General features: G+C 39.7%; 6 protein-coding genes, 3 long non-coding RNA genes and 1 pseudogene across 21 annotated transcripts; 5 read left to right on the plus strand and 5 right to left on the minus strand.

The window, feature by feature from the left end:
- The first annotated feature begins 8,294 nt into the window (after window positions 1-8,294).
- Window positions 8,295-22,929, plus strand: LOC125690098 (WD repeat and coiled-coil-containing protein-like). The gene is made up of 3 exons (XM_048938084.1): window positions 8,295-10,217; window positions 18,225-18,345; window positions 22,330-22,929. Exons 1-3 carry the CDS (start codon window positions 8,295-8,297, stop codon window positions 22,494-22,496), a joined length of 2,211 nt encoding a protein of 736 aa, XP_048794041.1. The 3' UTR covers window positions 22,497-22,929.
- Window positions 22,930-31,889: 8,960 nt separating this feature from the next.
- LOC125690097 (WD repeat and coiled-coil-containing protein) lies at window positions 31,890-39,363 on the plus strand. 3 transcript variants are annotated; one of them, XM_048938083.1, is made up of 6 exons: window positions 31,890-32,021; window positions 32,411-32,524; window positions 33,970-35,867; window positions 37,271-37,388; window positions 37,816-37,887; window positions 38,742-38,842. In XM_048938083.1, the coding sequence occupies exons 3-5, from the start codon at window positions 33,990-33,992 to the stop codon at window positions 37,836-37,838; spliced, it is 2,019 nt and encodes a 672-aa protein (XP_048794040.1). In that variant the 5' UTR covers window positions 31,890-32,021; window positions 32,411-32,524; window positions 33,970-33,989; the 3' UTR covers window positions 37,839-37,887; window positions 38,742-38,842. The 3 variants fall into 3 exon arrangements, with proteins under 3 accessions (XP_048794040.1, XP_048794039.1, XP_048794038.1); XM_048938082.1 differs by lacking the exon at window positions 37,816-37,887 and adding an exon at window positions 32,599-32,636 and having other exon boundaries at window positions 31,891-32,021; window positions 38,742-39,363; XM_048938081.1 differs by lacking the exon at window positions 37,816-37,887 and having other exon boundaries at window positions 31,891-32,021; window positions 38,742-39,363.
- Window positions 39,364-44,398: 5,035 nt separating this feature from the next.
- On the minus strand, window positions 44,399-78,292 carry MFSD2B (major facilitator superfamily domain containing 2B). Its single transcript, XM_048938092.1, has 14 exons — window positions 78,224-78,292; window positions 73,712-73,828; window positions 70,346-70,470; window positions 67,067-67,190; window positions 65,544-65,622; window positions 62,615-62,793; window positions 58,100-58,190; window positions 57,885-58,006; window positions 56,098-56,181; window positions 55,450-55,530; window positions 50,270-50,379; window positions 48,996-49,139; window positions 47,048-47,224; window positions 44,399-46,213 (listed from the first exon to the last, which is right to left on the minus strand). Exons 1-14 carry the CDS (start codon window positions 78,266-78,268, stop codon window positions 46,156-46,158), a joined length of 1,536 nt encoding a protein of 511 aa, XP_048794049.1. The 5' UTR covers window positions 78,269-78,292; the 3' UTR covers window positions 44,399-46,155.
- Window positions 78,293-80,390: 2,098 nt separating this feature from the next.
- Window positions 80,391-96,344, minus strand: UBXN2A (UBX domain protein 2A). The gene is made up of 7 exons (XM_048938101.1): window positions 96,158-96,344; window positions 93,676-93,728; window positions 92,563-92,698; window positions 91,633-91,742; window positions 89,995-90,135; window positions 84,509-84,673; window positions 80,391-82,677 (listed from the first exon to the last, which is right to left on the minus strand). The coding sequence occupies exons 1-7, from the start codon at window positions 96,329-96,331 to the stop codon at window positions 82,374-82,376; spliced, it is 1,083 nt and encodes a 360-aa protein (XP_048794058.1). The 5' UTR covers window positions 96,332-96,344; the 3' UTR covers window positions 80,391-82,373.
- On the plus strand, window positions 93,907-177,138 carry ATAD2B (ATPase family AAA domain containing 2B). Of its 6 annotated transcripts, none has more exons than XM_048938070.1 (30): window positions 93,907-95,898; window positions 101,367-104,407; window positions 118,356-118,510; window positions 120,597-120,643; window positions 121,679-121,832; window positions 124,064-124,166; window positions 124,667-124,775; window positions 126,119-126,235; window positions 126,806-126,881; window positions 128,727-128,825; window positions 129,597-129,708; window positions 130,521-130,636; window positions 131,399-131,573; window positions 132,362-132,450; window positions 133,491-133,650; window positions 134,567-134,657; window positions 140,348-140,659; window positions 143,791-143,923; window positions 145,746-145,932; window positions 146,581-146,766; window positions 147,633-147,768; window positions 148,107-148,303; window positions 150,753-150,912; window positions 154,833-154,955; window positions 157,984-158,121; window positions 168,312-169,004; window positions 170,666-170,793; window positions 171,856-171,984; window positions 173,799-173,854; window positions 173,997-177,138. In XM_048938070.1, the coding sequence occupies exons 2-29, from the start codon at window positions 104,252-104,254 to the stop codon at window positions 173,838-173,840; spliced, it is 4,323 nt and encodes a 1,440-aa protein (XP_048794027.1). In that variant the 5' UTR covers window positions 93,907-95,898; window positions 101,367-104,251; the 3' UTR covers window positions 173,841-173,854; window positions 173,997-177,138. The 6 variants fall into 6 exon arrangements, with proteins under 6 accessions (XP_048794027.1, XP_048794029.1, XP_048794026.1 ...); XM_048938072.1 differs by having other exon boundaries at window positions 168,312-168,461; window positions 168,564-169,004; window positions 173,799-177,138; XM_048938069.1 differs by having other exon boundaries at window positions 173,799-177,138.
- Window positions 177,139-184,708: 7,570 nt separating this feature from the next.
- Window positions 184,709-588,184, minus strand: KLHL29 (kelch like family member 29). Of its 5 annotated transcripts, XM_048938075.1 has the most exons (15): window positions 587,898-588,184; window positions 517,728-517,834; window positions 431,096-431,401; window positions 333,024-333,137; window positions 325,306-325,447; window positions 324,012-324,554; window positions 256,176-256,314; window positions 240,372-240,571; window positions 233,954-234,213; window positions 220,173-220,371; window positions 216,952-217,134; window positions 214,166-214,346; window positions 205,536-205,729; window positions 197,909-198,053; window positions 184,709-187,131 (listed from the first exon to the last, which is right to left on the minus strand). In XM_048938075.1, the coding sequence occupies exons 3-15, from the start codon at window positions 431,354-431,356 to the stop codon at window positions 186,948-186,950; spliced, it is 2,745 nt and encodes a 914-aa protein (XP_048794032.1). In that variant the 5' UTR covers window positions 431,357-431,401; window positions 517,728-517,834; window positions 587,898-588,184; the 3' UTR covers window positions 184,709-186,947. The 5 variants fall into 5 exon arrangements, with proteins under 5 accessions (XP_048794032.1, XP_048794033.1, XP_048794034.1 ...); XM_048938076.1 differs by lacking the exons at window positions 517,728-517,834; window positions 587,898-588,184 and adding an exon at window positions 483,706-483,725; XM_048938077.1 differs by lacking the exon at window positions 333,024-333,137 and having other exon boundaries at window positions 184,710-187,131; window positions 587,898-588,183.
- Window positions 249,071-252,759, minus strand: LOC125690114 (uncharacterized). Its single transcript, XR_007375504.1, has 2 exons — window positions 252,269-252,759; window positions 249,071-250,953 (listed from the first exon to the last, which is right to left on the minus strand). It is a non-coding gene; the product is annotated as an uncharacterized LOC125690114 (long non-coding RNA).
- LOC125690115 (uncharacterized) lies at window positions 499,155-621,869 on the plus strand. The gene is made up of 3 exons (XR_007375505.1): window positions 499,155-499,780; window positions 512,711-512,821; window positions 621,794-621,869. It is a non-coding gene; the product is annotated as an uncharacterized LOC125690115 (long non-coding RNA).
- A 154,281-nt stretch (window positions 621,870-776,150) lies between these two features.
- Window positions 776,151-783,267, plus strand: LOC125689869 (uncharacterized). 2 transcript variants are annotated; one of them, XR_007375438.1, is made up of 4 exons: window positions 776,151-776,384; window positions 779,953-780,252; window positions 780,788-780,830; window positions 782,790-783,267. It is a non-coding gene; the product is annotated as an uncharacterized LOC125689869 (long non-coding RNA). The 2 variants fall into 2 exon arrangements; XR_007375437.1 differs by lacking the exon at window positions 776,151-776,384 and having other exon boundaries at window positions 779,238-780,252.
- A 69,860-nt stretch (window positions 783,268-853,127) lies between these two features.
- Window positions 853,128-853,212, minus strand: LOC125690243 (U2 spliceosomal RNA; annotated as a pseudogene).
- Window positions 853,213-1,153,433: the final 300,221 nt, after the last annotated feature.

Here is a 1,153,433-nt window from a genome sequence, read left to right on the forward strand (position 1 = left end):
GAAGTCTCTCCTGAGCCTCCTCTGCTCCAGACTGAACAATTCCAGTTCCCTCAGCTGCTCCCCATAAGACTTGTGCTCCAGATCCCTCACAGCTTTGTTAGATGTACTTGAGGTAAATGGAAAACACTGTTTCCTGGTAAACTATTGTGTATGTGAACCTTACGGTTCCCACAGACTCAAAATAAATAGTTCTGTTTGCAGACCTGTCTGCTTTGAGTAAACAAAGGCCAGGTTGGATGGGGCCCTGGGCATCCTGCGCTGGTGGATGGCAGCCAGCCCATGGCAAAGCACTGGAACTTGATGGGCTTTAAGGTTCCTTCCAACGTCTGTCATTCTATGATTCTAAATATATGTTTTAAAATATTCGTTATCACAGATATTGAACAACAGACAGTGTTGTTGTTTCTCACCTTATTGTACTCACCAGTGATACTGAGGTCCTCAAAGATACTGGTATTAACAACTGCACAGCAGATGAAGACCTTCGAAGAGAAAGCTGAAGCAAGGAATGTCCCATATCTTCAGGAAAGCCTCTGAAATACAAGGGAAAATGGTTTAGGATTGGCAGAGGATTGGAGGAGAGGTAAAATAAACAACAGGGCCGAAAGGGAAAGTCTTTGAATGACCAAGAGAATGACTAAAACCAAGTTGGAGAAGTAGGAGATTAATGTTCTAAAGAACACTCTTTCAAAGCTACTGCATGACGCCCACCTCCTCCTCTGTTGGGAGCTCTGTGCCTCTCTAAAGTCCACTGGTTTCAGCTTTCAAGGCTCTGCAGAGCTCACCTTCTGTAGAGTTCGCATTCTCACGATGCATCTTTCTATCCTGGCAACAAAAACGGCAGCCTGGAAAAGCCTAGAAAAGCTCCTTCCCAGATATGATGATGGAACCATGTGACTCCAACTTCTAACCTTCCTCAGTGGTCACAAAGTGGTCATGATCATTGTGAGGTTTTTTTCAGAAACCCCAAATCTCAGAGTTTAACAGCAGAATATTTCATTTTCTTTGTCTTAAACCCCTGCAGCTTGTCTGTTAGAAACTGCATTTCCACTTCTTGGAAAACAGTCAGTTTTTAGAATTTCAGAGTGTTTTAGTTTCACCCATCGTTTACTTCATCATGTCTATATTGTAAAATCCCATTCTTCACTGTTTTTAAAATCTACAAAGGCTCTACAAATCATGGGTGATAGATTCCATATGTGCACAGAGGGCCAAAGCACTAAATTGCCCGTAAATGGAAAGCGTAAATCCTGCAAGTATACAAACTCATAGATGTCACAAACAAAAGAAACAAGCATCCTTGGAGAAGATCTCACGGTGCTTTCATGGCAGTCATGGTCTTGTCTTGATCTTCAAAGGCCGAGGTGAAGTCACCCTGGCTATGCGCAGGGAAGAGCTGCAGCTCATCAGGATTCACACCATTAAGGCTAGACACATTGGTTTCTAGAGCAATGAATTTGATGGTTTGTGCTTAGAAATGGAGGCAAATATTCCACAACTCAGGACCTAAGAGGGAGAAGAGATTAATGTAATTTACCACTTCCAAAAAATGTTGGGTTAAATGAATGACTGGAACTGAACTCACTCTTTCCCAAGCTTCTGTCTCCCCAGTAAAACACCCTGACATGGTAGAGCCAGTTCAGAAAAGGGTCCCCAGCATGGATAGGGCTGGAGGATGTAGAGGGGATGAGGATCTGGGGTTGTTCTGCATAAGACAAAGCTAGGGAAGGACCTCCACTGCTGTCTGCAGTTCCCTCATAGGGGTGGAGGTGCATAGCAGAAGGGTGAGAGGCAATGGACACAAGTCACAAGGGAAGTTCCAACACAAGGGAACTCTTCACAAGGTGAGTTACCATACAAAGCTTTGGGGAACCTGACCAAACCTTGGAAATAGCTGGTGCACCAAGCAGTTGCACCATATGGCCTCCCTTCCCTTCAACTGCTTTATGAGACTGTAATATTTTTCCCATAGAATGAGGAAGAGAAGGAAGAAGAGCAGTGGTAGTGAGGTGAACTGCACAGCGTTAATCTTAGGCTGAAGAAATGCAATTACAACTCACAGCTCTGGAACAGACTGAGTGCATCGCTAAATCACTTTGCTTATGTTTGCAATGCATAATACTCCAAACTGGCTAATATGCCTACTGGGCAATGTACAATGGTACGTGTAAAAAGTAGCGGGCATTTCACATGCCATATAAATCTGAAACAGCAGCATCCATCCGGCTGATTAGCACTATGTAGATTGTTGCATGGATGTGCTTCACTGCCTGCCATTTGGAAGCCAGCTTGCTGAACTGAAGTTCTACTCCAAATTGCTCTGTGCCACAGTGTTCCCCCTATATAATGAGGATGATAATTCTGCCTCGTCTGTTTAGATTGCAAACAGTTGAAGAGCAGAGGTCCTCTTTTATAATAAATAAATGTAACGGCTTGGGGCCCAAAGACTAAACCCAGGGTCATGCGGTGTGCTCTCACAGATAAAACTTCTCATATTAACAATATCACATGCAGACAGCTCAGGGGGATTAACATTTCTCTTTCATCCAATCTTTCATAACAAAAATAAAAAGGGATAAAAAGAAATGTAAGTCTGTCTTTCACGCTGAACAAAACAGAACTGGAATCCTATCTATAAACAGTACACCAATTATTCCAGCTCTGTCATTTCCTTGCCATGGAAGCTACAGAGGGATCACTCTGAGAATCATTGTATTTACAATGCAATACATTTACTGCTATCTCCCAGTAAAACTCTTTTCTCTATGGTTTTGGTATTTATTCTGCATTGTGGGGAAATGTCACTGGCTAGACGTGTTGGAAACAGTTCAAACAACAGGAGAAAACCAAGCAGACCGCAAATATTAGCTACAAGCTCCTGATTAGCCTTCTGATGATTCTGGAAAATACAACTGAGGAAAAGAAATTAACTGGCATTCTCAGTCCTCCAGATAAATGAATCAAGGGAGATGAATAATGGATTCAGAAAATTAAGGCTCTATTTGTTTTCCTTCATTCTGCATGTGAAATTACAACGCTGTTTAATGAGTTTCTAGAACCTCCAGACCAAAGTGATTTGAAGTTATAAAGAAAAGACCCGGAGGCAGAAAGGTAAACCCACCAGGTCTACCATAGACCTGTGTCCAAACAGCACAGATGGACAGCAGCAGGATGTTAGCACTCTTTAGTTATTATGCTTGTATTCGACAACACTCACTGACCTATTTGTCTGTATTGATGGGGAGAAACAGGGGAGTCCTAGGAAGAACTAGCAGGAACTTTTCTAGGGAAGGCCAAGCCAAAGGTGATTTGTTACAAGGGTTTCCAAATACAGCTGGGAGGCAGCTTTGTTCACATCCTTCTGAAAATGGGCTTTCATCATCCGTAAAGCAGAACACTTCTACCAGTGAAGGCAGCAGTGAAGCTGTTCACGTTACATTCCATCGGAAGCATCTTCATACGCATGCCATACTTGAAGCAGAATGAGATTCTGAGAGAGACCTGGTGATCCCCCTCAATCAATATTCTCAACCACTGCTTAACTGCTTGAACTGGAATCCATTTGACTCAGAAGCAGCCAATTTTGATACACTTTATTAAATTTGCTTCCTAGTGCACTTTTCAAAGCAGATGTTGCCAAGAGTTTGACTTGGTCTGCAGTGTCAATGAACCAGTTTTGATACAGGGTTATATCAGAGTCCTACTGTCCTGGGTACTGTCCTATGGTATACAACCATAAATTGCTTTCCCAGTACACATTCTAAGTGGCCTTTGCAAATTATCCATCTAGGACCAGTATATACCTTCTGTTTGCTTCATTGTGTGCAATGGAAAATATTAATAGATATTTCCTTAAGAATAAATAAATGTAATGCTTGTGAAAGAAGAAGACTGGCACTATTTGGAAGCTGAATGCCGACTTACAGATGGAAAGACCTATTAGATCATTCCTTCCCCCTCTTTGCCAAGACAGGAATGTTTTCTAAAGAACATTTCATACTCTTCTTCCTACTCTAATTTTAATAACATAAGTGCTGGAGTTTCTATCACTTTCCTTGAGATTCTATTCCACATAAACGTTGCTTAAGTTCAGAAATATTCATTTTTGAGAACACCTTGGAAAAACTTGTGGCTGCTTTGTACAGCAAGCACAAGAGGCTGGCATATACAGATAGTGGTGTGAGGCAGAGGGGCATTCAGCACTGGGCAAGGTGTGGGTAGGAAGCACGCAGCTCTAGAAAGAGCTGTCAGTGGGCTGATCATTGATAAGTTTGCTAGCTGTAACAGACATGCATGTAATGCCTACCTGGCATTCATCTGCCCATAACCACGTCCTATCTAAGTACATCAGCTGGACTGATAAAGCAAGAATCATTTGTCTGTTTTAGGTACCTTAGAGTGGAATCATGCCCTAAAAAGGTCAATTTCTCACTAATAATTTTTAAATGAGTCAGTAAGCAGAGGGTCAGACTTAGACAACCGTGCTGTTTATGCCAGTAGTTGTGTCAGAAAGGTGAGGCCCAGCTCATTTGCCCCATGGGAGCTTGGGTTCTATCTTCCTGTAGGCAGCTATATGTACATGCCTCAACTTCAGCATATTAATTTGGGAGATGAATCCCATCCCCACAATTAAAAGTGAGCTGAATCTCATTCTCTGTGATTGTGTTTGCACAACTACCCTCTACGTGCCTTCGTTCCTAATTCCTCACCTATTTTGCTTTAGCATTGTGAAAGGCAGAAAAAAGTTGAGCCCGACAGTCTGGGTAGGAGCAAGAATGAAGTGTCCTTCCAGAATGCTCTGGTTCTCCTCCCCCAGCCCCATGGACCAAAAGCTTCACCTTGAGACACAAGAAGCTGCGACATCCATGCCTGGATTCTCCTTAGTTGAATATAGCCTGCATAGAAAAGCTCAAGGCTTTACTTTAAATAATAATTTACATAATGTTTTGAAATTAAGGAGGCTTATGAACAGTTTGCTTGAACAAATTTATTTAAATAACAAAGAGCTCATTGGCTCTTTCCCACTTTACCTGGCACGTACCTTGCTAGCAAAAAAGAGCAGCTGAAATCCTATTTGGAGAGCAGTAACAGCACCCAGGCATAGCTCTGTCAGAAGGATGCTGATTTACATCGTGTGATCAGTGGATCTGCTCTGATGGATTACGTATTTTGTATCTTTATTAACTGCACATCATTTTCACATTCTGTTCCAGTCAGCTTGTGACAGATAGCTGTTTTTTAGAATCAGATCTCGAGGAAAAGAAATGTCAATGTGGAAAAATAAATACATTACTCAAGCTTCTTGAAAGTATTGAACTCAATGACACATCAACTTAAATTGGTGAAATCATGGTGGGTAGCTTTAAATAGAAATGTTTTTGAAGTAGAAATATCACAAAGCATTAGATATTTTATACGTTTGAGTTAAATTACTATTAGAAAAATTATTACTGTTATGTTTTCATTACATATTGAGCTGGATCTGTCTTCCTTTGAAGTCACCAGAAATATTAACATCAATTTAATTAACTCGAAGCAAGATTTAGCCCAGAAGGAGTTGTTTTATTATGAATAAAGGAGAAAATGAAGTCTGAAGTCTCAGCATTTCCAGCAAGGCACTGAACTCTGATCCACAGAGATACTTAGATACCTATCTTGCCCTAGACTGGAAATAGGCAAGGAAGTATATTTAAGAGCCTGCATCTCATTAGCTCTGATTCATATTGAATACAAAAAGTATTCAGAGTTTCCCAGGAGAGAGAGGTGAATAATGGATACAGCAGTGTGAGAACACAGCACCATAAAATCACAACTGTAAAAAGACTATCACAGCCTTTGCAACTATGAGGGCTGGTTTTGGTTTTCCAACACTCATTGTGAGCTATGGGAACTTAACCCTGCTCTTCAACAGCTCTGTGCTGTTAACATAACTGTTAATGAACTCACCATCAGTGGACTGCGTTCAGTCTTAGACTTTGTGTGGTACTTCCAACAACTACTGATGTAGACGCAAAGGTGCCACCAGCTGGAACACCTTAGTTAAAGCAAAGCTAATCAGAGGCACAGTTACATGAATAGGATCAGAATCTAGCTCAGTATCAGTGTAGAGACTGTGACTGCTCAATGAACGACTCAGATTACTAATAAATTACTCTTCTTGCTGCTTTCTTGAGTCTCAAAGGAGAACTAAAGTATTGCCAGGGCAGCTTTCAATTGCCAGACTTTATTTCATGCATTATATAGATCTATGCGTGCCAAGGTGACACAGGAATATTATTAAAATGTTTTACCCATTTCCAGAGAAATAGATGGATGGAATGAAAGGAATGTCCCCCTTACCAGTTGTATCTGAAATGGGAATGTGTCAAACAAAATCTCTTTCCTCTTTCATTCGCCTTCTGTCTCATCTGGAACTTGATTCGATCCAGAGGACACTATTTCAGTTCTGTCCCCGTGGTATCACTCCAGTTTTTTCCCTTTGTATATTTTACAAGTCTTCTGTTATTTAGAAAATTGTTTAATGATGAACTCTGAAATGTCATCGTATCTCAAATTACTTTCCTTGTGTGTTGCATTTGTGGAGGTACTCAATGATTCTCTTTGCACATTATTCTCTCCCAGTCAAAAACCCACAGAATGAACCAGGGGAGGAAATTTTCCTTGGGATCCTCAAATGCTATGCCAATGGAGCCCAGTGTTCAAACTCAATTGCTAGAGAACAAGCCTCGTGGTGTGCCCAAACCCTGCAGCTCTCAAGGAACACAAAGCCTTAGAAATTTACCAAAAGGCCAGAGCAAACTCTTCAAAGGTTCTGTGTCCCCATAGCCTGGCTCCTGCTGGCCTTATCTTGAATTCACTGTATTTGTGTTACAAAGGTTCTCTGTAGGCACAGATCTCTGAATTGCCTTTGCTGCAAATGAACAGTGTAACTCAGTGTCTCCTAAGCCCTTCTACTGATTGACTTCAGACTTTCCAGAAAAGTTCTAGTTCAGGATATAAAGATGTTCTATGGTAGGAAACAGGATTATTTTTACCTATTCCAGTCATCACTGCTGGCTTGTCCTCGATGAAGATAAAATATTCTGATTTTGAATGAAATGCTCATGAAATCATATACAAAATGAAATGGCTGTAAATGACAATACAGCATGATTACTGTACATAAATTTGGGAGTTCCCTAGTGGTACTCACCATCTTCAGTAACAACACTTTGAAAAAGGAAGTTACAACAAATTTTCCAGCAGCGATCCAACAAGAAATCTCCTTTTGATAGGTGGTATATAAAGATACCTAAAGTATATATATAAAGTATTATAAAATATATGAAGTATTTGTGGGCAATGTTGTTGGTAGGTGGATGGTTGGATTACATGATCTGAGAGGTCTTTTCCAACCTTAAGGATTCAGTGATTCTAGAGTTCAGCCAAAGATACAGAATGCATATAGTTGTCTTAAACCTTTGGCTGCAGTTATTACATCCATCAGCTGAAAACCTTCTTTGCCCAGGTATAATTTATTCACATTAGTCAAAATCAGTGTTTCTTTGCAGCTGCAAAATCTGATCCAGTAAAATGAACATTAAAATGAACATTAATCAGATGTCTTCTTCGAGAACATTTGTCTTTTTTTTTTTATTTCACCTTTCTTCATCTTCCTATAATTACTAGCAGAGCAGAATGTAATTTCTTTTTTCTATCTTCATTTCATAGCCACTGAGGTCTTAGATATCTGAAATGTACTGTCCACTGGAGATTGCAATCTGCTTTGTGTAGCTCTTGGATATATTTAAATCTTCTTTTACCCTTCAAAGGCTGGTTGAAAGAAGTGTTAGGTCATTATTTCAGGCGGTAGCTTAATGCTCAGGTTTAACAGTATATGATCTCTCTCCACTGTTCACCAAAGACCTTCATTCAGTGAAGGTCAAGGTATTAGAATGCTATTTTTAAAGATACACCCAGCAGTAAAGAGTTAAAAATAGACTCCTACAAAAACGTCCAGTAATTGGTTAAACCTTGTTAGGCATCACATGAAGATGATAACTCCTCCCAGGAAAAGACATAGCAAAAGCAGCTTTGACATGGATTTATACTTAGAAGAGCAGCTGCAGGCTTACTGGGAAGGAGTTCACAAGACAGACTCTTCAACAACTAGCAGAAAAGGAAAAAAACAAAGCTTCATTCCGCAAAGGAAAGGAAGGAAATAGAAGGCATTTTTTTCCTCATCATGATCTGCAAATGAATTCCATGGATTCTCGTCTTTGGAACAATCACCAGTAGACAGAGAGCCTAAAAATATGGAGCTGGGAAAGGCGAAACTGCTGAGAACCGGCCTCAATGCTTTATACCAAGCCATCCATCCTGTGCACGGAATTGCCTGGACAGATGGGAAGCAAGTGATACTGACTGCTTTATACTACCATAATGGAGAGCTGAAGTTTGGAGACTCAAGCGTTGTTGGTCAATTTGAACACGTGCATGGGCTTTACTGGGGCCCGTGTTGCTCTACAGAGACCCCAGCTCTGCTTGCTGTTCAGCATAAAAAGCACGTTAGCGTTTGGCGGCTGGGCCACAGCACTGCGGAGAAAAACAAACCCTTGATTTCTCAGACTTGTGAAATCGGTGAGCCGTTCCCATTGCTTTCCCAGGGCTGTGTGTGGCATCCAAAAAAGGAAGTCTTGGCTGTCCTTACAAAAAGAGATGCTTCAGTCTTGCACACTGTTCGAACGGACAATACCAGAGTTAAGGCAGATATCAAAAGCAGTGGGCTTATTCACTGTGCTTGCTGGACTAAGGATGGTAATCGCTTAGTAGTTGCTATAGGCAGCACCCTGCATTCCTATATATGGGATGATGCTCAAAAAACTCTAAATGCCTGCTCCTTTTGCCCAGTCTTTGATGTGGGAGGCTATATCTGTGCTATAGAAGCCACGCTGGATTTCCAAATTGCTGTAGCTACTGAGCTTCCTTTAGATAATATCTGTGGTTTGAACGCAGGCATTGCATTTGATATGCCATCTGGTGCTGAAACTAGTTCTTTAACCTCGCAGTCTACTACAGCACTTGGTGATGAAGAGTACTCCATGGACCTGCGAAGAAAGTCCACAGACTCTGACAGATCAGGCACTGTTGATTCAATAGCTTCTTCTTCATCAGGTCCTTTGGATTTAACCCACATCCTTGCAAATCACCGTCGGTCTGATCCCAGTCCTCTCATTACTCTGAAACGCAAAGATTCTGCAGCAATGAATGGTCAAGATTCTTCTTACCTGATTTTGGTGACTTTTGAAAGGAAGGTAACCACCACCAGAAAAGTCAACATCCCAGGCATTCTGGTTCCTGATATAATGGCTTTTGACCTCAGAGCTCAGATCGTGGCAGTAGCCTCTAATACTTCTAACATTGTTTTGGTGTATTCAGTAACCTCTTCCTGCATGCCCCATATTCAACAAATCCAGCTGGAAAAAAATGAAAGACCAAAAGGCTTATGCTTTTTGACAGATAAACTCCTATTGATATTAATTGGGAAGCAGAAATTCCCTGAGCCGAGTCTTATTCCATCTTCAAGTTCGGACAGGTATGTAATGCGCTTGATGATCAAAGAACTGATGCTGGAAGAAGATGCTTCAACGCTGCCAGACACGAAGCAGCATATGCTTTATAACTTTGTATCGTCTGTGAACATACCTGGAAAAAGAAAGTTCTTTGAAAACCTTGCCACAGAAGACCAACATCAAAGCAGAGACCTGTTAATACCAAGAAGTACAGTTATTCAATCTCCCAGCGGCAGGAGAAGACTCATCGAAGAAGTGAAGAGCCCTAGTTATGAGCAGAGCTCTTCATCAAGTGTTAGTGACTTGGATGAGAAAAAGCTCCCAGGTGACCCCTCTGTTGCCTTAGAAACTTTGGATGCTGAACCTATCAATCGTTCAATGGCTCTTCTTGGTTTTGGAACAGCTACCAGGCTTTCCAGCAGACCAGCTGCCCCTAAAGTGCAGTTCAATGTAATTGAAGAAACATCGAGTTCTCCTAAAAACAACAATTTGCCAGGTGAAAGAGGCATGAGTCACATATCTAGAAATTTAGAGAGACTCTGTGGCAGTTTCAATGACTTACAACTGAGTCTTTCTGAAATAACAGACTTTGCTAAAAACGGGAGAAGGGTGTCTTTAGCCTACCCAAGTTCACAAGAGCCACCGGTCATTCATATCACTTACCAGGTAAACTTTTCATCAATTTAAAAACACTGTGATGGGGCACTGATGTTTTACACTATCTTTTATTTGTATCACTTAAAAGCAAGAGGAGGCAGTTTGATTCTTGTCAACTCATGAGAAATGTAAACTGAGTTTGGCGTCAAGCTTAGTTTTAAATGGCATTAAGATTTATTCTTGAAACAGTAACTAAGGATGTTGTGAGTGACTTAGAGGATATTTCACACAGGAGGTCTGTGTCTTCTTTGCACAACTTCGTAGCAAGTCTTGCATAGTAGCTGATTTTGGGTGCAGCTATCGAATAAGAGAACAGTAATGCAGTTAATGATGTACAAAACATATTTATGTGCTAGCTTAGTGTAGAGATGAGCCTACAAGTAGCCATAATTAGACATCCCTGCTAGAAACCTGATCGATTCAAACCTAAGCTCAAATCCAAAATTTGAACGTAACTGGACTCTCATGAAGGCTGAAGCAAAGTAGTGAATCTCAATTTATGGACAATTCAGACGCAGATGATACAAAGTTGGCTTATTTCTACTTGTCTTACCGCTAGTCTTCACACAGCTGGACATAATCAATTTGCAAGTTTTATCACTTCAAATTTTCAGAAAAAAATCTGCCAGTATGTCATTATCATTTCATTAAATAAAGATATGAATGTCAAATCAAATTCCTGCCCCACCCTTGTTTTGGCACAATTCCTACTGGCTTCAATAAGAATTTCAACTTGGGAACATAGCAGTAATTTCTTGCTATAATTCTTAGCATTATTAGCAGTAATACTGATATTATACTGATAATAGTTTTGGTTGTGCTAATACTCATTGTGTTGCTGCTAAAACTGGGATTCCTTACAGGATGTTGATGCCAATTTCAAATGGATGCTTATCTATTACAAGATGAGCAAAAAAATTATGCCAAGTAATACATTTGTTTCACAGTGACGATGCCAAAGTACCTGTTTCTTGAACAGATTTGACTCACAGCTATACAGCCTCCTTTCACTTGGAAGGATAATACAGACATCTAAATATCCCTCCTTAAACACTCATTAAGGGAACCGTGACTCCATTCAAAAATATTCATTAGTTCTTAGCAATTGTTCATGTGGCATTTTAGCAGATTCTTGTATGCTAAGTAGACTGGATGAAAGCAAAGCTTTTGATCTGAATTAGCACCATAACTTTGATATATTATATGAATTCTGGTGAAAAAAACAAGATGCCTTTTGAAAGTAATTTAGGATTTTGTTTGCCAAGAAGCATGCTCTTCTGTTCTCCAGCATGTTCAAATTAATACTGTTTTCTTAATATAAGTCAATTTATTTATTTTACAAGCAGCTCAATCTCTTGGATTTGATAGGATTAACCTTTCCAAAGAAAAGTTCTGGTTGTGACACCTAACATTAATCTGAATTCACTGTGCACGTGTTGACTTACACATGCAGTAAGAAATAATTTTCCAGTTTATCTCTTTGGGAATAAGACAAAGATAATAAAGCCAGCACGCCTAAGATACTGCCAGACTAACTACATTTAGAAAAGCAGTCTCTTATTTCTCTAAGCAGGTTAATTTTGCATTGAGCCAGAAGAAAGCCCCTCTAGTACTACATTATAATGACTCAGAAAAAGTGCCACTTCATGGCTTTCCAAGACACATAGCTTTTCTGTTTGAGCCTCACTTATAATGCTTTGCATAGCTCCGCTTCTCTTCTGAAGTCTAACAGGATCACAAAATGATGCCAAAAGATAATGAAAAATAGACTGACGGCAAAAAGGTCTCCAGACAGAGAAGGAAATATTTGCTTCGTAGGCAGCTAATAATTTTTTTCAGAAAAAAGTTGTTTTGATTAGTTTGCATTGAGACATCTGAACCTTGATTCTCCTCCAGGAGTTGATTAGCGCTCCGGGAGCTCAGAGAGCAGCTGGGCTGTGGGTTCCAGCCAGGCACTGTTCACAGTGCAGAGAGTCAGGAAATAGCTTTATTGCCTTATAATATAAATATCAGCCAGTGGAAAACATTCTAAACTTCAGGAACACTGCAGTCCAGTCCATAATATGGCCATTATCTGTCAATTTTTGGTGCCAAGTCTGCGTCTTCTTAAGTGTTTGCATAATCCCCAGCACAGCAGAGGCCCAATCTTGATTGAGAAATCCTTTGTTCTATTAAGCATAATGATCGATACTACATAACCACATTTACACATTACAAATGTAAAAGTTTAAAACATTATGGAAAAAAAAAAAAAAGCAGCTGTAATTAACGGTCAGTTATGAACACTGCTGTGCAGAAGCAGTATTGACGTCCAGAAAGATTCCAGTTCTGCTTAGAAAACCCTAACATAAACCAGAATGTATGTTACTTAATAATTCATAATATCTGCTTACTAAATAGTCTTCAAAACCTTTGTTTATCCTGTTACTGCCAGCCTGCCCATAATTTCTCTGAAGTCACGTCCATGCAGCGCTACCAGAATTTATATGCTTTGTAGCTCACGGCCATAAAAGAAAAACATGATCACTCACACTTCGGAAATGTCACCGCACTATCACTTGTGTAATAGCATCCAGCCACCAGAGGTGATTTGATCATTCAACCCTGAAAAGCAAATATTATTGCTCTTTCATCACATACAGACTTGTGATTCAGGCTCGCGTGGGAGGGCAGACAGACAGATGCAATAAGAAGATACTATTTAACAAGAAAAAAAGAAGTGAGGGAATTTATTTCTGTTTCATTTTGCAAAAAAAAAAGATACTTTTCTTATCCATTTTCTCATCCATCTCCCAGAAAAGAAACAGCTGCAGAATATTTAAACTAGCCTCATTCAAAAGCTAATTACAGTGGAAATAAAGCCAATCTGGATTTGAAAATAATGGCATTGAGGCAAACCTCTCCAGAAGGAATCAGATTCTTTCTTATCTGAGGAGTATCGCAAAACTCCTACATTTTGCACACAAGCAGCACTGTGTCAAAAATCTGTATTGCTGAAAGCATGTATTTCATGATTAAACTGGAAATAAACTTCTTTTCAGCAATAGTCACCAGGATTTCCCTTTCTTAACCTTGGTCAACAATTGTATACAAATCAATTTGTCCTTTTCTGATATCTTTCTGTAATTCACTATAGGAAATTTTATTGACAAGGTCAGCTGTGAAATAAAAGTTTTTATGCAGAGCTGGGAGATGAATAGAAGGGGTCCAAACACATCCAACTAATTTTTTATTTTCTTTTTAATACAAATAAATAGAGTAAAGGAGGAGGACTGCACAATGGTGACAGGAAAGTGGGCAAAGACATAAGGAGAAACTTGAATGATCAGTTATAAGAAGAGCATGAACCTCCTGAAAAACCAAAGGACAATTTTGGCTTGAATTGAGCAATAAAAGAAAGTCATGAAAATGATGGAAGAGGAAGGTGTTCTGACTGCTCCCCAGAGTAAGAACTAATCTCGAAGTTTAGAAGGGAGAGATTTAGGAGGACCATAAAAGACCTGCAGTAGCCAAGACGAGGTGTGATTAATGCATGGACAACATTTTGAGCAAAGATTGGAGGATCTGTTAAGAACAAATTCTGATGACACTGCTGTGAAAGTGATCAATAGCAGACAAGCAGGGTCTGCACAGGAGATGTGACACTTTTTATTAGGCCAGATCATTTGGTTGGCAGATACATAGACGCAAAAGAGAAAGGAATATGTAATGTCAAAACTGTAGCCAAGTTTTTGTACTGAAAGAAAGTTAAGATTCAAGTTTTTTCTTTTTTTTTAAGAACAGCTCTGGAAGATCAGGATGCATGAGGGAATAAGGTGTATCTTAGATAACGAGGCACCAAAACATTAATTGTAGAACTATCAGCAGGGAGCCAAGAGCAGAGAAGTCCTAACGTTGTATCATCGGAAGAGCTGAAGTCCTTCTGTGTGCTATAAATGCAAACTGCACTGGGATTTAAGCACCCCTGAGCACCTCAAATCTCTTCTAAACATTTGACAGGCTTATACTTCTCTCACATTTTATAGGGTCGCAGTTGGAATGTCTCACTTAAGGGCTTGTGGGGATACTGAGAACTCCACCAAAATAAAATCAGGATCCGCCAAAAGCGGAACTCATGGAAAGGGAAGCAGCCCAGGCAGTCTGGACTGGTACCTGTAGCAATGCTGCACAAAGCTTCCAGACAGGCAGTGCCTTGAATATCAGAAATCACAATTCTTATTCCTCTTCAGTGCTCTTCCTCAGCCATTCAATTATCTTTCATTGTCTTCTTGGTCGGATCTCCCATGTTTATATGATTTGACAGCTGTCTTGCATCCCACACAATGAGTGCGGGGGCAAAGCAAGAGCGAGCTGACTAATAGGTACTAAGGCATCACAACTGAAGTTGCAATGAAACACAAACCAAAGAGCTGAAATCGAGGGTGTAAGAAAAAGAAAACAGAGTTCTAGGCAACTACAGCCCTTCTTCATCTAACAGTGCATAGATAGGACTGACTAACCTGATATTTCTCCTTTATAAAAGAACAGATTATGAACACAAAAGATATGAAGAACATTTAAAATATCTGTGGTTCAACACAGCACTCAAAATTGTGCCGTAGGGAAAATTATTGGTTTGACAGCAGAGAATTGGGATTAATAGAAGAAGTGAAAGATGGTTACCTGCTTTAGCAGGGGGTTTGGACTCTGATCTCTCGAGGTCTCTTCCAATCCCTATGATTCTGTGGTTCTGTAGTTAAAAATTGGCTGGGAACAGTATAGGACATGATTGTAGTATTATAAAAGAAAATGGAATAAATTTACTTTTGGATTTGCCTATGATCAATCTTCAGGCTAATTTAAAAGTTTCACAGAATCATAGAATAACCTGGGTTGAAAAGGACCACAATGATCATCTAGTTTCAACCCCCCTGCTACATGCAGGGTCACCAACCACTTTTGTGATAAGCCATTAGAATCTCTTTATGGCCTAATGTTGGTAGAATTTTCAATAGAGGATCAAGATATCACACCTATAATTTGATGTCCTTAACATCTAGAATAATAAAAATGGATTGAAATGAACTGGTTTGAAGTGCATAGTGGAAATACCAGTATTAAGAGCAAAAATTGATGCTGTAAACTGGATACTGTCTGGAAGCAGCTGAGAAAGAGAAAGGCTTGCACGTGTTGAGTGAATGCAAGACAAGAGTCCATCAGGAAGATGATAAGTTTATGAAAAGAATAAAGGCAGTTTTTTGATACACTGGGGAGGTACATACAGAAAGAAATGCAGTGTGAGGTTTCATCTGGAGTTTGCATTTCTAGACATCCATGCGCAAGAAAAACACATTCAAACTGCATGCAGTTACTAACCCAAGGTTAGTACAAAACATTTTTGGTTGGTAGTATCATGAAGGATATCACAGTTTCATCAGTCATTGAATTTAAGTTCACAAAGATGATCTTTGCATCCAGGTAATTGTAGGCTGTGAGTTAGAAAATAAAAGATACGTAGACAGAAGGCCCTGGGGGCAGAATTGGCTGGCTGCTCAGCAGGATGCAATCAAAGCTATAAAAGAAGGCTATTTATTATGCAGTCATAGAGTGTACAGCACCTAATCCAGGAACCTTTTTGGTTTTTTTTTTGGCCTTAATAAATTATTTTCTTCCCATATATATTTGTATTCCAAAACAAGAATTTTGAAAGACAGATTGGCAACACTGTGACCGGCTGGCTGCAGCCCAGAAGATCCTTTGTAGGCTATAAAAAATGATCGAGGGGCAGGCTGACACAGATGAAGGAAAGCAGTTGTTGAATTGATGGTTTGTTTCTGTTGGATTTTTGTTGAGGGAGGGTTGGACCTGAAAGACTACAGGAATTTGGCAACAGAAACTTTATCTGAAAGTATCCACTCGAGTATGTGGAAATATATTTGTTTATTCTGTGGTTAATGTGTGCTAAGTACACCAATAAACTTTGATTTAGAATGAAACAACCAACAGTAAGGGCTTTAAATATGAAATCTTCAAGTCCTTGTCTGCTTCTGCTGGAGATTAACAGCAGCACTGCAAAACAGATACATATTTTAGGAAGTGGACAATTAAATTGAGATTTGACCAGAAAATTGTTGTTGGGTTAAGGCATGAAAATGGCAAGTACTAAAGTGAGATTTCATTTGTGCTTCTAACTTTGTCACAAATTACCTGCATGACCTTGAGTAAATCTCTTAATCTTCTGGTGTAATGGTTTGATCTTCTATAAAAAGAGAATAAAAGCAGTTACACAGCTCTCAAGAAAGCACACGTGTGTGAACATACTCCTCAAAGAGAAATGCTATCATCGCTTAAAGCAAACGTTAAACAAAAGAAACTAACAAACAGAAGAGAGAAAAAGAAAAAATCTTGAGCAGAATTTGTCAGCAGACAAAAATAAAATGTAACTGTGATCACGTTTAACGTGATGAGCAGGAGCATGTGACAAAGACAGGAGAATCAATATGAAGGCCCCAAAGAGATGAAAGACAAGCACCTCTGAAATGTAAGCTTTGATGTCTGTACTTGAAAAACTGTAGAACCATAGGAAAGGATAAAAATGAAATACTGTGTGGTTTTGTGTATGCAAAAAAGTCTTCTATTTCTAAAGGCCATTAAAGTAACTTGCATGGTTAAGTAGAAATCATTCTAGAACAAAGTCATCCACATCCATTCAACTGCTTGCAAGTCAACAGAGGCACAGCTAGATTATTTTCTGATTACTTTTGAGCTGATGCATATCTAATGAAAAAAATCACTTGGGTACTTGTCTCAGTTGAAGCCCACCTCTTTTTATAATTCATTAATTGAGGTACAAGTCTGAATAAACGCTGGTATTTTATCCTGAGATTGGGAAAATGAAATAGTTGTTAGATATACTGATCCACTTTATGCAGCAATGAAAAGCTCTGTACCAATGAAATACCTGTACAGGCAAATAGCATCTTTGGAGTGCAAAAGCAATGCATGTGCTTGTGCTGAAAATCCAGTCCATTGAGTTTCAATTGTATTTAGGTTCGATAGAATGTAATGCCACATAATTTGAAGAGACCTAAAAACGACAAAGTTCTGTTATATTGGTGGAAAGTGTGGAGAGGAAAGATCCAAATGAAATTGGCAGAGCAAAAGTAGAGCAAGGTTGTTTAGAAGCAAATGGCTGACTCAAATATTTTTATAATGGCATTAAGTCACTGGAAAAGTTTTAATGTTAAGACTGACTTTCAAAAGATAGCAGGAAGTTGTAAATGCAAATATATATTCATCCCATACTAATATTAAGTCAGCTATTCTGTGGTCCTTGCACTTTGTAGTAATCTGAATGACAGAACATAATGTTGTCAATTCTCAAGACCAGATAAACTTCACAGATGCCACCTCAACTATGCCAGCTTTACCTTTAAAGTGTATTTTTTGTGAATGTTAGAGCAGCTTCCAGGGAAGTGAATCCATGTATTCTCTCTATTAAAAAACAAAAAAGCCATACAGTTTCCAAGCTAGATTGTTGTGACAGCTTTTCAAAGAGATTGTCTCCATGAAATTCTCTCCGTGCCAGAAATGGGGGATTTTACTGGGGTGGAATAGCTGAATGATGATTATAATGAACACCCACATGTAGCACTGATAGCGAGCAGAGCGCTGGCTTTGGCAGTGTAAGATCTAAGCTACTTTCTACTCGTTACCATATATTCCCTTTCACTGAACTGACCATTAAGGCAGAAGGGCCCAATGGACACAAGTATGCGTGGCCTAATACATTACATATCACAGACCAAGCAGTTTTGAGCTGCGTAAGCACAAAAAGCAAAAACCAAAGAGGCAAACGCTTCTTCACGTGGGACTATGAGGTTGTGGCATTGATAAACTGTAGCAATAACAGAGAAAAAAAAAAGCAAAATTATTCAAGAACTGAAAGGACTGTGAGTAGAGCAATGGTTAGAAGAACTCTGGTAAAATATCTAAGCCTTTAACGAGATCTTTTCTTTTGCATATATGTGTTTGAAGAAAAATTTTTCAAATGGAGCAATTACTGAAGAAACAAAAGATGTTCTCCTCTGTGATGGCAAGATCCATTTGAATTTAGTCCAGCAGCTGTTTGACCTGACCATTATTGAAATGAAACACGGTACGTTCTTTCTATTTCAAGTATCTGGTTTCAACTGAGATTTTTAGTGTAAATGAGGCATTTGTGGTAATTATCTCGTACTGTAGAAAATGGTGAGAGCTAAATTCACTTAAATGCTAAGTAATTGCAGAGCTACCCATTACCGGAGTGATATGTTGGATGCCTCTGCAGAGGAAGACTGAGAAAATAATCAGTCCGCTGCATTATATGGAAACAGAAATTCTTCCTTATGAGACCTTTTGGTATTCTGCCTTTTCTATCTGCACAACATGTCCCACACCTGACAATAAGGAATAGGCTGGGGGAAAATTCATTCTTGGAACGCAACAGATTTGTGTCGTGTAGCATTTGGGATTCTTTGACTCTAAGACAAACAGCAAAGCTCAGTGCTCTAATTTTCCCCCCACACATTTGCCACCACCACCGATTAACTTATAAATGCAGACACTACTAGGGGAAAGCCAGCCCCAGACTGGTCACTGAATTACCTTGTCCCTGTCTGTTCATGCATGCTGCTTTCTCAGCAATATACAGATTATTTTTCTTAGCCATTGCTCTATGATACTTCTAAAGGCTTTTCTCATCTCAGCCTAGACAGATCAAGATCTTGAGGTACAAAGTATTGGCTGTAATTACGATCTGCTTGCACTGTTTCCCCACGGAGAGATCCACAAGTAACTCACTGTCTTGGCCCTTAGCCCCTGCAGGCTGAGACCCGTCGGCTCAATCAGTACAGCCAGAACTGAATTTGACTCTTGGTGAAAGCAAAATGAAAAGGCCAGTAATAACACTCTGATTTTCCAAATGACTGGCATGTAATAGGCTAATTGATAAGAAGGCTACATACATACTACAGATCAGGAAAGTGCCTTTCACCTAGGCATACTGGGATATTTCAGTTTTTCCCTGGCTTTCTGAGAGTTGCTCCAGAATATAAGGATATGCAGCTTCTGTATTTTTGAAGGCAGTCTCTCTTAACACTGTACATACAGTGAAGGCCGATATGAAAAGACCAGGGCAGCCTGGTCTGGTGGTTGGCGACCTTGCACATAGCAGGGGCTTGAAACTGAATGATCATTGCGGTCCTTTTCAACCCAGGCCGTTCTATGATTCCATGATAAAAAACCTTCACTTGCTACAAAGGCCTGAATCTATTTTTCAGCAGGCTTCTGTGATAATGCAATGTAGATAATGCTATCTTTTGCAGGGCAAGAAGAATGTAATTTTTGGCTTGTATTTCCACTTCTTGATTTTGGAAGGAAATGCCCATAATGAAACCAGGTTTTCATGGCCCATTATTCAGTATGAAAATGATAAGTGATGGGATGGAGAATGCTTATTTTCAGCTCAATGAGACGACTGATTATTAAGTTAGTAGAACTCTACGATTTCCTGAGTTAGACCTCAGAACCCTAACGTGTTCCTCTGCCCCTCTGCCTCTTCACTGTGCTGCTTGGCGTTTCAGAAATCAGATCTGTTGCCAGCAGAAAGAAAGACTGAATCAAGAATCACTCTGAAACTCCCCATAATCCTGAAGAACTATCAGGTTCTGGGCAGAGGTTGTTATGTATCTCTTCATTCACTTACAATCAGTAGAGGTTTAAATTCCTAAACCTTTCCTTCGCCGCTATGCTTGAATATTAAATTTGGCGTTTAAAAATGTCACTCCCATTCTTTAACATTTTACAATTAAAAGAGATGTAATCAAGAGCGTGCTTATACTGCAGTGGCAGTCCTGCATTTTTTTAGCTATGAATATACACTTAAACTTGAATATATGGAAATAAAGAAGCTGATAACTGCAGACCAAATTTATACCCACGGCGAAGCTATTAAGATCATAACAGTTGTAAGAGCAATGAGCTTGGCCTCATCATGTGTACGTTAAGTCCAGAACTATAATATCATTACCTGTACTAAATATAACCTGCCACACAGAGCCCTGGTATTAGCACACTACATTAAAAGTCACTCTTTTCTGAAGCTTATCATGGTAAGAACCTGGCATAGCAAAAGGAAAATGTATTCAACATAAGATTTTCCTGCCTTCAATATATATATTATGTGGGTTATGCTTCAAAGCAAGTGTTAGCAATTACACAGTGAACTTCAAATGTTTCAACAGGTGAAAATAAAAAGTCCTAAGAGTACGAGAAAAAGAATATGCTTTATTAATTTGACCACCAATGTAATTACCAGTTTGGATGGCAGAATTTCCACTTCTAGGCCCATTGTTTTCAGAATCAGAAGACTGTCCAGAATAAGAAAGTATTAAGAGCAGAAGATTAAAGATTCGTGGTTTGGAATGACAATCTTCTTATGATGTAACAGGTGACATGACAACGTGGAATAGTGCAGCCTGGAAAGGTGCTCTCTTAATGGTATAAGGAGGAGAGATTTGCTTTCTCCAGTATAATGGTTTGTTATGACCAAAACTAAGCCTATATCCCCTACATTTTCTTATTCCACATTCTTTTTAAAAACAGTTTTATGTCCCCAAAATAAAAATCTGAACAGCAACTGTAACAAGGCTTTCTTTACCTCAAATCCCAGCCAATGGCAGCACCCAGCCACAACAGGATCATGCTCTCCAAGAGCAGCGTGTGACACCAAGGCTCCTGCAATGCTTACCAGCTGCTACAGTTTGTTTGCATTTTTTTCCTTTCCACAAAATGTCAAACTGAACAAAAGACAGAATTTTCTGTAACAGCTGCAGCATCCATCAGGAAACAGATGAATCATTAGAGAAAAAATAGTGCAGATCGCTTCATTTCCAAACTTACTTTCAAAGGAAGGTAAAATTGAAGGGTTACGTTTAATTTCTGTTCCTCTGCGATATAGAAAGTAAACCTGAATGATTTGGATGTCTTTTTCATGTAATCTTGTCTCTTTTTTTTTCAGCAAAAAAAAAAAAAAAACCCACACAAAACAAACACATGAAAAATATCATTTGAATTTTGTTCAGTCTCTTCTCTATGAAAAGTTCTGATTAATAATTAAAGAATGAAAAAATTTATAGTATCAATTCTGTAAATCATCGAGCTGTAACTTCCATTTGCTATATGAATTTGTAAGCATACTGCACAACCCTGGCTTAATGTAGGAGAAGAAAACCCCTATTTTCCTCTAGAATAAATACAGTGCAAACATTTTCTTTGCCAACTCCTAGAAGGAGTCCAGTGGGGGGCGACAAGGATGATAAAGGGCCTGGAGCATATCCTGTATGAGGAAAGGCTGGGAGGCCTGGATCTGAAGAGAAGATTGATCTGATCAGTGGTCATAAATATCTGAAGTGTGGGAGGCAACTGTTTGAGGCCAGGCTCTTTTCAGTGGTGTGTAGAAATGGCTAAAGACTTCAAATCCCTGCAATTCTGTGCTTCATTGTTTGGGTACAGCAGATGAGCAAATGGGAGAAGCAGGGGTGGATCAAAGTTGGCATGGAAAGGCTGTCTGAGGTTTCAGAAAATGGAGATACTCATTGTTTATCAGAACTGGCAAAGATATGTGTTTTTTTTCCACTTAAGTTCAATAGGGTTTGATACGAGAGTGGTGAGGTGCTGGAATAAGCTTCCCACAGAGGCTGTGGATGCCCCGTCCATCCCTGGAGGTGTTCAAGGCCAGGTTGGATGGGGCCCTGGGCAGCCTGGGCTGCTATGAAATGTGGAGGTTGGTGGCCCTGCGTGTGGCAGGGGGTTGGAGCTTCATGATCCTTGAGCTCCCTTCCAACCCTGGCCATTCTGTGATGCTGTGATAAGGTACAAAATGCCTTAAAACTTTCAAGAGCTTTCATTTTGCCTCCCTTTGCATTTATACAAAGGTGTGTTTAGCACGGACTGCCAGGTCTTAATGCCATGAAGGTAATGAGGCTTAGTGCAAAAGGAAGCCCACTCTGCTCATGTGCCAGATGACTGTTTTAAAGCATCACTGTGCAATTTATATAACCAGAGCAGTGCACTCATTTTCTTTTTTGCTTAACTTTTGTAGGCTCTTCTTGGATCGTGCTCACTGCAGACAAGGACGGCTTTGTGCCATTAATATTCAAAGCAAGACAGGACATCATCATAAGGGATGGAACTGACAGTTCAGAAGTCTGCGGCCGTCACTCCTACAAAAAGGGCAGTTTAATGCAGCCACCAAGCAGAGTGACATAAGAGCTCACCAAAAAACACCAATGACCCCCTTTTTTTTTTGCTGAAGCAATACAGAGATGTTCTGTGGCATCAGACACTGAATGACTAGAAAGTTGTCTTCACTACTTTCAATATATTTGGACTAAAGTCTGGGGCACGGTCACACAATAGCTGAGTCCTAGGGTTGACTGCACCCTCATGATGTCTTCAGAATGATCAGACCTAGAATGGAGTTTACCAGTGTTATTGTTATTAATAACGTTTTGTTATTAATGACTGCCAGTGGACTGGAGCAGTGACAAGACTCCAATTGTGGTCAGGATGTTCTGGGAGAAACAACAGTATGCTGAAAATCATGCAGTAAAAACCAGCCTAACCAATATGGGAGTACAGCCCACACAAAAGCTGGAGAAAGTGCTACTAACGAGCATTTATACTAAGGAAAACTGCAAAAAGAGAGGGGAAAGCACTTTTTGGCTCTATATGAAGTTCCTATGGGTCCCATGGAAACCTGCAACATTTTCAGAAATGCGTAATTCTAACGTGAAAATGTTCAGCTACAAATACAGCTGCATCACTGCGTCCTGTCACTGTCTCACACAGCATGGAGATTTATACATGCACACTGAAGAGAAAGGAAAAAAAAGAAACAACTTGTCAGGTAAATTAAAGATCAAAGACATTGAGTGTAAATGTCATTTGGCTAAATGCAGACATCTGTGCTGAACTTGCCATCCTGTATGATCAGACAAATAAAGGAAAACACCCCTATAGCAGATTATTCGTGTCCTACCATAGTTTCTAATACTGGTCATGGTGAGCCATCCCTATTAAATAAGTAATTAAGTGCCTGTTCCTTTCTAGTGGCTGCAAAGCAAGCTGGTGTGACTGCTCTGAATTCAGACATTTACATTTATTCAGATGAACCTCGCTCTGAGAACAGTTTCAATTCATTGAAATAAGTAATGTCCTTCTCATGCAAACGTCTTCCCAGAGACTGAGACATCATCATTCTAACAAGCCTTCAAGCTCAGGTGTGAGATGTAGCTGGGTGTATTTGTACTGCCAGATTTCTAACTCATGTAACGTATTTTGAAGAAGCAAAATATATTTGAACAACATCCTCGTGTCTCACAGCAGAATCTGGTGCTTAAAATATATAGGCCTGGGGCCAAGTAAACTTAAATTGTAATTAACTAGAAATGATGGAAGGATATATTTTATAAGAATATTTAGGCTAAACTAAGGGAAGAACTAAAGGAAATGTTTTTGGACAAGTATTGCCTTCTAAAGGGAATGGTGATAGCCCACAGGTTGGTCCACTTACACGAGGCTGTTGAAACACAAAATGTGTGTTATATGGCACAGATCCACACTATGAACATACAAAATTGAACAAAACCAGGGCTGAGCCTCCCAGGTTGGTTACACACCAACGCACTTCCATCTGTACTCCATAGTTTCTTTGAGTTTGTGATATGTATTATTCCAAAGGATTCCTTGTTGGAGGAATACTTGTGTTCCACCTTTTGTCAACTTCATGCCTTAGTGCCATCACGGCAACCAAGGGGGGAAATCTTAACTATTAAGATCAGGAAGTGTGTGCATCAAAGCTGCCTCCGAACGTATAATTATCACTAGACATTTCAATGTCAGCCTGCCACGCTACCATTTTAATTGTGTATGTGCTGCTTTTCTACGAAACGATCTGAATGTTGAGAACAGGAATGAAAAGAGCTTCTGTGCCAGAATGGCTATCAAAGTTTGGTTTGGTTCACTGGAGATAAAAGGAGGCCAACAAACTTTCAGATGACAGAACAATTAGTTTCAGGGCATAGCTGACTGTTAGGTTCAAAAACTCAATTCTGTGATGTTTAACAAACTTTTTTTTATTTGTTATAATTCGGGGACATTGTTTTCCCTTGCTGTATGATTCATGGACCAAAGTAGGAACCAGTCTGTCTGAAGGCATTATTGTTACTCAGCACAATTAGTCTAATTGCAAATGGGGACCCCAGTTCTCATTTGAGGACATTGAGAATTGCACAGGACGGCTTAGGAGAAGCGTTCTTTACAATCAATGACAAATTAATACATTAAAAAACAGCAACACCTTCCATGCTTCTGAACACACATCACGCACATCTAAATCAATTTGAAAATGTTTAAATCATATGCATGCAATTACAACTAAATGACTCCTAAGCGAAGAAATATTTGTTTACAGGTAATGATTTAGGGATCCAGTGCAGAAGTATTTTATATAGTGTCTATCACAGGGCTGTAAATTTAAAATTGAAAGTAATAAAAGCACTGGAGGAAGCGCAGAAGGGATTTATGCAAAGCAGAGGATAAATTTTCAGCTTTGGTTTGGATGGAGAACAGATGGAGAATCAGTGAAGTAGAGAGATAGAAGACTGTTCTATTAAGCACAAGCTGTACAGAAGATTTTTGCACAAACAATGCAAAAGGCATGTGGAAAGATAAAACGAGTCTGGGCTCAGCTGAGCAGACCGTAGGCTGTGAAAAGGAGAAAAACACAGATTGGGAAGCATTCACCTTCCTCCAGCAAGGCTATTTTATATCCGGTGGCCAAAACAGAAAAAAGGGAAGAGCTGTTTGGGTGACCTCTGCGTTGTGAAGGGACTGAACCCCTCTTCAGGCTCAGCAGAAAGCTCGGGCTCCTCCAGGAAAGCAATGAGGAGGAGGAATAGCTGTGCTGACTCCTGCCTAGAGTCACCCTGTGGGGAAGTCTCTTTCATAATTTAAACAAAGGAAAGCTAAGGAACCTTGGGACTTAAATTAGAAGCCAGAGCTTAACAGTTGCACTCAGTGTGTCACACTGGTGGCACTCGGAATGCTTCATGGTATACCAGCTCCTCCTTCCCTTGTGGGGAATAAAGAGCATACCAGAAAATTTGAAGTTCCATTTAAATTCCTCTGCATCTTTACCCGGCACATTTATACACAACCTGGTATATTTTAGGTGCTAGTATGTCATTACTTTCAAGTACAATCTGCTGCAAATTATAGCTGAAACTTACCTTACGCTCTCCATAACTTTGCTGTTAAACATGTGGCATCTGTTTCAGTCTTCCTGGTTCCTTCTGTTGCCGCCTCCTTGAGGGAGCTGCTAAGTGCAGGAGTGTTGTATGACAGGTGGCTGAGGTTTTTTCCCCCCTCTTTTGATTTTGAAAACAGTATAGTGAAAACAATGATAAACAATAGAAAAATGTCATGCGACAAAATGAAAGTCAGTTGCATGGCTGTTGGCCAACCTGTGGTGCTGACTTTGCACAGTGAAATATTTCCTTGGCATTCTTCATAACAACTGAAAAGTCAGCATTTACTGCAGGTGTATGAAGTGAAACCCTGCATGACCCTCAACCATTTGGTTCCCCTTCTTACTCTGCTATTACTAAAGACCTGGGTACCCTTGAATGAAGCTCCAGAATATTACTCTGTACTCATGCTAAAAATCTCAGTTATGAATTTCCTTTTAGCACACTTCCAGTCGGTTAGACAGCATAAATCAAGCCTAACTTCCTTTTCCCTATTTGTGATTTTTATCTGTTTTCCCAGCTTGGACAATGAACGTATACCCTGTCTTAACATGAAACTGCAAGCATCAGACCAGTATTCCTTAGGACAAGAGGAGGTGGCCTTAAATTGGGGCAGGTTCAGGTTGGGCATTAGGAAACATTTCTTCTCATAAAGAGCAGTGCTGCAGTGGCACAGCTGCCCAGGGAGGTGGTGGGGTCACAGCTCCAGAACTGTGGGGATGTGGCACTGAGGGACGTGGCCATGGTGGGCTGGGCTGGGGTTGGATTTCGGGATCTCAGAGGCCTTTTCCAACTGCAATGATTCTCTGATTCTCTGATTCTCTGATTCTTTAAGGTGTAGACCAGAAGTCCTCTCAATCCCAACACAGTACTCCCTATTCCTAAATAACATTTAATAGACAGTTTTACTAATTTGATCTTAAAAAACCCCCACCATACAGTCCTAGATTGCTAAAACGAAACAGCTCAATCCTTAAGGCTCATGTGACCTAACTTTAAAGCACATGAAGTCAGGTGAGTGAATCCCAGAAGTTATTCAGTATCTCACTTGAAGTTACGAACTTATTTCCCATTGTCCCACACAGCAGAAATGAACTTACGCATTAGCATTACCTATTATATATGTTTAGATATGTTAATTAGTGAATACAATTGCTTCAGCATTCTGCCAGATTGAGGCAGTTTCACCATCTCTGTTAAATGCAAACACACTTTGCGGAGGCTCAGCAGGTCCCTGCTGGTGCTGTTATCTAACAGAGGGCTGCCAGCTCCCCACTAATGGCATTTGGGTACCTCTCAGCTGAGTTTCCAGAGTGCTTGCTGCAGCTCAGCCTCTGTCTGCAGTGAGCCAGTGCTGTCCTTGAACTTTACCTTTCCTCCACTGTTATTTGACAAGAGTGTGTCAACGACCAGGTGTGATCAGATGTCTGGAGGCACGCGGTGCCGAAGCCCAGCACTGGCACAGGAAGAGTTCCTGCACAGGAGGTGACATTTGCACAGACCTGCCAGTTAAAACCATTAGGACTCGACAACCTCTGTCCTTTGGCAAGGATTCCTCCCACTTGTCAGCAGGCACCATGCTATCCTAGCAGACAAGGGACAAAAGCAGCACAGATACACAGTTATGGACACAAAATAGATCCATGCTGATCTGCACTGATACACCGTTATCTCAAAAGGCTTGGACCTGTAATCAACATAAAAGAAAACTGCAAGAGAGGGTGAGAGGGTGCCTGAAAAGCAGGATTAATCTACAACACAGCAGAGATGAAAACAGTGCTTTCACAGATCAGTGACACGCCTGACTTAAGCAAATATATTGCTGGTTCTGAAAAAGTCTGTCTACAAATACCCTTGGAAAGATTATTCCAAAGGAATGCTGTCATATTAAAAATCATTATGTAGAAATAATAGTTTTCACCAAATCAGTTATGAAACAGAATGTTTCTCATCAAAAGGCTCTCTCACTTTTTATAGCCCGTTGTTTTAGTTTTACATGTTATGACGGGACACAACAAACTGAGCCTAGTCAGGAGACACAGCTTCCTTCTGAGCGCTTGCACACAAAGCCACATGACAGTGGATGGAAGGTTTCCTACTCCATTCCTTCTGTCCTAAAGCAGAGCTTTTGACTATTCACTGTTTACGTGCTTTGCCTTTTGGCTGGACAGGGATGGGGATGTGGAGCAGAAGCTGCTGCAGAGACACGACTGGTAGCTACTGCTGCAGAGAAAGGCAGCAATTCCGTCTCACTTTGTCCCTGTCTTAATCTCCCCAAACTTTCGCTGATCCTCACTGTTCTTCTAAAGACTGGAGCCACATGGAACTCCCTCCAAGTCCTTTCACTACAGAGGGAAACATTCAATTTTGCCTGCAAATACAGTGAGCCCTTCTGGCTTCACGCCGCCAAAGTTACTCACATACACTCAGTGCACACAATGATCCCGTTCACACATCCCACAGCGATGTCTGCCTTCTTGTAACAGCATGATATTCATCCAGGTCTTAGTCATTTTCTGCAAAATTGCTCATCTTTTATTATCTTTATTACTAATCGCTTCCCAAAAGTAAGAAGAAACCCAAAGCATCTTTACTGTAATAGCAAAAAGCAGTTAAAATGCATGTACATTTTAATTACTGATCTTAGGCTTTTACCACATCTAGTTTAAGGGTCTAAATTACACAGCAGTGCCTCACTGAGCTTTCCATTAAGAAATAATGATGAGATCTTCTCGCTTATTCAGAGATGTCCATTGCCCGGATTAAGCAGACCTCATAAAATGTTATATTTATGAAGTTAACAGCAAGTATCTTCAAATTATTCAGTTCCCTTGCAATATTATGTTCCTTGTGTGAGGAAATATTCAATAAAAGCAGAGGAAGACTCTATGGAGCGCATAAATAATGATACTACAGCATGTCTCTTCGTTGCATCCATTTCATTTTCTTTCCCTGCCATTCTTTAACAGGTATTCATAATTCTTTCCCAGACTGTCCTACATTTTTATTAAAATTGTGTTTCAAACTAACTTGACAAGCAGATGCCAAAATGATGCTGCAAGGTAAGTTATGAGAACACAAATCCATTCTACTTCATAGAATCATAGAATGGCCTGGGTTGCAAAGGCCCACAGTGCTCATCCAGTTCCAACCCCCTGCTGTGTGCAGGTCACCAACCAGCAGACCAGGCTGCCCAGAGCCACATCCAGCCTGGCCTTGAATGCCTGCAGGGATGGGGCATCCACAGCCTCCTTGGGCAACCTGTTCCAGTGCCTCACCACCCACTGGGGGAAAAACTTCCTCCTAAGATCCAACCTAAACCTGCCCTGTCTCAGGGGAGGTTGCTCATTGCAGGAACTGCAGTTTTGTGAAACAGTTCAGTGTTCAAGGACAAACCTGACTCAATGCAAGAATATATATACTTTATAATGCATTGAATGAGCATGACCATAGGAAATTATGTCTACAATTTCAGCTTTTTTTTTTTTCAGCCCTGTGGAGAAGAACCTGGGGGTCCTGATAGATGAAAAACTTAATATGAGCCAACAGTGTGCTCTTGTGGCTCGGAGGGCAAATGGTATCCCGGGATCCATCAAAAGAGGGGTGGCCAGCAGGGACAGGGAGGTGATTGTCCCCCTCTACTCTGCTCTTGTGAGGCCCCATCTGGAGTACTGTGTCCAAGTGTGGAGCCCGCAGTACAAAAAAGACAGGGAGCTGTTGGAGAGGGTCCAGAGGAGAGCCACTAGGATGACTGGAGCACCTCCCCTATGAGGACAGGCTGAGGGAGCTGGGCTTGTTCAGCCTGGAGAAAAGAAGGCTGCGGGGTGACCTCAGTGCAGCCTATCAATACCTGAAGGGAGCCTACAGAGGGGAGGGGAATCAACTCTTTGAAAGGGTTGATACATGTAGGACGAGGGGAAATGGTTTTAAGTTGAGGGAGGGGAGATTTAGGTCGGACATCAGGGGGAAGTTCTTTACCCAGAGAGTGGTGAGGTGCTGGAACAGCTGCCCAGAGAGGTTGTGGATGCCCCGTCCTTGGAGGTGTTCAAGGCCAGGTTGGATGGGGCCCTGGGCAGCCTGGTTTAGCATTTAATGTGGAGGTTGGTGGCCCTGCATGTGGCAGGGGCGTTGGAGATTCATGATCCTTGAGGTCCCTTCCAACCCTGGCCATTCTGTGATTCTGTGATTTTTAAACACAATTTCTTTTACATAATTTCACTGTCCAACTTTCTATTTCACGTACAGCTCCTAAGGGTTTTGCATCCCTGAAGTAACAGAGGCAGCATACATGTCAGCAGTAAATGCCTTGAAGAATCTAGGGGGAAAATAGAAGAGAGAAAACAGATGTTTACTTGCATAAAGCCACTAATAAGCACAGTGACTACAGCTGTGTAACTAGCCATGCCTAGTGGCCACTGACCAAGCAGCCCATGGTCACTTTCATGCTGTTCTACAATACCAACAACCATCCTGTGGTTACACAAACCAGACATACCCTATTGGCCATAGAAATAGCCAATCTAGGAGTAATACTAACTACCCTCTTACCATCCAGGCTGATCAGTCATCTGATAGGCTGAGACAATTCTATTACAATCAAAAGATTACACAACTGGCCATATTTGACAGATTTACAAATGACTGCATGTGTTTGTAATGTTTGTGGCTTGTTTGTAGAACTTGGTTAAGATTTAAGTGTACATTTATGAGAAAATTCACACGATGAAAATAAGTTTTTAAAAATGCCTTATTGTATAATTCTAGGCAATGACAGTAGAGCCAGGAGCTGGATTCGATGATCCTTATGGGTCCCTCTGAAATTGGGATATTCTATGATTCTTTGAATGCAAAAATATCTTCCAAGGCATTTTGCAGCGTGGTCTTTCCTCCTGACACCTGATACATTCATACAGGAAGAGAAAAAAAATCAGGTCTTTTATAGGGGTATAACGGCACTGAGGAATTCAGCTCCTCTGCAGCAATCTGTCTGGTATAGCCCCCTGCTGGCCCAGCTCTGCCTTAAGCACGAGAGAACAGCGCAGCCCTTGGGTGCCGGGCACGATTTACAACACCATATGGCCACCCCAGCACTGAAACGAGTCCCCCAAAGTTTTCTTTCCTGCATTACCTTCAATCTTTCAAAGTCATAGGGCACATCATTAGTGCTATAGAAGGTGCACGTTTTGGTCACCCTTATTTATTTGTAACAAAAGGACAACAGGCTCTCTTGTTCTCTGCGCTGCAGTGATCCTGTGCCAATGCCAATGACTGATGTAATACAGTGTTGAGTGTTCCAGCACATACAGTCCTATAGAGAGAAGGCAGATGAACTGGAAAATTTCACTTTCTCACCAACCCAGAGGGAGGGTTGGTGAGAAAGAGGGAGCAGAAATTCTCAGTGCTGTTCAGTGCTTACATTTACACTTCATAGAATCATAGAATCAGAGAATGGCTTGTCAGAAGTTCCAACTCCCCTGCCACATGCAGGGCCACCAACCTCCATATCTAATACCAGCCCAGGCTGCTTAGTGCTCCATCCAACCTGGCCTTGAATAGCTCCAGGGATGGATGGGGCATCCACAGCCTCTCTGGGCAGCTGTTCCAGCACCTCACCACTCTCTCTGCGAAGAACTTCCCCCTGCCATGCAACCTAAAGCTTCCCTCCTAGAGCTAGAAGAGGAGCAGCAAATGCAATGATTGTCAATGCTGTCTCTCAGGCAAGGCTCAGCTCTGCTCACCTGAGAGTCGTAGCATATAACCAACATACATCTGAGAGCGGATGGGGGACATACGTGTGCACGGCGACTGTGAGAACATTTCTATGGGAAGTAGATGATTTTTCAGATTTCCAGTTGCACGCTGTTTTTGGATTGTTCTCTTTGCAGTGGCGAGCATTCTGCACCGTGTCTGCTGCTAACAAAGAAAAAGGAATGGAAAGATAATGAAAGTCACTTTCACTTTGAGATGAATTCTCAAAGTCCCACAGGATTAATTTATGGAGGATTAATTTATGGAGCAACACAGGAAAGCTGGCATCTGGCTCCACCGCTTTATTCTCTAAGCTAAAAGTAACCTCATATTCATAAATGACTGTCTCAAGCCTGAGGCTTTTGTTTATTTATTTATTGTTTTGCTGCACCTCACAACGCAGAGGTCCCGAAGCCGCTTTCTTCACTGAGTTTAAATGGAACCTCAGGAGCAAAACTCCCCCTTCAGGTCCGGGCGCCCGGAAGAAACCATGCGCGCCCCCCGCGGATTGGTGGAGCTCTGATGACGTCACACAGCCCGCCCCGCTGCCTGATGGTCGCTGTAGTCCTGACCCCCCTCCCCGTGGAGGCGCCGCCCGCTGCGTCACGGGGTCCGGGCGTGGCCGGCGGGAGCGCCGCGCGGGAGGGCGGGACCGGGCTGGGGGCAGAAGGCGCTCAGGACAGCGTGCTCCGCTGCTGGTGGCGCTTCACTGGAGTCGGTCTGAGCCGCCGGGCAGGTGAGGCTGCCGGCCGTGGCGAGCGGACCGCTGAGGGAGGCGGGGGAGATCGGTGCGGGCGGGCCCGAGCAGGGAGCGGCGGGGCGCTGGGACGCTCGGGCGGGCGGCACCCGGCGCGGAGCGAAGAGGTGCGGGCGGGCGGGCGGGCGCGTTTTGGCATTCTTTCTCGCCGAGGCTGCACAGCCCCGCCTTGCAGCCCAGCTGCGGTCCCCGCGGGTATCTTGGGCGACTGGAGGCTGCTGGGGTGTGAAGCGAGGGCCGGGTGGCTGCGGGGAGACCTGGCCTAATCGGCGTGCCAAGGGTTGTGCCCGTGTAGTGGGCTGAGGGGCGGGCTGTGGCACAGGGCTGTGTGAACGCGCCGGCCCTTGTGCCTGGTTTTATCTTCCCAGGTCTGCCGTGGGGAACGTGAAGCTTCTGTTGTGGCAGAAGAAGGCACCCAGATGTCCACAAAGCTCAGTGTCTCGCTGTATCCTGTGAGGGGAGTTATCACCTCCTTTCCCTAAGTAAGTACTGCCGTGCAGAGAGCTGTCGTTCAGGTTGCTTACAGTGATCGACTCATGCTTCGATGTTTCTGCAGTGATTGAGGCCGGTGGTTGGAGCTTAGAGGACAGCCAGGTGGGTGATGAGGTACATCCAACTCCTCCGAGTGCTCTGTTACTGTGAGGAAGCATCCAGCATACTTACAATCCTAGAATCATTAAGGGTGGAAAAGACTTGTCAGATCACCTAGTCCAACCATCCACCCACCACCAGACTTGTCCACTTGACCACTTAGACTTGTCCTTGACAGACATTCACTTAGTAGCTCTTCAGGATTATCGAATTCACGGAGCACCTTCTCTCCAAGGTAACCCGCTTCAGTGCTGAGCTGTCATTTTTTGTTTTAATTTTTCCTTCAGAGCTGACCTAAATCTCCTTTGTTAACACTAAGCTGATTATTACCTTGCACAGTGGACTTGGAGAAAATTGATAAGTGCTCTCTCACCAATGACCTGGTTTGTGTTTGCAAGTTTACTCTCACAGTTTTCTCCAAACTGAATGAACCCACTTTTTGTGTTTCTTTGGTCCTGGAGCTTACAAAACCTTTTCATTGTCATTGGACCATGAAGCTCAGAACTGGGCACAAAATGCCAGTGGAGAAATCACTTGCTCGTGGCTAATGGGGTAATTACCTCCCTGCTGTATGGCATCTCTCTTAAAGTTGTACTGACTTATTTTGCAGCGTTCTTACATTATTGAATTATTGTCTTTGTGATCTGTGTTGCTAGATGAGACTGCATTAGATGGTGTTGAAGCTAGTGAGTCATTCATTATCAAGTTATCACAGTACAGTCATGCCTCAGGTCGATGGTTGTGTCCCCATTTGTGTTCTAAGTTCTTCTAAATTCTTCGTTGTACATTTCCTCAGAAAAATCTGCTCTGATATTAACTTTCTTCAAAATTTCATTTGCTCTTTTAGGAAGGTTTTGGGAATAACCAGGCAAGTGCTTCTTGCTTACCCTCTTAATACAGGATCAGATTTATAAATAATACATTAATGCTCTGTTATACTTGTAAGGGATTACTTTATCTGATCACAAATGGTCAATGAAGCTGAGAATGAGGAGGCAATATTTTGAAAATTTGGAATGCTAGAAGTTGTTATGAAATATTCTGAGAAGCAGCGTCCTGTCAAATAGAATGAACAGACTGGTTTTGTGATGAAAGTGCAGCAGCCTAGGCCTATGTAGACATCACAACTTCTTTCTTTTAAAATTACATTTCACTATGAAGACATAATAATAATAATAAAAAAAAAAGTAGGGTTGTGGATTAAGTGTAGGTGAGTATTGTATACATTGCCTTGACTGAAAGGAAGAGTCCAGCACGGGGAGGGTCATAAGTTAAATATACATACAGATGTTTGCCTCAGTCCTCTACAATAATTTCAATTCTTTAATTTGTTTAGATGTCTCGTATCAAAAAGACATGGAGCTAGGAAAGGCAAAGCTGCTGAGAACGGGCCTTAATGCCTTACACCAAGCAATTCACCCTGTGCACGGGATTGCCTGGACTGATGGGAAACAGGTCATATTAACTTCTTTACATCTTCATAACGGAGAGCCAAAATTTGGTGACTCGAGCGTTGTTGGTCAGTTTGAACACGTCCATGGACTCTACTGGGGCCCAGGTCCCCCTGATGCCCCAGCACTGCTCGCTGTTCAACACAAAAAGCACATCACTGTTTGGCAGCTCTGCTTTAACGCTGCAGACAGAAATAAGCTCTTGGTTTCTCAGATCTGTGACATCAGTGAGCCGTTTCCAGTGCTCCCCCAAGGCTGCGTGTGGCATCCAAAGAAGGAGATCTTGGCCGTGCTGACGACGCGGGATGCCTCGGTCTTGCACTCCGTTCATCTCAACAACTGTAGAATTAAAGCCGATATTAAAGGCAGCGGTCTCATCCATTGTGCTTGTTGGACCAAGGAAGGCAATCGCTTAGTGGTCGGCGTAGGCAGTGCCCTTCATTCTTATATTTGGGATGACGCTCAGAAGACTCTGAGTGCTTGTACTTTTTGCCCAATCTTTGACGTGGGAGGCTACATCTGTGCTGTAGAAGCTACTTGGAATTTTCAAATTGCTGTTGCTACTGAGCTTCCTTTAGACAAGATCTGTGGCTTGAATGCCGGTGTGGCTTTTGAGGTTCCAGCCAGCATTGAAACTGAATCCTTTCCCTCGCAGTCCAGCTTATGTGGTGAGGAAGAATATTCCATGGACTTGGGGAAGAAGGTGCTGGATGCTGAGAAGCCCATGTCTGCAGTTACATCTCCCGTGGATCTGACCCACATACTCTCTAGCAAGCCGGGTGCTGATTCCAGTCCTCTGCTTCATCTGAGGCCCAAGGATTACCTAACGGGAAGCGGCCAAGATTCTTCACATCTCATTTTGGTGACTTTTGAAAAAAAGGTGACCTCTACCAAAAAAGTGAGCATCCCGGGCATTCTGGTTCCTGATATAATGGCTTTTGACCTCAAAACTCAAACCGTATCGGTCGCCTCCAATACCTGTAACATTATTTTAGTCTATTCGCTGACTTCGTCCAATTTACCAAATATTCAACAAATTCAGCTGGAGAAAAATGAAAAACCAAAGGGTTTGTGCTTCTTGACCAATAAATTGTTACTGATACTGGTTGGGAAACAGAAATTCACTGATCCTGCTTTTCTTCCGTCTTCAAGATCAGACAAATACATGATCAGGTTGATGATAAAGGAGCTGATATTTGAAGCGGCTCCTTCAACATCTGCATCAGTTAATGGGAGCTGTGCATCCGTCAGTGGGAGTTTGAATCTTTCAAACTTACCTCACGATGTCCCTACAGATGTTCACCCTCTTAGTCGTGGACTCTTGCTACCAGATCGCGCTGCCATCCAGTCCCCCACCAGCAGAAGAAAACTTATTGAGGAAATTAAGAGTCCTGGCTATGAACAGAGCTGCTTGTTGAACATGAGTGACCTCAAAGAAAAAAAGGTTTCCTTGAATTTTCCTCCAGCTGTTGAGTCTCTCAATGCTGAAGCACTTAATCAGTCTGCATCGCTGTCCACCACATCGCTGGCATTTTCTAACAAGCCAACGTCTCCAAAAAGACAGATAGAGACAGCTTCCAAAATACCAAATTCTTACAAAAATAACCTATTAAGTGAAAAGGAAGCAAGCTACTTTTCAAAAAATGTAGAAAAACTGTCTGGTAACTTTACTCAACTACAGCATCATGTCTGTGAATTAACTGAGCTGCTAAAATCGGGGAAGAGAAATCTTTCAATGTACCCTTCTTCTCAGGAACCCCCTTTTATTAACATCACCTATCAGGTAACTCTAGCACTGTAAGCTTGAATGACAGCATCTGTATATGGATATATGGTCTTTGTAAAGCACAGGATTAAAGCTACTGTTGGATTATACACAAGAAGGACAGGACATCATTGGTGTGAAGTTAAGCCTGGTGGGAGGAGGCCTGTGTAGGAGTGTTGTAGTTGGTAGGTACAGGCTGCTCAGGAGGGATGGGCAGGGAGTAACTATGGAACAGAGGGGTTGGGTTCTGTGGGGTTTGCAGATCACAGTGATGTGGTTGAGAGCCTCAGAGTGAGGGCCAAGGGACACCCAATGAACACAGCTGGTGTCCTCCTGGCTGAGTGGCCTGTAGTAGACTCCCACACTGACACTGATTAATTAATCTGTAAGAAGAGAAGAGAGATGTCTAGGTCAGCCATCCTTATCTCTGTAGGTGGCTTCAACTTGTCAGACATTAAATGGGAATATCACACAGGTCCAGGAGATTCCTAAATCACCTTGCTGATAACTTCCTGGTACAGGAACTGAATACGGATACTAAGAAAGGTGCCATCCTAGATTTGTTGCTTGTGAACAGAGAGGGTCTTATGGGAAGAGTGATTTTTGGTGGCCACCTTGACCATAGTGACATGAAGCATTCGAGTGATAGGGGGAAAACTGCCAGCAAAGCTTTGGCACTGCTTATGGGGAGAGCAGACCTCAGGCTGCTCAGGAAACCAGCTACCAGGGTCCCCTGGGAATCTAGTTTTGAAGGCATCGTGCTGGGAACTTTTTAGGTACCACCCTAAGAGCAGGCATTTACAGAATGTAGGAAGTCAAGCAGAGCAGAAGGCTGACTTGGCTGAGCAGGGATCTTCTTGGTATGGCCTCTAGAAATGAGGTTGTGCAGCATGGAAGGACTGCAGAGATGGTATTTACTGATGTAGGTAGAAAATCTGTGACAGCAGAAAGCTCACTTACAGTCAAAGCTGTCCAGTAATGCACAATTCTATGATACTACCTTGCAAATATTTAGCATATGCAAAATTGGTCCATTTCCAAGCTTCACTCTTGACATATCTCTCGTGGATGGGTGGCTGTGTGCATGGATGGCATGGAAGAGGAGTCAGGATTCACTTTGTTTCTGTCATTTTAAAAATTGCTTTGCTTTGCCCCGTGGGGGGATATGCTTTGCTGGCTTCTAAGGCTTAGAGCAGTGATGATCAGAGGTGAGACAGACAAGCACTGCTGATTTGTTGGCCTGTTCCTCGTCCTGGTTTGTGGACAGGAGTTCTTACCTGTTCATAAGATAAGGATCTGGGAGGGGGGGGGAGAGAACTTGGTGCTTTACAAACTTGTGATTCTGTTTGGATGGTTATTATCTTGATATTTCTGCTTAAAAATAGATTGCTGTATCTAATGAGTCTTTCTTGCACTTGCAGAAGCAGCTTTCCAGAAATGATGCAGATGAAAGGCGATCTGTTATTCTTTGTGAGGGTAAACTCCGTCTAAGTGTCGTCCAGCAGATCTTCAACATCTCTCTTGTAGAGATGCAGCACGGTACATTGTAATATAATTATCCAGTCATGTAAACACTTGAAACATGGGTAACATTTTCAGTGGGCAGTGGCAGTGTACATAATCTAATCTGGAGAAATAACCCCGAAGGTCCCACGTGCACAGTGATGTGCCTGTATACATGTCAGCTCTAAGTGGATTGCCTTTGGGATGCAACCTCTCACAACTGCATACATTCTCAGCACTGTATTGCAGCTGCTCACCACTGTTTGCTGTCTCCTCACTTGCAGCTATCCAAAGGACTTCAGGTTGCTGTACTTACCACTATGCAAGTCCTACTTTTCTGTAAACAGTTGTTAAAATGCTTGATGTTCCAATACACAGATAGAAGGGACAGGTCAATAACTGACGAATCTTTAAAAGGTTCTTTCTGCTGTCTTATTTTTGCTGAATGCTTGTCATACTGCAGGGTCCTGTAGTGACACACAGTGACTGCTGGTGCGACACAGCCCAGAGGGGTGCAATATACCTAGTGAGAAAGGTAGGCAGGTTTGTGAATCTGATCTGGTGTTAGGAGGTAAATGGGCACAGCAAGAACGCTAGTTTTGAATTCCTGAATTGGATTGATATTCAAGTTTTGTTCCCAAATGAGATATGAAGCCAAGATTGAAGGGCCGTATGCTTTTAAGCTGCAATCTTCTCCTGACCTTACTTGTGCCGTGGAGTTCCATGATGTAACTGTATGAACAGCTGGAAGTGGTTCCCTGAATTCCCCTGCGCCCCCATCTCTGTCTCATTACTTCATCGACTTAATGGATACAGCTATGACAGCTTCTGGAAGAACTGGTAAAAGTCAGTGCTTCTGACTTGGAAGTAATGATGATGTGAAGTCAAATAGCAAAATGGCCAGGTGCACGGGGTTGCATAATACAGCACAGTATTTCTTCCTCGTGTTTATTGGGATTAATTATATTGAATGTCTCAGAATTGTTCCTAATTTTTTAAAATTATATTTGTCATACAGTTTAATAAATGGCTGTTTTGTACAGTGCCTGCACAGCTCAGCCACTGTAGAGCAGCCTATGAACACCTAATTAAAACCAAGTCTGGATGGGCATGAATTCTATTCAGAATTGAATTCCTCTTCCACTTATTTAAGCGTGCATTTCTCACAGTCACATCTCGTGAGTGGGAAAGCTGCTCAGGAAGCTGAGTTCTGCACGGTTGCTATCAGTCCTCTGTTTCTGGGGTTATACAACCTGCATCTTCCCATCCCTTTTAGTGCTACAAAAGCTGTAAGCATACAGAAGCATTTAACTTTCCATTGGAGAGGAAGTAGGTTTTCAACATAGCTGAGAGGGCTGTTTACAAACGGGTGCTCCTCTGTCTCCACAGGTTCATCTTGGATCGTTCTCACAGCAGACGGCGACGGCTTCGTCCCGTTGACGTTTACATCCATGCAGGAGGTGGTTGTAAGAGATGCCAGCATGAAAGGCTACAGTGCCCGATCCTCCAAAACTTTAGACATCATCAGTTCCACAGAAGGGTGCAGACATGCTGCTTCTGAAAGCCTGGATATCACCAGCTCTTTGGAAGTCCTCCGAGACTGCTCCTCCAAGGCTTTGGATGGCAGCAGTCCTTCTGAGCAGCCCAGCAGTAAAATGTAACTTTGGACAGTGATTTCGTAGTGCCTGTCTTACCATAGGAGACTTTTGAACTTACAGTTTAGGACTGCAAACTCTAATGAAGGTCTGTCTCAAACCTCTTTTGGATTTCTATCATCTTTGTTCACCAATGCTGTAAGTTATTTATTTGGTCCTTGGAAACCTTAGCCTTTTTATTTTATTCTGAGATGTGTTTTTTAATATGCCTCTTGCAATGTATACCAGGTATTTGTATCAGTGATTGAAGATAGGAGGTCTTAAAGCAGCAGAGCTGAAGCTATGATTCTACTCTTTAATGTATTGGTGTTTTTAGATAATAGTAAACTTGCTTAATAAAGACATCTGTGAAAACACAGCATTTTTCTTCATTTTCTCACTTCTGCCAAATCCTGAAATATTGCCTTCTTATTCAGAAACAGGGAGATGCTGTGTGCAGCAGAATGCATCTGGTTCTGCCCAGGTGTCAGATGGTGCTGTAAGGTTCAGGTGTAGGGAGTTAAGCCAACGTAGGGTCATGTGAAGGTCCTTACTGCATGGAGGTGAGACCTTCTGTCCCTCCTGTGCCCATGTTTACTTGGCAGTGTGACTGTGGGGAAGTGACTGTCACGTGTGGAGGTGTGGGTGGTCAGTTGACCCAAACTGGCAGAAAATCAGAAGGGCAAAATTGAGGAAAGGCTCATGAGTTGAGAAAGACACAGTTTAAAAGGTTAGCAGCAAATTGCTGTGTGTGCAAGCAAAGCAGAACAAGGAGTTCATTCAGCACTTCCCATCAGCAGGCAGATCTCCAGCAGCTTTGGGGGCAAGCAGAGCATCATTCTGCATAATGGGTACGTGGGAAATGGAACTCTGTAATGCCAAATGTTTTCACCCCCCTTCATTCTTTTCCCCCAGCTTTTATTGTTGACTGTGGCATTGTGTGGAATGGAATGTCCCTTTGATGATCCAGCCTCCTTGCTGGGCAGAAAGTGGGAACAAAGGAAAGCCTTGATGCTGTGTGAATGCTGCTCAGCAACAGGTGAGGCACTGCTGTGTCAGCAGCTCTGCGTGGTCACAGATCCAAAGCACAACGCCACGTGGGCTGCCATAAAGAAAACTTACCTCCAGGGCAGCCAGACTTAGTCCATCTTCATTGGCAAAGTGGCATTAGCTGCTTTTGATTCATTTTACAACTTCCTAGCAAATACTTTCATTCTTTTCATTGATTTCTTTGTCTTAGTATTGAAAATTTCACTGTTTCCTTTGAAGAAATACTATTATATTAACAAAGTTGCCTTCAATATACAAATATATAAATATTAGCTTTTTATTGCCTATCTGTGTCTAAAGTGACAAAAGAGGATGCCCATCACCTGCTGCCCTGAGAGCCTCCAGTTTAAAGGCTGGAGTTGTAATGCCTTTGTAGTGAGAAACAGTGACATTTAGAGAACTGCACAGGTTTATGTAGCCTGGATTGCAGCACCAGAAAAACACAGTAATCCAACATTGCTACCCGTAAAATTAAAGCATGGTCACATTAAGCGGTTTATCGGGCTTTCAGTGACACTTAACTGTGAGAAGGAATCAAGTGATGAGATTATGGAATTGGAGCTGCTGCCTCTGCAATAATATAGTCTCTTTTATGTTGCCTATTTGGAAATTTAGCCACTGTCATAAATCATCTGCCTACAAAATATGATATTAAAGGTACAACAGAGCTAAAAGCTGCAAAGAGAATCCGACAAGTCAGCCTGCATTGGTGGAAATGCTGCAGCTGAGGCTGGTGGCAACGTGCAGATTCTTCTCAATGGCTCTGATGATGGATGAAGGGTGAGTTTGTTTTGGAAATGGAAATTCTTCCTCATGGACAGCAGCTCATTTGGGCAGGATAAGAAGAAAAGAAACTGGTCAGCCATTGTAAGCGTGGTGCTGTTACCAACATGACAAGCTGGTGGCCTGAATGGACACTAGAGTGAAAAGGTAATCTCTAAGTATAAAAAATCCTCTAGGTAAAAGAGATGATGAAGGAAATTCATCATACAGAGCTGTGAAGGAAATCCCATTGATCCCTTGCTGAAGGTAAGCGATTGCAGAGGCACCAGCAAAGTCAAACAGGCAGGGGATGGACGTGGGACTCCAAGGCATACCTCCTTCAGATGAACCTGAACGAGTGTCAGTCCCACAGGGTCCTCACCACCTGTAGCAGAATGCAGCAACACTGAAGAGAGAAAGCCAGAGAAGAACTTCATCAAGACCCAAATCTTCTGATTTAGAAAAGACACCTTTCCCTGCCATCCAACAGCACAGCTGCTCTCCAGCTGCGGTTAGAGACACTGCTCTGTAAGCACCTGTGATATTACTCAGGGACCCACCTTTCCTGCAGAGTGCTGTAGCTCCAGGGTCATCCTCCCTCAGCTGTCTGCTCGGCTCTCTGTTTCACCAATTTGTGTTTTCAAAGGCTGCGAGATGTCAGGTGCAAACCAGAAAAGTTTCCTCTTCCACCTCAAGGACTGAGATGTACTTCTCTGTCTTTTAAATGAAGCCTCACAGTGAGTTAGCATGTGTTTATGCAGCAGATTTGGTGCTTAATGATGTGAAAGCTATCTAATTTCATATCTTAAACCTATAACAGAAACTCATTATTATAACCACACTACTCAGCTTTCTTGCTAGTATCTGAACCACGGTCTTACAGAGAGTTAAGTTGGAAAAAAGAAGCACTCAGAGCAGTGCAAGGAACTTGTGATCTCAGAAAGAAATTACCAACAAGCAGAAACTCACTCACCTGTCAGTTGGGTGAATCCAGGTGACCTTTCCATCAATGAGGCAAGCAGCTTTCTGAAGGGAAAGCTTCTACTGTAACTCTTCAAGGCTGTTTTTCAATTTTTTAAGCAGTGATATGAAATTCATACAAGATATGTGACTGACTACAGTACACAGAAGAGCTACTGGCTGTGCCCTATTGCATGAGACTTGGAACATCCTTGCCTTCTTTTTGCTTGTTTTCAAAGAGTTTGCCAAAAAATATCAGGTCTTAGAGAACTCAGACTTCTCTCAAGGAAATTCCTCCTCTGAATCACAGAATTACAGAAGCACCAAGGTTGGAAAAGACCTACGAGATCATCCAGTCCAACCGTCCAGGAAGATGGATGGTTGGAAGAGATGAAGGAGATGACTGGTTTAGTTTAGGGCTTTTTTTCTGTGTCCCAGAAAGGCAAGTAGAAAAGAAGACGAACAAATTATATCTGGCAACAATCTGTGGACCCAAAAAAGCAGAGTTTAGCTCTGTCCACTTTTGAGGATTTTCCTTGAAATACAGAATGTGTAGAAATCAGAGGAGGCAGCAGGGATTGACTCCAGCAGTGATTATGCTGAGGAACAGAAGTGACATAAGGAATTAGTTCTCAAATCTGCAGAGCCTCTCTTGAAAACCTGGTGACCTGAAACCTAAGGAGGTGCCCAGGGACAGATGTCCAATGTCACCTATTGGAGCGGGGGACTCAGCATAAGAGATCTAATCCCCCTAAGATGCAACAGCCTGCAAGCCCAGGGGTAGACAGGACAGCACAAAACGGCTGGTGGCATTGCCAGCAGCAACTCTCCCCCACAGTGACAGGGAACAGCAACTTGTCTGCACACTCAGTTGCGACCTGTAGGGTGACCGACTGCCAGCAGCAATGCTCCAGCTGGAAGTTTTCAGCATTATTTTTGAGCAGAAACTACAAAGAAGATAAAACTAGACATGTGACAAGCTGTGTTACTGACTATAGCAGCAACCAGGCCAGCCTAGAAGATTTGGGTGGCCGTGAGCTCACATCACGCAAGGACAAGGAATCATGGAATCATGGAATCATGGAATTGTAGAATCATAGACTGGCCTGGGTTGCAGAGGCCCACAATGCTCATCCAGTTCCAACCCCCTGCTGTGTGCAGGTCACCAACCAGCAGCCCAGGCTGCCCAGAGCCACATCCAGCCTGGCCTTGAATGCCTGCAGGGATGGGGCATCCACAGCCTCCTTGGGCAACCTGTTCCAGTGCCTCACCACCCTCTGGGGGAAAAACTTCCTCCTAAGATCCAACCTAAACCTCCCCTGTCTCAGTTTAAAACCATCTCCCTTGTCCTATCACTATCCACCCTCGTAAACAGCTGTTCCCCTTCCTGTTCATACACTCCTTTCAAATATTGGAAGGCCATTGGGGTCTCCCTGTAGCCTTCTCTTCTCCAAGCTAAACAAGCCCAGTTCCCTTAACCTTTCCTCACAGGAGAGGTGCTCCAGCCCTCTGATCATCTCAGTGCCTCCTCTGGACCCGCTCCAAGAGCTCCATGTCCTTCCTGTACTGGGGGCCCCAGGCCTGGATGCAGTGCTGCAGATGGGGCCTCACAAGGGCCAAGTAGAGGTGGACAATCACCTCCCTGTCCCTGCTGGCCACCCCTTTTAATGCAGCCCAGAACACAGCTGGCCTTCTGGGCTGCAAGCACACTCTGCGGGCTGATGTCCAGCTTCTCGTCCTCCAGGACCCCCAAGTCCTTCTCCACGGGGCTTGGGATCTCCACAGATCAAGGAGATCTTCCCCCAGTTTGTATAAATACCTGGGAATGGGCATAGTCCACATTACAGAGGACTACCCAGGGACAGTTAATTCTCTTGTCCTTTTCTCCCTCTATTTGCATAAATCCATTTATTGGAACAGTTTGTATGCAGGTGGGCATTCTGTCCATCAGACCCCCAGCTAGCTTAATCCACTCTCCCACGTTCTTAAAATTTATTTGGGTATTACTTGAATGAGAGCCCTGGGGAGGGAGCCTGGCCCTTCTTATTGACGATCAGGAGAGGCAGAAGGTTTGTGTTCAATTGGCTCTTGTATGAATGGATGTCAATAAGAGAATCTGCTTCTTCCAGTCACATGTACTGAGCATGCATACGAAGTACACATTATTTAAAACTCACAAGAAAATGTACAAAGTTCATTTGTTTTATGGCACCAACAATAAGCTCTAAACAAAAGAAAATCACTAAAAAAAAGATAATTACAAAAAACCAGTTTATGATCAAACTGTACAGTTGATGGTCAATCAACCTAGCTTACCGTGCAAGAAATTAAATGGTGGTGCTACACAGTTTAGAGGCAATTCCACATCTGATCCAGCAATAGTATCTTAGGCCATATTCAAGTTTTTCTGATCAGCCAGGAGTTTCTGCAACCTCTTTATCACTGGACTAAGATTTTGGTTCAAGTATGCTGATGTGGAATCTTTACCTTGTAGCTACAGATTCATAACAGCTGAAAGCAAAACCTGTTAAAATTAATAGGCTTTACTGGGACTTCTGAATGCTTTTAAAGGAGACCATTCAGACAGACACAAATGTTACAGAATAAATCAAATCCCCCAGGTTGTTTTCTATGATGTTTAGGAGCTATGTATAATAGTACATCATCTACATCAAAATGAAGTATATCTTGTATTTCAAATTCGATTAGACTGAAAATTGAAAACAGACTTTGTTTTTTATTGTTGTAAACACATATGCCCCAGGCAATACAGATCTTGGTTTGTTCAGGAGCTGAAACCTGAAAAAAACCCCATCCCCAGATGTCAGTTCACTACAAGTCTTCAACATCATTCACTCTTAACCTACACACACTGAAAATACATCCTTAAAGACTCACTTGTGATTAAGCACTTTACCAAATTAGGACAGTTCATTAGCCCTTAGACTTGCCTGAAAAGCTTGAGGTTTCCATATTGAACTTCATGAGACACTCTGTGGATGCACTGGGTTTATTTCACAGAGTCTTTCCCAGTTTTCAGTCCTGGCACCATGATTTGCCTCCCCAGATGGCCCTGAGCAAACTCCTTATGATCACTGCCCCCAGTGACACCTCCCAGTATGGTGTGCTGCTTGTCCAAAGGCACTTCGAGTACAGAATTAAGGCACCCTCCCATATGTGCATAAGCAAAGAAAGTGAACTGTAAATTTGTGTCTTGTCTTGCACTGTGCTCATTTCTTCATGAGAACAAGCCTTCAGGTCTTGGGTTCATCGCCCTCCAATTTAGATATGTTCCTTCACAGTCCAGTCGTATTAGCCTGAATTGGAGGTGTCTGTTTTTCACTGACTCCTCCAGCCCCAAATGACTTGGCCTGAACTTAACTACCCCACAAAGCACCAGCCATCAGTTGCACCTTGTGTCAACAAAATGTGTTCAGCGAGTGAATCTAGTAGAAATGAGGTTTCTGATAATGTATCTAAAGCACGATGGGATCTCCAACTGATAAGGATCACCAGTCAGGTGTAGCCTCGTTATTCTAAACACTGTGTGCAAGCAGAGATTAGCAGCGATGCCATGGAATTTTGTATGGATGAAACTATACCAAATGAAAAACAGGTGGGAATTGCAATTGCTTAAAGGCCAAAGTTACATAAATTTGAATGGCACACTCTAATTTTTGGAAGAGACAACTGATTTGGGGTACCTCGAGCAGAGATGTTGTTTGTAAAATAAAACGCTCACACTCTGACAAAGATCAGTTCAAAGGTGTGTGAAACAAGGAACTCCAGTGTGAGAATGTTCTGTTTCAAATGAAATCTACAATGTTAAATTGCATCAAAGCCTCTTCCAGAATTACTCTTTGTGAGAAAATCTTCAAAACATGTCTACATCTGTGATTTGTTTCATTTCAAAACTAACAAAATCCTAAATGTTTATAGCACACATCAGGATTCCAAAGTGCTTCCTAAACACACCGGTGTGCAATTTATAGGCAGAGATTAGGTTCATAGGTTCAGAAACCACCCCAGCCTCTAAGGCTGATACATATCAGATGTTATAATTTGGGTAGTACACCAAATGTACATGCTTTTCCCTTGGCCTACAAGTTCATAGACCATTCTGCTGCAAAAAGATCACAGCTTTATGTTATCATTGAAAAACAAAGAAACAAAAAACCCCATATCTCCAGTAGCTTGCATTCCTGAATGATTGTAATGTCTCTTTTAGAACAGTGCATGAAATTATACCTACTTTTTGTCCCTCTTTTGATTTCATTACCGACTTTCAGAATCATTATTTATTCTTTCTGACAATATGGGAGCATGGACATGACCCAGAAGACTTTCACAGTTTGTGTGCGGGATGTGAGCTTAGGAAGTCTTTGTATTCAGAACTTTCAGACTGAGGTGTCCTCTTTGTGGTCATCCAGGTTCTCTGTGCTTTGATGGCTCCTTCTGTTAAAAGTAGGACAAATGATATGGCTTGGATTGTTAACTAGACAGGCCACAGCAGTGGTAGGCAGTCTCAAACAATTAATACAACTTAGAGCCACCACCAAGATGTGCTTGGTGTTATGGACAGTGACTGTCGTGCCTATGCTGAAGGGAGAGTGACATTTTAGGTAAGAAAATATTTTGAAATTGAATCTACCAGTCTTGTAGGATGGACTGATTTATGCATGCCCTCAGTATACGAGTTTTTCATTTAACAGAGATGGGTGATTCTGAGCTACACAAGATTTTCTCTATAGAGGAATAGAGAAGAAAGAAGAGGATGAAGGGTCAGAGACAAGGAAAAATGGAAAGAGTGCTCAAAGTTGTCCTTTCTTTTTCTTCCATGGTCTTTTCTGCCTGCTCCCCTAAATGATTTGGATGTTTCTTATACACCATAAACACCAAGAACGCTGTCAATAATCCTATTTTCTTCTATATATAAGGAAATTGCAACTATTCACATTTTCTTCAGCAATTTAACGTATCTAGAAGATTCTCCATGAGTGCACTGAAACACTGCAATAACAGTGCTCTGTGTGCCACCCCAAAGATCTAAAATACAGCAGCTGATATATATCTGGGAAATGTTCCACTGAACAGCCAGTACAATACTACAAAAATAAGGTACTGGAGCATGTAATGGTATCATTCAGTTAATAATTCAACTGATAGAATGTCATTCTGTTTTCTTCTGAGGAATATAAATGTATACACTGGTAGCTAGTAATTTCTCCCCAGTATGACTAAAAGCTGCTGTAGTGATGTCACTGCTATTTTTTGCTAGTTCAAACCTACCTTAACACTTCAAGTGCAAGCTTTGTTTCTTTCCGACTTTCTTCAGTGATTGGGTAGAAGAGGAGTATAAGTAAACCCACGAAGATGAGGACGGCAGGAACTGCTCCAATGAGGATTTTCAGAGTGAGGATCACGTCCTTGGATTGTCTGCATATTCCTGGCTTGTACCCAGTAAATCTAAACCAATGGAAATTACAGTGGTGTGCATATGTCCAAAACCTGTAGACATTTGCTCATCTGGAAGTCTCCTGCTTGAATCACTCCTTTCTGCCAATGCTCTTTAAGACTTCTCCTGTTTTAATGTCTTTCTTTTTTTTTTTTTTTTTTTTTTTTTTTTAATATCCCTCTTTTTCCTCTTCTTCCCTACATGTTTTGTATCTTGTTTTTCAGATCTCATCTTTCTGCCATTTCATATAGCTGCATTATTTCTGTATTTTCTCATTGTTGTACTGTAACATTTAACTGTTAAGAGGAGGCTGGAATCCCAAACAAGGTCTGACCTGTGCCTCCTATTAATATTCAGCAAAGTATTTAGCCTCAGCTTTAAAAAATGCAAATAATCCTACCAATTTCAGCAGCAATTCTTAACCTTAATTTAAACACATACTTAAGCAAGCTGTTCAACACAGACAAATTTACTCAAGTGCTGAGAGTTAGGTACACATTTACACTGTGTTGATACACAGCTCTCCTGCAGCCCCACAAGGGCTGATATACTCAAGTTCCCATTCCCAGTTTGCAGAATGAGTTTGCATTCCTCAGAATATTCACCAATGTTCTCCCACAAACATCTGCCTTGGCAAATTGTTGGGAGCTAACTGGAATGGAATAATGAAAGGGCTTATTGGTAAACAGCTAATTTGCTCGTTTTAAACTCTTCCCAAATAGTCAGTAAAAACTAGCAGGTCTGATTTCAGGGTCTTTTTTATTTTCTTTTTTTTCCTTTTAATTTTTTCTCCTTTTTTTGGGTGGGGGGGGGGGGGAGGTATTGTGGCATCCTTCACAAACTTTGTCAAAGTTTGTTACAGGCGCAGCAGTGAACAGCTCATGCAGTAAGCCTCACTCAGCCTTCCTTCTGTTATTTTGGCTTCTTGGTTTTCAAATGAGAGCAGCAATTGCAAACAGTTTAATCAAGGCTGGGTTCTGATATTCTGCTGCAAATAAACTGATCCCCTTAGCAGAAACAAAATTAGAGAAATGTAAACATATGGAGTAGGGTGGAGGTGCCTGGTGAATATTTGTTCAATTTGTTTTCAAGCACCTATCCAAAATACCTGCCTAATTGCACAGGCTTCTTCATCAAATTGCAGAGTGATTCCTAATTTCACACTTTCTTCCACACTTAATAATGTTGATCAAAACTTTTGTCAAAATAAAACAAGAAACTTTTACAAATGAGGGTGTTTGTTGTTAGGATTTAAATCTCCTAGGCCAAAAATGTTCAGCAAAGCATCGGCTGTTTCTTAGCAGTTTTGACTGCAGGCCTTGAAGCAAAATAGCCTGGTTACCAAAACCTGACAGCCAAAAGTTAAATAAAGATTCACACAATTTCACTTCTAAGGCAGGTGCTGGGAGGAGAAGACTCATTTTTTATAGACCAAAATCCCAGATACAATAGAGATTGCTCAGAAAAGGTATATTTCTCATGGTGACCTTCATCTGCTGAGCTTTCATATTCAGTTCTTTATTCATGTAAGCCACTACAATTAACAAAAATAATTTGAGAACTGTAATGTCTAAAGGAAAGTCAGGTCTTTCTGAACTGAAACTTGCTAGGGCAAGTGGCTGAATGCTCAGTGGCCTGGCCTATATGATAACAAGCCTGTCTTTAGTGGCCAGTCAACTGGAGCTGCTGGCACTTCCAGACTGCAAAAGGCAACTAACACAACAGGGTAAAGGCAGAGCACTACAGAGTAGATCCACTAAATGAAAACACGGTGTTACTTACTCCAGGCAAGCTGCAGAAATTCCTAGGCCGATTCCAGCTGACATCTTGGTAAAGAAAACATAAGAAGAATAGAAAATGGTTTCATGTCCTTTCCTGTGGGGATTCTGCAGGCGGAAGTTATCAACAACATCAGGCAGCATTGACCTACAGGTAAACAATACAAGAGTAAAACTCAAGCTGAACACTCTTCTCAAAGTCCAAACTTACTGAAAGACACTCAAACCTCCACTTTCTAAGAGCTGATTGATGTAATTAGTTATGCAGATGAGAGAATCCAGTTCGAAATGTCTTATTGCTGGACAAGAGAGCAAAAATCCTTATAAGAAATGCATAGTCACATGTTAGCAAGTATAAGAACAATAGAGAAACTATCAGACACTTGTTGGGAGGGGACAGAATTCTTTAGACTGACTAATTCCATCAAAAGTTGTGATATTAAAATAACTCTTGACAAGCTAACAAAATTTTCTGAAACCAATGGGGCTTATTGTCTCTTAAAAGAGAGAATCCTTCAAATAGAAGTATTGAATTTGGTGATCGGAAATAAGAATGAAAGCTGCACAGATGTTAACTGGAAATCGACATTTTTTCCAGTATATTTCATTATTTGCTGTTGGAATAAAAGGCTTATGACCTGTGCAGAAAGGCAGCACATATTGCATTACATTTCCACAGCCTCTTGGAGTTTCAGAGTTTTCAGGGAATTGTCCAGATGAAAAGTGCAAAACAGCTCTTAACAATGGTCTTGCTTTCTGGTCAACGTGACCTGAACAATAATTATTCCATGTGGAAAAGAAATCTCCCATTCTTCCCACGTATTTTCAGTCCTAGAACCAACAAATCTCAGTTTCTTTCATCCATATTGTTGTAGTATTTAATGCATAACATAGGATTGCTCAAGAGAGATACACTGCTTGACTTTCTTTGCTGCTTAATTGCTCAAGCATTAATTTGAGTACAACATCCAACTTCATCATTAATGTAGTTCTATTAGAAACCAAACCTAAGCATCTGATTTACTGTTATCACAACTTCAACACTACTTAGGCTATTGATTAATATGGATACTTTTAAGTGCAAAGAGCAGCTACAGTTACAATACAGGCATAATCCATTAACAACAGCATAATTACAGCCTTTATTATAAAAGCAAAAACAAATTACTGGAAGAGACTCTTGCCAAATTATGTCCCTTTCAGAGGCAAATTCTACCCAGTACACTTATACAAATAGACATACAACCCGTCTCCACCTCAAATGTAAAATTTTCCTACCATGGCAACAGCAGAGATGCTGCAATGCTCAGACCAGAGACAAAGGCCACGAAGTAAGCCAGGATCGGGTTTGGAATGGTCACTAGCATGACTGCAAAAGGAATCATCCACTGAGGAAGAAGAGAAACAGTACATATAAATCACAGTGTGCACTATTAAGTTTATGTAAATTGTTTCTTTCAAAGTAGAAGGTTGTCTTGTGAAATGACACATCATACGTAGCAAAGACTCGTGCTTCAGTATTATGGTGAAATGGCACAAGTCACTACGGTTACCCTCAAAACTGAACTAATTTGGGCTGCTCGGGATTTGTTTTCTGGCAGTACTTTAAACCACCAGATTTCTTTAACTTCAACTTGAGGCAGTGAGCTTACAGGATTGAAAATCCACTGTTTTAAATGCTGATGGAATGGACGCAGCCCAGCTGTCACATATCCGTCACATGTTCCATCTGCACTGCCTGTGAACCATGGGCACAGCACATGTAGAATCCAGAACCAGGAGCTTATCTACAGGGCTTTTTAATGATAGGGGATTAGTTTAATATAAAGTATTTCAATCTTCTATGGTCACAGCTAGGAAACTGAGGGTATGAGAAGAGCTTTCACAGGGAGCGATTCCCTTAAGCACTGCTATTTACAGTTCTGTTTGATAAGTGATTCTGGGAGTCCTGGAGTCTAATCCATTATGTTTATGTTTTAAATGCATTTCCCATCTAAAGCATTTTCTCCTAACCTAAGGAGGCAGAAAATAACCTTTCCTGACAGCATGTTTCCAGCACAGACAGCCCAGTGTTGTGGCAAAATCATTATTTCACCACAAGAGAGCACTCCAGCAATACAAGATTTTATGTTGCCTATAAGCAATTTTATGACAGGCTTATGCTCCACATGGGGCCCCACTCAGAAACCAAAGGACTTAAACAAAATTGCAGATCAATAATAATAATCATTGTAATTGTAATTTTCTATTGGCAGAGAAGAACAACCCATAAGACTGAGGCTGCAACACCCTAGAGTTTGACTCATGCAATGCTAGTGCAATCATGGGGGCACTATTCCTGATGCAATAAGCAGCTAATGTGTCTTCTTCCTTCCTCTCTGTGAAGCAAAAAATACTCTGCTACCCTGTTCCCTAGCCACAGTGCTGCACTGAATCATAAACAATATCCCACAGTTAACATGCATCTTCCATCCATTCATTGGCAGCACAATGGCAGGGGACCCTTCTGGGATATGGAAGGTGATGCTGACCTGTGTGACAGCACAAGATGAAGGGCAGAGCAGGAAAAACTGCAGTGAGGCTTCACACAAAAGCATGCTTCCATACTGAACAGTGCTGATAGAAGGCATTCAGCCAATGGTGTATGTTTGGTGAAGTGAAAGACCAGAGAAATTTGTGGACTTAATGTTTTGTTTTTTTTTTTTAAAGTCCTCCAAAACCCAGAGATCCAGGGTACTCAAAAAGTTAGTTAGACATCCCTCTGCTTAGTGAAGATTGTTGATGGGTTGAAGTTAGTACAGAAAATTCAGTCTAGTATGGCCCCTAGATTATTATCCATTATTACTTTTTCATGGAGGCAGTGATGAAGTTGCAATGAAGAATCAATCAAAAAAGACTTTAGGGCTTTGAGATCATAGAATGATAGAATCATAGAATCGCTCAGGTTGGAAAAGAGCTTAAAGATGATCGAATCCAACCACAACCCAACCATACTGCCCAACTCCAACAGCCCTCTGCTCAATCACGTCCCTGAGCACCACAAACAAACGGATTTTAAACACATCCAGGGATGTGACTCCACCACCTCCCTGGGCAGCCTATTGCAGTGCTTAACAGCCCTTTCTGTAAAGAAGTGTTTCCTGATATCCAACCTAAACTGACCCTGGCACAACTTGAGGCCATTTCCCCTCATCCTGTCACCAGTGAGAAGAGACCAGCCCCGCTCTGCTGCAAGCACCTTGCAGATACTGGAAGAGAGCAATCAGGTCTCCCCTCAGCCTCCTTTTCCCCAGGCTGAACAGCCCCAGTTCCTTCAGTCTCTCCTCACAGGGCACATTCTCCAAGCCCTTCACCAGCCTTGTTGCCCTTCTCTGGACCTGCTCCAACACCTCCATGTCCTTTCCGTACTGAGGTGCCCAATGAGATGATTGGCTAAGGGATCATGTAAGTACAAGCAATATTTCCCTCCACTCTTTCAGGTACAGGGAATGATACTGGAAGAAAAAGGCAGATCAGCTTATGAAGGCTGGTGTTGCTGGCAAAACGTTGGGTTTTTTTGATCATGAGATGGTCTACATGGCATCATAGTGGTTGGCACCTGATGGGTTGCACCTTTCTCAAAGACAGAAAGGGATTTTTGCTCAAGAGTTTGCAGGCATGAATGAAAGATTTAAGCTAGATTCGAAGGGGGAAAGGAAAATAATCAGGCTCACTGGTGATAAGCTATGGGACTCCTATCCCATAGCTAACAAGGGGACAGCATGTTAAAAGTTCCTTTATTTTCTTCCGTAAGGCACTAGGTTCATAGTAACACATATGAAATGTTTCTGCTCCAGTGTACTGCAGCTTGAAGAATAAGCAAAAAAAAAGCTAAAAGCTTTGGCTTGAATCAGAGCTATGGCAACACTGGTACAGATGAGACTTAGTGGGAAGAGCCTGCGACTGGTGGCTACGATGGATGGTTATAGGCTCTTCAGAAGTGACACGCAGGACACGTGTGGTAGGAGTAGCACTGTATGTAATTGGAGAGTTGGACTGCATGGAGCTCATGATGACACGACTGAGGGACTCTGTGTAAGGATTAAAGGGAGGATCTGGTTATGCGTTAGGAAAAGGTTCTTTGCCAGAGGAACACTGGAACAGGATTTCCAGGCAATGGTCACGGCCTCAAGCTGGCTGCAGTTCAAGAAGCATTTTGACAATGTTCTCAAACATGGGGTTTGAATTTTGGTTGGACCTCTGTTGAGCCAGGAGTTAGAGTCAATGAACCCTGTGGGTCACTTCCAACTTAGGATATTCTGTGATTCTGTGAAAAGCAAATGTTAGCTAAGATGGAAGGCAGATCTGTGAGGTTTATTGTTGAGCAAACTTAGAAAAGGGAAACACATCTGTGTGCATACACAGCATCTTCAAGAACCTTTAATACGCAAATAAAGAGAAAGAGAGGTCTTTTGTTAGACATCTTGCCAAAACCATGATTCTACAGTTGCCACATGCAAATTTTTTCATGAAAATTCTACCTCCAGCCACAAAGACTTACTGACTGTAAACTCAGTGTTTGTCCCTAACAGTTTGTCTAAATTTAACAAAGCGTATGGAAGCAGAAGCCAATAAACCGCAGTGCAACATTTCTAGTCTGTGCACCAATCTGGGCATGGGAAGGATCTTGTTTGGTTATGACCCTATACTTTAAGGAGATCTAGTCTTTGAACTTCTAGTCAGTACACAGATGACTGGTCATATGGGGAACAATTGAAAAGAGAACAATACCAGGAGTGGGAAGCCAAGATTCCTGTTGTCCATCTAGCTACCCTGCCTTCTATACTCCTTCAGAGTTTCTTCAATGCAGAACTGCTTTCACAGAAAAATGACTCCAGAGAAATTCTGATTCTTTTTTTTTTTTTGGAAACTTATTTTCAAATTACACCTTCACCCTGAAAGATGAGTAAGATTTTGGAGAAAAAAACTTTTCTCCTGTCTCCTTCCCTTCCAGGAGAACATTCCTGAGTGACAACACAGGAGCTCTGAATGATATGATTTTGTTTTACAGTGAGAGAGAACAGAGTAGTTGTACAGATCACACAGGGTGGTAGTATAGGAAGCTCCTGTGATGCACTGCCAGACATAAAATCCATCACTGAGCACTCAGAAAGCATTCACGATCCCTTGAGAAATATCTACAAGGTGGAAGGCTTTTTCCAGTCCAACCCTTGCTTAGATCACAACACAGTCAACCAATTCAACTGTAAAATTAAGTTAAACCATGTTTGCAGAGGTGCCAACAGGCTTTCCAGTTATGTTAAACTAAATTTATAAAGCCAAGTTGGTTGAAGAAAGCATTTTTCATAGCCAAATACATGGAGTTCTCCTAAGAAGGAAATCTTCATTCCCTGATCCACCCAATGGTCCAATACTGCTTTTGGCAATTATCTTTGCTCAAATGTTAAAAATAAATGAGGATGGGACTGAGATTCCAGATGTCTACTTCAAGACAAATTGCTATTCAGCGTATTTGGAATAGGAGTTTTAGAGTTACTTCTGATTCTCTGAAAGTCATTCTAACACACAGATTGTAATTGCATAAAATGATAACTACTCAACTATATTCGTTATTTGTCACCAGACCTAAACTTTTCAACTTTGTTCAGACCTGACATATAACTTCAGGCTGGATTTTCCAAGTCTTCACACTTTGTAGTACACAAAAGAGACAATTTCTTTTTTTCCTCTTTCATAAGTAATTGAAGGTAAACAGGGGAAAATGGGGAGTAACAGGCCTATACAATGGTCCATTGAGGATGATCACAGAAAATTGCTACTGTCTTCACTAAGTGAGGAATTTAAAATAAGCCATCAGAGATGAGGGCAGGCTCCCTGAGGTGGCTTTGTGGAGTTGTGTCAGAGAAAAACTAGGCTTCCTTTCTCAGGTGGGTCAGGTAATTTCCATTACTTCACTAATAACTGTCCATTCCCAGTCACAGGGATGTGGGCACCTGCTTCTGCTTAGGCTTCTAGAGTAGGATGTGGAATAGACCTCTGTTTCTTCCTTTGTGACTGAATTAAAAATGCAGCCAGCTGAGCATCATAGATAAAACTAGCCTTGTACAACAGATAACTTGAACAGGTAGCCTGTCAACTTGAGTCAAATGGATCTGAATTTATTAAACACCATTTGTGCTCACTTCTGGGAGCAGTGAAATGCAGAGCTTGTGCAGATTGTTAAAAATCATAATTATAAAAAATGTTGAGACCTCCTTAAGCATCTATTCATTTGTTAAAAGTTTCTCTCGAAAGCTTGGAATCTGTCTAAAATTTTGTGTAACAATTTTAAAACTTTAAAACTGAGCAAATTTCTTGTACCTTGAGGTCATAAGCACATGAAATAATTCCTGATATGGCTCCACTTGTCACAGTAAGTGAGCACAAGATCTTTTTCTTTCCTCCAAGGATTTGCTTACCGAAATCCCACATGCTGCACACTTCTTGCCAAATCGCTGCAGAAACTTCTGCCAGAAGGGAATGCTCACAACTGCTGATACCTACAATTAACAGATAAATACAGATAAAGAAAATCTGTGCCGTGCTTACTGCTACTTCATAGGCTTCACTGTCTTTGTCGGCTGCAGAGCTCACCAATCTCATTTTGTATAGTACACAATGGTCTGAAAAGCAGACAAACTTGCAGATTGCTCCCTCTCACTCTCCAAGTGGTTGGTCTGATTCATTCTTATATGTTACAAATGAAAATGATGCGAGAGGTTTTAACAAAGATAAATATCAAAATACAGTAGCAAACTTTTCCTAACGTAAGCCACTGCAGTTAAAGTTACACAATCACTAAAGCCCAAGCATACTGCAAATATTTGTATTTCGTCCTGGTGTCTTTTACCTCATGATTTGAACCTGACACATGATCATTTAGTTAAGCCCTATCCCACAGTACAGGAAGAAAGCTGAAGAGCAATATACACATATCTTAAAGTACACTTAGAGTACATACCCCAGCTCAGTCTATACAGAAAAGACTTCTTGTCTTTTAGAACGTTGTGCTAAAAAGCAGTGGGACTGAACTGGCAAATAAAAATATAAAACAAACCACAACTCACCAAGATGGTCACCACCAAATACTGGAAGTGATAGCGAAGATCAGCTGCATGAGTACAGAACAGGACAAAGTTGCCCTGCTCTAGCTGTTGAAGATATTTGGTGACCACCACCAAAAGAAGGAAGAGAAAAAAAAGATAAAAAGACATCACACTCTGTACTAGCCAAACATACCTGCGGACTGATTTATCAAATGTAGGATTTAGGAGTTCTGCAACAACTTAAGCAGTCACTCTCCTTTTGTCACTGGAGTAACACACCAACAATATTAGAGCAAGCAGGAGGAAAGCTATGATTCTAACAGAAAGCCAGATTCTAACAGCATAAACATGTCCAAACCAGGAACTGCCCCATGAGAGGATTCTCTCTAAAGACTCTGTTCCCTATGCTGCAACTTCCTTGAGTCATGGTCACAGTCACAGCTGCAGACCACTATAAAATTGTCCTTCCTTTTCCATAGCCCCTTCATTCTTTCACCAGAAGTTCTGATTCCATAATAAGTTACTCTTCAACTGAATTGCTCACGTGCCAACCTCCTGTAGTGAAGTAGCTGCTGTTTTTGTACACAACTTTGGCCAAGGAGCACAGCTTTGGGTTAGGTGAATGTTCACTGGATGGGAGCTGACTGAATGGATGCTGCATTTGTGCTGTACTCATACTGACTGAATGGATGCTGGCAGGACCTAGACCAAAGGGACTTCCATCTCCTTGTCTCTGTTTCTTTTGGTGCCTGCAACTCCCAGATGTTAGCAAAAATGCTTCTCCTATCATTTCTCACACTTGGGCCTCCAAGTAAAGGACAACCTTACTAACTATGCCCAAATTCATGCCAGCAGGAGACTTCAATGCTTCTTTGGCAAGCAGACTTTCCAAGGAACTTAGTAATTCACCATGACTGCTGGTGAACACAGCACTGGTGTCTCACATGCTCAGTTTTTATCCTCCCTCCTGATACACGCTGTGATGTGTGGTTCATATGACTAAGAGTCTATTGACAAAAACATGGATATTATGTGCTTTTCAAACTAAAGCCACTTCAACTTATAGGTAGTGTCAGGCTCACGTTAAAACTATGTATTTGTTGAGCTGAATACAGCTCATGTAACAAAAATGATCTTTAAAAGATCAGGGAGTAAAAGTTTCTTACCAAGTGGCTTCACATTTTTTCTACAGTTCCTCTCTGTGGAAGGACATACTGCATCATTTTGTGAAAGCCACATTCTACTGCAGGTCCTGATTTGAAAATCAGCTCTATCTAGCTCTGAAATAGCTAGGACTACCTGCCTCTGAACATCTTCTAACTCTAACCTAATGCCTTCCATCACAGAATTCTCTTCCAGAACCAGTTCAGCCACTGTCTGAGATCAGTCACCTACGCAAAGGAAAGAGGGCAATGGTTTAAAGAGGCACAGCAGAACAGACAGAAGAGCAAAAACACTCTCTAAGCAACTGAAACCACAGGAGACTGTAGATGGATAATACATAATGACCCAATCTGGGTCACTGGGACTAGTTCTTCACCTCTTATAAAAAAAAATAATAAAAACCCATCTTTCAATGGTCGGGACTTTGGTTTTCCTTCTTGTTTGAATGAACCATCTCCAGCAGCTTAGAATCCCAGACACCAAAAAAAGGCTCTGGTTCCCTGCTGATTTCTAGGGGAAGGTACCACCCCCTTGATCATCACCTCCAGACACAAGTCAAAGGTTATTTGCATTTTAGCTGCTTCAGACTCTCTCATGCTGGGACTGGAATGAGGCCAACATACAGCCTTAGAGACTGAAGTTACCTGAACTGCTGTTGAGATGAGAAGAAATGAAGCTGTAAGTTTCACGTATGGGCCGTGCTTCATGGTGAGTCCAAGCCCCTTGCAAAAAGGAATTGCTCTGTCTGAACTCAAGGCATAAGGATCTAAGAGGAATAGAACACTTAAATAACAATCTTTTCCAGAGACAACTATGAAATAATTATTAGCAAATCTAGGCATGTTTAAATGTATCTTACCATCTTTTTCCTTTACTCCAAGGAAAAGAATGATAATTCCAAGAAGATATATACCTCCTATAACCCCTGCTGCAATCATATAGACTTTTGCCTTTGAAAAGAAAAAAGGACATATTTGAAATGGTGACAGGAGAGTGACAAATCATTATGAACATTTCAGTCTTTCTTTCTGGTGAGTCATCTGCAAGTGAAGAAATGCTCGTCTAAATAGTGCCAACTGTCTATCCTTTAATTCTGTGAAGAACATTCACTTCTGCAATTTGTTTATAAACAACCTACTTAAGGATAAATCCAGGAGGGGGAGAAAAAGAAGGTGTGAACAAAGGGCAACTGTGCTGGCAACAGGAATATGAAAAAAAAGCTGATGTTGGGACCAGCTATAGACATACACAGTCATCTGTCAAAAGCACACAGCATTCATAGAATGATTCTGGGTTATTGCTTTTTATTTTATTTCAAATCTTGTTGACCTTCCTACACAGACCTGGAAGTGTCTTCATTCTGAGTGGGAAAGGCTTCTGAGCTGATGCAAACATAACTGTTACAGTTACTGCATTTCTACATAACAATAATAAAATCTTACTTTAGGCTTTAATAAATTTTAGAAAGCACATTTTAATGATGTTTTGAGAACACAGAAGCTTGCATGCTTGTTTTCCCAGTTAGGCAGTGAAATGTTCAAGCAAATTCAGAAATCTTTGCTTTCTATTAAGCCAGGTGAAAAAGCCCTCCAAGGATACCTCCCACACAAATCATGTTTATTGCTTCTGACTGTGATTATATCATCTCTTGAATAAAGCTTTACAATTTTATTTTGCCTTAGTTTTCTGTAATAATTTAGTTTTTATTATGAAAGATAAAATAAGTGCTGGTTTTAGAGCTTTTTGACAAAGATTACTTGGTACGAAAATTGAATTCTGAATGATCAGTACTATGTTGCAAAAGGCAGGATTGTGAATGTAGGAACACAATGGTAAATAGGCATGCAGTCACAAGAATGTACTCCCAAATATGAAGTCACTCAGTGTAGTGGCAAAGTCAGAGAGATGAACTACTTCAGTGTTTTAATTGGGCAATCTTCATGTGTTCATTTAGACAGCCTTCAAGATGACAACTTTCGTTAAGGTAGTTACATTTCAGAAAGGGACATGGTGAAATGAAGAACAGTGTTGTATTTCTTTATTTGGGATAAAGACATTCTGGATTGCAAAACTGTAACATAGTCACAGACTACATTTATACTGCTGGCTATGGTTTGCACAGACTGCAGACTACAGTAGTGCCAATACTTGAATTCATTTAAACAAGGTAAAAAACCCCAACAGTCTAGACAGGACAGAAGGGGCTAAAAAGGATAATCACAATGATTTGTTGTGAATTCTGTATTTCATATCTATTCATTTGTTAATTTGCTTGAAGTAATTGAGCTAAATGCTTTCTTTCCCAGGTCTTAGCTGTGTGTAACTCAAGCCTTACTCACCCAAACTACTAAGGATTTTCATGGTGGGCCAAATAAGATTCTCTGACCCTCAACAAAACTTGTTAGCCTATATCAATGTGTGATTTGCAGTAGGAAACATCTGCTCCTCTAAGCTGTGTATTTCATTTTGAAGTTCTATATAGAAACAACATCAGGAGAGCTTAGATGCAAAATAACCAGTTCTTTCATTTCCCTTTTTTAATAATGAGCAAAATAACCTCAGTCATTCATAAGGTCTGCCTTTAAAAGAGGTATGCTCTTGAGCAACTAGGCATCAGTCTGTGACAAAAAAGATTAGGGTCATTCTCCCAAATGGCTCTAAGAGAAATCATCAAGATTTCACCTCTTCTAAATAAAAATATATGTATATATATGTTCATAGACCCTATCCATTCCTTAACTTATAAATGATTGTCCACCACTCACACAGTCAAGATTCAGTGCCTCCAGTCAATCATCCAGTTGGGTGCACGCTCTGTTTGCACATCCCAGAATCACAGAATCACCAAGGTTGGAAAAGACCTTCAAGATCATCCAGTCCAACAATCCACCTATCACCAATAGTTCTCACTACACCATGTCCCTGATCACAAAATCCAAACATTCCTTGAACACCTCCAGGCTCGGTGACTCCACCACCTCCCTGGGCATCCATTGCAGTGCCTGACCACTCTTTCAGAGAAGTAGTATTTCCTAACGTCCAGCCTAAACCTCCCCTGGTGCAGCTTGAAGCCATTCCCTCTAGTTCTATCACCAGTTACACACGAGAAGAGGACGACCCCCAGCTCACTACAACGTCCCTTGAAGTAGTTATAGAGAGCAATGAGGTCTCCCCTGAGCCTCCTCTTCTCCAGACTGAACAATCCCAGCTCCTTCAGCTGCTCCTCATAAGGCCTGTGCTCCAGACCCCTCACGTCATGTAAATGAAAGGCAGGTGCCCTGTCGTGCCATGTAAAGCAGCTCTCTTGTGTGTGTTGGTGGTCAGGCATGCTCTCATAATACAATGAAACTGATGTCAGGTCATGCAAATGGCAAAAAATTGGGATTCTCACAAAACAGGGCAGTAGGGAGTGAGGGAGGTTGCCAAAGCACTTTGTTCACACTATGGCTTCTGCCCATACCTGAGGGTTTTTTGGGAAAAAGGGCAGCAGAAGACAAGGAGAGAACTGAGCCTTCCCCACAGAAAACAGCTGGACACCATATTCCAGACAAGTCTCAACTGTGGGACACTTCTCATCTATAAAACTTGAGAAGGTGACACATAGAACAGAGTGAAAATTTAAAAATATATATACATATATATAACAAAACCAACCAAACAACAACAACAAAAAAAACAACCAAAAAACTCACAAAAAAATGAACACTTGTCTGCATGTAAATAGGGAAGTGAAATGAGTAAAATAAAATAATTAAGCAAACATTCACATACTTTTTATCCTTTGATTAAGTAAGTTTGCAAAACAGTGCTTTAGGGTTGTGTTAAAGCTGTAGAAATGATGTTAAAAGGAGGTAACCAAGAACAGATTTGTTAGAAATGGTGGTATCTTTAATTAAATCGACCTGTACAGTTGGGGAAAAATAAAGATAGACAACCTTACATTCCTTCCTCTTCAGATCTGAAATAAATGCAGATCTGAAATGTTTGTCTGCCTGCTTCTGCATTGTTTCTCAGTGTTAGGAGCTAGTTGAATTAAAAGTATTACTTCTACCTACAAACTTTTACTAGTTCAGACTGAGATTTTTTCTCTTTCCAAAGAAAGAAAACGACTTGCATTGTGAAGCTTCTTCCTCTGTCTGCCTTTTATGTCCAAAAGCACAGGAAAGAACATGTGGTTCGAAAAAAAATAAATCAAAATCATATATATTTTTTTCCTTAAATACCACTTAGGAGATTTGAAAGTGGAAGTTGGTGATTATGGCATAGAGCAAATTCAGAGGAATCTGCTGTGCAATGAAATTCAGCTTGCTCTGCATCTCCTCAAGCTACTTGTCTCCACAATTCACAGATCTGTAATAGCACAGCAGTTTTCTACAGCAAGCCATTGTCCACTAGAAACTAAAAAGGAAGAAAGAATGATGTTCTGTGTCTTGTTAAAACATGCACTAGAAGTTACCTAATGAGCAGCTTCAAAAACATTTTAATCATCTATAAAATGGCACTGCCACTTAGAAAAGCAGCTTATATCTCCCCAGTCAGTTTCTCAGATAATTGATCTGAGAAGACGTCCAATGGTCTGTGCCAACAAAAAGAGAAGTAGGAGAGAGCAGTGTCTGAGATGGGGGGGGGATGCATGGGTTGGTCACCTTCCTGTGCTGGTGCCAAGGTATGCAAATTCAAGGTGTTTGTGGAATGTCTTTAGCTTGTGATTTTCCTGTTGCTGAAAAGCAGTAATAGTAGTGATTTAAATACAGTAAGCAGAGCACTGGCTGCAAATACTACATCCTGATTTTACAAATACATACATCCCGATTTGCAGCGTGCAGCTGAGATTAAACTGAGGTCAAAGAAGGCTTCTTCATGGAGAAGTGCTCCCACGTATTCCCTGTTACCAATCATTTACTATCAACTGTCTTTTGTACTTTCACAAGGATATGGATTCCAAGTAGGATTTACAGCTTCTTGCATGTACCAGCCATTAATCTTCACAGCAGATGCCTACTACTGCTTTGAAAAGCAGTTTTGCTGAACTGAAAAATTCTGTTACAGCCTCTTTTTCTTATTAAGTTTCTATTTTAAACTGTAGATCAGCCTCTAGTAAAACAAAGTGTAGGTACCTACCTTCTAGTTACTTCACAGGTCAGTATAATCAGTAAAGCTCCTCAGTATAATTCTGCTGTCACAATGAGAATGGGCTGCAAATACAACGGATGTGAAGCCTTGCTCTTCAACAAGGCAGTTGCCTCAGCTCCAGCACTGCTGGCTTCAAGGAAGTCATGTTCATGCTTATCCAGCTGGGTAATGTGATGTGGTCTTACAGGAAAAACACACTTCTCTCCCTAAGAGATTTTAGCATGCTCCCATAGACACTTACTTGATGAGACAAGGGGTCTGAAGGCTCGGGAAAGCCAGAAGTGCTGTTCAAGGAGAGGGTAGAGCTGGTAGTGTTTACTGGGGGGTTCAAAGTGCAGTGATGAGAGAGATGAGCGCTGGCCACAATTTGCCCCTGAAGTGCAGCTCCAACCAAGGTCCCAAGGACTTCCATTGTCATTCCTAAAGAAGGAAGCACAGATGTGTGCTGAGAATGAGAACCTGATTCCTCCACTGTTTACAAGCCTGCTCATGTATGTCACTGAAGAGCAACCTCATTAAAGCAATACCATTTTCTTTCACATGGATCAGACAGAAAAACAGTGCGAAGAACAGCAGAACTGGAAGGTCAGTAATAGAATAGTGTCAAGGAAAGAGAGTTTTATAACTGGTTTTCCGATCAGCTTCTAAAAGCTTCTATGGGAAGAGCTTTTTTTAAACACAGGCTATGTGATGAGTATGGCTGGGATTAAGAGCTGTAAGGGGATAACACAGAAACATTTCATCTCATGGACAAGAGCTGAACTACAAATCAAATACTGAGTGCCACTTTTTCAAAGCACAGCTAGGAGCCATAACATGAGATTTTTCATCTCAAGTTTGACAGTAACTTCATGAAACATTTTGCAAGCCACTTATCTGCTTAGATCTCTGGGCTTCTCTGATGGTAAAATGAAATGATACTTACCTCAGGCTTCTGTAGGAAATAATGTAGCTGTAAAGCTCCTGAAAACAGCAGATGCTGTTCTTAACAGCATCATAGGATCATACACTAAAACTCAGAAAATTCATTATAGGCAACAGAGATACAACTAACATGAAACTTATTTACTGAAAGTACTACTAGCTGAGAAGCAGATTTCAAAGTTCTTGCGTGCTCAGAATTTATAACAGAATTTGTAACACCTTAGACAGCAAAGCAGATCCTTCAGGAAGTAGGTTATATATATGTTGGAGTAGGTTTTAATATGCACAGAAATGTAAGTAGGATTTGTGTTAAAGCAACTTTGGAATCCAGTATTTCTGCGATATATTTACAAGAAGGAATAGGGGAAAATTTATGATAAACAATTCCGCTTGTCTCCAGTAGAGGGCAGTGCATCCTCTGATCCCAACCTCTCGTTTTTCTAACGCTTCGTATTATACAGCTGCTTTTCTTAAAGCAGTTGAAGAATGTCTGAACAAGAGACTGCGTCCAAAAATGTCTATGACCAAGAATTAATTCTTTATGAAACCCAAGTAGAGGTAAGAGAAGAGTGTTTAAGTAAGGCCTTGTAAAAAAAAGTTAAAAGGTTCGTATGTGGTGATAACCATTCCAAGAAAATTTGTCTACAAATACTACTTTAAAACACACAAAAACACCAACATTTGAGAAGTCAAAATTATGGCTCATTGCACCACTCTGCATTGTCTTAGGGCTGTACATCAGAAAGTTGAAACACTTTTCTGAACAGTAAAATGATGTTATAAATGTCTCTCAGCCATGGAGGTCAACAGCATTTATGAGCACGAATTTCACATGCCTGTGAGGCATTATATTGGAATAGCATGTAGGAAAACACATTTATTTGGATAACAGACTCTGAAGACATAAACTCGGACAGCAGAAAATACTAAGTATGTGGATTTAGTTAGAATTTCAGCCAGATGACTCAGGATACAGAGCCACTGCCAAAGAATAAAACACAACTGGAATCTCCTGCTGTTTAGGTCTATCCTCTGACTACTACCTGTGTGATGATAATGCTAACTACAACTATTCCATGTGGCTGGAGAAGGATGGTATTGCTCAAGGAATACTACGCTTAGAATTTCTGACATGAAATTTTAGGTCTTATGGCTGTATCACCAAGCCTCTGTGCTTTTGTTTTCAATATAATGAAGCAATTACGTTGTTTGTTAACAGGGTTCTCACCACGAAGAAAGAACAGATGCAACAAAAAAGGAAATCAGAAAGTGTTCTAAAGCAGCACTGCAGGACAGGCTGGGACAGAGAAAAAATCTTTCATGTGATGTTTCAGCTCCCTCTTCTCTTTACCTTGCTTAATGCTGGGAGACGTGAGAGACAGCAGTTACATAATAAAGAAGGCATGAGAACAGAGCTGAAGAGAACAGTAAGGGAAGAAGCTGTTCTTACACACAATTTATGGTCTACACAGGAAATCTTGAAAAGATTTTCCTCACACTTTCTTGATTTGATCAATTTGCTTCAAAGTAAAACCTTTGTCTGGTTTTGATTTTTTAAGAGCTGGAGATGTGGTCTGGAAACTGTCATTCTTTTAATGGACACAGTCTGAGTGCTGGTAATATTTCAATAAGACCTTTCTTCAAACTACCTGGAATGTGTTGAATGGATACAGATAAAATTAAAAAGAGAAATTTTAATTGGTGTGAACATACACACACATTTATTCCTTTTTTTTTCTTGGTGAGGTTGACTGCCTTGGTTCTATTTTGCAGAGACATTTTTCAGAGACTGGGAGGTTTCAGAGGAAGGGATTTTGAATTTACAGTGTGAAACACAGAAAGCCACAGAAATGTAAACTAAAAACAAATAAACAAAGAAATACTTTGAGGCTTTCTTTAATTAAACGTGGAAGGAGATCTGCCCTTTGTTTTTTACCTCCACAAACCATCCTTCAACAAAATAATTATTCCCTACCATGGCTTTGGGTAAGTTTAATTTGTCTTCTGGCTTTGCAATAAATTGAAAAGAGTTCATACCTGATCAGACAGTTTGAGACAGTAAAACATTGATGCCTCCTATTTAAATAGAAAAATTGTCATCTTTACAGGACAAAACATTTTTCATTGAAGTCTCAAGGAAAAGTCCAGTTCAGGGACACTGAATATCAGGAATTCCCTATAGCTGGCAAATGATTTTAAATAAAAGACAGCCCCACTTCTCATGAAGTAACTCATATCACACTCACGGTACGCTGTTGCAGAATCTCTCTCTTTCTGGTCTGTGCTGAGAAACATGGTGAGAGCAGAATATGGTACTTGGAATAACTAGGCAAGAAAAGAACATCACATAAAACATTTCAGAGTTGATGCTTTGTTTCACTGATATCCAGGAATACGGTTTAATGCAACACTGGGATTCCCCTATTTAGAATGCTGCATCTTTTAGCACAAAGAGCTGTCTTTTCTTCCTGGTTTGTAAAGTGTATATGAGGGAAAATAATCTCTGTCATAATACAAATAATAAATAACAAGCAAACAAGAGGCTTTACCTTTATGTTGTATTCCTCCAGTTTCCATGGGAAAAAGTCCTTTATAATCAGGCTATAAAGCATCTAGTTTTATTTGCAATAGGAGAATCACTTTTCTAGCTTGAGCTAACTAGCAGGAAACAGAGCCACGATGAAGACAATACAGCATTCCACCTTATTAAAGCCAAAAGACTGCATAATTTCCCAAATATTTCAATATCTCTTTCACTGTGTGATTCTTCAAATGCCTAGGAACTCCTTTTTCAAGCTATGATCGGGTGAAATTCAACCAAGTTTCACCCTGCTACATTGCAGTGCAGGTGCCTCACTACCAGCCTTAGCCTGCTGTGAGACACTGCATGGCACTGAAGATACCTTGTTTCACCTTGATATTTGCTACAAGGCAGAACCAGGTGATAAACTCCTGCATGTAGTGCATGGAATCATTGAAGGAGTTCTCTGGGACCTTCTAAAATAATGGCTTCTATGTACATACTGCAACATAGTGCAAAAATTCATGTGCTCAAGCACTTCTATCCAGGCATAAATATCATGATGATTTCAGCTTTGGGACTCTTTGCCTTTCACCTTGAGACAAAGCATCCAGAATTAGAGCCACAAAGCTGTTTGCCTCCTATTCTGCCCCTGACAACAGAAGTTACCAGAAGCTGGATGTCTAACTGCAATTTAGGAATCTAAATGTTTCTGTGGATTTATGCAAGACTGAACTGAGTTCTAAGGCCATCAGAGCAATTATCCAAAAAGGTGAGATGGTTTCTGATGCCATATTTCCCCAAGTGAGCTTCAGGGGAAGTATGCTCTCCTTTCTCCTTTCCTCTTTCTGGTCAGCCAGGTCTGGTGGTTGGTAACCCTGCACATAGCAGGAGGGTTGAAATTAGATGAGCACTGTGGTCCTTTTCAACTCAGGCCATTCTATGATTCTATGATCTTCTCAAACACCTTGGCACGAAATCCCTGCCTTAGCCTCAACTGCCAGAGAAAGTGACTAGAGGCAGTCTGGCTGAATTGCCAAGCCATTTGACAGAGAAAGCCTGGGCAGGAACTACTGACCAGCAGAGAGCTTGATGAAGAGACATCTGCCTGGGCCTTAAAAGATACTACAAGTTGAAATATAATGAAAAGGTTTGGTAACCTCAGTTTACTAAATTGGAATGCAACGAAACAGACAGGGGAAAAAAAAAAGTTACTGCTGAGAACACCATGACTTGTAACCTACTTACTGTGGTCAGTGCTTGAAAAATGCAGTAGAAAGTCAAGTACCACACAACCCTTCCTGATACAAAAGGAGGCAGGTACCACATGAAAAAGTAGGAGACAATTGTGAAGGGTGTACATGCCAGCATCCTGCAAAGAAAAGGAACACGTGCCAACAATCTCAACATCACGATGGCAAAGCATAGTATGTTTTCCTGCTAAGAGTTGATATTATGCAGTTTGTATTATGTGCTTTTCCAAAACACAATAAAGATGTGATTCTAAGCATTAAATGCACAAATTAATGTAAGATGTATGCAAATACCTCCACGAAATGGAATAAAATGTCAAATCTGAAGGAGAAATGCTATACTTCAATTGATATCCTATTCAGAATGCACACAATTGCCTTGCACATGCACTGCAAAAGCATAACTGCACTGCCATGCCTTAGCACATGCCTCAGACTACATCTTTGTTAAAAGACTCACTGAGAGCTAAGCCCTCTTGTCACATGTCATAACAAACTTCAGCAATGTTTACATGAGCTTACTTATTATGAAGGATTCCTTGCTCGAATTTTAACTCCTTCAGTTTTCCTCTGAACTTGGCCTCTTCACTGCTACTTCAAACAAATGCAAATATGTTGATGTACTTAAAAAAGCTGGAAACAGCATAAAAGACAACGGACAGCTCACGGTTATGGTCTGTATCTACCCTGGTATACAACAATTTGCTCCATTTTACTCAACAGTAAAATTCCTAGTCACTCGAAACACAAAAGGAGCATCATCTGGTGAGGAAAGGGGCCTGTTTTAAAAAACAGAACTGCAGAAACTTCAATTCCAGACACCTAACAGTAATTAAATACATTTGGTCTAAGGATTGTTTCAGGCAAACAACACTTCAAACTCAATAATATGGAAGAAGTTATCAAATGCTATTACTTCCTAAAAGTCCGATTTGCAGCAGCATCAGAGCTCTCCCACAGCCTTACAAACCACATATTAAACAACGTAATTAGATGACCAAAGTTCCAGTAAAAAATACCCAAACACACAAAAGAGAAAGCAGATTAATCCCTTCACAGCAGCGCTGCCGACATTTGGGGTCAGCTGATTATTTTGCAGTCATGAACTGAAACCGTGGCACACAAAAGAGCAACGTGTCAACAGTTCAGTAGAACAATGACTTTTCCACATTGCTCTGTGGGGACGGATGGCATCACTGGGTGCTGAACCTCCACAAGGAAAGTGCCAGGTTCTGCTATTCTCTGCCTCTCCAGTGCTCAGGTCACAGCTCGTTTCCAGCTGGTCAGCAATGGAAAACACAAAGAATGGTAAAATCCTCACACACGTCAGGGAATCCACCTTCTTCTATAATGGTGTGAGCTGTTCAGGCTGCTGTCCAGAGTCACCACAAGGACATTATTTTATGGTCCTTTTTTGTGCAGTTTCTCAGCAATACCCCTCATAGCAGTATTCTTCCCACATTTTCCTTCCCTCGTTAATTTCAGTTGGTTTCAGAGTCTCACTGAACTTGCTGATTTACTGCTGTTAACTCCTTTGACAAAATATTTGACCGGGTTTGTGTATTTTAAGTCAGTGTCTGCTCATGTGTTTTAAACACATTATATACAAGAGATCAGTGATGGCTGATGATTTCCTACCAGGTTAAGTACAGCATTAAACTATACTTCAACTTTTGCCCTCTTTACTAATGTCTGTGCTTTGTAGGCAAACTTTTCTGACTGAACCAACTCCATCACTTCACTCTGAACATTTAATAATATTTTTTAACTAGCAGGAGACACATTCTTTTCCTTCCATAAAAACAATCTGAATGCCAAAGCAGAAGAACCAAATTCTCATGAAAAGATTGCCATTACAAAGAAGACAAATAGGAAAAGTCCTTCTGGAAATAATCATAGAATCACAGAATCATAGAATGGCCTGGGTTGCAAAGGCCCACAATGCTCATCCAGTTCCAACCCCCTGCTGTGTGCAGGTCACCAACCAGCAGACCAGGCTGCCCAGAGCCACATCCAGCCTGGCCTTGAATGCCTGCAGGGATGGGGCATCCACAGCCTCCTTGGGCAACCTGTGCCAGTGCCTCACCACCCTCTGGGGGAAAAACTTCCTCCTAAGATCCAACCTAAACCTCCCCTGTCTCAGTTTAAAACCATCTCCCTTGTCCTATCACTATCCATCCTCGTAAACAGCCATTCCCCTTCCTGTTTATACGCTCCTTTCAAATACTGGAAGGCCAATGAGGTCAAATATGTGCCAATATTCACAATGAATGAGACAGAGCAGTGATTAAAGACTAAGTAGTTTTGCAAACTACTTAGTATCTCCTTGACTTCTAAAATAGAATTTGAAATTAACAAATGACTCTATGATTTCTAAATGTCCACTGTCGTGGATGAGCTTAGGTTCCTCTACCACAAACCCCTCATTTCCAATTTTTTGCTTCACACCTGTCAATTTCCTTCCCAGATGAGTACTGATTCTGCTAGTGCATGGACAGCACGTGGACCAGTGCAACTTGTTGTGCAGATTCTGCTGGACAATAGTAAGCCAGAATGCATACAAGGGATAAGCATGTCACGGTGAAACATCCCTTTGTCCCCTCACAAGTGCCGATCAAATCCTAGAGCACCTAATTCCTCTTTAAAAGTCATTGTGATTTTTTAGTTAGCTATTTTGATTATGGGACGTAAAAGGAGCAGAACCAGAATGACTGCTGTTAGGAAGAATGAGACAGTGTCAGACACTGCTAGCTGCTGGGCCCTTCAGTGCCATGGCGTCACATCTGCGCCACACGTATGCACATATCCTTTACTGATTTGGAAGGCCTAGCCAATTAAAGCTAAGGGAACTCCTGGAAAGCTGATGTGAGAAGTGATGGCAGGCTAGGACACAAGTAGAAACTTGCTCCAGCTTTTTGAAGGAGTGAAGCCAAACTAAATGGAATTTAGCCAGGGATGAAAATTCAGTCGCCAAGAAGGTTTTACACATGAGGTTCCACTTTTGTTAACAGTGCAGTGTCTTGGCTTTATCTGTTCGTTTCTCCAGTTGCAGAAAATCTTTTCGTTGTTTTCCATGGATGAACAAGTTGAAGGGAAATAGATGACATGAGAATTTCTCTTTTTGCTTTTATATATGTAGAAATAATACAATCACAGTTGTCTGGGAAACAGGCGAGGAAAAAAATAACTCAATGAGATGACTGTATGGTCTTAAAACACACATACACAAAATATTTATATATGTGTATAAATACATGTACAGATTTCTGCTTACCAAGGCATGAGCCGACCAATTTTTGTCCATCTACTTTTGCTGATAAAAAAGCCAGCAACGGGATCAGTAACAGCTCCTGAGGCTTTGCCAATAAACAGCACCAAAGAGGCATGAAATGGAGTAATCTGAAAATACAAACACAGGACTCTAAACACGAGCTATTGTTCCACAGTACAATGAAACAGCATAAAGCAACTTTCCAGAAAGAACCTTGGTGTTTTAAAGAGTAATGTTAGTTCATTTACAAAACGTGCCCGTTGCTGTCACAGAAATTCCTACTGGTTACCCTACTGGTTTCCCATAGCAAAAAACCCAAAACACTGAGACAAGGCACCATGTAAAATGGGATTACAGAGGAAAAACACAAGGAAGGTGAGATTATAGATGTGTTCAGAATGAGGAATATGAGTCAAACAGGAAACAGGAAACCAAAGACCTTGTTTTAGATATTAAATCTGACAGAGCATCTTTGTAACTTATCCCTCATACATTTCTAGATCACTACCTTGATCTGAAGCAGATATAAGCAGAGATAAATGTCTGCATGCATCTGGGCTTTTTCAACTCCTGAGACTACCAACAAGGTTGCCAACTGGTGGAGTGTGGCTTGGAAGAGGCTACAACACAGCAGATTCTATGCACTCAGCACTGAACTGCATAATGCACATCTGTTCAAAGTTACCAGCGCACATCCAACAAACCTCACTTGAAAACTTTTTATGCATTATATGTGAATAAAACAGCCAAGTTTGAAGTTTGACCATAATTAAGTGCATGTATAGAATTAGAATGCTCTAAGAACTTGCTGCAGGTATTTCCTCAGAAGTGACAAAAAGAAACAATCCTGAGTGACTTTGGTAAAGACAGATGTTATGCATTTCCATAACCCCACTTGTTAAATTTTAGTCCAGATTAGCTGGAATTGCAGGAATAGCCAATCTTCCTCACACTGCCAGCTCCAAGACACATAGCTCACCCTAGAAAGCTTAAGAACTAGGGAGGATTGAGACTGGTGTTCTAGCAGGTAACGGCAGTGGCACTCCAAGTATCCCATTGCTGCACTGTCTGATGCTGGGCTGGGTGCCACAGCAGCTTGCTGATGTCCAGCTCAGCTACTTGTGCCCTCTTATACCCAGGGTGTCCAAAAGAACAAAAGAGCAATGAGTCAGAAAGATACAGTGGTTGAAATACTGCACTGATAAAGGATATACAGCCAGAAAGTATCAAAGTAGGTGAATTTTTCATTTGTGCTTTGTTTAGATAAAGTGAATAGACAGAAAGGAAGTAGGTACTAAATAAACAGAGGTGGAAGAAAGCCTTGATGAAAATTGAAATCTCTCATATGGAGAGTTGAGTCTTACCACGGTGTCCTTGTTTTCATCCTCTCAAGGGTCTTATGCATCCCTTACCTGCATTTTCTTAGTCCCTAAACTTAAACATTCTGTCAGCACTAACATCAGCAGCTTCTCAGTGGTAACAGAGAACAAGGAAAAAACATGCTAAATTCACAGAATCACAGAATCCTTAGAGTTGGAAGGGACCGAAGTCCATTTAGTCAAACACCCCTGCAACACCACAGCTAGGACAGGTTGCCAGGCCCTGCTCCAGCATGGCCTTGAAAGTCTGAATGAAAGGGTTATCCATCACATCTCTGGGCAACCTGTTCTGGTGCCTCACCACCCTAACTATAAAAGAGCTTTTCCTTAAGTCCAACTTAGTTCTACCCTCTTTAAGCCTGAAGCCATTTCCCCTTGTTCTATTCATCCATCTCAAAAGAAATAAAGTCCAATATCCTAATATGTGAGGTTTTAGTGTTTTCTAGTAATTTAGCTCAAGGATTTCATGTGGTTTGCAGTTACAAACCTGTAGTTTATACAGATAATTTAGGAGGAACATGGAATTGAATTGGAAAAAAATGTAAGCTACAGAAAGTGAATACAAATGTAATTTTCTCAGAAGGGGGCCCAGATTACATATGAAGTTTTATGCACAGTCTCCCAGAAAGTAGGTAAGATTTAAATTCAGTTATTGCCTATAAAGTGACATATTTTCCCCTGGAAATACATGGAAAAAAAGACTTAGGAAGGTCTTGATCTAGTCTTGAAAAAGTTCTATGAAGAATTACTTCATAGAACAAACTAAACCATCAGGTTTTAATAATTCAGGCTCTTAATGAGGTAATAAAAGAATAATTACAAATGTTAAGCAAAATTATTGGTTTTCAGTAGAAGCTTGTTAACAGAAATAATTATGTTGTTTTTAGGTGGTATTCAGAGATTGGAGAATGGGACCCCAGCTTCCTGAACACTGTACACAAATACAAATAAACAAAAGTTTTCCCTAGCTTCTAGAATTTCCAGTTTCTGCAGAGGATGGGTAAATTCCAGTATTTATAAGCATGCTGGGAAAATCATATTAGTGTTTTTCTCACCCAGTTCCTGCTTCATCATCACCAATGACTTGTACTGCCATCCTTGATGTCAGTAAAAATCAAGAGAGGTCAGAGCTGTTTCCACCTCCTACTGCATCTCCAGGAAGTTACTTCTCCCACATTCAGCTGTCCTCAGACTCCACAGCATACACTTGACATCTCTGACACTGCTGTCCAAATCTGGCCCACTTTCCAAATCCTGTGAATTCAGCCTCAACCAGACATTTGAGATCTCAGTTTTTCATGCCTATCTCATTCTGTGGCCAATTGTACTGAGTAACTTACAGAATTTAGTTTTTCCTTTATAACCTCAGCTTCTGATATTAGACCTGTATAGGAAAACCATTAAGCATAAGCTTTGGCATTCATGCTGAAATCTACGACAGTTTAAGCCACAGCTTTCTCACAGCCCTTGCAATTTGGCCTCATATCCTCAAAAGACTTTTCTTTTACGCTATGAAACATCATATATCTCACCTAGTTACCACGGAGCCATACAAGACCATTCAAACCAATTAAAAAAATGCTTATAGAATCATTTTCTTTGCTTCCCTGCTGTCCCAGAATCTAGCTGGAGCAGCTGAAAGTCATATATGAATGGGATGACTCCTACTGCTTTGTTTCACCAGGTCTGCTTCTGCACAAACTGACAGCAGGAAACCTTCAGGAAGGATCACTCAGCTTTATTTACAAACAATAATTAATAATCATAAAAATGTTGGCCACTTCAAGGCAGAAAGAAAACTAGTGAAAATCAGAAGTGTTTCCAAAGAAGTTTATTCAGCTTCCAGTATGCTGAACAGCTAAAGGCAAGGCTAAGAAGAAAATTTAAAAGCATTATTGACTAATTTACCCTCCATAGTTCTAGGCACACTGTAAATGACATCAGAGCTGAGGTAAATCTACAGTTTGTAAGGGTCTCCTATGCTACTTACATGGGCTATATCCAGCAGGTAGATCTGCAGGAAGAAGGAAGCTGCGCTCCCTGCCACTTGATTCGGGGCACCTCCTATGGCATAGCATAACTTGCTGCAAACTGACATGCCGTGTTCCTGTGCAAGAACAAACAGAAACTGATGAGAAAACCAAGGTACACACATAAAAACTACAGAAATCCAAATGTTGAAGTCTGAGGCTAGCACCAAAATCATGTATTTGCTTCACAGGTATTCCATTAACAAAGCTGTGTGCCCTAAACCCCTACAATCATTGGAATGCTCATTCTTTTTTTGTTTGTTTGTTTGTTTTTAATAGTTTTGCTTCTTAATTCAGCATCTAAAAACAAACCACGGTTTTCCTACAATGCCATAGGTTTGCCTACCTGCTTCTCATAAGCTATTAAAAAGGAACCCGTTAACAAGCAAGAAGAACCAAAATGGATGTGGACCGGAGCGCTCAATTCAGATGTTAAAAACACCACGATCTTTCCTTTTTCTTTTTTCCTTTTAAAATAATTTCCTGTGTGAATCTTTCAGACCACGATAACTGGTATGTGTTTTCTTACCATAATCATTAGATGACATTCAAAGAGGTGGAAAATTTCTACAGTTAAAGGTAGACTGAATACATTCCAAAGATTCGTGTCCCAATCCTTCCTCAATTTGCCACAGGTTCCTGGTGAGGCTATTGCAGAAAAAACTTGACTCTGTATCATCTTTTTTTTTTTAACCATGAAAATTGACATAACAGAGAAACTGTGCTCCTTCAGCTGCATTTTGATGTGTTTGAAAAGTACCATATGCATCCAAGAATATTCTTTAATCAAACTGACCAATAAAGGTATGATAAAAGTTGAAAAGAAGGTTTGAAATTCTTAATTAAAAGACAAAATATGTACAGTCTAATAGAAATTCTAATGAAGAATGCCGTGCTTTCCACTAGTAAAAAAAATACCAGAAAGCTTTTAAAAACATCTCAGAATTAATTTAATTATGTAAAACTCAAAGTATCAGAAGACAGTGGCTCTATTAGTCCTGTATTCCCTTTGTAGGGACAGCGCATCCAACTCAAGTGTTGAGAAGTTTCACACATATTAAAGACTTCTGTCTTAAAGACTTCTGTCAAGAGAAACCAGGAGAGCAGCTGTGTTAATCTTGCCTCTGCTATGTCTCTGAACTGAATACACAAGCCCTCAATTCTTTCATTAGATCAAGATAATAATAGAGATATGGTAATGAGATCCCAAATGATGATAATATTCGGATGCATTGCCTCGATTCTGAATGCTATAAAATGTACTTAGCGCCATCACCTTCACTATATCATAGAGTTTTGATCAGTTTTAGACTTCCAGATGGAGCCTCTCATCATCTAATTGTTCTCCTTTGAACTGTTCTATCTGTGTGGGGGTGAGCAAGTGAGCACAGCGTCAGGACATTTCCCTTCTTCTGCATCTATAGAGAAAGAGCAAAAAGTCTCAGGCTAATCACAGCTCTCATTACTGGCTTAGTCACACGTACACCACTTCTGTTAGAGGTGGCATCCCATTATTGTGCCTAAGTCAAGCAAACAGTATTAGGGCACTACTGCAAATTGGTGACACCACAGCAGGGCTCACTTCTACTCCACATTGGTGATGGCAGCAGTGGAGCAGACTGACAGAATAGGGCCTGATGTGGAAGTGTGTATGAAGCAAAGGTGTGGACTTCAATTCCACACGTGTGGAAAAAATGACACCCACTGACATTAATCAATGCTTCCTGGATGTCTGGAGACCAAAGAGTGGATATCAGCTCAGCAAGACGGTGGGTGATGCATTTCCACTGGTGCAGATTGTTCATGGCTGGTGAAAATGCAAATGGTGGTGACTACATTGAAAAACAGTGTTTTGTAGCTGAGAATTTGATCTATCAAAATATGGTGCTCCTTGTATCTGTTGTCGTTTCCATGGAAATAAATAGGAGGCATTATTTTCGGAGCAACCTACACATGTCACAAAAGATCTACACATGAATCACACGGAGTGTGGAGGGAACTTGGTTCATTTTAAACTTGCTGCCCGGTCCCCCCTGCTGTAAATAATCAATCAGTTACTCAAACTCCTGTTTAAGTTTTACTGTAATCATTGTGTTTTCTGCCTCAATATTTTTGAGGCACTGGTAGGAATGAAAGCAAGTCTCTGCACCTGTGGAGTGAAACTGTCCCTTCTAACTTCTGGGACCAACAGTAAAAACTAGAAAAGCTGACAGGATCTGGGTGAGCGAGCCTCCCCAGCCTTCGTTGGGATTGCATGATGCCAGAAATTGTCTTGATAATCACAGATTCATTCAGGTTGGAAAAGACCTCAAACAGTCCAACCCCAACCCAGCCCACCGTGCCCACGTCCCTCAGTGCCACATCCCCACGGTTCTGGAACACCTCCAGGTTTGGTCATCCCACCACCTCCCTGGGCAGCTGTGCCACTGCATCATGCTCTTTTGGAGAAGAAATGTTTCCTAATACTCAACCTAACACTCCCCTGGTGCAGCTTAAGGTCCTTACCTCTCATCCCAAAGGATGAGAACGTTGAAATGGCACCTGTGCAGTGATAGCAACCAGCAGCCTGGCTGTGAGCAGCTGAGGGAGGTTTTTTCTGTTACTCTGATGACCAAAGTCCCTGCTGCATTGCTACCTCGAGCAGCAGAGACTGATTTCTGAGAAAGCTGGTGAAAGCTTTTCCACCTGTGTAAGTTTGTTTGTAAGCTTGAAGTACTCCAGAAAACAGAGAGCTGAATGTGTGAGCAGTAATCAAGGGGAAAAATACAAAGAGATTGTACTCGACATTCTGCTGTGAGAATGCAGCTGAATACAAATTACATAAACACCCAATTGCTTCTATGAGTTTTGGAAGGAAGGTGAGAGGGTGGGGTAGGAGGTAAGAGAAAGGAAAGTGATATTAAGATATGTTATTTTCTATTTTCAGATTAACTTGAAAATGTTGTACTTGTAGATGCTCCAGTCATATCCAAGTTCACTCTGTTTCAAGGTAAACCAAGACAGTGTAATAGGTGAGAAATTTGATATTGCTCTTTAAATAGAGTTAAATATATTGTTGCAGAATAAATAATGCACTGTAGCTCCTTTATTTTCAAGTCTTCTGTGAGTAAAACCAAATTCAGTGCTTTACATTTTCTGTTCCCCAACAGAATGGGAATTGAATAGCATAACAGTTCATCTTATTTACTTTAGGAAAAAAAGAAAGTCTTAACCACACTGAAAACACTTTGCAATGGCATGAAGATATTTCAGAAACATTACAGGCACAAAGGTCTGCTGCAGGCATTTGGTCCTAAGCTATTCTTTATCTGCTCTGTCCAGAACCAAGGCAACATGTAATTTAAGAGTAACGAGAAGAGAAGGCAAAACCTGGAAGCCCCAGATAAATGCAGCTTTATCTGAGAAACAGTGACAATGCAGCTAACGAGGAGAAGCTTTTGAGTCAGCTTTTTTTCTCAATGTAGTTGTAATAGTCAAAGCTGCTGTTCTGTGAGTGACCATACAAGGTCCTCTTAAAAGCAGGAGTGCCACTGTGACAGGTGGGATCCCTAATCTCTCATGTTAGCTGTCTTGAAGGCTCTCTTTGGTTCGTTAGAGACATCATAACCTGATCCAGTGCCTGATTTAGTGGCAACCCTACCTGTGGAAGGGGTTGGAAATGGACGATCTTCAAGGTCCCTTCCAGCCCAAAGCAGTCTGTGATCAGCCCATCCCTGAGCAGAGGAAATAGCAGGAATGGGGCTCAACTGCAGATGACTGGGAAGGGCACACCAAGGCTGGATGCAGCAGGAGGTTTCTGGGGTACTCTTCAAGCTGCCAGCAGCATAGAGCCAAGAGGCTGTGCGAGCCAAACTTGCTTTATCTTTGTTCAAAATGTTCCGATTTCTTCTGTGAACACCCCCCACACACACCTGCTTTGTAAACCCCTAAATTCACACCAGAACTGCACACGCCCCAAAGCATCCGATGTTGACGAGCCCCATGGTTTGGCTGTACCTCAGACTGTTACAAAGCATCCAGGTTTACCCAATGCCCCAAAGGCACACAGGCGGCTGCACGCACCCTTCCAGCGCTCCTCACTGCTGGCCCCAGAGCACCGGGGATGGATGGCAGCGCTGGAACCGCCTCACACCTGCAGCACCGATGGGGAGCGGCTGCCTGAGGAGCTCAGCGCCCTCACGGCTCTCTCCTGCTACAGACACGTGTGCCTAGACGGAAGGACAGCCGCAGGGCGTGAATGTGCTTTCTCCAGCTGCCAAATGGGACAGCAAGGGTTGTCTTCTATTCGAGGGAAAGCATCAGAGGTACATCGATCTCGATGACAGAGGAGAGATTGAAGAGCTGAAGAATTCAGCTCTCTCACAGCCCCTCCGACGCGCACACTCCCTTCTCGCCGAGGACGGAAAGCTGCAGACCACCTCTCGGCGCCTCGGGACCCGGCCGTCACCTACCCCCACTCGGGAGCCGCTTACCTTCTCCTCCTCCCGCTCCGGGCTGTCCCTCGCAGCCCCCGCCATGGTGCTGCGGACAGCACAGCCCCGTCCGACACCTGCGTGCCCGGGGCGGAAGGAAGGAGAGGGACAGCGCGGGCGATGCCCCCCCCTTCCCGCCCGCAGCGCTCGTGAGGAGCCGAAGGTGCTATCTCTGCTCTCCGCGCTCGGGGGGAGGCACTCCCCGCGAGGGCTGCGGGTACCTTTCCGGCCTGCCGTGCCCTCACACGCGCCCTCGCTCTGCCCCGAGAGGTGACACTGAGGCTTTATTCTACCCGAAGCCGCTGGACAGCGGGAGCGCCCGCGGCAAAGGGAGCCCGAACCCGAGCCCGCCCCGCCGCTCCCCTCAGAGCCCCGCGCCTGAGGAGCGGGCAGCAACTCCTCGGGCACGGAGCGCTCGGACCTGTTGCAAGACTACGAAGCACAACGGCTGCTGCCTTAATTTAGGCAGTACAAGTTCACCACCGACAGCACTTCCCTCAGCGAGCGAGTCCGTGGCAAGAAGTGCATTTTCAACGATGAGTTCTTTTCCTGTTTGTCAAAGATAGTTTAAACACAGCAACAAGCATCTCGTAAAGGCAGTGGCTAAGCTATGCGTGCAGCATTTCCCCTTCAGATAGAGCTGCTGCTGCGGTTCATTATCTGCTATGCTCACTCGGTGGTAATAAGGACCATCACAACCAGGTAGCAAAATTCTGAAAGAAGGAAGAATTTTAAAAAGTCATTCTATCACAACACTACAGTTGTTTTTAGCATAAAGTCGAAACCCAGGCTTTACTACAAGTTCATTGAATCATTAAGGTTGGAAAGACCAATGAGATCCAACCATCGGTCCGTTCCTGTGACCAGTGCAGTACAGTGGGATCATCAGCTCCCTGATCCTGCTAACTACACTATTTCTGCTACCGCTGATGCCGTTGGCCTTCTTCACCACCTGGGCACGCTGCTGGCTTACAGTCAGTTGTCTGTCGGTTAATACCTCCACATCCTTCTCCTTACAGCTTGCCAGCCACTCTGCTCCAAGCCCGTAGCGATGCATGGGGTTTTTGCAACCAAAATGCAGCATCCAGCACTTGGTCTTGCTGAACTCCATCCCATTGCACTCAGCTCATCAATCCAGCTAATAAATTACTAGGTTTCACTTAAAAGCATTTAGACCCCAAAGTGTCCTTAAGGGCTAAGGGTGGATGCTGAACTGCTCAGTGCATTATCCCAACATGGTATTTTTGGAACAAATTCTAAGCTAGATGCAAGTTGGAATATTTTTAACATCGGAATGCTTAGCTCAAACTCAACACATAGGTTCTTCTCTTTCGCTTCAGACATTATATCCAAAATACATGAAATCTTTGTTAGCTACATTTATGTACTTCTTCACAAAGGAAAAACTAGATAAAACATTTCCTCTCCCTGGCCAAAGCACAATAGGTGCCTACAGCACTGAGCAACAGATGAGCTGCCCGTAGTATCTGGACAGCCTCATCAGTCTTACAAATTGACCAAAACCAATTAGTTCTAAAACAGCTCTGTATTCACTCCAAGCATTTTCTCTCTGTTAGGAAGTGTTACCCAATCACAGTTTCTTGCTCTTTTTAATTTCCTGAAAGTACTTTCTAGTCTAATATAAAATGGTGCTGACTGCACTAATCCTGACTTCTGAGATACCTGCTCCCATTCTGTTCCCAGCACTGGCACAGGTTGCCCAAGGAGGCTGTGGATGCCCCATCCCTGGAGGCATTCAGGGCCAGGCTGGTTGTGGCTCTGGGCAGCCTGGTCTGCTGGTTGGTGACCCTGCACACAGCAGGGGGTTGGAACTGGATGACCAGCCCAGGCCATTCTATGATTCTGTAATTAAGATCATTCAATTTCTTGCAGCACTTCAGACTACAAACACACTGAAGTCTACCAAAGCTGGAAAGAGTTGGAAAGCACACTGTATAGCCAAGAGAGAATCAACCTACCTGATCTCTTAAAACACTGGTAGCAGGAATGAATCAATGTTGAAATATTAAGCTCCTTTCCAAAAACCAAATCTGACAACAAGCAAAACAACCTTACCTACCTAAACATTGTATTTTCTCCTTTTAAATTCCATTTTACATAAACACTTCATAATCTTTTCATTTAATTTCTGTTGTAAACACAGGAGTAGTGTACTGCTACTTTGAAGTTACACGAACCTTTTAGATAAGAATAACTGTGTTTTACAATCAAGCATGTGTATTTCTCTAATATTTGGTTTTACATTAAGACTAATCCAAAAGAACTGATAAATTAAAGCCACTGTTCAAGCTAAGGGTAGAATATATGCCTGCAAGTGACTTGTCTCTTCAGTTTTATCAAGGAATTTGTCTGGTTATTTTTTCCTACAGCTAGAGATTTCGCAGGCTTTTCATGTAATGGAAAAGAGAATGGAAGAGCAAACAAAACGCAATTGTATAATTTACTACACAAACCTGAATGATGCAGTAACACAGCAAGTTTATAGCACTGAAAGCAGTGCATACTGTATTGCATAGCTTTCAGATATTCACTTTTTGAATACATGGGAGTAGTTATTTGTGCAGTTGACTTCAATTTGACTGTCCTCAAATGTCCTCAGTGCTCCAGCACTGAGAAAGTTGCAAAGTTGCCCAAAGAGGCTGTGGAGTTTCCTTGGAGATCTCTAAGAGCCACCTGGATGTGGTGCTGGCACTCTGCTTTGAGTTCCCCTGGTTGGATCAGATGGACCCTCTGAGGTCCCTGCCAATCTCAGCCATCCTGCAACTCTGAGAGAGACTCTGGAACAAAACTGGCAGTTTTATGTTCCTGTAAATGAAATAAGTCCATCCTTAGCATGAAGTAACAGGACTTTTAGAAAGAATTAGTCATTTCAATTAAATAATTTTCTATTTAGAAGAACAGAGAAGCCCAAAATGATCTTTAACCACGCAAAAGAAGTTCAACTCTGACAACCACCCATTTGTGTAGGTAGCACAAACAAGTCAGCATTTATTGAAGGCCCCAAGAAAGTCTTTACCGAGAGACTCTAGGTCCATACACAAACCCGTATGTGATTTAACACAACCAGTACAAAATATATATATTTAGTCCTTAATGTTCTCCTTTAGCAAAACCTGGGATGGTTGGGTATAAATCTTACGCCAAAAGCACAAGGACAAAAAAAAAAAAGAAAAAAGATTTGGATGGAAACGGGGTGAAGGGGTAGAGGAGAAGCCTCAGTTTTCAAATACAGATTTTACATATCTTTGAAGTTTGCCTACATGCTGTTGACATCTCATCAGATGGCTAGCTCAGGACAGAGACAGATATGTAGTACAAAAACAGCTGTGTCCCTCTAAGCCACTACAGCCACATGGCAAACTACAGAAAAATGAAGTTTCTCTGTGACGAGGCTAAAAGCAGATCTGTATCCTAGTGAGCCAGGTAGTTTAACATCACCCTGTCTGTAAGATACCTGTAGCAGAACACAAGAGACAGAAAACACTTCAACCATTAGGAATAACAATTCCTTCAGAGCTTACTTTGAGGCACTTCATATCCAGTATGCACCAGGCTACCTAATTTCAATCTTCTCACACATGCACCTACCATCATGTGAAGACTTAATAGGACATTCACACTGCAGATATTGTGATGAAATAGTAATTAAATACTAATGATACTTACACTGATTTTCAAAATACTTAGAGGAGTTCAAATGTGAACTTCCCTGCAGCATCTATTGCCTGTTACTAAAACAAGAAGGGAAACTGGAGCAACTTATATTGAAGTATAAATTAAATCAATCAGTTCAGTTTCTCTTTAGTCCAAAGTGCAAAAATAAATATTGTTTTTCCCTAAAGTGTGTTACCAGTAGTAATTAAGTCTCAGAGTACCATTCCACCTAAGTATACTCATTAAAGAACATGCTAGCAAAGCCAAGGAAATCATAAGGATAACCCCTGCCGTACAGTTACCTCTGCTGCATTATTCAGCCAGGCTCTGATCACCAAAATTAGTTGAAAATATGTTTGTCACAGCAAATTACAGCACAGCACACACCTGCTCCCTAAGATCACACTAGGTAAGAATGATAGTGCATCCAGATATTGCTGGTTACGTTTGGTCTAGTTCTGCCTGTGTGCAGCTTTCAGTTAGCTATAAACTGATCTGAAGTTGTGCTTTTGATAGCGGTTTTTTGCTCATTCCTGAGCCGTCCATTAGGTGCAGCAGCAGTTTTACAGTCACTGTCAGGAGCTTTCAGCACTGAGAGTCTAAAAGGTTCAGTTGTTTTCTGAAGTCTCTGAACAACAACAGCATTTTGCAACTTTGCTTCCTGTAGTGTCAGCGTCTCATCTTGCAGTTCTCGAAAGGGCAGCGAAGTAGTCAGCATGAAGGGAACACCTCCCTCTGATCCTTGATACTTTGTTATGAAGTCTCTGACGTGGCTTATTCTGAGAAGAAAAAAAAGAAGACTCAGCATCAGTGTGCTCTAGCCTTAACACAGAACAGAACCACAACACACAAAGAACCACCTCAGGAACAGAATGAGACATAACAGCTGACGGCACAGAAATGGAGAAATAGGTGTCCTTCAGTGCTTGGTTCACTCGAGAGCAAGAAAATAAAAAGGATTCAAATGCTTCACCATGGCTCACGGACAGCTGTCACACAAATCTGCTATTTCTTAACCAGCTGGTGGAGCTCTACTTGATGTTTCCATAGCCAAGAGCCAGAACAAGGAAGCCTTTAGTATATGGTACATGCAGCAGAACCATAGAAGAAAAAGCAAAATTTGCAAAGATTTTTTGCAAAATTTGCCTGGATAGTTAATTAGGTCTTACAGTAGCCTCTGTCTCCCAAAATAGGAGCAGTAGTAAATTCAAGATGCCTGCTAAGATGCAAAGAATCTTTCAAGAGTAAGCAAGACACAGGTTCCCAAGGATTTTTTTTTCCCCTGTTGAAGTACAGTTGTAAATAATACTGTTTATCACAAAGAAAAAAACTCCTTAATATACTTAAACCTGTTAAACTTGGAATAACAAAGATAAAACCTTTATTTGGGAGCTCCTAATTAAAATAGCAATTGATCTTTCAGCAATACATCACAACAACATTTTGCATCATACCTTAGGCTGCTAAGAGTAATAAATCAGTACAAGTTAAGCACCTGAGCTCTTCTTCTGACCATTCATAATCTCAGCACGATCAGGATAGGAGTCAGTATAGGATAGGAGTAAGACCTCTGGAGACCATCCAGTCCAACCCCCTGCTAAAGCAGGTTCCCTACAGTAGGTAGCACAGGAAAGCATCCAGAAGGGCTTTTGAGTATCTCCAGAGAAGGAGACTCCAAAATCTCTCTGGGCAGCCTCTATTTACAGTTTATCTCGACAGCAGTCTGGGTAGTGTTAAAACCTATGATTACTTTAAAGTGATTGAGGGAGAAACACAGGCAAAGTAACCTTTGCATATGACATGACTGTGTGGTACTGTGACAGCAAGTTACAAATTGGAGAATGGTCCCTAAAGACAGCAGTTCCAAAACTTAATGTTAAGCCATTAATCCTACTTCCTCAAGGTTCCTTCATACATCTGCTGTGCTGACACCTTCTGACTTCATCCCCATTTATAAGCCTCTTTGGGAACTGGAAACTGTAGTAATTAAGAATTAAGCACACTAGATGCATTTTATTCCAACCATGCTGACAGGACAGACGTGCAGGTGAATAAGCTCGCCTGCTTAACTTTGGCCCTCCCTGCATGATCCTCTGGCTCAGCTCAAAGTCACATCCTCCACTTCCTTTTACATGCTGGAAGAAATACAAGTGGATTTTCTGAAACTCAACAGCTGCTGTCTGCTCAACAACTAGCAGGTTTTCCTTTTTGAGTAAGTGATTTGCTCCAGATGTAGTCATTCTGTAAGAGACTTGTCATCATAAAAGCCACATAAATCCACTTAACTGTTTCTTCCAGCAGTGAACAATTCATATACCTTAACTTCCACTAACCTAAAAACCTCCAAGTTTCCTCAATGGATTTTGATTTACACTCAGTTACGAGCTGACTGGTAACATCAGCTCATGTTTCTCTCACACTCCTCTTACTTATTTGCTAAAAAACAATGAATTTTCTCTAAAATAAATTCAAAAAGATACCCCAGATAGAGCCAAAGAGCAAAGCAACATTAAGTGAACGGGAGATGCAGATGAGTTACAGATATTGAACGTATCATACATACAGTTGTAGCACAAATAATTCAGATGCGAGCACAAATAACAGCATTACCTGTGTGAAACGTTGAATTTCTGAATTATCCTCTCCCCATCCGCTAACCAGATCTGGATGTTAGTGACTGGCTCCAAATCATTTAAGGGTACTACAGGAAGACGTCTTTTATCAGCAGCTGCTTGATGATCCTCTCTTCCTTTAGAGATTATCCTTGGAGTAGCACTGAAAAAAAAACAAAACAAACCCAAGTTAATACTTCCTGTAAGTTTGAACCCATGTCCAGATCTCTTTTTCTAGAGCTCTCTGCCCTGTGTCAAAGAGCAAAAAGGTTATGGGATTTGATATCATTAAAAAAACTAGAACAAAAACAAAAAAACAAACCAGAAAACTGTGCTAATAATTCCACATGGAAGTCTTCAACGTGCTGAAGAATTTGCTTGTCTGCAGTAAGCATTTTACAAGACAGGGAACTGACATGTCAAAGGATTAAAGCACACAAGAGAGATTCTTTGTGTATTTTTGTACTCTAATCACACAGGTGAAACTATAAGGGGCTTACGTTTGAATTTGCATACTCAATGTTAATTTTCAGTGCAATGTGATTACAGTAATTCAATTTAACTGAAAGCTGTTAGCCTTGATTTAGACTCCAGCGTCATTTCTTTCAGTTTAGAGACACTCTTTAGAGAAATTGATTTAATGTGGAAACCCAGGCTTGTGCATACACTTAGCTTTTGATTTGCAAAGCACTTTCAACAGCTCAACGTACCATAAGGGCAAAGAAAGATCCATAAAATAGCTTGACAGAGGGATTCAGTTAAGTGTATGGTCTTTGGAAAAAAAAATTACTGGCACAAATACTGGTTTTGAAACGTCTAGAGCTTAGGTTTCTTTGCTTTCAGGAGCAAGCTTGTTCAGTATGTACTGTTTAAGTCATCACTCAGGCCTGATCCAACGGGCACATCCTCAGCACATAAACATGAGCAGATGTCTGCTTGCAAAACAACAGCAATGATTTAAGGAGTTACCATTTCTTCTGAGCTCTGTAGTGGTTACTGACTACATGAGTGCTTCACAGGGATTTCAAAGCTCAACTCCACACACCAAAAAAATCACCTACTGTTTCTTGAGGGAGAACTCACTAAACAATAGAACAACAGATCTTAACAATACTGTTACAGACAAACAGCAGCCTTATGTTCTTGTATTGTGTTAGTTTAATCATAATGCAGGACAGCCACAGGTCATTTTTAATTAAAAACGAAGATATCTACTGATTTGATACATTCAAGCTAACAGTCTTCTCAATCTGAAGCATTTCAAGAATTCTCTACCACTCGTGTCCAGGTAAGTGTTCTCACTCCCAGACTATCAGCCAGTAGAGGCACTTTTGATTTCTTCCACTGAAACTTGACCAAAAAAAAATTAAAAAGTTAAGCGATCTCAAACGATAAGAGATACTCACTACAGATGAAGGCAATAAGCAGAAACCACGTGGGGTGCAAGAAATAGGAAGCAGTAACAATAGATTTCAAGATGTGCACCTGTACAACATTCTGGTTGCAGTCCAAGTGCAGGTGACTTACTATCATCCATCTGCCCCTACTGATGTACTTATCTCACACTCAGCTTCTCGTCATGCTTGAGCTCAACAACAATAACAATAAACCCTAGCTGCAGTCCAGATTTGGAAAAAGAACCAACCCTTAAGCACCAGCAAGATAAAGTTAAACAATCTTGGCAATGGAAGTAAAAACAAAAATAAAGTGCAAATCATACTTAAGTCCAGCAGTGATCAGCTTTCTCTGGCTGCTTGATAGTGCAGACCAGTTCAGGGCTTACTGACATGTAAGCAGCCACACATGAGCCAGCTGTCTCCAGTACAGCGGATGCTGGAGAGCCAACTCACTGTGCACTTCTGCCCAAGCTAAACCAGGCATATTTTAGTCTCATTAGCTACAGTTGTAGTTCACACAACTATCTTACATATACATAAACTTTGATGCTGTTCTCAAACCACCTCTTTCCTCTTTCCACATCTCAGGGCTCGTAGTAGCATTGGAGATGATTCTTTAATAGCAAACATACACAGAACTGAAGGCAACACATTAAACTAAGCTGCAAGAGAAAGAAGAACTCTACTCACCAAGTTCTAAAGCATTTCTACACTTAAATTTGTTCCTGTAAACTGACAGATAAAGCCATCTAGTGGTGGGAGCTCTGACCGAAGCCACAAACCAAAAACGTAAGTCTTCTATGAGTTTGACATCAAACCATCATCATTCCTTCTAACAGTTCATTCCTTTTACATCTTCCCCTGATAATCTTACAAAGATTGAAGAGATACAAAAGTCTCCAGGCAATTTTCCAAATATTGGGCTTTTTCTCTTTAAGTATTGTGCTTACCCAGACTAACAGGAAGAATCTTGAAGCACACTGTTTTACTCTAAGAATGTTATACAGCAAATCCATTTTGCTACAAGTGATTTCAGTCAACAGCACAGCTAAGGTCCTTTCTAAGGCTGTTTTTAAAATACCTTGTTAAACTTAACAGAGATTTTCAGCTGCAAATCTTGTGAGAGTCAAGCTATTAAGCGAACCTGAGTGGGGGTAAATAAACCTGAATATATCCATTTGTTATGCAGGTACCTGAGGTATATTGGAAAAGTCTTTGTTTCTCCTGTACAACATAAATGGAGAGGATCAAACTCATTTGGGTTGCATTAAAAATAAACAACAAATGAAAACAGTTCTAGCTCCTCTATTTCTTCCCCAAGCAAATTTTAATGAGGTGGTCAACAGACCAGTTTCTATTGAGACTCCATAATGCAGCCACTCATGTAATTCATTCACTTGGGAGCATCAGCAGAGAAATCTACAGAGATTATTATCAAGTTTAACTGATAAGCAAGTCATAAGCTAAGTAAATCATTCAGTCATTTGTTTCTCTTTTAGTTAAGCACATGAACGCAACTGTGTACAGGGAGTTCTACAGCTTCAACCTTGTTATGTTGTCCTTGTTTCAGCTGAGACAGAGTTAAATTTCTTCACAGAATCTGCTATGATGCTATGTTTTGGCTTTAGGAGAAAAACAATCTTGATAACACATCAATGTTTCATTTGTTCCTCATCAGTGGTTACACAGGGCCAAGGACGTTTCAGCTTCTCCTACTGTCCTGCCAAAGGGAGGTGAATGAGGGGACACACGGAGCTGGTAGGGGACAGAACCAGAACAGCTGATCCAAGAGATCAAAGGGCCAAAGGGATCTTTCATATCAGATGGCATCATTTAAAAAACAATAAAACTGTAAGAAGTTGGCTGGGGGGAGGGAGGGAGGGCTACTGCTTCTCAGGGACTGGCTGCACATAAGTTGGTGGGTGGTGAGCAGTTGTGTTGTGCATCACTTGTTCTGTAAGTGTGAACACTTGTGATTACCACTGATACCATTTCTCTCTTCCTTTTCTGTATTAGCAAATAAAAGAAATTGCAGGTTGAGATAAAAACCTTTTTTTCCTCCCAATTCTTTCCCCAGCTCATTGAGAGGAATGGGTAGTGAGCAAAAGACCACGTGGTTCCAAGCTGACTGCTGGGTTAAACCACAGCATGTCCATCTCAGACAGCATTATTACTATTCCCCCAAAAAGCTCTTCTGTTCCAAGAGTAGCATATGGATGCAATGGACATTTATTAACATCAGGAAGCGAGGACCAGTTTACAAAACACTCACGGCTCATGTTTCTACCACCAGCAAAAAATATTTAGTAGTCTTGAAAGAAAACATTCTGATACCGTAGCACTGAATAGAGCAGCAACAGCAGGAGGGCGCATTCTATCCTGTTCATACAGAACAAAATTGCTGAGCAAGTTGTGGGATGTCTCAGTGTGCAAAACCACTCAAGCGAAAGTCACAGAATAGCGCGCTTCCAGAACCTAACGCGCCTACTGGGAAGCCAGATCATTACTTGCTGTAGGCATGACAGAGCACGACAAGCAACTGAACAACCTGCCACTTAGCCCTGCTTAGCAGCAGAAACCCAGCATGCTGAAGATCTTTCTGCTTCCGCTATCTACATGCCTACTGGTAAATGAAATACGATTCAGTTCTTGACCTTTGCTCAGGATTTCAGTGCTACCAGAAGCGAGACTTGAGGCATTTCTCATCCACCTCTCAAGGGAAGTTCTCCCTATCGACCCTATCAACCCAAGCGTACAGCAATTGAATGAACAGCCTGTGCTACTGAAACAGATGAAACTGATCAAAGATGCTTGCTTCTCTAATGCATCCAGAAACCACTCACTCTTTGCCCCATCAGCCTTTTACTCTGTTACCCACCTCCTCCCCCAACCTCACCCAGCTGATGCTTTTCCTCAGCTTGAGCCTGAACAGCAAACCCTTTCCTCTGCATCAGAACAAGCTGTTCACTTCAGGCTTCAGCACAGCCTACAGGTCACCAAGCAGATCCACCACTGAAGGTTTCCTGTAGGTTCCTGGTCACTGTGTTTCATTCCCAAGGCTGAAATCTTCTTTTTCATGCATGCAAATCTTACATGACAGAAATACATGAAAGATGACTCAGCAGAAGTAAGCTAAAGTTGCAGAGATTTATACAGGTGAACTCCTGGCTTCCCTCTGTGCAAAGGATTTCCAAAATGCTGTATGGTCATAAACCACATCCAGTTTTTGTGCTGGTTGACTCTATCCACCCACACAGAATAAAGGAAAGAATGAGTGGGAAGTCAAACTGCAATGAACACATAGTTAAATGCTGAACATGTTCAGCAGAATACAAAATAGTCTTCTTCAGCTCCAACACTCAAATTCCCCTTTTTTCATAGAAAGTACTGTACATTAACTTTTAACAGCAAAGCTTTTTTATTAAGTCACAGAATAAAAGAAACTGGGAACAGTTCTTTGAGAAAGTACTGTTCACATGGAAATTTTGAGAAAAGAAAGTCATTAAACTCCTGGCTGTGTGAGCAGGACCCCAGCCAGCAGATTGTAGGAGCTGATAATCCCCCATACAGCATTCATTAGACACGCCTAAATACTGAACTCAGATTTGGCCCCTGATAAAAAACCAATAAAAGAAAAATATTGATAACCTGGGGGGGTTCCATGGAGAGCCACAGAGATGTGGCTGGGCTGCAGCATCTGCCTTGGGGGGAGAGGATGGAGAAGGTGGGCTTGTTCAGCCTGTGGGAGAAACTGTACCAGGGGCCTTCACAGCAACCTGCCAGTACCTACAGGAGGTTATCAGGCTCTACACAGAGGATATAAGTTGAAATAAGGTAAATTCAGATTGGGTATTAGGAAAAACTTTCTCCCTCATGAGGTCAGGTCACTGAACCAGGTTTCACAGCCTCCATCCTTGCAGAATTTCAAGGCCCAGCTGGATAAAGGCCTGAGGAATCTCATCTGTCCCCACACGTGAGCCTGGATTAGAGAACTCCAGAGGTAGCCTCCAATCTGAATTATATGATCCCTTACCATACATATACTTTCCTTCAGCTACTCAAGCACAGATTACGTCAAGTTACTCACCTTCCTAATCTGTAACCATGACCAGAAAAGGGATGAAATATTGGCTTTTTTGATGACAGATACAATTCATCTTTTTTGTCCTCCACTTTCACATCTACCTCTTCCTTCTCAAATACTTTCTGCAGCTCAAAAGGCAGCTCCCTTAAGAAAAAAAAGACATCAGAAAAAGAATTATTATACTGTCTCAGTATCCAAAAACACATTAATGATTAATACCAGCTGTGTTTACTCTTGTAAAGATCATGCTTTAATAATTTATTAATAATCGTACTAACTGCATGATATGCAAATAACTCCAAGTTCTTGAGCTGCAAATTAAATACAACTTGAACAATAAAATAAGACAATGTAATTCATTGAATGATACTGAAATTTACCCAGTAGTTACCACACCAAAGTACATGCAGAGGGTTTAATATTACTGCAGTGATACACAGCAAGTTCTTTTTTTTTTTTGTAACTCATGGGAATAAAAAGCCCCAAAAAAACATAGAAAACAATGATCAACTTTTAAGGAGAAAGACTGAGGTTAGAAACAACGTGTTTAATTAGTGGTAAACAGGAAACTCAGCTTTAAGAAATCAGCTTCCTAACAACTACAGTCTTTAGTGCAGTAACATCACTCAGCAGTGCTTTATTTGCCTTAAGCAGAACACAAGGCCTTTGTCTGGGTGGTGCTGAGTGCTAGCCTACCATCACCAGTTATGCAGGAACCATCTGGTAGTTACTTAGCACCTCCATAAGGATACAGAGAAAGGGAGGTGGTAAACTTTTGACTTCCACAAAGAAAGTAGAGGGCTCTCAACAACGCAATCTACTGCTATTAGAACCAATGCAGGTGACACGCATAAGGTAAAATGTAAAATCAGTAGTTTTTGATGGGCTTGTAAAGCACAGAAGAGATAAAAAATAGTATGTGAATTAATTACACCATTCATGAAAACGAGTTATAAAAGAATATGATGCAAAATTATTTTCTCCCTTTTATTTGTATGGGATGGGGAAACAAACTACAAGTGAAAGGTTCAAATTATACTGGTTTCTATGTTCAATCTGCTTTTTTAAAGTAAGACTGCATCAAACACTAGCAGAAATCATTCCAGCATGCTCAATTTCAGTAGTTGGATAAAAGTAAGATCACTACATACACACACAAGTGAGTGAAATAGTAAGTTGGTACAAGGGAAGATGACTGCAATTGAAGGCTGATTGAAGCTTCCCGGAATTACAATGCAGCAACTGCGCCCACCAAAGGCTTTTCATCAATAAGAGGAAAACAAAGACCAGCAAACCAGACGTGCTTAACCACTTGCACACAGACTGCCAGCAGAAGTACCATTTGAGCACTGGCTATTACTGGGCACGATGACTTCCTTTTTATTTCATTCTGTGTCTGCTGTGCCTCTTACCAACACTCACTTTTATCTACTCCATCAGCAACTGTACGACTGCTTTCAGTTGCAGTATGTGCAACTTGTGAATGTGAGAAATCATCGGCATGGCAGGAAATGACAGAGTCAGCAGACCGTACTCCTGCAGGGCTACTGGAGTGAAGCAATGCCAAAAATTTGGAGTATGAGCAAACTGTAATCCAAAGCACGTTAACTCAGGCAGATGAGGAACAAAAAGCTCCCTCACCCTTTTTTAACGGAGTCCAAGAACTGCTGATTTCCAACATCAGTGTAGCTTCTAAGTTCACCATCATTTACTGTAAACCCATTTTTCCAAAGTTTAATGATCACATCAACCTGTAGAGCAAGAACAATTTTCAATTTAACGCTGATTTAAAACTAGCTTTATATAACCAACCGGTACCTTTGATTTTGAACCATCCAGTGCATGGAATAAAAACACTAAAAGAAGATTCACTGTAATGTGTTTTGACCCTGTCTTGACAGGTAGACTGACAGCAAGGGGGAAGTGAGATTTCTAAGCATCAATCAGTTAGAAGTAAACCTCACTCTAGTCATTATGCTTTCTTTGGGCAAAAACAAGCAGAGGGGACAATCACCTCCCTCTCCCTGCTGGCCACCCTTTTTTTAATGCAGCCCAGAACACAGCTGGCCTTCCAGGCTGCAAGCACACTCTGCTGGCTTATGTCCAGCTTCTCCTCCACCAACCTTTGGGAGCAACAGAAATACATAAAAAGGACAGAACCTCTTACATACAAAGCCATGCTGAGCATCCCATTACCACCACAACTATATAAAAGAGAGTAAGTGAAAAAACCTGGATTATTTCTTCATAGAAAGGCTACAACTCTTACAAACTTCCCCTGAGATGGCAGTTGTCACTCCTTGCACTGAATCAGAAGCTCTCTCTCTCTAGCAATTAATCAGAAGTGCATGAGCTAAGTCCCAGAACAAGAGTTCTATAGCAGTTTTTGGGTAGCAGAATTATAGGTTTGGTTCAGCCAGAGATGGCAGACCGCTCCTACTGCTGTCTGACTTCCGCATACATCTTCCTACAGGCGTATTGGATAAGACTGCTGAACTTCTTACATTTGTTTTCTGGAGTATTCCTGGAGTGCTATTATGTTAAATTAGTATTTTTTTTTTCAACATCTACCTGGTTCTTGACTGTAGTTGGAGACACGCATATTGCACCAATCTTCTGAGCTTCTTCAAAAAGGTCATTGACAAAATAGTCATGGTTTTGTTCTGTACCATTCAAAATCTGGCCATCAGCTCTTGACTTACACATCCTGCAGAACAAATGCACAAATAACAAAGATGTTCCAGACAGCACAGAAGACAACAAGCAGTTACCCTAGAAGTTCAGTATTAAAATACATGCTCCCCTACACCAGCTTACTTGATTAAAAAGAGATGCATCAGCCACTTCTTTTCGTAGAACACTGCATACATAACAGCTATTTCTCTGTTAGACTCTGACCAATCACAATGCAGATATATGCAAGGTGAATGAACGATTATGTTGCAGTTTAGATTCTTTGCATAGTAAGAGGATTATGCAGGTTTTGGCAAACACTGCAGGAGTTATTTCCACTGGAGATTCAGATGTCTATTTTAAGTAATTCAGGAAAAAAAAAATGTAGCTCTTAAAAAAAAAAAAAAATCGAGTTTTATGAAGAACTCTGCAATAAATTCAAGGAGAGCAATGCTTACTTGAACAGTAATGAGCTACATTTGCATTAAAAGGAATTATTGTTTGCAGTGCCTCTATGCAACAGTAGGAATCCCTAAGGATTAATGTATTTAGGTAAAGAAAAACTCAGTGACATTAAGAAAGACTTCGGAAGCACGCTGTACCATACTGTGCCTACGTTTATTTTCTCAGAGAACAAAACAAACTTGGAGCATTATTTGAGGCAACAAGCTGCCTTTCCTTTATCTCACAAGCATATCTGGAAAACCGAACACCTCCATACTAAATGTCAAAGTACACAGTGAGTTAGCAAACTGCAACCCTGTCTTTCCATTTAAGTAAAATATTTATGCCACTTCTAGCATCCAGGAAACACTTTGGGTATTTGAGAAATCTTCAAGCAAAAATCTGTGGTTTTTTTTTTTTTTTTTTTTTAAACTTGGGTGTATGTGGAACAGAGGGTACAGCAGAAAAGACTGAAATCTGAAATTTAAGAGAAAGTTTAAAAAGTCCTGATAGGACAAACACTAATAGGAAGGAAAAAGAAAACAGCTCAGGGAGATGAGAACCTACCATTCTTCCTTCACAGTTTTGACATTGTCCATGTTTTCATCCTGGTGCTCCTCCTAATTAGGAAAAGAGACAGTTAACAAAACAAAACCCACACAGACAACAGCAGACCACACGCCTGGCACTCCTGCCTATTTCTGAAGCTGAAATAGTCTGTAAGTTTCTCCTGTGTCGAAAGGGAGTTTAACCAGAAATCTGAACCTTTCCCCTGTCCCCCAAATCCCCCCCCAGTCTCCAGATGGTTGTTTCTAATTCGATGACACGTGAACCAAACCTCGCTTTCAGACCTTTTAAATGAAAATTACTCTCACATAAATAAGTTCCACAATAATCATGTGAATTGCAAATACACATCCACAGCCACGCCAGCTGAGGAAAAGGAGATCACATTCCTTCTCTCATCAGCATGACTTAAAATCCCCTGATTCTCAGAAACGCTGTGAGGCAGTCACAGGAAAACTGCACTGCCACTGCAGGCACTCCGATGACCTTCACTTCAGCAGAGCACATTACCCAAAGGTGCAAGGTTTGTCAGGTTCCCCTTCCTACCATACCTTATTAGTGCAGCATTCAAAGAACTGCATAATGTGCATTATCATTTCTAGTCTATCACCCAGTTGGAAAGAAAATCCTGGATTCAGATGTACTAAATATACTACAGGATTAGTTTGCCAAGTCAGAGAATGCCATACCAATCTTCTGAGCTCTCTGAGGAGAACTTACAGAGAGTCACAAAAAGCTAGAGACCCCCCAAACCACCCTAAAACTAAACAAGCTTCCAGAAGGACATAAATTTTAAACAGCAACTGTTTAAGTATTTCTGGACACAGGTTACACAGATCACACTCTGCTCCTGGCAGGATTAGGACGAAGTCATCATATTGTGCACAGATACCAACATCAAACTAAGCAGCAATAGCCCATGTGCTCCTAGGAAAGATCATGTACAGCAAGACTGAAATAAATTTAAAATGCTCCAACCATCTAACTTAACAGAAGATGGAGATGTTAGGGAAAACAACATTCACTGAAATGATCAAAAAAAAACCAACCAACACATAAGCTTCCAGTTCAGTACTAATTCATGTTCTCCTGGGATGCTGATATTGACGTTCCTTCATCTCAAAACTCTGCAACACACTTTCTGCTGAAATGTAGGTAAGCCTTCAGAAAACACTCCTAACAACCACAAAGATTCACTCTGTGTTACTCTGAGAAAGTTCAGGCAGCCTTCAGATTATTTGCTTGCATATATGTTAGGTCAGAAAACTACTCTTAGAATACCTCTGACATGTCATATAAGATGTGGTATGGCCTTTTTCTTTTTTTTCCCCCTCACAAACAGAAAATTATAGATGGCCAAGCCTGTGCAGGTACATTGCAACCTCATGAGTGTATCTGACTGCTGCACTTGGAACTTTGCACCTGCCCTGCAAAACAGGAACTTTCTGTAACCAGCATAAGAAGATGCTTAATATTTTTATGTTCATCAGCTTCTCTCAAGTTAACTTTTAACACAACTAAGTAATTTTCCTGGATTAAATCTGTGTTTGCGTGTATCTTTTGCCCCCGAGCCACCTCTAAGTGCCTGCTTCTGTTGATTTCTCTGCGAGCTGTCAGCAGAGCTGCTGACACACGGCACAATGAGGGAGCTCAGAGGATTTCTGAGGCCTCCAGCCCCCACCAGCAGCATTCAGAACCGCTCAGCTGTGAAAGTCGCCGCTCCCACTGAAGCTCAACAGCCTTTAGAAGGTGTTGGGTTGCAATCAGAAGAAAGACACATGCTAACATATCACGGAAAGCACAACGCAGCGTGTTGGTGGTCACGAGCAAGGAGCCATTCGGGCACAGCGACCAGATGAGCCCGCGGTGCTGCAGGGGGAGCAGCTCCCTCCTGCCAACTTCTGACAGACGTCACCCACAGCGCTGGGAGTTTCGGTACGGCTTTTGTGACAAACGTATCGCAGGGCTGAGCTTCCAGCTGCCGAAATTAAACAAAATAAAGGGGAACGCGGGGCTGCCAGCCTCCCAGCGGCTCCCAGAGGAAAGCTCGCCGGCTAACTTCGGCAGAAGCACAACTTCTCCAGCCGCAAGCTGAGCGCGCTCTGCCAGCGCAGCGCCCAGAAATGACGGACGCGGCTGAGCGCACCGCAGCGCCCAGCGACGGGGAACAACTTACGGGAGAAAGCCGGGCACGGAGGGAGAGCGCCAAGCCGACGCGTCCAGGTAAACGCGGCTCCAAGACCTCCAGCCAGCAACGCGAGTCCGCGCATATCGAAAAGAAACGCGGAAAGCCTCCAGAGGCGCCTTCCCCTCCGCTGCCCCAAACCCCGACCCGCCCCAAGGGCAGCCCGCGCAGGGCTATATTTAGAGCTCCTGAGGTCACCCCGCGCTGAGGCGGGGCGACTAAGTTCAAGCACTGCTCGGAGCAGAGGGGCCACCGGCTCGGTAGGACCCGCTCCCCCGGCTCACCGCACCAACTCACCCGGCCTCGCAGCGCAGCACCGCCCGCGGCCTCCGCTCCGCACCAACTCCTCGGTGTCCCGCGCTCCACTGCGCATGCGCGGCCAGAGGCGGCCCGGGCACCCACGGCCGGACCGGGCCGGGCGGGGAGGAGAGCTGCGCCCCGCCCACAGGGAGGGCGGTGTCGGGGCGCCATGTTGGAAAGAGGGCGAGTGGAATTCACCTTCCTTCGCCTCGTTCCTAATTCGCTTTAATTAATAGGAAATCCATGAGTGAAGTGCGATCGATGATAATTCTATAAGCAAAGGTCACCCGGTATTTTCTTCACGTGTTGTGCAGTGTAACAAACAAAATGACATTTTTCAAAGCTATGACTGAAATGAGATGCTTAACCTCTGAGGCATGGACACCTGACCCCTGGCAGCTAAGTTTATTCCCCTTCATGCTGCTATACATTACATCACACCGAGCCACTTGAAGGCAATTGGCCTTCAGTTTGAGCTGGATGACATCTAACTGTGGCTCCTGCCTACAAATGTGCAGGGGAGAGTTGAGCATAGGGAGATCCGGGAGAGATCCGTACGAACACAAGGAACAACTTTACTTTGTGTGTGACAGAATTCTGGAACTGACTGCCCAGAGAGGTGGCGGAGTCTCCTGTGGAGACATTCAGGACTCCTGTGAATGCTTTCTTCTGTATCTGCTGTAGGGAATGTGCTTTAACAGGAGGGTGGACGAGGTGATGTCCAGAGGTCCCTCCCAACCCCTACGATTCTGTGATTCTGTTGAGTTTTATAGCTCTCACATATCATAGAATCATAGAATGGCCTGGGCTGAAAAAGGCCACAATGATCATCCAGTTTCAACCCCCCTCGTTGCCAACCAGCAGACCAGGCTGCCCAGAACCATATCCAGCCTGACCTTGAATGCCTCCAGGGATGGAGCATCCACAACCTCCTTGGGCATCACCAGCCTCTGTGTTAGAAAGGAGGAAGAAAAACTTCCTCCTAATATCTAACCTAAACCTCTTCTGTCTCAGTTCAAAACCATTCCTCCTTGTCCTATCACTATTCACCCTCGTAAACAGCCATTCTCCTTCTGTTTATATGCTCTCTTCAAGTACTGGAAGACCACAGTGGGGTCTCCCCGGAGACCTCATATACACATATACATCTTATCACTTTACACCTACCCGAGAGAAGGTTGTAAGAAGCTGGGGGGAGCTGTTTTTTCCTAGTTAGTGACAGGAGGAGAGGTTGCGGCCTCAGGATGTGCCAGCAGAGATTCAGGTTGGATATCAGGTAAAACTGCTTCTCCAAAGGAGTGGTGATGCAGTGGCACAGCTGCCCAGGGAGGTGGGGGGATTGCTGTCCCTGGAGGTGCTCAAGAAACGTGAGGATGTGGCGCTGAGGGACGTGGGCAGTGGGCATGGTGGGATGGGTTGAGGTTGGACTGGATGATCCTAGAGGTCCTTTCCAACCTTAATGATTCTATGGTTCTACTGAGTGAGTTTTATACCCCTCATATACATATACATATAGGGAACGTATCACAAGGCTTTCATATCACTGTTGAAGAAATGTAAGGAATTTACAAATTCTGCTTGGTAAAATGTCATAAAGTTGTTCTGCAGTGCTGAACGTATTCTACTTTCAATATCTTAAGTACATTTGCTCCATTTCATTGAACACACAAGCTTAATAATAAGTGCAAGACCTGCCTTGGGGCCCTTTCTGCAAAGATTGTATTAGACCCAAGGTAAGCACAGGAAAAGGCAAGATTAGACTTTACCTGGTGTAATGTTGCAGGCTTCTCAACTGCAATCAAGTATTGATTTAGAAGATTAGATCTATTACTGCAAATCAGAGTACAGCTAGAGACATGCTGACCTACTACAATAGGAATTGGTGTCCTAGTGAATTTAGTGGTTCTTTAATAGCTCTTCTAAGTGCAGCTGTTTTCCCTCAGGACTGAAACTTGACAAAGCATGAGAGCAAGAAAAATAAAGGGAAAATCCATCTTCAGCTCCAGTATTGCATAAAAAATCTTCTTTTCTTAAAAAGTGGATATTTTCAAGTTAGCATTGTTACAATCAAGCTTTTACTGAAATCCTTTTAGGCTACGCATTATATAAAGCTTATTCTCTGGCAAGAAGCAGTATACAAGATGAACAGAAGCAAATGGTCCTATTCTTACAGCGTGGTGAATAGAAGCAAACAGCCCGGACTGAGTTCACTGAAAAACACTGTAACTGGGTATTCATTAGATGAATACAACCATCTCATGCCCCTTTGTCAGGAGAGATCAGATGCACTGGTGTGGAAGACAGTAACAACCCCTGAACTTGTTTTATAATGTAGGAGTGAATCTCAATGATGACAAAATAAAGCACTGCTTCAGCTGTCACTACTCAGTTGTCAGGGTTGTAGAAGAACCACTGCACATGGTGTACCTAAAAACAATAAGAAATCTAACTGAAGGAATATTAAACCAAGGTTAACCCACGCCAGAGCAAAACAGCAACTTCCTATAATTAAACATCAACACATCAGCTATATTGATTGACCTTTGCTTGAGATAGCAGTTGTTGCCTGAAGCCTTTGGAGTAATATACACATATCCATAGAGCTGTAAGACTGAGAGGGAAAAGGGATTGTAAAATAGAACAGAGTGAGGTCACTCTGTGCTCGCAGTGCTGTTGACGTGACAGCACATTCCTCTGCGTGGTGTCCTTTTCCCTCGTGCTCCTTGCAGGGATGTTAAATGCTCCAGGCTGCCACAATGGCAGAAATAGCTTTGGGAGCTCATGTTGCTGGAAAGTTAGTGCAACGGGAAAGCGAGTCATCGTTTTATGGCACTGCGTGAATCAGCATTCATGAACAGGGTGTTTGCTACCCCCACGCAGTGAAGTATCCACACATGCAGCTGGGCCGTTGGAGTGTGAATCCACAGCAAAGTGAATACAGCTTCAATTTCAAAAATTCCATAGAATGGACAAAGCCATGAAAAAGTCAAGACAGCTTGAGCAACTGTTAGCACCAGATAACACACATTTGGAAATAACACATGACGTGAATTCTCAAAACAAAGGCACTTTCAAGTGAAATTAAGATATGGTAGCATAGTTTATAACATTGTTCTTGGATGCATAACGAGAAAACTTATTTTTGAAGCTAAGATTGTGTGTGAGGAGTAGGGAGATTTATGAGCAAATAGTGCTTCCAATAGACTCTCCATGTGACCTTAATCATGTTTATAATGCATTCATATACTCCTAATGCTTATCTGCAAATGTGTTAATAAATGCTTATTGTAAGCATTTTAGAACAGAGTCTGTTTTTTATGACAAAGCTATAGAAAAAGCTTTACTTTTAGCATACTAACAGTCTGGGGTACTACTTTCATATGATTAATGATCATAAACACCAAAGTGAGGTGATATGCCATTTTTCTCCAAGATGGAAGCAATTTTCAGCACAGTGAAAAACAGATCCTGCAGATTCCTGCCTTACAGTGTCGCCAGCCTTTTTAGTATCAGACCATCTACTGCATGTAACCTTAGCTCAACAGGAAGCATGTTATGGAAGCTGATTACTAGATGTGATGTGCAGCTAATTTTGAAATATCAGGAGGCAGTTCTTATCGCTCCTATTTAACGTCATGTAAGAAATCTGCTCTATGATACCATTTCGAGTTGCAGTTATGTAACCCACTGTAGTTTGGAAAGCAATATTCAGCTGAACATTAGAACTGAACATTCAAAGTTAGTTTCTAAAACATTATTATTAAGAATGGGTCACCTTGATATCACTGCAAAGCATGTGCAGTGTGGAGGGACTTACTTTATACGTTCAAGTGTAAGGTGGGACCAATCCAGGCTAGCAGACCCTCCTTGTTTGATGTTTCCCAGAGGCCTGTCTTCATAGTGGACAGTTCTCAAGAGAGAAGCCACTCCAACTCAGTTTCCTAAAATTCTTTCCAGAAAGGACATAGAGCACATGTACAAAAGCATAATCTCTTGTGAATCCCTTTATTTTGAGATTCAGCTGAAACCAGGATGAGTTGACAGCATGACAGAAAGAAGCACACAAGAGCTTATAAATAGAGTCCTGAAAAGACGATTTAATTTTCATTCTTTGGGATGTTACAGCTACTCAGAGATATTACAAAGTAATCTCTGATAAATTGCCTATGATGGAAGCAAATAGGATTTCACTGGAAAAAAGCCCTCTGGTCCTTACTGGGAAGAAGCTCTCTACAGAAGTTCTTAATAAATGGCGAAACACTTTTTCTTTTGTTATGATATGTTCCTGATTTCCTTGTAAAACAGGAACAGGTGATAACAAAATCTTCCATCTCCAAGTACTTCCCATGGCATTAAATATTACTTATGGAATAAACAAGGATTTCCATTCGTCTTTATCCTGGCTCATCTTTTAATGTCTTTTTATGTCACTGAGTCCCAGTAGGACTTAATTCCCCAAGTCTTGTTGAGCAAAAGGGATTCTTTTGCTCCAGCACTTCCTCATGGTCTTCCAGTTTCTCAGTGGTGTACCTGCCACAGCAGATGTCCTGGCCTCTTCTCAATATAAGTTTTGGTTATTTTCATCTTCTTTTCTAATAACAGGAGATAAAAGGGTGTTGAACTCTGCTGCAAGCTTCAGCACGTTATAAATTGGTTCAATTTGAAACACAGTCCTTCCCAATGGCATTTATTTTCAGAAGCATTTACCCATCTGTTTTCAAGACCAAACTACAAATCTTGAAATTGAATCTGAGAACGAACCCTACAAAAGTTTTATGTACTACTTTGTGGAGTATAACTGTTCCTTTCTGCCCCTTTTCTTTTTCATCTTTTCTCTTTCACTACTCAGGTTTTTTTTCACTTTTTTTCCTTTCTTTCTTTCTTTCTTTTTCTTTTTTTCCCAACAAAGCTCTCCCTATCAATAGAGGGTCAAAACAGGTTTTAACTCCATCATTAATTACACTAGACACAAATAACAAATAAGAAATGGAACAAATACATTTTTGAATTAGTGAAATTGCTATAAATTCACGTCTGCATCAATGTCTGCAGTACTTCATCTTTCATTGTTAAACGGTATAGAAATCTCTTTGTACGTGTAGTATAAAATATTAATCTGATGTTAATGTGTCATCTGTATAAGAAACAGAAAATCCAAACAAAACTGACAAGCAAATCTTGTTATTTACGATTTATTCATTTATAGTGTCCCTACTAAGGATGGCGATGGAGTGCACGTAGAAGCCAGAAAGCCACGAGATGACTGAGTCAGTTACTGGCCACGCCTTGTAAGAACAACAGGACAACAAAGAAACCTGAAAATAAAACCATCTGCCAAAAACCACGCAGGGAGGAAACGTCCAAAATGATGCATGTCTTTACATGTTCCCTACTATGCTAACATAATGAGAATAAAGCATTAGTGTTCAAAGCAGCGAGCAGGGATTTTTAACGACATCAATCCCTCCACAAGAGTAGTCCCTCTGGTGTCATAAAGAGCATGGCTCACAGGAATGAGATCAGAACATAGGAATAAAAGGACAAAGGAAAAAAAAGAAGGACACAACTATGGTCAAAATATTTGGTAAATATAAATTGCTTTCATGTTGTTGCCTTTCTGTTGCTTCAAGCAGATCTGGACAGGGACCCAGAAAATAATTTTGCTTGCATAATGACAAAGTTTATTTTACTTTTAAAAAGTCATCAGTGTTCATCAGAGGAGGGAGGAGTGCTGGTTTGAATCAGGCATGTTGCAAGCAGATGTTATGCAAACAGTCCTGCCAATGCATTGCAATCCTGAGTTATGACATTCACTGCATCTGCAGTTTGGGTCCTTTTTTGGGCCACAGCTTCATCTGTTGGTTTTCCCAAAATGGGGATGGTATTCTTGTGATGCACACAAAAACTTTAAGAAGATCAAAATACTATTTTTCATTTTCAGACCTGAAGAATTTGGACACCGTATCTGAATTACATGGCTGATCAGTAGCAAGGATGGAAATGGGAAAGCACATTTATCTATCATCATATGGTTGCAGGAATAGCTCTTTTAGGTAACACATTTCTGGCTTCTTTCCCACAACACTTTTGGTGAACTACAGCCTCTTGCCATTTCCTTCCATTCCTACAAGTTGTTTCCCAGTATCATTTTAAAAATCTGTCATGCGTTTTACATTAAAATACTCCTTTACCCTACAAGTGTTTGAAATGGCAACATCTTTCCATAACCTCAAAACAAATAAAGGAATAAATGAAGAATAGGCAATGTAACCAAACTAACTGCACTGAGCAGAACAACTGTGCTTTAGAAAGACTGCAGGTTCTTAAACAGGAGACGAAGTACTGTTGCTATTACAGATTAAAAGCTGTAAGCAGAGAATGTCAGATAATCAAAAGATCATCATTTCTACTTCTAGGATGCAGTACTTAGAAAAATGAAAAATTCTCTCTGTATACAGAGATAATTATTTTCTTGGAAATCTAAATGGCCCATTTCCTTATCATACATCCTAATGGAACTATTGTAAGTTTCACATTTTTAAGTATACACTCCACCGTGCTTTCAGACTTTAATCTTGAAAGGAAGTATGCGGGAGTGTGGATGTAAAGCAGAATAACAGTTTTTACATTTATTGTTCTCTATTTATATTGCAATTTCCATCTTTAAGCACTAAGAATACTGATAAAGCCTGTACGAGCCTAGCAGCCCCTGCCATGCCATCAGAAATCATATTACTATTTTTTGCCAAAGCAGCAGTGTAAGAGTAACAAACAGAGGCTGTAACTTCATCACTTTAAAGCTCCATGCTTCTATTACTGAATGCATCACATACAGCTCTGTGCTTCTGTTACTGACTACATCACATACAGCTCTGTGCTTCTGTTACTGAATTTGTTTTATTTTGTTATTTGTTTTACATGTGTTGTGATTAAGTTCAATGAAGGCCATCAGCTGGTGGCACAAGGACTTCTTGCTGCACATCAATATAGAAGGATCGTAGTTCATGAGCAGTTTGAGCAGCGCTGAGGCATCCGATGTAGCATAACAGATACCAGTTTTCGGCTCTCTGCAACGTGATTGTTGGATCTGCGATGAGAGCGAGAGGAGACAAGAGAAAAATCAGCTTTCCGACCGCTGAGCAATGGACATCGGACGCCGAGAGCACGCTGTGGGTGAGCCGCACGGCGGACAGCGCAAGGGCGCATCGCCGTCCGCCCGCCCGTCACAGGATTCCTTCGCAGCCGAACTCGGCAGGCTGTGAAATTCGTTCTCCACGCAGAGGGGCGGGTTCCTTATCCCCCGTCTGTGTGAGCCGTGTCACTGACCGATACGAAGTCCCACGGCTGAGCGGAGCTCCGCGGGCGCTCTCTGGGGCCGTCTCCTCCCAACCCCCCCCCGACCGTGGGCGGCCGTCCCTTCCTCGGCCCGGCCCCGAATCTCTACGATCCCTTGCCGTAATCGCCGAGGCGCCGGATCCCGCCGAGGCAGGCGCGACTGACAGAAGCCTCGACCCCTCGCCTCCAGAGCTCCGCCGCGGCCCTCAGCCTGACAGGACGGCTGCTCCGCAGCCCCCGCCCCGCAGCCGTTCTGCCTGCGCGGGCCGCTCCCGGCCTTTCCAACCCGCCGTCCCGCTCCCTGGGAATCCTACCGATCGCCTACCCCCGTGCCCCCGGCTCGCGCCAGGCCCATAGAGCGGCGCCGGCGCCGTGCTAGAACGTACACAGCGGGGGCCGCCTCGGCCCTACGCGCGGAGGCGGCGGCGCCGCAGCGCCCCCCTGCGGCAACAGCCGGGGTGGCGGCGCGGCGAGGAGAGAAAGGGAGAAGGGGCAGTAATGGCGGCCGGCTAGCGCGGGGCTGAGCCGAGGAGGCGGCGGCAGCGGCGGGAGGAGTCGGCGCGGTTCTGTCTTGTGGTTCTGCCCGGCGGAGCGGCGTCCCCGAAGGACTTCTCCTTCTTCCCCCTCCCCTTCCCCTCCCTTCCCGAGTCCTCGCCTGTCCGCCCTCCCTCCTCCCTCCGCGCCGGCGGCGGCGGCGGCGGCAGCAGCGGCGGCGGCGGCGGCGGCGGGGCCCCCCGCGACCCCCTCCCCGGGGCCATGGTGAACACCAGGAAGAGCTCCTTGCGCCCCCTGGGCAAAGCGGCGGCCGCGGCGGCCGGAGCCGGCAGCCATTTCATCTCGTCCCGGACCCGCTCTTCCAAAAGGGGCACCAAGGCAGATGCGGCCGGGCTGGAAGAGACGGCGGCGGCGCGGGTGAGGGCTGGCGGCGGGGAGCGGGCAGCGGACGACGTACGGAGAGTAGGGAATTGGGGGCGGGGGACCGCGACGGCGGCGGAGACGGCGGCAGGGCCTTGGCCGGTGAACCGCTGGGGACAGCGCCGCTGTCGCGGGGGGGGGGGGGCGGCTCCGAGACGGTGCCGGGCCGAGCGGAGGGACGGCGGGGCGTGCGGGGACGCGGCGCCGCGTGTGGGGGGGCAGGGAGGGGGGGACACACGTCGTGGGGAAGCCGCCGAGCGGGCGGCCCCTGACGGGGTCAGGGGGCGGCCGAGGACACGGGAGGCGAAGTTGCGGCGGGGCCGCGGCGCCGAGGCAGGGCCGGCACGGCGGGAGGGAGCCGCGCTGCGGGCCGAGCGCCCCCTGCGGCCGGGAGCGGCTCTGCGCCGCCGCCAGACAAAAGTTGGGAGCCGCGCCGGCCGCAACTTCGCGATCGTCCCTCCCTCCTCGCTTTTTTTTTTTTTTTTTTTTTTTTTTAATTCCTTCCCTAAATGACCTCAGTTCGTTTGAAGCGAGGGCTCGCAGAGGCTCGTGAGGTAAAACTCTGGCGTTTGGGGAAGCTGTCCTGTCGGTGGGACGCCCCGCTCACAGTGGGGCGGGGAGGACGCGGTTGTGTCGGGATTAAGTCGAATGCTTTCTCAACGTAACTGATAATACCTTTACTGTGGTCCGGTGGCGGATGAATTCCATAGACAGGTTCTAGCAGCTAACGTTTGGTTAACTAACTGGGAGAATTCCGAAGCCCCTTGGTTTTGCCTTGGTGTCTCCAAGCAGATCTGTTGACAGCGCTGTTCTTTTTATGACATACGAGGTTTTTTCCAGGTGCTTGAGGACTTAGGCTAACGGTTATAGCTCGCTTACCCACGTACCTATTTTCAGAGCTGTGTGTTGTGAGAGACTCATTAAATACAGAAGTGAAAATGGAGGGTCTGGTTGTTTCACGGTCGTGCACCAACTGACCGCGTCCTGCCCTGTGCTGAGGAAAACGTTAATCAGACAAACAGAAACCAGCAGCAGCCAGAGGCAGATGAGGAAGATGACAGCTGGAATCACTGGAAAGCCTTTTCCCCATATCTTTTGTTTGAAAATAATAAAATCACGGTCAGAGTCCTTATGAGAACTCTTTCCGTTCTCTTGTACTTCACGTTTCTCCTCTTCACACACCTTACTTGTTCTCAGTGGCCCTTACTCTGTGTGACTTCATTGGGCTCGTGGGGATGGAGGACGTGGCTGCACAGAGCCGTTCTGCTTGTTCTCATGTGCAGTTTCTGTTTATTTGTATCGTGGGTCTTGTGGTTTGCAAGGCAGTTTGGTGTAACTCTCACTGGCTTATGAAGCAGGGAGTTTGCAACTGCTAAGTAAATAGGTTGGGCTTCTTTCCTCTTCTTTTTCATCTACAAATGGCATTTTGTACTGCAAATTATTAAAATGTATACGCTGTGTGATTTTCATGCTCTAAAGAAAGGGGATTATTGATTTGATGACAATATTTTTTCATAAATGCATGACAGGGTGCACCCTATACTTCTATGGAGCATTTCTTCTGAAGTTAAGCAAACGTTTTGGCATGCTGACATGGGCTGGTTTTACTTCACATCAAATGTGATGTGTTTGAGGTAGATAACTTCTTAAAATTGATATACATTCACCAAAAATGAGCGAAAGCTACCAAGAATAAGTTTATTTTTTGTTTTTCCTTCTTCCCTTTGTAAATTCTGTTACATATGCACACACACATATATATATCCCATCATATTTTTGAGTGATCTCTGTCCAACAGTTTTTTATTCTTCAAATCTAAGCGTTTGTCAGTGCTACAGCGTGTTTCTGCGCTCCCGAATCTCCTTGAAATGATGCCAAAGGAGGATTTCAGTGAGTACAGCATGAGTAAGTGCAGCAGTAGGAAGACAAAGCCTTTGCTTTTTGGAAGTGACTGTCAGCAGACAGATAGGGAGGCTGTGTTTTGTGCTGGGGTTGTTTCTGTGCAGTTGCTGTGTATTTTTTCAAAGTTGACTGGAACAGTGTGTCCTTTTAAGATCTTTTAGTTGTAATGTCAGAAACTAGCTTTACTACGGCAGTTAATTGGGTTAATGGGCAGCTCAAGCTGGGAGCTCTGGCAGAGATGTCATGATGCTGATTTGCACCGTGACTTAATTTTCCTCCACAGAGGAGGTTTGGACTTGAATTCATAGTGAAATGCCCACTGGTGGCAGTCCTTGTAATTCCCTTTTGGAGTGTTTTTTAACAGATGATCTATTTGTTCCTTATTAGAGAAATTGAGTTAGTAATCTAATGGCATCCTGTGGAATGCCAATTAGACCAGGTACTGCAGCATTATAGATCTATTTCCTTTCTCCTTATTTCCTTGTGGTTTCTTCTTGTTTTTCTCTCCACACATGTACCAGGGTACTCGGAATCCCTCCTTTCCCAAGCCCTGGATAGAAGACGTGAGTTGGAATTTCTTCAGGTTCCATACCGTGTCAAACTGCTTATCAGTAGTGTGCATGTTTTTGGATCTTAACGTGGAAGCAACACGTATTTAGACTGTGATGGATTATTTCCTCAGAAAACCTTTATCGTATTCTCTATATTCCCTCTGTAGTATTTTCCCATCTCAGACAAAGCAATGACATCAGTATTTGAAAAGTAAACTGTTTTGAGTTCTGGGCAGTGATTGAGATGAACACGTGTGTCCACTGAGCAGCAGCAAGGTGAAAATTAACAGAATCCCTCACTAATTTAGGGATCAGGGAGCCAGGAAGTTTGTTCTCTGAAATGATGGCATAGGAATGCCATTGAGGAAGGCACAAAGAGGAAAAATTGGGCTATGTTTTCATCCCTGTTTCCATCCTTCATTTATGTAACAGTAAGTTAAGCTGTCCTTACATAAGTTGCTATTCTCTCTTTGTGTAAATGACATATTTGTTTTTCTTTCCAGTGTTATGGAATGTCTTATGGCTTGAGTAAAGCATTCTGACAAGAGAAATGCACCAAAGTCTTTCACAGTTTTCAGAAACAGAATCGTAAAGCAGTGCTTGTAAATTCAGGGAACTTAATTCCAACTGGGAAAGACTTGAGGATATTATGACCATAAGTGGTTACATTTAGTCTAGGCTTACTTATGTCTGGTGTTTTCAGATGTTGGGTTGTGATGATGCTGGCAATATTTATTTGGCAGTGGTAATGATTTTTCTCAACATACAAAACCAAAAAGTGCTCATTGAGAAAGGGGATTTCTTGAGAAATGAACACTTTGAAGCCACGTCAGTGTATTAGTTAGACACTGTAGAAATGTATACGAGATTAACTTAATTTAATTAGTCAAGAAAGCATTAGCAGTGCCTTAAGAGCTACTTGAGGGCTCTGTGTTAATTGTGACACGTGATCCCATCTAAAAGTAGCACTGCCAGCATCGTTCAGCTTGCTCAGTCGCAACATAGAGCTCTCCATTGTACTTAATTGCTAATAGGAACAAGCACAGGCTGGGGACTGACAGAAAGAGCTGCAGTGGTCAAGTATAAAGCTAAGCAGCATTTCTGTGCTCTGTAATGCCCATATATTTCTGTGTCTCTTCCTGTAATATCTCAGTCTGTAACAAAATATTTTATATATATTGTTTTGGAAAGTGTGATAACACAGCTTTCCTTGCACAAACCCGCTGCTTCACTCCTTAAAAACCTCTTTAATGGTCAGCTATTGCAAACATACAGAGTGAACTTTTAATATGTGTCATTATTTGTTTTAGAATTCTAGCTTTAAACGTAAGCCTTAGGGCTTCCCAAAAACAAAACTTTTCATTGTGAAAGAGCTTGATGCAGATGGCTCCTTTGCAGAGTATCTATCTGTGTTCTGGGTAGTCAGGAATGGACTTAGAATAAAACTCTTTGTAAAACTTGGGGTTTCCTTCATCCCTAGGGGAAATTGCTGTTGCTGACCCCCTGCATGTAGAGCTCTTCAGGGACAGAAGCTCCTCTTAAATACTTAGATTTTAAAATAAATTTGATTGTGTTATGGCTAAGAGTTTGCAGTTAATAGAATTGTGGAGGGGACTCAATACTTCTACAGCTCTCTGAATTATGTCCTGAGATGCAGTCAGTTGAAATTGCTGAGTATAACTTCAGTTTAAGGCAAGTTTCCAACTAAACTCATCTTAGCAGTGTGGTGAAACAGCAGTTGTTTGATTTTAGTGATCCCTTGCTCTTCTGGGATGTACCAGGAGAAAGTCAGTGATCTGTAATGGATCATACGGTCTGTTTCTTGCTAGTGTGATATTAACACACTGTGAGCAGCGGGGAAGTGAGTAATTGTCAGGAGTGATCTGTGTCCAAGTTTCTGTCCAAATTCTCTATAATCAGCATTTAAAAGTTCCGTGCTTCCGAATGGCTGCTCTGAGTGAAAGTTCTTCGTGTGTGTCCTGTCTGCGTTATCCAGGCAGTGTGAGCAAGTTCATGGCACCTCCCGAGGACACACAGTTTGTTTTAAGAGCAGTCATGCGTCATTCCAAACCATCTTTGCCATCCTAGTGTTAGAGGGCCTGACAAGGAAGCAATACAAGGACTATTGCAGCGGGTAAGGAACACTCAGAGTGGTGTTGATGTTCGGCTGCTCCCTCTGAATGTTGGGTTTGATCAAAAGTAATGTTGGCAGAAGCTGCTGCTCAGGTTGCTATCTCTCCTTTAAAACTTGAGGCAGGAAGCTTAACCAGTTGTCGGGAGAGATCCCATGACAGTTTTGCAAGAGTGGCGTACAGCCTGGGGTTATGTAGGATAATTAGCTCAGGTAATTACGTTGTGATCACCTACATTCCCCTGTAGTTTCACTTAGATGTGATAAAGTTTTGCGTATCCTGTCCTAAATTATCGAGCGTTCGCTATGTGTGGCAAAGTTTTCATTCTGTTCTAGTGGTGCTTTAAATGTTTTTACAGTTTGATGCAGAAAACCATTCTCAAACCAAAGCATTCTACAAGTAGAAATTGGTAGCATGAAGCTTTCATTGCTCTTGCATCGCTGCTGTGACGATTTAAATGATGCTGGTTGTTTATTGCATACTTGAGGTGTAATATATTACTTTGAATGGGGATAATATCACTCATAAACCCACTTACTGCAAAGGGAACTGTCTTGCCATCCTTCTTCATCCTGTAATTTTCTTTAGTTCTGTACTCTCCATAGAATCATCATGGAATAATAGAATGGTTGGGTTGGAAGTGACCTCAAGGATCATGAAGCTCCAATCCCCAGCCACATGCAGGGCCACCAACCTCCACATTTCATAGCAGCCCAGGCTGCCCAGGGCCCATCCAACCTGGCCTTGAACACCTCCAGGGATGGACGGGGCATCACAGCCTCTCTGGGCAGCTGTTCCAGCACCTCACCACTCTAATAATAAAGGACTTCCACTTCATATCCAACCTCAGTCTTCCCTCCCTCAACTTCAAACCATTTCCCCTTGTCCTGCTCCTGTCCTAATCTTCGTGCTTTGCTGCTTTTTCTCAACAATTTTTGTCTTAGTTTATTCATGAAATACTGCTTTCATTAGCTTTGTTGGCTTATTTTAACCATGACTTTTGCTTTAAATTGTTCAAGTGTTATTTTGCATTTATGCTTTCTTGGGTTCTGTTCCTAATAAGTTCAATTTCTTGTTAGGTAGACACGGAAACTCTTCTGACCCAGTTGTGAGATCAAGGTGTGATCTTCTGTCAGCCTTTTGGTTTTGAACTGAGAATGCCTGTGCTCTGACAGCTTCAGCTCCAGTTGCACTTGGATTGTGTGATGCAGCTTTAGTGCTCCTACCAGAAATACACAACTCTAGGTTGTCCAGAGCTTCTGAGCAGCTTTTGTAGCCTATCCTGAATTTTCATGTTTTTGTGTTTCTGGTTTCTGCCTCACTGCACTCAAAGCAGATACTTTGGTTTGGGCATTTCCCATAATTTGGAAGATGGGCTTTTTGCATTTCTCCAGCATCCAGTCCATTTCTTGAAATTAAATGAGCAAGTAATTAGAAAAAAAAGAAAACAAAACCCACCCAAAATGAAGAAGCTCTTCTCTCTGCCCACGTGGAGGAGCTTACACACATCAGCATTTGTAGCCATGTTTCTGCAACCCCTCATTTGAAATATTTAACAACTACTTTCTATTATTCCTCTGACGTTGCCTTTCAGGCCTTGAATGTTGTTTTCATCTTGATTTCCAACTTCAAGACGTGAATCTGAAGATTTCATAGTGCAATTTTGCAAAGTTTTAATTTGGTTTTACTTTTGAGATAGTGTCGTTAAGTGCACTGTAGGTTGAGCTCCACAAGCATCTTGACTCCCATGTACTTTTAAACCTAGCAGCATACCTTTTTGTTGCTATACCTTCACTTGCTATGGACACTTCCTTGCTCAGTTTAATGGCTTGATTACATGGCTGTGTCCAAACTTTGGGGGAAACCTCTGTCCTAAGGGAGATCTCCCTGTCCTGCTTGTTATCCTCATTCAGGTTCTTATCTTCCTTTATTTAGGCTTTATAGTATTCCAAAGCTTTTGAGGTAGGGTTGATTGGGGGGGGAGAGGAAAAAAAAAAGATGGATTTTTGAAGACTAAGAATTGGAGGGGAAAAATAAATAGTTTGAATGCTTTAGTTTTTTCCACATCTGAATTGTAAGCATTCAATAAATGTTTACATAAATATTTCTGCTTTTAAGGTGTTTGTTAATACCTAGAAACTCACGGAAGTGGTTCTGAGTAAAAATGCCTTGCTTTTAGTATTCTTTGCTGTTAAATTAGGCAGATAGATGGTATGTAAAACTTATGATGTGTTCTAGAAGAACTCCTGGATGAAGTGCAAACCCCAAAAACTACAGCAGACAGAGAGCTCAGCTCAATAGACTTGCTTATCTGAAGGTGCATGACTTCACGTGGTGCGAGCTGCTTGCTCTGCAGTTCCGAAAAGGAGCAGACTTGCCAGTATTAATGCTTGTCTGGCCATCTGATCAGCTGCATCAGGATCAGGTTGCTGGTCCAGCTGAAATCTAACCCACTTCTTCACGCTCCCTTTGCCCTGATTATCGGCTGGAAATTCCCAATTTCACACCTGTTTTGGGGAAGGCGCAAGAGGGAGGAGGGGGACGCGTTGTGGAGAGTTTGGAGAGGGGCAGTGGTGATGAGAGGGGGACAAACCTCAGCCCCCTTTGGCAGAGTGCTCTCCCTTATCAACCCGCAGGTAGCCCATGGATTGCAGGAGCTGCTGGGTGTTGGATCAAAAGCTCTTTTTCAAGGACTTTTCCTTTCAGGCCTCAGCCTGGGTGTGAGCAGGTCGGTGCTGCAGGAAGGGTGAATGTTTGCAAGCGTAAACAACCCAATAAACAAGCAGGCTTGCTTTCTGTTTTTACCCTATAAACTCTTTAAGCAAAAGCTTTCCCACTTCTTCAAGATCTTGGGTTGGAGAGTTCTAGGAAATAAAATAGAAATATATTGTAATCATGAAAGCAAATCTCATACACAAAGTGCTTCTTTCAGAAGAATGAGTTGGGAAGAAGTTGGTGGTATTCTTGATGGCTACTTCTAACTTAAGTGTCATCTACTGAAAACCAAATGCAGACACGGAATGTTCAAAGACAGTAGATCTGTCTAAGTTAATGTTTTAATCCACGTATTTTACCTTTGCAGGAACTGATACACAAGGGAGCAAGTGACTTGTCCAGAATCACAGGACAGGCTCTGTTTTGTTCTCAAATGTTTGAAATGAATTAATGTTACAGATTAAGTGCAGAAAAAGCAAGTTATTTGTTAACTGAACAGTTGCCTAAGGGCAAAGATGAGCGACTGGCTTAACTGATTTACACTGGGGCAATCATTGCATTGGATTTTTGTTGTCAGGAATACAGGTTTTAGTTTGGAAATGCAATTTTCTTTTTATGTAAGAGGAATAAAAAAAAAAAAAAAGCATTAAATACCCAGAGTGTGTATGCTTTTTAACGGGAAGCCCATTTCTACAGGAGAGAACTGATGCTAGATTTTCAGCAGGCATTTTTTTTGACATGTACTTTTAAAATAGTATTACAGATGATTGATATTCAGAGGCACCTGACAAGGTGTTTTTTTGTTTTTTTCAGAAGATACATTTCAGAGTATGTTAGGTGTAAGTGGGAGATCTGGTTTCAGTTTTGCCAGAGTTAATAAGAATAATTAAACTGAGAGATGCCCAAAGTCATTGTCGACTTAAAGAGTCAAGCAAGGAGGATGAAAAAAGACTGGATGTTGTGTTGAGGGACATGGTTTAGTGGGAGCTATTGGTAATAGGTGAATGTTGGACTGGATGATCTTTTAGGTCTTTTCCAACCTTGGTGATTCTATGATTCTATGAGGAGAATTTACTTGTAAATATCCAAAGCTAAGAAGGAGCTGAAGTTAGTAGACAGAAGTGAAAACCTGTAGCTAAAATGGATTTCTTAGTTATGCTCATTTCACTGTTTTTAATTAAGACAAGAGTGAACTTCAGAGTGGTTGTTCATCAGGGCAAAATGAGTAACGAGTTGTAATGGCTTGTGCATTTTTCAAAGTGCAGAGGAATGCTGTTAATCAGTTGAAGCCTGAGTGTTGGTTGGTCTTAATTTCATGTCTTAGACGTGGGAAGAAATGATAGAAAAGAGAAAAACGTACTTACAGGAGCTTGAAAGAATTGAGATGCTGGGTTTGTAACTCATGTCTGATTTGTGAAGCCACAGGAGCAATCATGGTAACTTTCTGGGTGTGGGAGAGTTAGTCAGAGGAAGGGTGTGACCTGCAAAAGGCATGGCAAGGAGAGCAAGTTTTACCATAATGGAAAGCTCAAATCAACCTGTCTGCATACCATTCATGTATTAATACAGTTGGACCTGTAGCAAACCGAATGCTTCTTTCTGAAATTGCAAGATGGGGTTGTGCTTTATTACTGTGTCATTGCTTCATCCAGGATGAGATGGCCTTGTGTCTGTGCACGTCGAGATGGCAGTGTTGGATAACTCATCCTGTGCCACTGAGACTTCTGGATTGTAATTATTTTTGGATATTCGGACCGGTAGAGGAGAGATGAGTCCTATAGATATTCTGCTGGCCAGGAGATTCAATTTATTTAAAAAACAAAGCCAAACCATCCAAACAAAACAACACCCAACCAAACAAAAACCAACCATCTAAAAAAGATCACCACCAAAAACACCCCCGAAACCAAATTTGTAGTCCTCTATATGATACCTTCAATGCGCTACAGGTAATCTTTGTGTTATAACTTGGTAATTAATCAGTGGTAGTGCTTTAGCCAACTGGTCCCTCTGATATCCCTAAAAGCAGCCTTTGTAGATGAGGAATTCCATGGCATGTACTCCAGTCTTGCTGAAAGGCTTCCATCAGTTGAGTCAGTTCTAAATAGAAAGGTTGAGAAGGAGAATTTAGTGTTATTCGCTGATGTCCAGTTTGTGGTCCTTCAGAACTTAAGAACTTATCTCTAAATATTGTATTGAAGGTTTCTGAGTATCATGTTACTATGTTGACATTTATGCATAGTGGTGATTTGGAAGAGCAGACTGAAGCAACAGTGTAATTCACAGATCTGCGCATTAGAGGATGAGAAATGTTTTTTCCATCATTTTCATGCAGAGGAAACATAAAAAGTATGCAGATGCAGTTGTTTATTACTTAATGATTTTGGGTTGATTTACTACGTTAATCATTACTGTCATTCAGGTGCTTTTGTGAAGTTATGTTCCAGAGTTTGCCACTACTTGTGCAAGGCTTGCTGTAGATTCTCACCTCAACAACTCATTTGAAATATTCTTTTGGCTGTCAAATTCAATTGTACTCTTGAATCCATAGATGGGCCAATACAAGGGAAGGGTCCTTCTGGGACCCTGAGTCCTTCCAATTATCGAATGGGGATCTGGAATCCTATTCAGTGGGGATCCAGAGTCCTTCCATTCAGTGAGCTCGTGAGGCCTTCAGCGCTGGAGCTCTTTGGAGACCTCCATAAAGGAGGAGGAGGAGCTGGACTCAGTGATCTTTATGGATCCCTTCCAACTCAGGATACTCTATGGCAGTGAACACTGTTTCTCCAGTGTAGACTGTAGGTGCTGTCGTCTTAACTTCAGTTACTTCTAAGCCCATCATAGTGAGATTGCTTTCCATATGAGGTGATATATTGGGTTCTGGATCACATCTGGACTTGTGTGTCTCTTGCTTGTTGTAGGTGAATAGAATTGTGCAGGTTTTTCTGATTATTTTTTCACCTCTCTCAGCACTGATGCTGTATGGTGTTGGTACACCTTCAGGCATAATTAAGATTTTCTGAGTTCTGATGGCAGCTCTGCTCTCAGCGTGTGAGCAGGCTTGCTTCAGTGCCAGTGTTTCGTTAGGAGCTTTGAATTCAGTGTGCTGGTTCCTACTTCTACAGTGGCACAATTAATTTCTTAATTTTTAGGTTTGATGCTTTTATCATACATTTTTTTTTCCCCAGTCCCTGAACATACAGTGTGTACCACTAAGTAATAAGTTCCTGGGTGAAACTGAAGTACTGTTTTTAATCATTAAAGACATAAATGATTTGAGACCCAGTTTCTTGAGAGAGCAAGTTGAGTGCAGTGGAGTCATTAAACCCCTTCTGCTATAAATGGGAGGAAACGATGGGAAGACTGCTCTCAGAAAGGCTTTTCGAATTAAGATTAGTTTATTTTCTTGTTCATGCACATCCATTTGGCTCATCACTTGAGAGAACTCTATCTCCGTGTTTTACTGTAGGTTGGTGAAAAGTCTGAATGTAGTCTTGGTAGGATTTGATTCCATGGGGCGTTGACTGGAAAAGGGAGTTTCTAGACTTATTAATACAGTTCAGTGTTGATTGATTTCTCACTGCTGTGGCTTTGTCATTACCTCAGTTAGGATATTTTGTATGTTTGTGTACTAACTGAGGTTAATATTTGGGCTTAACTGCCTTCTGGACTGGCTTTGTATTTGCGAAATGGTTCTCCCTTTGTCTGATAGTCGTAGAGATCTCAGCATTACTCAGTTGTGATGTGTTTTGTGAGGATTAGGACTCGGTAGCAAGCACAGACCCAAAGCAGCACCTTTTGTGCCCAGGTTGATGGCTGGTGTTGTGTTTTACCTGCTGGTTGGCTGCTCAGTGTGCGCGAAGCTGGGCAGTAGCTTGCAGTGCCACATTGCCTTTTCTCACTGAATAGCCTGGAGGAATGGCTGGGGAACAAGGAACACCAGCCAGGCTGGAGGCAGGAGACTGCAAGAAATGCAAACAAAGGTGCTGGTGGGAGACCTGGGAGGCGTTAAGATTTTTGCATGGGAAGGGGTAGAGATGGAGCGTAGGAAAATAGCTGTTATGAATTTCCCTGCTCACAAACCCTTCATGAAGCTTCATTACTTGTTTGTTCCTTTTTCTTAGCTTCATTTTCTTTTTCTGGCCTAGCTGGTTTGAAACTGGTTCTGTGGCTTCCCTTGAAGCTCTGCTTCCATTCTGCTCTGGTAATTGCACAGAGAAAGTTCCTACTGACACACATTTTAGCAATGCAGCACTTACGTAAGTCTGCAAATAAGCTTGTGTCTGGTTAATGGGTAAGAACAAATACATACAATATTCAAATGGAATCTATTCAGTTATCAGAACTGTGAAAAGCAACTCTTCTGTGGGTGCTGGGTGCCATGCAAAGCAGCTGGGTGGCAGGGCTTGTGGGGTGTCATTGTGTGAGGTGCAGGGGGGTTGTGCCTGGGAAAGGGAGCTCTTATCTCTTCTGTCACTTTGCCTGAGTCTGAGGGTTTGAGCCCAAATCCTATTTTGTGTAAACTTCTAATTGTAGTCTTCTAATAGAGATAATATAAGTATTTGAGTTAAATGGATGCACTTCCTGAAGAAGTGAAGCAATGAGGAAGAAGAGGACGTGTTTTTGTTCAGCTTTTTGTTGTATTTTGTTTTGTTGTGACAAGGGTTAAAGGATTTCCAAGATTGAATCATAATAGAAACATCCTGCTTTTCCACCAGCAGGTAAACAACTGCCATGATTAAAACAACTTAAAATGACATAGGAACATGGGTGGTTAGAATTTAATATCTTTTAATGAAATAATTCAGCTCTTTAAACAGTGGAGAAACTAATCCAGCTCAAGAAGAAAGCGAACTTGTGAGGCCTTAGTGAGCTGGTTTGGTTTCTGGGTGGGTCAGATAACATCAGGGCAAGACCAAAGGAGCTTGGCACGTTCACTGGTGCTGAGCTCCTTTGGGTCTGCTCTGTTACTGAGCAGCTCCCCTGCATCTGCTTTTCTGTAGGCTTTGCAGCTTTCTAAATGTGCTGTGATAGTTTTCTTCTGGTTGTGAGAAAGCATTTCTATTTTTTTTTTCTTCTTGAATACTTTCGTGATCTGAAATTTGAGTTACTTGTAGTACAGAATGGTTTGTTGTTGCAGTTAAGCTGGATGAATAAACTGGACTTCCACCATCATCTCCTTGCATATAATACTCAGAGGCTTGTTACTGTGTTGTAGTAGATCATGAGGTTTTTAACCAAGATTTGTGAGTGTATCTCTGAGTTAAGAATTTATGAAGCAGTGTGTCCTGGTGGCCAGGAAGGCCAGTGGTATCCTGGGGCACGTTAAACAGAGCATGGCCAGCGGGTCAAGGGAGGTGATCCTCCTGCTCTGCACCATCCTGGTGAGGCCACTTCAGAATACTGTGTGGACTGGGTCTGGTTCTGGGCTCCCCAGTTGAAAAAAGAGAGGGATTTCCTAGAAGGAGTCCTGTGAAGGGCCACAAAGATGATGGAGGGTCTGGAGCATCTCCTGTATGAGGAAAGGCGGAGTAACCTGGATCTGTTCAGCCTGGGGAAAAGAGGACCGAGGAGGGATCTGGTTAATGTTTATAAATATCTGAAGGGAGGTGGGAGGCAAATGGATGAGGCCAGGCTCTTCTCAATCATGTGCAGCAATAGGAAAAGGAGCTGTGGCCCAAGACTTGTACATAGGAAGTTCATACAAACAAACAAAAGAACTTCTTTATGGTGAGGGTGATGGAGCTCTGACGCACAGTTGCTCAGTGCGGTTGTGGAGTCTCTTTTTATGGAGGTATTCAGGACCCATCTGGATGCCTGCCTGTGCAATTTAGGATAGGTCATCTGCTTTAGTAGGAGGCCTTGCACTCGGTGACCGCCTGCCAAGCCTCTGCTGCAGGCTGGATGCCCCCACCAACTCAGGCTACCCAGGGCCTCATCCAGCCTGGCCTCAAAGGCCTCCAGGGATGGGGCACCCACAGCCTCTATGGGCACCCAGTGCCACGGCCTCACTGCCATCTGATTAAAGAATGAGTTCCTGCATTCTGTACATGTTATCTGGGTTTGTCTTGACTCAAGTACAACTCCTTGCACTTGACCTTGTTGAACCTCATTGGGTTCATCAAGTCCACTTTTCAAGCCTGTCCAGATCCCTCTGGATGACATCCAAGGAGATGATAATGTCACTGTTTCAGCATTTTAAATACAAAGATAATATCAGTAAGATGAATTCCTGCTCTGTTTCTAAGTGTATTAATTTTCCTTGGTCTTTTATTTCACTATTAATTCTTTTACTATACAGTAAGGGTAACTGTCATGTATAATATACAAAATACAGTGGGTAAGAGAACCGCAGTGCTTGTTCAGGGGAAAAAATATATATATCTATATAAATACAAAAGTTGATGGTTTCAGATTAAGTATTTTCATAGTTTCCAGAAACATTTTCATAGTAAATACTTTGTGCAAACCAGTTACTAAGAGTTTGATAGGGAAGTAAGTTTAACCCTCCAAACGTCTGGTTTAATTATCATTGGTAACGTCTGACTATTTCCATTAAAGTTACATTTTACAAAGCTTAATTTCTTTTCTTTTTTTAATAAGGATATATAAATGAGCCAATTAATGACACTTCTTCATTTTCAGAAAGATGAAGGTAGCGATGGTAGTTTGAGCGATAGCCACATATCTCCTCCTGCCAAACGTACCTCAAAACATGCGGATCCTGTGTGCAAAGACAAATCAAAATCACGCAGTACTGGGCAGCGAGAGGAATGGAGCATCTCAGCTGGACAGTCCAGGTAACTTGATACGAAGAGGAGTACAGAGTTTGTTCAATTCTTGCAGTATTCATAATGCACTTCGCTTATTTCTTCAATGAGCTGCAGCTTGAGGGTATTTTTGATGAGCTACCAACAAACAGGGAAGAGAGGCAGGAAATGACAATGGAAAGAAAGTCACCCTTCCCTATTTTTGGTTACAGGGACCTGAATAAATTACTTATTATCCAAAATAGAAGTAATTTGTTTCATTTTCTAACTCCTTACAGTTTTAAAAGCCAGTCTTTTGTTCCTAAGGTTCTTCACACAATTACATGTAATTATGAGATGTAGACTGTATGTTCCTGGAGAGTGAATTTTGGTTAATAGTGATCTTGTAGATGGGTATTTCATGTTTGTGTACAAATAGCAAATGTTCTTCTCTGCACTTTGTATATATGAATGACTAGATATGAATTCTATACACTTTGTATATATGAATGACTGTAATTCACTACAGAGCTGTCATCTGCTAGGGTGAGATATTTTGAAAAACTCTGTAAAGCTTAAATAGATCTGCTCTTTTTTTCTGTTTCTTTTTGCTTTTAAAACAGAGTTTTAAAATTGAGTTTATTTGAAATTCATGACTTTTTTTTTAGCAAGTATAGACTTGTACTGTATTTATTAGGAATGCTAGGAGAAAAAAATAATGCTGTTGGGAGAATTTAGATCACTGTGTCAGATGGAACTTAATCAGGTTACTGGTGCTCTTTTTCCTTAAGACAAAAAGCGCTGTGACTCCTCCATGCATCTGAGCTTTTGTTGGTTTTGTTTGGCTAAAATCTGGAGTGCTGTGCTTAATAATGATGTTGAGTCTTTCAGACTTCGCCAAGGTTTCGTTGCTGAGCCTTTAATTGTAATCAGGTTTCATTTCCTCAGTTCTGTTGTCTGAAAAACATCAAATATCTGTCCAGAAGAACATAATTGGGATCTTGAATGTGCATGAGATTTTTAAATGTGGCTTTCAAAAATTTGCAAAATGGTTGCAAAGCCTTGCAAAAACCCTTACTTTTCATGTATTTGGTAGGAAAATAATAGCTAAAGCCCACATTTTCTATTGAGTTGAATGGTTTGTAGTATGTTGAACTCTTGGACAAATTCAAACTCAGATTCCATTTATTATTTAGTTCTCCTCTTTTTATTTTTTTCCTATGAAATTCATTGTATCTTTTGAGTTTGAGAACAAGGTGTCCCTTCCTGTCCAGTACTGGTGTGCACTGTGCACTGCAGGTCACTCATCTTTAAGGTACTTGGTGCTTCTTAGGGTGGAAAAGATTAAAAATACATATTTTTTTCTATTCTGTGACTTGCTTTTAATAGCAATATTGACAGATTGCTTCTAACAGTCTGCTCACAGCTATGGAGTTCTTGTTCATTTCTATTCCACACTACTGTTCTTTCAGTAGCATTATGTCCAATGGTGACCAAATGTGAAGTTTTTTAAAGGTGAATGAACAATTGCTTAGGCAATAACGTTTCAGAAGAATTTGGACTATGTTGTTTTCTTAAGCTGTGGAATAGTAGAGGTTAATTTTCTGAAAAGTTAATTTAAAAGGTATTGATAGAGAACCTGAAATTACTTCCCTACCGATTGAAGTACTCCAGGCATAAAATAATCCTATTCAGTTCTTAATTTTATTAAATTTTCTTTTTGTGAGTGTGTGACTACAGAACAGCTTTCTTTGCGTCTCCTACTTTATTCCAAGTGCTTAAATGTTAATTGCTTTTCAAGAGCTATATCAAGATCCTGTTCTGAAGCAGAAAGGGAGAGTTAATAGTAGGACATGGCATGAGGGAATGTTGGAGGGATTAATCAGAGATATTTGGATAATTGGGAGGATTCACATAATTGGAATTTGGCAGTTTTGCCCTCATTCCGACGTTGGGCATGAAGCAGAATCTTCAGAGACAAAAAGTCTGCTCTTAGTTTCACAATGATTTTGAAGTCCTGGTTTATTGTGCAACGTTTTAAGTTTGTATTTAAGTTCTAAGGTTTTATTTTTGTTGTGTAACAGTTGCTTGGCTGAGGAATTCTGATGTTTGTTTGTCTACTGTAATTGTTTCCTAGGTTAACTTCTCCACCTGGTGCTACACTACCAAATGGACGTAGCTTATGTAAGTGCATTTCAGTGGACCCCGTAGTACCTACTTCTACATTTACCAGCTTTATGGCAATGACTTTCAGTTGCATATATTTGTTAATAACTTCACTGATTGCTTATGCTATTTCGATCTGAAATGTTACTGTTTTGGCTCAGTTTTCTTCTGTTAACATCTTGGATGCTCTCTATTGACATGGAGAGCATTCTCAGATGAAGTTCCATTTCTTTTCTCAATTCAGACTTCTTGGCCATGATCATGATGTTTACCTTAATTCCCAAATTTAGTATTGGGAACTAATTTTGGCCTTCCTCTCACAGTTAGTGTCTGTAATTTACTTACACTCTTTGAGAATTGGCCTTCTGTGGCTCTTAGCATTACTTTGTTATTGCTCTGGAGAGACCTGCCTTGTCTGCAGCTCCTTCTGCCTTGGTACAGCTTTCCTATATGATTCTCCTTTCCAGACTTGCCATCTCATCTCATACCTCAGTGAGAGCCACGTTGTCCTTTGTGTCCCCTTTTCATAAACTGTCTCATTTAATTCTACGTTGACTGTGTAAATGTTACTTCATGAAGCATTTTTGGTATTTTATTATTTATTAATTGTGGGGCCTGAGGGGTAATCAGGAGGGGGACCCCTTTTTTGTTTGATTCTGTACAGAGCAGTTGGTACAGACTTGTGAAATCAGCGTATTGTATCTGATGTCTTGATAATGTATTTGCAAGCCTAAGAATTGAAACCGGTGGCCAAGCGTGCATTTAGCATCAGTGTTGAATTAAAAATATCGAGTGGATATTTGAATATCAAATTTCAATCATAAAATAAGATCTATTTTGTAAGGAAACAAACTTAAGCCTGAAGAAATAGTTCAAAAAACAACTTTGATGGGAATTTTAAGTATATATTTCTTAAGCGAATGTAAGGATGCTCTTGTTATGCTCCATAATAGCTTCTGGTTTATTGTCCTTGTTAAGTATTCTGCTTACTAACTTTTGTTTGTGAAAATGTTCTTGACTGCATTTTAAAGTAGTAATACAAATTTCTCTTAGCTCTCAAAAGCCATCCCCTTCGAGGGGAAAAAAAGGGAGATGGGGACCATGCTTGCATAAACGGAGATATAGAAGTCAGAAAAAGTTGTCGGTCCAGGAAAAACAGATTTGAAACTTTGAATCAGAGTTTGTTGTTTGATCAGCTAGTCAACAGGTACGTGGGGATGCTTCAGTTGTATTCACAAAACGTCCTGATTTTTTATGAAGTTAGAAAACCTTGTCTTCCAGTGCCATCTTTGTGTTTTACTGTGCAAACCTATTAGCGTTGAGGCAAGCTGGGTTGTGGTTTGAGTTAAAGGCTGGGTCCCCTGCTGTAACTGCCAGTTTTACCCATGCACTAAATGCAAAGCTGCTTACTGGACTTCTGGTGAGGACTAAGCTCCTTTGTGTTTCCCCCTTGATAAAGCTGTGTGTGTTGGCAGTTACTGCAGGGTGGCTGACACGCTGTAAACCCACACCCTAGTTTGTCTCTTAGTAACCCATTCACGTAGTGATATCTGAATGTGATGTAAAGTAGTGATTGGCAACAATGCACGGAAAGCTTCCCAGATATTGCTTGTATGATTCTGATCATAAAATTATCAAGTTTGTAGCTTTCTTTTTTGTTGCTTTTGTTTTTGCTCTGTTATTTACCGTTTGTTAACAATTCACGTAGGGTGGGTGTCGCTTTTTGACATTTTCTGTGCAGACAAAGTAGGTCAGAGAGGGAAGCATGGTCTGGTCTGAGCATAGGAATGGGAGCCAGAAATACTGTTCTTGAACTGTTATTTCTGCGTGGCCCTGGGCAGACCACTTAATGTGTGTCAATTTTCCCACCTGTAAAATGGATTTCTATGGTCACATCTCTGAGTGTCTGCTTCCCAGAGCTTGAAAAATGATACGAAGATCGAATTGCCAAGTATCTTTATTGCTAAACATACTCTGTTAAATCTTTGATTCATTAAATTTTCTTTTCAATTTACTTAATAACTACTTCATATCACTTCACAAATTGATACTGATTTACATTTGCGTTTTTAGTAGCAGTTTGAATCTCCCTCTCCTCGTGGACAATAGGAAAAAGTCTACCATGAACACAGTAATTTGATAAGATTGTGGTACTGAAGTCTGTATATGAACTTTGACTGCAGTGCCTCCAATAATCAATCATTGGAGGTTTTTAAGAACAAGTTAAGCAGATGCCAGCAGTGATTTAAGTACTGGGCAGTTTGTTTCGGCCTGGAAGAATTTGTGGACTTTTCCAGGCCCCCAAGTCCTGCTTTCTTTGGTAATGAACCATAGCATGACTTTTCTTGAAGCAGTAAATATCACACATCACAGATGCTGTGGAAGAACTGTGTAAAATTGAGAGGGGCATTCTTAATGAAATCTTTACTTTACTGACATTTACTGACTTTACTGACAAGAAGTTCCATTGACTTCTTTCTGGACAGGTTTTCCCAATTCAGATTTACTTTTGAACAGCTTAAAACAAGTGAAAGTTTCTATCTTCTTACAGTTATTATGCAATGATAGTAGAATTCAAGAAGGAACTGACCATAATCTCTGCAGAAGGCAGTAACTAGGTGGTCAGAACAGCTAGCCAAATATTTGGGTTAGTTCCACTAATCACTTTGTTGTTTCCTTCCTTAGCAATAAAGCATCTTGGACAGGGTTGTAACTCATACCCTAGGACTGCTTTGCAATCTCTTTATAAATACTCCAGATAATGAAATGTATGAATAATACATTAATAATAATGATATAATACTCCAGATAATAATAACAATAAATACTCCAGATAATGAATGAAAATGTCGTCTAGTTAGATAGTAGATAAGAAGTGATAGAGTAATGAGCTCAAGTAATGAATGATGAAGTTCTAGGTGTTACTGATCTCATAGTTTTTAAATTGTTTCTTTCTTTTTGTCTTTTTGAGGCCAAGGTGGGAAGCTATAAAGTTTACAGTTGTGAGGCATTGACTGCTTCCCAGTCCCATAATCATGTGGATAAAAAGCAAAGCTTTTCCTAAGCAGTTTCAAATGTTGCATGCTACAACCTGTGCCAAGCACAAAAATACAGTCTAAAACATTACAGTTTAATTTGAACCTGGATCATCAGCATTTTTTCTTATGCATAATCTTTAGTTTATATTCTGTAGCTTCACCTTTCAGTTCTCTTTATTAAGGTAGTATTTTCCTTAATTGCTAGACTCAGAAAGCTACATTAAAAATTCCATATTTTAAGTCATTTGTATGTTTAGTCATCTTAGTGACCCTGGAATAACCGTAACAGACCATAATTAGATATGCTAAGCTATTGGACAGTAAAGAGTTCCATGTGTCTACTATTTTAAGACTATTCTTTTTTTCTTTTTATTTTTGCTAATTGTTGCATATATTTCAGTACTGCTGAAGCTGTCCTACAGGAAATGGATAATATTAACATCAGGAGAAACAGGCGCTCTGGGGAAGTAGAACGGCTGCGAATGTGGACGGATACAGAGTTTGTGAGTGCAGCATTTCTTATCTCTTGGATGAAAGCAATATAAAGGGAGAGCACGTTTGTTTTTTGTACCATCCGTGCACGAGCCAGTAGCTCTGTGGATCCTCATCAGAGGATGACGTTAGAAAACTGGCTGAACTCAAATTTGGAAGGAAATTGATGAAAGTGGTATGTATTTTGGCAGGGTGCAAAATCAGGTGTTCTTTATTGATGAATTGACTACTGTGACCATCTGATTTGCTCTGGTGCTTCTCTTTTGATTTGATACATGCTCTGGCAGTGTGAGAACAGAACTAAGGACTGTCATCTGTTTTGTTGCCTAAAACAGCCTCATACTGCTATTACCAATGTATTAGCCTGGATACTGAGAGGTTTCTTTTAACACCTATTGAATGAGAGTACTTTTGTAGTCTGAGGCCTAGAAATTATGTAGTGTTACTAAACTGTGCATTAACAGTGTGACATGGGATGGTACTGATGGGGTATGTGTTACTTTTATTCCAGGAGAACATGGATATGTATTCACGAGTGAAAAGAAGAAGGAAATCACTGAGGAGAAATAGCTATGGGATTCAGAACCACCATGAAGTGTCCACAGAAGGTGAAGAAGAAGGTATGGATTGTACAGGATTGTAAGGGTTTGTCTGAAATATTTACAAAACAATGCTCTTCTCAGTCTAAAATATTATGTGAAGTATTAAGTTGCAGAGAATAATTTGGTTTGGGATCTGGATTTGGATCTATTAAGCACCTAATGAAGTTTACACTGAAAAAAGTAAAAATTTAGGGATTGCTGCGAGTAGTTTTCTTTGAATAAAACCAATTCAAGTTTATCTGAAAGTAGTACAACAAAACTTGGTTTCTAAATATGTGTTTTCTGCTTTCCTTTACCTGTGTTTTCTGTATTGCTAAATAACTGAAACTTCTCTCATATTCCCTCTAACAATGCTCTGTGTGTATGAAACCAGCATTTGTTGTGTGTGCTGCAGAACTGTGCATGTATTGATTGACTCGCTATTTGTCTAATCATGGATGACTTCCCAGAAAGAATATATAAGTCAATTCTGCATCCTTCCTTTTGTGAAGGTATTAACTGAAGTCTCTAATTTTTTTTTCTATTTTTCTATAGTTTTCTAGTTTATTTCTAGTTTATTTTCTATAGTTTTCTATTTTCTGAATCTTAGAAGGCTTGTCAAGATCTGAAATTCTCCTTTTTAAAATGTTGCTTGAGAATGGCCATTGGTTTCAAAAAGTGCTGGAGAAAGAACGGATAATGGCCAACTTGAAGGCATTATCTGCAGCATGCTTGATTTCCTTAGGAAGTCAGGATCAAACTTGACTTTAGGGATGCATGCAGGGTACAGCATAGTGTCTTTTAATTTCAGACTGAAACTTTGCTGTAGGAGGTTTGGTCTGTGCCAGTCAGTAAGAATGCAGTCTTAATTCTGAGATCCAGGGACAGAAATACAGATCATATTAACAGATGGGTAACAGATGGATTAACGTTAGGTAATAACATTATGAAGTGGGCTCATTTGCTTTGTGTAAAACTTACAATGTGAATCTTATTGTTATTTTTCTGCTATATCAGATATTGATTTTCCCAGGCTACTGTGTGAAAAGAGAGAGAAGAGAAGCATTATTCTTAACTTGGGGGATAATTACTGAAGGAGAAAGATAGCAAGATAGCAGACATTTCCAGTACTTCACAACTAAAACTGATCTGATTATACTTCTGTCTGTTGCTTTTCCAGAACTGTCTGTGGAAAACTGGAAGAGGTTTTGAGAATAGGTTGTAGATTTATCTTGGTCTTCAAATTTCTAGTGACTTGCCAATTAGTTCTAATTAATAGAAGGGGAACAATTCTCAATGTCCATTAAATTGTTAATTTTTAGGGTGAGGATAATTCTGGTATTAAGAAGATGAGTTTTGAAATTTTTTCCCTTTCGAAACAGAGTCTCAGGAAGAAGATGGAGATATAGAAGCAGAAGAAGCTGAAGGAGAAGAAAATGACCGACCATATAATCTAAGACAGAGAAAAACTGTTGAAAGGTATCAGGCCCCTCCAATAGGTGAGGAACTGGACCCTGCTCATACAGTTCTGCTATATTTACTTCCAGGAAACACCGTGGGCCTGGGAAGGGAATTTGTATGGCTGCTCCTCATCACTGAAAGAGATCCCATGCAGTGCTTAGTGACTTCTGTACTTGCCTGTTCTTGTTCACTGTGTGTGTGAGATTACTCAGAACATCTGTAAAGTGAACTGTGGGGCATCTCTCGTGCTTGCTGCTGCATTGAACTTTGCACATACTGCCTTGCACTGGGCTCAGTGTTGGAAAGTAGTTGGCAAGAGATGAGCTCAGAAAGGAGCCTAATAAATAATTATGTAGAAAAATTGCTAATTGTTTTTTTTTTTTTTTTTTTTTTTTTTTTTTTTTGAGTGATAAGCCTAATTTATGGCTGGATAAATGCATAGCAGTGGTAACCATGCATTACCTCAGTGAGAAATTCTTAATTTGAGCTATTAGAGAAACCAGTGATAGAAATTGTTGCTAAACTCCAATTTTTGTAGCTCCATTTACTTTTTTTATTGTTATTTTTTTTTTAACTGATGTTACAAACCTGTCACTTCTCTCATTCAGTGCCAGCTCACCAAAAAAAGAGAGAAAATACACTGTTTGATATTCACAGATCTCCTGCAAGAAGAAGCCATATCAGGTAAGTGTCAGTCTTCTGGTACGCAGTTGTTTGCGTGGTACATTTCTATTACCTTCTGATTTTAAAAATGTTGTTTGTTTCATTCATGCATATGGATGGGTCTTGAATTGTGTATCAGGTTCAGATCCTTATCAGCATATAAGAATGCTGATTTCACAGCATTTCACAGTAGAAGCTTTCACAGTAGAATAGAATAGAATAGAATAGAATAGAAGCTATCACAGTAGAAGCTTTGTGATGAGGAATCTGGAAGCAGACTGGAAGTAAGTGTGCTGCAAGTACCAGGAAGGGATTTGTGCACTGCGCAGTAACTTTTTCTTTAAGGGTTTATATTTAGTATTTAATTCTAAAGCAGCAGTTAAAATAATGCCCTTCTGCTGTTCTACAAGATCTAAAAAAAAATGAGTAATTTCTTTCTTTTCATTCAAGTTGCAAGTAGTATTAGCAACTTAACACAATGTTAGCTGAAAATGATTTTTGACTTTATCTTTTGTGTCCAAGAAATCTGTAGTTTACCCAGCTCTCTTGCAAACAGCTGAAAGGCTCTTATTTAGCAAACTAGATTAGATTGTTGGTGTGATAATAATTTCAATCAAAACTTTAAGAAGTTCTGCTCAGTGGCAGAATCCTAATGTCCTGCAAGTTCCTTTGAAATATTAATTACCTTTTATCATTTAGGAGAGCGTTTCTATTGCATGTCATGCATATGCAGCATTTTACTGGATAATCTCTGAACTTCTACTTGCTAGCAAGATGCAGAGGGTTTGAAAGCAGATATCCTTGGAGGTTGATGGCCCTGCATGTGGCAGGGGGTTGGGGCTTCATGATCTTTGAGGTCCCTTCCAACCCTGGCCATTCTGTGATTCTGTGATCCCTTCTGTTTTAACATGCTTATTTTTCCACTACCATTTTATTTCTACTTCTCGGGATGTTTTACACTCTTGAAGAAGTTCTTTCCAATTGCATAGTGTTGTCTTTGATATGTTTTAAAATGCATTTAATTTTTGGTCCTTTACTTGTTTTGTTTTAGCAGAAAGCCTCTGATCAATGCATATCATGTTCTTTCAAATGATGCAGCTCACCGTATTCACTAAAGATGCAGGAGTTATTCTGTGAGCCAAACCTTGTTTGCTTGTGAAAAAAAGCTGCTTTTTTTCACACCAATTAAAAAAAAAAACAAAAAAAAAAAAACCAACAAGAAGGACCTCAAAAATTGGACACTTTCCTATACAGAGAATCTAGTAATGTACTGATGGTATTTTCTGAGAGTTTTCTGAAATACTGCAATACTGCCATAAGAAATGGGTCATACAGATGTTGAAAAGTGAATGACACACGAGTAGTTTGTACAAGTTCTGCTGTTCAGATGTAATCTCCTCTTTTATGAAGTTTTGCTGTAGGAGGTATGGAATTAAAAAAAAATATTCTGAGGGAAGCATCAAACTGAATAAGCAGATCTTGGTATTTCTGTTGTGTTACAGATGGATAAGGTGTTGGGAAACTTTTTTTCATAGCTATCTGGACATCAGCAACTTGAGGACTGGATACTTAATGACACTCACTGTTATTTATGTGAACTGGACCACATCTTATAAAAATTTGCTGTTCTAGTGATGTTCACGTTGATATTGGACATCCTTGAGACTGTAAATGATGATATCATCATCCCCTCCTCATGACTATTTTGATACTCAATACAACAAGAATTTGTGTGTGTCTGGTAAACCTGAGCAATACAGTTTGCCCTTTCAATGTGATTTTATTAAAAAATCAAAACATGCTGTTCCACTGTGAAAAGGACTGTGAAGAGGACAGAGTTTGATATTTATTTTGCCATTTGAATAGGAGAAAGAAGCATGCCATTCACAGCAGTGATACCACTTCCTCAGATGAAGAACGTTTTGAAAGAAGAAAATCTAAAAGCATGGCCAGAGCAAGAAATAGGTACCAAATCATCTTGGGTCTTTAGGAGGGTTTCATTTTTATTATGTAGCAGAAAATAAACCACTGCAAAGTGATAGTGCTGTGTTTGTGAGAGAGAGCTTTAGATGGATTACAAGACATAACTCATTTCAGCTGGTGGAATACTGAAGTAAGTGAAGCTTCTTTGTATACTGGATCAGGCGGATGAGAGTTATGGCTGATCTGTAAGATTATTATTATTTTTCTTAACTTTGACTTTTTCCTTGACTTTTTAAAACTAAATATTTTTTTAATGTTTTCCTTACTCTGATACGTTCTTTTAATACTTTTCTTACTATACTGAATTTATGCATTTCATCAGTGCCAGCAATTAATGTCTCATTTTTTTGCTCAGCATTTTTTTCTGTGTTTAATGGAAATATGTCCATTCTAGCTCTACAAACTGAAATACATATACAAGCATAACGCTATGGTTAAGGAACTCCTAAATACAGAAGAATAATTACCAAAATATTAGCTTTTATTACATTATCAAACGGGGAAAGTCATTGTCTTAGATGCTGTCAATTTTTAATGATGCTTAGGAGAATTAGTTATTTGTTCGTAAGTTCTTTTAACTCAACCTGATGAATTTTTTTTTCTTAATAACAGTTTTGAAATTTGATGAAAATTGGGTAGGCTGATGTCCATTTTAATTCAGTGGATGAAGCCATTCATTCTCTTGTCTTTGCTCATTCCTGCCAAATGATTGAAATAAAACAATATTTGCTTTTTCTTGCTGTGATTGAACAGGTGCCTGCCTTTAAACTTCAGAGCAGAAGATTTAGCTAGTGGAATCCTGCGAGAACGTGTGAAAGTTGGTGCAAGCTTGGCTGATGTTGACCCTATGATTGTTGATAAATCTGTAAGTTCAGTTAAAAGTTTTTTTTTCCTTCCACCAGTTCTGCATAAGTAGAATTCACCACAGCCTCTTATTGAAATTGAAGTGAATTAATTATAAACTTGGTTATCTTTTTTGTTTCAAGTCTTGTCTATTGCGCTAGGATTCACTTGCTCTTGGCTTCTAAGTTATCATCAGGCTGCATACGTAACATAAACGAGCTAAAATATCTGTTTCTCAATTACATTTCTTTGTTTGTAGCTGGTTTTTAATTACTGTAGTAGAGAAATGTGTGCTATCGTAAGCGGGGCAGAAAGAGGTGTAAGGAGCTGATGGTGGAGCTGACCATGGTCCTGTGCGAACTTCACGCATGGTGTGTGCGGATCTTCACTGTTATCTCTGGCAAGCCTGACTGAAGGGAGTGTAGTCCAGGAACCCTCGGTTTGGCTCAAGATAAAACCTGTTCAGGTGCAATGATGTGTGTTGCTCATGGTGTGTATTGTGAAGAATTTGCTGTATTATTAGCAGAACCAAACTGATGTTTAGAAGTACTGAAGTATGTTCATGGTATGATGTGCCTGAGCTTAAAATTGCTATGTATGTAGATATTCAGCCATCCTTGGCATACTTAATTTGCAAATCAGATAAACCTCCCTTCAGTCACTGATAATTGACTTGGTCGACTTTTTAAACTTAATTGAGCTGCAATTTTAGTACAGTATTTTTTAATGAATGTGTTGTTGTTTGCAGTTTTTCTTTGAATATGTTTTATAATTAGAGACTCTTCTATGAAAAGCTCTTGCTTATACATGCTTTGCTTTTTTTTTTTTTGTAAGGTTCGTTTTGATAGTATAGGGGGTTTGAGTCATCACATCCTTGCACTTAAGGAAATGGTAGTGTTTCCTCTTCTCTATCCAGAAATATTTGAAAAATTCAAAATTCAGCCACCAAGGTAGGTGTATTTGCTCTTTTTTTTTTTTTTTAAAGTTTGATTAAACTTGAAGTGTGCTTCAGTTGAAAACACATAGGAGATTGCTTCTTTCCTTCAAGTGTTTACAGTTAAAATACACTTACGTGTCTGCTACTCCACTTGTCTATCAGAATGTAATAAACAGGATGAAGAGTTAACAAGAATCTAATTTACTCTTTTTGTGGTAAAGTGAACTTTTTAGTGATTTGGTTGAAGAATTCAGATATTCTATTAAGGCAGCCTTAGTAGCTTGACTTTTTTTTGTTAATTTCAATCCTGTTGTCAAATGATTGACTAAATTAAGGTAAGTGCTGGTTTTCTTTTTTTTAATAGAAGTAATCACAGTAATGTTATGTTGTGATTTTAATGTCAATTAATAAGCCATTTTAGTGTGAGATTTAAATGGGTACACATAATCTAAGTAAGAGGAAAATTTTGAGATATTTGTGTTGTTTTGAAGGAGTAAATCTCTCCAAAGAAGTAACAGAAACTGTCTTGAAGCATTGCTAAAGAGTTAATATTTCAGGAGTTATTTAAGTAGAGTAAAACAATCCTTTTGAAGCTTATCTATGGAAGCATGAAACAAACATAGATTTTATGAAATCACATTGAATACATTAAGTAGTAATAATGGTACTTAAGTCTTTCTTCTCCAGGCTCCCTGTCTTCATTATAAAATTTGACTTGGAGTTTTTCAGGAGACGTAAAATAAGTTTGTGACTGTGTTGATCCATTTATCTTCAGGGGCTGTTTATTCTATGGTCCTCCTGGAACAGGTAAAACCTTGGTAGCTAGAGCTCTAGCTAATGAATGCAGTCAAGGAGACAAAAAGGTGGCTTTCTTTATGAGGAAAGGAGCAGACTGTCTCAGTAAGTGGGTTGGCGAATCTGAACGTCAGCTTCGACTCCTTTTTGATCAGGTTAGAAAAAAATACATCTTGTGTATATTCTGTGCTTTTTTGTTGTTGCTATATCTGCACTGTGTTCTAGGCAACCCAAATTACTTGTGAATGAAGTTAAATACTAAATAGCTTATATATTTAGATGAACTAATAAAGGAATGTACAAATGACAGCATTATTTTGCTTTGAGAACTGAGAGGAAGATGTCTCTAAACTTGTCCATTAATAAAATGGACAGAGCAGTTTGGGTAAAAATTGGAAAAAGGAAAAAAAAAATAAATGAAGAGACAGTGAGTGTGAAGTTGTCTGTCACGTTCAAGGTATGCTGCGTAGAGGAGGATGTGGGACTGCATCTGCTGTGTGTGCATTTTAGTACCCTCATTGGGCTCGGAAAATGATGGATGGAGTCTCTTATCAAGCAGTGAGACACAGTTGCACAAACAAGCTGTTTTCTGACAGATGCCTAAACAAATGGATTATGTGCAGATAAGATACTGTTCTCTGTAACTCAGTGTAAGGTGTCTCAGTTTATGAGCACTGTGCTGTCTTGAGTCTCTCAGACAGTAAAACTGATACACTGGTGCCATCTTGCTTGTTTAAAGGAGAATGCATCTGTTTCCTTTGAAACAGTATTGTTGAAAGTTGAGTTTTATTTTTAGACTGCCCCTTTTAACTAAGGTGTTGCAGTGTGTGTTATTTTAGCATGTTATTGCTTGGTAAGAAGAATAAACTATTTTTGATGTTGATGGAATAATTGTGAATTAATGGTGAATTGAGTTTTCTTTTTTTCTTTTCTTGCACACCAGGCATACTTGATGAGACCCTCTATAATCTTCTTTGATGAAATAGATGGTTTGGCTCCAGTTCGTTCTAGTAGACAAGATCAGATTCACAGGTATTATTTTTTAGTGTGCTATCAAGGAATATACATTATAGAGTAGAATATAATGATGTGGAGGAGATCTGCAAGTATCTTAGAGTTCAATTCCTCCACACAGGACCATGTTATTTTAGTAAATTCTAAAGCTTAATTTTATTGAGTTTTCAAGAAGGATTTTTACTTTTGCATAAGATCCATTACAGTAGAAAGGACAGATTGCTGAGGTTTTTTTGCTCCAGAAAATTACCTTTTGAGCTTTTCAGACAGACCGCAATTTGCTGTCAGTCAACTTGTAGTGGTGATGACCTGTCAGTTGAAGCATCAAGTAAGGACTGGTTGCTGGTTTTGTACTATACACAGGTTATCTGTTACCAACCTGATAGAATAATCAGCTGAAAACACATTCTGAGATTTTTTTTCAATTGCAGTGTTCTATGAATGAAGTGAACTCCTCTGTCCTTTTGATGACTGAGTGATGTGGAAGTTTATCTAGATTTACTTCCATATATTTTTTTTTTAAGCATATTTACTGCTAGATGTAATTTTTTCTGGTTGCCCTCAATCTCAGTTTTGCTGTGCCCATTAAGGCAGCATGGTTGTGTTTTTCATATTATAGTCATACCATGGCATACTGTATGCATGTCTCCCATGATTCAAATGAGGGGAAAAGGAAGGAGGTTTGGGGTCAGCAGGCTAGTTTATGGGCTTCATTTTGATGCGCCTTTCTTCTACTCAGTGCTACCCCACCACTTGCTCTAAATGGGATGATGCATACACTGTTAATGGAAGAGATCCCTTTGAGTCACAGCACATGACTAACTGAGCTCACATTCCCTAAAACGTTCTGTAAGGAAGGAAGTTTGAATTTGTTGTAGTGCCTACTGGAGTTGTAATGCTAAGAGTAATTCAGGTGATATCAAAAGAGTTCTTGGTTTGAAACTTGAAATAGTTGCATGGTTTTTCTTTGACTACGTACTTTTTGAAATTAAGAGTGAAAGAGCAAAAAATTATTACACTATTCCCTATATTTTTATTTATTTTGAAAACTCTTCTAGTTCTATAGTGTCTACTCTTCTTGCCCTCATGGATGGACTGGATAATAGAGGAGAGATAGTTGTTATTGGTGCTACAAATAGACTGGATTCTATAGATCCTGCACTCAGGAGACCTGGTCGTTTTGACAGGGAATTTCTTTTCAACTTGCCTGATCAAAAGGTAAAACTTGGAAAGTAATTTTTTCTTGAACTTAAAACATATGAATGTCTGACAGCCAACTCATAAAAAAGCAAATTGCATTTGTTCTTGGAAGTGTATTAAATTATGTGAAGACTTGTTTAGTAAAAACACATTGATAGTGTATATGAAGTTGTACTGAATTCCAAATCTTCAGAATATAGTTACAACAAAAATAAAGATAAACTGTTTGCATTAAACTGGATAGCTTAGCTAAAACCTGTGTTTTTGTATGAATTTATATAAGGAATGTCAAATTTTGGGACTTTGGAAGTTACAGTAAGAGAAAACATATTTATATATATACTACTGAAAGCACAAAAATTGTACACGTAAGCATAAAAGGTAATTTATTGATGACAGGAATATTTCAGCTCCTTGTTCTATATTTTTAAGAATTCAGCCTTAATATTGCATGAATTCATACTTACCTACATCCAAAACAAGTTTATTTTTAACTTGTTTGAATTCTTTGCAGTTCTGAAATGAAATACTTTTGCAATTCATGTGTGTATACTGTGCTACTCAGCAAAAAATTAATTGGTGAGGCATTTGGCAGTGGAGGCTGTGAATCACATATACAGCACTTAAGCATTCAATTATAAAGTTATGATAATTCTTACTAGAACATGAATTGTGATCAATTCACATGTAATGCTGGTATTGATAAAACAATTAAAATATGTAACTACTATAATAGAAAGATTACTGCTTCATATAAGAGTGTAAAGGAGGGGAAAACCTTTGTTCTCAAGAGGTCTTTGCATGGTAAGTTCTATTTTATGGACTTCAGGGACATGTCAAGGGAAAAGAAGTTGATATTTATTTGAAGAAATAATATATTCAAATCTTCTGACAAGGGTTTGTCTTGCTAACTTTATTTTCATCTTTAAATCAGGCACGAAAGCACATTTTACAAATTCATACCAGGGATTGGAACCCCAAACTGTCAGATCCTTTCTTAGGAGAACTAGCTGAAAAATGTGTTGGTGAGTGTTACCATGTTAGTACTTCAACTATAGATGCTTTCTCCTCTGTGTGAAACTTGGAAAATTTATTATATGCATCAGGATATTTATTGTTTTTACCTTTTTGAACTTTTGTACTTTCAACAATGTTATTTTTTGTGGTAAAACATGCTTCTGTCTTACTGAAATACAAAATCAGTAGCTAGTAGTTGTTTGGAGGTAAAATAATATCATTTTTCCTTTCTGCAACTTCCACTTGTCCTTTAATAGGATGCGTATCTACAAAAAGAAACAAATAGAAGTGGGAATTGGAATCATCAGGTAGATCTCCCATTAAAATAGAGTCCTACAGATGGGGTAGGGAAATGTTTCTTTTTTTTCTGTCTACATATGGACAAAAAAAAATCTGCACTTGTTTTTTCATTGCCCGGCATGTTCTCCTCTGACAGAAATCCCACAGACTGCTCAGCCTTTCTAAAGGTGATTTTTTTCTTTACAGATTGCTAGCATAGAACAAACCCAGAGTGTAGATGTAGGTGGGGGTGGAGGGAAAAAACACCACACCGTGAGAACGTTAAATATACCTTTGGAGCGCCCAAAGACCTGCTGTACTGAATGGAGGATGGTTGTTCAAGATAAACCTGCTGCTTAAAAGCTAATCAGAAATAAAACCCAATATTTTTATAGTGAATTTAACAGAGGAAGTGACCCTAAAACACACACCACAAATCTCTTCTCAACAATTTGTCATGCAAAGACGCATCCTCTGTCAGTCATCTGCTCGGAGAAGCACTGAAGTTCTCAGAAAAAGGACGGTCTCAAATATCTGTGCATTGGAACCCATCATCAGAGAAATAAGAACTTTAAATTGAACATCAGTCCATTCAGTCAGCTGCAGTACATCCGAATTATCCTCTTCATCCACAGGGACATCTATCATCGAAGCAGCATCCCTCCGCTTTTGATGCACAAAGACCTCAACATCTTCTGGTGAGGAGAAAACATAACTATCCAGCAAACTCCAATTTAAGCTTTGCCGGGTATAAGACAGCATGTGCCAAACCCATTTCATGTAAATTCTGCTTGATTTGTGCAAAGACGTGATGCTGCTTAGTGGGAGAGAGGGGAGTAGTTGATGTAAAACTCAAGTGTTTCTTTGAAAATTCACCATATTTTTGCATTGAGAACACAGTCGTGTTTTTTAGAACTTCAGACCATAAGGAAAGCTGTTGGTAGGTTTGATCAGAAGGCATTCTTCATTCTCAGTAAAACTTGTTCTGTGGAAAAGTCAGCGATTCAGAGGAAATGCCCTTTTCTGTTTTCCTTGGCTTTCCTTTTGTCCAGCTACTGTGCACTTGATTTTCTCAATTCTGTGTCTTGGAATATAAATGTTTTCACACATCCGAGATTAAAACCTTTTAACTTTACAAAGATCTTTTAAAACAGTTGAAGAGTGGTTTATCTTCTTCACCTTCAGTTTGCATCATCATTTCTGTAAGTGAAATCTGCAGCAACTAATATAAAGCAGGTATTCCAGATTCTTTGTGTACCTGCAAATTGAACTTATTGGCTCACTTCTCACACTGATAAGAATTATGTGCTGGTCTGTTTCCTCTTGTATACAGCCTTTTATTTTTATTTTTTTCCATTTTAAAACCTCCCCTTGTGTCCCTGAAAGCTTCCTACACCCAACAGGCTTTTTGCACAGCATGGTTTATACCTCTCTCCAATTCAGCAAGCTTGGCAACACTTACCTTACAAGCATGTGGATCCTAATGAAGAAACCTGCTGAAATACTACCAAAGCAAATGACTTTGGGGAAGCAGATATATGTGTGACTCACAACTTTGTAAGATCAGGGGTACAATTTTAACGATATTACAAGGGGAAGATTCCAGGCCTTAAAGACAAAAAAGTTATTTCTGAGGGCTGATTTTTGTCCCAGGTGTTTTGGATGCCTTTTAGGAGATTTTTGTGTATGTGAGAATTAAAGAACACACTTCACTGAATTGCCAAGCAAATGCAATGAGTGTGTGACAAGTAAAGCTGCTTGGGTAGAACATGGAATTACTCTGAAGACCACACAATGATGTCTTTCTACTACTGTCAAAAAGCACAAGTACCTAGTACCATTTTTGCCATGTAAGTGTGTACTGGAGATGGGTCACAGCAATCCCAAACTTTATAATCATTGCCTTTCTCTTGTGCTTGCTTTATTGTTCTGAACTATAACTTTCTGTGGGTAGAGAGGCTGTAACTCAGTCTTGTAGGAAACAGAAAATACTGGAAACACGAAGTGTGAATGCCTTCATCTTGCAGATGAATTTTTTTACAGTGTAAAGGGTGTTATTGAAATGATGTTAAGTAGAACTGTGAAGAGGTAAGCCATTGTACTCGAGGTGCTTGTTAAGCTTATTTTTGAAGGAACATTTTGTGACAAAATAGTATTTTAGTAGATCTTCCTGTCCTAATGTAATGTGGGAGAAGGAAGTTATGGCATTAATTTAAGCACTTCATACTTTTCACAAATATATGAAAAACACCAATATGTAGAAAACATTGCTTTTCACTTCTCTCACAGTGCTGAACTTTGACCAACTTACTTTTTTTCCATTGGAGGAGTTGTGCACTGCAGAAACTGGAAGAATCATAGAATTGTTTGAGTTGGAAGGGATCTTTAAGGGCCATCTAGTCAAACTCCCTGGCGCTGAACAGGGACACCTACACTAGATGATCTGCTCAGCCCTGTCCAGCCTTACCTTGGGTGTCTCCAGGAACGGGTCTTACACCTCTGGCCAACCAGTTTCAGTGCCTCACTGCCCTTTATTGTAAAAAGCAGTGGTTGAGATCATTAAGTTAGATGTTCAGCCTAGCTCAGGAGCAGTTTGTTGTAGATTTTGGGGGTGGATATTGGTCAGAGGATACTTTAAAGAGGACATAGTACCTGCAGTGTCTGCAGGGTAGGAGCAGTAAAATATGACTTGTAAGATTTCAGTGACCAAAATGCATTCTTTGGAAATCTGTTTTCTGAAAGCTGGACTTCAGAACTATTTAGCACAGTGTGGTGGTGATAGGCAGAGCAAAATGGGCTTCCTTGAGAAGATTACTTAGTTTTTTGATGCGTTGTGCCAGTGTATTTTGCCTGCCAAAGCGAACGTCCTTTGTGAATTCTTCAAAATGGAAATAAATGCACTGAGCCTTGATTCAATAGTGTCAATTTAGACAGAAATAAATTCAGATTATTTCATCTAGGTATGACTCATTTTATTTATTATTCCCTTTGACAGCATTTGACTCTTGTTTTTTTTCACATCTTAATCAGTGTGCGTTTATTTCTTAGAAACAAAAAAACCCTTCAATGATTCACAAGATATGGGTTTTTTTTTTTTCAATTTCCCTGTCGCTGAAATGGATGTACAGTGTACACAAGAGAATCCCTTAGAAAGAGACACCAATTACTACTCTTCAAATGTAATTGCTCCTGAGAAATGAAAAATAGAAATGGAGACTAATTGTGTATCTGATCACCTGAGAATGCAATTTTAGAAGTAGGCTACAGGCTATTATTTCCTAATTTTGCAGTTCCTTGGAGATGTGCAAGCGGTGATTAAAAAGACTGTTAGAAAGTGGTATTACAGCATTTATTAATAGAAAAAATTGAAAAGGACCGAGCTCCTGAGCTGCTGGATCTTCTGTGACGAAGATGCTGAACTAGTTTTTAAGGCCACTGGAGTTCTCTGTATCTCTTGTACGTCTTTGATTTAAGCTTCGCTTTAGTGACCCTGGACATGTTAAATTGAGAAAGCTTGTTGCATGAAAAGCAGACTAATTTAAATGGGAAAATGCTACCTCATGTTGAAAGAAGAAAGCAAAACTTGGATTAAAAAAAAACCTGTTTCTGTTTTTTTAGATGGACTTGTAGGTACTGTTTAATAAGTACATGTGTTTGACAAAGTGTGCCTGCATGGTTTTGATTTCGTGTTGGGGGTTGGTATAAATAAATAAACAGCCTTAACACTGAAAAGAATTACCTGCTGAGTAATATACATGGGCATATTTGAGCATATTTCAAACGTAACATGCATTTATTTCATTCTAAGGTAAGTTGTGAATGTGAATTGCTGGCTGCTGCTTAGGAAACAGTCTGTGTGTTCATGAAGTTTACGTAGTTAGTGACTAACTTTTCTGTGAACACAGCTTAGAAGCTGTATAACAAGTCTGATATTCATGGCATTCTTTCTTTGGTAGTTGGTTTTTTTGTTTCTTGAATTGTTTGAGAATTTGAGGTGGAGTTTTAAGTCTCAGCCAATGCAAGTTGTCTTTGTAGCTGGAAAGTTGGTATCTTGTATTATAAAACCTCAAATAATGTAACTGAAAGATAAGGGTGGAAAATTGTCTTTCCCCCTCATCTTATTGCTTCTTTATTCTTATTTCTTTATTTTTTCAACACTGTGTATAGAATCAACTTTGTTCCTTTTGCTGTATTGATTTCTGTGAAACTGTGCAATTCCATAGCACTGCAAGAACATTAGAGGATGGAGAGAAGCAAGGTAGCAGGCTTCAGCTTTGGGTCTTGGTACTGCCAAAAAAAAAATACAAAAACAGAGTAGAAAAAGTATGAATGGGAGGAGATGGGGGAGGGGGAAGCAAAACAGCCACAAGAATTTACATGGAGAGTTGATGAATGAGTTTCTGTAAACACTTGGTTGCAAAACCGTGAACTTAGGTGACAGTGCCTCTGTGCTATCTGTACTTTCCTACCTTTTCCTCTGGAGACTGTGCCCCATTGGAATAATATTTGAAGTTCTTTGAAAGATGGAGCTGTAGTGCTACAAAATACGGCAGCGTATTGATGTCTCTTGCTGAGAGATATGAGAAAATTTGTAATTTAACTCTGTAATTTGAAATGTAGCTCTGGGGAGAAACCCCAAGCCACTGGAACTGCAGAAAACACAGAGGTATTAAATCCCTGGGTATTTCATAATTATCAGATCTGTGGTTCTTAATAATGACGATTAAGCAATTATGCAAAGCCACCTGTAGGTACTTAGAAGCTGGGCTGAATGAAAATTGTAATGCTTTTTAGTAGCTTTTCTACTCTTTTATTGGTAACATTACAAAACTATAAGAAGTCTGAAACGTTTTCCTCAGTGGTAAAAGTTCACATTTTTCTAAGAATCTACAGTATGCCTTTTTAACCAGAGATTCCTTCTCTTCTTTATTCATTAACTTTTTTCTTCATGTAATAGTTAGATGCTCATCCCATATAACAAAACGACTTTGCTTTTAATAAATATATTCATGTAGAGATGTTAAGCAAACTAGAACAGCAACAAACAGAAAAACAGAAACCCCAGGGCTAGCCAGTTACAAATGGCAAGTATACTCGAGACAGCATTGAGAAAAAAAAGAGTGATGACAGACTGAAAACCATGAGCTGAAGATAAATGCTGTGTAGTGAAAACAGAGGTCATTTGAACCATAGCGTAGGATTCATTTCTGTCTGTATTTCAGTGTAACTGTACATAATTTGATATACAACACTGTCACTGGATTATAGCCTGGCATGTTTTGGCAGATGCTTTGTGGACCTCAACAACGAAGTATTACCAGTTGTTTTTAGCTGTAGGCATGCTTGAAATGTATGCAGCACAACAGTGCTATTTCATGCAAGGTTGTTTTGTTTTTCTCTCTTTTTTTTTGTACACCAGGGTACTGCGGGGCCGACATAAAAGCACTTTGCACTGAGGCTGCCTTGATTGCCCTGAGACGACGCTACCCCCAGATTTATGTGAGCAGTCAGAAGCTACAGCTTGATGTTTCGTCAGTAGTTCTCAGTGCACAGGATTTTTATCATGCAATGCAGAACATTGTGCCTGCTTCCCAACGTGCCGTGACGTCTTCAGGACACGCATTATCTCCTGTGATCAGACCACTGTTGGAACGTACCTTTGCTGACCTTCTTGAGGTTTTACACAAAGTGTTTCCTCACGCTGAGTTCAGCCAGAGTGACAAAAGTGAAGGTATGTGGGTTGTTAGTTGGCTTTCTTCGACTGCTAGCCTACAGCCTGATGTGTGTTTGGTTTAGTGTTATGTTCAAATGTGAATGCAGTTTGCTTGTCTGTTGCCTAATTTTTTTTTTTTTTGCAGATTTTAAGTTGCTGTGCCATTTAATGAACCTATGTGTAATGAACCTATGTAGACCAATATGCTGTAGGTTTCAGTGTCATCTGGAAAAACAAACAAACAAACAAAAACCCCACATCCCTAAGTGATTTACAGCTTAAATGAGAAATAATAGAACATAATCAGATGGTACAAAAACAAACAACAACTAAATAGAGTCTTTCTCAGCATGTTAGGACCTGGAATTGGTGCTCCTGCCTGAGTGTCAATTACCTGTCCTCAATTTTTGCTAGTTAGCGGGATAAAACAGGCTGCAAAGGAGTTTTATGGGGAGCTCAGAGCTCAGAAGTGGAGAGCGTAGGTTAGACAAGATCCCTGGGCCTGTGGGGTGGTCATCTCCTGGATAATGAGGAAGTCCTGATGATTTCCTCACCTTGAACTGCCTGATACACTTCTGATCCTGGAGCTGTTTCTGCCAGGTTAGCAAGTTGAGAACTATTAGCTGTTGTGTCGTTAGCTTTTTTTGCCAAATTAGTGAAGTCCAATGTGCTGAGGGGTCAGAAGTGTGTCAGAACTCTCCTGCAGTGGGAACAGTTACAAGTGTGTTAGTGAAGCAGAGAGTGAAAAGGAACGTGACTGACTGTTTTGACTGGCAGTGATTCAGTAGGTTCTGTGTTTTGTGTTCTTGGAGACGTACTTTAATAGTTAGCCTTGTCATTTCTTAAGTTAAATGTTGAAATTACTTTGGTTTTTGATGTCTTTGTATTCTGACATAATATTTTTTACTGTTCATACTTGGAAACGCCTTCATCCCCCTGGCTTTATAAACGCTACTTGTGGTTGTGTGTAATTAACTTGAAAATAGTCTAGTCATGAAGTAGATCTGTGACAGCTATGACTTCTTCTTCTTTCCTGTTCCAGAACACGCTTTCAGACTGCACCCCAGGCAGCTTAGGCTGATCATTGTGCTGGCTGCAGCAGATCCATAGACCAGTTTTTCCTCTGTCCCTTGAATTTCATGTACATGTCAGGCCCTTTGTTGAATCGTTTCATTGGCAAACTTGTTTAAAAACATATTTTTGTTGGGTTACTTTTCTGCTGACTGAAACAGCTGAAGATTTCAAGAGTGGAGATGGGCTGAGGTGGGGCCAGGGAGTGGTGGAGCTTTGGGAAGGGATGCTTGCAGTTGTGGTTAGAACGCATTATGTTCTCTTGAAACCAGAATGGTGTAAGAAATTTGTCTCCCTTCATACTTCTTACCTTTTGGTAATGCTCAGTTTGGATACTATTGTTATTAAAGAATTGAATTAAAAAACCCCTCTCTGTTATAAAGTTCTATTTGAGAATATTTAGTGCATGAGCGTAGGAGATACCCTGTGGGTATACATTTGGTATAGCAAAAATCTTGCATCTTGAGTTCTGCAGTGCTCCAAGAGTTAGGAGGTCTATGTTCAATTGGTTTGAAGTGAAGGACATGGTTTAGTGAGAACTATTGGCAATAGGTGGATGGTTGGACTGGATGATCTTGTAGGTCTTTTCCAACCTTGGTGTTTCTGTGATTCTGTGAAGGGCTTCTGTCTTTGCCCTGAGTTAGATATCCAGCAGCTTTTCCTAATACTTGTGGATATGGGCTTGTTCTTGGCACTGGACTGAGATTTGTAGGCCTTCATTATCTTCACTTTATGAGGCATGCTTGTCAAAAATGTGACTGCATTGCTATTTGCCAAGAGACTTGTCATGTCCTCATCAAATACTTTTGTTGTCTCAACACTTTTTCCTGGGACTGTATGTGTGGATGGATAGCTGTTAGGTGGCATCTCTGTCCTACACTGTCAGTGCTGCCTTTATTGGTTCAGGGTAGTAGTACATGTGCTGTGGTGGGTCAGATATTTGAGAATAACTCTTGTATCTCTTTATTTCGTGTCTTTTTTTCACAGCACTCCATTTTTCTAAATGGCTGTGGCCAACTTGGAGTGTTGGTCTCTGGTGATTACCCTGCAACAGCAGTGTGCAGCTGTGGCTGAGCTGCTCTCAAGCTTGCCCATCCATTAGAGTATTTTGTTGACCTCTGCACTTCTCTTGCTGACCATTTTCACCCTGTTCATGCAAACTGATTTTGCTGAGGGAGTGAAGATGGTTTTTTGAAGTTAACATGAAATAAATTCCTTTCCAAGGAGCAAATAAAGATCTCATAGCAGTTGATTTTCCATTATCTTATGGCAGCAGTCTATTCTTTATCCCGCTGTAGCCATGGTAGTTAATTTAGCAGAACCTAATTTTCAAAAGGGTCTTCTGTCAACTGGTTGTTTTGGTTTACTGCCATGCTTACATTTTTTGCAGTTTTTTTGTCCCCAGAGGCTGTCTTTAGAAGGTAATCAGTCTTTTAGCTTTTCGTTTCTGAAGGACTATGTAGAAATTACCTCATCATGTTGATGCATTAGCAAAGGAATTAAAATAGATTGAAGTACAGAATATGAACTCAGGATTAGCCGCATTGATTGTAGTAGTTTCATTTGTGGTGTTTGTTTTTTTGTTTGTTTGTTTTGGCAGATTGTCAGAGTGCGGGAAACAATTCCTTGTAAACACACATTGTCCACGTGGTGATGCAGAGAGTAATTTTGGAAGAAGTGTACCTGTAAAAGTTGGGTCACCAGTATGAAAGAAATAAATACAAAATTCTTTATAGTCTGAGGAATTAAAAATTTCATAACTTCATCCTTGAAAAATCTCTGACAGTAAAATAAAATTAAATGAAGCAATTCATAGCGAGTTAAACATTTTTTTGTTTGTGAGATTGTTCTGCTTGCTGGCTTGAAGAGTAAATTTGTAATTATTAGACTTCTGCAATATTTAATTTGCTTTTTTTTTTTGAAAGTATTTATTATTCAGCGTTCTTACATTTTGACAGTTATAATATTTTTTTTCTTACTCTTGAAAATAAGTGTTGTAATTGAAGAAAATTGTAATGCCTTTTCTTGTTTGTTGTGAGTATAAGTGATGAGACTAATTAATGTATTTCTTGGAACAGATGTACCAAGTCTAATATTAGATGATAGTGAAGATGAGAATGCTTCATCAATTTTTGAGACGAGCTGTCCCTCAGGATCACCAAAGAAACAGTCATCAGCTGCTATACATAAACCCTACCTTCATTTTACAATGTGAGTGTTTCTCTAACTGTCTCTAACCAGATGGATGAAATTATGGCACTCTTAGATCAGTAGAGGTAATAAAGGTGTGGTGGCAATGCTGTTCTGTGTGAGGAAAAATAAAACTGCACGGATTAGAGGTTTTAGATTGAAATGCTCTTAGGTAAGGCCACGTCCTGAACGCAGCAATCAGAAACAGCTTGGAACAGATGGATTTGTCTTAGAAGTAAGGATCTTAACAGCAATTCTCAATTGTAACAAGCAGTATTGATTTGAAATACCACACACTGGGAAAAGAGATATTGAGGAATATTTCCCTGGGCTGGAGCTGTGGGGTGACCTGAGAGCAGCCTTTCAGCTCCTAAAGAGGAGCTGCAGAAAAGAAAGGGACAGGCTTTTTAGCAGGGTCTGTGATGACAGAACAAGGGGAAATGGTTTCAAGCTCAGGAAGGGTAGGTTTAGGTTAAATGTGAGGAAAAAAATCGCTTACAGTAAAGGAGTGAGGCACTGCAACAGATTGCCAAGTGATGTGGTTGATGTCCCATCCCTGGAGGCTTTCAAGTCCAGGCTGTGTCAGGCTCTGGGCAGCCTCATCTAGCTGTGGTGTCCCTGTTCATTGCAGGGCAGTTGGACTAAATGGCCTTCAGAGGTCCCTTCCAACTCTAAGGATTCTATGATTCTGTGATTTTTGAGGGTTAAATTTAGAGGTTTACTTTGTAGGAAACATTACGATAACATTACAAAAGAGATTTGCTTTGTCTTGGTCTGAAGCACTGTTGAGCTTCAGCGTATGCAATTGTTTGGTTAAATGATAAAAATGTTTTGAGGTTTTTCAACATAGTTTTTCCTTGTTTTTCTTGGAAAGTTTTTGGGAAGTGGGAATTTGGAAAGATTGTGTGAAATTTGGCTGAATCCTTTCTGTTCAATTTGAATTGCCTACAGTAATTAAATGTAAAGTAACATTTCTTTGGTTTTTAGTTAGAACCGTTTTAGCCTATGTTCTGTAGGTTCTCTGGGGAGTTTGCTTAATAAAGAAAATGAGGTTAGGAGAACTGCTCAGTAGTAGTACTGTTCAGTAGAGCCATCTTGTGGAAAAATGCTAAATTTTTTTCTGCTAAAAAGTGATGCCAGGGCAGCATTTATGGAAATCTACACTTAAAAATAAGGATATAATTTAAATTCTCTGAGAAGCGTGTGGTCAAGTTTTTAATACTAAATTTAATTTAATACCAAATTTCTTACATGAACTCCCTCTTAGGATGTCTTCTATGTAGCAAGAATGAAAATAAGGTTTATCTTTGCAGTCTTTCTGCTCTCATAAAATAAACTTAGTAAAAGAGTAGAACATGAACGGTGATTTTTGTTAAATCCTATTTCTTAAATTACAACACACTACATTCTTCTTGGAAATCTTAGGTATTATTTTTGGAGGATGAGTTTATTAACTTGAAATTTCTGAGGTTACTGTAGAGATACATGAGTTTGATGTGACCAAATAGATATCTTGACTGAAAGTCCATTTATGTGAAAGCATGTTCATATGATTTATAAGTTTAACATGTGCACATTTTTGCAGATGAGTTTGAATAAAATTGTTGTGAAATTCAAGCAGTAGACAAGGCTTGAGTTACTTAGAGCTGAATTAGTGCTGAAGTATTTTACAGTTTGTTGAATCTTTTTAGGCAGTTGTAGGAAGTTGTCCATTACTTGGTCTTTTGGATTCTTAGCAAACAAAAGACCCAAAACAAATACCCAGGCTTGAAGCAGTGATTGAGGTTATATGTATTTCCATTGGTAAGGGTGGCATGTTCATTCTAACTGTTGTCTGTTACAGGTCAGCTTATCACCAGCCAACCTCTTACCGACCGAGATTACTGCTAACTGGAGAGAGGGGTTCGGGTCAGACTTCACACCTTGCTCCAGCACTATTGCACACTCTTGAAAAGTTCTCTGTACACAGGCTAGATCTGCCAGCACTTTATTCAGTCAGTGCCAAAACACCTGAAGAATCGTGTGCACAGGTGACATTTAAAATTCTCTTCTAATACGTAACTGATGTAATTCTGGAACGGATCTGTAGCATCTAAATAATGGCAGCTGAGTGGTGTGTTAGGTAAAAGCCAGGTTTTCATAGGCATATTTTAAATATAGATCTCTCTAGATGGATATTCAGATCTCTGTTGACTAATAAGAGTAATCATGTTTTTAACATGACTGCTCAGGCGCAAACCTTATCTCAAGTAAATTGAATCTGGGTTTTTGGTTCTGGATTTTCATTTTTGTTAGTTTATGTGTAAATTGTTGTGTTGTGGATTTATGCTCAATTACTTACTGTAAATGCTTAAGTGTGTGGTGAATTTTATGGTGTGTAAGGATAGCAAGCCAGTTTAATTTTCATATTGATAGTTCAATCTTGACAGGTTTTTAAAACATACATGACAAGAAGTATTTTTGTAGGGCCTACCACAAGGATGTAAAATAACTGAATGATACAGCTAACAATTGCAAACAGTTGCTTAGAAAGCCTTAATTATTAGATAATGTTAATTTACTGGAGGATTTGTATACCAAGTATTACCAACACAACTCATTTCCTAGTCTGCAAGAGTTTTGCTTCTCATGGGGGATAACAACGATTTTAGTTAAACATCATTGTTACTTTTAATTAGATCTTTCGTGAAGCTCGAAGAACAGTACCAAGTATTGTTTACATGCCTCAGATTGGTGATTGGTGGGAAGCTGTCAGTGAAACTGTGAGAGCTACTTTTCTAACCTTGCTGCAAGATATACCATCTTTCTCCCCTATATTTCTGCTGTCTACCTCTGAGTCCATGTATAGTGAATTGCCTGAAGAGGTAAGTTGATTGTGGGAGGGCAGTGTTATTATGGATGCATGTGCTATTCAACATGTTCTGATCACATGAAAACACTGTTTTGTGCTGTTTTTCAAACTTTACAGAAAATTACCAATTTTATTACAATGAGGGAGGTACTTCCACATTACTGACAATCAGAATCTCCACACTATATTGCTGAGGAGGCCAAGTTCTTGAACTATACTTGCTGTTTAGAAATGACATAGTTCCTTTAAAGTGTTGATGGATTCAACCCATCGTGGGCTTGTTCTCTGGTCTGCTGTTGAAGGCAGTGATGGAATTCCAGTAGCATGTATGGAGTAGAGTTGATTTTCTTCATAGTGGCTGGTATAATGTTGTGTTTTGCATTTAGGAGGGGAAGAGTGTTGAAAACTCTCCAACTTTTCAGCTATCAAGCAGGATAAGGGCGCAAAAGGAGCTGGGAGAGAGCAGGACCTCTGTAGCTGACCCAAACTGGACAAAGGGATGTTGTTCTATGCGCACTGCTGGCACATGTCCAGCTTTTCATCCACTAGGACCCCCAGGTCTTTCTCCACAGGGCCTTTTTCCTCCTGTCTGTAGACATACCTGGGATTGCCCCAATGCAGGCGCGACACCTTGCACTTGGCCTTGTTGAACCTCATTAGGTTCATGTGGGCCCGCTTCTTAAACCTGTCCAGGTCCCTCTGGATGGCATCCCTTCCTTCAGTGTACACAGATTTGTACACAGATTGTACACAGAGTTTCCTATCTTCTCTAATGTGATTAATTGTGGAAAAGTTTGTGACGAGCATTTTTGTATGGTTGCTAATTATGTCACTTTGAGTGGAGGCTCAGTTTTTACACAGCATTATTTTCTTTTGTAGGTGAAATGTATTTTCAGAATCCAATATGAAGAGGTTTTTTATATTCAGAAACCAAGTGAAGAAGACAGATTGCGATTTTTCAGAGGATTAATTCTTGATGAGGCTGCAATGCCCCCACCAAGAAGGAAACAGGCTGGTAAACTAAATTACAGTAAAGCCAATAATAATGTGATCTCAGTGTTCTGTTTTCTGACTCCTTTTCTGATGCTGATTTCTTTTCAGAAGGCACGAGTAACTGACAGCTAGTGTAGGTAATAGGTGGCAATGTTTCTGTACCCAGAAAGTTTATTTGGAGGAGGATTGGAGGAATTGCAGTTACTGGTTTTAGAAAATGGGGGGGACTGTGGGACTAAGAGTTCATTGATGGTTGGTTGGTGAGACCCATTAAATACGTAGTGAATTTGGAGGGGCATCATCATAAAATACGCTGCCGTTAATACTTCTGTTGTCTGACTTCTTGTTTTTTTTCCCTAGCTCTTCGTGCTATGGAAGTTCTTCCTCTTGCACTGCCGTCTCCTGCCCGTGAGCTGTCGGAAGCAGAAAAACAACGAATGGAGGACCAGGAAGAGAACACGTTGAGAGAGCTGCGGTTGTTTCTCAGGGATGTAACCAAGAGGCTGGCGACAGACAAGCGCTTTAACATCTTCAGCAAACCGGTGGATATTGAAGAGGTCTTGTTTCAGTGATGTGCAAACAATGAAGTTATTAGAAAAAGAGCATCAATTGAAAAAGGAAATGGAGAAGTGAATAATTAAAATGAATGTTTTAGCTGTAATCTTTCCTATCTAGGCTGTTAGTTTTAGCTGGCGAGATGGTCACAGCCACATCAATTGAGATGTAAGGAGTTTGAGAATGTTCTTTGTACCAGTAACCTGTAGGAAACTGTGCTTTCCTGTCAGTTTTCCAACTAAAAGTAGCATTTAAAAATGCCACTCCCATCCCTGCCAGTGCTTCTGAAATATTTGGAAACATAAATACTATTCTTTAATAAAAGCTTTTAGAGCATAATAGTCCTGTAGGCATGATAGTATTGGAAAAGCAATCTGTGTGTTCTGTAATGTAGCAAGCATTAATAGTATTGTTGAATAATTTCAGCAGTAATGCTTACAGATGCCATTAATTGCAGATGGTAGCACTTTATAAGGCATTTGCTGGATGATTATATAGTGTGCACACCTAACTGATCAGATGGCTCCATCTGCAAATCTATTTTCAGATGCTTGTATAAGAAAAGGATGTGGTTTAGCCTGACTTAAAAATCAAATGCTGCAAGTCTGGTAGTTAGGATTGTTTGTCTTTTGTTTCTCACGAAACATTTCCATTATCAGATACTACTAGTCAAATATGAGATCTTTGCAGTACAGCACTGTAGAAAATGAATTTGCATTGTAAATTTCACACGCCTAAATAGCGTATTTTTATTGTCTCACGCAGTCCTCTTAGTGGGAGCTTTCCTCAGTGTTGTGTAGCTGTTTTTGTTGGAAAGCTGTTTGAAAGACTGAGGAGCTCTTCAATAAGGCATTTCAGTGTGAGCATGGTCAAAGGAGTATTTTTATTATGAAACTGCTCAGGAGTTGTAGGGAATCCATCGTACTCATGGTAAAATTCTTTTTCCCCCAATGAATTTGCAGTTCAAATACACATGAATAAGTTTAGGGAGAAAAAAAAAACAAAAAAAAAAAAACCAAAACAGAATACCCACAAAACCACAGTCCTGGCTTTGTGGGTGGAGAAATTAAATAAAATTACATTAGCAGGATTTTTTTGCATGCCTTGTAATGTATGGCAGCACTAGAAATTGTCCCTTTTTGTCTCATGTCATCCTTTCAAGCATGGCTCTGTCCCATTGTAGAAGAGCTGTCTGATTTTCTGAAGAAGTGTTAAGCTTGTTCCACTCCTGCTTGCGTTGCAGAGGGCATAATGCTGCTGTGTGACAAATCAGAGATTTTCCTGACTAATACAACAGCAGTGTTTACAGTTTCCAGTGAAAGATTATTTCTGATGTGCTAATGAGAAGAAGAAGCTCATGACTTGGCGTTCCACTCAATGAACTAATCATCATGTTTCTATAGAGAGGCATAAGAAGAATTTTTGCCATTTGAATTTTTCAGCATAAATTTCGGTGTGCTTAGGGAGTTAGGCTACGTACTGCTGTCCACTGCACTAAAGCATTGAAGTTATTTTATGTTGTAATAGATTTTTGTATGAATATCTATAGATACTTCATTTAAAGAAACCTATTAAGTCTTAACAGAGCCACTGCAGCTTGATCTGGATATGTGTGTAACTGCTCACTATTTTGGCAGCTACCATCATACGTGGGTGATTTCAAAAGAAAAAAAGCAATGTTGTTTCTGAGGCTGCCAGTGTTTCTAATTGATTGCAACCTTAATTGCAGTGAGACATGCACCTATAGGATTTTTCTGCCTTGAAGTAAATAACAAATTAATAGTTTTTTTTTATGAACTTTGTTACAGCAGCTGTGCTGATACATTTGACTGTCAAGCTTGAGCCCCTTATGGTACCATTAATTATGTAAAATATTTTCAGTGTGCCCTAGTGGAAGCTGAATTTCCATTTGTGAGCTAAGCTTGTAGTAAGCTGTGAACTCTACAGAAGGGCAGTCTAAAGAGAAAGTATTATGTCAAAGTTACTGTCTTCGATCAATAGAACCTGACTTTTCTAAAAAATAAAATTGAGTGAAGGAACTAATTAATCATATATACTTACAAATTGGTAATTTGACTGTTTAGTTTAATGAGAAGTTTACTGAAAACTTGAACAACACAGTTTTCCTCATTTTTCTTTGGGTGAAGCTTCTTGTTTTCTCTTTCCAGCTCAAGATAATGTTATAACAGTCACAAAAAAAACCTAGAAATAAAAATGCATTTAGATAAAATGCCGTGCCTCAAAAACAACATCAGCTCCATTTTAGAGAAACTGAAGAAACTGGAAGTCCTGTTGAAACTTTGACTTTTAACATAGTTTTTCTTTTATTATTGAAACTGTTTAGTTATTGTGTTGGGGCTAAACATGTGGAATGAATAAGGCTACCAAGATATCAAACTAGCAGTGTTCAAATACAGTCTTTTGTCATTTTTGTGTGCTGTTTGATTGCAGGTTTCAGATTACCTTGAAGTTATCAAAGAGCCAATGGACCTGTCAACAGTAATAACCAAAATTGATAAACACAACTACTTAACAGCCAAGGATTTCCTAACAGATATTGATCTGATATGCAGCAATGCATTGGAGTACAATCCAGACAAAGATCCTGGAGGTAAGATCTGCTTCATCTTGGCTTTCCTAAATTGAAAGCGTGGTACTTAATCACATATTCAGTTACTATTCTAGTCTCTAAATAAGCTGCATGCTTTATTATAATTAAGACAAACAAGCAAATTTCCTAAGTGTCTGTGCTTTTAGTGTTCTAAGGCACTTGGAGCACTGGGGGACGTTACAAGAGCTACAGCACTTAGAGTTGTTCTCTAATAAATTAGGTTTTGTAGCTCCTTTTAAAATTCAATAGCTCATTTTCATTGAATTGACTTTGCATAAGCAACAAAAGCCAGTGTGATTTGGAGAGCTGCGGAGAGAATACTACACACAATCTGGCAGTGGTCTGCTTTTATTTTCTCATTGGCTTAAAATGTGAAATGCACCTACAGAAATTAAGAAATGTCTGTCTGGGGATGGAAATAAAGTGAGATAGATCATCAGGCAGAGAAGTTGCTGCAGCTGGTTAGGAGAGATTTAGAAGGTTTGGTCTCCACAGTGTCACACTGTGCTTTCAATTAAGGCAGAATTTGTGGAATGAAATGCATGGGAAACTGTTCATACTGAAAGGAAAGAGCATATTTTATACTCTTTGCAGGGGCCACCTTATTGTGAATATTGTTAAAAGAAAGCCTTTCATTTGGCAGCTTTCAGAATCATCAAGAAAACATTTAAAATGCAAAAGCAACATTCTTTTAATGTAGTTTTATTTTATATTTGTGATACCAGAAGTCTGACTCTGTCTGTAGACCAATGCATTTAAGTGTTTTATGAAATAATTTTACCAGGTTATAGCCTGATTACGTATATTTTTTAACTCAAGTTTTTGATGTTATTCTTTCCCATTCTCCTGTACTTCTGAGCTGTAAGCTGAATGCTGAGAGCACTAATCCTCTTGGGTGGTTATTTTGAAATGCATGTTGTAATTCTGAAATTGTTTTGCACGGTTTAGTTCCCGTAATGTCAGATCCTAGCTTTGCAAAGCCAGGGTCATGTGAGAAGAATTGCCTTGCATTTGTGTAGCTGTGAAGCCTCAAGTAGAGGGTTTTTCATGTTTCATGTGCCTTCTGAACGTAGTGCTAGTTCCTAGCTTTTGAAAAGAAACCTTTCTTTGATTTATGGATGCTTTTTGTATTACAGCTAAAAAAAAATAATACACTGGTAGAATTCAGCAAATGATTCAGTGTGTTCTTGGTAACACTGCTTAAGGACTTCTAATGTGTAATTATGAGATAATCAAAGCCTTGATGGGCATATGGGATTCTCTGAGTATCTCTGAAGAGTGCCTGCTCACGTAGTGAGGGCTGGGAGTGACACCTCCTGCATGTGACCGACATGTTTTTGACTTAATGATGGGCTTTGGGAAAAATTGGCATTAATTCACACCTTTTGTTCTCCTTTTTTAGGCCTTTTGGATCTGTGAGCTTGGTTGCTCAGTTCTGGGAAATATAGTCTGAAGAGGTTCTTGAAGTTGTAGAGCAGGTCTCTCTACCTCCAAAGAACAGATTTGGAGGTCAGGTCTTCTAGGAATCGTGACATGAATCTCAAGTTTGGTGTGGCAGAAACTTGAAATAGCAAAGGCAGCTTGGGCAGAATGTAGAGTCAGAACTTTTCATTGAGCTTAACCAAAGAGAAGAGCTTTAGGAAACACGCCTAGGGAGCCAAAATAGGAACATTTTAGTTTTTTCCTTATGTCAGGATTAAATGAGGAGAAATGGATCTGGCTGTTCCTAGGTTAAGTTTCCGATTGTAGCTTCTCAACTTTGAGAAGGCATTTGAAAGATAGTTCTGTCTTCTGCGTTGTCGCAGATTGATTATATATTGTTCTTCTGGCATGTAAGATGTCATGAGTTTTTGTATGAATACACTGCTGGAACAGTACATCATTTCTATTCTGAGTAGGCATTATATGTGTTCAAATCCATTAACTGATCATAAAGTTATAAAAAAATCCATTAACTGATTATTAAGCTGTAAACATTCATATTTTTAAAGCTGGGCTTATATCCTTCCTCTGTCTCATGCATGAATTTGCAAAAGTGTCATACTGTACCTGGTTCTGTTCTGTCATTCAGTTTGGAAAGGCAATTGGAGTAAACAGTTCATATACTGAATACAAAGGCTCAAAACTGGATTCTTTTTGTTCTTTTAAAATTTATTTTTCTATACAGTTGCAGATAGATCTCAACAAGAGAATCTTTCTTTTTCCCCTCCATTATTTGACCATTTTTTCCATTCTTCAGGAATGGGAACAACCTTTGTGTATTAGACAGATTAGTATTTGCATCTTCAAAACGTCTGTGGGAAAGTCTTGCCTATCACAGGATGTGAGAAAAGAAGTATTTCAGTCAAATGTTCCCTTCAAAAGATGCAAAATAGCATTTGCCATTTCAGTAAAATATTGGTGTAGACTTGGGAATCTGTGCCCCTGTATTGTTTGATAGAATACGGTTGGTGCTATGGTCATCTGTGGTAGTGTGATTCAACTTGTGTTTACATTCATGGTGCTTTTTGGTAGGTTTATATAAAAACCTATTGTGTGTTAAATGCAAGTAGGACATGTTGACGTGACTCTACAAACCTGGTTTTGGGGAAGGCTATTTCAACAGTAAGCTTCTAATCAATATCAAGAACCCAACTTAAACTCCATGTAGAGCTTTGATCACTATGGAGGCTTTTTTTCCCCCCTCCTTTTAGTAGGTTGTTTTGTATTTTATTTCCTGACTGACTTACACATCAACAAACTGCAGATGTTTATTTGTGATCACAAATCAAGATGCTCCACAAGTATATGTGTGTTAAAGAAAAGAAAAGGAATAAATCTGCTTTCCAGTCAATTAAAGCAGTAGTAGATTTCCTCAGAAAACATACTGAGGGCTTGATTGGGCTGGATGTTGGTATTATTTTTGACTCAGCTGCCCTCTCATCTGTAAAATATACTGTTTCTAGATTTATAAACCTTGTTTAATAAATGTTCATTGATACTCTTAATTGTTGTACTTAGTAATTATTAAAACAGATTAAATATGCTAATTATATAATACGTTGTAGAGATTAATGTTGGTGTTTGCTGTATAAGTACATCCATCAGCTGGAAAAAGCAATTCAGTGTGGATGAATTGACAAATTAAATATGTTTGTGCTAAAAGTAAATGGTGATTTCACTGAAAAGCAGCATTCTAGATGTCAGTTTCTCCACATATGGCTTAACTTGCTAAGTCAAAATTACTTCTCAAATACAGCGACAGCAATGGAAGAATTTCTTTTGTGTATTTCAAAGAGATTTTGGCCAGTTTTTCTGGAGCAGGTCAAAATGAGAAATAACTATTCGTTATCAACAGGAATCTGGTGAAGCATGAGATGGAATTTTATAGCATTTGTTGAAGAAAAATTAAACAATTAAAAAAAAAAAAAAAAAAAGAAAAAAAAAAAGTAAGGAATGTAGTCCTGATGTGCCGTACGAATTCAGAGGGTGTCCAGTACGATTTTGGTGACAATAGGTGGATGTTACCCCCTTAGGGAATGAATTTGTTCCTGGACAAGTCTCTTGTTACTTGGGGCACTCTTATTGCCCTCCATGATTCTGTGTAGATCTGCCTGGGGGAACTGGCGACACCTGCTGGTTCTCGTGAGTTTTGAAGAGCTGTGAGTTGATTTATGTTCATCTTTCATCTTTTGCCTTTGTTTAGAAAGTTACTATTGATTAAATTAACAGTTTGTACTTCTGAGAACTACTATATTTTTAACATTGCTGGGTTGGAATTTTTGAGCACGCTGTTATTGATCAGTGTACATTTTCATGTATTTCTGTTTTCCAGCTCCATCTATATCAGTGTTGTCATATACAGAACAAACTTACGTAGAAATGATAAGTCTTTTACTAATTGTGATTAAAATTAATAAGTGTTCTGTCTTGTTTTCTAGATAAAATAATAAGACATAGAGCTTGTACTTTGAAGGACACTGCTCATGCTATCATTGCTGCTGAACTGGATCCAGAATTTAATAAGATGTGTGAAGAAATCAAGGAAGCAAGAAGAAAAAGAGGTATGTTTAGCTTCATTTATCATAACAGAACATAAATAGGATAGAAGACAATTACAAATGCCCACATAAAAAATTAAATTTAAAATGGAAAATGGAGTGCGTGTCAGTCTCGGGCAGTACCTGGTAAAGGATGGCTGAGCTTGAAACTTGTCTACTTTTCCCAGCTGTGTGAGTTTATCTGATAAAACACTGTCCTTTGCAAAAGAGGAATGCAGTGCCTGTGGCTACAGAAAGCAGTGTTGAACGCAGTGAACAGGTAGATAGGCATTGGCACTGCTGTGCTAATTGAAGGTGTGGTGGCACCAGAGCTGCGTTCTAGAAATGCAATGCATTAACAATTAAGATTAGGGAGAATACCATTTAAAACACTGTATTTTCAGTTCAGCCTGGCATGTGTCCAAGTGTACTTTTGGTGATAATACATTGACTTTTTGGATTAGGAAATGTCCGTTAAATCCACCCTGAGGAGAGAAATGAGATTGACAGTCTAATAATCCAGAATCAGGAAATACAGCCCCCTCTGTTGGGGCACTGACATCATTTTTGTTCATATTAGTGCAGGTGTGTTCAGCTTGCAGTTTATAGACCCCCAAGTCTATGGACAGCTCTAACGTTGACCACAGTAGGTAACTGAAAACCCAGATGTGCTCTCAGAACGGCTTCATTTACAGGAGAAATTCTGTACCTCCATGATTTTTTTTTTTTTTTTTTTTTTTTCTGAAAATTGAGAAAGGTTGAAAACTTCTAAACTGTAATCTTAGGGGAAAAAAAAAAAAAAAAAGAAAAATCCAGCTTTTTTAATGCCTACTTGTTTCAGTAATTCTGGCTTTGCCTTCCAAAGCGTTTACTGCTTCAACTCCTGCTTTGGAAAAAAACAAAACCAACCAACCAAGAGATGAGAAAAACTTGCATTATTAGATTTCTAAATTGGCTATGACCACTCTTGTTTTTGCAGGTTTCTGAAATACTTTTGTCAGTAGGTTGAAGACCCTTTATTAATAAATTTCCTTGAACTAAGCAAGTGTCTATAGGCTTTCTCTTCAGCTTTCAGTGGATGCTGTTCCACTTATTTTCCAATTCAGTCGTGTATTTTTGTTTAATCCTGTTTGAGTTTCCAATGTGCATCTGAAATTGTAATTCACTGTGGTAGTAAATTTGAACTAATACTTTTCTATACTTTTCTGTTAAAAGGATGTTCACAATTCTGGCCTTAGTATCACACTGAGAGCTATGCTCAGTTAATTATCCACTGTGAGTTCCTCGTGATTGCTGAAGGTTATTTCTTCTGAGGTTAAAGTTAGCTGTATATAAGGCTCTGGTGTTACAGAGAGCAACTAGAGTTTGTAGTTGCTGCTTGCAGATTTCTCAAGAGCTAATCCACTAGCAGCTCAATTTTCATTTAAACCTGAAGAGGTAAAAGTAGTATTGCAGTCACAAATTGAGCTGGAGTGGTGAATGTGACCATCAGAAATCAACTTTGTCCACCTGGAAAAAAAAAACAAGTCCCAAAGTTGGTTAGATCTTGGCCAATGTTTTCTCAGCTACATTAGAAAGACTTCAATTTGAGATTTGGAAGGACTCAAATGAGCTGATCTGGTGAGGCTTCTGTAGATTCTCTGGCAGTTTTGTGAAGTGTTTTTGAACACATAGGACTTCGGAAGGCAAGTGGGACGTCTTGTAGACTTTTTAATCTTTGCCCAGTTGAAAAGCCATTGATTTTTCTGAATGTTGCATTTATTAGCTCTTAATTGGTTTCCAGGAACTACTGGAGATGAAGACTAAGGCTAAAAAACTCTATATCCATTTTCTTCACAATTATCTTGGCAAGCTGGTTAGCAATCTTATACAGCTTTAAAATGCAGGATATTTTCTCCCTCCCTTTTTTTTTTCCCCACAGTTCCAAACAAAATTATCTTTTCTACACTTCTGTCAGATCTGTTGATTTTATTTAGTACTGGGACTGGTGACAGATCTTACAGTACTACAGAGTGGCAGAATTAGCGTCTAGAAGTTTAAACTAGAATATCTTGTTCTTGTATTACAGAAATTTGTCTGTTGTTGGAAGCGTGTAAACCTAAGCTGGTAAATAAAAAATATATACAAGGTTATTTGGATTTGCAGCTTCTTGTTGAAACCAGCAGATAGCAAGGTAGAAACGATGAGTGCTTTGAGTAAATATATTTGATATGTAGTTTAAGATATTTGTAATGATTTCAGGATACTTGTGCTTAAAATGCGAACTGAGAGTTGCTTTGAGAATCTTTTTATTTTGGCTTCTGTCAGTCTTGGAGCTTCTTGCCTGCTCTCAGTCACTTTATTCTGGCTTCTCTTGGAGTCATGTTATGGCATTTAAGAACACTGTTACAGTGGATGAATAGCTAATTCTCATTCATAAATAGGAAACTTCATATATATATATTTTTCTTGAAAGTGTTTGTAACCAAATATGAATTTTAAAAATTTCATTAAAAATCCTGTAAAATAGTAGGAACTGTGAGATAAGCTTCTATTCCACAGAAAGCACAGCAGTCTTCCTGTTAAAAGCAGAGTCACATTTTTCTCCATCTAAGAGCTCCCGGTGGCTCTGCAGTGAATCCATTTTACATAACGTAGATCATGATGGCAGTGCAAGTTTCTGTTCGTATACTGTCTTTGAGAAGGCATACCATGCAGTTATGAATTGCCACTTGTTTCACATCGTCTGTTTAAAATTAGGAAAAATTGAAACTGTCAATAAGAATTTGTTTTATGGAGGAAATGTGGATAAGAGCCGTGCGGTCTTAGGAGACCTGAGTGTGAGAGAGTCATATATTTCTAGGCCATCAGAGCTGACAGTGTTAAGAACATGCAGCCAGTAAGTTATTCTGTTAGTAGAAAACAAATACTCTTGATTCTAATCTTTGTTTTGAACGTCCAACTAAATATTAATTCATGTGCTCTTATTGCATGGTATTCCAAGTTTCTTTTAAAATTCAAGCTTTTTGCAGCTTGGTGTATTTAAATAGGTATGGTTATCTTCTGTGTGCAGGCTTATCAGTAACAGCAGAACAAATAAATCCTCACGGTTCCACTGTACGCAAAACAGAAGCTAGAGTTGAAGAAACGTTTCGGAACAAACAGAAGCCCACGATGGCGGTTTGGCCCAACTCTGCAACTAAATGTGCATGTGAGTACCTTGGGTGATGATTGTGCAGAATTACAGGCACCTCTGATGGCAGACATTTCACTTGTCTGTGCTGCTGCTTACTGGGTTATTTCCAGAGGTAATACTGGGCGTGGAAATTTAAGAGATGCTCTGCTTCTCACTGTGTGAAATTTCTGCCCAAGAAACTGTAAAGAAGAGGGATTTCTGTTTTTGTAGTGAAGAATAATTGTTCTTGTAATGTATTTTATATATTTAATTTTAAAGAGCTATTATTACTACTCAGTAACCTCATTGCTTTTAACTATTGACTGAGTCTTTATGGTGTGTATATATTGACATTTTATAGACATTTATATTGACATTGTATAGATACGTACCTGCATGCTGCCTTATACTCTCACATACACTGGTCACTTCCTATTTGCAGTACATACTGATTTTTTGTTATGCTGAAAGTTTAAAAGTAGTTACAAATTCAGCTATTTTTCATTTATGGTACTTGGTTTTCAACCTGTTATTGAAGGATGTTAAGATACTCTTGATGCAGCCTACTGAATTAGTCCAATTAATTGGTCAAAGTCTCTAGAATTATGAAGAGTTGTGACTACTTAACTGTGGTGTAGGTAATTGGAGGCAGTGCTAATTACTTTCAAGAGGTGAGTTGATTAGAACAGGTAAATACACTACAGTAAATTTTGTTATAAACATGAAAATACTAAGAAATGGTGTGTATGAGAGAGATGCTGATTGTTGTGCCTGGCTTCCCTGCTGGAGGTGTGGAATCAGGAAAATTGCTGCTTAATAGGCAGACTGGGTTGGGAAAGGCACATTTTCACTGGCCTTTGTTCTTCTCTCGGATTGTTTGTTTTTTTTTCCTGGTGAGAGCATTTTCTTGGCATGGAGATAACTGTCCAGAGCTGAATTTTGTTTGTGTGAATGATAGCATTGATGTGAAATAGTTGAATTAATTACGTATGTATAGTTGTTTTTTTTTTCCTAGAGCTGTAATTTCTTCTGCTAAAAGAATTAAAATCAATCACACAGAGTTATGGCTCAACTAAACTGTTATATAAGAAATTGATGGTGTGGATCCGAGTTGTTTGGCAAAAAGGAGAGAGAGGATTCTCAGTGTTCTTAGCTTCCTATGAAACCCACAGTGGAGACTGTCACTCCTACTGATCTTTCCTGGCTCTGTATTGTATACAGCGGACAGCAGTGGTTACAGACTTTTAAGCTGGACATCTCTCAGGAAGAGAGATAGCAGCCATTACTGGTCAGTACTGTATATAAAGAAACTCTTCTGTCTGTTCTGTTACTCTATTGTGCGTTCAGTGGCACTTGTTTCGAGACTACAGCCATCAACTGAAGGAACTTGCTGGCTTTACTGTGTGTAAACAGAAAAAGAGCTAGTGTTAATGGACCTTTCCTGCTAGTATTTTGGTGCTTTAGATGGTTTAAAAAAACCCAGAACACTGGAGACTGTTGTTTAGGACTACCATCAAGTGAATATCTGCCTCTTTAGGATCAGACTGGGAAAGGTAGCTGATCCAGGAGTAGTGTCCTGCATCAAGTGGTCGAGAGGGAGAACCAGGAGCTGATGACCCAATCAGAAATGTGTAGAAGGGATTTGGGTGTTATATGGACACACTTTGATTGATGTGGTAAGTTCTGCAGAGACTGAAAAACTGAGAGAGGCAGTGCAGAAAAGGAACTGGAGGAAGGAGCTTGGAGTAAAGCGAGAGCAGAACTGGGCAGATGGTAAGGGAGCTCAAATAGCAGAAAATTACATGGCAGATTGTGATTGTATAAATGGAATAAAGTAGTTTAAATGATTTTAGAATAGAGATGATTTAGATGTGCAGAAGAATCTTTTCATGGTCAAGAACTAATATTTTTCAAAGACTAAACTACACTGCAGAAGCAGAGGAGCAAGGACAGTGATATATTTTAATTACATAGGAAGACTTTACTTGCCCATTAAAAATACTGAAAATCTTCTTTTTCCCCTCCTTTTTGAATTGAAGTTCATTTTTTTCCTTAGTGTTCTTTTTTGTTTGTTTTTGTGGGGGTGGGGGGCTGGTCTAGCATGCTGTTTCTTGTACATTTTTATTCTTTATTTGTAATCACTAATTGTGATATTGTTTTCTCAATGAAATTATTTTTTAGGAGCTTTGTTCACAGTATTTTAGAAAATGGCTTCAAAAGAGTCAATTCAGGTAAACTGTTCGAGAACTTTAAAGAAAATATTGTCAGGCATTTTCACTAGAAACACAGTGGTCTACAGATAGTGTAGCAGCCTTGCCAGGTTTAAATCTCTGTTTAATACACGGATAATACAGTAAAGAATCAGATCGTGTTGTTTTCTAGGCTTTACATATTTTTTAATGAAATGTTACTTAGATTTGTAGTTACCTATTGTTTTGTGATGTATTTAATTTTGCTAATTTATTTCACATTTTTTCCTATGATCAGCTCATGTGGGCTGTCAGGAATGTGGAACAAAACGTACAGTTAAATTTAATCTGCAACTTCATATCCCTTGTTGAGGTAACACCTACAGTAGATTCTGTATTACAATATAGATGAATTTCAGAAGTATTGCATTGCTAGAATTCATTTGGTAGAATTCTGCCAGAGTTGATTTAAAATATATCAGTACTGACTGCGTATCTGGGGAAAAATGCAAGTTCCCACACAGTGGGATGTAAGCCAAAAGCTTGGTGTAAGTAGTTGCAGGATCCAAGAATGACAGAATTGCTGTGCTTGGGAGGAACCTCTGGAGATCATCTGGCCCAACTCATCTGCTCAGAGCAGGTTGCTCAGCCTTGTATTCCATTCTGTTTTGAATATGTCAGAGAATGGAGGCTCCATGACATGCCTCTGCCACATTTTCTAGTGCTTGACCACCTTCACAGTACATTTTTTAACTACAAATGGAATTTCTTGTTTCTCAGTCAGTGCCCATTGCCTCTTAGGACTGGGCACAAATGAGGGGAGTCTGACTTTTCCGTTGTGTGTTATGTATGGAAGAAGAAACTACCAGCAGTGTGGAGTTTTGTGTTCTAAATTAATCATTGCTAAGTGATTTAGATAGGCTTTAGCACTCAAAGCAATATTATCTCTTTAATTGTTTTGATGCTGTATAGTAAAACTTCGTCCTACTACTGCATCTTGCCAGTAGATGGAGTATGTTGCCATGTTATTTTATTCTCTTAACGTTTCATATAAATAAACTGCATGGGGAAGTTTAGTTTTCCATTCTTACCATTTTTTTTGCAGTATTTAACAATAACGCACCACAGTGACAGACTACAGATTTTGCTTCCTTTCTAGAGGAGTGTCTTGCATGCAGAATGATAAGTACAATAGCTGGCCAATGTGAAAATGGCATTTGGAGCAAGAAGAAATCAGAATGTATTGTGTTACGTGAACTACGAGAGATGTTTGAGATCATATTTTGTAAAATGAATTTTAAGTAGACCCTAGGCTGAATTCTCCCAATAGTGGAAGTGAGCAGTGGTCTCTGTGGAAGGAATGGATGGGAGATGTCAGAATCACCCACAGATGATAAAGGGTTATTAACAGATGAAAACCCACAGAATTGTAGGGGTTGGAAGGGACCTCTAGAGATCATCGAGACCAACCCCCAGATAAGGAAAGAAAAAAACAGCTGCAGAAAACTTAGTCACTAATTAAATATTTTGTGCACTTCTGCCTGGTTTTTGCTGAATGGCAATCTGTGCTCCTATAAAGTAGAAATAAGTATTTTCATCTAGTTTTGTGTTTGTCTAAAATATTTTAAGAAAGGAGAAAAATCTTGTTTGTCCTCTTTCTCAGAAGCTGTTTCATTCTCGGTCATTCTGTCTACTTCTCACTGCTTTTGCCTCTGCTTTTGACCTCTGTGATACAGTGATGTCAGTGATCGCTGTACGTTGGGCATTTGTGTGAATGTATGCAGTTATGTCTTATCAGAGGACATGGCAGACCAGATGCTTTAAGGTTTTCATTATTTTAACAGTACTGTCTCAGTTACCACTGAATTTGGGTAGTGCAGAATAACAGCCACCAGATGTTAAATTCCTCACAGCAGCTGATGTCCTGTCAAAACCATGAATCCTTTACTTCCTTCTGGTTCCCATTCTCCTCCTGCTCACCTGCAAAGAGACTTGGATTGATTTTCACAATGCACCTAAGATGGAGGCAATCAATACGACTTGACAAGCGTGATTAAAAAAGCTTCTTTGGAATTTGAGAACATCTTATTCATAGAAACATAGAATGGCCTGGGTTGAAAAGGACCACAGTGACCATGTAGCTTCAACCCCCTGCTATGTGCAGGGTCACCAACCAGCAGACCAGGCTGCCCAGAGCCACATCCAGCCTGGCCTTGAATGCCTGCAGGGATGGGGCATCCACAGCCTCCTTGGGCAACCTGTTCCAGTGCCTCACCATCCTCTGGGGGAAAAACTTCCTCTGAACTTCTTTTACTCAGAGTTGAGACAACAGTCTCTTTATCATTTCTATCTTGGTAGTTTCAGAACGTGCATTTTGGCTGGGAGCAGTTGCATTTGTATCTGACGCTGGCTTCAACTGGGTTCTTTGAAAGGAAATTGCAAAGGAAGTTAGAGGAGTAAAAATACCTGATTTTAAAGAAAGCGCTATCTTAGCTGATTCTGAGTTGGTTAACAGTTGCTTTAAACCCATAGGCTTTGTAATTCCTCTAATTTAAAATCCCATTTACTGAATTTGTGGGTATTCTTATAAATCCTGGCTGCTAATTCTTCTTTGGAATCCCACCAGGCTTTTGGATGCAGTGGTACCTAGTGGCAAAGAAATTTTTTTATCACTGTTAAATATGCTGCCTCTTGAATTAATTCTCTTTGCCCTGAGAGAGGGCAAACAGTCCTGCAATTTACCTGAATCAGTGCTTTTCTTATATTCTCATGTAATTCATCTCCTTCTAACTCAGTAATCCAAGATGGCTCAGCCTCTCTTAAGAACAAGGTTTGCCTGAAAGCATTATCTTCCTTTTTTGCAAATGTGGTGAAAAGAGGTTTTTTGTAGAAAAAAATATTGTTGAGTTCTGAAATTTTAAACTGGTTTTACTGTAAGAGGGGTACAGATCAGTAATGCAATAGAAAAGTTTTCAGACTTTTTAGATATGTTACTCCTTCCTCCTGTTTGGAAACTTCAGCAGTGGTTGCTTTCTTTAGGATTTTATATAAATTTCTATACGCTTGTATTAAGGCTGTATATGCTTGTATGGGTTGTTGGTTTTCATTTTTTCACTTCCATTTTAAGCAATTTATTGTTTTTGTTTTACTTTGCCTCCTTGTCACAGAAACCAACCAGCAGCTGTGAACCTTTCAGATCTGTGATAGAAGAGAATGCCATAAACTGTCAAATGTCATTTTAATTAATGTAAAGTGGGAGCCTGTCCTCCACTTATGGATTTGCAGAATAACCTTGCATTTGTTCACAGCTCTATTGCAGCAGAGAAGATGTCATTCAGTAGTCCTTAAGAACCAGCTAAATGTACCAAAAATGTAAATAGCTGTAATAGTTGCTATTGTAAAAAAGCTACTCAGCAGAAGGAAAATGAGCAGAGCTAAAGAGGTGGAAAGTCTAAAACTGATCTCCACGGGTGATATTAATCTGATTGTCTCTTCTCTTCTGACTTCATTTTTCTTTTTAATCTTCCTGTGTGACTGTCTTGTCATGTACTTAGCTAACATAATTACTCTGATTTCATGTAAATTATATTTTTAGCTTGGTTTCTCAAGAAAATAATACCTATCCTCTCTGTCCATCTCTGTTCCGTAATAACTTCTGAATCATTTAGCCTGGTTCAGACAGATTTGACAGGAGTTGAGGTCTAAAAGATTGGATTCCTGCAGGTTTTGTGAAAATTGTTAGCTGAATAAATCTATGCATCTGCTGAAGGAAAAGGCTCTAGATTGAAAATGGTAGTTACTTGTTCTGCCTGGCCTTCTGAGCTGATCGATTAAAACATCATGTTGGCCAGACAGAGCGTGCACACCTGAGATGTAGTGTATCTTGCATACTACTCAGCTGGGGTTGCAGTGGAACGGAAGATACTGAGAGCAGTTTCTGGAGAAGTGCTGGTAAGAGCTTGAGTGTCAGATGGAATGGTAGGGATAGCATTTGCCTAGAGAGGGGGAATGCTGAGGATGCTGCAGCCAAGCTTGTTTTGTGACACGTATTTCCACTGCTTCTTGTGGAATTTGATTCCACTTTGTTGAGAAGTTTCCAGGTTCTTCAAGCATGTCTTCATTTAGCAGTTCATATGCTGTTGGTGGCCATATGTGGCATGTTGCTGCATGCAGGTTGTTTTTGTTTTTAAGTATTTGTGAGGTCCACGTCTTGAGCATCTTCATGTGTTTCATAGAAGTGAAGAAAATGATGTGGCTTTTAGGGGTTAGTTCTGCAGTCTCTTCAAGCTGGTCAAGCTGCAGATTTCTAGTGAATAAGTCTTATTTTTTGGTGGCTGCATGTCCCCACTCTGTCTTAAGTGAGCACCGTTGGATGGGAGCTAGAAATCTCAATTTGGGAACTGAAGATGTTTGGGAAAGAATTCTGACTTTCAGACAGATTAGTATCCTTATCTGTTTTACTGCAGGAACAGTAATACCAGCACAGATACAGTAGTAGGAGTAATATAGCTGGCTTTGGAGGAAGAAATGGCTTTGTCTGCTGGTGGAAGCTGGCACCTCATTTAGCGTTTTAAGCCATTGTGGAACAGTGCTCTGTTCTTTCTTGCTTATCTCTGTCTGCAGTTTGGGACTTTGTGACTTGAAACTCCAGAAACTTTGATGTGGGCTATTCCATGTCTATTGGTAAGGAACACAGAGCTTTTGGAAGCATCTAAATTACTGATATACGTATGTCTTCTGTACGCTGCATAAGAGAAAGCAAAATTACTGGTAATAACTGCTTTCTCAGGGTTTTGAGTTGATTTATACACAAGACATCAGAAGGAAACTTGGGATTTTGATTGCGGAAGAAAACCTTGACCTGTGCATTGAATCAAGTGGTTCTTGATACCACAGACACAAAACCTAGATCCACGGTGATCTTGCTTGCTAGGAGAGAATCATCTTTGGATTTGAATCCCCAGCAATTCTTTGTGTCTACTGTTTGATGGATGTGAATTTTCTCTTTTATTGATATTTACTCACATTTTTCTGGTGGACTTTAAAGCAGTCTGGAGACATACAAAGGTGCTACTTTTCTGCAGCGTAGAGAGAACTTGTTAGGCACCAGGGCTGTTACACTTACAGTAAGGTGACAGTAACTTCTGCATCTTTTGGAAATACTTGCCGATGGTTGGAAGAGCTTGGATTTGGTTTTTGCTATCACTTCAGTATTGAAGAGCTGTGTTCTGCTCTGGACAGAGTTAGTGTGCACCATGCATGATACAGATGCTTATTTCACCAGCTGTTGCCTTTACTTGGTGTATCTGCCATGAAAATTTGGAAGTGGAACCGGTCAGTCGATGAGGATTCAGGATTTCTGAAAGTCTGCTGTAGGTTTCATTTTACTTAACTTGTGCTGCTCCTGCAGAAAATGCAATCTGCCTTAAATGTAGGGATCTTTCAGCAGATTGTGTCAAGGTAGGAATAGAGGAATTGAGAAACCCCACTTACTGCTTTAAGAAAATGTAGGGTGAACTTGCATTCAGTGATTAATTACACTGTATTGCATTGTCCTTTAAGAAGCTCTCTGCATAAACTGCAGTTTAGCACAAATTAATGAGTGAGGAAGGGTAATTTTTTACATCAAATTCATACATAAGTGTAATGTATGGGACTTGTGGTCAAACATGTATTTAGTGTTACTAAAATTCTGCATGAGCTGGGCTAATGATTTACTAAAAAGTGAACCAGAAGGAAGCTAGAACTGATGTGAGGATCCCCTTGGCAAATCTATAGAGGTTATGTGAAGATTATAGAGAGAGGAGTTCTGCAATTCAGAAGGCGAGTGAATGTATTCATGTGTGAATAATTGGTATTATAATAGTTTGAGTTATAGAAACTCAGTTCTAAAAAGCAGGATTCCTCTGACAATAGTATTTCTACTGCCTCTGGCACAAATAGTGCCAAAAGACTGACTATCAATGATACATTTCAGATGAGTAGTTCTGAAAGAAGTAATTGAAAAGGTGTTAATGCATTAACTTGCAATTGTATATGCTCTGCTAATTTTTTTTTCTTAAAGTTAACTCCGAGTTTTTCTTCTGTAAATGATTACCCCATTCTGTTACTGAGAACTTCAATGTATTATGAACCGTACAGACTGCAAAATAAAAAGAATGTGATGCTGCTCTGGATGGTTAACAGTCCTGCAGAAGACGAACGTGAAAGCAGGGAAGAGGGAACTCCAGATTAAGTGCATTATTTAGTAGCAATCCATGAGCATTTGCTTTTTAGCTTTATATGAGTTTTACCCAATGCTAGCTTCCTATTTGCTTTTTGGACTGTAGGTTATCGGGTCCATGTCAGTCCTAGAATCGTTAAGGTTGGAAAATTGCTCTTAGATCATCTAGTTTAACATCTACACCCTTAGCAATGCGTTATTTTTTCCCCATAAATGTAAAGAGAATGTAGATAATGAAATCTAGTGCAGGTTTCCACCTGGTGCACTCCATGCTGTTCCCTCAGCCCTGTCACAGAGCAGAGCTCAGCGCTGCCTTTCTGCTCCCTCTGAGGAGCTGCAGCCACCATCAGGCCTCCCCTCAGCTCCTCTGCTCTGGGCTGAGCAAACCAAGGAGCCTCACCCGCTCCTCTTGCACTCCAGACCCTTCCCCATTTTCATAGCCCTTTTTAGGATATTCTCTAATAGTTTTACGTTCTTCTGTTGTGGTACCCAAAACTGTGCACGGTGCTGCAGGTGAGGCTGTACCAGAGAGCTGAGCGGGACGGTTCCTTCTCTCGCCCAGCTGGCAGTGCTGAGCCTGATGCTCTGTGACTTTCTGTCATTTCATTCTCCACACTTGTACCTGCATAGTGCTTGCATCTTAAAAGCAATTTAATAAACACTGATCTTTGTAACTCGGTGTGAAGCTGGCAGTTACAGGTCTAGGACTTAATACCCCATAAATCAAGGCAACCTACGAATAGCAGGAACGTTATGGAGGTGCTCAGCACGTCCCCATTTTGAAATGGAGAAGTTGTTAATCTGCTAAGTATTGGCTAGCATTTTCAGTTATCAACACTTGACTGCAACTTTGCAAAATAATGAACAGCTTACATTGTTGCCTTAATATGAATATAGGCATTTCCATTTTTCTCAGTCTTTTCCTTAGTCTTCTGAGCTGTGTCTTACTAGTGCTCTTGCAAAAGATAAAGTAAAAAAGTATGGATATGGAGTAATGGAAAAAGGATCATGTACCAGTGTTGCTTCAGGTTGAGTTGCATATAGTGAGAGAAAGATATCGATGATGATGCTGGATTAGTAAGTTCTTTTTAAGAGGCTGTTTTCTGTTCTTCATGCAGGCTCATTGCATAAATGCAAGTTTGTCAGGTCTTGCTGTAGAATGAGTTGCTAAAATAGTCTGGACTTGGAGAAAAAAAACAAACAAACAAAAAAAGACCTTTTAAAGCCACATTCTGTCAGTGCAGTGACCTTGTGTACAGAGCTGAGAGTGAACAGGAGGTGAAGGAGAGGATTGCTCCTTAGGTGACTTAATAACTGAAGATGTGTTTGAATTGACAATGGAGATAAATAGAAATGAGAAGTTCCAACGGGATGTAAGGCGAAATGCTGTTTTGGCACAACAATTGTGCGTCAGAAGAAGCAACATGGAGGTCATGTAGTCTGCATCTATGGAGTTTTTCAATACTTGACTAGATAAAGCCGTGAGCAACCTGATCTGCCCTCATAGCTAACCTTATTTTGAGCAGAAGTTTGATATAGAGGATTCCTGATGTACCCTTCAACATGAATTATCTATCAGTCCACAGGTTTTACTTCCATCTCTTTTGCTGTATAATGCATTCAAGTAGCTGGTGTTACAAAAAGGGGGCTGAGTTCTACATCATTGCTTAGCTGTTTTCTTTGAGTGATTTACCTGCAAATGAATATGTACTGTGTATAAAAGGCATTGAGTAGGATACAGCATATTCAAATGTACTAGTCTGTTTAATGGAAAGGACTTACATGTCTAAATTTTTTTTTTCCTTGCAATTCAGTTCGAATAAGGAGAAAGTCAAGACGGCGCTCACAGTGGGGCAAAGGCATTATCAAGAAGAGGAAAGTCAATAATTTAAAGAAAGATGAAGATGATGCAAAGTTTGCTGACGATGAAAATCATGGAGAGGACAGTAAATTGCTGGAAAATGGTGAGCTAGAAATCAGCACTGACTGCATTGAGGAGAATGGGGAGGAAATAGGAGATCTCTCTATGACAAATGATGAATCCTCTTGTGATATTATGGATATAGATGCAGAGCAGAGGCTTAACAATGGGACATCAGGAAAGGAAAACAACTTTGCATCTACGGAAGAAGAGAGCTCAAATGAATCTCTCTTAATAACTGAGAGAGTTACTCTGAATGCTGAAAAGGATTTAAGGAAAGACTCTACACTGAAAGGAGACTGTGTAAATGGAGAGACATCTGTACACAGTTTAGAGGGTATACCTGTTCCAGCATGCCATAATGGTAAAGTGGAATCAGTTGATGCTGCTTCAACCAATGACAACAGCACTGGATCTAGTGACAAGAAAAAATCTTCTGAAGATCAGCCAAAGGACAAAACAGAACCTTGCAGTGAGAACCAAGGAGATGATTTACTGAAAGCAGAGGTACCACACTGCAGCAATAATGGAAAAACACTACAGAGCACAGACCTTGAGACTAAAGATGCTGAACCAGATAAAGAAGGTATAGTTTATTCTCAGTGTCAATTTAGTGTCCATGTTAATGTATGTATTTTTAATTGTAACAACTTGAGTTACAATTCTTATTATATTTTATGATCTCCTGCCTAGTTATTTGAAACTTATGCTTATACGATTTAATTCTCCACGTAAATCAATTAAAAGTTCACTGTTGACTTGCTGTAACATTATCTTAAGCAAATAAGTTTATCTTCATACTTAAAGTATTCTGGTTTTTTTAATGCTTTATTGGAGGGAGGCATTGTAAGTATTGTGATAACATTATTTACATTACAATTCAAGATTTACAAACTGTTATCGATGAATATAAATAACTGTATGGTATGTTATGTATTTTGGTATAGATGATACATTCCTTGATATTTTTTGGTGGAATTTGTCATAAAAATTGTCATTTAAGTTAGATCAAAAACCACAGAAATATAGAATGTATTTAATCTTGAATGTCTCCTTTTAAAAAAAAGTGTGTGCTCATAATAAAAGTTAAAATAGTTTAAGTCAGCAAAAGCCAGAGACAGCATTGTTTATCTAATGGAGTAAATATCTGGATTGACAGTCAGTGCAGTGGTAGTGCCACAAAAAGATAAGAGAAAGGGAAGGGAAATCCTGGTGGTGCATAAAAGAAGGGACTGTGTCCTTTGAAGAGAAGAGACATAGTTTCCTCGGGGAAGATAAATAAAAGCCTTATGCATGATTGCCTTTTTAATTAGCTTTTCAGAATTATGTAAAAGAGTGAAATCTTTACTTCAAAAGTTAGCACTGAGATTTACAAAATAAATGAGCTTTAATGAGAGAGATGAATTATGAGAATATCACTGTATACACGTTGAAAATGTGTGTATACACATTTTCTCTAAGGATAAGGAGTGTAGCTGAGGAAAGCTCCTAAGGTTATCAGAAGAACAGAACGAAGTGTGTTAGGGCCATTAGACTTCTGAATTTAATATTGTGTTTTGAATACATTAAGGATGATTGTAAGTAAGGGGAGGTCCTTAGGCAAAAACAAACAAACAAACAAAAAAAAGAACAAAAACAGAATTTAAAATAGTTGTAGAGGAGAAAGACAGTGAATAAGTGTAGGGATAGAATCAAGAGATTAAAAATATTTTGTTCTCTGCAACAGGGCTGGACAGCAGCTTTAATACCGAGATAGGTGAAATGAGAAGTCATAGCAAAAGGTGAAGTTTTGGGCGTAGAGCAGATGTCAGAATTACTGTGATAAGAATTACTGTGATGATGAGAACAGGGAATGCTTTGAAAAGGAAAAGTGAGAATTTTGAATCTCTTAGGAAGATCTTGGGAGTTAGCTGGATATCTGAACTTCCTTTGGAAGTCACGTAATTGGATGTTAAGCAAAAACAATGCATAGGAGAGATTTCCAGTGACATTCAATATTCTGTTGGGACTTCAGAGTTCAGTTTTGAAGTTGATGTGTTTCCCGTGTGCCTTATGAACTGTGATTTTAGTTCTCATAAACCTTGAGAATTCTGTGAAGCTGATTAATATTGCACACTGGCAATGTCATGCTTTCCTGGTTCACACAATCCCAGCAAAATCAAGCGAAAGCTGAGACGAAAGCTGTTTATTTTGTGTAACTGACATGACTAATGGCTGTTTTTTTTTTCCCCCTCCCTTAAATTACAGGTATGTTAAAGAGTAAGAAAACTAGAAAAGTCACTGTGGAACAGTCAAAACTTGCAAGTCTGGAGCATGTCCCAGAGGAACCATCAGATCCATTACCCTCTGTAGTTGTTGACCATGACAGACTAAAGGTAATGGAACTGAAAAACAAATTGACTTGTAACATGAAAAATGTTTCCTTTCTCTGTTATAAAGTAAAATTTCCTTTTATTTTTGGTTACAAAGTAGGATTTTGGCACCTGTGACCTCTGACTTATTGATCAGTGTTTTTTGTTTGTTTTTGTTTTTGTTTTGGATGAAAAGTAAATAAAACTGCTGAGACCTTATTGTCCCATTATTACTACCTTTACAAATACAGTGATGACATGGCAGTCCATTATTTTAATTGTGGCTTTTGATGATACTCTTATGTGCTAATTGCATGTCAGTAATTGAGAAATTTCTGGGTGCCTGGTAATTAGGAGTTAACATATAATTTCCTGTCCCGTGGATGTATGCTTGGTGGAAAGGAATGTTAAGGAATTGGAAAGTAAATTGGAATTTGTGCTAATGTTTTGGGGCTACAGGTCAAACCTCTGCTAGTTAATTTTGTTTCACTTCTGTCTAAATTTAAGCAAAGTTGAAACATTTTGCCATCTTCTGTGGTAGAAACTAGCTTGACCTATGAAGAAATTTAGACTCCTTTGCTTTTTGCGTCATTTGTTTACCAGCAGTTTTTACACGTTTTCCCTACAGATGCTTTTTATTGTATCATTGTTTGACATTTGTGGAATTCCAGATGTGTTTCCATTTGGCACTTTCAAAATTTCATGTCAACACAAAAGTTCTTGAGTGTTCACCTATCAAGACACTTTTTATGGTTTGCTTTATTTATAAACAACAATAATAACAACCAAGATGCAATAGGATTAAGTATAATTCCAAGAAGAGCAAAGAATGCACTGGTTATGCTATGCATAAACACTGAGAAAAGCATGGCTGTAAATACAGAAGTAAGATAAACGCTGAGTTCTGTTGAATTAATATGGAAGCACTGGCCTTAATAATAGCCAGATTTGGTCCATTTTGCTTCTGTGTATCTCTGCAAAGTAGAGTTTCAGAAGCAGATTGCTCCAATTTGTCCTTAAGAGAAAGAAAAGCAAAAGAAGAAAAGATTATAAAAGTTCTTTAAACTTCACCCTTTGTTCCAACAGAAACTGCTTTATTTAGTGGTTAAGAAAAGTGACAACTTGACTGTTGACCAACTTGAGAGATTGTATTCACTCCTCAGCCAATGCATCTACAGGCATCGTAGAGACTATGACAAATCACAACTTATAGAGGTGATGTTACACAGTTTGTTTTATTTATTTGACTTCTGTGAGACTGGTTTTCCAAGAATAGTTAATCTATGACTTTATTGTTGTACAAGCACATAAGAGCTCTAAGCAGACATAGAGGAAGGTGTGTATTTATGAGCAGAAGAAAGTGTAGCATAGTAATTACTTAAACAGAGATTGTCTCTATTTATACTTCCCTCAGAAAAGGATTAAGAATTTAACCTAAAAGAACAGAGAAAAAGGAGGATGGAATGCAGCAGCATTTAGGTGCATTTGCTAGCAGAGTAAGAATGGAACAGAAACAGGAGCTTTCAGGTGGTCATCTTAGCTTTCAAAATGTTATTCCAACTAAGTAGCTTAATTTTCATTATTCTTGTGCAGCACTGATAAACAAGCTTGATTGTAGCTATTTTATATGGAAGTCTGTAAAAATAATGTTGGGAATGCTTTATGGGGAGAATCATAGAATGGTTTGGGTTGGAAGGGACCTTTAAAAATAATGTTATCCGACTTCCCTGTCCTGGACTGGGACACCATTCACTAGATTAGGTTTCCCTCCTAGTGAGTGAATGTATCAGTCCAAACATCCCTTTCCTTGTTCTTCACTGATTTGTATTATGTTATTCAACCTAGGTGAAAATACTTCATCTTCTGGCACCATAAGTTTAAACTGTGGGCAGATTTTTTTTTTATTAACCTTTATTTGTTTGATGGGAATAATTCAATTCCTGTGCCAGAAGTTTCCAAATTTAGCAGCACAAATAACATTGAAGTTATAGGCTATGGTTGCTTCTTGTGCCCCTGCTTGCATTTGTGTTATTAAGCCAAAAAAAAAGTATTTATCTTCATGCATTTTTGCAGTTTGCTGTTTGGGACTTTCCCACAAAACTGAAAGTATGCAAGCTTTTTCTGAATTGGAAAATAAACTCTTGATGGTCTTGGGAAAGTCCTGCACAGTGTGATGTAGGGCAGTTGCCTGCTCTGCTGACAGCATTTCCTTTTAAAGCGTTTTCATTTCAAAGGCCTTCTGTATACATCAGGAGTAAGTGGGTCATTTCACCACTGATGTAGACTGATCATAACTCTGGACATGCTTTCCCTCCAGCAACGTTGTTCTAACTGCTGAATAGTTCAGATCAACTTTGGGATTCAACTGTTAACCCTGCTGATAAAGAGAAAACAATTGCTAGTTTCTAATTGGAACCCTGGACCCCGAATACTTTTCTCCATGAATATTTTATTACAGAATCTGGAGAGGCCGTAGCATAGGGTATTGTCCTGCAAAATACTTTAAACCATTTTTATACTCTTCCTCTGCCACCTTCACCTGGAAGTGTGCTGGAGATCTGTGCCAAATATTATGTAGATTAAAAGGACATCTGTGCAGAAAATCTTCAGAGACAGATCCTTACTTTGATTCTCCAAACCATGCAGTTAGGTGTTTACAGTCAAGATACCAATAGCTCAGATGTGCAGTAAGACCTGGATTCATGCCGTGTGCTATCACCATGCTTTCTTAATAACACTTATCAAGTACCTTAATTATATACATGACTCTACTAGCCTTGGATCTTGTCATGGATTGTAATATTGGAGTGCTTTTCTGCATTAAGATCTTCCTAAGTAGTGTCCTCTTTTACCATCTTTTGCTAACAGATGAGAGCTAATAAACAGAAACATCTGTTTTCCTGTGAACTACTTGTTTGGATTTCAAGAAAAGAAAAAGTGATACCTCAGTGAATATGATGATGTAATATAACTTTATTTTTCTCACTCCCTGTATTTGTGTATAATTGAAGTTCTGTATTTTTTTGCAGGAGATGGAAAGAACAGTTCATGTGTTTGAAACATTCCTGTGAACTCGTCAAGATGGGTGGGTTTGTCCTCTCTTAAACTGCTCATGGGAGAGCAGTCCTCTGAGCCATTCAGTTTCCATTTGCACCAAGTATGTGCAGAGCCTTGGTCTTAAGTGCTCTCTCTTTTTCTTTCTGTTGAATTTGGTGCTATTGTCTCAGGTACCTGAAACCAACCAGCCTACAAGAACCAAACGGAACTTCAAATAGTTGTATCTGATATAAATAAAGAATACAATGCCACACCTTGGAGATTTTTGGTGCTACAGAAACTGTTCTCTCTTCTGCTCTTGTTCACTCTACATGCATTATCTCTGGTGAAACTTCAGGCAAAGTGGAGACCAACATACGTGAGAGAACTGAAAAGAGCAGATCTAAGTTGAATATTTTTAAACAGGCAACCTTTTTTATTTTTTTTTTTCCAATCTTTCTCTTCTCTGGGGCAATGGACAAAAAAAATCTGTTCTAAAGAAGGCAATGATGCATTGTGGTAGGAATCTTGAGTAACTGGATGTACAGTAATTTGAAGATGAGGCTCTCTAGAACTGCCTATTATGTGCCTTTTAGTCAATTGAGAAAGATAAGGCTAATCAATTGGTTTGGATTATAGCAAATGGCAATGTTAGAAAGCTCTCTTCAGAATGACGATCTGTAGATCGTATCTGTGTTCTCTTCATTGGATGGCAGCCAGTATTATGATTCTATAATGCCTGTCTTACTCTACAGAACTAAACTAAGACACGCTGAAAAAGCCACATACTTTACCAAAATGGTGAAATTTCCTTTTCATTGATACAGACTTGTTTTAGAAACAAGTTACACAGTGAAACTCCTCCGTGTTGCTAAAAGTGAAGCGTTTTCCCACCATTCCTTTGTTGTCCATCTGGAGTTTCTTTAAGAAAAGCCAGTTTAATACTGGCAGGTTTCTGTGTGTGTAATATAGCTTGGACTGTGCAGTGCAGGTAAGAAGATGTCGGTCAAAATCCTGGAGCCCAAGCTCACCTGAAAGTCAAACTTAAAGTAGGCTTCACGACTCAGTCAATGCAAAGCACTGTTAATGTCAGGAGACTGGAGGACAGCCTTTCAAATCGATCTGTTCGGACCACAGTTCTCCAGTCTGAATTGTGTAGTTCAAAATCTTTCCTCTCTGGAAACTGAAGAAAACAGTCTAGGCAGTTTCAAGAAAAAAGTTTTGTCACGAGCTCGGTATTAAGATGCTACCTGGGCTGATTTCTTTCAAATGTAAGTGGAAACTGTTGTAGAGAAGTTGGCTGGTGTTACTGTCTCTACCCATCCATCGTATCCCTACGTAGCTGCGGAAGTGTCTTTCCAGAAATATGCAACACAGTGTGATTAGTTTTTAATTAGAGAAAACAGTCTTGGACTACTGCAGAGATACTGAGCTACCTCAGCTTTTTGTATTTTAGTTACCAACAGTGTTTATTGAGGACTGTAATCACTCTGCTCCCATTTACAAGCTGAAGCTAAGGTACTTGTCTCCACCTCTATGGCTAACAGTAGTAAACCACTGCAGAGAAACAAACACGGGCCTTGGGCTACTGCAGTAATCCAAAGTGCTTTGTATATTATAATTCAACATAATTCTGTCTTGGAACTATTTCTCCCCTGAATGCCACTGTTTTTCTTTGTAGCTAATGGCAGAAAAAGGTTTTAGGTATTCTTGTACATCTAGTTACACCTAAATGCAACCCATGCAGAATCGCTGTATTTTTTAGGTGGGAAAGTGCGATTAAAAACAACAAAAAACAAGCAGAAAACACATTTTAGATGAGATTCTTTGATCTCAGATTTGTTTAGGGGATTTTTTTTCACGTTTTGTTTAGTATTTATTAGCGTCATACCTGTTTGAGATATTTTTGTGTCTGGTACATTAACAGCATTTTGTATTTTGATGGAAATTGTTACAAACTTTAAGATTTGATTAAATAAAATGTAGCAGATTTTTTGTAGCAAGTTTCTGATAAAAGGGTTTTTTGCAAGTCTCAGGTTCTTGCTGCAGAATTTTTTAAAAATATTTATTCCAGTTTCACTTACTCAAAGGAGTTTTTGTTCAAGTAACAGCAGCACTTGTGGAAGATAAAACTGCATACGTTTTTAAGACGATAATAAATTTATATGAATTAAAACAGTTGAGAAGTTTAGTCACCAGTGAGTGTAAAATGCAAGTTTAAGCTAATGCCTGGCATTAAAAATGGTTCTGAAAAGTCATGTTTCTAAAGGAAAATTTTTACTGTCAGTTGTTGATTGGGAAAAATCTTAAGAGGCGGCTCTGTGAATAGGGGAGCTGCCATGTTGTTTAGAGAAAAGTAGCTGATTTCAAATGTGGTAGTGGACAGCCTACATAAAATGATATACCCGCCTTCGTAGCCCAAATAACCACAGTTCAGTTTTGTTTTCCTTTACAGATGTCTGGTGGTTCTAGAGTTAAAGCAGCTGTTAATCTATCCATGTGGTCTAAACTTGTTTACTCTTTGTATGTTTTTATTTTTAATTTTTTTTTTTGTTTGTTTGTTTTTTGCCATATAGCACTGGCAAGAATTTGTACAAATTGACCTCTCTTCCTTGTTTCTTATTGTGAAAATTGCAAATAAACTCCTGTGTGAGTCCTGGGGTCAATGAAACGTGGCTACCCATGAGAGAGGAGGTGGGGCTGTACTGGAGATGGAGTTGCTCTTGGGTGGAGTTGATGGCTATGGAGTTGATTGTATTTGCAAGCTTGAATCTCACCTGTGATTAATTATTTTTTGTTTTGTGTCCTCTGTATTGTTACTTGATTTCCTCATATGCCAATGTATTTATAGGATTACTGGTTTTTGTAATATCCTGTCTTCCTTTTTTTTTGTTTGTTTGTTTTGGTGGGTTGGTGGGTCAGCTGTGGCTTATCCTTCAGGCTCCTGAATGGCAGGTCCTGCAGCTGATAGTCATTTATTTTATTTTTATTTTATTTTGTAATCACAACATAAGCTTGAATTTGGGCTTGTACTTGCATCTTTTGTATCCTGTACATTGGGTTATTTAGACATTGGGGAGTCCTGTTTGGTTTCATTAACGTGTGTCTACTTGGTGGATTAAGTAGACTTCCTTCATCAACTATGGTATATTTTGAATTCTATAGTTTTATTCAGAACTGTGTTCAAATTGATGTTTTGCAGTTTGACTTCATTTTACGTTAGTTTGAAGTAAGTTATTTAATTTTTTGAACTTCTGGAAATTTTGAACATTTTACTGTAATTTGTAATATAACTGCTGTGAAATACTTGAATAAAGATGACAAGAAAACACAGCTTTAAGTTCCTTCAAGAACGTTGTGTTTAAAAGCAATTCTGCCTCTTAGCTGGTTGCAGTCTTTTTGTACAGACTTCCCTGGTGGTTGCAGGTGACATGTTTTACTCTGGGATCTTGCTGTGTTGTTGTTTGCAGTGGTTTAATGTGTGACTCTTGCTTTTGGTGTTCGTCCATTAAAGTCCTGATTAATTTTGACTGAAGAAGGGAAATGAGCATTGTACGTTGCCAGGTGAATAATGTAATTATGAGTTCAAGCTCCGTGCTTAGGAAATGTTTCATGTTGAGCTGTGGGAAGACACCCAGGGCTGCTTGTGGTATGCAGGTCATACCAGAATTTCTAGTTAGAGGTCTTTAAGGAAACACTTTCTCATTCTTCCCTAAATACCATAGTTATCCTTACTTTTTATTTTATTTTATTTTATTTTTTTTAAGAAAAAGATCATTTATATTTAACAAAACTGTCAGAGGTTATGGAAATTCAGGATCAACCCACATCTCACTTGTGTTAGGTCTGCATTGGCAATTTTTCCAGAGCTAAGTGTTGGTAACTTGTGTAATGTGGCACAGAGCGTTGCACAGATCTGTAGGGCTTCTCGTTGGCTCTTCTTCCTCTCTGCTCCTCAAACTATAGGGTTCCTGGAAGATACCCTGTAAGTTAAGTAAAGAGGGTAGCAACTTTTTCCATGCCTGACTTGACTCTTAAATACTGCACTGTTAGATCTTACGTAGAATGTGGGGAAGCACTCATTGAACGAGGTGATTGGTTGTAGCCTGGCTCATTCCGTGTCAGCTTGGATAGGTTTGTTGGATCTAAAGGCCATGAGACTTGCTGCCCTACAGACACCCAACACTGTCCAGGGAATCTGCAGGCTCTGATCAGAGAATGCAGAGCTGAGGGCTTGCTCTTGTTCTGTTTTCATGAGTGGTGATGGCCACCTTAATGGAGGGAACAGTGGCAGGCCTAATTTCTGACAGTGGTGGTAAAGATGAGCATTCAAAAGAGACAAAACTGTGCTTTATTGGGGCGTTGGAAAAACATTTCTTGGAAAATTAGCGAGCTCTGGTGCTTCAGAAGCGTGAATTAGTGAGCAGTAGTTGAGTTTCATGTGCTGTTAATAAAGCCTTTGTGAAAACTGGAGCAGCACCCTTGTTTGTCCAATGTGTGCTGCTCAAGCCTGCTTGCTTCTCCTGTTGTTTTCTGCATTTATTTAATAATGCACGTTTTGACGTGCATTTTCCTATACTGCTCTAAATTTGAAGTGCTGCACATCTCCTTTTTCCTTTAAGCTGCTCAAATATTTTATTTAAATAAATTAGAAACGAGATTCTTTTGTTCTCTGTTTCAGGCAGGATTTTGTTTGGGACTTGCAGTATTTGGAGTTTTAAACTGGCGCTGCATGTGACTAAACACTGAAAGCCAAATCAGTAAACTTATGTACTGATTAATGAAGTTAAACACTTCATTTTTCTCCCCCTTTTATGCATCGCTTGCAGTCATGTAACTATTATGTAAAAATCAGGGATTATAAACTTTAACTTCAATTAATTCAGCCTCATTCAATTTCTAGGTGAGTAAATTTTTTTTTATAGAGTTATCATTTGCATAGGGAATATATTTCTGTTTAACCAAACGCCAGGAAACGTCTGCAACTACTGCTAAATTGCACATATTTTTGGGGTGCATTTGAGTTATGCTACATCGAGGCTCATTTTGATAGTGGAGAGTTACCATACTTTAAAAAAAATATGACAAGATGCTGAGATTTAAAATGGATTCACCACTTCCAGTGGAATCTTAGTGTAAACCTGGCCATCCTTATCAAGGTTTGCTAATGACTGGATGCTGATTTGGAATAAAGGTGCTTTCAGGGTTCACGTACAGGAGGTGCTCTTGGATTAGTCTGTGCTAGAAGGCTCCTCACGTTCAGTCTGCACTTGGGACATCAGTGCTGCAGCACTTAGGGTGTGGGCACGCTGCAGAAGTGGAGATGTTCATGTTGTGATGAGTTCCTTTCCTGTTTTGTGGTGTTCACTTCTGTCTTGTAGTAGTCAGGAATTTGTATGGCTGCTGAGAACGCTCACACCATTTGTCATCATGTTTTTTGTGGAGCTTTATTCACTGTGATGAAAAAGCCTTTCCATCAGTGTGAAATTTCATGTTTCCTATAACCTGGAGGTGTCTGGCTGTGCATGGCAGGAGGGGGAGTCTGTAGAAGACCAATAGCCTTCAGCTCTAGATTGGGATGAAGGAAATGCAAGGAAGTTTCAAAGGGGCTTCCTTTGAAATACCTTGTGAAGCACAGGCAAAAACGTAGAAGATCCTTGAAAATGTGTTGCATTTGAGTGTTGAGTGAATGAATTTGCTAAGGAACTGAGTTTTTCTGCTACAAAGAGGAGATAAACTAATGTTCCTTCATCTGTTCAGTACTGTTCAGTATCTCCTAAACCCCAGCTCTGTTTTTGTCACAGAGAGCTTGCTCACATTCTCATGCTGTGTTGGCTGTATCTTGTAGGATACCTACTGTGTGGAAGTTGGCTGGAAGAACACCGTACCTGATTTTGGAACAGGTTTTGTCCAGAGAGATGGTGGGTGCCCCATCTTTGGAGACATTCAGGGTCAGGTTGGATGGGGCTGTCAGCAAAATGACTGAGCTGTAGATGTTCCTGTTCACTGCAGGGGAGTTGGACTAGACGACCTTTAAGTGTTGTTTCCAAAGCACACAGTTCTGTGATTCTCTGTGACTGTATAAGAAGTTTAGATTGGGTGAAGGAAGTGTTACGTGTTCAATGTGATGGTTAGTATCAGCTGTTTTGTGGAGGCATCTTGAGTGCCAGGAATGTAAGCTTATAAGACTACATGTGCATGAAACACTCCGTATACAGTAGCTTTAAAATGAATGGTTAGCCTGTATACCAGGGCTGGAGTGCTTAGGAGTTGTTCTCTTAACTTCAGCGGATGGCAGAAAGCTTTAAGATAAAAAAAAGACCCCTTCACTTTCCTAAGATTCAGAAACAGCACCAAATCACAAACTGAGCATAAATTTTAACTGTTAAACCTCTTCAGTACTCGTGAATAAATGTTGGAAATGGATGCGACTCGTAGCTCTGACAGCCAACGGTGATGAGAGAAGTTCAGGTCCACTCACACAGTGCAGCGTCAGCAGAAAGCATTGGTGTGTTGAGTCTGATGCTCTGCTACAAACGATTCAGTGCCCAGTGTCTCCTAATTCCTGTTGGGCAAAACAAAGGCTTGGTTGAGTTTGTACCTCTGCCCTGTGCTTCGAGCTTTTCACTGAGAGGTTAAGCTCACTGCCAGAACCACGCCTTACTCCTCATTTGCTTTTATCTGGCTTCTACGTGCAGTTTGTCTTTGCTTTTTCTTCGAGATTAAATGAACTTTTCGTATCTATTTTCCCCCTCATTCCCAAAGATAATACTGCAGCATAGCTTTGGAGCCTCTCTGCCTTTTTGCAGAGCAGAATGAGCTCTTTATGGCTCTCGCTGCCTTTGCTCCAGCCTTTAAGTCATTTTTGCGACTCTTTTTGCAGCAGGTCAATTTTTCAGCATCTCCTGAAACACTTGTTCACAGTAGAAATGGATGTGATATTCCAGCATTGGTCCCACCAGTGCTATATTTAGAACTAAAATCACAGATCCCCACTCACCGATCCCCTCTTTACACTTCCAAAAATCAATGCAGTCCTTTTATACTTTGAAATTGGACTAGGAGCTCTTCTTGCTTGATTCTTGTCCAGCTTGCAGCTTCTCACGACGCTGGGCTCCAGCCTGAATGTCAGAATTCCTCACTCCCACCTCTCTGAGATTGTCTTCAGTTTTATGAAAGCAAGGTTTGCTTTAGTGGTCCCAGCTAGCCAGAGCAGCCACCAGAAGGATTTTGACTTGTTTGGTCCTTGTTCTCTTCTCTGCTTATCTATCTTTCCAAAGGCCCATGGCTTATTTCAACATCATCCTTTAAGAACTTGGAAGAAGAGGATCCTCACAGCTTTGGAAATACTGGAAATACTCAGACAATACCAAATGGGAAGTACTTGAGCAGAATAGATATTCCTCAATCTACCTATTCTTAACCTGCTGATTATTTTCTATCTGGATGCTGTACAGTGAGAGAGATGAAGTATTTTGTCACACGCTGTTGAGAATCTATTACTTTATCAATCAAATGTGTAATCCTGACGGAGAGTGAAATCAGGTTTGTGTGATACGGCCTGTTTTCTCTAAAATCATCGTGTTTATTCTTGCCTCTTTGATTTGTGATCAGTTTAGTCAGATACCATCTTTCCATTTTTTTGCTTGGGATTGATGTCAGGTGAGTGCCCTATAATTACTGAGTCCTTTAGCATGCTCCTTTGACAACTGTTGTATTTTCAGCACTCTTTGTGAAATACCCAGGTATTCCAAGTGTTATTAAAAATGACTGTCAGTAGGGCTAAGACATTTAAGGCTTTCCTGAAGTGGATTGGTTTAAGTTCCCTCCTGAATTTGAAAACTGTTACCTACTAGAGAAAGCCATTGGGCTACCTTTGCAGGTAGTATGCAGTCTGGAAATGGTATCTTAATCCCCATAGGATGTGTCTTTCTGAATGGGAAACAGAGCATGAGTCGTTCCATAACGCCCTCTGCCACATTTCTACTCCTCCTTTTCCCTGGCAAGGCTGTATGTGACATTTGTACGTTCCAACACATAAACAGGCAGCTTGCAGAAAGGCTGAGGATAAATTGAAGTAGGTAAAATTGAACTTGGTGTCAGCAAGTAATGGAACACTGTAATGGAACAATGCATTCATTGGACATGGAAGTAAATAACTTATTAAAAGACGATCTCTTTTAATGGAAACAGAATGGCTACAGAAATTCCAATGGGTCCTGAAGTCCAGGCTTGCTTTGCAAGAGCTGATTATTTTTACTTGCGTGGAGGGCCAATGTTTCTGGCAGAGCATAACGAGCATTATGTTCTAACGGCTTAAAACATTTGGTGCATCACCTTCAGATTCAGTTCACTGATCCTTCCTCTGATGCTGTCTGCCAGCGCGAGGCCATTGTATTACAAATGAGGGACTGCTTCGGTCAGGTTCCCAAAATTGTAGAGAAATTGGTACCTGTAAGAGCTATTATAAAACTATGCTTTTTATAGGGTGGGGAAAAGGGATGAGCTGAAGCTTTTGTCAGTGGTGACTTCTCTTTAGTCCCAAAAACGTGAGGAAGAGTCACTGACGCCATACAGCAGAGGAGGCGTGCGTATTGTCTGTGGAGCACAGCGTGGCTTTCAGCAGTCCTTGATCACAGGGTTGGATTGGAAGGGACGTGAAAGGCCATCCAGCCCCAACCCCTGCCGTGGGCTGGGTGCCCCCCATCAGCTCGGGCTGCCCAGGGCCCCTCCACAGCCTTGCGCACTTCCAGGAATAGGCACCACACTTCTCTAGGCAGCAGTGCCAGGGCACTGAGTAAAGGATTTCCACCTAACGTCTGACCTAAATTTCGCCTCATCACAGTTCCTGCTTCTGTATTAATTGCTCTGCTTACAAGCAGTATGCTGGAGTTTTCTGTCAAGCTCTTGAAAACCCAGGGTTATGAGCGCTGCTCTCCGGACAGGTCGAAAAGGAGTTTGATGTTGTTGCCAGGATGAATCTCACTGTGTGAGATGGGGGATCTGAGCTCTGAAGGGAAGGAGATTGTCAGTCAAAAAGAACAGATGATGAAATTAAAACCAGCAGGCAGCCTTTCAGACCTTTATTGTAGAGACTGCCACTAATGAAAAATTCAGAGGCAGATTTGACTTGATGACAGCTCTGGAGCTTTCTTCTCCCAGGTAGTAACTGAGCCAAAACATTTAATTCCGTGTGTAGAGCTGGTACTGATTTAAATGGAATTTTAGATGAAGAAAATTGGGATTTGTTACTGTGTAAGAAATCTGCTAGCTAAACAGGAAGTACTAAAAGCTTTCATCAGCAATGTTCAGTTGTGCCTCCAACAGATCAGCTTTTCAGAGGAAGAATGGTGTTTCTGCTCTGGTTGTCTGGCTTCAGGTGAGGGGAGATGGAAGCAGTATGCTGGAGATGCATCCCTTTGCCTCCCTCGAGGCCGTTCCTTCTCTGAGCAGTGCTGGTGCCTCACCTTCTGAGTAAAGGATGTTCCCCTCACATCTAACCTAAATGTCCCTTCTTTCAGTTTAAAGCCATTCCCCCTTCTGTCCTACCACTACCTGCCTGTGCACACAGTCACTCTTCCTGCTACTTAAAGCTCCCATCACGTACTGGAAGGCCTCTTGGCATTAATCCCACAGCTCTGGCCGTGGGTGCTCCACTCACACCTGGAGCAAGCTGGGGTGTAATGAGAGCACTAATGAGGCTGATCTGATTGCACTGGGCGAAGCTCAGCCTTAATGCCTTGCTGCAGTCTGTGGCCAGGTGGGTGACTGAGGCTGAACGAGTACAGCGTTTGCTGCTGGGTGAAACAGGAGAGGAGGGTACCCTGTGCAGCATCAGGAACAGGGATTTGCAGAAAGCAATGAATGTGCCTGCTCAGCGATGGCCCTCTTCGTGAAGCTGAACCAGGAACAGAAGAGTTTTTATTGTTATTGCCGAGCCGGAATTTCTTCCAGCTTTTAAGAAGAAAAATCTCTGAGCAAATCTATGCATGATTCTATTGGTGAACCCCTCAGCCAACTTCCCAGGGGGAACCAAAACAATTTCCAGGTACAAGCAAAGCAAACGGCCTGTGTCTTGTTCGCCCTACCAAGCGTTGCTGACTAGTGCTGAGTCAGACACCTTTGCACGTTGATGGTGGTCACCCACTGCTTCCAGTTGGTCTGGATCGTTGCAGCAGGGTTGGCTGATACAGAATTACATGGCTTTCAGTAATCCTCATGGGCTGTTCAACCTGAGCCACTAAACCCAGCCTGCAGTGTTTAAAAACTGCAGTCAAGCTCTTTAATACTTGTCTGGATACGCTCTGTAAGAACAAAAGACGACCTCAATGTACGTTAGCTCATTTCTGTTGATGTCTATAACAGATACTGCCTCCTAAGATCCAGACGCAATGTTCCACTGCCGAGGTATTTTGAGACGAGCTATATTTGGCTCATCTTTGTTCCCCATCCAGCTTTACAGCTACCAGATGTCGCCCTAATGAAACATCAAAGCCACACGTGGCTGTACCTAAGTGCTCCCTGGAAGCGGTGTCCGGCGGTGAATTGTAGAGCTCCTGCTCTGCGATGGGAAGGAATTCTGACGGTAGGGCACAGCGGCTTTCATCTTGCAGACATCCTAACTTCCATTACAAAAGCAAAGAGTGACTTAGTGGCATTTTAAGGTAAAGATTCAAGATCCTTTTTTTTCCTCCTAAATTATCATGAGCCCTTTTGGTCTTTGTTTAATAGTAAATTTAGGGGAATAGAGAGATGAAGAAGAAGCGGTCTTGATGAATAAAATCCAAAGTCCTTTTTCCAAAATGAGAATGGAAGTACTTGGGAAGTTGCTGAGCATTAAACATTGGCAGTGGATTTAGGGATTTGCAAGAGAAACTGTCTGGAATGAAAAGCTTTCATCCATGACTGGGATGGGAGTGGAAGTAATCATTAATGCAAAGGCATCTCTTGGTGACTCGTGACAAAATTAATCCAATCTGGATGCTGAATCTAGATCTATAAATATATTTATTATAATATAACAAGAACTTAACAGTAAACATAAACTATATACAATACCATTACAGATAACCCTGTTTTTAATATTATTCACAGAAATAGCCAGTTTTGTTCCAGTGTGAAAAATGAAGAAATAAGCTAAACTGGAAATGTCGAATGTGTTTGGGTCTTGCTGACAGGCAGCACCTCCTTTGGAGGCAGACGCACACCAACACTAAATTAGTCCTGCCCCAGGCAGTTAGAAACTTGTGCTCCAATCCTTAGGTTCACACTTGCACCCTGTTTGACATAAATACTTTAAATGACATACTAGTAGATAACTTTCTGTTGTGCTTATTATTATTATTTTTTTCTTTAAAGAATAAATAAAACAGCTGCATAACAAAGGCTGGAACCTCACTGTCAAAATGAGAGACTTGAGTCGCTGTAGAGCTCGACTCAGCTGACGTGAGCACTTTTTTCTTTAAATACTGCAAGATACAAATTTCTTTCTTTTATAAATGATTATTAATAAAATAAGATGATTAGCTAACCATCTGCATCGATTTCCCCGTAGCTGCAGGCAGTCTTCCCTCAGTATAAAAAGGCTAACGTATTTGGTATGAAATTCAACCAGATATTGACTGTAGGATCTCGCCCACACCCTGTAGAGGAACTCTTGCTTGAATTACCGGCATGGTGTTTGGCATTGGGTCTGCAAAGGCAAGAATGGGGACTTTTTTCCCTCTACTTGGGAAGAAATTGGACAGTCCTTAGCTTAGGGCTACTTTCTGTTTGTTAACCTTAAGAGTCTTTCCCCTGCCCCCTCTGGATCACCCAGTCCGTCTCCCATTTGATCCTTCTATGTATAAATTTATAAAGAATTTCCACATCACAATGCTCTCTGGATAGACAATATTTTAATATATATAAAAATATAACCCCTGTGCTGTGCATATACTTACAACTCTACATAGTAATCATTTAAAGTTTCTTATACTGGGCTTAAGTCTATGCATTTTTCTACCATGGGATTTCAACTTGTGTGTTTAAAATCTGTAAATAAGTATCAGGTAAGATTTCCACACTTATAAGGAAACTTTTTTTTTTCTTTAAAAAAAAAAAAAAAAAAAAAGAAGAAGAAATAAGAATCTTCATAGACTTTACATAAAAGGAAGAGATAGTGGCAGGTGTCCCAGAGTAAGGAATTTTGGTGGACAGCCGAAATCGAATGTGAAGCCACAACTGGAGGCAACTCCTCCTCTGCTTGTTGGAAATGTGGAAATCCCACGCTACGCTGGGTGGGTGTCAACGTGATCCCAATCTGCAGAACTGAGTGCAGTTCAATCCGGAGAACGCCTCTGAATTCCAAACCTTTTCCGTGTTGCATTACTGGGCACAGAAACATCTGCTCAGCAGCGGAACTGGGAGGAAAACAGCGGGAGCCCCAGCTCTGTGTGTGCCCACACAAACATCCCTGGGAGCAGAAATCCGCACAGCCCAACAGACCTCCTTTCTCTGTATTACGTGGAATTGTGTTACCAATGGCTCTTTTCCCCAGCCCCTGCCTCGTCCCTCTCTCGGGCTCTGCTCCAGAGAACTTCACGTTTCACCTGATGGAAGACTGACATCAAGGTAAGCCATTCGTCACACAAGATTTCTCTCAGTCATTGGTATTGAAAAGCATGTATTTGTTAAAAACAAATGCAGGAATCAAAGTGGTAAGGACACTTTGACCTTTCAAATAGATTGATGCCTAAAGTGTAATAGTAAAACTAATCTGCACGGTTATTTTAAGAATCAAGCTTGAGCTCTAGAAGTAAAATGCAGATTATTTTTTTTTTCCTCTCTTCCTCAGCTTAAAAAATATGTGAAATTCTATTGCACCTGGGTTGACCAAAAGCCGACGTCCAGAACAAGTGCCACTATAACATCTAGTGACACACTTGTATTCTTAAGTTACAATATCTTACATAGCACGGAGCTCTCTGCTCCTTGTTCACCAAAAGGTGAGGATGATTTTTCTACATTCAATGTAGACACTATTCAAGACTTTAGAGCAATATGTTCGCTGGCTGGCTTTGCTGCTTTTGTGATGAGTAGTAGCATTCTCTTTGCCTGCTTTCAACAGGAACAAGCAGTTCTCCGTCCGACTCCTCGCCCTGTCAGCCGCTCTGAATGTACTTCTTGATAACTACGCAGCCGTGTCGAAAAACAGGGCACGGCATGTTTGGGAGAAGTGTCCAGGTGTTTGTTTTAGGATCGTAGGCTTCCATGTTGCCCAGGGCAGGTCCCTCGCTGCTAACAATCCCTCCGGTGGCGTATATCTTTCCATCCAGAACCACAGCGCTGTAGTTGTTTAAAAGAAGAAAGTTGTGGTTAGTCATTGACCAAACGGGTGTTTTTACGCTTTGACAGCCCCAAGTGTTTCCGAACAAGGGGTAAACCAGGAATACATTTCTTATTTATGAAAAGCTGCGTGGGCATTTCTCTTCCCTTTCCCTCTTCTAAATAAATCCTTTTCACGTTCCTTCTAGGTGAGTAAGTGTCTGTACTTTGAACAACAGCAGTGAACTCTGTTGTGATAAGACAAAGGGAAGTGGTGTCAAGCTAAAAGAGGGGAGATTTAAGCTGTGTATAAGAAAATGATTTGGTGCAAGAAAGGTGGTGAGGCACTGGCCCTGCTGCCCAAAGAAGCTGTGGATGCCCGATCCTTGGAGATGTTCAAGATGGGCTCTGGGAGGCCTGAGCTGTTGTGGTGGGCAACCAGCCCACAGCAGGGGTTGGAGCTGGGTGGACTTTAAGGTCCTTTCCAATCCAAGCCATTCTGTGATGCCTAAAAGGCTGCTAAGATGGTGTGCAGATCGTAAACTGCCCCAGCTTTCAAACCCATGTCAAGGTGGAAGAAAAAGGGGGGGCATCGAAGCATGGTTCGTACAGTCAGAAAAAGAGGAAGGTGACAAATTCACTGCAGTGAAGAAGGGGGCCTTGATCTCGGAACCTGGAGAAGGGTGGTGAACCCTTAAGTCTTGGTAAATTTATGTCTCTTGGCTGTTTTTGGAACAGTGGGAAGAAGAAGAACGAAAAGTGACAAAGGCAAAAGCCAGAGTTCTTTAAGACTCGGGATGAACTGAGATTACAGCAGCACTGGAAAAAAAAATGTTTCGAAAGAATGCAAAAGTCTGATGTCCTTGTGAAAGGAGCAGAGCTGTAGGTTAAAAATAAACCCGCAGTGACAACAGTGAGGACTCAAATAAGCCTAGTCCCTGGATACCACCAGGAAATGGGAAATAATGAGAATCTTGTCAAAATAACTTAATCTGAAAGGAGGAGGAGGGTGAGAGAGGCTTGAAGTACTTGATTAGAGCCTATCCACAAATCAGCAGGGCCGGATGATACATAGCCCAGGGTCTTAAGGGAGTTTGCTAATGAACTTACTGAACCACTGGTAATTATTTTTGAAACGTCAGGGAGAAATTGGGAAGAACAAGGACTTGACGAAAACAAGTGTCATCCTGAAAGATGGCTCTGAAGAAGAACAAATCCATTTCCAGAAGAGGCAGAGCTGGAGCCAGCAGGGCTGTGCTGGGGCCTGGCATCCTTTGTGGCATGGAGGGAGTGCAGGCAGAGCTGCCCAGAAAATCCTGAATGAAACCACGTTTAGGACTAAGATATTTTTGGGGTGGGATGGAGGAAGACCCAGTGTCAGGAACGGGCTGCACTACAGCACAGTTTTGTTGCAGTGGTTCTGTAATGATGTGCTTTTCCGTCCTTGCATTGTTATTCCTCAACAAAAGCAGAAGAAAAAATTATTAAATGGATGAATTCAGCAACTTTGTTGGGTTAAGCATGAAAACCAAATGCATGTCTGAAAAAAAAACAAAATCATCCCTAAGATCTGGACGCAGAATCATAAATAAGGGGAAATGGTAAGAGAGAGCAAGCTGGGGCCTGGGGCATTTCATCAGTGCTGATGAATGGTGCCCATGAGGATCCCGAGCTGAATTGCAATTTACTGGTACAGGCAAACCAATGTCTCACACCAGCTCAGACGTCAAGCCCTGGCTGACTGTGACTTGCAGGAGCCTGTCTCGTACTTGCTGCCCTGTGCCCAAGGAAGCTGGAAGGGAGAACTTGGTCTGGATGGGGACAGAGATGGGCAGAGGGAGCTCTGAGCTCAGAGGCCTTTCCGGTTCCTGCAGCACCTCTTCCCTGGGCTCTCTGTGTCCCAGGTCATCCTCAGCCTGGATTCTTCATTTGGGGTGACAGCGAGTGGGCAAACACAGCTCTTATCCTCCGCCTGGGCCACAGCACTGCAACCAACGACTGCTGCCTGAGAACAGCAGTTGAACACGGCAGCCTCTGACGATGGTGCTGATGCTTTGGGGAAGAAATGGGTGCTGAACTCTACCCTCTGAAAGACTACGAGTTTTTAATGGTGATGAGAGTAGCTTCAGCCCCTTCCAAACACAATTCCCACAGCTAAGACTGGCATAGCACTTAGCATGTGAGCCAAGCCTGGGAGCTCCTCCTGCTACCAAGAAATAGGCAGTTCTGGAGAGTGCAGCCAATACTTACGTGCGCAGGGGATGTGGAGATATTCAGGCACCTCCAGGGCTAAAGCAGGAGGCAGGTACTTAAGGTCAATTAGAAACTGAGTCCTAGATTACCGCTACTTTCCAATATTATTAGGGCAATCACTGTTAATTTCTGGGACTTTAGGGGGCAGGAAACTCAAGTGGGCTTCAAAACCCTAAGGAAAGTGAGTGGAAAGGAGAATGCTCATTGCTCTCTCTTCATTACTGTGACAATATTTCTTTTCTCCCTTCTACCCCATCGGCTGTAAAACCATCATTACCGAGGCTGACGTACGAAGAAAGAAATAATTACAATAATTAGGATGCAAGTTTATTGCTCGGTGCCATTAATACTGAGAGATAAAATGATTATGGGTTGTCAGAACCTGGGCAGGAATGAAGCTCCGCACCACGTAACCTTGCTGTGGAAGACACAAACCCCCAGCAGCTCCAGAGCAGTGACCTCTCCAGCTAAAGAGCAGCCAGACCTGCTCCAGTCCAGCAGTGTGCCCTGGGTGAAGGTAATCGTCATTGGAATGGAGGTCGCTTTATCCATGCCTTCCAGGAAAATATATTTCAGCATTTTGCAAATTATAGCCCTCTTTTCTACTCCCCAGATAATTACCGCTGTAGAGCCTTCACCTATCGCCCTGCAGCCAACTCACCCAAGGTAGCAACTGCGACTGCCCAAACCATAAGGACAACAGAGGACCACACCATGACTGTCCCCTGACACAGCCACCTCTAGTCCAGCCTGTCTGCTGACCTCTGTGAAGCTGCGCACCGTGATCCTAAGAGCATCTGAGTGAGGCTGAGGTACCTGAAAGGATGGTGAGTGTCTCAGCTTAAGCAAACAAGTGGCAGAGATGATCTCTGTGACAGCTGGCCATTCAACAACTTGATGGGTAAAATGAATCATTGGCTTTGCTTTTTAAAAAGTATATTTGATCACATGGGATCACCAGCTTTGCTGTCTGCTCTGCCACTTGATGTCCCTGTGAACCCTCCCTGTATCACACTCCAGCATGGAGCCCTGGCTACAGAGCCAGTGGTGGAATGAGCTGCCATGGTTTGGTGGCACTGTTCCTCTGGAGGGTGTTGTGAGCCCTCTGCTTTTCATTAAAAGTCTCCTGATGGAGTTGCTGGGGATGTCCAACTCCTGGAGGTGTTCAAGGCCAAGATGGATGGGGCCCTGAGCAGCCTGATCTGATGAGGAGCAATCCTGCCATGAATTGGCTTTAAGGTCTGTTCTGTCCCAGTCCATTCTGTGATTCCACATCAGTGCCTCAGCTCTTGGCATTTGTGAGGTTGGATGCCTGGAAACTCCAGCTCCCACACATCTCTCTCGTAATATTGATGGCATTACAACAACACCAAGTGGAGGGAGTACCAGCGAAGTTTGTTCATTTTGTTTGTTATTGTTATTTTAAAATTTCCTGCTTAGTACGAAAGATCACATCAGCCTTATCAGGAACTCTTAGAAAAGAAAAGAAGAAAGAATCTTGTCTTGTCTGGAGTTGTGAAACAGATTTGAAGCAGCTGAATTAGCATGTTGTTTTGATTCACCAAGACTTAATATGTTCTGAGGCTGCAAACAAAGCTCCTTTCCTGCCTCACTTGTGCCTGTGTGCCCAAGGAGTCACTGATTTATTCAAAACAGATGCAAAAACGTTATTAAATATTATCAGATTTATCGATGGAGTTTTGCTTGGAAGACGGAGAAAAATCTCAGTGTTTATTAGTGGATGAATTTCTTTCCTGCCCTCAGTCTTCACAAAGGTCTAACGGAGGAGGGCAGCTCTTGCTTCGCAGTGGACTGTCCCATTGAGTGTTTGAGAGATGGAGGGTGGTGAATCGTTGTGCTCAGGGTGCTGAAGCGCTGTCATGAGCTCGTAGCTTTTTGTGGTCAGTCAGCAGCTGGGCTGTTATGCGCAAGAAGCTCGAGCTCGGGCTGCCAGAGGTGTCAGCTTTACAATGAGATGGATAAACGAGGGTCCAGATTAGTCATGGGCAATTAGAAGGCTATCATGCCACTTCTTGGAGCAGGATTATTAGTGTGAGTGTTTTGGCCAAACTCCAGTTAGACTCTCCCGTACTCCGTGAGCACTTTCCCCTGCTAATGATCCAAAACCATTGTGTGGCATTGTTACTTGTTGCTGAAAACCAGCAATGTTTTATTCCAAAGCCCGCTGCACATCAGTAATGGCTCAAGTGCTCTGTATGTATCAGTTACGCCTTAATGCACACAGAAATCCTTCGTGTCGCAAGCTGCTGCAGCCATCATTGCTATTAGCCTGGTGCTGCAGTTCCCATCAGCTGTCTGCCTCACGCAGTCCCAGCCACACATCTCCTTCAGACATGCTGCAAGATGTAGGTTTTCCCTTCTGGCCCAACTGCAAGCACTGCGTGCTGCGAGAGCGGCGCATCTGTGGCCTCGAGACGTGCGTGGCCATTAAGGAGCTGTGTAATAACATCACTGGGGAGCAGCTGCCCACACGAGCCGTGATCTGACCCAGCCAGCACCCCGGGTCACCGCAAACTTAGCGACAAGGAAATGAATCAGCCTGCAGCCAATGCCATACATCAGCAAGCACAGGAGCTACCGTGCTTCAAGAACAAGGGCTTATTTAGAAAGGAGAGGAAAAAAATAAAATACATCCACAAACGAACCCTGTTCTTGTTGTACTTTTCAGCCCCACTCTAAGTTTTATTAAAGATTTCCATTCGGCAGAACCAATCTAATAAATCTTGCTGGTTAACAGAGGAGGAGGAGGAAGAAAATGCTTTTCTGGTACCTACTGGGAATTGCTGGTACTAAATTAGCTGCTCTGGAATTATTGCTGGCACCACCACGCTGCCGCCGTTCCCCCGCGGAGGATCGCTGTAGCGCACTTCTGTGTGCACGCTGCCTGCATTCCAAGCAAGCAGGAGACGGAATTTTTAATGATACGCTGGCATACATTCTGTATTCTTTTCGCTTGTGGAAAAATAACCCCTTGAAGGGCACTGCAGGAAGGAACAGCCCTGACCCACACAGGGAGGCTGCCCAGCTCAGGCCCCCACGTACCCTTCAAGGTGCCCAGTCAAGACATGGGCCATGGCATTTTAGCACGCTTTGCCCGCTTGGCAGCATCCCTCAATGGGTTGATTCTAGGTCAACGCGAATTTCAGGTGTTCAAGAAACATGGAGACGTGGCACTGAGGGATATGGTTTTGTGAGCAACATTGGTGGTAGGTGGTTGGACTTGATGGTCTTAGTGCTCCTTTCCAATCTGAAAGATTCTTACCCACTTCCACAAGGCCAGGCTCAACCTGAAACTGGGTGCTCAGGAGAGGCGTGAGCTGGAGATTTGAGCTGTTTATTTTTAGTTTTTCATTAAGAGCAATTTAGCTGGATATTAAAACAGTTCCAATGGACCTCTCTGTTTTCACATGTGCTACGCAGGGAATACCACGTGCATTTATCTTCCCCGTTGTCTAAGCAATCCCACTTATCATGTAAAAGCAGTGCAGCTAAGAACAGAGGTGATACGGTCAAGATTTTCCCAGCAAATTTGGTGGTGTGTGATTCCTGTTGAGAGGAGATCAATAGCACACGGTTAATTTTTAAGTTGTTTATGTTGCTGCTTTTAAAGCGTGTTTTTGTGATCCTGGCTAATGAGAGGAATGAGGAATTTGTAGACTCAGAGACTGAGGTCTGGAGGGACGTCAGCGCGCAGTCACTCTCAGTTTGTGTATAAGGCCACAGACTTTTCCCCAGGCAGCCTCTCTGTTGGGAGCACATCTAATCTTCTCATACAAACACCGTGCTGGTGTGCTCGGCCCCGGCAGCTCGCTGTCTGATTGCTGGTAGTGTAGTGCCTTGCTGGAAGGCTCAGATGCATAATGTCACTTTCTGGCCCTTGTAACCCACTGTGCCTTCATCTGCTGAGACCGAAAACTCTTCCACTTGCTCCCAGTGATTGAGTCACCTCTCAGCTTTTCTTTTATAACTCCTTAAAATTCGTATAAAAATTCATATATTTTGTGTGAAGAGAGAAAGCTGGGAGGATCTTAGCAATGCTTATAAATGTCTAATGGATGGCAGTCAAGCAGATGAGCCAGGCTCTCTTCGGTGGTGCCCAGTGACAGAAGGGGCAATGGGCAAAGACTGCAACACAGGAAGCTCTATATGAACACGAAGATCTTCACTGTGAGGGTGGTAGAGCTTTGAACAGGCTGCCCAGAGAGGTGGTGGAATCTCCTTCTCTGGAGCAATTCAAACCCATTTGGATGCTTTACTGTGCAACCTTCTCTAGGGACTAGATGATCTCCAGAGGTCCCTTCCAGCCCCTACGGTTTGCAATACAGCACTGCTTCCTCTTCCCAACTTGTTCTCATTCCTCTGTTACAGCTCATATGCTACATCCAGTATCACACTGACTTTTATCCACAGCATTGCAGTGAGAGCTCACATTGTGCAGCTCTGAGCAGCCTCTGTTAGCTCCTCCTCCGTGGCTTTCTAAAGGGAGTTTGGGCAGGTGCAGCTGCAACTGTGCTTCTTAAATGCATTGCTTTGCATTTGCACCACCACTGCTAGCTTGAGACTGCCTAACTGGGACATGCAGATATTGCTAATTCTGTAGTATTTGTAACCCCACCAAATGTTACACCACCTGCAACCTTACCAGGGGAGTTTTTCTATTACCTGGATCGCTGGTAGAAATATTACCTAGCACTGAAGAAGATTTAATGCTTGTTGCTGATGGCCTTTCTCAATGATATCTTCTCATTAACAACTACATTTTGAGATCTGTCAGTGAAGCAGATTTAATCTCTCTAATGTGTGCCTTGTTAATTCCATGTAATACCAGCCAAATACCTGGGAGAAATCGCAGTATATTACAGCTCCACAGTTGTCTTGAGCAGCCAGGCGTGTTTTATTAAAAAACAAAACAAAGAACCCAACTCCCACCCCAAAACTGAAAGACAGAAGGTTTGCTTGACAAAGTCCCGTTTTCCAGGAAAACACATTGATTGCTGTTCATTTAATTATTAGTATCTAGTTATCTGCTGAAGAAATCCCAAATTAACCTCTCTGCTATTCATCCAAGGACCAACACCAGGCTAAATGCGAGACCACTTAGCCTGCTGTTGATTCTTTGCAAAATTAACTGCCACACTAAAAATCTGCCTTTCACCTTTTTCAAAACATGGGAAACACTTCGGCAGTGCCCTGATCCACCTGAATCCCCCTGAATTGTAAGAGCTGTTACAAATCAACAGCGGTGGTTCAAACAGCTTCTCTGCTAAGGCTGTAAAGGGGCCTGGGTGAACCACGACCAGCTTGCCTGCTTTGACTACTTAATTTCTGACCTTTTTCACTGTTGGTCCATTCACAGTATATGATGGAACCAAAGCTGCTTGCTTCTGTCCAAATGCAAGCACAAAATATCCGTCAGATCATTCAGTTTACACTTTGCTACTTCAGCAGTCTCATCTATGAAGTCGGCTCCGAAAATAATGTCTCCTATTTCATTATGTCAGCTCACGACATCAGAGGCTGCAGAGACATCAGAGGATGCTGGTGGAATGGCAGTAGAGGCTGAACCTTCCCACCAATATCCCATCACAATTTGTTGCCTTGTGACACATGGCAGCAGAGAGGCAGTTGGACAGAATGGTGCCTGACACGGAAGTGTGTATGAAGCAAAGCTGTGTCACTGATTCCTCCATGTGGGCAGAATGGCACCCACTTGTTGAACAGTTAAGGAGACCAAACACTGAATGTAGCACAGAGAGGTGGTGGTTGGTGCATTTCAGCAGTGGTGACAGCAACACAAAAGATAAGCCACATTCAGGACAGCCATGCACAGCTGTAACACCACGAAATGAAGAGTGTCTTAATCAGCTCATCCACATACATTGGTAGATGATGATCAGGATACTGTGTACAAAGCAGAATGTTGACCTCAGTGCGTTGAAAATGATCGTGGCAATGTTGGGATATTGCAAAGAGTGTGCCATGGGTGGGTCCCATGAATGCTTACACAGGAACAGAAAGAACTCTGTACGCAAGTTTGTTGGGACCTACTGACCCAATATGAGGGTGCAGGTGATGATTTCCTGAACATATCATTGCCAGTGATGAGATGTGGTGTCAACAGTATGAGCTGGAGTCGAAACAGTTCTTGGTGTGGCAGCATGAATTCCTCATCAAAGGAAAGGCTCCAGATGCAGCTCTCTGCAGGTAAAGTGATGTGCACTGTCTTCTGGGATATGAAAGGGGTGATCTTTCTGGATTTCCTGGAACCCAGACAAACCATCAACTCTGACTGTAACATTGTGACACTGACTAAGCTAAAGATTGGAACTTCCAAAGTCAGACCAGAGAAGAAGACAACCTTTCTCTTGCAACATGATAATGCCAGATCCTGTATCAGTTGGAAGACTGGGGAACACATTGCCACATTGCAAGTCTTGGCTGGACTGCCCTACCACACCCACCGTATAATCTGGATTTGGTGCTTTCTGACTTCTGTGTGTTTGGGCTGATCAAAGATGGACTGTGTGGGCAACATTTTCCTAGCAACAAAACCATCACAGCAGCTGTGGAACACTGATGCTGATTTTCATGAGTGTGGCATGCAGGCTCTTGTTCATCGCTTGTAAAAATGCACAGCTAATGTGGTGACTGTGTAGAAAAATAGCGTTTGGTAGCTGACAATTTGCTCTATCAAAAAGTGTTAGTGTGCTCTTTGTGTTTGCTGCAATTTCCATGTGGAAATAACTAGGAGGCATTACTTTTGGAGCGACCTACGTATTTAGAACTGACTAAAACGACACACTAAAAGTGCTTTGCTTTTTCTCCTCTTGGCTCTCAGCACCCCATTGATTCCCTCAGCTGCTTTTATCAGCAGCCTGTTTTTAACCTGTACTTCTTGTATTTGTTATTGCTAAGCTCCCATTTCCCCTATTTCCATGTATATTGATTTAGTTTGTTTTTGTTGCAGCTTTCATGTCTCCTTTTGATTTAATAATTTCAGAAATGATTTTTTTTTTTTGTTATTCAGGATGCATGCACTGAACTGCTTCTGTCAGTGGTGACTATTCCACTGTAAATGTAGGTTTCTGGTCCACCATGTTGACAGTTGCTTTAGGCTTTGGAACAAAAAGAAAATATTTAAAAATGTTGCAGTTACTTTTTATTGATGGGTGCCACCTTCTGCTTAAGCCAAGCCAGTCTATTGGGAACACCATTGTGGCACTGAAACAGCAGCTAATAGTCACTGGTTAACCCTCCTTGGTCAATCATGAGGTTTGCTTTCTGCTGGGTGCAGACAAAGCATTCCTCCATGTTAGAAATCTCTGGAAGTGGTCATGTGAGATGCTCAGCTCACATTCCCTGGCTGAAATCACCCGCAGTTAAGCAATTTCTCTCGTGGTGTGTTACAAACAGATGCCTAATTAACAGATATTTGCTATGTTTTACAGAATAGAGATGTTCAAAGAGCAGTGCATCTCTCTCTCTACTAAGATACAGGAATGGAACAAAAATGCGCAACGGTCCCTCATGTTACATTTTGCTCTCTAGGGCTATGATCCCAAAATCTTGTGACTATGGTTCTGAACTGTGGTGGTGATGCTATTAGCTATACTGTCTTTTATTTATGGTTTTCAGTCTTTGAAGAAAACAGACACTAAAGCAGAAGACTGAACCAAAGAGGTGTTTTCCAGCTGTAGGGCAGATGTTTGAAAAGCCCCTGCATTAAGGAGTGGGGCCCTGCAGCTGCCCTATGGCACCATCCACGCCCATGGAGGGGACACAACCCCTCCAACCATAGCTTTGCTCAGTGCCTTGAGATGCTGCTGCCATGGAAATAAATACCAAGCCCTCGCCAAGCACGTGATGGCTGCCAGCACGACATGGACAGCTCGGCCGGTAACTGCTCTGTGAGGGGCTGGCGTTGAGCACTGCCTGAGAGCTGCCAACCTCTGCTCTCTGTAATGGTAACGTAATACTTTTGAAAAGGCCTTTAAGTCCTGCCAGTGTCTGTGATGGGTGCCAAGTTTTATTTTCGTATGCCAGTTTGGGAAGTTTGTTAAACCTGTGACTGGGATCAGAGCAGTGAGCCCGAAAAGCAATCAAAGATACATAATAAATAATAATTAGTATCAGTGTGTGGTGCTTATTCAGTATTCTTTCCTTTCAGGTCTCTGTTGGCTAGTTAGCAAACAACCAATCCCACATGATGGCAGTCTAATATAGCGTGTACTGATCCTCCTCCACTTACGCATGGCAAACTGAGCAAATCAGGGTGACTGTGGTCTGCTACAGAAGCCCAAGGCATTTCCCTCCCTTGATCCATGGTGCCTGAATATGAGGAGATGCAAGAACCATAACAGGGTGCTGGAAGAGTACTTTGGAAAATGCTGCGTCCCTAAACACGAGGAAGAGGAAAATCCCCAGACGGTACTCACCTTTCCCCTTCACTATTAGGCAGTATTAGTTTATTTAGCAGCAGAAAATACTAAGGCACTGGTAATTCAATTTGAAGGGTTTTTCTCACCTGCAGAACTGCCTGGAGTGGTTCATGTTGGGACCTGCTTTAATATTGCCTTTCTCTGGGTCATAGATGGTGGTTGCTCGTGCATAAGCTCCTCCAAGAATAAAGATGAACCCATTGAGAGTGACTGCAGGAGCATATTTGTTATCTGTCAATGGAAAGCAACACTGAGATCAGTTTTAGGCTCAGGTTTGGAGACTGTTTTTTATTTATACATTCCCCTTATTTATAGATAAGTCACGTTTCTCTAAACCTCCAAGGCTAGGGAAAGAAAAATGAGGAAATCTTTCCTGCTTTTGTTCTTCTCTCTCAAAGTTCTCAAAGGCACTTTTAAAGTTCATCAGTCCTTCATTCCCCAGTACACACCTCCCTCTAAACTGGGAAAGTACAATTATCCTCTCGCAAAGCCTAACGGAATCACTGTGAAAGCACCACTCTTACATATGAAATTAAGATGTCAAGTTGTTTCAGAATTTTGAATTGCTGCAAATTTTAACCCAGATGCTTCCTAAGTAGCTAAGTACAGAAGAATCCCACAGTGCAGAGTCCCACTTAATAATATTCAAGAGTTGATTCTCCTCTGTATTCTACTTTAGCTCATGGGAAGGTCACCCACACAATCCAGAAGGCTTTCTGAGACCCAACTTTTTCTCCCCTTCTGTCTCATAAATTCACCTGCATTTCTCTGTTTAGATGTGAGAAATATCTCCAAACATTCCTGTATATTAGCAATGAACCGTGCGAAGCTGAGCTGTGAAATTAAGGAAGTGCCTTATCCTAAGCTCAATCAGAATTTCCAAGGATGCTTTAAACCTTCTGTGTTAGCGGAAGCATTATTACAAAAACTGGTAGAACTAAGCATAATTTATCAAATAAAATCCTTGTAATTTAATTAGTTGACTTGTCCCGTATGCTGCTATCACGCCATATGCACGTTATTAACCAGGAGCCAGTTGGGCTGAAATTTCTCATGATGGTGTCTGTCTTAATGCGATACAGTTTTTTTTCATCAGCATTTCAGTGAAACCAATCAGCAGCGTCTGGGAACAAAAGATGGGAGTACATTGCTTCATTTGAGTGAAAATATGTCTCACAATTAGTCCTCTAAAAATGCAGCCCTTCAGAGCAGGCATTTCCTAGACGATTGTCCTAGTGCTAGGGGACACATCCTTTGGTGTTCCTATACAAATTCTCTGTAAGTAGTTATAGAAAGCGTCTCCAAAACATGCAGGTAGGTGTATGCTCAGTAAAGGACAACTCTCTTGCATCACCAGTGGGGAATCAGCCGTAATGTCATGCTGCTGGTCAAGGATGGGGCATGCAGGACAACACACTGGAGGGGAGAGCTCCATCCTTACAGTGCTTTTACTTCACTGCTAACAGCCTCCATGTAGCATCCAAGGGCTCTGAGTGTTCCTCCCATGTCTGGGATCCTCTGTTCTCTTTTACAAACAACGAAAGGAGTGGGCTCAAATCAACCCTGCTGGCTTTACTTTTGGCATTTTCTTACCTCTTGCCCGGCTGGCATTGTAACCCTGAGGTACTTTTATAACCATCTGATTCCATTAAATATTTAACGAGAGATTTAATTTGACCGGAGTTAAGCAGAAATTGCTGGACGTGTCCAGAAGAGTGGTAATTTCCTTAACTGGGGGTTGAATTTACTAAACTGGAAGGAAAATAACAATGATTTTATGGTGTTCTTCTGTTCCAGCTTGGCTGTGGTGTTGTCTGGTTTGGTTTTGGGGGAGGTGTGGGCCTGCAGCGCAGACAAAACACGTTATGGGGTAAGCTGGGCTCCTATTACTCTCAGTATCTACAGGCATATGTCAAAAAACACAGATGCATTAGGAAAATGTCACTGATCCTTGGGAACAGATGGGAAGAAACTAATTCATCCAGAAAATAGAACAAGGAATATTCAGTTTCTTCTCAGTGCCACTAAGCCACTATAATTCATCAGAAAGACTTATCTGTCCTAACAACCCGTCTTGCATCCCTTTCCAAATCAGACTTGCATATGTGACATTTTTTCCAGCTAAGACACTCATCAGAAGTTCTCCATATTTAATTATCACATTCTCCTGGCTGTTTTTTTCCCCCTCCCACCAGCACTATTTTGCAGGAGAATAAAACCATCACATTAAAAAAAAAGAAAAAGAAAAAAAAAAGAGCTCAACTCCCAAATCTCACAGGGAAATTATTTGGGGCTCCCTCAAGGCAGAAGCAGCGACTTCTCAGGAGACTGAATCACTGACTGCACGTTCCTTTTTGTCAAAGTAAAAGAGGGAAACCCCCTTGGTTATTTTTATAGTGATTTTTTTTTTTTCTTTTCAAATAAGCAGACTGATACGCTTTTTCTTTCTTCTTTTGAGAGGCAAACGTGCCTGATTCTCATCAATTTTTCAAGACACTGTCTATCTGTTGTCTTTTTAGTACTTCTGGCTTTAGCTGCAATTTCATAAATTGGTATAAAGTGAGCCTGGGACTGAGACACAGAGACAGCTCTGCTGCTTCTTTCAAGAAGGGAGAAATCCACAGTGTCCTGATCCTGATGTAGATATGGCAGAAAGACACAAGAGACACCCCTCTAGGCATGAGTAGAGAGAAAACACTGTTTTACTTCTCTTTTGTTACCATGGAGGCCACAGGTTTAGACAGATACGGGGAGCTTGGAAACTACCAACTAAGCGTGGATGCCCACCTTCAGTCTGCAACCTTACTTCACCTCGCCGCCCTTCCTTTGTTGTCTTTGGTAACCTTGTGAAAGCACCCAGGAGTCTCCAGCTTTACAGACCATCCACTGATTGTCTGGAACCTTGTAATAATGCAAGGTGCTGGGGGACCCTAATTTAGCAAAAGCATGTTTTTGGTCAACGCTTTTGGGTGTCACGCCAGGTCCTACGGGACAGAGGACTGGGAATATGGGAACTGAGGCTTTGGAGATACAACCTCCTTTCCCTTCCAAAATTCAAATGCTGGGGCTGTCAGACACGGCAATCTACTTCAGGCTGGAAAACATTAAATGAGATTTGTCCAAGACAGCAAGCATTCTTGAGATTAAAAGGCAGAGTAAATGTAAAGGAAATAATAGATAAAAGATACTCTTCTCTCCAAGTGGATAATATCATAACATCATTCTCTTCTGCTGCTGCCGTAGGAAAACACGTAAGTATTTCTATTCTTCTCAAGACGGGTCATTGCAGGAAGGGGTATGCACTCAAAGACAATCCTTGAGCTGTAGGTGCACTTCACATGGGGTTTATAATTTAACCTGCCAGTGTGCTCAATTCGTAACAACAGCATGCTGTCTGTGATGTGTTTTGTGGCTCTCAGATCTCTTGGTACGTTATGTGGTCAATTACCATAGTTCTGCCTTCCCATCCACGATTGCTTAAAGATCTTTTGTTGCCTTCCAGTAAAGCACACCGTCAGAGACAAAAGTGGCATGAAAACAATGCTCCAAATAGAAACAGGTTATGAAACAAAACCAGCCAAACGTTTTTAGAAGGAGGAAGAAACGCCAGTGTGCCACCAGTCCTGACTCGGCTGCAACCAGAGGTGTCCCTGCAGGCACAGGAGGCTGCAGGAAGGACATCAATTCACATGGTGAAGCACACTGGAGAAAGGAGACTCGTTAACAGAAGCTAAATCTGCTTTTAATAGTATCTCTTCCCATCCCTGAAACTATGCAGACAAGCTCAAGAATGGCACAGCTGTGGATAAGACCGTGTCCCTCAGCAGCTGTGAGACTGCAGTCTGATCCTCCACACAGCTTGGGAGGCTGAGGTGCAGATATAGCAGCAAGGTCTTGGATGTCATCAGACTTTCTGGCATGGGGCTGTTATCATGGGGCAGGGATGTCTGCACTCTCTGGATTGAGGACACAGGAGACAGCAGGCTGAGGAATGTCCTGGTGGGCAAGTGTGCTCCAGGGGAGGGCCTGGTGGGCCTACCTTTGGGAACATGGGAATGATTCATTATGTATTTTAACAAAACTTAAGACATCAAAGAGAGCAATAGAAACGTGCAGATGCTGCTAACACTGTTTTCCATATATTTATTGCACTCTTAGCTCTGTGGTTGTCCCATTTCAGTTGAATAGTGAATAATATGGGGAAGAACTGGACACGTGGATTAGAAACCAGAAATGCTCGTAGATCTTTGTCCTGTGTGTTCCCATAGTTTTCAGTAGGTTTTAGAATTTAGTAGTGTCAATGAAGAAACACTCTTTTAAAAAAAATTCAGAAGCACTAATCAAAACTTGTAATTACACCGGTACAGATACAGACTGCTCAGAGTACCAGCAAAGCTGTATTTTAGCGCCTTGATATGAAGACACAACATGAACTAAGATGCAGTGATGAGATAATTAGGTTTACTTACAATCACTGGCTTCAGCATGCCTACTGCTATCTTCCTAAATAGGACCAAACTTAGGAAGCTGGGCAAGAAATGTATTTTTAGCAGTCAGCCAATGGTCTAGGTGCAGAAAGGCAGGCACTGCAAGGATGCAGCCTGGCTTCACTTGCTGTTGTAGGACTTTGGCTCAACAGCAACAAACTTCTAAGAGCTCCAAATGCAAGAAGAGGTGTTGGTGCACGACGGTTTACCAGAAATGTGCAGTGGGAAAGGCCTGGGATGCTCCACTATCTGAGTAACATTGACTTGTGGATTGTGTTTCTGAAGGAACATCTGCTGCCTCCACATACTGGGAGAACAGAAGTGGAGCAACCTCATGTCACCTCACAGCACATGTGGGCTACAAATAAATGGAAACTGGGGCTGGATTCAATGCTTATTCATAGGAGAAAGGCAGGCAGAAGAGGGCAAGGGCTAAGCTGAGTAGATGAGCTACGGGTCCCCACTCCGTACCTCTGAACAGACAAGATTTCAGTATCCAGCCTGCTTCACCTCTATTAATATTATCCTAAAATGACCCTTTCCCTTGCCACGGTTGATGCCAACACTGCCTTGGGTGTTGATCAGGTTCAATCACGTGCCATGCTGCATTCAGCTCGCTGACATTTGCAAAATACCACAGTGACTTGAGCAGGTAACACCAGCCTAAAGATCTCCAGACACCTCAGGTACTTTCAACACCTGCATCTACTGTTGCATATTTGAGCATGCTTGAGGTGTTTTTAAATAACCTGTTAAACCATTTGAAGTCAAAGAGGTTTCACTGATCTCTGGAGTGATCTTAAACCACACAACTCACTGTCAGATGTCTCAGGTTATTTAGCCCAGGGGGACACCTTAAGAATTCACAAACATGCACAAAAAAGCTTTGAGGATCTCGAGAGCACACCAGCAATCACACAGTTCACCTCATCTCCATTTTCTAAAAAGTACTCCAAGCCTCCCACTCCCTCTTTCTTTTAAGTAAAGGTTGCCTGCAGTGCACATGGAGTATCATGGAGTATCATGGAGTATCATTCAGCTCTTTGGGGATACTCTGCAAGCACAGGTGATACTCTGCTTCTTGTAGAGCTGGTGGAATAAAAATGTATTCCAATATTCCCAAAGCATTTTTAGAGAAGAAGAAGAATCATATCAGCTCACTTTTCCGGATATTCTCCACTGGTTCTCCACTTCTCCCACGTTTTACTTTATTTGCAAATAATCTGGCATTACACATTTCCCAACAGAGACACACAGCAACTCCACATTTCACCACATATTTTAAGCCTTCAACTTAACTAATTAATTTTATTTACATTGCGAAAACAAAAGCATTGTCTTCTAACTTCACTTTTGTGTATTTTTGTTAGGAAATGATAATACGCATCCGCTATATCGATTGGTGACAAACTCACCTCTGGATGGTTTGGATGATTTTTCCAAATACATGTGGTGTTGATGCCTGCTAGACAGTATAATGAGTCCAGGGAATGATTGCTTAGCTCTGTGGCTGGCACTTGTACTATCTTGGTACGGAAAAGGAACGCTTCTTTGCATAATGCATTCATTTTTGCAGTACGCTCTGAGAACTGGAAAACCTCATACTGTCAGTCAGTGGATTAAATGAACAGTGGCAGCTGTAGCTTTGTGATGGAAAAAGCCAGGCAATAGGTTTGTTTGCACTGCTGTATTACAGAAACATGACTTTTGCTGGTTAACGCCCTCCCGCTGGGCGCTTCATGCTGCATCATATGCATGTCATGTTATGTTAGGCTGGACACAAACAGCAGCAAGGGAGCTGGAAAGCAGTGCTGCCTTCACCAGGGAGGCTCCAGCTGTGGCCACACCAATGCCTCGTGATTTCTTTTACTAGGAAACACTGAGAAGAGAGTCATAATAATAGTAACAAGCTTGTTTTAGCTTTCTGAATGTGCCTAGGTGGCCTGAATGCCTCATAACTGTATACCGTGTCATTTATTACTTCCTACTCATACTTGGTCTACCAGGCTGAACATTCAGACCATGACTTGTTATTTGTCATGACAGGACAAGAGGGAATGGCCTCAAGTTGCATCAGGGGAGGTCTGAATTGGATAGTAGGAAGAATTTCTTCTCAGAAAGAATGGCTGGGTATTGGAACAGCTGCCCAGGGAGGTGGTGGAGTCACCATCCCTTGAGGTGTGAAAGGAAAGGGTCGACTTGGTACTTAAGGACGTGGCTTAGTGGGCAATATTGATGGTAAGTCAATGGTTCTAAGTTGATCTTAGAAGTCTTTCCCAACCTTAATGATTCTATGATTCCATGACATTTCAGCATGACTAAGAGGTTTGGGACACAAAAGCAGTCTCCAAGCAGCTTCTCTGCAATGACTGCATAAGTGCTGCTTCTTTAGGTGTTTGGGCACATCCAGATGGAAAGCTGCCCATAGCCACCCATCCAGCACAGAGCACATGCTCCTGATGGCTGTTACCTGCAGGAATGTCCTTGTGAGCCTGAATGCTAAACCTTGCTTCCAAAAGCAGCCTCAGCTCTTAGGGTGCAAGTTGGCACAGAAAGCAAATAAACTGCAATCTTTTAAGCATTTTGGAAGTTTGCACATCTGAAATTAGTTGGTGTAGTAGAAAAATTGACCCCTCATCTTGCCCTTCTTCTGTAGAGCATCTGGCTCTGTCCTGTAAAATGTTCAGAGAGCTCTAGGGCATCACATGCTGATAAACACAGTTTTAATAATCTACACGTCTTGGAGGATTCAGACTCTGGAGCCTCTATGCCTTTCATACCACTGCTATATCCCAGTTAAGAATGACTACCTCTTGCTACAGGACAGGAACAATTCGAACAGGCACGTGCGTAATAATCCAATAACTGAGCAGTGCTTTTTAAAGCATGGAGCAACACAAGATGCTAGAATAAAGTTTCACTGCACTTCACAGTTTTTGGGTCTAAAATTACTAGTTGTCCACACCTAATAACTGCTTTCCTTTCTCCTCTACTTTGAACTCATCACTTCTAGCTGATAACTAGCTGTATTAATGAGTGACAATTGCCTTCACTGAAGATCCAGATAATTGCCTCTCTGGTATAAAATGCATGCATTCCTGCCAATCTGCTACAAACACATCCCCCTCCCCACAACCCATTTGCTTTCTGCAAAGGCATTAAAATACCTGAAGCGCAGAGATTTCTGTCATAATACGGGTTTACTCTGACAACACGATTCCCTTACCGATCATTGGAGACTCTATAAAACTCCATGAATTAGTCTGAGGGATGTAGGACTGCAAGACCCCCGCAGCTCGGCCGGCTTCGTTCACCCCACCGAAGACATAGATCTTCCCACCGCAGACAGTAGCAGCAGCTGAGTGCACAGCTTTGGGCAGAGGAGCGATGGTCTCCCACTGGTTGGTGATGGTATCGTACCTACAACAACACCAGAGTGAGCTGCAATGATGCAGTGTCAGTTGAAGGCAGGATAGACAGGCAGAGAAAGCAGGCTGGAATAAAACAGAAAGGCAGCTTGACAAGCTGAAGAAAAGCAGAGGTGGAAATGTATTTTTTAACATCATACAAATTCAACGACTTGGTAAATAGTGTAATTAATGCCTTTTCTGAGCTTTTAAAACATTGATAAAAGCACAGAGAAAGCTAGTTCTATTTTCCGTTCATGCCTCTCAAACCTCATTTTAGTCCAAGTTAAAGAGACTCAGGACATCTTTGTTAAGATGTCTTCCTCTAATTAATTTCTATTAATGACTGTACAATGAGATTATTCTTGCAAATCAGTGCAGTGATATCCAATAGCAACAGCAGGCAGGCAACTGTTCATATACTTCAGTTGTTCAGCTCGTGGAACAGATCTCACCTGCGCTATAATGTGACACGATAGCTCTTTTTGCTCCAGTTAACTGACCAGCGGGGCACATTTTGTGCCAGAGTGAGTTGCCTCCATTTAATTTCCATTGTGCAAACCATGTGCTTCATTGCAGGATGCTGCAAATCTTAATGCTAGGATAAGATTTTACCAGCGTGTCTATATTTGACGTGAAGCAAACAGAAAGAGTGTGTATGAAAGTGCTAAATTAGTTTTAAGGTCATCATTATCTGATTTAATTAAGCCATTGACCATAAGGGATACGCAGTTAATAATCCATGGATAAAGATTCATTTTAGACAATGTCACAAGTACAGACGTCAATTTTTTTTCTTAAAGATAATGTGGCAGGGATCCAAATAGCTGCTCTAAAATGAGTCTTGGAGACAGTGGAAAATAATGTGATTCTTAGGCTTCAATATTTTCATGTAATGGCACATTCAGTCAACTAGGACTTGCCTGAGTAGCCATTACTCAAAATTGCGTACTGCAAAAACAGAAGCCCTCATCACCCATTTCAGGCTTTTGTTCTTAGTATTGGTAAAATGCAATAGGAGAACATTAAATGAATCCACGGCCACGAATCCGTCTCTAGAAAATGATGTAGTGACAGGGGAATTCTCCTGTTGTAACGTGTCCCTGAAATCCTCACTGTCCAAAGTTGGGAAAAGTACGAGTGGCAAAAGGGATGTGACTGGTGGAAACAGCACAAGCTAATGTTCTTAATGAAAATGCATTAATGAGTTTCCAAGTAATATCGCTGAAAGTAATTAACATACTCATAAATGAAGGAAAAGCAAGAGGGAGGCAAACTTTAACTGAAAAAAATGGGTAAAGTCCCTTATAATGAGCGTGGAGAACTGCATTTTACAATGCTGTAAATTAGTTACTGAGAAATTAAATTCATCTACAACAAAGTGATCAAAGGGCAGAAAAATAATGAGATTAAAGTACATGGTGCTAGGAACGTTCAAGAGGACAAACCCATATTGGGCTGATTTATAAAGTTTGGTACCAAAACAGAGACTACTGATGCGTGCTTGACTACACAAACAGCTCTTCCAGGGAAAGCACTGTGTGCTGCATCTCTTGCATTTGCCCAAAGCAAAATTGGCAGAATGTCACACTATATGAAGAGTTTCGTACACTGATTTTCGGTTACACTTCATCAACTCATCTACTGCAGTATTTTGGGTTTGGTAATTCAAAAATAATTTTTTGGTGTGTATGTATTAAAACTGGTTAAGAAATTGATTGAATTAGTTAGAAATTTGGCAGACCTCTGTTTTCAAGACAGGCACGTTACTGTTAATGATTTTCTGATCATTCCAATACATTTTCAGACAAATGAATATATATCCTTCGAATTTGCTGGAGGTTGGATGTAGTTGAGGCTCACATCTACAGCAATACTGGCAGAAGATTCAAACTGCAAAAACAACAGCTCCTTCTCATTATGGGGACTTCAGGCCTCCTACATCCCATTTTTCGCTCACTTTCACGGTTATGCTCTACAGTGACAGAATTCATCTTTCTGTGTCCTGCTCTTTCAACAGCCACCGGGAAACCAAAATTGACTGTTTTCAATTCATCTGCTGAAAGCCAAAGGCTGCAAGTCCATGGGACACGGGTGCAAGTGAGACAGCTTAACACAGCGCTCATCTTGAGTGCCCTTTGGTTTCAAAAGTCAGTGAACCATAAAGGTGGAAGACGATTCTCATCCAGCCAACACCACCACCCAACCTGGGTTTTACGCAGGCTGCTCAATGAAACAATGCCCTTAAGTGCCAAACTTATTCCTGCTGTTGAAAAAGAGAAGGAAGTGCCTTCATGGCTTCCTGATATCTAATTCCAGTCTGTTCCACTGGATTTCTCTGGTTCGTGACCTCCTGGCAAAACTGCAGACCTGATTTCTAGCCTTCATCTCCCACCCACCATTTTTTTTTCTGTTAGATTATAAAAATATCTGCTATCACTCTCTCCTTCATGTATGGAGTTGCAGAAGAGAATAAAGTCACCTCTTCACCTTCTATAGGACAAACTAAGTAGTGCAAGCTCTTTAAGTCTTCCACCACAAGGCAGATTTCTATCTTTCAAATCAACTCTCAATGTGTTTACACAGGGATTAGCACTGGATTAACTAAATTGGTTTAAAAATGAATAAAGTTTCATATTCACAACCTTTGTAAGAACTGGAAACAACTTCAAACACTTTGCCTCTCTGCCCTCTGCCCCTTCCATTCTCTGTTCCGCCTCCAGTGTTGCCGTCACTGGGGCTGGTGAGGCTCTTTGCCTCCTTGAATGCTGCTCAAAGGCCAGCAGGGAGGGAACTGATTTAAAAAATAATCACTTTGATCTCTTTCCATTAGTCAAGCTTTGCATTTGATTCCCTGTTTGAAGACATAAATGGAGACTTAATGTGAGCTGGCTTTGAGCCATGCCAAAGTTTTTCTTCCTTCTCCTCCAATGCTCCCTGTAGTCTCAATGTGTCCATTCCTGTCCTTGGCTAAGGGCCTACAAAGCCCATCCAATTTGCTCAACTTGAAACTTCAAGGACATTTCACTTCATGTTATGGACTCCTTATGTTTTGCAGTCCCTGCATGCTATGGACAGTGTTCTCTCACTTGACCCTTGTGCAGGCGTTATGCTCAATGTTTTATTTATACACCCTTGACACGGCAAATGATCTGAACCCAGCAAAAAATGCAGCCCAGGTGTGAGGAAAACACACTCAGAAATAACCTTGCTACTTTTCCAAAGTCTCCAAGCTCAGAGTTTCATCTGCAGGCTTGGATCCTCCTTTTGCTTCACTCTTTCGGTTTAGCACCTCCTCTCTTCTTCCCCTGTGGCCTTGATACTAACAGCAGAAAAGCCCTTCACTTCAGTCCACATGCTTCCTTGCTTAGTCGACTTCTGTTCTCTTCAGTATCTGAAAATAGCACCTTTTCCCCCAAGAGTCTCTTAATTTCTCTCCTAGGTTAAACAGTATCTTCATTTATTCCTTATAAAATCCTTCCACCATGGTCAGTAGCTTACAGACACGCACTCTCCAGTTTCTTATACATTATTTAATTCTGTTTGCAGGAAAGCTGCTATTCAAAATGAAGCTGTGCAGTGTCATATTGATCTGCTCTTCAGATGATTCACATGTTGTTTAAAACCGTACTAATGGTTTACTATTTTTTGCCTTTTTTATATTCTTTTGACTGTTCTGAGGAGCTTAAGAAACTATTCTTGCACAAGGCTATATATTTAATTTTCTTAAGACATCAATAAAACAGTGGGTTCTGAAGCAGTTTATAAAGCTTATAAGGCTTATTTTTTACGTTGAATTTTTTAGACTGTCTTCCAAGTATACACTGCCAGCTGAAGTAATCTCCCAGTTTTAGACAACCCTATTGTAAAAGTGCTGTCAGGTCAAGGGGATTCATCTTCTTCTGTCCTTCAAACAGATAATAACCACAAAGCACCCACATTTCCACACTTTTAGTCACATACGTTGTCTTGTCAGCATAAGCAGTCTTCTCGCCTCTCAAATTGCATATATTACAAGGCCCATCCATTATCTAAAATCCTACTTCGTGGATCCACTTCATTTCTCCGCCTCCCAACTCAAGTCATATCTCAGAAAGAGACAGAAAGTGTAATGCTCTCTAGCCTAATACCTAATGACTCGCTCCCTGTCACACAGAAATTTGCCACAGGGGCTTGATTGAGAACTGCGGTCACGCCGTTATTTTCCTAAACAGCCATTCCAAAAACATAACTCTCCCTGAATGTATACCATGTATATTCACAAGAATGGGCTCATAACTCAGCCAGCCTGGCAGGTGCATATTGTTTTGAGATGAGTAATAGAAGATTCCTACCTGTCTGTTTATGATAGTCGTGTAATACAGAACTTTACTGCCTCTTTACAGATCGATAAAGGGTAAAAAGTCTTAACTGTGTTGAAGTTGATGGGAAGACACCCACTGATTTAGGTGGCACCAGCATTCTTTGTTGAGGTTACACCCTTCAGCATCAATGACACAAGTGAGAGTACAGACAGAAGAGCTCAGGAGTTGGTGCCCTAAATCATTAGGAGTTCGATGGTCCCTGCTTGCTTTAATGCTTTCTAATGGTGCAGTAGATGTGTTCAGTGCAATCAGGTAATGGCATGTACAGTTTTACATATGAAGTGGAATAAAAGCATCCTTGTAATGTTTTAACCACTTAGGATGAAATATTCCAAAAATTCCCAGAAAACAGGTGGAGAGCAAGAAGAAAACTGGGAGAAAATATTTTTGCCATCTTCAGAGACCAGCTGTAGCAAGAAACTCCACAGACCACCTGCACGGGCTGCTAACTGGTGAAGTTGGGGTAAGTCACTGTGAACTAGAAATGTGCCCTCCACATTGCCACCGAAAACACTGAAATCTGGCCTGAGCTGGGTGCATCACACTTCAGCTGGAGGAATAAGAAGAAAGCAAAATGTTGCTGGTAAAGATAAGATGTATGTGCATGAAAGGAGGCGGTAGATGGCCCAGAGGATGTCCAGTGTGTTGCTCTTCTCACTGGTGGCACAGTCCAGGACTGTATTACTCACCAGGCCTGGCTAAATCCCCATAGCTCTGTTGAGGTGGATAACAGGACGACGATGCCCCATCTGGGATGAAAAACAACTAAAAAGAGGGTGCAGCCTTGAAATTTAACACTGAGGGACAAAACCTGCAAAGGTAAATGTAGTTTTTGGCATCACATAACTTGGAGCATGTGATCATGTCACTTTATTGTTATTTTAATATAGTGCTTTTGTAAGACCTGCTGGAATGACAGAGAGGTTCCCCTCCGGAGGGATGGAACAGGAACACAGAATATCCTATGCTGGAAGGGACCCATCAGGATCATTAAGTTCAACTCCTGGCTCCACATTGGTCTACTCAAAAATCTCAGTGTCCCATCCAAAACCCCAGCACAATAGTCAAAGAGGAATATTCAGCCCCCACATAAATATGAGGGAGGCCAGCTTCTTGTAGCTCTCACTGGGGGGAAAAAGAGAGGGCAAAGTCAAGAGCTGAGTATGAACTGAGCATACAACAACAGATAACTGAGCAATTACAGTGATGATGTTCTGTATTTCAATGCTTTGTTTTGTTTTTTGAAAGTACCAACCCCATGTTCAGATGGCGTCACTGCTGGCAAAGATGAATGCAGTGATTCCCACTCTTCAATTACTGAACGCTCAAAAAAATTGGCTGTCTGGTCCGAAAGGGGACTGCTTTTGTCTGAAAAGGCACGAGTTTGCTCAGTACAGCTATGAAGGTTATCTTTTTCTCACCTGCATTTCTACAGCAGACCCCTGAAACATCCTTTTCAAAACACACGGCTTCAGCAATGGCTTGTTTGCTTCTGTAATTCCCCACTGTCGTACAAAGAATAAGAAAGGAAACATCCAAAAAGCTCTCTCATTTCTTGGCATAACCCAAAAGAGGCCATGTTGTACTTTTTCCATGGCTGCATTTCACAAGTCACTTTATAGACAATAGCAGATTAATTATAACCACAGGCTTAGCAAATCCCCATGACAAGACATCCTTATTGTGGTAGAGACAGCGTGCACTGAAATGATAGGGAGGAAATCTACTACTTTCCTACATAAAAGTCTCTTGGTGGGGTGGTTGCAAGTGCAAGCTAGCAGGGCTGCTCTCACTGAGCTGTGCTGGGTATGCCAAGGGCCTGAGTGTGACTTTGCAGAGTGCAATGTCATTTGTGTAAAGGGCTTGGGTGACAGCGGCGATAGGGAAAGAGGGGGGGGCAACTTTGCTCCATCTGGGGTGTATTCAGCTGGCCAATGCTATGGATGCTTTATTAAAGCGAGGCCATGAGATTTAGAGCAGAGAAAGAAATGAGACTCTGGGAAAAATGAAAAGGAAGACTTTAATGAAGGACATTTATCAAGACATCTCTCTGCGGTAGCATTATTTAGATGTTGGTCTGTATCAAGAGATGGAATGGAAGACTGTTTATCTCTCCTGAGCTTGATTCTTCCCACATTCAAGACAACACTTCTTTTAGCTGAAGATTTCCCACCTTACATTACAAGACAAATGCCCTCAGAAATAAAAAAAAATCTTCATGAAACAGTGAGATTTTCTTCAAAGCAAGTCCCAAGGGCAGTGCCCACCTTAAACTCAGAGTAAAGAGTGAAGCAACACTCACGTGTTGCATTCACTGCTATTATTTGTTATTTATTATTCATTCTTTGCTGCCTGCATTTCCCTGGCTTGCTGAGAACATCACCAAAGTCAGCTGCCCATGCCTGCGCTGGGAGGGAATGTTACCTGCAGACCTTTTCCCTCAGTACACATCCTTTCCAGTGGCTATTCTGTCACATCCTTCTCTCCTTGACAAAACAGTGTTGGAACTGTGAAGACTGAGAAACACAAAACTAAGGGCATATGTGAACGTTGATCACTCAGCACCAGACAGACCTTCCTGGCCATGCATAAGACAGGTACCATCTGCTCTGTCTGCTTGCCTCATCCTCTACAATTTCCAGACCTGCAGCCAGTGTCTTACAGAGATGTTTTCCTTCTGTAGCCTTCAATAATTCCACAAACTGGCCTCTCTCAAGCACTGAACTATGCAGAAATCCTTTGGAAATAAAAAATTAAAAAATTAAAAAAAAAAAAAAGTAAGCATACTATTGTACCAAAACATAAAGAACAAAACTTTTGGACATTTCCTAATTTTCCAAGTGCTCGACAATGGAACAAGACAAAGCTTCTTTCTGGATAGGCTTTGGTATCCAGCATTTGTGATACATGCTAAAAAAAAATCCGAACACAAAATGCTCTGCCTCTGCATGAATGGAATATAAATGTTGCAACCTCCATAGAAATAAGAGATAAAGAGCACCTTTTATTCTACTGTTTTGAAAAATTCTCTCTTTTTTTTTTGCATACTCCTTTTTGGATTCTCTGTTAAGGCAACTTGTACCAGGAAGTGCCTACCTCAAAACATTGCTGAAGTATTCAAATGCAGCACTTAAAACTGACTAACAAACAGAAAGCTCATACTTTTGGCTGCCAGATTCAGTAAGAGAAAACCTTTCACAAAAATGTTTTCACCCATCTATTGTCACAGTGCACTTTTATGTATCTGGATAAGGCTAGGGATATATGAATCTTGGAGTGGAATATTCTTAAACTGCATTCAGTGGTTTCTATTTTTTAATGAGAACATTGATATGCACAGAAGTTATTACGCTTTTATTGAGTGTTGTGGTTGACACGATATTGGTTTTGGAACTCCACTCTGTAAAATCATTCTTTTGTGCTTCTGTTCCTTCCTTTTTTGAAGCTTCGCGTGAGAGTAGGAAATATCTGAATTCTTCTTGAAAAGAGAAGCCTCCATTTTTTACCATCTTTATCCAGCCTCTCTCGCCAGGAATTCAAACCTGTTTCCACTGCTTGTTTTACTCTAAGCTTAGCAAGTCCCAGGCCAAGAGCACCAAAGGCAGGGCCTTCCTTCCAGCCACATCAGAGCTGAAATGCTTTACCAGGAGGGTGCAGATGTGAAATTTACTTTGCTGTTGCCTTTTCTTAATTTAAAAAAAAAGAAAAGAAAAAAAAAAAAAAAAGAAGGATTTTTGAGGTCTGCTAAGACTTCCATCAGTACCAAATTCAGAGGACATTTATTAGTCTATCGAGTTCACTGTATAATCTGTGTGAAGTGTCCAAAGAAGCTTAATTCCTCCCTTCCCTCCCCTGAGCAAACCAACAAACAATCTGGCAGCTCTCATCTTTGGTTTCGAAACAATGGTTTCCACTGAAGCTTTAAAAGAAATCTAATCCTGCATATTTTCCTCCTTTCTTAGCAGTTGTGAAAGCTTATTTGAACGCGTACGACACGTTCGACACGTCCTTTAAAAGGAAAAGCAACCTCTAGCGCAGCGAGAAGTCAAAGCGCCAGCAAACCGCCACTCTTCTTTCTTTTTTACCTTTCCACATGGTCAACGTTGCCTGCCACGCCGACCCCTCCGATGGTATAAATCTTCCCGTCGTACACCAGACTGTTATGTCGACACCTGGGGACTGTCATCCGGGACACGAGGTTCCAGTTATCGAGCAAGGACATGTAACACCAGACGTCAGCCAGTGTGACACCCGACTCCATGCCGCCTGGCACCAACGTGTGGGTGAGGGGAAGAAAAAGGGGAGAAGTACATGAGCTCCTGGAACGGGAGCAGCTTGGCACACAGCAATCAAAGCCAGTTACAAAGTAAAAACTCTTCAAATGACATTTGACTAATTAAAATAAATCACCCTCAATACCGAGCATCTGTTCCGATGATGCATATCTGTGTCATTTATTCATGCGTCCCAAAGGCTTTTTTTTTTTCTTTTTTCATTAGATGACATGAAGAAATCAAGATGTCAGACTTCAAGGGACAAGTACGTAAGGGGATAGACCCTTTCCAATGTTCATAAATAACTTCCAGTCTATTAAATTACTGCAACACTTGCAAGAAGGTATTATGAGGCATAGCCTATCTGGGATGCAAGACACAGTCCAAAATGAAATCTAAGTGCTTCATACAGTGATGGATCAAAGCAGCATATACATGGGCAGAACAGATTCAGTGCTTGCACTGTAGGCTTAATGCCTGATTTTCAAGGACAAAATTCTTATTTATTTTCATTTGCTGATAAATGGAAGAACCAGCTGTACTGTTCCTTCAAATCAGTTTAAGATGCTCAAGTGAAATCACAGGATTATAGAATGGTTTGAGTTGAAAGGAACTTTAAAGACCTTTTAGTTACAACCCTCTGCCCTGGGCAGAGCAGCCACCTGCCAGCTCCCACCCAACTTGCCCTTGAAGGCCTCTGGGGACGGGGCATCCACAGCTTCTCTGGGAAGCCTTTGCCAGGGCCTCATTGCCCACGTAGTGAAGAGTTTCTTCCTTATCTCTAATCTGACTCTCCTCTCTTTTAGTTGAAAGCCATTATCCCTTGCCCTTTCGCTGCACTTCCTGACAAAGAGTTTCTCCCTGTCTTTTCTGTAGGCCCCTTAGGCACCGGAATGCCATGGTATAGCCGTAGAGCCTTCTCTTCTCCAGGCTGAGCAACCCAAACTCTCTCAACCTGTCTCCATAGCAGAGGTGTTCCAGTTCTCTCAACATCCTTATGGACCTCCTCTGGCCCCACTCCAACAGCTCCACATCCTTTCTGTGCTGAACACAGCACTGTAGGTGGGGCCTCACACACTTCTTTTGATGCAGTCCAGGATATGGCTGGCTTTCTGCATATGTATACTGGCAGTTTTTAAACTTCTCACAGTAGCTCCCAATGGAGCTACTTATTTCATGCCTCACTATTCCCATTTTGGAGAACAAGAAGGCAAAATGATTTATCTGAGACCACACTAGGAGTCTTCGGTGGAGCCAGGGAAAGAAACAAATCTCTCAGTTCTGTGGTTTAATGACAAACCCAGGCTTTCTCCTTGCTATTTCACTCTCAAAACCTACCATTGTGGAGTCCAGTGCTTCGAGCTTGCAGGAATTCAGTCCCTTTTCTATTGGTTTCCCTTATGTTTTTCCTATGTCTTATAAGTTTGAGCAAAGCAAAATATCCAGTGACACTGTGCTGGGTTTCCAGCCATGCAGGACTTCCAGCTCTCCTATTTTATCCATTGAGTACCACCAACTCATTCATCCAAATTCAAAGGAAAGAGCTGAAATGAGCTTTGAATTCAGGACTCGATGGCTTTTGCCAGCAGGTAAGGCACAATCTAAAATATCTTTACATATTGGAAAGTGCTCCAGCTAAGAATAACTACAAGTCAAAAGCCTCCATAGAAGGCTTTCGCTCTGGCACCAAAAAAGAGCATGGGCAGAAAATGCCAAACAAATAATTTCCTTTTTTTTTTTTTTTCCTTTTTTTTTTCCTTATTTCCTTAGGGCCTCTATGCAGTATTAATGGAATTTAACACCACAGGCAGCAATTTACTGCAGAAAATGTAGTGAGGTTACACCAGAAGGGAAAGGTAACAGCTGTAACTCTTATTGGTACTGCCTGGTGCATCTCTGCCTTCAGATCCCGCACACCTGCACCTCCCTGCCCCGACTCCTTCCTTCATCCCCAAACCTCCGCACTGCTGCCATCAGAGCAAGCTGTAGCCTGCTAGCAATTGCTTTTCGCCCTCCAGCCAAGCAGAGGTACCACAAGACTGCAAATAACCAGACACTGCAATGCTACAGGCACAGAGCAGACAGCTACTTTGGGAGTTAAAGCCTTTTAAGGAGCGTGGTCTCAGTTTCATTGAAACTAAGAAGATTATAGGGCTAGTGACTACTGTCAAAAGAGAGGTTTCAACAACAAGTACAAGAAATGAATGCCCCTGTAAGCAAATACTGTAAGTGTAGGTCACATATTCAGCAGTTCAGCCTGTCTGTCTCAAATTCCATAACCCACCATTTAGACTCAACTACAGCCAATATTTTAAATTGTGTTACTATGGCAGTGGAACCTCTTTGCATGCCTGATGGTTGTCAGGCCTATTTTTTTGATGTTGCGACAGCAAAATATTGCTCTTGACTGCTTCGAGAGCACGCTAGCGTGGCGGAGAAACGGAGAATGATAACAGCATGGAAATCCCCTTTCCCAGCCCCTCTCTCACTTGTCTTTTTTCATTTTATCCCCCAGGAACAACATATCCTCCTTTGCTTGTTCTGTCTGTGTTGTAAGGAGGAAGCTTTTCTCCCAGCCCCAGATGTTTGCTGCTCACCTGAAAGATAAATGTTGTCTCCAGCGCTGACCACGCTGAAGAACTCCCGATCATAGAAGGGCAGGCTGGCCAAAGGGTACCACTTGTTGTTTTGAGGATTTAAGCAAGTGACTGCTGTTAAAGCACGTTGGTTCATGCCAATCATCTGACGGCCCCCAACTAAGACTATCACCTCAGCTACACCTAGGATTCAAAAAGCAGAAGAGCATTGTAAGAAAGTGATACCTCTCTGCTAGGCAGGAGACTACAAAAAGCACTCAGCAATCAGAGCAGCTGTAACACATTGTGGATACACCTGTCTTTGTACAATCAAATCAGGAAGAGTGAGGAAAAATGGAAAACTTGCGGGGAGAGCGGGGGGTGAGCATGCTGGGGGTCACTGGGAAGGCAGCACATCATCTGGACAACATTCTAAAGGGGAAAGAAGTAAAAAAGTTCTTCTCATGTAAAGACGTCTGGTGACTTCAACAGTCTTTGGGTGAGACCCACACGTATCAAATCCTTGTTCTGCTGAAGGAAATGAGAATTTTCTCAAGGGCTGTGATATCACTGGAGCTTGACTGTTATTTAGACAAAATATATTGGGATTGAACCTATAGAAGGTTGTTCTTCCATAGCAGGTTTAGCCTATGGTTACTTTTCTTCATCCTGACTTTCTTTATCCACATATTTGCTTGGATAATTTTCAAGGGTCTTTTTTTCCTGCTTTTCCTGGAGAAACCTCATTTTCCATATGCAGGAAACTCTTCCTCAAGCCTCTAATGGGGGTCTTAATGGACCAAGTGTTAGGAAACAGGAGAAAAAGCTTCTGTTCCATTATTGTCATTAACTGAGATTTATCTGTGCTTGAACAGCTTCCCCAGGCCCATAGCACACAAGGTGTAGAGCAAGCCAAGTTCTCTGCTGGGGCAAATGGACAAAACTTTTGCAGGCCAAATCTCTACGTTTTTTCCTCCCACTTGAATCTCAGCCAGTAGTACATCAAATCTGATCCACAAGGTTCTCCAGAATCATTCATTGCAGTGGATTGCAACTGTGGGTCACAGTTTAACTCTGGGACATTTTCTGCCTCTAACCTCCAAGTGCCAAGTGCTGGGGATAATTTGGATTTAGTGCTAAGCAACAAGTGTTAAAATTGTAAGGCTCAGTGCAATCTGTTGCCAGGAAGGGCAGACCCAGAAGCTGGAGCACGAACTGGAAGGAAATGCCACTTCAGGAGCTCTGCTTGTGGCCAGAGCCATTGCTGTGATCTGTTACGGTGCCCAGCTCAGAGTCAAGTGCGTCCAGGTGCCCAGAAGTGAGGCTGTCAGCCAGAGAAATCAGGAGCTCCAGCACTGAGCAATGCTTCAGAGGAATGGATTATCACTGTTTTTCATTAGCTCTTTAAAATATATATATATTTGTCATTCAAACAAGGTTACTCTCTTACAAGTTATTAAGCCAAAGTGCGGTAGAGTTTTAAATAAATATTTTTCAGTAACAAGAGATCATTATTTTTGCAACATACCCGAAAAGCTAATCACCTGAGCACAACATAACTTGATTATAATCAATGACCTCGAGAGGGCATGTGGCATGCTGCAGTGAGTCCACAAAGGATGTTTAGAGATCCTTTGTGCCTACGTGAATGCCGTTGATATGCAAAATAACACGATTCTATATAATTAAGCTCTGACCTAAAAAACTATAATCACCCTCTCTTACCCTGCGAGAATCACTTTTCCCTCATCAACAAGCTTCTGGAAATGGTTCATATTACACCTACAATTTTATATACATAAAATAAGCACTTTTCAAAAATCCCTTCAAACATCACACCATTAGTCATCTTCAGTGAAAGACTTTTTAGGGTAGATTGTTATTGAAAGTCCTCTACACTTCATTCTTCTGAAAGGTGCCTTGATGAGAGCCTCCAGAAGCAGCAAATGATGCGGTTTGATATGCCATCTCAATGCCATTACACCTTGTCCTATCAAAGCAACCCTGCTAAAGAGTCTGTCCCCTTCCTTCCTGCAGACACCCTTCAGATGCCGACAGGCTGCTCTTAGGTCTCCCCACAGCCTTCTCTTCTCCAAGCTGAACAGCCCCAGCACTCTCAGTCTGTCCTTGCAGGGGAGGTGTCCCACCTTCTAACACTAACGTGACACAGTGCTGCCACACTTGTTTTTTTGTTTTTTTTTTTTAAATGTATATTTTTCCAAAAAGGAAAATTTGTGGGATTTTGAAAAGGGTTTTTTAAAAGGGAATTTATCCTGTGTATCCATTTGTTTTGGAGGCAGAATTGTCTGTACTAGTACTGCAGGACTGCAAGAATACATTTACATAGGGCTGTGAAAGTGAGGCTTAATTATGAATATTAATCAGCTGCTCCTTGCAAGAGGTTGAATGGCAAAGAAGCAAATGTTATTATTCATCTCTTCCTGCAGCCAGAGAAACTGAGGCACAGAGGGTTTGATGACAGGACAGTGACGGAACATCACATTGACCCTCACTGTCTCTGCCAAAGCTTGTAATTCCACCTGGGGTGGAAGGGACCTCAAACATCACCCAGTCCCAACCCCCTGCCATGGGCTGGGTTGCCAACCACTATATCAGGCATGAGCTCAGGCTGCCCAGGCCCATTCATGGCCTTGAGCACCTCCAGGGATGGAGCACCCCCTGCTCTCTGGGCAGCAGTGTCTTCTCAATGAAAAATCTCTCCCTGACATTTAACCTTAATCTCCTCTCTTTTAGTTTGAAACCTGTCCCCTTTGTCCTATCACTATCTACCTATGTAAAAAGTTCATTTCCCTACTGCTTATAAGCTCCCTTTTAAATCCAGTTTCAGGAATGTACACCTAAATTCCTAATGTTGGGCCACTGGGAGAGGCTCCTACATGGAATGGCCTGTGTTGAAAAGGACCACAATGACCACTTCAACCCCCCTGCTATGTGCAGGGTCACCAACCAGCAGACCAGGCTGCCCAGAGACACATCCAGCCTGGCCTTGAATGCCTCCAGGAATGGGGCATCCACAGCCTCCTTGGGCAACCTGATCCAATGCGTCACCACGCTCTTCCATGCTCAATCAAAGCGGAATTGCAAACAGAGCTTAACATTTTGCCAAATTCATGCTGGAAAGCGAGCAAAGGGAAGGAGCCAAGGTCTGTGCCCCAGCCCTGAGCATGCCCTGGTCTGTACCTGGATGCAAGCTGGTGCTGCTGAAGGAAGTTTTGTTTTACCTGCAGAGAGCCTGGGCCGGGTCCTCGGCGTCTGCATCTCCTGCCGGGCGTGCGGCAGCATGTGATAACGCTTGGCTTCGTTCACCAGATCCCGGCAGGCCTCCGAAGACTTTATCAGCTCCTCATTGTCAACAACGTTTAGCAGATAGCTGGGATGGATGAAGGGGAGACGCACCACCGCCAGCAGCTCCGCGGCGTACTGCAAAGGGGGAGAAAACAACAACACACTGCAGCCTTTGTTCAGCTGCTCGGCATCTCCGCCTCCATCTGTGCAAACTGTCCCTTGTCCCCCAACCTGCAGACATGCTACCCTTGGAGCTGTCCTGGGGATACGGATTTTGCACTGGTGCTTGGTGCTCAGGTAGGCCAGAGGTGATGCAGCCTTTGATGCTCTGTTATTAGGGCTGGATTTGGTCCCAGAGGGAATGAAAACAATCCTCAAAAGGTGGTAACGCGTGTTGTACAGCTGTACGAAGGGCTTTCAGAATAAAAGCTCATTCTGAACACATGCTGAATGTAACACCTTATGCACTGGAGACATGAGGTAAGCTTTCAGAATTAACCTTGAAATGCAGGAGTGATCGTTACAGCACAAATAAAAAAAGGAGAAAAAACAAACAAACAAAAAAGACTATGCTGGCATTGTGGATGTGAAACAAAAGCTGGCAAATAGTGTGGGTTTTAACTACCACTATGGAAGTTGATGAATAACACCATCTTTTAATTAGTAAGGTTTATTTGTTGGGGAAACAAATAACGCACTTCTAGATTTTGGAGAAGTTGGACTCCAGAGGGTGCTATACAAATACTGACAGTAAGTTGCATCTTCTAAATAAATACATTAAACCTTGGAGGGCAAAGGACGTCTGAGCAAATGAAGCTGTCTGTCACTGAACTGGCTTAAAGGAGAACAAACCCCCCATGAGAGAAAACTGCGATCGAAAAACCAAGAGCCCAAACACAGATTATTCTTTTTATATATGTGTTTCTACCATAAAGCACCACAGAATACAGTGAGAAGCTGAATGGGAAAATGTGGTCCTTGAGAAGAAATCCACACAAACAGGAGGCAAGCAACGGGAGCACAGCAAGAAAAGATAATCTCTTGCAATAGACAGGCATAAAAATTGTGGCCACCAAAGACCCCACATGGGACTGAGGTCAGGATGCAAACAAATATTCCTGAGGCTCATAGTCCTGAGAAATGCTGGGCACTGGCAGCATCTGCTGGCCTGCACATGCCTCTGCTCTTCCAGAAGCTCCTTGGCTCTGGCAGGTTTTTAAGCAGCAGGAGAGCCAAGGCACAGCAGGAGCAGGGACATGGAAGGGTCACTGGGAGATAGGAGAGCTGCAGCCAGCTAATGGGCTTCTCCTTAGGGCTGGGCAGGCAGGTGAGAACACAGCAATGACTAGGATTGCTTCCAGGGCTTCCCCTTTCCCAACTCTAATGGAAAAAGCAGGTTTCATTTGGGGAGAAAACAGGATTTTTCCTTCCAGTGGCAATGAATTCACACTGTTTTCCTGCCTGAGAGCCACGTCAGCCTGGTACAAGCTCAATTAGAGCCAGCACTTTACCACCTGCAGTGAGCTGAACCCTACCCAAGACAGCAGGGACGTGGCAGCAGGAAGACAACCAGGGTCACAGGCTGAACGAGGACAGCAATTTTACCTAGGGCACAATGGGTTTAGGTCTAGCTACCCTGATGCTGTTCAGTGCCAGAGAAGTGATGCAAAAGGAAAAATGACAGTGCTTCTCTTCTGAAACAAATCCCCAGTGACTGGTGACCGTGTGGCTCCATGCTGTACCTGCAGAATGGCACAGGACCACATGGCTGGAGCTGAGTAAGGCTTGGGATCACTCCATCAGCCCACGAACAAGGAAAAAAGAGGCACCTCTCTTTTCCCTTGCTGAAATCCATTTCTATAGAGCTTTCTTAGGAGGTGAACCGGCTGCTCCCCTTCCCCAGAGTGACAAATGTCAGGCACTTGGCTGCAGATACCATAATGCCCTTAAGCAGTAGCTCGTAGGAGAGGGAGCAGTGGACATATGGCAGTGGGTGGCAAAGCTCTGATTTCAGGAAGTGCTTTTTTTAAGAAGGTTGGGGGCGTTTAACCTTACAAGGGAGCCAAGACGAAACGTGGAATCGGGACACAGGAATAATGCGGATAGCAAGTACACAGGGATGAGCCAGACAAGCCCCGGCGGGGAGGTTAATCCCCATCACAGCCTGCTTAGGAAGCAGAAAGAGCTGCTAAAGGGCAGTTTAAATAAAGTTGTGAAATATATACACCCGTAGCAGAGCAAGCAACTTCCCTTGGCGCTGCAGCACGTGTGAGAGCAGGGCTGTACAAGGAGCAGCTGTACCACAAAGAAGGATAAAGCACGAGCATAGGTGTGCACTGAATTAGGATGAGGGGTCCAACAGGCACCAGGATGTCCCAGAGGTTGGTTTAAATTCGTATATCTGGAATTTAAACCAGAGCAGTGCTGGGCGATTCCTGGATGAGTCCCTTGCCCCCAGGTTGCCCACAATAAATGGGGCATCACTGCTGCATAAGCATGGTGAGCTCTTCCTCTTGCTCGCCCATCTCTCTTTAATTAGATAAGTGAGAAAATGTGATTCTGTTTCTCTCTTTCATTCCCCACCCTTTCTCTCCTTCTTTGTCTGAGCTCGTGGCTTATTTCGAAGGGGAATAATAATTAGAACATGTTGCTCCCTTTCCTCAGCTTGAAAGTTAATGCTACATATCAAAACCCATGTCACTTTTCACTCTTACTCTCCCCCCTGCACAACCAGCCAGGAAAAGCTCTGTATATGTGTGTGTGCACGCATGGCCACGCGCAGCCGCGATTCAGGCTCATCCCCAAAGGCATTAAGAGTACACATAATAACAGTGTTTTTTACCAAGGGATTTGAAGAGTACGTACCATTGCGTTGTCTTTAGAAGACAGGAGAGGCTTTTATCCACCAATGGCTTTTTGCACCAGCTCTTTTAAGCACTATAGTCAAGGGTGAATTTCATTTAGCCTCACTGATTTAAGAACATTCAAGTGATTTAGGCAATCAGCAGCCTTTTTCTTTTGGATTCTCCCTTACAAGGCTTCCTAGCTCTGTCAGCTATGATTGTATTAAATATCCTGCTACTATTATCCTTTTCATTTAAGACTAGAATAAGCACTGTAACGCATTTCAACCTTCTTACCATCTGTTATTTGCTCTCCATTTTTGTCTTTCCGTTGCTCCTTATACAGCTATGGAATGCCTATGGTAGCTCCTGATATTACTATTTTTCATTACAACAGCAGAAAACCTGCACAGCACACTTTGCCACATTCTGCAGACAACAACCTGCACTCCCTGGAGTTGCAATTTGTGCCTGCTTGTAACCCTGAGGATATTTTCTTCTCATACTGGGTTGCTGGACAAACTGAAATTGTTCTCAGATCTTTGTTTGGAATCACTTATGAGTGGTCTACAACCTGCCTTGCACACCACAGAGACCATCATTAAGGCTGGAAAAGACTACTATCAGCATCTAGCCTAGCCATCAACAAAACCCCACCATGCCCACTGACCACGTCCCTCAGTGCCACATCTCCATGGCTCTTGAACACCTCAGGGACGGTGACTCCACCATCTCTGTGGGCAGCCTGTGCCAACACCTCAGGTCCTATATAAGGAGATATAATTATGAAAGAACCTAATGAATATATTGTATAAAATGCTAAGGAAGATTCTGAGCACTTTCATGGCATGGCTTTTCAGCTGTTTTAAACCTTGGCGTATCTCACATTGGATCAAGGGAGCTGCTCAGGTTTTGCAGAACACCTAGTCAATAAATGCAGTGCTGAGCAGTGATGAAGCTGGACTCCTCTGTGGTCCTTTTATGGCCAGGGCAATCCTGCATAGGCTAGGGCACCACTACCACAGAAGCAAAGGCTTTTTGGAAAGTCACAGGGAACGTGGTAGAGCAGTGACTTTGGAGAGATGCTGTTTGGCCAAACTCAAGGCACCTATTGCACTGATGTCAATTTCAGGAGCTGAACTGAACGCAGGGTCTTTAACCAGACTGAAATCACAACTGTGTTTCATAAAAAAAGGGAGAGAAAAAGTTTAGAGATCATCTCATTTTTCCTTAATTACCTAAACATTTGGGGATGAGATCCAGATGGTGATGGGGTTTTGATGGGTTCGAGTGTACTCTCAGAAAGTATGCTGATGACACCTACCTAAATGGTACAGTTGACACAACAGAAGGAAGGAATGCCAACAAGAAAGATCAGGACAGGCTTGAAAAGTAGGCCCACATGAACCTAATGAAATTTAACAAGGCAACCCCAGATATCAGTACAGACTCAGAGAAGAACTCCTTGACAGCAGCCCTGCCAAGAAGGAGTCCTGATGGCCAAAAAGCTGGACATGAGCCAGCAGTGTGCTCTTGTAGCTTGGCAAGCCAACAGTATCCTGGGTTGCATCAACAGAGGAGTGGCAGCAGCAAGGACGTGATTGTCCCCCTCTCCTCTGCCCTTGTGAGGCCCCAGCTGGAGCACTGTGTCCAGGTCTTGGCCCCCAGTATAGGAAAAATGTGGAGCTGTTGGTGGGTCCAGAGGTGGGCCACAAAGATGTCAGAGGGCTGGAGCACCTCTCCTATGAAGAAAGGTTGAGGGAACTGGACTTGTTTAACCTAGAGAATAGAAGGCTCTGGGGGGGCTTCATTGTGGCTTTCCAGTACTTGAAGGGTGCTTACAAGCAGGAGAGGGACTGACTTTTTACGTGGCCTGATAGTGACAGGACAAGTAAGAACAGCTTTAAACTAAAAGAGGGGAGATTTAGGTTAGATTTTAGGAAGAAATTTTTCACTCAGAGTGTGGTGAAGAACTGGCACTGCTACCCAGAGAAGCTGGGTATTCTGTGATTCTGTGTGATTCTGTGGGTGCCCCATCCCTGGAGATGCCCAAGGCCAGGCTGGTTGGGGCCCTGGGCAGACTGGGCTGGTGGAGGGCAACCCACAGCAGGAGGTTGGGACTGGAAGATCTTTAAGGTCTCTCCAATGTAAGCCATTCTATCATTCTACGATCCAGCTTCAGAACTCCTAACTGGGTACATACATGCATGTACTTGACAGCTAGACATGTAAACTCATGTTATAATTAACAGTCATCAAATCAAATCACTTAATGCAGTCCTCAGAGCAATTGCAGCTGGCTGAATGCATCACACACCAGGGGAAGCAGAGTATCAATGTCCTGTTCTGGCCTAAAGCTGTGAGTTAGCAGCTCCTGGCAAAGGGACAGCATGCCTCAGAGCAGGCCTCAGAGCATGCTGCATTAACGTGTCTGCAACAAGATGCCAGCCTAAACTGGAGGATGATTAATTCGCCTGTCTGATGGGAATTTCTGCCCCCATTTGCCCTGGGCACTGTGCTCAGGTCACAGTCACACTATGAGGAAGCCTACATTATCTTGGGTCAGTGCTGACTGAGAGGGATATAAAATCAACACAATTCGCTATAGATTGAAATTGACCTTTTTCATTCTCACACCGAAGCAACTCCCATCTTGGCAGGCCGGCCAGACTTAACCAAACTGGACTACAAAACAACTGAAGACTGGTTTTATTCCAAGCTGGCAGTTTAAGTGGGGCCGTTTACTTTGGTAAACTTTTGTGGCATTCCTCCTGCTCATCATATAGGCATTACAAATGCTTGCAAGTGGGCTTTATTCTGCTACCTTGTAATTCTCAGTTAGACAACCCTCTTCAGTATCACATTAAAAATAATCTTTTTATTCTCAAATCTGTAATCCAGTACAATCCTCCCAGGTGTCCTCTGAAAGGACTTTCCATGTGCTCCTGCACAGGCTTGAGCTGCAACAATATGCAGTTAGTTTCAAAAGGAAATAAGTTTACTGCTACAGAGTCAAATTTCCTACTCCTTAAGTGTTACAGCAGAAAGCTCTCAAGATTTTTAACATTTTTGAAGCAATGCCCAGAGAGGTTAAAATAATGTTTCCCCTATGCCTTATAACTCGTCTGTCTCTCTTGCTTACTGTTCTTCCTACAAAGCTCCCTTTGTGCCATCTGCCCAAAGAAACATGTTTAAGCCAGAAATGGAAATACAGAAGTTTGATTACACATGTTAAGGTAGGGGTTTGCTCCAATAAACTGCTGTTTCAGCAGTTTGTGCTTAAACTGAGAGAGCTTTGAAACTTTAGAAAGTAGGAGCATATTCAATTCATCTGAGAGCAACTGAGGAGGTTTACGTCATCCCACAGGAGAATGGGTTCAGTGGGGACCTCTTTGAATGGAGAATGCCATCAGGGATGGTCCTGAATCACAGAATGGCTAGGGTTGAAAGAAACCTTAAAGACCATCTAGTTCCTACTCCCCACAGCTTAAGCAGCACCAGCTTCCTGCTGCATGAAACTTCTTCAGATTAGGAGAGGGCACTCTGATTGTAAAAATAAATGGCAAAACCCCCAGATATGTAGATGCCAACCTTTGGTTCCCACCCTGCAGTGGGGCATTGAGATGCTAGCAGAGTGGCTCCAGCCTGGAGGCCCAAGTGGTTTGCCCTTCCCAGAAATAGCCCTTCTAGATTGTATTTTCATGGCACATGGCTGTGTTATTTGGCAATTAGTGTTCTTGCTTTGATTCATCTAAGCCCCGGGTATTACAAAGGAACGCTCTGTTTCCAATAACCTCTTGCACAATCATACATCCAATTCCAGCCAAAGCTCTCTGGTCTGCTTGGTATTTATTCATCACCTGAATTGACTTCTTGGAATTGCAGTGTTTCCTTCAGATTAAACCAAAGGGTCTGCTAACATGGCAGCTGACAGCCTCATAATACACTGAGAGAACCACGCAGCCAACAACCTGGTTTGCAGTGCTGGGCTCACATGGTGACTCGGCAGGGGAATGCCACCTGCATAAATCTGATGCCTAGCAAGAAGAAAAGAGTAGCCCTTCTGTCTTCCTGAAATAAGGTTTCAATGTGACACCTTTGTGGCAGCACAGCTGACTTAATGCTGTAATGTCATCAGTGCTGCATAAAGGGAACTGCTGTCCTCTTTTCCAAAGTGTTTGCAAAGCAGCATACAGGCAGGCATTTCTAGCAGCAATACAATGAGTTTTTTTTTTCTAACACACAGACTTTAAAATCACAGAATTATAGAATGGCTTGGGTTGCAAGGGACCTCAAGGACTATCAAGTCCCAATTCCCATGCCACAGGCAGGGTTGCCATCACGTACATTAAATTGCCCAGGGCCTCGTCCAACCTGGCCTTAAACACCTCCAGGGATGGAGCAATCTGTTCCAGCACCTCACTGCATCAATGATAGAATAGAATATCCCAAGTTGGAAGGGACCCACAAGGATAATCAAGACAAACTCCTAGTTCTGCAAAGGACAGCCCAGAAATCAGATCATATATATATAAAGATAAATCATTAATCTATTACAGCTGGAATTTACCTGATAGTAAGGCTTAAAAAGCCCTCCATATTATCATCTCATTGACTGAACTCTGCCCAACAAACATTCTAAATTCCCCCAGAGGTCACTGCAATGGTAACTGGCATTTCCTACTCAAACACCAGCAGATGTATAGATGCAACCACAAAGGCATGCTGCCAACAATTCAGAGGCTGAAGCTTATAAGAAACTTCCCAAAATCCAATGAACTCCTGACACATACAGCTCTTCAACACACTGATGCAAACACTCACCTACAGTAATTCTCTGAAATACTTCTTGGCTATGGCACAAAACAATTTTCTTTCTGGAGGCTCTTAAGCAGAGCAAGGGAACACAGCTGAGCACCTGTGAGAAGCTTCTTGCAAATGGATGTCTTTGCAAGGTCACTGCTTTAGCGAGAGTTGAAAACTAGTTTGTAAACACACTGAAGATAAGTTGGGAAAGCCACAGAAATTAAGAGACTGAGAGGTCTGGGGCCAGGGAGCTCCTCAAACAAACTGGGCATGGTGGCAATGGGTTGACTGGAAGATCTTAGTGATCTTTTCCAACCTTAATGATTCTATGAATTTAAAATTGTTAGAAATAATTTAGTAGGCTTTCACTGACGGGTATCTCTCTAAAAAAAATTAATAGATTAATGCAGGAGGAACTTAATGAACTGCAAACTTCACCCACATATTCTTTGTGGATCTCTTCTGCTTTTTTATCCTGCTTCTTCCTCCCATGGATTGCTAAGTGCATGTTCCTACGCTGATTCTGCTCCTGCTGCTCCCTTTTCTTCTCCTTCTCTAAGCCTGTACAGGCTCTGAGTGTGTCTGACTGCCACCAGGAAAAGCTTCATTTAAATCTGAGCTCTTTGAGCAGCCTGTCCCTGTGAAATCACAGTGGTTACCGCTCATCCCTTGCGTTTTTCACTTTCAGAGAAATTGGAGCTTCTTGCACTTTCATTATGGCATCTTTTTGAATTCGTCTGCTCTTCCCACAAATGGATTTCAAAGCATTAGGGTAGTCTGGGCTTCTCAAAGGAGTCTAATTGAACTGTAATAGAGTGTTAGTGCCTAATTCACTTAGGCTCCCTTGGAAGCCGTGCCATTCATACTTATTCTAGCACTGCTCTCCTGAAGCTTAATGCTCTTAAGTACATTGATTGATCAATTAATTTCCTATTATGATCAACTTAAGCGATCTGTACATGCTGGCATTGTGTATCAGTGTTTGAATAGATCATTACCTCCTTGTCACCACAAAATCATGCTCATTCCCTCTCTGATTCCTCCTAGTCTTGGAGTGTGTTGGTCTTTTGCATAATGTTGGAGACTCTGTAAAATCTGCATGATGAATTATGCTGCCATCTTAACTGCAGACCAGAGACCTTCGATTTGCTCTCTCACAGTTACCCACCTGCTTCTCCTCCACAGTTTCTTGTTTCCTGTCAATTCTTTTTAATTGTTAAAATACAGCTCATTGGCATTCTTAACATTTTTGACAAATTCTCTTCTTCACTTTTCTTTATCCTCATTTCCACATAGAGTGCCTTCATGTGAGCATTGTGTTTGCTCAGACTGATTTGCATGGTCTCAACTTCATCCCCATGGTCCTACAGCTGTCACACCCTCATTGTACCCTCCCAGCCAACTCCTCTCCTTTGGACTTCAAACACTTACAGACATTTATCTCTCTCTAGCTGTCATTAGGCCAAGTCATGCATATTCACATCTTTTAATCTTTCTTTCTCACATCAATTCCTTCACTCTTTTAATCATTTGTGCTGCTCTTCTCTAAATTACCTCCAATTTGTCTACGCATCTCTGGTTCCCAGGCACCATGAAGATGCTGTTTAGACAAATCCGCCTCTGAGGACACAAGTTCATAGAAGGCTTTTTAATGCCTTTATGGCACAGACATTTCATTTTGCTGTTGGACATTGTGATTTTAAAAAGGGTTTAAAAGCAGGCACACAATTACATCCATGAAGAGTGCATCAAAAGGTGACTGCCAATGAGCGGAGCCTCTGCTCCGTCACTCACGGCTGCAGTAACTGCCACTCTTCCAGCCATAAACTACTCAGCTTGTTGAAATATTTGTCCTCTCCTCACATCTTGTCCTTCCTCAGGGGGAGAGGGAAGCTTCACGCAACTAGGCACTTTGTTTTCATAGGCTTTCTGTTATTAATAGGTATGTTGCTGTGTTTTTTATGTTGGAGAAAACGGACACAACTTTGGACTTGGAGCAGAAGGTGGGAAAGTTTCCCGTGAGCTTTGGTCTGTCTGTGCTGTGGGCAAACAGCAAATTGCAGCATATCCAGCACCATTACATCTTCCCATTCCACACTGATGCTGGGCACAACTGCAGCATTTCACACCTCTGCTGCTCATTAGCATTGGTGGACAATTACAGCTTGTTATCATAGGATCATAAAGGTTGGAAAAGATCTCTAAGATCATCCAGTCCAGCCATCAGCTCATCACCCATGCTCTTTCATAGAGTCATAAAGCTTGGAAAAGACCAGCATAATTATCTATTCCATCCCCAACCCACCCCAGATGCCCACTAACCATCTCCAGGTGCCACATCTCAACAGTTCTGGAACACCTCCAGAGATAGTGCCTCCCACACCTCCCTGGGCAGCAACCACTGCCTGATCATGGATCCTCCCAGCAGCACGTGCAGAAGACATTGCTTCCTTCCAGCTTATAGGACAATAAACAGGGGAATAAAGATGAAACAACCAGTCCAAGTCCACACAGACAGTGGGGGGATGCATTCAGGTTCAGGCTGTGCCCAAGGGCCCAGGGTGCCCAGCAGGAGTCTTTGCTGGTGTTTGGATGGCTCAGATCATATTGGTTTTTGGACAGTAAAGCCTCCATTACACTATACGTTTTTTTTGCATGAGTTTGCCACGGTTGCAATAAGCTTATCAAGGGGATAACCGCTAGGATGAACCCTACAATCTTGTCTACCAGTCAGTTAGAGGAGTAAATAGAAAAATAGTAAATTCAGCTTTTCCAGATGTGTCAGCTGGCTGCAGACTTTCCACACAGTGACAGGCAATCAGGAGGAATTCCTGCAACCAGTGCTCTGCTTCTGCTGGCACAGGAAATTACCCAAGTATTCAGGACTTCACATCACAGGCTGCTTCTTTTGGTGAGACTGATTAGACACGACTGCACTCCAAGCATCCCTAAAATAGCTCCATAAACGTTACCAGATGAGCCACCGTGCTGCTTTGATGCACTGGATACAGCTATTTACCAAATCTTAGCTTAACACTTATGTCATTATCTGCACTGATTCTCTGTTTCATGTAGCTGGATCAGCAACCTTTAAAGCACTGTTATTTTTTCTTTGTAACAAGTTTAAGGTGCTGTTTCTTTGCAATCCCACAGATGCTTTTCCTAACACTGTAAGACCTCATATGAGAACAATTTGCAAAATTAAAAGTCAGAATATAGCTTTTCAACTCATTTTGCAGATGAACTCTGATTCCTTCCCTACCACTGCCCTCCAACCTGATGGTGAAAGACTAACAAAAGCGAAAAGAATCTGATACCCAAAGAAGAGCTTTTAGGAAGGTACAGAATCAGAAGGATATGTAACTCAATGCCCTTCCATGAGAATGGGTGAGAAAATCTCCAGAGAGGTCCTTTCAAGAGGAACAGGACAGGCAGTGACACATATGTTGCTCTAACAGCGTAGCTCAAGGTGCTCTGGTGTGGGGAATGGCCATGTTAGCTTCACATAACGGGTTGAGATGTACCCTTAGGTGAAGGTTCACACTATGGTAGCCCATTTTCAATGTTTCACCACTCTTTTGGAGAAGACATTTTTCCTTATACCCAACCTGACACAACTTAAAACCTCTTGTCCTGCTGTTATCTGGGAGAAGAGGTCAAGCCACATTGTGCCACAAATTCCTTTCAGACAGTTGTAGATCAGGTCACTCGTGAACCCTCCCTCTTATCCTCTTCTCCAAAGGATAATTCCTCTTCTCTTCTGCTGGTGCCAGAAACCTGCCTTTGGGTGAATTGCTGTGCCCTAAAGAAGCTCTGAAAGAGGCACTTACATCACCTGACTCAGAGCCATTAAGAATAAAAACCTTCTAATGTGACAGCAGAGATTGGCCTGTCAGGTAAGGGCAGATGAGAAGTGTGAAGAAGGTGAAGGTCCTGGAAATCCAGGCCCCAGGAAACTTAATGACCAATGTCTTACCCAGGTGGGCTTTGGGCTGTTTCTGGCTAAAACTCTCCTACCCATAGGTCCCACCAGTCGGCTGCAGAAGCACAAACCCTATTGCTGCTTTGATGTCCCCACCTGCTATTTTCTGACCCTGAAGAGAGAAAGAAATAATTGAGCAAATCCATCTCACCAAACTGTGAATAAAGTCAATACATCCATGCACAGCTCTTGCAAGGAAGTCGAGCCTGCATCTGTTGTTTCCATGGTTGCTCAGACTGTAAAACTAATGGGAGCTGGGCACTTCCGGACATGGCGGCCCTTGCTGCACATCAAGTACAAATTTTCACTCATCATCTTTAGCTGAATTTATCTGATTATTTAGATCCTTCTTCTTTCCAACCCACCCTCAGAGCTATTTGTTTCTGAGTACTGAAAATGCAGTAGTCATTTTTGTAAAGATGGTATTTTTCATGGTAAGTATGAGCTCCCACTTTTAGAAAATAAGTACCTGTTTAACTAAGAGCTTTATCATAGATCACGCAGTGCACAGAGTTAAAAAAAAAAATAGAATCAACCAGGAACAACAGCCATCTGAAGAAACGAGCTTAGTGGTAGGATTGGACATGAAAATAGCTATCTGCATGGTATCTTTAGCATTAATTTATTCAAGACCCTCGTCTCTGGATAAATACAAATTAAAAATTAAAAGCCCTTGTAAAGTAATGCATGAAACCAAAGCACCGCAGAGAAATTTGGAGAAGCAAATAAAACTGCCAGCATAAGCTGCAAAGGCTTTGCAGGAGGTGAAAAGAAAAGAAGGAAACTTGGAATTTAAATACAAAAACAACACAGAAAACCAACCCAACCACAACATGAAAGCAAGAGAGGAGGAGATGGCGGTGGTGGAGAAACCACCACTTAAAAAATAAATTCGTAACATCACCGCAGCAGGGCGCAGGAGGAAATATTTTAACCATCAGTTTGGAAAACACAACCCAGACCACCTGATGAGTGACACCTTCTGTTTGCACCAGGCAAACTGTCTCCTGCTGCAGGGTTCTCGTGCTCCAGCCCCTGGGAATAATCCTTAAGTCTGCATTAGTTTCGGAGCTCAGAGCTGCATGGAGCTGACTGCTGTCATCAAATGTTAAGCAAGCTGTGAAATACTCCATAAAACCATGTTTTTCAATGCCAGCAAGAGCCAGAAAGTGGTTCATTTCAGTAAATAAATGATATTGTGTAGATGTTACAGGTAATAACAATATCAGGTAATACTAAAAGGCATCTCTGGCATGTGCATGAGGTGGCTGCAGACTGGCAGTTCCCCAGCACAAAATCTCGCTGAGCTATGTTACCTGCTCACACAGGACATGAAAGGTGGAGAAAAGCCCTTGCCAAGGTCAGTCAGCATCTCTGTCCTCAAGAAAGAGAGATCTGGGGTTCAGGCCACAACCCACCAAGACTGACTCTCAAGACCTTCAAGTTGGAGGCTTTTAATTATCACTACGGTAATCCTCTGGTCCCAAGGATAACCACAACCATCAAACAGTCACTGATTTTAGCATTAATCTGGAGACAGTGCTGGGTGAAGTAACATGCTTGGTTTCTTGAGTAGAGGGCAGACGGCACAGCAGAGATGGTTGAGCAAGGGCTAACTAATAAATATATAACACTCAGGGGGTTATCTATGTAGCCGACAGAAATTCAGAATCACTTGTTGTGTGCTGAAGCTACACGCATTCAAGATGTGCCATCAAAAGAAATACTGATTTTCTGATAGATTTTTATTTCCCACTGTTGCTAAAACGCATCCTCTTCATAAAGTAACATCTTCCACAACTCTAATCCTTCCTGATTTATCTACGACCAAGCTTGCAGCCAGCAGCTTGAAGCCCTAGCTTTGTACAATGCATGTCACAAATGAGATTTTGACTCTAAATGATCAGATATGGGGATCAGATTGTGAAATTACTTAGATTTTGTGCATAGCCTGCATTCCCTTTCTCTTTCTTTATCTGAATTGCCCATCCTATCTCCCTCTCATCCTCACATTCACGGTGATAGTTTCTATTTTAGAAGCATTTACGGGAATGGAGCGGAGTGAGGCTGCTGAGATTATTTTTACCTGAGCTCTGATTGCAGCGTCCTTCTTAATCCACTTTATCACTGTTTCATACACCAGCTCCTCTGCTTTGGTGTTCAGGCTGTCATTGGACATATAGGAAATGAAGTCGTCTTTTGAGATATTAAGGATCTCCTCTTGGTTTGCCACCTCTGGGAAAATCTGCAGGGCGTATGCTTTGGCCATGTTGTATAGTTCAGTGCACTGCATGGCTTCAGCCATGGCTAATATTCCTAAGCAGTTGCTAGCAGTCAGCTGTTTCTCTAAAAGGAACAAATAAAAGGCAAGTGAGAATTATTAAAAGCAAGATTCACATTTTTTCACTGAGCTCATGAAAAAATAAATGCCACGGACAGAACTCCAACGCTAATTAATTTCAGGGAGTTAATTAGAAGCAGCACCCTGTATTACTTCAGGACTGGGGCTTAATGTAGAAAATCAAAGTCTGTCTAACAACTGAACTGGCGACTGGGAGAGAAACATGCTTTCTGTGTCTGCTTTTTGTGCAAACCTTCATACACACTGGGAAAACCCACTGACATAATACTGTCTCGGGCTTCCCAAAGGACAGGAATCCAGCCAAGAGAGTCCTGCTATTCGTACCGCTTACAATGTTGCTTTAAGAAACAGCAAAGATGTAAACGGCAGTGCAGACACTTAAGAATAAATGCAAACAGCACTGAGGACATTTCTGAGGATGCTGCAGTCGCTTTATGATAATTTTTGCCCTGTTCAGCTACTAAGCTACTTCAAATAAAAAAAAAATATATCAAAAAATCCCCCCTCCCCTCCTTTTTTTCAAAGGAACTTTGTTGCTGCTGAATGTGATGACATCCCTTATGCAAAACACAGATTACACCAACGCCTTCTGTTAAATGTTGTGTAGTGAGTTTCAAAGAAAATCGTGCACAGAGCAGACAGCATTATCTCCTACCCGGAAAACAGAACTAACAGCACAGTGTGTAGCTTTGTGTTAAAGTGTGCTACACCACACATTTGACTGTACTTTTTTTCCCTTTCAGGAAAAACCCACCAACTTCAGAAATTCATAAGAGGAACTCGATTTTTTTCTCAGATTCTGTTAACCAAGCCACTACTGGTACATTCTTTAAGATGTAAGACAGAAAAAAAAAAAAAAAAAAATAGAGGGGGAGACAGACTTCAATAGAATCATAGAATCATAGACTGGCTGGGGTTGAAAAGGAGCACAGTGCTCATCCAGTTCCAACCCCCTGCTGTGTGCAGGTCGCCAACCAGCAGCCCAGGCTGCCCAGAGCCACATCCAGCCTGGCCTTGAATGCCTGCAGGGATGGGGCATCCACAGCCTCCTTGGGCAACCTGTTCCAGTGCCTCATCACCCAATAGACCACATCAGGACTGGTGGCAGACTTCTGTGCTGCTAGAAAAAAAAGTGCATCCCATTTGGGCAGTGTCATAGCTCAGAGCGTTATTTCAAAGCACTGGAGAGGAATGTCAGGTAGCCTCAAACCTCTTCAAGCACAACTCCCATCGCACTGCCTCCACTGAAAATGCTCAGTGATTTGTCCCTACACTCAGATTCTGCCTTCACCAGATGTAAAACCTGCATGCTATCTGTGCATGGCTTTTATTAAAATGGGATTACAACCCTTTTTTTTTTTAGCTTAAAGACACCCCCTTCTGTGTGTGGGCTGTTGGTTTTTTCTTCAATAAAATAAATTTTTTTTTTTAAATTATTTTCTTCTGCATCTCTAACTATCTTGAAAGAAGGCTATCTCATTTTGCATCATTTGATTGTGCTGACTGCAAGAAGCCCATTTCCTCAAGCACACCAGAACAGTGGCACTGCTTTCTGTCGGAAGATTTTGTCACTCAAAGCCTGCCCAGAGACAGGCTGCAAACTGACAGCTGAAGCACAAAGCTCCCAAAATTTCTGCTTTTCCAATTAAAAGAACCAAAAATCTCTTCAAAGGCTTTTGGTTCTGTCCGTTGGCAGCAGCTTCATGTATACATATGGCTATGGGTAAAATAATCACCTAACAGAGCCTCTCATCATTGCTTGGCAAACCTCCAAGTCAAAGACGAATCTGACACTGCCCCACCTCATCCTCATAAGGTTTATAATCAAGGAAATAATCAGGTTTGACTCATCGTGCGTTTACTAGCATACAGTGGAAAAGACCTGCAAGAATGAATCTTTCCCTTGAAGGGCCTAGCTCAGCCTCTGTCAGGACAGATTCCCATATCTTCCCCAGCTGAGCCTGAGGTATGGGACAGAAAAAGCAGAGCTCACAGCTGATTTCTTCTCATCTGGGTAAGTTTCTCTAATTCCTGTATTGTTGTGCTGATGCAGCCCTGGTACATGGGGTGTCCAAGCAGCTCCACGTTATTGTTGCAGAGATTCACACCTTCTTCCCTGAAACTGCTTGATGGCAGATCCCAAGAGGCAATTTATCTGATAGTATTTTGGATCTCCACTTCAGGATGAGCAGAATCATGCCCTACTAGTGCCTGCTACCCTTATCTGACTCTAAAGGAAGATTAAATGACTGCTTACCTACAAACTTCCATTACATAATACAGCCAATCCCAAGCAATCCCAGAGATGCATTCAATCAAAAGACAGCTATGGACCAGTTCTGCCCCATCTGCTGCTGAGCCATTTTCCTTTGCATGCTGACATGGTTACAGCGATCGCTGTTTTTGTCACAGTGACACTTGACTTGGAACAACACGTTTTTGTGGAATTTCACCTTGAGTTCGTTCAGAACACGACTACTGACACAGCATTCAAGGATGGTTTGTAACAGAAATGGCTTTATGGGCTTTAAGGATATCTGATGTAATCTAGAAGGTTCTCACCAGTTGGAGTCAGTGTTGGATATCATATTTGTCTCCATGTAATACTGCAGGTCAGCAACCAGTATTCCTCACTTGTGTTACGTGCAATTTTGGAATCATGTACTAAGTCAGCATGAGAAAAACAACCAGCAGACTGCTAAGATTGCACTTCTTGGATGGCAATGAAAGGAACAGCAGAGATAAAGTCCTCTAGAGTAGAGTCAGAAGAATTACTGAGTGAGACTGCAGTAATATCAGCATGGAAAATCAGTGGTTGGCACAAGATCCCTATGTGTGCATTTAGTATTTCACTTAGAGATGGTTTCTAGATGATGACTTCGATATCTTCAAATAGCACAAAACCTGCACTTCTCAGCATACACTGTGGTCACTCTGATAGGGATCTTATTTCTTTCTCAGTTGCCTATGTCACAAACACAAGCAAGACAGGGAAGATTTACGGATGCATTCACTGTCCCGAAGACTTCAGTTCTACAGTGAGAATGTTCCTTTTATCTCCTATCTCTAGAAAAGCTTGATGCTTTAGTTTCTCCATCACTGGCCAACGTGGTTCTTCATCTGGCTGAAAATTTTCCACCATGAATGAACAAAAATTACCTACAACACTTTCTTGAATTCATAAGAATTATAAAAGCCTATTCTACCATTGGGTGCTTGAGTACATTTACAGAGGTCACTGGTCCTTCATTAGGCTTTTCTCATTGCTCCCACTCATTCACTTTCTAAACTTTGTGCTTTTCTTCCAGGGCACTGAAGTCAGAGCTCCTGCTCTTTTCTCCATGAATCTAACAGGTTTCACCAATTTCTTTAGACTTGAAGGAAGTGAATTTGTAAAATTTCAGCAACAGGTAGAAATGCAAGCTCACAGTCTGTTCACTCCTGCAATGGGAGTCTCTGCATCGCAGCCCAAACTTGGTACTGATGGACCTTCTGAAATTCCCACTGGATCCTCCTGATTCGAGCCATGACTGTAATGGCAGCATCATTTCGTTGCAAAAGAAATATGAGAAGAAGAAAAGAAAAATCTCTCAAGTCTTAAGCCATATGGGTTGAGGAAATACCTACGATGTCCTGGCCAGTTTGCAAACATTTTGCCCAGCTATCATATGGCAACTGCATGAACTTGTCAGCATTGCTGCATCAGCTGAGAAACTGTTGTCACTTTGCATGGTCTAGACAAAAGCAGAGGAGACAGCATGTGTGAAGGAGAGAACATGGCTATAATTAGCCTAGTGAAGTTGGTTAATAAATCTCTGGTTGAAATGGAACAGTCTTCTGAGCACATTTGCAACAGGTTTCTACCAGAAAGTGAGAACAGATTCAAGGTGCCTCCGCCCAGAGCAACACTGCTGGAGATGCTCGAGCTGCCTAGACGTCATCCAAGAAGGATCCTCCTGGAGCCTCACCACTTAAAAAAGATGATACAAATTTCACCTGGGATGTTGTTATGCTGTGCACAACAGGCCAATTAATTTTTTCTTCTATTTAATTTCCACTTATCTTTCCACTTCTCTCACTGTTTAGACATGGTTATGTATGGGAGAGGATCACTTTGTAATGATGAATCTGCCAGAAACCCTAGAAAAAAACCCACCCTATTTTTACAATATTTCTGCTCTGCTGGGAGGAAGTAGAAGTGGCTGGGATGAAAAGCCATAGAGAAAGCAAAATGCTTTCTTTAATTTTTTTTTTTTACATGGCAAATGCTATACTATCTCTGCAGAGCAATTCAGCCACAGCTATAAATAAAAATAAGCAATTACACTCCATGAATTCTCCAAATGAGAATACAAAATTCCAGCGACTCCCCATATATCACTGAACTTATAACCAACTCTACTATTTCACACCATAACATGGTTCACTGAATTCAAATATTAAATATCGGAAAGGAGAAATCTCACATTGATTTAGTGAAATAAATGCATTTTGGTTTTGTGGTTGAAGCTTTAGAGACCGTGCAACTTAAACACATCTCTTCTTCCTAGAAAGGCCGTAAGGTCTAATAATGAAAAGTGGTGAAGAGGAGCTGGGGGAAAGCAATGCTACAGCCAGAGCCCTCACTCAAACTGCACAACCAACACAACGGAACTGCAAAGTACAGTTTTCATTTCGCCATTATCCACACATTTGGGAACGGATGTATAAATGTAACATAAAAAAAAGTGGGAAGAAGAAGGGAATACAATAGCACAGATTTTTTACTGAACGCCTGCAGTGGTGCCAGCCTGGTCACACCACTAATCTTGTCAGCAGGCCAGATTAGCAGTAAGAATTAACACCATAGACAACGGGACTCGTCTGAGGACTGTTTTTAAAAAATGACTGACATTTTCTTAACTTTCATCTTTCACATGCTGCAATTTGAAGTGTGTATTTTTAGCGAAAATTGACTAGGAAGAACCTATAGGGCATGTGGGCTGAAGACAAATTTGGAGTTCAAATAGAATGACATCTCCCATAGCAAGCCAAGGGTTGAGGGAGTGCAGAAATCAGACGTCAAAAAACATATATATTGGAACGTGGACATGGGAAGTAAGCAATGTAAGATCAAGATCACATTTTTTCTTGTGTTAAAAAGTTTGTGTTAATCAATAATTTATAAATGATTACTGTCCTGTTAAGTGAAATTATAGCCCTGTTATTAAGGGAGTGGCATGTGATACAGGAATTTGGACCAATGTGATTTTCAGTTGAGTTCCACCTCTGGTTCCTGTTCTGCCATGACAGAAATGGGGTTGGCTGGTTCCTGTATGGACCAGTAAAGCTCACTAAACTGATCTGGTAACACTGGACGGTTTTGAAACGGTCTGTACTGGAAGATACATGGAAATGCAAGAGCAGGATGACATGGTGCTGTGGATTAGAATAGGCTTCACATGGGACCGTTGGGAATGGACAGGGGGACTGGCATGAGATTACTCTGTACACTTTCACTGGGACAAACACTCCCCATGCACATAGGGCACACTAGTTACCAGAGTAACTTATTTGTAAGGATATGCACGCATCAGACCTTCTCTCTATACAAAAAAGCAAATCCTGCAAACATTCAACCTGCAGCAGTTCAATCAGACCTTGTTTATGAGAACACCGGAAAGATTTTCTCACAGGTGCAGGGAAACTGCAGATCCTGACTCCTCCCTGGGAATTCCCCTCCAACTTCAACATTGTTTGGCAGGTGCAATACCCAACATTTGCTGTCACAGTTATAAACAACTTGTGTATTATAGTCAGGTCTCCATATAGATATCAATATCTGTGAAACAAGATGTCACCGTGGCACCGATCATAAAACAAGATTCAATAGAAGAGTCTATCCAAGTTGTGAAAGCTATTGTCACTCATACAACAGGCTAGACTTCATTGGATTATCTTCTATAAGCCACTTTGTTGGCATTCAATCCCCAACCTAAATAAATCATGGCTGGTTTTGTTTGGTTTGGTTTTTTACTTTTTTTTTGTTTTGTTTTTAAATTACATTTAACTCTCCTAATTATTATGAGTTAAAAGGAAGTCTTACAAACCTTAAAGTGAGGTGAATCTTAAAACCTAAAAAACTAGATGAAATGATTCTTACCTAGAAATGAAACGCAGACTTTACAGAAAGTGTGAAACTGGAACTTGCTGGCAGCTTCCAGGAGAGTTTTTGCATTGGCTGAATCTATGATCAAAGAACCTGTATAAACAAACTCCAGGAGTAATTCCAGGACATCCGCAGTGAGGTTGGACATGGCCAATTCCAGCTTCTCCCCACTTCTGCTACTGTCTCTTGGTGACCTGGTAACAGCAGACAATGAAATTACGAACATTACGCCATCCCCATTTTGTTGGCATTTAGATTAGTGAGGGCTAGAAAATTGCTCTGCACCTCATTATATTTCTCCTTTTTTTGGTTTTTTTTTTTTTTTGTTTGGTTTTTTTTTGTTTGTTTTTTTGTTTCTTTTTTTTTTTTGTTTATGGAACCACGGAATATGAATTTTAAAATAACTGAACTTAAAACTTTAACTGGATCTGAAAGAGAAGAGTCTTAAAGCAAGTCTTACAAAAAATCTGTTTATTGCTACTCTGCATTTTCATGCAAAAACAGTTGCAAAAGAAAAGGAAAGGAAAGGAAAGAAAGAAAAACGAATGAGCCAACATTAATGAAAATGAGGAACAGGATTAGCTTTCAAAGGGAAACAATACATTTTAACATCTCGGTTAACATCTCATCTTCTGTGCATAATATAACTGTTAAGGAAAAAAGCCTCTCCAATTTCAAGAGAAAAGGTCATCTAGTTTTTCAGGAATCCAGTACTGAAATAATTTTAAATGTCATGTCCATTTAAAGATACATTTAAAGACCTTTTCATCAGAAATAACAATAATAAATATTAATTTCCACTTAGCTTGAACTTCTGCGTACGTTATATTGAAGTGCATATATGATAGATACGATAGGCATTAACAGATAGTCATATAAATCTACATGCTTATTCTAAAAATCTATTGTTCCCTTTAGGCACTAAAAAAAGGAAGCCCTTCATGGCAATTGCTTTGAAAACTGAATACAAGACAAGATAGACAGACAAAATGGTTAGAGCAAAGTGGGGGAAGGGGGGAAAACAACAACCAGCTCTGCCACAGGAAGCCAGCAGCCATCCTCTAGGAGTTTCATGACTGTGGCCTATGGTTTTTCCTGCATGAAGTGCTGAACAATTTGGGAAATCAAAGTATCTCCTGCATTTGAAGTGTGGATTAGTGCTTGTGAAATTATTGGACAAAAAGAAAATTATACTGAATTAAAGTAAGGGCCCAGTTCTTAATGCATGGTGGCTGATGTGTCTGCAACACTAAAGACAGGTTACACCTGAAAGACAAAAGTGATAATAAATTTTGTCACATCAAGGAGGGGAGGGGAAATCTGTTGGAGTAAGAAAATAAATTCTTTTAATGGTTAGGACCATCCAGCACCTTCTCAAAGAAACATGAACTTCTCCTAGTCACTGGACAGTCAACGTCTGCTCGCTCCAATTCTGCTGGAGTACTTGCAAAAGCCATTGCACAAACAACACAAAACCAGCATACAATTCTGCACGACTTACACGGACTGGCCAAAGCATCACTATTCACAGGCAATGCCAGCTTGAAGCATGAGCAAGTGCACTACCAACCTCCTGGATTCACAAAGCTGCCTAGAAAGGTGACGGTCAGACCTCAGCTACTGTACAGACCAAAAGTAAGTAGCATACTAGCTTCAGTTTTATTCCCTCATACAAAAATTATGAATTTGCCACCCCCAACTCCCCGCTCCATCCAATATACAGTTTTGGAAAATGCTTAAAACGTTCAGTGGATGCATTGTGACTGATCTTCCATGACTAGTACTGTTCGAGTCAAGCACACTGCTGTGGTTCATGCAATTCTTTACAGGATCAGAGCTTTAAAGATTTATTTTTTTTCTACTGACAGAACGTATACGGTGTCCATTATCACAATGGGACAGCAGCTAGCAGTACTTAATTCTGTATGCATCTCTAAGGTAATGAACAGCAGTTACTCCCACACACAAATGAAGAGACAAAGAAAAGAAAATTACTTGCCTATGACCACAGAGAAAGTTAGAGGCAAAGCAAAGAAGTAAATGCCATTTTTTAAATTCTAAATCATGAGTTGGTTAGATCCTACTCCACACAAGATGGTTAAGAATGCCCTAAGAACCGACCATGTTACCTGCGGCATCCTTACAGGCAGAAATGTGAGTGCTACCCTGAGTCCTTATGCTTTATCACACCACAGTATTCTTTCTGAACTGTTGCATATGAATTCAATTTTGCACTCATGGCAGAAAACCTCAGGTGTGAAAACAGAAGAGTCACCGTTTCCTGGATCCTCAAGAGGATGTCACAAAATATTATTTTTTCCTTCGCACGCTCAGACAGCAATAACATTTGCTGTATCTGATTTATCTCCAGTTGTGCACACATCCGCCGCTGCACCCTGGGCTATCAGGATGCCTCCTGGTACCAATGTAATTCTTGCTGAATTGCTTCCAGAAGTGCTTTGTACCTGACAGTGAGTTCACATTCAGGTGGGCTCGTTAATAAGGACATGGCTTAAAATTTAAGTGAGACTTGGAGGGATCCAGCAAGCGACAGAATCGGGCACTTGGCACTGCGGGAAGCCCCTCTGTAAGCAATTATTTATTTAATGCCACTAATTGCACCGTGCTGGCAATGGCTGTGTGAAGGACTATGTTTGACCCTGTGACAGCTGCCCAGGGAGCTGTGAGTTCTCTCCCAGAGCAGAGTTGAGGAGGAAAAGACGATGTGACACCCATGCTAGCATAGGCACGTACCGATGTGAGCAACAACTGCAAGCTGCTATTTTTCAGAATAATTAAGTAATAATCTCTTTTACTTTGTAATATACCAAGCAATAAACTGCTGCTGCTGCAATTGATTAAACGCCAAAGAAAAGCTAAGGTGTTTAATCAATCACGAGAGCCACTTACGGCAAATATAATACAAAGCTACAGAGATTATTGATATTGCACAATGAGTCAGAAACGGGGAAGAAAATTATCCCTATTCCTTCCTCAATGATGGCTGGCATGTGCTGTCCAAGCAGAGAGCACACCAGTGCATGGTCCTGCTGGACCAAATGTGAATCTGCTGGGAGCTGGTTGGGCACAGCGGCACAGGATGGAGAATGGGGTGGGAGTAGATTGAAGCAAGTTTTGATGGATCCAAAAGGGGAGAGTTTTTGAAAGAACAGAAGAAAATAGCGTGTGGAAACAGGCTGATGTGACTGATGTGGGAAATAGGTTCCAGAAATTTATCTTCTTAAACAATTTCAGTGAAGCAGGTTGTGGAATCCCTTCCCAAGCCTGCCTAGAGCTTGTGAAGCTTTCTGTATTCCTGGTTTTCATTTGTATTAGAACATCATAAAATCATTAATGTTTGGAAAGACCATTGAGATCATCTAGTCCAACCATCAACCCATCCATATCAGTATGCTTTCAACAGTTACACTTTATATATCTGAGATTTATCCTTAGTTACCGTGGAGGAACTGCAGTGAATGACTAAAGCTGCATTACAAGAACAGAATTTAGCCTTGTAATAACAAACACAGTTGACTGAGGAAAACATGTATGAAAGCAGTGATCCAAATATCTGATCTTGTCTCACATCAGGAGTTTTGTCAGTAGTATCAGTAGCAGCAAACAATTAGAAATGTCCCTCTTAGAAATGCCAGCCCTGAGAACATCATTGACTTCCTGCCCTACCTAAGAGTTGTGAAAAGCTATAGCCTTACTTGGTTCCTGCCCCCCAGGCAAAAACAGCATGCATTTTGGGGGTGAATAGCCCATCTGCTCAGTGCTTCCATCTCACTTGAAGTCAGGCAATGTACACTTATCGTCCACGGACATCACAGAACGTGGCACAAGCTGCTATTTGCCCTGCGAACTCTGAAGTTTAAATAGAATGATGTCATTTTATTGGCCTTGTAATCATTGCTCATATTATAAAGGTCACACATTTCATGCTGTGGCAGGAAATCAATAACTCTCCCAACAGCCTCTGGGGGAAAAAGTTGTGCTTCTGAAGAATAATATATAATAAACAATTTTAGTCCTATCTTTATCACTGCTGTAATCTTTGAGAACGGCGACAGTAAAAATCTGGCAAAGGCTGATATATAAACTCATTAAAATTAGGAAGTGATTTAGAACAGGACTTTTAAAAGATTAATCTTGGGCTAAACAGCAAAGAGGTTTGTTTAGGTCTACATTTAAACAAGCCACAAGAGCTCCTTAACAGCTTAATTTTATGGTAGCTGTTGGGGAATTCTTTCAGATTTACAAATCATGTATTTCCCCAGCAAGGTGACAGACTTGAGCAATGTGCAAGCAGAACTGAACTAACAGATAAGCAGGAAGCACATATATACTCTCAGTGGATAAGAGGGGGGTTACAGAAAAATATTTTGTATTGTCTGGAATAATTAGGCCTGACAAAATAAAGCCAAGGCTTTGAACACACTCTGGCTATCTATCCTTCAATTTAATTGCTTAAACTAAAGATGAAAGAGTCATCTTTATGCTTTTTAAAGCAGAAGGTGGCTCAAATTCTTTCAAAGAACAGAATAAAACCGATGTCCCTTTCTGTTAACTAACGTATACAAAAGAGCTACAGTGTCTAAATACTGATAGCAACATCAACAAAAAACAACCCTAAAACCTCACCTGCAAGACTACAGTGTATCTGACCAAAAGTATGAGTAGAGAACTTTACATTTTTGATATTTGTTTGTCCTTCAAAATCATTTCCATACATGTAATACAGAAAGACAAGAATCAGTGCTGGTGTTCTCAAGCTAAATAGGGATGCAAGTGAGTTTTTTTGCAGGTTGAGTTATAAATACATGTGTACGTATGCCTTCTCACTGCAGTATTTGTATCAACACATTCACTTTGTGTAGCTTCTGCGTGATTTGGTTCAAAACATTTAATAGTGAGATGCTTTGAGTTGCAAAGCTGAATTTAGAGCCTGGCTAAAGCAGCTGTGCAAGTGAAACATTGTGACAAATGGATGCGTTTGTCAACTTACGGTCAATGCTATCACCTCCGATTCGAGCTTCCCTCATGGGTTGGACATGCTGCCTTCAGCCAGATCCCAACATGACTGACTAACCATTTGGCTGCAGCCTCACTCCACTTTAGATGAAAAGCAAAGAGCTACCTTTCCCTGGTGCAGATGCCAGCCAACTCTCTGTTTACAAGCTACAGTCACAACGTCAAAACAAATTCTGGATGTTCAAAATGGAGCCATCTGCACAGGATAAACATGAAAAATGTGAAACGTTTTATGTAAATGTACGTTACTGACTAGGAACAGTTGGTTCAACTTCCTCCCAGACTGCCTCACTGGGAACAGGAGGCCTGACACAGTTTGTGACACCTATTTACATCGGAAGCCATATGACTCGCTGTGCTGTGGGCTCAAAGGTATGATGCACATGGTGCTGACATAAATGATTATCTTGTAAAATAAAGGCACTCTCAGAATTACCACTGCTGAAACTAAGAGCAGGTGGCACATGGGACTTGGTGAGTGCCTTTTGCTTTCTCCCTATCCACGGCCCATCAGCTTGCAGGAGCCTGCCACCATTACCTGCTGCTTCCTGCAGGAAATCATAGAATCATAGAATGGTTTGGGTTGGAAGGGACCTTTAAGATTATCTAATTCCAACCCCCTGCGGAAGGCAGGGCCACCTCCCTCTAGCCCAGGTTGCTCATAGCCCCATCCAGCCTGGCCACCAGTGCTTCCAGGGAGGGGGCACCCACAGCCTCGCTGGGCAACCTGTTCCCAAATCAGACTAGTTCTGGAGTTCCAATTGAAAAAACAATGGCATCTCTGACTATAATTATCATCACAGAATGGCTTAGATTGGAAGGGACCTTAAAGATCATCTAGTTCCAATCTCCAATTCTATTGCTTAGGATCTCATACAGCCCAGGAATCACAATAACCTCCACAAAAAGCACAAGGTTTAGCTCATAGCGCTCTACAGGATGGCCAGCATGCAGGCAGGAGCTCCAGCTCCATCCCAGTATATGCTTCTAAAGCACATATTTGGGGCTGATCTCTCCCTCCGTGGAGGGAGCAGTGTCCTGGCCTGGCAGCTGCCTGTGCGCTCCCAGAATCTGCCCCATCAGCATGACACCCTGATCTTGTTAGCTTCTTTTCATAACTGGCAACATCAATGCTTACCCTACATTAATTCTTTCTCCATTCCACTGGAGCAAAATATTTGTTACCAAGATAGGGGGGAAAAAAATCAAATTAAATTGTTTTGTTCCCTCTTCAGTGTTTTGGTCTACAGAAAACAGGAAATCCAAGATTTTTATGTAAGATGAAACATTTAAATGAAGGGAAGCTTCACCTTTTTATCTCGGTCAAATTATTTTGATTACTGAAAAAGGACTCCAGACTGGGACAGGCAGCTTCTCATGAGGCTTAAGAGTCTGTTAGCTATGTGCTCATTAAAAACTCCTGTTCAAGTCTATACAATTTAAACTGAGTATCTTGTTTACTGTGGAACACAAGCCTTATAGCATTGAAATTCCAGGCAAAGAGAGTGCTGTGTTGCTGCATCTTAACTGTCCACTACTTGACTTTTCATCGTCAGAGTTATTAAATGGTTCAAAACTCACATATCTATTTATCTTGGGAGATAAAACAAGAAATTTAGTTATATTCTACCCAACCTTCAACTACGAACAGAACAGACAAGCCACTCTACATGGAAAGTAGTATTTCATACTAAGGAGCTTGATTTATCCTAATTACGGGCTCAGGAAATATAAAAGCAGCATTGCACAAACAGACCCACATGCGTTCCCACAACACACACCCCAAGATGCATGTGCACACGGTGCACAGAGGTTATTTACTGTGCTGTTCAAGTTTATGCAGCTGCAAGGTAATCCATCACGTAAATGATGACAGGAAGGGACATTTATAGAGCAACATCATTGCAATATGTATGTCATAAGGCACTGAATGTTCTATTAAACAGGATTTTTAAAAAATAAATTACACCCCAGCATTGCTTCTCCCTTGGAATTATTTTATCAGCTCAGAATGTATTAACTTGCAAATCTCTGCCTTCGTTATACTACCTTGTACAGAAATACTATCTTTGAGCCTCAGCCTCTATCCATCTGTCTCATGAGAGAAGAAAACATATACTGTAATGGCGCTATTGTACGATTATGATAAAGAACTAGTAAAATCACAAGATTAAATAAATTACACTGTTTAAACACAGGCTTGCCAATTTGTCACGAAAATTTACCTGACCGACAAATCAATTTGCTCACTTTTTACTGTGATGTTGATACAAATAATGCTCCTCGTTCCAGGCAAACAAAATTTGGCAAGACTGGTTTAACTTATTAGGGTCAAATGCTGTCTGCTTGCACCTGCTCTATCAGAGGGAAATGAGGAAAATCAATGGCTGTGAGCTGGGGCACACAGCAGCCTTCCGCTAATTCACCATCCCACAAATGATCATTACAAACCAAGTCAAGCAATGGGATTATCAGCAAATGCTTTTGTTCACAAACAACGCGGCCAGAATAAAACAAAACTAACAAAAGAGCCACGTCTCATCTAGACCCTTAATGCTATTCAAAGAGGGAACGCAGCCTAATTGCCGGGTAAAGCCTGATTCTAAAGTAGAGGGATCAGTGGCAGGCTACAGTGTTGGGATCACAGTCTGAGGCAGAAATCTGCCTCCCTGCTGAGATTTAAGAAAGAAGATGACAAGTTTCAAGACGCTGGCTTAAGCAAGTGAATGAACAAGCAAACAGCAAGTGCCCTTGGAAGAACAGCATTCCATGACCTAGACTTCTGCTAGGGACTGAGAATGCACCGACTCTTGTAAGATGGAGAAGGGAAAAGCCAGGCCAATTCATTGCCAGCGCGGGCCTAACCTGCTTGAAAGTACTTCTGGCTGCCTAATTCAGCAAACGTGTGCCAAAGTGGTCCGAGCTACTGTTTCTGAAAGGTAAATAAAAGATGCAAACAGGTTTTTGTAGTTTACATGGGAAGATTTAAAACAAAATGACAGAATGAACATCTATTCTCATCTAGCTTAAAGCTCACCCCCTCAACCAACCCAAATCTGATTTGTTTTAATGATATTTATTACATCATCGAAAAACAGCTTAGCAGAGAGCTGGCATTATGCAGCTAATAAATCTGTTTCTTAGGAATGTGGTGAAATTTATACAAGTAATTATCTAGGTAAGTCTATCCAAGGCTTTCTCATCATTGCAATGTCTAGAGGGAGAACAATAATAAAATAATGATAACCACAGTATTATTATTTATTACTACTACAACAATTATGGTAGTGCCCAAAGATCCCAATCACCATTTCAGTAATTAGAACTCATTTTGTCATGCACCAGTTCTTTGTCACTCAGCTACAGGCTGTTCCTGTGGTGTACATGTAGAAGCAGTCTGTGCTTGAGGTATCAATAAAAGGTAATTGCATCACATCACATCACCTACAGCCATGGGATATGTGGAAAGGGAATGTTGCTCTTCCACTGCCAGTGCTGGCTGAAGAGATGGGGATTGTACTCTTTAGCTGGGTAACCAGTGACAGGATGAGAGGTAATGGCTTTAAGTTACACCAGGGGAGGTTCAGGTTGGATATTTGGAAACATTTCTGCTTGGAAAGAGTGATGATGCAGTGGCACAGCTGCCCAAGGAGGTGGTGGGGTCCCTGTCCCTGGAGGTGTCCAAGGAACGTGGAAGATGTGGCACCGAGGGACATGGTCAGTGGGCGTGGGGGGATGGGTTGACAGTTGGACTCAATGAGTTCAGAAGTCTTTTCCAACCTTAATGATTCTATGATTCAGACCCTGCCCATGTCCCTGCTGAGCTCTCAGCGCATCAAAGCCCAGTGCTGCACAAGCAAAAAGACAGGATCGGAATCTGACATGCTCATAACCTGGTCATATTCGTTCACATTCATTAATCCAATCCAGCAGTGGCTAATCCTTGATGATGTAAATAAAAGGAAATGAACTGCTGACCCCTGGCCCTCTGACGCTGGAGTCAGAGATTCGATTGCTCTTGTTTTCAGGTAAGGTATGCTTTTTGAAGGTACCCAAAATGACAGCTTTCAAGATCACAGTTCTACTTCCTGCACTATGGAAGTTCTTCTCCTTGTCTTTGATCTATTTAGCTTAAACTGGACCTTGTTAGATAACTGTCCACTTTCACTTCTAAATTTCAACACAGTCAAGCCTAACAGGGCTGCGAGATGTAAGTAAATACAAGTGGTTCACATGCACCAGCATCTTACGAGCGGTTGCATGACAACTGCATGGCTGTAGATGGGTCTAGCCCAAGTAAGAGAGCTGATTAGTCTGTCATTCCTTGAATAACATTCATAGGATTTGTCGTTGTGTCTGGAAATTACGTGAGTGAGGAGCCCACCCTACAGTAAACAGAGATGCTGTCAGTGTGGGGGAGGAGCGAGAGGTTAAGTGATTCTGCACAGTGCTTGGTGAGCTGCAGCCATTATGAGGCAGAAGCTTCATTTCTCTATGGTACTTCCAGGCTTGAAAAGGAGCCCTCTTGTCCTCCTCACTTGGGATTCGCTTCTGAGCAAGGCACATGGATCTGTCCCACCTGGCAGAGCCAGCATCCAGCCCAGACCCTTCACCCTCCACACCCAGGGCTGGAAACAGTTGGGCTGTAATTCCTTAGCACTGCTGAATATCTCTAAGCTGCAGCTCATTTACGTAGAAGCCCATACATTTTTGCTTGATGAAAACATGTTTTCCAAGGCCCAACAGCTGCAAAATTTGAAACCCAGCAGGCAGCTGTGACATGCGGGTGTAAGCGTGGCTCATGGAAAGGGGGGCACAGAATACAGAAGGCTCTCTCTCTCCCCTGCCAGGATTGCACAGTAATTATCAGTTCCTTGTTTAAGAGAAAATGTCGTCCATAGCATAATTCAAGCCAGCACCCAGGCAGTAAAAGGATGAAGAATATTTTATACTCCCATGCAACCTCCCATTCCTGTAGACTCCTTTAAATGATTTAGCAGAAACCACTGGTGCTCCGTCTACATACGCTATACCTCTCCCGGCATCTGACATAAGCATCATATTTTTAACTCCCTATTTCTCCATTTCCTAAGAAATGTTATAATTTGTTTCCACATTCATTCTGCTCTACGGTGGAGCTGAAGCGTGCAGATGTAGAAATGCTGCCTTCTCTTCTCCTGGAGCTAAAAGCAGGGTTCTTAATAAGCAGGAAAACATGAAGAGGTCACCAAGAGTAGATTTTTCTTTCATCTGCTATTTCTCATTTTGGGCTTTTTACAACGTAAACACAAACCAGACAGTCTGTTTTCCAGACACCTAAATGCTTTTGCAGTTTTGTCAGACTGCTTCAGATGGATAGCGGCAGGTTTCTCTGTCTTGCATCCAAATGCTGCCTCTCCTCACAATGGTGTAAAACGCAGAATGACATCTCTGTCTTCAGTGTAGGTGTGAAGTAAAAGGAATTTGGTCCTTTCACCTTAAATGCTTTATGCCTCCCGCCTTCCTGCTCTGCCTCCAAGTCCTGGGAGTACACACAGCCCTATTTTAGAAAAAAGAAATACTTGCAAAAAGAAGCAAGGTATTGTGGAAAAGCAATTTGGCCACGAACTCACTGGCTCTGCTCCTTAGGAAAAGGATGAACACAGCTTTGCCAGATCACACTGCATCAAAAATGTTTGCTTTATGACTGAAGCTCTTTGTGTATGTGACTTACTGCTCTGCACTAGTGGAATTAGGCAGTCAGTATGACTGCGAGATTAGAAAGCATCGTTAAAAGGATATCTTGAAAAGATAAAGCTTATGAGGCAGGAGCTGCGCATCTTTAGTAACTGACCACAGAGAAATAAAACTGAAGTCTGCTTACAAAAGCCAGCCTTTTGGCCAAGAAAAGGCTTTCAATGTCAAGTACTTCCTATTATTAATGTAATATTTGGTAGAGGTTCCAGCATTTTGGCTTGGATTAAGGGGAAGAAAACAGCAAATTGAAATGTTCCGGTCTAGCTCTCTTTGGAAATACTAGACATTCCATTTATCCAGCAGCCGTCCTTGTCTGTCCCAAACAAAGATGGAAAAAAATGACACATCCTCATAGGATTTTCCATTCCTTCCCTCCTCACAGAACCATGCATCTCCCATTCATTTCTTCTATTACAGGTAGAAAGACACAGAACTTATTCCTCTCCTCTCCCAAACCAAGGAGCTGTAACTACAGCAGTGGCTTAAATAAGAAAATCTGAAAGAGGGGCATACAGATACAGGCCCTTACTCTCTGATTTTTCTCTCTCTATATAAGCATATGTATATAGCATCCAGACAAACACTATTTCTGGAAGGAATAGCTCATGTGCTTTAGTCAACTGCGATTTAGGTGTCTAGAGTTGGCTGACTGGACTTTCTCTCTGGGCAATAAAAAATGAGCATTTCCAGAAGGTTATCTATTCTATGCTGTATCATAAGGTAGGATAAATTGCCTTCTGGACATTCCTGTCTTCCCTCATAACTGCAGAAGAAGGTCAGACAACCAGATCAAGCTGAACCCTTTAAGTGAGCAACGTAACACCCACCGTAAATTTGTGGTCTAATTAAATTACCTTGGCTCTTTCTCTATTAACAGTAAAGAAGGGTGGTCTCCTCCTTCATATCCTACCTTAGGTATCTATTTTACAGAAAGCTGACTCGTTTCTTGGAGAGTCCTGTCTCCCTTTCTGAAGGGAGCAGCAAGAAGAGAGATGGTGAGTACAGACCAATCCTACCTTAGGTACCAACTTCAGGCTTAAACATTGGTAGATTAACAGCAAGAAACAACTACTTCTAATTGCTCCTGACAAAACTCCTATCTGCCCACATATAGGTACCTGAACCATCAGATAAAGCTCCTTCTTAAAGCCTCCAGGATGCTTTTCTTGATTGTTTGTACTAGGAATTAGACCTTTGTTTTGGGAAGACTGAGTTCTTAAATACCCCAAACACAGGTGTTTGTTAATTAGAGGGCAAACAGACAAATTGGAAGCAACTGTGGTTGATGGTGCACTCAAAACACATAACATGGTATTTAGAGTCCAGATCTCCATTCCAGCTGCTATTTATCACCCATTTCCCCTAAAATCCCCTATTGCACTAGTATTGTCAGCGTCTTAAGAATCTGATTAACCACCTGATTATCTTACATACAGATGAAACACATCAACTTCTCTTTGTGCTCTATGGCTGAAGGAGAAAGCAGTAAGGCCACAAGTACTTAACCTCGTACCTATTATAAAATAGGCACAAACATTCACAAATATTCAGAAAAAGATTAAACTTAAAAAATGATTGTATGAAGAGAACTAACACTCCTCAAACTGTATAAAACTGTTCTTGACACTTGAAATTACTGCAATATATCCTGCTATAGAGCAGCCTTGAGCATGCACCCATCTTCACGTGCCCCCATGTTTCACCTCTGCTCTTTCCCTGCAGTGAAGTGCAGCAGACATCAGGAACATTTCACACCTGCTGTTCCTAATACCTAGGTTTTTTTAAAGATGACTTTGTACTGAAAAAGACTAAGAGTGTTTTATACGATCTGCTGTTGCTGGAAGGAAGAATATTGGGTCCTGGTTTAGGGTTGAGTGCTGTGCAACTCTTAGAGAGGACTGGTTAACCCATTTCCAACATTACAGTGCTCAGCACAGTGCTGAACTTAGACTGAGGACTGGCTCAAAAGGGCCACACCTGTCTGTTCCAAGATAAATCCTGTGGGAGAACAACTTTTCTGTATTAGGACCAGAATATGAGAAAGTAAGAGATCTCAAGGTGCATTCTCATTGTCAAATTTATTTCATAAATAATCAATAATTCTAGAGTTGTTTTGGTCAATCAAATCTAGTTCCCCACAAGGCACGCTGAAAACAATGCATTTTTTTCCCTACTAATACCACAACTCATCCTTGTCAAATAGTCTTGCTGTTGGGCATGTACCTCTCATTCTATTCTGCTTTTTGTCTATGTTTTGTTTTTTTTAAGGAGGGGATAATTGATCTTATTTGGTTTTGAACATTTCATTTTTATTCTTTTGAGACACCAATTGCTATTCTACTGTCAGATACCAAGTACAACACACAGCTGAATCGATGGCAGAACATGAGGTTAACAGTAACTAGCCCATGGCAAAGAACAGCTGAAGTAAATACTCTGAAAATGTATAATTTTTTTTTCCCTGCATCTTTATATGGATGCACAGAGCGTCTTCATGAATAGATCATCTTCCCACTGAAGTTTCTACTAATCTACTGGTGCCTCCAGTTGGAACGGCTCCAGAGTTTAACCCTAGTACTCACTGGCTGAAATGGCTTTTATGTTATATTTAACATAGAGAGATCTCATTTATTCTTCAAGAAAAAATGCCATTTCTTGTTTTGATTTCTATAATAATACAAAGAGTGCAATATAAATCACATTAAGCCATAAGTGCCATCTCAAAGGAGCTACTAATAAATATCGGGAGAGGATTCTAGACATGTTGCATTTATAAACATACTGACTCCACGAACTATAATGATTTTAGATTACTAAGGGCATGATCCTGAAAAGTACTGATCGTCTCTTTCAATGAAGGATTTCATTGACTTCATGGGGTTTCTAAAAGGACTAAGCTCTATACCACAAATATCCTCTAGAAAGCAAGTCTTCAGAAATTCCCCTCTGTACTCCTAAGTTTATTGTCTTGCAAAGACACATTTGATCAATTTACAGGTGAATATTTATTTTTCTCACCTGACATTTTTGCAAACTCAACTAGACACCAAGCTGGATTTTTCCCTATTCAAGCATGATCATCAGTAATAAAGGTATTTTTGCCTTGGATACACCTGTGCAACTCCATTAGCCTTCATCAAGGTTACATGTGTACAACTGAGATTATACTCGTACACAGAAGGTAATTGGGATGGAGAGACCTGACTATGGGCACAAATCGACCTCTGCAGTACTTATTGCTGATGATGATGTGAAAGAAAGCAAAAAAATGGCGAGGTTGGCAAATGGGCTAAACCTCTGGCTATTTTTTTCCTGCATCACGTGTGAGCTTTGTGTGAACAACTGACAAGCAAGAATGCTGAAATGTAGGATTTTGCTCTTATAGTCTCTTTTCAGAGAATTTAATTAATTTTTTGTTTGTTTGTTTTAAATGAGCGCATACCAAAACAGCTTTAGATGCGAACTATATCTCCATTTGGTAAGGAAATAATACAGCAGCAATGTTTCTCTAAAAATAGATGCTGCCTGGTGATTTATGCACACAAGCAGATGTCTTTGCAGGCAAATGCAGATGACAGTCTTTGGCCAGTCAGTTTTTATATTTCTCTAAGTTGATTATAAGAAGATCTTCATTCCCTCCAGACTCTACACCTTGTCACCCTAAAAGCATATTCTCCAGACTTTACTATTAAATGATAATGAGCAGACAGAGAGAAAGGACAGGAGAGATCTGTCTGTAGCTACAGCTAGCAATCATTAGATTTACAGAGGGGAAAAGACATGCTTCCTAGGCCAACATATTTTTTATGAATAATTGATAAGGCAGTCAGCACAGTTATATCATAGAAGTGTAATATATATCCATAATTATAAAACCAGCTTTGTGCAAAAGGACATGATACACTGAAAGGAGATACCAGCCAATATGCCATCCTGAAATAAAATACAGTCACTATTGTGTTAGTTGGCGAAATTTAAATACAGGATTTGAAGCAAGCAAAATGTTCTTTAATCCCATTTTTTAGCACAGTCCAGGCTCAGTCTGCTCAGGAAAATACTGCAAGGCAAAATCAGCAGCTGCATTAATTTGCTGATGATTGAGAGAAAAATGAAAGTTATCCTCGTGGTTTTTTTTCTCCCTACTTGCTACTCTAACTTACTAATAATACGAGAGCGCCAATTTATTCCTATGCAAGTATATGAAGCATACAAATTGAAAAATCAATGTAATGGAAAAAAAAGATTATCATGCACTGTTTAGAATCAATCAGCTAGAAACAGAGGGGGGAAAATGTGAAGGCGGAGACCTGATGTTTAGAAAATGTATGTATTGCACCTACCCAAAGCCAAGTGTTTGTGGCAAACAACTATGCTTTGTCTAATATGCAGACTGAGCTATATTTTGACCAGGAAAAAAAAAAGTCTTATTTCCAATCTTTTCTACAGAGAAATTCATCAGTTGTTTTTAATTCTCTCAAAAAATCCCTGGATAATAGAAATAACAATCCCTTTGCCCATAAAAGGCACGCAAAAGCATGTTAACAAAGATTTCAGGGTGAAGGGATCAAGCTCATCAAAATCCTCTATTAGCACGACGTCTCAGCATCGTTCCCCAGAATGCTGACAGCTCAGTGTAGCTTGAAGGATAAACTTCTGTCAGATGTGATGGAGTCCCTTGAAAGCATGGACAGCGATAGTGTTTAGTCGGAGCCTATCAGCAGATCAGCTACTGAATTGCTATTAGCAGATCAGTTTAATCTTAGATCTCTCAGTAGTGGAACACTCTCTTCGGCCAAAACAGGCCTCTACTGATCAGAAATAATTACACTGTACGAGTCAGATGTGTAACAAATGGATCTGAGTCTCAGTTTGGAAATACATTCAGAGGAAGTGGAAAGAATGGCTACTGGCTCTGTGACAGGAGATTCAATCTTCATAAACCTGCAAGAGAGGGGAGGAAAAAAAAGCGACACAAATGCGCCCTACAAAAGAACAGAGCAGATCACAGCTGGAAGGAAGGCAAACCTTTTAATCAGGTCCTTGAAATACAAGCTGCAGGAAGCTAGAACATTTTGGTGGACTTCAAACTCTTTGCCTTCAACAATAATTTTCAGGTCTGTAAACTCTTTCGCTCTGCGTTGCTGGTTCAACTCCTTCAACATTTCTGCAGAACAGAGAAGACAGACAGTGCCAGGGTTCCCATTAAGAGTTTTTTATTTTTACTTTTTACTTTTCAATTTTTTTTCTTTTTTTTTTTTTTTTTTTTTTTTTTTTTTTGTAAAGAAGTAGAGAAACAGGAAATAACTGATATTTTTGTTGGTAAGATTGGCTCAACACAGACAGTCAGAAGTTACAAGCGTAACATATTTAAAAATAAAAAAAAAAGGAAAAAGAAAAAGCAGGAACCAGTAGGTCTAAACAACGGAAACATATAGAGAAAAAAAAGCAAAAACAATCCTAAATTTGGGAAGGTTAAAATGAAAACAAAATATTTAAGCATCAGCAAATCAGAAACACAGAGAATGCAATATCACAGAAAAGTTAAAATAATTCGTTATAATAAAAATCAAGAGTTAATGAATTTCTATCCAAATGCAAATAAGCTTTGAACATACTAGAATAATATTAGTAAAAATATGGTATGATGTAATATGAACTGGATATGGGTCAAAATAATAAAACCACAAGACCTGCAAAAATAACTTAGCCTTAACATAGTAAAATTGTGTTAAGCCTCTCAGTTAACAGAGCAAAATAGTACTTATAAATAATACATAGATTAAATTGCATACACAATTAAATGAATTATCAATACATCTTGCAATATACCTCAGCTCTATAGATTACAATATATACATATCAGAATTAGTTTAAAAGCATCCTTATGATAAAAAATAACCTCACACAGAGAATAAATTACTGCCTTCTATAGTAATTCCCATTTTTTGCACTCCAAGGATTTTTACCATCGCAGCATTTTTATTTTTTAGCCTTCAATGGCTTCATTTACAGCAACAATCAACTTTCACACATCATGAAAGAATTGTAATGATTAAAATAACCTATGAAAGTGTTTCCATCCTGCAATAAAGCACCTACCTTGCTTGATGCCTCCTTTTATAAAGCCTAGTGGTACTAACGGAATGGAATGATAGCATGCCACATCTCCATGTGTGGATGTGAACTGCTGAGCAACCTACATGTTTTATAAACCAGTTGAACTTTTAAGGGTAAGCCTTCCCTCCAGTTCTGTGGGCCAAAGTGGCCATCAAGATGAATAATATACTTTTTACCTAGGCAATAGTCTGGCTGTTCAAAAGCCGGTGATCAAGATGATAAAAGAGCTGATTTTAAATACTAAAGAGTTTTGGTTTTATTTTGTTTGCAATAGGTCAAGGTTCTCATTTTCTCACTGTAACATCCTAAGCACATCCTTCTTCAGACAGATCTGTAAATCAACATTTCTTTACATGGAATCCAAAGTTAAAAGGAGCTGGCATGTGTTACTAGAATTAAGTTTAAAGCCACTGTGTCAGGTTTGGGCACTGTGCTGCCAAAGCATTGCCAAATGGCCTTATGAAATAGGGACCCAAATAATCTTTGTGCTCTCCTGTCCCCCAGTGAAACTCCTCAAGAGAGAAACACCAGCGGTTAAACAACACAAAACATACAAATGTAAACTGCTGTGTCAAAACAAATAGAAGTTCTCCTAAGCCCCAACATCTGTGGCGCACATTTTTCAGGCCTAAGTAAATAAATGTCACCTTGCACATTTATGTCTATTTAATGGAAACACAGTAGTGTCTGAAAGGCTAATTATTCTGTGCTGAAATGGGTCAGTGCTCTCCAGAGAGCAAGCAGATCATTAGAGAGGGCACGGAAGTAACAGCAGGTTGTGTCAGATCTATAATAGAGGAAAATAAACCACTCTGTCCTGTGGGTGCTATAGCAGGGGCTATTTTTAAGGGATTTATCTCAGCTGAAGCACAATGATGGAGGCCCCAGTGAAGGACCATGGATACTCTGGGTGTTTTACCTGATTTAGAGCCCAAGTAACTAACGCCTTTGGTTTCACAGGAATGGCATTATGTCTTTTCTCTGTTGCTGCCCTGCATTCAGCTGGGACAGAGTTGATTCTACCTCCTTAATGTCTGATACTGGGCTATGTTGAACTTTAGGAGAAAAACAGTGTTGGTATCACACCAACATTTCAGTCGCTGTGCTACCTGTTGGGTTAAACCCTGACAGCTGCATATTTTTTGGTGGATTGTAGAGGAAGTAAGTTTCTGTTCCTTTTCACGTACAAAAGACTCTTTTTCCTTGGCCCATGTTCCCACTTTCACTTGGAGTACCCATGTTTTCCTCTGGACCAACTTGCTACCATTTCACGCCTTAAAGAAAGTTACTTTCCCCTTTCAACTTTCCGACAGTCTCTCATATCCTCTACTTATTTTCACTTGTGTTTTGTCATTCCCTTTTCAAATTTGCCCACCTACTGTCCTCCACCCCCAACAGTGGCGTTTTTCCTATGTTCCCCTTCAAGCTCCTTCTCTTTAGTATCTGTGGCAGCCACTTACAATCTTCCCTGCAGAAGTCTTTCAAGACAAAGGCTACAACCAAGACTAAGTCACCCAAGTTCAAGATTGTATGTACACTTACACAAGAGGTCATTCTCCATCTCACCTCATTCCATTTTCTCCTTATAAAGCTGACGATCACTTACTTTTAGTGTTCAAAGACACAACTGCATAGCAACCACACAAATGGATCCTGTGCTCTGAGAGAGAAGATGAAATAGGGTTTACTTTCATTCTGACTGGGCTGGGTTTTTTTGGAGGGTGGGTTTAGGGTGAGCAGGTGGTACAGACCATCCTTAACATCAAGACTGTGGCCAAGATGGCTGAATAATGAGAGCCGAAGTTCAGCCTCTCAGTGATGGAAGCTCTCTGTGCTATCTGCTGTAAGTGTGCGAGCTGACTGGAACGTCTAAGCCCTCAGAAACCTCCCCAGGAAACAGACTCATTACTTGGACTTTGCTGAACACCCTTTAATTACATCCAGTCCTGCAGTTCCTGGTCCCAGTTTCTGTTTACGTACTTTCCACACTCCAGTGTGTTTTACGCCACATGCATTCATTAAAGGATGCAAAGCACAAAACACAGGTCTGGAACAGCTGTGCCATTTGGCTCATAAGAAAGAAATCAGAACAAGCTCTAATCAGAATTTGGAGCTCCGTTTTCCCATTTGGAGGAACTAATTCTTTCCTTTACCCCAGACTTGTCATGCTGCCCTCTACAGAGCTGACTACATACAGTCCCATGTTTTTTGCAGTTCAGTTTCTGAACCATACAGAGAAGAGGCAGGTGGAGAGGAGAAGGAAGTCAGGAGACTGCATTGATTCATCGATCTTCCTAGCCGAGGCCCCTTTGTATTGCTAAATAACTAGCAGGCATTAGTATTGGACACAAGGTTATATCAGAACGGGCCCTCATTCTCAGAGTGTTTGTAATGCTCACACTGTGCTTAGCCACGCATTAATGATTTATGAGGGCTCAGGATGAGCTGCAAAACAAATTTCTTCACCAGGTAATAATGCCTGCCGATGAGTTGTAAAAGGAGAAACAACACAGTGCAGTCCTGGCAGTGAAAAACGATCCCAACCATCTCATGCTGGTCTTTCTTCTGGGTTCCTCCTCATTTCCAGCTTTTTCTCCAAGACATGGAATTCCCTGAAAGACTCAGAAAGGGATATGCTGGCTATTTCCTATTGTTTATTCCCCTGGTCTATTTGTTCATACGGAGGTTTTACTGTTCATCTGCCTTTGTCTCATTTGATTTCTTTTTTTTAAAACAGATACAGATAAAAACGGAGTGTAATGACTGTTAGGGGTGTCAGTTGAGTGGGAACTCCTGTTCTCTCTTCCCAGAACATCACAGGAAATACCCACATGTCCATAATAAGGAAGGAATAGGAAAGAATCCTCCTTCCTCCTCCCGGCTTCATACAAGCTTTGGGACCTCAGAAACCAAGCCAGTCCTTTCTATCCATCACTGCTGATGCTCAATCATTCTCAAAGGCTAGCTGAATGTTTTCCTCATAAAGAAGTACATAATAGGCACCAGCATGTTATTCCATAATTATAAGAGGCATATTGCTGAAGGACCTGAAAGGGACTTGACCTGAAACCTGCAGCTGAACATCTCTGTGGAGCTTGAGAAAGGAAGCACTCGCTATATTGCCATTTCAGCCTTCATTTCATTGCCTGGGGGCACTTTAACATAATTATATTGAGAGTCCCAGAGACAATATGGGTCAGGAGGTACAAGTGACTTTCCTCACGTCACTAACGGAGAAGGAAGAGCTCAGATGCTTTGATTCCTGGTCCCCAGCTCCACCCACTGCACTACATTTTTTTCCTCTTAATTAATGGACAAATTACAACTGAAGAGCCCATAAGCCTTGGATCATATGTAGGACCAAGAACAACTGCGTAATTGTATAGATCAAGTAATGGGAACAGAAATGATATAATAAATCTTATTTTTTTTAATTACTTATGATCGGATGTAAAAAGGAAAAAGGAACTTATTCCCCAAGTTTATTTATTCAGTATTTCACGCACTTTGGAGACTGGATGCCCAGTCAAAGATTCTCTCCAATGCACACTGCTGTGGCACAGTGGAAGCTCTTGAGTTTCTTTCCACTTTTAATGAAAAAAAAATTTATTTCAGCTTAAATTCGGACAGATGAGGTTTAAAGGGGGGGACAGCAAGCAAGAGCTAAATTGTAAAGAACTCTGAAATATGGAAGAACATTTCTTACAAGTAGTGTTTATAAAAAGTTGTTGGGAAAAAAACAAACCTGTTATAAAACAGCAAATGGTAATTGGTGAAACATCGCTAATTATTCCTGAGAAGAACATGCAAGTGCTTACCCATGCTTTCATGATTGGTACAGAAAATGGGGGGGGGGAAGGGGGGGGGGGGGGGGGGGCAAGAAAAGTTACCTGAAAGAAAATCCAATTACTTTCTTGCCTTAACAACTAGGGAGATTAATTCCCAAGGTTATGTTATAAAGTTATAGCTATGAAAAAGCAGCATTTTAACCATTCAGTGCCAGCATTGCAAACACTTGCACATTCTGATAGATGGTGGTATTTTGAAAGCCACAAGAAATTGTGTGATGACACAAAATATCTAGCTGTCAAATGGGGGTTACGAGTCATGGGGAAGTGTGTACCACAGTGAACCTGCCTTACTGAATGCCACAAGAACTCATGATTCTCTAGTGATTTTCAAAAGTTTCTCTTTCTCCCCACTGCAACACCCAAAGCCTAATGCAGGCCAAAATTAGATGCTCCATTTACCTTTGCTATGTAGCTTGAAGCAGCTGCAGAGAGGCAGTAACCAAATGCCTTGTTGCATTGTCAGACCAGTCTGATAATGTTACACATTTGTACTTCGCTCTGCAGCAGCTGAGGCTGTTGTCTGCTCTACTGAGGCATCTTGACACTGCAAACTCAGCCACAAGTGATCAACATCCTTTTGAGACTCCAGCAATTATTGGGCACGGACGCAGTTGTTTCCTGGTTGACAAATATCCTATTGGTAAAATTATCCTCCATGCAGTGTAAAGACAAGCAAACATCTCTGGAGAAAAGCTTTTAAACTTGGGACTGAGAACAAGACATAGGTCTCTCATTTTATTACTATTATTTTTAATCTGAAAGGCAACAGAGAAAAAGGGGAATCATAGAATCATTAAGGTTGGAAAAGACCTCCAAGACCATCTAGTCCAATCATCTACCTATCGCAGTGTTGCCCACTAAACTATGTTCCTTAGGACCACGTTTACATGTTTCTTGAACACCTTCAGGGACAGTGACTCTACCACCTCTCTCTTGGCAGCCCGTTCCAGTGCCTGACCACTCTTTTGGAGAAGTTTATCCTAATATCCAACCTGAACCTCTCCTGAAGCCAGGTGGGAATCAAATGAAGATGTCTCAGATACCAGCCCATCATTTTGAGATTCCTTTCCTAAACCCTAAAGACTGTATTGTCTTCTCCCCTGGAATTACTAAGGGAGGTTAGATAACCTGAGAAGAACCGCTCATTGATTTTTTCACAGAAGGTGAGAAGTAACCTGTTACAGATAAATAGTTCCTCCTTTTTTTTCCAATCGAACTCAACTGCAATTGAACTCTGTCAAGGGCAGAAGGTGAGGTGGCACAACAAAGCTGACTCCCCTGCATAGGGTCATTTCTTAGATGGGGGGGGAGCTGATGAATGGGGAGCTCTTTCATCCTGCATTGTGATGAAGTGCAACGACAGAAAATGACTTGGCTCTGTCCTCCTCTCCCAGTCTCTGTTGATTATGGGTTTTTTTCTCAGGATGCCAGCCTCCTCCAAAGGCCCCCAAAAGCAATTGACCACTTGTGGCTCTCTCCTGAACATGATGTGTTCTGAAGCCCTTAAGGCAGATGAAATAATGAACTGGTAAGTGTTTAACATGGACAACAGGAGCACTACACCCCCGAGCAAAGGCTCAGTAAGACTGTGCCCTTCAGTCTCTGCATCCCAACTGCACTCCCTCTGAAGATAGGACGTAGGCTGATAATGAGGTATCCCTGCTGGTACAGCTACACCAATCCTGAAATAAGCCTACAAGAGTCGTCTTCTGATGAGTTTTGTTGGCACAGAAATGCAAGGCATGACTTTTTTCTACTCCAGAAACATCTATGGCAGCAGGACTTTATAGCACAGACCAACCTATCTGTATTTTACTGATACTATTGCACACCTCTGCTATGAAAGAAAACATGAACAGATGCTGGAGATTGGGAAAATATTTTAAATTCCATACTGAACAGCACATATGAGGCTGCATATGATAATTCTGCTCAAAGAATTGTTGGCAGTGAGGTGCCCTGCTGGGCTAAATAATTTTTCACTGTTCATGTTGACGAACTTTTCACACCTTATTGCAATGAAAAAGGGTCATCAAAGTCAGCTGCAATGTTTACTCACTTGAGGAAGATAACTACAACTCTATGTGTAAATGGAGCCGTTATAAATGTACTAGAAACTTAGGGAAGTCACAGCACCATGTTTTGAAAACAATTTTCAGGCTATTATCGTCACTAGAACTGACATTAGGAGGTGCCTCAAGGATGTCCTCACACATTACAGAGTTGATATTTTCAATGTTAGACTACAGAACTATTTCAACACATTTTCTGTTTATATTGAGTTGGATGACACCCCTAATTTCTCAAAGATGTACCTTAAATGCAACATTGGAGAGATTCTGATACCGGAGCTTGCACATAAAAATGACCAAAAAGAATAAGTTTGGGGTCTATAAAAAAATCTTAGCATTCTGATTTATAAGGTGAACACTTCTATGGTACCCATGCCCACTAATTTATAGTCGTATGGGGTTACAAGTGAAACACTGAGCATGTGTGACTGGCTTTGAAAATGAACTGCATTTACACTACATATCTGGATGCACAGGAAGAATGAGAAAAAAAAAATAAAAATGGAGACCATCAGATTTGTTTCCCAACACAGACTGTGATCCATGCAAGCAGAAGCAGCAAGACCAAATGATCCAGCACAAAAGCACCCACTGGCATGCTGAGATGAAGATGGAGCTTCCCGTAACAGGATCTGCTGTTTTTTTCAGGATTCACCTCTGATCAAATAGAAAGTTGGCTGCAGCCTGTTCTATATTGGCCTGTTCTATATTGGCCAAGGCAACAAACCCCAGAGGCTCCCAGCAAATTGCCAGCCTGGCCCCCTGTTCCGTATATAACATGCCACTATTTCAGTTAGCACTGTAACTTGATTTCCAGGCAGACAATAATTTTCTCTGGAGACAAAATAAGAGGGAGAGAGACAGACAGAAAGAGAATGAAAAAAAACCCCTGTGAGTGCTGGAAACACAGAATAGCCCAGATTCAAAGAGAAATTTAGTTCTGATTGTTTTATTTACCAGCAGACAGCCTTGAATATCAATACACGCTTAAGGGATAGCTAAAATATTTATTACTATGTGATTTGGGCTGGATTCAGTATTACCCTAATTGCTTGTAGCAGAAGACTAGCAGATAGCTTTTAGACCTTTTTGATCTCTTTATGTAGTGCAAGGCATTAGCTAAATGTTTCCTCATTTTGAAGGCTTTGAACAAGAAGCACCCATCTGTGAAACCAACAGCGTAATCAACGCCGCTGACATGTCAGCAGCAGTCAGGGGCTGACCAGTGCTGGTGGTGGAAGAAAAGCTGTGCATTGTGTGCTACCAGCAATCAGGGGTGTAGGAACAGCAGGCAGACACAAGGCTCCTTTCCCCAAATAAGAAAAGATGACGGCTTTCTGAAAATAAATCAGTGATGCACGCAGTACAAATTGCAAACATTAGTGAGCAGTAAGACAATAAACACAACTGTAAGGCACAGCACCTGACAATCAAGGATTTCAAAGCTCTTAACATACATTAATTAAATAGCATTTGTGACCTCTGCCCATCGCAAAGGCAGTGCTGCCTATTTCAACTGAGTAGGGCTTATTTTTTCTTACATATTTGTAATTAAGACAGTGCTTTGAAATACACCCATCTTCCCTGATCAGTGCCAAAACACTTATCCAGTATTTCACACTACAGCAGTATATAGATACCCAATGAAAGCAAATAATGAAAGCACAGACCTTCAGTACAGGGATCCCACCCTCTGAAGAGATTTTATACATCATCTAAAGATAATAAAGTAGAATTGGGCGTATGTTATGCACTGGGTTAAATGCATGTGACAGCACCTCTTGGTCTAGTGGGCATCTCATACATAGAGAAGTGCTCTTTTATACAGACTGCCTGCATAGTGACTCCCGGTGATTCATTGCACTATCAGAATAGACAGCTGTAATCAAATGATGCTAAATAAAAAAAAATGAAAACACTGCCAGGCCCTCCCTCAGGTACTCCGGAATGGAACAACTTTGCTCCACCGATCGGTTCTATGCTCTACAGCTTCAGCTTGTAGCAGTGCTGCACTCGTGGTCACCAAGGTTGTGATAATAATGGTTAAATACAGGGCTGCTCACTTACCTCATTAACAGAAATGGCAACAGGTTTGGAGACAGCAACATACAGATGTTTTTGTGCCCCATGAGCTGGGGCAGGATTGCAGAGATCTGAAGGCACAATACGTCGGAAGTGGAGGCAAAGGAAAGCTGCAGAAATGAGCAGCTCACAAAACAGCCCTCTGGTTTTTCTGTGTTGTTAGCTTTAGGAACATGGCACAATATGGTAAAAACCTCGTATTTGTCAGATTCTCTTCAAACATCTCCCTTCTTATCACCTTTCCAAATCTCTAGGTTATACTTGTCCTAAAGATGTGAAAGAGTTTAAAATTGATTATTATTTTTTTTTTTTAGCTTTTCTAAGCACTGTAAAGTTTTCCAAGTTTAACAGCGCTGTATGTTTTTAGGAAATGTTTTGTAAAATGTCCCCCTTGTTCCTGCTCAGCTCCTGTTTCCCCATAGCAAATTAAACCTAAGTTTTTAAGCAAACATTTTATAGAATCATAGAATTATAGAATGGCCTGTGTTGAAAAGGACCTCAAAGATCATCTGGTTTCAACCCCCCTTCCGCAGACAGGGTCACGAACCACTACACCAGGCTGCCCAGAGCCACATCCAGCCTTTTGAAAGCACTGCTGCTAACATTAGGTATTTTTACATAAATGCTATCAAAATCCCATTTTTGGTATCTGCGTGGAGAGTGAGTTGGTGCAGCACAGCACGACAATACGAGCTGTGACTGCCTGGTCGTGTTAGAAGCCACTGAACTGCAAATGTTGTTTATATTCAGAGAGGAACAAGTTATTGGGAGGCAGTGACGTAGCTGCCTCACCAAAGCCAGAATTGAAAAAAAAAAAAGCCACTTTTATAAAGTCTGGTTAAGATTAAAGGACAAAGATATATTTAATTAGCACTGAAATGTTAGGGTTCTCCAAGAATTAAACACGCTTCTAAACATTGTTTTGTGAGCTGAATGACTGTCATACGATGAAGATGGTTGATAAGACTTGGCGAAAACATTTCAGATGCAAACGAAAATAAAAGGACACCTCAGCAAACACAGCCAATAAGCCAGAGTCAAAATTTCAACAGTGAAGACAATATACAAATTTCACAATAATTTCATCATCCAAAAATATCACTAGGACCAACCCGCAAAGGCACCGAACCCGTGAAAGGATGACAACAGGCAATTTTGAATCTAGACAAGCATGAAAGAAGCATGTTTTTCTCCTTCTGGGTAGTTATGGAAACAGAGAGATGTAAAACCCCTCCTAACTGAACAAGGGCTTTTTTCCTCCCTGCTCCCATCCGTAACTGTACAGCTGTCACCACAAGCCATCCCGCTCCCTGCAGCCAGCGGGGAGGGAACAAAAGGGGCTGTGAAGCAGCTTCACTTCAAATGACAGCCTCACCAGGGCTCCCGCTTGCACTGCGAAGACAAAGTTGTAAAGTTTTACGGAAGAATTGAAGTGAATTTCTCTTCTAGAGGTCTTTGTGGAAATCAAAGATCTGTTTTAATTTCAGATACCAGCGGCTTCTTGTCGCTAACGACGGAAATACGTAGAGCCACGGCTCCCCAGTGGGAGAGTGCAGATGACAGGGGTCCTTAGGCACGTGCATATAAGAAGGGTAAAATATATAAAGCCAAACATCAACTATTTCCAGCTCTGAGTGTTGAAGACTCTGTGAAATGTTAAGAAATGCCGAGGGCTGATGTGGAAAGCTGAAACCACATCGATTAGGAGAGGAAACGCACTGCAGCTTTATGTAAACTGAAACTAATGGGGTTTAATTTAGATAGAAGATTCCGAATGGAAATGACTTGTCTGTCTTACCATGGAAATCACAAACACACCTATACAGGGGGCACAAAACATTGTTTTGGTGCACTCAAGCGGGAGTCCACTTAGTCCGCCAAGTCCACTTAGCCAAAGTCACAGCAGCATTCCTAGTGGTTCATTTGGTTGAAACGAGGATCTAATTTTGGTTACCAACATTTAAATGGAAATTGATGTTTGTCTCCAAGCTGTTTCACCGTGACATGCTGAAATGGAGCCTGTTAACCCAGAGGACAGAGCTGCCTCTGAGATCCTATTGAAGGGCGGATTCCTTATTGCAACCCAAACTAAAGCGATGAGACCTCCAAAAGAAAAATAAATAAGTGCTGTTTATGATCCATGGCTTTTCTGATTTCTATTTTGCGTTCTTCAGGAACAACGTTGGCGACTATTTACCTTGTCTTCAGCGATGTTCTGCCCTGTGACACAGAGCAGAACCTGGTGCCTCTGACTAGCGTGAGCGGCACGTCTGAACTGGTTTCAGGAGAGATAATTATTGTAATTTAGTTTATTATTTCCCATTCCTCTAGACCATTAATTTTCACATATCATATACATATTTATGAAAATTACCGTACTTTTAATTAACTATATGGTATTAGCAGTTTGTATATATAAATGAACAACCCCGGGAACAAACTCATTAAAAATCTAATGCTCAGCTTCAAAGGCTTCAGGATTTCACCACTCCGTGTACTTCCCTTCTCCCTGCTTGGCCAGCAGAAGGCAAACACATAGAAGAACAAATTCCTACCCATGTGAAAGCTGCTCCCTACTTTTCTCAGGAAATGCCAGTACTTTGACAGTTGGGTTTCTCTTCCTGTGTCTGTGTGAATCCTTCCATGGAGTAAACATTTCACGTTCTGTTTTCTTTTTCTTTTCAGCTTTTTTTTTTGTTGATATGTACATTTTATATTACTTAATGGTATGTTGTTGATAGGGACATTAAGACACTATTGTCACCTCTGATGTCTTTACGTTAATTTGTGAGCATTTTTCTAGGTCATTATTTTTAATTAATACAATAAATTCGTTTATTTGTATTCTAAATGTCAATCTGTTTTAATCCTAACACAAACACAAAACAATGACCTAGAAAATAAGATGTTATTCTGTTATTAAATAGCATCAATGTAATTAAGAGCCTGGTATTCTAAAATGAAAATAGTGTCTGCCCATTTTATGTTGTAATGAACTATCTAATCTACTTGCTACTAAAATTGTATTAAGCTGGATGACAAATATGTTCTCAGAAAAAAAAACAAACGAACACCACAACATTTCTCCAAATGAATTCTGAAATAAGTTGCTTGTTAATTAAGTGACTTCTGAAATTAGCATTATTTGGAAAAAATAACGGCGTCTTACATCCAAAAATACTTACAATGACCATTTATATCCATGAAGACACCATGGGTACTGTATCAGGCAGCTGCTGTTTATCAATAAGCAGAGGCTACTTTAACACCATTACATCTATGCAATAACTGGTGGAGCTACACTGATGTGAAGCCTGTGTGAACTGACAGTATTTACCAGTTCTAACCAACACACCAGTTCAACAGGGAAATTGTTTTGGTATATTTTACAGTACTCCACTGCTGAACTTTAAAATAAATACAGTTCTATAGATAGATGCTCTCAGTACTATAAAAGGAGCATTGTTTCTTGATTTCCTTACATGTTTTAATGTTAATTTTTGAGCCAGCTTAACGTCTTGGGTTTTGTTTAGTTCTCCTTTTTTCCCTTAAGTGTTACATCTTTATCCTTCAACTCCCTCTGTACTCTTGTGATTTTCTCCTAGCAGTATTTTTTAAAAGTAGCAATATATCACTGCAGAATGTGATTAAGATAATTTGGTGCATTTCTAAGGACATTAAATTGCTAGACTAAAGTGTAATTTGGGTAGGCTGCAACTTCTTAAAAAAAAATACATAATGCTCTAAGTGCAAAATAAAGCTGAAGATGAAGCAGCAGCTCTCGAGTCTTTATCTAGCAAGAATTCTAACAAATGAAAAAAACAAGATGTAGATGAAATTTTGCAAAATGTCAGAGTAACTTTTGAGCCTGGGACTTAAGAGCTCTTGATAATTTAACCTGCCTATAATTTGTCACAGTGAAAAACAATGATATGTCCTGAAATAATAGGGTCAACTCGCATTTGTCTGATCTAAGTAATGTCAAAGGTTAAAAAGATAAAGCTGGAAGGCAAGTACCTGTTCTGTAAAATGGCCATTCAGCACCTGATTGGAGCTGTAAATCTCTTGTTCTGCGGGGAATGACAACTCCATATAAAAATACAACATCTCTTTTTGTACAGGATTGTCTCAGTCATACAAACTGTGCATCATTTTAACACCAGACTTCAGTACTGGTTTAACTGGAAAGAGACAGAGTTCAGAACTGGAACTGGGAAGTCTAAGTATTCTATGGTTATGGTTGTTCCTCTGGAGCTCACGTACCCAGATGTAACCAAAACCAGTTCTTTTATACTTGTTAGCATTCAATCTATAAATGAGCGAAAAAACACAATTATGGAGTACTGAATAGAGCTTCTAGAAAGGAAACATTCAAGAAACGACTCAGTTTGGAAGCATTCAAAGTCAGGCTGGATGGGACTTCATGCAACCTGATCTAGAGGGAGGTGTCCCTGCCTATAGCAGGGGGTTGAAACTAGATGATCTTAAAGGTGCCTTCCAACCCAAATCATTCTGTGACTCTATTCTATGAACAATCATTTTCATGTTCTTTAGAAAGTAAGGAGAGAATAAAGCTGATGCATGCTCAGACACTGATGGTGCACCAACACAATGCCTTCCCTGTGCCAAAAAACAAAAGTAACAACTACCACCAATATATTGAATATTAGAAATCATTTTTTAATATGTGATAACTCAACTGGTCTAGATCCGTATAAAATCCACTGGGGAACAATGCTGGGCTTCCAATGGGATGTACCAAGCCATATCAAATGGAAGGCATGTTCTTAAGGGTAAAAAGTCGGGGTCAGGAGCATACAAAAAGTCTTGCAACATTAACTGGGCAAAGCAGGGTTGTTTTAGGGTTGGACTAGAGGCAGGAACTCGCCTGCAAATGCTCAAAGAAGTTGTTTAATAATATGAAAATCACATAGTACCTCACACTCACCAACTGAAAGTGATCCAGGAATGTTAATAGCTGCTATGTTGTAGTTAAATCCTCATATACCAGTCTAAGTAACTCGAAAATAATGGAATCATAAAGTAAAAAAAGTTACACAACTTCCAAAGTGACAGGTATGATGAGAAAAACCCTCTGGTACATTGGACCTTCCTCAAAGAGCCTTTTTCCTCCCATGAAAAGAGAATTGTAACTATGCAGCTGTGGCAGATGTCACCATATGAATATTTATATATCCAGAGGATATTTTGGTCTACCTCACCAGGCATTGTTAATATTTGAATAGATTAATCAAAGCATGGAGTTCACAAAGCAAACTGTCCCCTCACCTCCTCAAAGATGGATGCGGCTCCTATTCTGAATGATGTGATGGGTCCTGAAGTACTCAACCCCAGAGCTCATGACTGCACCCCCTGCTCAGGTATCTCTCCACCATAAATGGGAGTGCAGGATGGTGGGCTTCGAAAGGACCTACTAAGGGCTTTGAAAGGAACCAGGGCACAGAAGCACTCCCTTAAACTTGTGTTTAAGCTTGTAGATTGTCTCTTCCAGCCGTCCCAAGATCCTACTCCTGTAACCAGCCTGCACTCGTACATGAGACAACAAATCCCTCCTGACATGGTACAGCATGATACCATCAGCTTAAGTCTCCTTTAACTCAAGTTACTCTAAATCATATTTCTGGCATTCATGCAAAGAACTTCCCAAGCCATTGGTCAGGATGAGTTGGAGGAAAATGCAACAACATATTTTTAATGCATTTTTTTTTTCCTGAAGGTATAGAAAATTCAGTTTGCATGAACAGTGGGAACACAACAAAACTTTTTTAAACCAGGAATGAAGTAAAGTTTCTTTTTCAGAAACACGCTGTTATGTAGACATACATACGAACAGGCAATGACATTACTGTGGGAGGAATCTAAATGGCATTAAAGCTTCAAATTGCTTTTCATGCCTTAAAAAACAGCAAAGGAGAACAATGTACTGTACATGCCTATTCATTTCTACTAAATTGGAAAGTAACACAACTCTTGTCTTCATCACTTTCAAGCTGAAGCATTCATTTTGCATACCTATTTTCGGGTCTATAACTTCACACATAAGATACACATGCAGTGGCAAAATATACTATTAACTAAGTCTTATTTCCCTATTTTAATGGTATCATATGTGGATTGATGTTTTCAACGAGAAGAATCACAGCTGTCCTTGGGTGACTGAAAAATAACAGAGCTATCTTTATTAAAATCTTTGTTATTATTTTTTCTTAAAGGAGAAGTGGGGCATTCTTGGAAAATCTACTAAACATTTAAGAAAAATATCTGTGCCAGGTGCTTTTCCTCAAGGCTGGGAAGTGCTAGGAAGATCTTTGATGTGTCAGCTCTGACAGTTGTTTCTGTCCACCTCTAGCACTGCAGCAGACGGTTGAGGCTGAGATTGTTTTTTTTCTCAGCAGTCCCACTGGTACAAGACAGGACAGCGCTCCCCGAAATATCTCGTATTAAAATTAAATTGTGATAAACACTCTTGCATACTTTTACAGATTTTTGTCTGGAATTAAGAAAAAGGTACGTATTTTTGGCTGGAATTAATCAAATCCACATTCATCTGCATAAAAGGCATTTTGCCTTGACTGAGCTATCCAGCCTCCAATCCTCAGTCAGATGGGCACCTCCAGAGAGGGAGTCTTCTCCGTTCCTTAGACATCTGTTTCAGCACAGCTGGGTTTCCCCCAGGATTGTCCATCTCTCCCTATTAAGCACAAAGGAAGGCTAGCTGATTAGCTTTGATTAGCTGTCTGCAGCTTTAGACTCCTTTGATCCAGCTGTGTTGCCTCTCGCCCGTTGCAAGGCGAGGGAATTGCTGCGGGCAGCCCACTCCGCTCCTGGCGGATGGGGAGCACCAGCATGAAGGTCACCGTACATATGCTGGCAGCTGATTAGGACCAAAAGAGGTCCCCCGATCTGGGGAAAAGCAGCATATGACATTTTTCCCTACTTGAGAAGTCACTGGCAGGAACGAAGAGGCTTCTGAAGCTGTAAAATCTCTGCAAGTTATGAGGAAAAGCATGTGATCTGAATGTAAAGAGGAAAAGGGGAATTCAAATAGAAAGAGGAGGAAGTTTAGGGTTTACTTTTGACAATCAGGCTGTTGGTGCGGGCATAACTGAGATGGAAAACTGTGACAACACACAGGCTGGATGACTGCCTTTGAATAGTAGCTATAAACAGCTGGCCTAGTCCGCTTCAACTTTCATCACAGAATTGCCATTCAGAGCCTGGGAATATTTGCTATCCGAAGTCACATCGAAGAAATAGAGTAATGAATGGTTTGTATATCCACAGAGACTGAGGGAGCACGGTAGCATATTAAAGAGATGGGAAACAGAGCTAGATATGCACAGGAAGCAATTTATAAGTATTCAGAAAAGCTTGCTTGTAATCCGAACTACTTTATCAAAAAAGTAATATGAATGAGCGCTGAATGAACTTGAGACTTTATCTGTTTGTGTGTTCCACCACAGTGATGGTGGAACCACCATGCTCTGCCACTTGCTGCTGGCTGGGGTTCTTAGAATCACAGAATCACAGAATGGTTTGGGTTGAAAGGGACTTTAAAGCCCATCCAGTCCCAATCCCCATCTGTTGGCAAGGTTGCCACCTACCAGCTCAGGCTGCCCAGGGCCCATCCAATGGCCTTGAACACTTCCAGAGATGAGGCATCCATAAACTCTCCAAGCCCCCTGTGCCAGGTCCTCACCGCCCTCTGAGTAAACAACTTCTTCCTAACATCTAGCCTAAATCTCTGCTTGCTTAGTTTAAAATCACTCCCCCTTGTCCTATCACTATCAGACCGTGTAAAAAGGCCCTCTCCATCTCGTTTATACCCTCCCTTTAAATACATGAAAGGCAATGAGGACTCCCCAGAGCCTTCTCTTTGGAGCTGCGGTGCGTGTGCCCTCCATGCTGCGGTCAGCCTGCAGTCCTCAACGCGTGGCCATCAGATCCCAGCCAATGAGGACAGGCACAGAGCGATCTCTGCGGCCTCGTGTGACGGTAGTGCTCACAACGCTGACAAATTACGGCTTCACTCCAGTTCTGGAAGTCCAGCCGCGTCCTCTGCGGATTTTATCAACAAGCAATACGGCTCTGCTTTCCTTAGGAATACACACGTATCATTTTAAACACGAAGAGCAGCAGCCAGCCTGGGACTCAGCATTCTGGCTTTGCCCTGCCTCTCCCCGCTGACAAGGAGATGCTCCGGTGCTGCTCTGCCAGGACGTCATTTTCCTTCCACCCCGCAGCAGGCAGGAAGGCATTTGAAATCACAGCGCAACCCTGACAGGAGCTCCAAAGGCTTTCGTGGCCAGCAGAAAGAAAAGACAGAGAGGGAGTGAAAGGAAGACAGAGTGTGCGAGGATGGCGAAACTGAGCTGAATTAGAGTTAATTAAACAGGAGCTTTGACAATGTTTAAATAACAAGATTCTACACCTAGCCCTGGAATACCTGTATGAGCTGTCATTTAATTTAAAAGAGCACAATAGTGAAATGCCATTCTCCAGGCAGATCTTTTGCATCTTTCAGATATTGTATTAAAAATTTATTGTGAAGCAGAAGTTCAGATTTTTTTTCCCTGGTTTGATAATAGTCTTCTAAAACTTCATGTCCTAGCACTTGTTCTTGTGCTATCTGGAAGGGAAGCATCCTCAATAGGTACCAATAGGCAAAGCCCTAAATCTTGAAGTCCATCTCCCCAGCTAAGTGTTGGGGGGAACATCAGACTGATATGAAGATGAAAAAAGGAGAATCTTTTCCAGGTAAGATAAACCTTAACAGTAAAATGACCCTGCAAAAACAGGGGAAAAAAGCCCAACAACCACACTTACAAAGCATTAGATCGAAACTTAGTTAATAAATACTGTATTGCATGCTTTTAAAGAACAGTGCTAATCCTTAGCAGTGCTGCATTCAGCTTTTCATTTTCAATGTGCTTTATGAAGGATCTCATTTATTCTCCCATATCCGATTCAGTGATGGCTGCAGATCTCTTTTCAGACGCAAGCTTTCAAAAATGGTTTCTCAGCTTGAATTTATTTGAATTAGCATTTCTAATCGAAATCGAGATAATCAGAAATAAGTACCGTATTTTAAAATAAATGCTGATAAACAAATCCTTCATATTTGAACCTATTTGCTTGAAAATAGTGCATCTTGAATGGAATTTGGCTAACATTTTTTCAGCTATTCAGCATTAACATTTTGCTATATTCATTTTTGATTTAGGTATTTAATCTCATATTACTTACAAGCTACTCAAAAGCAAAAGCATGTAAAATGACCTAAGCTGTCAAACCAGTGCACAGGAGTTACATGGAAGGAAAGGACAGCAAGCTGATATTTAGCCCCTCAGTTGTTATCTTCACGTCATACAGTACTATTAAGAACAGTATTAGGTGCTCCTGATGATGACTTGCATTTGAATCTATTTTTGACAAAAATCTATGAGAATGAAGTAAGATCACCCAAGTAGCGCATACAATTTAGAAGAGGTGGCAATTAGAAGCTCCCCACTCTCAAAAAGCAGAAAACAACCCTGTTGAACGCTAGAACACTCTGAGGGGTGCCTCTCCGGATGTGAAATCAGAGGAAGAGAGCAGAGCTGTCAGAGATCCCAGTGGAGATACTGGAAATAGGATACGGGAGTTCTGCCCACACGTACAAGCGCTGGGGCAATCAGCAAGGTCAAGATTCAAGTTACCTGAGGATTCAAGTAGATGAAAACTTCAGGGCAACCCAGAAGGCATGTGCATCAGTACTGCCTCCAAAACTCCTTGGGCACCTCCCTGTCAAAGCTGCAGCTCACCTGACATCAACTACCCAGATCTTAGGATCCCAGCAAACATCGAACTCTGTCCTGGGTCCACTGGAGCCCAGCATGGAGGGAACCTTCTCTAAGGATGGTGAATAACTGATTTCTGGCTGAATGCTGATGCCTGGATGCTACTTTCAGAATCAGGACAGACTGAAATTATGTCACATCATTGCAAGCATTCAAGGCCAAGATGGATGGGGCTCTGGGCAGCCCAGTCTAGTGGCTGGCAACCAGATCATGGCACAGGGGCTGGTAATAGATGAGTTGTAAGGCCCCTTCCAATCCAAGCCATTCTGTGATTCCATGATTCTATGAAACTTGGACTTCTGTAGGTTGTTTTATTTATACATATATATTTTTAAGCACCAGCAAAAATCAACTAAATAAAGTGGATATACAGACTGTCTGACTATGATACAGTCCCCTTTCAGAATGCATTTAAGCACAGGGATAACCTACCCCTCCTCTTTGAGGCTGTCAAATGTTAAATAAATGATCGGCTGAAACACAGTGCTTTCAGTGGGAAAATGCAACATTGAACTCTTTCAGCAGTTCTCCCTCTCATGTGTACCTGAAAGAATTTCAGCATCGTGCTACAATATGACGGGGTTGCTGAGACACAACATTACCCACACTGTGAACTGTGGAGCTGAGCAAAAGGTGCCAGGAAATCAAATACTGAGATACAGGGCAAATGACACTTCCAAAGACAACAAGCAACTCTTTATTTCACTCTGGTGGAAAAAGCAGAAAGGGACAACACACACGGAAAAAAATACAGGAAATGAGAAAGGGTATTACTAGTTCCAGTACAAATTTCAAAAGCACAGGAAGAATCTTTCCTTTTCCTAAAAAAGTTCCCTTTTTAAGCAGTAACATTCATGGATTGTAACACGGGTCTAGATTTGCTTGTGTGTCTCTCTCTTGCAGAGAAACCTGTCCTTCCTAATTACTTTTAGAGCAGTGACAAAAACCTTGTTGATCTGACCAGACAAATTCTGACAAATGAAACATTCAGAAGTATAAGTATGAACATGCCAACTGCTGAGAGACAGGGATGATAATAGTGCTGTTGATAACAATAAAAGGGAAGGGGAAGGATGAGAACTTAATTTTTGGCCATGTTCCATTTAAAGCAACTACAAAAGACATCTAAAAGAGATGTCAGAGGCAGGGACTCTCTGACAAGACATCTAAGGGAAGATGTCAGAGAAGTAAAGGGCTGCTTACAGAGATGTCCCTATCTGGCTGAAGGGATACAGTCTTCCTTCTGGACCATCTCCCAGGAGACTGAACATGGGCAAAATGATAAGTGATTTTATTTTATTTTTTAGTCAAGAAGGCAAGATAATCTAAAGGATTTTTGATACGCAGTCTGTTTTTGTTGCAAAAAAAAATCATGCTTGGACACGTTTTGTCATCAGAAGCAACAACTGCCTACTTTTTTTCTTTTTTTTTTTTTTTTTTTTTTTTTTTTTTTGAGGGACATCATGCAGCCATCCAGTGGTTCACAGTGGGCAGATACTGTACATTCTATTTACATTTACATTTTAAATAAAAAGATCAGTTTCTATCTCTGCACATTGGGTCAGTAGATTAAACTTCAGGTACATGAAGTCCATTCTGCCAGTGATACACAACCAAGTCCTGTCCTGGGAGCCCTCCAGTCAAAAGCAATGGAAAGACCTTTCATGAAGCTTGCTGTATGGCAAGAAGCTCTCATCATCAAGGGACCCAGGAAAGGCAATGGAGATTAAGCCACTGGGTTACCAGTGATTTCTGGTTTTGCTCCTCAAATGCTTTGTAGTAATCGGTGCTTCTAAGCACATTCAACCAATATTTGTCCAAACCTCTGAGCATTTCTTTCTTCCATTTATTCTGGAGTCGGGTTTCTCCTGTTTGTCACTTCTCAGAATGCAGCTGATGCCTTGGAAAAACCCCAAGTTAAGCACTTTGTGCACAAGAGATGCTGGTGCAACAGCAAAGACTCAAATCAGCATTTGAGTGCAGACTGGACTGATAAGCATCAGTTACAGAAACAGCGTTGGTGACAAGGGAAGTACCTTCTGGAGGGTTAACAGTCAGTTAGGGAAATAGAGCTACATCTTATGCAGTACTAAATTTAGGGGAATTTCTTTAGCTATACAGAGCCTGTGTGTGTCCTTCATATACCTAGGAACTCTCTATTCTTTCAATGATTCCTGCAATGAGAGTTTTGCCCCAAACAAGTTTGGTAGAAAAGCCAAGGAATGTACCCATGCACTGTCCAATAGAGGTGTGACAGATCTCATCCCATCCAATTTGCTCCAACAGAGTATTTCATATAATACGTACATAACATGTACAACACACAATTATTTTTTTTTTCAAGTGGAAATCTGCCTTTATTTCCAAATGCCATCTATGAGTTAGAGACAATGTGTGTGCTCCTGCAACAGAGATGCTGCAACTGCCAATGCCATGTGGCAAACTGGGGAGTGACATAAGCCAAAGACATTTTTTTTCCCTCTTCTAAATGCAAATGCTACTGAAATAGTGACACTCAAATTCATCTGAGCAGCATAACTGAGAGAAAACCCCCAACATCTTCACTAACAATGTTTTACAGTAAATGAGTGATAAAAGATGCACTGCTTGGATTCTTGTCTTCACTAATAATTCCCAATATATACGAAGAGAATGAAACGTTTAAACTCGGGGATCGGGGATTAAAGGATATCCATGATGAATGAGCTGTAGAGCTGAAGAGAATTTGTTGTACATCCTGACCAATATAGCAGTGAAAGTAATCAATCCATTACCTCTCCACTGAGAGAAATGGCAGAGAGATAAGAGGATAATGAATGCCAGGCACAATACTGATAAGGAAGACACTTAAAATGACCAGCTAGAATATATTCCATAGTTAATAGTGCTGACAAAAACACTGACAAAGTAATAATTTATTCATCGAATAAGAGCCATTCCTGTGAAAATCAAGGTAGCATTTTAAATTAAAGCAACTATTGAAATCAGAGTAGCCTTATTAACTGGTAGCCATTAATGAAGCATTGTAGAAAAGAATACTTTTAAGGGCTCATTTTGCCATTAACATATGGGCTAAATTACAAAATCCTGTTACTTACAAATGCCGATATAATTTTTTCCTCCAATCCCTTCCGGCTTTTTCCTTAACCCTTGTCTTTAATGCAATAAAAATTCATCTGAAGCTTTGCATATTCACATGCAGAATGGATAATGCTTTTGCCCAGTGCTGACATGCCCCTTATCCCCCAATTTCTTAAGAGGCTGACCTAGATTTTGAGTCCCATACTAACATCAAATGCTGCCAAGGTTGATATTTAAATATATGTGGTGATGATTCAGAATGCAACACTTCATTCAGTAAGAAACCACACCCAGCAAAAATCTGCAGGTATTCAAAAACGTTGCCTTCTCTTTCTCTGTGCCTGTGGATTGTACAGCATGAACACACTGTGCAGCATGAAGTTTTGCAGATATATAAGGAAGAGAAACAGCTGTGGTGAGTGAAATAAAATCTGCATTTGCTCCACATGGCTAAGGTTATGACTAAAGAGCAGGCTGCTCCATCCCAATTTCCTTTGCAGATTTTATTACAGTATTACTTACATGCTTACACTGTCTGTAAGTCTGTTTGGAGTCATTATTCTCTTGCAAAGTGAACCTGTGGCCAAGTATACTAGTGTTCTTGGTACACAAGCAAGCTATCTAAGCACATAACCTTATGACCCCAAGGCCTATTATTAAAACTTCAAAACTTTTAGTTTCAGCCAGAATATCTTCCAATTATTCAAAGCATCTCTTTCTCATATTTCAGTCCCAGTGCCAGACAGAAATGGGTTTAGAGAGTTTATCACTTCCCACATAGAGTAATTTTCATCTTGTATATCCATGACAGACACAGAGCTGTACTGTCAGATTTGTTGTCCCATCTGAGACAAAATTAAAACATAACTTCCAGCATCTTGGTGATATTTTGAGAATTCTTTTTAAAAATTGAAGCGATTTTATGCATTCCTTATATTTCAGAAATTATCAGTGCTAAGAAATGTGCCTATCTCCTTCTTTACAATAAGGATAGTAAACGACTGTCATAAGCCTAAGAGCATTATGTAGCTCCTTAGCTAGAATGCATAAAACAGAGAAAACAGTGCCTATATTAACTGATTTCTTCGGTGGGCAGCACAGAAATGCTGAGGTGATGGGGAAAAAATGTCTGTACTGTGCATGCGGAGTATCTTCTGTTGCAAGTGAGCTCACACGGCGGATGGCTGCAAGACGGAGGAAAGAGCCTTCAGATCCCCCAGCTGCCTGCATTAACCCGCAGTCAGCGAGAGGAAAAAGAGGGCTCGCTCTGTACTTCTGAGCACAAAACAGACTCTTATTCAATTCCATCTGAGCTCACGCAGAGATAGTGACAGTTTTCTCAAAAGGGAACACGACTCTCCTTCTCAGCTCCTGAGCATCTGTAACGAGCTGCTCTAATCGCCTTAGAGTGGCTCAAAATAACTGGGCAAAGGAAAAGCTCCTGAAAAAATTGCTCAAGTAACCTCTGCATTTTACATTGAAACTAGGCTATTCTGTCATTTCTGTTCTCTGTTTTCCAGGTGCAATCCTGCCACATTCCCGTGGGGGGAGAGAGAGTTTGGTGAGACTTGGTAATTCTCTTGGGCTCCAATGTCTCGTACCTCATTGGTCTGTATGGTGGCAGAGCGTACAAAAACCTGAATGCCTGGGATTTGGGAAGCAATAGATGATACACTGTTCTCCCCTCCCTCTCTCCCTCCTTCCCTCCCTCCACTGACCTTTCCTTCCTGTTTGCCTTTTAATATTTCTTCAAGGATCCCAAATCCCTGTTGGAGGTCTTGCTCATTCTTCCAATGACCAGTAGTAGATTCTGCGGATCCTTTGGGGCGACTTTGTCAGGATGCTCTAAATTATGGGAATACTCCCCAGTGGTTCTGTGGAAACTGCAACCCAACTCCATGACGACCTCGGTAAGGAGATTCTGCCAGGAACCCATAGCGACTGTCCTCTTAATTAATATAGACACTTGAACTAAATTACCTCTTTGAGGATTACTTCAGCTCAGGAGAAATGAAATCATTTGTCTAAGTGAACATGGTCTTTTCTGGCAGTAAACATTTGCTTTGAACAATTGGCAAAAGCAATGTTTAAAACACTCAGTGCTCATGAATGCCAATCGAACTCACAATGGTTTCAAGCTTACAAAGCAAGACAAGGAATATGAGGAATAAATTAAATGAATAAAATTAAAATGTCAGCAGAGAAAGTAACTAATCTCCATCAAGTCTCTTATGTAATCCAGACCCTTTTGCTGCTGTTATTATTCAAAACCCTTAGGGAACTAAGGATCTAGGTCATCTGCAGGATAAAGAGTGTACTATCCAGGAATCAATATTCACAGTAGTAAATTAAATTATAGTCCACTCCATGCAAAGAGTTTTATTACTACTAGGGGTGTTGACAATTTAAACTCAACAGGAAAAATTAAATGTAAGCTATCAGATAACTTTTTCACTATGGCATCTCCTCGTATACCATGCTGCCACTTAAACCATCAATAATTCTTTAACATTCTGAGATATAAGATGCCGCACTTTTCCAGTAAGCGTATGACTATTGTAATGATAGGCTTAGATAAGCCACTGCGTCTGTTGAAAGGTCTGTTTCAATTAATAATGACCAAAGTAGATTGTCATTAACAGTAAAGAACAATCAGCACCACGGAGGAGGCATTTCAGCCAACCTACAACATGCTATTACCATTCTCGACGTGACTTTCAACTACAGCTGTGTGACAGTAAAATTTCTAATGCCTTGAATATCTAAGAGAAGTTGATTTACTGGTGTGCTAGGGAAACAACCCTGCAGCTGTATGAGAGTTGCCATTACATGCCGTGTCTTGGCACCTTTCTTCCAGATGTTTTTGGTGGTCAGTCACTATTTACCCACGACTAACTCTCCAATTTAAGACACTGTCCATCTGCAAAAGTCAAATCTTATGATGGTTTTCAACCTTATTAAAACTGATAGCGTATGTCTGGGAACTGAAAGCAATTGTGTAGCATTTATCTAAGCAGTCACATTTCTGTTTCTAAACCTCCCCAGAAAAAGCTTCTAATTTCATGGTACATTATGATTCTCATTCACTGCATTAACTGATGAGGAAGGCAGCCTGGTTTGATTGATTGCTTAAACTGGCAGAGCTCAGCTCGTCTGAACCACGAACCTGGGGTAACCGTGTGCTGCTCTGTGCTTGGGGGCTGGCACAGCCCTACAGCCCTCATTCAGCCACAGCAAAAGATGGTGATCAAGGCAAAAGATACGGTGCTTTCACCTTCCTTTCTAACAGCGCACTGTTTCCTTGGGTAGCACTGGCCAGGATTCTTTAGACTCTATTTCTCTTTGTAATCTGGTGAGAAAAATGATGAAACGTGAAGATCAAGGGGGAAAGGTGCTAAGGAAATGCGGCGCTATTCATGTATGAGAATCAGCTGGCTCCTTTTCTTGGATGTATATAATCCCCCACAAAAGCCTCTATAAAAACATGTAACAATGCTACTTTGGGAAACTTCAGAAATCTGAAATTCAGAAAACTGTGCAAGTAAAGCATTAAGAACAGAAGATAGGAGTGAGAGAAAGCATTTCTTCTTTGAGCTCAGCAGTCTTCCAAAGTCCAAGCACACCCCATCTCTCAAGTCACAGTTTGTCAGTTTATTACAGAACACCTGAGGCTCAGCTTACACAGAAAATTAGAAACTTTTCCCTAATTGTTTCCCGAGTGTACAGATGACAACACATAACTACAATTAATATATTCTTCTGCTTAACTTGGGAAGTGGAAGGTGCTGCTACGAATCAGAGCTCCTCTTGCCAAATGAATTGGCAGATGTCGCAGGCCCAGGAGAGGCTGAACCTTGTGATCCCAACGACAGCTGAGTTGTGATGCTTCAGCAGCATCAGGTGCCTCTGAGGAACATGAAAGCACCACACACCGCACACCAACATGTGAAAGGGGTTTGTTTGTATGTGCCACTCTGGCAGCGAGCGTATGGGAAAACATCAGGCCCGTCCTTCTAAGTGCACGTCGCCTAGGTAAGGGGACAGGACCTCCTGGGATTGCCACTTTGCCCTTGTAATGGTCCTCTGCCACCAACCAGAGCAGTGCTGGCATCCCAGGACCCACCCTGTCATAACAAAGAGCTGCAGTCCAGTGACTCTCCTTGCCGTAATTAAAGCGAAACAACAAAACTAATATTGGAAAACCATAGGAAGGAGGGAGCAGACGGACAGAAGTAGGAGATGGTGTTCACTTCTGACTGCTTCTCCTTAGATTGCAGCAATAAAAAAATGCTTTCTTTTCTGCTCCCACTGTAGATAGATGATAAAGCACCCTTTTTGTCACTGCAGTCTCCTGGTGACTGAGATCTGTTCTGGTTAGAGATGAACTGTCCCTTGATCACTGGGAAAAAAACACCAAAGCTGCTGCATCCCACAGCACTCGGCATTCACCTATTTGCTGAGAGTGATGCAAACAGTTGTAAAAATAAAAGGCTCCCACACATTAACCTAGCTGGCCCACAAAACACATTTAAGAGACCATTGTAAAGGACTGCTATTATGTTTGAGGGTCTAGCACAATGTGTTGTCACAAGACAACTGACGGACAAAGCTGAAGAGCAGCCAGAACTGCCCAGAATGAAAACCCTGCCTCTCTTTTATCCTCTCTTTATCAAGCCCAAATCACACTCCCTCCAGCTTCTCTCCAACCCTGTCTCTTCACACAGAGTTAACAAAAAATGCCTTGCAGCTGTTAATGAAAGCTTATAGCCTGCAATATACCATTGAGCTGCTCTGATTCTATCTAATACACATTTTATTATTTCAGGATTAATAACAAGAACAACTGACAACACTACAATATACTTACATGGCACCTTAATTTGAAGATTGCAAAGGATATTACAAAAGACTGAATAAGTATTAATATGTCTTTGTCCCTGTCTAGCAGAAAATACTGATACACACACAAACAAAATTCATCTGGGACCTGAACAAAGAATCCTTGACTCTGTGCAAGTAAGGACCACGTCCATAAACTTACTCCTATGCACAACTTTAATTAGACATCTGGATACAAGGCTGCACTGTGAGCAAGGTCTGCGCAACATGCTGGAGCTTAGCAATCTTAACAGTCAACCCTGGATGGCTACAGAGGGTTGGGTCCCATGGTAGAATGCACACTGCTGTGTTGTGCAGTACCAGGAGCTACAGGCAGGCTCATATTTGCCACAGTCCATCTGGTTTATGTTTTTTTTTTTTTTTTGTATATTTTATGTATTACAGAGTTAAAACTAATCCTGCATTCTGGCTTTACAGTTAAGAGTTAATGGCATGGCACTCATTATTCTGTTCTTCAGATCTTATCACAAAGGTCTGATTACTTATCAGTGCTGATGCCACATGAATTACATCAAGACGAAGAATTTACATGAAAATAAGTCATCAGCACTATGTGCTAAGTTTCATAAGACTTCACAGGAAATTATGAGCTTTCATTATGATTTGAAATTCCTCCTTTAAAATGTCTTTACAGGATTCTATAGGAGAGGTTAAAACCCTCTCCCTGTCTTCTCCCAATCCCTCACCACAAAAATTAAGCAAGGTTGCTATTATCTATAAAATTAGGCACCCAGGTTAGTTTACAAAATCATTTACACTTTCAAAATAATCTCAGAATTCTATAATCCAATCAAACTACAGTACTGTATAATTTTATAGGCCTTACCTTTAAGAGGTAACGCATAATTTTAAATGCATAAATACTTGCAAGCTAAAATACCCACTTTGAAAACACAGACTGCAGCACAGTAGTACCTATTTATATTGTAATATGGCTGAACTGCAGCTTCTTCTGGTGTGTAGTAAAGAGAAATGTAACTTACACTCAACATCTGAATGCAGTGTTGACATGATCCATTACCAGATCTGGACACATGCATACAAACGTAGCGCTTCATTATTTTTAGAATGAGTATCTTCAGCTCTAACAGCATCTACAGGAGATTTAAGTCCAGGTAATTTCTGAGAATTTGGAAACAGTCTCCCAGTATGATGAGACTTAAACACGTGTGCTTCACAGCCCACTTTCAGCGAGTGTTTAAAGTTATTGTTAATTGTGGCAACTCGTTGCTAACGCTTCCCATCAGCAGATCTCTCCAATTTCCAAAGGAAGGCAGTGCCACAAAGGACAGATTCCAGGCCCGTTGGCTGCTCTACAGGACACATTAAATACGTGCATAAATCATTGCAGGATTAAGGTCCAAGTCAGTTTGGAGTTAGTGACTGAAACAAAAAGCCGCCCTTTCCGCAGTAATCTAACACTAAGCTGATAGAAAATGAACCCCAAACCAGACAAACTACTTTTTGAAAAGATTCAGCTGCTGTAAACAGTTGTACCATAGTATGATGACTCCAAAATGCCCATAGAGAACGCTGCCAATTTCAAAATGCACCACCATAAGGACAGCGAACATCCGCTTTTCCAGTTCAAAGCCCTAAAGGGATGTCTTTTGTTGGTTTTTTTTTCCCCAAAAGCAATTAGAAATAACTAAAAAAAAAAAAAAAAGATTTGGTACAAAAATGCCTCCCACACAGCCATCTCCACAGAACTGCTAATGCGTTGCAACGCCTTCTGTGAGCGACTACGTACTTCAGCTTTTGCGTACCTACTGAGTTCAGCCATTTACATCCATTAATTTAAACCCATCTACAAATAAACATTTGAAAAAAAGTCAAGTAAAAACGTGACTTTATTTTATTTTTCAGCTTTGTGTTGCAAGCCTGGCTTTCTTTGCTCCTTCCTTGCCTTCTCCCAGAGAGAACCATTTCCCTCCCCTCAATTTCCAACGACAAGCCTTGTCGCTCTACTACTCCTACTCTGAACCTGGAGATAATAGGGTGAATTTGACAAAACCTGTGCAGGAAATGAACACACGTTCATTTATTAGGGAGTCTCACCGGGCACTATTAAACTCGTAATAAAAAAGTTATCGAGAGGAAGAGAACAAACCTACTGAATTAGACAACCAGCCACTGGTGACGTCTTCAGCTTCCTCGGTAATTCCCAACAGATGGCTAATGGACAGCACTGCTATGGGGGATATAGGAGTTAACACTTCAGGCTGAGAGGGAGAACAAATTATGATCCCACTGTACAACATTACTGGCTCAGGATTGCTGCCAAGGGGCTGCAAAGGTTAGGGACCAGTGCACTAATCTTATTGCATAATTATAATGCTACCTTTCAACCCATTTCGGGGAAATCCTGAAGCTCCACACAAAGTGCAGGTGACTACAGCAAGGCAGAGATAAGCAGGACTGACGTTGGGAGTCTCATTTCCCTAGCCTAGAGGTGATTACACAGGATAATTGGACATGTTTAGTGGAGGGGTATTTATCTCTGGGAAACTCTTGACATGGTACTTTGTATCTCACGTTTTCAATTTATGGGATAAGGATGTGAAATACTGAGCCTGGGTATCTGGGGAGATTTGGCGAATTTAAATAAACAAAATGTACTCTGGAAAGCAAGTTTGATAATAGTTTCCATATTCAATAATAAATTACTTTTCAAATGTTCACGCTTGTTATGATTAATGCTATTAGTTGTTAATTAGCTAAATAAATATGATTAACTGTGTGAATTTCTCAGCCTTCCTATCTGTTGCTTAGATAAACAGCAATATAGTGAATGCTTTATTACATACATAAAAATGTCTCATGTTATAATGCCTAAGTACATATTGATGCTACATTTCCTTGCTGTGATATATGCATTAAGTCCCAGGCCACTCTGAAAAGAAACTACAGATCTTAATAATTTATGTTCCAAGTTTTAGCCAGGATTATCAGTGGTAGCTTTTGAGCTTTTTCTTTTAGTAACATAATATATCATAGTAAAAATGCACAGACAAGCGATGTGTCAGTTTGATTTTTTCCACCTGATTCAGCAACCCAAAATTCAGACACAGCAGTTTAAGCAGAGTTGCACACTGAAGAATTTAAGTCTAAGCATTTAATCTGTTCTTTCCATAAATTTCTGCTGCTTGTGCTATTATAATGATGTTACCAGAGGAAGTTTATTTATATCACAGATTTTCAGCATCAGCACATTCAGAATACAACAGCAATCATTCATTCAATAGCTAACAGCAATGTAATAATATCATCACTAACACTCTAAATATCAAAAGAACATTTAGAGAAAAGACAACGTAAAATAAAGTCACTCTGAACAATCAGCATCACTGAATTCACTAGAACCAAGATGTAGCTTTTAAATGAATGTACGCCCAAGCCAGCACTCAAATAAATACCAATTATGCGCAGCTTATGCAGCAACAGGTTGCATATAATTAAACAATAATAAATAAGGGGATCTTTATGGGCCCATTAATAGGAGCATACACTCCAGAGAGCAGCATTTTAAGATCTTAAGCCTCATGCATCCCAAAACACCTAAAGAGATTTTGTTCACGAGCAAACTCCAGCAAGCATTGCTGTGAAGCAGCAGGGGCAAACTTGACACCGCTCCGTCTAGACTGCGCACAACGGGATCTCTGTATGTAGACACAGAATGCCAAGACCAATGGTGATGGATATAAACCAGCCTTTTTTTTTTTTTTGAGACCATGCACCATGACTTCTTTTCAAACAGGCTCAGATCTGCCATGAAAGCTGTTCTCCCCGCTGTTACTAATGTATATTGTAAAAAGCCACCGAGAACAGCTCTTGAAGGAGCCACTTGTCATTTTCTCCTCCCTCCCCTGCCTGCTTCCCCAGTATTTAGGTAATAATGGATCTGGTTGAACTGATAAAGCCCAAGAACGTACGGCAGAAGGTTAAAAAGGCTAGACCTGTAAAAGCACAGATAAAGACTCCCATTGAAAAAGCTGATAACAAAGCAATACTCTCAAAAGGTGGGAACTGTGAAGAGGTGGTCAGTCCTGCAGGTACCCAAGTTTTTTAGGGACAATTAAATTCTTTTCTCCTTAGTTTTGCCGCATGGGTGAATGTGTGGTGGGGTGGAAGTACAGCTTCTGTAAACGAAATGGTGAGCATAGAAGAGGGAAAAGCCCATGTAAGTCAGAATAAAGTTTGTTTTGAACAACTGAGCTTCTAAAAGATCCACCTAAGGCTTCTAAGGTAAAATATTAGGATAAATTTATTCTCCAAAAGAGTGGTTGAGCACTGCAATGGGCTGCCCAGGGAGGTGGTTGAGTCACCGTCTCTGGAGGTGTTCAAGAAACTGTGTAAATGTGGCACTAAGGAACATGGTTTAGTAGGCAACATTTGTGGTAGCTATGGGAAGACCTTAGAGCATTTGGAAAATGATGCTGGAGGAGGACATGGAGTAGGACATTGGTATGTTAGCTGCTCTATGGGCTATGGAGACAGCCACAAAGCACTGGCAGTGTAAGAGTAAGAAATGGAAGGAATAATGTAGTCTAAGATGCCAATTAATCAGTGCTGGTGAGCGTGAGCGTGCTAAACATGATGGAGGAGAATAGTCTAGATGGACTATGTTGTTTCAGTGCAGCTTATAGGCATTCCCTCACCAGTACAAGGAGCAGCATGGGAAAAGAAGGTGCTGGGTTGAAAAGGAAAGAGATGGTTTCCTAAGCAGTTATAATGTCTCAGGTCTGATGTCTGAGCACAGCAGCCTCTTCAGCAATAACAGTACTGACTTAAAATTGGTAGACAGAAAACGAGTAGACTTTTGAGAATTTATTTGAGTCCAGGTAAGAAGTATCTGAGGAAGAAGAAAAAATGAGGGCATCAAAGATACATATCAAGTTGGGTAATGCAGTGACAGTCTACAATTTTTCTAGTAGCTTCCTCACAAGGTCTGAGAGGAACAGGCATGGTCATGTCAAACCCAAGGTAAATGAAGCTCACATGTCCGAGATATGAAGAGGGATGGGAAAAGAGCTTTTCTTATAGAATGTCCTGGAAAATCCGAATTATGAAAAGGCAGAAATAGCTGCAAGATTTGGGTATACAACCAGGCTGTGAGGAACGAGACATGCATGTAGGACACAATGCCTGGGGAAGGAAGGAGAAATGAATTGTTGTTCACAGCAACCAAGTAAATGAGGTTGGTGAATCACTGATTTGAGTAAAAGGAGTTTGTGCTGAAGAGAAGACATCTGCAAAACACGTGCAGAGTCACAAGCTGAGGTTTCAGTACCACCCATCCAAGTTGGTGTAGATGACTACAGCTAGGGCAGCTCTCCATGGCTCTCCCTATTGGCCGTGGAGATTTAGTCAATGGAGCCTATGGGGTCAAACACACAATTCACATTTGAGGACCAGACAAATTGCTCCAGACTCCATTGATGCCCTAGCCTAGACCTCCACTGACTGGAAAAAGAACCCATAACAATTACCCCACAGGTCCACATCTACGATGTAGACTGCCTGAAGTAAGGTGAATGAGTCTTACCCCAGGAAACACGTCTGGAGCCAAAGGGAGATCCGAAAATCAATAGACTAGATACGTCTCTCAACATAGTTTTTCAATCTTGCTGCAAAGCGTAACTCTCTTCTTGGGGATCTGGGGAGCAAGTGTATAGTTATACATGGGTTCATTGCAGAGGGCAAAGACGATAATATACTTTCAGAATGTGTGGTTGAATACCAGACCATGCTGTGTCTACTTAAATAATATGGATAAATCAGCCCAGACAAGTCCAGGTATTTAAAACTATAAAACAAAATAAATAAATATAATTGTGAACAGAGAAAGCTAACTGCCTGGAAGGTACAGGCACAGTCACATTGAAAAATGCCACCTCATAAAGGCAGTAATCTCTCTCAGACAGATCTTCATTATAGCTAATCACTATTTTGCCAAAGGCACTTACGGCAACATATTTCTAGGGGAAGGAGCAGCAAGGAAATGGGGGAAAGGAAAAAATTTCTCAAGCCCCTGCCCTATAACCCCAAAATTGCAGCCCAATGTGAGAGTCAAATATTTCACTTCAGCTGGAAAATTCTAAGAAAGAGTTCAAATGGAATATTGTAGCAGGTGAAATTGAAAACGGGGCAGATAAGTGGTTGCAAGGCATATACTCCCCTCTGGCACTTTTTAATCAGGAATACAGGACTCTTAGGTGGAGGCAATATCAAATACTTACACTGGATTATATGGTCCAAGTAATAACCTTGCATTGGTAATAAATTAATTTTTTCCCCATAAAAGTTGGTTTCATTTTAACACAGATATCTCCGCTGAGGGGTATGGCTGGATATTTCCACATCAGCACACATGCTTAATGCAAAATGAACAGCTATGCTTCCCCCCTCCCACCTGATGCAGCAAAGATAGTCCAAGACAAAGCCTGGTTAATAAACCAGTTGTAAACAATCAGGGAAGACAGGCAATGCACTGGGCTGTGAATTGCCTTCATACAAACCAGGGGATTGCAAGGTAGATATGGAGTGAAAACCACCCTAGAAGCAAGATAAAACAGACAATAAAAAGATAGAGGACAGCAGACATACAGAAAGCACCAGAAATATAATTTCCTTTAAAAATAATTGCATCCAATTTATGCTCTTACCTTACAGTCCCAGCCCTACAGCAATCTAATCAGATGCATATGGTTTTATTCTCCAAGGTACACAAGAAACATGCAATAAAACCCCAATAAAACATGACTCGTGGTGACTCACTGCACATTTAAGAGAATATATCTATATTTGTTCTCCTCTTGCTCCACTTAGTGAAGATCTTTTGCAGCTTTGCAGTCTCTTTCCCCTTTTCCACCCTACATGTACATCTCTCCCCTTGGGGTTAAGGACATTTTTGAGTACTTGCTCCTGCCACCTTCTCTCTGATTTTGTGATGTTGGAGGCAAATCTTTTTCTTTTCAGCAAGAAAGTCTGGCTGGAGGACTTACTTAACTGCTGTTAAGTAACCAGCCTTTCTGAATCTTAATTATGCAAAGCTTCCTATGACCAGCTATTGATGACAGTGAAAATTCCCTTTGAATCTCCCCTAATTCAGTCTTAATCTGAGAGAACACACGTGCATTCAAGAGGGAATAACTGCATTTGCAAAACTTTCTGACTTTTGCTTTGCCAGTCTGAGCAGAACAGTTTCTTCAGTAGATAAAACCCCACGTTAATGTTCTCCAGCAGGAAACCTTGACAGAAATTTGGTGAATTTGATTTAGAAACAGAATTTGAATGTAGCTGGGGCAAGATTGATAATCTGAGGAATAAAGGCAATCATATGGTGGATTTACTCATCTGTGTATCCAGACTGTTTATTATATTCATGCACCAGTAGCAAATTTTGAGCCCTGAAATAAAAATTATACTATAAAAGATTGTTAAGATAAAATATGCAGATCAGGCTGCACTTCACAAATTGACTTATAGGTGTTCTCTGACTGCCATGCAGTTGTTCAACAAGTTTTGTCCCAGACCTATTCTAACATCCAGGACCTGGAATCAGCCCAAATAAATCCTAAGTCTGTAGGGACGTGACATTTTGACCTCATTTCCAGCTGATATATTTCAGAAGGCAATGGTTGAAACAACACCCAGTGAGTGTGCCAGTTCCCTACCTCCAAAAACTTCACCAGAAAAGTTTCACCTAATTTCAGCTGTTATGCCAACACATAAAAGAAAGGTCTCCTTTAGACCTGCTGCAGAATGCAAATCAAGTAAGGCGCTATAGATCACTACAGACGTTTTAACTCAGCCCTAGGACAAAATAGAAAGATGGGGCATTTGTGATCTTATACAAGACTCCAGACACCTTAACATTATGAATTATATAGGCATATCTCACTTTACATTAATTATAAAATATGTATAATTAAAGTAAATCTTGGCAGCCTCAAAACTGTCAGTCCTACAGGATCTAAGCCAGTCATCCTAGGAGCCTGTTTCATCTTCAGGCAATGATAACCTCAGCTTCTGTATCAAATCTTTCTTGAACACATACTAAGAACATCACCAAGAAGTTCAAATAGAAGAGCAGATAAACGATATCCAGACTCTTTGCAGATGTCCTGCCAGCCTGTTTTATGACACAGGGACTCGAGTAGACACACAGCCAGCACACAGCACAGCATGTACTGCTTGAATCGTTAGCGAAGTGAAATGGCTCTGCACCCAGAGCCATTTGGGGTAATCAGCAGAATTTGGATGTAAACACTCCTAAGCACAGTGAGGTCCCTGTTAGCAGAGGGATGGCCAACTGGCCGCAGAGAATGCTGCTTGTCATCAAGCATATAATGTCCCACACCTCTGAATTTCTTGCCTTGCTTGTCTTACAGCTCCAGAAGGTCCTTAGGCAATACCTGTGCAGTTTTCTCCTTTGCTTCTCCCATGAAGGATGCCATGTGGCTCCAGCTTCCTTATAACATTCTATAAAATATATTGTCCAAAGCTTGAAAGAGGGCATCAAAATTCAGGCCATCTCTCAGATGATTTAGTGGGATGACAGCATCTCATCTCCTTGACACATATGCAGAACAGTGCACCTTGAACAAAGATGTCCACAAGGAAACTGAGGCTGGGTGCCTCCCTAAGAGGTGGGAAATGTGAATGACATGGAGAAGCAAGCTGGTTCTGGGTTTCCTATTTGTTGGGCACTAATTCTATGCAAAAGGCTGTTCTTTCTTGCCATTCCCTCTTTACTCACTCACACATCAATTGAAAAAATGATGTGAATTGCTCTGAAAATAAGGTCTCCTATTTATTGGCATTGAAAATAAAACAAGAGCACAATGACACTATTTGATAGAGCAGATTCTCAGCTACAAAACACTATTTTTCAATATAGTCACCACCATTAGCTATGCATTTTCACTGGTGATGAACAAGAATCTGCCTGCTGTGCTTGTAAAAATCTGAACCAGTGGCGGTGACCCTTTGTTTCACAGTGCTATGGTTATTGCCCACAGAAAACACTGCCCATACAGTACAGCTTTCACTGTGCTCACATCCACTATTTGGTCTCCATAAATGTTCAGCAAGCATTAATGAATGTCAATGGGTGCTATTTTTTCCTCAAAGAGGAATTCAGTGACACAGTTTTGCTTCACACTCGCTTACATGTCAGATACCATACTGTCAGATTGCCCCTCTGCTGCCATCTGTCGCATGGCAATCGAATTTAATGGAATACTGGTGAGAAGGTTCAACTCCTACTGCCATGCCAACATCTACCTCCGATGTCACAGGCCAACAGAATAAAACAGGAGGCATTATTTTTGGAGCAGCCCCTGTAAATGATGGAGTTTGAGGATGCGATTCCAAGTTTCCCCAAGGAACCTAAGTCTTGAAGAGAGGTGAGATATTTTTTGATGTACTATTTTTTTTCATTCATTTTCCTATTATCTCTGCTATCCGTTGGCTGCCCCTTGTGATCCCTGCTCCCAAAACCCAGTTCATAATTGCCAGCTCCAGCCCTGAGCTCAGAGCCTGATGCTGGTGCATAGGTGTGCTGATGCCATGATGCCTAATCCTGTCTTGGGACAGGGGAAAAGGTGATGACTGGGAAACAGAAAGTAAAAGCAAGCAGAGTGGATTGCAGTGCCAGGGCTGGATGGCAGCAGTGAGGTTGTTAGGAAGCTGTACCAGCTTGAAGAGATTGCAGAAACGTCCCGGTAAAAGGGGTGGGAAGGCTCTGGGAATTCAGGGAACAAAAAGATAGGTGGATTGGTCTGCTTCAGTATCTAGACTGTACAGAAGAACTATAATTTCACTTCTGTATATTCAGTGGGTTTCTCAAGTTGTGCATTTTTACTCCGTCTCCCTGACACAGACCATTTGAGAGGTGAGGATTTTTTTTCTTTAGAAGAAAATGCTTTCTTTTAGAAAACAACCCTATTCATATGTCCTTTTAGGAATTTCACAGAATCACAGATTGGGTTGGAAGGGGCCTCAAGAGGTCACCAAGTCCAACCTCCTCTGCTAAAGCAGGTACCCTACAGTAGGTAGCACAGGTAGGCATCCAGATGGGCCTCGAATATCTCTACAGGAGACTCCACAACCACTCTGTGCAACATATTCCAGAGCTCCATCATCCTTACCATAAAGAAGTTCTTTCGTTTGTTTGTATGGAACTTCCTATGTACAAGTTTTGGACCATTGCTCTTGTCCCATTGCTACACACCACCGAGAAGAGCTTGGCCTCCCTCACCATTTGTCTTCCACCTCCCTTCAGATATTTATAAACAATCAGATCCCCTCCCTCAGTCTTCTTTTCCCCAGGCTGAACAGACCCAGGTTACTCAGCCCTTCCTCATATGGGAGATGTTCCAGGACCTCTATCATCTTTGTGGCCCTTTGCTGGACTCCTTCTAGGAGATCCCTGGTATTTTTGAACTGGGGAGCTCAGAGCAGGACACAGTACTCTACATGCAGCCTCACCAGGGCAGAGTAGAGTGGGACGATCACCTCTCTCGACCTGCTGGCCATGCTCTATGATACAAGTGACCTTCTGAGCCACAAGGGCACACTGCTGGCTCACGGCCAATCTGCTGTCTCCCAAGACCCCCAGGTCCTCCTCTGCAGAGATCTGCATTTCATTTGATATTCCATAATGTGAAGGAAATACAGTGCAGTACTGTTATATTTAACTCAGTATCATGTGAAGTTTGTTTTAAATATGCAAAATTTCTAACTTGTTTTTTTTTCTTCCATGCTATTTTATACACACGTGAGATTAAATCCACTGTAATCTCAACAGCAGCAACACCAAAAGAACCAGAGAAAAAGTTTTCCATAGTGAAAAACTCAACACGGCTTTGCTTGTGAGGCTCTCACAATACTCAATTCCTATGCAGGAAAATACAGAAGGACAAATGTTGCATTTTTTGCTCAATTCTGAATGGTAAAAGAAAGGCAAACACTGAATAATGAACAGAGAGCTCTCTGCAAAGCATGTTGCAGTAATGGGGCTGGAATTTCTGAGCAGTTCATAATTTAGTTCTCATGTTAAACAAAAGGAGAAAGCTGAGAGATAATGAAAGGGAAACCCCATGGGGCCAGCAGACATGGCAGGGACACAACTGGCCACTTTGTATTCCCACTGCCTTGGAGTAAAAGAAGGCTGAATGTATTGTTTTAAATTTCTGAGTAAATATTGGTACTTGTTGAGGTTAAACAACATGCTGGAGTAGAACCTGACAACTCTTTATTTATCCTTAGCCAGAGGACAGGGTAGGCAGTTACAGGGTGAGCATATTCTGACAACCTTTTTTAATCCAATCATGGAGAAACCAGCACAGGAATGGAAAGTAATTTATCAGGCAGGGTTGTTCAACTCATCCGTGTTCTGTACATAGAATTTTTTTAACATGAGGTTTTGCTATAAGAATATAAGCACATGATTACAACATAATAGACTAGCATCACTGGTCAGCAGAAACAGTGGTAACAAACCTCAGAAAAACAGTTCTCCTTGTCAGGAGAACAAGGAGTCATTTCACATTCAAGGCCACTCACACTTGTGCAAATTTCACACAAATGCAGCGTTATTCTGATGGGTAATTTGCAAAGACAGCTTACGTCATTTGGTCAGTGAAAACATGACATGCCACCTACTTAAAGACCCTAATCTTGTATAAACACGCATCCAGTGCAGAAATTCCACACGTGGAGTTGTACACATACTGAGACATTCAAGGTTTGATGTAGAACTCTGCTGTGACTGTTCTATGATCCGGACCATGGGACATAACTGTCCTGTGATCCATAATATGGGGGAGGAAAAGGGCACGTGCAGATGTAAAAGGCAGGAGAAACTGAAACCCTGTTGGCACCACAGCCTGGTAAATCAACATTTGGGACTGAAATCTAAATGAGAAGGTGTGATAGCATGTATTACGTTCACTCCAGAAGAGAAGAGCAGATCACTGAGACCAAGTGTTAGGATTCCAAGCTGTGTGACAGATACGCTCTGTGAACCTTAGCAAGTCACCAGAACTCTGGATCTTGGAATCTTCACCTGGAGGCTGGGGAGAGTGGGAGGGAGCCTGTTTCAGTAGTGAGCAAATTAAGGCCATATAGTGTCAGCCCTGTCAAACTGTATGTGATATCTAGAAATCTGATGGCCCATTCAATGGTAAAAAACATTTCTTCCTCATAGCTTTGAGAAGCTTCCCTAGCTGAGATTTCTCAGAGCCCTTGCAATTAATTGTATTTCATGCTTATTAGTCATGAAACCGAATGCCTCACTCGTTTACTCCCGTGTAAAATGCAAGTGGCAGCTCTGTTTGGCCACTGGACACTCATCCAAGAAAAATAAGCAAGTCTGTGAGCATACAAGGATGGTCTCCAGGAGGGGGAGTCCAATGGCTGCATTTGATAGTATTCAGGAAGACTGAGCTCTGACAGGAATAGCTGATCCTTCCTAATGATCCTGAGATGTTCCATGTTTTTACAGTGGAAGTGGTTCTATAAACCACTATTCATTAGGTATTTAATGAAATTTGAGAAAAAAATACTGAAACTATGTTACATGGGCTAATCAAATAAAAAAAATCATTGGCAAGACCCACTACTATCAAAATACTGTGGATATATTTGCTTCATATCCTTACAGAAGTTTTGGAAATCTCTCTCAGTGTAAGTTGAATTGAGTTTGGATGAAAGTGAACATGATGGAGTGATAATAACATAGAAGAACGTTGAGAAAAATCAACTAAATCCCTCCTACTCCCAGAAAACTTTACTTACCTCCTTTTCAGCTGCCTTGCATAAAACATAAACAAAGAGAAAATCCCATTATTCCTATCCTTCCTCCATATGGATTTCTTTCTACTTTGAAATTATGAAATATTAATAGGAGATTTCAAACGAAAACAATAAGCTCCAGAAGCTTAGTGGAGGTCCTGCAAGTGCTTTGTGCAGAATTTCTCCTACTTTTTTTTACAGATCAGATCAAGGCACTGTGCAAGATGTGGTGGCAAGGCAGTCAGCTCGGGGCACTGTTTCAGAATATCTCTTTTTACTTTCCTTTTTATTCATATTTGCAGCACAGGCTGACAAAAAAAAAAAGAATGCTTGTTTGAAGAAATAGTAGAAAAACCCTACATGTCCCTTAAGCATCTCAATTTCACAGGGACAAAAGGTAATCTGGTCACATCACATTGTGAAAAATGGGTCCATGGAATCAGTAGATAATTTTGCATAGGCAAGTGATCCTTTAGGTCTTTAGTCACCTGCTACATGCATTACTGTCAAGTTTACATATGTAATTGCTTTAAATTGTGCATACGTTTCTGCACACATCTGTTTCTGAAACTCATATCCATACATGTTTTGCTTCTTTCAGCTAAGCGCATAATAAAATGTTTGTGGCTGTAGTTTTTCTCTTTGCATTTCACACAATCACAGAACTACCTAGGTCTGGGAAAGACCTTTAAGATCATCAAGTCTTATCATTAACCTAACCTACTAAGTACCATCACTAAACCACGCCACAGCCACACATCTCTTAAATACCTCCAGGGATTAGGATTCAACCACTTCCCCGGACAGCCTGTTCCAATGCTTGACTACTCTCTTTGTGAAGAAATTCTTTCTAATGACCAATCTTAGTTTCCCCTGACACAACTTGAGACTGTTGCCTTGTGTTCTGTCACTTGGCAACTAGGAAAAAAGGCCAACCCCCTCTTTGCAATCTCCTTTCAGGTAGCTGTAGAGCTCTAGTCCCTTCACCTAAGTCACTGTTCTTCTCTGCAACCACCTGAGCAACTCAATATCATTTTGTAGTGAGAGGGCCAAATCTGAACACACTTGAGGCGCAGTCACACCAGTGCCATGTACACGTGGACAATCATTTTCCTAGTCCTGCTGTTCACACTATTCCTCATGCGTACCAGGTTGCCATTGGCCTTCTTGGCCACCTGGGCACTCTGCTGGCTCATGTTCAGCCAGCTGCTAACCTGCACTCCCACATCCTTTATCTACCAGGCAGCTTTCCAGCCACTCTTCTTCAAGCTGATATCACTGCTTTGGGTTGTTGTCCCAGGTACTGGATTAGCTTCACTGAATGTCATGCAATTGGCCTTGGCCCATCAATCTAGCCTATCCAGAACGCCCTGAAAAGCCTTCGTACCCTCCAGCAGACCCATCTAACTTGGCACTGCCTGCAAACTTACCAGGGGTGCACTCATCCGGATCACTGATAAAAATGCCAAACAAAACAATTAGAAGGAGAAGTAGAAGGAAGGAAGGAATCCAGTGTCACAGCCTTCCAAATGAATACAGAAAAAATGCTGCCACTTCTCTGCTACTGTGCTTCCGGAACATTCATGAGGTTGGTGGAATTTTCTTAACCCAACCCCTTCAGCAGGCATCTAGAACAGTGGTTTTGGATTTCTAAGAATCAGAAGGGATAAAACAGATGGCAGATACAGAAATTTCCTATTTTGCCATTTCCTGCAGCCACTGCATTACTAAAACAAACATTAATGTCAGTGTTGATCTGATACGCATCCATTTTTCTCTTAAGTCCTTAGCACTCAAGAGCAAACCTTTTGTGTGTTTTAAATGCTTTTAGGTTTGCCTTTTTGTACTGGAGCATCCTCAGACGGCTCAGCCTTCTCAAAAAGTCTTTGCAATTTTCCCAGTTGGAAATGTCTGCTTATTTTCGTGTAATGGCTGTGCTGAAAGCTTCTTGGATGGGGAAAGAAATCTGGTTGGACAGATGCACAGATTACAATTAGATATTCACAGAGTATGCTTTGACAGCAGAACTTTTTTTTTTTTTTTTTGTAAATTAAGGGAGAGGCTCTGCTTATGCTTTTCCTGTGCTCCCTTGAAAAATCAGTAATAAATGAAATTATTTTCTAATAATCTCTAATTGCTACAGAACTACCAATTAATTCACTTCTAAAACAGCAGTCTTAATCTATAGCCTAAGAAGGTTTCTTAATATTAACAGGGGAAAAATGCTCTTATGAAGCCTTTCATTTGTCTGATGTAAGGTGGACTGACACTAAAGAAAACTGGAGATGTTCTTCAGGGAAATTTTTAGAATTAAAATAAAGCAATAGCAAGTATTATTTTTCGGTTCAAGTGAAAAGTCAAGTTAACCACAGGAAGGGAAATAGCAGGAGCTGTCAGAAACTACAAATATTCTGAAGTTTAGGGATAATCCTCTAATGACCCTTGTAAGTATAAAGGTAGTAAAAAAAGAAACTTTAATACAAAACAAAAATGAGAGTTAACCCAGAGATTCAAAGGAACAGTCACTAAAGGGGTTCTGAATTTATAGTGAGAAATTCCAAGAGATGCCGGATCTTCCTCTCAGATGTAGAAAGATCTAAAGGTCTTTAAGGCTGTATGATAAAACCTCTTTGTGAAGATGAAAGAAGTATTCTTTATATTACATTTTGGTTTGTACATGCATCATCATGGGCCATGCTGTGAAGCTGAGAGCATTCTGAAACCCCACCACACTTTCAAATGACTGCTTCGAGTTTTAATGAACTGGGTGGACTTTCAAAATTTGTTTATTATCCATTTGCCTCAAATAGCTTGGGACTAACAAATCACAAGCCAAGCTTGCAGACTTTTTATCTATCACCAGCACTAGCCCAGGGGAAGCAAGAGAATGTCTTTGAACAAGGATTGATAAGATGTCTATTGACTGAGGATAAAGCCGAGCCATGCTGAGAAAGCAAAGCAGTTCATGGTGATTTTGTACAGCTAATGTCTGATTGGCGAGAAGGCGCTTCTGAAACGTTCTAAAATTAAATCTGTCTCAGTGGCATAGATGGATGCAAAACACTATTAAACACAAGACCCAGGCAAAGCAGTGTACCCCTATAATGTTTTCTATAAAAGAAAGCAGAGAGCAAATACACGAATGGCTGGCCTTAGGTCAAAATTATTCTGCCTACGAGCCCTGGATTTCTATGATAAGTAATGTAACAAGATTGAACTGGGATCACCAAGTTGTTTTCACTCAACATTTTTGCTCTAGAATACTCATGTACTCCAAAGCTACAAAGCTCTGACAACTAGAGTATTTACTTTATTGAATTTTCAATTTTCTGAACAGTGTTGCCATCTACATACTGGAATTTTATTTTCACTGGTGCTGGCAAGCAGGAAGAGGCCGGGTGTCATTTCTGTTTTCAGAATATGATTGGTACTAGAAGACAAAAGACAAACTGAAAGAATGTCGCAATCGGGAGATGCTCGGTAGCTGGAGCATATATAACTTCCTGACTGCAGGCTGTCAGTACCTCCTTAACTAAGAGAAAACTGAGTCTGACACAGACACGGAACAGACTTTAACTTCAGGAATGTCACATTTAAGATTGTAACTCATTTAACTCCTGGAAACAAAGAAAGCCCAAAGGAGCAAAGCCCTGGCAGTGGTCACTGAAAAAAGGTGCTGAGGACTAGAAGAGACATTTTACCAACTTTTCAAAGATAAGATAACGCATCAACAACTTGTTATGAAGTCTAATAAAGCGTTCAGGAAAAAATCAAATGATAAGTTATGATGCATGCAGGATTTCTCATAGAAAAATCCCTCCATCCTATTTTCTCCATCCTGCTTCCCCAATGATGGTGCCTCAGTACTGCCAGCAGCCCCAGAACTGGGGAAGGAGGAGAAGAGTAAGCATGGGGCACTGGAGTAAGCACAAGAGTAAGCACTGCAGGACATACTGCACTGGATGAGGCTACCAGGACTACTGGCCCCCTCAGCCCTGGGGATAAATCTTGCAATGTGTGTGACACTGACTCATGCATCCAGATTGGGTTCCACTACAGGGATTGTAAGAAGAATGAAAAACAGCCTCAGCCATTTGTCTGCTTTAAAAATGAAAAAATAAGACAAATGAGACAGGTAGGAGTAAGCAAGCCAAGTCAGTCCCCATTCCGGCCTTTTATTGCCAGGCTTATTGCCTTGGTATTTCATGAAATGCTTTTGAAAGTGGTGTACTTTAAAGTTTAGCAAAATAAAAATGCTAATCAATAGTCTCTCTATAGGAGCAACTACCTTATGCCAATTAAAGCGCCTTAGAGAAAAAGAGACTTCTAAAAACCAATTTTATATCTTACAGTGGGTTTCGGGTGGGAGAGGGACTGAAATCCAATTTCCCCTAAGGGAAGATTAGCGAAACACGATTTAACAGCAAGGTCTGCATGTAAAAGGATGCGGCTAATATGCCTGTCTAGCTGCCATGTTGTAAGCCAAGCTAGCGGCATTATAGAATCTATTAGGGCGTCACACACAAATGTTACGGTTTGATCAATTCCCACTGCTGGCACTGTTTTTTTTAGTTTTGAAAGCAGAAAAAAGAAAAAAAAATCCTTACACGAAATAACATGCCATTGCAATGTTAGACTGCCTGCTTCTGTTGCACTTAAAACTACCAAAGAGAAATGTTTGGAGAATTCTGGCTACTAAAAGGGATGAGAAAATCCATGATTTTATACGATATGAATAGTGCAATATATTTTGCAAGCACGGTGACAGTTTACTAGATCTCTCAAAAAATGAAGCCATGAGATAGTGTCTGTGACAAACAGCGTGCAACCAGTGCCACAACAAGGATGCAACAAATGAGGGCTGTATAAAAACTGGCTTGAAAAGAGAAGCAGAAAAGCTGGACGTGTGAAGTATATAAAATTGTGCACATACCAAAGTCTAAAAATAAAACAAGTTAAGTCTGCCATGCCTCCCTCTGGCGGTTACTTCACAAAAACGATGGCGGTCAGTCAACACTCATTTATTTAGCTTGGGCAAAGAGCCAGGATTTGAAGTGAAAGGTTCAGCTTCTCTACTGGCAGATGATATTATAGAGGATGTTGTCCATCTGATGCTGTCTGTATGGGGGCTGAAGGCACAGCACGCTGCTGTTCCTGGTCCTAATGTGTCAGAAGATTTGATGGAAAGCATACTAGAGATCCTGTGAAGCGCGGGGTCATAAGTAGAAATTGCAATAAAAAAGCTAAATCACTGTTATAGTGAGTATGGGAAAAAATAAAAAAAAATCTCCCCAACAAAGCATACCAAAAAACTACCACCATCACCAGAAAATCCAGCAACAACCATCAAACTCACAAAAACACTGAGAGGAAGACAGTGCATGTACTTAGAACTCACCAATAGGACTTTGTAAGCCTGGGTTCCCTGAGGGTACATCTACACCTGTAACCTCAACACTGATAGAATAGTCTTCTGCTCCAGAACTCAGCTGTCTCTTTGCTGAAATGCCATTCCCATGGTTTTGTTTTGGGCCAAATAACATTATCCCAAGAGGACAGGGACCTCTCTCAATAAGCTATTTACACACAGGCAGAGTCTCTGAGAGGTTAGCACAAAGGATGAGGGCTGTCCTGTGCCACCTAGGTCTCTGTACTAGGCAGTCATCTCAGATATATTTAGTTTATCAGCAGAGACACAGTCTGAGAGGTTTAATGCACCCAATACATCCAGATAGCGCCGAGTTCAGAACCAGATGTAGCAGATTCTCGTATGGGAGCACAGGATGTCTAACAAACTTGCACGCACGCCAGAAAACTGTGCCTATTTTGTGTTCTGGACAAAAGACCCAAGAAAAAGCCATTCTCAGCGTTTTCTTCTTCTAAGAACTTGATTTGCCAACAGAGAGCAAATGGGTCCTGGAGGGCAAGCTGTGCACGATTCAGAGCGTAGCCAAAGGGAAACTTTCAAAGAAGAGATTTTAAGTAGCTCTGTGACTAGTTGAAAGTTATGCTTTTCCCCACCTAATCTTAATTTTAAGGAACTGTTAAAAAATTTAGGTTGGACGGGACCTCTGAACTGTTCAAATAACTTCTAAGAGAAATACAGAAGCCCAAGCCTTGCATTTTGGAAGAAATACTTGAAATCAGACGTAACCATGAGGAACCTCTTCTCCTTTAACTATAAATAAAGTGAATGGGTAGACAAGGCAAGGCAGTGTGTAAGAAGCACCAGGCTAACAGCTCCGCATCCAAAAGCCAGATCCCTGTGCTAACCAGTTGCTAAAGTTTGCTCTACAATCAACAGAGCAGATGGCCAACCCTGTAGAAATGCCTCTTTCTCCACTGATGACAGATTGAGACTGGGTGCTGCGCTATTCAAGGGCTAGAAGTGTATGTGGAAAAGCAGGACCAGCACTTAGAAACACATTCAAGAACCTAATAATAATTTTCCCTGCTGTAGCTGAAGTGGTTGAAGTCTCATGTAACAGTATGGAGCCTGGCTCTGTAAATGCCGTTGACCAGGTAAGGCAGTTCAGGAAGGACACAGTCACTGATTTTGGTGACAAGCACTACTCTGGCTGCCAGAGCAGAAGGCACTCAGAAATCACAGCCTGCTTGGGGCAGTGACCTTTTACTTCTTCCTTTCTTATTCTAAATGTTATCTGTAAAGTACCTGTATGTAAATAAAAATAATGTAACAGTAATGCAATGGAATAGCTGTGCAAAGTGAACAAAGGTAATGCCAAGGCTGGGTGTAAATTTTCGGTAAAGGTTGTAATTCTGAAGGCCCCGATAGGGATCGTTATATTGAATGTGTCTGAGTGGCTTCATAAGAAAGCTCCTATAATGCTACGATTGACTTCAGACCCCGTTCCTTTCCTTACACTTGTTTGATTCTGTGTACAAGTCAGTGTTGCTCATTGGGTCTCTGAGCTTATGGAGGAAATGGAAAAACAATATCAATATCAGATTTAAAAGCCAACTGTTTGACCGTCATCCAGGCTTGCATCCAAAATATTGAAAAATTAAAAATATTTTTTAAAAAGTCTTCTCTAAGACAAACTCGGGCAGAGCTAACGAAAAGACAGTCTGACCAAATCGGAAGTATTTTACACATTCTGGAAACCAAGCTGATGAATCAAACTTGCAAAAGCCAACGAGCCTCAACGTGGCTTATTTCAGCTTCCAAGCAGACACATGCAGTCACATCTGACTTTGGAGAAACAACAAACCAGAGATTACCACTGTTTGCATATGGCAGTGCCTCGAGGATCAGACGCCCGCTGTGGGAACTGCTGTCAGGACATGCGGTAGGAAGGAGCCCTCTCCTCCCAGCATTTGTGATTTATTGGCCCAAACTTGCAGCAGATGCTGAGGTTGTGAATGCAGAGCACGATGCCTGTTCAGCACTGCCCATTTCAGGGTGTGGGTTATGCTCAGCAGCAAACTCAAAATGTAACGAATGAGATAAATGTAAAATGGGATGGCTGTTATCTATTAACACAAGGAATCTTATTTACATCCAAGCATTGTCTTTGAGATGGAAAGACTGAGCTCTGGATGCCAAGAGGTAATTCATGAAACCATACCTGGGTAGCTGGAGGAAGAGGGAGTCTGGGGGGGGTACAGTGATGGCCCTGTCACCTGCAGGTCCTCTGTGCTACAGCAAACCCAGGCTACCTTTGAGACGTGAGTGGTGTGATTGATATGGTGGAAGGAAGGGATGCCATTCAGAGGGACCTCAACAGGCTTGAAAGGTGGGTCTGGGTGAACCTGATGAGGTTCAACACAAAGTGCAAGGTTTCGCACTTGGGCAGAGGAATCCCAGGCATCCCTACAGACTGGAAGGAGCGGTCCTTGAGAGCAGCCCTGCAGAGAAGGACCTGGGGGTCCTGATGGATGAAAAGCTTAACATGAGCCAGCAGTGTGCTCTTGCTGCTTGGAAAGCAAATGGAATCCTGGGCTCCATCAGCAGAGGGGACACCAGCAGGGACAGGGAGGTGATTGTCCCCATCTACTCTGCTCTCGTGAGGCCCCACCTGCAGTACTGTGTCCAGGTCTGGAGCCCCCAGCACAAGAAAGACAGGGAGCTGTTGGACAGGGTGCAAAGGAGAGCCACAAAGATGACTGGGGGACTGGAGCACCTCCCCTACGAAGGCAGGCTGAGGGAGCTGGGCTTGTTCAGCCTGGAGAAAAGAAGGCTGTGGGGTGACCTCAGTGCAGCCTGGCAGTGCCTAAAGGGAGCCTACAAACAGGAGGGGAATCAACTCCTTGCAAGGGTAGATAACAGCAGGACAAGGGGAAATGGTTTGAAGTTGAGGGAGGGAAGATTTAGGTTGGATGTCAGGGGAAGTTCTTTACAGAGAGAGTGGTGAGGTGCTGGAACAGCTGCCCAGAGAGGCTGTGGATGCCCCGTCCATCTCTGGAGGTGTTCAAGGCCAGTTTGGATGGGGCCCTGGGCAGCCTGGGCTGCTATGAAACGTGGAGGTTGGTGGCCCTGCATATGGCAGGGGGTTGGAGCTTCATGATCCTTGAGGTCCCTTCCAACCCTGGCCATTCTGTGATTCTGTGATTCTGTAAGACCATTCTCTCTATTCCTTCTCTGTGCACATCATTTCACACCTAGTCTGTTCCATTTTTTTTCCTTTTATGTATCCTGTCTAATTGATTCTAAGCTTGGTCAGCTTCATAATTAATTTATGTGCATGAGATCAGCGCCATGATGCGCTCAGCTGGTATGCAGGAGAAGGGTTGGGAGGCAAGGGGAGCCTGCTGGCCACATGTGTTCCTGGGATAGGGACATGAGCCCAGGGCTGGAGGCTGGGGCACAACTGTGTGCCACCAGCCCATCTCTCGTGGATGTGTGCAGCAGGAGAATGAAGCAACACAGGAGTCTCTTTTCTTCCCCATTCTTTTCTCTTACCTTCTTTTGTTGTGTTTGTCTGAAGAACAGGAATAATCTTTCAATCTGTAGCTGAGCTTCCTCAGCTCGGCATTGTTCTCTTTGCCTGCAAGGATGTCTGGCATTACCTGAAAGGTGACTAAGCAAAGTGTTTTGCTTTTTAGCTCCTTTTTAGTAGTCCTCCAGCTTAAGCAAAAGGAATGCTTAGGCTCTTCAGTAAAGGGGTGATGTAAATGCCTGGGTGAAATTAAAGTACTGCAGATTATCAGAATGAAAAATATTATCTTTCAGGCTGTCCTTCCTTTTGCTTTACTCGCTGATCTCAGTAGAAGATTAGAGAAGGTTGAACGTCCTTTTCAAACTGCATCTGTGCTAAAGCTGTATCACTTCATTTTTAAGCTGTTCGTGGCATTTTCACTCTTAAAACTGCTACGAAGACTCAAATCAAACTAAGGGCAGCACATCTCAGGAAGTATGTAAGAACCACAGGGATATGGGATATGAAGGACCCTCATGCTACTCCAAAACACTCCAGACGACAGTTAATAAAAAACAACTGTCCAGCATTATCCAGGGCAGATGAGGCGTGCAGCTATAGGTGTGGTCACAGAGGATGTAAAAGCCTCTGATTCCTGATCACCCCAGGCTATTTTCACCAAGGAGTCCCACTGCAGCCAGATTCCTGTCCCCCTCTCCCCCTTTCCACATGGATGTGGCATTCTCCTCTTCCTATATTTAACCACAGCTGCCAGCAGCTGCTGTGCTTCCCCCAGGAGACAGTCAGCTGCGTGAATTCTAAGAAAAGTGTTACAAGCCCAACAGGTGCTGGACCTGGCCAACTCACATCTTCCAGTGCCAAATGGCTCCAGGGTGCAACTCTTTCTCTGCAGTACAGACACTTGCAGAGCTACTTTGATTTACAGTTCTCTTGAGCTGGCTTTATTTTAGATAGAAGCTCAACAGAACAAAACACGTTTTCCCAGGAAGCTGTGAAAACTTAAGCTGGAAGTGAAAACTGGTGATGCCCAGGAGTTTCCTTCCTCTCTTCCTTTGGCACATTGCAGCTTTCTTTCCCTACGAGTCATAAATTTCAGAGTGCACTAGGAAGTATTCTATGACTTCTGATATGTAATGACATGTCAGGCTGTCCTAAAAACTGGATGTTTCACGCGTGACTGAAGACTGGACACAATGACCCAAGAGGCCCCTTCTATCTAGCCTTGCATTTCTAAAACTCACAGCCATCCAAATAACAACTTTGTATTCTTGCAGCTTCACAGAATCACGGAACCATACAGTAACCCGAGTTGGAAGGCACCCACACAGGCCACCGAGTCCAACCCCTGGCTCCACACAGCAGCACCCCAAACCAAAACTGTGTGTGTGAGAACAGTGTCCAAATGCTCCCTGAGCCCGCTGCCCTTGGAAGCCTGCTCCAAGCCCACCACTCTCTGGTGAAAAACCTCTGAAAACTCTTCCTAATATCCATTCTGAAGCCAAAAGAAAAAAAAAAAAATTGTACATTCTTTGTTTCGTTCATTCTGTCTTGAATGGATGATGTTTCCCACAGTGCCACCACCTGCTCCTCCAGCTGATTAAAAGCACACACACTCAAGGCAATCATGGGGATGGTTCTATCAGCCATGTCCAGGGTCCACCACAGGAAAACAGTGGCTTTGAGTAGCTGCTATGACATGAGATGCTGATAAAGATCGTACAAGCCCTGTTAATATATGAGGGTCATCTGTATGGAGGTATGTGAAGCACACATGGGTCTGAAGAAACTGAAGTTGGCCAGGACAGAGGCAGATTGATAAGGGATTCCTGGAAGTCAAACTGGGGAAAAGGGATTTCAAGTGAGACTAAAATATTTTGTTATTACTCAACAAGTTAACAACAAAGAGTAGCCTCGGAAGGAGTACATCTGAACAACTGGGAGCAGGCTAGATTCTCAGTACAAATCAGTGAAGGTTCATTGCTTTTATTGCATTGCCGATGGTTTACACCAACTGAAGAGCTGCCCACTGTGCGTAATTTCTCTGGATCAGAGTGAAAAAGCCATTAGGTTACATGCTCTTTTAATTGCTAATGAAACTGCAATCAAGACTACTTCCAACCAGATTGTAAAATGATCTGGTTCCTGTTTAAAATCAACAAGGCACTAGGCTATCTTATCATACCACTGAGGAAAGGTTTAATAGCTCCGGTAGGTTAGTTACGATAGATATTCCAATGCCAGCGAAGATTTAATACAGGAGAAATGTATTTTATTTTGAGGTCCACCATAGTGTAGTAAGGTGATGTTATTGCACATGCTGACTGCAGCTCCTTCCGCATTGCTACAGATAGCTACTATACTTAAGTTGGACATTAATGCTAATTTACAGTGAAATGCTGGCTGAATTACATATCATCTCCCCATGAGACTGTAATGAACTCCCCATAATTAATGTTATTAATCATGGGCCTAGTGCAGGGGGCACATATCCTGCATTTCATGTCAAAGGTTCCTATTAATAAACATTTCCATTTTCCCAGTTGATGAGTGCTAACAGCCTGCCAGAACCCTTTCTGTCAGTCAAGCCTGTCTCAGCTTTACAACCCGTAATGTAGCTCAGCTCCATGCAGGTAGCTTTTCAATCAGATGTGGGGTGGTCAGCACTTTGCAGGAGCCATAGAGCAACCTGTGTGATGCATCAAAGCCGTGTTTGCACTGACACAATTCTACAATAAGTCTGCATGGGGTCAGTGGGACCGAGCAGTGGCCCCTCTATCCCCACGTGGTGAGACATGAAACACAACAGATCTGATTCAAACACTGGAGAAAAAGGAGCCTCAGAACTGAGGTTCTGCTTTGATTTTAACTCTTGCTGATACGTGTGGGTCTGTGCAGTAAGTCAGCAGCCCAAAGCTACCATATCATCATGGCTGCTTTCTTTTCTGAGATCCTGTTTTGCTGTAGCCAGCAGGTGACTTTTAAATTGCTAATAGCAGTTTCAAAAATCAAAGTCTTTCAACACCAGGAATGAAACAAACTCTGGATCCTTTTCCCACTGCTGCCTATAGCTTCATTCAGATGAGAATATAATTTTTTATGTGAAGTTTTTTGCACTTTTTCCTTCCTATTTTTTTTTAATAGTGATGTGATGTTAAACCATAGAATTGTACTTAATAGTTTTTTCTTCTATGGAAAATAATAGAAGCCTCTGCTGAAGATGGCTCTAAACTTCGTCTCTCTGACAACATCATAGTTTTATTGGTGTGTAATCTGTGGCTTTGGTCTGTTGTATCAATGCCTGTTTGAGGAGCCAGGAACCTATGGAATCCAGAGTGACTGTGCATACAAGACTGATAGAATCACAGAATCATAAAGCCATGAAGGTCAGAAAAGACCACTAAGATCACCAAGTCCAGCCATTGACCCATCCCCACCATGTCCCCTGACCACGTCCCTCGGTGCCACATCCCCACAGTTCTTGAACACCTCCAGGAATGGTGATCCCATCACCTCTCTGGGCAGCTCGTTTCCACTCTTACACAGCATTACCACTCTTACACAGAAGAAATGTTTCCTAATATCCAACCTGAACCTCCCCTGGGGCAACCTGAAGCCACTACTTCTCGTCTTACCACTGTTACCCAGGAGAGAAAGCAGACCTCCACCTCGCTACATCATCATTTCAGGTACAGGGAGTGATGAAGTCTCCCCAGAGCATGTATATAAATGGAGATAAACAGTTTGAGATAATTTTATCTTTTTTTAAAGCCACAGCTATTCTTCCAATATAATTCCTAGTCTGGCAGTCTGGACACAATTATACCTGTTTACAAGCGCTTTTATTTTTCTTATAATGAGAAGTTATGGTGGATTCACCATGACTGGAGGTGTTCAAAAACCATGGAAATGTGGCACTGAGGGACATGGTCTGTGGGCATGGTGAGAATGGGGTGGCAGTTGCACATGATGAACTTAGTAGCCTTTTCCTTACAGATTCTACCATTACATGATCCTTCCCACTGCACAAATACAATTAATTCAAAATTCCTAGAGGACAAATTCTAACATCCTTTTAAACATCCAGGTGCCAGTGATGGAAGAAGGGCATTTTTTCAATGCAGAGGCTGCAAAAGATCATCCAAGCTTTTACCTGAGCAGCAATAAAGCAAACAAACAGAATTCATTTCTGAGCCCTCTTTGTGTATGCTATCCATCTTCAAGACGCAATTTTTTTTCTGCAGCTGCACAAGGCTGTCTGGCTGCCCTTCCCAGACCGGGTTATAAATAAAGAGGGCCCCACTGCTGAAACAGGAGCGTGCTCATCTCATGCCTGCTCCATGTGAGGAATCTGCTGTGGCTTTTAGCTGGGATTTTGCTTTGGTGCTGACCTGGTAAGGCTGCAATGAAGTGAAGACCACAAAAACGCAGTCATTTTAGGCTGGGACTTTACTTTGGCATTGGATTCTGTCATGGTGTGTCTCAGTGGGCATGGTGGTGTTGGGTTGATGACTGGGCTAGATGGTATTAGAGGTCTTTTGCAACCTTGATGATTCTATTAAATGGCTGTGACTCAATGTGGGCAAGTTGAACCGGCTCTTTAAGGACACTGCTGACAAACTGCTGTCACCCTCTTGTAATGCAAGCCTCACTGTGCCTGCCCGTTGGTGCTCACCATCATGGTTTGCTTGTCTGTTTTTTGGGGGTACCTGCAGCATTTTGAACATTCAAACTGGTCGTTTTCTTTACTTTCTGTCACCCTTCCAAAAAGCCAAACAGAAGAATAATCTAAAATCTGTCACAATTTACACAGAGGTTTGTAATCCAGCCTACATCTCCCAAAATACCTCACTGAACTGAAAACCTGCTTATGAGAAAAAAAATCCAAATGTTGGCACGGGAAAGTGTGAGAAAAAGGAGGGAGAGAGGGAACTGTGTGCAGATAAGTCGTCTCTTAACAGTACAGCTGTCATTGCCTTTTTCTTCCCTACTTTATCCTGTCCTGTGGGCATGTGGGCTAATTAGCATGGCTCCTACAGGCCCACCACAGCATTACATAGGATTTATTACACACAACTCTTTGTTGAAAATTCTGCCTGCGAGGAAAGTCGCTGAATAAAAAAAAATAAATTAGCAAAGTCACAACTTTGAAAGTCTAACTTGTGCTCTACTAGGAGCTAGCACCAGCTGTACAAGTCAATGAGAATTAACCTTCTCCCCTACCCCCTGGATATCCAGTAAACTCAGATTTGATCCGGATGTTCTGATTTCCACGCAGCTAAAATGCAATCAAATGCTTGATTTTGGGGGATAGATTTGCTTAAATTGTATTAATTCACAGGGATAAACACAATTAGTAGAGCTCATTAGCTTGCAAAATATAATTTATTTTCTTGAATATACCCATTTCCTTGGATGAAGAGCTCCATTAGCTTTATTATATTTGCAAAGTTTATATAAAAACCCAAACCATGGCAACAAAGAGAAAATTGGTACTACACAGTCACAGCAGTCACTTTCCATGTTAAATAAGTTTGGCGTTTATTTGTATTTAAATGAGAATATCTACCACTATCAAGACCAGGATATGGGGCAAGTACTTATACAGAATATAATTAAAAGTAATTCAAGCAACAAATGTGGCCTGAAATTAAAACACCCCCTCCAAGTTCTTTAACTGAAAAATGACTCAGTGTTCTCCCTCAAAAACTCTGTTTATGATCACTTAATTATCATAACCAGCAATAGTAAAGGGACTCTTGCCATTTAGAGTCTCATAAGATGGGACTGCATTCAGGCACGTCTGGTTTGCTTAGCGCTGTGCTTTTTAATTTCACTGTAATATAAAGGCTAGAGAATGGAGAAAATGAATACATGGCAAAGTACCTGTCATTACTTGTATCATATCACCGAGGTATTCTATATGCACAATATGAAAGCGGTCGGTGCAATTTTCATACTGTTATCATTTTTGATATTATACTGTCTAAAAGCAGTGACACACAAAAGAAATGCTTTTATCATTTTCAATGTGGGAATGATACTAATTACATCATCTGTCATCATTATACAGCTAAACAAAACTTTTCTTTCGTAGAAAGCTGCCATTTAGCAAATTAACGGGTAATGACCCATAATATACAGAAGATTGAAATTTGGGAATTACATTCACATTAGTTTGTTTTCTGCTTTCCCCTCAATTTTATTCCCTGATACATCAAGAAAAAGAAGAGAGATGGAGAATTTCTCCAACTATCTAATTTGCCAATAGCCCTACTGTCCTTTTGGAAATTGGTGCAGGATCATCTCTGTCCATATCAATGTGCAGCTTAGTTCTACTTAATGATACAGACTGTCTGCCAAGCCAGAGCAAGCCAGATGTTAGTATATTGATGCACAAAAAGAAAAAAAAAAAAGCAGCTGGGGCTAAATTTTCAAAATTAGACATGAAACAATGAGCCCACATTTGCTTGCAAATGACGGATGGGTGCTTGGAAAGGAGGTACAAGAACATGTGTTACCTCCTGATCAGGTTGTGTAAGATGAGGCGACATAAGATGGTGGGATGGTGGGAACATAAGGTGAGGGTTCAGGTAGGGTGAGCAGCCCTTCAAGGTCCTTCCTGCTGGCTGAACGTTTGTGCAAAAGAACACTGCAATGAGCTGCACTGTGGGAAACATCTGAGTGCCACTATTTGAAACAGAGATCTGTGGGGATCACAAGAGGCATAAACCACCGAGGGTGGGGTGAAAAACCAGTGCTTTTAAGCAAGAAGTCTTAATTTTCTTTGCATCTGATCATGCTATGCTTCTCAGCATAAGAGCAAACATAAAGTGGTTGCTAGTGGGTGGATGATAATACAGATTTCAGGTGAGATGTACTCACCACCAAAACAATGTTGCCAATATATCTCAATTCAAGGAGGCACATTTTAGCCAGATCTTTGCTCAGATGAAATCATTGTGGACCAGTTGAGCTATTTCCTTTCATCATGCACAGGCTATGATGAGAGCATAATTAAAATTAAAGGGAACTGCCAGAGTGAATTAAGAATAAAAATAATGGCAATGACCAGTGAATTTGATATTAATTAGCCATGTCAGCAGACGTTTCAGTCATCAGAAGGTGCTTCAGATACTCAGTAAGAGTCATTGAGCATTTGGCCTTTAATTCCCATTGTCCACATCAGGGTGTTTAAGACTTCTTCTCTCTTGCCTGTAAGATGATTTCCTGACCTAAGTGAAATTCTGAACTGAATGTATCTGTAAAGTAAAGAGAAGTTCTCAGTTCCAATTTATCATTGTTAAAGTGGATTAAAGGATTTTTTATTAGTAACACTTAAAGCTCACTTGTTCATGTACCTGGAGACTTCTGCCAGAGAAAGCCTTCCCCAGCTGACAGCCTGGCCAAATCAAAAGCTGAAAATGAGCATGTGATGAGTGCATTACACAGGCTGATGATGACCGTGATGAGCTGGGGATTAGTGAGGAAACCTTTGAGAAAAGACCAAGAGCTGGTGGAAGCAGTTACATGGCATTCTTTTTTCTGAGTCGTCGCTGAGAAACCAAGCTCAAATATCTTGCGGGACACTGCGCTACTGCAAGTGATGTCTCCTGAATGAGATATGTAGCCTTCTCACCTCTTAAGCCTTCCCGTATGCTGTTATATATTGAACAGTGTAAGATGGCATGAGAAATTATGGGAGATAACAGTTTAAGTAGCATTTCAATGAACTAAATCAAAGCTGTTGGCAATATGTACCCAACTTAGCTTTAGCTATGCTAACAAAAAACAATGGCAGGTAAAACATAGGTTGTAGGATCTCCAGAAGTGGATTTCCACGGGTAGATGAGGAAAGTCAACTTGATCCCACAAGGACACTAGATTGTTCGCTTAGCTCACCTAGATCAACATGTTCTAGTATTAATGAAAGGCAAAGGTATTAATTTTAGAAAACTTTTAAACTAGTGTGTCACAATGCCTACTTAAAACAAAAGCAGTAACACACATGAGTACTTAGTGATGTTGTACTTCTGACAGTGAAACAGTGTTCACCCTGATGTGTCTGTCTTCTGAGGCTCTTGACCCTTGTGCTGAAACTGAGGATGGGCTCAGGTTTTGATACTTAAATTCATGCACAATCAGGTTTGTGAGGTGTAAAAGCTCCTGCATACGTGGAAATCAGGTCAATGCAGTCACCAGAGCTGAGCAGCCATGGGAGTAGGGTTCAGTAGCTGACAAACTGGCCTTGAGTGCTGTCCAACATGTTGTGAGACAGCCATAATGCCGAAAACCAGCCAGCACCCGTGGAAAAGCTGTGCCCTGCCAGAACTAAAGGAGTACTACAGGCTTAAGATAAATATGGCTCTAACTGTCCATGGTTAAGTGAATGAGTAACACTCTTACTTTCTAAATTCAAGGAAGTTAGGGAAGAAATCTCACCTAATAGACTCGATTGACAGTTAGGGCTCTTTAAAATAATACTTCAGTTTTTGAATATAAACAATGCTTCTTCCTCATTTACTAACCACATAGTAACATTTAATGGTATCATTGTGTATTTTCTTTATTACTGTGGTCTTTTTTTTTAATTTATTCTAAATTCTGTTGTGTATTTAAGATTTTAAGTAAGTCTTTTCGGTTTTCCTTGTGAGGTAGGTTTCCTTGAGCTCTTTTAGTTCTGAGTTCATGGCTGATAGACGGCTATGAACCTCACCAAACGCCATCTCATTTGTCATCCCTCCGTACTTAAAATATTAATTTCAGTGTCTTGGCATAATTCCAGACTATGTAATTATAATCTAGATCCAGACCGGGTAATTATAATTTATATGTTAAAACTACCTCTCATTTCATTTGCATGCAACTTGTCTGCCACTTTTCTGTCCTAAACACAAAGTGTGGTCGCAGCTCTGCCCTAATGATGGCTACATCTCATTGCCACATAAAGCCATCTTAAAAATCCAATGTCACTGTCAGCGAGTTCGCCATGATAGGAACCAACCCATGTCACTAACTTATTAAAATGGTAAGCTTTTGTTTTTCAAATAGGCTCTGTTTCTCAACTCTTAAAACATATTTTGGTCTTTAGAATACGTCTTCTAAATATATTTTGATGCTATTTTCAGACACTTACATGGATTTGTGTTGCATAAATAGTAACTAATGCCTTTACTTTCTTCAAACAATTTTCTAGATTTCCAGTTCTTCTTTACTTAAAAAAAAGTAGAAAAAAGAAGATTCAGTCTCAGAAAATACCCAATCTTACTGAAATATCAAATCTATCACTGCATCGTCCAAGAATCTGGGCAAAAATATATACTAAAATGACTTCTTGGCTTTGGTAAAATTCTTGATTAAGTTCACGCTTAAAGCCAAGTGGTGTTCTCAGCAAAACTTTATCACATTGCAAGTAAATTAAAGCACCTCTGACAGATAACACCTAGACTCACTTCACAATTTGCCTATGCGGCAGTTTTGACAGGAAAAAAAAAAAGTGAAATAGCGATGGCTTATCCAAAGGTGTTAGTGGCACTTCCAGGGAAGGGCTGTGGAACTGATTTAAGTTCTCAGAGAAGAAAATCTTGCTGGTGTAAGGCATTATCAGATTGTTCTTGCAATGTACGCCATTTCTCGTTACGAGTAGATTTGTCTGTCCTTGAATAGCTGATCCTTGGACAGGATGTCAAATTTGCTTTAACATTCTAGCAAGCAGAATACTTGTAGAACTGTATTATTCTGGAGCTGAAGGAATATGAGCTAGCTTTATGCAAATGAAAGAATATTCTTGGTATTGCTTATCTTCAGTGCTATATGTCGATGGATAAATAACTGCATGTGTCCGAAACTACAATCACTGAAGTGATTCATGCTGGAGGTACCTGCTCTCCACTTAGCTCAAGCTCTGAAATGCTCCTGCAACGTGCTTTTCTATGCGAATGCTCAATGTTGTTTCCAACTCAGAGCTCTAACTTCTACAGAAGTATAAAACAACCTTCGAAGAAGTGCACTGCTCGTAAAACAGCATAAAGCAGTTTGGCCATGATAGGAGTATATCTAGCAGAAAAACATCTAAACCCCAGAAAATTCAGCCATCTAGAAAATTCACATCTGTAACAAAGTCTGCACAGCATGCAGGAAAAGGAAAACAGTAGAATTTCCTATTTCCTAGGATACAGACAAGAGGAGGCTAGTGGCACTGCTCCTCCTTCTGTTTTCCACAGGATGGTGGTGTTTTGTTCCAAATGCTCCTTGTTTTAAAGAGTACCCTCAGCTTGGGAATGAAGAGAAACATTCAGCTCTTTACTCATGAGCAAAAGGTCATGCAGAGAACCTGGGCTTGATATTGGATTTGGATTTGCTACGAATCAGCCAAACTCAACAGGAGCGTCAGCCCATGATTCACTTCAGGCTTCTATTCTAGCCGATCTTGTGCTTTCACACCATCTTCCCTGTCATCACCCAAATACTTCAGAGTGCAGGCTGATGGACAAAACCATATTTTGTTTTCCTCTGAAACATCAGAGGAATCACAAAAAAAGCTTAATGTTCTCTTTAATCCTACGTTCTCCTTTTTTGATGTTGCAGTGTCACCAAGCAGATCTGTGCTAGGCAAACCCTCCAATTTCCATTTGAGCTCCTTTTGAAAAGAATAACTTAACAACACATCCTGTACCTTGTCTAGCCAAATGCATTAGACTTAACTGTGTGAATAAATATATATATATATATGCTTATATATATACACATATATTTGTGGATGCCCCATCTCTGGAGGCATTCAAGTCCAGGCTGGATGTGGCTCTGGGCAGCCTGGGATAGCAGAGCTTCTCATCTGCAATCTCAAGCCACAGAAGGGTAAGAAAGGTTGCTATTTCGAAGTGTTTGCAGTTTGCAAATCTACTCAGACTTTTTCTTAACCTAACATGAGACAGGATGATTTTTATTTAGAATGCAACAAGACAGAAATGATCCTTCATCCACAGTTCAGCTGCTGCTCTGCTGAGGACAGCCAATTACGAAGAAAATGCTTTTCTTGTAGGGAAACCAAAATCTATCTGCAATTTAATAAATTCACTTGTCTTGAGAGCTGTGGAGCCCACAGCATAGCCCATATGAAGAACATATAAGTGTATACACAAATGCACAGTCTGGCTCCTGGTGGACCCAGCTTCTTCTGTTTGGATGGAGCATAGAACCCATCACCTCTGCTGATTTTCTGTGGTAGTTGTAACTTGACTTTCCATTGTTTAATTAATGACAGCAAAAGAAGTAGAAATATCCACTGTGAGAAGGAGGAAATCTTAATGGGAAGCTTGAAGAAAGGCCAGACTTGTGGAGAAAAGTGAATATTCAGGAAATGTGGCTCTGACGTGGCTCCAGGTATATGAGGACAACATGAAAGGAAAAGGGGATGTGAGCCTGAAAGAAGAGATGAGAGTTGCATCCAAATGTGTGTCAGGAGTTGAACATCATAGAGGATCAAGGGAAGATGAGGCCAGAGAAACCAGAAAATGAACATAAGAGGTTACCAAGAGAGAACAGAAACTCCACAAGTGTTTTGGAAGGTTGTACAGCGAGTAACTTTCAGAACATCCAAATGCAGTTCCAGCTCTCAGCAAGTGCTTTTGGAACAGGATTTGAGTGGATGGGTGGATGGATGGATGGATGGATGGATGGATGGATGGATGGATGGATGGATGGGGAATGAGAGAAGGGGATCACTTTAATTATATCACGGATTATTTTGGTTCATTAACTGTTCGGTTAATACTCATAAAAAATTTCTGCTCATGTATTCTGCACTAAAATGGTGCCTAAAAAAATGCCTATATTTTGACACCTACTGGTCCTTGAGAAAATGCACTTTGAGTATAATGTTGTGCAAGGGAGAGAAACAGTAATTCAACAGAACTCAGCTATGCTTCCTCTCAGACCTACCTGGAATGCATTTAGTGGTCACTGTCAGGGACAAAACTGCATTTGTTAAGAAAGCATATTTTAAGCAAACCATGTATTAGAATTCTGGTGCAAAGAAACCATATGCAAAGTTTCAAGATGTCTTCAAATGTATTATTGTCTAATTACCTAAAGGTTTCTGCAATTGATGACACAGAATCACTTAACAGAATAAAACCACAATAGCTCTCTTCTTTCAAGAATAGATGAACAGAAGTTGCAAATTTAGTGTTTATTTTAAAAAAAAAGTATCAAAATAAGCATAATGCAACAGATGAATGTTAAGAGCCCTTTCAGACAGTTTAAATGCATTTTAGCAACCCTATACTTTTTTTTTTTTTTTAAATAATAATAACCCTTATATCAAATTGGCAGTGATGAGAGGCTCCTGCTCCAGCTGAAACATGGAAGTCTCATGTCACTCACATACTGAGAACTGTCAATCAAAAGAGAATTCAGTGACCTTTATGCTGTGCATTTAGCAAGGTAATGTTCTAGGACTATTACAAATCCTCTTTGGTTCTTCAGTGCACTAAATCGCTGTCTGTAATGACCTGACCAGCAGTGGCATTAAAAGACAGGGCAAAACGTACTGAAAATACTCCATCTGAAACACAAAAAGGTGGAATGCATTTCAGCCTCACTCAGCTGATGGTTTAGATACCCTCACCAACTTTGCAATTCTTTTTCTGATGTTGGGAAATTGTAATTAATCTTGAAAAAAAACCCTGAATTTAGAGACCCTGTTCAAGTAGTTTGTCTAGTTTTATTGCAGATGAACACTAAAACATGAGCCAGCAATATGCCCTTGTCACAAAGAAGGCTAACTATATCCTGGGCTGCATTAGGTCAAGTATTCAAGGCCAGTGGGTAAAAAGAATTGATCCTTCCTTCCTGGTCAGCACTGGTGAGACCACCAGTACTGTGTCCAGTTCAGAGCTCCCCAGTACAAGAGAGATATGGACTACCAGAGAGTGTCTTATGAAGGGCCATGAAAATGGTCACAGGGCCTGAAACATCTCTCCTTAATTTAGTCTGGAGAAGAGAAGGCTTTGGGGAGACCTCATTGTAGCACTCCAGTACTCGAGGGGAGCTTATAAATGGGAGGGAGACTGACTTTTTACATGGACAGATAGTGACAAGGGGGAATGACTTTAAAGTAAAAGAGGGGAGATTTAGGTTAGATGTTATGAAGAAATTTTTTACTTAGAGGGTGGTGAGGTGCTGGCACTGCTGCCCAGAGATGTGCATGCCCCATCCCTGGAAGTGTTCAAGGGCAGGTTGGATGGGGCTCTAGGCAGCCTGAGTTGATGCATGGCAACTGTACCCACGGCAGGGGAATTGCATCCTGATGATCTTAAGGGTTTCTTCAAACCTATGCTGTTCTATGATTCTATGAAATGCTAAGAGAGAGAAGCCTAGAGAGGAGATGGCTCATGGGTGACCTAAACAATGCAAGTAAATACCTGAAGGGAGGGTGCATAGAAGACACAAGATGTTCCCCTGAATGCTAGGAAACTCTTCCGTGCTGTGTAGGTCACAGAGCACTCACTGGGTACAGGTTGCTTAGAGAGGCTGTGGGGTCTCCTTGTTGGTGATCTCCAAAAGCTGTCTGGTCGTGGTGCTGGGCACCCTGCTCTGGGTGACTTTGAGGAGAGAGTTAGACCAGATGCACCCAGAGGCCCTTCTACCTCTGCCCTGCTATGACTGTGTGATTCTGTGAATAATCATTCACAGCAAATTGAGCCTACAAATGATCAGTAATGATTTGTATCTTGGTAATCTTCAGTCTACCCCAGAAAATTGAGACTGCCCTGAGGAAAACCCAGCTAGAAGCACCACGCTGACAGACTTCCATGATAACCTAACTGATCTACAAGAAATAAGACATAAAATGCACTATTATTTCTATCATAGACTTTTTTTGCCCACAACGACACGTATATATATATGTATACATATATACCTGTGCACAGATGTACGTTGTTCTGAAAGTAATGCCACCTGTATATTTCCACAGAGACTGTAACAGAGACAAAGAGCACAAACAGCACTAATGCACCACCCACCACCTCACAGTGCTAAAATCCATGTTTGGTCTCCATAAACATGCAGCAAGTGTCAATGAACGTCAACAGGTGGCATTTTTTCTGCATGGAGGAATTCAATTCCACACTTACGCCTCATATGCACTTCCATCTCAGACTCCATTTTGTCAGTCTGCTCCTCTGTTGCTGTTCCACTGAATAGAATATTGGTGGGAAGGTTCAACCTCTAGTGTCATACTACCAATATCTGCCTCTGATGTTGTGGGCCAACATAACAAAATAGGAGACATTAATTTTGGAGTAGGTCATGTAGTTTTATGTATTTAACTGTATCTAAGCTACCTATTTATCTATCTATATATATGGATACAAAAAGTAGGGCAGATTTTCCTAAGGTTACACAGACCGTGTATTCTACTGCAAAGCCAAGAACTGAAACCAGACTTTCTGAAGTACTTATCACAACGCATTCTCTAATTAATGTTATTAGAATTCCAAATGCTACTCTGCTATGCACACCCACAGAACTGCTGGACAAGCTGAAGTTCTTTTTGAAAATTCAACCTTTTGTGAAAAAACAGTTGATGGTTATTGACAAAATGTTGTCGTCTGCATTGTTACTATCCACTGTTAAGGAAAGCAAATATTGTCTGAGGACTAATGAGAATTCCAAAGCAATAAAGTCAAAGTGTGAAAAGTGCAATCAATAAGTCATGATGCAACAGTGTTCGTTTGTAGTTTTGTTATCATTTAGTTCATGATATTTAGTGATGCTTGAAAAGGAAGTGTTAAGAAATTAGTGTTACAAGAATTAACATTCCAGTTTTATTTTTGATACCGTTATGTTTCTACAGTCATTACAGTATGAATGCTAATTAGAATCTGATTTTGTTTCCCACCAGTTAAGGACTGAAAATAAAAAAAATTATAGAAGAAAAAATATTATGGAAACAAATATCAGTGTTACCCACGAATTAAAACTCTCAATGCCCATGGCTAATTTTACACTGCAGGAGAATGTACTGCAATAAAAACCTGTTCTCCTTTTTTTTTTTTGTTTTGTTTTGTTTTTGTTTTCTCTCATGCTTCAAGGTATACTGAATTTATGAAGAAAGTATCTTTTTGAACATATAATAGATCTTAGAGTTCAAGCTAGACCATTTATATCTTACATACAGCTGGGCTATCCACTAGGGGGTGAGGTTTGGATTTACTACAAGTCTTGGAAATAAAGAATCATACTGCCTCATGGAAAAGTCAAGGACTAAATCTCAGCTACTCGTTTCTGCAGAAGAACCAATCTCTTCTAGCCCTTTATCACACATTAATTTTCCCCCATGTTGACTCAACTGGACTGGCAGGCAGATAGATGCTGCTCTTTGTTACTTCACCATGACATGGGGTACCTTGTGTTGGAAGCTGAATGGACAGAGCTTTTCTCACTTTGCCCTGCAGGCATCTTGTGCAAGTGACAACTACTGCTGGCACATCATGCAGCCTTAAGTTACTGAACTTACGTTTGAAAAAATATTATGTTTGAATATTCTTTACAACTCTGTTTTCTAAAGAAAGCACATAAAATTTTGGCTATGTTAACTACAGTGGATCTTCACTAAGTATCTTCACAAAGGAATATCTTCAAAGAGGCAATTACAATCCAAGGCTGAGACATCTCAAAATCACTCTTAAATGCGTATAGTAAGAGATCCCATGCATTTCATGAGGCAGCTCTACACACTGTTAAAAGCAATAATTACTTTGAAACATTATTTATATCTCCAATAATGTGTCTGTTATATAAATCCACTAAATAAATGGACTGTGTAGCTAAACATTCATATTCAACATATTATAGAGGCAATAAAGAATCTCATTGTAGAATATCACCCATCCAGATGAAGAAGATGCTCTAATCCGTGCAAATATTTTCTTGCAAGTACTTTCAATGGAATTAGGTGAGAATTAGCTCTGACACAGTGAAGAGAATGGCAAATCTGTCCTGTATCATGGTTATTGGTATCAAAACACCCTATTTGCAGAGTCACAGAAATGACTCTCAGTCATGTGAGTGAGATCTCTTGACCTATTGCAAATAAGACACCATACTGGCCACGCCTTTAACTTTTGGCAACTTATTAATTTACTTTTATTTGGAAGCAACCAAATAAGAAACTTCATTCTGATTGAATACAGCATAATGTGGCCCCAACAAATACAATGCTGGGAAATAATACACAAAATTTTATATCAGTTCCCAGACAAAGTCTAAAAATACAAGGAATCCTATCATATGAACCAGAAAGTGCTGCTCTTTCACTTAAGGGATAGTTGGGTAATTATTCAAAACTGGACTGTCAAGTTAAAAAATAATACAGAGTATCTCAGGATAATGAGAAAGACCTCAGGGCCATTAGCAGTGGCTCATATTACATCAGTGGCCAAGACTCCCCAAGAAAGACAGAGAATATTTAAATGAAACTAGCAGAGAATTAGTTTGAACTTGTATATTTGAACAGCTCGGCACTTATAGTATCCATTTCTTATAGTATCCATTTCTTCCTGGAGAGAAAGCTGTCTATCATGTAAGGCTGTGAAATCAGTGGAGCTTTAGCGACTGAAATCCCTAAGGCAGAAATTTAAATAACAACAACAACAACAACAACAAAAGAAAATTGAGTCACCTTTAAATCTATAGAGTTTATACTAAAAATCTGATCCTAGCAGGGTTTCAAGCTGTAGTTAGACACCTAGGTGTCTTCCCTTTCCTGATTATCTCCATATCCTAAGACCATTCAAGAAGAAACCAAGTCTAACTTGTATCTTCTCTGACATTAGCTTTGGCAAGAATAATTATAGGCTTGGAATCAAGCCCTTTCACGACTTAGGAGGAGATGACTTTTACTTTTTAAACTAAGTCCTGTTTATGAGACGTTTATTTATATGTGCTCATTACTTTATGTTTGTTTTTTAACTTCTACCAGGAATTACTCAAAAGATGATGGTCATAAATCCCTGGGAAAACAGCTGTCTAGCCTGCAATTTATAAGCTAAAGCATGGCTAATAAGTCAGCACTTGTCATGGCTTAGAAATATTGCTTGCTTCAATATTCTTATGAGCTTCTCCTATGCGCAGAAGTTTCCAAACATAAGACCAGGGCTAGGTCTGATGTGCCCAACATATTCTTACAACTCTTCCTCACCTTAACGAACACCTCGTTGGCTGACTGCTGCCTCTTACACTGTCAAGCAAAGCTCCATTCCCCAAGTATTTGGACAATTAGACCACACTACGGTTTACAGCACTTTTAAGCAAGAATGCTGATTAAGACTTTGCAAATCAAATATTAAAAGACTGATTCAATATTTTACAACCTTTTTACTCAGACTCTGAACTGAAGTTTACTTCACCTGCTAGCCATAGATACGCTGAAGGTTAATTGATGTAGGAAGCGTAAATAGCAGCTAATGCTACTGGCCCAAAGTATGCGAGGCGTTTAAGACTGTTCCTCACCTCAAGTGTGCAGTCACTGACACGCTCATTTGTCTCACTAGGTTAGCGTCACTAGGCTCTAGATACGTGATGAAATTACCACAGTGAAAGTGGTTTAAGCTTATGTGTTTGTCCCTGTATTGTATATTTGCACGTCTCCGATGACACCAAGTAATCCTTTAAATTGTGCTAATTTGATCATGTATCCGAGTACCTAGTGCAGTAAATTGGGATAGGTGGCTAAGAAAAGCGGAGATGATGCCTTCAGAAGACAAATAGCTTCCACGGAGAAAAGAGACATCCAGCAGCTCATTCTACTGGGGCTGGAGTATAAATCTCTGCCCTTTCTCCTACAAAATCAAAGGTCTGAAACTTATAAACCTAAGCTGACAAATTGCTTTTGTGGATTTTGATTTCTTTTAAAGGGAAAGAATTAGCAAAACTCTTAAAAAGCAGCTGTTAGTGATTTTTTGATTACCTGCCTGCACTTGCACCACTTAAAGCCCATCTAGATCTTAAAGAGAAGAAAAATTCAGAAGATCATCACCTTGCAGGTGTTTGGGGCTCAAACTTACAACCTTACAACCTCACAAGCGGTCCAAATATTTCACTTGAGAAAAGTAATCCGAGCTTTTAACCTTAGCTCCTTTTCAAGAGACATTCGGTATGGGTTTGCACATACCAAAGTATAATTTAAGTAATGAGCAGGAAGAGTTATTGGAGTAATCATTTTTAATAGAGATTCCTTGTCTTTAATACAGAGCTACACAACAGAACTTAATAGCTTGTGGCAAGTAAATAATTTACCCACGGATTGGGTCTGAATACAAATGTATACATAAAATATCACAGACTTAATGAAGCCTTTGGGGTGGCTTTTTGGAAATCAATTTAATTGATTTTGGTGATAGGCCTGCATTTGTATTTTCGTAAGCTACATTTTACTTTACTGTCACATGTGACACAGTCATGGTTTTTTTTGGGGGGGGGGAAAAGGGGGAGCGGGCAGGGCAAACTCCACAAACGAAATTAGAAACTGAGTGCACAGAGAGTAATTTTTAAAGTGTCTAGGGTAAGACACTCGGAAATAACACTCCACCGTGACCCAACAACGTGCCTCATTTAGAAAGCACTTATCTGAAAAGGTCAACCTTTCAAGAATGCTCATGACAATTCACGTTTTTTTTTGTAGCATTTGAGCCCGATGAAGCTGGTAATGATGAGTTTTACCCTTACGCTGTACGCTTTGGGTTGCTCAGTGTCAGTCAATAGGTTTGCCTGCACTTGGTTTGGGCTCTTATTGGAGGGAGGAAGAAGGCAATGGCTGAAGAAGCCCAGCGATGTGTCTAACACACAATTGAGGCCAAGAGGACAGCGGTCTGACGTAAACACAGGCACTTTTAAAGGAGAGGGACGACGGCTGCCTAATGTGCCTCGAGACTGGGAGCACCAGCTTATGTGATGGACCTTGAAAGCTGCTTTTGTCTACAAAAGACACCCGCAGTTCGTCCTCGCCTTTCTAAAGCACCGCTTTTCGTCGTCATTAATTCATCAAAGCTATGCATTAAAGAAAAGCCATGGGACAGACGCCAGAGCTGGGCCAGCAGACCCGAGGAGAGCAGCGGGGAGGTCTATGCAGCTGCTATCCTGAGCCCACCTCCCTCCGTGCCCTCGCGCCCCGCAGGGCCGACTCGGCCCACCTTACCTTTGGGGTGCCAGGGGTCCGTGAACTCGTACTTCCCCACGCCGATTGTCCGCAGCATCTGCACCCCGTTCGTGTTGTCCGGCCCCGCCGCCGCGTTGGGGGGCATTGGGGCGGCCACCTGCCCATTGGTGGCGGGTGCGTTGCTGGGCAAAGCGGCGGAGGGCAGAGCTGGAGGCGGCGGCGGCAGCATGGGGCAGGCCAGGTGGCCGTTTCCCACCACCCCGGGGCTCGGGTGGGCTACCGGCCCCACGCCGCTCATGGAGGACATGCTGAGGGGCTGGCTGTTGGTGTACAAGGGCTGGCTCTGGAGGTTGACCACCATGTTGCTGAGGGGCTGGGAGGGCTGCGGCTGGAGCTGGTAGTGGGCCGGCATCAGTGGGAGCTGGGGAGTGACGTGCGGAGGGAGGGAAGGCGTGACGCCGATGACGGGGGCCTGGACGTTCGCGGCCGGGCTGAAGGTGGGCGGCTGCGTCATCCCGTAGGAGTGTGTGATGAGGGCGGGCTGGCTGCCGGCTGCCACCGTGGTGACCCAGGGAGCTGCACCTGTGGCACGAAGGAAGGTGGGCAATGGCGGTGGGCTGGCACCGGGGGACAGGTACAAAACTACCCCGGGCCTCCCGCTGTACCACCGCGTTTGCACAAGTCACCACCGAGCCACGCTCTTATCCTTCACAGAATCTAAAGTGGCTCAATACCTGGAGCTATTCCAATCCAGTAAGTGCATAAAATTGCTACAGTGATGTGAGTGCAATTGTTAAAATACTCATCAGGTGACATGCAGCGTGTTTACGGTTTTATGTGTTTTGTGCTTTATGCAGCTTAAGCACATGCTTCCAAGAAAATTAACCTCTTTCCCCACCGTGCTTTCGTGGCTCCCTGACAAACACTCTGTGTGTATAATAATGGTGCTCCAGCCACTACAAAGAGATTGTAATTAGGCGTCTGGCAAAGTAGCACAATGTATGATATATGTCTGGAAGCTGGAAATCATTTCAGGTAGTTCTGGACATAAAAGAGGTCTTAAAGTATTACAGAGTGCCTCTTCCTCCAGTGAAGGCAGAGAAGGAGGGGGAAAAAAAACACTTTAATGAACTTGCAGGCATCTTAATACGTTTATATTAGTCTCAGCATAGAAGAAACTTGAGGGGTCTTTACAATGAGAGAAAAACCCTGCTGAAGAATACAGAAAGGGCTCACAATGAAGTCTAATTTACAGAGGTAAATGGAGATAGTGCATTGAATTTGCTTTGAATGATTTTCCCTTGTAGAATTACAAATAAGATTACAAACATACCTGGGTTTTCATTCTCCCTCATCTGTTTAGATGGTGGCTCATCAGTGTCCCAAGGTGTAGACTGATTGATGGGTGTCTGTCCCCACCTAACGCTAGTTGCAAGTCCTTGAGGCTGATTTTCAGTCTTGGAAATGCAAGGTGTCTACCAAAGAGAGAAAGAAAATAGAGAATAAAAATGGTAAGAATATTTGGAATAATTACCATTCTGAATATCTACTAGCTTGTTTGTTTGTTACAGTCCAAGAGGATATTTTTAAGTCTATAAATATCATTTTACTCTAGGCTTACATGGCATGTCTATATGGATAAAAGAATGTATTTGTCAAAATTATTTCTGGAAATTCAACTGAGCCACCATTAAAAAAAAAAGATACAAAAACTACCATTTTCAGAAGTAAGGGTTTCTTTGGCCTTGAAAATAAATAAAAAAGATTTATGCTAATATCCATTCAGACAGCCATAGCTAACACAAAATGGGACAATCTTCTGTTTGCTCAGTCTCTTTCAAAAATGGTGAGTTTTGCTTAGCAGAAGGCAGGAAAAGAGCGACTTGTTTACAACTGTAGGACAAATTACTGTAGAACAGTAAAGAGAAGTCTTAGTATTTACTGTCTGTCAACCCCTAAAATTGAATGTCAATAAAAAAAAAAAAAAAGCAGCATAACAGCCATTGGCTGCTAAAGTGGCTGTGCTGGCAGTTCTTCAGAGATGTTAAAATAACTGTAAAGTAGGGGAAGGACTGGGGCTGACTAATCATCAAGGGAGATGTGATCTGAAAGAGATTTGTAGATAAAGAAACGATCACGTGGATTGAAATGCTCAGACAGAACTCCTGTGGTTTCAGGAGTTCTTCTCAAACAATCATGCCTTTGCTGAGAAAAAGTCTGTAGAAAACGAGGGGGCTCTAACAGGTCTCATTTATTTAACTTGGCAGTGTATTTCATTGCCAGAAGATTAAAAGTTTTTTTGTTTGTTTTTACTGGTGTCGGAACTTCTAAACCAAGAAAGCGGAACCAGCTGCCTATTCCTGAATGAGTATTGAGGCCATAAGCCATAAAGAATAGGAGACCGGTCTGAGTGATCGCTTGTTTGCCTTACATCTGGGAAGTAATTTAGACGGAGGTACAGAGGCTCCATAAACACCCTGGGTCATGCTATACCAATGAAATCTCTGTCAACACCACTGACTTTTTTCTCCCCGTCATCAGTACCTCAATCACTCCATGAAAAAAATTCATTAACAGACCCATTTCTGCCCTCTGCAAAATACTACAACGCCTTTCCCAAGTTCATCTGTCATTCCTCGCTCCTTTAAATCCCAGCTCCTCCCTTCTGCCCCTGCTCCAACTCTCCCTCCTTCATCCAGGTGCCTCCATCACCTTTTATCACTCATTCCTGTTGCCACCTGAGATTTGCTCTCCCTGGGCGATGGCAGTCAGGAGGCCTGGATGCTGATCTTGACGGCAGACAGAGGCTTTGCTGTGCTGCTGTCTTTGCTGCCAAAGGCCATGATGGAAATATATCCCCATAGAAATGCTGTATTTTGTTAAATGCAGACGGTCGTGGGAAACGTGGTTCTTAATATCTTTTTTCCTAAGGAATCCTGAAATGAGAATTTTATTATTGTGCCCAAATGAATACTTTTTCTTTCTTTTCTTTTGTAAGATGCATACATTTTCCATCTTTTTTAACATCTCCATTTTTTTTTTCCTACTCCACTGGTGCCAATGATGATGATATCCAGGTTTTAGATTCACGTTTCCTTCTGCCCCCAGCCTTTTTCTATCCTATTCTTAACTTTTCAAGCCTAGAACTTCTGCAGTTGAAGTAAAAATGACAATCAGCAAAGGCAAAAACAGAGAACGTGGATAAGCAAGAGCTTTAAGATTCATGGTGTTGTATTCAGTGGCAAAGAAAGGGCAGGAGGGGAAGAAATAAATCTCAATTTGAAATGCTTTCTGTTTATAAATTGTCCCTAGAAAAAGCTCAATCTGAATACCTTTAGTTTTTGCATAGTACAAAGTCTTTGACAGAGGAGGAAATAATACTGTTGGTGCTCTTCGTGCTTTACCAGTACAGTTGGCAGCATCGCTTTGGATGCAGCTGAACTGTTTAACGGGGGCTAAAGTGCTCTGCAATAGAACAAAGAAAAAAAGAAAAAACACCACCTCCATTCTCTGCCAAACCACTGTTATTTGTCTAAAGAAAAGCTTTGAAACAGTAAGTGCAATATTGAGAAATGGACATTTTTATGAACCAACGAAGGGCAGGGGAATTCAGAACTCCAACCATGCCCCATGTATGCCAGATTCCACATGCAGTATTTATGTGTTGCACTTCTTTGTTACAGGAACTGGGCCTTATAAGTGGGTCTGTCATACATTCTTGGTATTGTAAGGTGTGCAGAATCTTGTGTAACTTCTGTTACAAACTCATACTGCTTTAAAACACTGTCAGTATCAAATAAGACCTTAAATAATCCAGAATCGTTTATGGATATTTTCACTAAACATGCTTACAAATCCTGCTTTTTAGAGGCCCCTTGGACTTACAACCACAAACACAGCACATAGTTTTTAAACTGTACTCCTGAACTTGTTTGTATTGGCTCAGAAAGAGCTAGGCATCAGTTGGTAAGAAATCACAACGCACATTAACAAAGCACAGTTTAGAGAATAACAGAGGTAGAAATAGAAGCACAGCTTACCACATTTCTTTCTTTCATATACATACATATCTGGTCTCTGATCTAATTTCTTCATTATTTTTCTTAATACATAAAAGGTTACTTTACAAGTGCTCCATCTCTCTGATCCAATTGCAGCAATTACTAATTTGCATATTTGGAAAGAGAAACAATTTCCAGCATCATCAAACAGAGGAACTTTATGTCCATGCGCTCAGACACATGACAGCACTCTATTTGATGCTTTTAATGTACAACACAAATGACCAAAAAATGGCCTGTATTATGCCAGTCGTGCTGGGGGAAGAGATGTGTTCCATTAGTGATCTGCAGACTTCACAGAAACTAATTGTACTATGTTACACTTTTATCTTTAGCTTTCATGTCAGATGCTTGTTTGAATTAAACAAGAAACACATGAAAAAAAAAAAAAAAAGAAATGCATTACAAAATCTACTGGGCATACATTTTAAAATACTGCCAAATGTCTATTTACATGAATAGACAAGAAGGTTTCTGAAAGGTCTGGCGAAGCCTGGCTAGTCAACGGCAGCACTATTTCGTAGCCTGAACTTCAAGGCGGACTACAAAGATTACTAAATGAATTATCAGCATTTCTGCGCAGCCCTAACATATTCCATCTGTGCTCTTTGTCACGAGTAAAGTACCCTGAATCCAAATTTGAGGATTTCTTTCACTCCTTTGTTTGAAATGACCATTAAGAACAAACACAAATTTTCAGTGAAAGCCTGTGTTTCACCTCATGCCTGCCACTTTGAACTGCAGCAGTAACAATGACACATTTCTACAGCAGAGTTTTGAAGAACTGAGCTAGCTTATGTTTAAAGTTTTTCAACACTTTTCCACTTGACATTCAACTAAAACAGCAATTAGAAGTAGAATTTCTTGTGGTCACGCTCTGTTCTTCCAATTCTATCATAAAACCATAGAACAGTTTGTGTTGGAAGGGACCTTTAAGCTCAGGTAGTTCCAACCCCTGCTGTAGGCAGGGACACCTCCCTCCAGCCCAGGTTGCTCACAGCCTCATCCAGCCTAGCCTGGAATGCTTCCATGGAGGGGCATCCACAGCCTCTCTGGGCAAGATGTTCAGTGTCTCACCACCCTCACAGTAAAGAATTTCTCCCTAATATCCTCTCTAATCTACCCATTTCCCCTCATCCTGTCACTACCTGTCCTTATAAAAAGCCCCTCTCCTGCTTTCCTGTAGGCTCTCTTGGTACAGGTGACTTTAAAAAGCACAATTTTCTTGCTTTGTTTTCTAAAATTCACATTTTGACCTCATTCCTTTATCTCGCCCCACTTTAAGGCAACTTTTTTTGTCACCACACAGCTCTCCCTGAGTAAGATCCTCTCTGCTGACATCCCAGACAAGAGTTCTCCTTGAGATCTGCCATTAACGTTGTACAACAAGGTGACTAATGAAGGGGACACACATACAGCCAAATGCAAACAATTGGCTGAACAAATGTAAATAAAAATTCCATGCTCTTATGAAAGCAGATTTTTCCTATCCACTTGAGAACATAATTAATTTACCTGAGGTCAGCCCCTTTAAGTTACTAATCAACCCCTAAGCATTACAGTAGCATTTCAAAATAATTCAAAAGACTCTTCTCTACTGAAAAGGACATCCTGCATTAAAATCGTTGTGATGCTGTTCTGCATGGAGTAAAACATCCCACGTTTAAAAATGACAAACAGTACAGAACGCTGAATTGGTGCACAAATTTTCCAAGTGTACTGAAACCCTCATCAGAAGGATTTCATCTGAGTATTTATTATTCTCCACAAATCAGCCAATTCAGACTTCTGCAGTCAACATAAATACAAAAGCTGATGAGTAGCTTGGAGCCAAACCCAGTAAATACAGCAACACTTATGATCTGTTGTTCCAGCCATGTTCTACATCTTCCATTTGAGAGATTACGGCACAGAAGGTAAATGACTGCAACTGAGGCAATAATTGAAAAGTTTTATGATGGATAATAAGTCTTTCACCACACATCTTCTGTTCCCATCCAACAGAGATGATGAATTACTACCATGATCCCCATGAAGTTGAGCTTGGTATGAAGGGACATTAGGAGAGTCCCAGACAGGATATTCTTCTGTGACATTTGGCAAGGACAATGTGATTATTGTCATCTAGAGATGAAGAAGCCTTCAGGGCTGAGTTGAATTAGCCCAGAGAGGTGCAATCCAGAGATCTGTATTTCCCAAAGCTTGGGGAGCCCCAGCACACCATATGCACTCTGTTATCTGCTAGGCAGATTCACTGCATGCAATGGCTCCACAGACTTGTTGGTGAGTTTCAAAGGAAGGAAGCATGTGGTGTAAAGCCCTGCTCTCCTCATGGGGTGTTTGCAACAGTGCAGAACTCATCCTTCTGCTCACCTCTGGCTTAAACTTGACTGGTATATTACAGAGGCAATATTACATCCTTCGAAGACATACAAGAACAATATGAAGCTAGGATTAGCTGGACTCTCTGAAACAAAACTGTTATTCCGTATATCAAGCTTTATGCATAACAAACAACAACAAAAAATCCACCTTGGCAGTAGCAGTCTCCCAGTTTCAAGGATATTAACTGCAGTACAGATGTGCAGGCAAAACGGAGCAAGGTGGAACAATTTCAGAGTAACTTGAGACTAACAAAGACAAGTTGCCAGGTTGCTGAAATTTTTTTTTAGCTCTAACAGTCATAAACTATGGCCCATAGGCAACAGTAATTGGTGTACATCTGGTCCACTGAACCTTATTAAATTAAAACATTAAAAGCGTTCAGATTCATAGGGCTTTACACAACATCCACAAAAAAGTTCACAAGTTCACAGCAATCAGCTGGTGCTGAAGATTGGGAATTTGTGATCCAGTCTATTCTGCATCAGTTTACACGGTTAACATTAGTTGGTCAGTACGCATAGCCACAGCTACGTCTGCCATTGAGCCCAAATCCTTACAGAAGCTGTCTCCTTTGATGAAGTAAGACCTAAACTTTTACTGAGACCTTTACGTCAATGGAAACGTAAAACCTACCGCGCTCCTACCCGCGTTGCAGAGTGAATCAGCTGAATTAAAAACCAACCCAACAACAACCAAAAGGCTGATTAAGTCTTCCCCAGTCTCAACGACACAAAACACTTCCTGGGAGGTCTTTATAAACACATCTGAGCAATTTCCCCAAAGGCTTGTAAAACTCCTGACATATATCCTGTTACAGCTCAGAGTGCTAAGACCTATTCAAGCAGTTTCATGAGCAAAAAAGAACTAATCTGGATAGAGGGATCTTATTTATGGTTCCCAGCAACCAAAATTATTTTACTAAGGCCTTCATTTAAAGTGATGGATAAGAAGTAGCGATTCTCTGTTCCAATTATCCAAAAGAGATTGGGAATGGCAGCTTAATACTAAGATAATGTATCCAATATGCAACCCACTCTATTTTCTCTCCCCACTGAAAATAAAAAGACTAACACACACACACACATGCGTAGTAGCAAACACTCCCTTCCACAGATTCAGGTTTTATAGCCTGTCATGGACAAAAGCAACTTCAATTTAATGAGGGAATTCCTTTTAAAGTTGTTAGCTATGCCTCACTCTAACAAGTAATGACTGGTGACCTGGTTGGGTTTTAAACCTGAACGTGTCTGGTGCTCTAAAAAGCTCAGTGGCTTCTGCACCACAGTGTTTACGGTCTCATTTAGTAGTTTGTATTACTAAACTCCGTATGAAACAGGTACTCTCTATGTGCATGAGGCACACATGTACAAGTTAAACCACAGTGGGGTAGATCTCTGACTGGGGTATATTCCTATACTGCACTGGGAAGGATCACAGGCATAGTTTTGAGTTCAGCCCATGGCCAAAGTAGCTGTTAAGGATATACGCGCGGTTTTTAAAGATGCAGCAATATCCACCCAGTACAAGTCATGGGGCTGGGCGACAGAAAGAAAACTGTTGTGTTAAGAGAGGGATGTACTGTAATAGATAGAAAACCTAAGGGAAATGGACAGACCGGTAAGCAAGAGAAACTGAACAAGGTGTCCTGCAGTAAAACCTTATTCAAGAACCTGCTCATGGGTGGAGAGGAGAACTCATCTACCTTACAGTTCCCATTACCAGGCAATTCTACCATGACACAGCTTTGTTTTTCTCTTTTGAAAGCTAATGTGGGAGCGGTGAGAAGGAGGATAATAAAGTTAACTCATAGAAAAAATGTTGTTACCCTGCAGAGAAGACAAAAGAAATCTTAGCTTCCTTTCGAGCTGGAAGCATCATTCAGTATTGCCATCCTAACCAGCATCCAGCGAAGACCAAATGGGCAGTGCGAGCTATGGAGCACCCTCCAGGCAAGACACATCGCTTAGCAGCAGGGTGCTGGCTACATCGATTCCCTTCTTCAGAGGATTTAAACACAACCTCAACCTTGAGATTAATGACAAGTGCTTGAAGAAACATCCAAGTGCAGTCAGGTCCACGTCTCACACAGGCAGAACACTGATCCCAGCTCTGAGTAGGGCTTCTCACTGCAGTTTGCGAGCTGCTGAGGCAAGACGTACTGGCACATCCAGCATCTTCACCCTCCCCTCCCCCACACATCAACCACATAATTCCTGGACTAAGCATTTTTGCCATTTCATTCATGTTATGCTATGGTTACCTTCCTAAATAGGGCTGATGGCCAAATTCCAAAGCTCTAACAATGCAATGAAAGATAATTCCATGCCAGGTATGGGTCTGCTGCTGCTGTCTTGGTAATCCTCTTGCATGTGGGTTTGGGGAGGCAAGAGGATGGATAAGATTATCGAAAAGGAGGGAAAAAATGGGATAGAAGAAAGCTGTGAACTGACCATAATGCTATCTTTTTGGTGGCTGCAGTGCCCAGGACAACCATCGCTCTCCCACCAGTTAGGTGCCGGGAATGAATTTAAAGAAAAAGTGCTTCATAAATGGCAGTTGGCATTCTGTCTTGGCAAATCTCACCAGCAGAAGGTCAGGTACTCACCCAGCTGCCTTCGTTTCTCAGCGAGAACATCAGAGACCGGAGCTGAGGTATGGAACCGAGGTCCCGGCTGCGACACTTGCTGCTCCAGGACACCAAGGACATCAGCGCACGACACTGGGTTCGAGCACAGAAGCCCCACTTTAGCCTGAGCTGAACCTCCTCTGCTAACACGGTCGGCATGCAGATCAACCCCAAATCAGTGCGAAACTACAAACGTAAAAGCATCTCACAACGGAGAAAAAATGCGTGACATCAGGAACAATTCAGCAGCACGTACTACAGAGAACATGCACTACGCAACGCAAGGTCCTGCAGGGATCCTATGGCAGAGGCAGATAAATCCAGTTCATCATAAGTGCTTTTTGTCAGAGGGCAAAAGGAAACATGGGTAATAATGGAATAAGTGCTTGTCAGACCAGAATCCCAAGGGCGTACAAAGGATGTAACCCTTGTGTGCTAGCAGAGCTACTTGAGAATGACCTAATGGCAGATCGCTTGAAAACTAAACATTTATCTTGCATGCAAATGCTGGCCATTGATAGGGTCAGAAGTCACGCTCCTTGTGGTGTTTTTGTCCCAAATTTCCCATGCATTTCATTCTGTTATCTAAACAGGACTCTCAGTTTCTTTCTGGATCGGGGCCTAAAGCATTAGGAATAAAAAGAGGAATATTAAAAAAAAAAAACAAAAGCGATGTCACTTTGGGCTCCAATCCCTTCATCAAGATACTTCTATACAAGTCCCCTTTTGCTGCATTGGACGCTGACATTTTACATTCAAGCCCTGTGAATTCAGTGCTTCAATTGTAGTACACACTCCTTGGCAGGAAAGTGCATGTTCTCTGCCTACACAGCAGGCACATTAAGAAAAAACAAAACAAAACAAAAAAAGAAAACCCAGATAAGCCTGTGACTGTTGAACAGTGCTGCACGATATTACTGATTTATTAACTTGGCTTGATCAATAAGGCTATCATCAAGGGCACATTTAGTTTGCACATAAATTTCACTTTCTAACAAGCACTTCTGCGTGCTCACTTTGGTTTCCATAATCTGATCCAGGTCTCAGGAAGCCTTCTTTAAGGGAGAACAGAGAATTCTTTTTCTAAAAAAAGGATCAAAGTACACTCAGTTGTCTCTCAAACAAAAGGACAGTCAGTACTGTAGGAACAGCATGCTTACCTTTCCCAGCAAAAAGAAAAATAAGCTTATAGGTCCAAATTTATCGCTGCCATAAGTTCATCAACATCAATTGAGCTATTAAATGTGGCTGAATCTGGCTCATAGCAATTTAAAAACCTCAACTTTCTTTGAGAGTCTTCCATCAGTAAGATGCTAATTTAATGCATAATTTAAAATCCGCTGTCCTTTAACATTTTTACAGCGTTTGTAAATAATTTAGAAAGAACTAAAAATCCTTTTAGATTCATAAAGCTGCCCCCCTTTTTCTGCTACAAAACAACAAAGGCTTTCCAATCGAGAATATATTTATTCTCTAAATCTAAAAGTAAAAGCTGCAAGAAAGATGAGGAGAAACTGATTTACAAGATAAAACAATTAGCTCTGGGATATGTACATTAAGACTAATAAATTTCCCATCATGTTTTAAGGGAGTGGAGGAGGAATCTCAGATCTATTAGGTTTTATTCAAATTCTACTCAAACGTTCGATTAAAAGCATCTTATGAAGGTAAGTGATGCAGTCACTAAAATAAAGAAGTGACAAAGGGGATTAGAGAGCTGCATCTCTCAAAGACGATATACACTTGAATGGTCACACTTGAATAACCCATCCCTTCCCTACACACAAGATAACATCTACGATCTGCCCATTCCTGTAATTGCTTGGGTCTCGTTAAAAATATATTTCACAGTAAAAACGCTAACATAATATACTACATTTCCTTTTAATCCAACATCACATATCTCAATGGTTCTTATTAAAATCTTTCGTTCTGTGCAGGCAGATGAAAATGCATTTTAAGATTCAAACAAGTCTGTGCAAAAACAGCTCAAGCCCATCCATCTCCCAGTTGGTTCCTCAAGGAAGCTAAACATCCAGCAAGCTGCTCTGACCAGACGTGACTGGCAGGTCCTGGTTGGGGATAGGAGGCCTCGAGGTGCAGCCCTGCATACATTCAGCCTCAGCTCCACTACCACAAGAAGTTCAGTGCAAGATTAGGCAGCGGTCATATAATTTGATTTACAACAGAGCGCTAACATATGTTTCTTTTCTGGAAACACAGCCATCATTTTCCTCAATTTTTGTGGTTTGTAGGTTTGTTTCAAAGCATTTGTGCTCATTTACTTCCCACATCTCCATGCTACTAGAAGGAAGCTGTCCAGTTTTCCTTTTTCCCTTCAGCAGAACTGATTCGTAGACTAGCATGAATGCTTCAGCTGCCTCAGCCATCATCCTTCTAAAAGATTAATGGCAAACACATCACATACCAGGCTATAAATCTAGCAAATGGCTATTAGACATACTTTGCTGTCCACAGCCACACAATTTAAAGTAAAACAGATAATAGTATAGCTGTGGCTGCCATTACAAGAGACCTGCCACTTATTTTTTCCAGGCACTTCACTCTTATTTTTGGGGCGTGAATCAGATGCTCCATCAATATCACTGTGCTCATAGCAACTTGTGATGCTAAACAGTCCTTTGTCAATAAACATAAATGGATAAGCTTAGGTCCTACTTCAACTTTCTCTAACAATTAATAGTTTTACATTCCTGTATTATTTTCTCCTTGAAGATGAATTTTTTTTTCTAGGTGTCTGTTTTTGCTATTGGACTCAATACGAAGAGGAAATCCAGCAGTGGGGTTGGGCAATGGCCCTATGCTTCTCAAAATCCTCTGTATAATGTCTCTTCCAAAAAGTTTACATTTGTAAAAGCATAGAAACTCCCACTCTCTTTCCTCCCAGGAAGTTAACACATAATAAACCTCCTCTAAAAATAATCTCCTATTTCTCACAGAACTTCAGGGTTGCAGGGAGGAAGTGAAGGGTTATTGTGAGCCCTAAATAACGCAGGTTGGTTCTGTAAGCCGTGCAGGGACAGGCAAGCTAAAATTAAATGACCTTCAGTAGGGATACCTCACCTATAAGTGCAAGCCACAATCTGATCTTCCTAATTCTCCTCCTCCACTGTTGCGGGAGCTGCTCTTTCTGCTGGGATGGCTGCAGGGCAGGCAGTGCCCTTGAGACCCCTCAGGATGAATGTGCTGGGGAGACCTGCCCAGGGTCTTTGCAGATAATACCCCCTAAGAGGCAGCATGGCCTCTGCTGAACTCGCTGCTGCTTTCAGGAGAGGTAAAGGGAGTTTCAGCTGATGCTTCGTGCCAACTACCACCTCCAGGAGTCAGACAGAGCCTTGATTTGCTATAACAAAGCTTCACTTAGAACCCAAAGTTATAAATACCTAACAGTGCTGATCAAAATGGACAACTTTGGTTGCAAGCATCAATCAGAACGAGAGAGGAGCCAAAGCAGGACCAAAAAGCTCCTATTTAAAAAAAAAAAAAAAAAAAGAAAGAAAAAAAAGGAATCATTTCCATTCTAAAACAAATAAAAATCTCCTTTCCTATCCATAGACTGCGTCACATTAACTTCAGGTCCGGGCTTCAGGCAAGCACAGATTGTGCACCAAACTATCTGTAGCTTATTAGAACAAAACAGAACCTTGATTTTTATTTTTGTTTTATATTTGCTGGATTTGCATCAAATCCAAATGTGGATCACATGCTGAACTCATTCATACCGACTCATTGAAAAGGACCTTACACCCAACACCTACCCAACACCACTGCCTCAGATAGGGTCACAAATTAAGACCCTTTGAGTGGAGACACAATTACATAAATAGATGCATACATATGTTTATATGCTTCCTTCTAAAAAGAAGTTTCCTTCTTAAGGGAGTCCAAATTCCATGTACCAAAGGAGAAAAACGAGAGATAAAATCCAGCAAACCAGCTGAGGACCTGCTTTTCCAGTGCTGCATGTGATTAATTACGTGATTTATTTTCAATGACTGGCTCAATCAATCCCGATCAAATTAACAAAGACAATGATCAGAAATACCAGCGAAAACACAATACAAATGATTTGGTTCCAGGGGATCCAATCAAATGAAACAGGATTAAATTAACCAGTGATCGGATTAAGCAGAAGTTGCTGTATGAAGTCAGAAACGTATCCATACTGTGGGCCATTTGCTGTAAGGTTGACATTTCCAACCCTTCACAGAGCTCTCAACAGAGTTTAAATAAAGCTGTTTTTCCTAAACATTGCAAAGGTATTGCGGTAATTATTATTATCCATGTTATTATTATTATTATCCATGTTATTATTATCATTATTGTTTCACAATACCATGGTATCTTGGTCTCTGAAACAGTAGATGTTCTCTAGAGAAAGAATTCACCCACATACACACTCACTGAGCCAGCAGACTGCACCTGGAGGAGTCTGCAGTCTGTGCATGACACTGGGATCAAAAGGTGACAAAATATCAGGGTACAATAAAGAAGAGAGAAAAACCCATTGAATTCTTCAATGTTAGTAAAGCACAGAGACGAAAAAGCTTCTGTTCAGCAAGGAGCATTAATGAGGATTGCCAATGATGCAGCTGGAAATGTAGTTCTTACCTAACAAGTAAAAGTAAATGCAAGTATCGCAAAAAAAGTACTTCCATTTGCTAAGAACCAAAGCCTGAATCAGCCAACAAGGTCACAGAGCACTGCACACAGACCTGAAAATGCCTTCAGATCACCCTGGTCCAGCTGGACCCATTAGCAGACAGCTGCAGAGGGACTTTGTGTCCAAAATCAGGCAAGAGAAAGGCTGGGGACATCAGGAGCCAGCTTATTAGGAAGCAAACAGGAAACCGTAAATGCTGTGTGACTAAAACCAAATTAAATTCTTGCCTGTGTTTTTGTTTTTCACTAAGAGAATCCTTTAAAAGATAAACTGTTGGGATGTGGAGAGGTATCCTGTAAGGACTCTCAGTAAAGCCATTTCAGGATGCTAGCAGTCCTGCTGGTGGGCGCTGTGGTGGGAGATGTGACTTGCCACACTCGTGGCAATGCCCTTCACTCCACAGCCACCATGCTGTGTACTCTATGGGCTAAACAAAGTCACGATGTTTCTTCCAGCCTTCCATATCCCAACGTGGAAGGGACCCACAAGGAACACTGAATCCAGCTCCTGGCTCCACACAGCACCACCTAAACTCCAAACCATCTGACCAGCTCCCTTTCTTTGTGAGCTTGAAAAAGTATTCAGAGAAATATTCCTCCTCCTTTCCTTCCCACAACTTAATCTTTTATTTTCCATTGTCAACTAACATGGTGAGTATATTTTAAAGCATCCTCTCCTCCTAACCAAAAGACATCCCACGTTAAGGATGCATCATTTTTTCTTGTCCCCTTCTTCTCCTTCTGCTCCCTTAAAAACTGCCTCATTTGTATGTGCTGATTTTTTCTCATGTGCTGCCTTGCTTTTTTTTTTTCTTCCAGTCTCATTGCATCTTTTTTCACGAGTATTCCCAGTTTCATTTTCTTGCTTAATTTTCCCCATGTCTCTATCTCTCTCCTCACCCTTTCTATCACACTTCCTCCTAAGTAGAATGAGAACCCAATTATACTCCTGTTAGAACTGAACTTTCAAATCCATCATGTGCTAGTGGGCTCAAAATTAGGCAAATAAATTCCCTCAACCCTACAAATTAAATTGAGTCTTTGCATATGTTCTTTTAAGAGCACAAAGATGTCAAGTATTCACCCAGCTGTCACAAAATATGATGAGCAGGCACTTTGTATTCATACAGATTTTCTAAATCGTTTGTCAGATTTAACAGAAATGCTAATGGATCCAAAAGTAAATTCTAATCTATCCTAAATATCTGGTTATTATTTGTATTATAGTAGGACTCAGAATTGTCAGCTGAGGATCAGGGCACAGTCTCCATGCATTAGGCATTTTGCACACAAAGATCATCAGGATGATATGCAGGTGTTATTTTGCACTTCCTCAGTTTTTCTGTCGTTATTTCATAACCAACACCCTCCTCACAGGTGTACTCCACTTCATTTGAAAATAAAAGTACCATCAGCTTATGAGCATGATTACCCAATGTGTCTGGCTATTGAAAGCCAGGGTCTTAAATTTGCTACTGTCAACACCTTTCTCCCAGGTGTAAACTTTGAGGGGAAAAAAGTTATCATGAAGGTCAAGCTTTGCTTATGCTTTGTCAGTCAAAGCTTGTGATCAATGTGGGGCTGATCAGGACATCACACAGTGCATGTGCACCCACTCTGCAGGTCTGGTGCATCCCAAACACGTAGCATTCTCCATCCCAGCACTAAATGCCAGTACAATCTTATTGCACAGCGAGTCCAACACAGTCAGGGAACCTGTGATGTGATGAACATACCCTGGAGACTTGTTCTGTACATACTGTCGTGGCTGTTTGTCTAAAAACCTATTAGGGCACTGCTTAAAGCAAGAGGGCAGCAGATCCTGGCTGTCAGTGATAATCCACTGCCAAAATCAATAACGTTGGCAAGGTTGCTTCATGGATATTTACGATCAAAGAGCACATTTTCCAAGAATATATTGTCAGTTCCATTGTCTTGGCCCAATTTCAACTCCAGTAATTGCATTTCTGCCTGCCTAATGTGCTGCTCGGAGGAGACACGGGGGCCCTCACGTCCAGTCCCACACCATGCAGCACAAGTGGACGCAGCCTTCCCTGTAGATATTTTACGGAGCAGTTCCTACCCAAAAAGCTCTATGATTTGTAGAGCAGGGGAGGGTAAGGGATTGTTGTGGGTGTTATTTAAAACGTGACTTATTTGGCCCTGGAACAAGTCATCCTGAGGCAGTTTTTAATTTCCTTCTCTTTCATGAGCAAATCTGCACATTTAAATTATTTACTAAAGGTTGAGCTAGGTAAGGCAGTTTGTATTTTTTTTTTATTCCACTAATAAAAGTGAAATATCTCTAAAACGTGAATGTCTACAGCTTTTCAATACACAGCTTGAGGGAGTTCAAGCCCTTTCTGATCTAGCTGTGAGAGCAAACTCCAACAGCAAACTAAAAGTCTGCCTTCCTCGGTGGAATAAAACTCCTGTTTACAGCAGAACAGGGCATAAAATGGGAGGTTTTAAACTTGTGACATTTCCATGTCTGGAAAAGCTGTCACTTGCCCAGCACAGAGCCCTACCTTGAGCTGTAAGCCCATGGGCCTCAGTAGCATTAGCCCAACTGCAAGAGTACCACAGGGGGAAAACGGCATCACTAAAATACTTTAAAAACCTCCCCAAGTCTTTCTCACACTTCAGAAAACAGAAGTTTCCCCAGTGGTCAGGAACTCCTCTTTCCAGCTGTACGTGCTTGCAGGCTCACTTTTCAGAACCCTCCCAGCAGTGCCCAACTGGCTCCTGCCTGTTGGAAACCCTGGCTCACGGTATTTGGGGAGAGATCTGTGAATGCAAAGTGAGAGAAAGCACTGTTTGCTTTTTCTTTCTCTCTCTCTCTTTTTTTTTTAACAGCAGTTGGATATTTTTACCTCAGTTCTAAAGAGGGAGCAACTGCTGGAAGCTTCTCAGGCGTAGGAACTGTTAGAATCTCTCCTATAGGTATAGCTTTGTGAGCCACCCTGATGGCACTCCCTGCCTCCTCTCCACCTCCCAAAGGGACCATTTGGAATATATTCAAACAACTGCGTTTTTAATCACAAAGCGTGAAGCAGATTTTATATTGAAATGTGAAACGATTACCAAAGAAAACAGGGAAAAAAAAAAAAAAACCACAAAAAACCAACAAACCAACCAAACAGAAAAGTAGGCATATAAGGAAGAGTAATAAAGCGTGAGTGCATGAATGTATTCTGGAGCATTTACATATGTCAGGGGGAGTGGAAAGAAGGTGAGCGTAAGATGGGAAAATAAGAGCTGAGATGCAAAGTGACAGAAAAAAAAAAGCAGCAGCTGTGGCAGAAATAAGCAGCCAGGAAAGATGCTGCCTTGCAGATAAGCAAAGTCTCTGTGTACAACACGGGGAATTTTTAAATGCTCAGCTTTTACCTCCGAACATCAGTGGGGTTATTCTAACGAACTTGGTAAGATCTAGGGGCAGCCGTTAAGCGATGTAATACAGGCACCTCATTTAGGTGTCATGCCTACTGCTCTCCGTCAGCTGTTAGAAGCTGGAGACTGGCAGCCTGGATAACAAGTGGGCTAAATTACTCTTCGCTCTCCGGAAGGTAGGAGCCATTGTAAACTCTCTGACTGTGCCCCCATGTGCACTGCAGCAGAACCGGAGTGAAAAAGGGAAGGCAAAAAAATGACAAAGAACATCATCCAGCTATATTACAAGCAGAAGAAAGAAATTCAGGAAGTCTGTGAAGAGAATGATGACCTAAACCTAAGAAGACGAAATACTGGAAGTTAAATTATCTGTGCAGGAAATTTAATGTAGAGAGATTCAAAAGAAAATACGTTCTATGGAGCTGCATCCTGGTGCATATAAAGGGGAAAAAAATAATAAAAATAAATTAAAAAGGGAGAGCGTAGGAAAGAGACATTATTTTTGTTGTTGTTTTGGAGTATCTAGTTCCTAATTTAATCTTAATCCACTCTGACATTTATCCTCATGGATAATTCAGTATACAAATTTAGGGCAGAAAAAGAATTCATAACAATAATAAAATAAGAGCTGCTTGCAAGGGCAGTATCAACAAAAATTGCCCTTGGGTAAAAATAGTTTCTAGTGCTTTGTGTCCTGCTCAGCTTCAGGCAATATATCAAGATCCTAGGAACTACTTTTTTCCCCTTGTGCAATCATTTGTGGCTCTCATCCAGTCTCTGATTATGCTAATTGCATTTGATGGAATTTGTATGTACTCTCCTTCGCTCTCATCTCCTCTGAACATACACAAGATGCATTTTTAATTTTTAACTCTTCAAAAATATATAAATAAAGTAACTTTCTCCCCAAGGTTGCGTAGAAGTCAATCTTATTACTAGTTCTAAGCAGCAAATGAACAGCCTTTATCACTAGCCAAACAAATAACCCTTTCTACATTAATATGTTGCAACAAAGCTTTAGTTAGTGTGAGAGGAATGTCATAATGCACGAGTCTGCATAACACAGTCAGATCATGTCACCCCAACACAATTTAGTTTGCATTAAATTAAATCCACCATCCGAATTGTGACTTTAATAAAAAGATATAGCCAGGTTGGGCAGATCAAGAGCTGACATCATTTTGAGACAGACACTCAAAGAAAGAGCTGAGCTGTTGGAAAACCATTCCCAAGGGTTAGCAATAAAATCCAAGACATCAATTTCCGAATAGATGAACATGGTGGGATTTTTTTTTCTTTATTTCCTTTTAAAATTCTTCTTGACCATGTAAATTGACATCAAAACCCACTTGATTTTGGTTAGTCTAGTATTAGATGTGGAAGCTGGCAGCCCTGCCCACGGCAGGTGGTTGGAGCTTGACGATCCTTGAGGTCCCTTCCAACCCAAGCCATTCTGTGATTCTGTGATAAGACAAAATGACCAGAATGACCTCTACCCAGGTCTCCTGACTGTCATACAGCTGCCCAAAGGCAGTGGTGACTGCTTTATTTCATACTTGCTGGAGATTGTCCTAACCTCTATGTTATTCTTTAATTGTAGTAACTGATAGCTAAAGAGAAAAGTAATTGTGAACGTCATGGACTTGCTTCCCCGCCTAAACCAAAACTAGGCTAGCTTTTTGTTCTTTTTTTTGTGTAAGTGAATTTTAGTGCCCAACTGACAACAGCCCTCATCCTGTTGGGAGTAATCAGAAACAAAAGAGAACCCTTCCAAACACAACTGTGACAAGTGAAATAGTCTAGGAAGGTGTAAGTTGTAAATGCAGTGTGGAGGGACACAGCCAGGATCACTGTCCATTTGGAATGGGGACTGGAAGGGCCGTTGGTCACACAGGTCCTCTTCATAGGTCCATCTGATTCAACTTTGAAAGTTACAAGGAGAGTTTAGTATCTCAGCTTCCCTTTCTTTCAACACACGTGTACCCAAACACGTTGGTGTGACATCTAAATGGGAAAGCCAGTAGCCATTATCCTGTATTACTGCTGGCTATCTTAGAGCCTTCTTAACATTGCGTTAACTTTTTCCTAGTTTCTGAGTTGTTTGTGCAGGTTATTGATGTCCATGTTAGATCCGGAACACCTCCTGTGCACTAATTAGGATCCTATAAAGGCATCAGCCCTTTTAAGATAGGCTCTCTGAGCCATCTGCTAAGAGGGAGAGCTGCTCTGTGTGTGCTGGGGATGCTGCCACGTGAATCTATCTGCAGGTAACCTGGTTTTTCCTCCTGCACCCATTCTTCGTTCCCAGCCACGTGCAATGAAATGGCTGCAAACCACTCCTCTTCCAAGGGTGGTTGCATGTCACTGGTAAAATGTATGTCATTCATATGCAGAACATTTTAAAAGTAACTTTTAAAAAAAGAAAGAGGAAAAAAAGATTTTTCAAAGCCCTTGGCATCCTCAGAATACTCTTTAAGTGCTGCAGGAATTAAAAGACATAAACCATTCATAATAACAGAAACACTTCTATCCACCTCATGTCTGCTGCTACCTAAATTCTTTGTGATACTTCAGGCACAGTCATTTTATACATATAAATTTTAATTAAGAGAAAACTTGGCTGAATACTAGATAAAATTATTTGTTGTATAGTATATTTGAAAAGTAATGCATCATTCTAATAGATTATTCAGTGGATATTTGCAACCAGTTATAGAAGTGTCTAGGTAATGCAAAAAAAAAGAAAGATTAATCGAATAATTTATTTGATGGACAACGGCATTATTCATCAAATACATTATTCAGCTGATAGTATTCAAGCAGTACTAATTAAAAGCAGAAAAGCAATTGCCTTAAAGTACAACTCATTCAGATCCTAGTTTTGGCTCCATTAAGAAAATGGAAGAGATAGGAGGGCTGTGCAGGGAGTTTTCTCAACACAAGCTGTAGGTGGCCCAGACATTCTTTGCGTTAAAGCAGCCACATCGACCAAACGTCAGAGGGTTGTTTCATCAACCAAAAATATCTGTATGACAGTGTCAGATTTACACCTCTGACTGAACAACTTGCCCACACTGGGGCTGAGTTTGAACATCCTCAGCTGTAAAGGCATTTTAGCATGTGGAATAAATGAAACGTGCGTATGTAATTTGTAATCTGGAGGGAGGATCCGACTTCGTACGTTCTCCCAGAAACTCTCTTACCTGGGAGCTCCCAGATAGGAGAAAGAAGTAATCTGACATCTTTGCTCTTCTGTTTCCCAAGCACTTTGCAAACTCTCTTCTATCTCATGACTAATGCCCATCATTACCCAATAAAACGGTTTCCTTACCCTTACCATGTCTACGTCCTATCATGCTGCAGGACCACGTGTGTGAGCCCAAGAGCATTAAATAATGTTTCCACAAGCTATCCAGCCATCGAGCATGCACAAAACAGGCTGTGCAGCCTTTATCTTGTGCTTAAGCACCACGGGGACATTCTGGAGAAGCACCTGTGCTTCGCAAACATCAGCTGCTTCTGCTATGTTAGCACAAACAACTTCAGATTTTTTATTTAGCAAGCAGCAAGGAATTTATGAAGAACATTAGGCTTTAAGAGCAAAAGGCTGACAACAGATGAGTCCCATCCATTGAGGGAATAGGTAAAGACCATATCTTATGTAGCAAGTAATGACCTCCTAGCAGCATACAGGAGTGGAGAACTGCTCATTATCAGATGCTGTCCTATAGCTCACCCAGGCTCCCTCCCCACAGGCAGGAAAACCACCACCTGAATAAAGCCAGCTTCATAATCGTGGCAGAAGGCACATTTAAGCATAGGCTGCATATGACAAAGAATAAATACCATGCCAGGACTTTATAGGTATAATAAACATTTGTTACGTTCCTGTCGAATATCACATGGAAAAGGCAGTCATAACGGTTAGGAAATAAAGACCCTCTTAAAGTTTATTAGGGTTCTAAAAATATTTTTCTATTTAACCAAAATTTTTCTCCCTTATTTTGGGGGAGTTCCAGGATCATTTACGGGCAATACAGTTCAAAACAGTAAAAGAAGTTGGACCACACTGAGTAAGTATTAACTGGAACCATTTTGCTTGTTTAATTTACGTTACCATTTGCAGCGGGGCTTCTTTTACTGATTCAAGACACACGTTCTACTTTAATCCTCTGCTCCTTTCTGGAAGGAAGCAGATGAACGTGATGAAATGCAATGCAGATGATAAATTCATGCCACTTGAAAAGTGGCAAATGACATTTGCTGGTCTCTCGGTTCCCATTTCATGATTGATATAGAACTATAAACAAGAAAATAAGTACTGTTAAAAATCCTTCCATACAGTGGCAAGTAGGGTTTTAATGGTGGTTTGCCTGTGCTTATTAACAAGCCATGGCAGTTGCTGCACACTGATCAGTAACCGTGTAAGAGCTCAGCCTACTGTAGAAGTCCTGAGTCTATGTACTTTCAATTTTAGAGCATAACCATCATACGCTCCACAAACCAATGAAATTTCTAATAATACAAACCAATGATGTGTTAAATTGAGACACTTCTAGCTTGAATGCCAAAAACTTCACTATGATTTAAAGGATTTGTGCTTACCTTTCTCTATCAATTTACTGTTAATTTGCTACTATTGGAGCAATTTACCAAAAGAAAAAAAGAGGTAATATTTTATTTAATTTTTAATACCAATCTTGGTCATTTCAAATACATACTGGAATGTCATTTATCGCACAAAAAGCAATACGACAATTCAAGAGGAGCTGGAGATGGCATGAGAAAGAACTATTGAGAGGGAGCAGGCAAACTGAAATCACTTTGCAAAATATCTGAGTTTAGAAATAGGAGGCAATCCTCATTAGTCCTCTATGAAGAGGGATTAACAAAATTTTCCATCAGGAAATGTTTCCTTGTTTCAACTGTACTCAGCATTGCATGTTTTGTTCCTTAAGTACTGTGCAGCACTGCCACAGTCATGATTATCACTGTACGTAGGCTGACACATAAGCTGTACCAAGCAACATGAGAACGTCCTACAGACACATTAGCTTTTACTAAATATGCCTTCAAATCTGCTTCACCCCGACTCCTCGAGATGGCATCTAAGCATTTATTTATTACTCCATTTGCACTTTATACCCAAATCAGACATATAGCAACATTTTTTTTCAGCATCCTGTTCCCACTTTCAACTCAGATACAAAGACAAATTGTAATGACCTTGCATGAATCACACTGACGTCACTCAGGCTCGGCTGCAGAATAATTATGAAAGCACTTTTCGATCTCTGTCTCCAGGAGCTCTCTGTTAGTCCCTTAAAATCTTTGCTACATCTTTCTACTCTCCAGCAGGATTCTGGGGCAAATAGAAAGTCACAGCTTGAAAGAGAATAGAAACTGGTCAGTGAATGCAGGCACCTGTAATAAAGAGCATTTAAAATTGGCTTTGTGATTAAACTATTGCTTAGCCAGGTTAGATTTGGCTTTCAGCAAATCAAGATACACTGCAATCACTGTAATGCTTTTGCAGTAGTTACACTTCTAAACAATTTGAGAAATTTCGAGCTCTGTTGCTAGAGAGGAGCAGAGCATAGCTCAGGTCAGACTGATCCCTAGTACAAAGCTGCTGAAAAGCAGCAGCCTTATCAAGTACAGATCTGACCCTCAGATTTCAGGTACCAGGTTAGGAATTGATACGTTAATTGCCCTACATGAGGGCCGGGAGCAAAAGCAGCTGCAATAGCTAGATGTTAACTTTGTATTCCAGAGCAAAGAAGGAAAGATTCCTCTCCTTCAGTGCCTGCTACTGAGCTTCAGTTAGCTGAGTATCATCACGCTTAGGCCACCTTCTTCCATGCCAGATTCAATGCACAGCGGAGAGAAACGCTAACTGAAAATTTCAGAGCTCATTTGCAAACAGGAGGTGCTAAGCATCTACTTTGCCCTATGGAAATGGTATTTAACAGCCTGTCCTGGAACTTTGTTCATCCTGTCTATGCTTGGTCAGCATCCTTTGTTACCACTTGTGTCTGATACGTCTTGTCTTTCTGCTGTGCCCCTCTGAGAAGAGCCTCTTGTCTGTTCTGTACCCTCCCAATAGATAGCTGTACACAGCAGTAAGAGCTTTCCTTGAGCAAGTCTGAGCCAAACCCAGCTCCTTGAGCCTGTCCTCATATGCCATATGCTCTACCCACCTGAATAATTTAGCAGCCCTTCACCAGCCTTAGTCCGTGCATTCTGAACTATTCTGAGCACTGATCTCTGAGCAGAAAGAAAGCATCACTTCCCTGGACCAGTTGGCTGCAATCCTGCTAATGAATACAGTCAGTATGCAGCTTGCTTCCATTGCTTTAGGAGTGCACTTGTTGGGTAACATTCAATTTGTCCTCAAGATCTCTACTGCTACCATGACCTCTAAAAAATGCTCCTAAGAACCTGTCACAGGTAAGGCTTTATGCCATGATCACAGCCCTTAAAGACTGGTTGTCCAATCCATTTTCCACCCACCCTTGGTACAAGTATGCAGAATATACTTGAATTTGGAAGTACAACTCCTATTCGCATGCAAGGATAGTGCAGGACATGGTCACAAACCTTACTGCGATCCAAGGGAATGACTTCCACTGCTTTCTCATCTACAGAAACAGCATCTCATCATAGAAAACAGTGAGCATGGCACACTTTGCTCTTGGTAACTCCATGTTGATTGTTCTCAGTCATCTTTTCTGTTATATGCTCAGATGGGGTTTCTAGGAAGATTTACTTCACAACCTTCTCATAGACGTCTATCACTAAGGTGATAAGAGAACTGTTTCACAGTAAAGTTGGCTCAAGAGCTCATACAAATCCATGATCTCATGGACTTGTGTATGCCCAGGTGGCTAATTGACTTCTACATCACCCTTCTTCTATCATGAGTAGTACTTTAATCCCCCAGTCTTTGCAACTAGCAAAATTGCTTGAGAAGGAGGTAAATAGGTGAAAACACTTGGTCACTGGTCTTGACAGCTACAAAGATCCCAATGGGTTGGGAGAAACCTGAGCAGGAAAAAATGCATAACCACCTCTCAAAACCAGGTCATTTCTGGCTGTGAATTTCATGGATGGGTTGCATTTTAGGTGAAGTATCAGATCTTTCATGAATTTTAGATACTCGTTCCACAATTCCATTGAAAGCTCTTTCAAAAAGAGACATAATTCTGTTTGCTGCTGTACTTACACACATCTGTATTTATACACAAAAATGAACCTTGATCAAACTACGCTTCTTTACAGCAGATATTCCTTCTTGCTCAGTGACAAATTTGCAACTATCAAAGCATCCATTTCCTATCAGTTTCTGACTTTCATTTAACACAACATTTGAGCTTCCTGTATTGTATTTGCCAACTGCTGCATCTTTAGAAACATAAAGAAGCAGAGGAAAAGCCAAAAACAGTAAATTGCTGCACTCTCACTGTTCCTAAAATTCTTTTGTCTTTTTTTTCTTAACACCAAACAGTAACTTTCAGTACTTACAGAAAGGAAAGTGATGTTGATTGTCTATTGCCAACAATGATGTAAGAGGTTTAACGGCATGTTTTACCTGCAGCTAAATGCCAAGATTTTTCACAAATGAAAGCTGCAATTTTTCAGATGTTAATGTTTGCATTTTGACAGACATTGCTCCAGATGAAAGTTCAGTCACAGATGTATAAACTTCTAAATAGGTCTTGTTATGTTAGAAAACACAAAATTTGCCACGAAAGAAGCTCCTCTGTTGTAAAATTTATATCAGTGACAAAGCTGGGAAACAAACTTGTGGCTGCAGTGCCATCCAGCAATTCTTTCAGTTTTTTAAAAACGTAAAACTTCTTTTCATTTCCAAGGAACTTTTCATCCATCACAAACACCCAAAAATTTCAAAGTGACTTTGAAATAAGAACAGCCACATGTATCAAGAAAAAAAAAATCCTAACGTTCTTTGAAAGAGGAAAGAAAAGTCCTTATTTCCAATGTCTTTTTGTGTATTATCTTTTTTTCCCCCCCCTTACAGAAAGCTATCCAGGAACATGGGTGTCTTGCTCAGTGGTGATGCCTGTGATGTAGGAAGAGAGAGAAAACATGGAGCACTTACGCAGAAATAACCTGAGATATTTCTTTGAATGCCTTCCACTCCTTTCATCAAATATATTTCCCCCCATCCTCCCAGTGGACTGCCTTACAGCAGGTCTTGCTCACTGCACACACACACCCAGCTGCCCTGACATCCCTCTGCTCTTTTCATCCCACCTCTGTAGTCCAGCTGTGAAAATGAGAGCGGAAAGACTTGGACGTGTGTGTGGATGTCTGTTTGCTGTTATAATTTGTTTGAAAACAATGCTAAGCAACCAATTCCTGGATTAAACCACTTTGGGAACACTCCATGCCATGTGGACTCTGAGCACCTTGGCTCAGTGGGAAGCATCTTGGAGCAGGGAGCAGGCAGGAACACGGGGCTTAATGTGGCCTGCTTTGCTGGGCTCTGCTTGCAAGTGCTGAGATTTCCTTGAGCTCATCATCCTCCCACAGCCAACCTGACTGCATGAACTTCATCATAATATGACCTGGAGCTTATCTTGTTTCTTTTCTCACGGAGATGAGCAAACTTCAGATACAGCACAAGTTCACAAATAAGTTTAAGCTACCTTTGAAGTCGCCAGAACATAGTTTGGCCTAAAAGTTGATTACAGAGATAGCTACCACCAGCTCTGAACTAGGGAGGGACATGAACTGTTTTAGATAGTAATGACTTTAGATTGTAATTGTGGCACTGATGGACATGGTTAGTGATATGGTGGTGACGGATAGGTAGTTGGACTGGATAATCTTAGTGGTCTTTTCCAACCTAATGATTCTATAATTCTATGACTGCAAATACAAACTACTGATTCACTTTCTCCTACCCTGCTGCTCTGTTCCCTCCATCATAGCTTTTGTTATTTTGAAGACTTTTTGTACACTTTTAAGCATGTTCTGAACTCTACTTCTTCCCTACCTTTAGTTAACAGTGCCCACTGAATGCCCCATCTTGTCACAGAGAGTCACAAAGAACTGTAAGGGTTGGAAGGGACCTCAAGAGATTCTTGTGTCCAATGGCTCTGCTAAAGCAGGTACCTTACAGAAGATCGCACAGGTAGGCGTCCAGACGGGTCCTGAATATCTCCGTACTGCGGACTCTGCAACCTCCCTGGGCAATCTGTTCCAGTGCTCCAGCAGCCTTACAGTACAGAAGACCTTCTGCATGTTAGTAGGGAACTTCCTATGTTCAAGTGTTAGGCCATAGCTCCTTGTCCCATTGCTACGTACCACCGAGAAGAGCCTGGCCTCCCTCATCCATTTGCCTCCCACCTCCCTTCAGACATTTATGTAAACATTATTCAGATCCCCACATCCAGAACTGAGCATTTCTGGGTGGCATGGACCCTGGCTGTGCCCACTCATTGGGTATCTGCATTGGGCAGCATTCATTTACTGCAGGAGAACCACCACGATGGGGAGCATTTAGTGACCAGGTGGGTGTTTTTTCTACCACAGATGCTCAACTGCAGCATCATGGGAAACTTTCAAAATGTTAACTGCTGTTAAATTCTAGAAATGCTTTAAATAATATCTCCGTTTGTAGAAGTTCAGCTTTATTGGTGGGCTATGGAAACCTGATGGGTAGGCTTAAAGCTGTCTGAAGTCATAAAAAATAAAATAAAATCTTGAAACAAACACGTCTGTGGGTTCTCATTAGAGCCCTAACAAGTGAAAATCCCGTAGTGCGGGCACATCTGAGGTCAGGGAAGACACAAAGGAAATGCCCTGTGAGCACAGGGGCCATTCAGGCTCTTCAGAACAACCACGGTGCCGAAGAAGCTGAAAGAGTCTTATTTTAAGAAGCTGAAGACTTACTGCATTGAGCTTTACAATGTCCTCCTAAGCTGAAATGACAGAAGGGCAGATAGTTTATGCAGTGTGCAACTGAAGACTAATTCAATGCCCCAGATTCCTCGCTGGTGCCATTTCAGTGTCTTCAAGGGAGCTATTCTGCCAAAGGTACTGTGAGAATATTTTTATTTCGATAAAATGGCTACTTTGCTGGAATTAATTCCGACAGATGTTTTAGCAATTACAAAATCACTTAACTAATTATCTCAAATACCTTTTTGGCCATCTCCACTATGATAAACACCTGAAACAAAATTATACTCAGTAAACTGCAGTGGGATTACACAAAACCTTAGCTACGGGAGAGACAGGATGGAAGTTAGTGCTTGGCACTTAATGTCATCAGCATTATAATGATTTAGCTAGAGTATATATAATTTTGTTGCTGACCTTACATTATTATATAATTAAGGTAATTTAAGTAATTACTTGCTAAAAAGTCTAATTTTGTTCATCAACATAAAGACTCTCAAAGCACAGCAATATGAGGGAATTAGATTCCAATACAGCAATTTGGGGAGAATTAGAACAACCACTGAACAAGTGAAATAGGAGTAGGCAGTAAAATAGGAAAAGTTCCTGAAAACTGGCTGGTACTCCCTGTTCTGTCAGACATCCCCTCGAACTTCCCACTACTCTAAACATAGTAAGGATTTTCTGGTCACATTGAAAATACTCACTGCAAGATTTGTAACTGTAAACTTCAAATTAGGAAGCAAAGAAGCTAAAACTTTGTTTCAGTACAGACAAACAAAGCTCTTTCCTCAGAGGATGCTGTAATCACAGCAACTCTTCCATTTTTGCCTCTCTCCCCTTCAAAACAACATTATCCTACAAGACGCTAACAAATAAATTAACTCTTTAATTGAGTACACTGAGCATGCAACAACCTCAGTTATTTCAAGCCATAAGCTCATCCATAAAATCAGACATCATTCCTGCACAATAATGTAATTTTAAACCACAGGCTTTTTCCTCTGGAGACGTCTCATTACAAATGGTCGTATTAAACACTGATATATTTTGCAAACATATCAAGGAAGAGTTTGATGTGAAAAAAACATTACATTTGAGAAGCTGCAGAGAAGTTTTTCTGACCTGCCCATTTATTTGCGTTCAGATGCTGAAACAAAATTCTGATAACAGAAAATAATTTATCCAGGTTTAAACCTTGCCGGCTGTTGTTCCTGATGCTGTTTTGAACTGCTTTTATGACAGGAAAAAAATGCAGCTGCAATTAATCAATATTTTACTTAATTAATAACTAAGAAATTGCCTGAATATATTACTGAGTTAATTATTTGGCAGGCCTACGAAACGTGTTAATTAAAACTTTAAGTTACAAGAAGTCTACAGAAGTATTTAATAGAAGAAGCTACACGTGGAAAGGCTACTTTTGTACATCAAGCAGCTCTGCTATATTAACAATACAAACTTTCAAAGTGCTTTATCTGTAAAGTACAGATAGACTACAAAGCCCGAAGACGTTGATACATACAATCTATACGTTTTATTTGAGTGAAACAACTTTCAAGCACTCTCAAGAACGTGAGGCTGATGATTTTAAGGGACTACAATGATATTGTGCCAAACAGACCAAATGCAAGTTTTCAAAATGATATTTCAAAGGCATTAAAGAACCCTCTGTGAAGGGTGGAAAGAACTGCCTAGTTCAAACGCATCACTGCAAGCAGAGAACCTCAGCACTGACTGCATGTGTGCGAGAGAAAAAGCATAAGGAGTGTTCCAAAGTGCCTCCAAAGAACACAAAGGCATTCTGGAAACAAGTTATTGCCCAGACTTCACAAACTCAGGCAGAAAGGGATGAAAGAAATTCCTTCATGGGCATTTGCAGAGGTTTACTTGTTATTGCTGTTACTTCCATTTCAACATCAACATGCAGTTCTAACTTGAGTTCTGTTAAAAACTCGTGCATCAAACCCCGAAGAGCGAGACAATGTAAGCCAACTGAGGTAAGACCAAGTATTTCAAGGATTTAACTTGAACTTAAGATGCTTAATTTTCATCAAATTTTCTGTATCAAATTACTCTTTAAACAATCTGGAGATAAAGACATTGAGATTTGAAGTGAACACCTTTAGAGTTGCTTTGTCAAGTAATTGAATTAAAGTTTTCTTCCACTTACAAGGCTTTCTGTAATTTACTTTCTTCTGCTACCAAATGTTTTTAGCTTTGCTACATCAAAAAAGAGTCATATTTCCAAACAGACTCATCACTGGAACTAGCTTGATTATCTATGCTAATTAGCTGTGCTCAATCTTAGGATTTAATACCTTGTGTCTAAAAATGGACACTCTGCAATAAAAGTAAGTATGACTTGCATGGATGACAGTTTGCAAGAAAGCATTTGTTCCCAGGGAGTAATGGAACAAACATGGAGTTTTATTGCTTAGATTTTTGCCAGTATTTCTTCTGCAAAGAAAAAAAAAAAAAAAAGACTAGTGATTAACACCTTCTATTTCCTTTGTTTGTTTACTTTTGTCAGGTTTTCCTTGCAGACATGGTATGACACTTAACAGTATGGCACTAATTTGGCTATCGTATCCTCGAAACTGCATTGCACAAACAATTCAGTACAATTCAGTCCATAGCTTAGAGATCTTTTCCTTAGAGGGCTTCTTCAGAGGCTTCCTCAAACTGCTGCAGTTTTTGGCTCCAATCTCTAACATATTTTGTCTTTCACTTCCACCAACACTAAAAAGGGGAAGAGGAGGCTTCATCAATGCCTACTGCAACTCTGCAATGGGAAACATCTCTACCATAATGGACAAAGACATGATGGAACCAGCTGCTAGAAGATGTAAGAGTTTATATTCAGATGGAGAACAAAGGGAAGGTTTTGACATTAATCAAACTGCCAGGAAAAAACAGGATCCCCAGCCATGTCATTGGTCCATCAAAAAGAATGAGATCTCTTCCAGGATCACAGAGTGAAATCCTCTGTTATTTCAGCAGGTAATCATGCTCACCATTTCTGGCCTTAAGCTCTATGAATGTATGGAGGAAAAAAATCCCCTATAAGTTAGTCAGAGTAGTTTTGAAGAAATAAAACACTACAAAACAAAACAAGGCTACAGAGATATCAAATGATAAAGGGAAAGTAATGAACTGGAAATAGCAATGACTGGCTTGAGGAGAATTCATCTCCAAGTGCATTTAGAGAGGGTATGTGATGCAGCAGAGAGGAATGAACACCAGGAAGCATTTCTTATGTGCTGTGCAGGTAATGAAGCATTGCTACACGATGGTCAGAGATGCTGTGGGGTCTCCTTGGAGATGTCATTTGTGGCTGCATGATGGGTACCCTGCTCTGGGTGTCCCTGCTGGAGCATGGGTTGGACCAGATGGACCCAGAAGTCCCAGTGAACCTCAGCCATGTAGTGACTCTGAGATTCTGTGTAACAGCATGACTCATATAATCCCCCATGTATGAATGCCATCACCTGAGGAACACGCAAACCTCCCAGAATCTTTCTGAATGGCCCAGCCCTCTTACGCCTGGATGAAAAAGTGCTTTGAGAAACACAACCAGGTGGTATGGCTGCAGGTTTTATGTCAGCCCTCTACAAACACTTTCATTCAGGTAAATAATAGAAAGCATTAAAGATATCAATGAAAAAAACATCTGTTCAACCACATGCAGGCTAGGTTTTCAGTGTGATGGCATAAATGTGCTCATCTTTCTTCAGAATTGAGTCACATCTTGAGGAAGTGCAAAAATAAAATACAGTAAGCAGGATGAAATATTTTTCAGTCATGAAACATTTCCATTGCACCTTACTACCTGGGAATTCGCTGGATGAAATATGTCATTTCCAGGAGTAAAATAAAATAATATGACAAGATGAGAAAACGATTGTTGTAAAATATTTACTCCCATCCATGAGCACGTAAGCCTTCACTGTCCTTGGTGGGGATAAATTTGATATCAGGCAACACGAACAAAGGGTGCATCATACCCACCCGTGTGAGGAAGCCATCTTCATGACATATAGCTAGCATGTCTGCTGATGCTGATATTTTCAGCTAATTCTGTGTTCCTCAACTGATCTGCAGCTTGCTTATTTGGAGGTATTAGTATCCTCTCTGTGGCTTCCAGGCGATTTCCTGAAATTGTGTTTTTTATAATATTAGTGTGGTAAGACTGGCATGAAATAAAACCCTGACAAGCAATCAAAGAGGAAGTTATTTTCTAAAGGAGTTTCTCTGGAGAATCGGGTCAAAAGCCTACCTCTAGCCTTGAATACTTGGAAGACATGAAAGAAAGCTTTGTTTTAGAAGCTCAGATGTTGACACACAAAGTTGATAATTGTTTTCTCTTTTTTTCTGTTTATTGCTTTTGAAGAAATTCAGTTTGAGACCTGGGATGCATCAAAGAAAGTTGTGTATTTGGATGAGCTCTGTTTGATGGCAAGAGCTTCTCCTTATCAAGTCATCAAAACAGCCCGGAGTGAGAAGGTAGCAGAAGCCTTCTGGAACAGAGTAGCAAGCGTCACAGAGGACAATCACAGGGCAAGGAAACTCGACAGCTTTAACATTCCCTCTTTTTATGTGTGCACAATTAGGGAGCTAAATGTCACATGTGTATAGAGCAAAGACGTCTGATCCAAAACTCATCAAGTCAATATAAACATGTCCTTTGACCTCAAATGAGCTTTGCCTAAGCCCTCAAAGGCTCAAGCCCTAATGAGTTAGAGCTTTTCCAACACACATGGATAATCTTCCAGCTGGGGGTAGTGGAGGGCAGTTTCAAAAGCTTTCACGTTGGTTCTGATCCATCAGCGAAGATTTTTTTTAGTCAGACACTCAGAGGCAGCTTTTTCTGTTATCTCTAATGTAAGGGAAGTCTTTTGCAGGAATATCGATACAAACCAACCTATCAAATTTGCTGATGTAAAAACCTACGACAATGATGATGAGCTTCCCTGTTATAAAATTGTTTGCAGCTTTTGTTCTGATTCAGAAAAGACCTTATTCTGTACAGACATTTATTAAAACCTATGGACACTGACTATGGAGTGAAAAAGGACATGCTGTCTGCAACTTCACTGCCAGGGTATGGAATGACTGGGCTATTTTGTTTTTCTTCCTAGTCTTCTATATCTCAAAAATCAGGAACTACATTCCCCAAAACAACAACATCAGAACATCTGGCCCTGCATGTGGCAAGGGGGCTGAAGATTCATGATCCTTGAGGTCCCTTTCAACCCTGGCCATTCTGTGATTCTGTGATCTATTTTTGTTGCATTCAAACCTGAACTGGCTCAGCTTCCATCAGACAATCAACGTCAGGTTGACCCAGTCAACTTTAGGGGCATTTAATGAAAACACTGTTCCAGATATTTAGCCAATTCTTCAGTCACTACAGCCTTGTTCAAGGGAGAACTTGATAATAATAACAGACAAACAAATAATAAAAACAAACAAACAAAAGTAATACTTAGCTGGAAAATAAGGACTGGTGACTTTATAACTTTGGATTTGTCTGGCTAACACGTGTTGATTAAGCATGGCTGCCATGATCAGAGTTGCTCTGCTCACACTGCTGGAGTCCTATGGAACTGTGCCCCTTCCCTGCCTTCCTTGCTTTCACCCTCCCAGCTTCCCTTGGAGCAGACTTGCTGGAAAACTCACAGACAGATGAAGGAAGGTCAGGAATGCAGAAGATGAGCTATGGAACAAGAGGACAAGGATTCAGATGCCACTGAAGACATCCCTCTATCACTCCCTTTCTTTCTTTGCTTTGTTAAGTCTTAACCAGAACCCTTTTAACGCCAGTTTTCTATCTCCCCTCTCTGGTGAACCCGAGGGAATGCTGTGACAGGGGAGGTCCAGGTTGGATATCAGGAAAAGGTTCTTCACTGACAGGGTGGTTGGACAGTGGAACAGGCACCTCAGGGAAGTGGTCACAGCTGTCAATGTTTAAGAAACATCTGGACAACACTCTCAGTCATTTGGTCTGATTTTTGGATGGTTCGGTGTAGAACCAAAATTTGGACTCATTGATCCTTATGAGTCCCTTCCAACACACTTCTATGATTCTATGATACAATTCTATGGCTTCCAGACACCATTTTCCACAAGTTATTTGGGCTTGTACACTATTATATTGATTGTAAGGTCAGAGATGCTGCTTTATTACCTACTCCAATGCTTTGCATAACTGAATTACCAGACCTTTCCTGAAGTGTTTGAAGAGCATCTTTTTTAACAGTGCCTTATCACATTCCTTTCTGGTTTTAATCTATAAGATTCTATCCACAGAAATCTTCCCCAATTCTTGGCAGTTTCCCTCCCCCCCAAATAATGATGTCCACTACAGAAGTAATATATTTAATGTCAGCTCAAATTCAAACCAGATTCAGCTTTCAGGCTCAATATCTCTGAAATCTCTGCCTGACGGAGTGTTGAAGCCCGCTTTCCCTTGCATGAATTTTTGAGTTGGATTCTCAGCTCAGCCCTGGAGACAAAAGGAACTAACCCAAAGGTCCCTGAAAGCCTTTGTAGGCATGGCATCACAGAGTTTTGATGCTCACTCAAACTTCTTATGTTTATTTTCAAATTTTCACTTGTGAGAGATAATCTCCATTATCATGTTCTTTCCTGTACAATGCTTTTTAATGCATGTATTATTTATCTTAGGAAGGCCCTTTATGCTCTTGCATGAATTCCAATTGTTATGGCTCATTTTAATTTCCTTTAAGGCCACTGGCCATTTTTCTGTTGAAGTATAGCTGGTTCCACTTAATAAATGTTTTCTTTTGAGGATATATAAAGCTTCTGTGCCCCATCTTTGAAATTTCCAAGTAAACAGGACTACTCCATCTGTTATATTTCACAGAATCACAGAATTGTAGGGGTTGGAAGGGACCTCCAGAGATCATCGAGTCCAACCCCCCTGCCAAAGCAGGTTCCCTACAGTAGGTCGCACATTCTATATTTCATAGAACCCAATGAAAAATTAAAAGTTGATGGAGTCTAAAGCATGGGGAAGCTGTACTTAACCCTAGTTTGTACAAGAAACAAAAAGAGTTGGGGGTGTGTGTCTACAGAAAGCCAAGCTAATTAATTATCTACTTATGTTGCTTCTTCCCAGTTTTGATGCTTATCTGTAGTGGTGGTGAGGAATTTGATCTATCGTGTGGTCATAAGCTGGGCCAAGATAAATCCTGCTGTACCTAAAAACTTTCATCAGAGGCACAATTACAAATTACAGAATTGGAGTGCAAAGAAACACGCTTCTTAAATTCATCTCAAGTCAGCCTCAAAGGATGTGATGTCAGCGCTGCTTCTGAAGAATAGTACTGTCTCAACTGTAAACATCTTTCAAGCAAATGCTAATTGTTTAACTATACCAATAGTAATTTCAAGTGTTTTCTCACGTGTAATTCCTTTTTCTACAGTTTATTGTATCAAAACAGTTTCAACAGAGAGAACAGCCATTACTTTTTTATTTAACCAAAACCTTGTTTTCTTTCATTTATTTGTTGCTTCTAATCACAACACAATAAAGTCAAGTATTTGGTAAAAGGTTCTTCCTTTTATTGCGTGTAACATCATTAGGGGCTGTGTGATGTGGATTCCCATGTCTGAATAGAAATAATTAGAAAATACGATTCAAGTATTTTATATCCGTGAACGATGCTGGGATAAATTCTGCCTTTCTCTGCATGAGGTGAGGAAAATTAAATTGGATAAAGGGCTCAAAATTGATCTCAAAAGCTGCATCCCAACTAGTGCATGAACAGGGGACAAGAAAATGGAAGCTTGCAGGACATGGCAGAAGAGCAGTTGAGAGAGGGTCCCTGGCTGATGTGCCGAGGGGTGTATCTGTCATTGTGGCCGTCCTCCCAGCCAGAATTGCAGCAGGTATCTGCAAACAGCTCCCAGCCATTCATGCTGTGCCCTGCTGAGGTCTACAAGAGACAAACAACGCAAAGTCTGGTGGTTAGCACACAGTTAATACCACGATGCTATCTGGAGGCATGGACATTTTGGAAAGAACAGTAATTCATTTGGGCTTTCTTGGGTGCTGCAAGAAACAGGGATAGGGAGCTAAAAAGAGCAGTGGTATTTTACATACTTAGGGCTGTGCATTGGCAAAGATAAGGGTATTTCCTACGGACACTACGATCAATAGGGTCATGTTTGCTTAGTTCTTAGGGTACAAGTTAGATGAGTGGAGGCTCGAGTGTTTATAGCTATATACCTGACCGTGCAGGAAGATCTAGCCAGAAGGCAGATGCATTGCTGTGAAGCATCTATTCCAAATCTAAATGCGTGCAAGTCTGGAGTCCACGCTTATGATCCACACAGGTGAGCAAATCCACATTTGAAATATTATGTGCCCCAAACCAGATAAATGAATATATATTCTTTGTTCACCAAGAGAAGCCAAATTCAGTTCAGTGTGTTCTTTATAATCATTGAACACCACGGTAGTCTTCCACCAGAGTAGAACAAGAAAAAAAGTGTGTCATATCTCAAATCCCTGAGATTTGATCAGAAAGAAAAAGATCACAGAGGTACTGAGAGCAACTTAAGTGCCAGACTCAGGTAGCAAAGATCTCTCTGGGAGCCTTCAAAGCAACTGTTTCTCCCCAGTGAATTTGTAAGGAATTTATGCACTTACTTAAGATGGCTTTTTCACCAGGCAGCTGAAATTTAGGTGCAAATTAGGCACCTGCACTGCTACATCCTATAAACTGGTGACTGGCTTGAAACTGGGACTTGCAAGAGTTTGAATAAAACAGCCTGAAGGATGTACAGCATGCATGCATACAAAAATATACAGCCAGTGAATGCTGCTGCTATATACACCCACTATGAAAACAAAGCTGACACACAGTTTTGACAGCACAAATGCTCACAGTAGCCAGAAAGATGAACACTCAGACCGTGAGATGTGTTTTCAATAGCCACAATGCTATCTGATATTTGTTAATACCAGAGGAAAGAGAAGGATTTGAAGTTGGGGGCTCTATCCTGCTCTCTGCTGCTCAACCCCAGAACCGATTTCATAAGATATCCAAAGACCTGGAGTAGGAAGGGAGGACATCCCTCAAGGCCACCAAAATGTTCTCAGTCATAGGTTAAAAATGTGAAGTATTCAAAGTGTCTGAAGTTCCCCTCGATATTCTCCAGGCAATTTCCTAAATCAGCCTCAAATTTTACTCATTTTCATCTTTAAAACAAGCAGCACCACAAATGATTAAAAGAAACAACAACAACAAAAAATAAACACACGCCCAGATGGTAACTATTATCTGAGCCAGAAAATAGAGACAAATACATCCACTTAGGGCAAACTAACATATTGTATTATATCACTGTGACGTACTGTAATGAGATATGATTTACATTAAAAGTTGTGAATTAGAGATTTAACTTATGGCCTTTCTCCACAAATTACAACAACAAACAAGAGGATGGAAATAAGCTCTAATAACGGCATGCATCCCATCAACATTTGCAGGACTATTTCTAGAACAAAGCCATGGATAAAATATTCAAGAGTGCCGTTTCGTAGCATCACTCTAGAAATGTGAAGTTGAAATCCTGAATCCCGGCAGTCAGCAGAGATTTGATGGCACTCTTCCCAAGATTTGGGGCGTTGTAGGTGAGATTTTGACTGCAAAGCACTCTGGAACAGTTGGGCAGATGGTAAGACCATGGCTTATTATGTTAAATGCAACGATCTCACTTGTGCTCCTTCCATCTGTTTGCTCCATCCACCCTTTGTCACTACCTTGTAAGGTAACTGTTGTATGGGCTATCTGTTAACAACGCAGGCCGAAGCAGCCAGCACAAAAGAAGTCAGAGCTTTCTGCTTCTCTTTGTTAATGTACCCGAGCTAAACAAATAAACAACTTGTCAGGGATGAGTTTGCCACCTTCACTGTCTGTAGCAAACCGTACTTCTAATTGGATAAGGCTCTTGTCGCTGCATGCTGTCACCTGATTTACAACGTGGTGCACCTTTTAAGCACTGCAAATCCTCGAGCTGAGGCAGCTGCGTTGCCTGATGGATGCTACGCAAACATACATAAAAACAGCACATTTTTGTTCCCTCATTTATATAACAGCTTCCCACGAAGATCCTAGGACCGAAAGCTGCTCTGAGATGGAAGATGACACGGTAAGTGGATTCCGAAGATTTGAGGTTTCTTCTCCCTTAGTGACTTGCCAGAACAACGCTTATCTCTGTGCGTCAATATTCTCTAAATGCAAAAAAAGGGGTAATGTTTCCACTCCTGATAAATGTGCACTCAGCTTTATCCACACAGTGCTTTGGGAGCTCTGCAAGAACGTATAATCGCTACCTAATTTCCTGTTTAACTTGTCCAGAAGCAATCACTAAAGTCATGGAAGGCAACTTTTCTCTGCTGATTGTGTACCTGCCTGAATGCTCAAGACTGGGAGAAGAGGGAATTCCCACTTCCAAAGTTAAAATAACCCGATTCATAGAATCACAGAATAGTTTGAGTTGGAAGCAACAGTAGAAGGTATATGGTCCAACTCCCTTGCAACAAACAGGGACATTCCTTCCTGCTCAGTGGCAAAGGAAAGAAAAAAATGATTGAGACAGAACCGCTGTGCCTTCTGTGATTACTAATGCAGTGTTTCCTGCAGTACTTGAGACAGTCTTAATCTGGCTGCCTTGGGTACAAGCATGAAGCCTGGATCCTCACCCACACAATGAGCTGGAGCTGACATTTCCGCTGTACCTCCCCTTTTCTTCCAGGCTGCCATGATGAAGGCAGAGCAGCGGGCTGACTGGCATTATGGTCACAGCTCTGTTTACAGCACAGGCTGACCTTTCCTTACTGACTGAAGAAACATGAACGATAGATCTGTAAATGTTAGCTTCTTTTTAGGAATGCTATTGTCTAGCCATTAACCACAGGAAAGCAGGAGCTGAAGAAAATTAAGACAAAATGTAGCTGCTTATGCTTCCTTGGTTTTGGAAAAGATATTCAAGTAAATAAAGAGATTCTCAAATAAATAAGTTTATCTGAGAAAGGAAAACAAAATCCCACTCAGGATGTCTGTACAGGATACCCAGGGCTGTGTGACTGCATTGCTTGGGGAAACAGCTGAGCCAGATCACATTTTTTGAAACTTGTGGAATTATTCCTCACTGCCAAAGGAAATGATGGGAAACTACTATGAAACAGAGATAATAGCATTCTGAGAAGTATGCCAGTAATGAAATGTCAGAGCAAACAGCAACAGGAAGAATGAAAAGTCAAGGAGAGTCGCAATATAATGTCACCATGGCTCACGCAGCCACAAAGGAGAGAGGGAGTTTTGTGAAGCTCAGGGTCAGGCACCATAATGAGGTAGGAAGCAAAGCTACAGAAGTGACTCACAAGCAGGAGCTAATACTCTTCCATGAAAAATGGAACTTCTAATGAATTTCATAATGCTAAATATGTTTATAGCAATTACCCTACAGCCTCATTTCTCCCTCATTTGCAACCGCCTAATATGCTTTCAGTAACTGCAGCTCTCCTCGAATTAAAATAGTAAAATTAAGAAGGCAGAGATTTTTCTTGCTACTGTTTTTAGCATTTTGTTCCTTTTGAATGAAATGAATCATATTGTTTACTATGGTCTTTCATTTTGGTCCTCTGTCTTATGCTCCAGCTGGAAGTGAGTAGGATAACAAGCACTGTGCCCAGTTAAGACAGTATATTAACACTTGAAATGAGATGGAAAACGTGTCGGAAAGAACTGCCATGGGAATTGCTCCTTTGTTGTTATGCTCAGGGGGTCACATTAGTGCTCAGCAGAGTGACACAGCTCTGCTACTGCGCCACCCGCCTGCCCCGGGTTTGATGATTCTGACCATCCTATGGCAACTTTTCCTACCCGAAATTAAAGGGATGAAAACCACAAGGAAGTTAGCTCCCACGCAGCTTCAACTGTAAGCTTGAGCTGCCTCCAGAACCTATGCAGCATGGTTCTGAAGGGTAAGGACTGATGCACTGTGACTGCCAGCTACATGTGCACTGGTAATATCAATACCAAAGAGCTCAAGAAAAGCAAACAGAAAGCTAAGAGATGTGAAAAAGAAATAATAATGGCAACACAGTGTGAAAATATCAGATGTAACTGAGAAGGGCAAGCAAGCTTTAATGCATGCTAGCCTTGCTGATGCTGTATGAACACCTTGTCTGCTCTGTGCTGGTGCTGTTCCAGGGTCAACATATTCAGTGTCCTTTATAATCAAGTTGTCAGTATACAGTCTTGACGCTATACATTGATTTTCTGCCACAAAAACAGGAAGTTATCCCTTTGTATTCAGCAACGTGGCAGCACCTTAATATTTCTTAGACCACAATATTCAGTATCGCCATGCAGGCCAGGGCTTCTTGCTGGCCCCATGCACTATATCAGCAGACTTTAGTGTCTAGCTTCTTTACAAACATGTTGGCAAAGTAATGTAGCAATTTATTTGGGAGGAATGGGAAAGCTAGGAAGTTCCAGTCTGCAGCGGTAAACTAGTTACACAAACTTCTGTGAACTAAGAGGAAGAGGGCATGAAAATCCTCCTGAAATCCTCTTAAGGAAGATAAGAAAATGTTAGGACTTTAGAAAGAACTGTTCGTGGAATAAATGGATAACAACAATATTTAGCACTTAGATTGTTCCTTCTCTAAATTATTCAGAAACTTGACAAAAGAGATCAGACTGAGCCTGATAGCAGCAAAGAAAATTGAAATAAAGAATTATCTAACTTGACCAAAACAGCACATAACACAACTAAGAACATTTGTACTTGTCTCATTTCTTGGTATGAAGCATAATTTTGCCTTAGCAATTTCCCCATGTTCTTTAGCCCCCAGTACGGATAATATGAGGGCACTTCTACCCAAAATGCTGGCAAATGACAAGAAAAGTCCATAATATTTTTTGTAAATAAATTTAAAGGTTAGAAAGAGCAGACATAAAAAACCACAATCATCATAATTGCCAGGTGTTGTTCAGATAGTTCTTGTCACTACGTTAAGAAGTACAAGCAGACATCTTTGGCAGGACACGAGGACTAAGGACAAGCAGTGCCAAAGCTCTTTCCAGTACAGGATGGTGATCTGGTAAGACATGAGTACAGACTGCAAAGTGCTATCAGCAAACAGAATAAGCAGAAACCTGAATGGAATGTGGGATGTCCCATAGCATACAGATGGTGCCCACAAAGACAGCAGGGCTGCCCCTGGGGTACACAGGGCTCACTGAAATTCCCCTTTGAAAACAATCTACAACTCTGCCCAGGAACCCAATTCAGTGCTTAACTGTATCTGTCACCAGAACGATTTCCCCATGAGCTGTCTTAAAGCTCCAATTTCAGTATCATTTTCCAACTAGTGAGCTCCCTTTTCACATTTGTGCATGTGTATGATTTCTTTTCCTATCTACTTCCACTTCTATTTACAGAGTTTCATTGCATCAATACACCAGACAATTGACTGGCATCGGCCTCAGCTTAAAAACTGCCTCGGTTTTTGGAAACCCTTGGGGCAGAGATGGCACTGCATGCCATTCCCATCCAGTGAGATGTGAGGGGAGCAGATGCAGCATGGGTCAGCCTTGTCTGGAGCTCAACACAGTGCAGCCAACAGCAATAAGCACCCATGAAGAACCTGAAATTCCTTTCAGCAAAATATTTATCACACAAAGGTGGTTTTTTTCAAGTTCATTTGGTAGCTTGAATACTTATGATTTGCCTACACCATCTTTTTATGGACTGGGATGGCTCACAGTCTTTTCTAATAGCATCCTACAGGCATTTGGATACTCGTCATAGGTGGTTCATGTTTCCAAAACAGACAGGAAAACTTTGAGGGCAGTGAGATCCATCTGTTTGAACAAGATCCAGGCGAGCTGTTTCAAGTGATTACAAAGTATTTTAGTGGCAATTAGCAGCTGATTTTATTTGGCTTGCAGCTGAACTTCAAGATCTACTTTTTAAACAGGAAGGTTTCAGAGCATAAATTACAGAATTGTAGAATGGTTTGAATTGGAAGGTACCTTAAAGGGCAGGGACATCTTCTGCTAGATCAGGCTGCCCAAACTGCTTTGAACAGCTCTAAGGATGGCACATCCACAACTTCTTTGGGCAACCTGTCCGAGTGCCTCACCACCCTCATGGTGAAGAATTTCTTCCTAATATCTATACCTCTTCTCTTCTAGTTTAAAATCATTCCCCCTTTCCTATCCTATCACTACACTTCCTGATGAAGAGTTCCTCTCCAACTTTCCCACTGGTCCCTTTAGTTGCTGGAAGGCCATAGTGAGGTCTCCCTAGAGCTTTCTCTCCCGTTTAAATGAGCCCAGGTCCCTCAGCCTTTCTTCATAGGAGAGATGCTCCAGTCCTCCAACCATCTTTGCGAATCCTCCTCTGCACCTGCTCCAACAGCTCCACATCCTTATGCTGGAACCCCAGGCCTGGATGCAGTACTCCAGATGGAGCCTCACAAGGGCAGAGCAGAGGGTGACAATTCCCCCCCTCTCCCTGCTGCCATCCCTCAGTTGATGCAGCCCAGGCTGCAGTTGGCCTTCTGGGCTGCAAGTGCGCACACATGAAGAACACTGGAACAAAAGAAGATATATGAACTATTCTTATAGAATCACAGAATCGAAAAGACCTTCAAGATCATCAGGTCCAGCCATCACCTATCACCAATAGTACTCACTAAACCATGTCCCTCAATACAAAATCCAAATGTTCCTTGAACACCTCCAGGGTCGGTGACTCCACCACCTCCCTGGGCAGCCCATTCCAGTGCTTGACCACTCTTTCAGAAAAGCAGTATTAGGAAATTAGTCCAGCCTAAATCTCCCCTGGTGCAGCTTGAAGCCATTCCCTCTAGTTCTATCACCAGGGGCACAGTACTGGAGGTTTGGCCTCACCAGAGCTGAGTACAATCACTTCCCTGTTCCTGCTGGCAACACCTTTCCTGATGCAAGCCAGGATGCCATTGTTACAGAACAAGAAGACACACTGGCAGCATGTAGCCCTGAATTGCTGAGCCCCAGCATCAGGGATGCATGGTTCCCGGGGCTGCTCTGCTTGGAGCTCATCCCCAGGAGCCCTGGCACCCGTCCTCCCTCAGCACAGCTCTCATGCAGCTTTCTGGCCTAAGCTGTCGTTTTGATCACATTTCCATTAAGAATCACCGATTGTGAGTACCCACGCATGCTGAGCGCACATTAAAACCGCTTTTTAATGTCTCACTATAAAACTTGCTTTCAATATCAAACAAAACATTAAAGATCCATTATTTCCCCATACCAGCTAAAGACTTTTTAATGAGATTAATTACAAGAAAAGATGAACATATTTTCAGAAGCTCAGTTGAATAACACAATGCCTAATGTTTAGCAACTTTAAATAGCATCTATCAGATCTGATGTTACTTGAAAAACCTCTGAATATTTATGGCATTCCAGGTTGTTAACCTGGACATACTGTAAAGCTGCCAGAACTCACCTGCTACAGCACACTGTGCTTTTCAGAGCCCTATCGCTTTCATGCACCTTCAGGATAACAGTATGCACCTTGCATGGAAAACCATCCGATTGTGCAGAAATGTGTAAATAAAATAAATAAATTTGGGGCTAAAGCAGAAAATATAGGCATTAAGCTCGCTTGCTTTGCTCATGGGAGTCATTACAAAAACAGCCTTTTGAAATGGCTTCGTAGGACAGTGGCTCTGTCATGACGGTGACAACCCTGCACAAGAGCCCAAACAGTGGAAGAGAAGGGAAGAAAGAAATTATTAAATAACAAACTTCAAAAGTATGGCATGAAGGCAGCAAAGAACTGCTATTTATTAACTTGTTTTTTTAATTTTATTTCGAGCAGGGAGCAAAGAAACTAAGGAGAGCAAATGTGCTTCAGTCATTCGTTCGCTGGATTTCTTTAGGACAGCGAAGATGAGCTATCTCAATTCTTACCCCCGCGACCTTGTTTCTCACTAAAGGTTAATGTCTGGGAGAAGAAGAAAATTGACATGCTTCTATAAAAGCCTAAAGGGAAAAGACAAAGGGCAGCCTCAAGTGGAACTATTCCAGGTAGGCAAAGCTGCTGCACAGCACCGGTGATGGCACTGAGACTTTGCATGGCTGCTACTCTTATTATTAATACAATCTTTATTTGCATGAAAAGCTCTAATTTTACTACAGGTGCTAAATGAGAGGTAAAAGAGACTACTACTGCTGCTGAAAGACTGGGATAAACCAAACACCTGAGCACAGAGCTCCACGTAAAACAGCACGAGGCTCTGCCACACATTGTAGGGGAAAAAAAATCCACCGAGAGCAGCCTTCATATACATGCCAGAGTACCAAGAGACACAGCGAACAGGGCTGCTCCCTTCGAGGCACCCAGCTGCTGCTCTGAGCAGGGATTTGTGGGAGGAAGGCAAATCATATTGCTGAAATGCAGTAAGAAGATAGCAAATGCTGCTTTGGATTTATATGCAATCAAATGCACACCTGTTCCTGAATACGGAAGGAAAAGTGGGAGGACTGGCTTCAGCCCTTGTGACAGCCAGAAGCGTGGGACATTTTAAACAGATCTTTAGTTTTAACAAGAAAAAAAACAGTACTTTTCTCCCATAACCTCCCATTCTTAGTTGAGGTTTTCAAGCCAAATGAATAAAAAGCCACAAAAACAACAAACATCATGTTCTCTACTTTCCAGAACACACAGCACCACAAAACTCGTAATGAAATCACAAGAACTGGCAAACCTGAAGATATTCACAACATTATGAATTACATGATGTCTAAAAGATTTAAATCCCCAGGAGATGCATGCATTCCACAGGCTGAGGACGTCACGGTGACCTCGCTTTAAAAGAAAGGACAGTGCCAAGGTTGACAGGCCCCCAAATTAAAATCTAGTTGAGAAAATACATTTTTCAAATGTCCTCCTGATTCTGGAAAAATCTATCAGCCTGCCAAAGCAAAGGCTGCAAGATTATTAAAATGCCAACTACAATTTATGCCTGCGATAGCTAACTGACCACTCTCACTCCATACAGCTGCCCATGCTCCCGTACCCCACCGGATGCTCACTGAGTTCATGTCTTTACTCTTCACGGACTGTGACATCTGGGCAGTACCTATGACAACACCTTCCAGCTGCTTTCTTCTCCAAAAATTCATTGTAAAATTAAGGCGATCTGTATTTCTGACTATTTTAATCTACAGTCTTCATTAATTCCCTTCTGCCCTATTCTATGGAGTCACAAGAATGTCTGCGGAGATTTCTGCTTACTGCTGTAGGGTGGCATATATACATATGTAAGTCCAGCACGTCGTGTATTTTGTGCACAGTGTGGCTGATGTGGAAAGGGACAGATTAAGAGAAACCAACTTCAATATAGCTCTCTTGAGAGGCAGAAGACGCATGTCTTGCTGCAGCCTGGTCCAGGCGAGGATGCAAATCAAGCCCTTTCAGGATGCTCCAGCTCCAGCATGGCTGCAACTCACCTGGTGCAGACTTAAATATTTTAACTATTCATAAGGAAAGAGAATACAAAGGTTTCCAGGCTGTCCTGGCCAGGTAAGGCATTGCAGCCTGCATCAGTGCAGAGCAGAGCCCTGGGCTATCTATCAGGTTACGGGGTAGCCATGCACAGAAGCATCATCTCTCTCTGCCTCTGCCATGTTCTCCTTTCTCTCCCTCACTTTTCTTGGAAGGGCTAATGCTTCATTCTGCGTGCAATGGACTGCTTCACTCGACACCAAGCCTCATTCCCCCTTTAACTATTTATTCCCCCCTCCATTTTGCTGCTGCCATTTCGATCGGGAGAAACAAACTCACTGCCGTGTGGTCATCTATGAGCATTTAAAATGACAACAGTGATGATTTTTTCCAACGTGGCAGTCAGATGGATCAATTATCCACTGAGCCCTAATTTTAAACACATCAACGGTGCAAAGACGGCTCAGGATAGCAGGGTTTGTTTTGCAATCAGCTACCTCTGCATGACAGTCCTGTGGTGTCTTCTGAGCAGGGGGTGTGATGTGCAGGCATATGAATGAGCACAAAGACCCAGAGCCCTTGGGGGATGGTGGTGGGTCACCCATTTTAACAATGTCATATCCCTCAGAGAGAAGAATTCTTATGTATCTGAGTATGCTGCTTGTACATGAAGAACAGAGTCAGCAGGCAGAGAAGCGGGATGGTGAAATACGCTAGCAGCAACACAACGTGAGTGCTGCAGGTTTACAACAGCTCTCCTCTCCAGCCCCCTCAGATTGCTCTTTGCTTCTATACATGCCGTCCCTGCAAACACAGACACTCTTGTATTAAAATAAGCACGGTGCACATTCACTCTTATTGCTTTGTTCTGTTTTTAATGCTGCATGCTCACAGATAAATGGACCAGAAGGCAGGCTACTGCCACCGTACCTTATGATCCTGTGACACCACAGGGGTGTTGCTTGGCTTTTTTTCACAATACTCTCTTTTCACTGCAACAGCTACTCAAGCTTGTAAACCCTCGTTTTGCTCCCTCTGTGTACATTAGACAAAAATCCTCCATATACAGCTCAAACAGCAGAAAAGCACAGCAAGAGGGAGCCAGGCGGGAGAGAAGAAAGAAGTGAAGAGCACATGGTCAGTGTGACGTTGCTTTTGTTGATGCCCTACTCCAGTGAGTTTGGACACAATGAGTATGAAACAAGATGAGCAGCACCAGAGACCATTATACCACCTCCATCAGAAGAAACCCTGCCTTCACCAGAAAGATTCCTCGTAGGAAATCTTGCTGGGTGTTAGTCTGTTTTGTGCAAGGGGACCTCTCACCCACTGGAGAACGTGATGACAAAAGCATAATGGGAACAATAGGAAAAATAATTTGAAATGCAGGGGAGAGAGTGAGGAGAGACTTTCCTCAATTGTGAAAAGTTTGGTTTTGTTTTCCAGTTTTACTATAGGATGCGGTAGATGAATCTGGTGCTATTATTTATTGAGCAGTGTCCCATGTGCACGGCAGGGCTCTGCACACAAATGAGAGTGTCTGCTCCAAGCTGAGACACAAGCAGTTTGACATCTGAATACACCAGAGACAAGCTCTCTGTGAAGCGGTGTGGATATTTTCAGAGATCATTGCTGGAAGTCTTAAGGGAAACAGGGTGTTTGCTGGAAGAAGACATTTCATAGAGAGAGGCATTTCTCACTGAATACATAACGCAAAGGAGTTTCAACAATAAAGAGGGCATAATCGGGGAAATGCAAAATGTAAGTATGAAGCTATTAGGGGGGGAACTTAGGAAAGAAACTGTTGAAAGGAATTATGATCTGAACACAGAATTGCAGGAGAAATCAGAGAGGTCAGCATGATGAGACTGAGGCAGTAGCCAATGCTGACTGTGGAGCTTGATACAGATCTGCTGTCACCCACAAGCCAAGTGTTTCACAAGCTGACCATCACCCCAAGTCCCCTGTGCCAACAGCCTTGCAGGCTCTGCTATTCATGAAACTGTAATGACCATGGGTGAGATACAGCACAGGAACATGGATCCCACCAAGATCGCCAGTACAGTTTAGTAACCTCTTGCAATGCCAAAGACTCCTGGTCAGCTATTTAGGCTCATCCTATACTTAAGGAAAAGAACGTGCAGAATCACAGAATGGCCTGGGTTGAAAAGGACCACAATGATCCTCTAGTTCCAACCCCTTGCTATGTGCAGGGTCAGAAACCACCAGACCAGGCTGCCCAGAGCCACATCCAGCCTGGCCTTGAATGCCTCCAGGAATGGGGCATCCACAACCTCTTTGGGCAACCTGTTCCAGTGCATCACCACCCTCCGTGTGAAAAAGAGGTACAAGAGGTCAAACAGCAGCTCTGGGTGGTCTGCATAGCCCTGCTGCACTGTTTTGCAGAATTGTGGTTAGTTTGATGCCCGAGCCATTGGTAGAGCAATGAGTTTAACTGAACTCCCAACACTACATAAGCAGGAATGGAGAACTGTCTCATAAGTGATGGTAGAATGGGTGCTGATGGGATAGTATCACACATGTGAGATAGACAGGACAGTGTGCTGCTTCCTAGAGCTCTGCCACTGCAAAAGGAGGTTAGAGATAGCCACGTCTCAGTGTGCTTCAAAATGTGTGTGCAAGGATACATACACACTGTCATAGCCAGACCCCCCATGCTGCAAAATATCTCATTCCCAAATGGTAAACTGCAAAATGAGGAGACTCAGCACAACTGTGTTAAGCTATGGAACCTTCACCCCCAACTCAGAAATGCTGTGGGGGAGATGAAGCCATGACTCCTGGTGTTCACAGCAGGGTCAAGTTTGTTTATGAAAAGGGACCTGGCGCCGCCTTCTCCACAAGCAGCCACGTGTCCATGTGGTGTAGGGCAGGCCCTGTTGCTCACTGCCTTCTCCTGGGGCCTCCATCCATAGGGGACCCCCTGTTTACAGGATGCACCATCAACAAACGAACTCCTCAGCCCCATGAAACTGAAACTAAAGCACATGGAAGGAGCAGGGGAAATTCTGCTCTCAGCAATGGACTTCTTTGGAAATGAAAGCTGTCTTACCTCCTATTTGAATTTGGCTGGTATGTTTGCTAGCTGTAATGCATACAAATAAAAGGCTGGAGAAATGCAGCATGAACAATTAGCTCATCAGGCTGCAGTGGAATGGGTGTACTATTAAGTTATCTCAATTAGCAATTCGGCTCTGCCTGTGTGGTGTCCTCAGGCTCCCCCAGCTTACCTAATCATCTCCGAGGCTCCCAAGGCTTCAGCCATGGGCATGGGGCTTCAGGATGACCAGCTGCTTCTGTGCTACTTTTAAACAATCCATGATATCAAGAGTGAAAAACTTCACAGAGCAACCTCTAGTGATCAATCCACAGCAGTGATTTGTGCACTATAGGCTTGGCAAGGAATGGCTCTTGAGTGTAAAAAAGTGTGTGTTCATTCTTGTCTACATCTCAGCCTCAGAGGCTACACATCACAAAGGTTTATTTGGATGGGCTTTTCCCTCCTGGATGAAGAAATCTTGTACTGATACAGACAAATCCTAAATGTCGATAGGCAATTTCAAATGGATGGCCCACTTCAGAGTTAATACAGGGAACTGACAGGACATCCAGTATTTCTGAGTACTGGTGGGTGAGGGTATGCACACACACATAGATGGTGGAAACCTGACAACATGAATCACAGAATGGCCAGGGTTGGAAGGGACCTCAAGGATCATGAAGCTCCAACACCCTGCCACACGCAGGGCCACCAACCTCCACATTTAATGCTAGACCAGGTTGCCCAGGGCCCCATCCAATCTGACCTTGAACACCTCCAGGGATGGAGCATCCACAACCTCTCTGGGCAGCTGTTCCAGTACTTCACTACTCTCATAATAAAAAATTTCCCCCTGACATCCAACCTAAATCTCCCCTCCCTCAACTTCAAACCATTTCCCCTTGTCCTGCTGTCATCTACCCTTTCAAAGAGTTGATTCCCCTCCTGTTTGTAGGCTCTCTTTAGGTACTGAAAGGCTGCACTGAGGTCACCCTGCAGCCTTTTCTCCATGCTGAACAAGCCCAGCTCCCTCAGCCTGTCTTCGTAGGGGAGGTGCTCCAGTCCCCTGATCATCTTTGTGGCCCTCCTCTTTGAAGCTTTGAAGAAATACCATGGAAAAGAATAAATCGTTATTTAACAAAGAGAGAAGTTATCATGGTTCTTGTATCTTGTTATGTCAGGAAGACCTAAAAAACATTACAATCCAAGAGTGACTTTCCTCATCCTCCTGGTATAGGTGGGACTGGATGTGTGGAGGGAGGAGAAGAGGGAAGGAAGGGTTCTGGGTCACATGAGGAGCAGGGAATTTTTGTGTCTTTAAGAAGATGGGAACAACCCAGGCCCAACTGCTGTGTCTGGAGCTGAAAACAGCTACTAAGCTGAGTTCATTGTTTTCATACAGGGGTTTGGACTGGTACTGTCCAAGACCAGCAATGCAAAGTAAAAGGGGTAAAGAAGCGTAATTGAGCTGTACAGACTAGAGCTCTTGAGCTAAACATATCCATGTTGAAGAGGGGAAAGAAGAGGCAGGGTGTACACAGAGACGGATGGATAGAGCCAGAATCCAACCAGCATCCAACAGCAGTGGGATTTTCTCTGCACTCAAAAACAAAAGAAAAAGTCTGACCCCTAAAAACATGCACATCTGCTGACAAGAGAACAGTTCAGGCAAGACAGCTTTCTTAGGAGGTCATGCAAGAGGCAACTGTATGGGCTTTTTCATAGAAGAGAAGAATTTCACCAACAGCCAAATGCATCATTTCTTCTTCCTGGAATCCATTAAAATGAAAAAAATGGCAGAGCCAGTGAAGGGAACTGGGTGAACTGTGAGGTGTGGGACCTGTGACATGGATGGACTCCTGCAATGAAAAGCCTGTCCAAAATCCACAGCACCTCCTCCCTTTATCAAAATAAAATCACTGAAAAGGAAGACTTGCACAGCTGGTACAGCAGTGATAAATCAGATTTCTCCTCGACTGCCAGCTTCCTTTTTGCCAAAAAGTGTTTGTTTTTTAATACAGTTCGTTTTCAGACTCTCAATAGATATGGTCCAAAAAACTGAAATCATTGCCATGCTGCCAGTTCTAATAATCTTCTCTGTATCTCCTGTCCTGTGTCATTTTGTGTTTTCTGCTGAGCTTTAGCTCTTGGTATACTGCAACTAGTGAGAAATATGGCTTTCAACAGTGATTTCTAACTTCTTTGGTTGAGAAAAACCTGACCACTGAAGGTTCAAAACCCAGAAGGTAAACACCTGAGCTTCAATTTCAGGGTGTGTTTGCAGCAGCACAACAAGCTGTATCTTTGTCTTTAATCCTCTGTGTGTTAAAAGGCATTTTTCATCCTTTTAACAGTCTAAAATTTAGCAGACATACTCTAGAGGAATAGGGGCTCCTAGATTTCAGAAGGAACACTGAAGAAAGCAATGTCTGCTGATTTGTGAGAAGAATTAAGAGATGAATACTATACCAAATGGATGTAGTTTGAGGAGTTTTATACTTTTTCCCCTCTGAGACATTATTTTTACTGTAGTTGGATAGAATAACATCATAGAATCATGGTCTGTGTTGAAAAGGATCTCAAAGATCATTTAGTTTCAATCCCCTGCTATGTTGGCTGGGTCACCAACCTGCAGACCAGGCTGCCCAGAGCCACATCCAGCCTGGCCTTGAATGCCTGCAGGGATGGGGCATCCACAGCCTCTTTGGGCAACCTGTTCCAGTGCCTCACCACCCTCTGGGGGAAAAACTTCCTCCTAAGATCCAGCCTAAACCTCCTCTGTCTCAGTGTGAAACCATTCCCCCTTCAGGGGATATCCCCTATCAAGGATAATAGGAATATGGAGAGAAAATGACAACTTTAAGGTTAGTGACAACTCACATAACAGGGACAAGACTACCACTTTACAGATGTAATGTAAAACACTGACTTAAACGTTCTTAAAGAGCCCCTGGGGGCGAAGCCCCCAAATTTAGCACTGAAATATAGTAAGACATATTACAAGTAGATATAATGTATAATGTAAGTAGATATAATGTATAATATCAGTAGACATAATGAACAGCAAGGAAGGCCAGCAGTGCACAAAAACATACCTTAGGGATCAAGAACTAAACCTTGCGTGTGCGTACGTCACTTCCCAGCCTGACAAGAACCAACGCCAAGCTCTGATTTCAGCTGCGCAAATCCTGCTCCTGGCTTTTATTTAGCACCAAGGTCTCCGTACCTGGCAGTGACAGGAATAAACATACTGCAGCACAGGAGCAAAGCAATTCTCATGTTGTACCTCACTTCTGGGCTGTGCACACCTTCTTCCAACAGAAACTGGAAGCGGAGAAAGTTCCTTCAAGCCCCAGAAATGCTCTTGCAATCCCTCTCACTTCTCAGGCTTTTTTTGGGCTTGGGAAAACTTAGCTAAAGAGCTTGGCTGAATGAATACCTTCAAGCGTTTTCTGATCCTGCCACGGTGCTGCCTTCGCAGACCTCAAAATCCCTTCATGCATCATTTATAAATAATCCTCTCCATTGCAAAAGATGGCACGTATTGACTTGGTTCCAGGCGGGAGCCCGCTGCCCAGCTCCTGGCTCTCTGCACTGACCTGGCGGTTAACTTGGAGCTGCAGTTTGCCCGGAGCATCTTCCTCCACGCTCCATTTCATGCAGCGAGCACAGAAAGCCAGGAGCTTTTGCTTTGCTTTGCTCTTCTTTTTATTTTTTGTTTTTATTTTTTTTTTAAATTTTTTTTAATTTTTTTTTGTTTCTAGTGCATGGGGCGTGAAGAATCCCGCTTAGGATTTAGGTTCATGTGCCAGGCTGTATGTGAGTATATGCCCAAAAGCACCGCAAAGGGATATGCAAGCAAAAATGAGACTGGGAGGGACGTAAGAAGGAAGCGTTACTCCAAGAAGCTCCTTCCCAGAGCATCCACATGCCTGCTCTATGCCTTTGTTGCTGCCTCTGTAAGGACAGCACGCTACCTGACGTGCACTCTATTTACAAGGCAAACTTAGCAGGGCGTTAGAAGTCAACGCTGGAGGAGAGCAAACTAGAGAAGATCTGCTGCCTGGCTCTCAGTCTGCTCCTGGGTACCCTTAGTGCTTTCCTCCAGCACTGAGGTGGCACGGCGATTTCAAACTGCGGCCACCACTGTTAGCACAAGGAATTAAGCACATAAACAACATTAACTGTAATAGTGTTATAATGTACATAACTCCTTACTGGGGAATTGGAAATTTAAACTGATGCTTCCTTTCACAGCAGAGGTAGGAAGCGACGAGAACACGTTGGGTGGTGAAAGTGAGAAGGGAAAAGAACAGTTTTTCTCAGACACTTACTGCGGAATGCCTACAATATTGTACAATAATAAGCTGAAAATACAGACTTTATTTCCCTTCGGAATTCAAATGCTTGTACATCAACAGGGCATCTCTAATATCTAAGTAATAAGCATAGCTGCTCCATAAGGACACTACTGAAACTCAAATTCCCTCAATACAATTTCAGATTGAGAGTGTGAGCTAGGGGAAGGAGAACTTTATTACATTTCATAAGGTTCTCTTAAGCATTTTCTGAATTTAAAGCTAAAGCCACAGCCTCCAGTGAGTGAATGCAGTGAACTCTCCTCTTTTAAATCCTCATTTATTTATCTGAAACACTGTCACCAGACAACGCAAAAAGTGCTTTCATTATTTCTGCAGACCTTGATTGTAACATTGAAGAGTTCATGGAGGCTGGGAAGAGTGGCTGTGCCACACGTACTGGTAATGCAACTCTTAGGATGTTCTGATTTGTTTCCTTCCCACCAGCAAAGCTGATAGAAATGGTATGATTTCCCTTTTTTCTTGATAGCTGATTATACCAGGCACGCCTGGGCAAAAAGCATCTGTATGCCATTGGATGAGTCCAGGCACAGAGTAATCTGCTGGCCATTAGGTTGTAAGGTATGCTGTGACCTGCACTGGTGACACGAGCGCTTGCTCAATAGTAATTGAAGAGTTAATGTATTTGTTGTAATTGTCAAAGGGTGGGTGCAATATCTCTGTATCTTCTCAAAGTGTAAGATTAAATGAGTTAGGAGTTCAAGCAAACAAATGCCTAATCAAACAGCAGACACCCAGTGAGGATTCTCCAAATAAATACTATTGCATTTTGAACCACTGCCTCCAATCACTCAGAATCTCATATTTGTTTATGGAATCCCTGGTTCAAATGGCAGAACCTCCCAATCCACTTTGAAATGCTGAAGGGGTCACTCTGAATTATTGACTGAACTTGCATCAAACCATAAAAAAGACTTTGTAATGAAATAAATATTTACTGATCAGATTATCTACCTAGAGCAACAATCTTTGTTGGTAGGCTGCCATTTATTATGCTTTCAGTCAACCCCATGCCTTCTAATTAGCTGCATTTTCATCTTTTTATTCTTAATATAGAACCACATGTCACTGCAAGCTCTGGGAGCAAAGTGGGTGTGGGGATGAGGTGAGGGCTGACAGTGATGCCACCAAGCCCCTTGGCTCTATCTTCTCTCTGGGTGGAGGTCAGAGCCCTGCAGCTCCCACCTGGGGGTTTGCCAGCACCTAACAGCACAAACTGATGGAGGTCAGGGCCCTGTATTTAAAAGCATCTCACCAGAAATTCACTGCATCATTTTAGAGATGCAAAGGGAAAAATGACGGCTGTTGAGAGACTCCTTCTACCTGTGCGAGGATGCAAGTGTTATTATCCACACGTGGCAAGCTCAGGCTGTTAATTAGGAAAATGAATACGAAAAAAAGGTTTCATAAAGTGCATAGGTAAGGATCCGAGTGCTTCTAAAGTATAAAATGTGCTAAGACAAATGAGCCCTCGCAGGGTCTGAGGAGACGGAGTATCACAAACACGCAGTTGCGCTGACAAAACACACACATCTGCTCTGCCAGAACAATTAAGATGCCCATGTTCAGGAAACAGGGAATGGGACAAATGGCTGCTTGGCTGCAAATCTTCCCAGTCGCTGCTGGGAGGAAACACCTAACATTCAGCACTGGTACCGTAAAGGCAGGGGTCCATTGCATGTGCTTGGCTGAGTTGGAAGATGTAGGACAGATCATCTGAAAGTGTCAAAAGCCATAGATTTGCTTCTTGCCAACATAACTCACTGCTTGCACATCCACGATTAGTAGTTCCACAGAAATGTCCTGCTTTCCTAAATTTGAAGTCCAGGTATTTTAACACTGCCTTGCACAGATTCAGCAAGGCAGACTGAAGGCCACAGTTATGTCCTCACTCACTGCCACGTGCACAAAAATCCTACAAAATCATCAGCAGTTAATCTGTCCCATCAAATGTGACACAGTACACTGACAAAATTAGAAATGCAAGTTTGTTATTTTAATGAGTCACTGACATCTGCTGCTTATTCTTAGTTTTCAGCCATACTACCCCGTTCTGATATCACAGCTCATGTGATTTTTATTTGGTTACTGCTCTTAGCACTGGCTCAGTCCTGTATATTACTTTGACAGCATTTTTCCTCATTCATTATTTAATAATAACTTTTGCTTACAAAGCACATTTCAACACAACTAACTAAACTAAAAGCATGTCCTAATCCTTAATGAAGCCCAAATGCTTCTCCTGGGAGGCAGGTAAGTATCATCATCATTTTCTGGATGGGGAAGCAGATATTAAGTAATTTACCAAGGTCATGCAGCCTGTCAGTGGCACAGCTCGGAAAAAATGCTCTCAGGGGGCTCTGAGTATCAGTCCCCAAGTGTAAGTGACAACCTTCGTCAGCTCAGGCTGCTCTGAACCCAAAGCAGAGGCATGGTAGGAGAGCACAACTGCACAGTCAGCCATTGCAATATCCCCCATCACAGACCGTGCCAAGCAAGGCAGCAAAGGAAAAACAGAACGCGCAGACTTTGTCCCACTCTTGACAAGTTCAGAGCAAAGACCCCAAGAGGAAGGTCTTGTAGCAAGGCCATCTTGCTGGCCTCCACAGTTGGCCAGAGTGAATGTTTGGGGTCACTTAATACTGAAACAATGGCTGTGTCACGTCCTGCTTGGGAGCCGGAAAGGCCCCAGATATTAACAGCAGATTTTTTAAGTCCTTCATTTTTCAGTTTTTTTTCAACTCCATGTTTTTAACAGTGATGCTATTTAACACATGCCAGTATGAATAAGTTTATTCTTTCTTCTGATCTGCTCCTATAAAAGGCCCTTGTGTTACAGACTGCCTATAATTCATTAAGCCAAATTCCCTTCCATCTGGAGCTTATACAGTTGTTGAAAAGCTGTCACTATAACCTATTGTCATTGCAACTTTTTATGAACCAACCTACATTTTTATGTCAAAATTTATCTCAACAATTTTGCAGTACTTACTTTCAATTATTTCTATATCATCAGCCTTTAGGTAACGCAGCGTTCAAGATAATACACTGGGATAAACTCATCTCTCAGGCTCTGTTCATACTGAAAATAAATGCAGTTTTGTATTATGACAAGAGCTATACAGAACGAGACACAGTTTCATGTGTACATCCCAGTGGACACACAAACAAATGACATTTATTGATTCCAACCCCCAAAATGAAACAACCATAAATAAAGGCAATGGTCTACGTTGGAAAGAAAGAATGGCTATAAAAGGAGAATTCTTCCCAATTAAAAAAAAAAAATAAATGGCACTAGGCTTTCCTCATTTTGTTTTACAAGAGAAAGGCAGATTAGCATGGAAATTCAACATATTCCAAAGGGCAGACACATAACACAGTGCAGGGCTAACAGGGTCAAGGACCGAAAGCAGCTGCTTATTTTTTGTCTCTGCTTATGGATAGTCATATCTTCCTCCCAGCACCTCACCCTCTACCAGATCCACATAAAAACGGATGAAAAATCCAGCATTCAAGGAGTCAATACTCATTTTTGAACAACTTGGAAAGAAGCTGGAGCGCCTTGCAGTCTGAAACCCCAGCAATCGGGGCATGGCTCCAGTCCTAAAATACTGTAATAAAGCCCTTCAGATCACCTTTTCATGACCTTTTATAATGACTTTACAGCAGAGGATGGCACTGCCCATACTAGAGGGTTGTTCTGGCACGAGCTGCATAGATATGACCAAGACAAATTCTGTAGCAAAGAGAATGCCAGAACACTAACACACAAATTAGAAACAACACAGAAACATAGCTGATGGGTAGAGAAACAGGTTTTGGCAAGCCATTCTATCACAAAATTAGCCAAGGGTGTATCCGTGTTTGTAATACAGCTTTATATCAGCATCACACTGCTTTTTAAAACAACAAAAAATTGCAGCCTGAACTCACATAGTTGGATGAGTAAGATTTAAGTCCTGACTAAGCCTCTGAATTAAAATACTGCTTCAAAAGGGGAAAAAAGAACCACATTGTTTTTTGAAAGCTTGGTGTTGTTCAGCTAAAATAGTTTAAAACACGAGACTGGAAAAGGAAGTGTCAGTTTTGGAAGCTACAAAGATCAGCGCGTCTCCAATATGGTATATCTGGCAAACTGCTGCGTAGTAAAATACCGGGTGACACAGAACTGCTGATGCAGTTGGGCCAAAATTCACAATTCTTACTCATCGTGCTCTAAAGCAAAAGTCTGTCTAATTGAAATGAAGGAGAGAAGCAGAGCTGAGTAGGAGCAGTAGGGCTTGGCTCATGTACTATATATATATATATATATATATATGCTCTGCTGGTAGCTCGACTACAGACCATACAAGTAATTTAAGGTTTTATTTCTTCGGTAGAAGTATGCATGTTTGGGTGGGGAACAGGAACAGATGGAAGAAAAGCAATTGCTGTCAGGTTTCACGTTCGTAAGACCATCTTTATGAATACAGACACGGGCATCCTCTCCATGCACTGTTTTGTCTCATGGTACCTCCTGCATGCTGAGCTGTGGATTGAGATCTTGCCATGTAAAGCCCAACACTGATGAACAGCAGAAAGATGGTCTTGTGAATCTGTGCTAACGAGGACCATGTAAGTGAAATCTCTCTACCAAACCCTATAAATGGTGGAGGTCATTGAGGAAAAGTGAAGTTTCTTATATATACAGTGAAGTGCTCTCAGCATCTTTAGCTTGCCATGGGACTGGTTACGTGTTCAAAGGCCATGGACTTAATTGCCTTGGTTTTGGAGTGCTTTTAAATGCTGAATCTAGAGAAGTGATTTCAAGGACACATGCAGCCACAGATAATCTGCATGGGAGTACAGTGGCAATCAGGCAAATGCTGGCAGTGTGCATGCACACCTTAGGCCTCCTGATAGCTTCCCAGCTGGGCAGGCTCTCACAGTGTAGCCTAGATGTTGGCAGTGGAGATGCCACATGTGTGCTTGGCTTGTGCTATGAAAGGAGCAGCAGTAACAGAGGAAAAATACCTCGGTGATGCTGAAAGAACACCCTCCCTGTTTTTGGGATTGAATCGCTCTCAGTTCAGTCCTCAGAAGGCGCTATGCTTCCTCGCTCTTTCGCCATGTGGTAATCCAACTGAGAGCGTGCTCCAAGTGGCACAAAGCAGATTTTTCTCCTTCTGTCTTCACCTAGAGAAATCCCTAGCCAGGATATGCTGAGTTTTCTTACCTTCTTCTTGATATTATATAGCTTGCATGCTGTGGTCTTCTTTCAGGTCCCTTTTTAATAACTCACACTAACAACAAAACCAAGAGGATGCCGACGGGAAGAAGAGAAACAAACCGATTAGATCATCTATTTAATATCCTCCTGGTGAGCTCACTGGGTCTGAAATAGCAGTGTTTTATAACAGGTATAATCTGCATTTAATAGCTACAAACTGTGCTCCCAATCAGGGATAAATTCACAGTTCAATCTGGCACCATGGAAGGTGGATCTTATAGGGAGCACATGGACAGGAAGCCAGTACAAGGGAGGTAACAGCATGAGGATGTCTAATTGCTCTCTGTAAAAACAAGGGGTGAACTCAAAACAAAGTTTGCTATACAGCAAATGGCCACGAGCTGTCAGGGAGCACATTTAGAAGATTCATAACCAGCAGAAAAATAAAACGATGTAAGGGACTCCTTGTACAATGGTGAAGATAAAAACTCCACCTGCTTTCTTGGTAGAACTTCATAAATCTGTGGATCTACTTCAAATAACGTGATTCCATGCAATGTCATGAGTTCAGATTAAAGGAGCAGGTCCATGATCAAGGAAGCAACTAGACGGCTTAAATGCTTTTAAATGCCACAGGCACCTTGGCTTGGATGTAACACAGCAGCAGTAGGCATATTTAGGATTATTCCTCAAGACTTTTCCTGCTAACTCATCTCACCACAGAATTTTAGCATAGTTTAAAATAAAAAGACATCACAAAAATCTCCTTTTAATTAGGGTAACTGATGTTCTGTGACCACAAAACCCACAGGTTTCTAAAGGACATGCAGACCTTCTTAGAAGTATAACAGAAAAAAGAAATATTCAGCAAAGGAGCTACATCTGTCTCAAGGGAAGGCTCCTTCTGTTAATTTAACTTAAAAAAAAACCCCAAGATCAAGACCTTAAAGGGACACGAGGAAACCATCATCCATAGCCTTCTCAACGGAGAAACCTTATCTGCAAAAATCCATGACTAAGCTGCAATAACGGAAGGGGATCTTCAAAGGAGAGTAGAATAGAAAGATTGGATGTATTTGTTTGTTTATTTATTTACTTATTTTGCTTTAATGATGGGGAGATCAGAAACGGTGAGAATCCTTGCAAGGTCAGGAGCTACGGTGGGAGAATCTGTTGCTACCAACAGATAATTCTTCTCCTCTGGTGGTTAAGACAATCTATAGAAAGTGAAAGGTCTGCTATGAAATGGATATTTGCCTTTGGCAATGACTGAGTGGCTCCTCCGTGTGCCTTCTACAACTGCCAAGAAGATCTGCCGTCCTCACCATGATGACAGACCCTGAAAGACCACCTAAGTGCTGAAATGGAAGAGATGAGTTAGAGCAGCACTGTTCTAGCTACGTGTGATGGGTATACACTGAATTACGAATATTTTAAGAGGATACCAATTACAGGGCTTTTATCCCTTGTGTCCTCTCCTCAGTGGCTGTTGACTGGGTCCTCTGCCAGTGGGCTCTGTTGGTAAGACCAATATAAACAAGTTTTCTGGGAAGCAACAATTTAGCCTTTGCTCCAATGATCAAAATCTATTCTTGTCTTTCATTTGGCCAAGACTGCAGGATAAGCTATGATGAAACTGTTTGGGTGCCACCAAACCAGCATTCTCTGTCCTTTGTTGCCCCGAGTTTCAACTTCATTCTGTGCAATCCCTTACAATCCCCAATGCAAACAGACAGCTAAAATCTACTGCCACCGGACAAATGGATCATGAAGCACTGACTGTAGTGAGAACCCAGAAGGCAAACATTCTGCTTGAAAGTCTCTCATGATTAGGTATAACCCCACTTCATTCACATGCAAGGGAAAATATGCTATGGGATTTAATTAGGAGACAGGAATGGAGTGAAATCAGGAGGCTGGCAACAGCTAGCAACGTATTTCATGTAGTTTGAAGAGGCTGTTCCTTGTGATGTGTCTCCAGTGACTACCTCCTGCAGGAAAGCTGAGCTGTAGGAGCTGCTGTTTCCCTATGAAAACTTAAATAGCCCAGAATGAATGAACTCGCAGGATGGGATAGGATTTCTTTAAGGGGTTTCCAGTTGGAAAGGCTGCCCTGTAGAAATTTGTTTGAAATGGGAGCATACCCTACATTTTCAGGCGAGATGCCTTCTTTCTTTCTCTCTCAGAAGAAATTTTCCACAAGAATTGTCTAATAAACCTGATTAATCCTAATTTTTATTACTAATAAGGAGGTTATAAAAAGAAATGTCTTCCCACATAGACCCACGAGCTAACCATTCTCTTTCTCAGTTGAGCCTGAAACAGGTCTTCATCTTCCTATCACAAAGCCCATCAATTTGTCAGGTAGTTTCCACAGGCGTCTCGAGCATGTTGAAACTTGGTTAATTATTGCTGCTGAACAACTCTCCTCCCTTCTTGTGTTTGGATGAAGTTTGCCATTGTTTTTGCCCTACTGTTGTTTTCTCTGCTACGGATTTTGCTTGTGATGCCTGCTGGGGTGCTTCAAACATTGAAAACATTTTTTAAAATGCTGAAAAGAAACTAATAATCATAAATAAATAATTATTTAATTTCTCCAAGGAGTTGTCCAGTAAAGAGAGAGAAATTGCTGAAGTAGTTCAAATGTACGAAATAAGACAGGAGGAAGAAAAATAGTTTAGAGATTCTCCCTTCAGGCTTTCCTTCAGTGACCCATTGCAAGAAAACCAGAGAAAGAAAAAGGAGCAGACAAATCTGATTTTTCATTTATATGGTGATGCTGATCTACAAATGTCAAAATTTAAGCTTGTTGTATATGATAGAAAACAAACCAAACCCTGAGATCCTTTTTGGCTTTGCCTTTACAGCCTGTGTTTGTAGTCAAAGAACCAACAGGAAAATGCGACTGTGGATTTGAGGGGAAAATAAACCAGCCGAAAAGCTGAGATGCTGCCTCCAAAAGCCCTCTGGTATAAAGGCGACAGGAAACATACTTAATTATTATTTCAATTTATATAGTAATTAACACCTTTTGTTGTTGTTGTTGGTATATACGTTCAAAACACAGCATTATCACTTCAAACTCACAAAGAAGAAAAAGGAAAGCACCCCAGCAGTAAAAACAGTCTCTTGCTACAAGACTTTTACTGACCAGCATTCAGGTGGTCTGTTTACTTCCCTGCTTAAGGACAAGCAAAGAGAGGAACATGGGTTAAGCTGAGGAGGAATTAAAGAGTCCGTGACATGAAATTAAAGCATACTTCTCCTCAACAGCTGTAGGCTGTTATAATTTTTTAAAATTGTGCATTAAGTTTTGGTTAACATATCTTACATTCCATGTAATGTAGATTTTATGGCACTCAACTTCCAGTAACAAGGATTTTTTACCCTTTTAACAACTTGAGTTATGCTTGATATACATTAACAAGTACTTGTCATTCCAGTTTAATTTTTCCACATCAAGCCTCTGGTTTCTGATGCAACTGATAGCACAGAAGCACAGTAAAACTGAGGAGGGAAGACAAAACACAAACGAAACAGAACTATAACCAGATCTACAAAAGCTCAGCCAAAATGAGAATTTAATGGAATTTTTTGGGGGGGAATTACATTAGATTCTCCTACATGGGACTAAGGTTATACACAGATGTCCACAAGCAATTGAGTTCCTATAAAATGACAAGCAATAACCGAGCTGCTGTAACACATCATGTGTTTTCTCTTAGTGTGCCCCTGCAGAGAAGTAAAATGAGCTTAAGCCACATGTGTACAGTTGAGGTTTAAACTAACATGTTCTTCACTATCAGTGAGGCAGGTCATAAGGACACCCACAGTAAGCTAGGAAAACCACCTCCTGACATCACAGCAGGGATCCTGGCTCCACTGTGCTGCTCAGAATACCAGCAGTTTGAGCTTCCCAAGGGAGTAGGACCAGCTGAACAGAGAGCCTCTGCAGCACTGAACTGGGAAGCTTTGGTAAGGCATAACTCATTCATTTAAAAAAGCTCTCTTACCTGCAGTCTATATTTGCAAGCTCTTCATCTTAGAGGGCTGTGAATTTTTTATTTCACCACGCACGCACGGCATGAGGCATAAGGAAGGAGAGCGTCCCTAACAAGGAATCTAGTCACAGAAGGGATGGGGCCTGTTGTCTTCTCAGCTGGAGAGTGATGGCTAATGAAATTCAGTCCGAAGTAAACAAAATAAATGTGCCAAATAAATAAAAAATGCCTTTCCTAATTCAGCAGCTACTTTCTTATTTTACTCGAGTTTTCTCTGCTCCACATTGTTCTGATGACTTTTTCCATCTGCCTGGAGGGCCAGACCTCTCTGCTGAATTTAAACAAGGGTAGCAAAGTCTCCTCACCAGCTCTGGAGAGCACCTTTCATTTCACACATCTCTCTATGAGATGGTGGCTTATGGTTGGTGCTCTTTACCAGCTAAAGTACACAGGAAAGAATTTCAATGCAGCAGGTAGACTGTGGCCAACATCTAACTGAAATGTTCTACCCTGCTAAAGAATTCTGGTTGCTCTCCAAAAAACATCAACTCTCTTGCTCTAAATGCATGCTCTTAAACATGTACGGGGCTCTCTTTTATTCCTGCTATGAGTAATGAATTACATAACAACTAAATTAATATTTCATGCTTCCAGAAGGTTTGTCAAGAAATATAATAAAGTTGTTTACTATAAATCTGCAGTAGTTATCTACAGCTTACATTATGTTTATACAGTGTTTAAAAAATGATATTATTTAAAAATGATTGCCCTTAATTGCTACATCTTAAGAACACTGTAATCAAATTAATTCCAGTTTGATTCTTCAAGTGCCACGGAGATTTTTAACGTATTTTAAGTAGGTGCAATAAAAGAAAGCATACATGAGGATACTGATCAAGCAGTAGGATTATCTGGATAAGAACAATAACACACAAGGAAGAAAATAAGACAGGTGAAGTAGACAATAGCAGTCAACTGCTTTTTGCATCCCCTGAAAAGTGAATCAGCTGAAGCTGACGGTATAAAAACGAACACTTCTTCCATTGTTTGAACTCATTCTGCTGCACTTCCAGAATTCATGTAAAAGAATCCTTTGTAGCCTCAAGTTGGGAGAAAAATGTTCCCATTCATTGAAGTAAGTGATTTGTTGAATTACCGGGTTTTGCCCAACACAATCTGAATTTTCATTCACTACAGTGGGTGACAGTGATGCTACTGTAAAAAGAACACCCTCAGAACCCTTTTAAGGATCATTTAACTTACGCATATATGTGCCTTTAATAGACTGTGAGCATTCGTATGAGATGCAGAGGTGTTAAAGGAAGGCTTCTCCTTACTCTATTGCAATAACTCAGGCTCTCATGGTGTTCAGAGCTTACCCAAAGATGCAGGGTGAAATGGTGACTCCTATCAGGCCAAATGGGAATCCGGCCATCAGCTTCCTCCCACTGCTGAGATTTTACTCCTACAGCTAACAGGTGCTTTTTGTACTTGTTCAAACAAAAACCACCATGAAAATGATAATATACAAATGAAGTCCTAGAGTTTTCATCCCAACTCATTCCAAACATTAACTGATTTCTCTTGTATACTACACCTACCTGAGCACCTCCCTCTACAGCATTAAGCAAAGTGCCTCATATTTACAGACAGGTTGTACATCTCGAGGAAAACCCCTATAGGTCTTCTTCTACTCTGAGTGCAGAAGACAGTTTTGGGAGCTCACATCATTCGCTGCTGTTTTTTTTCTTGCACGTGGAATATTGTGCAATTATGTTGGCTGTTTATGCTAACAAATGCAAGCAAAAGAAATGCTCTGTAAGTGGAGTAGTGAGGGTCTTCACCTATCATATATCACTATCATTTTCCAGCTGCTGCCAGCAAGCTGATCCTCACTGATGAATTAAAAGAAAAGTCCTTTGGGGCTACCTTCAACTTTTAACTCATGCTTTTAACTCAATGTATGCAAGGAGGTCTGAGAAGACTCCCAGATGGATGAGGACTACAAATGTGCACTCAAATCTCATTCTTGCAGCACTAAATCCACACATGATGACCTTTAACTTTTCAGTAGCACTGAAGTGAAGGCGTACCATGGCTAAATAAATATGCAAGGCAAAAGTTCTCTGTGCATTTGCAGTAAACACCGTCTGCCCAATACTGCTTTTGCAAACACAGGATATCTTCTTTATCTTCTTGTTTGTTTTGCATTATATAAGATGAATCCAAACAAGCATATACCTTCCCAGAGGTTCATAAGATGCTATCTTTCCTATGCAAGCGCTTTTGCAAAAAGACCAGGCTGATTCCAGCACACACATGCTAATAATCACTGAGATTCTGGCAGAAACCAAAAGCTTGAGGGAGATTTTTGTTTCTAACATTGAAGTGCAAAATGCATTTTTGTAAACTAAAACACAATATGGGGGTGCAAGGACAGGAAAGTCTTCATTTAAGCACTGCTCCTTCTGCTAAATATTCATAGGGAAAAGAAAAAAAAATCCACAGTGAACTTGAATTAGACATCCCGGAACTAGTGGAAATGTGTGGTTTAAAAGCAAATGTATTTGTTCATAAATTTATTTTAATGTATTCCTGTACTGCTAGGAAATTAACGCTGTGTTCATCGTGCATAGCTGGGCTCATGCAGGTTGGCTTTGTTCAGTTGTGTTTAAGCTACGAGGATCTCTTTGAGATAGACCATGAGTGCCATAAAGCCAGGCTTCTTACTACAGCATGAGATTACAGAGGATCCCAAATGCAACTTTGGAATTAACAGTTAATTTTCTGTATCTTTTTATACTTGACCTTAAAATGCTTATATTCTTTCAGTTACCATGGCACTTTATGTAGATTACTTTACACAAACCACTCTTAATTGCAAATCATACTGTGTAGCAGGTCGTGAATCCAGAAATCATGTTGCCAATAAGCAAAGAAAAGAACACAGCCATCATCTAGCCATCACAGCCATCATCGTCTAGCAGGGAGCATCACAAGAAAGAGTACTTTGTAAGATGGCTGTTCCTTTGGAAAATGCCTGATGATGAGAAAGAATTTTAGGATCTTCATTGGGAATTACTACAAAGGAGTAATGCACAGGATGTAATAGCAGAATTCAAAAGTCTCTTTCAGAAGGAGAAAAAAAAAAAGCCCTCTAGATTAACTCCCCTCTCGTGAAAAGACTAAAATGTCTCTATACAAGCTCTGCAAAGTGTTTCTACAAATATTGGGGCAAATATTTACATCTCTAAAATTACTTCTCAGAGGATCCCAACTATTTCTACATTGTGTGCTGCGCTTAGGGTGATACGAGTTCAAACAAGTTGCAACCATTTGTATTTAAACACAGACTTTCCATAGGATTTCCATTGCTTGATGGTGTTTATATGAACACTGAGAAGTTTCATGCACCTATTCATTTGATGCTATAATTGATTTCTCTTCTAAGGCACCGTCTGAGCACAAAACTTTGTGTGAGTTGAGGAACCAGATCAGAATGAGCTATTTCTGCAAGGACTAGCAAGAAGAAAGGATATTAAATCACTGGATAAATACTTGAGGTGAAATTTGGGAAAATCAGAACTTGCTTTCCAAGACGCGTGCTTTACTTCCAGGGGATAGGACTGGCTTTTGATTTCAGTCAGCCCTGACAGAGCTAAAAGCACAGCTCTGAAATTGATCTGAACAACAACAACAAAAAAAGGATGAAAAGTTTTCCAACGCGACAACAAAAGCAATCCCAACCCAGCTGCAGCCTCGCTCTCCGAATTTATATTCAGGAGCAGCAGAAGCAAGTGAAACCCAAGCGGAGAGGAATGGTGTGACAGCGTGGTGGCACGGGCTGCCATCTGACTCCCAGCACCACCTTGACAGATGATTTTCCAGAGGCAGCTCTCTCTGAACTGGGGCAGTGAACAGCAGCCGCCTCATCAAAGCCTGCTCAGCTCGGCTCACTCCAAGCTGCTCTTCGACGGCAACAAATCGTTATGAACAAAAGACCCAACGGCACTACCAAGAAACAGCAAGTCCAGCACTTCTGTGCCTCCGTAACATCCTTTAGGTTTCAGCAGCACTGGTGAGATGGCACTTGCCAAAGTACTTCTGCTTAGTTTGCATTCTTTTTTCTTCCTTTCTCCCCCCCCTTTTTCTTACAGTTTTATGAACTCCAATAAAACATCCACATTTAATACATTTTTTGCACTCTCATAATGGATTACTGAAATATCTTTGCAACTTAACAGAATAACAGCTTTTGTTATTCTCTGTCAAATCCCAGGTTGCAGAGACTATTATTTCTCAGAAAGAGAGAAGGAGCAGGACCCGTTGAGAAAATAAGGTTATTAGTATTAGTTTACTGACTGTCTCAAAGGCTTCTTGTAATGCTTCCCTTGAAAAACTTCCTTCAGTGTGCTGAAGGTACCTCACACTTGCATGTATTTCTAATCCATTTGGAAAAGAAAAAAAAAAGATTCCCAAGGAAATCGATCTGGATTAAAACAATGTTGATTGAGAAAATATTGACCCGAAGGAAGACACAAAGTGAAATTCTTTGATCTTTTTTAAAGATAAATGCATAACTTTGAGTATTCTGAGGTGGCACTAACTGCTGATTTTGGAAATAAGACACTTGGACCTAAGGTAAGTTCATTTAGGCTGAGTTTAGGGTGTAAACTGATAGTGGAGAATTTCTAATAAAGGAAGATAAAGTGTCTCCAGTGCAGAATAAGCAATACACTAACAATCTCATCTTCTCCTTTAAATTCCTTTCTCTTCCCTTTTTAACAATAAAAAGCCACAGTTCAAACCGTGATCAATTTGCTTTTCTTCAGTCAGCGAGTCCCCAGAAGGATAAACAGAAATGTGAGTGACAAACAATATGAATCACCAAAAGATTCTTTTAATTAATATTAATAGAGGTAATTATTGACATTTAGCTGCCCACATCTCCTACCTCCGGACTCCCAGTGTGCAATTCCTGGCATGCAACCTCAGAGCAACTCCTCATGTCCCACATCCCATTCCCTACAGAGGGGACATCAGCTGGAGTTTCGTGCAGATCAGCAGTGAAAATACAATCTCCACAAGAAAATTCAGTTCACACGTCACTTCTTCCATGCTCGTTCATGACGAGCAACAACTCACCTCCCCAGGCACTCCTGTTGATTTCCAGACTGATTAATTCCGCTGATTAAAGGTGTCTCTAGCTGTGAGGGCTACCCCTTGGTGAAGGCGATGTAGTTGATATGTCATGCTAAAATATGGGTTTTTAAGGATGCAGAGCACCGCGCTGTCTCTTGGGGTTGTGGAGCCACGAAAGGACTGCATATTAGATCAAAAGGCAGCAATGTTTACGTTAAGGGATGTAGATTCTCCTGGCAATCTGAATTAAAAGCAAAGTGGCTGCTATCAAGACTATTAATGTTTAGACAATGGAAGGGTTTTTGTAATTCAGCCTCCTTACATACCTACGTGGGTAACTTTGATCTGAGAGCAGCTGGCAGTGAAAGGGGAGAGCCAGCGTGTAACCTGGTGTAAATGTGGAACGGACTCTCCTCACGTGCTCCTGGAAGCTCCATTCTGCTGTAAAGGATTGTTTTAATTTACACGGAAGAGCAGCAGTAAATCTTCATAAAATTAAAAACAATGCTTTATTAATAACAGGAACAAAAATGAAAGAGTTCAGTCGCTAGCAGCTATCCAGAATTACACAAGTAGCACCAAAATAATTAAAACTGCTTGGGTTTCAAAAATAATAAATACGTGTCATGACCCTAAGCAGCAAAACAACATTAAAATCCATTTGGTATGTAAATTCACTCAAATGATAACAAGTCGCATATCTCAAAAAAGAAAGGAAAAGAAAAAAAGGAGGAGAGAAAGAGGAAAATATTTACCACATAAATTATGAAAGGAAAATCAAAGAACGCAAAAAGCTCCGTTGTTTCTCTACTCATTATTTTGCTTTAATTTCATCTAACTTTGTGAAAAGCCCCATGGGCTAAGGGACATTAATTTCTTGCTTTTGCTGTTTTTCTAATTCCTAATGGAGAATTACAAAAGAATTTCAATCACATGAATTGGAATCATGGGAAGGAATGGGAAAGAAAATTGAAGAAAACTGCAGGATGCCCAGAAAGCTAAAAATAAATTAGTATATTCTAAATGCAGTTCTGAAAAGAGGAGAAATGCCCGTGTCACAACCACAATCCGAGCTGATTTCAGCACCAGCGAGACAGAGAGAAAATAATCTAGAGCAACTTAAAAGTAACAAATCTCTGGGACCAGATGGAAGTTATCCCTGGGTATTAGAGAAGATCAAGAAAGAAACTTTCGGGCTACTGGCAGGCATCATGGAAAGGCTGATAAGTTCCAGATGGAATACAGAAATCAGTAAATATGGCACCAGATTATGAAGTGATATGAAATAACATTTTAGTGTGAAATTAGCAATAAATACAGTTTGTAACACGGCAGCATATCACAATTTTGACATAATTTGACAAGTCGCAATATAAGACACAGTGTCAGAAGCTATCAAAGCAAAACAAAACAAATCTCCCAGGTGGTTTGCTGGAAGAAAAGAAGCTCTTTCGCTCAGCTTTTACACAGCAGCTCCTGATTTCCCCCCTTGCCAATGCTGGCAGCATATTAAAGTATTACTGCTTTTAATATGGCTGGGGTGCTGGTGCTGTGTCATATGGAAACCGCCTGCACCGGTGACCTTGTGCCCTCACTGGGTGAGATGGGTGATTCCCAGGAGGAGGTGGCAAAGCCAGAAGTGAAGAAAATTCTTCAAGGTCACAGAAGTGGTCCAACAAAAAGAACTGCTGTTTTCTCAGCTCAGCTCTAGGTATCACATTGCTGTCCCACATGTCACTGTCTACCGGTGCTTTCAACGACAGTCGCTAAATTTCTTCTTTTTCATGGATATCTCACTTCTGCTTGGCACTCTTTCCACCTTAGCAAGTTCTTGGAAGAAAGATGACATACTAAATAGTATTCCTGATTTTTTTTTCTCTCAAAAAATTAGCTAGTCCCAGAAATCTACTGATTTCCTTGTTTCCGGATGGCTCATCTCTCTTCCTCCACTCACCCATTGTATCCCGGTAGCACAAGGACACTGCTGCCATTTCTCCAGCCCTCAAGGACGAGCAGTTAACATGTGTGTTCTCTGTTCCCAGTAGAAAGAAAGCTGCATTGCTTAATTCATTGAAATCTACAACATAATTGCCTTGAAGTCAAGGGGAGGGGTATGAATTTAAAAGAACTGCAAGAACTAAGGTAAATGATCAAGACAGACAGCCATTTCACGCACACAGCCATTTCGTGTACTCCTCTGTTTGAAGCTGGGAAACTTTGGCTTGGATCCATCTTTTAAGCACTTAAGTGAGGTGCCTTAGGAATGGTGCTCCCAAAGGCCCTTCTGCAGTCAGTGGAGAGAGGAGCCAAACCTTCAGTGCATGTCCTCTACAGATGATATGGGACCATGCTAACTTTGGTGCTTCATGTGAGGGTCTGAAGTCAGACAGGATGTAGACGTGTCTCACTAGGTATACCCTGGAGTTCACACTCTAATGTGAGATGAGTGACAGATAACAGAAAGAGAAATAAAATGGAAGAAATTATTCACTACAATGATAACAATGGGCTATAGCTGTTTTATTCTGATTCTCTATTCTAGTCCATGATCAATTCCATATGTATATATATAAAAAAAAAAAAAAGAATTCTGGTGCTTTGTAGCAGAAAGAGGCACAATGAAGAAGGTTCAAAAAGTTTTCGTGGAGTGATGGATTGAAATATGTGCAAAGAAGTTTGACAGAAGTGTAAAGCAATTCTCTGAAGTCAGAAACAGATGTCAAAAATAAATGGAATTGAATTTGACCACTGGATGGATTTTGAAAACGCCCTGGAGTAATAGTGGAATTTGCCCTTAGAATGCCATGGCAGTGCTAGGGAAGAGTCAAACAGCAGGGTGACTGGGAGGCAGAGGGTTTAGGCACCGATGTCAGACACAACATAAAAGCTTAAAAAACAGTCTATCACAAAAAGACAAGCTCACAGTAATGCTACCGGCTGCCTTTAAAATGCAAGAAGAAATTCCGAGTTGAGGTTGTTATTTTTGCTTTGAAATCCGCTTGAATTCATACTTTTCAACTAAGTCATTTTTGGGGAGAAGAAGATAAGATGTAAACCCTAATGAAGTGAGATACATAGTGGGAACACTGATGAACACATCAACGTATGACCTCGTAGGTCCCTTCTAGCTCCTTTTTTAAATCAGCACAGCTGTATTAAACAACACTGCAATATCAAGATGCACTGACCAAACATTATCCTTTCCTCACACTACTAAGTTCTAACCTCATTTTCAGTCTGAAACTTATCTCCTTCTCCTCCCCTCGAATAATTTAAGTTAAGGTATGAGAGATAACAAAGCTACTTTCGGGATTAAGAAGAGAATCTATGAAGATTGCTCCAAGAAGATTAATTCACGTAGCTGAGGAAATAAACGGGGAAACAAAAATCTACTTAATTAAAAAAAATCTTCAATCTCACACCAGAACCACTGGCAAATAACACCATATGGGACAATCAACCTGATAAGCAGCACTGTGGATTGCATATGTATATATATATATATATAAAATATTATATTATATTTTTATATATATATAATATTTTTTTCAATGTAAAGAAATCATGACTGATCAAAAGGAAAATGCAAAGGTTGGGTTGTACCAACACCCGCTTTTCTCCTTCCATTGCAAATGTAGGGCAAGTTACACTTTAAATGTACACCTGCAGCAAGAAATATGTATTTAGTGGAAAATAAAATAAGAAGTAACCTCCCCAGCTACCAGGATGTTCTAAAAAAGCCCAATGTCCATGCTGAAAATCGCAGTTATGGCTCCAAGATCCACCACAGCTCCTTTCAAAGCTCTTTAGCTGTGGAGATAAGAAATCACACGCAGCCATCCCACACCGAGCTACTAAAACGTTTTAAGTTTGTACTCCATTAGAAGCACTGTAAGCACTGTGTAACAGCTAATGTATTACGCACTGATAATGTGCTCAGTGCCTCATGTCAGAGCACCATAAATATTTACTTAGCTACAACAGTCATTCTAAGCTTGGTTATGCTATGCAATATAAACGTTGCCTTTTCTCAATGTAATGTTTATTCTAGGGGAATATACATATTTTCCATGTGTTAAGCTTTAAGATTTTCTGCACACTTCTCAATTAATATGTTTTATTAATTGCAGTTTTCTCAGGAGCCTGCAAATCTGACAGTTGAGCATGCTTATTTATTTTCCTTCAATGACCTCTGTGTAAGACTTGCTTAGTTTTCCCTCTGTCAGTCACCCTGGGATCCATATTTCAAGCTGGATACTTTTTTCTTCTTATCTCTAGTTATTATTATTTGTTTGTTTGTATTACAGCAGCATCTTACAATCCCAGCTGGGGCCAGACACACCAGGAATACATAAGACAGAGTACCTGCCTCAGGAGAGAGTCTCTGGCTCAAAAAAAAAAAAAAGAAAAAAAATACAGAAAAAATGGAAGATAGAGAAGCAAAAGAGATGCAAAGATGTGTTGTGACTTACCTAATGTGACACATAGATAACAGCTGCCTGGACTCCATCCTATCTCATGCTGCATAATGAATCACAGGCAGTGGCAATAAAAATAATTCATTTTTTTTTTAATTGTTTTTCAGGTATACAAGAGAAAGAAACACAGTTTGGCTGTTCTATACTTCTAAGTCCTGCAAAATCAGCAAAAGAGAAGAGCCTTGGTATTACTAATCTGGACTCATTAACGAGCAGGAATAATCACAATGCATTGTGATAGCAGTCTTGGTGGTTACAGTCCATTATATTACATATCCTTATTACTATGACAATGTTAGGTCTTTTGTCTCCAAGAAATATGACTCACATCATCAGCCTTGGCCTGCATTACTCTCAGCTATGAGGTGGGATTTCTTTATTGCCTTCTGAAGCATCACAAAAAATATTTATTTGACTGAGTGCAAGAACAAAAGGGCAACTGGAATGAAGGCAAGAATAATTTTGTGTTGCCTAACCTATTAGGTGACAATGCAGGGAAGAATAAAAAAGAAGGACTTGAGATTAGTGCACTGCCAAGCTAACAACTGGAACAGATACTCAAAAACAAAATGGAAATAATTAAGAGATGCTGAACTGTATCCAATTCTGTTCCATACAGTTCTTTGCTGGAGCTGCCATTGCCTTCCAGCATAGGAGCACTAGAAATGGAGATTCTAACAGAACTAGCATGCTGCATGCCCTCATCTGGGGCCACAGTGCTGTGAGGCAGCTTGGACTTGGCACCTTCACAGTCGCTGCACGTTAGCTGATCTGCAGTGACAGGAAACATTGCCTGCTGGAAGCCACCAGCATTACAACTCAAGTCACTGCACATCATCCACGTTGTCCCATGCTACAACCATGTTGTCCCAGCAACGTCATCCAAGCAGGATGGTCCAGGATATTTTCTCTGGATCTGCTATTCTACTTTCTTAGTCAACTCTGTTTTAATGCAAGGTCTTGGCCTCTGTCTAAGGTGCTCCAGAGCCTCAGCCTTGCGTATCTGAAAAATTATGCCAAAGTGTTGAATGAAGACGGCAGCTCAGCTCAAGTGAAGGCATTCAAAATAATCTGTGGCCAGGACACTGTGGAGGGGAAACTTGCCCCACTCCAGGGTAGTGGAGGGCATCACTAGTCATCTCACAGTGTGCCCCACGTGAAAAGCAAACGTCTTTGACCTTGTCTTTACTGACAATGATGATACAAAAAATAATAAAATAACAATAAAATAACAAAACCCACTGTACTGCTTTATATAAACTTCCCAGCACCCTCATCTACGGAGAGTGATCTGTACAGCTGAGAAGAAAACAACACACCCATGGATTTGCTGACACAGGACCTCTGTGCTAAGAGCTCTGAAGACATACATGGGAATACAAATTATAACCATGTGGACTATGATTATATTTTTATTATACTAAAAAAAAACACATTATTTGCTTAGCTTCAAAATGCAGTGTGTTCCAGTATAACTGCAATTTCTTAATAGTTCTGAACAACCTGTCAGTTTTGTCAAACTTGCTTTTGCGATTCATTTAGCATCAGACAAGAGGAGAATTTTATTTTATACAAACTGTGAATTTTTAATGATCTTTTCTTCATACAGAAGCCAGAAGGGACCTTTTGAAATTACCCAACATGACCTCTTCCATAACAGAAGCCGCAGAACTTCCCTGAATTGATTATTGTTTGATCTATAGCATATCTTGTAAAGAAGCATCTAATCTTCATATAAAAATCAACAGTGATGGAGATTTAGTGCAAAAATCTCTTGGTATACTGACCTCTTGGTCAATTGCCCCCACTGTTGAGAACTGAGGCTTAATTTCTGAATTTATCTGCATTTGTCAAGCTTCAATTTCTCAACACTTTGTTTGGCAGACACATTACTTTTGTTTCACAAGGATAACATGCATATTGTTTATAATAAACAAGACAGGCAGAAAAAATGCATCTTCTTTCCAAAAGCAATGTCAACAACGATTAAAAATAAATATGTGCCAAATAGCTGACTCATTCACACCCCACAGTCGGAGCTGGTGCTACCAATTGCCTCCCTAATATTTAATGTCAAATGATCTGCTGCATCAAACTGAAGACACGGTTCTACTGCAGTTATTGTGCCTTTAAATCAGCTAACTTGGCACTGGTAGCAGCCTGGCCGTTACAAATCAGGCTGATGGAGAGGGGAGGAAGGGATCAGTTCTCTCAGACTAAAAGTGGATTTGGTGTAGTTGCAGAGCATTGCAGAGGAATAACCTGCTCCCTTGGAGGCTGGCTTCCTACAACCCTGCTTACACAAGGCTACAAAAGCCAGCTGAGAAGCTGGCTAATACTCAAGAATTTCATAGCAGTTATAGTATAGTTTTACCCAGAAACAGAGGGGAAATACCTCTGCCCTTTCTTTTTGTGCTACTCCTGCTATGGAAGACAAAGGTCCTTAGACCACCAACTAGGAGACCCGATCGTCCTCATGATGAATTTCATATGCATAAATACACCAATCCTGCAAGGGACCTCCTTGAGTGCATTTTCATGACCCTTGGAAAAATTCTTAATAGTTACCAAACTGGCATCTGAACAGAAGCATCTAAAACAATAATTAACAAGCCGCTGTTGAAAACAGACTTGTGACCCAGGCCAAATAGCTCTTTTGTCTGCTGCCCTGAAATGTTTGAAAATTAACTTTGCCTTTACACGTGCTTACCTCCAAGCAATAACTGCTCCCCTCTGTCCAGTCCACATTAATCCTCCCTCTACCGCTTTTATGCAATATATTTTTTGTTGTTGCTGTTGTTTTTTTCTTCCTTAGTTGGAATTCTGTTTTATTTTCCGAGATCAAAAGGTGAACTGGGAGGCTTTTTTACCTGCTGCAACCAGAGTTCACGTTTCTTTATTCCCCCAGAAACTCCCAATGAATCACTAACACCTGAAAACAAAGCCCGACCTGCATTCTCCCCCCAGCCTCAGGCAGCAGTGATTCATCAGCCGCGGCAGCAGACAGGCACAACTTTGAAGTCTGTACTTTATCAATGCAGAAAATGCCGTTTAAATATTTTGCTTTCAAACACACTTGCAAAGTTCAAGGCCACACAAACATGCTGCAAACAATCTGGAATGTTAAAGCAGTGTTTTACGAAAAGAAGTTATTTGCTGAAGCGATTTCAGTGCACTGTTAAGGTGCTGGATGGTTATTTCTCCTCATGGATGTGTTGGTTTATAGATCGCTCCCTCATTGTGAATCCTGCTGGATATCACAAGAATCCTATTTAAGCTTCTGGTAAGCAATTTGCTTGGTTTACTAAATTTTCCAGTCACACATCTATGCAAAAAGCTGCTTTGGCTTCCCATCCCAATTCCTCTTCCTGCTCGCTGTTTGCCTCTGCCACGTCTGCTTAGATCTGCACAGGCGCTGCCGTACGACTTGGCTGCCTCTCAAAGGTGACCTGCCATTCAACTTGCCAAATTCTGTCATCCATTTTACGCCACGTGAGCCAAATGCCCCAGCAGAAAAGCCACTGGGAGGCAGGGAGTGCCTGTGGTTTCCACCTCCCCTCTCTGCCAGTGCTGGCTGGGCCTTGCTATGGATGGCTGCCTCCTGCTGCAGCCTGCCCCGGGGTGCAGCGGGCTTGAGAGAGCGCCGTGGCAAAACTTCAAGACGTGGAAGTTGACTGCTTAAGTTTTCTCCTCATGTTGTGTGCTTCAGTGTTGACAGTTAACTTGCATTTAAAACAACCCTCTGCAACAGAGCTGTCAGCCTGATGTATTTCAGCCACACAGACCCTTTAAAATTCTTCCCTGGCTGAAGGGACATCAGTCAGCCAGGAGAGACCCTTACCTCTGGGTTAGGAGTCTGAGGGATACACAGAGCATAATCTTAATGTTTTATTTTTTTTTCCCAAGTGTTACCACGTAGGAAAACCCGAAAGCAAGAAAAATCAGGTCATAGTGTGCAAAGGATGGCTGTGCCCCTGGAAAAAGGGTAGGCCTATAGAAAGGCTCTGAACAGAGCCCACCACCTTCACCAAGTGTCAGTCACACAGTGAGGCTTCCAGGCTGCGTACAGCAGCTCCAAGCCTCTTAGGTTGGATATTAGGAAGAATTTCTTCTCAGGAAGAGTGATTAGGCATCGCAACAGACTGCCCAGGGAGGTGGGAGAGTCCCCGTCCCAGGAGGTGTTTAAGGAAAGGGCAGATGTAGTTCTTAGGGACATGGTTTAGTGGGCAGTATTGGTGCTCGGTGGATGGTTGGACTGGATGATCTTAGAGGTCTCTTCCAGCCTTAACGATCCTACGATTGATTCTATGATTCAGAGGTTCAGGTTTTAGTGAAGAGGGACACTTCAAGCCCTGCTACTGCACTTCCTATCTGGCAGTAATCTTCAGCCAGAGCTCACATACATAGCCAAGAAGCAAGACACTCAAAAAGAGCTCATGTTCTGAGAACGTAGCTCAGAAACAGTAAAAAGCGCTCAAGTGTTTTTCTCTGTGTACTGGAAAATATATCAACAACATCTACTACAAATCACACTGGCCTCATTAATAATTAAATATAGACTTTTCCTTCTCCAGTTTTACCTAGCTGTCATGAAAACAGTTTGATAAAGTAACCCTTTATGAATAATCAACAGCAACAACATTAACTCAGCGAGCCATAAATAAAAGAACGAAGTGAAGAATGCGGGGCTGTCTCTGACACACACACACACAAGACACTTGGGAGAGAAAAACTAAGACAAAACCAGGATATCGATATACATCTCCTGCTCTGTAAAAAACAACCGCATTACAAGAACGAGAATAAAATCTAGGAGAACAGGGGAAATACTTCCAGCTATCTTGCACACCAGAGCTTATCTTGTCCATATGTAACAGGTGGTCTCACACATATCATCAAGAGTCCTGCAACCTTTTGTGACGTCCCATCCCAACCACGTCAGCCAGCAGTTTAATACAAAACAGTACTGACAGATACTTGTAGGCATTTGCCAAACGCCAAGAGAGGCTCTTTGGAACAACTGATCTGCTTAGATAAGTATTCTGCTCTCATTACTGCTTCATGTTGTCTCACTGACACTTTCAGAAGATTAAGGAATAAAAATAAACAAACACCCCTGCACCCTCAGGAAAGCAAATTCTTGCATCATTGTTAAATTTGAAAAGAAAAAGCTCCACAGCAAATTGTTGAGGGTGCTTTCCGCTTGTTTGCTTTTGAACAGTCTTTTCTTCATCAAAAGGCAGGGTGATAATAACTGGGTCTGATTTTTAATATTTCTGATCCTTTGATATATCTCAGATGTGTATTTGATAGTTGACTGTAGAGTTGACATATCCTTATATCAAACTCTACCTGATGCCCTCTGAATTTGCCCTAACTGAAAACAATTCCCCTGGTTTTTCCTGCCACTGCTATGTTAATTTATCAAGCATATTTCTGATAGTAACAGAAAAATTCCAGATATGAAACACTATTTTATTCCCCATCCACCAATTATATTCCCGAGTACTGCTGCTATGCACAGTGCGGACTGTACAGCACAACAGGAGCTCTGCCAGCAAACTAAAATATTCATGAAACACAGGGCTGTGCTAGACTGTTAACATGACTTGCCTCTCATTTAGCACACCATCGGGCTGCACTGATGGTGATGGCACTGGTTCCAGATGACTCTTCCAGCCTCTGAGCATCATGAAGGCAAGAAAGCTGCAGTGCAGGGGCGGAAGCAGGCGGACATGTCTCCTCCTCTTGGTGCATGCAGACCCTCAGCCACCCATCCCCTCAGACACTATTACTCAGAATAACCAGTTCCCCATTACAAACACCAAGAAATACAATCAGGGGGTTGTGAACACACAGCGATTACATGGTATCAGCATTTTGAAGATTGCAGTGGCATAAACATGCATCAGCAGGAGGTGCTGGGGGAAAAGCAAATGTCTATACAAGCCACTTTCCGCTGCAAAAGTAATGGAGGAAAAATAAAGCAACTGAACTACTGGCTTTCCCAGTTGGCAGGTATTTTAGAATCTAAATGGCCCTGAAAACTTACTACAGTATAAAATTGCTGTAATTTCAAAGACTTCTAATTAAAAAGCTGTAACATTAACTTTTTGTCCTCTCCCAACCCCCCACTTCTCTTTCTTAAATATTTGCCACAAATGTACAATAAAAATGAAATAAAAAAATGTATCTAATCACTGAAGAAACTACATCAAGTGAGGATTTAGAAAAAGTTTAAAAAAAGCTAGAAATACAAACAGGTTTAGATTTACTCAAGACTATGGATATATGCAGCAACCTGAAGCCTTAATTTTCCATGAAATCCACTATGTAATTTCTTTTTTGCTCATTCCAGCTAGATTGCTATTCTGATTTGATCACAGGCACTGCATAAGAAAAACAGCCATTAGCTCATCCAGTTCATGCTGATAATGCAGGATTGTCCTCTAATATGGTTTCCGCAGCAATATCCCATCCAATTATGCAGTCAAGAGTAATAGGGCTTCCTCCACATCACTTAGCAATACAGTAAGGCTCATTATTAGCAGCTGTCCCCTTGGCTTAGTATGAAGCTGTATTCTTTTCAGTTTTTGTTTAACCTACACGTTAAAGTTTTCTCAGTCCTCAAAATCCCATCCCCAATTGGGGGGAATCTCTGATGCCCCTCCATGCAGGACAGTCGTACCCATGGGGGGTGGCCAGCAGACAGGACAAATGGGCACCTCACCTCACAGTTGCAAGACTCACTAATCCCGACAACCTGCTGACTTGCTGTATTTCTGCTGCCTTTGCAATTTAATACAAAATAAATTAATGGTGCTAGAGGTTCAGCTGCCTGCACTTTAGTGCCTAATGCTGATATAAATGCTTGAGGTAAGGAGGTAAGTCAGATGTCTGCACCAATCTGGATGATACGACACAGGTCCTACAGGAGACCTATGCCCACATGAAGTTGAAAGCGAAGACCTGGTGGAGTACCCCAGTGCATCTGTGATATCTGCTATAACTTCTGTTTAATGAAATCGAATCCCACTCTTTCAATCGGAAGCCTAATTTTTAATGAAAATCTCAGTGGAGTATCTGTTCAATACATGCTATAATAATATAGAGCTTAACTGAGACCTATGATATTACAGCACACAGTTGAGATTCGATGGACTTACAGGTGAGATGCTTATCATAGTTGTACACTGCTTCTTCTCACATGATTCATGGGGTTACTTTTCTGTTCACACTTAGTCAAAGACAGCTGAGTTGTGATAAACCTTCTGACAAGGCACAAATCCATGTATTAATGCAAGTGATATAAAAGCTCTCCAGCAACACCTCTATGTACACTGTGAAAGTCTTGCAGCTTTGGAAGAAGTTTGAGTAGCTTCTGCATGAACAGTGCCAATTCACATTCCTTACTGGTTTGTCAGCCTCAGTTCTTGAGTAATCCTTGTCTTTTCAGCATGAGAAACCATAGAAAACATCATGGGACGGTATTACCAGGATGAGGTACAGGCTGCTAAATATTTTCATCTAATGCTGCATTGAGATGGGAGGTTCTATACGTTAGCTACTAAATCCCAGATCCAAAATAATCAAAACACAGATTTAGTACCTAAAGAAAACAATATTCTCATCAGGCACTAATCTCAGTCTCATAACACAGAAAGCATCTGAAGTGGAATCCAAGAAATCCATTACAGTACAGGTCCTGCATGCATCTCAACAAGTCACCCTGGGGTCTCTCATACTGAGGGTCCCCCTTGGCTGGACAAATGCTGGAACCCAGACTGGGTGATCTCTTTGTCTGTCTGTCTTTTTCTTTACTCCTTGTTCTCCTCCTCCTCTCCTTTTTTTCCTCTTAAAGTTGTTAAGTAATGCAAGGCGTGTTTGCATTTCTCATAAAGTTGCATAGTTTAGCTGCACAGCTTAGATAGATATAATTGTAAGAGTGCCAATACTTTGAAGATAATTGTAGTACAGAGATTCTCATTAAAACTGATGATTGTGTTTGGACCTTGAGTGTCGTTTCACCTTAATCTAACTGGGGGGAATTGCAAATCTGCTCACTCCTCCCTCCCTTCATGAGTGGGATGTAACAAGGCTCCAGCCACTTGCTTGGAGAATTTTCCATTTAAGAAATACTTTCCACATCCCTCAACCATTTTATCTGCTGTAAGTGCTCCAGACAGAAATAATGCTAAAATGTTTGCATTAAGTGATTCTGTTACAAGTTTATTTGCTTGTTCTTTTTTTTTCCTATTGCACCACCATTTTATTACCTGACAGTCTGCTGTACGTGGGATACTTTGCCAGTCTGCATGTTCATCTCCTTCTGGTTGCCTCCTCTGCTAGCTGCTTTCACTGAGAGAGATGGAAGTATTAAGAGTTGCAAGAAACACTAAAAAAAGAGTCAGGACTTCATTTTTATGTTCTTCAAACTACAGATAGAAAGTCAGTGAGAAATTAGTGCCCAGTTAATTTCTTACACTGCTATTAATTAATTCATATCGTGGCAGCAGGATAGAGGGCTGAGTAATTCAGCAAGATTTAGACACTCAGGGCTGTCTGGATCTACGGCCCCATGTTGGATGGGGAGGTAGGAGGCAGCTTTCCATCCTCGCTCTTAGAATATTTAGCATTATTCAGAAGAGTTGAAATGCTATAAAGCAACACTTAACACATGTAGGAAATGTAAGTCTGAATCTGCTCAGTCTGAGGAAGCAGTTAAAGTAGGTCTTTCACAGTCAAGTCATTCGATACTGTGGTTATTCTATAAAATTAAAACATTTTTTTTTTTTGGACTGCTTCATCTGTGGCTTGCCTGGTGCACTGAGAACTTCTCTGCCTCTTGAAAGAGCAGTGTGGCTTATAGCTAGAGCAAAACGTTTCTCTCCAGAGCCTGGCACATTGTGGTGCCAGCTCTCTTACAAGCTCTTGTTATTCAGATCGAGATAAACCTGTCTCACAGGCTCACAGGTTCCCCAACGCATGCTGCTGTAATTGGATTTTTCACCTCCAAAAGACACGTGCATTCTGGATTTGCAAGCATCAGACAGAGTGACTTTAATATCAGACCAACTTGAGAGTGAAAGCATCACGAGTGTATTCTTGCAAGACTGGAAGGGTTATTCTGTTGTTTGCAAAATCAGAATCATGTTTACAAAGGAAACTGATCCATTAAAATTAAACAAACAATTACAGCAAGATCCTTTCTTAGCCATTCATAACATTATGAAATTATGTGTACCAATTTGACTGACTGAGAAAAAAACGCAGCCTTCAATTTTCTTCCTCTCATTTCACTGTCCATGGGATCTGAACCCCCACATTGCTCTGCAGTGCTAAGTCCTTACCCCAGGGCTATGTGTTTGGAGATTACACTTCTTCCTTCTCTTATTTTACTGAAAAATCATTACTCTGTTTTTATTGCTATTTTTTATTATTATTATTATTTTGTTCTTTTAGCAGCAGGGTTGCACCTGCTGGGCTTGCATTCCTTGTGTCAAACACAGGACACATCCTTTCCATCATCTTTGCACCTCTGCTAGTTCCCTTCTCTCTTAAATATGAGCAGAGCATCCACTGCCAGGCCTTGAAGGGAGGAAAACGCTTCTCCAGAGAGCGCACACCTGACCCCAGATCAGAAATGATGAACCTGCCACTTGGAATGCTCTATCCAAAAGCCTTTCCCCACGGTTTTTGACAGTTTCAAAATCTCCTGGTGTTACACTGTTGTGTTGGTGAGCTTTTGTTTGTTTGGTTTTTAAAAAGAGAGCTGCTGCTGCCTTTAAGCCTCTTAATTCAGGTTTTCTCATCTTCTTTTTTTTTTTCTTCCAGGCACACTGAGAATGTTGCTAGATACATTTTGGTAAAGGAATACTTGGTTTCCATATTCTGTGCTTAGCTGTAATCCAGGGAACAGCTATGGTACAGCAAACACATATTTAAGGTGTTGGAGATATCTGGAGCTGGCAAAGAGCAAGACATCTTTGGAGCATGTAGGTACCCCCAGGGGTAGGCAGCAGGGATTTTTAGGTTTGCAGCTCAGGATTTAGGTGTTTGAACTCTGCACCCCTCTTTCCCCTCTTGAGAGCACCCTCATTTTGGTTTGACTCAAAGTGACTTGGCTCCAAATGAATCAGAAAGGCCAGAAAAAAGATGTTTTCATACCTGGTGGTTACAAAGACTAATGTGAAATGCAACCTGATGATACTCCAAAACCTCAGAAGCCATAAGGGAAACTGAAGCAACCGCAGCTGTATCATGTTGTAAAATCTCATCATTTTAAGGACTGTATCATGACATCTGAATATCTGAGACTCTCAGCACCAGAAATCACTAATGAGAACGGGATGAAAAATATTATAAAATAGATAAGCAACATGCATCACAGAGAGATGCTTGAGTGTTTTAGAACTATATAAAGGTTATACTGTTATGAGACTACTTGGCGAAGTTTGGGCTTGAGAAATGTCAGACCAAACAAAAAGAGGTAATGAGGCAAAACTCAAAAGCTGAATTAAGCATAGTGAGCCCCAAACTAAACTACTTTTATGGATTCCTATGCCTTGTTCAGCAGCAGCTCAGCAACATCACTGAGTGCTTTTCCTGCAGCCCTAAGTGACATGACAGCAAGTAACATCTGTCATACACAGTTAGTTTGCACATCTCACTACTTTTGTGTCCAAGTCTTTCAGAGAGACCTATGTGGATTTACATAATGCTGGACACAAGGAATGGTACCCCTGGTGTCCCATCATCCTGAAATATTCAATCTGTTTAATCTGATCACAGTTATGTTAAAAGATGAGTGTAGTCTCAGCCACTGCTACTTAAATAAAATGAGTGATGCCATTAAAGGAAATATTTAAGAGCCAGAAGAGCAGGGAAAGACTCAGGTAGAAAGCAGTAATGTAAAAACAAAAATGGTGGAACCAGAGAAAGAAAACAAATGTGGGCATTTAGCAACACAACTCAGCTGAGGAGCTGGCATTTGCAGCAGACCTGCTAGAGAGCATGGCAAAATTGTAAGTAGGATTAACATAGCAAGCATCTTTCTCTAACCATTATTTTAGATCCAAACTGTAATGAAAACACAAGGTTTTTCCCCACACTTTCATGTAGTACATCATTCAATAATTTTTCACTAAAACACTGCTCCAATGCACACACAGAAAACGTTAGAAGAGACTAAAAATCAAGAGTTCTCATGGGAAAGAAAAAATTACTTATTTTCCCCCAGTTTCTGTAACTAAAAGACTGTACTTCAAATGAATTAGCTACATGTTTGTATTAATTACAAAACAAATCTTGAGACTGAAGTCCTACTTAATTCAAACCTTTCAAGAGGATATCAGAAGACTCAGCAGTACCTGGAAGATTGTACCCCTGTAGTCATTTTCAAACACAGCTTTTATCAAGTGTTCTAAGCTGGAAAGAACTCACAGGATCATTTGGGATGAATTCCCTTACAGATTTCCTGATATCATCTAACTTCACCATTCCAATTACTCCATATTGTACTGCCTGCAAGATTTAAATCTCCTACACTTCATGTAATTTTTGATGTGTCAGCAGCGAGGCAATCAACGCCAACCTTCCTTGAGCAAATGGAATAGACTGAAACACATTTTACGGTTCATTCTCCAGGCCTGGATAATTTTTATGGTTGTCCTTAAGACTTTCCTTAGTATTTCCCCATCTTCTTCAATAACGGACATTAGAACTGTGTATTTTGGCATCTACTATACTGAACAAACAGACTTCAACCAAAATACTCTCTACTTTTGCTTGTAATGTTTCTTTTTTATAGAACTGAAGTCTTCTCCAGCTGTTTTAATTATTCTGTTATACTAAGAGCTGATGTTGAGGTCATCATATAGAATATTCCGATGTCCTTTCCTCATGGCTTTACAAGTAAGTCCTGGTGTTTTAACTGGTTGCTGGCTTCAGAAGCCCACCCCATAGGAAGCAAAACAGAAGGTTGCAACCAAGCTTCAACTGCAGCAATTGAGCAGATTCGCTTCATGCAGAAATGAGAGACTGCTGTCTTTGTTTCCCTGGATTACGTCTAGTTGCCCAGATCACCCTTATTTATTTCAGCTGTGAATTTTACTAGCAAAGGTGATAAAGTACCATTTGATAACATTTGCTAGGATTTAAATCAATTTACCTTCACGCTGCCTAGTACAATTTGTACTTGCATTGCATTAGGAATTTTAAAACACGCCTAACTATGATTTTTAGTAAGCACAGCTTCACTGAGCCAATAAAACAGCTAAGTCTTAGGGAGAAAAGGTTTCCTAGATTCACCATCCAGGTTATAGTTTTGGAAGTTACTGCACAGAGTCAGAACTGCATAGAATACATTCCAAACATCTAATTTTGCTTTTTTTACTCATCCTGAAGATTGGGTAAACATCTGAATTTGCAATGGAACTTATGAGTAAAATACTGTGTACATTTGGACAAACAAGTCCAATCTGATCTTTACTGAAGCTAAGTCTTGAGCCACGTCTGGGCATAATCTGGTGAGCTGGCCAGACCCCAAACTATTCCAAGTGAAATTTGAAATTACAAAGGACCGCACCACTCAAGATCCTCCACTATCAGGTAATTGAGATGGAAAATGTTTACTTGCTTTCCTAATTATAGAGATTAGTATCTATGGTACATACAACGCCTCCTGAAAGCATTACTCACCATGGCAGCCATTAGGCTACAGATGCTGCAGAAAGCAGAGCAAGCTGTGCCTCTTTGTGGATGAGTTCCTTTTGCTGGTGCTCCAAAACCAACCTGGGTCTTGCTAATTTTTGTTGTTTCTTAGTTTGAAAACAGTGCCCATCTCCTCAATATATCTGTCTCAGAACTTCACTGCTCTTTGTGTTGATTTTCCAGCTTTCAGCTCTCTGAACACTCCATTCTTATACCTTTATATTCTTCCCACATAATTGAAAATGAGCAATTTGGTAAGAGATGGTAAACTGCTTTATTTGTATGGATTTATCTCAAAATCTGGAGGTTGAGTGCTGCGTCTGCCTCGAAAATAATTTTAAGGAACAGCAGACTCCAGTATGATAATGTCACTGACAATCCAGAACGAAATTTTCTGACTCTTCTGTTCAAGAGAAACAGAAAATACCTTGTTTATGACTAAGCTCTGTGTAATGGGCCAAGCGCTTCCTACCAGTGTCACAAATGAGAAAAATTTGCATTAATGAAGGATGGCAAAAAGAAAAGCAAACTAAAAAGAGGAAATAAATGTGAAACATTGGGCAAGGTTTCTGCCGTGTGAATGATTCAGTATAGGTAAGATGTGACTTCTTCCCTCAGCAGGTGGATAATAATACTTCTTGTTACAATATCAATAACCATTTGCAAAACATGTATTTTTTCACATTTAGATCTTTAAGTATTTACGTAGATTTGCTGACATGGATCGAGAAAATGATGCAGAATGTGAGCACTGGATTTTTTTCAGTATCACATATCCAAAAGTGATGTACAGAATCCTTCTGTAGCCAACAGTAAACCAAGCCAAAGGAGTGCTTCAACCCATGTATTTTAGGAGCAGAAAAATCATCTTTCACAGAGTGCTACTCCTCTCTATTGAATGAAATGAGAGGCTACAATCTGGCTTTAAATAGATCCCCAACATTTGGATGGCTAAAATATAAGGTGAATGCAAGCTTCAAAGATTCATCAGAACCTGTCAAGTGAAATGGCATCAGGCTCCAGGCTTCCATCAACTTTTTCTTATGCTTCATCTGCTAGACCTAGTCTGTGCCCAGGCGTGCAACATAGAGCCATCAGCTGCCCAAGACTGTTGGAGGTAAAAATACATGGATGAGAAGCAAAAAAAAAGTATATTATGCATGACAAATCTGTACAGTGGGCAGAAAATATAAACTATCCAAGAACAGGAAAGAGACAAAAGATGAGCTGGATCATTTATGTCTTGTTATTACATTTTTAGTGAATATGTATTTCAAGAATCCCAAAAATTCAGTGAGACAATTTGACTTCTGCTTGTTGTCGTGCATTAAGTTAAAAAGAGTTAAAAAGTCTTCTTTCTTTCCTTTCTCTATTTCTCTCTTTCCCCTCCCTCCCTTTCTCCCTCCCTCCCTTCCTCCTTCCCTTTCTGCCTTCCTCCCTCCCTTCCTGCCTTCCTCCCTCCCTTCTTTTCTCATTAAGAATACAGTTGAAAGAGCTGATGAAGCAGGAGAAAAGAACATTTTGTCAGGATCAGGAGAAGGAACATTTTGTCAGGATCAGGAGAGAGGATGCAGATGTGCAGAATGGCCCAATGAGCAGCAGAAAGATTGCTGTCTGCAGGAAGATTGCTTTTTGAGGGAAATGCTTGTTTAGTGGGTTGTGGGTTTTTTTTGCTACTACCACAAGATACAGCCCATGAGTTCAGCCTTTCAGATGACTGACATAGGTAGCCTCTTGGCCAGGACTTCAGGGCTTGTTCTTGATGACACTGTCAACTTCTCAGTTTGGTCAAGGACTGACAGGCTCAACATCAGCAGCAGTGAACAACAGAGCACTGCCTCTTTGCCACTGGGCTGACATCATTATATCTCTCCATATCACAGATCCATCTAAATCACAGAGCTGCAAACTTTCACTTTTAAAGATAATTTTCTTGAAGAATCTCCAGTTAGGTAAGCAAGTTAGGTTTCAAAGTCTATAACTGCACTTAGAACCTTTGGCAGACTAATATCTTCAACTTGTAACCACGGTCCTGTCCTATGTCAAGATGATACTTACTTCTTTCTCGAGTCAATTTGTGCAAGCACTGATGTTTATGTCAACTCAATCCTCCCTAGAGTCAAGCTCTCTCAAAGGACTTTCCTGGATGGAGCCCCAACAAACTGAATATCAGCAAGAACCGCAGCTCTGCCTAGGTGAGAATTTCAAAGGTGTCCATGTTCAGAGAGTTCATAAAAGTTGTTCAAGAAATCCAAGAGAATCAAAATAAACTAGGGCAACTAAGGGCAACTAAGATGATCAGGGGGCTGGAGCACCTCCCCTATGAGGACAGGCTGAGGGAGTTGGGCTTGTTCAGCCTGGAGAAGAGAAGGCTGCGGGGTGACCTCATTGCAGCCTATCAATACCTGAAGGGAACCTACAAACAGGAGGGGAGTAAGCTCTTCAAAAGGGCTGACAACAGCAGGACTAGGGGAAATGGTTTTAAGTTGAAGGAGGGAAGATTTAGGTTGAATGTTAGGGGGAAGTTCTTTACAAGGAGGGTGGTTAGGCCCTGGAACGGGCTGCCCAGGGAGGTTGTGGATGCCCCATCCTTGGACGTGTTTAAGGCCAGGTTGGACGGGGTCCTGGGCAACCTGATCTGAATGTGTATGTTTGGTGGCCCTGCCAGGCAGGGGGGTTGGAACTACATGATCCTTGAGGTCCCTTCCAACCCAGGTGATTCTGTGATTCTGTGTGAACTACATAACATTAGTCCTGTATCTCCAGCAGTTGGAAGGGGAAAAATACAGTGGGAATCATGAAGCTAAGAGCAGCTCAGAACTCCTCACGGCCAGTCCCCAGCTAGCTACCCTGAATCTTGTTCCAATATTATATTGAGTTTCATATGTCATTGATTTTTCATTCTCTTCATGAAACGCCAAACTTATAGTATTAAGTATGATTGAGGGAATTTTATTTTGTATTCAGAATACACTAAGCAGACAACACACCACTGTCTGTCTCAGCCCATTAACTTTATTAAAAAATGCAACAGAGCTGATTTCTGAAAAAGCAATTTATCAGCCTGCTACATAAATATGGTACCAGTTGAAAGTTATTTCATTTGAATCTAGGCGTTCTTTGGCCAAGATGTACCACCATGCTTTCTAAGCTTGTCAAGAACGATAAAAACACAGGTCAGGAGTCTATGATAGGTATAATTGTCTTACTCTCCCTTATCTCCCTTTTAAACAAAAAGTGTGAGCCTGTATTTCATTTCGATACAGAAGATAATTATTACTGTCACTGCCACATTCGTTTCTTGATCTTGATAACAAATGAATTAAACTTGGCATCTGACCAAATACCCTACAGTTACCCTGTCAGTGCCAATTCATGATACAATACGTTTTGCATAGATTGGCGTAGGGAAGGAACGACGGATCTATACTGCATAAAGTTCAGAATTTATTTAACATGGAAGACTTTTGTCCTTAATTACGTATGTGCTTCATCAGAGCAGCTATGTTTCCAGACTAATACAGAAATAAATTCTGATGGTAAGATTCCATAAAGATTAATGTTTACATCACCAAATCCAGAAATTAGGTTGACAAAACTTGCCATCGCACTGCTTTACTTCTGTACAGCTGAAGTTCAATAGATTTAAGTCTAACAGGTACGTCATAGATTTGAAAAAGCTGCCAGATTTCAAGAGCAGATGCATTGCTTTATGACCTGCTGTGGTCAGAAAAGCTAAAGCAGACAAAGACAGTAATAATGAAACCTCATTATTCAGAGTGCAAGTTAATTTGAGAGGGAATTCTCTCTTTACGCAGTTTTCTGCAAATTTGTTGAAAACGTTTAAAGTTTTTCTCCAAAGAATATGCAGCCTCACATATAAACTGCTTAGATAAGAGGTCATATCTAGGGCATCAATATTCTGTCCATTATATGACAAGATCTAGATTATGGAGCAACTGCATCTAAGCTTTTGGCAGTGCTAAACTTTGGAGGTAGCTGTAAAATTACTGACAATGCAGAACCAAATAAAGGTCTGTCTAAGAACTCCAATTCATAACTCGATGCCAAATTAGCATAAGTGAAATATGAGTATTTAATATGATAAAACATGAGCTGCAAGCATTTAGCTCATCCCAGGAAAAATGTGAAACCAGAAGGTATTTTAATGAAAAACTGGAAGCAAATATCACAGCCTAATGTTTAAAAGCCATAAGAGTTAATTTTAGTTTGAAAGGAAATCATTTTTCAAAGTTCTGTGCTCTGTTTAAAAACAGATTGAGTAAGTTTATTAAATTAACAGACTACTGCATTTATGAAATCCATAAGTCAGATCAATGGTGCACAGTCAGCTCTACAAAGTAATTGCTGGCCTCTCTCAAAATGGACAATCTGAAAACTTCAAGGTCTACTTTTTCCCTCCATTATTTATAATGAGGAAAACATGGTGCAATAGATTCTAATTCATAATGCCTTTTTAATGCTCTTATAGCACAACATTTGGACTCATTTCTAATCTCTGTGGGTGACAGGTTGCCATTATTGCATTTCCATTAATATGAATTATAGGTACAATATATTTTACCCAATATTATCCACCCCAGGACTAACATGATTCTACAACAAAAATCACATGGTCAGCATTTTTTTTCAGAAACAGTAAGTGCTAATAGCCATTGGAGATTAGCCTTGCTACAACCCTATGCATCTGAGCTGGTCCTTACAACTACACAATCACCAGCCTTAATTTACACTCACATTCATGGTTATTAAAATGTCAGTATCTATGTAGGTGCCTAGCTATGGCTTCCAAGCAGCGAGTCAAGGCTTGATGAGGACAGGATCACATGCCTTTTCTCCTCTTCCCAGCTGGAAATTACTCAGCCACTTATGGCAGGTATCGCAAGATGGATGGACAACTTGTGTGTGCCTCTGGTTACTGACCTGCATTTGAAGAACTCATTCTCGTGAATGACAACAGCTCTGAAGGACCAGGCAGACTCAAATACACTTCAGCCTCTTTCATTTTGATCACCAGCAGCTACCTGCCATGATTATCACCCCAATTCTTGGCAAGGGAAAAGTACATATACAGGTGTATATACATATGCTGTAAATCTCCCATGGAGGCAGAATATTGAGTTGTAAGAAGGCTTAATCTCACCTACTGTGACTATTCTCATGATTTATGGATAGAGATAGGGTTAGCAGAATAAAACACACTTTAATGTTATCAATAGCGCCAATAGAGCATAGCAGCTGTTTTAAGTCTTTCTTAAATGGTCACCAATGAACTACACACAGACCTTGCTGCACCAGAGCATAATGGCCAAGACACTCCTCTTTGATTTTCAGAACACACGTAGCAATAAAAATCTGTTAAATGGAATGAAGAACTTCCCAAATGCCAAGAATGACATGTTCCTTGCCCTTAAGAGCTCACATTCACAAATGTCAAGAAAACAATATGTGAAGAAAATAACCCACGAGCAAGTAAGTAGACGACAGGCAACAATGCTGAACAACACCATATGCATTTTTGTACACATACTCCAAAAGGGTATTTGGCAAAGTACGCTGCTAAATACAGAATGCAAAAGTACTCAGCCCATCCATAATCACGAGGATTAGTTTTGGCCAGCGTCATGGTAGTAAATAGATCTTTAGGAGAAATCCACGTACAAAGAGGGTAAGGGGCTTGCAAACAATCTCTGGAAGCACATGCCAGGCATAGAGGATAAACAAAACATTTATCAGAAAAGCAAACAAAAAGGTAATCAAAACTGGAGTCCTTGGGATAACAGATGGCAGGACTGGGGACACAAAAAGATACATGGGTGGAAGCTGAGCAGGGGTTTGTTTGAATGCTTCTGACATTTCTTTAAATGTCAGCTCATAATTATGATGTCTTCTCCGCCACCTTGTAGGTATATAGCCACTTCTAGCAGAGGCCTTCCAGCTCACACATAGCTGCACTTTAGCATTTTGAGCTATCCATCATGTTCCCACCTTTTATTCTGGTGAGAATGAACAAGCAAACACCGAACTCCCACTGAACACCTACTGCTTCAGTTTTAATTTCAAGGTTTCACTGCTGTTCAGTTAAATCTCTGGGTGCATTATACAGATTTATGTGGAGTGCTACACACTGAGCAACACCAGGAGATAAGTGGGAGAAAGGGCAATATTTAAAGAAGTTCAGAGAACCCTGCACATACAGTGTACTCTATAAACACTCCATCAGAGAAGGAAAAGTATGCTATAATCTTTTGCATAAGTTTACATGTGTAAAACCTATGTTAATACAAATCAATCCTTGTTCACTATTTGAACACACATCCTATTAATAATTCCATTAAGCTGCCACTTCAGTTCATTATTTTACCCATTTGCACTTCACTATATTCACTGTAAACATCTGCTGCTTTCCCTAAGAGGGTGAACAAGGCCATGCAATTGCATTGATGTTCTTTGCCATATCCTTGGCTTGCTGGTGAGTGGTACTGATATAAAGGGCATTTCATTCTCTCCTGCCCAGAGACAGAATACACTGCCTTCCAACGTAACCAGCTTCCATCCCACGACTTAACATCTAACATCCATCCCTGAATTCAAATTACCTAATTATCAGAGCTACTCAGCATGATTGTTCAATACTTACTAAGCAGAAACTTTGAAGAGGAAAGGAGGAAAAAAAGGAGGACTGACATGGAGAGCAAAAGATACCAAGCAATATATGTTTATATTTTGAAAGTAAAAGCTTGTAGAGAAAAAAAAAAAAGAAAAAAGAAAAGACCAAGAGAAAACAAAACAAACAAACAAACAAAAAACACCCAAACTCCACAACACTTTGATCATGTTAAAGATCCAGGGAGGCAACTGATAACATAATCACAATGCACAGCAGGGTCCTCAGCGAAGAATGGGTACATGACTCTTAAAAGGTTATTATAGCGAATTTAAGCAAACCAATTGCACAGAGACCAGAGAGCAGCTAAACAGAGGTTTTCAGGACTTCTATTCTGATCACTGAGTCTCACTCCAACTGGCTCAATTTGATCTAACAATCAAAAAGTCAAATGATATGAAAAAAGATATTTCCTCCAGAAAATTGAAAAAGGTGGAGTGGGAGCTTATTTAGATTTGCTTCCTGCAACTGCGTGCCTTTCTTTCTCTCCTTCTTTATTTCTCCAAGCAGTCTAGCTCTTGTAAAAGGCTTTCAGCAGCGGTACGCACATTTTCACACCACTCCGTCTCTGTACTTTTATTCTGTCCAGGAACAGTCACCTCCAAAGGAAAAGTGAACAGTCAGGGCACTAAACACAATGAAGCAGAAATACAAAGGGAAAAGGGATGAGAAACAGAAGCTCATTTTCAGCAGCACTGAACAACTACCTCGTGTTAATAGCGTTACGTTTGACTGAACCCAACAGGCAAAACACCCACTATTAACCCCTGAGCTGTACATCACACAGACTCGTAAACTGCTCTTCTACAAATCTATGGTAAATTTGGCAGATTTTATGGTTGACAGGATGAGGAAAACAAGTCACCAGAGCTATTCAAGAAATAACACCACAGGTGAGACACTCTGAGCTTTGTTTTGATAGCCTGTTGTGAGGGGAAGGCTACCACAGACAACATATGCTCATGGATTTCTATCCAAACTCCATCACATAAGGACCACTGGACATACCTTGTGATAAATGCTTTGGATAAAGTATTTGGCACTGAAAAGTCTATTATGTTGTCAGCACTGACTGAAAATCAAGGCCAAAACCACCCAGCATGGAGACACACACATTTTCAAGGCTAGGCTAGATGGAGCTTTCAGCAACCTGGTCTAGAGGAAGGTCTACCTCCCTATAGCAGGGGGATTGGAAGTAGATGATCTTAAAGATCCCTTCCAATCCAAATCATTCTATGATTAACTGTGCTACTACAGTGTTGTTTGTAAAGGTTGTAGCATGTGCAAGTTGGTATGTGTGATTTTACTCTGCTGGATGATCTAAAATCATAGAATCACAGACTCATAGAGTGGCTTGGGTAGGAAGGGACCTCAAGGATCATCGAGTTCCAACTGCCCTGCCACAGGCAGTGTTGCCAGCCACTAGATTAAGTACTAGATCAGATTGCCCAGGGTCGCATCCAACCTGGTCTTAAACACTTCCAGGGAGGAAAAGCAATACCTCAGACTTCTTTTCTTGCAGCACTACATGGGCGCATCATCAGTGCAGTTTGCAGCTTTCCACTCATGAAATAAGCCAACTGCTGTTAATAAATAGTATTTGGAAAAAATCAGAATGTGTAGATAACTGTACTTCCAGCAGCAGGAAATGGGAGATGAAAACTGGACAGGACAAAAGGATATAACCATACTCTTGGAATTTCCCCAGTCCTGGCAACTGTCACAGGTTTATTGGGCCTTCATTGGCAGAAAGCAGTATTATTTTCTATTCAATGCTGTGGTGAGAGAGAAAGAGAATAGACAGCCTAGTAAGTGAAAAATCAATTGTGCAGGTAGTGAGAGGCGTTTCTACTTCAACACTTAATGGATAACGTGGTCTTTCATACTAGCCGTACGCCAGCATCCATCCAGTATCTAACACAATCTCTTATTTTCAGACCCAAAAGAAAGCATAAAAATAATTCCCTGCCACCAGGAACATCTGCATAACATATTCTTCATTCTGATACGGGGACTATATTTACCAGCAGTAGGTGGCCGCTTTGTAAGCCCATGACAAAGATTTCTGCAAAATAGCTGCAACAGTTCCCTAGAAAATAACACTCCCAGCCTCCCTTAGACTATATACTTCAGGGATGGCTGATCTGAAATTAATGCCTCCTATTTCATGATGTTGGCCTACCATGTCAGAGGTGAATGTTGGTGATATGGCGGTAGAAGCTGAACCTTCCCACCAATATTCCATTAAATTCTGCTACCATGTGACAGATGGCAGCAGAGGGGCAATGTGATAAAATGGTGTCTGACACAGAAATGTGTATGAAGCAAAGGGGTGCCTGAATTCCTCCTGATGGAAAAAATAGCATCTGTTGACATTCATCAACATGTGCTGAACATTTATGAAGACCAAACTGTAGATGTGAGTGCAGTGAGGCACTGGGTGATGCATTTCAGCCAAGGTGACAGTGACATTGGTCACTCTACTAATGCAGATATGTATGAGTTTTGCATGCAGGCTCTTGTTTAGAGTTGGCAAAAATGCATAGCTAGTGGTGGTGCCTATGCTGAAAAACAGTGTCTTGTAGCTGAGAACTTTCTTTGTCAAACAGTATTATTGCGCTCTTTGTTTCTATGGAAATAAACAGGAGGCATTACTTTTGGTGCAACCTATGTATTAATAATGAGAGATTGGTTTCACCAACCATTCCAGTTGCTACGACAATTACAACAGGGACAAATCATACCATATTAATGCACAGCTACTAGCCTGATAAAAGAACAGATCAAGTAGAGATGTGACTGAATCCCTTATTGTCCAGATATAACTTAGTAAGTACAGGACAGTAGAGTCAAGTAAGCAGTCTCTTGTCTCCAACACAAAGCCTTCCCACTGACTAGAAAACTGAACAGGGCCAGGACCTGTTATATGGTTCTGAGGCCAAATGATATGGCATAGCCACACTCCCAGGATTATATACTTTTATCTTCCAAAATAGGGTGGCTATATCCAAACTGCTGATTGAGAATGGCTCCTGGCCCTTGCTAATCCCCAAACCATGCCTCAGTATCATTTATGACAGGCTGGCTGGCCCAGGCCAAAAGCACAGCAGAGCCTGTGCTAACAATTTAATGGTATAGATGGTCATGTTCCAGCTCTTGGACCCAAGGTCTGGCACTGCTTAATCATCTAGCACTGACCTTGCCAAATGCAGTTGCATTGTGAGCAGAGCTCACAGGAAAACAGACCCATAAAAAGGATTATCTGACCAAATAAAAAATCTGTATGCATTTTCATGATTCCTTTCCTTCTTTTTTTCTTCGCCCCAAGTTTTATTTTCCAATCAGTCTTATTTTCTCAGAGGTGCTGCATTTGTTAAGAAAGTAGAAGGTCAAAATAGTTGTGGTAAGCATCAAGCATGCCTCTTTTTTTACCAGTGCTTTGGTTAAAGCAGCCAGCAAGCTATGGTGCATCCAGCAACAACTGTGGGAAATGTCAGGAAAATTTAAATAAAACGTCTGATACAAAATGGTGGAGATGGAAAAAGACATCAAGAGTGAATTAGAAAAGTAAGAAAACGAAGGAAAGCATGGATTGGTCCACAAACTTTGCAGTATTGCTTAATGTCTGTATTTAATGTCCTACTTCAAAGAGGTGGCAAAAAGGCACAGTGTTCAACAGCAGTGCAGCAGGTGCTGCAGTTGCCCTACCTCATTTTTGAACCACCTTCTTAGTTCTGTATCAAAAGAGTGGCCCAAAGATTTTGCTGCAGAGCAAACCTGCTTCCTTGACAACAGATCACGAGGCCATATAAGAAAGACTGGCTTTTGCAGACTTACTTCCAGGGACAAGGTTACTGCTATGGCAGGTGCCACCAACCATAAATATTCATTCTCTGAAAGAAAGCTTTTTTAAGAGTCTAGACCATCTTTTCCCAAAGATTCTTCTCTACTTTTTGTTTGAAGGCTTCCCCTAGCAGAGAATAACTGGTCTTGCTGGAAGCTGATAACAATCACATCCCCCTCAGCCTCCTCTTTTCCAGTCTGAGTAAACCTAGCCCTTAGCCCTCTGCTCCTCTTCCATCACGGGCCTTGTTGGCCCATTTTACAGGACAATCACTCAACACAACATGAATAAAGTGGCTCATAGGAAACAGAGATGGAATGAAAAATGAAGCATTTTGTTCTGTTCTTTTACTCACGGTTATTTTACAAGCTTCCCCCTCCATGCCCGTAGGTTCACCTCAATTGAGGATGTCCCAAATTTGCAGAGCAGAGCGTGCTTTTGTTGTCCTGCACCTTTACAAAGCAAGCAGTGATGAAACAAAGGCAACTTACACAAAAACTCAGGGATTACCTACATAATATGAAGATGGAAATGAAGATAAATCTATTGAAAGGCTTGACCATTTTTGTCCTGAAACAGCTGTAAAATCCAGAGCCTAGGTGAATTCTAAAAACACTGAAACAATATTACCCTTCCCTGTTTCTGAGCTAAATGTTATTGTTAAGCAGGTCATATTTCTAGGTGAGCTGAGAAAACAAGATGATCAGCAACTTTGTATGTGGCAAAGAAAATATCTGTGCTTATAAAAATTGTATATATGTATATGTCTTAATCAAAGAAGCAGCACATCTGAGATAACTACATGTGTGCATAATGACCTTAAAAGCTATCAGTTCTACACATCAGACACTTTGGTCACAAGAAAACTGCCAAAAGAATTATTGCAAGCAGTGGAAAAAAGGTTTATCACATGGAGTTTAAAGCTTCATGAGCAAGAATGGGATTTAATACACAAATTTTCCTCCCTCATCCAACTTAAAGAACTTTGCAAAGATAAATGCTAGACCTTTAAAAGCAGGGATGATAAAGATAATTAATAGAAGCTTAGAAGCAGAATAATGTTGTGAATCTATGTGGAGTATAACTATTGCTTTGCTTTTGAGGAAAAGGAAGATAAATTATTCAGTCATACCCCATCCCAGCATGAGGTAGAAATTCGAAAGGAAACAAGCTGTTCAAAAACAAAACTCTGATGACTATGCCAAGATAGGAGTCAGGCTCAGAAGAGCTAAAATAAATTCAAGGATTTAGTATTTATCAGCTGAGGAGGATTCTGGGAACTGTTTTAAAGCAAACTAACATTACCTCTGCTTTGTGAAGTATGTTTAGTGATGGTTCAATTCTAGGACAGTGTCAGGATTGCATTATAGAATGCTTTTGCTTAGAAGGGACCTCTGCAGATAAAGTAGTCCAGTCCTCCTCAAAACGAGGTGATCTTTGATGCAATCAATGTGCTCCTTGTCTTGTCTAGCTGAACTTGCAGTGTATTTCCAAGAGTGGAGAACCTGTAGCTGCTCTTACCCATTGCTCCAGTTTTGGACCTGCACAGAGACTTTTTGTTCCCTTACGTGTAATCCACATTGTTCTGGGCACAATTTGTGCTCATTGCTCTTCTTCCTTTCACCAGGAACAATCTACTCTCGTGTCTCTATACTGCACCTTAGATAGGCTTAGGGAGTGGTCCTACCCTCCATGCCAATGAGTCTTGTCCATGCTCAATAGCATCAGCTCAGCTTCTCCCATGTCTTGAACTCTGGTGACTCTTCACTGCACTTGTTCCAGTAGGTCAGTGTCTGGCTTGCACATGGGAGCCCAAAACTGGACATGGCGCTTGAGAGGCAGTCACAAAATTGACAGAGTTTGAACTGGTGGCTGTTGTCTTGCTGGTATATTCCATTACTTAGTTGGCCTTCATTGCACTGCTAACTCATTTTAAACTTAGGGTAAAGAAGGACCTCCTTTTCTGCAAAGCTGCCTTCCACACATTTTCTGCTCAGCCTGTAAAGCTACATGGGAATATTTCATTCCAAGTACAACTCTTGTCTACAAATCTATCATAGAAGACCATCATCAGCTTGGATAGATATGATTTGCCCTTGTTCACTTGCATTCACCTTCTGGTCTTCTGTGTGGCTGGATGTCTAGAAAGGAGTGCTATACAATCTTCTAGGACACTGAGGTTGGGCTGACAAACTGATAGTTCCCTGGACTTCTCGCCCACTCTGAAGAACAATACGACCGTTTCCTTTTCTTATCCTCAGAAAATTCCCTCGTCACTATGGCTTCTAAAGGATGACTGTGAGTGGCTTCAAAATGGCATCAGTTCATCTGTCACTATTAGTATTCCTTGATGCATCCTGTCTGGTCCCACAGACTTGTGTATGCTCAGTTGACTTAAGTGGTCTGTAAGATCACTCCTCATCTTCTATCCCTGTCCTCAAGCCTGTCCTCTACTATGAGCAGTAATTCACTCCTCCAGATTCTGCCACCAGACAAAGGGACCTGAAAGAACCCTTGCCAGTAAAGACCATGGAAAAAGCAGCACAGACTGTCTTTGCTTCTTGTATTTCCATTTGGGACTTTACACACTGAGCAGTAAGCCCATATTTTCCTTTTGCTGCCAACGTATTTATAGGCACCCTTCTTGCTGTTCTTCATATCCCTTGCCAATTTTAATTCTTGCTGAGCTTTCATATTCCTAATTCTAAACCTGCACAGCAAAGCAGTGTTTCCAAATAATGCCTGAGTAGCCTCTCATCTCTCATGTAAAGAAAGGCCGAGAGAGCTGGAACTGTTAAGCCTCGAGTAGAGAAGATGGAACATCAAGAAGCAGTTCTGTACCATATGGGTGACAAAGCACTGGCACGGGTATCCCAGAGAGTTTGTGGGGTCTCCTCTTTGGAGATATTCAAAAGTCACCTGGATGTAGGCCTGGGTGAGCGGCTTCAGGAGGCCATGCTTGACCAGAAGACCTCCAGAGGTCCCCACTGACCTTAACCACTCTGTGATTCTAAGACTCTTCCTTCTCTCCTACACATTCACTGCTCATTTGGATTTCCCTGTTCAGGTGGGAGGGCCTCCAGTTGTGCTTGTTTGGCTCCCATGCACCAACTGAGCAATTACTGAGCCACTAGGAGGCTGAGCAACTAGATCGTTCTGGGGCAGTGTAGTATCTTGTACAACACAGCTGACTGTACAAAGATTGTCACTTCTTAAAAAGAAACAGGATTTGCAGGGAACACATGGTTAAAATATGCCTGGCATTGCTTTTTAGGGGCATTCCATTTGCTAGCTGACAAACGTACCTCGAAGCATTACTTCAGTGGTTTTGAACGCGTGGACTTTTTGTAACACACTGTGTTCTTTTGGGATGAAGGAATAACTTTAATTGTATAAAGTATTATCATATAAACAGTGTATAGTCTTAAACATTCAAATTATACAGTCAAAAAAGCTTCTCTTTCTTGACGTGTGTAACAACCTAGCAGTAGTAAATATTATTCACATACTTCTCAGCATTTTGTTTTAGGATTACCATAAAAAATCTGGGATCATAAACAGTAAGAAATAATGCTACAATATGAAGAATTTATTACTAGCTGTTATCCATTATTTATACAGTGGGTGCATATCACTTTACACACAAATACCACTTTACAGACAACATATTTTTCTCAACAGAACTTCTTCAGGCTTTGTTTTCCAAAGTGAATCAGTTTGGAGATGCTAAATTGTAGTGGGTTAACAGCAACATATATTTCAGCCTGACAGCAGCACAGAACAACAAAAACAGAAGAGGCAGATGGACTTTGGGGAGAATTCCAGAATAGTCAGTTCCTCTAAACCGAAGTAAAATATACATTTTGTTTGTTGAAAAGTGCCCATCTCATCCAAGTACAGTACTGCAGGTTAACCAACATATGGACATCTAGTGAGGCTCCAGATTCCAAGAGAAAATCCCCCAGAAGGACATGGTAACTTGTAAGCTTATCCTCCTTCTACCTGCTACTTTTCAAAGTAATGGTTGATTACAAATCTCCATCGGAGCTTCTTCTAGAAGGAGAAACTGGAGTTAGAAAAAAGGATGAGGAATTCCTTTTGTGGTTTCCCCTACAGTGCTCCGCAGGCACTGACAGTGAGCCAGTGCTTTGCCCACTCACAAGATAGTGAGTCACTGCACTTCCAGTTATGCAGCAGCTCTCTGCACCTTGTGTGTGCTGTTTGGATGGGATGGTGAGCAGCTCAGCCTTGCTGCCGTAATGTGATTCCTGGCCCTACTCTGACAGTGTGAAACAGCACAGGCTGCCTGCATTTCATGCCATCAAATCACAAGATCTTCATGGTCTTCTTAAAGGTCTGGGGACTCTTTACAAGAGGATTTTCGGGACTGTAGAAAGAGCAGTGGTGCTGCTTTAACATCAATTCAGAGTGATCAGAGCTTCCTTGTGTGCCCAGAGAGCATCAGCCTGTGTCCACTGTTTGCAGGTGTGACGTACAGCAGCACAAGGAGCCAGGGAGAGGAGGTTAACACACTGTTTATTGCTCCTAGGGCCAAACTGTGGTATCAAGCAGGAATTCAGGGAGAGATGAAGCTTTGCACAATTCTTTCCTTCCTTCTTTCCTTCTCTTTCTATTTCTTCCTTCCTTCCGATTCACTTCATCCACTTGCTTTGCAAGTGCGTTCTAAATTGAAGAGTCCAAATGAAACAATAATTTGAGGAAACAAATGCCACCATAAAAATATTATCTGTTTGGCAGTTTATTTTCCTTCTGAGATGCAATAAAATTATGTTTTAAAAAATGACCACTACTTTTATGTTACTGTTAACAAAAATTATGTTTTGGAGACATCCCACTCAACCTCCTCCAAAGCCTTTGCAAACAGTTTGCGTTTGGCTCCTTTGTACCAAACCTTTAATCTACTCATTCCCTCACTCAGTGATTTCCCTGACATTGCCCTCTCCATGCAATGCTGAAATCAGAAATTACTTAAAGAACCAGCTGTCTTGAAAATAATTTACAGGGCCTACCTGACTAAGTTAGCCACTGACAGCAAAAATAATAGGAAACTGCCAAATGACTCCTCATAAAATTCTTTTTTAGCTGTGTTTGACAGTGACAACAGCACTATGTTCCTAAATGACAGCAACCAACCTCAGGATTTGATGCATCTACAATGCAGACAGCCTGCCCTCCTTCAGAAGTAATGCTCCTTGGACAATAAAACCTTGTGTAATCAGCATCAGATCACAGGCAAGGAAACTCATGGGCAGGATTTTTTAGCCTAACAGGAGGCTATGACAAATTCTCCTGACTGGCAGATGTATTATATTCTGCTGGATTTTTAATGGATAATCTGCAATTAGTCTATACAAACAGAAAGTAAAGATGAGAAAAATAAGAAAAAGAACTCTAAATCATTTTGAGGAATCAAGCACGTAACTCCTGGCCAACACACATTTTGTTTATTGTTATTACTAATATTTATCTCTTTTAGAAGTTGAGGTATTTTCAATCAAAGTGCCAAAGCCTAGAAATACTCCTTCTTCTTTGTCCAAAGCCGTCATGGCTGTGACCTTGTAAGTTCTTGGCTACGTCAATTAGAGTTTCAAACATGCTGACTTTCATCTTTGAATGCAACTAGGACTAGAAACTGGCCAGACCTCTCAGCCCTTTCAACAGATGATAAACACACAGCAATTTAAAAACTCCAAGTAGCTTTCTATGACTTTACAGATTAATTAGTGTTCCAGGGCTTCCAAATCAATTTCAGTCAAGTATTCACAAGAGTTGACAAACTGAAATCACATTTTGTACCTTTCAATTTCTACACCATTCAAAAATATGTAAAAAATGCATATGAAAAGAAATACTGAAGTAGGATGATAAGAAGATGTGACAGACCATCAGCACAATTAAAGCCCTCTCTACAGCCAAAGAGTAAGATCATCTTTCTGTAGGTGTTTCAATACTGCCCAAAGTATCTCTTCAGCTTGTTGAAAGGGCATTGGTTCCTCTACATCAAGGCTTCAGTACATCAGTTTTGGAATCCACCACTGATCTCTCCAAGCTTTCTTGTCCCTTGGTGACACAGTTACCTCCTGGCACTTGTTCCACTGTCACATTAGTGGAACAGAAGTTAATTCTTGGGTTCCATCTACAGAATTGTAGTCAAGAAAAAGGACCCTTGCGAGTCAAAGACCGAATCTCTGTGTTTCTTTCTCTTCTTCCTGACAGAGGCCCTGTTCATCTTTCGAAAGCATTTGCCAAAATTATTCAGAGATACCAGCAGGATAGTACAGTAATTTCAGGGGGAGCACTCTGGCACTTTCACCCTGGCCAGGCTGGCACAACGGTGCACCACTACCACCAATGAACTTTGGGTGTTTGCCCTTCCTTGCCTGCAGACCCCTTGCAGGAGGCACAGTGTGGAAGCTGCATTCCAGGTCGATCGGACTTTCAACCTGAAGAACCAGGAGAATGTGATTTTGGTGCCAGGGAAGACCTGTCCTTGTTTTCTGTTACAGAACATTGTGTATTATATACTCATGGCACTGCTTTGATCTCCTACATCCAAGTAATACTCTGCATAATTACAGCTTCATGTAAAAGAGCCTCGCTTAGCATCACAGTAATTTGCCAAAAGAATCAGGTGGATCTGAAACGCAGCTTTTGCCATTGCTGCATTTGGTTTGCACTGCTGCTATCACGTCCAGATCAAAGAATTGACAGCTACTATCTCAAATGGTGACAAAAATATGCCAACTATCAATACAGTCCCTCAAGGGACGAGTAGAGTAGCTTTGCACAGAGAAGTTGGAACAGCAAATCCTACATACTTCATCGCTGCATGTTTTGACTGTTTTCTAGCAACTGTTGTATTCCAATATTTATAATCTCTCTCTTTATGCAAGCCTCTTATGTTTTATAATAAAAAGAGTACATAAATTTCAGTTACCATTGCAGAGCAAATTGTTGTATGTAATTAGTCATGTACAACATAAGGCGTAACTTGAAAAACAATTCATGTTTATTTTTCCTCTGCTTAATCAATATTTTAAATATTTGTGGAAGCCATACACCAGCTTAGCAAATCACCACCTCAGAATCGAGAGAAAGAGAACAGACGATATAAATTCTGCAACGTACAGCAAACTGGCTGCATATGACAGACTGCCATTGAGGGAACCGTGTAGCACTGAACGTTTTACTTTGTGCTGTTCCATTTCATTCCTTTTGACTGTGCATTCCTCAGCCAAACCGACTTGTTTTTCCATTAACATATATTTGTTTCCCTCCCCATGCATTTTTCCAATGCAATTTGCTTGCTATGATACACAGAGACAAAAGCAGTGGGGTGATTTTTCCCCTGCAATCCTTGCTTGGATTTCCAGAGAGGTGAACAAATGTTTTGCCATCTCTGTCTTCTCTCCCACATCCTAAGCGTGGCTAACCACAGTGGGATCACAACGACAGGAGCAACAACACACACACCTTAAATGCTATGGGAGTGATGAAGCCAGGATCACATCTCAGTTATGCTATTTAAAGACTTAAAACTATATAGTTATCTCTGAGCTTGGCTGGAGAAAATCTTATCAAAACCGAAGACTGGCATTTTTATAAGATTTGTCATAGGTTTAACCTTGAGAATAACAAATCATTAAGTGTTTGGGGGCTTAAGAATCAATTTGTGTTCCAAGCAAAGGGTTTTTAAAATTAAGGTTGGAAAAAAAAATAAAAATAGATCTTGCTTGGTACTGCACGGATTCTGTTGATGTATCAATCTTTTCAGGCATTTAAAAATAATATAGAGATGATAAAAGTAAATGTTCTATTACCAAAAAATCTCTTGGTAATAAAATTTCAAATTACAGCCCATGACAACACTTCTAAATTGAAGCTGTGATACAGGAGCTTTGATGGAGAAAATTGTACAAGTAACTCACAAAGTAATTCAGAAAAGCAACAAAGAATGAAGGTGCTGTTGAGATGAACAGAAAACATACTTGGAATGGCAGGCAGCATCCTTAAATGAATTTTAGAGTGTTTTGTTGCCAATATCTTAAGCAGTGCTGCAGTCTTATATGGATTTCTTTGATAGCTTCCTTCTACCAACAAATAACCTCGCTGCAAGAAAACAAACAACGCCTCACAAACACGGACAAATCCAAACCTGAGCTCCATCACCATACCTGACTGGGCTCAGGATATGAAGAACTGGTGTAAACGGAGCAGCTTCATGGCAGCACTCCCTCTTACTGACTACTTCAGGCTCGAGGAAGGATCTCCAATGAAGAAAGTGATCAGAACCTCCTACTGCCTCAGCTTCCCTGATGGTGTACTGGAAGTGAGGCATTAAATTATTTTTTATGCGTTGTAGAGATTTACATAGATTTTCTTACGTCTACTGGCAGCCTCCAATGGGTTACAAAGTACCACCATTATTTTGTTCAGCAAAAAATAAAGCTTAGGAAACTACAGGGTTAGGTGCTTTGTTTTTTTTTTTATTTTTTGTTTAAATAACTCAGACCAAACATCAGTAAGTACTTAAACGTGGCAGATCCACTAAGTGTGATTTGTACCAAAGCATCTGTGCTAAGAAGATTACAGGTACGCTTCGAGAACAAATTTCAAAGGTCTGCAAAGTATAATTAGTTCTAAAGTTCTCCTACACATTAATAATTAGTAATAAAATCCGTCCAAAGCCCTCCACAGAACGATGTTAAAAGCTCTTTGTGAAGCATAAAAACGCAGCCCGAGCCCAACCCCCTCATCACTGGCATTGTGTATCTTAAGCTTTCCACTGAAGATGGTCTCACCTCTCTCCAATAGTTGATTTGAGCAACTTTTCCTTTCCTTTCCAATGCTTTTTTCCATTCATATCTCATAATTCAGGGTAAAGCCTTTAACCTTACATACATTTCCATGATCATTTAAAGACCAAATGGTTCAGCCAGATTATGTAGTCTAGTGCTCCTTATACCTATTTATTGATAAATTCCGTGAGCAATTCCACCATCAGTATAGGCAATTTCACAGTCCAGCCAAGTACCAAGAGAGAAAACAAGGCTTTTTCTCCATTTTGCATTTGTCATTTTAGGATTCAGTATCAGGAGCTGAAGGACAGGAATATCACCAAAGCCTATCAATATGGACATCAGAAGACTGAGATCTTGTCAAAATGACTTCATTTCAGTCCTTGTCAAGATTATAACTCTACTTGATAACATGTAATGGAGAACAATGGCACGTGGATTCATTTTTAATAACTATTGACTTAGCACTGTGCAACGTTTTGGATTAAAGACTTTGCACTTCACAACAGTGTTCAATGAATTCAGAATTGGTAAACAGACTTTTTTTCTCAAAGATTAGCTGCCAATGGGAAATGAGACAAGAAATGGTATTAGGCTAAATGGTATTCAACTTTTCAAACAAGATTTGGAAGCAAATGTGCAAAGCACTGCTAAATTTGTGGATAAAAAAAATATTAAAGGAGTGGGAAGTATGAAGAATAAGGCTTTCATATGAAATGACAAGTTTTCATGCAACAAATGGCAAAGCTATGCATGTTGGAAAAGGAAGGCAGCCCATTCTCCCAACACGAGAAAGATGAGGAGCACATCCAGAGAAGGGCCATTAACATAATAGAAGGCTTGAGAATCTCTCCTGGGGAGAGAGGTTGAGGGAGCTGGGCTTATTCTGCTTGGAGAAGAGAAGGCTCTGGGGAGACCTCCTTGTAACCTTCCAGTACTTGAAGGGAGCGTATAAACAGGAGGAAGACTGACTTTTTACATGGACAGACAGTGATAGGACTAGGAGAAATGGTTTAAATATGGAAGAGGGGAGGTTTACATTTAGGCTGGAAATACTCAGAGATTGGTGGGGCACTGCCCAGAGAAGCTGTGAATGGCTCATCTCTGGAGGTGCTCAAGGCCAAGTTGGCTCTGGGAAGCTTCCTCTGGTGGGTGCCAACCCTGTTCCATATCAGAGGACTTGGGACTGTATGATTTTTAAGGTCCCTTCCAATCTAAGTTCTATGACTCTATGGTATGATTCTATGACCGTATTCCTATAAATGTATGACTGTATCATATGATTGAACCATATGACTGTCATATGAGCCTATGAACATATAACCATACTATGACTGTAATTCTATGATTCTGTGATGATTGTCTGATTCCATACCCACGAAAGCAGTTATTCTGGAAGCAGCACAAGGATCCAAAAGGAAAAATGCTATGTGTTTTCCTAGCATCTTGGCAAAAAAAGTCTGGAACAATTATCAGCTCTGTATACACGAGAACAGAGGAAGGGAGCACTTTTATCCCTGTACAAAGGAATGGTATGATGCTGAAATGTTGCATACGGTTTTAGTGTCCAGATTTTCAAAGGCAAATGAGGAATTGGATGGGATACAAAAAGAGACGCAGTCCTTGTGGAGGCTACTAAAACTGGTACGCTGCAGGAAACTAGAGGAACCAGTGACCAGGAATCTGAAGGCAGAATACATGATTTATAAAATAAATGAAACAAGCTTGTAACTGGGAGCATAATCAAATAGAAAGAACACAAAACAAAGGGTTAGCCTCCATTCATTGTGCTCTTCAAAGCAGATCAGGAAGATACAATAATGTCAAAACTGGTAAATGGATGAAGCAAAGAGGCCTTTCTGTCTTCAGCCTGGAGGCACATCACTGCCTTTATCCTTGGACTACTATAGAAAAAGAACAGTGTTCTCAATCTTCTTGCTCCAAAACACCATGATTACTTTATTTCACTCACCATGTCACCTCTTGTGTGGACACCAGCTCATTGTTGAGTCTAATGACAATTGCCATAACACTGAAGAAGATTTAGACTGCAGAAGGTTACAACTAGGCAATTTAATATCCCCTTTCTGATCACAAAATTAAACTAAGACGTTCAGTTTAAGTTGCCACTGGCCCTCCATGAGCTGTTACCTCATAAAAACACTCCCAAAATGGCTGCAGACAGTAGACTGTGAGCTCTCCATAGCTCAAGAAAACTTGGCACATTCCTGTTTTTAAATAAACCACGCAACTGCTTCACTCTTCTGACTTGCAATTTCCTCATTATACAGACCTAATTTTTTATGGTTAACCATCAGCTGGATTTCACAGGAGAAAAGCATTAGCTGGGGACACTGCTAACCACAAGTGTAAATCAGCTGTGTGTGAGGGAGAGAGACAGAGTCAGGAAGGGTGAACATGAGTATGTATGAGCACCTGATGTTTTTTTCTGACACCGTTCCACATCATTAGTTGGAAGCTTGCTATGCACTATACTCTTACATCTCTGTTGATCCTACCTATCTCCTTTCCCTTTCAAAGTTTTTTCTTTAGTATGTGCATTTTTGAATTTTTAGAACTGTGCAGCTGATTTTTGGCAGAAGAGGCTGGGGCAAAGACTGTAGGCATTTTTACACATTAATTTTATGGGAGATTACACAGCAGATTAACAGTTCTCTAAACAAAAAGTGTCCCATGCTACCTCCATTCTTGCCTGTTTATTGCTTTTGATCTATTCATACCAAAACATTCTTACTAATGAAAGTAATCACAAAATTGCCTAATAAGGTAATTTAGAAAACAGTTCACATTGAACATATGATCAAAAGGCATTTAACTTGCAGTTCCTGCCTCCTCTCCCCCAATAAACACATGGTTTACTGGCACTGCTGTGCTTCAAAACGGTTTTGAACATCTGGGAGAAGGGCTGATCAGCTTCACACAATAGTTGGACTCTATGCAGACCCAGGAACAAAGGTCATGATAAATAAAATGACTGCTTTGGCTCCAAAATTGCCCCAATCTTCTATAGACAAAGCACGATTGAAATGCATCTATCTGTGGATAGCATCTGGGGAACTCTGAATATGTTTTGATCTGAATCTGATGGGCTTCTTTCAAATGAAAATAATCTGAAGACACTGTGGAAAATTTTTAAAACCACAGACAACGTAAACTTTGGCCTAATACTCTCTTTTAGAGCATTGACCTTGTTTTTCTACAGTGTGAAAAAATAAAATCAATATAATAATGGTACTGCAGTAAAATTTCAGCTTGCTCTTGGCTTTAAATAACTTTATTGTCTCCTTTCCCCCTGTCTGTGTCTGCTGCATTTGGCACTAGCAGTTATTAAAATGAAACCAAGTTGAAAGAAAATTTAAATATCATAAAAAGAAAACCAGCAGTGCTTCTGGCTCACTTTGCTAACACTGTGGTCACCTTTACAATTTGCCAGGGTTTTGTATTCCCCAGCTGTTCTATTTGAATTTGCATGCATAAAGAAACCCCAACTTTCTACCAGAATAATAACTTGTACTTTGCAGATTTAAAAGTACTAATTTCTTATATATATTTTTTTTTAAAGAAAAAGTTGTTCCTTCCCCTGATTATATATTAGAACAAAAAAAAAAATCAATGGTTTACTAATGATTTCAATTATTTGGTCTAAAATTTCCTTCCTTTTTAGTGTGTGCTTTTGTATGAGTGAGTGAGCCTGGCTGTAACAGTCCTACTGTTGCACTATAATGTGCACCACTAACAAGGCTATGAAAACTTTATAGGAAAGTAACAATTAAAGAGAAGAAAACCCAACATTCAGCCAAAATTATGGCCTTTGCGCCTCTTCTGCTCCTTCAGCATGAAAACAATATCCACCTATTGTCAAACACAGCCCTGCCTTGGTGAAGAGAGAAGAAGCAAAAATGGGAACCAGGAAAAGCAATGGAAAGCCCAAATGTAGGCAGTGCTAGAAGAAAAATGGGAGTTTGCTCTGCTCAGCCCTGGGCCTCTCAGAAACAGGGAAACTCTAAGCCTTTGAGGAAGAACAATCTGCTTAAGTATGTGTTACACTGCAAACACAGATTTTGCAAAGGGACACACGATGTTCCACCTCTAATTTCCCCTCAAACACATCACGCTCAGAATAGAAAATACAGAGTCCTTACTTTGGTAGTCGAAGCTGGAGACGAGTTGGCCACCAGGCTCGTGATCACATCGCTGCTGACGGTGGTGCAAGTAGCTGTGGCTGGAGTGGGGAGCCGGGAGGGGACGATGGGCAGGGGCAGCAGCCCAGGGCGGTTGTTGCTGTTGGTGCTGGCAGCGCTGCTGCAGTTGGTGCTGCTGACGTGGTTGCCGTTGGAGCTCCAGTCCCGACGATCCCACCCGGCCCGATAATCTCGTTCAAACCGGCTGTGGTGCCGTGACATCTCGATGTAGGGCAACTTCTGCTCACGGGGAACTCGAGACCTTGCCTGAGGGAATGAAAAGAAAGGGATGTAAGGGATGAGGCCCCAGCATAGCGCTTGTAACCTGCAGTCCTCAGGGCAAATCCCTGCTGTACGTCCTCTGCATCAGAGGAGCGCTGCTTCATTCCCTTTCCTAGCTGAACATCAGGAGGAAGAGAGCGGTGGTGTTGTAAATGTTAATCAAGAACAGAAAAGAGAGATTTAGAACAGCTACAAGCATGTGGTGGAGAGACCCATGCCTCAGACCTGATGAAACACCATCTGCCTGAACTCTCCAGCAGAATAACAAGCAACAGCACACAAAGTGGAAGTTAGAAGAAAATCATTCAAATGTTTTGATAACAAGAAAATGTTTCCAACAGCTCCATCCTGTAGTTTTCTCAACACCCTTCAGATCTATGCTTTTTTTTTCTGCGCCTGATGTGTGACCAAGACTCACTCGTAAAGATCGGAGAGAAAAATCTACCTGTAAAGCTGCTCATTACCTCTCTGTTTTCAAAGTTGAGTATCAGTTTGTACTGTTCCCTCCCTTCCTTTTCACTAAACCTTCTCGCAGGAACACTTCACCCCAAGGACACCTGAGACAAGGCAAGCCAACATTTCCCATCTCCTCTTGTGCTTTTGGCTAGATTTAAAACACTTGATGTACTCAATCAGATGTACAATCAAATGACCAAATCACTTTGTGTGATCATCCTGCCCTTATCATTCCTTACCTCCTTGGTCTTTGTTATCCACAGATTTTATCAGCCAGAAACAAGACGTCTGCACGCAACACAGGGAGTTGAGACTCCCAACATCTAATCCTAGTTCTAATAATTATATCTTACACAGCCTACAGCACTTACTTAAGCCTCGTTGGTGAGGTTTCCTAACCTACAAAATGGGTGGCAATAATGTTATTTTCCCAGCAGAGGTCTGAGTAACCAAGAGTCTGCAGCATTTGAGATTGAAGAACAGTATAAATAAATGCTAAATATATTTATTCCCATAAATAAATAATGAGTATCTAGGTCACTGCAGCATCTGATTTATTTTATTTGCATCACACGATGCAATAAATTGTTTGTAATAATAACAACAGGTCAGCTGAAGCGATTTTGCTTTACAAATTCTTAAATACAAAAATAGACAGTAGAAATATCTGCTCATAATGGCTGAGGAGGGAAGCTGAAACAAAACTCACCCAGATACTTAAAAGATAACAAACTAATTCAGAGAGATATTATTTAGAAGTGATATAAAACAGTGTGCCCAACAATTTCAGTAGTTATTCACCTGATAGAGGAAAAAAAAGGGTAAACTAAACCAGCTGCTATGACTAAATACAGTGTATTAAAGGCTCACCTGGTTCACCAGAGAGATACTGGCTTGAGAGGAGGAAAATTCTTCCTGAGTTAAAAAATCAATACTATAAATGTGGTTAGAATAGAAACAAACAAAACCCCTACCACAATCACAATCCTCCAACAAAGATCTCACAATAACTTGCAATGGTTTCAAACTGGGACAGGGGAGGTTTAGGTTAGATATTAGGAGGAAGGGTGGTGAGGCACTGGAGCAGGTTGCCCAAGGAGGCTGTGGATGCCCCATCCCTGCAGGCATTCAAGGCCAGGCTGGATGTGGCTCTGAGCAGCCTGGGCTGCTGGTTGGTGACCCTGCACACAGCAGGGGGTTGGAACTGGATGAGCACTGTGGTCCTTTTCAACCCAGGCCATTCTGCGATTCTATGAAAGACTTCAAGGGACTAGGGCACATAGCTGATGGAGCAGGTGTGCAGGTGGTTTTTTCTTCTATACCTTCAGTAGCACGGAATGATACTGAGAGGATCCAAAAAAACAACAGATAGCTTAGAAGTTGGTGCAAACATAGGAATTATTTTTTTTTTTCTGACCACGGGGCAATTTACTTGACACCTGGCTTGATGGCTGCAGCTGGAAGCAGCCTGTCTCTGAGGAGTAAGAGGATCTTGGCCAAGGAACTGGCAGGACTCATTGAAAGGTCTTTAAACTAGGTATGAAGGGGGAAGGGGACAAAACGAGGCCTGCTGGGCTTGAGCGGGTCATTCCAGGGCTCGTACCAAACTTGATGGGCGAAAACGGTGGAGCACAAAGGGATGGACTGGGGCTGGGGTATGCTGGGGATGCTGCTGTTCTGGGGGATCCTAGATCCTCTGTAAGGGTGGTGAGATGGAAAGCCCAGCTGAAGTGCCTTTATACCAATGCACACAGCCTGGGAAATAAGCAGGATAAGCTGGAAACCGTGATGTGCTTGGAAAGTTATGACCTTGTTGCTATCACAGATGAGTGGGATGATTCCTGTAACTGGAATACCACCACTGGGGGGTATCGGCTTTTTAGAAGGGATAGAGAAGGTAGGAAGGTTGAGAGCCTGTGGGTCAGAATTAAGGATGGGTCTAACAAAGGCCAGCTGGTGATAGGGGTATACTACAGCCACCTGATCAAGGGGAAACTGTTGATGAGGCTTTCTTGTTTCAAATGCAGGAGGCTTCGTGCTCACAGGCTCTCATCCTGGTGGGGGTCTTCAACCATCCGGATATCTGTTGGAAAGACCACACGGCGAGCTGCAAGAGGTCCAGGAGGCTCCTGGAATGCACTGATGATAACTTTCTGGTCCAGGTATTGGACAGACTGACTGGAGGTGAAGCGTTGCTGAACCTGCTGCTCACCACTGCAGAGGAGATCATTAAAGGCATTAAGGTTGGAGGCAGCCTGGGTTGCAGTGACCATGCCCTGGTTGAGTTTGTGATCTCGAGGGATGTGGGCCTGGCAAAGAGTGGTGTCAAGACCCTGAACTTTGGAAGAGTGAACTTTAAGCTGTTCAATGGACTGTTGGCCAAGATCCCCTGGGATGCTGTCTTTAAAAACAAAGATGTTGAGGAGAGCTGGCTGCTCTTCAAGGGTGCCTTTCTAAGAGCACAAGAACTCTCTTTCCCTCTGAATAAGAAAGCAGGCAGAGGAGGTAGGGAACCGGCATGGATTGGCAAGGACCTGTTAGCCATTCTGAGGGCAAAGAAAGGTGCAAACAAGCTCTGTCAACAAGGGTGTGTCACTTAGAAAGAATACAGGGATGCCATTCGGATGTGCAGATGGGGATCAGGAAAGGCAAGGCACAGGCAGTACTGAATTTGGTAAGGGATGTAAAAAACAACAGGAAGACTTTCTACAGGTACATTGGCCAGAAGAGACAGGCCAGAGCAAGTGTACCTCCTTTGGTAAATGTAAAAGGAGAACTTGCTTCAACGGATGAAGAGAAGGCTGAGGTACTGAATGAGTTCTTTGCCTTGGTCTTCACTGGAGGCCAGGATTCCAGAACTTCTCACGTCCCTGAGCCCTGCATCCCTAAACCTCTAGGTGGGGATTGGGGTGGTAAATTCCCACACTGTAAGGGCAGAGCAGGTCTGAGACCGCCTCATGAGACTGAATGTGTACAAGTCTATGGGGCCGGATGGCGTGCATCCCAGGGTTCTGAAGGAGCTGGCTGAGGTGGTTGCTGAGCCGCTTTCCATCATATTTGAAAAGTCGTGGCTGACAGGTGAGGTCTCAGATGACTGGAGGAAGGGTCACGTCACTCCCGTTTACAAGAAAGGGAGCAAGGAGGACCTGGGGAACTACAGGCCAGTGAGTCTCACCTCTGTGCCTGGGAAGATCATGGAACAGATCCTCCTGGATGACATGCTTGATCACATGAGGAATGGGCGTGTGATCCGAGACAGCCAGCATGGCTTCACCAGAGGAAGGTGATGCTTGACCAATCTGGTGGCCTTCTATGATGGAGTGATGGCATCGGTGGACAAGGGAAAGGCAACTGATATCATTTACCTCCACTTGAGCAAGACCTCTGAGATGGTCCCCCTCCACATCCTTATCTCCAAATTGGAGGGATGTAGATTTGATGGGTGGACCACCCGATGGATAAGAAACTGGTTGAAAGGCCGCAGACAGAGGGTGGTGGTCAATGACTCCATGTCCAGGTAGAGGCTGGTAATGAGCGGCGTCCCCCAGGGGTCTGTCTTGGGACTGGTGTTCTTTGACATCTTCATCAATGACCACAGAATCGAGAGCACCCTCAGCAAGTTTGCTGACGACACCAAGCTGAGTGGTGTAGTCGACATGGTGGGAGGAATGGATGCCATTCAGAGGGACCTCAACAGGCTTGAAAGGTGGGTCTGGGTGAACCTGATGAGGTTCAACACAAAGTGCAAGGTTTTGCACTTGGGCAGAGGAATCCCAGGCATCCCTACAGACTGGAAGGAGCGGTCCTTGAGAGCAGCCCTGCAGAGAAGGACCTGGGGGTCCTGATGGATGAAAAGCTTAACGTGAGCCAGCAGTGCGCTCTTGCAGCTCGGAAAGCAAATGGTATTCTGGGCTCCATCAGAAGAGGGGACACCAGCAGGGACAGGGAGGTGATTGTCCCCATCTACTCTGCTCTTGTGAGGCCCCATCTGCAGTGCTGTGTCCAGGTCTGGAGCTCCCAGTACAAGAAAGACAGGGAGCTGTTGGAGAGGGTGCAAAGGAGAGCCACAAAGATGATCAGGGGACTGGAGCACCTCCCCTACAAAGACAGGCTGAGGGAGCTGGGCTTGTTCAGCCTGGAGAAAAGAAGGCTGCGGGGTGACCTCATTGCAGCCTGGCAGTACCTAAAAGGAGCCTACAAACAGGAGGGGAATCAACTCTTTGCAACGGTAGATAACAGCTGGACAAGGGGAAATGGTTTTAAATTAAGGGAGGGGAGATTTAGGTTGGATGTCAGGGGGAATTTCTTTACAGAGAGAGTGGTGAGGTGCTGGAACAGCTGCCCAGAGAGGCTGTGGATGCCCCATCCCTGGAGGTATTCAAGGCCAGGTTGGATGGAGCCCTGGGCAGCCTAATCTAGTATTAAATGGGGAGGTTGGTGGCCCTGCATGTGGCAGGGTAGCTGGAGATTCTTGAGTTCCCTTCCAACCCTGACCATTCTGTGATTCTGTGATAAGACTCTATGAATGGCCATTCTATGAATGGCTGTGGTCCTCTGAGCAGTGAGCACCTTTAGCACGTGGTGGAAACCACACAGTAGGGCTGTAGATGTTGACCACAAAACCAATACTCCACATACTGGTACTACTTGAAGACAGTGTCTTTAAAGGTGAAAAATTCTATCTGAAAACACCCTTTATTACTCCTTGCCTCTGGAAAAGTTTCTTCTTAAAACTGCACATTTTCCCCCTCTGTATGAAGCTATCTTTTTTGACGGTTTGGAAGGTGGCTGTCAACTGAATGCCCTTCTCCTTCTGAGCTTTAGGATCTCCATTAGCTGTGTTAGTGTACTCCTTGACAAGGCAATGAGAGAGAACCAAATCACATAGCCCCCACCCACCCACACACTTGAGTATATCTGACATTTAATTCAGCGGAGAGCAGCGCACACATGCACATAAGTCAATAGCTAGCAGTTTTTGCCACACGATCCAAGACACCATGCCCCCAGCAATTCTACTATCAGATGAGACTGACAGGCAATTACGTCAATAACAAGCAGGAAAAAAGCCGGTGACTAAGCCATGCATTAAGAAGTTTACTTAAAACCTACCAACCTCTTCACAAGCAAGTTCTCCTCTTTGTCCAGCTACTCTATTTTATTATGTTTCCAATAAAAAATAAAAGCGAGGGTTGAAAATGCACTGCATTAAATATACACTGCTTGCTTCAAGCGTGTCATTTTTGGCTGGGTGCAAAGATACTTGACAGCAAGAAGACATGCAGGAATACTGGAGGGGATAGCTATCTAATAAACGGGGATTCAACTGCCAGTGCTAGCTATTAATTGCTTCAAATTAGAAACAATATAAAATGTTCTCATAAATAGCTGCTGGGTGAGGTAAGAAATGGTTTGTGAACAGGCTGGCTTTTCTTTAAATGTATTTTCGGATCCAGTGTTTATGCTTTGTCTGGGCTATCTTTGTCAAGGATGATAATCATCATCATAATAACGCTTCAAACATCTTTAGTACTCGTAAGAAAAACTTTGCCAACAAACTGTGTTCTGAGCCAAGCCTAATCATCATATTCCTCTGCAGAGAAGTTGACACAGGACAGCACAGATCTTCTTGGGAAACAGCAGTGAAGGAGGCCAGCACAAACCAACACGAACAGCAAGGACAGCAGTTGCTAACCAAACACATACAAGTGTTTTCACCCCAACTCACTTGTTAGCAATTCCAAAATCCAAACCCTATGTCTGAGAATGTTGTCCCAATGCTCCTTGAGATCCAGCAGCTTGGGGCTGTGCTCACTGCCCTGTTCCATGCCCACCACTCTGTTGAAGAACCTTTTCCTGATAACACAGCCTGTCCCTCCCCTGATGCAGGTTCATACCCAGTTTTAGGGTAAAATTTTCCAGACATGGATTTCTTTAGGATTTTTCTTAAGAATAAACCGAAAACTCCACCACTCCACCACTTTTCCACTATGCACAACAAGGGCAGAAAGATCGTAATGCTTACAAATGCCAATATCAATACTTACAAATAATTCATTGATTTTCCCTGTTAAAAGAATGTTTTTCTCAACATTTCTATGCATGCACACATACTTTTCTAAGCCCCTCAAATAGTGTTAGATCCCTCTGAGCACCACACAAAGGAAGAGAAAGAAGGTTTTCACCTTGTTTCTCAGACTTGGGAAACATCCAGTACTGTCCACAGTGAATTTGCTACCCCAGCTAAGCCTTAGCTCTAAGTATAATCCATCAGCCTCTGTTTTGGAGCTGATTTTTCAGCTAGAATGAAACTTCCTGCCACCATGCCTAGAAGCTAGCTCTTGAGAAGATAAGCTAAATCTATCTCAGATATGTCCATCCTCCATCGGAGCCATAAAACCACAGTGTAGACAAACTGAGCAATATAAGTACGTAGGATATGTGTATCTCAGAATAGAAGTCCAAGAGGAGGGCTATTGCAGGCCGCCACTGCTGAAAATCACTCTGTACAGCTAATTCAGCTGACATGCCATCTTGTGAAGATGGTGAAGTCAATGAGACAGGCCTTCCCCCACACTCTACTAGGATGTAATCACCGGAGTAGCTGGGTGTCTTTAATCTTGACTAGAAAGGAAACGTGTGTTCCTGCTTGTCACATAGAATCAAAGGATTTCATTGTGCAGCCAAAAGGAACAAGATTTTTCTTGGAGGGGGAAAAAGCACCCTTGCCAGAGAAGGGGAAGAGAGAAAAACCCATAGCTGATACAGGATGAGCTGATAAATACAAAGCAAAAAGAGCGAACTGGCATTAAGGGAGAGCTGAATAAAAAGGTTGTACGCTACAGAAGAGAGACTGCGCAACCAGAGGAAAATAAAAATCCCATGAGATACCTAAAAGGAGATTTAGTGATGTGGCGAAGCAAACAAAATGCCTGCCTTGGTCCCTGAAGAGCACCGCAGCCATGGAGGCACTGCAAGAGCCATGCCAAGCACAGAGGACCTTCCTGGCTTCAGAGGAAGACTGTGCAAAGTTCTGTGCAGACTGACATGAGGACTGCACAGGAACCTGGCCTTTCTTCCATATTTAGAATCATAGAATCATAGAATCACCAAGGTTGGAAAAGACCTAAAAGATCACCCAGTCCAACCGTTCACCTATTCCCAATAGCTCCTACTAAACCATGTCCCTCAACACAACATCCAGTCTTTCCTTGAACACCCCCAGGGTCGGTGACTCCACCACCTCCCTGGGCAGTCCATTCCAGTGCCTGACCACCCTTTCTGAAAAGTAATACTTCCTCATGTCCAGCCTGAATCTCCCCTGCCGTAGCTTGAAACCATTTCCCCTGGTCCTATCACTAATGACACGAGAGAAGAGGCCGACCCCCCAGCTCACTACAGCCTCCCTTCAGGAAGTTATAGAGAGCAATAAGGTCTCCCCTGAGCCTCCTCTTCTCCAGGCTGAACATTCCCAGCTCCTTCAGCCTCTCCTCATATGGCCTGTGTTCCAGACCCCTCACCAGCTTTGTTGCCCTCCTTTGAACACGTTCCAGGGCCTCAATATCTTTCTTGCAGTGAGGGGCCCAAAACTGGACACATTTACTTTCACAGCTAGATGGGCTTGGCATGGTTGAATAGGCAAGAAAGGAAGGGAGTAATGCAACAATACTGACCACTCTTCTGAGGAACCTGACTCTCCTAGGTGTCCATCTTAGCCCTCCACAGCCAAAATACAATGCAGCAAGTGAGAGATGCCATAAAAAGCAACCACTTTAACCACTCCCTCTTGAGGAAAAGTGTATTTGGGAGCATCCTGGTTGGTGAAGACCAAGAGTTCTCGAAACTTCTCACATAAACAGCTTACTCAACAGTAGCATCTGAGACTTTTTTTTCTTGCAGAACGTGAGCATCTTTGGGTCTAAAATGTGGGCCACCAACATCTATGACTGCATCCAAGCTCCAAATTTACCTCAGACTTACCCCTTTGGCAATTAGGAAACCCTCCTGCCTTCTTAATTGAAAACCACCTCTGTGCTGGTATTCATTTTTCACCACATCTCTTCTGCTAGCTCATTTGTTCCTTGTTTCCACAGCTTCCACTCACATACACAGAGGCAAGAAAAAGACCAGAGGCATTTGAGATAGCAGCGTGCTAACTACAGGCCTCTTACCAGGTTCAAACAGATCACTGCTGCAGATTTATTAAACCTAAGTGATTAACATTTCATTTTATGCTCAGTACATTTAAACACAGCCCTTCTTCCCCCAAGCCCAAAGCACTCACTGTTCTGCAGGAAAAAAAAAAAAGAAAAAAAAAAAGCATTTCCTATTCATATTCCACTAAATGACAGTCCAGCTTGAGCCTCAGAGCAGCTTTTTCCCTGCTCTCCATGCTTATCTGGTCAAGGTCTCCTTAAAATGCCTGTCCTCACAGATATAAATACAAGGAAAAACAGGCTTTCAGCCAATCTGAAGCCAGAGAATCAGATTTCTTAGACTATTAGTCAATTACATTAAGTGATTTCAAAAATAAAGGTCAACCTTTTAATTTAAATTTTTCCCGGGTAAGCATCTGTTTCTAAATTTACCTTTTCTGTAATAACATTAAGAGAAATACGATCTGCAAGAGAAGTTGGGAGACAGCACAGTGGAAGTAGGTTCACAGCCATTAGGGAAATGGAAGAAAAGAGTTTGAAATGTTAAAATAAGCAGCTAAATAGTCTTCCATGTTTTCAGACTGGATGAACGGAAGCACGGGTAAAATGGGTTGTTAGGGAGCTTAAAAAGCAGTTAAGTGCATGCAAAGCGTAAGTATTTTATGAGATTCACACACAAAAAAAAAGATGAAGAAGAAGAGAGAGATTTGCTGTAATGAGATCTAGCACGAAGAACTGTAAGTGATACAGAAGATGTCTAAGTATCTAATCTCAAATGATTTCAGATAGACGCTGCAGGCGAAATGCTACTGGATGCAGTTTTATCAGTGCACACCAACACAACAACCCCTTCCCGAGGCAGCGGGACTAAGGATGTTCATTTATATCTACAGCACCAAAACCACATTGGAATGTGTGAGCGTTACCACAAATTCTGGATATCATTTAATTGCAAAGTCATACGTGCACATGCATTAAACACAAATGAATGCATCTTTAAAAAAAAATCTTCCAAATGAAGCAGTGGACATATTAACCAGTAATAAATTAGTAGACCTGGCAGCTACAGGAGCCAGTCCTCACTTCAGAAGCGTGACAAACAAAATGTTTAATTTGAGCTGCATTATTTATAACCTACAAAGACTTTCTTAGACATATACGGAATTATTGTTAGAAGTCTACATGGATCTGACTAATCCATTTTCACATTTTTTACTTAACCTCTTTTTTTCCATTTGGGTAACTTCATTGAAAGACTTCTTTGTTAGACTGAGGCAGTAGGAATCCAATCAAGAGATTCTGTAAAGCTGAACCACAAGCAGCTGTGTAGAAAGATAAGACCCAGAAATATTTGAGGGGCAAGGAAACAACTTTATTATCAAGCAAGGTCTACTTTTGTAAACCCCTGATTTAGTCTTGTAAACAGTTGTAAAGCTCTTGTAAAATCCGAGACAAGACAGAGACTTGAGCTGCCTTGCTACAATCAGATCTTTAAAAAAAGAAAAAGGAAGGAGAAGAAGAAAAAAAATCTTAACCCTGTAAGTGATAAAGGAGCATGAGATTTAGGAGATTATGTAGGGTTTTATATAGGATTGAATTTTCCCAAATATATGCTAGAGGAGGCCATGCTTTGGGACACATTAAAAGAAAATAATCAGAGCTGAAACACTGTCTTCCCAGGACAGAGTTCACTATGCAGAGCATGTATGTAAGTTCTTTCCTTCTCTGCCACAAAGCATTGCAGAAAAAGTTGCATGCTCTTGAGTATTTAAGATGAACATGGATAGTTTTACATACTTTGGATATGAAAAAAAGATAAACTTGACTACTCAGTTGAAAACAATCAGTGACACTGAGAGTGATACCCTACCTTAGTGGTTCGGTGTCTTTCTCCCAAGGATAGGAGAATACAGTCTTCCTAATGAAGAGGTATTAAGAAATCTGCATGTTTTATTATTAAGCTTCTGAGAAATTTCACATGGAAATGTATATAAGATAAATCATTTCCTATGCTTCATTCTTTGCTTTCCAATGCCAGCTCCTTCACAACAAGTGGAGTAGGTAACACACCCTGATGCAATTTACGGATCACCAGCATTGGCGGGATGAGAAAAATCTGCAGTTGTCCAGAGGCATCTGAGGTCCTGAGGTTCACACTTCTAGAACAGAAGATGAAGAACAAAGCCATCACAAACCCTTCAGTGTGTCAAATTTGGATGCACACAAAAAGGTGCAGGGTTTACAGCAGGCCCAAGGGTTACCTTCTGGGGAAGCCCCCTATCATTCAAACGTCTTGGACTATTTTCAGAGGCCTCGTTCCATATCCTCAGATACAGCTGCTGCCAATTATAAATTGATATAAAATGGTTTAGGGTATGTAGGTAACTTGAATATCCCTAACTCTATTCCTCTCTCTCTCAGTTTTCAGCTGTAAGCTCTCTCACTTGATCAGGTACACCCCCAGGGCTAAAAGCTCAGAGCACAACTCAACCCTTTCTATTCCCCAAAATCAATCGTAGCTGCCATTTGCGACAGCTTCTTGGGCTTTGCAGTGTCCTTCTGCAGCAACACAACTGGAATTCTGCATGGCAGTTTCCTAAATGAAAATCCACCAGAACTTTACACAAAGGCCCAATAACTTTCTCAGATGTCTCTATGGGGTCCTGGGTAGCTGTTGCTGCTTTGCTAAATAAAAACGGGCAGAGTGGGAAAAAAAACAACCATCATGTCCCTCCGTAACACTTCTGCTTACAAAACACTGCCCCAAACATTGACTCCCCTAATTAAATTATCTCATTAGCAAGAAAAGCAAACAAAAGAAAACCAAATGCCAAAAGCTGCTACGTTTACTGTCAGTTGGCGGGGAGTTGTGCAGGAAGGTTCACACAGTGAAGTTGGCAGCTGGGACTGAGAGTCCCTGCGCAGAGAATGGCTGGGCATGGCTGGGCATCACCAATTGACCACGCTTCAAAACTGAGAGGTAGGGGAAGGAGGCCAGGGACACGACTGGGTTTCTGCTGGGGAATTCCACCACCTCCTCAAAATGCATGGAGTGGCTGCCAGCACCTGACATACCTAATCTTGCTCAAGCCTTCATAGTTAATAAAGCAGAAATATAGAATAAGCTACCGTCAGTGTTGCCAAATGTCACCAATTAAATTTCACAAAATTTAATTAAGATCTGGGGTCTTTTGGGGCCGGTTTCAGAGAGGGGTGGACTAGGTCTTCAGATTACATTTGGACAAGGCAAGAGAAATTCCCTTTGATTTACTGCCATTCTCAATTTTCCAGCCTTTGGGGAAGGCTGATCAATCAGACACTATTATTAGAGGAGAAAGGCTCTTGCCAAGGAAAGGGTTAAATGCATCACATTTTACAGCAAAATCTCTCAGGATCACCTGTTTTCCTTCAAAACTTAAGTAACTGTATTTTTTCCCTCTTACAGAATATTTTTGGGCTGTCCCATCCGTGCCACTGTTCACACTTAAAAGCTTCAGCAAGCAACAGGAGAAACAATATATTTTCTCTTTCAGGACCGATGCCTTCTGACCATGCAGCGTTTTCTGACACATTCTGTTTATCACTCCCCCAAACGAAGACCACATGTACACTGCAGCATGCAACAGCCACTAAGCATCTGGTCTATAAAAAGAGCTTATTAGAAGCAAAATGCCTCCGAAACAAACAAGAAACATTAAATCCACTGAACGCAGACTAGCACAATCCATATCATCGTGCGTCTAAACTTCTTAGAGGTTTTAACATGATTTGCTCATATTGTTGTCTGAAGTGGGAGAGTGCAGTTGTCCTGATGCTGCAGTAAGGCTGTACATGAAGCCCGCACAAATGGGATGAACTACTGTTTTTCCAATTTCAAGTGCCCTAAACATGGGATGGTTGCTAACCTCCATGCATGTACCCCCAAAAGTTTCCTCACTCTTTATTTAAGGAGACAAATATATATATATTTTAGAGGTCTTGAAGGACTTAGTTTTTTCTTAGTTTTTTGACATTTTCTTGCCACATTTCTTGCAGACATTTGGTAGTTCGGTGACATGGGTACACCATCGACAGCAGTGAGTACCACAAACTCCTTACCCCTGAAATACTGGTCTTTTCTTCTAGCTCACCTGGCAGAGACTAGGGGATTTCCAATCTCTATGTTCTCTTCCTGTAGGGTGTCACAGAATGTAACCAGAGCCCATGTTATCTGTCTGTATGCCACCACAGCTCGTCACTTCTGCATGGCATAACCATGCTTCATAAAATGGATCGATTTCATTCTTGGTTGGTTCAACAGAAGAAGTATCACTTCTACCTTACGTACAATTTTTCTTTTGTTTTGAAAGGCAGACACTTTTGAGAATCAGAGGGACATTGCCACCATCCTAAGGAACTAATAGCACATCCAGCATCAAAGCCAACTTCCTCTCAGCTTGCTCCTGTGCCTCTTAAAAGCTATTCCTCTTATCACTTCTTCCACCACCTTTTCTTGCTTCTCGCTTAAAATTGTCACCAGCGAATCCTTGTTTTATCTTCCCAGCTGTTGGACGAGACTGTTTGTTGAATGCAGTAAATCAGCAACCTACCTTTTCTAGGTCAGAGGTCTGAAGCTTTTAATTAGCTGCTTTAGAACTAACACGATAAAATAAGAATCAGCTCATTTCTCAAAAGCACGAACTACTCACAAAATCCCTCTCAAGATGCATTAGGTGATGTAAAACCTTGAAAAATCACAGAGAGAAATCAAATCATGCTTGGTAAGCATCCGCGTACTTAAATATGGATTTAAGAATACCAAGAACCTAGTTTAGAACGTAACCGTAAAGCTCCCACTTGCAAGCACTGGCCAAAATGTTTGCATTTTATCCTGAGTAGCAATCATTCATTTCCGTTCAGCCAAAGCTGTCAAAAACTCTATATGCAGTCGTGTAGCGAGAATCTTATATACAAGCCAAATGCCTGTATAGCAAGCATCTGGCCTCACTTCTGTTCCATGAATTTGCCAAAGAATAAGTCCAGCCGATTTTTTTTGCTATTGTGGCTTTTATTTTTTTTTTCCTCTGCTGTGCCTCAGGTCGTTTTCCTTAAAATGAAATCATTAAAACAGGCAGAAAGAGCAGAGGAAGGAGGAGTAAGGAGAAGAGATGCAGCATCTGAATTATCTTCCAGTGGGACTAATTTTACTAAGCAGTTGTGCTCCTGCTACCAGTCAGTCACTGCACGAGAAACTAAAATAAACAAATAAATAATAACAATAATAATATAAACTTCATTTAGCAAAGAATATCGGCAGAGAAAGAAGGAAGAAGACATATGCTCTTCTACAAACTGGAAGCTCAGTTTACTCAAACGTCCTCGATAAGCAATATAAAACGTAGTAACAAAAAAGAATCACTTGCTGCTCCCTTATTTTGCATTCCTTTTACATCCGTACTTCTCCGAGGCAACAGATCAGAATGGCGCAGTGCCTTCCCCTCCGGCCAAGTGCAATAAACAGGCAGGTGTAATAGAAGGCTGCAGCGGCTCAGCTCTCCTCCCGAACAATTGATCTTCCAGGCCTACGGTGTAATTCAGGCTCGGCAGCTCCCCGCACATGCCTCATTCCTGATCGGTCAATTATTTCAAATCAGGCAGAATTAAAGTGTTATTTTTGTGAGGGGGGATGATATTCACCAGTGACCGAAGTGAAACTAATAAACTAATTTCCCTTCACTGCCTTGGGCAGAACAGAAAAATTCAAGTCTCTGAAAGACTGCAGCTGTTTCATCAGTCTGTTGCCCAAACCCGCTCGCAATTTTGCTATCTTCAAATTCAATTTTTGTTCACAGAACAATTTGGGGAATGAAACACAACACAAGGAAAGAGCAAAAAAGGGAACAGTGAGGGCCTGTGAGCGAGCGGAGCCTCCTGAGAGAGAGGAACAGCACGCTCCTCTGCTTTGCAACACAGCATATTCCTCCTGCCAGTAGCAGATTTATCCAGTAGATGTCAACACCAGCAAAAAATATGTGTAAAGCCAACCTTAACAGCACCAGCAGTCACTTCAATTTACAGAGGAGACTTTAATATTTGGAAGCATTGCATATTCTCTCCTGTCCCATTCCTGTATCTACTGGCACGGACGCGGCTTGGTCCAACCACATATGTGGAGCAAAATAATTTCTTTTCTTGCTTTTTGAATAATTTCATGCAGTTTGCTGGAAAATGGAAAAATTGCTAATGAGCATGTGATTGCTTTCAGATTAGATCTGAAGAAATTTTTCGGCAGAGGAGCAGGGAGAGGGTGTGCAAAATACCATTCGGTGCAAAGCGACCACAGCCAGCAAAATCGTCATCGTCACTAAAGACCATCTGAAGAGGTCTGCTCCCTTCTGACCTTTCACGGCGTGGTTAAGCAATGCAATAATTTCCTGGATTTTACTCTTTCCTCAAGAAGCTGCTCAGCCTACAGCAGTGACCTGAGATTCCCATGATGACCCCAGGTCGACGCATACTTCTTGTTCCTATGAGGTTTTTTTCTCATTCATAATACACCAAGGACTGTCTGCTGTAAGCCTTTCGGTGTTATTATCACTCAGAAGGCTGAATTTGCTGACAAGTTTGAACCATGCAAAAAACTGAGGCCGTCGCTTGTTGACACTTTTAAATCTACTATTAAGATCTGACTGTTTGAACAGCTTGTGTGCAGAATCAGAAGTACAGATTTCTGTTTCCTTTTTGTTTATTTTTAGATAAACCTTGTGTTTCTACTTTGCAATGTTTGCATTTGGCTGCTGAGCATGCAGTAATCGCATACATTATACGTACTGCTTAGAGACACTTTGCACTGCAGTTTCGTTGGACAGATGAAAAGGGAAGGGAACTAACAGATCATTTTCCTGATTGATTAATCTTTCCTCGCATTGCCGTCCTCCCGTAAACATCAGGAGGAAAACCAAAAGTATGTTGTGACATCTAGGAGCGAGACATTGGAGTAAATTATTTCATTACTGCTACAAAACTTACTCAGGAGTTTGTTTTCACAGATAGCTCAAACACAGCAAGGAAACCCAAATGAATACATTACCGAGACTTATCACTTCCAGCAGAATTATTCCTCACATGTAAACCTCACAGCTCTTCAGAGAAGCATATATCCTACGTAGCAGCAATAATGTAGGTGTAGCTTATCTAATCAGTTTGGCCAGAAATTCTGGATCTTTGAGAAAGTATAAAACAGTGGGCAAAAGCTAAGACCGTCAATTACCATAATTTAAGCAATTCTCAGGCATGGGAAGATCAGACAAAGGCAGTGCACTCTCAGTAAGTAATTGTAGTAGATGATGGCATGTGACAGAATAAAGTCACGGCTCTAAATACTGGGAAAAGACATCAAACACAAAATCTAACATCATGCAATGAGAAATAGCAGCAGCACGCTCTGTTTCTGGAACTGCATCCCATGCAACTGCTTTGCAGCTTTGGATGCAAAAACATCCTACCAAAGACAATGCTGCAAATAGTTTGAAGATCATGTGAATCTTATTAGGTATAACACAATTTCACAGCCCTGTTTGAGCAATTCTTTTAATTACTGTCAACATTTTCTCTGAATTCAGGTCTGAAAGAAATAGTGAGAGCTTTTGATTTGCTGTGACACCTTGATTGCTGTGTGGATGACGCACTGCTCTGTTCCTGTTAGTCTTACAAATTTATGGATTTTTAAGGCCAAAAAGCACAGGAGACCGTGACGATCATGATCATCCTGCTGTGACTCCATGAACAGCTCAGTCCCACAGCCCCATCCCACAGCCTGTGGATCTGACAGAACGCCATGTTAAGGGGCTAGAGGAAGTAAAACCTAACATTCTAATATATATATATGATATATCCAAAAAAACCTGAAAAGTTTACTCAGAATAAAACAAGAAACTCAATTATTACAACAAATTAACAAAGTCTTCTCATTGATACCTTTTTTTTTTCCCATTAGCTTACCAAAACTAGGGAGGCAGAAGGTCTCAGTGGAGAGGCCAGCGCCTCCTCCATGCTGCATCCATCTGGGTCACGGAATCATAGAATCATTCTGGTTTGAAAAAACCTCCCAGATCACCAGATCCAATCTCAGCCCATCCTCCCATGCCCCCTATGTCCCTCTGTGCCACATCTCCATGGTTCCTGAACACCTCCAGGGTCCCCAGCACCTCCCTAAACAGCTGTGCCACTTCATCATCACTCTTTCTGAGAACAATTTTTTCCTAATACCCGACCTGAGAAGCAATGGCACATTCACACGCAAGACAAAGAGAAGCAGCAGGCAAGCAGCACTGCAGAGGGACTCGCTCCATCTCTTGCAAGCCAGCTCTGAAGCACTTCTGGTTGGTAACAGAGCAGCTTTGGGATATGTGTTTTACATGTGGGACATCCAGTGAAAAGAGCACACTTATAACACATGCGGTCTTTCTACAGCCTAATCCCCCCAAATTCCTTTAAAGCAGTGATGGGTGATGGCCACTCGGCTCAGCCACACAACTCTCACAAATCCTATTCCAGGTTGGTGGCTGAATAATTTCTCCTTTCCCATTCATGGCACAGGATCAATCAGCCTTTGCTACATCCAATGGTCCTTCTGCAGGACACAGCTTAGCCCAGTGGCACCTCTGCGAAACAAATGTAAGAAAAGGCATAAATGCTGCCCAGCAGTGAGGAGCGAGGCAAAAAGGGTGAGGCAACAGTCCTGTGACAGTAAGGTCAGTGCAAAAGGAGGGCAGGAGGTGCTCCAGGAGTTCCCTGCAGCCCAGCAGAGGGCCATGCAGGAGCAGGCTGTTCCCTGCAGCCTGTGGTACCACATGGAGCAGATTTCCACGTGCAGACATGGAGGAGCCCACAGTGAAACAGTGGATTTGGTCTGAAGCAGGCACAGCCCATGGAAGGCCCACAATGAAGCAGGCTCATCCTGAAAAACAGCAGCCCGTGGGATGGACCCGTGTTGAAGACAAGGAAAAGAATGAGGAGATAGGAGTATTGGAGGAACTGTTACAGACTACCCATCAGTGTGTTATGAACTATGCTCTATGCATCATATCATTCAATTTTGTCTTCCCAATTTTAAATAGCTTTTACGCTGACGTAATTGTATGAGCTGCTTGGAACAGCCTTCATTGGTAGAGTGCTATACTTATTACTTTTCTAAATGAAGTACGTATCCACTGAATTTCCTTGATCTTCCAGGAAAGTAATAACATCCACTTAGAAAGGATTAGATCTACGCAAAGAAATAATGCCTGCCCATATCTAGACATCTTACTGTCCAGCTTTCAAATAATGGCCCTATTACACGTTTGATTGCCGTGGTCAGGCAAAACAAATAATTTCTTAAAAAGTTTATATATATATTTTTTGTTTTTAGCAGAAAAGTTCAACTTTGCCTACTTATTGAATCCTACGCTGTTCTGAAGGTTATTTTCAACAGTCCCAAAGACTGCCTTTCCTAAATTTTCAGAGATAGATTCTCAAGTGCATTTCACTCAAAATTATTAATACACAACGTTGTCAAATGTCCTTTCTTCTCCTGCTGTGGTCTTCATTCCCAAAGTTACAGTTCTGAGCAAAATTTTCCTACGCAAGGTTATCCAGTTCCTCCTATTTCAATACAGCGATAAGCATTTATGTGGCACTCTGTCTTCAAAGCACTTTACAAACATTAAATATTTAATGCTCATGGTATCCCTCTTACTCTCAACCCCATTTTACAGGTAGGGAAACAGACTCACAGGTTAAGTGATTTTGTTTCAAGTCACATCACAAGTTACTGACGGATGTGAGACCAGAATACGAGAGCTCAGATTTTCAGTTCTACTCTCAAAAGTAGACAAGCCTTGTTCTTTCACTTCATAATAATAATGAAAAAGTTTGCTCTTGTACAGGGAGAATTTCTCTTCAGAGGTTCTGAAGCCAAGGAGAAAGCAGCTCAAAAGAAAGACCAAAAAAACATGAAAAGCACCCCAAAACGATCCAGGGGGACACTTACCAGCTTTGTCAGCCATATCCTCACTTTGTAGTGTACTACAGGGAAAACCACAAACGTACAGCCTCACAAATGGCACTGTGTTTTTTCTCAGCCCTTATACAGACACACACACATATTTATATATACATACACTGCTCCAAATACAACGCCTCCTATTTATTTCCATGGAAACTACAACAGATACAAAGAGCACAAAAACATCTTTTGATAGAGCAAATTCTCAGCTATAAAACACTACTTTTCAACCCGGTCACCACCAGTAGCTGTGCATTTTCACCAGCGATGAACAAGAGCCTGCATGAGCCACTTAGGAAAATCTGCACCAGAGGTAACTCACAGTCATTGTCACCACTGCTGAAACGCACCACCTGCCACCTCAATGTGCTCACATCCACCATTTGGTCTCCAGAAACATTCAGAAAGTGTCAATGAATGTCAAGGGATGGAGGAATTCAAGGACAAATCTTTGCTAACATACACACTTCTGTGTCAGACTCCTTTTTGTTGGACTGCATCTCTGCTGCCATCTGTTGCACAACAACAACACGGAACGAAATACTGCTGGGAAGGTTCAACTTCTACTGCCATATCACCAACATCCACCTCTGAAGTCATAGGCCAACATAATGAAGTAGGATGCATTACTTTTGAACTTCAAAGCAGCCTTCCTATATATGCGTGTGTCTGTCTATATAAACAGACATACATACATATCTGTACATATATACATCATGCACATATATCTGTATATCTATCTACACGTATACAGATATGTATGTATGTATGTGTGTGTATATATACATTCTCAACCCCTACGTAATCCCAGAACAGAGACCTTCCAGCCAGAGAAGAATTTGCAATTTAAAAACTGAAGTACTTTTCAAAATGGCATCACTAAAGAGCTTTAGCATTTGATAAGAAGATTACAGTATATTCAATTGCACAGAGCAAAAGCCTTTTAAAATAAAGTACAGGAGTAGCGAAGCCAGGCATTTGCAACAAGATAACAAGAAGCTAATCGGCCAGTGGAAAAGGTGCGCCCTGCTGCAGAGAGTGCTCAGGAGCCAGTCAGATTTTGAAACTCAAATAATGAGTGTTTTTTTTTTAGCTTTAACATTTCTCATAATCCAAGTGGGAGGTCTAAACACTGGCTGTATGCAACATTAACTGTATCTCCCTTTAACAGGCTTCTATGGGAACAAATGCTCAGTGTCAGGCTGGTACTATACGTCCATTTAATTGAGCTGAGAAAACTCTCCTGCCCCCGAAGAAAGCTCATCTCTTCTCTCCATAAATGTGACTACAGAGCTGGCAGATAATATCTAGCTTTCACTCATTATTTATACAACCACCTAATTATCTCCCAGAGACTCCCCATTTTACAAAAGTTTCTTCCTGGAAATGTCATTTGTTGGCTGAACAGAAATGCAAACTCAACCCCAGATCTCATGACAGGGAGTGCCATACCCATGGACGCCGAGCACCAGAGCATCCCCTGCTGGGGAGCATGAAAGTGCCGTTCGCATGGGGATGGGCTCCTGGTGTCACTCTCAGGTCTAATGATTTCTCCTGGGAAATGCACATATTCAAGATAAACGGTACAAAACATGTACTTAAAGAGAAGCATGATATGGTTAGGAGACAAAGATAAACAAGTGTATCTGCAGACTGCCCAATTTCCTCCTCTGGGCCACTGGATTCTGTCTTACTGATTACACTGCTCCAAAATCGCCATACCCAAACATTGCTGATACCTATTTAATGCTGACAGATTCTTCCGAGGTCAAGGCCTGTCAAAATCTCTCCTCACTAGCTGATGGATTGAGGATGGAGTGAATATGGACCAGAACTAGAAATTCTCATGTAGGAAAGAGCAGAGCTTGAATTGAAACATACACAAAACTCCTCAACAGGAAATCACTTTTTTGCTAATATTTAGGTGCCCGGTGTCCTGCTGTTACATAAACCAAAGGGAACATTATTTGGGTATTTATCCCTGCGGAAGCATTGGAAACTCCCAGACGAAGCAACCACTTCCCAGATCCCATGGTGTCATGCCACGAGCCCCTCCAACACACGCAGATACACCAGGTTGAGCATTGAAGGGAGCTAATACAGCATGATTTATCCTGCTGAGGAATTTGGGTTGCAGCCTCACTTCCCTACGTAATTCAAGCATGAGGCATTAAAGCTGCTAGGGGGAGAGGTTTCCATGCCAGGAGCTGGGTGCCAATGCTCCCAGCATGGTTAAATTCAACACAACACTGAGTCTAGAGCTCTCTTTGTGATGGTACCATCACTTCCCTTAAAAAATTATTCCAACTTCAGACTAAAGGCAAGGAGTGGGTATAATCTTACTCTTTCTGGAGACCTCTTGTATGACTCTGGGCTAATCATTCAAGTTAAACTCAACAGAGCACCGGCGTTCACTGGAGATAGATAAGAAAAGCAACCAGGGGCACCTGCAGCTTAGCACCTTGCCCCCACCGTTCTGCAAGCCAAACCCCTGATCTCGGCCACAGCCCATGAAGGAGGGCACTGCTGTTTCTGCTGTCACCACTCTTTGGGACTCAGGTTAGCAAGCACGCACTCCTCAGGCACTCACATGCTCAGCAACTGCACGAAGTCCATGCTTCTGCTTTACTAGTCAGACTGAGGCCTTTTGCCATTTCATTTTTAAGATTATAGGATTTACACAGGTGCTGGTAAAATATTTTGTAGCGCTGCCATAAAACAGCAGAGTGAAGGCAACATACACATATTACAAAAGCTTTGTCATTATAATATGTAGCTTTTCTGTTATACATCACACTGACCAGCTAAAGTACAGGTTGCAGCTATGCCTACACAAGTCCTGTTGTGTCAGTAATGTGCATGAGGAAGGAAAAAGAAACAATAATTTCCTTGTGGAATTTAATACGCTTTAGCAAAATGGCCAGGATTATCATTGGAGGGGAGAGAGTCAAAGTCTACTGTTTTTTTAAAACGAGCAACACAGCCATGCAGTTGCGTCACAACGATGGAAATACCAAACAACACTGAATTAAAGGTCTTTTTAGGAGTGGGCAGAACACAGCTTGCTGTTGATGTCTGTTTTCTAATCTTGAAGCACTGGTTCTCTGAAACAGCCAAGAAAACTTGTCCATCTTACTCATTTGCCACACAGGCTATTTAGAGGACCTATCCTTCTGCCTTTCTAGTAGAACAAAATGGGCTCCTTGTCCTGGGTCTTGAGTGGTCTTTGGGTGGTAGTAATCACTTGAGAGCTCAGCAAAGGTGGCCCCAAGCTGTCTTGGAGGAGGACGAGGAGGGAGAAAGGGCAACAAGAGACTGCCTTCAGAAGTGGTTTGAAGCCAGGACTGCGGGGCATGCAAGAAGTCTCCTTACAGCCTTCCCCAGTTTTCTCCCTAATACATTGATCACGCTTTCCAGCAGCATCCTCATGTCCTCATGTCTCCCTTTTGGCTCATAGTTTTCTTCACTGCCCTCCCCTTCCACCATGTGACCCCGTTCCCATAAAAGCAAGAATTCATCCAGAACCTTCCCTTGTCTCCAAATAAGATTAATCCAAACAAGTGGCTTACAAAACTTCGTTCTGTTTACTTGGCTACTCTTCTGTTTCTGACCTTTCTTTTTTCCATCTTAAATTCCCTATGCGAAAGCATTATGTGAAAAAACAGTGAGCTGACGAACCAATAGCTTGGCAAGTTGACACCCTTAAAAAGAAGCTATTTCCACATGTAGAGGGGAGAAAACAGAGGTGAAGAAGGTGGGAATTCAGTGCTGATGACATGGAAGTGACAAACTTACAATCTTTGTACCTAAGGAAGTACCTGAGGTACAAAGATAAGCTTCTAAGTAAAGTTTTGACCAAAATACAGGGAAAAAATGGTAAATAAGGTGTTTAGCAGAAACCATGAAACCAAGCAACAGCTGTCTCTCTTACTTCTGTTATCCTCTCACACGAGACTTTGGTACAATTAATTTTACTAGCTTGGAAGGGAAGATTTCGGCAGCCAGCTGGAAAACCCACCAACTGACCAACCACTTCTGTTTGTGGTGGAGTTAAATCCCACAGCAAGGCTCGTCCCAGGAGCATCCCCGCCACATCCCACAGCCTGAGTGCAAAACCTCGGCCAAAACTAGCGATTGTGGTTTTGTAAGGAAAAACAAATTAAAAATAAACCCAAACCACCAGAAATTGCTTAAGGATGGCATGAATTTCTTCTCTCTCTGCACTGCCTCTGCGTATCACTGCTGGCAACGCAACAACGTATAAGCTCTGAATGCTGTTCTTAGTAGCTTAAGAGCTACAAGAGAGATTTGTGTTCTGCTCATTCATCCAAAATGTACTTTCCCAGAAAAAAAATAATAAATAAATAAAGTCTCCTCTTCCCAAAATAAACACAAGCTCCTCTTTCCCTTGCAGTTGTCTTTGAATTTCCACCATCGGAGTGACAGCGTTCTTGGAGGAGTGAAAGGAAGGAGCGTGTACTCAGGAGCCTTTTATTCCAGACACACTGAAATAGTTTTTTGCCAACTCATGGAGAGTTTGGAAAAGGAAGGCAAAGCCTCCCATTTGACTGAATTCAATGGGAAGGCAGTGCGGTGCGTGGAGCACCAGGGCAATTTGCTTTTGGCAGCCTATTTTGCTAAGTAGGTGGGCTGCATTCAGAGCCAATTAGAGGTTGACGTTTCCTTCCTTAGGTACAAAGCGCAGCAGCTCGGCTCGGGCTATTCTTCCCTCGCTGCGTCTGTGTTTACTGTGGCTGTTCATTTCTACTGTTGGCAAGGGGGATGTTTAATAAAGCAGGCCATTCTCTGGTTACAAACACGGTATATCATCGTTGGTGTATGTACACATATGGTATGAAGTAGAGCGCTGCTAAGAAGTCAAAGCAACTCCTGCCAGCAATTTTGATGGCAGTGCTGTAAAAAAGCATTGGGGCGCAATACAGTTCTCTATTTTCTGATACTGGAGGGAAAAGGGAGAGAATCATAGAGTGGCCTGAGTTGAAATGGACCTCAAAGTTTCAGCCCCCCCTGCCGTGGGCATGCTTGCCAATCATGCAACCATAACCAGGCTGCCCAAAGCCACATCCAGCCTGGCCTTGAATGCCTACAGGGATGGGGCATCCACAGCCTCTCTGGCAACCTGTTCCAGTGCGTCACCACCCTTTGCATGAAAAACTTCCTCCTAATATCTAACCTAAATCTCTCCATTCCCTCCTTCTTGCCATAGCCATCTGGAAAATTCCTCCAGCCATCTCAGAGGACTGACATCGTCTGCACGACGAGGGTCGACCATTACTGCACGACCATTGCAGAGTCTGCATGACCCTTGAGACCACTGCAGAAAACACACTGATTTCTGATCTGAAGTTAAAATGAGATTGTATGGGTAAGGAACAGCGAGCAACGTCCAGATTTCAAAATCCCCCTTCCCCAAGTCAAGATTTCTGCTTTGCTTTGGCTTGAGCAACTCCACAGAGGGCCAGAAAGGTGCCTGATTGAGATTTTTATTTCATGCAGTGCTAAGCTACAGGAATGTTCACACCTAGGGTCTGCTTTAGTCCTGTCTTTAATTAAGGTAGTTTATTTTTTTAAACATGTTACCTGAGACCTGCTGATGTTGCTTCAGGTCATGCAGCCATGCTTCAAACTGCTTTCTAATATACTTAATAGTGGCACAGTGTTACGTTCAGCTTATTACTGCTACACAAGCAGTAGGGTCATGGTATTCTCTGCAAAATACTTCTGTAATGGAGTGGATTAATTTAATGAATGCCATTTACTGCAGCAGAAGTGACAATGATTTGATGTTTTGTTACAATTAAGTCTCATTAGCCACTGATTTTTTTCTTAGCTGTATGACACCATAATAGATATAACACATACCAGATACAGAAGTTTTGAACTTCTTCCTAGTCATTTTTAATAAACATGAAGGAAGTGAGAATGGAAGTCTCAGCCACCAGCAACTAAAGGGCAGCCTTTATGAGGGATGTCACACACACCTTGCAAAAAACAGCAGCAAGACACAAAACTGAATGCAGCTTCTAGGAAGTAACTAGATGATGCTCGGCATTGAAGCTTCCAACCCAACAACAGGAAGGTTAACCCAGTGTGCCCAATATATATGGCTAAGACATAAAAAGGCTTTTGGAGAAGGCAGGCAAAGCTAGGCCTTGGCTCGTCAGTCTTAACAAGATTCTGGAGCTCCACCAAGACAGGAACATTGCCAACAAGTGAATGGCTTCCCTGCATCTCAACATGCTGCTGGGGTCAGCGCTCCCTGCCACGAGACTGAAGGAAAACTCTAAGCCTGTTTAAGTAACAAGCCCTTCTTTTTCAAGCAGTTTTTGTATAGTGAGGAATGAGCCCCACGCTGTTCTACTAATGCAAAGTCTTTTGTCCCTTGGAAACACAACAACTCATTTGCTTTTCACAAATCCTGAATAGTGGTATGCTGAACATTAGAAAAATAAAGACAAAATGCCCCAGTAAATAAAAAATGCATTGTCGAGTAAAAACAATATTGGTCAAACCAATGTCATTAGGCTCCAGGTTAAGTTTTCACAGTACAAGAAGTCAAAAGCCAAAATAATATTTTTGCGAACACAGCATTCCCCAGCATCACTGAGGACACAAGATCATGCTCAGCTGTACAATCTGCAGACACACCTTACTCAGCAAAGAAGTGAAGCTAACTAATTTAACTGACCAAGTGAATAGCTTTTAAAATCTGAATTGTGCAAAAGATGTAGAAATATATATATAAGCCTCCAGAAAGACTCATGAATTTAAAAGATTTTAACAGAAGAAATTGATTTAAGTAAAGACAAAAGATCATAAATATCCAAATCATAGAATTGCTCAGGTTAGAAAAGATCTTCAAGACCATCAAGTCCAACTGCAACCTAACCATACTGCCCTAACTCTAACAACCCTCTGCTAAATCATGTCCCTGAGCAGATACAAATGAACAATGCCTTAATGTTCAGCAGTGATAACTAATGATTAAACCTAACCTCATGATCTACTAGTGATATCTGCTGTATAGGAAAAATGTTAAAGAGAACAAAGCAGCTGGCCACACTTGAAGGCTTTCTTCTCCAGCTCTTCTCAGCGCATTCGTTAGGAGAGAGTCCACCCAAAAGCACTGGTGGATCCTGGTATGCAAACACCATTAACTGCAATGTGAAATGAGCCATACATGTGGATTCCTCATTCACTCTCGCCTATGTACAATCTTTGTCAGCTCTCCCATGCAGACGTAAACCTGAGCAGCAACATGCTAATAAATGGAATGCAAAATCTGTTGTTCCCTTCTATTGTAGAGTGAGGATAAAAATCACACTCCTGCTTCCTTATCCCATGCCAGAAGAGTTATAACCCTATGAAAATCACTTGAGCTAAAGATAAGCGGTGAGCTTCAACTTTATATTCATTTTTATCAAATCCTTGAAACTGCTTCATGGGGTTTATTTTAATAGGTATTTCTACTAACAATAATAACCCCCCTTATCTGTACTAAAGAAGAGAAAAAAAGCAGATTGCATCATAAATCTTAGTCATGCCAGGTAATAATCTTCAAAATCATCCTTTTAGCATGGATGGCACCTGTTAAGTTAAAGCACATTTTTCCTGACAGTTGAGGAATACAGTCTCACAGCAGATCCTGTGATGAAAATGGAAAGTATCCCAAAAACTGCACTGGCACTGCGGGACCATGAATTCCTTCTGGGCTTTCTGAAGCCCAGTTGTGAGCATTGCACCCAGTATCTGTAGCTAAAGAAAGGGGAATAAAATTGTCTAAGAGCTCACTGCATTTAACCCCAGCCCCTCACTGCGGGGCTTTGTCCCTGGGTGTTTCTAATCAGAGTTTCAAGTGTCCCTGCACTGTAATTCTGTTTATTAAAAGCAGAAGTGTTATGGCAATGCTTATGTCAAACCTGAGCTATGCAAGGGATTACATATTTGGACTCTCTTTATATAACACATACTGATAAACATCATTTATTTCACAACTGCCTCTGATATATGATACTCCATACAATGTATTTTTATATATGTTTAAAGCAGTTTTATTCCATGAGATGCACAGCTGATTGCAGTAGAGGCTGTGCTTTCCAAGATACATTATGGTCCGACCAAATTTATTTTTTAAAAGAAGAAAAAGTGTAAGTTATTACAACAGTGCAAACTATTATTGTCATAACAATGTAAAGCACCCATGGATTTAATACTACAAATGCCCTATTCGTCAAGATCTCATTTGGCAATAGTGTCATTTCACCGTATTTTATTATACAAACATTTCTCCAAGAGTGATACCATCTCATAGAAGAGGTGCAAAAACCAGGGCACTTTCACTCCAAAGCAGCTGAACTGTAGTTCTTTATCACATTCTTTGAAAATAAACACAGTTACTCCACTAGCATTTCAGTTTTCTTCCAAATATAGTAAAGATGCAAAACTTCCAATTCTAGACTATGAAATATAATACAAAAATTGAGTAAACTCTAAGCTTGGCTGGATGGAGAAGTTGAGGCAACAAGCAGCTGACCCAAAGTTCCAAACTATGGAACTAGGAGCAAAGAACAGAGCAAAAGGAAATGTTGGATGTGCTGACGTCCTGGTCTTTGTTCCAGCCCCTCCTCCATGCTTAGGTGCCTCTTAGAGGGTACCAGATTGAGGTAATTTGTAATTAATCCATTAGCACAACATAATAGCATCAAATTTGTCTGCAGTAGGTTGACACTGTACATGCATGTTAAAAGGTGGTATGTGACCTTTATATCAAAACTTAGGATATATTGGTAGTTTCCTGTGGACAGTGATACTCAGTGAGGTTATGGAGTAACCCAACCCCTTAGCAATTATCCATGGATGCTCAACTTCTGCTTCACCCTATGTACTAGATGAACAGTCTGGAAGCAGTTCTTTGGAGCAAGTACATGGTCCCCAACTTTCCACCTCCTAAGGTCTAATGTCTAAGAGGGAAGTCCAGCATCAATCAGTTGTAAATCAAACCAAACTCTTTGTCTCTATGACTTAAAATTTTCCAGGGATTCAAAAGTATTTCCAAACATCAGGGAGAAAAAAATCAATCAAGCTGTATTGACAATGAAGTGCATGTGAATATCTAAGCAATGTTTAAATTAAAAATAGCAGGAAAGCGTAAGCTCCTGGTCATCTTCTAAACCTGTACACATATATTTTTAAAAGCTGGGGCTTTAATAGGTGAGGTTCTTTCACTGTGTTCTTACATCCTTCCAGCCTTTGAAGCACTACTATGACGGATGTGTCACAGTGGCAGCATGCCACTCTCTCCTGCAGACTCCTCACATGATTGCAGCTCCCAATTCCCGTTCTCAGGGCCTTGCATCCTCTGCCCCAGCCTTCATCCCTCATCTTTCCCCTTTTGCCACTCACTGCTGTCCTGCACTGCCCTTCCCCACCACATCCTCCTGCAAATCTCTCTGCCATCAGCAAGCCTGGCATCGTTAATCTGCTGCTCAGTTATCGCATTTCAAGGCCAGATATACAAATCCACTTCCCTTTGTCCCTTTGGATCACTGTGATTCCATTTTATGGTCTCGATTCCTCTTTTCTGGTCCTTTGCTTATGGTCTGTTGTTTATTATTATTTGCCTATCTGGAAGTTAATCTTTCTGAAGCCGAGTCCTTGCTGCTGCCTTGCTCCATTCAGCGTGAGGCCCGGTGCTCTGTCAGCGCCTGATAAACCATTTGTCATTCAGGCAGCAGATAATGCGCTGCACACATGTCCATTTTAAACAGCGTATGCTGAAGTGTTGAGAATAAAACTGAAGGATTTATAAATAAATGTGGGGTGTTGTTTTTTTTTTCCTCCGTGAGAAATGCAGAAGGTGAAAGCTGCATGGCCAGACCAGATGTGGTATATTTAAACCTGCAGATCTTGTGATCTCAAAAAGTGCTTCGCAGACCCCGCGCTTCTATAGAAACCCAGGGAGACAGTGATAGGCCGAAAGGGAACAGTTTTGAACTAGAAGATATTTAGATTACATGTTAGGGGGAAATTTTTCAGTGAGAGAGAGGTGAGGTTCTGCACAGGCTGCCCAGAGAACCTGCGGATGCTCCATTCCTGGAGGTGCTTAAGGCCAGGTTGGATGCAGCCCTGGGCAGCCTGATCTGGAGCCTGCTGTAGTGAATGGCAACCCTGCCTGTGGCACGGTGGCTGGAAGAGCTCGGCAGAGAAGGACCTGGGGGTCCTGATGGACGAGAGACTGAACACGAGCCAGCAGTGCGCTCTGGCAGCTCGAAAGGCAAATGGGATCCTGGGCTCCATCACGAGAGGGGTGGTCAGCAGGGACAGGGAGGTGATTGTCCCTCTCTACTCGGCTCTTGTGAGGCCCCATCTGGAGTACTGTGTCCAGGTGTGGAGCCCCCAGTACAAGAAAGACATTGAGATTTTGGAAAGGGTCCAGAGGAGGGCGACTAAGATGATCAGGGGGCTGGAGCACCTCCCCTATCAGGACAGGCTGAGGGAGTTGGGCTTGTTCAGCCTGGAGAAGAGAAGGCTGCGGGGTGACCTCATTGCAGCCTATCAATACCTGAAGGGAACCTACACCCAGGAGGGGAGTAAACTCTTCAAAAGGGCTGACAACAGCAGGACTAGGGGAAATGGTTTTAAGTTGAAGGAGGGAAGATTTAGGTTGGATGTTAGGGGGAAGTTCTTTACTAGGAGAGTGGTTGGGCCCTGGAATGGGCTGCCCAGGGAGGTTGTGGATGCCCCGTCCTTGGAAGTGTTTAAGACCAGGTTGGACGGGGTCCTGGGCAACCTGATCTGAATGTGTATGTTTGGTGGCCCTACTAGGCAGGGGGGTTGGAACTACATGATCCTTGAGGTCCCTTCCAACCCGGGTGATTCTCTGTGATTCTGTGATTCTGTGAACTGGATGATCTTTGAGGTCCCTTCCAACTCAAGTCATTCTACAATTCCATGAATCCCCTTTTGAGTCCCCCAGCTGGTCAACAATACTTAAAAGGACATATCTGAATGTCAGTCTTCACTTCTCTTGGCTTTTTTTATATATGCTGTAAGCTAATCCTAGAATCCTAGGGTCATTTAGGTTGGAAGAGATCTCTAAGAATATCAAGTCCATCCATTAACCTAGCACTGCCAAGTTTTACCACCAAATCATGACCCTGAGCGCCACATTCATACACCACTTAGAAACCTCTGGGGTTGGCGACACAACTGCTTACCTGGGCAGCCTGTTGCAATGCTTTACAACCCTTTATGTGACAAAATTATTGCTGACTGCCAACCTAAACCTTCACTGACACAACTTGAGGCTATTTCCTCATGTCCTATCGCTAATGCTTCTCCTTATTTAAATGACTACTGGAGAGTCATTTAAAAAAATGATTTGGAAAGGACAAGCATTACGGACTGAGCAGAACTGTGACCATTTCTCCCTGTAAGTCCTGGCAGCAGGGAGATGATGGGGTAGCTTACTAAAGCACAGTAAATGGAAATTCCACTTTGCCACAAATAATTCAGTTGTTCTCTATATTCTTCAGATTTCACACTGCTTGTCATGTCATCATCTGAGGAATTATTTTTACCTTCACACTGTTTTACCTGCTGTCTCAGATGGACAATATTTATACGTTCACATCTCACAGTACAAGAGAGACTCCATAGAGTAAACCAAGAGCTCACTGCTTTAATTTCTGCTGTACAGGAGAATTATGGCTCCTCTTGAACATTTCTGAGGTGCCAACAAAGGCAGCTTTTCAGACCACTTATGGAAGAGCTTCCAGAGACATCAGAGTCCTGCTCCTGCCTCAACTGTCCCACGAGTCACTCCAGCTCACCTAGTCTTAAGATTAAACAACCACGAATAAACAAAAGCCCTGAACCCAAATCAGAGGTTACTAAAGCAAGTTTAAAAAAATAGGTCTAAAATGTGAGTTGTGACCTGAGTCACCTGATCTTCTAACAGCAGTGCTGGGATGGCTATGGGTAAATGCTGCCGTGAACTAGGATGTAGCCGGCCAAAAAACAGTTACTTCATTACTTCATTTTCAGAGATTTCAGCAGGTTCACTGTGAGCAGAGCTGCCCAACATCTCTAGGGGGAAAAAAAACCAAACCAACTGAGACCAGGTGGTATGAAGGTCTCCTTGATGTTATCAGCCACCTGCAGGAACCTTCTGCACACAACAGGATAGGGGGTCTGGAAAGAAGGGAGACCAGCAAAAACACAGAGGAAGCCAGCATGTTTTATTCTCTGCTAATAATCTCATTAAGCAAGATTTGGGATTTGATTAAAACAAGATATGAAGCAAATTCTTCATATTTTTAATAACTTTTTTTGCCTCTGATTTTTCCTTTTTTTGTTATGGTGATTACAAAAAAAAATGACAAGGAGGTCCAATGATGTTTCTGTACGCTATTACCTAAGAGAGTCAAACTGCAAATGTCTGAGACAGCTTTTTTTTTCAGCTAATACATTAGAACTGTATAGAAACAAATGTATTTGAAAGTAAACAAGTCCCCATACTGATTACATAAATATAGACTTCTTTGGATGTTCAGATTTCAAAACTGAAGTGGTTTGGACAGTGGGTTTTTGCTACCTAACATAGGCTATATTTATTTGGAAATTAAGGCCATCCATACACAAATGTGCAGAACCATTATGAAACTCATTTTTTTGAAGTCCAGTTTAATTACTTTGGTGACAACACTTGCATAACAGCTTTTAGCTTTACAACTAATTAAAAATGAAAAATTTAGCTTTTAGAAAGCTCTTTCCTTTAGGTAATTTGCATTTACAACATTCAGTCAAGGTTTCTAGTTTGGGTTAGCTATTACTTTCTGCCATTGAAGGTCTTTAAAGACATCTGCTTTAAACAAAGATACAGCCTTCCCCCAAAACATCCTTACATGCCTCTTCACAAGATCATTACATTATCCAGTTTTATGCCGTATCCATGACATTCCTGTATATTACTACATCATGTCAGGGACACACAGAGATTTCAATGGCCACTCTGGTGCCACATTTTTATGAGACTGAGAGCCAACTAATAAAGCAAACAAAGGAGCAAAAATACAATGTAGATCCCATTTTATCCTCCTTGAAGCTCTCGCAGGAAAACTGGAATACAAAAGCCAATTTGATTAATTTTCTTTGAAATCAGAAGAAAAAACTTCAGTAGTTCTCAAAGTGAACCTGATACAAACCTTTTTTTCATAGAAATTCTTCCACAAGAATAAACCTTTTTTTCCTAGCAAGTGTTATAGGAAATTGAGAAGCAGGAGGGTTAGATGTGGCCTGTGGAATCTGGATGAAGTTGTGCTTATAACAAGTCTACCTCTCTCTTTCCCTATCATACCAGTGAATTTCAACACCCCTTCCTTGCATGTATCAGAAATGAGTCCCAGTGCACTGTTAATTGTATATATTTTGTGTGACTGCTGTAGAGGTGATGCTGCTACATGCGATCTACTGAAAGCAATTTTTAGCTTTCTTCCCTTTGAAGTAATTTAACAGTGATTTCTGAGTTAGTACTTGTGAAACCTAGGGTAAGAGAGCAAAGCTGGGGAACAGGTCAAATGTATGCACATCCATTTTTAAATAGTTTTCCTATGTTCGCTGAGATGAAAACCCATGAAGCCTGGCTCATTTAGGAAAGTCACAGCGCTCCACAAAGTCTCCTTCCCACTGCAGACACAGCTGAAGCACTCGGGCTGTCTCAATGGAAATCTCAAACCTTATCAAGGTCAAGAGCTGCGAGGAAGGAGCCCGGTGATCTGCTCAGAAAGCTGCTACTGAGATTACTCTCCTGGATTGTCTGCCCCTCTCCCTTCTCTGTTGCATCAGCATATACATCTTTGCTTCCCATCTCCTTTGGGACTGTCAACCCCACTGTGCTCCCTGCACGCTATCTCTCACCTTTGATCAGCAATGTCAGCCCTCACCAGCACTGCACAACACTTCAACAGCACTCAGCTGTAGCCCATGATCCCTGTAAATATTCGCAGAACAGCTTGTAAAAGGAGAGAACAAAGCAAATCTCTCCCTCCTTTTAGAATATTTGGTGCCAGGTGCAGAATATGCAGCCACTCAGCAGGGCTGTGCACCAGCTCCTACGTTTCCCTCTGAATAACTGCTTTGCTGTGTGTTATCTCACAAGTTGAGTCTGAAACAGCAGGGGCCAACTGTGCCCTGGGGGGCACCCAAGGAGTGGAAGGGCAGTGCTGAGCTCTGCTCCCTGTGACAGTGACAGGGCCTGAGGGAATGGCATGGAGCTGTGTCAGGGGAGGCTTAGGTGGGGGTTACTTAAAGGTTCTGCACCAGAGGGTGGTGGGCACAGGCTGCCCAGGTCAGTGAGCACGGCACCAAGCTGCTGGAGCTCAGGGAGCATTTGGAAACACACTCTCAGCCATAGGATTTAGGTTTTGAATGGTCCTGTGTGGAGCCAGGAGTTGGATTCAGTGATCCTTGTGTGTCCCTTCCAACCTGGGATGGCCTGTGATTCTGTGCCAGCCTTCACCACTGCCTAACCCATCTTTTTCTATTTACACATTGGATACTTGGAGTGTGCAAGTACGTTGGTCTTTGTGTGCACACCACCTAAAATAAGGAGATCTCAGTCCACAATTCTGGCTTTGCTGATTTGCTGTAGGATTAAGGGAAGAAAATATGCACTAAATTATTCAACTTTCTGCTCGTAAAGAAGAATATTAAAGAAGAGCAGAGGCGTTCTCTTTCTCTGACTCTCTCACACAACACCGTTATCTTTTCCTCCAGACTTAGCATCCATTCCGGTGGTCAGTTTTGGTGGCCCAATTCACCCAGCAGCTGCTTGAATGTGGTCCTCTATGTCTTTTTCCCAAATCTAACTTCACACCCCTCTATGCCATTAGGCAAATGTCCTATTGCTCCTAAGGAGCCCCTGTGTGTCTATATGGATGGAGAGCGTGACCCACAGTTTCCAAAACTTGCTCCTCACAAAAGAATGGAAATAAATAGGGTCTGGAGAACTCCAGAGCAAACTGAGTGCAGTGCTTTGCTGTGCAGCTCTCCTCTAAGATACTCAGGAAGGGAAGACGTGGGGTGTGCCAGCATGAAGGATAAGCTTAGCTCTGGCTAAGAAGATGAAAAGTTGGTGTGACACACTTATTGCTATCTAGGAAATCAGCCTCGGAGCCCCCCTTGTATCTGTACTGGAATTCGATGGCAACTACGTGCTACTGGTTTCTGCAACAAAAGCTTATCTGTTCATAAAAATATACGTGTATTCATCTTTGTACTGGAGACCAATGGCAGAAAACTCACATAACATGATAGTTTTATCCCAACAACAGCTAAATCTTGACTTTTTTGAAGTTAAACAACTATCTTCTAAGGAAGAATAGATGTGAGCCATCCTATACCAGAGCACAGAGCAACCATTAGGAGCAACCATTAGGCATCATCCTACCTCCAAAATGCCTCAGGAAACTAGAATAAGGATTAAAGCCATACAACATTCAGAAGTACGACTATCTGCCATGTGTTAAACTCAGTTCCGTCACATTTGTTTATTCTGCTGAACTAAAACAAGCTCTCTACAATATGCTCCAAAAAAAAAAACCACAACAAACCACCACCACCAAAAAAAAAAACCAACCAACCCAACTTCCATCACTTCTGAGGCTCCCTACAGCTTATTTGGTGTCCCGCTACAAGGAGAACAACTGAAAGGCAGAAATAATTTATAGTACTGTTCAGTGATGAAAGTATCTAAGTGTTGTGTATTTCTTGTCTAAACAAAGATGGTACAGTTGTTATTTCTGAAATCAAGTTAAAAAAAAAAAAAAAGCAGAGCAGAAACTCATATGAATGGAAAGTCTGTTTCAGTAACAACACTGTTGCATCCAGAACAAACTCTCAGATTTACTAAACACAAATGACATCTCTTCTAAATACTCGGAGATATGCATGCACACAGGGGTCGCCAACAGTAGGCATGATTCTGTAACTACTTTATTAGCTGTTTTATTTCTGTAATTCACTCTGCTTGTAGCAAACTAGTCAGCTCCAACTCTATTCAGAGCGGTTTCACTTTCTACCTTCTCTGCAATGGCACAGCTCTGCTGTCAGTAGCATTTTTAGTATTTAATGTAACTGAAATGCCATAATACGTAAGAGAGTCCCAAACTGAAACAACAGCTGTAAAAAATTTCCTAAAGGAAACTAGGTAATTCTCCCTTAACCTGAAAAAGAATTTCTTCAGTGTGTGGAAAAATTGTTTAAGTCCAAACAAAGTATCTTCCATTGGGTCAATTTTTCTATTTTGCTCAAAATTTGGTTTTGAGGAATGTGTGGCAAGAGGAACTTTCAGTGATTACACCTCCTCTGGAGGCCAAAATACTGAGCAACGCTGCTTCAGTGTAGACATTTCTTTGCATCCCTTGCTAACTGAAGGAAATCTCTGTATTACATGCTAAATCACTGCTGTGGAGTGTGGAAACTGGACTTTCTCCAACTGCTTGAAGCGGTTTCAAAGAAAAGGAGAACCACTGCAATTCCTGATGCATGCAGCAGATGCCAGGTAGGAATTAAAAAAAAGACAACAGCATCTTTTTGCAGGACCTGCTGCAAGACTTCCATACATCAGGACTTAGATAAGATTGACGTACTGTCAAATCACTGACATGCCCTGTGACACCTATGATCTACAGTAATGGTTGATTAACTCAAAGTATTTTACATGCTAACGTCTCATAGACACAGATACTGCAGCACCCCTCTGGAGATACTTGAGTCCTATCCCACCTAGGAAGGCTGCATCCAGTCAGGTTTTGTGGATCTCCAAAGAAACTCCATAGCTCTGTGTTACCTGGTCAAGTGTTTGACCACTCAGATCCTCCTTCTTCCTCTTCTGGAAGATGACATTTGCCTTCTTTGTCTTGGTGGGCAATGAAAGTGAAACATAAATATGGTTCATACCACTCTTTGTTGCACGTCTTCAGTTGGTCACTGTGATAAATGGACTAAGACTAGACTTTTCTCCAACCGCTTGAAGCATTTTCAAAGAAAAGGAGAACCTATGAAAACACCAGCTTCTCTCTCCCAAGTGTGCTGAAATTCATTCCATTACATCCTTCTGTAGCAGTATGACAGTTCCTTCCTCAGTAATGTGCCAGCAGTGAGATCAACAAGACTTCTACAAAGACTCATTCTCTTCTTCAAAATCTGCCTCAAAATGGTCCAGCAACAGGATTTGGGGACGAAAGTAAAAGAAAATTGCAAGCACATGCCATAATCCAGGGAATGTTTTGTTAACTCTTACGTGCTCATGTTCTCTTCTCCTGGCCAAACTAGCATAGGCTAGAAGAACAGACACATGCTGTTGGTCTTCCTTTCTTCCTTTCTTTTAGTCAACAAACAGAAGAAAGGTATCCTGGCTGGTTCTGAGACAAGTACTAACTGGATCCATGCTACTTGCTGGAACAGCCCAGACAATGGTAATCCCAAAGCTACACATCTGTTGGGAAAAATGAGTGCTATGAGCAGACACCATGCCCAGAAGCATAACGTTGCTTGGGAGGTTATAGGACAGTGCTTAAGCTATGTCCTCACAATTCATTTTACTGTATAAATGTAGCCCCTCAGAAAAAGACATGGCTCTGGTGTACTTCCTAATGGAAATCATCCAAAATTAAGAACATTTTACTGGCTACTACTGTAGACAGTAACCTAGAACTAGAAAATTAATATAACAGGAACAGCTGAGACTGGCTGTACTACTCTCCAACACGTAGGGCTGATTCAGTTGCCTATATACGGGCATCTAACATTTGAGAAGAGAGGAGCCATGATATGTAAGCCATCTTCAGGGCACTGCCAAATAGGAGGGTAGACCTACAAAAGTGACCATAATCATCTGGCACAGCAAGGTGTAGGAACAGTGAGAGACCTTGAGGCATCTTAAATGGCACTGCATGCCTACACTGAGCCAACTAATTGGGACCTTACAACTCAGATTCAGAAACTGTATTCATGAATTTCAAAAAACCTCACGCTTATAATACTTATTGGGTTTCATTTTCCATGACTATGTGGGCTACAAACCAGTAATCCCAGCTCTCACCAATACATTTTGAGTACTGAGTCACAGGCACGCAGAGGAATGAACAACAGTGACAACAAGTACACCAAATATTGAGACTCAGTTAAGAATCCTGAGCTGGGGTTACCTCCAACGCATCCTGCTTAAGTGCACTGACTTAAGTTTAGCATTGCTCTATTCCCCTTTAATCTGTTTTCTGCAGATTGCCTTTTGAGCAACTGCCACAGGCTACCAGCAGGCCCAGCAGCCCACACTGCAACTATCTATGGTTAGTGATTTTTTCACACATTCCCTGCAGAAGCAAACATGATGGAAACCCATAATATGATTAACGTGTTATGCACTGGGTAAGTAATATTTATAAGCTTCTTGACCTCGCCTTAAAGGTAGTGTGCATCTACATTCAGAAAACATGGGTCTACTTCTCTGTTTCTGCATTTTTTAAGTCAAAACAATGTATGTGATCTAGTCGATAATGAGGGAGGAGTGAGAGGACAGAGGAGGAAAGAGGGCAGGTTGCAAAGTCAAGATAGAAGCTGCAGGACCCTGTGGAACTGCAGAGAAAAGATGATGCAGAACTGCACCTTGAAGGGCTTAGGGAGCAGCATGTCTCACCAGGATGTGATTCTGAAAGTGAGTTTCTGACAGAAAGGCTATGGCTTCTCCAGTAAAACACACACTAAATGCATCGCTCCCAAATTATAGTATTTGCTTCCCAGCTGGATAAAAAGACCCTTTTTTTTCTTTCTTTTTTTTTTTGCTACACTCCTGCCTAGAGATACATCTCCCTCCCCTTGTGCTTTCTTTTTAATGCAAACATTAGTTAAAATTATTGCAGTACAGACGAACAACTATTAATTAAAAGTGAGGAAAATTTATTGCATCAGACAGCACTGTTGTAACAGATCAAATATCGAGAAGGTTATGGAGCACAATGTGCTGTAATTAGCTGCTTAATGCCTCTTAGATCACAGCCCTCTGTGTTTCATAGGCATCATGGTGTTTTTGCACCCCGTCACAATCTGGTGGCTTGCCTGCATTTCAGCTATACCTATATCATAACACCATGGTTTGTAAAAGCACAGTCTCACAAAGAAGCTGTAAGAAAACACACCCCAGCTGATAAGGAAGCTGTTTTTTTTTCCCCCTTGTGCTCTTACATTTTGAGTTAGAAGGCATTAGCGGTGGGACTGATAGTTTCATTACCTTGGGTTTCTTAGCAGCGTTATCCACCCAGTACTGCTGAGAGCTAAGAAAGATTTGCTTTTAGCTCAAGTGACAGATGCTCCCAGTCCAAAAGCATGGGGCTCTGGAGTTGTAGCCCTACTGTTGTTGTGAATTTGCAAATAGCTCTGTGCGCAGGTAATGAGACCATGGATGTCACAGGTTGGTGAGATTCTTTATTATGTTGTTTCTGTAAAGGTACTGCAACATCTATCAAGTGGTTTTAAGCAGCTCCAGTGCCTGCAAATGTACAGGGCTGCTGGCACATGAAAACAGTCCTCTATTAGCAAAGGGCAGAAAGCACCTCACCATAAGGAAAGCTGCACTGCTCATTGAGATGTGTACAGAAGGAAAACTTGTTAATAATCCTCAAACTCCAAAGAACGTGCTGGACTAAACAAAAATAGCAAAAATAGCCAAATTAGGCATTTATTAATCAACCAAACAGGAATTCAAATGATGCAAGATTTCTGATTACATCTCATGTACAGAAGTAATAAGCCATCTGGAAAAAGTCAGTTTCTAAGATTAATAAAATTATCAATTCAGGTCATTAGCAGCAGTTATTTCTTTTAGATAGATATTAGCAACTGAACTGAGACCAAACTCATTACCCAAATGGTTGCTATCAGCCATGAAATGGCAACAGCCTATTGTTGATTCAATTCCGATTTGGGGCTAATGACTTGGGGGTAAAGAGTTATCAATCTCTCGATGAGTTCATTGAGCCATTCTTTGATGTTCCCGTATAGGAAAAAAATATCTTCTGTTTCTAACCAAAAAACAGTGGAAGACATTATCTGCAGCTGATTTGTTATCTGCCCTTTTCTCTCTGACTAATGCCAAGTGCCAGGAAACCGGGACCTTTCTCCAGCCTGTGTGCTCACATACTTACTGCAGTTACAACTCTGGAGCTCCTTTTCCAAGTGTAAAAGAATGTCAGCACGTATGCGAGGCAAGGAGTTATTAATTCTTCACAGCTTCAGCTCCGCTATTTTAAAGCTCACACCAGCTTCAAGTTTGGGCATGCTGATGGCAAATGAGAGTTACATTTCTAATTATCTTCTTCCTTACCAAAATAAATAAATTTTACAGATTCAGGGCTGTGTATGCACAAAAAAGATACTGCTATTAAGAGACAGGAAGGCTGTGCTAGAACACCCCTAGGCAAAAGAAACAATTCCGCTCTCATCCCCCTCTCCTCCTTCCAAAGACCTTCCCATTTATAGCCTGTCACTTACAGACACACTTCCAGCATTTAAAAATACTCCCCGTGTTTGTGGAACCATTTTCCAGAACAAAACGCTATCATTCATCAGGAGCAGAGCTGTTTGCAGTGTGAACAATTCGCTTTCGTTAAGTACCATATGGCTGCCCGTAGGAAAATGCCAACATGTTTCAACTCTACAGCTGGGCCACGGTTCCTTTATTCATCGTGCAGATGGTTGTAATTGACACCACTACTAAAACAGGTCTCAAGCACTTCTGTAGGATCATTAGAGTAATTAGTTATTAAATACAGTTACCATTTTTAGAAAGAAGGTTTTAAGGCTTGGCATGTAAAATGCAATATTTTGCTATAATGAAAGAGACAGGCTAAATGTTACGGGGAGGGGTAAAGCTTATGTGATCCTGTTTAGTATTTCATCTGAGAGGCTATGGAAATTGCTAGAGCAAAGCGAAGCACACAAAATTATTTGCTAAGGAAATCAGCTGAATCCAGGAGTATTCTCAAATAACCTCCTAGTGCAACCGCATACTAAAAGTTCTGCAGCCAACTACAAAAAAAGAAAAACAAATTCAAAATCCTGGGGGGAAAAAGTGAAACTCCACTCATAACCAAATTCCGAGGCGAAACGCAACCTTCAATGTGGGATGTCAGCATTTTTGTTAATTGTAGAAAAGATAACTATTGATCCTGCACTCTTGATGCTCTGATGCACATATTTCCAGGGGTAAATCTGAACACGTGGTTTATTTTACTGCAGTTGTAGGGTCAGATTAATTGACGTTGCTGCAGAGGTCCTGCTCAGCACTGTGACTTTTAGGTTAGAAACAGGTCACAACCTGGGCTCTGCTTCAAGACAGGATTGGCTAAAGCAGTTTTACCCATGGACCAGCACAACAAGGTTGGGCTTTGAATAGAATATACTGGTCTTATGGTAAAGCTCAGTGTGAAATGCTCATTTGCCTCCCTTAGAGTCACCAAGTCACATCTGAAAACGAAGAACTTCAGCAAGGAGACATCTGGCCTTAAAAAGCAGAATTATACAATGCTTCAGAACGCTAGTCTTAGAGATTAGAGCAGCCAGAACAAGCATTACATGATAGCAAAACTATCATAGCAAAGAAAACTCAGACTTTTCATTACAAGTTGAGTACTTCATATTCCAGACTCAAAACACTCGTTGCAGACATAAATCTGGTAAGGATTGCCATACGCAAAGCAGCGTTTTCCTTCATGACAGATGAAAATAATCTAGAATTGAGGTAGCCAACAGTAGCTTACAGGAGATACTGAAAAAGAATGGACAAACAGCGGTATAAACTCACACTGGATGGAATACAGTTAGAAGCTCTTTTCTGATTTCTAACCCAGAGGCAGGAATAAAGGGGTGCAGCTCCCCAGTGGCAGTTTTAAGCCAAAGAGTTGGTAAGTTGAGGACACGGCTGTAGGGTCTTGGAGACTTAGATGCTCTTCTTGGGTTGCACATTCCTTTGTATTTCACTACTCAGATCGTATTTGGTTAAAAGACATTATATACAGCTTTAATAATGAATATTAGAAAGCCTCTGTATAGCACAGCAGACATTAACGCCATTTACAAAGAAAAATAGGTGCCATTAAAGTGAAGTTATTTATCTCAGGTGGCTGCCGTTGTGTACTTACAGCTGAATCGGGTTTTACGACTCTTTGGATGAGCTATAGAGCACGGATCCCGAACACCAGGCTCAGGCTGATGGCAATTATCCCAGGAGCAGCAGCACTAACCCTAGGAATCTTGGCCAAATTTCAGCTCTGCTAATAGCATTCTGCCCACCTTCGTTCCCCACAGAGATTCAATTAGCTGCGGTGTTTCTGCGCTGCCGGCCCCATCGAGATGCGTGGGGCAGCCGCGTGCTGCTGCAGGGTCAGCCACACTGCTCCTCAAAGGATGCTCAGAGCTGCCCACCTGGTGCCACCTGTACAATTCACACAAGTTTTGAAGTATTTTCCAGGTGAACTTATGCATTTACTTAGCCAAAATTGCTAATTTCTTGTGTCTTAGTATAAACAGGGCTCTTAATAGCAGATTTTCAGCTCTGCATATTAAACTTGGTTAGCAAGTCTCAATTCCCCAAGCAGAAAATGATGGCAAGATTCTTAACGTAAACATGGATTTCTCACATGCAGGACTGGAACTCCCTAATCCAAGAAATAAGAGTTCTGGGTATTCTACTATTTACTTGGAAGCTATTATGTGTTTTTCAAAGTTTCCAGCAACTTTTTAAACAAATAAATCCTTTGAGCTCGCATCGTTATAATAATAATATTAAACAGAACACAGCTATCGAGGTGGGAGAATTCTAATATCAAAGCCAACATTTATTCCCTGAAATTGGGTTATGGAAATCAATACACCGCTGCTAAGGATGGGGTTATCATGTATTACCAACCGAATTAGGTGTCTGTGCAGCACTGCAGTTATGATGTTGAATGCAGCTCTTTGGAAATAGGAAAAGCGTAGAGAATTAGTAAAGCCAGCACTTGTGCCTCTGCTTTAAAACAGGAAATTAAATCAAAAGGTATTCACAAAGCAAAATATACAGAATACTTGCCTTGTAAATGAGAGACTTAAGAAATGCAATCTATCTTATCCCAAAGAAGTTAACCGGGGAGTTGATCACTGTCTGCCTATACAGACAGCTCTTTAATCTGTTGGAAAACGATTCAACAGCGAGAAGAAACTAAAATTAAAAGCAAGACAAAAATGGTCAAGGAGAATTAAGGACTGGTTGGTTTCATGTGGTAATTAACCGCTGGGAAATAAATATAAGGAAGGTGGGGATTTTTCATCACTCAGAATTTGTAAATCAGAGAAGTTAATGTCCAAAAAGATCTGCTATAGCTCAGACAGAAATTAAGGGTTTGAGGCAGAGATTACCAGGAAAGTACATTAGACTTTCTAATCATTACGAAGTTGATTAGGTTTGTGCTTTGGGATTTGGATCAGGCCCTCAAAAATAGATTGTGAGGTGTTTTTTTGTTACTGGGTTGACTGTTTTGGGGGTTGTTTTTGTGTGTGTGTTTGTCTTTGTTATTCCTATTGGGAAGTTAATGCAGAAACCCGCAAAACTGCAGGAACAAGACTCACCAGCAGTGACCTCTGAGCCCGACATTCCCAGGCTTTAAATCCTCAAAAGTTCACAAGAACTTCAACATCTCTGAGCTCTTTTAAACATACTTCTACCCTATTAGACAAAAGTAGCAAGGTGTGCTCACCTTTGCATCTTCAGGTTGTTGGGATATAATTGACAATTAGACCAGCTGCTGCTGGTTCCCGCAGAACAGTGCTCAAAGCAGGGAGGAGATTAGAAGGGGAAGGAAAAAGTCATGGCTTAAGCAAGAAAGGTAATACAGGAAATAATAGGGAAGGAGCCCACGTTTAGACTCTGGTTACCTGAAGATCAAGGCCTAGCAATCTGATGTTAATTTCGGTTCTGAGGTATAATTGACTTCCAGGAGATGCAGCCCCCTGACTGATGGATGGAGCGAACACGGTTTGCCACCAGCAGGGAAATGAAAGAGTTAACACAAAAAAGGCAACTTAAAAAAAAAAAGAGAGTACTATTATGGCCCCTTTATAATGTCAGAAGGAAGTTGTTAGGCTGTCATTCCACAGATGTTCATCCACACATATACAAGAACACAAACAAATCTCAGGGGATCCCTAACTTCATGTGTGGCATACATAAACGTTAAAATTCTTCAATCATCACACATTTCCCCTTCCTCCCGCTGCGATAACAACACAGGGAATAAAAGCACGCCGCTTCCAAAAAGAGGATTAATCAAGCACAGGAAAGAAACATCGCCTAACCTAAGATAAAGCCTATGGCAAAAGCCCTGCCACCCTGGAAATGAAGAGGAAAAGCTATGCTGGAACTACAGAGAAAAAATATCGTAGATCATTGAGTACGGCAATTATTTTTAAATACTACAGGTCTGCAGATTCACATCTGTTCTGCTGGATTTTTCTTTGTCTTTAAAAGAAGAGAGCAGCAACAATCTTACCATATAATTATCCTCCTTGCCTTCAACAAATGTTGATTTTTTTCTTTTTAAATTGCAGGTAAAAAGACAAAGCTCAGCCATTTGGGCAAAACAGCTCAGAATTAATTTCCTATTTTAACACACTAGCAAACAGTAACAAGCTTCTCTGCAAAACTTTCCACAGACTAACACCTCTTCGTCCTTACTGCAGGATCTCAGAAAGAAAATACTTCTGATTGTGTTGAGGACACAAGAGGCAGAACTATGGAGAATTTCTCATCTGAAAAACTGTGGGAGCAGATTTTGTATTACATATATAAGCTGTATCTCCAAATTCACCCATTTCATGAAGCAGTGTGGATGCTCGTGAGCGCTGATGGGTTGCTGGATGATCTTAGTGGTCTTTTCCAACCTTAATAAGAACCCTATGAGAGCAGACTGTCCTCAAATGACTTTGGATGTCCCGTAGCTATTTCTAGATAGCAGAAGATGCTCGCTTCAGTGAAAGGAAGGCTGCAGCTGGAAGAATTTCCCTGTAGCAAGGTTCAGAGCAAACACTATGAAAACATTTGGCTGGAAAATGAGAAATGCAATTTGGTGAAGACAAATTTCCACTGCCTGGGATCAAAAACTGCCCGAATCTCAAATCTGGTTCACGTACTCCTGCGTGTTGCTCTGACTCATTCTGAGCTGGGACAAATGCTGTCCTTGTAAGTTTATTTCAAATCCTGGAGCAGCTGAGGCTGGACAAAAAACTGGGTTTAGAAAGAATATTGGTGGCTGACCAAAATAAAACTGAATATAAGAAACAGAACCGAAGATGAAATATAAAACAACAATGAAAAAAAAAAAAAGGTTTCATTTTTATGAGAGAATGTTCAGTTTGGGGTTGGTTGCATTAAAACCAGAGATGCTCTGCAATAACTCCCTCCTCTTCACAGACACCCAGCAGTGAGAAAGAGCCTGCAGCCCCTATAAATGCTGACAAACTACACCCCATAGAAAGCAAAGGTCGGCAGAGGTTGGCTGGTGCTGCATGGCTCTGCTGGGGGGTGTGAGCCCTCCCCTCCCATCCAGCCCAGGGCAAGCACCACAGGCTGGTTTGGATGAATAGCACCCACAGCGCCTTTTTGTCAGTGATTTTACTCAACCCAGTGCTATCGGCTGTATCCTCACCCATTTCTTGAGGCGTGCTCTACGGCAGGGAAGTCAAATTTGTAACCTGCCTGCCTGCAGCAAGAGCTCTGCACACCGCGGCAGCAGGTAGGAAAGCTGAGCATCGCACCGAACCGAAACCTCAAACAAAAGCTAGAAAGGCCTGAAGAAACGTGGATGTGGGGTGGCAATATTGTGTCATTTTAGTCCAAGGGGAAGTAATAATCTTGCAGGCAGAGATGCTTGGCGTCATCAGGACTGGGGGAATTTTCCCGGGTACAGAGGAGCAAATCCTTTCATAGTGGCTCATGGTGTTGAGCAACAACAGTGTCTCTTTTCATGACTTGTGACTGGGGAAAAAAAAAAGACCTACTGGTCCATGTCAGGCCTCTGAAATCAGTGAAAAGGAATGCAAAGCCACCTGAAAAAGGGGATTAGAAGCTGCAGCACCTCTTTATTACCTAAAGCTTTTTGGAAGTCAGAATTGTAACTAATTAATGACTGCAAACAACTTTCCCTTTAATAAGAACGAGGAGCTAAAAAATAATGCTTAGAGATCTAAATTTTCACTTTAGGAAGGCCATTACTGAAAGTCAGCACAGCACAGACTGGAGGAAAACCTTCGCATGCTCTAATGGCTTGATGAGTCCTTTAACAAATGACCGAGTCTACCGTTCACTAGGAATTAAATCTTCCTCTTAATGTTTGCCTGCACCTGAAGCCGTGGAGATGAAATGGTGAGAAATGAAAAAGAAAAAAAAAAAGTAAAAAAAGACAGAAAAAAGAAAAGCCTGGGAAACATGAGTAAGAGAAAAATGACTGGAGAGGTTGCTGCTTTTAATTCCCTGCGATGTATTTATAGATGCTAAGGGTCACTGGTAGTCTCGCTAGTAAACAGCAGCAGCTGGCTGAAATTGTACCTCTAGAATTTCATTCATTTTATTGCTGACAAATAAACTCAGTGAATCAATGCCTGTACAGAAATATTAAAAATAATAATAATAATTCTGTTAAAAAAAAAATAAAAATGATCCATCTCTCAGAAACCGCAAAGGAAAAATGGAATTAGGAGCAGAGCTGACCCCATCTATGTCACCTGCACTTGGCTCCCCCAGGCTGTATCTGAAGACTGTCTGTGGTTTGTCTAAAGCAGTCACAAAAATGTATGATTTTGCACTTTCTTTTGCACATATTTTGTATGAGAATTAAACCACCCATGCTGCTGAGCATTACCTCCTTGCTTAGTCACCGGAATCTCCTTACAATCTGCACTTCTGACCTCCCCGTCTCACTTGAGCCCAAATTAGCAGCACGCCGTTATCTGATCGCTAATCTCACGTTTCATTACTTAATAGGTTTGTGTTCAGTGCTCACAGTGACACAGCCCCTTCTGGAGGCCTCCGTTCAACCTCTGGCGAGTGCAAAACCCCTGCACCACACACCTGAGGCATTAATACACAGGTGAACCACGAGGATCAATGCTGCTGTCATCGCATCCCATGGCTAAATCATGTAAAGATGGCTTAATAAATAAGGGATGCCTTCCTCTGGCATTGATGCTCCTGGGATTTTCTAAAGTGATATGCAGCTTAATGTGCTTTTTCAGATGTAGGAGAAAAAAACACCTCTACAATTTTCTTGGTAGAGCTCATCTTTCGTATGAGCGTGCACTTAAGACACATGTAACTAAAAAAATTAATTAAAGTAGTTATTTATTCGTCTTGAATTGATGAGAAGGCAAAGAAGGGTACAGGTGGCTGTATCCCTACGTGGGTACCCTTGGTGTGTGTCCAACACAGCCCAGGGAAATACAATCCAGGCGCTTGGCATCACCTAATGCCATCACAGACTTTCCTCTGGAAGCAGCCTCCTTGCACCGAATCTCAGCACCTATCCACAAGGTGCAGAGGCACAGCAGCACATCAGAACAGGTGCCCCAGCAGCTCTGGCCTCTGCGTCGCAGCAGCCACACACTGATTTTTAATTGTATACAAGTTAGCCTCTTGAAAAGCCTGGCATCATTTTCTAAGCTCCTAATTATTTTTAGGGTCTGGACTTTTTTTCTTGTTTTGCTTTCAACCTGCCCTTCCCAGAGTTATACCTTGAAATGTAACCTCAATTTCTGCCTGCCCAGGGAAGCAGGCACAAATAAATCATTGTTACACGTGCATAACCAGAGCTGTGCAGGGCAGACCTGTTGGCTTTGCACAACCCAATCACCCCTCCTTCCTCATTCCCACACAGTAAGAGCCCTGCAAAATCATGCCCCGGGCACGTGCAAATAGCAGAGGGCTTACAGGCTGTGCAGCTGTGTTGCAGCCAAAAGGTGACTGTTCCCTACTGCAGCACAACCTAACGGGCACAGAATCAGCGTCAAAGCGCAGATTATTCCCACACTCACAGGATTTGAGGCCACTAGACCTTGCTGGTATTGCTAAGCCATTCCTGAGCTGGCCTGAGGTCAGGGGCTGCATCATCCTCAGCTATCCTGGCAGTCACTGGCACGGAGCAAGGTCCAGCTGTGCACAGCTGTGTGCTTCCCAAGGCATCTTCAGCCCTAAAACTCCTCCTTAGGAAATAAGTACTGACACAGAGCAAGCGAGGAGCAATCCTTACTTGGCCCATCTACTGTGCTAGCTACTTTTTGACAACATGCCCCTGAAGTACCTACGTTAATAGAATTACCAGTCCTGCCTTCCTCCTGTCCTGCAGGAGAAGCCCCTGCTCAGAATGAGCACTGCAGGGCAGGAGGCTGCTTGCAGGCAATGCTGAATGCATGTTTTTAGTCACAGTGATCTGCTGAAGGCACAAACGCGCTGCACAGTGACTCAAATACACTTTATGGTATATGAGTGCCTGTGCTGGGGGTTCACTGCTGGTGCTCCCCCCATGAGGTGCTGAGCTTGATGACTTTATTTTATATTTATAGCTTGAATGAGGCACCAAAAAAAAAAAAAAAAGAAAATCTGGGATCCTGCTTATATATTCTCTCCCTGTGATGCAAGACAAAACCAGAGTTAGCACGTATCATGTTATGGTTTAAAATATAGCTGACTTAGCACAATGATTTCTCTGATAGCAATGGTCCTGTATAAGACAATGTATCACTTTGCAGAAAAAAAAAAAAAAAAAGTATTTTCCATTTTGTAATTGTATTATATTTGCAGTTCTTCCATATGCAGATTAATTATCATTTTTAACAAGTTAAAGCATGTGCTGGAAGCTCTCTGGTCTGAGCTTTCCCTCTGGAGAAACAGCAATCCCAGTCTCCAGTATGCTTTTCTTGGCTGTGCCTGAAAGGCTGTAATTCAGCCCTACTTTTCTTGACCTTTCTGCTTCTTTAACACTTCTGATATTTTCCTCTCCCTTGCCTTGCTTCCTTCCACTCTGCTCTTACAACATCCCTTTGGAGAGAGAAGATGAATTTGGGAGGAGGACAAAAGGGGACCAAGCACAGGTACCAGAGAGTGACCACAGCTCAAGAGTGGGCTTACGGACTTCCAAGTTACTACAGAGGGGACATAGGTAGCCACATAGATGGGGCATGTGATGGCTCATGCATATGCAACTCCTGCTCAGTGAACAAAGCACACAGGTGTGTGCTTCAGCTTATGGTAAGGAGGACTTGAGCTCAAGGACTCTCATTTTTTATTCCCTGCTGTGCCCTAACGTGTGCCCAAGGCAGGCATGGTGAGTGCTGACTTCTTGTGCTTGAAAGGGAGAAGGACAGAAGTACCGATGGCCACTTGTGGGGTGCTGCAAAGCTACCAGACTACATGGGATACACAGCCGGAAGACTACTGTTGGAAGATGACATTAATGGGAAGGCAACAAAGTCCAGAGTAGAGAAAATAAATGAGAAAAAATTAGGAGAAGGCAGGAGGGAGTTGAGCACGAAATTCAGCTGAGCAAAGCCCTCTCTGAAGTGGCTGGTGAGGTGAAGAGGACAGCGAATCCTCAAGAGGTTAACAGAGATGGCTCACGGGGTTGGACTGAGGAAGTCGATTTGTTAATAGAAGTAGCTACCAAGACCTTGAAAAGCAGGAAAACAGCGAGGGAATCTCTGATTTCTGCCTCATGGCTTCAGCTATAGGGCAGTAGGAAAGGAAAATGGATACCAGGGGGATCAGGATATCAGGGGAAAGTTCTTTACAGAGAGTGGTGAGGTGCTGGCACAGGCTGCCCAGAGAGGCTGTGGGAGCCCCATCCCTGGAGGTGTTCAAGGCCAGGTTGGATGGGGCCTTGGGCAGCCTGGTCTGGTATTAAATGGGGAGGTTGGCGGCCCTGCATGCAGCAGGGAGTTGGAGCTTGATACTTGAGGTCCCTTCAAACATAAGCCATTTTATGATGAAAAGGTGGTAAATCCAGGATGATTGCAAAGGGGAAGTCAGGTGAACTAGAAAGGAGAAGAACAGTAGGAGATGCAAGTGATGTTTATTACCAGACTATGCAGGAAAGAACTCCGTAGCACAGAATACAATCGCGATCAGAGAACAACTCTGGAAAGGAAGGTCTGAAAAATAACAGTGCTAAACAGTCAGGTTTGAGAAGCAGCCATTCTTGAAACAGACAACTTACTTGGCTTGAAGGTCAGGTCAAGGCCAAAGAGTAAAACCAGAATACAAGAGGGGAGAAATGGCACTCTGGAAACCAACAGAAAGCTGTGAGGGAAATTGATGCCCATCGGCAAAGTTATACAACAAAACTGAGAGAGAAGAGGAACCAAATGTGGTGCTGAGAAGGAGGAGAAAGGGGATGCAGAGAGAAAGGAGCAGAATGAGCTGCTGAACAGAAAAAGACCATGAGAGAGACAGATGCTCGCCGACATCTGCATGCAGCACAAACCTCAGCCTGTGCCAGAGAAATATTTCATTGTTCCGGAAGAGAGAATTTATTCTGGTACCTGGTATTATTTTCCTTCCCTTCTGAATAAAGAACAGAAGCACTTTTAAATAGGGTTTAAATGCAGTTATATAAAGATTAACGCTTTTACTACTAACTGGCCTTAAGCCAATGGAAAAACTACCAAAAAAAGTGAGATTATCTGATATTTGATAAGGATGTCAGAGATTGCCAAGTTATTAAAATGACTTTATGTCATTAAGTAATGATCCTTTCCAACTCAATGAAGAGCTGACACTAGATGAGGGCACTAATTAGCACTGCCTTCTCTGAAGTTACCTTAGGGAACTGGCTGTGGGTACACATACTGACCATGCTGCAGGTGCCCATACAAACCCAGCCAGGCTCCCACTTTTAGTAACTGCCCACCTGCAGCATCCATGCATTGTCCCAGAACTCAAAAGAAGAGAGCAGAACCCAAAGCAAATTGCTATGGCAGCAAATTCTGACTGCAAGTCTATGGGAGCAGGAGCGAAAATCCATCTTTCCTAGCTTCTGGGAAAATAAAAAAAGCTAAATATAGCAAAGGAAAAGAAAAAAAAACGAGGATGTGCATATGAGAATAGTGCAGAAAAATCTTGCCATAGAAACTTTTTTTCTTAGCAAGAATTTTTTTTTTTCCTTAATAATATATGTGATTTAGATGAAAAGGCCCTGGATATCCCTCTTCATCTGCTCAGCAAGCCCCAGCCTCTCCATACATACGCTCACCAAAAAGGAGAAGCGCGAAGTGCTTTGCCCACAGGGAGCAGGGCTAAAGCTCCAAGTCAGAACCCCTGGCTCCTGCATTGTGTTTCCCTGTCACACTGCTCTGCTCTGCTAGCAGCTGAGTATAATGCACTAAAATCCTAATCTCTAAAGCACTGTGTGCCAGTGCTTCGGAGATCAGCGTTTCAGTCGATTTTACTTTGCTGCTGCCACTGCACACAAGAGAGTGGCACAGCAGGGGAAAAGCAGCACAATATGCAGAGCTGGAGAGCCACGCTCAGCTAGGGAGGGTGGGGGGCAAGAGCATGGTAATGCAATATAAAAGGGAGAAAAAAGGATAAAAAAGGAAAAAAAGGGAAAAAGGACTGTCGTGCATGAATAGGAACATTGGGCCCTCTCCTTCCCAGAAACCCAAACAGCAGGATGTCTCCAGCCACAATAAATCCACTGTTTCCTGAGTGAGGATTTGAGTGACTTGCAAAATTCTCTATCTTTCCTTCAAAAGGGAAAGATAAGGAAATCTCCACGCAACCCTGCTGTGCATCTGAGTATCTGTGAATATTTTAAGATGAATTCCCTCCTGCCTCTACCATGTGCTTTAAAATTAAAACAAAATGATACTGCAGAGGCTGGAAGAGCTGCAATCCGACCTCTTACTATTTGAGTGCGTGCTACACCGGCCCCTGGAACAGATCTGACACAGCGCACAGAGGCATGAGCACTCATCTGACTGAGGAGAGCACTTGCAACTTCAAAGCATGATGATCACAGACAAACAAAAAAACTTCTCCCCCTAAAAAGAACTAAATGCTAAACCCAAACACTAACAGGATCAAAAATAACTGGGCGGTAATTTTCATAGCACAGAGTTCACTGAATGTCAACTATTGCTAACCGGCCGCAGCAAAGCTACATCACCAAGTCAGAAGAGCAGTATGATTTAAGGAAGCACTCTGACCCAACTACTTTGACAACATCTTAGTATGTTTGCTAAACTGGTCAACAAAATCTACTTCACGGTACCTGTGTCAGGCTCGAGCACCGTTACATAGGATTAGTGTTATATACTGATAATGCTCTTTGGAGTGAAAGCTGATTGAACTTTCCCCTTTAAGAGTGTTTAGACTCAAGTCTAGTGGTCTGCTGACCCACACATTGGGTTGGCTCACGCTTCTCCCATTACAGACACTCAGAGAGCATCTTGGTCTCCTGAGGCTCCTCTGTAAATTCCTCCTCATCTTCACTCACCTGTCATGTTGGGAGGGAGATGCTTACTCACCATCCTCACCCCAGAAGCCATTGATCTGGAAGTCACTGTGTACATTCTGTATTTTATCTGATGTCCCTTCTGAGTAACACTGTAGAAGGTGAGGCTCACATTACCTTTTATATTTGGGTGTTTTGACAGAAGTGCTCTTGCAGATTTAGTGGCTGTGGTTTAATACATTATTGCTCTGCCCTTCTACAAAGGTTACTACGCTCAGATCAACGGCTGCTGAATGGGACATGTCCCTGCCTTTATGGCTACAACATCTGAAAAACATTGCAGCAAGATGCATAAGAACCCATTTACCATTTGGGAGCTAAAATTTTCTGGGAGAAATTCTGTCTATAGAGCTCCTACCTCTCCTCAACCTCTGTACGTTGTTCCCATCCTTGCACATCATCATGCTGTCCCTTGGGTTGAGCTGCCAAAACCACCGGTGGGGTCATCCTGGAAAGCAGTGAACTGAGCCAGGTAGAAAAACCCTCCTCCACCTTCGCTGTATTGAAGGATTATTTTTAGCCCAGAACACTTGATAATCTGGTTCATGGCATGTCCCTCAAACTACAGCATCAGCACAACTGAAAAGGCAGTCTGCTTTGGCGGCAGGGAGAAGGAATACAACAGGAAAAAAAAAAAAAAGTGGATGTATTTAAGCATTGCTGCTGCCAGTGCTTTTGGATTGCAAAACTGTGGTTTGAGTAGTGCCTATGAACAGCTAAATAATCCACAATCACCGTCAAATAATACTCTAAATAATCCCATCCAGATTTCAGAAGTTTCCTTGCTGCACTGCATGGTTTTGAGATCACAGACAGCAAGAGCAAAACAAGATGACATTATAGGGAAAGAATTAGCCAGAAATCCAACACTGAAGGACACAGATTTACATTTGAAGGATTCTCACACATGGTATAAATGTCAGACCCTCCTCGCCCCCCCAAAACCACTGCAAAACAAAACAGAACACAAAAACTGAAAGAAGAAACGAAGTTAAAAGTAGAAACAGACCAAACCAAAAGTAAATAAAAATGTTTTACCTGACTCCCTTGGGCACTGAACGGCAAGCCTCATAGTAATGAGAGTGAGAAATGAAATTTTAAAATGAACGCAAGTGGGAGAAACTGCAGAGAAAATTGAGACAGAGTTTGAGTGTTATTTATCCCAGACAAAGTGCACACGCTCGGCTGTGAGCAACACACAGCATGGCAATGGCACCAGGATGGAGCTCTGACACAACTAATCTTCCTTCGCTATTCCCTTCTGTGCTTTTGAGGAGGAAAGGGAAGAGAAAGCAATTTAGCGTAGTGATGCAACTTGTTTACTTCTTCCTACCACTTGGCTCCACTGGCTGAAATGGATCCTGGGAGGTGCACAAGGGAAGGAAAGAGAAGGAACTACAGGAGAGGAAAGAAGACAAAACTGTAAGACAGACCTCCAAACTACGCCACTGCCACCTGGCTCATGCAAGCACTATCCCTGTGGCCAACAGCATGCCTGTTAAGTTATGCAGCTTACCAAAGACTTTGCTTGAACTAGTTGAACTCTGGCTCATCTTAGCTCAATGGAAATGCCCAAAGAGGCAGCTCAGATGGCAGATCTAATGGGGTACCACGTGCCCGGCCCAATTTACCACTGCAAAAAGCCAGTGCACTCCACTGCTGGGTCCCCAACCCCTTCTGCTGAGCAATATAGCTCAAGCACTCCATGATTTGGATTGCAGCATTCTCACCACTTGTGGCTGGGGAAACAAAGTGGGCAAGTGGGTCACACTACTGTCCCAGCTCAGATCTCCTGGACTGCATAGGAACAAGAGGAAGATAAAGGAGGGGAATATTTATTAACAAATACAGGCTCATTTCTCCTACCATTCTTAAAAGCTTCTTGTCTCTCATGACAATACAACCTATGCAGTATTACAAAGGCAGTGACAGTCTCTTGGGTTAAGAAAACAACAGAACAACAGAACATACCTAGTTGCTGACTTCTTCCCTCCTTATAACCCCTCATTAGAGTTGATACACCAACATTTACATGATAGAGCCCTTTTTATTAGAGGCAAACTGTTCTTAAAATACATTAACAACTGTCACCTACATGCTCAGTGGCTCTTTGTAGTTAGCCTAACACTTCAGAATGTGTTAAAATCACACATAAAAGTTACAGTAGTCTAACACTCAGGAACTAAGAGTCTTTTAAAGGTTTAATTCAACCACTAATGGATTTTCTCCCAAGTTAGGAAACAGGAAACATTTATATATCACTGATTTACTGCAGGTGTGGTAACTGAATTTGGACTTACACATACCAGCTGCAAGCAAATCAAGGAAAAGGCTCCATAAATCAGTTTAAGGCACTGTAGGCTTCATGGCGCTTGGACTGAGACAGAATTTCCCCACACAAGCACAGAAAACAAGTGGGAGTTTATAATTTCCTCTGTCACAGCTCATAACTTTTAAAGGTTAGAAATCAAAGCACCACTAGAATGGAATTTTATACATTTGAATGGGATGGACATAAGGCATCCCAGAAAATGATTTATATGGCATCCTTTCTTCACAGAATGAAAGAATGAAGACTGCAATGGTTATGACAAAGGGATTGACTAATTGCATTATTTGGTAACTTAGCTCTCCTGGAATTTCTCTGGATAGATCAAGATTTCTGACTTTCTCTTTGTTTTACAGGAACTGTTCTCCAACTATTCTGCTTTTTCAAACAAATCCGCAATACACGCTGTGTTTAGCCTTTTTTTTTTCCCCCAACAAGTTGCCCTGGCTCACAGTCAGACATTGTAAGACAAGAAGCCACAGTGACTTTATCCAAGAAATATGAGGTGGCAGAGATCCAGGACGCCCAGCACTCAAGGTGAAAGAACAGCATAGAGAAAGATTCTCAAATTAATTGTCAATTACAGAAGACTGCTGGAGTGAATACTAGATGTATGCATGGGATAATGTACCCAGGCTCCCGCACAACTGAGCAGTGAAGAGTGCAGAAGCAATTACTGTTTTTAAAAAGAATGAGATATCATCACTGGAAAAGGATATAAAAAGAAGGAGCACGTTTAAGTATCTCCACACCCCAAACAGATGACAGTCTTCTAGAAGAAGAAGAAGGGTCAAAGGACCTGACTGAAGGACCTACCTGCAAACGAGGGACAGGAAGTGAATGGCTCATTTTTTCCAGCGTATGGCAGGAGGCATAACGCACTAAGAAATCATGTCCTGTTTTGTGTAACAGCAAAGTCATCAGGTAGTAAAGACTTTGTCTCTGACACAGGTGGCTGACAAAGGGCCTGGGAGCGCTCCATGCTCAGCTGTCAGCATTCTCAGGAAATGTTGCACAAACTCTGGATTCCTCCTGAATAAACGCCAGTGAAACACTCCTTGGCTTGGGAGACTCAAGGATGACACAGCAAATTTGCTTTTTTGTTAGCATTCTCCACATACCTTCATCCCAGCTCCCACTGGCATGCCACAGGAGCATGGAAAGAGCTAGAGATTGAAGTCAGTGCAGCAGCTGCTCCTCCTAGCTCTTTGAATAGAGGGAAAACAGCTTCTGCCCAATGCATGGGGAGTGATATCATCAAGTTGGCAAGCCAAGAACAGAAGGGATACATCACAAAGGAAAGAGGAACAAGAGCTTCTCCTTGCAAAGCAAACAGTCATCCTTTTTTAGAGCAAAATCTCTGCGTAAAAAGCTCTCACGAAGTACCTCATGGGAGCTTCAGACCATTTTCAAGAGCTGGAAGAAAAACAGTCCTGGGGTTAAAGTGGTAACCCAGATCTGGAGAGACACACTTCAGTTCTTTGCTCTGCCAAGCATTCTTGCATGACCTTAGGCAAAAGCACTGAAGCTGCAGATAGTGGATACCTTGGCTTCAAAAGCAAAGCTGGCCTAAGAAGTTCTTGCCTTCCCTCCACCTGCCATGCGCTGCCTCCACACCTGCACGGCCCTGGCAGCCCGCAGGCACCGTGCTGTAAACCAACCTGCTGAGCAGAAAGATGTTAAAAGCAAGTTTTTTGTTGTGTTTCTCAGAGACAAGCGGATAATGCCTGCATTGGATCGCTTCAGCAATCCAATCTCAACCGGTCAGAACAGCAAAAGCAAAGGAGAAGAGAGGTGGCTGGAAAAGTCTGTGGCAGCACAAGGTCTTGATAAGCAGATGAAAAGAAGGCTGGAAAGCCAGGAACCTGCTCTAGCCAGCACTGCTGCTGAACACAACGTGCTGTGTGACAACCCACCTCACCACATCCTGGTCACCATCTCCCAGCTGGGGCCGGCAGCCATGCCCCAAGCCTGCTGCACAGATAAATGGGAGCACAGGCTCAAGGCGCCTCAGGTGACCGGGGCCATAGGGAGGCCAACAACGAAAAGCAGCAGCCAGTCTCATTTCAGTAAGCCCCGGTTTTCAAAGCTGACATGCAAATCTCTGCTTACCCTACATAATACGAACATTCTCCTACAAACCTCGGCTCCTGATTAACTCGGTGCTGCACTTGCCAGCACTAGCTGAATGAGCCTGTGAGCCCAATTAGCAGCAGATGCAGCGCTAACACTACTCACCTGCTGTGCTTACCAGCCCTCAGATCAGGAAGGGAAGGGAATATATCAAAGACTTGTGGAGGGAAGGAAGCTTAGAAAAGGGCTCAGAAAGGATGAGGGAAATAGATGTCTGCAACTGTTCCTCGGGCAAGGAAGCAGCGCCCTATACAAAAGGGAAAACATACGAGCCTAGGGAAAACACCGCTACAGATCATGAAAAACATTTACGGGGCTGATCCGGCACCCTGGCAACACGCCCCAGGAGCAGGGGACTCGAGGGCCTTCCAGCCTCGCCTGCATCCCCCAGAGCTTCTCTTCGCATGCACTGGCACAGCAGTAAAGGCACCTCGCTCATCCATCTTTTTCACGAGTTCTCCTTGACTTCTACTGCTTTTTTTTTCAGTGCTTTGACTAAGAAGAAAGGAGACTCTCGAGCTTCCAGCTGCAGCACCAGCACAGCCCTGACAGGTGCCGTTTCACCGAACTTTTGTGAGCTCCCAAATTCCACAGCTGCCTCTCAGTTTTACCTGAACATCTACACATATGAAACTGGGCGCTCACCCATCAAACCGCCTGCCAGCTTTTTCACTGCAACTGTCGGCGTGACTTTTACCAATAAGGAAAAAAGAAAACGGTGTGCCAATGCAGATTTTTAATCAGAGGAGCAAGGAACCTGCCTCTGGATGGAGGTCCTAAAATAGGCTTAAGGAGTGGATAGATGTGAATCCCTGGAGCTTTGGATTGGCGAGAAAACAGAAAAGGAGACTTAATGCTATGCTGCATTTAATACTATAATTTTTTTTTATGTTGCTATGTATGCTGGCTGTTTACATCTCATTCCAAGATGCCTAAATCTCTCCACGTGTTGGGCAAGGAGAATCTAGGCACACAAAATGGTGGCTGATTTCACAACCACGTTTTTAAACACCAACTTTCCTTGCACTAAAAGGAAGACCATTATTTTATTTTTAACAGTAGCAACCACATATTTGGTGAGCTCTTTTCTGTTGTCATTTTCAAAATCGTGACCATGGCTGTTAGTTACAGATATAATGGAAATGCTTCGGAAACATCACTTTCACGCAAAGCGTAGTCAAATAAGCGTTCTAGGATCCCAAGACCATTTCTACATAATTTCACAGGTGTCTGGATGTGAAACGTGGCCTCTAACAACTGCTTACCAGTCCCCACATGCAGCCCACAAATTACCCACTGGTTGACAGCGGTCTCAGTGGAGAAACATCACCCAGTCAGAGCCAACTGGATTGTGCAACACAGAAATGCTTTCTGGATTTTCTGACAGTAGTTTGCATTTGAAGACTTGTGGCCTCCAAAATATGTCACAAAAGGCCAACGTTTCCAAACAACGATCCTGACAGTAACACAATTAAATAGATGGTTTTGCTTCCTACAGACACGTTCCCTTATCTGTGAAATGGGAACGATGATGTGCTTTCAAAGAGTGGAAATTAATGTCTCTTTCACTGAGCTTTACATCTGTATTTGCCTTACGAGCGTTTACTCCTGAAATGTACAGGCTGACACAGAGAACTGCAAGAGAACTGCTGGCATGGCGCTGCACTCACAACTGTGTCTGAATTCCACCCTTGCAGGTCAGGTACACAGAGCAGAGAGAGAAACACAGATGCAAAAGACCTGCATACGAAGAGTGGAAAAGCTTTTTTTAGCTAGCGTGATTTCGGATAGGTTTTTAAAATGACTCTTCCAATCTAGCATTTCTAAGCGGAGGGACGATTGAAATCATGCAAGGATTCTAATCTCAACTGAAAATATAATATATATATATATATATATATATATATACTGAAAACAAAGGAGAAGAGCCAAAGTAGCAGCCTTCTCTTCAGCTCTCTGGAACACAAATCATACAGCAGTGCACTGTAGGTCAATCCCAGGTCTTCCAGGGAACCTTTGGTCATCTCCTGGATATCACAGGAATCTCAAGACCCAGAATACCCATGATGGCTCCTTCTCCTTCCCTACACATGCTGTATTTTGGTTTCTAGCCCTCGCATTCTCCCAGAGCATGTACATTTAGCAGCTCCTGGCATGCAGTGAGGGATACAGAGCAGACATTTACGGACATCTCCGGACTGCATCTGTCAGACAGCTGCTTGCCCTTGCACAGAACTGGATCTACACGGTGCCTTGTGATCTTACATTTCTTGACACACCTGTCATGTACCTGAGAAGTCAGTCATTTTTTTAAATCCTATCCACCAAGTACTATTTCATTTTTATGGCATGACAAGCTGCATAAGCATCTGTGAAGTGAATTCTCTCCAGTTGAGAGCAGTTATCATCACTGTACCACGCATCCATCCTAGACCATTAGTTTTAGCTGGAAGAGAAGGAGATGCAATTTCAAAGGACATAAGTAGGCTAGTAGTCCTTGGTAAGAGTCCCAGCCACCTCACTCCTTTTGGTCATTTTGTTTGACCCACCATCATGACTCTTTATCCAATACCATTTGCATTACTACAGGAAAAGTGTGGGTCTCAAGCATGACTACTGGAAAAAAGCAAAGTTCACACATCATGCGATATTCAAACTATATATTCTATAAAACATGGAATGTTTCAGGTTAAGTTCCATGAAAATCTCGCTCAGGAGAAGCAATCACAGTGGTCCAAAGCTGGCAGTGTGATGAAGAATTCTGTGTAAAAAGGAATTCGGGTCATGAAAGTCTGAGGAGGAAAATCTTATTTCCCAGGGTCTACCCTCTGCTGCTTTTAATTCAAAAGCACACAAGTGCTTTTGGTACACTCCTAAAAAGGTCTTTTCTATACTGATCCTCCCCTTCCCTCCCTTACTTCTTCAGAGTGTAAAGGTGCTGCCCTTATGACTGTCCAGCATGCCCCATGAATTAGTCTATTAGGTAGGTAGTGTCCTACCTAGCCAAACACACACATTCTGACCTCCCAAGTACAGCTGCAGCTTTGACAGATGAAAATCACAGCTCAAATCCCTCTTTTCATGAGTAAATACTGAGTGACTTTTCTTTTTCTTCTTTGTATTGCAGGGATTGTATTGCAGAGACGTTACACGTAACTAAAACCAATTCTGCTAGTCAACAAGAGGCAGTTCTCACTGTGTAACATCTCAAATGCTCATGGTTTCACTTCACTGGATCTAGAAGGTACAAACATGGATGACTGAAGCAGCCAAAGGAAAGGTCACAGCATCACCACGACACAGAATTGGAACAGAACAGCAGCAAGTTTCACTTAACAGCAAATTAAAGCCTGTTTGTGGTGAATCACACTTGCCTGTTCTTACCTCTAGGGACTACTGGGAGGATTGGGTTGTCAGGCGCTCTGAAAGCATGAAGTGTGATATTATTTGGCAAAATCAAAAGGTGTAAATAATATATGCATATTCCTCTACCTTCACAGAAAGAGTGAGTGTATTATTTAGTATAAATAAACAATACATGAAGTCAAGAGCACCCAAAATATATGGAAGAATATATCTGAGCTGCGACTTTGCATCAGCCATTTGGGATTTTAGACACAATTTGGGGTTTTTTGTTCTGGGAAAATAAAAGAGAATGAGCTCTAAAGAGAAATGAAACAACTGAAAGATTCATTTGCGCTTGGCTTGTTTTATTATTATTTTTAAATCAGAAGGGGGAAAAAAAAAGACACCATTACTGCACAGAAATGGAAGATTCACTTCAGATATTCACTGACAACTGTAAGGCTGCACTTCATAGCTTTCTTTCATGATCAGCTGTACAATAAGCACCCAGTGCTGGACTTCCACTGCAAACATCTCAGAACATCCAAGTACATGAGAACAGTCTGCACAGGGCATCACTGTGACAGTCCCGAAACGTCCTTCAGTGTTACCCAAAGAATGAGAAAGATTACTTGTTCTATGTTTAAAAAAAAAAAAAAAAGCAAAAAACGTGATGTGATATTACTTCAAATTAAAATGAAACAATTTTATTTTATGCTTTATACGCTCTCCAATCCCACTAAGTGTAATTATAGATATCCGTCTACTTACAAATCTCTCTGTATAAAGGAAAAAGGATAACAATTTTTAGCTGTCCAAATTACAAGAGACTGTAATATACAAAAGCAATAAACACAGGTTCTGCCAGCAATCAGATAACACTTATCGTAAACAATAGCTTCTGCGATTTATTTGAAACAGGTTCAGCTGCTACAACTTGAAATTTGGTTATTCTTGTTTTCGTGCTGGATTTCCAGCAGGTGGTGAGCACATGATAGAAGTGTTTAACCACAAGAGATTTCAAAAAGGAACCTGTATTTCATTGCATATAAAGCATAACAAAAATGTATTTCCTAAAATCACTTTTCTATCTCCCAGTGGTCTCAACGAGTTTGGAGTGGCTACTTCTACAACTTTCTCATTTTGCCTTCTCAGCTCTCCCAGCTTCATGCACAGCTTGATGCCACAAGCTGACCAGCATTCAGAAGTGACTCCAAACCTCACCCTTTCTGGGTGCAGGCTTTATTGTTATTGTTTGTTTTATGCAAATAAGATATGGTACAAGTCACTGAAGTAAGTGTTAACTCCAGGTATGTTAACTCCAAAAAAGATGGACCAAGTCTCTTGCTGCAGTCTGATTTACCATTGCTCTGGGAGCCATGGAAGAGCTCCTTAGGAGTCTTACCATGCATTGGATGCATTCAAGGCCAGGCTGGATGTGGCTCTGGGCAGCCTGGGCTGGTGGTTGGCGACCTTGCACATAGCAGGGGGGGTTGAAACTAGATGGTCCTCATGGTTTGTGGCCCTTTTCAACCCAGGCCATTCTATGATCCTTTGAACATCTTGCTTTGAGTGAATATCACGCTCGCCTTGCAAAAGGGCAGGCATGGATACTATGTCACAGAATAACAGTGATGCCAACATGTCTCTGGTTAACAAGATGGGAAAGTACCTGCAGTGAGGATGCAGACTTAGAACCTTAAAGGCTTGCTGGGACAGGGCAGTCCCTCCATGGATCCTGCCTCTCTAGAGAGAGAATGGATCCGCTTTTCTCCAGGCACATGGGTTCTCCTACCCCTCCTCACTTCCAGCATCCCCTTTGTGGCTTTCATTCCCCATCTCAGGGAGACCAGATCCAGCAGGTCCATCTGTCCTTTCCGTGAAGATGAGGAATGTTTTAACATTAACATCAGTGGTCAAGGATTCCACAGTGATGAAGCCACAAAAAGTGTACTGCATTCTAATGTTATCTCTCTCCCTCCAGGTATACATCACTTTGAGTTGTGAGATACTTAGGGCTTGTACTTTGTTTATTCTCCTAAAGCAGATTAGCAAGAAAATGGAAGGTTAACAGAACATTAAGGCTGAGAATTTAAATGAACTAGCTAGGAAAAACAAGGCTGTAATTCTCATAACCGCTCTACGTCAACCATCTTGCACGTATGCAGAATTCGATATCGTTGTAGAGGCTGAGAAATTTATGTTGCAGTATACCTGTAATATGACAGAGTTGCATTTACTGCAGGAACTTTTAATTTCCCAACGTCTACATTAAATTCCCAATATGGTTTTGCACTGTCTTCTGTTGGTGGTGGGGGTTTTTAAACACTCATTTCCCAGAATATTCTCAGAATAAATGAATGAAGAGGTGTTTGAATACTGAAATAAATGCAGACAACTTTCACCAATTTTTACATACAATCTGCAGACTAAATACATCAATCCATCTCACACCTATACCTTTAAAATCAATTACTGGAGTAACCATATTTAGTGTACAGAACCCAACAGCACACTTAATTGGAGCCCAGCACATTAGACATTTAGAGAAATCTTATGTACGTGTGACTAGAATCTCAACAGCAGATAGAGTTGCTACAAAAAGCTCACTTAGAACAAAAGATAGCGAATATTTGGAGTGGGAAAAGGGGCCTAGTGAGCCTCAATAGCCCCCACCCAGAATTTGCTGGTGCTGTGTTAGCCCTCCTCTGCACCCTTCCCCAAGCCCCTCCTCATAACAGTGACTGATACAGCTCCACCTGACAAGTTTTTTTCTGCTGCTGAGTTAATAAAAGCTCATTGCCAAGCACACAGCAGCAGCTGTCCCAGCCAAGCCACCCACGCCTGCTCGAGAAGCGATGCTTGGGCTGACCATAGCTTCAGTGTGCGATTTTCTCACGCAAGAACACAGCCTCTTTCTGTCTGATGCATCTAGAGAGGAATTTCTATTCTGATTAAACCTCTAGACCTTCCTGCAAATGGCCAGCAATACTCAGTTTGAAATACTATATTTCTTTTTTTTTTTTTTTTTTGTAGCAACAACAACAACAACAAAAGCAGGCTTTCTTCAGCAAGACATCAAACGCGGATGCACTTACTCAGTGCAGAGCATGTTTACCCTGATTTCTTTGAGCAAAGGGAAAAAAGCCCAGTCTGCTACTGGATTCAACAGGCTGAGCATGGGGCAGCACAGCCAGCCCGAGGCAGCAGTTCTATTCCTCTGTCTGCATGTGTTTCAGGGAAGGAAAGATGCACTGGAAGAGGGATTGAGGACAAACAAGACCTCAGCTGATGTAACAGCAGCCATCTTTATCGTTTTGTCTTTCCAAAACCAGGATAGAGGAACAAGCCTACTTAAAACTATTCGCTCGCCTGTAAGCTGCAAGCTCATCCAAACAGCGAGAAATAGATGACTGTCTCACCTCTACACCAGGAGAACATATTTCAGCAATGACACGGGCGTTTTTATTTTTGCAGCCACAAGACACAGAGCAGATCCCAAATGCCACTGAGGTTGCCACATCTGCTCACAGCTCAGCCCATGTTCAACAGAGGCTGACCCTGCGAACCATAGGCTGCAGCTCACTGCAGCAGGCACGCTGCACACTTTCCCAGATGAAAGTTTAGAAATCCCATAATAACCATAGAGAAAGTGGGTGCTGACGAACGGCAAACCTGGGTCACCTTCTCCTTGCCAAACAACACTGACACCTGGCCAGACTCCAGGAAAGCGCACAATTCCCAGCAGATGGCTACATCTACATTTAACTCTATGAGCTGCAAAAGAATTCCACTTCTGATTGCTTACGTATATTATGTGGTATGGACTGCTGTGTCCATTTTGTGATTCTGTCTGTTGGGATTTTTTCGGTTTTGTGGGTTGTTTTTTTGTTGGAAGGGGAAGAGAGGTATTGGCTTTTTTTTTTTTTTTTTCCCTTTATTTAATCTATTTCAAGGTAGCCAGCACAGTAAATGCTTAGCTTTCCCCCTGCAGCATTTATTTAGCTTTCAGTTACCTCAGACCAAAATTATTTCACCTGGTTTATATATTACAGTCGAGTACACTGCAGACAGAATTACTGCAACAGTACTATGTAAATCAAACCCACATGTTAAATAAAACAGTAACACACTGAAATGTGTATCTGTCCATAAGCATTCAGCTACTGGCGTCAATCCCGCATTTACCATGTGAATAGGAAGATTCCCTCAAAGCGACAGAATCTTAATTCTTCCTCCCCAGATTCAAACATATGCATTAAGGAAACACTTCAAACATCAATATCTTTTTCTCCTAAGGCACACTTCTTGTCTGTAATTAGTTTCCATTGGTCAAGTGGTTTTGCTTCCATGTATCAGGCTACAGTAATGTTTTAAGTGATGCTCTGTGATTCATCCCGCACCGTCTAATATAATATTTTTTTCCCCTTCACCCAGAATGAGAAGGAATGGAGAGAAAGAAGAAGGTAGGGGAAAAAAAAAAGAAAAAAAAAAATTGCCTGCAATCATATTGTTACACTGTGCACAGTTTATGGCTGGCACACATCCAGTTTGCAGTTGCGATAAGAAATGTGTAATCCTATTATACGGAGAGGAGTCAGAATGTACAAATAGGTCCTGGAAATAGGAACTTCTCCTGTAAGATTATTCTTTTTGCCATAATAGTTCTGCAAGTAGGTCTAGACAGTAGCTCTTCACTATTCTCCCCACTGCAAATGGAAAGCCAACCGGCAGAACAATGAACCACGCGTGAGCAGGGATTTTTGCACCAGACAAGAGGCAGTGCTGTACAGTCCCTTACAAGAGGAGCGTTAATTAGAATGATGGCTACAAGTCTCAGTACGTGAAGAGTGCATCGCGTTGTACGAAAAGATCCCAGCCTGCCCTAACGCTACCGCATTCTGTGAGGTTGTCAAATCCTGCGCTAAGCAGTTTTGAGGGGACGAGAACAGCCATGCTTCTCATGGCATTTTGTAGTGCTGTCTCTTTAATAAGACAACACAGAAACCATCTCCCAAGCGCAGAGCTATCAGGCTGCTGAAAAGCATGCTCTTGCACTGAAAGCATAAAACCAAACATCGCCTGCAATGTAAGTCAACTTTCCTGTGGAGTTTAATTCCTGTGTAATTCCGACGTGGTTATCTGTTTTTTTTCTCATTTCCTTCACATGATGACACTGCATGATAATGGGTTTGATGAAAAAAAAAAAAAAATTGGCTATGAATTCCCTGACTTCCCACATGTGTAATGCTTTTGACATCAGACTGGTTAAAATAAAGGACAGTGCTGCCTTCAAAGGCAGTTACTGTTTGCAAAGGGACCGTGAGATCCATGCCAGAAGTGGCTGCATTCCTATATGAACAAAGTCACCACTTCACCTTACTCCTGTCTGATCAAACCACCAAGTTCCTCGCAGTGGAGGGCTCTTGAAGTGCAAAGTATTAAGAAAAGGCACACAGAATAAACAATTGAAAAGCACTCACAAGCATGAAGGCAGGAATAAGGGACATGGTCATATGGTTGCACTGTACATACAAGCACCATAAATTATCTCAAGCAGCAGCGAGTATGCTAGTTAATTACAAACCCCATCAGAGTGTGGCTGGATTATTACTGGCGCTTGAATTGGCTGATTTGGTATATTTGCATATACCAAGCTAGATTGAGTATATTTGCATGAAACTGCAGTTACTCCTGTGAGTACAATGTAGGCATTCTCAATAACTACCAACAAACACATTTAGCATCCTGTCTCCCAACTTGCTGCAGCAGCAGAGAGTTTACAGGTAGGAAATTTAATTCTCTTCAGGGTACAAAAGGGAATCGGAGATGAGAAAAGAAAAAAAAAAGGCAAAATAAATAGTTCTATTACAATCAAGACAGTTTTACATTTATAGTTATACAAAGGCAGTGACTAAATGGTGTCCTAGGTCAGAGGAATACACGCACATTTCCATTAAGCTCAGGAGGAGGATGAGTGCAGACACCAGAATTTAAATATATTACTCGTAAATAACTAAGGTGTGTTGTTTTCTTAACCTTAAATAGCACTCTCCCATTAAGAGAGCTGAATTCTGGCTTTTCCCACTGCTGTGCAGTCCGAGCATCAGGCAGCACAGAGGCTGAGGGCAGCCCGCTCCAAGCAGGGGTCGGCTGAGATGATCTCCAAAGGTGCCTTCCAACCTCAGCGATTCTGTGAGCCTGGGATAATTAAATAATATTTATTTCTCACAAAGAGGTTGAATGTCACAAATTCTAAGTGTAAAATAACAGTGAGGCAATCAGATTAAAGAGATTCTGTTGAGTTAGAGTGGGCAGTAACACATGTACCGCAATCCAATTAGTGAAGAAGCTTTTCCACGTTGTTAAAGTGCCTCATGAACTGAACTACCTTCACCTGACCTGACAAGCAACGAATTATCTGCTGTAGCTGGACTCTTGCAGATTAATTAATAAAAAAATCAACAGAAGAAAGAGATGGAAGGGAACTGCACCAAAAAAAAACTGCATAATGTTCCTATTGATATGAACGTAGCACCTTGATGTGAACGCAGAAACTTGCAAAATCCTCCAGCAAGAGGAGAAAGATGAGTAATTCGAAGTATTGAAAGAAGTCAAAACCAATTGGAAATCTTGAGTCTTGCTAAAAATGACACAGATTCTCTACTTCATTTGTGAGTTTTAGGAGTTTGCTGCTTGTTTTTTTCCCCCTCACAACAAGGTAGCATTGTTTTTTTACCAAGAAACATGCAGCCATTTGTTAATCCACGTGTCACTTTAGGGATGGTTTTGGAAGATGGAGAAGACTGGCAGATGTGGGAAGGGCCAGTTGTCTACAACACAGAGCTGCTGCCTCCTGCCACTCAGCACTGGGTGCCCATTGTGTGAATGACCTGAGAATTTTGCTTGGAAGGAATGCAGTGGCACTACGACCTGGAAGAGTCTTTGACACCATACTCAAATGCCAAGCTGTCCTCTACATATTTATGCAACAGCAAACATCTCTGATGCACAGCCCTGGCACTGGCATGCAGCTAACGCTGTAATTAAAGTGCATGGTTTGCAGATAAGCAGGATCCTCTAGCTCTCTTTTACTTTCTCATTTCCATGAATGGAGGAGACCACCACTGTAGCCTTGAGAGATGTCATCTTGGTGGTGTTTTTACATAACAAAATGCATATGGACAAAAATAAATTAGTAGCTGGGGCTACAGCATACTACGCTCATGAGGTGAGATCTTTCCCCATTAACATCATCTTCTAACAAAGAGGCTGATAAATTGTTTAAAAATTCTGCTTGTAGTTTTCTTGCCAGCTTAGAAGGGACTCCTGGTACCTGCAACACTACTTAAGCTGTGTGGGAACAAATACTCCTCTGTACAATGCCATATGAAGACCACAGATCAATTCCCCAAGTTGCCCCAAGAGGTACTGGGTAAGCTGAGCCCAGCCAGCTCCTGCCTCCCAGAGAGATGCAAGCCAGGAACCGACTCCCCTTGGTAGTAGGAGCAGCTTCAAAGGAGGCTTTGGGATATTCTGCATCCCTGGTTTTCATCGTGCATCAAGAAATGGCAGAGAATGAGACATGTCTAAATGGAGACACGGCAATGTCCCTACAACTACAGCAGCTTGCACACCCTCCCCACGACAGTTAATTCCCATTCCTGGTATTGCTCACCTTTTCCCACAGCAAACGTGGCTGTTAACAACACAATACACCTTTTTCATTTATGTTTCAGAAGAAACAGTTTACTTAAATTTTAGTCTAAAGACAAGACTAGGGAAAAAAAAAATGTTTGCATAACCACAGGTCATTCAACAAGCTGCATTACACCAGGAAAGCCTGAAGAAAGGCAAAAAGCAATTACATACTCTGACACTGTGGGTGACTTTTTTCTCTTCTGCGATTTGCTTCGTGTCTTATCTCATATTCTGTAAGCACTTGTTACCGTGTTTTAACTGTATAGAATAGAAAGAGGAAGGGAATAATAAAAAAAAAAGCATAAAACAAATAAAAGTGCAGCAATAAATGCAGGGATAGGTAGGCAGTTACTGGTGGAGAGAAAAGAAAATTTGTACTCATCTACGAAGAAGGAACATACATGAGCTAGGAAAAGTTGGACGACCAAAAGAAAAGAAATTACAGTTAACAGATTTCTTTCAGATCACTTGTGACCTGAGCAATTCTAGTAGTAACAACTAACGTTATTCACTGTGGATATACTGGGAGAAAAAGATGATAAAACAAAGGCAGAGAAGCACAGAAAAAATATCTTCAGAAGGTACATTTTTCATGTTCTCATTCCACTCAGAAACAGCAGAAACATACGGTCTATTAAAGACTGTTTAAACAGCCAATTTTAAGAATTCAGTCGAAGAACTGAGTACAAAGAAATGCAGAGGGGGGGAACAGTGCAGCAGTTCTCCCTCCCCATCAGTCTACAAAACAAACACACCCCAAATAACAGATCAGTTGCATTCGTCCTATTGCAGTTTTCATAAGGCTTATTGTTTGGATTAATTTAATGAAAAGATGGTCCAGACGATTATTATCTCAGCAAGAGGAAATCTGTGTAGACAACTATAACAGACTGCTATAATCGATACATCTTATCTCTTAACTGAAGGCACATCTAAAGGAAGAGGATAAAATAACTCCATTTCGCTAACCATCAAAAAAGTTGGCATCTTCCAACCATGGCCGCAGGCTGTCCAGTCTGCCAACTTTTGGTAATCAATTCCCTTCTGTGAACATGTCCACTTGAGCTGGAAAATATACCATCAAAGTATGCTACAAGGACAGCTTAGTCATCACCTAGGTAATGGAGGTGGCATTATTTTACCACCAAGCATCAGGCTGCAGCTCATGCAGTCCGGGCTCCATTCCCAATACCGCCATAAATTCTATTGGGGAAACGTAGTGCTTGCCTCCATCTAAAAGGCCAATGTCATCCCCAGTTGGTAAGGATTATATAAATAGCTAAGTAGGATGAAATGAGAGGGTTTTAGGAAATATACAAAATAGCTCAGGGTTTGAAGTTCAGCTGACTATAGAGCTCTGCTCTCAAGCCAGAAGCAGCAAGACTTCTATGGAAACCTTCCTGAGAGCTACTTTTGGATTAGAAATATTCTTCAAGACTCTTTAGGAACATAAATCAGTGCTGCTGAACTGCACACTTCTATGGTATGGCACCAACTCTTTGAAAGGGCAGATAACAGCAGGACAAGGGGAAATGGTTTGAAGTTGAGGGAGGGAAGATTGAGGTTGGATGTCAGGGGGAAGTTCTTTACAGAGAGAGTGGTGAGGTGCTGGAACAGCTGCCCAGAGAGGCTGTGGATGCCCCGTCCCTAGAAGTGTTCAAGGCCAGGTTGGATGGGGCCTTGAGAAGCCTGGGCTGCTATGAAATGGGGAGGTTGGTGGCCCTGCATGTGGCAGGGGGTTGGAGCTTCATGATCCTTGAGGTCCTTTCCAACCCTGGCCATTCTGTGATTCTGTGAAGTCTGAACTGAATTTCATTGGCTGAGAACAAATATTTCCATGAGCAGACACTTCTAAATTAGGGTTTTTTGTTTTGTTCTTTTAAATTACATTTGTCCATACACTTTTTATTCTAATTCTACGCAGCCACAACTGAATGCTTTTTAGTATTGTGCAAGAATATAAACAGAATAACAAATCCAGACGCTGCCCAGCAGATGAATGTTTTTAATAGAAAAACAAAAACATCAGAAAAAAAGGTTAAGTGATTTGAGCAAGGTCAGAGAAGCAAGCCACTGGCAAAGCTACAAGTGAAGTCAAGCACATGTTCTCACCTGTGAATTTCAGAGTTCGAGGCTAATGACTTAGCCAAAAGACCTCCTTGTGTCTCTTAGGTATCTTCATATCTACATACACACTGCAGCCTCACAAATAAATAGATCTGCTAAACTGGAATTACAACACTCAGGTTCAATATCTGAGTGGAAAGCTGTTCCAGTAACTAGAAAACCAGCCACTGAAGGCGAAACGAGGCTCAGATCTATTCCTTTTCCAACAGCCTTTAAGGCACATCCCAAATTATGGCAAGTTAGGTATCCAGTCAGATTTCATCAGTCTGACTCAGTTGCATCTCTGAAATAGAGACAGCAATCCACTATCCATGGGTTAGATTTTACAGGAGGTGAAGACTAACGTACCAGTTTAATACGATTGCTCTGGAGGACAGCTACTCTGATTGTGGCCATATAAGGTAGAAGCAACACATATAAAAGCTAAAACAGAAACACAGTCCTTGTAGATTGGCATAGCCATCCTCTCTACTCACTTTCAGTTTAGAAGAACACAGAAGAGACACTATAAAGCAACAGAAGCAGCCATTGGTTGTCTTCACCTCCAGCCATCACCAGCACCAATTTCAAGTGCTTTCTGTACTTTCTACACACACACACCCCAGAGGCATTTGCTGTTAAGTAAGCATAAGCAATGGGAGAGCAGACATGCTCCTTCCTGAGCTCACCATTCATGCTGGCGAAGTTTCAGAGTTCTCCAGCCCAAACAAACTCTTCAACACGTTTTAATAAAAAACCATCCTCATAGCCAAGGATCTGCCCTGAGCCAGCAGTAATTAAAATTAATCATTCACAATTATTTTCATGGGCATGTTCAAAAAGAGACACGGGCAGCTTGCAGAATCCTCAAAGTTGACAGACCTTGAAATAGGCTGTGGTCAGGTACAGCACGTTCCTGGGTTTCAAGCAGTTAAAAACATGCTTTGCATATCTATTCACTGCCCTGCTCGCAGCATCTGCAGCGCTGACATTCAGAGGCACCTCATTTCTGCAGTCCAACACCTGAGCTGACATCAGTGTATCACTTCGGGGACTGATAAGAAAATAAATCTTTAAGTTAAAGATTACTATGTCCATAATGACAGAAAATTAGTGCTACCCAGCTGGGATTTATCATAGAATCATAGAATGGCCTGGATTGAAAAGGATCTCAGTGATCTAGTTCCAATCCCCTGCTATGTGCAGGTCACCAACCAGCAGACCAGGCTGCCCAGAGCCACATCCAGCCTGGCCTTGAATGCCTGCAGGGATGGGGCATCCACAGCCTCCTTGGGCAACCTGTTCCAGTGCCTCACCACCCTTTGGGTGAAAAACTTCCTCCTAAGATCCAGCCTAAACCTCCCTTGTCTCAGTTTAAAGCCATTCCCCCCTGTCCTCTCACTATCCGCCTTCATAAACAGTTGTTAGGGCCACACCAGCGTTAATATTTCTTATTCTGTTAATATTTGTTATTCTGCTTCTAAACTTGAGATTCTCCCCATTTTCTACACGCTTATATTAAGTGTTTAATCACCGTCTTCTTCCTTTTCAGCTTCACCAGTCACTACTTCTGCTATTTTGAGGGAGGTGAAGAGATTTCTAAAGCACACAGCATCCTGAAGGTTACCACTTTCCAAGCTTCAAAACTATTGAAGAAATTGCAGCAATAGAAGAATGAATAAAATTTGATGCAAGGGATTAAGACTGTCACCTTCTGGAAAACTACTTATTTATACAAGCAATTTTTAGGGACTAAGCATCTACTATTCGTGATAGCAGCCTTGATCAATTCCATCCCTTTGAAACTTATCGTAAAATGTAAGAGTGCACGTCTTACATATATATAAAATCAACATTTGCAGGCACTGTATAGGACCAAGATTGTAACCATTGCAGAGAGAAAGCAATCTCACACCTAACAGATTGCAGATCCCTAGGTATCAACCTGCACACCACTCCTTCCTTCCCATCAGCCGGAATATTGATTTTACAATACATACCGGGGGAAGGAAAAAAAAGATTGCAGAAGCTACACTGAAGGAGGAATATGATAATGGTATCGCTGGCCACCCACCACACATGTTCTGTAATTGGAACTCAACAATGGAATGGAAAGGAAGAGGTGATGGAGGATCCAACTTTTCACATTAATCAACTCTCAGCGTGATTTTTAGTTGTAAGACTTCAAAGAAACATATATTCCCTCTTTACTGAAGTAGACAAACACCTGATAAATATGTTTTCCTTTTTATCTTTATAATCTAGAGTGATTTTCTATACTGTGTGTAGGTAAGACGCTGTGCAGGAAACAGCTGTGCAGAGCACTGCCTGGGGAGGGAACAGTTACAAAGCACTTCAGAGATTCCAGGCAGGGTTCAGGAAACATCTCTTGAAGAAATGTAGCCAGGGAAGGGGAAGTAAGCAGTATAAAACAACTGCAGCACTCAAGTTCAGAAGTTTCCACTGCAGTCGCTAACACTGCAGTTAGTTTGAAGACATCACTCCAGATTTCTGTGTTTTTATCCAAGGCACCAACATTTTCCTCAGCTCTGGATTTACCTGCCTCCCACAGTTCCTTTCTGTTGGTCACCACAATTTTCAGTCCCAGCCTTTTCCTGTACCCCTCCTGCAAGCCAGCTTACCACTGAAAATGGCAATACAATGAATTTCAGGATGCTAAAATTCGGGGCTCCCCTCTCTTCAGCCTCTGCACCATGAACACTGCAGCTGCATCCAGGCTTATGGAGGTATAACTTCAGACCTGGGATGAACATTACCAGCGCCCACAGCAGCTCTCCCTCCATCCCCTCCTTCCACATCTATGAACATCTGCAGCTCAGAAGAGCAACCAGCATGCCAGCTGCCTTCTGCAGCCACTTCACCACGAAGCCTACTTCTGTCTTGCACAGCTTCTGTGATTTTTGCCCCCTTCAAAGTTTTGGAGGTAATTAGAAGAATGAGCTCAAAGGTGTGCACGGAGAAAAAGGCATGGAGGTCTCAGAAGGTGAGGGACAGAGTTCCGTTTTGCTACTTTAAACAATGTACAACTTTGCATTTTCGCTCCCATTTTAAGTACAAAAGCAGCATTCTTGCCAGAGCTGATACGGCCTTAGCATATAAGCAAGTCTGGGAGCACAGAAAGAACAACTCTCTTTTACTAGTCCAGTCACCAGAGGAAAATAGCTGACCTTTCAGACACAGAAGACTACAGAAATGGTATTTTTACAAAGTGGAGACCATTGGTCTAGGCATACATACACAAATCTACTTGTACATAAACACGTAAAACCTTCCTACCTTGCTTTAAAATCTGAGTCTTCTTGAAGCTTGCACTGCCAGTAACAAATGCAGCTGTTTTGGTTGGGGAAAGAAAAACACAGCTGAGAAAAATACTGTGGAAAGACATTAGCAGCAGAAGACAAAGTTTCCTATTACCTACTGTAATTATGGAGAAGTGTTATTTTTTATTCTGTCTCTGCCTAACTCCTCCATTCTTTTTCCATCAGCCTTAAAAAATGATTTTAGGATTTAAACCAAATAGGGTCATTTGAAGGGGGACTGCATGCTTCTGGCCAAAGCCTTCCCTGCTCCTCCCCAGGGGGAAAGAATAAACAAGCAGAAATCAAGCAGCAACAACAAAAGAGAAGTGGAGTTCTTCAGTTCTCCCTTTCCCCCTTCCCTAATGCTAATACAGTGCAGTTCTTTGCAGAGACTGTAAACACCCACACAACTTTCCAGGTGGGGAAAAATACACTGAGTACATAATTTCTTTAGTCTTTCTTTAGGAATTTCTTTAGTCTTTCTTCTTTCAGTGGCAAGATATAAGATCTGGACAAACATACGGAACCTTTGGCAGAAGGGAAAGAAGGTTTGGGGCACTGCAAGGCTCTGATGGCTGTGGTGTCTTTCCCTGTGTACCAACCAGTCTGCATAACCTAATAGCATTAGCTTACTAACATATATTAATAGGTATAAGGGGAGGGAGAGGGAGGGGCAAGAAAGCCACTGGAACGTATTCCACCTACGCTCCGTGCTACTCATGATAAACTCGGGTAGAAGGAAATCTTTTTTTCTCCTGGTTAGGATGTGGTGGAGGAAAGCATTTATTTACACATTTTTTCTGGAAATCATCATATAAAAAACCTAACAGTAATCACTGCATTTATCAATCCACGGCAAGAAAAGAGAAAGTGGGAAAGAGAAACCTAGTCGGGAAGTGCCACAACATCTTACAGCTGGTAGTTTCAGAGTGATAAATATAATGCTGGTCTCAGACTGCTAGAAGGATTTAGAGGTAGCTGTAAAACACCAAGTGCAGTTAACAGTTGGTGTTGGGTCTGGTGCTAGGATTAAAAAGCACTGCTAATCACAAGCAATGTAAAAAGATTAAGGGTTGCCAGTAAGGTTTTTAGGAGCATGTATGTGTAGAAATTCACTGTGGGATTAAAATTCCTCACGTTGGGGGAAAAAAAGAAAGAAAAAAAAGGAATTTAAAAAAGGGGTGATAGATCATAAATGCAGCAGCCAGTTTCACTTTCACTGTCCAGAACCCATTCCCAAGGATTAGAGATTTATGATTGGAAATGAAAAACGTATGCCATGGCTTACTGTGAAGGATCTTGGAGGGTTTTAGTGAGGAGAAGCAAGCATTTGTATTCTGAGACTTAGGAATTAACTACACTACTAAAACCTATTAAAACACTGGGCTTTGGGAAAGAGATTTTGCTTACCAAAAACCTGCATGAAGACAGTGGAGTCACAGCTTCTGAAAGGTACTGTAACACAAATCATGATGGCATCCAGTATCTGCATCCTTTCGGTAAGAAGAACAAAGTGACACCTTCATTTCCTGGCTCCCGGCTGTTTTAGATTTACCTGCGTGATCTATTTCTATTGCTACTTGTCAAGGACAAGTTAACCTCCCCATATAAAATATTCAAATTGGTGTAAGAGAACCCCCTGCCCCCAGAAGGATAAAGTAATAATAAAAAATCCAGCTTCCTAAAACCTCAACATAAGTATCTTTTAAAGCCTAGATTTGAATTTTGGATGGATTTTTTTTCTTAAACAAGGCACTTAAGGCAATGCATCACAAGGTGTGATTCCCTGCCTCGCCTGTGACACTGAGCTCCATCAGCAGCGATCACACAGTTCATTGCTGTCACCCTCAGCCACCACCACCCTGATCTGGAGGGCAGGTTGTACAGTGATGGACAGCCAGCAACTGCTTAGCATCGAGGCCAACTAAAATTTGCCTCCCTCCAGAAGTGTTGCAAATATATCCAAAGATTCAGAGCAAAATTCTATTTCAGCCACGTGATGAATGTTCTCTTAACAGGATACCCCATCCCTGATGGTGTATCAACACCAGGCTGGATGGCAGTCCTGCCCATGGCAGAGGGGTTGGGACTGGATAATGGCCAGAGAAGGGCAATGAAACTGGTGAGGGGTCTGGAGCACAAGTCTTACGAGGAGCAGTTGAGGGAGCTGGGATTGTTCAGTCTGGAGAAGAGGAGGCTCAGGGGAGACCTCATTGCACTCTACAACTTCCTGAAGGGAGGCTGTGATAAGGAGGTGTTTGGCCTCTTCTCTCAGGCAACGACCCGAGGGAATGGCAAGAAGTTATACCAGAGGAGGTTTAGGTTGGACATGAGGAAGAACTTTTTCTCTCAGAGTGGTCAGGCACTGGAATGGCTGCCCAGGGAGGTGGTGGAGTCGCCGTCCCTGACAGTGCTCAAAAGGCATCTGGATGAGCAGCTACAAGACATGGTTTGGTGCTTGTGGTAGAAAGGTGATGGGTGGATGGTTGGACTAGATGATCTTGTAGGTCCTTTCCAAATTTGTGTTTCTTTGACTCTATGAATCTTTAAGGTCCCTTCTAACCTAAGCCATTCTATGGCTCTTTCTCTATGGCAAATCTTTTTCTAGGCACCATGAGTTCAAATGCTGACTCACACCAACCTTCTTTCACACACTAATTTACCTTCAATAAATCTGAATGTTGCTGTTCAGGTGGCTAGGGAATAGCTTGGGATAAGACTGTTCCATCACATTCATCTCACACTCCTTTCAGCCACGTGCTCCTGGAGCATGTCTGGATTTTCAGAATCCATAAGATTCCACTTCCCTTCTGTTCCCCTCAAGAGAGTGTTTCTTCCAGATGCCTGTAGCAGAAGCAGAAATCACCATCTTGCAAGAGTTATAAAACACTCATATTAAATAATAGAGGTGAAAGCACTGTGTATGATTTCTGCAGAATTCTTTTCAGAAGAACAGACAAATTTATTCACTGCATTATGGAACAGTTTGAGAAAACAAGATCATACAATGTACAGTGCCTCTATTTAAATTGTTTCATTTCTATTCATGAGTGCACTGATTAGATACGCCGAAAATATCATCAGTAAGAAATAAATAATTCTGCCAAATTAATAGCTGTTGATTTCTTTTTACCTGAAAATGTAAGCGGCATCTCATTCACACTAGACAAAGCTGCTGTAATTTGGATACACGAGTCTTGTTGGTTCAAGTCTACACAGCACACCCAGACAGGTATTCATCTGTATTTCCTTAATAATAAACAACTTCTTTCAAAATGCCAAGCTGTTTAGTGAGTTAAGATTACCTAATACATGCTCTGCTTGGAGAGGTTTAGGAGTGGGTTGGTTTTTGTATCTGTTGTCTTCTCCAAACAGTAGGTTGAGAGAAACAAATTGCTCCAAATGCAGAACTTGGTGTAGAAACCAATGTTAGGGAATAGAGGCAAACTTGCTGTATGAGACAGAATTGATCTCAAGCTCACCAAATGCTCTTTATTTAATAACATCTTTCTGCCTCAGAAATAAACCAGCCAGAAGCAATCACGGCTAGCAACATTAGATAATGGGAGCTATTAACCAGCCCCAAAATGAGGGCTCTCCAGTACCTCAACTCCCTGTGTTTTTCAGGGGAAACATGGGAACGGATAGATATGTGTAAACGGAGCAGAAGGTATTATTTATCATGAGGATCACACTAATACTTTGCATGTTTAAAAAAAATATATATAAAGACACAGCTAACGTGCTTTAAAATAAAATACTGCAGAATGATGAATGCACTGTATCTGTTGAGCTCACAAACCTACGAGAAACGTTCCATGTTTTTGAGAAATTCATCTAGTTTGAACTGACAATGAATTATTCTTCTAGAAATCAAATGTAATTGCTTTAACATTTCAAAAAAAAATAAATCTAAATGCGCAGCCGAATACCTTCGGAGCACCCAGTTTGCAAAGCAGCCAAGTGATACACCTCCAAGAGCTCCTGTTAGCTCCTGCAGGCGAGACAGATCAAGGAAATGCTGAGTGGAGGTGCAATGTGACAGTTATTAGCAAAACAGGAGTAATTTGACAGAGAAAAAAAAAATCTGACAAAATCTCAGTTCTCAGCAACAGATTTTGAAAGCCTATTTGCACATAAATTGGAAGAAAACAATTCTTGCATTAGAAACTGATGAAGATGAAACAATGTATCCCAAATCCTAACGTATTTGAAATTATTTTCTTTGATTCAAAGCCGATAATCCTATAACAGGCAGTAACTAAATAGTAGCTTATCAGACTTGCTCTGCATGTTGAAGAGACTGCACAGCCAGATCCTGATTTGGGGCCACTCTAATATCAGAATAACTGGATTTACTGCTGTATTCACACCTTTGTTTTTGCCATCTGAAACGGCTGCAGCACGCAGTGCATTTGGCTGTGTTTTAAGCCTTAGCAGCATAAATATCCCCTTGTGTACCGTATACTTCACCACTTCTTGCTTCCCATAAATCAAGCCTAGAACCAATCATCTTTTTGTGTTAGACATTAATGGCAACTCCATTATTCAAATCCAGCCTGTGCAGCTTTGCCTTTCACGGGGACGTACAGCAGCTCACAAGCAGGCTTACAGCTGAGCAAGGAGCCATTCCGATCTGCTCGCGGTCTTCCTACACCTCTGTCGCCAGCAGAGATGAGGTGCCCTGCATCTTTCAATGTGTCGGTGCAAAAGGCTTTTTGAAAACTTCTATGAGGTGTAACAAAGTGAAATAATTGGGAAGGCATTTTGCACTCTTGCAGGAACTGCAGCTTTGTGTCACTGTAAACACTGTCTACATGTTTTAGCTCAATAACTCTGCTTACCTGTACGTGTTCTTCGCCGCATTACAATTAGACGCATAGGCAAAGAGACCTTTGGTGTCATTAAATTAAATTCCTCTACAAACACACAGAGATTTTATGGACTGTTGTCTTTTCTGCTTGCTGCTACATTTCCACGTCCAGTGCAGAACACAGTAACAGTTGCAGGTACCTTCCCCTGTTTACAGTACCCACCAAGAACGATTCCAAAACCAAATAAAACAACTCGGCTATGATTTAAGCAGCACAAACTGTTCTCCCATGGGGTTTCTTTTTTTTCTCTCCTCTTTCCCTCATCTCTCAGTTCAGGAGGATAGGGAACATGAAAACTAAATGGATTTATGCTTAAATAATTCATCTTTTCAGGCACATCAAACCAAGCACTAAAGTTCATCCACAGGGCTAGCAGCATTTAGCTGATTCCAGTGGTATTTTAAGCAGGATTCTGGAGAGCTAGTTGCAAAAGGTTGGGAGGAAATACTGAACAGCTGTGTTGCTGTGCAGTTCGGGACCACGTGCTGTAACCCTACCTAGTCTTGTTGAGGACATCTGATGGGGACGTGGCACCAGCTGTGCCCAACACCGCTGCGTTTCAGAGACCCGCTCCTGAACAAGAGATGCTTTGTGAGCAGGGTGAGCTTTGGCACATCCAGGGAAGCCTCAGAATTACAAACGCCGAGCATCGCTTTCCTGCCAAGTGGTAACAAAATATGTGGCAACATAAAGCGTCTTTAGGAGAGCTGCTCCCGTAGGGCACACATCCGAGCTCACTCACTTCAGCCTAGGAGCCAAGCTGCCTCAAAGTAAGGTTCTGTGGGGGTTGGAACTGAAGCCATGGTAGCAACTTGCCTCCTCTTCAAGCACAGGAGGAAAAACAGAAGGTTTCCTTTGTATATTTCCAAACATCCTTTGAAGGAATGATGATGGGTTTACTAATGCAGAAAATCAAGTGATATTCCTCTGTAACCTTTGCTACACTTGCTCTTGAAGTCATGTTTATTGTGCTAACTAAACTGTACCACATTCTTGCAGCTAAGGAGGAAAAAAATAAATCTGTTTTGCTTCTTGCTCTCTTTTTATTCTCTTAAAACCCAGATACTCTCCAATTCCTACTATTAACTGCTTGCTTTAACAACACAAGAGGCTGTCTCTCTGCACAAGAGGTGTCTCTCTGCTGCACATGGCTATCAACGTGCTAGAAGAGTCTGCAAAAAAGAGCGAGGAAAATCGGGCTTTCCCACAACTGAGATCTGTTCCTGTGATTTATACCCAGAACCTATTGTTGTCCAGACTAAATCAGACAAAGCAGTAAAGAAAAGTAATTAGATTTCAGGATGTAATGACATCTGACGAGAATTTCAGCAACGTTGCTTGGCCCGTGTGGGAAACAATTGGTCAAAGTGAAGAAAACATTTTGCCACATGGAAAACTTTAAGTGGGTTAGTAACCTGGTACTGTACCAGAGATGAATTTTTCCAGTCAGGTTTATATCTTCAAATTCACTGAAGTGGAGATTTATTGCAGCAAAGACAGAGAAAACCACTGGAGGAATGTGCTGGAAGTGGAGCGGGACAAAAGGAAAACAAACAAAGAAAATACAATATTCTTGGATTTGCAGTGGCTTAACTGAAATGCCTTTGTGTTTCTAGTCTAAATTAACATGGCTCATAATACTACTATCTAAGCCACAAAAAAACACAAGATTTGGTAAAATGTTATGTTTTGCAGAATATGTTTTGGGCAAATCTCATTAGAAATAGCTTGAAATACCTTTAAGAAGCATCGTCATGAAGACACGTTTATTTCTTGTGGTTTAATTTGAGACCTTCAGCAGAAAGCAATGTCACTGCAAGCAGTGATGGCTTCAAGCCACTGCTTATGCAGTGGAAGACCTCTTTAAATCAAGCATGTTTAAAAACGTCCTTGTTCTAACTTGGGTGTACTGGGCAGCCCATCACAAATTTATGTCCTCACGCTTTGTAGAGTAATGATGTTCATATACCCACAAAGCTGTCTGTGAACAACACAGACTCTTCCACTTGGCTAATCTTCCCACATAAAAGTTAAGTGCCTCATACTCCCTGTGTGTGAAAGCCACTCTAAACCAAAATGGACAACTTTTTCTGTCTGTAACATATGCATATGAACACATGCAGGATAAGAAAACATGCTTTAATTGATTCTGACCAACCACCATTAAAAAGCAACAGCAACAAAAACCTAAAAACACAAAGAACCACCAGACCATAGTCTACCATCATTAAAAAAAATAAAATAAAAAATGCTTACAGTAATGCCTATTGAATTGCAAGTCCTGACCTTGGGAGATCTGGAGAACAGCATTCGTTTCCTTCCTTCAAGAAGCAGACACTGTAACCCTTTTTTCAAAGTTTTGTACTGAAATTGTTCTTACCCCAGCCAAGCTGACAGCGTTGCTGTGGAGAAGCTTGCTTCCAGGGGAAGTGGAATGTAAAAACAAAGTTGCTTTGACCTTAACAATAATCCTGTTTGCATATTACAATATATTTTCCTACCATAACAAGGCAAAGTCCCTTGTGTTCCGGTCAGAAAAAGTCATCTTCCAGTAAAAGCACATTGTGATCAATAACATTTTCTTAATATATTATATTATCTCTCACTAAAACACTTTTTCATTTGGCATTTCAGGCTGCCTAGTAGGGGAAATTCATGACAAAACTCAAGATGGCAAATGAGATACTGCAAATTAATTCCATCTTTTCGTTCGTGAACATTTGACAAGCCTGTGTCGTCTGACTTCACCAGAAGCTTTCTCAGCTTTCAAATATACATGAAACAGAAGAATCTGCTCCACTACCATACACCAATCTTCACTTCAGCCTGCATAATTTTGTGTTGAAATATGCTGTAGATTAAACAGCAAACTTTGAGACCAGAATTGGTAGGGCTTAATTTAAATATTAGTTTAGGAAACAGACTCAGAAGTCCACAATAGCAATTGTGAAATTGTATTTTAAAGTTACAGCCCAGAGACTGACACAGTACAGGAATCCTCCACAGCTGAATCTGTTTTTGCTACTGAGCCATCTGCAATCTGGTCCTGAAAAAGACTATGCAATGAAAAAGCCAATTTGGTGCTGGCCAAGTTTGAAGAGAGCTGTGACATGATGGGCATTACAGGGAAGCAGAGGAAGTTCTTCACAGAGAGAGTGGTGAGGTGCTGGAACAGCTTCTCAGAGAGGCTGTGGATGCCCCATCCGTGGAGGTGTTCAAGGCCAGGTTGAATGGGGCTCTGGGCAGCGTGGTCTGGTACCAGATCTGGAGGTTGGTGGCCCTGCCTGCAGCAGGGGAGTTGGAAGGTGATGATCTCTGGGGTTCCTTCCAACCTAAGTCATTCTATGATTCTACAAAGTACTTCCCTACTTGTGGGTCTGAAATTGCTTTTGCTATGAGGAGTAGCAACTTTATTCCCCTCTCACAGTTTACATCCCGCAGGCTGAAGTGAAGACCCAGTGGCACAGCCAGGGGCAGAGCCCATGTTCCTGCTTTCCTAGATGCAACTGAATTAAGGAAAGTTGTCAGTGTTCAGCTTGGTCCAAAGAGGCATGATCCTTCAAAAAAGGCTTGGGTGCATGCAGGGTATTATCAGTAGGGTGGCTTAAACACAGCCGATCTCTGTAGGATTAGGTGCAGAATCACTGCCAGTACTAATATTTCAGCATAAGGAATAAAAGGCAGGTAAGTGATGAATATTCACGCTGTGGGAATGCTCTGTATATGAATTCTGTAACAGAAGCATGCAAAGGCTGTACCCATACACTGCAGAATTTACCAACTAATAGCCCAATTAAAGAAGTACTTCAGTATGTGCCTTGCTTTAAGCTCACGTTGTAGTCAGCTCTTGTTGACTAAACACATTCGATTTCGTTACGCCAAGATTCAAATTGAAAACAATATTTAAAAAAGTGAGGAAAAATGGATGGAAATGTAATTTACATCCACAAATCCCAACACCTCATTAGGTCTCAACCGTGTAAAGGGCCAAAAAACACATCTACCTAAGAAGTCATTCATCAGAGATCAACATCTTGTTTAATTGTGGAAGACGTGCAGGAGAGATGCATGGAACTCAGTTGCTGGAACAAATCCAAGAAGTACTTAGATACATTAGGGGAATCAACTCTTTGAAAGGGTTGATAACTGCAGGACAAGGGGAAATGGTTTGAAGTTGAGGGAGGGAAGCTTTAGGTTGGATGTCGGTGGAAGTTCTTTACAGAGAGAGTGGTGAGGTGCTGGAACAGCTGCCCAGAGAGGCTGTGGATGCCCCGTCCATCCCTGGAGGTGTTCAAGGCCAGGTTGGATGGGGCCCTGGGCAGCCTGGGCTGCTATGAAATGTGGAGGTTGGTGGCCCTGCATGTGGCAGGGGGTTGGAGCTTCATGATCCTTCAGGTCCCTTCCAACCCTGGCCAAACTAGGTGGGAAGAACGAAATAATCAAGATTTTGAAGGTGAGAAAAAAGTTTGGGATAATTTTTTTTTGTTTTGAAGCAAAATAATACAGAGAGTAAGCCTTCATGCAAATGAGCACTTACAAAATAGCCTTTCTAGGTGAGTAATTCCTTTCACGATTAATAAAATCTGCAATCTGAGCAACAATGTTCTGATGACTTCCTGCCATTCATAATTATCGCTCATCCTGGCACCAAAAACTCATTATTATTAGAGCTCACAAAAAAAAATATTTAACTACTTCTATGAAAAGACTTAATTTTTAAAAGAATCACAAGTTTTTAAGCTTTGTTTCTACTTCTAAGTCTTGAAAGTGAAAAAGGAGGGAGCCCTAGCAACCCTCACGTGTATCTCCTTCAGCTTCCAACAAGTGATGTGAATAAAAGCATCTAATTTATATGGTAACACAACACACTACAAAAGTATACTTTGGTTTAAAAGCAGCCTACTAAGAGTATGGAGTTAACATATCCCCATATAACTATGGGCGTGTGTTTTATACTATAAACATACATATTTTTGCCTTTTTTATAGCAGTTTTCTCCAAAGGAGCTAAAAGCATTTAACAGTTACTGTAGAACTAACAGCACTCTTGTGAATAAGAATATATAATCACTATTTTAATGGCATGGAAGCTTGGAGGCACAAAGGTGGATGTGGCAGAACAAAAACAATACCAAACTCTGAGCTCCGTGAGTAAATTCCAGCCTACCTGGCATGCATCATCTACAGGCGTAGAGGAACAGAGATATTTTTGTCAGTGCTTATAGAGATGTTAGCACTAACACTGCCTATGTCCCTCTCCATCCTGCACCCTGTCAGAGCAGCTAAATCAGAGCCACATTAGAAAGAATAAGTAAAAGTAAAAAAATAGAATAAAGAACAGATGCTAAATGGACTCAAAGAAACATACACGTTTCTATGTGTATGCCCTATGCACAGGTGCTTGACAAACATTATCTGAGCTCTTTATAAAGAGATCTCTCAGATCTCCCACTTTCAATGATGTGGTGGTCAACCAGTAAAGGGAGATGCAGCAGGCATGAGTTGCAATAAGGGAAAATCTAGTTAGATATGAGGAAGGAAAAATCAGTGAGTGCTTCACCAGTCAGCACAGTCTGCCCATGAAGGCTGCTGAGTCTCTATCCTCAGGGATACTCAGGACTCAACTGGACACAACCATAGCACTGAACAACCTGCTCCACTCTGTAGCTGGCCTGTTTTGAGCAGGAGGTTGACCAAAGTCCTCCCCTAACAAAGTTACTGTAGGAATATCATACAGATACAGATGAGGTTATTCCTAGGTTTCTTTGTTTCATCCCAAAGCTTATCAGAAATTCATACAAGAAGTATGACTCTGGACTTCCATGAGTAAAAACAACTACTTCATTCGGCTTGCTCTCTTCTGAAAACAGGGAATGGAACAGACTGCAATTGTTGCTTTAACCCACCGAAAGCTACAAAGAATGAAAAGCAAAACACAATCAAGGACCTAAACGTGTGTGGTCGTTAGAGGTCTTGGTTGAAGTTTACATACCTTCCTGACCCTCGTTCCTTGTAAGAAACACTCAGAAAACACTCAATCAAGTTGCTGTGCTGAGAGACCCGCTGCTGCTAAAATAACTGCATCATGGTAACAGCTCTCAACTTCTTCCTTTCATTTCAGATTCCTCTCTCTCCCCACACACACATTTTCATATGAGGTGCTGCATATGGTGAAAGCTGATTTAGTCTGAGCCAGGAACAACAGAGGTTAAATACTTCTCTAGTTAGAACACAGAGATTGCAACAGTACGTGATTGTCAAGCTGTATAGAGCTATACAGCCAACATGCATAAATACCTTCTACACTCTTCAGAAGAATAAGCAAGTTAAAATGTTTTAAGGGGGGCAGCTGAGCTAGGAACATCCTCAAATGGGTAAGATAGACAAGCATGCCACTCCTACGGGCAGCTCATTTCTAGAAACAAAGTGCACCCAAGAATCCAAGGCACTTTTGATCAGCTTCTCAACCCACAGCAGAAGCCTTGATGAGGTAGCCTGGACACAGAGGTCAGCTCATTTCCAACTACGTATGCCAACTACTTCTGATAATTAGCTCCAATAAAGAGAAGAGAGTTGTTGGTTGGGTAGTTTTGTCATTTTACCCTCCTGTCCCAAGTGGATCACAGACATGATACCAGAAATACCCACAGAAATACCATAATCTGATACAATAACAGTACAATAAGCTGATATTCAGCCTAAGACTATACTCAGCATTTTGTACTGATTTGAACTGTGCAATGCTGCAACATATCAAGCCAGATTTGCTAGATGTTCCCCACCACAGAAAGTGAATTAAACTGTCACTCATCACCATAAGACTTGCTCTAGTATAAGTACTTCTTCATCAGTTGGACAGTCTTGCTCTGAATTAAAAACAAAATGCTATGTTGCAAGTTAAAATCTTCATCCACTTTCCCATATGTTATTTTTTTCCTCTCTACTTTTCTCTTACCTATTTTCCACTCCGCTGTTTTCCCCCAGTTCAGTATGTTTAACCCTCTGTACTCCTCCTGCCTGCCTACTGCTTTCTTTTCTTGCCCTTCTCAGCAGATTTAAAGGAAGGAACTTGCTTTTGAGCTCCAGCCACCCTGGCTACACTGATAATTATGGTCTGAGCATCGAACTTCTGATGTCCTCCTGATCTTTTCTGTTGTCCATTTATAAATGAATGAGGCAGCAAAGCCTGCTGGAGTACAGCTCCCTTCTCCAAGGACCATCTGTTCAGTGTGTCAAGGCAAGGCTGGGGCAGAATCATTTGAGCTGGAAGGGGACCATAATAGGTCATCTAATCCAACTCCCCTGCAATGAACAAGGGCATCTCACAACATATACACCCCATGAAATGATAGGGAAAAATGACACTGTAACCATTGTGAGTGATACTAAAAAAAAAGTTATTTAGAGAACATTTGATTTTACTACAACTTCAAGACAATTACAGCTGTTGGTATATTCAGTTTTACAGCATTACAAACACATGCTGGAACAAAGAAGGAATATAAAATAAAAGCCTTATTCAAAATTCAGACTTGACTTCAAGTAACAATTTCATTTTTCTATTATTACATACACTATTTATGATATTGTATTGCTAGCACAGAGAAAGAGATTAAATAAACTTCCCTACACATACTTATACACACTCAAGCATACACACAATTTCCTGTTTTACCATGAACAAACTAATGATAGGAATTAAGAAGCATTTTTAAATTATCAAAGCTGCACTGAAATCTGTAAGCTAGTTGCTCAGGGAAATACACTTTATAAACAGTCTTCATGGGTGTACTACAAACCTATTGATGGGAAGAGGCTGCCAGAAAGGTTATGATCCAGATGTGCTGGGGATGCTGAGGTGCTCAGCAAGAAACATCGAGAGGGAACAGCAAGCAACACAACAACTGTTGTGTAGTGTGCAAGAAAGATTAAGCTGATTAAAATTAGAGAAGAAAAATAGAAAAGAGGACTTGGTGGTCTTGATGCAAATAGAAAGTGCACCACTCCTGGGCTGTGCCAGCAAGCCTGGGGGTGGTCCTACCCATCCATGTAACACTTGTGAGCTCTCCAGGATAGGTAGAGGGTATTGGTGGCTGGAGCACAAGGCATGAAGGAGGAAAGAGAGATCACACACACTATGGTTTCCAATTCCCAGTGGAACTCACGAGAGTGAGCCTATTCTTGAAAGTACGGAGAGATACAGGAAAAGAGCTACAATAATGAACATTCCAATGAGAGATGAGGAAAATACCCTTCATGATATCGTGAAACAGGAACAGGGGCCTGAAGAAGTGTTGGAATCTCCATTCTTGGAGATATTCAAAGCTGAAATGCGTGCAGCCCTAAGCAACCTGGGGGACGCTGCCCTGAGCAGGAGGTCAGACTGGATGATATCCAGAGGCACTTTTAAGCCTGAATTAACCAACAGTTCTAAATATCTAGTTGGCAGAAGCCAGAATGTGATCAAAGGATGCCAAGAGAGCTGTCATAAAGCATCAAGGGTCAGGCTTAGCTCTGCAAGGAGAAACACACAAAGAAGATTGGGAAAAGAAGCTAGGAAAGGAGTGATGATGAGTAAAGCAGCAGGCTGAAAGAGAAGGCAGCAACAGAGGATCAACACTGTAAGGAAGGACAAAAATAGACAACCCAAATCTGCATCCACCAAGTTACGCTTTCCCCTAGCAGCTGAAAGGTAAAAAGTCCTATGGGAGTTACTCAGTGATGAAGTCAGTATTTATGTTTCCTCTTTGATGTGCGTAATAGAACTGAGTAGGAGAGGAAATCAGTTCTCTCGTTTTTAGGAAAAACTAAGCAACCTTTAATCTGCTTCCTTTTTTTTTTTTTTTTATCTACACACACAGTTTTGCAAACTTCACTGGTATTTATAACGCGTTTATATAATAAAGAATGTTTCATTTGTAACACAAACATGTAAGTACATTTTGTAGCTTAAAACTCCAAGCAATCACAGCACTCAAAGTGGCTAACAGCCTTTTGCAGTTTTGTAGGATATAAACCTCTGAGCCTATGGAGACAAACTCCACTCCCTCTTGCAGCCACACAACCCAGTGTGGCTTGATCGGGTTTATAGCACTAGCATTCAGCCTTCTACATTCTTTTCCAGTGTAACACAGTTGCACATGCTCTGACAGGGATTTGCTGCAGTCACTGAATGCATAACCCAAACTCCGTTCATGTAAGACAGATAAAAGGAAAATTAAAATGCAAAAGGAAGAGATAACTGCACACTTACCCTATGATATCCAGAATGTGTATCAAAATCAGCCTCAGGTGTAATAGTCAGTAAACAGGACAGCAAATCCTTGCATTTAGCAGGAGGTTTCTGGGAAGCCAGATTACCTAGGAAGAGAAGAGGAGAATTACGTTAATACACAAAGATGAAGTCACCTAGGCTTTGTAGGAATAGCCTTTAAATGAGCTGGAGGAGAAGAAAGAAAAAAAACAGCTGCAGAATGGGAGATGGTACATGCCACCATGATCGGCATGGAGAATTTAATCCTCTGAAGGTGACAGAAATCTGCTATGAAGCATGGGGAGTTCGGTGCTGCTGGATTCTTAGGGTTTAGTAAAGAGCATCTAATACCCGTGATAACACAGTGTTAACCCTCTAATCAAGGACGTGGAGGAGAGCAGAAAGAGCACGATATTTTGCTTAATTAGTTGCTATCAAAGAGAGGACAAGTTCAAGCACTCCCAAGAATGAGGCAACACAAGATTATTTAAAAGTTTAATAGTGTTCTAAGTCTTTGGTAATGCAGGGTTTGCCCATGAAGTAAAAATAATCCCAAGAGATAAATTTAAAGAAATATATCTCATTTTAGTGCCCAGAATAAAATGACTACTCATTAAAGCAAAGCAGTTTTATACCTACGTTCTCCATCTCACATCTAATATATATGGGAGTAATCTCCATGACGGGAAGTGGATTGTAATCCTGCAAGAATGAAGTGCTGTCATTATCTGCAAATCAATAAACTATTTATTTATTTATTTTTAAGTCAGCATAACAGTCCCTATTGATTTCATGTTTTTAGCACTGGAGTTTCTGGCCCTATGAAGAAGATTCTTACAATGATGAGAGACACAGATGAATAAATGAGCTGAGACGAGCTAGTTCTAAGTTTCCGTTGTTCAAGGGAAGTTCACTGTAATCAGGGTTTCGTATCATCACAGAATGGCTTGGGTTGAAAAGGCCCACAGTGCTCATCCAGTTCCAACCCCCTGCTATGTGCAGGTCACCAACCAGCAGACCAGGCTGCCCAGAGCCACATCCAGCCTGGCCTTGAATGCCTGCAGGGATGGGGCATCCACAGCCTCCTTGGGCAACCTGTGCCAGTGCCTCACCACCCTCTGGGTGAACAACTTCCTCCTAAGATCTAACCTTAACCTCCTCTGTCTCAGTTTAAAACCACTTCAAAGAAACCAAAGTGTTTCTATTTCACAACCTCAGCTTAAGCTTATTTTGTTTTATACAAACATAATGTTTTGTGTAATTGCAACACTACATATTTTGCATTGTTAGAGCAATATACTTCACTTACCCTACCTGCAAGCTGTTGGAAGTTTATCACGCAAAACCTCTTGGAGGACACCTCCCTGACCTGCAAGTAAGTTATTACAGAGTATTTGCATGACTCTTGCTATGTTCAAATAGCCTGACCAAAAAAATAAAAGTAATAAACCATTTGCCTGTGAAAGTCCAAACCTGGCTGAACACTGAGGAGCTTATGGTTCAAAGGGATGGTGAAGGTGGCAAAGTAACAGGAAAAGAAGGACACCAAAGGGCGACACAACGCATCCAAGGTCATTTGAGTGTCTGTGAAGCCCTGAGTTCCATTGGGCCATGATAAATTCCTTCAGAAGAGTTTAATAGAACTGATAGATGCTTATATAATTCTGTAAATGAAGCATAAAGCAACTTTGGCTTGATGAGCTGATCAAATAGCTCGTGTTGTAACAAATGACCTGTAATACCTGTAATGAGAGCTGACTGCAGTTCATGATGTACCATTACAAAGAGAAGGAAAAAAGATAAAAGTTTGAAGTGGGGCCTGCTGACATCCCAAAAGAAATCTCTAAAAGCAAACAGACAAAATCATTTACAATTTTCAGTCCTCATTTCGTGCAGAAAAAGCAGATCCCTTCCCAAGCAGTAGCCAGCTGCAAGGTTAGTCTCTCAAAAATGCAAAGCATGATAACACAAGCAACAAGCACACGAAAGGACTGGGAAGGCACACAAAAAGAAGTGTCTAGACTACATTATCCTCATCATTCCTGTCTTCTCTGTCATACAGAGCTGCATTCTCCTCGTTAGCTGCTTTGTTTACAGGGTTAGACTCATTTTGGAGTTTAGGCTTTCCAAATAGTTGGTCTATTCATTTATATAATGCTGCTCAAACACATTGTTGAGACATTTTCAACGGAGTATTTCTGACTTTTGCGACACGCTTAAAGAATTCTGCTTGAACTGCCTGAAAAAGCTCCAACCAAAATAACAGCTTTTTTTTTTGCTTTTTTTTTTTGGTTTGGTTTGTTTTCCTGTTTTTCAGAAAGAGCACTGTTTTCATGGAGAAGTTTATGGAAAGGACAGAAAAAACTCAAGGGAGTAATTTCTCCTTTGCGTAGTGAATCACCACATCACAGTTATCCCATCCTCTTCAAGGGCAACACTGGGCCACAATAACGTGGAAGGTCTCCCAAGGGAAACATTCACTTCCCAAAGCCATCTCAGGACTTGTTCAAGAGCAAGCACTGACTATGCAGAACTGAAGAACCAAAAAAAACCCATAAAATAAAGTGGATTTGTGATAAGGAAGAGGACTAGTCTGATACACCAATGGCAGTTTTACATGAAGGAAATCTTTTTCTTTCCTACCTCAAAAGGGAAAGACATGAGGAACATCTACAAAGCGTGACTGTAGACTCTAGATGGCAGTGCCATAGGGAAAAGCGGAACAGACCTCACAGCTGGATACGGGATGTTTGAAGAAAGGCTCAGAAGGAAAATGGAGCAAGAAAGGGAATAATCCGTCACCATGAAAATGGTACACAAAGACAGGCTTAGGTTCAAAATCTGTTTCCTTACTCCTGGACACGCAGTCCCAAAGACGAGTCAAAATTATTACTTGGGACAACACAAAGAAAGGATTAATGGTCTTTACTGTTTAACATACATTATTTACTTTATTTACTAGGCTTTGGGTGCCTTCTCTACCCTGCTTTAGAAAAACCTGGCTGTTAATAGGACAGGATTTTGATCTTATCAAAACTTAACTGCAGTTCAAAGTGCGGGGCAGAGAGGAGAACACCTGTCAGTCAGCTCAGAACCACTAACATGAATACTGAAAGTAGAAGAGACAGACATACAGCAAGGAGCTTTAAACCAAGAGGTGTTCTCTTTTGTTTGCTAGCTTTGAAGATAAAGCCTCACTTCCCTGTATCAATATTTCATGAAGCTGAAGGCACCTTACAAAGGCCTACAGCAGCAGCCCAATTTATCCATTAGCAGCCTGATAACCTCGAAATGGACAAATCATAAATCCTATGCAGCACCTAAGCTTCTGAATTAAAATGACCAGAGGTAACCTGTTGGAAACCCCACATTTACTTCAGATACTCCATCATTGTAGCAACTTCCATGATGTCAGCAGCTCGTCCTTTGGGGTAGAACTACCAGGAGGCCACATAGTATATGAAACTGGTGTGAACTCACCTGCCCTGACAGAAGCTTCTTCATGAACAAATGTAACAATCAGAGATGCCTTAGGCTTAAAAGACCTAGGTAACGAAAAGCAAGCTTGGATCTTCTGTAGAAAGAAACTGTACCACTGGCCCCATCCTCTTGACTTTCCACCTGTTAGATGGCTGTAAGCGTTGATAAGATCCATCTCAACCTTCTGCTCTCCAAGCTGAACAGTCCCAGGGCTCTCAGCCTTTCCTCACAATGAAGATGCCCAGGCCCCCAAACTTTTTTTTGTGGCTTTCCACAAGACTCTTTCTTACCAGATCCTTTTCTTTCTTGAACTGAAGAGAACTGGACCCATTACTTCAGATGTGACCTCACCAGGGCGAAGTAGAGGGGGATGTGGCTGACCTTCTGGCTCATATCACTGGAGGCAGTTAAGGAAAGTCTGTCACTGTTTGGTTGGCCTGGCTTATTACCCAGTTGGTTGCAACGGTGCCATTTCGGACCCCACTCTCCAAGCCTTTCAGTTTAAATCCTGCCTCATCACACTTGAGCTTTAAGAAGTGAATTGTAAGTTTCCAAATGCCAAAGAGCCGTAAGGGACAGAATGACTTCGCATTATACCAAGTTAAAACAGTTTTCTTATGCAGCAAAACTGTCTTTTGGAGCTTTGCTGTTACAGATGCCCTATAAAGAAGGGCAATAGAGCAGACCAGCATATCAACCAAGAGCTGCATAAGGTGTGGGAAGTGTATAGATCTAAACAGCATCCTCATGATATAAAGCAAACAGCAACATTCGGCAACTCAATACTGTAATGAAAGGAAACTTGGAAAAATCAAATAGCCTTCCTGGGGCAAATAAGAGATCTGCCTTACTTTGTGCAGCATCTATAGAACTGGGAAAATAAGAAAGCAAGCAGGAGAGCATTAGCAAGCACTTGTCTACCATGATACAACTGCCATGAGCATGTCAAACAGCTTCCAAAATACAGGGAAAAGTAGAGTGAAAGACAAAAACTTCAGGGCAATGTTAATGGTTTTGAGTAACAACTGGCAAAATTAAGGGTTCAAGAAGAATGTTTTCCTTGCTGAAGCAGTAGGCTTTTTGGTGCAGAAAGACAAAAAGAAAATAGACGGAAGCTGGTCTCTAGGTTTGTTTTGCATTACGCAAAGCCCTGGAAAGTGCAGCCCAAGAACCCCACGGGTCTGATTCTGAGCTCCTCAATGCAAAGCACACAGCATCCATCTCAGCAGTGATGCCATGCACCACTTGCCTTCCACATCTTGCTCACAGCTGGAAAAGTATTTGGAAAGCAAGAAGGATAAAATGGATCCAGAGGAGGGCTACAAAGGCAATCAAAGGACTGGAGCACCTTTTGTTTGAAGAAAGGTTGAAGCAGTTGGCCTTGTTTAGCCTGGACAAGGGTCCAGGGAGACTTCACTGCATTGTTCCACTTCTTGAAGGGAGCTTACAAGCACGAGGGGGATCAACTTTTTAGTGATAGAACAAGGGGGAATGGCTTTAAACTATAAGAGGAGAGTTTTAGGTTAGATGTTAATAAGAAATCTTTTACTCAGAGGGTGGTGAGGTGCTGGCACAGGCTGTATGTGCCCCATCTCTGGAGGCATTCAAGGTTGGATGAGATCCTGGGAAGTCTGATTTGATGGTTTGCAACTCTGCCCATGGCAGAGGGATTGGAGCTAGATGGTCTTTAAGATTCCCTCCCACCTTAGCCATTGGATGATTCTATGAAAACCAAGGACACGGAGACTATTATTTTAGGTTAATTAATCACAAAAGGTTTCGTGCAAAAATCTTCTACAAAAGGCTGCCCCTGCAGACAAGCTACAGAACAACTGGGAAGCAGAAAGCGCTTTAAAAATGCCCTTTACGGGCTGCTCTGCCCTGCAAACATCCTCCCCCATGCCAAATGCTACAGCGTGGGGTGGCAGGCAATGAAAGGGAAAAAAACTGAGGGAAGAACAAGCGGAGCACGCTCTTTGCAAATTAGAAAGGAAAGCAAATCTGGGGAAGAAAATATATAAACACAAGGCAGGTTGAACAGTTTCGTAAGCAGTAAAAGGAGGGTTCTTATCAGCACTGTATCTGGCAAATCAAAAATCCCATTTAGCAATAATTTCATCTGGTAAGTACCTGCAGGCATGGAGTGAGGGATGGGCTGATGCACCCAATGCTCTCAGTGCTGCATTGGCTGGGGTTTACAAGGTGTGCTGTCCCATGTCTTTGGTGTATTTACCTGTTCCAGTTCTACCACTGAAAATCTCCAGAGTGCCTGCTGTTATAACATTGCCAGACACTGAGAAAATGATCTGCAAAGGGAACAACTAGAGGAGAAGCTAGGCAGGTTCTGCAACTGGGCATGGCTACAGGCTGCAACAGAAGCAAAAAGTAGTATTTATTTAGAGCTGAAACTGAAATATATATGTATTTTCAAAGCCCCACTTGACTTCATCATCCTTATAGGGAACGATGACAGCTCTGTACAGTGATGCTATTGTGTATGTTGACCCTAATCTGTTAGATAATAAAGAATATACAGAACTCTCTTTTTCCTACCAGCCAACTAAAACACTGAGAAGTCTGGAGACTGAAGATCTGCAAGCTGAGAGGATTCTGAGGGGCTTGGAAAAAGCCTGGCAATGCTGTCAGTCATCACTACTGCCTGAAAAAATGTATGCAACAGCCACCGAGTTGCACGCAAGAAGGATGACCAGAGCAGAGAATGCTACACATGTCTAATGTGCAAGTTACTTATATAAATATTTTAATGGCACCATCATTGGATTTACTGCCTAGCAGCTCTGGGCTCGAAATTATGATTCCTAAGACTACTTGCTATGTTTTCTTCCTCTTTCGTTTCTTGCAATTGCACTCAACTGTTTAAAAGAAGGCCAGGAACTACTAACATCTCATCATCAAAGATTTAGACAGACTGACAGTAACCCTGAGGTTATGCAGTGTAACACTTCTTCAAAAGTCTCCAAAACTAGAATGCTGACCTCTGCAAAGAGTTCAGATGGGTTAAGGGAAAGAGAACAATTTTAGCTCAGTGCCCCTCTTTTCCTTTACACTGACAAATTAACTCCTCCTATGACACTACGTAGCTTTTGAGAAAATATTTGTGCTTCAGGACTGACTGTTCAGTTTGAATTCCTGCATGGCTAATCACTTCTTTAAAAGGAAGTATGCATCAATAATATTCACGGGGAGCTTCATAAGAGCTTGGCAAACATTTCTGACAAAACAAAAAACCCAAACAGAAGGATTACTCATAAATGCTACATCAACAACTCTTTTGACAGGCATCTGGATTATGCTGCTCTTTAAAAAGGGAAAAACAAAGATGTCACTTCGAAGTTTAAATGGAAACAGTGAAATATGCTATTAAAAATATCAGATCATAAACAAAGTTATTTTTGCAAACTGAAATGAAATGAGCAATTACAGCAAAGTTTGCCAAGATACTTTACAGACATTCAATCATTTTTTTCAAAAATCCTTTAAAACTCCGCAAGATACACAAAGATTACAGTTCATTAACACTGACAAATCTATACACACGGATCATCAGACATCCAGCATCAGCAGCCTAGCACGTCCCATCTTTTTCTTCAGACGTCCTTGGGCTGATGCTCTAAGTTAAAGCCTATACATCAGCCCACCTGAACAAAGCTGCTAAAGAATCACAGAATTGCTCAGGTTGGAAAAGACCTTAAAGATTATCAAGTTCAACCACAACCCAACCATACCACCCTAACAACACTCTGCTCAATCATGTCCCTGAGCACCACAGCCAAATGGTTTTTGACCACATCCAGGGATGGTGACTCAACCACCTCCCTGGGCAGCCTATTGCAGTGCTTAACAACCCTTTCTGTAAAGAAGTGTTGCCTGATATCCAACCTAAACTGACCCTGGCACAACTTGAGGCTATTTCCCCTCATCCTGTCACCTGTCACCACTGAAATAAGACCAGCCCTGCTCTCACTGTAAGCACCTCTCAGATATTGGAAGAGAGCAATAAGGTCTCCTCTAAGTCTCGTTTTTCCCATAAAAACAGCCCCAGTTCCTTCAGTTGCCCAAGAAAATGTAGACAGACACTTTAGGAACCCATCTTCTAAGAATTCATTTCGCTATCCTTCTCCTGAGCCATGTTAAACATAGAATTACATTATCCAGGCAGCATTAATTTATGTGGTATTCTGTAGCAAGACTTACAAGAGGATGAATGATGATGCAAATAGGGATTTCTTACTCATTCTAAGTTTATTTAATTTTTATTCCCCAGGAAAAGCTCAAGGAAAGGTGCTGAGATGTGTAGAGTTCAAAAGAGATATGAAAAATATTCACATGTAAAGAAGACTGCTGAAAAGACCGCTTATTCAAATGAATGCTGAGTTCTAATGCATCTGCAATTGTAGTTCAAAATTGTTCACCTGAATAGTGAGTTTCTTTGAAGACAAATGCATACAGTCTTGTAAAAGAGGTACATTTCCTTTAAGTGAAGTCAGCTTCTTCATGACTCATTGAAGTCCACTGGCTTTGCTGGAGATTTGATGAAGGTAATAGGCAAGTACATCTGTTGAAAGGCTTTTTATTTCTTTATTGAAGTAAAAACTAGCAAAATACCTTTTTCTACAATGATTTGAAGGCACTAGAATTAAAAGGCTGGAAACTTTTAGGACAGTTTGACTAACATATCTTCCCAACTCCATTGCTTCGCTGAAGCAGCTGGAGGGACTATCGTTGAAAGCACTGAAGCATTTTAGGCTGAAAAGAACTCAGCTGCTTTGACAACATAAACGAACTTCCTGTGGTTGAAGACCTTCTCCAGATCCTTCTGAAAATAAATAAAACAACAGAGAACTTAGAACAAACCTATTGTTTTGCCACACGCAGATGTTCCAGTATTACTTGGGAATCAGGTAACAAAAGGAACAGTGGGTGGTGTGAACACAGACATGCCACGTGTGTTCTGTAGGGCTGGGGGAATGCTGGTAGATGGGAGAGGTCTTGGAGATCAGGACAGGAACAGGCAGGAGTGAGAGAGAGCCAGGACAGCAGCTCTAAGAAGAATGGCCAAAGAAAATTCTGTTTTCACATGAAACTTTGCAGACAACATAAATGCATTTGTTCACAGTGGACCAGTGACAGCAAGGAGGAGGGAAAAACCAAAAAACTCATTCTGTTAGATCTAATACTGCAAAATGGGAAGGGAACTCACAGTATCAAGAACAGCCTGTGCTCAAAAAAGCAAAGAAATTGTTTTGCTTATGAGATGAGTCAACCCTGCTATACCCCAAGAAAAAGCAACATCCTTATGCAATATTTAAGAGCAAAGTAGTCTGGAAGAGGAGGAAATATAGCGAGGGTGAAAATGCTGCTATGGTGTGGTACAGCCAGCAACATTCTGCATCTCCAGAAGGTTTTCAAAGCTTTTGAGTGTCTACTAGAGTAGTTACTGGGAGGACTGACAGGAATCACCAGCTCTGAGTCCCCAATTACAGACTCCATTTTCTCTGACTCACTTCAGAATGACAGTTTGATCTCAGAGCAGGGGAGCCCTATCCTCTTCACAGAGACCACCGCTCTATTTACTGACTAGATAACCCTAGCAGTCCCCTCTGTGGCCTTAGGCAGATCCTGTTGGAAATTACAATGCACAGGACTCAATTTCTTGCCTTGTTCAGAAGAAAAAAAACTCCAGTCACGATCACCAAATTTCTAGAGATGTCTTGGGGGCGTTGGTAAAAGGTTTACTGATTAATTATTCCTGCTGTCAAAATCCATTTTGTTTTTGTTTTCTATCACAAATTTTCTTGGCTTTCATTTCTACAATACAAATCTTGTTACATTTCTGTTCAACAGGCTGAAGAATCTTGCTTTCTTAAAAGTTTCCGACAGAAAAAACTTAATGAGTTCTTTCCTTCACTTTGATTAGGGTAATAAGATGACTGCAAGAAACCCCAGAGGCTTGAAGTCATGCTCTTCCACCCCAAACTGCCATCATACTCCTTGAGCTGCCAACAAGGCTCTGGGAGCATCTGCAGCAGGGTCAGATCCAAGTTTAGCACAGCCTCTCCTATAGGCATACACACAAGTTGCTGAAGAAGACATTCAAGCTTTGCCCTGCAAGACCACATTCCTCTGGTGTCAACTCACAATTGCAGCAATGACTCTTTCTGCTCCTCACCAACTTCAGAGAGAGCCTAGGACGACTACTTTAGAGTAAGACATGAACCTTAGAAGGCTGAAGCTGAGAAAGCTCAATTTCATCCTTCACATATGCCACGCCAAATTAATCAAAACTATGTTATTAAGTCAAATGTCTTGTAGAAGCCATAAATAACAAATCTTACCTTTATAATCTAAACATGCAAATACATTAAAAACACCTAATAGACATCAGGTTACCATGACAGGATTTATTTTCTATAAGCTTGTGTTGATTGGCACTAATTATATTTCTCTTGCTCAATCCTTTATCAGCAGTCCCATTTTATTACACCCTAAATCAATATTACGATGACAAGGCTCAAAAGCTCACACCTTTAAGGCATAGATTTTGACTGTTTTTCCAAAGCAATGAATCAGACTTCTAGAGCTGACCACCAGCAGCCCATTGGCACAGTGGAGCTCTCAAACCATTCTCTCCAACTGGTAATTACAACACTAAAAAAAGATCTGCAGCTTAATTTGTCATCCCCAAAGAAACAGCAAAACAAACAGACTGATTACAAAAGATCTGCCTTAGTGAAAGGGAAAAAAAAGCAAGACGACAGAAAAGGAAGTGTGGGAGGTGTGCAGGTTACTGTCAATCAAACTTTTGAGTCCTTGAGAATGATTAGAGAAAGAAGCAATTCCTTCACAGCAAGAATTTGTTCTCCTGATGTTAACTGTTGATTTTAGCATGTATGACTATCACGGAATTTATTCAACTAAGTGAGGCAATCGTGCTGTTCAAACTGAGCTCAGAGATTTAATTTAAGAATTAAGTTACATAAAAACATTGGGTTTAGATTTCTTACATACAGTGCTGGGAAACTTCCACCACCTGGCAGCCTGATAACTAAGTTTTCCTAAGAAAATTCCATAGACTCTGATGTTGGTATGCAAGGTGAGTGGAGGGAAACATTTCCCTAAAGAGTTCCTACCTTCCTGGTAATCATGTACTTCCAGTTGCAACTGGGACCACAGAGCGGTACGACCTCCAGCTCTTCCCAGCTAGCTTTATCAATGAGACTTCAAAGAATCACAGAATTATGTGAGCTGGAAAGAACTTTTAAATGCAGTCTAGTCCAACTCCCTTGCAATGAACAGGTGAGTTGACCCACAGCTAGACCAGAGCACTCAGAGCTCCATCCAGCCTGACTTGGAATGTCTTCAAGGAGAGGGCATCCAACATCTCTCAGGGAAACCTACTCTATTGCTTCACCACCCTTATTGTAAAAACCCACCACCACAAAAAAATAAAAAACAAATAAATAAATCCATACGATACAACAAACAACAAGAAAAAGCAACATCATCAACAAAAACCTTTCCTTGATACCCAGCCTAAATCTTCCTCATTTTAGCCTGCGACCCTTCCCCTTGTTCTACCACAACAGACCCTGCTAAAGAGTCTGTCCCCTTCTTACTCACAGCCCTCCAGCCCCCCTTCAGATACTGACAGGCCGCACTCAGGTCTCCCCAAAGCCTTCTCTTCTCCAGGCTGAACATCCCCAGATCTCTCAGTCTGTTCCTGTAGTGGAGGTGTTTCACCTCTTAGATCCTTTTTGTGGCCCTCCTCTGGACACCAACAGGTCCATGTCTATCTCATACTGAGGACTCCACATCTGGACACAGTACTCCAGATGAAGTCTCACCCACACAGAGTGGAGGGAAGAATAGACTTGGCAGACAGTATTCGTACAAGTACTTACTTGAGACACAGAGCAGGTCATTTCATGTCATTAAGTTACTAACATCCTCATGATGCTTTGAATCTAGAGACACAAATACTACACACGAAGAACTGCAGTGCTTCCCTTGAAACACCTATGTACAGCTCAAAGTAAACCATCCCTGACTTCACCAACTACACAGATAGAGAGCTTACTTTTCTGTTGCAAGGCAACACCAGCGTAGTCAGAAAGGTACTCATTTAAAAGAAAAAAATTAAATAGCACCCATGGAGAAGACTACTGTTATTTGCCTTACAGCCCCAGGCAGTGCCCTGCATCCTGTCATCAAACACTCTGAATAAGCCTATCGCATATCTGCTTTTCACACTGGCAGTATGCACAACAAACACGCTCCAGCTGAAGGGATTCTGCCATTTACTTCCATTGCGTCACCTTTAGACCTTGAGGGTGAAGACAGAATTAGTGCAAAAGTCCTCTCTTGAGCTCCAGGTCTCTGGTGATATGCTTTCTAGTGACAAGCTCTAAATTTCATCAGTATCTCTTTCAAATTCTTCCTCAGTGCTCTCGTAATCATAGAATCATACACTGGCTTGGGTTGAAAAGGACCACAATGATCACCTAGTTTCAACCCCCTGCTATGTGCAGGGTCACCAACCAGCAGACCAGGCTGCCCAGAGCCACATCCAGCCTGGCCCTGAATGCCTCCAGGGATGGGGCATCCACAGCCTCCTTGGGCAACCTGTTCCAGTGTGTCATCACCCTCTTTTATGACCATCATTTGCCATATGCAGAGTAAAAAAATTAAAATACCATCTGCCTTCATGCAACTGACCCATGCAACCATTGGTCCTAGGGCACTTCCACCTCCTTCAGGAGCCATCCAACTTCAACGCCACGCTACAGGAGCATGACACCAAGAAAAGGTCTAACACTGCCTCACTGTGGCACCTGCAATGGTTCATGTTCAGAGATATGCAAAGCCTGTGGAAGCTAATAATGCTTTACAACAGTCCAACACAAATCAATTGAAGATGTCTGTGCTGCAAAGAATTTCCAGTGTGCTGTCTTCAGGTGATCCACCAAAAGCAGAAATAATGTTACAGGTACTCACAGCTACAGAATCACAGAATCATTATGGTTGAAAAGATCAATAAAGATCACCTAGCCCAACCATCAACCCGTGCCTGTCAATGCTCTAGACAGTGTCACTCGATGCAACAGCCACTCTTTTCCTGAACACCTCCAGGGATGGCGACTCCACCACCTCCCCAGGCAGCCTGTTCCAATGAATCACCGCTGCTTCTGAGAATTTTTTCCTAATATATAACATGAACATCCTCTGTCATAATTTAAGGCCATTACCTACTGTTAGATTAGCGTTACCTGGGAGCAGAGACTGACACCCATCTCGCTCCAACCTCCTTTCAGGGAGATTCAGAGAGCAGTACCATCTCCCTGGACTCTCCTCTCCTACAGACTAAACAATTCCAGTTCCCTCAGCCATTCCTTGTAAGATTTGTGCTTCAGACCCAGCTTTGTCGCCCTCCTCCGGAAATGCAATTGCTCTCTGTTTAGCCAATTCTCCACTTCCTCCATTCCACTAAATTCTATTGGCTGCAGGGCTTGTAGCACATTAGTTACTACCTTCTGACTGGATTACTGCAACTGAGATCAAAGTGCAGGCCTGGTGTGATACCCAGAAGTTGCTTACGTTCACCATTTTTGCACAGAGGTCACAGTCTGGCATGAGGGCTTCACTGAGGTGCAGCTCATGTGAACACACATTCCAGACACTTCATCTGCTGCACAGCTGACTTTAGCAAAAAGTCAGCTTAGTCTTTAGCAAGTATCACATTGACAGAACAGAAAGCAATACACACCCTCACCTTCAGAGAAAAAAACATCTTGTCCCCATTTCCAGAATTGTGGCTGAAAAAGGCTATTCTAATCAAGACATCAGGGACAGTTCAGTATCTGCACTGAATCATTCTATGTTCTCAAGCTATGACTAATTCTAAATGGATCTCTGTTCAGCACTGAACCCATAACTGATCTGTTTCTTTGGATTTTTTTCTCCCAAACTACAATAGACAGCCCCAGAATTAATCTTCATGACTGCAAAGGTAACTTCTCACTATGAGAATAGTACGGCCATGGGTTATTAATGAGGGTCCTGATCAAGTGCACATTCAGTCCAAATGATTTGCTAAAAAGTTATCCTCCTATAGGCTATATAAATACATAATACATCTGCATTAACCTGTGTGACACTGAAGCAGCCTTTCCAGCAATCTGGCCTACTTTATCTCCAAAGTAGACTCTTATACTTCATTTGAGTGAGTGAGCACATATTTTAAATAATGATGAGAGACTCCAATTTTCACATTTTCATGGATGCAGTGTCAAATTTATTTGTAATAGGATCATCTATTATCTGTCAGTACTGAGAAAACTAGGTGAGAAAATAATGGTTAGTAGTACATTAAGGACTCTACCTGGAATGCTGATGAAAATTAGCACAAGGTAAATGGAGCTGCTGAAAACAAAAATGTTACAGATTGCTTAATGAAGCCTGCCTTGACTTATTTCTGATACGAGATCAAAAGTTGCTTGGCTGTGGGTTTGGGATTTTTTGTTTATTTGGTTCTGTTGTTCAGAAAAAGACAATCTCCTCCAACCACTCAGTTTAAAACACGGAATATTTCATCCACTGAAGCACTCTTGAAACAATAGCTCTGTTTATGACAAAACTTCCAACAGTGCCAGACAGAAAGGAGGAAATAGCGTTACCAATTTTCGAGAGGAGGACCTCAGAAGTTGTGAGCTTAACCCATTAGATGCTGACCTTGTGCCTTCCACATGGACACGTATGCTACTCTTTTTCCAGACGCAGAAAGGCTGACATAACCCTGTGCCCATTTTCCCCAGGATATAAACTGAGTTGAACAAAAGCCAGCTAAACTCACGGTCTTAAGGTTTTTTTTCCTTCTTAAAAAAAAATTCTTTTCTTTCTTGAAGGGGGAAACAAACAGCACGTAGACATATACTTGCATGTACCACTACAGGGCTCAATACAGCATCAGTACCCTCTAAACTAGACACAGTAAATTCCTGGTGGAAAAGATGTTACCTCTACATAACTCACTTGACATTTTATCCCTCCTGGATGCTCTGGAATAGCTGCCGCATGCTGACATGGGCTAAGGAACTGATTTGCTTCACCAGATACACTCAAAACCTTGTGCTAGCCAGAGGATATGAATGGAAAGAGGATAAGGTATCTGCCCAGGGAAGGATGCATCTTAGGCTGAAACTGCAAATTCTGCCAGTGGAACAGAATCTGAATTCAAGCAAGTAGTCTTTGGTTTGCCATATTAAATAGTTGGGGGGTGGGGAGGATGGGGGTGTGGGGAGGAATAATCTAAAGGAACTACATAATGAATGGTAATAAATGGAAACTTCACGCTTTAAAAATAATATTAAATGTTAATGGAATTTTGTTTGCTAATATTGGGTCCACTAAAATGACTCTTTGATTTATGGAAGAAATACTTTTAGTAGTTACAATTGAAATAGTTCTAGCTGCCCACTAAAACTCTTAACAAGACAGGAATTTACTTTCACCTCCTTCCTTAAGTAATAACCCAGTGAAAGTATTTTGCCTGTAAGAAAGTGTAATCAAATTCATACCAAGTATTATTAAAATAAGTATTTCTCAGTTTTGTAGGATAAATTAATTTCAGATTTCATTTAAAAATCATAATATTAAAACCTAGATTTAACACATGGGTTTAAACAAAAACTTAAACAATACATAATAATTTTTTACTCAAAACGTAAGGAGTAAGAGGATAAAACATCCCTGGATGTTTTCTTGCCATCAATTCAAGCACTCGTGAACATTTAAACATGTATAAAGCTTAAATATATACTCAAACATTTACAAGTGCTTGAGTGCTATTACACTTATCTTTTCCTTCTCGAAGCTTTCCCAAGAAGTCATATTTTTCAATATTGGCTGTACAGAATCACTTTATTATTATAATTATATTAATTATTATAATTTTTATTATATAAAAAAATATATAAATACTATATAAATAAATATAATTATTATTAAAAAACCGAGCAGCAGTTGCTCAGGGATTATTTTCCGTATTGGGATCAACTCACTGAAAGTAAGATCAAGAAAAGTTAATTGCTCAGTTACAAGCTGGAAACAGACAACCAAGTGGAAGAGAAACAGAAGCTAACTTGATTGCCTTAAAGGCATGGGCCATATAATAACCAGCTTAAGTCCCCAGAAGTACATACAACCATTTTTGAAAAAGCTTCATTACACTTAAACACAAACTTGTGGTGTCCATGCACATCTGCAATTCTCTTTGAAAAAATAAAACTGAAAAGCCCTAAGATTTGCACAGAGGTTATGGTGCAGACTGCAACCAAAACCAGACAGTATCCAGGATGTCCTTGGTATTAATATCATTAAAAGACCACTTCCACAGAGGCTCTTCTCTATCTGACCCAAAAGCTTACATGAAACTTCACTGATTATAGGCACAAAAGAACATCCATACTGTGGCATGCTGTCAGTTATAAGTAATCTAATTTAAACAATTTTAAAAGCTACAAAATTGCTTAAAGAATACGAAGTTTTAAAGCCTAGCAGTGTGCATAGATAAGAGCACATTATAAATAACAAAGAGTAGTATGGAATTAAGGTATTTAGTTGAAAGTTATTTGAATTATTACTAAGTGAAGAATATTATGGAAATGAATTAGATACGATACTGAACAAAAATAAATCAATTAGTTCCATGAGCAGTCTTTGTTTTAAATCCTACATAATTTAAATCCTGAAGTTTTCAGTCATTTAGATTTAAAGCATTTCACTGTGACATACTCCCAGAGTAAAGCCAGAAACATGTAGTAAATCACTTCTAAAAGAACTGAGTATGTCAGAACAGAGTGAGACTGGGAAGAAGGAAGACTTCAAGAAACAAACACGGCCAAGAAGGAAACATTGGACAGGACGTCAATGAGAAGCAGCTTCACGCTCGACAATACAGGAGCCCATTAATCAGTGGAGCAAGGGCTGCAAGGGAAGAGAGATGCTTCTGGATGACTTGGCAGTGGAGCACAAGTGGTCTGCGTCAAATCCTGGGGGTTAATCGCCCTCCCAGCAATGTGCCCTAGGAACAAAACCTGCTTCTGCTCAAGCGCACATGATGGCTGACAGGTGAGAGGAGGTATGCAGCTCTATTTTGAAGGTTTGCATGAACACTTAATGGGCTGGAAAACAAAAACCATTCACAGAGTTTTGAATTATTCAGTAATTTCTCTAATTATAAAGTGACTTGGAGCACTGCTATTGTTCCAGGCAGTCCTTTCCTATCAGGGCCCATTGTTCAAGAAGGCACACTCAAGCACTGAGAGCTCCGCACACCCAAGCAAGGTTCTCCCAAGTGTCACTTCTTCCCAACCATTTTTTCCTCCAGCAGGTAATACACACATTATCTACACTGACCTCTCCTTAATTTATAATACCTCCATGTCATAAACCAATTATCAGCATTTGACACAAGCAGCACTTGCTAGTTTGAAAAGCAATTAAAATTTAGGAGCTGTCTCTTGCAACAAAAAAGCATTCACAGAAGTAGCGTTACAGAAGAGCTGCGACATGCAAGCCATCATTCTAATTCTGCCTCTATCAATCAAGCTGGGTCTCGCTGAATAGCAAAGCTCAGGCAAGCAAACAGCAATGTTTATGAGGTGCAGCTGGTGGTACTTACGTTAACAGCAAAAGCAGCATCAGTTAAATTAACATTCTTCATTCTTTCATTGCTCATTATGGTTTGACAGACATACCCGCAGTCCACATAAATGACTTAGAGCAAGAGAGCTGTCTAGTATCCTGCCATGAAACAAGACCACCTAATGGGAGCAGCCAGTGTAATTAAAACTCTGGAAACCAAGATTTATACTAGTTGAGGATGCGGTGGTGGGTCTTACGACCTACTTTAAGCTATTAAAGGAATGGCAGAAACCTGCACCATCGCTCAAGCTGGTGAAAAGTAAAGGTCTGCTGTTTGCGATACTGTCCAATAAAAAGGTCTGCAGCGTTCTTTTGATGTAGGAAGTGTTTGCGTTGTTTCAGGTCTGGAGAAACGGGGAGAAGAAAGAGAAAGATATCACTTAAGTATTAACTAATCACCTTTCCCAGGAGAATGTTTTCCTTAAGTCTTGCTCGTTCAAGTTCACAAGGCTTTCTTTGATGGGGAAAAGCAGCAACTGGTTCTACTTAAAAATTTACAGCCACATTTAATCTCTTGGATCAAGAAAAGTTAATTTTGTCAAATGAAGGCCGTATTTCATGAAACTGTGTCAGAGATTAATAGACTACCAAAAACGGGGTGAAAACACATAAGCACTTTCAAGTACATCTAATGCCCCTCAATTAGACCTGACAAAGTAACAGAATGTGTTCACTTCATTCAAGTGCGTTAAGGAGGAATTAACATCATAAAATTGACATAAAACTACTAGAGAGCATCCAAAGGAGGGCTACAAAAATGGAGAAGGGCCTGGAGGGGAATCTGTATTATGAGGAGCAGCTCAGCCCAAAGCAGAGGAGCTGAGGGGAGGCCTCAGGCAGCTGCAGGGAGCAAAGAGGCAGCGCTGAACTCCATCTGGTGACAGACAGAGCCCAAGGGGACAGCATTGAGCTGTGGGTCAGGTGGCGGCTAAGAAAATTTGTACATACGTGTGCCTGGATATTGCCCCCCTCAGAATGGCTTTTAATCTAGGAACATTTATGTTAGCATCAAACAGTATCAATCAATTGGGCAAAATCAGAGCTGATTTTCTGGAGGGAAGCAGCACAGTGTAGGAAGGAGGAAGGAGGAAAGCAGATCCCATACATATGTCCACACTTACCTACAGAGAAGCATATCTGCTCATCCTCCCTGCGGAGACAGAGCTCAGCCCATACTCACATCTGAGCTTTGTTTAGGGAAAGCCCTTGGCCAAAACTATGCCCAGGACTGAATAATCTTTTAGGTCTTTTCCAACCTTGGTGATTCTATGATTCTAGGAGCACATTGAAATATCCCTAATGCACAGCTCCACACAAGCCTGTGATTTGGCTTTATTTAGCTTACCAACGTACAGGTAGCCATACAGAACTGCTCTAAATTTAAAAGCCCCAAACTTTATAGCATTTAAAGCAGTCTCAGTTATATGGACATTAAAGTAGACCTTAGAGGCAAGCATTGGCACACTCCTGACCAGTCCGGAGTTCAGCCCGTGCTGCTTTAACTGGCAAGTTTGAGTAGGGGAGGAGAGCTGGGGGGAAGGATAAAACAAACAAACAAAAAACCCACATCTGTATTGCTCAATTTCCTTTCAAATAGATGTATGAGTTAAATAACTGAGTTAATTAGCTCAGGGCATATCTACAACTGCACATCAGAGCTCTTCTACTTGCACCTCACCTTTGAGGAAAGGCTGAGAGAGCAGGTACTGTTCAGCCTAGAGAAGAGGGTGCTCATGGGGAAACCATAAACGTGTATAAATACATGATGGGAGCGTGCATTGAGGACAGATCCAGGTTCTAGCCAGGCAGAAATTGAAACTTCTGTGCTGTACAAGTGACAGAGCACTGGCACAGGTTGCCCAAAGCCTATGGGGTCTCCTCCTTGGTGACCTTCAAAATCCTCATGGACGTGGTGCTGGGTACCCTGCAGTGCCTCTGCTACAGGAAAGGGTTGGACCAGACAATCTCTCAAAGCTCTTTCCAACCTGACCACTCTGTTAAGGCTTTATCATTCTCACCTGCTCTTCCTGGTAACCTCAGCTGCTCCTCACTCACATGACTATTCTACAGCAACCAGCTTCCCAAAGCAAAGGGCTGAACAAAAACCTCTGAGGAACTAGTTAGCACTGGGCTTGTTTTCTTCACTGGTATTACCAAACAGCTGGGTACAGACCCCTGTTGCCTTGAGGGCGTCTATGCCACAACACTCCCACTTAGAGACCCCATGGGAGCATCCCAGGGGTGACAGCCTCTTGTATTCACACGAGACTGCCAATCAGCTTCCACATGAAACAAATACACAGCCTAACACACCAACGTCAGTTCCTCAGAAAGCTTACAACGTGCTGGGAAGTCTCTTGCAATGCTTGCTGGGGGGCTGCAAACCAAACCAGATTCAAGACCTTCACTCCCACACTCATTTCACTAAAATCCAAACATCAAGAACTTTGCTGAATGGTGACATATTTTTACTTGTGCCATAAGAGAGCTACAGGAAGGATTTGTTATTTCAAGTATCTACTTACGAACAACTTATCCAGAACGAAACAGTACTACTATACTGTATATTTATTCAGCCAGAACTGATATGCTTCCAAAAAATGTATTTACTTGGCACTGTTATGGAATATCTAGGTGCTATTCATTGTCCATGGGAAGACTAAGCAGAGCCAGGTATGCAGACTCTGGATAGTTCATTTTTCTGCATACGTTGACATTTCAGCCATCACGTGCAATACAACAACTTTGCTGTTACTCTTTGCGTCAGTTTGTAGCTTGATTCCTCTCAAATTCTGCCTCCCTGGTACCTTACAAGCTCATAAAGATACAACCACTGATGAGGTGTATTGTGTTTACCCATGATTGCACATAATGGCAGTACAGCTTCTGTGGGCGAAATTAAGATAACTCAAACCAATTGGTAGGGTTGGTGGTGGGGAAGAGGCAGAACACAGAACACTGAGCTGTTATGTCACCTCACCGTTTCCAGCACCTTAAGACCTACAGTTCACAAACATAAAACAACCTTTTCATTGATTTTAAGGAATGCTGGATTCAGCCTAAATAGCCCTTTTTTATCTGCTAAAATCTACTAGGAAGGACTATAGTAGCTGCTGTTTATATGGTTGATTTAATAACTCAGCTTCTACTGAAGCAATTAACTGTTTAAGGCTACAAGGTCCTCTATCAGGCTAGCATTATTTCTCCAAACAAAAATCCTCATTTTATACCTTCGTGGCATCCATACATATGCCTTCCATTCATTATGGAATTAAAATATTAATGTTGAACAGAGCTGGAAAATCTGCATATGAAACTTCTCCAGTTACTTAATTTTGCGACATGCAAGCCCAACAAAACACATTACAGCTTCTCACAGAGCAGAAGCACAGAACATGAATCAGCTATTCAAAGTGAACTCTTATAACCTAAGAGACAAAGCTTATATGCAAAGCAGCACACACCTTTTTTTTTTTTTTAAACCAGGTGCAAGCTTGTGAAAACGTGTTATCTTGTTGCTAATAGCGATCACCAACTGGGATTTGATAAAACGACAACTAGGCTTAGCCTACTTCAGAAAGGGACTCATTAAAAAACAGAAGAAAAGAAAAAGCACTCAATGTAACAAACAAGAGATTATCCCTTGCAGCAGTCTCCACCTGTGATTACAGGCTTTAGCAGTAATATGTAACACTGCCCATGATCCCAGGGAAAGCTGGAGATGCATGCCTATACATTTTTTTCCACTGTAATTCTATGTCACTTAAGTGAAGAAGGCTTTCAAATAATACTCACATTGCATTCAGAAGACATCCTTAAGATTTTTTTGTATATATTTTACACTGCAGATATTCAGTGATAGAGGGAGATCCGATTATAAGAAAGCCAAACAACCTGGCCAGTGGACTGAAGATTACAGATCAGCATGCCATACTGCATGACAGCAAGCCAGTATCATTTAGGACTTCCTATGCAGACAAAATTCCTTCCTGTAACAGCAGTGAAAGTTTCCCTACCGTGCACACAAATGAAGGAGAACAAGTTATTGTCTTTGTAGCTCTCAGAAATACACACTGCTTGTGTAAAAGGATAAACCACAACTAGGCAGGGGAAAGCATCTATTCTTGTGGCACTAACTAGAGAGGGATATCGTTTACAATTTAACAGCCTGGGCCAATGGTCTCTTCCTCATGATCTGTATGACAGAAGTGACCTCGGCATCCTATGAGAATTTTGAATCAGAAGAGTAAGGATAACGTGCAACGCAATCCAGCTGCTGTTCTACATACCCACCCATTTCTCACTTTATCCTCAGCAATAAACTGCAGACTTACGAGTGACAGGCAAACTGAGATACCAAGAACAGCACTTGGGTCAATAAACCAAACAACCTTACCACTGCAACAAACTGTATGCTAAATGATGTCTCAGAAAGAGTCTTCAGAGAAATTATCTGGGTACTGAAGCTCTTAGAAGACAGCTCTGCGAATGGATACATCAGGAGCAGCTGAAGATGCTACTACCCTCTGTCACTTGCAATCACCATCTGCCAAGTAGCAGTGCACTATGCAAGCCTCTCCTTGCCTGTGTTAGTCAAATCACTTCAATGACATCTCGGGCTGGGATGGCGTGGCTGGCTGATAGGACTGGATACCAGAGCACTCCTGCCTCCCCTTTTACCAACAGCACAGCATCATGCAGCTGGGGAAAGCATGGAGGAGTGGCAGTAACATTTTCCAAATGCAACAGCAATTTCCAAAATGAATGCTACTCTACCAGCTTCAATTATAGCTCTCTGGGATACTAGAAATCAGCAAGGTCAAAAGCTATACAAGTAACTAAGAAAACAGATTAATCTGTTCTCAAAATTCACAGCTTATGCCAAAGTCAAGGAGTGGGTTAAAAGATATAACTATATATAAGAATTCATCATATGCATGATGAACCAAGACAGGAAAATGGTTCTTCCTCCTTGCAGAAAGAGCAACATTAAATTAGGACTTGTAATGCTGAAAAACTGCAGAAGGACTGGGAGCCAATTAACAGCCAATTTCTCCGAGCTGCATTTCAAATGTGATATATGAAAATGACAATTATAGGATACTGCACACCAACAGACAACTGTGCTGATGAACTCGCAGCTTGCTACACACTGTGACAGTGTCCTCAGCCATGACATCTGCGTACATTGGAGAGGTCTGACAACCAGAGAAAAGAATGGAATTAGTACATGTGGTTGAAAATATTTATTTATAAAAATAAAGAAGATATATATGAACAAATATATATATTTATATATGTACAGAAATGCTACTAATGAAAAGTCAGGATGGCCTAAGACTGACAGAATCACTCTGGGGTTGCTTGTTGGTAGAATATTCATTCCACTAGTAAGATATCTACCCATAGATCAGATTAAAAGCCCGTCTACTGGAATGAAAATGTAGCTGAACTTATCCAGGATATTAAAGTGTGTAGTGCAGCTGACATCTGATCTGATCACTTTTCATGCAAAGCAAGAACAAAAAACAAACTTTAAAAAGACAAAACAGAAAATACCAAGAAAAATCCATGTCGGAGGACTAAGCACGATTACAGTGGCAATTTCAGATCAGTATCAATAAAGGATTTTATGGACTGTAAGATGCATATCCAACAATTCAGAACTGACATGTTACAGGCTACACACCAACCACTTCCCAGAATGGAAGATAATTTTAGAGACGCTGAAATCAGAGGTAGGGGATATTCTCTGTAAGAAAGAGAATATCACACATTCAACTGCTCACAGATATCTCCAGAGAAATAAGCATTCAATATTAGAAACACAGAATGAAAAGCAGTTTTTAAAATAAGAATTACGTAGTTAATGATACTAAACAGGTAACTTCTAAAAGAAGTCAAATCCTTTCTATAGGGGACCTGACCCAAAAAGCTGCTATGATCTACAATGACAAAGTAAATAAGAAGTGTCACCAGAAGAGCACAGCGGGAAGAAATCCACAAACTTTTGAGAGGTGCTAACCACGCCAACTCTATTTAAAAACAGGGGCTTTAGTTAAACACTTGTGGCTAAGCAGCTTACCATTTCACACCACAGACAATGGCAGGAAGGATACAATAACACCAGTTCCACTGAAAGCTGCCAGTGAAAACCAACTCAGAAAATGCTGAAACTCCAGGATAAAGACACGACCAATAAGAACAACAACCCAACCCAAATTCTTCCAGGCAAAGAAAAAACAGAGGGAAAAAAAAGGAAAAATGAAGTTACACTCAAAAAAAAAACCAAAAAACTGTAGCACATCAGAAGGACGGTGCTCTCCTGAGTCTTTTCTCCCTAACCATACAGGTAGGGTGCCCCCTTTGATACATCCTCGCTGAATCATAGAATCATCATAGAATGGTTTGGGCTGGAAGAGATCTCAAGGATAATCAAGTTCCATCCCTCATACCACAGGCAGAGTTGTCAACCACTAGATCAAGTACCAGATCAGATTGCCAGGGCCCCATCCAGCCTGTCCTTGAACACCTCCTCGACAACCTATTCCAGCACCTCACCAACTTCCCCCAATATCGAATCTAAATCTCCCTTCCTTCAGTTTAAAACCATTCCTCCTATCATTATCTATCCATGTAAAAAGTTGATTTCCCTCGTGTTTATAAATTCCTTTCAAACACTGGAGGGCTACAATGAGGTCTCCCTGCTGCTTTCTCATCTCCAGGCTGAACAAACCCAGTCCCTTCACACTGTCCTCATAGGAGAGGTGCTCCAGCCCTCTGATCATCTTCATGGCTTTCTCTGGGTCTTCTCCAAAAGTTCGACATCTTTCCTGTGCTAGGGGCCCCAGACTTGGATGCAGTACTCCAGCTGGCACCTCACAAGGGCAGAATAGAGGGAGACAATCCCCTCCCTCACCCTTCTAGCCACTCCTATTCTGATGTAGCCCTGGATACCATTGGCCTTTTGGGCTACAAGTGCACGCTGCCAGGACCCTGAAGTCCTTCTGAGAAGGGCCACTCTCAAGGAGTTCTCCCTATTTGCATACATATACGGGATTACCTTGACCCAAGTGCACTTTGCTTTGTTGAACCTCATCAGGTTCACAAGGGCCAACCTTTTGAGTTTATCAAGGTCTGTCTGGAAGGAATCCCTTCTTTCTGCAGTTTCAACCACATCGCTCAGCTTGGTGTCATCAGCAAACTTGCTGAGAGTGCACTCAACCCCATCATCTATGTCACTGATAAAGATATTAAAGAGTATGGGTCCCAAGACAGACCAGTGGGAGACACTGCTTGTTACCAGCCTCCACCTGAACATAGAGGGAAATGATTTTAAGTTGAAGGAGGGAAGATTTAGGTTGGATGTCAGGGGGAAGTTCTTTACAGAGAGAGTGGTGAGGTGCTGGAACAGCTGCCCAGAGAGGCTGTGGATGCCCTGTCCATCCCTGGAGGTGTTCAAGGCCAGGTTGGATGGAGCCCTGGGCAGCCTGATCTGTTATTAAATGTGGAGGTTGGTGGCCCTGCACGTGGAAGGGGGTTGGAGCTTCATGATCCTTGAGGTCCCTTCCAACCCTGGCCATTCTGTGATTCTGTGATAGAGCCACTAACCACAACATTCTAGCTGTGACTTTCCAAACAATTCCTTATTCACTTTATAGTCCACCTTTCAAATCCTTCTCTCTCCAATTCAGAGATAAGAACGTGATGGGGGACCACGTCAAAGGCCTTGCAAAAGTCCAGGCAGATGACTGAAACCTGCCTTAGTGTTATAAAATTGAGTAACATTAAAACCATCATCAGCATGTGTCCTGCACAGCTGAAATCAGTGGGAATTTGAACAAATTGTTTTAAAACAGTCAATAGTGGGAAAAGAAAATCCTCACAGTTGGCTTCATTAGAAAGGCACACTGACCTCACTGCGAAATGCATGAGGAACAGTCTACCACTGTATTAAATTAAACATGACAATTTTGAGGCATGCAGCTTCCTAATAAACATATCTTCTGAGTGCTACACTGTCTGAGTTATGAGTGCAAGTGTAAAGGTGACCAACTACAGATACAGGCAGCACACCTGGAGTCACATCAGGGACAGGCTGAGGTAATTCAGGCACTAGATTCAGAGCAGAGGAACTTCAGGCACGTGGGAGGTTTCTGTTCCCTTCTCCATGTGCTCTGTTGGTTCATTTAGATGAAGAATCATCTTCATGAGCTTGAGGAACACTTAAGACAGTTGTCTTCACAGGGCTGAGAGTGGTTCCTAACCATCCTTCTGGAACACATCAAAATATTAATCCTTAGCAAAAAAAAAAACAAACAGTAGACTGGTATCTCTGACTCTCACATTCCCACTGGAGGAAAAACCAAGAGAGTGTACTTTTTTACACTAACTTATTTTAGGCTGTTAACAACAGGGAAGACATACAGAGAATTCATCTGCTTCTAGAAAATTCAGTTCGTACTTAGCACAGATAGCAGACCAAGTTTAATAACATTCTCTTAAGACTGACACACACCTTAGCATTCTTAAAGGCTGCTCTACTTCTTACCACAACATCTTTGCCAAGGCATAATTTCATTCTGACATTAACGTAAGGATGCCCTTCTAAAACAACATGTTGGCTCATTTCCTAAGAAAAAGGAAGATGGCAAATCAGATGCATCTCTCATCATTAAGCCATACCCAGTGGTGAACTACAACAAAATCATAGAATTATTAAAGTTGGAACAGACCATTAAGACCATCCAGTCCAACCATCAGCCCATCACTACCCTGCCCACTGAACCACATCCCTTAGCATCACATCTACCCTTTTCTTGAAAGTCTCCAGGGACGGTGACCCCACCACTTCCCCAGGCAACCTGTGCCACTGCATTACCAGTTCCGAGAAGAAGTTCTTCCTACTATCCAATCTGAACCTCCCCTGGCACAACTTAAGGCCATTACCTCTTGCCCTACCTCTAGGACGATAAAACCATAGTGATGCATTAGAAGAACGTCAGCTGTATGAGCTATCGGTCCAGATATTTTAGGACAGAAGCCCAAGAGCAAAACAGTTTTTCTTTCTATATATTCCCCTCCCTCCTTCTTTCCCAGGATTCAAAAGACGACTTCAACAAACTGGATGGCTGGCACAGAACTTCAGCTAGGTGCATCTTGCACACGCACACAGCCAGCAGCTCACACAGAGCTGTGTTCACCAGTTATTATTCAGCAGCATCAGTGACAAGACTCCGTTTCCATCCAGTGATTACACGTTACTGTTGAAAAATATTTTCAAAAGGACAGGTAAAAGAGTAGACCCAGGTGCTGCCTGATAAAATGATTACTTATAAAATGGATCAAAAGTTGAAAAACAGTCATCTGTGACAATGCAATGGCGTGTTTCTACAATTTATACAAGCCCATCCAAAGATTTCCCTCTGAGCACCTCATTAAATCTAGGCTCAAAAGCTAGAATTGAGAGCATTTATACATTTTATCTGTGAATGCTGTCAGAAGCTGAAGATAAACTACTTCTTCCAGACAATTTAGATTTTATAATATTTGTTGGTTTCACCAAGGATGAAAGACTGTTGTTGTTTTAAATCATTACTTTGTACAATCTGGTTTGCATTCATTTACCACAGACATTTACAATCCCATCAGCATTGGGAATGAGGAAGCAAAGGTAACCCACAACTGGGTACTCATGTTGTGGCACGAGAGCTTGATTCTCCCATGCCCTTGTTTTTCCTGCATCCTTTCCTTTATGAGATCACTTGGATGCAGGTCTGGAGGCTTTGTTTCAAACTTTCTCATCCATCTGCCTTACTGAGATTAAACTTCAACCCAACCATCATCACCAATCAGTCCCATAATCCTGTATTTCTGAATGCTCCTGTTAGGTAGGCAAAAAAACACATGATCCATCCACCAAACTTAGCATCTTCTCCTACAAAAGAACACTTTTATAGGTCTTCAAGTCTTCCTCATCTACTGCTTGTGACCACTTCAGCCACAAATACAGAGGTCACTCAGGGAGTTCAGTGCTGACCTGCTGGTGCCTGAGGACAAGAAGAGTAAATACAAGCCATAGGGCACCAAAACTTTTTCCTTTCTGCCCCTCCAAAGGGAAAGAGGAGCAGGAGTGGAGCCTTCAAACTTCTCTGACAAAATCACTGCCATGATGCCAGTGTCAAATGACAATAATAGGAAAATAAAAGAGGGGAGTGGGAAGGAAAACACTTGGCTTCTCGCCTCTTATATCACACATTATGTTTCTCGAAAGAGTGATCATCCACAGGGGAACACCACTTCACAAGTACTCTGTCCTTGCTGCATTTGTTGAATACAGCTGCCAGAGAGAAATCAAAGTGTCAAAACACAGGACACAGAAGATAATATCTTCACTGTATTTATGAATGGCCTGAAAGCCGGGCTTGGGGCTAAATTCCCTGCAACTCAGCAGCCTACATAGGCTGGATTTAGGCCTGGATCAAGGAAACCTGATGTGAACCTGTCCTTTCAGGGTCACCTACAATACCTTCTCCACACAGCCACTTGCAAGTCTGCAGCCACCACTGTGTGTCCCTCTATGCCATTAGGCCACTTGGGAACCATGGAACAACATGAAAATGCCAGCACCTCTTCTGGCCTGGCTGCACCTTTCCTGCACCAGCAGTCACACCATCTCAGGAAAGAACTCCCCAGCCCCTGAAAAGTGATCCTGGCAATTCCTTAATTGCTAAAGAGCTCTTACCCATGAGCCAAAGTGTAACACTAGGTAGCAGTAGATAGTTTGTGATTAACTTAATCTGACCAGGTGCCACAGGGAGACTCACATAACCAAACCCTCATCTAGGCCAGTTCTTTACTGCTTTTGATATTTCCATGCTGAGGGTTGTAGTTTGTTTTCTGTTTTGGGTTGGATATGGTTCTCCACTGTTAGTTTTTTTTTGTGCGTGCTTGTGCTGTTCTGTTAGTTTGTGTTTTTTTGTTTATATTTACCATCTTGAATTTTTGTGTCCTTGCAGATCTCAGTATTATGAAGCACAGATACCTGGGTTGCATTTGTAGCCCTTTCCCAGCTTTCCAGTCCCTGCTAACCCCAAACTCTGCTAGTCTGCTGAAGAGCTATAGGCACTTGTCATGGATGACAGAAGCACTATGTTTAAGGGTTTGGAGAACATGCCCTACGAAGAGAGACCAAAGGAGCTGGGGCTGTTTTTATGGGAAAAAGGAGACTGAGGGGAGACCTTATTGCTCTCTTCCAATATCTGAAAGGTGCTTACAGCAAGAGCAGGGTTGGTCTCTTCTCACTGGTGACAGGACGAGGGGAAATGGCTTCAAATTGCACCAGGGTAAGTTTAGGTTGGTATCAGGAAACTTCTTTACAGAAAGGATTGTTAAGCACTGCAATAGGCCTCCCAGGGAGATGGTTCAGTCACCATCCCTGGATGTGGTCAAAAACCATTTGGATGTGGTACTCAGGGACATGATTTAGAGGAGGGTTGCTGGAGTTCAGGTACTATGGTTAGGTTGTGGTTGGACTCGATGATCTTTAAGGTCTTTTCCATCCTGAGTGATTCTACGAGTTCCCTCTCCAGTTTATTTCCAGTTTAGAAAATGTTCAAGCTCTAATATTCCCAAATTCACTTTTCTTGGATGGATATTTTTCTTTGGTAAAAACTATCTTATTGGTTTGCTCATACAGCCTGATGTGGAACTACACTGCATTTCAGATAGTTTTAATTAATAGCTTAGCTGAGCTACTTGATGTTTAATATTGTGAGAGGTGACTATTTTCCTTCTTTCATAGCTGTTGCTATGATATTTACAGTATATTTGAAGTAAGCCTCCAACAGCCTACTTCATATGACCTAAATATTATCTTTTCTGCTATAAAATTCCAGGAACTAGCTCACCAAAAATAGCCAGAGGAAAGAACAGTCTCCCCATTTCAAAAAAGAAAAAAAATAGTCCAGACACTAAACTACGAAGAGTCTGTGAGAGAGAGAGGGCTGAAAAATCTCTTGGAAAGAAAGAAGTTAACCCATGATTTTCTTCAGTGCAATGCATTTCAACTTGCTGCTCCATTCTGAAGTGAGCGTCCCCACCAAATATACCAACACAAACATATTTTAAATTAGTGCCATTTGTGATAGAAAGAGATCAGTAGTTGGTCAGACCTAAAAGAATGCTCATCTAAAACAATGCCAGAAATTATAGACCTCAAGAGCTCCAGGGATTTTGCTGTAACATACTGAGGTGTGAAAACCAATGACAAACAGGTGTAGAGGAAAATCATACACAGCAACCAAGCAGAATTGCTGCACATTTACCATTTCTGTTTCATTTCAAACTCCATGTCAGTCAGATGTGGTTTTCACAGACCCAGCAGGACCCAACTCAACAGCAGCAACAAGGAAATATCTAAAAAACACATACCTGATCAAAGTTAACCATCAAATCAAAGCCAGGATTCGCATTCGCAGGCCCACTCTTAGGGCTTTATGGTGGTTGGACTGACATCAATGAATAGGAACAGCCTCCTCCTCTCCTCCATATGTGCTTAGATTTTAGTTAGCATTCAACATAATCATTTTCATGTTGCAAGCATGTGGAACCAACCACTGCCATAGCTCCATCCACAATGGGCAGCTCCTGCTCTAAAAAGTCAGTCAAAGTAGCAGAAGTAAGGGAGGTGGAAGAGCCAGACCCTGCCAAAAAGATGGTAACAAGCACCATGTCCATGAAATACTTTTACTTTATATTCAGTTTCACCTTGATGCTTCTGAGGCAAGACAAGGGGGGAAAAATGACACAGCAAGAGGAATTAGGAAAAGTCTTTTAACACGTAACAAATGAGAGCCAACAAAGGTTATTGGGTGAGGAGAAGATGGGAGGTATCCTCCAGGAACAGATTCCACAGCATCACGCAGTCATGACTTTGCCCAGGGAGGTGGCTGAGTCACCGTCCTGGAGGTCTTCAATACAAGGGTGGATGCGGCACTGAGGGACATGGTTTTGTGGGCATGGTGGTGATGGGCTGTTGGCAGAATCACTCAGTGGTCTTTTCCAACCTTAATGATTCTATGATACACATCTACCTGCATCCTCCATAGCCTCCAGCTGGAATATCCATTGTTTTCATCAGCCCTTGCTAGGATAGTCCTCAAGGATGCTTATTCTTCCACATCCTACACCTCTCTGAAGCATGCAGTCAACCTCACACAGTTCTTAGTCCTCCTTCCAAAGGAATAGTAAGTTTCTGCAGCATCTTCACAAGTGCTTCCCCTGAGACATTCCTCAGGTAGGATTTAATGCCACACAACTCTTCCCACAATATCTTATGGAAGAGATTACAAATTTACCCATTTCACAGCTTCAGAAGCAGACAGACTGAAAAACTAAATGAATTATCATAGGTAACAATGGATTAAGTCTCATGAGCTCATGTCTCAGCTGCATGCTCATTCCATTAGAAGCAATGTCTTGTACAATATTAAAACCAGCCTCAGACAGAGATTTATGGCCCAGCCACTGGAGGTAGGCAAGGGCAAGACCCATACATTTATTGCTACTTAGTACTGTCCCTCAGTACTGTACACTTAGTACTGTACACTTAGTAGTGTACTGTATGGACACTACTCTTCTGGGGGGTCTTTGACACATTCAGTCTGCTGAAATAACATCACAAGATTATAGAAATGGCAGCAAATGCTACCTGAATTCTCTAAGAAGGGCTGACTATCACTCACTTCATGAGTGAAGCTGCAGCTTTATTTCTAACCCCACTCCCAAAAAACGTAGATTCAGTTGTTTAACAAACTGAGATGACAAGATAAAAAACACAAGAACAACTTCTGCCCAGCCATTCACTTTGGAAAGCAAAATTTCTTCTGTGTGCTAACCAACAAGCAAAACTGCCACTCTGCAAGAAGGCCTTGCTCAGTGAGTTTTTCAAGGATGCTTGCCAGAGAGAAAAACCCATTAAGTTCAAGTCACAGAATCACAGGGGTTGGAAGGATCCTCAAGAGATCATTGAGTCCAACACCCCAGTTAAAGCAAGCACCCTACAGTAGGTTGCACAGGTAGGCATCCAGGTAGGTCTTGAGTATCTCCATAGAAGGAGACTCCACAACCTCTCTGGGCAGCCTGTTCCAATGCTCAGTGCTCCCATCAATCACATCAGCACCCTGAAGGAGCTGCACGCATCAGATTCTCCACATCCAACTGCACTATTTTCCATCGAATGACTAGAGTCTGTTTCTCACACTTTCAAAGTTATTGCGTGTCCCCTGATGGTGGTATAAGCAACAGTTGTTAAGAAAATCTTTTAATGGAATGACAATTAGAAATCTCACGTTCACAGCGATGCAGTTTTATAAGCTTTCTTTCCTTGAATGAAGCTTTAATTACAAATATTTCTTGCCACCTATACAGATGTGGTTCTGCAACCTGTAGGTTACCATTCGAGTGAACTCAAATAAATCTGATCAATCACTACAACTGAATATTGGTAGTTTTGTAGAACTGCATGGAAGTGAGATAACAAAATTTTGCTCAGTAGTTAGTGTAAAAAAATCCTAATTAAAAACATAATTTTCCTTTAAAGATTGTATAAAAATCAGAGAATTTATTGTCAAAATACTGTAGAAATACATCAAGCACCACAGCTTGAGAAGGTTCATTCTTTTCAAGAAAAAAATGCAGGCTTTTAAAGCCTCTGTTTCTGCTTCCATTTTGACAAGTTGTGTGGGATTATTTCCTCAGTTCCCACAACAGTAAAATTATTTCAGGTTAAGAAAAAAAAAAAAAAACCACAAAACTTTGTGAAGTTTTAGCTGAAGAGAAAGTCCTCCAATATTCCCATTTTCACAGAAAAGCAAACACATTTTCTGAATAAATTCAAAATGGAATGCTACAAACTGAATAATGAGAGGGCAACAGGGAGAGAAATTGGCATTGAGAATAAATAAACCTAAAAGCAACAACTATATGTGTCTTTAAGGCTCTTGCCCCTTTGCTAGCTGTGTGCTGACCCTTCACACTGTTAACTACAGGCTCACCTTCTTTACCTACCTTGTCACCAAGCTCAGCTGAGATTTTCATTCTTTCCCAGTCCTGAAGTTGTGCCCTACTTAAAAACTACTTTGTTTTGCCCTAGAGATATCTGTATTTTAGTTCTCTGGATAATGACCACAGGGACTGGGCTGTGTTACGTGACCTCCATTTGCAGCTTAAAAAGTGCTTTGGGCTTGTTTAGTGTAGGCAAAGAAAATAAGAGAAGGAAGGGGCTTTATTTAATTGCTACTGTTATGTTTTCAAAATACTAATATTTAACTGGATGGTTGGCTTTCTTTATTATTTCTTTTTTGCTTCATGAAGGAGAATCCTTTAAGATAAAAACTGACCTAAATTCACAGAGATCTCGTTCCACAATCCTATAGTTTTAAGTTAATTTTGACAAACCTAATATTCTATTTAAAAGTATTTGCTTCTCTACTGTTTTCTTCCCCATACTCTAAGCACGCAGGTCTTTAAAATAAGCTCTTTAAAGATTTACTCTGTGCGAATGAGAAGGAAGGGGAAGAAGAGATGAGACGAGACACTGTAAAGAGGCCCTGTGATATTCCAGATTTATTATGCTTCGGTGCTTCGATCTCAAGTCTCCTCAGTTTACAAACAAAACACATTCTCCCACATTGCTCTCCTGCCAACCCTGAAATCCACTCCTGACTCATCCAGGGCTCGTTTCTCATTACCCATCAGTACCAGTAATAGTGGGTCCTCAGGCCAAGCCCATGCACAGGGACACCTGCACATTCCCAGAGTCCCCAGTACGTTTGCACAGCTGTCACTGAGGCAGAATTTGCCAAAGCAGCCGGCACTTCTGACTGCTGTGTTCTGCCAGCCCAGCATCCAGCCCCACTCCATCCACACTGCTGGCTCTGCAGAACCACAGAGAGCATTCATCAGGGGGAAAACAGCCCCTCAAAGAAAGGCTAGAAACAAACCTGCTGAGCAAGACGTCACCTTTTCACAGTTACTTCTCTGACAGCAAAATTATGGTAATGCTGTTTTCCTCTTTCCTAGAAACAAAATATATGTATATAGACTTCAGTTTATAAACAATTTAAGCATCTGGTTTCCGAATTATAGGCCAAGCAATTTTACCAAGGGCTCTTAATTTTTATACTGTGACTTAAAGATATGCTTATGCTACATTTTATACACACCACTTGGAGTTCACCAGCTACACATACGTTTTGTTGAGATTTAGCTATTTTAACAGCATTTCAGGTACAGTAAACCAAAATTTAACCTAAAAGTACTTGATTGGTCAGCAGGTAGAATATTGTTTAGACAGAAATAAACAACAGCCCACTCAACATCTTTTTTTTTAACCCCCAAAATAGTACTGCATTATGCATTAGAAAGGGATTTATCAAAATTACTGAGAATATCTATTTTGGTATCACTAAAAAACACCATTCATTTTGTACAGCTGCTCAAATAAAATGTCCTCAAAAGAATACAAAAAAAACTTACAATCACCACTTTCACAACACAATCCATCTATCTATATATGCCTTGCAGTAAAATAACTTAATTTCTCTGACCACTCAGATTGTTGATTAAGTCACAAGCAGAAAGGCCAAGTAACAGGTGTATGCTCATAGCTTGCAGGGAAAAACACAAGTCTTCAACTGCTGCAACAGAACGGCTGATGCTGTTCTCCTGGCCTCGATGCTGAAAAGGAGTTTGCGTTCCTCTGGGCCTTCATCAAGTTGCACAATTTCTGAAAAGAAAAGGTTTGGGAGAGACTAGGATTCGTCAGATGGAGTTCTCACTGCCTCCTGCCAAGGTCTGTGGGATTTTAGGCCAAGTCACCATCTCTCCGAATGCTCTAAATTAAAGTGATAGTCCTCTAACACCTCAATGATGAGTTAAAGTGCTCATATGCTTAGCAATGCCGACCTATAAATAAAAGCACAATAGAAGGTCCCATCCAAGCATTTCCCTCTCCACAAACGAACATCTTTAAGGCAAATCAGGTCAAGCATTTCTCCAAACATTAGGTTCTGTGTTTGCATTTTAAGAGATGTTGCTTTTTAGTCTCCGTGGTCAGGACGAGGAATGGAAATAACTAGCATGCCATCTCCTGAAACCAAAGGGCTGTAAGGAACAGGTCCATACGTTTAAGATACACGAGCCTGCCAAAAATCAGAATACATGCAAGTTACTGTATGTGGCTTCCTCATTAATTAAATTGATAGCATTTCTGGCAAATAGTCGAGAGCAAGGGAAAAAGTTGGATGCAGCGTTCCTATTAGGCTGTCACGCTGGCATGTAACAACATAATGTGGGAGCGTTTTCTTGAAGGCAAAACACTGATGTTAATTCACGCTGCAGACAGAGGCACAAGCTGGAGAAAGGATTTACGCACTCCCTCTCCTATTCCGTTCAAAACAGAAGCACTAGAAGCTGGTATTTTTCTTTTTTTATTTAAAATGAAGTGTCAGGCTGTTCCCAAGCACAGAGAGCGCAGAGCGCTGGGGAGGCTTTCTGGAAGCAAACAGCAGCCAGAGCTGAAAATTTCAGACTGAATCTGCAGTGACTGCTGCAGCAGCCCTACACCCAACATAACCACAAACCACACCAAAGCGGGTTTCTTTCAGCCCACCGAAGCAAGCCTGTGAAGGTTACAGCTGATGAAAAACTTCCAGCACAAGCCAACCCACAGCTGGTCCCCAAGGCTCAGCATGGAGGGTGGGATCCACCTCACCCAAATTCGGTGTCAGAGAACAAGCTGTAAGCACAGGCTGGCCAAGAGAAAAGCTAACCTCTGTCTAAGCTTAGTGCCTATGATATTCAAAACAGGCACGTTCAGAGGGCAGTCTATTTCTTCCTCCTGACTATGCAGGCACCCTGGGGCAAGGAGCTTAAACGTGGATGTTTGAAGTAAGGGGAGACGAATCCCACCCTCACAGCTATGAATGCAAGCTGTTTTTATTTTAAGAAAGGCTATCGATGCTAGAATGTGTTTGAGTCACCCTTGCAATGTGCTACGGCCACTGCTCAAATTCTTCCCTTTGAGGCTCCCAAAGGTGTTAGCAGACCTCCAACCTGCCCACGCTTCCCACCTGAAGGATTTATTACTACCTGATGCCCACAGCCCACTCTACCAGCACAAGCCTCCTGCAGCCAGGGCTGAACACCAGGAAGTGATGGTGGGTTTTGTTTTGCTTTTCCAGAAGTATTTTTATGTGAGATGTCAGCTACAAAACCATAAGAAACATTTATGTTCCACGGTTACCTGAGGCATCAGAACAAGGAAGCAGGAGCAGACTCTCACTGATATACAATTTTGAAGCACATTACTAACCACTGCTGATGCTTTTCTTCTAGCAGAGGTTTAATTTCTTTGCCATAGAGATGCACACTTTTGCCAGGCAGGTCCCTATAATTTAGGCTACAGTTTGCACAACTAGCAGTACACTCAGCTCCAGAAGAAAATATTAGCGAGACCCATCATCAGGATGACTAAGTGGATCTGCAAGACCTCATTCATGCATAAATCATGTACTACCAAAAAATGTATTCCATGTGCCTCTATTTCCCTAGGTGCAGTACCAAACTGGCTTGCTCAAAAAGCCCTAGTATTCCACACTGCCTCACTGCTGTGCAGGTTTTGGTTGAAGCGCGAGACAAGCAGGAGCTTAGCAGGGAGAGCTGTGGGGAGCAGGTATTGAATTTCAACCTAAGGATTGAAAGAAGTATAAAAATAGGAAGTAGGAAGTGTTCTTAGTGAGTGTTAGCACAGGACTAGCCTGAAAAACAGCTAAAAGCTATCCTGAAAAGCCCACACTGCTGCCTGCCTGGGCCTGGAGACTGTGCCTGAGCCAATTCTGCGCAGTATCACCAGTACCCATAGGGAGGATGCTCCTGTTTATATACTCTGTTTACCCACAACAAAAACCACCAGCAAGTCTGCCCTGCTCTTTGCCCCACCATACTTCATCCACACCAGCCAGCAGTTTGTTGCTGCAGACCCGAATCTTTCCAGGTATTTCCCATCAATACTTTTGGCTTCACACTCTGGTGGGAAGAGAGATGAGGGATAAAGCTATGCCTAAATGGCAGCTCACTGAGGAGGACCCTCCAGCCTGGATGGCTGTTACCATGTCGGAAGCCTGGTGGCAGGTGGAGCTGTCATTAATCACACCCCCGTGACAAGCTGCTACTCTCAATCTCACTTTCTGATCAGATTCAGCACCAATCAGGAGCTTGAAAGCACTGAAAGGCTGTTCAGCAGGGTTAAACACGCAGATGATATTTTCCTTAAGCTTTGTGACGTTTAGCAACAAACACCAAGACATATAAAGGGCCCAAACAACGCACTCCACCACCACCACGATAAATACAATACACATGGAATGGAAATACCGCATGGTTTTAGCCAGACTGCTTTCTACACCTATCACAGACACATGGACTTCTTAGATCAAAATGTCTTGTAGTTCTAAAGCTACAGAGTCAATAATCATCTTTCAAGACTGTATCACAAACAATACAGATGCATTCAGAGAATGTTTGCTTAAAAACACCTCAAAATATGCCATGTTCTTATACACGAAGGCAGCAACAAAAGATTTTTAGGTCAAGTTAATATAAGGAGATGTTTACCTGCTATTTCAAGGCAATTAGGTGCGTCAGGAATCGTGCTTAACACAATGAGCAAATACACTGTTAGCAAGTGAACTGTCAAAACGTGCTTATTTGCCTCCAGAGAAAGAGCATGCTAGCATTTGCTGTTCTAATGGAGGGCCACACTTTAATCAACCACATGTATGCATCGGGAAGAGCAGCCCTATTCAGCTTCCCTGTCAAAGATGGTTTGAAGAAACTCAGAGCATCAGATCAGCTTAAAGAATAGTTTGAGTAAAATGGAAATAAATAAATAAATAAATAAATAAAAATAAAAATAAAAATCAAGATATTTGGTTTTGGAAGGCCAATGCAACGTGTTCTCCAACAAAGTCACTCAAGGTGTGCCACTACTTGTGGAAACTGACTGCTTTCACTGGAACCACCTACATGTGCCAAAGGGCTGGGCAAAAGCCAAGCTTCCAGAAATTAATTAAGCAAATTGACTATGGAATTAGAAAGGCATAAGGGATAAGCGTAACTATACCACTGCTGTCAAAATCACTTTACAAGTAAGGCATAAATTCATAGAATGACTTAAGTTAGAAGGCATCTTAAATCCCATTCAGTTCCAACTTCAGCCATGAGCTGGGTATCACTCACCAGCTCAGGCTGTCCAGGGCCCTATCCAGCCTGGCCTTGAGCATCTCTATGTCTGGGGGCACCCACAGCTTCCCTGGGCAGCCAGTTCCAGCACCTCACCACCCTCTCACTCTCTTCAAATACTTCTTTGCAGCTTTTCTTTTTGTTACTGATTCGGAGCCCATCTCTGCTGCACACCAGAAGGAGCCTGACATTGAGGAAACGCTCACGTCTAAAGGACACTCATGCCGCTGCTCAGCCTCTGACACCCACACAACTCACACAGGAAGGGCAGAAAATTAGCAGCCTACATTTTTCTGATGATTAATTCCCCCAAGAAAGCACAGTTCAGCCACAGACAAGTTTCAGAACAGACACTGCCAAGGTTTAGGCTATTTATTATCTCTAATTTAACTGAAAAGACAGAAATTGAGTGACTTAAGATTCATTAACAGCTTCCTTATAAAATTTAATTTTGGCTACTTGCTTCTGTATAGGGAACATAAAGTAACGTAATTAAAGCAGATGATTGTGCTGATTGTAAAAGGCTGCCTGCTCAGTTTGCACTGATCACTGTCTCGAGCCACGCTAACAAGTTGAAAACCTCTGCAAGGTCTTGAATGACCGCTCTGCAGCTCTTCTTTCCAAGTAATTAAATTAAAGCCCTCCTCTGGTGTATTACTTCTTGAAGGGGTAAAAAGAAGAAGAAGAAAAAAAAAACGAAATGAAATACCCACACTGTAATGGCATGAGGAGTTCAGATCATTTGTCTGATCAGCTGGTTACTGGCAGCTAATGCAGAACGCCGAGGGCTACATTGGATATATTGAAATTGCCAGCACATTAAAGACAATGAAAATAGAAAAGTATGACTTCTCAACACAACAGCCACCCACCACTTGGTCTTCAAAGCACTTACTGGTCATGTCCTGCTGATTTTGCTCCTCATTTCAAGCTACCAATTTACATTTAGGTACTTCAGAGTCATAGAATCACATCCATTGGAAAAGATTTTCAGGAACACCAACAACCTGATCGTAGAATCACAGAGGTTGAAAAAGGCCTTTAAGATCCAATCATCAGCCCATCCACACCACATCCACTAAACCATGTTCCTCAGTACCACACACACAAATTTTAACACCTCCAAGGACAGTGACCCCACCATCTCACTGGGCAGCTGTGCCAGTGCATCACCACTGCTTCTGAAAAGGAATTTCTTTGTAATATCCAACCTGAACCTCCTCTGGTGCTGTGTGGTTGCACATCCTCAGCTACTACAGATGCATATTCACTGATGAAAGGTGAAGAGGACAAAGGGACAGCAAAACAAATGGAAGTGAGGCCAATTTACAAAAAGATGAACCACAGAAGCAGTGGGTAGGGAGGAAGACTCTGAAGGAAGAAAAGCATACAGCAACACAAAAATCAGACAGCAAGAGAGATACCAGCAAGGACATAAGCAGCTTTGGAAATTCAATTCAGCTGCAGATAAGTTGATTTTGCTTATTTTTATATATTTTAAAAACAGCTAATTATGGTCTCTGATCAAATGACCAGGGACCAGTGAATTTCTGAGAACCAGCCAGCTTGCTATTCATACAGATGCAGCAGTGAGCTGTGGCAGGACTATGTTATCCCAACCAGAGGAAATTCAGAGACCTGCAGTTAGGAAATGGCAGGAGAGAGATGGCCATTGAAGAAGAAGAGACTTGGGAATTCCACCTGCATATCACTGCAAACAGATGCTTTGAGCAAAAACTCAGCTTCATTTACAATGCTTGATTTTCCTTATGCTTTTGAGCAAATTTGCTATAGATCAGTGCTGAAGATATTGAAAAGGAACTCTGGACAGCAACAAAAATCCAGCAGGGACACTGATATTGCTGAAATGCCTGTGGGAGCTCATAAATCATTAAGATAGCGCAACAAACAGAAAACTAAAATGCTGCACCTTGATTTTTTGGACAAAGTTACTTAGGATCCACTATGAGCTGCATTTGGGATCATCTACATTGCAATGCTAATGCAGGTTTCCACCTGAAGTCTCTGAAATATTACAAGTTCCTTTCCACTTTGCATAGCTCCAATTAGTGTCTAATCAATAGGTTTATTTGCCTGCCGAGAAGTATGACCAACTTCTATTTTATGTGGGAAGCATTTTTAATGTGGCAGGCTCGAGCAGGTACTCCTTCTGAAAGGTAAAATTGTTCTTGGAAGCTTTCCATTAGGAGACAGCAGAAACTCCACCGCTAACACTTAATTAAGTGCTCTATTGCTTTGGGTTTGTTTTTAATTATTTTTCTTTGTAGATAAGTCATTAATAATTGAGTATCTGCTGGCCTGAGTCATGACACTGTAAATGTACTAAGAAGAATGTCTGCCTGAAAGCCAGTGGCAGCTGTCCATCCAAGCACCAGCAGAGCTACTACAGCAGTCTAGAAGGCATCTGTTCCCCCTAAACTGTAATTGTAAAAATTTGGGGGCAGGGGAAAAACTATTTGGAACACTGCTTGCACAGATGCTTGCACACTGAGAACAAACTCACCTCATCTCCAGCAACATACACTGCCTCAACTGTGTACTTACTTTTGCTTCTGTTCAACAATTGCCCACAACATGCAGAGATACACAAAAAAACCTGACACCCCCACACGTGCCATCTAAGAGTCAAACAGCCAGCAATACACACTACTGCTGCACAGACAGAAGAATATCTTTCTCATGTTGCAGCACCTTTCTTCATAGAATTGCTTGAGTTGGAAAGGACCCTTAAAAGCCATCAGGTCCAGCTCCCATGCAATGAACAGTAACACCCACAGCTCCATCAGGTGCTCAGAGACCCATCCAGGGTGACCTTGAATGTCCCCAGGCATGGGGTACTCACCACCTCTCTGGACAACTTACACCAGTGCTTCAGTACCCTGATCATAAACCACTTTTTCTTGCTGGCTTTAGATTAAAAAAAAAAAAAGAAAAAACAAACAAACAAACAAAAAAACAAAAAAAAAAACCTTCCTAATTAGGATTTAAGTACATATGCAAGAAAAACAGTTCTTTAACAATCTACTTCCAGACTGCAGTCTATGCAGAATTCGACACTCAGGCTGCAATCACAAAACAAGCGTGCAGCCAAAAAATGGTAACAGGCTCCTTTTGTGAGGGACAAAGTGCACAGTGGCTATGGCAGCTTTCAAAATTAATATTCTGCAAGCAAAACAGTCCTCCGCTCCAACAGAGGAAAAAATATTTTCATATCACCTTCTCTGGTCAGTCTTACTAAGCTGCTGACTCTAATGAGTTTAAATACCCTCCTGGAGACAGGCCTGCAGGTTTGGCTACGGCAGAGAGGAAGATGCTTCTTCCGTTACTTTTTTCTGACTGTATCATTTGACATGTCGGTACTCAAAATGCTATCTATTCAACACAGTATGCAGCTAATCTAATCTAAAGCGGCACTGCAAGCACTGCTGTGCGATGGAAGTGTTTAACAACACGGGCATGATTAGCCACATAGGTGGAGCTTTGCACACAATTGTTTTGGGAGAGAGATTTAATGCTGCCACAATGACAACATGGCCTCCCTCCTCACATCTATCTTATCAGCCCTCGACTTGGAGGCTTTAATCTTGCTGCAACTTCCCCCCCCTCCCCAAGTCCCTTGCTAAGGTGGAGACTCATCTTACACTAATTATGGCAATTTAATGAAGGGAAGAAATGAGAATGATTAATAAAAGTCATTGCTGTTTGTAACGTTTTCGGCAAGTCGAGTTGCACTGAAGGATGCTTAGACAACATTAAAAAGCTATGTAACATACACATGCTAAGGACAATAATATACTTTGATGCATAACTGAGATGAAATTTAAAAAAAATAAACAAACAACCTACAACTAAAATACCTCAACCAAACCAAAGAGTTTTGCAAATAAGCTTAATTAACCTGATCCAGGAACACTCCAGAAATAGGGACGAGTGAAAGACTGTCTTCAAAGAAGTCAAAAGATGAGGGTTGAGAAAGGAAGAAATGAAAAGGACTGCAAAGAGTAAGCGCAGTCCATCTGCCACCTCTTCAAGATGTGCCCACCACTGCCTGTTAGCTCTCTGCAAGTTCTCGAATTGCTCTTATAAAACAGTGCTGGAAATGCTGGTGGCATTTAGCTTAGTTCTCTTCAGACCAGCTAAGGCAATAATGTTCGTCAACCCAATACCACGTAACACCAGTGCTAAGCCTTTTGGCATAGCTGCTGTGAACGAAGCATTTCCAGAAGCAGGAGCAATTTTATGCCATGTGAATGCATGTGTATTTAAGGTCTGTCCCTAAGGTCCTCCCAGCCTCTGCCCTGCGGGCATACTAAATACACCAGCACCCAGATCTCAGTCGTCAGCAAACAGGTTGCACTTAAGTTCCGAAGACCCAAGTCTCTCAGCTGTTGTGAATAGTATTGTGCAGCAAACTGACTTAAAAATATTAAATAAAAGAGATTAAAAGTTCTCAAAGAGGATTTAAATGCAGGCAGCAAGTCAGCACTTCACTTCCTACAATCCCTTCCAAGAGAGATTAGGGGAGAAGGGCTCAATACCTTGGAAGTAAAATAGCTACAAAGAATGTTGATTTGCCTTCTTAGAACAGGGGTCCCTGAAGATAAGGAAGCACAGGTACTTATGTTTTAAAGCTGAATAAAGCGTTTAAGAGATATTGTCAACACAAGTATTAAAGAGATACTATCAACTTTAAATCTAGATTTTATGAGTAAATCTGGAAAACTTTGAAATAGAGCGATTTTTGGTCATTATTTTGTTGGCTGTAAGTAAATACGTGTAAAAAAATACATGTGAATATATATACATATATATGTAAACATAAATGAGTGTGTGTACACACACACAGAAGTCAGTCTTATCTTGAAGACATCAATGATACCAAGTCCTATACCAGAATGACATTACTGGGATTTGATTCTCAATTGTAAAAGTCTTTCCTCTGAATTTCCACAAAAACAAATCTCAACAATATCAATATTTACTACTTTATTTTTCTTGCTTATTAAAAAAAAACCAACACAGCAGTAAGATGCAGCCTATCCCATTACAGATTAATCGGGACATTTGTTTAAGATAGGCAACAACAGTAACTGCATCCAATGAAAACACTTACACATACTTGCAGACTTCTGCCAATCCACAGCCCCATGCTGTGCAAGCTGTGTGCGCTTTTATTGCTTCAAATCCTCCCCTGAGACATTTGTCACTCCAATGGCCCCGTTCACTATCCTTTTATGTTGACAGACCTATAGGAGTGCAGCTTTAGGACCTAAAGCATCCCTTAAATTTCTTCCATCTGTGCTCCTACAACAGCCCGGCGCCAGCTCTGCTTCCCCTATCCTGCAAACGGAGGCAACGGAATGGACTGCTTCCCTTGGTCTCACAACAAATAAAATAAAGTGGGAATTACGTGTTCCCTCTGCCACCAGACTAAGCCTGCAGCAAAGAAGTTCTAAGATACCTTAATCCTTCTGGCTGCCTTCCGTCATGCTGTGCCTCCTCCATGCTCACAGCTCTCCCGTATTACTCTGTAATGATGCCAGCTGGCCTCTCTTAGCCAGCCCTTTTTTTTTTTTTTTTTTTTTTTAAATATTATTATTAATAAAATAACCCTGAAATTAAAAAAAAAAAAAACAAAACCACAACACAGTACAACTGAATACAACTGAATATAATGTCTATCCATTCATGGGATCTTACCAAGTTGTGACTTACATAATTCTCTCCCAGGCTGGATGTGGCTCCAGGCAGCCTGGTTTGGTGGTTGGCAACCCTGCACATCGCAGGGGGGCTGAAACTAGATGATCATTGTGATCCTTTTCAACCCAGGCCATTCTATGATATTCTGTGATATGATGATAATTAATTGTAATTCAGAAAGGTATAGCGTATGAACAATTATTTAAGCATTTAAAAACAAAGTGGGTTGCTGGCTCTTTACAATGCTGATATATTTAGCACCCAAACCAAATCCTTTCACTGCTGTCTTTAAAACAAAGACATACATTTTCTAAGAGCAAGTTCCCATGTTGTAGCATTCCATCCCTCTGCAGGAAAAAGTCTGCTTGTGGCAGCAGAAAATGCAAGGACAGACGATTACAAAAGTGACATCACTGAATGGAAAAAGAGTTTCAGTTGCATACCCAATTGATGGCAATCCCCTTCTGCCACTGAATATGGATTATCAAATTAAAGAATGGAGCAGAGTGGAGTGGAATAGCTCTTTGAACATATTTTTAGGGGCTAAGCTAACATCACCAACATGAGCAAAGTAGTAACTGCTGGAGTAACTACTTATTCAGGCATCCTACCACTATGGGAAAGGTAAGGCTGTTTTTCCCTGCTTAGCAAAGACTTCTATTTATTTTGTGTTCAACAAGACATGATCATTTAGAAATAAAAACTTGTGGGAGAGGGTGGCAAGACAAGAACATGTCAGACATTCCTGCAGGCAAACTCACAGCAGCCAGCAAGCTTCAAGCCATTGCAGAAAAGTTCCAAACTGATATTCCTGGTATAGACATTGAGAGTATGACTTCAGAAGGCCAGCACTCTGATTGGTTCCACATGGTCCAACCACTTCTACGAAATGCGTTCGGTCTCGCTTTTGTTTTTAATTTACTCAGAATCAAGTACAAAATAATCCCAAGATAGGCACTAACATGCCTTAGTGAATGGCTTTTAGGAATCCGAACATAATGGCATCTATAAAAAAGACCCCAACATAAAGCTTCCTCCCAACTATTTCTCTCCCCAAAGTCTAAGTTTTCAATGACGGGCACAAAAAATAAAAGCTCAGCCAAGTCCAATTGTTGTCAAAAGGACAACAATGCACTGTATACCTTAGGAGTGCCTCACCACGCTCTACTTTTTAACTGAACAAAAATGGGTCACTTCAGTCACCTCAGATTTTACCATTTCTCTGCCCAGTTTTTATCTCAAGGACCTGAGCTCGGGTCTCCTTATGAGCTATATGAAGGCATTCAGTGTCAATTTTTGGATTTTCACTGTTGGCAGTACATCTGACAGCTCAGCACCAAAACATTCAGCCCCGCATAAGCGAAGATGCCTCACAAGCCTAGCTCAGCCGACCTGGCAATTAAACACAGTTAAGTGCTTACCATCAATCACAGCAAAATAAAAATGGAACCTTCTCTTACTCAGTAATATTAACCTTAACACAGCACTTGGCACTGCTGATAAACCTCGCAAAACAAATTATATTTCCAGATCCAGAGATCCACAGGGCCAAGCAAGCTACAGTTAGTAGTCAACCCAGGTGACTCCCTGTGACAATAAAAGGAAAATCCATCTCCATAGCCTTCAGTGAGTGCAGAGTGCCTTCAGACATAACATCATCTCGAGCTTGGTTAGGCACAAATGACTCTTCCAGAGAGTTATGACACCCCATCGCTCTTCATGCTCTAGCTACCCCAAGTTACTAACCAATCTGCTTCACCACAAGTTCTAAAATTAACTTGCATCGCTTCTAAAAACACTGGAAGTACTTCAGCATTTTAAATGGAGGCTGTAAAACCCTGAAAATAAAGAGTTCAGCATGAAAGATCGCTATTTGTAACCTTCCACACTTGCCAGTAGCGCACAGTTCTTGGAGCTCTGGAAATCAAGCATAAGCAATTCCTTCACTCTGGTTTTGCTTATATGTATATGCTGGCCATATTCCCCATAGAATCAGGACAGCTTGGGGATAAAAGTTTAGAACAAACTTATTAGAAGCACAGTGCAGAGTAGGTTAATAGTATACAGGAAAGCTTCAACTCTGCCAAGCCACTATAAAGGAATATACCTCTACACACAGACTTTGCTAACATCTGTGCCAAACACAGGAGAGAAAAATCAAGAGGTGCTCCACAAAGAGGATTGTGCTTTTCATCTCCCACCTCTGTGCAGCTAAGAGATACAACAGCGAGATGAAGAATTAACAGTTACACATAGGGGAAAGTGCTTCCTTAGCATCCAGGATGCTAGAAACATAAAGAAGCTTCTGCTACTTCACATCAGATTGTCTTTCCCATTGCGGTCTTTCCATGGCTAAAAGCCCCGGAGGCTTTTTGGCTCTCTGTCACTGTAGCTGACCTCCTTGTTTGACTTTTGCCTGGTGAAGCAAGAACAGATAAGAGTGACATGATTCATGTTTTACTGTAACCAAGAAACTTGTTGATAGTTTGAAGGACATGGCTACAAGACTGAAGCATAAACATCTGATCAAAGCACGGTCCCAAGAATTATTCTGTTTCTTTCCCACATCTCTTACTCACACAATTCAAGAGAAATCTCCTACGATATGGGGAAGAACTGCCTCCCATCCATGTCCAGGGGTTGAATGCATTTGCTAAAGCCATCCTCTTTGCCTCCTCCATGCACACACTGCAGCCACCTCTGTCACAGGGACTCAGTTTGCAACTGTGACACAAACCAGTGCCTCGTTCCTAGTATCAGCAGCACGGAAATGCTTCAGACACAGCCATTAGCTCTCCCAACAGCAACACAAGAATTTCTCCTCCAGTCAGTTTTCTCTAATGCTATTCACAGCAGAGGAGCTGGCAGGACTCATCCCAGCTTCATTTCGTACCTTCTGGGAAAGCTATGAGTAACAGCAGAGGCAGCTACAGCCTAAACAACAAGCTGATACAAAGCTGGCCAAGCTGCACCATCCCCTGCCAGCAGTGCAGGGCCCGGGGTCGGCTGCACACAGAGGTCTGTGATACCTCTGACACTGCCCAAAAATCAGACTTGAATCATGGAGTAACAGCGTCATGATGGCAGCAGACTTGCAGCTGTCCTCTCTCTTGTTCAGGCAGCTGTTTCTTCCCAGTCCTAAAGGAAAGCTGAAATTATGGCTCTGAATTTGGATCAAGTCAACAAGTGCTTACCAGTGGTCCGAACAATTTGTTTCCCTTTCTTTCCCCATTCTCCAATTTACCAGCAAGTACTGCAATAGAATCTAGTTACTTCTCACTAATGAGTGGGAGAACAATTGCTAAGACAAAAAAAATTTTGTTGTGTGCAAGTAAGCAAACAAATTAATGTACCATAAACCATGTTTTGTTCACTTATTTTGACAACTGTAGTTTGCTTTTAATTATGATACTTCCTAGCAGCCTAGTTTGCCTGTCTCTCTTGCAGAAGTACAGAACCCTTTCTCATTCTCCTATACATTTCCCCTGTACCTGTGTTGCTGGTTTTCCTTTCAAGCTGGATTTAAAAGAACATCCCTTGTGACACCACATCTGTTACTAACACAGTTCAGCATTTCACTCTGACTTAAATTGGATACTTAAGTCTTCCTACCTCCTCTGGGTTTGATCGATGTAAGGAGCTCCCTTATTTTCACCCTGTATTCCAGTACTGCTTAGAACACTGCTTAGCTTCTGAACTTGCCAGAGCTAGAGTAAGCCTGGCACATGCAGCCAGTGGTGGAAACATTCACGCACTCAGAGCTCTTTTATAGGCACATGACAGCCTTTTTTTTTTTCATTTGAATGGTCACATTTTTAAAGGATACAGTGTTGTATGTTGGTTGGTTTATCTATTTATTTATTAAAGTTTAAATGTAGAAAAAAAGAGAACAAGCAAACAGCTGGCTGCTTTAACATGCTTGCGCGAAGAGAGCAAGGATTCCTCTGATGCTCAAAGCAAAAAACCACCTTTGCCTTAGGTGAGATGTAGGCAACAGCCTCTGCTGACCATCCGCTGGCAGAAATGATGCATGCACTTTGCCCCAGCTATTTGCCTAACCAACAGGCGAACCCTCCCAATTCCTGGGCTTGATTCCCTCTCTGAGGGAATGAGAAAAGACAATGGGAAAAGACTTTGAGAAAAAACAATGGTCTAAATTCTGAAGCTACCAAACACAGGCATGATTTGGCACACACAGATTTGCTGAGTGTGTGAGATGCGGGTGCCAGGTGAAAGAAGTAGGTCATGTAAAGAAAAGCTGCCCTAGGACACCATACGGCCCCTCAGTCTATTTCTGAAGTGACAGTCAGAGCCAGCAGAGAATTATCGTTCCTAGAGCAAAAGCTGCAAAGAGACAAGAGGAAAAATGGGAAAGTATGGCCTCTTGATCATCAGGTCAGACAAGTCTCACCAGACACGGCTGGATTGGTTTTAGATGGAGAAAGGAAGGTGCCCATCTAGATTTCTTAGGAAGTAACCCGTTTCTCCAACAGGGTGAATACCTCTAAATGTTTCATGCCATAGCCACCATCCAAAGTTAAAGATCCATTGTACACCTGCAGTTAGTGACCGATGGGAAGAAATCCCATCAAGGCAAAAATTATGAGATAAAGGTGATTAAAACAATTAATGCATTAAAAAGGAATCTAAAAGGGAAGTATTTGGTAATGTAAAGCTCTGATTTTTCAGTGGCCCCGTGTGGAACCAATAATTGGATTCAATTTTCCTTATGGGTCCCTTCCAACTTGGGATACTCTGTGATTCTAGGCTGGAATCGTAGTCAACCTCTATGAGGGCACAACTGGCAGACAGACAATTTCCTAACCAGTTCCTCTATGGAAATACAACCAGGAAAAGTTTGACTAACCCAAGGTCCTGAGCAGCCAACAGTTTCACCAATGAGGTTACTTCATACAACCCTTTCAGTTACTAGTTCCAGCTTTCTTGAAAGTTTTCAGAATTTCATAAGCAACAGTGCAGCTTTTCTTTATGTGCAAGTCACATATTCCAAACACAAAGTTTCACTCTCTGTGATTACTTCCCTTTTCCCCATTAGTCAACTTCTTCCTTCTGCTGTGTGGAGGGAATATTTCCATTTGGTCCATCCATGGCTGCATCCCTCTATCAGCAGCAGGCAGCCGCAGGTGCGTGCTAAGCAAGGACTGTTGTAACGCTAACACAGCAGTACAGCAGCTACCTGGCAGCTGTCACAGCAGATTATCCTTCTTCTAATTCTCTTTTAAGCTCAAACAAGTAAAGCTCTATCGTTTCCTTCCTGCACATCCCACTTTTCTTCCTTGGAACATGTTTCCTTTCTGGAACATCAGGTTTCCCACACCATCCTAGCTTATACCATTCGTCTCTGCAGCAGCATTACCCATCAGTGCTCTGATCCTGGCCTGAGCCCCAGCTCTGTGATCTAAGGATATCCTCCTGATGAAGAGTTTCAGTCCCAACCCACAGCTCCAGCTTTCCTGTACTAAGGAAATCGACAGCTATTGAAATTTGACAGCTACTGGCTGTCAAATGATGCACCTGGGCATCAAGTGCCCCCAAAAAGCAAAAGGCTCTTTCTACCTTACCACCTTTTTTTTTTTTTTTTCCTCGAGCAAAAACAAAAGCAAAACCACCACAAAATCTCCTAGTATCTGCAGACAGTATAATCTAAGCCCCACAGAATCTGGCAGCAATAGGATGAGAGATATCTGCCTTGAAAGCATTCTGTAGACTATGGACCTACAGATAAGTCGACCAGCTCTATTCTTCTGCTGTGCCAATGCAGACACCAATGGTGATACCTTGTGGAACTTCATCAGAGGTAGGTTACCCATGTTCCTTCAGGTGAGCAAAGAATTGCCAGCTGCATCTACCCAGCTTTCCATGAGGCACTTTGTTTATGGAATGGAACAGTTACGAGCAGCTGTCTTAATCCAAATGGTTACTTTCAGCAAAGGGCAGCAGAGATAACTCAACCACTTAGCGCCTCGCAGCTCTGATCCATGCTGGCCTCCCATAATCACCGAACCAGAAACACACGTTCCCTTTTAGTGTGGTTGCTCTACCTTATTTACCAGTTACAAAACCTGAAACTCCAGCCTCCAAAGAGGCTGATAAAAGCCGCATCCAACTTTATTGTTGTTGTTTTTCCTCCCAGATTTGGTCACATCAACTCCAACTCCCCGGTGGTTTCAAGGCAAACCCCACAGCCACCACTGGCCTCCTCTTCCTTGCTCTCAAAACACATCTCAGCCTCCCAGTCACACCTTTGGCAAAGTGTCTCTGTCTGCTACAGCTCTGCTCCATTCTTTTTCTTCCCACTCCTCTGCACATCATGTTCCCCAGCACCCTGCCAAGGACTCTGAGGCTGTGGGCCATCATGGAGACACACCAAGACAGACTGAAGGGCTTCCAAAGGAGCTCATTGTTCCAGTGTCCAATATAGACTGAAACAACAATTATTTTACAAAGCAAAATGGCAAAATTCAAAAGCTGAAAGCTACAGGCATTGCTCTGGCATCACGACAGAAGATTTCTCAATCTTTTTTCTGGTGAAAGATTATTTCTTCTTTGAAGGAAAAAAAAAGTGGAGGGCCAGTCATAGTAGAAGAGTTTCATCTTAATGAGAACAAAATGAGTTCTCAGCAGTTGGGTGGACCCAATTTTATTGTCACTGTTACATCCTCCCAAAGCACGGTATGCCCTGACAAACTTCACCTCCCTACCGTAACCCATTAGATGAGAGCCATTAGATGGCCCCTGAGGGCAGGTCACCTTCAAGACGGCCCATGCACAAATAAACAGCATCACAGAATCAGAAGGTTGGAAAAGACGTCTAAGATCACCAAGTCCAACCGTCAGCCCATCACTATCATGTCCACTGTGTTCCTTGATACCATCTCCATGTTTCCTGAACACCTCCAGGAACAACAACTCCACCACCACCCCCCCCTTGGGCAGCCTGTTCCAGTACCCTAACACTCTTTCTGAGAAGTTATTATCTCTTTACCTCTTTTTTATCTCATTATCTCTTATCCTATAACTTCAAGTATCTACAGCTACTGCTGCATCACCTTTGCCTTAAAGAAAATAGTGCCGGCCTGCAGGACAGCAGACTGCTTGAGCCTAAAATGAAGTGTTATTATATGCAATATTTCTACCATAACCAGGAATTCATTTCAATTCATGATCTCAGTGTTTCAGGCAAATCCTTTCTCCTCTCTGCATCTCAGCTTTGTCATCTGCAAAACTTTGACAAGTCTGACACACATGAACAAAAGATACTGCAGAAATGCAGAAAGTAACTGAGCAGAATGAGAACATTGGGGCCAAGCAGACAATTGCCTCAGATTTCCCAAAGATGATTATTTATTCATTCTCACATTGTTTAAGGAGCACCAAGAAGCCTGAACTGTGATAAAGGCCCAACTGTTGCCAACTGAGTACTTTTCCTGAATCACACTTGATGCTGTCCTTAAAGCAGTCTGTCAGTTTCTGGAGTCATTTGATTATATACAAGTATTACTCCAAAGCAAACAAACAAGGAATGCGTTTCTATTTGATTGTTTCAGTTTTTATAAGCGGGGTTTTGTTGGAATTTTCAGCGTGAAGGAAATTCACAGCACTTACATTTGGACCTAATTTTCATGAAAATTAAATAAAAAAACACCAACCACCCAAATCCTTCCTACCCCCCTCCCCATCCCCAGCAATTAAGTTTCCACAAAGAGGTTGCTAGACAGCCAAGCTGGATATATTTCACAAATCAGTGGTATTTACCTTAAACCATCACAAACAAACCAAAGCGGAAGCTTGGCTGTAGTTGCTCAAACACCTGAGAAATGACAGCTAGGCACTGAAAATAACTGCTGGGTAGAGGCAGAAAAGACACCTCAAACACTGCCTAAGTTGCCAACAAAGGGGCATGATGTATGATATTTCGCACTGCTCATTCTTCCCATCCTCTTCATGTTCTGCTAATGGGAGTTTAAGGAAAAAAGTTCATTTCTAATCCTCAGAGCATTAAGGGAACAGCTCAACTTTAACAAATCACCATCTCCTACTAAAGTAGGACTTGGTAATGAAATGGAATATGGGTCTAATCCTATAGTTATAATACATATTAGAAATGAGTAACCTTTCACAAAAATCTATTCAGTAGCCTAGTTCTACACTGACATCAACAGAATTGGCTGACTCATTTCAGGGACAGCAAGCTTGACTTCTTCCAAGTATTTTAGCTGTATTAATACCAGCTCCGTTCTGGAAAGCTCATGGAAAAATCCTGAAACAATTGCTCACCGAGACAGGGAAAACAATACCAAAAAACCTTCACTGTGTTAGCTTGAGCAATAAAGCAGTTTTGAAGTGCTACTATCAAATCAATAGTATTGCTTCCTTGCTCTGTGTACTAGACACCCAAATCCAAGGGAAATACTGCAGGCTCAGAGAGGGCTCAGAGGACCATAACAACAATATTTCGGATGTGAAGACCCTTATTTGAAGGCAGACTGAAGACTGAATAGCAGACTTTAGAGACAAAATAAAAATGTAAAATCGTGACTAGCACAGAAGTCATAACTTCAGTTTCTCTCTTTTCGGTCTCCTAACAATAGGGAATTCAATAAAAGCTACAAGTTATAGAGCAGATAAAAATAAGATACTCTCAAAACGCCTAACCAGACTGCAGAGCTACTGGAAGCCAGAAGCGGCTGTCAAGGCCAAAAATGCAAGAATTTCCCTATAAACTACTGGAAACATACATATGGTTAAGATCATCCAGAGATTTGGAAGCCCATGATAAGAACTCTTGGTATGAGATCTTTAACTCCTATACCAATCCCTTAAGAAGATAGTGAGAGGCAGGGCTAATTACAACTGCCCTAATTAAAAGTGCCAGGTCCTGCACACTGGCCACAACAACCCCAGGCAAAGCCACAGTTCTGAGGCAGAGCAGCTGGAGGACTGCGTAGAGGAAACAGATCTGGGGCTGTTGGTCGATGCTCAGCTGAATGTGAGCCAGCAGAGCACCCAGGTGGCCAGGAAGGCCAATGGCATCTTCAGTTCTATCAGCATTGCCAGCAGGAGCAGGGAAGTGATCATCCCTCTATACTCAGCACTGGTGAGGATGCAGTTCAAGTACTGAGCTCAGTTTGGGGACCCTCACAAGAGGCTGTAGCAAGGTGAGAGCTGGCCTCTTATCTTGCATACTTAGCAACAGGACTAGAAGGAATGGCTTCAAATTGCACCAGGGGAGATTCGGGTTGGATGCTAGGAAAAATTTCTTCTCCCAAAGTGTTTAGGCTCTGGAACAGGCTGCCCAGGGATGTGGTTTTGTCAACAGCTCTAGAGGTGTTCAAAGAAATGTTTAGACTTTAAACTAAGGGACATGATTTAGTAGGGAAATATTGGTGATAGGTGGACAGTTGAACTGGATGATCCTGGAGGTCTTTTGCAGCCTCAGTGATTCTACTATTCTATGAATAGGTCATTTCTCATTTTATTAGTAACCTGGCCACAAGAACTGCTCTACGTCACTATCTGAAGAAGTGGGCCAGAAGTCTGACAGCTCCATAGATAGCCTGTTTCTAAGCTTCATTTAGTCATGAAAATTTATTTATTTGTTTCCAGGAAAATATTCAAACTATTCAATATTTCAAGTTTTGTGCCATATCCTCAAAACACGTCCAATTTTCCAGGCGTAGAATTTAAAAGCTGTCTCCTCAAATCACATTTTATTTCAGTTCTTTAAAATCCTTCAGATTTCTACATTATTTATGACAAGAAACAGTATATGCAATCAACACTACAAAGTTACTTTCACTGCAGATTGAGAAGTTATCAACCTTTCTGTGGCAATAACTTAAGGCAATAGCCTTAAGTTGCGCCAGGGAGGTTCAGGTTGCATATTAGGAAGAAATTATTCTCAAAAAGTGATGAGATATTGGAACAGGCTGCCCAGGCAGGTGCTGGAGTCACCATCCCTGGAGGTTTTCAAGGAAAGGCTAGATGTGGCACTGAGGGACATGGTCCAGAGTGGTCACACGCATGGGTTGATGGCTGGATTAAATGATATTAGTGGTCCTACAGACCTTAATGATTTTATGAAATACATTGATAGCTATTTTGTATCCAACCAGCAGCAGAAGCATCATCAGAACCAAGCCTTGGGAAAACTACATAATGGACGTGCTGAAATAAGGACTCATCATTCAAATACTAATGACGGATTAAAAACAACCTAGCAGAACACAATCAACAAATTCAATAATATCAAAGTCATGGCAAAAAGTTATCGAACTGATTTCTCTATAATGGGATTGCTCAGCTGGAAAGCATGTTCAAAGACTGTCTAGTCCAACTGCCTGACCACTTCAGAGCTAACCAAAAGTTAGGAGATATTACTGTGGGTGTCGTCCCAGCATCTCTCAAACACTGACAGGCATGAGTGCCAGTCACCTCTAGGAAGTCTGTTCCACTGTTTGACCGCACTCACAGTAAAGAGATTTTTCCTAATGTCCAGTCTTCCCCAGGCAGAACATCCCAAAAACGCAGTTAATCCCACTGATGGGTATTTGAGCCTCCTAACCAAGTTAAAATTTTTCTGACAGTCAAGTAGCCGCTTGTCCTCAGAATCTTTCTACCTTCAGTACTAGAACACAAAAAAGCATGATTTAGCACTTTAAGATGCAAAGTGGTTCCTTAGCCACTGCTGCAGTAATTTCAATGGCTCCTTCCAGAGCCTTTTTATAAACAACCTACTGGATGATGAAGTCTCCAGTGCGAGGAGTTTGTTGACCAAGGACAAGGACTCAGGAGCAGAAGCACCAAGAAGCATTACGCAAAGTTAAGACCTCACAAGCTGATGAGGGATAGGACTGTGGCTCTCCTATCACACACACCAGGCCCAACAGCCCTGAGGAGCTGCTGGCATGCCAGAGGGCAGGCTCCTTCACAGCAACACACTGCCTCAACAAAGGCACTTAGGTTACGCACTGATGGCCATCTGCAAGTTATTTTTAGTTAAGTAATTTGAAAAGAAATTCAGCTGGAGCAGACCAAAACAAGTTCTAGGGTTGGCCTATAAGCCCTCAGAGGCGAAAGAGCACAGGCTTTTTGGATCAGCTCCAGTCATCCCAATTCTTTCAGTTAGGCTCTACAGGCCTGCAAGCCATCAAAAAATAACGATGTGCTATAAATCAACCTTGATCTCCAGCAGTTAGCATTTATTACCTCCTTTTTGCTGCATGCTGGCTTGCATCATCCACAAAGCCTCGTTTTCTACCACTACAGGCTCTCAAAGGGACTCCTTTTCTGCACCTTCAGTGGGCTTCCCTGCCCACTAATGGATTGGACGAAGCTCAAAACAGCTAGATTCATTCCTATGTCAAAATTAAACCATGTGGATTTTCCTGTTTTGTTCAAAGCTGCATATCAAGGTATCCAAGTTTCTTCCCCTCCCTGGGGTCACATTGTGAACTCTGAATTTTGGTGGGCAGGCTGACTCAAAGTCCAAGAAAACAACATTGTTAACATTTTTTTGGCTTTAGTTTGGAGCTCAGAAAATGGAAAGACAGGCTTTCTCTGCTCAAAACTATTTTACAAGCAAGGCAGCTGGCTCCACTGCAACCATAGTGGAGTATTTTAACCCCCTGCTCCCTCCCTAGAGATGACCTAAATCCATGCTCAATACAAGACTGAGGAAAGCAGCAAGTTAGCTAAAGGTGACAAGTAGTTGTTTTTGAGAAGAAAGGCATCTACTATAGCACGTCAAAATATAGATTCAAATCCTCAGTAAACAGCATGTTTATAAGATTTCAGTCTGGTCTGGAGTATCTCTAGGCTAATTCTGTTAAAACTGCTATTGGCTACATGGTACTGTAACTGAGCAAATAACTTCCAGAACTTTGCCACAGCTCTATATGCCAAAATGAAAACACAGAGAAGTTAAATATGTTGTTGCACATACTTTGGAAGCCAAGGATTTCTGATACAATAGCTTTACAGCTAATAAGTTAGCACCAAGATACAAACAGCAGCCAGGTCAAATCCTTAAGTCACTCTGTAGGAAACCTAGATATGTGCTTGTTTTAGCTCAGAATTACACTGAGACCTCATATGGTCCTTGCTAATGAAATGAGAGGAAGCAGTAGTATCTATTCCCAGTGTAACAGCAGGGAAACCAGATTGCAAGGTTCTTCTGCTAATATGAGTTACTATAGTGTTGCGGGAGCTTTGCACTGTTGCAATAATTGCAAATTTAACAGGCTTCTTCATCCTTCTCACCTTCAAATCCTCTCTCTCAGAACAGCTTAGTGCTGCCATCTACTTTTTTTTTTTTTTTTTTTTTTTAAATCTTAACAGTTTTTTGGTGGCTTTTTTTCTTTTAATCCTAACAAAGTTCTTAGCAGACCAGCTCACCCACAACAAGAATGTCTTACGTCTCTACAGTTGGGTCCACAAATCTACACTTTGTCCACCTTGTTGCCAAAAGTAGGGGAAAAAATAAAGCCACTGCCATTAATTATATAATTTCTTTTACAATAGCTGGGGAATACTTTACAATACTGGTATTCAAAGCCAGGCTGGATGTGGCTCTGGGCAGCCTGGTCTAGTGACTGGCAACCCTGCCTGTGGCAGAGGGGTTAAAACTAGATGATTTTCAAGATCCTTTTCAATCCAGGCCATTCTATGATTCCATGAAATTAAGCTAGTAAATGCAAGGACCAAAAAAAATGGCAACTTAAGAATATTCCAGGACAGTTCTGGAAAGGAATTTTTTTTGGTTGAAAATGTTATTCAAAGTTTCAGCCTCAGAGGATTAGTAATTTTCTATTTTTTTTTTTTATTATTTTTTTTTAACAAGTCATTTATTTGCACAGATAGCAACATTGCTGGAAAAATAAATAAATTTCAAGGCTAAAGGATCTATCATCTGAATAAAGAGGCTAAAAGCATTCAGGCTATTTACTAGAAGCCTGCTGCTGATCAGGCAGGAGCTGGTCTTGATTAATTCTCCACCTCACTTTTTCATTGCACAAATTCATTTTTAGGATATGAGCACTTCTTTCAACATAACTCCCCAACAACCATTTTTGAGTGCCTTAACTAAGTTCTGGAGGGAGTAAAGATGCCTACAAACCACAGTGCTGTACCTTTCCATGGAACAAAAACGGCTAGGAATAGCAGGAGGCCACAGCACCTTCTGCCTCCTGCCCACACCATGCTGAAGGAATCAGTGAATGGCTGGGGATGGAGGAGATCTACAAGAGCATTTAGCTTCAATCCCTCTGCTTCAGGCAGGATTGCCACCCAGCAGATCAGGCTGCCCAGGACTCCATCCTTTTGCTTTGAATGCCTCCAGTCATGGGGCAGCCACAGCCTCTTCAAGCAACCAGCACCTCATCACCCTCCGAGAAAATAATTTCTTCCTAACATCAAACCTAAGCCTCCCCTCTTCTAGTTTTCCCTTGTTCTAACACTGTCAGACCCTCAGTTCCCCTCCTGCAAAAGAAGGTGCACCTATCCCTACCATGAGGATCTTCTCCACAGCTGGTGCTCTCCAGAGAATTACACTGCTGCCATTGCTTCCCTTCATTCTAACCAACACAGCCCTAACCTCTGCAAATCAGGGCCTTATCTCTGAAGAAAGCAAGCCCTTATATACACTTCAGCACAGTAGTGGTTGGCTGTGTCTAGATCCATATTTGCACTGCTCCAATAATATGCAGACTTCTGATAAGCACGATTTGGGAAACAAAAAAACTAAATAATCAAGATTTCACTGCAATCCATTTTCATTCTATCAGACACTCTGGCAAGCAATAGGTAGGCTCTGAATTATTCTTCTCCAAAAAAGTACCGAGGCATTGGATCCAGCTGCCCAGAGAGATGGTGGAGTCACAGTCCCTGGAGGTGATCAAGAACCATGGAGGTGTGGTACTTCAGTGGGGAAATGCTGGACTAGGCAATCCTAGTTGGACTAGGCAATCTTTGAAGCGTTTTAGAATCTCAGTGAGCCTGATTCCCACCCTTATCAAGACATAAACATAACAATGACTCCCAATCACAAGTCCCCAAGCTACGCTTGCCATCAGTGCTCAAATCTCCATGCAGAGGACTCGCAGCATGTCCCACACACATGCCATGAGGATCATGCACAGGGAGAAATATTTTTCCTACTGTCCTTCCTCAGCACAGCTACTCAGATCCTTGCCCAGGTTTGCAGTTTGGTCCCCCGTGCTCATATGACCCCAGGGCTCTGCTGAGGCTGCAGACAAGTCACGAGGGCTCTGGTGGAGTGAATACATTTGTCCACAGGGAACCAAAAGGAATTAAATCACATTATGCACGCTGTACCAGGCTGACGAAGGTCACAGATCTGAGCAGGGGCAGCCAAACCTTCAGCACAGATGTTAACTTTACAAGGAAGCACCCTGAAAAGGGATGAGACTATTTTCAGCAGCAGATTAATTTTTTTTGCTTTTTGCAGAGGTTTTATTTTATCACTGAAAATGGATGGGATAAGAGAAGAATAAAACCAAAATACAGTTTTTTAAAGTAAAACCTCATTTCTTGCTGTCACTCTTGCATTTTGCATACCATGCCTTAGCATTAACTGCTGCCAAATGCAAAACGTCAGGTCCATCTGGCAGATGTACACTTCCCTGGCTGCCAAGTGTTTCCTTATGATGCACGAGCTTTACTATTAAGTGCATTTGCAAATTCCAGCCTCCTAAATGAGCAGGGCTTCCAAACAGCAGCCTCTGCTCTGGAGAAGCCCTGCAAGAGGTTATTTGATGTACCTACACCCCAATCACCCCAAGTACCTGCTGCATTCGTTTGGTCCAGGGGTACAGGCATTGGTTTCCTGGTAACCAATAGCTACACCAGCTGTGGAAGAGCTTTACAGTCCCTTTTTCTTCAGATTATCCCTAAGTAAAACTAGGGATTACTTAGGAAGTCAAAGGGAAACCCAACTACCCAAGCTGACACTATTACTTATTTACATATAAATACAGCCAGAAAATAAGCATATGTATTTATATATAAACAAAAAAAAAGCTATCTGTACAATGTTTTATACACTGCTTTTACATCCAATATTTACTACTGCACTTATCACTTAAGAATTAACTTTCTCCCCAAGAAATTGGTGATAAAATGCCCTCTGGTGGGCGTGACTGCAGACCTCCACAGCAGCAACCACCTCCTAAATAGTTCAGAGACTTCAATATATTCATGGGGTTACTATTTTTAAATAGAGTGAGACAAAGCACATACTTGCTTTCCAGAAGAAACAGATACACCCCTGGCTGGAAAGCATATGTTATGCTGCTAAGTATCTAGCTGAAAAGAATTTCTGCTTTCTAATCCAAGTCAAAAATAAAAATAATAATAATAATAATAATAAATCCTATTTAAGCATTCCAGAATCACCGAAATTACTTCTCAATGTTCACTTTGCCTTTTTAGGATGCTTCCTCCTCTCCGAAGAGAAGGAGTTAGACAAAGCTGAAAAAGAAAGTTGCATTCTCTTTGCCTCAGCATAAAAGAATCTTCATAGATTGGAACAGAGGAAATAGGGAGAAGAGCAGCACTTTCATAGTCGAGAGTTGTTTGTCCTGTTGGAGCACAAGGCTCAGCTAGAAAGGAGGCCCTCATTGCACAGCAAACAAGTATCAGTCCTCATCTCAGAAGATTTTAGTGCCTCAACAGAGGAGGCAAGGACAGAAAAATCCTCAGAAATAAATTGAAATTACCAGATGTATTTCATCCTGAAGATGCTCTGTAATTATGGGTGGTGCTTTTACTAATCTGAAGTGAAATAAATCGAAAGAAGAGATCTGCAAGCTTAAGATACAGTGACTGAAGAGGTAACGCAGCAACCAAGGTTCAGACTGCCACCGCAGCTACTTTGAGGATATATATAAAGGAAAAGAAGCTCTTTGATAACAGCCAACGTGGAGAAGGAGAGCTATCAGGCAAGACTCAACTACATAAGCCTGACCACTGTAATGTGGCCATCAGAAGCCACTGTTACACACAGAAACAAAGCTGACTCCGTGTTTTTTATGGACTCTTTATTTATTTCCTCCTCCTTCCCAAAAAGAATGCTCCACGGTCACAGCTAAATAAGGATAAGCAGCATAAAACATTGCCATCTTATGAAGGAACATGGGAAAACCCCACTGCTTGCTCCAAGTTCCTTTGTGCTTGCATACCATATAGGATACAATGCTTTCTCTACTCACCCAGACAGTTCAGAATTTGATTCCTGCTTCCACAATCCAACTGGCAATTAATGGTTGTTTTATGTTGTTTTACAACATTATTTATCATATTTCTAAAATATACACATAAAAACTACAAATACATACATCACATATATGGGCCATATATGGGGTGTGAAGCACTTTGTTCTTTTTAGAGGCACTTCTAGGCAACAGCACTTAGCTTTGCAAATTGTTCTGAGGCACAAACAACGGTGAGATTTAATATTTACCCTTCTGCTTTCTAGACTCTAAAAGGTGAACAACAGTGACGAAAAAAACCTCATTTATCTGAAAATTGCCCTTTACAGCAGTAACACACCCCTGCTCTGTGCAGAGCTCCGTCCCTCTCTAGTGGCAGCCAGGTCACATCTCAGCAATAAGCCTGCTCCAGGCTCGGCTAACAGATCGTTTTTAGCTCAGACATCAGAAACTTTGTGTGTAAGATCCAAAGATCCCCTGTTTATTCTTCTTTGCCAACAGCCCACCAAGAGGTTCAGAGCTACATTTGCAATTGGCTTTGAAGACAGAAGCTGAGGGTTTCACAGACCAACGCTGTCACTTGGTGCTGTACTGTACTGATTTACGATCATCACTCTTGCAGACATTTCTAGACACTGTGTTGATTGCAGCTACAGTGAAGCTTATTTATTAGATGTAACAAGCCAAGTTACTGTATTTGTGCATGTGGTAGTTATACATGCATGATGTCTGTGCTTAGATTTTGCCTTAAGTTAAAACTAACAGATTTTCTAGACACAGATTAGTACTGACGTTTCTTGGATCTTATCCTAATAGTTAGTCTTTTTCTCAATAAGCTTTGCTGTTAAATTAGCAAGTACAGGTATAAGTTAAGCTATTTCTAACAATCCCTGACCCTCAGAACACATGTGCACATATATAATATCACACTTTATTATTAAGTAGTAAGTATTACATATTTTTAATACACAATACTTGCTACTATGCCTGTCAAGCACAGAGGAGAGAAAGCCACCATTTTTTCCCCCTTGTCTCTTTCAATTTTCCAATCAAGATAGCCCAAAGCTGCACAGCTCTGATTGCTTGTAAGTTTAACAGCAATCTTTACGTAGAAAAAAAAAATAGATTTTACTCTTTAAAAACAAAACAAGAAAAAAAAAAACAAACAAAACAAAACATCACCTCCATGCAACCAAAGACTCACTTTGCAAAGCAATGTCTAGACCATGGGAAAGCTTGTGATATGCAGTGTCATATCAGTGAGTACCTATAGGACATCTGGCCCCATTCACATTTTGCTGAAGGTGAGTAACTGCCTGATAAATGGTGTGGCCTGAAAATAGGAGGAAGAAAGATTTAACCAGGACTTTTACTTGCACCAGGAGCCTAAGCAAGGGTACCCAACACCCCAGTTAAACCACCACTTCAAGCAGCAGGTGCCTCTGTTGTATCCATCAGGAACCAGCCTCAGTCTCCCAGCTTCACCCAACTGGCTATTAGCCTTGGTCTCTGCCCAGTCTGCCTTCACCATGCCATCAGAAAACTGCCTGAACTACTTCAAGCAAAGCAGCCAGCACAGCACAGAGGTGGGTTTTTGCTTGTTTTACTTACATTATCCTTGCAATACAATACCTCAATAACTTAGCTGCTGCAGCCACAAGATTTGTCTAAGAACAGCTTTTAGAAGGCTTGAAGGATGCTGCTGTGAACTGTTCAAGTGTGATATTGAAACAGTGAGTTTAAGGAAAACTTGCTGCAATTTCTCTCTTAGTGAGAGTGCTCCTTCCCCTCTCCATACACAAACATGCTTTCAGAATATTCTATCTGAGACAAGGGAAAAAAACAAACCAAAATAAAGGGTGTAACAGCAGCAAGCGAACCACAATTCCCCTCTCTGCCTGTGACTGCTTTTCTGTATTGAAGCACAATTTTTTGAGCCTGCCCTGTATTTTACAGACTTCAGGCAAACCTTTTTGTTTCCTTCCTATGCCATTTCTGCGCTGTTTTTTTCCCCCCCTCCTACAAATAGCTCCAATATCAGCCACAACTTCCCGCTGCCCGTTTAGTTCAGAGAGAGATAAGGTTGTGATGCTGCAGAGCTACAACTGCCCACAAGTTTAATCATAAAATTACACATTTTTCTTCCAACTAAAAAATAAAATAAAAATCAAGAGAGAAGTGTACTAGAAAAAAATAAGCCTTACTTCAGGGATTTGATAATCTTAAAGAACTGGCAGAACATTTATCTAAGATTTTCAAGGTACCAGACTGTAACTTTATTGAACTCAACTGATTTGGGCCAAGGACAAGTTTGGCCCATTTTATAATACAAAACAGAGGAAAGAAGGAAGAAAGATGTAATGAAGTACCTGAAGTACCACACAAAGCAAAGAAACCAGAAAAACATGCCTGATCTGCTACTGCTCATTCCCTCTTTAGCAGCTGCTGTCATCCACAGAGATTTGCAGAGTCTTCTCTTGACCTCAGGATCTTCACAGTTGAATTTCACAAGCGATTTGTTCCTCAGGGTACAGAAGCACTGCACAACATCAGATACATATTGGAACATGTCAGCTCCACAAGTGTTAACTAGCTCAGGATTTGGTCCACAGTTCAGTGGCTCTTGTGACAATTCACACATCAAGATCAATCAGGAGGCTCCCCAGAAGGTCCCACAACAGCCACCTTCCAGCTCTTAAGTGCTACAGGCAGCTTTTAATCCAATCTCATTACGTTTGTTTACAGTCTTGAGGCTTAACAAAAAATCAAGAGGAGTGGCCATTACTCTCTGGGTAGTATAGAGCCATAATAAACCAAACTCTCATGGCTTCCAAGCCGTAGATAGGGCATTCAATCCAGCCCACTGAAAATCCAAACTAGTATCAGTGTAAGTGCAAGAAGAGTTAACTGACAAAAAGATCAAATCCAACTCATTTGTGTCTACGCAACATCGATTTCTATGAACTACATGTGTGTAACCAAGAGCAACATTTGATCTGAAGCCTAATACCTTGATGTCCAGCTATTATAAAACAGAAGCAAAAAAGTAAGTACAAACATTTGACTGATGTTGCCTGCAAGCTGGGCAGTGCAAAAAGGCTGTACCAGAAATCCATATTGACAGAATTCAAATGGGACATGGCAAGCCTTGCTATTAGAAGTAATTGTACAAATATTTGGAGGGTTTTGTTTTTGTTTACAAAAAAACATGACATGGGAGAAAAGCAATACAAAGCCACAGACCGAGAAATAAGTTACAACATGCAAATACATTCAAGCTTCTCCCAAGTTAATTCTCCTTGTAATTGACTATTGATCGGTACATGCAATGTTCAGAAACATGAAATATTGGGGCAGAGGGGAAAAAGAACTACATTTAGTACATGGTATTTTGTTTCAACCTATACTTCCCTCCTATGATGAATCATAAATATTATAATAAATAGGACAGTGCAGTATATATAACATTTTGCCTTGCACTGTATTAGCAATTCCATCAGAGATGACCTGGAAATGTTAACCACACACTTTCTTCACCTGAAGAAGCATTTTTCATAGCCTCTCATCACACTGTATCCTTGCTATATTTGGTATTTCTTGGCTCCCAACAGGGTACACGGAGAAGTACTCTTGGTATTATCTAGGTTTTTCAGATGTAATATATCAAGCTGTTTATGAAGTGGAGCAGGTCAGGGGGGAGCAGGAATAGTACTGGGCAGGTGTCTCTAAGTTAAGTAAATCATTTGAAAAAAGGAAGAGGTAAAAAAAAAAAATCTATGTTCCAAGATCTGTTTTCTGATTCTAAAATTTCAGGTATAACTGAGGACTGCGCACATCACCACTCTGAAGCAGAGAGACAGTAAGGCATCATCTCTCAGGCCTACTGCATCCAGCAAGGTGCAACAAACCCTTGAACTTTAAGGGATTTAAGGGGATTACATGAACTTCAGGGCAAAATTTCCTATAATCAGTGACTAGCCTGTAAGGAAGCAGAACACTCTACATCCATGATGGAGAATCTCCAATCTCCATATGGGCTTGGTTGCATCTATTCCTATTCCCTAGGGAAGAAGGGAGAAAGATGAATTAATTGCAGCTTTGAAATAGTCATCACTTGCATAAATATCTATTTTTCTTAATTGGAATCCTTAAAATAACCAGCATCATATAATCAGGAAGCAGCTTATTCCCATCCTCTAGAAATCACTGTCTATACCAGGGCCCCATGCTTCTTGCACAATTTTGGTGGAAGAAGTTCCTTTGATTCTTTTCCTTCTGTCCCTCACAACATCCTTTTGATATATCCCTTATATCCTCCAATACATCACATTAAAGAAGCCACTCAGAAAATAGCGGAAGACCAAAAAAACAAAAGCCATGAAACAACGAGAAAGAAGAACCAACTTTCACTGCTAATACCACTGCTACCTTCAATAGGCCAAGCAACAATGCCAAAATATTAAGGATATAGTTTAGAACATAAATATTTAAGTGAATTGGTTGAGACAAGTGATAGCTATTCTATTTTACTTACATATGTACTTTGCATTTTAGAATAAGGGGCAATGCATTGAAGTTCCATCCAGAGTTCACAACTTCTCCCCATCCCATTTCCAAATACCATGAAAGGGGAAGGAGTAAGCTCAATAAAATGCTGCTTAAGGTCATGGTTATTCTACAGCAATTTCATGTAGTTTCAAAAGCACTTTCCAGACATTTATATACCTGACAACATTTTGTAGCATGAAGTGTTCCAACTTGGCACTTTTTCCCACCACTCTTGGCAAGCAAGAGAATAAAATGGAGAGAAAATCAAAAAAAACCTGAAGTTTTTGAAAGACTCAATATGTTAGGAATCATTTAATGAATTCAGGTGCTCAACAAGCAACCAGTCAACAGAAATTTGCAAGACATATATACTTCAAAGCACAGGTAAACACAGCTGCATCCACTTTAAAGTTATTTCTTGTTGTATAATGACGAGAGAATGATCTTTCTGAACTCCTTGCCCTCTTTTGGTCAGTGGTTTACCTGTGGCTGGAAGAACCAGAGGCATTTAAATCCTTCTCTGTCCATTCATAAGGAGAAGAGCATGTTTGAGTCTCAGCCTGAGAAGAGAAACTTTTCTTCGAGCAGCCACGCTGTGCTGTGATCTGCAAACCCACCACTCAGCACTCACAGACCAAAAACCAAAATCCTCAAACAGACCTGACAAAGCTTATCTCAAAGCAGAATTATCTGATTTAAGTATTATTACTCTTCAGCACAGACTTGGACAAGTATCTGGAGTAAAAAGCTCTTAAATCACACTTCAAATCCTGGATTTCTGCTGTCCACGTTGTCATGCAAATCGTGGATTTGTTTTTGTGGGTTTATTCTGTTTCAAAAAAAGTCAAGGCAGATAAAGTGCTTCTTCTCAAGGTCCAAAAATATCAATAGACAGATGATTAAAGTCCGGCTCAACTGCTCAGGGCACATGCTGAGGCTGAGCCCTGCAGCAGCAGCAGTTCTGCCACTGACACTACGTGAATCTCAGAGACTCTTCTCATTGTATCTCAACTGCACACATAGGCCAAGAAAATTTCTACAACACGCAAGTCTGGCAGTTCCTAGTTAACAGCAACATTGCAAAGGAATCACATCAGTGGCAGCTTTTCTTGCAAACTGCTGCGCTGAATTAGTTCCAAAAGATGATCCTTAGAAATAATCTCTTTTTCTTTTTCCCCAATTAAATTTAATTTCACCTATATTTATGTTGAGTTTAACCCTGGAATACGAGATAAATTCAGGAATTGTGCATTTGCGTGTTCCAGTACACGTGTTCAGGTTCTATTTGAAGTCTCGGCACTTGATATCACTTTTGTACGTTTTGTTGCATGACAAGGAATTAATAAAAAGCAAAACAAAAGTACAATGAAAAAGCAACGTTGAATTCATGGTAAAAAGTCATTGTCTGTAGTTTGAGCAGACTGCTTCAGCGAATCAGTACGACTTCTATAAGCCAGCATAAGTTACCTGAAGTTTAAGGCTACCAAAAACCTATTGTGTTTTTCTGATATTAATGCCAACAACAGCAGAAATCCAAGTTCAGGCCATCTGAAAACCTAAGCATCACAGGTTAAAAAAAGAAAAAAGCAGCACACATAAGTTAAGGGAAACAGTCCCATGTTCCTGATATTCTAATCCAAGACATAAAATTATTTATGGAAGAGTGTGACTAGGAATTCAGTTACCATCATTTATCAGATGGTCAAGACAGCCCAGAGGTAACCGGCTGCATAACAACAGCACAGGGAAGGCTTCACAGGGCACCTCTGGTATAAATTCTCTTCAATCCCGTTTTAACCATAATAGGTAAACAGCGCATATTCAAAACCTGCAAAGCGTTGAGTTTTAAAAACCTGACAGAGAGGCGTTCCTGTAGAGATTTTTAATCTATTTCCTTCTAATCTCCTCCTAGCTGAGGAAGAGTTCTTTGTACTTTGGGCAACAAAAGGAACGTAGAAGTGACAGAAGCATGTCAAAGCTGTTTACATCTCACACAGCTCCATACGCTGCGCTGCTGCTGGCGGGGCACTGGCAGAAGGCCGTGCCCAGCCCTCATGCTGAGCCTCAGCTTCCTATGGGGAACTCCAGATGAGAGCAGCCAATGTAGAGGAGAGCTAAACCCCTTCCCTCCCTGTGCAGAAAGGGAGTTAAACAAAAAATATCAAGGCAACAAAGGGTTAACACCACGCTTTCAAGGACACTACAGTATACTAAGGCAAACTGAGTAGGTTACAAATCAGGTAAGTGTGAAACCTGTTGGTACGGTATTGCTGCTGGGGAGTGATGAGTGCTTAAGAAAGTTATTAGATACACAAATAAATCAGAAACTAATGGCACTGCATCATGTTTAAGGTTACTGGATCTACACACGGTAAGGTTGAATGTTTCCAAACCGAGCAACTGAAATGGGGAGGAAGGGGAAGAAAAAAAATAAAAGAAGAAAAAAAGAAAAAAGGCTGTAAGACCAAATAATTTGCCAAGCCATGCTGAGATTTTAGCCAGCTGAAAGCCTTGATTATGGCACAAAGAATTAATGATCTGAAAACAATGTAGACCTCTGTGGTACATTATGAAGCTGATGTTCTGCAAAGAGGAGCTTTGGGATCAGAGCTTCGGGTTCCTTGGCCCCCTGGCTCTGCAGCCCACAGCAGAAAATCCAAGTGGATCAGTGAAAGTTAATGGGCAGGGCACTGCAAGAGCCGTTGTAACGTACTCAATATGATGTTAACAAGGAATGCTAAAAAAATAAATGAAATTAAAAAAAATTAAAGATTAACACATAACAAAATAACTCAAAAAAATTAAAAAAAATACAACAAAAACCTAAAAACTGATTTTAAGATTAAAAAAAAAAAATAAATCTCACAATAGAGATTCAATGGATGGAGCAGAGGTTAAACAAGGCAGGGCAGATGGGAACCTCTCTCTACATCTACGTATCCAGGGATAGTTCTCCCACAAAGCCATGTGTGAACTTCCACCCCAATACAGAGGCTTTAGAAGGAAAGGAGGTTGAAGAAGGGAATAATAATAATAAAAAAAAAAGGACATATAAAAATATATTTTTCCGTGCTTCAAAAGAATTGGGTCCATTGGTTATCAAAGTAAATTAAAAACTCAGGCAAGCAAGAAGGCACGGACAAAAACAAATGAACACAGAGGAGCAGCAGAGGGATGGGTGCCAATGCCTGAGAATAGTTACGGGCCCGGACCAGGTCACAGATCGAGGAGTGCTGAACTGGAATGGCTCCAATGGGAACGATGGGCTGGGAGCAGAGAGAGGAGCAGTGCCGGCAGGGAGCGAGGTGAGCACAGCAAGCCTGGGGTAATGAATCCTCCTCACAAGCAGGCATTAGGAGTGATAGCACCAGGTATGGCTCGCAGCAAACCCCCAGAATCTCATCTCATTGCTGGCCAAGTTACTACCGGCTTGTACTTTCATTTAGAAGATTTCCAGTCCCCTCGCACGCTACATACTTTTTATTATTGTTTGAGGATTAAGAGCAGTAACCCTGACAGAACATGAACCCAGAAGAAGGATAAAGCAGAAGAGGAGGCTACTTTCGTATTTCAAGATTTCTGCCTCTAAAAAAGAACAGATGAACAAGAAAGGCTCCGCTCCTGCACACAGCCACTTTTTGTTTCAGCAAGACTTTGACAAAACCTAATTCGCTCGGCTCTGTATCTCGTCTATCGGGTACCTGAAGTATGACCATCACTCATTAGAAATGTAATTAAAAAAGTGACAAAACTGGATTTCCCCCTCCCCAGCATGCAGATGAAAACCAGTAACCCTGCCTCTATTTGTAACCATGACAACTATAGAATATTTTATTTCAGTAATATAATTCACACCGAACATTTGCTCATAGGTTTTGTTGTTAAGGGAAAGGTTGACACACTGTGCACACATTTCATAAGCTGCCAGAGACAACAAATACAGAGAAGTCGGGCAGTGCTCAGGATGGAGAACCCTGTATGCGTTGCAGCACTCATTTCAGACTCTCTGCAGGAAGCTAAACGAGCACAAACAAAAATTCATCCAAATTAAGCATTAATGACCACTTACTTGCAAGACAACTCGGTGTAACCGGATGTTGCTTGACTTTCATGTAAACAACAACGATGCTACCATGTTTTAGAAGAGGCAATAACTCAAAATCCTGAACTGTAATTTTTAATTAAAATATAGCACGCGTTATTCGCTTCCTATTAGGAAATACCGACACAGATGTTATGGGAAGAGATATCTATGTGAAATGAGGCAATGAAAGATGCAGCTTAGAGACGCTGGCTGAGTCTTATCCTGGATGGGTCACTAAATTATTTGCATAGCTCCCATATTTCGTCTTAAATCAAAGACAGCTTCCATAAATACACACAATGAAGACAAGTTATAGGAACAAAAAAACCCCTGTATGTTATTCAGAGATGATTAAACAACCTACTGAGCAGAACTAAAGTTTGACGCAGATAAATGCCGGCGTAAAATATGGTTGGACTTTGTTTCTCCTTCAAAAAAAAGGAGAAAAAGAAAAGGAAGACTCAAACCCATTAGCAGTTTAAATCAGAATATAACAATAACAGAAGGCACTGTTGCTTTGTTTTGGAGGAGAAGAAATCTGAAGGAATAACGCTTGCAGGAACACTATGCCTCCCCTCACTCGGATCATAACATCTACCAGGGAGGATTTAAAGTTTCAGCAGATTGCTAATTATAAGAGACAGTCTTATTATTCTGTAGTCACCTTAAAGCTGCAGGAGTTTGATTTTTAACTATCACAGAACTGACCTCGGAAGGATACCTCAACAGATGTGTAAATCACTGCAAGGTGCACACATGCCCTGCACACACACTGCCTCTGTTGTGGTATGGAAATAGATGGGAAAGAAAGTTTTCCCATTTATTAGAAACCCACGGTATGCAATATTCCATTAGAACAGATAAGGAGCCTGCAGCAAGCAGGCACGCCGTTTTGCCTCATTGATGGAAAAGTGATCAAATCCCCTTTAGTGCAGTTCCCAGAATGCTACCTTTTGCTAAACAATTTTCACTCACAACACACAAAAGGTGAGGCACCAACTCCAGCACCTGGGGGAACATGAATTTGGGGGGTGCTGGTGGGGTGATAAATCCATCTTTGTCATTATAGGAGTACATCCAGCTTTGTGAGTGAAGCATACAGGGGAAAAGAGAAAACCCCAGCCCGGGAGCAGCCCGTTTATGAAACATATGAGAGGCAGCACCCTTCAGCCCCACTGCTCCCTTCCTTTAGGCCTTTCTCAGCCCTCTTGGGGAGGTGAAAAGACCTGAACCCAACAACCTGGCACAGCCCCTCCACATCAAATAATGAACCCCTGTGAAGATACCCAGGGGGATGCAGCTCTGCTGATAGGAGCCAGGCAGCACTTGGGCTCAGCCACAAGTTACATATATGTATTAAAAAAGAAAATAATTAAAAAATAATAATAATTCGGAAAAATAAATAAATAAACGAACTGCATAATAGAAAACCCAGCAGCATCCAAACAAACCCTCACACCGGCGAGGAACGGCAAAGCACCGAGTGGCAGAAACGTGGAAGAAGCGCTTTTTTAAGGTATCTATTTCAGCAGGATTTCGGCGAGAAGTTCCTGCTACAAATCACGCGTAGGGATGGGGAGAGGGAGGAGGGAGGGAAATGGAAATAGATCCAGGCTCAGCGAGACGCGGTTGGGGACGGGATTGGGGACGGCCGGTGCCCCGGGGCCGCGCCGATCCGAAAGCGGCTGAGCTCGGGATGACCCCCGGGAAAGGAAGCGGCGCGGACGGGCGGCCCCGGAGGTAGGGGGCGGCAGGGGCAGGGCGGCCACGGCTCGGCGAGAAGCCAGAAGTTGTGGGTGAGCGGCTGGGCTTGCAGCGAGGAGCCCCTTTTTAATTTAAAAATAAATAAATAAATAAATAAATAAAGCAGAAATCGGGAGAGAAAAAAAATAATAATAATAAGAGTAATTAGAAAATAAAAGGACGGCAATCGCGATCCTAACGCTGACAGCCCCGCACGGCACCCCCCAGGCGGCAGGAGGCACGCAGGAAGTTTTTAATGCGGGCAGCGAGCGCAGGCGCAGGGCAGCCCGGCGCTGCGAGGAGCTCCGCGCCGCTTACCTCCCTCCGCGGGGCGCGGGCGGCCCTGGGCCGGCAGCGCGGGGCCTCAGGCGGCGGGGGGATGCGCGGAGGCGGCGGGCGGAGGTTTGCGCATCGCAGCCTCCGCGCCGCTAACGCAGAGCCCCGCGCGGCTGCGGGCGGCGGGAGCCGCGCTGGAGGCCGGGCAGAGAGGCGCGGCGCGGCGGAGGCGGCTGCTGCTGGTTGTGGTAGCGGTGTTGCTGCTGTTGCTGCTGCGAAGCCGCGACCATGCTCCCGTCTGGCCGCCTTCCCCTCACCTACTGCCCGCTTTAGCCGGGGAGGGAGGCGGCCTGGACGCCGGGGCGAGGGGCGGGCCGGGCCAATCGTGGCGGCGGCGGGAGGCGGTGGAGCCCGGCCCGGCTCCGCCTCCCCCCGGCCTCCCTGCCTCGCTCCTGCCTCCCCCGCGGGAGGCTGCCCCGGCCCCGGCGCCGTCGCCGCCGCCGCTGCCGCTGCCGCTGCCGCCTCGTCCTCTTCCCCATCCCCTGCCCCAACCCCGCGGGGCTGTGGGTGCGGAGCCCCGCGGCTCGGATCCTCCATCCTCCTTCCTTCCGTCCGTCCGTCCATCCCCGGCGAGGACGTTCATGCGGGAGAGCGTATTTCCTATAAGGTCATCAGTCTCCTATAGCTGTCTTCAAAAAGTAGCGTATAGTTGAAAAGAAATATTACCCCCGCTTTATTAAATCATCGCTCTCCGGGAGCATGATCCAAAGCCTCTTGAAGTCCACGGGAGCCTTTGAATAGGTCGGTGCGATTCTCTCCCGACAGCGCTTTTTCTTTTCTTCCCCCTTCTTGTTTTAAATATCCATCGCGCTTGGAGTCACTACAGATTTTACGGGTGGAAATCTGCATCTGGCTCTATTCTGTGTAATCTTGTATCTGGGTGCGTTGCTTTGTAGTGATCGCTCTGATGTGCACACAATGTGCATATGCTGTGGGTTTAAACACAGAGCACTTTGTCTTGGAGATTTCCTGTAAGCATATTTAAAGAAAAAAAAAAAAAAAAAAGCTCTGTCAAATCCTTTTCTCCTTATTTTTCCCATTGAAAAAAAAAATGCATCATGGGGACATATAGGCTGTAATGTGTTGAGAGTGAGACGGCTGTGCCAAATGATGGCCGAGGAAGGTGAGGGAAGGGATAGGAGCGCACAACCCACTGTTGTGCGGGGGGATTTGATGGAGAAGGGGCAGTGTGGAGAAAGTAGGGTGCAGCAGCAGAAGGGCAGCTTCGTCTCTTCTCTCCCCAACCTCACAAACCAATGACAGTATGTCATTGCAGGGGCCCGAAACGTTTCTAAGACCAACCATCGTTATTAGGAGTAGAATGCTTTTAGCAGAACGTGGCCTCGCTTTGAAGCAGGGAGGCTCTGTACCTTTTTGTCCTTAATCCACCGTGTATTAACATTGAAACTTCCAGTCCTGTACATCACGGCGGAGTGTGAGGGTCACAAGTTCAGAACTGTTGAAATCTGAATTATTTAGCAAGCACACACATGACATGCTCTTCTGACGTCTTTTTTTTTTTTTTTTCCCCCTTAGTTTTCCTCCTTCCCAACAAGGGAGTGTGTTATTTGCCCTGGCCCTCCGCTATTTGCCCAGCAAGCCCAGCTGACCCAGGGTCCAAGCGGGAGAAGTCTCAGTGGGTCTGCTGACCTACCCATCAGCATGTTGCTCTCCCGGTGGCATTTGGATGTTCTGGCAGCAAACGCTCCGAGACCGGAGAGAGCAGAAAGCAGAGATTCTTTGGAATCCTTAATTAGACACAGTGATTTTGGAGGGCTGGTTCCTCCAGTGCCTTGTACTCTCTTTGGTGACCTTGGGGTTAAGGATACCAACCGGCCCTGTTTATTTTTAATAAAATCTTACAGTTATATGAGACAGTTCTGGGTTTTATTTATTTTTAGCATAAGTGCTTCCATCTTATCTGCCTTGCAGGTTTATAGTAAGGATTTAGCTAATATTTGGACAGCACTTTTGAGCCATGAAGTTCTATAGGTCTATTATACTGACCATTTTCCAGGCTTGTCATTTTAGGAGTGTGCTTTTGTACCCTTTCACTTCAGGAAGATAGAGCTCACAACTTGACCTCAGTTTCCGCCTCAAATTTTATTAAATGCCTCATTTACAAATGCTGACATAGGGTCAGATTCTGATTTTGCTTCTAGGTATAAATTTCAACAAATTTCCTCATCCTCAGAGGCTTTATTCCTGATCTCAACCAATTTAACTCAGAATTCGAGCCACAATTGTCATGAAGAATAAGCATATAATTACATTAAATACAGTATTCTACATTCATTTTCTTGACTCAATTTTCTTATTTTAGCAACTTCATTAATTTCAGAAGAAAGTGCTTCATTTTATTCTTTTTTTTTCTTTTTTTAATTGTTATTTCATTCTTTTTCTATATTAGGGGCTCTGCAGAGAAGGGTGGGTGGAAGCAGTCTCCCCCACTGGTGGTTCATCACAGGGACACGATGGAATCCCATGTGCAAGGAGCTGTTTAAAATGAGGCTGATAGCTGGGGGTGGAAAAGTCCCCCTGCGTTCCGCATTGCTGAAAGAGATGAAATGATGAAATGAAAATTAGATTTACAGGAAAAAAAAAACACCAACAAAAACATCAAAAAAAAAAAACAACCTGCACAAAATAATCCACAAATGCTCTGTGGTATTGGTTTTACTTGGGTGGGCATTTTATTTTATTTTATTTTATTTTATTTTATTTTATTTTATTTTATTTTATTTTATTTTATTTTATTTTTTTTCCTTAATAGAATGAAATACAGAGTTGTACTTGACAGACTGAGGATTGTTTGTGAGAATCCTGATTTTGGATTAGGCAGGTGATAGCCTGCAAGACTTGGGCGGCTGGTTAAACTTCCTCCACTGAAAGAACAGATTTCCTCTTTTAGCAATAGATCATGACGTTACGAGGCATGTATTAGAATGAAATAATACAACCTCCCCCGACTTTGCTGATTGTATCAAAACTAATGGCATCTTGAATTGTCAGAGCATCAAGTCCATCTTCTGATAAAATATTAGGAGACACACAGATCTATTCATCTTATTGGAGATTTCATTTTAGTCTGCAAAATATTGGATGGCAATGCTATTAGATTAGCTGTGGGCACATTGCAGGAACCGACGTGGTAATCGGGCACTAGGATTTCACAAAGGGGTTCCCATAAACCTTTCCCACTTGCTTTATGGTAAACCTTGTCTGGATGTGCTTCAGGGAATGAAATTCTTGCTTATTTTAAAGGCTTTAAGATACAGTTTGTTATATTCTTACTAAAAATGTCTTGCTTTTTGATTCAGGTTCAGCCATTTCAAAGATAATTAAAATTCATCTCCAAAATTGTTTCATAAGATTTTCTTAAGTTGTATCCAAAGATGAATATCTGCTATCCAAACTTCAGCCACGAGATCTGACTCCTGCTTTCAGCTAATGAAGATCTCTTTAATTACAGGTTTACAGCTTGAATGGGAATGCCGATGGTTTAATCTGCTGCTGCCTGAAATGCTGGTAACGTGTATTTAGTACATTTCCAGGGAAGAGTTTAAGGGCTCTGAGAAAGGAAATGGAGATCAGGAAGATATTTTTATTTTACTTTTCCCATCGTGTATTTTTGTTTCTTTGCAGTGTAAGGACTATTAGCTGATGCTTCTAACATTCATTCATACACATCCGTTACAATTAGCCCTAACATTAAGCAGAAAAGTAATTCCCCAAAGAAAACAGGAAGTGACATTTAAAGCAATTTTTTAGGTGTACAGCTTGACTTAATTGCCAAAATATAAAGCTAAGATTGCAAAAACTGCTAAGAACTGCTAACCTGTGGAATTCAGTGAGAAACATCACTGACTTCTGTGGATGCACCATGTTTAATGAAACAATTCCTTCTCTTCGCTCTTCTGCTGTGTAACTCAAGCAGCTCTGGGATGGACCTGGGCCTGGTTGGGAAGGTTTTGTTGACTGCCCCTGTCCTAACCCACACACACCTCCACATCCTCTGTGAGGCAGCAGTCACAGCAGGCAACTCTTGCTTTGAATTAGTCTATCTTCAGAAATGATGTCCTTCTCTTTGGGCACTGTTCACAGCCCCAGTTTTGGATTCTTGTCTTCTCCGACTGAGGCAAAGTTGAGAAAAATATGTGATCCTCTCATGAATATTGGAGCATTCTTTTCAGATATTTCACACAAAATATTTTCTTAAGTGTACCTGATCTTCTCAGACATTCCACTTTTTCACCACAAACTATTTTCGGACATATGCTCAGAACTGATGAAATACAGATTTGTGTGGTTTTAGGTGTGTGAGCTGAAACTTCTTTGTCCCTGACTTGCCAAGGGAGTGTAAAGAGTCTGGTCCTGTAAGAGCAAGCAGTATATTGAGTTGATTTCTCTTAGACATGACAGAACCATTTGCTAAAACTTCCCCCAGAAGACTAAAGTGGGTTCTGCTAGAGCTATGATTTTGATTTCTGGTGGGCAGTAATAAAAGTTAAATCTATTTTACTATATTGGCAGAGTCTAGAGCTCTGTCTTGAATTATGTGAAAATCTCTATTGGTTGAGGGTAGCGGAGAAGTCAGGCTTTTGTTGGGACTTTTTGAAAGCTTATGAAGATTCTGTTTAACAACTTTATTTCCAAGTCACCTCTGGTCCCACTCAATCCCACAGAGAGGCATTTTCATTGCTGCTGAGCAGTTTCTTGAGTTTTGTTGAAATAACTCTTCTATGCTGGTTTATGAGCTGGGGCTGGAGGAGGAATTGGACTTTCAGGGTGATTTTGGAGTGAGGTGGGTTTGATTTGCTTGTCTAAAATGGTAAAAATATGTTCCCACCTATTCCTCGTAATTATATGGAGAAAACTAAAGCGCATGTCATTTTGAACTGAATGTCTGTATTAAATTAGTTTGACTCCTATTTTCTGCCATCTGTGGCATAACTAGAACAGAGAATGAGAACAAAAAAATATAAATGACTCAGCCGCATTTCCTTTAGGAGACACATCATGCCCCCCATTCTTGTCAAATAATTAATTTCAGTGTTGTGACACGCTGGGCATGGAGAAGAGATGCTGCCGTTCTGTCATTTAATAGAGGGATGCAAGTTTGGGCTGTAATAGTTTGATTAATCAGCCACGCATTGTTTTTCTGTATATTTAGATGGGCTCAGAACAATCTGAGCACAATGCTGAGATGTAATTCAACTTAATTAAATATGAGTTTTCCTGTAAATGTTAAGTACCTCATGAGACAGGCTGTGGAAAGAACCAGAACTAGGTTCACAGGAGGGAAATGAGGAGAAGTGGGGCCACTGAGGGCTTCCGTGAGATGAAATTGCCACCTGGGCTATTTGCCACTGACTCTGTCAGGGACCATGCACAGGCTGTGGAGCAAGATGGAGACAGCACTACATCCTTTTGCTTTTCTGCTATCCAGATGAGCAGTGCAGCTCCCTTCAGACACATAGAAACCTTGACAGAGAGAGGTCGATGATACCTAGAGCTTAACTGGGGTGGTTCTGAGATGGAGTTTGCACACATGCCTTGGGACCTGGATGCATTTCGAGGGCTCACATACCCGTAGATACCTATCTTTGAAGGGCTGATTTACTCCAAAGCTTATCTGTGAGGTAGGTGCAAGACAAACTCTGTCCTTTTGGTATCTGATGAGTGTCAGGGAGTTCATCATCACAACAACCTGCTCCAGCAGTAGTGAATTTCCTTCTATCTAGTTGATGCCTGGCAAAAGTCAGGTTGAACAAGGTGGTGGTGCTCCCATTTTTGTTTTGGTTCATGTTTTGCACAAAAACGCTTTTTTTTTTCTTTTTTAATGGATTCTTCTAGGAATCGGGTTTTGTCTAAAGGCCAAATGTTCTTATCACTGATTGAGGAAATGATACAGAATCAGGTTTACACATGGCACAGGTTAATGGTGAACAAATGGAAGAGTAATGAAGGAAGGGGCAAGTTATTTTTGCTGAGTGACCTGAATTGCTTAATGAAGAGGTCAAGATAATAAAAGTAAAAAGATGGAATATTAGCTAGGTGCAAGGCAAAGTAATAGAGACAAGAAGCTACACAGAGCAGGAGGCTCTCTGGAAAACAAGGACTTTGAGAGAGATTTAGGATTCTTTTTGGATAATGAAATCTCACTGAAGCTCTGTAGCTAAAAGGCCAATGAAATCCTGAGATGTAAAAAAGAGTAAAGCAAGGAGATAAGGGGATTTGATCCTGCCTGTGTGCATGACAGAGGTAACACCACTGTTAGCAACTGTGTCCGGTTCTGGCATTCTCAGTTCAAAAGCTGTGTGGAAGTATGAAGGTCAGTTCAAAGGAAAGGTATGAAAAAGGATTCAGAAAACAAGCATGACAACATGAGGTATAAGCAGCTCAACTTATCTAGCTCATCAGGGAAGAAGCTGAGAAGTGCCTTGGTCACTGCAGGTCTGTGGCCACCCCTGGGAAAGGTACCCAAGAGTGAGCAGCAAGTTTATTTTCCTGACAAGGGCATTATGGGATGCATGGCTGCGAGTTTAAGTTAGACAAATTCACCCTCTAAGAAATACAAAGAGCCCTAAATAATAAAACAGTTTCTCCTGTGAATACTGTCATAGGTGAGGATGTTTAAGAGAAAGTTTAATATGTATTCTGAAAAGCGTGCTTTCATCTGTTTGGTGGAAAAATCTGTGCATATCTTTCTGTGCATGTGTGAGTGGGAGCTTTGTGAGATGGGTGGTGGTTCCCATCTCTCCATCTGAGAATCTGCTGTCCCTCTGAGGCTCCGTCAACCAGCACGGCTACTGCTTCTCTCAACACCTCCCAACATCCTCCCTACTGCTTGTGCTTTCAAAGGAGAATAATTATTATCAAATAATCTTCAGACAGGTCCTGCAGTCTGTCAGGAAGGATTTATTTTTTCTCTCGGATGAAATTGGCCACATGTATCTCAGTTATTTGGGTGTTATTTCATTTTTTATACATTCCCTCGGAGCACTGGAGATGAACGGATGGCTGGAGATGAGTCCTTGGATGGCTGTTTGCCAGTGTTCTGCTCTGGTGCAACTCACCCCTCCCAACCCTGGGTACTGTATTTTGCTTTCCTGCTTCTAGTTGAACTATTTCCACTCACTGCATTGGTTGGGACTTCTATCTTGTGCCAGATTGGCAGGAATCTTGAAGGTTATAGAGCTTCCCCGGTACATACTGGCATCATCTGAATGTTTCTCATTTATTCCATTTGCTTTTCTGCAGAGGACATTGCTGAAAGGTTCATTTCCCCATATACACAAATCTACTCTTCTGAGGACTTAACTGCTGCTATTACATGTGGGGTTTTTAAAATAGGGATAAAACATGTTGCTTTGAGATATATAGGAGATCAGACTCTTAGTTCTGTTTTTAAATTCTGTGAAACTTGCTATAAATGGTTTGTGTAGTCAATAAGGATATGATTAACAATATTGTGATGAATATTCTGAACAAAATTGTGGCATTTAGAAATGCATAGGCTTTTGTATCCAAAAAGAGTGTTGCAAGAATCTATCTGCCTCTTTCACTGAGCAGTATAGAATTTCCCCTGGTAATTCCTGTGTGGAAAATAAATCTTACGGATGAGCTAATGAGAACATTTACAAACAAAAAATTGCAAACACGCAAATCTTGATTCATTTGTAATATTTCCTAGAGAATGTAATACATTCTTTTCTTGGTTATTTGAAGTAATCATTATCCAGGCTGATTTTCATAATGTTCTCTAGGACTAAGCAAAGCCCCGTAAGCATCGACTAAAATCCTAGTGCTGGGCAAGCTGTTTGAGGGCTTGGTTATGAATAACCCCATTCAGATTTAACCTTTGTGCAGCCACTGGGGTTAGTAAGCTGTGGTATGCACACAGCTCCACACGTGTAAATAGTGAGAAATGTTCCAGGGAAAGAGAATTCCTCAGTATTTAGGACAGAAATACATTAGCAAAGGGAGTGTTTTCCTGCCTGTCCCTTTTGAAGCTTTGTTTCACGGTAGCCAGAGGGAGAAAAAACACATTATATGAGTAAATTGGCTGGAGAATGTAACCAGGGCCCCAGTAAACACTAAGAATGAAAACCAATACGAATGTGTATTCAAGCAAGTATGCACAAAGGCGGTGTTTTTTGCGAGCGTTTTCTTGGATGAAAATGGTGTCCTGGAGCTGTAAATAACTGAGAAGATGTGGGGGTTTGGCTGAACTGCCTTGCACTTCGATTTTCAGTGAGGTTCCCTGATTTCCCCCATATGAACCCCTTCCCCTCTGCCCCACCTTCACTGATGTGGCTGCATTCGGTACTTAGCTCTCTGAATAGTTCAGCTGCAATCTGAGATCCCTGATGACCAACACCAATTTTCAAATGATCAGTCGCAGACTGTATGATTTTAGAATGATAGAGTTGGGATATTTTAAATTCTCTTCTGTCAAGCTATGATTAGGACATTAATTTGGGCCATATTAGTACATCTCCCCTGTGCTAATGGGAGGATAGACCCCCTTTCATGTTTAATCTAAAGAGGGATTAATGACTTGCGAGGTTGTCGCACATAGGGAAGTCTGCCACCAAAATAAATGATGAGCTCAGTGAGAGAAAATGTTTAGGCTGCACTCTCTAAAACTGGATTCTTTCCGTGCCGAAGGCAATGAAAGCCCTTAGGTGGTGGCTGTATAGATTTTTTCTCATCGCGGGCAAAAATATGAGGATTTTTTTTTATTTTATTATTATTTGTTAGCCCAAGGCTTCCTTCTTGAAGTTGCTGCTGATTGTTGATGTTGATTTCACGTTTCATAATCAGCCCAGTCATGTTCAAGAAGCAGAAGCCTGACCTCAGAGATGACATCGCCACTGGAGGAGGAGGAGAACGGCAGGATCACCCCTGGCTGCTGATGAAAGGAAAGGGCACCTTTCCTTGGAGTTTGCCAGCAACTTCTACTTGATGTGTGAGTTTAGTACTCCTGTGTAAGAAGAAGAGTAAAGTGCCTTTGAATAGGAACAGACTAGAAAAGTTGCCTAACACGCTTTTTCTTACTCTATTACTTTTAACCTGCTACTGCAAAATGCCTCCCACCTGTAACAAGTAATTTCATTTGGAAAGGCAAATAGAGGCTCATTAGCTGATGTGCTGCTACATACCAAGCGAGCAGGTTTTATGCCTAGGGACAAACTTTTGCAACCATTTTAAAATGAAACAGTGCAGTGCAGTACATCCCACAGCTTTTTCTGAGAGAATGAGGTGGATACCCTCTTTCCACTGCTTTAGAGCTAGTTTTCTTCATCCGAACACCCTTTGTATGTGATTACTGGGGAAGCTAATGTACTCGAGCTGGCCAGATTGCACATAAATAAGTTCATGTGAGAGTTCCCAAAAACTAATCATGCCTGTTGTATTCTCCATTATATTCACTGTGTATTGTGGCTGGACAGGGTCACCATGTCTTGGAGTTCTCTATCATGTTCCCTAAAGAAGAGGCTGTACTTTTCCTGAAAAGTGTATCTCTTTGTATTTTGTGCTGTGCCTAGGTACTATGGGAGATGTTAACTTTCCTTCTTTCTCTAAAAGATGGTTGTTATTAGTCTCACTGTTTCAGAGAGATTTTTTTAATATAGAACTGTCTTTTCACGTTTGTAATAATACGTGATTTTCTACAAGGACTGTGGCTTTTATATTGCTTAATGATTTTCAGAAATCACTTGTGAATGCCTGCCTTAATTTCAAGCAGCCTGTGCATGTAAAACCTAGGCACAGAGCCCTGCACTTCAATTGGTAACCACGGTCGGGGCTTCTAGCATCTTACAGCCTCAGGCCTGTGTTTATTGTAACAGAAAGTTTTCAGTGCTCAAATGATAGATCTGGAAGGAATTCAGGGGCTTAGAAATCATATCTGTGTATTTTAGAAATTGCCTTAAATTTAAGTTTTGATTTAGTAACACATAAGATATTCAAGTTACAATGTCTGCTCAGTCTGGGGAAAAAAAGAGTGAGAAGGATCTGATAAATAGAAATATCTAAAGGGAGCTGGGGGGCAAACACATGAGGCCAGGCTCTCCTCAGTGGTGCACTGTGATATAACAAGGAATAACGGCCTAAAAGTTAGACATAGGAAGATCCATAGTAAGGTGTGGAAGAACTTCTTTATGGTAAGGGTGATGAAACACTGGAACAGGTTGCCCAGAGAGGTTGCGATGTCTCCTCCTATGGAGACATTCAAGACCCATCTGGATGCTGACCAGTGCAACCTATTGTAGGGTATATCTGCTTTAGCAGGGGGGTATTGGACTTGATGATCTCTTGAGGTCCATTCCAAGCCCTGTGATTCTGCGATTCTGTGATTAGCTGAAATAACTGCAGTTTCCATTTCCAGCAGTTTTATGGTTACTCCAGGACCATGTCAGCACAGCAGATTTATGATTTGTGAACCAAGTACGAGCCTAGAGCACATCCGTCACTCGGTGCTGTTTGGAATACATTTTCTCCCAGTTGGAAAAACGAATTGTGGAGTGACTCTACTCACAGGTGTTGTCCTTTTGGCTTGAATGGAGAGTTTTGTATGGGAGCAGGTGTTCCCTGGCTGGAGCCCAAAGAGGAACCTCTGGGAAATCTGTATTTCATGTAGTAACAGGGCTGTAGGTTTGCAGACCCTCACTCAGCATTAAGAAATAAACATAACAACCTCTCGTATTCCTGGAAACTGTGTTTGGCTGCTCTGTCAAGCCTCGTGATTGGCAGGGCTTCCAGGCATCTGACAGCATCACCTCTGCACTGAGGGTCAACACAGGCAAGCAGCAGGTGCCAACTTCAAAACAGCCCGAGGGAGTTGTGCAATTTGTACTGTGCAGCTCCCTTCTACGGGACACTCAGAAAACAGAGTGCTCTGAATACCAAGACTTTGTGTGAGCTCAGAAAGGGCTTGGATGAATTCCTGAAGGAAAAATATCCACAGGGACACTGGTAGTGGCACGAGAAATGCCTTTGCTGTAATAAGCTGGGGTGAGGAAACCTCTACTAGCAAGGTTTCACCCCATAATCCCCCCATTTTATGATTTTCCCTAGATATCCTCCATGGACCCATTACAGGAAGGATGCAGGGCTCAATGGAACTTTGGTTTCAACTGAATTGCACGCAATGCTGTCCTAGTTGGATTCTGTTGGGGAAAATGTGACTGCATGTCCTCTCCACCAGCACCTCCCAGGGGCAGGCAGGAGACGAAGCAGATCTGTGCTGAAGATGTGTGGAACCCAGGCCCTGCAGGAGATTTCAAGGAGTCTGGAGCTGGCTGTGTTACCTGCAGCAATGCTTGACAGAAAAAAAAAGTTGCAGTTGTTTTTTTCTGGGTGAGGACTACCATCACCCCTAAACATATCTTAATAATTCATAGGATCATAAGATTGTTTGAGTTGGAAGGACACTTATAGGAGATCTAATGCAACTCCCTGCAATGAACAGGGACACCTACAGTACCATCAGGTCAGCTCAGAGTTCAGCCTGACCGTGTCTGCAGGGACAGAGCACCCATCACCTCTCTGGGCAACCTGTACCAGTGCTTCACCACCTGTATTGTAAAAAACTTCTTATATCCAATCTAAATCTCCCCTCTTTTAGTATGAAACCAGTTCCCCCATCTGATCGCAACAGATCCTGCTAAAGAGTCTGTTGGTAGGAAAGCTGGCCCCCAGAAAAGAGTCATTGATCTTCCAGATCACCTCTTGTTCCACCTTGTGGAAGAACTTTTCTATAGGTTTTGAAGTTTAAGAAACTGAGGTGGAATTCTTCCTATAGAACTCTGTCAAACTTTCTTCCAGAAAAACCATCAGGGCACACAGTAGTGAGTCTTCTCCTTGCTTTGAGGTTAATCCTTCACTGTGCTTTTTTTAACTGTGAATTTTTTCCCCTGCAGTTTATTTCCCTTTCTGTAGGAAACTCAGCATATGAATAACATGCTGAAACTAATGTGTAAAATGCAGCCAAGGACATGCTAGAATAACTGCTTTGAATGTGATTTGATCAGAGATATACAGTGATCTCAATTTAGAAGAACAACCTTAGCAAACTTGGCAGGGAGAAATAAATATATTCATCTGTTTTGATATTTATCCTATGTTAGAATCTTATTTCAATTCCCTTCTGCCCCTTGTAAGCTTCCTCCCTTGCACCTTCATTGCACAGTTCCCTGATAATTCCTTCCACATTCAAAAACTGGTCCAAAACTGGGAAGCCCAACTCACTATTGAACTGTGGGCTCACAATTTGAGGCCGAATCTGCAGGTCTTAATGGAGATAAATTTCATACTGACCCTGGTCTCTTTGATGGTACATGGCAAATGTCACCTGAGTTATTAACAGCAAAACAGAATAATGGGCTCCATTCAGTATTTGAGTAAACCTATACCAATGAATTGGAGGAGATTTCTTCCTAATCCCAGATGCTGATTAGTTTATATTCTGATCCATTCAGTTTGCTAACCTTTATGATTTTTATACTAGCTGCAATGACTGCAGAAGCTGTTATTCATCCTGTAAATGGCTAATCTTTTTAGAAATTTAAGATTAGAAATGTACATTAAGAATGTTGAATTTAAATGTAATCCTCTGTTCACTCACCAGAGCAGACTGTTTCAGGATATTTGTTATTACACTGAAAACATTTTCGTCTCTCTTGGAAATGGCATTTATATTTCGTATTCCTCTGCACCAATGACTGTTTTAAAGAGCAATATCTCATTAGGCACAAGGGATAAAAAACTAATCCTTGTGTCCTGGGGAGCTGGGACTGCTTCATGTCAGAAACCCTCTGCCAGAGGGTACTTCACAGAATCACAGTATGGCTGAGGCTGGTGAGGACCTCTGGAGCCATCTGATCTAACCCTACTTCAGCAGGGACACCCAAAGCATGGTGCCCAGCACAATATGCAGGTAGATTTTGGACATCTCGACGGAGGAGACCTCTCAACTTCTCTGGGCATCCTGTGCCAGTGCTCCCTCACCTGCACAGCACAGAAGTGCAACCTGTGATGTTCCAGTTAGAGTCCATTGTTTCCTGCCCTGGTACTGGGCACCACTGGAAAGAGCCTGGCTTTGTTTTCATCGCGTTCTCCCTTCAGGTATGGACAAGGATGAGACCCCCCTTGAGCCTCTTCATTTTTAGGCTGAAAGGTCCCAGCTCTCTGAGTCCTTTCTCATAGGAGAGGTACTCCTGTTCCTTTGCCATTTTGGGAGCTCTCTGCTGTACTTTTTGTATCTCTATGTTTTTTATAACTCACACTAGTGTTTTGGTAGACACCAACCAAAATATTTTCAAACCATTGCATTTCTGTGCAGAATATTCCAATAGATAGGGTAGATTTTGATCCACATTGTGCACGCATGGAGAGGAGAGTGAGGTCATCTGTAACACATGTTCAGTTACAGCTTTGCCAGGGAACCACACAGAATCATAGAATTATTTGAGACCCTTAAATGCCATCTAGTTCAACTCCCTGCAGCTCCATCAGGTGCTCAGAACCCCATCCAGCCTGATCTTGAGTGTCTTCAGGGAGAGGACTTCCACCATCCCTCTGGCAGCTGCCAGGCCTCCCTGGAACATTTTCTTCTCTAGACTGAACTGCTCCAGCTCTCCAGATGTGCTCCACAACAGCTCCATGTTTCTCCTGTACTGAGGACTCCACATCTGGATGCATTACTCCAGGTGAGGCCTCACCAGTGCAGAGTAGAGGGGCAGGATCACCTCCCTTGATCTGTTGGCTGTGGTTCTTTTGATGCAACCCAGGATATGATTGGCTTTCTGGGCTGCAAGGGCACACTGCTGGCTCATACCCAGCTTCCTATCTACCATTACCCTCAGGTCCTTTTTGGCGGGGCTGTTTTCTATCCTTTCATCTTTCAGCTTCTATTGGTACTGGGGCTTTCCACAACCCAGGTGCTTTCCAATTTGAGAAAGGGCTGTTGTGGGGTACCATGTCAAAGGCATATGATCCAGACAGATGACAGCAGCAGCTCTTCCCTTGTCCATTGTTGTGGTTAGACCATCATAAAAGGTCACTATGCTGGTGAGGTGGAACTTGCTCTTGCTGAAGCCATGCTGGTTGTCCCATACCAGCTTCGTTTCTTCCATGTGCCTTAGCATAGTTTCCAGAAGGATCTGCTATGTGATCATCTCCAGCACAGAGGTGAGGCTGACAGGTCAGTAGTTTCCTGCATCATCCTTTCTACCCTTCTTAAAAATGGATGTGACTTTGCCTTTTTTCCAGTCACCTGGCACTTCATCTGACCACTGTGAGTTTTCAAATATCATTGACAGTGGCACAGACTTTCCTCAGGTCCCTGATTTCTATGTGGTCTTCTGAGCACAGGCTGTATGGTGGCAATTGCAAGGAAAGGAACCATTTTTCTGCCACAAGCGTATGTAAGCACCATCAGTGTTGGCTGTGTGAGTGAGAATCACATAACTATAGAATCATTTCTGTTGGATAAGACCTTCAAGATCAAGTCCAGCTGTCAACATGACCTACTAAGTCCCATCGCTAAACCATGTCACTTAGTGCCACAAGAAGATGAAGAGGAGCAAAAATCTGCAAGTTCTCTTGGGGCAGATCTCCTTCACAATACAGACAAATGCCCTACACAAAGTTTCAGTGTTTTGCTGTATTCCTGGGGAAAAAAAATTAAAAGAATTGCTGAAGACACAGAACTATTATAAAATATTTTAAAACCCTAGAATCAATTAAAATGAATGTTTTACAAAATTAGAGACATCTGGATGTTTTCAAGATTTGTTTTATTTAATTCCAGAGTAACCAGAGGGAATAGTTTGGTACATTCAGTAGATAGTAACCAAATATAGAGTCACTACATCCAAAGAAAACCAGATGTAAGACCAACCAAAGTATGGCCTGATCCAAACTACCAGAGTAACCCAGCCTGCAATAGTTGTAGTGCTGCTTTCAATAAAAGATTTGGCTGCTGGGAAATTCTGTGAGGTGCAAGTATTTCTCTGAGTAGAAATAGTGGAAGGGCTTGAAAGTTACACAGGTATTGAAGCTTCAAAGTAAATAATTCATATCTAAGTCAAAGACGAAAAATTTGGTAACTGTAGCGGTACGTAAAGCTGCCGAAATATGTTTTAAATATATGCATCTATAAAGCTGCATATCTGGATTTCCAACCCAGCCTTCTGCATTCTAAGAAATTCCTCTCTTTCTCATGTGTGTTATCCCACCTTACGCTTTTCACAGAGCACTGGCTGACAGGTGGGCACTGGGGTCCTCTCTACGGCCACAGGCAATAGCAGCACTAATATCCAACCCCTCTTTTTGCAGGGCTCCAAAGTAACAGAAATGTGGAGCTGGAGGTCTGGTGGCTGACAGGTAAGTGGGCAGAAAGGATGTATGCATCTCAAAGAATTGTTTTAAAATAATTTCCTGGCTCTATTTGTAGTTTAGATTTTAAACTAATCAGAGATTTGCTGCTGATAACAGTTTTTGTTGGAAAAAATACTTTTTAGAATAAATGACAAAATGTCCACCTTTGTTAAAAACTTCTATTTTTTGCAGTTTTCAACGCTGACTTGCTTGGAAGAATTTCCAATCTCCCTTTCTCTCAGAACATTGCTATGATGAAGACTATAAAAATCGAAAGTATACACTAAAAGGCAGAGATTTTCTCTTCCTTTGGTATTTTTCATCTACTGCAATAGATGGTATACCTTGATTCCTTTGAAGTCAATGGGAGCCTTTTCATTGATTTAATGGCAGCCGGATCAGACCTTTAGTGAAAAGCAACATACAAAGGCACCGTGATAACTTCAGACTAGAAACAAATCCTTTTAGGCAGGGAGCACCTGATGGCAGCTGGGGCTTGGCCGAGGGATGCTGCTGCCTGGTGTCTCTCTATTTGTTTCCCATCTCAGTGCTGGGCTATATGAAACCGACCTTTTGCTGCCTAGACCCTGCCTGTTTGGGATGGAAGATAGAAAAGGCTATTTTTTAGAGCAACTTGAGAGCGAGTCTTGAAATGAAGTAGATGCAGCAGACCGGTAGGGTTACAGCAAGGGCTGCTGTGTGGGGAGAGGCTGCCTATAATTGAGAAAGCTTTACCACGTTTGATTCTGGGAAGGGTGTTCTTTCAATGTGGTATGTTTTGATAAGCGGTATGAGAATTTTTAAAGTCAATAACTTGGTTTATAAACTTCAGCTCAGCTGGACTTAATCCTGCAGCTAGCAAATCCATGGACCAAGTAGCCCAGCTGTGTCCTCATTTGTTAAGATCTTAAACCCAAGGAGACGTCTGGGATGCTGAATTTTATTTTATTTTTTTTCTTCCTTCACATTTATAAAAATCCTAATAAAGGCAGATAGGAATAAGATGTGCAGCAAACCCAGCTCTTTCAGCAGAGCAAAGAGAGAGAGGGAAGAGATACATTTAAATTAGCCTTGGACCGGCCCAAATTTGGGACCTATGTCTGTAAGCCTTATCTCTGCCTTGGGGAAAATACTTACAGCAATCAGGTTGATTCGAGGAAGCACATAAGCACATGCCTAAGGCTGCTTGTCTTCAGTATGTTTTCCTAAACAGAGGTACTTTACTGATTTGAAGCTTCTGCCATACCATCAAATTTTGTATAATGAGAGCCTCATTCTGTCACTCTTGAGCAAAAATGTTTGGGGATAAATCTTGGAGCTTGTATGGCTCCCTGTTAAATGAAACAGTGCAAATCTGGGCATGCACACAGCCTGTAACAGGGCAGGGGTTGCAATGAAGAAATCTTTCTCCTTGCAGGAGTGAAAAACAATCAATAATTTAAAATATTTTATATTGCTATCTATACTGTTAATGAATGTGATAGATTATTTTATACATGGTATTATTAAACAGAATATGCACTAAACACGAGAAAGATCATCCACAAAGGCATGTTTAAGAAAGTCATATGCAGTGCAGCCGTAACTTTTTAAAAAAGCCATCCATTATTTGTAACACCTTTTAAATCTGTTTATTGCTTTATATTTAGCAATTGCTGGTATTTCCTCTTCTCCTTCTGTTTCCAGCTGAGCTTGATTTTAATATGGCTTTTTTTTGTTTACTCCAGCACAGATGGTGAGATGTATAAGGAGGGCTTATATAGAGAGCCTAGTCTTCTGTGTGAAATCCATATGCATTTTGGCCACTGATTACAATGAGAGCAGAGGTAGTTCTGGCATAAGAGATTGCAGTGTTGGTTTGTTTTGCTTGTAAGAGGGAAACTGAATGCAGTTATTTATGATTACAGTGAACATAAATAAAACCAGAGCAGCTATTTCTCTTTTTTTTTCTCCTTCCCCCCCCCCCCAGGGGCTAGAGGCAATGAGTGTTCTTCACTGAATTTGGCTGCACATAAATTTTACTTCAATAGCAGAAAATATTTCCTCACACTGCATTCTAGGTAATCTGTTGAGATCACTCCTGGAGTTGGTCATTACACTTTTCCAAAGTGTTCGGTAATTCTGGGTCTCACAAAAAAAAAATAGATCTCAGACTGAAAAGTACTGAATAATTCCTGTGGCAGAATCTTTCTTCACATTGAGGAAGGACACCGCACACTTCTTTATGAACCTAGGATGAAAGCTGGCTCCTAGGCTGAACGGAAATTCCCACCCTCTCTATGGGATAACAGTTTGATGCCTAGAAGTTGCAAGTATGAGTCAGAGCACTACCAGCATAGAAGGACTGCAGAAGCTGTCTTCAAGCAGTTGCAGAAGCACCACAGTGATGACTCGGCCAATGTGCCTATGTTTGATTTAGGATTTCTGTTTGAAGCTCTAAAGATGAACCTGTGAACCTCCACAGTAGATAGGCAATTAACTATTTGCTAAATAAATATGCCTTCACCAAACTAGGACAATAATTGTTAAGCATTAACAGTTGCAGGTGTAGATGAAATTGTGTTGAGCTGAAGCTCTCTTCAAAGCAGGCTGGAATTAGATGATCTTTAAGATCCTTCCAACCCAAGCCACTCTATGACTGACATAAAATGCAGTCCCACTAACAGTATGCTGCTGAATGGGGCAACAGGAGTCAAGAAAAGCCTTGGTGGAAAGTACTTCGATCAACTTGCCCAAGAATCTCTTTTTGGCCAACTCAGCCAGCTTGGCCAAATGATCTTGGTTGATTGATTGAATAAAGTTAACAAGGTGCTCTTTGCTCATCTCTTCCACCTCATGCAAAGTATGGTGGGTTAGAGAGTGTCCACATGAAGGATGAGGCAAGCAGAGCTGCCTAGATAGGACTGCTGGAGGGTTGTGAATCAAGCTGCAGGTATCACCCAACTCAGCAGGGACAATGGTGTTGGAAGAGGACGTTTGAATTACACTGGAGGATTCTATTCAAGTCCCTGTAGAAATTATGTGCTGCTCCATGCTCTTCAAATCCCAGGCTTTGAACATGGAGCATAACTGTGGCTGGCTCTCCTAGAAATTATATTTTGTATGGTCTGTGTGTGGAGAATTGCTAACAACAAAATAATTTGAGGTGAGCGTTGGGGCCAACTGCTTTCTCAAATTTGGGTGCAGAAAGAGAGGGAGGGAGCAGAATGAATGTGTGTAGGGAGCCTTGGTCAGTGCAGTTAGCCATTTCAAACATCCCAATGAAAAAGCCAGTGGGTTTATTAAAGAGAAAGAGAAACAGAGATTACAGCACACTGTTGGTCAGATTATAGATATTTACTCAAGTAGGTCAAATTTTGTGACTTATCTACTTATCAGTGTCTCTCAAAAAATCAAGCATAGCTTTAGTAGTGACAGCATTTGTACTAATGCAAAAGTCACGAGAAGATCACTGGGTTTTATTTCACCATCTCACAGAAACGATCATCTCCACAAAACACTGCTGTCTCTACCAGTCCTCCCAGTATCTTGTTACCCCCTTCTCCATGCTGCCACAAGTGATACTCAGCTCCCTGGGGAACCTGTGCTGAAATCCATATTTGCACAGGAGCCCTCACACAAGGAGCTCATTGTAGGGCTGGGGTCTGGAGCCTCATTATATTTAAAAAATCCAAGGTGTTACGCTCTCAAATATCACCAGAATGAGACTCAGCTGTATTTCCCAGGATAAATGAGCACATTTGCTTTAATATTGCAGTGCTCACATTTAGATTTTCTTTCTGCAGTTTATTCACTTATTTTCTAATTCAGAAAATGCACTAATTTGCAGGTCTGCCTGTTACTAGCATGAATTAGGGTGCTTTTACTGTATAGTAAAATTAAAAACCACAGACTAGCAATAATATCTGTACTGCAAAACACCCTCCTTAATTAAGCAATAGGACATGAAAGGCTGTATATTTCTGAGTGATTATAGCACACCTCATGTTGTTTTATAAGGCATGAAATCTAATGCAGAGTGACCACCCGAGAATTGTAGTAATTGCCCTAAAAACACTGCCTGAAGTGCCTGGTTGCTATTGTTAAATGCAATCAAGAAGTAAAAATAAGGATTAGAGAGAGACCTGTGCATGGAAAAAGTGCTCTGAGATGCTGTTGCCCTCCATGATATCCTCTAATTCTAGACATGTATTGTGTAAAGTTTTAAGGAATGTAACTGAACGGTGAAAATGCAATTAAAGATTTGTAAACTCATTGTAAGCAGCACATTCTTGACATAAAACTGTTTAAGGGAATTAAAGCCCCATGTAGACAGGATCTCACATGCTTGCCTGGATTCTTCAGGTTTATTTTTAGCTCTTTACAGACCCCACTTGTTTTCAAGTTACCAGGATTTTTTTGTTATTATTATTTTTTTTTAATTGGCATTTAGTTAATCACTTCTACATAAACAATGATTAAATGGCCGTCACCTTAGAGACTGGCTGCAACATAAATCTTAAACTCAAATATAGGGTCTGTTACAGCCAACAAAACAATTAGCTCAATTTGTTCAGTCCATTAATACAAAAGATAAAACAAACACACACACACAAAAAAGATAAACATAGTAGGAAGAAGCATAAGCCACATTTTGCAAGCAGTTGTGTTCTCTCCTAACCAGAGAATTCTCGGGTTTTGCATGTTGAATGTGCTGAAGTACTCGGTAAGAAACCTGTTTAGCTGTGCTGTTCAGTTTGGTAAGGATACACGGAGTTGTGGTTGTTGTAGGGGTCTTTTTAACCAGTCTAGGCCTTGGGACAAACAGTTCATAGAATCATAGAATCATTCAGTCATGAAGATTGGGAGAGACTGCTGTGATCATCCAGTCCCACCATTGACCCACCACTAACCATACCCACTGAACCAGGTCCCTCAGTGCCACATCTTCACGTTTCTGAACATACCCAGGGATGGTGATTTTACCACCTCCCTGGGCAGCCTGTGCCACTGCCCAAATCACTCCTTCTAAGAAGAAATATTTCCTAATGATGCAGCTTGAAGCCATTTCCTCTCGTCCTATTGCAGTTACCTGGGAGCAGAGGCTGTTCCCCACCCCACCACAACCCCCTCTCTGGGAATTGTACAGAGCAGTGAGGTCTCCCCTGAGCTTCCTCTTCCCCACACTGAACCATCTTGGTTCCCTCAGCTGCTCCCTGTAACGTTGTGCTCTAGATGCTCCTTAGATCCGCTCCTCTTCTTTGGAAGCACTCCAGTGAGGAGCTCAAAACTGAACACAGTATTCGGGTTATTACAGCCTGCTACAGGCTGAGTGACAACATTTAATGCGTCCTAGTGGCATCCAGTGGTGATGCAGCCAAAGCTCAATACAGGTAAATACAATTATCCCCCATCTATTGTGGGCAAGACTGAGTTTATACAAAATGGGTAAGGATATCCATTTTTGATTTATATACTACACCACTGGAATGATACCATTCGTGTTTCTTCCAAGAACTCTGCACAATATGTCTGTGTAAATGAAGACTTTAAAAGAACCTTTTGTGAGAGAGCAGGAAAAAAGAGTGACAGACAGCCACAAATACTTTTGCTAAAAACATTCAACCCAACCTTTTTTACAATTATTTTCTATTTTTGCTTGAAATTTTCTTTACTTGAAAACTCTGTGGCAATTCCAGCTTCCACTGGACATTGAAATGCTGATAGAACTGCTCTATAACGGTGGGTTGTATAGCAAGCCTATACAATAGAATCCTGGTGCAATATCACAGTAGGTAGCTGGGGAATGTAATCGATTTCTGAGGGGAATGACCCTCCTCCTCAGGCATGCACTGCTGGGAAACTCCAACGAATCCAGCTCAGATCAGTTATGGTTCATTTCCTTCCTTAAGAGGAGGATGCTTAATCTCATCAAGAGCCAGGATGAAGGTATTTTTCCCCTATTGCTTTAAGCAGTGTGAGCACCTTTGTTGTGTTGTCACCTCTATTTACCTGTCACACTTTGCCTGTGTGCCTTTGTTAGGTGTATTCATGTAAAGTTGTAACTGCCTCTACCCGTATTGCATGTTTGCACGCTTAAAGAAGACAGCTGTGGTCTAACACTGGATGCCATCAGCTGAATGGGGAGGTTAGAACAGGTGAGGAAAAGAGGAATGATTCAATTTAAGAGAATCCTGGGTTTCTATTTGTATTGGCTGGGAGAGCTGTATTGCACTAGGAAAATGAAATCACTCATTAACAGATAACCTTATGAAGTGTACACAGCAGCTGTAAGATTATTTTGCTTTTTTTTTCCTCCCCATTTGAGTTTTTAAGAATTACAGGAGATGTGTGCAGATACAGTCCTGAAACTCTTCTGTGTATGCCTGTGTGCTGGATGAGGATCTAAGTAAAGTTAAGGGGCTATGCTTTTATTGTTTTATTTCTTGATCTCTCCACATCCTATAAAGTTCTTCCAAGGGGTAACACAAAACTGGACACGGTGCTCAGAAAAACATCATCTGAAGATGTGTTTTGAAATAGTTCCTATTTGAATTATAGGAAGCATTGCAAAATATCATAGCACCATCCACTTTCTTGCCTCATAAACACTCGTGATTTTATAGCAGTTATAGCACCGTTTCTCTTTAAATGAGAGGTACCTTTGTGAAGCCCTGCTCCTGATTTAGCAACGAGTTTATGCACCTTTCTATTTCATAAACATGACCTTCAGGTTTTGAATATTTCCCTTTAATAGGCAGAAAGGCTATCAAGTTTCCTTTTATAAACAATTAAAGGTATTTGCATTTCAGTAGGAAACTGTCAGAGCAGGATCTTTCCAAACTCTCTGCTTCTCATCCTTCTTTTGCAGCTTGCCTGTGTTGAATACCATGTTTATGATCCCGGGTCCGTTTCATTTCCCTTGTTTCATGCCATAGCCACCACAGCTTGTCTCCAGCTCTGCCTGTCTGTACCCTCTGCTCCTTTCACTGATATTTAAATCGTGTGAGACAGAAGCCGTTGTTGCTGTTGTTGTTTTTATTTAATAAAACCCAATTCAGTCAAAATCTTCACATTCAAAAGCAAAAAAAGCAACAGCAAAAAAACAAACAAAAAACAAACAAACAAAACCAAACAAAAAAACAACATTAAATCATCAAAAGGAACGACGTTTGGCTTCATTTAGCTGCGTTAGGAAAGCCTCGCGGTCCTGCGAAAATTACAAAACAAAAAATCGGTTGTTACGATGATTTTTATTTGAAACGTCCCTTCAGAGGGTTTTTCACGCTGTTATTTCAGCTGAAAGCGACGCGGGTGAAGCGCAGCTCGGAGCCGGGCGGGCTCCAGCTGCCAGTGCGGCTCTCGGCCACCAGAGGGAGACCGCCTCGCTCGCAGCTCCCCGCCTGTTCTTTATCACGAAAAACTTTTTCCCTGTATCCCATCTAAATCTCCCCTCTTTTAGTTTGAAACCGTTTCCCCTCGTCCTATCACCGTAGACCTTGCTATGGAGTCTGTCCCCTTCCTTCTCGCAGCCCCCCCCCCCCGTAGATACTGCCAGGCTGCTTTCAGGTCACCTCACAGCCGTCTCCATGCTGCACTGCCCCAGCTCTCAGCCTGTATTCATAGGAGAGATGTTTTATCCCTTACATCATTTTTTGTGGCCCTCCTCTGGATGCACTCCAGCAAATCCACGTCTCTTCTGTACTGTGGACTCCACATATGGATGCAGTTCTTCAGGTGAGGGGCAGGATCACCTCCCTCACCCTCCTGGCCATGCTGCTTTTGGAGCGGCCCAGGATATGGGATTTTCCTTCATGTCTGCCTCTCTCACCTGCCTTGTCCAGGATATGAAAGGACAATTATATCAGTCTCCTCCTTTCTCCCCTGAAAATCCCAGGTTCTTCCAAAACAAAATGTTATGCTGCACACACAGTTCATCTTAATAGCAAAGAGAAGATAAATGATACCTGAGGGGTGTTTGTCATGTCACTGATGGAACTAGTGGTGAGAGAGATGCACTAAGAAGCTACTTTGGCTACAGCAGAATTAAAATACGCACATTTCCCAGTGTTTAGAGGACTGTTTTCTGCACAGGGGAGCTGCTGGGGAGTGCTTAAAGAACCCAGTTGCAAGCAACTGCTAAAACTGCAGCTATACTTTAATTCAGTCTTTGAATGTCCCTTGATTCATGGGCCAGTTAATACATTTCTCTTCAGAATTAAAGCCAAGGACTGAGTTTTTTTTCCATTCCTGCATAGGAAAGTCCCAGCCCTGCACCTTCCCCATTGTGCTGAAACACCCAGGGTTGTAGAGAGCTTGACGGATGTCACTGTGCCACTCTTTGCCAATGATCTTTGTGCTATAAAACCAGGGCTTCATTTCCAAATGTTGCTATTGTCTGAATCTTCCTTTCTTTCTGCAGGTGGCCAACGCTCCCGTTTCTGGTTTTCTGTCTTCTCCATCCAGAGATGGCCTTGTGGGTATAGAGCCTGTGAAGCATTTTGGAAATGAATAGCATTATGCAAATTGTTGCTGCAGACAGAGCCAGACTACATGTTATAGATTCACACTGAACTCTCGCTGAGGTCAACTGCTACTTTTTCAAAATAATGGCTAATGGCATTAGGATGCTTTGGAGGGTCGGACAGGTATGCTGCATTTATTTGTATAAGATTTTGGAGACCAGAAGGTGAATTTTGGCATAACAAATTGTCAGCCACATCAACAGTGGCAGCTGAACCCTGTTCTGTGTGTCACAGAGAGTCTTCTTTGATTGCTATGAGTGATCTCTTTTTAGTGTGCTCTGTCCCTCCATCTGAGCTCAGTGCTGGGATGTGAAATGCTCATCTCTGGGTAAGAAGAGCCTTGGCCTCTTTGGGTGGAAAGGACACAGGCGTACTCGATTATGAAACTCAGCCTCTGCCATCATGTGGCAACAAAGCACCTGGAGGAATAAAGTTCTGAAACAAAGTAAAGTTAATAAAAGAAATGTTTGAGGTAGGGCGTACAAAAGGGTACAGGTTATACTAGTTAGAAGTGCCTGTAATCTTGTATCAGCACACTCAGAGGACAGGACTGGCTTTCATATTTCTTCTGCTGAAGTAATCAAAAAGTAGAACATCAGTCAGCCTCGTACAGAACGCAGTCTATCTTCAGTAGGATGGAAAACGTACTTGTATTCTAAAGGTGCTGTTCAGTAACTTCTCAAGCACTGGCATTTTTTAAACCAATGAAGGGAACACTATAGTTTGATAAATAAACCATATATAGTGCATCTGGCCTGATTCCTTCAAATCCTACCCCTTCCCTAAGTCATAATCTTTATTGACAGTCCAGATGCTAATTTCATCTGGATAGACAGAGCTGCCACAGAACACAGAAACTGTTCAGGGTGCAGGATCTGTAACAGTAAAGGCCAGGGTTGCGTTGGCCAGAGTTTCTGAAGCATGGATAGACATTGGGCTTGAATTTTCCAAAGCAATTAGTGCTTGCTAACCCAGCTCTAAAGCAGCTTATCAAAGGGCAGCTGCTGGATATTGCCTGCAACAGGCTGCTCAGCAGAAATATTCAAGTCAGCTTTAGGATGTGGTGGCCTGCAGGACACCTTGTGTGAGAGTGGAGAAGGTCTGCTTTTGCTGGATATATTGCCATTTACAGTAGTTGATACAGCTGATTACCATGGTTACCACACAGAAGTGTTATTATGTACCTTGTTTGTAATTTTGGTTGCGTGCTTAAAGAAAGGAAGGGGAAAAAAAAAAGCCAAACATATTTGAGAAGTGTAGTCTGTACTTAGCTCACAGGGGTCTCGTAAGGTTGAGTTAACTAATATTTCTGCCTCACTTTGAGATGTAAAAACTACTTATGTTTTATTATTGCTATATATACATTTTTTATTTGGACAAATCCTGCCAGGTTGGAGAAGTCACACTTCTTGAATAGCTCAACCTTTTAGGGCCATAGAGAGAATTTTATATTATGGGAAGACCTTTGCCTCTTGGGAAAAGAGAAGACAGACAATCCAGGAATTCAGGTGCTGAGGTGCACTTTAAAAAATATCAGTTAAATTCCTGGCTGTGTGAAATCCTTTCTGTTTTCAGTTACTTTATCTAACCAGAATTCGGCTTCTCCTGCAGTGAATAATGAAGAGTAATACTTTCCTTGGTCATCTGGTCTGCTTAGGCTGTAAATTGAGAGGTAGAGACTGTTCTCAACTGCCTGTTTATGTCTAAAACAAGAAGCTGGTCCTATCTGTGGCTGGTTTTTCCATGAATAACCATGTCAACCATGAACAATTTAAGGATAGCAACTGTTTTGCTTGATCTGCTTGGGTGTCTTCAGTGCACAGTCAAAAAGAAGAGCACGATTATACATTAGTTGCTGTTTTGGATATTAGCCTTACAAACGTTCATAATCAATGTACTGCAGTTTGGTTACAGTGTCATGGGAGCTATTTTCATAGAGTCATAGAATCAGTTGAGTTGGAAAGGAGCATTAAAGGCAACCTAGTTCAACTCCCCTGCAATGAGCAGGGACATCTACAGCTTGGACAGGTTGCTCAGAGCCCTGTCCAGCCTGACCTTGAATGTCTCCAGGGACAGGGCATCCACCACCTCTCTAGACAACTTGTGCCAGTACTTCTCTATTCTTATAGTAACAATTTTTTTCCTTATACTCCATTTTAATCTCCTGTTTCAGTTTGAAACCATTTCTCTCTATACTATCACAACAGACCATGCTAAAGTGTCTGACTCCTTCCTTCTTGTAGCCCCCCCTTTAGATACTGAAAAGGCCACCAACGGGTCACCTTGCAGGCTTCTCTTCTCCAGACTGAAGAGCCCCAGCTCTCAGCCTGTCCTTGTAGGAGAGGTGTTTCATCCCTTCCATGGTTTCTGTGGCCCTCCTCTGGACATGCTCCAACAGGTCCACATCTCCACTTGGCATCTTTAAATTTAGCAACCTGTTAACTGTGGTTGTAAATCTGATCATTTATTTAGGCTTACTGAAGTGCCATGAAGACAGGGAGGTCAATTCTTCTGACTTGAAATGCTGATATAGCAATAGTGGCGTCACTTTACACTTCAAAACTATAACTTGTCGTGAAGTGGAGAAGGGATATCTCAATTGTTCTGATTCATCTTGAAGTTGAGAATCAGGAGATTAATGAAAGCTTGAGAAGATGTGAATGGGAAGATAGGTAGAGACTTAAGCTTTTTTTCAATCCTTTTTGGGACAGGGTTATGTTAGAGGTCCACAACCCATTAGCCTATCTTGGAGCTGCCAGGCAGGATTGATATGAAACATCAGGAATATATTTTCTGTCTACATTCCAGGTGGCTTACTTATGCTGAGCGCTGAAAAAAGTAAGATACAGGCAGAATATGAGCCAGCAGCTCAGGGTGAAAATTTCAGGCACATGGAATAAATTTTAGAGCATATGAACACTGCCATACAGAGTGGCTAAAAATATTGCAGAAACCCAAGCTGAATGCTGGAGGCCTTTTCTTCTTTTTTCTTCTAAGCAAATCTCTGGTAAAAATAATTTCTGTGTCACTGGAGAGATTCTGCAGAATGTACTCTGTAGGCTAATGGGATTGATTAGTTGTATATGTTGTTTCCCAGAATGTTATAAAAATGCGTTTTTATTTGGTTTTGTTAAATTAGTCTGAAATAGGTGCTTCATGACTTTTCGGAATGCAACCTTTCCTCTACAAAGAGAAGGACAGATTCTTCAGCAGAATCTGCTGTGAAAGGACAAGGGGAAGTGGTTTCAAACTATAAGAGGGAGCTTTAGATTGGATATAAGGAAAAAGTTTTTTACACTAAGGATGGTGAAGCCATGGCACAGACTGGTGCCACAGGTGGTGGGTGCTCAGCACCCAGCATTGGGCTGGATGGGGCTCTGAGCACCTGATGGAGCTGTAGGTGTAGGAGTTGGACTGGATCGGCTTTGAGGGTCCCTTCCAATTCAGACAATTCTATGAGTCTATGATTCTCAACACTACATTTACCAGATCTTCAAAACAAACAAGATGAAAATTTCCACAGGATCCCTGTGAAAAGCACAAATGTATTATCCATGATGAAAAGTAATCTGAAAAAGAATTTTTTCTGCCCTTCTATTAGTAGGTGTAACATCATACACAGCATTCCTAGAAAGTATTTTTGCATAAGAAAAGGAGAGAGATGACTAATTAGGTCTAGGTGAAGAGTTATTTCAAAACATTTATCTTAGCACTGCATCACAGAAGAAATGTCCCCCCAGTTTTTATTTGTCAATAAACTAGACAACTAGATGAAAAGGAGTCACATGGACAGAGTGCAGATGGGCTGGCTACCTTTCCCTACTCACCTGCAATGAAATTTCTTTTCTTCTTTTCTCTCTGCTATTGATATATCTGTGTCTCAAGGAACAAGACTTTGTTTCAGTTGTTTAATGTCCAATTAATTGCACTTAAAGAGTTTCATGGACATGAGGCAGAGTATATACTGCGAGTCCTGTGAATGAAGACACCAGGAAAGTATTGCCTCTGTTTTAGTCCAGGCTATTTCACAGTAAGGGCCCTCTTCTAAACACTGAATTAGGCAGAGTCTTTCAAAACTTCATGGGTGATAGCCCTGGAAGTAGAAAGTCTTCATGTCTCACTGGGTATTGTCTGTGAGGAATGATTGAAGCCATCTACTCGCAATCCCACTAATCCCCTGCCATGTCTCCGAGACGGGGCATCAGAATTCCTCCAACGACTGTATCAAATGCTGTGCTCAAGTCCTGCACGAGGAGTTATTTTTCAGAGTTCCGATAAAGGGAAATGTAGGTTATTATGAGAAATGGATATAAATTTAATAACAAGGTCTGATATAAGCAGAAAGGCTTTTTACATTGTCTGTTCTACTAAGATTACGGACAGCCTCTATAATGTGATGTGCCAGCAAAGCAGAAAAATGTTTTATGCTATTACAGCCGGGTGCTGGGAGTGTGGATCTTCCCTTTTCGGTGATTCAAGTGCAGTGGAAAGAGAATTGTGTGCACATCACAGAAACAAGCAAACAAACATAAATTCAGTAGCTGAGGAAATGTTGGGAGTACTATGACTGTTTTCTCACAAAAGCTAGTAAAGTGTGTCAACGTGAACACTCCAAAAATCTGACTGTCCTTCTAGAGTTAATTCAGGAATGTCACTGAGTTAAATAGAAGGTGTTATAGGTATGCCATGACCTCTTAATATAGGGCTTGAACTGTTTGCTTCTTGATGCTTTGCAGCCATTTTAAGCCTTGAGGAAGTTATTCACAAGAGCAAGTGATGCTATTGATGGGTTCGTACAATATGGTATTTAGAGGAAAAACTACTGTTAAAGTAAGAGTGGATGGCATTCCTATTGTGAAAAAGCTGATTTACATTGAAGTCAGTAGCCACTGTGTTCCTGATTACTTCAGAGAATAGCTAGATGTAGCGCTTATGCTGAATATAGAATTAATTAGCAAAAGCTTTCAAGGTTATAAGACAGTGTTTCTGCTTTGAATTCAATGGATTCTACAGCAGAACACAGCTGGGTTAAATGCAGGAATAAATAAACCCCAAGAACATCACAAAAAAATGACGACCAGGTTTCAGGCAGAGAGATCAGCTGGGAGACACTTGACAAATGTGCAGAATTCTTCCCTTGCTCTTATAACGTGAATTGGTTTTTGTTACTATCTGAATGAAACAATGGCAGAATGTTGTGCAGTTCCATAACAAGGCAACAGACTAGCTCAAAAGAACATGAAGATAGCAAGGTGAAGTACCCACAAATTGGTGCTGAGAAATCTGTTTTTTCAATGGTTTATTTTTGATTATACCATATTCTTCTTCAGTAGGACCCATTTTTTTGGAGTGTGCAAGAATGGTCTCAGCTCTATGAATAGAAAAGGAATCTGGTCTGAAGATTTATCCTCTGTGTTCAGGATAAGGTTCACATCTCATTTCCTGAACATAAGTCAAGTTTCGTTTTGCACAGATTGTTTTTTACCCTGTGTCTGGAGAGGGGTGCTGATCACCATAGTATCTGAGTCCCGATGTGTGTTAACAAATTTACTCTTTGCGTGTCCCAGTGAGCACAGATACGCTATTAAGTACATAATCAAGACAAAGAGAAATGATTTACGTGACTCCATGAAGGAAGTTGGAAAATCCATGCAACAAAGTTATAAAAATTCCACCATGGCTGTGCTTACATCATCAAGTAGTCTGGCACTGCAGAAGGGGGATGCAACATTGTGTGGAGAGAGCTGAAGACCTGGCATCCATTCTAAATTTATTTTGGAAGCTTTACGTCAGACTGGGTCTACTCTCATCCAGGGAAAAGAACTCCCACTGGCAGCTGGAGCTCATCAGAGGTGCACCTGTAGCTGTGCATCCTTTGGTTTAATGTAGCCCCCAAAGAGTCCAGTTTGCCTGCATGGAAACCACTTGTGGTATGAGCCTACAGGTGAAGATTAGGAGATTTGCTTCCAGTGCACAAACATGATCAGAGATAAAGTACTGCTGCTGAAACACCCTCTGTTTCCTTCCACACTCAATCCCTCTACAGTATTTAAAGTGAATCTCAGGAGCCACTTCCTACAGCGGCTCTGGCATCACGTGTAAAACCAAGCAATTACTTGCAGATTATCGATACTGTCCTTGGCTCACTTTTCTTCTCTCATTTAAAATCTTCCTCTCAGTAACTCGCTGCCTCATCTGGCTTCAGCTATCTGCTTTGCATCAATGACTTACAAATCTACCTGTTCTCTCCTGACCTCCCTGACTCTGTCAAGTTGGGCAGCTTGTCGTGTTTCTCTCTGAAATTTCCCTCTGAAAGTCTTGCCCTCCATTTAAACTTCACATAGCAAAAACATCATAGCTCAATGAGCTGCTTGAAGTCATTATACCAGGAGCCCAGACAGCCATTAAATATAATAAAATTTTGCATATGTCTTAGGTTAGTTGTAGAAAGAAAAATGTTTCAGGTAATTGAGCTAATTTTTTATTGCGTATTTTATTTCAGTGTTGTATTAAATAAGTGTACTTCAGTAACAGTACTTGGAGAGTTATAAATGATAGAGGAAATTTTATCTGATATACTGTTTAGTTGAGCTTTTGAAATAAATTTCTCAGGCATCACAGAAGGCAAACATCCATTCTTATACTTGTGGCTCTCTCTGTCATGTTTGACATCATTGGCCACAAGCTACTTTTCCTTTTCTCAGGGAGGCCGTGAGCCCCAGGGTAATGAGCTTAAATGGTGTGAGACCTGTTTCAAGGCACAGCGGCAGCAGGCACTGATAGAAAACAGCAGTGCTGTCAGATCTCTTGCTGACACATTCCCACACAGATCCTCTCTCTGTAGCCATTCAGTATATGAAAGGAAGTAGGATTTAGGTATCTCCCAGTCTGGGTTGGCTAAATACTCATCCCACGTGATACAGGTTCCTCTTAGCCTAATCTGGTTGGTGAAATATCCTAAAGCCTCCACTGTATTTCAGTGCTGAACTTCATGTAGCTTCCACTCTTGAATCCCACATTACATTTATTCTGCTTCTGCAGGAGGTGCTCTCATTGATTACCAAAGGCCGAACTCTACAAAAAGTCCTTGAACCCACACCTATATTTCCACTCTGCTGATTCTCATGTAAGGAGGCTCATTGGGAATATAAATGTCAGTAAGCTCAGAAAGTGGCCCCCGTTGGGTGGTGGTGAACGCAAAAATGTTTTATTATTTTCTGCAATTCTGACCAATGTTGTACTGCAGAAAAAGCCTGCTCATACCTTTATGCCAGAGGGCAGGACCACCAAATGACTCAAAAACTGAATCCATAGAATCTCTTTGCTTCTATCTAAAAGTGAAGCAAGAAGTTCTAATACAAAGATCCTGTGTGAATAGAGTTGTTTTCCTGTAAGAAAATTATATAATAGCTTGAATGACCAGAAAGAGCATTTCTCTATATTGATAGGGTCTGCTTTGTGCAGCATGCAATAGGAAAATCCATCTGAGCTCTGTCTGAGACTGCACAAACATGGGGTTGCCCAGCATTTGAAATGCTGGAAAATCTTCTTACTATCTGTATTTCTCTTCTTATTATGTTTTATTAAAAGAGTTGTCTTATAAACCACTTGTTGCCTTTCCTATGGAGATCCAAAAAGAATGGTTGCGATGGGATGATGGTTGAACTAGATGACCTTAGTGGTCTTTCCAACCTTAATTATTCTATGCTTCCATGAAACCTGTCCCAAATGGCAACCAGCATCACAATACTTGGTTGTACCCCGGCATAAATCCTGTTTCTTATCTTCAGACCATTGGAACTGTATCAAACAGTGAGAAAGCAATCTGCCCTACCCATCACCTCAGAAGAGTTGGCTGTGAAAAACTGAGTTTTCACTCACTTTACACACTATCAGGGGTGTCATCTGGGGGTGATTTCTGCCATGAAAAATGTCAGGCTATATTCCCCAGTTTCTGGACAAGGCATCCCTATCCCCTCACAACGTGACAAATTAAAGCTGAAATTGAGATTTCACTTCACCTTGTGAAGAAGGACAGAACGTTGCTCTTCAGAAGTCCCCGAACCCATCCATATCTCAACCATTCTGGCCCATCCGTATCTCAGCATACTGCTTTCTGTCAATCCCACAGCTTCCCATCCTTCACCTCAGCAAGGGAATGTCGGCTTCAATTAGTAAGGAGAAGAGTGGAGAAATCTCTCTGATTTGGCAGAAGTCCCTCTTGATTGATTTCCCGATCACAAAAGATAACCAGCTGCCAAGCCTCGGGAACACTCCAAGTATGCTCTCACATAAGCAGACACCACAGATCTGACAGATGTTAGTCACACTGCTTAATGCTCCACTGGATATTACAGATGTGAGCATGGTATAAGAACCTGCAGAATGAGGAGGGGAGTATAAAAAAACCACACGAAATGACAATATCTCTCAAGAGATCATTTTCACACCTCCTTGTCTAGATTTTCAATACAGGTTATGTTGTATAATTAATAACATATCACCTTCGTTCCCATTTCAGTTCTAAGCATTACAGGCTGTCATGTGAAAACACAGGCATAGATTTTGTGCTGTGCCAGATTTCAGCTAGCAAAAGGTTATGGGAGAATGTTAGAGTCAGTTACAGAATTGTAATTCTTGATTATTAACCTATATCTGTGTGAATAGGTTAAATCAGCTCTATAGTGCTCTCTAACCTTTGCCTATTGGAGACATCTGAAGTGCTTTAAGATATTTGTAGAAAGGTGAAGGAAGGCAGCTTAAGGATGTATATGTTTGGGTTAGCAGAGAAGGCCCAGATAGAGGATGCGGATCTTTGCTGGCATCACATTTTGGAATTTATTTGAAGCTGCACACCACAATTAATATTTCTGCATCCTAGAGTCACAAGGAATAACATTTTTTCCCTGAAATCAGCCTTTTCCTTTCTCTGGTTGTACTTGCTGTGCTTCAAAATTTGTGTGAGCTATGAACCCTATCATGCAGGATGGTGCTTCAGCTCTTGTTTTCCAGCCATCTCCAATATCCTTTCCTTACAAGTTCAGAACAAGGGCTGTAACGGTGCAGCCAAAGTGTCTGGAAGTAAGGATGGCTGATGTTACATGCTCGAAAGATTAACAGGTCTGGGAACGTAAGTTCCAGTTTTATACCTTGGGGCTGAATGTATCCATAAATCTTTTTCCTCACATGGTTATTACAAAACACTGTGAAATCTCACTTTCAAATACGTTCTGTTATCTGTGTTACATAAGGCTCTGGAATAAAATCTGGAACAATTTAGCTTGCTTGATGTACAGAACAGTAAGCAGACACCGATTCAAAAGGAAAAGAAGAAAACAAGTGCCCTCGAGAAAAGTATGAATGAGCCTGAAAAGGACAAGTGAAACAGCAGAGACATTTATTTTGGCCTCTCCTACTGCTCTGAACAAAACAATTATGAGATAAGGGAGGCAAGAACAGGAGGAAATTCTTTCATTTTTCACATTGGAAGTCCAAAGGATCCAATGGTCTGTTTATGAAGAAGAATAAAAAAGATACATGGACTCATTGAAGGTGTTGTTACAAATATATAGGCCCATTTTGAAAGACCAGGACATTTTTTTGTTGGTGGGGAGGGGGACTATTTTTTTTTTTTTTTCTGTGCTTTTTTGTAGTTGTTACATAGAAATGCAGGTTAAAAGTTTTTTTGTTTGTTTGTGGTTACCTTGGTCAAGAGAGTAAAAACCAGCTAGAGTGTGTTGTTGCAACTAACACAGAGGACTAATGCTTTCACTTAGGGTTTGGAAATTTTATGAAGAAGAGGCAGATGGGAACCTGAATTAAATGGAGATTAAATAAGCAAATATAACATTGGCCAGCTTTTAAACAATGTTAAAAGCAACTGTTCCTTGTTCCCAATTTGAAGCTGTAAAAACCATCTCTGGAGGTGTTCAAGGCCAGGTTGGATGGGGCCCTGGGCAGCCTGGTCTGGTATGAAATGTGGAGGTTGGTGGCCCTGCCTGTGGCAGGGGGTTGGAGCTTCATGATCCTTGAGGTCCCTTCCAACCCTGGCCATTCTGTGATTCTGTGAAACCAGAATGAATTTGGCATTTGAATGAATGGCTGAAGTTCATGAGGAGGATTTATCACTTTTTTCTTTTTTTGTATTCTAGTCTGAAATGTTTGTTCTTTTGAAATGGTGCAGGGAAGCCCATCTTTGCCAGTTGAGAGATGATGTTCAAAAATTAAGGCACATAAAAAACAATAAAATTAATTAATGTGTATTTTTTTCAGAATGTTCCTTCTCTTCTATATATTAAAAAAACAAAACAAACAAAAAAACCCCACAAAATAATGTACTCCTATCTAGAAATGTGGTGTTTATTTTTTCACCAGTGTAGCAGTGACTGCAGTATCTTGTGAAAGAAAATCCAGGTTTAGAAATAACTGTAAGATCTCGTCAGTCCCTCACATCAAGAATATTTTTCTCACAGAATTATAGAAGTGAATGATGTGTATGCCAAAATAATAGTGCTATATTCCCCATGATAATCAGACATCAAAAACTGTTTAGGCCAGAAATCCCTCCAAGTCAAGCAGTAACAAATTAGGCAATTCCATAATCTTTTAAAATTATCATTGGTGTAATAACCCCTCTGGGGATTAACTAGAGTAGCAAAGCCTGTGATTAAGATTGCTCAATCCTTATCATTGTTGACTTTCATTTTCGTTGGTTTATAACTTTGCCAGACTGTAAAAATTTGGATTAAAACTTTCCCAGAACCTGACGTGTGTGCTTTTAGGTGAATATGCTAGGAAGCTTTCAGGAGAAATGAATCAGCACTTTTCAAAACTGGGTCAGGAAAAATATGTTTTTCTGTCAATATTAAAAATATATATATATCTTAGAGTGGCTTTATTAACAAGTTTTTGCCTGCTCTGTTTTTAACTGTTATTTCAGGCAAAGACTTGAAATTTGGCACATAGATTTTGTGTTTGTCAGGGAAGTGCTGTACTTGCAGACAGCTGCATTCATTTTGCCAGACTTCATCTCTTCATCTTTATGTGCTTTTTTTTTTTGCCTTTGGAGACTTATTTGAGCTCCTGAAGGTTTCAAAGCCACTGAGCACTCTGAGGAGCTGAGAAAGAAGAGCTGGGGACTGCACCAAAATGAATGGCTGAGGTGTGAAACACAGCAGGAGGAAAATGGACATGCAGTCACAGGCATGGGTTGATGGACTAGATGATCTTAGTGGTTTTTTCAACCTTAATGATTCTACGATTTTGTAATGTGGGCATAGTGGTTGGGGTCAGGAGCTCAGAAATGGGCCTGTGGTTTGAAGATGAAGAAGGAAAGTAGAAAAATACTTCTCGGATGTGGGTGAAATGTGGGGACAGTAGCCAAAATTAGTAGAGGAGAACTGAGGCCCATATTTGTACAGGGACAGTATGTAACTACATTTGTACTATCAAGACAGTCTTATGCCACTGCAGCATTGTAATTTATTTTATTACATTTGTTAGTGCTGGCTCTGTTACAGTTTTGGCCTGTGTCTGTGATCACAATCCCAGATGATACTTAGCATAAAGCCAATGTTAGCATTTATCAGGGATGCTTTGCAGGATGCAGTTTGGCTGTAGGCTCCCTGTTTTAAGGTGTAAAGAAGGATAACAGTTTTGAAACGAACCATCTAATTCCAATTGTCATTCCAATTGTCCAATTGCCTGTTGTCCCAATTGTCACATTGGGAAAACAACCATTTATCCCTAACATTCACACTCAAAGAATGGGAAGTAGTGGCTATTGTCAGCAGGTCTCTTATCTCCATCAGTAGTCCTCTCTACAGCAAGTCTAGTGGTTTCTGTCAGGCTGGTAGAGAAAACAGGATGCAATGAGATGCTATATTATTTTACAGTTCTTTCAAAAGCACAATTCTATAAATACTTCAGAAGTTACATATGATGAAAAAAAAACCCTAGAGCAAAAGAATATTTGGTTGCAGAAGGGAAGCAATGTGGCATGACAGAAGGAAAGAGGCTGTGAGTTGACAGACGGTTTGTTATGACTCTGACTCTCTGACCTCTCTAGTTAAAGTCAGAGCTCCCCCATGGCAGCAGAGTTAGGCCAATGTTCATATTTCTGCAAGCTGCAGGCCTGGGTAAAGAGCCCATTAGGGAAAGTCAGTAACTTGTTCTTTGCTCTGTGTCTCCCTTGAGAGTAGACCTGGGCCTGGACAGGCCCCTAGGCTGAACGCTTTTTGTCAGACCTTAATGCCATGGGATTAAAGGCTCCTGACATGGATTAGGTCATACCATGAGTGAATGAACAACAACTTTTTTTCAAGAAAAGGGTAGATGTCACATTGAGTGACATGATTTATTGGTATGGTGGTGATGAGTTGATGGTAGACTAGATGATCTTAGCAATTTTTCCAGCCTTAATGATTCTATGGCTCTATGATTCTGTGACTCTATATTTCTGTGGTTCTGTGATTCTGTGAAAATGGGTGACATGAACTGTTCCCAGTGAGGAAGAAAATAAGTTGGTGCTTGGATACTAACTGACTAATCCTCTTCCTCTGCAAGGTTATTTCTCACTCTTGACATAGATCTACAATTCGTTGGGTACATACATGTAAATAATATGGTGGGGAAATGACCCAAAGATTGCCAAGGGACTCCTGGCTCATGGTATTATTGAAATGCCAGCTGTGAAAAGCCACACTGAATTTAAAATTCTGTGAGCAGCTCATGTAAATCTTCATCTCATTTAAGGAGAACTAGCTTTGAGTCCCAGTAGGTGATGACACAAGAGATGAAACAAGGAGGCGGGAGCAACAGGAGCCTTGACCTTCCTTCTTGCAGTCGTGGGTGGAACTGAAAGTCTGGACAGCAAGTTGAACCTGTTCAAGAGGAGAAACATCTTCCTTTTGCATTTATAGGTGTTTGTGAGCTCAGCTAACATTCTTGTGAATAAGACCAAATAAGAAACATAAGAAAGTAAATCCCTTCATTTCCTGTGATGATTCTATGGAAGTTTCTTATTTCCAGCAAGGTGGAAGAACATCAGCACAATGCTGCTGGAGTTGCTTTGAGCAGATTGTACATCTAGATGAGTTTCACCTCTCAAAAAGCAGCAACAACGATCTAATTCTCATCTATTGTTTTACCTGTTTGGATTTTAATTATAAATGATTAAATCAGATATTGACTGGAAAATGCACGTGCGCAAGTGCATGCATGTGTGAGCACATCTGACCATCTTTTGTATCAAATTAGGAATCAAGAAACTTCTGTACTATTGACGATTTAAGTACAGAAGAATTTTTTCAAAATATAGCTGTGCACAGAAAGGACTACAGTGCCAAAAGTGACAGCAGAAGAATTAATGCTTTCTCCAGGCCCTTTTCCTCTTAGAAAAGATTGACAAAGTAATTTTCTTCTTGTACTTTAATAAAAGTGTATACATTGTGCACACCAATAAATCCTCACTGGGCCAATTACACATCATATGACTTATCTTGTCACAGCACTTAATATCCAAACAATAAATTAAAAGTTATTCTTTATGTGCAGATTTGCATATGAGGATGTTTTCCAGTCCCAAGACTCAATTGTCTTATGAACACACAAGAAAAAGAAACAAGCTGGCTAGGATTTGTGACTAATAAATCCTGATGGGACAAACTACATCTGTATGACTTACAGTAGTGCACTATATAAGTAACATTTGTTTAACATATTGAAATTATATTGACAGATGAAATACTGAACAAATACTTTCTTTTCACAAAAGCTACCCTGCACACATGCACAGGTATATTAACTATATATGTGCAGCACAATATATTTGATTTCTATTCATGCCACTTTGCAATGTAAAGAGACCTCACTATAAATGAGAATCTCACTTGTTTTTTGTTTCTAAGTGAGGAATTTAATGGTAGGTGACAATTTCGAAATGGATATGCCATAGGTGCCTACTGAGCTTTTGAAAAGCTTTGATTAGACCTGAATGTGTGGTTTCTAAGAATGCTTCTGGACTAAAGGTACAGGCATGGTTGTGGATTTTACTCATTGAGGGTTGTCAGCCTGGTTTGTCCTAAACTAGAATGTTTAATAGTGTGGAAGCAAAAAAGGGAAAGTTCATCTTTAATTCCACTGTCCTAAAGCACATTGATCCTCCCATTTTTTCATGCAGGGTAGCCCCTGAATCATTGGAGGAGCAGCCTGCCTGTGGACATACAAAGGTGATGATTAGGTCATAGTTCTGCACCTCCAGCAGGCTTGGGCAGTGCAAGTGCCTGAAGGGAAACAAACTGCAAAATAGTGGAGCTGAAATGGTTGTGCTTGAGGGAAATGAGGAAAAGATTGTGGCCTCTGAAACACAGTCAGTTTCTCATTCTGCTTCTGGGCTGTGAATCATTGTTCTTTCCCCTGCTCTGAACTCCTGGCAAAGCCACAGTTTAGCCCTTTGTGAGTCTATGAATAGCATTACCCACTTTGTTGCACTCTTCTTGGTCAGGATAGCTTGTCTGAAAATCAATAGATTGTTGGCTGTTTTTTCAGCATATGAGAGATATCATTACAAAAGTAGGTATGCTTTTGGTGTTGGAAAGCAACTAGATTTTGCTGAGGGACAGAAATTGCATAGCACCAAGAAGCCCCTAACCCCATATATCAATAAACAACCCATAAGGTAGGTCAGCGTAACTTAGGCTTCTTATTCTTGCCCCTTTAATTGATGTAGTCTACTAATTCAGGCTCAAGACATGCTTAAAGTTCTATTCCTTTAGATTGTAAGACATGTAAGATACATTCTTCTGCTTCTAAATCTTTTATTAGAAATATTGCTTGCACAGAAACTATATCAAGCCCTAAAAGTTTCAGTGCAAAAGGACTGAGAAATAATTAATTAAAATTAATTGCTATAGCCTGGGCTCTTAGCTGGCCAACATTTTGCTGTTTCAGTGAAATGGCTCACTAACTATGGGCTGGCCCTACAAGTGACTTATATGAGACTTCATGTTTCATGGAGCATGGACCAGTATTGATTGAACTGCATTTTTCCAGTGCCAGCAAAGAGAAGTCTGGCCAGCTAATTATTCTTGTTCTCTAGTGTAGGGTAAGGGAAACAATCATAGAACCATAGAATCATACAGTGGGTTAGCTTGCAGGGGACCTTAAAGCCATTTCTAGTTCCAACCCTCCTGCCATATAATGTGTTGCCAACCACCAGATCAGATTGCCCAGGATTGCATCCAACCTGGCCCTGAACACCTCCAGAGATGGGGCATGCACTCCTTCCCTTCCTGGACAGCTTGTTCCAGGGCCTCATCACCCTCTGAGTAAAAAATGTTTTCCTAACATCTAACATAAATCTTTCCTCTTTTACTTTAAAGCCATTCTCCCTTGCCCTGTCACTATTAGACTGTGTAAAATATTGGTCCCCCTTTTGCTTGTTATCTCCCACCAAGTACTGGAAGCCCACAGTAAGGTCTCATCAGAGTCTTCTCCAAGCTAAACAAGAATAGCTCCTTCAATCTTTTTCCATCGAAGAGGTGCCTCAGCCTTTTGATGATCTCTGTGGTCTTCCTCTGAACCCACTCCAACAGATGCATATCCCTCCTGTACTGCAGGCCACAGGTCTGCATGCAGTACTCCAGATGGGGCCTTTAAAAGGGCAGAGTAGAGGGAGATTATCAGTACCCTCTTCCTGTTGGCCTCTCCTCTGATGTTGCAGCCCAGGATACCACTGGCCTTACAGGCTCCAAGAGCGTACAGTGATGCTGGTGTCTAGAGAAGAAAATGAAAAAAATGAGTTTTTGCTTAATGTTCTGTTAAAAAACAGAAAAGGAATGGAAAAATGTTAATGGAAACCTCTCTTTTTTAAAAAGTTCTTTTAAATTTTGAGGGGTGGTGTTACTACTACCTGTCTTTAGAAAGAAAATCTTGCCTTTGGAGACCAGTATCACAAACCACTTTTGCTTGTCTGTATAGGGTGAGTAAATTATCTGGAGGATGTCATCGCAATTGGTTTGAGATGCTCTTCAGAAGAAATAGTCCTTCTGCAGAGTCTTGAGTAAGAAGCAAAGATGACTAGCCTTCTAGCTTTGGCATGTCCAGAAAAGTGTCTGATTTTACATTGGATGAATATCACCCAAGGCTTCAAGTCTGTACGGCTCAACTTAAGAGGAGCTATAAACAATATCATACAACAATAATCGGTGACAGATGATGCAGATGCTAATTTATGACATATTCGCTTTCAACACCTAATCCAGAACCATGAGTAGAATTAAGTGTGTTGCTTACACTGCTGTGTGTCAAATTCTTATTGCGCCATTGACTTCAACAAGCAGTCAGGACTTCACGGGCTGTTATGTGATGGTGAAATCTCATTCCATTGTACTTGACAAGGATAATGTATTTTTGTTTATCATGGGAACATTGTAGAATTTATGATGTCTTTTACTCTTCATTTTCTTGCTTTTAAGGTTAGATATTTTTAGCCAGGTTTTCTAAGGAAACAAAGCTCACGCAATCATACTGTCTATCAGCCCCTTCCTTATAACTTCCGAGCCTGGGGGGCAATTTCAGCTCTACTTGACAGAGGAGTAAAGGTTTCAAAGATATTACATTCCTACAAGTTCTGTGAAAATCAACGGCCTGGTAGATGAGAAAGTATATCAGTGCTCCAGCTGAAGTTGTGTCAAGGAAAGTTCAACCCTTACATATTCTGTTTGGCAATGGCCAACCGACCTGTTCCTGTGCAGCAGATGGTTAGCACTAAGCAGCAGTAACCACTACCCAGGCCATCTTTCACCCATCTGGAAGACAAGGAAATTGGGGAGAGGCAGTCTTGAAGTGGCTTTGAGAAGTCAAGAGGGATTTTATACCATTGGGAATGGGAATGAGTTAGAACCATAGATTCAAAAAATATCTCAAGGGAAGGATTTCAAAAGGATCATCAGCACAGCTCCTGGCTGCACACAGGACAACTCAAAATTCAAACCCAATATCTGAGAGGTTTGTTACGAGAGAGCAAAGCTCAGTACTGCCCCTCTGCACCTCGAGTGAGGAAGCTGTAGGCCACCAGGATGCCTTGCTCAATCTCCTCTTTTCCAAGCTGAGCAAACCAAGGGACCTCAGCTGCTCCTCTTTTGTCTTGCCCTCCAGACTGCACACCATCTTCATAGCCCTCCTTTGAATGTTCTCTAATAGTTTTATGTTCTTCTGATATTGCAGTGCCCAAAACTGCTCTCGGTACTAGTGGTGAGTGGAATAGTGGCAGTAATATGATTAAGAGCATGTGGAGGAACTATAGGTATTCTGATCCGATGGATTTTGGAAACTAGACATAGCAAAACTGCCTACTCACCAAATAACTTTCCCTCTTCCTTCTATGTTTTGATTTGTGTAGTTAAATGGAGACACAGTAAATCTCCCGATGACTTAAAAATGGGGGTAGGAAAGACAAACATGAAGACAGACTGATGCACAAAATTCTAACACCCATGTGTTGGTTAAAAACAAATGTTTTTTAAGAGTGCATTGTGAACAATAATCCAATAAAATGCAATTATCCAATGATCTACTGGTCTATCATCTTCTCATTAGCCAGAGATGGAATTAATTAGCAAATGATCCATACGGAAAACATTTCCCGTTAGGTTTTGCTTGTTCTTTAGCCTCCAGTAATGATCTTCAGTACGTTTTCTAACAGTGACACATTTGTATCAGAGGAACAGCAGCAGAGAACATGTTAAATTATTAGTCTGTTCCAGTGTCTAGTTTCCAAGTCATCATGATGAGGTACATCTGGGGAGGGTGCAACTAATCTTCTAATGAATAACTGTAACAACCAGACCTTTGGGGAGATTTCTTCTTAACCCCAAACAGTCAGCAGTATGCTTGCACCCTGCAGCAAGAGCACTTATGTCCATAATGAATCTATATTTCAGTCATTTGGCAACAGACGGTCTTATTAATAATATAAATGTAATAACTCAATGTTGGAATTAAAAAAAAAAAAGGAGAAGAAAATGTAGGAAAAAATACTGTTACTGCTCTATGAGCTGGGGGATGGAAATCTTGGAGGATGCAGATGCAACAAAAACACCGGTGTCTAATAAAATTGCTTTTATTAGCTTAATTTGCCACATATAGAGCAAATATTTAACTTGAATGAGGCATGAATTAGTAAAAAAATATGCACGGTACCATTTAAAGTGCTATACTTGGATAAAATAATGTATATCTTTTCATATGTAGTCCTTGAAGTCATACTACATACATCTTTAATTTCTTCAATTAAGAAAAAAAAAAAGAACAAATGGAGTTAGATTTTAATTATTCATAGTTCATTTGAGAGAAATCTTTGCAAATGAGAGGAAGGAGAATTGTGCTATCTATCACAATGAGAAAAAGGATAGATAGAAAATCCACTCCATGAACTATTTGACAATACGCAAGCTTCTGCCTTCATTAGGTACTGCAGCCTGATGTTTTAAAGAAAGATGCCTGCAGGAAGAGCTATTTGAGAGGCTGTATAATGAAAACTGCACTCCAATAAACTGCACTGCTCCAAGGGTGTTAGGAAGATGCTTGTGTACCAGGCATCAAAGTGCACTTTGATACAATCCCATTGGAGAGTGCATCTACAGAGAGTTTGAAGCTTATATATAAATATCAGAATATAAAGAACTGTGATAGTCAATCAGACCTATTGTCTATTCTGACATCTTTGTCTTTAAGAAGGGCCAAATGTAGGTGAGTGAGAAAACGTGCCGAGGATGTTAGATGGCAAGCATGAGCTAAAACATCCAAGTCCTTAAACAGTGGACTTTGTCTTAAATCTTGGAATATTTATTACTTAGATCGTGCTTTTTGCATTTTTGTTAAAAGACAGGATGTTTTTATTGTCAATAAGAAAGCAAGCCCCTCTTTGGGTTTTATTAGATCATTGATCTGAAGACTGCTTTGCTGCAGTGAGTTCCACAGCCTTACCATGTACTGGATAAAAAGTGATTACTTTTTATCAGCTTTGAATTGATTACCTTTCATTTTCATTGAATGTCTCCTTCACAAAGGAGAACAGAGCCAGCAATCTGCATTTTTGAAGAATTCATTATTTTATACATTTTATGTAGGCTTTCTGTGTCTTCTAATTTGCAAAGTCAACAATTTCAGTCTTTTCCTTCTGATTTTCTGTGAGTGACCCCCATGCTCTCACTGATTTCCAGCCTGTCTCTGAACATGTACTTTTTAATAACTTTTCTGAAATGACAGGTTCTGATTTGGGGACAATATTATAATGGCACATCATTATTTCGTATTCTAGCATTATGGTTTTCTTTTTCCTCCCTTTCCTTCTTTTTCTTCTTCTTTATCTTTTTCTTTTTCTTCTTCTTTTTCTTTTTCTTTCTTTTTCTTTTTCTTTTTCTTCTTCTTTTTCTTTTTCTTTTTCTTCTTCTTTTTCTTTTTCTTTTTCTTTTTCTTTCTCTTTTTCTTTTTCTTTTTCTTTTTCTTTTTCTTTTTCTTTTTCTTTTTCTTTTTCTTTTTCTTTTTCTTTTTCTTTTTCTTTTTCTTTTTCTTTTTCTTTTTCTTTTTCTTTTTCTTTTTTTTTTCTTTTTCTTCTTTTCCTTTTCCTTTTCCTTTTCCTTTTCCTTTTCCTTTTCCTTTTCCTTTTCCTTTTCCTTTTCCTTTTCCTTTTCCTTTTCCTTCTCTCTCTCTTTACTTTTTTTTAATAAATAATAAATAATAAATTGCATTTTCTTGTTTAATTGCAATTGCAGGCCTTCTAGTGTGATCACAGTTCTAACCAAGCTCTTTCCTAAAAGTTTAAAGCTCTGCATGCTATACATACAATAATTTGTAACAAATTCTTTTGGTTCGTGTGTGTTATTTTCCTTTTTTTTTTAAATACATTAATATATTTTATGTGAATTTTATTTGCCTTGGGGTTTATTAAGCTAAGATCTGTGTAGGTTAAATTTCTTTTAAAATCCATGCCATCAGTTATACATCATTTATGTTAATAATATGTTGTCATCTGTAGATTGAGTTGCTTCACTGTTCATCTTCCTGTTCCAGGTGTTAATAGGTGTGTTAAATAATGCCAGACACAATGTCAAATCTCAAGGCATCTGCTGTTAAATTTTTAACTTGGTCATTAATTTTTACTTTGTTTTTTTATTCTTCTTCTTTTTTTTTTATCTCTTAACCATTTCTTAATTCACACCGACACTTTGCCTCTGTATGACTTTTCAAATTCAGTAGTAAATGTTAGCAACCCTGTCAAAAACCTTATGCAATCAAAGGAATCTTTACTCCTTTACCTGCTAATTTATTGCCATACTCAAAGAATATTAATAAGGTAGTGAGACATGGTTTTGGTTTGCAAAAGTTAAGCTAATTAGACACTATCTTACCGTGATTTATATACATGTAATGATTATTTCAAACAATTTATCAAGTAAAAATATGTTTCCAGTATGTAAGTCTACCCTTTTTTAAAGTGCAATCACAATGCCTGCAATCTCACAACTGTAATAGAGGAGCTGCCCTGGAAGAGAGATCATGTATTTTGCTATCAGCTGAGCTACTTTATTCTTAAAATCCTTTGGAAGACTTAAACCATAACCTCCTTTGTCCAGAAAGTCAATCAGTACAAAGATAGAATGTGTGAAAAAAGGAGTTTACAACACTTGTTCCCAAAAAGCAAAGTGCTCCTGCTGTAAAGCTGAGGCCTTTGAGCAGAGCCCAGGATAATAAATTCTATTCCCAATGAGATAAATCCGATCATTTCTCTGATACGTCTTGTGCCTCAGCCACCTTAAGAAAGGGCTTTGCAGCATTGCCTGTGGGAGCGCACAGGAGTGAGAGCTGGTGTAAAATGCACACTTAGCACCCAACACCTCAAGCCGACAGTGTATAGCATTGCTGCCCTGCAGACTGCTGAGTTTGCTTACAAATTGCCTCGGAGAATTCGGAAAACAGCAGAGTGCTAATCAGTTTCCTTGGGAGAATATTTTATCCTCACCTACACTGAAATTTGGAAGCCAAGTTTAGCTTTTATGCCGCACATGGAATTCACCATCTGATGTGATGGAGCTCTGATCTCCTCTTTGGCTCAGATTTCTTCATAGGTTTGGCCTGCTGCTTTGCTCTTGGTCCTGGAGAGGCCAAAGAGCAAATATGTACCTGCTTTGTATGATATTTTCGAGGAATGTTTTAAGACGATCAGTTGGACTCAGATATTTGGTCTAATCAAAAATTTTTTTGTTGAATTACTTTTTAATCTTTCTTTCGGTACTTTAATTAATGTATATGGTGCCTAGAGCGGAGGAGGCCAGGCCCTTCCAATTAAATTGAAATTAATAGTAATAAAAAAATTACAGGAGAAGACAGGAAATAAATCAGAAGCATGAGTATCGAAATATATCACATTCTTCTTGGCATTCTCTTGACATATGTAGGAGTGCTAAGACCGTGCCCAATTTAAAATATATTCTGGAACTCTGTCAATTTTCTGCTAATGGAAAACTGCAGAACACCCCAACTCTGTAGTGGCCCCATGAGCACACTAGACTAGTTAATTATGACTTTCTCCAGCTGTGCTGGCCACTAGAAGGATGAATCTGCTGTGTTTTAAATTTGGCACATCGTGTTTATCTTCTTTGAGTTTTGCTTTGTTTCCCTGATGACGTTTTTTGGACACAAATTATGCTGTTTTCAATCTGGAGGGCACCCTCATGTGTCTGAGGAGAGCCTCTCTGACATGAGTGGATCATCTTATACCAAGAAGAACAACTATTACAAACATTTATTTGTCACACTGGATACTAAAATGCTATTGAAGCATCGGTTGTTTCTATTTTGAAGAGAGGAGGCTTGAAGTAAAGCAGTGGGACAAAAGATTGTGTAAAAATAGAAAACCTTCTGGTGGAGTGTGTGTGTCGCACTGCTCCCTTTTTCATAGACCTTTGCTTGCACAGACGTGCAAACACACAAATGATCATTCACAGCGTCATGAGCTACCAGCTATGGGGTGCTGGAAAGGGCTCTAACAAAAATTAGTAACATCACCAAAAAAAAAAAAAAAGAAAAGCCCAACATAAGGTTTGCTGAACAACATATTGTGAAAACTGCTTTTCTGGAATGTAAGTTTGAGTCCCAAGTAAAAAGAAATGTTCATTTTTAAATCAGTGCAAGAAAAGTTTTGAATATACTAAGTAAAATATGGCTCTGATAGCAGTTACAAAAATTGTAACTTTTAAAAAATATGTATTCACATCTTACTCTCTGAAATGATCACATAAATCTGTTTTTAGGAATATAAGTGCAGCTTGTTTTTCAGATCTTCAGAAAATATAATGCATTCAGAGAAGCATCTATGTGTTCCAAAATGGTAGTATAGATTTGAGTCCTGAAGACAGTGCTCTGTGGTGAGGAATTCAAACCTGAAATGACTCTCTCTGAAAGCAGTGCTCATCCATATTGCTTCAGTGAGCCCTGCACATGGAAGCTGGGAATGCCTGGAGCAGAGGGAGATGGAGTAGTAGATGTGTGCAGGTTCTCTGTGCTCTCACTCATATTGCAGCTATCAGTATTGGATTTTTCCAACTTTATCACAGATTGGGAAAATATTATGCTAAGATTAAAAAATGATTTCATACATTCTCTAGGCATTATGCCTCTAAATTTCTTCTTCTGTCTTTCTTACGCCCTCTTCAAAGGCCTCTTAAGCTCCTTTCCTGCTGTCTTAGCAATGCAAACATTAGATTTTCTGTCTCTGTAGCTCTTGTCATTTAGAGCATCCTTCCTATATCTCTTTGTCTTCTTGTTGCTTCATCTAATTGGAAAAACATATATTTCCTTTAGGCTCAGAAAAGCCTATTGTTCAGCCACCCAGGACAACTTAACAACCAGCCTGGACAAATGTAATTTAATTACTTCTTCCTCACTGGCTAAGGTGCTGACCTGCATTTAAAGATCTTGGGTGTTCTCCAACCTCATGCTGAAAAGAAAACTAGCTTCCACCTCAGTTTCTTTTAAGTGCTGCCTAACAGCAGGAAGAGAAAGGATGGCTTTGTTCAACCAACCATTTTCTCAGCTTCTGCCTCTGTCTTATTCACGAAGAGTCTCTCCTTAGCAAAATAATGACAGTGATGACTTATATCGCAAAAGAACCAGAAAGCTGCTTTTTTTTTAAAAAAATATTTTTATTAGTATTTTTTTTTTTCAGGAAGCATATTTTCTCACCTATGAACTCAGATTGATAGCTGGTTGAGTAACATCCATTCCTGAATTTAGAAACCACCTTTTTCTGTGGTTATCTCATCATTTTTAGACAGCTGGGAGGAACAATACTGCATGTCTTGTCCGTTATCTTCAAGAGAGGAAGATGACATTTTGAAAACAGGATTCTGATTACTGATGTTGATACATCCAGAATGGAAATTATACCTGAAAGAAAAAATAGCTTCCAGAGGTTTACCTTGGGTTCTGTGGAGGAGAAATGGCATTCCCTTTCAGTAATGTCCTCCTAGACTTAGTCAAGTCTTACGCTTCCTCTGTGTCACAGTTCATGCAGACAACTGTACTCAAATTAGCAGTGGTTACAGCTGTGGTGACTAGCTATCGTTTTATGATCAGAGCTGTCTGTACATTAAATGCATGGATCTGTTTCTTGGCCTGGGTTCATAGGTGTACTTAAAATCAGTGATTTAAAATCACTTTTCAAAATCAGTGACATTTCGACTTCCAAACGATTCTCTCTGTCTAGCTCTAGGCAATCAGAGAAAAGCACTCCGCAGCACTCCCTGCAGTCCCCACCTTTCACACCCTTGTGTTTGGGATCTGGACACGCTGTAGCCTCTGCCAGCCTCTGAGATGGGATTTCCTCTGTGATGGGGACATGGTGGGAGACGACCATGCAGTTGATGTACTGCCTGATCTGCCAGGCTCCTCATTTCACATACAAGTTTCACTGACTGCTGTAAAAGGGGGATTCTAACACCACGTTTTCAGTCTCACAGCTGTATGGGGAGGAAAAATCCATTAAAGTTTGTGATATGCTGATGTACTGTGGTTCTGGGAGCCACAGAAGTACCTAAGATAGACAGCTAATTGTTACAATTTTGGCAGCACATCCCTTGATGAGGCACACTGTGAGCTCTCTGAAAACTTTTTTTTTTTTTTTTTTAATAGATGATTTACTAAAGCTATTCAAAATATACAGCTTTATTGTTTGGTGTGTTCCAGAAGCCTAGAGGCCCAAATTGAGAGCGAAGCCCTGTTGCACATCATGCTGTCCAAAGTGATATTAAAAGTACACACACTTCCCTCATGGGTTAACTAAATAAGCTGAGAACTGAGCATGTTTTGTCACTGCAGTATTATTGACGAGCTGAGACTCAGAAATACGTATTCTAACTCTTCAGAACACAAAACAATACTCAGCTAAGACCTGAATCCATTGCCATGCCAGATCCATGGTCAGGCACAGAACTTTCCTCCCAGTACTGTTATTTTTTTCAAGTGCAAATAAATAAATGCTGAATTCCAGCTGCTCCCAGTTGTCGTCAAAACTATGCATAACTGAGTACTGTTTTTCACTGCATTTTACTGGTTCTTTTGCTTGCAGTGCCTGTGATGTGTGATGTGTTCAGAAGAGCCTGTAGTCATGCCTTGTTGACTTGTTGAAGTCTGCATAGCAAACTTAACAGAACTATGGACTCTTGGTATGGGAAGACTGTACTGATTCTCTAAAACAGGATAGTTTCCTCCATTATGTCCATTGGGGCAGAGTGTAGCTCATGCTGACTCCTAAACTGCCAGTTTTTTATTTGGAGGAGAGTGCTGGTTAGCTCTTGGCAAAAGTTGCCACACACTGTTCAAACCATTGAACAGAGCAGACATTTGAGTTCCAGGGCCTGTGCCCAGCACCATTTAATTCAGGTGCACAGATGTAGTACTAGAATTGAGTTTAAGTATCTCAAGTGGAGATTCTTTTTGTCCTTTGCATGAACCATCCTCAGCTGACTTCTGTTGGGTTTCTGTACTTTTGTTCAAGATAATGGCTGAAGGAGTCAATGCTGAAGTTCATCCATAATCTCCATGTGGCTTTCAAAAGACAACCCAGTTCTTAGGACAACAAACAAACAAACAAACAAACAAAGCACCTGACAAAAACAAACAGACAAACAAACAAAAACCCAACAACATAAAGAGGAAGAATATGAGATAATTTTAGACCTTCTGCACTATGGTTGCTTCAAGCAGTACAAGGTTGTAATGAAAAACTGTGCTCTCTTGCTCACACACAGGCACAGCTACATGCAGAGAAAGTATGTAACTGATATAACAAGAAATCTAGTGCTAGCTGGTGAAAAATGTCACATTTCATACCTTTCACATAATAGCCATCTTTTCTGAAACTGAAATACAACATCTAAATGTCAGCCTACTATAGCTATCATCAAATCCCTTTCTGATTTTTTTTTTTAACATGATATTGTTCACTATATTACATTTTTCATTTCCACTTGCTGAGATATCATGGCATTCGATTTTGTTCTGGCCAAGAGGCCAAGAAACTCAGTTCAGTGCCTGATGTTTCATTGGTCTGTGGATTTGCCACTGAGACACCATGATGCAGTAAGCGTCCCACCTTGCATGCAATAGGAACATATAACCCCCACTATGAACTCATTCTCCACCTGGTTTGGAGCCAGGAGAACAAATCTGTTCTCATGTTGTTGTCATCTGGCTCTGTAACCCAAAGCCTTAGTGCATCATCTATTTTTGCTTTTCTTTTTTTTTTAAACTTTGAAGTTTTTGTGTCAGGGGACATTCTTTAATATACTTCTTTCATAGCTGAAAGAAATGACTTCCTTATTTATTGTTAGGACAATGCATGTAGCTTTTTAATCTTGAAGTTTTTAGCTGTGACTGGTACCTTTATATATAAAGCAGCACAGCACTCCCCTCCTTTTACTTTTCTTAATGGAAAAGTAAATGCTTATTCTTTCCTTCTACCTGATGCATGCCTTAAAAATGCTATAAAGATATGAACCCGATGGAGTTTCTAAATTATAAAGCAGGAGTCCTTTTATATTACCGTGAACAACAACTGGAAATCTAGTTCTTTATAATAAGTTATTTATTCTCCATTTTGAGGTTTATCCACACCCCAGGAGGTGGCCATGTATATTTCACCAGGTGCTGCATCAAGATTGTTATGATACTCTCAAACCATATTAGATTGTATCCAGTGGAAAGAAATGAATTTGAGAGCAAGACTTACAGGCAGATGAAAAACGAAAATCTTTTCTCTTGTTGAATGCAAAATTTTCTATTAGGTTCATAGCTGTTATCAGCATCAGCCTCATGTAAATACATATTTATGATCTGGTATGCAGACTGGCAGTGTGTCTGGGAGAGCAAGCATCTATGTAGTGTACTATGGCCAGAAAATTTACAGAAGCATTCCAAGCCTTCTGAAAAGCATAACAATAAAGTTCAAAAGGGGCTGAGGTAGAGGGCAGGAGGAGGCATGGCAGAAGGATCACCATAAGACATCGTTATTTGCTTGCTGTATGGAAAAGTAAGCACACCTGTTTCTGATTCATGATAAGAAGTCAGGAGGGATGTAGGCATGGAAAAGCAAAAGTATATGATGATAAGGGGAGGGTGAGCAAGTGATGATGGAGGAAAAAAGTTCTAGATTGAGTGGTCCCAGATTTCCAGCAAATGCAATCCTGCTGTACCAAAACACTGCATTAAGAAAGAGAACGTATGTTATATGTAAATAGTTTCTAATGTATAAAAATTAAGGTTAATTCTTATTAAAGTTTCTGTGTATGGCTCACCGAGCTTATCTCACCAAACAACATGAACAATTAAAATCTTCAATGTCCTTTTCCTCTCCAACTTGGGAAATGCTTTTGTTCTCACCTCTGTCGACAAAGAACGGAGGCAGACATACAGAGAAGGTGCTGTTTCCTCCAAATGACTTCACATGGGCTTTCAAGAGGCTTTCTCACCTGGCGTGCCTCATCTGTGCACTTCTGTGAGGCCTAGGTTCTTTAGGTTCTTTTCTTCTCACTTTGTTGTCCTTTTTTTACATAGCCATACCATGACTTGACTTGCAGAAGAGAATAATTTCCCAGAAAAAGAAGTCTTTTTTTTTTTTTTTTTTTCCAAATAAAACTTTAGCCCCACTTAAAACTTAAAGTTTCCATCCAGAAACGACATAACAAAGTCTACTTCTGATCCTGCTGGGGCTGGACATATGCACAAAGAAATTTGCTGTAGTAGAAGTCTGGAAAGAATTACAGCCAAAGAGATTGCTGGGACCTTTCCATCCTCCCAGCAATACAGAAAGAGTTTTGCCTGTTTCTGCTCTTATAGATTGCTGCTTTTTGTACATAAATATATTCACATACATACAAAATATGAAATATATAATTGAATTTTGATTTAATTTGGTATGTGCAGATGGCTCTGTTTCACAACAGTTAAGTTCACAAAAATGATAATAGCAAAAGCCTTATGTCTCTGTCTTTTTGACAGAGTACAAGAACTGTTTTTTCTGGAAATAGTTTCCTTCAGCTGCCTACCTCTTTCTCAACAATTTGTTTTAACTGTACTGAGTTGGGGCAGATCTTAAAGTTAAGGATTTGAATTCAGGCACCTGTAGGCAGATGCCTTCAGATGCTAGGCCCTTATAATTAGTGTGGAGGTAATTAATGCAGTCAGTGCAGCTTACAGAGCCATCCAGTTGGCCAGCAGCTGGAAAAGTGATTCAGTTGCCCACAGTGTTGTCCAGTGACCTCTGAAACATCCTAGAGTACACCTACATTAGAAAGCCATGAAACTTCTTTGGGCCATTTGCCAGCCCTATAAGAACATCTCATATAGATCAGGTGAGAATATATATGTTTGCCAATATATTTGTTTCTTTGGCCTAATCGTAAGTGGACAGTGTCATCTAAGGTTGATGTGGAGTGCCATGTGGTCCTGTTTCCAGTTACCAGTCCTACTGTGTGAGGGTTCTGAGCAATTCGGATGAGGTCTATAGGGTTGCAAGGAGTTATCTGAGAAATTTCTGCTAAGGAACCTCCACTCCCCTCCACTCCATGAGTGTAGGCAGCCGTGCCTGTGCCTGACCATGTAATCAGTTGTTTCAGTTCCTGCCTCTGTTCAGGACCTACCTCATCACTGTGCTCTTGTCTAGCAATCTGATGTCTTGGCTAACTCTGCTTACCATCACTGGACCTCCTATGCTAATCTTGCTGAGGTACCATAGGGTACCATAGGGTTGCACCCCATGCTGTGGGCAGGGTTGCCAGCCACTAGATCAGACTACCCAGGCACTCATCAAGCCTGGCCTTGAGTGCCTCCAGGGATGGGGCATCCACAGCTTCTCTGGGCAGCCTGTTTCAGTGTCTCACAACTCTCTGAGTGAAGAATTTCTTCCTAATGTAATCCATTCCCCTTTGTCCTATCATTATCTACCTGTGAGTTTGGTTGTCTTGAAGCTGCAGCTGGAGGCATTAGATCCTAGGGCATCCCAAATGGGAAAGTAAATTAGTTTGGGGTGACTGACAGAGCCTACAGTGTCAAATGTCCAAGAGAAGCTGAAGTTATTCCATACAGTCTCTGAAGGTGGGCAGGGAAAATCAGATTTAGGGACAGACTGAAAGGTGGCAAACAACAGAAGCTTAGAAGCTCACTTTATAGGAAGAAAATTGAGTGAACACTTTGGAGAGGCCTTTTAAACTAATTACATTTTTTTTTTTCTTACAACAAATCTAGGAGATATGCTGAAACTTTACTTCAGCAGAATTAATTCTTTCTTTGGGTCAAATAATCTTTTTCTGCACTCATCTGAAATGTGCAAGATAATAAAATATAGGATTAATGTGTCTTAATGAAACTTCAGACATACATATTTATGCATGGTCTTTAGCATAATGATATACAAAAGAAAATTTCCAATGAAATTTAAAAAAAGTCAGCTAATCTTTGCATTGTTTTTCTTTCCATTTCTCTTTTCATTCCTCCTTCTTTTCTTCTGTAACTTGGGGCACTTATCCAGCAATTATTTAAGCCTCATGCCTACTAATGTCACTGGGGCTATTCATATGAATAAAATTAAACGAATACCTAAGTGCACTTCAAGATTGAGGTTTCTATAGCCAGAAACCCAAAATGCATGAACATTTATTTGAATTCTGAGCATCTGCTCTGCTTGGCCACAGTGTCACTGATAGTATTGTTGGAAAGAGATTTCATTTGCTGAAACACTTGAGGATAAGCAATATTACTTGAAGGGCTGAGAATCCATCTTGGTTTCTATGTCTGACCAGGTTTCCCAAATATCCCTTGGATAGCCATACACATGGAGGTTGCCTGGTTAAGAACAGTGAACATAGTTGTGCTTAAATCTTGGGGTGAGCATGTTTGAGTCAGTCATGTAGGTTTACCTCTCCATGCATTGTAGTTTGCCCAAATATCACTCCAAAAGAGATTGGTGGGAAGGTATAACGTACACCTAAGGGGTCATGATTGCAATCCCTATAGGAAAATGACAAGGTGATACAGTGGAAATTCCACCATTCTTCATATAGTCTGGAGCCCATCACTACTCTCTTCCTTTATCCTGCTAGGAATTCTGGAAACCTCCAAATTTCTGTTCAGTTACAGGTCCTAGAGATCTTGTGCTACTTTAAAGCCCTCTATGTTAGATCCTGCCGAAGGCTTTATAAACCCTTCTATGCCTTTCTGGATGCTAGAGAAGAAGCAGCCACAAAAATGGCCCACAGTGCAATGCACATAAAAGCACCAGAACCAAGAAGGATCACCAAAGAGCATAACACAGACACAATTTACAGATAAGTCTGTTTGGTAAAGCAACAAACAGAAGGAATGAAACAGAGAATAGGAAGTGAAGGTGGGCATTGTAATGAACAGTACAACGGACAGGTTAAAGTCAAGGCCTGGCAATTCCTCATTCTTCCTTTATGTGAAAGATCCACATGCAAAGAAAGATAATCATATAGAAAGATATCTGTCATTTACCAATGGTTATTTTTGTTGGCCTAATTAAATTTTTAAAAAGTTGAAGTCATCCAGCTAGGAAACAGTGTCAAGAGACATAAGTGCCCTTCAAATCCTGTGAGAAAAGAATTGCAAATAATATAGAACCTAAATCAGTTTTCCTCTTCTTGGGGGATAGTTTTCACAGAGATGACTTAGAGAATATTTGTCAGCAATAGACATGTTTGTAGGAGCCAGGGCTTATTTGCTGGCTATCAGGAATGAGCTTTGTGAATCACAACAGTCACTAAATTGTAAGGGTACTGTTCTTAGATTATGGGAAAAGCTGTCTCCTTTGCACTCTACAAGGTCATAAATCTGCAAAGGACAGTTCACGTCTAATATGACCTTCTTAACACAGACAGACCATAGTGTTACATTCAGCAACTTCTGCTTTTAGTCTACAACTTCACAGGTAAGTATAGTGGCCTCTTGTTAGTTTTAGACTGACCAGAGGTCCATAATCTGCCTGAGTCTGAGGAAGATCTATCCAGGAGAAACCAGGTACAGGTATGGATTAAAAGCATCTACTCCCCTTTACAGGAAGGAAATATTTAATCTGAGAGTTGTTCCAGTCAAGGGTTTCTATAGTATAAAGACATAGTTATAATTAATCTAGAGTCATGTATTGAATCTTATCACTTCATTTCAAGACCATGAATGGGCCTAAGTCTTTGCTTGGATTCCATTTATTTCAGTGTTAGATTGATGTTTTTGAGTATCAAATCTGCCTGAATTATTTCTGATGTAACCTAAGAAGAAAAGACTTCAGACAACAAGGGAAGAAAGGCAATGGTATGTAACAAGTAGCTAGAGTTTATCCACAAGAGGACATGCCTGTAAGGATGAGAACTGACCAGCTGAGCTTTAGGTAGGTGTGCAACTGGAACAGGTTGCCCAGAGAACTGGTGGAAGTCGTGTCCCTTGAGACATTCAAGGTCAGGCTGGGCAGAGCTCTCTGAGCACCTGTAGATGTCCCTGTTCGATGCAGGGGAGTTGGACTAGATGAGCTTTAAGGAACCCTTCCAACACAAATGGTTGTATGATTCTATGATAAGCCAGTGTAAATGGGAGCTAGAGCTATACCTTTAAGTTCAACTCAGTGCTACAGCAACAAAATTGGGTACAGAGCTTCTGCAGGTAAAAACTTTTAAGCCATAGGGCCAAATTCTGTTCAGTATACTCCTTTGGCTCCACATTTTTGATGTGGATGATAACTAATGCTACTGCTTCAGAGTTACAGTGCTGGAATTTAATCTAAATTGAATGCCTGACCAAAAGTCTATGTTTAGCGATATTATATATCTAACGTGGAATTTGTCTTGAAGTCTGGATCAATCTCTTTGACTGTGCAAAGTGTCATCCAAGAATGTTAGCAATTATGCATGAATTTCAGTTATTAGCACTTTAAAGTTAGTATAGGTTTTAAAAAAACAAGTATAGTTTTTCTACTTGCTCTCTATAGCTCATAGGCATCTCCTGATACATAAGCAAGTGTACCTTGAAGTTAATAACGATGAGGTAATCGTGACCTGAATCGCTAGGCTTCTCAGGTGAATGATTTAGCAGATTAGTCCAAGAGATAATTCTGAAAACCAGTGAAAGGTTTTTCAGGAATGTTGCTTTGCATTTTATCCAAAGCTCTTTTCACAAGGCAGGAAAGCACAGTGATAGACTCAACTGTGCTGTTACACTAAGGCTGTCAGGGTTTAAGCATCACTGTAATGTATCGTGAGGAACGCTGTGCTGCTTACACTGGAAACGTGTCAAAGCTCTTTCATTCAACCCTAACACCCCCCCTCCTCCTTTTTTTTTCTTCTCTAGAGCTGCAAAAGACAGGAGCATTTGTAAGCCATGAAGCATTAAAGACAAAACAAAAGCATTTTTATTACTGTAATTGAGAATTTGGAAGAGAGAGGTTAAATACTTGTATGTAATTGTATGGCAATTACCCTGTTTAGTCCAGCAACAGGCTTCTTTCAAACCCTGTCACTATACCGGTGTGGAAGAATCTCATTTGAACACTAATGAAAAACTTGTCATTTTGGATTTTAAACACAACAACACAATAATGCTTCTTATTTCCACTGCCTCATTTTTTCCATACATTTGAGATGATCAGAAAGATAAAGACAGGCCATGCACAGTGTGGCCTTATTAAATGAGACTGCCAGTAATGAATGGGACTCGGTGTTTCCAGTATTTACAAACAAGAAAGACATATGAGTTATTAGTATCTGATTGCTTACCTTACCTACATTGCTCCTATGTTCCTTGCTAGTGTTGTAAGCAGGATTTTAATTATCTTTAATGTATTTCTCCTCTGAAAGTCCAGGCAGTGTGAGGTGCTGTTATCCTGGTTGTTTAGATGTAGAAATGAAGTTCAGAAAGGATATGACTGGCCTGCTGAAGATATTGCCTCTAATTTAAACTGGTATGAATGAGATGCCCATGTTGCTCTAATTATCTGAGCAACTTGCCCAAGGTCGTGTGTAAACTCATCAGGGTGGTGAACTCCAGTCTGAGTCCCAAGAGAGTCCTTTAATGACTGATCTGATCCTTCCAGGTATCACTTAAACATACTCTGGTTTGTTTTCACTTTCTGCCCGAACAACACAGCCTTACTTACTCCCTTCTGTAGTACACCTATTTAGGAATACCTAATACAATCTATCCTTTCATCCCTTGCTTTTGCATGTGAAGAACATAGGGATGTCCATGCTACGTGGTTCCCCTGATGCCCTAATCTTGTGTGAACACCCTTCTCTCTTGTGCTGTGTGACATCCTCACTCTCTTGGCAGCTGCTATGAAGGACTCTGGGGTACTTTGCTGCCCGTACCTTGATGCAGGCTGCTGTCAGTCTCCTTTTATTTCTATTGGTTCAAATTGTTTTAATGTCTCGAGATCACGGTGTACATAGGATTTTCTGCTACCCATTTGAGTGGTTTAAACCTTTCCTGTGCCTGTGCTCACTTCTTTCTTGTTAGATAATGTTCTGCTTGATCCTGATGAGATAAACTGTGGTGTTCCATAGCACTCTGTGCTGGCTCCTACTGTCTTTAGTATTTATGTACTGGGATTCCACTTCCCTCTCTAATAAAAATTTGATATAACCTAAGTGCTCCTCCCAACTCAGAATGCAGTTAGGTCCTTTCTGTTTTTGCTATGCTAGCATATCCAAGTATGTCATCTTTACACCTCTTCAATATATGCTGGACATTCAAGGCTCCACATTTAAAACCTGGCTCAAGCTCAGTTTCCATAAAATGAAGATTATGCTAACTGATAAACAGACGAACTCCCAGCTTGCTGGTTATTTCTGCATTCTAATGCTGTCTGTTAATCACTTTAATGATAATACAATACCTCGCATTTTTATAATGTCTCGTATCCCCAAAGGATATTGAAGTACTTTGCAAATTCAATCTAATCTGTCTCTTTCCCCAGCGTTTAGCACCAGATTCCTATGGGGTAGAAAAAAGTGCCTGAGAACACAGAACAACATTACTAAGGAATTTTGGATAAAAACGGTATTTCAGCAAACAGAGTTGCAATGTACTCTTTGCTATCTTTTGATGAAATTGGGGTGCAAAGCAGGTAATATTTTATCAAGATTATTGCTGACAACGTGGGGTAAAAAAGAATATGGAGAAGCCTTGAAGGTGGAGAGGAGACATCAAGGCATAGCTGTAATCCTTAAGCAATGAGTGGCATCCTGTGAGGTGCCAAATATTGCCAGTTTTCTTAAGCGATGCTTGGTTACAGTAAGATGCAAACAATAGAATGATTCTGAATAATTAATTGGGACTTTTATTCTAAAGCAAACAATGAAAGTTGATTTTTGTTCAAATAGACTCCAATCCAGTAATTTCACTCTTTCCTTGGGGGAATGTAAACTGCTGTCATTATGTCTTCTTTTCTCTGTTCTTTTTCAGTGCCACACACTAACTCTACTCGGATTGTATGTGCCTAAACTCACTTCTGTCAATATGATGTATTTTTATAAAGAAAATTCTTATTTGAGAATTTGGGTGAGCAAAGATCTCGTATTCCCAGATGAATGATAAAAGCACAACATGGTTGGACTCAATTTCACACTGTGATTTACAAGCAGTTTCTTTACCATTGCTGTTCCTCAGAGCTCAAGTAAGTTGATTATTGCTGTTTAGCTCTTAATATCCATGGCTTTTTCCTACTGTATAAGGGACTAATGCATCAGTGAATGATGATCCAAACATTAGATTGTCATTTAATGTAGCTATAGTTATCTGACCAAGAAAGTATCAGCAAACAAGACAGATAATCACTAGTCATCTTAATTATTGTAATAGCACATCCAATATTCAGGAATAATCTAACTGCACTGTCCTGTATTTATTTTATTACTGACAATGGCACAGATCTTTAAAGCTTTGTGATTAATTAATGCTTTTACCAATAGCTTCAGTATGTCTTCTGCTGGGAAGAGAAGTTACGACACTGAGGTTTCAGTCACTTTAGCTTCTTGTGTATTTTCATTTGCCTTTTCCCTAGAAACTCCTTGGCAACATTTAGTAATTTGTAAAATGGACAATGAGAAATTCTAGTGTAGAAGCAAGAGGTGCCAAAGCTTCTCTCCCTCTCAACTAAGGTCTATGGTCCATGAGCATGTGGGTATGGTAAGCAGGTCACAAGTAGCCCTGGATCATCTATGCAATCATGGGACTATTTTAGACTGCACTTGAGATCTTTCATCTCCTCATTCAACTCCCTTTGCTCCAGGTGCAAAGATATCTTTTCATTTTCTTTCTTTCATCAGGTAACATAGCATGTAGTACGCAGGTCTGCTATGTACCCTACATCTCCAGTATTTTTAAGTGGAAATGGTCTAATTCAGCCTTTTCAGAAACGTGCTCCTTTAACATTCTCTGTTGGCTGCATATATTGGTAAATGTCATCAACACTGTTTTCTGACCTGGAAACCAGGTAGCACAGAACAGATCATGGTTACGCTATCAAACTCTGTAATAACCCAAAGTAAAATTACTATATACAAACAGCCTGCTAGCAGTTTTTCCTGGCTCATGCTAATGTTTCTAGTATGCCTTAGAATTATTTGAGCTTGTTAGTCCAAGCCAAAACCATGCCAAGAACTACTGTAACAATTGAATACTATAGATTTAGTAGCATAAGTAATTGTTGTAGACATAGTCATTAAGTACGTAAAGACAACGATCAAGATTTATTAGTATAAATCACTAAATTACCCTGAAAACAGTTTGTAACAAGGAACTAGGATCAGCATCATCTCCTCAGTATTGCCAAGGAGAAAAGGTACAGAAGACTGTGGGAAGTGTCAAGAGGCTTGTGGTCATTTCTCTTGCCATGCAAGAAAGAGTATGGGAAAATTAATTTCCTCTACAGAGTGAGCCAAACTGAAGGGACTGTCCATGAAGTTAATATTTAGAGAGGGGTTCATTCTTCAATGCTGGTTGATAGCTCCACAGGAGGAGAAAGTAAAGTATCAGTGCAGAACAGAAAATGGCACGCATTAGTTTGTAATTAATGACAAGTTAGATAGGTTAGCACATGGAAGTGTGGGAATGCTCATGGGAATTCTTCTATGGCTCTCTTAAAAATATAATCTAAATCTTTATGTATCCGAATTATGGTGGAGCAATTGTATTGGTTAAATCACCAAATTTACTATCACGTTGAATACTCATTATTGGCTATATTGAAAGCCAGGAATCTCAGTTAAAATTAATTCCCTGTGTACTTGGCCTTACGTGTAGCAAAAGACAAAGTCAAAAAAAAAAAGGGAAGAGAAAACATTTATTTCACAATTTTGCAGATGCACAGAGGGACTAATGTGGTTTCTCCAAGGTTGGGCTGAAAATCTGTGACAGAGTTGGAGAGAAACTCTCTCTCTCTCTCTGGGGACTAATTCAATCCCTTACGCATAAGAACATCCTTCTTTCCTACACTAACGATTGAATACCATAACCTGCATTTTCAGTGTCACATTAAGAAACACTGACCCAGTTAAGTGAAAAAAAGAGGTGCCTCAGAATGATGGAAGCTGAGCATTATCTTTGTCTTGATCAAGGACGAAATGTAAATCTTCACTGAAAGTGTGAATTCATAGCAACAAACGCTCACAGTGAGAAAAGCATTCAGGAGATAAATGGAATTTATCTGACAACGTAAGTTCAAACCAAAATCTAAAGTAACGCAGTGAACAATGTTTAACAAGATTTCAGTGACTCCTGGTGCCTTTATAATCTGCCTAGTCTTTTGAAAATGTTTCCTATATAAATGTTTATCCCAGCTGTCTAGTGAGATTCAGAGCTTTTCTTCTTGAGTGTCATGTTTGCTGACAGTCTGGGATTTACCTGCATTGGCAGTTCCTCTGGCATCAAAGGTGTGGTCACTGCTCCAAGCCATTGTCTTCAAGGGGTCATCCAGCTACTTCCCATGGAGACAGCCATGTCTTATCTCTTCATTCTGGGAGAGCTAAATCTTGATACCTGTGAGCAGTTGGTCAGTGCTCAGATTCAGGCTTGTTGCCCTGTGGAGTTGGTTTACACACTGGAATCTTGACCTATGGAGCAGGATTCTATTGCCTTGCAAGTGGTGTCTCATGCCATCTGAGATGCCCTACAGCACCTGCAGCTGCAGCACAGACTGGTAAATGTGATGCAATCTAAAAATAAGAATCATTCTTGCTTCTTAAATCCACAAATTAGAACTAACTCTTGACTGGATGGATCTATTTCTAAAATATATATTTGGTTCAGGCATGAGTTATTAGTTTGGGAACAGGACTTGCAGGTCAAAGTACTTTAGAATATCTTAAGTGGCATGTGAGACTAGATTATTGCAATCATCTGCTCTAGATTTGACAGTTCTTCAAGGGTAGAACTGATGCAAATGCAAGTTTTATTTTAGCACTACAAGTAGAAGGCTGCCATGTAAATGCAAAAATAATTCATCAGCATTTTAATTACATGCTTATGTGAAGAGAGACAGTGTTAAATATTAAGGATACCAAGGTAGACAGGAAGACTACATGTAAGTATCATTGTAAGGATTGAACATTAACTTCTAACAACTAAAGACTTTATGACAATGCCAAAAATGTAAAACCTGGAGAAAAAAATAAATTATAATGCTCACAAGAATTCACTGGAACAGGTTATCCCATCACAGCTGATAATCCTTCACCTGAAGGAAGTGATTCTGTATTGTAAGTGGAGACCTCTGACTAAGTCAAGAGAGCAGATCTATTCAAGATGGAGAGATTGTCCTTAGGCTTTAGAGAGAATTCACTCCTGTGTCTGAGCAATGATTAAGTTGAAACAATACATTTTCTGTGTTATGAAGTATAAATTGACTGGTATCTTCAAAAAGAGGTCATTGTTGCATTAATCACTCCTACCTTGACAAAGGTATTTACAGAGTTAATGTTTTCTGAATACTCCACCTGGTAAATTACTGCTCCTACACTCAGTTCAAACTCAATTTCATTCCTTCAAGGTTTCAGTAATCATATCGCTAGGCAATAGCTGAGCTGAAGTTTCCTTTGAATCTGAAATTGTATAATTGAACTTTTGAACTGAAGTCCACCCATCACTCTCTGCCACAATCCTTGGTGTCAGAGATATTTTTCTTTAGTTTGATGATACCTGATTACTAAATCCTTGTTGTTTTTTTATTTTGCCTTTACTTTTAATGCACCACACTGTATATTTATCTGTGACTTTTCCTCAATCAAAAAAATCTATTATCATTGGTACTACTCTTTGCATTTATAACCCACCTTTCACTGCAGGCTTTCTAAGCACTTCAGAAGCATTAAGCTCCATAAGAGGGCTATAATGAAGATAAACAATTTTAAGCTCTGGGGCAGAGACTGTAATTTTCCATATCTTACCAAAGCACAATGGAATGCTGAGGTGGTTGGCCTCTAGGCACAATTGCTACATAAAAAACAATAATATGCCAACATTTTACAGATGAGGAAACTGAGGTACTGAGACCCACCACAAATATTTACAAAATCTTAACCTTCAAAATCCTGAAGATTGAATATAATGCATATAAGGAGAAGTGTTATTTGATATGTATAGGTAAACATTTTTTAGTTCAGTAGCAGAGGGTGTTAAAAAGTGCCTTTATTTAGGTGAGTCATTATCCTACTTCAAAACATCTTTGCAATATTTTTGTTTCTGTTATTACATGTTTATTTTAATCCAATCGTGTCCCTTGCCCTTCATTAGAAAAATTAGAAAACCTTGGAAGTTGAATAATGTTTTTAATATGTACATTATATTAAAGGCCTAGCAACATCTCTTTCTTTGGTTTGCAGCTATCTTAGATGCTGCACATAAGAAGAAGTACTTTACCATGTAGATAAGCCAGATCAAGAGGTCTAGTTATACGGGCAGGCTCAGACCCTCAGGTTGGAAGCAGAGGGAAAGTTACCTGACACTGTCCAGTGCCAGCCTGATCTGGGTGATTATTCCCACAAACCAGTATTGGAGAAGCTTCCTCATTCTGCTTTGCAAATGCATTTAATTCTTAAGGTAGAAGAAAGAAACAGGTAATCCAGGCTGGATGTGGTTCTGAGCAGATTGGTCTGTTGTTGGTGACCCTGCGGGGTCACCCCCCACACAGCAGGGGGGTTGAAACTAGATGATCTTTGAGGTCCTTTGCAACCCTGGCCATTCTGTGATTATATGATTCTGTGATAATTGGGATTTTGGTGCAACTGTTTGGATATAGTCTTTGGGTAAGTTTACTAATAAATAATGGGTGCTTTTTCTTGGTTACAACAGTCTTTTGAGCTTGCTTATTTCAAAGACATTTCAAAAGAAATGTTCAAGATATCACATTTGTTTTTTTTTTCCTGGGCTATACCTGGGGTAGCACACTGCTCACAAAATTCCGCTAAAAGTGCTGATGCTTTCAGCTGCTTCTCACAGTGTTTTTTTACACTCTCTGAGTACTGTACATTCAAAAACTGTTCTTCACAACACAGAGCAATCATTAAAATACCTCATCAACAAAGATTTTACATATACATAAGGGGGCATGGTCATATTGAGCAGGTCACTTGTGAAGTTAAGGAAGCTATAACAATTACAGGACAGATAGACGACTGTGGAAGTGACCCCCTTATGTCTGTAATTGTATTCACAATGTTCTTAGCTGCAAATAGGCAGTAATGGAACATCAGGGCAAAGGAAGTCACAGGTCACTGCAAATGGGAAAAGCATACCCTAGAGTAGGAAATACATTCAAAGCCAACAGCAAAAGCACTGGCTCATCAACACCGTGCTGCAAATTAAGCTAATAATTTGAGCTGGTTTATTACGTGGGCCTACAGCTGTATTGACTGACTACCTATAGATGATACTATCATCCTAGACTATGCAGGGCTCAATGACAAAGGTGAATTTTAACTTCTGAGTTAATTATTAGCTTGACAGTGATGGTTCATAGAGTCAAGATGTCTTCCTTTTCTTCTTGAAATTTACTTGAGCCATATGGAAACTCTGGAAAAGTGTAATTGAAGAGAACCTCTGATGTTTTCTCATTTATGTCAGCTTTGAACTTTTTACAGGTGAACCTAAAATTGTTGTCTAGTTTTCTGCTGGCTTTGGGAAACTGCAGGTGATAAGATTTAACAAACAAGAAAGCAAACAAACCCTATATATAGGGAATGCAGCAAATCAGATTTCATTAGCTTTTTAGGCCTTGTATAATTTTTGGATACTGTGAAGTTCCATTATAGGTTCCTAATTTGGCTGCTAAATGCGTTCAACATGTCTCCCAGGGCTTTCTCTATGGTCAACAGAGATAAGGAGACTGCAGGCGAGACTGAATATATTTTCATTCTCTCCTGAGAAGACTTCCTGTGCTTTGGGTCTTTGTGCCTTTTGTTTCTATGTAGCGCAGTAAAAGACAAACCCTCTTCCACTTGAAGTTCTTACATCCTTCTCTAGGGGAATACTTAAAGCCAATGATCCAATGCAAACCATTTGTATGCTCACTGTGGGTGTGCAAATAAACTGGGGTGTCTAACTAATGGTTTTGAAATGGTCTTGGCTGTCTGTACAGAGCTCAGGCTTTGGGAGATATCGCTCTGTTGGTGCATCATTCTGACATTCCAACAGCTTAAAAAAAATTCCTTCTTTCCTGTCTCATTATTATTAAATAGCACACTTTGCTCCCTTGATCAGGGAATAGCCCTCTACATCTGACTCCCTCACCTTTCCGACTTCTGCGCTACTGAAGGGCAGAACGGCAAGTTAACCATCTGTATTGGGAATTTTTCTTGCAATTCATTGTGTCCATATTCTGCTCTTTTATGAATATAAATGCCGCAGAATATCTGGGTCAATGATATCTAAAGTTCTTTTTCTCGCATCTTTAATTGACTAAACTTAAAACAGAACCTTTTGTGAACTTCTTTGGGTTGTATTGACAGCAATTCCTTTTAAAGAAAATGTCAGGGATTCCTGTTTTCAGCTGTGAAATCACATATCTTACATGTTTCTTAAACCCCTTTACTGTAACGGGGCTTCAAGTGCACTCACACTGCTCAGTGCTTGAATGTTTGTCTCTGTACTTCATGTTTCTCCTTGTCTGTATTTTTTAACTTTTGTAAGAACAATTTCATACCCTCTGTCTCTCTGGTGCCATTTGAATTCATTTATAGACTGTTAGGATCTCACACAGATTTACAATACTAATTAATTAACTCTCACATTTCCCTTGGGTTGTAGGTAAAGATTATTATCCCCATCTTACAGGGGTCATCAGTACTCTCCTCTTATTTAACCTCGTGTAAATCAGCCATACCTCCACTAAAATCAATAGTATTATTCTGCAGTAGAATTGATAGAAGTCAGAGAGGAATCCAGTCCATGAAATGCATAGTCTGAGCTTAGCTACACTTAGATGTGCTTTTCTCTCCATGGGACTTTGAGGGATTAGGAGGAGTGAGAGTTCTGTGGGAAGATTGACTGGAGATGAGACCTACTGAAATCTGGTAGTGTCCATAGGTTTGGGGTCTGAATGACAGCCAGCTCCTGAGGCATTCCTGCTGAATAAAGGCACACCCACAGGCTTGCACAGGAGAGATACTCCAACCAACGCTCTGCATATAGCTTTGGCTCTTGCAAGCCTTCAAAAAGAGATGGGAGCTGGGTTAGAGTCCCACAGGCTGCATGTGGAGACACAAAAGCAAACGGGGAGAGGGATTTTCTGGAAACCTGGTCGCCTTCCAGAAGTCCAGTGCTGTGTGTGCAGACGAGATCTGAGTGTGATCAGCTGGTGCCTACCCACAGTGATGGTGTGATTCACTGCCAGTGCAAATACAGCTTTGAGAATAGACGCTATCCTTACAATTGATAACAGAGTACTTTGGCAGGCTCTGCATTGAGAAGAGGAGCACCTTCTCCTTGCCTGCAAGAAACAACAAGGTTGGCAAGGCCCCTTTCTGAAGGCTTTGTTAATTCAGGAACAGATTGGCCAGTACTTTTCAGATCTGAGCCTAGAATAACTTCTTCAAGGTCAGACTGAGCAGCTAGCAGAACAAGAAATACGTGCTGGCTCCTCTATGTCTGTTCTTACATTTGGATTCCTTCCCCAAGAATGTGTTTCACTTATTACACTTGATCTTGAAATGTGCATGGAGGTGGTTTTTCTTCATCTGTTCATGGCAACTGTATTTATGGTGGTTTCACAGGCACCTCTTGATCTGTCTGTCTCAGTGGAATTGTCTATCAGCACTTTTTATGAGCTTCTTGATTTAGAATATGTATTACGAACTTTGGGAGCACTCTCTGGACAATGACTTGTTTATGGTGCTCACGTCATTCTCAGTTCAGGGTGTTTATTAGCCCAAGTCTCCCTGTCACTATATTACTTTGGTATAATATAGATCTCTATCTTCTGGGCCTTTTGATTTTTCTAGCCTTGCAGGAGACATAGCAAGTCTACAAGTTTTAACAGTTTTGTCATTAAGATATTTCACACTTTTCTCCACTAAATCTGGCAAGTACAATAAAACAGTTCCTTCAATTTACATGCTGGACATGTATCTGGACACTTTATCTACTCCTTCTATTAAATTACTCTTGCTTTTGCCAGATTATATTGGTGCTATCTCCGACTCCTTGAAAGATAAGACTGGCAAATAAGATTAAAAATAAACACAATTATTTTTTAAAAGCCTTTTGTGCATACATAGTTTTTGAAATCTTTCTACAATTAAGCCCTCTTTATCCACAAATAATTCCATTTAGGGCATATTATCTTCACTGACCTTTGCTGAGGTCCCTTTTTGCAATTGGTGGTCCCAGAATACCAGGTTCTGTGTGAAGAAGGGAGAAAAGGCATGCGGTGAGTAGACAGAGGATGTATTTTTATCCCTATTTTCAGATAGAAAATAAAAAGGGGGATGTTCCCCACATTTCCTGGAGACTGGAGACGAGGAAGAATTAATTGTGTTCTCCTGAGTCCCAGTCTAGTACCCCAGCCATTACATTGTGCTTCCTCTGAAAAATGGTGTTTATGAAATCTCATCACTACTTGAGCCTCATTGGCCAGTCGAGCAATCATAGGACAGTGCTGCAGTGGGAAACGGGAGATAAGGCCTTTCATGGGCATTGTGCTTGCTACATCCTTGCTTTTGATAAGGTAGATGCTGTCAGTGGTTTTATTGATGTATGTAATTTGGAGGAATGGGGGACTCGAGTAAACCACCAGCACAAAGGAGAAAAGTGGTAAATAAAAGTAACAAAAATGAGGAAGGATGTAGGGATATTTTCTATTGCTTTCTGCTGATTGTAGTACCTTCCCCTTCAGCCTCTATCAGGAGCCTCGCTAGAGCTCTCCCTGTCACTGTGCCACTTGCATCCTGCTGCAGCAACATGATGCACTTAGAGATGCACAACGGTTTGCTGGTGAACCTCTGGCAAGGTCTGTAGCCCACTCAACAGTGACAGCAAAATTCAGCACAGCTCATTGCTTGAGCCCACAGCTGGGAAGCAGTGTGCAAGTTGAAGAGGCACAGAAAGGCTGGAGAGAGCTGGGGAAGAGGAGGGCCCTATTATACAGCCCACAGACCTTTTAAATGCAAGATTCTTGATGAAAATATTACCCTTCTCTCCGATATCTGTCTGCCTGTACAAACACTACAGTCCCAGGTGTCTCAATAACAATGTGCAATCTTCAGATACCAATTTGGTCAATTCCTTTTTGCCTACCTGCATGTCACTCACAGTTTGAACCATAGATTTTTTTTTTTTCAGTTTTATTCCATCTCAAGCTTCTTTATTCCATGGCAGCTATGCTCCAACCTGGAAAGAACTATCCATAAAAGTCCATATAATAATATCATATAGAACTAACATTAAATCAGTTATATGACAATCCTTTTTTTTTTTTTTTTTTTTTTTTTTTTTCCATTTTTGTTCTAACTGACTTTATTGTAGTTCATTAATTAACCAAATGCCTTATCATTGCTTGTCCACACACCCTGTGCGTGTCCTTGCAATCTTTTTTATTCCTTTCTTATGCAGAGATACATCTGACAATCCTTGACCTGCTGTTGCTTTGTGTCCCTGAGCTTCTGTGCTATCACAAAATGGCCTGGGTTGAAAAGGACCACAATGATCATCTAGTTTCAACCCCCCTGCTATGTGCAGGGTTGCCAACCACTAGACCAGGCTGCCCAGAGCCACATCCAGCCTGGCCTTGAATGCCATAAATATCTCTATGACCATTTCCTATTCAACAGTCCCAGTGTCTTTGCTTATCGCTTCCATTTCCATCTTTTTCAGAAGGCACTGGTACTCACTGACTTAATCTTGCCTTGCTTGCACCTCCTACATCTGTCCTTTGTATTTATGATTTCAGTGCACAGCATATGAGGTTTAGGGAAACACATTAGGGTAACACGAAGCCTAAGGGAGGGGTTACAGCAGGCATCATACTGAAAGTACTGTTGTATTGGGATAAAGCTGTTCTCAAGGCGGAAGGAACAATGGAGGCTCCTCAGGGACAGTGGCACTACTTTTTCCATGAGCATAGTTGGATCTCTAGGATATTCTGAGTATCCCATAGCTTTCAAGGATGCTTTAAGGTCGTTTCTGATTGCATCTTTTGTTACTGACTCCTCTTTTTTTTTAATTAACTCTCCAATGTCTGTATCTGCCTTACTGCTCCCACTTATGCATGCCAGTGAAGTTACTTTCTTGTAAGAAAAAAACCTCAGGCAAGCCTGGAAGGTAGGGAGGAGAGCTGTTATTCTCTAAAATTCAGAGGCTTAAATGATGACTCCTCTGTGTTGGCCAGAATATTTTTGGGCAGTACCCAACACCACAGTGTCATGGTCTGTCATTTCTGGCTTCTGCACTAAAAGGCTGTGTTTAATTGCATTTAACTTTCAGTAACAAAAACTGGCCAATGAATTCTGAAATAATCACCCTAGGCTCCCTTCAAAGCCAAAAGAGAAAGACGGGGCAAATCTTGCCTGCTTTACACCTTTTTCACCTTGGGATAAATCATGGTCTGGATGTTTCCCATCTTTTTCTATTGATAGATATAGATTTGTGACTTCTCGGGTGGTTATCATTTAGAAGTGTGTAATGGGCAAGATAAGTCCTGCTTTAGGACAGCAACAATAAGAACAAAAAAAGATGATGCTTTGTAGGGATTGGGATAAATGTTTTGAAACTAGAGAGAAAGACCCTCCAGGATAAATAGCACGTATCACTTCATAAAGCAAAACCCTCAAAAAACAACATAAATGCAGAATCAGTGGGGAACAGCTCAAATATTAGCAAGGTGTTTTACTGCAGAATCCAATTTACTGTCAGTGGTAATGGCTTGACGGCTCTCTGATCACCAGGGCCCTCCTAAGTGGTAAAAGGCATTGTTTTGGATAAATCATCCAGCTGATGAGGCAGCTGGGTGCATTATTAATGGCATGGTGGGCTATTAATGGTGTGCCCTGTGTGGTTCACAAAAAAAAAAAAGAAAAAAAGAAAAGATCAAATTACAGACTGTGATAACAGAACTCTTATGTAATTGAATTTTTTTAATGATATTTACAAAATATGGTAAAATCAAGAAAGGGTTTTACAATGTGTATTAAGCTGTCCGGTAGAAAGAATGGCACTGCTGAAGCTGTCCTTAAATTAGTTTCTATTTTGAAAAAAAAGCAAGCAAATTGACAAGACTGGAGGAAGTCAGGCTCCCAGGAGGGTGCTTGTAAGATTGGCTTGCTCCAGCACTCACAGCTTCTCTCACTGAGAGCAAGGAAAAGCTCATATCCAGTAAGAAAATGTTGGTCATTAGAAACATGTGTATTTCTTAGGAAAAGTATGTGAAACTTCAAAGCTGTATTCTTATTAGACAGAAGCCAAAGAAACTGCCTGGAAATAGAGAGCAGAAGGAAGAGGGAGTAACTAATGTTTCAAAAAGGAAAATGTAAGGGGAGATATGAGCACAGACAAAGCAAAATGGTGTTTATGATTCATTTCTTTGTCTAATCTTACTTCAGACTTTTCTAAGAGTTTTATTCTCTGTTTTACAGTAAGAGTAATAAAACCCACATATACTATTTATTCGGAGCGTTCAGGCTCGCTCTCCCAAGACCTGCTGACAAAGTTTGGCCACATCCTTGCTGTTCTTGGCCTCTGGAAATTCTTTCATCCCCTGAATAGGAAGGCTGCATGAAGAGCCTGGCTTGCATTCACTTCTGACCATGCCTCTGATTTGTTTGGAGAGCAGTAGCTGAGCATGCAAAGGACATGAAGAGCAACTGAACAACACTGACAGTGCATTGCACATCTGAGTTGCAAGAGATGTCTATAATGTTCCCATTGTTTGCTTTTTTCTGGAAAGGGAAATCCAGGTGGAGTGATTGTCTTTGCTGAAGTATTAAATTCAAATACATGCAATTGTTTGAGCAAGTCTTGGAATATCTGAAGTCCAAGACAGCTTTAGTGTTCACAAGAATGGCTCCCATAAAGCAGAAGGACATATGATGTCTTGGAATGGATGTTGTGTGCTAGACTTGGAGGAAAAAAATAAGGAAAACTCAAAATATGAGTGCATAAATGGCATGTGATTCATAATAATTTTTCCTCTCAAAGGATCAATCCACATGCCCTGAGATGAGAACTGCATGGATAAAAAATAATACTCTCTGTTCTCTTGACAAAAAACCTTAACAGAACCTGTTTCCTTCTGTTCCTGGGATGGTCAAGAGGAGAACTGAATGAAACTGTGGCAACAGACAATTATTCTACCACAGGTCTTAACGTTTATTTATTCCTTTGTTTGTTTGTTTTGTGAGGTCTAGAAGCATACCATCTAAAATTCACTTTTTACACCATCCTCACAACATATATGACTGCTGCAGTCTCTAAGCACTCTACTGATTTATTTTTTAAGGTGCAATCAAACCCTCCTCAGCAAAACTATCTGAGGAGATGCACAGCTGCATGTTGACACATGGCACTCCATACTTGACAAGCTGGGACTGCTTCAGTTCTCCCCAGTTTTGCCTAACGCCATCAGTCTGTTCCTCCTTGCTTGACGTCATAGATGGGCCAGAGGCTGAGCTGATGGTCTAGTGAGATATGCATACAGAAACCTCAGGAACTCCTCCCAACTCTACCACCCAATGATAATTTTGGTCTGTTCCAAATATTGCCAAACCTGCGAAGAATGAAAACTCAATTCATTAACTTCTGCAGTCATTTGCACTGCTGCATATTGAGCTCAGTATGGGTGGTAACTGCTATGTTTAGTCACTTTAATCAAAATTTCACAGACGTAAATGAGCACACATGGGAGAAACCTGGAGGGTGGAAAATTGAGCATGTGCACTGCATGTCGTAAAGCAGATTTAGTAATAATAATAAAAGAAGAAATGATCCACTTGTGTTGCAAGATTTGGTGGTTTATATATGTGCAGACGTTTAAGGATATAAATGTTAAACATCGTTGTTATTTAACAATGAATTCCAACAGGTTTAATAAAACATTTACTTGTCAGTTTATGACAAAAATTGCATTTAATAATGTGTGCTGTAAAGCCTTGCTTTTCAGGGCTATACATGTATTTTAGTGTTGTTGCATTTGGAAACCTTAGCACATACTTGCCCTTAAATTCACTGCACTGCCGGTCTGGCCTCTGTTGGCAGTGGGAACAAGTGTCTTTGTCATGTTTGAAGAAATCCTGGGAGAAGAAATCATGAGGAAGGCTCAGGACGAGTAGAAGTTCCCAACAAGATGCCTCAGATGAACCAGCAGGGCTCATTACTTTGCCTTTGCTTTGTGTTAGCACAGGTGCATAAGAAAATGCGTTCACTTTTAGCTACTTAGATACTTAGCTTTTAGATTCAATATGTAATAAAAACAAATCTGTTTTTCAGCTACCAGAATGAAAAAAGCATTTTTCATTGTCAAATGACAAATATTTTCCTATTGTAGCGTAACTCAAATATAATTCATCTACCTGCTCCTCCCCCCCCTCCCCCCCTTGTAATTCATCCTTTGCTTAGGTAAGCCAATGAGAAAATACAGGAAGATAAAAGTAGTGGTCTACAGAAGATTAGCTTTATGGTTAAGACATTGGAATGAGAATTAAGAAATTTGTCTTCACTTCTGGGCTCGGATGCCTTAGGCAAGTGAATTATTCTCTCTTTGTCTCAGTTTCCCGACCTCAGAATCCTCCTTTAATCACTCCTTGGATATCTTTTCTATTTAGGCCAAGGCCAGGATATTTCTCTTTACTACACTTCTGTACATTTAGGATTTTCAGTAGTCTTCTGGGTGCCATTCTAACATACTCAAAAATTTAATAATTGTGACAACAGTACTAGAGGATGAATTCTACCACAAATATTTGTTCAGGACTGCCCTTCAGGCTATTGTTCACTTGGCAAAAGAGCCACACTTCTGAAGGTAACTGGCAGTTCTTGAGTTTTGTTGATGTATTAGGGAAACTTATCACATGCTTCCAAAATGCATGGCTTAAAACTTTTTTAGACCATGTGCATACCATTTTTGGAGACTTGAGCTTTTGCTGGCCTCACAGAACTTTCAGCTCTGTACAGGCTGCAGTGGAGTCAGCTGGGCTCTGTAATGAGCACTACACCTGCTTAAAAGGATGAAGAAACGGTGTGATCTGACAGTTTTATTCTGGGAAGAGCTCCAAGAATGGATAGCATGACATTTTGGGATTTATTTTTCCTTTAACTCCCAAAGAGTATTAAGGAATAAAGACGACTGAGGAGAAAGGCTATATTTTATGTGCAGAATTCCCACCAACGAAAATAAGGCCCAGAACTTTTACCTCAAGACTTCAACGCTCTAAAATGATTTGACATTAGAATGGAAATAATATTTTTGGGTGGAAAAATCACCGAAAAACTGTTTCGATCTCATACTAACTGCAGTTTTGGGACAAAAAGAACTAACTTTTTAACTTTTCCATGCCTCATTGTCCTCTACAAAAATTTATTCAATAAAAATCTGAGTAATTTTTTGAATATGAAAAGAACCAAACGTGTTTTAATAAAGAATAAGTCTAGTCTTGAAACAAATGACAAGACTTCATTGACTTCAGTGAAATTGTAGAAAATCATAATAGAATTTCTCAAAAATGCCTAATTGTTGTATGCATGTTTTATGGTTAGAAATGAGGCTGCAGGAAGATCCTATATGAGATTAAAATGTCTTTATTGTAAAAACTTCTGAATTAATGTATAAAAATTGTGCCATCTTTAAAAATATTCCCACTAGATCCCCTTTGTCAAAGCAAACACAAGCTATCTGCCTCTGCTGCTCACGCTCACCTGTCTGTGGCCTTTCTATTAACATAGTTATTTCTCATACCATTTTGAATTGCCCCTTTGTGCCTGTCTTCTTTGTTTACTTGAGTTTTTCAAGTATCCTTATGCCATCTCCTATTATCATCCTGGTAGGAATGAAAGCTTCACATAAATACATCCCAAATAATTGCACTGCCTGATTTCAAATACTTTCTCATTAAAAGAAGAAAAAAAGTTTTATGCTTTCTGTAGTGACCTCCCTAAAAGTGATGATGTATTGGCTATATTTTCACTAACGCCATTCTCTTTCACGTCTATTTTCTGCCTTATCATTTCCCCCACATCCTTCCATCAGAATACAGCAATTTTTGCCTCCTGTTTAAATTCTGATTATAAACTTTTTTTTTTACATAGGAACCACTGTTTTATCATGCCTTTTAAATTATCTGGTACAGTTTTATTCTTGTCTGTAGCCAAGACTCAAGTACTGTGTAAAGAAGATATAGTTATTAAGATGGTTTGAACTTAAAAATAACATCTCTTGCAGTTAGGTAGGTGTCTATTTTGAGTGTATTTCAACTTTGTATTAGAATCAAATAGGTTATTATGTCTGAACTTACTGTGGGAACGTGGAAAAGACTCTAAAAACCTTTTATTTATAAGAACTTCAGTCTGATAGAAAATTTTATGTAATGATGGTCTTCTTGCAAGTGTTGGGCTGAGTCATCAGCACTCCCAGAATAGTTGTCATTAATTCTTTCCTCTCCAGGATTTCCATTCTTTAAATTCTAATTTGGAGAGCTTTTATTCTGTTCCACCCACCCACCTCTCTCAGATGATTTGATCACAGAGAAGTTGCCTAAATATAAATACTTAGTTCCATATAAAATGCTTGCTATATCAGTACTCACCTCCAGCTGGAAGAGCACACATCTGTGAATCTGATTTTGACAAACCCAAGTACCTCATGTGGCACTAGGCATCTGAGCAATTGAACCTTGATCTCAATGGCTTTATGAACAACTTGTGGCTGCAATCATGTTTGTGTAGTCTTAAGAAACATCAGTCTTCATACTCTTCTGGCAGAGTCTGCTATCTCTGTTAAAAAGTGAGGAGATAAAAATCTTATTTTCATAATTATTTTTCAAGAGCTGAGACATCTGCTCCCACCATTTCTGTTTCCTAAGGAGAAAACCTACTGACCTACTTGTGGCTTTCTTTGTACAGTCCCTTTCTTTTTGCAGTGCCAACACCAAACTTACATCCACCAATTACATATACACTGAAGCACTTACAAACACCTCACATCTCTTCTATTCCCCTAAACTTTTGATTTTAAAAGCATTATATCCTCTTAGCCATGTGTGTGAGAAGCTTCATCCTGTGCAGCTGTGATAGGCCCTATCACAAGCCAGTTGGTTCCAGCCACCTAGGGGAATTACCATAAGAGTTCTTAAGAAAGTTTGCTTATTCTCTATATGAGAATTCTGCCTTCTATCTCTAAAACAGGTGTGTGCTTTTTCCTTGTATCTTCAAAAACAAGTGTTTTACTTTCTCTGAAAACGTTTAGTCAGGGAACATTATTTCCTAAACACAAAAAGTTCAGCCCTTTTCTATTCCCTTTCTTTCTCTCCTAGTTTTGCAACATCTGCTTTTGCAAGACCTTGCTGTACAGTGAAATGCTTCCTTGTTAGCCTGCCTTATTTTTTGCCAAGTGATGTCCATAATGCCAGAAGAAGAAACCAGTGCTTTGATTAATTTAGATGGATGTTGGTTGGTTGTTCCTTTTTTTTTCTCCCCACGAATTTTGAATGTCAGCATGTAATGGAGGTGAAACAGAACTCAAGTCTTTTTGAGATGTTGGTTTTCTTCTCATATATCCTAATAACAGCTGTTATTTCTATAGCATCTATGAGTGATTGAGCTAGTAACTACTTTAGGAGCACTAAGCCTCTTAGAAATCAACTGGGATTATGTACTGTTTTATTTATAGGAAGCTTATGATAAAAATATAGGCAACTGAAAAGGAAATATGTGACAATTGTTGAAATCCTCTTTTATCATTTTTGGATTAAGGTTTTTCTTTTCCTCCTTTCTTAATAGCTGTTTCTTGGTTCTTGGTCAGCGTTGCTTCAGCATTTGATCCTCACAGGTGGAGTTTGAGAGGGTATTTGAGATTTAACCTTCAATCTAATTTGCTTACTATCCATTTCAAATCTATTTGATTCACAGACAGTTAGACATGTTGCATATAATGAATGGAAGCATATAATCTGTGGCATCTGCATGTAACCTGGATATCTGAAACCTTAAAAAAGATATGTTTTTTTTGGCTTGGGATTTATGTTCCTTATCACGGACTGTGTGATCTAAGCAACTGTCTCATAGTGTCCCTCTGAGGAAACTAGCAAAGTTCAACTATTTATAGACTGAAATAAAACACACCTTTGCTGGCTCTCATAAGCACAAGGGTAAGAACAAGTTTCATTATGAAATAGATTTAGTTAATATCTTCAACATAAGAAATATTCTTTTAGAGATCTATGTGCATTTCATTTGCATTATCAATATGGAGAAATTTCAGAGCTACAACTCTGTTCTTCTTTTTTTCTTTGGCTGTTTTTAATTGCTGACTTCCCCATGTTTTTGTTTTTGTTTTGTTTTGTTTTTTGCAATAATGAATGTGTGCTAAAAATGTGAAGTACAAAATCCCATGAATGACTCCCAAAATTCCTAGACTCATTATGTGAATTTTTTTAATTCTCTTTTGTGGAGAAGAATCTAGATAGAGCACCTGAGAAATCTGAACAGTGAAGCTTTGATTGCCTGGACTCAGTTTTCTATTAGTGAATTATTTGATAATTTGTAGCATTTCTAAGAGCTTTCAAGGTGGGTGTGAAATATTGACATTTTATTTAACCATCTTTTTGAACTAATTCGGTGTGATTTTATCTGGCTGTAAAAGCTGAAAGATACAAGACAGAAAGGAATTAGAACTAAGGTACTTTTTTTTAAAAAGCAGTTTAGTCACAGGATTTTCACATTCAAACAAAAATTTATTTATTCTGTACCCCAAATTTGGCAACACAGTGAAAGAAAAATAGTGCATCTCTGACCTGAGAGCTGGCTTGAAAGAAGACCCAGGAACCAGATTGCATTAGAGCAATATAATTGAGAGCTTACCAGCAGGGAGATACTGCTGGGAGCAGTTTGGTTGTGGCTGGGTTATGTTGCAACCACTAGACAGAGCGACCTTTTGTTACGGGTCTGCCTGACAATTTATAGCACTGAAATCAAAATGGGGTGCGGGAAGGGTGAGGAGACCAGCTTTTAAACTACTAGGCAGAAGATGCTTAGACTGCAGAAAGAATAATACGTTGGTACAAAATTCTCTGGGTTCAAACAGGAGGAGGTGACAGATACAAAAATGTGTAGGCGTGCACTGGTGGGTGCAAATCTGAATGTGCATGGCTGTGAGGTATTATCACTTTGAGCAAAGGGGCAATATTTTGTAGGCTTCAGTTCTTCTGGCACTTAATTCAATCTGAAATTGCCTTTTAGACACACTTTTTGCCTGAGAGTTGAAATTTCCAATTTATCCTGTTTAGTTTATGTAAATTATGAACATTACTTTTAAGACGCGTGCATTGATGTTTATGAGAGTGCCAAGATTTTTCTCTCATAAACCAGCCAAAAACGTCTTATATAAATTCTGTGCTGTAGATTGGCTATTACAATTGCAAGATCAAAATTATTCTTGGAGGTGAATGCTAACACAGCAGCCAAAGACCTTTTTCTGTTCTGTTCTTTTTTTTTTTCTTACCAATTATAATACTTAATAGAGGAAGTCAACATATTCCTACCACTGCAGAAAATAAATTACTGTAAAAATTCACAGCTTTGTTACGTTTAGGGACTTGAGCCTTAGTTGTGTTTTTTCTTTGAGCTTTTAAAACAAAACAAACCTCTCCAAAATCATACAATACCATGTAATTGTAAAATAAAGTCTGATCCTGCAGAACATTTCAAATGGAATTTATTTCATCTGATTTTAGCTGTCCAGTGAGTCATCTACAGTCAACAGAAACGAAGGTGGGTGATTCATCTCATATATAAGTGTCTAGGACAAACGAGATGGATTAGATTCAGGAGGTGCCCTGGGCTGTGTCTAATCTGTATAGGTTTCTCTCCAAGCGAAGACAGAAGATGGAGGAGGAAATTCCCAATTTTTACTGAAGACATGACTGTGGCTGGTACCTTCCCTGAGGCTGTAAAGAATTTGTGAGTCCCACAGTTTACGTACAGTTTCTGTTTCTTCATTATCTGTTGAGGTAATATAAAGAAAGTCCAAAATATTTTCCCAAAATATCCACTTGGAGGGGGCCAAATATCTACAGCTTAGACAATGTGCATAGAAGAGTCTAAATAATTGAAATTGAATGGCCAGGAGTTAAGTAAGCCTGTAGGAAAATACAAGTTCTGTGCCTGGAGTATAACCTTACTTTCAATATTTTCCCCCTCCTGTAATTGTGCTTTCCTTCATAGCTGCCACGTTGTAATTTGACAATCTCAGGACATTTTTAGATGAGTCTGGCTGTTGGATTGCAGAGGAGACTGCCAGAGCTTTGGTAATGAAACTGTATTAACCTCCTACCTATGCACATAGATTTACTACTACAAGACCTGGTACCTACGAGGATATTAACAGCTACACCTATCAGGCTATTAAAGCCTTCTTTGGTCTTACCTTCGTGACAGTATAGACAAAACAAGATTTACCTATACCTCAGCCTACTCAATCCTCATTCTTTCTCCTGATGAAAGTCATAAAGGCTTCAGCTTTTTTTTTTTTTTTTCTTTTCAAGAGAGAAGGTCTCAGCATGTTTCTACCTAGAGCTCTGAGAGTTCCTTCAAACTGCCATGAGCCTTTCACAACATATGTTTGTTAAAAAAAATTAAATAACCTTGGGAGATGTTTTTTTTCTTCATTCTTTTTTCCTTCAGGTAGGCACAGGGCTAAGCTTGCTTTGTGTCTATGCCATTGCAAAGCAGTTTGCACTTCATAAAATTAATAGTTAATGCAGATGCTAGTAGTAGGAGACTGCTTTTGCATACAGGACTTTCAAACAATGCATCCTGCTGAACACAGGCTTTAGTGATAGAGTGCTTGGATGGCCAGCTGTCTGTCAAATCTCTCTCTGTGGGCTGTAATAAGCTTGTTCTCTTCAGTGACAGGGCAGGGAAGTTGGTGTTATGCTCTGTATCTATGCTCAGTTCAATCTGCCGTGGGACAGTTTCTTAAATAGTTCCTTTTTCGAAGTCTCAAGCTGTGTTAGAAGGAGAGAAGTGTTTCTTAAAACCCTTGTGAAAACTGAAAAAGTTGCCATACTTTATTTATTTATTTATTTATTTATTTATTTATTTTCGTGAGGAGCTTAGAGCTGCAGCTTTACATAGTCTTTTTGCAGTTATTTTATTTTTATCTTTGGTCATGGCCCATTGGTCTGATTTCACTTGAACAGCCCAGTCAGTAAATAGAATAGTTGCAAAATTTGGCACTGAAATGTGGGTTGTAGTTTTTTTCCAGGGGATCTTGCTTTCAACAACTTGCCTGCAGTACAGTCATATGGGCTCTCCCTGTTACTAAGCTCAGGGGGGAAAAAGAATCAGGAGTGCTTGCTTTTATTTCAGAATTCAGGGGTTTTTTTCACATGAATTTAGCAGCAGTTCAAAGCAGCTGCCTTACATGGTGCACTGGTAAAACCCAGATGCGTTTTCAGCTTTGTTACAATTTGCTTTAGAAAGCAATTGAAAGGTATTTATAAATGCACACCTACTGTTATCAAAATGCATCCATAATCAGCACCCCAAGTAATCACTGAGTATGGAGAGCTAGTAGGAAAAAAGGCAAACCCGATGTAAACCTACTGAGATTTGTGTTTGTGTTCAGCCTCTCCCTTCTGACAGGAGCAGATGGGAAGCAGCAGCAGGCAGTAACCCTGATGCAGCAGCTCTCAACTACATGCTCTGCTCTTGAGCTAATATAGAAGGTGCTCTTATTGCCACCTGAGAATTCATCACACTGGCACACTTGCCAGTAAGCTGGCATTAAATTTGTTTTGCACTACTGGAGTTGCACAAAACGGTTTCAAGGGTCTGGACAGTCAAATCCTTCCACCTGTAATGATGATGGCCAGCACACGGAGAATCCAGCATAGGCAGGATGATGCTCTAGTAATCTCATTTTGGTAAACGTTCAGCATAGGAAGATGCTGCAATGTATATTCTGCTTGAGCATCAACCTCAACACTGTTTAGGAGAGGCATCTGGCAAGGTGCCCCATGGTGTATTTTATGATCAGCACTGTAATGGTACACAGTCTTTGCACCGATCAGACATTTTATACCAATGACCTTAGTAAACAACTGCTGTTCATATTGTGTCCCCCATAAATACATTTCTATAATTTTACCACAGAACTTCACACTTAAATGGTAAAACATTTTTTACAGTTAATCAGTGAATATAAACAACCAATGCAGTTTTGAGTACGTGTAATGAATACAAACCTGTCTCAAGTGAAAAAATCTCCCCACACCCCAAAATTTATTAATTCAAAACTCCAAAGATATAATAATCAAAATGCTAGTTCTGTTCCTAGCTGCCACATCCTCAAGTGCTTCTCTTGCTACATTTCCTCAATACGTTGCATAGACATGACAGAAAATTGATCTAGGCAACCATTTATTGATTTACCTTCTGGTATGAAAAATAGTATATTAACCTGAACTGAACTGGTTCTTCATTCCCTTCCTTCTTGCTCTTACATTCCACAGGGAGGAAAACTCTCTCTTGGGAAAAGAGATCCTTAAACTACCACAATACATGATTTATTTGTCGTTTTTTATTTTCATTTTCTACTGCATTTGTATGAGTGCCTAAGTGTGAACATTCTCCCTAATTTCTGAACACGCTTACCTAGCACAAAGTATGTATACAGAGCAGTTGCAATTTCAGAAAAGGTAAGACTGGATTAGAATCTTGTTCTGGTTTCAGCTGGAAAGGCCTTTAAGTGATTACAGTGTAGATGCAAAAGAAGCCATATAGAAGAGTAATGCCTTCTATGTGAAATGAGGATGTGATCTGAGACAACCAGCACAGCTTCACCAAGGACAGGTTGTGCCTGACCAATTAATGGTCTTCTTCAGTGGAGCGACAGCATTGGTGGACAAAGGAAGGACATCTGATGTTGTCTACCTGGATTTGTACAAGGCCTTTGATATGTATCCGTATGACATCCTTATCTCCAAATCAGAGAAATGTAGATCTGAAAGCTGGACTATTTAATGGATAAAGAGTTGGTTGCATGTGAGTTGTGGCTGTGGACAATTGCTCTATGTCCAGGTGAAGGCTGGTAGTGAACAGTGTCCTCCAAGTGCCCGTCTTGGGACTAGTGCTCTTCAATGTGTTTGTCAAAGACATAGACAGTGGGATTGAATGTTCCCTCAGCAAATTTGCTGATGTCACCAAGCTGAGTGGTGTATTTGACACAATAGATGGAGGGGATGTCATTCAAAGATACGTGGAAAGGCTTGAAAAATGGGTCCACATTAACAGAATGAGGTTCAACAAACCAAGTGCAAAGTTTTGCACAAACTGGGAGGGAATTTATTGACAACAGTCCTACAGAGAAGGGTTTGGGAGTCCTGGTGGAGCTAGGCATAAAGCCAGCCCAGAAGGCTGTCTACTTCCTGAGCTGCATCAACAGAGAAGTAGCAGCAGGGAGACAGAGATGGTTGCCCTTGTGAGGCCCCACATGGAGTTCTGCATCCAGACCTGAGGACCCAACAAAAGAAAGATGTAAAGCTGTTGAAGCAGGTCCACAGGAAGGCCATGTAAACGATCAGGGAGAAGAAAGGTTGAGGGAGAAGGGCTTATTTAGCCAGGAGAAGAGAAGGTGCCAGAGAGACCTCATTGAGATTGTCTAGTACTTGAAAGGAACTTGCAAGCAGGAGAGGGGCCAACTTTTTAAATAGTGGGAATGTCTTTAAGCTGGAAGAAGAGAAAATTAGGTTATATATTTAAAAGACATTCTGTTCTCAGAGGGTGATAAGGCAGTGGAACATGCCCAAAGAGGCTCTGGATGCCCCATCCCTGGAGGTGCTCAAGCCCAGTTTGGATGGGGCTCTGGGCAGCCTGACCTATTGATTGGCAACCCTGCAAGCAAGTAGATTTAGATGATCTTTAAGGCCTTTTCCAACCTAAGCCATTCTATGACACGGGAAATCACCAAGTGTATGCCACTTTATATCCTCATTGGAGAGATTTGTGCAAGATAAAGTACAGCACACAGTGATGTGCTTTCCTGCTCTGGACAGCATGAGCAGAAAGAGTTGCTTTTATCTGCTTTAATTGTCTAGAACCATTTCATTCTCAATTGGCCTTGGGTTTTTGAGAAAGAAAGCAGTTCAATGTTACCTATTTTTCCCGGAGCATAGGCAACTGCATTGTGCTCAAGCCCACCTCACCCTTTGGTACTCTGCTGCCAAGTATACAAGATATGACCTCCTCTCTGTGATTTGGTCTTAAGAGTAATGAGTTTCACAGGTATGAATCCATAATGGATAAATCTTCCTTCTTTATCACTAAGGATGCTTAAAATAAATAAGACTCTAAAAGGTAGAGGAAAACTAAAACTCACTCCTAATCTGAGGTAGACTCAGTCCCAAGGAAATAACTGTAGCTCTGCCTGATTCTACCTAAGGACAATATTGTCTAAGCTCTATGTATATTCCAAGCTGCTTCCAAATACAGAAAGAGAAAAAGAACACTTACCTGTCCTTTGAAGGAAATATTATTCTAAAATGTTAAAGGAACTCCATGAAACCAGGGGATTTGTAAATCTAGGTCAGTTTGTAACCACAAAATGTTAATTTTCTTAAAGTATTAGAAGTTTCTTACTATAATGATGATTCTCTACATAGAACGTAATATAGTTATGTATATTACAGTAATTATTATTAGCTATTATGATGTACGTAGCATTAGAATAACTTCCCTAAAGGGGAAGCTTGGAAGCAATGGATCTAGAAACAGAGGCATTGAGATGGCATATACCTCCCAAGAACATGAAGTAGGTCATTGACAGAGAGAGGAGAAGAAAGTCGTCCTCTCTCTGTTAGTGATACACTGGTGTAGTTTTCATTTACATTTACATAGTAAATGTAAAGAGACAAAAAAAGGTGGGATACATGCCTTCAGATCTGAGAGAACTGCTTTGGAAAGGTGAAAATTAATGCAGTAACTTTTTCAGGTGGTGAATGTATCTATTTTAGTTATCATCAAATGTATTTTAAGTTTAACAAAGCTCACATCGTATTTTATTTCCCTTTTACGTTCTGTTCACTAATTGTGTAAAGTATGTGATTTACTTTGGCAGCATTATTCAAACTTAATTTCAATGTTAAGAAGCAACCATAACTTGAAAGAAAATAGCTACACTGCTATGGGGATCCACATGGCAGCTCTGTTCTTAAAAAAACATTTTTATTTCATGAAGAAAATAAATTGTGTAGAAAGTTTTGGCTCCTGAAATCACATTTAAGATTAACTTTCAGCAGGCTTCTTAAAGGATTGAAGCAGCTACTTTGTCAAGGGATTTTAGATCTCTCTTTCTTTATACCCATCTTGTGATTCATCCCTATATATAACAGATGTTGTCTAGTCTTCAGGGGTGTATTCTCTTATATGTAGGGCTGAATCCTAAGAAAGAAATAAAAGTATTGAAAATATTGTTACATAGCAATAGCAAGTAGTCCCCAGTGGATCAATGTCTGCTATCTAGAATACACAGTAAAGAATATTTGTTGAAAGTACCATTTTGTATCAACAAGTGAGAGATAAGGAGTATTTACCCACATTATTTTTCATTTAATAAATTAATTGTTTACGTCATTTAGGAATCTTCCTCAGATTTCTAAAGACTGCTAAAGGATAGATCCTATCATAGCCTATTACAGACTCATATTTTGCAGAGTAGACATTAAAGGGAAGACCAAGACATGATTCGTGTCCGGACTTAGAATGGCATTTTAGTCTTTTATATCTTTGGTTCTTAAAATCAATGGAAAATCAGCAAACTTTCACTTTTTTTTTTTTTTGTGAATAAGGAGATCCTTGTGATTTCAGAAGGCCAGTTTTTTTCCAGCTATACTAAGGAATGCAGCTGGACACTGACGGCCAAAGGGAAGTCTAAGTTATGGAACCATCTACAATTTACCAGCACTGACTGCGCAAATCTCAGGTTCTTTGTTATACCCATTAGATTGACATCTTTAATGCAGGCATCACTTTAAATCTTTAATAACACAAAGGCATAGATCGCTTCCTTTATGAAGTCTACATTGACAATTTTTGGCAATGAGATCCTGGTAGCAGTGAATAGTTACTAATATTTCCCCTTCACTTCATTTTGTTGGGCTTTAAGGTGCAGGAAAATATTCTGGGGTGAATACCCATCTTGTTCCTCACAATATTAGATATGGGTAAGGAATGTGTTCAGCTGAATACAAATAAGCAATGTTCTTTAAATTGGAGGGCCACATTATTAACCCAGCAAGCAGCTAAAAACATACAGCCTTTACCTCACTCTCCCACCTCCTCTCAGTTGACTGGGGGAGAGAATAATTAAAAAAAAAAAAAAAGGTAGAACAAAGGTATTCATTAGGACAGAAAAGGAAGAGAGAAATAACAGTAATGTTAGTCATTACATACATATACATAGATATATATGCACAAAACTAGTGATGCAAAAAACAATTTCTTATGACTCTCTGAATAATGCCCAGCCAGACCCTGAGCAGCACTCCACATCCTGGCCTTCTACCGTCAGTTTTATAGTTTTTTTCATGTGATGCCATGTGGTATGGAGCATCCCTTCGGAAGGCTTAAGCCAGCTGTCCTAGTTCTGTCCTCTCCTAGCTCCTTGTTCTTCCCCAGCCACTTGCTATTAGGACAGTATGAGAAGCTCAAAAACTGAAATGTCCTTGGCTCTGCACAACACTGCTCGGCAACAACTAACACATTAGTATATTGTCATCACTGCTTTTCTCCTAAAGCCAAAACAGAGCATGATACCAGATGCTATGAGGAAAATCAGCCATGTCCCAGCTGAACCTAGGACAAGTTTAAGAAAATACGAAGTGTTGAATTAATGTATCTGTTTTAGAGTCAAATAGATTCGTATCATTTCACATCTAGGATCAAGTTTTACTTTAGAGCTGTTCCCATTCCATTTGACAGGGGATACCTTTCTGCTTTGTATCTGTTTGTAAGTTATAGTTGTTCTCATATTCTTTGGAGAACGGTGCCAATACAGAAATTGATCAAGCTCCAGTTTAGGTCAGAGTCTTATATCTGCAAAAGACCATAAAAATCACCTTTTGAGCTAGTCTATGCCCATCTCTCGTGATTTTCTACCTGACTGTTTCTGTGAACGGACAAAAAATCTATAGTAGTGCATACACGCTACATTACATGCACTTTCTTGATATAATTAGTTGAGTCTCCTTTGGCTTGAGAGAACTTTTTCCCTTGAACAAAATTGATTTTTTTAAGTTATCTGATTTGTATTTAATAGTGTATTCAAATCTCTTCCTCAGAATCCATAGACCATCCTGCCTGACCTACATCAGCAATGAATTTCTCAGAATACATTAATCAAATACAGTTTCCATAAATTTTGTGCATTTTCCTCCTTCATTAAAAAAACAAATGACATTTTTCCATTCAGCTGAAAGTCAGGTCCTCAATTTCTTTGTTAGTTTATAATCTGAAAGTGTAACATAATAGCATTATATGGGGAGCAGTTTGATATGCATGCACTGATGTGTACTTTTTATGTGTGTGTGCGTCATGACACCCATAGTGTCATAATTGGAACTGCAATCTAATTATGGTGGTAAAACAAACATTAAAGTGAAACCCATAGGTGTTCTCTTGCAGAACTGAAGGTCATTTGTATAACTTGGCAAAGAATCTGATATTCCAAAATCCGCATGGGATTCTCCACTGCCAGGATTTAGCAACCACAGGTTCCTGCTGACACTACAAAAAAATTCATTTGAAAGAAAAGTTAATGTTTTTACTTTTTTTCCAAAAATAACATGTATATTTTTTCCCTACTAGTACTCAAACAAAATGCATAGAACTCTGATTCTCAGCTGCTGCTGTCTGGAAACCCTGTGCCACTGTGTTCAAAAGACATGGGTTTGTATATACAATTTGGAAATCTGTCTCCTCAGTAATGGCAATTGCCACAAGGGTTGCAGAAAATCTTCCCTTGTAAACTTCTGTTTTTGTGGTCCCCATGGCATTCCCAAGTGCATCTGGGATTCCAGTAATTTGCATTTATCTGACCAGAACCTAGGAGTTATATCTAAGTTGGTTCTTTAATTTATCCATGATAAATATCCCCCTCCCTTGCCAGGAAAAGGCAGGGACCCTTCTGAGTGTGGAGGACAAGCAGGCATTTGGCAGAGATGAAGTGAACTGCTTTCTGGCATTGCTGGTACTTCTGCTGTTGTAGAAGAACCTAGAGAAAACATTTGAAAGGGATCAGCAAGTCTTTAGGAAACCTAAACTAGATGAACCTCATTGTCTGTGTCATCATCATTTAGTTTCTAGCATTTACTGATAAAATTTCAGCATATAAGATGCATTTCCATGCAAAGAGGAGCCAATTAGGGTAAAAAATCCATTTGTTGGCCTCACAAAAAAAAACAAACCAAACCAAACCAAAACAAAAGCTCTTTAGCATAGGAATATTTTTCCTGCCTTCTCAAGACCTTGTTCTTCTGATCCTCTCAAGTTGTTCCAGGAGCAAACATATCACTGTTTATCTCTGATGGATCAAGAATTTCCAGAGTCAGAATTTTACTGAAGCATGTCAAAAATAAGTGGCTGAAAGCAAGAAAACCTTTAGCCACTGTACGCATTCATATAAACCTCAGTACAAGCATTGTGAATTTCAGTAGCACTGTGTAATTTGTACTCTCGTGAACTGAATGTTGTGTAATTGGCCAAGCTGTGCTGGTTTTACAATTATCTGCACTGAAAGTGATATGGCCCTTTTGTGGAAGTAGCATGGAGAGATAATTTCAAGAGAAGTTGAAGACGGCTTTCCATTAGGTCCCAACATGTTCTTCAGAATGATTTAAAGGAAGGTACTACTTTTTAACTGAATGAGACATACAGAGAGGGAATTGCTTTCATTCTTCACCCTTGAAGTACAAAGAAGGCACCAAACTGCCTGTATCCAACTTGCACTTCTGTGAAAGGGGGCATAGAAAATGCCCTAGATCGTCTGCAGGGGAAAGCTAAGGCAAATAAATCTGACAACTTTATTCATTTAATATTCAAGTTAATTCAGCAGGTGTTGAATTCATTTGAATATATATAATGCAGTGCAGACACCTGCTGCAACTGCACCTTGCGTCCTTGGTACATGAGTGATTTCTCCCAGCGAGAGCCAAGAACATGCTTCCAAATCTGCTTTGAAGTAGCAGTACTATGAGGCTCCAATATGCAGGTATTATTTGTGGAGGAAATATCTTAACATATATAAAATGCTTTGATGAGTAAATGAGAAGCTTAGAGTATTCTCACTGTCACCTGCAGGGATGACATTTACATTCAGAAGTAATGGCTTTCCATTCCTTGCTGTGGGATGCACATGCAGGATTCAGGGTTAACTTAATGTACACCTGTCTGTGTCAGACCAGGTTTCCTAGCCTGGCTTCTCTTCTTGTTTTTATCTCTATTAGATGGCCCTGAAGAGAGCAGGTAACTCAGAGACATTATTTGTATTGCTTCTTTGTCATTTGTTCTTTCTGAGGTGGAGTTCTACCGCTTCTGTTTTATGTCTGAAACTGAAGTTGAGGGGAAACAGCCTGGCTGCCTGGGAATGTCTATTATCCATTAGATTAGGCAGTGCAGTCAGTTAGTACCGAGATGTGTAGTAGAATATACATTTTTAAGGCAGAACAACACCTCTCCTTGATGAATCTCCTAGAAAAGAAGAGTGATCCACAAAGCAAGATAAGACAAATATAGTTATTTAACTTGTCTGATACTGCAGAAAATACTCTTCCATAGTTGGTATTGAAGTTAGAGTAACAGAAAAATTTGATCGTAAGTGTAGGTTTTGTCTCAAAAAGGAAAATTCCAACTACATTGTAGCATCTAAACAGTTTTGCTCCCAGAGTGAAGTCTATGTGCCTTTAGAATCTTGAAGAAATCTTTTTCAAAAGAATTTTTAGTAAAGTTTTTTCAAGATCTCATTATTTACTGCATGTTCAGAACTCTGATATCTAAATCACATTAAAATGAAATTCTAATATACATGTCCAAGATAGTTATAGCCTGAGATAGAGAAGGCACATGTCTCTTGACATTGACATATAGGAAGGCTGGAAAATTAGCTGCCTGAGTTGCCTAATAGGATATTTAAATCATGATTCTGACATTTAAATTTGTTTGGAAATTTTATTCCTATTCAAAGCCAAGTTCAAATGTAATAACAGTAAACCACAGAAATCCCTTTTGTTCTTACATGAAATTCTCCAGCAGTAGAATACTGGGGTGGTGCGGATGTATTTTATTTTTGTTACTGCTGGTAAATTTACTTAGTGTTAGATAAAATACTTCTGTTACTAGTATTTATGGTTCAGACTATGGCTTTATATCTATTTCAGACATACACTGCATGGAAATATTCCACAATTATCGAAGTATTGCAGGCTATCATTTCTCCTATGATTCGCATCCAAGATATTTCAAGAAGCCATAGAGGAAGGGAGAAAAAATTACCTATAGGGTTTTTGGTTGTCAGATGTATATGAGAAAGATGTCTCTTGAAGTCCCTGTCACAAATTGGTAATAAGAGAGAAAATGGGGGAGAGATTCATTTTGCAGTTTTGATTCTTATGTAGGCAACTTTTCTGCCTAAATAGAAATGTCAGCTGACAGAGGATTGGAAGGACGAGAAACAAAACAGTAAAGAGCAGTTGAGGATATTGAGAAAAATACATCTCTCCATCTGATTTCTATTCTATCCTTCTTTCTTTCTCAGGTTAGAATAAGATGATGAGAAACTCATTCTTTGAAATCTGGGCCTTCTGCTGCATTGAAAAAAAAAGTGTAATGGGAGAAAAGATGGATAACAAAACTACTGAAAGATGTACTTTAATTTGGGTTATTCTTAGCACTCTAAAATAATGTGGGTTTTTTTTTTTTTTTTTCTTCTTATCCTTGAGGGATGGTGGCTTGTAGGATTAGTGTGTTCAACAAAGTATGACTGTACCAACCAATGGGACTGCAGAAAGACAAAATAGTTTTGTGTATTCATACAACTTTGCACACTTGGCCTCACTGTAATTCAGAAGTCAGAAGCAGCAGCTCTGATGAAGTGTGAACCATAGCTACTGGGGGTCTAATTAGAGCTGGGAGCAGACTGCAACTGGGCAACCATCATCTCATTTTTTTTCTCTTTGTGGATTTCCATTGTTTTTATTATTCATAATTGATAATATGGGTGAATCAAAGGTCTTGGTCAGAACAGAAATCCTACTGTGTCTAGCGCTGATTAGATATGTGTTTGTTTGTGTGTGTAGTCACATACACATATGGAAGCAGCCTCTGAGTGAAAGAACCTGGGTCTAAAAGACCCAGGAACAACCAAACAGTAGGGACCCAGGGAACTGACATGGGAGTAAATCATCAGGCACTGATTAACACACTTAGTTGTATCATGTTTGGTTGTTTGTATTGATATATCTACAACCAGATGGTGATGTTTAAACATTTGTTTGATATTTAAAAATGTTCCACAATGTTTTGCACAGACAAATGTTGATACCAATCATTCTGGGTGCATTCAGTAAACAGGGAGTCTATGGTGATCAACTTAGACTTTCACCACCTAACCGGTGAAATGGATTTTGATCATAATGTAAAGTTTTATTTTGATTCCTGGGCTGCCCAGATTGGGCTCCACAGGGATCAGGCTCACACTTGGACTGCTCCAATGTTTTATAGAGCTGGATTAGACCTGATGTCTAAGGTTGGAGATCATCCTAAGAGACTTACAAAGGTTTCCTCATTAAGGCTATGAAATATCAAGGGTTTAATACACTCCTTTCTATAGTACCCAAGTCCCTGGCTACTGCTCTAAGGACTAGCACTGGCTACGTGTGTGTGCAGTAGATACAGCCATGTCTGTTTCACAGACCAAACCAGATTTCTCTCCTGCACTGGATGGTGTCATCTTGGCACCACCTATACTTCGACATTACTAACTTCTTCTGTCCTCAAGAAGTAAAAAGAGGGAAGGTCGGAAGATATCTTTTCCTGGCTTGCCTTGGAGTATTACACTGGACAAGAGAGAGGTTGGTGCAAGTTGTTTCAATGGCCAAATCTGCATTGTCCCTTGTACAGAAATCAAAGCTGAATAAGTCACAGAAGATGAGCCTAGCAGATCATATACGGCTGAAGTGCCTGGATGACTGCTGTGAACTTGAGTATGGAAACCGTTGCAAAAAAGCAGGGACTGAAGAATGAATTAATACATAAAGTACATTGCTACAAGAAAGTATACTGTATCAGTATTGTATTCAGTAGATATTTATGTGTGTGTGTGTGTGTGTGTATAGCAATATACAGTGTTACATAAGGGAAAAATGTGCTGCAGAGAAAATGCATACCATGACTTATGTGCAGAAGAGTACACTGTAGCAGGAATAACAAAATCCTTATTCCAGCTATAGACTGTCAAACACTATTCCTGTTTTCCAGGGCAGAAGACGACTGGGTTAGCCTGCTGTATGCCAAATAATAATTTTGCACCATCATATTAAGCTATGCTTTATTGTTATTCTTCACTGAATTGTCACATGGGCAGTTGAATTTGAGTTCATTCGTTTTACATTTAGGACAGCTTTAACTAGGGATTTCTAAGGCTGTAGAACAGGAGGGAGAATGGGAGAATGATTTTTTTTTTATTTTTTTATTTTTTTTTTTCTCCAGTCTGATAGTGATAGGACAAGGGGGAATGGCTTTAAATTAGAACAGGAAATTTAGGTTTGAAGTTAAGTGGAAATACTTTACTCAGAGGATGGTAAGGCCCTGGCACAGCTGCCCAGAGAAGCTGTGGATGCCCCATCCCTGGAGGTGCTCAAGGCCAGGTTGGGTGGGCACTGGGCAGCCTGAGCTGGTGGGGGGCACCCAGCCCACAGCAATGGATTTGGAACTGGATGTTCTTTAAGATCTTCCAACCTAAGCCATTCTATGACCACATTATGAAATCTTTCATACGTTCTCACCTCTTACTGAGGATCTAATACTGAGGTCATGCTCACACTGTATTTGGAAATTATGCTACAGGCTGCTTAAAGCCGGACTGTTGCAGTGGACTTCCATGTGGCTCCCTGTAAGTGTTCTGTTACTGGTTTTTTTTTGGATGTATGATGGTTACAGAAATTTTCTGATGGCAATATGTTCTTCTGGAAGATGCACTTGAAATTTACTGACTTATCATGAAGCTTGGAGACTGTGAAACAAACAATGATATGGAGGGGACTTTCATGTGGGGTAGAGCCATGTTGTACCAGATACTGTATGTGCAGAATAAAGCTGTTGTTGCTACTCTGAAACAGGATTGATTTAAAAAAATAAAAAATAATAAAAAAAAATCAAATAACTATTCTGTCTCAAATAGGCTGTAATTTTGTTAAGAACAAATGCCAGAAAGTGAGCCTGGATTAACATTTGAAATATGTTATGTCCAGAGGATGGCTTAAGCATTCCTATTTTTGCTTTGGAAAGGAGCAAGAACATTCTCTCAGTCCATCCTCACTGACAGGATCACAACAGTTAGGGGGGCAATGAATAGGAAGGCTTAGTTGCTTATTAAATTGCTCCAGTTATGTCACAAGCACTTGTTTAAGCACAGCAGAAAGCTGAACTGAAGTCATTTAGGTGTCTTTGAAAACTTGTTTTTGTGGCTTGATGTTTAGGGCAGTCTTTCCTGGGGTGATTTAGCCTTCAGAGAGGAGAGAGATTTCAAATAGGCACAGATTTACAGTCTGCCATAGGTAGGCTGTTATCTCCTCACCTTATGATACAGTGCAGGGTACAAATTAGGAAATTTGTTACTAGTCAGCTATCAGCTTTGGATTTAAGCAGCATTAGGTCTCAGCTAACAATTCTTTGTGTCCACGTTCTGCAGAATTTGCAAAAATAGTGCTGTCAGCTGAAGACACAGGTAGGACTTAGTCTTCTATTTGCGTGTGCTGCTTACTTCTAGATGTCTGTTCATAAAATGCAGACGTGAAAAGTGTGTCAAAGTTACAGAAACAGATGGTCATTTCAGATGGGCAGAAAAAAGAGCTGCTCTACTCCCTTTGGGTGAATGTTAAAATTAGTAGTTCAGAAATGAGTGTGAACAGGAACAAGCAAATCCAACATCTCTCTGAGTTAGATATATTCATTCCTTGTTTAATTGAACACAGCGATTTATCTGCTTAGGAACTGGCAGCTTGAAACCATTTCCTTTTCTTTGAACATAGGATCATAGAATTGTTTGAGTTGGAAGGGATCCTAAAAGATCACCTGATCCAACTCCCCTGCCATGAGCAGGGACAACTACAGCTAGATCAGGCTACTCAGAGCTCTGTCCACCCTGTCCTTGGATGTGTCCAAGGACAGCTCATTCACCACCTCTTTGGCAACTTGTTTCACTGCTTCATTACCCATTTTGTAAAGACTATCTCCTTATATCCAATCTCAATGTCCCTTCCTTTAGTTTGAATCCATTTCCCTTGTCTTATTACAGAAAACTCTTCTGAAGAGTCTGTCCTCTTCCTCCTTACAGCCTTCCTTAGATACTGAAAAGCAACTCTCAGGTCTACCTGGAACCTTCTCTTCTCCAGACTAAAGATCCCCAGCACTCTGGATGTGCTCCAGCAGCTCCATGTGTCTCCTGTACTGAGGAATCCACATCTCAGTGCAGTACTCCAGGCCTGAGGCCTCACCAGCACAGATTAGAGGGGCAGGATCACTTCCCTTGCCCTCCTGGCCACTCTTCTTTAGATGCAGCCAGGATACGATTGGCTCTCTGGGCTGTGAGAGCACACTGCTGGCTCATGTCCAGCTTGCCATCTTGTTGTCATCTGCAACCTGGCTGAGGGTGCACTTGATTCCACTGTCAGTATAACTGATGAAGATGTTAAAGTCCCAGAACTGACCCCTGAGGGACACCATTTATCACTGTTCCCTATCTGGATGTAAAGCCATTGAATTCTGCTCACTGCTCACTGGGTATGGTCTTGCAACCAATTGCCTGTCTGCCAAACATTCCACCAGTCTTATATATCACCATATCTTTCTAATTTGGAGAGAAGGATGTTATGTTATGTCAGAGGCCTTACTGAAGTCCAGACTAATGACACCAGTGGCTCTTCGCTTCTCCACTGATGCAGTTACACAATGGTAGAAGTCTCCTAGATTAGTCAGGTGGGACCTGCCCTTGGTGAAGCCGTGCTGATTATCCCATATCATCTCCTTCTCTTCCATGTGTCTTACCATAGCTTCCATGAGGATCTGCTCCATGATCTTTCATGACAGACAGGTGAAGCAAAAAGCTGTCTCCTTGTCTGCTCCTACCAGCCTGTGTGTATTACTTACTAGGGGAGTACACCCTCGTGGACTTGTCTTTTCTGGTTTATGTACCTGTTGATGCCTTTCTTTTTAGAACCTCTTGCCAAGTTGTTTCATCTGGGCCATGATGCAGTCTAGCAGCATCTCTATACTACTCCCAGGATACCTATCCCTGCATCCACTGCCTCTGCAACTTCATGCTCACCGATTTGACCACCAGGTCCTTGTTCAGCCATGTTGATCTCTTGCCTTCCTTTCCTAACTTCCAACATCTAGGCATGGAGAGCACTTGTGCCCTAAGGAAAGCTTCCTAAAATATCTGTCAGCTCCGTTCCACTCCCTTATCCTTGAGGACATTTTCCCAGAATTTTTGTTGACTAACTCCCTGAACAGCTGGAATTTGGCTTTCCTGAAATTCTGCTTCCTGATTTTACTCTTTACCTGTTAGATATCCCTCAGGACTGAATTCCATCATTACATGTTCACTATAGCCCAGTCACTCACATTGGTGAGCAACAGATCCAGCATTGCATTCCTCCTTGTGGGACTGTCTATTACTTGGCTCAAGAAATTATTCTCAATACACTCCAGGAGCCTCCTGGATTGACTATAGCTTGCTATGCTACTTTTATACCTGCAACACTAAAAAAATCTCTATTTCTGTTAACTCTATCTTTGAAGAGCTATCTAATTTAGGGAAGATGAATGCAGTAATCTAGTCTCACATGCTATATAAGATACTGTCAAGTATTTTAACCTGCAAGTCCAGCTCCCAACCCAGCATTTCATGCATCACTTTTGTAATCTTAGCCTATGGACAACATATTTCATGAGGCTGGGCTTCAAAATCTAATAAATAAACAGTCTTTCTAATTATTCTCGTCTTGCTTTTTATTTTTTTATTTTTTAATTTTTTTTTAAATAATGATTGAGGTACTAGAAGAACGCTCACATCTTTTGTGGGCAGTAATCTAAAATGGTGTGAAGAACATTTTTCTAACAAATTAAATTCTCTTGCATCTCTACTAGGTATAAGCTGTTGACTGTGCTGTAAAGGTAAGATACTTGAATGGCTCTATGAAATCTCTTTTTAAACATATGAGCACCAAGCACCTGATTTAGCTCTTGCTGACATTGGTTTAAATTAGAAAGATCTCCGATAAAGTCATTAAAACTTATGATGTCTTGGGTTAAAACCTAAGATATAATGAAACTAGGCTAAAGGCAAAATAGAACAGATTTACATAATCCCAGATATAATTGTTCCACAGACTCTCCTAAGTCAAGAAATATGCTACCGTCTGAAGTTTTTCTATAGAAAAGTCCAACCTATACATTATCTTCAACGCATTTATTTTTTGAGAGCCATAGCCTTTCTCATTTTCTTTGACAAAGTGGAAAATCTCAAAGCCTAGATCAATCTATCTTAAAATAAGGACATCGAACCCAGCTCTAAACTCTTTCTCTTTTTTTAGGCCAAATAATCCTCCTTCTTCTCTAAGTACAATTTACTTATCTAGTTTTACATTCATTTATCCATCCATGCACTAATAAAACCCTCATCAGTGCAGAATTTCAGGACTCCATTGAACATTTCTACTAGTCTTTAGAAGATGAGAACTTTAGTAACCCCATTTACTGTAATTTCAGTGCTGTAACTGAACCACCTTCAGCTCTGTGTTTTCTACAGAAATCTGATCACATCTGGATAAGGGTAATTTAACAAGTACTTTCTCTCTCCTTTGCCTTCTCTACTTATCTGATGCTGTTAAACACTCAGCTTTGTTCTCTTGTCTTAGTACTTTGTGATTTTGTGACTGTAATGGCAATTCATGTTGTATTTCACCTTTTCCTATGGTGCATCTTTCTGAAGATGTGCATGTTTCTTGTTTTGATCTTTTGTAATGCCATGTAATTTAAGGGGAAAATGTGAAGCGAAGACCCGTCTTTAAACTTTCTCACTGGCAAATTTCTGCCCATCTGCTTGTAATACATGATTATGATGAGTGCCATTTTGTCTAGAACTGCTGTACCCAGTTTTTTTAAAACATATATGTTATCTACAGTAAGATAGTAGATATGGAAAAGGAGAAATGGATGTAGAGATTACATTAATTCTGAACTATTTTTTATTGTTACATAAAGCCACAGAAAGGAAACACAGTACTTTCTCATCAATATGAAAGATTTTTTTGCTTTCTTTGTAAGAAGTTAGAAACTCTGACCAACATTTTTGGAGATGTAGAGATGTCCAGAGGTGTAGCCAAGCGCTGATCTGTGTTTTTCTTCAACAACATCCCCTTACCTTTTTCAAAATATTAGTTGATTCCTGTCTGTATTTTTAATATACCAGATACCTCTCAAAATAAAGACCCAAGTGCTTAATTCATTACTGAAGAAATCATTGTAAAGATTAACCAAGCGAGTGCTTTTAGATGACCAAGAATGTATAAGCTGGATTCCAGCAGTTGCTCTGCAAGATTGTACTGTTGATCCTAAAAGTCTCTTCCTTTGGTGCTGTATCACATCTGTCAATCTGCCAGAATTCCTTGGACACCAAAGCATCCGTGGTTAGGCACCTGAATTATTTACAGAGTCTGCTCTGTATTGCCCTGTGGCAATTTCTCAAAGCCAGGATCAGATTCTAGGTTGTCTGAGGAGTTTTTAACATCATATTTCACAGAGGAAAATGTCTGCAGTTAGGGTAGAAAGCATGGTTCTTGATTCTTCAGCATGATGCTGCAAGCGAATTATATTGCTCTCTCTTGGATTTGCTGAATTTTTTTTTTCATAAATATGAGCTAATATAAAGGAGATCTAAATTCTCCCTTCAGACTGAAAAAAATACCAGACTACATGTATGCAGATCTGAGGGTAGAAGCTGGCTGTGATGTGCCTTCCTCTGCTGCTGAGTAGAAAGTGAAAGCAGCCACATGACTCACAACTTCAAGGCAGAGAGTCATCTGCTATGAACCGTATTTCCACTCGAACATCACACTACAGAACAACCTCTTAAATGGAAGGGAAATCCCTCTTCTGGCATGAATGGCCTCTGCAGTTTAGGCCCTTTATTTCTGTACCTTTCCCTGTAGGTTACAATATACGCAGGGCATGAAAGACATTTTGAAAACTGTCTACAACATGAGAAGCCATTTAGAGTTTGATCTCGAGGGCCTGGAGTCTTTTCCAGCTGAAAATTCTACTTGCTCTATGAGAAACAGTAAACTTGTGCCAATCTGCTCCTCAGCACGGCAAAGTGAAGGTCACTACTGCGTATATGCCCCTCCCCTGGGACAATCTGGATTTTGACTACCTGAAATACAATGAGTGTGAAGCTATCCAGTGCTGTGGGCACATATTACTTCTCATATACAAATTCTCCTGACGTGGATTTTGGTTGCCAATGATGTTCAAGAACAGCAGGTAAGTCCTTCAAATGCAACTCTTCCAGGAAAAGGACTCTTGAGGTATCACAGTTCATCTTGCCTTCCTACTTTATGCTGGGTACCAACTCTGCTGACTGAGAATAAAAGATGGCTTCTTTGTTTCTTGAGCACTGTCAGAAGCAAAGACAGCTCTGGAGGACAGATTATATAATAATGCAGTGCACTCAACTCTGCCTTAAAAGTTGTGTAGTCGCCTATACCTGTGTGGAAAGTGGCTCTGAAATTGTCCACTGGCCTGTGCATATCTGTGGAGAACTGGGCATTTTTCATACACAGCCTTCATGAAGTGGAGGAAAAGTGAAACGTAGAGGAGTGTCGGACTTCTTTTCATACACAGCATTAGTTTTGCAATTAATTGTGTAACTCTGCTGTCTTTAAAGCATGAGGAACTTCATAAACAAATGTATTGATGATGTATGAGTACTAATAGATTAATTCATGTTCTCTTTACTGTGCTGGCTATGCAAAGCTAGGATGGAAAAAAAAAAGTAATTACTTTTGCCACCATCTAAATACATAATCTCTGAATGCACTAGGAAAACTACTCATTGAAGAATAAAACAACATGTTTGCAGACTCCTTTTTTTACACTTCAATTTGTTCTTCCTGGCAGGTCACACCCAATTTTCTGGTGATTTGTTAAACCTGTCACTGCATACAAATCTGCTGCCATTGTACCCGAGCAGAGAGATTTTTGAAATACTTGACTGTAGACTTCATTCTGTCTGAATGGACAGAGATTGCATACTTTCCCCCCCCCACCCCCCCGTTTAATATATGCCATAAAGCCAAAACATAGGGAAGTAAAACTGTGGGGGAAAAAAAACCCTTGAGACTCCATCTCTTTTCTTTCCTAAACTATTTTTTAGCTTGTTTTTAATAGCATGACTCTATCATTGATTAAAGTAAATTAATGTACAGCCCTTACCTTGCAGAACAAAATACGTATCACTCATCCTTTTTTCTATTAATTCTTGCAGCCACTGGAATCTGGAGTCTATAACACCATACGTAGAAAAAAAAAAAAAGATCTATATTCATCTCTGTACATTACATTATGCTTTTCTGCATCGGTGGTATCCTAATACAGACAGGAAATCATTTGCATATATTCTCCTTTCCATTTAAGCACCATAAAACATCTCTGTAAATGTGTACAAACAAAGCTTCACAACTTCCTGGTGAGTGAGGGAAAGATGATTATCCTGAGTTCTCATGTAGGATAATGGAGGCTTTTCAAAGATATGAAGCTTGCTAAGTTCATGGGAGAGAGTCGTGTGGGAATGGGGATCAAAGGCAGATATTTGGTCTCTCTATGCCCTACGTTAAATACAAGACAACACCTCTGTCCAGAAGCAAGGCCATCAATAGATGCTCTGAGGATGGTATCAAAGTGAATATGAATCCTAGTTTATATTATGAATAATTATATGGCTAACATATTGGTCAGTATTTGTTTTAAAACCCACAACGTTATTACCAGCAAAAATTTTGCCAATGCAATAAGGATTTGTGGCCACTCTGTGTGGTTACATGGAGTGACTTTTGAGGTCATTGTCTTTAGGGTGTTCCTAAGTGCTTTCGACAGCACAGGTTGTACTCCTTTCTCATCTGCGTTGACATGACAAATCTGGGGAGGATTTCCTGCTGATATAAGTCAGAATAGCTCCAGTCAGAATAGATTCAATTGGGGGATGTCAAGGTGCACTGTGCTTGTACCATATTTTCAGTACATTTTCTTATTCCTTGTTTTCTTTCCAGATATCAACAACTGATGTCAGATTTCTAAATTCTTTTCAGAAAGCAGCTTCCTGTTTTTTCTTTGAGACTACTTTTAAATAAGGTTTACAGCCTGACTGAAAATTCATTTAAAAAAAAAAAGAGAAAAGAAAAAAAGGAGTGTGTTCTTTTAACAAGTTAGAGGACTAAGAGCCTCCAGAATAATACACAACTTATTAGTTTCTCTGATATAATTCACTAGACCAGCTGCTGCCCAAGGACATCTGCTAAGCTACAGAGTTGAACTAACTTCCATCATGCAAAAAAGAGCTTGGACTGTGCACTTTCCTCCAGTGACTGCAAAATGGTTACCAAGTGGGGGGGAATTGGCATATGTGATCTTTATCTTCTGTGCTGCTTGACTAGATACTGATAATTCAGCAATGTGACAGGCTATGGCTCAGGAGAACAGCACAGTCATCTTAGATTATATCTTTTAGCCTAAAACAAAACAAGAGAAAATATAAGAAACTGTGACAGAAGTGAAAATAAAATAAGTAAAAGCATAAATGATATCACTCACCTAAAATGAAAGGTTCTCATCTTTTCTCTGTATTTAATTTGTGAAGAATGAGATGAGGAATCTGGAACTGCCAAGTTATTTCAGGAAAGAAGTGGAAAAATGAATTGAGAAGTTCAGAAACTTTTTTACTGTAGTATAAAATGACATTTAGAAAAAAAAAAGCAACAACGAAAACCTCACTTTATGCAGTGCTGGAACTGGGATCAGAATGCTTTGATTAACCACTCTCAGGGTACCAGGGAGCCTTATAGGAACACTGTGTAGGGGAGTGCAAAAGCTACAGCAGTATTATTCTAGCTGGTAAATGTAACTTTGAAATGACATGCTGTTCTTCATAATACAAGGGTCATTCATTTGTACTGAATGATCATTGCAGAGGCAGGAGACAGCAGGTGGCAATGGGAAATAATCAACCCATTCCTTTAATCACTGGCTGCTGTGCATTAATTTTTGCATATATATATATATATATATATATATATATATGGAAGTATTCATCACACTATCTTCAGATATATATGCGTCTCTGTGTTCGTGCTTATTACTGTCATCTTGTGGAATCAGTCCCTTCGTGAAATAATTGAAGGTTTCAGGTATTTTTGCCAACTGACTGGCATTACAGGTGTTTTAGATGATATGCCTGGTTCACTCGGTTGTATAAACAGACAGAAGGTGAATCCTGGCATTACCCATGTGCTTTCACACTGTGGTTATGTGGGAAATAATGTCTCTAGCCACTTCTTACTATTCAGGGAATTAATAAACAACAGCAGTGGTACAAAGCAGAAGATTGGTCATGCATTTTTCAGTCCTTTAGAAATTCCCTAGCTGTGGGACAGCATGCCCTTTTGTTGACTCTCCTTCTGGGAACTTCCTTACGCTCAAAATTTCTCTGAGTAAGTTGTCTCCTTTTAACATCTGTATTCCTTGTTGGTTATTTCTTTCAAGTTGCTCATTGGAGTGTGAAGGAGAGAGTGTTGTTCTTCGGGTGGAAGTCTCTTCTATTTGGCTCCCTTACAGCACCTAAATCACACTCGTATCCAGAGATTCGTCTGGAAATTAGTGGGCTCATTTTCAGATCCAGATATTTAGGCCACGTTAGATTCAAAAAACCCAGGGAGAACTGGTATATGAGGGATCTGGGACTACAGTATTTGTTGCAGTGGAGCAAGGCACTAGAAACTGCCCCAAAAATAAATATGTTAGAGATGGTGAGATTGATACAGAGAAAACCAACTCATTGTTTCCCTTCTAGGCATGCTACAGGGTCTCAGGGCACATCTGAAGCCTGAAGCTGGTCCTATGACTCAATCTCTTGTAAAAAAGAATGATATAAAATTATAAGGCCAGGATGTCTCAGCAGTATTCTGCAGTAACACTGTTGTTGGTTCTGTTTTTCCCCTGTGGCCTGGATCTCCATCTAATGATCTTTATTGTTGGAGTTCACACTGTCAGTTGCTTTCATTCCTGCGCTTCTGACATATCCTTTCTTTAGCATGAAGTGGAGGTCATGAGTCCTAACACTAGCAAGGGTTATACTGTCTGATTATTACCAGAGGGGGGAATTCCTGCATGAATAGCAGTAAACCCATTAGCAGCAGTTAGGGTGGACAGTGACTTTAATGAGTTACACCACTGAGGGCAATAGCAGGAGGTCACCATGGTCACAGGTTATCTACAATAATATTTGCCTGAGGCATATATGCAGAACTCAATTTTTTTTTTTTCCCATGGCTTCCAATGATCCCAACACTGGAGAAGCCCTGTGGAGAAGCTTGTGATGTCTAATTTGGTAGAAAAGGCCAAAACATCTAAAAGGGTGAATGCTAGATTATGAATATACAGATTGACAAGAATATAACATAAATTCATATAATGGAAAGAATTTACTTTCTCTTTGATACTGTATAGCCATACACAGATTCAGTTTCCACCCTCCTTCTCCTTCTCTCTGAACCCCTGTAAAATCTGTTATGGTGCTTTTAAAAACAGTTATTATGTAAAATGAAAACAAAAAGTCACTTTCTGAAATAGTCTCAATGTTGAAAATAAATGTTAGTCTGGTGAAGTGTATAGCTATGTAGTTTCAGGTATAAATAGCAGTATCTTGTCTTAAAAATAAATGTAATAGAAATATTATCTTGTGATCCAAGAGAAACCAGGTGCAGGCATTTCCTATTATGTTTATCTATGATATCTGATCATTTTCTGAAATAACTGAAAATTTTTGTGATATCCATGACTGAAGCAGTCATTTCATGAAATGATGAATGTTTTAGATATTTTGTAAAATGTTTAGTTTACTCTGTGGCTACAACATACATGCAGATTTGTGGAGGAACGAAGGATGATCTAGGGTTTCAGTCACATGCTTAGTGCCTTTCTTCTCCCCATCCTCCCCAGCCTGCTATGGTGTCGGCAGCCAGGACTACTCTTGTGTTATACAGTGACTTTCTTTTGCTCCTTCCATACCAAGCCATTGAATGATCCTATATTTTGACATTCCTATGTATAACAACACTTGGATTTTAGTTTACTGTTAATGCTTTTTCATGGATCCCATGATATAAGGTAAATTTGTTCAATTTATCAAGAATTTTTTGCCACACTAAAGTTCTTTCACCTTAGCCTGGTTCTCATTCTGACACGCCCTCTATTGCAAACTACAACCAGATTATAGTAAGATTGAAATACTGACTTGGATGCATTGATTTTTGCATGAATTTGAAATACAAACTCAATGCCTTTCTAGTCCAAATAACAGAAGTCATGATTCTACTTAATGTACTGCAGAAAGGAAGGGGGAAACACAGTTGGCAGCATCTAGAATACTTAATGTATTCCAGGTAATCAATTTATGCTTCACTGGCTCTTTCCAGCCAGCTAATGAATGAAGGTGCCTGTTTGCAAACTTTTCTCTCAAGCTGATTAATTATCTCCACAAAATTTACTTTAGTCATGTAGTGACCATACGAGGTTAAACAAATCCCTAAACATTCAATGTACTTGCAGTCCATTAAAAAGGTATCTAATACCCATCCATCCATCCATCCATCCATCCATCCATCCATCCATCCATCCATATACTTCTAAATATATATACTAAACTGAGGAAAAAAAAAACAATGGTATGAAATAAGAAAAGATCAGTCATCTAGCAACTAATATTCTCTATGCATTGTTACATTGTATCTGACTCCTGATACATCTTAATTATCTGAAACCAGATACATATAGGTTGCTCTGAAATTGATGCCTCCTATTTATTTCCATGGAAACTACAAGAGATACAAAGAGCACAATAATACAGTTTGATGGAGCAAAGTCTCAGCTACAAAACACTATTTTTTCACATAGGCACAATTTGCTATGTATTTTCACCAGCAATGAATAACAGTCTGCATGCTGTGCTTGTAAAGATCTTCATGGCCTTCTGGAATGTGGCTTGTTTCTCGTGTCGATGTCACCACTGCTGAAATGCAGCACCCACCACCTCACGGTGCTAACATCCACTGTTTGGTCTCCATAAACATTCAGCAAGGGTCAATGAATGTTAATGGGTACCATTTTTTCCTCCTGGAGGGATTCAATGACACCTTTACTTCATATGCACTGCCATGACAGATGCCATTTTGTCAGGCTGCAACTCTGCTGCCATTTGTCACATGGCAACAGAATTTAACGCAATATTAGTGGGAAGGTTCAACCTCTGCTTCCATACTGCAAAAATCTATCTCTGACACTGTGGATCAACCTAATGAAATAGAATGCACTACTTTCAGAGCAGCCCTTGTGCGTAGTATTCTAGGTTAATAATTTCTGTTGATTTCACTGAGAGATGGAAAACCTAAGTAAATTTCTGGATGCAAAAATTTGGACCTTAAATTATTTTGAATAGGGACAATTTTCCTGGTGTTTGCTATAATGTGGAGTCTGGATCCATCTACTCATTGCAGGCTGTTAATACCTGGCTTGATGATCACCCTTGTCTCTTGTAAAGAGACATGGCTGCTGTAAAGTCTCAATTGTCTTGGAAAGAAGATTAAAGGCTGTAATCAAAGTGAAACATGCTTCCCAAAGCAAACAAACTAAAAACCCGAGCATATATTTTTTTTATATCCATTCATTTAAAATGAAATAAAAGAGATTACTGTTGATTTTGGCCAAAGGAGTCCATCGATGTTATTAGTAGCTATATTCTATCTATAGTTTATCTTTCTTGGTCATGATGCCTGAAGAAAATTTCGAGGACAAACTGTGGAAAAGGACTTGAGGTCCTAAAAAGCCTTGGGCATTTCTTTGAAGACTTCCACTGTCAGTTTGACTGCTAGGGTGGTGGTGGTTTTTTTTTTGTTTTTTTTTGCTATAGTTTTCTATATAGTTTTTTGTTTGTTTATTTGTTTTTTTGTTCTCGATTTTCTTTATTACATGCATCTCTTGAAGGCCTTTCTTATGTGAATTATTAGTTAAAGCTTCTGCACTTTTGAAGTCTGAAACAATCTTCCAGATAGCTTGTGTGAGCTTTAATGGATAGGGCTTAGTATAGCTTCAGAGGAAGAACACCTGAGTCTTGGTTTTTATTTGAATATAGTTGATGTAGACAAGAATACATCCCTTGTTTGGATCTGCACAGATGCTCACGCTGAACATACAAATATCACTGCAGTTTCAGGAATGTGATATAGTCCTATATTAATTTCTTTATCTTTTATGATATGAGAGGCTTGTACTTGGAAAGGATGGTTCCAAGAGGAGAACTATAGCTTCATTAAGAAGGCTGTTTGTACTAGTGTACTCAGATAAGATACACAGAGATGCAGGAAACATTCTTAGCTAAATAAAAATAGCCTGGGGGAAATGCTTGCATTCCTCTGTCTGCTAATACAAAGAGCTGACCTTAAATTAGGCAAGATACATCTGTTCTCCTTTCAGAACTCTTCATTGTATAGAAGTTCAGAGTCCTCCTATCTAAACTCCAGTGACTCTTTACAAACTCTACTAGATCACCTGCTATTATACTCAACTGAAAGGCTTTTGGGCTAATCTCACCAATCAGAGATTCAAACTGTTGTAGGCTACAGAAATATCCTAATGTGCCTTAACTGCATAGTCAAAAGTTTGAAAGGAAGAGTCTGCTCTGAATTATGATTTACTTAATCAACTAATGGCTAACACATTTGTCTAAAGAGGTAGTTAAATCTTGGCTCAAATCAATGACAAAAGTCACATGGCCAGCTTTCCTGGAAGAAGTTGATTCTTATTATAACATTATTGAAATGGTTTGGGGTAATTTATTTCTATGTTAACAAGTCTTACTTTGATGGCTTATGTATACATGATGGAAAGATGGCGACAGAGAATGTGATTCTTCATTTTCATATAGTTATTAAAAGTCACAGTTCCACACTGTGGTAATGGTAACTTTCCAGGCAGCTCAGGGAATGGAGTCAGGTATAAAATACACACTATGTGTTTTATGCAGCAATAAAAAAAATAATAATTTAAAATGCTTTAAGATTTGGAATATCTCTTCTAGATAATGATATGTTAATAGAAACTGCTACTGAGTACTCTCTCTTGGTAAAAGCTAAAGATGACATTCAGGCCTCACTGAAATTAACAATAATATTCTCAGTGACCAAAGATTTGCCCTAAGATTTTGTACTATGAGATTTTTAGATGCTCAACTCCACTCAATTTATGGCCTTCAGCCTTTGCCTTGAGCTGTCACTGTACTGTAAAATGGTATAATCTCTAAAACATAATTTTTGTCCCTTTTAAATGTGAGGAGTTTTTAATTTAAAGCAAAATATTTTCTTTTGAATTTGAAATAAAGGTCATTGATTTTTCTTCTGTTTGGCTTTGACAAAGAAAAATCAGTAACAAATGTTGTCTACCATTAACTACATGGAAGGGCTAGTTGACCTCAGCTGAGCCATTGATGAAAGAGAGGCTAATGGGAAAAAAAATTGATCTCTTCATAATTTGTCAAGTGAAATGTGGTTAGCTAAAAATCTCATTATCGACCCTGTTCTTGGGAATAATAAAAAAAATCTCTTAAGTCAATTTTATTAAGCTCTTCCTAGGTATAGCAGAAGTCTCAGTTGTCAGTCACTATATAACCCAATGTCGCTGGCATGGAGATGTCACACAAAGTGATTGGTGATGCTATTCTCAAGTTTCTTGCAAAGGAATAAGTAAATCAATTTTCTCAAAATAAAGAGATGTAATTTAATAGAGGGCATTAAGAATTGCTCTTCGAGAGAGGCCTGTGAATTAATTTGGGAACTCACATGTACTCTGGCCTCATTGGAAAGTACAATGGGCTTTTACTTTCTTTTTTTTGTCATAAAACATTTATCATAGGTCTCATTAAAAAACCCTATTAAATCGTGTTTCTGTGAGTTGTGGCTCTCATGCACTTGAGAAAAGTGTGAAATGTCTTTCCAATTGAAGGCTTTTTGGTTTATATGTATAATATTTTCTTGCCTGGGGAAACAAGTGATGTCTCTGTAGGGTGCCCAACTCAGTGTGGAAGCACGATCTCTGTTTAACTCTGGAGAGTGTGCCCTGGATATCAAAAGCAAAAGACAAAACTTCTGTTGCTTGAGTTAAAGGACTAAGCCTCCAGCTATAGCAAAAAATACTCTCCATGGATCAAATGGAAGCAAATAACAACTCATGGATGGGCAATTACATATGGAAAAAGGCAGAACAGGATGGTTGGAGGCCAAGTTCAAAGCTGGAACTCATGGAGACGTAGTGTAGCCCTACTGATATATATATATATATATTTTGCTATGTAATTAAAGTACAAACTTAAGTACTATACTTGGTTGTCCGTGCTGTTGTGTAGACCCTGGCCACCCATTTTTGTCTCAGATCATTTATTGATTTTGCTAACTAGATGGCCACAGTTCATTTTTTTCAGAACAGATATTTCCCTCATGGTATGAATTTTTCTGTTTTCTTTTGGAAAGTAAGATAATTTAGTGTCATGGAGATGGCCTGACTCTATCCAAAGACCTCCAGGACCTGTTTTAGTTTTGTGGAGTAAAAACATACACAGATTTTTAACACAAATACATTAAAGTATGATTCAAGGCTAGGAGTTCCATCAGATCTGGATTTTCATCTTACCTCAGCTGCATTCTGATCTTGGACAGATCATTCAACTCTATCAGTTGACTTCCTATGCAAAGTTTTGATAATTGAAACTAACATATTTTATAAGTGATATATATATACAGACTTATGAAATATATACATGCGAAATATATACGTACCTATGCATACTTACACAGAGCTGTGTGACCTTTGTAATATTACTTATTTCAATCTTATTCTCTGTTAAACAGAGATACACCACAGAGCAGTTCCAAACACCATTCACACGTACCTTGGATAAACGCCTCACAGGAAGTAATTCATTTTACAAGCTTAGTCTTTTATCCCTATCTTTGAAGAGGCCAACACATATTTTTTATTAGCTGGAAATATTTGGCAAAAGTTTCATTTGAACATACATGAATTTATGAACTGTTCAAGTTAGTAGCCTTAGAGATTTGATTTCTTTAATGTTGATCATTCGGTCATTATGCCGCATGGCCTTGTTTCTTGTTTTTATTTGTATAAATTAAGTTGGAAGTAATTGGAAGTTGTCACTGTGGTACAGGGAGTTTTGCAGTACTTACACTGTGGTGAATTATGTCCTATATGTATTTCACAATTTACACGTTACTCACATTCTGACAATATAATTTTAAGGAATATAAAAGAAGAAAATGCAACCTAAGTTAAATCAGTGATTATTCAAAAGAATTTTCATAAATACACCTTCCCCCCCCATACACCCCCCAGCATTGCTCTAATAAATGAGACGAAGTCATGAAAACTCCTTCAGAAGAGATAGTTAAGAGATAGTTTCACTTGTTCTATTCATAAAGTGTCCTCCAATATTCCCTGAGGGGAATGGTGAAGTTGCTTAAACTCTCTCAAATGTCAATAAAGGGGATCACACTTTTAAAACACAGCCTAGGGAAATACAATAGCACATAAATTCCTTTGGAAATTACTTGTCAGGTTCATTTGGAATGGTAAAAGCCAAAACATGCTTCCAGCTAATAATTATTTCAGAGTAGGAGAGATGTCTGAGCTCTGGGGAAAAACAAAAGATTTGAGTGCAAGTAGTGAATTTCTTCTCAAATGCCTTGTAAAATAGGAAATCTGTTATTCCAGCTTTTAAAATCTGCTGCAGTACTGGTCAAAATCACAGGGGAATTGTCGAATTTCTAGGATGCTGAATTAAATTCATAGTCTCGTTACAGTCAGCAATAGAAAAATTTCATTTTCCAATGGCAAAGTTTTATGCTGTCTTATCACACTGTTTTAGTGTCGTATCTAGTCTGTTTAAGTATTGTATCTATGCAAATCCTATTAAGAGCTAATGCTACATAATTACCAATATGTAAGACCTGGTGACCTGGTATTAAAAGCAAACAAATTAAATACACTTCTGATCTGTGAGTAACAAAAGCAGCTAAATGTTTCCTTAATGGGGACAGATTCTTTTTTGGGGTCTGGCAAATATCATGGACAGTCACAGAAATTCCACTGAGCTTTGGCCTGGATTTGGACAATTGGATTCATCAGTATAAGAACAGCTATAGCTTACCCTAACTTCTTTTTATAGGTGGACAGAAAGCAGCTTGTTTTAGGATGCACTTCATCTCATCCTAACATGGATGTTTGAAAGAGATTCAATGAATTGTGTCCCAAAACTACGCATTTGTCTCCATCGACTATAAATGGAGACCAGCTGAGATGGAGATGAATCCCCCTCACTCTGCGTGAAAAAGTCAGCATCTGCTGTTTATACAATCTGCTCTTTGCGTGAGTTATGGTATAGCCCAAGCAGCCTGAGACTCTTCCCTTCTCTTAGTGCTTGTACGAAGTGCCTTCTAGAGCTCCCACAGTGTATATAGGGCAAACTAGTGTAAATGGACAAATTTCTTCTGTCAAAATTGGCGACCTATGGTAAATAATGCTTGGATCACTCAGAAGTATTTGTGAACTTAAGTTCAGCTCAAAAAGAAAAGCAGTTTTTGAATAAGTAAAAATGTTTCAATACCTGCAGAAAGTTTTACTTTTCCATTTAGTAGTGACATTGTAGTTTGAAAACTAGCAAACATTGCTGTTTTAAATTTACTTTAAATATAAGTGTAAAGTGCAACCCCAAAACAGATGTTACATTTTACTAGAGATATCTTTTCTTTGGATTATTGTAAAACATCATGGTTTTTATAACATGACATTTTATATGTTTTTCATTTTGTTTTACTCCTGAAACAAGCAAACAAACAAAAAATTGGATCTTCTATTTCCTCTATGCACAGTAATCTGCGTTGGACCCTCGCAGGTTGCTTTTTCCAAAGTTCATGTGCTAGTAAAAGCCTATGATGTTTCCTGTATCTCTGCAATTCAGCACTCATGTGTCCCTTGCCTAGGGGCAGGTTTACATCAAAATTTCTTGAACTGCTGTATCAAGTAACTACAGCCACAAACGTCTTTTAACATTACTGTCCTCAGAAGGCTGATGTAGAGCTGGGGCAAACCTACAGAAGTCAATGAGTTATTTGAACTTGAACTTGTGAAGCAATATTGGGATATAAAGTATGGAAATTTGCAAATACCCACTTGGTTCAGGTGCAGACATTAAATAGCGGTGTATCCAGGACTGTTAACAAAGTCATAGGTTGGTAACTGTTATTCCTTTTCACTTAGTGACAGAACAATTTAGCTTTTTTTGCTACTTATGCCAGGGCCTCTCCCTGCTCACATTATTGGCAGGCAGGGGAGTCCTTTTATCCCAGGGTGAGGGTGGGATCTGATCTGTTTGCCTTCTGTTCAGCAGTGCTCTGTGGTGCATGCAACGACTCTAATGTATTCACTTAAGCAAACTTCCTAGAGAAAGCCATATATCCTTGAAGTCTTCTTTTTTGCTTTTCTTTTTCTTTCTGGAAATAGATTCATTCTCTGGTGGGTTGGGAACAGCCACTGACTGCATTCCTGTGTTGTTGAAAAATGACTGTCAGACGCGTTTGCCGACATCTAATCAAGGTAGAGATGAGGGATTTCTTAAAAACAATAATTCTGATGCATGCTAGGTTTCTTTGCTTGGTCAGTTGTCACCTCAGCTCTAAAGAATTTTAATTACCATAAGCTGTTACAAACATTCTCTTAGGGAAATATTGTTTTCTTGTATTTGAATTAATTTGGGTGAGTGCAGTTTACCTTCTCCTTGGAGTTTCTTATCTCATTATTTGAAGTGAGAACTATCCAAACTTTCTGAATTTGTGAGCAGATGCTACTGATGGGACTCCTCTGCGTGCCCATCATTGTCCTCCCTAGAATGACATGCACACACAGGTGGCTGTGGGCAACCAGACCTGCCTGTGGAGGCCGGATCCAGACTGAGGAGGGGGCTGCTGGGCAGCTTAAAAAGGGAGGAACCTCTGAATGCATTGTTATCATCAGTTCTAAACAAACTTGAGTAGCCTCAGGTTGCCTGAACCGTGTTGGGAATTTTGAAATGAATGTCTCAGTAAAAATAAAGTGTAATCTCCTGTTTGACTGGATTCCTACTGAAAACTTGGGTTTCATTTCCAATTTCTCTTTGGAATGTCTGAACATTTTAAAAGTTACTCCAGTTTGTATCAAATAGGAGTTATGTTTCTGGAGGTCATACATTCAGTTGTATCAGTGAAAAGCTAATGTCAGGGTATCATGATTTAAGAGTTTGGGTACTGCTCTTGTACTTCAAGCCATTTGGCAATAGCATTTACCTGGATCTTGAATGAATGAAATCTTGCCTGCTTGGGAACAACATTTTTCTTTCTAAACGCTTTTCTCTCTTCTACAGCTGTCTCAGATCAGAGCTGCAGATAGCTACCCTCAAAGGATGGTTTGCCAACAACTTCATGTGCTTTATCAGTGGAAGCTGCAATAGTTATTTGATTCTTTAGCCAGTGACAATAATGGACTGATTAATTTATCTTCTGTCACCGTCTATGTTACGCCTTCTATAATGCTCCTATTAGCGTGGTCAGTATTTTCATCTCAGGGGCCAGATGAATTTCTGATATTTATGACTGTTTACACTGCATGGCTATTTTTTCAGATTACTGCATTTTCAGTTTATTCACCTTCTCACACCTTCAAAGCTGTAAGCCATGTTCTATCAACCATAATACTTTTTATTCCTTGGAGTACATGCTCTGAATTTACAACAGTTTAATAGAGAAAAGTCTTTTGAGACATTAATTTTGTAATTCTGTTTATTCTACTTGAATTATGAGCCAAGTAATAAATCTCCATTATTTATCTGCACTGGTGGTTCCTAGCCAAGTGTGTATATTATTCTTTGAGGAAATTTTCTTCAACACTGTTCTTTTCAAGAGATATTCCAAGGTTTTTCCTTTCCCTCCTTTTAGGATTTATGTCATTCAAAAAGTTTTGTTCAAACTTTCAAGTCTACATATCCTTACAATGTCTTCAAAGTTTTCTGAGAGCCTTTTTTATATTCAAACAGCATATATCTTCTCAAGACTGATAGAAATCTCACCAGAGTTTTGGCTTTTCAACACCTGACCTTTCTGTAGGAGGGAAGAAGGCAATAAGCATTGGATCGCCAGTGGATAGTCACATATAACAACATATCTTAATTTAAATATTTAGGAGGTTATGTGGTTTTTGCATCAGTTTCCACCAACAAGATTAGGTGTGATCAGATGGCTAAAAGAATAATTTAACAGTCAAAGGGAAGAGCAGATGTGGGAGAGGACAGTTCAGGGGTAATTTGTTAAACGATTTCAAAACATCTGTTTTTCCTGAAATCTTCCGTGTAAGGTCTAAGCAAGTGTCTCTGATAACTTCTGAGAGCTACTGGAGTATCATGGAATCATAGAATGATGAGTTAAAGATTCATTCTGAAAGTGAAATGAATGTTTGCTGTGGAGATTCTCTTGGCTTGGGCTGTATGGGCTGTTTTCATTAATGACCTTGAAAAATGGACAAAGGAGTATAGCTGTAATATTTACAGACAGGAACAGACAATGCAAACCTGAATGGAGAACATAAACACTCAAGAAGAAAGATCTGAAATACTAAAAACAGTTAAAAAAATGTTAAAAATATTCAAACCCGTCTTGAAGGGCTGAGATAAAAATCTTGAAAAATAAATAGAAGTCAATGCAGTAAGGAGAGGTGCAGAACACTACCCTGAGAAATAACAAATTACATACATGTAAGAAAGAGAGCACTCTTGGCAAAGTAGAATTTAAACAGATGCCATTGAATCACTAAATGAATGTGAGAGAGGAATCCCGTGCTGTGAAAAGTAAACCACATACTGGGGTATATGGCAGAAGTGCTGTAAGTTTTCCTCCTTCTGCTTTACTCAGCACTCATAAAACCTTGTCCTGTTCCCAGTTTTGGGTGATGCACTGTAACAGATGGGCCAACTGGAGGGAGTCCAACAGAGATAGGGAAGATAATCCAGAGATGTAGAAAACATGACCTTTAAGGTGAGACTGCAAGAATTTGTTTTGCTTAGCCTGAAGATGAGAATACTAAGGATGTTATGGTAACCTTACTATGAAAGAGTGCCAAGGAAAGGAAAGGAATAATGGGTTCCCTGTGTCCACAGACTTGAGATGAAATAACAGCTTAGAATGCAATGTGGGTTATTTAGGTAAGACATTAGAGAAAAACATGTCACTGTAATGATATAACAAGTGTCTGTCTGAAATGATTTAGATGTAGCAAATCCTGACTTTGGGCCAGTGCTGGATAAGACAAAATTCTCAGCCAGGGACGTGTTCCTTTCTGGTAAAAATGTTACTGAAGCAAATGAGGCATGAAGCACCTTGCTGTCCCAGAAGTCACATACTGTGGAAATGAGACACAAAATAAAACGTGAGCTAAAAACATTGAAAAGCGCTGGACCAGTTCACTGTGAGGTTCCTTTCAATGCCCCCTTTTTCTGAGACGGTTAGAGCTTGTCTTTAAATAACTTTTTTGGGAGGGGTTTCAGAAATGGCTACCTAAAATAATATGAGGAACAACCACACAATGCACACATTTATGTTTTGGTTGCATCCCTCTCTTTTGAAGAAAAAGAGGGCCTGAAGTAGAGCATTAGTTTCTTCCCTCATCTTCGGTTCACATTGATTAGTCTCTTCTATGCATTCTAGAAGCTTTTATTTTGCTAACCAAACCAAGCTGTGATGACTAGATTCTGAGAATTCTGATATTTTTCTTTCTGGTGTAAAATCACAGGTATGTTGTTTCTAAGACTTGTATTTTTCAGAAATGGTAATGTAAGTCTTGGCCAAAACCCTGTGATTTGGCATAAAACTAAATATTGCTAATTTAAGCTGCAGAATGAGAAATATAATCCACTTAATTTTGTAAAGAAAGCTAATTTAGCAAGAAAAGTTTACAGAGAATGTCAACTAATGTTGTGTTACAGTTATTATGATGATATAAAACTTCTATACTGGTTAATTTTCTAAAGTTTTCTCTAAGAAAAATAATTTAATTGATCTGTATGGTTGTGTTGCAGGAGCGCATAAACCACAATAAATACAGCAAAGGTTGCATATATGAGGGCTACTTCTAAAGGAAAGCCTCCTATTTTGTTATGTTGGCCCATGCAATCACAGGCAGATGTTGGTGGTATGGCAGTAGACATTGAACCATTCCATCAGTATTCCATTACATTTTTTTGCCTTGCAACAGGTGGCAGCAGAGGGGCACTCTGACAGAATGGCAGCTGACATGGAAGTATACATGAAGCAAAGGTGTGTCGTTGAATTCCTCTGTCACTGGTCACCCCTTTGTTTTTCATGTCTCTTAGTGCAGTTTCCGTGAGAAACTCCTCCATATCTTGCTGAGAACAGAGATGAATTTTGTATCCTTTAGTTCCCTGTGTAGTCCCTTACTTGTTTTTCAAAATGGGGATTATATTTCCTTGTCTTCAGTCAGAGGGAACCTCACCAAACTGCTGCAATTTCTCAAATATAATGGACAGTGGCTTAGCAACATCATCCACCAGTTCCCTCAGGACCTGCAGATGCATCTCGTCAAGCCCCATCGTCCTACTAAGAGGATAATTAAGATAACATATTAATATAATAATTATTTTCCAATAATAGATTTGCATATGGACAAAATTTTACACAAACAGTGTAATAAAATTGCTGATAGAAATGCTAAGAAATCCAGAACTGGTTCTGAAAATGAACAAGAATCAGGCCAAGAAGTGGTGGAGTAATTGTGACTAATTAGCAAGTCAAACATTTTCTTTAAGTTCATGTTTCTTCTGCTTGCAAGTATCTCTCCATGGCCCTATCCCTTTCCTGTTGCCCCAGTCATGTCCTGGTTATATACAGTTCACATGAGAAAGAACTTGGTTCTATAGTCTTATAAATCAAATTGAATAAATTTTCCAATATTTTAATCAAATCACTAGTAATCTGTTTGTAGTCACTCATATTGGTTTAACACGGGTCTGTAACTCTTCATCTTGCTTCTACATCTGTTTCAGCAATTTAGGGAGAACATCATCTTGTACTGTATGTGAAAATCATTTCCTCTAATCAGAATGAACTCTCTATTAAGGAACATTTGTTTGAAGAAGGAAGGAAAAAAGCCATGGTGGCTATTAGGTTGTTTCATAGTGTATTGATGAGGAGTCTCTTTTTTCCATGGTCATACTCAGAAAAGCTCTCACACATCCTAGGAAGGCTCAGATTATACTCACTAAATTGCTCACTTTCTCACAGTTAACATCAGATCTTTTCTCCCTGCAGACTCCAGTAGCAGTATTTGTACAATTGAGAGTGGGTATCTCAGAAAACACCACTGGTCCTTTTACCTTCCCAATGGGTTCTCTGAAATGTGATGTTTCATGCCCTGTCCAAAACCCGTAAGCTATTAACTCCATTATATACTTGCTGCTTAGAAATTGAATTTTTGAGTGTTCTCACTGTGATGTACACTTTACTTTCATTAAGGTAGCAGGCTGAATGAACAAGTAAAATAGGCTTGTGCTAATGTGGGCTGTATAGAGTTAGCTTTAATTGAAAAAGCTGTCACAGTCGGAGTGGTTTATATTACATTTTCAGATGGAAAAATATCTCTTTTCTCAACTGTTTTGCAGCTGTAAGCAAGAAAAAACTGTCTATCTAACAGACAAGTGATTATTAACTCAATTTTATAGAACTTCTCTAATAAATAATGTATTTACAACTGGAAAATCTGAAGCCTTAACTTTTTTTCTTTCACTTTCCTATGTTGTTTTTTGAATGCTGTGGAGCGGTAGCACAAACAAGGCTGTAGCCTAGGCTCCAGTTTCTGACTCCTTCTGTGCTCTATATTCCTATCAGTACAAGCACGCCGTGCCAACTGCAAAACAGCAGAATTCATGATCCCCAAAACTATACACTGGTGCAAATCCTGAGGCTGCAAATTGAACAAAGAGAGGTAGCTGCTAACACTGCTGGCCTTAGATCAGATTCTTGTGCTAACTCTGACCCAGTAGACTTAAAGCCTATGAAAAGATATCCAAGTTTGGCTACACTGGTTAAAAAATTGAGACATTTTAATACAAAATAAATTTAAGATCAAGTTGTAATAACTTATGTAAGAAGAAAAATACTTGCAGGCACAATTCTGAATAATATGATCTCTTTTCCTGAAGAAGTTTGTTTATTTTATGCTCAGCCCATTTCCCATTTTCTCGTGCCAAGAATATAACGCAGACTCCAGTAGCTTGATGACTTCTCCTGAACAGCCATCTCAGGACACAGATGACTTTGAGCATCTCTGGAATTTTAGCATAGGAGTTAGCTGGATTTGTTAAAACATTCAGCAGCAAAACAGCTAACAGAACCCTCATTGAAATGGTGGTAGTTGGTCTCAGACTTAGAATCCCTTCCAAAAAAAAAAAAAAAAAAAAAAAAGGGAAATGTTAGGTCCTCAGACCTGTAATTTCAGGTGTTCATGTTTGTGATTGTCCCACATTTTACCTTCCCATATTTTCACAGCCATGGCAGTTATATAGTTTCATTGTTACACAAAACTAAGCCGAAACTCTTACATAGCGATGTATAGCAGAGCATGGCTAATTCTGTGGCTGTAACTTTGCAGAACATAACTCAGGCTGGGAACAGATGTGCTTTTCTCAGCCTAGCTCTGCTTATGAGGCGATTACTGTGCATCAGTGCTGACTTGCTCTTATTTCCTAGCAGAACTGATTGTGTGAGCGCTCCTTCTCTCATTTCAGTTACACCAAGTCATATTAGCTTAAGTAATGGGAATAGGTCATGGCTAACCCAGTTTATTTAGATCAAAAAAGGGTGAAGGAATCACAAGAACTGCCTTGCTGGAGACTAGCACAGGAAGAGGGGCAGAAGGAAGACAAGTCTATTTCCAGAGTGTGCATATACCTATGCCCTTTGAAAAATTTTACACGTGGTAATGGGAGAGGATACTATCTGCCTTTCTTGGATAGAAGACACTCTGTCTACAACATGAATAGTGAAGCTGCACTGCAACTTAATCCATGCCTGAAGCCTGGGGAAAGGCAAAGTGCATCTGTATTTCCAGTCACATGCTGTAGATGGTCACACTGCTGAGAAGTGAGCCATTTCATTTCAAGATTTGAAGGCTTCAAGCTAATTAACAAGATTACTGAAACTAATCTAATTGACACAATTGAGACACTGAAAAGCTGTATGTCGAAAGAGAAGAAAATTTTTAAACAGTGACTGACAAAAAATGGTTATTATAGCAACTGAACTGTATACTACGTATGAACAAAATGCTTACTCAAGCCAGAAAGCACATATAATATTAACAACATAGGGCTTTTCTAGATTCAAAATCCTAATCTCACTGTTAGAGTCAGGGTACCATCAGTAGTTCTCTGTAGTACAAATATACAGGAAAGTGTACTTAAATGTAGATATTTATTTGGTAAATGTGGCTAAATATGGTGAATAGAGAAAGGCTGCAAAGGATAAATTCTTCTTGAACTAGGGATCACTACTGAATACTGTATTTACACAATACACTTCCTGAAACTTGAGCAACTTAGACCAACAACACACGATCCATTTCATGGGCTGTTTTGGATAACAAGAGTAAGTAAAGTAATTCCAGACTACAGCTGTTTTTGGTTTTGTGGGTTGTTTTTTTTTTGTTTTTTTTTCCCAATGAGTAGTAAATTTGCTGAAAAGTGGTATTTATGAGGGATTGAAATAAATCATCTGACTATATAGAACTGGTTGATTACCTTTAGCTGAAAAGAATGGAGAAAGTTAAACCTGGTGAAATATTTATCTTATAGCTGTGGTGCAGCTGGGTACAAGGTCTGATATTATGTGCAAACCCAATTCACTTTAGACATGAATTCTCTGTCTGTCCTAGAACTCTTCATCTCACTGCATCGGTAAGAGAATAAACTGGTCTAAATCAGTGGGGAGAATTGAGACAAGGTCAACTGATCCACTAACCTCCTCCACCACAAAGTATTTGATTAATTGTAGCAGCATCTCTCCGGGTAGGAATTTCAGCCTGTCCTGTAGATTATTCCCATCAGCTATGACTATGCTCAGACCAGTCCCTATTCTCAAATGTGTTGATTAACATCCAGGGTGAGAATGAGGTCATTCTAGAGACTTGCTGAGGTGACTTGCTGAAGAGCTGATTACATTTTGCATTCAGTACAAAATACTTCTTTATGCAGAAATGGCCAAGCAGGACAGGATTTAATGTATGGTTAAGATGATTAGGTGGTATTTTCTATGGAGTTTAATGTAGACTGTAGGATGGGTGGCTGTAAGAGCTGGGTTTAAGAATAGAGAACTGGGAAATCTCTCTCTGAAAACGTAATTGCAAGGATCTTGCAATAGAGTCTCCTATCACTATCCAGGCAATGACTGTTAGAGAAGAATTTCCCCCTTATGAAGCAAATGTTATCCTGGGCTCCATCAGAAGAGGGGTGGCCAGCAGGGACAGGGAGGTGATTGTCCCTCTCTACTCTGCTCTTGTGTGGCCTCATCTGGAGTACTGTGTCCAGGTCTGGAGCCCCAGTACAAGAAAGACAGAGAGCTGTTGGAAATGGTCCAGAGGAGCCACAAAGATGATCAGGGGACTGGAGCACCTCCACTATGAAGACAGGCTGAGGGAGCTGGGCTTGTTCAGCCTGGAGAAAAGAAGGCTGCAGGGTGACCTCAGTGCAGCCTTTCAGTACCTAAGGGGAGCCTACAAACAGGAGGGAAATCAACTCTTTGAAAGGGTAGATAACTGCAGGACAAGGGGAAATGGTTTGAAGTTGAAGGAGGGAAGATTTAGGTTGGATGTCAGGGGGAAGTTCTTTACAGAGAGTGGTGACGTGCTGGAACAGCTGCCCAGAGAGGCTGTGGGTGCTCCGTCCCTGGAGGTATTCAAGGCCAGGTTGGATGGGACCCTGGGCAGCCTGATCTGTTATTAAATGTGGAGGTTGGTGGCCCTGCCTGTGGCAGGGGGTTGGAGCTTCATGATCCTTGAGGTCCTTTCCAACCCTGGCCATTCTTTCAGTGTCACTTTTTGTAAAGATTCCAAAGGTTAGGAGTATTTTTTAAATTCTGCCTGGGAGTGTCAAGGAATTGCATATTTATAAATGAAATAAATAGACAGTAAAAAATAGTTAAATAACTGTAGATAAGGTGTAGATTTTGGTGTTAGTCAAATGGATTTTCTTTCCTTCTGTTAACTTCATCTGCTTCCCAACAAATAAAGAAACAATTGCAAAATCCCCAATTAAATGAAATCCCAAATGCAGAAGTTTTTTGTTTTTTTTTTAATATGCCCTCGTTCCCCAACTCCCATTCCTGTTTCTGCAATTTGTGCTCTTGGTTGATAAATCCTCCATGCTATCAGAACTGTTCATTATCTGAGCTTCAGTAGAAGGAGCTCTTCATGCATATTATGGACATGTTATCATTACACTTTTTGTTCTTTTGTGTACAGTATCCTTCTTTCCACTAAAGAGTGAGTAGCCAAGTCCAACATTGGTCTTTCAGAAGATCAAAGGGGCTGCTGCCCACCTAACAACAGGCCAGACAGAATTGCTCCATTATGTCTGGACAGATATTCCCCAGGAAGTCTTCTATTCACAAGCCAGGTGTTCATAAACTTCTTATTCTTTTAGCCCCTGTGCCTTAACGTATCCCATATGAATAGTGGTAAGTGCAGCACTTGGGAAAATATTCTACAGGTGTGACCCATTCAGCTGTGATTTAGTTCTACTCATCCAGCATATTATATTTAATAATATAATACTGCATAGTACAATACAATTTTGATAATTGATATTCAGTTACATCTTAAGTAAGTTGAGACGAATGTGTTCTGTGGGATATATGAGAAAAGAGCAACTGAGGTTTATAGGTACCTTTCAAAAAATGGACAGGCTCAAACTAACTTCTGTGGTGATGTGGTTTATCCCCATGGGGCAGCTCAGCTCCACATTGCAGGACAATGGATTTGTGTTGCTTCCCCTCTACCTCACCCCATGAAGAAGATAAGCTCTTGTCCTAGAACAGTATAGGTCAGAACCAAAGTCAGATTTCCCTCAACATATTTATTTTCTCCTATGTTTGTTTATTACTCAGTTGTAACCAGGATGCTGCTGAATAGATAGTGAGAATGCATCTCATGGTTTATATAGAGTAATTAACTATGCTGCCCCATTATTACCTGCATACAGTACTCCTCCTACTGTTTGTTGTACTACAAGGAAGAATTGCTTTCTTGTTTGCTCTTCGTACTCCAGACTTAGACATATATCTGTGCCTGAAGTTATCTATGCATAGTTTCCTAGTTACATTTATGCCCATTAAAGCCAACGAGAACCTTCAACAATACTGAGTGTAATCTATAATCAGCATGTAAAGTTTGTTGTGTGTCCTGGGATCTTTGGATAAAAGGTTCTCTATATGCCTCATCATTATTAGTTTTTCTTGCATCATTTGTCAAGATAAATACATGGTTGTTGTTAAGCACAATGTACTGGAAACTTCTGACTTGCAAATTAATCAGAAAGATAGAACCATATAAAAACATTTTATGCATCTAGAATTTATGATTTAATTTCTGCTCTTGAGAAACAGTCAAGAAGGGAAGTAGCAGTACATATATACAAGTTAAAAGAACACGTGTAATGAATTAAAATTGTTGCATACAGTGAGACACCAGTTGTCACTATGGAGCAGTGACTATGATGGGGAATTAAATTAAACAAACACAACTAACAAAAAAGCTGCTATCATATTGATAAAAATAAAAGAACAGAGCCGTACAGAATGTGAAGACAGATTCAACCATAATAAATATTGTAGAAATCTAATTCTAGTGCTTTTCATGGGGCTGAGCATGTAATGTCTGCTCACGTGGAAAGATACCCTTGAGGAGGAAAACCAGGAGGATGTACTTTATGTTTATGTATTGAGTTGTCTATGTGGGTGAAAACTGAAGAAGTTACGAGATTGATTAAACTTAAATTGTGGTTGGGAATTATCCACAGATCAGAAAGAAAGGCTGATGATTCAGAGTCCTTCTGCTAGCAGATATGATATTTTACATAATTATTATACATTCCAATTTACTTGGATGTGTCATATTGTAATCTGTTACATTGTCATGCAATGCTATGCCATTTTCAGCAGGTCTGCATGAGATAGTGTGTAAAGAAATGTAAAGATATGAAATATCATTGTAGGGGATAGGACTTTAGGCTCTGTGAAATAAAGTGCTTTTTGCTTTCTATCATCTGTTTGCAATATTCTTCACTCTGTCTCCCTGTGAACAGAACCTGAATAATCTAAGCAGCTTTTTTTTCTTTCCTCAAGTCCTGCCCCTCTCATCTATCACAGAATTTCTCTGCCCTTTTGTTAGCCTTTGTTCCTGACCATAGAAGGTGACTACATTGGACAGCTTCTGTTCAGTTTAAGGCATGAGGAAAAGCTGCTCTTGGAGCCTAACAAGTGCTAGGCAAAAAAAGAAACTAAAAAGTGTCTCCTTGTATGATGCTAATCACTACCTTCATGTCTGATCTCTTCATGGCCATCTCTGCATCAAACAAAGAGCATATGCTGTCCCTGTGCAGAGGAATTTGCTCTGCCTTTTGGGTATGACTAAGATCCTAACACAAAGCAGAAGCAATTCTCTTGGGAAACCCTTAGAAGTTTTATGGGCAGAATGCAGAGCATATTGTATACAGCACAGCCTTTCTTATGTTGGGTAAGTTTGGGAACACTTACTGTCGGTTCTCATGGCTGAAAACTGGAATTAGCACACCAAGTCCACACAAACCCTGTGGGCCTGTACTTACCATTCACTGCTCAGTTTCTGCTGCTGCTTCCTTTCCTCTCAGTGCTTTAATTTTTCATAAATGTCCTTATTGCTGGGGTCAGTGGTGAGACTCATAATTATGCAGACTGTTTTTTAAACAAATGTTGGCCCTTAACTCTAAGCAATGCCCCTGAGGATTTGGGTTTGTCAATATAAATCATTAGAACTTGGTGGGGTTGAAAGTTCAGGAAATAGTCTGAAGATCTTTTGAGTGTGATTCTAAGAGAAGGTTTTTTCTTGCAAATTTTTACAAATAAGAAAAGATGAAAGTTAGCCAACAGATAAGCAATTGATTAGCATCCTTTCAAACAGGCTCACAGCATACCTTCCCAAAACCCCTCTCTGAGGCAGAGGCTCACTAGTTATCCTCATTAAGGTACTCTAGAGCTAAGCGTCTGTTGCACTGATTCATGGCGCAGTGTCTATGACCTTCTCCTACTACTCCTTGGCACCATATTTTCTACAAACAGAAGGTCACAGAAAAGGAGAAACTGTGGTGTTACACATCTTGTATGTGCGTGCTGTAGCCACGCATATGGTATTTGCATATAATTGAGTTGCAGAACCTAGAAGCTCACAGTTCTCTTTGTGAAGCTAGGAAACTCGTATGATGGGTATACAGTGCAGGGACTGTCCTACCAAAGAAAGCCTCTGCCATTGTTCTTCCATTCAGCACAGGGTGAGTGAAAAGGGAAGGATTAGCTAAGAGAATGACTGGATACAAAGATAAGATGTTGCTTACGCTTTCACTAGATCATTTTCTTTGCGTGTGCATTTTATCTCCTTGACTGATCCAAATAAATGATGTGGAAGCTCAACCACTCAAAATTATTTAGGCATCCTAGCAGGGGTTTTCCAGATCCATTTAATTTTTTTCAAAACTTCTATAAATTCAAAGGTGTCAGAATATACTTGTGATTATCTGGATATCTACAAACTTATGGCATGTATAATGAATCTTCCAAGGAATTGCTCTGGATTAAGTTTAATTTTTTGAAAGCAAAATGTTCACTGTAATCTAGCAATCCAGGCAGCTGCCTAGTGAATGGAGAGAATATTCTTTATAACACTTCTTGTCTTAAAATAACTGCCTTACAAGAGGAATAATGATCCTTCAGCAAAGATATAAGAAACTTTGATAACTAGTTTTAAGTTGACCCCTAATTATAAGGTGACTAGAATTAAGAGGGTGGTTTCACACAGAAGTAGCTTCCCATAATGCCTATTCAAAATTCTTCACCCTTGACACAGAGGAAGTCCTTATAGATGAAAATTGTATTTTAAAATCCATTCTTTATTTTTGCATAGACTGCTAGTGATGTAGGGGTAATGTGAACAAAATGGCAGTGGTAGCATTTGAATATGCTTTTTGCTGGCATGAGAGCAGCAAATGCACTTTTTTATAGCCAACCAAAGATACAGCAGCTGGTAGGAATAGAAACAGTTTATATTCCCTACATTAAAAAATATTCTCTTTAAAATGCTCCTGAAATAAAGGAAAGTTCTCACTGGCAGAATTCTAGTTAAAAGTCTATTCATCTTTTCTTAAGAGAAGTTTCTAAGATACAGCAGATGAACCACCATGCACAGGCGCGGGACTCTGAAGACTTCTATTCAGACATTCTTCTTTGTCTGTGTTGGGTTAGGCACAGCTTTGACTACAACTACTGCTGCTTATAGACCAAGTAATGAAAGTGGCAGGTACAAACTAGAAAGAGGAGGCAGTGCAAAAGATGTTTTGTTGCAGAAATGCCAGAAAAAAAAAATAAAATCCTAGAAATCGTTAATTAGCATTCAGGAATATATTCAAGAAGAGTTAACAGGTTTTCAGCTTCCTGAAGACGTAAAGCTCACCAAGTCTGGGAAATTCAAAATTAGTAAGAGATTTAAATACTGAAAAAAAAGTGCCCTTGCAGAATTCTGGAAACAAATCTAGAAATTGAATCAAACTTCAGGTTTGATTCTCAAACTAATTTTTTTTTTATCACATTTCTAGTGCAAACTTGCAGTACATGTAATTCCACATTGTTCTTCCCACTAAGTACCACAGTAGTACCAAATGGCTTCTTAAATATTTGACTTTCCTACTTCCCAGTTAATAAATTGGAGAGTCAGAAGCTATGAAGAGAACATTAACACTCTCAAGACCTCAAACCTATTCACTAATTTACAGTTGTCTTTCATTATTTCGTGCAAAAAAAAAATATCAAACGACAGTGTAGTACATTGTGTACAACAAAAGCTGTGTTCCACATGCAGGAAAAAAATGGTTGCAGGTTCCAAAAGTTTACATAATTTTCTTTCAATACTTTAAAATTCAAAATTACACAGGATAATGCATCAGTTCTGTGCCACACCGACTGAATTTCTAGTTCATGCAGCCTTAGAGAACATCAAGAAATAATGGAACGTAAGGTAGAGATAAACACAGTTCAGCCCTGATTTATTACCTCCTATTTTTAACCCAGTTTCTTAAGATATCGATGTTTATGTGATCATGCCATGTGTGTGTGTAAGTATTATATTGGGCTTACTGGCCAATTTCAACTGCATTTGTGCAGAAAGAAATTTCAAAGATATTAAAGATGAGCATAATCTCTTGTAACTTTGGACAGCTGAAAATGTAGATATGCACATTTGAACTCAGTGACCTGGGCTCCGTACATAAGCAGTGGAGAGAAATGGTCACTGTATAATCTATTTTAGACATTTATTTTAGGTTTCTATGGAATACCTAGTCCTTTCCATTGGCCATAAAGAGAAATGAGATTGATGATGAGCTCAGGAATGGATATATAGATCAAATTTAACCTTACCTTCCTGAAAAATTGATGTGAATAAGAAGATGATGCCTCTTCTGTAAGAAGGAGTGTAATATGGCATCAGCTCTTATCAGTCAGGAAAGCAGACATGAGGAAAACAGCTAGCTGGAGTTTGAGGAATCTACATGAAGGTGATACAGACATCTGAAAATACTGAAAAGTAAAAGTACATACACAGTCATTGGTTGTGTACAGTGCCGATTGCATGAATGTGGTAAAAATACTGAGGCTTTTACTGTGAGTAATTTAATGTGAGGAGTCTCTGATGTACAATAAGAGCTGAGCTTATGCTGCACTCCTTCAGCTAGTGGCACGTCATGGTTTAAAACTAAATGCTATTGTGGGGACTAAATGGATTTGAATATCAAAACAGTTTAATCAAAGAGAGACAGAATTTTCTGAATTGCATTTTCTTTAGAACTCATCAGACCAGTTCACTTTCTTGCAGTTCTGCTTATTTCTCATTCTCAGTCCTTGAGTATTAGGCTTCACTACCACTGATGATCTGTGGAATATCTGCGTGTGTTTTCAGTAGACCGTTAACTGTTAAGATAAAGTGAACGCTTCCATTATAATATCCTTGCTTGTGCCACTCCTGAAATGATCAAATCACAAATTAATGTTACAGACTTGGACTTTGCTCCAAGATATTATGTTGCAAAATCCAGAGAAGTAGGAGATTTTGTGGAAGAGAAATTGAGCTTTCCCTCTAATAAAAATGTCATGCAGTTGTTTATACAAATATGTAGGTAATGTGGTTTTACAGGAAATAGCCCTAGTAATACTTTTCCATTTTCTTCAGTCGTACCTGAAATATTTTTTCTCTAAGACTAAACCTCAGGACATTTTCACTCAAAAGCATATATTGCATGGTAGTAATAAGGGGGCATATGTGCTCAGTTAAACTCCGGCTTGCTGAAATCTAACAATGAAGTAACTCTTAGGAAGGTATTCATGAGAAGAATTGTTTTTGTTGGGATTGCCCCAAAATACAACCTTTTGCAGAAAGGCTAATATTATTTATTCATTATCTAGGCTATGATAATAAATAGGTGCTAGAGAAGTTTGCGGATAATCAGGGCTCATAGAATAACAAAATAACAGGGAGCAATCCTTAAGTGTTTCTAAGGTAAAACCAGATAAATTTCTGAAAAATATGTTTTTCTCTAGCTGTTTGAAGAAGTCATTTTGCTTAGGTGAGTGACAGCTGGGAGAAAGATTTGCATTCCCTGAATGTGCTTTATTTTCGTAGACCTGCATAGAACTGTTTTAAGCCAATGATTACAATCAAAGCTAATGACTTTTGGACTTTATGTGATTATCTGTAAGAGTCAAGAAGGAGATTTTACTCTGCTGCCAAGCTTTTACTTTTACTTTTTTCTTTCTTTCTTTTCTTTTTTTTTTCTTTTTTTTTTTTTTCCTTCAGAAGTATCAGAAATGAGCAGCAGCTGGATATTGAATAGGGCACTGATACAGTACAGAGAATTCTCACAGGTGTCTGAGTGGTTTATTTTCCCACATACTTACAGTTATATTTGTTTTAAAATGTGGTTGAGAAAGAACTTTCTCACAGATTATTTTGGAAGGGTCTTTTGTTTATTTTCTGTCAGCTGCAGATATATCTGTAGCTTCCACATAATCAGTTTTCTGCATGTGGACCTTGGATGTTTTGTGCTCCTCACTATTATATCTCTTTCAGAATTTTGAAATATTTGTTACAATTAAAAATGTTGGTTCCTGAGTTGTAATACAGTTTCCTTTGGTAGGCTTGAAGTTAGATCAGATAACGTAGTTCTTCAGCTTAGCTTTTATATCTGTAAAGTATAGGCTCTCCAGAATGACTGCCCATTGGGAGTGGATAAATTTCATCTTTGCTCAAAATTTAGCAGGGAACAGTGGTTAATCATATCTAGTGATCTATAGGAAAGCAACCAAACTCTTCAAAATTTTGCTATTAAAATAGACAGACTGAACTATACCAAATGTTGTAAATGAAGAAATTTCTTTTGACTTCAGAGAATGTTTGGCCAGGTCCCACATCTTAAACCACACAGTGCTATTGCATTATCTCAGTCTTCAAAATAGGTGAAATTGTTCCGTGATGCAATTTCTGTTCCTCATTGCAATTTCTGCTAGAGACTTAGGGTGAAAGAGAAAACCAATTAGGAAAACATACTCTGTGTCAGCTGAAGATCTTGTTCTTAATTTCTACTGCAGTTCACTATTTTGAAATTTGCTGATTCAGAAATCCAAAAAGGGTGTGCTATGTACCCCTCATAACGTGTTGGGCTCTTTCCTTCGGTAATCCATTTCATTCAATATATACTATATTCTTCAGATGCTCTTTGGTTTTTGACTGTGGATTTTGGTTTTTTAATTTTTCAATAAAAAGCTCTAGATTTTAACTACACATATCCAAAATATTACTGGAGTCATTTTCCATGTGAATAAATTATCGTTTCTCTCTCACTGAACATCAAATCAGAATTTATCTGCCTGTGCAGTTCTTTGCTCTTTGTTTCAGTGACCCTCTTTCACCTATCGTACTCACCATAATTATTTGACTTATCTGCCAGTGAGAACTCATCTTCTTTTTCTCAACCATAATTACTTCATTGAACATTAAAGTGAAAAGGCTGCTTTCCTCTTGTTGTTCATCTCTTCCAGATGTCAAGTTATTTACAAAGCCTTTGAATTAGTAATGTTGTGATGAGAACTTTGGCAAATTATATGTGAAAGAATTAGGCCCATTATAATCTTGAATTCTCATTTGTCCTGAAACATCTTTTTCTTCTCCATTTCCTAAGCATTGCAGTAGTGGTTTATTACTGTTTCAAAGTGCCTATGACATTCAGCTTAATGGTAGCAGGAGATGTGACCCAACCAATGATACATATTTCTGACAAGCTACTAGAATTTCAAGTGCAGTTTTTGTTGTTATTTTTTTAAAGGGATAATAAATAGCACAAAAACAGATGTAAATTCTATTACTTTTAACAGGACATAAGTATTTTATTTATTTCAACAATAAACAAAAGCAGATTACTTGAAAATACTTCTCATGAAGTCTCTGAAATTTATTCAGTTTAATCAGTTTTACAAATTTATCTTCACCAGGTAAAGTAGAGGCCCGAATTGTGGTCTTGTATCTGTTAATTGTGGATGCTCGTTGTTGTCAACTGAGCTGAAAAACTACTGAAAAGAAACAGTTTAAAGTTTATGGAACCGATTTAATCCACTTCAAGCATGAAGTAGACATATCTGTCCTCTCTCTGGCTGCTAAGGGAGAGAAGCTGACATCTCCAACATGAAGCAGATCTTGGGTGAGTCAAATTGGTCTCAGGAGCAGTTTCTCCATATTGACCTTAACAGGAGCCTAGGGTGAGAACTATCCCACTTACTCAAATCTGTTGTATGACTTTATCTAGGTGGGCTGAGGTTTAGCCTACACGTATGACACAGTATATGCTCTGACCTGGACACTTTCATGCTTCTGTTGCTGATTTATTAAAAGATGATTTTCTTAAATTATTTCTCCTCCTTCCCTCCCCTTTCTTCCCCCCAGTTATCTCCATATGCCTAATACGACCAAGTAGCTATAGGACCTACACTATAGAAATGGATCCTCTGACCTCTGTATTCCCAGCTGCTTATCATTAATGCCATGTTTTTCCTATTTTTCCTCATGGATAAATAACTGCTAAAATTTATTCCTTATTTACTATATGTCTTGAGTTATGACAAAGTTCCAGCAATTTTCCTTGGAGAACTTAATCAACTGATATGAATAGTCATATTCAGGGCATAAAAAATACTTGTTAAGTGTGTTGCACATTGCTTGGCGCGTTATGCAGTACTTTCTCCATTTTGGTCTGATCTTCAGAGGAACATGCTAAGCCATTGCCACTTTTTTAGATTTTCACAATTTTCTTTCCATCTGTCCCCCTACTGCTTTTACACTGAGTTATCCATTCTGTGATGCTCTTTGGAACAATGTTCCTCTGATGTTCCAATGTTCCATCACAGTCACAGCACACATTAGGATGTGTCGAACCAGCAGAAAAACATCAGGCAGCACAGATGCTGCATTTTCCTGATATGCCTGGAATGTTACACAGCAATGAGAGACTTGGAAAGTTCCTTCTATTTTTCAGGTTTCAGAACTAAAGCACATGGCCTTTTTTTTTTTGTTCATTTCTTTTCTTTTCCCTCTAGCAGCTAGCTGCATTATGCAATCATTTGTTTCAAGGAAATCAATTATTGCAATCAGCCTGGATTTTCTTTGTTCTGAGTGTGTATTTTTTTCGTGACAGGGGATTTAAACATATGTAAAGGGTGCCATGTCTTATAGCAGAACTAGGATGAATCAAATCACAATGCTTGTCATTGCAATTTAAACCTAAGTTTTCCATAACTTAATCCCAAACACAATATCGTCCTTTTTTTAACCATAAAGTACCGAGCAATGGCAATTTTGAAATGTCACTCATAAAACAGATAACTATTCTGCTGCAAAACCAGTATATCCTAAATCATTATATATATGTGTATATATATATACATACAATTTCCCCTGATTGAGACCTCCCTTAGTGCCATATTAATACAGGAAAGAGTCACATTGCCATGCTGAGCAGAACACAAAGTTCCACATATACATCTTTCCCTACTCAGCTATTTAACAATAAGCCTCAAATCCAGTCCTAAACCCTGAAAACAATTATTAGGATACACTGCTCTTTTTCAGTGGCTAACTTTTTTCATTAAATTCACATAATTTAATCTTGGAAGGACTGCAGTCAAGTGAAAAGATTTAACCTCTAAATAGTACTGATTTCATACATTATAATAAAAATTTAAGAGGAAATAGTAAGCTTTTATACCAGAAGTAGAAAATTGGCAGGCCTGTGGTATGGACTTGGAATTGGCACTTAGGATTTTTAATCTACAGCTCACGTCCTGTTTAATTTATATATCTGCAGTGTTTGACTGCCTTGCCACCACCAAGGGTCAGTAACATTATACCTATACTCAAAAATGGAAAAGAGAACATTCTCAACTTGCAGACTGATTGCTTTCATTAGGTTTAATTAGTTTCCTTAGCACTTATAAAGAGAACTGTAGCTAGTGTTTAACTGGTTGTGTGGCTTATACCAATAGTGTAAGAGAACTGTAAACGAAGAAGGTGCTGCAGCTGCTTAAAATGGAAATATTTAATTCCCTTGTGAAAATAGAATATGTTATATTCTGCCATCTTCCTATGAGACTCTAGGATGCTTAGGACTTTAAGACTAAAAAGATTAAGTGGTCAGGTGTTTTCAGGTGGAGTTTTGGTAAAGAAATAATTTATACCCTTTGAACATACAAGCTTTTATGACATATCTATGCCTGCTTATGCAATTATGGGACTTCTATATGTTTTCTTGAAATACCTGAGTCTGAAGTCCATGGTTTACATATCTAAAAATATACGTGAAGTGTGAGGATGAAGATATGTATATGGATAGACATGCACAGTGTCACAGAGACAGTATTATGACGAAGAATAATACTACAATCCCAAGGAATATGGGCCTGACAAAGAGCAGAGACAGGACCCTGAGCTTCAGGAAAACAGAACAGAGCTGGCAGCAATTTAAGGATATCTTTATATCAGAGCACATGAGCTCTCCATCTCCCAGTGTAAGAAATCAAGCAAAGGAAGCAGGAAACCAGCATAGCTGAGTAAGGATTTGCTGCTCAAACTGAGAGAAAAAAAAGGAGAGGTATGGGCAGTAGAAGCAGGGACAAGAGCCCTGGGAAAAACAGGGATGCCATCCGGATATGTGGAGATGGGATCAGGAAAGCCAAAGTGCAGGTGGATCTGAACGTGGTAAGGGATGTGAAAAATAACATGAAGGGATTCTACAGGTACACTGGTCAAAAGAGACAGGCAAAGGAGAGCGTACCCTTTCTGATAAATGAGAATGGAGAACTCACTTCAACAGTTATGGAAAGGGCTGAGGTACACAAGTTCTTTTATTCAGTCTTCACTGGCAGTCAAGCTTCCCACACCTTTCATGTCCCTGAACCCCTAGGCACGGGTTAGGGGATCAAAATCCTTTTCACTGTAAGAGGAGAACAAAGAGAGAAGGCCTTTTGAGACTGAAAGTATACAAGTTTATGGGTCTAGAAAACATACGCCCCTGGGGTCCTCAAGGAACTGGCTTGATGTGGCTATAGTATTTGAAGAGTCATGGCTGATGTCTCTGCTGACTGGAAAAAGGAAACACCACTCCCGTTTTTACAGAATGGAAGACTCAGAGAGAAGTTAAAGCCTGTGAGCTTCACATGTATGCCTGGGAAGATCATAGAGCAGATCCTCCTGGAATCTGTGTTAAGGCACATATGAAGTGACGATGTAATTTGAGACAGCCAGCAGGGCTTCACCAAGGGCAGACTGTCGTTGATCCATCTGGTGGCCTTCTACAATGGAATGACAGTATCAATGGATAAATGAAAGGCAACTAATGTCATCCATCTGAACATGTGCAAGGTGCTTGAAATAACCCCACAGCACATCTCTCTAAATTGGATTTGAAGACTGGACTATTTAGTGGATAAAGAGTTGTTTGGATGTAGGTTGCGGCTGTGGACTGTGACTCTATGTCCAGGTGGAGGCTGGTCATGAATAGTGTCCCCAGTGGTTTGTCTGGAAACTGAAACATGCATGCATCAGAAACAGTGTTGCAAGCAGGAGCAGAGAGGTGATTGTTCCCCTATATTCAGCACTCGTGAGGCCGCACCTTGAGTACTGTGTCCAGTTTTGGGCCCCTCACTGCAAGAAAGATATTGAGGCCCTGGAACGTGTTCAAAGAAGGGCAACAAAGCTGGTGAGGGGTCTGGAACACAGGCCATATGAGGAGAGGCTGAAGGAGCTGGGAATGTTCAGCCTGGAGAAGAGGAGGCTCAGGGGAGACCTTATTGCTCTCTATAACTTCCTGAAGGGAGGCTGTAGTGAGCTGGGGGTCGGCCTCTTCTCTCGTGTCATTAGTGATAGGACCAGGGGGAATGGTTTCAAGCTACGGCAGGGGAGATTCAGGCTGGACATGAGGAAGTATTACTTTTCAGAAAGGGTGGTCAGGCACTGGAATGGACTGCCCAGGGAGGTGGTGGAATCACCGACCCTGGGGGTGTTCAAGGAAAGACTGGATGTTGCGTTGAGGGACATGGTTTAGTAGGAGCTATTGGGAATAGGTGAACGGTTGGACTGGGTGATCTTTTAGGTCTTTTCCAACCTTAGTGATTCTATGATTCTATGATTCTATGGTGCTCTTCAACATCTTTGTCAATGATACAGACAGTGGGATCGAGTGTACCCTCACCAGGCTGAGTGGTGTTCAGGAAGGTGTTCAGGGCCAGTTTGAAGGGGGCCCTGGGCACCCTGATCTAGTGGATGGCATCCCTGCCCATGGCAGGGGGATTAGAGCCATTCTATGATTCTCTGATAATAAAAATAACTCTGAAGGTTAAAATCTTATAATGACAATTCAAAATTACGTTTCTTTATATTTCAAGGGAATATTGACTTTTTTTCCCCTTTCCTATTTTTCTAATGACACCAGAGAAAAAATAATTTTGAGTAGTCAGTGAAAAAATAGAGCCTTCGCAGGCATTTGAGAATGTATTTATTTATTTATTTATTTATTTATTTATTTATTTATTTATTTATTAAGGTCTTTTTGGCTGAATATGAGCTACAAAACATAATGGGGAATTAAGAAGTGAAAACTACCAGTCAGAGTGTACGTACCTTGAGTCCAGGGGAATACTGAGTGTGAAGTATTATTTTAAACCAGGTTGGCTAGCCTGGTGCTAAAACCTTTGAAAACATAAGCTATTATTCCTATCTTAGAGCTGGCCTCAGCTGCAGCTATTAATTTTGCACCAAGTCAGAAGTAACTTAAGCTTGCTATGATCTGATATTTTCTGAAATGTCTGAAATTATCCTGATGATTAAGAGAAAGGACTCTGAAGAGAAAGAAAAAAAAAAAAAAAGTACTTGCATCTGGTCTAGAGACCATCTTATACCTTTTAAATTATTTCTTTATGTCAGTATTAATTGTATTTTGGTGGAGACCTCTGTGGAATCTTCCACTACTGCTGTGTATGATTTACTTTTTTTACGTGTATGAAAATGGCACAGTTTGGTATAATTTTACAAACAAGAATTATAAACACAGGGAACAAGAACAGGTCATTTAATGCCAATTTAAGCTGCTCATTTAGGGAGATGAAAACATGGAATAGGTGCTATATCCATTAAAATCTTACGCTATTGTCTCAATCATTAAGGGAAAAAAAACCAAGATCGTTTATTTAGCTGCTTCCTTTGGGAGAAAAACAGATGTGGAATAAAATTTTTTAACACCTAAGTGAGGCAGCTTATGAATTTTGTCAAAGTTTGTTCAAAGTCCTCAAAATGAATGGAGTACATTTTCATCCAATTCACATAGTAACTCAGGCTCTGATTCAACATAGCTTTTAAAAATGCTGGTTCCTCATCTGTTTAAATTACATCTGTGCTATGCACTGTATTTCTGCAGTGTCTTTTTCCAGATTTTACTTCCCTTGTCATTTATACATATATAGAGAGAGACAAATTACCCGCTTTCTTTAAGCATGTTACAGTTTCTGTGAGAAAGTTTTGGTGTTGAAAAACCTTTTGCCATGTGATGGCAAAAGGCTGTGAGAGCATTAGAATTTTGTTGCCTTGCACTAACATCCTGTCTTACCCTTGTCTTGGAAGGATAGTCACTCATAGTGAGGGACTAACATCTAATATTGTATTCTAAGTCGAATTTTGTCTTGTTTACCAGGGTTGCAGATTATGTTAGCAAAGAGTGACATTTTTTTCACAGTAATTTTGTGACCTGCATGTTTCCATTAGGCACATAACACTGAAATACAGTAAAATGTCAGAAAGTCAACTTTATTCCTGTGGTCTTAATTTCAGAGACTGTGGTCATCTCAAAGATGCCAAATATACGCATATTTGTTTTTATTTTTAGCCTCCTTTCTACCTCTGCTTTTGAAACTGTAAATGATATATATATATATATATATTCTTTTCTTTTAAAGGAGAAAGAATGTAAATCTGAAAAATTCCCAAGGCATTAATAAAATCTCCCCCCACCCTCAAACATGCTTGACTGTAATAAAATATAACAAAAGCTGACCTTGCATAAAAAAAGAATATTTTCAAATTTTAATGTAATGAATCCCAGTCACGGCCAGTTACAGACTGGTCAGTTGTCACCTTGCTTCCAAGCTATGCTCTTCCAAGCGATCTGAGTGCAGTAACACATACCCTTAAATGTGGCTGTAATTGTCGCATAGCAATGGAGATGAGGAATTCAGATTTCAAACTCTTCCATCCATAAAACAAAGCCATGAATGTTTCATCCTAGCCTAGTGAAATATAACAAAGATGATAGTTATTCACTGTAGTCTCCATTTCCTCCAGACAAAGCTGGGGAAGAAGAGAAGCATTGGATGCCCATCCCTGGAAGTGTTCAAGGCCAGGTTAGATGTGGCCCTGGGCAGCCTGATCTAGTGCCTGATGTAGTGATTGGCAACCCTGCTCATGGCAGAGAGGCTGGAACTAGATGATCTTTGAGGTCCCTTCCAGCCCAAGCCATTGTATGATTTATGATTCTGTGATTCTGTGATTCTGTAAAGGATGTTTCACAGGGCTGACATTGAGGAAAGCATCAGACGCCTGCTGGAATGTGCGTGAAGGCAAAACCCTCTGCCAGTCACACAGGGCCAAGCAATCAAGCTACCCTGAACTATTTTTGAGGAAACAGAATATTATCCATTTATGAATTCCAGATGGGAAAGGACAGCTGTCACATTTATGACATCATTCTCCTTGACACTGGAAGAGAGAAAGGGAAAATTGAGGGTCACATGTAAAGTATGCCAACAATTACAACAGTGGGTAAAAAAATATAGGGAACTTGGGCAAAATGCTCTGCACAGTGGCTTCCACGAATAAAGTAAAATACATACTAAAGAGAATGAACAGTAACAGTAGGGTTAGTTTAGAAGCCAGTCTGCAATTTTTCTCTGTTATGCTTTAAGTACAGAAACAAAACGTCAGGAACTCTTGGGTTGTAGGCAGGTTTTATGCGACAAGAACTTTATTTTTGATGTCCAAGATAGTAAAAAGCCAGAAGGCAGCTTTGTTCCAAATCTATAAACTTCAAGAATTGTATCTAACCTTCTTTTATATTAATTTGTTTAAAATCTTGTGTGTGTGTGTGTGTGTGCGTCTTTTTTTTTTTTTTTTTTTTTTTTTTTTTTAATATTATATACCTAAAAAAAAGAGAACTGAAGGAAGGGAGACATTTTCACACAGGGATTATGAAAGCTCCTTCCCTCTTAATGGTAAGAGCTTAAAGAATTTAGACACAGAATTTGGTGCTGCAGTCATCTCCTATATTAAAAATAAAACAGGATTTTATGTGTCATCTTTATCCAAACCTAAAATATTCTGAAGATCATTGGCAAAGCAGAACATAGATTAATATTTCTTGCAGTTCAATTATGAGTACCATAAAATGTTCTAATTACCTGGGAAAGTCTCTGAATAGCAGAGAATTCTTGGATAACATGTCATTTTATAGTTGTATTTTAGTGTCTAATTCCCAAAGACAAGATTGGTGCAAGCAATGACTCAAAAGTAACCACATTCCCATTGAATAAGAAATGAAAAAAAGATAAAGTGAAGAGAAAACTTGGAGAAGATTACTCTGCAAATGAATTTTGAGTTTGTCACTAAACTTAAGTGAGTGGCAGAACTTTAGAGATAAAACAGTATATGAAGATATCATCTGCAGGAACTGAGAGATTGGTGGATGTCTCTTCTTGATCTACAGGTGTCAGAAATGAGGCCAAGAGCCTTCAGTGTTGAATTTTAAGGATTTCCCTTCTGCAGGCACAGATGAATGGTGTCTTGAAAATGCTGTACTGCAGGGAACCACCATCACAATTTCTGGCAAAATCTCCAAACTCTTTCTTTTGTGCCTTCTCAGGTCTTCCTGTTAACCTTTGTCTAGCTCTCTCCATAGCCCATTTGATACACTTTTTAAAGCAGAGGACTGCCTGCAATTTGATTTACTATCATCATGCTGCAAAAGTAGTCAGAAAGATGCTGTAATGATTTTGTCTTTCACCTTCAATTTATGACCACTCTAAACACTAACAAGATTTTCTGTTTTTTTTAACAAACATTTCAAAGAGTCAAACATTTCGGCCATTGCATTAAGAGCCCTGAAGAAAGGGCATCAATTTTTAGATGAACTCAGAGATAAACTACTGAAGAATTTATTGGAAAGCATGCAGAAGTGTTCTAAATAGCCTACAATATTATTTTAAAACAGAAGGCAGAACTTGTGTACTTCCACACTAACCTGTAAAGTCTATCAGTTCCATCTAAATAGTTAAGGAGAATTCCTTCAGCTGGAGCACATCCAGGTTGCATATCTCATTGTTTCTTACAAAGACCCTAATTCTATGCAGTCGTCACTCCCTCTTACAAACTCTGTAAAACTCTTGATGAAGCACCCTTGTCAGTCATTTTGCCATTCACCTCTCTGTACTATTCATACCACTAATGAACAAGGTAGCTCTATATTGAGGTTCTCACCAGTCAGTGCTTCTTGTTTTTCTCTTAAGTCTGGTAGTGACATGGCGCTAGGTGATGAGATCTCATCTCAAGGCTATGATGGATGTCTCCAGACATGACTTTGCTGAACTGCTTTTAATACATTATCAAGACTGTTGGTATCAGTGGTGCCCCAGCTTTGCTCAGCACATAGATACTGCCTTTTGGAAGTTAATTATGTCAGGCTCTTATCAAATTCTAGCACTGAAAATATGTTGACGAGTTAGTGTAATGTCACAAATCACCGAAGACAAGTCATTTTAATTAGTATCATGATATGTAAATACACTGACTGATATATCTGTGCTCTTGTCACATGAGACACCCAGAAAAGTACCAGAGCATTGGAGAGGGAAGGCCATTAATATAATCTGAAGAAATATTATTTCTTTCTTCTTAAGGAATGATTCCTATGGTACTTATATTATGATGTAATATATCCATGCTTCACAGTTCTGATGTCAGCCTTCTGAGACAGATTTCCCCTTTTTTTCTGCCACTTGTAATCAATGGAGGTGGCATGAGGGCAGCTACCACTGTTTCTGGCAGTTATCTAATTATCCTCTTTTTGCTGTGATGCTGTAGTCCTGCTGTATTAACCTGATTCTCCTATGTGTTCCTTTAGATGACTCAAGAACATCCGAGCTTGCCTATTTGTCTGATATGACCTTGTTACAGAGAGCATAGTTGAGTGTTACCTATTTTACACTTTACAGTATGTTTCTGAGACAAGGAGTGATTCAGAGATCTCTTGTTAAGACATAGATGAGAATGTCCATATTTAATGTAACTGACAAAAAGGAACGTTGCTATGCAATGTGTTCTTGAGCATCACTGACTTGCTTTTCTCTTTCGTCAAAGTACTGAGACTGACATTCTATGTCACTGCATGAACTCAAATTTTTTCAGGTGGACACCTATCTGTGATCTTTGTGATCTTCCTCTTTCAGGCTACGAAGGCAACAACTCATTTCATGGTCAAGATTTGCAGCTTATCTTCTCATCTCAGGAAAACATCTTCTGTAGCATTCTGTTCCAGGACATGTACACACTGCTTAGTCATATCCTGGGCCTTAGCTGGTAAGAAGATAAACCTTGAAAGATCAAGTTTCCACCATATGTAAATGCTAAAATTTTCCTCAGTTTTCCCTGTCCTTGTAAGTTTGTGCTTCAGTTACTGTTCCTGCCCATAGACAAGAGATAGGAGAATGGAATTTAGTGCCATTCTGTTCAGATTAAAGATGAAGCAAGGCTCTTCAACGACTCCCAGTGACAACAGATTCTTCTAGTTCTTCATGACTCTGCATAGACCAGGCTTCTAATGTTCCAGCTTATATTATCCTTACAATCTCTTCCAGATATAAGATATTTTCCTTTGAGAATCTGTCTTTTCTAGGATGTAAAATTTATGACAGACTGATACTTGTACCCTCCCAGGGGCACACTGAGTGAAAGAAAGGACGAATAGACCACGGGCCTTTCTAAAATACACTGAGACTTAAAACACATGCACACTGTTAAGTATATAAAAATTTTCTCTTGCTGAGTGCAAAAACTATTTACTGATAGACCTTTCTAGCAAATGATATTGAGTATTGAAGCAGGCTAAGTGGTTTATGGGTAAGCCCTGAAATCTAGGGCATACCTAGAAGTACCCTAGAGACTGCCTGCTACAGGAGGAAATTAATAAACATGAGAGATTTTGTACATGAAGGGCAGCTCCGCTTAGAGGACTCAGACCACATTATTTGGAAATTACCATGAAAAAATATTTTCATACAGGACCTGCTTTTTCCTTGGGCCATCTGCAATCCATCAGTTTCTTCTGAGATTAAACATATCCCCTTCAGATGACAGCTTCTGGGAGTAATTGACAGAGAATATAAACACAGTTCTGACTTGGCTTCTCAGAGCATCCTGGTTAAAGCATTCCTGTGAGGATGAGGGTGAGGATCTACCATTTCAGGTTATGACTTGCTGATGTTATGATCTTGGCACATTAGCTGCTAGCTAATTACATTCTTGTTGATTTGGTAGCAGGACCACGGTCACTTGAAAAGTATCAGGTTACTTGCCATTGTCTCCTGTTATGGTATTGCCAGAGGCAGAAGCTAACATCTTGGACATTCCATCTCTTTCCTTTTCCTCCATATTCTCAGAAATAATGTGTTATCATCTTTTGAAACACTTCATTTCTGAGGCAGAAGTCTACTTCATCCTCACCTGGCCCAGGTTGCCATTGCTGGTGTTCCCATAGTCCTACTTCAGCTTTATTGTACCTTTATCTTGCACAGTTTTCTAGTATTCCTGTAACTCATTAAGCAGCAAACTACTTCTGTTTCTGCAGATTTTAGGGAATGTTGCAAAAATTGCAATTACATATGACTGCTGTCTACACAGAGATAAGTACACAGGCATCCTCCTGAGAGAGGCTTTCTCTAGAGTAGTGCCATCAAATTACAAATGTGAAAGGCTATCAAAGTAAAACTGTGAAAGATCTTTGTTCTGTTTGTCCAGTGAAAATTCTGATGAGAAGCTCTGTGAATGAGGGAAATTTGGCTCTTGCTGAGAGGCTGATTTACAACTCTTCAGATAGGGATGCATCTGGGTGACATCTAGACTGAATGAGGGAGTTATTGGAAGGGCACCGTGAAGGCTGAGGGCCTCAAACATATTGTTCTCTGGTTGGAGAGAACACTCCCTCTCCTATTACCTTGACAGGCATTCCAAGGGATTGATAGTGTGAACAACAAAGGAGAAAACAAAAAAACGCAGCTTACATCAATCGGTGGTCCTTACAGACAGTTTTCTTTCTGTGACTGCTTTGTGGCTACCCTTAAGGTTGGCAGCAAGAGTTCCCTTGACAGCTACAGACCTGAAAAGAAAGACCAGCTCTGGATTGGCTGAAGCCTGATTGGAAGTTGTTTGATATGAGTAGAAATAAAAATTTCTACTCTCTGATTAAAGTGAATCCTGGACTTTGTGCCTCTTGATTTTCTTGTTATAAATTCCAGGTTGTTATCTGTTTAATTCTAGAAGATATTGTTTTCTTTGGTCTGGCCATTGTATCAAACTAAGCCTACATTCTTTGTATTTGTCTATTTTTAGGTCTGTAAATAAGTGCTGAGCAAAGAGTATGTAGTGAGAGGACCTTTTTATGATTTTTATAACATTTTCTATAGCAGAAGTTCTACGGCTAATGGGGTTTGGATCTTCCAGGGGTCTACATTCTATCTTTCGGGAGCCTTTGAACAAGTCTACAAAACAATGAGTCTTGTGCACTCCAGATTTCCCATATAGCTGTTTTGCAAGTTGTTGGAGTCAACACAAAGGTCACAGGCACCAAGTTAACGAAATACGTTTATCTTTACTTACATTTAAAGCAATGAGATAACAATGGTATAAAGGCTCTTATATTAACTTTTTAATAACTCTTTTTATTTTAGTTTTTGCTTTTGATTAACTGAAGGTAGATTGTGGAAGGCAGTGAGAATAAAGTCACAGTTCTCTTTTTTCATGTCTTTCTCATCTTTCTTTAGATTTTGCTGTGGACCAGTATCTTGCACTAATATAACATCTACAGGATCTACATCTCTATGTGCATAACTTGCTTACTGAAACAGTAAATTCTCCTTGAGGAGAAAATTTGTGTCACGTTTGCGTGGTCAATTGCTCTCAGTATTATTAGAATGAAAATGTCTTAGTCATGCAGGATATTTGTCATCACTGAAAAATGCACTGCCTTTTCATGTCATCATGCTCTTCCTAGCCATTTTGTCTAGAAATAAAAGGAAAAAAACCTACCAAATTATTGTATTCCAGCTCATTCATTCCTTAAGTTCTTCTCTTTTTTTTTTTTTTTTTTTTTTTTTTTTTTTTTTTTTTAGAAAGACAGGAAGAATTAATAAATAGGAAAAGCTCTCAGTGCAAGGTAGTAGGAAATCAATGACAGGAAGTATTTAAGTATTTGTGACACAAGGCATATAGCACTGTGAGAAATTCATCCTCAGAAGAACATTGCCATTCTGGTTGGACACATCTGGAAATCAAGGTTCAGAGAAGGATCCCTGTTGTCTAAGATCTCTGTGTCTGTGTCCTCCTCCCCACCAAATTCTTCCTTTGGCCTGGCTGTTGCACCCAAGTCCTCACTCAGACAGACAATGAGACACCGGAGGCATTGCTCAGGCCTCAAACTGGGTGCCCAAGGAACTGGTAGCAGTTATTATGAAATTATGAATCTGCCATTTTACTCCATAATGAGCTTCCCAAGACCCTTTTGAGCTCTCCTGCATGGCATCTGGCTGTATAGTAGGATCTTCCCTTGAGTGGGGATGACTTTCAAGTTTATATGTGCAGAAATCTTGATGTCAAGAGACACCTTGCAGATACCAATCTTCACTAATCTTACATTTTAGATTGATTGTGCACATATAATCCCCTATACTTAAATTGTTGACCAAGTCTGGGACTAGAAGTGAATTCAGTTGCACCTAGGTTCCTTACCTCTGTGGTTCAAGAAATTTAGAAAGAAAGGGGGTCCGCTGTGGACCTCATGGCTCAATGAAAGAGTCTTCCCAATGTGTGCATTTAACCCTGCTTTCTGTAGAGTAAATAATCATGTATACCTTGCTATCTAGGTCTTGTTAAGTCCTTGTCTTATTTGTGATTAAGCTTTGTTAAATCACTGTATCAAAGATATATTTCTGCTTCACTCTTACCAGTGAAGTGTATAGCTTTCATCTGTGACAGTCTGTCTGGGAAAGTACTTTATTCCTGTGGCTAGAATATTTCTGGTATTGTGCTCTAAAAGGCTCTGGTTTCTATCAGATCTAGATTAAATTGCTGTATTAAGTCTGCAGGTTCACCATCATACCTGCACCCTGCCATCATTTCTATGATGAATGCTATGTGGAGTATTAAAAAAAAAAGAAGACAAAAAGAAAAAGGAAAAGAAACAAACAAACAAAAAAAAAGACAAAAAACACTCAGAAACTTATAAAAATGTGCATTAGGTAGCATGGGCTGGGATGAGTTTGCTGGAGCTAGAATACAAAGATTTCTTGCCAGAAATATACAGTAAAAATGAGAGGAATATGAAACCTGGAAAGTCTTTTATTAACAAAGAGGGCATCTACTCCATTGATTGTTCATTTGTTTTACACTAAAGCAAGTCTAGTTAGACTTTATTAAGAAAAATATACAGAAGTTTATCTACAAGTGGAGTCAGGGTTACAATAAAGGCTGGATTCTGAGATTCTGTATCTCAGACTGAGACTGTTAGCCGGGTAATGTTTTGTTAAGAATGAGCTAGAATTTCTTTTTCTCTATAAATAATTTATATATTTAATGTGCATTTTTATTACTTACAGTCTCTTATTTCTAACTTGTACTATTACTACCCTTGGACATTTACCTTAAGCTTAAATACCTTAACTTTTATCTTAAACTTAAATCTCTCATATGTTTCACTGTGAAGCTTGTCTGGCAATGAAATGTGAACCACAGAGAAGGTGCCTTGCCCCCATAATGTTTGGGTAAGTATAATAAGCACGTATCCCCAAAAAAATCCTTAAAGCTGGTGCTGGTATTTAGCAGAGTGAGACTATCCCCCAAGGCAAAAAGATACATAGACTAAGATGAGGTACAAAACTTGAGGCTGAAGGTAGAAAGAATAGATCTATGAACTAAAGGTTAGATGTGAAGTCTAGGTGTTCAGAAAGCCAAACCCAATGAGTACAGGCTGCCGTACTGCACATTCCACTGTTTTTATCTATCCGATCACATAGGAGTCTGTTATCAGCTTTCTATCATGTATCTTTCATTCTGCACCTAGTGATTCGGTAATCACTTTATTTAAATGTGGAAACATTTGACACTCAAAGCTAACCATTGCTGACTTCCTCTATTCAGTTCATACACTAGACCATGCAATGTTGAATTCTGCATTTGAAAGTTTTTCAGCTAATTCTTTCTTCTCTGTAAGACACATTTTCTCTGGCTGATATATGTGAGATCCCAGTCTCTCTTGCTGAGTAGCCTGCTTAGTCATATATGTAACTAAGCAATTTTTCAGATAGTGTGAGTGCAGCTCAGCTAGCTATTAGTTGTAGAGCATTTAGATTGTAGCAAAGACAGCTAAACTTTTTCCTTTTCAAACCTGCATAGTGCTACCTCATTTTCACACAAGATTTAGCCATCCAAATCCACTGAAATATGATGGGATTAAGAAACATGATGTCTTCAGACTCTTTTGAAAATCCAGACCATAACTGTGTGATAAGCTTTGTATGACTGGGAATGTGGGTTTCAAAGATTTTTTTTTTTGTGCACTGTTATAAGTGGGCTTATCTTTCTTTCAAAGACACTGAGAACTGATTAGCCACACACAAAAGTTAATGCAACTCCTGGCCTATTATTATAAATATGATTATTATTCTAGTGCTTTATTCCACATCACATTGTTCTAACCACTGTATAAGCAGATACAAGAGACAGATCCCTCCCCAGACTGCTTATAACGTAAGTAGCTCTGTCTGTGCAAATATGAAAATGTGTTGCTTATGTATGAAGTTTACAAATGTAATTTAGTATATTGAAATGATTAACAATTTTTATAGAGCTACTGAGGAAATGTTTTGAACCGATATCTAGTCTCTCTATGAAGGAAAACTGAACCAAAACAAATTTGTATGCAGAATATTGGTTGACCCAATGTTATAAATATTGCAAACTTCTTCAATATGAATATACTGTACATAGAACGCTAGTTTTTTATCTGTGCTTCTCAGGCCAGTTATAACAAATGCATAAAATGTAAACATGATATAATTTGTTTAGGATGAATGGTGAAGATTTTATGTTCTATTAGTTTTTTAAAGCAATGCTTCTATTGAAGTTAATTTAGGTGGTGTCCTGTGATCCGTGTTAGGTGCCTGCAAGATGGAAAATGAGTGGATGTCCAGAATAACAGTGCAAGTCTTTGTATAAGACTGATGTTTTTCTGTTTTTGAACCACAGATGGAACAGAATGATTAATTACATCGCAATAATTCCTCAGGCATCAAATTATAAGACCGGACTAGTTTGAACTATATTAGTTACACCTGGAGCTAGATTCTGAAAGACCTCAATGTTTAGAGCAATTTCAATGCAGGCTTCACTTTCATATTTATTTCTTAACTCTTAGATTTCAGCATTGGCCATAACGCACGCTCAATTCTCTGGTTTCGTACAAGACTCTTTCCACACTATTGGAACATGGCTGAATTTTTGTAGTACTTTATTTCCCTGAACTGCAGGCCTTCCAAAGAGAGAGGCTGAGAGAAATACGGCTACACTGAGTGCATTAATGCAGAGTTAGGAAAAGGGAAATAGATGCTTCTCTTAATTTCTACTCAGTTCAAGAAAGACTTATTTATAGGAGCTCCACGATACTTGGCTTTATGCTATGCCAAAAGCTTTACAGACTCATTTAAAACCTCTACTAACCTACGTAATATCATTTTCATCCCATAAATGAAATACCAGATTTCATCACATACCTTCAGCTGAATGGGAGACAGATTTAGAAATTTAGATAACCAAATCCTACTTTCAGGAGATGGCTTCTCCTGAATACATAGAGTACTGCAGATGCACACAAGTGGGATGTAGATTAAATGAGTGATGAAAGAAAAACACTGACATAGGAAGCTATGCATAACATGGATTTAACATATACTTTGAAGGGCAAGGGAAAATTTTCTCTCTGAATAGCAAGTAAATGTTTTTAGCTTTGTTCTCAGTTTTCATCTATAAAATGTAAATTAAATATCTTCTGTATTTCAGATAGGTAGTCCAAGGAGAAGTGTTTTAATGTATGCATATAGATAGTCACACATTTATAGTAGGAGATTGGAACGGAAATGGGAAGTTTCCCATCACTGATACAGAATGAAGAGATAGGTTTGTGTGAGCTAGAGAAGTGTTCAAGATTGTATATGCCTAAAAGGTAGGAAAGCTGCAAAAGCTCTTGTGCCTTTAAGGTGTTGCTCACTAAATCTGCAGTTGAGTTTCTATAATGGGATAGAGACCATGTAGCTGTTGATTACTGATATAAAAACTGAGAGAGTTTCTGTTATTTGTAGCATCTTCCTTTTTTGTTACTTAGTAGGATGAGATGACCTTATTAGAATGTTCTGCGTAGTAAAAGAAAGAAAAAATCTCACTGAGGGAATTTCTTCCCTCACCACTTGCAGGATTTTGTATTTAGAGAGCCATGAAGATGATCAGAGGATTGGAGCACCTCCCCTATGAAGACAGGCTGAGGGAGCTGGGCTTGTTCAGCTTGGAGAAAAGAAGGCTGCAGGGTGACCTCAGTGCAGCCCGGCAGTACCTAAAGGGAGCCTACAAACAGGAGGGGAATCAACTCTTTGAAAGGATAGATAACTGCAGAACAAGGGGAAATGGTTTGAAGTTGAAGGAGGGAAGATTTAGGTTAGATGTCAGGGGGAAGTTCTTTACAGAGAGAGTGGTGAGGTGCTGGAACAGCTGCTCACAGAGGCTGTGGATGCCCCGTCCATCCCTGGAGGTATTCAAGGCCAGGTTGGATGGGGCCCTGAGCAGCCTGGTCTGGTGTTAAATGTGGAGGTTGGTGGCCCTGCATGTGGCAGGGGGTTGGAACTTTATGATCCTTGAGGTCCCTTCCAACCCTGGCCATTCTGTGATTCTGTGATTCTATATGTATCCCAAGTTAATGTACATAGCCTGGAGCAGCATCTTCCAGCTTGGCAAAACTGCAAAGATTTGTAGATGTTTTGATATTGCCAAGAGCTCTCCTGTACATTCTCACTTTCTATTTCTCATATATCAGGGACAAAACTTTCAGATATTGTCACTCATGCTAAACGTTGTCCTATCATATTTAACTTATGCCACCAGCAGTTCTATTTAAATCATTGTATATACTCTAAGAAAAAAAGATACTGATATGAGAAAACTGATAAGAACCAAGCAGTTAGGGAAAAAGGTCTTAAAATAATCATGAACTGCATGTTAATGGATGAGCAGTATACACAGATGTGTTTCTGCAGCTCTACCTCTATGCATTCACTCGAAGATTAACTGCTGTTAGCAGAAGAGCAGAATTTAATTGGTCTAATTGTGTAACACCGAATACCAAATCCTCTATGTGCACTCTGCTGGAATTGAGACTAAAGCTGCCATTGAATTGAACTAGGCCTGAATTTCAACTGTTATACTTAAAAACTTTTTTTGTTAATGGATATAAATTGGTCACTTCTGACATCAGTTGGCACAGAGGGTCCTGCTTGGTTAAAATGTAAATTCTAGTGAGTGGAATAATAATAGAAATGAGACCTTTGTCTCTTGAAATTAAAGTGCTTGTAAAGCTGAAGCTGCCAGCTTTGTATATTACAGCCTGAGGAGATAATATTCTGAATCATTCATTTCCTTTTTCTATTCTTTTTGCTTTCTTCAAAAGCACGTTCTGTTTCAAGTAATTTCAGTCCAATAATGAATATAACACTGACTGACTCACTGTCACACAAGATCTGCTTTGGGATATATGTTATCAGGCTCTGTTACTATGCAGTCAGAATGCTGAGAAAAATGGGACAAATATCATATGATGATCTTATGCTTCTTCTTGATGCTTTTAAATTATTTGGCCTTTGTCGGATGAGAAGTCCATCAGCATACACTGAGATTACTCTAAGTTTGTTTTTTCTCCCTCTCTACTTGAAGAGAGCAGCTTTTTAATTCTAAGAAGACATACACAAGAAGAACTAGATTTTTGTTCAAATTATTTTTGCAATGATAGGGGTCTGCCTTGGCTTCATTACAATATTTTCATTAAAAATTTGCGTGACAGAGTGGAAGGGATGCTTGTGAAATGTTCGGATGACATAGTGCTTTTGGCACTTTACAGGACAGGCATGAAAATGAAAATGGTTCAGGCAAACAGGGACAGAGTACACAAAAATATTGGATACTAGGAAAAAATTCTTCTTAGAGAGAGTGATGAGGCACTGGAGCAGGCTGCCCAGAGAGGTGGTAAAGTCATTGTCCTTGGAATTGTTCAAGAAATGTAGAGATGTACCTCTGAGGGACATGGTCAGTGGGTGAGGTGGGGCTGAGGTTGAACTAGATGACCTTTGTGGTCATCTAACCTTAATGATTCTATGATTCTATGATTCTATGAAAATTGATCTTGTTTAATAAATGCAAAGTGCTACACACAAAAACAATCAGCCATATAATCTGTTATATAGTGACTGGGAAGTTGTGCTTCATGGTAGCAGATCTGCAAGAAAGGAAAAAGGATTGAGCATTGATTCATGTTAGAAAATGCATGGCATTATTCTCTATTCAAACCCATTAAGCTCAGACGAAAGTTTGTGTCCAGTTTGAACATTAACGTTCAGACAGCACTTGGACCACCTGGACATATTATGGGAGGGATCAGAGGTCTGCAGACATGACTAAGGAAGAAAGGAAGAATGGATTTTGTCTGAAGATGTGCAGAGTGTGAAGATTCCAGTGTTATTCATATACGTAGATAGATATTTAATAGAAGTCTGCACAGAGAGACTATAAAGGATTTAAATTTCAGGATTTAAATTAGAAACTGAAAGTTCCCAGTAGTAAGAAAAGCAATGACCAGATAACTGAGGAATTGTGGAAAGCTCTGTCTTTAGAATGATTTACACAAGCATCAGTTGGGAATGTCATAGTCCTGATTGATCCTGTGTAGAAAAAGGAAAGGAATTACATGATGAATTCAGACCCTTTCCAGTCCCATTAGTCTAAGACTTTGGATTCAGCTGTCGACAATAAACTGTGAACAATCTTATTTCAGTAAATGCAGTCTAAAAATTTTGTTTAAAAGACAAATCTTTTCACAGTGTAAAACTATGTGTGATTTTAACATGAAAATTTCTTGGATTAGATGTTACCATTAGTTTCACAAACAGGAAAATACTCACTAATACTAAATGAAGATTATGGTTGCATACCTCAAATTTGCATGAAATAGCCAATATCCCAAGTTTTTTTGCTGCCTTTGAAACTGAACCATTGCTATGGAAAATTCTGACAAATTCAGCACACGTTTTATGGTGTCCATGACTTGATTGTATAATGGATCCAGTGATGGAGAGAAAAAGGTCTTTACACTGAGAAGTAATTTTTCTTCTGCTTCTTTTTTTCTTTTTCTTTTTCTTTTTCTTTTTCTTTTTCTTTTTCTTTTTCTTTTTCTTTTTCTTTTTCTTTTTCTTTTTCTTTTCTTTTTCTTTTCTTTTTCTTTTTCTTTTTCTTTTTCTTTTTCTTATTCTTTTTCTTTTTCTTTTTCTTTTTCTTTTTCTTATTCTTTTTCTTTTTCTTTTTCTTTTTCTTTTTCTTTTTCTTTTTCTTTTTCTTTTTCTTTTTCTTTTTCTTTTTCTTTTCTTTTTCTTTTTCTTTTTCTTTTTCTTTTTCTTTTTCTTTTTCTTTTTCTTTTTCTTTTTCTTTTTCTTTTTCTTTTTCTTTTTCTTTTCTTTTTCTTTTTCTTAACTGTAAATAAACTGTACTGTGATGTACTGTACTGTAATGAACTGTAAATAAAATTAGTTGATACGCAATTGTGTGAAATGCCATTGTGAAGGCCTTTCTGCGATGTGGATATTCTATGTTTGGCTGAACTAAGGAAAGAGCAGTCCTGCAAGTCATGAGTAATTTGCATGTGTGTACCTGGTAAGAGACTTACATTTTTACCCTTATGCTTTGAGAAAAACAGATGTGCTTTACTGATATGATCACCAAATGAACTTTTTTTGTTCTTAGAAGCTGGGATGAACTGTTGAAAAATATAGAGAAAGAAAAAAAAAATAGAATTTTAAATTCTTATGTAACAAACCATACATGCTGATTTTAATAAACCATATATTCTGACTTCAATAGATGCCTAATGCATCTAAAACCCCAGGACAGAATGATTAGGGTGCAAGAGTCTACACATGTTTTATGCCTCTGGATCTGTAAAGAGTAGAAGACTGCTCTTTAAACGAGGGGCAAAAGAAATAGAGGGACGTAGTTCCATTATTACAGATGTGAAAGAGGTGGCTGCAGTGATTTGGAAGAAAGCTTGGCTCTCTGTGAATTAAAACTTTCCCTTGGATTGAAAAAAGGTGAAAGCTGTTTGACTTCTGAGCATTTTTGTTCATTTTAGAGCATGATTGTATGCAAAAATGTCTCCCATTTTCACAGAATCACAGAATCACAGAATCACCCGGGTTGGAAGGGACCCCAAGGATCATGTAGTTCCAACCCCCCTGCCTAGCAGGGCCACCAAACATACACATTCAGATCAGGTTGCCCAGGACCCCGTCCAACCTGGCCTTAAACACGTCCAAGGACGGGGCATCCACAACCTCCCTGGGCAGCCCGTTCCAGGGCCTAACCACTCTCCTAGTAAAGAACTTCCCCCTAACATCTAACCTAAATCTTCCCTCCTTCAACTTAAAACCATTTCCCCTAGTCCTGCTGTTGTCAGCCCTTTTGAAGAGTTTACTCCCCTCCTGGGTGTAGGTTCCCTTCAGGTATTGATAGGCTGCAATGAGGTCACCCCGCAGCCTTCTCTTCTCCAGGCTGAACAAGCCCAACTCCCTCAGCCTGTCCTCATAGGGGAGCTGCTCCAGCCCCCTGATCATCTTAGTCGCCCTCCTCTGGACCCTTTCCAAAATCTCAATGTCCTTCTTGTACTGAGGGCTCCACACCTGGACACAGTACTCCAGGTGGGGCCTCACAAGAGCCGAGTAGAGAGGGACAATCACCTCCCTGTCCCTGCTGGCCACCCCTCTCCTGATGGAGCCCAGGATCCCATTTGCCTTTCGAGCTGCCAGAGCGCACTGCTGGCTCATATTCAGTCTCTCGTCCATCAGGACCCCCAGGTCCTTCTCTGCCGAGCTGCTCTCAAGGACCACTCCTCCCAGCCTGTACAGGTGCCTGGGGTTCTTCCGGCCCAAATGCAAAACCTTGCACTTTGCCGTGTTGAACCTCATCAGGTTCACCCGAGCCCAGCCCTCCAGCCTGTCGAGGTCCCTCTGAATGGCATCCCTTCCTTCCACCGTATCAACCGCACCACTCAGCTTGGTGTCGTCAGCAAACTTGCTGAGGGTGCACTCAATTCCCTCATCGATGTCATTAATAAAGATGTTAAAGAGCACCGGTCCCAAGACAGACCCTTGGGGGACACCACTTGTTACCGGCCTCCACCTGGACATAGAGCCATTGACCACCACCCTCTGTCTGCGGCCTTTCAACCAATTGCTTATCCATCGGGTCGTCCACCCATCAAATCCACTTCCCTCCAATTTGGAGATGAGGATGTGGTGGGGGACCATGTCAAAGGCCTTGCTCAGGTCCAGGTAAATGACATCGGTCGCCTTCCCTTCGTCCACCAATGCCGTCACTCCATCATAGAAGGCCACAAGATTAGTTAGGCATGACCTTCCTTTGGTGAAGCCGTGCTGGCTGTCTCGGATCACATGCTCATTCTTTATGTGACCGAGCATGTTGTCCAGGAGGATCTGTTCCATGATCTTCCCAGGCACGGAGGTGAGACTCACCGGCCTGTAGTTCCCCGGGTCCTCCCTGCTCCCCTTCTTGTATATGGGAGTGACGTGACCCTTCCTCCAGTCGTCCGGGACCTCACCTGACAGCCACGACTTCTCAAATATGATGGAGAGCGGCTCGGCAACCACCTCGGCCAGCTCCTTCAGGACCCTGGGATGCACGCCATCCGGCCCCATAGACTTGTATTCATTCAGTCTAAGGAGGCACTCTCGGACTTGCTCTGCCCTTACAGTGGGGAGGGATTTACCTCCTTGGTCCCCACATAGAGGTTTGGGGATGCAGGGTTCAGGGACGTGAAAAAGACTAGAATCCTGGCCACCAGTGAAGACCGAGGTGAAGAACTCATTCAGCACCTCGGCTTTCTCTTCATCTGTTGAAGCCAGTTCTCCTTTTAAATTTACCAAAGTAGGTACGCCCGTTTTGGCCTGTCTCTTCTGGGCAATGTACCTGTAGAAGGTTTTCTTGTTGTTTTTCACGTCCCTTGCCAAGTTCAGTTCTGCCTGCGCCTTGGCTTCCCTGATCCCACGTCTGCAAGTCCGGACGGCATTCCTGTACTCTTCCCAGGTGACACAGCCTTGTTTCCAGAGCTTGTACACCCCTTTCTTCGCCCTCAGTTCTCTCACCAGGTCCTTGCTGAGCCATGCCGGTTTCCTACCTCGCCTGCCCACTTTCTTATTCAGCGGAATGGAGACCTCTTGTGCTTCCAGGAGGGCATCTTTGAAGAGCCGCCAGCTCTCCTCAACATCCATGTCTTGGAGGGCAGCGCGCCAGGGGATCTTGGCCAGCAATCCATTGAGTAGCTTGAAGTCTGCTCTTCTGAAGTTCAGTGTCCTGGTCCTGCTCTTTGCCAGGCCCACATTGCTTGAGATCACAAACTCAACCAGGGCGTGGTCGCTGGAGCCCAGGCAGCCTCCAACCTTGACGCCTTTGATGATCTCCTCAGCGTTGGTGAGCAGCAGGTCCAGCAACGCTTCACCTCTGGTCGGTCTGTCCAATACCTGAACCAGAAAGCTATCATCAATGGATTCCAAGAGCCTTCTGGAGCTCTTGCAGCTCGCCGTGTGGTTTTCCCAGCAGATGTCCGGATGGTTGAAGTCCCCCACCAGGACAAGAGCCCGTGAGCCAGACATCTCACGCATCTGGAGCAAGAAAGCCTCGTCGACAGCCTCCCCTTGATCAGGTGGTCTGTAGTATACCCCTAACACCAGCTGACCTATATTTGTCCCATCTCTAATCCTAACCCACAGGCTCTCAACCTGTTCCTGACTGCTTCTCGTAGGGAGCTCCTCACAGTTTATCCAATCCAAAAGTGCTCAATTTTGTTGAGCACTTCTCATGATTTTTTCTTGTAAAAACATTTCCAATTTACATGCACAGCTGATGTGAAATACTAGTCATGAGCACATTCAGAAAGCAATCTCCAAAAAATTCAGCCAACTAGATTTGCCCTGAAGTGTTACTGAGAGTAATGTGAGAACCCTATCAAAACTTACAGCCTCATAAAACACAGTGGACCTCACTTTATTCCATATTTATGAGCTGTAGTGTCAATACAGAACACTTATGAAGTTGAAATGGTACGAACATTCTTAGATTTGACTCTGCCAACATTGACTCAATATTATATTAGTAATTTTAATCATGTACTTGAGTATGTGCCAGGTTAGATCTTTAATCCTTATTTTGTGCTCTTGCTAGTTACTAGGTAAAAGCAAAGAGGCACGTAAAGGGAAGAAATTTAGCAGGTGCAGTGTTAATCCCAAGATGTACTGCACTGGAAAGCTGGAGGAAAATTGGTTCAGCTATTTTTGAGTTAGCCAAGTGTTTTTCAGCTGTTAAGAAAATTGTTTCAGCTATTTCGTGCTTGGGTAACTCAGTCTTGTTTAAAAACATCAAACTTGGTACGCATGCAGTCTTGAAGTATAAATGCAAAGCATTCTGCTTTTTGAGAAAGAACTTACCTTTGAAATGTTAGAAGTAATAATCATAAAACATTCAGAAAGAAGGTATTATACCCTTCTATCTGTCTCTGGAAGAAGACTGCAACATCACCTGCTTCTTCCAGGCTTTGCCTTTCTGTAGATTGCCTGCAGCTTCAGAAGAGCCTACAATAATTCTTGTGTGTAAATGTAGATCAGCGAAGTGAGGACTTCAAAGGTGAGGACGAACATTCTTATTTGACCTGATTTAATATGCTTTCAAAATTAAGTGTTGCTGAACTTCATCTATTCACAGAGTGAAGAGCTGCACTGATAAAGTCTGTGCAGGTGTAACTACATTGTTTCTCAGACATAATACCAGTTCTCACAGGCCTTAAGCAGGCCTCAAATCAAACATTGATTGAGGAAGCGCAGTGTATTATTTCAGTAGAGAAAAGTCATATTCGTTTATTTTTCTTCTTTCTTACTGCACCGAAGCTATTTAAACTATTTTCTCAAATTTAAAGATTGTTTTTTTTTTTATGCTTGCATACTTCTTCTGGGATTCAGTGTACTTGCAATGTATGTCATTTTTTTCTTCTTACCCAGATACATTTACACATAAATAATTTTAATTGATAATACATTTGAGAGTTGTTTTTTTCTTTTTAGATTATACATTTCTTATTCGTAGATTCTACATTGCAAAACAATTTTGTTATGTGCTAACTTATTTCTTGATGTGCTAAGCCAGAGATAACTGCACAGAACATATGTAGAAGTTTTGATAGCATAGCATTCTTTTCCTTCTCTGGGTTATGTATGCAAACAGATAAGGTATTCTGGTGGTGGAACTATTTATCAAAATCCTTTTCTTAGAAAGGAAGTTGAGGAGAAGCAGTCCTCACTACTCAAGAAATATATTTAGGTATATCACTGGATTGATGCTACACAGAGAAGTAAGATAAAAGGAAGCCACATGATTTTGTATTTTCTCCTAGTATACCCCATCCTCTAGATATTTAAGTTCATGGTATTTCTCGAGGCTGATATGATTTGTCAATTTAAACTCTTAGTAGAGTTTTCCCTCGTACCAATATACACATACTTAGTATAAGAGGGCTGCTCCAAAAGTAATGCTTCCTATTTTATTGAGTTGTTTCATGATGTCAGAGACAGATGTTGGTAGTATGGCAGTAGAGACTGAACCCTTCTGCCAATATTACATTAAATTCCGTTTCCATGTGACACACAGCAACAGATGGGAGCCAGACAGCAATGCCAACAGCAGTCACTTTCTCTGGTGCAGATTTTTACAAGTGAAGCATGCAGGCTCTTGCTCATCAGTGGTGAAAAAGCACAGCTAATGGTAGCAACTACGTTGAAAAACAGTGTTTTGTAGCAAAGAATTTGCTCTATCAAATAGTGCTATTGTGCTCTTTGTTGTGGTTTCCATGGAAATAAATAGGAGGCACTACTTTTGAAGTGATCTATGTATTTTGAGAAGCAATTTCATAAGTCTTACCTGTTTTGGGAAAAAAATCACATCCACTTCTTGGTTTTGACAACATCTGGTTTACTTTGGTGACTCTCAGCTCTTCAAACGTCACTTTCTTACTAGGTAGATAAGTAGTCAATTCCAGTCTACTCTCCCAGGGCCAATTGTGATTTTGTAAACATATGAATAGAAACAACTATTCTGCAAAACTGTATTGTCAGTAAAAAAAAACAACCCACAAAACAGTGTTTTTCACAAGAATGGTACTTTTTGTAATTCAGATAAACTTAATAATGTGTTGCACCTGTGTTGAAGCAACCTCAGTTACATGCACAGACTGGGAGAAGAATTCATTGAGAGCAGCCCTGCTAAGAAGAGCTTGAGTCTGACCACTTGAGAAGAATATAGGAATGTTGTCAGGACCTGCAGGGCTGCGACAAGGAAGGCTAACACCAACCTGGAATTGAATCTGGCTAAGGAGATAAAGGATAATAAGAAAGGCTTTTCAAAATCTGTTAACAGTAAAAGGGAGACTAGGGAAAATGTGGGTCCCTACTATACGAGGAGAGTGTTCGGGTAACAAGGGATGCAGAGAAGGTGGAGATACTGAATACCTTCTTTGCTTCTGTCTTCACTGCCAAGACTTCCACACAGGAATCTTGGACCCTGGAGGCAAGTGAGAGAGTCTGGGGAATGGAAGGCTTCTCTATGGTGAGGGAGGAGATGGTCCGCAAGCGTCTAGGCAACATCAGTGTGCATAAATCCATGGGCCCTGATGGGATGCATCCACATATGCTGAAGGATCTGGCAGAGGTGATTGCTGAACTGCTCACTGTCATCTTTGGAGAATGGGAGATGTGCCTGAAGACTGGAGGATAGCTAGTGTCACTCTGGTCTACAAAAAGATCAAGAAGGAGGATCTGAGAAGCTACAGACCCATCAGCCTCGCTTCTGTCTCTGGAAAGGTGATGGAACAGCTTGTTCTGGATGCCATCTCCAGGCAATTGGAAGAGAAGGTTATCAGGAGGAGTCAGCAAGGGTTCTGCAGGGAGTATTTGTACTTGACCAATCGACCCCAGTATCACCCCAATGACATAGATGCTATCTGTGATGTCATTGTTGGCTGGGTGGATGTTAGGAGAGCAGTGGATGTAGTCTGCCTTGATTTCCGCAAGGCATTTGACACTGTCTTCCACAACATCATTATAACAAAGCAGAGGAAGTGTGGAATAGATGAATGGACAGTGAGGTGGGTTGAGATCTGGCTGAGTTCAGAGGGTTTGTGATCAATGGTACAGAGTCCAACTGAGGAGTCAGTGCTGGGGCCAGTCTTATTCAACATCTTCATCAGTGTTCTTCATGAGGGGATAGGGTCCACCCTCAGCAAGTTTGCTGATGAAGCTGGGCGGAATTGATGACACATCTTTCTTTTTTTTCTTTTTTCTTCTTTTTTTAATTTTCCCTCCTTCTTTCCCCTCAGCATAGTCCATAAACATTCAGTGTCTGTGGTTACAGATAGCTGAGAAAATTTAGTGCAATTTCAGCTCCAATGCTCAAATCATTTTTCTATAGGCCAAGCAGTTTAAAACAGCTTTACCCAAGGACCTAGGTGATGCTGATGCAGCAAAGTCTTTGTGAGCCCCCACAAATCAGCAGGGAAAACTGCTGAAGCAAGAAAAATCTTTAATTGTACAACCAAAAATGTTAAAAAAAAAAAAAAAAGAAAAAACAAAAAGAAAAAACAGCTTTTTTTTTTTTTTTTCCCAATTAAAAGCATGTGAGCATTTTTGAGATTTTTTTTAGTGGTACACATTCTAAGTATCTCAGAAGTTATCTTGGATTTGTGCCAAGGTGAATCATGATCTGCTTATTAGAGATAACACTGTAGGGAAACTGGGAGAGAGCATGAAATTCCTTGTGTAAAACGTCTTAAATGCCAATTAAATTGTTCACATTAGTGTGACTACTGAACAGGACAATAAACCAAGCCCATTTTCTGGCAAACGGATGTTCAGATAACAACATGGTATCTCAAGTTGCAGTTGCCATCATTACAGATGAGATGAGTAAGCATATTGAATGACGATGGCGGAACAATAAATGGTCCACAAGGGGTTAAGACTGGGATCGAAGGTGAGACAGAATTAGAGATGTATCTAGAAAGAATGAGGAAATTCCAGGTTCTGTGACTTTTAGTTTTTATGTGAATAATTAATTTAATTCTCTCATCTCCAAGAAAAATGTACAATAAATTGTCTTTTCTTATCATGTTTTACTTTTCTTATTGGTCTTTCCTCAAATTATTTGATACTGTCATGGTATAAAGTAGCACCATGTCTACTGTCTTGATCTTACTAAGGACAATAACAATCCAAGCCAAATCTGGAAGCAGAAGTGAAAGATGTTTTGATTTAGGTCAGTACAACAAATACAGTTCTATATGAGAGTGATTTGGACATTGACACTCATTTTATGATTGCTATTAACTGACATATCATGCTGGAAATGGTTACCTGCACCATGACTCTACTGCAGGAATGGGGAAAAAGAATTAAATAGAAATCCATTCCCTTTATCTTAAAAAGCTCACCTCTTAAACGTACCTCGAAAAAGAAAAATCTCCCAACTTCCTCCTCTACCCAATCAATCTTTCAGTTCAGTTAGATTTTATTGTCAGAATGGTATAAACAATTTCATCTTTCCTTGAGCTTTCTGTGGACCATTCATAATTTCTATAGAAGATAGTAAAGTATTGGTTTGAGGGCCCTAAAGAGAAGTCTACCTGTGAGCAGATAAACAAGCAGATAGAAACCTGGTGAGGAAATGTTTCCCCCTGAGCTGATACTGCACAATACACAGCAAACTAGTAAGCACCAAGATGAACTAAACTAACTGTGGGAAGGTCATAAGGATGAATTAGTTCATTCTATGATGATATAGAAATATGAAAGTCTAATAAAAGGAAATTAATTAGTAGTGTATTTAATTTACTGATAGTATTTTGAATAAGAATAGGAGTATGTTTCTGAAGGTGGTGAAAGTGCTCTTTAAAATACTTTGATATATTGACTGGTAGAGTTAATTTGTCACCTGCACATTGTTATTTAATATTGCTGCCCATCTCAGTTAATGTGTTTCCTGAATATAAATATTTAACGGTCTTGGGTAGCGATCATTATGATATTTTAATCTTAATATATTGGTAAGACCCCTAAAGGTTTTCATAGAGGTGGTTTCGTTGTGTAAATATAACAAAAATAAATGACTATCTCGATGCCACACAACCTTGGCAGCACTGTAAGTGGGTTTCTGGTAGGCATTTTAGAAGAAACAAAAACGTTCTCAGAGGAGAGCAGCCAGAAGGGGGGTTCCATCAGAATCAATGTGGAAGAATAGAAAAAAGTCATTTGATGACAGGATGATACCAAAAGGATTTTGTAGTGCAATCAGTTGGCTCGCTTTCTGCATATGAGAATGAGAGAGGTTCTTGAAGATAAACTGTTGGCATGCAGTTAAATAATTAGAAATGTGCCAAGAATAAATGGGTTGGAAATCAGAGAATGGTTTGTCACCACCTATACTGTGGATGAAGAGTCTTTCAAGACAGATCTGTTGGCTCGGATGTTGAGAGGCCAGACCTGAAGATTCTGTTTGACGTTTCGTTTCCATGTTGTGTTTGGAAGTTTCGCTATTACAATACTTCAATGTGGTTTCCTGCAAATCACAAATATTTTTATTAAAAAAACACAAAAGATTAAAATAAAGAAGTATATTAAAATTTAATTAAAAATTCAAATTAAATCAGTTAAAATTGAATTTCTTTGTAGATCTCATTTTATTTTGAACTAATCTACCAAAATAAAGCACATCAGAGGGGATGGATCTCCCACAATTTTATATGTCTTGTGTTCAAATGTCCGTATCTATCTAGTTTCCCTGTGACTCTTAACAGTCACTGGTGAGAAATAGGCAATTGCAAAGTCTCATTTTCTAACCTATCTTAGACATCCATTTTATGAAGAGAGCAATCATTACCTGGATATGCCTATTTTTCCTTATTTTCTTGTATAATTTCAGACTTTTGTTTTGTTCGAGTGTAAACTGTGATCAGCTAACTTATCTAGCATCCTTTTACAGGATTTGTTTCTGCATTCTAGTATTATGATGGATAAGAGCTATTGATACATATTAAAGTAAGAAATCGGTATAATTAAATAAAGAAATTGTGTTTAAGAGCTGAATGGTACTTCTTCAAACTAAACCTGTGCCTTAGATATCAGAATATATTCTTGCCCTTTCAGCTGCTTTCTCTCATTGCAAGAGGATAAAGAAGGTCTTTCTGGTTACATGTATTAAATATATGACGTACATCAACAAAGCAGTGTTTGCTTCTTTAAAGTTCATAGAAGAATTCTATTCTATGAGGCATAAATATCCTGCAACACTAAATAAGGAACACTGACCCACATCTTCCTATCAAAAGTTCATCTTTGCAATCCAGGCTGATGATTGAACAGGTGGTGATCTGATAATGGATCAAATGGGTCAACAAGGTGAGGATTTACATGAAAAGCGAAAGTATGAGGAACTGGAGGTCAAAATATATTCTGATATGAGGCAGGTAGAAAATCACTTGAACAATGATCATTCATCTATCAAGCATTTAGCAGCCACTCAACTCAATGAAAAAAATCTAAACTGATTGTATGTCAGGTGGAAAGGGTATAAGGGAACACAGAAAAAAATATCTGGGTATTTTGAAATCCCGAATAGAAATCCTACTAAAAATATAATACTTGGCAACATACAGTTGCCAAGAAATTCTTTCAGCCTGCTGAGGTCTTCAGTGTGTTACAGGGACACACAAAATAGCTGCTTAAATTCTTAATTTATGAAGAGATTCACTGTAGGACTGGAACTTTCTTATTCCATGTTGGACTGAAAGATCAATTCTTCTAGTTCCAGACGATAGATGTTATATATTCTACCTTATTTATCTCAGTGTCTGTATTGATTACGTTTTCTATTCTATACATTTCAACACACTATGTACTGCTGTGTGAAGCAAAAATCACCCTTTGTGATTTCCTTAGTATTTGCTGACACTCCTCTATTACAGAATAATACTGTAAAAATGTTGCATTCCTTGGGGAATCTCTTGAATTTTCCTGGTTCTCAGGAGGCACTGGAAACGGATTATTTAGATTTCAGGAATGTTTTCCTCAGGGGAGCATTGATATCATCTGTTCTGCTACAGCCTTTCTGGCATTTTGGAAGGGATCAGAATGGAAAATGTCCACAAAGATATGTCAGTACTTGAATTAGTTGCAGCAGTAGATCATGGAAATGGCTTCCTATGATATTGCTCATTTTGTAAAGACTCTGGATGTCAGACCAATGTGCTGAACATATCAGCTGAGAAGCATTTATATTTCAAACACACTAGTTGTTAGCTGCTAAACGTTAGCACAAGATAGTGAAACCGGTAGTGGGGAGATATACTGCACCAGACTAAACGGACCTTTATGTCAGTGAAGATGGTGAAACATTTGTCTTTGATACGGCATTTTGTTAGATAAATTAGATAGTCACCTTCATTTGCTCTAGTACAGTTCTCTGTTTCTGGAGTCTCAGTGCAAAAAGCAGCTTTTTTTTTTCGGCTCATCCATTTTCCCATTTGCACTGTCCGTAGCCAACACTCCAGTTCTGACTCACAGCATCTATTTGTCTGTCCCTTCCCCTTCATGGTGCAGTGTTCTTGTTCTTTTAATTCTTATCTATTCCCATCTATTACCTGCTTTGTTTATGGTCTGTCACCACTTTTTGTTGACACAAGAAAAGATTTTGCATCCTCCATCTTCTCTGACTGCTCAGCCCAGTGACTCAACTGGCTTCCTCCCTCTGCCTCTCACTTATTTCCATCCTTTTCTTCAAGAGTTTTTGCTGCTCCACAGCTAAAATCATAGCCTGCCACAATCTTACCTTGGTTTTCTTTCTCTGATCTTTGCACCCCATACAGATATGTATCCCTTCAAATAAAATGCTTCTAAATCTGGTATTTTGCAGATATAAAGGTGTTTTCCTTCTCACAGAGTAGCTGTCCTGAAAAGCTGCACAGGAGTTTGGAAAAATGGAAAGTGACCTTCTATCCTGCTGAACTGTGAACTGTGTACTACATATGGAACCTTAGCAAATAATCACTTTAAAAACTATAAACAATTTTACAAGTCATAAAATCATTCAGGTGGAAAAAACATAGTGAGTTCCCTCAATAGACGGTGTCACTTAGTGTCATATCCATACTTCTCTTAAATGCCCAAAATCATGGGACCTCCGCTGCTTTTCTGGACAGCACATATCAATATTTGTCCATTATCTCTGTGATGAAATTCTTCTGATGTTCAATTTAAATCTCTTCTGGAAGAACATGAGGCTGTTCCATCATTTCCCATCACTTGCCACCTGTGGAAAGAGATGAACTACCACACTGCAACCCCCTTTCAGATAGTCATAGAGAGCAGTGTGGTCTTCACTCAGCCTCTTCTTCAGATAAAACAGCAATCATTTAGAATAATGTTGAATATCTGTTCAGCAAGTCCCTGTTTAATGTTGAGTATCTGTACAATAAATTACATTTTATTGTTATTAAATGCATTAGAAATATTCATGGGGTCAGCGATCTGTTAAAGAAGTACATTTCTTTATTTGGAACCAGAATCTGTTCTTCGTGCTTCCTTTAGAAAGATTGAAAGAAACCTTGAATGTCTGTAAAGTGAATGGGAGAAACTATTTACTTTTTGCAGCTTTACAGAAGTATTTACTTTTTGCAGTTTTACAGCATTTTGCCCAGTCCTGGTGTGTGACAGAAACACACAGTAAGCATTAATAATAATTATCTATTATTTTTATGGAGGATGATCTTGCTTCTTGTGATCTGTTTCTAATGATCATTTGAAGTGGTCACATTTGATAGTTGCTCACTCTGAAAAAAAAATAATATCTAAATCATATTAAGAAATCAGTTGATGAATTTTTTTCATTGAAAGTGTTGTCAAATATGTCCCAGGCATGGACACTTTGAAAGACAAGTGGCTTCTGAAGAGGAAGTCCTGTTGCTAGGAAACCATAACCATAAAGTTTCAGGATAAAGTATTTTGTTACTTTAAAAAAGAAAAGTTGATTAATGAACATGCTTACGGGTAAAGAACAAAGCTACCGCAGATGTCTGTTATACCAAAGACCAGCTAAAGATCCCAATGGATATTTTAAGATTGTAGTAGAAAAGTGAGGTCTTCAAAGCTAGTCTAGCCAAAGTTTTGCTAGAACAAACCAAGGATTCCAGAGCATGCTGGTATAGCAAATGTGCCCAATGTCTGTATGGGATATTCAGTCCCACATTTAAAGTTTTAAACATTTCTCTCTCAGTGATGAGAATGAGATTTATTTTGGAAAGGAACCAATCTCCCATGAATGAAATAATTTCTTGAGAATTATGGTCCTGCCTTATGGTCCTGCCCATCCATGATTTTGTGGATTTCTGAAACCTCTTGCTCTGTTCATCAGCAAAGGGGAAATACCAGGCTAAAAGGCCGTTGACTTTGATTCCCCGTGGAAATTTCTGTTTGTCATCAATAACTGCCTGTTTACACACTTTGTTTAGAAATGTACATAAATAATTCCAGTCTCATAAGGTATTAGCTGATGCTAACTGATCCAGCATTGATCGTCCAAGCTTCACCGAGTAGCACCTTAACCCGCAAAGAGAGTACTGAAGTCTAAGAAAGTTTCCTTTGGAATAACAGAACAAGTACGTGCATTAAAATCTGCCCTCATACACTCAATACTTATCTAGTTGTTTAATCCCACTGGTCTTGATCCAGTTTACAACTGCTGAAAATTGACTCAAGAGTAGACTAATTAATAAGTTCATAATAGTATCAAAGAGCAAGAAATCTTTAAAATGGCTATTTCTGCAAGGAAATCAAATTGCTTGCTGAGAACTAGCAACATGAAACAAAATGCAGACCTCTTCAAAGGGAGTTATATCACTTTCAGCTGTAAAACTTCGTGAATGTATTTTCTGTAGATGACCACACTTGGGATCTTTAAAAGAGGATATTCTCAGCAGGTGTCCTTGGGTTTCTTAAAGTACTGAAGTCTGGTTATGTAGAGGATAATGCAGAACAGAAGCAGAGGCAAGGAAGAAAGGTATTATTAGGACTACTGTAGTTATCACCACCTGTGCAAGAATGAGGACATTTCAACTCAACCAGGAAAATCTGAAACACCAGAAAAAGTCTTCACAATTACCATGAATGCCCAGTAACTTTTGCTTGAAAAAGTTTTCTTGGGAGACATCTCCTGGCAGTTCAGATCAAGTCATCCTCTAGCAGCTGACAGTTAAGGTGCAAACTTACAGGAGCACAACAGAGAGATAACTGTAAGACCAGCGCAGCTCCCTGAACTAGACTGAGACATGTTGGCTGAGAGGGACAGCGCATGGAAATGTTTTGCTATGAGTTGAGGACTGATCCTCCAATAACTGCAGATCTGTGCCATATTGCTCATTTGCCACTAGTTTAGGGAAAACCTTAAATGTTATAATTCTCTTCAAACTTCAAAAGGGAGAAGGGACATATACTGCATTTACAGTCACGCATGCAAGTGGCTCAGAAAGAATGAATTTTTTTGTTGCATGAATTAATCGTTTGTAATGCTTTGAGAATTCCTGAATATGTGAAAGTCTGGCTAGTGTTGCTGCAAAGAGTTAATCTGAAATGCCAGGCTAAAGACAGTAAAGCAGAATTCTTATTTCTCTTTATGTGTACGTCAGAATTCTCCTATTCTATTTGTTTTTTTCACAGTTTTTTGGACCATGTTTTCTGAAAACCACTGAAAATGACACACTCTTTGCCAAGAAAAATAGTAAAACAATAACAAAAAGAAACAAGCAAAAATAGATATAGGATTTTATCCTTACTCCACGAAAAATGTGGTGCAAGTATAATTCCTGCTCTGACAGAAGCCTTGGCACATCAGACAAGAACGGGATCATGTTGATCCACAGCAGATTTTTCAAAAGCGAGAACTAGACATCCAAACCCTTATTAGCCTCGCATAAAAGAAGCTTAACAACTTAAACCAATTGTTTCCCACAAGGTGAAAAACACCCAAACAAGTTGGGAAGAGAGCTAAATCAGATTGCTGACAGATAAGGATCCTTCCCAAGGCTAATAACAAAAGCTTACCACAGACAAGCAGCGGATTAAGCATTTTAAGCCTCTGTTGGATGGTGCCAAGGAATCTGGCGTGGTAATTCTGCAATCTGTAGCTGTTTGGGTAGCTATCAAAAATAGTGATGAAGAAAGCACACGCCACTGAAATGTGTTTTAGGTATTTTCTCCAATGTTGTGAGTGTGATTTACTCTCCGTAGAAGGGTTTCTTTGCGATGAGGAGGATATCTGGTGGTTAAAACATGTAGAAAAGAGCACGAGAGGACAGACACAGACACAGCATTGCTTTGCCTAAGAGAGTGGAGGGAGCTGTTTCTGAGAACCAGCGCTTGGCTGCACCAGGTGTTTAGATCCTGCTTTGCAAGTGTTGTGAAAGGAGACTAAAGCACTGCACAACCCACTTGTAAGAGGAAGGCAGAAAGATGTTTACTGGTATAAAGTAGATATAAGATGGTAATTTGAATGGTGATGGCAACGACTTAACAAGATTTGAAAAGATGAGATATCCTTTACTACTTGCTACCTGAGGGTGTGGTGGATGGGTAGGGGGTGTGCATATGATCAAATATTAGCAAAGCTGCTATAGCTTAAAAACGATACATGGCTTACTGAGGGTCTGTCAGCAAGATGTCACTGTGTCCTGGCTGCAGTGTAATCTGGAGAGGGATCCTATCTAAGGGAGTGTTCTGGTGCCTAGCCAGCTGCTTGCAGGAAGAATTCCCACAGAGGTTCTTAGGCTGTTTGCTGTTTATGGGGTGAGATGATTGACATACATAGTCGTACTAGTAATCATCATACCAGTTAGAATTGGATCTTTTGAACCAGGTGTTTGTTACCTTGTCTCTGAGTGCTCAGTTTGAGACAATATGATGGTCATTAACTGTCTTAGGTGAAATCTTGATTGTTATCCCTAGGACAAGGTCCTTGCAGCATTAGGCCATGGGAATAATGACCAGACTGGGTGGAGGTGTGAGAAGTGAACTGTCACGGAGGGTTAATGGCTCCCTGCATAAACTACCTTTGAAAATGATCTACAATGAGTGTGTGAAAGATAATTGCTTACTTTATAGCTGCATGTTAGCTGCTGCACTCGAGTTGCATTGCTCTGAGCTCTGTCAGGCAACTGTGTATGTAGTAAAGCAAAATGTGTACTATAAAAACGTGCTTTTTGCAAAATATTGGAAGGAAATTGAGTTTTCAATGAACTTCTGTGATACATTCTTGTTCTGGCTTCATTATTTAAGAGACATTTTGCGTGACTTGTAGCTTTTGTGTGATAGTTCCTTTCAAATCCACTTACATGAGTAGGAATAATCTACAATGAAGGTGATATAAAAATGATTGATTGTGACTGGCTTCTCTTTTAAGAGAATCAAGTATTTTGAAAGCCAATGAAAGGGGAAGAAGGCGGTTATTGGCCTGTACTTTTCTTCATGACCTCTGTCTGAAGACCATCACCTTCATTCTAATAGACCGATTGGTGTCTCAGATAAATTATTCAGTAATTTCAAGCAGAGAAAGCTCTGTCTCTTTTGGAGTGTGACTTCTTTTTTTCCACCCAACTGAGTTGCAACTAAATGCTTCACTGTTCTCCAAACCAGCTCTGCAATTTACTTCTGAATCTCTAATGCTCTCACCACACGTCACGGGGTTCACTGGCTACAGAGGTGGTCCTGCAGCTCACAGTCATGGGCTCCTTTCTAAATTTGGTGACAGATGAAAAGAAGAGAGAAAAAGTTATTCAGAAGTGAGAGAAGGGCAGCATAGGTTATGAAATAAAGTGCTCACCAGGCAAAACCCATAGCTACAGTTAATTGAATAGTTAAAATATATCAGCTTCCATTTTTATGTCCCCAAATATGGCCCTTTGTGATGGCTTTATTTTTCTCTTGTGCTAAGCCTGCAAGTCTTACAAACTGTGAGAAAGCCCTGAAAATAAGTGAGCTCTGTTCACCCTGTGGTTTTATCCAAGATCCCTCTAACCTGCAGTTTTATTCTACATATAAACCTTAAATGCACTGGGGCAGAAGCTGGTGTCTTAGACCTTTCAAATTTTCCTGTGTCGAGGAATACAATAAAGAAGATACCTGCCTGTGCTGGTATCCGATTTGTCTCCTGTCTGTCACTTGCATGTTGGAATAGTGCTTTTCTCTTGGGAAACTCTCTGGGCTCCTTCCCTGTGGGAAACTGCACAGTATTGTGATGCAGATTTTCTGTCAAATCTCGCAAATCCCTCACTGTGGGGATTTCTCTTTTCAGTCGTCTATCCTCACTGTCTGTAGAGCACTCACTTTCAATATAGGAGGCTTATCACTTCCTTTTTAGAACTATGAGAACCAACATCACAGCCTGCAAAAACCCACCTGGTGAGCTTGATCTCATTTCTCCAATTTTTGAATCTCGCTGAGGATTGCTCTAGAGAGGAAGAGCCTTTGATAAGTTATTTCCTGTTACTTTAAAATATGTGTGCCTCGAGAGAGTTCCAAAAGATTCCTGCTTCTATGCACCAGCAAACAGAGAGTAATTATATTGGTTGTTAAATGGATAACTTTTCTGTCCAATATTTACTTACTTGTCTAACTGGATATGTACATAAACGTCAAGAGTAAATTATTTCAGTGTATTTCAGGCATAATGAAATAAAAAAAAATAAAAATGGTACAGCTGTTGTGGAGACAGTGAGATTCAAAACTGGCAGGAAAAGTCACACTGATTGTCTGGATTAACATCCAAACAAAGTGCCTGAAAGCAGTCACACAATGGGTACAGAACTCACCTTCCTGTGGATTGCACTTTGTGCTAGGTTTTCCTCGTCCTTGGAAACATTCAAGGTCAGTCTGGATGGGGCTGTGAGCTACCTGACTGAGAAGTAGCTAATACTGTTCAGTGCAGGGGAGTTGGATTAGATGGCCTTTAAAGATCCCTTCCAAGTCCAAAGTATTCTATAATTCAAATGGTGATGCAGGGAGGGCACCTACACAGAAGTTCTCCTGAATCCTCTTTTGAGACAGAGATGGCAAAAACCATCTCTGAGCTGCACACTGGGCTTGCAACAGCCCTTTAAAATAAGTACTGTATCACTGCGCTGATGTTAATGGGTTCATATATGTACAACTTCCTGAAAAGAGGTTGCAGCAAGGTGGGGGTTGGCCTTTTTTCCCAGATAACAGAGACAGGACAAGAGGCAATGCCCTCAAGTTGTGCTAGGGGAAGTTCAGGATGAGTATTACAAAAAGTTCCTTCTCAGAAGGAGTGATGATGCAGTGGCACAGGTTGCCCATGGAGGTGGCAGAGTCAAGGATCCTAGAGGTATTCAAGAACCATGAAGATGTGGCACTGAGGGACATGGTCAGTGAGTATGGTGGTGATGGACTGAGGTTGAATCTGATGATCTTGGAGGTCTTTCCAATCTGAATGATTCTATGATTCTAAGATGTATCTCGCCATACACTGGTGTGCTTTTAAGGAGGATATACACTTACAGCAGATCAGAATTGAGAGTTAAGTTGTGGAGTCTGCCACTGCTGTGTTCTTTTTATCTGTTCTTTCTAGATTCACCAGTCAGGTTAATAAAGAGTTAACAGAATAAAATTGTATAGTTACAAAAATAACTGCAATAGCCTGAGTGTTGTAAGACGCTGCAATAATATGATGGTAAATAATATAAGCACTTAAGATAAATTCAGCTAAAACACACAGATAAATAGATGCATTTATGTCCTTTCATATCCAGGGAATAAATTAATTTTTGTTGTTGTTGTTAGGATAAGTCTTATTTTTGATGAAGTGAAAATGCCTTGATGCAAATGTTGAACTGAATACAAACCAGCTGATTGTGAACAAATACAGAAAAATTTAGAAATAGCTAATAACAAGGTATATTTCAGAGTGTAATTATCACAGTTTCAGCTTGACCTAGATGCCAAAGATAGACACAAGAATGCCTGTATGGTTTTTTTTAGACCTCAAATGACCAGGATTTCGACCTTACAATTCATCAGGTGATCAGCAGTAATGTGAAGGTCCTACAGAGAAACAGAGATCTGATTCAGCAGAGACCTGTAATGTTTCCTGATAAATTTCCATCATTTGCTAGTGTCTGTGCAACACCCAGGCAGAGATTACTGTGGGGATGCTTCATTTCCAGTTGGTACAAGCTGCAGTTTAAAAAGAAAAGTGATCTGCCAACAGTAATAACACTGTCATAACTCTAGCAGTCCTAAGGCTTGTTTTATATCTTCTGGCTTCTTAATTTCAGAAAACCATTACATTTAACACTTAGAAGCATATCAAAATACTGTTTTATAGAGTTGGATTGCTATTTAAGTAAACTTAATATGAGAGAGCAGTGTTTTAATTCTGATTAGGGCTTGAATACATTTTACTGTCACTTCGCACACCTAAGAAAAGTGCCTCATTTCAGAAACTATTATTTTTTGGGTGAAATTTCCTTTTCCATCCCCTTTCTAATTAGCAATTTTGTTCTGCTTTGTTTTATTTATTGTCTTTATTTGATTTGATTTTGATTTTTTTCCACTGTATTGATGTCTCTGGTAAAAACACATTCAAAGAAGCAGTGATTGATTTTGGGGTATGAGAACTGAGAGGAGATTGCTGTGTAAGACACTACTATTTTAACTGTAATGTCTTCATTGTAGTCTTACGGTATAAGTTCACTCTTACTTTAAAGGCTGTTAGAAAACTCCCTTTGACAGTTTATACTATCTGTTTCAGTCAAGCCTTTTCTAAAGGTGAGGGGAGAGGAATGTTTAGCTACTTGACCTTCTTGGCAATGGCCTGGTAGAGGATTATTATAATCTTTCAGCTTCCAACAGCGATAAGCTAGTATCCAGGCAGTGTTTTCCACTGTAATATTTATGATATATGGATAAAATTTTGCTAGGACAAAAATTCAAATATGTCTCACCCAAAAAAATGATCATCTGAGATGAATATGTCATACTTATTTATCTTCAAATCTAAAAGGTTCTTTTCTGTTGTCTAGAGCCACAAAATATTTGGCACTGGAAGAGACCGCTGGAGGTCTGTTAGTCCAACTTTCTGCTCAAGGAAGATGTCTACATCAGGAAGCACACAGTTAAATTTTCAGTGTCTCTGAGAATGGGGATTCCACAAAACCCCTGGGTTTCTGTGCCATGCCTTAACTAAAATTTAATATGTGCAATACAGAAGGGTTAAATGAACATCACGCTGGTTGGCAGATAAGTAGGAAAGTTACATAGTGCCTACTAGGGGACAGCTGTACTTTTTCAAACAAATTTCCCAACCACATCAGCTATAGTTTATAACAAAAGTCAGGATTGTGTCCTATCACCTTGAATGGCTTTTGTTTTGTTTTAAACTTGGAGGTTGAGGGTGGAAAAGAGGACAGACAGGAAACATGTATGCTGTTGACAGTACCTTTCTGTTCAGTCTTACTTCCAATGTGGGATGTGGTTATGTGTGAGTTTTATCAATCTTATTTTCCCCCTACAAGGTAAAATTCTAGCAGTCTGACTCCAAACCCAGTATAACTACCTATTACTCATATTTTTCAAACATTTTTGTACCTATTTCTTCATTTACTACTTTGCAAGTGCTTCTAATACTGAAAAGTAAATCTTATTTCTATTTTATTTCATTTTATTTTTGGTGTGATGGAAGCTTCAGTATATCCATGCAATGTAACTTTGTGATAGAACGAATATTATTTTGGAGGGAATAAAGAGCTACTTCCACTCAAAAATATCTTCATTTATTCTTTAATCCTGCTTAGTTGTAATACTATTGTAGTGTGCCAAATGGTCCCCCTCTGCTGAAATGTTAATTATGAATATATTCCATAAAAATAAGAACCTCAGACTAAGAAAATTATTACGAATTTGAATATGTGCAAGAATCCATCATGAATAGAGCAGCCTTGTGAATAAGATTTTCTCCATGAATGACATACCAAATACTTTGCTTTAATTTGCTTGAGTTAAAATATAATTAAGGCAGTGCAAAAACTTATGATCTCTCTCTCCTCTTCATGAACAAACTTTGACTGAATTAATTTTTCCTATTTTAAATGAACATACATACAGATAGATAAATATATATAATAGATAAATAGATATAAATAGATATAAATATAAATATAAAAATATATATAAGTCCTGATTTAAATCCTCCTGAATGACTTCTGTAGAGGACTTCTGAGGTCTGCAGGACTGCAATTGCCATAGTCTTGTAATACGGTGAAACTCTTGAAGACTTCTGTATATTCTCAGAGACTACTGCCCACAATGACAGTTCATTAGAACAGATCAGAAAACCTCAGCATTGTTTAGAAGGTGACCTGTACTTTTTCATACCAGTTCTCTCTCTCTGTCTCCCTCTCTGGAGGATCCAGTCCTCTGATATTATAGGTAATGGATTGCATGTTTTAATAAATATTTGAACCAGTATATTAATAGTAGTTAGGTGTTTTTGTCTCTGGTACCATGCAGTTTTAGAAACTCTCTTTTCTGTGTCTGGACTTAATGCACCAGCAGACAGTTTGTGGCCTTTTATTACTAGGTAAACACTGTCCTTGTGTTTAAATAACTCTTTTCTTTTGTGTCTATATTCTGATTCATGTACAAGCACCAACCACATCCCTTTGGCTTACAAGGTGAGCTCTTTTGTTTTCTGTTAAGATCTCCACCCCCTACATTGTCCTAATGATCCTTGTTTCTTTTTATTCCAATTTCATATCTTTTTAAAATATACATGACCTGAACTGTACACATTATTACAAATTATGTCTAATCAAAGCTGAGTGTAGTGGAATCAGTGCTTCAAGCTGGAAACGTCTCGATTAATGTACTGCAAGATGGCATTTGAGTTTTTCCATCCCTTGCTAGCATAGAGTCATCCTGTGATCAGTGTACACACCTGTGTCTCTCTTTTCACAGTCACTTATTACTGATGAGTTCCTAGTCAATATCAAAAGTTCTTGTTCATAGTCCCCAGTGACCTTCTTTTTTTTTTTATTATAAATTTAATTTAATTTAATTACACTTATTTCAATCCTCAGGGCCATGGAGTTCTTTTTGTGAAATGCCCTCATCTTCTTTAGTATTGACAATGCCTTTTAGCTTTTCATATTAATCCTTTTTTTTTTTTTTTTTTTAAATTTAAATCCAAGGTTATTTATACAAAAATTTATAAGATTGATCCAAGGCCAACCATTTGTTATCTCCCATCAGGCTTGATTTTTCTTTTACAGTGTTTCTCTACTAGCCAATTTTTCACTCAGCTCAGGATTCTTTGTTAATTCCCATCTTTCTAACCACTGTTACATCTTCATATGACATCGTATTTTGCTGAACTACAGATGGAAGAAATCTAATGTGTCTTATTTATCTAGCTGACCTAGACAAAACATAGTAGGTGACCTAGACTGGCAGGATCTTTGTTGAACACATTATGTATCATTTTCTAAAACTTTAATTATATGAGACTCCAGAATGCATGTTACATGCTCAGACAGCTTTGAGATTAAGTTGTATGCTTGGTTCTGTAAACTTGGTGGTCCTACATCTGATGTTGTATCTGTATTAATTATATGTATAATAGAAATGGAGTGTCATATACCTGTTCTTACAGACATTTCTTGGGTCCAAAGTAATTTAGCAAATAAAAAGCAGTAAGTTCAAAACCTTCTTTGAGATACTAAAGTAAAAATAAGGACTTGGTGATAAGCATTGCTGAAAGACCTGAGTCATTTTTGAAATAAGGGACAAAAGTAAAATTTTGAACATGGTTTTCTAAATCACATTAATGATAAATTGTTCAGAGTATTGGTACAGACAATTGGACATAAATGTTAATTCTTTGGAAGCAACACATTGTCCTTTGTTTGAGAAGAGCGAGGCACCCATTATTATCAAATATAGGAAAGGACTGGACCAGTAGCAAACAAAACAGAATTTAACTAAAAGATTGTATCTGTCAGGCTCCTTAGCTATTGCTCAAACTCAACATTTTTCTTGGAAATTATTTTCATAGTGGAAAATATCCAGAAAGGGTTTCATCATGAGGAAAAACAGTGAACACAGTCATTTCAGCATGATAAGTCTAGGTCAGAATTCTGTCTTGAATGTGTTTAATTTCAGACAGCCTTTCAAATTAAAGATGATCATAGGTTCCAAGAGTGTTATTATTCCTGGCTTCCTGGAATATACATGCCCCATTGACAGCTGTATAGCTGAAATTCATTGTTATTGGTCTTCTTTTTAATTTTCAACTGTAGTATTAAAACCCTTGAAAAATGATACAGCAAATTTTAATATCTTAAATAACATAAGATGTGGAATGGAAAATACCTTGCAATAAATCAGACTACATAGAAACAAGAAAAAAGATATTTAAGTCTCTCCTCTCCTCTCCTCTCCTCTCCTCTCCTCTCCTCTCCTCTCCTCTCCTCTCCTCTCCTCTCCTCTCCTCTCCTTTATTCCTTTTCAAAAAAGCCCTCAATTACAATATAAACTGAATAACGAAGTAAAAGGTTGGGTCAGAAGCTGGGTTATCAATACAATGCAGAAAGTAACAGTAAAAGCTAATAAATGGTTTGTGTATGACCTTCACATTGGATTAGTGACCAATAGAGTGTATAACCAAAATACTGTGCATTGTGCACTAACATAATATTTTTCTTATTATAATACAAAAGACATTAATGTAATACAAATGTTCATTCTACTCTGCCTTATCAGGGATTTCCATGTTGTATTTAGAGCCTGGTCTCCCGATTACTGGTCTAGTTTACATAATACCATAAGTACAAAATGGAGTACTCTTTTGAAATGAGAAGAACTGCAGTAATGAAGGAGGAATAAGGAAATGAAACAAAGCATTGAGGTAAGGGAAATGGGAAGAAATGAAACATAGGAAGGATAAAGTGAGAGGCTATGCCAAAGTAGAAAAGGAAATAAGAATGCATTTAAAAAGTAAAAGACATAGAAAGTGAGTTATTAATGAGGAAAGCAATCTTGTCAGTCCTTGTTTTCCTTGTTTCCAAATCTGAAAATAAGAACCAATTTTCAGTTCTCACTGAGCTGATTTCAATTCAAGTATTCATATCTTCAAAGTGCATGAAGATGGCATTTCATCATAGCTCTGGCAACTTGCTTCTTGGAAATCCACTTACGGAAGGAAATAAAACACAGAGTATCATTAAGTATGGGAACTGAGTCAAGTGCTGACAAGACAGATTTTGGTAGCTTGAGGGGACCTTATAAGCAGGAAGGGGAACAACTTCTTTCATGATCTAATATGAATAGTGCAAGGGGAAAAAACTTTATACTAAAATATGGGAGTTTGAGATTAGAGGTGGGGTGGAAATTCTTCTCTCAGAGGATGGTGAAGCACTGGCACAGGCTGCCCAGAGAAGTTCCTTGGATGTGTTCAAGGCGAGGTTGGATCGGGCCATGGGCACCTGATCTGGAGGGTAACAGCCCTGCTCGTGGCAGTAGGATTGGAACTGGATGATCCTCAATGGCCCTTCAAACACAAGATGTTCTATGACTCTATGAATATTTCCATCAAATGGCACTACTTTGGAACACTAGGTTGTGTTTTGCATTTGCGATCTGAGAAAAACAAAATCCTTGTACATTTTTCAACTGCAGTGAGATTGAATGAAGGTCACTTCTGACTAGTTCTGCTACATTAAGTCCTTATTCCTCTGATGACAGTAGACGTGGATACAGTACAGCTTAGCTTTTAAAATTTTCCTGAGGGTTGGTCCTTTATATATATATTTAAGACATATCCTTATTCATGCTATTTAGTGTACATATCTGCATATAAAAATAAGCAAGCCACCCTAAATCTAGTGATCTATCAATACATGCACGAACAAAAGATTTCTAACTCATGTAGGCATTTGGCAATAGCAATGCAGGCAGCATATTTATAGGCTTCAGCATGCATGTTCTTTCAATTTTTCTGCTAGACAGAAGCCACTGACTGAGTTATAAATGTGCTTGTGAAATGGAAGAACATTAAAGGTAGCTAATCAAAAAGGGGGGAAAAAAAGGATTATTGTATAAATACTAAAACCTAGCTGTTTGTTACTGTTTACAGCTGTTCCTCCCTAACTTGGCCTCAATTTTATAAACACTGAAAACAACATGAAGTTTACTAGTTGTGGCTACCATAGAAGAGTATGCACCACAGAACTAATGTCTTTTGTACAATTATTTATGTTGAGCTAGATGGGATTTGGAGCCAACAATAATTCTGCTTATTTATTGAAGTAATGGTTTCACTCCTAATCTTCAAAAGCGTTCCATACAGTTGCAATAAATATGCATATTTCCTGTTAGCCCATTTAGCCTCAGTATCATAATGTAAGTTTTTTAACCAGCCCCACTGATGTCTATTCATCTTGTCCAGAGATGATGAGTTGAGGTCTTCTTTTCATAATGTATTAAAATCTGTAACTTTTCCCTTCCTAGTACTTCCTAATATCTTATGCCCCTGGCTGCCATTTAATTCAATTAATTTCTATCTTATTTCTGGTGGACATAGAAATCAGTTGATTAATTTCGTTTTTTTGCACCATCTGTTAGCATAGTAGAAAACTTATCATGTCTACCTTCAGCACTGTCTGGTATGCATTAAGCAAGTAAAATTGATTCATGCTTGCTTTAATAGTCTTGCATTCTATGTTGTTACTATTATTATTATTATCACTATTACTATTATTATTATTATTATATTTTGCTCAAAACATTCTCCAAGGAACTAGGTGCAGATTTGCAGTCTTTGTGAATACAATAGAAGCAGCACATAAATCTTACATATGACACCTCAGTTTATCCAGCTCAATCTGATTGATTTCCTTGGGCAGGATAAACACTAAAAAAGGTGCAGTTTTGTGTGGAGAACCCAAGTAGAGTCTGACTACGCTCCATCCAGCACCAGAGTTGTACAAAGACATTAGCTGCATTGGCACAGTTCTCTGCATGCACTAATTAACCCTGCACTAACACAGCAAAACTGCTGCTGTTTTGTTCACAGTTCACATGAACGTCTCCACATGACTCTGCTTTAAATAGTATGGAAACATTTGTAAACATTTGCAGTCTTGAGGAGGGATGCAGCTAGCAAGAAATATCCCCAAAAGTAGAGATATTCATTTTTGTATCTTCAAAGTATAAATAAAAACTACATATTCCAAATAATAAATAGTCATGTGTTACCTGTCATGCTCAACTTGTGTCCTCTACTACTTTATTAATGAAGGTGTGGCCAGATGATATATTAATTAGCAGTTTGAATAATCCCTACTTGCCTAATGAGTTTCACTAATTCAACAATTGCCCTAAAATTGAGCAGGTAGTGAGTTTTCTTTCTGTCCTTTTCTTGAAGATTATCCTAAATACTAATTGAGAGTCCATAATAAAAAGATACTCAAATCTTTAAAGAACATTCGACAATTTTACTCCCATTGTAATTTAGTCAGAGTTACATCAAGGTTGTAGCTTTATTTTTTAATAAATTAAGTACTTCCAATGACAGTGAAATGGTTCCCAAAATTTATTCAGCTACATGTAGACCTAGTTTTAGACATAACTTTTTTTTCCGGAATAATGAAGCCTGAATTTGAGTTCACAGACTGTCTGATACTCCTCCACAAAAAGTCTGCTTGGATATTCAGCATTTCTTTTTATTCTATTTTTAAATATCGAGTTTCAGCAGGATATCTTACTTTAATTTTGTTCGATTACCACTTACTTATTTCACAAAGGATGTCAATACTCTGGGCATCTCTCTTCTGCAGGAAAGCACCACTGGCTGCAGGCGGAGCCTGTTCTTTCCTAATGAGGAAAGTGCTGTCCACTTTGTGCATTTCTACCTCCATGTTTCATCCTGAGTCACAGATAAACAAGCCTGCGACAAACTGAATTGGGGTTTCCCTCAAGTTCCACCATTTCCCACTTTCGCAGTTAAAAACAAATAAATAAATCAAATAAAGGAGGGGAAGCATTGCGTGTGTATCCTTTACAGGGATGGCTTTCTTTTCCTGTGGTGTTTGACAAAGGATCTGCCAGAGCTTAGTGAGGGCTGCAAAAATCATTTCCTGCTGCCTGAAGGAGGCTGTGCTTCTGGTGAGGTGAGAGCACAGCTCGGAGTCATCTGTTACAAGAATGAGGAGATGCACGCACTTCAGGAGAAAAGCAGATGAAGAGGGTTTTCTTTCCACTCCAGTAACTCACAGCAGGTATTACAGATTTATTTTCTCTTCTCGGTTGCTTTCACTTTGCTAGATTGCATCAAGGCATCGCAGATGCTACGAATAGGGGCTTACTATCTAACTTCAGGAGTAGGAAAAACACAAGTGATGGTTGCTTCATTCATACCAACATTTTCTGCTTCCAGATTTACTTCCTGGACATGGGGAAATGTGAAGACACTACATCATAGGAAAGCAAATAAATAAACTAAATGCAGCCTCTTTGAACTGTAAAATTTGTTCGTAGATCTCAAGAAAAATTACCAGGCTCTATATAAATCTTCCATTCTATATCAGTCTTCCTTCCATTTACAAAACTTGGGCTGGAGGTCCAGTGCTTGCCCACCTCCCTTTTGTCTTTCATTCATTCCATTACATCTCCCTTCCTTGTCTCTGTGTTTAACAACTGCTATTTCTGAACACATCTGCAAAATCCCTTCACTGTTCACTTTCAAGTACGCCTTGAAACTAAGACTGGTCAAAAGATGGGCTTCCTTACCTTTTCTTCTTCTCTCAATCAGTCTCCCTCTTGCTCAGTTCTTGCTGCCCCTTCTTCTTCCTCGTATCTTAACCCAATATTATTTTGTCTTTTACCTTCTTTAGGGATAGGATTAAAGTGAGCTAAGGAAACAGACTGAACATCCACTTTAAAAATGTTTTGAATGTTAGGAAAGGAGATAAAAGAGGGAAGAGGGAAGATGTTGAATACAGAGGAGAAAAATGCACGGGATGTTTGTGGTACATTTTTGCTGAATCAATTGGACAAAACATTTCCAGGTAATGGACTATTGACAAACTCATCAGTTCCTCGTTGTTTCTTATTCACTATCTTTGTGCTATGGTGAATAAGTAATTTTCCCACTCCTTGGCTTGATAACTCATAATTTTTTAAACAAAGATATCAAATAAATAAGCGTAAGTTTTGCACATAATTCTGTGCACTGGCAGGTTTTGAGTTACCTCCTGCTTCAGTGGATACATCACTGGGAAAGTCTATCCAGAACTGCTTGTCTTCCAGCGAGTGAATGCTGGGCTGTTCTTTCACCACATATCCAGCTGGCTTGCTTCAGCAACATTTGTGTTGTTTTATCCTCTTAGCCTTCAGAACAGGGTGGTGACATCCACCTTACCTATTGAAGCTCAGCCCTGGACTCTTCCAACTGCCAGCTTCCATTTATAAATTTGTTGGGATTTGTCTTGTTGGCACAAACCAAACTATCCCAGGGATTGTTCTACAGATTTAGCAGTTTGGATGACTGAATTCCAGGAAAGCTCCCTGCCTCTGATCAGTTCACTAGTATAGATCTAGTTTAATACTATTTTTCTTTTATAACAAGGAATTATTTTGCAGCACTATAAAAGGTCTGGAATTTAAAACTCTATGAATCTTACATCATGCTGAAATCCTGTGTTTTTTGAAATTAAAGACTTTATGGGAATTTTCTCAGAAATGTAAAAAAAAAAAAATGGAAGAAGGGTTTAACTTCTGTGAGTACAATATGAGCAACCTATAACTGGAGCACCTGAAAGTTTGACTCCATAGAGAGCTGGAATAATCTTAAGCAGCTTGAAATGTCTTCATTCATGAATATGGGGACTGAATATGCTAAAGTTGAGTTAGCCTGTGGCTCCCTGTATGCTATTTATCTCTAGATGGGTAGGGGTAGCATGTCCAAACTGCTTCCTGAACCTCATCTAGCAGATAAAATCCTACTGCACGTGTCCCTACAAGACCCTACACTCCAACTTCTAAGTGGAAAATAAGGAATTTATTTTGTGGTGGGATGTTCAAATTACACAATACATTTGCCTGTTCCATTTCACTCAGACCTACACTTAATAACAACTTCTTATTTCAATGTGGAGTTTCTCTTTTCTTGAAGTGTGGTATCTTAAACTGTTTCAGCTTGAAGCTGATAGCTATGACACCTTTCCATATGCAGATGTAATTTCATTATGAATCATCTACCTATGGCTGGGTCAGCATTATAGCTGCCTCCACTCTCATTAGTGCATGACAGCGCATGTGAGACGCTGTCATTGGAAAGACAGAATGATAATAACCAAAAATATTCAACCTCCCTTTGCTGCCTTCCTTGCTCATTGCCAGTTCTATTATTTCTACTCTCTGTTTTTGTGTGCTTATATCCCTCTTGTGTGCATTTTTAATATTTCCTGTATTACCTTGTTTTCCATTTGGCATATGTATAGTCTGCTTATTTCTTCCACATTGTTTGTATACCTCTGGAGAAATTACAATACGTTAATTGATTAAAATAATTTCATTTTAAGTTAATGAGAAACAAACCATATGATCCTGCTCATTCTTGCCATATGTACTGGAACAACTCACAGTTACATGTTAGTAACCAGGTTCCTACAAAAATTAGACACAGAACTGCATACAGTGGCCTTTTAGACATTATTTCTATGTTTCTGCATCATTTTGAGCAAATTTATGTAAGCCTACAGAGATAATTTGGTATGAATGACCTTCTTTTTGGCTTGTTCCTTCAACTTCAGGCACAATGAACAACACTCTACAACAGAATTATATTTAAAACAGGTTAAGCCTTTTTTTTTTTTTGTTACAGATTCCTGTCTACCCATATGTTAGACTATTGAGAATGCAGCAAGCTGTTGAGTAAGAGGTTCAGATATTCAAGGAGGCCAAACTCTTAAAATATCAACAGAAGCATATTCTAATTTATCCAAGGGCTGTGGAAAATGGAGGCAGGCGAGAAAAGATGAATTTCCAGGAATCTAAAAAAATTTTGTTTTAAACTATTTGAAAGCTGGGTGATTGAGTTTTTAAGGATGTACCCACAGAAATAGGAGAGAAAGTGGAAGGAAAACCTGAATCCTGCAGGACTGAATCAATTTTTGAGACATTCTACTTACGTAAATACTGTTAGGAAGAAAACGCTTACTTCCCCTAATAATTATATTCTGATTTCAGCCTTCTAATAGTCTCTTTTCTTTAATTTTTTTCTTCTTTTTTTTTTTTTTTTTTTTTTTGGTTTTGTTTTGTTTTGTTTTTAGTTTATTATTTCTCTTCCATTCCATTTCTCTTCTGCTACCTCTGTTTCTGTCCATCTTCAATTTGCCCTCCTGGAGCACCCCAGTAAGCAGTAGACTGAAGTACTTCTGATAGAAATGTCAGCATACCATACTGTATTCTCAGCTACATTTTTCCCTTCAACAAAAGGGCTCAAACAAACGAAGAGGAATGTCTGATATCTCAATGTCCATGAAGTTTGCCTGTTCTCAGAGAAAACAAAGATAAGAATGTCTAGAAAATGACTCTTTTGGAGTGGCTAGCAGTATCTGTCTACTGGTAGCACTGATGTTCCAGGAAGCAAGCTGTGTGCTAAATCAAAACCCAGAGACCCAGGGACCTTTAACTCATAGACTCATTCTATGCTCGGTAATTAACATTGATGGGACATTTAAACTACCCATGCATCAGTCAATACAGGAACATAAAAAAAGAAAGGCTTATTTAAATTTATTGGTGATAAGAATTAATACTAAGGGCAGAGCAAGTAGAGGGAAAAAGACTCTTGTAGATTGAATCTTGATTACTGGAAAGAACTGGTTGGGAAAAGGATGGTGACCAAAATCATGAAATGCTATAAAGAACTGTGATTTATAGGAGTAGAAGGAAGTAAATAGAAAATTTTAAAAGAAGAATTCTTCCATCTATTGGTCTGAAAGGCCTGTTGGAAAGGAAATGTAACAGAAAAAATGGTCTCAAAATATTTTAATGAAATAATACTTTTGCAATGAACTGCACCGTTGAATTAGAAGCATGGAGACTTAGAAAAATGATACATTTCAAAACATGAACATTTAACTGGCATCATACAGAATGAAGAAAATACCATAAGCTTTTAGGAATAAAAGCAGTAGCACAATGCAGGTAGGAACAGAATCTGATAGTTTAGCATATAGACGAAGAGAAATAGCCAAGTGCATTCACTAAACACAATGATAATAAAATTATCATGTAAAATATTTCAGTGGGGACTGAAAGTTTAACTTGCTCAAGTGAAGTAACTATTACTCTGAGTTCTGTAAACGGGAATGTTGTGTCCAAGCTGTAATCTTCTCCTCAGGGCTGATAAGCTTTTGACAGGACACCACTCTTCAGGCAAGATGTGGATCTATTAAAGAATATCCAGAAGAAAGAAATGAAAATTTTAAAATAAGCCTGCAAGCTTGGAAAAATGGGTTTGTCTTATCTTGAAAAGACTGATAGGGGCTAAAGAGATGATCTGAAAACAACCTTCCAATACATAAAATGTTGCTGCATGGATGAAATGAAATAAACAGTTCTGTGTTTTTATAACACGTAGAATAAAAAGCAGTGAACTTGAATTCCAGCAGCTGTCCTCAGGAGGAAGTGCTCTGTGTTCAAGGGCAAGCTGAATGCTGGAGAACATTATCCCAGAAGGTAGTGAACCATCCACACCAATGGTATTCCTATTTTCAGTCTCATGGTTACAAATTTTTTATTGAAAACTGAAGAACTGAGGAATTAGAGAGCTTTCAAAGGCGGATAATTGCAGGTGGTTAGGGAGAACTCCTCTCCAGAATGAGATTTTCATATTCATGGAAATGTTGGGAATTGTTAACAGAAGACCTTTGTACAAAGATGCTGAAATAAAAACAACTTTTATGGCTGTTTAAAGTATTGTTCTGTGCTCTAGCATTCATGTATGTAGTAATGTCAACACAGTATTTGCCTTTTTTTTTTTTTTTTTCATTTAGAATTGGTCTGCTTCACATGATAGTTTATTTGTCTTAATAAGTGCAGTTATGCACAATAAAGCATATGTGACTTTCAGACCTACAGGCCCATGTTCGCAGTAAGAAAAATCTCTCCCCATAGAAAAATAATAAAATAAAATAAAATAAAATAAAATAAAATAAAATAAAATAAAATAAAATAAAATAAAATAAAATAAAAAATAAAATAAAAAATATTTGGCAACATCCAGATCCCAGTCTGTTGGGAATCAGTCTTGACCTGTACCCTGTCTGTGAGCAGAAATCACCTGCAAGAATATTAATCTGAATGAAACAAAACTATGCCAAGGTTTGGGGTACCTTGTAAGTATTCTTGGAAAGATGGGTGTAGGGCAAAGCTTGAACTCAAATTCTGAATGTCCTTCATTTCCTTGAATAAAAATAGCCTAAAGGACCATTTGTGTAAGTAATAGAAAGTAGCACAGCCATTGTGAGCAAAGGCTTATCAGTTAGGATTAACTTCAAACACTGAATACTGAAGCACTGAATATTTTTCCAAACAGTATCTGAGAACAATTTGGGAGATAGGACCCACCAGGCCTAATGCTGACAGGCAGTTTGAACATGTGACTCTGATTTCTTGGGAGGAAGGAGAGACATTCCTGACTTTTAGAATGTTTTTCTTATAGACAGAGGAATTGGGAGATTGTACGAGAAACTCAGATGTAATTTTAAAGTGTAACATGTTTAAACCCTTTCCTGCATGGAGAGGAACTTGGGAGGGGAAGAGGAGGACTGTGTGTACTAAGTTGCAAAAAAAACAAAACAAAACAAAACAAACAAGCAAAAAAAAAAAAACAACAAACCAGAACAAAACAAAAATACACCCCACCATCAACAACAAAAACCAACAGAACATAATTTTAAGCCAATCTCATCGTTTTCATGGCTTGACTCATGATTATAGTGAGCTTATGGTTGGAAATATTTCAAGATTTATGAAACCTTTTCAACTAAATATTACTATATCTTTAATATATGGTACCAAGTCCTTACCCAGTAAACAAATACCTCTCCTGCTGTATGTAACAGAAGCTTCTGGCTGCACTTTGCTTGAGAATTTGGCTCTGTGTTTTGACAGAAAATATGGACGTTGTCGTGATTCAGGAATTTTAAAAAAGCCAGTACCTACTAGAATGAATGACTGAAACCAAACCTCCTACTCTTCTGCAGTGGCACTCATCTCATGTAATGCACCTCACATGTGTATTTTGCTCTTGTTACTTCTAGAGAATTCAGAGAAGAATCTCTGGGTACAAGTACCATGTGATGCACAAAGTGCTCAGAGGAACCAAGGTCAAGAAGAGCTTATACTGCAGACTTGTGACGATGTAGAGCTGTTTGAATGAACTGAGCCCTATTGCAGGGGCTGAATGAGATATGTATATGCATTATATATAAATATCGTATAAATATATGAGGTCTTCAGGGCAAACATTGAAAACAGCACCATAACCTACCTTTTCTGTTACCTTCTCTATTAGACATCTAGCTACAAAAGTTGGACTTTGTCCTTCAACACTCAGTGAGCAGTGTTCAGGAGAATATAGCCCAATTGCCATTGGCCTTTTGCCTCTGCCATCCTGGTAATGATGCTGACTGTCCTGATTATTAATATTAGTACTGTTCCTGGTGATATATGAATTATTGGTTTCAGAAATCACAAGATTCCAACGTTATCTTTGCCAATTAGTGTATCATGGCTGCTCAACAGTGAAGTGTTAAAATAAATGTAACTTTTGGAAAAATAAAAGCCGAGAAGAAAAACAATGTTGCATAGGTGTTGCAAAGTCACATTCTGAATTGAAATCCCCAGTTCTATTAGTATAATACATTTCTCTAGAGAGATGATTCATCTAGTGCCTCAAAAATTTAATATGGTGGTCATTTTTGTAACTAAAAACCACAGTTCATGTTGGAAATGCAGTCAGAGTTGGCACTTTTACCACATACCTGCTATCGTCACTAAAGTTCATACAACCTCCACTAGTTATTTTTCTCCTACTTGACTGTCTCCCTATCTGCTGCTTTTTAAAGGTACAGTATATAATCAGCTATCTTGTTAAGAGGCTTAACAAGGTGAAAAATATTCAATCATTTCCCTTGTTTACAATGCCTTCACCATCCTGGAAAATAACAACATGGTTCCTGTCCTCATCTCCTGCACTGATTAGATCTATTAGAGAGTAGTTGAGGCAAATTCTGCTAATAAAATGTTGTTCTGAATTCATTTTTCTGCCCACAAATTTATTTCAAGCAGAGGAGTTTGTGTTTCCACATTGAATCCTTCCTGCCTGTGTTTTCTCTTTAGCAGAGTATGATATATAATCACCTTCTCCAATTGGATTATGAGCTGCCTTGTTCATGCTAATTCACTTAATTTATTCATCCTCCTTGCTCATTCCAGTGATTTTTTACATGCTTCCTCTTCCGTACTGACAAATGATAAAATGATAAAACGGTGTGATGAGCCCTAGTTAAACACATCACCCAAATCCTGCATCCCCTTTGTCTTCAAACACCTGATATAATTTTGGATGTCGTGCAGCTCTGACACTGCACAACATTTTGAAGGAAGCAAATCCAAGCAAGTCTGACAACCACCATCTTATCTGACAGGAGCTGAGCTGGAGACTACCATCCAATGTTTATACTAATAAATTAAACATGCCTGGGACTGTTCTGTGGTACACAAGCAAAAATGCTGTTAAACTCTCTCTCCCTCTGAAACAGGAGGATTTATCTATGGACTGTGTATCAGGAATAGTTATGTTCTGTTCCTTTATGGAAGGCAGTTTGCTATTCTGAGCCAAAATCATGCCTGATATTCACCTGGCATTTCACCACGTGGGCAGCTGAGTTCCGTTGTCCTTGTGGCATCCTTGGCACTTTTAGCACACCAGGTCAGATAGAGCCCGGGGGTACCTCTCTCAGTATGCTGCTCTAAACATAATGTGCTTTTTTGTGACTCCAAACATTTCTTCATGTGATGCAGCACAGTGGTTCTCGCTAAAAACCCATAAATATTCATAAATATTTGTCAACGAAGCCTTTGTATCCATGAGTTTTAATTAGTTTGCACCTCTCTAGCTTGGGTACCACTGAATGATTCTGTCATCAGTGCTGAACCATTAAGTTAACTTGAAAAAAAGGAAAGCTCTTGTTTATGCTGAAACGTGAACATTATTTTCCTGAGAATGCTTTGCCCAAACATTTTTTGCTTGTTTGTGTTAAAATCACCAAAATGTTTAAGAAGTATATTATTAGATCAGTAGATGAAAGAGGAGACCTGATAAGAACGCACTATTCTGAAGTGTATTAAAGAACAGTAATAGTGACACAAGTTTAATGACAATGCGATAAATAAGATGGAGAGGAAAGTTGAGTACATACCGGGTGTTCATGCATAATAGAGTAGGAATGCATTGTCTGCTGTACTTTTTCTGTACCAGTAAATTGCCTTTGGATAAAAATACCATGCTTAGCTACTCTAGAGAAATACTGATGAAAAACTAACGCTAGTGGAATGATGCTTGTATGCAAGCACTATCAGTTAGGCTTTCCCAACCTTTTGCTTTTTATTATCGAAAATAGATGAGAAGAAAGAAGTTGGAAAATGAAAGAGAAAAGGCAGTCAGATTCCTTCTTCACTATTTCCACTGGTCTAATGCTGAGTTTACAGCATTTCAGGGCTAGAACAAGTTGGAAAGCAGACTGATTCTTCTGCTGTAATTCAAAGCTACACACTAAGGGGGGAAAATTGAATGAGGAATATAACTGTTTGGTTTGCTGGGCTGCAAAGATTTAGGCTGGAACAGTGAATATAATTCCAAGTATGCCGTGAAACAAGATGCAACCTCAGTGTATTTAGTGTTGGTAGGAGTTATTAGATAATAATAGAATTTGTAGACTGTAAGCATAATATCCATAAGACATATAAAATGGCTCAGACTTGGGACCAGTTTTATTTAACATTTTCATCGGTGATCTGGATGAGAGGGTCTAGTACGTCCTTGGTAAGTTTGCAGGCAGTATCAAGTTAGAGAAAACGGTTTGCTTGAAGGTAGGAAGTATTTGCGGAGGGACTGGGATAAGAGAACAGAAGGCTCTGGAGAAGACCTCACTGTGGCCTTCCAGTACTTGAAAGGAGCATATACAAAGGAGGGGGAACAGCTGTTTGCAATGGTGGATAGTGATAGGACAAGGGGGAATGGTTTTAAACTGAGGCAGGAGAGGTTTAGGTTAGATATTAGGAGGAAGGTTTTCACTCAGAAGGTGGTGAGGCACTGGAACAGGTTGCCCAAGGAGGTTGTGGATGCCCCATCCCTGAAGGCATTCAAGGCCAGGCTGAATGTGGCTCTGGGCAGCCTGGTCTGCTGGTTGGTGACCCTGCATATAGCAGGGAGTTGAAACCAGATGATCATTGTGCCCTTTTCAAGCCAGGCCATACTATGATTCTATGATAAACTGGATTGATGGATGAAGGCCAATTGTATGATACTCAACAAAGTAAATGCTGGGTCCTGCACTTGGGTCATAACAACTCCATGAAGTGATTATGCTTGAGGAAAAATGACTGGAAAGCTGCCTGGTAGATGTGGACCTTGGGGTGATTGTTGGCAGCCAGAACACGAGCTTGCAGTGTGCTCAGATGGCCAAGAAGGCCACTGAGATCCTGGTCCATATTAGTGGGGCCAGGAGGACCAGGGAAGGGATTGTTCCCTTGTATGTGGTACTGGTGAGACCACATCTTGAGTTGTGTTCAGTATTGGGCCCCTCATTACAGTTGCTTGAGCGCATGCAGAGAAGAGCAATGAAGGTGGTGAAGAGACTAGAAAGTAAGAGGCATGATGAGTGGCTGAGGGAACTGGGACTGTTTGGTCTGAACGAGTCTGATGGGAGACTTCACTGTTCTCCAGAACTACCTGAAAGGAGGTTTCAGTAAAGTGGCTGTCTGTCTTTTTTCTCAAGTGACAAGTGATAGGGCTTGAGGAAACACTCTCAGGTTGTGCTTCTGAAGTCTTAGATTGGACAATAGGAAGAACTTCTTCAAAGAGGTGGTGGTAAAACATTGGAATGGTCTGACCAGAGAAGTGGTGAAGTCATCTTTCCTGAAAATATTTAAGAGATACGTGGATTTTGCACCAAGGAATAGGACTTGGGGAGTGAGGGTGACAGTTGGACTTGATGGTCTCGAGGGTCTTTTCAACCTGTGTGAGTCTATGATTCTAAGACTATTTCCAGTGATAGCTGTTGTGGAGTAACTTGTTTTGAAATCAGGATCTGTTTAAAGGAATGAAAAGGTTTATTTTGCATGTTAATCTTGTATATGCTATCTACTTAATTCTGGGATGGAGGAAGCAGCTCTCTGGGAGGGGAAAATACATGAAACCGAAAATTTAAGTGGGAGCAGGGACGATGGACTACATCAATCCACGTTTCTTAGATTATATGGTGCTTCATTTCCTCATACACTTTGATTACAGACTGTTTGTAGCATAGAATGTAAATTATACAATCAGATCAATAGTTGTAACTGTTTCAAGAATAAATCCAGGTTCAAAAATAACATAGGTTTTGTAACCATAAAAAGGGTAACAACGCAACTTGTGTCCTGGGAGGAGTCCTAGGTGAAAAAAAAACTATAAAAAAAAAATAACAAAGAGTGTTCATCAGCAGAGTTTATTCAGTCACAAGGAAAGGGGACTTCTTGAGCCTCAAGGGTATTCCTATGCCATATTCCTAAGCTTTGGACATACTAACATACTCACTTCCATAGGACTTTCTGAAGTATATTTTCTTCTCTCGTTGTCATAGTGCCACACATTTAATTTGTGTAACTTGTCAAGTAAGTTTTTTTCCTACTGAAAAAAAACATTTCCAGGAGGAAGTTAACTTCTTTAGGGATGTGCTTTATCCTTTTGGTCCTGTTGGTGCTGTGAAGAAAAAAAAAGAGTGGTCCCTCTTATTAAGATGTCAGAGAGCTAGCAGAAAATGTGTCCTGCTTGGCCAGGGTTTGCTTGGAAAAACATAAATAACCTCTTAAAATGGGAGTAGAACATTCTTATCCCCACGAGGCACTATGAAAGATAAGTACACGTAAGCCTTTAAAATCACTCAGGTAAGATGCAGGGGTATGAAACTTTGAGTTTTGAATGCTTGTCTACAAGTGGAGAAAGAACATAGAAGGACAAGATAGTCTCAGTGCACAAGAGGGGCCCAGAGATTCTTTTTTAATTATAATTTTTATTTGGTGTTTTATTTTATTTTTTTTTGAAGTGACTGTGTGAGACAATATTTCAGCAAGCTGCCACTTTTTATTTTTGATTTCCCCTGAAGGCTTTCTTGTGCTAGGTGGTTTACTTTCCCCTCCCTCTCTGGCTACCTCTGGCGTTTCCTCCACAGCAACTGAACATCATCTGTACGTGCCTAATGACCAGATGTTCTCTGTCGTGCTGTTCCTCCAGAACTAGGCTGGAGTGAAAAAAAGGGACTCAAAACTAAATCATCCAGGGATTACACTAACAGAAAATGATGCTCTTGGTATGGAAACTATTAAAGAAAACCTGATTTTGTCTTTATATACTAAGGTTCATTAACTTTCTCTCTGGTACAGCTAATGACCTGAACAGAAGCTGTGGTTCATTAGTGATCTTACTCTCTCTGCCTGGCAATTGAACAGAAAAAAGAAAGAACTGGAAGGAGAGGTAAAAACTCTTAAGTGAGACAGAACAGCATTATACGTTTCCAGGCTAGCAGAAGAAAATTTTCTTCCGTTCCTTTCCTTGTAATAGGAATGACATGATATTTACAGTTAAATTCATCCTTTATGCCAAAGTGGGGTTAGTCATCAAAAGAGAAGCAGAAACAGTTTATTCATGCTCTTTTTACCATTTTCTTCTAGAGCTCTGCCAGGAACTCTCTGGAGCTGGTAGCATCCTTGGGGCTGTCCTGCCTTATGCTTCACAGATTCATGGGGTCATTTTGGCAGCGGGGAGTAGCTGCAGGGTGGTTCAGGAATACCCTGACTTGATCAGTTTTGCTGACATCCAGCCACTGCAGGAAATGCCTTACTGGTTTGCATTGGTGCAGCCAGCTTCAAACTGCCTTTTGGCAGGATGACTCATTCAGCAGTACAAGGAGAAGGTGAACAGTGCTTTTGCATGTGTATCTGGATCCAGGGGTGGTGCTGATCAAAACCAAAACATTCTCAGGGAGCCATTAAAAGGTATTTCTGTTTCCACGTATGGAAAAATTTCCACTCTTTCTCTGCTAGTTGTAAAAGAGTCCTTTGTGGAGCTGTGATTGTCAAGGAAATCTGTTCCTCTTCAGCATGTCATTCTTAGAGAACAAGAAAAGCTCTTTAAATTCTATTGAATTGTTACTCCATTTGGAGGTGGGAGGGAAGAATGGGGTGAAGAAAAGGAGTACTGTGCAACATCAAAATGTTACATAAATTAGAAAATAATACACAAAAAATATTCAACCACTCAAATATTCAAAGCTGTTTATTTTTTCTAAACTTCATTGTAGTTATTTTTTAATCTCATAATGAAATTGAATACTTCTCATCACCTCTCATACTAAATTCAGCTTTCCCAGGAAGAGATGTGCAGCTTACTGTGATTTTAAAATGAATATTATGAAACGTATCATGTGAATTCCAGGCAAATGGTCAGAGAATTAACAGTCACTGAAGGTCATTTTTCTCTCTCTCACTGTATTTTAGATTTGGAATGCAACACCAAAATATATATCAGAAATGTTTTTAAAGAAGTTATTTTTACATAAAATCGGATGAAGGCAAGTGGTATGTGAAATAGCTAATATTTCCAGGTGGTTATTGAAATGTCAAACCTGTAAATGTAGACTGGATGTTTTCATTTTGGGAGTTAATGTTTCTAGAAAGCTTCCAATGACAGACATTTCTTGACTTAAAAAGGGCTCCTGAGTCATGCATAATGCCATCCTGTAACCACCAAAATTAGACATGGAAAAGACATGTCAGGCAAAGCAATCTGTTTCTTTTCTATTGCAGGACTGTTCTTTCAATTATATTGCTTTGTCCAATTTTGTTTTTACTATTGGAAGCAATAGATTTTTCTTATGGTGGGCAGCGCCATACTGTAGGAGTTTTCATGGGAGAATTTTCCATGATATTCAGCCTAATTTTCTATTTTTCCCCTATTTTTTTTCAGTTTATTGCTGTTGCTCCTATTTATATGTACAAGGGTTACATCATAGGCAGATGTTGGTGGTACGGCAGTAAAGATTGAACCTTCCCATCGATGTTCCACTACGTGTTGCTGTTGTGAGATAGATGGCAGCAGAGGGACACTTTGACAAACTGGTGCCTTACGTGTATATGAAGAAAAGGTGTGTCACTGAATTCCTCCATGCAGAAAAAAATGGCACCCATTGGCATTCACTGGCATTTGCTGAATGTTTATGGAGATCAAGCACTGGATGTGAGCTCACTGAAGTGGTGGATGGTGTGTTTCAACAGTGGTGATATTTTCTTAGCAATGATGCAATCATAGCAGCTGAAAAACAGTCACCTCTTCTGGTTCAGATTTTTACAAGTGCATCATGCAGGCTCTTGTTTGTTGCTTGTGAAAATGCATAGCTACTAGAGGAGACCATGTTGAAAAATAGTGTCTTGTAGTTGAGAATTTGTGCTGGTAATTTGTGTTGCACTCTTTGTATCTGATGTAGTTGGAAATGGAAATAAATAGGAGGCATTACTTTCAGAATGACCAAATATATGCCACGAAGTAAGCACTGTGGTGCCTAAGGATGAGCTAGGTCTCAGGGTCACAGTTGGACTTTACATGAGAATTAGCTTCTGAAGGACCATGCAGAAATGTACATTGGATGAGGAATGAATTATCCTTTACAGCTAAACAAATACTAAAGCCTGAGCTTATCCACTTCCCATGTCACCTGTGTTCAAAACACTGGTGAGAAAGCTGTTTTCTAAAAGATTTTATTTAGGTGTTAGGCAGCCAGTGTGGAAGATAGAATTAAGAATGATATCAGAAGGCCTTGATATAGCTTCACTGATTTATCGTTTTCAGATTATTTTTCTTACGTAGAACATAACTTCCTGTTGTTGGCTGCTTCTTTTTTGGGTCACAAATGGCAGAGGTAGCTCAGACATATGCAAAAAAATGTATGCTCCCTGCTTTGGACTTCATATAGACAGTTGTGTTCAATTGGGTAGCAGTACCTGCAATGGCTTGACCGGGATCCAGCTGGAAACCAAAGGCATGAGACACTTTCCGTCAGTGTACTGTCTCCATTTCCCTAAGATGGAACTTGAGTGGTGAATCATAGGGACATAGGAAAATGATAAGCTTTTGTTACCTAGCTTTTAGGATTGCAACCTGGTCTAGGTTGCATGGGACCACTGTATTTCAAGTCTAATCCACCTTGAAGCAGGGCTGTCTTAGATAAGTCTGTTCAGGTCTGTGTCTAGCTATGTTTTGTCTGTCTACAAAAAAGAAGATTCTGCAGCCTCTCTAGGTGACCTGTCACACTGTTTGACTCTCATAGCAAGAAAATGAATATATGATCAGCATTTCCTTTGCTGCAACTTCATAGAATCATAGAATGCCATGGGTTGGAAGAGACCTTAAAGATCATCCAGTTCCAATCCCTTTCTGTGGGCAGGGTTGCCAACCGTTAGAACAGATTGCCTAGGGCCCCGTCCAACCTGGTATTGGACACCTCCAGGACTGGGACATCCACAACTTCTCTGGGCAAAATCTGTGCCTTTGCATATCTTTCCTATACTTCGAAGGTTGTCTGTTTATTCAGGACTCATAATAAGGCCATTTTATAGCATCATTAAGAAGTTTTTAATTCATTCTGTTGCTTTCTGAGAGAAGGTAAGCCATCAATAATACTACTATTTCCTGTAATACAAGTGGATATTTGGGAGCCCTGGCAGTGAAGTTCTTAAGTCCTGATATACACTTATTGTAACATATCCCCTCTGTAGAAAGGGTCAGTGCACATTCCAAAGAGCTGACCTGGCATACTGTCATTCACTCTCCTGTCCTCAACTTTGATTGCATTATTATAGAAATGCTGCAGGCACTGGGACTTCTCTGTGTGTGTACTGAAAGTAGCAATAGTGGTCTTGTTTGTCACTCACCAAGGTCCCAGAGAAGTACAAGGGGAAAGAAAATTGTCAGGGATAAGTTCTAGAAATGCCTCCGTTTTGAAGGTGAGTCCTTGCTGTCGTCTGCTACTCCTTGAAGGCCCATCAGTATGAGAACAAGATGCCCTACTTTCCTTGACCCTTCTTGTGTATCTCATGACCTGCACATACTGTATATACCTGGTTTGCTTTGAAGACCTGTTAGGCTGCAGCTCTTCTGGTAAATTACAACCTGAAGTTTATTATGAGTGAGTGGCAATGCCTGATTCCAGAAGCTAGTTACAAAAATACCTTTCTTATTGGCTGAGGTGCCACATACTATAATTGAAAAGCAGGAGCAGTCTGAATATTGTCCTGTATCTCTGCTACTGTGATACAGTTCATAAATAATAATGATAGGAACTGGGCTGGAGGACTCAAGGAGAGAGGGAGTCTTTTGAAAAAATCTGAAATAAGAAAGGTAAGGATGAAATGTTGCTGCATTGTATGATGTTATAATTGGCCAGTGCAATTACATTTTGTTTGTCTTATTGGTAATGCAATTTATTTTCACAGGTACACTTTGAGAATTGTAAGTGTTAGATGTGCTGCAGAACTACACTGGCTACACTGATATATTTCCCTTGGACCTCCGTGAACTTTTGAAGAATAGGATTACATGCAAATGACTCTTGGCAGGTTACGTGGTATTGATTTGTAAAGGGGGCTACTCTTTGATTTTTTGAGAATAATTACAGAATCTCACTGTTTTCTTTCTGTGTTATTGATGGCTGAAGGGCTTTCATAGCAGGGAATTTAATCTCAGCAGAACTGTGAACTCTATCTTTCTAAGTTGAAATGGCATGTTGCCATTGTCATTTGTACTAATGTCTGATCTGGGTGGCAAGGAATCACTGCATGCATAAGAAAAATGCATCTTCATTTTATTAATGAAAGATGAAAAGCAGCATTTCTTGCTCTAGATTTGTAGATCTGGATAGAGAAATTTAAAGGACATTTAACTCAAATGGTAGGAAATTAAGGCTACCTTACCATACAGAATATCATGGAATCATAGAATGATTGAGTGACTTGTGTTGGAAGGGACCTCCAAGATTGTATTTCATAGAATTCTAAAATCACAGAATCATCAAGGTTGGAAAAGACCATGGAGCTCAATTCTCCATGTATCTCCAATATTCCCCCTTAAACCTTGTTCCTTAGTACCACATCTAAACATTTCTTAAACATCTCCATGAATGGTGACTCAACCACCTCCCTGAGCAGCCCGTTCCAGTGTCTGACCACTCTTTCTGTGAAGAAATTTTTCCTAAAGTCCAATCTGAATCTCCCATAGTACAACTTGAGGCCATTCTCTCTAGTCCCATTGCTGGTTATGTGCAAAGAAGAGGCTAAATACACCTCATCACAGTCTCCTTTCAAGTGGTTGTAGAGAGGGGAGGGGGGTAAAGTTTCCCCTGAGCTTCCTCTTTTTCAGACTAAACAATTCCAGTTCTCTTGACTGCTCTGAGTCTTGTGTTCCACATCCCTCATCAGCTTCATTGCTATTCCCTGGACATGCTCTGGGGCCCAAACGTCTTTCTTGTAGTAAGGGGCCCGAAACTGAACACGATACTTGAGGTTTCACAGAATCACAGAATCACAGAATTGTAGGAGTTGGAAGGAACCTCCAGAGATCATCAAGTCCAACCCCCCTGCCAAAGCAGGTTCCCTACAGTAGGTCGCACAGGTAGGCATCCAGGCAGGTCTTGAACATCTCCAGAGAAGGAGACTCCACCACCTCCCTGGGCAGCCTGTTCCAGTGCTCCGTCACCCTCACTGTGAAGAAGTTCCTTCACACATTTGTGTGGAACTTCCTATGCTGCAGTTTACGGCCGTTTCCCCTTGTCCTGTCTCCACTCACCACTGAAAAGAGTCCGTCCTCGCCATTCTGCCCCCCACACCTCAGATATTTATAGACCTGTATCAGGTCCCCTCTCAGTCGTCTTTTCTCAAGGCTGAAAACACCCAGTTCACTCAGCCTTTCCTCATAAGAGAGATGCTCCAGGCCCTTCACCATCTTCGTGGCCCTCCGCTGGACTCTTTCCAAGAGATCTCTGTCTTTTTTGTACTTGGGAGCCCAGAACTGGATGTAGTACTCCAGATGAGGCTTCACTAGGGCAGAGTAGAGGGGGAGGATCACCTCCCTCGACCTTCTGGCCACTCTCTTTTTAATGCATCCCAGGATGCCACTGGCACTCTTGGCCACAAGGGCACACTGCTGGCTCATGGCCAACCGGTCGTCCACCAGTACACCCAGGTCCCTCTCCACAGAGCTCCTCTCCAGCAGCTCATCCCCCAACCTGTACCAGTGCATGCAATTATTCCTCCCCAGATGCAAGACTCTACACTTGCTTTTGTTAAACCTCATCCGGTTTCTTTCTGCCCAGCTCTCCAGCTTGTCCAGGTCTCGCTGAATGGCAGCACAGCCTTCAGGCGTGTCAACCAATCCTCCCAGCTTCGTTTGGTCTTACCAAGGCTGAGTACAGATTACTTTCTTGCTCCTACTGGTTGCACTATTTCTAATACAAACTGGGATGCCATTGGCCTTCTTGACCATCTGGGTACACTGTTGGCTCATGTTCAGCTGAGAGTTGACAAGGTCCATTTCATCCACAGTCTCCCAGCCACTCTGCCGTAAGCACTGCCTGGGGTTGTTGTGACCAAAGTGCAGGACCCAGCCCTTGGTCTTGTTGAACTTCATCCCATCAGCCTCAGCCTAACTATCCAGCCTGTCCAGATCCCTCTGTTGATCCTTCCTATTCCTAGACAGATTGACACTTTCTGCCAACGTGATGTCATCTTCAAACTACCTGAGAATGCACTCAATCCCCTTGTCCAGGTCATCAACAAAGGTATTGAAGAGGACAGGCCCCAATATCAACCCCTGGGGAACACCTCTCATGACCAGTCACCATCTGAATTTAACTCCATACACCACCACTCTCTGGGCATGGCCATCCAACCAGTGATTTATCCAGAAAAGACAGTACCTTTCCAAGCCATGGGCTACTAGCTTCTCTAGGAAAATGCTGTGGAAGACAGTGTCAAAGGCTTTGCTGTAGTCTAGGTAGACATGTCAACAGCTTTTCAGCTCCCTTGCCATAGATAGGGTTGCCAAATGCTAGATCAGGCTGCCTAGTTCCCCATCTAGCCTGTCCTTCAATACCTCCAGGAAGAAGGCATCCAGTGCTTCTTCTGGCAGTCTGTGTCAGCACCTTTTACTCTGTGAAAATTTTCCCCCAATATCTAATCAAAATCTCCCTTCCATTAGTTTAAAACCGCTTCCCCTTGTCCTATCTCAATCTACCTGTGTAAAAAGTTGATTTTCCTCTTGTATCTAATCTCCCTTTGAATACTGGAAGACCACAATGAAGTCTCCCTGCAGCCTTCTCTTCTTCAGGTTGAACAAGCCCAGTTCCCTGAGGCTTTCTTCACAGGAAAGGTGCTCCAGCCTTCTGATCACATTTGTAGCATTTCTCCCTCACCCCACTGCCACCTGTCTGTTGATGCAGCCCAGGATACTGCTGGCCTCCCAGGCTGCAAGAGCACACTATTTGCACATGTTAAGTCTTTTATCTACCAGGACCCCTAATTCCTTCTCAGTAGGGCTACTCCCATTGAGTTCCCCCAGTTAGTATAAATATCTATGATTGTCCTGACTCAAGTGCAACACTTTTCACTTGGCTTTGTTGAACTCCATTAGGTCTTAATGGGCGCACCTTTTTAGTTTGTCAAGGTCCCTTTGGATGTCATCACTTCCTTCTGCTTTATCTACCATAACACTCATCTTGGTGTCATCAGCAAACTTGCAGAGGTTACACTCAATCCTATAGTCTCTGTCATTTATAAAGATGCTAAACCTTACCAGTTCCAAGATGGACCCCGGGGGACACCAATCCATTAAGAAAAATTGATATCAGTCTGTTAGTCATCAGAGATAATTAGTGTTAATATAACATGAACTATTATCCCTAGCACTCAGAACAAAATGTGCTCAGGAAAACCTTATTCCGGATTTAGAGAAAGTTAGGAAATGAGGTGTGAATGTGAATTTTTACCAGGTGCTCTCTATAGTTAGAAAAAAAATATATATGAGGAGGTGGAACAATATTTTAGTGCAGGATTTTCAAAGATTTTCAAACACATGTTGTATATTCTTTCCATCAGTAGCTAAATACCAATAGCTCTTATATTTCTGCTTTATTTTGGAAGTGCCTGAACTACTTACTCTACTGTGTGAATCCGAAATCCCAATCCAGCAATCAAGACTAACTACAAATCAATGGTGTTGATGCACTGGGATGTTCCTGTTGCAGCATCCTTCTGCAAGGCTGACTGACTGATAGAAGCTGCAGCCCTTTCCGTGCCCTGAAAGTACCTGATCTCACCAGCAATCTTGTTTGGTCTCATTGTGGTGAGTGCTGAGTGACGGTTGGCACGGTGAACCAAGGAAGGAGCAGATTATTATCTGAAGGAATAGAAAAAGAGGTGGATCCCCTCCAAAGTAGTCAGGTGAGCAAGCTTGAATTGTTTGAGGCAGGTAACATTGCATGAGCTAAGCATTTATTTGGGGGGAAATATTTCTCAGTGCATTCAGCAACTGTTAGTGTGGTCTTTACACTTCAGGTATATTCCACTTCCACATAGATGAAATCTCAGACTGGGGAAAAGATTTGTCTGTGTCTGTGGCTTGCTGTAACTATGATCTGATTATATGTTTGGTAGGAGATTACAGTAAATGTGATGAAATAAATAAAATAAGTAAAAATATGACAAGTAAGCTCCTTGTGTCACCTTGCCACTGCTGGCCAAGCCTTCCTGCAGAATTGCTAGAACCTCTCTCTTCCTGTGAATGTCTTGTTTGTATTCAGGTCACTTAGTAACATAAACTATATGCCATCCTATGTGCCTGGGGTTAGGGAAGGACAATCTGGCTTGAAACAATTGTGAGGCTGAGTGCTGCTGAAGTCAGGAGTCTGCTTGTTTACAGCTGGCAAAACTGGTCTGGTAAGAATTTCATACCCACCTCTTCAGCTTTTCCTTTCAGATCCCTGGTGAACTGGGCAAGTGATTCCCAACCAGGCTTCAAGGTGAGAAAAAATAGCAATGTATTTTTAAGAGCTCTTAGAAATTCTTATTTTTTTTACATTTCTTGCAAGCAACTGCTGCGCTTATTTGCCTATCAATTCATTTTCTTGTTGCTGGTACATTTACTCTATATTATCACATTTTAAAAGAGAACAACTAGATTGTCTATACACAAAATCACACAGTTGAGCCTTATTTACTATTCCATAATAACCATATTCATAAATCTATCCTCTCTCTGGCAGCCTCATATATCTGTCTTCTCTGTCTCCCCTTTAATTCCTGTCCTTGCCTTTCTTAGCTGATAGCAGGCAGTAGGAGCTGCAGTCGTTCAGTGCCTCAGAGTATTATGGTCCATTTGCTTGAAAGTAGATGCTGATATTAAACTTAATGTTTGACTCTTCTGTCTTATTTACATTATTGTAGTGGTCTGTTGTTCATACATTTACAGTGAAAGGCATTTCTAGGATATTAAGATTTATACTAGGCAAGAAAACAGTAGTGGAAGTTTACCTCAGTTATCTCATGTTTGAACACATCTTAAAATGTTAAAATGCACTCAGACTAGCTGGTGATGGTGTATGGAAAGCCTTTGCTGAACATTAAAAATATTCAGGAGGCTATTTTTAAGGACATACACTTAATTTTAACTTTTATCATTTAGAATACTTCAGTTTTATAATAATCATAGAATAGCATACACAATATAATTAATAATTACATGCTTCTAGATAATTATACATAATTAATTCAATTATTTACCAGATTTTTTTTTAATGCAAAGAAAAACAAAATAATAAGCAATCCCTGATTTTTTTTTATTTCTTACTTTCAATGAAAATAAATGATGAGGTAGAGGGAAGTCAAGCTGGTCAGGCTGAAAGAAATTAAATTAAGTATTTCCTAGGGCAGCACTGTCACTGGTCTTGAACAGTGACAACTATTTTGAAGATGGTACTTGGTAAGCTGTAAAGCTGTAAAGCTCCAAAACTTTCTATAATTTCCATTGTATTTTCACTAAAAATCTTGAACATGGAGAAATTATTCATGATCCACATTGATAAATGAGTATAGGTTCGTTTCTCAAGAAGTTTGGGAAAACTGCTCTTATGTATGGAACATGGCTCTACTTTCTACTCCAATAGCTTCATCTCAGCTATCCAACTCATAAAATGAAGAGAAAAAAGCCATGGTATGTCAACATGGTGATGTGGGTTGAAGCTAGTAAAGGAGCTTGAAAATGCCCTGTAGTGACCTCTGAGCCAGATGTATGCAGAATGAAGATGGTTTGGGGCAACTATGAGCTGTCAGATGCATAGTTGTTCCTGAGATGGAAGAGGAATAAGGTACTTAGACGCATTAAACCAATAATACCAATCTTGAAGACTGAACAGTATTTCACTATTAATAACACTGTAAAGAGGAATTTCTCCTAAATCCTGTGTTTTTTGTTTTTTGTTCTTTTTTTTTTTGTTGTTCTTTTTTTTTTGTTGTTCTTTTTTTTTTTTTTTTTTTAAGTCCTGGAATAAGAATTGTTGTTATGCAACTACTGAATGCTCCATGGAGGGGAAAACATATTATTTGAATAATATTCAGAGTATGTAAATGTGCTCACAGCCATGTAAATGTAATGACCATGTTATTAATCAGGAAGTAAATGTGCAAAAAAGGGGTGGAGAGCTGAGGTTATAGTTTTGTCCTATCGACTCTGAAGACAATCTGTTTCACGGGACATATTTGGAAATATACACATAACTTTCAATATGTTTCAGGTCCATCACACTTTCTTCTCTTCAGTGACCTCGCCATACTTAGGGAGATAGATGAGTATATCAGAAAATAATCTACATACAATTTTTCATTTTTGAGCATCAGTGACAGTAGACTTTGCTTTGGAAAGGGTTGTATGGTGAGAAAATTAAATAAGTTTTTGTCTTGACATCTTCACTATTCCCGTGCAGTGGGCAGTTTGAAGCTCGTGTGGAGAAAATGAGCCCCTGAAGTATTGCATGCCTGATGTTGTATGATAATACCAACGGGATGGCTTACTGCTCATCACTGCCAACTCATGGAAACAGGCTTGAAAGAAATCCTGACAAGACTAACAGAAGAAGTCCACCAGAAGAAAAAAGAAAATGGTTTCAGAACCAAAATCTATCATTTGTCATCCCATCCTTTACAAAAAGAAGAGTTGGCAGAAGAATTGTTGGCCTAAATCCAATAAATTCCTCAACAAGAGAGGAAATTTAGGGTAGATGTTTGGAAAAAATTATTTACTCAGAGGGCAGTGAGGCCCTGGCACAGTCTGCTCGAAGGAGATGTGAGTGCTCCATTTCTGGAGGTGCTTAAGACCAGGTTAGATGGGGCCCTGGGAGCCTGAGCCAGTGGGTAGCAGCAACATGATCTTTAAGATTGCTTCCAACTTAAGCCACCCTATGATTCTACAATAAACCTGAAATATCAAAATATAAGTAAAAAAAACGTAGTGGGGAAATATTCCCTGTGAAAGAGACCTATACTGGCATGGGGAAGGGTTGGATGCCCTCATGGCCCATTTTCATCTTTCATTTCTAGGATTTTATTATGTTGTTTTGCAGGATGAAAAGTAGGTAAAATGATTAATGGACCACATTGTTTGATGTATGTGCAGACAAAAAAGTGGGTCTGTGCAGCTGGTTGCTGAGCCAGGGATGCCTGAGCTGGAGGGGCAGTAAGCAGAGGTGTTGTACCCTGTGATTTAAGGAGCTATAATTAGCAGAAATGAAATTACAATTAGCCCAGAAAATCTCTTAACATGGCATTTGACTGACCTGTGATCTCTCCCATTAGTAGTGACATCCTGTTCAAATCCCTGCCTGAAGCTCATGTTTTTGGATCTCCTGGAGCCTCTCAGCTACAGTGCTGGTGCCCACAGTTCCCTACCTCCCCAGTTACCCCAGTGCACACTCTGCTCCCTGGATGAGCTCTGCAGCCCTTGACCTTGCCACTGGGGGGGTCAGTGTTTGGTGTTACCCATAGAAGATGGGAAGAGTTTGACATCACACATAGTGTTTAAATAAAAAGGCTAAACCATAGGCTAAAGAAAACAACAACAACAACAACAAAACCCAAAAAACAAAAACCAACCAACAACCCATCACCCATGAACAGAATAGCTTGGATTTGATGGAGAAGGCTTCAATTAATGATGAGGCCCATAAGACTAATTTCAGAAAGGTCTCTGCAGGTCTGAGGGCTCTATTGACACTACCAGTGGAGAAACCAGCTGGAGTAGAAGGATTCCTCCTTCACAGCCATCCCTTCCTATCCACCATGCCAGACCAGATGCCAGCTCACCTGCAGACTTGGAGCAGAAAACTGAGAGCAGCAGATGTTGCAGCCTGCTGAAAGCTCTCTGGTAGCTGAACGTTTGAACTCCTAGTGAAGAGCTCATGTGGAGAGAGCTGCTAGCTGACTACAGAATTGCAGAACACCATACTGTTGGATAATTTCAGTGTGTTACTGTGAAACCTCTCCGTAGGGGTAAAAACCCTATGTAATAGGATCTTCCTGGCAACTTCATGATGGAAGTTAGTCCTTCTACTCCTCTGTCTTGCTGAAGTGTTGTTGGTAGTGTCCTTGTCCTGCAGTGTTTCGGGAAAGTGATGGGACTTCTTCTGTCACACTTGGATTTAAAACTCTCTGCTCAATAAGAAGGAAAAGAAACAAAATGATGTGTGAGCATCTTCTAAAAAAAAAACTTTTTTTTTTTTTTTTAATCTAATGAAAGGAGAAAAAGGAATATTATCCTGATTTTTCATTCAAATTTCCATTAAGACACAATTAGCCATTAGATATGAAATAAAACTTCTTTTTACTCTCTTTAAATACACATTCTGTCTAAATAGATCTCAGAGAAAGCAAAAGCACAAGAAATGGTCTGTTGTATCAGACAGGAAGCTCAAGACACCCAGTTCTTCCCTAACAGTGCCCAGTTACAGTTGATTATGCAAAGGTTTCTTATCCACTCAGTGGATTTCTACAACACCATAATGTTGTTTTCCATTTTATTCTCTTCCCAATGCTGTTAGTCTTTAATGGTCTGTTTATCATTCTGACCACTGCTGAACATCAAACTGTAGTTTTCAGAAAACTATCTACTGTGACTCACTGCTGGTGATGTGGAGTTGTTTCTCACTGTTTATCACTCAGCATTTGTTAACCCTTAATTTCATCTGTACCCCCCATTGTTGGCTTTGGCTGATTGCAAGTTCTGTGTGATGAGCACCAAGCTGGGTGCTGGACCTGCCTGTGGCTCTGCATGATGACAACTAAATCAATCTTATTCTTCTCCTCTGCTTGCTGATGAAAGTGATTAACTGCATGCAAATCACAATAAAAGTAATACTTTAATGTTGTTTCAAACCCATCCTATTCTGCTTTCAGTGCTCATCTCCTGTTGAATGAATATGGCAGTTCAGTTTGCATGGCAATAGATGAGGAGGAGATCACCAGTGTTAATATGTGATATTAATATAAATAGGGTCAGCTGTACATATTCTGTCTGATGCTCTTATTTCTCTTTGTTATCCTTTCTACTTTACCTCCTTAGACCTTGTAGTTACCCAGTGATCTTTTTATTAAATTATTTATTGTAGCTGGATGATTGATGTTGTTTCACTTTGGTTCTTTGCAGCTTCCTGATTCTTCAGCTGTCAGAAAGACAAGCACTCCGTGATTAATTAAACCTGTTATTTTACTCTGTTACTGTTCATTTTCAGTCAAATCTAAATTTTTATGTTTTCCAGAAACTACTAAATATTCCCACAAAGCAGGTTTCTAAAGTTTAGATCAAGGAATATCCTCATTTATTTTTCATTATTATTATTTTGATTATATTTAATTTTTTATATGCATACACACACATATCCTTTATTTTCTTGTGTGGATGATGCTAAATTGAAAACTTTATTCAAGAAAATTACATCTGTGGCCTGATGTATTGTCAGCACTCTAAACTTCTTCACTGCACTCTCTTTTCTTCTAAGGAACAGAGAATAATTGAGTGGCATCTTGCCAGGACTGCAAAACAACCCCTGTCTCTCTGTCTTTAATTGCAGTCCTGGTTTTGGTTGGACATGGATTCATCTCAATTATTTTGAAGTGTTTGGTGGTGATATGTATATCTGAATTAGTTATGTTGAGATCTCTGTTTAGTTGGTAGAAAGAAATGAACGCTCTTGGGATGCATTAATCTCGTCTCAAAATGCACAAGTAAATAGGCCTGGTGAACTGCATCCTGTTCCCTTTTCTGATAAGAAAAGGAGTAGTTTAAACATACAGTCAGAAAAGTCTCACTGACAGGCACTGGGACTGATTTATTTTCTGTAACTGGACACAAGAAAACAACATTTCTGGTGCCCGTGATGGACCTAGGGCAGGCTGCCATCAGTAGAAGCGTCCGGTATCTCAGTAACAATTTCTTGAGACACCGTGTTCTTCCATCAGTTAAATTCCAAAATAGCTTTTTGAGCATTCTATTTCATATATCTTTATGTGCAAAAGCTTGGTTGAAGGAATGGCAGTTATGGATGACAAAATGCATTCATTTATTTTACATGCCGGGGAAAGAAACATGCAAGAAACACACCAACCCAAGATTGCTCAGCCTTGGCAGCCTGTGACTGGACTGTGAAGGAAGATATTTGAGGGTGTTGCATGGAAGCTACCACAGTAGTGAAGTGACCACAGCAACAGCCTATTGAGATTCTCCACTGGGGTATGTGATGAGGAGGCACTCAGCCATCTGACCAGCACACCATCAGCAACTTTCCCTTGAACAGCTATTCCTCATTTCTCTAGGGAAGAGTTGATGTGTTGGCTGGAAATGTTTTAAAATGTGTTTGGTTTTCTGGAATTGCATTCCACAGACCAATTTCTTCTTCATGACGTCTCATGTGAGAATAACTCAATAGAGTCACAGAATGATTCCCAGAATGGCTGACTCACGAATTCTTCTCATGTCTCAAATTGCCATGTATATAGCAGATCAGATTTTGCTGGTAAGTGAGACATGGTTTCCTTTTCAGCCTTTGTTTAGGATTTTTATCTAATTTATTCTGGTGCTTCTCATTTCTTACTTGCTCTGTTTAATGTTCCCAAAGATGTGATTGACTGCACCTGAAGTTACAGCTACTTGGCCAGTTAGAAAAAGAAATGAATTGACTCAATTAAATTACAGAGGTAAAATTCAGATGATAATACTTTTGCAGATTGGTTATAGTCTTCCATTATGGAAAACTCAAAATCTTAATTAGAAAAAAACTCAAATCCAACAGATAAGAAAAAGCAAGTAAAACCATTTTTAAAAACATCCTGAAATTCTGAATTCTTTATCAGTTCCTTTGATGGGACTGAATAGATACTTACACTGCTTTTGGAACTTTACAAATGTTATTCCTGAGCTACTGATTTTGCTCAAAGGATGAGCATCAGACAAGGAAAATGCAAGCTATGAAAGAGCATATCTGCTGCCAAAGCAAATACCTGTGCATATTCCTTAAAGGATTACTGCAGATGTGATTTTCAAATTTTTGCCAGCCACTACCATGTTTTGTTATACACAGAATGACCTTTTCATGTAATTTCAGTTGTAGAGTGTAAAGAACCTCCCGTCATTCAAAGTTATTGACTTGCATAACAGAAAAGGAAGAGATTTCTTCCTGTTACAAAGTATGTTTAACTGTATTAAACCCCCAGAATGAGAGACAGCAAGAAAGAAAATCTGTCAGATTTCCTCCATCCTCTTCTTTAACTGAAGAGTTAATTGCATGTTTCATATAAAGAGAAGTCCAATGGATATTTCTGGTACATTTCTTGTAGTTTTGTTCCACAAAAAATTCTGATTTTTAGGCAGGCATCAAGTACTGTATCATAGAAATCTACATAAATTATCTAGAATTGGGGTGAAGAAAGGGTTTAGATGTTTTAAACTTTCATTAGTACATTAGGGTCTAGGTTTGATGCCATTCTCTGTCGCTAATACCATCTGACAGTATCTTGCTAAGGTGAAAACAGTTTAACACTCAGTTAAGCAGCCTAATTCCATTTCAAATAGCAAGTTTTCTACTTTCAAATTTCTCATTTGACTGTTCTGAATGATTGCAAGACATTTTTAAAGGGACAATTAATTGGCAAAGGCTGTATCAGAGACAGCACTGACACTTGACCCTTCAGAGCGGTCATAGTGCTTGAGCTTGTGATCTCACCTGCTTCTCTCTTTCTCCATTTTTCCATCTCTCACTCTCTCTGACTTTTCTTTCATTCACCAAGGCAGATAGTGGGTCCTCTATTGAATAAGAAGATTGGGATGGACATAGCCAGCAGCAGGAACACTGGAACACCTAAATCGACAAATATGAAATACAGAAGAAAGAGGCAGGTGTCTATAATAAGTGTACTGCTCTTTACACAGTTATAATGCAAATATAAGTTGCATAAGGGAAAGAGCATCCAAAACTCAGCTCTGCCAAGTGCTATCAATGCTGGCTCACAATCAGGTTCCTTGTCTGCTCTCCCTGTTATACACCCTGTTGTTCCATCTCAGTAGTGAGCTGAGAGCATGCATCTGACCAGGAGATGCTCTTGTTACTGATAAGAGATGTCTGCTTGCAGTGGGAGCTGAGATGCAACTGGTATTAGCTCTCCTATTTCTCAGGCAAACAACCCAATTTTCAGGTTGATGTAAATTCCACCTTCAGCGGTACAAAATACCTACCCAGACACAGAAACTTAAGTAGCACAAGGGTGCATTTTTTCCCCAAACACCTTAACTGAACAAATTATGAAGACTTTTTTTTTATTGCTTTCCTGATATAGACACCTGAGTACTATAATTGATGCAATTTCGTTAAAATTATTGTAAATATTTATTTTCTTGATGACAAATCCACACATACTTAGTTTTAAGGTTTCTGTGTCTATTTATTTGCTTATTTATAAATACTTTGTGTTTCAGGAATGTCTCAGGATGTTCTCAGAATCTACAGTTTATTTGGCTGCATTTCACAGGAGTCTATTAATTGTGATAGAATTGTATGTCAACTTTTAGGCTGGGTTCATGGCTGAAGTCTTATGTCTTCACTGCCACCAGATTAAAGTGGAGATTTTGAAGGTATTTTTTTCTTGCATAACAAATGGGGACGACATCATCTGAAAATTGACTATATACTGGAAATAATTACTTATGCATAAACGAAAATGAAGTGGAAAATCCTTAATATAGCGGTTCCTAGATTTGGACTATATTTTTAACTTAGTTTTTCAATTAATTGGTTTCCATATACCTAATTTTTCCACTTGCACTATAAGACTAAGTACATTTGTTATTTCACATTCTGAGCAAGAGGAAAAGTGCAGGGAAAATATTTTTTTACTTCTGTAGATATCTTCTATGAGTTATAAATTACGGTTGAAGTCTAGTTTGGGTCTATCTTGGTACCCTGGAAACTGAAATAGATGAGGTAGGATTTCTAGATCTATGTGCTAACTTCAGAATTTTTATGGGGAACTTAGCTTGATCATCTATTGCCTCTCCCAGGAGAAAACAGCAAGGACTACATCATACCTTGACTGTGCAGCATGTTAGGTAGTCAATGGTGCTCAAACAGCTGTTACAATTCACATCAATGACAAAGGGGAGGAAGAACAAAAGATCTGCTTTGAGCACAGCTAGGTATTGCTGATTCTCTAGCTCTTAAAAAATACTTTCCTGGTTTGTGAAGCAATCTCAACAGTGCCTCAATGCATTTGAGAATGTGTAGAGGTGAATCAACTTCTGAAAGAGTGGAAAAGTGCAACTATAGGACTTGAAAAAAAAAAGGCAAAAAGGTTGTGGAATGATGGGCCAATTCTTCATGTGGGAACTTACTAAACCAAAAAATTGAACCGTCTTTCTGTAGAGTACCTGAAAGAACGCTAGATGACTAAGTAGTAAATGAGTAGGCAGCAAATGCAGTGAGTGTTAACTCATTTGTCAGGTTTATATCATATCAGATCAATCGAAAATCTTTCTAAGAGAAGTAGCAAGCCTTAAGGGTATAGACACTGTACAGTTAGGCTTTGTTCAGACTCCTACATTATCTCACAACACATGAGCAAGTCAGGATTACTGTAAAGTGAGGACAAATGTGTCTGGGGATTCTCTATACAGAACAGTTGCTTGCACTTCACTGTCAAACTGCTAAGATGAATTGAGGATGGTTTCACAAGGATCTGTCCTAGGCATAGTATATTGAATGTTTTCATTATAATTGAGCAACAGGTGGTTAGAATATTCTTATTAGACGTGTAAATGACATGAGTCTGAAAAAGGCAGCAAATGGATTGAAAGATAAGAATTAATTCAAAATGATCATAGCAGTTCAGAAAAATAGTCTTTAAAACAACGTAGGATCTAATTAAATAAATATATGTTTTGCACTTAGGCAGGGATGAACTGTTGAGCAAAAGCCATGAGAAAAGCTGAAATAAGATAGGAAACAGTCTCGTGGAGAAGTACTTAGAGGTTACACTGTGTCACAAATTAAATGTAGATCACAAGTACCATGCTAATTGCGTTGTGTTTTATAGGCAAATATATCACATAACGTAATCATCACTTATAATGATATGGTTTTTGAGATGTGCACCAGTTGGAGAGTCTACAGAGGAAGGCTTTGAATAGAGTTTGGGATTTTATAAAGGATGGGATTTGATCATCTTAGAATTTTTATAATGGACAGGAGAGTTTATAAAAGTGTCTGAATTTGTGAAAGAGGTAAAAAAAAGGAGTAGGATAATGTTCTCTATAGATATGTAGAATAAGATATGAAATAATTGCTCAAAAAGAAGATGTATTTATTTTAGAATAATGAAAAATAATTTATAAATAATAATAATTTACGTTGGAATGAATAGTTCTCTAGTGGTTTGGATTAGCGGACATTGTGGCTGCTTAAGAATGTTGTACGAAGTTAACAGTTAAAATTATTAAAAAGCGAGTTAATCAAGCAGGAATAGCATAGTTCTGGAAGATGATAGTTATAGTTGTAGTTATAGTAAAAAGAATGAGTTAGGTAAACCTTTCAAGTTCCTTCCAACAATTCTTTCTCTGCCTATGCTTTTGTTGCTGTTGCTGCTGCTGCTGCTTATCTAGGCATGGTAAAGAAAAATGTAAGAGGAATCTGTTTGCCTGTGTTTTCTTCTTTGGAAGGTCCAGGCAGCATGAGGACAGTAGAAGCGATTTTCTCTAACAGTGATAAGTGATCTTAGTAGATAATAACAAGAATTAAAAATATCTGCCGTGGTCAGAGGTCAATGAAAAAAGTGATCTGGTATCTACATAAATGTTCTGTTTCTCTCAGAGTCTGAACTGTGGCTTCTACTGACATTACTATGAACTTCAAATGCTTGGGACTTCTGCAGTTAGGTTATTTTCCAGAAATATTCAATCACCTTAAAAAAAAGATAAATTATTTTTATTAAAACATTAGTTGCTCATATTCAAATCAGAGGCAATATTTTTAAAAGTCACTCTAAATTTTTAAAAGTCACAATAAAATACCCTTGAAATATTTATTAGACTTCTTATCATTTGTGGTCATGATGACCATTTGTAAAGATGGTAAAATCTTAACCACAACCATGGCTGCAGTGAATGCAAGAACTCCTGTTCCCAAGTGATCTTCAAAGCAAAAGTATTAGGAATAAATTTGAGTTGTGCTGTATCAAGAAAATTAAGAATCTTCCTTTAAGACAGATTTAAAGAAAAACAAGCAATCTGCAAACAAAGACCATGACAGCTTTTCCTCCTGATGTCTGTACATCATATTGGTGGAACTCTCTTTTGATGCAGCAATAGTAAATAACCGATTTTGCTGTATGCTTAAAAGACTTCAAAGCTTCCTGATGCTCAATTTTATTAAAGCATTCAGTCAAGATTGTTCAATATGCTTTTTTGAATGTCATTGGCAATAGAACTATCAGTGATTTGAAATGGTGTTTTGTTTTTGAGTTGATTATTTCAACATAGCAATATCATTAACACAGCAAAATATAGTATTAGTGAGGAAGCAATAATGCTTGCCAGGTGTTGCTATTGCTCTGGAATAAATACTGCACAATAAGTGCAGGAGTACCTGTGGCCAGAAGGATCCTCAAAACATGAGTGACTGGCATCTGTATCATAATCTTCATTCTAAATTAGTCCTTAGATTTGTAATGTAAAGGGTGAAATGAGCTTGTTATTTGACTTTGATGGTGTGAAGGAGGGGAAGATTTACAATTCTTTGTATGTAACAAATTGCAGAGACTGCAGCTTACCTTCACTCTTTGAAAATGGTTAGGATCTGCAGCTAACGTTTAGAACTCTTTAGCCCAGTTAACGATGAAGTAAGGTGGACATGGACATGTGTTGCACCATGTGGAATCACAAAGAGCCACCAGCAGCAGTTAAGGAGAGAGTGAAGAGATGAGAGACTCCATGATGGGACTGTGACTACAGAAGGCCTCTTAGATTCCTAAGAAATTTTCTGCTGTTATCCACCCATTTCTTTGCCGTTTCTCCACAGCATTCTGGGAAATGAAGGGGATAATCTCAAATCATTCTGATAATTCCCATAACTTCAAATGATTTGCAAGAGCAAATTCTCAGAATCACAAAGAGGTCTCTGTCCCTCTGAATAAGAAAGCGGGCAGAGGAGGTAGGAAGCTGGCATGGCTCAGTAAGGACCTGCTGGGTGTGCTGAGGGTGAAGAAAGGTGTGTACAAGCTCTGGAAACAAGGCTGTGTCACCTGGGAAGAATACAGGGATGCCGTCCGGACTTGCAGACGTGGGATCAGGAAAGCCAAGGTGCAGGCAGAACTGAACTTGGTGAGGGATGTGAAAAACAACAGGAAGACTTTCTACAGGTACATTGGCCAGAAGAGTCAGGCCAGAGCAAGTGTACCTCCTTTGGTAAATGTAAAAGGAGAACTTGCTTCAACGGATGAAGAGTAGGCTGAGGTACTGAATGAGTTCTTTGCCTTGGTCTTCACTGGCGGCCAGGATTCCAGTACTTCTCATGTCCCTGAGCCCTGCATCCCTAAACCTCTAGGTGGGGACTGGGGTGGTAAATCCCCCCCACTGCAAGGGCAGATCAGGTCCAAGAACGCCTCATGAGACTGAATGTGTACAAGTCTGTGGGGCCGGATGGCGTGCATCCCAGGGTTCTGAAGGAGCTGGCTGAGGTGGTTGCTTTCCATCGTATTTGAAAAGGCGTGGCTGTCAGGTGAGGTTCCAGATGACTGGACGAAGGGTCACATCACTCCCATTTACAAGAAAGGGAGCAAGGAGGACCTGGGGAACTACAGGCCAGTGAGTCTCACCTCTGTGCCTGGGAAGATCACGGAACAGATCATCCTGGATGACATGCTTGATCACATGAGGAATGGGCGTGTGATCCGAGACAGCCAGCATGGCTTCACCAGAAGAAGGTCATGTTTAACCAATCTGGTGGCCTTCTATGATGGAGTGATGGCATTGGTGGACAAGGGAAAGGTGACCGATGTCATTTACCTGGACTTGAGCAAGGCCTTTGACGTGGTCCCCCACCACATTGTTATCTCCAAATTGGAGGGATGTGGATTTGATGGGTGGACCACTCGATGGATAAGAAACTGGTTGAAAGGCCGCAGACAGAGGGTGTTTATCAATGGCTCCATGTCCAGATGGAGGCCGGTAACGAGCGGCGTCCCCCAAGGGTCTGTCTTGGGACTGGTGCTCTTTAACATCTTTATCAGTGACATTGATGACAGAATTGAGTGCACCCTCAGCAAGTTTGCTGATGACATCAAGCTGAGTGGTGAGATTGACATGATTGAAGGAAGGGATGCCATTCAGACTTCGACAGGCTAGAAAAGGCGGGCCCAGGTGAACCTGATGAGGTTCAACATGGCAAAGTGCAGTTTTGCACTTCAGCAGGAGGAATCCCAGGCATCTATACAGACTGGAAGGAGCGGCCTTTGAGAGCAGCCCTGTGGAGAGGGACCTGAGGGTCTTGATAGATGAAAAACTTAACATGAGCCAGCAGTGTGCCCTCGCAGCTTGGAAGGCAAATGGTATCCTGGGGTCCATCAAAAGAGGGGTGCCCAGCAGGGACAGGGAGCTGATTGTCCCTCTCTGCTCTGCTCTTGTGAGGCCCCATCTGGAGTACTGCGTCCAGGTCTGGAGCCCCCAGTACAAAAAAGACAGGGAACTGTTGGAGAGGGTCCAGAAGAGACTGGAGTACCTCCCCTATGAAGATAGGTTGGGGGAGCTGGACTTGCTCAGACTGGAGAAAAGAAGGCTGCGGGGTGACCTCATTGCAGACTTTCACTACCTAAAGGGAGCCTACAGACAGGAGGGAAATCTCTTTGAAAGGGTTGATAACTGCAGGACAAGGGGAAATGGATTTAAGTTGAGAGAGGGGAGATTTAGGTTGGATGTCAGGGGGATATTTGCAGAGAGAGTGGTGAGGTGCTGGAACAGCTGCCCAGAGAGGCTGTGGATGCCCTGTCCTTGGAGGTGTTCAAGGCCAGATTGGATGGGGCCCTGGGCAGCGTGGTCTGGTATTAAATGTGGAGGTTGGAGCTTCATGATCCTTAAGGTCCCTTCCAACCCTGGTCACAAAATTATGCTTAAAAATTGGATCCCTTTTCCAACTCTAGCTGAAAGCTTGAAAGTATGTGTAGCATGTTTATTAAGACAGGCCATAACCACAGAGATTTTATGTGGGTTTGAATGAGCTGTTTGTATTTCTGGATATGATTTTCAGGATGAGATGGAGTTGCTAGTATTTTGATTTGGCTTCATCCCTAAATTTTATTCCTCCTTCTATTTTTATTCCCTGATGAAAGGACAGAGCCTCTGAAAAAAAAGACAAGTTCAGACAACCAACTGTAGTCTACACTTCTCTCAAGCTTATTCTTAGTAAATGTGGTGTATCTCTGAAAGTCTGCAGAGGAATCAGAAAAGCAATTAGGACTCCACTTCAGCTCTATTTTACTGTCTGTAAGACTTGCTGTAGTGATGTCCAGGCAGTTCTTCATTCAAGTCTATTATACAAAATATCTTCAAACTGAAGTATTTCATACAATACACAAACAGTCCATGGATGTATTACTGGTACACACCATCATGCAGTTCTTCAACCTGCTTGCTCTTCTTCATTTCTCAGGATTAAGAAGATATTTGGTGTAATGTAAAGATGTTTAATTCAAAATGAATGAAGTAAGGAAATGGCCAAGTAATGCAAGTTTTGTGTATGGAATTCCTGGAATGCAGCAGAATTTCAGGATTGTTCTACAATTTAGTAGATGATAAGAATATTTACAGTACAGACTCATACTAGTAACAATTTCTGGAAGGAAAATAAAAAATCATGCTTAAAATAACTGAAGTTAACTATAGCTCCAAAGGATTAGTATAAGATCTTAGTATGAGGTCTTCATGCAAGTAGATTACTTTTATCTTTAAGCTTTTTTACTGAAGTGTCTTGTAATGGTCATGAATACAGACAGGATATTGGAATACATGAAAATGATATGATTACTTAGGTGATTCTAGATTCACAAGTAGAAAAATGTGTGTGTTTGGGAGAACTGCTGAAAAATGACAAATATATTTTATGCATCCTGCAGCTGCCAAGCACCAATAGTGGATTCAGGCTGATGACACTTGAAAGAATGCAGTCAGCTGGATGGATCTGTTTGAAATGACTCTTGCTTAAGCCCAAGAAGTAAACTTGAGAGTTACTCAAGAGATGACTTTTACAGAATGATACAGTCTAGGAGCAAAACTTCTGTCACTACAGCTCATCACAGCTAAAGAAAGTTGAAGGAATATCTTTGGTACCTTCATTGTCCGATTTAGTGTGCAATTTTGATGTGTGCTTACTTCAAAGTGTGCGAAGAATTTATATTATAAAGAAATTTATATTTCTTTATCTGTATCTGACTTCTGGTCTTTTGTCTATAAACAACCTCTTAAATCTCTTCAGCGTATTGGTATTTAATGGGAAGATGATGAATATTTCATAGAATCACAGAATCACATAAGTTGGAAAAGATGGTCAAGATGATATCTCCGACTATAAACCTGACCTCCTGAGTCTCATCACTCAACCATATCTCTTAGTCCCATGTCCATATGTCTCTTACATACCTCCAGGCATGGCAACTTCACTACTTTCCTGGACAGCCTGATCCAATGCTTGACCACTCTCTTTGCAAAGAAATTCTTCGTAATATCCAGTCTAAACCTTTATTAGTGCAACTTGAGATTCTTTGCATACTTGTTACATCAAAAAAGAAACTGTCACTCTCCCCGCTGCCACCTCCTTTCAGATAGTTGTAGAGAGCCACTGGATCTCCCTTCAGCTGTCTCTTCTCCATCCGAACAACCCCAATTTCCTCAGCTGCACCTCACAACTCTTGTTTTCTACACTATTCATCAACTTTTTAGCTCTTCTCTGTATATGCTTGAGAAACTCAATGTCCTTCTTGTGTGAGGGGCCCCAAACTGAAGAAAATGTTTGAGTTTCCAAAAGCATTGCTGAAGAAAAATGATTCAAATCCAACTTTACTTTGTCAGACACAGTGTCTTATATTTAAAAGTGTGATAGATGTTAGCAGTGATGGTTGCCACTGGCAATGACGTGAGACCTTGGAGGATGCAACAGTACCACCCTGACTACAACTGAGAAGAAAGTACTGGGAGCAGAGCTCTGAAAACTGCAGGAACTTCATGGACAAAGAAGTGTGAACCTTGCCATCACAAAACTTGGCTGTCTGAGGAGCTCTTAAAGTGTCTCTGAATCTGTGAGAAAATCGTAGCATCAAGATTTCTAGAGACAAGGGGAAACGGACCCACAGCTCCCATGTGCTAAGGCACAAATCTGAGCAGGTGCTAAAGATGAGCACAGCTATATTTTGTGCTGGCCCATGACCTGCTTCTTCCCGTTCCAGAGGGTTTCTACCACAGTCAGCTCTTCATTATCAGCAAAAGAAATACTCTGTCCTCTTCATAAACTGCTTATCATCAAAGGTGTTAGCTGCACACACATTTTTCAGCCCTTCCCCCCAGCTACTTATCATTAAATGTGGCAGCTTCTGAAAAAGTGTTGTTACTTGTAAATAAAATATGGTTGCTAAGAAACGTTATGATTAACATGCTGACAATACAACCTTCTTTGATTGTTTGGGCATCAATTGTCTGCTTCTGTAATCAGTGAGGAAATAATTCTTGGAGGATATTTTCCAAGCTGCTGAAATTTTTTTTTTTTTTTTTTTTTAAATTAAATTAGTATCTTAAGTTTCCACAAAGAAAGGGTCTACAAGCCTTATTCCTTCCCTTCCCTTCCCTTCCCTTCCCTTCCCTTCCCTTCCCTTCCCTTCCCTTCCCTTCCCTTCCCTTCCCTTCCCTTCCCTTCCCTTCCCTTCCCTTCCCTTCCCTTCCCTTCCCTTCCCTTCCCTTCCCTTCCCTTCCCTTCCCTTCCCTTCCCTTCCCTTCCCTTCCCTTCCCTTCCCTTCCCTTCCCTTCCCTTCCCTTCCCTTCCCTTCCCTCCCCTCCCCTCCCCTCCCCTCCCCTCCCCTCCCCTCCCCTCCCCTCCCCTCCCCTCCCCTTGCCTCCCCTGTTGTCATATCTTATTTTTTGTGTTTCTGTTTATGTTAATTTCTCAGCTAGGAAAAAAATGTTAACAATAATATACCTTCCCAAATATTCAAATAAAGGAATCAGAAATCTTGGTCTCTTTAATTTTTTATGCATAAATTTTATATAACAATTTTAATTTTTTGCTTATGCTAGTCCCATTTTGAATGACTCTTTCACTAAAATTTATCCAGTTATTAGAGACTTTCTGATTTACATGTAAAAATCACGTTTGACCACAGCCTATTATTGCAGCACAGAGTGCCCCCTTGCCTTTAGGGGGAGACAGAAAAATGTAGCACAGTAATAGTGACATTTCCAGCTTCCTCAGTGGATTGTCTCTGATGGCAATGGCTGAGTCTTGAAGAAAGGAGATTATCAAACAGAAATCAAGCTTATCAGGTAGAAAATTACCCTCTTCACCTCCTATAACCGGATGTGTAATTGCACTTGCATATGTTGTAACAGATGGTGCTTCTCTGAAGAATGGCTGAAAATGGCACCTTCCTAACCAATGCTTCTGCCTGCTGTGTGTGTTTAGAGTCATGTCTGCTTACTAGAGTACTTAAAAAAACGTTGTATTGCCTATTAGTCTTGTAGAGCAAACTGAGACATGACGGGTGGCATCTCTTTTCTGCTAATTTAAATGGTATTCTAACCACAATGCACCTGTGTGAACACATGGACAACAACAGTTCTGCACAGGTATCTCTGTAGGCACAACCTGCAAACTGTAGTGATGCCTACTGGAATCCAGCCTGAATGTTCTCTATGACTAGTGGTGATTGATGCAAGGACAAAATCCCTGCTCTGGAATTTTCATTTTCAGATTTTCAGAAAAATAAGCTTATTATATTTTTATTTCTACTTGAAAATGGTCTAAGATATATGTTTTGCAGTGCAGCATTCATGCATGCACTTGTCTTGGATGAGAGAAGCAATTGGTTATGCCAGGAGAGGACATTTAGGCATGTTTAAATAAAAAAGGAAACTTTCACATCTAAGGGTTTAACTGGTGATCAAAAAGCACTGAGTTCCAGGAAGAGTTGGATGTCTTAGGAGATAAGAAAATGAGTAAAGGAAATGGGTGACTTGTAGTTAGTCAAGCTGTACAAAGAAAGGTAATGATTTTTCTGATAAACACACACAAAAAATCAGACTTCTCTCTCCACTCACTGAAAACAAATTACATCTGACCACTGTGGCATTACTTAAATAAATGTTTGCAGATCCCATAGGACAGCTGGCTGACACCCTGAAGTATGATATCTGATTACTGTCATTGTCCTAGTGTGTATCTACCCATGTAATGATTATACTGAGTAATGCAGGTAATTCTGATTATTCTGTAGCACAGAAGTAATGAGGGTAGAGAAGATGATATTCATTATTTGACAGATTTCAAGGCCAGAAGGGCAGCCCATGACCATCTAATCCAAATCCCTTCTCATGCTAGTGATCTAATTTCTCTGAAAAACTGAATTACAGCATCATTTCTGAAAGTTATCTAAACCCATCTTAACAACTCAGACTAATGGTGAGTTGCCACCTCTTCTCATAAAATTTAATTTTCCATGTTGTGTCTTATCTCAAGGTTAAATTTCCTAATTTCAGCTTTCAGTCATTATGTCTTGTTATGACATTGTCAGCAGGTTTGAAAAACTATCCTGCTGTACTTTTTTTTTTCATCTGCTGGTTTTTATATGCATGGGTCAAGTCAGCTTTCAACTTTCTTTTTGATAATTCTGGTTTGTTTTTTTTTTTTAAGTCTTACATCTTTAGATTTTTCCCCCAGTCTTTGGCTTTCTTTTTTTTCTTTCTTCTTGTTTTCGTTATTTATTTCTTTATTTATTTTATCTTTCTATGTGAATTTCACATTCTCCTTGAAGAACCAAGTCCAGATCTATATTTAAGTGGCAGTTTTATCCAAGTATAGCACCAGTAATACCTCCCTATTGCTATTTCACAGTCACCTTTTTATAGCCAAAGATTGTATTAGCCATTTAGTCAAAACAGTACTTTGACAGCTTATCTTGAGATGATTATCTAAAGCAACTATCTCTTTTTGTGAGCTACCAGTTTTCAAGAGAGTCTCTTATTCTGTACCTAAAATCTGCATTCCTAGTCCCTAGATGTATTGTTTTCCATTTAGGTGTCTTTAAACTTGTTTTGTTGGAGTAAAAGTGTCTAAGCAGACATTTCAGACAATTCTTCAGCAGAGCCCAATCTTTGTTATTTACTGTTCTGCTATGCTTTGTGCATATGCTCTTTCCAGTTCATTGCCCTGTGTGTATAGAGAGCAATGACTATTTGGGGGGAACCTTGTAGAAGCAGATGTGCTCACTGATTTCTTAGTTACTGCCTATTGTTAGATATTTTTATTTAGGCTCATGCACACTCTGTTAATTCTGCATGATTTAAGTTTGCTTTTAAACCAAAGTGGTTCGTGGCACTAAGTCAAATGCTTGTTGAAAATGAAAATATCTGTGCCAACACAACCACCTTTATCAACAGGACCTGTTATCTCATCATTAAAAAAATATTCTTATTTGACGAGATTTACTTTCTACAAAACTTCATTGACTGGCATTAATTGTATGTTTAGCCCCTTGCTGTTGATAGAATCCTGATTTAACTGTTCCATTATTTTTCTGGGATACACGTAAGCCTAATCTCTCTACGGTTCCCTAGGTTATCTCTTTTACCCTTATTAAATATTGGAATTACTTTGGCAGTCTTCCAAGCCACTTCAATATCCTAGGTTTCTAAGATCTGTTAAAAATTAAAATAAATGACTAAGAACATTCTTAATTAAAAAAAAAAAAAAAAACAGTTTGGATAGAAGTTATGTATTAATCTAAAAGGCTTTTTAAATTTTTTTTAGCAGATGTTATCTAATGTTTTTAGAAACTGTGTTAAATGGAAATGGTACATAACATTTCTTTGTTTCTGTTAGCAAGACATACTTATGGCAGATGTTTAGAATGATTCAATCTACATCTCCTGAACCAAGACTTATAGTTGACCCAAGATGACTCTTCTTCCTCATATATATAAACAATCTCATTTCCTAAAAGTCTTCTTATACTATTATTAAATTATACTATAAATTATACTATTATTATGGTTCATTTCTTAGATTACGAGCCTTCACAGTCAGTACCTTGTATTTCTGAACCTGTGGAATTATTTTAAAGAACCATGTGTAGAATAGATCTCTCCTGTCTTTTGATATCTCAGAACTAGACACTTAAATTTCATCTAGCCACTCTGGGATTTTTTTTATGAAGAGAAATAAGCACTTCCATGGGGACATTTAAGTGATTTACCTTAGACATTTATTTTAGTATGCGATGAAGTTCCTACTGGAACATCTTATATCTCCCTTGATGTAGCTAGCTTAGGCTTAATGCTACTGATGTTTAGACACCTATATTATGGTATGTAACTCCATATTCTGTTTTTGTAAAAAAATCAACTCATTGTCCAGCAAATGTCCCTTAAGTCAAATTCACTTATCAAAAAATATACTTTCTTTTGACAACCTCAAGAGAGCAGTTTAGGGAGGTGGGGTGCAAATGCATTCCCATCAGTAATTTTTGTCTGGTAACCTGTAAGCATTCAAAGTTCTTAGACTGAATCACAATGATAATTCACAATCACCTCCACCTCTTCGTGTTGGTTACTCAGTGTTCCAAAACTGGCATAGAAACAGCTTTTTGACTATGAAATGCTTATCCTTTTTAAGCATAGCTTTATAAGACTGACTGGAATGTGTATTTGACCTATTACAACCCCTGTTTGCTGTCCACCTGATTTGAGCAGAGAAGTAAATGATACTGACATGATTCACTGGAGCTATAGATTCCTTCAGCCTGTTATTTGCAGCATTTGGGAGTAACACAATGTTGCCAGTCATGGAAATATCTTATATGCAATGGTGTCAAAATCGCAGTCTTGTTTTTTGGCTCTTCTATTATTCCTCTCAGACCTGTGCAAACACTGAGCGGCTAGCTAGATAACATTTATACATCCTAGCACTGTGCCAGCCAAACTTTTTCCTTTAGCTATTCTGCTAGCTTCAGGCACACTCCTCTTTCTCTAAGCAAGCAAGGGAGTCCAGCATGGCTAGCACCACAAAATCTTGCAATTCATCCATCCACATGGCATAAATTTGTGCTTATAAATCAGACTCTGGCTGAGATTTCTGTTAGTTACCTAATGCTTGTTATCTTGCTGCACAAGGGCCTCACTAAATTCATCTGTGAGAACATCTGCATGGCATTTTGCAGGAGGATGTGGACGTTCTCTGCTTGTGCTCAGAGGTAGCTGGATGCGGTAGTGCAGCCATGTTTGGGGTGGGATGTGCTCAGGCTGATAAGACCTTCAGGGAGGCAGGGCACATTATCTCAAGCTTGACTGTGTGATAAATATGCCTTCTGGCTCCCAGACTGGAGCTGGCTCAGAGGGTGGGTAGAATGAACTGCCTTCTGCCAGGAAAACACTGTGTAGACATAGCCCATGTCTGGCTAATGAAGGAAGTGATGAATCTTTGATATTTGATTCTCCTGTAGATACTGGTGATTTGCCGTTAATTCTGTTCAATCAAACAAGTTGCTGTCACTGGTACTTGGGAAATAGCAACGCAACCCAGCACTTTTGGTTAAATCTAGCATTCAGCTACTGATATTTTGGGTTATTTGTTTTCATAATTTTCCTTTCTGGTTTTTTTTTTTTTTTTTTTTTTTTTTAATTCAGCTTTTCTGTGAGAAATTACTTTAATAACAGTAGTATTTCAGCATCAATAAGTATAGCAAAAGGAAAAATCGCAGAAGAAGAAGAAAAAAAAACATCTTTCCAACATGGATTCCAAATTTGAATTGCTTGGTTTTAATTAATAAATACATTAATTCATTTTTTTAGTTATTTATTTTATAAGTTAACATAGGTTGGACTAGATGATCTTGCAGGTAATTTCCAACCTTGTGATTCTATGATTCTATGATTCTAGATTCTGCCAATTCTACAGTGGTTACATGACTTTGATTCAGATACTTCAACAGGCTGTTTTGTTTGTGTCCCATTCACTCTTCTACCTATTTATTTCTTCTGTTTCTCTGACCCATGGGATTATTTTTCCTGAATTGGTTCTTGAATTTCTAAGTCATGAAAGCATGAACTTTTTTGAGATCCTCAACTCTAAACAATAAACGGATCAATTTAGGACCACATAATCTTGGAAGAAAATTGATGCATGGATTCTGTAGGGCTTGATAGTAAAGTATAATTTTTCAAATCAGTGCTTATTTTGACTAATAGGCACTAATTTATCAAAGTTGTTTTCTTTTCCCCAAGCTCTGCCTCTCTTATCACAGTGCTCTCTTGAAAGCAGACCCTCACATCATTCAGAACCTGGCTGATAGATAAAGGAAAATTAAGTAAAATAACTTCCTTTGTCCTCCTCTTTGTCCTGTTGCTTTCTTCATGTCTACATCCTCTGTGTCTTATATTGTCTATGATTTTGCCTTGACTGAGTTCTGGAAGGAGTGTCACTCTTTTGTTAATTATAATAGTATTTATAATAATAGTTATAATTTATAGCAGTAGGGACACTCCCAGATTCTCCCAGTAGATCTTCACTAGTCAAATTATGAACAGCACTTAGTTCTGCTGGCCAAAACAGAAAGAACTGGTCAAAGTATTGTCTTTTCTGAAAAACCATTAGGATGCTTCTCTCTGCCTCTGCATTTTACTGTGGCTGAGCTACAGCAAATCTTAAGAACACATTCCTCTTCCAAGCCATGTTTGTTTTATTTAATGTTAACCTTGGTTCTTGACTATACAGGTTCCAGCCCGAAACTGTGCAGTCTCCCTTTATATTGTAGGACACAAATTAAGCTATTCTGCCCAAAGCATGGGAAGAGAGAAGCTGGTAAGAAAGTAGGGAATATTTATCTTTGGAAAATATTATCAAAAGTTTGATGTATTTCACTTCTATTCTTTCCATCCTGTTCTTTTCACAAACCATACTGTAATCTCCTATACCCTCTGCAGTTACATTTTGGCACAAAAGTCCTTTCTTATGCATTCAATATTACCCTTTAATTTTTAGATGACTAGAAGATTTTGCTTTTCTTCAGTCAGAACACTGAAACCATAATTCTTCTAAATCCATTAACTAATCCCTTGAAACATGTTCTCACAATCAGAAGCAGAGTGTAGGCAGTATGCAGAATAAACACAGTAAAAATCCTTCTTTCCCTCCACTGGAGGGATTTGTTTTCTGCAAATGATGAGTTACCAAATATCATATGATTATTTGCTAAATAATGAAGGGAAAATTAAGGTTTGTCTTAAGCTCTGGTGAGTCCAAGAGACCAGTGCTTGACTATTAAATAATGCAGTATAGATGCAATAATTATGTCACTTTGTCAATTGGTTCCTCAGTGATGGCACTATTGCTGAGGTTGTCTCTGAATACATATTTGTACAACTTCTTCCTTTAGAACAGAAGCAGAAGCTTGTAGTACCTTAAAGTGGAGTTGTGTGGGCCCAGCAGAAGACAGGCAAGGTCCACTGAAAAAGCGAGTTGGAGTTTGTGACTGACTGGGTGAAGTTTGCATGCTCTCATCTCACAAGAAAGGTGAAGATGAGGGTCTGAGAGCTCAGAAAGGGGATGTTTGTGTCTTGCTATAGACTGTGACTAAGTGGCATGATTTACTTTCAGGAGTGAGGGAAAATGCTAATGTGAGCCCTCTGAGGGAAAGGAGTTCTTACATCATTGTAGTATCTGCCACTAAAAAGAAAATTTTACTGCTTTCCCCTGTCTCTGTCACTGGGGCTGGATGTAAGAATGCTGTGGCAGTTGTAATCCCCAGGGACCCAGCCCGCTTACAGACACATTGGAAAACTATTAGTGTGTAGTATGAGCTTTCCTCCTCTGACTGAAGACTCTACAGGGATAAGAACTTGAGTCCTGTGGGGAATAATCATGTCTCATTTCCCTTTTCTTGCTACTTTAGCTGGGAGGCATTGAGATTTCTGCCCTTCTCTTTAAACATGAGACTTCCACCCACAGTTGCTGTATTTCTCCCCATAGGCAGACATTTACGCAGTATTTCTTAAGGCATTCCCTAGTCACTCTTTAATGCTATGGCTCTGGAATGGTTTGTCCTTGCACACCACTGCCATGGAAAAGAGAACTGAGGTCAGAGGACAACCGAGAAACTTGCATGCTGAAAGTTAACCTTTCCAGATGAGGAAATACCTCCAAATACGTTTGGTGTTGGATTTCCTTTTTCTGCTTATCACTTATTCTGCCACTGGAGGTCAATGCCATGCACTGATTTGGATAGCTTATTTCCTAATGGAGTTTGTGTTCACCTATACAGAATCACCTCTTCTTTGCTCCAAGTGCACCTACAGTGTGATTGGCACCATGTTGTAAATAATTAGTGAAAGTAATGATATAAATCCCAGTGGTAATCTCATCCTATTTAGGATACAACTACAGTCTGAACTTCAATAACACCTTTGACATAATCAAACATTCCAGAGCCCTTTACAAAGCCATAAAGTACTCACCTGTAAAGTAATGACTACAGGGAATTACAGCAGGCAATGAATCCATTGATCGGTGCTTGTATAAAGGAAGCAAAGGGAAGCAAAGCAGAGGCCATTCTACAACTTTCTTTTTCCTTGGAAATTTCCAGTGTCTACTCAAGGACACCTTACTCAATGCCAGTCTGTCAGTAGGTGGAAAGTGATAGGATCCTAGGTGTGATACAAATATATGGTTTTATAGCCTGCAGGCAAAACTGCTCTTTATCCACTGATGCAAATAAGCAGGTAAGTCACTTCCTGAAATTTGCATGTGCCATTTCCAAGAGCAGGTTTTTTTGTTGCTTTTAAACAGAAAATAGCAGTGATTGCTTTGGACATATCAGATGCTATGCTGCACGCAAAGTCAGTGCTGCATGAACTCCTGGATAATTTCCCATCTTAAGCTGCCCTCACTATGACTCAGGCTGTCATTGCATTATCAGGTTAGTAGGAGTTTTCTCCATTATCAGTTTCATTTGACATGGGCCCCAGTTCTGTAAGCCTTACATTAAGGAGTCCATCATTTCATAAGCACTCTCACTGAAATAGCAGGGACTATTTTACTAGTAAGTGACTCTTCAGTGTAAGGAAGTGTTGCTAAATCAATAACTCTGTTATTCATGGAATGGTAATGAAAAATATGGTTTAAATTATTTTTATAATTAGAAAGAACCCTTGTGATTAGAAAACATTTAGTGATACATGAAAAATCTCTGTGATTCCTTTTTTTATTTTTTATTTTATTTATTTATTTATTTATTTATTTATTTATTTATTTAACCTGAGGGAGGAGAGTGAGTTCAGGTCTTCTATTTGTAAGTGTAAGTGCACTTTTCTTAGTACTACCTGGAGCTTTTCGTAGTTTTGTAATGTTCTGGGATAACATTTTTTTATGGTCCTATTATGGTCCTATTCTGGATTCCCAGAGTATTTCTACACTTGTTATTGTGGTGCCAGCTCAACACCAGTGGGACTGCCTTATAAGTGCTGTTGAGTACACATCCAAAAAATTCTGCCTTTTGGAAAACAAATATTTTGGCAAGATGGGAGACAGCTACAACAACAAATGTTTTGCCTGAACCTCAAGGGTATGACTTGTACCTTAGTTTTGAGTCATTTCATGATTTTAATTACTCGTCTTGGGTATTGGACATGGTGATGGACTGAAAGCAATAAGGACTTCTCAAGGAGAAATATAGCAAAGTTAGGTCCCAGAGGTTTAATTTTGAAATCCAGCAGAATTGTTGTCTATGCCCTTTGGATATGATTAGTAAAAGAGTGTTGTTGCAGAACTTAGCATGTATCTGCTGATTGGATAGGGTATCTTTGGAATCACACAAAAATGGAATAACTTAAACTCTCATATTTTTAAAAATATCTTTTGTTGAAATAATTTTTTTCTGGTCTGATCCATGGAATACTGAAGACCACAGAAATTTCTACTGGATTCTGTGGCTGTACAACAGATCCATATTGGTTTGTAGAGGATAAGACAAACCTTTCAGGAGCTCCCTCCTGAATGGTGTACAGTGTCTCAGAGAAGAGAAAACATCTTCTACAAGACAGAGTGTCTACAGTATCCTTATCACTGGGATGACCTCGGTACTGGTGCTATATTATGTTTGAATGGTAAAACTGATCTTTGTAAAAAGCAAACAAACCAAATGAAACTGTTTATAAATATCTAAAGTGTGAGGGTTGAGTCAAAGGAGGTGGGCTTTTTTTGCTAGAAAATAGCAATAGAACAAGGGGCAATGGGCAAAAACTGGAACACAGCAAGTTCCATACTTATATAAGGAAGAACTTCTTCACTGTCAGAGTGATGGAGCACTGGAACAAACTGCTCAGAGAGGTTGTGGAATCTCTTTCTACAGGGATATTCACGACATGTTTGGATGCCTACCTGTGCAACCTGCTGTAGGGAACCTGCATTAGCAGGGGTTTGGACTAGAGGATCTCCAGAGGTCATATCTAATCCATTCTGTGATTCTGTATGTGATGTGAAAATAGAATTCTTCACACTCATCCAATCAAGTGCTCTTTGTTTTTCTGTTCCATTTCTAGACTCTATACCAGTTTATTTCATCCTCAGTGTCACACAGTACAATCATTGTCATGAAGACATATTGCAGTTCCACAAAAGTTCATGGATTTTTTGTTTGCTTTTTCCTAGTTATGAATTAGACCCAGCACTATCAAATTTCCTGATTCAACAGCTTTGTCTTTTCTTTGAATACAGATAACTTTTATTTTCACTGGAGTCTAGAATCAACTAAAGGGACCAAAATGTAACTGTATGAATACTAACTGATAAGCATAATGAGTCCTTGTCTCCTGAAATGATCCCAATGAGAGTTTTAAGTTCTGGTTTCTGAAATGTACTAATTTTCTTAGGAAACTGCTTGGTTACGTATTGATGCTTCCTTTGTGTTCTGTAAGGAACACTGATGGTCCTGAGCTAGCATGCATTTGTTATCCTCCATGAGGAGATCTAGTGGATTACAATAGTGCCAAAGAATTATTATTGTTATATTTAATATTTTAAAAAAGGAGCTCACCAGCTCTTTATACTTTAGCGAAAGTATTTAAAAATGCTTTAACCAAAGGAAATAAGATTGACATAAATATTTTTTAAAAAAGGTTGTTATTGAAACAAGAAAATAGATTGCCTTTGGTACTTGGGAAAACAGGTTTAAATTGCTATGTAGTGTAACAGTTACAATTTTGCAAGATGAAAAATGATTGTTTCACTATTGCCTTGTCTACTTTTGTTTTTTCCACCTATTTTCTATGTTTAGAAAGTAATCTCTCTGGGGCAGGGAATTACATTTTTTATTAAATATGTGGCAGTCATCCAGCACAGAAATGCACTGATTCCTGGTTAGGCTATGCATTAGTGTCATACAAGTGATAAATATAGGCCTACATCATAACAATCAGTAATATCATAAATATATGATTTGTTATAAAACCAATTTTTTACTTTGGATTTAAGGTGGAGGACAATCTACTGCAGAAATATGATATGGAGAACAAGTGAATTAGAGAAAAGTGACACACCACTAGGAAAACTGTTATACTGGAACAATAAACACAAGAAAAGGGCATGTGTGTATGAAAAAAAAACTCAGCATCCAGGGTTCTTAGGGGAGTTAGCCAGTTAGCCAGTTAGGGGAAACTGGTGAATTCAGTTGGACATGGATTACAAATCTGATGATATTAGTAGTACTTGGTAGATTTGATGAATTTTAAATAATTTAGACGACATTCTTGGAGTGTTAGCCATAGCTAACCTATGCCTCCTGAAAAAACAGGTTTTTGAACAAAAATGTAGAGTAATAGTTTCCTGAATAATTCCCTACAGATGTCAGCACAACGATGTAACGGCATATGGTGTAAAAGGGACTAACATGACTCTGAAATAATGGTTCATAGTGGGGACAGGGTTTTTGTTGGGCACATGAACTGACAATATTAATATTGGAGTATTACATGTGGCTGATATCTTTGCTTTTTAACTGACTGTTGAAAAACTAGAACAACATTGAAAAGACCCATAAAAAAGAGGTGAGGATATGATAAAATGCCCTTAAGAAAGCAGCCTGGATTGTACTGTGTAAATTCAGCAATGTAAAGAACATGTCTCTTATTACATGTTTAATGATTCTTAATAAAAGAAAAATTGTTATCTGTTCTTAACTAAAATTTCTGCCAAGACTGAGTTCTCTTAGTGTCTGATTCACTAGATATCTTCATGCATTTCTGAGACATACATTTTATCCAAGAAAAAGGTATTAATAGCATAAGAATAAGTAGGTAATTTTTAGGTAAATCATGGTGTTTGATCAAAAGATGTTTTTTGGTCTTGAAAGCTGTGATTCAGATTCCACTAACATATGCTAGTTTTGATTCCATGAACTGCAGACACAAAGTTCTGTATTCCACTGTACATCACCTTGGTAAACTAGCTCTTCTCATCCATACTTTTAATCTCTAATAATATGAACCGATCACCATTCTTGATAATTTCCAGGCTAAAGATTTTTTTTCTCCAGTGGACACATAGTAAAATGCTCAGGAGGAACAGAATGCAATTATGCAGGTTTTCATTCCCCATACATGCTAATTAGAACAGATAAACCTTTTGCTACAGCATTTACAGTATTTGTGGGAATAATGTATCGGGGAGATAAGAAGGGACAATATTTCACTATCATTTAAACATGAAATATTTTCCATAATGCACCTATGGGGAATGGTTCAGTTATCAGATGCTGAGGCAGTAATGTATTTATAAAGCATTATTATAAAAACACATACAGCAATGGCAGACTGCAATTTGCAGTAAGTCACTCAATTGGTGTTATAACTCTTCGTAGAAAGCTATGAGTACATTCAGGGTCTGAGTTGTGACACTACCTGGAGCTGCACAACCAGCACCTGCTAGGTCATTACAAAACTTGTCTGGAAATTTTATGCTTGGAATAAGAGGAAGGAGTGAGAATGAAGTGTGAGAAATTATGACCCCCTTTCACAGTTTTGTCGTCTGTGATAAATCTCTTACTACAGTTAGAGGATCTCCTTTATTGGAAGGATTAAAAAAGAAAAAGGGGAAAGAAGAAAAACCTGAGAGCTGATGAAGCTTTATAAAACTGTATTTTCTTCTCTCTTCAAATCTACTTAACTTCCTGGGATGGTTGTAGTATCTTTTAATTTACTCTGACTCTGTAGAGGCTGTATTTTAACCTGACAGTTTAACTCTTTCTTAAAATGAGAAATGTTTCTTTTGGATGTTCAGCTCTAAATCAGTGAGGGTAATTCAGCATGTGTTTGAAAAACAAGAGGAAAGTTGGTTTGAAGCATTCATATCTATGAAAATAGTAAATGAATGTATGGTCTTGTGACTTATAAATCCCAAACTGGAAGCATCACGTTCAACTATTAATTTCTCTTTCAAAGCATAGCTCCTCCTCTTTGAAATCCAGGATGTCAGTAAAATGAATTAGAAAAATATAATGAAAAACGATGTGTGAAAGCTGAAATGTGAATTAGAAATATATTGAAAAAAAATGATAGTAGATGAAAATGTGAGATTCTCCTTGTATAGTCTTGAATTTAATTGATAACTCATGGTAATGCATGAATAAATAGCCTATATTGAACTTCACTATCTGCCAGAAAAGAAGGTAGTTGGTATTTTGTTGTGGGGTTCCCTTCCCTTCCCTTCCCTTCCCTTCCCTTCCCTTCCCTTCCCTTCCCTTCCCTTCCCTTCCCTTCCCTTCCCTTCCCTTCCCTTCCCTTCCCTTCCCTTCCCTTCCCTTCCCTTCCCTTCCCTTCCCTTCCCTTCCCTTCCCTTCCCTTCCCTTCCCTTCCCTTCCCTTCCCTTCCCTTCCCTTCCCTTCCCTTCCCCTTCCCCTTCCCCTTCCCCTTCCCCTTCCCCTTCCCCTTCCCCTTCCCCTTCCCCTTCCCCTTTCCCCTTTCCCCTTTCCCCTTTCCCCTTTCCCCTTTCCCCTTTCCCCTTTCCCCTTCCAGTGTTTTTGTTTTGTTTTGTTTTGTTTTTTTTATGGCTTATGTTGGAGGACACTTTAAAGATCATCCCATTCCAACCCTCCTGGCATGGGCACAGCTGCCAACCACCAGATCAGGCTGCCCAGGATCCCATCCAACCTGGCCTTGAATGTCTCCAGGAATGGGACACTCTTAGTAACCTGTTCCAGCACCTCACTACCCTCTGGGTAAAAATTTTCTTCCTAACATCTAATCTAAACGTCCCCTCTTTTAAAGGCTGTCACTGTCAGATTATGTAAAAGTTGATCCACTCCTGCTTATAAGCTCCCTTCAAGTACTGGAAAGCAATGAAATCTCTCTGGAGCCTTCTCTTTTCTTAGCTAAACAAGCCCAGTTCCCTCAACCTTTCTTCATAGGAGAGGCGCTTCAGCCCTTTGACCACCCTCATGACCCCTCCTCTGCTCCAACAGTCCTACATCCCTTCTGTACTGGGGACCGCAGGACTGGACACAGTACTCCAGATGGGGCCTCACAAAGGCAGGGAATCACTTTCCTTGGTGCCACCCCTATGTTGATGCAGTCCAGGATACTGTTGGCCTTCCAGGCTGCAAGAACACCTAATAGTCTAGCCTTGAAACCCACATCTCTCCAAATTCAGAGATAAAGATGTGGTGCAGAATCATATCAAATACCTGCAGATGTGATTTACTTTCATAATAATAGCATATGACAATGATTTGAACATCCAGTTTTGCTCTCCAGATCAAGCAGAGCCTTTCAACTCTGTCCACATGTTTGCAAATCCAACTCTAATATGCTTGCAAGCATGCAAGCACTGCTCTGGGCAGCTACACACACCACATGTTATTTTCATTTCTTTGAAATGAAAAAAAAAAACCACAGAATAATTGCTATAATTCTGTGGGCATGAGTACCATTTGGATCCCACAACCAGGTGTGGAGGAAGTTGGTCTTGCCAACTTTTAGTCCCTTGAACCATTTTCTTCAGTGCTGTAAACATGGTTTTACATTTCCACTATATCTTCATGTTCTTAAACAAAATAAATCTGGATTTCTGTTTCCTTTCCCCTTCCACAACCCTGCAATACCCACTATCATAAATTAAATGTTTGAGTATGGTAGCAATGTCAAGAAATTTAATTATTCCTTTCAAACTGTCTTTCTAACTAAGGATGATGGAAAAAAATATGTACCCTAAAATAACTTTTGGAGTCAATATGGGGAGGAAGTAGCAGTGGTTAAAGTTTTGGAGGGGTGCTAGATGATGACAAGTTATCAGGACTGTATGACATGCTGAAGGAATTTAAAGAAGGTGCTGTCAAAATAAATGTAATCCTTCATTAAGTTAATCAGCCACACCTGAGGAATTTGATGGTAGAAAGTATAATTGCCTTACAAAAAAAAAAAAAAAACTGCTAGAAATTGTAGATTTCAGATTTGCTTCAGTACGAAAAAAAATTCAAATTATAAATGGAGATTTATTTCCTTTACAGAACACCTTAGTTAAAATGGTAAAGCTGAAAATATATGGCTGCCATACAAGAAAACCACACATCTCCAACTTCCAAGTATTTTAATTGGTTACAAGAAAGCAGTTCTTATAACTAATTTGGACTTTCAGCAAGCCCTTTCTGAAACCTCTTGAAGGAGCCTTTCAAGGAAATTAAGTACCCCTAATACATGAGAAGTGAGTTGCACTTACATATCAGTAACTGGTAAAGAGACATAAAACCAGCAATGAATCTTCTTATCCTGGATGAGATAACTTACCTTATGGAAGTGCTTCACAGTAACCTCTCTCATGGAAGCCTTGGTGAGCAGTTTTGACTAGATATTTTACTTTTAGGCAACAAAAATATTTGAAAAAGGTAAAGGCATAATCCTTACCTTTCAGTATAGGAGTACCTGATGAAAAACACAATGTTCTGCATAATTTGATGCATCAGTTATTAATGAGCTAGAGAAAGGATGCACTGTGCAAGATGATAACACTTGAAAGTGATTCAATTATTTCACTGGAGAGGAATGAAGGATTATGAAGTATTCAATGTTCAGAAATGTTTCTTTCAGTAGTACAAAGGCAAATTAAATTGCAACTCCAATAGAAAAAGAGAATGATCTGATGTAATTATGGGTTAAAAATAAACTCTAACTCCCTAAACAAATAAGCCCTCCTGTAATTTCTATATTCTATTCACAGCTGGTACTGCAACAATCTTTCCTGTTACCGTGGTTTCTCTGAGTACCACTAAACTCACATCATATCCAAAACTATACTACTGCTTTCTCCCTCCACTTCCCTCTAACATACTTTTTGCCTCCTTTCTCTTCCTACTCAAAAGAGTGTTGCTGCTCCCCTGGTCACTGGAACTGAGTTGCTGCAGTGAGGTGTGGGACAAATCCACAATGCAGTGACCATGTTGGACAAGCATCACTGTTCACTGGTGAAGACAAATAATGTAGAAAGATAAGAGAACATTGAAGTAATTGACTAAAACTACTGCAGTTAGAAAAGAAGGGGAGCTCTAGGAAACTTTTTCTACCCTGTAGGCAGCACCCAGAGACCTGCTGAGTGCAGGAGTAGCCAAAGGAAAACACTGCATGGTAGGACTGGGATATAACAATTCTGAAGATAATGTTATAACATTTTGTAAATCTTGTTTGTCCCAATCTTATCCTATCTTCTCAACTTTTTCCATGGTCTGATAGTAATAGGACAAATGGGAATGTTTTCATACAAAAAAAGAGGGGAGATTTAGATCAGGAAAAGGGGAAATTTTTCACTGAGAGGGTGCTGAGGCACTGGCACAGGCTGCCCAGAGATGCTGTGGATGCCCCATCAATGGGGGTATTCAAGGGCATTGGATGGGGCCCTGGGCAGCCTGAGCTGGTGGGTGGCAACCCTGCCCATGGCTGGGGGTTGGGACTGGCTGATCTTCAAGGTCGCTTCCAACCCAAACCATTCTATGATTGTATAAACTTGCATACTTTCTTTTCCCATGCATATTAGTGAAAATAAAAAGAAAACAAAAATAATAAACAACAAAACTAGCAGAAATAAAAGAAGACCAGAGACAAATTGATTAGAATGTGGGATAGGCTCTTATATGTGAAAGAATTACAAATTCAGAGACTGTTCTGAAGGAAAAAAGGAGTGCATAAAACAATGAATGGTTTAAGGAGAAAAAGTTCATCTTATTTTCCTTGTTGCCTATAAGAACAAGAATAAGTTAAGACTGTAGCTTCTAAAGCCTCCCTAGTTTCTGTGATGTCTTTCTGGAGTATTCTATCTTGGTTTATTTTAGTAGCAGTATGCTTGTACTGTGAAACTTCACACTGTAAGTCATGAGGCCTGTTAGCCTCACCTTGGTGCCAGGCAAGGTTATGGAGCAGATTGTCTTGAAGGAGATCACACGGCATGTGCGGGACAACCGGGGGATGAGACCTAGCCAGCGTGGGTTCACGAAGGGCAGGTCCTGTTTGACCAACCTGATCTCCTTCTATGATCTAGTGACCCGTCCGGTAGACGAGGGAAAGGTGTTGATGTAGTCTACATGGACTTCAGCAAAGCCTTTGACACTGTCTCCCACAGCATTCTCCTGCAGAAGCTGGCAGCCGATGGCTTGGACAGGTGCACTCTTGGCTGGATAAAGAACTGGCTGGAAGGCTGGGCCCAGAGAGTATTGGTGAATGGAGCTAAATGCAGCTGGCAACCTGTCATGAGTGCTGTTCCCCAGGGGTTGGTGCTGGGGCCTGTCCTCTTCAGTATCTTCATTGATGACCTGGATGAGGGCATTGAGTGCACCCTCAGCAAGTTTGCAGATGACACCAAGTTGGGTGGAAGTGTCGATCTGCCTGGGGGCAGTGAGGCCCTACAGAGGGATCTGGACAGGCTGGATGGCTGGGCTCAAGCCAGTGGTGGTATGAGGTTCAACAAGGCCAAGTGCCAGGTCCTGCACTTTGGCCACAACAACCCCAGGTGACGCTACAGGCTTGGGGCAGAGTGGCTGGAAGACTGTGTAGAGGAAATGGACCTGGGGGTATTGACTGATGCTCGGCTGAAATGAGCCAGCAGTGTGCCTGGGTGGCCAAGAAGGCCAATGGCATCCTGGCTTGCATCAGGAAAGGTGTTGCCAGCAGGAACAGGGAAGTGATGTCCCCCTGTACTCAGCTCTGGTGAGGCCAAATCTCAAGTTTTGGGCCCCTCACTGCAAAAAAGACATTGAGGCCCTGGAGCGGGTTCAAAGAAGGGCAACAAGACTGGCGAGGGGTCTGGAACACAGGCCTTATAAGGAGTGGCTGAAGGAGCTGGGATTGTTCAGTCTGTAGAAGAGGAGGCTCAGGGGAGACCTTATTGCTCTCTACAACTCCCTGAAGGGAGGTTGTAGTGACCTGGGGGTTGGCCTCTTCTACTCTTATCACCAGTGTAACTGGTGATAGAACTAGAGGTAATGGCTTCAAGCTGCGCCAGCGGAGATTTAGGCTGGATGTTAGGAAATACTACTTCTCTGAAAGAGTGGTCAGGCACTGGAATGGGCTGCCCAGGGAGGTGGTGGAGTCACTGACCCTGGAGGTGTTCAAGGAACGTTTGGATTTTGTGTTGAGGGACATGATTCAGTGAGTACTATTGGTGATAGGTGGATAATTGCACTGGATGATCTTGAAGGTCTTTTCCAACTTTGGTGATTCTGTGATTCTGTGAAAAGAAAAAGCAAAGTTAATTGTTAGAATTGGACAGTACTGATATTAACTTATAGTAGCTAGGAATGCTCTGTTCTATTTATTAGCTCTCTAACAAACAGAAAGAAAATCAGATGTTGTTTATGCCAATTTATACATTTTAAAAGGGAAGACTTTTGCTGTTCAACAACAAAAACATTTCACATTTGTGAATTTGGTTTTCTGCTGGATTAATTTCTCTTTCAGGAGGGAAGTCACATTATCTGTCTTCAGATACAGCCCTGGAGTTGAAAGGTGGAACAATCAGTACAATCTTTACTGTGTTTACATTTTGTTGGAATATAGAGATTATGCTATACTGTCTTTGAAGACCAAAATAATTTAATACTGTTATTTTAATCTGAAGCCAGGACTGAGTATTTTCAAAACATAGATCATTAAGCTTTTTGATTGTCATATAAGCTTCCATATGAATGCCATTTCTCCCCCAATTAATATTGGAGGTGCTTGAAGTCTAAGGAGCCAAAGAAACAGCTCATTAAGTAATGTTGGGATGGAAAGCCTCTAGCTACTCATGTTAAAAGAAGTATAAACAGCTAAAGATTTTCCAGGTCTAGTAAAGCACTGGCATTTATATGAATAAAGGCATCTTAGCTCACAGCATACCCAAAATATAAGCTACATCTGAATGAATTCTTTGTAAAACAGAGACTCCTAGAAGGAAGTTTAAGCGATTTAAGCTTTCCACATTCTACATGAAGGCATACAGAAAAAAAAAAAAAAAAAAAGAAAAAAAGAAACATCTTCAGTCTTCCTGCAGTATGACAAACCAGCACAAAGGAAGATTTTTGCATAGCTTGCTTAAAATATTCCTGAAATAGATGAAAAACCACAACCCAGACATTTGAACAAACGTGGGCAAATACTGAAAAAATGATTAGCAAACATATCGGTGAATTTCAAACAGATTTTCCCTTTGTTGGTAACTTTTGTAGCTGAACTTTTTATTCTTTAACAATTGTATGCATTGAAGCTCACAGATGTTTATGAAAAGCAAATTTTAGATCAGGAATCAAGATTTACTTAGGCTCTGTGACAGCAGACCACTTAAATGTATGCTTAGCTAGGAGTCTGTGGAAACATTTGCATGCTTAAATCTGTTCTTCCATATTTTTTCTGAATTGTGTCCAGAATAAAAAAAAATTATACTAGGTTTATGATTAAATGAATCACATTCTGAGAAGAAGAAAGTTATAAAATTTAAATCAGTAATCCATGTGATAGATAACTGGTTACAGTCCAAATACTGTATAACTCCATTAAACATTTTTATGTTAAGCAATCCAAATAATGAAATTCATTGGCACACATCATTTGAGGGGGGAATGAAGTTCCCGAATATCAAATGTCTGCAAACAGTGCATTCCTCATTCCCAAATACTCACCCAGATTTACACATTTTTAAGTAGAAAATTCTGAGGCATATTTTTCATAGGGCATTGTACCCAAACATAGAAAAACTAAAACCACAGTAAAACTCAGTCAAACTTAAGTGAGCGAGAATTATGTTTAGTTTGTGGAAGTCTGATGGAATATCTATAAGCAGTGAGCTATTTAATAAAAACATTAAGGTGTCAATGACTGAAACAGAGAATCTGAATTTGTCCTAAGGGTGAAATGAGCAATGGAAAGTTTCCTCATCAAATCAAATTGTGTTTTCCACAATTTGCCTCATAGGCACAGAAGGAAATGCTTTTTGTATTACGAACTAATACTCTTGAATACGACATTTGTCTATTTTTAATGAACTTGTAGTGTAATCAGCCTGCAGATAAGAAAAATATTCAGATTCAATATATTTCTTTAAATATTTTAAGGGTACAGAAAATATCTGTTATTGCCATAATGTGACAATAGGCTGGCCAGGAAAGTAAGGAAATCACTGTTCTTGAAGGTTTTGAAGAAGAGGGCAGATGTCTCACGGGGTGAGACGATTCAGTTGGTGTGGTGGTGATGGGTTGATGGTTGGGTTAGATTATCTTAGGAGTCTTTTCCAACCATAAATATTCTGTGATTCTATTCTATAATACTCCAATATCTTACATTAAAACATCCTAATATACTGCGCCTATGCTGTTCTGATTAACTATTCCTAAATATCCATGGTTTTTATTCAAGGATTTTTTATTTATTTTGCTTTTATTTTTGTCTTACAGCAGTTTATTATAGCTGGGATATGGGTGTTGGTAAATTTTTAGTAAAGTTTGTTAGTGTAACTCTGAGCAAAATCTTGACAAAAAGTCCTGATCATATATATTTACTTTTCCTAAAGGTCAGTGTAATATTTTCATATGTAGTACAGCCAAGAAAAAGGAGACAATCTTTTTCTCAGCAACTTCACAATGAAAAATATTTCCGTGCCAGTGAAATGACATCTCTTGAAACTTTAATATAAACTCTTGAGTAACTTCTTATCCTTTGATGTTTTCTGTTGCTTGGCATCTTTCAAAACTTAATATCGAGGGCTCAGATTTCTGTATTCCAGTCCTATCTTAGGAAATCAGCTTGTTTGGATTGTCTGGGGGATACTAAGATGTAGCAGACAATGTTGGTCTTGAGAAGGATGGAAAGAATATGCATTAAGGGCTGAATGTCATGAGGTGTCTGGTTGGGATGGTGCTATGCTTTAGATTTGTGGCTGAAATAGTGTTGATAACACACCAGTTGAGCAATGCTTACACAGCGTCAGAGCTTTCTTTCCTCCCAACATTTGATGCTTTTTCTTAGATATTCTTTCACAGAGGTGCCACAGATGTCAAGAGGGGCACTTACGTGTTTCCGGTGAAAAGCATGTAAAGGAAAAGACACCCAACAACACATAATATTTTACAACTCTTTTAATAAAATGAATTCTGCCTTTTTCTACAGTCTGTAGTAGGAAGATTATCTTTTGAAGTTCTGGAGTATCATGGAAATGCGCTAAAATCCTACTGTTTCCCAGCTAATGCTTTGCTGTCATTTAAAATATCAACTTTATAATGACGAATTGTACTAGGTTTGTGTGGAAGATTCTGTCAGTGAGGGAGCTGCAGAGAAGACCTCTGGTAGAAAGGACTGACCTCATATCAAGAAACATCAGTTCCAGCCAGCTCAGAAATGGACCCACTTCTGGTGCAATTTAGCTTCCTAACTAATATTTATTGTTAATTCAGTTTTCAATCTTTTCTTTATGTTTTACTATTCTTTTCATACTCATTATATTTCCATGAAATTGATGAAGCTGCAGTAGTGTCAAAGCAGGGTCAGATCCCATTTTTTTTTTGTTACAATTCTATTTCAAAATAAATCTCAACAATAACGAAACAAAGGAAAGTTAATTAATTAATACTGTCTTCTTCAAGAAATTACCATATGAGCTGAAAACTGGCAGAAGGCCTTCTAAATGAGATGATTATAAGGGAGATATTCAGTCAGAAAGTGGAAGGTATTGGGATGCTCTAGAGAAAAATGTTAAAACTTATAATAGTTAGTATGGTGAACAACAAGCTTCAGAGTGATAGATCAGTCAGAGGTGACTCTGTCAATGTCATGGAGGAATCAGAACAGGCCTCAAAGAATCACTGAAAGAATAGAAATTACAAGCAGGGAGATTCAAACAAAGGCATAGCTTCAAGTCTTTTTGGGGAATATCATGCAATATTATAGAAAATAGATGGGATGGAAAGAAAGTTAATTTGACAATCCAAACAGAGAAAAGATGAAAGGTCACTACAGGGAGACATGTAAATTCCTACCTGGGACAGTAAGTTGGTGAATTGATAAATAATCTGAAAATGGTTGGAAATGTACCAATTTCCTTGTGGTAGACATGATCATGTTCACAAACCTCCTTTTCAATTAAAGGAACTTTCAAGCTAAGATATCTGATGAATTTGGTCTCAGGTGCTTGCTGAATCAGGATTAAAAAGGAATAGCACTATTACTCTCTTAATGAAAAAGAAATCTGGAGAAATTCCAGAAAAAAATCATTCCATCCTTTGAAAATAAAATCTACACAGTTCATTTCTGCTGAAGAAACTTTATTATGAGCCCTCAGATTGTTTTCTTAAGCAAAATATCAAACTTGTTATGGGTTGAACTCTGAAGATGACTTATATTTCCTTTATACACTCAATTTTTTTCACTCCATTCATTATCAGAGCAAGTGAATGCCAGATTGTCTTCTCCAAATCTTCAGCCTTATATGGATATGGCCTGTTTTACTACCTCACACTGTCACAAAGCTGTCTCTTCCATCAAAGCTAGTGTTGGCTGCCTTTTGGCAGTGCCATTATCTCATAACATTGTGAGATGATAAAATAAGACTATTTTTTTTTTATAATGTTGCTTCAGCCTTCAAGTTGTTCAACTGTATAAAAGAGCATTCAACACACAAAATCATAGAATCATAGAGAATCATGTTTGAGAAAATCTTTCAAGTAAAAAGCTATAAGAGAAACACAATACAACTGTCTTGCATAACTGTAGTAGGAGAATGGTTGATCAAGAAATCTGAAGGATTCCCTTTAAGTTTCTAAGTATGTCCTTTGACTTTGTTGTCCTTGCTGGGGATAGAAGGCATTCCTTTCAAATGTTCATAACTGAGAAAAAACTTCAAATCATAACATGAAGTGACGTGGGGGGTTGGACTTGACGATGTCTTGAGGTCACTTCCAACCTCTGCAGGTTTGTGATTCTGTGATTCTCGTAGGCATTCTCAACAGAATGTGAGACTCATCTTGCTGATGCCTTTGCTGAAATATCTATGTATCACTCCTTTTTACATAGCCTCTGTCCAGCTGTTTATATGCACCAGTGTTGAGTATAAGCATGTTCCATTTGCAGTATTGTATTTAAATTCTTGGTCTGCTTGGCATTTGCTATCACTACGCTTCACCACAGCTGTCAGATTAGTCAGTTTTTTCTCCCTTTTTATCTCAGTTGGCTTTATTCCCAGATTCCAGATGAAAGTGATAGCATTTTGCTTGACCATCCCATTCCAAGCGTTAAACACTGTGACTTCAGGCTTGGATGCTCTAATGGTGTGCTAACGTTGTCCAATTTTCACTCCCTGCCTTCCCCTCTGCCCACACGTACACACACAGATCAAGCCACTGGAATACAGCACTGGGGTGAAGCCAGTGTGTGGAAGTGTGGGAAGTGCATTTAACTATTAGTGATATTTGGAACTATGCACTGATCAGTAGAGTTAAAATGAACACAATAAGGAGGCCATACAGCCTAGTCACTAATATAATACTAAAGCAAGTGATGTTTTATAAGATTTATAGTTATGCAGTGGCGGGGCTCTGACCTTACACATCCTAGTGATGAGAAACTATTGACCAACAACAAAATATCATGGAAAAGGACTTTTAGTCATTTGATACTCAATTGGGACACAGTGTTATCTTTTGGGAAGTTTAATCAACAGGTAACTGTTGATATGGAAAGTGCTCACTTCGTATTTTATCTGTTCAACTTAGGTTTTTGCACAGTGCAGTAAATCTATCATGTAGGACTATCTGTTAAAAACAAGAAGTGTTTATAGGTCTCTAAACAGTGCTCTATAGCTCTCTATCTCTCATGTTGACCAATGAAACCACATCTCTGAGTATGGAATATTTACATTTCAGTCTGCTAATACCCTCTGTGGTCAGCTAGCTAAATGGTCCAGTTTAGGTAATATCTTATTTCTTCACTTAATTTAGGTGATAAAACTTAAATTACTCAGCTGTTCTACTCTTCTGACAAAAATAACAGGTCTTTGATATCAGCAGCTAAAACTAAAGAGGGAGGACAGCTCTTCTCACATCAGTAAATAGGATTTTATCTTTAGCTTCCATCAGAAAGTATAGATCTCCAGAGATATGTTCATGAGGAGGAAGTCAAGGTGCCCAGTGCAGCCATGGTGTCATTGTCTGCAAAATATTTACTCCCTTCCTGTCATTTTACCACATGAAACATGAGGAAGAACTGTGATCAGTTTTGGGCCCCCAGCGAAAGAGGTATAAACAAACCAGAAAATATTTGGTGAAAGGCCAGGATGATTAGGAGGCTATGAAACAGAACAGATAAGTAAGGCTGATTGAGCTGATTTGCTTAACCTGAAGAAAAAAAAGCTAAGTTGGGGTGGTGAAGATCAAAGGATAGAAGATACAATGATACATATGTTGACTTACAAATCATCTTCATACTGGTGGTCCAGTATTAAAGCAGGACGTCCAGACATATTGGGAAATCTCTGTAGTTGGAGATATTCAGTACCTAGCTGATGTGCTTTTCTATCTACTCTAGTTTGACCCTGCTTTATGCTGGAAGTTGTATGAGAGAATCTCCAGATATGAGTTTATAACTATATCAGAATTATTTACAGCACAATAGCAGTTAGAATATCTGTGTGGGATTCTCTAAACTGGAAAGGCAAAGGAGAAGCACATTAGCATTTTGTGCTTGTTTTTCATTTCTTCAGAATTCCCCAGAGCACTGTCATTTGCTACTTGTCACATTAAAACAAAACAGTGCATCTTTTGGCACATGTAGCATTTTATAAACAAAGGAACTAGTTGTTCGGATTCATCAGAAAGCCAGAGGGACACTAACACAGTGATGTGAGACAGTGGAGTCAAACTTCTGAAAGAGTGTCTTAATTTCAGAACATCACCTATTTCAGTGTGCATTATGAAAACAAATGCTGATTCTATAAAATCCAAAAGGTAATTGGGAGCAAATTCTGGACACTGCTAATGTGAAAGCATCCTTCTCCAAAGCTCCTGGCCTCCATGACAACCTCAGAATCTGTCACTTTGACTCGTTTTCATTTCAGATATAAACTATATATTTTTTTTCTCCCTCAGGCCAAATTCTCTTTCCCTTTTCTCTTATTCTTTACCTTCTAGCAGATAGTAGGAAAGCAGTATGTGTGCGAGGAGTGAAAAGGGATCGTATGATGAAAGCATATTAAAATCCCCTTAGAACATGACATGTTTAAAAGCATAAATCCAGAGCTTCTTCAAGAGGTGTTTTCTAGACTGAAAAGTGTCAGCATTTTTATTCCACTTTAAAAGAAGAATAATGTGCAGAAAATGATGGAAGACAAATAAAAAGACCACGTGTTATTACACGAATGGACATAGGAAATTTTTTTATGGTTTTATTTAACAAAGCTTAGGACTAGCAGCAGCCAATTTTTCTATATTTGAATGATGCTTCTGTTAACTCTGAGTTCTATTCTTCAGTTTAAAAATAGCAGCGTTTCAATTTTCCTACTCTTTCTCAATCACTGACTGGTCAGGAATATAAATATTGTTTTGTGTATATGTGCCTCTTGTTACAGTAATGATTCAATGAAGTTGTATAGCTGTTGACATGTTAGAAAGTCTCTCCTGACACAAGTTGAGTACAACCACCTTATTTCTTACTGTCCTCCTTGGAGCATTTTCTGTCTCTCTAAAAAATATGACATCTAAGGATTCCTTTGGGAAATTTGAGAAAACCTCAGAAGATTAGTTGAATCTTAAGATTAATGGCCTACCTATCTGTTTAACCAATTTCTTTTTTTTTTTTTTTTTGTATTTTTTGTTTAGAACTTGACTTGTTTTACTGAAAGAAGGGAGAAAACAGAAGAAAAAGTATTTAAGTAAGTGAAAGCAGTTTATGTGTATGCATGTACTTAAGGAGACAAACACATCATACCTATATCCCAGTACAGACACTGAAGAGTAAGACTGTATTTTAAAGAATTTGAGCACTAATTCTATGATAAAAACTTGACTATTTCAGTTCATTTTGTGTTCAAACAGTTAAAAAGATAGAGAATCATAGAATCATGGAATGGCTAGGACTGGAAGGGACCCCAACAATCATTGCCCAACCCCTTCCCATGGGTTTGGAACTAGAACCCCACTAGAACAGGCTGCTCTGATCTCACACAAGATCTGGTCTTGAAGCACAACAGCCATAATATAGTGTAGTACAGTATATAATGCCTGTGCCACTTTATTGCTGCTGTAGCAAGAAAGACATCTTTACAATTAAATGCATTAAAATATTCTGTGGTAGTTTTTTTTTTAATATCAGAATCCAGACCTGAACCATTCAGTCCAAATTCTTCCTTTCCTTTGTGTTGTGCAAAAAGCAATTTTAATGCTAAATTTGCTTTTGATATGGTTCAATAACAATGTAAAATGGATGAGGTGTAATAAAATAACACAAAGTTAAAGGCAAGCCTGAATTCTTGGCTTCGCTATCATTTTACCTGGATTTGATAAATGACATTGCCTGCATGGAAGACCGTATGAGTTGTCATATTTTTCTAAGATCTTGTCTAGTGAAAAAGTTAATGTATTTTTTTTTCTCCCTCTGAATTTCTCAGTGTGGTAATTGCTATTTTTTAATTTAATTTAATTTTATTCTTCTAGAAGAGAACCTTTAAGTTGTTCTGTCAGGATGTCCTTTGATGCCAGGTGCATGTCAAATTTGTGGACACACACTTGGGTTAGAGACTCAATTCATACTTCACACATTACCAAATGAATCATTTAGAAACCTTATTATCAAGTTTTCTATGACAGTCCCAAATTCATTTACCTGACATTTTTTTTCCTAAAAAGCTTGCGTGATTTTTTTTCTTGAATCCGTCCATTCACTATGAAAGAGGGGTGTAAAGGATTCAAACTTGCTGACTTTTAATTAATATTTTTCCTTATCTTCTTGTTAGAAATTTTTAATAAAAAAACAATTAACTCTGTAGTAACATTTGGATTCTTGGAGTTTTTTGCTTTGGATGTTCATAGAGATTAAATATGCAAGTTCAAATATAAAAACAGAATCATGCTATATTGAAAGATTTTTTTTTATTCTTTTATTTTTAGTACCTCAGCTGTGGGTAGAGCCAGCAGACAGCACTGTTTCTGTATGGTATAACTATTTTAACTGCATATATGTCTAGAAGTGTGAATTAACCTGCTTAAATACAAGATAGTTTGACAGAGACACAGGTAAAGTGGAACACTGTACATTTTTCACTCAGAAATGGGATCCTTTTCCTCCAACAATGAAGAAAACCTAATCATTTCTGGTGGAACTACTTTTCTAAGTTGAAGAATTTTTCCTTGTTTTCAGTAGCTTTTTTTTTCTTTTAATGGATTTCCTTTCCACAAACATCTCTGCCAATAAATCCTGCTTGCACTTCTTCTTATGAAAGCCACTTCACCTCCACATGTTTAACGTAAACATCTGTATTATAAAGAAATTAATTACTATTCTAATCAGCTTGCTGGTGTCTATCTGATCCCGTCGGTGTCATATGTACTTCTAAGATAGACTCTTTTTCTCTTCTATAAGACAGTCTTCCTTCATAACTTATGCACTCAGACCCTTAATCATTTTGTGTGGCCTTTGCTGTGCATTTTCATTATCAGCAATGTCCTTTCTATAATAAGTAGAGTTGATTCAGCTGATACTCATTAGATATGCTGTCTCCTCCAAATACCAAATGTTCTTGCAATATTCAGAGGAATTTGATTGAATGCAGTGGTGAGGCTGAAAATGATGAAGATAGTTATTTAATCTTCCAAACTTAAGTATCATTTGGTTGACTATGACTTTGAATACCAATTTACTTGGTATTCATGAATCACCTGTCGTGTTTGGTTGTGTACTCTGCTGGCTCCATTGTATGACCATGTTCCTTTTTAACACTTTCCTCTCACCATAATCTTGCAGAAAAAGAAAATTCTGCATTTGCTCTGGATATAGAGGTGTGAGGTGATGGAGCTCCTTTAACTCTTCCAAACAGATGGATAGAATACTGACACCAGTTTCAACAGATGCTGACCTGTTTTTCTGCTCATGGGTTTGATCTATAACTAAATGACATCTCAGTTAGGTTTTGAATTTCTTTGGCAGTAAGATCAACGCTAACAATACGAGGCCAAATTACAGTCACTGTAATTCTGATGACTTTAAAAGGGCTCTGTGACTGGTACATTTAGTAGGGAATTTGGCTTAAGAAGACCAGAAGTGCACACTATTCCTAATGTACTCTCATTACTGCCCTATTTAACAGAAAAAGACACTGATTATACATACAATGTAAATCCCAAGGCCTTTTCTGCTTCTGCCAAACACTGTAGAGAGGGATTTACTGCATTATCCATTATCACGTCCAAGTCTATTCTGGGTTTGTATTCTGCTTCATTTTAGTTTATAGTCTCTGTGGATACTTTTGATCCTCCCTTCTCTCATTACTTTATACTTCTCTATGCTGAAATGCATAAGCCAATTATCAGACCATAAACCTCATCTATCCAAAATATTTTGAATGCGTATGCTCTGTGCCTTTGTGGCTGCTGCCCTCCTCCTATTTTGTGCCACTATCAAACAAAGGCACTTATTAAATATTGTCATACACGCCCCCCCCAGCCCCTTTCAAAGTCTTTCTTAATTAGATAATGGTTAATTAGATGTTTGTGAAGTACTTTGAACAAACAAAGTACTATGGAAGCACAAAGTATTATTATTAATATTCATCATTGTCAGTGTTATTAATACCAAGCTTTGCTGCAGCAACCCTGTCATTACTGTTCGTCATCCTGAATTGTCCGCTCTTTTCTAGCACAAACCATTTCCTCTTTACAAGCCAGTTTTTAATCCAATTCAGTGCATTTACCCTTTGTAATAGGCTCTCTGACTTCGTAAAGAAATCTCTCTGTAGTGTCATGTGGCACCAGGAGCAGTTGTGAAACGCAGACATCATACAACCATCCCTTTCCCCTGCATTAACAATCCAGCAATGCGTTCAAAGAATTCAAGCCAAACTGGCACACATGCTTTATTTTTTTTTAAGAATCCATGTAGTATCACCCTTGCTGGGGGTTTGCAATATATTGTGAGTACCCCTGTTGTGCAGAAAAAAATGCAGAGAACAAGTCTGCTGACCTCGTCAGATGAAGCTCGGCAGGCATGCAGAAGATTGCCTTGGTTAGTTTCAGATGGTGAATTAAAAGAGGGAAAAGAGTGAAGGCATATTTATTTTAAAGGGACAAGGCACTTTACTGTGATAATGCTCTGTTCCACTCCAAGACATCACCGAGCTCAAAGTTTACAGAAGTATTGAGTTAAAAAAAATCCACTGAAAGGAAGGAAAACAATTCTGAGCCTAAAGGTATCTAAACTGTAAGTAGCCTTTTCAGCTGAAAATTATGCCTTCAGTTAACACATCTGATGCAAATACACTCACTTGGCACTATCTGCTCATCTACATCTGTTAAAACAGTGTGAGATCGGCTTGCCTGTTGGTCAGAGCCTTGCTCCAACATACAGGTTCCAGGCAATTATAAGTTTACATGGGCAGACTTGAAAACACTGTGGAAAAATTCGCTTTTCTTCAGGAAGTCCCTTCACTGTGCCAGATGAACAAAATTGGCAACATATGCCAGCTACAGTCAATTACACTAGCTTATACTAATATGACATGCAGAAGTAAAGGCAGGCAAAGAGTCCATGGCTATTGCTTGCTGCCAAAAAGAAAAGCTGTATTGCCCTAGGTGCTGCAAAGCCCATAAAGACCACATTGGAGTATAAGCACTAGAGCCAGATGGAGGGAAGATGGTTAATATAAGAAATTGAAATTTGGAAATTGTCCCAAAGAATAGCCAACAGTGGTGCAGCCTTGAGCTCTGTGGGGTGGCCTTATACCATAGAGGAGCAGAAAACAAGATCTATAGTCTTTATGTCTAGGAAAATGTGCCCTGAATGGGACTGATGTATAGGGCAGTTATAGTCTTGCATAGCAGGTTAGCCATCTGACTCTTGGTCTACAGTAAAAGCTGAGACGAAAATCAATAGCAAAAAACCCTTATAGCTACATGATCCAAAACCAATAACACTGGGTACACTTTCTGGAATGAAACTAGTTTTGTTTTTATGCTGCTGACCTTCCTAAGGCTAAATTTGCAATCAGTGATTCTATTGTTTTCTGTGTTGCTTTTGTTTGTCCTAGTACATGATGCTCTCCACAGAACAGAGTGTTCCCTATGTTTAATAGCCATATTAACACTAGATGGCTTTTTAAAATATGTTTCTGAAGGCACGTTTTTGTTTTTCAGAATGGTTCATATATGCTAGAAACAGCCTCCAAATGAACTCCTAGATATCAAACTTATTATAACCAATAAAAAGCATCTAATACAGATGTTCAAGGATGCTGAAAAAGTATAAATTCAGAGCATAAGATATAACTCCAAATCATTTAGCCATTGTTTCAACAGTCTCACATTACAGCATTTAGAGAAGGAGTCCAGGTTAGGATGCTGATTTTCATTTGTGCCTTATTCTCATTATAGTTTAAAGATAAATTCTCAGTTCTAGGTTTTCCCAATATGCAGTGAATATTTCAAAGGCTAGCTGCTTGTGCAGGGTTTCAAAAAGACACCCTTCCTAAACTTTTGTGCAAATGAATGATGATGATGAAGCTGTCTGAGGTTTGTACCAGTGAGACCTATTTGGTCTCTGCTTTACAAAGGTCTTCTGTGTTTGTTTGAAAATGTGTCACAGAAACATAACACCTCCCATTAGATTGCATTACTTTTTTGGGGGAGCTTTACAGAAGCAAAATCACAGAAGGAGATGTGGTAAGGTCAGCCATTGTATCTGGGATAGTAGCACAACCTGAATCACTGCTGATGTCTTCTGCTGTAAAAAAAAACATCTCTCTGGATGCTGGAGATAAAAAAGGGAGTTTAAGGAAAAAGAGTTTCAAGCTGTGAAGATATTTAATAAAAACGGGCTTTAGCTGGACTTCTCTACGCTACTGAAATGGAGCAGATAATAAATGCGTGATACAGGCGTGGGCAGCAGCCTGAATGGTGCAGCTCAGCCAGCTCGCCGGTGATGCAACCCACTGCTAAGAGAGCTGTGTGCAAGATGTGCCTGCAGCACAGTGGGTCACACACACACAGATCTATCATGGTGCCTTTATAAATGGGATCTGTATATCTCCAGCTTTATTCCTTTCACTTTATATGCTCCATTTTGCTCTATAACTACACTGGTAAAACCTTCCAGTACGGCTCTTCTGGCCTTTCCTCGTGCTCTTTTCGTCATTGGCTTAATCAATCATTTCCAAGCTTACTTGAACTTTCTGTCCAGGAAGCCAGTGGCATATTCCCAGAGTTGCTGTAGTTTATCTCCTGGAATAGGAGGACGAAATCAGGGGTGACAGGGCTTCCTTAAAGCTCCAGAACCTTCTGGTTGAAATTCTGGCACCTAATTACTGAAGTAGAAGGAAATTAAAACCATTGAATTTAATCTCCTTTGGTAAGATCTTTCACATCCACAACATGCACAAGCTGTGGCATATGGGAAGTATATACTACATTGAAGACATAACGTACCCGTATTATAAATCTCAGAAGGTATTTCCCAGGTTACCTTTAAACTTGAAGAAATGGCCATGGGGCAATTTGAGCTTAGCATGAAAAACCATTTTAGGAGCATGTTAGAAGGTTCTGACAACCTTTTTTCTGAATTTTTTTCAAGACGTGAAAAGTAAGACTTCTTTGTGTGACTGTACTTCAGCACTCGTTTTTCTGATGACATTGTTTGAAGCAGATTTATTTTCCTGAAAAAACAACTCCAGTAAATGTGCTGCACAGTTCTTGTGTGATTATGTAGCTTTTGTAGTTATTGCTGGCTTCCCATAATTTTGCAGGGCAGGTATACAGCATCTCTGTCTAGGTGTGAAAGTTGGTGTATAGAAGAAAGATACAAGGACCATTGCAAGGTAATGGATAGAGATTTGTTTGTTTGTTTTCCATAACATCTAGTCTTATCCTGTTAGTATTATTTTGAAGAAATAATGGATAACATATAATGTTCTTTTTTTCTGTATCTTTTCTCTTAACCCTTCTTTGTGCTTTACACACTTCCTCCTTCCCTTCCGCTGTCCAGTACAATATTTTCCATAGAGACCCAACTGAATAAAAAACATTAGAGCTACTACTGCTTAAATGTGTCTGAAATAACATAAGGACTGTGTTGCGAACCATCAGAGTAATGTTTTCATAGTGGGAAAATGAATGTTGCCTGTCCTAGTTTGAAGCATGAGGTCATGTGGAAATATCTGAAGATAGAAAGTCTGCAGGGGACAAGTGGCATTGAGCAAAAGAAACCAAACTTTGTGCAGTTTTTGTTCACACTGCTACCAAAAAATTCTCATGTGCTAGCCCACAATCAATGCCGATGCAATATTTCCAAGAGTGTTAGCTGCCAAAACATTGTGAGTGTTAAACAATCTGAAAAATCAAATACTAATGCTTATGGTTAGGTTCTCAGGTATTTCTCATTGTAGTAAAAGCAGTAAAATAGTATTTATTTTAATATCAGATGTAGCAGTGGAAATTTTTTCTTGGATTAATACCTTTGGGATCCTGTTTTCAATAATGCACAGAATGTAGATCAGCATTTCAATTTCAGTATGCTTAAACTAGGGCACAAATTCCACATTTATCTGCCTAAACAACCAATGCTTATGTTCCTGGATCTGAACCACTGAGTTTGGGCAGGTCTTAATGTCAGTGGAAATTAATTCATCACAGTATCTTTAAAGACAAGATTATCTCTTTATCTGAATAAATGGAATTTAAGAAGCCACAATTATATCTTAAACTTTTTTGTTCTGGCTCATATTCCAATAACTACTCTTCTACTATTTCTTTCAGATATTAAAGAAACCATTCCTTCAGAAAGACGACTAGAAGAAAAAGGTTAAACTTGGATCACAGCTGGTGTTTCTGCGTTAGATAATATAACGTGGTTCGTTAGATATGAAGTCTGTTACAAAGATATGAATGCTGAGATCTGTCTCTTGAAGGCAGAAGATTTCCTGTTGTTTTCTTGTACGTTTGGGTTAAGCTGAGGAAAAAATATACTTTACCATTGACTAAGAGCTTTCATGTGGACAGGTCTTGTTTTACAGACAAGCATATATAATGCATAATAACTTGATTGTCACTCAATAATTTTATTGAGTGTATAAATGTTTAAATAATCATAAGATTTCAGCTATGTTTCCTTAGATACAATTTTTGCAATTGGAGATCTGGCACAGGTGGTTGAAAAAGGTTGCTGAGTATCTCTCTTTGGAGATCTCCAAAAGTCACCTGGACATGGTCCTGGGCATCCTGCTTTGGCTGTCCCTGTTTGGCAGAGGGGTTGGACTAGATGGACTCAGAGGTCCTTTCCAACCTGTGTGATTCTGTAATTGTAGTGTCTCTCTGAACAATACTTTACATGTTTTCCTTTAGCATCATTCCCCAATATTTTTTTTAAAGCAAAACATAATATTGCTGGGATAAATTTTATGGATAAAATGAGTCAATGTAAAATGACTTTTGCAAAAACATTACAGTACCCTAATTTTTTTGTTACCTTCTTTAACATCACAACATTTACCAATTTGTTTTTCCTTTGCTAAGCTATCAATGACAGGAATTTATATGCTATTAAGTAATTCAGTATACTTTTTTCATTCCATGGCAATAGCACTGTCATAAGCAGATCTTACTGTAGTAGATGTATAGTTTTATAGACAACAAGGACATACTCTGACTGTGTAATGTCTGAATGGGTAACACTATTCAATTTCACCTTACTTAACCTTACACATTCAGAAATCAGATATATATTAGGAGATAATTTGTAGAATCATTAAGGTTGGAAAAGAGCTGAAAGTCATCTAGTTCAACAATTCATTTACCATCAGTACTGCCCACTAACCAAGTCCCCTAGTGCCACATCTCCACATTTCTTGAACACCTCCAGGGACGATGACTCCACCACCTCCCTGGCCAGCTCATTTTAGTGTCCAACCATTCTTTCTGATAATAAGTTTTTCTTAATGTCCAACCCAAAGACAATTTCTCTGTATATATTTTATCCAGACGATGCAGAAACAAATTACAGACAGTTAAAATACGTTTGCATAAAAGCAGTGCATGAAAATTATCAGTTAAATTGAATGAAAGAGATTGAAGTAGTTTTTAGGTAGTCAAGTAAAAAGGAAGATAGCAGTTGGTTGTTCTGAGGATGGATGTGTCAGTCTCAAGAGAAACTGCATTTGGAGTTTCTTGAAGACAAGTTCCCAGAAACATTTAATATCATAGCTAATGTTGTCTGAGATCTTTTCTGTACTAGAAATGGGCTGATTATGAGTGTTTGATGTAAGCTGAAGTCTGCTGGAAGTGGTAGCATGAATTTTTGCAAAAATTGGACACTCATGAGCAAGAGCAGCTAAAAGAAAATAAGGGTCTGGGAGTGTAAGTTGATTTTAGAGTAACTGAGAAAGCATAAATGAATGATGAATCCATCAAAAACATAAAAGTATTTATTGTACAGATTAGGAAAACATTTCCAAATACTGCAGGGAAGTGTATCAACATTAAAAATACCATGAGGAAGCTCTATCTGGAATTTTTTTCAGCTTTACAGTTGTTCAAAATAAAGGCTACATCGACATTAAAAATAAACTGAAACTGAAGCCCAAAGTTGTTTAAAAGACAAATAAGTTCTCACAGGGCCTAGTTAAATTTAGTCTGGATATTAACAGAAAGATTTTAACCACCAGAGACATGAAATTCTGAAGTACTCTTCCCACAGGAGCTATGAGAATAAAAAAGTGAAATAATTTTATAATGGAATTTGTTACATTTTTAATGAGATTATATGACATGGTCACCTGAAGAGGAAAGTACTTCAGAACTTTAAAGATCTCTTCCTGTTCTGTATATTTATGTCCCTAGATGCTTGTAGGCTGTTATGCTTCATTAGAAGAAGTAGTATTATTTTAAATGTCATAGACTACTTTTTCCATGCAGGAAAGACACAACAGACTTCTATGGGTTTGTTGCACAAACACTGTGTGCAGCATGGTTAAAAGCAGGAGTTTTTCAGGTAACTCCATCTGTAACTTCTTTGAAAAGAGGTGCTCTTCTAAGGAAAAAATAAATGGGTGGAAACATTTTAATTTAGAAAATAAGAAAGACTCGAGAACTGAGTGAAAAACACAATATATGTAACTCAGTTTGTAAGATGAATTTCTCCTTCCCTGTGCATAATTTTTTTTTTTTTTCCCCCCTCTATACTGAATGTGCTGAAATAGTTTTTGGGTGAAAATGGGAAAACTTGGAATTTGAAAGGGAAGAGTTTTTCATCCTCCTGCAGTCTCATTTTAGAAGATGTGGCAGCAAGGTCAGAGTGAGTTCATCTGACTACTGGAAGACTGGGAACTTTATATAACACAAAACTTGAATTTTCAGCATCATTTTATAAAATTAATCTAAACTAATGGCCCAAATTAATTGCTTTTAATGTAACACAAAAAATCAATTCCTTATTCTTGGTTAACATACTCGTTGCATGCCTTCTGCATGTGAAAAAGCAAAGGAAGAGATCAGTATTTCATTTAAAATTTCAAATCTATGGTGGTTACAAGCAGTCAAAAGTTTCACAAAGCAATTGCATAAATAAAACAATTACCTTTTAAAATAATGCTTAAGTAGTTGAAGTGAGCCAGAGGAAACCCAGATTTGTGCTAATGAGAAAGAGTCATAAATATTCACATTTTCTTACCATTAGCCTTAAAACTTACTACCTACAGATAAGGATACAGACGAAGAATCTTAAACTTTCACTGCAGAGTAATGAAAAAGGAAGGAAAGAAAATTAGCTTATGCAACTGCTTTTTTAGCAAGCAACCGCTAGCAATGATCACACAGGAGCACCATTGATCTTGGGAGAGTAGACTGAGAAAGTCAGAAATAGAGAGGGGGAAAAAAAAAGCGCAGAGCAGTGGAAATATACAGTGAATGATTACACTGACAAGATATGCTTTTACTGCGATAGGAACTCTGAGGGTGTCTATTTATTATTTGTATACGATATCATGAGGACAGAGTTCACAGAAATTAGATTTACCAAGACCAGAAAAGTATTTTATTTCTGCATCTGCACTGCCGAGGCCAGTAGCTCAAATAATAATTTTGTCTTGACCCTGTACAGTCTGCAAATGTTTTATGAATGGGAATTATACAGACTCCCTCTTTTGCATGAACATTCACTCCCTTTGTTTGTACACACAAAAAATGGTGATGGACTATCATTATCCAAATTGATAGCAGCTGTGCTTACAAAAAAAATGTTTTTCTCAAATCTGTTGACATGTCAGTAGTAATAAAAAAATAAAATACGTCATATGGTACACTGAAACTCCTGAATTACTTGTCACAGCCCATTTAAATGTGTGCTGCTTTCAATCCTAGGAATCTTCTGTAAAATTAATATATTTACTAGGCCCTGTAGTACAGACTCTGCTATTCTCAGGGGAGACATTTTGAAGATATCCTTAAAAATCTAAATATTTAACTTCCTATCACATTTGCATAATTTAATTGGAAGTATTCTTTTAGGTTTCTTTTTTTTTCTCCTTTGCATTTCAATATACCCACCATTTTGTTGCTTGAAACTGAGGTACTGTCATACCAAAAGACCGGGGGCCAAGATGAACTCCCTTTGCAGTACTGAATGACTAGAAATTTGTTTATATGATATTTTGCAGGAGGAAACAAACAAATCCTTCCTAGCTGGCTAGAACCCATGTGAATAAAGCATTGGGTCATGTCCTAGCTCATAAACCTTGCCAAGGGGGTGAGTGTGCTGCTAGCTTATGTGAGGTGCTAGGCTAATCAGAGTCATGACTTCAATAGCTGGTATCAGCTCATATCAGCTCATTCTCAGTAGTCACCCTGAAAAAAAGCATAAAATACTGCTTGTAGGTATCTGCAGTGAGAAATTTGTTTACTAGTTGTTAATATGAAGTTTTTTTAATTTATAATTTTGAAGTTTGCAGTCACGTTTTATTAAATTTGATGCCTATCTTACTTTCTGCACAGCAGCATGGGTAGATGCAGACATGTCCAGAAGCAAAAAATAAATGGAGGGAGGAAAGTGTTTTTGAGTCATGTTGCAATCTTAAAAAGGTGTAATATCCTTTTGATGTGCATTGTGTGAAGAAATGAGTGGCTAATGTGCAGGCAAAGCCTCGTCTTGTGTGGGTGTCATTGGACTGCACATCAATGGTATCAGCTGACAGCAAGTGCAGTTGAGAGCTTTTTCCTAATGATTGTACAAACATGAGCAACAGATGTGTGTCCCTGCTCAGAGCAGTTTACAGTTCCAGTTGAACAGACAAGGAGACATCAGGGAGATGAAATAACTTACTATAGTTCAGGACCTGCGCCAGATTTAATGCAAGTCTTCTAAACCTCAGTGCAGTGACTTGTCTAGTACATCACCTTACCTTCTGTTCTCAATGAAAGCAAAAGAAAACGTACAAAATCAAGTGATGTAGACAACATAGACTCTAAAACGAGAAGATCAGAGACAGGCAAAAGCCACAGGAAAACTAAGTTCAAAACAGAGAGCACTGTGGAAATGCAGAAGGTCACAAGCAGCAATGGAAAGAAAAGAGAAACATATTGTAAGATAGCAAATAGTGTGTTTCCTATTCTGAGAACAAAATATCTGTCTGCTGACTGAGCCACCTCAGAGATTTAAAAATTCAGGTAACAGGACGTATCATAAAACCAGTTTCAGTGAGAGAATTGTGATGGACTGGCCTAGCCCTCACCTCAGAGTCCTGGAAACCAACTGCCAGATTCTCCCTTCTCCTGCAGCAAGATCAAGAAATGAGGTCATTTTCACCTGATTTCTATGACAACAGAAGGCAGTTCAGCTTCTGATGAGGTCCACTTCTCCCCATTTTCTGGCAAACTGAAACTTCTGGCTTCGGCAGCACTGTGGCTGTGGATTTATCCCCCAGTTGAGGTTGACATAATTTCCAATGATGAATGAAAAAATAAGAAGTGGTTCCCTTTAGAAAGAGTAATGTGAGAAATTTAGGAGAATGATGTTTTCTTTCACTAAGTAATTGAAAAAAAGAAAGGAGGTGGTTTTGGAAGAAGGCTGAAGATACAGGCTACCTATTTTTGTCAAGATTACAAAGAGTGCAAAGATATATGGAGAAAGTATAATTGTCAGTCACTTTCCTATGAAGGATATTTTATGTAGTAATAAATGAGACAAACAGTCACTGAATAGGGCTTTATGGGAAGTAGTTTGGGCTCAGTTGTACCTCCGCCTCTCAGGGTTTCTACCATTATTCATTCAGTTGATGAATTCACTCAGCAGTGGTAGCAGTTTCTAGAAAAGAAGAAACAGCTCTCAGAAGACTCAGCAGCTTAGTTTAAATACACTTCCTCTCCCACGCCTGCTCCATGCTGAGCTCTGTCTCTATCTCTGCAGCTGTTGCCTGTTTCATGAATACCTCTTGGTGTTAATCACCCACATCAGTCCTCTGAGGCAGCTAGAGCCAAGCAGCACCCTTTTAGCTATGCTACGGGAAGATATCAGGCTTTTAGAGCCCACAGAATTTCATCTGATTCCAGAAGAAACCAATATTTTGTTCAGGATTTAGAAGTATTCAGAAGTATCTTGGGATTTACAAGTTTCGAGTTCAGGTCCGATGTCTCCCTTAAGGTTGAGGATGGCTTTTGTTGTGACTGGCATGGTTATCTGATAGCTGTAGAGATACCTGAGCTGGTTCTGCATGATCTAACCATCGATTCATGCTATTGGAAATGGAGAGGAAAAGCTCAGGATGGCTATATGAAAGCATCCTTCATGTCTTGCACCTGAAAGCTTTATGGCAACATTGTATGATGTTTTCCTCAAGTAATGCACCTGATGGTGTATGTTTTTGGGTTTAAAAGCTCCAAGTTGTTTTCATGAACTGGGTGTAGGAACTATTCCCTCCTGTTAAAAGTAAAGGTAATGTTACTTACAAAGAACAATGAGATTTATACTGAGAGATAAAGTGTAAATTTACATTACTGTTTATACAATGGCTCTGTTTCAAACTCTGAGCAGGTCATGTGAGTTGGTTCTTCATCTGAATTGTGGGATTTAGGTCTATTTTTATGACTGACAAACACTAATCCCTCACAGTGCAATATATGATTTTCTCACTTACCCTTTACATGGCATTTGATGAAGTAAGCTATTAAATAATAATTGTTGTAGTGAAGGGCAGTGTTTTTGCCCACTTTTAGAGATTTCTGAAATGTTAATGCATCAAGCTATTGCTGATGTGCCTGCCCTGTGTATGGCATGCAGTGGTTGCTTTAATTAAACCTGTTTTCATTTAGTCAGTGGAAAAAAAGAATCAAAATTGCTTTTTGCACTAAGTTGGTTATTTAATTGGGATGGGGAAAATGAAAAAGCAGAGGAACAGCAAGTGAGTTATCCCCAGCAGGAGACTGAGAATAAGCACTTTTTGCTTGGAAAATCATTGATATCAGTCATCAACTTGAAATAAGCCTTTAAAGCTAATCACTGGAATTTTAACACAAGCTGGGTTGGGATCTGCAGATGCTCTTGGAGTTGCACAGCTGAGGGATGATGGAGTGATTTCTTCAAGGATACTGATTTCCAGTGGGACTTGTGTAGCTAATGGGATGAAAACTTTTCCCTAGAGAACATCAGTGACTGAATATGTTAAAATGAGAACAGTTCAGTGGCTTATGTAAAATGAAATGGCAGAATGAATCCAACTATTCAGAACATAGGTATCTCCATCTACATGCTAATACCGGAGATTTAAACTTCTTGCCTTGGAAATGGTTCATGATGCAGAGAGACCACATACAAACTAGAATTGCAACATTCCAACTTTCTAATTACAACTGTAGTGAAGGCTTTACTCATATACGACCAATTCAATTTCTGTTAAATATTTTTGCATTAATAAAGGAAAGACAGCAAAGTGTGTATTATTGGGCTGCAGAGTTGCCTGCTTGTATGTTGGTCCAATGATCCCAAATTCTTTTACAGAAGAGGAAATGGTTTCAAGAGGAGTGGATGAGAGAATGTTATATATCCTAGCCAACATGTAGTGCAACACGACCACAGAAGCTCCTGAGAAATTAAATCACAACTACCATTACTACCAGTACCAATTTTTATGCCTTCATGCAATCTTACTTAAAAGTCCAAGTTTTTGAGAAAGAAAATCAGATTTCTATGGGTTGGAATGAAATAAAGATGTTATTACAGTTCTGTCTAGAATTCCGTCAGGATATAAATAGCAATATATACTTTACAGTGTATGAGGAGAGAAGGCTCTTCGTTACGTTTCTAGAATTTTCCAAAAAGGCTTGGCTGATTCTACAAATGCTAAACCGTGTCACATGTGAAATGCTTCCTTCACTGTACAGAGGAAAACTTCTCTTCTGAGCTTGATGCGTGATACCTAGATCCTGTTCTTTATCTGAGTTACAACAACACTGTCATTACAGGCATGATTATTTGAGTACATAACCAAGTGAAGTTGTGCAGGAAAAATATTGTTTATTAACTACAACCTTCAAGCCAAATACGTGTTCAGAACCACTGTTCTGAATTTAACTTCATTATATTCAGCAGTTATCAAGTGTCCTTTTCCTGCTCCACAGGTAGCAACTGTTTTTTTGTCTCAATGGTTTTAACTGATAAGTAAAATTGAGTTAAACTCAAAGCCATTGCTCTTTACCCATATTTAGCTGAAAGGCTGATGTTTCAGCTTCAAAACTGAAAAAGTTTAGTGTGTTTTAGAACTTGGCTGCTTTTTTTTTTTTTCCCAACTACTGCAGTTGGTTGATATATTTAAAATGCCAGCCAAAAAAACCCATCTCCTTGTAAACCATTCCTCACTTCGTTTTTCCTTTTAAACTGTTCCAATACAGCACTTTATAAAGAAGAATGAAAATGCATTCTACTACCCTCAGATTAAGGTTAATAGCAGCCTCACACTTGCTCCATTGACAGAGTCATCTTTCTGACTCTGGACCTAAAGAAGCAAATCATTTCTTGAATGTATTGTGTTTACAGGACTTTTGGAGAAGAGACGAGACCTACTGTGTAACTGCAATTTCATTGAAACATGCAACTGTCATGTCATGTAGCAAACAAATTATGAAGCATATTATAGGTATGGCCTGGAGATCATTTTTTAAAGTCCAAACACAACTTAAAAAAATATATTTTTAGCTTGCTAAGCGAATGTCTTGAAGCTGACTGACAGTGGAGCAAGAAGGTTTAGCAAGTTTTAGGCACACTTCATTTTCTGCTATCCCAGAAGAAACTCAATCCCCATATTAATGCTCTCTCTGCATTCAAATCACTGATTAAAACCTCATCTATTCCACTTGGTCTACCATCTATAATATCACTATCTCACACCTGTTCTGGATGAATATATATGTGTATATATATTCAGTTATGGCTTAATGGCTCTTCAGGTATGATTCTAACTTTGAGGGGGATATATTGCTCCTTTAAAACATAATCAATATTGTGCAGCAAAGTGATAATTTTGTTTTGTTACAGTGCTTAAAACAACCCCCATCCCAAAATATATTTTTGTGTTTGCATTGGATTGATCTGAAAGTTAAAATATTCAATGAATTGATTATATGGGAAAGGGAATGGTGGAAAGGGAAGAATCACTCAATTCCTTGCTTCACTGAATAAATGCTTTACAATAAATAGAATTGGAGAGATTGAGAAAATCCCAATCTCAGCGTTGACTAGCACTTAATCATAAAGACGGTAAGCAGGAAAGCTCAATGATTCAGTCTGGGAAGTGGTTTAAAAGAGTGCCTTAATTGCACAGTAGAACTATAAGACTTCTTTATCCAGTCCTTACTGCCTTACTGGCCTAGTGAAAGGCATCTAAAGCCTGTTGCTACTCTGGCCTGAAAAAGCAAAGCCTTTAGAGAACATTAAAATGAATCATATTGACATTTTCAGAAAACAGTAGGAGTTGGAACCATTTTCTAAATTAACTTCTAGTTGCAGCATGGTCCAAAACTGCCTTTTTTTTTCTTTTTTTTTTTAATATTATTAATCCATCCAGACTACTGCCCAGACATTCTTTCCAGTTTAAGGGAGAAACATTTCCTCTTTAACTAAATCTAGCTCTATCGATTGCTCATGTCATTTACATTCTCTTACTCACCAATGATCCAAATCAAATATTTTGGGCTCTGTAATCCTAGTCAATGTTCATGTGAAAGATGAGATCTTTCCCCCAAAGAGCTTATGATTTTATCTGTGAGTTTAGGAACAAGACGGATAGAACAAACAGATAAGAGAGAAGAAGGCAACAGAATGTGATAATATTAGCGTAACAGGCAGTGATCAAAGCACAGGAGCCTTTTACACGTCAGAAGATATCCTGGCAGTGTTGACTTTTAGAGACCGCAGTGCAGTTATTCTGTAGGTGTCCTGCAGCTCTGCTCAAAGACAGGGCTATGAATGAAAGTTCCATGTTCTTAGGCTACAACTATACTATCCTTTCAAGGATATGTTCAAGGAGAGACTTGCCATCCTTCCAGACAGTGCATCGACATCTGTAGGGATGGAGAACAGCCCAGCATGTTGTGCTATCTGAGTGTGCACACAGGATGGGAAGGAGATGAAGCAGGGAGCTCACAGTATTTCTCCTTGCTCCTGAGACTGCTTATTAAAGGCATGGTACTTCATCAATCAGAACTTTCAACAGAATGAAAATAAGCCCTTATAAAACCTCGTATGGTCTGTACAGACTCCAAAGCACCACATAGATGCCAGATGTTATCATAAAATTACAATATAAATGCACATTAATAGATGATAGACAGATGGTTTTTTTTTCTTTTTTTTTTTTTTTATATATATATCTGTGCAAAACTATTTTTCCTAATATGAAAGTTTTATTTGTTTTTAAATTACATCCATAGGAAAGAAGCTTATTTCAGCTTGGAGGGTCAGAGATGGTAGAGAAAAAAGGAAATGCTTGAGTGAAATACTATGATTCCAGTGTGTTCACTGCTGAGCTATTATTTTGTGGTTTTGGCCACTGCAGTATAAGATTTTTGTAATACTTCAAAACAGGGATGAGGAAACCAATTCTATTACTACTGAGAAATGAACTATGATATGAATGCAAGATAAAAAATACTGTAAATCTACAGTAGCCTAGAATTAGGGAGAGTGAGGGGGAAGTGCAGAGTATGACAAGCCAAGTTATTATTTCCAGCCATGCACAGATAATAGAGGAAAGGGAGTAAAAATGGAAATTAAAACGAAAAAAAAAAACCCAAAACATTTGGAGGAGATGTGAGGAAACACTTTTCTATTCAAAAAACATCAATGTGTGAAGTGGCCTACCAGGCAACACTGTTGAACTTAAACACTAGGGCTATTCAAGACACTGCAAGGTAGTGTCTCAGAGGGATCATGGTATTGAAAATGTAATGAGGTGTAACTTATCCCCAGAGATCTCAGATCTTACAATATATATGAAAGCTGTTCTCACAAAACAGTAGCTGTGCCTGCATGCAGTCTTGTAGAAGCATGTAAAGGCAAATCCACAATCCCTGCTTTTTTGTTGTTGTGTTTTAGCACTGCTTATTTGTATCTAGAGATGGCTGGCTTTGCTGGGAGGTTCTATGCATATTTTGTCTGTGGTGCAGATTTATCTGCCACTCTTGCAGCAGGTCCAACAGGTTAAGAACAGATGAAATCTTAAAAGGGAATGTTTAGGCACTGCACATCTACATCTTTATGATCATGCTGCTGTCTGGCTTGGAGAGAGGATTTTGTACAAATGAAAATTCTGATCTGTTTAAATGTAAAGTAGAGCCAGAGACACAACAGTAAAACACTTGTTAATTTGGTTTCCTGTGAATTCAGTACTGACTCTCTTGCTCAGATATTGTGGTGTAACCTGTTTGGCATCATTGTATCTTTTTTATGTGCGTATATATTTATACACTGAGGCCTTCCAATACTTAAAGAGAGTTTACAAACAGAAGGAAATCAGTGTTTTATATGGTTAGATAGTGATAGGAAAAGGACTAAAGGAGGGGAGATTTAGTTTAGATGTCAGGGGGATTTTTTTTACTGAGAGAGTGATGAGGACCTGGCACAGGCTGCCCAGAAAAGCTGTGGGTGCTCCATTCCTAGAGCTGTTAAAGGCCAGGTTGGATGCAGCCCTAGGCAGCCTGATCTGGAAGGTGGCAGCCCTGCCCACAGTAAAGCATTGGAACTTCAAGGTTTAACTTTAAGTGGTCTTTAAGGTCCGTTCCAACCCAAACCATTCTACAATTTGTATGGGCTCATTCAGCTCAAGAAGGGACCATTTTCTGTGCATTGAAGAATGCTGGATTGGAAGCTGAGAATCAAAAGGAGCTGAGAAATAAATGGAGGAAGAGGTGGTAAGGAGGGAGCTGGGAACACAGCATGAATGTGCAAATCTCCAAAAATCTGCATCCCAACATCACTTTCCAATCTTTAGATGTAGTCCAGGTTTAGGAGGACATTAGTCTCCACTTGTCTGCAGAGGAGGCTAAATAGTGCAGTGATGTGCTGAATGGCCCAGGTGGATGTGCTTGATCCTGTACTAGGACAGCTGGAGCCATTGCCTTTCTCTTCTTGACAAGCTTTCAATCTAAAATTTCTAATTTCCTGCACAGTGTCTAAACCAGAACATTGCAGCCCACCTGTGGGGAAAGCACTTTCTGTCTCTTCTATGTAAGAGTGATTCAGTCTCAGCCCAATGGTCCTTTAGGTTAGTTTTCTTATTTCCAACATTACCCTGTAGTGGCTGCTCAGGGGTGACCATAGGAACACAGCTCCAATGTAAAGCAATCTGTTCCCTGAAATATCTCCTGGGGTATAGGATTGTTAGTAGGTTTTGCTTTTAGACCACTGTCACTAATGATACCATTTTTGAAACCTATTTTAAAAATGTGTTCACATTAATTGCTTCTCAATCTCATCTTGTAGCATGGAGGACAGTCTATTTGCATGCCATGCAGAAAAAAAAAACAACTCTTCTTGCTTAAACTTGTTGTTTAGCTGTTTAACTGGTACAGATTACCTCTGCAGTTTGTATATCACCCTGTTATATAGCCACTCAATAACCCTCTCATTTCCAAAGCTAATTCAATCTATTCTCATGGAAGAAAAAGTCCATACTTCTACCTCCATACTTCAGGACATCAGTCTTCTTTTAGACTTTTTCTGATATACATATTTTTAAATCCTGTTATGGTCTTTCTTAACTTGGGATGACAGAAACTGTGCGCAGCATTCAAGGTAACAGCATAGCATGCATTTACATAGTGACATTAAAATACTTTCTCTTATTGTTTCATTTCCTAGTAATTCCTACAATGCTATTGCCTTTTTGGCTGTGCAGAGAACAGAGTTGATATTTTCAGACAACTACCCACAGTAACTCTAAGATCATTTTAAGAGTGTTAAAAGCTTCTTTACATCCCATCATTGTCTACATATTTTTTCCCCATAATATGTAGCTATCAACATGGAACATTTTACTGCCTATTCACACTCAGCACCAGGAACTCCTTCTGCAAGTACTTACAGTCTGCTTCAGATTTAAGTATCCTGCATAATTTTGTGTCATCCACAGCCTTCTTTACCTATTTACCTTCTTTACCATGATTATTTTTGAATATATTCAGTAGCAGAAGATCTCAAGTAATCTCCCTCCATTGTGAAGTCTGTTTATTCCTACCCTTTGTTTCCTATCTTATGCTGGGTATTAATTCATAAGAGGACCTTCCTTCTTACCCAGACAGCTCAGTTTCTTTAAGAGGCTTTTATGAAGGATCATGCTAATGGCTTCTTGGAAATCTAAGAGTGGTGCATAGATTGGATCACATTTTCCACATTCTTTTGACATCCACAGAGAACTCTTTCTGAAGCACAGTTTCTCTCCCCAGAAATCACACTGACATTTCCCAGGGACTTCATATTCACTGCTGTAATGTTTTTATTTTATTTTATTTTTGCTTTTCTTTTCAATTTTGGTAAAACTCTGTAATAGATTTTACTGGTAGGTAGTTCACCTGATCACTTCACAACGCATATTAAAGACTGCTAATAGGTTTGCTACCTCCAGTTTCTTTGCTATAAAGCAATTTAAGCAATAGGATACTTCTGTACTGCAAATTGATCAGTCTTACATTTAAGATCCTAATAAATCATTATCATTTGAATTTATTCGTTTATCCTGAAACCCCTGTTATTGCCCAGTCAATCTGACACAGTTTCTCAGGCTTATTTCCCATACAAATCATCACTTAGTTTTTCTGCAGAGACCATGTGCTTTCTGAATGGTATTTTATGCCCACTGATCACCCCTTGGTTGCTCTAACTCAATAGCAAGCTTTCTGCTTCTGATGTGTTTTATTATTAGATTCTATGCCTTTAACAAGTCGTTCTCAAAATCTTTTCTGCTCGGCTTATTACAATTTCAAATTCAGCTTCCCAAGGCTTATATACTTTTCTATTTTTCTTTGGTAAATACAAATTCCATTTTTTTTTTTTTCTGAAGGATTTTCACTTCCAATAAACTCTTTTACTGTTTAATCATGATGGTTTTTTTTTTTTCATTCCCTTAGAAGGTGTAAGGAGGTCTCTCTTTTTTTCTCTTACTCTCTCTTTCTCCCCTTCTCTCTACTCTTCCTCTCCTATTTGTTTATCTTGAGCCTCTAATGTATTGTCTTTAAATACTCTCTTTTGCCACTTTCAATTTATGACACTATATACTCACTCCTTTTTTGCAGCTCCCATTTAAGGGTAAAAAAAGACTGTTAAAGACATATATATATTACTTTAATTTTTTTTGTTGTTGTTCTTGGATTTGTATTACTGACTGAATTAGGTCCTGGAAACATGAGAATTCTCTTTTTTTTTTTTTTTTTTTTCCCCCCTCTCTTTCGCATGCACACTAGAAATGTTCACTTGAAATTCTGGCTGTGATCTTGAGGTTTCCTGTGTCTCTAGTCATCTCTAGATGACCAGATAGTTTCCTCATGGATGGTCTCTCTGAATACATCCAGGTAATGCCCTGTCTTGTCCATTCAACTCAGCCTGCCCTGAGTCCTTGAACAAGCTATGAGGTGCACAGCAAATGGAGATGATGTGTCAATATCTCACCTATTCTTGCTGGGTCTCTGACTTTCAGCTTCAACAAAAGCATGTTTGATCTTTATTCTTCCAAATTTAAAAGCTCATCTTGAGTCTTTCCATGGGCTCTATTGATCAGAACACAGTTGAATTGTCAGTGGGAGCAGAGGGTAGGCACCATCCACCAGTATGCAAATAGGGATTGTCAAGAATATATATCTATTTATTGTAGTGGAAAGATAGAGACAGTATCTCCCAAGTAGGATATAGTTCCAGAAATAAAGGTGCTGTAAGACTGGCAGATGCAGGCTGAAATTCATCTTCCCTGAAAGCTAGTGTGATCCAGGAGTTTTCAGAACTTTGATGCACTGGGACAAAGTTTTTTGTTCCATGGCTTTCGAAACGATAGTGATGCTAGTGGGTGGTATGAAATATGGCCAACTTGACTACCATGGAAATGTATGTAGCTGTCATTCCCATATTTTCTGATAGGTTTTGAGAGATGGATGACATAATTTCAAACCTCAAATGTGTGGGTATAAAGGAGGCCTAAAAAAGTTCATTCTGACTATGAAGGCTATGATCTGGTGATAAAGGATATCTGTTTGTGTTTTCTCTTCCCAAAACATCACTGCATGTCATTTTGACTCTAGAAGATGTTTGCATTTACCTGTCAACTTCAGGCAAAACGTGTGATAACTGGAAGAACGAGCTGCCTCCCATTTGTGATAGCATGGAGAAGAAAACAGAGCTACTTCATTTGGAGAGTCTTCCTATGTTCTCTGAGCCTGACAGTGCTCCCATGAGTGCCAACTTTACTGATAGTTGATGTGGGTGTTGATGCCTCATCCCTGCAGGCATTCAAGGCCAGGCTGGATGTGGCTCTGGGCAGCCTGGTCTGCTGGTTGGCAACACTGCACATAGCAGGGGGTTGGAACCAGATGATCATTGTGGTCCTTCTCGACCCAGGCCATTCTATGATTCTATGATTCTATGAATACACATACTGTGAGTACAGGATCCAGGTTAATAGTGGCATAGTGCACATCTTTATACAGCATGCACTGGTGGTGTCACAGTTTGTGTGCGCAAGGCCAAGTACACAGAAGCAAAAGTATGGGCTGCAGCTGTGCTGAATGTAAGAGTTTACAGGTAGGTGGTGCTAATCCGTGGGGGGGTGCTCCAGCCACACTGCCACACTGTGGGCACAACAGAAACACAAACCAGTAAGTGTGGAAACGTTTTATTTCAGTAGAGGTGGAAGATATTTTTTTCTTTTTAGTGATAGCAGAAAAGCTAGATCCTCAACTTAAAGGTCCCACACGTATGCCCATCTGTATGCTCAAACACCTTGACCTGAAAAATATCTCCCAGTCTTGCATGAACTACATTTGCCATCAGTACTGCCATCAGTACATATAACTCAACTGGTAGTCTGATACCCATACAAACAACATTTAGTGTGATGACTTGGACATCTCTCACTGTCTTGTTACTTTTATTAGCTTTTTATTTATCTCGTAGGTTTTGGGTTTTTTTTTCCACTCCTTTGCTATTTATCTATTCATTTATTGTACTTTTCTCATTACATGCAGTCACACAATTTCTTTTGTTGATCTCTCTAGAGTAGTGAACTCCCAAAGCATCTGCTCTTCCAATACTGATGGCTCTCTCACTCCTTGAACAGACAAAAACACATGAGTTGTAAGTCTAGAAGGTCATCAACTAAAGGAGAGATATAGAGCTGTCTGGGGCTTCTGGGATACTCATTTCAAATTGCAGCATTTCAAGGGAAAATAGAACCCCAAATCCACTCTTCCGAGGTTCCTAACTCTCTTCTCAAGTGATATATGACTGGATTGTCTGTATTGCACTGATAAGGTTAGGGGGGAAATAAGTTTTCCATATCGCATTGCCAACTCTTTCTGATTTTGTGCTAACTTTAAAAATTAAGATAATTTTACTGTCAGGTTTCCCTGAAATGTACTTTAAGTTTCCCTTTTTTAACTTTGACCCTCTATTTCTAAGAAAATTCTCTCATAAAATAGGAAGCAATTTCTTTCACACCTAAGGGGAATGCAAACGTCTTTCAAACATTTGCAGATGGTTTCATGCCCCCTAGTCATCCCTCTGCATGCTATGTATTATCCTTTTAATCCTCCTGCACAGGTTTACAGGTTGTACTTATAAAGTTGAAAGCTCACAAGAATGCTAGGGAACGTCTCTGTCTCTCTCTCTGCTTTTCTTATTTTTCTCTTTCTCTCTTCCTCTCCTTCCTTCCTTCCTTCCTTCCTTCCTTCCTTCCTTCCTTCCTTCCTTCCTTCCTTCCTTCCTTCCTTCCTTCCTTCCTTCCTTCCTTCCTTCCTTCCTTCCTTCCTTCCTTCCTTCCTTCCTTCCTTCCTTCCTTCCTTCCTTCCTTCCTTCCTTCCTTCCTTCCTTCCTTCCTTCCTTCCTTCCTTCCTTCCTTCCTTCCTTCCTTCCTTCCTTCCTTCCTTCCTTCCTCCCTCCCTCCCTCCCTCCCTCCCTCCCTCCCTCCCTCCCTCCCTCCCTCCCTCCCTCCCTCCCTTCGTCCTTCCTCCCCTTCCCCCCCCCTTCCCCCCTTTCCTTTTCTTCCTTTTCCTTTCCTTTACTTTCCTTCCTTTCTGCAGAACTTCATGTGGTGTCACTGAAAGTGGCATCTATACATCCACAGGCAGACTCTTTCCCTGCGAATATGAAGAAAGCTCTGGGACAAATGATGTTTTTAGTCATGCCAGTGGGACTGTGTAGACTTTGGCTTTACCTTCAGGAGGTAGCCTTTTGTGTGTACTGGATGAAAAGATATAGCTCAGACTGTTCTTGGAAATATTCTGCTGTGTTCACGGCAAAGTGCCACAAAAGCCAAATCCCAAACAATCCCCTAAATTGTCCATCTGGAACAGGTGTTTATAGTCATATAAACAAAATGAAATTGCTTTTTGCAAACCTTAGTGTCAGCCCTCTACTAAAAAGTCTGGCAGCTACTTGAAAACGAAGAAAAGAAACAAAGAACACCCTGACAACCAACCAGAAAAACTGGGAGAGGGGAGGAGGAAAGAATAGGAAGCTGGACTAAAAAGCTCTTCAGTTGTTGCGAAGGGGGAAAACTGCTGATCAGACTGCATGGGATATATAATTTTTTAATAATACCTCTGACTTCTCCACAACTTTTCATGTTGTGGCAGTATTTAAAATAGGCAAAGTGAACACGAAGTCATCCCATACATAAAATCCTGACATTTTAAACTGCAGGAATGGGAGATGCCCATTTTGGGTAGTTAAACATTTGTTGTGAGGTAAGGAGATTGGAATGTAAGAAAGGCAGCAGAAGAAATCTTTGTCCATTTTTACTTGACCTGACATCCTAAGTGTTTTGGAAAGATACAGATCCTATTGCCTCCAGTGGAGCAAGTTGTCACTCTGGATAGATGTCACTCTAGATGTTTCTGGTTTTGTTTGTTTGTTTGTTTGTTTTTCTAAATACTTTAAGGTAATTTAAAGACTATTTTCTTCATAATTGCTCTTTCCAGTTTTTAAAACACTAACTGCTAATTGGTGACTGAAACATGAAACCTTAGCAAGAGAAGAAATAATGTTGTGTTCCGTATACAGAAGGTTGTAACACCCCGTAACAAAAGAATAATGGATTTGGCTTCCCAGAGGTCTGAATTTTTATGAGTTTGTTATAATAACATGGTTACAGATTCAGTTAGGGTTTAAATCTAGGTTTCCAGGGGATTCCTGAAGGGCAAACTGGAGGTTGGTGAGGAAAAGAATGAGAGACAAATGATGGTGTTACAGGATGAAAACAAAGAAAAAACAGTTTCCTGAAGGAATATGGATGCAGTCACAACAGTGACTAGAGCTGATAGGCTCAGGATCCAGTCTTAATGCCTTAATTTATGTTTTTGGGAATGCAGTTCTCATGATTCTTCTTTGCAACTTTACATCTACAGACATAAAGGGATTTAAGTAGGGCTGGGTTTTTTTTAAGCTTCAAAGGAGGATTCACCAAATTGAAAAGACTAAAGTCTGGCTGTCTAAGAATATGTCTACAGATATCACTGCTTTTACAGGCTCACTTCAGCTAGCTTTAAACTAGTTAATCCTGGTTGTGGTAATGCAGTTGTGATAAAGTTGATTGTGGGCAGGATCATGCTGAAGTATTTACCCAGGTGTCAGTCAGGCTTTGCAGCCTCAGTTGAGCTTGGTGTCACCTGACTGCGTTGGTAGTGGTACATAGTTCAGTTTAGATCTGTTATGGGTTGATCTATTTAAACAAGGTTGTAATGTAAATACAGTGAATGAACTCTTCTCACTTTAACTACTAGGATGCATTTCTGCATTTCTCCCTCTTAGATGCTGTATGTTTTTCTGTAATGTTACACTCTTAAACCAGCTGTGTTTTGGCAACATTTAAGGAAATGTTCAGGTCAGTTGAAAATAATTACTCAAACTAATCCACATCATAATTTATTCAGGAGCTTCTCTTCCTTTTTATACCACCTTGAAAAACTATAAGAATGGGATCAATCTTTTCACTGCAATCTACTTTTCCAATAACATCTTTTATGTGCAGACTTTTCATTATTTCCCTGTTATTTGCATGAAATTATACATTAAAATGGCTTCAGCATGGTCCCTTAGCACTATTTCCAATATCTTTCTCTCAGCTGAAACGAGACTTAGAGGGTTTGTCCCCTGAATCTTCCCTTGTTTCTTCCTTGTATCTGGGAATAACTTTAGTACCCCTTTAATCCTTGGGTACAATTGTGCTCCTCTGTGGCCTGTCAAAAACCTTTGCTGAAGGCTTTCCAATTTCCTTTGCTACTTACTTCAGGATTCTGGGATAAAATTCATCTGAGCCTGGTGCTTTGTCAAATGTAACAGTCCTAATTGCCTTATTATCTTCTCCAGTGCAATAGCAAAGGCTTTTAACATTTTACTTTCCCCTCCAGGAGAATGTCTCTCAGTCCCGGAGATGCTACCTTCCACTTTCTTTTCCTCTTTTTCTCCCCCTGTGAATAATGAGGTGAGGAATTCATTTAGTCCTGAGGCAGAATCAACCTCATCTGTCACTAACTTTCCACTTATGTTCTTCAATGCATCTACTGTCTTACTGCTTTTTTTGTTTTGTTTTGTTTTGTTTTGTTTCTGGATATATATTTAGAATCACAGAATCACGGATGGAAGGAAAAGAAAATAGCTATTAGGTCATCCAGTTCACTGTCCTGCAACTGCTGGGTTGTTCAGTGCAATATATTTCTTTCATCTGTCTTCAAACTGCTTTTTAACATCCCAAATGTTTCTTTCGGAGTCACTTTAAAGTGTCTTATAAGCAGGAAGTGTTCCCTGACGGTTAGCTCAGTTTTCTCTTTCTTAATGTGAAGAATGTAGTCTAAATTAAAAGTCTGGTATCACTTCCATTATTTTCCTCTGTTCATCCTTTGATTCGTGTTCTTCATGCTTTTCAAATAGCTATAGATAACCCCCTCCTCTATCAGCAAGGTATCTTCCCCTAGGTTTTTATCCAGGGTCTAAATTTCTCATAGACTGATAATGATATAAAGCTGATAGCAATTTAAAAGATCTTAGAATAAGTGGATATTGTGTCTTGGGTGGTATGCCATTTCCATCCTGCAAGAAGAGACCATAAGTGCAATATCCTGTACTATTTTTGCTCTTCACTTTCCTATGATTGATGAGGATCCCAAAGAACATGGTCTGTTACAGCAATCCTGAGCCAAGCAACATGCTTTGTGCTCATTCTATTCCTTCCTCCAAAGCCCCAAACTCTGAAGTTATGTGCCATTTTGCATAGATTTTGTATTTGTCCGTATCATGTCTCCTGGCGTCCAGGTAATGGATAGATACTCAGAGCAATGTAAAGTAGAATTCACCCATGACCCATAAGGAAATTGCTTCTTTTGTGCAAAGGGCTGAACATAAACTGTCTATTCTAGATAATCACAACTAGACTTGTACATGTATTATGACACCTTATTTGAGAACTGGCTGGCTGGCTCAGGCTTCCCAGTATTTAAGGCTTACAGAGACATGATTCTTCTTTATCACAGGTGTTAGAGAGCAATAAATGTAACATTTGAAATAAACAGTTGTACTTTCCTACTTACACATTGGCTCTTCACTGACTTCATGGTGGACCACTACTGAATAAAGGACCATGTGAACCTCCCTGTTGAACCACAACACACAACCACAAGTTGTCAATAAATCTATTTTAAGAATTAGACTGTACCTCCCAAATCCCTCCTGTCTGTCTTCATCTATTTGAGAATTGAGTATTAAAAAGAACACAATATTCTAGGTTCCCAGTTAGCAGAGCCATACTGGCAGCTTGTTGTAGGTCATGAGTTTTTAGTAGTTATAGATAATTTATCTTCACTTTCTTTGCCATTTCGTATCATTTATTATCCCACTGAACATTATTCTTTTTTACATTTCATAACTTCTTCAGGCTTTTCCCCATTTATCTTTTGTTATTTGATATTTTCAGGTGTTCAACATGGTTCAGCAAGGTTTAATCTTCCTCATCAAGCTGTGAACCTCTTCCTTCTTCTTTCCAGACAGCCTAATATGGTTTGACATTTTCCCACATTTCCAAAAGTCTGTAACTGCTTCTACATGTAGTCAGTGTGATTGGGAATGACTGCATATTTTTATTACTTTTAATAAATATATATTTTTTATATTTTAATTAACTTTAAATAAATAAATTATTATTTATTTATTATATGACTGCATATTATTAGACATAATATTGTGATTGCACTGCTGCTGGGCATTGCTTTGAAAGAATGGGAACCCGAAAGTATGCGTACTCTGCTCACAAATAGTTTATCCTTAAAAACAAGGCCATATCAACAGACATAAGCATACCATGAAAAAATCAGAATCATAAAATCATTTGAATTGGAAGGGACATTTAGGGGTCATCTGGTCCAACTGCTCTGCAATGAAAAGGGACATCTACAGCTTGATCAGGTGCTCAGAGCTCTGTCCAGTGTGACTCACCTTGAGTGTCTCCAGAAATAAGGCATCCACCATCTCTCTGGGCAGCATGTGCCAGTGTTTCACTACCATTATTGTGAAAATCTTTTTCCTTATATCTCGTCTAAATCAATCCTTATTTAGTTTGAAACATTTTCCCTTTGCCCTGTTACCACAAACTCTGCCAAAGAGTTTGTCCTCTTTGTTACATCCCCATTATATCTACTGAAAGGCAGCTCTCAGGTGTCCTCCAAAACTGGGCTTATCTGGGCTTAACAGCCCCAGCTCTCTCAGCCTGTCCTCATAGAGATGTTTTATCCCTTGGACTGTATTTTGGCTCTCTTCTGGATGTGCTCCCACAGGTCTGCATTTCTCATGTACTGAGGACTTCACATCTGAATGCAGTTCAGATGCATTCCTCAACCTGCTGACCATGCTTCTTTTGATGCAGCCCAGGATACGGTTGGCCTTCTGGGCTGCACTGGCATATTGCTGGCCCAGCTGCCATCCATCCATACCCCCAAGTCATTTTTTGACAGGACTGTGCTCAATTCTTCCATTCCACAGCTTGCCAAGTGCGGGTCCCACTAGGCCTTAGCCTTCTTGAGACCATCCCTGCACAGCCTTGCAGCATCCCTATACTCCTCCAAGGATACTAGCCCCTGCTTCCACTGCCTGTGCATTTTCTTACTGCTCTCCAATTTGACATGCAAGTTCTGGTTCAGCCATTATAGAGTCTTGCTTTCTTTTCCTGACTGTCTACACTTGGGGATGGAGAGCTCTCATGCCCTAAGGAAAGATTCCTTAAAGATCTGCCAGCTCTGCTCTGCTCCCTGGAGGGCAATTTCCTGGAGGTTCTGTTGACAATCTCCCCGAGGAGCTGCAATTTGGCTTTAAAAAAAATTAGCATCCTGATTTCACTCTTTTTCTGTTTTATAAGGAAATGCATTATATGCATCCTTACAGTATTTGCTTTGCCTCTTTGACAAAAAACTGTATCACCTGCGTCTTGTGTTCTGATTTGTACCACTATACCCTCTTCATGTGGTAGCAGAGAAATTTAGTCAAAGTATATTCCAGCACTTAGCATTCTTGTAATTAACAAAATTATTTGCATATATGACACCTTGTAAAAAGATTTTTTTTTTTTCTGATAAAAGAGGAATAGCTTTCTGTTAAAAGAGAATAGCCTTTGATAAAAGAGGAATAGCCTTCTGTTCTGTAACTGATGCAAATATTGTAGGGGTATAGCTCAGAAGATATCTCTGTAAGCATTTGCTTTGAACTGCTGCATATTGTTAGGTAAGGATTATAAAAACAAACAAGTACAGGCTGTTTTTGTGAAGTAGTAGTGTAATTTTTTGATTCTGTCTATGACAGAGGAGTGGACCAGTGCATTTGTCCTCAAACAGTAGCACAGCAGAAATTCAGAGGATCAGGTCTTGTGTTGCAGTCGCCTACAACAGTCCTGCTGATAGCAAATTGGAAACTGCAGGTCAATGTGTTGAGCATGATTGCTCTCAGTGACCTCTGAGTCTTGTGTGTATTTGGAAGAGGATTTGTCTAATTAAAAAAAAAAAAAAAAAAAAAAAAAGATACAACCATTTGGATGACAGACTCTTAAAGCACTGAGAACAAGAAGAGGTAACTTCAGTAGAGAAGGTGATCAAATGGCATGAAGACAATTTATGAAAATGTCACAGATACTACACTTGATGTTAGCCAAAAGGCCGAGAAGAGATATGCCATTCTGCATCTGTTTTACTGAACTCAGTAACTTTGTGTTGCATGAGTTCTGTATTAAAAAAAAAAAAAAAAAAGTTAGGACTTATTTATGGACCTTACTATCTGTTTTATCTGTCTTTGGATATCATTAATGAATTGGAATATTTTTTTTTTACTCAATTTGTTGAATAAATCTTTGCTGATTCTCAGTACTGGCGTACTACGATCAAATTACCCAATTTCCTTTTTCACAAGGAAATAAGTTGTTTTGATCTTCCGATTAAAGAAATAGAGGGAATAGTTTCTAAACTTACTCTTTTCTAAAATCTTCCTATAAGGACATTCCATTTCTTCTTTCAAAGTTCAAATTAAGCCTCAACAATGACTCTAGTGGTTGTACACCTATTAGGAAAAATGATTTTTTTTCTGCATAAAAAGAATTTCTTATTAAATTAAATTCTTTCAGGAAAAGATGCTTTTAAGAATAGCTTATCTGTCTTGGAGCAGGGGCTGTCTTGGTACTGGCTGTCAAATTCTTTTGCTGCTCAAAAGTCAAGCTGAGCTGGGGTAGATTTTTGCCATATTTGGGTGATGTGGAGATGTTGCTGTGCAGATAGGAATTTCAGTTACTTTCTGCCAATAGAAAAGCTTAGTGAAACTGAATTAACCTGCTTTTGACCAGAATGAGAAACAACTTGCAAAACCTGCCAAAGTCAGATCCCTCTTGTAATATGTGAGACTTAGGCATGTGGCATGTGAGAGCATTGATAAGAACATCCAAGTGTAGACACTTGGTGCTCAGATCAGAAAGAAAATTATTCTCTATGAAAGCCAGCTGTGTGAATGTGAGGGCAAAATCAGGGTGCCTGATGGATAGGGTGCGCAATAGAATAATGTGACATGCTGTTTGTCTGGAGGTCAAGGAGGAGGACATAGTGTGAAAAGTTTCCCAGCCATTAGAAACCTTTTGTTCAACTGAGCACAGAGCCCCTTATTGAGCACAACATCAGAAGAAGCTACCCAAGAGGAAAGGTACTTGACAAAGAAAAGTGATGAGACGAAAGCAAGCTACTCTTTTAGAAATGTAATATCCTTTTTATTTGTGGTTTCCGTTAAGAATGTAGATAAGCACACACAGCTGCAGGTCAAAAAAAAAGACTCAAAGCTAGACATGCTTACTCTGTAATGTGCCAGACTATTTACCAAAGAAGCTGCCAGAGCTGTGAGTAAATACATCCACTTTGCTCATACTAGTCAATTTAGGATCAAACCCATTTAACATCCTCTGCAGGGACTCAATGCACCTGCACAACATTTGGTTTTATCAAAACAGTTTTCCTATTTAAGCTAAAGGAGGTGGGGAAACGCTGAAGCCTTATGTTCAGACCCATTGCTTTTTATTATGGATATGCTGTCAATTAGCTTTGCCCTCATCAGCATCAAAATTAACTGTGTAGTGCTAAAATGATGGAGTTGCAAAAATAATTAGCATTTACCTGCTATTTTAGTGTAAGTGAAGCCAAAGACAGAAATGATCACAAATCTTTCAGTATAACTTGGCAAACCCACACTTGTTTTCAGAAAGCACTTCTTCTATCAAGACCAAAAAAAAAAAAAAAAAAAAAAAAAAAAGAAATGAATACGAATGTAGCTATTTAACTGCAGAGCCCAGACAGAGAACCAAAGCAATTCAAATTTAATCATGGAGAACTCTTATGCCAAGTTCAAATCCCTTCCTCCCTCTACACTTGGCAATTTCTATTCTAAATTTCTTTAAAATAAGTGTTTTTTTCACCACAGAATCTTGCCACAATGGCAGCTGTTTAGCAAATAAACTCAAAAATAAAAATGTTGTCATTGTGAAATAGGATATATTTAATTAAATAAAATAGAGTAGGGAAGTGTTATTACAAGAACATAAAACTGTAAGGCACAAGATAAAACTAAATTACTACAGGGCTGCTCAATTCAATCTAATCCTTGAAGATAAAGATGGAGCCAGAAAATTGCATGTATTGTGAAATCAACATAAGCCCTAAGCAAATATTAACTAGGGATATATAAACTGATTTATAATAAATACAAGTGTGAATGCTAGGATTAGTTAAGGAAATGCAAACTGAGACAAATTAAGGTGTAAAACACACCAGTATTTCTCTAAAATACTGGGAACTGTACACAGAAAAAAAGTATGCAGTGCCCTGGATAAATTTTACCTGATGTAACACATTATGGAAGAGAAAATACTGAATATGAGGAAAATGTTGCCTTTCTTTCCCCTCTGAGATTAGTTTGTATAGAGAAATGATTAATTAATATGGTAGGGCTTGATTTGAAGTTAGTTCTTGCCTGTCAAATGATGGGATTTGAGGGTGGTGGTTGTTTTGTTTTGTTGTTTTTTTTTTTTTTTTTTTCCTCCTCAAACTGTTACTTATTATATTTCTCTCAAATATATTGGAAGTGCTCAATGCACATTCAACATAGCATATGAGATACTGGTACTAAAGGACTCAAATATCTGTACAATATGAATGAAAGATGAATTAAAGAAGTTTTACTACGTGTTCTTGTATCTTTCCTAAGAAGGTTGCAGACTATTTATGAAAAGTCAAGAGAAAGATCATGTGTATCCATGATAATAAAGATTGCATGCAGAAAACATTCATGTGTGTTTTTCTTACTTTATATGTTTTACTTTTTGAGGATGTGAAGGTGATGTGACACCTGTTAAGTCTGACTCTTCTCAGCCACTAAATGCTGTTAGTGGACTTTGTAGTGCATGTTTCATCATACTGACCTACAAGGCAGATTGAAGCCTTTTAGAGCATAATGTATCTACATTGAGAATTTTATGGTGTTGTTTTTTGTTTTTTGGTTTTTTTTTTCTTTCAATGGATCTTTTCTGCCCTTATTTATTTTTATTATACCATTTTTCTCTCTGGGGAACTGTAACAATGATAAATTGGAGTCTTTAAAGGCATATCTTGTTATCGTATTTTATACTACAGAAGAATAATCCAAACTATTCTGTAAGACTACTGTTTAGTTTGTAAAGTCAAACATTTGAAGAAATTGCCACAGTCCATATACTGAGAAATGAGCAGAGATAAAATGGGTATAATTTGGACACCATCCATTCTTTGCTTAGCACACACTGAGTATAATCCTTAGGTACTTCAAAAAGTTCTTACTACGGCAGAAAACTAGTTTTCTTCTAGAGACTTTGATTAACTCCACCCAGCAAACTGATAATGTTTTACAAGTTCTGAAAGTTACTCATGTTGACACATTTTTATTTCCATACTTCTTTCCATCTATTTGTCGTCAGACACCTTGTGCTTTCTAGATTTCCTACAAGATCCCAAGTCTTTTCCCCAGTAACTTCAAAGCGTGATTTTTTTAAGTTAAAATTTCCCTGGAAGACATCACTTTTCTATTATTATGCTCATTACAATGAAACTAAAGAAAAATAATCTGCTAACAACAGTTAGAACTAATAGGTCATTTTAAATTTAAGTTAAGTTTTAAACAAAACAAAACCAACAGGAGATCAACAACTACCTTGGAAACTTCACAATCAGTGGAGAAAATGATAGTTTTTATTATTACATTTATGTAGGAGGTAATGATGTCTACAACTTTGATGTTACAAGAGGATTACCTGGGTTGTTTTGTCCCAGTTACTGAGAACCAAGTTGAAGGACTTCAGTGATAGATTAAGTCTGCCAACTTTGATGTCATGGTGAGCACCCTTGATTCAACTTGTCAGAAGTAGCTTAGAATAACTGGATCCATATCAAAATACTCCAAATAAAATCAATACAACATCAAATTCCATATTTTGATGTTGTTTTCAAGACCAAATGAAACAACAGTTAGATGCGTTGATTTTCTCGTTATTACTGAATTTTATGACAAATTGTGAAAGCCTTCCATTTCCTTCAATCTCAGTTACTAAGTTAGAGTGGTACCACTATCATCCCTTTCAAACTAAGCTAGATAACAGGGATACTGTGAAGGCGGGATGCAGGAGGGAACTTGGGTATTGTGACATGGAATAATAACATGTCTACAGTTTGGACTTCTGGTGTGGCAATAGGAATTACAATGCTCAGTTGAGTTCATGTAGTGAATGGAGAAGTGAGGCATCTAAATTTTCGTTTGCAGCAACCAGCACAATGTGGGGTGGAATTTAAATTTTTCATTCTTCCCTCCTTTTCTAAAAGCATGAAACTCATGTGTAGTACTTGACATTTTTTCCAATACCCACGTGCTTGGATGACATTTGGGCTGTTTTGCCTGGTAGTGTTTTTATTTTCCTTTCAAAATGGTTGGTAGTGATATTTCTGCTGCACATTCTTTGCATGCTGTATACATTCAGAAGCTAGATATATACTGTAGGTTCTCCTTGGGCTCTTGGTGAATTCTGTAAGGATGAATGTGTTTTCTGCTATATTATCATATGCTGAGGAGTATTTGGTATCTTCTGATTCACCTTCTGATTACAAGTAACTTTAAAATACCTAACTATGACTGAGTAAAAAAGAAATCCCTCCTTGTGTTTCTTTCTGTAAGAAACCTGTTAGTTATGCCAGAACCAATGTTCCAACTTGATTGTCACCTCCTGTATCCTTTATTTTTATTTTTTCATTTTTTATTTTTTATTTTTATTTTTTCCCTTTACATTTTTACCATGAGTTAATCCAGTTCATCTTGTATTAAGGAACGTGAACCTTGGAAAATCTTTAGAAAGTGCAAACTTGCAGGTAGAGCCTGGTAAGCATTTTCTGAAGTATAGTTTTGAAAAGAACAACAAAATCATGCTCTTTAGCAAATTAATTTTCCATATTTTAATTTAAAAATGCAAAATAGTTGAACTAATAATAAAAAAAAAAGTAAGAAATTAATGCCTCCTGCCTATAAAATTATTCATTTTTTACATCAGAAATAAATTTCCTGTCTGGAAATTTACAACATAATCTTAAAGATACATATATTCTAAAGAAGGTCAACTATAGCAGAGGAGGATTTGCTCTGTAATTTGAAAACACCATTTATGGTGGTAAATGGAAGAAAATTGTGATGACCTTAAAATGCCATTATAATATATATAGTACAGAACATTTTCATTTTCTAGGCACTATTAAGATATTGACTAATAACTGGTATTTCTCTGAGACTGGATATTTAGAATTGCAAGGATTGACATATGGTATTAGAGCAGTTCAGTTTTGTATTCTGTTTCTGATAGTGGATTATAGTCATTTCTTGGGAGGCTCAGAAGGAAACTCCTAAAAATTACAGAAATGTTCTCTCTAGGATTGATTTGATTTTATTTAAGCTATTCATTTAGGATTTACCTTTTGCTCTGTAGCATTAAGAATTTGAAAATATTTCAAATGTCTTAAAAACAAGAAATGTATATTTATGTGTCTCATAATCTTAATGTCTTCAACTGCTTCACCTTCACAAAGTGTAGCTGAAGATCATTTCTCTCTGGTTGTCTGGACTGTTCCTGGGCTGTTACATTAAGGACAATCTGGTATAGATTTGATGGATTTGCTACTTTTGAACCATGTTGGCTCAGAACCATTGGCTTTTCCAGATTTCTTTAGAAAAAATTAATAATTATATCACCAAAAACTTAAATATGCCTGCCCTCATAATTTTGTGTCTCTACGTTAATAACATGTTTTTATTATAATGTCCTGAAAAATAAACCCATAGAAAATTTATAGAATTTATTGAAAAATTCAGGTTGGAAAAGACTTCAGGAAGTCCCCTAACCCAACCTCCTATTCAAAGCACAGGGCACTTCAAAATTAGATCAGATTTCTCAAGATTGTTTCCAGAGAAGATATGACTGGAGATCACACAGCCTCCTGGGCAGTCTTGCCAGTGACCGACCACTCTCTTCACAAGAAAATACAATTTAAAAAAGGTATTTTTCATTCTTTGGCATAATTCTTCCACACACAGATCTCTGATGAAAATTAATGTAGCCTAAATTCTATCCATGTCCCAGTTCCTATTGTCTGGCTGTAGACCTTCAGAAGCACACAGTCAATGGAAAACAGCAGGGGCTGGATCTTGGTTGAAATGTAGGCCACCTGAATCTAGGTTTTTTTCTCTTTCATACATAGCTGCAACTTTCTACCTTTCCTCTAAATACCAAGTACTTTGTCTCCTGTCATAGAAATCAGCCAGAGCCAGATTTTTCTATTCTAGCTGGGTTTGTATGCCTTCCTCCTCACTGGGTGCCTTCCAGTAGTGCATTAATCAATACGACTCAGAGCTGTCTGTGGTACTTTTGTTGTTTTACACAGCTTCCCCTCAGAGGCTACTGCCTGGCCACCTTACAAGGAGCACTTCTTTTCTCCGTCTTTTCTTGTTGCAGGAAGGGGGGAGAGCACTGGCAGAGAGGACGGAGTTGGTTCAGAGAGATATGACTTCTTTTTTTTTTTTTTCATTTAAGACATCTCTTTCTTTTGATCTTGTTCTGTCATTATCAATGTGATTTTCTGATTTTTGCATTATCTGTTAGATTGTCAGATCACTGCGATGGAAGCAAGATATTGAGCTAGATAGATACGCATATGAAGAAGTGAAGACATTTAAATGAGACCAATAGAAAACTAATATTGTGGCAATATTTAAAAATGCTAAATGGGACAACCCAAGTAATTGTAGGCCTGTCAATCTGACATTGATCCTTGGTGAAATAAGGGAACATCTGATGTAAAGCTTAGATAATAAAGAGTTGAAAGATGGAATTAATGCCAATCAACATGAGTTTATAAAAAACAGATCCTGTCAAACTAACCCGATATTTTTTTTTCAGATTGAAAGCTACTTTTTAAGGTAAAAGTATTTATATTCTATACTCTGCAAGTTATTTGACTTGGTAGTCACTTTGATTAAGGAACTAAAAAGACATAAAATGCACATGGCACACATTAAATGGATTGTAACCTTTTCTTTCTCCTGATGGATGAGAAGATATTATTGTAAACACACTGTCGTCTCATCTGGATAAATGGATAAACATTTTTAGTATAATAGGTTCTTGGCTACATAGAATTTAACACTTTCTTAGCATCTAGAAAGGTGTATAAGATTATCGCTGTTGAATTTTACAGATGATGTGAAGATCAAAGTAGAATTTACCAGTGAAGATCATAGTTCAGTTTTCCAGTGTGGTTGCAAATGTTTGATGAGCTGAACACAAATAATTTCTATGATCATCTGTGAAGTTCTACAAATGAGTTTACAGTAATGCTATTTTTGTAAGCTTGATAGTCAAATACTTGAATGAAAAAAGAAAGAAGAGACAATATTATTTGATAGAAGAATTTAGTTAAAAATGTGAACTGCCTTACAGATAGAGCGTTTGCCTTCCCTTCTTAATCTGTAACAGGTAATTTAATAAGAGTCTGCTTTTACTGTAAACCTTGCAAAGAATGATGACCATCCTTATCGAGGTTGCAGTGTACCTTGGGGAACATCACCCATGAAAAAGTTGGAAGGTTTCTATAAATGAACTGTTGATCACAGGCTAGCAAATAGAGTTAGTATATTTCTTGAGTATATAATCAAAAGAATGTTGTGTTGCTGTTCCAGCAGTTAATTGTTATTGCTTTTAAAAATGTGTATCAAAATTAAGGAGAAACTAAGTGCAGAGCCACTTTTGTTTGAATAATCTAACCAGGACAGGGATGGCAACTTCTTAACCAGGATGGGAATGTTTTCTGACACATATCCGCAGGAAGTAAACAAGAATGGAGTCAAGGAAACTCTGTACTTCCTTTCTAACAGCACTTGCTCAAAAACCTTTTCTAGGCTGGAATCCCAGTATCTAAAATTGCAGTTTATGTAACCTTCCTCAGGAGATACTGTACAGATAAAATCAGTAATAGGTTTTCTCTCTTTTCTGACCCCCTCACCTCCTAATTTTTTATCATGTGTCCAACAAAACCATCCTTGATCAGCACATCCTTCCCTGAGTATGTGTTATTTGCTAGTCTCCATCAGGACATCTTGGCTTCTACTCAGTACATTTCTTCATTTTTAGCCAAGGTCTTACCTGTAGCCTCTGCAGCCGTTCACAAGCATTTTATGAACTAACACACCATCTGTCGTGAAGAACAAATTGGTATTTATGTAGTATGGCAGAGAACTGAATCAGGATATATGTCATTCCTGATCTTAACAGACACTACTGCACAATTTAATACATTTTAAATAGACCTTTAAAAAAAACAGTATCTAGCAAATCTGCATCTACAGACCTGAATTAATCAAATGGCTATAGAATATTTTTATTACTTTGGCATTTAATCAGTGTTTTTCTTAGAATTTGTCTACAATGGCAAGTTAATACAAGGTGAGTTGTGAATTTAAAATGAAACAACTACTCCTGAGTAGTTCTATGTACTACAATTACACTGGAGTAACAGTGCCCTATACTTCTTCCTTAATGAATCCACTGGTTTCCACTTTTACATGTTAAAAACTGCAAAAAGGCATTTCAAAGCATACACTGACCTGTACTGTCATGTAAAAAGTACACAAATAATTTAAAGACCAGAAAAGCCCTTTTGTTTCTTCATACTCCAAACCTAAGTAGGACATATCACAGGTTCATGAAAGGAAGGTCGTGCTTCACCAACCTCATCTCCTCCTACGACTGGGTGACCAGACTGGTAGACAAGGGAAAGGCTGTTGATGTAGTCTACCTAGATTTCAGCAAAGCTTTTGACACTGTCTCTCACAACATTGTCCTGGGGAAATTGGCTCCCCATGGTCTGGACAGGTATAACCCTTTTTAGGTAAGGAACTGGCTTGAGGGCCATGCCCAATAAGTAGTGGTGAATGGAGCTAAGTCCAGCTGGCGACCCGTTTCAAGTGGTGTCCCCCAGGGGTTGGTTCAACAAGGCCAAGTGCTGGGTCCTGCACTTTGGCCACAACAACCCCATGCAGCGCTATAGGCTTGGGGACGAGTGGCTGGATGATTGTGAAGAGGAAAGGGACCTGGGGGTGTTGGTTGATGCTCGGCTGAACATGAGCCGACAGTGTGCCCAGGTGGCCAAAAGGGCCAACCCCATCCTGGCCTGCATTAGAAATAGTGTGGCCAGCAGGAGCAGGGAGGTGATCATCCCCCTCTACTCAGCACTGGTGAGGCCGCACCTTGAGTACTGTGTTCAGTTTTGGGCCCCTCACTACAGGAAAGACATAGCTTCCAGCTTTGTTTCAAGGCACTTCTTCCCACTGCAAACAGAAAGTTCTCCAGATGATAACTTTAGACTATACTCTAGTCAGTTCCTTTATTTTCTTCACAGAATCTTTACAGAATCACAAGGTTGGAAACGACCTGCAAGATCATCTAGTCCAACCACCCTCCCATTCCTATTAGTACCACAAGCACTAAACCATATCTCATAGCTCCTCATTCAGGCACCTCTTGAACACTACCAGGGATGGTGACTCCACCACCTCCCTGGGCAGGCCATTCCAGTGCCTGACCACCCTTTGAGAGAAAAAGTTTCTCCTAATATCCAACCTAAACCTCCTCTGGTATATATTTTGATTCTTCAGAAGCAGCTGCTATTAAGATCCATGGGCCTTCTGCTTTTACATCTCACTCTGTGCCATCTAGCAGTCTGTTGTCTATTTTAGGCGTATTTCCCCTAAGGGGATTCTGGCAGTTTATTTTTACAATGAGTTTTCAACTCCTTTTGGGAAAACCTTTCATAGGCTAGTGGTCAGAATTTTACTTCCTCTCATTTGTGCATTGGAACGTTCTCTGAACTGATTTCTCTCTTGTGTTTACTATTTATTTCCTACCCCTTCTTGTGACTAATTTACATTTGATCTTTACAGACTAGTTTTGAAACCTGTCTTTATCTTTTTGTACAGTTCATCTAAATTTTGCTGCATGAAGCAAGTTCTTTAACACAAATTACAGGACACTAGGGAGTGTCAGATTTCAAGCTTTTATAGAAATTAGTAAAATTTCATAAATTCTGTTTAAGTATGATAATTGTGTTCAGAGGCCAAAGACAGAAAAACAACCCACCCAAAAACAGCAGGTGTGATGTGAATAGATAGATAATTGTGCATGTCCCAGCAGTTTTACAATCCAAAAAATTCTTTGGCTTCTTAAATTACTTGGAAATAATTAATATTTATCAATTTTCAGATCAAAATCCCAAGCTGGGATCTGTTTTCTCCACCCTACTTCCCATCCTGTATTTCTGACTGCTGACTCAGTTCACCTGAGAAAGAGTAGGTAGAAATACTGCTTTAATCAGCTATTTTAGGGCAAAAGAAAGAATATTCCTGACTGGGAACGGTAGAGTCTGTCAGATTCAAATATCTATTACCTGCTACAGAGCAGTGAGGTTGACAAAGTTCATTCAGGTGCTGCAGAGTTGCTTAAGATTATCCAAACTCTGCTGAGTGAAAGTAGCTGGGGGTGATTTGCTTTCTGAAGTAGAGAAGCAGCATTTACTTTTATGTATTTAAGTTCATTTAGATCTAAATTAGCACCTATACTTTGGTTTGAATTTGTAATAATAAAAGTTTCTTTTTTATCCATGCAGTATTGTGGAGATATTAAGATTAGCTGTTACATAGTAAGTTTGTATATAACATGTAATGTTTTAAAGGAGATTGCTTTTTTTTTCTTTTTCTTTTTCTTTTTCTTTTTTTTTTTTTTTTTTTTTTTTTTTTTTGTGGGTGTGTGCTCTTGCAATGCACTGTTCTCTCTAGATAGACCATGTCCTCAGAGATGTCATACTGATCATAACAAAGGTCTTTCTATCATTACACCTACAGACCGAATAAAGTACAAGGAATTAAGGATACACTTTCGTAAAGATGTGTTCTATTAATCAGTAATCTAGAGGCTTGCTAAACTGTTGTGTAGGGATTATCATGTTTAACAGCCATCAATACAGTGAACAGGCATGCATTTGTTAACGCTGGATTCCATAACATCTTGTTAGAGTGAAATTCTCCGTTTTTCTGCCTGATAGTTCCATTGGGTGCCTTCTTACTGTTTTCTGAGCAACAGTGACTAATCATTCCTAATTCACTTTCTTCACCTCATTTTTCATTTCACAGATCTCTATAGTAGATCGTTGAAGAGCTCTAGAGTTTTAGCATCTTCTTGCATAAATATTGCTTTATGAAGTACTTCTGATCTTCCTTTCAAGTTTCCTGTATTTTGAGTTTTCAGAGAAGGTTACTTTAACTGTTATTTGTTGGATTAGGAGTTTTGTTTTCATCCTACCAAGTCACTGACTGATACCCTTCCCTTTAGAAAACTAGTCCTTTCAGTTATGTGGCATTTAGAGGAACAAAATACTGGAAATTGTATGGATGCTGGAGTTTGGTGAAAATTCTGTACTGTTGCTTCTAATTTTTATATGCTCCTATAGAGCATGTCTTTAACTTTGAACCAAAGCCAATCCACCATGTCTTTGTGATTGTACTCTGCAAGCAAAGTCCCCAGACTATGCCTGTGTGTCTGTAGCATGCTGAAGAAGTAAAACAACATGGAAAAAAAAATAATTACACTAATGCTATCTCCATTCCTCTTCCTAAATAAAAGAGAATGAATGAGCTGAGCTGTCCAGCTCTCAGCTGGTAAACACTGTTGTTGCTGTGTTGATGCAGATTATATTCACCCTGGAGAAGAGAAGGCTCTGAGGAGGACTAAGAGTGGTCTTTCAGTATCTGAAGGAGGGCTGTAAGAAAAAAGACGAGAGACTCTAACAGGGTCTGTGGTGATTGGACCAAGGGGAATGGTTTCAAACTAAGAGGAGGTTTATACTGCATATAAGGAAAAGAATTTTTACAACAAGAGTAGTGAAGCACTGGCACATGTTGCCCAGAGAGATGGTGGATACCTCATTCCCAGAGACACTCTGCAGCCTGCAGAAACTTGATATGTACACAGCTGAGACACTTTAACAAGGTTTATGGTCTTGGGTGCATCTCTGAGCCTGCAGAGCTCTGGACTCTGGAGTTACTTGGAGATACACTGGTTTCTGGAGGTATCTTATTGATGGCCGGAGTCTGCCTGTGGCCTTACCTGTGAGGGATCGGCAGGCACCTGGAGTGTGTGACAGCAAATGGTTCTGTGAGACACCCGCAGAGGGAAATTGATTTTGCATTAAGCGTTTCCCAGCCCATTTTCAATGGCAGGCAAATTCATGATAAGCAGTGTTTGTCAGTAGATAAGTTATAAACAGAGAAAAACACTGCATTTGTCAAATTGTTTATTTTCTGCCAATTCCTCTCACAGATCAAATTCTTACTATATCCCAGCATCCCAGCTGTCCTGAGGATTAATTAGTTAATATTTATGGAACACTGCAAAGATGAAGGCTGCTAGAACAGTGTTAAATGTTTTATTTACATGGTTTATAAACAGCAGCCTAGTAGTCCCACATGGAGTTCATCCTATCCCCATGCACACAGATTTCCAATGCAGGTTGAGTCAAGATGGCTTTTATCATGATGTAATGTATTTTTATTGCGGTGCTAGAGCAAATGTATCCTTTAAATTATGTGATTAGTTTCAGTACAGCTCACTCTCCAGAATAGCTATCATAAAGCGTGAGACTTTGAAAGCACTGCCAAATTTAAATTTAGACTTCAGTCTATGATTTCATGTCAAAAATTTATGCACAGCCTCATTTGTCAGGCAGCGTTATTGATTTTATAATGTGTAATGTTTTTCTTATTGAAAAAGTGTTCCCAGGCCTGAGCTTATTAACACAGTGTTGATTACTCTTTGGGGGCAAGCAAACGTTTTTTCCATTTATTAAAGATGATAAGAAATGGGAAATCATGCTTTTTATATACACATTATATGAATGAAAATTATGGTTACTGATTAAATAATATGAGGCTTGAAAATTAGTGTATGATACAATGCTTCCCTCTATAAAGCTGCATAAGTTGCTAGAAAGTCTCCTTGTATTATATACACATATTAGTGGTGTTACTATTCCTTCTTTTTCACTGCCAACAACGTTTACATAAAAGCACAATATTGCACATATCTTTTCAGCAATTCTTGCATCAGCTGAAGTGATAACTCTGCTTGAAATATCATCATCATTCCCTTGGTGAGTAGATTCAAACATGCCAGGGGATTACAGCTTCTGTTAGGAATAAACAGCAAGAGAGCAGAATACTGCTTAGAAAAAAAAAGACCCAACTTTTTATTTTATTTTATTTTATTTGTGATGAAGGCCTGTGAAAATCTCAATTAGATATCTTACTAACTGAAGAAAAAAAACAAGAAGACTTCTCTCCTGCGTGAATCCAACTTTGCCCGTGCTTCCTGTTGAGTCACAGTGGTATAAAATGCATAATACTGCAATGTTGTAACCTGGCAATATTACACTGATAACCTAGACCAAGCTTATGGCCTTGTTGGTGTCAGTGTATAAACATCTCTTACCTCAGTGTATTATTTTCCTATGGAACTGCTCAGTCCTGTTTATCCTGACACTCACCGAGTTCTCTGTTCCTCAGATGCTCAAGTTAGAGGAGGTCCTGCATTCATATGTTTTTCAAAAAGCTGTATAATTTGCACATTCTAGTTTTCACTAGGGAAATTTCTGGCAGAAGCTTCTCTTATGTAGTGTAAACACATAAATAAGCTTTGCAGCAATTAATATTGGTTACGTTTCAAGACTATCCCCACATCTCCACTCTTTTGGAATCCATTACCAGCTTTTTCATTATTAATACACCACTTGATTTGGCTTTATAGACTGCCTACAAATGCCTTCCATTATGCCATGTTCATGTTTATATCCCAAGTGTTTGTCCTCCTCCCAGAATGTGTGGAGATGCATGTTACTTTCAGAAGACATTGCACTGGACTTTTACGTTGCTGAGTTGTCAGCAGCTGAATGGGCAACTTGTTGGACATATTTCTCCATGTCCTCTCCTCTTTTATAACTCAGAGACTGGATCTCTGGAGATTTTGTGGCAGATGGTAGTAAAACTGAAATTAGTTAAAATCTTGAACTCTTCTGATGATTATCTTCCTCCCTAGAACGTGAAGCAAGGGTAGGTATTTCCCCTGAAGGAAGCTGGTATGGGTCTTGAGCATGCACAGCAGGGAATTCATTGCAGCATCTTCTTGTGAGATTTCAGCTTCCTCTCCTGCTTAAGTCCACTTGGATTTTTAATTATCTTTCAGATCCTCTTTTCATTTTTCTGTCTTAGAAATACAGAATAAAGCCTACCCTCTGTTTTCTATCCAATTCACTCATAGTCTTCTGTAGCAATTATTGTACTATAATCCTCTCTCTGTGTTTTAATCCTTTTCTGTAGTCAGTTTATTTCAGAATTAGGATTCTTACCCTTTGATCTATTAATTTAAAGTTTAACCTTATGCTCTCTTTCTGCTTTTTATTTGGGGCATTACTGAAGATTGCCTAAGTGGAGAGGAGAAGGCAGAACAGGGCCTGCATGTTGTGCATTAAGGAAGTCTAAAAGGGAAGCATTAGGAGAGTCCTCCTAAGGGATGGCTACTGGGAGAAAAATGCAATTTGGATTTGGATTTGAAAGGTAAGCGGAATAGAGAAGCTGGAAATGACAGGGATGGGCAACATTGCTGTGATGTTATTGAAAAAAAAATCTTACAGTTAAATTTGTTGAACACTTTCAAAAAAAAGGACATTTAAAACATTGTGAAACATGAATATCTCCCTGTCTCCTCTCCCCAACTCACAGACACCATACTTTGCAAATGGTTTTGTTTTTTTTTCCAGAGTCTTAAATCTTTGCAAATGAAAACATACTTTTAAATTTATTTTATTTTATTTTATTTTATTTTATTTTATTTTATTTTATTTTATTTTATTTTATTTTATTTTCCTTTTGTGGGCAAGGAACCCTGAGCAGTGAAGTGCAACTTTAGATTGGGCAAAACAAACAATTCCATTCAGGTTGAAAAATACTCTTTTTTTTTTTTTTTTTTTTCTCCAGGATCTTGTACCAGAGGAGGAAGATGCACGGGCAATATCATTAAACACCAAATGTGGGAGCACACAAATAGACAATGTTTGCCCAAATGGGCAAGACAGAAGAAGCACTATACAGACAAATGCAGTGCAAGTACTGAGCCATTCTAGACATTTGTAACTGTTATGCCTTGCTTTCTTTTAAATGTATCTGTTCTCCTCTTTTGAGGGAGAATGGGATTAGGAGAGAGAATGGAATCAAGAAACCAATTAACGCTTAGGTAGAAGAAACGTTCATGTGGAAAGGCCTGCAGGAGCACTGAGATGAAATACTCTTTCAGCTGCACACTTTCCAGGTAACTCAGGAGAGCAATCCCAAGTTGCCTTCTCTCATCCAGAATGGGAATAATACATCCCTTGTTCAGAGAGGTTTTGCAAAATGGTAATCCATCTGTAAAAATAAGACATTACAGTAAGACAGTCCACTGAAAAAAAGCTGCTCAGTATGATTAACCCTACTCGACCTAAACAGCAACCTGTGGAGGATGCTGTATCTTCTCAAGGCAGTGCACAGGTATGCTTTGAAAAGCTGATAATGTAAACATAGGATTTTAAAAGCAGAAATAAAATACAAAAGAAAAAAAAAAAGGAAGTTACAAAGAATGCATGAAAATAAGAGTAACAGCTTCTTAAGAGTCTCTGCAATCTGTCATGTAAATAGAAAAGATACAGACATCTGCAAAGATCTTCTAGTACATATGGGGACACATTTCAGATTGTCTATCCTGTACCCAAAACATTGCACTGAGTTCCTTTGCATATTGGTGTGCTAGCAGCCAGTGAAGTGAGAAAAGCTGCAGCCACCAGACTCAATTTGTTTGCATAAATCAAATGCATTTCGAAGCTTGCCCTTAATGGCTCTATTATTTGTCCACCTGACACATGGTTCTCCAAAGTTATGTGCCTAGAGGTGAGTAGTGCAGTCAGTCCATCCTTCAGGAAGAAACTAGCTTGACAAAATACATAGCAGAATAAAATCTTGCCTTGAAACCAGCTCTTTGCAGTCTGTTACTTTTCCCAAGGGAAAAAGTAAAAATGTTATGCACTGGTTTATCCAGATTAAAATTGTGCCATTTTAAAAATAAACAAACAAAAAAACATTCCCTCCCCCAAAAATGAAAATATAGTAAGATCAGAAGCTTTTGAGTCAACTCTTCCAATTTGAAAAATGTTGGGGCTTAATCGTAAAAAGCCTTGCCTCTAGAGAAATGTAAATATTTAAATAATCACTGAAAATTTCAGTGGTATCTTTCTATTTATTTGCTTTCTTTTTTAAATTACTGGAATATCCAGAAATCCTGATATTATAGTGAATACTGATGCTACTATAGATGCATAGATCCATATATGTAAATTTAAAGTCAGATGGGAAGCTTCGCTGGTGCTTTTTGTCTCTGGTGTGATAGTCCTGTTGTAATGATGCAAGTAGTCAATGTAGTCAATGCACATGAAAATGTCCTCTTTAACTGCACACAAATTGCACAAGACTTTTTGTCATAATTTATACAAATATTAAAACAAGTGCCTAGATTACAGCTGCTTGGAAAATGCCAGTAAAGACAGAGAACTATACTAAGCGTGAAGCTGGCTGTCACTTCTGGTTCTGGGCCAACTGATCTTCAGGAGCATGTGGAGGCATTTTGCTGGGAAACATTTTTCTTTTTCTCCTCTGAAAAGAAGGCTGGTGGTCAGCTATTTTGTGCATATTGTTCTGTGGCAGCTGGAGAACCATTAGTGGTGCATATCTTTTGCTTTATAGCATATAGACACTCAAGGCACTGGGAAAAGATGCCCTGTAGTCTAGCCCATTATTAATGTGTCTGCTTCTTTAAAAGGTCAACCTATTTTAACGATCAATTCTGTGCAAGAAATGTTTTTTGAAATGAGTGCTGTGATATTCTTCTGATTTTGGTTCTCTTAACCCCCTGTGAAGTAATAGAGGTATAAATATTAAACATCCCATTTCCTTTACAACTCAGATTGATTGGGGGTGGAAATCTGATGGACAGTGTGATTCATTCTCTAAAACGAAGGAAAATCAGTCTTTGATAGAATAATAGAGTCCAACTGAGTAGATAAGGACATGTGTGGTCACTGATACCAGCCGAAACCTAAATTGCTGAGGTGTCAGGATTCAGATAGATCTGCATGAGACAGAGCGGTGGGTTTGGCCTCACAAACCAGGCTTTTTACTCCTTACTTCAATTCTTATCTGGTAGACCTGCGATCTTACATTTTGACCTTAGATTAGCATTTGAGCCCACATAAGCAATACTCCTTTGTGATGATCTTCCTGGATACAAAAATGTTGTGCTGGGGTTTGACTGTGAGCCAGGAGCTAATACTGAGAAGGATACATTCCACAATGATTGCAAACCTGAATGCTGAGCTTATTCATTCTTTGCTAATGGGTATATTTGGTCAAAAGAAGGAAGAGTGTGTTTTTCAACAAGCACAAATAGTTTTTGATCTTATTTGTGTGCGTTTGTTGCAAAAAAAAAATGGCTTTGACGGCATAGCTTCTTTGAGTGGAGTGTAATTTAACAGTATTTGTCCTATCGGCTATAAGAATCTCAGAATCAAGTTGCATGCCAGGGCAGCAGCAAAATTGTTCTAATGAATATACTCATTCAGCTATGGGCTCTATCGTACAATCAAATGGTAATTGTCTGACTTCCAGAAATTGTCTGACAGACTGAGTTGTTTGAAAATGTGCTCTTTCCACATCTATTTCCAAATTTCTGGGCATGAACACCTTTATTCTTTTCAACTGCTTGTATTTGTGTTCCTAAATCTCTCTGACCTAGAAAACTTTTATTTAGGTGAGTGCACTTCTGATGCTTCAGTTGCTTGAGACATCTAAAAAGTGATGTACAGCAATGAAGAGACATTCTTCATACAGTAATTGGTTATATTCTGGGAAAAAAGCAACCTGAAAGTGTAAATGCTAAATGGTATCATGTAGTACAGCTTATTTGCTAATGCATATATTTATGTATATATGTTTTTATATATATATTGTCCGGCTGAAAGTCAGTAGGGAAAGATTAAGAAAAGAAAAACATCCAATATTTTTCACTATTACTCAGTGTATGTTTTTGTGAAATGGACATGTTTAAAACAAACAAACAAAAAAACCACCCTCAAAAGTTGTTTCAAGATTTCATGCTGCCTATCACCATTGGATTGGATCTATATTCCTGTTAAGCTATGGTGAATGGTTGTCTTCCTAAAACCAATGGGTAAGACATTTATAAAATCACTAATTTGCTATAAGGTTTATATATGTATGTATATGAATGATACAGAGGACATGGAATCTGTCAATCTCGTATACCCGTAAAACTTACATATATACACTTATGTAATTATGCATATATTCTTATGCACCTAGAAGACCATTTTTTCACGAGAAGTTTTTGAGCATAATAGCAGGAAATCAAATTCATCTTTCTAAATTAAGAAGTTCAGTAAAGTATACCTAGAAACAGTACAACACTTCCTATGATTTAAGGTGTATGGGCCTTAACACATTTTCAGTCCAATTATCCGAGGCTCCTGCCTAATCTGTCTTTCTTTAAAATGTAGTTTCCTGGCTTGCATACCAAGGAGAAAATTACATGTTGATAATGCCTTTTGGGAAGAGTGGGCATCTGATTAAGAATTGGATAAAAGTTACCAACTAGTTTCATGTTATTGCCCAATGTAAAGCCATTAGAAAAATATCTTTCAGTCACACAAATACAGTAAAATGGAGGTGAGAGATTTTAAATCTCTACCATTCTTCGACCTTCCTTACCTCTTCACAGCATTTGCAAGTAGTTAAAATTAATTACAAGGGGAACTGAACTAGAAATACAATGGATGGGAAGCTGTATTGCTCTGGGATTGGTAATATGAGATAGCCTTCTATTTCTGCATTGTTTGTACAATGACAGCCTATCTCTGTGTAAGGTTGTAACCTTCTGATGGCTCTTCGATGAATTACTGGAAATAAGTTTTGTGCTTCCAGTTTCTAGAAGTGAGGAATCCATATCAGAAAAATCATTATTGCACATACTAATTGGCACCCATGTCACCCAGCAAGGACTGTAATGGGCTGATGGCAGTCCCTTCAGATCAGAGCTTAGGAACATTGCTGTTGATGGTTTTATTTTTGCTCCCTTTGCAGCAGCACTTTTTCTTTTTTTGTGGACAAACAGAGACATTTCCAGAGCTGTCAGTCTGGTACTTTTTCCACAAGTTACAATACTCTAATGAAAAACTTAGTGTCAAAAAAACCTACCATATATTTATAGTATAACATTGTTTTAATTTTATTTACTGAAGTTGAGACCATATCAGGACTTCTTGTGTTACGCATTCAAAAGTGGTTTTGATAATTTTGGAGAGTATCTTCAACATCAGTCACCTATCTTAGGCAACCATGTGGTTTCCACAGTATTACAGAATGTGATCTTCTTAATACATTCTTACTGCATCACTCTGAAGTGGGCTTGTCATTTTAGTTAAAAAGAATGGAATGTGGACAGATATCCTTTCCCAGATCCAAATGTACAGGCTGTTAGAAATCTCTGTCCTTAGCTGCCCTCTTTCTAGAAGTTATTGCCTCCACCAATGTTCTGGCAGAGAAGATTGTGTAAATGCCTCTTGTGTTGCTCTAGGGAAAATCAAGCTGTTTCAGACTGTGCAATTATTCTAGGTAGACTTGTAAATTTTGCCTTAAAGCAAGTGAAGACATTTCATACAAAATTTCCGGAGTATTTACATGGGCTCAGTAAACTCTGAGTGTGTTTGTACGGACCTAATCCCTTCTTTTAAAAAAGTGGGACCAAAAAATAAAATTCATCCAAACTTTGTGCAGAAGAATGATCAGTAAGAGGTGTAGGGCAAAAAAGAAACTCAGGCAAGTGCTATACCAGTCAAGTGACACTAGAACACAGTGCAGATATTTGCAACTGGAGTAATAGTTTAAAAAGATTAGTACAACTCATTGCAGAGTCAAACTATCATCCTGTTCAGCATGGTGCATACTATTCTTTAAAGATACAAAGCCAGCGGTGTGCCCTTGTGTCATAGAAGGCCAATAGTATCCTCGGGCACATTAGGAAGAGTGTTGCTAGCAGGTCAAGGGAGATTATCCTCCCCATCTCCTCTGCCCTGATCAGGCCACATCTGGAGTATTGTGACATGTTCTGGGCTCCCCATTTAAAAAAAGTCACGGATCTCATAGACAGAGTCCAGCAGAGGGCCACAGTGATGATAAAGGGTCTTGTGCATCTCCCATGTGAGAAAAGGCTGAGAGACCTGGGACTCTTCAGTCTGGAAAAATGAAGCCAGAGAGGGGATATTATCTATACTTAAAAATATCTTTAAGGTTGATGTCAAATGGATTGGGCCAGTCTCTTTTCAGTATTGTCCAGTGACAGGACAAGGGGTAGCAAGAACAAACTGGACCACAGTTCACACAAAGCTGAAAAAGAACTTCTTTACTTTGAATCTGACAGAGCACTGGGACAGGCTATCCAGAGTGGCTGTGGAGTCTCCTTCTCTGGAGGTACCACTACCTGTCCAAACGCTTTCCTGTGTAACCTACTGCAGGGAATCTGATTCAGCACAAGGGTTAGACTAGATGATCTCTGGAGGTCCCTTCCAATCCCTACAATTCTGTGATTCTGTGAATATTCCTTTAATGTCAATGTGATCATTCACACATTTAATCTCTGAGAGTTGCTTGTACATCTTGGAGAATTGTTTTGCAGTAAATGGACAGATTTTAAAAGCCTGTTAAATGAATAAGAGCACTTCTTCAGAGAGGAGGGGTGAGAAAAGGAGAAAGAGAACAAGAGAAAAAACAAGAAAGAAAAGAAAGAGATAAACGGAGAGAAGAAAAAAATTTCATTATATCACTAGAGCCAAATATTTAAAAGCTCTGTACTGCTTTAAAAATTAACTTTTAGTTTCAATGTTTTTAGAGTCACATAATCGCAAATCACCAAGTTTGGAAAAGACCTTCAAGATCATCCAGTCCAACCATCCACCTGTCACCAATAGTTCTCACTAAATCCTAACCGTCAACACAATGTCCAAACGCTCCTTGAACATCTCCAGGGTGGTGACTCTATCACCTCCCTGGGCAGCCCATTCCAGTGCCTGACCACTCTTTCAGAGAAGTAGTATTTCCCAATGTACAGCACGAGACGTTATGAAATTTTGCCTGTGATCAGAGCTGGAAGTGCCAAAACACTATGAGAAAAGCTGATTTAAAGTTTATTTTGGCCAGGGACAGAAGAGGAAGTGTGAAAAATCTCACCACCAGCGATCTTTCACATCATGTTTCTTTCCAATTTGAAGCTTTGAGTAGTTAGATTTAACACTTGATTCTATATTCTTATAAAAATTGAACCTTTGCAGGTATTGTCATCACTAATTAGAACAGTTGAGTCTGTGTTTACATAACAATAAATAACTCTACAGAGCTACTTCTGAGAAAAAACTTCCATTATATCAGCCTTTCAGCTAAGTATGATAAATTAAATTGTGGAAGTCAGTTCTACAAGCTCTAATCAGGGTGAAATTTTTGTGGTTATAATAAGGCCTCTTTATACTATAACATTTTAGGTCCTTTTACAATGTTTATAACTGTGATATCTGAACAATACCCATGATCTCTGTAAACCTTCTTTTCCAATTTCTAGCATTCATTAAGAATGAATCTGTCAGTTAGTGCTCTAATAATTATGATGCAGTGAAGGGTAATTACAGTTTTTTATTATTAAGCATCTATGTGATTAATGAGAATAGTAGCAGAGAAAAACATTTAAGAATTGCTTTCAAGAGGAAAAAAAAGAAGGGGGATGGAAGATAACTTCTTGGAAGAGGAGGAGCTTTCTTACAGAAAGACCAGCTGTGAATTTTAATACTTCTCTAGTGTATACACCATTGACCACTATATGAATTGGGATACTGAGCTAAACACAGACTTAAAATCCTAGCTATGTTTAAATGTATTATTTGTAGAGAAAACAAAATTTGTAATAGCACAAAGTACCTTAGTAAATTGAGAATTACCCTCTCATACTTTAAAGGATTTATTTAAAATCACTAAAAATGTATTTTCCAAAAGAGAATAATCGTGATTTTAATCTCTTTTTATAAGTCTGAGATAATGTCTGAATTAGAAAATTATAGAAATTGGAGTTTGTTTTCTAATAAGTATTATGTGTCACATATTGTATGCCAAAATAAATAAATACACACATGTACCATGATCTGTTTCCTGTGAGTTCATCAATTGAATGGTGACCAACCACATTTTGGTATTTCCAGTTAGCTTTTCTGTTCACTGTTACTTATCAGTCTTATGGAGGTTGGAGAAGGTATGATATCCTACATCACCTGGGAACCCATCTCATCCAGTAAGCCCTGTAATTAAGCATGATTGGCTGCATGATCAGTAGATTTGCTGTCATCTGCTGCTTCGTATCAATGACACTTCTCTAAGAAATATATTTTTCTTCTACTGAATGGTCACTGAGAATAAGTTCAATAGCATATTTTTACAATAGCTAGACCTATGATGCAGTAGAACACTGCCTGTGTTGTAGTAAAAGAGATTTATTTAGCACTCAGTCTTTCTACTGGCCATAACTAAGTGAAAAACTGTTTTCAGAACAGCACAGCATTAGATTCATGATAGAGTTGTGAAGACCTGTTGAAGCCTCACAGAAACCTTTAAGGATAGTTCTGTCTGTAAAAAAGTTTTGTGTATTCATAGTTCTCTCATTTATTTATGCATGTATAAATGTATGAGTGTTGAGATCATCTAAGCAATTGCATGCATGGAAAACGTGCTAAAAGCACATTACAGGAACTTTTATGATATACCAAATCCAAAAAATAGGGAAAGTAAAAGTTCATAGAGCATGTGTTCCTCTGTTGATTTTCAGACTTTCTACTTACAGTAGGAAGTTGAAATGCTGTTTCAGTTAATTTATTTTTTTTAAAACCTCTATGCTAGAAACAGTGTACTGTCTGAGAAATATTTTGGATTTTGGAATAAACTGAGAAGGTCAAAGAGTGCTTAGAAAAATAAACTTCCAAGTTATGCAGTGTAGAGTAATGTTAGTTTTCCTTCAACATTAGACTAAAAGGTTCTTGGGTAGTACTGGAATGTTGCCCATCCTCATGTTGTGATCCAGCTGTTCATCGCTACAATGTGTTGCTGTGCATGCAAATAGAATGTCACACAGAAGTCATCATCAGTTCAAAAGTTGCTCCTAAACAATACCTAAACCTTTACCATTTAAATACTGCCAAGTAATATTGATGTTACTCAAGTGTTGTTGGCAACATATTGCTTATGTTGTGTCAAAGGGAGCTATGTAATAGCATGATATTGTTTTAGCTTATGTGACAAGAAGATCATCACACACACTCAGAGGAGCCAAGAGGCAGTAAGAGATAGGGAAGCCTAATAATGTGCTGCTCTGGTGGCTCCCAGACCTATCACAGTAGACATCAGCCCATAAAGGGCCCATTTCCACAGATGAACACTTTACAGATTTTCACAAATTTGTCTTTGGATATGTCTTGAGCCTAATCAGTATCATTTGTCCATTCTCCTCATTAAATTACATTTCTAGTCCTTATCCTGTATAATGGCTCTGTTCTGTGTTTATATGTATGTATGGGAGTCTCAATGCCAGCAACTGGAGTCAGAACATGAGCTGAGCGTCCATGTGTCTGTGATGCCAACAAATGGGCATGCAGGGAAACTAGAGTGCATGAATTTAAATGTCAGCATCTGGAATGAGCATGGATACTCTTGTTAGTGTGTAGACACTAGCAAGCATCAAGCCAGACCAGCCAGTGAGTAGCTGAAGTGGCTTTGGAGCCAGGAAGAGGACTCTAACATTGAGGCCACAGAAACTGTTGAAAGGATGAGGGGAGTCTTGGTCAGCTGCTGGAGACCCCTGGGCCTTGGGAGTTGTATGTATCTACTTGTATGTGCATGTGTGTGTACACACATGTCTTGTACAGGAGGCAACTGGAGAAAACAAGGATCTGAGACCAAATCTTGAGATGCAGAATGTGTCTAAAATTCTTTTACTGGAGAGACCCATAATGCGTGCTTGTGTGTGAGTGTTAGTATATTTAAAAGGCTCTGTACTAGCAACTGGACTAGGGTTATGGCATCTGGGCATTCATATTCAGGTGTCTGCAACAGGGGAGACTGAAATCCAGTAGCAGATACTGGGTAGACTGAGTGTGTGAACCTGACTGCTAGAGGGGTTCACTTTGCACATGTGGTTTTACATACAAAAAAATAAATACATCTTTAAATATACAAATATATAAATATATAAATTTCCTCTAAAAGGCCTTCATCCTGCTTGGCTAGGCTGAGGCCATTGATGTTGCTTCTGTGAACACTGAATGTGTCTGTATGTATTGATGTGGGTGACTGGTTGCATGTGCATGTATAAATGCTTCAAATAAATGTGACTGTATCTGTGCGCCTACTGGGAATACACGCTGAGTCTTGACTCTGCCTGGACCTTGAGGGATGGAGATGTGACAGCTGGATTCAGCAACCCCTAGTTTTTAAGGACTTCTAAATGGCAGTTATCAGCACATTAATGACTGATACTTATGTTCTGTTTTCTTGGTAAAGAAAAAACAAAAGAAATTTTAAAATGAAATCTCACAACTGGAAAACTGGAAAGCTATGATTGAGGGCTACAAGCTTTTTAGAAGGGATAAACAAGACAGGAGGGGCATGGGAGTTGCCCTATATCTTAAGAAATGTATAGATTGCAAAGAACTGCCTCTGAGAAACAGCCGTGACCAGGTTGAAAGCTTCTGGGTTAAAATTAGGGACCAGACCAATGGAGGACATCTGGTGGTCAGGGTCTACTACAGGCTTCCTGATCAAGGGAAGCCTTCGGATGAAGCCTTCTTACTTCAGCTACAAGAGACATCATGTTCACAGGCTCTCATCCTGATGGAGGATTTCAACCCATTTACTGAGAAAACAACATGGTGATCTGCAAGCAATCTGGGAAACTTCCTAGTCTAGATATTGGACAGACCAACCAAGGATGAAGTCTTACTGGACCTGGTTCTCATCAGTATGGAGGACATCATTACAGAGGTTGAAGACTGAAGGCACTCTGGGACCATGCCCTTGTCAAAGTTTGTGATCTCGAGGAACATAGGCCTGGCAAAGAATAGAGTTAGGATCCTGAACTTCAGGAGAGCAAATTTCTATCTGCTTACCAAATTACTGGATGAAATTAGTAGATTTCATCCCAGGAATCCCCTGGGAAACTGTCCAACAGAACTAAGGAAAACAACCAATCTGGCATCTCTTTAAGGACAACTTTCTGTGAGCATGAGAGCTCTCCATCACCCAGAATAAGAAATCAAGCAGAGGAGGCAAGAAGCAGGCATGGCTGAGCAAGGACTTGCTGGTTAATCTGAGGGAAAAGAAGAAAATGTACAGGCAGTAGAAGCAGGGATGAATGGCTTGAGAAGAATATAGAAATGCTGTTCAGACATGCAGTGGTGAGATCAGGAAAGTCAAGGCACAGATGGAACTGATTTTGCTAAAGAATATGAAAAATAACAAGAAGGGATTTTTTTAGATAAATTGATCAGATCAAAATTGATCAGAATCAATAAATAAATTGATCAGAAGAGACAGGCAAAGGAGAGTACACCCCCTCTGATAAATTAGGAAGAACTGGTTTCAACACACAGTGAGAAAACTCAGGCCTTGGTCTTCACTGGCAGTCAAGCCTCCCATGCCTATCATGTTCTTGAGCCTCATTGCAGGGGTCAAAGGAGTGAAACCCCTCCCACTGTAAAGGCAGAGAAAGTCTAAGAATTCCTCATGAGTGAATGCGTACAAGTCTGTAGGGTCATATGATATGCATCCTAGAGTCCCAAAGGAACTGAGTGATAGGGTTGCCAAGTTGCTCACTATTATATTTGAGAAGTTGTGGCTGTCAGGCAAAGTCCCTGGTAATTGGAAAAACGGAAACATCACTCCCATTTTCACGAAAGGCAAAAGGGAAGTCCCAGAGAAGTTCAGACTTGTGATCCACACATCTGTGTCTGAGAAGATAATGGAGCAGATCCTCCCAGAATCTATGCTAAGGCACGTGTGATGAGGAGATAATCTGAAACAGCCAGCAGGACTTCACTGGGAGAAGATAATGCCAATCTGACCAATATGGTGGCCTTGTATGATGAAGTGACAGCATCAGTGGACCAAGGAAGAGCAACTGATGTCTACCTGGAGATGTGCAAGACCTTTGAAATGGTCCTGTCCTGAATCACATCCTTGTCTCTAAATTGGAGAAATGTGTATTTGAAGGCTGAACTATTTGAAGCTGCTACACAATTGTTGCCAATGGCTCTATGTCCAAGTGGAGGCCAGTGACTATTGGTGTCCCAGAGGGTTCTGTCCTGAGCCTGGCACCCTTCAACATCTTTATAACATAGACAGTGAGATTGGGTACACTCTCAGAAAGTTTGCTGATGACACCAAGCTGAGTGGTACAGTTGACACAACAGGAAAAAGGGATGCCACCCAAAGGGACCTGGACAAGCTTAAAAAGTGGGCCCATGCAAACCTAATGAGGTTCAACAAGACCAAGTGTAAGGTGCTGCACTTGGGTCACTGCAATCCCAGATATGTGTATAGCCTGGAAGAAGAACACCTTGGGAGCCATACTGCCAAGAAGGCCTTGGTGGACCTAGTGAACAAAAAGCCAGTCATGAGCCAACAGTGTGCTCTTGCAGCCTGAAAGGTCAATGGTATTCTGAGCTGCATCATCACAGGGGGGGTTAGCAGGGAGAGGGAGGTGACTGTCCCCATCTTTTCTGCCCTCATGAGGCTGCATCTGGACTACTGTGTTCAAACCTGGGGTTCTCATTACAAGAAGGATGCAAAGCTGTTGGAAAGCATCCACAGAAAGGCCACAATGATCAAAGAGCTGGAGCACCTCTCCTATGAAGAAGGGCCAAGGAAGGAGAGTTGGTTTAGCTTGGTGAAGAGAAGGCTGCAGTGAGAATTCATTTCACCTTCCAGTGTACTAAGAGAGCTTATAATCAGGAGGAGGACGGACTTTTTTTGATAGTGACAGGACAAGGAAGAATGAATAGCTTGAAACTAATGGAGTGGAAATTTAGATTAGACATTAATAAGAAATTTTTTACTCAGGGGATGGTGAGGCAGTGGCACGGGACTCCCAGAGAAGTTGTGGATTTCCCATCCCTGGAGGCATTCAAGGCCAGGTTGGATGGAGACCTGGGCAATCTGATCTGGTGGGTCGTAACCCCACCTACAGCATGAATTGGAGCTCAATGACCTTAAGGTCTCCTTCAGCCTGAGCCATTTTATGAATCTATGATTCTGTAATCCTATGATTATTTTTTCCATCATTATGGAAAAAAATATTGCAAGATGGGTGAAACATACATATTTGAATAGTTGGACTTTCAGAAAAAAATGGAACTTTTTAGCCTTTAACATAATTATTTTCTGAATGCTGTATGTTTGATTGTTCCTTATGTCTTATTGAACAAATGATTTACTGTGGAACACTGCAAATTTGTGTGTATCTATTCTCACATAAAAATCACTGAAAACCACAAGACTTCTGTTTCTGATAGGATTCTGGGGAGTGTGGTAGAACTGGAAGCACTGGGTTGATGGCACTTATTTCAGAGCCAAGGCATCAAGCTATTGTGGTCACAGCAGCTGCTTGTTCTCTTACTCCTTGGTTAATGGAAGACAATTCAAAGGAGATTATCTTTCAAGAAGAGTATTTTTCTTGAGTGATTCATTTTAAAAGTGCAGCAAAAATAGTTACTGTGAAAAGAAAGTAATCTTGTCTAAGGCTGTTTTATTTATATCAAAGTTCTCAGCAAATTTCTTTTGAGTACTCATCAGAAAGGTTTGATGAGACCACTAGTATCTCTATATGCTTAGCTACACCTTTCAAGAGTTCATCTTGAAATTAATCCACATGTTCACAATCTAAATGGCTAATGAGTTTATAAATGTCTGTTAATATCATACAAAATCAAGCAAAAAAGACTTCTATGTTTAAGGGAATCAAAGAAATTAAATGATTAGCAGAAGATCTCATAATCATTGGCACTGATATCCTTAGAGGATTCAACTCCCTTGAGTGAGGAAAGAATAGGCATATCCAGTGGGGTACAGTCAGAACAATCCCCTTATTTAACTTACTGCTCTGCTTGTGAGGGGCAAATTCTCCACAGTTTCAGCACAGATAAGTGCAAGAGAAAAACTAGTCACGACGTTATTCCCCTCTGCATTGCCCCAAATAAGCTAAGGATGTGGAGTCACTAAACTTCCACTGTGTTGAACACCTGAAACCTGTAAAAGAAGAAATTCACAGCAGAATCTTTTTCCTTTATTTCTGAGGCCCTTAAAATTGCTCTGAAGAAGAAATGTGTACTTTCATAATAGACTAGATCGTGATAAGCAGAAAGTTTTTGAAGAAAATAGCCTATTGGAAAGAAACCCTTAGATAATGCCATAAGATTTTCACAGACCATCTTCCCTTTACCACACAAATAGAATACTGTGTCAAAGATGAAACATATTTTCAGAATAAAACTTAACCACTGCTAGAGAATGTGCTTCCTATCACTCCATTTACCAAGGACTGTCTTCCTTTATTTTGGTTATAACTGCCTCACCTTTTTACCCCTTGTATTTGAAGAGAAATGCAAGTTGATATATTTCCTTCAGCTGTACTCAGCAAGCACACCTTCTGGAGGCACTGCTTGGAGCCTATCACTTGCTCTGGAGATGATCCATGTGGAAGATGACTTTTTCTACTTAGCGCATTTCTGGTGGGAGTAGTCACATGATTTCAAATATCAGACACTCTGGAACAGAAGTCATGAACTGAAAGTGTTTGCTATTGGACAATTGTCAGCTCTTGAGACATCTTGTTTTATTACAAGATACTGCAAGTTTTCAACATGATGTTCCAGGCTACATACATATTAGAGTCTTCCCTAAGTCCTTTCTGCACTGATTCACTTTATAGAGATAAGAGAATCCTTTTTTTCTCAAACTTTTGCCATTCATCAGAGTTTGTCCATCTGTGTTCTGCAGACATTCTTCAGTTCATAAGCTTCTACAAGGATGACTGAAAAATGACCTTACCCTTGGGCCCAGTATTGAAATATTCCACACATCTGGGTGAGCTAACAAACAAAATGGAGGAATTTACAAGCAACAGCTGATCCAGGAAGCAATAAAATACAAATTAAACTAAAGGAAAACCACAAAAGTTGATTGAATATACAGTGCTTTAGCTTGAGAACGTGTCATGGTTTTATGATTTTTCTTATTGGTGTTCCACATCAAAACATCATGTGAAGCACGGGGAATTAAAGAGTTAATACTCTAATTCCATGATTTACATGATGTTATGATGTGGAACACCAATAAGAAAAATTGGAAAAAGCGTAAAAGCAAAAATGCACACAAACATAAAAAAGGAGAATCACTAATCTATGCCGTACTGAGTATAGATAGCCATGTCACATGGATTCATACACAGTCAGAGAGAAAGAACTGTTTTCTACTTGTGATCTGTGGCCCCATGTATTTGTAACATTTCTCAGAGGTCTTAAAGGTGGCTTAGTTCCCTGGCTTGGGTGTGGCCATCACTGGAGTATGACCTATGTACCGATCTGTATATATCTCTTTTGATTGATGATTCTCAAACAGTGATTTGCAATTTGCTTTTCTTCTCTTTTTTTTTTTTTTTTTTTTTTTTTTTTAATAAATTTATTTCTGAGCATGATAATGACTTCAAACCAGGAAAAACAAAGAAGGCAGAAAGGTCAGATATCAGACTCGGGGCCCAATTGCCAAGGTATTGGAAGTTTATGATGTGTTGACAAAATTCTCGTGCTCTATCAGTGTTTTTTTCATCGTCTTCTGTTGCAACTTTTGTTTTATATCCATGGCATTTGTCATTACCTGCCACTGCCCCTCCAAATTCTGCGTAAGCAACTTATACCAAATATCCGTAGTTGTGCTTTATAGCCCACTGAACAGTGAAATATTCCTGCAAGGAACTTGTGAGTTTTGTATTTATTTCAATAATTACCTCACAAGTATCTCCTTCTACCCTGTGAGAACAATACTACCCCGTAGGCTGTTCTCTCCTTTTAAGCAGATAACACTGCATGTGTGCTATTACAGCTCCATCTGTAGCTCTCCTGCCATACACAACTGGCATGAATAAGGACAGGGGCAGGGGGCCTACCAAGGAGAAAGCCAACAACAGAATTAAGACAAAACATGTTTGTTTTTCTTCTAATTGCTCTGATTTTTATCTTCTTTTCCTTGGTGAGTAGTTTCTTTTCCTTTTTGCTAGCTGCAGTTCTCCCCCCCCCCGCATTTCTCCAGTGATGCTCACAACCCTGGTCCCATGGAGTTCATTCAATCTGGAGAGCTGATTCCATTTTGGAAGCTTGCTGCCAAGCAAGTTTTCCCATGTTCTCAGAGCTCTGCATGTAACTGCAGTAATCACAGGATCAAGCTCATTAATAATAAGCATAGGAAAATCACTCATGTTACAGAAGGAGATCAGGAAAAAGAGAGAAGTATTCAAATGTTGCTGGTGTGAATTTCTGCCTATATCTCAGTGTGAGTGAGAACATTTATGACATATGTATGCATCTTTATGTGTATATGTCTGATATATACACTGTTGTAGCTACTGCTACAAAATGCTCTTTCAGATGGAACACTTATTGATAACAACTTTAAACCTCATTCTATATACTGTAAATTCTCTTTACACCCCATGCTTACATACTACAGCAGATTGCACATTCATTTTGTGATGACACATGAAGTAAGATATTGATAACAAAACTCAATACTCCGCACATTTACACTGTTTTCCTCGTGTTTGGTTTTTTGTTGTTTTTTTTTTTTTAACCATTTTAATTTGGTGGATTCAGTAAGCTCATAGCTGTGGGGTCTGTACAATATACACCATCCTTACTGCATTCAGGATAAACTGTGAGCAAATTCAAGTCATCTCTGTCTCTAGCACAAGGAGTAGTGAGAAGTAAAAACTGATAGTTATTCAATGCTGTGCAGGAGGGAGCAAGGGGTTGGACTCTGCAATGTGTGTTAAAAATTGCATATCACTTTGGGCGTGCATGAGTGCACACATGCAGACAACATTCATTATCATTGATGGGGCCATAGTAATTATTACAATGAATTTTAATAGTGAGGTAAAAATTAGATCTTTGCTGCTATAATAATAGTCTTTAATGTAACAAAATGAATCCAGATTTTCAATGGAACCAGCAAGATTGGATTTTAGTTATTCATCTGCTCTGTTGATAATATACCACTGTATAGAGCAATGCTTCAAAAAGGGTTTTGTGTCACAAGTCTATTTTGGTCTGTTCTCACCATGGTCTCTCATGGTGCCTTCTTATTAAGTCAAAAATTTTTCTTTTTTTAATCTCAGACTAAATGTGATTTAAATATTCCTCACAGGTGTTATCTGAATTAAAAAGGATGACTACTGCTAGTAGCATGCTTTCCTCCTAATAGCACAATGCACACAGCTTCTTCTGCTCTCCATCCTTATGCTGCATGCTGCTTAACTGTGGCTTTTAAGGATTCATCAATTCCTACTGACACCTTACTGATAAATAGGTCGTTCAGAAATTCAAGTGCATCCTAGTCTGAAAGGTTATGATGCTGAGAGGATACTGAATCATTTCCTCAGTCTCTCTTTCACCTCCCACAGCAGGCAAATCCCACCCAGTAAATCTTCAGTGAATGGATTATAAATATTAAGGAATTCACGAAAGAATATAAAAATTCCCATTGATAGAGGTAAGAGAGCACAGCTGGATGTTCTCCCATTTTGAACTCAGACTCAGCAACTAGATGGGGTGACTATCCACCATCACCAAAATGCAAAGCACCAGGATATTCATTTTCCTCAGGTGCTGAGCCAACACTATTTGGGCCTGTTCTGCCCACACAGTGTAAACATAGCACTTCTTCAGTGTGCATCCTGAAATGGGCTTCTGCTTTGGGTATGTGAATTGAGGGAGAGGTGCTACTTCCCCCAGTGTGGTCTGGTGTCCTAGTGGATGAGGAGAGAGGGAACAGGAGGATCACCACAGTTATGGTGAAATGAAAGCCTCGCAGTCTGTTCATCTCCACTATCTCTGTTTTTTGGGATAATATTCATCTAGAAGAAACTCTTACACCAACAAATGAGAGAGAACAAAGGTGCCCTAGATCTGCATGGGTCCCATTATAGAAGGAATGAGTCACCTTTGAGTAGGTGAGTATCCTCGTCTGGGAAAAAAATCCATCAACAAAAAAATTTATGTGTATGTAGATGAAAACAAAAAAAGCTAGTAGTGTCTCACTGGAAGAAGGAACTCCATTTTGCTTTGCTTTCCACTTCTTCCTGTGTTGTCGTATTTTATGTCATTAAGGAGTCCTTAGGATATTGTCTAGACTGCCTATGTCAGTGTGTTACGTTTTCTACCGACTAGGTCATAAACTGCACTTAAACTTTCTAATTCTTAATTATTAATAGCTTTTAAAGTGAATTATTGGAATTCTGCTTTTTTTGGGATTCCACAAATGTCTTATTATATAAACCTAAGGTGATAAGAGCTCTGCTGGATGAATGTGTAGTAGAATATGTAGTAGTCCAGAATGTTGTAACATTTAATAAGTTACATTGATTTATTGCCCTTACTGATTCAATGATGTACATGGAATGATCTGATTTCATAGACTTACTTGTGGAGGGAGGATGGGAAGGAGGGACAAAAGGCCTTTTATTAGTATCAATTTTTCTATGAAGCTAAAAATGGTGAAATGCCAAGATGCAATGTGTTCACGAGATATATTGGACATGATTAGATTGAACAGTGACTTGCTTATAAATCAAAATAAAGGAGAAAGCATAAAGCATTCTTTACCAAGTGACCATAGGTCTTCCTAGGTAAAGGCAAGAGCACAACTGTTTTTCCCATGGTTGATACTCTTTTTTTTGTGTGTGTCTTTCTCATGAATGAATAACAAACATATACTTTAATTATCTTCCCATAATATGCTCTTCTTTTAACATCTGTAGCATTGAGTGATTATCATTTTATTAAACAATGGTCTATATTTGAAGCTTACATTCCACGTGAAAAAACATAATAGTAGACTGAACACTAAAGTTTTTTTCTGAAATACAATTGAAACAAACACATAAGAAGTGTTTTGTTTTGTTTTGGATTAGTTTTGTTTCTTTCAGCTCTCTGCAAAATAACAGGCAAAAGAAGAAAAATTCACATTTATAACTTACTCAAGCAAATTTGATTTCCAAGGACAATGTGTTCTAATACAGTTGCATAATCAATTCTGTCCTACCTCTCTTGAAAGCAGGGCTTTGTGTTGTGCCATAGCACAGTAAACTGGTAAAAAATAAAGGAAATTTTGCTGGAAATGATCTAACTTGAAGGCAAGATAGAGTTTGTGACTTTAATTTTGAATTATATTATATACTACAATAGAAACTTTGAAAGCCTTAATGTGGATAATGTTGACAATGTAACACATCTACTTGCTTTATCAGTTCCTATATATTTTATTATTTTTGGAGTTTTTGACCTAGTTGAAAAAGACAATCACACATCTGTGATAGAAGCACAAAAAATAGTGTTGATCAGAGAACCTGAGTTCTATTTCTGATCTTACCGAAGATTTACTGTGGAAATATCACCTAAGCCACTATCTTCAAAGTTCATAGATATTAAGTTTTGATCACTTTTATGATCGTCTCATCCTATCTTCTATAAAACATAGGCAAATAACTTTTTCAGAGGTTTCTACTTTGAGGCTATATTGCACTTGAGCTGGAGAAAATTAGACACTTAAATCTCAGATAGAAGGGGCCAAGGATTTGAATCCTTTTTGCCAAAGTGATGAACATCTTCCATTTTTGTCTTGACGTTGAAGACAGCTGTGCATGTTCAATACCTCTGAAAATATGGCCATCTTGTACAAGTTCTCCTGTCTCTCAGTAAGAATATTTACACTTCTCTGCCTCTCATCGGTGTTATGAATTCACTGATATTTGTAAAGCACTCAATGGGAGATGTTATTGAAATGCAAAGTATGCTTATCCATCATTTGCATTGACTCAAAAGATTTGTGTATGCATTTGTGTGTTACCTATCTAAACATGAAGACTGGATATGTGAGTCTGTTTTTTCCGCTTCCTCCCCATACACTCATTCATATACACACAAAATATTTACAAAGTTATCAATGTCATATACAGAGGAAAATAAGATTTTGAGACACAGGGGAGCAGACAGAATAATAGGTTAGTAGGAAGTCAGGAGAGTAGAATATATGAACTAGAAAACAAGAAGGGCAGTGCTGAAATGGTTTTATACTGGGCACATTTTTTTTTCTTTTGAGCAGAGGCAAAGCAAAATAAAATATTTGGATGATTTAAAACACAGAGGCACAGCAGCCTTGCTTCTTGTGTAGGTCCTCTGAATGGGATTTGTTTCTGTGTGAAATTAAGTGTATTGCATTTCTAACACCCGGGACATATTAGAAAGGGATCTGCATTGCCTCAGGGTTTTTAGCCCATGCACAATTTAAATACATTACCACAACAATTAAAATGCAGGCAACCGTTTTCAAATTCTTGCTTTTATCTTCCATTAGTATGTTAACATTTATTCAAGTATCACATATATGCATGTATGTATATGTGTATATAAATATTTAGATGCTTTTGTTTTCTGAAGAAGAGGGGAGGGGGCAACATTGAGTTGATGATATAAAAAAAATCTTTCTTTAATGATGCAGTACAAGTAAATCCCCACAGAAAACATGCCAGAATTGTCAAGCATTGCTCAGAATATCTTTACTATAGAGCAGGACACATAACAAGATTCAACCACTGCCTTGGAGACAGAGAAGGGGTTGTCACGAGGACAGTTCTTAAGAGTTTTTACAAAAATGCATGGCTCCATCTGTCTTCTCTCTTCTCCTTGGCTACGAGAACAGCCTAGCAATTTCAATAACCCAACAAGGGACCTCATGCACCAGGAGAAGTGAGGAACAGATTTTTCAATTTGGCACCATTCTGATTCTTTTTTTTTTAAATGGCAGTTGAAATAATTATCTGCAGCTACAGGCAGCTGATGGATAGCATGTTTAATCTATGGATCTAGCTTCACGCTCTCCAGTGTGTACTGAGGATAAACAGGGATGTTATGAGTGAGAGAGCTGTATGAAATTGTTCAAATACAAATCAAAGCTAGAATGGCTCATCTTTTTTACTGACTTCATAGAAAGTAAACTACTGGAGTTGCCTTCACAGGCATCATCCAATCTTCTCGGTAATGCCACAGTAGGTAGAAGAGTAAACAAGAAATCGTGCTGAAGCTCTGACCTTGAAACATTCATGTAAAGCACTCAGTGCTGTAAGAAAACAGAAGCATAAGCATATACAGAACAAGAGGATAGCCACATTTCAGGATGAACCTACAGAAGCATACCCTGCTCACTCACTGCCAGGGTGTACCCCACAGAAAATTTCAAAACTCACTAATGTGTGGGTTTTTCACTAATACTGAGTTCAGTACATCAGTGAATACTTTTGAACATGGCTTTGTGGTCCATTGGGTCATGTTTAGGGGATTTAGCATGTTGTAAGGTCAAGCCCTTTCTGTTATTCAGTTAATTTTTCAGGTTTTTATGAACAGTTGAATAGTGTAAATGATACGGACAGCATACCCAATCTTCCAGTCACATATTATTTGTTTAATATGCACAAATAAGAATGGTACAAGATGTCATGCTTGTTTCTGTCTCTGATTGATCTCACTGGCCAGTTTGGGTTGTTTCTTCTTCACAGATGGTTGTTTGTCAGCACACACTTAAAGGATAGATTTACCCAGTGGCTGCGGGTTGTGACTACATCCTAATTGTTTTGCAGGTACCTTCCTTAAGCTATGTCTTTTGCACACAGGTTTGAGCACAGGGCACCAGAAGCAGTTTCAAACATTTTGGTTAAATTTTGACCTCCAGGTAGGTTTTCTTTATTTTTTATATTGTGGCTGTTATTATGATTTCTGCTACAATAATACCTGGAGGCTCAAGACTTGGACTAGACAAAGACCTAGCAGTTACTGTACTATGAGCTGTACAAACAAAGAAGAAAATTAAATCTTTGTTCTCAAAGCTTTCAAGCCATATATGAGATGAGAAATGTGAAGGATGAGTGAACAGAAAAAAATACAAAATATAGGTTACTGTCATAGGGAGAGTTTGGCATATCAGGAAGTTAATTATGCTAAGGTTTTCAGAGGGATCATATCAAAGTAGAGTTATAAGCATAGATTTAAAGGAGAGTAATGAAACAGATCTACTCATAGTGAATTCCTCCTACACATGAAAGGAATGTACAAGTGTGCTTAAAATCCAGCCCCAGTGAATGGTGGAGACCAACATGATGGACTGATCAAAAATGACATTTTGTCACTCGAAGGTGATGGCCAGAAGACAAGAGGGCTTTGAAAATGCAAACAATTATGTACTATCGCATGCAATAGTGAAGGAGTGAAAAACAATGGGAAGCAGGAGAAGGATGGAGCATAGATGACACTGAGGGACTTCAAAAATAATCTTTGTGTCAATCTTTAGAGCAGTTTTCCATGGGACAAATCTGTACGGTGTAAGAGAAAAAGAAGGATGTTGTAGGAGCTAGATTCTCTGAGGATTTCAGAAGCAGAGAATTTTAGTACTGTGGTTGGAATGGAAACCCATTATTTGGCTGTTCCCTGAAAGCACCTGGAAAACTCTGGAGGACCCAGAGAGATGTTATCATGCCTCATTACTCTCATAGCTATATGCAGTGCAAATATATTCATGTATGAGCATTCAACATCTCCCTTGCAGCTGATGGTAAACAAAATCAGACCCTTCCAATCAGCAGGGTTCATGGACAATTACAGATGAGGAATGTCTTGGGGACAGTGGGTGCTCACTGCAGATCAGTGATGGGCTGCTGCACTCACTGCATTTGCATCTGTGCTCCCTGCAGCATTGCTCTTAATTATCTTATTGTACTCTGCCTCTACCCATTTTAGTCAAGAGAGCTCAATATGTGGGATTTTTGTTTCTCTTCTTCAGAGACGAGATGGGTTTCTTTGTTTTTCTTTCCCTTGAACATACCCATCTCTGAGAGACCTCCAATTATCACCTGTTCCAGCCTCAGCTTATCCTTTTTCACCCCTTCCCTTTTGGTGATGAGTTTTATTTGTTTGAATTTTATTAAGAGTGTTTTTTAATTATGTTTTTATTGCATTTTAATCATGATTTTATCGCCTCTTACTGCACCTTGAGCATAGTACAAATATTATCATAGCTTTTCAATGTTTAAATGATACTATGTCTGCTACGATAAAATATGTCATTACTAAATGTGTCAGGAACAGCCACACTTTTTTTTCACATGGTCTTTGGTTGTTCTGTAGCAAATATGCTTAACAGCCCTCTGCTTTGCTGTTCTGTGCAAAGAACTAGGATATTATTTTTTCTGTTGTTTATTAAGAAGAAGAAAGAAAAAAAAAGAAGTGAGAAAAATCACAGCCTCTGGCTTAGTTGCTCAGCTAATATGAAATGGCACAGTGTTATTAAAATCAATGAGAACTGGAGCAGCTTGGTCTACGCAAGCTATCTAGTGATAGAAACGTATCATACACAATATAACATTTCTGAAGTAATAATACAGCTAGAAATTTCCAATGACCTCCCAAATTTTAGGCTGATTCACTTACAAATTATAGAGCTGAATGAAGGACATTGCAAACAGCAGGTCTGGAACTTCATTCTGTGTAATTGTGTATTATCTTTCCCTGGGTGGAATTTTGGCAAACTCCTGTTATCTTTATTGGGTCCCGTAGGACTTCAAACCATATTTGTAGATTTGTGGGTTTTCTTTAGAAAGAACATATGAATATACGATGTTCTTGGTGCCTCTTGTTCTTCACTATAATATTTTCAGAGTCACTCTTCGAGTTAAAGAAAGAAACAGATGATAATAGGTACTTAATAGGGCAACAGAGAACAACTGGATAGAGTGTGATGTGTACGCAACTTCATGAAGGGCTATCCAAAGTGTAGCACTACTTCATACAAGGTCAGGAAATGGGTAGGGGTCTATACGGCTACAGCATCTTGCTTGTACACTCTTTATTTCAGGACCAAGGTCTCACTGAATCTTGTGTTTAATAAATTCCTCAGTAGATAAAGTGAGGGCCATCACAGTGTAAACATTTTAACCAACAGCTCAAAAAGCGACTGCATGCATAGAACCACAGGAGCACCTGAGACCACAGCGTGACAGTGGCAACTCCTTGCTGCACAAAAGACAAATTGCAGGCACATTTTTATGGGAAACATGTCCCTGATGCTGTACAGTTTTTTTTTTGTGAAGCCTGTGTTTAGATTTTTTGTTCAGTTTTGTTATCATGAGGAAAGCATCTCAAATTTCAAAAAATCTACTTTAAAGCCAAATTCTATTTTTTTTTTTTTTTTTTTTTTAGGATAAATGGGTTATTGAATGATTGCATTGACTGAAAGGATCAGTTTGTAAGTCCTGAAATCACTGTCTTTTACTGCAAGGCTGAAGAGCATCAGTATTGCAGTTAATGCCTAAGAAAGGACTCTGCATGGCTCAAGGCGAGGAAACTACAGGGCAACTCCATCTTTATATAATGGAGAGAAAATAGTATCTGAATCAAGGAAAAGGCAGTCCTGCAAGGTTTACATTGCTAATGGTTGTAGCTGGGTGTGCCTGGTAGCTGGATTCCAAAGATGGTAGGTGTGTTGGATTTCTGAGCCATTGGAAAACTCCTGAATGTTTTGTAAAAGGACTTTGAAGCCCAGTAATCATGAAGACTTTCCAAAAGTGAGACCCATGGGAAAAAACACAGTTTTTAAAGTTAGTCAAGCCATTCATTGATGATCAGAGAGCTGGAACAGTTCCTTATTGAGACCGGCTGAGAGAGCTGGGACTCTGCAGCCTTGAGAAGAAAAAGCTCAGGGGACATCTTATACTGATCTTCCAGTACCTGAAGGGGGCCTACAGGAAAATTGGGGAGGGACTTTTTAAAGGGGCATGTAGCGACAGAACAAGGGGAAATGGCTTTAAACTGGAAGAGGGCAGATTTAGACTAGATATTAGGAAGGAGTTCTTTACTGTGATCGTGGTGATTCACTGGAACAGATTACCCAGAGAGGTTGTGGATGCCACCTTTCTGGAAGCATTCCAGGCCAGGCTGGATGGCACTGTGAGCAACCTGGTCTAGAGGGAGGTGTTCCTGCTTACAGTAGGGGTGGAACTACATAATCTTAAAGGTCCTTTTCATCCCAAACCATTCTATGATTTTATGATTCTTTCCTCATTAAGTTTGCTATAAGTTCCTCTTCTCACTCTTAATTTTTTACAGGATTTGCAATATGACATCACAATAAAATATATGCTAAGGAAAAAAAACGTAATTCTGCGTCAAAAATGAAGGTCAAAATATTACCTTTCAACTCTGTTAAAATATATTCCTTTGAATATTCTTGGAAAACAAACTTTCTAGAGCTTCAAAACAAACGAAAATTTGGTGTCAAAGAATGTTTATAAGAGCAGTGTTGTAGGATATCTTAAAAGTGTCAGGATTTTAAACGTATTCTTAACTGTCTTCTGCACTGAAATGGAGAGAGAGGTGAAGCCTTCCTTACAGCTCCTTGTCTTTCCACTTGTTTATGAAGTATTCCCCATCAATTGTGTCCTTACAGTGCACATGGTTATGTCTCTCATGAGGTTTGTTTTAATGAAAGAGAGTTAATAAGTCATGGACGGGTACAGTTCTTCACTAGCGCTGCTTGTGATGATAAATGTCAAAATCTGACTAAGTTTCCATGTACCACTCTTCCCCTATCACTGCTGATTTTTTTTTTTTTTATTTAAGGAACATTCACAGTGATTTAAAAATACAGTTTAAGCAGCCATAAAAGGTTATATTCTTTTTGAAATTAAAATTAAAAGCATTTACCAAGGGATCACGATTTGATGCCAGTTAATAAATATATAAAGTAATCAAGGATCATGCTCTAAAACTCAAGCACTAGGAAGCACAGAAGGATTTTTATCTTTTTTGCTTTTGCATTTTAGATAATTATCTATCTTCATTACAAATAGATTTTTCAAACCTCTTCTCCAGTAAATATATCAAACACTGTTTGCAGGGCAGCACGGGGTGGCCATTCCTGTGTGTTTTCATATGGCTTTAAACCATAGGACACATGGTGAAGCCATAGGAGAGATGATTGAAGAGCAATTCACAGACGGGAGATGACAATGGCTCATCATGGGTCCTATTTTGGGAATTGGTGGGGCTATGTACATAGCGTTTCAAGGTCACCCAGTGATATCAGTTTCATTAGCCCCTTCTGGCTTGATACTTGCTATTAGCAGGAGATTCTCTTTATACCCGCAGTCACTATGGCAGCATGGCCCATTACTCCCCTTTCCGAGATATGATTCAGCCCTGGCATAGAAACCTTACTTGAACAGCTAAGAGGTGCATATGGCTCAGGGGCCACATGTTGCTGACTTCTGTTTTAAGACCACTAAATGAGACTTTGGCTTGATGGTCTCAGAATACTCCCTCCTTAACTTGTGTCTGCAGGTTGCTTTGTAGCACATTTTTGATGCAAATTATTTCTCTCAGCAAAATCAAAAGTTGTTCAGAGCAAATCCCATATGAGGAGATTTTATTTCTTTTTTATTTTCCACGGTTTATGGGCTCCTTGGTTATGATAGTTTGGATATAACAGCTATTGATATAAGTGAGTCCAGCATCTAGTGATGCTAAAGAAGAGGTGATGAACAAATCCAAAAATCTATCACTGCCTCCTCTATAGGAGTTTCAAAAAAGATAGATTCTCTAATCTATCCAATTCATCAAAGATACTCTGGAAATCCTATCATTGGTAGTGGATGCTTAGCTGCTTGTGCAAAGAAACAGAACTGTTCTCTTAAAGGCATAACAACTGCGTTATCTGTTCGTTGACCAGTAGACAATGCATAAGCAAATTTGTGCTCTTAAATTGTGCTACCAGAAGCCTTTTTTTTTCCTAAAAACAGACTTGCAAAATTGCTTATTCTGAGTACAGTTTGTCTAGGATAAATCATGTTGCTGTGGAGACTCAAGGATGCTCAACTGGCTCTGCTCCACTGTTGGCGGCTAATCCATCTACTTAATGTGAGAATTACTCCTAACATCTTTGGTTTTTCCAAAGGACAGAATTAATAACTCCTTGCTTAAGAAATCCCCGGGTGAATAACAAAGCTTGGAAGCTCAAGCTACAGTGAATAGTTACTCATGCCTTTTCTTTTGTGTGACATCTACCAGCAGGATGAAATAGTGATAATCTCTTTTGGTAACGCTGCTACTACATTTGCATCAGGAATATTGATAGTAATGATACTCCTTTCTGATTTTAGAGTGAATATGTGTTCATAAGGCAATAGGTACATCTCTCTTGGTTGTCCAGGATTAGGAATCAGAAAGCACAATGTCACCAGCATGGGTCAGACTGATGACAGCATTCGCTTTGCTTCCAATGGTAGCAAACCAAGTTTGTTAGTGGCACAGTTCTTTCATTGCTAGCCCTAAACTGCTACCTGAACTGCTCTGGTCTTAAAACTAGGTACAATACATCTGATATAGCAACTCAGTTGGAAAAGTTAGTTAAAAAAGCAGGTGTCTAGCACTAATGACTTGGATATATCATGTTGAATGCATTTATCCAGTGATGTTAAGAAATTTTGGGTTTTTTCGGTATTTTAATGGGAAACATCTGTAGGCTAAATCTGAGGATGCCTAGGCAAGCATTTCCATACAAAATTCAGAATGCCATTTTGGCGCCCTTGGTGCACTGATAGACAGAAAGGAAATTCTTGATAGAATGTTGAGTCTTTCACTTTATTATATTGAATGGGAAGGAATGTTTGTCTTCAAACAACTTAAAGTGGAACTGTTCAGTAGTCTGCATTTAAAACAATGCCTAAAAGAAAAAAATTATTTAAATAAAAAGCAAATAGCAAAAACACAAGTAACCAAGAAATTAGCTAGAGCAGGTTGCTAGAACTGAGTCAATGCAGTGAAGTCCAAGAGTACACTTTTAGTCTCAGGAACAAGCATATATCTAATTGTATAGCAAAACAACGTTACATCAGAATCTGCTAGTAGTGGACATATATTGTATCATGCCTTGAATGAAGTACATTACTTACTGAATGAATATAGACACACTCCAAGCTGCAAACAGTGCACACTGCAGCCAGTGGAGTGGGAAATCATGGAACTGCTCAGAAGGTGGTCAGTGAGGGACTGGAGACAATTCTGAGACAGAAGATGGATATAGAGAGGTTATGAAGATGTGTGGTGTGGATAAACATTGGTGTCTAGGAGACAATTGAGAACATTATTGGGTAAAATGATTGAAATCTTGCTTAAAGAAGATTGAGACAAGTGTGGAGAACCTTCTAAGTGTTAAAGAAGCTTCTGGAAAAGGGCTTTTTCACCTTTTCTACTGGATGTACTGCCATCTACTCCTTTTTTAGTTTGTACCGAAGAGGAACAACCATCTTGTTTCTTTTTCAAAAGCGTTCATAAGTGTCCCTAATGGCCAGAAACCTTAATTGCAAGCAGTTGCAAATGAACTGGGTATAAACCTAAGTATAAATGTTACTAAATGCATAAAATGCATACTTTTTGGCAAGTCTCAAGGGCCAGTTTTCAGTGTTAACTGTTGATATAACTCTTTGAAATTTCATGTCAGCTGTATACATTAAAATGTCAGTCATGAAATATATGTTTGTTAAGCAGCTATTTTTATTTTTATTTTTAAATGAAACTCAAAAATCCTGACTGTGAATAAAGAAATATATTTCATTTTCATCCTTATCTTAGTGTGCTTAAATAAGATCTTAGCATCACAATTTTTGACAGGTCTTTTTGAAAATCCCAGAGTGGCTAGTTTTATCTCAGCCAAATTAATTCCTTGAGCAATTTATTTTGATTCATTAAGGATTTGATCCTTGTGAGATTTTTTTTGACATGTCCATTGCCATAGAGACATAAACATAGAATTAAGTGTTTGGAGACATTTGATCACTGAGAAATTAAAATAAATTTTATTAGTAGTAGTGGTACTGTTGTTTTCACAAGCATTTGATTATTTATGTAATACTGTCATGATGCTTTAATGAATGGGAATTTTATATCTGTGCCTTTTAATATGGGTCTTTTTCACCTGGATTTCTGGAGCAAAGCATTTTCTAGCCCTAGGAACAAGGCATGCACTCTACATTAACCAACTAATGTGTTTAAAACATTAAATGTTAGATTTTGTTTGTGTGTATGTGTGACTTCTATTTGCTTTTCTCCCTCCTCTTCATGGCACCATGGGCAAGTAGAAGAGACTGCTGAGATATTGGAGTCTGGCTGGACTCAATGATCTCTTGAAGTTCCTTACTACCCCTGCAATTCTTTTTGGGTAGGCAAGCTCACACCCAACTAAACTTGATGGGCCACATTCAGAAGGTATCCCAGCAAGTCAGCAAAAACATAAACACATAATAAGAATGTCTTTCTAACTCATTTATTTCTTTTTTATTCTTTTAAATTATATTGCCTATAGAAGACACCGGAAAGGATGTACTGGCTGATCTGCATCTATGAATAGCTGCTGAGATTTCTCTAAAAACAAGAACTCCGAGAACTCCGTAATAAAAGCCCTTTAATTTCCCTTCCCCCTCATTATTCCCTCAGAGTGTCTTTATGTTCTTTTGATAGACACAAACTGGAATTAATTGTTGAAAACAGTTTTAAAAAATAGCAAATCTCTTTTCTTATAGAAAAAGAGATTTCAAAGCTGTGAGAGATCATTGCGACCACCTAGCTCAAGCTTCTGCAAAGTACAGCACACAGGATTTGGCCTTATTGACCCCATAGGGATGCCAATAATCAGTACTGGACTAAGGTTTAGCTTTCATAGAGTAATAGGATTGCTCAGGTTGGAAAAGACCTTAAAGACCATCGAGTCCAACCACAACCTAACCAGACTACCCTAACTCTAACAACCCTCTGCTAAATCATGGCCCAAGACCTACATCCAAATGGTTTTTAAACACATCCAGGGATGGTGACTCAAACACCTCCCTGGGCAGCCTATTTCTGTGCTTAACAGCCCTTTCTGTAAAGAAATGTTTCCTGATACCCAACCTAAACTTACCATGGTGCAACTTTAGGCCATTTTCCCTCATCCTGTCACCAGTGAGAAGAGACCAACCCTGTGTAAGCACCTTTCAGATACTGGAAGAGAGCAATAAGATCTCCCCTCAGCATCCTTTTCCCCAGACTAAATATCCCCAGTTCCTTCAGTCTCTCCTCACAGGGCACATTCACAAGCCTAGTTGCCCTTCTTTGGACCTGCTCCAGTACCTCAATGCCCATTCTGTACTGAGGTTCCCAAAACTGTACACAGTAGTGGGGATGAGGTTTCATCAATGCTGAGTACAGGGGCAGGATGACTTCACTAGTCTCGCTCACCACACTATTCCTGATACAAGCCAGAATGCCACTGGCCTTCTTGGCCACCTGGACACACTGCTGGCTCATATTGAGCTAACTGTCCATCAATACACCAAGGTCCCTTTCCATCAGGCAGCTTTCCAGTCACTTCTCCCCAAACCTGTAAGGTTGCCTGGGGTTGTTGTGGTAAAATGCAGGACCCAACTCTTGGCCCTATTGAAACTCATGCCTTGGCCCATCAGTTCAGTCTATCCGGGTCCCCCTGTAGTGCCTTTTTCCCCCTCAGGCAGATCAAAACTTCCTCCCAACTTGCTTTCATAACACTTGTCTTGGTTTAGATATATCTGACGTAAAATCTACCACTTAATCTCACTATTTATTTCATTTATTTGGTTATTCATTTTGCTAGAAAGTTGTGCCTAACTAGTAGTTTCAGATCCACTCATTGTTTTGGAGATAAATGCTGTTATGTATATTTCAATATCTAAAGGGAGCTATGAAAGTAAACAATAGACTCTTTAGCAGGCTCTGCTGTGACAGGGCAAGGAGTTTTGCAATAAGAGTAGTGAGGTGTTGGAACAGGTTGTCTCATCCATTTCCTGGAGAAATTCATTCTGGCTGAACAGGGCTCTGAGCTCCTGATCAAGCTGCAGGTATCCTTGTTCACTGCAGGGGAGTTGGACAGATGACTTTTAAGTGTTCCTTCCAGCTTAAATAATTCCATGATTCTATGATTGTGTGTTTTTTGCTATGTGTCCATCTTTCTCCTGAGACTGAAGGGTTAATTTGAAATTGTCTGTTGTTACTGTGCAGCAGAGTATCCATTCAGGTCGGGATTTATGGAGATCCTGTGGGGTGCTGGTTTGTATTAATTAGCGTGGGAGTCAGAATTGAGAGAAAACCACGGGATCTGCCCATCCAGCTGCTGGAATAGAAAGTTCCCTTTTCTCATATTAATGCTGAGTTTATCCACTCCTGGAGACTCCACCATTACTAAGTCATAAAAAGCTGATGCTTCCTTTGTCATAGACTGAAATCCTGTGAGAACAGTTCTTTCGGCAGATTTTCAGCTCACCAAAACAGCTTTCTTGTGTAACTGCCTGCTGATCTGCTGTGCTGGGGGGGAAGAGGTAAAAATAAGGTCACAAATGAGCCACAAACAATGGACTTTTGAATGACAGCATCTACCTGTTCCTAGAACAAGTGTTTAAGAGCCCAAATGGGGAAAATATCTTTTCCAAAGCAAAGGGAAAATATTTTATAGGCAATCGTGCACAATCTAAGATCCCAAAGGGAGTAATTGAGTTATACAAATCAGAGAATAAATGTATTTTTCATACCATAGTTTAGCAGCAAAAGAGGGAAGGGGAAATCACTTTTTCCATAGTTGAAAACCAATACATATTTTAGGCAGCTCCTTTGAGCACAGGGGAAAAGAATTATTTTCCTAAAAAAACAGGAAGCAAAGCAGTTATATTAGGAAAGTAGTGATTGAAAGGGAGTAGAAAAAGACTTAATCCTGAACTGATCTAGGAGCACCCACCTGAGCTCCACAGAGGTGACTGGGGTTCTGGTCAGCAGGTGTTCAGGGCAAATTAGAGACTACTTGATGTGTCATGGTCTGTCTCAGCATAAACGCTGCTCCATACCGACTGTGCTTGAGACATCCTCAGCCACAAAATGGAGAGGAATGTGATTCAGCCTCACTCACTGTGCTTTTCTGTATAGGGAGAATAACATGTGAGGGAGCGAAGTATGAATTGTGTGGTGTCAAGAAAGATGCCACCCTCACATAACGAAGATGGGAGATGATTATTATGTTTTCCAAAAATCTTTTGGGTTCTGCAGCAACACAGAGGCACCCATGAGCTCTGCGCTGTCATGTCAGTATTACTTCTAGTCTATTTTCTGGTATACATGCAGGTATCCTACTATATTGCTCTTGCTCCTTGAAGTGCTGGGTGTAAAGCACTAATTGGCAATGGAAGCAACTATTGCCATGCTGTGATTTACACTGTTCATATTTGACCACATCTCCTGGTGTCATCTTTGTCTATGAGAATGGGGGTGACCCTTTTGTCTTGGCTAGTCCTTGAGATAACGCCAAGACTTAATCATCAGTTCCTTTCCTGTCACAGCAGCTGCTGCACTGCAGTCTTAATAAAACTGCTCCATAGTGATATATGTATGTCCAAGACATAATCAGAGCTTCTACTGTGTGTAGTGTCATTGCCAGAGGGGTTTCTTCTCTAGAAGAACTAGCACTACCCTTGTGATGGTTGGAATCATGCCTACCATTCATGGCACCTGCCAGTAATAATTCAATGGCTCCTGCTGATGAGACTAAAGGCAGGTCCAAGATAGTTAATAATAGGACCACTGCAGCTGCAAGGAGTGGGCATGGCAGAAGATTCAGGTGTACAAAATTATTTATGGAAAAATTGCTCAGAAAAATTCAGATGCTGAGTAGTGGATAATGCAGTGACTGGCACATGTAATGCACCAATCAGATATTAGAAGCTAAACTAACCTGTATTTTCTCTATTTGTGTTTACCAGTAAGCTGCAGTTAGTATTGTTATAGAGCTATTTACATTAGACCTATTTCAAGCTGTAAACGCTTATCATCTGATAACTATTCATGGGTTATCAACTGATGTGGTAATTTATCTGGAAAGAAAAGGCAAGTGAGTTGTAATGATGAAACAGATGTGGGTAGGAAAGCTGATGAAGAAAGGCAGATGTAGGGTAAAAATTTTACCGGTGGTACAGTAAGTAGAGCAGTGGATGGCATAAACAGATAATTATGCACTGGCATGGATTTCTTTGTCAATGTATGTGATTCCAGGTCAGTTATGCATCCCCTAACAACAGTTTATTGCAGTCTTTGCCTCAGAGGGCTTAGAATGCATCTTTTCCCCTTTTCCCCTCTGTCTATGGACTGCATCTCCTATTGGATGTGAGAACATGATTTTGAGTTGGTATTTGTGCAGAGAATGAACAAGATGCTTAGAACTTCTTTTGTGGTCTGATCTGAATTGCACCTCTTTCTCTTGCTTGTGAAATGGAAGAATATTAACCTTCTTTTCTGAATGGAATTCTCATAATCATGCCTGAAAAATGCCCCAAATGCAACAAATACCCATCCCCCTAATCCAAAGTCCGTATGTTCTTGTTAGATTTAATGAGAAAATATTTCTACTACTGGCCCTTGTAGACCAGAACAGAAGAAAGCAACATAATACTATCTAAGCATGATGCTAACAGAACACATTTATTTATGTCTGCTCATTAATTACACTCTTGTAATGCAGCCAATTTCTCTTCCAGCTTCTGAATAGGAAGAATGTGGGTTTTCATTCATCTAACAATGATTTTATGACTCGCAGAATGCCATATAGTGAGGTCTTAGATGATAAACGTGTCTGTCTGCCTTCTTTGAAGGTTTGAGTTCCTGGACACAGAAATAGAGGGAACCCAGTGGAGAAATAAACTTGGATGGCTAGAGCTTTGGGTATAGACAATGGGCTGGGAGCTTGCTTGGTCTGAATATATGTCTGCATCATGCTTTCTGATATTATTTTGGCACTTAACAATGGCTGACTAATGAATTCAGAGCAAAATTTCACCAGTCTAGAGAAAACTTAATGCATAGAAAAAGAGGGGCTATAGAAGAACTGTTAGAGTTTCTTCACATATTTCAAGACTGTCAGAGGCCTTGATCTGACCTCTAATGCAATTAGGTACATTTAGACCAAGTATTTCACTACTGAATCAGCTACCAGTGTAAAGAACTTTCTAAAACATATTTTCCATAAAGGAAACAAAATATGTAAATCTGGTACCAGTCATAGCCTGTTCCAGTGGCTAACTGCACTCACAGTGCTTTATTTCTCATTTGAATTTGTCTGGCTTTAACTCCCATCCAATGATTCTTGTTATGATTTTCTCTGCTAGATTGGTTTAATTTTACTTCCCACACCCTGTTCCGTTCAGATTTATTGGTCAAGATCTTCTGGAAATTAAATAAAAGCAACAACAATCTGAAAAGAGAGAGCGAAAAAGGAAAGAAAGAAGGATGGAAAGGAAGGAAGAGAAAGAAAGACAAAAGCATAAAGAAAGAAGGAAAGGGAATTCATTGAATTGTCATGATAGCATTTTTAATGTCAAAATTAAGAGTTAGTGTCATGTATCAATATTAACAATGCTAAGGATAGAATAATAAAAGTGCGTCTTATCTGTCATTTGCTGTATGTCTTCATAGTGTCCATTTTAGTTTTACACATGGTGGTGGAATTCTAAGCACTTGTGAAACTGTAGCAATATAAACTTATTGATGAAGGCCTCTGAGATTAACTCATTGTATCCTTGTATTTATAAATATTTTTCAGACTTTTTTTTTCTAAAAGCAAAATATTTTTGAAGACCAACTCTCCACGCAGGGCGGATTAGGAAGAACTCATGGTGTTTTAAACGTATGTTCTACACCTAAGTTCACTGCCCCATTTTTTCCTTAGATGATAGGTTTCTTACACACTATGTGTTTCCCTTGAGTACTCAGAACTCATCCTGCATTCTCAGTCCCCTGAGTTCTGTCAAAATTAGTGAGCATAACCATCTTCTCTTCATCTTTGACCTAAGTGTTTTGGTGGAAGGGCACAATTGGAGAACTGTCAAGTACCTCTGTGTGTAATACTTTCAACTGTTCAGGTACTGGAAGAGACTGTGAGATAAACTGTGTGTTTTGCTACTGTCATGTACATAAGCAACCATATGCACTTGAAACAAGAGTCCAATGACAATGGCTCTGTTATCTTTGAAAGCCTTTAATGAGCTCCATATGTCTAGCAATCTGCAGCACAAATTTGAGGCACAAATTAAAACGTGGCTTTTATTTTCTCAAGGACTCACTGGCTTATTACTATGGACCATGTTCTGAACATTGTTAGGACACTGAGAAGTGGATGTCTCTGGACAGTGTAGTTATTTCGTGATCTTAGTCCTGGATTTTCAGGGTTAGGTAACAGGTTTTATTAAACTGATCATTGGGGAAAATAGAGGAGGTGTCAGGAGCACACACTCTGCTGCCAAAAATGTGACTATTTTTTCCCAAACTGTATTAGTTGGCTTAATAAAAGATATAACCTCTCTTTGCAAAAATTCTTTGTCCTATACCTTCAGTTTGTTATAGCAGCAGTAATAAGGGTATTAGAGAAAAAGACTGAGAACGTTGCATAAAGTTACTCTTATAATGCTGTAAACACCTAGTCTGGCATAAAAATAGAATGATGGTGTCATTATTGGTGACAAGTTTAGACCAGTGACTCCAGTTTTAGTTTCTGTGTGCATTTTTTTGCAAGACTTTGCATTTGGAACTCATCTACAATCACAAGGTAGAATTATATTTTGCATATCTTACAGCGCTGTCATGAATAGCAGCAAGCTGTGTGTGATTGCTGGCTTAGAGTGGGTTATTTCTACCCTGCGCCAATCTACCTGGAATTTGATACAGCAGTTACTGGTGATGTCTTTCCCATTGGCAGCAAAGGTTCATTGTTGCTCCAGCCACCTTCAATCACAGCATCACAAGTTCAGACTTCAGGAATATTAAAGGATTCTCACAAAAGAAGACTTTGATGAATTCAGTGATGCATTAAGGACAGGTTGATGCCGTGCTCAGAAAATGATCTGTAGCTCTGCAGCTGAGAAGTGATGAAAAGGAACAATCAAGCCCTCTTCATGATGCTTTGTCCTTGCAACACTGAGGTATTTCGGGTCCCTTATCCTCATGGCTTGGCCAAAGGCACAAACAATGCAGAGTTAACAAAGGATGATGCCCATTGGTCTAGAAGAATCTTTGGTTCCTTCAGGCACATAAAAGGTGACAGATATTCAAGGAACTGGCTTCATTGCAATGGTAGTAGCAGCACATTTTTCCCTGTGTTTTTCACAGTAGAGAAAACTGGTGATTGCTTGGGCATTTAGCTTCAGCCAAAGGCTAAATGACCCCTTCTGCTTCTTGTCAATAGGGTGAAATAACCCCAATTTGTTTTATAGTAGAAATCGCCTTGAGATTATTTAATGAAGGTATTATTATCATTATTATGAAGTGAATGGGAAAAGTGTTTGGATAATTGGCAGAAGAGAAAATGAGAACAGAGAACAGTTACAACTCTGAGGCCCCTTGGCAACAGATACCTTCTTAAGTGTATCTGAAACAGGCAGCTTCCTTGATCAGTACAGACCTTTCTGCTGGAGAGGCAGCTTCCTCTAGAAGTATACTTGTGAATTTAAATGCACAGAACACTGAGAAATAGAAATAAGTTTCTTGATTTCTACCCCTCCCACTAACTAAATACGCATTTACTGCTAATTAACTTAGAGGCATGGAACACGTTACCTGGCACAAATTCATCTCTTACTATTTGTTAGACTGAGCGAAAAAGAAAAAACTTTTCCTGTTTGCTTTATCATGTCCTTGTTTTGTGCCTTGCTGTATTGTATTTTCTTTTTTGTCTTTCCCCCCCCCCCCCTCCAACATTTTTCTTTTAAAGCTGGTAAGTTTTAGAACAAGAAAAACATGTTTTTCAACAAACAGAGTCTTACAAGAAGAGAATATCTTTCTCCTGCTCCATCCAAACACAGGAATGAAAGACAGATCAAAAGACAGACCAAATCTTTTAGGGTAAATGCTTAAAGACGCTACTGGCCCTATCTGTGTACGTACACCTCCAGACCCAGAAGGTGTGGAAATACTCAAGGAAGATGGGAGACTTTCAGGTCTTTTCTGCCTCGCTGATAAATGACATGAAGCCAGGTTTCTGTTGACACTCATGATGCTGTCTTATATTCAGGTGTGCTCCAGAGATGATACTGAGTACCCACATCCAATAATGTTTTTGTTGTTTTATTTTTCCCTTCAATTTTAATTTTGACTTTTAAATACAAAGTTCAGGCACTTTCTTTTTTGTCTCTTTTTGTCTTTTCATTTTCCTATTCCTTTTCCTTTTTCTCTATTTTCTTTTTTTTTTTTTTTTCCCCCACCACTCCTTATGATATACCACATAGCCTCTACCTGTTTTGCCATGAAGGCACGGAGCTCCCCTAGGTCCCACATAATATCAGCTAGCCTGGTGCAGTTGTCTCAGATGCCATCCCATGAGGTCTAACAAGAACCATAGATGCCGGTTTAGACAACTGAATTTCATCCTGAGTGTTCTTCTGGAATCATAGCTATTCTCCCAAAATGCTCTTGTTAGTTTTCTCACTGATGTCTTTGGAGACAAAAGTTTTCTATAGAAAGAAAAAGCAACTTGATCTCAGTATTTCTTCTTATAAGAAAACATATATTTTACTCCTGGTGGGGGTACTGTTTGTAGATAGGAGGTGGGAAGGCACCTTGCATGCAGAACAATTATTCATTCCTTTCCTCCTCCTGCTTTTGCCTTTTTGTGATTTTTGGTATTCAGAAAGCCTTTGTTTTTCAGAGCTACTTGTTATTATGTTCCTAGCTGAAACACCAGAATGAAGAACAGTAAATTCTGACTGCTGTAATTAGACAGGAAGTGTGATCAAATGTCCCTCAGTGGGGACTGAAGCGCTGCATGGTAGCTGCTGAAATGGCTGCTAGCAAAGGCAGTTTTCTACTTCACGTTCTTTTTCTCCATTCTTATTCATTTATAGAGATTGTAAGTTCTTAGCGTGTTCCTGTGCATCTATGCAAAGCTTCATAGTACAGTGCTTCAGTCTCAGTTGGAGCCTGTAAAGATTCTTGTCAGAACATGTAATAAATACTTATAAACAAATGATAATAAATTCTAATAGCAGTTACTGCCGCATGAGGATATCACAGAGGCACTGATTGTTCTTTCATTACACTGAGAAACAGAAACATTCAGGCAATCAACATAGCGAGTTCAAGGCTTGGCCATCAACACTAATAACGTCACTTGTCAAACCTAAGTAGAAAGCTGCCAGAGGAAAGGGTGAATAGCATAAACCCACCTTTAAAGCAACTCAGCAGGACGCAGACGAGATCTCTATTCCATGTGAAAATTTCAGAATGTTTCTTTCTTTCTTTCTTTCTTTCTTTTTTTCTGTTTCTGTTTCTTTTTTATTTTTTTCTTTTCAGAGAATAAACCACCTCTAAAATAAACCACAAATGCTACAACCCTCTTGGCTCTCATTTGCCTCCTGCAGTCTGATCACAGGAATAAAGTATGAGAGCATGAAGAAGCTTTCCAGTCAAGCTGAAAGAGGAGGAGTTGACAAGCCAGGGAAATGTTCTCCTGTAACCTTGAACTTGTATTCACTTCCCTCTGAAAACAAGATGTCTCAAGGCAGACAGGGGTGGAGGTGAAGTACTTCACAACATCAATACCACGTTATAAATACCGCAGAACTGTGGTAGCCTGAAAGTTTTGTGGACTCCATGGAATTTAAAATCAACCTACACCAAAGTATTTTCTTTTTACACTAAAAACAAAACAAAACAAAGCAAAAAAACTATGTTCAGCTTGTTACATTTATAAATGGTTGGAAAAACAGGACTACAAGAAGGAATGATTCCTGTTAGGTGAATCACTGCTTCAGCTGATGGAGAGTTGAGCCAATAATCTGGATGATACTCCAGAGAACTAGAGTAGGGCTCTGAGGAGATATACTCAATTCTTGGCACATCCACAAACTGTATAATACTGGACAAGTCAGTAAGTCTGATTTGTTCCTCAGTATATCCTCTCTGAAATGGACACACTCCTTATCTACTTTACAGCATAGCTGTGGGAATAAAAATCATTTAAGTCCGCTAAAAATGATTTGCACAGGCAGGACGACTTCTTACAGTCCATGTCACTCAGACATCCTTTCAATTATCAGATGGCAGAAAAGGAGGAAAAGGAGATATGACCCTGAAACTTGCTCTCTCCACCCTTTACACGCTCTGTGGTGGAAAGTGAAGGTAATTCTGGAAATCCTGTGAAGAACCAGTTTGAAGATTTGAGTAAACTTTTGGTAAGATGTTGAGTCTTTTGATATTTTCTTTGAAGCATCCTGAGAGAAAACTGAATAGAAATAAATGCATAAATCTTGAGCTTATATGTTGGAAAAACAAATGGGGTGAGACATGGATTTTGGGAGAGCTTGGAAAGATTAGATGCTGGTGAAAGTCATGCGAAGGCAAGAAGGTATTAAACAATACAAAAAATACATGTATGTCTGGTGGGGTGAGGGGCAGGCAGTCTTCAGGAGCTCAGTGGCTTTGTCTCATTGCTTTTGATTTTCACAGGGCCGTTGAAAGACAAAGCTATGATCCTCTAAAAGTTAGTAAGTGAAATCCGAGAGAAGAATGCAAAGAAATGAAATGTAACAGAAAGCATCGGGAAAGAAAAAAAAAGTAAAGTATGATTTTGTTCCTCACAATGCATTGATATTTATTATAGCTTGTTTCCAAAGGAGTCAGAATGAGGATTTAAACTCTTGTTGGATAAGACTAAGAAAAGGTAGAAAAGAGGTTATGGAGACAGATGGGGGATGGGAATGACATGTAAGTCCTAAGGCAGAAGCTGAAGTGGAAAATGAGGAAATGAGATCATTAAAAAATGATTATTAATCATGTGATTTAGTCAAATCTCTGTGGAGTAAGAAGGAACACTGAAGGTGATGGGATCTTATTTTAAGATAAAGCAAATAATATTCTGTGGCATTCTTCTTTAAAAAGACTACATCAAGATGACAAAAAATAAATTAACACAATCTTACCCTGCTACAGCCAGGCACTGTATCCAGGTCTCCCAAGACCTAGATTCACATCCAATCATTAAAATGTATTTTCCTTTTACTTGTTCACAAAATCATTTTGCCCTAATCATTGTGGCTTAAAATGTTTCTAACCAAAAGTGGTTTTTAAGCAGAGGTAACGATGACAGCAATCACAATTGCAATGTAGTAAGTCAGTTTTGTTGCCTGCTGAGGTGTTACATAATCCAGGAATGGGCATCCAGAATAATTTCAGTGGTTGATCAACTTTGCAGAATTTTCAAAGTTGCTACAAATGGCCTCAAAAATGAATCTTTGATTTAGGAGATTCATAGGCATTTTTAATCACAGCGGAAAGAAAGAAGAGAATAAGAATAAAAGACAGTGCATTGCCTTTTGTCTACATTTATTTCCCATAGTAAAGACCCCTGGAAAGTATGAGTTAATGCCTGTCTGCTGTTCTTATGACAGTGCCGCACAGAAGGCATGTGATAGGAAAATTGAGACAGGTGTCTAACACAGACCTGCTGCAGATGAAGAGTGGTTAATAAGCAGGGTGCTAACGCACGTCATTCAGATTCGTGTAATGAGACCAGACAGTTTATTGAATCCAGGGTGAAAATAAAGGCTTCACAATCCTAGGCATCAAAAATAAAAGAAAAAAGAAAAAAAAAAAAAAAAGAAAGAAAAAAAAGCGTGAATGAGAATATATGCACAAAATCAAAATACGTGCACCCCCCTGTTGACATGAAAAGGACTAATTAATTATCTAAGTTGTCACATCCCCAGCTATTCTGCATTCAGTCTCACATGCACATTCTCACTCTATCACAGTTTTTTTAAGGATTTAAAGAAAAATTTAAATTAAACACCTATAATGTTATGTCTGATATTAGGGATCACAACATTTTTAGCACAAAAAGAAAAAGGAAGAAAGGTAAATTCAAGGAAGAAAAAGAAAATAAATAGAAGTGAATGTCTGGAAGATGCAAAAAAACATTACAAAACCACATAGTAACAGGCATGTATACACACATAAAATCTCCTCCTGGTTTAGTAATGGTTTATACTTGAAGTTAATATTTTGTTTATTTCTAGTAAACAATTACTTACAGCCAACTCCATCATGTTTGAAAAGTCATGGCTGCCAGGCAAAGTCCATGGGTGACTGAAGAAAAGGAAATAATGCTCCCATTATTAAGAAAGGGAGAAAGGAAGACCTGGGGTCAGATCAGTGCCTCTTACCTCTGTGCATGGAAAGATCATGGGAAAGATCATCTTCCCAGGAGGCTCTGTTAAAGCATGCGTGAGATGAGGAAGTGATCCATGATAGCCAGTATGGCTTCACCAATCTAGTGGCCTTTTATGATGGAGTAATGGCACTGATGAATCAGGACAACTGGTGTCATCTATCTGGACATGTGCAAGGCCTTTGACATGGTCCTGCAATGTATCCTTATCTCTAAATTGGATAGGTATTAATTTGAAGGCTAGAAAATTAGATTTATCAGGAATTGTTTAGGTGGTCACAGCCAGAGGGGTCCTGTGCCCAGGCCTGGGGGCCTCAGTACAGAAAAGATGTGGAGCTGTTGGAGTGGGTGCAGAGGAAGGCTGCGAGGATGATCAGAGGGCTGAAGCACTTCTTCTCTGAGGACAGGCTAAGAGAGCTGGGCTTGGGCTGAGTCCAATGGGATGACGTTCACCAAGATCATGTGTTGGGTCCTGCACTTTGGCCACAACAACCCCAGGCAGTGCTACAGTCCTGAATGACTGTGTGAAAGAAACAGATCTGGGGCTGTTGGCTGATGCTCAACAGAACATGAGACTGCAGTGTGCCCAGGTGGCCAAGAAGGCCAGTGGCATGCTGGCTTGTATCAGAAATACTGTTGACAGTAGGAGTAGGGAAGTGAACGTCCCTCTGTGCTCAGCTCTGGTGAGGCTGTACCTTTGGTTCTGCATTCAGTTTTGGGCCCCTTAATACAACAAGGACATTGAAGCCCCCAGGCATGTCCAGGGAAGGACAATGAAGCTGAAGAGGAGTCAAGTCAAGGAGGCAAAAGTTTTATGAGGAGTGGCCAAGGAAACTAATATTGTTTACTGTGGAGAAGAGCCTCAAGGGAGACCTTATTGCTCTCTACAACAACCTGAAAGGAGCTTGTAGCAAAGTGGGGATTGGCTTCTTCTTCCACATAACTATCAATAGGACTAGAGGGAATGGCCTTAAGATGGGAAGATTTAGGTTGACCCTCTTTTCTCTGAAAGAGTGGTAAGATGCTGGTCCTGACTGCTAGGGAGATGCTTGAATAACCATCCCTGGAGGTGTTTGAGAAATGTTTAGATGTTGTACTATGGGACATGGTTTAGTGGGGAAATATTGGTGATAGGTGGATGGTTGGACTGAATCATCTTCGAGGTCTTTTCCAACCTTGGTGTTTCTATGATTCTAAGATTCTATGATTGTTCAGTCTGGAGAAGAAAAGGCTCCCAGGGGACCTTGTTAAGGGCCTCACACTACCTGAAGGGAACTTATAAACAGGAGGGAAACTCACTTTTTGCATGATCAAATAGTTTAAGGATGAGGCAAAATGGTTGTAAACCAGAAGAATGAAGATTTAATTTAGTTGTTAGATGGAAATTTGTCACTCAAAGAGTGGTGAGGCACTGAGACAGGCTGCATAGAGAAAATATAGATGACTCATCTCTGGAGCTGCCCAAGGCCAGGCAACATAGAGACCTGGTTAACTTGATCTGGTACCTGATCTAGTGATTGGCAACCCTTTCCATGGCAGGGTAGTACTTAAAGCCCTTTTCAACCCAAGCCATTCTATAATTCTATGATTCTGATTGTTGTACGAAATCTTTCTCTTAAGTTGTGAAGTCTTGTTTCAGAAACAAAGCATCAGGCAGCTGTCCTGTGAAGTTATACATGTTTAGCCACAGGCTGAAAATCAGGTACTTCTAAAAGCAACACAACAAAACAAAAACTTTCCTTTTACATTAGTGCTGGAATTTTATTCTGCTTCAGCTATATTTTCTTTGCCTCATCAGGCTTCTCCACTTATGTCCTTAGGCTGTCCCTATTTCACACTGCACTCCTGCTCACCACATTTGTTAAACTTTCATTGAACTCATGAACAGCTCTGCCTATGTCATGCAGTAGAGTGCAACAGCTTGTATTTCCTGCTGACTAACATGTAAGGATATGTTACTTAAAGATCAAATGAAATCAAGATAGAAACCAGTCATGGATTTTCTTAAAATAAAAAAAAAAATAAAAAAAATTAAAAAAAAGCCAAACTCACTTTCCTGGCCTTTAGTTGTCACTGACCTTGGGACAAAGGCTACTTCTGTCACTGGAAAACAGGACTTGATAATGTAGTTACTAAAGATAAGATTTTTTTAAATTTTCTGAAATGGAGAAACAGAATATGAAGCACAGAATCCAGGAGTTAAAATCAAAATTTTCACACTGCAATTAAAACATCTAAATATTAAATAAATCTGATTTTAGAGTGAAATTGTATGGGAAATAAGATATAATCATGTTAAAAGAAGAATGAAAAGCAAAACATTTTCATGTTAACTAAACAGTTCTCCTGAACCTGACCCGATCCCCATTTTCCATTTTAAACCAGCTATAAGGGTTCATAGGTGACAAAAAGACTCACCATGGCCATTTATTTGGCCAGCCTGAAAAACGCTGCACTGTTAATTTCACTTCACAGTTCCTGCATTAAGCCCAGTAACTTGAATATGAACTAGCTACATCTCATAGAGAAATACTGATTTATTTATTTTTTTAAGGCTTCCAGGGAAAAGAGGCCTGTGACAGTATGTGACTGGACAGTTATTTACTCAAGTCATTAAGCTGAGCATACGTTTCCACTTTGAATTTCCTACTGCCAGCTTCCAACACCTGTTTTATTTTATGACTTTCTGTGACATAAAAACTCTCAGCTAAATTTGGACATTATCTTCTATTGTAAACCTTCTCACTGTTTTGATACACATTATTATGTCTGGAAATATCCTTTCATCAAAAATTGATGCAATATGATATAACTCAAAGGTAAAACCTTAGTCTTAGTCATGATTTTTCATAGTGACTCTGACTAAACAAAATAATGCAGAATGAACAAAAAAGAGAGAAGAAAACAGAAAGTTAGCAAAGAATAAAAGAAACTGTAAAGAAACTTCAAAGTATATCCTCCTCCCTCTCCCCCCCCCCCCCCCCCCCCAAAAAAAAAAAAAAAAATTAAAAAATCAAGCCCATGTCAAGCCCATGTCAAACACGCACAAGCACCTACAGTTCTTCTCTTCATTCCCTGGCTGTCTTGCTGGATGGATGCCATGTCTGTGGTGTCCTAGGGGAGGGTTTTAGGACTGGACCAGAAAGGGTAGTAATGCCATGGACCAACTTCTGGTGACACCAGGCAAGATTGAAACTGCTACTCTTCTTACTCCAAGGTAGCTCTACTTGCTACAGACTTTCATGTATTTTTCAAGGTGTCATTCCATTGTTTCAATAGTAATTGTGAAATTACCCACTAACTATTTAGGCCATCTAATACTTTATTATGTACCTCTATTGCTTTGGGGCAAACGCTCTCTGGATAGTGATCTATGTTTGATCTGCACTCATGATGAATCTTCACACACTCTTCTAAACAGGAATTTTTGTTCAGACCCTTTGCAAAAGATGTTCAAGTGAAAATGGTTGAGCAGGCACCTGTATTTGGCCAACTGTGATTTGCAGCCTGACAGCGCAGGTGGCCTATGGGACATTATGCATTTCATAATTCAGTTACAGGCATGAGACTCTGTATAAAGAGTAGTGATACATAGTCAAAGTGTATTAATGGAGTGCAATTAAAACCAGATTTTGCTCTCCTATGCCAAAAGGTTAGTTGTCTGGGTCTGGGTAAGATACATTTTATTGCTACTGTAGGGAAATCAACATCACTGGAGGTTGGTTCAATTCTCTTAAAAAGTGGGAAATATTTATTTCTCTGAACTCCAAAAGAAGCTTACAATGATTAACTGATTTTGACCAAAAGCTGTTAGAAATCTGAATTATTCTCCAAGCAAGAGAGCAAAGATATTAGCAACATCTGCATTGCTTTCCATCAGGAATTTTGCAAGTAATGAATACTCAGAACCATTTTGAAATATGCTTTGTACAATGCTTACCATTTGTTTTGGAATAACCAATGAGGAAAAGTAACTTCTAACATGCGTACTCACACACAAGAATGGAGAAATAGAAAAATAAAGAAAGATTTGCTATAAGACAAAGGGCCCCTGCTTTTGATACAGTCATCAACCTGGCTTTGCACTCGCATCAGAGCAAGAGAATAAAAGATAGGGGGATCATAACAGCACACTAATCTGATCTTATTCTGGCTCATCCTTTAAAAAAAAGAAAAAAAGAAAAAAGAAAAAAAGAAAAAGAAGAAAAAGAAAAAAAGACTGTGCTTCATAACATCTGAGAAGCACGTTTTTTCGTATCTATCTAAGCACTCTTTATCCCAAACCTTGTGTCTCAATTCTGGCTTGTGATGACATGTGAACCAAACAGGACTGCAGCGTATAAGGGATTCACACTCAGGAGTACAGCCTGCTTGGGCTCTGATTGCAAGACAGACGTACAATGATGACTTGGATACCAAATACCCATCAAATACTGCCTGTACTGCTTTTTTTTCCTGCCCCTGGATTATAAAAACGTACTTCACAGTTGAACTGAAATGTAATCCTAGTTTTTCTGTTTATTCAGAATAAAAAGCCCAAAAACAAATAATAAGAAAACACAACACTCTGTTTTCATGGGTTGTAAGAGACATTTAAAGACTTGGAAAATTGTCTGATCCTACTTTACAGTTAAGCAGACAAGCCAGCAGATCAAGAAAGTACCCAATCTGAGCGAACAGAGAAATTTAGAGGCATTTCTGTTGGTGGATAGTAAATAAGAAGGGCAGAGGACATTACTCATCTAGACAAAGTTCACAGAGTCATAGAATCACAGAATGTCCTGAGTTGGAAGAGACCTATAAGGATCACTGAGTCCAACTCCTGGCTCCGCACAGGACCACAAAAAATGGGAACTGAATTCTGAGGTACATCAGAGAGAGAAGGAAATATATTTATATATTTATGTATCAACTTAAGGGCCAGCTTCCGTATCTGAGACAATTATTTTTTCTCTTTTCTCTCCTGAATCAACCATTCCTGAAATAGTGGTGGCATCCTTAGTAACAGATTTGGGCAGTAAGGTTCATTTTTCCACCTTTCTAGTCATTAGGCAGGATATATAGGAGCAAAAAGTATGTATGCTGCTAAGCAATTTTTAATTCATAAAGCCATATATTTTGCATAAAGAATACAGACTGAAAGAGTCTGAAAACCCATAACAGCATTTTATTTATGGTTATGGCATGGTTTCTTAACAGAGTATTAACTGCTTTGAGAACAAAGATTATATACACTTGGTTTAATTCTTACAATGGAGCCTGAGAAATTTTACCACCGTCAGAAAAATACAATTCTCTTCAGAAAGGATGAGTTTATTCTTAAATTGCCTAATGAGATGAATGAATATAACACAACAATAATTTCTTCTAATTATAGGAAGCCTAGAATAAATTAAAGCAGAGAAATATCTATTTCTCTTTCCTGTATAGCAGCATTTTCACTGTTCATCAACACTGCCCCTAAGGCAGAAATGGAGTCATGCATGATCAATTTATCTTACAAGTCTTCCAAAATAGTTCCCTCTCTCCATTTAACACTGTCAAGGTTTGTTCTAATCTGCCATTTCAGACAAGATTTAGAGCTTTCTCACTTTGATTCTTCAGATGAATGAGGATTAAAGTTTTCATAGCTTGTTTGTAATGAGGCAACTTGTAGCTCTAATTACGTAACCAATTTGCTGAAGTTAACTCTTGAAAAGAACAGCTGTGGTCTGGTCAGAAGTTCGTTTTGTATTGATGAAGTCTGTGGGCATACAGTGTAAGTTGAAAGTCAATGGAATCTGGATGCCTAAAATTGACATGGCTTTGAACATCTGATGTTTACCATTAAATGACTGGAAAAACAGACATTGGTGACAGTGACTTATTAAGGTTAATATAAATAAATCCAAATCTATCTGTATTTTGCCTTGTGTTAGTGCTGTTCTGTGATCAGAGGGATTTTATTAAAGACCCAAGCAGCTTAAGATCCAGCCTCCAAGTAATGCATCAATCAGTTCTAAAAGAAGAGAGACCTTTCTGATCATCTACATTACATCAGCTGCAGAAATGCACAGATTTTTTTATTAGAAAAAAATAACTAATTCCAAATTCATAAGTTCTGAAAATATTTCTCGTTTTCTTGATTCCTGATTATGGAAAGTTCATTGATAAATTGTTCCAGTTTTTCATTCTCTTATTATTTAAGATGTGCAACCCACTTTTCATTAATTATTTCTTGCTTCAGTCTACAGACTCTGGATTTTCTCTTGTTTTAAAAAAAATAGAACATTAAAAGGATAGGCACATACCTTTTATCTTCTTACATCAAGTTCCAATTGCTTTACAGTGCAGACTGTATTTTTTAAGATTCTCATTAGAATAATACACTTTCAGGTTTTGGAAGATAATTTTGGACAGAACAGAACAGTTAGCAGATGTTGGTACATCTTTGATCAGTGTTGTTTCTACTTTGTCATCTCCATATACTAGTCATGACCTTTGGCAATTGCTGCTCTTTGAAGGTGTGTCCTGCAGGTCACATGTGCAGTTCTCATTTTGTGAGCCCAAATGGGTTATGCTTGCCTGTGAAAGAGCACAGTAATGTGATACATCAGATGTATGACATTATTGATTCAGTACTGATGACCTGCTACTATTATCAGTTACTTTTCATTTCGTTATACAATCAACAGTGCTTTTCACAATGATATTTTCTTCTGGTTCATTGACAAAATCTATCTGTGAAGAATGTGTTTAAAAACAGTGTGATATCTCTCTTAGTGTGCCAGGCACATATATATGTGTTCCTGTATCTTTGAGTATTTTCTAAATATACATTATTTTGTTTGAGTTACAATGTGCAGAATCAAGTGCTTTGTTACAGTACTGTGCAGTATGTAATGGGCTTGTTGTCTTGTGGAAAAAGGCAACAGGAGAGTTAGGTTTTCTACCAGCTAAGAGATACTCTTCTTTAATTCAAGTGGTTCAATGATTGTAAATTTCCCAGTGCTGCAAGTGAAAGGTTTTTGGAGCATCCTTGGGACATCACTGAGAGCACAGAAAAAGAATAAAGGATTTCAGAGACCAGTGCAATTGTTTATATTGCTGCTTGTTGGCGGCTTAACGCTGCAAACATGAAAGCCACTCTTGCAATTTTCAGAATTCCAGCATTCTTCATAAATTCTTTCCTGAGACAGCCAGAGTAAACACCCAAATATATTCCAGTCCAAAATAAAATCTACGCTTACACACTGGGGTTATTTATTCTCTTCTCAGGTCTCACAGACATGTCTGTTACTGAAACAGATTTTGCCCTTCAGATCGAAGGCGTTTTGACTCACATTTTAAGATCCATAGCCTCTTTCCCTCTGGCTTTTGACATGCTGTGATGAACAAGAACAGGTGTGAATGAGATTTCCCTTTCCTCCATGAAAAGAGGAAAGAATCGCAGGAGATTTGGACTGCAGTTTACTCTGAAATAGTTTAGCAATTTTATCAATGAGATTGCAGTCTAAATGAGAATTTTCTGGCAGTAAATATGACAGAAAATGAAAGAGTAATATAACTCCATATTGCACTAGAAAAGTACTTTTCACTACCAGGTAATCTACACTCATTTAAGTGCACTAGATTAAGGATCAGAACAACAAAGAAAATAGTTTCTATGTAAAATGTAAACATCTAGGTTTATGAAAATATGTTATGTAATCCCTCACTGAACTTCTTAGGGTGGTCCTACTAGGAGTTTCTTCCTCAGATTTTTAGGATGCAGAAAAGGTACATCCTTATGCTAATTTTCATTTGGACTACCCTACCCAGCTGAGGCTGTGGAGGTGGCATTATAACATTGATGTATTGATGATCAATTGTCTGTGACATCTTCAGGGATGTGAGAATCTCAAGATTCAAATGTTTGCTTTCTGGGTTATTGCTAAAATTTATTGATAAAATGTGTAAGTACCCTTTTGACAATAGAAGATGGTTTTCTGTTTTTTATTCTTCCCTTCTAATCCTAGAAGATTGTCTTCTTGCATACAAAATGATCTTCCTACCACAGATGCAGAGTAGGCTTCCCTGAATATTCCCCGCACAACTTTCCTGGACTTTAGAGGTGAAGAGTTCAGAACATCTCTAACGTTCAGTCCTCCCACTTCAACCGAAGGTGTTTCTTAGCAATAAGCCCCAGCTACTAGATGGTACTACAGATGGTTCCACAAAAAACCTGAATATTTAATTTTTAGGCCTGGGACAGAAAATATGTCCATTTTCTAGATCTGGACGATACCTAAATATTTTTCTGGAAAGAGTAGTTAAATAAGGTGGATCTTAGTATAACTGACCACTGAGAAGTCTGAAAGCAGTTGTATTTTATTTACTGATGCTGAATAGTTCCATATAGTAGTCTCAAGTTACAAACACAAGTGGGATCTTTTCTGACAGATTTTCAGGATAGAGTCTCTGATGGGTATGAAGTGCTAGACCACAAAGAGCATATGAAATGGTGACTGTGAAATGTGAGTTCTCACTATTTCTTCATAAGGAATGTTTTTCTCCCACTGAAACCTTGCCATGCAAAACAGTAACAAGTACAATCCACATTAAGGTGTGCCACAATGAATGATATCATCTGTGGCACTGGCAGATTGCAATGGGGAGAAAGTAGTTCTGCTTTCAGAGCAGTGCTTTCAGAGTTGTTAGCAGAAAGTAATTATAAATATTTATTTGTAGTTGGTTCGCTCCTTTATGGATGCTGATCATATGGATGGATTATGGATTTATGGATGGATAATATCCACTACTTGGATGTTGTGAGTGTGCTGAAGCTTTTTCAGATGCCATTGCAGTCTGTGCTGTGTTGGTGGCTAATACTCCTGAGCACAGTTTCTACCATATTATTTGTCCCTCTGGTGAAATGAGTTACTTTCTATGATATTCAAGACAGATATCATATGCCTGCAACACAAAGAGCAGATTCATGAGTATGCTATCTCCTATGAGTAGTCCATGTTGTTGTGAATAGCTTGGTGCAAAAAAGATTGTGGCTAAAATTCAGATAACTCTCACTGTGCTCTGGAAGAATGGAGGTCAGTTTCTGCTGTTTGGATGTGGTATTACTGATTTACTCATTGCACACCTGTCACTAATGCAGAGCATATTCAGTCTTAGCTTGATAGCACGTGGGTGTATTCCTGCGCCTAGAGATTGGGTAGTACACCTCAAATCTTGGTCTCCACCTTCAGAAGTTTCCACATTTTATGTTGAGATGACTGCTTAACTTTTTTTGAAGATTTTTTAATGCAGATTGTGAGAATGATCTTTTGACCTGACTCAGACCAGCACTGAGACGAAAATGTAGATATAACAAATGACAAAAGAGTTTATGTGCACCTTCAGAAAGTGGAAACTAGAAGGCTAAATATCCCTCCTGACAACTGTGTCTTATATCTATATATTACAGTTGAAATGAATTCTTAAAAACTGCAGTGAACTTAGAAGGTGATGTCTAGCATTAGTCCGTAATGACTCTTGCATGTAAATGCAACTAAAACCTAGAAATGTTGACAATAGGTACATTGTTCTGAACCATTGTCTTTTGGCAGCAGATTAGATTATATATGTGAGCTATCCAAATCACACTCTTTCCCTGGTGGGCACAGGAAGAACCATCTGGCAATTAGAAGAGTCTGGGGCAGTTAATACAACTTTGAGCTGGAACTAGTTAAAAGTTTCAAAAGCTGCTATTGCTTTTGGAAAGCCAGAAAGGTTTTTTGGCCCTTGGAAATCAGATAGTCATTGATCTGGGATGGAGAGAATTATTCAGTTATTCATCTTCAGCCTTGTTCAGTTTTCTATGAGTCAATCTAAATCACCTCTCTTAGAGCGTGTATATTGAGCACGTGTGTATACATGGCTCAACTCCAGCCAATTTTGGGGATGAATAAGTTGGCTCAACATGCAGAGGAGATCTGTAACAACCTTTGAGTTTTATGTGGTGTGGCAGTCTGTGGGTAATTGTGGACAGATAGTACCCAGTGTTGTTAATTCACAGAAACAGTTTAGCTCTTGCTGCATTACAGTACTGACAAAAGCTCCCACAGCCTCACCATAGGCCCTCTTGATAACAACTGACAAAATTTGTATCTTCCAAATACATTATATCATTAGATGAAGTGGACAAAAACAAAACAAGTATGTTTATGACTTAGCCTGAGGAGATAATTAACTTCTGAATGCTGAGATCCTTGATTGCATTCCTAGCATGATCTTAATTGGAAGTCTGAACTTGTAAAAAGCTGTGTTGTTTGGAGGATATTTGAAATGGTTCACTGATAAATTGTTTGTTCAAAAATTTGAAAGGTAATTCAGACAAATACCTTTTCATTTGCCTTTCTTGTAATTGTTGTTGTTGCTGATGATAAAAATAATCTATTACAGTAGTAGCAAAGGCATCAGTCTATGCAAAGAATGGACGTATAAAAATGTATTAAGCTACTTCAGAGAATTTAAAAAGAAATAATAAGTTTTACCATAAAGCCTGAATAAATTCCAGGCAATATTGCTCTGAAACCTGTACTGCAACTTCAGGGTAGTGCAGTAGTTTTCTCTGTTGAAACTATTGACCCCTTGTGTGTCCCCGGTGAGGATTTTCATTATCTAAGCATTTTACACACAACCACATTGCATTGTGGATTCAGTATTGTACCTTGCTAGCTTAAAATGAAAATGCAATACTATTGTGCTGATTTATCCTGCTGTTAGATGTGGGAGGCCCAAGACAGATGTGAAGTCGGCTCACAAAACTGAAATGTGGACTTTATATTTGGGAAATCACATTTCTGATATTTCCGAACCAGCTGTAAGGCTTTCTGTTGACCTGCTGGATCAATTAGATCCTATTGGGTAGGAGCATTGACAAGGGGTCTATGTGACACAATGTATTACCATGCGGGGACACTAAAGCTACATCGGAATGAGCTAGTGAGAATATCAGCACTAAAGTTGCTGTGACATGGTGCTCCAGTCACAGAAGGACTAATTAGCTCTGCTGAGACACAGACTGTAATAGCCTGGGATGACCCAGCACTGCTCCTGTACGTATGCTAGACCGTGCATTGCACTTTGTGGCTGTATCCTCAGAAGGCTGAAAGATGTATTAAAGGGCAGACTGATGAGGAGAAATAACAAGCCATGTCTTCAAGATAACTGCAACAGCACCAAAAAGTCCAGAAAAAAAGATCATTCAGAAATTCTATAGTTATGCACTCTTTTTGAGGCTAACATAAATCCCTACCTTGTACCTGATAAGTACCTGGCTAAAAATGTACAGGAATCCTAGTTTTCCATATGATGAGAGAAGGCCACAAAGTATGCTCTGCATACTAGCCAAAAACTAATTCATACCATATCAGGGATCATGTTCATCTCGCTTGATTCTAGTCAGTCATGGGTGAAGGCAGTCCTAGGTGTCTTCTAAAGTCAGTGTACTGCAGGTGATTCAATTTGTCTTAATTTAAGCATATAAGATAAAAAAGTATGGAAAGCTGAAGATATGTTTGAATATAGGCAGAGACCTCATGACCAATTTAGACTGATTTTGAGATGTCTGAAAGTTTTGGTGAGATTAATATAACAAAATGCTACAAAAGTATTTGATAATTCCTTATGGTTCTAGAGAAGTGACAGCAGAAATGTGGTCGTTTATTGTATTAACTCTGTCCTGGACTTAACACAGGGCTCTGCTGCGAGAGTGTCTACCCCCATTATCATGCATAAATCAATCAGAAAAATGATTCCAATTGTAGCAAGTCTGCATCAGTGAAAGACACCAAACTGGAAGAATGAAAGCTACTGGAAAAGAAATATGGAACACTCAATGGGGCACTGCGAGTGTTGGAAAACCACAGTATTATTTTACTGAAGTTTTAAAAAAGTAATTTATGTAACTTTCTGGAATGGAGTGAGTACTTACTGCCACAAAGAAGCCATCTAAGGCAAGGTTCATACATAGATAAGTCAGAAGGAACACAAGAATTGTATTAGCCTAAAAACCATTAATGGACTGGTGTATTAAAAAACAGAAAAAATCCAAGGTCTGGGGTCAGTTCAACTTGTGAAAACAATTTCAACAGCCTTTGTGAACCTAGACACTAAAAAAATATTTCACAATGAGACCCTCCTCAGAAAGAGAGAAAGGAAAAGAGTAGAAAAGAATTCACAGATCCTCTCGACAACTGGACTGGGGACAGTAAAGATGACTGCCGGGTATTAGCCATTGGTTGGGAGTTAGTATCTCATTCAGCCATGGGTTGTGGATGATTTTTCATAAAGCTTGATACTATAAAAAGAACTAAAATTGTATTCTATTTAAGTTGAATAAACAGTCCAAAAATTGCAAGAGAAATTGGTCTAGTGCCTCCTATCTCCTAAAATTAGGCTTTGTGGATCAATAGATTTTACAACTGGTCTATATTTACTGGCTTTAATATCTCATCAAGCTATTTTTGTTCAAAGAAAATGTGGAATGGAAGTAAACTCTTCCGTAAGTCCAAAATTTGGCCTAGGTTTCCAGTAATTTAAAGCTTTGCAGCGTTACGGAATTTTGAATTCTCAGGCTGAGGATTTGGCTTGTGGTTTCTACATTTGTTTACGTTTCTTATTTATTTCTCCAGACCATCCCACTTTGCTAAATTTAGGGACACTGCCTAGATTTTAAATTAAACAACTTTGTTTCCAGTGATGGTATTGGGATTTATTAAATTCATGTTTTGTTGCAGTGGGTAGTATTCATACAATTTTCCTGGAGAAAGTTAAAAATATCTCTCTGCTCCTTAGGGTTTAAGGGGCTGCTTTTGCCTCTGGTGTTAGCTTGGGTTATCACATTTTTAAGTGCATTAAGAAAGAAAATAAATAGAAAGGGTAAAGTTGGGCTTCTCTTTCTCCTGTGTTGTTTTTTTTTTTTTGTTGTTGTTGTTGTTGTTTTTGTGTGTGTGTGTACCAGAACATGAAATAAAAGCAAGTCAAATTGGCAGATAGCACTATGTTCTGGATAGTGCAAAGTGCCAGCAACTCTTTTACCTGTACACAAGATGTTCTTTAATAGTCCTTTTTATTTTTCACTCATAATGAGAGAAGCAAACTATTAAAAATCAAATGTTGAGATGAATGGAACTAAACAAAAACATGCTGAAGGTGACAGGCAGAGTTTAACTCTCTGTAACTTTTATCTTTCTGATTTCTCTCTTTGATGGTTGACATGGAAAAAGAATTTTCACAACACTTTTAAATCCTGATAGCTTTACTAATAATAGCAAGAGTACCACTGTGCATCGTTTCCACTCTTGAATCCCTCTAGGCACAATTCCTTGCTTATCCAGTTGATATTCATATGGCATTGCTCAGCATAAGGATTTATTAAATTAAATGAGAAAATCCCTGTGGAATTAACAGATGATCTGGGCGTATTATTATTATTATCATTTCTTATTTGTTCATCAGTGGTGCCAAGGGAAATTGACCAAGGATCAGCGCTTTGACTTCAGATATGGCAGGCACATCCTCGATGGTTGTATAGCACCACATGAATGGTTGGATCTGGGATGATTTAAGCAAGTTAAGATCCTCCACTTAGGTTTATGACAATCAGCAAACAGCAGGGTGAGGTGCAGACAAGTAAATAGTAAATTGAGCATTTTTCTGTAGCCATTAATGTAGTCTTGGCTCCATGGGTTCCCTAAGCACTATCAGTAGAATACATTGCAGGGACTAGGAGAGAAGTAATGAAGTCAGGACTAAAAGATTTCAGATGTGCTAGTAATATTCTCAAAGGTTTTATCAGTTTTCTCTCTCTGCAGACAAGGCATTTTTGTGAAGACACAGAACTGAGGCTCAAGAGATTTGCGCTTCATTCCTTGTTCATCTTGGACTTCCTCTTTGAACTTGGGGAATAAACTGTTTTACTCATGTGAAAATAGAAATGCTAAATATAGGCCTTTGCCTGCCCTCTAGATTTAGGTAATAAGTTCTTTTTGGGTCGTGGCATCTCTGCTTCTCTGTACCAACAGAAGGTGATAATGCATTTAACTGCAGCCTTCATTGACTGCTGTAACACAAACTGTCATCAGGAAATGAAAATCACACAATAAGGAAATTCTGTAAAAGGATTATTTTTCTACCACTTATGTTATCCAGTCCAACAAAAGCAGACAGTTTTGACTCTGTGTCTGGGTTTCTGTAAAACTAGCAGCAAAATCTATGTGTAACATAGAAAATGTGAAATAGGAGAGTGGATATCTTCAGGCTTCTAAGAGTCATAGAATTATAGAATGGCTTGATTTGGGGGGGGACCTTTAAATTTATTCAGTTTCAGCCCTCCAGCCACAGTGGGAATTACTACCCACCTGACCAAGCTGTTCAGGATCCTATCCAACCTGGCCTTGAACACCTGCAGACATGGGATGTTGCAGCTCTCTGGGTAGCCTGCTCCAGCCTCTCACTATCCTCTTAGTAAAAAATATTTCACCTAACATATAATTTAAATCTACTTTCTTTCTATTTAAATTCATCCCCCATTTGTCCTATCACTATCAGACCATGTAAGAAGTCAGTCTCCCTCTTGATTCCCTTGAATTCTCCAAGCTGCACAAACCCACCTCCCTCAGCCTGTCCTCAAGCAGAGGTTCTTCAATCCTCTGATCATCGTCATAGAATCGTAGAATCATAGATTCACAAGGTTGGAAACGACCTATAAGATCATCTAGCCCTGGCCCTCTTCTGCACACACTCTGACAGCTTTGCATCTTTCTTGTGCTGGGGTCCCAGACCTGGATGCAGTTCTCCAGATGGGGCCTCACAAGGGCAGATGAGAGGGGAACAATCCCTTTCCTGCCCTGCTGGCCACCCCTCTGCTGATACAACCCAGGATTCAGTTGGCTTTCTGGTCTGCCCACTGCTGGCTCATGTCCGGATTTTTGTCCACCAGGACTCCCAAGTCCTTCTTTGCAGCACTGTTCTCATTGAGTTCTCCTGCTTTGTACACATATCTGAGATTGCCCTGACACGAGTGCAACACCTTGTCAGTTGCTTTCCATTTATTTTAAGGATTTTGGTAAAGATCACAAGGGAAATGATGTGCAGCTTTGAAGGCCACTATTAGAGCCTTACAAATTTTGAAAAGATGAAATATCTCTTTTTTGTATATCCACTCCAGTAATATCCGTATAAGTAGGTATGACCCACAGCCATAACAGAAGTTTTTCCTAACCTCACTTATGCTTGAACCTTGCATATGTTGTTGTTATGGAGTAAAGATGCAAGTTTTCCAATTTCTTCTTTTTTTGCTAGAGTTCTGAACCTAATTTTATGTAGGATAGGAAAATTAAAAAGTTATATATTTATTGGTAAGTTCAACAAAACCAGACATAGGCCTGTGAGCTTTTGTATCATCACCCATTCTAAAGTTTTGCACCCTCTGTCATTGGGTGGAAATTTCAGCTGCAGAAAGATGAGCTGTGCCTTTCCATGCCTGCTGACTTTAGTGTTAAGGAACTGTACCTTGCCCATTCTGTTTACAAGTATCAATGCAATAAGTTCTTTACTGCCTTTCTGAAGGGATTCATTAAGATTTTTAGTTGGAGATTTGTCATTTGAGCATCTATCAACTGATAATGAGGTTAGGATAAATATTTATGTGATGCAATGCTAAAACATAGTGCCACAGTTTCACATCGTATTCAAGATCAAATAGATTTAAATAGTTTTGAACTCGTGTTTCTTTAGATGCTTAAAGATGTTATTAAAGGTCTTCAGTGAAGAAGATTATATAAAGTTCTTGAGTAACCTATTCTAGAGCTGAACTGATCCTTCAGCTGAGCTTTTTCTTCTTATAATTAGCAGTTGCTAATAATTTTCATTCTTCATGTGAACAAGGAATTTCCTAGCGGTAAGAAGCTCAGCCAAAGTTATTAGCATCCAGAATCCCTTCATTATTCTTCTTTTTCACCCTGGTAAAATTTCAGAAGAATTAAGGGACTGGAAAGTGAGAAAGTTACAGAAAGGAATTGAGAAGACAGCAGCTTGTAATTTGTAGTAGAATCCATGCATTATATAAGATAAAAGTAAAACTTGGACAAGGCTATATTTTGGGGTCCTAGTAGCATCATAAAGTACTCTTGCTTTTTATTTTTATGGCTTATTTTGTTGACAGCAGAACCCTGAGGTATATTTGTATCCTTGAAATTCACCAAAATTTGTTCTTTAAAACATTTGGTTTTAAAAGGAGCACATCTGTAAGTGGTAATAAAATAAAATAAAATAAAATAAAATAAAATAAAATAAAATAAAATAAAATAAAATAAAATAAAATAAAATCTTTTCATTGTGAAATGTCAGTTATTTGTAAGTGCTTGGATTAATTTATTGGGTTTTATGAGTAAAAGAAATTGAAATTGTTTCTTACATTTAAAATACATATTTTACATCCAGCTGTGTCTGGCTGGACAATAAATCAGCTCCTTACAATTACTTATTTGTCAGCCAGCATGTTAGATCAAAAGCTGAGGAGCTTGCCTGTGGATCTTGCTCTACTTGAAAGGCAGGAAAAGTTCAGGTCAAATCAATTTGAGTCACTGTAATTAAGAACAAGATTGAAGATCCTTTCCCAACTATATAGCAAGTATCTGGAGTTGCTTTTTAGGATGGATCCAGTTTTCAGCAATGGTAGAAAATATTTCAGGGAGAAAACATTCAAATGCTTGAGAGGGTAATATACTGAAAGTCATGATTTTCAAAGGGGTATCCCCCTAAGATGAATCATAGTTAGCTCTAAATAAATCCAAGTATTTTATATTTGCTAAATATATAAACATTTTATCTTTTCTTCTTTTCTTTCTATTTATAACTAACTATCATGTGAACTTCAGATTATGTATTCACATAGTTTACCTTCAACTTCACAAATTAAAGACGTAAGATAGCATCCTATAATCACCAAGTGAACTGTACTGTTAATGTGCTTCCCCCCCAAAAAAGTTGTCAACAACCTGTACTCTCCCTGACACTGTCTGAACCCACTTCAGGAACTATCCCAGAGCCTATTGTCAGTAAGGGCTTTGGCAGTTTGTATAGTTCATCTGTATGACAGAATCACATTGCAACTTTTGATCTTAGGTTCAGACCATGCTGTCTTCAATTTTCTTACGTAAATATACCCACAACTTTGGAAATAACGCAGGTAGAATGAAGACCTAATAGAAAACTAGCATCTCTACCACTTGGATGAGGAATTAGGCACAAAGAGATATTGAAATTGAGGGGAAATAAAAAGAGTTCTTCATAGCTACTGATGTAAACAGAATGTTTCTTTCAAATATTTCTTTAGGCTGTTTTGATTTGGCAAGGCAACAGAAAATGTTGTTTAATTTTGATAAAATATAGATTTTTGAAGCTTTGACTTGGTCATCAAGATGAAAAATTAGCTGTAACCACAGCTCTAGTTGTACAGCGTTCCTAGTGAAAAATTGTCGTGGCAGGTGACCAGCTTAAGTCAATCACATACCCAAGAAATGTAATTAGTACATCTTTTGCATATGCAATTTCATATTCAATTAGAGGTAAATTAACATTGAGAATATGCTTACTTGAATTTTCCACTATATGGAGGAAACTCAGACCTTTTCAAGTCACAGCAGGCAAATAGAATGGTGAGACTTGTCTTCCCAGACATCCTCACGTATTGGCATTTCTGCTTCTCTTCTTCACTGGAATTCTGTTGGTGAAGTGCATGGGATATGTGGGGCTTGGGACTGAGGGATGTGTAGTGACAAGATATGGAAAGCAGTAAGTATATCAGAAAGCACATTTTCCACCACTGACGTCATGCTGTAGAGAGTCCTATGCCAACTGACCCTCAATCCTGTATCTTGTACCTTTACTCACCTCTTCCAAGGGAGAGCTATTGTATCCTTTGATACCCATCCCTGTCATGCAATCACTTGCTTCACACAGTAGGATATGCCTAACTAAAAATAGAAACCATATTTTGGCTCATAACTAAGTTTTACTGGTTGCTTAAGACCCTATGTATTTCCGAGTGTCAGTTACTGGCATCATTTGATCTCCTATTTACATGTGCACAGACAGCTCATTTATTGAGCCTGGTGTAATGAGAAACAAGTTGGCTGGTGAAACCAGATCATTCCATTACCTACCTACAAAATACAGCTAACCTGAATGCATTTGAATGATTGTATATGAACTAATTAGAGTCTGAGTGAATGATTTGTGAGGTTGTGCATAAATAAGTCAAAACGAAGTTGTTACAATAAATTGGTAGTGTAACCACCATCTCAAGGTTCAGCAGAACTGTGCTGTTCAAATGATATTATTAGCAAGCAATGAAAGAACTGAGATTGATCTAATTGAAAACGGTATTTTGAATTGAAAAAAGAGTATGAGAAAAAACAAGTAGCAGATTCTAGATTTATTTGCTATAAATACAGAATAAATCACAGCATGATGTTGAGGTGTCCAGCACAAGAAACTGGGGTTTATAAATGAAAAGCACACTCTGCAAGTCTGTGTCGCTTTCAGTATAACTGACAAAGCAACACCAGGTGTTTTTCTGAACATATGGCTGCAGACCTAAAGGTCTGATTATGAAGATGATGAAGAGCCATAGTTCTCTGAGAGCTCCTCGTCAATTTACAAAGTAGCTTTCGACATTAGAAAGGTTTGTGAGATTGAAGATGAATGACTGAATCAAAGTGAATTTCATCAGGTGCGAGGGCTGTATGTAGTGGGATCACAGCAAGCATAAACAGCAGGAGCAAGGTAGCGGCCACTGTTGTGTCATACCTGCTGTGAGCAGAAAACAATCCCCCTCGGCCATGTCTCACAACGTTATGCCACGTGTATTTTGGCATGCCAGCATCGTAAGCAGCCAGATTACAGAGAGAAAGGGAATCATCTCTGAAATGAAAGCGGTGAAGAATATCATCCTCCTGATTTAAGCACAGATAAGAAGGTTTTCAAAAACATAGCTGTATCAGAGCTCTCATTCATTGCCTGTATACAGCCAATATATAGTAAATTAGACAAATTCAAGAAGATACTGTGCTATGCCTTTTTCTGTTTATACACTGATTTGACAACAATTGCTAAGAACCTGCGGTTTTAAGTCCTAGAAGTTAATTCATGTTTTGTTAAGTGGGCTGAGAATAAAAACATACAGATAGACAGAAAAGTCAAAATGGACTATTTTCTTCCTGATGTAAGTGTATAACTTTCATTGGCATTTTAATACTGTATTCTGTGTTGCCTACATAATTATGACCATGCATTCTATGACTTTGTATAAGAGCTCTTTCAGCTTTTGTGATCTGCTGTACTGCCTCAGATTTTCCTTTTCCCTACTGCTTCCCCTCAACCATAGAGATAACTAAGAATATTTTAGACTAAACACCAACTTTTCCTGTACTCTTCTGCAGTATTTCCATCTTTAATCAGTACTGAATACTGCATTTAAGTTGGGAGCTAACTGCCAGTACTTTTGTTTGGCATTCTTCTTTGGTAATATGACCACTAAGTATAATCCATAACATAAATGTATTATGGCTGTCATGTGGAAGGTTTTCTGTTCTCCATTAGTCCCAAACACAATGTAAGTCATGAACTGAAAAACTGAGCCATTTTTTTTTTCCCAAATCCTGCAATTCTTCCACTTGGTTCAAGAATAATTATTTCAAAGTGAAGTGCTTTTGTCCCCACACAGGTCTGATCATCCAAACCCTCTAAATCTTGCTGAATCTGAACAACTTTTCTTCATTATTTCTCTCAGCTTCCAAGGATGTAAGTGTGCTTATTTGTTACTGGATTTGTGTGCACTGTTTATTGCATCACAAATAGCACCTGGTTTTAGGCTTCCTAATACCCTCCTTGGTGACATCCTCCTAACATTCTCCTTCATAACATCCTCCAACAGTAAGTATCTTCCTTACTATTGCTACTACTATAATTATTAACTATCTGGAAAAAAATCTCTTTTTTAATTACTGTGATTGAAATAGTCTATTCTTGGTCTCAGTATCAGATGTATATATTTACAAGTTAGAGTGACAAATGAAAAATGTTTAGACAATTTGAAATTCCTTCACATATATTTTATTAGGATTTTTCTCATTTGCTCATTTAGGGTGCGGAAGGTACTTCCGATTAATCAAGACTTTACTGTAGGAAAATAGAAGCTTTTTAGGATTTCACAGAATCACTGAATAATTTGAGTTGGAAGGTACCCTTAAAGGTCAGCTAGTCTGACTCCCTTCAATGAACAAATACATCAACGAGGATTATTTCCTATATTGTTAGGTTTAGCTGCCTTATGAATGGTGAGAATACCATTGCTAAAAAACAATATCACTGCAGTAGGTTGCTCATGTTTTCAGTGTTCTCTCAATACTGATCATGCTTTCAAAATACATAGTCAAATTGAAAAAGAGACATGCAATACAAAACAGGTCACTGCTTTTTGTGCCTCTTTTAAATCTCCTTTCACCTAGGGCTGTGAGACATGAAAAGTTTGTGCTTTTTTGACATGTATTAAAAGCCTGACTTCAAGTTCAACAAATTCTTTCTTCAATCCTCTCACAAGTGAGTGATGACATGGTCTAATACTCCAGGTTTTTTACTAAGGTGAGTGTGGTTAAGAGAAGGATTAACTATATGGTAAATTGAAATTCATGATTTTTGAAACGAGTACAATTCTCCAAGAAGATACAGAAGTGTAAAGGAAAATAAAGTTGGGAGCTGGAGGCAAGAACAGCAGTTTTTGAGTATTTAGAGCATGAAAGAAGTTAGTTATATTTAAATCTAGCTAGAGAAAACAGTTTCTGAAGGGAAGTTAGCAGTGGGAACTAAAGAAGATATCTGTGGTAGCCAGGAAAAATGCCTGAAGGCCATACAAGATAGGACAGCCACCTATGTAATTATAGCTCATCTCAATAGAAGTCCTGCATTAAGGAGTGAAGGGAGAAAAAGCACTGACAGTGGCAAGGGGACAGTGAGACCTGAAGGAGGAAAGGGCTCTGTGATTCACTGTCAAACTGAACATGCTTTTAAATGCCTAGCTTAGTGCAGATGGGCTCAAAATCTTTTGTTAAGATGAAAAAGGAACAGACTGAGTTGTCCCCAGGATTTGAGGCAAAGCGTGAAAAATTAGGATGGAAATATTCCTTGTTCCTGTTTCCTCCTTTAAATGCATCAGATACTAAGGGGCTCGATATTACCTGCATGCTCAGAAACATGTTTGTCTCTAAACACTAGACAGGTATTTGGAAGTATTTTAAAGCAGTATATTAAAAGATGGGGGAGCTCACCTGGGAGTCTAAGAGAGACTTCAAACTGCCTGAGCTAATTGAATTGCTATTATTTGAGATAATCTTATTGGGATGCTTGGAAATGAGTTTTATTCTTCATTACAAGGACAAAGGGCTGCGTCTTTAAAGGGCAACACTAATGTATGCACAGAGGGCAAAAAATAATGTTCTCTAAAGCTCTCTATGGGCTCCTGCCAGTTGTGACTAATGCTGGTAAAGGTATTAGGAAAACACAGGCAAATGTGATGAAGAAAAAAGAATGGAGATTAAAAGAAAAGTGGTTTGAAAGCTCTACTCATACTACTGTATGAAGAATAATATATGAGGCCTGTGTAATGAAAATGATAATGTGTTCTGTCATTTTATTTTAGATAATTAGACTCCGATCCTGGAAGCTATTCCTTGTGGCTGCTGCTCTGTGAGTCCTCCTGCTCCTCCCCCTGTTTCATTCTAGAATCCGTTCCTGCTGCCTTGTTTCAGCTGCAATGGATGCAGGCCTGAGGAAATTCTGATGCTGCAATGTTCTCATGGGAGATAGATTCTGTATCCATTTTAGATCCCCTGACAGTCCCCAGCATGCTGCTAGAATGTTTGCCCATGCTTTTGCTCCAATCTGGAGAGAGCTAACTGGCTCACCAGAGAGGGATACTCAGACTCAAAAACTGGGGAGATGGGGAGATGGGACTGGGTCCAGTTGGAAGTCTTTGATGCCTAGAAGAAAACTGCTGTTGGAAACAAGGCAGTTCTGGTTGAAAATTGCCACACTGGTTAGCTGTATTTCTTTTCTAATCCCTTTGCACTAACTTAGCTGGGATGGCTGGAAAAGACAAAACATAATAACTGCAGGGTTCGTACGTAAGGGCTAACTTTTGAATGAGTAGATAAATACAGTAAGTGAAGAGCTGCTTTTTATGCATTTTTGGTGCTATTTTCTTCCAGAGTCAAATCTGTCAATCTGCTCAGTTGTGTTTTTAAGCACTTTTCAAGCATCTGCAGCAGAAGCAAATGGGATACCATAACCTCAAGTAACAAAAGATCAGTAACCTGATTAATTGAACAAAGGTATGGTGCCATGCGATCTGCTGGCGCCATCTGAACAGAGCAGATCAGCTCCTGCTCACTTAAAAAAACTCATTGCAAATAAGATGCAGACAAAGAATTGCTTAGTGAATAATTTTGAATAGTGAAAACATGAGATTTTGAGTCAGTGAGTGGGAAAAGACTGCAAAGACAAAGTAGCTACCTTTATTAACCAAAGTTTTTGCAAATATACCTTCCTTGGTTTCTTTTTCTGTCACATTCAGATGTCTGAACTACTGATGTCAGTGAGAACTGTGGCTTTCTAGCCCTTTGCAAAAATCCATGGGGTATAATTTGCATATTCAGCTTGATATAGTAGTGTCTTAGACAATATATAGACAACTGGTCATGGTAAGTGATGAATATAAGCAAGAAGAATTTTGGGCTGCAGGTTCAATATAATTAATGAAGTGTTACTAAAGCATTTTAAGAGAAACTGATTCCTGCATTTACAATGTGCTGTAATGATTTACTTAGAAGTCTCCCTTTAGACTCAGTATACAAGTTACAAATGATGCAAAATGTTGCTGATCAGAGATATTGACAATCACTCATTGGTATTGACATACACAAGAGTCTACACTGGTTGCCAGTGCAATTATGAACTGACTTTAAAGACTTGCTTTTGGCCAAAGGCTAAAAGACGACCTTATTTCTCATCTTATTTCAAAGTATCTTCTGACCTGTTCTTCAGCTGTTTCCTCTGTCAGATCAAAATAATAATAATAAAGAAACAGGAAGCTTTATGCGTTCCTTATCTTCCATCTGTCTATTCAGGACTGTTAATGCAGGTGGAACAGATGGTGATTACTTCTAAGAGATATTTCCACTATTAGCCCAGTAAAACTTTTCCTTTCAATGAGATATCTGGAAATTGTCTCAGATTTTAGAATTTGAAAATGTTTTTCAAAAGAGCCTCAGTGATTGAAGAAAAAAATCTCACAGGCTCTTCCACTGAACACAGGGGTTCTGATTGAGCCAGCTGGATTTCTATTCAAGTCCTTCTGTCTCTTGTTTCTTTTCACTAGGATTATCTGAAAATATTGTGGAAAGCTTGGAAATAAGTTAGAAAGAAGCAGTATCTTTGAAAAGTTTACTAAGCAAACTTGAATAGAAACCAAATCTTTCCTTGAAGAAGATCCATTTACTTGAGCCAAGATTAAGGATGAAATTTGACTGTGGGTCAGAGAACTATAGTGGCTCTGATATGCAGTAAGGTTGAATGAAGGTTAGTTAAAATATTTTAGTTAAATTACAGCTTTGCCCCATTTGTTCTTTCTTAAAATGAAATTCTTCCCAAAGTTTTGCCACTAAGATTTATTTCCTTTCTTTTAGTATGAGCATAATGGAATGACCATCAACTGAAGTGGTTTATTTGTGATGTAGACTGAAGGAAAGGAATCACTTCTTGAGAGCATATGACATGCAGTGCTTCTGCTTCAGAAAGTCTGTTGCTCATTATGGAAATGTTAAGTTTATTCTCCACTTTGGCTATATGTTATTTCAGGAAAAAAATATTACATCTAATAAGTTATTGTAACACCTATGGACTAGCACCAGTAAGCAAATCTTTGCCTCCTTGTGCTTGAAACAGCTGCTGGTAATTGCTCTACTCCTGTAGAAACAGAAGCACATCTGATATCTTCATAACAGCACTGATTAAAAAAGGAGAAGAGCTAAAATATCTGTCCCAGGTGTACACAACAGCATCATTTCTTCACTGCTGCTCTATTTGAGTACCATATCTCTTGAAACTAGTGGGATCACCAAGTTCCAAAGCACCCTGCCACTGGCAGGGCCACCAACTTCCAGGTCTGATGCTAGACCAGGTTGACCCCTCCAATCTGGTCTTGACCACCCCAGGGAAGGAGCATCCACAGCCTCACAGGGCAGCCTGTTCCAGCACCTCACCATTCTCCCTAAATAGCTTCCCCATGACATCCAATCTAAGCATTCCCTCACCTACTATCTCTCATTTATCATTCACTCTGAATACTTATTACATTTAGAAATAATGTAATTGAGAAGTTTGCTTCCTGTCTGAACTTCCTCATTTCAATGCTATTCACTGGCAAAACACAAACACCAAATCAGAAGGTAAAATCCTGTAGATATGAGGTCATTTTCAAAGAATGGTAAGATTAAAACCAAAACAACCAACCAATCAAAAAAATCCAAAACCAAACAAAATATTAAAATGTAAAGTCTATGGAGATCCTACCTGTGTAGCTTCATATTTTCTAGTTTTATTTGGCAGGATTAAAGCTTGGAATGTTTGACTATGTATGAAAATGAAAGAAGATATTTTCACGTATTGCCTCATTTCTTATTGCTGTGGTTCATTAAAAAAAAATACCAAATATTATTAGCGTTGACAACATTATGTTTGTGTTCTGTAGGATACAGCAGAGCATGATTTCCTTGAACTAGTTTGTCCTCACACATCATTGAAATAAAATTAAGATTTAAAATTGTTTTCCCCTCTCTTTTAAAAGGTTAATTTAAAAAACAAGTCCTTAGTTTTGTGTTTTGTTTTTGTATTTTTTTAATTTTAATTTTGGCAACTGGTTCTCTGATGCAGAAAACACTTGCTTAAACAAAACACTGTCTTTGAAAATGTAATTTCCATTCCAATGGATGCTTGGTTGAGAGGCCATTTTCTGTCAATTGAACAAAAGAAATTGACATAAAATATGCCATGTAAATACATATTGTCCCTGTTCATTGTAGGGGAATTGAACCGCATGACATTTAAGGGTTCCTTCCAACTCAAAGGATTCTATTATTATGTATTTTATATATACATTAAACCAAATTCATCAATACAAAAATCAGTATAAATTAGATAATAGAAAAAGATCTGTAATCTGTTTTCAACTGCAGATTATCAGTGCCTAGAGTAAAGAGGCTCTAAGAATCACAGTATGATGTCAGAAAATTTTATAACTGCCTTGCTTTTACATCTTCATATTTATCTATTTATTTTTCTTCTTTCTAAATTTTTCTAACTTTTTTTCTAACTGTCAGAATATGTTTCTTTGCAGTTGTGCAACTGTCCATTTGCTCTCTCTTTTGTCTTCTGTGCCTAGATCCATGTTCCCTTTAGGTTTATTTTATTTTATTTTACCTTTTTGGTGTTTGGGTCTTGAACTGACTCTTGACCTTATTAGATTAACATTTGATATGCTGAACAAAGTGAATGAGACAAAGACTTCTCTTCAGTTGGAGAGAAGAGAGAGAGGCAAGGATTATTTGAGAAACTGCAGATGTGGGAAAAGGAAGTATTAGTTCTGTATGTCAAAACTATCTTAATCACAGACAATATAGAATATTTTTGCGCTTTCTTTTGTTTGAAATTCAAAGTGAGACCGCGTAATGATGTGTGTTACAAGGTCATGTCCAAAAGAATAATGCTTTGTTTTCGTCAAGTTTGACATTGATGCCTCTAACACTCTTTTTAGTTTATTTTTCTGTAAACTTTGTGATTTCTTCATCAAAAGGTAGAACATAGGGACAGGGAAAGTTACTACACCTCTGCACATTTTGAGGTGGTACGGATTTTGTTCTTTTTTTAAATGACTGAATTCTTTCAAAGTGAATTGCCCACATTTCGTCACCTGAAAATGTGATAACTATTAAGACTGAAAAGAAATGGAATACAGCAGGCTTATACTCTGTGAAAAATTTTTATGAGAATCACTTTTTATAAAAAATACTGATTGATTTCTTAGTTCATTACTTCTTTGGATTCCAGTAATGCTGTTTAGGCAGAGAAATATTACAGAAGCATATTTTTCCATTTATACTTTGCTTTCAACACTGACCTATACTAGAACATTATTGTCTGGGGGGGGGGGGGGGGGGGGAGGAAGAGTAAAATGTTTTCTTTGTGTTACTTAAAAAATGCAGTCTACTAGTTGTCTGAAATTCAAAATTTTTCAGTTATGCTAAGAATGCAGAGGTGAAAAATCCCAATTAGTAAATAGGTAAGGATAGTAAACAGGGAACGTTATATTCACAGCATGGACCTGATTGCTATGGAAAAGCACTTTCAAGGAAAGGACTACCAGCAAGCTCTGCTGCAATAGGAGCAAGCCAAGGATACCCACTGCCATGCTACGAGTGGGTTTTAGGCCAGTGAGGTAAAAATAAAGGCCAACCTTGCTCCAGATTAAACCAAATCTAGGTAATCAGCTTAGAGAATGCAGACATTGTCTGCTAATGTCTGCTACAGAACCTAATGTTGCAGTAAAATGGGCCAAATTCTGTTGCATTAGTTTCAATCATCGTGCATATGCAGAAGGTGAACATGTTTGTAGATAAGTAATCAGAGGAGCAACTTGGTGGAGGCAGCAGTTTGCAGTTGCCTTGAGGCTTTTCTCTGATTAGCAGCTTGCTCCACTTTCTCCACACACTGCATTCATCTCCCATTTCAGCGGAAATGATTGGAACTAGGGACACCTGCTGGAGTAAAGAAGACAAAGTTTAGATAACTGCGAGTTAGCCATTGATGAGAAGGTCCTCTTCACTATTAGTGCACGTGAAGAAGTCCCAGATGTTGGTAGTACACAGTGAATCCATATTCTGATTTCATATACTATGGTGCTTTGATGTGAAATTTTTGAGCATAACAAATTTTAGTTCCAGATTTAGCAGCAATGTAGAAGAACATTGGCCTGATATATTGCAAGTATTCTTCCCAGAAATAGGAGAAACTCATAGCAGAGAAATCCTGAATCTGCTCTAGTATTCAACACCTGGTTTATCTGCAGTTCATCATTCTCCAGCAAGAGCAATGAAACTGAGACACATCTGCTAGATTTAGGGAAAGCAGCATATTGTACCAACACAATTCAATATGGTCTGAGGTGCTTGAAAAATTTACTAAGAGTTTCTTGAAGAGAATGGTCTGTTCTTGATTGATTGCTGTTCAAAATGCTGAATTCACTGGACCAAGGATATAATTTCACCAAAATTTTTCTCCCTATAGAATTTTGGTGTGTTGTAGACTGCTGGAAGAATGTCTTCTTGTAGGTCCTACAAAATAAAACTGATGAGGTCCACATCTAGCTTATCCATTTTATTTTCACAGATATTTGCACTGATGTCTTATCTGTAGACTTGGAGAAGAATGGCAGGGTAATGGTACTCAGCAGAAGATGATGGCTCAATTTCTAAGGGTCTGGGGTCATTAATATGAAAGGTTTATTTGGGAAACAGAGTATCTGTGCCAGTGAATCAATCAAGGGACTTTCTTAGGGGTTCAGATACAAGGAAGTTGTGTTGGAGAGGGGAAATGACTGAGTGATGGCTGAGTGACAGTAATGAACAGTTGAGACAGCAACAAAAGGCATGTGTCCAAATTGAAAACAAAGATAAAGACATTGATTGTTAAACACAGGGTTATGGTAGACATTAAAAAGTGAAAGGTCTATATATAAACTGATACTGCCACAACAACAGAAATGTACAAACTTGCCATCAGCAAATTAAGCTAGATATTAAAGTGTTCCTAACCACCAGTATGATCTGCGATCAGCCATCTCATAAAAGTAGTTGAAGCGAGAAACCATTTTCAGAAGAACTTGATAACAGGATTATGTGATGAGGTTGCAAGATTAGATTGGCAGGATGCAATTATCTAGATCTCTTCCAGGTCTATTCCCCTGGGAATACAGAAGAAATCAAAAGCTGTAGCTTACAATGCACTGCAGGTATGTGTATGTCCCAATATATAACCTCGGTTTGTAGAATCATAGAATGGCCTGGGTAGAAAAGGACCATAATCACAGAATCACAGAATCACAGAATCACAGAATGGCCAGGGTTGGAAGGGACCTTAAGGATCATGAAGCTCCAACCGTCACTCCATCATAGAAGGCCACCAGATTGGTCAAGCATGACCTTCCTCCGGTGAAGCCATGCTGGCTGTCTCGGATCACACGCCCATTCCTCATGTGATCAAGCATGTCATCCAGGATGATCTGATCCATGATCTTTCCAGGCACAGAGGTGAGACTCACTGGCCTGTAGTTCCCAGGGTCCTCCTTGCTCTCCTTCTTGTAAATGGGAGTGACGTGACCCTTCCTCCAGTCATCTGGGACCTCACCTGACAGCCATGACTTTTCAAATATGATGGAGAGCGGCTTGGCACCCACCTTGGCCAGCTCCTTCAGAACCCTGGGATGCACACCATCTGGCCCCATAGACTTGTACACATTCAGTCTCATGAGGCGGTCTCGGACCTTACAGAGGGGGGGGATTTACCACCCCAGTCCCCACCTAGAGGTTTAGGGATGTAGGGCTCAGGGACATGAGAAGTACTGGAATCCTGGCTGCCAGTGAAGACCAAAGCAAAGAACTCATTCAGTACCTCAGCCTTCTCTTCGTCTGTTGAAGCAAGTTCTCCTTTTACATTTACCAAAGGAGGTACACTTGCTCTGGCCTGTCTCTTCTGGCCAATATACCTGTACAAAGTCTTCCTATTGCTTTTTACGTCCCTCACCAAGTTCAGTTCTGCCTGCACCTTGGCTTTCCTGATCCCACATCTGCAAGTCTGGACGGCATCCCTGTATTCTTCCCAGGTGACACAGCCTTGTTTCCAGAGCTTGTACGCACCTTTCTTCAGCCTCAGCACACCCAGCAGGTCCTTACTGAGCCATGCCAGTTTCCTACCTTCTCTGCCCACTTTCTTCTTCAGAGGGACGGAGAGTTTTTGCTCTCAGGAAGGCACCCTTGAACAGCAGCCAGCTCTTATCAACATCTTTGTTTTTAAAGACAGCATCCCAGAGGATCCTGGCCAACAGTCCATTGAACAGCTTAAAGTTCGCTCTTCCGAAGTTCAGAGTCCTGATGCCACTCTTCGCCAGGCCCACATCCCTCAAGATCACAAATTCAACCAGGGCATGGTCACTGCAACCCAGGCTGCCTCCAACCTTAACACCATTAATAATTTCCTCCACATTGGTGAGCAGCAGGTCTAGCAGTGCTTCACCTCTGGTCGGTCTGTCCAACACCTGGACCAGAACGTTATCATCAACACATTCCAAGAGCCTCCTAGACCTCTTGTAACTCACCGTGTGGTCTTTCCAAGAGGTATCTGGATGGTTGAAGTCTCCCACAGGACAAGAGCCCATGAGCACGAAGCCTCCCACATCTGAAGCAAGAAAGCCTCGTCAACAGTCTCCCCTTCATCAAGTGACCTGTAGTATACCCCTATCACCAGCTGGCCTTTGTTAGACCCATCCCTAATTCTAACCCACAGGCTCTCAACCTGTTCCTGACCGTTTCTCAGAGGGAGCTCCTCACAGTCTACCCACTCTTTGACATAAAGGGCAACTCTCCCACCCTTCCTACCTAGCCTATCTCTTCTAAACAGCCAATACCCCTCAGTGATGGTATTCTAGTTATCGGAGACATCCCACCATGTTTCTGTGATAGCAACAAGGTCATAACTTTCCAAGCATATCACAGTTTCCAACTTGTCCTGCGTATTTCCCAGGCTGTGTGCATTGGTATAAATGCACTTCAGCTGGGCTTTCCGTCTCACCGCCTTCATAGAGGATCTAGGATCCCCTAGAACAGCAGCATCCCCAACCCCCCCCCCTGCCCCAGTCCATCCCTTTGTACTTCACCGTCATTGCCCATCAAGTTCGGTACAAGCCCTCAAACGACCTGCTCAACCCCAGCGGCCCTCATTTTGCCCCCTTCCCCCTCATACCTAGTTTAAGGACCTTTCAATGAGTCATGCTAGTTCCTCAGCTAAGATCCTCCTCCCCTTCAGAGACAGGCTACTTCCATTTGCTGCCATCATGCCAGGTGCTGATTAAGTTTGCCCCGTGGTCAAAAAAACCCACAAAATTCCTGTGTTTGCACCAACTTTTAAGCCATTTATTTATGATGTGAGTTTTTTGGTACCTCTCAGTATCCTGCCCTGCCACTGAAGATATAGAAGAAAACACCATGCCTGCTCCCTCGATTACCTGCCCCAGTCCCCTGAAGTCTTTCTTGATAGCCCTGAGACTTTTCTCAGCAAATGATCATCTAGTTTCAACCCCTCTGCCATGGGCAGGGTTGCCAAAGTTTACCAAGATTGGATATTAATATGACTAATCTGAAAACCCTATAATGATATATATTGTCCTTGCTAGCCCCTAGATAAGCAGGTAGCTATTGAATGAAATGTCTGAAAGTGTGTATTAATATGCAGCTGATGAATATATTTACACGTCCTTTACTGTAACCATGGTCCTACTTCCAAATCAGCCTCATGCTTAAAATATTTCAGTGGATAAAAAATACTAAAAACTCAGGACAGTTTATATCTTGCCTTTTGTGGATTTTTGTTTGCAGATGCTTACCAACAATTTGTCAGTTCATTAATCTGCCCCCAATCTCTGCATGTTCTAGCTAGTATCTATTCTAGAACAAGCAAAATGTTTTCAGTTTGTAGGTAACTCCAGTGTCTTTTATTTGGAGGTACCTGTAATTAGTTGCTTACATCTTTAGTCACTTTTTGTCCTGAGTATAACAAGTTGATATAACAGGACACAGAGCCTCCAACATTGACTGCCCAGCTACCAATGCTGCATTTCATCTTCTCATCAGCTTGGGCTACCCTCCACACAAATGTGCATATCATTCAGTTCAATTTAAGAGCAGGTTTTAGCTCTCATATTCACAGTGACTCTGTGAATATTTTAAGACTACATTAAAGCTGTGGACAGGAGTCATTACATACGATGTTTAATCTTCCAGAACAATGGATCATAGTAACATTTAAATTGAACCTTCTAATTCTCATGGTGGAAAAAAATATGAACAAACAAATGGAAAAAAGCCTTCCTTGGGGAAGTAGAGATCATGAACTCATCAGTATCTGTTACAAGACTTTCTCTCTAATGCACAGTAACATACACATTTCCAAAATTTTATAAGAAAACCTTACCCAAACAAGTCATTTGCACATTTCTCTTCCAGAATAGGATGAAAAGACGGAAAAAATGTGCAAGCCAATGCTTACTGCGTTATTTGGAATTTCAGTGAGAAAAGTGATATAAAACTATATGCAAAACAAAGAAATAAAGAGCTACTGTCTTTATTTTGTCTGAATTTCAGTAGCTTCTGAAAAGCAAACAGAGGAAATTACCTTTCTCACAAATGACAGTGAAACATTCTGCTTCTGAAATAGCTACTCTAGCTATGAATCTATGGGTAATGTGAGGATGTAACAAATAGGTGGAGCAGAAATTAAAGCAAAAATGGAGATAACTGTGGACAGTGAACTAAAAAATAATCAGTACGTCAGTTACCTAATAAAGATTTCAAGGGTTGGAGAGGTTAGTTTTGACATGCCTTTTCTCAAATTATTGTCTGCCAGAGGAAATTTTAGTTGATACTGTCTTTTACACAAAGGGATCTATACATCTGTATGTTGCTATATATCTGTCTTTCTATACAGAGATATTCAGTGACAGAATACATACAGATATGTTTAATAATTAAGGAAACAAATGCAGAATTTTCTTCCTGAAAAAAAACAAAAACCAACCTGCAGTTCTCAAGTCACTAATGAAGCCCTTTTCGGAGAGTAAATGTACAATATTTGGTAGACTTCCTTCATACAATTTCTTGTCAGTCAGAAAATTGTGAACCTCAGAAGGTTTCATTAATATAGTTTTAAAATCAATGAATTCACCAATCTAATTCTATTCACTAATCTTCATCAATAACATTATAGTCAATAGGTTGAATTTCCATCATAAACTGTCAGCCAGATAAACATAAAAAGCTTTAGGTGGATAAACATCAGAATGCTGTGTACAATCAGATCACGGTGGCTGGTGTAGATAGTTCTCTGCACGTCTTTTGATATTTCAATATCAGCAACCTTTCATACTTCTTTGCTTGGGAAACTGAGATGTTCATAAGTTTGTCATGTAAGATTCTACACAACTGAATGTTTGCTTTCATCAAACACTTTAAGCCCCATTCAGAGCTTATGAAACATTTTATAATTACTTCCACACATTATTATTCCTCGCCTGATGGAAAAGCGTATTGGAAATACTTGATGGAAAAGATACACTGGAGATCTGTATGTTTGACCCTTAGAAGGACTATTCACAAAATTCAGGTTCAATTTTTGATAATATAGTATATGAAATATCATCAATTTTTGTTTTTGGTATACCAGAGATGTATGTGGAACATTACATACGTAGTAGCACACAAACTTTTTTATAATACCAGGTCATTATTTTATCAACAGATTAATACTTCCCTAGAAGAAGCTAGCTCCACTACACCTACTAAAGTTGTTCTTCTACTTGCTTTATCTTATTCAGTAAATGAGAGCAGAATTTAGCCTATGAAAAACAGATCAACAATAAGACACATTAAAATCAGAATTAGGTTGAATAATCAATCTTAGAAATGCTATGTTATGTTTTTGCGTACCTGCCACTGTATCTTTTACATATTGTTAGTACAGTGTTCTTTTGCTTATCCATAAGTTTGAATATCTACATATGTTGTACCAGAGCGCAAAGTAGCAAGGAAAATCTTTTGTTCTGTAGGGATAAAATTTAGTGAGTCCTGGAAAAAGATTAAGTTTCTTTGTAGTTTGAATAATAGCATATTACCTTCAGATAGAATGAAGGGATCCATAAATCATAGCTGCCCAAGTTAAATGTTGCCATACTATAAATGAAAAATTTCAGCTAGGCCTCCTTTCCTTGGCTTTACAGAATTGCTGTCTACATAGCTGTTTCTTTTTCTTGCATTCCTTTCTTTCTCATTACCTGTTTTCAGCAAGCGGGAAAACCTGTGCTTGAGATCACTCTTGGGAGATAGGGGATAGAGGATGAGAAAGGACTGGAGTTTATCACTCAGTGTTTCTTTGATGAATGCTTCAATAATCAGAAAATTAAATGGAAGATCCTCTGCTTGCCTGAGTTTAACTTGGTGCTCTTTATGTGTATTAAAGACAATTTGTGCAGAGCAAGGTAGAGTTTGGGTGCTTTGCAGCTTCTGGTGAGCTGTGTTACGATGTAGGCATCACAACAGCTCACACTGGGGATAAGTGTTAAGGTTTAGATGTCTTGGAAAACATAATCTAAGACAGATGGGAAGTAGCGCTACAGCCAGGTTGTCTTTAACACTAAGTGAGCAGAATTTCCATCTACATCCAATGTGCTTAAATTCAATTTAAGATGAATTTGATAGTGGAAATCTGAAGAGAGACCCAAGTGATTTGTTGAAAAGAAAATATGACAGAGGTTAGGTGCTTATTCAGAGATTAAACTATCCAGTGCAGAATGATGAGAAAGAATATTCTAAGAGAGAAAATGAGGCACAGTGCAGTTTTGTCTTATCAGGAAAAAAAGTAAGAATAAATTATTTGTACCTGTACTTTTACATTACTGGATGATTTGCCTTTAGATATGTGAAAAGGAGTGAGTTGCAGTCAGGCTAAACACAAGCTCATAAGTATTTAATATCACAGAGGCACAGAAATGAGTAAGACAAATTTAGGATCTATCTTTCCTAGGAGAAAAGTGGTGCTTTCCCTTGTGTGAACCCACAGTGGTGTTTGACTTGCACAGCTACACATAAAAGTAATCCAACCTGGGCTATTAATGCAAATAAGTTTCTCTGAGTCATAAATTCCCTGTGCTCCAAGTCACTAAAGGTAGGGAGGATTTGGGGTAGATGTACAGCATGTTGCATTTTCTCTACAATTTGCTGTTGGTTGATTTGAAGACCAGATACTGTTCACAGTATACTCTGCTGATGTTGAACTTGTGTTCTCAGATTCATAAGCATCATCTAAAATGATGCAGTCTAAACTGCTCTTCTGGTCTCCCTTTCGTTACAGGAGGTAGACGGGGTTCTCCAGTGGGACATTCATCCTGCTTTGGCACCATGTCAGGAATAAATATATAACTCTATGAGTGCTCTCTCTCCAGATTTATTTACCTGGAAATGAAACAAATCACAAGTTTAAATTAGTCATTTAACTTTCAGGTGGTTAAAATTATTCCTGCTCTTAGTGACTGGTGAGGCTGGTTTACTGGACTAATTTTTATCTTTCCAGAAACAACAAAAAAAGGCTAAGAAACTCTGCCTTCTCCCTTTAACATATAATAGACAAATTCTCTGGATGATACCCTACTACAAATCACTCTGCTTTTCTCACCTTTCTTTCACAGACAGGCACTTATCTTCACCAAATATACATTAGCTATTTCTGTGGGTTTATCTTCTCAGTCTCCTGAGGAACAGCATTGTGCCTGCTTTTTGCTGCCTTCACTTTAAGAGCCATAATGGATGCTTTACTTAAACTCATTGTCTCCTTCATTGAGGGGAGCAGGATTTTTACTTTTTTTCCAATGGCTGAATAAAGCCTGATAAAAAATGTAGTACTTTCTGGGCAGAGGGATCTCAGCTATCCAACACTGCAAGCTGCTACTGACAGTAGGGTTTATGAAATTTTAGTTGGAAAAATTTCCAATTGTTTAGATGGAAGATGAACTTTTCCCCTTCCATTTCCAGACTCAACAGGAAAGATTTTTAGGTTCAATAGGAAGATGAATAATTTACAAATCAAATTCTTGAAGAGCATGCTGTATTTGGATAGTAAATAAAACAAAGAGTGCAGTGCATTTGTTTGATTGTAACAGTTCACAGTTGGATCATAAAACGAAGGTGTATAATGTTAGCGAAGCTTTGAAATGCTCTGAACCACAATAAAAGATGTCATATCACACATTTTCTCTAAAAGATTAATCAATCTTTCATCAAATATCCAGCCACACATATTTTGTCAAATATATGGTAAGCACTAACACTAATTATTAATGATTCCTAAACTGATATTCACCAGAGGCTGGCAACTGGGTTTCAGATTATACACACAGATATTACAGATTTTTGGTGAACATATCTGAAGAGAACTTTCACATAGATGTTTCTTTACAAAATATACCGCAACAGAAACACACAAATGCTGGTAATAAACTGCTGTTGTACATTGAACCAGTTAAAGAAAGTGCTGTTATATCTGTCTTGCAGTCAGTATCTTTATTTTATTGCTGCTTAAAAGAGAAAACCTCAGAAATTGTTGAGTGTCAGTCTCAAATACTGCCTCTACATTGTGCAATAAAATCAAGGAATACTGAGTATATCGCTGTATCGTGCATTACTGAATTCTGTGGTTTAACCACAAACTTGCTTGCTCAGTTCCCCCACAATGGGCTGGAGGAGAGAATTGAAAGGGCAAATGGGTGAAAGTGAGAAAACTAATGGGTACAGATAAAGACAGCTTAACAGGGAAAGTAAAAACTGTGTGCATAAGCAAAGCAAAATAAGGAATAAAGTTCTTGAGTAAATGATTAGCCCTATGCTTACCCGCAATCTACATCTGCTGCGATGAAACATACACAAATATACACATAAATGAAATTTACATCAATGAAAAAATTATAGTTTTGTCATTCTCTAATAGATATATTGTGGAGCCCAGCTATAAAAAGAGGAAAGGGAGGCAGAATAAAAGTAGGTGAAAACTAATGGCACCCCAAAAGATTGTGTATTTTTCTGCTTAAAACTAAAGCTTGAAGTCTTTCTAGTTAAAAATATTTATTTGAAAAAAGTGGTCAAATAATGGCTTAGGCCATGGGCTATGGGCTACCAGATATGGTAGTATCTGGTTAATGTTCTAGTTTTCTCTTGTGTAATATTCTGGAAATATGATTCAGGATTCAGAAGGGGATTCAGAAGACAATACATTTGTTAGCCTTGACATCTCTTCACAAGATTAAATAAGCTGATTTCCATTAACCTTTCCTTCCAGGTGCCATAAAGTCCTAATCATTTTTCAGCCCTGCGTTGACCATCTCCAATTTCTCAACAATTTTCTTGAAACGAGGGGGCCCAAAAGAGGACTAACCCTGATGCCTTCCTTCCGGCCTTCTGCTTGATCCCAGACTGAGGTGTGTGAAAATTTCATCTGCCGTAATGCACACACACAGTGGCTCTTCCTTGTTTGCACACAGCAGAGCAAGATAAGCACTGCTGGTAGCACTGACATATGGAAATTGCTACTGTTGCTTCTCCATCCCTTCTTCCCTAAACCTCAGCTTCAGGCATTTGGCAGAGATGCTCTTAATTGTTTTTGAGGAACTCTCACTTCCATATCTTGGCTCAAGTGTGTTCAGTTTATTGCGTCTGAATCCTGAAAGCTTTCTGGAAATCCTCCATTGGAGCAAATCTGATATTCTGTTTTGGCGCAAAAACTCTAGTGGCATAAATATTGTGCTCAAGAAAAATTCACCTCCTTTAGTGCAGTAGGAATGTTTTGTCCCATTATATTTGCTGCTATGGAATTTGCATTGACTGCAAGTTTGTTTGAATGCTAATATTTCATCTACTGTTTTTGTCTCAGTGAAAGTGTGCTATGGAGCTAACTTTTTCAGGCTTTCTCTCTTTCCCCAAGCAAAGTTCTAATTGGATCATCATTCTCACCAAAACAGTCTTGGTTACTATGCTTTTTCAGAACTGGGGCTAGCAAACACTGTATATCACACTGTGAGAACACATTAGTAAGCTAAATTTTATAAGAGTGTTTGAAATGGGTGGAATGTGAACAGAATAGAATCAAAATGACATTATGTGATTTTGTATGTATTGCAGACCATGTAATATGGGAAGAAACCTGGAACTTCTTTGGTAAGCACCTGACATTTTGTAGAATATCATTCCCTGAAACCACTACTGTTCTGACATATTTTGTGCCTGGATTAAAAATGATGACATCTCTGAGACATAAAATCTGTAGTCACTTGTCTATAATGTACCTGAATATTTTTTTTTATCTACAAGTCTCCATCAGATAATATAACTGATCTGTATGTTCACACAAACATGAATATATCAAGAAAATATTATTTTTTCCTTGGATTAGAAACACTGACCAAAGGCAAAGGACTAGAAATATCAGATAAAAGGGATGAATAATCTGAGAATTTTACAATGGTTTTGGGACAAAGAACAGAGTTTCTCCCCAGCAGCATAGGTTATGTTGATCTATACACAGAAGTGACTACTTCTTAATTCAAGAAAAATATTTCTGCAACGCATGCACTGAAATTTACGTAGACGTTAACTTGCAATTAGCCTATGACTGTTCCCAGTTTTTCTTTTGTTGCAGAGTTGGCTTTTTTCTTTTTTTTTCTTTTTTTTTCTCTTTTTTTTTTTTTTTTCTTTTTTTTTTTCCCGTGCTTTTTTAGTTCAAGATGTTAGGCTGTTGATCTCACCAACAGATAAAATTTCCTTTTTTAATGATAAATACATGTGACATTTTACCTTGAAAAAGGTCTGAACATTTTAAAGCTTTTGAACTCTTTCTTTAGATTGTTGAAAGCCCTCAGCTATCAATCAATGGAAGGTGAGGATGACTAGCTTAAAGCAAAAGGCACTTGGGGGAATTTTCATCCTGCTGTGACTATAGGTTTTAGCTTGGTGTAAGTCCTACGCTTCAGAGTCACATAGTAATCAGCTAAAAATTAACTTCAGTTGTTCAGTTTTTTAATGAAGGTTATTGATAAAGCTCCACAGCCTTCATCTCAACAGAATTGTACCTATTCAGCAATATCTTTTTTCTGCATATTTTCTTCTTCATTTTAGAATAACTTTTGAGGGTTCTGAATCCATATCTTTTTTTTTTTTTTTTTTTCTCGTAGAATCATAGACTCATAGACTTATAGAATCATAGAATGGCTTGGCTTGAAAAGCACCACAATGATCATTTAGTTTCAATCCCCCTAATATGTGCAGGGTCGCCAACCACCAGACCAGGCTGCCCAAAGCCATATTCAGCCTGGCCTTGAATGCCTCTAGGGATGGGACACCCATAGCCTCCTTGGGCAACCTGTTCCAGAGTGTCAGCACCCTCTGGGTGAAAAACTTCCTGTAATATCTAACCTAAACCTCCTCTGTCTCAGTTTAAGACCATTCCCCCTTGTCCTATCACTATCCACCCTCATAGCCATTCCCCCTCCTGTATGCTCCCTTCAAGTACTGGAAGGTCTCCCCAGAGCCTTTTCTTCTCCAAGCTAAACAATCCCAGTTCCCTCAACCTTTCCTCATAGGAGAGGTGCTCCAGGCCTCTGATCATCTTAGTGGCCCTCCTATGGATCCACTCCAAGAGCTCCACGTCCTTCCTGTACTGGGTGCCCCAGGCCTGGATGCAGTACTGAGTAGAGGGGGACAATTACCTCCCTTTCCCTGGTGGCCACCCCTCTTTTAATGCAGCCCAGAACACAGTTAGACTTTTGGGTTGCAAGCGCACACTGCTAGCTCATGTACAGCTTCTCATCTACAAGCATCCCCAAGTTCCACAGGGCTGTTCACAAGGAGATTTGTATAAATACCTGGGTGCACCCTGCACTTAGCCTTACTGAACCTCATTAGGTGTTCATGGGCCCACTTCTGCAGCTTGTCCAGGTCCCTCTGGATGGCTTCCCTTCCTTCCAGTGTATTGACTGCACCATTCAGCTTGGTGTCATCCACAAACTTGCTGAGGGTGCGCTCAATGCCATCATCTATGTCACTGACAAAGATGTTGAAGAGCACCGGTCCCAAGACTGACCCCTGAGGGACACTGCTTGTGACTGGCCTCCACCCTAACTCAGAACCATTGATCACAACCATTTGGCAGCATCCAGCCAGCCAATTCCTAATCCATCAATCAGTCCATCCTTCAAATCCACACCTCCCAAGTTTAGAGGGAAGGATGTGGTGAGGGACCATGTCAAAAGCCAAAGCAGAAGTCCAGATAGGTTACACCCACCACCCTTCTCCCATTTGACAAAGCCATTACTCCATCATATAAGGCCACAGATTGGTCAGGTACAATCTTCCCTTAGTGAAGCAATGCTGGCTGTGTTGAGTCACCTCTTTATCTTGTATGTGCCTTAACATAGCTTCTAGGAATATCTGTTCCATGATCTTCTCAGGCACAGATATGAGCCTCACAAATCTGTAGTTCCCCAAGTCTTCCTTTCTCCCTTTCTTAAAAATAAGAGTAGCGTTTCCCTTTTTCCAGTCACTGGGTACTTCACCAGCCATGATTTTTCAAATATGATGAAGAGTGGTTCGGCAACCACAGTAGCTATCTCTTTCAGAACCCTAGGATGGATATCATACAGCCCCATGGACTTATACACATTCAGTTTCACGAGGAGGACTCAGATTTGTTCCACCATTACAGTGGGACAGAAACCACTGCCTTCACCCTCACCAAGAGGCTCATGGTCCTGGCAGACATGAGAAGCCTGACCACCCCTGAAGACTGAGGCAAAGCACTCACTGAGTACCTCAGCTTTTTCTATGACTGAGGAAGCCAGCTCACCATTACCTTTCATCAGGGGGTTAACAGTCTCCTTGGTCTGTCTCTTCGTGCCTATGTACCTGTAGAACCCCTTCTTGTTATCTTTCACATTCCTTACCAAGTTCAGCTCCATCTGTACCTTGGCTTTCCTAATCCTATCTCTACATACACAGACAACAGCCCTGTATTCCTCCCAAGATACACAACCCTGCTTCCATTTTCTGTACATTTCCCTCTTTTCTCTCAGTTTAAGCTGCAGGTCCTTGCACAGTCATGACGGTCACTTGCCTCCCCTGCTCAACTTCTTCTGAGGGGGGTGGAAAGCCATTGCACTCTCAGAAGGGCGTTCTTAAAGAGCTGTCAGCTTTGTTCTGTGCCCATGCCCTTAAGGACAGTTTCACAGGGGATCCCAGTCAGCAGTTCCATGAGCACCTGGAAGTTTGGTCTCCTAACACACAGGGTCCTAGCTCTGCATTTTGCCTCACCTGCATTCTTCAAGATCACAAACTCCACCAAGGCATGGTCATTACAGCCCAGGCTGCCTCCAATCTTAACCTCTCTAACACTCTCCTGTGCATTAGTGAGCATCATGTCCAGTAAGGCTTCACCTCGGGTTGGTCCATCTATTACTTAGACCAGAAAGTTGTCCTCGACAGACTTCAGGAATCTCCTGGATTGTCTGCCACCCACCACACTGCTATCCCAACAGATATCCACGTGGTTGAAATTCCCCATCAGGACAAGAGCCCATCATGACACCTCCTGCAGCTGAAACAAGAAAGCCTAGTCAACAGTCTTCTCCTGATCAGGTGGCCTATTTCTACCACAACCACTAGATGCCCTTTTCTGGACCAATCCTTGATTTTTACCCACAAGCTCTCAACCTGATTGTGGCTGTTCCTCAGACACAGCTGTTCACAATCTATCCACTTCCTAACATAGAGGCAACTCCACCACCCCTCCTACCCTGTCTATCCCTTCTGAAAAGCCCGTTGTCCTCAATCAGGGTATTCCAATCATGTGATTCATCCCACCATGTTTCCATGATAGCAATTAGATCATACTTTTCCAAATGTGCCATGGTTTCTAGTTCCTGCATTGGTATAGACGCATTTCAGCTTAGCTATTGACCTCATTGCCTTCTCAGAGGAGCCCTCCCTAGTACCTCCAGGACAAATCTGGGTTTTTGCTTTTCTCCTCCTAAGGTGGCAGCATTCCCACGTGCTTCTCTGTTACCTAGTACATGGCCCTCCCCCATCATATCTAGTTTAAATCCCTGCTAACCAGCCCAGCAAGCTTGTTCCGAAGAATAGTTGTGGCCCTTCTAGTCAGTCAGCTTCTATCCGCCGTTAGCATTCCCGCTTTCTCAAGGCTGCATCCCAAGCCATCATAACCAAAGCCCTGTGTATAACACCTTTCACAAAACCATTCATCCAGCATGTCCACCCTCCTCCTTTTGTGCAGATTGCAGTCACCAACTGAAGGGACAGAGAAGAGCACAACTTGAGCTCCCGATCCCTTCAGAAGTCTTCCCAGACTTTTTGTAGTGTATTCTAACTTTCAAAATTAATTCTAATACTGGATATGGTCAGGAAGAGGCTCTAAAGTCCAAAGTAGTTTCAAAGATTGTCTCCTACCTGGGGACTGGCTGGAAAAAAAGCAGAGCCTGCAGCAAATGATGTGCTAGGAGATGGAGAGAAAAGCAGCCCAGAACTGTGAAATGCATGCAGGAAGGAATCTTGGAAAAGAGATGTACAGGGTGAAGCAGATCTAGCCTTGCATGTCTTTCTTGCTGATCCACGTGGAACCAACTGGATATTAACTCCTATACTTAGGAAAAACCTGGATTGGACTGGATATAAAGTAGAAAGACTTTTTTTTTCAAAGAACAAATTTGCTACTTGTATCTTCTGGGACTTAGCCATTATAGTTATTTTTTTCAAGATAACATGGGAAAAATAAAGCAAATAATAACTAGAGCTGATAATATTTTGCTGGGTTTTATTTAATTATAAAGAAGAAAAAGTTTGTTAATAGACATGCATGTGAGATTCAGGTTTCAATTCCTTAAAGGAACTTTAACAAAGACTTTGGAATTGCATGATTTTGAAATATCAGCAGTGAGCATGAAAACCTGAAAGTAGCATAGTATTACTGACAATTTTTATCTTATACATGTGTGAGAAGAGTCATCTCTTCTAACTCTCAGACATCAATGCACTTCCTTAGTCATAGGCACTCAGTGACATTTGAGATGACCAATGATACTCTCTGTGACTTCCATTTGCCATTACAGGTGTGCACAGATCTCCTACAAGCCCTGTATCATATCTGCCAGCACCATGCAGATGTCTCAGTACTGCAGGATTCAAATGACTGTGGAAATCCATGTTTAAACAAGAGAATTGACCTCTGTTTGAAAACTCACTGTCAAGCCTGGTCTTTATACCTAAGATCTTTCACTGGCTCATGAAAAGAAATATTATTTGTAAGGTAATGAAGTCCAAAATATGAGGATGTTTGAATTCACTGATAGTACACGCAATGTTACACTTGTAGCCACATAATTTCAGCCATCTCCAGTGCTGGACATTCATCTGGGCTGGTCACTCCAGCATCCATCAAAAGCTATGGCATTTTTAAGAAAAAAAATGTTTTTATCTACTTTTTGCTGTCTAGCTGATATGAAGAAATAAATCTCTCTGTAGATGTTTAACTTTTACATACTTTTAAAGTTACGTGAAATGAATCTTGGATACATTATTTCCAAATGAATAAACTTTCCTCCATTTTCACATATATTTCCCCCTGCATAAACTCCATACTGAAAAAAATACAAAGTCAAGTCTTCAAATTGCATGTTAATTACAGAATATTCACACAATATATTTTTAAATAGTACATTTACTTAAAGTTCTGAAATGTGAATAGGATCCATTAACTGTATGATCTATATTTCAGGTTTATCTACAGGATGGATTTCACCTTATGAATGAAATCTTGATTGTACATTTGCACAGAACTGTGGGATGAGAATTACACGATTAATGCGAGCACTCAAATCTTGACTTTGTAGCCACGGACGCACACCCACCATGCAGTAATGGAAGTGAATTATCTCTTAGCATGCATGTATGGGCTAATGTGTAGCACACTGTGAATTATCCTCTTCCCATTGGCTGTAAGAAAAGGAGGATGGAAAAAAACCAACATTTTCATTTTTATTTTTGCTAGTGTTGGTCTTGATCTGCCTTCTTAATTAGTCCTGCTGTGTGGCTGAGTCTCCACATAGGCTGTCATAGCACAGTGTGTATCTATATATTGTAATATAGCAATTAACCTCACACATCCGCACATGAAGAATCCGTTTCTTTATTGCATAATGCAAACATTTTTATTTGGCAAATGCACTGGGTTTTTTTTTTGTTGTTGTTGTTTGTTTGTTTTTTAATGACTCGTTTCAATAGCATTGGCTTATTCTTTTGTTCCAGTCCCCCCACATTAATTTTCTAATTCTCCAGATTCCTTGGGATTGTCTGTGAAGGCTCTGTTTTACTGCATCTATAGCAATACAAAAACTTTTGTAACAACAAGAAGGTGAAGGTTGTCAGTTCAGTGTTGAGTAGTATCTTGGATTACAGATGTTCCCTGGCTACTTCTCCTGCATCTTTGCTATTCAAGTTATCCAAGTAATCCTGCTCTTCAAGTTGGTTCCATCTTCATTTTTCCTCCTAATCATTCATCTACCAGAAATAAGAAGTGACATTAAGGAGAAGATTTGATCAGATCAGTAAGATCAGTAAGCACACAAGTATAAACCGCTCAACTTTGTTCTTATCCTGCCATATGTTTTATTCTCTGTACATTTTTAACTATTCATTAAATAATTTCTAAAATGAAAAAAAGCAAATATGAGCACTATGAAAATAACATTATCTGCCTTTATAAGAGTCATGTAAAACTAGTTTCACATCAATTTCAATTAATTAATTATAAAAAATATTTTGAGGGTAAAAAAACCTCTACTTATAAAATCAGTGAAATTTTAATTACATTTCTAAAATCTTCTAAACAAGATATGTCCCTTTTAAGTCAATATCTATAGCATAATTAGTTTTCTTATTTTATTTTCCATTTTTGAATATCCTTTAGAAATAAATCTATTTCATATTTACATTAGCATGTACTATTTCAGTCTGCTCCAAATTCATAGTCACCTCAAAATTACAAAACTTTTGTTTTATTTATGAATAAAAATGCCATTTTTTAAAACTTTCTGGAAGTCCAGTAAGTTTATAAATTTACTTTTTCTTATTGAAGGGTTGCCATCTGTTCAGTGGGTTTCTTCTTCCAAATAGTTTCTTATTATCTTTATCTTGTTATCTTATTATCTTTCTTATATACAGTTCAGTGTGACAAGCATTAGGTCATCCATCTACAGGGCATCCATCACCAGTTAAGATAAAATCCATTCTTTTCCTGTAGGAACTGGAAAATGTCAAGCCCTTAGCCATCTCATATACAGGTAGAGAAGCCTTCTATATGACAGAGCAAAACGTAGTCAGTGAATTTGATTTCTGTTCTTTTGTTCTCACAGATTTGTTTGTAGGATCCTCTCAGCTTTTCTAGCCAGAAGCAACAATCAACAGCTTGAGGCAGTTTCTGTGGAAGAAAAGTGAAATATAGACCTTCACTGCTTGAAAAGTCTACCTTGGTAGGTCTTCTGAAAAGATATTATGGCATGTGGTGCAACCAGTCCTTCAAATGCCAGACAGAAAAGGGTTGTCGAAAAAATTACTGAGCACTGTCAAGCTTAGCAAGCAGTTATTAGAAAAGTTACTTAAGAAAAATGTGGGGTTCTTTTGTGACCTCATGCTACAGTACAAGTAGAGCCCTGGCATTACCTGTAGACACAGATTTGCCTGAACCATACTAATGGATGTTAAACGGGATGTAGCACCGGTAGATCTATGTGGATGGGTCAATCTGTCATATGAGGTCACTGTTTCCTCAACACAGCTGAATCCCTCATTTAGCCAACAAAGAAGAAAGGAAAATCTCCATTCCTCCCCTCATTCAATCCATGCAGTGTCTTCCAGGTGCCTGCAACTGAGAGTGAAAAGCACTTCAAAGAGACCTTTATGAGTACTGTACATTTTTGCTGTGTTTTCTCCAAAGAAAGGATTTTACAAGGTTTTCAAATTGAGGAAACTTTTAGAAGTGTAAAAAATAGAAGATTTTGTGTATGTGTAGAGGCGTTTTAAAGTGTTTGTGTGTTCTTTTATAGGAGGTAAGAAGACTGAAATATAAAAGAAAGTGTGCAACAGCTGAGCAGTGACATCTAATTTATATTTCTGCAGACTAATTCCAAGTGAGTGGTACAATGTTCCACATCATGTACCACTGATGTGTATACAGTTCTGTGGGCAGAACGTTTTGCTAACACAACTTCTATCTGCTAGGTGTATCTACTGTCTGAGTATCCAGAAAAGACTGTTATTTAAATTGCTTATTTGTTATGCTGGTTACATGGCCCTAAGGACCTAAGGATAGAGGACTCACACAGTGTTCTGCATTATTTTCCTGTAATTGTTATATATATAAGTTCTGTGTTAACAAGAATTGTTTCACTTCCTCTATGTATGATGACATGCAACCTTCACTGGTGCAAAGATAATAATTGCTTCAGGGGACTGATTCAGCAAAAGTTGAATCTTTTGGGATGAGTTCAATGCTTGTTGTTCCCTCTGAGCTCCACTGCCTCCCACCTCCCAAGGTCAGCTGGTAGCACTACAGAGAAACAGTGAGCACTGCTTTCAAGAAAAGAAAAAGACTATACTATTTACCAGATACCTTACAATGAATGGTAATGCTTAAAATGATATCCATTAAAACTGCTGAGAAAATTTAGGTAGGCAAAATACACCGTCTCGAACTTGAGACCAAGACCCTGGGGATACACTGCTGTCACAAGGGCAATGGCATAATTAATCCTGCCCAAAGACAATAATATTTATTCATAGCTATATCCTAGTATTTTTTTTTCATACACTGTTTTTGAAAACACTCTTTAGTCATGTCTCAATGAAGAACAAAAAAAAAAAAAAAAAAAACAACCAAGAAAAAAGAGTTTTATTGCTTCACAGATTGATTGTTTGAGTATCTGCTCCTTAGTGAGTGTTGTGTTCCCTACCTTACTGTCAGGCAGTAGTTATCTGGTAGTTTGACATGCAGAATTTCCATTTGGTTAGATATAATGACAATTCCAGCACTTTTTTTTTCTCCTAAAATATGATGAGAAGTCAATATATTTAAATTTTTAATATGATTAGAAACTCAGGGTAAAAAACATTTTCAAGATTCTGAATTAAAAGAAAAGTTTTGAGATAGATGCAATGCTTTATTGACTTAAATATGTTAGTATTATGCTCACATAATTCTGTTTGCGTGTGTTTGTAGAGCTGTATAAAACCAAAAAGTCATAATAAGAGTCTTATATTTCCCTTTCCCCCAGATTTCAAATTAGTGTTGAATACTTTTTCTGAAAAAGGATTTTCTTTTTTTGCCTACTGGAACAAATGGTGTAACTTTGGTTGGCTCAGCCATAGAATGTGTGCTCCAGCTCTCTCCTCTCCAGTCTTGGACTTGGCTCCAACTGGATTTGTTTTTGTCTTTGGCTTGGACAGGAGCAGAAAGGCATTACTGCTGCTACAATGGCATTTTTGTACAGTTATATCACTTCCATTGTTTCTTTTTTAGTAGTTTTTGGGGCATACAATGTGCAAGTGGGACTTTTCAGGCCCCAAGAGATTAAATAGTCACCTATATTAGTAAAACCAAGATACAAAGGACCAAATACATCAATGTTCCTCAGTGTTTAACTATTCAATATATCGATGTCCCCTTACAAAGAGCTGTGGGCTACAAAATCACATAATGAATTTCAGTTCTAGTTGAAAAAACAACTGGACAGCTATGATGAATCATCTCCTATAAAAAGAGAAAATACTGTAACTTTTGGGTTGCTTCCAGATCAGACACAGCACTGCTACTCTGAGAAGGATGTGAATTGGTTGGGAATTTTGGGGTACTGACATGCAAATAAACCCATAGAGCATCTTCCTCTGCTCTGGACTTCTTAGGATTAGAATTGCTGTATGACAGAGCTTTCCAAGCAGGGACAGAAAAATAAACAAAACACTGACATGCTGCCAGCTGTTGCGTTTATTCAGGGTGGAATTGGGTCTAACAAAAGCAAGTCCTGCAGTCCATGTCCATCATCTGCATGCCTGAAGGAAGCTATTTTTTCTTTTTTTACTTTTTTTCTTCATGATTGCTGTCTTGTTAGTGCTGTGGGTAAAGCTTGCAGCTCAAATTGCTTTGTGGTGTCACTTGGTTTGATTACACCATGACACTTGCAACTGACTGGGTATGAGAAAAGATCTGATTGATATCTTGAGTCCACCTCTGTCTCTATTTGATCTAGATGATTCCACTGTGGAAATGAAATTAATCTGGTGAATCATATCAGCAGAAAAGAATACAAGTGTGAAGGCACTTGAGTTAACTGTAGATATTCTTGTTTCTGAATTTGGTTGTGGGACTGCAGTGATGGGCAATAAACCACACCTAGTTTCTCAGTAATTCTTATCATTTTCTCAGAGGACAAACTTGATTTTTCTGTCACTTTATATGTCTGCAATTCAGAAGTAACTCCACTAAAGCTGAAAAGATAAGCTTTTAAGTGCTGAAGTAAGTAAGTATAAAACTGGTTAAAGGAAGAAAATATAAAATCTGTCACTCCATACTGTCCATAAGAAGTCATATCTACACAGATTTGCTACTTTTTTTGATAAGGTAATTCTAATGCAAAAGAATGATATTGCAGTTTTAAGTTAAACTTCACTTTTACAGTAAGCCATTAACTTATATAAGCTTATCAACCTCACTTCTTTTGAACTATGGAATATTTTTGAACAGTGGAATTACCTTTTGAAAGAAAATTTGAAATTGCTTGCTTTTTTCAACACACTTGAAAAAATCAAAATAGTAAAAGTTTATTTGAAAAAAAAAAGTTCTTCTAACTTTAAATTCTTGGAATGTAAAAGTCAGTATTTTTACTGGATTGAACTTTTATTAAACCAAGCTTTTTCAAAATTATACATTGATTTCCTCAAGATGAAAATCAAAGAAGTTTACTGACTCCTGGGGGAATAATACGCTTTGGTAGAATAATATCTTCAGGTAGGAAAATATTGATTTTTGAAATTTATCATTCTCCAATATATTTATTAATACACAATTTTAATAATGCTGAATAGAATCTGTCCTTGATGAAAGAAGAGTGAATTAATGAAATTATGCTTCTAGGATAGTTTAGCACTGCTATCTACATATAAGTACTAGTATGCATAATGTTCTGAAAGATTCATTAAATGGTCATTTAAAGTGCCTCAGTAAACAAATGAGATTTTAGGAAGTAGAAAATGTAGAAATGCTAACTCCCAAAGGGCTGTCCATGCTCTGAGTGAGTGTGTCTGAGTATGCAGTTAAATGCGAGTTACTGTATTAATGATAGGTAACAGCTACAGGTGTAAAGACTTAGCAGAAAAGATTCTTGTATACCACCACCGGCTCCATTTCCATGTTTTCAGTCAGGTTATTAAAGCTCCATAAATCAGATCATAAAATCACAGAATCACAGGATTGCTAGAGTTGGAAGAGACCTCAAAGATCATCTAGTTCCAACCCGCTTTTGCAGGCAGTTGGCCAACTGCTAGATCAGGCTGCCCAGGCCCCATCCAACGACTTGGATCATCTATAGGTATCCACAGCTTCTCTGGACATCTTGTGCCAATGCCTCACCATCCCCTCAGTGAAAAATTGTATTGAATAATTGTATTTTCTGAACTAAAAGGAGCCATTTCCCTCTCCGATTTTATGTAGAGCTCATTACAGAAGTTTTTGCTCATAAGTTCGTTATTCAAGAAATTTTCTAAATAATTTTAATTCTAAATTCTAAATTAAATATTCATTTATTTTGAATGATATGATGACAAGTGGTGATCTGAAGATATCCATGTGGTCCGTATCAATGCATGTAGTAAATAAACATAAGAAAAGTAGTTCAGTCTTGGTAATATTAAACCCCTTAGAGCCTTCTACTGATAGATGAAATCAGCTTTCAGAATTTCAGTGTGTTCTTCTATTGGGTCTTATTACTCCTCAGTATTGATATTGCTTTTTTTCCTCTGGGGTAGCAAGAATTACTATAAAATACAGGAACTGTTTAATCCTGAGTGTCATTTTCGTCTTTGCCAGCTGATTATGAGATCAGCTTCTCTTCAGCACACTACAAGAGGATTTATTTGGAATTAGGTCCTCGTGGCAAAAATTTCACTTTGTCAATGAAGATTAAGTTTATTTTCTATTTAATTTCTCAGAATCTTTTAATGGTAAAAGATACCTCTCTTCACATGAGGAAAAAATATAAATGTAAAAAAAATATATATATAGTGATAAGGCCTTGTATGGGTCGGACACCATGGAATTGCTCAGATGTTACTTCTGTGAGTGAAAAAGAAACTGCATTTAGGAAACTGCTCGAGTCAGGAAACCTATTGAGTGCTACACTGAGTTCTCATTTGAAAAGGCATTGATCAGACTCACTGCTAATTCTTCTGCTGTGTTTTATGGGAGTGCGATAGGTTCTTTTCCCATTGAGCTGAGGGTAGCTCTGCCATTGATTTCATTTGGAGTAATAGCATCAACCCAAGTGTCTGTTGCAGGACAATAAAGTACAGTTTATTTAAGTGTATGAGAGGATTTTATGAGACAGTGAAGTACATCGTCTGTAGAAACAGCAAATAAACCAGACAAGTAAACTAAACAATTTCGGGCTTTGTTCTTTGCAGTCCGCCATTTTCCTGTACCACAAATTTCCTGACTGCAGATCCCATTTTTGAAATCTCTTCATTTAACTGCCCACAACAGAGCTTTTTATTCAGTTCCTGTTTCTTGTTTAAATCGCTATTTTGTTTTTAAAGATCACTGTCTTATATTTACTACTGGGAAGTTTAATACCACTTTATATATTACCAAGCCATATGACCAGATTTTTCCAAATCATTGGGTCACTCATACCGGTGTTCCATCTGAGCTCGCTATTATTTTAACTGTTACTTCAGTACACTGATTTACTGTGTGAAACAATACTAACAGTTACATTAAGCTATTCCTTTTCAAATGCATTGAGTCTGCTGTTTCATCTTCTCTTAGGAGAATCCTGAGAGCTGAAACAAAGTTTCCCCTGGGTTGCAAAAACTAATTTTTACAAGATTTCATGTCCTTTTCATTTCCACCTCAGCCAGTGGTATGGGGGTAGGCTGGTGCTTGGCTGTTACTTGAAAAAGCAATAACTTGACCTATTAAATTCAAAATTGCCAACATTGAAAAGCCTAAAAAAATCATTTTGCTCACTCTTTTTAGCTATATTATTTCCATAAATATCTACATACCACCACAGACACAGTGCTTTAAAAACAGAAAAATGGAAACCACATATTGGAAAATCCTCTCATGAAATGGAAGAGAGAAGTACAATATAGCAGAATATACAAAATTGTCCACTGGTGTTATAGACCATAGAAAAGGATACTGATATATGAGAAATGCATATTATTTTTCCCTGCAATATATTTGAATTATAGTAATATTATTAACTGGCATTAGAGATGTATCTCCTTTTTATGATTTTTTTAATGAAAAAAAGTGATGGAAGTATAGGAACAGAAAAAGATGCCTCGGTCTTGGTGGTGAGATGATAAGCCATTTTTAAGTTAGATTTTACGTAAAATTTTGCTATGTTTTGTCGTAAATATTTACCATAATGATAGTATGAATTAGTAATAAACGAAGAAAATATTTTCTTCCTGTGATACCATGGATTGCTTCCAGTGGAGAGACACATTGACAAAGTTGTAATAGAAGTGATACTGGGTGATACTGGTGGAAATATGAACAGATGTAGATAATTAATTTTAACATCCATAACACAATTTCTTTAAGCTATTTAGTTGTTGCAAATATGGTCCAACATATAAGTTCTTGGCTGTTGTCTAAAACTGAAAATTAAATTCATTAGAAAATATTAAGAAAGCTGCACTTTGTTAAGCTGCTATGCCTTCACTTATATTGAGATATAAACAGAATTTACTCTAAGAACCTTTGGGCCAAAATCAAGAAATAATTTTGTAACATCATGTAGATTTCTTTGAAACTTAGAAGGAAACTCTGACTGGAATCTCAATATTACTACAACAACTCAGTTTTCATATGGCTCATTCATGCATCAATAAAGAAAAAAATGGAAATAATAATAATAACTAATTAATTGATGATAATTATTAATTATTACTAATAATAATGATAATAATAACAGTAAAAGCTTTGGAGGAATATAGGTTTCAGTTTTAAGAAAGAAACCTTTGAATTCAGCAATCTGTAGTACAGTAAAACATTTTAACATGCATTTTAGAAACACCAGTTACCACCCTGGACGAATTTGAGGCCAGGCTGGATGACGCTTTGACTGCCTTGTCTAATGGGATGTGTCCCTGTAGCAGGGGGGTTGGAACTAGATGATCTTGAAGGTCCCTTTCAACCCAAACCATTCTATGATTCTATGGCAGTTTGTAGTATTAAAGACTTCACTGAAGAATCCTGGGAGAACAATATTTGTGCTGTTCCATATCTAACAGCACTGAGCATATTTCACCATGGTGCATTACTGACACACTGAAGGAGTTTGTGAATTAAACAGTATATTGATAGAAATCCATGCACTGCAATCTTCCTTTCAGAAAAAGAACAAGGGTCACGAGCAATTGTATCTTAATGTCCTGATGAGTTTATCAGGTTCTCTTCCTACAGTTGTATAATTATTAGAATGAACCATGAGATATCATTGTCATAACGGAAAATCATTTGAACGCTTACAATGATAGATATTCCTCATGTCATATGCCAATGAAACTATTTTCTTGACATAATACAGAACCTGTAATGAAGCAACCGTCAAAAGATGAAGCAAGATAAGCCAAAAATTAAATTAATATGAAGGAAGTAATATTACAAAGAATTAGAAAAAAAATATTATATATCTTTCAATAGAGAAAGTATTTCTATTATCAAGAGCACTCACAATACAGGAAGTCTTCCTTCTGTTATCAAGAACGATATCAGCCATGAAGTCATTCATTTTTTTACTGGTTTTTTTTTTTTTTTTTTGCTATATTTGTTTTATATAGCAAATGGCCAAAAAGCTTCACCTTGGATACATTAGTTATTTGAGACCTGCAGGCTTGGCATTTGTCTAAAGAATGATAGATGGAGAATGGCACCTGGAAGACCATGGCCACTTACCTGCTAAGTGGCAAGAACAAATATTTTCTTCTCGGCAGTTGATCATAATTAATCTAATTCAAGATCATTCTCCAAAGGTTTCAGAACAGGAAATTCCTTGTTCTGTAAAATAAATGAAAAAACTATGAAAAAGAAAGTTTTTCTCTCAATAGAAGGACCAGTGAGCAATAGCTTCCAAGACTGTATCTGAATTCAGTTATATTGTAGACGAAGGTCATGCAGCAATGCTTGGACTGAAATTTAAACAGCCACATCATTTGGAAATGTTTGCATGCAGTGCTTTCATACTGGGATTGATTTAAAAAAAAAACAAACTTGACACTACAATGTTAAAGTTCAGAATAAGTTTTGCTAGATTTTAAATATCATTGCTTAAATAATGCATGCACAATAATAATTTAAATGTTCTTTACAAATCATTTTTCTAGGTTAGAACTAAAATAACTTGTCAATATTTATGGTATTCAGACATGTCACAAAGAATTCATTTAACTATTATTGTCCATTCTGACAATAAAACCAAAATCAAGTCTAAAAAAACTAGCAAATTGTTTTCTTAGAATAGGAGTTCTCCCTACCATGATATTCCAGTTCTTTCTTCATTATATTTAAGTCAAAAGCAATAAAAAGCAATTGTTCTCATGAAAGATGTGACTTATACATTCTTGCAAAATTGTATTCACAAAAACAATACCCAGGAGATGGTTCTAAAATCTACTGTCATTGTATAATTTCAAGAAACACACATCCTCAGTTTGGTTTAAATCCTGTACAGCTTCCAGATATTTACTTGATTTAACTTTATTGCTAATATGGTTAAATGAGGTGTGTGTATGTGTGTGCATGAGTATATGTGTATAATACTTGCTACTAATGAACAGGGACTTTTCAACGGCAACACTTGATTATAGAGAGCAATTATGCAAAGAGCATACGAGAAATATTTTATACTTTCAGTGTGAATATACAGTAAACTGAAGGGAAAACATTTTCCTTATGCTTGGCTCATAACTGATATATTTTAATGGAATTTGAAAATAGACAAATGGACATGTTATGATGAAGAAAGAAGTGACAAAGGAATATTTGAAGGTAAGGAATATTATTTATTTGCACTTGGGAGCATGCACTGCCTTTTCTCCAGATAAATCTGCAGTACCTTTTGGAGGGTTACCCCTTTGAAGGATTCATTGATTTGGATAGATGTTTCAGATAATTTTAAAAATTGTGGAACTATTTCACTTTCACAGACTTCAATTGGAGCAGATGCCTGAACTTCTCTTGAGAATCCTGTACATTGCATACCAGTGATTTTAAATGTTCTTTCAAATCTATCATTGGATAAAGAATTTTATGTACATTTAATGATATTAGAAGATGTGAACAGATCCTACATATATACATTTATCTTTTCAGAAGTGGATCTTAGATTTTCATAGACAGAATCTTTAATTAAGTGACAAACAACAACGTGATTTAGAATAATCTTACTAAATTCAGTACAGATCCTCCTTAGTAAATGCAGCTGTAATTGTAATTGAAGCAGTGTCCATGTGCTGCCTTTAAAATCAGTAGAGATATGGATAAAACATCTCACTTCGAACTACAGGCAGAATTCAATTATAAAATAGACTTCTAAACAAAAACATAGAAGTTTTCTACCTATTCATTTTCATTCATGTGATAAGGGGTATAAAAAGTGGTAGAAATATTATCCAACTGCATGCTCTGATGGCAATAGGCTAGAAGGCACTAAAATAGAACTGTCACTATGTAAACCTAGACCGGGATTTTATTTTTGGTATTTTACATATAGTAATTGTTTATAGTTTCAGGTAATGTGGGAAAGAATATTTTTATTTATTAAGAATGTTGATTAAGCCTATTTATTATGGTGCTGTATTTCAGAGGTTTCATTTTTGAAAATGAAAACTAATGTTTGGGCCTAAAGTTCTATGTTTGAAATTTTGTCTTTGAACTTAAAGAATACCTTTGCCTGGTGAGATAAATCACTCACTTCCAGATCCCAGTAAATTACTTCAAGAACTGCTGGTGATTTCCACTTCTGAAGAATTAACTTTTCGGCTACCAGAGCTCTCAAAAGTGACAAACTGCCCCACATATAACTTGAAAGATCATATAGGAAAAGTGAAATTTAGTGTTATTTATGATTTCCTCCCTGGAAAGAATTGATTTTATTTCACAGCAGTAGAAGCTGAACTGAGCATCATATGTTCCAGGTTCAGCATTCACCTTGTGCTCTTGTTAACTCTAGGACGAGCATCGGGCACTCTTACTGGAACTCAACATGCCTTGAGAATATACTACTGTGGACTGTCCTTATGGGAATTTCCCTTTGGATTCCTGATGGGATTTATGAAGAAAGATGTTTCAAGCCACATTCTTGAGGGCAAGATCAAGGCTTCAAAGTCACTTGTGAGTGCTTCTTATAGTAATGATGGATATTCTAAATACAATCACACCACTAATCAGGAAAATGACGTAATAGATGATTCTGATAATTAATCTTCAGCAATTCTAACATAAGTAACGTCTGATAGGAATTAATATACCAAATCTGGGAAAAACAAACTCAAGCACTCAGTGCAACAGAACCAAGAAATCAGTGCTTAACTTTTCAACACCCTTTATCTCATCTGATGCACCACAATGATGGTGATGATAGAACTGTATTATGAAATAGGACTATCAGATATTGTCCAAAAAAAAAAAAAAAGCCTTATTCTGTACATAAGTTTGGCATTTTCATAAATGAAGCAAACACCTGCACAGACAAGCAGTCCTAACTCTTATAAATGCAAAGTTTATGAGTTTGGACATCTGTGTTTTCTAACAGTTGTCACCGTAATTTAGAAGGTCTTGCAAAGTGAAGGGTTATGCGATTAATCTTGACATACACTTTGGAAGATATTTTTTTTTTAATGTGGAGTGTCTGCTATATGTCACTCTGTATGCATATATTTTATTGAAATCTACAATATAATAAGGCATGAACTATTCTATTTTATAGATGAATATAATTTTTCTATTCATATGTGTCCAAATTCAGGAAGACATTTAAAAAGACATTTATCACGCCTTCAATTACTTTCTGTGCATATATTAAATTGCTTTCCAAAACAGGGATACTTTTTTGAATCAAGATAAGGAAGATATTATTGTTAGCTAAGGAGTTATTTCTATCAATTGATACAATAAATCATGCATCCTCAATATCTTTCTTTCCTTTTTTTTTTTTTTTCTTATAAAATCCAGTGATTTTGTTGGCTGGTTAATTGATTTTTTAGGGGAGAATCAAGAAATGACCATCTCATTAACAAGCTTAGCAACCAGGGTGCCTGGTTTCATCAGAGACAGAAAACCAAGGGGATGGAAAATAAAAAACAACAACAAGCAAATAGAAAATAGTGTAGCCATAGGCTCCAGTTATTTTTCAGACTTCTCCAGCCTGTGCTTTAAGATATTTTTAATCTCATCCCTTTTCATTTATACAGTCAAGTAAGGCAAAGATATAAAATGCTACACCGGTTAGAAAGCAGGTTTTTTTGTTTATGAAGTCGCAGCGAAATGTTGATTTAAACTAAGAATATAAGAAAGCAGAGTGGAGATGATTATGGTTTCACTTTGACTGCTCAGATTCTAATAATCTTTTACATGTAATGAGACTGGGGAAAGGAGAAGCCTTTTCCTGACAATGCTGGCAGCAGGATAACTTCTACACGCTATTGATTTTTCTTCATTGATTGTAATCTTCCTCTTCCTGAGCGTCTGTCTTTGCTTCTCTGACATATTGAACACTGAATAGTCCCTGAGTAATTCTTGAACAGTTTGGGATCATTTTTATTTTCACAGGACAGTTGAGACCAATGAAGTGATTTATGTGTACTTTGGAAAGCAAAACAAAACGGTAATGCTCCTGGAATAAGTATGGACACAAAGATATTTTTTTTAAAAAGCATCTCCCTCTTCCCACCTCTCCCTCTTCCCACCTCTCCAACCCCCCTCTTTCCTTCCACACTCCAATAATTTCATAAGTATCTGCCAAATCATGTAAAGGAGAACAGTAAAGCATAAACAGCTCTCACAGCTGTGATTTCAGCCATGATTGATGATGAAATATCACTGGAGGGATAGCAGGAAAATGAATATTTATTAATGATATAAAGTGCTGCTGCTTTAAAATCCAAGGAGATTCATCATTTTATATCCATGGGATGGATGCACTGAAAGCGGAATGTTCAATAAAAGGAGCCAAATACCTTAGTCAAAACATAAGTAATTCCAGAGGGCTGCTGATTGAATTCCTTTCTTAAAGTGAGCTAACCATAGTGGTTTTCATAAAGATTTTATTCCCACTTTAGCTACCATTAAGATTACATGAATGGTAGATCATGTAGACGAAGTCTTGAAAAAGATTGCTATGGCAATAGTTTTAGTATATTATGAAAACACATAGCTATGCATAACTATCACCCATATAATACTAACATGCAATTTGCAATCATTTTCTGCAGAGGTAAAGACTCCACAATTGTTTGATGGGCAGCAGTTGATTTTTTTCTGCCATGACTTCATTAGCTTTTATTTTATGAATTTGATAGGTCAGATAACCTGTGATATAATGTTACAGGCAGCTTTGCATGCTTTTTATTCACAACATTTTTGCTCTGAATGATTCTTGTCTTTCAGATGTTGAATAAGGCAATTTATGCCCCGTTTGATATGCAAAAGAGAAAATTCTTCATTTTATTTTGATAAAGAAAAAACATTCACAAAAAAGTCCTTTTGTCTTTCTCTTTTAAATGTAGGCCCAAGTGCTAAGCATTGTCCTATGTTGATCTTTTTTTTTTCCCTCTGATGTTTTTGCAGCCTGTTATATGGGATGAGCTTGTTCAGACAATAAAAAATGTAGCTGCTGTGTTTACAGCAAAGGAGAAATTGACTGATGGAATTCAGCTGCATAATTTAACATACGGCTTTCAAGTCAGGATGGAAGTTCCAGAATGTTAAACTTTGGCTAATGGATATTGCTGAGAAAGGAAGGGTTCAGAGGAAGTCTAAAAATGGATCAAAAGCATATCCATAGCTAAAAAATGCAAAGAAAATATTTATTTACTCTGATTTGAGGAAAGAAAGGAAAAAAAACAAAAAACAAAAAACAAAAAACAAGCTTCTAATCTACACTGCTGGCATTTGGACAGTAAGAAAAAATGCAAACACTGACCAGCAAGAGAAGAATCATTGCATCATTTAAAATTAAGAATAAGCCACTGGACAACAAGTGATCTCCTCATTTCTGTCAGCATCACCCTTTTAGCACCTCTAACTCAATAAAGGTTCTCCACATTAGTGAGTTTTGTATCATTTTATTTGCTCACAGCCCTCAGCGGGAAATCACCTCTCACTGCTACCTGGAGATCATAGTTCCCTAAATAATTGGAAAAGGACATGGGCAGAGAGTGAGGAGGAGAGGCAGCAGAAGGAGATTTTGGTAGCCTTGGAGGATCAGCTTACAGTTCTTACTGCTCAGTGCAGGGATTAGCACCTTCTAGTTCTGAGATTCATGAAGAAAGTACTGGTGCTCCTTTCTAGGTCATAGCTGGATGAGGAGTATGGAAGTCAGCAACTCTGCTGCTTAATGTTTTTCTTTTTCTTTTTTTTTTTTTTTCTTTTTCATATAGTCTGATTTCAAAACAGATTTAAGAGTTAAAAGGTTAAAAACAATAAATTGTTGTAGCACAACAAATTATTGTGAAAGTTAATGAGCCATGCATAGCTTTGCTTGCCTGGAATGCTGAGCCAGCATCTTGTCATTGTTGCCTTCCCAAGGTATTTCCACTAGCTGCAGAAAGCAAGAAAGCTAGAGGTATCTTTTCTGAAAAACAGACACTCCTGTGTGAAGTATGAAGTTAACAGACATTTGGGAAAGAATAATGGCAATGATCTGTGTTTTTATGTGGGGAAATCAGAACATCTCCTTTGGGCTTGCAAAAATGTAATGCAAGTGTGGGATGAAAAAGATGCACAAATCAACTAATACACATAATGACAAAGGTTTGGATTAATTTTGTCTAATGCTAGGATGGAGTTTAGACTCACTGTCAAACACCTGAGCATATATGTGCATCTGCTACCATTTGAAATGCCCTTTCTGTTTTCTCACAGCTTATTTGCATAGGTATACATCCTTTGGCAGCCTGAGTGTCTCTAGATGCCCAGGTGGAGTTGTTAGAGTCAGCTCCATCAAGTAGCTGTGCTGGGGAGATCCTTCCTTCATGTCCTGGTAGTCACAAGGCTGCTGTATTCCCATGTCCCCAGGTGCAGTTAGTAGCACACATCAGCACAGAGAGGAAACAGAGCCTCTACTGGCACCTGCAAGATCATACTCAGTACTCCCACTTGCATGAGCAGCAGAGGTGCACTACTTTCTACTCCTTTTTTCCAGCTGATCAGGTCTGAAGTCTGCTGGCAAGACATAAACACGCACAGCATAGGTTCCATCAGAAGCAAGCTTCAAATGTTCAGTCTATACAGCACATGATTCCCAATCCCTTCCTTCGACTTGTGCCTGAATCCTCAAGATCCTCAAGGTTTATAGGTTATGTTGACATCTATTCAGCTAACATTTCTCACACATTTACATGCATTTTGAAGAGAAAGCACTCCCAAACAGAAGAGAGAAGTAGACTTTATGAGGATACAGTGTAGTTTGGGATGGTTGAAAGAAGGGCCCAGTCAGAACAGTGTACCAAAACCAACCGCCAATCTATACTGTGTTTTCCTATGCTTATGTCCCTTGGTCCCTCACTTGCCCACATTTTGTCTTTCCTTTATATGTCCCACATTAGATTTTATCTCTTCCCATAGCACCTTAAAGAACCAAAAAAAATTTCTGAACAATCTGAAAGTTCTCTTCCCCTTCATCCATATTCAGTCTTATACCCCTGTACACAAACATCTCTTTTGGTTTGCAAACTGCTCAGTGGAGAGAGTCTTAAGCCATCTTTGTGAATTTCAGACCAAGGACAACAATCTAGCAGTTTTTCTTCAGTGGTCCTTGGGAGTGTGCTCCCTTTTCATTGACTAGAGTTGTTCACTGTGCCTGTTTTATCCTTCAGCGGTGAGTTGTTGTTTGTTGTTGTATTCACTGTGATTAGCACTTAGACACATAAAGTAAAAGGAGTAAAAGAATTGGGCATAAGTAGTTTGGAAAAACACTGGTTTTAGAAGTCTAAAATCTTCACTTATGATCTCCTCTGTATAGTAGTGACTAGAGGTATGCATTTTAATTGAACAAGACATCTCATTCTATGACAGATATGTTACACAATTATTCTCTAAATGTGCCTATAAATTGAGTCAAAGGTGACTATACTTAGCTCACTTTAAAGTCTCTGGAAGTAGATAAAGCAAATCCCATGGAATAAGTCAATTGTGCACTGAGAACTAGAATTATCTTTGTCCCCAAGTTTCATGACAAGGCAAAGAAGTCACTGATATCAATGGAAAGACTGCTTTGAATCATGCATTATCTTAAAAATGTAGGGTGAGAGAAAGAGAGAAAGAGAGAAAGAGAGAAAGAGAGAAAGAGAGAAAGAGAGAAAGAGAGGAAGGCAGGAAGGCAGGAAGGCAGGAAGGCAGGAAGGAAGGAAGGAAGGAAGGAAGACCCACAGACATCAGAAATGTGACATCTCACCTGGAAGAACATGAATATTTATCATAATTTTCAGTCAGGTTGAAACAAATTCAACTTCTTACATCTGTCAGCATCTGTATAGCCCTGGAAGTACATGAAGTTAGAAGAGAGTCCCCTTAGTCAGGTAGAATTTCCTTCAGTTCCCTAGCTGAATGATAATTTGGAAAAAAATTGAGCTGAATCAGTTTGCATCTCACATGTTGAATCTGGAGATCTTGTATAGAATTCATGAACTCAAGCAAAGGAAATGGTTGAGCCTCCTTTTTAGCCATAACCCTCAGATTTTTTTTTTAGCTAGTGAGATGATGAGTGGATCCTTCCATATTTATAGCTAAGTATGTAAGAAAGATCAAATTTTTTAAATATTCCTGTCTTAACTATCTCCCCAAACTGTCCAGACTGGCTTGCTGCCCTTCCAGTCTTGATAACCTTGTATTCTTTTATGTAGACTTCAAGGAGTAAGATGAAAAGAGCTCCAGGTCATTGTACTCTCAGGGCTAGATAACACATTCCTGTCAGTGTATTCTTCAGAGACGAAAATTGTTTGATAAGAGATAGAAGGGTATAGACACCTATACAGCACGGGCACATGCAAGAGAGCTCCTTTCCTATCCCCTCTTGTATAACTGCTAAAGCGAGGCTGAAACTCCTTGCTATCAAAGAAAAGGCCTTCAAAAGGCCCAGGGGGGTATATATCTCAAGGCATTCCTGTATTTTGAGAAACTTAGTGGAAAGGAAGAAGAGCAGTGTGATTTCTTATGGAGATGGATGCTCCCTCTAGAGGATAAAGATGGACAGTGGGAAAATCGAACCCTAAATTAATTGCTATTCTGTGCAAAATATGCTCAACTAAACTGGGGTAACTTTCTATTCCCATCTATTAAAGCAACAATAATAGAAGTCAGCAGTGCAGACAGTACAACAACATATCCAGAGGATGCAAGATTTAAAAGTCTTAAGGGATTTTTTTTTTTAAGATTTAACAGTGAAAATCTTACTAATTCATTTATTTTTCTTTCACATTGGTGGGAAGCATCAGATCCTGGTAATGCACTGGTTAATAATATCAAAACTAAAACTGCAGAGAAATGAAAATAATGAACCTGGTTAAGATTCTGTTGCTTCTCACAGAGGAAAAAAATGACTTTATTGTGATTCAAACAGAGCAGCCAGATTTCAAGTATCTGATACTAGCAGGTAATGGGAAATTACCCAGGTTTTTCTCGTATTTCTGCTCCAGCATCTTAACTTGAGCACCCTACATCATTCTATTTCATGGGCTCTGACACTTGGTAAATAGGTTTAAAAACTTTTAAAAAGAAGTAAAAAAACCCTCAGAAAGTCCTTTTGTTTTGAGCGATTATAATCACAATTTTCAGAAAACAGCATCCATATCCTGGGCTGATGGTATGTTACAACGGCATGTCACATCTGGATATATCAACCATATAATATCATTTGACTGGTAGCTGCATTACCAATGCAGGAAAGGCACCATTAACTGATGCAGAATTTCCAAATACATCTCTACTCCCAGCTTACAATGTGTGCTGCTCTGCCTCTTGGGCTCTCTATTGCTCGTGTGGCTGGAAAGCAGTGAAAATCAGGCATTAGTAAGGGAATATCTACACTGATGTTGGCGCCTCTAGGATTGGAGTTTTAATAGATATACCTAAACTACTTTTAAACTGTCTTTCTTAAGTTAAGTCCTTGGCCTTCAATATATTAACATAGTCAGGTTTTGGACGCTTCCAAAGTCTTTGCTAACACTGTGAAAAATACCTGCACCCAAACCCACCTGGTAAATGCGGTGGAATTTCTTCTCCATTCAGTGCATGATAGTTAAATATTTAGTCTTCTTCACCACTTCTACTTTCTTTCACCATTTCATCTACACTGATTCACATCCTTATGTCTCCTTTCTTCAGCACTTTCTATTTAACTTTTTAAAAATTTGCTGCACACTGAACACCTGCATTTGCATTGAGTGCAGTGTAAGGATCACATCCACATGTGGAAACAATTTCTGGATAGAGCCAGGCAAATGTTCTTATATTTCTCTGCAGATATCACAATTGAATTTTGAATGGAAAACTTCAAACTATTTTCACTTTTGTTTATGAAGTTCAGAAAGCAAAGCTATTTATGGATGCAGCTTTTGCCCTATTGCACCCAAAATGGTGATTCCTTATACCTTATAAATGAAAATTTACTACAGAACTTTACCCATGTTCTCTTGTTTAAGGATAATATAGGAAAAGACTAAGTCTTTTCAAAGAATGTTCTTAGAGATAATCACAGTCACAAAATTTATCCTGTATTTCATCATAAACAACTATTAAATCAGTTGTGGAAGCAGAATGAAAAAATGCAGACAAATCATTAAGAGTAAACAGTCATGTTGAAAAGTTTGGACTAATCCAGAGGATGGCAGATAAAATGGACCACTTCAAGCATGATGGATGAAGTTATTCTAGATCCTAATTAGTACAGTGAAAAATACTGGAATGATAGACATTCCACTTAGAGGTAAGATTTATTTCAGTTAACACTGCATACCTACAAAGCAGATGTCTACAAACTAAGTGGCTGTCTAGACTCCTTCTATAGCTGACAGAGTAGACAGACACATCCAGAGCTTTCTTCATTTGATCTGCTTTCCTAAATTATGATGAGACTATCTGAGCTCTAGACACGGCAACTTTTCTCCATTATCTATGAAAGAAGCCTGTCAGTGGCATCATCACGACAATATCTGCATTGTAGGCATTTGAACTTAGCCACATGAGTAACACTGATTGGGAATATAGGATTTTAACTCATTCCCATCGTTTCTTATGTACACTTAGTTTACTGGGATTGATACAAAATTAGAGAATTTCATTTCAGGAAACAGTATCCATGACAATAAATAAGGGCCAAAAGCAACACTAAAAAGGGAAACTCTTCAGAGTTCTTTACTTCTTTCTGCTTCGGAAACTTTAAATAACAGGAAATTATTGCATTTTATGACCTTCAGTTCTCCTGATCTTTATCACTAACAAATCAGATATTTACAATAAGACAGAAACAAAAACTATGTGTGATGTACTCCCAATCAAATTTGGAAATCTTGACATTTAAGGAAATTGCATTTCATCTCCATGCCACTGTTTTAAAAGTGCAGATGAAATTTCTCTATTTTATTTTTAGATCAGAAGGCAAGACCTTGAAAATGTGTTTCAAACAAGGTCAGTTTTACATCTAAATATGTAAAATAGCAAAAGCTGATAGTCTTATGACAGAAAAAATGTGGGTTTTGAGGATGAGCCCATAAAATTTGTAAATGCTTGTGTTATCATTTATACATAAACCTTATTTTGACCAGCTTGTATATGTGAATTTTAATAGCATCTTTACTTACAGCAGCACATTTTTTTGTGTGCAGATTTTCATTCCTTCTCCATAAATAGCATAGGATGGCTATTGTGTTTCAAAAACATTAATAAATCTGACAGTTGCTAAATTTTGAGAACCTGCTTGGGAATCTTTAAAACAACCTGAGTATCTAATAATTCATAAAAATTTCCTTCAAATTATAATTACTGGTGCTCATGACCTTCATGTTTTCTCAATGTCAGTGTGAGTAGTAAATATCAGCCCTTCTCCTCTGCTCACTTTATGCCATGTATATCTGTGTCTCAAAGGCTATTTCCTGCTATCATAACAAAGTTCATGAAGCAAATTTTGGTATTTGTTGGACTATTCAGCTTTAAAATTTTACTGAACACATGGCATTTCCAGGACTCTATTTGTGGGTGATGGTTATGGAAGAGGCTTACTGCTTTTCAGAAAGTGATATGAGTCTCAACCTGTCCCCTCAAAACAGCAGGGCCAAGTCGAACTCAGCAGCTTTCTTCTTCCTGTGTGATAAGTAGAGGTGGTTAAGAGGAAGATGACAATTATAGCTACCTTATGGACAGATATTTTATTTTAATGCTTTTAATGTGGCCAGATGCCATGGTATAAATAACACAATGAACAAACAACTATAACAGCACTAATGACCTTGTAAGACAGTTTGCAAATGCAAGGAAATTAAGCTTGCTCTGATACAGTCTTTTTGAGAAGCTGCACTTACCTTCCTCCTTTGAGGGAAGGGAGACAGATAGTGTGTTCTTTATAGGATCCAGGACCCTCGTGGGATGTCAAAAATTATGCATAATGGAGCTGTCAGGAAATTTTCATATTTAGACAAGAAACTGTCATAGTTTGGGCTTTTTGCCATTTCTTAAAAATCCCATCATTTGGAAGGTGAAACGTATGTGTTCTTTCGTTCGTATTCGAAGATTTTTCCTCTTCTGGGCCATATTTTAATTCAGCTGGGAAAATAAAAATACAACACAGGAAGGACCAAAATTTCCAGTATTTTTCCTTTTTCCTGAGATGACACACATGCAGAACCTATCTACCAAGGTCTGTGACAGACTCAGCAGAAAAAAAAAAGGTATGCACTTTTCTTTACCAAGATGTTGCAGAAACGCCTGATACTTTCATACTGCTTAAACCTCGCCCACCTAACATACCTTTAAAGGACAAAGAAATAAAGTTTTGCATATTGAGGGTTTGCAGGACTGCTCCAGGCCTCCTTGCAGTCATATTACTGAAGGTTATTGTTAATTGTCAGTCTGTTAGCCTGCTCATGGTTTTTAGAGATGTCTGATGGATGGAACTTTATGTGGGAAATATGAATAGCAAAGGAACACCTCGCCTTGATAACTCCAGGACAGGATGCTGCTTTATGAAGTTTGAGAAGTCAAGATATTTTCCCTGGGAGGGAGCCTAAAGATAACCTGCCATTATGATTGATTGCATTCACTGAGCATTTCTGCCCTTGTCTCATTACTGCAGAATCCATCCTTGTCTCCATACTTCCACTGGCTGATTTCTTCCGCATTTAATGAGATTCGAATCTGTTGCAGAAATTTTGAAGCATTCTGAAACAGTCTTATCCTCCTTTACACTTTATATTTCACTGTGAGTGGGTGTCCTGCGGTCCAGAGATATAATAGTCTTGGACTGTGTCAGAAGATAGTGCTCTATCTTTGTCTCCTCTTTGGAGAAAAAAAGGAAAGCCAATCGAAGCACTAGCCCCTTTCCATTCCTGATGTTCAAGCTTCAGCCGCTACTACCGACTGACTGTCATTATCTAAAGTGTAGAGATTAGGGATGGACAGTGCATGAACTTCTTCTACCTTCAAAGGGGATGCAGCAAAAACACTTAATTTGAATCCTCAGACAATTAGAAGGTACACGCCATATACAGAGTGCAGCAATTGCTGAATTTTTGTCTGGGCTATTTATGTCTTTGAATTGGATGTTTATGTAGTTGAACATTTGCTATTTTATTTAGATTGCAATTATCCTTTTTTTTTTTTTTTTTTTTTTTTTGTAATACAATGCTGTCCTCTAATCTTCTTCTACCTTGTCCAGTTGGTATAACCCTCTGCTGATAAGAATATGGTGTTAAAATTATTATTATTTTTAATTATTTGCATTTTTATAGATCACTATTAGTATTTATAGTTTTCCTATTATTTTTAAGCTAATCCATCCTCTTGCTACTGTTTGGGTTCTTCTCATCTCCTCCTCTAGCTGAGATACCACATCTAGGTATCAACTTTTGCTTAATGATTGAGTTTTCTATGAACAGTTTGTTAGTACCTCATAACAATAGTCTTGTATCACCTTTTTTTTCTTCCTTCCTTCCTTCCTTCCTTCCTTCCTTCCTTCCTTCCTTCCTTCCTTCCTTCCTTCCTTCCTTCCTTCCTTCCTTCCTTCCTTCCTTCCTTCCTTCCTTCCTTCCTTCCTTCCTTCCTTCCTTCCTTCCTTCCTTCCTTTTGTTTTGTTTTGTTTTGTTATGTGAATGTCCCTTAATTGTGAACAAGAGGTACATGAAACTGCTGAAAGGTGTGTGATCTGCTGCAGGCTTCTCTGAAGGGATTTATATGCAATATGGAGTCATACATATGGTCTGCAGCTGCACGTTCTTATAGGTTAACACAGTAACAAGATCTTCTGGAAATAGCTGCCTTAAATAGATTGTTGGTAGAAATGAATGAACACACCTACTATTGGTCTGAGAGAAATAACCATTATAATTTGTACTTTCTAGTCTGTACAACCCCTGGGAGCCAAGGACTTTCTTCTTAAAAGAATTCTGTAACAATTACACCCGGGGGCTGTGTGTATGTCATGACATAAAACACAGTCTGAATTAATTATTTAGTATGGTGCAGCCCACTTTGACTTACAAGCTATAAAAAGCCTTACTGAGAGAGAATTAATTATTGCTGGAAATAACATATAATTACAATGTTGCAGGGAAAAGATAAGAATTAATGTGCCAGGTGTAAGTAGATTAGACCAGCTTGACAGAAATGAGCAACTGAAAAAGAATTTATAGATGAAAGCTTACAGCCATTGCACCCATAGTGACTGGAAAGCATTACCATGTGATGACTGCTCAGTAGCTTATGTGAAATGAGATATTGGCTTTAGCCTCGTTGCTTGAAGACAGGTCTGTGTGTCACAAATCTGACACCAAAATGGAGCAACTTCTATGTCTCATCAGAGGAAAAAGGAAAGAAGAAGCTTCCACAGATTAATTAAAATTATTTAATTTCTTCACATAATCTCCTTGGGTGAGAGCTGAGGAAACACATTTCACTCTCTGTTTCTGCCTTTTTCACCTAGGAACAGTGTTTGCAAAGGGTATTTTGTGTGGTTTGTGCAGCTTTGCAGTCAGCGTGAGAGAGGTGATCCTAAACTGCTACACAGAGAATAAAGGGGAACACCAACACCTTGAGAGAGAATGGAAGAGAATCGTACAGGTGACCTTCTTCTACCCGAGATTACACAGTGACATCACTAAAACATTGACAAACAACTCAGAACTACACAGAACAAAGATTTTGAAAAAGAAAAAGAACTCTTGTGGAAGAAGGAAGAAAAGTGACCCGATATAAATAGTCTACGCAGCGGTACGGGAGAAATGAATAGCTCGCCGGAATGGGATAAATATCCCTCTGAGCACACCTGATGGACGAGGAATTGGGCAGAATTGTACATAATGTGTGTTTTTGAATTGTTCAATTATTGGCAAAGAGTCAGTAGGTTCTGCACCTGGGTCCATCTCCAGGATGAAATAAAATTGGAGACCTTAATCTTTCCCCAATTTCTTCCCTAGATTATCTGTAACACTTTTTTTTTTCTTTTTTTTTTTTTTTCTCTTTTCTTTTTTCTTTTATTGCTGTAATATTGTAATACCAGGTACATGGTTAACTCAGCAGCTGATCACAGCTACTTCAAGTTGCACAGTACTTGCTGCCTTTCTCTGTCTTAGGATTTAAGACTGAGAATTCAAGCAGCTTCACTAAGAAATCATAGAATAGTAGGAAGTGCACTGAAGGTACAAAATCACTACATCATTTTTTCTATTGCTGATAGTTTTTAGATGAACCTGAATCTTAACTTAAGTTTTCCAACAGAATCCTGGACAAGTTTTTTTCTTTTATTTATATGTAAACATATAAATTTGTATGTTCTTTAAAATATTTATGTCTCTTCTGACAGAGTTTTGATTCCTTTACTTTCAAACTGCATATTAGTGAGTGAAATAAAGTAGAATCATTCCATTTAGAAAAGTTGTGTAACTTTCAATTTATTTTTTTTTTCACTATTCAGTTCATGTGGAATTAAACCTCAGAATTTAAAGAGTGTGGTTTAGTAGATTAAAATGTACAACTTTATTTTCAAATGTAAATGAAAAAAAAAAAAAAAAAACAAGCTGGCCTTGTGGTTTCAATTATAATTCCTTGGAATCAGGGGGCATGTAAGTCTGAAATCATTTAATCTTATGCTGATGTGAATGTACCTCTTGAGATTTGCTTAACATTTCTTAATAGTTAAATAACTAAAATGCTAATAATATACAGATCTAATTTTTACTTGATTGCCTCACAGAGATTGGCTAGGTGCAGTGCACTTTATAGTATTAATCGATCCATTGTTTTGATTTCAGCTGTATTAGGCCATGTGTAATTATGATTGATTCCTGTGAGCATTCAGAACTCACATAATGAAGAGTTTAGGATGGCAATATAATCAATGCAGAATAAATATTTATCAGTGTTATTTAAGACTTTACAATCAAAAATATTTCAAACAGTGAAGTTAGTTTCAATGTCCACGCTAATATTCACCAGTAGCTGTTTTACTGACATTTATTTTACAATAGAAATAGACAAAACAATGAAAACATGATGTATACTTCTGCCTTCATTAACTGCTATTCTCATAGAGATGATTGAGCTAGCTGTGAAGTTTGCAAGATGACTGTTGCTTGGTCTCTAGTGGAAAACCACCTGGTAACAAGAATCTAGGATCCATGGGAAAGATCATATCTGATCTTGTGTTTCATAATTGATCAAGAATGTGTTGAGATTTGATAGGTGTCTAGATTGACTAGGTCACACTTGGGTGTATCTCTGTTTACATAGTATATACGGACCATATGGGCAATACGGCCTGTGGCTAAGGGTCAGGTCTTGGAATTTCACTTTCTTTTTTATTAAAAGATGACAGTAGTATCCGACATTTCTCAGCTCGTGCAATCAATATTTCCCCTAACAGTTCTGAGGCACAGTGCAAGAGTCGGTGTGGCACAGGGACAATTAGCTTTAGCTACTTTCAAGTGGTTGTCATATTCGGTGGCCTACGAGAGTTCTACAATATGGAAGTGAATCATTCTATGATACTTCAATGCTGTAAGCATGTTGCTTTATTAGTGTAGCACTAGAATACCTAAAAAAACAACGTTTTGGTTCTCCTATTTTAATTTCTTGTTTCACTTGGCTTTGAAGATTGCATCTATAAAAGTCTTATGAAGCAGGACATTTTCTCTGCCCTGTTCTTTTCTGTTGAAAAAGAGACAATTAAAAAAGAAAAAAAAAGTAAAGTGTAGAAAAGGCCCTGTGCTTAAATATATTTCACAGAAAAAAGAATGCAGGACAGGAAGGTCTTTTTTGATCATCGGTTCCAGCCCCTGCTGCCACAGGCACAGACACATAATCCCTCCCATGACTTGATCAGGCTTCACTGATTGCAGTTAGTCTCTGAAGTCCTCAGCTCATTGAGGTGAATAGGTCAGCTTCCCGTCTCATCACTGTCAATATGTGACAAGACTGTTTTCTGAAAGTTTTCAACATAAAGGAAGGAGAGGAGGAGGGAGGGAAAGTAGACATTTTAAAATAAGAGATTGATTTTGCAGATTAGCACAGTTCTGGGAAGGAAATGATAGGACAAAATTCAAGCTTTCCCCCATAATCACAATTCCTTTTTACTAATCAAATCAGCAGTATTTAAGATGGATTTTGTAATACACATTTTAGTGAATCATAATATATTCTTTTCATATAAATTATCCAAACAACAGGCTGAAAAACATTGAGTCCTGTAAAAACATATCATTTTGAAACTCTCTAGCAAGAGTCAAATGGGAAGTGGGACTCCTCTTCAAAACCTGGGAGCTTCAAAATTTGTCTGAGAAGTCATGCAAGCTCATACTCATATCTTGTGTTTATATTATAAATAATTAGGCATATTTAAAATGGAGTAGTGAATATAACAATACTGAGCATTCTGGTCAAGCCAGTTTACCCTGTTCTTGTATTTCCCTTGTCATTTGCTTATGCGAACTGTGTGAGACAGGATATTGGGTGGTATGGACTTTGCACTCGACCAAGTGAGACTGTTCTTATGTTCTTCCCTACTTTCATTAAATTCTGCTAAAAATCTAATCACATTCTCGCTGCACAGTGACATATTCTTATTGACTACTTAATTTGAAATTGCTTCCAACTTTCAGGAAACATTTGTTTCAACTCCTACTCTTTAAAACAAATGAAGATTTTCTGGTGTTTAACTCCGCTTAAGATTAAAAAATCTAAATTTAGTTATCTAGCATAGATGTTCACTGTTACAGTAGGTGTTTATGATCCTATTACAATCAATGAAGAACTAGTCAATACAGACCATAGAATGTCTTCAGCTCTCTGGTCTTTATAGATCTCATTGATTACATCTCCATTAGCAATAATGGCATCTTATATAAAAATAGCTTGATTCGGTTTCATAAACATAGGTGTCTATACTATTTAAGATGCATCATGGTATCTTATGGCAGCTGACTGCTGCTTCAGAAGGATACAGCTCTCCCCCAGCACATCCTTTGTCAGATGTACCTATCCATTTGTGGGCGTCTCAAATGAGAGACACCCACAAATGCTTGGCTGTTTGAAAAAGACAGAATATACCCACAATTGGACTGTAGAACTGAGCCTGTAGTATACAGGTGGGCAACTGAATTTATTGTGATAGTGAGAATCTCACCTCAGATGTTAATACCAGCTATAGGCTGGTATTGCTGCTGATATTGCTGCTGCTCATAATTCAGTAGAATTCCTTAATGTGTGAAAACATACCTCTACTTCGTGAGCACTAAATGAGATCTTAGATTTCATCTTCTAGGTTGAGCGTCCACAGTTCTGTTATAGCAGAATAGTGATAATGAAGATAACTGCAAAATGAAAACTAAGATGGACTTGGTGCATATGTTGACTTGCTGCTTCATTTAGCTATTTGTTCTTCTCATGTATTATATTTACCTGAGGCCTTTAACTGACAAGGCAAACAACTATTCCCACACTTTTATATTTTCCCCAAATAACGGACCCAAAAGACTTGTGAGTAAATAACTTCAGTACGTGCTCGTAACCATAATTATTTATTTTTCAGCAGAAGACCAACTGAAGCACCATGTTGACAAGGTTGGTATTAAAATATAATTGAAAGTAAAATACTGGCAATATTAGCAGCCAGGAAATGTGAATCTGAAACTTTGGTATCATATTATAAAATCAAGCATATTATTACTTATCTTTTTTTCTTGTCCAAAATCTGCACTGCACACCTCTGCCACACTTGTAAACTTTTCTGCAGCAAGAGAATAGAAACGTAAACACACAGATGCACACAATAGAAAGGAAGGTGAGATTTTCCACAGCTGTTTTCTACAGCAATGGAGAACATAAAAGGAAAAAAAGAGAATTACATAGAATATTATAATAAATTTGACAGTTCATTTGATATCTTTGGTTACCCAGGCCTATCTGAGGATTCTGTATTTGTTCCAGTTGAAGACACTGTTGCTGACTTCAGCTGTCCAGGTGAGGATTTTCTATACTTAAGCATAACCTGAATATTTTGTTTCCCACCAGAAATATCTGAAAAAAGACTTTCCTTATGAAACCAAAGAACTTCATGAGAAAACAATGCCTCTAATGAGTACGACTTTCATAAGAAAATCTGAAGAATTCAAAAATAGAGCTGCTTTTTTTTCCAACTGCCATTGTAAATAAATGCATTGTATTTGGGAGATCCTAACAGATACTGAGAAAGCCATCTCAATGTTTTTAAATGCATCTATCACAGAGAATTTTCCTGAACAGAAGGGACAGTTAATAGCTGGAGATATTAATTACATTTTCTGCTATATCATTTTATTGGGAGAGGAAAAATAAAAGAGATCTTCATAAATGGCAATGGCCTCTCATTCTCAAGATAAGAGTTCAAGGATTAAAACAAGCAAATTCAGAATGGTTTAGTTACTTGAAAAGTAGAAGAGATTCTGTTCATGTGCAAACGCTGGAAGATTTGATGCTCTGGCACCAGATAAATATGTCTTTTTCTTTCTTTTACACTAAAAAAGTGGCCTTCCTGCCCTTTTAAATGAGAATGCTTCCTCAACGAATACAAAAAATAAAAGGCAAGAAGAGTAGTATGTAGGTTCTTCTTGAACTATCTTTGCTGTAGAGAGGTAGAAGTCCCTTGTCTCTGACTGCATTTTCAACAAATGGATGGGTCCTTATAATAATCTTCTTGTTACTGGATCATTACAATATATCAGGGATCTGCAGGAAGGGGCAAACTCAGCTATTCAATGATGAAACAGAAACAGCTGCATTGAAGGGGGCTACTCAGCAAACTCCCTATCTCTAACCATATTTGTGTCAGCTGCTTTTACCAAGCCAGGATCCAGGCAAAAGACATCAAGTTTTCCTTGGGACACATTTGCCTTGTAGTAATCAAAGACTGTGATCTGATGAATTAGGATTTAAAATTCTACCAAAACTTGCATTTATGACTTTAGTAACTTGCATGAAAATTCTGATTTTGAGTAGAGCAATTATTACCTCTTTCTACCCTTTCATGTAGATGAAATTCAAATTTTGTTCCAGGTTTACACAAAGACCTATGTTTAATCTGCCTAGTCAGAAATAGGTAGCTGGTCATGAAGAGCTGGGAGTTTTTCACATCATTTTTGTGTCTACACCTTAAATATCCTAGTCTGCTCTACTGCCAAGTAGGGGACAGATTTTTGACTATAACTCTGACCATCCTTATTTTCCAGATGAAATGTCCATTCCCACTAAGCTCTTTATCTCAGTGTGGATATGACCAGTTTAGCAGTGTACTTGTAAAGAAGTGACAGCGTTATAGACAGGAGGATTTGATGTCTTCATCAATAGTAGACATAAAATTTCAGGCAACTACTGATCAATGTGGGTTTGTGACAGCAAATGCGTGGGAGGGATTGTGGAAGTAATGGCTGCAAACTCTCTCCTAGGCTTAGAAGCACAGGCTGGAAAATAGTTAAAGACAAGTTTTTTGTTGGAAAAGGAGGCATGGTCAGAACAAATGAGAAATTAGATAGAGCAGCCACTCCTTTCAGAAACTGAAGTGTATTCATTCATTTTTTTAACTAGTTCAGAAACAAAGACATGGCATGTAGTGTTGCAAAATGGGCCTTTCCTAAATAATAAAAGAGACAACTTTGACATTCATGTAAGTCTTCTTAACTAGCTGTAGCCCCAGAGATATTTTTCCTTAGTATCTGAGGAAAGGGGATCAGAGTGATCCCCTTGTATTTGTGTAGTGAAATGGCAGTCTTTCTTATTTGCAGGAATTCCTAAGTCCCCTTTCCAGACAGGTCAGCTTTCAGTAAAAGGTCAAGAGTGATATAGGAAACAGCCGTTGCTTTCTCCCTGTAGGATCTCATCTCTGCTGTTGACCTGAGACTGCATCGCTTCTTACAAGATTCCTAATTGAAATTTGTGTGGAGCCACTATCATTCTATGGCATTAATTCTTTCAGAAACTGGATATAATTAATTCAAACAGGATCATCTTTGTTAAGTTTATGCTGCAGAATGTCCATAAACCTGTTCTCCTGAATAGGTTACAACTGTACATGGCAGCATGAAATCATTTGTGCAGAATAGGAAGGAAGGAGCAGTTGAGTAATTTGCTGGTGGTTATAAATAAACGTCTGTAGACAAAGCACAAACTAGAAAGTGTTGAGTGTTTAATCAGTGAGTTACACATGCTTTCCTTGCCTGCATTTCTGGCTGACCTGGTTTTCAACTGAGTGCTTCAGCATTTGGCTTAAACACACTGTGAATTCTGCACAAGTGGATATGTATGATCTAGAGAGAAGAGTTCTACATGCACACTACCAAGATTTCGCCAAAACAGATGAGCCATGTGGTATCTGACAAGTTTGTCCCACTGTGACAGTGTCTTTTTGCTATACACTTAGGTGTGAGATCACTTTGTGTTGAGGCAATTCCAAAAAACAATATGCTATGGCATGATAATGACAGGAGAAAATAGACAAGTGGGTGGAGAAGGCACTTTCACTCTTCAGACTTAAGAGGCTTCCTTTAAAGCGTGTGCTACTGTTGGGTAAAGAGACAAACGTGAAGTGATGTGTCTGTCAGTACAGCTTAGAGTGAAGGAGCAAGGTAGAAATTGCATGAAAGTCTGTTTCTGTTGCCTTCAAGGTAGGCTGTCGAAGGGAAAGCATGCAGAGGAAGAGCTGCAGTTCACAGTCATAGTTTGGCGTCTATTCACAGCCTATTTTTATTTATTTAAAATTCATTTCAGTACAAATGTATGAAGGATATCTCCTTCTCCCTTGCTGCTGTAACAGTTCATTTAAAAGGACAAAAAAACAAACAAACCAACCAAACAAACAAACAAAAAAAAGAAACAACAACAAAACAAAACAAAATGCACATTAATAAATCATATGCTCTTCTCTCTATTCATCTTAAATGCCGGGTGTTTAATTTCCTCACTTTTGTGCATGCATACATCTTAACCACCTTTAAATTATAATTCTTACTAAGAGAAAAAATGGAGGAAATCAGCCTCTAATCTTGGACTATGTCTCTTTATCACCTTGCCTCTTTCAGTTCACTCTTCATCCCCGCCCTTGTCCCCAGATGCCCCCATCACTGTCAGTAATCAACACACTATTTTGAATTCCTGTGTGCTTAGCAGGCTTGATCTTCTAAAATTGCAAATTGCAGCCCCTCAGGGGTTACCATCAAAATATTAAAAGGTGAAACTTTACGTGTTAAGGTAACTCTTTCTGCTTTATGGGTTGAAATCTAATCTGTTGTCCCAAAAGAAGCAATTTCTGAATATATAAATTAGGACATGCTGGCTAAGGATTTGCTTACTACAATTGTTGCTGGAGGAGCAGCTTCGAGTCAGACTGAGCAGATTTATCTGAGGACTACAGATCGTGTTGGTTCTTAGTTAGATACTGTTTTGAGAGAGGAAGCCATCTCTCTCTTCTGCTTGTTGATGTCATGTAATTTGGAAATTCGGAGTGATTTTAGGAATTTTGGCATTGGTAAGAACCCAGTAGTAATTAATTATGGTGCTGATAAACGGAAGAATATTATTTTGCATTCTTATGACTATTATGAACGCCACATAATAAATGGTATTAAAGCATCTATAATAAAATTAGTGGACTTACTATTATATAATGCTTATAGCAAATATAAAATATTGATGTTGTTCTTGTAATTTTACAGTGAATTATTTTGAGGGGAAATGAAGGATTTTTAAGCAAGCTAATTTTAAAGACTTTTCCATTCTTTGTAGTGATAATTAAAAGAATAGAGATGAAAATGAAATCTAAATAATAGTGAATCTAATTAATTTAACTTATATACAAATAACTTTTAAACAGCAGATATGAGATAACTTGACTTGTGAACTATGCCTAGGTGATATTATGATTCAATACACTCCCTTCTGTGGCCTGATCTCATTCTTTTCTTGAATGACTCTCACTGTGGGATTCTTGGCAAAAGGATAATTTCCTGGTTCGAGCTGCTGTAAGGAAGGTGTTCCTTTGCATTTCTGCACCTGTTAGATATTCAGCTGATGGCAGCAGAATAATGTCAAATTGCTATCATACATTTACATTGGCAAAATAAATTGTATTCAATACCTATTCCAATCAACCAAATATTTCTATGAGAATCTGAGAGCCTAGCTAGAAGTGAAGATTTTACTTCTTGGGTTAAGTCATAATATTTTCACATTGACACAGCGGTCATGTTTTTTGATTGCTATGTAGACATATGTTAAGGAGCTTTAGAAGCTTTTCAATGAACTCTAACTGGATGGAGAATCCAACTGCAGAAAGTAAACTTAAAATGTGATCAACTTTCTGCGCCAAAATAGAGAATAATTCTTCTATCAATTTATCATAATATTTATATAGCCTCTAATACTATGGCAGTTGATTACTTCATAGTCTTTGAAGAAATTATACTCACAACACCTTTCTAAGGATGGGAAATATTATTATTTCACTTTTAGGTAGGTTAGCAAGGTATAAAGTGCAGGCTATGTTTTTAGAGGAAGTTAAACACATAAAAAAAGAGAACAAGTGCCAAGCTGAATATTCAAAAACAGCAAACTAATAATGAAAATCCCATCAGGAGCCCCTTGCCACTATTAAATGCCTAAATACCTCTAAAATTCTGTCCTGTAGCCATTGTGCCATATGCCAATATACTACAAGGAGGAATATATTCATTTTTAGAAGGCAGTTTTCTTAATTGACCTGATGCTTTCAGTACAAAATTGAAACAAACTAGTTTATCTGTTTTTAACTCCCTCACCACCCTCATTCTGAACATTTTAAATGTCACTATTTCCACTGCAATTGAAGGTGTACTGAATAGCATGTCCTGCACTGAAATATGATAATGTCTCTTCAGTGTTTGGCAACTAGTATCTATTAATTAAGAATCCATCATTTGTACTCCGTAATTATATTTATTAAACCCTAACTCATATCCTAACTATAATTAGTTCCTGCTAATTAATTTTATCAAATCCCTCTAGATTCATATCTTAAGTAAATATTGAGTAGCCCTACACTAATTATTTCAATCAACGTGGAGTGCATTTCAAATGACTGTGAATAGTTCCTATTAATTAAATTTAATATAAAATAAATGTTCAATGTAAAAAAAAATTGTAAATGCTAAGATTTTACAATAAACAAGAATAAAAATTGGTGTAAAATGAAATAGTCATTTACATATTAGACTGGGTTAAATTAGGCAGGTCTGTCTAAGTTGAACTTTCCACTGAAATTGACAGAAATACAGTAGAGACATTGTTTTGTTTTGTAATAAATATGTATATGACAAATGTGGAAAAATGACAAGGTAGTAGAATGATGGACATTGGAAATATTTTCCGTATTCACCACAGTAAAGATAGTACATGATAGTGGGGTAAATTGGGTGAAGTACTAAGCTTTTAAATGAATAAATATGATGATATTTGATTGCCTATTTCAGAATCCTAACTAATGCTAACCCTATGAAACGGGTTGCTCAGAGAAGATGTGGATGTCCCATATCTGGAATTGTTCAAGTGCAGTCGGATGGGGCTTTGAGCAACAAGATCTGATGGAAGATATCTCTGTCTATAGCAGAGGGGTTGGACCTAGATTATCTCAAGGTTTCTTACAATCCAAAACATTGGGTCATTCAGTAACTCTGAATTTAAAAAGCAAAAGGCATCAATTTTGGTTGTTTTAAACAAAACGGCTGAAACTAAAGAGGCAACCAGAATTTAAGATTCTGTTCATAGCCATTCAGAATGCAGTGGGGTATCCTTGACATTTATCTGGAGGGTTGTGTGTATCTCCCATTTCTGAAGACGTCTTGATTCTCCCAAGGTAACTAAACTGTCTTTTCACTCAGGCAGTTGCATCCTGTCAAAAGTTTCTAGTGAAATCTATGCAGCAACACAAGATATTTACTGGAGTTAAAACTCTGAAGATCTTATGCTTTAATCCAGGTGAGTACTCCAGGTTAGTCAACCCAAGTGAAAGATGCAGCGTCACACAGAAATATGTCGCATCTCTACATTTATACAAGAGGGTTAGAACTTCTGAACTATTCCAGATCTCTTCTGTTCCAGAATGAGACAAGTAAAGTGAGATGAAGTCCATGCTTCACTTTGTCTAAATTAAATGCACTTTAATCTGCCCTATTTCAGACAATGGCTACAAAACAGAAAAAATAGTGTCCAAGAAGTGCTTATTTCTTTCTGTCTCTAAATGTAGTAGGGTATCAAGCTCAGATACAAACATTTCTAATGTAGGTTTCTGCCTTTGATAAAATTTCTCCTGTCTATTGAGACTGTGATGGCTCCGAGCAATGTTAAGAAAAATAAAAATGAGTATAACTTGGTTTGAGATTTTTTGCCTTCATTTTTGTCTCCCAGTTTGGCTTCCTGGAAGTACAGCTTTCATAAAATATAGTGACTGGAGAGAAGGGTCTGTATTATTTTTGAAGGATGACAGTTTGCTGCCATGAGTTGTTACAGAAGTTGTAGCATTCTGTGACAAAGGGAAAACAGATTTCAACTAGGAGCTGCAATGGGTTAGTCTTGATTTCAACTAGTGTAACACAGGTCAAGTGTATAAAGAAGCTTTCCATCTGTGAATATTTGATTTTAATTAGCAAAGGATACAAGCTATCAGAAACTAAATCCTAATCCAAGAAGAAATATGTGAGGATATGATTTGGATATATTACACTACTTCATTTTAATCTGTCACTTCATAATTTACAGTATCACCTCCTAATTGACAGCATCACAGTCATTTTGCTGTAGAGATCATGACAGCACAGAACAGATTTTTGAGTTTGCAGAGAACCTCAAATATGGGTTTCAATCTTTTTGTTGCTATTTATCTTTTATTTAAACGTGTAAACATGCACACATAAACAAGGTCTAGTTTGTATCACTGCATTTTTGTATCGATGGTTTATTTTTTCCTCTGCCATTTGATATTATTTTACTAATCCAAAATTGCTCCTGGGAAAAGTTTACAGATTTATAAGACAGAGAGACCATTAATTCAATTCTTCTGATGACGTATATTTTCACAGACTTTTAGTTTCCTGCGGGTGCTTCTGTTTTAGCTCAGTAACATGTGCTTGTATAAAATATTTATTTTCCAGAAAGATATGAAATCTTATTTTTGAGAGTATCAACAGATGGTGAGTCCACCTCCTCTTTCAGTAGTTTTTTCCAGTGGTTTATCATTCATGCCATATGCTTAAAATTAATGCCACATTTCCCATCTGAGTTTATCTGACTTCAGTAAAGCCACATTCATTTCCTTGCCAGTCAGTTGCTTATCCATCCTTTGGGTCATCTGGGGAGAACCCTTATTGTTCTTCACATTTAAAGATGTGGGGAGTACCTGATTGACATGATTGTCCAGCAAGCGATCACTGGTCAGCTTGGTATCAGTTCTAGATTTTATGGGTTTCAACCTTATTTGTTGTTTTAATCAATTGGTAATTGCTTTTGAATCTTTTAACTCTTCAGTTAATTTCATCTGCCAAATGTTCATATCATATATGTTGCTCTTGCTTCATTCATCTACCTTATATCATAGAATCACAGGGTCATTAAGGTTGGAGGAGACCTTTAAGATCATCTAGTCCAGCTGTTCACCTATCACCAAGATTGCCCACTAAACCATAACACTAAGTACAGACATATACAAGTCTGTCTCTTCTCCTTCTCTTTTGTTTCAATCTACCTTTACTACTGATGTTTTAATTTCTTTCTGTGTACAGTGGAAAAAGACGTACTTTGAAAAAGTGCCTGAGAAATACTGACCTGTGGGAATACAAGAAAAACTGTTCAGAACAGAAGCTGTGGAGCTAGATAAACAGCATGAGAACCAAGGCTACCTCAAGAAGAAGAATGTCTCACAGCCCTGATTGGATAAGCGCTTGTGTGAATGGTTGAAGAGTGTTTTGTAGAATGCTCTGTTGACATGTAAAGGTGGATGGGAAGGTTGTAGGGGCGGATGGAAAAGCTAGAAAACAAAAACTTGTAAAGATATATAAGTGATGTGAGAACTTGTAATAAGCGATTTGGATCATTCACATCTGAGTCTGTGCATCAGATGCTGCAGTGACATTTACTCACCCATCATTCCTCTACCTTTCCTGAACATCTGCATATTTTTTTGGTACTATCTTCCCCTCTTTGCATTTAAATGCAAATTCTTTGGAATTACTGATTTTAGTTCCACATAGAGCAGTTTGGTAAATTTGTGGACACCAGAAAAAGGAAAGAGAAACAAATTAAAAAAATTAGAAATAATCATTTTATTTTCTTTGTTAGCAAGTATTAAAGCTCAGTTTCTAAGCAGAAAGTATTCGTTTTTTCTTAGTGTTTGGTCAAAACCCTTAGGATTTCTTTAGACATTTGGTCCTTTTTCTTTCCCTGATGTTCACTCTGGGAGCTCATCCAAGAGTTACTGTCCTGAAGAAGAGGAGGTGGAGGAGGAAGATTGTGATCTGTATGAAAGGAAGTGTGAAAAAATGACAGCAGTCTTGCTGGCAAAGCTTCTGGTGACCAGTTCTTTCTCACCCAGAAATGTTTCAGCGTTTTCACAGCCATTTTTTGATGAGTTCTCTGATATGAGCACATACGGAAATCTTTTCTTCCTTACTAGCCATTTCTGACACATAGCTGGCAATGATGTCCACTGACTGCAGTACTGTTTAAGGGCAGTCTAACCTTGTAGGAAGTAGGAAAGGAAGTAATCCCATTTTGGAGGAACAAGCAGACAAAATGTTGATTCTATTTTCTAAAATAGTCCTTTATTGTGCCTGTAATGATGTCTGATGATTTTGTTGCAATAGTGTTATCAACCACTTTGAATGGCTGGTGTCTACTTTGCTTTTTCCATGTCACATTATCTTCTCTTCACCAAAGACAGCCTGGCCTCATCAAGACTAGTTGTCAGCTTGAAAGAAGCACTACTTTTGTTCAGCTCTTACAAGGCAATGTACTATTTTTCTTCTCTTATTGATCCACTATCTTTTTTTCCAAATCAAATTATGAAGTAATGGCTTTATTCATTACAAAATTATTTTAACATATAGCAAATAGCAGAAATGTCACTGTTGAACAAGGAAAGCCAATTGAATATCAGTTCACGAGTGCAACAAATATACTGGAATTCCCTGTGGCCTGATATGCTTTAGAAATGTCCCAGAATCATTTTGTATTTTACTGCAAACATCAAGTTGTCTACAGTTTGAGAAATGGGTGGGCTGTATTGAAGATAAGTGCAGAAAAGTGATGGATTTGCATAGTCAGTATTTGCATATTTCCAAGGAAAATGATACATATGCAATTCAGAAATAATGTAAAAGTACTTTTTTTTTCTGTGCACATAAGTAATGTATTCACATTGGCTCCTCCACCTAAATGCAAATGTGGGTATGGACGTATTTGTTGCAAGAGCCTCTGAAACTTCTGTGAACTAATTCTTTCCTTTCTTTCTTTAAGCAAAAATAGATTATGCTGATAGCACCAGGAACCATGTTGAAGCCTGAAGAAGTCCTTTCTTGCTGACGGCTAAAATGAAAATTACACTGGGAAAGCAGGGTGATCATAGAGTTGTTTTGTTTTGTTTTTGATCTATTTTCTTTTTTCTTTTTTGCACTATATTTCAAATAGGATTTCATCAGCAAATTTCTGTTTGAACAGATTATTACTCCATTTTGAGTATTAGGCAGCAAAATAAATGTATTAGTCAGAGCTGCTGTGCCATGTGTTAACTAACATTTTATATCTTTTTATTTTGAGAAAAAGGAATAATGGACAATACCTAAAATGGATCTCTTAATTATCTTAATTATGAGTGTTGTTCAGTGTCTTTCTTTATCTGTTGCTTGGGCTACCTGATATGCATTGCAGTCCTTGTAGCATCTGCCCATGTCACACAAGTCTCCTTCTATATTCTTTTAAATTATAATTGAGCTGCAAAGAAAAAAGGGATCTGTGGAGCATTTTCTGACCATCAGTACGCCGCTTTTTGACCTAGTGTTCATAGACTTGTTTGTGTCCTTAACCTTCCTGATGTTCTGCTCATGGTAGGCTGCATGTGACGCAGATGTTTCTGTTGTACTATTACATGGTTATTTTCAACCTGTTTCCCAGAACAGATGTTCCCATGTGTGTTCCTTCCTTTCTCTGCTGACACGCTCTCTCTACAAACAGCAGCATGCATTTCTACAATCCTGATTTGTGGAGAGAATGAAAATCAATACCAATGACAGTACTTTCCAGTCTGCTCTGTAATGGGAGGCATGTGAGTCTGCTCTCCTTTCAGACTCCTTTCACCACTAGCAAGATGTTTCAGCTTTTGATTTGTCCGTTTGTAACTCATTTTCTTCACTGTATGGGTCAGCATCTGCAAGTGCTGTGTATTTTGTAACATAGAAAGCTCTCTCCTTCAAAGTGCCGTCTAGTGGTTATTCCTTCATTCTAACCACAACTGGCAATGTAAATTCAACAGTATGTATCCTGGGATTTACTCTATAGGGAAAAGCTGTACAATAATAAAATCTCATCTGCTGCCATCTGTCTCCTGCATATTTCTTTACAGTCCAAGTACATTATATTTAGGACCAAATGCTTCAGTGTTGGCAGCTCTGGCCAGTTATGGTGAGAAATCCCCCATGAGTTGAAATTCAGACAGAAGATGACATATGGAAAAAATACATCAGGGACAGCAAGGGCTGGAGTTTTATTCCTAACATGCTAGAAGTGTCTAAGACTCCTAATGTGATTGCCAGTTAATAGCAACACTGATATATTTTGTGCGTTGCTTAGTTCTTCAGCATTACAGCTAAGAACACAGTGGGGAAAAATAAAAAGAAGGAAGGAAAAGTAAACTGAACCTCATGGCAGATTGGGTTCCAGTTCCTCCTGAGAACAATTAATTAGGAGTAGACTTGGAAAAATTGATTTACTTTCACTGAAGAGGAATTGAGGACATTAGTTTTCAAATCAAGCTTGTTGTTACTGAAATGGTGACAGTGAACAACGTATCATTTAAAAATGACATGACTGTACCTTCCGTCTTGCTCATTCATTTGGAAGCTATTGTTTTCCTTTGCTTGGATATACTGCATACTAATATACAAAAAGCTTTTGAAACTAGAGTTTGGTCAGTTTTAGGTCATGTAACTTCTTAGCATGTAGGAACATTCAGCCTCACAATGCTGCTGAGAGGAGTGAATTAAATTAGAAACTCAACACTTATAAATGACTGAATTAATCAATGTTCTCATTACTTGGGCATTGTTCTCCAAGAGGAAAAGTCCTGCTTCTAGTACTAAAAGCATTTTATTCAACAACCAAACTGATTGTTCCTATAAACAAATGAAGCAAAGCAAAACAACAGGACCTTTTAGTAACAAATAGGAATAATTTGGTCCTATGATATTTTCCCCCACTTGGGGGGTGGGGGAAGGGAGGGAAGAGGCTGGTAACATTGCTAATACAGATATATATATAACAGAGGTAATAGGTAAACTATAAAAATACTTTGAGGCAATTCTTTCTCTGATGCCCCAAAAGGTCTGCTGCCCCTCTGACAGGTGTTCAGGCATTTGTCTTTTTTTATGACAAGAGAAAGTGACCAGATTTGACTGTTAGTTATCAAAAGTGAAAGAAGATAAATCACACCTATATTATCGTCGTTCTGTCTGGAATTTCAATAGGCTGGCAAACTTTACCAACTGGGCTAAAAAATTCAAAGTTATCAGACCAGGTGTGTTTCTTCTCCTTTATCATAAACTGTCTAAATTAGGGTGTCTAGGTTTCTCCTATAGTCAAATGAGAAAGGGAAAGTTGTCCAGAGGGAGCATCTTTCTACATCAATGTTAGGTGGCACGAGTTATCCTTTGGAGATGCAATTATGTATACTAAGCATGTAGACTACAGAGGCAGGGTCTTAACTGAGAAGAATAAATTCAAGTAGCCAAAAATAACTGAGCTGAATTTTTCCCTGTGTGGTTTCATAATCAGCAGCTGCTGAGTTGATTTCTGTGGTGGTCAAATGATATGACAAGACATTTTAGAGTCTATCTGAGAACTAGCAGGAGCTCACCGAGAGCATATAAGTAGGCTATACAACCATACTGAAGTTCTTATGGGTACAGAGACCAATTGCAAAGATTGTTTTCTAGGAACTTGACAGATTTACTGGATTTTGACAGCAGGTGCCCCTGTCCAATTGGAAGAGAACAAGAAGAAAAGAGTATTCTGCTAACTGCAGATTAAAGGGAGATTGTTCAGCTACTATTATTTTCTCTGCTGCAAGATACTGCCACGCCTTGCAGAGAATGTAGATACTGCTCCATTAAGTCTGTACAGGATAAATCCTGTCAAAAAAGAGCTATGAGGTTGTGCATGGTGGTGTATGTCCAGCGGCTGTTGGATTTTAGTAGGGGTAGAAACTTTTCAACTCTTGAAAAAATGGAAGGATGCCAGACAAATGTTATCATAGTTCTATGTATGACCACATTGTATTACATGGCAATAGATAAGTCCTTTCAGTTTGTGTGTTTAGATCAAGAACATAGACAATTTTCACACACAAAGTTTAAAATCTTCTCATATGATTTTGGAAGTTTATGTGCCTCTTTTGTCTACACTTAGGAATCCATTGTCTTTTGAGATGACTCTGTCAGCCATTAACATTGGGCTAGCAGGTATCACACAGGACTTGTGAAAACCTTAGGACCTTTGGTGTCACAAATAGAAGCTGACAAATAACACTACAGCATCTCACATGGCTGTGCACACCCATCTGTGAGCAACTAAATTGGTCTCCTAGTAGCTAAATAGATCTCTAATGTTCTGCAGCTAACTCAATGGCTATTATTCCCAGTCAAGAATAACATCTGCAAGCAATTGAGGCTTTTATTGTGGTAGAAGACCTATAAATTGATGTGGCCTCTTTTTGTACAAGTAGAAATACTGTTCTGTTGAAAGGTGCTAATAGCTTCTTACTAGTGGGTTTCAGATCTACGGACAATTGCAGACATTGCAAAAGGCTGTTGGTGTGCCAAGTATTCTGTTTCAGATGTAACCCTAGTGCTATACAACCCCATTGCACAGTAAAACCCATCTGGAGGTAGCAGAAGTAATCCAGTGCAGTAAACTCCGTCAGACAGCGTGACAGCCAAAGCTGACTTGGGATGATAATGTGCAGCCTTTCCTTGGTTCTAAACACATAGGTTGAGATAATGGATCCGTACACATTTTAGAGGAGAAAACAAGGAGAAGGAAATTAAAGCTTCACTTTATGCCAGTGTCTCTGTAGTCTGTGACTAGAAATGATGTGTCCACTCTTTTTTGCCTTTTGGGCTTCCTATACCAGCACATTCTCATAGTGATGAATACAATCTGGCAATCCTGCTTGATCATGAAGCTTAATTCAAGTAAAGGTCTATTGTAACTGCTCGGTTCATTGTATTTGAGATGGAAAACCAGTGCTGCTTTGCATATTTCCTTGTGAAAGGAAAAGCCTAGATATTGATTAACTCACCTATCTTGCATGAATTAGGATTTCAACCAACTCTCTTTTAGACAGTGCAGTGCCTGGTGTTAATTGTCTTAATTGTCTTAATCTTACAGAAACAACTTTAGGAGTTAGGAGTGCAAAAGGGAACAGTGTTAATGGGAGAATTTGTGGATTCCTTGTCCCAGAAAATGTGACTAGAAAGATTTGACAAGCCCTGATCAGTGTGTTAAATTTTTGTATGGGATTTACCAGGCAGAAATATGTGTGTATTTGGAATAAGGAGGGGGCTTTTAGTATCCATTGAGCCAACTACATATTCGCTGCATTGATGATCTTGCAGATATTATAAACCTGACATGTTCTAAACACATCAGATTTGCTGAATAGAGTACCTGAGTAGAATACCTTATATCAGAGGTCAAGGGCTTCCTACCTGCATATGTTCTGTAAATTTACAGTGTGCATGCACAAGACAGGCCATGAATTTTGCACATTCCTGGAGCTGATGCTGCAACCAAGCTGCCAGATGTCAGGAAATCCTGGAGGAAATTTAGTCCAATATCCTCAAATTCCTGCTGTACAAAATTTAGATAGGGAAAAGAAAAGAAAAGAAAAGGAAAGACCGAAGGACTGGAAATATGTTGATTCCAATGGTCTGCTGTTTGTTTGCCTGTGGCTACACCTTGTTCTACTTCAGCTTTCATGCCAGAGAAACGATTAGGTATCACTTCTGCAACCACGTAGGTTCGATTACAATAATTGTGAGCTGGGATCTTTGCCCACCATAAACACAATAAAATTTTCATATTAATCTGGCCAGGGACTACCTTAATCTGATTATAAACTGCTAGATATTTTGAAATAGAAGATAGAAAATGCTTGTTAGAATCACAGACCATTACAGTCGGTAAAGACCACCAAGATCATCTAGTCTAAATGTGAATATACTAATAAAAAGATAACTGTTGCATTGCTCGAATCATAAATTCCTCTTATCCACCCTCTGAAAGGGCAGGACCAGTCTCATTCTTTTCATACACTGAACTCACAGTGGTTCTTTATAATCAGATTTTCAGTTCATCACCCAGAATGTCAGATGTACCCACAGGACCTGCTCTCCCCTCCTGGAGCCCAGTCCAGATGAGAGCTGCATGATTCTGTCTCCTGCATTGTCAGAGATCCTTCTGAAGGTATTTCTGTGTCTGCTATCATCTTGTTGCCATATCTATCACTGTTAGGAACACGGCATAGAGTCAGCAACATGGGGCACAGTCAAAGCAAGAACAGCAGAAGCAGAAATAGTGATGGCAGCAGCTGCCGTGGTGACAGCAGGAGCAGCCTCATTGACAGCAGCAGAGAAAGGAAGCTGTCTGCTGAACCTACAAGTGTGAGATTTAAATGTTTGCCTGCTTGATTTATAAAGGGTCAATCTACAGAGGCTAAATCATTTGCACTTTGGAATGTACTGACGGTGTTCAGGGGCAAAAACCCTAGTAAGCATCTCATGATTAGAATATCAGTATTCTTTGAACACTTTCTGGCATTGGTTTTCTGTACGTAAAGTATATATTTGAATTTTGGGTCATGGAAGAAGCTTAATAATATCTGCCAGGTTTAAACAGCAAGTTGGTCTTAGCAGGTAAGAGAAACACTGCAATTTTTTGTCCACATTCATGGTTTCTAAAAGCCAAACAAGCTAAACAAGCTCATATTTTCAGTCATATTTCTGTAGCAAAAACACACTCAGAAAACACAAATGGTTCAATTCTGCAAGCTGCTGCGTATTCTCAGTTGTATTTGGTATCAAACTAGCTGGCATTTTACTGGCTTATGCTCCAGAAAAACAGATCAACATGCAAATAAGGAAATATTTGTCTCCTGAAGTCCCTCCTGCCTGTGTGAGTGAATCATGTCTTCTCATATCTCCCCCTTTGAAGGTTGGCCCCAGTGGTCCTTTTTGATATGTCCAGTTTTGCATCCTTGCCTTCCACTGACATTAATGAGGGTTACAGATGTACTGTGGAAGGTGAACAGCTTTCCAAATGTCAGAGAGCATGCTGCTGTTCAACACTGCCCTTTAACCTAAACAGCACACAGCAAAGTGCTGTCAAGAACAGGAATAATTCCAGGTGATTCCAATGCTAGAAAGCCCTGAGGCTTTTACAGGGACTGTGAATGTGATTGCCAGATTTAGGAACATTCATTCTTCAAGGTCAGCTGCATATGATCCACCACAGAGGAGAAAATTTCTTACAGTAAAAGCAAATTCTTCTTTTCTCATTCCTGTTCCTCTGGGACTGAGTTCTTCTCCAACATAGTATGTGGGCAAATATCACCTAGTACTTTGTTCATTGTTAAACGGTGATGTAGTCCTGAAGGAAATTAAAGATGCCAAGCAATTAGACTGGAGAACAACTGTTTCAACTCAGTGGAGTGCTACAGCCCAAAGAGCATCAGTAATTCTGGAGTATAGTAGGAACAGTCCACAGAAGTAAGCAAGACTGGATTGTAAGATGGTTTTCATACTCAGAAGAAAAGGCATCAATCTGTTGATGAAAACTATTTTCCTAGGGCTACTGGATGTCTGAGAGCATCCACAACTTCCATGCAAAGCTGATAACAGGATTAAGTAGACTGATGCTTGTTTGATATGGCAGCTGGAGAACTGTGAAGATACCAAATAGCCATAAAAGACTGTGTGTACAAGCTATTCATTAGAAACCCTGTTCTATATGGTCAATAACCTGAGTGATTTGTCTCATAAAGTGCATTGACCAGATTTTAACTGACTGTAAACTAAGTTTAAACACATAGTATGTTTAAAATACACATGAATTAAGGTGACTAAATCTGGAGTTTACATCTTGATTCGTTTGCCCAAAGACTAGAGCCTATTGCCATTTGGGATCATAGAATCATAGAATTGTTTGAGTTGGAAGGCACTCAAAAAGGTCATCTAGTCCAAATCCCCTGCTATTAACAGGGACACCTGCAGTTTGATCAGAGCTCATTCAGCCTGACCTTGAACTTCTCCAAGGACGGAGCATCCACCACCTCTCTGGGCAATCTGTTCCAGGGCCTCATCGCCATCACTATAAAAAAACTTTTTCCTTATACCCAATCTCATCTCTTCACTTTTAGTTTAAAACAATTTCCCCTTGTCCTATCAAGGGGAAGCTTCTTGCTAGTCTCTAATATCCTGTGGAAAAGGTCATGGGACTTTTGTAAGCCCTCTGCCAGAAGTGTATCCTGTCTCAAATATCTGTGGGTATCACAAACAGTTCCAGTTGTAAATATCCAATTTACAAATGTGAGTCAAGCTGTAGGTATTTTAAGTTGGAGTGGAATCTTTTTCCAGATGTCTTCTTATTTAAAAGGGATGTTGAAAATGGAAGAAGTTGCAGAAAGAACTATTTTTGAATTAGAGAAAATGCAAAAGAAAATCTTTCTTCATTCTACTTAGTTTATCAGAATGATGAACAAAATTGTTGTGATGAGAAATATTTTATAGAAATATTTTCAATAGATGGAAAATAACAAGTACTTCAAAATAGTTGAAAAGCAGAAGATGGATAAAAAATTGGAAGCAAAGAACTGAAAATTTCAGGTTAGTTATTAGATAAACCTTGATCTTAACTACTGGGAAAATTACTGAGGGAATTGGTGAAGCCTATGTGTCTTGAAGTCTTCAAATTAGGACAATATATCTTTTCTGAAGTAATGCTTTTGCTGAGAGGACATTATTGAGCTCAGAGCAAGAGTAGACAGGTGAAGTCTGATGGCAGGTGATAGGCCAGAGAAGAGACTGTAGTTGATCCCATCTGGCATCAGACATGAATTATGCCAGAATGTTAGAAATTAGTTCTCAATTTATGATTTTTTTTTTCACTGTAAAATGACAAATAGGATTGACTGGAATGTTCACTGTATCATTTCCCTCCTCCCTCTCTACATTAAGCATCTATTAGCAAATTGCAAAATTCTAGAAGGTATTTGTTGTTAGCAGATATTTATATACTACACAATCACATCTGCATTTGTTAACCTTCTTCAAATCCTTCTTGTTGCCTTTTGTACATTTTTCTTTGTTTAGTCATCTGTTGCACATTATCCAAGTCACGGAGTTCAGACTCTGTGGAAAGATAATGCCTTTATGTGAGTTCTTTATGTCTAATACAGTGGCGTATCGATTTTTTTTAGATGAATTTTCTTTCATTAATAATAGTAATCCAATTCGTTTCTTTCAAACAAAGTAATTCTTCAGCAAACTGGGGAGTGAGGATGAAGATTATTCACAAACAATTGATTGATGATGAAATCCGTTCTGTGTCAGTCAGCTGTGGTAATGAGTGTAGAATAAGAACCTCCATTAGTGGATGAAATATGCAGCTTTGTCTTTGTTCCCAGACTGTTAATTTCTTATTCAGCAATACTAGTATCAAATTATGTTACATATCTCTAAAATATTTACTTTGCTTTAGGTTTCTCAGAGGTTGTCACCACAGCAGCATAAGAAGCTGAAAGCTCCTCCTTATCTGAGGCACTGAGGGTGAGTTAGCATTGCCACATTAGGTCTTTCATATGTCCTTATGTGTCTTGGTTCCCACTGCCTGCTTTGATATGTCTGCTGATGTCTATCATCTGATTTATTTGTAAAGAGAGCTCAAATATGAGTTTAAGCAATGCCACCAAAGAAGGTTCAAATCTAGCCAGACAATTTCATGGTATTTAGGCTCCTAAAGATACCATCAGGCTCCAAGCAATATTTTCAGAAGCTTTCGTGATCTGGATTCAATGAAATAAATTTGGAACATCAAATCTGCTCTTTAAAAACAGAATTATCAATTTCCTCATTTATCTTTCACATACATCTCTATAGAATCTAAGAAGTCTGAAAATGTTAACTACGCTATTTGATCTTGCTATAGAGGAAGAGGTGGCACCGCTTCTATTCCATTCCATTCCATTCGATTCCATTCCATTCCATTCCATTCCATTCCATTCCATTCCATTCCAATGTAACATGAAATAATTTTCTGAAATTTGCTACTTTCTATGCTCTACATGATAAAAACAAACAAACAAAAAAGAACGATTATTTTCTTTTCAAACAAATTTTGCTTTTACTAGCATATTTCTCTGTCACCCAAGTAACCTGAATTCTGGCATTTATAACTTTAGAGTGATTGATTCCACAATGGTACCTTGTCACTTTCCTGAGGGGATGACATTTACTTTAAAACTCCAACTCAGCAGTCTCCAGTCCTGTCTCTCCTGCACCTATCCCATTCTCTTAGTCATGCTGTCTGGCCAGCTTTACTTTCCCTCTTTCACTTACTCTTTCAGTCTCTCTTTCTTCTCTTTTTTACTTTTATATCATATTATCTACTCTTGTATATTATTTCCACTGTTCCTATAACCTTCTCCCTTATTCCAAGGCTGAATCCTTGAATTATAGTGTAATCAGACTGAGTCTTTGTCTCAGTCTACTCTCTCTGCCTTATTCCTCTTTTACTGTGGTCCAGCTGCTGTCCTTTGTGTTTTCTAGTTTGTGCAGCTGAAGAGTCATTGAAGACGGACTTGTAAGAGACAGTGACCCTGCAGCCATTTCCTCTGGCTGACTTGAGAGGGAAAATTGCAGTAATTTCAGTGAACTCCACCCCCATTCCCTGCAAATGTACCTTGAGCCATCAGAGTTATTTGTGGGGAAGCTTCAGTAAGTCTGAAATGAACACATATATTTTGTTCCCCAAGCTGACTGTTGACCTGTAGATTTCTTTTCAGGCAGTAGAAGATGGAGTTCTGATACCATGGACACTGCAAAAAAGAATAAGTGCTGAATGGAAAACACTAGATTAGCATTGGGGGAAAAAAAAGAAAGAAAAAAAAAGTAGATAGGTCAGTAGCATTATCTGTACAAAAAGTATTTGGTATCCACCCCTACTCTTAGCTTAAACTTTCTGGGAAGAATTTAAACCAGTGCAGATAAAATGAATTTAACATTTCATTTGCCCTTGTTTTATTCTGGTAAAGTTTTCAGCCACTATAAGAATAATTTTTAGATTGAAAGTGTTGAGGATCTTTAATAGGCATTGTCACCAACCATGTCTATGATATGGTCTGTGTGGAAAGTCTGTATGAATAGAACCTGAATGTATAAGCTTCTGGGGGAGGGCAACCACTGTCTTTATCTGGCATTTGGTGTGATGAGAATTAGATTTCCTAATTCAAATCTTTTCACAGATCATTAAAAAATAAATAGTAATATTAATAATAAACTGATAGTGTACATAATTTTAAATTGAAAATATCTGCCAAAAAAAAAAAAAAGAGAAAATATTGCATCTTCCTGCCTACCTTGTGTCAGAAGAAAATCAAATGACTCGTTCTGAGTTCAGTACAGGGAAATGAATAAAATATTTGCTGTCTCCCTCAGACTTACTTGCTAAGTTGTGCTGTGCAGAATGGATCGTTACAAGCATGTTTTCAAATCCTTGGTAGCAATGGATTTTTGTAATGGAAACTGTGACATACCTAGCAGCATTTGTAAGCACTTCTATACTTAGTTTGCTTCAATCTCCACCATTTGCTTTGTATCAGATTTATTAGCTGAACTGACAGTAGTCCAGATAGCTTCCCGTGTGTCCACGCAATCAGATAACAAGAAGGATTCTGCCTCACACAGGGTGTAAGGCAGCCATTTATTTTACTCATAGAGCAAGCTAGAAGTGAGGTATGCTCTGTGGGTGTGACAAATATTTGAATTCCATCTGAATGGCCGAAGTCAAATTCAAATTTAATAAAAATACATTGCCCTCCTCTGCTCCAAAAGCAATGTATACCAAATCTCCTTCACTTTACACACATATTATCTTTTATACACACATAGACATTTGAAATAAGATGAAAGGCAGCTGGGGATCAGGTTGGGTAGGGTCACAGAAATAATTCAAGGGATGAACACCTCTCCTATGAGGACAGGATAAGAGCAGTGGGGCTGTTCAGCCTGGAAAAGAAAAGGCTCTTGAGAGCAGCCTTCCAGTATCTGAACGGGGGCTGTAAGAAGGAAGAGGACAGACTTGTTAGCAAGGTCTGTTGGAATAGGACAAAGGAAAATGGTTTCAAACTAATCCAAGGGAGATTTAGATGGGATATAAAGAAAAAGATTTTTTATACAGAGTGATGAGGCACTGGCACATGCTGCCCAGACATGTGGTGGGTGCACCATCTCTGGAGATACCCAAGGTCAGGCTGAATGAGGCTCTGAGCACTTGATCTAGCTGTAGATGTCCCTGTTCATTGCAGGGGGGTTGGACTAGGTCTCCTTTAATGGTCCCTTCCAACTCAAACGATTCGGTGATTCTAAGACTATGGTTCTATGGTGTGTCTAAGTGTCTCCAGAAGGGTACATATTTACTGCAGATTGTACATTATAGCTAGATCCATGCAGACTTTCAAGTATCCAAGAACATCTGATATGCTATTAGATATGCTATTTTTTTTTCTTGAGGAACTAACACAATTCTCACCACTGATTGATTACCAAAATAAAATTTTAATTCAATATATAACTTACAGGTATATCCTAAATATTCTGAATGATGTTTTGGATGGTCATGTCTATACAAAGACTAATACACAAACAATTGCAGTGAGTCCTGTATCATGTTTTCAAAAATAAAGATATTCTCAGGGGAGGGACTTATTTCACTTCCAGAACTTCAGGATGTACATGAATCTGATAACTTGTTTTTCTGTACTAGACACAGTAGGGATGTCTGCACCATTTTAGTCTTCAGCTTTCAGGCTGAGAATGCTGTCACAACAGAGATGAGTGAAAGAGGCACAGTATCAGACCAGTTGTTCCCAAGAGATATTGTGGAAAGTATAACCAATGGACTTCTCTTCATCCCTCAGCAACCCTGTATTACTCTCAGATAACACGAGTAATATCACTGGCATATTTATTGCATCTGCACAGCTTTTATTTGGCTTTTCATTTGCTGTGTAAACTGCTTCTTCCCTCTTCCTGCTATTCCTTGTCTCTCCTCACACCCCTGCCCCTGTTCATCCAGTTTGGTAACATCTCACCTTGGAAACAAAGAGCAGGAAGAAATACAAACTACCACACTCACCATGCCTTCACAAGCTTTATGGGATGTTATGTTATTCTGAGTCTCAGTAGTAAGGGAAAGAAAACACAAGGAAAATGTTTACACTCGTTGAGAGCTTCCTGAACTGGTTTTGCTCAGTGATGACAGGGAAGGTGACATTGTTATCCCTCAGGCATTCCTGTCGTATTCCCAGCTGTGTGGGAACAGGTATTTGTATGTTCCCCTCTACATGGGCTGCACATTGTGCTCAATGCTCACTCCTCACAGTGTCTCCAGTGCAGGTCTTGTTTTGCTGAGCAACAGGTTTATTCCACCCCTCCTTCACAAGTTAAAAATGAATTGCAAAACAAAAAAGGAAATCAGTTATCTCTCTATATCTCTAGTTCAGCCAATCATTATACTGTAGTGTCTCTTCAGGTAAATTATAATTTGTCTTCCAAAAGACATGAATTGACAGACTTGTTTTTTAACCAAACCTTTTCCATTATCCCCCTCTACAACATCTGGCATTTCATTTTCCTGTTAGCAGTCCCAATTAGAATAATGCTATAAAACTTTAGTAGAGAAAGACACAATGTACAGAAGGAAAGCAACTACTTTATCTCCTCCAGTTGTTTCTTCCTTTGGGCAAACACTTAAGCAATTTAACTCTGCCTGAGCGCTTTCTCAAAGGAGAGTTTAGTAAAGAGAGGACAATCATAAATCAATATAATCCAGTCTTTTGTTGGACCATTATTTTTAGCACTCATAATAATGAGATTTAGCTGAATTATGTTAACAGTGATTTTTATTACTATATTCCTCTAAAGCATCTGCTTGCACGGTGGATGGACATTCTACACAGACACCCTACAAAATTAAAAACCAGTCGGTAAAATCTATGAGGAATTCTCTCTTCTCTCTCTCCAGTTCATCTTTTTAAACTGTTGAGATAAATGTCAGCTGCTGAATGTAGGAAGAGCTGTGTTGAGTGCCCTATTAAATGGCTCCATGCAAAAAGGGAAAAAAATTTCTAAGCATGTATTGTACTCTGAGAATATAAAACCCGAGCTGTGGGCATATGAATGCTATTGTAGTGGCATTCCCTTGGAGAACATTTCGTTCTTGGGTCCTATGGAAAATTGGACATAAGCCTCTTCAGCCAGCAGCCACAGCAGGGAGAAAGGCTGATCACAATATTTTTTCAGTCTTTCACATCATGAAAATGTTAATACAGAGACAAGCCTGTAAAAAGATCATTTTTGGCTGCTCAGACCAGGCCAGGAACTAGAGAGAACAGAAATGTAGATACTAGGAAGCATTTAGGATTATTTATTTGATAGGCTAGGGAATGAAAATGGAAGAAAAAGGTTTTATCTAGGTCTAGCAGGCCTAGATTAAATGCTTCCACTCATTAGTAGGAACAGTCTTTACCAAGATTTATTCTACACAATTTGATGCGAACGCAAGACCTGATTTATTCCTTAACCTTTAACCCAACATCGTTCCATCATTACATTTTGAATCTTTACCAGAACCTTATGCCTTAGGTCCACTTACCAACAGAAACCTAAAAAGTAAGTGTGGAAGACATATAAAGATATCAGATATCACCTCTTCCAGCCCTGTGCTCAGAATCAGCCTTCAGTATCCCTTAACTGTTCTTGAAACACTTGTTGTGTCATCTGTTTCTGAAAATGTCCACCGATGGAAAAGATTGAAAGGAATGTTGAAGCCAAACACTCGCAGAACTCTGAAGGACTTTGTTTTCAGATCTGAACACTATTAAACAACCCTGTCTCAGATCCCAGAACTAAAAAAAAACCTTGCTAACAGGTTTGTGGCTTGCCAATCATCAGCAGACTGAAATTAGTATCAGAGGAGCAGGAGACAGAAGGAGGTCACACAGCTCTCCTGCCCTACTCTGGCAGTTAAAAGCTTGAAAACTTTCCTGTCTGAGAACATTTAACAGGGTTTTAAGACACTGTTGCTGACAGACATAACTGGTGCTTCACTCTCATTGCATCTGGGAGGGATGATGTGTCAGAAAAAATGGAAGAGTAAGCGAAATTTTGGAGTATTATCAGAAGTCACTGTCCTAATTTATGTCTTATTCTGCCCCCATGCTCCTGTCAACCTCACTACCTCTGATAAAAACATGCACAAATTAGACATTACAAAGTCAAATGAGTCCTTTAGATGTTGCTTTGTGGCAAATACTTCGAACTATGGCTTTGCAAACAATTACAAAGGTTTACAGAAAAAGTTCTCCAGGGATGAACAAGCATCAGGGCAGCTATCCATACACTGTGTAAACTTTTCAGGTCCCATAAAGCACTGGAGATCCAACAGCTCCCATCAGCTATTAGTAAGTGGGCAGAGAAACTGCTATCAGTAGAAAGCCAATTATGTCTTTTTGTTTCACTACAGATTTGGAGAAATAGGTGAAGTAAAACCAGTAATAATATATGGGCCTTAAAAAGAGCAAAGATTAAAGTCTTTGTTGTTCTGATATTTGAGATTAACTAATGAAAACAATTTCAGTTCTTTTGTGTTAGACACCCCTGCCCCTCATCACAGGCAAATACAAAGCTACTTTCTATCGTAGCATGCAGTGGCACAGACAGTACTAAGTTCCACCACAGGTTCTTCAATTACTAGAACTTGTCAAGTCTAGCAAACATCAGTTGATGCTTGAAGACATCAGTGCTGTTATTTATATCACTGCTCACTAGATTTGTATAATCTGGTTACGCTAAAGACAAGAATTTGCTTTTTTTCCTAAATTCAGAGAGCAACAGCACTAATGGTATTCATGAACAAGCTCTTTGTTGTTGTGAATATTAAAAATTTATATATGCCTCTCAGGCCTACCAGAGAGTTATAATCAGAAAAAGAGATTTTTATCTGGAATATTTACTGAATTTTGTTTATGTGATCGTTCCTACTTACAGAACATTCTTTTCATTATGTGTACTTTGTTGGTTCAAATCAAATCTTAGAGCAGGATTATGCAGAACTAAACAAATGATCAAGTACAGCTAGCCTAGAAAACATTCTAGGGAATTAAGGGAATAGAGGTAGAAGAGAATTTGCAATCTGGACTATCTGTACTGTCTTGATCTTGTGTCTTGATACAATGAAATAGTCTTGGAGGAAAAAAAAACTGTTGAGTTAGCTAGTCTGTAAACTTAGCCCTACAAATGTGCAGTGCTCAGAAAGTCATCTGGGAGCAGCCACACACAGACTGCTTTGTTCTAAATAAATCTGCACCTAGTCCAGCTGCAAGTGGGAGAGTCCTGCTGAGATCAAAGATCTATTGATCAGGCATCTCAGTGATAAATCTAAATTTCAGAAGTTGGGCTCTTGCCTATCCTGTGGAGTCTCTGAGAAACGAGATGGGAAGGGGCATACAGAAGTGCTGATTATGCTCTTCATCAATTGTCTAACAGTTTTAATTTCCACAGTTTTTTCAAAATGGATGTTAACAGTCTGAAAACTCAGAAAAGCAAAGTCCAGATGAGAACGAACAATGAACCCATGCCAAAAAAATAAGTAAAAATACCTTTGCATACACTGTGCATGTGAAAAAAAAAAGCCTACCCACAGGATTTTTATTTGTTTTAAGGAAAAAAAGACAAGTATTTCCTTTGAGCTCTTCCCTCAGAACTTTCTTTTTGCCAGATTCAACAGTTTGGAACAATATCAGCAGAAAATGCTCATGTGTATCCCAAACGGAGCTAAAAGGTTGTCAGACATCCCATACACACTGTCAGTGACCACCCACAAGTGCGAAAATAGTCTGGGGACAATTTCAAATCATTTGATTCTGACCTAATTTGAAAAGGCACATTTCTCACTTCCATCCAGGTAGCTGCTATCCTGTCTCACAGCTCATGAGCATTCTTCACTCTGCACTTTTTCATATACTGGACAAGCACGCAGGTGTTGACATTGCTATCCTATATTGCCTGAAGATTGCATTCACCAGACACCCTCATGCTGAGGGGCAACAGCACTGCCCAGCATAAAAACAACCTTCCTTTCAGAGCAGTGCAGGATGAGAAATGGTTATCGTGGCTTATGAGAAAATCAAGGAGCAGATTGACTCCCACAGAAAAAACGCTTATAGGGTTGTGTTATACTCTGATTTCCAGTGTTCATTTCTATGGAGATAAATGCTGCTGCTCCTGTGCACAAAGAAAAAAAAATAATCTACACTTCAATGTACACAATAGAATTTCATAGAATTTCTGAAATATTTCAACTTAAAAGAAAAAAAAAATCAGTCTAAAATCATCTATAAGTGGAATTTTACTACCTCACATTTGCTGTAAACATGAGGCTTATGAAGTGCTGGGATATTAAACCTGAAGCCCTGTGGTAAGGTTAAGACAGACAGTGCAATAAATATGTTTTTGTATGCCCTCCCTACAGAAAAGGGTACTGTAAATTGTTCAGGTTATCAAAAAAGGCACAAACAACAAGTTTGTGGGGTTTTATTTCCTTTCTTTTTATTTTTTTTTTCTTTTTTTTCTTTTTTTTTTTTTTTTCTTTTTTTTTTTTTGGTAGCTTTGAACAATAAAGATTATTACAAAGCAGATTGGCAGCAGTATCTTTTCTAAAGCCACACTATTGTTTTTCAGAATTTCCACTTAAAGACAACTCCAGAATGGCTGCCAGCGCTCTGAGACAAAGAACCAGCAAGTACATTTACCAGTGATGTGATATAATATGCCATGGAATCACTGAAAGCTGCTTTTTGATATAAGGTAGGCTCTTGGACATACCGTCCTTCAGCTCTGTGTTACTTGGTTCAATCACATGACAAGAAGATACATGCATGAAATTCAGTGCATTTCTTTTAAGGTTCTTTGAGGTTGTTGGGCTGTAATAAATAGAGTGTGAATAATTAAAACAGCCCAGAGCAACTCTAACTGTTGGACTTATACGGGTAAGATGTTTCACTACCACTGCTATCTCCCCCACTTCCAAAAAACCAAAATCCAACTCCAGAATTCTTCAGAAAACAGATCTCCTTTTCATATAAGCTAGAAACATTCAATATTCTTTGAAAAGAAAGACTGGGGCTTACTTGGTGTTTCAAAGAATTTGTCTCCACATGTGCTTGTCATCTCCCTTCAGAGAACCTATACAAGATATAATGGAAACAGTGTCAAGGGTGATGAAAATGCCAGAGCATCTGTCAGTGGATCACCTTATGTCAGCAAGTGATAAGCCTCCTAATGCTGAAGTGATGAATGTGCTTGAATGTGGACGTTATGCTTGTGCGAGGCAGCTGAAAAACACAAATATGAACAACTAGACATGAGGACATGCCTCTGGGGAGACCCCACTAGTTTTTGTAGTACTTGACTGATTCTGGAAAGCACATTTTTACCACAGAGAAAGATAAGTGTGCTTATCGATACAGCACCATGGCTCAGAAGAGGGGTTGTTGGTAGGCAGGAAAGCATCAATTGTATGCAGGTATCAGATGTGACCTTTTGTATATGTGCTCCCTGCAAATGATCTTTTATTTTATGTGCCTTCAAAGTTTTCCTAATGCATTTCGAATGTTTTATAACTAAGCAGTAATATAAAAGCAAGCAGCACTGCTAGTTAGAAATAATTGCACTTTAGGAAAGGAAGCACTGGATTCCTGTTTGTAGTCAGAAACAAAACACGGTATGTAAGCAATTTATGACTTACCATGTGTGAAAGTCTAACACAGATAACCATGATCCCATAGAAAACTAGAAAGTTATAGGGGAGGAAAATCCATTTTTGATACATTACAAAAGTGTCTGAATATACTGCTGAGAAATATGAATGTGTATTTCCCAGCCTGATTCAAGAAACTACCATAGATTTGCTTTCTGAATGTTTTTAGAGCTCTGAAAGAGACTTAAATGCTGATTTTATTAAGCTGTTTTATAGCATATACACATTGCACTGCACGTCAAGATAATTTATCATATTTAATGACAGTAAATATGACAAGGAAAGACCTATCAGTTGAATTCCTGCAAGAATAGACATTAGGATATTAGAAATGGATATAGAAATCTATACTACAAATGGATATAAATAAATTCATTTGTATTTCTTGGAGCAAGATGTTAAGAGAGCAATCCATATTATTGACCTGACTTTAATAATTTTTCTGTTAGATTAGCCCAGTAAAATCACAAATCTCAGCAAACGTTCACAATAAGCATTCTAACTTTTGACTAAATATTCTGATCAATAACTTCTTATATACAAAACAAACAAACCCACCACCTGCAGTAGTCTCAAAAGGTAACAAGCATTTTCTCAGTTTCTAATAAATGAATATGGTTGTATTGACTGGCTGGTCATTAATGCATTTGAACAGACAAAGCTGAGTCTTTGTTTACTGCTGTATCTTATTGCATACAAAAAGACTACAACAAGGAGAGGAATAGGTCTGAGAAGTGCCTGGAAATGGGTAATGCAGAGGAGGAAACCCTTTTCCCTCTCTGATGAATGGAGCAAAAACCAGTGCTCTGTTTTCAGGTAATTCAGGACACAGATAAGTGGAAAAGGAAGAAAGCAATTTAGTTTTAGGGGGTTTCCATTTCCTATGTGGAGAAGGAAGGAGGGTTCCGGAAGGTGAATAGGATGGGTTATATTCAGGGTAAAGTCATGAAAGAGGTGTCCATGGATGAGTGGTCTGAGTGGCAGAGCCATCATGCAAGTGGCCATCATGCAACACAAATCCCTTGTATTTACAGATATTGCAAAAGTGATGTGAGAAACCAGAAGACAGCCATGGGAACAGTGAAGATACATGCTCTATTCACAGCATTAAGGAAGGGGAAAGACAAGGACGGAAGGAAGATGTTCTCTATGATGATGGAGTGTCGGACAGAATCTGGAGACAGACATTCCTATCAAATCCTTCATGGACCTGCAGGAGAAGGTTGTTTTTCTACATTCTTGTTTTGAATATATGAACTTTCTAACAAATGATGTCTCATCATCTACTTAAAGCTGTGTGAGTCTCAAAGTGACGAGCTTTTTTACTATGTGTCTTCTCCAGACCTAAGTGCAAACAGGAACCAGGGTAGCTGCTAGTTTCTCAGTAAGCTCTGGACTTTCAGCTGGGGCCATTTCTAAACAAACTTGGCATATTTGATATACAGTACAACCAAAGCAGAACCAAATGACCCCTTTTTATGCATAGATTTCACATACATGATCCTGAAAATAGACAGAAAGCATTTGATGGACCTTGTTTTGTCCTAGCCAGCCCAGGACTACTGTTTCTGTGTGCTGTATATATGCTATTGCTCAGGAGGCTCTACAAGACACTGAAATTGGGATGCCAAACAGAGCTTCTGAAAAACAAAAAAGATTCACAAATTTGGCCATCATTTTCTCTTTCTCCAGACCCGATGCCAAGAGTAATCGATTTGTTGCTTCAGAAATCACCTCAAGGAAACAAATTTCTCATCTACTTGAACCAGATTTTTCATCTTTATCATACTGATACATGCCAGCTGCTTGGACTCTGTTCTAGTGTGCACTGATGGCAATTAATCAGAAGTGAAAACTTTAAAATCACTGCCCTTTCTTTGCTCAGTTTTAAGAAAAAATCCCTAACTGACACTAACTATGGACAATTTCAGCTTGAAAAGTAACCCTCTCATAAAGTTATAGGCCAGTTCTGAACATGACCTTTCAAATGGAAAGCTATACAACTTTAACCACGTTTCATGCTGTGTCCATAGAATATTTCAAAGACATTTCTTTCAGTCTAGCCCATTTTCCAACACTCTGAGCTATGGTAAGTTTGGCTTCATATTGCTTTGATCTGTGAGGCAAATACTTTACATAGTTTAAAAATAGATCCGTGAAGCCTTAGCTATACTCTTTAGTGCTGAGAGGAAAAATGAGTTAATAACCAATGTAGCAGTCTAACAGTAGTGTACTCCTTGTGATGCTCTCATTGGAACAAATTCATTCCTGCTGTAACTCTGCTGACATTAACAGAGCTACCAGCTGAGATGAATTTGCCACATTTTTGTACTTTAGAATTTGATATCATAATTCTCAAAAGGCTCTCTAGGAAAGATCTCTCTTCACCTTTCTTGGTGGGCGTTCATGCACGTATCAGTTTTCCCAGCTTCTTGTGTTCCTTATATTTCTTTTCACACCATCTCCCCACGCTCTTTGAGGCTCTCCTGTTGAGCAGATACGATGCACCAGATACTCTTTGAAAATAACTCTGTAAGGCTAATTATAACTCTTTATTCTTCTTTTTCATACACGAATATGAATTTGGCAGCATAAGCTGAAGAATGAAACCTATTTGAAAGAATCTCATTAAAAAATACCCATTTTTGAAATGGCCAAGTATTCCACTGCTCACAACAGGTCCTATGATACAGGCTGGACTTAGATGTTGCTTTTCAAAAAGAACACTGTTTGGACATTGTTGAAATCCTGGCAATATGAAATGAAATGATGAACTTAAGGATCAGAACAGGTTATGAAATTTTCAGTGACTTTTATTTGCAAGAAAGAGTCAATTTCCTGGAACAAGTACATTTACAGGAAAGGTTAATTAATTTATTTCAGATTATAAGTATTTTTCCTATCTCTGCTTTTTAATTTGTATTTGGGAATAGAGAAAAATTATATCTATACTTAGATAAGAACACTGTTCTAAATGCATTTTTGTCTCTATTATTAGCAACCACCATTTTTTGTTACCTTCTTAAGGGTGGTTCCTTCACATGACTGTAGTTGTAACATACAGAATTTCTTCTCAAGAAACTGTAAAGGTCAGCAATAGCATTTGAAATGTCACCCAGCACATTTTGTTTATTTGATTTATTTTTTATTAATTAGAGCATTTGATGTGTATCTAAAAATATTGTTCTGAAGACATAGTGTTCCTGCTGAATTACTAAATAATGCTTTAAACTAGTGGAAAGATCTCATTTTTTAGCCTCAGAGTATTGTACAGTAGTTTCCTTAAGCATCATGGCTGAATACAGGCTATATTTTTCATATACTGCAGGCCTGAAGCAAATATTTTCTGACACTATCCAATAAATCATGTTTTCTTCCACAGCAAATAATAGAACTGTACAGTACATTATATCTGTAGCAGCAACAAACAATTCATCATGTCTGACCTTTCCATACTGACAACAATCTGAAGAATAGAGACTAATTTAAATTTTTATATAATGTTTAAAATTTAAGGACTAAATCTCCTTTATACTAGATCTCCCCGTAGTGCTCTGGTAATAAAAAGACTCCTTTTATTGAACACAAAGGCAATTTTTTTTTCTCTCTTCATACTCCTATGCAATTAACAGGGCATAAGTTCCTCAGAGGGCTTGGACTTAACTGCAGATCAGCTGGAGAAACCAAAATCATTTCTTAAACGATCAAATAGTAGCCACTACAGGACAGTTTGTAGAGCCTGAGGATGTTGGACATGTGTACTCTGCAGTTGTTTCAGTCACAAATCCGCAGTGTAAAAGAAGTTCTCACACTGATAGCTGACATCTTTATCTGCTCACATGTAATCTATATCTTGCTGTTTTTATTCCTTGGAAGAGAGGTTGTTTTCAGCTGGCATTTTAACCTGCAAAGTATAGTAAACTGTTACATATCTAAAAAATTATTGCCATATAAATCCATTTCCCTGTCTTATTATGTCACACAGCCATGGGACTTATTACTACTTGCATAGAAATCTAGTAAGAGAGGCACTAAAACTACATATGCGGAATTGAGAGAAAACTTAAACTCATGAAAATGAGAAACTTCTTCACCGTTCTCCCACTGCTTCTCTGCTGACTCCATACCCAAACAACCAAATATGCCAGTGCAACACAAGTGCATTCACTGACAATCATTTCTGATGCACATCACCCCTGACTTTTAAGGAAACTTGAATGTGCATTTAAGCTGGTTCTCTGAAGCTGTCCGGATGTGTAAATATGTAGCTGCTTCCAGAGAAATCTCACCTCAATCCCCAAAGTCTTTTACCCATCATGTTTTTATAAAACGAGGTATCATCCTATGCCTCACGTTCCATGTGGAAACTGGTGCAAAGCTCACGTAAATTTATAATAAGGGAGATTCCACATTGACTAAACATTGCCTAATTAATTGTAAAAGAAAAATTTCTTACCATATTTTGCAGGCTTCTAGTTCTATGCATGCTTGTGCACCTAATAGAGCAGGGAAATGTGACTCAAGAACCTCTGGAATTACGTGGAGATGGAGGTTGATATGCTGCAGACTGGAAAAATTAATGTTGCTTTTGATCCTTCAATCTTTTCCATTCAATACTGTAATGAAGGAACCATAACTGCTCTATCCCTCTCTATAACCACAGCCAGCATAGCATAGAGTCACAGAATCATTAAGGTTGGAAAAGACCTGTAAGATTATCTAGTACAGCCATCAACCCATCGTCACCATGCCCACTAACCATGTTTCTCAGTTCCACATCTCCACCTTTCTTGAACATCTCCACTTGAACATTCCTTCACTTTCTTTGGATATATATATTTTTTTTGTATCTTACTCTGCACTTTGTTTCACCCCATAATGGAGCCACGAGTGATCCATCTCTCCCATTTGGAACTGATTTGATGCTTCAGATTGGGTTAAGGTCAAATGAGATGATCCTTTCCCTTAAAACACAGAAAGAAGCACACCTGGCAACCTGAGTAAATTAATACTTTTCATAAGCCTTTTTAAGATATCACTTCCGGATGTTTTATGGATGCTCTCTACAGATGGTCATGCACATGGCACAATCTCAATTAGCTTTCAAATAGTCTACACAAATAATACTCCAAATGCATCTGATGCATGTACTCGTTTCCTAATGAAAGCTCTACTGTCTCCACTCCTTATTATTTTGTGTGTCCTTTCACAAAAGTTAGCTTCTTTGGCTGCTGTAGCAATAACCTTAATACAGAAGCCAAACATTTAATTGTCTCTATTGTTGTAAGAAAGCAAAGATCAAAACCATAGTTATTCAGAGAGTTTTGTTGCTGCATAGAACATCTAAATAAAAGAGTGGGAAAAAAATCATCCTTGATTATTGTATCTGTATTATTATTATTTGGAATGTATACTGTATAATTAAGACTGATTATCAGCTTAAATTTCTTGGCTTTGCTTTTTGAGAATACTGTCTTCTGTGGACATAAGGTTACTGAAACTGTATACTAGTGAGGGAACAAAACAAAACAGATGGTGCATTAATAATGGAAGTATGAGAAAAAGAGTACCCTTCCAGATTTCAATGTATTCATTAATACATTTTAGACAATTTAATTGCTTCCTGAAACACTAATTGAAAGAATTTCATTTGCAAAAACCTAGTCATGGTAATATAAACTAGGCACAGTGCCACAAAGAGCTTGAATGCTGAAATAAGGAAATGAATAGATGGCTTTTTGTTTTGTTTTGTTATGTTTTGAAGATACATATATGTTTATTTATTTTAATGAAATCCTTACAAAGGCATAGAAGACATAGGAAAAGAAAGATTTACAAAAGGAAGCTACGTTTAAGATCTGGATGTTAAAAAAGCATGAGAATTTTTGATTTTTGAAAAGTCAGATTGTGTCAAAAGAGTGTGAGCTGAATTTAAGATCACAGAAACATATACGAAGTATAATTTTATCAACGTTGCCCAGTCTTCTACTTGCCATACCTATCAATCTATGTAACAGATGTTTTTAAAATATTTCCTTCTGAAGGTGTCTGCTTCAACTACCTCAGCATCTCTTCAAAATATGGGTAAGCAGGCAAGATTTACATGATTCTGAACCCTCTTACCTGTTGCAAGTTTGACTCAAATTTTACTATGGTCATTCTCTCCTTACAGGCAGGAGGAGATGAAGAATATAGGAAGGTGAAAGAAAACAAACTAAAAAAAATGCATTAAAAAAAAAAAAACAAAAAACCAGCTGCAGTCTGTCAAAGAGAATACATAAAGAAAAAGACCAGCAAACATTCAGAGAAAATGAAAAGACCAATAAAAAAGAGAAAAGGAAATCCAAACAAAAGAACACCTTTTCTAGAGTAGACTCTTGTCAAAGCCTTCCAGGTATGAACAAAGTCAAAAATGAAGTTTCTATAAAACAGATCCCTTCAGGAAATATTTTAACTGTTATCTGTAAGAGGTACATTGTCACTCATTCTTGGCCTGCCAGGAAAACTGTGCTTTCAACATGTTTATGTAAAAGTGATAGAAAACAGCAATCACTGTTGATACTAATGTCACAGTGTCACTGGGATTTTGACATTTTGATGAGGAGTAGCTGCTCCTGGAGTTTTTCTGGCTGATCAAATAGTTGTTTGTCTTTGCTGAGGAAGTAGGAGAGCAGCAAGAACAATATGGAAGTGCGGTTATTTTATCTTGACTCATGTGTGTCCAAAGAGCACATCTAAATTTAGCCTTGTGCTTCAGTAGACTCTGCACAGTCATTAGTTCTGTATTAGCGTAACAACACTGATTAAGTGTGATTTTTTTTTTTTTAAATTATGTAGTTATAGGAGAACAATTCCCTTTATAGATGTCATTATATCAGTGCAAAAGCACCTCGTGCAAGAACAGATGGCAGAGCTATAGGAACATGCTGGTAGGCAAGAGTGGGCCTGAATTTACAGCGCGTTCACTTCTGTGTGTTACCTGTTCGTTATTCTCTCCAATATCATGAGATATTTGTGGAAAACAACCACTAACATCCTATATATTGAGACACACATGTAATAACGAAATGTTTGTTACCCATAGTTGACAAATTGAAACATTTTGGGCTTCCTAAACTGAGTAAGCATGGAATACTGTATGACTTCTAGCTAATGAAGTGAAATACTCCTTTTTTTCGGTCTATAAACACCAGAAGGAGAACTTTTCTATACATTAAAAAAATAAAATAAAATAAAATAAAAATTAATATGGAAATAGAAATAATAAAGACCAAAGGAGAATGGAGATGAGACACATAAATTACAGGACTCACAGGACTGGTAGCTCCAGTAGAAACAAATGAAACAGATCTATAAAATCAAACAAACAAACAAAACAAACAAACAAACAAAAAAACCACATCCAAATTCAATTATGGCAAACCCCAAAGTGTGTGAATTTATTTTGACTGAAGTAACAAAAAGCCATTTTAAGTGAGTCTGGCATTCCCCTTTCTTTCAATAAACAAATAAATAACTGAATTGCAGAACATATTTTTTTCCCACTGAAAAACACGTGAAACACACTAACAAATTGTGATTAAGTCTAAGGAATTTAGACCAATGCCATTAGCAAATGCCTACGTTGTTTACAAAGGGGCAAACATTCAAATTTAGTATCACAGTTTCACTCAGAGCCCTTTTATCCAGGTTTGTTGTCATCAATCAGTGTTATCATACACAAATAAATAAAGGTAGGAAAACCAAATGAACAAAACCAGCATCAGATTTTAATTGTCCAGATTTTAATTTAATAGCCCGTAAAACTTCTGACAGCTTTAATATTTAACATCTTATTTTATATTTATAGAAGATAAAGTCTTACCTATCACATCTAGACAAAATTGTGAAACTGATACAAAAACATGTCCATGCCCTCCATCTTATTAGCAGCACTGTGTTGTATGAAGCATTACTGCCCTTTCCAAATTACTGAACCAGAAACTGTGCCCTGCCTGATGAATGTGGCATTTTAAAATCATGGTAAAGAAATATGAGACTTTAAGTCTGAAATCTTCTTTTCCCTAAGTTCCTTAGGGATATTTACTTGAGTTACATTCGTAGTAAAGTCAAGTCCCAGTTGAGGCAGAAACTCTCTCCTAAAGCAAAGGTTTATTCATGTTATCCTGGAGCTGTCTCCATATGTGCTTACAAAACTATCTTTTTTTTTTTTTTTTCTTTTTTTTTTTCTTTTTTTTTTTTTTTTTGACAAAATACTGAAGAATTGTAGGAATCTGGACTGTCACTAAGGCCACGTTTCATCTTAGTAATCCAAATCCCAGTTAAGTGCCTCTCTTGGCTATCTAATTTGTCAGCATCATCCCTGGAGCTTGAATAAATGCCATGTCTGATGTTTGTGTGAAATACCTTAAGCCAGACAAATAAATAGAGTGTTGTATTTTTTGCGCATGTGTGTTGTTGTTGTTTTTATATGTGCATGTTTTAGCTCTTAAACTAAGCAAATGAAATTTGCTTGCTCACAGAAGTTCAAACATGAGGAAGTTGTCAGCTTGTTATTAGATAAGGGATAAAAGATGGTGAGACCTCAGAGGATGTATGCAGATATGTGGAGCATATACTATGTGTCTAATATTATATTTAGAGAGTAATAGAATGGATGCCTGCATACAGGATACTTCCATGTAGCTGATGGTGCTGCAAGTATTTCTGTGTTGGAACTGATCAAGCCATCATAGAATCATTTGAGTTAGAAGAGAGGTTAAAGGTCATCTAGTCCAACTCCTTTGCAGTGTACAGGGACACCTACAGCTCAATCATGTTGATTGGAGTGTCATCCAGCCTGATCTTGAATGTCTCCATGGATGGGGCATTCACCACCTCTCTGGGCATACCTTCTGACAGATAAAAGGAGTGTTTTCTGAAAATAATAATTATGTAAGAAAATCTAAGCACATGAAGAGAGTGGCAGTGTAGAACAAAATGGAAAAATTGAAAGTAATGTTTCATAACAACACTGGAAATGCAGAGTGAGAAAGAAAGATATTATCAGGCATAGTTAGCGTGGGTTAAGGAAGGGCAAATCCTGACTTAGTAATCTAGCCTGTTTCTATGATAAGGTTGCCTGTCCTGTGAATGAAGGAACGTTGGTGGATGTAACCTTTCTGGATTTTAGTAGGACCTTTGATACTATCCCTCACAGTGTCTTTCTGGGACAAGTTGTCCAACTATGATACACAGTGTACTAGGTGATGAACTGTCTAAACCATAGGTCTGAAAGGATCACAGGGGATGGGGCTATATCTGGCTGGCAGGCAATCACTGACAGTGTTGCCCAGGGAACAATTCTAGGGCATGATAAGACATATGGGAGATTCAGATTGGACATCAAGAAAAATTTATTTACTGTGATGATCAAGCACTGGAACAGGCTTCCTAGAAGGCCTGGTTTGTGCCTCATGTCTGTCTATGTTCAAGAAGCATTTGTACATTGTCCTTATTATTCATATATCCTCTCCTCTCGTCTCGTCTCCTCTCGTCTCGTCTCGTCTCGTCTCGTCTCGTCTCCTCTCCTCTCCTCTCCTCTCCTCTCCTCTCCTCTCCGCTCCTCTCCTCTCCTCTCCTCTCCTCTCCTCTCCTCTCCTCTCCTCTCCTCTCCTCTCCTCTCCTCTCCTCTCCTCTCCTCTCCTCTCCTCTCCTCTTAAAAGAAGGCACCATATGGCATTCTATAAAGAAAATTAACTCCATCCCAAACAGACCCAGTACAATGTTTATTTGTCTGTCTCTAAGGATTTTATTGAGATACTACCCTGAAAAAAAAGATTCTATTTTCTGTTTTCAGTAAGAAAACAGTTAGATTGGCTTAAATTAAAATGAGAGTTGAAATTATTAGAAAACAATGACCTTTAGCAGCTCTTTGTTCAACAGTTAATCAAAAGTTTCCACTTTTTCATCCTCTGCAGAGGTTTTGTCATTATAATTAATAATGGAAGTGACTGAGTGACATATATTATTGTCATTGCTTAGCCTTTTGAAGAATTAAGTGATCAATTGTCTATTCATATTACCTTTTTTGTGAACATAGCTGTCAAGAAATAAAAATATCAGATAAGTTTTACTAATCTTAAAATTAAACTGCTTTTATTATAAATAAAAATATATTGACAGATTTCATTTGAAAAATATTGACTTAATCTTATAAAGAAAGGTCAGTTGAGAATGAGAATGAACTCAACGCAGAAAACATTGGTTGGATTTAATGGCATTTTAAAAATAACCATAACTTTGTCAATAAAAAATAATGCCAGGAAAACTGAAATACCATATAAGCTGTGACAAGAGTCCAACAATGTGATTATTGTAAAATATCTTCAGAAAAAAAATTGCTTAAGAATATGAAAGAGATTAAATTGCAGTGCAAGGCTGATAGTCTTGTTCACCTGATATCACTGAAATAGTTTTCTCTCATTTGTGGGAGCACATTTGTGGACATCTCATTTTAATTTAGATTGAACATGATGATACAGTTGAAAACTGTCATATATAAAGATACAGACAACACATAGTCAGACAGGCAGGTCTAGGTTCCTTTTCAATTTAGGAAACCTCCACTGTCTCCTAGCTGACAACAGAACAAGGTTGAATGGAACATATCCAAGAAATGAGGCAAAAACTCTTGAACCACAACTCCCAGTGGGCTATGCAGAGTCACAGGTGATGATGTTTGATCCTGAACTGACTCATAGCAAATGTCTCACCACAAAATAAAATACCTCACAGTGAACACTTTGTTTTGCTATGAATTTCTGTATTTCACCTTTCATCATTATTTGGGCAAAAATGAGCACAAATCCTTAAGGACTGGAACGCTGGAATTTTCTCCACGAAATTTATTTCCGTTTTACTTATGCTCATCTATGTTGATCTTTAAAAAGAAATATCAGATAACCCGAATGCTTACCTTGTACTTTTCACTTTCTCTCCTTATTATACTTTGGCTTCCCCACAACTAGGAAAAAAAATATATATATATTTGATTTACTTTATCATGTGCTGTCCTTTACATATGTTTACTATATACATATATAAAGCATATAGATAGATTGATCTACATATTTACATATATATAGATAAATGTACTTACTGTATTATGTATGATGATCAGCACTAAGCTTCTCTCTGTGGCAGACACTATTAAAATACTCTGAACAACAGGTTCCCAAAACTTTGTCACCAAGTTGTTTGGATTTGTGTTGTTATTTTTTTGTTCTTTCCTTCTAATACTATAAAGATGTATTGAGGTTTTAGCTGAGGGTTTCTTCTGATGTTGGTTAGTGCAGGAATTGGATTTGAACAAAGCTCTTGCTTCTTCTTATCTTTTGTTTTGCTGATTTTCTGTTATTTACTGCTGTGATCTTTTTGCTAATGGGCTGAGATGTGTTTTAGTGTTTTAAGTTGTGCTTGGAGTGTATGTTTTTGGATCTTTGCACTCCAAGATCTATCTGATTTCAGATTACTGACTGCTACCTATCTGTCTGCTTGTGGCAGCAGACCATAGACAAATAAGTTCATTTAGAGCTATAACCATTGCCTGTCCCAAGATGGATGAGACAATGAATGTACGTGATTTCACAGAACTCTTTTCAATGACCCAGATGCTTTCTTCCAGTCTTAGGCTACAGTTCCTGAAGGAAGCATTTTATCCCTTCATTTCCTGATATTGGCGTTTAAGTAGATTTAATTTCTTCATTATCCTTCTTTCTTTTATTACAACCACCTTATCAATACCCCAATGAAGTGTTGCTCTTCAGTAGCTGTAGTTTTTGCCTGGCCTTATAAGGAAATATGTTGTTAGGAAACTTTTTTTGGAAAGCATATATTAACTTTACAACTGGCAGGTAATCTCTCCATTTTTTCCCCCAACTTTAACTTTTCTGCTTATTCTGAATTTGCAATAAAAGCAAAAATCTCTGCATGGGAAGGTCTTACAAAAAAAAAGAAAAAGTTTTTCTTTTAGAGCTGGAAAGACTTGAAGCCATTTAGACCTTCAGCATGAGCGTGCTCTTTAATTTGAATTTTAGCTCTGAGAACATTCTGCTCTTTATCATGTGCCCTGTTTCAGGCCATTCATGCATATTAGTGGGCAGTAGAAATCTTGGAAGTCATAGAGTATTATTTTATGTTTTGCCTCTGCTGATTTTCTGCTATTCAGAGCTAAAGTTTCCCATCTTTCTCTACAGTTCTCGTTCAGCTTCAATTAACCTGTTTTCAGCAAGATATTTTAAATGTTAATACTACATTAAAATTTTCTTATTGCAAGGATGATGACAGAAGTTCTTTTCAATGCACTTTTTTTTTTTTTTTTAAGAAATATAATCAATAATGAGGACAAAAATTCCAACAATTTTACATCACTTTCAGAATAATGAACTAGACATCTGCCAATTAGTTAAAAGTCAGATTTTATCCTAGCAGTTCATTGTGTCAACATTCATGTTTGTAAAATAAATAATGCAACACTGTTTACACATAGCTTTTCTTTATCAATACTGCAGTAGTTGAGATCTAAACCAACACTGTCTGCTAACTTTATAGTTAGTAGCATTCAATTTTAAAAGAAAATAATGATCAAACTTGGCAAAGTAATAAATGTAAAAGAAAAAAGCTGCTTTTCATAATCTTTCTCTTCACCAACTGGAAGACAATTTTAACTTCTAGGATCATAAATTGATGTTGGATGCTGAAGTATTAGCTTTAAGCTGGAGTAATAAATTATGAATTTGTGGCCTCGTTTAACACTGTGGTCGCCTTGGCTGAAGGACTCCCTTGGGAGGAATGTCAGATTTGTCTATGCACACAGAGAAATAAAAATATGCATCCTGGTGTTCCCAACATTTTCTATAATGTGGGAGCTGTGTGGCATAATTTATAAAGTACACACTTAGATCACAAAGCTATTTTTGAAATTACTACATTGAAAATAATTAATAGAGAAACTGAAAGGCATTCACTCACTAATTACAGTTGAATGAGCTCTCAAATTAAAACAAAGCAGAACAAAACAAAACAAAAAGTAATCCTTACCTGAAATTGAGAGCAAATAAAAGCCAGCGTGATCAATAGCCATACTAAGACTGAATGATCATAGCTTTTATTCCATTAGTTTTACCTGGGTTCGGTTCTAAAATCTCATCATTTTACAGGCCCAGACTCATTAAATCAGAGTCACAGGCAAATTACGGACAAAAAAAGCAGTTTTCCGAAATATAATCAAACTAAATTCTTTCTTAATACTGAACAGCTTAGGACATATCCACACTTTGCAGTTACTTTTCAATACGAATAAAGGGATCCTAACAGAAACTGATCATCTATGAAAATTCCTTGTATCTTCCATGTAAGTTTGTGTTGCATCTCTGGTGCTTCACATAAGGAATCTCCCTTTTCCAGTTCACAGCCTCAGGCCCTCTGTTGTCTCTAATGCTAATTTTCTATGATGATCCAGAGATCTGTTCAGGCCCTGAAACAATTTAAGCTGCTCCTCTGTAAAAAAATGCAGCATAGGGATTTTTTAAAAAACTTTTCTATTTTTTATTTCCTTCAATCAGGGCAGTTATCTTAAAAATAACCCTTATCTGCTGCTTCTGCTGTAAAACACTGCACAAGAAATGGAATCCAAATAAATATATCAGCTATTATTCACACTCTTCATTATTTTGGTTTGAATCTATGTGCTGACACTATTATTTCAGTCTAAGTGCTCTATTTTTGATATAGCTTAAAGTTGATTCCTTTCCAATTTATCTAAATTTATATAAAGACACTCTTTCGTTGAAAAAAGAGCGTCCATAGAAAACTTAAATAGGAAAAGGCTGAAAATAGAAAAGGCTGCAAATTACTATTGAGACTGTTATTACAGTTCTGCTCATGGTGCAGTTAAACCCCAAATCATTAAAATAGGTGTTAGTGATGAATAGACACAAGAGAAAAACACATCTGATAGAGGCTCTGTGTTTTGCATTCTGTTCTGCAGTACCTCGTTGGAGATTTCCATCTATGTGTTGCACTATTAAGTTGCATCAGATTTCATCATATACATTGATTTCTTTGAAAAAGTAGGAAGAGTTACTGATAAGAAACTGCTTTGTTCCCTTTGTTATTTCCCCTTGTTATGAAAAATGTACTATAAAAAATAATGGATCCTTTGGGTGGAGCCATGCCAGTCTGAATTGGTGATATGTTTCTGACATTGTAGTCTAATATTACACATAGATTTGATGATTACTTGATTCCATGCTGAGAAAGATTGTGCCAGGGGATGTTCAGTTTGTGCACTAGGAAAAACGTCTTCTCAGACTCTCGGAATTGCAGGGATTGAAAAGGACCTCAATATATCACTGAGTCCAACCCTCAAGAAAGAGTGGTGTTGCACTGGAACAGGCTGCCCTGGGAAGTGAGGGAGTCGTCATCTCTGGAGGTGTTCAAGAGCTGTGAAGATGTGGCACTGAGGGATGTGGTCAGTGGGCATGATGGGGATGGGTCAGTGGTTGGACTTGGGGATCTTAGATGTCTTCTCTAACCATGATGATTCTATGATTCTATCATTTTTCCTTCCGGAGTAGTACTGTTCTTTGAAAAACTACTAGCTGCTTTTCCTCCTGTCATTTAAGCATGTGTATTTAGGAAACTGGTTAACCTTTAATATTTGAATTCTTCTCCTGTTTCCAATACAAACCTTGCTTCTCAAAGATAGACCAAAAGCAAAATGATTTGTTCTGCTATGATGTTAATTCAGTCTAATTGCAACAAGAGTTCAATTTGCTTTTCCCTTGCCAATGCATTGTAAGAATTTCAGCTATCGATTTCAGTAAGTCCAGAGTCTATTTGTGCATAAAGATTTCTTATTATTTCTTTGTGTGGACAAGGAGGAAAAAAAAAATCTTAGATTTTGAGTTTCTGAGTTGGATTCTGTGTAGGGAATCAATGAGGAAGAGGTGTGAATTTCGTGCTATTTCAAGTAAACCATCATGGATGCAGCAGTCAATGAAGCTGATCAGAATCTGTATTAGACTATCCTATAAAGATAAACGAAGAAAAATATTGACTGGTGGATGGCCCTGAACCGTTTCAGAAAAAGATAAGTTAAAATGCAAAAAATGTCAAGTACTTTTATATTAGAATAATAATAATAAAAAAAAATGTTTAAAAAGGGAAATGTAAAAGAAGACAAAACAGTTAAAGAAATAATCCAGAAACCCAGTAGGGAATATCAAGGTAAGATATTAAATTGGGTTTAGAAAACTGTACTCATAAGATTATATGAAGGCAGAGATTTGAGGATCAAAAGAAATGGAGTTAAATGGCTCAAATGCTTTCACATGGTTCTAAATCGACTCAGCACGAGCAGCTTGTGACGTTCAGTCTGCCAATCTTCCCTGGATATGTCTGTTCTCTTCCTAAAGCCCTCATTGTGATCTTAGTAAAAGAAATTCACATACTAATGATGTCCCTTAGTGTACCTTATGAAACATTCAAAATGGGCTGTTATGGATATGGAGTTTAACAGGGAGCAGCTAATTGTTTATGCTGGGCTAGCCTGAGGGGGTTTCATTTTAAAACTTTAATATTGTAAGGCCTGAATTTCCAGGGTAAAGTTGCTCTAATAGATGGTTCAATAGCACATATCCAGTCAGAGAAAAGCACACTGTGCATATTTTTTTCATAATAAACTCTCTGTAGACTGTGTGCTGATTATTTATGAGGCTGAGGTCTGGCTATGCTAATAGCTGGGAAAAATCAGACAGCCACCCTACCTGCTCGCGTACTAGAATGCCTGTTGTGCCACCTTCCAAGCTGCTGTTTTATTAATGATCTTAAAGCTGAAATAGTAGGGCATGAAGAAGTGTTAAAATGACTTTCTGATACGTCACAGACATTTGCCAAGAAAATGAAATGCACTGAGAGGAAAAAGCACCAGGGAGGCCAATGAGGAACCAAATGTTCCATATTCTGATTTATCTGACCTTCGCCTTCCTGAGCTCCAAAGAGAAACAAAGCTGCCTTGCTTGTGCTGTGCAAACTTGTTATCCACAAGCTCCAAAACTGTGTGGATTACGTACAGTGTTTGCTTATTTACATTAAAAAATCAGTCTACTTTACATTGAACACATTCTTTGCTTTATTTAGAAGAAAAACAGCAGTACAGATAGTCCGCGTTCTCTCAGACCCATCGATACTTCATGCTCACTCCTTAACCTCACTAATAACAAACTCTTTAGAAAAAAATGAATTAGGGAAAAACTTACTGGAGAAAGTCATAGCATACTAAGAAACATAAGAAACAAAAGTAGTTATGTAGTATCAATCAAACAGTGGGTAACAACTTGCACATGTCTGTTTGTCTGTGCTGTACTTCTAGTGAGTCTAATTCTTTGCGCTTTCTGGATAGTAAATTGCCTGTCTTATGTCACAACACAGAATATAATAGGTTTCTGTCTTTAGTAGAAGTCCCTTGGTGGTGAATTGATATCCACTTTACTGGCAGCATAGCCAATGAAGACTTCTTCTCAGCTGGTTGTCACCCCGAAAAGCTATCTATTCAAGGTAAATTTCACCAGAATCTCAGTTGGGAAGGAGGCATCCTAAGTTATCTAGTCCTAAGATCTGTCCACACATTTTAAACACTCACTCTCCAGATAAATCAACAGGAAAAATGGATAGGACAGATTTTCTCAAGTGTCTCAATTGATAAAATTGTCCTACCTGGAGTAATTGAAAAAGCAGAGGATTCAGAAATACATACAAGAAAAATGCATAAAGAGAAAACATGAAGTTGGATGGAATTTTTTCCTGGAGATTAATCTTTCCCATAGAAAGGAGAATGAAGGAAACAAGCAAGTTACAGTTATCTTTATGTTTTGTGAATCATGCTTTTCAATGCCCTTTTTTTTTTTTCCCATAAATTTCTCTGCTATTTTATTTATTTTCTCTTTCAGATTAACATACCTGATGTAAGAAAAGTAATCCAGGTAAATGGGTCACTTTATTTTGCTAGCAAATGATATAACAAGAGGGCTCCTCCAAAAGTAATGTCTGCTATTTTGTTATGATGCAACAACATCGGACAACATGGATGTTGGTATGGCAGCACATGTTGAATATTACCATCATTATCCCATTACATTTTGTTGCTGTGTGCCAGATAGCAGCAACGCAACAGTCTGAGAAAGTAATGTCTGACACAGAAGAAGCAAAGACATGGAATTGAATACCTCCATGCAGAAAAAATAGCACCCACTGACATTCAACACCTTCTGAATGTTGACAGAGACCAAGCAGTGGATGTGAGCACAGTGAGGTGGTAGGTTGTGCATCTCGGTGGTAACAACAGCAACAGTGAGTCACCTCCATTGGTGCAAATTTATATAAGCATGGCATGCAGGCTCGTGCTCCTTTCTGGTGAAAATGTATAGCTAATGGTGGTGACTGTTTTGAAACAGAGCGTTTTCTAGCTGAGAATCTACTCTGACAAATACAGTTATTGTGCTCTTTGTATCTGTCGTAGTTTCCATGGAAATAAACAAGAAGTATTTCTTTCGGAGCAAACTACTTGTTTGTATCTCACATCTGAAATGCCTCAGGGAGTTTAAATGGCTCTATCTTACTACACTAACTGAAACTGTAACATAACACGATGTCTATATAGCATTCTGTAGAAGCTGTATATAGAAGCTGTAGTAGAAGCTGTAACTCCTTAATCTCTGCAGTGAATGGATATTAAAGCCACTCAATGATTGGATGCTGGTTTAGAACCTTCTGTTTTTCAGATGGATTTGGCACTTTTAGAGGAAACTGTTGACTTTTAGAGACAGAAGACCTGCCTTTTTCCATAGTTCTCACAAAGGACAGATGACCACAATACCAACCAATGTTGTCTTCCTGGGCTGGCTAGGACAGTCTGAGGGAGCTGAGGCTTTTCGGCCTGGAGAAGGGAAGGCTCCAGGAGACCTGAGAGCAGCCTTTTTGCATCTAAAGACGGGCTGTAAGAAGGAAGAGGACAGACCATTTAGCAGGGTCTGTTGTGATGGGACAAAAGGAAATGGTTTCAAACTAAGTCAGGGGAGATTTAAATTGAATATAAGGAAGAAGTTATTTACAATAAGAGTGGTAAGGCACTGGAACTGTTTGTCTGGGGAGGAGGTAGATGACCCATCCCTGGATACATTCAAGGTCAGGCTAGCCAGGGCTTTGAGCAACCTGACAGTTATAAGTGTCCCAGACCATTGCAGAAGAGTTGAACTAGATGACCCTGAAGAGTTCCTTCCAACTTGAATGATTCTATGATTCTGAGGCAGGTAGATCTCTCTGTAGATTGGGAAGTTGAAGTTGAAGGCTTCACTTAGAGCATCCCTGAGGAGGTCACTAACAAACAAAACCGTTATCACGTGATGTATGTCTATCTGTCTAAGCTGATCACAGGAACAAGACTTAGAATCCCAGTTCATTTCTAAATGCTTTTCAGTTTGAGAACCAAATTTTAAATTTGCCTAAATTCCTGCAAGCCTACTTGATTGCATGAGACTATAAAGGATAAATAATAAAAAATAAAAAATAAAAAAAATAAAAAAAAAAGAGGTGCAGAATTTAGCTGTCTAGAGGTCACATCTAGAGGTCAAGGGTTCATGTGTTATCACACCACCATCAAGTTCGCCAGCCACTCAATGGATTCTGATACTTAATTGTGTTTGGTTTCTGTTAGAGGCCCAGAATGCTTGTTAGGTGCTAAAAAGTTGTAAACATAATCCAGTACTGTCTCCAAACTAGTAACCTGGCAAGTACAAACAGTGCATCTAAGACCATGTTAGTATTGATCTCAAGTCAGATCACATTAGCACTTCCTACACTACCTGGCTAAAGCCTGCCAGGGAGTTAGCAATGCATAGAAAGACAGACCCAGGCAGTGAGATCAATGGATTAATGACGTCTGTCTCCTTTGTGCAATTTTATTTCCTACGTATCTCTCCTGATAGCCTTGTGCCCTCCCTAGGAATTAGTTTTTTAAAGGTTTGGAAGGCACATAACACAACTGTTTATAAGTAAGCCTGTATAATACCAAACATATATATACATATAAAAAGTTGATAGTAATGGATGTCTACCTCTGTGCATGCACCTACATTTGTATATAGCTTCGTTCTTATAGTAAAGAGATGCTGTGTTATGAATAAATTCTGTGCTCTTACATCTTAAGCTAATATGGAGATTTTTAGGAAAAGCAAGTTATCATTGCCAGATAGACATGTTTATATGATGCAAAGAGCTGTAAAAAACAACTTGTAAAATTTCCAGCTCAGGGATAAAAAGTAACTGAAACTTTCCTACAGATTTTCTGGGTTTCTTCTTATGCCTATCTTTCTTGTCTATTTAAATATAAATTATTAGCATTTCTCATTTTGAAGTGCACTCACCTTCACTTGCACATGGATGGCTTCCAAATGAGTTTCTTACACTGTTGATAAATAATTGTCAGTTGTTTCTATTTCTTTTACAATTTAACATGGTGTTTTTTTTAAAAAATAGCATGTTGTATTTAAATATTTTACTGTACTTTGCTCCATGTCTACTATTTTCTTCTGAAACAAATTTCCATTTCCATGTGCCCATACCTTAAAATATTTAGTCTGACACTTCTATTTATGTTATTTTTCTGAAGAGGTAGATTTCTGACTGACTTACTAATATAAAAGGCATTTGTGATTTATGTTCTTCAATAGAAGGGATCTATCAGAGTGTGCAAAGTTGCATATTTTCAAATGTCATCATGTAAAATTAATTGTTTATTCTCTCTTTTTCTTATCTATACTTTTTTTCTTTCTTTTTTTTTTTCTTTTTTTTTCTTTTTTTTTCTTTTTTTTTTTCCTACCACTTCTACTTACCTAATTCTGAAGCATTTTTTTTCACACAGATGATGGTGATGCACTGGAACAGGTTGCCCAAGGAGGTTGCGGATGCCCCATCCCTGGATGCATTCAAGGCCAGGCTGGATGTGGCTCTGAGCAACCTGGTCTGCTGGTTGGTGACCCTGCACATAGCAGGGGAGTTGAAGCCAGATAATCAGTGCGGTCCTTTTAAACCCAGGCCATTCTATGATTCTGTGATTCTAAAATATGATTCATTTTTCTCAAGGATTATAAATCTGCACTGTTTGACAACAATTGCCTGAGTTTTACTACCTTAAACCTATTTTCACAGGCTCTTCTGAGAATCTTACTCCTGTATTTGTGATTATTTGTATTATAGCAACAGCTACAGGACTCTCATGAAAATGGAGCTTGCTTTATTTCTTTGTTTGTATAGTACAGATTCATGCTGAGAAATAACATTTAGTCTGAAGACTTGATGGTCATGGTATCCAGTCTTGGTCACCCAAGAGTGATCTATATTTTAAGCATATGAAGAAGAATTTAAAAAAATAATGATTTCCCCAACATTCCAAGTCAATGAAATGAGGGAAGTACCATGAAGAGATGGAGAGATGTTCTCTTAATCATTTGGAAGCTGTTGAGGACCTCCGCTCCTTCTCTTACCACTCACATATACCTGGCTAATAAATAAATTTGGACATGTACTCACACCAAAGCCTTCTTAAGCATCAGCATATTCTTAATGGCTCTAATTTGTGTCTCCCTGCTTTAACACAAATCCACTGGATACCTCAGGGGAAAAAGCCCAGTGCAGTTGGGTGATGGGTGACACTGGATCGGTGTCCTTATCTAAGCAATAGAGCCCAAGACCTGGGTCTAGGAACAACTCAGCAACAAAAACAACAAAGACATTGTCCTCAACACATTTGGGGACAAATGATTCATTAAAATGCTTTTAAAAAACACAGATTGGACATTTCATTTATGCAGGCTGGAACTGACCAAAAATCAATAAACGAAAAACTAGAAAAGGAAACAGAATGAATGTGATTTACTCAAAGCTGTGTATCTGGTCATCGTCTAGTACAGAGCTGGCTGATCTCCCTTGCCTCCAAACTGACGAGTAATTGTTCATGTTTGCCAAGCATCAAAAAAATATATTTTTGTTAATTATTTTCCCCTCAATGATTTCCTTGTTGCCTGTGACCTGCCTATCAAGGCTTACATTCTTCTTTGTGCAGAATGCAGGCAGATTATTTAGGGCATTGTGTACAACAGACTGGGAAGGCACCTGGGACTAGTACAGTGTTACCTGAAAGTTCTCAGAAAAGTAATGAGAAGGAAGTGCTGTAGTAGTATTCACAGACAGAATCAAGGCCTCTGTGATTCAAAAAGGTCCTCTGTAGATGTGGCACAAATATTTTTATGGCATATAAGGAAGCTGCACCGCAGTGTGGTGACTTGATCATAAATTCAAGTAATAATTCTGACATGCCGCAGAGTTTCTTGAGTTTTTGTTCCCCAGAAGAGCATCATGCAAGGAAGTATGGATTCTGCCCTCAGTTATGACCATAGTTATCTATGGCTTTATTATATATGCAGCAGATTTGGTTCCCTGTCCTAGGAGAATGGGTTCCTATAAGTATAAGCCCTCAAAGATCCTGAATATTTTATGATATGGTATTATAGTTCAGAAGCGATCTGCTAGGAATGTATTGCTTTCTTCCTGCTGAAATCCCTGAACACTCTTAAAAACATGATAATGTTCCTGACAAACCTTTCAAGGCTAAGAAATTTCTTTCAAAACAGGAAATAAATTACACGCCTGAAAATTGTTCACACACTTGATCTATCCTGATCAAAACCCCCATCCCTCAAGACTGGACAGGTTTTCTTCAGTGCAGTTTATACTGTGTTCAGATTCTCCTTGTTAATTTACGAAAAAATGCTATAGGGCAACCATTTTTTATTATTTATGACCATTTTTTCAAAAACTCATTTCCCTTTTACATTCCCTCAATGAGAACACTGGTGGCACTGTGCTTCATGACATTCATATTGACATTTCCGCTAACTTTACGCTCGTACAGTAAGATTTAAAGCTGCTGCCCATCACCATCACATCTAAACACTTATTCTTTGGAGTACCTTCCAAAAAATCACTCATTAAAACAATATAGATCTCCTTTAGTTTGATTCTCTTTGTAGAGATTATGAAGAAAGAGACTGTAAGATTTAAAAAGACAGGATATTTCATACTGGAGTTTGAATAAATTCTCTAGGCGCTAGGCTGCTTGTGCAGCCTGCCCAAGTACCTCTGTTTTGGTACAACTGGAAGTTCTTACGTGAGCCATAAATGAGATATTATAGCAAGTGAACAGGTGTGCAGATCAAAGTGTTTGCACTTATTAAGTATTCACCCTTTCTAGCACTAAGTAAGTAAGCACAAGAACAGGATAATTAATCTAAAGAAGTTCTGGATTGTATTTCTTTTCAACATTCGGGAATAGCTGCGGGAAGACCAAATGCAACGAAATATTGACTGCAAGGATAAATATATAATCTTTAGAGTATTTGAGATTAAAACCATACTGAGGAAATGTAGAGTTAGTTGGTGACCCTGGCCTTAAGACTTGACTGGGCAAATATATAAAAAAAAAGAAAATGTGAGAAGGGGAAGCAGAAATAAACTTGATAAAATTTGATCTGTGAAGTCATTGAGAAATCAAGTCAGTTGCCAAAGTAATGAAATTCTGTTCCTTAAGCCCAGCCTAGACAAAATCTCTGTCCCTTAAATCAAACTGTATATTATTCTGAAAAGAGTTTGGAAATGCCATGTACATGCTACCAGGCCTATTTCCCTTTTTGTAAGGTTGTATCTTACAGTGCAGTGACTGCAAGATTATTCGTTGCTTAATGGGAACAGGAAAAGATGTATTTACTGAAGTTGAAAAACAACTGCAAGTACAGAAAATCTATTACAGCTGCAAAGAAACTGTCCAGTTTTTACACTGAACAAATAATATTCTGTCTTTGTGTTGCTGCTGCTTTTTTTTTTTTTTTTTTCTTTCTTCCCAAAAGATAAGAGAGTTTTGCTGGGCTAGCTGATTTGTACCTCTTAGCTTCATCTATATTTCTTTATGCTCCTGATTTTGTGGGGCTGGGAGTCAGGATTGTAATGAATTAAATGGAAGAGTGTTATTTTATATGTTCAAGTGAAATTGTGAAATTGAAGTGTGTGTGCCCTTAGCAGAACTGTACATTTGTTGATTGCTGTGGTAGCACTGTTACTTAAAGAAAAGCAAAGGAAATAAGAGAATGTAACTTATGGTGAGAAGGAGATTGTATTTTCCTTTTATTCCCTTTCCATTCCTTTATTTAAGCAGTACACAAAATTTATGAGCAGGACTTGCACTGATTCTTGAAAGGGTTATTTAGATGTAGAAATCACTACATACTTTGCACATGTAAACAGCTGTGTCAGTAATAATACATTTCATAAGTATGTCTCCTTATTTCTTAAAGCTATTGTATAACTGAAACATAAAAGAAGTTTGTAATTATAGATAGAATTGACAATGTTTCATAAATGCAGCACAAATTTTGAAGTATTTATCCAAATACACCCAAATGTAGTCCTTAGATTAAAAGAAAGAGTGATACAGGTTGATGAAAGTGAAACATGTTCTAAGCTTTGCAGTAAAAGTAGATTTTTCCAGTAAAACATATTTTTAATAAGATCAGTGTTTGAAAATAAAACTTTTGGATTCCTTACTTTATTAACCATTAATTATATAAAAATAAATTTGGAAAATGAGCTTTGGCTTAATAGCAATTTAGAATAATTTTTTCAATATTTTTTTTCATTTTTAAAAACCTTTAGAGGGAAAAAATACAGAAAAATAAAACAAGAACTTCCTCAGAACAAACACAATGGAGCTCCTTCAAACACATTATAGAAAAATAATTTTAAGTTCTTTTAAGGAAAATATTCATGTTCTCTGGCCAACTCAATTGTAAGATTTCTGTCCAGGATATTAACTGGGGTCTAAGTCTTTTCATACAGATTGAGTACAAGAATGTTCATCACATCTGGTATAAAAATATTTGGAAGTAGTATCAAACTCTTATGCAATAATAGCCACATTTTTGCTTTATAAGTGTAATGCAAAACAGATCTACATAGTTCTTATTAACAAAATTCTAACAATGATCCTTTTCATTATTTTCCTCAGAAGCTGTGTTGGAGATATCTGGTATTTTTAACATGTATTTCAAAGGGTGGGAAAACAAAGTACTACATTCACCTCTCCAGAACTCTGAAGCAGTTTAAGAGGACTTTACTCTTACATTCCCAACTAATTCGCTAAAAAGATACATTCAAAACCAAAAGTAAAATGTTCAAGGAATTGCTTAGTTTCATAAAAGGCAGATTTCTAATAAATTATTTTTCAGGTGTAATTATAGCAAGGTTCCATGGTCATCCAGCACATCCCTGAGTTTGTATGCATAGTCAAACAGCCAAACTGTAAAGATTATCCGTGCAGGATAAAGTTTAAGAAGGTATTTCAGAGAGGGTAGTGTTCAGACTAAGCAGTCTGAGTAAGGCCTCATAGCTCAGTTCTGATGAAGTTTAATAACAATAATAACCTCTTGTTCTAGGCTTTGTGCTCTTAGTCATCAGAGTTTGTTATACAAGAAGGTCATTGCCATTACATCTGTCTTCTGGAGAATTAAATTAAATGGCTTGCCCAAAATAATGAAATGATAGAATCACAGAATCTTTGGGATTAGAAGGGACCTCTGGAAATCATCAGTCCAACACCTTGCTAAAGCAGGTTCCCTATAGTAGGCTATACCGGAAAGCATTCAGGCAGGTTTTGAGTATTTCCAAAGAAGGAGAATCTGCATCTTCTCTAGGCAGCCTGTTCCAGTGCTCTGTCACCCTCACAGTAAAGAAATTCTTCCTCATGTTCATATGGAACTTCCTATGTACTGTTTTCTTCCTATTGCTCCTTGGTCTTTCACTGGGCACAGATAAAGAGCCTGGCTCCATGACTTGACTCCCACTCTTTATATATTTATAAGCATTGTTAAGATTCAGTCTTCTCTGTTATGTTGGAGATAAGGAGCAAAGTCTTTAGAAGAAATGTGTTGTAAGAATTTCCAGGCTGTTGTTTCAGACATCACGCAGAACATAGCCATCTTTTTGGTACACACTACATGGCTTAGCACAGGGACAGGATTTTGGAGGTTTATAGACATCTGACGTGGATGTTTCATAAGGATGGGAATATTCTGCCTTCTAACAGTGAATACAGAATCTTAAAGTCTGATCCTGTTCTGTTCTTAGCCAGCAGGCTTAAAGCTGAAAACTTATTTTCCTAGGTGTTACAGGTTGCTTGTGAATGTAGTGTTAGAAAGGAATGCAAGCAGTTTCCCTTAAGAAAATAACAAAAGTACTTTGCACTTCAGAGACAAGATCAGGCTCACGTTATGAACATTAACAACGGTAAAAAATGATCACAGTAATATAAAAACTTTTTTGTTGTTGTTCAGGCAGAAGTTGGTCAATCTGTGATTTGTCCACAGTGCAGAAAAGATCTAATCACTTAAATCTCTTTATTACATAAAATATAAAAAACATTTATAGCAGATAGTATATAAAAGTGAATAAGACTAAATTGTTGGCAAAGTATCAGCAGAAAGTCAAATTTCCCCCAAAATTGACTCCCCACATGGAATACAGTTCTATGTTCTGGTATGCGAGAAATGCAGAATACTGGAAGGAGTCCAATGGAGGGCTGAGGAAGAGCTTCAGGGGTCTGGAGAAGCTCTTTTATGAAGAGTGCTGAGAAAGCTAGAAGAAAGGGCTCAGGAGGACCTCATCAGTGTCTCCAAATCCCGAAGGGAGGTATGGAGAGAACAGAACCAGGCTCTGCTCAGTAATACCCAGTGCCAGGACAAGAAGCAATGGGCATAAACTGGAACACAGGAGGTGCTCTCGGACCATCAGGAAGCACTTCTGTGCTGTGCAGGTGACAGAGCATTGGCACATATTGCCCACAGTGGTTTGTGAAGTGTCTTCCTTGGAGATATACAAAAGCCACCTGGATTTGGTGTCGGGCACCTTGCTATAGGTGTCTTTGCTGGACAGGGGTTATGCCAGATGGCCTTGGAAAATCTCTTCCAATCCTAAATGTACTACGATTCTGTGATTCTCTAATTTGTCTTTCATGCAGGGAAGTGGAAGAAAAATTACATTCTATTTTACAAATATTTTGAGACCTTCATGTGAAACCTAATTAAATACTTGATTTCAGAAGAGTTTAATCTATGTAAGCTTACAGAAAGACCTGAACACAGAGAAGGGTAGTGACCACGTAATATTCTGAAGTATCTTCTGTTCTGTAAATGAAATTCTGGTTATTATTCTTTGTGTTTTAATTATTGTCTAAATCCACACAATTAAAGCATTATTTAGATGGGCAGACATAATTCAGGAATTAGTAAACCAGTTAGGATTGGCAACCCAATTGTACAAAAAGAAAAAGGAAAAAAAGAGTAGAGTTATTCCTACAGTTCAAATTATCATTTTTTTTTTAATATGTATTCCCAGACAATATTATGTATTCAAATGAAAATGCTCAATGCTGAATCAGTCCAAGGTCATCACAGTTTGTCTGTTACAGTCTCCCTCAAGTTTGATGAGAGCTACATTAATGAAAATGCATTAGATTAGAAAAAATAGAACACTGTTAAGTTCTTGTATTAGTGATGATAATTTTGCATTTGACACAGAGTTAAAAAGAATTTTTCTATTTGATGGTGTATTAATATCTGTAGTGACAAATCCTTCAGCACATACTGTAGCTGCCATTGCCTGGAGGAAAACCTAAGGACATTCTAAAAAGCACTATTGAGGGAAATTGTAAAGAAGTACTTGGTTTGGAGTTGTTAGACTGAAACGAAGCAGGAGGGTTTGATGTATTGCCAGAAGGCTTTATCTTCTCAAAAAGTATATAATCAAACACAAAGGAAAGTCTACTGCATATTTTGTTGTACAGCAAAGATGAAAAGTTGTTTTGCTTTCATTAATGCATCTCTCTTTACACTTAGCCTTATCCAAAAAAGCACATTCTGTAGACATTGTTGCTACTTAAAGCCCAGGATTAAATCACTTCAGTGGAAGTTTGGTTGCTTTTAAAATTATTTCTAAGCTGAGTTTGGCAGAGGCACTTGAATCAGAAGTCAGAAAAGGGAAAGTCCAAGTTGATGCTGGAACAGCTTCTAAACTTTCTGTTCAAAATCTAAAAATATTTTGCACATATTATGAATTAGCTCACTTAGAACTTTTGACTATTATTTCATCTACTTCAGGAAGAATGTGAAATAATTAATTAGTTAAGGTTGTGTAAGAATATATGTGTAAGTCCGGAGAGCTGAATTGAAAATGTAGTCTAAATCCCACCAGCATTCAGTTGAAATAATGAGATCACACACAGGCACCTACACATGCACATGTTCACACATAACCCACATTTAGGTTGTTTGTGAATCACCTCTTGTAATATTGACATCTTCATCACAGGTGTCTTCAGCTACGGACTTCTCTTAGATTTCATAGAATGATAAATATTTTAAGAGGTGATCCACTTAATCCTAGCAGGTATCAACTTTAGGAGGCTTAATCATGCTCCCCAAAGGCAATTTTTCTTTATTGACACTAAAGAAAGCCCAGACAAGTAGCTCAGATGTAGAACATATATATTTATAAAATCCTGCCCACAATAAGTATTAAAGTGTTTCATAGCACATTTCTCTGATTTTTCATTAAAAACAATTGATGTGTACATGGTGGCTATGAATATTAAGAGCCTTTTGAAGTTCTCAGTTTTGAGCAGACATGAATCAGTTAGAGCTACAGTTTTAAGGGCAATTATGCATCTAAAGGTGAGATGGAAATTAGTAATGCCTGTGTTTTCTTACTTTTCTACAATAAATAATAAACATTAATGAGATATTTATGATATAGGTAGAAAGTGTGACAAAGGTGTGTGAGAAAGAGTCAGGCTACAGGAATAAGTTTTCTTAGAGATATATTAGACACAGATGAGCTATGCTGAATGTCAGCAACTTAGCTAGGGTTATGACTTTTCCTATGGCTTGAAAACCACTGAATAACATGCAGTAAATATGTACCTGGGTTTAGCCTGAAGGTTTGTTCCTAAAGGTCCACAGAATAATATTGTATTATGTATATATAATGAGCAATTCACCTCAAATATACAGAGTGCTGGGCAGAAAACTGAAACACACTGCTAACAGTTGATATCTGGATATAGAAAAATCAATGGCAAAACTCCCATTGAGCTGACTGTGCTGAGATTTGATATTTTGTCTTGTGTGTCATAGAACAGGAAAAAAAGGAAAAGAAAAAATTACATTTTTTTCTCATTGAGGCTGTAAAGCAGTCCAGCTTAGAAGTAATTAAAGGAGAAAAAAATTAAGTAAGGGATGTGTCCTTGGAAAAACTCAAGTGGCAAAATCTGAAAAGAGGATATAAACACAAGCATAGGACAAATATGAAATAATAAATCACTAATATAATTCATTTTTTTCCTCTCAGTGTTTTCCACTACTGTCTACCTCTTTTCTAAAGCACAGATCACAGCCAGTTATGAACAAAGCCTCATTTAGAAAACCTTAATCATACCTAGATATAGTAGCATGAAGAAAAAGAAAGGAAACTTCAGATTTTCAGAGAGTGAGTTCTCAAACATTCAATCATTCACACACGCAATGGTGTAGTGATCAGAAATATGTCAAAGTAACACCAGCAATGGTACTCATGGGATGAATCCAGTATTGACAGGTATACTGCAGTATGACCTTCCATTTTTACTATTTTATATGACTTTATAATAGCTCTTCAGTTTAGCCTTTTCTTTCTACCCTATTTTCTGCTGTGTTGTTATCTGGAGTCTTACAGGAGCTAGAAATCTTCTTGGCAGTATATGAACATACATGTTTGAAAAGTCACCAAGTGATTTTCACCTATCACTATCACCTTAATCAGGTGGAAAGAGCTGTCTGCAGAGAATATGCAGGGTTTTAAGCTTCAAATCTCGAGTGACTTCATGTTGGCCAGGATAATGCTTGTACCTCTATAACCAAAATAGTGCCCTCAAATACTGGAAACACAAAACATAGTGTTCACTGCTTTTAAAAGTGTAGTAATTAGATACTTTTTTTTTTTTTTTTTTGCAATATCCTCAAAGCTTCTAAATCTTCATAAGTATACGTGGATCGAATGCAGTATTATTAAGGGCAAGAAAAACAAATGCTTTTTTATAGGAACACACTAGTTTGTGAAGTCTATATTTCACACCAGTATTATGGAATTTTGAATGGACATTATCATGGATTAGTGGCCATCTTTCCTGTTGGTTTTCTTCTCTTCCTTCTTCCTCAGTTTCAATCTCCTCCTTTCTGTCTGCAACAGATGGCATTATGCTGATGAAGAAAAGGAATTCTAGTTTCAACAGCTTGTGCCAGAAGATCAGATGTGTGCTTCCTTTCACAATTTCTTTTATATAGACAAAGGAATCAAAAATGATAATTATTTTTTAAGGAGAAAAGAACTCAAAGCTGATCAGTAAAACATGCTCATGGAGAACACGGGTATCTATGAAATACTGTTGTGCCCTTTTGAACTCTTCCATGAGGTTAAATATATGCATTTGATAGGGTTCTGAATGGGATGTATGGTATATTCTAGCTGTAGTGCATTGTGTGAGAGTTATTCTCATCAACTACTCTAGACCAGAGCTTTTAAATTTTCAGTGATACCATTTATCTCAGGGATAGAGATGTCTAACAGAAATGATTAACCATATTATTGGATGAAATGTTTAGCTTCGCACAAATAAAATTATTAATTGTAAAAAAAACCAAAAGACAAACAAACAAAAAAACAACCCAAGACTTTACTTAGCCTTAATTTTCAGGAGAAAAATCTGTAGGTTCTGATATTCAATATGCATCAGGAATTTTGGAAGAATACAGGTTTCCAAACTGGCTTGACACAATATAATCTACTAACCAATGTTTATATCTGTCATGGTTTTGTAATTTTGCTATTGGTATTCCGAATCATGGCATCATGTGGAGGACAAAGAAGAGCTACATGTCCCACAGACCTCATGGTCAGAGGAAGTCATAGGATCTCACTCTCTCTCGCTGCCTAGCAGAGGGTGTGGGTGTGCTTCCAAGCCATGTGCCTTCAGGTTTGCTCGGTTTTGGAAAACTCTCTCTCTCCTATTTTATTTGATTTATTAGTCTCAATTTCAATTAGATTGCATTATATTGTGTTATTTTGTATTTTGATATCACAGCTAGTAAAATAAGTTTTACAGAATCACAGAATCACAGAATCACCCGGGTTGGAAGGGACCTCAAGGATCATGTAGTTCCAACCCCCCTGCCTGGCAGGGCCACCAAACATACACATTTAGATCAGGTTGCCCAGGACCCCGTCCAACCTGGCCTTGAACACGTCCAAGGATGGGGCATCCACAACCTCCCTGGGCAGCCCGTTCCAGGGCCTAACCACTCTCCTTGTAAAGAACTTTTACTCCTTAGATCGCTGCTGCTGTTTTTCTTTTGAACCCATCTCCCATCTTCCTACCCTTCCCTTTTTCCCTTTCCATTTCTGGGGCCAGGGGGCCCACAGGCTTACTGCCCCCCCCCTTCATGGGCATAGATTGATCTAGATGGCTCTGTGACAGTGTTCTATTGACTTCCAGTGGATGGAGTGCCAGGACACCCAAGTGTTTCCTGATAACTGTCCAGTAGAGATGACTTTAAATTTCTAGAGTGCTGCACTTAACAAAAAACTTGCTCCACTTCAAATGGCAAGAGCTTGTTAATTCTAGTGGAAGATCCTGAGAGATACGGCCATGGTATTTTGATGTGGCTGTGGTATTTTGCTATGCAAAGAGTGACTGATGTATACAGCTCCCTTGCTGATTCCCTCTGTTATGGAAACAAACAAACAAAAAAAGAAATGAAAAAAACCCAAACCACCAAAAATCAATGAAACCATGTCCCAGGATCTTTTCTTATCTCAGATGCTCAGGATTTAAGTTTTACATCTCATCCAAAAGATTGATAATGCTCTTGAAACATTCACATGCCAGAAGTATATTGATTGAATGTCTACTGCTTTCAGCAGTTAATAAATCCCAGGTTAGCATTTACTGCCTAACAAAAGAGAGCCACAATAACATTGCATATATTAATTGCGCTTTTGAAATTAAATGTTATTAGCATATCTAACAGGTGGAACTATTTTCATTAATACTCCAGGTTGATAGGAAGTTATGTCAACAAAGTTCAGGAAAATGTCTCCAGTGTCCCTGGGATGTTCATAAAAATAAATTAGCCTGTGAAGACATAGAATGTTTAGGGGAATTCATATGCATATAATTGTACTTGAATGCAAAGGAAGACAACATTTTTTGCCAAAATAAATTACTAGATATCAAATAACTACAAAGTGTTTTACATAGCAATAACTTTTATTTTTATTTTTATTTTTATTTATTTTTGTAATAGACTACAACTAACACAGATGCAAGTTCAAAGATGAGAGTGCTTATTTAACCTCTGTTTTCTTTTACATTGAGAATGAGGTCACTTATGTTTAACTACATGATCTCTGACCAGTGACAGCATAGAGAAAGATGCTCACTGTCACTGAATAAATGAAAAGAGAGTGTTTAGTACTTCTCATTGAACCATTCTATAGAGTATCTGACTTTATAACTTGATGCTGGGAGTCATGATGGGAACAATAATTGTAACAGGACAAATCTTCACAAAAAATAGTCTCTGCTTAAGGATGAGGAAAAATAGATAACATCAGGAGGAAATATGCAGATCATTTGCTAAGCTGAAATCTTTCTTGAAGATGACAACTATGAATCTCAGTCAGTAGGGTTGAAGTTAGCAATATAAAAGTCAGGGGTCCAGTGCAGATCAGTGAGGCTCTTTCTATACAAATGTCAGATGCCTTGGGACAATTATTCCTGTCATTCTAAAACAGGAGCTGATGAAGGACAGTTTTGCTTTGGACATAGGCTTGGATCCTGAGAAAGAAAACAAAAATTTTTGTCCTCCAGCAAAAATAGTAAGTGTCTTCAGAAAAAAATACATGGAAGAAGACCTTCAACCCCAGTAATACAATCAAATTCCTTACCCTCTTCCCCTTACCCCAAAAGGGAAAAAAAAAAAAGGTAGCAGTGTAGAAAAGTTTAATTAATTTATTTATTTGTATATTTGTGAGATTAAATTAGCTTTATTTCATTTCATGCAGCATCTCTGAAGAGATTTCAGCAGCATAATGGCATCAATACCAATTCATAACTTTATAAATTGCTGGAAAAATATTACTTGCTGAAAGTAGCTACCCTTCTTTATCTGAAAATTAGATACCCAGATTCAAAAAGCTGAAATAAGGTGGGATAAATCACATCATAAAAAGAATTCAGTGGCAAATAATTCAAGAGAAAGGATAGGTTTTGTGGAAGAAAAAGTACTTACCATCATGCATTTGCTATAATTATACATTCTTTACAAAATATAATGAACAGCAGTTCATATAAATGATAGGTTAACAACATGACTAATTTAGTTATTGTTATTTCCTTTGGCATTCATTTTGATATATGTATAGTTACAATCTTGGTATATTAATTTCACCGTGTTTGCATCTTTGGTTAGTTGGCTACTTAGCTTCCAGCACTTACAGCACTTAATGCATTTGGAGACATTCATGCTTGGAGTCACTCAGTACTGAAGAACCTCTAATTTTCTGACATTTTTGTCTTTGCTTACCTTTCTTTAATATCCAAAATCCCAGAAAAAAGAAAAAAAAAAAAAAGAAAGTGGTATGAAGAAGGTATGCCTGCAAAACCTTCTTTATGAGAGGATACCAAAGTGGGGGAATGTGGGAGTATAGAGCAGGAGCAGCATGTAGCCATTTTGTTTGTTATTCCCAAAGCTGGGGACAAAGCCAAGAAATAATCCCAGGTGGGCTGTGAAGGAAAGGTTGGCTTTCAGAGATGGAAGGCTTTAAAATAGCTTGCACTTGGAGTGTTTAATACAAAATGGAAATAAAATGGTATAAAAAATAAATAAATTTATATTTTCTTCCTGGAATAAGCACATTCCTCCAGCTGGGCCTGAAACAAAAAGGCATTTCCTGGCTGTCTGACATCTAATATGCACTTCTGGGAAAAGTCTTGGTATGGGGCTGGGTGGACATGTGAGTAGCTAAGAGAGGATGTGATAAGAGAGGAAGGATGGGAAGAGGACAAGAATATTACACCACTGTGAAGTTTTTCCTTCATTGTCATGAAAGCTTGCTAAAATTTGGGTACTAATTAGCAGTGTATTTTAGTGACTCATGAATCAACATTAAAAAGATACTGAGGACTGGAACTCCTGTTAGTATCACGCAGTGTAGCTGGAAACACTTTTCTTTCATCCTTTGCTCTTCCTCAGATTCTAGCCTTAAGTAGCTCTAAAATTCTTGCTTCCCAATCTGAAAATCTCCTGCCTCAACTATTTTTTTTCTTTGTAGCAGTTTGATAGATTATGTTTATACCAAGACAGTCTATTTGTCTATCATGTATTGGAGACATCTGCAAAGAAGCTTTGAACTAGTTACACTCTGCTGCTGTTAGTCATGGCAACATGACGTTTGCAGCAGGCTTTAAAGCATGGATTTTCAACCTTTGGCTTGCCTGGGACATGTTGAGTGAAAAGGAATTGTTATAAACTGTATATAAGATACATAATATATATAATGTATGTAAGTAGTAGAACTCATTTTTTAAACATATTTTAATTCTAACATTTTAAAATATATACTGTGGGTTTTTTGTAGTTCACTTTTATCTCTGTTTTCAGATTTAACATAAAACTTTTAACTTGTTATGCTACTTTCATTGAAAAAAAGTGACCATTAAATGTACAATTCAGTAAACATACAAATTCTGTGAAAAAGTGAATAAATGTAGATATAATGTATGTCTTCTGTCAGGCAAAATCCATGGTGACTGGTGACTCCCATATTGAAGAAAAGCAGGGAGGAAGACCCTGGGAAATTCAGGCCAGTGAAACTCACTTCTGTGCCTGGGAAGATCACAGAGCAGATCCTCCTGGAATTTAGTGCGGTGAACAGTTTAGTCCTTGAAATAAAGAGAAAACTTTCCAAAACTTAGATTTTCAGGGATGCACCAGGTGCCACCAGCTATCTTCTGCCATGCAGACCCATGTGAAGTCTCAGTCCTGTCTGTCTTGTGTCTGAGACTTCCCTATGTAAGCTAATATAAAATATTTCGGAAAGATTTTTCTCTCATTCCTTGCTCACTTATTGTTTATCAGTAATTCCTATCTGACCAAAGAGTATCTTGACCATATTTTGCTTTCCTCTTTCTCAACTTTCTTCTCCTTCTTTTCTGATTGCTTTAGAGTCCCTCTTTACTTCTTAGGGTAAAGTGGAGTTAAACTAAAATCTCTCTTCTGTGATAAAGAAGGAAATAATTCTAGATGTTAAAATAGGTTGTCAGAAACATTGACAAGTGTAGATAGAATGTGATTTATGGACCTTTAACTTTTTAAATTAAAATCTTATATCCTTAGGTAATACAGTAGTGCTGGTGTGCATTGAATTCTTGCACTGCATTCCAAATTATCTATAGCACATTAATTTACCATAGATCTGTTTCAGTTGTTTGAGTAAAATAGACAAGATAAATTGAATTACTCTGAAGTATGAGATTATGGGGAAAATGAAAGTCCATGAAGACTGTCAGATGTAAGAATTAACTATTACCATTTTAAATGTTACTTGTAAAGCAGAATGTTTGAGACATATTTGAATTTGGAACTTCTTTGCCGTCTGATACAATAGATATCCTTTTCAGTAGCACAGGTAAGGGGCACACATACCACAGTTTTCCTTTTAGTAAGTATCAGGTTAAAAATGGAAGTTTCAGAACTTGAAAGAAGATAAATAAACTTGAGCCAATAGCTTTTTAGACCTAGGTTCTGCCTCATTACAGACTTCAGAGCTCTGTATGTCAGAAACCTCAGAAAAGTCAAATTACTTGAAAACCAGCCTTCACAGAGTTTTACTCCTTATCAGTAGTAATTATGAGTTTCCATATTTTCTGAGCAATGACAAATCATCTAATTTTGAAAAATCTTGATTCTTTTAAATCTTTAACATCTTCAAATTTGAATGCATGATTTCTTAATTACATTCTCAGTCCATATGGAGACTACAGCAAAATTATTTTAGAGACTGTTCTTGATATTTTCCCATGCAACAGGATCAATATAAAGTATTTAATGGATTCTGGGAGGCCATTTTGTAATCCACTTTTAGCTTACTTGAGGAGGATCAATAGTTTAGAGAAGGCGTGTCCAGGGGAAATAAAGGTCATTCATAATTATTTCAGCATCTGGATGTTTGCTGAAATAAATGTTTTAAAAATTAATATATTATACACTCTGCACTAACAAACATACTTTCTCATTTTTTGGTTGTTCTTTTCTCTAAAATTCTGGATTGGATCTTCTGTGACTTACGGAGTTCTTCATGAGGAAGAGGGAAGGGAAGGGAAGGGAAGGGAAGGGAAGGGAAGGGAAGGGAAGGGAAGGGAAGGGAGCAGGTGATGTTACAGAGACATCTGAAGTCATGAGTACTTTATCTGTTTTTCTGAGAGCTGCAAAATTCTTCTAATGTCATACTGTTTAGATGCCTAAGTACTCATGAACTGTGAGTTAAAATTATTTTACTGATTAGAAGTTGGCGTAGCTGTAAAACAACAACAACAAACAAAGGCAAAAAAAAAAAAAAAAAAAAGGGGAGGGAAGCAACAGATGGATATCTGAAGATTACAGTCAAGTCATTATTGGCCATGCAGTATTAGTCACCTAAGAAAAAGCTAGCCACTTAGGCTGTATTTAGAGGGGTGCTTACAAAGGTATTTCACATCTTAAGTGTATGAAAAAGCTTTCCAGAAGTACTTACCTGTTTACAAATCTACAGAAGGAATTCAGGAAATTAGGCTTCACACTTAGACTCTACTAATGAATAAATTTTGAAAAATGAGATTTGGTTAAAGCTATTCACTTAAACTAATCTACTTCACTAATTAGTCTGATCTTCTCCATTTCATTATTTTTGAAAAACTACAAGTACAGAAATCTAGGGTGTAATGCACTTTATTTTCTTGAAAGAGAGACAGGAAAACCATAAAAAAAAGTAAGACGATATTTTTTCTGGTACATCTGTATCAGAGTATGGAAAAAAAAACAAAACACAAAACAAAACAATAGAAAAGTGCTGCTAAAAGAACCTCAAAGAATTCAGAATAAAAAAGACATTTAACATTTAACATTTTTGACAGTTCTTTTTGAAGCAAAATAGAAAAGGTTTCACTGTGAATGTGTCATATTCATTTAACCCTAGATATATTAGGGATCAGGATAGAGATGATAAATAAAAGAATAAGTTTAGGAGCAAGTTCAAGAGCTAGTTCAAGCTACTGATCTATGTAACATAAAGCAGCATTCTTCTGAATCTCCACACAAGTGCCATACCAGCATCATTTTCTAGGGAAATGCTTTGCTATCTGTGTCAGTGCTTGTGTCCTTGATGGGAGAACAGAGGATGAAATGTTTATAATTTAATCTAGCTTCAGAGGCTAACAAATTTGGATAGCAATGTCCCGTTCCAATTTATAGGAGGGAGAAGAGATTCTTTGAATATATGCATACCTGACAGCAAGATTAAGACACAATGGGTCAAATGTTAGCCCAACCAGTTTATTACAAATCCTAGTTGCTTAGGGATATGGGGAAGGGAAGATGGCAGATAGAAAAGAGATAGGAAATAAAAAGCAAGGAGTCTTCATAGAAAGCAAGAGAGAGATAGTCACCACCGTGGGTCCAGCAAGGTTCATAGCAGGTCCATTCTCAGGAACTCATCTGGTCAGCATGGGGGATGGGAGGAAGCCAGGAAGCTTTGCAGCTGGGCTGGAGGTGGGGGGGGGGGGAAGGGAGAGCGGTCTTCCAAACAGGTTTTCCCCTCAGGGAATTCTCTGTTAAATGTTTCATTGGGAGTTCTTCAAAATCCTTAGTTTACTCAGGGCCTTTTTATCCCCCATTTCTCTGTTTTTTTTTCTTCTTTTCTCTCTGTTAGTATGACATAGCTGACCCAACAGATTAGCCAGCAGGGAGTAGTACCTTCATTGCCATGCACAAGCATTATCACCTTTTGCAGTGGTCAGCTGCTTCAAGCCACACCCCTGAAAGAGACTGCTTGTCCACTTTTGCTTGTCTTGACAATCATGAGCAGAGGTACTGTGGCACGGTGACATCCACCACTCTCCCCCCCCTAGATATTTCGTAGATGTCAGTTAGAGTCTCATCACTGGAAAGGCCTCACGAAGCAAGCTTTGAGACTTATTATAAATTTTAGGAATAGTAACTTAGTAGAAACAAAAAATGTAGGTATAAATAAAAAATAACTGAGCCATCCTCTACCAGCTACCAAAGACTGAACTATGTATATTCCTGAGAAGTCTAGAAGATCAAGCACCCACTTGTGCAGAAAAAAACAAATCACAGAATTGCCCATTTTATTTATATTTTCTCATTTTCCCCATATCTCATTTATTTTGCTTACAGCAGAAAAAAAAATTATTGCATTCTCTACTTCAGAAATCTCTCGGTTTTATACTGTTCTATCTCCTTTTCACCCTCACCTTCTCAGTGTAAGAACATACATTTCCTTTGCTGAAGGGAAGAAAAAGGTTGGGCTTAGAAGTTTTACTGGGATAGATTTATTTCTGCAGCATATGAGTTCTTTCACTATTTGAGCTGGTTTACAAAACCTAATTGCACATGCTGAGCTTTTCTAGGTTGAGAGAGCAAGCAATAGGTAAAGAGGAACTTTGTTTTGCTGTGTTTGTCTTCTTTTAGCAAATTAGCATTTTCCAACATGTAGGAAGGTATTTATTAGTGTAGAGCATACCATTCCACTTCTCTCTCAGCAATAGTATCCCTCTCTGTCTGTTTACATTCAATATCTATTGCTTTTGCATGGCCTGTATTGCACAAAAAGGACCAGATTTCAACAGAAAATTTGACTGCTTGTCTGCATAGGTACCTCTCACTTATGTATGTATTCTGAATTCTAATGTTTTTTATCAGCCAAGGCTAGGTGAATTTTTCTCTTCATCTAAATCTAAAAATGCTGAAAACATTTTGAGAAATGTTTTGCTATTTTACTTTTAGTTTGGAAATTATGCATTGCTTGGATTTGTGTACTGAGATAATGAGGGAACATCACACAATATCTGATAACAGTAACACTGAAGTAATGTGAGAAAATCATTTATCTTTCTGTTTCCACTCTGCCTGTGAGAATCTGAAAATCACTACTGTTCCTTTTTGAACAAATATTATGATGGGAGACATTCATTTGAATATAAAGGGCTGAAGACTTCAGCTATTGACAATATGCACAGAACTTAGATGGAGAAGGAAGAAAGAGATTGAGTACTGCTACTCATCAGCGACATAAACTGCATCTTTTGAATGTTTTGTTAGTATTAAAATACCTTCTGTTTATTGATAATATCTTTGCTGGGCATATTTTGTAGGTTTATTGCTCAAAAATGGTATCTCATATTTTCCACATCTTTCTCCTCTCTTAGCTTTGAATTGCTTAGCAGCTAGGAGGAATGAGTCAGAAAATTCATTAAAGTTTCAATATTTGCCTGTACAGGTACAACTAATTAAGTTTAAAAGAATTATTTGAAAAGTGTATTTTTCGTTGGCCTTTTCTAGTGTTGATACAGGAATTAATAGAAATTGGTTAAAATCTATTCCCCAATTACACTGAAAATGTTGAACTCCCATAAAGCATTTATCTTTAACACTTAAAGTATGTGCTAATGGTAAAGGATCTTTGGATCTCTGGAAAGATCAGGAGTCATACAAAAATTAACAAGGATTAGGATCCTACTAAATGCTTCTGTGGATGTTCATATTGTATAGACAGGAGAAAGGGCAGAAAGCTGCAGGTCTTCCTATCTTATTTCTGGAGTTTCTTGATAGTGTGCAACCTCTGTCTTCAGAAAAGTACTTAATTTTCTGAACAACACTCTTGAAATGTCTCTTAGAATCAGGGTGTCATCTGGAGCCAACAATTTGCTTATCCTATTTCTACGTATGCAGAGCTGACAAGGGGTTCTGTTCCAGTTATGTGAAACATAAGTTATACATACAACTGGAACATAAGTTCCAGTTATGTGAAACCTGACCTTAACCTAAATACAGCTCACTTCTAGTTCTGGAATAAACAAATGAAAAAAAAGAATGCTCAACTTCCACCTCTTTCCCTCCCTGATATACATCATCATTTTTTTCCTCCTTTGCTCAGCTGAACTCACTGTTGTCCACCATTCTCCTGATCTCGAGGGACACCTTGTATTGGCGGTGGGAGATGAAATTACTCTGGCATGTACTTTGCTTGGTTTGTGTTCACAACTGCAGATACAGAAAAAACATAACATTCCTTAGTAACATTGCAACCTTTGCTTCAACCCAAGCTAGATAGACAAATGTATATTGAAAAATGCTGACCTTTACAATTGACGAAGCAGAAAATTTTCTTTTCTTTCATAAATTCTAACTGCCAACTCAGACATCCATTTGTATGAAAAAAATTCCTGGGAGGAGCAAAAAAGATTTAGAAAGATTTAAAAAGAAGCACAGCTCTCCCAAAACTAACAAATGAACAAATGAAACCACCTCTTACAGTTGTCTTGACTGTGTTGGAATTCAGCTTCTTTTACCTCATGAAGCTTGACTCTTTTGCTTTGAAGCACTTCTCATGAATGAATCAAGAAGATAAGGACAGGCTGAAAGAGCTGGGGCTATGCAGCCTAGAGAAGAGAATGCTATGAGGTGACCAGACAGTGGCCTGTCAGTATCTAAAGAGGAGCTACAGGAAAGAAGGGGGCAGACTATTTAATGGAGTCTGTGGTTATAGAACAAGGGCTTCAAGCTTAAAGAGGGTAGATCTAGGCTGGATATAAGAAAAAGCTTTTTACGATGGGGTGGTGAGGAACTGAAAAAGGCTGCCCAGAGATGTGGTTGATGCCATGACCCTGGAGATATCAAGGTAAAGTTGAGCCATGCCCTGGGCAACCTGACCTAGCTGTGCATGTCCCTGTTCATTGCAGGGGAGTTGAACTAGATGAGCTTTAAATGTACTTTCCAACTCTAAGGACTCTATGATTCTATGATTCTTAGGTGCTGGATTGGAACCAGAAAGATCAATGAAGTCGTACTGGTGGTAATACTTTCTTTAAAAGTTAAAAAAAGTTAATACTTTCTTTACTAACTCAGTACTCTTAGCTAAGAATGAAGTACTACGTTTTCGATGAAAGGTGAAATAGAAGTACCTAAAATAGAAGTAATTTTGTTTCATTAAACATCCAATGGTAGTTTTAACCAGAGCAGAGGATGTTAATTTCGATATTCTTACAAAATTCCTAGTTGGGTAATTATGTTCAGCTCTGCTAAGCTCCCCCTAGAGAAAATTTAATTAAAATGACTTGATCTCTTTGGCATAGCATAGACAGGTATCTGTATCACAAAAGCCACCAGCACAATTGACATAAATTGGTGTTCTGTGACAGGGAAAACAAGGATAGAAGTATTACTTTCTCCTCACTGGTAATGGACATCCCACTTCAGTCACTGGGTAAATCCATGTTATGCTGGACAAAAAAACTACTCTTAATTTTTTTCTATCAGTCCTACTTCTGTTAAGAAATAGGAACTGATTTCATAGCTCAGAGCTCTATAAGCTGTTAGCTAGGTTATTAGTAGATTTTATTACTGTTGTAAATAGTGATTAGATAGACATACACAGGAGAGAAGGAAGAGGAAGGCACAGGCCCAACTGGGAATCTGCTGCACCAATACTGCATAAACATTTTACATTAATAATCACAAAATTATAGAATCACTGGAGCTGGAAGGCATCTGTGGAGACCACATAGTCCAAGCTCTCTGTTCAGAGCAGGTTCAGCTAAACCAGGCTGCCCAGGACAGTAGCCAATCAAGTTTGAATACCTTCAAGAATAGAAACTCCACAACCACTCTGGGAAGCCTGTCAGACTTTTACATATTCATAAATAAAATTTCTTGTGTTTGGTTTGTGCATGCAGCCTCTTGTCCTTTCAGTAGATAACACTGAGCTTTTCTACATCTTTACTTCCTTTTCTCTGCCTTCAGGTATTTTTCATACCAACAGGTTCATCTTTGAGTCTTCTCAAGGCTGAAGAGTCCCAGCTTTCTTTGCCTGCTTTCTTTGCCTCCTCTTTTGTACCAGATGCTCTAAACTTTTATTTATTGTTATGGTCCTTTGATGGACTTGCTCCAGTATGTCTTTGTCTCTCTTGTTCTCCTGAGTCCAGAACTGGACCCAGAGTTCCAGATGGATCTCACCAGCATTGAATAGAGGCTGACTGAAGTCTGTTTTCTGCTTCCCATAGCTGGCTAGATGACGATCCCCTGTGTGCTAAACCCTTTAGCATCAGGTTATAGAAGGTATTTGGTAGGCTGACAGTGTCTTTTTTGAGAAAAAATTGAGAAACTCAAGGATCAGTTAGGCATATTCTCTGGACCTCATACATCTCACAAATATTTTGTTTCAGATCCACTTCACTGTGACTGTTATTCTTTCCAGTTCCTTTTCTGCAATTTTTTAGCCTTATAAGTCTATAATTAAACTGTCTCAGTAATGGACAGATAATGATTTAAAAGGAAACAATTCACCAATGTCATATCCCTCCACTACAAAGTACGTGTTTTAATTGTTTGTACTGAGGTAGCTGATTACTAAGACCTTGAATATCTGAACAACCATACAATATTTTCTCGAAAGAACATAACGTGATACAATGTACTTAAAGCAGAGTGACAGCAAGAGCTGTGACTTGAATGTAAATATTGCATTGCACCATGACAAATAAATAAACAAATAAATAAATCACAAATCTAGTGAGTCAGATATGGCCTTGATTTTCTATGATAGTCAGCATAATGTCTCAGAACTAATTTCCAAACAGTCCCTCATCACTCATAGATCCTACATAGTCATCTAGAGCCCATGCAAGCAAAACTCCCAGTGACTTCAGCAAAGTGATGCCCTAGGAATAAATGTAGCATAATTCAGGGGAAAAGAAAAAGTCAAAGTCAAACAGAAGAACAATCATTTTACAAAATATCCAACTTCCATCATCATAATATCTCTGCACTTCACAATCTTTCCTCACAATATGGTTAAAATATTCTTGAAGTAGGGATTTTATGGATGTATCCAAGGTCATGCGAACAAAGTACAGTCCGCTCTAGGAGAAAAATATTATCAGCTTGAAGAATCTTCCACCAGGGCTGTGGCTGTGTGGTACTGACTAGGGTGTGCTAATAGGCTTCATGTTGACATTCAGACTGATTTCCTTATTGTTATTAGCAGTAAACTTCATCCTGTTATAAACTTTCCCAATATGTATATGCCTCACTGCAGATCACTTGTCATTCCTTTCTTTTCCAGTTAGTTATAATAATTGGTTCAATTGATCCTATGCTTTTTCAGAAAATGTTTCTGCAAGAATGTCTCAATGATAAATGGCCAGAACCACTCTTTCAACCCAAAAATTATCAGTAGAAGAAGATCAAGGATTAAAAATAGGTTTATGTGCTACTGAATAACATGAAAGATTATCTAAGCTACATCCAAAGCTGTACCAAAGCCTGTTCTTAGACAGTATGTTATATGTTAACACAGGGAGACACCATAAAGTCCACTTACAGGAAAACCAAAAGGCGAAAAAATTGTGGTTTAAGATCATGATGGTTTAATAAACTAAGGAAAGAGGAAGGAGAAAAAAACAAACAAATCCTAAAAGAACGAAACTTTGTGGCATCTCACTGTGTTTCATATATTTAAATAATGTCCAAGTCAGTTGATGAGAAAAAATTCCCATAAAAATAAATAAATAAACATACAAACACTCCCCTACAGTTTTATTGCTGAGCATAATGTTAGAGATTGCTGGAAGAAATTGGCAGTATGGATGATCTATGATGTTCTCTGTGTTCAGTATTTTGGTGTACGAACCTGTAAATCATGTATTATCATGCTTTATCAAAGAAAACATATTGTGACGTAGTGAACAACAAATGTGGGGAGAGTTATGTTTTTTTTTGTTGTTTTTTTTTTTTTTTTTTTTTTCTCTCATAGATACTAATGTACAAATCTTGTGGAAATTTTTGCATATAAGTTAATAATTTTTGCAGGTGGAAATTTTTATTTATTCACATCCTTATTTTGTCTTAAATTGAAAGACTGGGACATTTGTTATTTAACATTTTTTATTTTGATGATTTTAAACTCTAAGAAAAGCATGTCAGTTGCTTAGATTTTAACAAAATACAATGTTTCCCTACAAATTGCTGGGATTTTATTTGACCTCTTTCTGCTATATAAGATTCTATTTTTTATCACAGGGTTCTATTCACTTTAAGCTATTGCTACAAGGGGACTTTTATTACAGGATGGCCACATCTCTTACTTTATAAACAAATTGACTTCTTTCCTCTGTTTTGTTTGGCACGGTAATTTTCTGTTGCTGTCTTGCAGTAGTTCTCCTGGTTGCAAAGTCTTGTTGCAGTACTTTAAATGAAATTGGTGGACCGACCTTTTTGTCTATGGCCACGTCTTTATTTCCTTTTAAATTGAGAGTGAACTCTCACATAGGTAACAGTAATCAAGGAATAGAGTTTTATTTATTAGCATTGATTCTACAAATCACTTGGTGCAGCAAACAGACTCCACAGGCAATACAATAATTTAACAATTCTCTTGAATTGTAGAGTCTGTCTTCTGACACTCATTGGTAGTACAAGGAAAAGTGAGACAAAACAATGAGCAGCAATCACTGTTCTTCACCCCTTTGCTCCTTTACGGCTCACCACAAAATAATGTAATTTACCACAAGCAGGGAGATCCTCAGGGAACCCTTTAAAGATCAGGTTCTGTCCCTATGCTTTTACTTTTTTAAGTGTTCTTTTTTTTTTTTTTTTCAACAGAGAAACATATTGCTTTGTGGTATTTTCCCTTCCCGACTTTCAACGCACACACACACACAGAAAAAAAAAAAGATTGGCACCATATTACAGCTCTACTTCCACTTCATAAACCGTGAAGCTATTTCTAACAGAAGCATCAGTAATCTGGCGTTAGGCCCATCATAACTGTTTAAGATTGGTTCAAATTCTCATCTGCTTCTTCCCAGGTCATTATCTATTGGTTTATATACTAGGCCACCTTCTATGTAACTAGATGTTGGTGTCCTTAAATGGCTCCTCAGTCTGTGGAAAAAGATGAAACTATTCCAGAAGTTCAAAAAAGGAAAGGAATGTGATGAAGTGTACCTGAATGGAACAAGAAGGACATATAAATTCAAAACTGATACAGTAGCAAACCTACCCGAGTCATTCAAATGGAGGAATGAAAAATATTGTGACATTAAGTGTGTAGAAAATGTATAAATATTTATTATCAGGTGGAGTATACAAGATATCTGATACACCAAAGGAAGAAAAGGCTGTGAATGTTCTTTTTGGATGGAGATCAGAATTGGTAGAATCCCCATCGTTTCTGTAAGATAGACATTATCAAGAGACAAAACTGAGTGTCACATATAGGTGTCCCTAGCCCTGAAAGCAGAGGAGATGAACAAGTTGCACAGAGAGACTGTGCAGTCTGCAAACGTATGAGTTTTCAGTATAAAGAAAAAAGTGATCTGTCTGACCTTAGATCTAAGGATCTGGTCCTTAGATCTTAGATCTGTTATCCTTAGAGGAGGAGGCTAAACTTCTTGAGCTGTTTTTAAGGCTGAGTTATCCTGTGTGAGTTATCCTGATTCTGGCACTGTGGTGTATCCTAATGCAGAAGCACTAATACTGTCATACACATAAATATTTTTTTTACTGAAATAAAGCATTGGATTAACTCGTAATCAATTCTTTAGATATCTTTGTGAGTATGCACTCAGTTAAGGTGCAGAAAGCAGGATATTTCTGAAAAGCCTATTCTTTGCATGGTTTCCTTTACTAGTAACAGTCTAAACCAAGGTAATGAAAGAGATAGCTTAAAGGTAGTTTAAATCATTATTACATACTCAAAAGTAGCAAATCAGTAGACAGCAGTGTTTTAATTCCATGGATTTGTTAGTGTTAAATCAGTCATATCCTCTGCCATGCTCTACATGCCTCGATAAGTACTGTAAATTAGAGGGAAATATAACGAGGGATTCTTTGGCAAAGCTTAGCAAAGAGGTTGTGCTACCATTACACTCACTGTATTCCAAAATCACAGCTGCAGTATCTTCTGGATTAGATAAGGAAAAATATAGACTAATCAGAAATGTCCTTCAGAATCAGTGGCACACCTTATTCCCTCTTCTATTTCCCTAGTTAATAAAAATACAGTTGGGAGAAGAGGTGTTACTCTGGACAGTTTGTCATTCTGCAAACATCAGGATGGTGCAAACTGCAATTCCTGACCAAAAATAAGGGCACAAAATGTAAAAGATGATTTTTATCAGTGGAGAAAAAAAAAAAATCAAGATAAAAAATGAAGGAGAAGAAAAGGAGTTCACAAGGAATAAGAAAATATGGAAAATTAGTTAGAAGAAGGGAAGGGGAGAATATATACAGTGAGTGATATATCCCTAAATAAATAGTAAATTATGAAATTCCAAGCAGATTCACAGAGCTTCTTCTATTGAACATGAGCTGAAAATGAGCGTAGCAGCAGGTATTGCTATTCTATGTAATTACTACTTTAAGCCTAGAGCATTGTTATATAAATGAGAGAAGTTAAAAATGCTCAAGCTAGCATTTTAGGCAACTTTCTTTAAGAAAGGAGGCTGCATTTCTAAGTAGTGCCACTAACCTGAGGGCAAGCTAAGTTATGCCAGACCAAAGTTGGCTTTTGATTCACTGCTGACTTAAATGTGGTAAAATAGCACAGTGAAGAAAGTCTAAAATATGGGCAGCCACAAACATGGGTTAAATTAATCTGGTTCAGCTAAGGAGTAGTGAGTGAAATAAGAGCCAGTCTAGTCAGGGTACAAAAATATATTATAAACTTTTATGACTTAAAATTACTGGATCTACCATAACCCAAATGAGGAACCTCAAAGAGATTTTTTTTCTGCCTTGAGAAAAGTGTCAAGAGTGTGACACTTGGGCATTAGCAGCATTCTCCTTCTGCTATTTTTGAAAAGCAAAGACCTTAACTCTCAGTTATTACTTTCTGGCAGGCAGTGAGGGCGATAGATAGGTATCCATTCTCCTCCCTCAGCTTCATTTGCATTCATGTGCTGCAAGAATCTCAGGTCACTCAGAACAGGGACCTTCTATACTGTGATGCAAAAATGTTCCATGTAGCACTGGTCCACATTTGTGATATATGGCACACAATGCAAAGACATCACTGCTGCCCGTGAGCAAGGGTGGAACAAGCTGCAATCATGGAAAAGTTTCAAGCAAAGCTAGAAAGCCTTGGTCTTTCATGGCTGCTGCAAAGCCACTGCTGTAATCCTTACGTTAGGAAAAAGGGGTTGCAGAGGATGGGAAAATGGTAAGTGCTTATTATTTCAGGGAGAGTGAGAGGGAAGAAAGGATTCAAAGATTTTTTTAAATGGAGATACTATGTGATAAGTTCAGCAGATTACTATTTATAAGCACAATTATTTAAAAGGACAGTTATTTATAAGGGCAGAAGGAAAATTTCATATGAAAGCTGAGTTTCAGAATACCAAGGATAAAGGTACAGGCCATCAGAAAGGAGAGCTTCAAATGAAAACCAGTTCTTTCACAAACTCCAAAACATGCTCTGTTGCACCAAATGGCATCTCATCAAAACTGGGAATAACTTGATTTCCCACCCTTGAAGCATGATATAAGGAACTTTTTGCACTTGTGGAATAATGACTGTATTCCAACAAACTAAAAATCAGGCAACAGTTCTCTATTCAGGTTACATGCTCAGAATGTTAATGGGAAGAGGAACATTAGCAAAAACTCTGGTTGGATACTTTGTCGCTGAAGGCTTCCTAAGCAACTAAAGATTAATCATCCTTCTAATCAGAAGAAGATTGAGGGCTTAGGACTTATCACCAAGCAACTTACTTGGGTAAATTACTCAAAGAACCTAATTAAATTGATATACTAGCTTACCAGGATGTAAACTTTAAAGTCTGAAACCCTGTAAATAGCACAAAGGTGTTTATCCATTATTCATGATTCATTTATTTATTGGTAGAATGGATAACAATAACTTTATTGATAGCACCATAAAAATTACTTTAAATAGTGGTGTAGACACATAAAGACCTTTTTTTAACCTCCTTCACATCATAAATTGCTGGATAAGATACAGTGATTTTTATTAGATATGAAACAGTAAATTAACAACAATATTTATGGCATTGTACATCTTCTACAAAAACATGCCTTAAGGTTTTTGAAGCTTTGTAATACAGTTATTATTGTTTAAGAAATAATTTATTTTACTTCAAAGTTTGCTCAGTTCTATTAAAAGAATGTGGAGCATGGCTAAGGACTTAGATCTGTATTCATCTCATGTAATTTTTTTTCTCTTCACTGAGCTCCCTTTGTAGGATAACTACGACGGCTTTCTCTGCTGTTAATGGGGAGTGATTCGTTCCAGACTGTTCTTAACACTACTGAACAGGATTTAGGATTGTATTTCTGGCCTTGCAGTGAGCATGTAAATTTGGGTTAAGCATTTGATGTAATTCTTTCTGGACATTCCAATTAGGGAATGTTAGGTCAGATAATTACAATAATGCTTCTTCCCATCTCGCTTTGAGAAGGAGAGAAAGTGCACTTCTTTATAGCCAAAACAGATGTCTGGAACACATAGAAATTGCAAGTGCATTAATCAAGACATAATCTTGAGTGTGTTTTGAACTTTAAGGTAAATTTATAAAAAACCTGTGTAACCAAAACCAGTATATAATTATTTTATAGCTCTGTAATGGCATGGACAGACACAATATATAAACTTTTGTGGTACTTATTTAAGGAATATGCCAACTGAAAGTGCAAAGGAAGATGAATGCAACTTCTGACTCTGGTAGTAGACATCCAAATGATGAAAATTTGTTTGTCAAAGGACAAGAAAGTGCTCAAGTAATTGCAAAGAGAACATTCTGTCAAATACAGGGAAGATGACTGGGACAAGATAAGCAGTATCGGGAGCAGATGAGGTAGATGAAATTGACCCTTTTGAGAGGAGGACAATAACATAAAACATCAGGAGAAGAAAGCATATAAGTCTGACTCATTTCTGACTTTGCTCATCAGTGATCTCTGAATCTAGATCAGTGCTATGAAGGCCACTGGGGCCAGAGTCATCAGCATGAACTATAAGGCTGTGGTACCATGCAATCATCTCTAACTCAGAATATGTGTGTCTAAGGTGGGTATTTTTGTATATCTAGTGTTAATGATTATTAATGAGTGTACAGTTGATGCGTAAATGAATTCAGCAAAGCTTTGATTTAAACTGGACTTATCAGTCTTACTCCCATAACAGTAATTTTTAACTGAAGCATATTTATATACAGTTAAAGCAGCAATCACTTTTCTTGGCTTTCTCTATTGTATCTCCATCCGTGGCCAACAACAGGGAATTTTATAGAGGAAAATCTCTTTTTCTATCTGAGCATACAATCCTAACAGAACAGTCAGGGCTCCATTACTTCTCACTGCCACTCTAGACTGTCAAAGTTCTGATGACACTGCAAGCTATTTCTGATTGTGTTGGTGTTGCACATGTAATACAAAGCAGAAACTGTTGATTTTCATTTGTACTTAGCCAATCAGAGATAAAGTGCTTCGTTTATATGCAACTGGACAAGCATAACTGGAGTGTGAGTATTTAAGACATAGAATATCAGTGAAGAAATAAACTTGCACTTTTATGTAAGTCACTCCAAAGTAATGCCTCCTATTTGTTTACATGGAATCTACCACAGATACAAAAATAGTGCACAATAGCACTATTTGATAGAGCGGATTGTCTGCTACAAAACACTCTCTTTCATAACAGTCATCACCATTAGCTGTGCATTTTCACCAGCAATGAACAAGAGCCTGCGTGTTGCACTCGTAAAATTCTGTGCCAGTGTAAGTTACTCACTGCTGCTGTTGCCATAGCTGAAACTCACTGTCTGTCATCTCACAGTGCTCACATCCACTAATTGCCAGAAATGTTCAGCAAGTGTCAACGAATTTCAGTGGGTGCCATTTATTTTGCATGGAGGAATTCAATGATACTTATTTGCTTCATGTCCGCTTCCAGGTCAGAAGTCATTTTGTCAGACTGCCCCTATGCTGCTATCTGCCGCAAGGTAAAAGATGTAATGAAATACTGGTGAGAAGGTACGGCTTTATTGCCATACAGCCAACATCTGCCTCTTTTGTGTGACAGCATATTACAATGTCACAACTGGATTGGATAACATACTGGCAAAATATTCCAGAAAAATTTTCTCTTGGGAGAATGGCTCAGCAGATTTATTCCATTCCTAACTTGCAAAATTTTGAATTGGAATAAAATTCACTGATTTAACTTCAATTTATTTAATTCCATGAAGCTGAATGTTCCGTTTTGCTAATAGAAAAAAAAAAGATCTTTAGTTACAAAATGGGTTCTAATGTTAATGAATCATTCTACAAAACTTCACTTCCATGCTTTGCTCCACTGAAGGTGGTGAAGGTCATGTCAGCCTACTGATAATTTATTTTTTCCAGAACCCAAATGTCTGTGACTGTAAATGGAATCAGTCACTATTTAAGTGACTGTGGGTATGACTCCTTCCACCTCTGCATAGCTTTCTTTTTTCTTTTCCTTTCCTGTTCCTTTTTCTCTTTTCTTTTTCTCTTTCTCTTTCTTTTTTTCTCTTTCTCTTTATATGAAATATGGAAGTGAATTAAAAGGGAACAAAAGAAGACAATAATAATGTCCCAGGAAGTCTAGTTTTAGGCTCCAGTCTAGTAGACCAGAGGCTCTCTATATCATTAACTTATTTCATTCAAAAACTGGAGTTTGCATCAGTTCCGTACTGTTCAGTTTTTGATCTTGTGATCTCTTATAGTTAATTGCCATCATTATATTTGAAATCCAACTCAAAGACTTGATTCATGACTTGACTGCTGGACAGCCAGGAAAATGTTAAATAGAGTACAGAAAACCTGAGAAAAAGGGCCACATTCTGTTTTTCTGATGCTTTGGGGAGGCATTATTTTAAGAAAAGCTGCATTATTTTCATTCCAGGAAAATCAAAATCTGTATAAGCTAAACTAATATAATTTAGGTTTAGCTTACTAAGAATGGAAAATGATGAAAGTTGCACAGAATTTACCTGGAACTGTGGTGAAAACTGATCTACTTTTCAGTTTTTCCACTTAATAGAAAAAAAATTATTGGGTCTGTTTTCGATGATATAATTAATGAAACCTTGCCAATGCAAATAACTTCATATCTGAGTTGGGAGGTAACTGCATTTCTCTGTCCACACCAGTGTTCCATAAATGAACAGATATGCACACGCAAACCACAAAATTTCAACTTTGATTACAGTATTCCAGGATACTATGGAATAGACAGTACAGCTAAGAAGGAAGAAAGCTTTAGCTTTTAAAAAAATGCTTGTAAATTACATGCAACAAATCTAACATCGTAAAAGAGTTTTAGTAAGTTTTCTCACATTTGAAAATAAACTGGAAAATCATTGCAGCTAAGCTTCAGTGAGAGTCTCCTGGTCTTTCTTGAAAATGCAAACCTTTGCATGTAAAGCAGTGAAAGAAGATGGTAAAATAATAGGCCAGTTTACAGTTTTATTTTATTTTTTAACATGACTGTAAATACTCTGCCCAGAAAAAAAAAAAAAAAAAAAAAAAGCACCTTTGTTGTTTGCTTATTTGTTTTTTAATTTTGTTTTCATGATGAGCAGTTATCCAAAAGAAACAAAGTGTCAGTCTGTTGACGCCATATGGTAGCTGAAAAATATATTCCATAGTATTCTATTTGTTAGAATATCTTTTGAGTTTTCGTATCCATAATTTATACTGGGGCCTTCTCTGATTGCCAAAATATTCAAATAGCTTCCTCTTTGCAGGGTAGCCTGCATGGGGAAAGAAGGTTTTCAAAACAGCAGGACCCAAACAATCTCCTACTGCTCAGAGGAGAAATCATTTCCAAGCTTCTGTCCTTCTGGCTGCTTTCATTGTGATAATAATTTACATCCTGTGCAAAGAAACTGTTTACATTCAGTAGAAATCTAAAATAATAAATAAAAGAAAGGGGGGAAAAAAAATCTTATGTTCCTGCATGGTAAGACAAGAATTAAGTATCAATTAAAAGTTGTACTGACTGCTAGGCACTGACATAAGTAAATAACTTGGGCTTCCATACCTTAATGGGAAGCAATATGCAGAGGTTATTGAACAGTGCAGTTTCCAAGTGATTGCCTCTACATCTGGCTTTCATATTGAAATCGAGAATAGTTTTGGATGAGCTCAAGTAATTAAGCACATTTCTCTTGGTGTTTACCTCATTATTACTCACTTTTTTTAGAGGTCATATTTTACGCAAAGATTGAAGTGTGATTGTGTGATTTACAAATACACATTTCATATACTCTTAATATGGTATATGAGGCAACTTGCAGTACATAGCAAGACAGGTCTGCTGTAAGCAGCAGGGTTCCTGAAATCACTTAAAATGACTGAGACAGAGGGACAACATCCCTTCATTCTGACCTCACAGTTCTCCTCGGATCCATCACAGCTTAGTGCTTGCCGCTGTTTGACCAGTTCTGTTTTTCTTTTGCCCCTGGAATGTTGGCAGTATCACACAGTGTGATGAATGACCACCTGAGTCTGGAGCAAACTAAGAAGACCAGCTGCAGATAGATTCTTAATACTTAGCAGAATAGGATTATAGGAACAGAATCCCACCTACTGTGAAGATCTTCTTAAGAATTAGAGACACTCCAGTCTCAAAACTTTATTTGTCCTCAGGATCAAAATGGAGATATATAACATTCTGTTATTATTTCTCATCTTTAGGAAGCATTCCTCCCTTCTTGACCCATCGTGTGCAGACAGGTAAGTAACTCAAGATACGGTCTGCAAAAGTGATTTAGCCAGTAGCAAACTGTGATTCTATGAAATTGTTTATTTGTTTGTTTGTATGGTTGGTTGGCTATTTTTTTTTTTTAAGAAACAAGGTGGAAGCCAGGTATTCTTCCAGTCCATCTGGCAAAATGCTGCTGACAACTTTGCTAATTCTGAAGATGTACTAACAGTGAACTAGTGATGTGAACACATATTTCTTATATTAATCTGGGTACTATCATACTCTTGAAAGTTCAGTCAGTGTTTAAATCTGACATACTGTCTTTCAGTACAAATGAGAATACTGTTATCTGATATATGAAATGAAAATAAAAAAACTGTGAGCAAATTAATTTATTACATTTTAGTAGATGACATAAAAGCACTGTATTTAATAGATATATTGAAATTCTAAAATAAATTGTATGTGGTCTAAGAAAAAATAAAAATCACTATTTAGTCTGAGCAAACTTCATTAAATTATTATCAGAATTATTTTTAGATGTGACATTTATATTGCTAATAGTTCTCAAAAACAACAAATAAGATTTATTCAAGTTGCAATAACAGCAACATATCTATACATCTGCAAATTAATTTGTGACTTATGTGAGATAAAATTCTAGAAAAACTTATTCTATCTCACAGATAATTTCTCCTCCAATCCTGAATTTAGAGTATTCAAATATTTCACTCATGATCTGCTTCATTAATTTTTGCTAGGAAATTGAGTTTCTAATATTCACACTGGCTAATGACATTTTTGAATGTATTTAATTTATTTAAGGTTCCATTGCCTTTTATGCTGTGTCACAAGTACTAGTCTAGACTTCTTTCCTATAGAACTGCAACTGTGGTTATGCCAAGTTTATTCCCAATATGTGGATGTAATTACTAGAGAGAAGAGTGAGAAGACAGTTTGAAACTGTAGCCCAAGAACTGTTGTTACCACTTCTGATCAATCACTGACACTACATTATTTTCTTAAGCCTTGATTAAGCACCTTTATGAAAAATCCTGAACTACCCTCTAATTCTGTATCGCTCTTTTTCCTTGTGCTGTCACTCAAAATCATTTCTATGCTTGGAATCCTAGCAAGAGTTAGATTGCTAATGTATTAAGATAACTACATTCATTCACTTTCTCATATTACACCTCTATATTGTGTTTGAGAATTACAAGAAATTCTCAGATAAATTTGAATGTGTTTTAAAGAGATGTAGATGAACTCAGTATTTCAATGATCCCCAAAATTTTCATTTACTTACTACAGCTGTGTCCTTGTGAACCTAGTCTTTTGATTCTTTTGATTTTTAGAGCACTGGAACAGATTGCCCAGAGAGGTGGCAGATGCCCCATCCCAGGAGACAATGTCAGGCTGGATGGGACTCTGAGCACCTGCTCTCCTTGTTCTCTGCAGGGAAATTAGACTAGATGACCTTTAAAGCTCTCTTCCAGCTCAAACGATTCTATGATTCTTCAAATTCCTACAAATGCTCTAAACTTTTCTAGCCCACTGACCTACATGATACTTCACAGTCCATTCTTCTGGCCCACTCTGACAGGTAAGAATGTGCATCTCCTAAATATGAAGTTGATTCAGTTTGCAAGGTCTTTCAGAAAAAAAATTATCTGAGATTTGAAATACTAAAAAGCCAAACAACACTTCTAAAAAACCTTGACAATGCATACGGTTGTGAGTGTGTATGAATGCCTATTTTGAAAGGTTTGATAATGAATCACAGGAAATTGACTTGCAGCATTTTGCAAGAAGCTGAATCTCTGAAGAGTATAAAATGAAATTACTTTTTTCAAGAACAAGCACTTTAAAATCATAACTATTTTAACAGAACAAACAAGTTTTCAATCAAGTACTATTTTAAAAAATATGCTAAAAGAAAGATCAGTTTGGTTTCATTTTTAACTAAGGTTCCTGGGAAAGAAACAGTAGATCACTCACTCCCTGCACTACCATTCTCTTTGTTCTGTTGGCTGTGTGTAGGTATCTCAGTTTCCTCTAACTGGGGAAGATCCACATAGGGGCCATCTCTGTTTTGTTATGTGCTACCAAAATGTAAAAATATTTTAAGTAAGTTGGGTCTCAGTGGTTGTAGCATGTGTTTTGTAAGACAAAATGTTAATGCACTTGCTTAGATAATGATACTAAATGGAAATACATTTTATCACCAAATTATTCCAAATACTATTTTTGTCTTCTCAACAAAATTTTCAAAACTTTTCTCATCTACAGTGATGATTCTTTTGTTCCCTGGCAAAAGCTTCAGTAATTTTTTATTAAAGATAATTTAAATGTTGTTTCTTCTTGCTTTGTGCTCTCTTTTTTCCCCCCTTGTTTCTTTTCTGTTTCATTCTTCACTGCGAATCCCTCCCAAATTTTTTGTTGTCGTTGCTTCCCAGAGCAGAACTTGGTTCTCATGCAGCCTAACAATCCACTGTGATCTCTGTATACTGATAGGGTAAGTCTTTTAACTGAATTTAACAACTGCATATAAGAAAGCCCATGTTATAATTTGAAAATTGCTCAGGACTCTGTGGTGATGATGGGGAATGTCTGTTACTACTTCTTTTACTATCAAGCTGTGAAGCACATAAAGATGAATGTGATACTAAATTATTATTTTAATTGATCTGTGTTTTTACAGTGATTTGAAAATAAACTACTTTTATTGTACCAACTGACACATTTGTGGGGAAAAGACCTATAGTTCTGGCTACAAAGCCTTTGTAGCTAGTCTACAAAGTCCACTAGATCTCAAAGGCTACAATTCACTGGTGTGCAACACCAGGCCCAAGTTCTCCATCCCTTTGTTATCTACATCTTTTAGCTGAGCTTTCTATGGCATCTGCCTGTCCAGCACAGCCCTTTCCTCAAATATAAATATAGGAAATTGAAAAGGGGAATGTATGGTTTGCTTTTGATTCTAAACATAGAAATGACAACACCTAGATCTGAGTAATGTCTATGTTAAGATGTTGTACAAAGAACTCTAATCCACAATACCCACACCACTCTTTCCAGCCACAAGAATTTATATAAAAGATGTCCAAACCCTACAAAACTTGATTTGATTGTGCCTGTAGACCATAATATCCAAAACTTCAAAATGGTAGAAATCATGAAGCATCCACAATTACTACATTTCGTTCTTGCTAAGAGATGACAAGAAATGGTTTTATTCAGGACAAATAACACTGCCTTAAAGAAAAGGCATTAAAAGAATTATGAAGGCATTCAACTACTAAATCCTGAGTAAAACTAAAGATGATGTCTCTCATCGGGGGGTAAAGCTGCAGTATAATTAAAGTTTCATTTTGTTCTAAAAGACTTGGTTCTGCATTTTAGGATAGTATTTTAATACCGAGGTACTTGTCTTTAATCCAGTGAAGATACATCAATGAAGAATGATTTCCAATATTATTAATTTATCTTATCTATTCCTGTTTGCCATCTGGGAAGATTAGAAAACAAAATGATAATTAATTTATAATAAAGTTGATCCTGTGTACAAAGATTTGCCTGCAATATATTTTGTTAGGTATTTTGAAGACAATCAGCTTAAGCCACTATTAGGAGCTCTAATTTCTAGGTAAAAAAATCCCAACACATTACTTGTGAAATCCTGTCCCCTGACAGAAAAATTGTCATTGACTTCAGCAGAAGCATAGTTTCAAGCATTATCTTAACTTTAAAATAGTTTTGCTTAATTATTAAAAAAAAAAAAAAAAAAAAAAAAAAATTCTGTTCAGAAAAATCTACAGCAAACCCTTTATCCATGGGGAAATGTGTTAAGGCCACATTCTCCTTCTATTAGAACAGAATTAATTTTACAGGATTAAAGGTGCTTGAAGTTGGCCTAATATTTCACATTTATATCCCATTTCAGGATAACACTGGACATAACATGAAACATTTATCCACAGCATAGTCCATTCCAGAGTAGAGTGACTCTAAGCTTTGCACCGAAATCTTCAGCTAGAAATAATTGGAGCTTTCACTCCTCTCTACATTTTTCATATTAGACTGAGTGTAGAAAATACTGGATGTGCTGCAAGAAAGCATATTTATGAAACATTTCTAGCCAAATGGTTCCATTTAAAAATTTTCATTATTTGGATGAAATTCAAATACATGTCCAAGCTTTAGGTAAGAATTCAAACCACCAAACTCGTCTGTCACTTTGGCAAGCTATTATGGTTTCAAAAATAGCAAAATGCAATACACATTCAATCTGACAGCATGTTTAATACGTTTTGCTTTGAAAAAAAAGGTAAATATTATTATTTGCCATTACACAGAGACTAGAACACTGCTAGTGACCTGTTCATAGAAATGCTATTTTCATTCATAAACACACAGTGATGTGCGTCTATAAACATATAAATTGGGTCCATCTACTCTTCTAAACGGAAGGGAATGTATTACCTGTGTAACTAAATACTTGATTTTCTTCATCATCATCATTTCAAGCTACGGCAGGGGAGATTCAGGCTGGACATGAGGAAGTATTACTTTTCAGAAAGGGTGGTCAGGCACTGGAATGGACTGCCCAGGGAGGTGGTGGAATCACTGACCCTGGGGGTGTTCAAGGAAAGACTGGATGTTGTGTTGAGGGACATGGTTTAGTAGGAGCTATTGGGAATAGGTGAATGGTTGGACTGGGTGATCTTTTCGGTCTTTTCCAACCTTAGTGATTCTATGATTCTATGATTCTATGATCATAAGAATTATTTTATTTTTTTCAATTATAATTCTGCTGCCCTCCAGTTTGTGAATGCTTGATCAATGCACTCTGTGGAAAGCACCAAAAGTTAGACTCATAAGAATTTAGGACTGTTTGTAATTTGGGTGCTTAACTTTAAAGCTTAAAAACACTAATCATTTCCAGTATTCAATGGAGAGATATGTGCAATGAGGTAGTTTCACTCCTCTGAAGTCTATTCCAATCAATAGGAAAAAAAATGACACAGGAAGTGATGCAAAAAAAGACAGGAAATAATTCATGCTAATCTGCTGGGTACAATCTTAGAAGCTTTCTGAGTTTTTGTGAATCACTCAGAACTGAGAAGTGGAGTGTCACACAAAAAAATACGTGGCTCAGTCAATCTATTTCCACTAGAGGAGTCATTTGACTGTTTTCTTCCCCTATTCTAACGACTATCTGTATTGCTTCTGCCTTCAGTGCCTCAGCCCAGTAGGTACATCTCAGTGTGGTAAGAAGCAGTGGGAAGAATATAACCTTTGTTAATAGTTTATCTTATTGCCAATAGTTTTGTGGTGGTGTTGTTTTCTCCTTATCTGGTTTTCACACATTTCCTTCATTGATATTCCTGCATCACTCTCAGTTCTTCTTTTATTTATTTTTAAGAAGCTCTTTAAAGTCTCTGATTTCTTTAATCATGTTTGCAATATCACCTGAAACCATAAGGGTCAGAAGCCATATTCTCTACCTTGTTCATTTTGATTCTTATTGCACTGCTCTTCACGTTTTGCACACAGAAGCTGATAGCCTAGACCTTAATCACTCCTACAATTTAGCACTTTTTTGGTAGTATTATTAAAAAAAAAAAAAAAAAAAAAATTATCAGTGATGCTGTGTAAGGAGATGAGGACAGGATTTTCCATAATGAAACTTACATTCTAACAAAACTAAACTAAAACAAAATAAAATAAAATGAGGGCACATCTTCAGCTGATTAATATTTCTTTGAAAGCAATAGAAGCACTTGAGTTTACACTTGACGAACATATGGTTTCTGGACTGCATATGCTATACCAAACATGGAGGCCAGTGAGGTACCAAAGGTGATATGAGCCCTCATGGTTCCAAAATAATGCATGTTGAAGAAATAGTCACACAGATTTTGAGACTGTAGCATCTTTCTGGCTGGGAATCCCAGTTTTTGCACAGGGAATGTCACTGTTGCTGCTTCTCTAGTAACATAAACAAGAGAATCAGAAAATAATCTCTGCTAGTTTCAAATCTGTGGCCCAAGTTTAGGATTTCAACTTGATCACTGAGGCCCTAAATACATAGGTAAGTACCATGATTACTATGATTAGAGTCACATCAATCTGAAATGAGATGCTGAGGTTCTATTCTTAAAAGGAATAGATTCTAATTTGCTTCCTGGTATGGTTTCAGTCGGATCCTTAAAGCTGCATAGCACAGGCTGTCATCTGTGGTTCACTTTTGTTTAGAATCTGCTAGTTGTAATTAATTTGTTTTATACCTCTTCATTCTAGATTGAGAGAAATATCAAATAATTTAAAGACAAAAACAGCTAATATAAAAGAATTTTAACTACTACTCTGATATAGAAACACAGTGCAAATTGGAGATAAAAATATTCATAAGTACATATTAGAAATGTTGACCCTAATTAGAAGGATCAAAATATATCCTCTGAATCAGAATTAAAAGAAAATAACAAAAGTTTCTGAGATGCCATATATTTGACCATGTGATACTTAACAGTAAAACTGGCTAGTAACCTACAACCCATAACATTGTCAAATCTTTATGTTAGTGAGTAGATTTTGAAGACTACTTTTTAATGATGTATTTAAACTCTAGAATAAACACAGTTTCATTGCTTTTAATCACCATGCAATGTCTGGCATTGATTGTCAGTATAAAGATATGTCAGGCCTCAGGCCATCCTTGCATATCACTCACCATACATTCTGCTGATGACATCAGTCATGAAACATTAACTTCATAAGACAAAAATCAAACTTCACAGGCATCACAGCAGATGTGTGAACAAAGAAAATCAGCAGTTAGGTTTGTTAAGAGAAAGCTATATGAATACATACATACACTGCCTTGTTCTCTTTTTTTTTTTTTTTTTTTTTTTTTTTTTTAACATCCTCCTCCTATCATTTCCTATCCTCAGTATTCCATTCTCCTCAATATTCTCTCTATGGTTATGATCCTTAGACATTCTGCACACTCTAATCATTTTTAGGTAAGAGGAAAAACTGCTTTTCACTGAAAGAAGAGCTATAATTTCTGATTGCCATAAATTTTGCATTCCACTGTTTCAGGCTGAAGGGAAGACTGTAGAACACCCCTTCTTCTTCCTGTGACTCTAAGCATGAAACAGTTAGACTTTTATGTTCGCACTTGTTCCCAGAGATCTACACAGAAAGTGCAGTCACTGTTCTTTACTAGAACCATCTACCCCAAAAAGAAAAATTCCCCCTGGCTTTCCAGCTTCCAGACAGCAATAATACCTGTGTTAACATGCAGTGTCATCATAGGTGATCTATCTAAATCTTGGTCTGGATTAAAGAAACAAGAAGTAGATTGATGATTCTACTACTGTCCTATTGATTTCAGCTGAAGTTGGTTGAGCTTGTTGCAATTCAATAACAAGCATGAAGAGTATACCAAAGCCTTTCAAATCTACCTCCGGTGTTTGTGTACTTGTCTTACTTCAGAAGCTGTATGATAAAAATAAATCTCAAATATGCTTTAGCTCAGGTATGCATCAGCTTTATGCCTAAAGATCTGGATGTCTATCTAAAGTTTATCAGTACTTAAATTGCTCTGGGAGTCTTGAGCTGTCTGGAGATTTTAAGAAATTCCCAGCACTGATGTTTTCAGTGTTGAAAGAAGAATATTTGTGGTATTTTTGGTGGCATGCCTATGATGAAAAAGACAAATATTTTTTATGAGGAAAGTGTTACGTGGATATTTTGACAAATCCAGTAAACATCCATTTGAACTTAATTGTAGCGCTAGACAGAGATTCCTACTGTTTTAATGGGCAGTATGGAAACAGTGAATTAAAAGGGAAATATTTGGACATCTAGAAGGGGATATTGTCTTTCTTTTGAATGCAGGTAAAACTCTGTGCATTTCAGAATGGACTTTGAAAGTATGGTGTGAACTTAGCCCAGATGCTATCTGTTAGTTTTTCAAAGGGTTTGTATTTACAAATAAATAAAACCTGCGAAGTAGATTTAAAGGTGGGTCTTGCAGACAAACAGAAAAGGTAGATGATAATCAGAAATGGCTGAAATACTAAAATGTCCTACATTGCAGTTTCTCCACCTTTATTTTCTTATTCCACATGTAAATAACTATTCAACATACTTTTTTTGTTGTTATACAGACTTGGCAGTATAGATTTGTTAGATTTGCAAAACTCCAAAGGAAATCAGGAAATAGTGATAAGCGCAGGGGCTGAGTCTGGGTTTTTGTTCTCTTATTTTATGTTAAGTTTATTTATGGTTAGGAGTTAAAATCAGAAAGCCAGAAGCTCAGAGTATTTTACATGCAAGAAGCCGAAGCATCTCCGAATGATCTCTCTTTACAGCATTTGTATCACAAAAATAATGGAGTCCTTTATCACTTCCCTTGCTATAGCTGGCATTTCATTTTTTGTTTTATAGACTTTCCAAAGGTAGCTGCATGTCCTGTCAATGTGTCTCATCCTGTTGGACTAATCTCTTGCTATTTATATACACCTCTTCACTGGAATTGCATGAAGAAGCAGCACAACCAAATGTTTAGTAAAGTATCAGTATTTATTCTAAAGAGACAACTAACCAGCCTGTGATATTTGACCAGTAGCTGGTGAAAAATTGGAGTTAGTATGGGATGAAGACGACAGTATAAGAAAACTTGTAGATGATATATTACTCTGAACAAGTTTAGCTACACCATAATAATGATAATCCTTAAAGAATGGTTATGGGTGGCATTTACCAGGGACTGGTATTGGGACCTTTCCTGTTTAGTATCTTTATTGCTGACCTAGACAAGAAAATTCAGTACACCCTCAGTAAGTTTACAGGTGGCAACGAGATGGGAGGAAGGGTTTGTCTGCCTGGGGATAGGAAGGCCCTACAGAGGGATCTGTGCAGTCTGGATAGCTGGGATGAAGCCAATGGGATGAAGTTCAACAAGACCAAGAAGAATGGTAGAGTTTTACAAAAAAAACTTAGAAGAGACTATAGGGAGAGTCAGGACAGAGCACATTTATATAAGCTGGACATACGTAAGTCAGTACATACCTGAGAAGGTGCAACTCTGCCTGCAGAAGAAGATGAAGTGCTACTGTGTAACTGTTCTTGATAACCTTTGAAAGGTTATGGCAGTCAGAAGGATTTCCTGAGGGCTGGCAAAAAGCCTTGGTTACTGCCATCTTCAGGAAGGAGAGCCTACAGGCCCACCTCAATTTCTGGAATGGAGGTAGAATAAATTATTAAGGAAATCATTTTTAAACACATGAAAGACGAGAAAGTTACTGAGAGTAATCAGCAAAAAATTATGAAGACACTAGCTGCTTTGTTTTCTGTGATAAAATGATTTGATTAGTTGATGCAGGGAGAATAGTTGAATTTTTACCTTAGGTAGGTCTTTTGACACAGTATCCTATAGTATTGTGCACAAACTGATGAAGTACAAGCTAGATAATGAACAGTGAGATGAACTGAAAAATAACTGAACTTCAAGGCCCAAGGAATTGTGATCTGCATCAAAAAGAGAACTGAAGAACAGCCATTAATGGTGTACTGGTATATTGGTGGATGGTTGAACTAGATGAAATTAGAGGTCTTTTCCAATCTTAATGATTCTATGATTCTGTAATACTCAGAGCTGATAACACAGCTCATCCTGTGCAGTCCCTTCGTTAGTGACCTGGATGGTTATGTGCAGTTCACTCTCAGTAATTTGAAATGATAAACAATTAGGAGAAATTGTGTTTAGGCCAGATGAATGCACCATCATTTAAGGGGACTTTGGGAAGCTGGAGAATTAGGCCAATACTCTTTATGGAGTTCAACAAAGAAAAGTATAAAGGATAATTGCCTTCAATTTTCTTTAAAGTCTAGTTTTGCAGATCTTGATTTGATGATCATGTTATAGTTAACAACATTTTAGGGAATAATTGTGCATTAGTCTTTATATGATGTATAAACACAGAAAACCACTATTTGACAGCACGATAATTGTGTTCCTCTTTCAGCAATATTATTGCATTTTTGTTAACTTGGTTTTCCTTTGGCTTCCAAATTTAGCCTTGCTTACTGATACTACTTTATGAAGTGTTGTCCAGTCACTGTAGAATTAAGTATCTAATAAATATCCTCTGAAATGCTAAAAGTAGCTAGTATCACAAAAATATAAAAGACAGTAGTCATAAATGCATTGCTGATATTGTGGGAGAAAGTTGCATGTATTTGATGTGAAGTATCCTTTTTTCTTCTCATCTTTTTGCATTTTCTGAATTAATAATTTTTAGCGAATTTTCTGCATAGACAGAAAATGGAGCCCAAAGGAACTATGATTTCATAAATGTCCTTTCACTACAGATGTTGGTCAGTCAAACTATTTCTAAACGTAAATGCTGAGTTCTTTATATGTGTGGTTTAGGAGAACTAATGAAATGTTTCTCACTTCAAAATCTGTCTGTATTTTAGGACTGAGTAGATCCTAACAATGTCAAATTTGTCAAATTCTGTGGGTTTTAGATATATTTAAGTACTCTAAAACAAGCCAAAATGGCATATTAGTATTTGAACTGTGATTAAATTCCTCATTCTTCTATTTAAGGGGAAAAGTGTTTACAAATTAAATTCATAGTAGTCTTCTCCTGAATGATAGGCAGTCACATCTGTACTGTTTGGTGGGCCTGGTCCAGAGAGTGGTGGTGAATGGAGTTAAATACAGCTGACAGTTGGTCATGGGTGGCATTCACCAGGAACTGGTATTGGGACCTTTCCTGTTTAGTATCTCTATTGCTGACCTAGAGAAGGGAATTCAGTGCACCCTCAGTAAGTTTACAGATGACAACGAGATGGGAGGAAGGGTTTGTCTGCCTGGGGGTAGGAAGGCCCTACAGAGGGATCTGTGCAGTCTGGATAGCTGGGATGAAGCCAATGGGATGAAGTTCAACAAGACCAAGTGCTGGATCCTTCACTTAGGGCACAATCTCAGGCAATGCTACAAACAGAGAGCTTGGAAGACTGTGGAAGAAATGGACTCAGAGTTGTTGGTTGAGGCTCAGCTGAATGTGAGCCAGCAGTGTCCTTTAATGTCCAAGAAGCCAACGGCATCCTAGCTTGCATCAGAAATAGTGCTGCCAGCAGTGTCACAGAGATGATTGTCTCACTGTAGTCAGCTCTGATGAGGATGCATCTTGAATACTATGTTCAGTTTTTGTCCCCTCACTAAAAGAAAGACATCAAGGCCCTGGACCACAGTCAGAGAAGGGCAGTGAAGCTGGTTAGGGGTCTGTAGTACAAGACTTATGAGGAGTGGCTGAGGGACCTGGGATTGTTTAGACTGGAGAAGGCTTGGTGGACACCTTATAGCAGCAAGGGGGTTAGGGCAAAGCAGAGATCGGCCTCTTCTCCCACATAACTAGTGATAGGACTAGAGGGAACAGCCTCAGGTTGTACCAGCGGAGGTTCAGGTTTGATATTAGAAAAAAATTTCCTCTCCAAAAGAGTGGTCAGGCACTGGAATGGGCTGCCCAGGGGGATGTTTGAGTTGCTGTCCCTGAAGGTGTTCAAAAAACATTTAGATGTGGTACTTCAGAACATGGTTTACTGGGGAAATATTGGTGACAGATGAACAGTGGGTCTAGATGACCTTGGAGGCCTTTTCCAACCTTAGTCATTCTATTATTCTACCTCAGTTTCATCACTCCTCCTAATTTATAAAGGAGGAGAGTTAGTCAGAGAGTCAACTCCAAGGTTAATTCCTGCTTTGCATGCAGCAAAGTCAGCATGAGCCAGAGAGGATCACTGATACAATGTAGTCTTTATCTTGCTATTCAGGTGGTACACATAGTCTAAGTAGTTTAGAAAGGAAGTTATCCACTGGGCTGTCTTCCCTGATTCCAATGGATCAGGCTCTGGTGTTACAAATACAGTTTGCACCTTTCAGGACATTATGCAATAACTGTTGGATACATCCACACTTTCTGGCACAATAGCTGGAAACCTTATATCTCTCTCAAGATTTTAATATACTGAGGGAAATTACAAGCAAGTCTACACAAAATGTGCCATTTTTTATTTTTTTAAACTGTAATGGCTTTTAACACAAATCTCATGGCAATGGACAGATGGGAAGTGTTAGTGAACTTGCATCAAACTGTCATTCTACAGACTGAAGGCTAAATATTGAATTTCTTTCCCCCCCACCCCTGGGCAAAACATTTCCCCAGCCATGTTAAATGATTAAAAACTGAAGAACAGGAATATTATCTCCTCAGAATCAATACGGAAGCATTTTTCCTTTTCTGTTATTAGTTTAGTGATGTTTTCACCACTGCTGATCCCAAGGTTTCATCATTAAAACCTTTAGCATGCTTCAAATATTACATAAGGGATTAACAAAGAAATTTGTAATTTATTCTTTCTTTTCAAGAATACAAAACAGAATAAAACTTCTCACAAAATATCCAAGTTTTCAGCATGTAACACTCTAAAGAAAGCTCTGTATCCATTCTTACTTGCGTGTGCATTCAGGTTTGAACAATTTCAGCTTGGGCTACATTTTTGTTTTGTTCTAATGCAAAGCTTAGTACAATATGGGGATGATCTATGACCTGAGATGTGGAGTAAGTACTACTATCTGAATAACAAATAATAAGGAAAATAACAAGTGACAATTAGAAATGAGAGTGGGATATCTGTATCTGAAGAATATGTGTATCCTACAAAAGAGAAGCCTTAGGTAAAATTTTATTCCCCCCCCCTTACTCTCCTTTTAAAGAAATTCTCTCATATTGAATTCAAATCAGACCAATTTGTGTGCTTTTTTTTTTTTTAGGATAATTGTTTTGGTTTTTTTTTGTTTTGTTTTGTTTTGGTTTTTTTTGTTTGTTTGTTTGGTTGTTTTTTTTTTTTTTTTTTTTTTTGCACTTCATAAAGAACAAGAAAACATAGCAGGACAAAGGGATAATCTGAATTTAAGCAAGTAAGATGTACCAATAAGACAAAGATATATGGGTCATATGCATCCACATGTCTCAACACCAAATTGTTTTCTCCCAGCTGAATCAGCTGATCTAAGAGAAGACCTTGCATGTCTTATATCCTTCAATGTAAGGCATATGTAAGGCATCTAATATTACATGCTTAGTAACATAACTAAAGCACTATATGAAAAATTGGCTACTAACTTAGCAGAATCTGTCATGGAGTAATAGATTAGAGATAGGAAAACAGAGTACCAAATTCCTTGGTTAACAACTTGACAGTAGGAAAATTAATCATACAAGATGGACAAGGATGTGCAACAATGCCCTTTTCAAACTAAATTGTAAATGCAAATACACTTACACAGTAAAGCAGTGAAAAAAAGATCAATAAATGGTGCTTTCCATTCACTGCTAGTAAGTTTTAGTCTACATGGTTTATGTCTTCCTCTGTGGTTATTTTATTACTTAAATAAAGTCTATTACTTGACCCTGTGCACAATGTTAAGTGAGATAAAGAACAGAGTAAAGCTGCTTCCTCTTGCAGTGGCTCTGGCCCAGCATTGCTCCTGTTAAACTGCTTGAGCACAGCCCAGTGCCTGACCATCCAGAGTAGAGGACAGGGTTCCCTGACGAAGGGCTGTTTCCAGCATTACTTTCACAGAACACTCACACACACACTTCACCCCAACAACACCTGGAACCAGGCTCAATAACAGTAACCTGTAGCCACACTCCAACCACAGAATCACAGAATCACAGAATTGTAGGGGTTGGAAGGGACCTCCAGAGATCATCGAGTCCAACCCCCCTGCCAAAGCAGGTTCCTTACACCAGGTTGCACAGGTAGGCATCCAGGCAGGTCTTGAACATCTCCAGAGAAGGAGACTCCACCACCTCCCTGGGCAGCCTGTTCCAGTGCTCCGTCACCCTCATCATAAAGAAGTTCTTATGCACATTCATGTGGAACTTCCTATGCTGCAGCTTGTGTCCATTTCCCCTTGACCTGTCTGCACGTACCACTGAATAGAGACTGGCCTCACCACTATGGCCCCCACACTTCAGATATTTATAAACCTGGATCAGGTCCCCTCTCAGTTGTCTTTTCTCAAGGCTAAATAGACCCAGTTCACTTAGCCTTTCTTCATAGGGGAGATGCTCTATGTCCTTCACCATCTTTGTGGCCCTCTGCTGGACTCTTTCCAAGAGATCCCTGTCTTTTTTGTACTGAATCCATAGTGTGGAATCCATCCAATAGTGTGGAACCCACACCAGTTTCCCCATGGTAGCTGGTTTGGGAGCACTCACTTATTCCAGCCCATAGCTAGGAGCTGACTGGATTAATGGATCCTTCTAAATTTCCAAAGCTCTCCAACTTCTTTCCTCTTCACTCCCAGTTTGAGATTGTTTAGGTCATAATCTTATCACCTGCAAGAGTCATCGTTCCTGAAGTGGCACCTGTAGCTTGTTATCCCATTAATTTGTGCACCTGGGAGTCTGTTTCTTGTCACTGTCTCTCAGCTTAGAAATCCTCCAATTACCCTATTGGAATGAACATTACCATGTCCTCATCTGCCCTCATAAATTGGCATGATTGACCAGACTTGGTTCCCATCACTGCCTCCCTTTCTTACTATCCCTTTGTTGCCTTGGAAAAAGTCCTTGGCAGGATACCATTGAAGGAAAATATGTTCTGGTTACCCAAGTTTGCACATACTATTACCATCTTTCTCTCTGAAATAGTGTGGTGGCATCCAAGTCTCTGAGACCAGACCCTAATCTGTATCTACTTCTGAGCTGCCATGGCAATATCTGAGAAGCAGTTTTGGCTAGCAAACCTGATGATGACCTCTTTAACAACCAAGTGAAATCGAGCTCCTGCACTCTAAGCTGAGTTCTAACAGGTTTGAATTGGCTAACGCTATTGTAAACTAGTGTGCTGGGTCTGGCTACGAAGGAGTTAATTTTTCTTCAACCTTTGGTACTGCATATCTATTCTGCTGTACCTTCACCAATGAGAAGGCTGGGGATGCACAAGAAGTTGACACACAGCCAGCAAAACCAACCCTAACTGTCCAAAGGGATATTCTATATCATGTGACCTGATGCTCAGTAATAAAATCTAATGGTAAAGAGGAGGAGAGTGTTGTGTGGGCAGTTATGGTTCTTGTTTTCCCAAGTAAACATTAGACACATTGAGGCCCTGCTTTCTAAGAAGCATCAGGAAATTGTCAACAAACTCCTTATTTTGCTTTGCCTATGTGTTGTTTGGTTCACTTACTAAACTGTCTTTATTCTGATCCAGAAGCTTTATCACTTCTGCATTTTCCATTCTCTCCCCTGTCACAATGGGTGGAGAATGAGCAAGTGACTGGGTGGAGGTTTAGCTACCAGCTGGGGTCACCCATCGCACATAACGTTTGCAACACCTATTCTCATTTCTTGATGGCTTTCCCTTAAATGGGCTTTAGGTAGCAAAATTGTCAAGTTTTTATCTTAAATATGGAAATATATAGAGATATAAACAATATAATCAAAAGATCTAATCTAAGAACTTGATTATTCAGTTAAAACAACATGACTACTGCTGTGAAGACTGTGATGAGGAGAAATTTTTATGGAAAGGAGATCTCCACTAGAATGAAGGATGTATATAGAAATGTACCTGAACCTTCTAATCCCTGCAGACTGTTGTAGTTCCAGGCTTGGTCTATTCTTGCTTGTAAACAGCCTTTGCAGCCAAAATTCAGAGTATAATCAAATTCAAACAATCCAAACCCACAGATTATTTCAAATATATGAATAAAAATTTTGTGAATAAAAAAAGATGGAGAAGATAGTTTTGTACCAGGTGCATGGAAAGAAAAGCAAAAAAGCACAGCAAAGAAAAAGCCAACAACCAAACTAATAAAAAACAAACAAACAAAAAAAAAAAAAAAAAAAAACAAACCCAAAAACAAACATACAAAAAAACAAATAAAACCCATAAAATTAAGTCAAATTCAGAGGTTTGCCAAGTTCATGGGTGATTCTCTAGCAAACAAATACAGTCCCTTAACCCTTTTTCATGATCTTTTTACTCTGGAAAATAATATCCCTTCCTAAGCTTTTCTGGTAAGCTGTGACCAGAAGAGAGTTCTTCATGTGCTACTTTGAATTTGTCATTATATGTGAATTTACTGAATAATGTAAACTGGCCTTATAAACTCCCACTAAGAGGCTTTGGCCACAGTCCTACGAGCAGTGCAGAATCTAGCTATGCTGAGCATAGTTCTGCAGTGTTCAAAGAGGGTCTGATGGAAAACCCGTGGATATCAATTAAGTCTTACATTTGTCCCCAGCGAGATTTTATTAAGGCCTTTCTACCAAGAGGCTTCCTAGAGTATGCATACCAATTAGCCAACTGATTGAAAATAAGAAATAGCTGCTGGGAAAGAAAAATGGTGATGGTGATTTATAAAGTGAATTTTCACTAAAAACAATATGTGAATTTGAAGTTTATTTTGGGCTTGTTTGGGGTGAAAAATCTGTCAAGCTGAAAGCTGTTTATCTCCAACTGACTCTGGGACCTTAGCTGTGCTGCTAAATAAGTGAAGCTATTCACAAAGTGAACCTTGGAACCTGCAGCAAAGTTAGAAAGGGAAGAGATACTTCAGAATTCAATTTAGTTTGTATTAACTTGAGATCTGATACTCATCATCTGCTTTAACTTCTTGTTTTATCTAAAATGCTAGAGTCACATGAATGAGGAAGAAAATTAAGAGATTTCAAATTTGTTGCTCTAAGCAAAATGACTTTCTTATCTAATCTAATAAGAGGCTGGATGAGTTTCCCTGTTTTAATAATCACCACGTTCCAAATTTCCCTTCCATTAAAAAATTAACATAAATTGTCTGGAGAATTTATCTTACTATAATCAAAAAAGTTTTCTTCAATACCACCCTAAAACATAAATGTGATAGTAGGCTGTTTTGCTAGAGGCTTTTCCTATCGCAGTAGAATTTTAATGATGCATTTGATATTTTAGAATAACAGAAAATGTATTTATGACATCCAGAAGGTTATAGACATCTCAATGCCAATAGCTGATGTGAAGTTGGATGTGATTAGTCTAGTACAAATGCAGGAGTCTCTTGAAGGATGTCTACAGGAAGCAGTGTTGTTGATTTACAAGGTAGCATTTGGCTATTAACTAGTTACAGTGTGATGTAGTACTGAAATATAAAAAGTGTTTAATGTTTTGGTGCTCCATATTATGATCTCACATTTATAAGCCTGAATCCAAAACAGTATTTGACTTCAGTCCTTATTCTAGGCTCTCTGAAATTTAAAAGTTAGTTGTCATTCCTGCTGAGATTTAATCAGCCGAGGTTTTTAATGTTGACTACAGTCTATCACTCACAGAAGAGAACTTGTAAGAAAAATGATTATGGCTAGGGAGGTTTTTTCCTCAGAAGGAGGGGGAAATTGTATGTCTTATAAACCTCTGTGCTGATGATTTTATTGGCACAGTATTCCTTTTGGCTTGGGTGTGCAACTGAGAAAGATACAGAAAATTCTTGGAATGACAGAATCATAGAATGTTTTGGTTGTAAGGGACCTTGAAAATGAAAAATCACTTGTAATTGCTGATCACTGTATGGGGTTCCAGGTGCAGATGAGCATCTGGAAGTGTGTTCTTCAGAGGCCAGTGTGGGGACTAGCTCTGGCTAACTCCTTTTTTCTTTGTCAGTAAGTGGGATTGAGTGCACCTTTATGGATGATACCAAGTTGCATGTTGCAGTTAACATGTTGGAGGGAAGGATGCTGTCCAGAGGGAATGTTGTGCTTTAACCCAGCAAGAATCTAGACAGCACACACCCATTCACTCAGTTCCCACTCAGTGTTCTGCCCCCTGCCAGCTTCTGGTGTCCTTCCAGCCTCCTCACTGGCAGGGTAGTATGAGAAGCTGAATCGTCTTTGACAGTGTAAGCGCTTCTCAGAAACAGCTAAGACATCAGTATATTATCAACACAATTCTCATCCTAAATGTAAAACCTGACACAATACTAACAATTAGGAAAAGAAATAATTCTCTTCTAGACAAAACCAGGACAGGTGCCTTGACTTCAGGAGGCAGCTTGTGTGAACATCATGAATCTCAACAAGGCCATGGGCAAGGTTTTACACCTAGGTCAGGGTAATCCCAAGCATAAATACAGTCTGGTGAAGAATGGTCTAAGAATAGTCCTGTAGAAAAGTGGCTTAGGGGTACTGGTGGATGAAAAGCAGAACGTAAGCCGGCAGACCAGAAAGCCTGCTGTACCCTGGGCAGAACCAAAAGCAGTATGACAATGTTACCAGTAGATGATAGAAGTGCACCACTTTCATAATACCCTATCTGCAGTTCTGCATTCAGGTCTGGTCCCCCAACTTAAGAACTGAGTTGGAGTGAGTCCAGAGAAGTACATGAGAGTAATCAGTGAAATGAAGCACATCTTCAGTGAAGACAACCTGAAAGAGATGGAGTTGTTCAGCCTGGAGAAGAGGATGCTTGCAGTACTTAAGGAGTGCCTACAGGAAATGTGGAGATGGACTCTTCATCAGAGTGTGTAATGGTAGGGCAAGAGGTAAGGCCAGGTTGAATGTGGCTTTAGGCAACCTGATCTAGTGGTAGTTGTCCTTGCTCATGGCAAGGTGTTTGGAATTATATATGATCTTTAAGATCTTTTCTGACCCAAATCATTTTATGATTCTATGATTCTAATATCCCTTCTCCTGCTGTCCTATGGGTCGTGCATCCCATACAGTGATCAGCAATTACAAATCATTCTTGGAATGAAAATCTTGGTTCTGATTTCTAGTTTCACAAAGGCTAGATTATACATCTGTGGTAGTTTAAAGGGATTTGAAAATGAGAATAAAGTGAGTTTTTCACTCCAAATGTTCCATCATGCTGACATGAAATGTAAAATGGCTTTTGTATAACAGGGAAATAGGCCTCTGCTGATTTTTAGGAACGAAAAGTACTGCATAATTGTAGGACAGTGTATTATTTTAGTACAGCCTTCACTGCAGGCACAGTATTGAAAATTTAGTGGTACAAAACTGATGAGTTAATTTTAAAATGTAAGAACACACAGAGATATATATTTATGCAGTTCCACACATGCATACATACTCAAACCTGTTGAAAGTCACTTACTAATGACATTTTCAAGGTAAATTACAAAACTGAGACTACAAAATTCACTCAAGAAAATTATAGAAGGCTATATCATATTACTGTGTGTCTCCAGAATACCATTAAAGTCATTACCAACAATCGTGAGACTTATGAGAAAGCTACAACAATTAGCAATGTTGATTCATACATAAAAGAATGCGGTATCTACACATCAGAGCCTTTTGAGCACAAAGCAATCATTAAGAGATGCATCTTGATGTGGTTTAAAGGAAAATACCTTCAGGAATCGAATGTCTCTGTTCAGTATCTGTCTGGATTAGATCCAAATTTGCTTTGAAAATTAAATAAAAAGCATCAGAGATACTTCTGAAATTATGACTACAGAATAATTTGAATGTCTGTTGGAGACTCTTTAGATAAAAGAAAGAGTCCAACACTATCCAGGTTCATTTTTGAAATCAAGCACAAATATAATGGATACAATCACACTAATTCTGTGCTGCCTATCAATTCTTCTGACTTAAGAATTTATGAGCTAATTTTTCTAGGAGTTTTACTAATAAAATTCTATCTCTTTGTGTTCATCTAGTCCCAGCTCTCTATTGCTCATCTTGTCCAATGAGGGTCACAAAGATGATTGAAGGGACTGGAGCACATCTCTACAGCTGAGAGCTGGGACTGTTCAGCCTGTAGAAGGCTTAGGGGGGATCTTATTGATGTCTATAATACCTTAAGAGAGGATGCAAGAGGATGGAGCTAGGCTCAGTTCAATTGTAGCTAGTGCCAGAACACCATAGGCATGAACAGGTTCTTTCTGAACATCTAGAAACATTTCTTTATGGTTAGGGTGGCTGAACACTGGTCCAGAGAGGTTGTGGATTTTCCCTCCTTGGAGATCTTCAGTAGCCATCTAGACACAGTCATTGGAAATTGGTTCTAGGTGTCTCTGCTTGAGCAGGGTTTTTGGACCAGGTGGAACCAGATGTCTCTTCCAATCTAAATCAATCAGCAAACTTGTAATCTTTGGATCCAAAATTCAACTCCAGTTTCCTATTGCATTTCGTTCAGGTTGTAGTCTAGGTATAAAATATTTCAGATTATCCACTCATAACATGAATTATGTTCAAAGCCAATACATCTGCTCTGATAGATGGCCTTTATCTACTATTTGGTCATCCTAAAGTAACCAGCTAGGAAATTATATGTTGTCTATTACACTTGCATAGTTTCATACATGATTTGAGATTTTGTGGATTAAGCCAAGCCAGCCAGTATTTGAGGGTAACACGGAACATTCAGAACTCTTCCATGCATTTGGAATACCAGTTAAATAACAGTTTATCTCATTCTTTACAGTTTACACAGACATTGACTGCTTTGGCAGGTTCAAAAGAAGTTCTTGCTGTCAAAACAATATTCTGTGCTTACCAGTTCACACTGAATCTCCATCCATTTGCCTTTGAGGTTTGGAGAACGAGAATGGAATGAATTACCATGGACTTGTATTTACTAACTGCTGGAAAAAGAACAAGTGAAAGAACTCAGTAAAACTGTACCATTTGATTCCTAGGCATGCTATAACAATTATTTTCCAGTAATCCACTTTAGTAAGCAAAAATAATAGTGGCCATTAGTACTGCTTGAAAATAAACCCTCCATCAGCAATTCCTAAAAGCCCTGATCTAAAGAAATTTTATGAGGAATGATGCACTATTATTATAATCATTATAAACTATTATTATATCTTGCAGGTTTCAAAAGCTAACAGGCAACTTACCTTAATATAATAAAGTGCTGACTTCCAGTCCAGAGCTTTTTCTCAGTCGCTTAAAAAGGTGTTTCACTGTTGGTGACCTGACATCAGTATGACTCCATCTATTTTTTATTATCGATGAATAAAAAGGTAAAATTATATTTAGTTTAGATTCTGAATAACCTTACTGGTCTAAATTCCAGCTGAAAAATAAATAAATAATGAGAGTGCCTGAAATTTTTGAGGTTTACCAGCAATCCATCAGTTTGAAGGAAATAGAGCATTTTCCAAATACGAGTAGAGAATACAGAGAAAAAAAAAAGTGCTTGGAAGTCGGGTGTTGTCAGGCTATTTTGGCATTCTGTCTCTGTGCTTTATTTTGTGAGCTTTTTGATCACTGTCTGAGTGTGAAGCCTTTGTTTTCCTGGAAAAAAATTGTCAGATAAATATAGGTATTACAGATGAAATAAGCCTATTATATCATTTTAGCCCTTTCTTTGTCAAGACCAAGATCATTTCCTATGGTAAATTAAGTAGTGAAGGCCTACACAGAAAACAAGTTTATTTTGTTTTAAAAATAAATAAATAAATAAAAATTAAAAATCAACAATAACAATCAAGTAGTCAGTCAGAAGGTTCAGCATTTATTTTCATTCTGAATCAAAGTACTACTTGAAATTCATGAGAGAAATAAAAGAAAGATGGAGACCAACATCAAGAAAAGGTCTACCTGTGTGAAACTCAATCAGAATTTGGAAAACTTGATTTCCTATTTTTACGCTGTGAAGATTTGAATGTACATTTACAACATCTTGGCCAAATAAGAAGGCTATTAAATATTCTTAAGAAAACTATTCTACATTTGAAAAGAAAGTACAGTTTAGGAAGTTTTGATTAATTTTTGGTGTAATTTCACCAACATTAATTTGAAGTACATCTTATGTACACTTGGTTAAACACTAAGACCACCTTAAATTCCTCTCTATCCCTGATGTTTATAGTCTTCAAATTTATGTAGATTGCTAATGTGGCCCTCCCCACCCTTCCAGTCATTGCTTAGCAAGTTATACATATTTATTTCTTTTAATCTTTCACTCTAAGTCAATCCTCTCAGCCCCTTAATAATTTATGTTGCTTTTCCTTGAATTTCCTCCGATGTGTCAAGACTTTTTCTAATACTATGATGCCCTGCATACTTTATTCTAGACATATACTCAACTGTTGACATGGGGAAAGATAGAGGGAGAGGATCAGTAGCTTATGTTTGTTTCTTTTAGTTTGCATGCCTGAAGCAAATCTCATTATTTCTCTCTTATAGTGAATGTACATACTATGTATATGTACAGAGACACATAATGTAAATATAAACATGATTTAATGTATTTTCCCTCTTGAAAGATTATCTGATGTCAAAAGACTGATAATCAAATCAAAGATGCAAAAACAATTGAGTAACATATCTGTCAACTGCAGAACCTCTGAATTTGCAGATCTCTTCTCTCCATGTTTTTTGATCTTACAATCATTTGAAGAGACCTCCAAGCGCATATGTCTTCACACTTTCCAGACCAGTATGTTCTCATGCATATTTACTTATCTGAGAAGTGTCAAATGGTAATAAAATGAATCATTGCTTATTGTAGCTAGATCTTATATGCAAAGAACTAAAAATTGTGTGTAATTTCCCAAGGCAGTTTTTCCAGGTGGCCACTAGTGTAGACAGAATGGAAGTTCTTCACATCTAGAAGACAAGACAGATCTATGGGAGTATGGGAGATACCATGTGAGTTTGGGATCAATAACAAGATGAAGTTCTTCACCAGACAAAAGCTGTTTGGAGTTGACTGTGCTGCTGGAGTAGTAGGCTAAACAAGTGGCCTAGGGTTTGGGATATAGGTGAGCGTGCTGGTTGATGCGTTCACTTTGTCACTGCAAACATCACATCAACTATTAACTACAATTAGAATTCACAGTTGTACCAAGTTGTGCAAGGATAGACAAGAGGAACTGCAACACAAAATGAACAGCAGGAAATGGCAATATGTTCATGCAGTCAGTGCCTTCATAGGTGACATTAAATTACTTTTATGAATGGTATGTGTTCTTGCATTAAGTGAATAATGTGATAAAGGAGACTTATCATGCCTAAATGCATTAATCCTCAGCTAATGAGCATCTCTTAGTTACCTCCCTAACAATATTATCATTCTCAACTGCAAGAGACTCACAATAACAAAGTTTTTATTTTCTCTTCTAAAATGACATTAAAATACAGTTACTTCAAGTATTTTGAGAAAAACAAGACATAATCCCTCATAAAGCTTCATTTCAGTTACTTTGAGGAAGTTTTTTGTGCTTGACCTTTTCAATTGAAAATATTTATTATCTGACTTTTCAGACCATATTGGACTTTTCTATTGGATAATCTTAACTTTCTAAATTCCTGGAGAAATAGTGTATTTTTAATTAGAAGAGGAGATTTAAAAATATATATTTTTATCCAAACTATTATAATTAGAAACAAGATATTTTTCATTTTACCAAAATAATTTAAATTTATATCCTATCCATTACAGAAAATATATCAGTGATTAATTATAATAATTTCTTTTACACTCTTCAATGAAAATGAAAATAATCTCTTTTCAAGAGGGAACTGTCTAAATTTTCTTTTTATTTTCTATTACATCTAGTATTCTATGTACTGTTTCCATTGGTGAATTGTTTATCATCTCAATTTTTCAGTCTCAAGGTCTTTCTTTTTTTAAGTTTTTTATTTCATTTTTGTCCAAATATCTATGTAAGGACTAAGTTACATTGTTTTGTTCCCAGAGTTCAGTGATTCTTTTCTTTTTAGCAGTTTGTAGCAAGTGACCACGAGGTGATATTATCTTTACCTTCTCTCTGCCACTTCATTCACTGTATTTTCATTATAATTAGCTGCTATGCCTCAATACTTTTTCTATTTTTAAAGCAGATTCAAAATTAACTTTCACAACACAACCATTCTTATTGTTTAGTGCAACCATTTTTAATTTAATTCAACCCAATCACATTTTAGTATATTACTGCCGCATCACTTTCTCAAGCACTGTAATAGATCTATGGTGTTTACCATGCGTAAAGGACATAAATATGCTTGATACTGATAGCTATGATGCTCCACCAGTCAATCCCGTCTGTAGCCCAGTTTCCTCCTTGAAGTTACATCTAACCTTGCTCTTTTTCACTCACTGAATTTGTTCATTTATGCATTTAATCTACTCCTCTAGCAAATACACAGACTAGAGAAATACGTAATTTATACTTCAAACACTCAAACAACATATCATCCTTGTGCAACACTTCACATTTTCAGAGGATTTTATAAATATTAACTAATTCATTGAGCGTGCTTACACAAAAAAAGAAAATTCTATTTAAAAAACAAAAAACAGAACAGAGACATTTAGGTGAGCATCTTGAGGGAACACTGGAAGTTAGCATCACATTCAGAATGAAAACAATATTTCTTGGTTGGCACTTCTGTACTTAAACATTTGGGATAAAATTTTTTACTATATTTCTATCTCAACACCTGCAAGATCTTTTCAAAAATTTATCACTTGGCTCTAAAACACATACAACGACTTTGCTGTTTGTCAAATTATTTGAGCAGTGCTAATTGACAGAGATCAAAGCTTTATTTGTTGAGAAAGTTGAATTTACAGATCTTCCCAGGATTATACATATAAAATGTTTCACACATATAACATGTATTATTATTAGATGTATTTTCTCTCTCAGGATTCAAATTGCAACACAAATGGACTTCTCAGGATGTGAAAATACAAACAAAATATATATATATATTTTGTATCTTCCCAAAATGTGACTGATAAGTGTTATGTTGTTCAGAATACATAGATGGATTCTTGATTTGTAAGCAAGGCAACAAGTCAACAATGACATCATACTATGAGAGAGATGGAAAGAGTCATGGAACTGCCCAAATTTGGAGGAACTTTAAACAATCATCTGGCCCGACCTTTTGTGGGAAAAGAGAGTCAAGATGAAATTATCTGGAACCCAGTCCAATCACATTTTTTGAGATCCTACTATGTATTTGGGAAGGTTGTTCCACAGGTTGGTTGTTCTCACTTTAGAATACTTCTTTCTTTATATAAGCACAAAACCTTTCCTAGTCTAAATTCCACCTATTAGCTTTTCCATATGGCAAATTGTAAAGAGAAAGCCTCCAACCTCCTTGTAGCTACCCCTGAAGTACTGGAACACTGCTATGACGCCCTGCTAAGCTTTCTCCCTGCGGGGAAATGAACTAACTCCTTCCCTATTTCCTCACAGTGTAGATTCTCCAGTGTGTTGACCATTTTCATGGTCCTCATATTCAGTTAGTTGTCCACTAAGACTTCCAGATCACTTTTATCAAGGCTGCTTCTCCCAGCCCTGAAGATCAGAGCCTGTACTGGTCTCCAGTTTTGTTGCCCCAGGGCAGGACCTTGTACCTGTCTTCATTAAACTTTGTACTCTTGTTGTAGACAGTGAGTTCCTTCTCTCAAGAACTGCAGCCCCCTGGTAATTACACTTCCTACCAGTTAGTGGAACACAAGAACATAGGTAAACCTTGCCTAATCCAATATTCTTTCTCTATCATAGGCCAGCTGAAAACTTGGGAAAATACATTAGAGACTGTCCCCAGGTAGGATTCATTGTGATAAGATTTCATTGATCTCTCAAGAGTGAGGATTATATAACTGCTCTCATAGCATTTTTAGCATTAAGTATAATAGCTATAGCTCTTCTTTTCATCAATACAAGCAAGCAATTCTTCTTTTCCTAAAGCCTAATATACACTTAAAATTATTTTCAGTAAGGTCTGTGGCTATCCTAAATCAAAATTCTAAGAAAAATGAATCCCATTTGAACATGCGTCACTTGGTGAAGTGGGGAAGGCAGTACTTGGATATAAGTGCTTTCTTGCAAGATGTTTTTATTTACTACTGGGCTCAAATACTGTGTTCACATCAAAGAGTAGAAGTACAATGGTACTGAAACAGGATACATATAATGAACATATCTTCCTTGTGTGGCTGAGCGGTATACTTGAGGAGATCCACTGGCATAAACTTTAGCCTTTCTCTTGTGTTAATTTCTGTCCCAAAGTATGCAGGGGATAAAGCAGAATCATGCACACTTACTTCTTGTCCTGATTCGTACAAGGTCAAGTGGCGGTCTCATGCTTTCTCTTTTCCAGTATGCACATACAGTTTGGTATTCTATGGCAGTGTATTACATTCTATTACCAATAAGGATGCACATGAAAAAGAAGATATGCTTAAATTTTCTGTCTTATGAAATGAATAGCCCTTTGATTTTGGGTTGTGAAAAGACAAATACCCTAGATGCTTTTTCTTCAAGTGTTTGATCTTGTATAAGGGTTTACAGAAACCATTTCCAGGTATGTGGAGATCAGTTCTTCACAATGGGGTGTCTTAGGATGATAATGGTGTGCCTGCAGTGACTGTTTTGCCTCCACTCCCAGAAATTTTCAAAATCTGAGTGGAAAAGTTTCTCAGTAAATTAATCCAACCTGAAGAGTGACCCATCTTTCAGTGGAAGGTTGGACTAAATGGACTTCATGTTTTTTTTTTTTACTTAATGCTTACTGTAATTCTACAGCTTTATTCTAGGATTGCTCTGAAAGTAATGCCTCATTTTTTATTATGTTGGCTCACGGATTCAGAGGTGGATATTGGTGGTATGGAATTAGAGGTTGAACCTTCCCACCAATATTCTGTTACATTTTGTCATAAAGTGGCAGATGGCAGCAGAGGGGCAAAATGGTGCCTGACACAAAATTGTAAAGGAAGAAAAGGTATGGAATTGAATTCTTCTATGCAGAAAAAAATCAAATCCATTGACATTCACTGGCACTGGCTAAACATTTTTGGAGCCTAGAAAGTAAATATGAACACAGTGAGTCAATGGTGCTGATTTTTGTATGTTGCATGCAGGCTCTTGTTCACAACCGGTGAAATGCACAGCTAATTTTGATGACAATTTTTAAAAATAGTGTTTTCCTGTCTGCACTATCAAATAGTGTTATTTTGCTCTTTTTATTTGTTATTTTTTCCATGAAAATAAATAGGAGGCGTTACTTTCAGAGCAACATACGGGCATTTTGAATGTATCTTTCTTTTAAATGTCTATTTTGTAATGTTTACAGCCTATTTTGTGGCCCATCCCTGAGAAACAGGCATCGCTTTATGGTTTGTCAAAAATATTTTTTCTGGTTTAGAATCGTAGAATCACAGAATCACAGGATGGCCTGGGTTGAAAAGGGCCACAATGATCATCTAGTTTCAATGCCCTGCTATGTGCAGGGTTACCAACCAGCAGACCAGGCTGCCCAGAGCCACATCCAGCCTTGAATGCCCCCAGGGATGGGGCATCCACAGCCTCCTTGGGCAACCTCTTCCAGTGCCTCACCACCCTCTGTGTGAAAAACTTCCTCCTAAGATCTAACCTAAACTTCCCCTGTCTTAGTTTAAGACCATTCCCCCTTGTCCTATCGCTATCCACCCTAGTAATACAGAGATCTATTACATCCTTTAAGCTGAAATGCTGTTCTGTGACTGGAAGATACTCATCTTTTGTGAGATCATTTCCACTCTCTTCCTCAAAGCCAATGTTTTGTCTCCTCACTTCGGTAGTGCCTCTGAGGGACATCATCAGCTGATCTCTTCTATTATGAAAACTTCTTGCTCCACTTTCTAGTCTCATTTGCTGAATATTTACAGTTAGATTATTTGGAAAATTTTGCCACAGTAGACATGAAGTGAGACTGTAATGTCTCTTGTGCTCTGTTCTGACTACTTACTCACTGAGTACCAAAAATGTGTTTACTCTTGAAAAGCTTGATGAGGAATCAGAAAAGACTTAACATTCTTTTAAACCACAAATGAGTTCCATACATGTAATAATTATTTGCTGAGGTGGGCAACAAGGAACAAATTTATGCCTTAGAAAAGCCATTAAGCTGGAAAGGGTTGTTCTGTGTCCCAAAGTGTCATCTGAGGCAAGTTATCCCTTGAAGCAACCCAATCAAACAGTTGGAAAAAAAGTCATTTGTATGACTTTAAAAGTGTAAGGGAAATCACTGTGTGATCTGATAAAGATGGTTTTATTAATTAATGCACATTTTTGTCACACACTGAAAGCTTTCAGACAATGACTGAAAAAAAGAAAATTGGAAACAATTGCCTTATTTTTGTTTGAATGTGATTAACTGAAAAGACCACATAATATACAGTATATTAAAAAAAAATCTTATGAATATTTACCAGGCATTCTTAATCAACTGAGAATTCATGGAAGTCAATGAATCAGGGTTTTCCTGAAATCTTAGATACTCTTAGAATAATGTTCTGAAGCAGGCTCAACTACTGAAATGTTCTATTGGGCCAAGTATCAATTTATCACAAAATACTAAAATCTATATGTGCACAACAGGCAGTGAACTGGAAAACAAGCATTACAGTCTACTGATTATGTAAAACAAATTTGCAAACCTGGCATCTTTATAGATACCTTGGGTAATAAGGGGTGTTGTACAACTTGGGATATAACACACATTCACACACACAAACACATGAATCCTAAATACTCATTCAGTTACTAGATTATAATATCTTCTGAATAGCCACTGGGGTCTAAAACTTTCCAATCTACTGCAGAAAATTTTGGAACCAGTATGCTATCATCTCCAAACTCGGAATGTTATCATGGAGTAAATGCATAATTTTCATCAAGTCACTTGAGCTTAGAGCTTAAAAGCATATTTCGGAAAGTTCAGTGAAAAGAAAGAAAATGAGAGGATGCTGCAGGATCAGATGAAGCTAAACACAACCTAGAGCAAACCTCAGGTGTTCAAACGTATTCTAGCTTTTAATGGCACTAATAGGTCACTGTGTCATTAGGTGAATGTCAGTTTTCTTAGTCAAATATTTACCACAAACTGGGGATTGTTGGATATGATAAAAGGTTCAGCCATGACAACTTTGGATGGACAAGGATTCTCACACTTCAGCAATGTGTTGACTCCCCCATGGAGATGGCAAAGAGACAACTTCAAATCAGTGAATCCACTTTTAACACAGGAGAAGGTTTTGACAGAGTTTAGTCTTACAAACCTTTGTCTCCTCACATATACTAACAGCAATTCATATATGCTTATAACATTGTTATATAACATTATGATGAATGGAGTAAAGACTAAATTTATTAAACTGGGAGATAACATTTCCTCCAATAGGCTCTCGCCTGGGGCACTGATAAAAATTGATGTCTTTCAATCATGATGGTGATCTATATGTATGTACACTTAAGTGTATTTTCCTCATAAATATCCTTCAAGCCTACTTTATGGCCATGAATTTCTAAGTTGTATCTCTTTTCTTTTACAACTAGCATTCTAAATTTTAGTTGAGAAAAAGGATTAAAAAAATGTATTGTCCTCTTTTGATGAGTTAGTTAAAATTTTAGCAAAGAACTACAAGAGTCATCATAATGTATCATCACAAATGCATAATTTTCATTGAGTTCATCTGCAAGCTTTGAGAATGTATTTATTTCATACATAAACTCAAAAGTGAATTCAGACTGCAGCAGTTTTCTCTTGTGCTAAGGTAGACAGTGAAGCATGGGAAAAAAAAAACCACCCACACACAAAGAATAAGGAAATGAAACAAGAGTCTAAATTGCAAAATGCATCACTTACAGTATTTGCAGACAGATGCATTTTTTTCAAATATTATGGATAATGAAATCGGTACCTAGATTCTATAACCCCAATTCTGACTTCCAGAGTGACCCTTCCTAATTCTCACTTGCCTCAGAATATTTTGTTTCTACTGCATTACTAGTTACAGGTACCTCATGAGAAAATTGATGGTATTGGATGAAATCCTTTGATAAAAGAGTATTTGCAGGAAAAAAAAAAAGATAAGGAGATAGCAAAATTCTCATGGGAACTTCAGAATTAACGTTATGAATTCAGAAATAGAATTAAATTTAATGAGACTTAGCTGCTGAAAAAGTGCATAGCAATAAAGTGCCATTATCTTCTGGAAAGCTTTCCCATGCCATAGAACCAGTAGAAAAAAGAGTTAAAAATGATTCAAGGGATTATCTAGGAAAGAGAAGAATCCACTGCCAGATAAGGTATTGAAGTTTGTTTTTAATGGGTATTTTCCAGCTTCCTTTAAAAAACATCTAATGATGAAAATGCTGCATATTCCTGAGGCAATTGACATTAATATTAGAGTGTTATTCCTAATATCCAGTCTGACTTTTTTTTTTTTGAGATTTTTTAAATAGCTGACAATATACCTCACAGTCTTTTTTTTTTTTGTAGATGAAATCTTTTTTGCCCCCATTTTCTTCTTTGTCATGTTTTCTATATCTGGTATTACTTTTTTCTTCAATTAATTGCAGAAGTGCATTTCTGAAAAGCAGACAGTAATCAGAATGAAGCATTCTCAGTACTTAGTGGAGTTTAAGCACCATTTTCTAACTCTTAATTAACCAGATTTGTACTGAGCTTTATACATTCTCATGAAGTATAGTGGTCATAGGAAGTCTAGTCCTCAGTTCTGGCTCTTATACTCTCAGATGTTCTCCATGAACATCAAAATTCATACTTTCTTCTTTGTTTTTTAAACTCTAGATTACATTATATCTGAAACATATTCAGAGGACCTCTCAGATTTTTAAATCTGCATTCTCAGTAAGCAAGCTTGTTGTTTAATATCCATGTTGTTAATTCTGATACTGATACTATGGCTTTAGTACAAATCCTTGAAAAACCCAGTCAAGACCAATATTAAGCCTCATATTGCCTTATTTTGTTTCTCCTGTGTGGCCACTGAGATAGAGCAAGACTTTCGAATCAAACCTGCTGGCTTGGGACAACACTCCTCCTTGAGATGACTTTATAAATTTCTTTCACAGCACGGTGATGTGGATGGATGCACGCACCAACTGCTTTCATTTGTTGATCAAAGTACTCTGCTCTACCACAGACCTCTCCTATTTAATCAACTTCACATTTCCCAGGGGATAATGAACACAGAGCATGTGTGTCTCTTAAAGAAATGAGTAGAATATCATCCTTCTATTTTTTTTTTTCTTTTTTCCTTTTTTCTTTTTCTTTTTTTTTTTTTTTTCCTCATAGGCACTTTTCACCAAGGTGCTGTATGGTAAGCATCCCAGATATTCCATTTGGACTGGAACTACTGGAAAAAAGGTTATCTTTTTTTGTAAGGACACAAGAAACATCATATCTTCTTGATTATTGCACATTAGATTGTTTAAATTGCGACTGTTATTATCTGTCAAAGTAATCCTGTCAGTAACATAGTCTTTAGTATATATACGTGTATGTATATATATATATACACACACATATACATATGTATATATATGTAATTGAATTTAATGTGCATTCTGCCTTGATTTCTGAATCCTGCGTTGTGTCTGAAGTCATAATTTCTATCAGGATCTGGAGAAAGTAAGACACAATCAATTAGGTATATCTTCAACATTTTACAGATACACATAGGGTGTATAGGGTGACAGAAAAGGACGTTAGTTGCAATTCTGAATAACTGAATTCTGTGCATTTTATATGTTATAGCTAAAACTTATGCCATTTAGCTCCTGCTGACAGTCGTGGTGTAAATGTTTATGTTCAGGAGATGAAGGCATATTTTTTGTACCATCTTTTTGTTTCAGTCCTCAAAAAGATGTTAATTGAAATCACAGAATCACAGAATCACCCGGGTTGGAAGGGACCTCAAGGATCATGTAGTTCCAACCCCCCTGCCTAGCAGGGCCACCAAACATACACATTCAGATCAGGTTGCCCAGGACCCCGTCCAACCTGGCCTTAAACACGTCCAAGGACAGGGCATCCACAACCTCCCTGGGCATGTTTTTAAAGTTTTTTTTTCTTTGGAAGAGGTAGAGGTGGTTATGTCTGGCCAAAAGGTGTACTAAGTTTTCATCTTGATATGCTTTATTTGCTTGTTTGTAATGGACCAGAAGATATCCAGGCTGTTCTACTTATTGTAATTCTGGAAGAAGACATTTATGAACACTTAAATATATTAGCAAATATTTTCCATTTTCCTATATTTTCTTCCTAACGGCATCTCACTCATTTTCAAAAATGAAACAATTTTAAATGCAATATTATAGTATTCTCAAAGTCAAATGTTGGTATGTTGTTGTATATATATGTCACATAAGGTATTCAATAATGTTTTCAAAGTTACACTGAAAAACAAGTGGAGTACTGTTTCTTAAGACTGAATTTGAATTTTTAGGTTTGTAATTTATTTTGTAATTAAAAAAACAAAAAAAAATGGTTTCTAAGAATTAAGCTTAGGTAACATCTAGCAAACAGTATGATGACTTTATGAGTATATTTCAGACTTGTCCAGAGAAACTTCCACAGGAAATGTCCTCAATGCCAGTTCATTTGTTAACCTCTTCAGTGAGCTTACAGTGAGCAATGCTGCTGTGGTTTTGTAATATAAATATTACATTATAATATAAATACTACAATATTACTTGAATGTTGAATGGAGAAAGTTGAATGGAGAAAACCAAATTGAAGCTTGGTTCTTGAAGTGTATATGGAACAGTGGAAATATTTGGGAAAAGTTAAAATGCTGTTGTTATTAGCTTAGGCTTTTATAAAACTCTGAAGGTTGATGGAGGTTGCACTGTCTGTGTTTGAATTCCCTAAGCTTCATACTACTAAGTTATGAAAACAGACATCCTAGATATGGAGAACATAGTAGGTAATTTATATTATCTATTTTTAAATTATGTCGATTCTTTGAAAATTACAAAACTTAGAAACTCATTTGAGGAGCAGCTGACCTTTACCTGAAATAAATTTTTGAAATATTTCTTCTGTAGCTATCTGCAATCTTTCAGTTTTGACTGAAAGGTGTATGCCTTCTCTGGTCTAACAGAAGAGCTGCTAAATTAACAAGATATTTGTTTAAGTAGGGTTGTCATTGAACGGAGCGTTACTATTAACCACACAGCCTTCTCTACTTGGAGCAGGAAACTGTGGATAAGCTGTAACAAATTGGTAGTGCTAAAGCTGATACGTAGCTGCCCTTTAAAGGGGTTGCAAAACTTTAAGTAGGGGTGGTGGATTTCAGAGGTTGAGAAAGAAGGAAAGGTAATTGCAGTGAGCAGACATAGGATTTTGAAGAAACAGTGGGCATCTATATTAGGAAGAAAAGATGCTATGAGATGGGGAGATCCTGGCCATTCAAGAAACATTTTATGTGGAGGTCGCTCAAAAAGTAATACCTCTTATCTATTTCCCTGGAAACTACAGCTGATAAAAAGATCACAATAACACTACCTGACAGACAAAATTCTCAGCTACAAAACACTAAAAATACTATTCTTCAACATGGTCACCATCATTAGCTTTGCATTTTTTTTCATGGACAAACAAGAGCCTGCATGCCACACTCATAAAAATATGCCACCAGTGGAGGTGATCTTACATAGTTTAATTAAGTACCACAGATGTATCTAGAGAGCCTCTATATTACACTTTCCATTGTGTGCAGCACTGCTAATTTAAATGCTCTTCCATCTTTTCTGTATTTTCTAATTTGGGGAATGAGTATTAGGTAGTACTGTCAGTTTCCATTATTTACTGTTTCAGTGAATCTCCAATTGCAGAATAGAGAAATTTAGGTATTATGCTGCTCTGTAAATGACCAAAAAATCATGTGAATAATATATTTTTTCCAGAAAATCAGCTCGTGATTTTCATGGGGGCCTTGTACAGGACTTGAACATAATCAGGGCTGGTGATTTTGTGGGCAGCTTCGCATGGTTTTTGGCACAATAATATTTATTTCCATGTAATCAATTTTTTTGTTATTATTATTTTTTGCCAGGAAACTGAGGAATAGTGCTGAAAAAACAGAAGGTGATACTCTATCTGTTTTCCTTTCCTTTCCTTTCCTTTCCTTTCCTTTCCTTTCCTTTCCTTTCCTTTCCTTTCCTTTCCTTTCCTTTCCTTTCCTTTCCTTTCCTTTTTTTCTTTTTTTTTTTTTGTGTGTGTGTGTATAAAAAAAAAAAAAAGAGGTTTCTTAATGTTTTTAATCATGAGGGAGAGATAAAAAGAATAAGGGAAAATTCACAACTTCTTCAGAAGAATTTCAAAGGTGGGGGATATAAAAATGCATAAAGCTCATCTACATTTCCAAGACCAACTCACTTGGAAGCCTGTTGTTTCATAATTTTCCAGCTGTTATTGCTAATATTACAGAATAAATCTTTGTCCCTCCAATGGCTTTATAAAGTAAACTACTACTTCACGTGCTTAATCTTAAGATTCAAGTGAAAAAAAAACATAGGTGTCAGGTTTAGGTGTGATTCCCATCAATTGCATTTTAGGAAAATTACAGATATTTATGTTTAAATCACAAATTTTACAATTTGGAAAGTGTTTTACCTGCTAGTATCAGTATTTGACCTGCCTTAACACTTTTTGTTTGTTTGTTTTGTTTCTCTTGTCTAAAACTATTCTTTTAATGGAAAGGGATGAAGAGCCACATTATCCCACTGTACTGATTTTGGTATGTTTAATGTAATTTTTATTAAGCTTTTTTTTATTTTATTTTATTTTTGTAAAGGAAACTATCATTATATATATATATTAGTCAAAGTAGTCTTACAGATTCATCTGATAAGGTGAGGCAACTTATTTTGAGTTAGTGATAAAGAAGAATCTCTAGTTAATTATGTTTGGTCAAGGATCCTGAGAAGAAATTAACAAAAAAAGCATGTTTTAACTTCATTGTTTTATCACAGTTCCAGTTGCTTACATACCACCTGATAATTTTGAAAAGTACATTTCTGAATCACATGATCACACATCTGTGTTGGAATACCACTTGCTTGATGTTGATGAGTAAAAGGCCAAGTATTCAGGTCTTACTGTTGCACAGCTAATGATATCATTTCAAGTAGGATTTAGTTTAGAGCTGGGAATGAAAACAAATTGCCTCAAATACAGAAGGTGATTCTACTGTCTTTCAAGGGAAGTCATTAGCAACATTATTTTATTTTCTAAGGTGAAGGATCCCAAGGGTATTGAGTAATACAAAAACAACCGAAATATCATGAAACTAGATATTTCAAGGAAATCAAGCTCTTCTTGTATTTTTGAATAAATTAATGGCCACTTTAATTTTTAGAACTCTCTGTTTTTTTGTTAGTTTGCTTGTCTTTTTGTTTACTTGCTTGTCTGAACAGGAACTGCAGATTTTACTGTAAGAAAAAAAATGCGATCCTCCATATCTTCCATGAAAGTATCTTAATATTTGTTCTCTTTCAAAGAGGTGTTAGTAGTTAATCAAGTCACTTCTACCACTTTATTAAGACTGGTGATCTGCACAACATTTCTGAGTAAAACAATTTGCAACTTTAGACCAGATAACCTCTGAAAATTAATCAAACATGGAGCACTGAACTGAAAAACTCTTGGAATCTCTATGCTCACCAGTCCACAAGACTTATATATTGCAATTAAAATATATATAACTGTATAATTTATAAGCTTTAAAATTAGATCAACCTTTTATTAGGCTTTATAAAAATGAAAACTTATTAATCATATTAAAAAGCTATACAAAATGAAATTAGTCTAATCTAGAATTTACCATCCTCCTAAAGAGAGCAATTAGGATTTTCAAACTTTCAAGAGCAATGGGTTTAGATAGTATTATCTTCTTTTTTTGGTTTTACAGTCAGTTGTATGTTTTTGTTCTTTTTGCAGTCTTAGATCAAATGGTAGAAATCGCGTAGAGCTCATTTGAGTTGTGCCTGTTTTGCGCATAGGTAAGCAGCAGCTGAAACAGCCACAATAATCTTTTCTCACAAAACCAGAATAAGAATTCTGACTGATCCTTTATAGTGTAAGATTAGTCCACACATAAAAAAACTGTTAGTCGAACTTGTGACTTCTAGGGAGAAAACACTTTTTACTTCAGTCAGGTTAAGATCCAACTTTTACTTTTTGAAACACAAAATTGAGCTGCCAAGTTCTGAAGTATAAAGGTGGGTTTGAAATTATCTGCAAGTCAGAGAATGGCTGAGTGAATTTGGCTGATGTATTCCGAAAAAAAAGAATAGAGACAAGTCCTGGTGGCCATGAGCCAGCAGTGTGCCCTTGTGTCCAAGAAATGCAATAGTACCTTGGGGGTGCATTAGGAAAAGTGTTGACAGCACATCGAAGGAGGCAATTCTCTTACTCTACTCTACACTTGTAAGACCACATCTGGAGTACTGTGTTCAGTTCTGGATTCATCGGTTCAAGAAAAGTAGGGAACTTCTATAGAGAGTACAACATGTTGTCACAAAGATGATCAGGGCCTGGAGCACCTCCTGTATAAAGAAAGACTGAGAGACCTGGGTCTGTTCAGTCTAGGAAAGAGTGAGAGAGTATCTTATCAATACTTACAAATAAAGGACAGGAGCCAAGTGAATGTGGCCAGACACTATTCAGTGGTGCCCAGAGACAGAAGAAGGAGCAATGAGCACAAAAAGGAGCATAAGAAGTTCCAAATGAATATGAGGAAAAACTTTATTACTTTACAGGATACAGAGCATTAAAACAAGCTGCCCAGAGATGTGGAATTTTCTCTGCAGATATTCAGCCTCTCCACACACATACGCCCCAAGATGCTTTCCTCTGCAACCTACTACAGGAAACCTGCTGTAGCATGGGGGTTGGATTGGATGATCTCCAGAAATCACATTCAACCCCTGTGATTCTGTGTGATAATTTATTTTCTACATTTGTGCTGATGTTATTTTTTAAAAACCTTGTGACAGAGATAATATTTTTATACTATGTATCTGTTATCTCACATATCTCAAAATACCTAACTGAATTTTATCAGCAGATTTGTCAATTTCCTAAATCCTTACTTAGTGACACAGGGAAATTTTTCTTTCACACAAAAACAGTATAACTGGAGACTGTATTCTCATGATTGCGTCTTATGCTGATTTTTCTCCGTGAGAAGAGATTCTATTCTAGAAGCCTATCCTCAAAAATAAAAAGAACAGGAGCTCCTGACTGCAACAGCTGTGACAGAGCTGGGAAACCCCTTTTCAAACTCTGGCAATAACACAACAAAGAATACTCTTTCTCCTATGCCCCATTCAGTCTTGCAGAGAGTCCATCAACATTTACATAAATAAATACTTCATCAGCATTAAACATTTAATATTTGACACTTGTATACAACTAAACCTCCCTGAGCCACAGAATCCATGCCTTAAACATAAGAGAGGGTGAAACCACTGTGTGAATTAATATGTCCTTGTCATGGCACCCATACTGGTGAATATGCATTCTGGCTTGTTTGCCCTCTCACTGTCTCTTATCAGAATAAAGACTCAACCAGCATTCCTATATTAATGCAACAAGTGATAGGTGTATTCTTGGGACTGTTTATTTCTTACAGAATTTATCTGAAAACAGTGCTGACAGGATAGTTCCTCATGTGCTTATAACAGCCCCTGGGTAAACAACTTTCCTGTCTAAAAGATCACACATGCATATATTTCACGGGTTAGAAGTTGTACATTTAATCTCAAGAGCTCATGTTGTTTTCACTGAAATTTGTCATATGAATTTGAAATGTAACAATCTGTGTCACCTTGGGATGTTTGTACTGGGATGTTACACTGAAACTCAATGCTGATGGGGAAAGATGAAGTATTACTGCAGATTCACAGATTTTCAAGCCAGAAGGAATTCTATGACAGGAATTCTACTGTTTCTTCTTCAGTGCAACATAAAACCTACTAGAGCAGCTATAATTTTGGCAGGATTCCTTATTAGAATAATAGAATCATGGAATCAAAAAATCCTTAGAGTTGGAAGGGACATTTAAAAGCCATCTCATTCAATTCCTCTGCAATGAACAGGGACACCACAGCTAGATCAGATTGCCCAGGGCCTGATCCAGCCTGGCCTTTAAAGTCTCCAGGAACGGGGCATCAACCATATCTCCAGGCAACCTGTTCCAGTACCACACTACTCACTATAAAAGACTTTTTCCTTATGTCTAACGTAAATCTCCCCTCTTTAAGCTTGAAAATATTTCCCCTTGTTCTATCACCGCAGGCCCTGCTAAAGAGTCTGCCCCCTTCTATCCTGTAGCTCCCTTTCAGAATTTAAAGGTCACTTTCAGATCACCTTGCAGCCTTCTCTTCTCCAGGCTGAACAGCCTCAGCTCCTTCAGCCTGTCCTCGCAGGAGAAGTTTTCCACCCCTTGTATCATTTTTGTGGCACTCCTCTGACCACACTCCAACAGGTCTGTGTTTGTCTTGTACTGAGGACTCCACATCTGGAGTGCCAAATAATTTGGCATTAGTTTGAACTTGGTAGTGATATGACCCTCTTGCAGGCAGGCAATTTGCTGGAAATGCTATAAATATATATACATTCTTTGCAATTGAGATGGACAATATTTAGTCACTCTTATAGCTGATAGTGAAATAATGTCTCTGTCTTCTTAAATGATAGCGTAGCACTTAAATGACCTGATAATTTAAATATGTTGGAATTAATTACATACTTTATGATTTTTCTAGTAATGTAGATTAGTTAATACAATTCCTACAGAAAAACATCTGTGACTTCTATAAACTACTATGCCAAAATAAGAGTTTGGAATCCGACAGATTCTTGAAGCAGATTATTGAAGTAACAGAGAATCCTTAACGAGGACACAATGAAGTGTCTTAGTAGGTGTTGCTAGATGCTGACCTTTTAGGGGACAAATATTTTGTATTGTTCACTTTTTCAAATAAGGAACAGGAACTGCAGAGTGCTCTGGGTATCTGTGGTCAATTTAATGCTTGTTGTTCTTACATCGGGATATTCAACTGCCATACATCTATTGTTTCATACTGTTTATGTTATTACAACTGAGTTCAATTTTCCTTTCTTTTTCCCATTTTCTTTTATAACAGATCACATCCCCAGTTTAAAGTAGTCATGCTGTTTTATACATACCACAATCTTTATTAATTCCTTTGTTAAAACAGAATATCCTTATCATGACTGAGGTCTCTAACCACTTGTTCAACTGTATAATATACCATATGATAAATCAAAAGCAATAGAACCAGTAAATGCCTAAGCAATATCACCTACTGTATTTAAAGTATCTGTCACATTTCAAAATTATTTATACATGCACATAAATTCTCCTTCCTCTCCGAACATGTCAGGTGTTGTTCAGAAAGACTCCTGAGGTTGATATATATTTTTCATCCTTGGAGGTACTTAAAATCCTGCTGGGGAAAGTCCTGAGCAACCCAGTCTGATCTCACAGCTGAACCTGCTTTGAACAGCAGTTTTCACTAGAAAACTCCAAAAGTCCCTTCCGTTCTGAATTATTGTGTCATTATCCTATGTTCTACTTTGAATAGTGCCTCTGTTCTACTGTGGAGAAAACAAATGGAAGGGAACAAGCGGCTCATATTTTTTATTTTTTATACTTTATTTTCTTCCTTTCTTACTATGTAGTGAAGCGAGTGCCTAAAAATATACTTAGCCTCATCAGCACTTTAGGAATATATCACTACATTATTTTCATTACATCCTATACCTCATGGCTTAGAAATTGCTTATAATTAAACTAAACAATTAAAAGTATTTGTCCATTAGAAAAGTTAGCTTTTACCAAAGCCTTTGGATAATTTTTAATCCAAAAATTAAAGTAGAATCCATCTTATTTTTCTTCAGTGACTAAAATGTAGATATCTGTTATAAATATTTTTTCATAGAATCACAGAATCCCCTGAGTTAGAAGGGACACATAAGGATCATCCATTCCAACTCCTGGTTGCAGACAGTGCCACTCAAAATTCAAACTGTATGTCTGAGAACACTGTCCAAACACTTTGTGAACTCTGGAGGGTTTATAATGTTCTAAAACGTTATTATGCTAGCTCTCTCTAGTAGTGAAATAAAAGGAGCTGGCACCTTCAGATGCCAATTCATCTCATCCTGAGATAAGTATCTATGATAAATGGAGTGTAAAGCACTTTGGAAAGGCCTATGTTTCTCTCTTCTGAGACATTCCATATGGAACCTCTGAAACTGGAGAACTTATTTCACATAGAAGATAATTTTTTGTAAGGCAAAATATGGTAATGCAGTTTATAGACTATTTTCTTTATTCAGCTCTACATGCCTGTTGTTATCTCCTCTCTGTTTTTCTCAACCATGCTTGCCTTTCTTCTTTCTGTCTGATACCAATTGTGAATCAGCTGTATTTTATTACTCTGCTTTTTCAAGTCTGTTTTGTCTGTTTAGTGCCTCTGTGGTATATACAATGATGTAATTATTATGATAATGCTATGGTACTCACCATCTGTCTTTGTCCTTATATTTGTTCCATTTATTTTTTTTTTTTTTAATTCATGCACATTTTACCTTTCTTTATTTCTAGTATTACATACTTTCAAAATTCTTCTATTTCCAGTCTACCTATTCTGCCTAGTAACCACCACACAGTAAGTGCTTAAGCTAGGCTTAGCCTGTCTGAAAGACCTCTGAAAACAAATATATAAAAGCCTGCCCAGTAAATCATGCTGGTTCTTTAATATTATTTAATAAAATAATTTCATGTCAGAAATCTTGATATCATTCGCTGGAGTTTATGCCAATTATTTGTCTTATTCACTATGGTTATGGGGTAGGGAGGGAAAAGTTGTAGTTGTGTTTTCATATACAGCAATTTCCTCTATATTTGGGGACTATATGTTGTATGTCCAATAGCTGCTTTTTTAGAGACAACATCTAGGCCTTGTATTCTAGACCAAACAATTCAACTTTTTCATCAAATATTTCTTTTCCTTCTTTTTACAATGTAAACATGGAAGATCTCCACAAACACGCACACAAATAATTAAAACATCTTTTTTATCATTATAGCTATATTATATATAAACAACAAACCAAAAAAAAAAAAATAACCCCCCCAAAGAAACTACCAACATGATGTTACAACACTGTCTATGTACGTTTTCTAACCATGAATAGTTTTTGTACATGCAGATCAGGAAATGTCTGAGGCAAGGATTATCTTTCTTAACTTGCTAAGAAGCTACAAAGGTGATATTTTTTTCTGACTAGACGACTGAAGCATCATAGTACAAATGAATAATTCTTACAATTTTAAAATAAACAGTTATTTACCACCTACGTAAATTAGAACTGCCTCCAAAATTGGAGTAGTGATATCTATGTCTATGAGGAAGTCTAAAAAAGTTCTCAAGATACTTCTAACTGAGTGAGGTTAGTAACATTCACTGGAAACTTTATAGATGATATATATATATATATCATATATAGATTATATTGATATATGATATATATATAAATCTATGTATCTTTTGAAGGGAGTCTTGGTTTGTTCATAGTGTACTAGGGTTATGTGTTAGTCCAGTAACAGTTCTGCTAATACAAATAATAATGACTATATATTTCACAGTCCATCCTGAACTGTTACACAACAGTATGAACATGAATACTTACTTTTTTTGTGAATTTCAGCTTTTGTTTTATGTACCAATATATGTATTAAAATAGGTTTTCTTAAACGTCCTTAAAAATACTGTAAGGGTTATACCTGTCATCTGAAAACCATTCAAACTATAACCTGATTCATTTAGTTGTATGTGTATGAAAATATTCCTGCCTGCTACTTTGTGGTGCAAAAATAATTGAACTAAAGCTGGTTCCAAAAAAGCAGGAGGAGGTGGCAGCATTTTGTGAAATGTGAATGCTTCCTTGAAATAATAGGCATGTCAGACTGTTCCCAGGGAGGTAAGGTGCAGATAAAAAGCCATCCTGTAATATGTCACTGATAGTCCTAGCACATTATGCTGGAGCACTGATTCATTGTCTGTGTTTGTACATAAATATATATAATTTACATGTTAAAAAGTAAAGGCTTGACTGATTTCACTTTGCTGCTTTCTTTGGTACTACCTTGAATTTTCACTGCCTTAAGGAAAAATGGATTAACTGTCATGGTATTGCTAACAGTGCTTGGAGTATTTTTGTATATGAATGATAGGATTGAGTTTTTTCAAACTTTGGTCCTCACACAATTTGCTTTTTGTTCTCTGCATTTTGGCAATACCAGAAACTCTAAACAGATTGTGATTTTCTCAGCTATGTGTATTATTTAAAACTATTTTCCAAATAAATTCTGCAAAACATTTTCGTCTAAAATTTTCTTGCAAATGTACTGTCTATGAAGTATGATTGTAAGTAAATTATTTTTTATTATTCTGACAAATCCTGAGATTTTTTTTTTTTCTGGTACCTTATTGGATGATATATAATTTAGTTTCTGATTAGAAACCTCCTTTATACACACACACATGTATATATATATGTATACGTTGGACTCAATGAGAGACTCGGACTTAGTGATCTCTAGAGGTCCCTTCCAACCCCTACAATTATATGACTCTGTGATTCTGTGATTCTGAGGGGAAATTAAATTTAACCTAATCGTTTTCCTTGGAAACTCCATCAACTTTACTTCTGATAGCCACGTTTGCTAGAACATTTTACTTCTGCTAATACTGAGTAGCCCTTTACACATCACTGACCTCGCTAGCCTCCATGGGAATGTATGTGGAATGGGAAGCTAGTCAAAACAAGTGAATGCATTCCAACCTTTAACAGCTGAAACCTGTAATGGCATTTTCTGTCCAGAATAGAGACTCTGAGAGCTCAGGTCTCTGAGGTCATATAGTCAGGAGCCTGGAAAGATAGTGTTTTTGGCTTGACAGCCTGTATTCCAAGACAGATACTGATTAAGAATACTGGGTAAGACACTGAAGAAAAGCAACATGAAAATTCTACTGTTGTTTCTAATTAAGAAGCATGTAAATTCCCTAAGCTTATAAAACCAACAAGCAAACAAAACTTTGTTCAGTAGATAATACACTCAGACACACTTGCATAATCACACAGACACATGAACTTGAAAGAACTTTTATACCAATGATTTTTGTCTTGTTCATTCCACTTATTAAGAGCCTTAGGTATTGAAATGATACTCAAAATTCCAATCAGATTCATAATCATTTTATTTTTTTCTGGTAACATAAAGGCAGAAAGTACAAATAACGTAACATGTAAAAATGTTTCTGGGTTCAGTAAAAACCATATTGATTTAATTCATCTCACTGGGGTAGTACTATAATGCCTCAAAAAAAAGTGCTGGAAAGTTCAGAGGCATTAATCTTCTTATCTGTGCACTGAATCTCACTCTAAAAAGATAGATGAAGGAGGGCTGATGAATGCTGCTTCATTAGGAGAATTTTAAATTGCAATTTGTCTTCATGAAAACTAGGGATTACACATTTCCAGCTTTCTCCTGAGCCTGCTAGAAATATTTTTGAGCAATAATCTCTGATACAGAATAGTCTTTATAGGACTGTGAATATATAAGAGAGGCATGTCCTGGTCAAATTGTTTGTGAATCACGGCAGTGGAAAATTTCAGAACTGCAGATCCAAATTTCATAATTATTATTAAGCTACATGAGAAGGAAAAAAAATCATTTTAACTAACTCAGTTTTGTCTTCAGTAGATTATGCAGAAGATTTTCATAGTGCTTAAGGCTAATGGTGCAGGTGATGAGCTAAAACATGATTAATACTCAAAATTATCAGGAATCAAAAAGCTTTTTCCTAATAGAATATTGGATGTTAAAATAATATTCTAATAGAATAATGGATACTCTTGCTATTACTCACACCTTAATTCCACACTGCCTTGTTTTGTCTAAAAGTTTTATGACGAGAGTACGAAAGGTGGAAGAAAAAATGAATTGCAAATATGAGGATATTTCATCTGTAAACGGAGTCCAAAACCTGTCTAGGCAAGCTCATCTTGCCAGGATAATAAGGTCTCAAAAAAATCCATTGCCTGATTGCTAATTCCCCGCCTTATCATATAGAATCCTTAGCATACATAGTTCTGAAACCAATACCAGTGAAGCAAATGGAGATATCCTTGCTAATGCATCTAGATTGCAAAAGACGTTCAAGATCAACAAGTCCAACCAATAGCTTGACCTACCAAGTCTCATCAGTAAACCATGTCCCTTAGTGCCCTGCCTGTACACACTCTCAATATTCTAAAAATGAGGATTCCATCACCTCCCTGGTCAGCCTGTTTCAATGTTTGACCACCTTCTCTGAAAACATCCAATCTGAACTTCCCCTGAAAGAACCTGAGAACATTTTCTTTTATCCTATCATGTATCACCTGAGAAAAAACACCAAGCTTTCATCAAGCATATAAAGGAGAGAAAATTCACACCTGTGATGCCATACCAGCCAAGTTTCAGAGAAGACTATTGCCCACGTTTGGAATGATGAAAACTCTGTGTTTTCCCTTTTTTTCCTATACTTCTTTATCATTTCAGACTTCTACTCAAAGGCGCTCTTTCATTGCTCTGACCCTACTTGTGGATCCATGATACAGTTTCAGCAGCAAGAAATGTCAAAATAAAGGGCACCAATTCAACTCCTTACTAGAATGGACTTTTATTTCACTATTCTGATGCCTATTGTGTATGTGCGTGTACGTGTGTTCTCTCTTTTTGTATGCCAGTTCACACAAAAATTTTTCCTAGTCTTCTGGTAAAATTATCGTATCTTCTGTAATGTCTAAAAAAAAAAAAATAATAATAATAAAAAAAAATCCAAACATTCCAGAGCTGCTTGTTAAATTTCACTTCTCACAGTGCTTTCCCAGCACATTCTACATTGCAATTCCTTAAACAAGTTGGAATCTCTTCTGACAGTCCTAACCCTGCTGCCTTCCCTCCAGGCTTCTTGACTGTCGACAGTTTGAAGTTGTTGTCCATGATCACTGTCAACATGGTTCTTTTTGTTTCTATGTAGCAAGACAAAATCAACATAAATGATGGTTGGACTCTCTAGACTTCACATAAAGATTGTCACTAGTGTATTTGAGGTGCTTCCTGAGCTATCTACCCAGTTCCATGTTTTTCTCCTCACAGATGTCCAGATCAAATTTCATTTTAGAGTGGAACTCTGAAAGTGTGAGGAAGCTGAAGTTGTTAGGAAGTTGTAGAGAGCATTTAAGTCACTTCTGAATCTTCTTTTCTCCAAAATAGATAGACCAAGTGTCCTCACAGGATATCTCTTCCAGCTCTTTTACCAGCTTTTTTGCCCTCCTCTGGACCATGTCAAGTATGTTAACATCTTTTCTTTGTTGTTAAGTCCAGAACTGCATATAATATTCAAGGTGAGGCCTCTCCCACTTTAGTGGGAGAATTACCTCTTATGACTGGCTGGCTGTACTGTATTTAATACATCACAAAAAAAACAGTTTGCCCCTTCAGCAGTCAGGGTACACTGGTACTCATGCTCATACAAAGTTGCTAGGGCTGCATTCAACTTCTGCACCAGTTGATATCAAGATGATTGCTATAAATTTTGAGCAGAACTGGACCAAGAATTGAGCCCTAGGAAAGGGAACACCACTAGTGACCACCAAGTTGCTACACTGATGTAGCCCCATCACTAGTACGCTTTGAGGTCTATCATGAATCCTGTTCATCCAGCAGACCATGGAGATCTTCACATCTCAGTTGGATGGCTTGTCCAGAAGGACACTGAGGGAAAATTTCAAAAGCCTTACTAAAGCCCAGAAATGCTGCATCTACTACATTCCATTCATCCTCTCAGTAATTGATATTGCCACAGAATAAGATCAATTTACTAAAGCAGGATTTACTTTTCATTAGTCCACATTAACTATGCCTGATAATAGCTTTTTTTCTTTAATTGTCATTCAATGGCCCTCTGTAACTTTTCCAGGGACTAACACGTCTGTACTTTCCTGGGTCTTTTCTTGTATCTTTCTTGTTAGTGGGTACCTCCTGAACTTCCTAAAACCTTTTGTAAATCACTGAGAAGGGACCAGCTATGATATCTATAATGCTTGTGTGATATTTTCAGTCTATGTCTAGGAAATTGAAATCTGCCATTGGGGTTAGTGCAACTGATTCAGAGAGTTCTCCAAATTGCCTTTACAGTATCTCATGCATCACACCACCCTGGCTTGGTGCTTGATAGGGGATATCCACAGCAACATCTGTTCTGCTCTCCATTCCCTTCATCCTTGCCCAGACACCTGCAACACCCCTCAGTGTAAGGGTTACACAGCCTAAATTCTCTCCTATGTACAGTGTAGAACCTCTACCTCATTTATCTCCACCTCAGTTATCTCCTTTCTGAACAGCTGATAGCCGTCCATTCCAGCATTCCAGCAGTGGGACTTGTCCAACAAAGGTTTATCAATACCAATGATGTCATAATTCTGGGAATGCACTAAAGCTATCAGTTCATACTATTTATCCCAGAAGATCCTCTTACTGTAAGTGCTGTTTTAAAAGCACTACAGATATGTTACTAAACTTTCAATACTCTGTGGGAAAACACAGATGCTCCCATTAACTTTGCTACCCTCAGATGATGCTGAACCATCACAAGTGTTTCACATTGCATTTTCACTACATTCTCTTCAGCAAATTCTTTCTCTCCACCTCCACTCAGTGTATCTGTCCTCCACTGCTTAAGCCTAGGCAGTGTTTAAAAAGTGGGAAAGTGGCAAAAATGTATTTAAAACTTTATATATGAGAAATGGAGTGCAGTATTGAATTGGCAAAATTATTCCAGGTCTAGGCAGAAAGAATATGAAAACAAGACATAAGTAGCCATGCATAAAATGTCTGAAACCACAGAGGAAAAAGCCAACAAGATGAGTAGTAACAAAGTGAGTAACGTATTTAAGAAAAAAAAATCCTTCTAGAGAAGACAAGATGGATGAAGGAAGAAAGCTACTGTATGTGAAAGACTGTATTTAATATACTCAGCCATGTAAGACCTTCAGGGAAGCTATCAGAAAATATACTGTCATTATGGACTAATGCTAGTCTCAGACAAAGAACAGCAGTGAATTACAGATGTATGTACTCCCTTCCCACACTACCTGTAAAGTCTTCCGATTATGTGGATCAACTGAATCCCTTAGGTCTGGGATCATCCAGGGGCATAACCGGATGAGAACACAAAGGAGCTGATGATCTATCCATGGAAATGGTATAAATGTTTGCTGGAAATAGAGAGTACCATATTTTGTAAGGAGAAAGGTGGTGGATATTCAAAGGAAGTAAGACTTCTACAAAGTGAAAACAGAACAGATCTACACTCTTCTTCACACCATGAATCTGTCCCACATTTTAGCCTAATCTAGCCATCTTCTGCAGATTGACTAAAGTTTATGATTTTTCTGGGATAGGTGTACAGTACACCACATAATATATTCTATTAGTATGATCATCCTGTCTGGATTTCTGTTTTGGAAACTAAAAACACTACAGGAATGGCACAAAGTCAACATAAGCACTCTGATGTTTACTTTACATCAAATTGATGCAAAGAATCATAGGATGGTTCAGGTTGTGAGGGACCTTGAAGATCATCTGATTCCAACCCTCTCTGCCATGGGCAGAGTCTCCAAACATCAACTCAGGCTGCGCAGGCTCCCATCCAACCTGGTCTTGAGACCTGCAGGGATGGGGCATCCACAGCTTCTGTGGACATCAGTGTCAGTGTGTCCTCACTCTATTATTAAAGAATTTCCTCCAAACATTTAACCTAAATCTCCCTTCTTTTAGTTTAAAGTCATTTCCCTTTCTCCTATCACTATCGAACCATGTAAAACAACAGTCCCTTTGTTTCAAAGCACCCAAAGGTTGACTGTAAATACAAATTTCTGAGATGAGGCAACAATTTAATTAAGACAAATATGTATTCTTTGCTAATTAAAAATAAAATCCAGGGCCTTATTATTTGTAGATTTCTCTTTTTCTTCTAATTTGAAAGTGCTGATTTATTACTAAGTCAGACAGGGGACATCTTACTTTAATCTTAGCTATTTTGAAGGCCTCTGATTCAAAGCTTCTCAGGTAATATTAATGGGAGATATTCCACTCTTAGAATAGGTAGGTAAGTTAGTTTAAATGAATTATCCTCTAAAAATGACTATTCCCTTCTCCATTACAATGTAGATTTAGATGATTAGATCCCAGTGAAACTATATTGCATGATATTAAATCAACTGTTAATCCCTAGAGTGGAATTCCATGGAATTTAATATCTCAGTGGGCAGATGGAGATCACAGATAAGTGGTAACCCACAGGGCTCTGTATTGGGAATGGTATTGTTTAAGATCTTTATCAGTAACATGGACAAGTGAAATGCTCTTTGTATGCTTGTGGACAACACCAAGGTGAGTGGTACTGTTGACACAACAGAATGAAGGGATTGTATGCAGGGGGATCTTCACAGGCTTGAGAACTGAGCCCATGTGAACATCACGAAGTTCAAAAGGTCAAGTACAAGGTCCTCCACATGGGTTAAGGCAATACCAAACGTGAATATAGGCTGGGTGATGTGTGGATTGAGAGCAGTCCTGAGGATCTTGGGATATCAGTGAATGAAAAACTGAAGATAAGGCAGCCATGTGCATTTGCAGTCCAGAAAGCCAATCATATCCTGGACTACAAGAAAAGAAGCATGGCTAGCAAGGCAAGGGAGGTGATTGCCCCCCTTTACTCTGTACTTCTGAGAACCCACCTACAGTACTACATCCAGGTTTGGGGCTGCCAACAGAAAAAGGACATAGAGCTATTGGAGCAAGTGTGGAGGAGGCCATGGGGATAAAAGGAGAGAAGACAGGCTGAGTGATTTGCAGTTTTTTATCTTGAAGTTTCAGTGAGACCTTATAGTGGCCTTCCAGTACTTAATTTGGGCCTACAAATAAAGAAGGGGTAACAGCTTCAAGCTAAAGGAGATTAGATTTATATGAGATTAATATGAGATATCAGAAATTCTTTATTATGAAGGTGGTGATGCACAATTACAGGCTGCCCATAGAAGCCTTGTATGCCTCACCTCTGGAGTTATTTGAGGCCAGGTTGGATGGGGCTTTAAGCAACCTTGTCCAATGGAAGATGTTTGGAACTAGGTGGTATTCTAGTAGAAACATTATATGATTTTATGATTCATTTGAAATTGGGATATCTACATTTAGATATCTACCATGAATGTAAACAAGCAGTAGAAATCTGAAGTGCAATAGATGAGATCAGCAGCGTGGAGAGTGATTTGGTTTAACTGAATAAAAGTATGATACTATTTACTTGCTTAAACACAGAAGCGTAGTCAAAATTCCTGGAGGTTACTGAGTTGCTGCATGGGTTTGGCAGCTCTTACACATGACTTAAAGAAAACTGAACATACTGGTTTGACAGCTGCAGGCCATGTAACACATTCCACAGTGATAGTACAAAAATTAACACACGTTCAGAAAGATGGATGCTGCCCTTAAGTATTTTAATCTTTGAGTAAATCCTCCTTTCCTTGCTTAAATTAAGGAGATAAATTAAGCTTTTAACCATAAAACTTAAGTCTGAGAATAAAAGCTTGATTCTAAGATCTGCTACATATGCTCTATGTGAAGTTGTTAACAGTATAGCACATTTCCTATAATTTAGTCATTGAGTGTGGATTGAAAGCCAAAATAACACACCTTATATGTAAATCAGATCTGTAAAACCATGGGAATGATTCAGAAATCTCATCAAAATGCTTAGACTCTTGAAATCTAATCCACCAGCCATCCTCCAAAAGTAGATTGCTACTGACATTCGTTCTTTGAGACACAACTGTCTCAATGTAGCAAAAAATGTGGTTCATAACAACTGCCATTTGAACTGATAATGAAGGTAGTGTGTTCTCAATCTTCAGTGTGACGATTTACTTATTCAGAGCACATAATATTCCAAACACTCTCCCAGGAAATGTAGCCAAAAGAATAACGAATAAACTGGAGATTAATCTGCTTAAAAATGTCTTTGGTTCTTGTCAATTGCCCTTTTCATACTCTGTTCTGGACTAGCTGTAGATACTCGGTGGTCTACATGGTGCTTTCCTTTTGTCCATGTGACAAACTGAGGACAGCTTGAAGATTGTTTATAGGGAGCTTGTGCAGCGATGCCTGGTGTTATGTTGATGCATCAGTGTTTTCTATGGTGTAGAACCATAGAATCATAACATATCCTTAATAGAATTGTAGAATCATACAGCTTCCCCTCTAGATGTTTCACTATCTTCATAGCCTTCCTTTGAATGCTCTCAGTTTGATGTCTTTACACTGCAGTGCTCCAAACTGCACATGATGTGAGGCTGCACCAGATCAGAGCAGAGTGCAACAATCCCTTCCCTTGCCCGGCTAGCAGTGCTGGGTCTGATACACCCTGAGGTGCAGTTAGCCCTTTTGGCTTCTTTGGCCCACTGCTGACTCATATTAAATCAAAACCCCCAGATCCTTTTATGCAAGGCTGTTCTCCAAACATTTACTCCCTTAATCTTAAGAAAGTCAACTGCTCCTCCTAATTTAGTATCATCTCCAGACTTACTTATTATGCATTTGACTCCTGTACCCAAATCACTTGTAAAACCATTGAAGAAAACTTGCCCTGAAATTGAGACCTGCTGAACCCCACTAGTGACTGACTGACAGCCTGATATAACCTCACTGACTATAACTCTTCAAGCCCAGCACCTGTCATACATCACATTATGTTTTTGTCTAACTGTTTACAGGAAAGTTTGTCCAGTTGGATACTGAGGGAAATAGTACTGAAATATTTGCTGAAAAAAATAATACATCTACTGGCTTCCTTTGGTCAACTAAATGGGTAGCCTTGTAGTAAAAGGAAATTAATTTAGTTAATTAGTTAGGCAGCACTTTCTCCTCATGAATCTGTGTTGTCCATGACCAATTCTGTTCTCTTTCAAGTGTTTTTCCGTAACTCCCAAAATAATTTTCTCTGTAGTGGGAGAGTTATGGCGTATGTATTCCCTTGTTTTCTTTCTTCAGGCTTTCTTAAGACTTGCTCCACAGAGAGATGAAACTGGTCTTTATAGGTGGACTCAACCACTCTTACACAATGGCTTAGTTGTAATGGCAATCTAGTGTAGTTAAGGACTCCCTGGTGGATCCTAGACATCTACACAGAATTGGCACATGCAATACAAAATACAAAGGATCCCAAATAATTTTGGATCGTCATCTACAGGACAAGTGAGAAACATGGTTAGTCCTGAAAAAGAACAATAGATACCTCTGTTCAGGCAATTGTTTTTAAATTACCACAAAGTTTAGCAGAAATGGAATCTATGAAATTAGTATATCAAATTATTGAAGTCATTTGAACAAGAAATCAATAACATGCTTTGACACAATTTCTCTTTCTCTCTTGCCTGCTAGATAAAATGGTGGATCCTAATATATTTGCTGTCTTCCCTGAAGAACAGAACAAGTTCAACTTAGCTTTTTTGGGGAAAAAAGAAAAAAGAAAAAAAAACCCTACGCTTATTTTACCACTAGCATTAAATATGATATGAAACTACAGTTCTGGGGTAATAAGGCAAAATGAGAGATGTGGACAGAAACCAGTATATTTGAAAAAGGCAGATATAACTACAATTTAATATAGAAAATATATGAACACTGGAACAATTTAATTGAAAAGTAATGGAGCTATCATAAACTAAGAAATAGCACAGCTGGAGGATTTTAAAAGTGATTTGGAAGCAAAATCCTCTCATTGAATTAGAGAATAAAAATTCACTTAGGGACCTTGTAGCATAGCAAAGCTGGTAGATCTTCTATTGCTAAGGGCCTATCAGCATTTTCATTACAAACCAGTACTTTCTGGGGATTATATTTCATCCAGAAGAGTCAGATGTGAGATGAACTTAGGATAAAATGTCTCAGATTTTCAGTAATGTAAAGGTAACTTTATTATAATAAAAATCTGTATTTGGTTCCCATCTCTTGAATCCACTGCATTTCTATATTATACAGTTTGTGTTAAGATACCCAAACTAATGCTGACCCAAGCTGGTATGCCCACATAATTAGGTTCAGGTATATATTTTAAGACAAATAACTCTGTTGGGGTAATGTTATACCCAATTACTTAGCCAAAACTCCCAGCCTGGTTTATTTTCTCAGATGAGTTTTATCAGTGTAATATATTTCCATTCCCTATAGCTTTGATGAGCTAAGGAGAGCTAAAGAAGAGTGGCAGTTACGTGAGAAAACAGGCCCTGGCATGTGCCAGGTCTTATTTCAACATTATAAGGGGAAAGAAAATAACCACAACAACCAACAGTTTTGAGATAAATCAGTTGGAAAGTCTTAATATGTTTCGGTTTTCAAAGGAATTTATAAATATGAAAAAACAGATAAATATAAAAAACAGAGTTCTTCCATTATAGATTAAGTTATGGTGACTGTTATGGTGAAGATTTAGAGGCTAATTGTCAGTCATCAGTTATGTATGACAATGTAATTAGCTTGGATGGCTGAGGGAATACATTCCAGCCTTCCTGGCTTTCAAACAACCCTGTCATGGAGCATCAAGGCTGGGGACAGCAGGGTTTCAAAGGTTGTCGTTAATGACAAGAATATACAATACATTTCACTATCTGTCTGGAAAAGTAGGGGTAGAATACAGAACAGAGAAGGAATCAATTATCTTGTAAGAGTTTATGGCACTACCCATTTGTTTTATGATCTCTTTATCTTCTAAAGGTTGCAACTCTAAAATTTGAAAACTACTTATAAATCAATTTAGGAAGTTGAAAATGAGGGATAAAAAAACAAAGTAAGACCTCAATGTAGAAAGCATGGAAGTTCTATGGATGAGAAGATGATTGTAGCAACTTTATTAAATTCTCCTTTGGGGAGCAAGGTTGCATCGTGCAGATGCGTAGTGTCAGAGAACAGTCAGAGAACAGAAGGTTTTTCTTAGTGTTCTACAAACTAACATAGAAGTAAACTGCTTTATTTCTCTATTTACTTTGCTTACTTTAGTTGGAGTACCAAACCAGATCTTACAGTAGTTAATTCATTCTCTACTGAGTCATCCACATGAAGTTTTTATATACATTCATTTCCAAAAGGAAAACACTTTCCTCATGAGTGTATGTGAAATATTGCCAGATAATTGTTACATTTTCCAGCATAAAAAAAAATAACTGCTAATCAAGGTTGTCACAAGTTTCACAGCGAGGTACATGCAAAAATAATTAACATTGATAAATTTCAGATAAAATAATAAAACTGGTCTCCAGGGACTTTACAAGCTTTCAGAGGTTAACAAAGTAGCAGTAGTCTAGACTACATCACCCTTGAAGTAGTCTCACCTCTGACTCCAGTTTTCATCAGGCTCACATCTCTGAATTTCAACCGCTTTTACATCTACAACTGATATAATCAAGTTAGCTTGTCCAAAGTCTCTAGAAGCCTACAGGCTTCTGAGGAAACAAACCTACAATATTTGCTGGACTGGTGCAGAAGCATTGCAAGTAAGAGGCATCTTTCTATTTCTTTTTTCTTTTTTTCTTTTTTCTTTTTTTCTTTTTCATTTTTTTTTCTTTTTTTTCTTTTTCCTTCTTTCTTTTTCCTTTTTCCTTCTTTCTTTTTTTCTTTTTTATCTTTCTTCTTCACTTTGCTTCCCTGCCCTTTGCCTCTCCTCTCCTCTCCTCTCCTCTCCTCTCCTCTCCTCTCCTCTCCTCTCCTCTCCTCTCCTCTCCTCTCCTCTCCTCTCCTCTCCTCTCCTCTCCTCTCCTCTCCTCTCCTCTCCTCTCCTCTCCTCCCTGTTATCTCTATTTAAAAAAGTTTTGCAAAGGACTTTTTTTCCTAGTGGAATTGCTTGTTAAGAGCCTATAAATGGTTTCAGAGAATGGCCTGAATTAAGAAGAAATTTAAAAATCAATGTTTTTTCCACTGTAAGAAAGAAATAACCTTTTCTTGCTAACCTTTCTCTATTTTGAAGGTTAGTGCCTAGACAAAATGGTTTGCAAGGCAGTGGAGTCCTCAAAGACCCCATGGAAAAAAACTTGTACTACATGTAGAATCATTTTCTAGGTTTAAAGGTAAATTTTAGAGCACCCACATCTTCAAATCATGGATTAATGTTGTGTTTTTACACTTTGTGCCTTTCTCATATACTTTGTAATGCTGGAAGCTGAAAACATGATTTATTATTAGATTCAGAAAAACAGTTATATTTTTTCTGTGTGCTGCCATTTGCCCCCCAGATTCACAACACAGTAATTAACATGAAATTACAGTAATAACATGAAATTACTTTCCATCAGCTATTGCATTTATCAGCACCTTCCAAAGGAGAAGGGTAGTGTATTAACTACCTACATTCATTGGGCAGCATGCCATGGCAGAAGAGTTGTAGAATGGGAATCACAGAATCACAGAATCACAAGGTTGGAAACGACCTGCAAGATCATCCAGTCCAACCACCTTCCCATTCCTATCAGTACCACAAGCTACTAAACCATCTCTCGTAGCTCCTCATCCAGGCGCCTCTTGAACACCACCAGGGATGGCAACTCCACCACCTCCCTGGGCAGGCCATTCCAATGCCTAACCACCAAACAAGAAGAACCAAAACAAACAAAGAAGAAGAGCCAAACACTTTCATGCTGAAAGCACTTAAAGAATCTACTTATTTTGTATATACTGAACGAGTTGTCCAAGTCTGAAAACACTATGAGGTGGTTGGGAATTCCTCGCTGAATCACTTTGATTAGCTCTGGGAAGTTGTTTGCTTAGCACATCGGTTTCTACCTTCAGAAACAAAAATTTGCTTCTTACGACTGTGGAAAAAGTGCAAGCACTTACCATTCTGCCCAGACTGTATCTTTGCCCTGACTCAGTACAGAATGAATATATATACAACACCAGGATTTAGAAGACCAAATACAAATTCAAAGTAGAAATAGAGACTATGTATTTATCAAACAGAGCAATTTAACAGGGGAAGAACATATCAAGGGCTAGTGTAGATTTTCCATCACTAGAAATTTTAAAATCAATAGTGGCTGTGTTCCTAAGACATATGTTTTACTTCAAACAAGCACTAATTCACAGTCCTTATAACAGTTTGTATCATACAGGAGAATAGAGTAGACAATCCATTCTAGTTTTACTGTCTGAATCTTAGAAGACACCTGCTCCCATTAACTGGAAAAGTAGAAAAGAAGCTTCTGTCAATAATAGCAGTGATATATAAAAGCAGAGGTTAAAATAAATATAAATTGAAGCATTCATATACTGCTTCTTCTGTACTAAAAATAATAAAGGATACACTTATGCCCCCTCCATGGTGCATCTTCATGATTTACTCATCATGTTGTATTTCTCATAAGGGTACACACATTCAATACCACTCTCTGTACATAGAAGAAAACTTATAGCTCTAACACAGATCTTGGAAGGAAAGCCCAACCCCTTCTATCTCTCTCCTAAATTAACTTTTTGAAGCTTAGTTTGAAAGGAGGGGGAGAAGATTATTAAAAAGTGAAAGGAAAAAAATCACAGGAAAAATAGAAATTAATATTATTTGTGCGAGGCTTGCTGATGTGACTCCCATCTACAAGAAGGGCCGTAAGGAGGATCCAGGGAACTACAGGCCTGTCAGCCTGACATCAGTGCCAGGGAAGGTCATGGAACAAATCCTCCTGGGAGAGATCACACAGCTTGTCCACGGGATCAGGCCCAGCCAGCATGGGTTCATGAAAGGCAGGTCGTGTTTGACCAACCTCATCTCCTTCTACGACTGGGTGACCAAACTGGTAGATGAGGGAAAGGCAGTTGATGTAGTCTACCTAGACTTCAGCAAAGCCTTTGACATGGTCTCACACAGTATCCTTCTGCGGAAACTGGCTGCCCATGGCTTGGACAGTTTTACACTCCTTTGGATAAGGAACTGGCTGGAAGGCCGTGCTCAACGGGTGGTGGTCAATGGAGTGAAGTCCAGCTGGAGACCTGTTACAAGTGGTGTCCCCCAGGGGTCGGTACTGGGGCCCATCCTGTTTAATATCTTCATTGATGACTTAGATGAAGGGATTGAGTGTACCCTGAGTAAGTTTGCAGATGATACCAAGTTGGGAGGATGTATCGATCTGCCTGAGGGCAGGGAGGCCCTGCAGAGGGATCTAGGTAAGCTGGATCGCTGGGCTGAGATGAATGGGATGAGGTTTAACAAGGCCAAGTGTCGGGTTCTGCACTTTGGCCACAACAACCCCATGCAGCGTTACAGGCTTGGGGATGAGTGGTTGGATGATTGTGAAGAGGAAAGGGACCTTGGGGTGTTGGTTGATGCTCGGCTGAACATGAGCCGACAGTGTGCCCAAGTGGCCAAGAGGGCCAACGGCATCTTGGCCTGCATTAGAAATAGTGTGGCCAGCAGGAGCAGGGAGGTGATCATCCCCCTCTACTCAGCACTAGTGAGGCCGCACCTCAAGTACTGTGTTCAGTTTTGGGCCCCTCACTACAAGAAAGACATTGAGGCCCTGGAGCGTGTCCAGAGAAGGGCAACGAAACTGGTGAGGGGTCTGGAGCACAAGTCTTATGAGGAGCGGCTGAAGGAGCTGGGATTGTTCAGTCTGGAGAAGAGGAGGCTCAGGGGAGACCTCATTGCACTCTACAACTTCCTGAAGGGAGGCTGTGGTGCAAAAGGGTCTGGCCTCTTCTCCCAGGCAAATAGTAGGACCCGAGGAAACGGCCAGAAGTTGTACCAGAGGAGGTTTAGGTTGGATATTAGGAGAAACTTTTTCTCTCAGAGGGTGGTCAGGCACTGGAATGGCCTGCCCAGGGAGGTGGTGGAGTCGCCATCCCTGGCAGTGTTCAAGAGGCGCCTGGATGAGGAGCTACGAGAGATGGTTTAGTAGCTTGTGGTACTGATAGGAATGGGAGGGTGGTTGGACTAGACGATCTTGCAGGTCGTTTCCAACCTTGTGATTCTGTGATTCTGTGATTCTGTGATTCTGTGATTCTGTGAAGTACCTCATGACACAACAGATACTCGACCTTGAAGGCATCACAGGAACTTTTACATTTATTTATTAAAATTCTGTGCAATGGCATGCTAGATTACAATCACCCAGAGAGATATTCAGAATTTTATATATAGTAAAGCCAGCATACTTCTATTCACCACATAACAGAAAGAAATATTTAAATAAAACATTTCAAGAAAAAAAGACTCTAACTCCTAAAAAGCAATGAAGTGTCATGTTTGATTCTGTACAGAGTACACATGTTGGTATTAGTGAAGAATTATTAGTCCTTGTGGAGAATATCATTGGGTATATATTAAGATGAAGAATCTAGCTAGAGACAAATTCTTTTGCTTCAATTCTAAATTCTGTGTATTATATTCTTAAACAGATCTGGAAAAAAAATCTATTAAATTAGTTTTAATGGAAAGCTAAGCTTTAAAAAAAGAAATCATCAACAACAAAGTTCTTACACAATCTCAACTGTGTTTAGTTCAGTAGGAGCTAATTCAAGAGATTCAATATGTTATGAATGAGGCCCATGACTGGGTAGTGCTGGGTAACTTTTGAAGGTAACATCTACGCTGATAATTAGTGAGGATCTTAATTTCATATTCATATAATTTATTTTTCAAGATCCAACTAACTTGATATTAAACTAAATTGTTTAAGTGTATAGGCAATGTATTCAGAAATTCATCCCAGTATAAACTCTCCTTAATTTTTTTTTTCTCATTTTGTCAGTTATAAAAGTAGATTTTTTTTGCAGCTAATTTGAGATTTGTTTTTGTTTTTGTTTTTCTGTATTATCCCCACTACTTGCAATAAGAAAAGGGGATAACTTATTCTAAGTGCATGATTTGAATACTCATCTAATGGAGTCTACACTTTGAAAAGAAACATCCTTTATTTCCACTTGATGTAAGCAATAAATAAATAATTAAATAAAATAAAAAATAAAAAAGAATTAAATTAAATTTAAAAATCCAGATTAGTTGATTTAGAGGAAGCAGAATATTACTCATCTGATTGTCTGAATAGCACAATAGATGCACTCTCCCCCTCTGTGTCAGTTTGTATGGCTCTTCATCCCTCAAAGAACACACTTTTTCTTTGTTGAGAAAACTACTTTCTTCTCCGCTGGGAGAAAAATGAGGCAGAAGGAGGTTACACTTCAGGGGACAAAAAGTATCTTTTAACACTTGAATTAATTTTTCAAAAGCAGGTAAAATTTATTCATAATACTTCTCTGTTAAATGACTTCATTTCTAAATGCAGTTACTGGAGACAGAGGAGAGCAGTGTGCTGTTATTAGAAAAGGCAGGCAGGACCCACTCTATGTGGGGCATACTAAGCATTATCTTTATTAAATATTGATTTTGAAATCTTTAAGTCACTAAAAGCTTGGGGAGACTGATTAAATTACATGTTAATCTAGAACAAACTGGTTCTGTTGTAAACAGAATCAACTGAAATAATCTCAGGAGATTTCTTTATGTTAAGGGTAAACACAAAAACCCTACTTTCAGGCTCAAATACTGAAAAAAAACAAGCTCTGGACCTGGTAAAAACAATATTTGAGTAAATTCTCATCTCACATTAATTGCTATCTGAGTTTATCTCATTAGTTAATGTCACTCTATCTTCGTCCCTTCGGAATAAGGTATCTTAGCTTTCAATAAAGACAAATTTATCACTGAAAATTAAAAATTGTTGATGTTTTCAATAAAACACAATTAAATAAAGCTCCAAATAAAGCTCCAGCTCTTTTTTTTTTTTTTTTTTTTTTTTCTTAATATATTCTGGAACAAGTTTTGGGATATACTATTCAGTATGTTTCTGTAGAGGTTCAGTTCTTTCCCCCACATCATCCCACAAAATCTTTTTTCTAGAATTACTATAATTACATGCTTTGCACCTGGTAATAGTTCATTATGAGAGACATAATGTAGCTGATGTATTAAGGATTTGGGTGTTAAATTCAGGAGCACTGTCAGAAAATCCTAACAAACTTCCTCATATCTCTTATTCAATTTTTTAAACTCTTAATGTTTCTGGAATAATGCTTCCATAAACTCCCGCAGCTGTGCTATTTTGCACATCCACTATCCACAGTTATCTTTTCTGAGCTAGTTTCCAGTTAGGGTAAAATGGAAGGAAAACTACATTTCCTGAAGAGCAGTGCCTAAATGACTAAAAAGCTTTGGCAACACTGATGTGAAAAATTTCCACGTGTTGATTAAAAATTTAGCCAGAAGTTAGGAAATTTGGAATTTGAAATTGAAGTCCACATTCTCCACATCTGATGCTTTCTGACTCTGTCCCAGCTGTTGGTATCCCATTTGAAATACGTTCCAGTTTTAGGGGGAGCTGACCATTTTCTATTCAATTTCATAAGTTCTAAAAGAACAGGACTTTGTAAATCTTGTGGAGAGACCTATCAGATGAGAGAGATCTCAGAGTTTTTGAATCACCTTCCGCACTAAGGCACTTCAAATAAAAAATAGTTAAGATATAGAATTTCAGATACAGCCTTCTAACATTTCCTGTAGAAATATAGAATCGTAGAATGGCTTGGATCGAAAAAGACATCAAAGATCAAAAAGTTCCAATCCTCCTTACACTTACAAAGTTGATGACCACTAAATCAGGCACAAATCCAGGTTGCCCAGCGCCCCATCCAACCTGACCTTAAACATTCCCAAGGATAGGGAATCCCCAACTTTTCTGGGCAGCCTGTGTTATTGTCTCACCACCCTCTCAGTGAAAAGTTTTGCACTAACATCTAAATTCCCCTCTTTTAGAATCACAGAATCATGGGTCACCAGCTGGATTTATCTCAATTAACCACTAACCTTCAAAGGTTACCCACCACTACCCAAAGAAGGGTACACCTGTCCATGCCACAGGCAGCCAGTTTCCCCAGAATACTGTGAGAGACCGTGTCAAAGGCTTTGCTGAAGTCTAGGTAGACTACATCGACAGTCTTTCCCTCATCCACCAATCTGGTCACCCAGTCATAGGAGATGAGGTTAGTTAAGCACAACCTGCCTTTCATGTAGCCGTGCTGGCTGGGACTGATTCCCTGGACGCCACACACATGCTGTGTGATCTCACCCAAGATGATTTGCTCCATAACTTTCCCTGGTACTGAGGTCAGGCTGACAGGCCTGTAGTTCCCCGGATCCTCCTTATGGCCCTTCTTGTAGATGGGAGTCACACCGGCAAGCCTCCAGTTCTCTGGGACCTCTCCAGATCACCAGGAGCACTAGTAGATAATCACCAGGATTGTATTCTGTGAACTATCCCAGACTTCCAGATCAGGGTATAAAGTGTCCTGAGGATAACTGATGTGCCTATTAAAGGCAGATGTAAATAAGGTGTTGAGGATCTCAGCCGTCTCCATATCTTCAGTGGTCACATTCCCCACTGTATCAAGTAAAGGATGGAAATTCTCCTTGGTTCTTCTCTTACCGTTGGTATATTTGTAAAAGGATTTCTTATTCTCTTTTATTGCAGTGGCCAATCTGAGTTCAAGTTGGGCTTTTGCCTTCCTAACTTCCTCCCTGCATACCTTAGCAACTTCCTTGTAATTTCCCCAAGTAGTATGTCCCTTCTTCCAGAGGACAGCTCACCTTATGGCACTCAGGAGTAGCCTGTTCTTGCGACTTTAAGATCTTAAGGAGTGTCCAGGCTTCCTGGACCCCTTGCAATAAGCATCCTGGACAGTTTAAGATAGCAGTTTTGCTAGTCACCCTTCTGACATCTCCAAGAATAGAGAATTCTGCAATTTCGTGGTTGCTCCGGCCAAGACAGTCCCCAGCTTTCACATCTCCCACCAGTCCTTCACTGTTAGTGAAGAGCAGTCTAGCAGGGCACCACTCCTGGCAGGTTCTTGTACCAGCTGCGTAAGGAAGCTATCTTCCACACGCTCTAGGAACCTCTTGGACTGGTTCCTCTGTGCTTATTATATTTCCAACATGTATCAGGGAAGCTGAAGTTTAAAGCCACTCCTCCTCTTAGTTTAAAACTATTCTTCCTTCTATCACTATCAGGCTGTGTAAAAAGTTGATCTCCTTCCTGATTATAAGTTCCTTTTAAGTATTAGGAGACCAAAATGAGATCTTGCTGGATCTTCTCCAGGATGATCAAGCTCATTTCCCTCAGCCTTTCTTCACAAGAACGATGCTCCAGACCTCTAAACAACTTTGTGTTCCTTCTCTGGATATGCTAACACATATGCTAGCAAAGGATGTTCCACATCCTTTCTGCGCTGGGGTCGCTAGACCTGGATGCAGTACTCCAGATGAGGCCTCATGAGTGCAGGATATGGGAGGACAATCATATCCCTCTCTCTTCTGGTCCCCCTCTGTTGATGTAGCCCAGGTCTAGTAGGCTGCAAGAGCATACTGCTAGCTAATGTCTAGTCTTTCAGCCACCAGGACCCCCTAAGTCTTTGATGCAGGGTTGATCTCAATGAGTTCTTCTCCTGGTCTTTACACATATCTTGGATTGCCTTGACCAAATAGAAGACCTTTCTCTTGGCCTTTTTGAACCTCATTCAGTTTAATTTACAAGGACCTACTTCTCAAGCTTGTCTAGGTCTCTCTGGATGCTATCACTTCCTCCTGTCATATCAACTACACCACTGAGCTTGGTGTTATCTGCAAACTTTCTGAGGTTCCATTTGATCCCACTATCTATGTCATTGATAAAGATGCATTCTTAAGGTGCACCAGTCCCAAGACTAACTCCTGGGGGACACCACACATCACTGACCTTCACGTGGGACAGAGCCACTGACCAGCAATCCTCTGCTGTGACTATTCAACCAATTATTTATCTACCAAATAGTTCAGCCTAAAATCCATCTCTCTCCAATTTAGAAAGAAGAATGTAATATGGGACAATATCAAAGGCCTTGAAGAAGGAAGCCTAGACAGGCTCCAGCAGCACACTCAAGAGAACGTCAAGATTTCAACGAATCCAAGGTTTTGCATCTGAGTGACAATAATTCCCATGATCAATGCAAACCAGGGGATGAAAGGACAGAGCAAAGCCTTACCAAAAAATACTTGAGCGTACTGGTTGGTAGATGACAAGCTGACATGAGCCAGCAATGTGCCCTTCTAAAACAAAAAGCCAACTGAATCCTGGCCTGTATCAAAAGAAGCATAGTCATCATGTTGAAGGAGGCAATCCTTCCCTTTACTCTGCTCTGATAAGACATCACCTGGAGTACCATGTCCAGATGCGGAGTCTGCAGTACAAAAGAGATGGAGACCTGCTGGAGCACTGCCAGAGAAGGGCCACAAAAATGATTGAAAGGTAGGTCTGAATGACTATGGAAGCTCAAGTTCCTCACAGTTTTAACTTCAAAATATTCTTATGCAGGAGCAACTAAAAAAAAATAATCCTGAGAAGACCCAATCATTTCACAGATAAATTTTTATTGCATCTTGATTTAATAGTCAAGTGCTGTGTCCTGCACTTTGATCACATAAATGCATGCAGCACTACAAGTCTGGGGCTTGTATATGTGAATATATGTATATAGTGAATATGAGCCAGCAGTGTGTCTGCCTTGGCAAGAAGTCCAAGATCCTGGCTTGCATTAGAAAGTGCAGTCTACAGGATTAGAGAGACGACTGTTTCCCTTAACCAAGCACTGGTGAGATGGCACCATTAGTACAGTGTTCAGTTTTGGGCCCCTCACTGAAGGTATCAGAGGATGTCCAGAGAAGGGCATTGAAGCTGGTAAAGGGACTGGATATTAGGAGAAAATTCTTCTCAGAAAGAGTGGTAATGCACTGGAACAGGCTGTCCAGGGAAGTGATGAAGTCAAGAATTATGGTGATGTGGCATTGAGGGACATTGCTTTGTGGGAAATGTGGTGACTTTCAGACTAGATGATCATAGATGTTTTTTCCAGCTTTAACAATTCTATGATTCTATGATATATGAAAGTATTATTATACTTCTCATATCTGAAGTCCTCATCAAAACTGACCTCGCTAGCAATGAAGATAAATAACTCTAACATATTTCTATATAACTGAGTTTCAACATTTTTCTTTTAAAGCAAAAGTGGTAATTGGATATACTCACTAAAATATGTGTAGGTGTAAAATCACTTAAACCAATAAATCCTCTTGGATGAACTTGTAAAGTACTCTTGTTCACTGAAAAGTACTAAGACAAATATATGAATCATTTCTGAAATCTATATGTCTTTTTATCTAAAATGTGAGATTCATCTCTACCAAAATATCTGGGAAATCATTGACTCCAAGTTAAATACGTGCTCACTACTTAGCTCTGCTGAAGTAAAAGGCATTTGGACTATCCCATATAAAAATTATATATATATTATTTTTATTCCTTCCCGTTACCTGAGATCTCAATGGGAACATAACTGCTAATGTATCTCTAACTTAGACTGTCATAAATGAATTCAGAATTTTATCACCTTTTTCAGCACTGCAAGTATTCCCATCAAGGCTGCTTTCTGACATATCTATATTCAATGTGACTATATTCAGCATGCACATTATTGCTGTGATAATGTATCACGAGATTCTACTACATAGCAAATAATTGATTTTGTACTTATATTTTTCGTTTCTTCACTTCCTGTCAGATCTACTTGCCAATTTTTAATTTAATTTTTAATAGAATTAATTTTATAATAGCAAATCAGAGTTACTCACTCTTTTCCTCTCCTTTATATAAACTATATCTTTGATGTTCTTCTATGTATTTTATGAACATCAACAATTCTTAAAAGTCGAATAACATTTTTAATCTTTTTTCTCTACTACTTTTTTTTTTAATTCTGACTTTATGGAATCTTTTCTTTTTGGAGTCCATAATTTCTGCAAAACTTAGAATCATAGAATCATAGAATCACAAGGTTGGAAATGACATGCAAGATCATCTCATCCAACTGTCCTCCCATTACTATTGCTACCACAAGCTACCATATTTTTTAGTTCCTCATTCATACAACTCTTGAACACTGCCAGGGATGACGACTTCACCACCTCCCTGGCCAGACTTTTCCAGTGCCTGACCACTCTCTGAGAGAAAAAGATTTCCTTGATGCCTAATCTATACCTCCTCTGGTACAACCTGCAGCCATTTCATCAGGTCCTGTTTGTTGCCTGGGAGAAGAAGCCAAACCTGTCCTCATCACAACCTCCCTTTAGGAAGTTGTAGAGTGCAGTGAGGTCTCCCCTGAGCCTCCTCTTCTCCAGACAACAATCCCAGCTCCCTCAGCCACCCCTCATAAGACTTGTGCTCCAGAGCCCTCACCAGTTTTGTTGCCCTTCTCTGGACAGGTTCCAGAGCCAACAGTGTCTTTCTTATATTGAGGGGCACAAAAATGTCCATTCTGTATTTTATGATCATCTCTAGTACATGCATTTGCACATGATTTTTTTTATTTTTTTTTCCCAATGACTTCTAGATTCAGAACAAAATTTTCAGAGTGAAACCCCATTCAAATATGAAGTATATTTAGACATTCCGTATGTTTCTGTGGGCTAATTTAAGCTTAACTCAGGTGCATGTAAAGATCTCTATAGTCATTAGAAGTGCCTCAGGCTGTCTAAGTTGTCACAGAGAAAATTCCTTAAAATATTATGAGTTATGATAATTTACAAGAGTTCAAAGATGCCAATATTGAATGTCCTATGGATCCTGGGTCATAGGTCAGATATCCTGTTATATTTTAGACAGCATACGACGTGTACATAGGGGCAATCTCTTTGTCATTACACTTAGCGATGAGTTTATCTTGAGTTTTGTCAGCCATTTGAACTCCATTGCTCTCCTCATTGAGTATGAAGAGATATTAGAGAACTAGTGAGCTCATTCACACATTTATCAGCTCTTTATGTCTTTTCTCAGGCTTTTCTTTCATAAAAACCCTGTCACATTCTTTTGTAAATATGTAACTAACTCCTTTTCTAATTTTAAGTTTTCACTCAATTTATTTCCAACTACAAATCTCACATTGGTGTCTTTACAGTTACCCAACTTCACTGGCATTTAATTTCTCTTATTATTATATTATATTGTATAATAACTTTATTCAAGATACATTCAGTCTGTTTTCTGTGTCATCAAGAATAGTTTATCAGAAGAAAAATCTGTTCCAGTACATTCTAGTTCACTTTCATTCTGTTCTGTTTCTGTGACCACAGAACTTCTTCCCCCTAATATTATACTTCACTGGCTAGCAAAAATTTAAATTTAATCTCTGCCTAACTCCCTTATTTATCCAGTGTACTACTGTCACAAAATTCTGTGTATTCCTGATGGCACATTTGTTCACAGCCTTGGTCATAATTTTTACAAAGAATGCCCCATTCCCCAAGAATTTGCTCTTTGCTCAAATCAAAATAGCTTTGCTATATCTTTATTTCTTCACCGGAATTTCTTCATCTTGTATTTTCACACTTTTTTAATCAACTTTTTTTCACGTGGAATACGTTATTTTCTTGGTAAATTTGCTGTGCAGATGTAATTCTACTCACATTTCTTGTACAGGAACCAAGTGTGAAAGTCTGTGGATTCCACTTCCTTCTCTATGATTCCCATTCAAAAGTGGACTATTATGACATTTTTTCATCTCTCTATTTTAAATTTAGAATATATTCTTTTTTCAAGATTTAGTTGTTTTAATGTGCGATCTTATGCATATTGTTACGTACCCTTCCAGTTATATTTTCTTTGCTTATTTCTTGTCTCTCACAAAATCAAAGTAAAGTTTCTGACTCTTCTAAATTAATTTCAGTGTTATCATTTTCATTTCAACAAGTTGATTGAACCACTTATTTATCTTCAAACTGTCTTAATTATTGGATCATCTAATTGACGATCCAAAGAAAGACGTCCTTTATTTTTCTGAATGAAGTTTCTTTTATTTCTTCTGATTTTGAGTTCTTGTTTTTCACTGTAATATGGATTTTGCAGACTCATATCCTTAAGAGTTATTCCTCCAAGGAATGATTAACATTTTCTGTGTCTTGCTTGGACTTCTCAACCACATTGTTCAATAGTTGCGACAACACATCTTCCTCAGTTTACTCAGCATAATCACCAGTTCCACATTCACTCCCTCACAGTTTTTCTCCTATTGTTTAGATTCCTTCACATAATAATTTCAATGAACTGAAGTGTTTTTTTTTTTTTTCCCATTATTACTGCTACTATTAATATCTCCGATCTCTGAGGCACCTGTGTTTACATTTGTCAACACTTAATTTTATCTCATTCAGTACAATATATATGTTGAAACTTATGCATAAACCTGCCAACAATTCAGAATCTACAGTGTGCTTGGGGAGGAATAATGCTGTCCCGTTAGTAGAAGCAGATAAAGTGGTGTATGCTATATCAATATTTCTTGGATTGTGTTGATGTCTGGTCATTCTACATGCGGTTCACAGAAGTCTGAAGCCTTTACAGAGATTCATCTTAGAATCTATTCAAATAATAACATCAAAAGCTTTTATCCCTTTCGCTTTACAAACTGACTGAGGTGAATTAATTTATCTAATTTTTTACTATCTAGTTGTGGCTTGCTAAGCCTGAAATGAGCTGGTATACATGTTTGCTATAAGTCTAGATGCCCAGGGCCAACCGGATTTATTGGTGATGAGCTGAAGAAAGATTTTGGCATTAGTGTATCAAAGCTCTTTTTACTATAAGCAACAACAAACAACCCATAGGAAATGTTATTAATTGATCTAGAGGAAGCTCTCTACTAGACACTAGATGTAACACATTAACTTGAAAAGTTCTTACTCCATGCAACAAAAAGAGATAGTTCATACTTGCACATAAAGTTATACACAAATAGTTTGTGGATTAGTGTTGGTTTCCTAAACAGCTGAATTAGACTGTAATTGCTGTGATTTGAAAGACCCTCAAAGGATTTTAAAAATGAGCTAATTTATTTGACAACTGTAGGTGCACAAGCTGTTGTCCAAGTTGTTGCAAGAACAATTTAGCCTGTAATACTGATAGCTATACAGACTCAAGAGAAGTATTCTCTCTAAAACTCAAGTTCCCTACTTGCCATGTCATTTAATGCTGACAAAGCACTAAGTTCTTAATTGGATCATAAACTACTTGCAGTAGAACCTATGATAGGATTCTCAACTTGTACAAAATTAGAACAGCCCCATTGACAGCAATAGGACAATGCTGTTTTTGTTGGTGTTGTTATACTTTTCTGATGCTGTCAGATCTTAAAATTTGCTGCCTAAAAATTTGTCATGCTTTTCTGAAAACGTTGTCTGCCAGAAATGTATTTAAGTGAGAATCTCCTGTTTTTAAAATCTGCAGAGATGCAGTGCTTGAAAACATGGCATCAGTGAATTGTCAGTGTTTCAAATCCACAGGATAAATAGAGCTTATGACATATATTGTACATTTCTGAAAATCTTCATATATGCCACTCTCATAATTTCATTATCAATGAAGAATTTGGCTCAGTATTGGCTTTGGCGTTTTTTTTTTTTTGTTTGTTTGTTTGTTTGTTTGTTTGTTTTTGTTTTTTTTTGTTTTGTTTGTTTTGGGGGGGTATCTAATAGATTTTGGGGAACTGTGAATTAAGACTACCAACACTTACTGCTCAAAATGCTTTTATTGCTGCTGGTGGTTTAAGTACAGCTATTATTACTAATACTGCCAATGGCATCTTCTGAAGGGGGGGAAACGCTTTTTACCTGTTTGTCTACAGCTAAATAGGAGAGAGACAGTGTCTAGCTCAGAGGTCTAAAAATGGACCATTCAATGTCTTACCCCCACCTCCCTGCCCTAGAGCTTGGTATTGGAACTTTGGTGATATGGGCTGATTTGTGTTCTTTGAGGAAAGGAACTTGAGGGTGGTATATTTCACTGTACTATCTAAGAATATCAGCACCTCAGAGTTTGAAAATCATAAAAAAAAAAATTGAAAGAAGGCAATGAGTTGTCTATTGTCATGAATCCTAAATTTTTCATTCTGTCACCCTTGGCAGAGATCTGTTACTCACTTGAGAGGACAGGTGTTTCTTTTGAGTCTTCTTTAATGAGGGTGAGTATGAGAGGGAGCTCATTTTCACTGTGTTTTTATCAAGGGAGAAAGAAATTGCTGGCTGTTACACTTTATCTGAAAAGTGTATTTAAAAAGGAAAATAACAAACTCATAAAAATTGTTGTTTTCACAAATGGAGAGGTAAGGGACTGGAACATGGCAATTATATTAAATCAGGTTGCATTTTAAACTACTTTGTGCTCTCATAGGAGAAACAGGATTTTATACTGAGTTCTGTAAATGGGTATTCTGAAACAGAAGACTTTTAAAAACCGTCATGCTTAATGATACTTACAACAGAATGCCAAGAAGAAGATAAAAGATCTTCTGCTCTGCTATTCCCACTTTGGCTCTCAGGAAAAGGTCTGCAAAGTATCCTTCAATCTTTTAGAAATCTGTGAAAACTGGTGCTAGCTGAAAGGTTTTCCACACTTAATAACATGAAATAGCTTTTCAGTTAAACCCAAATGTTACTGAAAAATTGTCCACTTTCATGAGGAACATCTAATTGGGTTCTTGTGAAAATACATGAAGTTGTAAATGGAACTCAAAGCATTTTAAAATTTCTAGAAATTCTATCGCATAGTCAGTACCAGATGTTGCTATTTTAGAAGAAAATTATTTGAGAATAACATAGTAGCAAAGGTTTACCCTGTACATTCATGGGTTCTGTCAAAATCTCATGAAAGATTATAGAAATGTTTCTGTTGAATTGAGCTGGTCCTTGGTGAACAACTTTTTATATTTATAACTGTGAATTAGCCAGAAGTCCTATAAAGACTGAAGAAACAGAATATAAACTTCAAGAATGTTCTTCTTTCAGGACTTTACTACAAATATATAAGAAATTTGATTAAATAATTTTATTCATATTTTATTTTAATGACAGTGGCCACAAACTCTACTGTGTGTACCATGCTTCTGTTGCTTTTACCAAGATTCAGTGCTATTAATAACTTTGAAGGTTGGAACATGCTACTTTAGATGTCAACAGCTACGGCAGTCAGGACTGGTAGTCCTGAGTTTATAACTCAGGACTTTCAGTGGAAAGAAGCATTTGATTAATTATTAATATTATAGAGGAGATGGCAACAGTAAACAGTATTTAAGTATATTTAACAGTGTAATTGGCAAAATAAAACATTTGGTGCTCAGTAACAATGGTAAGGCAGGCAATATATTGCAGTGCACACTTAAATGAAAATAATTAATTAATTTTATGACCTTTCTGTTGTTATTGACTTTTAAATATTTATGCAAGAGAATCTCCATCCACTAAACTGTTCATGGAAACAATACTTTTGATCAGCACGGAACAAGGTTTGGGTTATTTCTAATATAATGATCAACTGCTATAAAGTACATTAGATGAATGAGGCAAATACAAAATTGGCATGCTGAAGATTTAAAATAGGGGTGAATGTATCGTAGAGTTTCAAAAGAAATAATATATATACAACATGTATGAAATAATTTCAAGTAATCACACAGCTATTAAGAATCAAAGTTTATTGAAGTATATAGAATTCACAACAATGGAAGGACTACATTTTGTGATTGCACTTTTAAATACTAATTTTTCAATCACTTCGAGCCAGAGTATAAAGTAAAGTTGGGATTATGCATTAAATTGCTGAGATTTTTCATTATTTATGAATGATTATTTGTTTTTGTTGCTGTATGTGTAATTAATTGTTAGAGTGAGAAGTAGGCTTTTACACTAACATTTTTATCATTTTGTGTCACAAGAAATTAATTAGAAAATAAAAAATCAACAAGTGTTTTTGTTTTAAGGTTAACCTTGATGATGGAAACAGCCTTGAGGATTTTTCTTTGTTCTTCTATCTCTACTGTGGCAACATTTCGCCTACTAGTCAAGACTTTACCTTGGTCATTCTGTTGTATATCCTGATTGATGGAGTTTTTAGGGTGCCATTGTGGATCTTCTGTCTGAAATTTAAGAACTTGCACTTGAAAGAATGAATATCAGTTAGCTGTTAGTTGTGTTAGGTCACAGAGTTTTGATAATTTCTGTCTGGTAGGTGGTGCAAACACATATCTATAATTCTTTTCATCTAATAAGTAAGTTAGACCTCTGGACAAGAGATCCACAAACCACAAAATACACTGAAGAGAGGGACCTGCCCTAAACACATACTCACAGAGAAGGAAGCACTGAAATTTCCTAAGAATTAAAACAAAGCAAATATCACTTCTATGTTCCAGAAGGGCTAGGAGGACATGGAAAAAATGAAAGTCAATCTCACCTCAATTCCTAGGAAACTGTTGGAGCAAATCACCCCGAAAAGCATTTCCAAATATGTTAAAGTCAGCAAAGTGACCAGCAGTAGTGGGGGATAATCATTCTTTACAAATCTGATAGCCTCCTGGCTGTTAGTGAGATTGGCATATCAAGATGACTGATTAGATGGATGGAGGAAGAGAAGTGCATTTTGGTTATTATGACTTAAGCAAAGATTTTGATACACCCTGAGAGCATTAATTTATTTTTAATTTATGGGCATTAATGGCCCTGACCAGTTTCGACTTGAGCTTGCAACCACATTTTTGTCTCAGCCAGTATTTTCTGTTCCTTTTTGACTTCTGTTGAAGGAATTTCTGTTAAGAGTTGTGCCCTGCCTGGTCACAGAGTCTGGGCTGATATTCTAGTTTTGGCCCATTCCTGTTTCCATACCCTTGGTTGATTATTCTGGGAGTGTGACCTGTGCATTTACTTAGAGAATTGATGTTGGACCTGCTTCATTACCATAAATTCTCATTACTATCAGGACTTGGTTGAACCTGGCCATAATCTCTAGGTCTGGGCCTGAGCAAGGCTACCTGGACCTGAGCAAGGCCTTTGACATGGTCCCCCACCACATCCTCATCTCCAAATTGGAGGGAAGTGGATTTGATGGGTGGACGACCCGATGGATAAGCAATTGGTTGAAAGGCCGCAGACAGAGGGTGGTGGTCAATGGCTCTATGTCCAGGTGGAGGCCGGTAACAAGTGGTGTCCCCCAAGGGTCTGTCTTGGGACCGGTGCTCTTTAACATCTTTATTAATGACATCGATGAGGGAATTGAGTGCACCCTCAGCAAGTTTGCTGACGACACCAAGCTGAGTGGTGCGGTTGATACGGTGGAAGGAAGGGATGCCATTCAGAGGGACCTCGACAGGCTGGAGGGCTGGGCTCGGGTGAACCTAATGAGGTTCAACACGGCAAAGTGCAAGGTTTTGCATTTGGGCCGGAAGAACCCCAGGCACCTGTACAGGCTGGGAGGAGCGGTCCTTGAGAGCAGCTCGGCAGAGAAGGACCTGGGGGTCCTGATGGACGAGAGACTGAACATGAGCCAGCAGTGCGCTCTGGCAGCTCGAAAGGCAAATGGGATCCTGGGCTCCATCAGGAGAGGGGTGGCCAGCAGGGACAGGGAGGTGATTGTCCCTCTCTACTCGGCTCTTGTGAGGCCCCATCTGGAGTACTGTGTCCAGGTGTGGAGCCCTCAGTACAAGAAAGACATTGAGATTTTGGAAAGGGTCCAGAGGAGGGCGACTAAGATGATCAGGGGGCTGGAGCACCTCCCCTATGAGGACAGGCTGAGGGAGTTGGGCTTGTTCAGCCTGGAGAAGAGAAGGCTGCGGGGTGACCTCATTGCAGCCTATCAATACCTGAAGGGAACCTACACCCAGGAGGGGAGTAAACTCTTCAAAAGGGCTGACAACAGCAGGACTAGGGGAAATGGTTTGAAGTTGAAGGAGGGAAGATTTAGGTTGAATGTTAGGGGGAAGTTCTTTACTAGGAGAGTGGTTAGGCCCTGGAACGGGCTGCCCAGGGAGGTTGTGGATGCCCCGTCCTTGGACGTGTTTAAGGCCAGGTTGGACGGGGTCCTGGGCAACCTGATCTGAATGTGTATGTTTGGTGGCCCTGCTAGGCAGGCGGGTTGGAACTACATGATCCTTGGGGTCCCTTCCAACCCGGGTGATTCTGTGATTCTGTGATTCTGTCTGCCCTGCTCGTGTCTGTCAAGGGCTTCCATTCAGACTGGTAAGACCCCTGTCCTTCTGTCTGTTTTACTACACTCAGTGTCTGGCTCTCTGTCCTGTATGGAGTAGCTGTTCCTCACTTCTGTCTAACACTGTCTCTCATAACATCATCATAGATCAGCTAATGAAACACAGGCTAGATAAGCAGACAGCAAGGTGGACTATAAATAGGCTAAACTTGCAGGCTCAAGAAGTTATGATCACAGCATGACATCCATCTGGAGAATGATTGCAAGTTGTGTACTTAAGTGTTGATATTGCTTCCAATCTTGTGTTACCCCTTCATTAATGACTTGGGCATTGGTGCGTTGTGAACTTCTATAAAGTTTGTAGATGATGCAAAGCCCACACACCCTATAAGGCTGAGGATCAACCATCTGGGAAGCAACTCTGGAGAGGAAGAGCTGCAGGGTCCTGGTGGACAAGAAGCTGGCCCTGTATCGCCAGCGTACCATTGTGACAATGAATGTCAACAGTTTAAGGGGCCACATATGATGGACCACTGCCAGTCATTCAAGGGCGGTGAACTTTCTTATCTATTGAGTCCTAATTGAATCCATGTGAAATATGGGGCTCCCCCATAGGGATAGAAACACGCTGAAGTGAGTCCAGCAAAAAGCCATGAAGTTGTTTAATGGCTGGGAGCATAAGGCTAAGAGAGCTGGACTGTTCATCCTGGAGAACAGAAGACATAAAAGTGGGTAAAATACTCATGGGGGGGAAATAAAAAAATCACAAACTCTTGATAGTGTCTAGTGAGAAGACAAGAGTCAGTGGTCACAAACTGAAGTTCAGGCAATTCTATTTAAGTATGAAATAAAGCTTTTTACTGTGCGAGTGGTCAGACATAGGAAAGGTTGCAAAGAGAATATGCTGGGTCTCCACCTGTGGAGATACTCAAATCCTGACTGGGCCCAGCCACGGAAAATCTGATGAAGATGACCCTTCTTTGAACAGAGGAGTTGGCTTCACTAGCTGTACTACAGAGACCCCTTTCAGACTTTAATGATTCTATATTATATAAAGTTTCTCAAAACAAAACAGAATATACAAGCTATGACAGAATATGAAAGTAAGAAAGAACCGGAGGGGGGTCATGTAGCAAAAGAGGAACAATAACCCACATTCCCAGATTATTTCAGGTATCTAAATTTTATGTCCACTGACATTCAACCTATCTAATAGGTTTTATCTGTTTCTGTTGGATTGTCTACAACAAGGGAAATAGAGAGCCTGTTATGCTGCTGCAGTTGTACAGTGAAAAATTTGTCTCATTCCACATATTTCAGAATATAGAGATTTGTTATCCCAGAAAAGAAAAATATTGTGAAGATACTGTCCTTAAGAGAGTCACCAGATATTCAATGAACAAATAGGAAGTAAAGTTTGGTTTTTCAGAATATGGATCATGTTTAGTCCTGATCTTTTCTATCATGTTATCATCAAAAAATCTTATGAGTGTTTTCTGTGAGACTAGAAGCCTTGTTCTGTGCATGAGTGAATATTTATTTGCAAAAATAATTTCCATAGTGCTACATATATTCTACTTCAATAACGTGTACTGCTATGACTCTACAGCAAATCCGCAACTCTTGCAAACAACAAAACATGGCATTCTATTAGAGTATCAAATGCTTTATAATTCACTGACACAAATCTGTAGATAGCACAGTGGAAGTGCTGTACATCACCTTGTGACATGGTTAGACCATGTGCTGAATAGCAGTACTGCAATGTTTTTGAAAAGCTAATTTACCCAGACATGGCATGCTACAAACCAACAGAATGATACTGAATATAAAAGAGTAATTTGTATGTGAATTCAAGGCTAGAAACCAGCCTCATGATACCATTCTGCATTTCTCAGCTGATAAAATACCAAGAGTTTTCCATTCACCTTTCCACAGTTTCTAGATTTAAAGGGCTAGTATTTTATGCTTCTACATTTTTCCTCAATATTAAATAGAATTTCTTATTATTAACCTCCTCAGTTTTAAACAGCTGCTCCTTATCTATTATAAAATACAGTTCTTGTTCGTATAATAAGATGGTGAGCTGCCATAACCTCCAATCTTGCAGGTTGCAGCACTAACTTTGTAACAAAGGAGCCTTAATTCACACACGAATGCAAATTCTTTCATAATAATTCTGTTTCTGTTATTTCAGACAGTGCCATTTTATTTTCATTTTTTGCCTTCCCAAACATGATTTCCTTGACTTCTATTGCCAGACTACAAATGGGATTCCATCACCTTTCAAGGAAGTGAGTTTCCCTTTCATATAATCCTTTTGGTTTTTACTGGCACAGTTTATGCCTGTGTGGTAGTTCTACCAGTCCATGGCAGTGGTCGCAATGAGTATCCACAGACCACACTGGCCACATGAGCATAGATTCTCTAGCATAAGTGTGGTGGCAGATGATTGTGACTTATTTTTTCAGTCCACTACTTCTGAAATACATGTGAATTCAGAAGAAAAGTAAAATCAGGAAAAAAATTGCAACTGAACCAAGAAAAAGAAGTCATCTCATCTGTTATGCCACTCCAGTGCAAGACTAACTGCTCTTCACAGATATTCTATATAAAACACAGCCTTTCTAAACTTGGTGACAGGACTCATAGATTTTCTTTCCTTACAGTTGAAGCTGAATCTCTATTGAACCAACTTAAACCCATTACCCTTCCCATAACCACAGGGGACAAGAAGTCTACTTCTTTACTCTCTACAGCTACTCTTCACATTATTATGTCTCCTCTCAGTCTTCTGTTCTATAAACTAAACTACTCCAATTGTTTCAAACCCTTCTCATCAGTCTTGCTTTCTAGATCTCTGATAATTCCCAGTTGGTCTCCTATAGATTCTTTTGAAACAGGTTCACACTTTTCCTGAAATGCAGTTCAGAAAATGAAACACAGTATGCTTGCTGAGACTGAGCACAGTATGCCGTGCTGGGGAAAATGAAATATTTCACATTGTACAAATAATATTGCTCTTTACAAACCTTAGTGAGTTGTGCACCATTTTGTTTTGGTTTTTTTTTTCAACTTATTTTTTAGTCAGTTTCTCCAACTTCTCAAGAAAATTCTGATCTAGTTCTGAGCATATAAACTAAGGAAGGAATTTAATGAGTCAGTACCAATTCTTTAGAGACAATTTTGGGCCACTTAGTGAATCACAAACTGAATGTGAGACAGTGGTATCAGATAGTATCCATGTACTTAATAAGTACACTCTTTAATTCATTCACCACTCCAGTCTGAAAACATTGAGTAAGAGCAGATCCAGAAAAGATCCCACCAGAATTTTTCTTGATACATCTTTCCCACTTCATAGAAGTGATGACAGTGGTTCTACACACCCTTTATGTGTAAGGGTTCTGATGCATTGTTCACTGCCAGTGCTTCAGCAAAGTTTTTTTTTGTGAGCAACATATAATTTGATTGGTGTTTCAGTTCAGCTTATACAAAGCTGAAAATGCTTTCATTTGTCATCTAACTATTTCAAAGTAAATTTTATTGGCCCAGTCCAACTGGAACATTTTCATCTCCAGTTTTCCTACCTTGTTCAGTTCTGGCAAAAATGATCTAGGTCTGTCTTTTAATACAAGACAGAGGAGCTATTCTTATTGATTCTGCTTTACACTGATACACATAATAGACAGCTTCCACAAATTAATCAATTAACTTATACAGGAAAAGTGGAGCAAATGTAGTCTTATTTTTCTAACATTTTGAATAAGTTCAGCTTTGCTCAAAGTGAAGCTCTGAGCTTATCCCAGCACCATGAATATGAATGTGCAAAGTTTTAAGGCCAATTTGATAAATCATGTCTGTAATATTAGGCTATGCTGAGCACCCCTCTAGCTCTTCTCACAGGTTTTAATTGGCCCAGGGTGAGGACAAATTCAATTTTGCCTCTACTGAGATAAAAAGAGAAAGCAGCCCGCAAGTATAAAACACCCCTGTGACACCTGCCACAAGGAAAAACTTCTCACTTCATGTAGTTCAAGTCAAAATAGGATCAAATCAGTTTACTGATTTATTAGCAGCAATGTAATTAACTGGCAATCAGTGAACTATGTATTCAGAACCTGAACCAGCAAGACAACCGACAAACCACAGTAATAGACACCAAATGTTAATGAACACCTACAAATTTCTTAACAACCTTTAGAAACAAAGCCTGAGGAGTTTCAATCACATCTATAAACGCACAGATACATGCATACCCATTCCCATGCCTCTCTAACACACACCTCATAGTAAACATGGGTTACCAGCACCCCTCTCCGTGTGGAACATGGTCTCTACATGCACACCTCACCCACAGAAGTTGCAGGTGTTCAAGCTGTACTTGTGCCAGTGCTGCTTCCTCCAGTCTCCCTGAGAGGTCACACATGCATATGTTTGCCATTCCTTTGAGGGCTCCACATGCTAGTGCTCAGGCCATTTTGTCCCCAGCTGCCGCCTGCTGGCATCCCTGAAGTGACTGGTTGGGGTGATTGAAAGGTTTCAGCAACCATGTCTGAAATGAGATTTTCTGAAATTTAACTGATCTGCTTTACAGGTTTTGTTTGTTGTTTATTTTTTATTTATTTTTTTTTTCTTTTTTCTTCCCCCTGTGGTTTTCTGTCATCTGTGCATCTGAACAGATTATGCGGTATCTTTTTTCCTGTCATAAGTATTCCAGCATACTAGCCTGGCATGTTTGGATTGCTTTGCTGATATATTGGCAAGAAGATTCTTTGTGATTTTTTTTTTTCACATAAATGGTTTATAATTTAGTTGCTTTTTTCTTCTGTTCTGTGTTTTTGGTTTTTTTGTTTGTTTGCTGTCATTTTGGGGTTTTTTTGGTAGTTTTTGTTGTTTTATTTTAAAAAGGGATTGGTTTTCTTTTAAAATCCCTGGAAATGACTCAGGATCTATTCTTGCCATTGAAAAAAGTTGTTTTGTCAACAAAATGTTGCTTGAATCTCTTCAAACTCCCCACAGTTGCATTAAATCTTCAATCACGTTTATGAAAGAATACCATGCTGACATATACTTTTGCATTGGTTTGTGTTATGGAAAAGCCCAAGATTACCCCTATTCTAAATTTACTTAAATTTTGATTGTGTTCTGAGTTATTTTTCCTCTGAAAAAGACATGTAGATTCTCATTAAGTAGAAGGAGCTTTTAAAATGACAGAAAAGTATTTTAAGGACACTTCCATTTTCACCAGAGCCTTCCTACACGCATCTGTTTTTATGATTTAATTTCTACATTTATTGTCTGGTAGGTTTTTGAGTTTCAGCAATACAATTTCTTCAGGTGTGCTATCTAAAAATTCTGAGCTTCGTACTTTTGTTCTGCTTATCTATTTTCCTTTCATTCAATTTCCCTTAGAGGTCAAACAACTTTCCTGGAAACTTGCTGGACACAGTGCTGTTAGCATTTTTAACTTTCATGTCTAACTTCATATCAGCATCGTCTTTTCCAGAAGCAGTTTGGGGAACTTCTGTCTACCAGGCATCAAAGAGATATCTGAAGTTATTTTTTTAAATTTATAAATATATGTATATATATATAAATATGCATATAAGTAAATACAAATAGAGAGAGAAAGAGAGAGGTAATAATATATCCATATAGACAGAAAATGAGGAAATGTAGCCTTGGCTTAAGTATGTGTTTTGCTTCACCAATTTTACAACTCTCAACTTGTCGTCATCTAACTATATAATTAACAAGAGTAATGGAGGATCACATGGAGAACTGTAATGTTAAGACTTACCATCAATGAACAAAACACAACTAAAGTTATTTTAAGACATTTTAAATAGCTCCTTGTTTTTATTTTATTTTTTTTTTAAATACTAGGAGAAAGAAATCTCATTGATATAAGAGGGTTGGAAGAAGTCAGATGTTTGAAACTGTTCTAAAAGAGTTTGTTACAAAGGCTAGTACCCTGCTGACCATTTGTGATTGAAAGTAATCTTCTGAGATTAAAGAAGTAAAGGGGTCTAAACCAATAAAGAGCTCAATGATTTCAATGCCCACTTATGTCATTGGAGTCAAGAAGGTTAGTCAAACTCAGTATTTCACAAGTTCAGAACCAAAGTCAAAGAGATAAGTACTTCCCTACATAAAGTTAGCCTGTGTAGCACTCTATGAGGCAAATTAAGATCTTGGATCTTTAGGTTTGGTGGTCAAGGAATGTGTTGGTGAAGTGCAACAGAAGCTTATTTGGAGAGTCAAGACATCACTGTAATAATAATATTAACTTGATGTTGTGGTTTAACTCAACAAGAAGCTAAATATCACACAGCCTTTTGATCACTCACCCTACTCCCAATAGGATGGGAGAGAGAATCAGAAAAAAGAGGCTGCACAAATGCATAGTTTGAGTTATTTTCAAATATAAACAATTCACAGTCTAAACAATGGTGTTGCTTTTGTCTGGGATAGAGTCAATATTCTTCATAGTAACCAGAATGGTGCTATGTTATGCTTACTGTGTTTAGAGCCAGCAATAAGGCAAAAGAGATTTAGAAGGAGCAATTAAACTTTAAAAGGACCTGGGCATCTTGATATGAAAATACAATGCAGGATTTCATGTGAGGAAAGTCACAGAATTTAACCTTTGAAGTTAGGGACAGCTTAAAATATGTTAAAAAATAATCAAGGTAAACAAAAACAAATGGTGGGAGTAAGCAGTTTCTTAAGCTTCACATCACGCTTTTTTAACAAATGACTCATACACTCAGTGTAGACCATAAGGAGTCATCAAGTGCCAAGATAACCAGAGTGGTTGAGTAAACTCCAGTTATTCTATAAACAACAAAAAAGGAACACGGCAAGGAGTTGTTGAGTTGGGCAAAAGTCATGTGTTTTACTGTATGCATTACTTCCCACATCTTGACTAGTCTTGGGTTTTCAATCATTTGAGTTTGTAATCCATGCTGACATTTTATATAACAGTTTGTATCTGTTATGGGCTGTGGCACCTCCTTTGCTTTGGGGCTGTAGTGTACAGCGTGTGCTGCAGAGTGATGATCCATGTGTATACATACAAATATATCTGATTTCCTGAATTCAGAGACTCAGGCAGAAGCTTGAGGTGTTTGTAGAAACCTGATTTCATATGTAGGACTTGGTATTCAAGGTATTTTTTTGTTGCTATTCTTCAATAACTTACAGAAGGGTCATAAAGGAAGTCTAAAGAATGAAGAACTACAGTTATATTTTCTTCAGACTATTGCCAGGTTTTTCCCATCTGGACATCTTTCCATTTCAATTATTTAATTATTGTTGACCCCAGACACAACTAGAACAAACATAAATGAATTCAATATGTTCAATCTCCAGACCCACATTTAAGCATTACTTTGTTCTATCAATTCTATCAATTGTATAATTTTTTTGTAAAATAATTTGATATGATTTGCCCAAGAAGAAAACCCCAGAAAGATAAAATGAACAGCAGTAAAAGGAACATTTAGCTCAGACTAGATTAGCGTGTACTATTTTCCTTTGGGAATAAGAATAAAATAATTATAAAATAGTGTTTATAATTACCACATTGGATAAAGGTCAAACAAAAGCCAAGCTTTATTATAATAGATTCATTTCAAAAATTAGAGGGAAATCAATACAATTCATTAATAGTGATTTAGGGCTCTGGATCTCTCTGAGGTACTTATAGGACTCCTATTAACACTATCTGAGCACTTACTAATCTTTAATGTATTTATCCTCCCAACACTGCTGCAAGCTAGTTTTCTAATCCTCATTTCATTTTGCATTGGAGCATATCCCAAAAAGTGGGGGGAATTGTAAATGAGGGAGATAAATTTAATCATCCCTTGTCCTAGGACATTCTATCGTTATTTAATCATTGAATCATATAATGACAGAATAAAGCTGATTAGAAGGTTCCTCAAGAGGTGTCCAGTCCTATACCCTCTTTAAAGCCAAATCACATGTGGATTCAGACCAAGTTTCTCAGGGCTTTACCCAGTTGGGCCTTGGAAATGTCCAATGACAGACCCTGCACAAAATTTCAGGGCGTCCTGTACTATGGCCTGATAGTCTTAATGCAGCAAGGAGATATTTATATGACATTCAGAGATTTTTTTGTTTTCATACTGAGAACATTGTATGGAATCCTATACTCAGTACAAGGTATCACAGAATCACAAAATCACAGAATCGTAGGGGTTGGAAGGGACCTCCAGAGATCATCGTGTCCAACCCCCTGCCAAAGCATGTTCCCTACACCAGGTCGCACAAGTAGGGGTCCAGGTGGGTCTTGAACATCTCCAGAGAAGGAGACTCCACAACCTCCCTGGGCAGCCTGTTCCGGTCCTCCGCCACCCTCACCGTAAAGAATTCTTGTGCACATTTGTGTGGAACTTCCTATGCTTCAGTTTCTGTCTGTTTCCCCTTGTTCTGTACCCACACACTGCTGAAAATAGTCTGGCCTGGACAAAGAACTTTGGAAATGTGTGTGTGTAATAACTGGAAAATTTATACACACTGCATCTCTTTACATACTCAAGTAATGGATATAACAAAAAGGAAGGTTGCGAGGATTTAATTGATTTCCCTGATGTGTTTGTAATGTTTAGAACAAAAGCAAAATGGAATGAAAACATGATGTAAATTGGAGGAATATTTATACTTCAAAATTCCTCCCTAAGCATATGACCTCATATGGTGGAATTTTTTTGTTTGCTTGTTCATGTTTGATAACTTTTGTTTCTTCTTAGGTTCAAAAGCACAGAAGAAATTGTGGTTCAAGAGCTAGCCTTATAAATTATGGAGAACTTAACAAAACTCTGATAAGGTGCCAAACTCTGATTGGTATCTAGAATGAAAAATATCCAAAGATACACTTGAAACTAATCCTAAGGTAAGGAAATCACACAGATCAAATTAAATCAGATCTGATGAAGAAAGTCACAAAATGCTTCAAGGTGGAGACTACTAAAAATGGCAAAGAAGCATATACTTTGGCAAAAGAGGCAGTGTAATGTAGTGCTTAAGAAAAATGATCAGGAGCTAAACTGGAATTTTGCAGTTGTGAGGACAAATAGCATATACAGTGTGGACAAAGAGAATGACAGTACCTCATTTAGCTCCAAGGAATTATTTATAGAAGAATGAGGTTATAGCTAAAGATAAATAGAGTAACAGTCAAAGAAAAAGAAAGAGAATATATTAAGTTTAAGATATTGGTTTATAAGTCACCGGAGTTGTAATAGCAACACAAGAATGAATAAATAAATAAATAAAATAACAACAAACTTCAATAATAGTAAGTAAACATATAAAACATAGGAATCAGTGTGATAAGTATCTCAACAATAAGTCAAGAAATAGCTTTGGGTAAATAAATAAAACTGAGAAAAATACAGCACAATCTGGAATACTGCACAAGAGCAAAAAATTCTTGCATGTGTATCCTTTTTGTTCTCAGAGAATACACTTGTTGGAGGGATGAATGATCAAAACAAAAGAGGAAGAATTTTATTAAATCTGTGCAGAAGCACATATCCAGAAACCAATATTTTTGGGTTATTCTTATTTATTTGAAATGTATATTTACATGTCAGAAGCCAAATAAGCATGGTGTGTAAAACAGTGTTTGGCATCTATTCCAGTGCTATTGGCCAAAGTTTGAAATCCAGATGTACTCCCACAACTGAGTAGATGACAGACGAGAGTCAGACTTCAGGAAAAAAATTACAATAGGGCTCACTTACCTGCCCCCACATTAACATACAACTAACTAAGGAAACACAAATGCTGCTTGAAATAGAACTATTATCTGTGCAATCTCATCCTACAGTATTATTAATGTTATTTAACATCTACCAATGTTACTTAACATCTCTGCAGGCAATGTGGACAGTGGGTTCAAGTGCACCCTCATCAAGTTTGCAAATGACACCAAGATGAGTGGTGCAGTTGACATGGTAGAGGGAAGAGATGCCATCCAGAGGGACATGGACTGCCAACCTCATCGAGTTCAGCAAAGCTAAGTGCAAGGTTGGTGCACACCTGAGCTGGGGCAATCCCAAGCACAAATATGGGTTGGGCAGAGAATGAATTGACAGCAGCCCTGAGGAAAAGGGCTTGGGAATGTTGTTTGATGAAAGATTCAAAAAGAACCAGCCGTGTATGTTTGCAGCCCAGAAGGCCAACTGTATCCTGGTTTGCACCAAGAGAAGTGTGATCAGCAAGTCAAGGGAGGTGATTCTGCCCCTCCACTCTGCTCTTGTGACATCCCACCTGGAATACAGTGTCCAGTTCTGGGGCCCCCAACACAAGAAGAACAGCTTCTTCTGTCAGAGCAGGTCCAGATTAGGGCCACAAAGATGAACAGAAGGCTGGAGCACCTTCACTATGAGGACTGGCTGACAGAGCTGGGACTCTTCAGCCTGGAGAAGGCTCTGAGGAGACCTTATAGCAGCCTTCCAGTACCTGAAGGAGGTCTACAGGAAAGCTGGGGAGGGACTTTTTAGAAAGGCTTGTTGAGACAGGACGAAGGGAAATGGCTTCAAATTGGAATAGGGAAGATTTAAACTGGATATCAGGAAGAAATTCTTTACTATGAAGGTGGTGAGACACTGGAACAGGTTGCCCAGTGAGGCTGTGAATGCCCCATCTCTGGAAGTATTCCAGGCCAGGATATATGGGATGTTGAACAACCTGGTCTAGAGGGAGGTGTTCCTACCTGTAGCAGATAGAGTTGAAACCACATGATCTTAAAGGAATCTTCCAACCCAAACCATTCCATGATTCTATGATTCCATGATTCTACTACCATACTTACAGCCCAACTCTCTCACACAGCAATTTGAACAAGTTATCTGTTCAAGAGCTCAGATCCTAAAGCATAGCCTTGGATCTGGGGAAAAAAACAAAAACAAAAACAAAAACAAAAACAAAAACAACTCAGAGAAAGCTTTGTTTGCTATCATGAAGACTCAGAAGAGACACAAATAGATCCACGGAGGTTTTTAAAAAAAATTTAGGTGTTCTTTATCAACACTGAAAATTTAAGTAGAACAGCTCTGATGAATGAAAGGAAGATGAATCATTCCAAACATATATATATTTTTCCCACATTTGCTCATATTTGATACTACTTTGGCCAGATAGGGTTTTTCAGAAGGTCACACTGATATATACATACTTTTTTTTTTTTTCCTGCAGTTGATATGTTGCACAGAAATGCAATAATTATTTTGATGACACAGAGGATAATAAGATCAAGACATATGATACTTTTCAGGGTAGAGGATGAAAAGTAGTAGCAAAGCACGAGAAGTTCCAGTCAGCACTGACAAAGTCAGGGTTGCTGAGCTAGCACAAAACAGTGTGAAAGGTAAAACATGAAACACCTTGGAGAGAAGTTGATGTAGCGAAGTGCACATGGAGATCACAGGTAAAGTTCTTATAATCAGCAATATTGTATCAACAGGCAATGGAAAGATACAAAAATTCTCAGAAAGTCCAAATAACAACAAAACAAAATTAAAGCATTAGAGCAGCCCTACATTACAGCGTGAGTCTACAAGTCATAAAATCATGGAATCATCAAGTTCGGAAAACACCTCCAAGATCACCTTGTACAACTGTCTACCTATCAGCAGTGATGTCCAAGGGATTCAGAATTCAGTTTTTAATGTAGGGCTTGGGAACCTGAAGGCATTGGTTAATAAACCTGAAATTGTGAAAGTATATAAATCCTGTGTAGTCTACAGACTCCACTTCATCTGAAAAGTGACATCCATTTTTTACATCAATACAGCAAATACTGGAAAAAAGTACCTAATGCATCTGTGCTAAAACAGAGAAAAGTAATGTATTTATGTTTAAAAAAGAGTCACTTGGAATTGGTAATGAAATACTATTTCTCTGGGGAAAAATGTTGAACAAATTGTCTTTTTTTGTGAATATATTAATTAATAAATGAATAGATCTATAGTACATGTAATATGATATATACAAAGAGCACAACAACACTGTTTGATAGAGCAGTTCTCAGCTACAAAAATTTATCTTTCAACATAGTCACCACTATTAGCTGTTCATTTTTTGCCTTTAGAACAAGAACCTACAGGCTTGTAAAGATCTGCACCAGTGAAGATGATCCACAGTCATCACAACTGCTGAAACGCACCACCCTCTGCCTCCTCGTGCTCACATCCACTCTCAGGTCTTCAAAAATGTACATCAAATGTCAATGGATGTCAATGGGTGCCATTTTTGTTTTTTTCTCAGGGAGGAATTCAGTGACACACTGCTGCTTAAAACTCAATTCTTTGTCACATACATTTTCTCGTACTGCCTCTCTTCTGCCACATGTCACACTGCACCAAAATAGTATGAGATACTGGAGAGAAGGTTAAAAAAAATGGAATAGGAGGCATTACTTTTGGAGTAACTCATACATATTTCACTTGTATTTGTGCACATATGCTGCAATATGCATTTACACATACTTAAATGCATATGCAAAAATGCCTAGACAGAATCAGGTATATATCATGGATTGATAAAGAAAATATATATTAGCATAGGCCTGTAGAGATCTCTTAATTCAGTGCCTTGTTCAAAGCAATATGAATGTCAAAATGAGAACAGGTCTTGCAGAGCTTTAGAAACGTGTAGGAGCAGCATTTGACTAAAGAGCTAATTACCACATACAGTACATATAGATAGATAGATAGATAGATAGATAGATAGATAGATAGATAGATAGATGGATAGATAGATATACAAGTATCTTAACCAAATGATACAAAAATAACAGAATATCTATTGCAATGTGTTTCTATTGTATAAGGTTTTGTCAAAAGTAACCTTTGACCTCTACTAAAAATTAAGGGGGAAAATGGGGCATTGTTTAGCTGCATTTGAGGACATTTATGTGTTATGAGGAAAATGCATTTGAAGGTTATGCCAAGATCATTATAAAATGAAGAAGCCTTAAAAATCTCTGATTCACTTACAGTAGTAGCAGTATTGTTAAAGCTGTTAACACTGCTAGCAACATTCCTAACTCTGTCAAGGCTCATCAGATAGCTGAAAAAAATCTTAAAAGAATTGAAAAAAAATTGTCCAGGAAAGTGGATATTTTCATGCTGTTAGGAAAAAAATATTTATACTTGTCTCTAGTCTTTGTTCGCACTTTCTTGAGAAAACCTAAGAAGAAGATACAATTTCCAAACTACTGATCATCCATGCTGTGTCTATAGTAGACTAATAATAATAAAAGCTGGCAGTGAGCCATAGACTGACAGGACAACCATCTCTATCTTGTGTGATCTAGTGAGATTGTGGAGAATGGTGTCAAAATAATGAAGTGCCTACTAAAAAGAGGCTGCAAAATCTGTATTTAGTGCTGGTAAAATACAGAATGTAAGCAGTGATGCATAGGTTGCCACAGTAGCTATTTTGTTCATTAGAAAATTGACAACAAGAACACTAAAATTCTTAGGAACTGATTTTAAATCAGACACAACAGAGATAAAACACTGAAAAGAAACACAATTTGAGGTTCCTAAAATGCTGCCAGTTCTTCAGAACGATACTAGCTTGTCAGCAAAGTAAAATCACAGTATCAGGAGATAACCCTGATGTGATGTTTGTGTTCTAGAGAGACACTGTTAAAATATGGGTATTACTGATTCAGAGCCATGGAAAAGGCAGAAGAAACTATAAACCCTTTTTCTCAGAAAGACTAATAGCCAAGACAAGTTAGTCTCAGGACCTTGATTTAAGACTTAACTTATAGAATCATTGAATCAGTTAGATTTGGAAAGGCTTTTGCGGCCATGAAGTCCAAACATCAATCTGACCTGCTGAGTCACATCACTGCACTACATTCCTTAATGGCACATCCATGTACCTTCCAAATACCTCCAGGCATGGAGACTCCAATACTTCCCTGGATACCTTCTCTGTGTCTTCCCTTGACAACTCTCTTTGTGGAGAAATTTTTACTAATGTCCAGTCTAAACCTCCCTGTTGTGATTCAAGACTGTTTTCTTATGTTTTATCACTTGTTACTTGACAAAAAATAAAAATAAAAAAATCCAACAATCTACTCACTGCAACCTCCTTTCAGGTTGTTATAGAGACTGAATGGGATAGTCTAGTGACGTTTGAAAAAACTACTGCCCACATACTAGAAGAGCACTATGTAATATAAACTCCAATTTATAGCAGAGAATATTTGAATATTTGCAAGTGGTCAGCATTTGGTTTTGAATTATTTTATTTGCATGGACTAATGCCTCTCTACATCCACTGGACCACTCTTAGGGTGGTCTACTCTTCGTTGCTTGGGGCTTGTAATACAAGACAGTGACATCAAACCTGGAGCGCACCTGCAAATTCTTTGGGAAATCTCTTAGCCACAAACTGCTAGATTTTTTCACAAAAGGCTAAAAACAAAACAAAACAAAAAGAATAATAATTCAATCCAAATATTTGATTACTGGTTAAACTAATACAAAAGCCTTTCATCCTGTTTTCCTTTGGACTTTGAAACAGCATAGAATGCTTCTGGAGTTACACTATTTCCGTATATTCTTCCTCTTTATTAGTCATATTTATCAAAAGAAGATATAAAATTCCAAATGCGTTTGCATTTATACAGAGAAATAATGTTTTCCAACAACTTGTGCTTAGGAAGAGAATGGGAACAGTGATTCTATTTCCCCCATTTTCCCATGAATAAGGGTTAGGGAATAAGGTCAAGATCCTGTTTAGGCAAATACACGAGTAATGAATTCCAAAGCAAAACTAAATCCACAAACAGCAACAAAACAATGATTAAAAAAAATCCAAACAATGAAAAAGGAACACTGAACTGGAAATCAGCTAGTTCATTTCCAGCTGAAATGTTTGGTGGAAGAAAATAACTAATCATTGTTTTGTTGTTTTGGATTAGAAATGTATGCAAACACTTGATTTAGTAGTAGAATTTTTTAATTTATGTTCTACTGAAGATAAATGTTGTAACTTCAAAATTAAGCAGCATTATGGAAACAGATGGGATTTGAAATGAACAACAATAAAGTTAACTTCCAGCATAGAAAGACTGCACGTCAACTTCCTAGCTAACTTTTCAAGATCATTAATAAGAATTACAACATTCTTAAATATGCAATCTCAGTGCATCACAGCTTCCTATGGGCATCTTCTCCAATGCAAGTTTAAGCATCAAGCACACGTTTAATATCTGTTCTGCATGCCATTAAGAACTCTGCTGTTATTAAACAAAGAATACAGGAGGAAAAATAGAAAGCTGTATCAATACTAGCCTAATCATGAGTGAAGACAGGGGTAAGACTGTGTAGACATGGATGTTGAGATTTGTCATTCCGCCTTACAATATGCACTTCTATTTTTACTGAACAAGGCATCACCCACAGATCAGATGAATCTGTAAGAGTGACTCACTAATTTGGTTAACAAGGCTGGAAGCAGACCAGTCCCACGTAGTTCTTCTTGTTGCAAATGCACTATATCATACTCATTCTTCCTTGAACATTCTCAAAAAACAAAAAAATAAGAATAAAGCATTATTTCCTAAGAGTATTGATCTGGAAAGGAAAGGAGATGGGTTCTCAGATCCTTTCCAGATAGTAATAACAACAAAACTCTGGGAATTCTGTGTCTTCTTGGGTGCAAATACAAATACCCCATGGGTTACAGAATTTTATTGTAACATTACATGTTAGAGACAAAAGAAATAAAACAATGAACTACTGAAATAATGACAGATTAGTAAGAAAGAGAGAGAATGTGTGAGAGAGTACCTAGCTGTTTAACTGAGACAGGATTTAAGTCTGAAAAGGCAGAATAGAAGAGATCAAAACAAGTCTTTCTGAAAGAGGACGCCATTCTAAAGGAATTAATCTTAGTGATTAATCAAGCCTTTAATTTTCTTTTTTCAGTCATCTCAAAAACCAAGTCTTTATGATATGGGTAGTTTTTTTAGTTTTCTTCTTTCAATTAGATCCACAGTGTGAAAACCATCACAAGGTCAAATAATACAGATATTTTCTGGACAATAGAGAATTTGAGGCATATAAATGTGTAAACATATATAATGTAGTCTTTAACTGGAAGAAAATTTCAATATTGTTGTACTACTTCAAGATGGGAGCAAGTCAAGTATCTGCTGCTCATCTAAAAAAAATTCAACTTGTCTTGCTGCATTTTAAATGATTTCGTAGAACTGTTTCTGATTTCTGAGGTTTTCTTTGGGACTGTTTTGTGAATCAATTTTTATTTCTTGTTTTACTGATTAATGTTATCATAATTGCAATTAAGGACTTCTTTTGTTTTTATTTACTATTTGTATTACAGTAATAGCTAGAAGTCACAGAATCACAGAATCACAGAATCACAGAATTGTAGGGGTTGGAAGGGACCTCCAGAGATCATCGAGTCCAACCCCCCTGCCAAAGCAGGTTCCCTACACCAGGTAGCACAGGTAGGCATCCAGGCAGGTCTTGAACATCTCCAGAGAAGGAGACTCCACCACCTCCCTGGGCAGCCTGTTCCAGTGCTCCGTCACCTCACTGTAAAGAAGTTCTTGAGCATGTTTGTGCGGAACTTCCTATGCTCCAGTTTCCAGCCGTTTCCCCTTGTCCTGTCTCCACTCACCACTGAAAAGAGTCCGGCCTCGCCATTCTGCCCCCCACACCTTAGATATTTATAGACCTGGATCAGGTCCCCTCTCAGTCTCCTTTTCTCAAGGCTGAACAGACCCAGTTCACTCAGCCTTTCCTCATAGGGGAGATGCTCCAGGCCCTTCACCATCTTCGTGGCCCTCCGCTGGACTCTTTCCAAGAGATCCCTGTCTTTTTTGTACTGGGGAGCCCAGAACTGGACGCAGTACTTCAGATGAGGTCTTACCAGGGCAGAGTAGATTTAAGTCCCTGTTATGACTCCATAAGAATTCATAGTATATCTTATGTTGTACAAACTCATATTTAAATATGGTGCCTGACCCAAAGGATTTACAGTCCTAGTAATTCTGCAGTGCTTAAGACATTTTATACATGTAGCTAAGGGATTTTATTAGTCTGAGCTACAGTATTGATTGAAGTCCAGGCTAGAACAACTCACTTTGTTTCTCTGCTTTTTCTCTATTCCTAGAATGAAAGCAGTAAAACATTAACTCATGTTTCCCAGGAGAGTGCCAGATAAAATCATTACTGCATTCCTGTCTTGAGATTTAAACTTGTTAAAAATGGTATAAGTTTTGTGACTTTAACGGTTAATAATAAGCTGTCAAAACCAATTCATACAAGGTGTGCATGCAAAAATAATAATACATACGCTTCTGAAACATATTGAGGTTTAGAAATCTATTTTCATTCTGCATGTTTTATAATTTCTTCTTTTCCCCACATAATAGTGCTATTCAAAACCCACAGGACTTGAAACTCAGTATTTCATACTTCAGATAAGTCTTTCTATTGCTTTTTCTTCATTTTCCTTACTTAAGAAGGCCTGTTATAATCAATATCACCTCCTGAAATAACATTTTCCCGAAGTATTTGTACTTATTTCATTTACGTATTTCTGATTTTTTTGTGTGTTTTATCTCCACTTTGACTGGACAAAACCTTTCTCTGATCTAATCATGAAATCCACTGTTACACTCTTCAGCTGACTCCAGATCTGCTACTTTAAAAAAAAAAAAATGAATCTCTGCTTGTTTCACTTTGTTTATCTCCCTGTGTATTCCTGTGCTACTGCGTTTATTAAAAAAAAACCAACACATTTATGCTAAGGACAGGATACAGTGTGCTTTGTTTTGAATAGGTTATTTGCAGCATAATAATGTCATGATTTACCAACATGCTGTGTGGAGAAAGGAAAAATATGATTGTGAAGGCATGATGATGATTCAATTGGTTTTGTGGCCATAATGATTCTTTCCAACAGGCATTTCAACATTTGTTCTATCTTTGTATGCATTATCTACTTCTAGTGCATATTCAGAATATCTGTTTTCTAGCAGCTGTGGGCTTTTCTTTCATACAAAAATGAGTAATTGTCCAAATGAGGAGTGTGTGAAGGACTATGAGCTTCCCGACCAGTGTTCAGTGCTGTATGCTGCATCTCTCACAAACACCATGGAGAGCACCGCCTCTCGTCTTGCACTGAAACAGTATACAAAACACATTACAGTCAGGAACTGCCTCCTACTATGCTTTCAGTGTTGTCTCTCCTTTTAGTTTGTACTTATGGATAGCTCAGCTCACCTCAGTTCATGGTCATTTTCTTCTCCATCAAAAGGTTTTGGTTCTATTGTTTTTCTCTTATTCTTCTAGTTGCCGTATCTTAATTTAATCAAAGTGCTTAAATTAGGTACACATAGTAAATACACTTAAAGGATAATTAAAAAATATAAAAAAGACATCGTGAGGATGTGACTCATCTAACTTAAACTGAAATAAAAATCAACCTCCAGAAACATATCTCGCACTTTACAAACCAGAGGATTCCTGTGGTCAGGTAAAAGAAGTTGTGCCTATTCAGCCCATGCGCAATAATTTGTGTCTGATTTAAAACATGAGCTCCAGCTCCAGCTTTCTGGGATCACAGTGTGATCTCTCCTTTTCAAAATCTTGATACTCCACATTGTGCCTTAGGGACGTAAAGCATACATGCATACAAGGAAACTACATGGGGCAGTGCAGAGCATAATTACTGGCCCTTGATAGCTCAGTTTTAATTTTTAGTTTGTTCTCTAGTACGACTTTCACCAATTAACTCTCATTCAGAGAAGACCAAACACAGTTTAGTTATATGCATGCAATCTAGTGCAGACTACATCAGTTGTTCTCAAAGCATGAGAAACACCCGGAGCCCACTTTATTCATTAAGATTGCACAGCAATAAGGCAGGCATAAATTTAGTTTTGAACATATTTCTCATTTTCTTTGTGAGTCACATTTTTGCATTAGCATGAGCTGCTGTTGAATGGACAACAAGGTCAAGAATGGAGGTGGCACACTGAAGTACCACATTGTGTACATTTTACTGCACTCTAGCATTACCATCTTACCGTCTTAATAAGATACGTCACTCAGTAATAGATGCTACAAAGCAGTAACAGAGAAAACCAGAATCATCATAGCTGGTTGAACATTTAGAAAGCAATAAAAACAGACTTACAACACAATATTGAGATTTATTTTTTTCTTGAAACAAATGATTCAACAAAACTTGAGTGTCGGCATATCACATTGCTATGCAGTGTTTTGTGGGGTCTGATGACTGAATGCTAACAGAATGATGAGGTTCTCTTCTAATGTGATACCATACCTTTAGGCAACTATTTTTGTTTTTATTTTTATTTTTTTTGTCAGCTTTTAGACACGATGAAAACTTTAATTTACTCTTGTCATTGTAAGAAAATGCCTAACTCCAACTCAATCAATATTCACAATTATAATACCTAAGAAGCTATTATTATAAATAATAGATGAAGTTTTTCATCATTTCTTGTTCACCCTTTCAATTAGCACATTGGAGAGGAAAAGCACTGAGAGAATTCTGAGATATGGGATGATCCAGGTAACTGGGTCAGTTTAGCAGTTTCCATTTGCTATTCTTATCTAGCAAAAATGATTACAAAGAGGAATTAATGTCTCTGATTATGTCTGTTCAGTAGTTGAAAGCCTTTATGACTTGTATACCACAGCACAGTAAACTGTGAGAAGGAGACTCCCTGTTCTTTACAATAAGTGGAAATATGAATGTTGAATTTGAGCAGTGTTATTTATGCACTAATATCAAAATTACAGCTATGTGCTGCATGTGTCACTTCACAGTTGGAAATCAAATTATACTCCTGCTGGAATATTGGCACATTGGTATCAGCTATAGCAGCTGCTTTGCCTTCTCTGACTTTTCTTACTGTTGCTGCTAATGAAAAAGGAGTTTGCTATTGCTGTTCTTAACAGCACTGTTTTACTCCACACTTGAAAAGCAAGCAGACAGTCTGGGTCTTCTCATGGCGCAAAAGGAAAGGAACATTTAATTGCTGCTGAAGCGCTTGTACAAAAGGTCACCAAACAATGTAAGTTCTTATTTAGTACTGAACTTTGAAGTGAAGAAGTATGGATTGCAGAAAGGATCCAGTAGTTTGTTGATGTGCCAGAGCTCTGATACAGTGAAAAGGAGGAGGAAGCAGACAAAATGGGTGGGAGTTTCCTAAGAGGCCAGGAATGAGCTAAAAACCAGCCGTCTGTAAAGGTGTTCTTGGAGCACATTTAAAAAATCCATTAAAACTTTTCATCGATGTGCAGCCTAATAAAAACGTAGAAGGATGAGCACTGAGTAATTGAGTATGAAGAAGTTGTTGGTCTTAAAACCAGGAGAGTTATGTATTGACAACAGCAGAGCTTCTCAAAGAGATACAAGGCACTAACTTATAAGTTACTAATTACTTACAGGACTTCCCAACACAGCTTCTAATCATGGTCCCAGGGTACAGTGGATGTGTAGGAATTCTATTCTCTTTTAAAGACTATCTAGACTTTCTGATGGTAAATCAATGATAGATTAAAAACACAGACTAGCCTCATCATCCAAACAATAAGGTGCTACACATGACAAAAGAGAAATTCAAATTATTTACAAATATCCCATTTTAAATTTATGTTGAATATAAAAATAAATCAGCTCCTTATCTGATGGATTTTGTCTGCTTTACATTAATAAAAAAAACAGTTATTTAATCAATATCATGATATCACAAACTTTATCTTCTGGGGTTAAAGGCTCAGTTTTTTAATAGTTTTTTTTTTTTTAATTTTAATTGGTTTCTTTGTCACTTTGATTTTTTTAATTGCATTTTCATTGCTTTTGTTTTGTTTAGGAATCTATAGACATGAATGATGGCTGATTTATACTGCATGTTAGCAAAAGATATTTTCAGAAATAAAAGGCTTACTTTATAAAGATCAAATCAATCCTGCATCTTCTCCATTGCACACACTTTTTTTCTTGCTTCTTTAGTTGTCTTCTCAAGGAATTTTTGAAATGCCCTTTATGCCCTTTATCTTGGTTATAAACAGAGAAAGAGTCAAGGCTTTTCTTTATCAGTGTTTGGATTTCCATCGTATGAGTATTTAATATATTAAAAAAAAAAAAAAAGAGAGAAGTGAGACAACTCTGATTAGGTATACACTATCTCTCTCACAGAGTGGCTGAAACAATTCCTACTTTTAAAGATGTCCCATATGTTTAGCAGAAATAGCTTTGTGCATTCATCTTATTAATGTACCAAGAGTAGACTTCAGGACATGCAAGTTTTTTTTACTGTGTACTGCATTATG

Source organism: Lagopus muta, chromosome 2, assembly GCF_023343835.1.
Source record: "Lagopus muta isolate bLagMut1 chromosome 2, bLagMut1 primary, whole genome shotgun sequence".
NCBI classification, from domain to species: domain Eukaryota; kingdom Metazoa; phylum Chordata; class Aves; order Galliformes; family Phasianidae; genus Lagopus; species Lagopus muta.

Coding starts and splice junctions, on each gene's coding strand:
- LOC125690098 (XM_048938084.1), top strand. CDS start 8,295: ATGGAGCTGGGAAAGGCGAAACTGCTGAGAACCGGCCTCAATGCTTTA. Junction 10,218..18,224: donor TCATTCATATCACTTACCAG/GTAAACTTTTCA, acceptor ATGTGTTTGAAG/AAAAATTTTTCAAATGGAGC. Junction 18,346..22,329: donor CATTATTGAAATGAAACACG/GTACGTTCTTTC, acceptor TAACTTTTGTAG/GCTCTTCTTGGATCGTGCTC.
- LOC125690097 (XM_048938082.1), top strand. CDS start 33,990: ATGGAGCTAGGAAAGGCAAAGCTGCTGAGAACGGGCCTTAATGCCTTA. Junction 35,868..37,270: donor TTATTAACATCACCTATCAG/GTAACTCTAGCA, acceptor TTGCACTTGCAG/AAGCAGCTTTCCAGAAATGA. Junction 37,389..38,741: donor TCTTGTAGAGATGCAGCACG/GTACATTGTAAT, acceptor CTGTCTCCACAG/GTTCATCTTGGATCGTTCTC.
- MFSD2B (XM_048938092.1), bottom strand. CDS start 78,268: ATGGCGGGGGCTGCGAGGGACAGCCCGGAGCGGGAGGAGGAGAAG. Junction 58,191..62,614: donor CAGACCCCTTGTCTCATCAA/GTAAGTGTCTAT, acceptor TTCTTTTCAAAG/GCAAAAGTCTATATGATTGC. Junction 47,225..48,995: donor ATTTCTGCAGCTTGCCTGGA/GTAAGTAACACC, acceptor CCATTGGTTTAG/ATTTACTGGGTACAAGCCAG.
- UBXN2A (XM_048938101.1), bottom strand. CDS start 96,331: ATGGCGCCCCGACACCGCCCTCCCTGTGGGCGGGGCGCAGCTCTCCTC. Junction 91,743..92,562: donor CAACTACAGTCAAGAACCAG/GTAGATGTTGAA, acceptor CTTGCTCTACAG/GTTGATGTGATCATTAAACT. Junction 90,136..91,632: donor TTGGACTCCGTTAAAAAAGG/GTGAGGGAGCTT, acceptor TTTTTTCTTAAG/GGAGCTGCCTTTTGAGCTGC.
- ATAD2B (XM_048938069.1), top strand. CDS start 104,252: ATGGTGAACACCAGGAAGAGCTCCTTGCGCCCCCTGGGCAAAGCGGCG. Junction 130,637..131,398: donor TTCAAAATTCAGCCACCAAG/GTAGGTGTATTT, acceptor ATTTATCTTCAG/GGGCTGTTTATTCTATGGTC. Junction 131,574..132,361: donor TTCGACTCCTTTTTGATCAG/GTTAGAAAAAAA, acceptor CTTGCACACCAG/GCATACTTGATGAGACCCTC.
- KLHL29 (XM_048938075.1), bottom strand. CDS start 431,356: ATGTCACGGCACCACAGCCGGTTTGAACGAGATTATCGGGCCGGGTGG. Junction 333,138..431,095: donor CTCCAGCTTCGACTACCAAA/GTAAGGACTCTG, acceptor GCTCGAACCCAG/TGTCGTGCGCTGATGTCCTT. Junction 325,448..333,023: donor TGAGAAACGAAGGCAGCTGG/GTGAGTACCTGA, acceptor TCTCTTTGGTAG/ACACCTTGCATTTCCAAGAC.